Source organism: Macaca thibetana, chromosome 1, assembly GCF_024542745.1.
Source record: "Macaca thibetana thibetana isolate TM-01 chromosome 1, ASM2454274v1, whole genome shotgun sequence".
Classification (NCBI taxonomy): Eukaryota; Metazoa; Chordata; class Mammalia; order Primates; family Cercopithecidae; genus Macaca; species Macaca thibetana.
The window spans coordinates 70,568,855-71,722,287 of record NC_065578.1 but is presented as its reverse complement, the minus strand read 5'-3'; the positions used below and the strand labels follow the sequence as shown (position 1 = coordinate 71,722,287).

Below are 1,153,433 nucleotides of genomic sequence, written 5' to 3'. Positions count from 1 at the left end.
AAAGGTGCTCAATATCGTTGATCATCAGAGGAATGCAAATAAAAACTGCAATTATATATCATTCACCCCAGTTAAAATGGCTTATATTCAAAAGACAGGCAATAACAAATGCTGGTGAGGATATACAGGAAAGGGAACCCTTGTATACCATTGCTGGGAATATAAATTAGAACAACCACTATGGAGAACAGTTTGGAGGTTCCTCATAAAACTAAAAGTTGAGCTAGTACATGATACAGCAATCCATGGCTGGGTATATACCTAAAAGAAAGGAAAACAGTATATGGAAGGGATATCTACATTCCTATCTTAGTTGCAGCACTGTTTACAGTAGCTAAGATATGGAAGCAACCTAAATACCCATCACCAGATGAATGGATACAGAAAATGTGGCACATATACACAATGGAGTACTATTCAGCCATAAAAAGAATGAGATCCAGTCATTTGCAACAACAGGGATGCAACTGGAGATCATTATGTTAAGTGAAATAAGCAGGCATAGAAAGACGAACATCACATTTTCATTTATTTGTGGGATCTAAAAATTAACACAATTGAACTCATGAACATAGAGAGCGGAAGGATGTGACCAGAACTGGGAAAAATAGTGATAGGATGGAGGGGAGGTGGGGATGATTAATGGGTCAAAAAAATAGAAGAATGAATAGGACCTACTATTTGATAGCACAACAGGGTAACTATAGCCAATAGTAACTTGATTGTATATTTTAAAATAACTTAAAGAGTGTGGCTGGATTGTTGATAACTGAATGAATAAATGTTTGAAGGGATAGATAGTCCATTCTCTGTGATGTGCTTATTTCACATTACATGCCTGTATCAAAGCATCTCAGGTACCCTGTAAGTATACATACCTACTATGCACCCACAAAAATTAAAAACTAAAATTAAATAAAGCAATACGACTAGGGGAAAATATATACTGTTACCCACAGGATGGCTCATCTTGTCTACCAGATTACTGATACTTTGTACCAAAGTGGATTTTTTCCTAGTGGGAATTTACATAAGATATAAATATCTTCACACTCTGTCCATTCTAAAAGCTATAGCTCTATTCCTATTTCCAAGAAATCCTTGGAGAATATTCTTCTCTTTTTTTCCCAATATGACCGGAAACTTAGATAGCAGCCAATTCATTAGCTGCCCCTAATCAATCACTGTAGATGCATTAATCAGGCCATCTCTCCTTCCCTAGGAAGTGAACTATCAAAAGGTTTTTTCTTTACCATGGTGTTCAAGGGTTTTTATGGAGCACAGATGTATGCAGTAGCAGTCTCCTTCCAGCCAGTACCAGTATATCTTGGAAATCTAACAGTAAACCAGCCTCAAATTTTTTGTTACTCCATCAACTGATCATGGGAAACTCCCCGTGAGGTCATATGAGTAGCTGAGGGAGAGGCAGTGAAGCAGCAGGAGCAAGTACCACGGGACTCTGAGCCATCTGTTCATACAGTTTATTTGTGCCTTTCAAAACCTATGTGGCCAAGCATAATATATACCATTTTCATTTCACAATGGAATGCTGCTATGCACATCCAATTTTATGGTTCAGTGGATCAGATCACCCACAATAATTCATGATGTACAATACAAGTTGTATAGTTGTGGTGTCCCATGAACAGGTGTTCATTCTACAAACTCCCAATAACAAGGCAGGGCTGCATTTCAAATAGAGAATAGTTATTGGGAGAAGATATGGCTTTATTTCAGAACCTTAAAAATCTGTGCTGTTATCCTTTTGTGATGGCTCTCCAGAAGTTCTATGCAACTTCTCTGTTTATCACAATACTTCCAATACCATTGGATCTACTAGACCATAAAGCACAAGTGACTGGCAATATGAACATTAGCTCAGAATTAAAGCTGAGTCTTTTTTTTTGGTTTCAGTGCTGAGCCTTGTTGGTAAACCAGCAAATGAATCAAAGCAGATTTTCAAATGTGGTTTTTATTCCAAATGTGAGGCACACAAAGCTTGTGTCTCTTTGTTTGTGTCAGAGATGCAAGGTACAGCAATGTATCTCATGCTTTAAAGTAAATGGTCCTACATACCCTCATTGAATCACTGAAATAATACTGTCCACAGCTAAACTTTAACCTGTATAGGAATGTGTTGAAAGATGCTTAAACAATTCATAACATATATGATATCTTATTAAACATTTGAATTCAATTTGAAACCTCATCTATGGGGCACAATCCTAGTGCACCTAGAGTTCTTACTATTTCCCGTTTACTAGGTCATATCAGTATACTGTCATCCATGTAATGAGTGAGCACAATGCTCTGTAAGATATCCAGATGATCAGCATCTCTCTAGACTATGTTATGACAGAGAATGGTACCTTTGACATAGCGTTAAGGCAAGCTGCTTTTCCCTGTCATTCAGGCAAATTTCTTTTAATTATTCTCATAGGGATGGGAACAAAAAGCATTTTTTTCCGGGTCAATAACTGGATAATGGACACCAAGGCCCTTGTTTATCTGCTAGTATAAAGACATCACATCTAGAACTGGAGCTGTGATTGGCATTACCATCAGACTGCATTTGAGATAACAGTCTTTATTCATAACATACCTGGCTTATTCATGGGTCAAATACAGAGAAAAAATAGGAGAGGGATCATCACATCTGCATTTTTTCATTATCTAATTTTGGTACTTAAATCTGTTATTTTCTTCAAGGAATGAATCATTGACATCTTAGAAAGTAGAAAGGGAGACAGAGACCGTTTCAGAGACTTCTACTTGACCCTTCGTAACATAAAATCTCCACACTGGTTGGGGAAACCCACATGGCTTTCTGCCAGTTATTACCACCCTAACGGCTACAAGTGGAAACATACCCATAGGATTGGTCTGTGGCACACTGAACCACAATAAGACTGACTTGAATCACAGTTCCATTGATCACTTAAGTGCTCAAAGTGAAGTGGTTTTCCAGATCTCTAGAGATTAATATGAATTTAAGATTCAATATCTTATAAGTCCTGGAAGTTCTGATTACTACCCTTTGCCCATTGTATAGTCACTCTGGGACATGACCACAGGTCCCTCTGGGGAAGGCCGGAGAGAAGAGTCATGGGATTTACCTGAGGCCAATATAGGTGGGAATGTGGTTTTTTTTTTTTCTTTATCTGAATTTCATAGATATTGACAGATAAAGATATAGAGATATAGACATATATGTGTGTGTATCTTGATGCTGAAAAACTATGAACAGATAACAGTGGATATCAGTTTACCCCACATCTGTTTGTCACTCTCTTCCCATATTGATTGTTTTGCAAAGTGTAAATCTCATCATTACAGAGTGAGATCTATCAAGCTGCCTTGTCTGGTTCACCTGCTGTAGGATGCGTTTTAGTGATTTGGGTTTTGGAAATCATATGTCCCTGTTTATGACATTGATTTTGGCTGAATTACACAGGGAAAGACATACACAATGGGCCATCCGCTTTTCTCATGCTGATTGTGGCAGTAAGAGCGTATCCTGAAACTGGCAGCTGGTGTGGCAGTTCCTAATTCAGCACTGTCTGAACTATGGCAGAAATTATGTACTTCTGTCACTAGGAGCTGTGGCAGTTCTGTGGCAGCCTACTGACTTAGTGCTTCCTGATTGTGGTAATTGCTGTCACCCCTTTGGAGGACTTGTGCTACAGTATGGATGGCTAACAATCATCCCAAGAGGCTCAGTCAAGAGTTTGTTTGTTTCTTCAGTCCTCCCAAGCGTACAGTGACTTATCTATATATCCCTAAATAATCTCCTTTCAGCTTAAATTAGAGCTGATTCTGCTGACTAGAAGTAGCAACACTAAACCATAAATTAGTTGTTTTTCCATCTCTCTGTACTCATTTGTCTAGGGGCTGAATGTGATAAAACAGTGATTTTGCTTGCCACATGATCTAAAGCCATGTTAGACTGCCTTAATATTTGCACATTGTATTTGAATTGATTATCATACCTTTGTGACACACTTTTAAGACAGCATTAATACAACGAAGGATATCCATGCAACAACTACCACATTGAACTCAAGACATGGTGTTTGAAGAAAATCTGGGAAAGTGAAGAGATTTAGCCTAAGTAGAATTAGGATGGATTTGAGCATTGTTGTGGAATACATGCACCTCATATTTCGTGCTCTGATGAACAAAGAAAAATATTTGGAATTCAGTAAGCTATGAATTCAGTAGGCTATGAGGCAGTAAAGGACAGGTACATTTTAAAATTCATTTTCTATCTAATCATAGTGTTTTATGTAAGACTTCAATATCATAGGCCTTCAAAAATATGCTAATTGAATTAATAAGGGGGTAGATTTTGAATTTAATATAAAAAGGAATCTTTCAATAATTTTAATGGCTGATTGAGACAGTTCTTGCCAGAGAATTGTTCCTGTCACAATATAGTTTCAAGCAGAGGCATAATAATTATTTATTAGGATATTGGAGAGTAGATGCCAACACTTGATAAGAGGTATATTAGATGAGGAATACGTACCTAGAAACCAGAAAGCCAACTCCTTGACTCCCCACTCCAGCACTACAGGGGACAACTGAAATGGAATGAAGAAAAGTCTTGTAATGAACAAACCCTACGTCTCATCACTTTGGTATCCTATTCACAATCCAGACTATGAGTATTTATGATTAGCGTTCCTCATCTGTTTCAGTCTTTCTACTGATGGATATGTCCTACAATCTCATACAGCTTCACAATGATTCTCTAAATCTGTCACAGAATCCTTTCCATTTATTTGACTAAAATGAAATAATTTTCTATAAAAACAAAACTTTTGAATGCTTAGCACCATCTGCTCAGTTTCCCAAATGAGAATTCTAGGAATCCTTGACTCCTCACATCCTTTACACACACATTAATCACAAAGTCCCTCCTAAATATATCCATATACCACTCACATCCCTCTAAATATCTAAAAACAGCACTAGTTCAATTAACCATCATTTCTCATTTAAATTGTAAGGAAAAAAACATTAAAGGGATTTCTTTATAACTAGTATTGGCTTAAATCCAGGAAAATCTCTTTAAATTGTAAATCATTATGCCACTGCACTCCTTCAGTAATCATTCAGTATCTATTTAAACCTGCAAATTTTACATTGTTAATATTTTGATTCCATTGTTTTCCTGGTAAGGAAGTTTTAAAACAAATACTTTTAAAATATCTTCATTGAGGTATAGTTGATATATAATAAACTGCACATATTTAATGTGTATAATTTGGTATGTTTGACATGTATATGTCTGTGAAACCATCTCAAAAATCAATATTGTATTCAATATATATATCATACCCAATAATTTCTTCATGCCTCTTTAGGATCCGAAACTCACAATGTATCTCTGCTCTCACCATTCACCCCACACCATGGCATGACAATGATAGATTTATTTTATGCCATTCTAGATTAATTTTAATTCTCTCAAATTTTACATGAATGGGATTATATACTGTGCTACTTTGATAAAACATAAATATTTTGGGATGCATATATCCTATTGTATATAACAATATTTTATTCCTTTTCATTTCTGGGTGATAGTCCATTGTATGAATTTACTATAACTTTTCCATTCCTCTGTTTTTGACCATTTGAGTTGTTACAAATTTGGCTATTACAAATAAAATTGCTACCAATATTCATATACAAGTCTTGATATGGTCATATGCTTTCAATTATCTTGGGTAAATACTTCAAAATGAAATAGCTCGATTTTATGGTGACAGTATATTTAACTTTATGAGAAACTGCTCCATTTTTTAAAGTGGTAGTATTATTTTCATTCTCAATGGCAGCATATGAGAGTTCCAGTTCCTCCACATCCTCACCATCATTTCATGTGGTGATTAATTTAAAATAATTATTGAAATTGTGTGTGCTTAATCCTGCTCTAAAGAGCTTATTATAGGCCGGGCGCGGTGGCTCAAGCCTGTAATCCCAGCACTTTGGGAGGCCGAGACGGGCGGATCACTAGGTCAGGAGATCGAGACCATCCTGGCTAACACGGTGAAACCCCGTCTCTACTAAAAAAAATACAAAAAACTAGCCGGGTGAGGTGGTGGGCACCTGTAGTCCCAGCTACTTGGGAGGCTGAGGCAGGAGAATGGCGTGAACCCGGGAGGCGGAGCTTGCAGTGAGCCGAGATGGTGCCACTGAACTCCAGCCTGGGCGACAGAGCCAGACTCCGTCTCAAAAAAAAAAAAAAAAAAAAAAAAAAAGAGCTTATTATAAAGCTGTTTTGTCTATCCAAAAATTGCTGAATATCTGTACACATTTTAGCATTTATTTGTCAATTTCCAGGTATAAAAACCTGCTGGAATTTTGATTAGGATTGGTATTTTTTATTTCAAATTCTGACTATTTACTGTTAGTATATAGACACAATTTATTTTTTCCAACAGTCTTTCTAAACTCACTTATTAGTCTTATTAGTTGTGGCAGACTTTTGTACATTTTGTTGGATGCCTTACACATATCGTCATGTCGTTTGCAATGAAGCCACTTTTACTTCTTTTCCATTAGATGACTTTTATATATTTTTCTTGCCTTACTACATTGGCTAGAATATATGGTTCCATGTTCAATAGAAACTTCAAGAACAGACAGTCTTTTCTTATTCCTGACATTATAATAAAACACATATAATTTCACTATAAAGTATAAATTTAGCTGTAGATTTGTAGATTGAAAAAGTTCACTGCTTGCATTAGTCCATTCTAATGCTGCTAATAAAGACATACCCAAGACTGGGTAATTTACAAAGGAAAGAGGTTTAATTGACTCAGAGTTCAGCATGGCTGGGGGTTTCAGGAAACTTACAATCATGGTGGAAGAGGAAGCAAACATGTCCTCTTCACGTGGCGGCATCAAGGAGAAGTGCCAAGCAAAAGGGTTTTAAGTAAAAGCCCCTTATAAATCCATCAGATCACATGAGAACTCACTATCACAAGAACAGTATGGGAGGAACCACCCTCATGATCTCCACCTGGTCCCACCCTTGACATGTGGAGATTATTACAATTCAAGGTGAGATGTGGGTGGGAACACAGAGCCAAACCATATCATCACTATAACTCATTTATTGAAATATTTTACCAGAAATGGATGTTGGACTCTCTCAAATGCTTTTTCTGCATCTATTGAGATGATAATATGCTTTATTTATCATTTGCTAAATATGACAAATTATATTTTAAATAATGGCTTTTTAGAATATAATGCACATAACATCACCAACTTAAATAATGCAATTCAGTGACATTTAGAAATGTTGTATATTCTGTTGATTTTGGGTGGAGAGTTCTGTAGATGTCTATTAGGTCCACTTGCTCAAGAGCTGAGTTCAAGTCCTGAATACCCTTGTTAATTTTCTGTCTGGTTGACCTGTCTAATATTGACAGTGGGGTGTTAAAGCCTCCCACTGTTATTATGTGGGAGTCTAAGTCTCTTTGTAGGTCTCTAAGAACTTGCTTTATGAATCTGGGTGCTCCTGTATTAGGTGCATATATATTTAAGATAGTTAGCTCTTCTTGTTGCATTTATCCCTTTACCATTATGTAATAACCTTTGTCTTTTTTCATCTTTGTTGGTTTAAAGTCTGTTTTATCAGAGACTAGGATTGGAACCCCTGCTTTTTTTTTTTTTCTTTCCATTTGCTTGGTAAATATTCCTCTATTCCTTTATTTTAAGCCTATGTGTGTCTTTGCACATTACATGGGTCTCCTGAATACAGCACACCCATGGGTCTTGACACTTTACCCAATTTGCCAGTCTGTTATTTTAATTGAGGGATTTAGCCCATTTACATTTAAGGTTAATATTGTTATATGTGAATTTGATCCTGTCATTATGATGCTAGCTGGTTATTTTCCCCTTTCATTCAGATGGTTTCCTCAGAGTGTCAATGTCCTTTACAATTTGGTATGTTTTTGCAGTGGCTGTTACTGGTTTTTCCTTTCCGTGTTTAGTGCTTCCTTCAGGAGCTCTTATAAGGCAAGCCCAGTAGTGATAAAATCTCTCAACATGTGCTTGTCTGTAAAGGATTTTCATTCTCCTTTACTTATGAAGCTTCGTTTGGCTGGATATAAAATTCTGGGTTGAAAATTCTTTTCTCTAAGAATGTTGAGGTCAGGTGCAGTGGCTCATGCCTGTAATCCCAGCACTTTGGAAGGCCAAGGTCGGTGGATCAGCTGAGGTCAGGCGTTCGAGATCAGCCTGACCAACATTGAGAAATCCTGTCTCTACTAAAATTACAAAAAATTAGCTGGACATGGTGGTACATACCTGTAATCCCAGCTACTTGGGAGGCTGAGGCAGGAGAATTGTTTGAACCTGGGAGGTGGAGGTTGTGGTGAGCTGAGATCACACCATTGTACTCCAGCCTCAGCAACAAGAGCAGAATTCTGTCTCAAAAAAAAAAAAAAAAAAAAAAAGGCGTTGAATATTGGCCCCCCACTCTCTTCTGACTTGTAGGGTTTCTGCAGAGACATTCTTCTCAGTACCACATCGTACTTATTCTAAAATTGACCACATAATTGGAATTAAAACACTCCTCAGTAAATGCAAAAGAACAGAAATCATAACAAACAGTCTCTCAGACCACAGTGCAATCAAATTAGAACTCAGGATTAAGAAACTCACTCAAAACTGCACAACTACAAGGAAACTGAACAACCTGCTCCTGAATGACTACTGGGTAATAAAGAAATTAAGGCAGAAATAAATAAGTTTTTGAAACCAATGAGAACAAAGACACAATGTACCTCTGGGACCTCTGGGACATGACTAAAGCTCTGTGTAGAGGAAAATTTATAGCACTAAATGCCCACAGTAGAAAGCAGGGAAAATCTAAAATTGACACCCTAACATCACAAGTAAAAGAACTAGAGAAGCAAGAGCAAACAAATTCAAAAGCTAGCAGAAGGCAAGAAATAACTAAGATCAGAGCAAAACCGCAGGAGATAGAGACACACACACAAAAAAACCCTTCAAAAATCCAATGAATCCAGGAGGTTTTTTGAAAAGGTCAACAAAATAGATAGACTGCTAGCCAGACTCATGAAGAAAAGAGAGAAGAATCAAATAAACACAGTAAAAAATGATAAAGGGGATATTACCACTGATCCCACAGAAATACAAACTACCATCAGGGAATACTATAAACACCTCTATGCAAATAAACTAGAAAATCTAGAAGAAATTCATAAATTCCTAGACACATACACCCTCCCAAGAATAAACCAAAAAGAAGTTGAATTCCTGAATAGACCAATAAGTTCTGAATTTGAGGCAGTAATTAATAGTCTACCAACCAAAAAAAGCCCAGGACCAGACGGATTCATAGCCGAATTCTACCAGAGATACAAAGAGCAGCTGGTACCATTCCTTCTGAAACTATTCCAAACTATTCCAAACAATAGAAAAAGAGGGACCCCCCCCAACTCATTTGATGAGGCCAGCACTATCCTGATACCAAAACCTGGCAGAGACACAACAAAAAAAGAAAATTTTAGGCCAGATCTCTGATGAATATCGATGCAAAAATCCTCAATAAAATACTGGCAAACTGAATCCAATAGCACATCAAAAACCTTACCCACCATTATCAAGTTGGCTTTATCCCTGGGATGCAAGGCTGGTTGAATATAGGTAAATCAATAAATGTAATCCATCACATAAACAGAACCAATGACAAAAACCACATGATTATCTCAATAAATGCAGAAAAAGCCTTTGATAAAATTCAACATCCCTTCATGCTAAAAACCGTTAATAAACAAGGTATTGATAGAACGTATCTCAAAATAATAAGAGCTATTTATAACAAACACACAGCCAATATCATACTGAATGGACAAAACCTGGAAGCATTCCCTTTGAAAACTGGCACAAGCCAAGGATGCCCTCTCTCACCACTCCTATTCAACATAGTACTCGAAGTTCTGTCCAGGGCAATCAGACAAGAGAAAGAAAGAAAGGGTATTCAAATAGGAAGAGAGGAAGTCAAATTGTCTCTGTATGCAGATGACATGATTGTATATTTAGAAAACCCGATTGTCTCAGCCCAAAATCTCCATAAGCTGATAAGCAACTTCAGCAAAGTCTCAGGATAAAAAATAAATGTGCAAAAATTACAAGCATTCCTATACAGCAATAATAGACAAACAGCCAAATCATTAGTGAACTCCCATTCACAATTGCTACAAAGATAATTGAATATCTAGGAATATAACTTACAAGGGATGTGAAGGATCTCTTCAAGGAGAACTACAAACCACTGCTCTAGGAAATAAGAGAGGACACAAACAAAGGGAAAATGATTCCATGTTCATGGATAGGAAGAATTGATATTGTGAAAATGGCCATACTGCCCAAAATAATTCATAGATTCATTCTGTATCACTTGTTGAAAACAGTATTCTTTCCTAGTGCATTGTCTTGGTTTCCTAGTGGAAAACCAATTTACTATAGATATATAAAGTTTATTTTATTTCTGGCCTCTCAATTATCTTCCATTAATCTGTATGTCTGTTCTTTCACCAGTATTGAATCATTTTGATTACTGTGACTTTGTAGTGTGTTTTGAAATTGGAAATAATGAGTGCTCTAAAATCACTTCGTTTCCAAAATTATTTGGGCTAGTCTGGATCCCTTGAATTTGATGTAAATTTTAAGATCATGTTATGAATTTCTTCAAAAGAACAAGATGAGATTTTATAGAATTTTATTGAATCTATACATCAACCTGGGGAATATTAACCTTGTTAATAGTAAGTCTTCTGATCTATGGACATGGAATGCCAATTTATTTAGGTCTTCTTTAATTTACTTGAACAATGTTTTATAGTTTTATAAAACATAAAACTATATAATTATTGTTTTATGTAAGCTTTGCACTTCCATATTTAAAATTATACCTAGGTATTTTATTATTTTTAGGTCATTATAAATACAATTTTTTTCATGGTTTGAAATTTTTTTATTTTCTGAAATGAAACCATTGTACATTGTACAAACTGTATCTACTAATGGAATAAATAAGTGAAAAAATATACTGCTGTACAACATACCAAAAAAAAAATCTTGAGAGGGGGAAAAAGTTAGGTAACGGTGAAAAAAGGTCTTTATGCCCTGAGACTCTAACCAAGTCCTCAGCGACAATGAACATTCCAAACCATGACACCTTTTGCTGATGGGAGGTCACCACCCTAGAGGAATTGGTCCACAGCCTTCCAGGTTGTGGGTGTTAAGTGCCAGCACTTTGTGGAATGAGTAGCCGCAGCTTCTCTGACTTCAAGTTTTGGGGGGAACTAGGTTTGCCCTTGGAGTCCTTGAGACCAAGGAAGCCCTTGATGTCCGAGGAAGGCTTTTGCTCGGGATCCCCAGCCTCTGGCTGGAAGCTGAAAGGTCTTACATTCTGTGGTAGCGGGAGGGCAAGGGGTCCCTGATTTGCCCTTAATTAATATTTGGACTCCTCAGAACTTAAATCTTTTCCTAAGCTTTCTTTACTGCACTGGAGTTCTGACTCCCTTTGAGTTATGTATTAGTAGGGGGATGGGGGTTGCGGGTTTTGTTGTTTTGGGGAGCTAATTGGTGCGTATTCAGGTACCACGTTTGACGTGTGGGTCTTTCTCCTGACCCTCACGGGAAATGTCTGCTGGATTCCATTTTCTAAGAGTTTCTGAGGGTGACGCTCTTAAAATTTTTTTAAGGGAGCCTATTATTCCGCACTCCAAAACATTGTTCAAATCAAAACATTGTTTTTAAATTTTTCATATAGTTGCAAATTTCCAAAATTGTTTCTGTTTTTGATTTGTAAGTTTATTGCATTATGATTACAGAAAATACTTTTGGAGATTCAATCGTTTTAGATATGATTTGGCTTGTTGTTTTGCCTACAATATAGACTATACTGAATAATGTTCTGTGTTCACTTTCAAATAATGTGTCCTGCTGCCCTGTATTAGATTGTTTTATAAATAATATTTTTATTTTTATATATTTTAAATAAAGAGAAGAAAAAAGAACCAGTTATAATTAGAGGGTATATTATATTAACATTTATCATTTCTAGTTCTTTCATTTGTTCCTGTGGATTTGAGTTATCACCAGGTGTCATTGCCCTATGGTAACTGAGGTTTACTCTCAATCCATCTCTTTTGCGGTATTTTGTCAAATACCTTACATTTCTATATTATAAGTACAACAACACAATTACATACACATTGTTTCATTTGGCTGCTTATTAAATCATATCAGGGAAGAAAGAAAAATAAGTTGGCATTTATTCTGATTATTATAATTACAAAATTACCTGTATTAGTGCTCTCTCTTTTTTTATGTGGATTCAAATTATAGTTGGAAGTCACTTGCTTACAGTCTGAAGATTCCCTTTTAATATTTTCTATAAAGTGAACAGGCTATCGATAATTCTTTCAGTTTTTGTTTATCTGTGAAGTTATTTATTTCACCTTAAGTTTTGAAATACAGTCTTGCTGAATATAAGATTCTTGTTTGATGGACTTAAGAGGGAGAATAGAAAAAAAGTTTTTAAAACAGATTCTTGACTGACATTCTTTTTTCTTTCAAAACTTTGAATGTAAGTCAATGAGTGCTAATATGTACTCACTTTTTAAAAACTTATTCATTAGGAAACATTTATAAGTGTGTGAGACAGAAAGAGCTATCAAGAGAATCCAAAAACATGAAGGGAGAATGAGGAATGAGGGAAGGAAGGGGAAAGAGAGAAATATAATCAGAGAGATAGCAAAAGAAAATATCTATTTGCTACTGAGTATTGACTGCTAAACTAATTACTGACAGAACTCTTACCTTTGGTCTCAGAGTACCTGAGGAAGCACATGTAGTTTTGGTTTAAAATTATACAATGTTCTCCACTAGTTTAAAGATGAGATTCAAGCCTTGTATATGCCTTAAAAGGATGTGTATTATATAGTCCCTTTTTTTTTTTCTTCAGACTGTGCTCTGCTTCTCTTCTCCTCAGTAAAGGGTACACTTGAGTCTCCCTAATGAAATACATTTTTCACATAACAATTCTTTACTTCGAACATTCTTAGAATATTCTGTTGGTGTTTTGATGTTTTCTATTTACCCCACTGCTCACAGCTTTAAAAAATTTTCTTTGGAAAACTGTCCCTTACCACTCTCTACTCACAAGACTGATGTATATGTCCCCAGTATATGTCATCACAATTGTTGCATCCTGTGAGTTGTTGGATTTTCCTTATGATATTAAGAACTGTATTAGTCCATTTATACTACTATAAATAAATACCTGAGACTGGGTAATTTATAAAGAAAAGAGGTTTAATAGGCTCACAGTCCCACAGGAAATGTAGTAGTCCATTTTCATGCTGCTGATAAAGATAGACCCAAGACTGGGCAATTTACAAAAGAAAGAGGTTTAATTGGACTTAACAGTTCCTCATGGCTAGGGAAGCCTTCACTATCATGATGGAAGGCAAGGAGGAGCAAGTCAAGTCTTGCACTTATGGAGGCAGGCAAAGAGAGAGTGAGAGCCAAGCAAAAGGAGTTTCTAACTGTACAACTGTCAGATCATATGAGACTTACTCATTACCATGAGAAGAGTATGGGGGAAACCACTGCCATGATTCAAAGATCTCCCACCAGGTCCTTCCCACAACAATGGGAATTATGGGAGTCAGTTCAAGATGAGATTTGGGTGAGGACACAGAGTCAAACCATATCAAGAAGCATGGCAGCATCTGCTTCTGGGGAGGCTCCAGGGAGGTTTTATTGATGACAGAAGGCAAAGCGCAAGCAGGCTTATCTTAATATGGCAAGAGGTGGACCAAGGTGGGGGGAAGTGCCACACACTTTAAAACAACCAGATCTTGTGAGAGCTTTATCACAAGAACAGCACTAGGAGGATAGCGTTAAACCATTAGAAACTGCCCCCACGATCCAATCACCACCCATCAGTCCCCACCTGTAACACTGGGGATTATAATTGAACATGAGATCTGGGGAGGTACACAGATCCAAACCATATTATTTAGCCCATGGCGCCTCCTAAATCTCATGTTCTTCTCATATTTTGAAATACAGTTATGCCTTCTCAATAACCCCCAAAGTCTTAATTCATTCCAACATTAACTCAAAAGTCCAAAGTTCAAATTCTCATCTGAGACAAGGCAAGTTCCTTCTACCTATGAGTCTGTAAAATAAAAGAGAAGTAAGCTATTCCCAAGGTACAATGGGAGTACAGGCATTGGGTAAATACTTCATCCCAAATAGGAGAATCCAACAAAAGAAAGAAGCTACAGGCCTCATGCAAGTCCAAAATCCAGCAGGACAGTCATTAAATCCTAAAGATCTCAAACAATCACCTTTGACTCCATGTCCCACATCCAGGACACACTGGTGTGAGGAGTGGTCTGCCAAGGGCAACTCTGCCCCATGACTTTCCTGGCTTCAGCCCATGCAGTTACTCTCAAAGAGTGGCTTTAAGTGCTTGCATTTTTCCAAAGGCAAGGTGCAAACTGCTGGTGGATCTACCATTCTAGCGTCTGGAAGAGGGTGGCCCTCTTCCCACAGCTCCACTAGGCAGTGCCCCAGTGGGGAATCTGTGTGGGGGCTCCAACTTCACATTTCCCCTCTGCACTGTCCTAGTAGAGGTTTTCCAGGAGGACTCTGTCCCTGAAGCAGGTTTTGCTTGGACATTCAGGCTTTTCCATACATCCTCTGAGTTCTAGGTGGAGGTTCTCAAACATTAACAATTGCATTCTCTGTGCCCACCAGCTTAACACCATGTGAAAGTTGCCAAGACTTATGGCTTACACTGTCTGAAGCAGTGGCCTGAGCTATGTCTGGAACCCATTGAGTCATGGCTGGAGCTGGAGCAACTGGGATGCGGGGAGCAATGTCCCAAGGCTGTGCAGAGCAGCTGACTCCTGGTTCCAGTCCATGAAACCATGCCTCTGGGTCTGTGATGGGAAAGACTGTCAGGACATTTCTAGAATGCCTTTGCTGCTTCCTCATTATCTTGGCTATTAACATTTGGCTCCTCTTTAGTTACGCAAAATTCTGCAGCTTGCTTGAACTGCTTGAAATCTTCCACTGAATTTTTTTTTTCCTTTTTTCACATGGCCACAAGACCAGGCTGCAAATTTTTCAAAATTTTACACTTTCCTTCCTTCTTAAATATAAGTTTGAGTTTTAGCTCATTTCTTTGCTCATGCATATGAGCAGGTTGTTAGAAGTAGCCAGGTCACATATTGAATTCTTTGCTACTTAGATATTTTTTTCTACCAGAAACCCTAAATCATCACTTTCAAGTTCAAATTTCTACAGATCCCTAGAGCAGGGACATACCACAGCCAGGCTCCCAAGCCAGGCTCTTTGTTAAGCATAGCAAAAGTTAACTTTATTCCAGTTTCAAATAAGTTCCTCATCTCCATCTATGATCTCCTCAGATTGAACTTCACTGTCCATATGACTATCATAATTTTGGTCACAACCATTCAAAAAGTCTCTAGGAAGTTCCAAGTTTTCCCTCATCTTCCTGTCTTCCTATGACCCCTCCACACTCTTCCAACCTCTGCACATTAGCCAGTTCCAAAGTGCTTCCACATTTTCAGATATTTTTATAGCAATGTCTCACTCCTCAGTACCAATTTTCTGTATTAGTCCATTCTCACACTACTATAAAGAAATCACTGTGACTGGATAATTTATAAAGAAAAGAGGTAATTGGCTCATGGTTCCACAGGCTTTATAGGAAGCTGGGCAGCATCTGCTTCTGGGGAGACCTCAGGGAACTTTTACTTGTGGCAGAAGGCAAAGCACAAGTAGGTATCTTACGTGGCAGGAGCAAGACCAAGAGGCAGGGAGGTGCTACACACTTTTAAACAACCATATCTCATGATAACTATCACAAGAGCAACACCGGGGGATGCTGTTAAACCATAAGAAACTGCCCATTGATCCAGTCACCTCCCACCAGTCCCCGGCTCCAACACTGGGGATTACAATTAAACATCAGATTGGGGCAGGGACACAGATTCAGACTATATTAAGCACCATATAATATTGTGTGCTACCTGGTTATTAATTGGTTTCATTTCCTATATTGTGGAATCTAAAAGGGAGCGCTTTCCTTATCTTCATCATTGAATAATAATTGGCCCAGAACAGTCCTTAAAAATACATATTTATTCATTTAAATTTGCTTCTTCTTATATTCATATCATATTATATGATATTCTAAGACTCAACAAATATCTCAATATTTGCATTGTTATGATCATATTGCATCATCACTCAATTCATATCCTAATTAAATTAGGTAAAATAAAGTGAAGGTTTACCAACAGAAAATCTATCTTTCAAAAAAGACACCTAACTGGTTAAAAGAAAGAAATAGCTCTTGTTATTTTAATTAGTTTGTCTTCTCCAGACAGCAAGGTGATCTATTAGAATACAAAGTGAGGATTTTAATGAAACAGGCATTTCCCAAGGATTCTCCTCTTTGGCACATATTTATAGGGTTAATCAGTGTTCCATAAAACTACATGTTTCTAAGGCTTCACCATTGCTTTCCCCCAAGAGGTTTGTAACACTAATGAGTATTGATGACATCAATATATGATTCACAAAGAAGTTGGTAATTTAAGCTCTAAATCTAGAGAGAAGAAGCCAATGTAATTAGAATAAAGGAAAATTAACTTCCCAATGCCTTTGTAGTTTTAGTGTGGTGTTGTTTGCTTCTGAGTAAGCCTCATTTTTATACATCCATAATTCTCAGTTGCCATTATTCAGAAAGTAATGAAAGTATAAAGCCAATATTATGAATGGAGGGTTAGAAAATCAGAAAGTACTGTGTGTCTTCAGGTGTATCTAATATATTCATCTGGACTTAATTGCAGTATTGCAAACATATATTTAACCCAAATTCCCAAACCTCAAAGACCTCATGCTATCTCCAATATTCTCTATTAAAAATGTCCCTTAAGAGATCATCTATAATTTATATTTTTTAAGGCTAACAGGCTGATGGCAGGGTTTGTTTTAAATTTGTGGGCATGGGGTATTTTCTACCATTTAAAAATTATAAACATAGCCTTAATAAACTAAAAGTAAAGTTTTAATAAAGAAAAATCCAGGCATCAGCCAACACATAAATATTATTTTGGGGGAGAGGATATATAGACAGGGTGAATGAAGTATTGATTGAGCTTTCTTGGTACCCCTGAAGCCACTTCTCAGAGTAGTTATGTGTCTCTAACACATATAAAACTGGCTTTTCTGAAATGAGCACATGCATGGTAACTTCTCAATACTGAACTTCAGGTATATTTGTTTTGGTCAAAATGACTGAGTTCTGACATCTGGAAAATAACAGCAGTATTGCTGGATCCTGGATACTTACAAACTATTTTTATTATGATATTTCTGGTAACACACACTGCATGCATATTCATGGCTTTGAAATGCTTCCTATTTCTATAGATTCATTCCTCATTTGCAGGTGTGATTATGGATTCATGAATGCAGCTAATCACTTCTAATATGTACAGTAATCCTACCATTGAATTGAAATTTTCCTTGATTTTTTGATGAAGCTATGGCCCTGAAGGAAGCTCACTGAATTATATAATCCAGAACAGCCTTCAGGAATAGTGAGCGCTGTACATAAAAGCCAGTTTATTTTGCGTATACTCCTGGTTACACTTAATAAGGACTTTAGGAGACTCTTACTTATACTCCCACTGCCCCACTCTAGTCCAACCCCCATGTGTCATATGTGAGTGCCCACACCAACACTCTAACATCTCCTATATGTTAGGAAAAGAAGATAGGACCATAAGCCCACAGCTCCTGTTCATTTGAGAAAGAATAGAATGTTTTATCTTCCCAGTATAAATAAAATTGTTAACTGTTTCCACAAACTGAAATCAAAGCCACTGCAGCATATGTGTAAAATCATGATCTCAACTGATGTTCCAGCAATTTCTAAATTTTAACAAGAAAAAAATTAGAAATTTACCTTTCTTCTCATTTGTGACCAATGTGAATATAGGGGTGACATACCGAGAATGTTTTCCCCTTTATCCATGTTGCACAATAGAATCCTTGAAATATTAGAAACGTTCAGAAAGAAAAGTACCCCAACAACATAGACATTGGTCTTCTAATGTAAAAAGAAAATGAGATAATTTTCTGTGATTTTGTGACTTTCAGTGGATGCATGATTTTAGAGACCTTGCTTCTCATGTTAGGTGCTGGGCAGAACCTGAACCACACTGCTGTCAAAGGAATCTCAGCCACTTCAGACTTCCAGCTCATTAAAAGTGACTTGAGGGAAGAGACATCAACCTGCATAATTAAATGGCCCTACTCATGGCTTCCCCCAGGTGCAGTTTCCAGTCATCTCACCTGCTTTTTCTGGGCAACTCAACTTAGTCTCTCATGCTGGCTCCTTTTTTGACAAGTCACTTGACCAAACCACACTTGCCCATGCTTTTTCCCTACAACTATGTCTCTTAGATTCCTGCATCCACTCAGTTCTTTGTACTTCTTTCTAATTTCAGTCTTACTAGATCCCATGTCATGCCAGACATGATACGTCCAACATAAAATCCTGGATAGAGATGATAGGAAGGTGAAATGCATAAATTTACTCCTTTTTCCCCTCCATATTCTCATGGGTTATGACACAATTGTTGATTTTGTCAGTTCGAGTATTAATTCTCTTATTTTTTCTCAAGTTTGTATACATAGAAAAGTCCAAACATTTTTGTTACTTTTGTTTTTGTTGGTTTGTTTTTGTTACTTTATTTAGAGGCAGGTAAACTGGAATCACAAAGGTTAGTAACTGCCTCACAGCCACGCAGCTAGTAAATGATGGAGCCAAGATTTGACTCCAGAGATTGGATATTAAATCACTTTACACTCAATACATTTTTGTTTAACTAAGTTCAACTGTGCTAGTCAAAGGGTGTCAGTCACTAAGAAATAGACTGGATGCTACTCACAAAGCGTGAGTAAGCAGGGAGACAGCAGAGCCAAATTCTTTCAGCAAGTAGTCAGGTCCCAGTCACCAGGTAGGAATCACAAATTAGAATCGCTGCTCTTGGGATTGGATGCTGGAATACTGAAGATGACTCCTATTCAGTAGGAATGATGAATCAAGAATATTAGTAAAATGACTCAAATACAAATAAGGTGAATTTTAAGTTTCCAAAATACCAATGAAGTAAAGGCTACACTAGCAGCAAGGACTGCTTTGTGATGCCTCCTGCAGGTTTGGAACAGATCTCTCTGTGGCCTTTGTCTCAGATTAGGATTTGTCATAGAAATTTGTCAGAATGAGTTTGTTTTTTGTGCGCTCAGAAGGGTTGAAAATTTTATTAACACTATTTCATAGACTGTATGGAGATTTACTATAAGTCATACCAGACCTGCTAGGGCTCCTTTGAGGCAACAACAATGGCAATGGCAGTCTCTAATTCACCTTTATATCATTCAGAACTTTGTTCATGAGTACTTTGGAATGATTGTAAGCTTGACTAAATCCTTGAAAGTCTGTAGTTGTAAACTACTTGGCACATTTACATTTTACATCACAGGCTGTCCTTTTTCCCCCCTTATTTTTTGTTTTTGAGAACTGAGAATCCTATAGTGTTTATTATTATAATAACCAACTTACAGAATACAGATGAAGAAACTTAGCTCCATCTCATACCTTTAATAAAGGTAGATTTCCCTTTCAGCTAAGAATGTGGACTTCCAAGACCGTTGACTTAAGTGCACATCACTCCTCCACATTAGTGGCCATTAATATAATTTTGGGAAAGCTGTTTAAGCTTTGTGTCTCCACGTTTCCACAATTGTAGACTAGGGGGTATTAAAAGTATCTATTTCATGGGGTTGTTTTGAGGATTAAATGGGTAGATATGAGGTACTAAGTGCCTAGCACAGAGGAGGAGCTCAGTATGTATTATCTATTATAACAATAGTCGCAAAAATAAATTATCACTTGCTTATTTCTTCCCATCTTTATATGCAAAGATACAACATGTATAAAAGTTATATAAATGAAGGATAAAATACAAAGAATTGTATATTTTCCAAAGAGAAAGTAACTTGTATCTCTCATAATCATTCATAACTCTCATAGTTTATTAGGACTGAATATGATAAAAACACATTGAAATGCAAACATTGTATCCATTGAGGAAGCAGATGAGGACTTAGTTACCTTTCTCATCTATATAAAGGATGAAACAGTCACTGGGTTAAATATCTTTCTTCAGTTTGTTACTATAAACCTTTAGAAGAACCTCCACTAAAGTGGCACTGTGGACAATATACAACTTTCACAGGATTTTATGGCTTTCAGTGTAGGGAAAAATTACCGTTTAATAAATAGCCGTATCTTCCCAAAGAAAGGAAAAATAAGGTCACCACCTAAGTGCTGAAACTCAGAGTAATTTCTTAAGAAAAAATGTATAAAAAAATACATGTGCTTCCCATTTCTCATCCACATTTTCCAAAGACTAATTGTGCAAATCATGTAAAATATGATTAATGTCCAAAATGTTTGTGGATAATTTATTCTATTCTTCTAATGTTAAAAAGTTTTGACTAACTTTGTTGTTTCTTTCCTCAAACAAATAAATAAATTCCGGGTTCTAGAAAAGATGTACAAAAACAAAAAACAACAAATAAGTGCATAGCAATATAAAGAAATGGGAAAACGAGCCAGGAAAAAAAAAAAAGTTCAAATGTACATTGTAAAATCAATTTATAAAATAGGAAATCTATATCTATGCATAAAACTGAAAATCTTTTATTCAACTCTTTTAAAAAAATACCTGAAACCCTTCCTACATGGCTCTTTTGGTTAAGCAGATGATGGCTCCCAAACCCTGTGGAACCTGTGAATAATTTACCTTACACGGCAACAGGGAGTTTGTAGATGTAGCTAATTTAAGGCTCCTGAGATTACTCTGGACAATCTGGGTGAGCTCAGAATAATTGCAGGAGTCCTTATAGGAAGCAGGAGAATAAGAGTCAGAGAAGGGGATGTGGGACAGTGGAGGCAGAGGTCAGAATGATGTAACTACTGAAATGAGGCCAGGAGCAAAGGAATGCAAGCATCCCCAAGAAGCTGGGAAAATAGATTATCTCTTATCATTTCCAGAATAAAACACAGTTCTGCTGACATCTTGATCTTAGCCCAGTGTGACTTCAGGCCTCTGTAATTATAATAAAATAAATGTGTGTTTTCTAAGCTACCAAGTCAGTGGTAATATCTTCCAGCTTTAAGAGAAAACTAGTATGTTCTTTGATGGCATGATTCATGTTTATTGGGACCAGATGATTTGAAGGGACAAGATATACACATGTAGGATGATGAGGTAAACTGAATATCATGAGGTAAACTGAGTATTTAGTTTAGCTTTTTTTTTTTTCCCTCCAAATTGCAGGGTGCAAACAAAACATATCTGCAGTGGTCAGAAAAAAGGCAAATTATTTCTGGATGCAATCAGTAAAATTTGGAGGTAGATAAAAATGCAATGTAGATATAAAAACTGAATCCCTGCTGTATTGGTGAGTTCTGTAGAATTAATGTTAACATTATAAAATTAGTTCCAAAATTTAATAAAAGCCTGAACTTAATGATGTTAAACATTAGTCACTGATCATAATGTTGATATTTTAACAAAAATTCTAATAATTGAATCCTTCTCTTTTGTATCAATAAGTATGTAATCTGTTGTCATTGCCTATTTGTGTTACTTTAGCCACATATTGTAATTAAATATGCCAGAAATAATCTTCACCATAATATTAATACTATTTCTCCTAATCCTCAATCCAAATGACAACTTAAAACTTTGCCTTTATTTCAAATAAGATCGTAAGCAAATTTCCAAAACTTCTATTTACTTACCAGTATCTCAGGAAGAATCTCTTCGAGTCAAGTGGGATGGTTTATTGAACATAAAATCTCTTTGAAAAAATGAATCTTTAACTTGCAGTGAAACTGAAACGCACACATACATATTTGGCAGCAAATTGATTCACAGTCAGATGAGATCAATGAGGATGCTTGACAAATTAAACTGGATCATCAATTTGAGTCATTGCATGATTTTTTAATGGATAGATTTGCTCAGTTTATGGCTTGTTGACTTGCAGATAGTATGCCATGAGAGTCCACTGATAAAAATGATGGTTTGAGCAATGAAGGCATATTTGATGAATGAGAAAAAAAGGGAAAAGTAAGTGTGCCTATGTACAAGAGGAAAATATACAGAAATTAGAGGTGTGTATTTATGAATGCTCAGATACTGGCTATAAGTTGAGGCTTCAAGTGTTATCTAAAAAGCCTTTTGGACTGATACCTAACACATTTTCTATGACAGTTAGTTACCATTAGATCAGAGTGACAGAAAATCTGTCTACTTGCCACCCTCTCCTTTCCAGAGAACTGAACTAGGAATTTTGCATACTTTGATGAGTTATTTTGCTTTCTTATGTCTCTGTCATGGAAGTGTAATTTGAGATATATTTTCAGTTTTCAGGCCACTGTGTAAGTGTCAGAAACTGAGAGAAAGTTGAAAATAACCTACTCATTTCCTCTATCTTTGGATGAAGATAACAATAATTTGTTTCACACTCCTTAAAGATGCATGTGATAGTATCTAACAATGATACAGATGTGGGTCAAACAGGGATACTTCCACGCCCACAGATTCTGAAGTAAGCTTAGTCTTTACTCACTCTCTGACAGGAAATCTCATTAAACTCATCATTTAGACAACAATTTTGAATTTTCAGCCATTTATCCATAGCAATAGGTGCTGTCTGTAGGAAATTACTTGATGTTATTGAAACCCTCATCCGTTCACACACTACTATAGAAATAAAATACTGTATAAAGCTGAATGACCCTAGTGGACATTTAAAAACATCTAAAATCATGCACCTAAGACACACACACACACAAAATAACAAATGAGTTTTATAATCCTAAACCTTCTTTTCATCCAGTTTTTTAGGTTTCACTGATAAACTATGTTCATATTGCCCATTACGTTTGTCCCTGAGCACTTCAAAAAAAGTATTAAATTAGTAAATACTGTTATTTAGTAGTATAGGCAGCATCACTGTGGATCAGAAATTCAAGCTGTTAAAATGTAGAATATCTGGAGTTTCGGTACAAATTGACCTGTGCATTGCAGATCTCCATGCTCCAAATCTTCGTACAGTTTATGTAACTAATCATTAGGATAACTTGGTTTTTTAATGACTCTTCATGTACAGTTGTAGATTTTTAATTTCAAAATTTTAGAAATATTTAACATATGTGAAGAAAGTCCTTTACACTAAACTACTTTGGTCTTGAAATTTTATATTTTAATATCCTGAAGTGTTATGACCAGTATAATAGACATAAAGTTAATAATTTATTTTCATAATATTCATCATGTTTTTATTTACTCTAATATACTCATGAAAAAAATGGTAGGAAAATGTATCCTTTTCCTGTAGATATATAACGGATATAATTTTACACATAAGCACAAGAGCCCAAAATAAGGATTCAAGTTCAAGATTCTCTGAATTCATTACATTGTTGAGGTAAACACGTTGATGTAGCTCATTAAAAAGAAAGTAGAGTGGATCATTAAAATCTTTCCAAAATTTACCCATTTATAGACAAATCCATCTGTACTGACAGTCATTCAGCTACGTGTTTTTCCATAAACATGTGTAAATGTAGCAAGATTTAAATTGTTTCTCTACAATGAAAACACAATTTGGTTCTAGTTTCCTGATTGTATATTATACTCTTTCTGAAAATTTGTGTTTGATCCTTTGGGTGGTAATTGGCATTCATCTCTCTCATGCTATTTTATCATGTGCTTTTCTCCTTGTACATTGAATTTGGCTATGAAAATATAATATTCTTAAAATCAAATATTTATATTTTGGGGATGATAAATTTGAAGGCATATTAATTTGTATTTAATATGTATCTCTTGTAGCTAGACCTAATCGTTATTTTTGCCACCTCAAGAGTTAGCACAAGATGCTTCCCAAAATTTGACAAAAGTGAAGATATTATGGTTATTACAGGTATTTAAAGAAGAGTATAATGACATAAAGGAGGTGCTCTCTAAGTTAAAGAAAAGAAATAAAATGGAATAGAATCTTTAATGGGTATTCTGATTTTCCCAGAAGACTATTTTCTCCTTGCTCAGGTGGCAAACCTCAGCAATGTGAATCTTCCAGATTTTGCATGTAGATTAAGATCAGTGAGTTGAAAAACAAAACATACATATATGTTTTTGTGTGTGTGTGTGTGTGTATGTATCTGACTGCTTTGAAGACAGAAACCTATAAAATCCAGTAGTAACATATTGTAAATAAAAAGTTGAATTATAAAAAATACAAATTATAAATAACATATTTTGAAATGAAATAAAATTTTTAAAAGGCTGTACTGCTCTAATGTATGTAAAAATGAGAAGAGAGTGGACAATATTAACTGGTTAAATAATGAAGACACAATGGTAGCAAAAATACAAATTATGATGGGGAACTGCTTAATTTACAGTAATAGATTACCAGCAATCCAGAAAACAATTATAAAGCAAAACATGAGTGAAACTTAAACCGCACATATAAAAAAGTTTGCAGGTGATTAAAATTAAAAGTGTCCCTCTCTTCAATAAACAACTTCATATTATATTTTAGAGTTGAATTATGCTATACAGGAGTTCCTGTAATCAGCTATAAGCTTCTAAAAGCAAATTCTGAGTATAACATCATTTTATATTATTTCAAGCACCCAGACTATTGCCTTTCAGAGCAAGAGACATAAGATAAAATTATTGGTTGAATGGATGAATGAAAGAATGAAGTCACATAGAAATGTTTTCAGTCACTCTTGATTCTCTAAATCAAGAAATTCACATAAAACACTACTCTCTAGTTCACAACTATCTTGTAAACAGATTTTAAAATTACACATAATGGACCTGGAATGGCTAAAAAGCATGAATTCTAACCAGTTAGATAACATAATGACTAAGAGTATGGGCTCTCGAGACAGGCAAACTTAATTTGAATTCACTACCTGAATGTTGTAGAAATTAATTAATATATATGTCCTCTCTGATTTTCAGTTTTTCTGTTGGTAAAATAAAAATAAATATGATAAAAATAATTTCAAGACCACTATAAGAATGAAATGTGGAGAGAGTTGCATCCAAGATGGCCGAATAGGAACAGCTCCAGTCTCCAACTCCCAGCGCGAGCGACACAGAAGACCGGTGATTTCTGCATTTTCAACTGAGGTACTGGGTTCATCTCACTGGGGAGTGCCGGACGATCGGTGCTGGTCAGCTGCTGCAGCCCGACCAGTGAGAGCTGAAGCAGGGCGAGGCATTGCCTCACCTGGGAAGCGCAAGGGGGAAGGGAATCCCTTTTCCTAGCCAGGGGAACTGAGACACACAACACCTGGAAAATCGGGTAACTCCCACCCCAATACTGCGCTTTAAGCAAACAGGCACACCAGGAGATCATATCCCACACCTGGCCGGGAGGGTCCCACGCCCACGGAGCCTCCCTCATTGCTAGCACAGCAGTCTGTGATCTACCGGCAAGGCAGCAGCGAGGCTGGGAGGGGGGCGACCGCCATTGCTGAGGCTTAAGTAGGTAAACAAAGCTGCTGGGAAGCACGAACTGGGTGGAGCTCACAGCAGCTCAAGGAAACCTGCCTGTCTCTGTAGACTCCACCTCTGGGGACAGAGCAATAACAAACGCAGCCGAAACCTCTGCAGACGCAAACGAATCTGTCTGATAGCTTTGAAGAGAGCAGTGGATCTCCCAACATGGAGGCTGAGATCTGAGAAGGGACAGACTCCCTGCTCAAGTGGGTCCCTGACCCCTGAGTAGCCTAACTGGGAGACATCCCCCACTAGGGGCAGTCTGACACCCCACACCTCACAGGGTGGAGTACACCCCTGAGAGGAGGCTTCCAAAGCAAGAATCAGACAGGTACACTCGCTGTTCAGAAATATTCTATCTTCTGCAGCCTCTGCTGCTGATACCAGGCAAACAGGGTCTGGAGTGGACCTCAAGCAATCTCCAACAGACCTACAGCTGAGGGTCCTGACTGTTAGAAGGAAAACTATCAAACAGGAAGGACACCTATACCAAAACCCCATCAGTACATCACCATCATCAAAGACCAGAGGCAGATAAACCACAAAGATGGGGAAAAAGCAGGGCAGAAAAGCTGGAAATTCAAAAAATAAGAGCACATCTCCCCCGGCAAAGGAGCGCAGCTCATCGCCAGCAACGGATCAAAGCTGGACGGAGAATGACTTTGATGAGATGAGAGAAGAAGGCTTCAGTCCATCAAATTTCTCAGAGCTAAAGGAGGAATTACGTACCCAGTGCAAAGAAACTAAAAATCTTGAAAAAAAAGTGGAAGAATTGATGGCTAGAGTAATTAATGCAGAGAAGGTCCTAAACGAAATGAAAGAGATGAAAACCATGACACAAGAAATACGTGACAAATGCACAAGCTTCAGTAACCGACTCAATCAACTGGAAGAAAGAGTATCAGCGATTGAGGATCAAATGAATGAAATGAAGCGAGAAGAGAAACCAAAAGAAAAAAGAAGAAAAAGAAATGAACAAAGCCTGCAAGAAGTATGGGATTATGTAAAAAGACCAAATCTACGTCTGATTGGGGTGCCTGAAAGTGAGGGGGAAAATGGAACCAAGTTGGAAAACACTCTTCAGGATATCATCCAGGAGAACTTCCCCAACCTAGTAGGGCAGGCCAACATTCAAATCCAGGAAATACAGAGAACGCCACAAAGATACTCCTCGAGAAGAGCAACTCCAAGACACATAATTGCCAGATTCACCAAAGTTGAAATGAAGGAAAAAATCTTAAGGGCAGCCAGAGAGAAAGGTCGGGTTACCCACAAAGGGAAGCCCATCAGACTAACAGCAGATCTCTCGGCAGAAACTCTCCAAGCCAGAAGAGAGTGGGGGCCAATATTCAACATTCTTAAAGAAAAGAATTTTAAACCCAGAATTTCATATCCAGACAAACTAAGTTTCATAAGTGAAGGAGAAATAAAATCCTTTACAGATAAGCAAATGCTTAGAGATTTTGTCACCACTAGGCCTGCCTTACAAGAGACCCTGAAGGAAGCACTAAACATGGAAAGGAACAACCGGTACCAGCCATTGCAAAAACATGCCAAAATGTAAAGACCATCGAGGCTAGGAAGAAACTGCATCAACTAACCAGCAAAATAACCAGTTAATATCATAATGCAGGATCAAGTTCACACATAACAATCTTAACCTTAAATGTAAATGGACTAAATGCTCCAATTAAAAGACACAGACTGGCAAACTGGATAAAGAGTCAAGACCCATCAGTCTGCTGTATTCAGGAGACCCATCTCACACGCAGAGACATACATAGGCTCAAAATAAAGGGATGGAGGAAGATTTACCAAGCAAATGGAGAACAAAAAAAGCGGGGATTGCAATACTAGTCTCTGATAAAACAGACTTTCAACCATCAAAGATCAAAAGAGACAAAGAAGGCCATTACATAATGGTAAAGGGATCAATTCAACAGGAAGAGCTAACTATCCTAAATATATATGCACCCAATACAGGAGCACCAAGATTCATAAAGCAAGTCCTTAGAGACTTACAAAGAGACTTAGACTCCCATACAATAATAATGGGAGACTTCAACACTCCACTGTCAACATTAGACAGATCAACGAGACAGAAAGTTAACAAGGATATCCAGGAATTGAACTCATCTCTGCAGCAAGCAGACCTAATAGACATCTATAGAACTCTCCACCCCAAATCAACAGAATATACATTCTTCTCAGCACCACATCGTACTTACTCCAAAATCGACCACGTAATTGGAAGTAAAGCACTCCTCAGCAAATGTACAAGAACAGAAATTATAACAAACTGTCTCTCAGACCACAGTGCAATCAAACTAGAACTCAGGACTAAGACACTCAATCAAAACCGCTCAACTACATGGAAACTGAACAACCTGCTCCTGAATGACTACTGGGTACAAAACGAACTGAAGGCAGAAATAAAGATGTTCTTTGAAACCAATGAGAACAAAGATACAACATACCAGAATCTCTGGGACACATTTAAAGCAGTGTGTAGAGGGAAATTTATAGCACTAAATGCCCACAAGAGAAAGCAGGAAAGATCTAAAATTGACATTCTAACATTGCAATTAAAAGAACTAGAGAAGCAAGAGCAAACACATTCGAAAGCTAGCAGAAGGCAAGAAATAACTAAGATCAGAGCAGAACTGAAGGAGATAGAGACACAGAAAAACCTCCAAAAAATCAATGAATCCAGGAGTTGGTTGTTTGAAAAGATCAACAAAATTGACAGACCGCTAGCAAGACTAATAAAGAAGAAAAGAGAGAAGAATCAAATCGACGCAATTAAAAATGATAAAGGGGATATCACCACCGACCCCACAGAAATACAAACTACCATCAGAGAATACTATAAACACCTCTACGCAAATAAACTGGAAAATCTAGAAGAAATGGATAATTTCCTGGACACTTACACTCTTCCAAGACTAAACCAGGAAGAAGTTGAATCCCTGAATAGACCAATAGCAGGCTCTGAAATTGAGGCAATAATTAATAGCCTACCAACCAAAAAAAGTCCAGGACCAGATGGATTCACAGCTGAATTCTACCAGAGGTACAAGGAGGAGTTGGTACCATTCCTTCTGAAACTATTCCAATCAATAGAAAAAGAGGGAATCCTCCCTAACTCATTTTATGAGGCCAACATCATCCTGATACCAAAGCCTGGCAGAGACACAACAAAAAAAGAGAATTTTAGACCAATATCCCTGATGAATATCGATGCAAAAATCCTCAATAAAATACTGGCAAACCGGATTCAGCAACACATCAAAAAGCTTATCCACCATGATCAAGTGGGCTTCATCCCTGGGATGCAAGGCTGGTTCAACATTCGCAAATCAATAAACATAATCCAGCATATTAACAGAACCAAAGATAAGAACCACATGATTATCTCAATAGATGCAGAGAAGGCTTTTGACAAAATTCAACAGCCCTTCATGCTAAAAACGCTCAATAAATTCGGTATTGATGGAACGTACCTCCAAATAATAAGAGCTATTTATGACAAACCCACAGCCAATATCATACTGAATGGGCAAAAACTGGAAAAATTCCCTTTGAAAACTGGCACAAGACAGGGATGCCCTCTCTCACCAGTCCTATTCAACATAGTGTTGGAAGTTCTGGCTAGGGCAATCAGGCAAGAGAAAGAAATCAAGGGTATTCAGTTAGGAAAAGAAGAAGTCAAATTGTCCCTGTTTGCAGATGACATGATTGTATATTTAGGAAACCCCATTGTCTCAGCCCCAAATCTCCTTCAGCTGATAAGCAACTTCAGCAAAGTCTCAGGATACAAAATTATGTGCAAAAATCACAAGCATTCTTATACACCGGTAACAGACAAACAGAGAGCCAAATCAGGAATGAACTTCCATTCACAATTGCTTCAAAGAGAATAAAATACCTAGGAATCCAACTTACAAGGGATGTAAAGGACCTCTTCAAGGAGAACTACAAACCACTGCTCAGTGAAATAAAAGAGACACAAACAAATGGAAGAACATACCATGCTCATGGATAGGAAGAATCAATATCGTGAAAATGGCCATACTGCCCAAGGTAATTTATAGATTCAATGCCATCCCCATCAAGCTACCAACGAGTTTCTTCACAGAATTGGAAAAAACTGCTTTAAAGTTCATATGGAACCAAAAAAGAGCCCGCATCTCCAAGACAATCCTAAGTCAAAAGAACAAAGCTGGAGGCATCACGCTACTTGACTTCAAACTATACTACAAGGCTACAGTAACCAAAACAGCATGGTACTGGTACCAAAACAGAGATATAGACCAATGGAACAGAACAGAGTCCTCAGAAATAATGCCACACATATACAGCCATCTGATCTTTGACAAACCTGAGAGAAACAAGAAATGGGGAAAGGATTCCCTATTTAATAAATGGTGCTGGGAAAATTGGCTAGCCATAAGTAGAAAGCTGAAACTGGATCCTTTCCTTACTCCTTATACGAAAATTAATTCAAGATGGATTAGAGACTTAAATGTTAGACCTAATACCATAAAAATCCTAGAGGAAAACCTAGGTAGTACCATTCAGGACATAGGCATGGGCAAAGACTTCATGTCTAAAACACCAAAAGCAAAGGCAGCAAAAGCCAAAATTGACAAATGGGATCTCATTAAACTAAAGAGCTTCTGCACAGCAAAAGAAACTACCATCAGAGTGAACAGGCAACCTACAGAATGGGAGAAAATTTTTGCAATCTACTCATCTGACAAAGGGCTAATATCCAGAACCTACAAAGAACTCAAACAAATTTACAAGAAAAAAACAAACAACCCCATCAAAAAGTGGGCAAAGGATATGAACAGACATTTCTCAAAAGAAGACATTCATACAGCCAACAGACACATGAAAAAATGCTCATCATCACTGGCCATCAGAGAAATGCAAATCAAAACCACAATGAGATGCCATCTCACACCTGTTAGAATGGCAATCATTAAAAAGTCAGGAAACAACAGGTGCTGGAGAGGTTGTGGAGAAATAGGAACACTTTTACACTGTTGGTGGGATTGTAAACTAGTTCAACCATTATGGAAAACAGTATGGCGATTCCTCAAGGATCTAGAACTAGAAGTACCATATGACCCAGCCATCCCATTACTGGGTATATACCCAAAGGATTATAAATTATGCTGCTATAAAGACACATGCACACGTATGTTTATTGCAGCACTATTCACAATAGCAAAGTCTTGGAATCAACCCAAATGTCCATCAGTGACAGATTGGATTAAGAAAATGTGGCACATATACACCATGGAATACTATGCAGCCATAAAAAAGGATGAGTTTGTGTCCTTTGTAGGGACATGGATGCAGCTGGAAACCATCATTCTTAGCAAACTATCACAAGAACAGAAAACCAAACACCGCATGTTCTCACTCATAGGTGGGAACTGAACAATGAGATCACTTGGACTCAGGAAGGGGAACATCACACACCGGGGCCTATCATGGGGAGGGGGGAGGGGGGAGGGATTGCATTGGGAGTTATACCTGATGTAAATGTCGAGTTGATGGGTTCAGCACACCAACATGGCACAAGTATACATACGTAACAAACCTGCACGTTATGCACATGTACCCTACAACTTAAAGTATAATAATAATAAATAAATTAAAAAAAAAAAAAGAATTTCAATAGAGAGTTTGACGATTATATGGCCATAGGTAGAGCCATGGAGAGACAAAGAAAGAGCAAAATTGTTCAGCCTCATGACTGGGAAAATGAAGCTTCATGGCCCGAAATAGGGAAGAGGAGCTGGCCTATCGGGAGAGATGCTTGTTTGAGTTTTAGATCTCTAGATTGTAAGATGATGGCAGAAAATTCAGATACAGGGTCTAGCAGGAGACTGGAGCTCTGGAACTGGAGCTGAGGTCATAGAAAAGATAAGACCAGGATCATTTGCCTGAAGTCATAGTTGAATCATAGAAATTGTAAGATTCAAAGAAAAGAATGATGTCCTGTGAGATCTGAGCAGCTATATTTTTTCACTCAGTGGCTTTAAATAAAATTGATTTACACCTCCTATCAAGGTTGTTATTCTCCCAACTAACGTAAATTTTCCTATTTGTAAGAAGAGAAAGTAACAGAGCAATGATTATGATGATGATGATAACAATAAGGATAATAAAATAATGATGATATCATTGTAAAGCTATAGTAATAATAAAAACAAGTCCTTATGTAAAAAAAAAAAAAAAAAAAGAATGAAATGTGAATTATTCAGTCAAATATTTAGCACAGTGCCTAGCATAAATTAGACATAATAAATAGTATTAATTATTGTTTTCATGCCTATTTTAAAATTAAATTCCAACACTAATCCAGAAAAATAATGTATGACCTCTAAAGCATATAAATATAATTTAGAAAGCAATAACACAAGATAACAATAGACTAGTAAAGTTAGCCAATCTAAATATACATTGAAAGCCTACCATGTAACAAGGACAATGTGGCATGTCAATATGAACACAACTAAAACTTCAAAATGATTGGTACAAAAATTTATAGTTTTATATTTCTCTTTCCTGAAGTTCTTCCAAATGCAAACAAAGGAGCCCAAATAAATAAAACTTTATCTTTTTGTAATTAGACAAAGATCCCACAGAATCTAAAGAGACTCTTCTACATATAATGCAACTTGGATGAGGTAATACAAGAAAAAATCATATAGTGCCTAGCAAGAACACTCAATGAGCTCTCACCTATTCTTACTTTTTAAATGTTTTTCTTTTTTCTTTTTTATTATACTTTAAGTTCTAGGGTACATGTGCACAACGTGCAGGTTGGTTACATATGTATACATGTGCCATATTGGTGTGCTGCACCCATTAACTCATCATTTACATTAGGTGTATCTCCCAATACTATCCCTCCCCCGTCTCTCCACCCCACGACAGGCCACGGTGTGTGATGTTCCCCTTCCTGTGTCCAAGTGTTCTCATTGTTCAATTCCCACCTATGAGTGACAACATGCGGTGTTTGGTTTTCTGTTCTTGGCGATAGTTTGCTGAGAATGATGGTTTCCAGCTGCATCCATGTCCCTACAAAGGACATGAACTCATACTTTCATATGGCTGCATAGTATTCCATGGTGTATATATGCCACCTTTTCTTAATCCAGTCTGTCATTGATGGACATTTGGGTTGATTCCAAGTCTTTGTATTGTGAATAGTGCCGCAATAAACAAACGTGTGCATGTGTCTTTATAGCAGCATGATTTATAATCCTTTGGCTATATACCCAGTAATGGGATCGCTGGGTCAAATGGTATTTCTAGTTCTAGATCCTTGAGGAATCGCCACAGTGTCTTCCAGAATGGTTGCACTACTTTACAGTCCCACCAACAGTGTAAAACTGTTCCTATTTTTCCACATCCTCTCCAACACCTGTTGTTTCCTGACTTTTTAATGATCGCCATTCTAACTGGTATGAGATGGCATCTCATGGTGGTTTTGATTTGCATTTCTCTGATGGCTAGTGATGATGAGCATTTTTTCTTGTGTCTGTTGGCTGCATAAATGTCTTCTTTTGAGAAGTGTCTGTTCATATCCTTTGCACAGTTTTTGATGGGGTTGTTTTTTTCTTGTAACTTTGTTTGAGTTCTTTGTAGGTTCTGAATATTAGCTCTTTGTCAGATGAGTAGATTGCAAAAATGTTCTCCCCTTCTCTAGGTTGCCTGTTCACTCTGATGGTAGTTTCTTTTGCTGTGCAGAAACTCTTTAGTTTAATTAGATCCCATTTGTCAATTTTGGCTTTTGATGCCATTGCTTTTGGTGTTTTAGACATGAGGTCCTTGCCCATGCCTATGTCCTGAATGGTATTGCCTAGGTTTTCTTCTAGGATTTTTATGGTTTTAGGTCTAAGATTTAAGTCTCCAATCCATCTTGAATCAATTTTTGTATAAGGTGTAAGGAAGGGATCCAGTTTCAGCTTTCTACTTATGGCTAGCCAGTTTTCCCAGCACCATTTATTAAGTAGGGAATCCTTTCCCCATTTCTTGTTTTTGTCAGGTTTGTCAAAGATAGATGGTTGTAGATGTGTGGTATGATTTCTGAGAGCTCTGTTCTGTTCCATTGGTCTATATCTCTGTTCTGGTACCAGTGCCACGTTGTTTTGATAGCCTTGTAGTATACTTTGAAGTCAGGTAGTGTGATGCCTCCAGCTTTGTTCTTTTGGCTTAGGACTGTCGTGGCAATGCGGGCTCTTTTTTCGTTCCATATGAATTTTAAAGTAGTTTTTTTCCAATTCTGTGAAGAAAGTCATTGGTAGCTTAATGGGGATGGCATTGAATCTATAAATTACTTGGGCAGTATGGCCATTTTCACAATATTGATTCTTCCTATCCATGAGCATGGAATGCTCTTCCATTTGTTTGTGTCCTCTTTTACTTCATTGAGCAGTGGTTTGTAGTTCTTGAAGAGGTCCTTCACATTCCTTGTAAGTTGGATTCCTAGGTATTTTATTCTCTTTGAAGCGATTGTGAATGGGAGTTCACTCATGATTTGGCTCTCTGTTTGTCTGTTATTGGTGTATAAGAATGCTAGTGACTTTTGTGCATTGATTTTGTATCCGGAGACTTTGCTGAAGTTGCTTATCAGCTTAAGGAGATTTTGGGCTGAGATGATGGGGTTTTCTAAATATACAATCATGTCATCTGCAAACAGGGACAATTTGACATCCTCTTTTCCTAATTGAATACCCTTAATTTCTTTCTCATGCCTGATTGCCCTGGCCAGAACTTCTAACATTATCTTGAATAGGAGTGGTGAGAAAGGACATCCCTGTCTTGTGCCAGTTTTCAAGGGGAATGCTTCCAGTTTTTGCCCATTCAGTATGATATTGGCTGTGGGTTTGACATAAATAGCTCTTATTATTTTGAGATATGTTCCATCAATTCCGAATTTATTGAGAGTTTTTGTCATGAAGGGCTTTTGAATTTTGTCAAAGGTCTTTTCTGCATCTATTGAGATAATCATGTGGTTTTGTCTTTGGTTCTGTTTATTTGCTGGATTATGTTTATTGATTTGAATATGTTGAACCAGCCTTGCATCCCATGGATGAAGGCCACTTGATCATGGTGGATAAGCTTTTTGATGTGCTGCTGGATTAGATTTGCCAGTATTTTATTGAAGATTTTTGCATCGATGTTCATCAGGGATATTGATCTAAAATTCTCTTTTTTTTTTTTTGCTGTATCTCTGCCAGGCTTTGGTATCAGGATGATGTTGGCCTCATAAAATGAGTTAGGGAGGATTCCCTCTTTTTCTGTTGATTGGAATAATTTAAGAAGGAATGGTACCAGCTCCTCCTTGTACTTCTGGTAGAATTCAGCTGTGAATCCTTCTGGTCCTGGACTTTTTTTGGTGGGTAGGCTATTAATTATTGCCTCAATTTCAGAGCCTATTATTGATCTATTCAGGGATTCAACTTCTTCCTGGTTTAGTCTTAGGAGAGTGTATGTGTCCAGGAATTTATCCATTTTTTTTCTAGGTTTTCTAGTTTATTTGCATAGATGAGTTTATAGCATTCCTTGATGGTAGTTTGTATTTCTGTGGGGTCAGCGGTGATATCCCCTTTATTATTTTTTATTGCATCTATTTGATTCTTCTCTCTTTTCTTCTTTATTAGTCTTGCTAGCAGTCTATCAATTTTGTTGATCTTTCCAAAAAACCAGCTCCTGGATTCATTGATTTTTTTGAAGGGTTTTTTGTGTCTCTATCTCCTTCCGTTCTGCTCTGAACTTAGTTATTTCTTGCCTTCTGCTAGCTTTTGAATGTGTTTGCTCTTGCTTCTCTAGTTCTTTTAATTGTGATGTTAGAGTGTCAATTTTAGATCTTTCCTGCTTTCTCTTGTGGGCATTTAGTGCTATAAATTTCCCTCTACACACTGCTTTAAATGTGTCCCAGAGATTCTGGTATGTTGTCTCTTTGATCTCATTGGTTTCAAAGAACATCTTTATTTCTGCCTTCAGTTCGTTATGTACCCAGTAGTCATTCAGGAGCAGGTTGTTCAGTTTCCACGTAGTTGAGCGGTTTTTATTGAGTTTCTTTATCCTGAGTTCTAGTATGATTGCACTGTGGTCTGAGAGACAGTTTGTTATAATTTCTGTTCTTGTACATTTGCTGAGGAGTGCTTTACTTCCAACTATGTGGTCTATTTTGGAATAAGTGCAATGTGGTGCTGAGAAGAAGGTATATTCTGTTGATTTGTGGTGGAGAGTTCTGTAGATGTCTATGAGGACTCTTTGGTGCAGAGTTAAGTTCAATTCCTGGGTATCCTTGTTAAATTTCTGTCTCATTGATCCATCTAATGTTGACAGTGTGGTGTTAAAGTCTCCCATTATTATTGTGTGGGAGTCAAAGTCTCTTCGTTAGTCGCTACGGACTTGCTTTATGAATCGAGGTGCTACTGTATTGGGTGCATATATATTTAGGTTAGCTCTTCTTGTTGAATTGATGCCTTTACCATTACATAATGGCCTTCTTTGTCTCTTTTGATCTTTGTTGGTTTAAAGTCTGCTTTATCATAGACTAGGATTTCAACCCCTGCCTTTTTTTGTTTCCCATTTGTTTGGTAGTTCTTCCTCCATCCCTTTATTTTGAGCTTATGTGTGTCTCTGCACTTGAGATGGGTCTCCTGGATAAAATAAATTGATGGGTCTTGAATCTTTATCCAATTTGCCAGTCTGTGTCTTTTAATTGGAGCATTTAGCCCATTTACATTTAAGGTTAATATTGTTATGTGTGAACTTGATACTGTCATTATGATGTTTGCTGTTTACTTTGCTCGTTAGTTGATGTAGTTTTTCCTAGCATTGATGGTCTTTACATTTTGGCATGTTTTTGCAGTGTCTGGTACCAGTTGTTCCTTTCCACGTTTAGTGCTTCCTTTGGGAGCTCTTGCAGGGCAGGCCTGGTGGTGACAAAATCTCTCAGCATTTGCTTGTCTGTAAAGGATTTAATTTCTCCTTAACTGATGAAACTTAGTTTGGCTGGATATGAAATTCTGGGTTGAAATTTCTTTTCTTTAAGAATGTTCAATATTGGCCCCCACTCTCTTCTGGCTGGTAGAGTTTCTGCCAAGAGATTCGCTGTTAGTCTGACAGGCTGCCCTTTGTTGGTAACCCGACCTTTCTCTCTGGCTGCCCTTAACATTTTTTCCTTCATTTAAACTTTGGTGAATCTGACAATTATGTGTCTTGGAGTTGCTCTTCTCGAGGAGTATCTTTGTGGTGTTCTCTGTATTTCCTGAATTTGAATGTTGGCCTGTCTTGCTAGGTTGGGGAAGTTCTTCTGGATAATATCCTGCAGAGTGTTTTCCAACTTGGTTTCATTCTCCCTGTAACTTTTAGATATACCAGTCAGACGTAGATTTTGTCTTTTCACATATTCCCATATTTCTTGGAGACTTTGTTCATTTATTTTTACTCTTTTATCTCTAACCTTCTCTTCTCACGTCATTTCATTCATTTGATCTTCAATCACTGATACCTTTTCTTCCAGTTGATTGAGTCGGTTACTGAAGCTTGTACATTAGTCATGTAGTTCTCGGGTCATGGTTTTCATCTCTATCAGTTCGTTTACGGACTTCTCTGCATTGATTATTCTAGTTAGCCATTCATCAAATCTTCTTTCAAGGTTTTTTAGTTTCTTTGTACTGGGTTCATAATTCCTCCTTTAGCTCAGAGAAGTTTGATTATCTGACGTCTTCTCTCAACTCGTCAAAATCATTCTCTGTCCAGCTTTGTTCCGTTGCTGGTGAGGAACTGCATTCCTTTGGAGGGGGAGAGGTGCTCTGATTTTTAGAATTTCCAGCTTTTCTATACTGCTTTTTCCCCATCTTTGTGGTTTTATCTACCTTTGGTCTTTGATGATGGTGACATACAGATGGGGTTTTGGTGTGGATGTCCTTTCTGTTTGTTATTTTTCCTTCTAACAGGACTCTCAGCTGCAGGTCTGTCGGAGTTTGCTCGAGTTCCACTTCAGACCCTGTTTGCCTGGTATCAGCAGCAGAGGCTGCAGAAGAGTGAATATTGCAGAACAGCAAATATTGCTGTCTGATCATTCCTCTGGAAGTTTCATCTCAGAGGTGTACCCGGCCATGGGAGGTGTGAGGTGTCAGTCTGCCCCTAGTGGGGGATGTCTCCCAGTTAGGCTACTCGGGGGTCTGGGACCCAGTTGAGCAGACAATCTGTCCATTCTCAGATCTCAAACTCTGTGCTGGAAAAACTGCTACTCTCTTCAAAGCTGTCAGACAGGGACATTTACATCTGCAGAGGTTTCTGCTGCCTTTTATTTGGCTATGCCCTGTCCCCAGAGGTGGAGTCTACAGAAGCAGGCAGGCCTCCTTGAGCTTCCGTGGGCTCCACCCAGTTCGAGCTTCCCAGCTGCTTTGTTTACCTACTCAAGCCTCAGCAATGGCGGGCACCCCTCCCCCAGCCTCGCTGCCGCCTTGCAGTTAGATCTCAGACTGCTGTGATAGCAATGAGGGAGGCTCTGTGGGCGTGGGAGCCTCCAAGCCAGGTGCAGGATATAGTATCCTGGTGTGCCTTTGCTAAGACCCTTGGTAAAGCAGACTATTAGGGTGGGAGTGACCTGATTTTCCAGGTGTTGTGTGTCACAGTTTCCCTTGGCTAGGAAAGGGAATTACCTTCCCCCTTGCGCTTCCTGGGTGAGGTGATGCCTCACCCTGCTTCAGCTCTCGCTCACTGGGCTGCACTCACTGTCCTGCCCCCACTGTCTGACACGCCCCAGTGAGGGATGAAACTGGTACCTCAGTTGGAAATGCAGAAATCACCCATCTTCTATGTTGCTCATGCTGGGAGCTGGAGGCTGGAGCTGTTCCTATTCGGCCATCTTGGTGTAGATCCTCTTATTTTTAAAATGTTAAAAGTCACTATGAATATATGAATTCATAGAATAAAAAATATTGTACTGAAATATATAATAAAAATTACTAAATATGCATCATGCTTGCAAATTAAAGTCAATGCAATGTGCCTTTCTAAGAATTGGACAGAATCATTAGATAAAATGAATGACATTGTAGATTTGGACCACAATTTATTATCTATTGAACACTGTGCAGGATTGATCAAGTGCTGGGAAATCTGAATAATTTACAAAATTACTCATTGTTTAGGCCTTTTTTTTTTTTTTTTTTTTTTTTTTTACTATAATGAGTGATATAGAGAAAATAAATGCAAACAAATAGAAATAATCTGATTATAAGAAATTATTTTAAAAATTCTTTTTTTTTTATTATTATACTTTAAGTTCTGGGATACACATGCAGAACGTGCAGGTTTGTTACATAGGTATACACATGCCATGGTGGTTTGCTGCACCCATCAACCTGTCATCTACACTAGGTATTTCTCCTAATGCTATCCCTCCCCTAGCCCCCCATCCCCTGATACACCCTGGTGTGATATTCCCCTCCCTGTGTCCCTGTGTTCTCATTGTTCAACTCCCATTTATGAATGAGAATATGCAGTTTTGGTTTTCTGTTCCTGTGTTAGTTTGCTGAGAATGATGGCTTCCAGCTTTATCCATGTCTCTGCAAAGGACATGAACTCTTCCTTTTTTATGGATGCATAGTATTCCCTGGTGTATATATGCCACATTTTCTTTAACCAGTCTATCACTGATGGACATTTGGGTGGGTTCCAAGCTGTTGCTATTGTGAATAGTGCTGCAATAAACATACATGTGCACATGTCTTTACAGCAGTATGATTTATACTCCTTTAGGTATATACCCAGTAATGGGATTCTTGGCTCAAATGGTATTTCTGGTTCTAGATTCTTGAGGAATCACCACACTGTCTTCCACAATGGTTGAACTAATTTACACTCCTACCAACAGTGTAAAATCGTTCCTATTTCTCCACACCCTCTCCAGCATCTGTTGTTTCCCGCCTTTTTTTTTTCCTTTGAGATGGAGTTTTGTTCTTGTTGTCCAGGCTCGAGTGCAATGGTGTGATATAGGCTCGCCGCAACTGCCATCTCCCAGGCTCAACTGATTCTCCTGCCTTAGCCTCCTGAGTAGCTGGGATTACAGGCATGTGCCACCACACCCAGCTAATTTTGTATTTTTAGTAGAGACGGGGTTTCTTCATGTAGGTCAGGCTGGTCTCCAACTCCTGACTGTAGGTGATCCACCTGCCTCGGCCTCCCAAAGTGTTGGGATTACAGGTGTGAGCCACTGTGCCTGGCCTGTTTCCTGAGTTTTTAATGATTGCCATTGTAACTGGCGTGAGGTGGTATCTCATTGTGGTTTTGATTTGCATTTCTCTGATGGCCAGTGATAATGAGCTTTTCTTCATGTTTGTTGGCCGCATAAATGTCTTTTTTTGAAAGTGTTTGTTCACATCCTTCGCCCACTTTTTGATGGGGTTGTTTGTTTATTTTCTTGTAAATTTGTTTAAGTTCCTTGTAGATTCTGGATATTAGCCTTTTTTTTCAGATGGATAGACTGAAAAAATTTTCTCCATAGGTAACCTACAAAAAATTCTTTTTATAATGCTTTAGACAAATATATTTTTTAAATTATGTATTATGTTTAAAAGTGTGACAATAACAATATTAAACATTAAACTTTTAAAAGGCAAGTAAAATTATATAAACATCAAAACATTATATTTGTATTTATAAATACTGTTTTAAAATAAAAATATAAACAAAAAAATGGTCCAGAAAAAGGAAATTATAACTAGATAAAATTGAATTAGGCACCAATTAATATAAATCTATACAATAATGAAATAAAAAAGTTTATATAAATGGGACTTAGAGCAGGGTTTTTGTCAAGAATGATAATATGCACAAATTTCAATGAAGGTTATTGTTAGAAACATAAAATATGCAATATCTGAAATATCTACCGTTAGGAATGGGAAATGATATATGGCCACAGATATATAATAAATAGAAATATAATAATACTAAAGAAAATAGAATTCCAGTTCCAGCCATAAGAGAGTAGACAGTACTAATCTTGTCAACTAAAACCATAACCCTTGATAAAAAATATGTATGAAAACAAAACTTTCTGAAGGTCGTACAGATCGTCCAGGGCAGACAGGCTTGAGGAGTTAAAACCTGAGAGAAAGGGAGAGAAGGGAAACTTACATGGTGAGATTTAGTCACCGCTCCTTCTTCCTTAAAGCTGTTTTTCAACTTGCAGTACAGTGGATTAACTAGCATTCTTACACAACTGGAGAACTGAAAATCGCAGTCTGGGATAACTAAACTTGTGGAGTCCTAAGGATCTTGGAAAGGGAATAAAAATACACACACACACACACACACACACACACACACACACACAAGAAGTCTGATATTTTGAGTACAGTTTCCCACTATATCATTGTCCACTTCTAAACTGCATATTCACAGGAATGAGCTCTATGAAATTCAACAAATCTTTGCGGAAGGGAGACTAAAAAGTTGAGTGGGGATGAGAGTAGCCCCCTGACACAAGGGGAGAGAGGCTGAATTCAAATCACTCCAAGATGAAGGAAAACACCTTACACTTTTAGTCAAGAAACCAAAAGGAGCATACATTCAACAAGTAAGGGCTATACCCTAAGAACAATAAGTATGTCACCAGGGTAACAGAACTCAAGAATAGCTCTAACAAACCCTACAACCAGGACTTACAAAGTAACCCATCAGTGTTCTGTCTGCCTGCTAACAGAAAAGTTAATCCTATTTGTAGGAACATAATAGCACAATTTACTAAACAAAATTTAAGGCATGCTAAAAATAGTATCTATTAAATAAGGTCTCCAACTCCACCAAGAAAAAGATAAAACAAAGACACTACCAATGATTCATTCACTTATTGAAGATATCAGATATGAACTTAATAATTATGATTACTATGTTTTAGAACTTTAAAAAAATGACAAACTAGATGAAGAGATGGAAAATGTCAAGAGAAACTGGAATTTATAAAAATTGTGTTTATATTCCAGATCTACATGATATCTGAAATTAGGAATTTATTAGACAGATCTAAGGGCAGACTTAACAGTGGAAATACCAGCAAATCCAAATTCAGGGTGAAGGAAAACACAACCTAAAGCAACAAGAGGAAAACCTATGGGAGAAAAAGTAACAACATAATGAGAAACATGGTCAAAGAAATAAGTACATGTAATTGAAAATGGTGGAAGGAAATGAAAAGGAGATTGCAGGAAAATAATCAGAATATACAAAGCTGAAAATGTTCTACAGGTAATTAAGACAGCTTACACAATGAAGAACCTTAATGAACTCCATACCAAGAAAAAGAAATCACACCAAGACACATCACGGTCAAAATGCAAAGATCTCATAGAGAAAGAGAAAAAAGTCTTAATAGCAGTCAGAGGATGTATGACATTGTTCCTTCAAAAACAAATTAGATTGTGGATAACTTTTCAATACAGACTGTGAGAGCTGGAAAATAATGGAGCAACATCTTTAAGGTGTGGAATAAACAAAACTTCCAAACTGATATTGGTAAATAACAAAAATACCCTTAAAAAGATGAAATACATATTAAAAAAGGAAATAGACAAATTCATAACCATCAGAAAAAAAGCTGAAAGGTACTATATATGCAATCAAAAATGTATTTCATAGGCTTAACAGCAAATTGAGTATAAAAGAGGAATGGGTTAACAAACTTTAAATCAGGTCAAAAGAAATTTGAAAAGTTCAATATAAGTAAAATAATAAAGAATTTAAATTAGTAATTAAAAATCAGTAAGTGAAAATTTTTCTAGTGGCAAAATACAGGGTCTGTAGGTTAATTTTAACAGAAACTGAAAGCAGAAATATTATTAGTCTTTCTCTCTCTCTCTTTTTTTTTTTTCAGAAATCTGAGGAGGAATGAACATTTCCCAATGTGTTATTTGAGGTCAGTATTACCTTGATACCTAAACCATACAAACACATCCCTAAGGTAAACTATGTATCAGTATTCCTCATGAATACAAATGCAGAATGGCTATTATTAAAAGTCAAAACATTAACAGTTGCTGGCAAGGTTGCAGAGAAAAGGGAACACTTATATAATGCTGGTGGAAGTGTAATGAGTTCAACCATTGTGGAAAGCAGTGTGGCATTTCCTCAAGGAGTTAAAAGCAGAACTACCATTTGACACAGCAATCCCATTATTGGGTACGTACTCACAGGAATAGAAATTATTCTACTATAAAGACACAGGCAGGCAAATGTTCACTGCAGGATTATTCACAGTAGCAAAGACATGGAATCAACTTAAATGCCCATCAATGAAAGATTGAGTAAAAAATAAATGTGACACATATATACCATAGAATACTATGCCTCCATACAAAAGAACAAGATTGTGTCTTTTGCAGGAACATGCATGGATGGACCTGGAGGCTATCATCCTTAGCAAACTAAAGGAGGAACAGAAAACCAAATACCACATGGTCTTACAAGTGGTTGCTAAATTATGAAAAATAATGAACACAAAGGAAACAACATACACCAGCATCTTTTTTATGGCTGAGGCTGGGCGGAGGGAGAGGAGCAACATAGATAACTATTGGGTACTGGACTTAATCCTGAGTGATGAAATAATCTGTACAATAAACCCCCTTGACATGAGTTGACCTGTGTAACAAACTTTCTTATGTACCACTGAACCTAAAATAATTATTTTAGAAAACAAAAATTCTCAACAAAATCTAGCAAAACCAAAAAGAATGATAAACCATGACCAAGCAGGAGTATCATAGAAATGCAACATAGAATTAATAGCTTCAAGTTAGTTAATGTGAAACATCATATTAATAAATTAAAGGACAAGAGCCACAAGATCTTTTTGATAGATGCAGAAAATCACTTCATGATATCTACCATCCAGTTATATTTGCTTTAAAAAAAAAAGAAGCTTAAAAACTCAAAATAAAATAGAACTACCTCAACCTAATAAAGGGTATCTATGAAAAACCCCAAAATTAACTTTCTACTTACTGTTGAGAGACTGCATGTTTTCCCCTTAATTGGGAAGTATATAAGCATATGTCTCATAACATTTATTCAGCACTGCATTGAGGATTCTAGTTAGTACAATCAAAGAAGACATAAAAATAAAAGCATCAAACTGAAAATAAAGAATAAAAAGAATAAAATTGTCATATTCACACATGACATAATCCTGTATAAATGAAATCAAAGAAATACACAAATAAACTACTAGAACTAGTAAACAAATTCAGCGAAGTCATAGGGTATAAGATCATTAAACAATATTAGTTGCAGTTCTACATATACCAATAAAATAGGTAGGAACACATTTAAGAAAAAAGTCAAAATTTATGCTTTGAAAATGAATATTCTCCAAAGACATTCTAAATGATCTAAGTAAATGGAAGGATGTTCCATGATTATGGATAGAGACCAATATTTTTAAGGTGATACTTCCCAGCTTGATCTACAGATTCAACACCAACTCTATCAAAATCCCAACTGGCTCTTTTGAACAATCTTTTGAAAAAATTGACAAGCTATTCTAAAATTTATATGGAAATGAAAATCATCTAAAAATGCCAAAACATTATTGAATAGAAGAATAAAGCTGGAGGATATACCCTTCATAATTTCAAAACTCAACTACAGAGGTAATAGTGAAGAAAGGGAGGTGCTGTGGTTCATGCCTCTAATCCCAGCACTTTGGGAGGCAAATGCGGGAGAACTGCTTGAGGCCAGGAGTTTGAAACCAGCCTGGGGAACACAGCAAGACTCCATCTCTACAAGAAAATAAACAAATTAAATAAAAATAAATAAATAATAGCTGGGTGTCGTGATGTGCACTTGTAGTCCTTACTCCTCAGGATGCTGAGGTGAAGGATCACTTGGTCAATGCTGGCAAATTGAGACCAGTAATTCCAAGTTACAGTTAAGTAGGATTATACCACTGCACTCCAGCTTGGACATCAGAGCAAGACCCTGTCTCTAAAAAATAAGAAAAATTTAATCAAAAAAAAAAAAAAAAAAAGAGAGAGAGAGTGTGACTCACAAAGGGTAGTTTTAGAGTACAAGGGAATATAATCAGAACATCAGAAATCCATATGTCAGAATATGAATTTACACTTTTACCTCACACCACATAGAAAAATTAACCTAAAATGGAACATAGATTTAAATATAAAAGCAAAATAAAAAACAGTTAGAAGAAAACATGAAAGTACATATTTGTGACTTTGTGTTAGGCAGTGGTTTCTTAGATATGACTTTTAAAGCCAAAGAGGTAAGCAAAAATATAATAAATTGTTTATCAAAATTCAAAATGCTCATGCTTCAAAAAAGGCCACTAAGAAGATGAAACGACAAACCCCAGGCTGAGATAAAATATTTGTAAATCATATTTCCAGAATATATGACTCTTACAACTTAATAAATAAATATTCAAGGTAATGAATAAACATTTTTTCAAACAAGTACACATATATCTAATAAGCATAACAAAATGTAAATAGAATGGTGGTTACCAGAGTCTGGGAAGGGTAGTTGGGTGGGAGATAGAGAGAGATTGATTAATAAGTACAAAAACAGAGTTAGATAGAGGAAAGAAGTTCTAACGTTTGGTAGCACAATAGGGTGACTATAGTTAACAAATAATTTATTGTATATTTCAAAATAGCTAGGAAAGTAGATTAAAAATATCCCCAACACAAAGAAATTATAAATGTTTGCAGTGATGGATATCCTATTACCCAATTTGATCATTACACATTGTTTGCTTTTATGAAACTATGACATGCACCCCATAAATATGTACAATTATTATGTATACATAAAAATAAAAAATAAAAAATACAACTAATGTCAGTTTGTCAATATGAAAATGCATATAAAATCCACAGTGCAATACCACTGAAAACACACTAGAAGGATTATAATAGAAAAGACAGGATATAAAAAGTATTATTAAGAATGTGAAGTAACAAGAGCCCTAACTCTTTGTTGATGGATATAGAAAATGGTGCAGCCACTTGGAGAAACAGGTTGACAATTTCTTATAAAGTCACACATAAATTTATTGCATAATCTAATGTATTTGTCTCCCGTTACTACTGTAACAAATCACCACAAATTTAGTGTCTTAAAACAATACAAATTTATTATCTTATAGTTCTAGAGGTAAGAATTCCTAAATGTCTTATGTATCTAATGGGGAGTGACTGCAAACGGGAGATAAAAATATTATAAAATTGGATTGTGGTATTCCTTGCACAACTCTGTGAATTTACTAAAAATATTTCATTGCTTATGAAATCAAGTAGATTCTATGTGAATTATACCTCAATAAAGCTAATTAATATTTTTATACCAAGTCCATAAGAATATTAGTGAATTAATGAAACAAGAGGATAGTACATAGAGTTCATTATGGTCTGTATACTGTTTTTGTAAACCTAGAAAAATTCAAGTGTCTTTCAAATACTTAAAAATATTTTGAAAGCAATACTAAAGTAAATATTTCTATTGTTTTGGAATGTGTGATTATTTTTTGAAAATAGGACAAAATGTTTTCTACTAGGAAAACAATAGTGATTTAAATATTTAAAATTCCTCTGTGTCTGGGACACTAAAAATAAATTTAAACAAATGAATAAAATTACAACCTGCTTCTCATGTTTTTGTCTACCCAGTGCCTTTGTATTTACCTAGCTTCTCCCTTGCAATGGGTAGAATTTCGGTTTCATTTTGCAATTGAACTGAAGGAAGAACTCAAGCTCCCAGTTTAACACAGAGTGGTATCAGGGACAGTATGGTTCTGGACTGAGCTGTGGAGTGGCTACTTGCCAATCCAGCAAGTGAGTTTCAGATTACACAATAGTAGCATGTAAGGCAGTCCAGAGTTTGGTAGCATGCTTCTTGAAGTCATTCACAGATCAGATTGCATTATGTTTCTCAGCCCTGGCACATGTTATATAAACCACATAGGAACCCAGAACTAACTTTTCTTCCTTTATCTAGTATTGATTCTCTCTTCTGCTATTGAATTCCAAGTTATCTACTGGGAAAACATAATGTATAATTCACATGACAGAAAGTTACTATTTTTAATGTATAAAGAAATTGTATAAGTCAATGAGCAAATACAAATGCTCCACTTGAAAAGAGCAATTTACTTAAAAACATATATTTATAATAGTTTAGCATATGAGATGCTCAATCACACTTAAAAAATCAAATTAAAGCAATAATTTATTATCATTTTTTACCTTTTAAACTGGCGACATTAAAAAGAGGGATACTATTCATTATGGGAAAAGGTATGAAGAAACAAGCAATATGTTATACTGTTGGTATATCAGTCCATTTTCACACTGCTGAGAAAGACATACCTGAGAACGGATAATTTACAAAAGAAAAAGGTTTATTGGACTTACAGTTTCACATTGCTGGGGAGACCTCACAATCACGGCAGAAGGCATGGAGGAGCAAGTCACATCTTACGTGGATGGCAGCAGGCAAAAAGAGAGCTTGTTATGGGGGAACTCCTGTTTTTCAAACAATCAGATCTCCTGAGACCTATTCACTATCAGGAGAACAGCACAGGAAAGACCTGCCCCTATAATTCAATCATCTCCCATGGGGTCCCTCCCACAACTCATGGGAATTATGGGAGCTACACAATGATATTTGGGTGGGGACACAGTGCCAAACCATATCAGTTGCTAACTTAGATACTAATTTGTGAATAATTTGACAATATTTTAGAAACTTTCAAGTAATATGCAGTTTGACCCAGAAATTTCCTTTTTAGAAATTTGTATAAATACTTTACTTTCTGATCCATGGATCCTTGGGTACTCCACAAACCCTGGTACACATTCAATAAATAGTTGTTGACCCTTTTTGCTAAAAGATGTATTTATACAAGGCTCAGTACAACATTATTGAAAAAAATAAACTGTTGGGAATAATCAAAATATAAACCAATAAGATATTAAATTTTTTATAATATACTGAAATATTATATATAATTAAAAAGAATTAGGTATGTCTATTGTATATATGAACATTTGTTGGTATAATATAATCTCATTTTTTTGTGAGATTCAGAAGATATAGAATAAACTAATAGCACACTTTACCATTTCAACATTTAAAAGTAACATAAAGCAGTAAACACAAACACACTCGTATAACATCAAACTCTCTCCACAAAGACAGATTAAATAAACACACAGAAATAAGACGTAACTAATTGTGATGAATGTATTTTCAGAATTTCTTAGAGATAATTTCTTTGCCTAAAATCGTGTTTTTGAAAACAGTAAAAGGTGCAGATTCTAGCAAGAGGACAACACAGACAGATGTTTCTGAATTCTTCCTTACTGCTTTTTCTCCCTTTTCTGGAGTGAGACCATTCATTACCTGCAAAACTTTCAAAAGGACCATTATTGATCCATTTGATATTTTCCTGCCAATTAGAAAAATTCTGGCTGCACTCCCTTCTTCTTGGGCACATGACTTAACAGGAGCATGAGCTGGTTTTCAGCTCCTACTTACCCACTCAGTCATCATTCTTATGCGAGGACAACTACAAAACCATAGATGATGTTCCTGATCATGCATTCATTAAAAGAGTTCAGGAGACAACTGAGTTCTGTCAGTTATCTTGGGGAGGTTTCCCTGGCATGCTCATATATGATTCTAAAAAGGCCTATCTCTGGTGACTTGCAAACACCTGAAGGCAAGTCACTGGTTCAATTGCTCACAGTATCTCTAGCTTACCATCATTCCAATCATTCCACAAGTATAGAAACAATTCTGCTTGCCATTAATCACTAAAGGCCTACCTTGCGAGCCAAGGCTACACAATATTTTAATAATTTAAAATTAACACACACAAAAAAGAAGATCCACATTGATAATTAGTGGATTAGACTGTCAAGTGCAATGCCAAAATGTGACAAAAGAAACAAAAAAAAATAAACTAATAAAGGGAAAAATGAGAGATTTGGAGAATAGCTTCAGAAAATTTGGACGTTCTCGAATGAGCCAAAGCAATAGAAGAAGAACAACAACTAAACAAATAACAGAAGATTACTTTTCTTTATAATCAGAAGAAAGGCTGCAGTGTTTAACATGAAAAGCCTCATTGAAATTCAAGTGAGAATATTTGTTTACAAATAGACCAAAGCCAGGTGTAGTACCTGTAATCCCAGCTACTGCAAAGGCTGAGGCAGGAGGATTGCCTGAGCCCAGGGGTTGGAGACAAGCCTGGGCAACATAATGAGACCTTGTCAAAAAAAAAAAAAAAAATATATATATATATATATGTGTGTGTGTGTGTGTGTGTGTGCGCGCGCATGCCTGTGTGTGCATATATGTGTATATATATATGTATATCTGTACAGAAATAAGATGATCTAATAACATCTACTAGTTTATTACAATTGTTCTACTAGTAATCACAGTCAACTAAGAGAAAAGTATTTGGTGTTCAAGAGTCCTATAGCCAGACAAAATATCATTTCCCCATCAAAAAGAAATATATCACTAAGCAATTTTTAGATTGCTATAGCATATTGGATTTTTAAATGAAATAAAAATGGAATAAGAGCATTGTTTCAAAAAATGCAGAATACTCAACCATCTATACCTATGTGCATATGTACATGAGACTGTGTGTGTGTAAATAAATAGGACAAGTATTTGGAAACAATTTTTGACTCTCTGTACTATCTGATCACTTTGGGATGGGGTCAGTCACCTTGGTAGCAGTAAGGAACAAAGAAAGAATTCCAAGAAGCAAACAGCCACATGTTAAAACAGCAAGCTAAATTAAAAAAAAAAAAAAAAATCTACTACTCTTAGTCCCAGAGTGTCCTTACATATGGCTAAGTTCACTAGAAGTTGTTCATTTACACTAACATGAACCACACTATATGAAAAAATAGTTCAGGAACAACCAAGAAGTTCCCAAGATCACAGACTTCAAAAATCCCTCTTACAACCCCAAAGCATTGCCTGAAACTTTATCTTTGCCTGAAGCTTTATGCTTTGCCTGAAGTTCTCTCACACTTCTCATTGGAATTATTCTAAAGCAGCTAGACCACCGATTGAGCACACCTACAGCCTGTTTTAACTTTTTGCATGGAACTTTTCTTAACAAACCATCATTGACTTACTTGAGGAAGAGCCTGCAACCAAAGTCGCAGGGAGTGGGATCTGCACTTGCAGTTCCTGTTTCATTTGATTGAACTCTGTTGTTCACCCATCACTTTTACAGGTGAAAGTTATATACACCAACTGTTGTATCTCCCCCAGTAATTGTCTGTTTCTCCTAAGTCTCATTATTTCTAATAAAGAATCCTGGGTTTTTTTTTTTTTTTTTTTGTCTCCATAAGAAGAATAGCTTTCCTTCTGATTGTGATTTCCTTATCAAAAATGTTTTCCAAATATTTAGAAACCATAGAGATATATGGAGAACAATACTAGCTAAAATTAAGTTTTAAACTATTTCAAGAAACCCAGAATTTAGAAGCATGGGAAGGTAAGCAGAGACAATACTACATTTTCATATCATTTTGTTTTTGCAAATACAGTATTTCACAGATGTCACTGCATTAGGTGAGGCCATGTGACTGTTCAGGACAATGCAATGTGAGTGAAAGTACAGCATATGAACACATTCTTTGAAGATTCGGCTGCCTTCTTCTTCCATAACAACTGAAGGTTCCATATATTAAGATGATAGAATCAAAAGATCCAAACACCAGAGATCACTGAATTCTGACAGAGGAAGCTTCTTTTCCGAGCTGATAAACGTCCTGCAGATTTTCTGCATGTGTGTGTCTGTGTGTGTGTGTGTGCGTGTGAGAGAGAGAGAGACAGGGATTGTGTGTAAATAAATAGGACAAGTATTTACAAACAATTTCTGATTCTCTCTACTAACTATCTACTAACCATACCCACTTTGGGATGGGCTCAGTCACTTTGGTGGCTGTAAGGGACAGAGAAAGAATTATCTGCATAAGACTTTGCATAAGTGAAAAATAAACTCACATATTCTAAATAACTGTTGTGGATTTTTCCCTTCTAGCATGTCCTAGTTTATCCTGAATAGTATAAGACAAAAGATAGGGGAAATTGACAGTTAATGCTTTCTAAACTTTTATCTTGGATTGTGATCAAAGCTATGTCATTTGCTTTTATTAATATAATAAAGAAAACGATATATTAAATTTTGATTTTTCAGAATGAAAGATAAGTACTACCATACTGAAAAGCATAGTAGAACATAATTATCAAGCAAAAAAGAATGATACAAGTATACTAAAGCCAGAAAAATAATAGAAAGGAAAAAGAAAACAATAGCAAAGTAAAATAAATAGCCAACATAAAATAAAATGCAAGTAATAAAAACAATTAAATCATTTATTATATGCAATGTGAGCAGGCTGGATTTCCCAATTAGAAATAGATAATTGTTAGGATGGGTAAAAACAAAATATGCACATATATTGTATACAAAAAATATAAAATGATAAAAGTAAGTTGGAAATAAGAGATGCCGAATAGATTCCTAGACAACTATGAATAACAGAAAACAGTCTTAGAAATATGATAGTGCAAGGAAATCTATGAAAAATGCAAATAATACAGTGCAGGGAAATCTATGAAAAAAATTTAATAAGGGGAAAAGACAAAATACATAATGATCCCAAAAGTATAAATTTTTGAGAAAATGTAATAGACCTAAACCTTTATACATTGAACAAGATAGCAAATAACTATATAAAGAAAACCTCCCAAGGGTATTTTTTCTAAGCTTAGTTATCTTTAATTTCAACTTATATTTTAGATACAGGGGGTACATGTACAGGTTTGTTACATGGGAATGTTACATGATGCTGAGATTAGAGGTACAGATCCCATCACCCAGGTAGTGAGCGTAGTATCCAACAGGTAGTTTTTCAACCCACCCCATCTCCCTCCACTCTCTAGTAGTCGGTAGTACCTTCTTCCCATATTTAGGTTCATGTGTTAGCTCCCACTTGTAAATGAGAACATGTGGTATTTGATTTTCTGCTCCTGCATTAATTTGCTTAGGATTATGGCCTCCAGCTACGTCCATGTTGCTGCAAAGGACATGATTCATTCTTTCTTATGGCTGCATAGTATTCCATAGTGTATATGTACCACATTTTCTTTATCCAGTCTACCATTGATGGGCACCTGCGTTGATTCCATGTCTTTGCTGTTGTGAATAGCAGTGGGATACACATCTAAGCGGATGTATCTTCTTGGCAGAATGATTTAATTTCCTTTAAGTGTATGCCCAGTAATGGGATTGCTGGGTCATATGGTAGTTCTGTTTTAAATTCTTTGAGAAATCTTCAAACTGCTTTCCAAAGTGGCTGAACCAATTTACATTCCCAACAACAGTATATACGCATTCTCTTTTCCCCCTTTTTCCTGCAGCCTAACCAGCGTCTGTTTTTTTGTTTGTTTTTGTTTTTTTTGTCTTTTTAATAACAGCCATTCTGTGACCAGCTGGATACAAAGACAAGACCCATCAGTGCACTGTATTCAAAAGACACATCATATGTGCAAAAGATGCACATAAACTCAAAATAAAGAGATGGAGGAAAGATTACCAAGCAAATGGAAAGCAGGAAAAAAGCAGTGGTTGCAATCCTAGTTTCTGACAAAATAGACTTTAAACCAACAAAGGTCCAAAAAGACAAAGAAGGGCAAGACAAATAATGTGAAAGGGTTCAATTCGACAAGAAGAGCTAACTATCCTAAAATGTATATGCACACAATACAGGAGCACTCAGATTAATAAAACAAATTCTTAGAGATCTACAAAGAGACTTAGACCTCCACACAATAATAGCGAGAGACTTTAATACCCCACTGTCAGTATCAGACACATCATCAAGACAGAAAATTAACAAAGATATTCAGGACTTGAATATCTAAATCATGTGGACGTGAGAGATATTTACAGAAATCTCCACGCAAAACCAACAGAATATACACTTTTTTCTTCGGTGCCACATGACACTTAACACTAAAATCAATCACATAATTAGAAGTAAAGTACTCCTCAGCAAATGCAAAAGAACTGAAATAATAACAGTCTCTCAGACCATAGTGCAATCAAATTAAAACTCACGAATAAGAAGCCCACTGAAAACTACACAACTACATGGAAATTGAACAACCTGCTCCTAAATGACTCTTTGGTACATATGGAAATAAAGGCACAAATCAAGAAGTTATTTGAAACCAGTAAGAACAAAGAGACAATGTATCAGAATCTCTGCGATGCAGCTAAAGCAGTGTTAAGACTGAAATTTGTAGCACTAAATGTCCTCATCAAAAAGGAAGATCTCAAAACAACACCCCAACATCACAACTAAAAGAACTAGAGAACTAAGGGCAAACAAACCCCAGAGCTAGGAGAAGACAAGAAATAACCAAGCTCAGAGTGGAACTGAAGGAGATAGAGACATAAAAACCCTTCAAAAAATCAACAAATCCAGAAGCTGCTTTTTTTTTGAAAAAAAATCAGTAAAATAGATAGATCACTAGCAAGATGAATAAGCAAGAAAAGAGAGAAGATTCAAATAAATACAATCAGAAAAGATAAGGGGGATACCACCACTGATCCCACAGAAGTACAAAACATATCAGAGAATACTATAAACACATCTATGCAAATAAGCTGGAAAATCTACAAGAAATGGATACATTCCTGGCCACATACACCCTCTGAAGACTGAACCAGAAAGAAGTTGAATCTCTGAATACACCAAAAACAAGCTCTGAAATTGAGGAAGTAATAAATAGCCTGCCAACCAAAAAAAAAAAAAAGCCCAGATCTAGATGGAGTTACAGCTGAATTCTACCAGAAGTACAAAGAGGAGCTGGTACCATTTCTTCTGAAACTATTTCAAGCAATTGAAAAGGAGGGACTGCCCCCTAACTCATTTTATGAGGCCAGCACTCATCCTGATACCAAAACCTGGGAGAGATACAACCAAAAAAGTAAACTTTAGGCTAATATATCTGACGAACATCGATGCAAAAATCCTCAATAAAATACTGGCAAACCAAATCCAGCAGCACATAAAAAAACTTACCCACCACAATCAAGTCGGCTTCATCCCTAGGATGCAACGTTGGTTCAACAATTACAAATCAATAAATGTAATTCATCACAAAAACAGAACTAAAGACATAAAACACATGATTATCTCAACAGATGCATAAAAGGCCTTCAACAACATTCAGCATCCCTTCATGTTAAAAACTCTCAATAAACTAGATACTTAAGGAATGTACCTCAAAACAGTAAGAGTCATTTATGATAAACACACAATCAACATCATACTGAATGGGCAAAAGCTGGAAGCATTCCCCTTGAAAACTGGTACAAGACAAGGATGCCATCTTTCCCCACTGTTATTCAACATAGCATTGGAGGTTCTGGCCAGACCAATTAGGTAAGAGAGAGAAGTAAAGCATATTTAAATAGGAAGAGGGGAAGTCCAAGTGTCTTTATTTGCAGATGACATAATCCTATATCTAGAAAAACATATCATTTCAGCCCAAAAGCTTCTTAAGCTGATAGACAACTTTAGCAAAGTCTCAGGATACAAAATCAATGTGTAGAAATCACAAGCATTCCTATACAACAACAGACAAACAAAAACCCAAATCATGAATAAACTCCCATTCACAATTGCTACAAAGAGAATAAAATACCTAGGAATACAACCAGCAAGGGAAGTGAAGGACCTTTTCAGGGAGAACTACAAACTAGTACTCAAATAAATCAGAAAAACATTCCATGCTCATGGATAGGAAGAATTAGTATCATGAATATGGCTGTACTGCCCAAAACAATTTATATATTCAACGCTATTCTCAATAAACTACTACTGACATTCTTCACAGAATTAGAAAAAAATAATTTAAAATTCATATGAACCAAAAAATAGCTCTCATAGCCAGTCAATCCTAAGCAAAAAGAAAAGCTGTTGGCTTCACATTACCCAACTTCAAACTATACTACAAGGCCACAGTAACCAAAACAGCATGGTACTGGTACAAAAACAGGCACATAGACCAATAGAACAAAATAGAGAACTCAGAAATAAAACTGCACATCTACAACCATCTGATATTTGACAAAGCCAACAAAAAGAAGCAATGGAGAAAGGATCCCCGATTTAAAAATAAATTTAATAAATGGTGCTGGGAGAACTGGCTAACCATATGCAGAAAATTGAAAATGGATCCCTTCCTTACACCTTATGCAAAGCTTAATTCAAATGGATTAAAGAATTAAATGTAAAACCCAAAACTATAAAAACCCTATAAGAAAATATAGGCAATACCATTCAGGACATAGGCATGGGCAAAGAATTTATGATGAAATCGTCAAAAGCAATTGCAACAAAATCAAAAATTGACAAAAGGGATCTAATTAAACTAAAGAGCTTCTGCACAGCAAATGAAACTGTAATCAGAGCAAACAGACAACCTAGAGAATAAGAGAGAATTTTTGCAATCTATCTATCTGATAAAAAGCTAATATCCAGAATCTATAAGAAACTTAAGCAAATTTACAAGAAACATCCCCATTAAAATGTGGGCAATGGATATGAACAGACGCTTCTCCAAAAAAAAAAAAAAAAAAAAAAAAAAAAAAAGACATACATGGAGCCAACAAACATACAACAAATAGCTCAACATCAACGGTCATTTGAAAAATGCAAATCAAAAGCATAATAAGATTCCATCTCATGCCAGTCAGAATGGTGATTATTAAAAAATCAAGAAAACAACAAATGTTGGCAAGGTTCCAGAGAAATTGGAACGCTTTTATGCTGTTGGTGGGAATGTAAGTTAGTTCAACCATTGTGGAAGACAGTGTGGCAATTCCTCAAAGATTTAGAACCAGAAATACCATTTGACCCAGCAATGCTATTATTGGGTATATACCCAAATGAATATAAATATAAATTATTCTATTATAACAATACATGCATGTGTATGTTCACTGCAGCACTATTCACAATAGCAAAGACATGGAATCAACCCAAATGCCTATCAATGACAGACTGGATAAAGAAAATGTGGCATATATACACCATGGAATACTATGCATCCATAAAAAGGAATGAGACCATGTCCTTTGCAGGGACATGGATGAAGCTGGAAGCCATTATTCTCAGAAAACTAACATAGGGACAGAAATCCAAAAACTGCATGTTCTCACTTATAAGTGGGAGCTGAACAATGAGAACACATGGACACAGGAAGGGGAACACCACTTACCAGGGCATGTCGTGGGGTGGGGTAGGAAGAGCATTAGGGAAAAGAGCTAATGCATGCTGGGCTTAATACCTAGGTAATGGGTTGATAGATGCAGCAAACCACCATGGCACATGTTCAGCTATGTAACAAACCTGCACATCCTGCACATGTACCCTGGAACTTAAAAAAGATAAAATAAAATAATTACAAGAAAATAATAGCCATTCTGACTAGTGTGAGATGGTATTGCATTGTGATTTTGATTTGCATTTCTCTGGTGATTTGTGATGATTAGCACTTTTTCATATGTTTGTTGGCTGCTTGTATGTTTTCTTTTAAGAAATATCTGTTCATGTCCTATGCCCATTTTTAATGGAGTTGCTTTTTGCTTGCTGATTTGTTTAAGTCCCCATTCATTCTGGATATTAGGCCTTTGTTGGATGTATGGTTTCTGAATATATTCTTCCCTTCCATTTGCTTTGTTAGTATTTTCTTTTGCTATATAGAAGCTTTAGAGTTTAATTAGGTCCCACTTACTTATTTTTGCTTTTGTTGCAACTGCTTTTAGGGACTTAGCCAAAAATTCTTTGCCAAGCTGATGTCAAAAGGTGTATTTCCTAATTTCCTAAGTTGTGTTTCAGAATTTTCATAGTTTGCAGTCTTATATTTAAAATGTTTCATATATTTAGAGTTAATTTTGATATTTGGTGAAAGGTAGGATTCCAGCTTCAATTTTCTGCATATGACTAGCCAGTTATTCCAGCACTATTTATTGAATAGGTAGTCCATTTCCTATTGCTTGTTTTCAATGGCTTTGTCAAAGATGAGATGGTTGTAGGTGTGCAGTTTTATTTCTGAGTTCTCTATTTTGTTCCATTAGTCTATGTGTCTGTTTGTTTTGCTGTTTTGCTTTGTTTATTTTTTAAGGTGGAGTCTCACCCTGTCACCAGGCTGGAGTGCAGTGGTGTGATCTCAGCTCACAGAACCCTCCACCTCCCAGGTTCAAGTGATTCTCCTGCCTTAGCCTCCCGAGTAGCTGGGACTACAGGTGTGCACCACCATGTCCAGTTAGTAGAGACAGGATTTCACCATGTTGGCCTGGATGGTCTCGATCTCTTGACCTCATGATCTGCCCACCTTGGCCTCCCACAGTGCTGGGATTACACGCATGAGCCACAGCACCTGGCCCCTATGCGTCTGTTTTTGTGCCCGTACTATCCTGTCTGGGTTACTGTGGCTTTGTAGCATAGTTTGAAGTTCATGGTATGATGCTTCTGGCTTTATTCTTCTTGCTTAGGATTGCTTTGCCTAAAGTAAATTTATTTCTCAAAAGTAATTATAACTGGAAGAATTCACCATGTCTCTTTCTAAATTTTATAAATCTTGTTTACCAAAATATAACAGCTATAGGGGATTTGAATGTTCTAATCACTATGAAGAAATGTAAATATTTTCATAAATGGAATAATGTTTGTATCCACAGAATAACTTATGTCCATGGAATAATAAATGTTTATATCCATAAGCAATAAAACATTTGTCAGGTGTGACAGCCCATGCCTATAGTCCCAGCTACTTGGGAGGGTGGGGTGGGAGGATCACTCGAGCCCAGGAGTTTGAGTTCTGCCTCAGCAACAAAGCGAGATCCCATCCCTAAACAAATAGACAAATAATCCACTTGACTTAATAAGCAATATTTTAAAAATACAGAACTCATAGTCTATACTCTTTGATAATACATAAAGTTGCAACAAATTATTAAAATGCGACCCAAAAAGTTCAACTTCAAAAAATCATTCTCCTATTAAACCTTGTTTAATGAGAACAAAATAAAATTATAACAATTAGAAAGTTACTAAAAATATACAGTTTGAAGAAAAAGCTGTAAGATTTAGAGTAGTACTCAAAATAGAACACAAACTTTAAATGTTTTCTTTATTCAGATAAAATACAAAGATAATAGCTGTATTAGTCTGTTTATCATGTTGCTGATAAAGACTTACTCAAGACTGGGAAGAAAAAGTTTAATTGAACTTAAAGGTCCACATGGCTTGGGAGGCCTCAGAATCATGGCAGGGGGTGAAAGGCATTTCTTACAGGATGGCAGCAACAGAAAATGAGGAAGAAGCAAAAGTGGAAACCCCTGATAAACCCATCAGATCTTGTTAGACTTACTCACTATCACAAGAATAGCACAGGAAAAGCGGCCCCCATGATTCAATTACTTCCCCCTGGGTCCCTCCCACAACATATGGGAATTCTGGGAGATACAATTCAAATTGAGATTTGGGTGGGGACACAGTCAAACTATATCAATAGCTAACATGTACCACATATTTACTGTGTTAGATATTGATCTAAGAACTTATAAATATTATTAACTCTTATCACAAATCTGAGGTAAATAGTATTATTATTCCCATTGTACAGATAAAGAAATTGAAGCAAATAGAAGTTTAAAAACATATCCACTATTACAGAGTTACCAAATGGCAAAACCAGCATTCAAATTCGGGTTGTCCTGCTCTGGAGTCCACATTCATAAATATTATACTACAGTAAATATTAATCTTGAGAACTATGTGATATGGTTTGGCTGTGTCCCACCCAAATCTCATCTTGAATTGTAGCTACCATAATCCCCACATATCAGGGGAGTAACCTGGTGGGAGGAAACTGAATCATGGGGCAGTTACTTCTATGCTGTCCTGATAATAGTGAGTTCTCACTATATCTGATGGTTTAATAAGGGGCTTTCCCAGTTCCCTTTGCTCTGCACTTCTTTTTCCTGCCATTATGAGAGGAAGGACATGTTTGCTTCCCCTTCTGCCATGATTGTAAGTTTCCTGAGGCCTCCCGAGCCATGCTGAACTGTGAATCAATTAAACCATTTTTCCTTATATATTATCCAATCTCTGGTATGTCTTTGTTAGCAGCATGAGAATGGACTAATATGGTAAAATGCTACTGCAGAGAGTGGGGCATTGCTGTAAAGATCCAGGAAATGTGGAAGCAACTTTGGAACTGGATAACAAGCAGAGGCTGGAACAGTTTGGAGGATTGAGAAGAAGACAGAAAAATGTGGGAAAGTTTGGAACTTCCTAGAGACTTGTTGAATGGGTTTGACCAAAATGGTGATAGCAATATAGACAATGAAGTCCAGGCTGAGGTGTTCTCAGATGGAGATGAGGAACTTATTGGGAACTGGAATAAATGTCAGTCTTGCTACGTTTTTAGCAAAGAGAGTGGCAGCATTTTGTCCCTGCCCTAGAGATCTGTGGAACTTTCAACTTTAGAGAGATTAATTTAGGGTATCTGGCAGAAGACATTTCTAAGTAGCACAGCACTCAAGAGGAACCAGAGCAAAAAAGTTAAAGCCTGACGAAGTGATAGAAAAGTAAACCCCATTTTCTGGGGAGAAATTCAAGCTGACTTCAGAAATTTGCACAAGTAATGACGAGTCAAATGTTAATCATCAAGAAAATGGGGAAAATATCTCCAGAGCATGTCAGAGACCTTCATGGCAGACCCTGCCATCAAAGGCCTGGAGGCCTAGGAGGGAACAATGGTTTCCTGGGCCAGGCCCAGAGTCTTCCTGCTCTATGCACCATCAGGACATAGTGCCCTGCCTCCCAGCTGCTTAAGCGCTAGCCATGGCTAAAAAGGGCCAATGTACAGCTCAGGCTGTTGCTTCAGAGGGTGCAAGCCCCAAGCCTTACATGTGGTGTTGGACCTGTAGTTGCATAAAAGTCAAAAGTTGAGATTTGAGAATGTCCAGCTAGATTTCAGAGGATGTATGGATATCCACTCAGAAGTTTGCTGCAGGGGTGGGGCCCTCCTGGGGAACCTCTGCGAGGGCAGTGCAGAAGGGAAATGTGGGGTTGGAGCCCCAATACAGTCTCCAGTGGGGTACTGCCTAGTGGAGCTGTGAGAAGATGGCCACTGTCCTCTAGACCTGAGAATGACAGACCCACCCACACGTTGCACTGTGCATCTGGAAAAGCTACAGATACTCAACACCAGCCCATGAAAGCAGCCTTGGGGTGGGGCTGGGGCTATACCCTGCAAAGCCAAAGGGTGGAGCTGCCCAATGCTGTGGGAGCCCATCCATTACCGTGCCCTGGATGTGAGACATGGAGTCAAAGGAGGTCATTTGGAACTTTAAGGTTTAATGACTGCCTTATTTGATTTTGAACTTGCATGCAGCCTGTAGTCCCTTTGTTTTGGTCACTTTCTCCCATTTCGAATGGGAGTATTTACCCAATGCCTGTACCCCCATTGTATCCAGGAAATAACTAACTTGCTTTTTATTTTACAGGCTCATAGGTAGAAGGAACTTGACCGTCTCAGATGAGACTTTGGACTTGGACTTTTGATTAATGCTGGGATGAGTTAAGATTTTGGGGGAGCTGCTGGAAGGGTATGATTGTGTTTTTGAGGACATGAGATTTGGGAGGGGCAGGGGTAGAATGACATGGTATGGCTGTGTCCCCACCCAAATTGCACCTTGAATTATAGTTACTATAATCCCCATGTGTCATGGGAGGGGCCTGGTGGGAGGCAATTAAATCATGGGGGTGGTCACCTTCATGCAGTTCTCATGATAGTGAATGACTTCTCATGAGATCTGATGGTTTTATAAGGAGTTTCACCACCTACCTATTTGTTCTTCTCCTTCCTACCATCATGCGAAGAAGGAAGTGTTTGCTTTCCCTTCTGCCATGATTGTAAGTTTCCTGAGGCCTCCCTAGCCATGTGGAACTGTGTGTCAATTAAACCTCTTATCCAGTCTCAGGTATGTCTTTATTAGCAGCATGAGAATGGACTAATATGCCAGGGGAAGGAAGGTGGAGGTGAATTAGAAACAGAACAAAAGAATCTAGGGTAAGGTAAATAATAAATTTCAAAACTGAAATTCATAAATGAGAAAAAAATAATAGAAAAGCTCAGCAAAACAAAGGTAGTTTTTTTGGCAAGTGTAATGAAATAAACTGTTATAAGCCTGATACACAACCAGATTTTACAAGATCCTACCTGCTAGTCAATTAATTATATTTCTAGGCATTAATGCTAACTGGCAACTGGACAATCCTGGCAGATGTGTGGTTTGTCAGGAGTCTCCATAATTAAAAATTTTGGAAACAATCTAAATACATGTCTAGTGGTTGGGGATGATTAAAATAGTGATGTCATAGCCATACAATGAAACATGTGACATATATCTACAATTATTATAAGGGGAAAATATCCACACATTTTTTGGTAAGTTGACAGGGTACCAAATGTCTTGCAAAATATGATTCAGGACAGGGTGATATGTCTCATGCCTGTAATCCCAGCACTTTGGGAGGCCAAGGGAGGCGGATCACCTGAGGTCAAGAGTTTGAGACTGGCCTTGCCAACATGGTGAAACCCCCATCTCTACTAAAACTACAAAAATTAGCAGGGTGTGGTGGGCACCTGTAACCCCAGCTACTTGGGAGGCTGAGGTAGGAGACTTGCTTGAACTGGGGAGGCGGAGGTTACAGTGAGCCAAGATCACGCCACTGCACTCCAGCCTGGGTGACAAGGGCAAGATTCTGTCTCAAAATAATAATAATAATAATAATAATAATAATAATATGGCCAGGCACGGTGGCTCACTGCCTGTAATCCTAGCACTTTGGGAGGTTGAGATGGGCGGATCACTAGGACAGGAGATTGAGGCCATCCTGTCTAACACTGTAAAACCCCGTCTCTACTAAAAATACAAAAAATTAGCCGGGCGTGGTGGCATGCACTCGTAGTCCCAGCTACTCGGGAGGCTGAGGCAGAATTGCTTGAACCTGGGAAGTCGAGGTTGCAGTGAGCCGAGATCACGCCACTGCACTCCAGCCTGGGGGACAAAGCGAGACTCCATCTCAAAAAATGATAACAATAAATAATAATAATAATAATAATATGTTTATTTCATAAATGCTATATACATACAGGAAAATATTTAAAGTATTTAGATAATATAATTTAGTAATCATTTTTGCTATCTTCTTTTTATTTCATTTTAGGATTTGAAATATCTTTGAGTGTTAATATTACTTATACAATACAAAAAGTACTTTTTATTTGTAAAAGAGAAAATAAGATGAAATCTTGTGCTCACAAATGAGCACAGGGGTCCCAATGTTGAAAGTTATATACTCATCACTCAGTCTCAGGAAACATAATCAAAGAAAAAGCAAAATTTGGATTAAAAAATCATTGGATGAGAGATTAGGCATAACTTTTTGTAATTTTAGTTTATTATCTGCTTATAACAAATGCAAAAGGAAGAGAGATGCATGGTTCTTCGCAGAATAACAATTAGGAGCTTTCCAATAATTCAGCTTGGCCTACCAAGCAGAGCTCAGGAAGTAATTTAACTTTTGATGCACTCAGGACTTTCTCCATGAGATAAGTGTCACCATTTTAAAATATTTTGTATTAATGTATAGGCATATTTTGTAAAATTAAAATGTTTGATTATATTTTAAACCAATTTATGCTTTCAAGAAGACACATTGTCAAGATATTCTGATGAGTTTGCATTCATAGAAACAGCTGACTGATGGACAAAGCTAATTAGCATTTACTTATCTCCTATATACGTTAACTGCATTTCTGCAGTCATTGTGAAGGTAAGAGCCATGGTTTTTGCTTTCCTAATGCCAAGATATCCTTGATTCAAAATGGCCCCTACTTGGCAAGATGGCCGAATAGGAGCAGCTCCAGTCTCCAACTCCCAGCGCCAGCGACACAGAAGACCGGTGATTTATGCATTTTCAACTGAGGTACTGGGTTCATCTCACTGGGGAGTGCCGGACGATCGGAGCTGGTCAGCTGCTGCAGCCCGACCAGCGAGAGCTGAAGCAGGGCGAGGCATTGCCTCACCTGGGAAGCGCAAGGGGGAAGGGAGTCCCTTTTCCTAGCCAGGGGAACTGAGACACACAACACCTGGAAAATCGGGTAACTCCCACCCCAATACTGCGCTTTAGGAAACAGGCACACCAGGAGATCATATCCCACACCTGGCCGGGAGGGTCCCACACCCACGGAGCCTCCCTCGTTGCTAGCTCAGCAGTCTGTGATCTACCGGCAAGGCAGCAGCGAGGCTGGGGGAGGGGCGCCCGCCATTGCTGAGGCTTAAGTAGGTAAACAAAGCTGCTGGGAAGCTCGAACTGGGTGGAGCTCACAGCAGCTCAAGGAAACCTGCCTGTCTCTGTAGACTCCACCTCTGGGGACAGGGCACAGTAAACTAAGACACACAGACACCTCTGCACAGACGCAAACGACTCTGTCTGACAGCTTTGAAGAGAGCAGTGGATCTCCCAACACGGAGGTTGAGATCTGAGAAGGGACAGACTCCCTGCTCAAGCGGGTCCCTGACCCCTGAGTAGCCTAACTGGGAGACATCCCCCACTAGGGGCAGTCTGACACCCCACACCTCACAGGGAGGAGTACACCCCTGAGAGGAAGCTTCCAAAGCAAGAATCAGACAGGTACACTCGCTGTTCAGAAATATTCTATCTTCTGCAGCCTCTGCTGCTGATACCCAGGCAAACAGGGTCTGGAGTGGACCTCAAGCAATCTCCAACAGACCTACAGCTGAGGGTCCTGACTGTTAGAAGGAAAACTATCAAACAGGAAGGACACCTACACCAAAACCCCCATCAGTACATCACCATCATCAAAGACCAGAGGCAGATAAAACCACAAAGATGGGGAAAAAGCAGGGCAGAAAAGCTGGAAATTCAAAAAATAAGAGCGCATCTCCCCCGGCAAAGGAGCGCAGCTCATCGCCAGCAACGGATCAAAGCTGGACGGAGAATGACTTTGACGAGATGAGAGAAGAAGGCTTCAGTCCATCAAATTTCTCAGAGCTAAAGGAGGAATTACGTACCCAGCGCAAAGAAACTAAAAATCTTGAAAAAAAAGTGGAAGAATTGATGGCTAGAGTAATTAATGCAGAGAAGGTCCTAAACGAAATGAAAGAGATGAAAACCATGACACGAGAAATACGTGACAAATGCACAAGCTTCAGTAACCGACTCGATCAACTGGAAGAAAGAGTATCAGTGATTGAGGATCAAATGAATGAAATGAAGCGAGAAGAGAAACCAAAAGAAAAAAGAAGAAAAAGAAACGAACAAAGCCTGCAAGAAGTATGGGATTATGTAAAAAGACCAAATCTACGTCTGATTGGGGTGCCTGAAAGTGAGGGGGAAAATGGAACCAAGTTGGAAAACACTCTTCAGGATATCATCCAGGAGAACTTCCCCAACCTAGTAGGGCAGGCCAACATTCAAATCCAGGAAATACAGAGAACGCCACAAAGATACTCCTCGAGAAGAGCAACTCCAAGACACATAATTGCCAGATTCACCAAAGTTGAAATGAAGGAAAAAATCTTAAGGGCAGCCAGAGAGAAAGGTCGGGTTACCCACAAAGGGAAGCCCATCAGACTAACAGCAGATCTCTCAGCAGAAACTCTACAAGCCAGAAGAGAGTGGGGGCCAATATTCAACATTCTTAAAGAAAAGAATTTTAAACCCAGAATTTCATATCCAGCCAAACTAAGTTTCATAAGTGAAGGAGAAATAAAATCCTTTACAGATAAGCAAATGCTTAGAGATTTTGTCACCACTAGGCCTGCCTTACAAGAGATCCTGAAGGAAGCACTAAACATGGAAAGGAACAACCGGTACCAGCCATTGCAAAAACATGCCAAAATGTAAAGAACATTGAGGCTAGGAAGAAACTGCATCAACTAATGAGCAAAATAACCAGTTAATATCATAATGGCAGGATCAAGTTCACACATAACAATATTAACCTTAAATGTAAATGGACTAAATGCTCCAATTAAAAGACACAGACTGGCAAACTGGATAAAGAGTCAAGACCCATCAGTCTGCTGTATTCAGGAGACCCATCTCACACGCAGAGACATACATAGGCTCAAAATAAAGGGATGGAGGAAGATTTACCAAGCAAATGGAGAACAAAAAAAAGCAGGGGTTGCAATACTAGTCTCTGATAAAACACACTTTAAACCATCAAAGATCAAAAGAGACAAAGAAGGCCATTACATAATGGTAAAGGGATCAATTCAACAGGAAGAGCTAACTATCCTAAATATATATGCACCCAATACAGGAGCACCAAGATTCATAAAGCAAGTCCTTAGAGACTTACAAAGAGACTTAGACTCCCATACAATAATAATGGGAGACTTCAACACTCCACTGTCAACATTAGACAGATCAACGAGACAGAAAGTTAACAAGGATATCCAGGAATTGAACTCATCTCTGCAGCAAGCAGACCTAATAGACATCTATAGAACTCTCCACCCCAAATCAACAGAATATACATTCTTCTCAGCACCACATCATACTTACTCCAAAATTGACCACGTAATTGGAAGTAAAGCACTCCTCAGCAAATGTACAAGAACAGAAATTATAACAAACTGTCTCTCAGACCACAGTGCAATCAAACTAGAACTCAGGACTAAGAAACTCAATCAAAACCGCTCAACTACATGGAAACTGAACAACCTGCTCCTGAATGACTACTGGGTACATAACGAAATGAAGGCAGAAATAAAGATGTTCTTTGAAACCAATGAGAACAAAGATACAACATACCAGAATCTCTGGGACACATTTAAAGCAGTGTGTAGAGGGAAATTTATAGCACTAAATGCCCACAAGAGAAAGCAGGAAAGATGTAAAATTGACACTCTAACATCGCAATTAAAAGAACTAGAGAAGCAAGAGCAAACACATTCGAAAGCTAGCAGAAGGCAAGAAATAACTAAGATCAGAGCAGAACTGAAGGAGATAGAAACACAAAAAACCCTCCAAAAAATCAATGAATCCAGGAGTTGGTTTTTTGAAAAGATCAACAAAATTGACAGACCACTAGCCAGACTAATAAAGAAGAAAAGAGAGAAGAATCAAATCGACGCAATTAAAAATGATCAAGGGGATATCACCACCGACCCCACAGAAATACAAACTACCATCAGAGAATACTATAAACACCTCTACGCAAATAAACTGGAAAATCTAGAAGAAATGGATAATTTCCTGGACACTTACACTCTTCCAAGACTAAACCAGGAAGAATTTGAATCCCTGAATAGACCAATAGCAGGCTCTGAAATTGAGGCAACAATTAATAGCCTACCAACCAAAAAAAGTCCAGGACCAGATGGATTCACAGCTGAATTCTACCAGAGGTACAAAGAGGAATTGGTACCATTCCTTCTGAAACTATTCCAATCAATAGAAAAAGAGGGAATCCTCCCTAACTCATTTTATGAGGCCAACATCATCCTGATACCAAAGCCTGGCAGAGACACACAAAAAAAAGAGAATTTTAGACCAATATCCCTGATGAACATCGATGCAAAAATCCTCAATAAAATACTGGCAAACCGGATTCAGCAACACATCAAAAAGCTTATCCACCATGATCAAGTGGGCTTCATCCCTGGGATGCAAGGCTGGTTCAACATTCGCAAATCAAGAAACATAATCCAGCATATAAACAGAACCAAAGACAAGAACCACATGATTATCTCAATTGATGCAGAAAAGGCTTTTGACAAAATTCAACAGCCCTTCATGCTAAAAACGCTCAATAAATTCGGTATTGATGGAACGTACCTCAAAATAATAAGAGCTATTTATGACAAACCCACAGCCAATATCATACTGAATGGGCAAAAACTGGAAAAATTCCCTTTGAAAACTGGCACAAGACAGGGATGCCCTCTCTCACACACTCCTATTCAACATAGTGTTGGAAGTTCTGGCTAGGGCAATCAGGCAAGAGAAAGAAATCAAGGGTATTCAGTTAGGAAAAGAAGAAGTCAAATTGTCCCTGTTTGCAGATGACATGATTGTATATTTAGAAAACCCCATTGTCTCAGCCCAAAATCTCCTTCAGCTGATAAGCAACTTCAGCAAAGTCTCAGGATACAAAATTAATGTGCAAAAATCACAAGCATTCTTATACACCAGTAACAGACAAACAGAGAGCCAAATCAGGAATGAACTTCCATTCACAATTGCTTCAAAGAGAATCAAATACCTAGGAATCCAACTGACAAGGGATGTAAAGGACCTCTTCAAGGAGAACTACAAACCACTGCTCAGTGAAATCAAAGAGGACACAAACAAATGGAAGAACATACCATGCTCATGGATAGGAAGAATCAATATTGTGAAAATGGCCATACTGCCCAAGGTAATTTATAGATTCAATGCCATCCCCATCAAGCTACCAATGAGTTTCTTCACAGAATTGGAAAAAACTGCTTTAAAGTTCATATGGAACCAAAAAAGAGCCCGCATCTCCAAGACAATCCTAAGTCAAAAGAACAAAGCTGGAGGCATCACGCTACCTGACTTCAAACTATACTACAAGGCTACAGTAACCAAAACAGCATGGTACTGGTACCAAAACAGAGATATAGACCAATGGAACAGAACAGAGTCCTCAGAAATAACACCACACATCTATAGCCATTTGATCTTTGACAAACCTGAGAGAAACAAGAAATGGGGAAAGGATTCCCTATTTAATAAATGGTGCTGGGAAAATTGGCTAGCCATAAGTAGAAAGCTGAAACTGGATCCTTTCCTTACTCCTTATACGAAAATTAATTCAAGATGGATTAGAGACTTAAATGTTAGACCTAATACCATAAAAATCCTAGAGGAAAACCTAGGTAGTACCATTCAGGACATAGGCATGGGCAAAGATTTCATGTCTAAAACACCAAAAGCAATGGCAGCAAAAGCCAAAATTGACAAATGGGATCTCATTAAACTAAAGAGCTTCTGCACAGCAAAAGAAACTACCATCAGAGTGAACAGGCAACCTACAGAATGGGAGAAAATTTTTGCAATCTACTCATCTGACAAAGGGCTAATATCCAGAACCTACAAAGAACTCAAACAAATTTACAAGAAAAAAACAAACAACCCCATCAAAAAGTGGGCAAAGGACATGAACAGACATTTCTCAAAAGAAGACATTCATACAGCCAACAGACACATGAAAAAATGCTCATCATCACTGGCCATCAGAGAAATGCAAATCAAAACCACAATGAGATACCATCTCACACCAGTTAGAATGGCAATCATTAAAAAGTCAGGAAACAACAGGTGCTGGAGAGGATGTGGAGAAATAGGAACACTTTTACACTGTTGGTGGGATTGTAAACTAGTTCAACCATTATGGAAAACAGTATGGCGATTCCTCAAGGATCTAGAACTAGATGTACCATATGACCCAGCCATCCCATTACTGGGTATATACCCAAAGGATTATAAATTATGCTGCTATAAAGACACATGCACACGTATGTTTTATTGCAGCACTATTCACAATAGCAAAGACTTGGAATCAACCCAAATGTCCATCAGTGACAGACTGGATTAAGAAAATGTGGCACATATACACCATGGAATACTATGCAGCCATAAAAAAGGATGAGTTTGAGTCCTTTGTAGGGACTTGGATGCAGCTGGAATCCATCATTCTTAGCAAACTATCACAAGAACAGAAAACCAAACACCGCATGTTCTCACTCATAGGTGGGAACTGAACAATGAGATCACTCGGACTCAGGAGGGGGAACATCACACACCGGGGCCTATCATGGGGAGGGGGGAGGGGGGAGGGATTGCATTGGGAGTTATACCTGATGTAAATGACGAGTTGATGGGTGCAGCACAGCAACATGGCACAGGTATACATATGTAACAAACCTGCACGTTATGCACATGTACCCTACAACTTAAAGTATAATAATAATAAATAAATTAAAAAAAACAAACAAAAAAAAAAAAAAAAAAAAAAAAATGGCCCCTACTTATTTAAAAGTGTATTCTTAAAACATTTCACTGGCCCCTACCTATTCGAAAGTGTACTCTTAAAACATTTCACATCTATCAAATAATATTTAAACTATTTTGACCTATTCTTACTAAATGTGACAACAAAAAAACTCTCTAAAAGAGTGCAGCAATAATCATGAGATAAAAATCTGATTATCATTTTAATGTTAATCCAATTTAAATGTATTGAGGGCCTACAAAATACCTACTTATGTTTGTTCTAAGTGTTGAGAATACAAAAGGGAATAAAATACAGTATCTTTCCCTCAAACATCCTAATGGACACCTGAGGAGAACAATAATGTGATAGTTATTATAACAAGAAGTTATAATAATTTTTGTAGAAATTTATTTCTAATATAAAACTTAAATAAAGAGAAGTTATTTATTAAGTAAATATATTTAAGCACCTACTATGATTTAGGTCATATTATTTAAGGATCTACTATGACTGAAGTACTGCCAAACAAATAACATAATGCATCTGCTGTCAAAGAAAACCACTTAACTTGGCGTAGAGTACAAGTTCAGATTCAGTAGTTGACTTCTATCAGGCTTGTTGTCTAATAATTTTCAGTGGTGATTTACCTCTTCTAGTCATGTGCTCACATTAATGGTTATATCTCACAAATAATTTTATTTTATAAACCCAGAAAATGGCATCTGTCTTTAATATATTTTAAGTAATTCATAAATACATTTTTTTAAAAAAACAAAGAAAAACAGCCGGGCGCGGTGGCTCACGCCTGTAATGCCAGCACTTTGGGAGGCCCAGGCGGGTGGATCACGAGGTCAGCAGATCGAGATCATCCTGGCTAACATGATGAAATCCCGTCTCTACTAAAAAAATACAAAAAAATTAGCCAGGCGTGGTGGCGGGTGCCTGTAGTCCCAGCTACTCGGGAGGCTGAGGCAGGAGAATGGCCTGAACCTGGGAGGCGGAGCTTGCAGTGAGCCGAGACCGCGCCACTGTACTCCAGCCTGGGTGACAGAGTGAGACTCCATCTCAAAAAAAAAAAAAAAAAAAAAAAAAAAAAAAAAAAAAGAAAAGAAAAAAAGAAAAACATTCCATCTTCTTGGTTTTATAAAATTACTTTCTACTCTATATCATATAAGGATTGGTGGAAGTATATAGAAAATAAGAATAATGTATTCATTAAGGTGGGCAGAATGCCCTTTCCCAAGATATCCATTATCTGTGAAAACCTTGTTATATGATAAAGGGAAATCAAGATGACCAATAGAGAAATTACCCTTGATCATTCAAATGGGCTAATGTTATCATAGAAGTCCTTAAAAGTAGAAGAAAGAGGCAGAATGTATGTAGGAAAAGGAAATGTGAGGACTTAATAAAGAAGGGAAGGAAGGAAGGAGGTGAGAGAGAAAAGGAGAGGGTGAGTTAGCATAGATCATAAAAGCTTTTGTTTTAGAATATCCCCATCTTCCACTAAAGATTTATTAAGAAATGATTTTCAGTTCCAGCAGAGTACCTGAAATATGGCCAGTAAAATTATATATTTGGGAAGCTACCCCTCCACCAATCCATTTGGATGAATAATGGCTACAGCAACAGAAAGGCAAAGGATACATAGAGTTATATAAAGGGGATTCTAAATGTAGAAGAAAACGGAAAGAAAATGTAAATTTTAAAGTCATTTTTACAAAATAAGAGTACTCCTTCTTTATTTGATTAGGCCAGTTGCTAGGGTTTAGATATGTACTTTTAATCAAATTTTTGTCCCAGTTTTATTTATAGCAATACATTCTAAGCTAACTAAGGTAAAATATTTAGATGGAAGACTGCTTTCTATTTCTCATATTTTTTCTAAACTTAGTTTATATTCTGCATTCCAAATTTTATTCTTTTCTCCTTTTTAAGTCCTTTTTGAGCTATGCTCACTCTTGCTCTGATTTTATATCATTTTTAGCCCATGCTTAGGGATTGATATCAGCAGTTAACAATCCATCTCATGAATGTCAGAAACATGAAAGTTAGGGAAAAAAAAAAATCAGCCTGTTGAAGTTGTTGGCATATATTTGCCAAAATTTGAACGTTCACAGATACAGTTTTCTGAACTTTAAGCCTATTGATATTTAGTTATGTCTAATAATTCCCAATTGCTTTGTGATTTATTTGTAAACATTTTTAAGGTCATTAAAAAAAACTATGTCAGTCATAAAAGTACTTTTTGGACTTACATTAAAAAGTTTTTAAGGAAGGAAAACTTTGCAAAATAACACTACCAAGAAATACCAAACTATATTTTATACATTGCAATACATTCAAATATTGTACTTGATTTTTTTCTTATATATGTAAATAACTTTAAATTAAAACAAATGGAATATGGAACATTATGGAATGACCATTTTGAAATGTTGGTCATGTATACATTTCTAAGGAAATCTTTATTTTACTTTTACTACCTTATTTGATTGTTGCGTATATTGTCCAAAAATAACTGAATTCACATTGATTTATTCTATAAAATTGTTTGGAATCTGATTATAATAATTAAGTGGCATTTAATTAAAACACTCCTTCTAAGTGGGTTTTTGCTGCTTCACATTAACTGGCTCATTTAGATTATCACATATTGTTTCCGTTCATAAGATCATGCATAATGGGAGTAGTCTTGGCTTCTGAATTTTAATAAGTTCTGTAAAGCTGTTCACTGAACACCAAGTAGCTGATGAACAAACATTAGCTAAAGTGGTTTATGAATCAAATACTGAACTGCATTTTTGAATTACCCTTTTCTAAATTTTTACCAACTCTAAGTACTAAAGTTAACTGCTTATATTCAACAGTAGTTTAGTTGAAACATATTTAAATTAAAATCTCTTTGAAGACTTAATAATTAATTTTTCATGACCATTTTTTCATTAAATTTCTTTCCATATAACCTGAAACTCTCCAAATACTCAATGCATTTTTATTCCAATAAGATAAATGTTTCACAATCTTACCATTTCTATAATATCATCTATCTCTAAAGTTAGAAAACAGTATAGATACACTTTTGACAAATCTGCTACTGATGTCTCTGTTATTGTGTATATTCAATATACAAATAGGTTAATAGCAATAAAATATCTGCTCTATTATTTAGATGACAGAAAACATACCCTCTTCTCTTCTCTTCTCTTCTCTTCTCTTCTCTTCTCTTCTCTTCTCTTCTCTCTTTTTGAGATGGAGTCTTGCTCCGTCGCCTAGGCTGGAGTGCAATGGCGCAATCCAGGCTCACTGCAACCTCCGCCTGCCAGGTTCAAGTGATTCTCCTGCCTTAGCCTCCCAAGTAGTTGGGATTACAGGCACCCACTACCACGTCCAGCTAATTTTTGTAGTTTTGGTAGAGACGGGGTTTCACCAGCTTGGCCAGGCTGGTTTCGAACTCCCGGTCACATCTTACTCTTAATCAAACATCACTTTCTGCATGACATTTGTAACTGTTGACCAAATATCACTTATCTTTGTTTGGATTTTGTCCCCAAATGTAGAATTCTTGCAAGCTAGTCTGGACTCTGTGTGTTCCATAACACCAAATTAATGAGCCTATACCTCAATTTTACACCTTAACACAGATGGAAGAGAGGACCAATTAAGTAAAGACCCACCAATGATATCAGAAAGAGAAGCAGCAAGCAAATAGCCTATCATTTTCTCAATGCCTATAGCAGAAGATAATTCATCTGCCCATCAAAGCCTTCTTTGGCATAGAGTTAAGAGAAAATGGAATGGGAAATAGAGAATAGTAGCCAGGGCTTCACCAATGGCAAAGTAAAGAAAGAAAAAGAGAGAGAAGGACAATATGAGATTATTTTATAGGGTCAAAATCACGTTTGTAAGCACTCTGGCAGCCTCATGGGATCATCTGAAAATGAGGCCAGATCTACTAACCAGGAATAGTGGTCTCACCCATGATGTGCTACTATTGTAGAATATGATTAATATAAAGCAACATTGACTTCTCTCTCCATTGGCAGTAGATGTGGAAAATTTGGTTGCAGTTTTTCCTTATCTTACAGCCCATTATTTTATGTATTTTATTTTCCCTTTTTACATTAAATACAGCTTTACTCACTTTTAAAACCCGCGTTGAACCAAAGACACCTTGATGTCATCTTATAACTTGGCTTCTTGAGAAAATACTAATAAACAAGAGCAAATGTTCATTTTTATTAATAAAAATCTCCAGTACTTAAACAATAAATTATAATTTTAACACTTTTGCTTTTCCTGTAGTGGAAATGTGTATATATTTAGAGTTCAATATAAATCTATGTCAGTACATTCTCATTCACCAAATTTGGCCTAGAAGTGAAAGGAATAGTATATTTCTTTTCACTTAAGTTAGCAACTTCAGAAAAATTCTAAACAACAAAGTTTGAAAAATGTTTTCATCAATGGACACTTTTATACAAACATATGTTCAAACATACATACACTAAATAACTCAGATATAAGTTAGCAAACCAGAGTTTTTACAAAGTCATAATTTAAAAATATTTTTATTCTATTACCTTATCTATAAACAAATCAATTAGAATGTGTGTACGTGATGGATAAATAAAAGTACAGGCCAAAAATGGCCTTGAGACTAGAGATTTGGCATGACAATTGGAAAAAACAGAGTTTTTGTTTATTAAAATTTATAATTATGCAAAAGAAACAAATCTGAGCAAATTTGGTTGTCATGGTGGTTGGCAGATATGAAGAATCAGGAATTCAGTTCATATAAGATATTTCCTTTGCATATTCAAATGGAGATATAGAAGATGTTTTAATATGGATCTGAAATTCAGAGAAAAGGTCCAAATTGGTAGTAAACATTTTAGATTCCACCTATGCCAGAGTGCAGTGGCGTGATCTCAGCTCACCACAACCTCCATCTGCTGGGTTCAAGCGATTATCCTGCCTCAGCCTCCCCAGTAGCTGGGGCTACAGGCACACCACTGAACCTGGCTAATTTTTTCCATTTTTTAGTAGAGACGGGGTTTCACCATGTTGGCCAGGCGGGTCTCAGACTCCTGACCTCAGGTGATCCACCCATTTCGGCCTCCCAAAGTGCTGGGATTACAGACATGAGCCACCGTGCCCAGCTGCATTCTGACCTTTTAAAACTAAAGGAGTGGAAAAAGATAGATTTAAAGAGATTGCCATGGATTGCTCTTTTGTTGGAAGGAAAACATAACCCTGTGACAGGATTATATCTCAAAATATTAAGATTCTATCTATAAATGTATAATTGTAAGGTTTAATTTTCATCTTTGTAAAACTAGGTAAGAGAGTATCTGGGAAGTAAAAGAAAGAGAGCCTTTTCTCACAGAATGCTCAAAAACAAAGTGAAAGAGATAGTCAGAATAGTTGTTGAGGACTCCAAAAGGCCTGTCCCTTCCACTTCAATATCACTGAATGCGGGGGTTGGGTCAAGACAACAGACTAGAAGAAAGCCCATGTGTGCTGCTCTCAGGGGGAGGAAACAAAAAGGCCAGTGAACACTGACCCTGAACGCCAATCATCTGAGAAAGAAGGTCAGGATCCATCAAAGCAGGAGGGGGACACAGAGAGCACACAGGAGTGAAGCTGGGCACCAGCCTGACTGTGATCAGTGCAGCTCCAGGAGAATATCTCCAACATGGGAAAGGGTAAGTGACTAAGAGTCCCCTGGGTGATTCATACTCTAAACAGGCACCTGTGCAAGACTAGAAATGGGAGAGTACCCTGGCCCTCTCATATATCCAACCCCACTTCTAGAATGAGGCAAACATTTGGCAGAGGCAAACACCCTCAAGTCCAAGGTGACTTCTACAAGCCTTGGCCCCTGGAACAGACCAACACCAGCACCATTCCCCCAACAGAGTCTGCAGTTGCCGTGCCTGGGGGCAGTAAGATTGTCCCCTCCCTGGACAAGGCTCAGTGCTGGCTTGTGGTCCAGCAGGACAACTTCTCTGTGAACTCAGCCAGTGGCCACAGCTTCCTGTTGTCTGGGAAAGGAAAGCACCCAAACAGCAGTGTGGGTGACCCCACCCACCCCTACCACTAGTAACCATTGAGCTTCTTGTCATTCTGGGAAGCATCCAGATAGCAGAGCAGACAACTCAACCTACCCCTACCACTGGTAGCTTCCAGCCAAGTGAGCCAATTTTGCCTGAATTTGCAAAGGGTGCTGTGTTAGTCAGGGTTCTCTAAAGGGACAGAACTACCAGGAGAGATGAATATATGAAGGGGAGTTTATTAGGAGAATTGATTCACACAATCACAAGGTGAAGTCCCACAACAGGTCATCTGCAAGCTGAGGAGCCAGGAAGCCAGTCCAAGTCCCGAAACCTCGAAAGTAGAAAAGCAGATAGTCCAAAAGCTGAAGTACTTGGAGTCTGATGTTTAAGGGCAGAAAGCATCCAGCATGGGAGAAATGTGGAGGCTGAAAGACTCAGATAGTCTAGTCTTTCCACATTCCTCTGCCTGCTTTTATCCTAGCAACGCTGGCAGCTGAGTAGATGGTGCCTATCCAGAATGAGGGTGGGTCTGCTTTTCCCTGTCTACTGACTCAAATGTTCATTTCCTTTGGCAAAACTTTCATAGACATACCCAGGAACAATATCCAATCAAGTTGACAGTCAATATTAACCATCGCAGGTATAGCCTCCTGTTGCCCTGGAAACACATAGATGGCAGGGTGGGCAACTCTACCTATCCTTGCCACCTGTAACCAGATGGTCCACACCTGCCAGAGTTTCAAACCCAGTAGTCTCACTTCTGCTGGAACTCTGTGAGCAGGCACAACTCTGTTTTCTCCTGGGGAGCACTGGGAGAGCAGATTCGGGTTGACCCAGTAAGAATACAGCCTGGCTGCCAACTGTGGCCGCTGCATGAAGGAGCCCCATGCACCAGAACACCCGACCAAAGAGGGACTCCTTCAAGACCCAGAAGCAGAATAGAATTGAAGCCAGTCACCTGAGCCTACCTTAAACCACAAGCAAACCCACAAGGGCATCTGAGAAGATAAAAGCAGAAACAAACAAACAAACAAAAAACACCTATTCAAAAATGGCAATTTGAAAGGCTGAAGGAACATCAGCCCATACAGAAGAGAAAGAACCCGCACAAGAACTCTGGCAACTCAAAAAGCCAGAGTGTCTTCTGACCTCTGGAAGATCATATTAGTTCTCCAGCAATGGTTCTAAACCAGGCTAAAATGGCTGAAATGTCAGAAATAGAATTCAGACTATGAATAAGAATGAAGATCAACCATCAGGAGAAATTCAAAATCCAATCCAAGGGATCTAAGGGATACAATAAAATGATATAGGGGATAAGAAACAAAAGGGCCACTTTCAGAAATTACCAAACTGATCCGATAGAGGTGAGAAACTCCCTTCAAGAATTTCATAATACAATCAGAAGTATTACCAGTAGAATCAACCAAGCTGAGGAAAGAATTTCAAAGTTAGAAGATCAGTTCTCCAAAATAACTCAGACAACAATAAAGAAAAAACAGTCAGACAACAATAAAGAAAAAACAGTAAAGAAGAATGAAAAAAAAAAAAACTCTGAGAAATATAAGATTACATAAAGAGATCAAATCTGTGATTTACTGACATCCCTGAAAGAGGAGAGAAAGCAAGCAAGTTGGAAAACATATTTGAGGTTATCATCCATGAAAATTTTCCCAACCTCACTATAGAGGCAAACATTCAAATTTAGGAAATGCAGGGAACCCCTGCAAGATACTATCCAAGATAACCATCCTTAAGACACACAGTTATCAGATTCTTCTAGGTTGAAGTGAAAGTAAAAGTTTAAGTGACAGAAAAAGGCAGCTAGAGAGAAAAGGCAGGTCACATACAAAGGGAACCTCAACAGGCTAACAGTGGATCTTTCAGGAGAAACTTTATAAACAGAAGAAATTGAGGACCTATATTCAACATTCTTAAAGCAAAGAAATTCCAACCAAGAATATCATATCCAGCCAAACCAAGCTTCATAAGTGAAGGAGAAATAATATCCTTTTCGAATAAGCAAATGTTAAGGGAATTTGCTAACACCACACAAGAGGTCCTTAAGGGAGTGCTAAATATGGAAAGAAAAGACCATTACTGGCCACCACAAAAACAGACTTAAGTACATAAGCCATTGACAGTATAAAGAAACCACAAAATCAAATCTGCATAATGACCAGCTAACAAATTGTTGACAGGATCAAATCCACACAAATCAATATTAACTTTGAATGTAAACAGGCTAAATGCTCCAATTTAAAGGCACAGTATGGCAAGTTAGATAAAGAGGGAAGACCCAACTGTATGCTGCATAAAAAGACCCATCTTACATGTAATGACAACTTTAAGCTCAAAGTAAAGAGATGGAGAAAAATCTACCAAGCAAATGAATAACAGAAAAACACAGGGGTTGCTATCCTAATTTCAGACAAAACAGACTCAAAACAGACTTTAAACGAACAAAGATTAAAAAAGACAAAGAAGAGCATTATATAATGGTAAAGGTTCCAATTCAATAAGAAAACCTAGCTATTCAAAATACATATGCACTCAATACGGGAGCACCCATATTCATAAAGCAAGTTCTAAGAGACCTACAAAGAGGCGTAGATAATGACACAATAATGGCGGGACACTTCAACACCATACTGACAGTACTGGACAGATCATCATGGTGGAAAATGAACTAAAATATTTGAGACCTAAACTCAACGTTTGACCAAATGGGCCTAAAAGACATCTACAGAACTTTCTACCCTAAAATTACAGAACATACATTCTTCTCATCAGCACATGACACATAATCTAAAACTGACCACACAATGAACCACAAAACAATCCTCAGCAAATTCACAGAAGCCAAAATCATACTAAACACACTCTCAGACCACAGCACCTTAAAGGTAGAAATCAATAATAAGAACATTGTTCAAAACCATACATTACATGGAAATTAAGCAACCTGCTCCTGAATGACTTTTGGATAAATAATGAAATTAAGGCAGAAATCAAGAAAATCTTTGAAACTAACGAGAACAAAGATACAACTTAACAGAATATGTGGGACACAGCTATAGCTGTGTCAAAAGGGAAGTTTATAGCACTCAACACCTGAATCTTAAAGTTACAAATATTGCAAATTAACAGTTTAATACCACACCAAGGGGAACTAGAGAAACAACAGCAAACCAACCCCAAAGGTAGTAGAAGATAAGAAATCACCAAAATCAGAGTTGAACTGGAGAAAACTGAGATGTAAAAAACCATACAAAAGATCAATGGATTGTGTGGTTGGCTCTTTGAAAAAAAAAATAAATAAGATTCATAGAATGCTAGCTAGCTAGAATAATAAATTAAAAAATAGAGAAGATCTGAATAAACACAATCAGAAATGACAAAATGGACATTACCTTGAGCCACACAGAAATACCAAAACAACAACAACAAAAACCCTCAGAAACTACTACAAACACCTCTCTGCACACAAATTACAAAACCTGGAAGAAATGGATCAATTCCCGGAAAAATACGATCTACCAAGATTGAACCAGGAAAAAATTGATTACATGAAAAGACCAATAATGAGCTCCAAAGTGAATCACTAATAAAAAGCCTACCAACAAGAAAAATCCCAGGACCAGACAGATTCTTAGCCAAATTTTATCAGATGTAAAGAAATAAAAGAACTACTTTTACTGAAACTATTCTGAAAAATTAAGGAGGAGGGACTTCCTAACCCATTCTATGAGATCAGTTCATTTGTGGACCAATTCTTTCATTCACTGGGTATTGTGTATTTATTTTATGTTATTATTATCAACAAACCTTTATCCTTCAAAATATTTTTTTAAAAAGTAGAAAATGAATTTGCCACCTTGATTCCATACAGTTCGACTAAACTTTGGATAGAAAAGATTACATACCCCTTTATATTTGAAGAACTGGAAAGGTGTTAAGACGTATGCAATAATTTAATAGAAAAAAAGAGTTTCTTCCTAAACAATATTGATACATAAGAAATAAATAACCACAATCTACACCACTGACAAACGAGAATAAAGTAAAACTTCCAATTTTCTAACAATTTGTGTTTGTGCGCTCCATGCCAAGCACTGCTTAGTCACTAAATTAAGTGGCTATATAAAGTTCCTTTAGAATAATTTTAAAACCAGTACTTATCACTAATGAGAGACATTAGAATTATCATTATCAAAATTAATATAATAATCCAACCAAACACCATATTATCCAATTAAATAATTTTATGCATTTCATCAATTCAACTCTGCAATCAAAAGCATAAGAATAGAGTATAATTATTATTTTTTAATTTATTATTATTATACTTTAAGTTGTAGGGTACATGTGCATAACGTGCAGGTTTGTTACATATGTATACTTGTGCCATGTTGCTGTGCTGCACCCATCAACTCGTCATTTACATCAGGTATAACTCCCAATGCAATCCCTCCCCCCTCCCCCCTCCCCATGATAGGCCCCGGTGTGTGATGTTCCCCTTCCTGAGTCCGAGTGATCTCATTGTTCAGTTCCCACCTATGAGTGAGAACATGCGGTGTTTGGTTTTCTGTTCTTGTGATAGTTTGCTAAGAATGATGGATTCCAGCTGCATCCAAGTCCCTACAAAGGACTCAAACTCATCCTTTTTTATGGCTGCATAGTATTCCATGGTGTATATGTGCCACATTTTCTTAATCCAGTCTGTCACTGATGGACATTTGGGTTGATTCCAAGTCTTTGCTATTGTGAATAGCGCTGCAATAAACATACGTGTGTATGTGTCTTTATAGCAGCATAATTTATAATCCTTTGGGTATATACCCAGTAATGGGATGGCTGGGTCATATGGTACTTCTAGTTCTAGATCCTTGAGGAATCGCCATACTGTTTTCCATAATGGTTGAACTAGTTTACAATCCCACCAACAGTGTAAAAGTGTTCCTATTTCTCCACATCCTCTCCAGCACCTGTTGTTTCCTGACTTTTTAATGATCGCCACTCTAACTGGTGTGAGATGGTATCTCATTGTGGTTTTGATTTGCATTTCTCTGATGGCCAGTGATGATGAGCATTTTTTCATGTGTCTGTTGGCTGTATGAATGTCTTCTTTTGAGAAATGTCTGTTCATATCCTTGGCCCACTTTTTGATGGGGTTGTTTGTTTTTTTCTTGTAAATTTGTTTGAGTTCTTTGTAGGTTCTGGATATTAGCCCTTTGTCAGATGAGTAGATTGCAAAAATTTTCTCCCATTCTGTAGGTTGCCTGTTCACTCTGATGGTAGTTTCTTTTGCTGTGCAGAAGCTCTTTAGTTTAATGAGATCCCATTTGTCAATTTTGGCTTTTGCTGCCGTTGCTTTTGGTGTTTTAGACATGAAGTCTTTGCCCATGCCTATGTCCTGTATGGTACTACCTAGGTTTTCCTCTAGGATTTTTATGGTATTAGGTCTAACATTTAAGTCTCTAATCCATCTTGAATTAATTTTCGTATAAGGAGTAAGGAAAGGATCCAGTTTCAGCTTTCTACTTATGGCTAGCCAATTTTCCCAGCACCATTTATTAAATAGGGAATCCTTTCCCCATTTCTTGTTTCTCTCAGGTTTGTCAAAGATCAGATGGCTGTAGATGTGTGGTATTATTTCTGAGGACTCTGTTCTGTTCCATTGGTCTATATCTCTGTTTTGGTACCAGTACCATGCTGTTTTGGTTACTGTAGCCTTGTAGTATAGTTTGAAGTCAGGTAGCGTGATGCCTCCAGCTTTGTTCTTTTGACTTAGGATTGTCTTGGAGATGCGCGCTCTTTTTTGGTTCCATATGAACTTTAAAGCAGTTTTTTCCAATTCTGTGAAGAAACTCATTGGTAGCTTGATGGGGATGGCATTGAATCTATAAATTACCTTGGGCAGTATGGCCATTTTCATGATATTGATTCTTCCTATCCATGAGCATGGTATGTTCTTCCATTTGTTTATGTCCTCTTTGATTTCACTGAGCAGTGGTTTGTAGTTCTCCTTGAAGAGGTCCTTTACATCCCTTGTAAGTTGGATTCCTAGGTATTCGATTCTCTTTGAAGCAATTGTGAATGGAAGTTCATTCCTGATTTGGCTCTCTGTTTGTCTGTTACTGGTGTATAAGAATGCTTGTGATTTTTGCACATTAATTTTGTATCCTGAGACTTTGCTGAAGTTGCTTATCAGCTGAAGGAGATTTTGGGCTGAGACAATGGGGTTTTCTAAATATACAATCATGTCATCTGCAAACAGGGACAATTTGACTTCTTCTTTTCCTAACTGAATACCCTTGATTTCTTTCTCTTGCCTGATTGCCCTAGCCAGAACTTCCAACACTATGTTGAATAGGAGTGGTGAGAGAGGGCATCCCTGTCTTGTGCCAGTTTTCAAAGGGAATTTTTCCAGTTTTTGCCCATTCAGTATGATATTGGCTGTGGGTTTGTCATAAATAGCTCTTATTATTTGGAGGTACGTTCCATCAATACCGAATTTCTTGAGCGTTTTTAGCATGAAGGGCTGTTGAATTTTGTCAAAAGCCTTTTCTGCATCAATTGAGATAATCATGTGGTTCTTGTCTTTGGTTCTGTTTATATGCTGGATTATGTTTCTTGATTTGCGAATGTTGAACCAGCCTTGCATCCCAGGGATGAAGCCCACTTGATCATGGTGGATAAGCTTTTTGATGTGTTGCTGAATCCGGTTTGCCAGTATTTTATTGAGGATTTTTGCATCGATGTTCATCAGGGATATTGGTCTAAAATTCTCGTTTTTTGTTGTGTCTCTGCCAGGCTTTGGTATCAGGATGATGTTGGCCTCATAAAATGAGTTAGGGAGGATTCCCTCTTTTTCTATTGATTGGAATAGTTTCAGAAGGAATGGTACCAACTCCTCCTTGTACCTCTGGTAGAATTCAGCTGTGAATCCATCTGGTCCTGGACTTTTTTTGGTTGGTAGGCTATTAATTGTTGCCTCAATTTCAGAGCCTGCTATTGGTCTATTCAGGGATTCAACTTCTTCCTGGTTTAGTCTTGGAAGAGTGTAAGTGTCCAGGAAATTATCCATTTCTTCTAGATTTTCCAGTTTATTTGCGTAGAGGTGTTTATAGTATTCTCTGATGGTAGTTTGTATTTCTGTGGGGTCGGTGGTGATATCCCCTTGATCATTTTTAATTGCGTCGATTTGATTCTTCTCTCTTTTCTTCTTTATTAGTCTGGCTAGTGGTCTGTCAATTTTGTTGATCTTTTCAAAAAACCAACTCCTGGATTCATTGATTTTTTGGAGGGTTTTTTGTGTCTCTATCTCCTTCAGTTCTCCTCTGATCTTAGTTATTTCTTGCCTTCTGCTAGCTTTCGAATGTGTTTGCTCTTGCTTCTCTAGTTCTTTTAATTGCAATGTTAGAGTGTCAATTTTAGATCTTTCCTGCTTTCTCTTGTGGGCATTTAGTGCTATAAATTTCCCTCTACACACTGCTTTAAATGTGTCCCAGAGATTCTGGTATGTTGTATCTTTGTTCTCATTGGTTTCAAAGAACATCTTTATTTCTGCCTTCATTTCGTTATGTACCCAGTAGTCATTCAGGAGCAGGTTGTTCAGTTTCCATGTAGTTGAGCGGTTTTGATTGAGTTTCTTAGTCCTGAGTTCTAGTTTGATTGCACTGTGGTCTGAGAGACAGTTTGTTATAATTTCTGTTCTTGTACATTTGCTGAGGAGTGCTTTACTTCCAATTACGTGGTCGATTTTGGAGTAAGTACGATGTGGTGCTGAGAAGAATGTATATTCTGCTGATTTGGGGTGGAGAGTTCTATAGATGTCTATTAGGTCTGCTTGCTGCAGAGATGAGTTCAATTCCTGGATATCCTTGTTAACTTTCTGTCTCGTTGATCTGTCTAATGTTGACAGTGGAGTGTTGAAGTCTTCCATTATTATTGTATGGGAGTCTAAGTCTCTTTGTAAGTCTCTAAGGACTTGCTTTATGAATCTGGGTGCTCCTGTATTGGGTGCGTATATATTTAGGATAGTTAGCTCTTCCCGTTGAATTGATCCCTTTGCCATTATGTAATGGCCTTCTTTGTCTCTTTTGATCTTTGATGGTTTAAAGTCTGTTTTATCAGAGACTAGTATTGCAACCCCTGCTTTTTTTTGTTCTCCATTTGCTTGGTAAATCTTCCTCCATCCCTTTATTTTGAGCCTATGTATGTCTCTGCGTGTGAGATGGGTCTCCTGAATACAGCAGACTGATGGGTCTTGACTCTTTATCCAGTTTGCCGGTCTGTGTCTTTTAATTGGAACATTTAGTCCATTTACATTTAAGGTTAATATTGTTATGTGTGAACTTGATCCTGCCATTATGATATTAACTGGTTATTTTGCTCGTTAGTTGATGCAGTTTCTTCCTAGCCTCGATGTTCTTTACATTTTGGCATGTTTTTGCAATGGCTGGTACCGGTTGTTCCTTTCCATGTTGAGTGCTTCCTTCAGGGTCTCTTGTAAGGCAGGCCTAGTGGTGACAAAATCTCTAAGCATTTGCTTATCTGTAAAGGATTTTATTTCTCCTTCACTTATGAAACTTAGTTTGGCTGGATATGAAATTCTGGGTTTAAAATTCTTTTCTTTAAGAATGTTGAATATTGGCCCCCACTCTCTTCTGGCTTGTAGAGTTTCTGCTGAGAGATCTGCTGTTAGTCTGATGGGCTTCCCTTTGTGGGTAACCCGACCTTTCTCTCTGGCTGCCCTTAAGATTTTTTCCTTCATTTCAACTTTGGTGAATCTGGCAATTATGTGTCTTGGAGTTGCTCTTCTCGAGGAGTATCTTTGTGGCGTTCTCTGTATTTCCTGGATTTGAATGTTGGCCTGGCCTACTAGGTTGGGGAAGTTCTCCTGGATGATATCCTGAAGAGTGTTTTCCAACTTGGTTCCATTTTCCCCCTCACTTTCAGGCACCCCCAATCAGATGTAGATTTGGTCTTTTTACATAATCCCATACTTCTTGCAGGCTTTGTTCATTTCTTTTTCTTCTTTTTTCTTTTGGTTTCTCTTCTCGCTTCATTTCATTCATTTGATCCTCAATCGCTGATACTCTTTCTTCCAGTTGATCGAGTCGGTTACTGAAGCTTGTGCATTTGTCACGTATTTCTCGTGTCATGGTTTTCATCTCTTTCATTTCGTTTAGGACCTTCTCTGCATTAATTACTCTAGCCATCAATTCTTCCACTTTTTTTTCAAGATTTTTAGTTTCTTTGCGCTGGGTACGTAATTCCTCCTTTAGCTCTGAGAAATTTGATGGACTGAAGCCTTCTTCTCTCATCTCGTCAAAGTCATTCTCCGTCCAGCTTTGATCCGTTGCTGGCGATGAGCTGCGCTCCTTTGCCGGGGGACATGCGCTCTTATTTTTTGAATTTCCAGCTTTTCTGCCCTGCTTTTTCCCCATGTTTGTGGTTTTATCTGCCTCTGGTCTTTGATGATGGTGATGTACTGATGGGGTTTTGGTGTAGGTGTCCTTCCTGTTTGATAGTTTTCCTTCTAACAGTCAGGACCCTCAGCTGTAGGTCTGTTGGAGATTGCTTGAGGTCCACTCCAGACCCTGTTTGCCTGGGTATCAGCAGCAGAGGCTGCAGAAGATAGAATATTTCTGAACAGCGAGTGTACCTGTCTGATTCTTGCTTTGGAAGCTTCCTCTCAGGGGTGTACTCCTCTCTGTGAGGTGTGGGGTGTCAGACTGCCCCTAGTGAGGGATGTCTCCCAGTTAGGCTACTCAGGGGTCAGGGACCCACTTGTGCAGGGAGTCTGTCCCTTCTCAGATCTCAACCTCTGTGTTGGGAGATCCACTGCTCTCTTCAAAGCTGTCAGACAGAGTCGTTTGCGTCTGCAGAGGCTTCTGCTGTGTTTGTTTAGTTTACTGTGCCCTCTCCCCAGAGGTGGAGTCTACAGAGACAGGCAGGTTTCCTTGAGCTGCTGTGAGCTCCACCCAGTTGGAGCTTCCCAGCAGCTTTGTTTACCTACTTAAGCCTCAGCAATGGCGGGCACCCCTCCCCCAGCCTCGCTGCTGCCTTGCTGGTAGATCACAGACTGCTGTGCTAGCAATGAGGGAGGCTCCGTGGGTGTGGGACCCTCCCCAGCCAGGTGTGGGATATGATCTCCTGGTGTGCCTGTTTGCTTAAGGCGCAGTATTGGGGTGGGAGTTACCCGATTTTCCAGGTGTTGTGTGTCTCAGTTCCCCTGGCTAGGAAAAGGGACTCCCTTCCCCCTTGCGCTTCCCAGGTGAGGCAATGCCTCGCCCTGCTTCAGCTCTCGCTTGTCGGGCTGCAGCAGCTGACCAGCACCGATCGTCCGGCACTCCCCAGTGAGATGAACCCAGTACCTCAGTTGAAAATGCAGAAATCACCGGTCTTCTGTGTTGCTCGCGCTGGGAGTTGGAGACTGAAGCTGCTCCTATTCGGCCATCTTGCTCCACCCCCCCCCCAGAGTATAATTATTATATCCTAGGAAAAAGTAGTTGTGGCTGTGACTACAGTCTTTAGAAACAAAAATAAGTGGATCTTCTATTTACCCTTTGATTGTATGTGTTTTTTTAATGGTTTTATGAAATATTCTCAATTTTTTATAAGGTATATGTTGAAAGCTGCTTTCATGCCACCCCATAAATCACATATGAATTAATTTATCAAAATATTACAGTTCATGCATGTAAGCAATTTGTTATATATTGTCTGAGATGAAAATTCAATCATAAAATTATATATGTTGTTATATCTTATACTTTTGGAGGGAGGAACAGGAGTGGTTAAGAGACCAAATCAGGCAAACCTATTGCCTATGGCCTGTTAAAGGACAAATAGTGCACACAGCCTATTTGAAGACTCCCCACAAAATTGAATGAATTAAGTTGAACTATGCTAGTTATACAGACTTGCGGCCAGCTAGGAAACACACTTCATTTTACTCTTTCTCCCTCTTTCCTTGTCTTATTCATCTTTTTCCTTATTCTTCATTTCTGGAGGTGCATATGCAGGTAAGATATTTATACACAGGCTGTCACCAAACTGCGTTTTCTAGGGATTCCCGGCTAGCACAGGTTTCCAGTTAAGTAGATTTTTTTTTTTTTTAATGAACCCAGGAGAGGGATCTAGAAATTCAACAGGTACTTTAAGTTACTGTTAGACAAAAGTGAGAGCAGGGTTAAAGAAACAAACAAACAAAAGAAGTAATGCAGTCTTTGGAACAACACAGATCACACAATGTTTGAAATCACATCAAATGACTGTGCAAAACACACTTTTGCTCGCCTCAGTACCACTACTCTGTTTTAGCTTTGTTCCTACTTACTCCATTAGATGGCTTTTATAGCTACAATAGATTTCTAGCTAAATTTATAACAGTTTAAAGTTTGGTACTGAAAGTGCAGTCTGTGAGCAGCATCACTGATATTACCTGCGATCTTGCTAGAAATGCAGAATTTCTGGTCCCTCTTCAGATCTGCTGAATTTGCTCTGCATTTTATCAAGATCGCCAGATGATTTCCATATATAATGAAGTTAAAAACAACAACACTATTTTAGATAAAGGTGGTTAACTTTGAGATGTGCACAAAGATAAAATTAAATTTGTTGAATAGTCCCTTGGCAAATAAGATCTGATTATTATCTCTAAGGAGCAAACTGCATGGTTGAGAAAGGAAAGGAAAGGGTTGGGAGGGGAAAGAAACTAACAAACACTGAAGATTTACACTAGGTCATGCAATTTACATGAGGGGTTTACTATTGTTATATTTAATGTTGTCACAAAAAGACCTCTTGGAGCAGTATGTCAACTCTCACTTCACTGATGAGTAAACTGAAGTTAAAAAACATCTCAGTGATCATAAACCTAAGAAATTTTGGCCAAGTATTTCTTTCCCCTAGAATTATGCACTTTCTACTAATAAGTTTAGTGCATATGAGTTACAAATAGTTCATGAGAAATCTGACTGTAAGAATTAAATATATGTGGCACAGATTTTAAATTACAAGAATGATAAGAAGATAGTACCATCATTCTGTATTGGCCTAATAAAAAGAAAAAGACTCATGGAGGGTTGAACTAGCAAGTTGTGGAAGATTTGAATGATGAAAAAAGAAAAGTAAAAACTTATTTATGAATATTAGCTCTATGTGTAGTACTGTGCTAAAATTTTTACCTTCTTTATCTGAATATTATGCTAACCCCATTTAATTGCAAAGTATTTTCCAATTTAGAGATGAAAAATCAGAGATTAAAAATTCTAAAAAATAAGACCCAATTCTTAGTATGAAGCTATGATATTCTCACCATACCACTGAAGGTTAAAACAGACGTTTGTTATAAGGTCAGAAGAGGGACTCAATTTTTAGCTTTATTTTAGACTGTCATAGTTTCTACAGATAATCTGAACCAATATTTATTAGTTTTATTGATATTACATCAAGGCATTTGCTTAATAAAAAGTCAATTTTCTGATAAATTTCAGTGTCCTACTTACTCATGCCTTCACTGAATTATAACTGATAAGTCTAAATATTTTATTTCCCTTTCAATAATCTTTTTGTCCTTTCAGCGATAGAAAAAAGAAATAAAAACACTGAAAGACCAAAAATTCAACCTTGCAAAATAATATGTAACTTATCCCCTAAATATAAAACTATAAAACCACAAGCTTAATAACACAGGAAAAATATAAATATCTAAATCCTCCTCAGGAGTACATCAACATTACTATAATGTTGAATTTTTTTCCATTTTGTCAAAGGGTATCACACTGGTCTTCAGTAGAGAATCATTTTCTAGCTGTTTAAAAATACCAAGCAACTAGTAATCCAATAAAAAACAAATCAGCAGGACTATTTGATGTCACATATTGCTCCAAGAGAGACCATTTCAATGAGTCTACAACCTACATCTCTAAGTAATAAGAATGTTTCATTGTATTATTCAATACTTTGCAGAGGCTCATTAAATGTTTACTGAAAAGAATTTAATTGGGAATAACGCCAGAAGTCTGTTGATAAATGTGAATTTGTAGATGCTATATGAAGTTCTACATAATTAATCTCTGTACCCTGCACTCTCCTTCATTTTTATAGCACCAAAAATGAAACTATTGATACATGCTACCTTTGAGAAGTAGTATAAAAGATACCTAAAAAAGAAGTTAAAAGGGTGGTGATGGTAATATATATAATCTTTTCATTAAATTTTAATACATAGCTGTTATAAACAGAATATAATGCTCTTATATTCATAGACAGATTACATTTTTATAGTATCTAGTTCAGGTTCTCAGGTATATATTTATTCATATGTTTATTTGCTAATTAATTTATATATTCACTTATTCATGCATTTACTTAAAATCTCTAATATTTATTTTCTTGGATGAAAATAGGGAATATAATACTTGTCTCATAGTGTTTTTATGAATATTCAATGAGATAATCAGTAATAAGTATCTACATACTATCTTACAAATGTTATATACTATTATTACTAAATTAAATATTTTTATTAAAATATAGTCTGAGCAAGACTCTGCGATGAAGAAAACAATGAATAAAACATGTAACCAACTCTTCCATTATTTACATCCAAGTAAGAAAATTAAGAAATATATCCACACAATATAAACAAAGAATGTGATGATAAATTCCAAAGAAAAGTTCTATGAACGGGCAGATATTTCTGAAGACAGAAGTCCTTCGTTCCACAGAATACATGACAGGTGCTTTAAAATTTTCTTTTGCCAGCTTTGTCACTGACTCATAAGGCAGCCCATTCTGTTTTTGAAGTTTAAATATTAAAAATTATGTTATTCCATGTGAAAACTGACTTCAGTACTTTTCAAAATATTTTCTATTATATTCCTAATCCTTATCAGGTGAATTTCGAGCAAATACGAATCAAATGGGGGAAAATGTAAAAGAATTTTCTTCAGTACTTTTTTTTTTAACACAGAAGTAAATAGTAAGTGAACTATTCTATATAGAATGTTGTTGTTTCATTTCTGCTGACTTCAAAATAAAATAGCATAGCCAAAAGGATAAATAACAGGCTGACCTGGCCACATCTTCCCAATACATTATTAAACTGAACTATATTTCCTTTGGGAATAAATTACCCTGCTACTTCCTTTACATTTTTTATATCAATAGATGTCTGAATTTCACTTGAGCCACAGGAAAGAGCTGAAATAAAATTTGACAAAGCTGGATTCAACTAATGAGAGGTAAGGGAGCTTAAGAGTTTTACCATGAACTCTGGCTTTCATTATAGCATTTTGGGAAGCAGAATGTCTCAAGGAGAGGGATTAAATGGCATGGGAGAGGGTGAACATGATTGGATTTCACGTTTGAAGAGATATATTAAAAATACGCTGTCAAAATCTGACATCTGCCTTCAGTTTTTCAGTTATAGGCAATATTGTTTCCCAAATAAGGCTATTTTTAAAGGTATTTATTCACTTTATGTTTTTCAATTTGAGCAAAATAATTGAGCTTGCTGTTGACATTATTTGTTAATAGAAACAAGAGACATGAATGTGATATTTGCCTTAGAATACACATTTTCATATTCTGCTGTTGTGATGTCACATTTTACCTCTCTACATTTGGTGTTGCTTATTACTGCAGGCAGCAAGAGACGTGCACATGTCAAACTGCCTCTAGCTAGCAAATACGTTTCTGGGAGACATAATGTTTTAAACAAGAAACACAGGCACATGTCTATAAGCCTGTCAACAGCTAATAAAGTATTCATATTTTACCTCTGGCATGAGATGTTGAAAGGGAAGTCCTTACTATTAGCATTCCTCTGCATATATTAAACATAATAATTATTAATAAAGCAGTTATTACTATTATGAAAACAACATTAACAAACACCTGAGTTAAATGCAAGTTGTCAATAGAATTAAATGTAAATTTTCATCTCCTTTTTTGGTCAATGTGTGTTTTAGTACATATTATATGTAGTTAATATATATTTTTTATTATAGGAGTATATTGTTATGAGAAAATGATTCACAATCTCAGAAAATTTTACTTGTTGTATTTCCTTAATCACAAGTTATGCTTCTGAAAGTCAAACCTAAAAAAGAAAATCAGAATTAAGAAAAAAACTATCAAAGAATATTTTTTCACAGTAAGATTTAAACCTAACAATATCAATATTTTAATTATATGCAAAATACAAATTCATTTAAAACTTTCAATAAACAATAAGTTTATTGTGAAGTGCGAATAATAGTTGCCTTACCTTACAGTTATTTTATCTAATTTAGGTTGACTTTTGTGTATGAAATCTAGATAATTATCCAATTTCATTATCTTGCATGTGGATATACAGTTTTCCCAATAACATTTGTTGAAAAGGTTATCTTTTCCCTATTGTGGTTCTTTAGCATCTTTTTTGAAGATCAGTTGACTGTCTATATGTGGATTGATTTATCATCTCTCTACTCTGTTCCATTAGTCTATATGTTTGTTTTCATGTCAGTCCATACTATTTTGATTACTATGACTTTATAACATATTTCAAGTCCAGAAAATATGATGCCTTTACCTTTTTTCTTCTTTCTCTAAATTACTTTGACTATTTTGGTCTTTTGTGATTCCATATAAGTTGTAGAATTTTTTTCTACTTCTGCAATTTCGATAGGGTTTGCATTGAATCTGTAGATCATTTGGGTAGTACCTACATTTGAACAATATTAAGTCTTCCAATCTATGAACATGAAATGTCTTTCCACGTGTTTGTGTCCTAGTTTTTCTCCTTAAATATTTTCAGTTTTCAGTATACAAGTATACCTCCTTAGTTGTTTACTTTTAAGTATTTTATTCTTTTTGGTGCTATTGCAAATGCTATAGTTTTTCTAATTCTCTTCTCAAATACTTCTTTGTTGGTGTATAGAAATAAAATTGATTTTGCATCTTGCAACATTACTGAATTTTATTAGTCCTAACAGTTTTTTATGTAGTCTGTAATCTATTCTACATATTAGATCAGGTCATTTGAAAATATGAACAATAATTATTCTTTTATTCTAATTTGGAAGCATTTTTTTACCCTTCCCTGAGTATTCTGGCTACAACTTCAAGTATAATGTTAAGGGGCAGGGGTGGACATCATTGCTTTGTTCACAACTGTAAAAAAAAAAAAAAAAAAAAAATTCAGCATTTTACTATTCAGTATGATGTTAGCTGTGGGACTGTTATATATACCTTAATGTTAAGGTACATTCCATCTATTGCTAGTTTGTTGAATTTTGTCAAATCCTTTATCTTCATCACTAAGATAATCATGTGATTTTAAATCTTTATTCTGTTAATGTGGCTTATCACATTGATTTTCCTATGTTTAATCACCCATGCATCCCATTAGTCATCGGGTATAACTGATACTGTCAATGTGCTGTTATATTTCGTTGCAGTATTTTCTTGAAGATTTTTTTGGATCCATATTCATCACGGATATTGTCCTGTGGTTTTCTTTTCTTGTAGTGTCTTTCTGCTTTGTTATCGAGGTAATTCAAGCCTTACAAAATGAGTCTGGAAAGGTTCTATTCTCTTAAATTTTTTGGAGGATAGTGATAAGGGATGTCATTAATTCCTCCTTAAGTCCTTGGTAGTATTTACCAGTGAATATATTTAGTTCTGGCTTTTGTGTTGGGAGGTTTTTGATTACTGATTCAATTAACATATTAGCTATAGGTAATTAAGACTTTATTTCTTCATGATTTACTCTTGGTAGGTTGTATATATCTAGGAAGTCATCCATTTCATCTAGGTTACTTAGATTGTTGGCAAATACTTGTTTATAGCAGTGGCTTATGATCCTTTTTAATTCTATGGTATCGGTTGTAATGCCTCCTCTTTCTTTTCTGATTTTCTTTATATGAATCTTCTCTGTTGTTCTTAAGTTGATCTAGCAAAGGCTTTGTTGGTTTTATCACTGAGAAAAACCAACTCTAAGTTTCGTTGATTTTTTTCTGTTGTATTTTATTTTCTATTTCATTTATTTCTGTTATAATTTTGTTATTTCTTTCCTCCTACTGATTTGGGCTCAGTTCATTTTTGTTTTGCAGTTTCTTGAGGTATAAAGGTATAAAGTGTGGTAGCTTGAGGTCTTCTGTTGTTGTTGTTGTTTTGAGAAAGAGTCTTGCTCTGTCATCCAGACTAGAATGCAGTGGCGCAATCTTGGGCTCACTGCAACCTCCGCCTCCCAGGTTCAAGTGATTCTCCTGCCTCAGTCTCCTGAGTAGCTGGAATTACAGGTGCCCACCACCACACTTAGCTTTTTTTTTTTTTTTTTTTTTTTTTTTTTTTTTCGTATTTTTAGTAGAGATGAGGTTTCACCATGTTGGTCAGGCTGGTCTCGAACTCCTGCCCTCAGGTGATCCAACCTCCTCAGCCTCCCAAACTACTGGGATTACAGGCATGAGCCACCGTGACTGGTCGAGTTTTTTTTTTTTTTTTTTTTTTTAATGTAGTGTTTATTTCTATGAACCTCTCTTAGTCTTGCTTTTGCTGCATCTAATACATATTATAATAATATTGTGTTTGTCTATTTGTCTCAAGATATTTTATAATTTCTCTTTAAACTTCATCTTTGACATTATAGTTGTTTAAGAGTGTGTTGCTAATATCCATATATTTGTGATTTTTCCAGTTGTCTGTTAACTATTGATTTGTAGTTTTATTCCATTATGACCAGAAAAGATCATCTTATTCTTTTAAGACTTGTTTTGTGACCTAACTTATGATCTATCCGGGAGGAAGATCCATGTGTGCTTGAGAAAAATGTGAATTCTGCCACTGTTTAAGAGAATATTTTGTATATGACTGTTAGGTTCAGTTGGTCTAGAGTGCTATTTAAATTCTCTCTTTCCTTATTAATCTCCTATCTTTATGTTCTGTACATTATTGAAAATAGGAGAACAAAATCGCCTACTATTATTGCATTACTGTCTGTTTTTTCCTTCAAATCTTTCAATATTTGTTTTATATATTTAAGGACTCTCATGTTGAATGCACATATATCTATAATCATTATCTCTTTTTGGTTGACTGAATAGTTTATTATTATAAAATGTCTGTCCTTTTACTTTGTGGCAGTTTTTGACTAAAAGTCTGTTTGTCTAATATTTAAGTATAGCTACTGCTCTTTTCTGGTTATCATTTGCATGGAATATCTTTTAACTTCACTTTCAGCCTATGTGTGTACTTAAATCTAAAGTGAATATCTAGCAAACAGCATATTTTTCAGTTTTGAAAGCTTATTCAGTTACCCTGTGTTTTTTTATTAGGAAGATTTAATCCATTTACATTTACATGATATTACTATTCGCAAAAGATTTAGTATTGCCATTTTTAGTGGCATCAGATTAGTCTTGCAGTTCTTTTGTCTGTCTTTTCCTCTCTTAATGTCTTTCTTTATATTGTTTTGATTATTTTTGTATTAATATGCTTTCATGTATTCCTCTTTTTCTTTCATGAAATGTTATAGGTATTTTATTGCGGTTTTCTTGGGACTTACATAAAATATCTTACAGTTATAATAGTTTATTTAAGCTGATAATAACTTAAGTTCAATCACATGCAAAATAATTTCTCTTCCCAACACACAGATATTTTGTTATTATTGTCAAAATTTGCATCTATTCATATTGTGAAAAATACTTTTGTCTTTTAACTTTTATATCATAAAGTGACTTAGCCACCATCATTACAGCAATAGTGTGGCTCTTTAGGGTCTTTTGTTTCAACTTGAAGAACTCTCTTTAGTATTTCTTACACATAGGTGTAGTAGAGATATAGGCTTTCATTTGAGAAAATATCTCACTTTCATTTTTGAAGAAGAGTTTTGCTAGTTGTAGTATTCTTGGTTGGCTTTTATTTTCTTTCAGCACTTTGAATCTATCATCCCACTCCCTTCTGGTCTGCAAGGCTATAGTGAAAACAAACCACTGATGGTCTTATGAAAGTTGCCTTGCATGTTACAAATCACTTTTTGCCTGTTGTTTTCAAAATTATTTGTCTTTGAGTTTTGATGATTTGATTATAATATGCCTGGGTGTGTACTTGGGTAGGTATAGCCTATGTGGAGTCCTTTGTGATTCTTGAATCTGTATGTCCATTTTCTTACCCAGATTTGGGAAGCTTTTAGCTATTATTTCTTTGAATAAGCTTTCTATTCCCTTCTTTTTCTTTACATTTTCTGGGACCCTTATATGCATATATCAGTATGATTGATGGTGTCCCATAATTCTCATAAAGTTTCTTTACTCTGTTTTATAAGTTTCTTTGTCTTTTTGCTCCTCTCACTGAATTATTTCTAGTCACCAGACTTTGTGGTCTGTGATGCTTTCATATTCTTTAGTCTGCTATTCAATACTCTAGTTAATTTTTAAATTCAGTTATTATGTCCTTCAGCCTCACAATTTCTAATTGGTAATTCTTAATGTTTTCTATTTCTTTGTTAAAATGCTCTGATTATTCATACATTATTCTCTTTACCTGGGTGAGCATCTTTATAAGAGTTATTTTAATTCTGTGTCAGATGAATCATACAACTCCATTTATTAAGGCCAGTTCTGAATTTTGTTTCATTTATTGAATTATGTTTGCTAGATTCTTCATTTTCCTTGACTCTTTGTGTTTGAGTCTGTGCATTGGAAAAATCAGGTACCTCTTCCAGTCTTCACATCTTGGCCTTGTATAGGAAAAAAATCTTACAGATCAGTCCAGTCAGAGATTCTGGGGTCTCTTCCAACTCTTTCTTAATCTAGAGAAAGTCAGGTATCTGTGTTTTTTGTCTAATCACTCTGTGCTGAGACAGGAAATGGGGAATGGAGGAACTATGCAGTCCAACAACCCCAGTTGCCACTTTCTCTCACAGCTTGCAAAATAATGCCAGACTCATCAGAGCACCAGGATTGGTGAGACAGGTGCTAGATTTTTAAACATCTCTAGAGAATCTTGGGTACTGGAAGCATGGATCAACTCTTTCTCTCTCCAGGGGCAAGCTGAAAGCTGAAATTTTTCATTGGCTCATTTTATACAAAACAGTGAATAAAATTTCTGGCATCCATCAGTCCAAGATGCTGTCTTTATTTTCTCATGGGTGGATAGACTATGCCAGACCCATCAAAGGTTAAAGAATGACCAGTCTGTAGTCATTTTTCTGGAGGAGGGCCCTCAAAAACTTTGGGTGTTGGACATGTGAACCAACCCTACCTCTCCCCTGGGTAAATGTGGGATCTAGTGGGGTGCTTCTTGATTATACACTGCTAGGCCAAGTACAGGATCTCTGACAAGAAGATGCCTTAAAATATCCTGTCTGCTTCCATGATTCCAAGTTTTCATTCTCCTAGGATGCAAGGGCCTTTTTAATTAGGTTCTGATTTCTTAAAAATAAAATGTGTCCATGAAATATCATTGAATCAATCTGTATGTTTTGCATATCTGTACTGGGAAGGGGAATCTAGGACTTCCTTTTCCTCCATCTTACTTATGTCACTCTCTCAGCTAACATCTTATTTAATGGTGAAAGACTAATTCCACCAGAAATTAGTAAAAATACAAGAAATGTCTGTACAACATTGTATTTGAACTCATATCCAGTGCAATAAGAGAAAGAATAAATGAAGTATTAAGATTAAAATGGAAGAGATAAAACTCTGTGTATGCAAAACGAAACCATCTATGTAGAAAATCTAAAGGGCTCTTTTTAAAAAAAGTATTCTACTACAACTGACAGCTTAATAAGGTACCAAAACAAGAGATCAACAAAAAATTAATTACATGTTTACATACTAACCCATTTCAGTCAAATAATACAATTTTAAAACATTACTATTTAATGTAGTGACAGAAATATGAAATACAAAGAGATAAAAAATAACAAAAACTGAAAGACTCGTAAAGTAAAAACTACACAATATTGTTCAGAAAATTTAAAGCTGCTATGTTTTAAAAGTATGTCCCCTCCAAAAATCATGCCCAAACTTAATCCCCATTCTGGTAATATAAAAAGGTGGGCATTTGGGGAAGTAAATAAGTCACGAGGACTTCACTCTAATCAATGGATTTGTGTCTTGTAAAAAGATTGGAGAGAAGCACTTAATTTTTTTTTCCCTCCAGCCTTCAGCTATGTGAGGACACACTGTTCATACCCTCTGGAGGACGCAGGAAAAAGACACCATCTTGAAAACAGAAAGTGGGGCCCTCAACAAACACTGAACCTGGAGGCATCTTGATCATGGACTTCTCAATCCCCAGAACTATATTTTTGTCCTTGGAGAAATATATTTATGTTCTTTATAAATTAGACTGTGGTATTTTGTTATGTCAGTAGAAACAGACTAAGACAACCTTATAGAGAGATACAGTTGGCTTAAAGGTCAGAAGATTGAATATTTTTAAGATGTCAGTTTCCTTCAAATTGATCTACAGATTTAATGCAATTCCAATCTAAAATGCAGCAGGCATCACTTTGTAGAAAGTCAAAACTATTCCTAAAATGCATATCAAAATACAAAGTACAATTTTGGAAAGGCAAAATGAATACTTCCTATTTCAGGTCTGCCTAAGAAGCTACTGTAAGCAAGAATGTATGGTGTGTCATTTGGTATGATAATTAAATCAAAAGAAGAATATGAAGAATTAAGAAATGGACCTAAACACATATAGACAGTTGGTATTTGACAAAGGTGCCAGCAATTCAGCAGAGAACTGATAGTCATTTCGCAATTGGATACTTACACAAAAAGTAACATTCATACCACATCATACAAAAATATATGAAATAGAACATCAACTTTAATATAAAATTGAAAACTTGGAGAATTATTGAATAAGTATAGGAGAACATTTATGATTTCAAGTTATAGAGGATTTTAAAAATATGACAACAAATCATAATCTGTAAAATGCAAAAAATTAACTTTGACATCATCAAATTAAAAACTTCTGCTCTTTAAAAAGTAATGTTAGAAGAATGAAAAGAGAAGTCACAGACTAGAAAAAACATTTATAACTAAAATAATAATAAATTACTTTTATCTAGAATATATAGTACTGCAAAATCCAATAATAAAACAAATCCATTTTTAAAAAGTGAGTAAAAGATGTAAACAGGTACCTCAACAACAGTAAAAATAGAAAAATACAAAGGTAAATAATAACTGAGCTCAGGAAGGGTCATGCAACTTGATTAGTTTGTTGTTGTTTGCTTGTTTGTTTGTTTTTTAGAGGCAGGGTTTCACTCTTGCCCAGGCTGGAGTACAATAGTGTGATTACAGCTCACTGCAATCTTGAACTCCTAGGCTCAAGTAATTCTTCCACCTTCAGACTCCTGAATAGCTGGGACTACAGGTGCACAGCACCATACTCAGCTAATCTTTTATTTTTTTACTTTTTGTACAGATGGTGTCTTGCTATGTTCCCCAGACTGGTCTAGAACTCCTTGCCCCAAGCAATCCTCCCAACTTGGCCTCCCAAAATGTTGGGATTACAGGAGTGAGCCACCATGCCTGGCCTGGATATCTGTTAAATAAAATAAACACAATGAAACATTACTACATACATATTAGAATAGCTAAAATTTTTTTTTTTTAAAATAGGCTGAACATACTACATGTTCATGAGGAAATAGAAGAACTAGAAACTCAAAGTGACTGGGAATCAGCTTGGCGTTTTTGTAAGTAAATAAATGAGAAAAACAGATAACTACTATATGACCCATTCATTCTTCTCCTAGCTATTGCTCAAGATTAATAAGACATATGTTCTTACAACTGACATATATGACTGTTAATAGCTGCTTACTAAAAAAAGTGGTAACAACCCAAATGCCAAAAAGTGAATGGATAAACAAGTCATATAATGCAATACTACTCAGTAATAAAAGTAATAAAAAAGTAATAAATCTAATGAACTATTGATACAACATGGATAAACCTTAATATAATTATTTCAAGTAAAAGAAAACAGACAAAATGTACAAATTTTATGTAGACAAAATTCCAAGTAATCTGTAGTGTCAAGAAAGCAGATTAGTGTATGCTTGGGGATGGGAGGAGAAGGAGAGAGAGATGGCACAGCAGCAGAAAGAAATTTGGAAGTGATAGGTATGTTCATGTTTTAGATGTAGTTCTGGACTCATAGTTACATACCTGTATAAAAACTATCGAATTTTATACTTGAAGTACATGCAGCTTATCGTATGCCACTTATTCATCAATAAACTTGTAAAATATATTCACAAGTTATATTAGCTATATTCATCACCATGTACTTCAGAATTGTTTTAAGATCATCATTATAAACAAGTATAACATATTCTAGATTTATGTATTCTCTCTCTCTATATATATATTTATGTAAGACAAGTATATATATTTATGTAAGACATATATATATATTTATGTAAGACAAATATATATAGAGAGAGAATACATTGGCATTTTGAAGTTTACAAATCCTCAATAAAAATCTCAAAGACTTTGAAACTATATATTTTAAGGTACCTGACACATAGTGAGAGTGGGCCTAGAAAAGTCCATTATCCTGCCGGGATATTTCTTCTACAGATTATAATTTAAATTAGAAATTACATGTTCTAGTTCCTCAAGGATCTAGAACCAGAGATACCATTTGACTCAGCAATCACATTACTGGGTATTTATCCAAAGGATTATAAATCATTCTACCATAAAGCACACGTATGTTTATTGCAGCACTATTCACAATAGCACAGACTTGGAACCAACCCAAATGTCCATCAACAATAGACTGGATAAAGAAAATGTGGCACATATACACCATGAAGTACTATGCAGCAATAAACAAGAATGAGTTCATGTCCTTTGCAGGGACATGGATGAAGCTGGAAACCATCATTCTCAGCAAACTAACATAGAAACAGAAAAGCAAACACCACATGTTCTCGCTCATAAGTGGGAGTTGAATAATGAGAACACATGGACACAGGGAGGGGAACATCACACATCGAGGCCTGTCGAGGGGTGGGGGGCAAGGGGAGGGAGAGCATTAGGACAAATACCTAATGCATGTAGGGCTTAAAACCTAGATAATGGGTTGACAGGTGCAGCAAAGCACCATGCACATGTACACCTATGTAACAAACCAGGATGTTCTGCACATGTATCCGAACTTAAAGTATAATTAAAAAAGAAAGAAAGAAAAAAGACTAAGTTAAAACAAACAAGCACAATTCTTAATCCAAAGTACCAGGACTTTGAAACTACAAATTAGAGGGTACCTGTGATATAAATGAAATGAGTAGAGGCAACCAGAGTTATCTAGAGAGACTCAGCAGCTGAGCTCTGCATGAAATCACCTGTATTTGCAGGGATAATGCTACAAAATCTTGTGCAATGGTGAAAGGAGCACGTGGAGAAATTTCATTAGTTTAGATTTTACAGATTATAGTAGAATAGAGATGTAGGGGTTACCTCATATGAGGAAGTTTTACTTGTAAAGCTACATGAAAGAGGGAATTCAAGAAAGTGTTACAGCAGAAAAATGTGATAAATAGACTTTGCCATTCAGGATGCAGTAGTGGCTCTGCAGCAGCAATACCAGCCTGTTGAACTTCTCAGCTTGTCTTTCCCTCAACAGAGAGCATCTAATACATCCTGTCTAGGCACTCTATAACACAATAAGTCACTCTTCTCCTTTCTACTTTTTGGTCTCAATGCCTACTGTATTCCCATCTACTATCTTCTACTATGATTTCCTCTTTCTCTCTCTGCTTCATATTCAATCTCCCTAAGAGATATCATCTAAATGGATCAGTAGCAGGTAATTCTCCAGTTTGAGACAACACTATTAGGCAATGATCTTGTTTCAAGCCAGCATAGAAATATCTGTCTTGGCAAGGGTGCATATCCCAGTACAATACATCATGCCATGGTAGCCCAATCAGATGACAGAAAGCCTGGCCACTTGTGGAAAGGACCCTGATCTGGTAACTTGTTTCATAAGAGGAATTGAATATGCCAAGCCCTTAGTGTTTCCTAATACCTACTTTAGTGTCCACAGGAAAGTGAGGGCAAATAGACTTCTAATAAGCCTTTATGATATTTGTAAATATGGTTTCGGGAAAGGGGTAATGGATTTATGTGTGAAACTCTTAAATAATGCAAATGTTTATTACATTAGACTGCTAAGGGAAAAGGACTCTGAGTAGATATAACACCTGATAGGGTAGTTTTGATATGTGGAAATAAGATAAAAATAGAACATATAAGCCAAAGAAAACGGCCCAAGAAAAGGAACTATTTTTGAGTATACCTTAGAGCCAAAGCATATGCTTTCATAGTGACAACCAGTGCCTTTTGGCCTTTCTAATGTGTTCATAATTTTGCTTAAGCACCAAGTGCTAATAGCCAGCAGTATAAATTTCATTTTATTTACTCAATATTCAGGAAACAATTTTCATTCTTTAAAAAATAAAATAATGAGGCAATGTTAACAAAAAAGTACTCTCATGCAAACTGATACTGATTTTTAAGTAAGCACTTTCTACAGTAAAGATTTAGTTGATTTATACATAAAAGATGAAGTTTTGTTGTCATTATCAGTACTATAAATGAATTAATGTAATTGAAAAATGACCACGTGTCAACTCATCACAATAAATACATATTAAACACTTACATTGGCATAGTACTTATGATACAGTTTCATAACAAAGTTTCAAGTAGAAGCCATAGCAAAACTTTTTGTTTCTTGTAAGATGTGGCTTCAGCTGCAAGGTGACTCTAATTTAAAGGAATCTTTAATTATTCATATTTCTGAGAAATGTATATACTCTCTTCCCTTTTGCCCTCAGTAACAACAGCTCCTACAGGCAGTATGTTTTCTAGTACTCTTATTACTTTATCTGTTAGCAGTTTGTTTAAAAACTGACAATGCCAAAGCCAGTAATGAAGTCAGCTGGTAAATCGCAATGCTGTACATCTCATTGACATTGAGCATAGATGTCTTAATAATTGGCTTCAGATGAGTGCAAAGGAGTGAAGTGATTTCACAGAAGATAATGCTTTCATATCATGTCTGAAAGCTGAAGGGAAATACAAATATTTCAAATAAAAAATCTGTTGGGCACATCCTCTCTTCCCAGCCTTGCTCCAGGGCTTTATTTATCCAACAAGGAATAAAGCAAAGTTCCTGATTTCTAAGAAGTTGTAATATATGAAAACATAAGTAACTTCCAATAACTATTAAATATAATAAACATTTCACAAATTGTCCTATTATTAATATAAACTATGCAGACAATAATTGCATTAAATGCTCTATACATGATGATTTCACATTAAGGAATGTCAAATTGTGAATTGCATTGAGTAAGTTTAAGGTCAGATTAGATTAGCTAATGTGCAGAATGTAAGGTTTGGGTTTCAAATAGACATTGAATTAGAGATAATTTTATACCTCTCAGAGTGCAAATACAAATATTTACATTCCTAAGTATTGCTATGCTCTAATTATGGTGAAGAAAATCAAATAGCAAGAATAGCTTCCAAATCCTAGGGTAGAGTTAGCTGTGACCACCAGACCTAGCTGGGATGAACACAAGCAATGTGATACAAGGAAACATGCTAACAGGACTATGATAGGACTGAAGCCTTGACAAGAAGCAGTAATACAGCTGTACAGCTTGTTTATTTGTATAAGACTCTAAGACAGTACACCTTCTCTATGACATTCACTTGTAGAAACAAACTGCTGGAAAAGAAGATTAGCCATCAAGTCATGTCCCAAAAATAGCCATTAATGAGTTGTTCCTTTCTAGTCACATCCATCATGAGGGAGAACGTCTGGATGATGAGTGATTTTCCTAAAAGGAGGTTGTATCACATGCTTCTCTTCATTGTTTTCCCTGTTATACCATACCTAATGAAACTCTCTTTTTTAAAGAGCCTCTTATTGGGTGATCAAATTGGTCTGTTGTGCATCAAGAGAAGGAGAGGAGAGGGTAAATAAGTGGTAGGAATGCCTACTTATTGTTTTCCCCTGATTTTTTCCATTGTTCTCAATCAGGGTGATTTGGAAATGTAGGGGGAGTTTTGGTTATCACTGGCTTGCAATGACCAGGGGACATAGACACTAAATGTCCTGAAATATATATGAGAGCTATGCAGAGTAAAGAATTTTCACAGAGAAAGGGCTAATAGAGACCCTATTTAGAAGCACAACATATTTAGAAAGGGATTGGAGGAGAAAACCAGAACTCAGGTTTAGTAAATATTTGGGGAAATGGATTTGTTTAATATCAATAAGCCAGCTGTACTTTGTGCCTTTTGGAGTTCAAGTAAACAAAATGTTAATTAGAAAAAACAAAAATTGTCATAAACTCTATTAAAGATTACTATGTCTTCCTATTGCTATCCCAACACCAGCAAATTACCCTAGGAAAAATTATTCAATAAAGATATATGCAAAGATTTTTTTATTATCTCTAATCAAGAGATACAATTCCAGGGAAATGGCTATAAGTATTATTTGCAATTATTAAATCATGTTCAAAGATGCTCATTTATATTACTTACTTATTTTTATTACTGCTCCTTATGGAGCAGAGCTAACTCATAGGCAGTACACTCAGAGTCAGCCTATATAATTCAAAGTATGCAACTGTATGTGTTTACATGTTTCTTGCAAAGGAGAGAGGTTGATAGACATATAATCATGGTAATTTATCTAATGTGATATAAAAATCACTCTTTATAGTTTGAAAAGAGAGAACAAATTTTTGTGACATCAGTGAAATAATTTAATACCTTCTTCCTTCTTTGTTGTTGAGGGGGAGAAAGGTGTGTGTGTGTGTGTGTGTGTGTGTGTGTGTGTGTGTGTGTGTGTGTGTGTGTTTTCCTCCCTATACAGTTCCAGTATCTTTAACATAAGGTTAAGAATATGGTTTAGGAGCCCAACTACTCGTGTTTAAATTCCAGCTATACTACTTACTCACGGAATGAATTTGAGTGAGTTATTTAGCCCCCTTTTATCTTTATTTCCTTATCTTTAAATTGAAATATAAATGCTGGATACTTCAGTATTTAGCACTAGGCCAAAAATTTATTTTTACTAGAGATTATTTTTAAATTAAAAAAAAAAAACTATGGCCATTTTGTTTGAGTCAATTTTCTCACCCATGTTATTTACTTTTCATGCAGCTAAAAACAAGGGGGAAAAAGCCCTATAGAGAAAAACTCATTAAATACACAGTATTAATAAAATAGTGTGCATCAAAAGGAGTATGTAATAGCAGTTTTCTGTGGCTCACCTTAGAGAATCATTTTTTTTAATTGCCCCATAACCACCATGAAAATTACAAAATCTTTATTATGCTCTGCCTCGGGATTTACTCCCAATGACGTTGCCCTGGCAATGATGAAGTATTGTGTTCTTTAGATGTTAGATTAGTGTCTCTTCTTTGTTGACCAGGAAGCCAGAAAACACATAGCAATTAAAAAGATGTACAGTCTAATATATTCCAATTAAAGATGATTACTCACAACTACCAATGGGCATTCACAAATTACCTACTAACCCTTTCAAAAATACGCCTGATTTTGTATTATTACCATTGATTTTGAAAGCTGTGCAAAAGAAAATGATTGTTAGACACAGAAGAGGATTTTTTCTTTTGCATTTTTTAATTTTTATTTTCTTCTTCTGAATAAGCTATTGGTTATTTTTCTTTTAAAATTCTAACACTCAATTGAGGATCTGAACCAGTTTATCACATTTTAGTGATAATTTTATTTCACAATAGGTAGAAAAATCAATTGAGGAAAGATTTAATATTAGCTAAATTTTGACTATCAGGATAGAATTGGCATACATGAAGCAGACATTTTCAGGGAAAGGGCCCTTGTAATTTCTGTCCTCATAATTTTTTTAAAAACCATAGAAATTATCTACTCTAGATTGCTACTGACTAGACTGACTTTAATTTTTCAACTAAGGAGTTAGAATGGAGTAGAAACAGAAAAGGGGCAATAGGAATAAGGAGCAAGCATGACTCCCGATTATAACTATTAAAATATACTCGGCTGGGTGCGGTGGCTCATGCCTGTAATCTCGAACTTTGGTAGGCCTAGGCGGGCGGATCATGAGGTCAGGAGATCAAGACAATCCTGGTCAACATGGTGAAACACCACCTCTACTAAAAAAAAAAAAAAAAAAAAATTAGCTGGATGTAGTGGCGTGTGCCTATAATCCCAGCTACTTGGCAAGCTGAGGCAGGAGAATCGCTTGAATCAGGGAGTCAAAGGTTGCCGTGAGCCGAGATTGTGCCACTGCACTCCAGTCTGGGCAACAAAAGTGAAACTCCATCTCAAAAAACATATATATTCTCCTGAAAATTATGTGGTCAAATTGGAACCTTCGTTTTTTTTTTTTTCCATCAAACATATTCCTCTCCCAAACTTCATAAACCACCACGATGTTACTCAAGCTAGAAACCTAACTTATCACACTGGATTTCTTCCTTTTCCTCATTTCTGACATCAAGTCATCCTAAAATTCTGTCATTTGTACCTCAAAAATATATCTTGTATCAATTCCCTTATCCCCATTTCCACACACATCACCCTAGATAAGCAAGCATCATATCTCACCTAGACAAGTCCTTCACAATTTCTAATAAGTACACAAATTACCTGGGGATCTTGTTAAAGTGTATATTCTACTTTAGTAGGTCTGAAGAAAGGCCAGAGACTCATCTTTCTTACAGGCTCCCAAGTGACATTGATCTTGCTATTCCATGGATCACCCATTAAACAGCAAGGTCTCGATTACCTCAAGGGTACTTGTATTGCAGGGTCCAATTTCATCCTCCTGCAGTCTACTCTCCACCAAATAATTAGAGTAATTTTTAGAATATACAAAGCAGGTATTTTAAATATATGAAAATAAAGCTATATTTTAACTTGACAGAACCAAACTATTATCAGTAGGCAAGAAAGGAACTTTCATAGATCACAGGGTGGTGGTTTTTACTTTCATAAAGTAGAATTTGTAACAGTATTTTAAATGGGAATTTTACCTTGACTCACAGAGGAATCTTCAAAACTAAGAACAGATTGCAAATATCCCCAAACAATCATAGAAATCATCTAGAAACGTCCCTACAAGATTTTAAGAGGTACCCAAACCAATCTTTCCAGTAGTCTTATTCATCCCCTAATGAACCTATGTAAGAGAAAGCTCGTGGTTAATGGGAATTCATAGGAATACAGAGCATGTCCTGGCTTTTCTCCTCCTTTCTGCATGGAGCAAGATGTGGAATATTTCATTCCTTGGTGACATGAGGGTGACCCAAGAGAATCACTCATAGAAATTGGGAGTGCCTCTGAGAAGGAAAGACAGTCTTCACCCTCTATTTTCCTTAGGGCAATCAGAGTGTAGAGTAGTGAGAAAATTTCTGGGAAGGCTAGCTTGCATCTTCTAGAGTTTGCAGTATTAATAATCACAGAAAACGATGTCTGCTTCTCAGCTGGAGAAGTCAGAAGCAAAATATTTCATCCCGCAAGCCTGAATATCACCGTTTGGCAGAAAAAGATTGGCTTATTTTCCCATGAACTTGGAGGACAGCTAAACTTAGGTCATTTCAAAAACACCCCAACTTTCTTCTCAACCTTCCTACCTTCCCCTATCCACAGCCTACTACCTAGAAGAACCAGAATTTATTTATCAATGGGTGGAGGAGGACAGAAAGACAAAGGTGAAGCAAGAGTAGAAAAAACAGAGCGTGCTGCCTGTTTTCTATTGCTTCATAGCAAACGGCCACAAACTTAACAGCCTACAGTCACACCTATTTATTAGCCTACAGTACTGTTGGTCAAAACTTTAACTAGGGTGACGCAGGGCTATAATCTGGATGTCTGACGACTGAGTCTTCATCTGGAGGCTATAGGAAAAAAATCATTATCATGCTCAGCGAAATCTTCTTGTTGGCAGAATCTACATTCTTGTGTTTAGAGGACCAAGACCTCTGTTTCTGGCTGGCTGTTGACTGGTGGTTGCTCCTAACTCCTGGAGGCCATTCTGAAGCACTTTTCATATGTCCCCCTCCATCTACAAGTCATCAATGGCACACTGAATCCCCTTCAAGCTTTGAAACTCTGATTTTCTTTTCTGCAATTAGCCAAAGAAAACTCTTTTTAAAAAGTGGTTCAAGAGAGTAAGTCAGATCCACTGAGATAATCTCTCAGTCTTAAAGTCTACCAAGTTGGGACTCAATTTAAATCAGCAAAATCTCTTCACAACAGCACCTAGATTAATGTTTTAATGAACATCAGGGTCTAGAAGCCTTGACAGGCCATCTTAGTATTCTGCCTACCATACTCCACTTTTTACTGCACGACCTCAAATAGCCTCCAACAGCATACACCATCCTAGCAATGAGGTGGAAAGAGGGATCAACCAGGAGTTGAAATGATTTTTTATAGTATTTTATGTTTTAAATATTTGAAAATAAAGCTATATTTTAAGTCAAGAGAACCAAACTATTATCAGTTGGCAAGAAAGGAACTTTCATAGAGTAAGGGGTGGTGGTTTTTACATTCAGTGGCTTCTTATTGCACCTTAAATGATATGGTCCCAATACAGCCTTCCATTCAGTTCTCAAAGCAGACACGCTCTTTTACTCCTCATAGATTTCCCCAGGTGGTTGCTTCTGACTAGAACATCAACAGCCTCAACCTCAAACTCAACCTTATAAGCAGCCACATGGCGGACATCTTTTCCTATATTTTATCTCAGCCTAAGAGATTTTTCTGACCACACTTCCTAATTAGATACTGCCTTATTATATTCTATCATTGCATCATCTTGATTCCCTTCATAACATGTGTCATCATTTGTAATGATTATTTTTTAGTTTATTCATTTATTATTTGTCACTGCTAGGTTTCAAACTCCAAAAGTACAGGGACCACATCTACTTGACCTCTCCTGTGTTTGATGTCTTCCATAGAAGCTAATACAGAGTATGTGCCAATAACTATTTTTTCAATAACAATATATTAGATTTAGAAAATATAGATATCAATCAAATGGTGAGGGAATGAGATGTCTAAATAGAGTCACAAAATGTTGAACACTGGGTCAAATGTGGTCAATAGACTTGTTGTGTTTGAACAAAAAATATCTTTTATAAATCTAAAACTGATCTTTTTGAGCTTGAATTTGAATTTGATCTCTCTAGTTTTTCATCACTCCATTTTATTTTTATACAGTCTCTACACATTTATATGCCCTACTTCACAATCAAAATTTTGAAAACACAATACCACATGTACAGTGTGAAGAAAAGGAGGGTAGGTTAAACATTTACACAAATGTCTATATTTTTTAGTTGTTTTAACGACTCATGTTCAGTCTTTCTCCCTGACTTTCTTCATCCCAACACACTCTGCTCTATTAAAAACCACAAACCTAAACTCACAGTACTTTGACATCTTATGACACTTAAGAGGTAATACGTTATTCTATACTTGAGTAGGTGTCTTTGTCTTCATTACTACTAAAATTTTTGATAGCAGGAATTTAGATGTTTTAAAATCTTTCACTTTTTCTAATATACAGTTAATGTTCAAATAAGTATGTCCTGAATAAAATAAAATAAAATAAATATATAAATAAGCATTTCTACTCATGAGCACAAAACTATAAAAAAATTCAAGGCTCAGACAGCTTCTTTCTAAAGATGATCAAACTCAGATTTAGAAATATGAGTACAAGACCTTATTTCTATGCTTATTCTGAAAGTACATTGCTTCTTTCATTACTGTTCAAACATACTTTTACTTTGCATAGATTTATGAAGACACTTACATCTTTATGCCATGCACAGATTTCTCCCATCATTATTTTTATATGCCTACCAGATGAATTTTTGTCATAAAAATGTTGGCCTAGAAAGTGTCATACAGTAATGATGGGATACTTTCTTCTCTAAAACAACTATCAGTCAATGCTACATGTTTTGAAGGAGAAAGACCAAAGGTTTGCTTTATGTTTCCCTCTCCCCACAACTCTATCCATGGTTAGACAGTTGAAATGAAACCTGTAAAGACTGGAAAATTCTTTTTCCTGGTGGTCAAGATTTACCAATTTATGGAAAAAAATGGTATCTCGCAAAATGAAACTAGTTAGAAAGTACTGGACTCATAGCCCTTCTTTCATATTCCCCTGAAGGATTAGTATATTTATACACCACATAAATTTATCAGAATTTATTATATCTTCTTAGTACCACTGATACTGAAGGAAATTAGACACAACATAAAAACACTTAGTCTCAGTTTCTACAATATTGAAAGGTCACGGACAGACTTCATTTCCACCTAATCTCTATCAGATCACCATTATTTCAGAATGTTCAGGGCATTTCCTTCTCTTTGAAGGGGAAAGACACTTGTGAGAAGGAATAAAATGTCATAATTTTCAATGTCTTTCACAAAGTTTTCTTCATTGTGTCCTTTTACTCCTACTTAAACTTTTCCTTCTTCATCAAGATCATTCAGAGTTCTGGCTAATTTGCTCTTAACAAATGGCTGTGCCTCAGCCTTCCATAAATTGCTTCCACCTGCCTTGAATCCTTGTATTTTTCCAACAAGCAAAATGGAATACAGAGATAAAAATTTTATAATTATTATTGCTGTGCCCATTAATACATGTTCATTTTTATAGAGAAATCTGTATATTTTAGTGATGTTTGCGTATCTCTCATCTTGCCTCTTTCTAGACTATAGGTTAAAACATATTGGGCAATATTATATTATTTTCTTCATGTAGAGAAATGAACATTTGCTTTGGCTCTCTTCCTTTATCAGTAAATAATTCCAAAAATAAATTAATGATTACATAAAAAGTAATCACTGAGGGAAAAAAAAAAACATTTTTAATGTTCCTAAACTTTATGTCATGTATTCATGAGATCTTTAGTAAAGCTTCTTGACTGTTCCTGTCATTTTAGGTGTGGGTGACATAAATAGTCTTGTGTAAGCTAATTACTAACCTTATATGGAGGAAATGCTTTATCTCAGAGGTGTAAATGGAAAATAGCCCAATAAAAGTTATCCCATAAATCTGAGGACTCTAATAAGTCCCATGTCAAACTTTATACATGTACAAATGCCTTTCATTTGCTTAGTTCATGCTTATGTACTAGAAGACAGCTCAAGGACATGACTAAGATTAACCATAAATTTTCCTTCAGGTATCAAATTTATATTTATACTGGGGGGAATTCATAAACCTTTTCAGGTAAATGCACAATTCTAATCCAGATTCAGTGTAAAATGTTTTGCTTGAAACATGTTGATTCTTGTAGCAAGTAAAATATCCATTTATTATGCATAGAAAATAAAGACAATAGTAACCCTAATATCAGAGTGACAATAGAAATAGAAGGTAGTTGAATTATGTTTTACTTTCTAAAACTTCATTTTGATATTTTGATTTACATTTAGAACGGAATAGTTTTTCCTAAATTAGGAACTGACAGCTTAATTATATGTGATTGATACGCTTTCTTTGGAGGAATCACTACTAGAATATAAACACCTACCCTTATTATTTGTTTTTATCATATTCAATATACACAAATATAGAATAGAGAGAGTTTTGTTGGATTCAGTAATGCTCATTGGAAAAATCCTAGCATAGACAAAATCATATTTAGCAAGTATTAAATTATCCTGTTCTGCATTGTGAGGTTAGTCCCCACATGGTATATAATTCACCCCAAATTGCTATGCAGATGTAGATATGACAAATTCTGTTTTAATGAGACATCCTTTACACCATATTCATAGCCATATCTTCATTTAATACTCAATATAAGCAGCATGGAAAAACTGCCCTTTTCTCCATCTTGGCTAAATCTCACAACATTGTATGTGAAGACATTCAGTGTTTTAAAGAACTGTACTTTTAATATCTGTGCAATTTTAAATGCTCTTAATAAAATACCACTATTTCCAGATTACTGTAACTTTCTCATCAGTAGCAGAGCCTAATGGGAGTAACATTGCCTTTGGAATCAGACTGACCTGGTTTGAATCTTTTTTTTTGTGATTTAATAAACAAGAAAACTTGCCAATATTTTGTAATCTGTATGAGTTTCACATTGTCTCTCTGTAAAATGTCAGCAACTATTTCATTAATACAAGCCTTGCAGATTTTATCATGATTAGATGAAGTAATGGTGGGTGTAAAGTGTCTAACTGCATTCCCTGTGAATTGTACACACTCAGTCAATGAGGTTGTTAATGTTGTTATAACTATGTAAAGATTTACACTGAACACTTCTTGATTATTTTCCGAAGTAATGACTTTATCTTTTCTTTTAAAGGAATATTAATCATTTCCAAAAAAGGTAAAGCAAAAAGAATCAAGGGGAAAGAGTTAATGTTAGAGTCATACATGAGTACAGAGCAAACAAGATGAAAAAGACGGGGAAGAAGATAACATTATAGAGACATCTTCAAAATTCAAATTCAGGAGTATATACCTGGTAAACAGTTATATCACTTAGTTTTCTTTTTTTTTTTTTACTTTATTATTATTATACTTTAAGTTGTAGGGTACATGTGCATAACGTGCAGGTTTGTTACATATGTATACTTGTGCCATGTTGGTGTGCTGCACCCATCAACTCGTCATTTACATCAGGTATAACTCCCAATGCAATCCCTCCCCCCTCCCCCTCAACATGATAGGCCCCGGTGTGTGATGTTCCCCTTCCTGAGTCCAAGTGATCTCATTGTTCAGTTCCCACCTATGAGTGAGAACATGCGGTGTTTGGTTTTCTGTTCTTGTGATAGTTTGCTAAGAATGATGGTTTCCAGCTGCATCCATGTCCCTACAAAGGACACAAACTCATCCTTTTTTATGGCTGCATAGGATTCCATGGTGTATATGTGCCACATTTTCTTAATCCAATCTGTCACTGATGGACATTTGGGTTGATTCCAAGACTTAGCTATTGTGAATAGTGCCGCAATAAACATACGTGTGCATGTGTCTTTATAGCAGCATAATTTATAATCCTTTGGGTATATACCCAGTAATGGGATGGCTGGGTCATATGGTACATCTAGTTCTAGATCCTTGAGGAATCGCCATACTGTTTTCCATAATGGTTGAACTAGTTTACAATCCCACCAACAGTGTAAAAGTGTTCCTATTTCTCCACATCCTCTCCAGCACCTGTTGTTTCCTGACTTTTTAATGATCGCCATTCTAACTGGTGTGAGATGGTATCTCATTGTGGTTTTGATTTGCATTTCTCTGATGGCCAGTGATGATGAGCATTTTTTCATGTGTCTGTTGGCTGTATGAATGTCTTCTTTTGAGAAATGTCTGTTCATGTCCTTTGCCCACTTTTTGATGGGGTTGTTTGTTTTTTTCTTGTAAATTTGTTTGAGTTCTTTGTAGGTTCTGGATATTAGCCCTTTGTCAGATGAGTAGATTGCAAAAATTTTCTCCCATTCTGTAGGTTGCCTGTTCACTCTGATGGTAGTTTCTTTTGCTGTGCAGAAGCTCTTTAGTTTAATGAGATCCCATTTGTCAATTTTGGCTTTTGCTGCCATTGCTTTTGGTGTTTTAGACATGAAATCTTTGCCCATGCCTATGTCCTGAATGGTACTACCTAGGTTTTCCTCTAGGATTTTTATGGTATTAGGTCTAACATTTAAGTCTCTAATCCATCTTGAATTAATTTTCGTATAAGGAGTAAGGAAAGGATCCAGTTTCAGCTTTCTACTTATGGCTAGCCAATTTTCCCAGCACCATTTATTAAATAGGGAATCCTTTCCCCATTTCTTGTTTCTCTCAGGTTTGTCAAAGATCAGATGGCTGTAGATGTGTGGTATTATTTCTGAGGACTCTGTTCTGTTCCATTGGTCTATATCTCTGTTTTGGTACCAGTACCATGCTGTTTTGGTTACTGTAGCCTTGTAGTATAGTTTGAAGTCAGGTAGCGTGATGCCTCCAGCTTTGTTCTTTTGACTTAGGATTGTCTTGGAGATGCGCGCTCTTTTTTGGTTCCATATGAACTTTAAAGCAGTTTTTTTTTTCCAATTCTGTGAAGAAACTCATTGGTAGCTTGATGGGGATGGCATTGAATCTATAAATTACCTTGGGCAGTATGGCCATTTTCATGATATTGATTCTTCCTATCCATGAGCATGGTATGTTCTTCCATTTGTTTATGTCCTCTTTGATTTCACTGAGCAGTGGTTTGTAGTTCTCCTTGAAGAGGTCCTTTACATCCCTTGTAAGTTGGATTCCTAGGTATTTTATTCTCTTTGAAGCAATTGTGAATGGAAGTTCATTCATGATTTGGCTCTCTGTTTGTCTGTTACTGGTGTATAAGAATGCTTGTGATTTTTGCACATTAATTTTGTATCCTGAGACTTTGCTGAAGTTGCTTATCAGCTGAAGGAGATTTTGGGCTGAGACAATGGGGTTTTCTAAATATACAATCATGTCATCTGCAAACAGGGACAATTTGACTTCTTCTTTTCCTAACTGAATACCCTTGATTTCTTTCTCTTGCCTGATTGCCCTAGCTAGAACTTCCAACACTATGTTGAATAGGAGTGGTGAGAGAGGGCATCCCTGTCTTGTGCCAGTTTTCAAAGGGAATTTTTCCAGTTTTTGCCCATTCAGTATGATATTGGCTGTGGGTTTGTCATAAATAGCTCTTATTATTTGGAGGTACGTTCCATCAATACCAAATTTCTTGAGCGTTTTTAGCATGAAGGGCTGTTGAATTTTGTCAAAAGCCTTTTCTGCATCTATTGAGATAATCATGTGGTTCTTGTCTTTGGTTCTGTTTATATGCTGGATTATGTTTCTTGATTTGCGAATGTTGAACCAGCCTTGCATCCCAGGGATGAAGCCCACTTGATCATGGTGGATAAGCTTTTTGATGTGTTGCTGAATCCGGTTTGCCAGTATTTTATTGAGGATTTTTGCATTGATGTTCATCAGGGATATTGGTCTAAAATTCTCTTTTTTAGTTGTGTCTCTGCCAGGCTTTGGTATCAGGATGATGTTGGCCTCATAAAATGAGTTAGGGAGGATTCCCTCTTTTTCTATTGATTGGAATAGTTTCAGAAGGAATGGTACCAACTCCTCCTTGTACCTCTGGTAGAATTCAGCTGTGAATCCATCTGGTCCTGGACTTTTTTTGGTTGGTAGGCTATTAATTGTTGCCTCAATTTCAGAGCCTGCTATTGGTCTATTCAGGGATTCAACTTCTTCCTGGTTTAGTCTTGGAAGAGTGTAAGTGTCCAGGAAATTATCCATTTCTTCTAGATTTTCCAGTTTATTTGCGTAGAGGTGTTTATAGTATTCTCTGATGGTAGTTTGTATTTCTGTGGGGTCGGTGGTGATATCCCCTTTATCATTTTTTATTGCGTTGATTTGATTCTTCTCTCTTTTCTTCTTTATTAGTCTGGCTAGTGGTCTGTCAATTTTGTTGATCTTTTCAAAAAACCAACTCCTGGATTCATTGATTTTTTGGAGGGTTTTTTGTGTCTCTATCTCCTTCAGTTCTGCTCTGATCTTAGTTATTTCTTGCCTTCTGCTAGCTTTCGAATGTGTTTGCTCTTGCTTCTCTAGTTCTTTTAATTGCAATGTTAGAGTGTCAATTTTAGATCTTTCCTGCTTTCTCTTGTGGGCATTTAGTGCTATAAATTTCCCTCTACACACTGCCTTAAATGTGTCCCAGAGATTCTGGTATGTTGTATCTTTGTTCTCATTGGTTTCAAAGAACATCTTTATTTCTGCCTTCATTTCGTTATGTACCCAGTAGTCATTCAGGAGCAGGTTGTTCAGTTTCCATGTAGTTGAGCGGTTTTGATTGAGTTTCTTAGTCCTGAGTTCTAGTTTGATTGCACTGTGGTCTGAGAGACAGTTTGTTATAATTTCTGTTCTTGTACATTTGCTGAGGAGTGCTTTACTTCCAATTACGTGGTCGATTTTGGAGTAAGTACGATGTGGTGCTGAGAAGAATGTATATTCTGTTGATTTGGGGTGGAGAGTTCTATAGATGTCTATTAGGTCTGCTTGCTGCAGAGATGAGTTCAATTCCTGGATATCCTTGTTAACTTTCTGTCTCGTTGATCTGTCTAATGTTGACAGTGGAGTGTTGAAGTCTTCCATTATTATTGTATGGGAGTCTAAGTCTCTTTGTAAGTCTCTAAGGACTTGCTTTATGAATCTGGGTGCTCCTGTATTGGGTGCATATATATTTAGGATAGTTAGCTCTTCCTGTTGAATTGATCCCTTTACCATTATGTAATGGCCTTCTTTGTCTCTTTTGATCTTTGATGGTTTAAAGTCTGTTTTATCAGAGACTAGTATTGCAACCCCCGCTTTTTTTTGTTCTCCATTTGCATGCTAAATCTTCCTCCATCCCTTTATTTTGAGCCTATGTATGTCTCTGCGTGTGAGATGGGTCTCCTGAATATAGCAGACTGATGGGTCTTGACTCTTTATCCAGTTTCCCAGTCTGTGTCTTTTAATTGGAGCATTTAGTCCATTTACATTTAAGGTTAAGATTGTTATGTGTGAACTTGATCCTGCCATTATGATATTAACTGGTTATTTTGCTCGTTAGTTGATGCAGTTTCTTCCTAGCCTCGATGGTCTTTACATTTTGGCATGTTTTTGCAATGGCTGGTACCGGTTGTTCCTTTCCATGTTGAGTGCTTCCTTCAGGGTCTCTTGTAAGGCAGGCCTAGTGGTGACAAAATCTCTAAGCATTTGCTTATCTGTAAAGGATTTTATTTCTCCTTCACTTATGAAACTTAGTTTGGCTGGATATGAAATTCTGGGTTTAAAATTCTTTTCTTTAAGAATGTTGAATATTGGCCCCCACTCTCTTCTGGCTGGCTTGGAGAGTTTCTGCCGAGAGATCTGCTGTTAGTCTGATGGGCTTCCCTTTGGGGGTAACCCGACCTTTCTCTCTGGCTGCCCTTAAGATTTTTTCCTTCATTTCAACTTTGGTGAATCTGGCAATTATGTGTCTTGGAGTTGCTCTTCTCGAGGAGTATCTTTGTGGCGTTCTCTGTATTTCCTGGATTTGAATGTTGGCCTGCCCTACTAGGTTGGGGAAGTTCTCCTGGATGATATCCTGAAGAGTGTTTTCCAACTTGGTTCCATTTTCCCCCTCACTTTCAGGCACCCCAATCAGACGTAGATTTGGTCTTTTTACATAATCCCATACTTCTTGCAGGCTTTGTTCATTTCTTTTTCTTCTTTTTTCTTTTGGTTTCTCTTCTCGCTTCATTTCATTCATTTGATCCTCAATCGCTGATACTCTTTCTTCCAGTTGATCGAGTCAGTTACTGAAGCTTGTGCATTTGTCACGTATTTCTCGTGTCATGGTTTTCATCTCTTTCATTTCGTTTAGGACCTTCTCTGCATTAATTACTCTAGCCATCAATTCTTCCACTTTTTTTTCAAGATTTTTAGTTTCTTTGCGCTGGGTACGTAATTCCTCCTTTAGCTCTGAGAAATGTGATGGACTGAAGCCTTCTTCTCTCATCTCGTCAAAGTCATTCTCCGTCCAGCTTTGATCCGTTGCTGGCGATGAGCTGCGCTCCTTTGCCGGGGGACATGCGCTCTTATTTTTTGAATTTCCAGCTTTTCTGCCCTGCTTTTTCCCCATGTTTGTGGTTTTATCTGCCTCTGGTCTTTGATGATGGTGATGTACTGATGGGGTTTTGGTGTAGGTGTCCTTCCTGTTTGATAGTTTTCCTTGTAACAGTCAGGACCCTCAGCTGTAGGTCTGTTGGAGATTGCTTGAGGTCCACTCCAGACCCTGTTTGCCTGGGTATCAGCAGCAGAGGCTGCAGAAGATAGAATATTTCTGAACAGCGAGTGTACCTGTCTGAGATTCTTGCTTTGGAAGCTTCCTCTCAGGGGTGTACTCCACCCTGTGAGGTGTGGGGTGTCAGACTGCCCCTAGTGGGGGATGTCTCCCAGTTAGGCTACTCAGGGGTCAGGGACCCACTTGAGCAGGGAGTCTGTGCCTTCTCAGATCTCAACCTCCGTGTTGGGAGATCCACTGCTCTCTTCAAAGCTGTCAGACAGAGTCGTTTGCGTCTGCAGAGGCTTCTGCTGTGTTTGTTATTATTTACTGTGCCCTGTCCCCAGAGGTGGAGTCTACAGAGACAGGCAGGTTTCCTTGAGCTGCTGTGAGCTCCACCCAGTTCGTGCTTCCCAGCAGCTTTGTTTACCTACTTAAGCCTCAGCAATGGTGGGCGCCGCTCCCCCAGCCTCCTTGCTGCCTTGCCGGTAGATCACAGACTGCTGTGCTAGCAATGAGGGAGGCTCCGTGGGTGTGGGACCCTCCCCGGCCAGGTGTGGGAAATGATCTCCTGGTGTGCCTGTTTGCTTAAAGTGCAGTATTGGGGTGGGAGTTACCCGATTTTCCAGGTATTGTGTGTCTCAGTTCCCCTGGCTAGGAAAAGGGATTCCCTTCCCCCTTGCGCTTCCCAGGTGAGGCAATGCCTCGCCCTGCTTCAGCTCTCGCTGGTCAGGCTGCAGCAGCTGACCAGCACCGATCGTCCGGCACTCCCCAGTGAGATGAACCCAGTACCTCAGTTGAAAATGCAGAAATCACCGGTCTTCTGTGTCGCTCGCGCTGGGAGTTGGAGACTGGAGCTGTTCCTATTCGGCCATCTTGCTCCGCCCCCCTATCACTTAGTTTTCTTAGTTTCATGTAACAAATGCTCTATTCAATCCACCTTAAGACAAAAAAAGTAAAAGAATGTATTGACTCCTTAACTCACATGTCAAAAGTGTAGAGCTGGCTAAAGAAGTATTGAAACAATGTCCTCAGGATTATGTGTGTGTATCACTCTGTTTTGTGTTTTCTATGTTACGTACCTTATCAGAGAGATCTTTCATTGTGAACAAACAACACATTTGAAAAGTCCAGTTTTACACAGTTTTTACTATCTTAGAAGAGTACCTCTCCTTTTCAGGACCTAAACTTCCTGTTGACAAAAAGATGTTAATGAGCACAGCTTGGATTATATGCACAAAATGAACTTTTGTTCACTGTACTCAAGGAAATAGCAATTTGCTTGTCCATAAAGTCCATGATGTATCACAAGACTATGTCTATGAGAGGCAGTTTCCTTTATTGAAGTGCCAACAAATTTTGGTGAAACAGGAATAGAGCATTTCCTAAAGATAGTGGATGTAGGGCAAAAAGTAGACCCAATTACTACCTTCATATTGCCTACAGTCCAAAGTAGAAAGAGCTATTAATTAAATATTTTAAATCATTATACTCCATGTTATAAGTAAGAGATGTGCTTATGAAATTCTTTTATAGGGAGAGATGAACTAGTCAGAATGGTCAGGGAAGGCCACTTAAAAGTAGGAAAGCAAGCTGATATAAGAAGTTTCCAAAAGCAATACGAACAGAGGGTAAGGAATATGATTCCAAGAACATTAGCACTTGTGTAACATTTTGTGATGGGTGAGAGCAGGGCATGGATGAGGCTGTATTACATTTATGTGAAAGAAACTAAAGAAAGCCTAAATAAATGGAAAGTCATCTCTTGTTCATTGACTGGAAGATTTAATATCACTAAGTTGGCAAAAATACTCCCCAAATTTATCTACATATTCAACACCATTCTTATTAAAATTCCAACTACCATTTTTATTGCAGAAAAGGAAAATCTGATCTTAAAATTCCTTGGAAATACACGGTGCCAAAAATGGACAAAAATTATGAAAAAGAGCAAAGTTTGTGGACACATAGTTTCTAATTTCAAAGCTTAATGCACAGCTACAGTAATCGAGATAGTGAGGTAATGGCTTAAGGACAGATATTTAGATCAAAGTTATAAAAATGAAAATCTAGACATAAACATATATGTCTAAGGTCAGTTTATTTTCAACAAGGTTATAGGGAAAGAATAATTTTTCAATAAATAGTGCAGGAAATCAGAATATTGACATGTATAAGAGTGAAATTAGACTCTCTCTTCATAGTATATACAAAAACTTAACTCAAAATGGATTGAAGACCTAAATGTAAGAGCTAAAACTATAAAACTCTTGCAAAGAAACATAGGTGTAAAACTTCATGACCTGAACTAGGCAATATTTTCTCAGATATGACAGACAAAGCACAAGCAACAAAAGAAAAAATAAATTAGATTTTATAAATATTAAAAACCACTGTTCATCAAAGGGCATTATTAGAGTAAAAAGGCAATATGGGGAATGGGAGAAAATATCTGAAAATCACAAATGTAATGATCCACTATTTAGAATATAAAAAGGACTCTTACAACCGCACAAAAAATTAACAAATAACTCAATATTTTTTAAAATAAGCAAAATATTTGAATAGACAGTTTCCCAGAAAAGATACACAAATGGATAACAAGCACATGAAAATATTATTAAAATAATTAGTTGAATGCAAAACAAAGTCACAATAAGATACCAGTTCACATCAACTACAGCAGCAATAATAATAGTAACAAAACAGAAATTAACAAAAATGCTGGGGAAATGTGGAGGAATTTGAACCCTTGTACATTGCTGGTAAGAATGTGAAATTATTTGGGTGCTGTGAAAAACCATTTGCAAGTTCCTTAAAAACTTGAATATAGGCTAGGCACATTGGGTCACACCTGTAATCCCAGCACTTTGGGAAGCCAAGGCAGGTGGATCACCTGAGGTCAAGGGTTTGAGGCGAGCCTGGCCAACATAGTGAAACCCCGTCTCTACTAAAAATACAAAAATTAGCTGGGCGTGGTGACACACCCTTGTAATCCCAGATACTTGGGAGGGCGAGGCACAAGAATCACTTGAACCCAGAAGGTGGAGGTTGCAGTGAGTCGAGATCATGCCATTGAACTCCAGCCTGGGCGACAGAAAGAGTCTGTGTCTCAAACAAAAAACAACAAGAAAAACACAAAAAACTTAAACACAGAGTTACTATATGACACAGAAATTATACTTGTAGGTATATAACAAGAAAATTTAAAACATGTTTACACAGAAACTTGTGCATGAATAGTCCCAACACTATTATTCATTATAGCTCAAAACTAGAAATAACCTAAATGTCTAGCTCCAAATGAATGCACATACAAAACATGGTATATCTTTACAATGGAACACTTTTTAGCCACAAAAAAATGGAGTACTAGTATTTGCTACAAAACGAACTTTTAGGACATTATGTCAATCCAGGAATGTTTTACCCTGTTGGTGGGAGTGTAAATTAGTTCAGCCATTGTGGAAGAACAGTGTGGTAATTCCTCAAAGACCGGAAAGACCATAGAAATACAATTCGACCCGGCAATCCCATTACTGGATATATATCCAAAGGAATATAAATCATTCTATTGCAAAGACACATGCATACATACGTTCATTGCAGCACTATTCACAATAGCAAAGACATGGAATCAACCTAAATGTCCATCAATGACAGACTGGTGTATATGTATTACATATACACCAGCCCCTGGAAACCACTAACCTATTTCATTATCTATGCCTTTCACTATCCTGAAGGTTTCGTATAGATTGAAATATGCAATTTGTGACTTTTTTCTTCTAGCTTCTTTTTTCTTTTTTTAAAAATGCTGGCTAAATAATTTTTTTAACTTTTGTTTTAAGTTAAGGGGTACATATGCAAGTTTGTTAAATAGGTAAACTTGTGTCATGGATGTTTGCTGCACAGATTATTTCATTGCGCCTAGTGCCCATTAGTTATTTCTCCGATATTCTCCCCCTTCCCACCCTCCACCCTCCACCCTCCGATAGGTCCCAGTGTGTGTTATTCTCTTCTCTATGTCCATGTGTTCTCATCATCTAGCTCCCACTTACACGTGAGAACATGTAGTACTTGGTTTTCTGTTCCTGCAATAGTGTTTAGGATAATGACCTCCAGCTCGATTCATGTCACTGCAAAGGACATGATCTCATTTTTTATGGCTGCCTCAGCCTTCTAAGTAGCTGGGATTGAAGGCATGCTCCTCCACACCTGGTTAATTTTGTATTTCTAGTAGAAATGGAGTTTCTCCATGTTGGTCACACTGGTCTCGAACTCCTGACCTCAGGTGATCCACTCGCCTCTGCCTCCCAAAGTGCTGGGATTACAGGCATGAGCCACCACGCCCGGCCTTTTATAGGGCACATTTTAATAAAGGCATACAATGCACAATAGTGAGAGACTAGTGGTGACTAAAAATGCATTGTCTTCTTTTTATAAAACTTGTTTTCACTGGTTATAAAATTGTAAATTAACATTTTTTCTTTGTTTTGAACACGTTTTATTTTTCCTTTCACTTTTTTTCAGGAGATAAGTTTGTTTTTATCCTTCTTGTTGTTTTTATAGAGTTACTGTGTTTTCCTCAGGCTGCTTCAATGATTTTCTCAATGTCTTTATTTATCAGCAGTTTGACTATTAACAAGCTCATCACCATGAGGCTGTTGAAAACTGTTCAGTGTCTCAGCTGCTCTTTGAGAGCAGACATCTTTAGGGAAAATGTGGGCTTAATTCTTTTTAAGTTTTGAAGATAATTTTGCAAGTTACAGAATTCTAGGTTAGTGAGTTTTTGTTTTTGTGTTGTTGTTGTTGTTTTCAACACTAAATATTTTACTCTCTTCTTGCATGCCTTGTTTCTGAGAAGTCAGATGCAAATTTTCCTTTTGTTTATCTATATGTAAGGTGTTTTATTCCCTCTGCTTCTTTCATAATTTTATCTTTGATTTTCTGTAGCTTTGAAATGATATGTCTACTTGTATGTTTTTTGTCTTTTGAGTTTTTGTTGTTGTTGTTGTGTGTTTGTTGGCATTTATCCTGTTTGTTATTCTCTTATCTTTCTGGATCTGCGGTTTGGTGTCTGACATTAATTTGGGGAGATTCTTTATTATTCTTTCAAATATTTTTATGTTCCTTTCTCTCTTTCTTGTCTTTCTGGTATTCCCATTACATATATATTATACCTTTTGTACTTATTCTACATTTTTTTTTAAATTTGAGATGGAGTCTCACTCCATTACCCAGGCTAGAGTATAGGCGTGATCTCGGCTCACTGCAACCTCTGCCTCCTGGGTTCAAGCGATTTTTCTGCCTCAGCCTCCTGAGTAGCTGGGATTACAAGCACCTGCCACCATGCCCGGCTAATTTTTATATTTTTTCTTAGTAGAGATGGGGTTTCACTATGTTGGCAAGCTTGGTCTTGAACTCCTGGCCTCAGTGATCTGCACACCTCGGCCTCCCAAAGTGCTGGGATTACAGGTGTGAGCCACAGCTCCCTGCCCCACAATTCTTGAATACTCTGTTATTTGGTTGTTATTGTTCTTTGTTATCTTTGCTTTTAAGTTCTGGAGTTTTTTATTGAGATATCTTAAGCTTGAAGATTCTTTTCTTAGCTGAATCCAGTCTACTAAAAACACATCAAAGGCATTCTTCTATCTTGTTACAGGGATTTTTACCTCTAGCATTTCTTTTTGGTTTGTTGTTAAGATTTTCACTTATCTGCTTACATTTCTTTTTTTTTTTTTTTGGTGCATTGTCTCCTTCACCCATTAGAGTCCTTAGCAAATTATTCATAGCTGTTTTAAGTTCCCGGTATGACAATTCCAACATTCCGGCCATGTCTGGTTCTGATGTTTGCTCTGTCTCTTGAAACTGTCTTTTTTGTCATTTGGTATGCTTTCAAATTTTTCTTGATAACTGGATATGATGAACTCAGCACTGACTCCTACAGGAGTTTAAGGTCATGAATTTCTGCCCTGATAAGTTGTGATTCTCTGTAGGCACTTCTCTGTCCTTCCAAATTTGGAGACAGTGGTTGACCCCGTAACCTCACTTCTCCTATGAATCTAAGAGCTGTTATAGATTTTTCAGTTTGTAAAGCTTTATACATCTTGTTAGTAGTGGCAACTTCCAAACTTCTTACAAGTGGAATTGGAAGTAATGATCTTTTTATTCAATTCATACATGTTTTACTTACACTTCTTCCCTAACGCCTGCCCTCTATTCCTATCCTCCATATTTGATTGGTATAATTTGCTTGTTTCCTTCTTTTTCGCTTTTTCCATTGTTTCCCCTTTACTGGTTTGGGAATTACACATTTATTCTATCCTTATGGAAGTTATGCTTGAAATTTAGCTGTGCATATTATCTTAATATAACCTGAAGGAAAATAATATCTTACTCTTTCTGAATAATTCAAAAACCCTAGAATAATTCACCTCTTATTACACACTTCCAGATGTATATGCTACTATTTTTCCATAGAGTAACCCCATAAATTAGACACAGATTTTTATATACAATGGCTGTTTAGATTTACATATATGCTTCCATTTATTGGGTACATTAATATTGAAAACTGCCAGTCTAATTTTCTTATATGAGGCCATATCCTATATTTGTTATCTGTCAAATCTCTCTGATTTTAATGTTTCAACTCTATTCTCTCTTTCTAGGAAACTATGTAAACAAAGTTATTCTTCCCCTCCATTACTTTGTTTTTACATATCTGGTTCTGTGTTTCTCTATGATGCATTTCAGATAATTTCTTCAGGTTTTTCTTCAAGTCTTCTATTTTATCTTTAACTGTGTCTAATTTGTTTTTCTACTGATATTTGAAAGTTTACTTTTAATAAATTATGTATCTTTTTCCTAGGAGTTTATTTTGGTGTTTCAGATTTGCCAGTCATTCCGACATCTTTAAAAAGTTTTTTGTCTTTCTATATGAGTCCATTTTTTCCATCATTTATTTTTTTAACCACAGTGTTGAGCTATAACTGACATACAAAATATGTGCATATTTAATGTATAATACTTGATGTGTTTGGAAATAAGCATATATCATGAAAACATCACCGTCACCTCCAAAAGCTTTCTCGTGACCTCTTTATGTATGTATTTATTTATTTTGTGATAAGGACACTTAACATGGGATCTAACCTCTTAAAAAACTTTTACATATATGATACAGTATTGTCTAATATAGGCAGTATCTGGTACAGTAGATCTATATTTTTCATTTTAGCTATTGCTTCGCCAATTATAAACACTAAAGACTTCGGTATCTCAAAGATATTATTCATTGTTTCTGATGACTTCTACACATGTTGGCTTATTCCTTTTTGTACTTACTGATACTTGATTGGAAAATTGTGAAATTCCTCTTGTATTATCCTAATTGTGACTATCCTCCAGGCCTAAATTTGGGAAGATTTCCTGCAGGAATATTTGCCCCTTCTTCTGCTAGACTCTAATTCTCTCAAAGTGTCTACTTTAAACATATTCTCTGTTTTAAATACTTCTGCTTACTGATGGTCCAAGACTTAGTATTTCTATACGGATAAAAATGCTACTATTTTTAAATACCATTTATGGTGATCCCAAATCTTCTATTTCATTACAGATTTTTGCCTGCAGGTCTGTATTTAGCATTCATAGTGTTTCTTGTTTATTTGTGTATGCAGGGTGGTTTTTAAACATTTTCTTATTTTTTGAAAGCTCCAGATTGTATCAAAATTATTTTATTCAGCATATATTATTCAGCACAGTAGTAAATACTACACTACACTGCTATAGTAAATCTGAAAGGTTTCCCAGAGTATTTAGTCCAAAAAATGCTGGAAAGAAAATCAAGAATTTCTGAATTTTATTTTATAATTTTTTTTCAAATACATATGCTTCAGTCAGGGTTCTCCAGAGAAACAGAACCAACAGGAAGAATGGAGATGGAGAGAAGGAAGGGGAGAGAAAGACAGGAGACAGAGATGGGGGCGATTTACTATAGAAACTGGCTCACATGATTATGTAGGCATAGCAGTCCCCTAATATGTCATGTGAAAGCTGGTAGACCAGTAAAGCCAGATATGTAATTCAGTCAGAGTCTGAAGGTCTGAGAACCCAGAGAGCCGATGGTGTAACTTCCATTCTAAGGCTAAAGACTTGAGAACCTGAGGCAAGAGAGGGCACTGGGTGGGAGGATGGTACGAGTCCTAAAGTCAGGAATGTCTAAGATCAAGAGTTTCAACATCTAGGGTGGGAGAACCTCGCCATCCCAGATCAAGAAAAGAAATAACAGATTCACCCTTCCTCTGACTTTTTGTTCTATCTGGGTCCTCAATGGATTTGTGGATGCCCACCAACATTGGTCAGTGTATATTTTTCTTACTCAGTTTACTGATGCAAATACTAATATCTTCTGGAAACAATTTCATAGACACAGAGAAATAATGTTTTACTATCCTGGCATCCCTTAGCCCAGTCAAGTTGACGCAACAAAGCAAATATCACAACATATTTATTAATCTGGTCACTAGAATTGTGGACCTTAAATTTTTGTACCAATTTACATTGCTAAAATATACCATGTCAATGCTATAGTTATTCCTAACTGATGTTGTTACTCCTTTCCATTTCAGGAATATATCACCAGGTGAAGTGGTGGATGCTTGTAGACCCAGCAACTTGGGAGGTTGAGATGGGAGGACTACTTGAGCTCAGGGGTTCATCGTGATCGGCCTGTAAATATCCATTGCAGTCCAGCATGGGCAACATAGTGAGACTCCATCCTTAAAATTTATTTAAGTTTATTTTTATCTTTTCTCTAAAATATGGCCTTCTCTTTTGACTTTTTTTTCAATTATTTATAAAAAACAGATCTTATTTAAGGTAACTGTTACATACCTTCTGGATGTGAGAAATCAGTTTTAAATGGTATTTTTAATGTGTAAATCAAAATATTCAGTCTGTTTTTTTTTTCTTTCAGAAATCTCTAGGTTTATATAAGACCAAATTAATTTTTTGGTATTCTCACCTCTTGTAAGCTATTTTTTATAATTTCCAGATAAATAAATTGTTTTCTAAAGGTGAATTTTTGTTTATTCAAACTATATACATTGCTATTAACAAAAGACAGAAGTTCTTATTTCAGATTCTAGGCATATCATTGCATTAGTAAAAAAATCAGTTTAATTCTGGAATAGCAGGTGGGCAATAAGGTATATTTATAAATGAATATATTTACTGAAATAGCATTACTTTCTACAATTCATCATCTCTTTACTTTTTTGTTTAGTTTATTACCAGTATTATTAATGTATCACTAATTATTGGTCAATATTTTTCTTAAGTTTCTATTATCACTATAATCATTGTTAATATTAATGATCACATACAAAATGTATAGGGTCATTATTTTTTGTTGGCACTGTGCTAAAGTTCTCATAAAACTCTATTTGCTATTTTATGACTGAAAAAAATTATGCAAAAATATTTAAGTGACTTACAAGAGGAAGTACAGAGTTAAAGAGTGAAACCCTGATAGTCTTACCCCAAGGCCTAAGTCCTATTTTATTATTTTATGTTCCTACTATACATTATGTAAATGTTCATTGCAAGTTTTACTAAATGGATTTCTTTAGAAGTAAAGACATAAGAAATCTAATTTTTGTGTATGAAAGCTGTAAACTAAATTATATATACACACATATATACATATATGTTTATGTGTGTATATATATAACCTATGGATTAGGAAAATTTATTGCTTCAACAAACTAAGGGCATTATTTTCCATAAAATTAGTCTTGCTGTAATTATAAACATAATAAAAAGCAAGACTTGTTGGCATTTAATGTGAAAAATTTTATTTTTTGGTAATAGTATTTAGATGTAAGGTTGACAGAATCATTTTATAAGAAAATAAAAATTTATTGATCCCCTCAAATCTAGCATTTGTTAGGAGTTTATTTTGCAAAAATAAATACATTTTAAAGTATTTCCGTTCTAACAATAATATTTGCATACATCTACAAGCATTCTAATAGAAATGTATGAATCAGAAATCAACAGGTTGAATCAAACCAGGGTCAGCAAACCTTGCAAGTCATTATCATAAATGCCTGTCCTCAAGCATACACAAATAGTATGTCATTGCTTGGTTTTTAATAGAGAGACACCTACACCACAGTTTCCCTTTCAATAGAGCTGGCACCTCTGACTTCCCATTGCAAAGGCAAACACGTGCTGACCACAGCAAAGGCAAAGGCAGGATGAAACCAGAGTGAAACTGCACAAGGTGCAAATATTATTAAAGTATTATCGTTTACTGAGCCCCCATCTGCCAGTACATCTCCAGTGATTACACAAAATATATCCTCCCGGACATACTCTTTGCCTCCCCATTCTCTTGTCTAGCCCATAATCTCTTTACTCCAGTAAATTGACTCTATGTTTACACACAAAAAATGATCCAGCTGTTGTTTAAAGTAATATATCCAACTTTTGCAAAATGATGGAAAATCATTCTGTACCAATGGTACATGTGCATGTGTACTGACACGTGCATATACATGCATGTGTGTGCACAGACACACACACACACACACACACACACTGCACAAGCACTGAAAATATTGGCTAGGGCTGGGAGCAGATTTTTTAAATCTAGAACAGGTTTTTTTGCTTTTTAAGGATTTTAAAGTGTAAGACTATGAATGGGTAGTGAGTTGGTTGAAATTATATGTATAATATTTGATACATACATATATTGTAGACAAGTTAGACAACTTCTTTCCATATAAGTCTCTTGCCTTCCAGGAGAACATTCCTCTACACACAGGAATGAGCTCCACATGCTACATTTGTACATTATCCCTGCCCCATGATTACTGTTAATTTTTAGTATGACTGAATTCTTCACCTAAACTATACTAATCAGATTCCCGTTTCTAGTAATTTGCAATTGGGATTCGGAGACATTGAGTGAGTGGCTAGAGTTTTATTTGTTTCAAAATGTAACATCCACATTTATACGCTTTTATGTAGCCATATTTCACTAGGTAAACAGAGAAACAGAGAAAGTTATTTACAAAATCAATAATAAAAGAGAGTAAATTCCTGACCACTTTCCATATTTTAATTGAGTGTCTCTGGTTGAGGCCTAGTTTCATTCTTACACTTTAGTTTTGTGAGATGCTCCAATATATAATAAACAAAGTCATCATATCCTTAAGCTACCTCCTATTGTTTTAGTTATACACAAAGGGTCATAAAATCTGCATTATTTTAAGATGGCACATATGAGAGGCCATTGTTTTGAGTCTATAAGCCACTTTTAAAACCCTGCAAGGATATTTCTCTGGCTTTGGGGTATTACATTACTTCCACTCCACTAGGCAATGCCTGGAAGACAGATTCCTTAGCCTCAAAGAACAGAATAAATCTCTGGTGTTCCCTATAAAGGAAAAATAATAAGGCCTCCCTATTAAAATAAATACATACACTCAATATATTAAAAATACACAAATTTACTGAGGTAAAAATGACTCTTTGGGAATTGGACCACATCTGAATTTCACCATATATATTTTGCTGCTTTCTGGACATAAGACAATCAGTTCCACTTGATTTCTCATCTATAAAGGAGATGTCTCAGAAGTAGAGAAAAATCCAATGAATCCAATGCATAAAAGAAGTCAGCATCTCAGAATGAAAAGACAATACACTTTTGAGATAGATAGTTTCAGCTTCAAATCCCAAATCCTGTGTGATTTTGGGCAAGTTACTTTATCACTCTGAGTTACATTTTCTTCCTCTGAAAAACAGGGCAAATGGATCAGTATGAGAAATAAATAAAATAGCACTTGTCCTGCACCCACATTTGATAACCTACAGGTTGAACTCAGGATTTCTTGCTAATACATTCAACTTAATAAGGCTGGGCAGTGATGACAGAGGACCCCCAAAATTAGTGTTACCTCATCTACTTTTCTCATGGGCCCCAATAGTCTTTAGGTGCTACTGACATCCATGATGAAAAACTATTTTATTCATCCTAGAATCAATTGTCCTTATGTATCTGTATGGAACATTCCCTCTAATAGTAGTAAATGCCAGTTATTGATGACTATCTAGGTAGTAACTGCTAAGCATTATATGATTTATCACATTTAATATTCACAGTAACATTGTAAGTTAGCTATTACTATCCTTATTTTAACACCATGAAATCTGAGGCTTAGATAATTTAAGTTTACTGTCCAAAGCCATCAGCAAGAAAGTGTCAGAGTCAGAATTCAAAATCAACTTTGTCTGGCTCCAAAGTCAATATTATAACCCAAATCCTTTATATCTAGACCGTTAAAGTAACGGTGCCCTGACTTTTCTGTATTTGATAGGAATCCAGGAGAGTAATGGGTGAAAGAAAAGTAGGTGATTCTACCACCAGTATTTGAAAATAAAAATTCAGTTCATATACTCACTTTTTCTCAACTATTACTGTATAATGCCATTTTGTGACATGTTTTCCAATTTTGAATTTGTACCAACAGTCATTTGAATTTGATTTTGCTTATCATTCTTAGTTTTCTTTTTTAAGCTTGTGCTTCTATTACTGAATTATTCTTGTTTTGTTTTGTTATGCCTCCTTGCTTCCTTTCTCTAAAACAAAAATTTATTTTAGGGTTGGGGGTACATGGGAAAGTTTGCTACAAAGATAAAAGCGTGTCACGGGGGTTTGTTGTACATAATATTACATCACCCAGGTATTCGGCCCAGTACTCAATATTTATCTTTTCTGCCTCCTGCCCACCCCTGTGAAGTAGACCCCAGTGTCTTTTTTTTCCTTCTTTGCGTTCATAAGTTTATATCATTTAGGTCCCACATACAAGTAAGAACATGCTGTATTAGCTTTTCTGTTCCTGCATTCATTTGCTAAGGATGATGGCCTCTAGCTCCATTCATGTTGTCGGAAAAGACATGAGTTTATGGCTGCATAATATTCCATTGTGTATATGTACCACATTTTATTTATCTAGTCTGTCATTGATGGGCATTTAGGTTGATTCCACAGGCCCTTGCTACTATGAACAGTGCTGCAATGAACATTCACATGCATGTGTCTTTGTGAAAGAATGCTTTATAGTCCTTCTGGTATATACCCAGTAATGGGATTGCTGGGTCAAATGGTAGTTCTGCATTTAGATCTTTGAGGAATTGCCATACTACTTTCCACAACAGTTGAACTAATTTAAACTCCCACCAACAGTGTATAAGCGTTCCCTTTTCTGTACAACCTCAACAGAATTTTTTTTTTTCACTTTTTTTAATAGACATTCGAACTGGTGCGAGATGGTATTTCACTGTGGTTTTGATTTGCATTTCTCTAATGATCAGTGATACGGAGCTTTTGTCTTATTGCTTGTTAGCCTTATGTATGTCTTCTTTTGAGAAGTGTCTGTTCATGTCCTTTGCCCACTTTTTAATGGGGTTCTTTTTTTTTCTTGTAAATTTGTTTAAGTTCTTTATTGATGCTGAATATTAGAACTCTTCAGGTGCATAGTTTGCAAAAATTTTCTCCCATTCTGTAGGTTGCTTGTTTACTTGGTCTATAGTTTCTTTTGCTGTGCACAAGCTCTTAAGTTTAATTATATCTCATTCTTTTCTTCCTTTTGATAGCAATTTTTTTTTTTTTTTTTTTTTTTTTTTTTTTTTTGAGACGGAGTCTCGCTCTGTCACCCGGGCTGGAGTGCAGTGGCCGGATCTCAGCTCACTGCAAGCTCCGCCTCCCGGGTTCACGCCATTCTCCTGCCTCAGCCTCTGGAGTAGCTGGGAATACAGGCGCCCGCCACCAGGCCCGGCTAATTTTTTGTATTTTTAGTAGAGACGGGGTTTCACCATGTTAGCCAGGATGGTCTCGATCTCCTGACCTCGTGATCTGCCCGCCTCGGCCTCCCAAAGTGCTGGGATTACAGGTGTGAGCCACCGCGCCTGGCCTTTATAGCTATTTTTAAACCTCTTTGAGCAAAGAAAATAGAATAGGTTTGCAATTTTATTTTATTTAATCATAAAAAAGGTAGATAATACAAGATGGATTAAAGATGTAAATGTAAGACCTCAAACTAAGAATTCTAGAAAAAAACAAAGGAAATATCATTCTGGGCATTCCTTGGGAAAGAATTTACGCTAAGTCTTCAAAAGCAACTGCAACAAAATGAAAAATAGACAAGAGGGGCCTACTTAAACTAAAGAGTTTCTACACAGCAAAAGAAATTTTCAACAGAGCAAACAGTCAACTACAGAATGGGAAAAATATATTCACAAACTATGCATCTGATAAAAGTCTAATACCTAGAAATCTATAAGAAACTTAGACAATTAGGCTGGGCATGGTAGCTCATACCTGTAATCCCAGCACTTTGGGAGGCCTAGGTGGGCGGATCACCTGAGGTCAGGAGTTCAACACCATCCTGGCCAACATGGTGAAACCCTGTCTCTACTAAAAATACAAAAAATTAGCGAGGCATGGTGGTGGCTGCTTATAATCCCAGCTACTCCAGAGGCTGAGGCAGAAGAATCGCTTGAACCCAGGAGGCGGAGGTTGCAGTGAGCTGAGGTTGTGTCACTGCACACCAGCGTGGACAACAAGAGTGGAATTCCGTCTCAAAAAAAAAAAAAAAAAAAAAGGAAGAAGGAAACTTAGACCTTAGACAATTCAACAATCACAAAAGTAACTCTATTAAAAAGTGGGCAAAAGATATGAACACAGACACTTTTTAACAGAAAACATACAAGTAGCTAATACTCCATGAAAAAATGCTCAACATCATTAATCACCAGAGAAATGCAAATCAAAACCACAATCAGATACTATCTCCTACCAGTCAGAATGGCTATTACTAAAAAGTCAAAAAATAATGGATGCCGGCAAGGCTGAAGAGAAAAGGGAATTCTTATCCATTGTCAGTGGGGATGCAAACTAGCTCAGGCACTGTGGAAAGTAGTTTGGAGATATCTCAAAGAACTTAAAACAGAACTGTCATTCGACTCAGCATTCCCATGACTATATATATACTCAAAAGAAAACAAATCATTCTACCAAAAAGACACATATACTCATATGTTCATTACAGCACTATTCCTAAGAACGAAGACATGGAATCAATCTAGGTGCCCATCAATAGTAGATTGAATAATTAACATGTGGTGCATATACACCATGGACTGCTACACAGTAGTATAAGAAATAATGAAATCATGTCCTCTGCAGCAACATGAATGAAGCTGCAGACCATTATCCTAAGCAAATTAATGCAGGGACAGAAAACCAAATACCACATGTTCTTACTTATAAGTATAAGCTAAGCATTGGATACATCTGGACATAAAGATGGAACAACAGACACTGGGGACTACCAGAGTAGGGAGAGAGGGAGAGAGGCAAGAGATAAAAAACTACCTAGTAAGTACTATGCTCACTACCTGGGTAATAACATCATTCATACCTCAAATTTTAGCATCACATAATATACCCATGTAACAAATCAGCACATGTACCTCTGAAACTAAAATAAAAGTTGAAATTATAAAGAAAGTGAAGAATAAATTAGAATATTGTTTAAAATTGATTTACTTATTAAATATTAAAAATTTACAAAATTAAATAATGTATTTAGCAGATATTTAATGTCTACTTTTGCCAGGTTTTGCTGAATATTAGAAATGCAATAATACAAAAAAGTTCCTGCCCTAAGGTCAAAATGAACAATAAGCAAATAAATCTATAATTCTATGAGGGAATGAGCAACATTATTAAAAAAAAAAAAAATCATGCTACGACCCTATAGTGGGTTGGGTCCAAAGGATGATTAGGCCAGCTTCATACCAGTTTGGTTTCTTTATATCTAGGCCTTCTTGGGCAGTCTGGCCTACTCTGTCATAAACATTGTGGTGTTCACTAAGGACCCATTACTGTCTTTCTCTGCCATCTCAACTTCTGTGGGAACCCAACTGAGAGTGAATTCAAGTTCTCTTCTACAAGGCTACGGGGCCATATGCATATCAAGGGATATATGTCTGGGTACAATTCTTATTATTCTGCATCATCTAATGAGAGATAAGAAGTTTTCTGAAGGTTGTATGGCATTTAGGAAGCAGTATTTCCAAGAGCATATAGACTACGTTACAGATAAGGAGATATTCAATTCTGACACTGCACAAAAGGAAGGGCTGTAAGGACGTGACCTTATGTACAATGACAAGGCAACTCTGAGTATGCATGAGTAGGATCTGTGGCTTAGAACAAAACAAAACCAAGCAATCCCAAACTAACCAATCACGTAATCCATGCTATCTGGAAAAAAGAAAAAAAAGGTTTATTTCTACTTAAAACAAGAATCCCCAATCTTTACTACTAATTTTTACACTGATTGCTCTGTTTACTTGGCATCGTTTCTAAAAGAGATGACCCACCAAAGCACAATTTTGTAGCAATGGTTATACAGTGCATCTAATATAGGTACTTCCCCCTTACATTTCTGGAATCAACTTAATACTTAATTATGTTAGAAAGACATTTTATTCAAATTGTTGCCAAAAAGCATTTTCTTGTGAGGACTTTTCATGAACACATTATTTAAAGTATCAATTATTTACTGTACTTTCCATTACCTTGCTGTATTTTTCTTCATAGTACTTTATTTACTAGAAATTATATTTCTTTTCTGGTCATCTGTTTATTGTCATTCTTCCCCTCTAAAATTCAAGTTGCAACTGCTTTCTCTTATTCACCACTGTATACTCCAGCAGCTAGAATACTGGCTAGCACTATAAGTGACTAAATGAATCTTCATTATTAAAATATAGCAAAAAATCTGGTTACAAATACTGAAGTCATTTTGTTTAAAAAAGATATGAAACTGATTAATCATCAGTTTAAGTATAAATGAAAAATCACAACAAATACACTGTCATACTATATTGCCCTTCTGTTAATAACTCTTATTATTCTCTTAGTGGGAACTGACAAAGAGTGGGAATTGTGCTGCTCTCTATTTTCTTCTTTGCTCCTTGGTTTTATGTTACTCATTAAAATGTGTCTTTTACCAGGTGTCAATCCAAATTCCCATCATCTTGCTGTTATTTTCAATCTTGCATTTTATTATTGGCCAATATATTTAAGGCACATAGATTTCCTGATTTATAAGAAGCTTGTTGATTTTTTCCTTGTTTCACACATTTGTCAGTCCAAAAATATGGAAAAAGTGACTCTCATGATGTATATTTTCCTGATACTTTGAGAAACATATATATGGTTGCATAACATATGATATATATGAATATAAATAAATATATATACACACACACACACACACTTACCCAAAGCTTCTTCCAACAACATTCCTACCACATCAATATTAAGAGTATGTGTTTGGGTGAAACCCCATCTCTACTAAAAATACAAAAAATGAGCAGGGCATGGGGGCAGATGCCTGTAGTCCCAGCTACTCAGGAGGTTGAGGCAGGAGAATGGCGTGAACCCGGGAGGCTGAGCTTGCAGTGAGCCAAGATTGAACCACTGCACTCCAGCCTGGGCGACAGAGTGAGACTCCGTCTCAAAAAAAAAAAAAAAATTATGTGTTTGGAGCCAGATTGGCACTTAACAATTGATAAACACTTATTCTCTGCGCACGTCATTTTCCTCTGCACTAAAAGGATGATGAAGGCTCCCACCTCACAGAGTTGAGATCCTCAGTTGTCTTAAGAGTAAAGTCAGTTAATGAAAATAAAATTTTTATAATGGTGATAGACATGCAGTAAAAGGTTAATGTTGGGAGACAACTCAACAAAGATCTCTTGTTTCTACACATCTGTGAGCAGAAACACAGTTTTCTTCCAGACTACTGTTTTTCAAGAATATTTGTAGAGTAAACAGTCCTGGAAGATATCTTCTCCATCCTGAAAAAGGGGCAGATTTCTTTACTGTCTATAAAATAAAGACAATGTCTCCATGTAGAGCAAAGCTTTAGCAGGCTTGCTGAAGCTCATTATGAAGACTGGGTTCCCTTAGACTGGGGTTCTTCAGTTGCAATGCAAATACACTGTGAATACTGATATAATCTGGCCCTTTCTGTTTTTTCACGGGAATTGGGGCTTGGAGAATAGGTGCAAGGAAATATTGGTATTCTGGCTGCTACGAATGCTGTGAGTAGTAAACTCTTCGCTGTATCTGACCCACAAGTCCCATGCCTTCTAGCACTCATGAAACTATGGCAATATACCTTTCAAGCTGGCAAGTAAGTCTCGTCAGAGTTCTTTATACTCAGCAATATTATTAATATTATGTTTTCTCCTAGGTAGCATATAATTTCTAACTTTGAGCAAGAAAAATGATTTTGAGATAACAACCTGGATAATTTATCCATGCATCATAAAACATCTCCCTTTCACTTCTTAAATCCCCGCACCCCTCCTAACATTCACTAAAAAATACAGCCCTTGTTGGAGGACCTACTCCTAAAAACAGTTACATGCTGGCTTCTGTTGTTTCCCAATTTCCTTCAAGCTACATATCAAACACCTTACTTACAGTCTATTTTCTATTTCTATAAATTGAATCACTTTCAATTTATCAGGAATTTGTAGTCTTCCAGGAGACTTTTTTCTTTCTTTCTTTTTTTTTTCACTTTATAATCTCTGCTGCTTTAAATTTCTGCTTTACATTCCTTCATTCTCAAACCACGTGATTCTTTACTCAAAATACCTTACCTTCAGGTGTTTGAAATATTCAGCAAAGCAAAATATAGCTAAGGGTTGCATGTTTCTGTCCACTACCCGAGTGATGGTGCATGAATAAAGTCAGCAATGTTGATATTCCAGGATGTCTTATAATGTAACTTTTGTTTCTCCATTTGATTTTACTCAGTTCCTGATTTATAGTGAAAAAGTCTCAAAACATTTTGTAAAAATGGTTCAAATTTAAGCAATTCAGTAATTTTCTTATAAGTTATGTTATCCTTCACAACAGCATTTATAAGACTATCTCCTATAGTGTTTCCAGTATAATAAACTATAATAAGGATTACCATAACCTATGGCTTCAGCAGCAGTTTATTGAGCTGTTTAGTAAACGTAACTCAGCATGTTTAAGGTTTTTGACATGTTACCAAAATCAGTGTTTTAAAATCACTAGTTAATTTTGAGTTATGTATTAAGATTATGCTAATGATATAAATTATTGTAAAATTAAAACAGCCCATTTTGTTACTCTTATTATTACTAATGTATTTATTTTTGTTGGGTTTGAATTTAAAAACAAATTTAGGATCAGAATCATAGCATTTGTAAAGATAGCATTGCCCCAGTATTACTTAGTGTTGATCTGAAGAACAAAAGTGAAAGACTTCACAAATTTGTGTATCTCCCCACTAACACCACTTACATTTTACACAAACAGAAATCCCATATCTTATAAAAACATAAGCAAAACATACATGTACACATACACACATACACACCACAAACACCATGACAACTCTCTTGGAAGTAACAAAAAAGAAGAAATATGTCTGAAGATTTACCAGGTATATAATGTTCAATTCTGTTTCATGGACAAAATATGTAGTACCCGGCATATTATTACAGAAACCAGGGCAATCTGGCAAGTTTTCTAGGGTAGCTATTGAGCCAAGTGAGTCCTTTGGGGAATTCAGAGGTGATTTTTGCTGCCAAACCTTCTTCACTTAAGAATTAATTGCTCAAGGTGTTTAGTTCTCACTTGGTTTTATTGTAATATACAACGTACTATACAGGAGCCTATATTCTACATCCCAGGTTTCTAAACCTACAACCGGGGTGAGGATGCTGTTCTCCCTCATTAGAATTGGAGAACTCTTCATCATTCCTCTTCATTCTCTGGGTCCCCTGCCTTTACAAACTTTTTTTGGTTAACAATATAGATATTTTTTAATGTATTTTCAGACAAACTTAACATTTTGAGCTAACATTCTTCTCTAAAATGCTGTCGTGGATTTTACATAAGTAATTAGAAAAAATATACATACACACAAATGCAAAATCTACATATATGTGTTAGTAGATATAGTTACTAACACAAATAACTGTTTCACTTTATAATTCTCACATAAAACAATTTAGCATCAAAAACAATAATTTTTCAGAGTTTTACAATGAGAGATGAATTTATTAGACAGTATTATGGGTAGAAAATGCATGGAGATTCAGAGGACCTCCAAAACATAAGGATTTTTCCCTTCATTTCCCTTTACCCTGTAACTTCTCTCTACCAAACTGAAAAAAATATATCACTAATTATTTATAAAACCAGAATTTTTCATTTAAATGATCTACGTTAATATTCGTAACACCCTTATGAAGTATGTAATTCTTACACATGAGGAAGTTAAGTCTCAATGAGCTGTCATAATTTAAACAATGATTTTGAGGCAGAAGCAGGATTCCATTAGTCTATTGTGTCTGACTTTAGAAGGCATAATCTATCAATGGCCAAATATTGGGAAATATTATTATTACAATATATTACATGCAGTGTTTCCTAGAAAGAATTTTTATTTTTTTCTCTCTAAACTAATAACAAAAGGTGAAGTCATGCTACAGAGGGTGAGAATGGAAAAAAGTAGAAATAGGGTTTCAAAGATTTGGGATCTGTCAATTTAAATGATTTTTAAAAATATGTCAGTATTTCCTGTCATTTTAAAATTTTATTTCATATTTGGATAGGCATTGGCTCTGGATTTAAATAGTCTGAGCATCTGCCATAACTCCTCACATACTACCTGTGTGACCTGAGACTAGTTACTTAAAATCCTTTAATCTGAGTGGCTTCATATTTCTAACATGGAACTAAGAGTTGTTCTGTCTTCATTGAATTGTGCAGAGATTTAATGAGATGATGTGTGTGAATTGTTGGCACAGTGTTCCTCACAAAGTAAACACTCAATACATGTTTCCTATTGATATTTTCCTATATGTTAAAACTATTATTTTATTCATCCATCATTATTAGTATGAATGCAAGTGAAAGATTATTTCAATCAGCATTCTGTGGCAGGTATATATTTTGCTTTAACTAGACTTCAGCCAGTCTCGCCCTTTCTGGGGGTTTAGAATTCAGACTTCTAGACTGAATTGTCTCTTGTGGTTCTTGAATGCTTTTATCTTCTAGTGTGAGTAATCATGTGTGACTCCTAGTATCTAAATCTATAAATCAGTAACATCAGTAAACTTTTATGAGGGGTAACAGTTTCATAGTACATATGGTTAAAAATATGTTTTATTTATCTTCTTAAGGATACCTTTTCATTCCACTTAAAGTATATGCTAATAATAGAAAAATTGCAAAATTATCTGTAGAAGTATAAGATAAAAGAAACAACCTGTATTCAAACTACTCAGAGATAAAGATTATTAGCATTTGGTTTTAATTTCTTCGAGGCTTCTTGCTTTACATTGTATATAATTCTGTATTCTAAGAAGTATAAAGTATGGGCCTACTGCTTTCTTTTTAAAATTTACCTAGCATTTACTTAAAAGCAAAGTCCTAAGTGCTTAAATATACATTACCCACACTGAGTCCTAACCTATTACTTTACCAATTTTTATTATGGGGGATAATGAAAGTGCATAAAACATATGCACAGCTTAAACAAAAATTATAAATATAACATTCATTTAATAACTACCATCCAAGTAAAAAAGTAGAATATGGTTCACATCCCAGAAACTTCCCTAAATACCTCTCCCTCATCAAATTCTTCTCACTTCTCTTCTCCCAGAGAAACCATTATCGTGACTTTTGTGCTAGCAACTTCCTGGCTTTTCCCTCATATTTTTATTTCCTTATGGATATGCAATAAGTCCAGTGCCAAGAACAGTGAATAATTGGAGATTTTACCTTATTTGCAATCTAAGTTAGAATGCCATAATTTCATGGATGCTAGCACAAACCCCAAGACTTCTGAGTCAGAGACAAAGGATAATTTATTAATCACAGCAATAACAATAGCCAGAGAATTAACATTTGCACAAGTTTCCTAAGTTCCTTTATCCACAGGGGCACTCAAAGAGGGCCAGATGACATTCACACCTGTAGTGACTGCATTACAGGCAAGTATGCCTGATTTTTGTCCCAGAAGACATTATCATGAATATATGGGAAAGCAAACAAACCTTTCTTTTGTTAGGCCGTGGTGGCAGAATGGAGACAGTATCTCTAGCTTTCATGTCTGTTTGAAAAGGTATTCTAAAACAAAGGATTGTAAAACAAAGTCAGTGCCTCTGTTTAAAAGTCATGGAGAAAAACGTGAGAAACCTGTAGTCAGTAGTCATCTAACAGACAGCACCCTTTGTTGAAAAGTCAGGTCTTTTCTTAATTATCTGGAAGTATATGTCCCTGGAATACATCAAGCATCCTTACATGTCTGCATAACTTTCTGGATAGCATTTTTTCTATTGGCTTATCTAACTCAAAGCATTATGTTATCTTAACTGTTACATCATTTTAATAAAAATTATCTACCTCAAAGCATTACCACATATGTTAATTACTATATTTTAAGTCTTCATATATGTTCTGGAAAATCCACACTTCCTGTTACTCTACTAGAATTTCTTGGCTACTATTAACTTTAAACTTCTACAAATTTCCTCCTGAAAGTCTTGCGCATTAATTGCCTGAATTATTAATAAGTGTATCTTATTGTGCACTAAATAGTGTCACGCGCGTCCATGTGAAGAGACCACCAAATAGACTTTGTGTGAGCAATAAAGCTTTTTAATCACCTGGATGCAGGTGGGCTGACTCCGAAAAGAGAGTCAGTGAAGGGAGATAGGGGTGGGGCCGTTTTATAGGATTTGGGTAGGTAGTGGAAAATTACAGTCAAAGGGGGTTGTTCTCTGGTGGGCAGGGGCAGGGGTCACAAGGTGGTCAGTGGGGGAGCTTCTGAGCCAGAAGGAATTTCACAAGGTAATGTCATCAGTTAAGGCAGGAACCAGCCATTTTCACTTTTTTTTTTTTTTTTTTTGAGGCAGAGTTTTGCTCTTGTTGCCCAGGCTGGAGTGCAATGGTGCAATCTTGGCTCACTGCAACCTCCGCCACCCAGGTTCAAGCAATTCTCCTGCCTCAGCCTCCCTAGTAGCTGGGATTACAGGCATGTGCCACCACGCCTGGCTAATTTTATATTTTTAGTAGAAACGGGGTTTCTTCATGTTGGTCAGGCTGGTCTCGAACTCCTCACCTCAGGTGATCCTCCTGCCTCGGCCTCCCAGAGTGCTGGGATTACAGGCATGAGCCACCACGCCCAGGCCATTTTCACTTCTTTTGTGATTCTTCAGTTACTTCAGATCATCTGGATGTATACGTGCAAGTCACAGGGGATATGATCGCTTAGCTTGGGCTCAGTGGCCTGACATTCCTGTCTTCTTATTTATTAATAAGAAAAATAACATAAAATAGTGTTGAAGTGTTTGGGCAGCGAAAATTTTCGTGGGGTGGTACGGAGAGAGAATGGGCAATATTTATTAGGGCTGCTTGGAGCAGGATTGGGGTGGGGTGGGAACCTAGAGTGGGAGAGATTAAGCTGAAGGAAGAATTTTTGGTAAGGGGCGATATTGTGGGGTTGTTAAAAAGAGCATTTGGCATACAGAATGATTTCAGTTCTTTTGCATTTGCTGAGGATTGTTTTATGTTTGATTCTGTGGACAAACCCTCATGACACAAGTTTACCCATGTAACAAACCTGCACATGTACCTCTGAACCTAAAATAAAAGATTTTTTTAAGAGTTGCCTATGCAAAAAATAAAAAAGACAATATAACATGTTCCTGAATCACTTCTGGGTAAGTAGTAAAATTAATCCAGAAATCAAGAAGTTCTTTGAAACTAATAAGAACAAAGATACAACATACTAGAACCACTGGGATACAACGAAGGCAGCATTAAGAGGAAAAATTATGGCAATAAAACCCCACATCAGAAAGTTAGAAAGATCTCAAATTAACAAGCTAACATCACAACTGAAAGAGTTAGAGAAGCAAGAAGAAATCAACCCCAAAGTTAGCAGAAAAGAAATAAACAAAATCAGAGCTGAACTGAAGGAAATTAAGACACAAAAACCATTCAAAATATCAACAAATCCAGGAATTTGTTTCTTCGAAAAAATTAACAAGATAGGCCACTAGCTAGACTAATAAAGATGAAAAAAGAGAAGATTCAAATAAACACAATTAGAAATGACAAAAGGGATATAACCACTGACTCCACAAAAATAAAAACAACCATCAGAAACTACCACAAACACTTCTATGCACAAACAAACAAAAACAAACAAACAAACTAGAAGACATGGATAAATTTCTGGAATAATATACCCTCCCAAGACTGAACTATGAAGAAATTGATTCTGGACCAGACTGGCAATGAGCTCCACCAGTAATAAATAGTAATAAAAGCCCAGGGCCAGATAAAAAGACAGTGGAATTCTACCAATGTACACAGAAGAGCTGGCACCATTCCTACTGAAACTATTCTGAAAAGTAAGGAGGAGGGACTCATTCCCAACTTACTCTATGAGGCCAGCATCATCCTGATACCAATGTGGCAGAGATACATCGGAAAATAAACAAACAAACAAAAACAGCAACCTTCAGACCAATATCCTTGATAAGCCTTGATGCAAAAATCCTCAACAAAATACTGGCAAACCAAATCCAGCAGCATATCAAAAAGCTAATCCATCATGATAAGTAGGCTTCATCCCCAGGGTGCAAGTTTGATTCAACATGAACAAAACAATAAACGTGATTTATCACATAAACAGAACCAAATACAAAACCACATGATTCTGTCAATAGATACAGAAAAGGCTTTCAATAAAATCCAAAATCCCTTCACATTAAAAATGCTCAACAAAGTATGTACTGAAGGAACATAACTCAAAATAATAAGAACCATCTATGACAAACCAACAGCAAACATCATACTGAATGGGCAAAAGCTAGAAGCAATCTCCTTAAAAACTGGCACAAGACAAGAATGTCCTCTCTTACCACTCCTATTCAACATAGTATTGGAAGTCCTGGCCAGAGCAATCAGGCAAGAGAAAAACATAATGGAAATCAAAATAGGAAGAGAGAAAGCCAAATTATCCCTCTATGTAGATGACATAATTCTATGTCTAGAAAATTCCATAGTTTTGGCTCAAAAGCTTCTTCAGCTGATAAACAACTTCCAGCAAAGTTTTAGGACACAATATCAGTGTACAAAAATCACTAGCACTCCTATACACCAACAGCCAAGCTGAAAGCCAAATCAGAAATGTAATCCCATTCATAATTGCTGCAAAAAGAATAAAATATCTAAGAATACAGCTAACAAGGGAGGTGAAAGAGCTCTACAGTGACAATTGCAAAACATTGCTCAAAGAAATCACAGATTACACAAACAAGTGGAAAAACATTCCATGCTCATGGATAAGAATAAATATTAAAACGGCCATATTGCCCAAAGTAATTCACAGATCCAATGCTATTCCTATCAAACTACCAATGGTATTCTTCACAGATCTAGAGAAAAACATTTTAAAATTCATATGGAACCAAAAAAGAACCCCAATAGCCCAGGCACTCCTAAGAAAATAGAACAAAGCTTAAGTTATCATGTTACTCAACTTAAAACTGTATTATATTTTTAATGTGCTGTTAAATTTAGTTTGCAAATATTTTGAGGATTTTTGCATATATGTTAACCAGATTTATTAGGCTGTAGATTTCTTTTTTGATGTGTCCTTCACTGATTTTGGTATCAGAATGATACTGGCCTCATAGAATTAGTTAGGGAGAATGTCCTCTTCTTTGGTTGTTTAGAACTGTTTCAGGAGGATTGGTATTCATTCTTCTTTGTACACTGAAATAATTTGGCTGTGAATACATACGTTCTTGGTCTTTTCTTTGTTGGGAGATTCTTTTTTAATTGCAGGTTCAATCTTTTGAGTCGTTATTGGTCTGCTCAGGTTTTCTATTTCTTTCTGGTTCAACCTTGGTTTGTGGTATGTTTCCAGGGATTTATCTGTCTTTTGTAGGTTTTCAAGTTTGTGGGTGTACAGTTGTGCATAATAGTTTGTGTTTTTTTTATTTCTGTGGCATCAGTTGTAATGTCTACTTTTTTATTTTTGGTTTTGTTTAGGTGGGTCTTCCTTCTTGTCTTGGTTTTACAAGCTAAGAGTTTATTAATTTTATCTTTCTGAGGAGCCAATTTTTCATTTCATTAACGCTTTGCATTATCTATTTCATATAGTTCTCCTCTCTGATTTCTGTTATTTCTTTCCTTCTGCAAATTTTGTTAGACTTGTTCTTGCTTTTCTAGTTCCTTGTAAAGAAGTGCATCATTACATTGTTAATTTGTAATCGTTCTACTTTTTTGATATAGGCATTTAACACTATAAACTTCTCACTTAGCATTGGTTTTGCTATATCCTACAGTTTTGATGTATTGTGTTTCCATTTTCATTTATTTTCAAAATTTTATTTCCATCTTAATTTCTTTGTTGACTCAATGATCATTCAGGAGCATGTTATTTTATTTCCATGTCCTTGTATAGTTTCCAGTTTCTTTTGGTATTAATTTCCAGTTTTATTTCACTGTGGTCTGAGAAGATATTTGACATGATTTTGTTTTTTTAATCTATTGAGACTTGTTTTGTGTCCTAACATATGGTCCATCTTGTAGAATGTTCCACATGCTGATGACAAAGTGTATAATGTTCTACAAATACATCTTAGGTCCATTTGGTCTAAAGTCCAATTTAAGTTCAATGTTTTTTTCTGTCTATATAATCTGTCTAATGCTGTGAGTAGGGCGTTAAATTCTCCTACTACTACTATTATTATTTTTTTGTCTATCTCATTCTTTGGTAATATTTGTAAATCCGGGTCCTGCAATCTCGGATGCATATATATTTAGAATCATTAATATCCTCTTATTGAATTTATCCTTTTATCATTATATAATGACCTTTTTATCTTTTTTCACTTTTTTTGAGTTAAAGTTTGTATTATCTGATATAAGTATAGCTACTCCTACTCACTTTTGGTTTCTGTGTGCAAAGAATATCTTTTTCCACCCCTTTTCCTTAAATTTCTCTTTCTATATTTTACAAGTAAGGTGAGTTTCTTAAATGCAGCATAGAGTTTGATTATGTGTTTTAATCCATCCAGGCAGTCTATATCTTTAAAGTAGGACATTTAATCAGTTGACATTCAGGGTGTGAGATTTTTATATGTGAGATTTTGTTTCTGTCTTATTGTTAACTGTTTTCCAGTTGTTTTATAAAATCTTTGTTTTTTTTCTGTATTTGTCATTGTGGTTTGGTAAAATTCGGTACTGGTGCCATTTGATTCCTATCACTTCCTCCTTTGTGTGATAGCTTTACCAAATAGTTTTATACTTTCATATTTTCTCATTATAGTAAAATTTTCCTTTGGTGTACCAGTTTAAGACTCCATTGAGGCCAGGCTCATGTCTGTAATCCCACCACTTTGGGAGGCCAAGGCAGGTGGGCCACCTGCAGTCAGGAGTTTCAGACCAGCCTGGCCAACATGGTGAAACCCCATCTTTACTAAAAATACAAAAATTAGCTGGGTGTGATGGCGGGCACCTGTAATCCCAGATACTTGGGAGGCTGAGGGAGGAGAATTGCTTGAACCCGGGAGATGGAGGTTGCAGTGAACCGAGATCGTGCCACTGTACTCCAGCCTGGGTGACAAGAGTGAAATTCTATCTCAAAAAATAATAAATAAATAAAAAGACTCCATAGAGAACTTCTTTTATGGTGACAAATTCTTTCAGTAATTTCTTGTCTAGGAAAGACATTTTTTCTTCTTCATTTGTGAAGCTTAATCTTAGCTTCACAATAAAAGTAATGGCTGACTTTTTTTTTTTTTTTTTTTCCTTTTCAGCACTTTGAATATATCATCACAGTCCCTTCTTGTCTTCAAGTTCTGCTGTGAGGTCCACTGTTAGTCTGATAGGACTTCCCTTTCAAGTGACTGGACACGTTTTTGTTTTTTGTTTTGTTTTTTTGTTTTGTTTTGTTTTCAAATTCACTCTTTGGAAAGTCTAATTACAATGGGTCTTAGCAAAGTCCTATTTGTATTTTATTTTCACGGAATCACTTAGCCTCCTCTATCTGGATGTCTAAATATTTTGCTAGACTTAAAAAGGTTTTCATCTATAAGTTTGTTAAATAGATTTGCTAAAGGTTTTGATTTCTTTGCCCTTGGAGATACTGATAATTCAAACATTTAGTTGTATTATGTTGTCCCAAATGTCTCAAATGTTTTGTACATTTTCATTCTTTGTTCTTTATTTTTGTCTAACTTTATTATTTCAGAGGTCTGTATTCAAATTCTGTAAATCTTTATTCTCTGGGTGCGTTGTTCAACCTTTCAAATCTGTTCTGTATTTCCCACAATGAATTATTAAGTTCCATAATTTGCTGTATATTTTTAAATCTATCTCTTTAGTAAATTTCTCATTCATACATTGAATCATTTTTCTAATTTCTTTGAACTGGTTTTAGATTCCACACATTTCTCATTGAGCTTATTTAAAATCAATATTTTGAATTACTTATCTGGAATGTTGAGAGTGTCCTTTTGGTTAAGATCTGTTGCCGGAGAATTACTGTGCTCTTTGAGGGTGCCATATCATCTTATTTTTTCACATTTCCTGTATCTTTATTTCTCTATATGTCTGGCATTTAGTCAAAACCACATTCAAAACTTCTTCCTAGTTTTAAATTTAGTTTTGTTTGGGGGGGGGGCCTTTTGCACTGTTTCTTGAAGATGTGACGATCATGTTATGACTATGAAGCCCTGTTGGCTTTGCTTCTGTGAATGCAGTAATGGAGTCTCTGTATGATTTTTTAAAAAGCTATATACAGCATGAAATCTATGGTTTTCTCAGTGTGTTAGGGTGTGGTTACTGGTGGAGGCTCTGGTGAAGCTGTGCTGAGTACTGAAATGCCAGATGGATCTATCTTCAGGTTTTAGCAGTGGCAGTTGTAGATAAGCATGTATATTATTGTGCCCTGGGTCAGTGTACACTGGCATGTATGTATGTTGCTGGTTCCAGGCAAGTCAATTATTGGTCTTTGGGTAGCTTTCTTGGATGTTGTTTGTAGTAGTGTGTACCAGGTTGATGAGAAAGTTCCCAAGCTTTTGGGCAGCAAATGTGGCATGATGATGGCAGTAGAAGGATGAGAGGCTTTTCTGGTTCCTAAGTACTATGCACTTGTATTGGCAGTGGTTGCAATGAGCTGCGTAGGACAACTTACAGACCAGCAGGCAGCATTTGCAGGTAGTAGCCACCTGAGGAGGTAATGGTAGGGTATTCATTCCCAAGCTCAGGCCTTTGGGAGGAGTGCTTGTGTGAACCAGGTAATAGATTGGGTTGTATATTCCTCAGGACCCTGGAACTTGCATTGTGTCTTGGGGTATGAGGTGAATCGCTTACAGCCTACTGGGCAATCCTGCACCCAGGTCCCCCAGTGGCAAGTGCATGCACCAGCCATGAGGGGTGGGGATGGGGAAATGCTCAGGCCCCTGGCAGAATTACTGGGTGACTAGCAACAACCACTGTGCTAGGATCTTGCAATTGGGAGGGTAGGAGCAGTCCAAAGGGTCACAAGATTGGCCAGTGTGTAGGGGCCTTGCATCCTTCTCATGTCCTTGTCCTGGAGGGGCTCACTCTCCAGTCTGACTGCCACAGGCAATCCAGCTCTTCCATGAGACCCAACAGCTTATGCTTAGCCCACAACTCAGCCCCAGACCATAGGACCTCTTGCCAAGCTCAACACCAAGCCTCCATGGCAACTCTCATCCTATTCAAGTCACAGGGGTGCTACCTCCTTTCAGGGCCACCAGCCACAGTCCACACCATGTTCACTTCTCAGTCCTAGTTGAAGGATCATACCCCACACACATGGCTCAGTTCTGCAAGCAGCAGCCTGAGTTTTCCCAATGCTTAGGGCTGGTGCTGTTGGTTTCCAGGACCACAAATAGTCTATTAAAAGCTAGGATGAAGAATGGCATCTTGCTGTAGCAACTTAGGTTTCAGAAAAGGCATGGGATCCATGGCCTCTTCCTTCCCTGGAGCAGTTCTTACTCATAGTCTCTTGGTCACTTTCTAAATTAGATTCAGGATTTGGGAGGGTCAAGGTTCTCTCTGGTAGCCTGGATTGCAAGATTCCCCATTGCAAAAATGGACTGCAGAAAAACTCTGACTCACCTTCTCCCACAATGGGGAGCCACTCTTAGTTCCCAGCCAGTACTGGCCAGGCAAGTCTCCAGTTTTCTTTCTCCTTCCTACCTTTTCATCTTTCTTGTCTATTTTCTGCTGAACTCCTAAGTTCCCTCTTGGATAATGCATTCAAATTATGATTGTGCACATGCTATATTGGTTCTTCTAAGTAGATGGGGTGTGTTTGAAATGCTTCTAGTCAGCTATACTGGAAAAAAAAAACTTGAATAGTATTTTTTATTATATATTACTTAGTGTGAATGGGCTTTGTTTTCCTTTCAAATTATCTTTTTGAATTTTGTAGCAAAATTACAGTAGGCTAACAACATTAATTGGAGTATTGTTTCTTTCCAACTATCAGAAAAAGTTTCCATGAACATTAAAATATGCATTCCCTTAATTATTGGTAGAATGAATCAAAGTTGAAGTCTAATTCTGGTAGTTTATTTATGTACTTTTAAAACATTACCTCAATGTATTTTTTATTAGGATTATTCAAGTTTCTGTTTCTTTTTGTTTCAGTCTGATAACTTTTTATTTGTTTAGTTGTTTGTGGGTTAACTTGGTGTCTAAGAAGAGAGTCTAAATGTAAATTCCCTTGTTTAAATCTGAGTTCTGCCATTTATTAGCTGTATGATATTGGTCAACATATTTAACTGTTCTATGATCAGTAAATCTAAAATATGTTCTGTCTTACATTGCTGGTAGGAATGTATACTGTACAAAACACTTTATCAAACCTCTTTATAGCTTGCTAAAACTCAACTAAAATTACAGACATGTATACATGTATATATATGTTATTTTACATATATATAGACACACATGCTTTACTTAATGATAGGGATTGATTCTGAGGAATGTGTCATTAGGCAATTTCATCATTGTGTAAACATCATAGAATGTACTTACACAAACCTAGATAGTGCAGCCTACTACATGTCCAGGCTATATGGTATAATCAATTGCTCCTATGCTACAACCTCATCCAGTATGATACTGTACTAAATACTGTAGGTAATTGTAACACAATGGTAAATAATTTTGTATGTAAATATACAAAAGGTAATGCTACATCACTAGGCAATGGAATTTCTTAGCTCCATTGCAAGCTTATGTGGCCACCTGTGCATATGTGGTCTATTGTTCATGAAAATGTTCTTATGTGGTGCACAGTCAGAACGTGTGTGTGTGTATATATACATATTCAGAAGAATGTTCAAAAGAGCTTCATTTATGATAGAATAATAGTTAAATCATTCTAAGTATAATCACTACTGAAGTAAGTTAAAAAATGCAGAATATTTATAAAATAGAACAGTAAACAGCAAAAGAAAACAACACAGTAATAAATATAGAATGGATGCATCTCGATCATAGTGAGAAGCTAGATACAAAGAGTAAAAATCATTACTTTATTTACCTTATTTCCAAACAACCCAAATTAACTTCTGATGATAGTTGTATAGTTGTCAGACTAGTAATTACCCTTTGAAGGAGATACTGACTGGAATGGGACACAAGAAAACATTCTGGAATGTTGAAAGCATTCTAAATTTTTTTTTTTTTTTTTTTGAGACGGATTCTCACTTTGTCGCCCAGGCTGGAGTGCAGTGGCTCTCCAGCTCACTTGCATCTCAGCTCACTGCAAGCTCCGCCTCCCGGGTTCACACCATTCTCCTGCCTCAGCAGCATTCTAAATTGTAATCTGCATGGTGGTTACATAAGTACTGACATAAGTAAAAAAAAATAGCTGTACACATTAAATTCATGAACTTGCCATTTGTAAAATGTACCTCAAAAACAGATAATTGACAGGAGGTAGCTGATTAGATAAAGTCTATAGAAATTGTATTGTGAAAACAAAATATTTTAATCAGTAAAATTACAACATCCCTAATCTGTCCTCTCTCCTGCCCTGTCCAATACATAGCCACTAGCCATGTGTGGCTATTTAACTTTAAATTAGCTAAAATTATAGAAAAATAAAAATTTAGATCCTCGGTTGCTACAGCCACATTTTAAATGTTCAGTAACCACATGTATGGGAACAGCATTTTTGGCAACACAGTTTACAGTATGTTTTCTTTTATTAGAGAGAGCTCTATATAAACAGCATTTGCCCTCAGCTTTTGTAATCATTTATATTCTGAAGAAAGCAAAATACATGAATATTTAGTAAAAGATATATTAAAATAAAATAATGAATACTAACTTCCTTTTTTAAAAAAATTGAGGCAGGTTCTGACTCTGTTGCCCAGGCTGGAGTGCAGTGGTCTGATCATAGCTCACTGCAGCTTTGAACTTCTAGGCTCAAGCAATCCTCCTGTCTCAGCCTCCTAAGTAGCTGGAACAACAGATGAAGGACAACACTCCTAGCTAATTTTTGTACATTTTGTAGAGGCAGGGTCTCACAATGATGCCCAGACTGGTCTCAAATTCTTGGGCTCAAGTGTTCCACCTGCCTCGGTCTCCCAAAGTGCTGGGAATACAGGCCTGAGCCACTATGCCCAGACAAATACTAATTTCTTATTACTAGCATGTTTTCACAAAATAACCTTGGGTATTGTTTTTATAAAACTATATCATTTTATTCTGTTTTCTTCAGGAGCATTTCTAATTTGCTCATGTCACTTGTGATGGTTAATGGATGCAAAGTATTGATCTTGGGTGTGTCTGTGAGGGTGTTGCCAAAGGAGATTAACATTTGAGTCAGTGGACTAGGGAAGGCAAACCCACCCTTAATTAGTTTGGCACCACCTAATCAGCTGCCAGCGAATACAAAGCAGGCAGAAAAACATGAAAAGGCGAGACTGGCCTAGCCTCCCAGCCTACATCTTTCTTCCGTACTGGATGCCTTCTGACCTGGAGCATCGGACTACAAGTTCTGCAGTTTTCAGACTTGGACTGGTTCCCCTTGCTCCTCAAGACAGCCTATTGTGGGACCTTGTGAACATGTAAGTTAATACTTAATTAAACTCACATTTTTATATATATATCCTATTAGGTCTGTCTCTCTAGAGAACCCTGACTAATACAGATTTTGGCACCAGGAGTGGTTCTAGAGGAACAGAATACTAAGGATGGAGTTCTTTCACTGATTTTGGGGTTGCTGGAGTTGGCTGCTTAATATGATTAGACCCCAAAATGCTAAGGACTTTACTTGTAATAGTATGGAGAACATTGGGAGACCTTGGCCTAAGCTATGCAAAATAAATGCATTTGACATTCCTGATTCACCACTTGTGAAAGGCAAGTTTAGTGACCCTATATATAATACCTTTGGTCATACGTGGAGAACCAAGGAGCACAATGAAGCTGGTTGGTTGCTCCTAGATTCAGTGGACAAAGTGATGATGAACTCAGGGATTCTGTCTCCTGGCTTCAAAATCAAATACTGAGTCTCAAATCTGCTACTATTACCCTGTGTGACAGTCTTATCTCCTGTAGAGAAAGAGCTGAAATTGTGGAAAGACAGAGACAGAAGCTGTTATCATGCGAGGGGCTGACCTGCAAATGAAAGGTGCATACACAGCCTCAAAACCCATTGACTGGAAAAGAATGGAACCCTGCAACTTGGAATGGGAACGTGTGGAAGGACCCTGATGAAGCTGGGAACGCTGTTTGTAAACTTTGATGAACTTTTTGGCCAGAAGGAACAGCTTTGCCATCCCCAGTAGTGGCAACACTTCCTCCCTGACCCAGGCTGCCATCAGCCTTTCCACTTTTGTCTGAGGCAATAAACCCTGTGCTGCCTGAGGCAACAGAGATGGACTGCCCCGAGGTGGTTGTCAGGCAAGAAAATGTTGATTCTCCTCAGTAGCCACCCCCAACACCCCTGTTTGCTTTTACACCTATGACTAAAGTCCCGGCGGGCCCCTGGGGGTGAGTTTGAGAGTGCGACCCATGAGGAGGTGTGCTACCCCCAAAAAGAACTGTTTGAGTTCTCTGTATAAACAGCAATCTGGAGAACAGGCACGGGAATGGATATTAAGGGTATGGGATAATGGTGGAAGGAATGCAGAGTTGGATCAGGCTGAATTTATTGATTTGGACCCACTAAGTAGGAACTCTGCATTTAAAGTTGAAGCTCAAGAGTTAAAAAAGGTTCTTAGTTTATTTGCTTAGTTAGCTGAAATATGTATTAAAAGATGGCCCACCACGAGTGAGCTGGAAATGCCTGCTCTCCCTTGGTTTAATGTAGAGGAAGGAATCCAAAGGCTTAGGGAGACTGGGATGTTGGAGTGGACTAATCCCTTTAGAGCTACTCATTCTGGCTGGGAGGGGTTGAGGAGATATACCCTTCACTAATGCCTTGTGGAATAGATGTGTGAGGGCAGCACCTGCATCTTTAAAGAGCCCTGTAACTGCTCTTATCTGTATGTCAGATCTAATAGTGGGAACCACAGTCACTAGACCACAAAATTTAAATGCAATAACTGAATCCCAAGGTGGCAGGGGCCACGTGGTGGTACTCAACTGTCAAAGGCAAGGTGGGTGCAGCTATCATAGTTGACAGCAGAGACAAGGCAACAATCGGAATAGTCTGACTAGTGTAGAGCTCTGGCATTGGCTAATTAATCACGGTGGTACCAGAAGTGAAACTGATAGGAAGCCTACGGCATTCCTACCTAATTTATATAAAGAGAAAACTTCTAGGTCGAATGGACAAAAGACTAATTTGAATTATAAAAACAGAGAATCATGGCCTCTCAATCAATTTCCAGACTTGAGCCAGTTTACAGACCCAGAACCCCTTGAATGAAGGGGAGGCAGGGTCCCCTTGAGGAAGGATCCCACTATATTATGGACAATTTATATAGTGAATCTTTCTCCCATCCTTCCCTAAGGAGACCTCCGGCCTTTTATCAGGGTAACTGTGCACTGGGAAAAGCAAATGATCAGACATTTCAGGGACTACTAGACATTGGTTCTGAGCTGACATTGGTTCCAGGGACCCAAAACATCAAAACGTCATTGTGGTGCTCCAGTTAAAGTAGTACCTTATGAAGGTCAGGTAATTAATGGAGTTTTAGCTCAGGTCCAACTTACAGTGGGTCCAGTGGATCCTCAGACTCATCCTGTGGTCATTTCCCCGGTTCCAGAATGCATAGTTGGCGTAGACATACTTAGCAGCTAGCAAAACCTCCACATTAGCTCTCTGACTGGTAGGGTGAAGGCCATTATGGTGGGAAAAGCCAAATGGAAGCCATTAGAGCTGTCTCTACCTAGAAAAATAGTACATAAAAAACAATATCACATCCCTGGAGGGATTGGGGAGATTAGTGCCACTATCAACGACTTGAAAGATGCAGGGGTGGTGATTCCCATCATGTCCCCTTTCAAATCTCCTATGCAGCCTGTGCAGAAGACAGACAGATCCTGGAGAATGAGAGTGGATTATCATAAGTTTAACTAAGTGATGACTCCAATTCCAGCTGCTGTGCCAAATTTGGTTTCATTGCTTGAGGAAATTAACACATCTCCTGGTACCTGGTATGCAGTCATTGACTTGGCAAAAGCCTTTTTCTCCATTCCTGTCCTGAAGCTATCTGCCTATCTGCCTTCGACTGGCAAGGCCAGCAGTATAACTTTACTGGCCTACCTCAGGGGTATGTCAACTCTCTGGCTTTGTGTCATAATCTTATTTGGAGAGAACCTGATTGCTTTTCGCTTCTGCAAGGTATCACACTGGTCCACTACACTGAAGACATTATGCTGATTGAATCCAGTGAGCAAGAAGTAGCAAACACCTTGGACTTATTGGTGAGACAATTAGGTACCAGAGGATAGGAAATAAATCCGACTAAAATTCAGGGACCCTATACCTCAGTAAAATTTCTAGGGGTCCAGTGGTGCGAGGCTTGTCAAGATATTCCTTCTAAGGTGAAGGATAAGTTGCTGCATTTGGCCCCTCCTACAACCAAGGAAGGGACACAACAGCCAGTGGGCCTATTTGGATTTTGGAGGCAACACATTCCTCATTTGGGTGTGTTACTCTGGCCCATTTATCAAGTGACTGAAAAAGGTGACAGTTTTGAGTGGGGTCCAGAACAGGAGAAGGCTCTGCAACAGGTCCAGGCTGCTGGGCAAGCTGCTCTACCACTTGGGCCATATGACCCAGCAGATCCAATGGTGCTTGAGGTGTCAGGGGCACGTAGGGATGCTGTTTGGAGCCTTTGGCAGGCCACCATAGGTGAATCACAGCGGAGGCCTCTAGAATTTAAGAGCAAGGCCCTGCCATCTTCTGCAGATAACTATTCTTTTGAGATGGCTCTTGGCATGTTACTGGGCTTTGGTGGAAACTGAATGCTTGACTATGGGTCATAAAGTCGCCATGCAACCTGAATTATGCATCATGAACTGGGTGCTTTCTGAACCATCTAGCCATCAAGTGGGTCATGCACAGCAGCATTCCATCATCAAATGGAAGTGGCATATATGTGATCAGGCTCGAGCAAGTCCCAAAGGCACAAGTAAGTTACATGAGGAAGTGGCTCAAATGCCCATGGTCTCCATTCCTGCCACCCTGCCTTCTCTTTTCTAGCCTGCACTGATGGCCACATGGGGAGCCCTACAATCAGCAGACAGAGAAAGAGAAGACTAGGGCCTGGTTCACAGATGGTTCTGCACGACATACAGGCACCACCCGAAAGTGGACATTTGCAGCACTGTAGCACCTTTCCAGGATATCCCTGAAGGACAGCAGTGAAGGAAAATCTTCCCAGTGGGCAGAATTTTGAGCAGTGCCCGTTGTTGTGCAGTGCCCGTTGTTGTGCAGTTTGCTGGAAGGAGAAATGGCCAGGTGTATGATTATATACTGATTTATGGGCTATAGCCAATGGTTTGACTGGATGGTCAGGAAATTAGAAGAAGCATGATTGGAAAATTGGTGACAAAGAAATTTGGGGAAGAGGTATGTGGATGGGCCTCTCTGAGTGATCAAAAACCGTGAAGATATTTGTATCCTGTGTGAGTGCTCACCAATAGGTGACCTCAGCAGAGGAGGATTTTAATAATCAAGAGGATAGGATGACCCATTCTGTGGATACCACTCAGCCTCTTTCCCCAGCCACCCATATCATTGCCCAATGGGCCCATGGACAAAGTGGCCATGGTGGCAGGGATGGAGGTTATGCATGGGCTCAGCAACATGGACTTCCACTTACCAAGGCTGACCTGGCTACGGCGACTGCTGAGTGCCCAATTTGCCAGCAGCAGCAACCACAACTGAGTCCTAGACATGGCACCATTCCTAAGGATGATCAGCCAGCTACCTGGTGGCAGGTTGATTATATAGGACCTCTTCCATCATGGAAAGGGCAGAGGTTTGTCCTAACTGGAATAGACACTTACTCTGGATATGGGTTTGCCTATCCTGCACACAATGCTTCTACCAAGACTACCATCTGTGGACTCACAGAATGCCTTATCCGTCATCATAGTATTCCACACAGCATTGCCTCTGACCAAAGCACTTGCTTGACAGCTAAAGAAGTGTGGCAGTGGGCTCATGCTCATGGAATTCACTGGTCTTACCATCTTACCCATTATCTTGATGCTGCTGAGTTGATAGAACGGTGGAATGGCCATTTGAAGTCACAATTACAATGCCACTAGGTGATAATACTTTGCAGGGCTGGGGCAAAGATCTCCAGAAGGCCACGCATGCTCTGAATCAGCATGCAATATATGGTACAGTTTCTCCCATAGCCAGGATTCACAGGTCCAGTAATCAAGGGGTGGAAGTGGAAGTGGCACTCCTCACCATCACCCCAGTGATCCACTAGCAAATTTTTTGCTTCCTGTTCCCACGATATTATGTTCTGCTTGCCTAGAGGTCTTACTTCCAGAAGGAGGAATGCTGCCACCAGGAGACACAACAATGATTCCATTAAACTGGAAGTTAAGATTGCCACCTGGACACTTAGGGCTCCTCCTACTTTAAAATCAACAGGCTAAGAAGGGAGTTACAGAGTTTGCTGGAGTGACTGACCTAGTCTATCAAGATGAAATCAGTCTACTACTCCATTATGGAGGTAAGGAAGAGTATGCATGGGATACAGGCGATCCATTAGGGTATCTCTTAGTATTACCATGCCTTGTGATTATTAAGGTCAATGGGAAATAACAGCCCAATCCTGGCAGGAATACAAATGGTACAGACCCCTCAGGAATGACAGTTTGGGTCACTCCACTAGGATAAAAAACATGACCTGCTGAAGTGCTTGCTGAAGGCAAAGATGATAAAGAATGGTAGTAAAAGGTAGTTATCAATACCAGCTACAAGCACATGACCAGATGCAGAAATGAGTACTGTAACTGTCATGAGTATTTTCTCCTTCTTTTGTGAAAAACATGTTGGTGCATGTATGTACTTGTACTAAGAAAAGATCTTCATTTTATTTCCTTTTTGTTTATCAAGTGACATAAGATTTAGCGACTTCATATTGGCATTTAAGTATTGTTAACCCTGTGTAATAGTATTTGGGCTGAGGATTGGTGAGTTTCCAGTTGTACAAAGGATAGTCGTATTATGTTAGGCATAATTATGACCTTATTATTATCTTTATTTGAAGATTATGATCTAAGGAGATGTGTATGGGTTCAAATTGACAAGGGGTGGACTTGTGATGGTTAATACTGTCAACTTGACTGGATTGAAGGATGCAACATATTGATCCTGGGTGTATCTGTGAGGGTGTTGCCAAAGGAAATTAACATTTGAGTCCGTGGACTGGGGAAGGCAGACTCATGCTTAATCAGGTAGGCACCATCTAATCAGCTTCAGTGAATATAAGGCAGGCAGAAAAACGTGAAAAGGTGAGACTGGCCTAGCCTCCCAGCCTACATCTTTCTCCCATGTTGGATGCTTCCTGCCCTTGAATACTGGACCCCAAGTTCATCAGTTTTAAGACTCAGATTGGCTCTCCTTGCTCCTCAAGCTTGCAGACAGCCTATTGTAGGACATTGTGATCATGTAAGTTAATACTTAATAAACTTATATATATATATATGAGAATATATATATATGAGGATATATACATATGATGATGATACATATATATATCCTCTTAGTTGTGTCCTTCTAGAGAACCTTAACTAACACAACACTGATACAGTCTCAGTTTTCACATATATCATCTTAAATGTAAATTCATATTTTACAACTTCTTAAAAACTTTCCTTAATATCATTCAGGATAATTCTCTTATTTCTTTTTCCATATAATCTTGCTTTGTTTTGTTAACACACATCCTAGCATATTCCTTCTTTAGGAAACTCTGACTCTGTTTCTTATAAGTATTGATTACTACCACTTTTTCTTTCTTAGGAATGCCTAGAGTATCCAAAAATCTTCTTCTCAAGAAGAAGATGTTATAGTTGTTTTTGTTTGTCTGCATGTATGTTGTTATTTTAAGTTTATATGATAGCTTTAGGACTACTAGTCAATCTCCTCAGAATTACAGAACACGAGTTGATTTGCAAGGACAACTACCAATTCAATTCAACTTTATTTCCTGAAATTCCTATGATACCACTTTGATTTATGAAGCATTTCAGTGCTTAATTTACTAAACCCATAAAATTGACAGAAACTATATTTCCCAGAAAGAAGTTCTATAATAATATTCTTTCTGTTAATATTACTTCAAACATCAAAGCTCTAATTTTGGAGACAATAAATGGAATATATTGTAACCAATTTATAATATTCTATTTATTTTTCTTTCATCCTTCCCCACTCCCAGAAATCACTTTCTTACACTGGATATGGAAATTATGATTGAGGTCAAAGAGAGGCAGAAAATCTGGAGATAAGTAGAGTATTTTTATAACTGTCATAAAATAAAACCTGTGTATTTTAACATTTTAGTCAGCCTTTATAAAATTAGGCAAGAATACTTTGGATGGGAAAGGGTAACAATGTATCAGTCCTGTTAAACACCAAAAAGTATAACAAAACCATAATTAATAGAACCATATGACACTTGCACAGTGTTAGAAATGGAAAAGTAGATCTTTCTTGTATAAAAATTAGTGCTTGATAAATAAGAATTTACAGATCAGAGAATAAAGAAAAAGCAACTTACTCTTGCATCAACTCATAAACCAAAATAATTTCTTCATAGATTTATATACTGACAGATCCAAACTCAAATTGCATAAAGTATAACATAAATTTTAATTCATAATTATTTCATGTACTGAAGGCAGACAATCTAATGTTTTATTTTTATATTAAGTGTTCATTTACTGGAAGGGGTTAACTGTTAAAATTATGAATCTCTCAAAATTAAGGCATAGGCTCAATAAAATCCCAATGAAACTCCCAATAAGCTACCTGGTAGATGTTGACAAACAGGTTTTCAAGTTTATGTGGAAAAAAAAGATATGGAAGAATCAACACAATACTGAGGAAAAGGAACAACAATGGAAGACTCACACTGTGATTTCATGACTTACTACAAAGTTAGAGTGTGGTATTGGTGAAAAAAAGGAAACAGACATTGTTGTTACAAAATAGAGTCCCAGAAAGTGGCCATCACAAATATAGGCAAACTGATCTTTGACAAAGCGACAAAGGAAAATCAATAGATTAAAAAAAGTCTTTTCAACAAATGGTGATGAAGTTGTCAGAAATCTATTAACAAGAAAGAGAAGAAGAAGGAGAAAGAAAGGAGAAGGAGAGAAAGAGGAAGAGGAAGGAAGAAGAAGAGGAGGAAGAGGAGGAAGAGGAGGAGGAGGAGGAAGACAAGGAAGAGGAGGAGAAGGAGAGGAGGAGGAAAAGTAAGAGAAGAAACAAGACACAAACTTTACACCTTCTTCAAAAATTAACTCAAAATGGATCATAGACCTATTTATAAATATATAAAATGAAGAACTATAAAATTTTATAAGTTAACATGGGAGAAAATCTAGATGACTTTGGGTTTGGTATGAGTGTTTTAGTTACAACACCAAAAGTATGATCCATGCAAGAAAAGAATAATTAGGTTACACTTCATTAAACACTTCTGTTTGCAAAATACCCTATAAAGATAATTAAAATATAAGTCATATACTGGGTGAAAACATTTGCAAACTCAAATATAATAATATATTTATTATATCATTATATAAGAAAAAATTGTATTCAAATGATACAAAAATCACTTGACACTAAGCAATAAGAAAACAACCCAATTAAAAAATTGGCAAAATGGTCTAAACATACACTCCACCAAAGAAAATACACAAATGCAAATAAGCATATGAAAAGATGCTCAATACTATTTGTAATCTGTGAACTGGAAATCAAAAGAACAATGAAATACCTGTTTAGATTTATTAGAATGGCTAAAATGTAAAACTTAACAATACCAAATGCTGGTGAGGATGCCAAACTACAGAAACTCTAGTTCATTTATGGTGGGAATGCATAACGGTACACCTACTTTGGAAGAAAGTTTGACAGTTATTTACAATTTACACATGGTCTTAAAATATAAACCAGCAGTCTAGCTCCTAGGTAGTTACTAAAATTAATTGAAACTTTATGTCCACAGAAAAACCTGCAAACAAAACTTTATAATAGCTTTATTCAAAATAACTTAAGAGCAACCAAGATGTCCTTCAATAATGAAAGAACAAACTGTGTTGCATCAATATAAAATATTATTCAACAACAAAAATATTTAAGCTGTCAAGCCACAATAAGGAAATGTATGAACCTTGAATTCATACATATAGCACTGTACGAACGTAGCACAATTATAGCACACTTTAGCACATTGCTACATGAAAGAAGTCATATGAAAAAGCAACATATTGTATGGTTCCAATTAAATAACATATTGGAAAGAGCAAAACTATAGAGACACTAAACAGATCAGTGGTTGCCAGGAGTTTAGAAGGGGGCTCAATAGTTGAAAAATGGGAAATACAGAGAAGTAAAATTATTTTCTATTACACTGTAATGGATATATGGCATTGCACATTGATCAAAACATTGATTTTCAGCAGAAAGAGTGAGTCTCAGTGTATGCAATTTTTTTATAAAAAAGTAAGTTAGGAGGTCTAAGGACTGTAGAAATGAAAGCAAATGGTGACAAGAAGATGTACTATTTCAAATGTATGAAAAAACTTCACTGAAGTGACTTGGAGAAACAAGTATTGACCTAAGTAACTTTGGAAACAAATGAAGTTGTAAGCCTAAGGACAAGAAAATGGCACAAAAGCCCTGTATTCTCGTTGATGAAGTAGTTTTCCATGGAGGTATAGGCTAATAATTCTGATACTGCTATGCATGTAAACTAGAACTTATATAACTGAATGGCAGAGAGTGGGATCTAACTATCTCACTAATTGGAATGGAAATTTAAAGATAAGAAAGACAACAACAGTAACAACAAAAAGTTTCTATGAAGAAATGCCTGCTGTAGGACTGAAACAGGAAATGTAAAAGATGAGCCTGTAGTCCTGAAGCATCTTACCGTGCAAAAAATAAGAGAGGTTTCAAAACTCAAAAACAGAAACCCTTCAGTGATGGGGTTATGTCAAAAGGATCTCCTGAAAGAGTTCCCAATGGTCAAAGCTCAAAGAATTTTAGCAATAAGACAAAATGATACTGGATTATAACCCAAAGTATAAAATAAATATCAATGTACTCAAAATAACATAATGATTCAATAAGAAAATAAATATGAGAGATGAAACAAATTTTCCATGCAGAAGGACTTCAAATGTTTTATGTGAATATTTCACCCACAAAGAAAAGGAGCACAATTCCCTATTCTTTATGTATGGGTTGCACAAGGTTTAAAAGATTACATATATCTGTATCTATATATAAAACATTATACTGGAGAGTCCTGACAAGTAGCACTTTTGTCAGGTGATCAAGGTCAACATCAACAGTGATAAATCATTTTGATAGTAGGCACCCTTGACACAATGTGATAAAAATGGTAGTTTATCTCTGAGGTTATTTTCCAAAAACCCATAACCCCAGTCTAACTATAAAACAGACATCAGACAAAATTCAATTGAGGGACATTCTACAAAACACCAGCTCAGTACTTCTTAAAACCGGCAAGGTCATCAAAAACAAGGAAAATCTGAGAAATTATCACAGCCAAGATGAGTCTAAGGAAATGATAACTAAAGGTGATATGGTATCCTAGATGGAGTCCTGAAACAGAAAAAGTACACTGGATAAAAACTAAGAAAATCAGAATCAAGTGTAAACTTTATTTGCAGATAGCATATTAATAGTGGTTCTTTAATTGTAACAAATGTACTATACTAATACAAGGTGTTAACATTAAGAAAACTATTATCTTCTCAATAGTTCTATAATTCTAAGTTGTTAATGTAAAGTCTAGTAAAAAACATTTACAGTGTTAACATGTAATGTGCTCTAAGAATTGTTAAAGAAAAATGTGAGACAGAAAAGAAAATCAATATATATTTATAAGTGTGTATATGTATTATGCAATTTCTAAAAGATGAATCATCAATAATCTTGTGAATAAATTTTAGCAGAATTAGTAATAAAAAAATAATGCAACTACTATGAACAATGAAAGACCACAAACTGGATAACCTAGAAGAAATGGATAATTTTCCAGAAACATACAACCTACCAAGACTGAATCATGAAAAAAATAAAAAAGCTGAACCAACCTGATAATCAGTTAGGAGATTTAAGCAGTATTTAAAATCCTCCTGATAAAAACCACGTTAAAAACAAACGCAGAACCAGATGGCTTCACGGATGAATTCTACCAGGCATTTAGAAGTGAATTAATGCCAATAGTTCTCAAACTCTTCCAAAAATTTGAAGAGGTGGGAACACTTCCAAACTTATTTTACCCAGCCAGCATTACCCTCATACTAGAGCCAGATAAGGACACTCCAAAGAAAGGAAAATTACAGGCCAATATCTCAGAAGAATATACATGAAAACATCTTAAAAAAATACTAGCAAACAGAATTCAACAGCACATTAAAAGAATGATACATCATGACCAAGTGAGATTTATATGTGGGATGCAAGGATGGTTCAATATCTACAAATTAGCAAATGTGACTTGCTGCATTAACAGAATGAAGAATAAAAAACACAGGATAATCTCAGCAGAACAGAAAAATATTTGACAACATTTAGTGTCCTTTTGTAATTAAACAACAACAAAAAAACTCTCAACAAATTAGTTAAGGAAGGAATGTATCTCATCATAATAAAGGCAGCATATAACAAGCACACAGCTAACAGAACACTCAATGGTAAAAAATCAAAAGCGTTTCCTCTAAGATCAGATACAAAACAGGGATGCTACCCTCCCTACTTCTATTCCACACAGTACTGGTAGCCCTAGTCAGGGAAATTGAGCAAGAAAAACAAAACGCATCCAAATTGGAAAAAAAAAAAAAAAAAAAAAATTGTCCTTCTTTGCAGATTACATAGTCTTATACATTGAAGTCCCTAAGCACACCACCAAAAAACTGTTAGAATAAATGCATTTAGTAAATTTGCAAAATACTAAGTAAACATAGAAAAATCACCTGTATTTCTATACCCTAACAATAACTATCTAAAAAGAATTAAGAAAGCAATCCCATTCATAATAGCATCCAAAAGAATAAAATAACAATAAATTTAATTAAGAAAGTGAAAGATCTCTATACTGTAAACTGTAAAGCACTGACAAAAAAAATGAAAGAAGACCCAAATAAATGAGAAGATATCTCATATTCAAGGTTTGGAAGTGTTAATATTGCTAAAATGTCCATTCTACCCAAAGCTATCTACAGATTCAATCCCTATCAAAATCTCAATGGCATTATTTGAGAAAGAGAAAGAAATCTTAAAATTCATATTTGAACTACACAAGACTGAGACTATCCAAATCAATCTTTAGAAAGGAAAACAAAGCTAGAAGTATCATACTTCCTGTTGCCAAACTATAACAAAAATACAGTAATCAAAACAGTATGGTACTGGCATAAAAACAGATACACAGACCAATGGAAGAGAAAAGAGTAAGAAAGAAGGTCACAGATATATGGTCAAATAACCTTTTTCAAGGTTGGTAAGAATACACAATGGAGAAAGGAGTGTTTCATAATAGTGTTGAAAGAACTGGATATTCACATGTAAATGAATAAAGCAGTACCATTAAACGATGGACAAACATTCTCATATAACTCAATAGATAGATGATAGATAGTAAATACATATATACATACATACATAGGTACATAGATAGACAACATAATTTGAAAATTGGGCATGTGAACTGAATAGATACTTTTTCAAAGATAAGACACTGAAATGACCAAAAGGTATATGAACAGTTGCTCAGCTTCACTAAAAGGTGATCAACATTACTAATTATCAGGGAAATGCAAATTAAAACCACAATGAAATATCACTTCATATCTGTTAGGATGGCTATTATCAGAAGGACAAGAGACATCATGGGTTGGCAATGGCATGGAGAAAAAAGAATCCTTGTACATCACTGGTAGAAATGTAAATTAATATAGCCATTTTGAAAAACAATACAGTGGTTTCTCAAATAATAGAACAATCACATGATCCAGCAATCCTACTTCTGGGTATACATCCATAAGAAATAAAATCAGTATCTCAAAGAGATAATTGCACCCCCCATCTTCATTGTAGAATTATTCACAATTGCCAAAACATAGAAAGCACCTTAGTGATCAACAGATACATAGAAAAAGAAATTGTGGTATGTACACATAATAAAATACTATTCAGCATTAAAAAAGGGAAATCTTGCTATTTGTGACAACACAGATGGCCCTAGAGGACATTATGCATTATAATGCTAAATGAAATAATCCAGACAGAAAAAGACAAATAGATGATCTCATGTATATGTAGAATCTAAAAATGTTGAATTCATAGAAGTAGGGAGTAAAATGGTTTTCAGGAATTGGGAGTGGGGTAATTGGAGAGATGTTGGTCAAAGAGTAAAAACTTTCAGTTATAAGATGAATATGTTCTGAGGATCTAATGTAGCTCACAGTAACTATAGTTAATAATATGGTATTGAATACTTTAAAATTAATAAGATAGATCATCAGTATTCTCATTATAAAAAATATTTAAAATGGTAACTATGCGAGATGATGAATGTTTAATTAGCTTAACTGTAATAATCATTTCACTGTATATGTGAAATAATCATGTTTTCATCTTAAGTCTATACAATTTCTATTGTCAATTACACCTCAATAGAGCCAAAACATAAGAATTAACAAAGAAATATTAATTAAAACAAAAATAAGAAACTACGCTTTGTCAAATCGGAAAAAAATAATAACTCAAATAAAGGGAAAGTAAATTGAAATAACTTTTTATGAGAACAGCAGGCAATATAAGGTTTATCAATCCGACTTGTATCATTGGATCCAGTTCAAACATCTATATTAATTATTTTCTGTCTAAAAATTTAGCATTAAATGTTCTCATCAGTTGTTTTAAATCGATAACAAACAAAAGACTCTAATTGTTCCAATAACAGAATATAGGTTAAATAATGGCTACACAATTGCACATAGCTACATAATGAAACATTATTTTGAAATTAAACACAATGTTTCAAAGTTTATTAATGACTTGAAACGTCGACTAAATTTAAAAAATTAAAATATTTAAAACTGGCCAGGCATGGAGTTTCACGCCTGCCATCCCAGCACTTTGGGAGGCCGAGGCAGGCGGATCACCTGAGGTCAGGAGTTTGAGACCAGCCTGGCCAACATGGTCAAAATCCTTCTCTACTAAAAAAAAAAAAAATATACACATACACACACACACAAAAAATTAGCTAGGCATGGTGGTGGGCATTGTTATCCCAGGTTCTTTGGAGGCTGAAGCAGGAGAATTGCTTGAATTCGGGAATAGGAGGTTGCAGTGAACCTAGATCGCGCCATTGCACTCCAACCTGCTGGGCGACAAAGCGAAACCCTATCTCAAAATAAACAAATAAATAAAATAAAAAATAAAAACTATACTTGTAAATCCCAAATTTATTCATTATAATAAATACCTGTAGGAGCCAACCCCCAATATGGCACTCAGAATAAACTTGACTCCTGTTATTCACATATTTGTATACTGCCCTTCCATGTTGTCTCATAGATACAACCATTTGTATATGGTAGATTTATGGAACATGACTTCCAGGGCTAGATCATAAAAATACCCACCTCTAGTTCTCATAGATCGCTTGCTGAAGAAATAGTCATAAAGGTAGATGAATACTAAGCTAACCAAGTGAAGAAGCCCTTACGGAAAGGAACTGAGGCTTCCCACCAACAGCCAGTACCAACCTGAAAGCCATGTGATTGACTACCTAGGCAATGATTTTTCCCATCTCAGGAAGGCCTTTAAATGACTAAAACCCCAGCCAACATCTGATGGTAAACTCATTAGAGAGATTAGTAAAAAATATCCAGCCAAACCACTTTCAAATCCCTGACCCATAGAAACCAAACAATTATAAATGACTATTTTTACTTTACACACTTGATAACTAATAAACACATACATGCCTAGAGAAAATACTGAAAGGATATAGACTAAAATGTCATCAGATGATAGGTGAATTACTGGAGTTTTTCCTGGCTTTTATTTTACTATGATGACATTTTTTATGGTTAAAATGATTCTTTAAAGATGCTTTAAAACGAGAACTCATGAACTAGCAAGATTGCTATCTATCTTTCTGGTTAATATAGATGTAAGTTTCTAAGATCTATGGTTTTCAAAGCGAAATAGAAGTGTCATCACTTTTTTTTTTTTTTTTTTTTTAACAAATGTCTTATTTGAGGAGACAGAATCCAGGAATTTTTTTGTTTATTTTTAATTTAGACTTACATATCTTATAATTTTAGAGGTACCTTTCAGAGGTTCATATCAGATTGTCAGCTTTAAGTTTCAGTGTTGCAAACATTTAACTTTTACTGAATCATCATTAGCATTTTTGTTTGACCACGGCATGTTGATGCCATGGTGAATCATCACTTTTATTTAATTTAATTTTTTTTTTTTTTTTTTTGGAGACAGAGTCTTACTCTGTCACCCAGGCTGGAGTGCAGTGGCATGATCTCTGTTCACTGCAAGCTCTGCCTCCCAGATTCACACCATTCTTCTGCCTCAGCCTCCCTAGTAGCTGGGACTACAGGTGCCTGCCACCATGCCCATCTAATTTTTTGTATTTTTAGTAGAGACGGGGTTTCACCATGTTAGCTAGGATGGTCTTGATCTCCTGAACTCGTGATCTGCCTGCCTCGGCCTCCCAAAGTGCTCGGATTACAGGCGTGGGCCACCGTGCTTGGCCTTATTTAAATTTTTTAAATGTCTCACATTGCCATAAAGAAATACCTGAGACTGGGTAATTTATACAGAAAAGAGGTTTAATTGGCTCATGGTTATGCAGACTATACAGGAAGCATGATGCTGGCATCTGGTGGGCTTTTGGGGAGGCCTCAGGAAACTTACAATCATGGCAGAAGGTGAAGGTGAAGCTGGTACATCACACGCCCAGAGAAGGAGCAAGAAACAGAGGGGGGAGGTGCTATGGTGCTATACACTTTTAAATGTCCACATCACATCTAATGAAAAGTCACTCACAATCATGAGGAGAGTAACAAGTGAGATGGTGCTAAACCATTCATGAGAAGACCACCCCAATTGTCCAATCAATTCCATCGGGCCCCAACCCCAACACTGGAGATTACATTTCAATATGAGATTTGGACAAAACACACATTCAAACAGTATCAAAAAATATGTGAAACATCTAAAAATTACGGAAATTCTCATTTCTTATAGAAGGGTTGGAAAATACAGAATACCAAAAGTTAAAAAATTTTTTTAAAAAATCTAAATGCATCACTGAAAGGTAAGATTTGCTATTATTTTGGAATATAAAAGATATGCTATGTATATAAGATATAGATATATAAATGGTCGTGGTGACAATAATGAAGAGAAAGGAGGAGGAGGAGAAGAGGGAAAGGAGAAAAAAATGGGAAGATAGATGGACAGATAGAAAGAAATAGTTATAATTTCCCTTTGCTGCTAAGAAAACTAGATTTGTATATCTAAAGTTTCCTTTGATTTCTGGATTAGGGAATGCTGTGCATATGTGTGTTCTAAGATAGAACTTTGTAGGAACAGATCTAATAATATCATATGTAACAGCATGGAACTGAAAATGTTGGAGGAGGGAGTTGAAAAGAATGACCTAATGTCCACATAATACCCTACCTTTTTCTTTTTTCTTTTCTTTTTCTTTTGCAATTTTATAAGTTTCTTTGATGTATTTGACAATCAGCGATTAGTTCTTATCCACACTGACTGTCTGTAGATTTTGGAAAGCGGGAACAGGTACATAGGTAACCAAAGTATAGAGTTTATTTGGTGAATCTTCATTCTCATTACGTTTTTTCGACAACCACACACAGATTCGGTGTGAGACATTCCTTATTCCTTGGGCCCAGACAGCTTTGCGAGCCTGGTATCAAAGCTCACATCTGGAGTTCCCATCTCCTTCATGGAAAATTTCTGAATCTCTTTGGGTGCCTGAGGGGCACGCTTCTTGAAGCCCACTCCATGGATGTGCTTGTGAATGTTGATGGTGTATTCTCAGGTCACCACCTCGTTGCTGGCAGAATGGCCCTTTTTTCTTCCTGCCACCCTTCTTTGTGGGAGTCATTCTGCCGGGTCCAAGTTGGAAAGGAAGCAATATCCTACCTATTTGTTTTAAATCTTTCACTAGTTGCTTTCTGTAACTTGAACCAAATCTTAGCTCACACAGAAATTACAGAGGCAGAATTGTGGAGAGGATGAAAATGAAGAATTGAAAGATAACCTTATTTCAGATTCCAGTTATACACCTGGCATTCCTGCGACCTGAAGTTACTGACCCACTCTGTGCCCCAGTTTCTTCCTCCTGTGCCATGGGGCTAACTATGCTACCTACCTAAAAGGGTTGTGTGTGAGGATTAAATTATGTAATATTAGAAGTGAGAGGCTATCATTAAGTTTATTACAATGTTTTATATAATTATTCATGGTTTTTCATGTTTTAAAAATGTATATAGTACATTATGAATTACAAAGATGAACATGGCCTTAAATTTTTCATTTTTTTTTCTTTTGATATTTTATATTATGTATACTTTAATGTAATTCCCCATCATGAGATCAGTAATCCCCCATCCTGAGATCAGTAAAATATTACCCTCTCCCATTTTCCTGGCCTACTTTAGTTTCCTCTAGAGCATGATATGATATCAGATGAGGGTCTAATTTTTTTTTTTTTTTTTTTTTTTTTTTTTTGAGACGAGTCTCGCTTTGTCGCCCAGGCTGGAGTGCAGTGGCCGGATCTCAGCTCACTGCAAGCTCCGCCTCCCGGGTTTACGCCATTCTCCTGCCTCAGCCTCCCGAGTAGCTGGGACTACAGGCGCCCACCACCTCGCCCGGCTAGTTTTTTGTATTTTTAGTAGAGACGGGGTTTCACCATATTAGCCAGGATGGTCTCGATCTCCTGACCTCGTGATCCGCCCGTCTCGGCCTCCCAAAGTGCTGGGATTACAGGCTTGAGCCACCGCGCCCGGCCGAGGGTCTAATTTTAATTTTTTCCAAGTAGTTAACTAATTTTCTTATTACTACTTTTTAACTAACCTTTCCTTCTCTTATTTACTTGTTGTGTCAAATTTATCAAACACATTTAATACTTATCATGCATCACATTTTTTTTTCCCTCAGGCATCTGGAGATTCCTTCGTGTTTTTTCTCCATATCACTGATTCAATTTGCTGAAATGTGAATACTACTTGTATGTTTTATGTTTTAATATTTAGAAGATGAATTTTAATTCTACTACTGCATTTTCTTTAACTTTTATTTTTGTCTTATATCCTTTTCATTTTTGAATGATTCATTTTTTTGCTTCTGTACTATTTTATTAATGTATGCTCCATGTGAGCTTTTTTTTTTTTTTATATTGTCTCCCTCATGTATTTATCCAAAGAGAAGTATCTTTCTAGACTAGTATTTGTTGACTGTCTCTTTGGCTAGCACTACCAAATAGTTTTAATGAAAATATTGACCAGTAAACGTTATCATATCACATAATGGCAGCTTATAAGTACAGAAGTCAGTTTATGGTTTCAATTAGAATATTCCAGGCTCTATGCTATCACCTGTGTACAAAACTAGCATATAGGTCTTTTCAGTTAAAAATACGGATTAACTGCATCAATCCCCTCATTTCCTATTCCACAATTCCTTTCATTCTAGTCTATCTTTCACACTGTGGCCATATTATCTTTCTAAAATACAAAGGTGATCATGATATTCCCAGACTTACAGTATGTAGGTTATAATTTATTCAGAAAACATTCATGAATTTTCCCAATCTTTCCCAAACTAATTTTTTTGTGCATCAACGTGTATCACTTCTTATTTCAACACTCATTGCATAGTCAAGCCTAACAAAGCTGCCTTTCCAGGCTCACATTCCTAGGTTCATTTTTTCTCATGCTGTTTCTTCTTTTTAGAAGACTTCCTTATGCTCTTCTTACTGATACATTCTTTCACACAGATCTCAATTTCTTCTCCAATGTGAAGACTGTTAATTGCAAATTCCTCTGTGTGCCATAGCACTTTATTTCTGCCACCATTGCAGTAAACTAAACTAAACAAAGAGAGAAGAATGAATGAGGCAGTTACACTTTCTAAGTTGGCTTGGGTCAAAACTGGAACAGCTGCCCAAGGCATAGTGCACAGGAACAGGAGTGGGAGCGTAGTTGTTACAGAATTACTCTCAATGGGCAGTCACTGTTTATGTTCAGCTCTTTGTATGTGTGGGGCACCTCCTCTAAATATAAACATATCACCATCTGAAAGGTAAAACAAATTGGAACCAAAGAACTAAAGAGTGTAACTTTATATACTATTTTATTTGGGGGTTTGAGTGTATCTGTATGTGTATGCCTATTTTAGCTCTGTGAAAATAGGTTCCTTATGTAATTCATCTCTTTATTTCTAAAGTCTTGTAGGGTGCTTAAGCATGCATATTACATGACGAATATTTAGGTTTACTAATTGTTATTATTATTATTGAGATGGAGTCTTGCTCTGTCATGTAGTAGCACAATCTCTGTTCACTGCAACCTCCGCCTCCGGGGTTCAAGGGATTCTTCTGCCTGAGCCTCCCAAGCAGCTGGGATTACAGGCGCCCACTACCACGCCCAGCTAATTTTTGTGTTTTTAGTAGTGACGAGGTTTCACTATGTTGGCCAACCTGGTTTCGAACTCCTGACCTCCAATGATCTGCCCGCCTCAGCCTCCCAAAGTGCTGGGATTACAGGCACGAGCCACCACGCGCGGCCAGTTCTCTAATTCTTTAATTCTTTCAACAAATATTTCTTGAGTCTCTGCTATATGTAGGTATGATGACAGACCTTGGGAATAAAACAGCAAGCCAAAACAGAGATTTCATGGAGGATGGACTAGTATGAGCTATATTTTGTCTACCCCAAATTTCTATGTCGAACCCCTCACCACCAAAGTGACTGTATTTGCAGATAGGAACAATAAAGAGGTAAGGTTAAACTGAATCATAAAAGTAGGTATTCACTTCAATATAACAGGTGTCCTTATAAGAGCAAAGAAGAAACCAGGGATATCTTCACAGAGGAAAGACCATGTGCAGACACAGTGAGAAAGTGGCCATCCAAAAGCCAAAGGAAGAGGCCTCAGGAGAAACAAAACCTGTAAGCACATTGATCTTGGACTTCCAGCTGACAAAACTATGAAAAAATAAATTTCTGTTGTTTAAGTCCCTAGTCTGTCATATTTTGTTATGGTAGTCTTAGCAAACTAACACAGGAACCATTATGAAGAGGTTGCTAAGTAGGAGAGAAACCAGGTCCTTTAGTCAACAAAATATGTTAAGGATTTCAGGTATTCTTCACAGTGTTATATGAAGCCATAGAAAAGTTTTAGAGGGGAAACGATCATTTTTGTGGTCTGAAAATATTACACTGAAAGACTAAGTGGTAGGTAAGCAAGAAAAACTGTTGAAGATCAGTGCAGCTATATAGTTGAAATAAATAAAAAATGTTCAATTAATTTTAGCCTACAAATGGCAAACAACAAACAGGGCTTATTAAGTACTATTTTTCTGAAGAAAAAACAGACTCAGGGCTTAATATAGGCTCAATAAAAATAATTTTAAACAATACTTAGAATAATAATTTTGAAATATAGTAAGAGTCTTACTGATGAAAAATCAAATGATTAGTTATTATACTTAGCTAGAAAAAGGGAAAAATAATAGGGTTTTGATATGGTTTGGCTCTGTGTCCCCACCCAAATTTCATCTTGTAGCTCCCATAATTCCCACGTGTTGTGAGAGGGACCCAGTGGGAAATGATTGAGTTATGGGGGCAGGTCTTTCCTGTGCTCTTTTTGTGATAGTTAATGTGTCTCACAAGATCTGATGGTTTTAAAAAATGGGAGACGTGCTGCACAAGCTCTTTTTGCCCATTACCATCCAAGTAAAATGTGACTTGCTCCTCCTTGCTTCCACCACTATTGTGAGGCTTTCCCAGCAACATGGAACTGTAAGTCCAATTAAACCTCTTTCTTTTGCAAATTGCCCAGGGGTATGTCTTTATCAGCAGAGTCAGAATAAATCAGTACAGGCTTGGAATACTGTTAAAACAAAAAAGTTGATTAAACTGCTTTATAATATAATCCTTTACATTAGAGTTACGTAATTACAGATAAATATATTTAAATGTAAGTTATCTCTATTTTCCAAAATAAAATATATGTAATATACAAATAAACACTATTATACAAAATGAGTTAATAAAATCAATTTTTGGCACAAGTTCTCAGTGAATGTTTGTGTGGCGGATCTGATTTTTTTACACATTTTATCTGTTTTGCCTTAAATCTTGACTTGGCATGTGTATTTAGTTCTCTTAATCTCTTCTAAAACTTGACAGTGTGTCCCAGGTCACAAAATAATTTAGAAAAATCCTGACTTCTCTAGAACAAACTATTTTTGAAGTAAATTCATGTCTGAGGTGGAATCATAATAAATATAAATAACAATCATTTGAGAAATTATTATATTAAATATTAATCCATCATTACTTTCATGCTGCTGCTTTCATTCTACAGTGAAAATTGTATGGAACATCAGAAAATCGGTCATAATGAAATAAGCTGAGTTCATTTTTGAAAAGCTATTTGATCCCACACTGAAAAATAACACAACCATTATACATGAATAATCAAGATAAGTGAGTCATTTGGGAATGACAAAGTTGGTTTCTGAACATTGATATGGCCAACAGAAAAAAAATTTGGAAAAAATAAGCTAATAAAAATATTTAAAACTTGCTATTGTCTCGCCACAATCCTTCTCTCCTTTCTCAGAGGAGACAGGAATGAAAGCATTAAGAGTTCCTGATAGCATCTGGATTTGCTCTTTGAGTAATGGAAAATTAGATCATCCATAAATGATCACAGATAAACCTTACCTTATAAATCCAATTAAAACTGACAGATCCATGTAAGTGTAACTCCTAGACTATAATGACTGCAAAAGAGCATAATTTTTTTTGTTCTAAGATCTAACCATTTACATGCCTCATGTAGAAACTGTAGGGGCTGGGCAAATATTCTTTAGACTGCAGACTTGTCCCAATTATAGAATATTGGAACATGTTCCATTCAAGTATTTTTTATACCTAATGCCAGTGTCTTAAATATCTTTTAATACATGTAAAAATGTGTGTGGATTTGTGTGCCTGTGTGTGTGCACTCACACCTGCAGAAGCATTTGCATGCTAATGCCAAGAAAGAATATGTACCAGTATACAATAAAAATATTTACTTTTCTACCAAAATTACATGTAGAAATTCTAATTAATCTTGTATATTTAGCTTTGATACTTTGTTGTTATTTATGATTTATCCATGAGGGCATATCCCTATCTTGTGGTCCAAATACATTTCAGCCTTAATATCTAAGAAAAACAAACAAACAAACAAATCGAATTTAGTTGTCATGTTTAATTACATCTTATTTTATCAATAATAATAATAACAATAAAACTGAAACCAATTGTCAGGCTAGCTCATCCAATCATATCCAGAGGAACTGAGAAATGGAGAGTAAGCATTGAGTACACAAAAGTAAATATCCTCTGATAAGGACTGAGATGTCCCATGACCAAGCAGCAGTATTTCACACAACTGAACCACTAAATATACATATTCCATCCAATTATTCAGAAAGGAACCTTAGAGATTACTTGTTATTTCAATCCCTTTATCTTGCAAGAGCTAAAATAGAATCCAAAGAAACAGATTTGTCTTTGGTTCTTCACCATTTACTAGCTAAAACCTCACAAGGATTCAGGTCTCCTGTTATTTATTTCAGCTTTCTCTCCAGTTTTAGCTATTATTTAACCTAAAATTGCTAGTTTAAACTTCAACTACATTCACAAAATATTTTACTTTTCATTCATTTCTAACCATGATGTCTTTCCACTAAATGTGGTCATCTTCACAATTTATGTATATTGCCACAAAGTTTCTCTGATTGACAGGGACAATCATCAATGGTGACAGAAACATAAAAATATATAGATATTTTTATGTAGAAATATAGCCATTTTTATATGATATGATAGAAATATAGTCATTTTGGTGGCCTAAAAACACAGCCCGGGTGTTTTAAAATACCTCGGCCAGAATTCTGTGATTAAGTTCATCACACACAAAGTTTTCATCCTTTAATTGTAATGTTTCCTTTGTAGACATCACTTACATTGTATTCTATAATGATAATGAACAAGCTCAGCTGAAGTAACACTCTCAGATAGATGAAAGCCTGGGTTGAGCATACTAGAAAAAGATTAATTTATAATTTAAAGACTGTTAAAGAGGGGTTTGAATTTGGAAGGATGGATTAGATGTATGCTTCCTTACTCTTTCCATTGAGTACACTATAAACACTGACATAACATATAAAACACATATAGAATGACTTTGAAAGGTAGAGAACAGAAGGCAGTCTGGTTAGGAACCTGAGGACCTGAGAAAATATAACGGCGAGTTCCTGGGGTTTCCTTTTTGCCTCATGTATTCCAGACTAGGTGCTAAAGAAGCTGGTAACTCAGAAACTGCAACAGTATAGATTTAAAAGTCCAAAACAAAAGCACACCCTCTCTAACAAATACTAATAAAGGGGCAACCTAAAGAGATAAAAAGCTTTTAGATAATAATTGATCTACTTCAGTCAAATACCACAAAGAATATTGGCAGCCCCACCCCATCCCTGCCAGCAAAGGAGCATGAGGAGACTGGATTTCCACTCTCATCAGGCTGCAACAAGGCTCTGTAAACCTCCCTCCCAGCCAGGAAAGTGTTAGAGAAGGCTCATTTGAAGAGTCAGGACTTCCTTTCACACCAGGCAATAATGGTACGTGTCTCCCCTTCCTTACTGGAGTGGTGTCAGAGGGCACCTAGTGGACAGCCAGAAATGTAACTACCACTCATAAGTAAAGAGGCTACTTCCCTTCCCCTACTCCACTATAGTATTAATAGAGGTCACGTAGGAAGCAGTAATGAGCAGTAATTCCCCTTCCAGCCAGAGTAGTTTCAGTGGAGTAGGCCTAGAAAGGAACCTGAATTTCCATAGCAGCTCATCAGTAACATGGAGTTCTTTCTCCCCAGGTGTCAAGGAAAGTTGAGTTGGAGACCTAGACTTTCACTCCAGTCTGGCATTCATAAGTGGTGACCTCTTTCCCCTTGGAAATGTATCAAAGGAAAACTGCTAAAACAGATGATTTAAATAATTTCTGGAGTCTTATAATACCCAAATATCCAGTTTTTAATAAAAATTATTTACTATACTAAGAACCAAAAACATTTCTACTTGCAAAAAGATCAATAGATGGATGCCAACATCAAAATTATCACAGATATTAGAATTATCAAACAAGGGTATTACAAAAAGGCTTTAATAAACAATAAATAAATACGCTCAAAAGAAATGAAAAAATAGTGTGGACAAACAGACTTAGCAAAGTAAAACAGTCTCGGCCAAAAAATAAAAGATGAAAAAAAAAATTTTAGAACAGAAAAATAAAATAACCATAATTTAAAATGCAATGAATGGGCTCAACAGTAGATAGAATAAAGAATCAGTAAATCTGAAGATAGAAGAACAGGAATTACTTAGGGTGAACCACAAAGAGAAAGTAGACTAAAATAAAATAAATCCTCAGGGACATGTGAGACTATAACAAAAGATCTAACATTTGTGTCATCAGAGTTTCAAAAACAAAATGAGGGTGCAATTGAAAGAGTATTTGAAAAAAATGACGAATAATATTCAAAAATTTACTATAAGACATAAATCTACAGATTCAAGAAGTTTAGGCCAGGTATAGTGGCTCACACTTGTAATCCCAGTACTTGGGGAGGCAGAGGCAGGCGAATCACCAGAGGTCAGGAGTTTGAGATCAGCTTGAACAACATGGAGAAACCCCATGTCTACTGAAAATACAAAATTAGCTGGGTGTGGTGGCACATGCCTGTATTCCCAGCTACTCAGGAGGCTGAGGAAGGAGAATCGCTTGAACCTAGGAGGCAAGAGGTTGTGGTGAGCCGAGATAGCACCATTGCACTCCAGCCTGGACAACAAGAGCAAAACTCCGTCTCAAAAAAAAAAAAAAATTCAGCAAACCTAGAACAGGCTGAACCCAAAGAAATTAATAATAGAGAAAACATAGTAAAACTTCTGAACACTCAATAGAGAAAAAAATAATAGAAAGTAGCACATGAGAAATGAAACTTAACCTACAGGGGAAAATTTTTTGAATGACAAGAGTTATCAGAAACTATAAATTTCAAAAAAATGTTGCATGTTTTTCAAGAGCTAAAAGCAAAGAACTGTCAACTCAAAATTCTGTATTGGGCAAAAATACAGTTCAAGGAGAAAAATTTCAAGGAATTCTCAGAGAAACTTAGAAACTTTATTTCAATGAGGAAAGAACAAAGAAGACAAAAAGAGCAAAAGTATAGCTAAACAGAATAAACTATCCTAGACTTGAGTGTGCTAAATTATGTTTGACGGTTGAAGCAAAATGTATAATGCTCTGATGTGATTCTCAATGTATGCAGAAGAAATACTGAAGCCAATTTTAAATTGGAAAGCAAAAGAGATTCAAAGGGTAGTGATATTTCTACACTTAGCTCATAAAGTAAGGTGTTGACACTAGTGGACTGTGACAAGTTGGTGCATATAACACCTAGAATAACCACTAAAAATCCTATACAAAGAGATACACTAAAAAATGCTAAAATAAATAAAAATACAATTGTTAAAATTGTTCAAATAACCCACTGGGAGGCAGGAAAACAGAAAACAGAGAAGAAAAATAAAACAAGGAGAACAAAGAGAACACAAAAAATTAAAACGGTAGAGTTAATCTCCAACACCTCAGTAAGTAAATGAAATCTGCCAATTAAACAATGTACATTTGGTAGAGTAGATTGAAAATATGACCCAGGTATATGATGATTACAAAAAACTCACTTCAAATTTAATAATATATGTAGGTTGAGAAATTATTAAAAAACGGAGAAATATATACCATTGCAAACATGAATCAAATAAAAGCAGATGAGCCTCAATTCACATTAGATATCTTATACTTCATAGAATATTGCTGGAGGCTGAGATTACCATTACTTAAAGAGAAAGGAGTCAATCTGTTAGGAAAGTATAGCAATCCCAAATGTACACTACCAAACCAGAGAGCTGCAACATGTGTGAACCAAACCTGATAGAATTAAAAGAGAAAATAGATGGATCTAAAATCATAGTTGGAAACTACAACACTCCTCTGATAATAATTGATAGAACAACTAAAAAATGGCTGAGTCAGTATTCCATAATCAGTCAATGTTATCCTTCATAGTAACAGACTACAAAATTAAAAAACAAAAACCAAAAAACAAAAAATAAACAAACAAAAAAACACATGGTATCAACTGATGCAGGAAAAGCATTTAAGAAAATTCAACACCATTTGTGATTTTCAAAAAAAGTTTTCAGAAAACTAAGAATATAGAAGTTTCTCAATTTTATAAAGAACATTTACCAAAAACAAAACTAAACAAAACAAAAAACCACCACCAACAAAAAACCTCCACAGCTAATACCGTAATTAATGACGAAAGACAGAATGCTTTTCCTTGAAGATCAGGAAAAAAAAGCAAGGGTGGCTACACTCACTACAGCTATCCAACACAGTATTGGAAGTTCTAGCCATAACAATAAAGCCATATAAATTTTTAAAAAAAGAAATGAGGAAACAAAAGATGTATCAACTGAACAGGAAAAAATAAAACTGAATACTAATCTTACGCATATATGGAACAATGATATATGTCAAAAATCCCAAGAAATATAAAAGTAAACTTAGAATACATGAATTTAGTTTGACAATACAAGATTAACATATAATAACCTACTCTATTTCCATATATTAGGAATGGTTAAAAAAGTGATATAGGTATAAATCCTACAAAACTTAAACTAGTATGTTGAAAATTATACAATGTTGTTTCAAGAAATTAAAGAAGTTCAAAGTAAATAGGAAACGTGCCATGCTCATGGATTGAAAGTCTCAATAAATATTATCCCAATTATCCCAAAATTGATATATATTTTAAACACAATTCCTATCAAAATCCTAGCAATATTTTAGACATACACAAACTTATTCTAACTGTATGTATATAGCTACAAAGGAACTTGAAGAACTAAAATAATTTTGATAAAAGTAAAGTGGGAGGAACTATACTACCTCATTTGAAGACTTATATATAGTTAAAATAACCAGGAATGGTGGTGGGATAGACACATAGATTAATTGAACAGAATAGAGAACTCAGAAATAGTCCCACATAACTAATTTTTGACAAAGATGCAAAAGAATTCAATGGAGGAAATACAGCCATTTCAAAAAAATGGTGCTAAAATGGTGTTGGAGCAATTGAGTATCTACAATCAAAACAAATAAACAAAAAACAACTTTATCTGAACTTCATACCTTGTAAAAAAAATTGACTCAAAATGAATCACAGATTTAAACAGAAAACTATAAAAACCTTTACAAAAAATCATAGAAAATCTTCAGAAAATAGTGCCTAGTGAAACTTTTTAGATATGACACCAAAAGCATAATTCATAAAAGGAAAAAAAAAAAGTAAACTAGACTTCATTGAAATTTAAAACTTCTGCTTTATGAAATATATTGTTAAGAAGATGAAAAGAAAAGTTACAGACTGGATGAATATATTTACAACCACATATCTGAAAGAGGACTCAGAGCTAAAATATATATTTAAAAAAAAAGCCTTTCAAAACTGAACAGTGAGAAAAAATAACAATCCAATTAGAAAATGGGCAAAACAAAGAGACACTTCTCTGACAAAGATACATGGATTGTAAAAAAATCACAAAAAAAAGATGTTCAACATTAGCAGTCATTTGGGAAATGCAAATTAAAATCAAAATTAAGAACCAATACAAACTTATTAGAAGAGATAAAATAAAAACTAGTTACAATAGGAAAAGCTGTGAGGATGTAGAGAAGCTGGATTTCTCATGCATTGCTCTTGGGGTGTAACATGGTACAGTCATGGCAAAATAGCTTGGCAGTTTCTTTTTTAAAAAGTCAACATGCATTTATGATACAACATCACAATCATACCTTGTTGTATTTATTCCAGACAAATAAAAACAGGTCCACACAAAAACCTGTACATGATTGTTCATAGCAGCTTTATTTGTACGTGCTCCAAACTGGAAATATCAAAATGTCCTAAAATAGGTGCATGGTTAAACAAACTATCATACATCCATTCCACAGACTACTCAACAATAAAAAAGAGAAAAAAATCTAAAATATATTGATGTAAGAAATAACCTCCATGGATCTCAAGGGCAATATGCTGAGTGAATAAAAGCCAACTTCAAAGTGTCATACACCATATGATTTCACTTATATAACATTATCAAAATGACAAAATAATAGTGATAAAGAACAAATTAGTGGTTGTTCAAATCCTAGAGGTGACTGAAAGGCTGTTTTTTTTTTTTTCTTTCGAGAGAGAGACTGGTATTGATAAGATTATAAGGCCAATTCAAAACTAAACCTGAACTCAGAAAACTTGCTGGACAAGAGTCCTAGATTTGAACCAATAATATTTCTCAGCAATATTTCTTGTGAGCATTACACTCAGTTCATAGGATTCAACTGACTCTAGCAGAAGTTGATTCTAAGTAGGAATGCTTCAACATTGTAATCTGTCCTAATTCCACACCGGTTTTTCCCCACATTATAGCTTACATATAGTTTCAAATAGCAACATTTTTCAACGTCTATGATGAAAACAAAAACAAACAATATTATCAACAGTAACAAAAACCAAGCCTTTTCTACAGTTTTTGCTGTCATGATTTAAGAAAAAAAAATCCTTATTAATGTTCTGCATTTGGTTCTATCTAAATAAAAGACAATTTATAGTATAACCATGATCTGAAATTTTATCAGTTTCAAAGAGTTGAGGTGACAAAAAATACAGTACAGGGGCACCCAAGTCTTGGTATCTTAAAAAACCTCCTTTAAGCTGAGATGAGGAAGACATACCCATCACACATACTGGTGAGCTGGAAGTAAACCAATGTGAAGGTTGATTTTATCTGTCAACTTGACTAGGCTATGCTACTCAGATTTTTGGTCAAATACCAGTATAGATGTTGCTATGCAGAATACTTACTAGAAGAGAGTAACATTTAAATCTGTAGACACTGAGTAAAGTAGATTACTCTCCATAACGTGGGTGGGGCTCATTTAATCAGTAGAAGATCTTAATAGAAAAAAAGATTGTGGTTCTCTGAGGAAGAGAGAATTCTAACCCTGGATTGCCTTCAGACACCAGCTGTAACATCAACTTTGCCCTGGGTCTCTAGTCTCCCAGCCCGCTCTGCTGATTTTGGACTTTTGGGCTTGTCAGCTTCTACAGTTACGAGACAATTCTTTAAAATAATCTCTCTCTTTGTCTCTGTCTGTCTGTCTGTCTCTCTCTTTCTGTATATACATATATATAATGCACATAATATATAAAATGTGTGCATATATGTATATGCACACAGACATACTTCCTATTGGTTCTGTTTGTGTGACAAACCCTGACTGACACAGTCAGTGTTCTCAAAAACCTGCAGCTCAGCTTTGTGCAATCTAGAACTTTTCTGTACTGATATCCAAGAATGTTTATAGCATCACTATCTGTAATAGACAAATAATATAAAACATATCTGCCAAAAATAAAATGAATAAATATATAATTCTATAGACATACTATGAAATGCTATGTGGATTCAAGAAATGAAGGAACAACAGCTGCACAACAGCACAGAGGAATTCTAACATATGATGCTAAGCAAAAGAAGCCAGCAACAAAAAAGCGTATGCTATAATTACATGTTGTATGATGTATTATGGCTTTGTATAAGTACATATAAAAGCCAGTCATTCTTTCAGAGGGATATAAAGCTAAATGGTAAAAATGTAAAGAAAATGAGGAAATGATGATGGTGAAATAATTACAGGGGTTACTTTTAAGGAAGAAAATTGGGGTTATAATTTTAAAAAGGCTTGCAGAAGGCAGTTGAGGTGTTGGTAATTTTCTGTTTCTTAATCAGTGTGGAATAAAATGGATGTTAACTTTAAAATAATGCTTCCCTAATCTATAACTTCACATTCTATGCACTTTTCTAAAAGTATATTGTTAAAAATGTGTATTTCAGAACAAAAAAAATAAATGTCATAAACATGGGAGGCTGTTATAAATATGGAAAGGTATTTGATATAGTCCTTAAAATTATTCCACTTCAAACCCGATTGACTCTTTCTCATCTTAAGAAAAACCAATGATTTACTTATCCATGAATATCACAACTTACAACACGAGCAATAAAGGTCTCAATAGTTGCTAGAAGTGAACATGGAGCGAAGTGGCAATAGTTATTTTCTTTCTGTTTAGGGCTATGTTTTAAAGCTATGTTTTCACAATCTTGTGTTAAGAAAACTATATTAATAGTAAAAAATATCCCAAATTAAAAATTACCAGTTAAAGTCAAGATGTCTTCATAAGTTTACACAGTGAGGTACTTCCCGTCTATACAGGCACACATATACACAGACACACATGTATCAATTATAGAAAAAAAATATAAAATGCTAAAGGGACAAAATTAACAAGTCATAGTAGAGTTTGAAAATATACAAGATAAACACCTCTGCAATAAAAATCAGAATCTTTTAGGAAATTAAAGAAATTATATAATAAAATAAAACAATAACTGCTTGGGAGAATAAGATTTTACATTCATCACAGTCCACTATAAAGTATCAAATTTGATGTTTATTTTTGAATAGAGATGCTTGAGTTGTTTAGAAATATGTGAGAAAAAATCTTAAATAAATAGTAATTATTGGTTTTCCTGGAATCCACTGTAAATTATATAATGAAATGTAGTAAAAGATGTACTTGTTATCTTACAAGTAGAAAGAGTAGAAATTTCAGTTATTTAAAAATGATTTCTACCCACACCCATTGTAACACTGTTCTTTCTTGTTTAACTACTTAGGTGCAATTTTCAGAGCCATTCTATGGAAATGGTTTGAAGAGCGTTGAAAGTAGAGTATCTCCACACTCATCCAAACATACAAACACACATATACACTTCTAACTTCTTTGCTTACCCTCAATGCTGATGGTGAATAGATAAGATGATAAATTATAACTGAATAAATATATGATATTTAAATAGAGTGACCCAATAGGCAAATAACTTTTTGCTGTTTTCCACTTCTTTATGCAATAGCCATTTCCAGAGTGAATAATCTGTAGCTGTCACAACATAAAGAATGCAAAGATTTACATGGGTTATTGCCCAAAATAAGTTCACCATTTACTTATACTTTTATTTGAGGGGAAAAAAAACACACAAAATGATGATTTCCTTTCAAAGAATTATTAGTTCAACACTTGCTTCAATAAAAGACCCCCTCCCGCCTACTTTACGATAACATGTATAACCAAACTATACATTACAAGAATACAGAAGACATTTGTTAGTGTATAATTGTAATGTTATTTGAGCAAGTCTCCTACAATCTAGGAAGAAATCATAGAAAGATATTTTGTGGTGGTCAGCCATTAAATTCATTGCATCTGTGGTAAGCTGGGCTACTAAATCACATGGCAGGTAAATGTAGAGATTGAACTGATGAGAAGGAGCTCTTTTTGTAGCTATAGAATTCAAATGAGACACTTTTGACCAAAAATCTGCTTTATTATTTTATTTGAAAACACAAGATGGTATACATTTTAGAAATATAACTTACAATGAAGTGGTTCTCAACTTGGAGTAATCCCCTTCCCAATCCACAGGATATTTAACAATGCCTGGAGATATTCTGGGTATCACAACTATTGACATCTACTGGATAGAGGCCAGGGATGCTGATAAACATTTTCCAATGCACACAGAAGTCCCCACGCACCACGCAAAAAAATAATTACCTGCACCAAAATGTCAAAAGGGCCTAGATTGAGAAACACTTCTGTAGTGGAAGATTCCCCCTCTACCAACAAATTTCTGGAAGTTTGTATTTCTCACCCTGACCTGAAATTCATCAGTATACGTCAGTTTTAGTTGGCAAAGTACTCCAAACTTAAAGCAGCTTAATTCAAACAGAGAATCAATTATGGACCAAGTTAGAGAGCTGTTATTCATAGGTACAATTTATAAGGGCTTCCTGACTGTCTCCTTCAGGAAATACAACGTTATCTCATTAGCTCTTTCCATTAGATCCTGGGAACCGTCTTGGCTAAAACTTCTCATGCCCACACAGTAATATCATGGCCTGTTGTTGGGTGGGGGGAAGGGGGAGGGATAGCATTAGGAGATATACCTAATGTAAATGATGAGTTAATGGGTGCAGCACACCAACATGGCACGTGTATACATATGTATCAAACCTGCACGTCGTGCACATGTACCCTAGAACTTAATGAATTAAAAAATAACACATGAAAGATGAAGCTGGCTTTGCTCATTTCCTAACAATAAACAAATGTAAACTTACATTCTTTTTCCATCCTAACAATCACAATTACACTGTTGAATAAAAATTGAGTTTATTAAAGTAAACAAGCTTAAGAAGGTTCCTTATAACATTACTCTTTCCAACATCCTTAGGGATTCAAAATGCAGGTCATAGGGCATGAAAGGCAGGAGTGGAATCAATCTAGATAATGAAATAATCTGCTATCACAATCAGGCTCCACCTTCTTCCTTTTATATTAACTCCCTACTGATTATTACATTTATTGAAATACTAGAAGTTGAGCTTTTAAAACGAAAAAAGGTACATCATTGTAAAGAAATAATAATTAATTCCAAAGTCATTTCCTTAAAATTCTAACCAAAGGAGTAACTCATTATAACCCACTCCAATATTTGCTTCTAAAACGTTCTAAACAATGCTATTACCAATTGTTCTACTTCAAAAAAATTCTACTAAGGAACTATTTGCTATTTAAGTTTTTTTTTTCTTTTTTCCTCATTTTGTTGTTGTTTGGTTTTGTTCTGATTTTTCCTCAAAAAGAGTCAAGACAGCCCGAATTTAAGTCTCTGTTTGGAAGAATTCCAGGACCTCAAAAGCAAATATTAGAAACCATGTAAAAGCCTGTCAGATTATTTGCCCTTAGAAAGGTTTAGGGAATAGGAAGTCATAAGAGCTTTTAAATCCATTTTCTTTGGTCAGAAGACTAGAAGTACAAGGGTCAAGAGAGGTTGCCCTACCTGACATTCTTGCACTTGCTGTAAATAATAGTGACCTACCTGTAAATGATTTCCCCCATAATCCAGACATCTACACACTAAGTTCAGTCATTGCTTTCTTTAGATGGGTTCCCTAAGAGTTAAGTGTGATCTGTGAATGGTAGTTGAGATAAAAACTAGAAATAAGGAAAAGAAACTGTCTTTAAAAGAAGTGTCTCGAGTTTCCGTTTACAAGCCTGAAGGGTTGTTGTACATATTAAAACTGCTGCATAGCTCCATCCCTGGTCAAAGAAATCCCTCCTCCTAACACCCCCACCCCACCGCCGTGGACACTGAAGATGTCAGATCTCTGGGAAACAGCAGTTAGAAAAAGGATGCTTTTCATAGCTTGTACTAGAAAACGCTGGCACCCCCATCCCTGCTTAAAATAGCACTAAACTGAGTCACAATGCAGGAAGCTATACCTTCTGTGTCTCTTCAATAGAATCTAGCTCGTTTCTAGTGAAATGCTAAATAATACTGCATAGCTTTGCCCATGTATGTGACATGTCAATTCTAATCCCCCGTTTGCCCTAGATAATTTTACGCTTTATCCATCAGCATGCCACACAAGATAGAAAAACGCAGTTAACAAGATGACAGTGTTAGCTAGGTATTTGGCATCGATATTAGTGAAAGTCTGTCATTTGACAATTATTTCCCTAGCATACCAGACGGTAAAGAAAATGTTTTCATTCATCCGCAAATGACTAACATTTTATTGATGTTTCAAAATGCGGTTGAAACTATTGCACTCTCAATTTCCGAGTCGGTTTTGAGAGTCAGGGCAGAATACTAATATCAGTAACTCCTGCCTCAAATGTCTCCGTTAACTGCCCAGACTTGGAGTGTCAGTTCAGCAGGGAGGTGTTGCTAGTTAAGGATTCTTCGATAAGCCAGTCTGGGTGGTCACAGGTGATGGGAAGCCTTCCCTTTCCCCATATATCCCCGTGCATGGCGATAAAAATCACTCTGAACACTGCTACCACCAAGCAAAACGACTCCCTGCCTGCCTCCTAAAGAGCTTAGTCTGGGGAGGCAGCCGGATGCTGACCCCTGCAGAGAGTATTGCTTCGGTGCGCTTTGCCAAAGGACCCTGCTAGCATTATGGAAAATGAGTTAGGTACTTGTGAGGTTTTGCTTTATTTCCTCCAAAGGAAGAAGAACTGGGATCTGGCAAAGAAAATCCTCTTCAAAGACTGCTAAAGGGGGATGGGGTGAAGGAAGGGAGAAAGTTGGGGGTGAGGGGGAGGGAGCTTATTTTTTAATTACTTATTTCCCACTTTCACTTCCCCGCTCTGCTTCCCCAACTCCTCGCTGAACAAGATTGATTGGTGTAGCTGCTAACGACTCAGCCTCGGTTCTCGCATTGATTTGCAAATGGCCCGGAAAAGCTTAGGGATCTTGAATCTGGAAATGAGTTCAAGAAGGAAAGAAGAAAAAAAAAGAGTAGGGGATGGCCCTATGCCTAGTATCTCCTTCTGCCTAGGGCCAGGGCAGGGCTGAAAACAGCCCGGCGAGCTGCGGCGGGGCTGCTGCATGGGGAAGCGGAGGTTACCGCTCCGCACCGCGGAGGAGCAAGCCTGTTCAACCCGGTTTGGAGATTGTTAAGAAATACAACCCTGCGACTCGTTAAACCCCTTAACTCTACCCTGCCTTGACTCAGATGCGCCGATCTGATAGGCTCAAATGGGTTAAACTGCCTCTTACATAACGGGACTGCCTGGCTCTACACAATTAAAACACTTGATTGCAGTCTTTTCCCGACTCTGCATCCCAGCACGACCCGCCCCGTGCCTCCCAGCGCGCCTGCGTGCCGCGCGTGCACAGGCCCCCGCGCGCACGCTGGCCCTCGCGCGTAATACACACTCTCCATCACACACACACTCCATGTTGACCATAAACAATCCCCTACTCACACACACAACTTAGTGTCAACACGCACAGATAAAAGAGGGGCGTCCTGCAATCCATACTGGCCGACCCCCACAGTCACGCAAGCTGCTCTACCGTAAGGCCTTGCACCTCCTCGTGTCCCCGCAAAAAAGCAGCGCCCCGCCACCATTCCCTACCTATTCCCGAGAAAAGGCAAAGAGAGAACTAGTTGGCTGCTCGTTAACTGCAGCGTAGCTACCCAGGCGAGATTAAAAACAAAAAAACAACTCACAGTCGCCGGCGTCATGATGGCGCCGACCACAACTTGGAGGACTTCAAACTTACGGTGCCTCGAGAGGTAAAACGCACCGGTGAGGGAAGGGAAAGCGCCCCTCAGCTCTCTTCACCCCAGCCCCGACACGCAGACTTTTCTAGCAAAGCATCCCTCTAGCGCTTACGACAGTAAGGAAAGCCTTCATTCTACGGTGGCTCTCATTCCCCCTCGGTTTGCATAATTGTGATACAGTTCCTCCTAATTATTTTTTTCGTTGTCTTTCTTTTCTTTTTTTCTTGCTTTCGTTTTTCTTTTTTTCTTTCTTTTTTTTTTTTTTTTTAATCCACCCCCCCCTTCTCCATCCCCAGTCCCCGGGCGGGGTTGCTAAGGAAACGGCCGCTTGGCAACGCGCGCGAGCCCGGGGGCCGGCGGCCGGCGCAGCGCTCCGCGCTGCTTCTGCTGCTGCTGCTGCTGCTGCTGCTGCGATTGCAGCCGCCGCCGCCGCTCGCCCTGCCTCCTCCGCTGCCGCCGCGCCTCCTCCCTCACTCTCCGGCGCGCTCGCCTCCTCGCTAGATGGTGTGCGAGCCGCCCGAGAATTAGACACACTCCGGACGCGGCCAAAAGCAACCGAGAGGAGGTGTAGTGTGGTGCCAGGGGGAGGGAGGGGAGGGAGGGAGGGAAAGCGAAGAGGAGGAGGGGGAGGCAAAAACACCGAAAAACAAAAAGAGAGAAACAACACCCAACAACCAGGAGTGGGGGGGAAGAAAGAAAGAAAAGAAACCCACCCACCCATCAAAAAAAAAAAAAAAAAAAAAAAAAAAAAAAAATCCTGTGGCGCGCCGCCTGGTTCCCGGGAAGACTCGCCAGCACCAGGGGGTGGGGGAGTGCGAGCTGAAAGCTGCTGGAGAGTGAGCAGCCCTAGCAGGGATGGACATGATGATGTTGGTGCAGGGTGCTTGTTGCTCGAACCAGTGGCTGGCGGCGGTGCTCCTCAGCCTGTGCTGCCTGCTACCCTCCTGCCTCCCGGCTGGACAGAGTGTGGACTTCCCCTGGGCTGCCGTGGACAACATGATGGTCAGAAAAGGGGACACGGCGGTGCTTAGGTAGGAAGAACGGCGTGCTTTTCGTACTTGTCTCGGTCTATCTTTCTGTCTCTCTTTGAACCCTCTCTGCCTTCTTTATAACACAAGCAATAATGCTGGTGGTGCTCATCATGGAAAGACCACATCTCAAGAATTCCAGGTGCAGATTCTTCCCGGAGCCCCGGCCCGTTTATGCTGGGGCAGGTAGCAAGCTGGACTTGTGATGCTAAAGCACTTTGCCGGAACGCCAAGTAGCCTGGGGATGAGTGAACTGTCAGGTTTAGAAGGAGGGGCAGGTGCCACTTTGAAACTGAATGCACAAGGTCTCTGTTTTACTGTCATGGGGTACTCTTGGAGAGTCTGACAAGTTTATAAGGTTTGTTTCTATTTTACTCCAGCATAAGCGACTCTTTCAAACTGCTGGTTCTCTGCTCCCATTTATTTTCCCTCTCACTTGGACACTCAGGCTCGATTTCTTGCTCTTTATCTTTCTTTCCTTTTACCGCTCTCTCTTTTCTTTCTTTTCTCCTTCTTCCTTCTCTTATACCATTTTCCCCACCTCCTTGTAACTCTTTTTCCCTCCAATATCTCTTTTCACACCTTTTCTATTTTCGTTTTTTTCCCTCCTTTTTAAAATTTGTTCGCGTATTTTCTCATTTTTATCTCCACGACTTTAATTTCTGTTCTTCACACTTAATCCCCTTTCCTCCTCTCTTTTAACCCTTTTCCTTTTAGTTAATTTTTTTTTATTCCTCCTTAATGTCCCTATCCTGTGCTTTTGACTCCCATTTCTCGTCCCTCTCCCAATACCGTTTCCCACCCCTGTGGCACACACAGGCATGGTCACTCTTCCCCTCCAGTACCATTTACTCACCCTCATAACTCTTATTTCTATAAACATACTACTTCACATACTCTCACATCCTCACATGCACTGGCACTTGCATGCTCTAAGAAACACTTCCACATTCAGATCCTCTCTCACTGTTTAAAAGGCATACTCTCCTTCTCTGTTCCACATTGTCACTCACACATGTGTACACACTGCCTCTCTCACTCGCTCTCACTCTGGCTCTCCTCTCTTTTTCTCTTTCTATGTCTTTCTGTCGTCTCTTTCTTCCCACCTTCCTCCCTCCTTCAGTCTTCAGTTTTACTTCTTTTTCTCATTTTTCCTTTTTCCCTTCTTTCCCCTAAGCTTGATCTCTGAGGTGGTTTGTCATTAATGAACATCCATACCCTGGTTTTAACCCTAAGCAACAGTGCAGAGAGGGAGTCTGGAAATATTTCCTATGAAAATATAAATGATCACCAAAGCTTAGATCTAAACAAAGCTAAACGCCCTATTCCTTCATTTCTTTCCCATCACCCTCCCTTCTCCCCTTGCCACCCCACCTCACATTTCCCTGAAAGATCTTCTTTCTCTCCACTGGGTGGTAGTTGACTTGTAAGTGTGGCTTGCACAACATCAGTGTACTTGACATGTCTAAGGTGAAAGAGAGTGGGAAATGTTTCTGTTTGAATCATGCAACATATTTAAATTTAATGATGTGGGTGTGGTATATGACTTACACCTTTTGGAACATGCCTATGAGTTCAAATTTGGAATACTATCATATTTTTTAATATACATGAATGCATATGTTTTTAATAATTTCTGTTTTGAATTAAAAAGTCACTGTATACAAAAGTAACTAATATCTTTGTTATTACATAGTAAAAAGAAAAACTTTTCTTTGTTGGTAACAGTGATAAACTCTTTGTCACAGAGAGGATATAAATTAAGCCTGTATGTACTCTTTATGTTAAGTTTGTTTTAGAAGTTTGAACAACAGTGATAAGGGCAAAACACTATCTTCAGATATTGCAAACATATATCATGGGAGCTGCAATATGTATTTTTGTAGTAAGCAACATATTGCTTATTTGTAGTGAGCATTACCATTTCCACCCTAAAGGATTTAGAAGACTGCTTTTCTTTCAATAATATATTCTGGCATTTGGTTTACCAAACAAACAACAATTAAATAAATACTATGGTTAATGAAAATAGCTGGACCCACATTCTGCTTCCAGGAGACTCATGTTTAGTTCACTCATTGCTTCCAATAGTGAAGCTTCCCTAATATGTGGGGACCATATATTTCCAGTGTTGTTGGTTTGGTGCAGTCCTTGTTTACTTTGTGTGCTCTGTACCTCATCCATTTAGATGCTATATCCTGCATTTTGTGATATTGAGGGAACTTTTGACTTTCAAACTTCTTGAAGAGAACAGAGTCTCTCTGTCTTCTCGATAATGTTTCTAACAAATTAGATTTTAGTTTTTAAGTATTTTTTTATCATATGAAATAGAAATTTGAACTACATTACTTTTTACTCAAAGCAATTTGCTTATAGTAATTCTGAGATTCTCAAAGAAGTATCTAGTTGTTGAACTTCTTACATTGTCTGTAGGTTTTAAACTAATTTAACATATCCATTTATAAGAAATTCTGTCTCCATTAGAAAACGTTAAATATTGCCAGTTATTTTTTTCTTGACTTCTCTACAGCTGATAATTTCCTCTGCTCATAGACCAATATAGATAGAGCTTAAGGACTAATTGAGTATAGGCAACTCAGGTGATGCATTTTTTTTTTTAAATCAAGAGTAATGTCACAGTTATATTTTGTTTTTTCTTTGTATACTTAAAACCATATCTGTTGTTATTCTCTAACTCATTATAAAACAAAACAAAATTCTACCCTTCAAACATACGCCCTTGTCCCATCAAAATACATGAATGAAGTGCTCAGGAGAACACTTAACCGAATTACATGATATCATTCATCAAACTTTGCACAGTATATTCTATTTTTAATGTAACATATTCCTCACAGTGTCTTTAATAAAAAACAAATAGTGGCATAACAGTTATCAAATAATTTTAAGTGCTAAAGGCCTTAAAGTGCAAACATGCCAGTCAGTGACTCTGTTGCTTGTGGTTACGCTAATGAAACAGAAGTTTAAAGGTCAAATGATACATTTCTGTTTCCTAAGTGCCAGAATGTCTGTTTTTGAGAAGAGGATCATGAAAAACAAAACTTTCCTTAAGTGTAGTTATAATACACAAGGGAAATTCATTCTGTTATCTAACTGTATCTGTCATTTTATAAATCATCTTTTCTGTTTAGCTTAAATACAGGATTTATGATGACATTCCACTTAATAATTTTAATATTTTTATCATTTTACCTTCGTCTCTTAGGGTTAGTGAAGCCATACATATGAAGTGTAAAGATGTTTCTTACTTTTAATAATATTATTCAGTGCTAAATTTCTGAATGATTCACTTGAATTATTTGGACCTTCTTGATAAAGTATTTAATGATACAGATATTCAATATAGTAATGTTTGATATTTCCCTTTCTTAAGCTTTGTATTTAAAAAATATATGGTGTCTAAAATACATTGTAATTTGCTATAAACACAAGCTGTTTCCATTAACTTATTAAATATAGACTTTAATTGCTACTACATTTAATATATACAGTATTTTATTCTTAACAGAACTTGTTAATCTTGTATGGAGACATTAACTTTTTTTACATTTTTTGAGTTGTATTTTGTAGTACATGGAAGATCTGAGTTAATACGTCATGGGCTGACCTAGTAGAGAACAGGAATGCTAGAACCATATTGGTTATGCTTCAGGACCCAATGTTTCTGGAACTGGAGAATTCAGGGGATATAACTCTGCTCTAGAACAATACATAAATTTCAGGAGACTTAAAAAAATCATTTTGCAGTCACTTTAATATGAACCAGTTGCTTTACTCTTACCTTAGTAATAAATACTGTTATGTAAACATGTCAAAAATGTTTAATACTCCTTGGAAACAATACTATGAACATCCTTATTTACATCCTCCCAGTGCCTGCACATTTTTAAAACACGTGTTATTTTTAAGCTAATTTTTTTCAATCTGTTTCTTATTCAGCCCTTCTGTATGAAGTTTGTACTTTTTTAGTCACCTTTCTGATATGATTTCAAAATATCCTATTATCTGGTTGTCATGCTTTAATCGAAAAAAGTAAGATTCTTTCCTTAATTGTGATATCTTCTTTTACCTAAGCAAAGTTGAACACAACTCTTGTCATTTTAATGCAATATATTTGAATGAAAGTTATGTGATATCCTACTATGATATTGTAATATGGAAGAAGGTTTTTGCTTAGGGCATATTTCTACACTATTGGAAACCACAAAACTTTTGCAAGTAAATTTATGAATGAATATGACAAGTATTTATGATTGCTTATCCTATTTGTTCACTACATTTGCCTTTTTATTAGACTACATTAACTGGTTATGATTTGAAATGCATGCTGTTACAATAAAATAAATGATTTCTGTGTGAGAATACAGAATTACCAATAGCAGTAAAAATCAATTATGGTGTACTTTTGGAATAGTATTTGAGAGTCTCATATTTTCTGTTGAGTTATTCCTACACATTGATGCATTATACTTTCCAAATGCTCAGTTCAACTTTACAAATATTTTCAATTTAGGACATTAAGGCACTATTTTAAAACCTGTGTGTCTATTAAATAGTATTATGAAGAAATATTTTTAAAATCCTGAGGGTTCTTTTTTTTTTTTCTTTTTAAAAAGAGGAGGGATAATGGATTATCAGAATGGTCAATCTGGAAAAATATGTTCTAGAATATGTAATAAATGTTAAATGTTACCTATATTGATTTGCAGAACTGTTCTATTGGCAAGATATATTACTTGATACTTTAGTACACAACTATTAATAAAAGTATAAGATAATATTTTTAATTTTCTAGATAAATGTATTTTGCCCAATCTTTTTAGTTCAGAAGAATTCAAAAACCCATGTAGTTGTATAGATCTTTGAACACAAGCATGTTAATGAACTACTTATTTTAAATAGATAGGCTTTACAATTAAATCACTACCTAGAATAAGTTAATACTGCAATACCTGACTTCTACAGAATTTACAGAAATGTTCCCATCATGGTCTGTGTGAGTTCTGGGCCTGATTGACCAGACCCATCCTTTGTCCATCTGCTATTCTGTGCTATGGGGTGGTGGTGGGGTCTTCAGGTGGAGGCTGGAGCTAATCCCTAAAGCTACATTTCCCAGTCTTCCATGCCAACTATCTTCAGGCTGTCATTAGCCAATGGAAAGTAGTTTTTGGTGAAGGGACAACATCATGAAGTGAGGGGCTAGGGCATTTCTCCCCTCTTTCATTGTTTTGGGCAGTGTACAGCGCTGTATTCATCTCCCATGGGAACCTTTTTTGTTTCAACTTCCAACTGATAACTAGCCCCTGTGTTTCTCTTTACTGCTTTATCCCTTCTTGCCTTCAACCTAGTAGTAGTAGTGGCTTCCTGATGTTACTAACCACTGAGTTATCTTACCACCTTCTATTTAGCTTCCCAGGTATTCTATCCCCTTTAAAATACATTTCCTACATTAAATTCTCCCATTTTTAATATACAGAATGGTGGTGTTTGTAGAACCTTGATAGATACATAGTGAAAAGTGATAGTTTTTGTGATTTTAATTATATTTGATTGAGTGACTGTGGCACTATAAATGTTGCTTACTAGCACTGAATGTAATAGTTTTTAAAGGAAACGTGCATAGAAGTTAAGCCATAAGAATATTGAGGCATATTACAAAGAAAAAAGAAGAGGCTTTTTAATCCATACACAGATTATATTAATAATGAACCAAATGAATAAATGTTGAATTAATATAACATTTAATAATTTCAGTAGGAAAATATATAATGTTGCTATGTGTGGAAAATAAATTGATGAACATATATTGATGAGATTCAATAACAGTGTTATATTTTTTTACTAAGCCAAAAATAACTATGATTAAACCCTGCTTGTAGATATGTGATCAAAATGCTAAGACAATTCATAGAGTGTTGCCTATTGAATTCAATAAAAATTAAATGTCTTTCTTTATATAGAATAACATCTGAGGTGACAATAAAAGTTTCTAGTTTTTACCAAGTATATGACCGTAACAATATTGCTAATTGAACTATTTGACTATTGTAGGAATTAGTCTCAAACAAGTAGAATCTTTTGATTAAAACTCAAGTCATTTTTCTACCATATCTTGTTTCAGAATTGCAGAAATTAAGACGTTATAGACATCACATGACTTAAACATTTTTTTTTTTTTGAGATGGAGTCTCGCTTTGTCCCCCAGGCTGGAGTGAAGTGGCACAATCATAGCTCAGTGTAGCCTCTAAATCCTTGGGCTCAAGTGATCCTCCTGCCTTAGCCTTCTGAGTAGCTGGGACTACAGGTGTGTGCTAACATACCTGGCTAATTTATTTTTATTTTTATTTTTAAAGATGGGGTCTTACTGTGTTGCCCAGACTGGTCTCAAACTCCTGGCCTCAAGCCATCCTGATGCCTGAAGCTGTCAAGTAGCTAGAGTTATAGATGAAAGCCCCCTCTTAACTGTGTATCAGATGATGTGGTGACCTTCTCATTTGCTCCTGCAAAACACTTTCTAAAAGACACTTATATAGGTGTCTGGTTCATATATAAATAAACGATTGTCATTGAGTCCTACTATTGGTACATTTTTCTGTAATTATTCAGGAGAAATGATAATTTAAGACTGTCGTTAAATGACTCTCTCTCAGGGATGCTCTAGAGAGGATTTCTGAATTTGGAAGGAAGTTGAATTTCTTTTCTTTTTCTTTTTTTTTTTTTTTTTGATACGGAGTCTCGCTCTGTCGCCCGGGCTGGAGTGCAGTGGCCGGATCTCAGCTCACTGCAAGCTCCGCCTCCCGGGTTCACGTCATTCTCCTGCCTCAGCTTCCCGAGTAGCTGGGACTACAGGCGCCCGCCGCCTCGCCCGGCTAGTTTTTTGTATTTTTTAGTAGAGACGGGGTTTCACCGTGTTAGCCAGGATGGTCTTGATCTCCTGACCTCGTGATCCGCCCGTCTCGGCCTCCCAAAGTGCTGGAATTACAGGCTTGAGCCACCGCGCCCGGCCGGAAGTTGAATTTCTTGATATCGTTCATTGCATTTCTCTGGAAGCTCACTGATAGATTAAAGATTGTCGTTGTCACTTTCTATGCATATGAAAAAATAAAATTTATTGTGTTTTTTTTCTAGGAGTATCCTATTACCTGTCATTTTGCTTTTCTAAAGGAAATGTTAAATTGGTTCACATTTTATTTTGTCAGATATTTTATGTGTTGTTTCAAATTAACCAGCAGAAACAAAAACTTCCCGTATGACTGGAGACTAAAATCTCAGATTTTTCTACACAGTCATAATCGTTATCAAATTGAGTTTTAATTACTCTGCTGTATATATTACAGAAAAAAGTGGTATAACTTATAAGATCTTTATGAATAAATAATAGAAATTGATATTTTGCAAATATGTATTTTCTGTTTTTCTTTGCTATTTTAATTTTGATTAGAAAAACACACGGGTTTGTAGTGGTAAAACGCTCGTGCAGCTATCTGTAGGGCCTTAGCACAGAAGCTTTCATGTATCAGGCCAATATCCACTAATTTTTGAATTAATGAGTAAATGGAAGGGTAAGTGAAGAAATGAATGTATTTAAGTGTTTTTTTGTTAAATCCATATATCAACAGTCCCTGCCTTAAGTAATTCCTGCAGAAGTCTTAGTGGTTTAAGAGATATACATTGGAAATATTCAGTGTCTTTAAATTACAGGACATAGTCTACTTTGAAGAAAATATACTTCTTGCTAAAGGTATTATTAAATAAAACGTTCCAAAATATAAGGCATTTTACCTAAGAAAGGTAAAGTGTTCTTTGATTAACTTCTATTTTGTGTGTATTTGCGTGTGTGTGTGTATGTGCTATGTTAAGATTTCAAAGGTATTCTTACTGTAGGTTTAAGCAGAAAAGTGTGAAATGTAATGATTTAGTTGTAAGATTTTGAAATGTAGTTATAATTTTAAGAAGATCCCAGATTTTACATTGTATAGGAAGGCTTTTGCCCTTGACAATTATAATCAACAGATAGCAGGAACAGTTCAAAATAGCAAAATATCTATTGTGGCCTCCTAACATTTGTTTCTGTTTCTACCTCAACTTGTGGAGCCTTCTCTTCCTTTCTCCTAAAGCTTTAATTAAACGAAATCAATAAGGATACAAAGGTAGAAAGAATTTGCTATTGCTACAATTTTACTGAATTGTAAAAAGTAGCTACAAGCCCCAAACCAGAGCAGAACTTTTGTATCATTTTAACCATCTCCTAGAGGTAGGTCAGCAGTACTTTATAAACCACAGTGTATTGATACTAGCTGATAGAATTTTAATGTGGTCATATGGCTTTGATTTATAATGTTGAGGATGTTATCTATTGGTGTAGTGATTTCTAAGCCATATCAAGTTCTGAATCCTGACAGAGGACCTTTGATGCTCTTATAAGCATTCAGCTGGCATGGGAATTGGTCTCTTAATCACCTTCTCTAAGAAAAGAAGAATAGAGGAAAGGAGGAATTTGGCAGTGTTGCCAGCATTAAATGTTGCTCTTTTGAATAAAAGCCAATTCATTGTACTTTCCAGATAGCTGGTAATTTACTCAATTTAAGGAAGATGTTTATAACCCTTTTTAGTCCAGAACAAAGTTGTTCTTTACTGAATTTTTCTGAGTCGTTTGGACATAGGTCCAGTGCCCATGCTCATGCTATTGATAGAGTTTGTGTGCGTATTAGTGTGTGTTTAAAGCTGTGGCTACTGCCATAAAGTATGTAAAGGTTTTAGATAAGTTAAAGAGCCATGGAAAATATGTGTTCCATTGTCTTCAGAAACCCCTTTCTTTTCATGCAACTAAGTTACATTTAGAAGTATTAATGAATTTAAGAGATACTGTGAATATAAGAGCTGTAATCAGAAGATATTTTATATATTTTCTTTAATAACATTTATCCTGTAATATAAGGGTGTCTAATAAAGAGATCGTAAAGTTTTTCTAATTTTATAAATAGAATATTTCTTACAGTAGACTATATTTAGATACCTAATATTTGATTTGTAAGTATTTTCAAATTAGTGTATTTGGCTGATGATCAGTTGAATAGAAAATGGCTTGTGGACTACTTAGTGTAGTGCTTGGTAGATTATTAGTATTAAAAACCTGAATGTTGAGTGAAAGAATGGGAGAAGAGATGGGGAGGAAGGGAAGAGGAAGAAAGGGAGGGAGGAAAGCATTTTAAGCTGTATTAGTGACTTCTCATCACATTACCTTAAACTTTAGATCCCTTGGGATGACATAGAATTAAGCCCAGACATTTCATTATATAGAAGTATAAGAGAAAATATATTTAATTTCGGCCGGGCGCGGTGGCTCAAGCCTGTAATCCCAGCACTTTGGGAGGCCGAGACGGGCGGATCACGAGGTCAGGAGATCGAGACCATCCTGGCTAACACAGCGAAACCCCGTCTCTACTAAAAAATACAAAAAATTAGCCGAGGGAAGTGGTGGGCTTCTGTAGTCCCAGCTACTCGGGAGGCTGAGGCAGGAGAATGGCGTAAACCCGGGAGGCGGAGCTTGCAGTGAGCCGAGATCTGGCCACTGCACTCCAGCCTGGGCGACAGAGCGAGACTCCGTCTCAAAAAAAAAAAAAAAAAAAAAGAAAAAAAAAAAAAAAGAAAATATATTTAATTTCATATAATTATTAAATAACTGAAATAATTCTAAGCCCTTAATTTTCTGTATTAGTCTGTTTTCATACTGTTGATAAAGACACACACGAGACCGGGAAGAAAAAGAGGTTTAATTGGACTTACAATTCCACGTGACTGGTGAGGCCTCAGAATCATGGCGGGAGGCAAAAAGCACTTCTTACAAGGTGGCAGCAAGAGAAAATGAGGAAGAAGCAAAAACAGAAGCCCCTGATCAACTCATCAGATCTTGTGAGACTTACTCATTATCATGAGAATAGCATGGGAAAGACAGCCCCTCATGATTCAATTACTTCCCCCTAGGTCCCTCCCACAACATGTGGGAATTCTGGGATATACAACTCAAGTTGAGATTTGGGTGGGTGCACAGCTGAATCATATCACTTTTCCATGATGAAGTAATATACACTGTACATATTGAAGTTTGAAAATTGTGTTTTTCATGCAGGTGTATGTCTTCCTTCTCAGTTACTAGTCTATATTTATTTTAGAACATAGATAGCTGCTTTATACCTTGGCCTGCAATTGGGTCAGGGGCCATTTTTTGGAATATGTTCACAAAAGGAGATTAGATATACCGTAAGCGCTCATTTAGTGTTGTTGATAAGTTTTTAGAAACTCTGACTTAAGCAAAATGATGTATAATGAAAATAAGTTTTCTTCCTTCCTCAACATTATAAGAAAACAACATGGAACAAAATGATGTTACTCAATCACCTGCTGTATGTTGTTTTACTTAAAGTTGCAGCTTCCAAGAATCTATTCACATCATTGAGGGATTATAATACATCTTTGAAAAGTCTTCTGCATCTCTTTCTTATGCTTATGTTACTTATTTTTGTTCACAAATTATTCTAGATGTGAAGTTACTTTTGCTTATTTGTACAGTTTATCATCTATCATAATTGCTTAGTTTTATTGAAATTGTTCATGCTTTGAGGCAACCAGAATGGAAGCAATCAGAACTTGAGTTCCTGCTTCTGTACTTACTGGCTATGTGACCTGGAACAAAAGCCTTGTCTCCACAACAGAAGTAGATGGGTTAAATGAGATATTACATGTAAAATGCTGGCAGTACGTAACACATAGTAAGTACTAAAAGTACGTTAGCTAATAATTTTATGCTGCTTTTTTCCTGCTAATCTCACTTTGAAATTTATTGGCACTTGGCTTCACATCTGGAAGTAGAAACACACTAAAAAATGTTTTAGCTCTTAGGGTGCACACCCAGAGCACTCAAAAGAAATGGAATCACAAATTTTATGCTCAACAGACTGATGGTGATTTGATTCACTTACCAGAAGTGACAGAGCACTATAATTGGGTGGTCACATGAAGCAATGAGGACTTAAGTGAGAAATGGAAAGAAACAGAAGAGAAGAAGTAAAAGTAATTAGAAATAAGTAATGACAGTGAAAGAGTCGGAGGATGAAGATGAACATTTGTGACAGTTTAGAATGGAAGATATGACAGCTCGTGATAACACTGGAATAGTTGATAAGAGGACTAGCATTAAAAAATTAGCAAACTCTGGATTCTGGATAGTGTAGCAAATAATTATTGAGGATTAGATATATTCTTATGGTTCCTCGGGGCATCTGTAGGTTATGCTGAAGGCAATGCAGTTCAGAAGCAGTAGGTATGGGCAAGAACTTTCCCTATACATTGCCATTGTTGCCAGAGGCAATATACTGAATTAAAGCTTGGAATTATGTATGAATGCTTGCCCTAATTCTGCATATTTGCAAAATGCACAGCATAGTGTTTTATCGTGATGATGGTGGAGCCATCATCAACATCATGATTCAGATTGAAATCACAGTCCCAGAACATCTACCATATATAACATACGTTCACAACTATGTACAATAAACTATTTCTTTCCCACTCTTATAGCCAAGTAGATTGGCAAGGGAAGGTAACTTGAACCAGGTGGAACAGTTAGCAAGTGGCGGAGCCACAATTACAATCCAAGTCCTTTATCCCAAGCCCAGTGCCTTTCTCATTATCTTGTACCTCTTACTAAAAGAAATCAAAACAATTGACAAAAAATTTATTCGTTATTCATTTATTATGCATTTACTGATCACCAACTGCCTTTTAGCTTCTAAGTCTACAGTGATTAAAAACATCAAGACAGTATGTTCTATAGTTGAGGAAACGTGAAATTGTTTAAATGAGATTACATATTTGGCATATTAAATGTATATGCATATATATTTAATATATAGCATATATAATATATAGCATATATATTAAATGGTTACATGCATTTAGTAGATAGGAAAATTGTGAATTTTTAAAACTACTATAGATATTCTGGAGGAAAATCTCTCATCCATAAATGATTCCACCTTTAATGATTACAAGCTATTGATAACATAACAGAAAAAACAGCTATTGAACATCACACATAGTTAGGTATTATGTATTGATCACTGCAATGAATCTTTACAACAAACTATACTTCTACTTTACAAATGGGGAAACAACGTCATAGAAGCTGAGTAATTTTCCGAACTTTATTACAGCAATTAATGCATAACCATGATTTGATCCTAGGCCTGTGTGTCTCCAAGGCTCGTGCTCATTTCCTTTCAAAAGCCACAATATGTCCTGAAGCTTTTTTGTATACTCTAGTCCTTAAAAGAAATGAAAATCAGTAGTTCCTTGTTATAGTATTCCAAGTCCCTAGTTTAATCATCTGAATGTCCATCCTGATATAACTCTGAACAGCTGAATCACCTTGATTCACTCCTTTGATAGGGGTTAGGCAGCCAATAATTTTAAGCACCATTATTTCCCAAGATAGGAAGATCCAAAGATTCAGAGACCTATAAAAGTTCCTTGTACTCCGATTTCAATAACACGTCAGTAGTAAGTTATAGTGTCTTATGTTTAATTGCCATCAATGAAAAATATCAAGCGTATTAGATATGTTGCCTTTCTCTGCTAGCTGGTAGCAGTAGTTTATATAGTTTATAGCCTAATTGAAAACTTGTTTGTATCCAATAGTACATAATTTAAGAATCTTTTAAAATGTGCTTATATATCCTTCTTCTAGAGACTTTGCATGTGTACCCAAGAGAAGTGTAAATTTTACGATGGCTGCGGCTGCTTTATATATCCAAAGCTTTTCCAGTAAAGTACTATTTTTGTCTCATATTGTTAAAAAATGCTTTCAAACCTTTATAACCCAGTTCTAGCTCCTTCTTCGCATGCTTACACCCTTCCATTTTATATTGTTTATTCTATCAATTTTATATTAGTCTGTTATCTCACTTGGCTGTACATAAGAATATAACAGACATAGTCAACAGCATTAATTTATTTAAAATTATTAATCCTGTATATTTCTATTTGTATAGAATGTTTTCTAAATTCTAGAATCCTTGAATTGATTTTTAATTTTTCTTTCTTTCTTTGGAAATGTGTATTTTTCCATTCATTGTATAGTTTTTCCCATAGGCAATGTGTTATTTCAGGAGTTCATTCACTCAATTTCTGCATTTATGCATTGAGTCCCTGTAGTATGCTATCCACTTTCTGTGAGTTTAAGATCCAATGATGATAAGAGATAAGTTCCTATCTATTGAATTTACATTGTAATTCAGTCTATATTCTCAAACACTGTTGTGTGTTATAAAAAACTTACGTGTTCTGCTTCACTGACTCTTAGCTCAGTGGCCACAGCAAGTTATTCGGTTTTTCTGAGACTCAGTTTTCTTGTCTATAAAATGGAAATACTGAAAGCTACTCCCATACTTATTGTGATCACTATAGTAACGTTCGTGAATATGCCGAAAGCAGTGTCAGACACAGTTCGTGTTCTTTCGTTATCAGTTGTCTTTCTTATGCTGCCTTCCTCCTCTTCCTGTAATACAGCTATATTTTATGGCCAGAAAAATCTAGTTAAAGAAATTGTTACGTGTTATATTGTACTTGATGTATTCTGTTGGCTAATAACTTCTGAGGTTCACCTATTTTAAATTCAAGGCAGCTTTCTGATGCTGTGAAGAGTAGAGTGTATCTGAAGACGTGATGACCATCTCACACATATTGTTTCTACTTCTTGGACTTATTTTTTTCTTCATCTGAGATGCTTGTCCTTTATACTGTTTTCTCTGTAATACTTTTATACATGGATTTTCCTCTAAATTTATCATCAGTTTTTGACATATTCTGAAAGTCTATGAAGGTTTATTTTCTTCATTATTTCTTCTGTTAGCATCATAATCTTTTTACCATCGTTGTGTGTTTCTTCTACTATACTACACTTTTTTCAATAGACTTGTATTTTCCTTTTTCTTGGTTGAAATGATATGTGTAAGGGATACCTGATGCTTTATTTTACCAACAAAGCAAACAATATTTTTAATTCTTTTGCAAATAATTCTTCATTGAAATAGCACATTCGTGCTTTTTTGATTTTATTTTATCAGTTATTTTAACACAAATGGGTGCAATGGATGACCCTTCTCTCTAGCAATTTCAGTAATTGGTGAGTTGATTTTCTGAATTTTCTTGTGGCATTCAAAAATTCTCTTCATATTTGATACATATAACTAGTTTCTTACAGACAATATCTGGACTTTTCCATATTGTCCAGCTTTAAGTAGGACACAGTGTATATAATATTACTACGGGGACATCACTAAAATGAAAATTCTTGATAATATTCTTTTTTCACATTAAAATTCCTATTCACCTTTCTTCTCCTATATAAGAATATATTATTCTTACTATTTCAAAATTCTCATAAAACCCTTTAATAGCCTCATCATTTTTCTACTTACAGTTACGTATGCATGTGTATGTGAGATGGGGTCCTTGCAAATAGTGGCATATTTCTATGAACTATTTTGAAAATTGGGTGAGGAAACTGATTCCGATCAGTTACCTCACTGTAAAATGGGTTAATGATAATGCTTAACCAATAGGTTCTAAGAATTCAATGAGATAAACGTTGTAAGCTCCTCAACATCATGCCTGGTACGAAATAAACAAATGTTGCTAGTATGATTTTTCTAAATATTAACAATAAACCTTCATCGATATTATAGGGAATTAGCTGATAGCAATCAACATCAAAGTTTTCTGATAACATGATTACCTCTTTACTCTCCAGTATCCTTTAGGGACTTACTAATTATTCTTTATTTCAGATAGGACCTTTTGCTATTGCCCTCTCTTGTGTGGGACATTCTCCTTCTCATCAATTGATTTTCTAAAAAAAGAATTTTAATAATTTTCAGGTTCTATTTATTCTCTAAATTTAGCTCAATGGTATTTTTTTCTCATTCCCAAATTTGTGTTTGTGTGCGTGTGTGTATCTGTCTCTATTTATATACACTTGGTACATTTTTTAGATTTTTATGTATGTATATACATACCTACACACATTTGTGAATGTATTTACATAGTGAATGTATTTACCCTGCATTTAACACAAGATGTGATAAAAATGTGTTTGGTGAAGATAAAGAAATTCCTTTCTTGTATTTTAGTTAATTATATACATATTTTATAAAAGACTTTTACCCAGCTATAGACCTGGTGAAGAAAGAACTGTTACTTTAATTGCCTTAGTATCACTTAAGGCCTTTAACAGGCTTGGTGTGTAGAAATAAGTAAGTGAATCTATAAAAAACGTATTTCTCTCAGTAGAATCTTTTACCATGTTTAGTTTCTGACAGTGTATGTACTTATGGTACATATGCATTTTTAATTTATTAAGTTATTAAAGTTTGTTACTATTTAACATAGTTTACATTAGATCCATTTGGAATATATGTTGAGGTAAATATGTATTGGCATCTCCATTTTTTAGAGTTCATTACAATGTTATGTCAGTTACTCACCAGAAGTTTTGTGAGGCCAAGGGCACACTTTTCTGTAAATATAGCTGCCATACTCCCAGAAAATGTTAATATCAATAACATTATGATGATGTAATAACATGGATGGGAAATCTCACAAAAGATTATCTTAGGAGTTTAGTAAGGTGCTATATTTAAAAAATGTAATGCTCTCTGAAAGTAAGATTATTTTTGGAATTTTACTTTATAAAATCACTTGAATTCTAGAGTGCATACTGTAATATTTCTTTGAATAGGAGATTATAAAATAGGACATCATAAGTGAGGAAGAAGAATTAAGTCCCAGCTGATAGGACTAATCAAATAAACTTCAGAGTTGGAAAATTATTTTGAATATTCTGTTATGATAATGATGATAGTCCTATGATGTGTATAATCTATTAAGAAAATTGTTTTTCAAATTTATAAAACTAGGAAGCTCATTGAAGATTTTTCAAATATCTTTTAAGTTCTTAGCAGGTATGCTTAATACTGCATGCCTTAGAGATTTAAGAAACAAATAATTCTTAGTTTGGTTTTAAAGATAAAAACTTTTAGTTTCTGGTGCCTACAGGGTATATTACCATTTAGTGGGGCATTCAATAGTTTATTGATTGAATATATTTTCATTTTCTTGAAAGCTTAAAATACACTTAACAACTGACTTGTTATTCTGTAGTATACAAGTTTCATACTTTAGGCTCAAATTAATTCCTAGTAGTTTAATTAAATTGGATGTTTACATTTCAGTTATTTTTCTTAGAGAAAAAATGTAAAAGAGGAATTTTGATGTACTCAAAGATTAATGGAAATATTGAAGCTGATTGACCTTAGTATCACAAAATTAATTAAAATTAAAGGCTAACAAAACTATCTTCTTAATGAAAGGATCAATTTATTATCTTATTTATATGAGATATATATCTTATTTATATGTAAGATATATAAGATATTTATTAATATATTATTCAAAATATCCAAATTATTTTGAATGATTTTCTGTTGGCATCATCAGATAGGTTGGTGGTTAAACAGGCAAACAGCTATCAGCAGTCATGCATAATTAAAACAAAAAGATTGTCCAAGAGTTTAGAGTAATTGTAGCCTAGAGAAAAGAAATCTGCTATGTAAGATATACAGAAATTAGTAGTGTGGTGTAGTTATTCAACTTTGATTAATTAGAAAATGTTAAATTATTTGCAACTATTGAACTATTTTATGAAGAAATGACAGTTAATCTAAAAGTTATTCAGTACAGTAATTTATAATAATTATAGATTTATTACATTAACACAATCTTCAAAGTGACAAAGATAAAGAAAATAATTTCTTATTAATGTGTTTTCCATCTGTAGAAAACTTAAACTTTGGTATATTTTTTAGATTTCTCTTTTTTTTCAAAACGGTAGTTTTCTACAAAGAAATAAAACATTATCATTTTAAATGATTATTTATTTATTTTTATTGTACTTTAAGTTCTAGAGTACATGTGCACAATGTGCAGGCTTGTTACTTTATTACTGAGAAAGTATTCATTATTAAATGTTTTATACGTGTTAGTAGGGGCTGTATTTTCTGTCATTAAAAGTAATTGATTCATTTAAATATCATAAAATATTTGAAAAGTTTTTAAGAACTAAAATACTACTATAAAATTATTTAGTTTCCACATATATGTTATTTTAATTTGGATAACAAATAACAAAAGACATTTCAGCATAAGAGATGTCAAAAAAGAAATATGACTTTATTGTTCAAAATATAATCATTTATAACGACTAATTTCTATATTTAAAACGTTAATATAGAATATCTAGCTATTTAATGCAAGTAAATAATCCCACTAAAATAGGATCAAGATATAATTGTAAATATTTCTTACAACTTTTAAATTAAAATTTAAACATTTCTTTCATATCTTTGAAATAATATTTGTATCTTAAAATGTTGTATTGCTTATATATTATCTTAAATATCACAACAGCTTATGAGGGAGGCAGAACAAGTGTGAAAATTCCAGTTTTACAAATGAATAAACAGAGGCTTAGATGTTTAAAGACCTCTTTTTTGTTATGAATAATAAATATGTCTTGTAAATATCAAAGCTTGGTTTGGAACTCAGTCTGATTTCTTGTTCTGTATACTTGTCTTCATATTAATGATTACACAGACATAAACTACTCAGAGTTACAGATTGTATTTTATTTTCAGTGGACTCCAGAACAGCTTTTGATTTTATTTTACCCTTTGTATTGAATATGCCTGTCATAGTTAGGGATACCTCTAATTTCCAGAAAACACCGTTTCCCCTTCTGTGCTCCATTCCCCATCATATTTTACTCTTTCCAGTGAACATATGTATTACATAAATAATGGAAACATCTAAGAGGAAATGGATCTACATAGGGATAAGAAAATCAGGCAAAGGATGTTATATTGAAAATTACTTATTATTTTCCCACCACATAACATCACCATTATCTTTTTTCATTGTCGTTTTTAATTTTTTGTTTGTTTGTTTATCACTTCACTTAATTTGGGCATAGGAGGTGAGAGAGAGAGTTGTTTTGTGGGTGTGTGTGTGCCTGTGTGCGCCAAAAGATATGCTTACATAGCAGCAATTCAAGAAAGTTAGAACGGAAACTATTCAAGTATAGACAACTTTACATTCTAAACATTCTTTTTGTTTTGTTTTGACTGACTACATTCATCACAAGTTTTAAGAAACAATTTTAAGGTTGCTTTTATTAAGCATATATTTAACTTCAACAGCAGATTTTATTCACTTCAGAGAACTAAAACATCCAACTTGCCTAGGTAATTTCAAAGAATGAAGAAGTAGAGCTCTTTGATAACTCTCGATGAACATTTCTCCAAATGGTGTTTTTTGGGGACTGCTAATGGGAATGCTAATCCATCTACATGATGTTAATCAACATGTTTTAAAAAACTCCTTCAGCTGACTTATATATGATCAGCACTCTTTATCTTCTAAAAAAATCTGATGCCTACAGCATGTAAGTAAACTTCTCTTTAATATGACTATAAAATTTTCTTGTCAGTTGCTTTTTGAGATTAGCAGAGTCGGTTAAATATGAATGTGTTGAGAAAGACTTTTGTTTCTACAAAGTTGAATTATTTGAAAATACTAGATAAAAGTAATTGTTTAAAATAACTATTTTTAATAATATTTAAGTATATGTAGATGGGGTAACTAAAAAAAATTGGAGGAAAATAATTAAAACCTAGATGACTTCTCAGAATGCTTCACAAATGTCTTTAAATTGTCATTCCTCTTTGAAAAATAAGGAACTGCAAATATGGTAATCTTAGTGGAAGTGGTATGTGAAAGAAGAAATATAGTGTGGAATTTTAGTCCCTTAGTTACTAAGAAAAGATGCTGACCTGATGTTTTAAGACTGGTACATAAATATACACTTACGTATTTTAAGTAAAAATATTTATGGTATGCACATAATAAAGTACTTTTTGTTTAACTGACCAACATGATCTTCAGATTTTTTTATAAGATTGCTTTAAAAAACATTGTATGCTGTTGCAAATAATTTTAGAAGACACATATCTTCAAATAATATATGACTAATTAAGCATATATGTACCTTTATTGCACATTCATGGAGAGAAATTTAAATTATAATTTGATATTTATAAACATCTTTGCTTTTTGAGTGAAGGAGATAATAATGATTTATTCATTGATACAACTAATAGTGTTTAAGCATTTAGTATATGAGAGTATTCTATTAGATGACTGGAATCCACTAGAAAAAACAAAAACAAAAATCTCTTGTCCTCAAAAAGCTTATTATATACGTCAAGTAAACAAGTGGAAACAGGAAAAACAGGCAGCAACAGAAGAAAATAGTTTTTTAATAAGGACAAAAGTAATGAACCCTGTGTATTCTTCTCCCATTGTGTTCCAATTAGATTTCTTTTGTTACTATGAAGGAAACCAGTGCTATTTGAGCTTTCACTTCAGGAGAAAGCTTCCAGAACTCAGGCAGGGCACCGCTTCCTCTCCCAATCCACTCCCTTTATAGAAATCATAATTTCTCCATATAGTATTACACTTCACTTTCCCAACCTTATGTAAGTAAGGGAAATACCATTCTGGCTTTGTTGTCACTCATGTTTCCATGTAAAAGGTTCTTTCTCAGCAAGCATGCCCTGCCACCCAATTATCCAATCTAGGATAGCTTCCCATTCAAATGGTAAGATACCCATTTTCCACGACATGATATGCTCTTTCATGATACTGTATTTATTGTCTTTCTCCCCTTCTTTTTAAAGCAAATAGATTTAGGGGGTGCAAGTGCAATTTTGTTACATAGAGATATTGTGTAATGGCAAAGTCTGGACATTTAGTGTATACATCACCTAAATAAAGTACATTGTACCCAATAGGTAATTTTGTATTTCTCACCTGCTCCTATCCTTACACCTTTTAGGATCTCCAACGTCTATCATTCCACTCTGTATATTCATGTTACACATTGTTTAGCTGTCACTTCGAAGTGAGAACATGTGGTATTTAACTTTCTGTTTCTGAATTATTTCACTTAGGATAATGGCCTCCAGTTTCAACCATGTTGTAAAGACATGATTTCATTATTTTTATGGCTGAGTAGTATCCCACTAATTCTGCGTAAGAACAGGGACCTTGCATACTTCATGCCAAGCATTGCCAAAGTGGTGCCGGACCCCACAATTGGTACTCAATGAAATTTTGTTCATAGAAAAAATGTTTTAGACATAATTTTTTAACTACAAAGCCTTTCAATATTTAATATGACAATGTTAAATATCTATTTTGGCAAATCTATAGTTTTAATAAAACTATTTTGGGTTTTTTTTTTCTGAGAAGTATCTCTTTAAACCAGTGTTCTTCATAATACAGTTTGAGAAACATGCTTATACATTTATTAGAAGATTTGCCTATTAAATTTCTATTTTAAAATGTGAGGGAATTGAAAATATTTATAATACCTTATGCTAGGTGTTAAAACCACACTATTGGTCTCCAAATTGGTTATGAACTTAAGTGACAATAAATTTAAACATCTGAAAGGGTAGTGAAAAAGCTCTCTCTCATCATTTATAGTACCAACTTAATGTCAGCTTATTCTATGGCCGTCTGTTTACACTCATATTCTGACTGTTGTTTACTTTGCTATTACTGCAAAGCATGATTTTTTCCTCCTAGAACAAAAATGTTAAAATGATTTTTTTATAACATGCTCATTTGTGATCCTTCTAAAATTCAACTCACTGTATAATATAAACAAAAGCCATAATCTTATAACTATATCTAGAAATTTCAGAAATATCTGTATTAATATGGTCAAACATTTTATGTTTGCATTTCTGCTTATTTTTAATCTTCAATAATTGTTTTAATTATATTTCGCTTCTAGACTAATTTTTGTAATTTGTTCACTTTTCAGAAAGAAATGTAATTATGCAATCTGCATGTAAATGTCAGTTTTTAAGAATGTGGTTCCCTTACTGTAGCATGAAATACTGAATCAAGTGTGAATTTGTATTGAATTTCAACTGGAATTCATTTAAAATATTATATTCTAATTTGAGCAACTATTTAGAAAATTTGTGTTTCATTCATAGTTCATTTTGCCAGGGCAAATTAGTCAGTTTGAAAAGTATCTGACAGAGTAATAGTAGAACATACTGATGTGTAGTGTCATCTCTAGAGTTAACTGCTTCATTTTAAATCATAATGTTGCTACCACCTTTTGGACGAAGTGCTTAACCCCATGTGCCAATAGTGCATATTTTATAGAATGGTTGTGAGGACTTATTTTTATAAAACGTGTGTATTCTAAAAACAGTGCCTGACTCATAGTAAGCGCTTAGTAAACACGAGTAAATTATTTTACGTTGTTTACGAATATAGATTGTTTTAATGAATGAGAAGAAAGTTTCTGTTCAGAAATATCCTTTGTAAAAATTGGGCTTATCAGTAGAGAATAAAATCTTGATTTTGGCTGAAACCAAGAATGGAGGATGTCTTTATACTATATAAAAACCCTTTGTGGGAAGCTAAAATTTTTAAGTTCACAGATTTCAAAGTGAGAGTAATCTAGATTCTTTCACTTCCTATTGTGACTTTAGGCAAGTTTACCTCTCAAAACCATGATTCAAAACGATAAAATGAGAATGATTCCATACTTCTTAGGGTTACTCTAAGGAGCAGAAAAGGAAATTTGTATAAAGCACTTAGTGCAGTGTACAATACATAGTAAATGATTAAGTTTTTATTATTGTTTTAAAGTTATATTTAAACTGATTATTTTAGAAACCGCTTTGAGAAAAATAAACAAATGTACAAACAAAAATCATCTGACAAAAATTGGAGTAATTACTACTGAAATAGAGGAATAAGAATAGTAAAAAAAAAAAAAAAAAAAAAAAAAAAAAAAAAAAGCTGAGCATTAACAAAAGATAAACTTTACCTGCATAGCAATTTTGCCTGAGATAGAACCATATACAAGAATAGTTTTATGTGTACCTCATTATTGTCAAAGAGCACTTGTTAGGCTTCCCCATGTTCATATTCTTGTAAGGGTCTATTAACTAGACATGATACCCTTTAGAAGGAGGTAATGAGATGTATTTTCTCCATGTATAAGCTCCCTTTCCGTAATAGCTTTGATTTATTGAGAACATGCACTGTGTTGCTGTGGAATATAATATACTAGTAAAACTTTTTTCTCTAATTACAGGTGGAAAAACTTTCCCTCTAATTTTGAGATGTAGCTTTTAAATACTAAAAATCACTATCATAATTTAGATGATGGCTTGTTAATAAAAAAAAATGTCTTCAGTTATCACAAAGAGTCATTATTGTGTACAGGAAAAAGGGAGTTTGAAGAACATATAGTAAATTTCAATGTATAGAAGAAGAGAAGTAAAAGAGTGTATAAAGGAGATTATCCACCTTAGGTGGCACCTAGACTCATGCCCGATTTATCCTTATCCGTTAAACATCTCTTCAGGAAGCCTGTTGTGTCCTTGGCACCTGGCACAGTGCCTGAATTCATGTCAACTGAATTGAATTGAGTTACAATCTATAGCTCCTTGTTTTTAATGTAATTTTTAAATATTGATATTATATACTTGGTAACTACTGACATATCTTGCACTGCAAATTTTGGCTTCATAGGACCTAGTCATAAAACATTTTGTTTGGTCTTGTCATAGTTCAGATCACATGATGCAAACGTGATAATTTTAAAATGTGTAAAAGATTTGGAAGTCAGCAGAAAACCATATTTTATATTGAGATGCCTTTTGGAAGACCTTCCATATTTTTTTCTTCCTGTTCTTAATGAATTGCTTAATGAAGGTATGGAGAATTATAAATTAAAAGATAAAATAACCAACGTCATGTTGCTATTTAGTAAGCAAACTGAAATACGATTTTATTGGCTCCTATATATTGTTCCTTTCATGAAAATAAAAAAATTAGTGAATTTTAATGTGTAAAAATACACTGGTATATTTATAGGTAGATTTATAGAGAATTTATAAATAGATTAATTTTGAATTATAAGCTATTTCTCAGTACTCATTATCATTTTGAATTTTTAAGATAGTGTTTCAAAAAAATTGAGGACTTACATTCTGTATATATGCATTACAAACTTACATATAATAATTTAGTTATTTAATTGCCCTGTGGAATCCAATGTCTAGCTAATTTTATTTTCTAATTGTCAATAGCTTATTTATGTATAGTGTATTTCTTCTTTGTCTCTGCTCTATTTTCTACAGCATTTTTCACTGTAAGTCAGCATTAGTTAAACATTTGGGGGACATATTTTTTTCTCAATAACCTTAATGAAACAATGCCCTGTTAGAGGTTGCTGAATGTTCACTCACACACACACGACCGTCATGTACCTCTAAAAGCCCGTTCCATAGTTTCTGAATTTCAGGGCTATTGATATTTCTAACCATATAATTCTTAGTTGTGGGATCTGTCCTGTGTGTTGATGATGTTTAGCAGTATCCTTCGCCTCTACCCCTTGGTACCAGTAGCACCTACTACCTCCTTGAGTTTTGAAAGCCAAAAAAGGAATCTAGTTATTGTCAGATGTCCCCAAGTAGACAAAATCACCCTGAGTTGAGAACTACCAAGTCATAGCCCAGTGGCCCTTGATTCATGGAACACAAATTAAAAATACCTGCATGAATGGAGATTAGGGAAGGATAATATTAGGGAATATCTGTTTGTGATCCTTTTGACAGTAGATCTATTGTCATCCTCAACTTAGGACAGTTCAAGCTTCTTATCTCATATCTGCCGTAAAACAATGACTAAAATAAACCTTTTCCAAGTTAGAAAAGCTTACATGATTTTTTTTTTTTTTCATAAAATGTTCAGAGATTTATCTGGGGGAAGTGACTCTTAAGTATGTAATATTTGGATTTTCATTCTTTATGAATTTAAGATATCTGGTCTTCACAGGGTTTGATTCCAAGGGAAGAATGATCAAGTAAGTAATTGGTGTAGCCTCAGATTAGAATTAACATTTCTCAGGGCTGGGAAGATAAAATAGGCACAAAAGAGACGTGTACCCCCAAAGCAGTGAATAAAAAGTAAATACTTCGGTAAAGGTGGCCATTAAGTTGCCTTCTCCTTTTGCCCCTTCACTTTATTTGTGTTGTTAAAAATTACTAATTGTAAAAAGGAAATAAATATAAGTAGATCTTTAAATATATGGAGGAGGGGCATTTGAGACAGAGGACATACATATCAACAAACATGTTACATATGTTTATTTTTATAAAAATCAATGATAATAATAACAGTTACCCCTTTTTAAAGTGCTTCCTATTTGCTAAGAACAGTGTAAATCAACTCACACATTTTTTTCCCCTCAGTTCTCATCCAGCCTTGTTAGATAAGAAATGTTATGTGCTATTCTTAATGGTTTGGCCAAAGAAAATGCAGATTAAGAAGTTAAACCACAGATCTTAATTTGGGTAAAATTAGTGTTTCTGTTACTCTAGAAACTATTCTGTTAACCACGCTGTTACATGGATTTTATATGCACATTCCAAGTTAAACCACAGATCTTAATTTGGGTTTAAATTAGAGTTTGTGTTACTTTAGAAATTACTCTGTTTACCACGTCATTACATGGATTTTATATGCACATTCCATTTTTATTTCTCATTTAATATAGGTTCAAATTTATATAGTTAAGCTGTATTATTTCTCTAATAAGATAAACAAAAATTTGGTAAATAACAGCAAATAGCACTAACATTTTTGTTTATGCACAGAATATATATTCTAGTTTTTACCTATATTTTAGCTCGTTAATTTTCTTCTCCTTCTCTGAACTGCAATAATGAATTACATGTTAGGAAACAATTTATGTTTGATATATATAAAGTAATGAACTTACATGGTTAGGGTAATTATAATTCATAATTCAATTTTAATTTCAAATGTGTATTTTCTACCACCTCATCAATTTAAACTAGATAAACTCAATATACAAACAAACAAAAAACACAATCTTGTTTTCTTCTGTTGAGAGTAGGGTAGAGGAAAAGGATCTGGCCAGCTGGTGCATAGATACAATTTTCAATAAATGGCAGTGAAAACAGACTTGTTTGGAATCTCCAGCTGGATGAGCATTGTGTCAACACTTTTGTGGTATTTCTTGATGATATCATGTTAGTCTGAAGAGCACTTAGCAGATATTAATTATCATCTGGTGAACACTCTTCAGTTGAAAAGGTGAAAATCTATTCAGTATGTGCAATGCATGCTCAGTTGTTAAACTAAACTGCAAGCTACTAAGACTTAGTGTTTTGGTGTTCATGTAAGGTGTAAAGGAAACAGATGCTGTGTATTGTTCTATAAAGTATATGTTACCAAGCAATTGTTTCCAGTTTCTAATATTTTTATTAGTGAGTGCATTAAATAATTTAGATCTATTTGTTGCTGATCGTTTTATTGTGCAATTACCATGTAAAAAATGTCATACAAACTTCTAGATTGGGACTTAATATCATTTTAAGCTATCATTTAATTTGGAGCAAATATAATGTTTTCTAAATTTCCATGTAGAAACAGTCTTTCAGAACTTTAATTTGACTTCAAAGGCAGGAAAGCTCCTCCTTCAATTATTGCATCTAGGCTGCAAGCGTTTTTGGAGCATCTCCTAAATACATGCAGTTCTACTAGGACAAATTTTATCAGCCATAAATACACCTATGAAGGAGATATTAGTGTACTGCATAATAAACACATTACATGTAAGCTTTAGTGGTTTAAAATTAAGATGTATTGGCCGGGCACAGTGGCTCATGCCTGTAATCTCAGCACTTTGGGAGGCTGAGGCCTGTGGATCATGAGGTCAGGAGATCGAGACCATCCTGGCCAACCCCGTCTATACTAAAATACAAAAAAATAGTTGGGTGTGGTGGCGCGTGCCTGTAGTCCCAGGTACCGAGGGAGGCTGAGGCAGGGGAATTGCTTGAACCTGGGAGGCGGAGGTTGCAATGAGCTAAGATCATGCCACTGCACTCCAGTCTGGGCAACAGAGCAAGATTCCATCTCAAAAAATTTATATATATATATATTTTTTGATAAACCAGAGTAGGCATTCTTAAATAAGTAAATCTTAAGTACCACACAAGGGTCAGAGTATATTAACACCCAAAGTGAATGAAGATACTTTTGTGCTTTCTTTCTTGCATTCTGAATATGCATTCATTCATTCATTCATTCAGTAAATACCTATTCAACAACTATCATTTAAATGATAGCTGTGTCAACTATCATTTAATGTTGCTGAACATAAAATAATAGGTGTTCATGAATTCTGAATTAAGATTTGATCTATTTATTATTTTTATTTCAACTATTTGAAAGTAAAATAAAATATTCTGCAGTAAATGAAATTCTATTAGCAATGGTGTGCATAATAGATTAACACACAAAGAGAACATTTAACTTATCTGTACTTCCTAGTTAAAAATGTCCCTGTTCACAGGTTCATTTTTCATAATACATCAACTTCATTTCAAGGCATAGTAATTGTGATGAACCATAAATAGAATTGACAGGCTGACATAATGAAATATTGTCTGAGCATTTGAGAAAATAGAAAATCTAATGTGGATAATGGGTGGAAAACACATCAAAAACAAATATATTAAAATGTAGATAGACATTTATAAATTTTTAATACATCTATTGAGCTGGGTGCGTAAATATTCTAAAGGGGTATATGAAGAAATAAGAATAGCTGTAAGGTTTCTGGAGAAAAAAAATCAGCTATAAGTAATATGAAAGAGAAGTTTTTAAACAAAGACTGGATATAACTTATCTTGGAAGTATATGGAAAGAAAAAGACAAAGCATTTCATGTAAAATGTCAACATTGTCCTGGCTATTGAAATACATATATATATATATGCATATATATGTATATGTAGTGTGTGTGCATATATATATATATATATATTTTTTTTTTTTTTTTTTGAGATGGAGTCTCACTCTGTCACCCACGCGGGAGTGCAGTTGCATGATCTCACCTCATTGCAAGCTCTGTCTCCTGGACTCATGCCATTCTCCCGCCTCAGCCTCCCGAGTTACTGGGACTACAGGCGCTTGCCACCAAGTCCAGCTAATTTTTTGTGTTTTTAGTAGAGACGAGGTTTCACTGTGTTAACCAGGATGGTCTCGATCTCCTGACCTCGTGATCCACCCGCCTCAGCCTCCCAAAGTGCTGGGATCACAGGTGTGAGCCACCGCACCCGGCCCAATGCTTTTTCTTAATGTGTACATGAAGTGGGAGCCATGGTGTCATTTTTGAAAGCACAACAGTCTTTCAGAACTTTAACTTGACATCAAAGGCAGGAAAGCGCCTCCTTCAATTATTGCATCTAGGCTGCAAGCATTTTTGGACCATCTCCTAAATACGTACAGTTCTGCTGGGACAAATTGTATCAGCCATAAATACACCTATGAAAGAGATATTATTGTACTACATAATAAACACATTACAAAGACAATACATAATACTTCAATCCTGAGAAGTAGTACATGTGATATAGAAACATAGAAGTGTGATGAAATTTGAATTGGACCTTGGGTTATATATAGAATTTGGGTTAGGAGATAATGTAGGCCATTCTAGTTACTGTTAGAGGATGTCATCCAACTTGGCTTTGGACAGTGTATTCATTGGCCTGGGGAAAACCATTTGTAATCACTGAACGTTTTATTTTATTACCTGTAAATTGGTGGGATTTAAAAAATTCTATGACTTATTAAATTAATCTTTGCATTTCAGCTTCAGTTAGTGTCTATTTACTGATCATCTTTTTTTCCAGCAACACATCCAAGATCCAATTTCAGTTCCTTGAAATATCCACTTTAATATCATCGATGCAGTATTGCTAATCTCTTCTAAAATCTTGTAATTCAAGTAATATTTATATTGATTTCAATTAAATGCATCCATCATTGGATTAGTTTTTCCTGTACTTTGTTTCTTATACCTATTTGATTAGCATTGCCTTTGAAATGTCTTACAGATTCCTCATTTTCATTTCTACTGGTAACAGTGTTCCAGTACTTATCACTTTCTGCATGAACACTTACGTATTCCTAGCTTATTTTCCTATTTCTTTCTTCATACGCTCTTTTTCTGTAGTTGAATGGAAAAGACCCATATTGGCTATGCTCCAGGATATGGCAGAAATAATAATATACTGAAGTAATGATGAGTGTTGATTTATTATTTAATCCTTCTTCAGGCTTATTGTCACTCCATAAAAGTATTGTGATTCTGTGATTTGATCTGAAATTCACTGTCTGACTTCCCTGCCTGAGCTTCTGGGCATCTAGCCTAATGAGATGGAAAGATTTCCTAGAGAGTCCCAAAAGCATCTTAATGTGAACTTTTCAATTCTTCAAGTATTTCCAAAAGAGAGAGAATGAAAATAGAACTATTAGAGATTCTTTGTTGACAATAGGAAGAGATGACAAATGAGGCAATGGAACATTATGTTGTCCAATATCTTAAAAAACCCTCTGTCCATCAAATCAGTGTAGATTCTGAAGCCACATTTTCAAATAATTTGAACAATTTCCACATCTTCAGCTCTATAAGAGCGAATGCACCCAACTAAAGGAAGTCTTCTCAGTGTCTATACTTACCAAACTATTTCTTGAGGCTAAAGATCCTTTAAATGAAAACAACAACAGCAGCAGCAACAAAACAACCTGCAAATTTATATATCTTAGTAAGCAACACCAATTCATTGTTCTTCGCAATGTAATTGCTTTCTAAACTTTAAAAATTTCACCTTGCCCTGTTCAGAGGTGTGAACAGAATGATATGGAGATTTATACTATCAGATCCATAAATTTATATGTTAAATAGTATAAATAATATACTACTTTCAGAGAGTCTATATCCCCAAATGGACACGCATCCTGATGAATTTGGAATGCCCAAGAAATACTACATTGAAAGTATCTCCTCTCTCTCTTACTCTCTCTCTCTCTCTCCCTCACCTTCTCTCTCATGTATACGTGCACAAATATTCCTTACCTTCTTTACAAATGTTTCTAAAGTTAATATATGTACTATAGAGTCCACTCAAGTAATATAACTTAGTTACAGAGGAAGAGAAATCAACAACTGTGTTATAGATCTGTAGTAGGATGTTGAGATGTGAGTTTATCAAACCAAATTTGTGGTTTTAAGACTTGATATGCTATAGTTTGAAATATTTTTTGAGCTCTGGGAGGGATTTAACATTAAGTCCACAGAGACATAAAATACTATTTCTTGAATAAACTCCCTAACTTCCCTAGATGAACCTTTAAGAAGTAAGGCTAAAGGCTGGGTGCAGTGGCTCACTCCTGTAATCCCCGCATTTTGGGAGGCTGAGGCGGGTGTATCACCTGAAGTCAGGAGTTTGAAACCAGCCTGACCCACATGGAGAAACCCTGTCTCTACTAAAAATACAAAATTAGCCAGGCATGGTGGCACATGCCTGTAATCCCAGCTACTTGGGAGGCCTGTAATCCCAGCTACTTGAGAGACTGAGACAGGAGAATTGCTTGAACCCGGGAGGTGGAGGGTGCGGTGAGCTGAGATCGCACCATTGCACTCAAGCCTGGAAAACAAGAGCAAAACTCTGTTTCAAAAAACAACAAAAAAAGTTAGTTTGCATACATTTTCATGTAAAAATTCACAAATGGATGCTCTAGGAAGATTCAAATAAAATATGGTTAATGAAGAAATGTACTGATATAGTCAATTACTTGTAACCAAGATTCTGTGATAGCCACACATTACAAAGTAATATGCTGAAAGTTTTCTAAAGAAAACTGTTTTCTCTTATCAGTGGTTTTTCTGAAGGAGTAAACAAGTAAGTTTGGCCAAATGCACCCTTTAGAACAAATGAAAATTGCTTTGAAGAAATCTAAGAAAAATATTTTATTGTAAAGGTATAATGAAATCAAACAAAATAATGTGTACAATCAGTCCTTTGTGGGTTCATCATCTGCAAATTCAACCATGGATCCAAAATATCTGGCAAAAAAATCAAGGATTATGTACGTACTTAGTATGCACAGACTTTTTTCCTTGCCTTTATTCCCTAAACAATACAGTATGACAGTGATTGACATAGCATTTACATTGGATTAGGTATTATAAGTAATCTAGAGATGAAGTACATGAAAGGATGAGGGTAGGTTATATGCGAATATTATGCCATTTTATATAGAGACTTGAGCATCAGATTTTCCTATCTCCAGGAATTTCTGAAACTAACCCCGTATGGATACCGAGGGATGACATAATTTGTGTTTGTCCTTTACTTTATGTGATTTTGAGTAAGTCTGTTTCTGAAATACTTTGTAACTATTATCTATTAATGTTTATACTAATTTAATTTTTATAATGGATATGATTCGTTGAAAAAATATCTACATAATACATTAAGCGTATTTTTGTTTAAAATAATTACTTCAAAAATCAGTGTAAAACTACTAAAGGAAAACACATAGTGGATTAACCATATTATATGATATCTTTAAGGTGTACTACAGCCTAGAAAGCTGTAATATGATCATAGTCTACTTTTTCTCATACAGAGTCACAAGAGAATTTCTAGTAAATGGGAGTCAATTTTAATGTCCCATTACTCTCCCCATACATTTTCTGTTTTGCCAAAGGATCTTCACATAGGCATAAGAAATCCTCTGGTGAATTCGACTGGGGGTTCCCTGCAAGAAAAGAATTCATGAGTTCATAAATTTTTCAGTCCCTTCAATTTATCTGGAGAGTTATGGATAGCATGCTGGGTAGCAGTACATAGAGCAGATCATCTTGAAAAATAATGCCATCTCCATAATGGGGAGGTTGCTATTTCCCAGTGGGGGTGAGCTGTTTAGGCTGTATAGATACAGCCCTATTGCGGATTGCTGCTGGCAGGGAAAATCACCTTCTTCTTGGTTTCCATATTGCTTTGAATATGTATCAGTGGCTGAGATTTTAATTATGTCAAAAAGAGCACATGTGATCACCCTTAAGTTATTGATAAAAATGAACAAAGAATTTCACAGTTAACTGTATCATTTTCTTATTAAAGCCCCTTTAATGTACGAAGATATTACAGGATTCTGGGATTTTTAAACAATATTCTATGCCATGTATGCTCTATTCTTAGCCATAGTGGCAAATGAAAGTAGATTGACTTAATAGTTTTTCATATTTTAAATTTCATTATTTACTATTTTAAGGAAATATTTCATTGTTTTTTCCTAAACAAATGAGCAGCTCCTTTTACAAACAGTCATTTTTTCCTAACATATTATATCATAATATGCTTGTATATGTTAAGCTTAAAATAGTTTTATCTGACTAGGTAGGGAAAACAGTAATGTTAGAAAGGTAAGGGTAGTATATTAGTCAGAGTTCCTCAGAGGAAGAGAATCAGTTGAAGATGTGGGTGAGGCTTGGAGGGGCGTGGTGGGAAGGGAGAGAAGAAGTGAGAGCAAGCAAGAGAGAAATTTAAGGAATTGTCTTACTATATTGTGGGACTGGAGACGCAGGCCGGGTTTGTATGTTGCAGTATTGAGAAGGATTTCTTCTTCTTTGGGAAAACTCAATAATTGCTCTGATAGTCTTCAATTGGTGGAACTGTGTAAGAGGCCAATGTGACCTACCCACATTATGCTTTACGCAAAATTTATTGATTTAAATGTTAATCACATCCTAAAAGTTTCTTTGCAGCAAAATCCAGACTGCCTAGCCAAGTTAAAACATAAAACTAACCATCCCATATAGTAAAAGGGAGGTTTTTGTCATTACTGATATCAATACAGATCTGTCAAATGTTGCTTGAAGATCTGAGGCATTTGTAACAAAAAGGAGTCATGTACAAAATAATAGTTGCTTTGTATTCGTTGAGAAAGATATCAGAATAACTTCTTTCCAGGCAATATGCGTGTTATTCCCCTTTCTTTCCCTGTTCTTCTTTGCCAGGAACTGCATCTCTCCTCCCTCTTTCTCCTTTCAAAAACTCAATCCAGTTTAAATTTCATAACAAATGTTAAGTTTTATTTAATATTCGATTCTCACATTCATCTCCCTTTTTGTGAAATCCTTTAGTACCTATAATCTTGGCCACATGGCTGAGTGTGACCAACAAATTGTCATTTGCGTTGTTTTTTATCTTGTCTTTCATGTGTTAGCATCTGAATTTCTTTGGGTCAAGAGCTTTACTTCCTATTTCCTCTCTGGCCCATATATATAGTTCCTTGCTCATGTTAAGCTCATAATTAGCTACCGGGAAATATTTGTGGAATTACTTAGTTCATGTCATAATTTTACATATCTACTGAGGCTGATGAGACAAATCATAAGAAGAATAAACATCTTTTAGCCCATCTGTGCTGCTATAACAAAAATACCATGAACTGGGTAGATTTTAAATAGCAGAAATTTATTTCTAACAGTTTTGGAAGCTGAGAAGTTCACGATCAAGATTCCAGCAGATCGGAGTGTCTATTGATGATACATTTTCTGGTTGATAAATAATACCTTCTAGCTGTGTTCTCACATGGTGGAAGGGGCAAAGGGTTTCTCTTGAGCCTTTTTTTTTTTATATATAAAGGCACTGATGCCGTTCATGAAGGCTCTGCTCTCATAACATGATTACCTTCCAATGGTTCAACTTCCTAATATCCTCACATAAGTGATGGGTTTCAACATAAGAATTTTGGGGGACACAATCATTAAGACCCTAGTAATATGTCATATTTAATTTGAAGTTGTAAAAATGAATAATGGAGTAGCAATCAAGTCTAACTTTCCAGATACTATGGTTAAAAAGTATAGAATAAAATAATGCATTTAAACTCTTGTAGGGTTATGTAATAAAAAGACGTGGTTCATACCTGTAATACCAGCACTTTGTGGGGCCAAGGTGGGTGGATCGCCTGAGGTCAGGAGTTCAAGACAAGCCTGGCCAACATGGTGAAACCGTGTTTCTACTAAAAATATAAAAATTAGCCAGGTGTGGTGGCACTCACCTGTTGTCCCAGCTACTAGGGAGGCTGAGATAGGAGGATCACATGAACCCAGGAGGCAGAGGTTGCAGTGAGCCGAGATCGCACTGCTACACTCCAGCCTGGTAACAGAGCGAGACTCTGTCTAAAAAAAAAAAAAAAAAAAAAATTAATAATACATAAATAAATAAATAAAAATAGAAGTTTCAGGCTAGGCATGGTGGCTACACCTGTAATCCCAGCACTGTGCGAAGCTGAGATGGGTGGATCACCTGAGGTCAGGAGTTTGGGACCAGCCTGGCCAACATGGCGAAACCCCATCTCTCTTAAAAATACAAATACTAGCTAGGTGTGGTGGCAAGCACCAATAATCCTAACTACTCGGGAGGCTAAGAGGAGAATTGCTTGAACCAGGAAGGCGAAGGTTGCAGCGAGCCAAGATTGTGGGGACAGAGTGAGACTCCATGTCAAAAAATGAATAAAATACAAGACTTAGATAAGAAAGTCAAATATTGAATATTTATTGGTTAATTCGTTCTCTTAATGAGATATAGTTTGTATATTTGTTCCTGCCCATGCCTCATATTGAATTATAATCCTCAATGCTAGAGGTGGGCCTGGTGAGAGGTGTTGGGGTCATGCAGGTGGATCTCTCATGGCTTGGTGCTGTCTTCACAGTAGTGAGTGACTTCTCACAAAATCTAGTCATTTAAGTCTGCGGTACCTCTCCCTGCCAACACACACTCTCTCTTGCTCCTGCTTTCACCATGTGATGCATCTGCTACCTTTTGCCTTCCACAATGATTGTAAGCTTTCTGAGGCCTCCCCAGAATCCAAGCAGATGTTGGCACCATGCTTCTTATAAAGCCTGCAGGACTGTAGGCCAATGAGCCCCTCTTCTTTATAAATTACTCAGTCTCAGGTATTTCTTTCTAGCAACACAAGAATGGCCTAATACAGGAAATTGGTACTGTAGGTAGGACTTGATGTAAAGACACCTGAAAATGTGGAATGGGCAGAGGTTAGAAGAGTTTGGAGGGCTCAGAAGAAGACAGGAAGACAAGGGAAAATTTGGAACTTCTTAGAGACTTGTTACGTGGTTGTGACCAAAATGCTGATAGAAATATGGACTTGAAGACCAAGATGGTGAGGTCTCAGAAATGAGGAAGTTATTGGGAACTGTAGTAAAGGTCATGTGTGTTAGCCTTAGCAAAGAACTTGGCAGCACTGTGCCCCTGCCCTAGAGATCTGTGGATGTTTGAAGGTCAGAGTGATGATTTAAGGTATCTGGTCAAAGAAATTTTGAGCAGCAAAGGGTTCGAGATGTGGCTTGGCTGCTTCCAACAACCTGTGCTCAAATGCAGGAGCAAAGAAGTGACTTAAATTTGGATTTTATATTTAAACAGAAAGCAAAGCATAAACGTTTGGAAAGTTAGCAGCATGGCCATGTGTCAAGGAAAGAAAAAGCTATTTTTGGGAGAGAAATTTAAACAGGCTTTGGAGCAACTGCTTGTCAGAGATATTCACATAACTAAAGGGGAGCAAGGTGTGAATACCCAAGAGAATGGGGAAAGGCCTCAAAGGCATTTTAGAGACCTTAATGACAGCCCGTCTCATCACAGGCCCAGAGGCCTAGGAAGACAGAATGGTTTTGTAGGCCAGCCTCAGGGTCTGCTGCCCTATGTAGCCTTGAGACACTGCTCCCTACATCCCAGCTATTCCCATTCTATCCATGGCTCAAAGAAGCCCAGGTACAGCTCAGGCTGCTACTTTGGAATGCAAGACATAAGCCTTGACAGCTTCCAAGTGATGTTAAGCCTATATGTGTGCAGAATGTAAGAATGAAGAACACTTGGCAGCCTTTGCCTAGATTTCAGAGGATATTTGAGAAAGCCTGGGTGTCCAGACAGAAGCCTGCTGCAGGGGCAGAGCCCTCATAGATGGCTGTGTACTAGGGCAGTGCCAAGGGGAAATGGGAGGTTGAAGCTCCCACACAGAGTCCTCAGTGGGTCACTACCTAGTGGAGCTGTGGGCATGGGACTGCTGCCCTCCAGGTTGCAGAATGGTAGAGCCATCAGCAGCTTGCAAGACTTATTACAATAAGATACTCTTAAGTCATTTGGAAACGTATTCCTATATAATAAAGGCAATGGCAAATAGATGTTAAAAGTTCTGAAGTGAAAAATGATCAACATATTTCTTAAGGTGGTCAAAGTTTATAGAGAAGAAAATACTTAAGCTGATTTTTAAATAGACAATCTTTAGGCAGGCTAAAGGACAAGGAATTCTAAAGTGGATGCATGGCATGGAGGCATAAAAAATAGCATGATTTGGAGTGAATTAAATTTACTAAATTACTGTTAGAGCACAATGCATAGAGGAGGCAAATCAGAAGGTAAGGCTTGAAAACTAGACAAAGATGTTATCATAAAAGGATGTTTAAGATTCATTTATACAATACAATGGGAATACAATATAAATGGCAATAATTTGTATTTTATTTTGTTGGCCATAGATTGTTTCCACCATCTAGTCAGGATTATATGTTAGAAAAGTAATTGATGGAAAGAGAGAGAAAAAAGACTAGAAGTAAAATTATTAGTTTAGGTTATTGCAAGTAGGCAATGAACAGATAAAATACCTTTTGTTTTTTGAATGGGATGAAACACTTTCTGCAATAAGATAACTGTAATTCAAGTCATTCTAACAATGGAACTCAAAAATTTCAAGAGAAGACAAATACTGGTAAGAACATAATAGAGTATAAAATAATTAATATTTAGATATTTTTTAAAATGTGTTTAATTTGCATGGCATATTGAATTATCTGCACTTAGGAGTTAGTTAATTATCGCATATAGTTTTATATCATTAAGTTTTTGGAACTTTTGTTAAGAGTACTAGATTGCAAAACTTAATTTTTGAAGCGTGTATTAAAAGTGTGAAATATGTAGTTGGTTTCAGATTAATGGAATATTTAGTTAGTAATTTTGTTGAAATAAATCATTATTATATTTCATTACTCTTTATGGAAAGAATTTTATGCCAAGTTTGAATGTTTCTCTCATTTAAATACATTTCTCTTATGTTTAAATTTAGTTTTTGAATCTTCTAAATGAATAGCAAAACATTTTTATTTTCTTACAGCCAAGAATATTATTCTTCTATATTAGTTTGAAATGTGATTTAAAAGTTGATGCCTAGTTGAGAATTTGCAAAATATATCTGAATTATTAAAACATGAATTGATGCCATAATATCTTAAAGTGTGCTGCATGCTTTCAGGAATCACTAATTGTGCCATGACCATGCCACTGATTCAAAAGTTGAATAGAATATGCAAGTGGAAGAAACTTTTCCTGAGGGTACTTAGACTACTTCAGTAGAAATAGTATTGTAATTCTTTTGGACTTATACATTTCTTTAATTGATATTAGTTGACATACTGAATAAATTATTTAAAAATTAGTCTAATAATGTCTCAACCAATTACATTTTGTTGGGCTAAATGATCATTCCAGCATGGAAATGCTCACAACATACAGCCAATCCTCATTATTTGTAGGTTTTGTATTTGCAAAGTCACTATAATTTTTTATGATCACCCAAATCTGTACTTGTGACAATTTCATGGAAATATAAAGAGCAGCAAAATTTTACGTTGACCAATACTGTTGTTCCGGTCTTAGGTCAAAAAAGTCAGTGCTCCCTCTTCTTGTTTCAATTCTCATACTATAAATACATACTCTTTATGGTCTAACTAGTGCCAGGTTTTTGTATTTTTGTGCTTTTCTTTGGTGATTTCACTGTTTACAGTGGCCCCAAACATTATACAGAAGCACTATGTGGTGTTCCTCAGCACAAAAAGGCTTTGATGTATCTTACAGAGAAAATGCATGTGTTAGGTAAGCTTCAGGCATGAGTTGTAGTGCTGTTGACCATTACTTTCAATGTTAATGAACAATTATATATGTATATATATTAAATAAGACATCTTTAAATAGAAGGACATATAGAATAATGTTATATATTTATTGATTGACAGATATGTGACCACAGACTCATAGGAACCTAACAGGAGATACAGAACTCTAACCCTATATGTCCCGCAGGGAACAATGGTGTAGTTTTCACTGATGTAGTGTTGCAGTGACTTCATAGAACATAACTACCATGAATAATAAGAATTGACTGTATTTACAATTATCAAATGTGAGTCTTGGTAATACGAAATAAAAGATGCATAAACAATATGTATATATGTGTGTTTACATACATATATACATATTTTTCAACATTTACATACACATACATATATGTGTATATTTATGTATGTAAATATTGAAAAACATGTATGAGTTCATATTGTTGGGTAGAAATATCCTGATTTATGTACCATCCTGTATAGATAGGAAAGATTTACAAAATCTAACAGATCTAACATTTCTTAATTTCTTGGATAGTTAACCTAAAATAGGTTATTTAAGAGACAGAAAATTCCAAAAGGTGTAAATCTTACAATTAATAACTAAAAAGCCAAGGCATTAGTAGCAGCCTAGATCCAGTAATACTTTTTTATGATGGAATATATATGTTTAATATGTATAAATAAGGAAATCACATGTATACTAAAAGATGTTCTCTGCCATATATCATCAATACAGAACAAAAGAAGAATGCTGAATAAAATAAATAAATAAATAATGAGGCAGAATTAACTGTGGATCAGGAACTAAATATGCTGCACTAGAAAATCAGATTAAGATGCTATAGTTAGATAAACCTGAAAGGATAAATCTAGCTTTCTCTATAAATCACCTATTAACCTAAAACAAAAAGAATTTAATTTTCAGGTTTAAATTTAAAACCTTGATCAAGCATACTCTAATAGCAAATTGCTGTGTATCAAAACTTCATGCCATAAAGAAATTAATATACTTATTTTTAGAAATAATATGAAGTGTCATAAAACAGGCACTATAAGTAATGCATATGAGGCTCTTAATGCATGTAATTAGGTAATGAGAGTTAATAATTATAGTTGATATAATCCAGCAAATGTATTCACATCACAAACTTTGGTTTTATAATTTGTCATAATTGTAATCAATTTGTGGTTTTTGTTTTTTCACTCACTATAGGGAAATAACTTTATTAGTGAACTTAAATATACTCAATATCAAGACTGCTTGGACAGGAGCACAGAAATGTGACTGTGACAGACTCTGCTGCAAAGTCCAGTAGTAAAAACAGACATATAAATCATTCTTTTTATTTCCAACTTTTATTTTAGATTCAAGGGGTACATGTGCAGATTTGTTACATGGGTAAATTGCGTGTCACAGGGGATAAACCATTCCTAAAATTCCTGATTATGTACTATTTAATCCTCAAAACAAACCTATGAAATAGATAACTATTTTTGCTTCCCATTTATACAGAAGAGGAAATTGAAGATTATTTATCCTCCTACCTAAGAGGCTTATCCTTCTAAGGAACTAAAATAGCTCTTTTAAGTTTAGTATTCCTATGAACACATTTAGTGATTTTAATTGAGATGAGAAGTGTACCTTCATGGTGTACAAATAATTATTTGAAAGAGTTGTAAAATTTATCCTGATTAATATAATTGAATTATTAAATATTTATTCTAAATATTATCTAGACCATAATTAAAACAATTTAAAACATGTTAATAAAATATTTTGTTACATAAATAATACAGAAATGATAGCAGATTTTATTTACTTTTTATTTTTGTTCTATATTCAATGAATGTATCTGTAATACAGTCATAATTGATATGAGTACAATTAATATTACTTTCATTGAATATATTACATGATTTCCAAATATGAAATTAATAAAAAGCAAGTTTTCCCCTATTCTCTTTAGCTATAACACTATGCTATAATGCAGGGCCGACTCAACAATGAGACTGAACTCAAATCTCAGCTTTCTCATTTATTAATTAGTGACTTTGCATAATATGGTTAAGCCATCTGTGCTTTGATTTACTCATCAGACAAATGAAAATAATAAAGTATTACATAGCGTTGTGCTGGGATTAAATTAAAGAACACATGTAAAGCACTGTCTCTGGCACATAAGTGCCTGATAAATGTTAGCAATTATTATTAATATAAGTATACTTTATATATAATATCATGAGTAAATTATTGGTTTATAGTAACAGAATTTGTTAAACCCCTCAGATGTTCACTAAAGGGCTGTTAAATGAATAAATGAATGAAAGCTCTTACCTAGCATATGGACCTAAAATCAGTCAAGAGATATTTATTGAGTGGCTATGCATAACTGAGGCCTGCAAATAGCTCAGTGAATAGGGCAGATATGGTCTCTGCCATTTAAATATGAGTACTAAAGTTCTAATAATGAAGTATGCACAGACACACACATATACATGCAAATATTACATTTGTTTTATGTGACTATTAATACATTTTTTATAGTTTAACTTTTTCCTATTACAGGTCAAAGTTTTAGCATCTCAACTCATTACACTGCCAAAATAAAAGTGTAGAAATTGTTTTCAGAGCAATGATATTCAAGAGGATAATTATTTAATTTGTAATTCACTTTGAAAAATGTGAATGCAACATAACCAAGGATCATAATTTAGCATCAAGGATATTCTATGATAATGACATCATAATTTCACCATTATTGTATTTGTCATCACTTCCTTATTAATAGTTTATGTTAGAAAAACACATAATTAGTGTTTCCATCCTTCTTTATCTTTTGGAAAAGGAAAGCAGATACATGTTTCAAACCGTAGGGTATGGTAACAACCATTCACTCATTTCACAGATTGTTTAAATAATTTTCACTAAACTTATCTTGTAGATTTAGGAGTTATTATACTGACTATTCAGTGGCTAATTCAACAGCTATGTACAAGTATTAATTAATATGAAATCTAAAATTATGTTAGATCTGTGCTGTCACTTCTTTTTCCAGTTTATGATGAAAGTGATTTGTAATTTGGTTGATTTTTAGGTAACTGCTCAGAAAAAAATAAAGAAGTTGAAGGTTGTAAAATACCTGGAATACATAATATCACTGTATTTCTTCTTGTGATCATGCAGCTATTGATTGCTGATTGTCTGACCGAAGAATGGTTTCAGGATCTTTCTCAACACAACACCTAGACAGACTCTAGCCATTAGTCACAGTTATCGTGTAAGAAGAAAATGATTTGTGGGCTCCGTGCCGTACTTTTTACAAAACATGAGTAGTTAATGGTATTCATATCACCATTTTCTTTTGACCATTAGCGGTCAAAAGGAAAAACAAAGCTCTTCCTAAAGTTCTCACAGAGTATTAACTAATTAAAATCATGTTAGCAACTTTATAGCTATGGTGGACAGGGAATATCAGGTATCCAAAAATCTGGACCCTTCTGAATATTTACTATTTAAATTTAATTAATTCACTTAATCTCTGGGACTGCTTTTTTTATTTCTCAAAACAAACAAATTCTTATTTCTGAAGCTATATTCATAATGATTCCTTAAATATAACAATAAGTTATTATCTAACTTCCAAATAAAACTACAAGGAGACTTTGGAAATACCATTGAAAAATGAAATTAGCAGATAAAAATTAAAATACAAACTTGTCAACATAAGCTCCATTAAGTTAAACCACTTTGTAAACAATGATACCAGCCATTTAGTCCATCTCTAAAGAACTGAGCATCCTGAGACTTTAATCCTGTCAATGCAGTGTTTTTTTTTTATTTTATTTTTTACATTATTAACCGAAGAAAAGCAGATGTCTTTTAAAGATTGTTTAAAATTAGGAAACAATAAGATATCAGGAGGCTAATCAGTACAATAAGATTAATACCTACAGATTTATCATCAAAACTCACGTGGTTGCCCTTGTTTAGTGAGAATAATGATCAAGAGCATTGTCATGTTGGAAAAGAAATCTCTGGTGAAGCCATCCCAGGAGTTTTTCTACAAACGCTTTGGCTAACTTTCTCAAAACCAAACAGATGTTACCATTTTTTGACCCTTTGAAATGTCAACAAGCAAAACACTTGGGCATCCCAAAACACTGTTGTCATGATCTTTGCTCTTGACTGGTCCAGTTTGCTTTGATTGGGCCACTTCCTCCTCTTGGTAGCCATTGCTTTGATTGTGCTTTGTCTTTAGGATCATACTGGTAAAGCCAAGTTTTATCTCCTGTTACAATTCTTTGAAGAAATGCTTGGGATCTTGTTTAGAATTTTCATTGAGAGCTCTGCTCTTGTCTGTAGCTGATCTGGATGCAGTAGTTTTGGCATCCATTAAATGAGAAGTTTGCTTAACTTTAACTTTTCAGTCAAAACTCTGTAAGCTGAACCATTTGAGATATCTAAGGTGTTAGCTATTGTTTATGCTGTTAATTGTTAGTCCTCTTTAAGTAGGACACAAACTAGACACTTTTTTTTCCTTGCAAATTGATGTGGATGGTCTGCTGTTATGGACTTCATCTTCAACATTGTCTCATCCCTTCTTAACACAAGTTATTTATCTGTAAACTGCTGATTTCTTTGGATAATTTTTCCTATAAACATTTTTTAAGTATTTGTGATGTCACCATTATTCCACTCAATTTTAATGTTTGTTCTTGCTTCAAGTTTAGCAGAATCCATGTTGCCATGAGAGGAACTCTTTTCAAGGTGAAGTCTTTACCTTCTAACTGCCTCACACTAGACCTTGTTCAGAGTATGATTTCCTTGGTGCAAAAATTTTGAGGATTTTGTGTAGTTTTTTTATAATACACATTTCCCATGACCTTTTTGAGGACCTTTTGTTCCATGTTATAGACTGTTTCGCATATTAAAAATCAATTTTTTAAATAAAATTATTGGAGTTCAATTTTTATTTCAATTCTTTTAATACAGTATTTATGTGGGGAAGGAGTCAGACTTTTTCAATTTTTTTTGGAAGTTTTACTGAACGAAAAGTAAATTCTAATTACTTTCTGGTCTTCCTTCTAGCACAAAATGATGGAAGGCTGTTAGGCAATTTTTAGGTAAATACTATCCTTCATTTAAATGGTTTATCCCATGGTATATTTTTATCATTATATTGAGAAACTTTGCAATTTTCATAAAATGAAAATTTTGTTTTTTCACTTCAAATTGCATTTTTAGATTTCAATTTCAGAATATTATATAGCTACTGCAAACAATAAATACTCTATCAGAAACAAAATTAAGTAGCATAAACAAATGATTAATAAATCATTTGGTTGAAATACTTAAAACACTGTTTATATTATGTTTATGTATTCAAACAAAACAAGTAAAATACAGACAAAATCAGCACAGTGGATAATTATTTCAAGGAAGAATTTTAGGAAAAAATTCAACTAAACAGAATTTGATGATTAATTGAAGATTATGTCTTGTTTTCCTGACTGCAGAGAGTTGATTGCCTTTATTTGCAGTTTGATATACTTAGGGACAAAGCGTCTTTGATCATGAAAAAATACCAAAAAGTTCAGAAGTCTATTCTCCTTATATCAAAACTGTAGTTTCTGTTTCAAAAAGTGGTTGGTTGGCATTGGCATCTTTGAATTTATTGTTATTTTTTTATTTGAAAAATGGGGCAATTATTCTTGAATGGACCTCTTCTTTGACCCAAAAGTCATGTGAAGTAAGATATCTCTCAACAGTTTGGAAGACGTTGAGTGTAGAATGTGACACCCGTGAAAAATAGGAAGGAAAAATGCAATGAAGACTCTCAGAAAAAGTATCTTATTGTGATGTGTCTTTTTTTCTATAAGTATGATCCCCAGGTTCCCTGGTATGAGGCACATTCAAAGTTGTTCTGCGCCACAGGTTTCATATTGTCCAATTTTGGTACTTTAAATTTCTCTTCTATGCATTATTTGCATTTTCTGTAGTTTTGGGAAATCAAGTATCTTTCTGAACTGTACTAGCATGAAGCTTTATAGGAAGATGGAAGGAGAACCCAGAGAAGCCCATGAGTGATTATTCCAGTTGAAATCCAATAGGGTTATATAATAGGATTGCACAAAGGAAAGAGGACAGTAGGATCCAAGGATCTCTATCACAAGTCACTTTGCTAGATTTCCAGTGCCAGGTTGAAGGTGCCTCAGGAGGATGGTACTCACATTTCTGAGTCACGTGCTGCATTTAGCCAAGAGGTTTGAATTAATGATGTGGGCTGTCATTAAAGTCCCTGAAACCTAATGGCCTTGTAGGATCTGCGTCTTTTAAAAAATGTCATAAGCCTAACACATAGAAGGTAATAAGTAAATATTTCCCGAATCAATTCGATATGTGTATTTTACATAGTTTACAGAATACACTGTAAAATTAAGGAAGATTTTAAACTTTACATGTATTTTAATTATTACCTTTATTCAATCATATTTTATTTATTTATATGCCTATCTCTCCTTCTAGAAACTGAGATTCTTAAGGGTAGGGCTTGGTATTGTTAACACTCATCACAGTGCCAAAGGGATCACTGTTATTTGATAAAGGAGGAGAGAAGAAGAAATGAAAAAATCCTCACAGTGTTCTTACTGGATGGGTTGCATAGTAAAGGTAGGGATTTGATATTTGTCATAGAAATTGATGAAAGTTAATCAGTTATAGATTATCAGACATTTATATCATATAAAACCTAATTTTATATAGTAAGACAAGAAATGAAATATGGTTTTCAAGGTGGGAGGGAAAGAAGAAAGTAGGGAGAACCATATTTAATGAAAACCCACTATGCCTCTATGGCTGTATTGCAACTTTACTAAGTTATCTCATTTAATGTTCACAAAACCCCTGCATGACAGGATGGAGTTAATAACTCCATTGTAGATATGTGTTATTTGTGATGTAACTTGTCTAAGACTTTGTGACTACTGTATGTCAAAACTAAAAAGAGAACACACTTCTGTAGGCCTCCCAAATTTTTCTATACCACCCAGCTTCCCTAATAAAGTAATCTGCAAAGAAAGGGTCTAATAAAAGAAAATCACAGACATTTGTTATCCAACTTTTAGTTGTTGGAAACAGAGTTACAGGTGCCTCTCATTTTATAATGCTGTGGAATATGTGCACATCAAATTTCTTTCATCCAATTGACATTTAATTGTTGATATTTAATTGGCTATGGTCTGAATATTTGTATGCTGTCCAAAATTCTTATGTTGAAATCTTAAACCTGAAGATGACAGTATTAGAAGGTGGAGCATTTTGGGAGAAGTAATGGTCTGTGAACTGGGAAACAAACCCCCAACCAGACAACAAATCTGTTGGTGCCTTTATGTTGGACTTCGCAGGCTCCAAAACTGTGAGAAATAAGTGTTTTTCTAAGCTACCCAGTTTATGGTATTTGGGGTTTTGTATTATTGACTAAGACAATTAGTTTTGATTTAAAATGTATGATTCTCTGTTTAAGAATCATATCAGGTTCCTGCTAATCTATAAATGAACTTCAAATGTAGTAGGGTACTTCACTATTTTAAGAAAGCAGGAATCCCTTAGTAAATTATTAAATTAAACTTGCTTTGTATGATTTTTAATTCTGGAATATACCTGGAATAGGTCTATAATAAATCTACATGGTGATAGGAACTTTTCTCTACTTTAACCTTCAGAATATGTGAACATATTTTTTAAAAGTCTTGAAAGATAATATGTTAAATAATAAATAAATTTCTGATAATAAAACCATACATTTTTCACTTTCTAATTAAAGTCAAGAATGTATTTGTTATTTGAAAAATCAGCATAGTATTGAAAATGTTTTCTGACTATGCTCAATAATACAAAATGAAATTAACACAAAATATTTTAACCCTGGGTTAGAATCCTAGCACACACAGTCACTTGACTCTTAACAGCTCTATCTGCATAACAGAAATCTCTCTAGATTATTTTATATATCTAAAGTAAAATTTTACTGTGAACTACAAGAAAAATGAATCTTATATCATCAAAAACAGCCAAGGCAACTAAAGTGATTTGTTCAGACGTTCAAGTATTTCAATAAAGGAGACCCCAAATATAAGGGTATTAATGCCCTTTATTCCCGTTATTCCTCCTTTACAGAATAGAAAGTACCTTTATGATAAGAAATAGCCCACAACTAGTAAGTAATACTGAAATGATAAGAATAACAATTTACACATGATTGAGTCACAAAGGAGGACCAACTATTGTTTATTTCTAGTGATGAACTAGACATCAGTATGGGCACTTCAAAATTGTTTTGATTCAAAGTTTTCACATTTGGCTTTTTGAGTTCTTCCTTCCTTCCTTCCTTTCTTTCTTTCTTTCTTTCTTTCTTTCTTTCTTTCTTTCTTTCTTTCTTTCTTTCTTTCTTTCTTTCTTTCTTTCTTTCTTTCTTTCTTCTTTAAAATTATACTTTAAGTTCTGGGATACTTGTGCAGAACGTGCAGGTTTGTTACATAGGTATACAAGTGTCATGGTGGTTTGCTGCACCCATCAGCTTGTTATCTGCATTAGTATTTCCCCTAAAGGTATCTCTTCTCTGTCTCCCCACCCCTTGACAGGCCCGGTGTGTGATGTTCCCCTCCCTTTGTCCATGTGTACTCATTGTTCAGCTTCCACTTATGAGTGATAATATGTGGTGTTTGGATTTCTGTTCCTGTGTTAGTTTGCTGAGAATGATGATTTCCAGCTTCATCCTTGTCCCTGCAAACGACATGAACTCATCCTTTTTATGGCTGCATAGTATTCCATGGTGTATATGTCCCACATTTTCTTTATCCAGTCTATCACTGATGGACATTTGGGTTGGGTCCAAGTCGTTGCTATTGTGAACAGTGCTGCAATAAACATATGTGTGCATGTGCCTTTATAGTAGAATGATTATAATCCTTTGGGCTTTTTGAGTTTTACTACCTCACTTTAAAAAATTCACTTTCATAAATGCATTTTGCTTAAGATTATGTTGGTTTACATTCTCTTAAAATCGTATGCCTTGCTAACAACCCTAATTTACTGGTAATTCTCCAAATTCTTAACTGTTTCAAATGTTACATCTCAACACACAATTTAAATCATGTTATTTCCTGCACAAGACCCTAGAATGGCTTCCTATTAACAATAAAATTAGTAGTGGACACTTTAGAACTCACTTCTTTTTTCACTTTTCCCGTTGTTCCTTAAGTCAATTCTACTTTCAATAAGTGTTTTTCTTTACTATTTTAAATAACATGTTTCCTGCTTCCAGATTTTACTCATTTTTGTTTCTTCTTACTGAAAATTTTAGAATTGTTTTACACATTGTTTATATTTCCTATTTTACAAAATGCTTTTACAGGTATGATTTAATTTCATATCCCCTTGCTACCCTCAGGTTCATCCTATATTCCGTTTACCTGTATTTGAAAATGCAAATCTTTCTGCCGTTTTCCCCATTCGAAAACCATCAGTGAATTTCCATTGCCTGATTCCTTACTGTGAAGTTTCAAAGTTCTACCACAATTCCCCTCAAAATGCCCCTCCAGGTTAATCTTCACCCACCACCCTTCACAAGCACTCTGTGTTGTAACCACATTATATGTTATTCTACCCCAAGGATGTTTATTTTCCTGATGCTTGCTCCTTAACTCACAGTCTTCTGTCTTCTGAAATGTGCAATGATACCTTTCTCCCACCATTTATTTTTCATGTTCTTTCATATTCAACATGTTGTTTTAGGCCAAGAGGAAAATCACCCTCCTTTATGAAAGGTTTCCTGCGTAGTATCTCCCAGAGTGTATATGTAACATATTTTCTTTATCCAGTCTGTCATTATTGGGCAGGTTCATTCCATGTCTTTGCTATTGTAAATAGTGTTGCAGTGAACATACACATACATGTGTCTTCATAATAGACTGAATTATATTCCTTTGGGTGTATACCCGGTAATGGGATTTCTGATTTTAGGTATTTGAGGAATTGCCACTCTGTCTTCCACAATGGTTGAACTAATTTAAACTCCTACTAACAGTGTATAAGTGTTCCTTTTTCTCTGCAACCTGACTGGCATCTATTTTTTTGACTTTTTAATAATAACCATTCTGATGGGTGTGAGATGGTATCTCATTGTGGTTTTGGTTTACATTTCTCTAATGATCTGTAATATTGATCTTTTATTAATATGATAGTTGGCCAGATGTGTGTCTTCTTTTGAAAAGTATCTGTTCATGTCCTTTGCCTTTGCCCAGTTTTTAATGTTTTTTTTTTTTTCTTGTCAATTTGTTTAAGTTCCTTATACATACTGGATATTAGACCTTTGTCAGATGCTTAGCTTGCAAAAATTTTCTCTCATCTGTAGGTTGTTGGTTCACTTTGTTGATAGTTTTCTTTGCTGTACAGAAGCTCTTTAATTAGGTCCCATTTCTCAATTTTTGCTATTGTTGCAATTGCTTTTGGCATCTGCCTCATGAAATTTTTGTGAGTTCATGTGTCCAGAGTGGAATACTATGTAGCCATAAAAAAGAACAAGATGATATCCTTTGCAGGAACATGGATGGAGCTGGAGACCATTATCTTTAGCAAACTAACACAGGAACAGAAAACCAAATACCCCATGTTCTCACTTATTAGTGGGAGCTAAATGATGAGAATACATGAACATACGGGGGGGAACAACACACACTGGTGACTATCAGAGTGTGGAGGGTGAAAGGTGAGAGAGGATCAGGAAAAATAACTAATGCGTACTAGGCTTAATACCTGGGTAAGCAAATACTTTGTACAACAAACCACATGACACAAGTTGACCTATGCAACAAACCTGTACGTGTACCCCTGAACTTAAAATCAAAGTTAAACATTTGTTTAAGGTAAAAAATAACAGATTTTGGGGAGGCTGTGGCTGCAGAGAAAAGGGAAAACATACACAGTTGATGGGAATGTAAATTAGATCAGCCACTTTGGAAGGAAGTTTGGAGATTTCTCAAACCACTAAAACCAGAAGTACCATTTAGCCCAGCAACACTATTACTGGGTGTATACCATTCTATCAAAAAGACACTCACAGTTATATGGTCATTGAAATACTATTCACAATAGCAAAGACACAAAATCAACCTAGGTGCTCATCAGTAATGGATTGGATATAGAAAATGTGGTACGTATACATCCTAGAATACTATGTAGCCATAAAAAGAATGAAATCATGTCCTTCACAGCACCATACTTGCAGCTGGAGACCATTATCCTGAATGAATTAAAGCAGAAGCAGAAAACTCAATACCATATTTTTTCACTTATTAGTGTGAGGTAAGCATTGGGTACACATAGACATAATGACGGGACTAGACCCTGGGGACTCCAGAAGGATGGAGGGAGAGAAGGACAGGGCTGAAAAACTTCCTATTGTGTACTATGCTCACTACCTGATTGACAATATCATTCACACCCAAAACTTCAGTGTTACACAATATAACCTTGCAACAAACCTGCATATGCACCCCATTAATCTAAAATAAAAGTTGAAATTATAAAACTTAAAAAATTCGTAAAGTTTCCCTGGGAAGGGCAGCCATAGTGGATTGCTACTCCCTCCTCAAGACTGTCTTAGCTTTTATGTATTGTTCTTAACAGGAACCACACCTTGATATATAGGTGTGTATGTGTGTTTTCTTATTGTATATGTTCATTTCCTTAGGGACAGAAGCTATATTACCTTTCTCTGTATTTCAGTGTATCTACATTTTTGTGTATGTAGTCAGCTTATAAGTGCTTGCTAAAATTGAGTGAAAAAATATGACCAGAGGTATCTTTACCCAATAACTGTCTGGATTGTGATATGAAAACACAGCTCTCTAGCCAGCTGGCTATTTTTCAAGACTTTACTGTGTACATCTTTCCATTCACTTTCATCTTCCTGCCATTTTAGATGTCTCATGTCCTTTGTTGTTTTCCCTAGAGGTCAGAAAAAGAGGCTCTGAGGAAGTTAGATAATTAACTTCAAACTTGTGTGGTAACAATGAAATTCCTGGAAATACAAGGATGGATAATGACCTATATTGTTTTAATCACGTATTTTCTCTATAATTATCCTCTGCCCAAGTCAACAGAATGGAGTGCATTTTACCCGTCCTTCCAGATAAACAAAAAACACTTGATAAAAATGAAAATAATGGGCCCTATGATACAATTAAAACGATTTCTAATACACTGAAAGAAAAAAAAATTACTTAACCTGTCACAACAAAGATTTTTCGGTGTCCTTTATCAAGGCCAGACTATAGCAAGTTATGTCCATGGTAATAGTTGTTAACTTGCCTCGTTCTGCTACCTGAGGATATTTTATGTCTAACCTCTTTAAGGAAGGAGAATATACTAAATTAAATGGATTAAAATGTAGCATATACTTGATTTGTATGCCTGACTGTAAATTAACTTACCAGTCAAAGCTGCTGCTTTTTCTTCTTCTTCTTTCTTCTTCTTCTTCTTCCTCTTCTTCTTCTTCTTCTTCTTCTTCTTCTTCTTCTTCTTCTTCTTCTTCTTCTTCTTCTTCTTCTTCTTCTTCTTCTTCTTCTTCTTCTTCTTCTTCTTCTTCTTCTTCTTCTTCTTCCTCTTCTCCTTCTCCTTCTCCTTCTCCTTTTTTCTTCTTTCTTCTTTCTTCTTTTTTGTTTTGTTTTGTTTTTTTGACAGAATCTCACTCTGTCACCCAGGCCAGAGTCAGTGGTGTGATCTTGGCTCACTGCAACCTCCGCCTCCCGGGTTCAAGTGATTCTCCTGCCTTATCCTCCCAAGTAGCTGGGATTACAGGCACGTACCACCACGCCCATATATATATATATATATATATATATATATATATATATAGTATTTTTGGTGGAGATGGTGTTTCACCATATTGGCCAGGCTAGTCTCGAACTCGTGACCTTGTGATCCACCCACCTCGGCCTCCCAAAGTGCTGGGAATACATTTGTGAGCTACTGCACCCGGCCCCAAAGCTTTTTAAAATAAAGATTCCAAGGCTACTCTAAGAAATCCTAATTCAGTAGCTGTGAGTTGATTTTTTTAAAATGTCCCCATATGAGCTAAATGCAGGCAATTCATAAACCAGTATGTTGTATATTTCCTCTGCATCTGTATGAGTGAGATTGTATATTGGCGAATTTTCTGACGACCTTACCAAATTTATGCTAAAAGCAAAACCAAAATCTTACTTTCTTTATGAAGCTCTACCCTATTTATTTCTTCATTTCTTCTATTTTTCATTTTTCCCAAAAGTAAAATTAACTAATTAATTATGTAAGCACCATCTATATGCAGAAAATCATGTGATAATGTAACATGGCTCCTGTTTTCAAGTTATTTGCAGTATAAATAGAGAACCACACAAATTAACAAACAAAATTATTATAAAAGTGTATATTGTTGGAATAGATCATTACAGAGTCATTGGGGAAAAACAGAGATAATCACTTCTGTTAACGTGGGCAAGATAAATCATGACATCAATAATTATAAGAAAATTAATATCAAACACATAATACTATAGTTGTAAGTACATTTCTTATATTAACTTATCTAATATTCAGAGCAATTCTGAGATAGATACTATCATTGTCCCCATAATAAATATGAGAATCTGATACAAAACAATGTCACGTACTTGTCTCAGATCATGGTTCTTGAATGGTGGAGTAAGGTTCATATCCAGGCATTCTTTATTCAGAGCTTGTGCTCCTAAAATAATTAATAGAGGAAGCAACTTTTAAAAGGTTGTAAAGAGGAGGAAAAATCATTTCACAGAATGAAAAAAAAAGATGAATGGAAAGGCAAATGTTGTGGCAAAGAAGCTATGGAAGCTGTTGACAGCAATCTTCAAGAGTCAGTCTGAAGGAGTTGATGTGAAACGAGTTAAAGTACAATGACAATCTATCACTTTCTTCCATCTGCCTACTTGTTTATGTTGCTTCTCTAGCCAACAACTTTCATGCATTCATTTATCATGCACTTGCCATGTTAATCTGGGCAAGACATGAATCATTGATGTGGACACTCCTGGATACCTTTGGAGTCCTTCCATGACCTTTAGAAATCACATAAAAATTTTTAGAAATACTGATGATTGTTAGAAAAGTGCACATCTTTTTCGAAGAGCTTAGTAATGTATATTTGTGAATGACTCAATGTTGACTTAAAAGGCCGTTTGAATCATGAATGGCAGGATGTAGTTCCAGAATCAGTATTATTTCATATAATTTATTATTTGGGAGGCTAAAACAAGAGTGTGCTTATTAAGTTTTGGATGACAGGATGTTGGACATGGTTGATAGAATTTTGGATATAATAGGATTAGAATTCAAATGAACTTTGACAAATCAGAGAAATATTCAGATTTATATTAGCTGCATAAGACCAATTCAGAGTGTACTTTGGTTATAAGAGAAATTAAAATATGGAAAGTTGCTGGCTAAGAGTAGTATTTGAGAAAGACATTTGAGACACAAGGACTAGCTAAAGGGCATAGTGCTTTCTTTCTATTCATTCAGCAAAGTCTAGTTTTCTGTTTATAATGAAGAGCAGCATAATTTGATTTGCATTTTGGAGGACTTGTGAAATGAATTTGATACCTGTCCAGGTTTATCTTATATCAGTAAATCAGTTTCTAGCAACAAAGCTATAAAAATAACTTTATAGATTCCATTTGTAGTAATCAGCATAACTTTGTAAAAAGTTAGATATTAGTTAAAAATAATTTTTATAATCAATTATTACATTAGACCAAAGATAATTTTTCTATCTAACCCCCTCTTTAAGGAAGGAGAATGTACTAACTTAAGTGGATTAAAATGTAGCATATACTCGGTGAATTTAGAATTTGCGAGGGAGATAGGTAACTCCATTCTGAAGGAGCAGAATTTAACTTTTGGCATGAACTTTGGACTGCTTGCTTTGCTAGAATTACATTGGCAGATGATTCATGTGATATTTCCAGCAGTAAAATCTGCAAAGTATCCTACCCAATGTGGTTGCTTAAACAGTTAAATCCTGTGCAATCATAGAACTCCCACTGAACCAGTGATTATCTGTATGATATATTCTAATGTACTGAGCAACTGTATAACGATCATGTGGATTGATTGTTCATTTTACTAACTTCTTAAAGGGATGGAGTGGAAAAATTATACAGTGCACTGTTCATTGTACTAAATCTGCTTTTTGATAAAAGCAGAATGTGGAATTTAGAAACGTAATTTTCATTACTTGTTGGAACAGATTTTCTTATTTAGAGAGAACATCTTTTTTTATTATTATTATTATACTTTAAGTTCTAGGGTACATATGCACAATGTGCAGGTTTGTTACATATGTATACATGTGCCATGTTGGTGTGCTGCCCCCATTAACTCATCATTTACATTAGGTATATCTCCTAATGCTATCCCTTCTCCCTCCCCCTTCCCCACAATAGGCCCTGGTGTGTGATGTTCCCCTTCCTGTGTCCAAGTGATCTCATTGTTCAATTCCCACCTATGAGTGAGAACATGTGGTGTTTGGTTTTCTGTTCTTGCGATAGTTTGCTGAGAATGATGGTTTCCAGCTGCATCCATGTCCCTACAAAGGACACGAACTTGTCCTTTTTTATGGCTGCATAGTATTCCATGGTGTATATGTGCTACATTTTCTTAATCTTGTCTGTCACTGATGGACATTTGGGTTGATTCCAAGTCTTTGCTATTGTGAATAGCGCTGCAATAAACATACGTGTGCATGTATCTTTATAGCAGCATGATTCATAATCCTTTGGGTATATACCCAGTAATGGGATGGCTGGGTCAAATGGTATTTCTAATTCTAGGTCCTTGAGGAATCGCCACACTGTTTTCCACAATGGTTGAAGTAGTTTACAGTCCCACCAACAGTGTAAAAGTGTTCCTATTTCTCCACATCCTCTCCAGCACCTGTTGTTTTCTGTTTTTTTAATGATTGCCATTCTAACTGGTGTGAGATGGTATCTCATTGTGGTTTTGATTTGCATTTCTCTGATGGTGAGTGATGATGAGCATTTTTTCATGTGTCTGTTGGCTGTATGAATGTCTTCTTTTGAGAAGTGTCTGTTCATATCCTTTGCCCACTTTTTGATGGGGTTGTTTCATTGGAACTCTTTATAATAAAATCAACTTACCAAAAAAAAGAAAACAGAATAGAAAGATGTATTGATTACCATAAGCATGACACTCAACGACTTAACAATTATTTTAGGTATATTTTCCAGATTATAATCTTACTTTGTCCAGACTTGAATGCTGTTTTTGCAGTAAAAATTTAAAACATAATGTATAAATATTTAAATTAGATTAACTTTAGAAAATTTTGAAATGTATCATATAATTATTTATTATTTAAAATTTAAATGATAGAAATTACTATCGATACCTAAAATATCATTTATAATCAAAATATTATTATTATATTTTATTATATTATATCTTAAATATTATATTTTAATATAATTTGTACTTGTCTGTGTGTAATTATAGTACTGTAAACCAAAAATATCAATTAGAGGTAATATATGGATTCTAGGATCAACCTAATCATTATAGTAGAATGTGATGTTACTATTTGTATCAAGACCCCATAGACTTATCTACAAATGGAGTTGGGAAAATAATTTTAGTAATAGTTTCCAATAATATAAAATTGACGATTTAGTAACCTACATATAATGAAATGCCAGCCCCAACATTTTTTCATTCAATTTGGAATTTAATTTTACTGAATGCCTGCATTGTGACTTGTGAGAGAGAGAGGCATGGAACAGGATGGATTAAAGCTGAATAATACTCAGACCCTTCTTTGATATTTTTAAAAATTCTGGTAGTAGAGAGTTATTAGTAACATAGTGATGGCAGTATTCTCAGGAAAATGAAGTTTTGTCATGATTCCCTTGCTCTATTTTCCATTGCTCTAATCTCCCCCTTTAAGAAGCTAAATTGGAAGAAGCAAAACTTTGTATTAAAATGCCACAGAATTAGACTATTTAACTTTCATTTTCCTCAAAGAAGTACAGCTGAATGAAAACATGAGCACATTACCATTCAAAAGTTCCTGGTCATCTTTTGGTCAGTAGATGTATTCAAACTTCCTTTTGATGTATCAGAGAGCACTAGGCCAATTAGTTTATCTTGCTTACGTCATAATAACAGCTACCATTCCTTGTGATAAAATCTGTACAAATTAGGGTTCTCCATAGAAACAGAACCAATAGGAGATACATGTGAAGAGATTTATCATGAGGAAATTGGCTCATTCAGTTATCGGGCCTGAGAAGTCCCACAATCTGCCTTCTGTTAGCTGGAAACACAGGAAAGCCAGTGGTGTGATTGCAGTTTGAGCCTGAAGGTGTGAAAACCAGGGTAGACAATGGTGTAAATCTCAGTCCAAGGTAGGAATAGACTGATGATCCAGCTCAAGCAGGTAAGCGGGAAGCAAAAGGGACACATTTCTCCTTCCTCCCACTTTTGTTCTCTTAAGGCCCTCAAACAGATGGGATGATGCCCTCCCATGTTGGGAATGTCAGTCTGTTTTTCTGAGTCCACAATTCAAATGTGTATCTTGTCCAGAAACACACTCACAAACACACCCAGAAATAATACTTTATCTGGGCACACTGTGGCAAAGTCAAGTTGACACAGAAAATTCACCATTACATGAAGGCTCAACGGGAGCTTTCCTAACAGTAGCCTGTATTTAAAGATCTGTGTATGTGCAAGGCATCTTTCTAGGGGCATTGAATGTATTAACTCGTTAATACCAATAACGTTATTAGGTGCTATTATTGCTTTTATTATGATGAGGAAACTGAGCAGAGAAGGTAAATAACTTGCCCAGGGAAACACAATGACAGAAGAAGGCAGTGTTCTAATTCAGGCACTCTGGCTCCAGTGTTTGGAATATTACTCACTTGAGCTCTGGGTAACACTAGCTGAAATTCCAGAACTGCATTCTGTGAAATTCAAAGCTTTCTCTAATACTTTGTGAATTGCCGATAATGCTCTTTTTTATGGTCATCTTGACTCCTTTGCAAACATGCAACCACTTATCTGTACCACATGAAACCAGTGTCTTTTACTTGGTTTTCACAAGGGAAAAAAACTGCTTACAAAAAAGTTTCTGTATATGGTAAAGGAAGAGTCTAAGCTTAGCAAAAGCCAAACACTCCAAATGAAATATAAACATTCCCATTCTCAGATTTTTTTAACTCCCTTACTCCTGATAATACTCAGTCCTGTTCTTCCTCACAGTCTGCTGTTTTATATCATCCTGATTTTCTCAGTTCTTCCCTCTTTGAGGCAAAATGGTTCTTCTCCCCGCCTCTTGCAAAGCAGTTTCTTTGCAACCGTTTTCTTCATGGACCGTTCTTGCTTTGAGATCACATGTTTTGTCTCGGTACACCTACCCTTAAAGTATTTTCCCAGGCAAGCACTTCCCACCCTAGAGGACTCTAGGAATAGCAGCCAGGATGATACAATTTTAAACTCCTTTCCCTACTGCCTATTTGATGCTCATTATGTATGAGGCCATTATGTGTCATAACATTACTTTTAATTCTCATGACTTTCCCACGAGGTAGATTTTTATCATTACCATTTTAGAGATGAGGAAACTAAGTTCCAAGAAAATTAACTCATTTTTGTGTGGATTCAAAGACATTAAATGCAAGAGAGCACATCCCAGCTCTGATTCCAAAGTCCATATTTTTCCAACGGTACTTTCTCATTTATATTATGGATATTTTTAAATTCATTATTTAAACATAGTATTTAATGATTAAATGTTTTGCATGTATTACAGGTTCCATTTTCTTCTGAAAGAGATCAGCTTGGTAGCTATGGTGTGAAAATGGAATGGATGGTCATTTTTCCTACTCAAATATGACAATAATTGAACTATCACATTTCTTTCTACCATTTTTAAAGTTGCAGAGTACAAGCATAATGGAAAGAAGAATGTTTTGCTTTGTTTCCTATTAAACTCAGAAAAATAAAAGTAAATATACATATAAAATAATTTGTTTTCTGCATCACTTTTCTGAGTTTCAAAAGAGCATTATGGATGGGAATACCATTTTTATCAATAAATAATATTTGAGGAACATACCGGGAATATACTGATAAATATTTACTTCTGATAGCTGTAAGTGATGGTTATCACCAAAGGCAGAATGAAACTTTTAATGTAACTTGCAAGTTTTGAATGTGTATATTTATACATGAAGTCAAATGTAAGTTCTCCTTGGACAGTTAGGAATTGAAGGCTATATATAATATTTGCCATTAAGAAGATAATTATTTTCTAGATATTTAATAAAGTCTATGCCCCGTGACACTGATGATTCAGAAAGCAGGTATTTGCCCTCTATAATGTACTGACTTTGAAAACAAAGATGGCACACATATGTCATTCGTAAAACATAACTTTTGAATAAGATTTCCAATTGATCTCACACTCATATAGTCATTGATTCTTGATATTCTTATATTTTAAAAGACCTGTGTTATTAAAGTAACATTGTATAATATGATCATGACTTCCCTTTTCTATAAATAAATTTCCTCTTGAGTAATAAGAATTCCAGACTGTATAATTGTGTTTTAGCAATATAAGTAATACATGTTTCCAAAAAGTTTAGATCTTGATTTTAGCCAGTAGATTTTTTGAAGATATGTTATTATTTCACTTCCACTCAAACAATATATATGGCTATTTTGATTACAATTCATTTAAACCGTAAATTTATTTATTTCTGAACTTCATCTTTGGAGGTTTTTTTGGTCTATGACATAATTTTTCCTGCTAAGTTACCTCCTCATAACATATATTTACATATTAATATACCCTATTAGTCTTTAAAAACATATTATCTTTTAAAAAATCAATTCATTTTCATCAAAAGTGATATATTTGTACCAAATGTAATTGTGATTCTTATGAATAATAGTAGTCTTGCCCAAAGTAGTTTAATTTGATTTCTCTTTCTGTCTTACATGAGGCTAATTTAGAAATGATCACTACTAAAAATAAATAAAATTTACCTATCAGAATAGAGTATCTATTAAAATTTAGTTCAAGTATCAGTTTAAAAAATGTACTAAATGCCCATTAATGATGTTGGATATATGCCTAATATATCTATTCATGAATGGAAACTATTTAGAATAGTCTTAGTTACTTAAATATATATTTTTTGTTAGTTTTAGCCCTATATCAACTGCACAATTATGAATGCTAGAAGAATTTTGGTAAGTATTTATAAAGTCAATACTTCATAAAATCATTATTCATTTTAAATACATTGAAAAATAATTTTTGTATAAAAATATGAATATTAAGATACTTTATATTACTAATGCAAAAAAGCTCATATTTAAAGAAAATAAAATAGTTTGTTTTATATTTTAGTTTTTGACAATAACTAATTTTATTATAAAAGATATACCATGATCTTACCTCATTTAATTCAAATCTGATGAGAGGCCGGGCGCGGTGGCTCAAGCCTGTAATCCCAGCACTTTGGGAGGCCGAGACGGGCGGATCACGAGGTCAGGAGATCGAGACCAACCTGGCTAACACGGTGAAACCCCGTCTCTACTAAAAAATACAAAAAACTAGCCGGGCGAGGTGGCGGGCGCCTGTAGTCCCAACTACTCGGGAGGCTGAGGCAGGAGAATGGCGTGAACCCGGGAGGCGGAGCTTGCAGTGAGCTGAGATCCGGCCACTGCACTCCAGCCTGGGCGACAGAGCGAGACTCCGTCTCAAAAAAAAAAAAAAAAAAAAAACAAATCTGATGAGAAATGAGGGATATTGTTATGTGGGTAATAATTTACAGATAATCAAAAGGACCTGGATTCAAATAAAATTGTCATTTTTTTACTCACTAGGATAAGTTACTTCTCTGATTCTCTGGACTATATGATATAGATTCTGGTCTGAAGGCCTCAGCTACATGTGTTGAAAGAAAAAACATGGGCATTCACTGATTCCATTCATGTCTGTTGGATTCCTGAGGTCTAATGGAGATAGGAGCAAAAAGACTCAGCTTTGCAATCTGTTCTCCCTTGATGTTCAGATGTCTTCATTCACTTCCTTATTCAACTCTATTAGGAAAGTCCAAAATAATTTGAAATGCATAGTTTGTAAAGCCTTGAAATAACTATAACCTATAACATAATTCATGATGTTAATTAAATTAATAATTGTAAGAATTATGTGTATCTTTGCATAGTGCAGTTTGCTTAACTAATCTTGTATACACTAGCTTAAACCTAGAAACAAACTATCTATAGATCAGACAAAAAATTTCAAGTATATTTTGAATAAACTAGTGAGTTTCTTGGTTTTGATCCAAAATTAGAGGTACTATTGTTTTGTGGCTAATAACATGAAGTCAGTTAAAAAACAAACAAACAAACAAACAAACAAACAAAAAAACTAAAAGAAAAGCTACTTTTTAAAAATCCAGACTCTGCAATACTCTACCTGAGTAACCTTGGATAAGTTGCAAGTTATTTATTTAAGCTTGGCATGCATTTGGACATGTAAGCTTACAATGAATAAGAATAATAATAGGACCCACCTCATATAGAAGTTATGAGAATTACATAAAATATTGCATGTAAAGAGCAAATAATTCAGTGTATTTGCATTTGTGTATCTTGTGCATGGAACTCTTTTCCCACAAATGTGCAAGGCCCTTCCTCAGAAAGAATTTTCCTAACCCCATTTTAAATAGCATCCTTCACTTTCTCACCTCCCCTCATCACATCTGAAATAACATGGTCATGCATTAGAAAAAAAAAAAAGTCAAAGAACCTGTCAGCTTTCCTAAACTGTTTCTTACAGGGTCATTCCTACTGACATAGTTCTCAAGATAAATTTTAATAAAGAGGAATCTTCTTTTTAGAACTTAGAAAACGTTGAATGTCATACATCACTGAAAGCCTGAGTTCTTGGGGGACAGGCACTTCTGTAGTCATTTTGGTATACTTCAGCATACAATACTTTTCTAATCTTCAAAAATATTTTTAATTAAAGCAATTGTCATGCAACTGTGATGTTGTCACTTATCAGCATAATGAATTTAAACTGAAGGCCACTCTTACTGTGAGGATGAGTTGATTAGCTGGAGGGACTGCATTGGTAATAATTAGTCAGAAAAGTGCAGTGGTGCAAATCAATATCTTGGTGCTGAGACTTTCTTGGGGAAATCTAAACCATAACAAAGCTGTCAAGCTGCTGGGAGATAGGGATGTTGCTTATTTGTGTTGCTAATTTATTCTCTGTTATTTTACGTTTAAATACTGAATACATAAAAATCCAAAAAAAAATATTTGACTTAATAGTATTTAAGCCTTATTTGATCACCTGATCATGACCTTTTTTGAGAGGACAGGAGGAAGGATTATCAGAATTATTGTAATTTATTTTGGTCAGTGTTTAGCAAATAGCATCACTTGCTATTTAGCGTTATAACTTTTATATGAGTAATTTTATTTCAACTTTTTGCATTTATAAGGAGAGACAATATAAAATAGGCAGGACATTCTCTTGACTAGTGGAATTATAGTCATGGCCACTTAAACATCATGCTTCAAGAATGCTTCATGTAGAAGAGAACTGTCTCACTCATCATAGATTTTCAGGTTGTCAAGTATAATAACATCATCTGAAGAGTCCATTTATGGTAGGATTTTCAAAAGTCTTTGTCCTGTATTATACTCTTAAGTTTTTCTGCAAATCTGACACAGAATTTTGTGCAAAGCACAATTTTGGGGGCTCAGTTTGCTTATATTAAGAGATTGGAATTTGGTTTCAGTTATATTGCTGCCTACCAAATTACTCCAAACTTTGTGGAGTTATGCAAAAATGCTCATGGAATCTGTAGGTCATGAATTTGGAACTGGTAAAACAGGACGACTTGTCTTTTGCTCCATGATTTCTAGGAAGTCATCAGAGGGTAATGCAAACGATGGTTAGGGGCTAGAATTATTTGCCCACTACTCAATAGAGTAGTCACTATTTATTTTTAAATATCATTAATTAAAATGAAATACAATTAATAATTGAATTATTTGGTCACATTAGCCATATTTTAAATGTCCCATAGGCACAACATAGTGGCTCCCAATTAGAGAGTTTGGATATAGAGGACATTTCCAACATCATAGGAAGCTCTTTAAACTCTACTCATCTAGAGACATCTTCACTAACATGTCTAACACCTGAGTTGCGAATGACTCAGGTCTAGAACAACTGGGATTATTGATGTAAGTGTGTAGATGCAGTATTTCCATTAGGGTTTCTTAGATCATGGAAGCTGAATTCTAAGAGGAAGATTTTCAAGAGCATGCATTCCAAGAGAACCAGGCAGAAACTGTTTGGTCTTTTTGCCTCAGCTTCTGAAGTCACATAGGATTATCTCAGCACACCTTATTGGACAATAGTGAGCCTACCCACCATTAGCATACTTGCCCAGATTTCAGGTGTGAGGATAGAGAACCTCTCTACCTCTAGAAGCTTGCTGAGTTTTCTTAAAACAATGATTTTACATTGTTGGTCAGGAAGTTTATACATCCCCATTTCTTTACGATTGGTTACTGGTTACTGATGTTTTATTTTATTTCTTTGGTGATTTCATGTTTCTCTGATTGTTCTTAATCTTTGTGGCCAGTTGTTGGTGTCCATGAATCTGAAGAAGTAGAGATTTATTCTACTCTTTGCAGACTGGCTTGTTTGGGAAAGCCCTTCACAGAGACTTTGAGCAGGTTGGCTAATATGGTCCATGAGCGGGCTTGCAGCTAGAGTTCTCATGCAAGCTGGCCTTTTGCCGGTGCCCACTGGGGTAGACCTGTTTTTTAGGTTTGCAGGGGTGGGCCTTAGGCCTGGGTTTGCAAGTATGAGCCTGCAGCCTGTATCCACAGGGGCTGGCCTGAAGCCTATTTCCATAGGGGCTGACATGGTGCTAAGGAAGGCTTTTGATCTGCAAGGGTCATCCAGGTGCTGGGATAGACCTGTTCTCTGTGACTACAGGGGCCAGCCTGTAGGTTGGGTTCACAGGTGCTGGCCTGATGACTACCAGCGCAGTGCCAGGGTCAGTCTGGAGACTGGGGCCAGTAGGTCCACCCTTGCTCCTTGGTGGGCCTGGGGACTGAGTCTTGGGGGTGGGCCTAGAACCTACATTTGTGGGTCTTGGCTTTATGTTGGAGCAGCCTGAAGCTTGAGGCTGGTTGTGCTGTGTTAGATCCTACCTCTAAGTGGGAGAAATATCAAAGATCCTGTGACTATGATTTAAAAACTTGTAAATCCACAAGACTAAATCTTGTAATAATTGGTGCTTTAGAAAACTATTTATAAACATGATGGAAAAGGACCAAGTGATCAAACAAAGAAGACTTGGTGTAAAAAAAATTAATAGGATTTCAGGATTTTTAATGGAATTTAGTCAACTAATGTTCAAGGCTACTTTCTGAGGTGGTATTGTATGCCATGTTTGCCAACTGTATTTTATCATGGCACATTTTATTAAATTATCAGTTCTTCATATCTGGTAGTATTAAAGTTCCACAGAAAAGATTTAGGAAATGCTGGACTGAGTTTCTGTTAATTTCTAAAATCCTGTGATTCCGTTATTGCTCATGCTTCCTAAAGAAGTCTATTTAATACATAAAATTTTACATTATTTGAATTAAAATTAATTGATAGTTATCTGAGATTTAGATAAATACAATAATTTATTCTACTTGATTGAACAGTGTTTCCCCAATATTCATGTCCACCTGAACTGGTGAATGGGACCTCATTTGGAAATAGGAGTTTTCCAGTAATCAAGTTATGATAAGGCTGTCCTGGATTAAAGTGTACAGTAATATTAAAAGATAAATTTGGACATAGGAATATAAAGGATACATAGAGGAAAGAAGGCCATATGATGATAGAAAGAGTTATAGCTGCAAGCCAAGGAATGCCAATCATAGGAAGATATAAGAAAGGCATAGAACAGATTATTTCTTGAAGCCTTAAGAAAGAATCAACCATGCTGACATCTTTATTTCACATTTCTAACTTCCAGAAGTCTGAGAGTATAAATTTGTCATGTTTTAAGCCACATAGATTGTGGTAATTTTATATGTCAGCTCTAGTAAACAAATGCATTGTTCCTTGTTATTAAAAAAAATAACTTTAGGTAGATAGAAATAACTTTTTATGAAAAATCTAAAAGATAATTATAAGAAAAATTATTTTTACATTGAAGTGTTATAACAAATTAAGTTTATTCTTTAGTTTTAATGTGTTCTTTCAGTGCTCAGAGTATTTTACTTTTACAGTTTGAATAGTAGTTTGTTTCCAAACTAGCTGCTACAAAGTCCTAAATAACTGGCCCATTTAATTTATTATTCAATAACCTTTATATTCTGAATATCTTAATTCTGTTACAGGAGTGTTGAAAAATTTATAAATTATATAGAAATTCAGTTAGTAAGTACCATATCACAAATTTGGTTACAATTCGGGCCAATTCATATTACCGATATGCATAGAATTTTCCCATTCTTTCTTTGATATAGTACTACAAATATGAGAAAAGCAATGTTATAAGTAATCTACTGATTTTGGTCAATTAATGGAGAAAAATCATTTACTTCGTATCAGAAAGGAAGAGGGAAGAGAAGAGGAGAGGTCTGGGAGGGCAGGGAAGGGGACAATTCATATCGTCCCCAATAACTACAGACTCTGATTCTTCAATAAAACTTAGTTTTACATTCCTCCCTTTGGATTCTGAGAGATATCCCTGTGTTTTTCACAATAAAAGGGGGGAGGGGGAGAGAGAGAATTTTACTTAATTAAACTGGGTAGAGTAGTGAATTTTTTATCTTAAAAATTATTTTTCACAAAAGCATAATATTGTATTCATTTTTTTTTGAGATTTAATTGGTAATTATAACTATGGAGAGTTGTTACATGTTTTAAAATAATGTGAGTTTATTAGTAAAATCAAGCAGTAGGCAGTTAAAATGACTATTAATATTAACATGGGAAATAGTTTCCAAGATTAATCTGTATGCACAACGGGGATTCAGTAAGTATATATTCAGTGATATTTTGGACAATAGGTAGATCTTACCTGAAGAAATAATAAAATAGTGTATCTGTAGAGCAAGGAACTGTAGGTAACAACCATTAATATTATTTTCTATTTGTACAACCAAAATAAATAACTTGTTACAAACTGTATACATAATAGATGCAATCTTCACTATGTGAAAAGTGATTGTTAGCTGGTTTGTAACTTTAAAATTGAAAATACTTACGTCCATGCACTATTTTCAGCGTTAACCTAATCATAACAGTCAAATTTGGGGTTGATAATATTGTGGCTATATGTAAGATCCTTTTAATTTAATTATAAACGTATCTGTAGCTTATACATGTATGGTGTTTGGAGGTAATAGTGCTGTGTAATAAATCAAATCATGTATTAGTTATAGATAGACAACTTTCTAAAAATTTAGTATGTTTAAATATATATCATCAGCTAGTATTTTTCCCATGGCAGACATGGATATAACTCAGAGTGGAATTGCTTAAAAATTTCAAATTAAAAATAAAATAGTTTTAAAATGCCAAGCTTGCCTTGGCACTATAAAGTAAATACTCATTATGTATAACATTATTGTTACATATGAGTAGTTACATAAAAATTTCAAAACATTGCATAATGTGACCATTATTATAAATATCAATTTTAATTAATACTCTAAGAACATCCAAAAATAACAAGCCCTTTACCATCGCTGTTTATTATTAATGGCCATAAGTCAAAGTTAGACATATTTTATTTGCTTTGAGATGATTTTTTGGTTATGATTTTATGGCCAGCAATGCTTGTTATGCATCCATCAACAAAAAGTTGTTGACCGCCTACTGCCAAAGAAAAATCTAAATGTCACCATCAAGACCATCATGGTGTGAGAAAACAAACCTATACTCAGGCAACTTCAGTATGATGGATGATTTATTAGAAAACATATCTGGGCACTTTGTATGAGTATCTGGGTACTTTGTATGAGGAAGGACATGTCGTTAAATGGAAAAGATGAAGCTGCACTGAGGAGAGAGTGTCCTGTCCAGTCCTGACATTTGTTCTTCTGTGCATTTGTGAATTCAGTGGTCATTGCAACTGGATTTCCTCTCTGTGCAAACAGCAACATTTTCTTTTTGTGGTAGATTTGTGGAAGTTTTTTTGGGGCTTTTCACGTGCATTTCAAGACTGAAACAAAGAAGGCTCTCTTATATTTTAAATTCTTTTAACTGTCACATCCTCCCCTTATCTTACCCAGTACTAAGCTGCTTCTTTCACACCTGTCTTTTTAATATTTTTCCTTTCATTCTCTTAACCCTTGAAGAGTCAGAGGAGAATCAGTACTCTACTGTGTGCTGTGATGAATCTGGCATCTCGATCTCCGTTATATCGTCTCATAGGAGAAAAAAAACTCCTTATAACTCCGGAAATATATATTGATTGATTGTATTTGAATGTATATGTAAATTCAATTTTTATTTACTACATACATTTTGTACATTTAAGAAATATGCACTATTTTTATTTAGCATAAAATAGTGCAGTGCAGAAAACATTTGATGGTCAACATATACGATAAACACAATAGTGAGTTGTTCATAAAATAATTTTATTGAGCTTATTTTATTTTGAGAATCTTAACTTTTTTTCTTACTTGACTTCAATAAAAAGTAGTTAGGTCATAACCTACAAGTAAAGATTTTATAAAATCCTCGTTGGAACTTAATTTTAGACCCAATATATTATACATATGTATAGATCTGGCTAATGACAATTTGTATCTTCTAAATAAGAACAAATTCATAACACTAGCCTCAAATTTGTCACAATAGGTCATCCTAGTGAACTTACGGAATTTAAGTAGTTTTAGTAAAAACAGCATTCTCAGATTTCCCTTTTTATTTTAAAGGTAAAGAAAATTTTTAAAGGAAACATTGACAGTGATATATTACTGCATATTAGTCTGTTGGTTCAGGAAAAAATCCAAAGTTTTATTGTATAAAGAATTTCTTCAATTAAAATATTATTAATTAAAACTATAAATTACTCACCTAAATGATAACATGCCCAACTACATATTATCTTGTCTATTATAATACCATCTTTCTTAGTTGGAGATATAGAAGACTAAAATGGCCTAACAGAAAACTTTTCTTATTATATAAACTTTGGTAGCTAACAACACTTTATAAAATCAAGTTTGTGCTTATTTTTACAAATTCATCAAATCATTAAAGTTTTAAAACTACTTTATCTTGGGCACAAGTCATTTACCTTCAGTGTTAGGGCTGTTTCACTGTTTTGCACAGAGACAAATCATTATTTAAATGTAACCAAATTGATATTTTTCTACCTCAGTCTCAATGTGTTACACAAGATACATGATTATTTCTGATGTAACCTTATTTATATGGAATATATGATTATTTCACATTTTGTGGTAACTGTTTATTGGCACTTAAAAATATCTAATACAATTATTACCAAGTAATGCTATTTTTTTCCCATTGCTACCAAGTGTTAATATTTTTGCCCAAAGAAATCATATTGGCATTAACCTTATCTCAGAAAGTCCTTACTTATTATTAAATTAACTTTATTGCTTAAAAAAGCCACTCAAGATTAAAAGGTTGATTTGTTTAACATTGATATATTATAATAGAGGCTCTGGAAAGACTACAACTATTTTTGTTGAAAAAGTTCAATTTTAAATATGGAATTTTTTTATTATGCCTTGGGTTTAAAATGTTTATTTTCATAAATGAAATATCATAATCTGATATTTCATCTAACAATTTATTCTGTTATTATAAACCAAGGGCTATATTAATTTTTGCCATACACTTACTATAACTCAATTCCATAGTGCCTAAAAAGATTATTCTTAACAATGACTTTCAGAAAAATACAAACTAAGCCAATTCAAGATTTTAAATTGGGGATACTATTATTTAATCTGGATACTAATATAATTTATAGAAGATATAGTTGAAACCTTACAAATAGAGAGGCTTAATAAAAGTGTTTAAACAAAGCAACATTAGAAAAGTCAATTGTAAATATCAATATTAAATATATAAATACTGAATAAATTAAGTATATAAAGAATAACAAGAACTATCTAATAAAAATCTGGTTAATATTTTTATAGCACTTTAAATCACTTTAAGTTATATATATGGTAGATTCTATAATCATCATCATAATAATAACTAACTTTCATTATGTTCTAGACATTCTTATAAATACCCTAAATGTATACATTTCGTTTAACCCTCTCAAGGATCACATTAATTTATTATTCAGAAGTGCTTTAGAAATTCTGTGACTCACTGGCATAGTGATTAAAGAGTATTCTAAAATTTCAGAAATGTAAAAATTGTTTTGAACTTTATTTTAATTTTATGTTTTCAAAGTTAATAATTTATATGTGGTAAATCCTAATTGGCCACAATATTTGATAATCAGGTAAAACTATTCAAGTTACTTTGTCATTATTATCTATTTGTAAATAATAATTGCATCTTTAAAAATGAGTATTCATAGATGAAAATATATTTTATATTTTCACTAGCTGTGTGTGTGTGTGTGTGTGTGTGTGTGACTTTTAAGTTCTAGAACGTGCAGGCTTGTTACATAGGTATACATGTGTTACATAGGTATACATGTGTTACATAGGTATACATGGTGGTTTGCTGAGCCTATCAACCCATCATCTAGGTTTTAAGCCCCACATGCATTAGGTATTTGTCCTAATGTATGGAGAAAAGAAAAAGAGATCAGACTGCTACTGTGTCTTTATAGAAAGAAGTAGACATAAGAGACTCCATTTTGTTCTGTATTTGAGATGCTGTTAATCTGTGACCCTACCCCTAACCTTGTGCTTGCAAGAGACATGTGCTGTGGTGACTCAAGGTTTAACAGATTTTGGGCTGTGCAGGGTGTGCTTTGTTAAACAAAAACCTGAAGGCAGTATGCTTGTGAAAAGTCATCACCATTATCTTAATCTCAGGTACCCAGGGACATATACACTGCCAAAAGTCACAGAGACCTCTGCCTAGGAAAGCTAGGTATTGTCCAAGGTTTCTCCCCATGTAGTAGTCTGAAATATGACCTTGTGGGAAGGAAAAGACCTGATCGTCCCCCAGCCTGACACCCGTGAAGGATCTGTGCTGAGGAGGACTAGTATAAGAGGAAAGAAGGCCTCTTGGCAGTTGAGATAGAGAAAAGCATCTGTCTCCTGCCTGTCCCTGGGCAATGGAACATCTCAGTGTAAAACTGATTGTGTGTTCTGTTTACTGAGAAAGGAGAAAACTGCCTTAGGGCTGAAGGTGGGATATGCTAGCAGCAATGCTGCTCTTTATGCACTAAAAAGGTTTATGGAGATGTTTGCATATGCATATAAAGGCACAGCACTTTTCCTTAAACTTATTCACATAACAGAGATCTTTATTCATATGTCTTACTGCTGACCTTCTCCCCACGATGATCCTATTATCCTGCCACTTCCCTTTTTCTAAGATGGTAAAGATAATGATCAATAAATACTGCAGGAACTCAGAGACCGGTGCCGGCATGGATCCTCTGTATGCTGAGCACCCGTCCCCTGGGCCCACTTCTGTTTTCTCTATACTTTGTCTCTGTGTCTCATTTCTTTTCTCAAGTCTCTCGTTCCACCTAATGAGAAATGCCCACAGGTGTGGAGGGGCAGGCCACACCTTCACTAATGCTCTCCCTCCCCTGGCCCTCCACCCCCACCATACCCTGGTGGGTGATGTTACCTTTCCTGTGTCCATGTGTTCTCACTGTTCAGCTCCCACTTATGAGTGAGAACATGTGGTGTTTGGTTTTCTGTTCATGTGTTAGTTTGCTGAGAATGATGGCTTCTAGATTCATCCATGTCCCTGCAAATGACATTAACTCATCCTTTTTTATAGCTGCATCGTATTCCACGGTATATATTGTGCCACGTTTCCTAATCCAGTCTATCATTGATGGGCATTTGGGTTGGTTCCAGGTCTTTGCTATTGAGAACAGTGCTGCAATAAACACATATGTGCATGGGTCTTTATAGTACAGCGATTTATAATCTTTTGGGTATATACCCAGTAATGGGATTGCTGGGTCAAATGGTATTTCTGGTTCTAGATCCTTGAGGAATCACCACACTGTGTTCTACAATGGTTGAACTAATTTACAGTTCTTCCAACAGTGTAAAAGTGTTCCTATTTCTCTACAGCCTTGCCAGCATCTGTTGTTTCCTCACTTTTTTTTTTTTTTTTTTTTTTTTTTTTTTGAGACGGAGTCTCACGCTGTTGCCCAGGCTGGAGTGCAGTGGCGCGATCTCGGCTCACTGCAAGCTCCGCCTCCCGGGTTCCCGCCATTCTCCTGCCTCAGCCTCCTGAGTAGCTGGGACTACAGGCGCCTGCCACCGTGCCCGGCTAATTTTTTGTATTTTTAGTAGAGACGGGGTTTCACTGTGGTCTCGATCTCCTGACCTTGTGATCCGCCCGCCTCGGCCTCCCAAAGTGCTGGGATTACAGGCTTGAGCCACCGCACCCGGCGTTTCCTTACTTTTTAATAATGGCCATTCTGACTGGCGTGAGATGGTATCTCATTGTAGTTTTAATTTGTGTTTCTCTAATGACCAGTGATGTTTGTTGGCCACATAAATATCTTCTGAGAAGTGTGTGTTCATATCCTTTGCCCACTTTTTGATGGAGTTGTTTGTTTTATTCTTGTAAATTTAAGTTCCGTGTAGATTCTGGATGTTAGACTTCTGTCTGATGTGTAGATTGCAAAAATTTTCTCCCAATCTGTAGGTTGCCTGTCCACTCTGATGATAGTTTCTGTTACTGTGCAGAAGCTCTTTAGTTTAATTAGATACCATTTTTCAATTTTGGCTTTTGTTGCCATTACTTTAGTTATGAAGTATTTGCCCATGCCTATGTCCTGATTGGTATTGCCTGGGTTTTCTTCTAGGACTTTTATGGTTTGGGGTTTTACATTTAAGTCTTTAATCCATCTTGAGTTATTTTTTGTATGAGGTCTAAGGAAGGGGTTCTGTTTCTATTTTCTGCATCCAACTGGCTAGCCAGCTTTTCCAGCACCATTTATTAAATAGGGAATCCTTTCCCCGTTACTTGTTTTTGTCAGGTTTGTTGAAGATCAATTGGTGGTAGATGTGTGGTGTTCTTTCTGAGGTCTCTGTTCAGTTCCATTGGTCTCTATATCTGTTTTGGTATGAGTACCATGCTGTTTTGCATACTGTAACTTTGTAGTATAGTTTGAATTCAGGTAGCGTGATGCCTCCAGCTTTGTTCTTTTTGCTTAGGATTGTATTGGCTATACAGACTCTTTTTTGGTTCCATGTGAAATTTACAGTAGTTTTTTCTAATTCTGAGAGGAAATTCAGTGGTAGCTTGATGGGAATAGCATTGAATCTATAAATTACTTTGGTTAGTATGGCCATTTACATGATATTGATTCTTCCATTGAGCGTGGAATTTTTTTCTGTTTGTGTCCTCTCATTTCCTTCATCAGTGGCTTCTAGTTCTTCTTGAAGATATCCTTCATGTCCCTTGTAAGTTGTATTCCTAGGTATTTTATTCTCTTTGTAGCAATTGTGAATGGGAGTTCCTTCATGATTTGGCTCTCTGTTTGTCTGTTGTTGGTGTATAGGAATGCTTGTGATTTTTCCACATCAATTTTGTATCCTGAGACTTTGCTGAAGTTGCTTATCAGCTTAAGGAGTTTTTGTGCTGAGACAATGGGGTTCTTCTAAATATACAATCATGTTATCTGCAAATAGAGACAATTTGACTTCCTCTCTTACTGTTTGAATACCTTTATTTCATTCTCTTGCCTGATTGCCCTGGCCAGAACTTCCAATAATATGTTGAATAGAGTGGTGAGAGAGGGCATCCTTGTCTTGTGCTGGTTTTCAAAGGGAATGCTTCCAACTTTTCCCCATTCAGTATGATATTGGCTGTGTGTATGTCATAAATAGCTCTTACTATTTTGAGATACATTCCATCAATACATAGTTTATTGAGAGTTTTTATCATGAAGGGGTGTTGAATTTTATTGAAGGCCATTTCTGAATCTACTGAGATAATTGTTTTGTTTCTGTCATTGCTTCTATTGATGTGATGAATTACGTTTATTGATTTGCGTATGTTGAACCGCCTTACCTCCGATGGATGAAGCTGACTTGATTGTGGTGGATAAGCTTTTTGATGTGCCGCTAGATTCATTTTCCCAGTGTTTTATTGGGGATTTTATCATTGATGTTCTTCAGGGATATTGGCCTGAAATTTTCTTTTTTTGTTGTGTCTCTGCCAGGATTTGGTATCAGGATGATGCTGGCCTCATAAAATGAATTAGGGAGGAGTTCCTCTTTTTCTGTTGTTTAAGATAGTTTCAGAAGGAATGGTACCAGTTGCCCTTTGTACCTCTGGTATAATTCAGCTGTGAATCCGTCTGGTCTTGGGCTTTTTTTGGTTGGTAGTCTATTAATTACAGCCTCAATTTCAGAACTTGTATTCAGGGATTTGACTTTACCTGGTTTAGTCTTGGGAGAGTAACTAGCAATATTTTGGGACTTCTGGGTTGACCACATTTATTGGTGTTTGAAACATTTTACTTTTTATATTCCGTTTCTCCCCATAATATAATATAGCTGACACTTTCTGGTAGAAAAGTTATTTAACAGGTCATAATCACTAAATATATGATTGAAAGTAGAAGTGTTTCTTTTATAAATTACCTGGATGAGTTTTTTCATAATATCTAATATGAAACTTTTTATTAAATTTTTTTTCAACTGCATAATTTATCACTATGTCAAATCCACGTGGAATTTGTTGAGAAGAACAAAGAGTAAAACAAAAAAATCTTCTAATCATATGGAAAGTCTGAGTCAGTTTTCCAAAAGTTTTACAAAAATCAGCAGGACAAAGATATATCTGGTTGTAAAACACTGAATTATTCTCCATTCATATCTGCGGATTGCACCTTGCATTCGTAATATTCCCACCTTGTCTTCGGCTCCTATATTAATATGAAGATTAATAACTTTATAATTTTATATGTCCTTGACTTCTTCAGCAGAGTAATCTGAAAGATGCAATATTTATTCTTTTTCATCAGAAAAAGAATGCTGATTTTATGCTTATTTTCATGCCTTTAACTATGCCTTTCACCTCAAATACCCTCCCTCCACTCCTTCTCACCCCTACTCCATAACCTTCTTAAGTACCTACCTCAGATGGCTTGTCTTGCTTACATATTCTCTGACTGCTGTCTCATAGTACTTCATCTTTATCATACACTTGACACGTAGGACGGTCTCCTCTTTAAAGACTTTTTTTTTTTGGCATTTTTACATCAACTTTGTCAGCCTCATTTTTGTTGAAATGTTGCTGGCTTTTGAAGTGCAGTACTTTATATTTCTTTTTATCTAGCTCATGGCAATTTCTGTTTCCCAATCCTATTGAATAAGTGGAAAAATTTTAGAATAATTGTTTGATCTTTTCTAAATTCCTATTTGTTTTCTTCCACGTAGTTTCCATGTGGTTACCATTTGGATTATTACTTCTTTATTGTTTTTTTACCACATGGTTAGACAGAATAGTTTATGAACAATTAAATTATCAAAATGTAAATGACATCTAAGGGCGAATATAAGCAGTGCCCTGGATTATAAGAATCTCCTCAGAAATTGTACATTTGTGTCTTTACAGATAATCTTGGCTTTGATTGTTGTTGGGCTTTTGATAAATTTGGTGTCCTGCTGCCCACCACCAACCTTGGCTTCCTGAGACAAGTTCCAGCCAATGTTTTAATTTGGTCCTGTCCATTTCAGGATAACATTTAACCAATGAGCCATCTGCCACCCTGGATATAAGAAAGACTGAGAAAAAATGATTACAAAGCATAACATGACAAAGGAGAATATGACCTTTTCAGTATTACATAGGCAAAAAGATCATTTAATAAAGTTTATTGATTGTAATTTTACAACATAAATTGATAAAGTTTAACACAATTTATCTTGTTTTTCTCCAAAATTATAAACCTGATTCTTTTAGTTTACTTAAATCCTAACGCTGAGTGAATCAAAACGGTATAAACATCTTTGCCAATATCATCACAAGGTGATTGGCAGGAATCAGAACACATCTATCATGAGCATATTCCTTTAGGAGTAGGCATTTCCTCTGATAACTCTGTTTTTGTATTCTGTAGTTACATATTTTATATTAAAAAACATTTTCCAAAATCTGGTTCATTTACCACTTTGCATTGCAGATGAGTCTTAGAAAAAAGTCTTTGTAAAGGAGGCAGTGAGGAACTAAGAGATATTTTTATAAGGCAGCGTCTATGGTTTATCTCTTCTAGAGTGACTATTTTATAGAGTGAGGTAGAGCGGCAGTTCTCAGGTATTTTTGGTGTCCTCACCTTTACATTCTTAAAAAAATATTTAGAACATCAAACAGATTCTATTTATGTAGTTATGTCTATCAATATTAATCTTATTGGCAATTAAAATTGAGAACCTTAAAACATTTATTATTCATTTATAAATAAACAACAAATCCATTACATATTAATGTATGATAAAAATAATATATATATTTAAAATAAAATGAATGGCATTGTCTTACATTTTTTGCATGTCTACTTAATGAATGAATTAATAGAAGACAGCTGGATTGTATTCTGACTCTGCATTCAACCGGTGACTATATATTTGGTTGAATAGAGAAAGAAAATATTGGCTCATCATATATAAGATGAAAGAGGATGAGCATGTCAATAGCTCTTTTGGAAAATTGTGAATATTCTGTTTAAAACAGCTTTGTGGAGGTATAATTGATATGCAAAAACTGTACATGTTTATTATGTATAATTTCATGAATTTGGGGATATGCATATACGCTTGATACCATTACCATCATCAGGGTAATAAACACATCCACCATTATTCTTTTGTACTACACCAAAACTTGACAACTGGTAATATCTAAATGGTTAATTACAGTATGGAATCTCAAACTGTATCAGTGAACTTTGTTTCTTGCTCTGTTACATTAAAACACATTGGTGTATATTGCACTTTGAATACATCTTTCACCATGTATGATTTGAATTAGAAAATATTGGTTCACTGGTTATGCAGATATTCCACAACTCCATTAACAATATCATAAAAAATTCACATTTATTAATATCACCACACATATTCTTTAAAAATACTATGAGAGCTAGAAAGCTTTCAAGTTCATAGCAGCAGAATGAAGATGTCAGAAATTCAAATCTTCAACTTTGCAACAAAAATTGTCATGAAGTCTGAGTGATTTATTTTCAAGCAGATATCTGCCAAATGCCTGCCTCTGTTTAACTTCGATTTTTTCCGTCAGTTATTCCTTAAAGTAATACTGGTGTTCCATGAAAAATGTAGCACATTCTGCTTGCATTTCAATCACCCAAGTGTTTTATTTGAGACAGCAACTGTACTTAGAAATGCAACAGAAGTGTTTTATGTGTTTGTTTTATTTCAACACCTAGAATATTAAAAATGTGTGTACTCCAGGCTTTCAGTAGTCTTTTCAACTCAGTGATGTCGCACTATGCCACCGAGTTGATTTTTGCTAAAATGCCTGATGTTTTATCCACCATTGCTTCTGCAATGTCAGTACAAATGTCATAATAGTAAAAAGGACAAGATCACAAACTATTTATGAAAATAGTTTTTATTTATGGAGTAAATGAAATTCAGAGACCCCTAGGTGTCACGCCATGGAGCACAGTTGGAGAACTGCTAAGCTAAATACAATAAAATAAACTGCTATTGTAAGTTCAAGAATATCTTCCAAAGCCTAGTTTATTCCTTTATCATCTGCATTTTATTTTATACAAGTGAATAATGAGTCTAAAAACTCAAATGCAATTCAATAAATATTAAATGTCCATAGTTTAGTTAGTATAGAAAAATACCCTGGAATAATAGTTGCTATTATTATATTTATAGCTATAATTACTGAATATTTAGTGTGTATATCTGGCACATAGATCCAGATGCTATAAAATTCATTGATTCCTTATGACTGCCTATCAAATTAGTACCACAGTTGTCCCTCTGTTACGGATAAACTGAGGTGATTAAGATAAATGCCTGTATCTCCAGAGTCTATGAATTCAATATTTACTTTGAAAGAGAATGTTAAAAGAAGTAAATATTTAGCCATATATTTAAGATTTTTAAATATATACATATAATTATCATAGAAATGTCATATGGGTAGTACAAAAATAAAAATTGTCAAAATTTAGAAATTTTTTTTTAAATTATGGCTGAAATGGTCAAGGGAATCTTCACTGAATGAGTGGAATAGGTGTTCAGAGTGCTAGAATTTTGTTTGTTTGTTTGTTTGTTTAAGGTATTCCCATGATATGGGACATAATTTTAGTAGATTTATCCAACAAATGTATTGGAAGGAAGAGAGAAAGCAAGAGACCAATTAGAATCCTATTGCTGGAGTCTGAAAAATGGCAGTGATATTAGAAATATAATTTGGTGAATCAAGGAGATACGACAAAGATCTGAAAGATATGATAAATATTTGGGAGATAAAGAGTCAAATATATTTTCAGGTTTTGAGTATAGGTTCAAAGAAACGGTGTGTATCTGTTATAAATGAGATCATGTACTATTTTTCTAATTCACAATTTTTGTACGTTGTCTCAATGGAATGTTAAATAATGATTAGTAAAATTAAAGGACTTTAATAAGAAGAAAAAAATTCTAATACTCTTGGTGTTGAAAAGGAGTATCTCCACATACTTGCCTGAAAAAAAGTGTGCAGTTACTTCAGCATAATTGCATCTGTTGTTTGTTTGGCTTTGTATCATCACAAGATAAATGCAAAGGTAAAATTTGCAAAAACTCTAGAAAAGAAGAGACAAACAAGAAACTTACAATACTTTTTGTTTTTTTTTTCTATTTTTTTTTAACTGATTAATCACCCATTCTTTTTAAAATTCTGGCAATACATTTCCTTAAAGACGTAACTTGACTGTTTGATTTCTGTCTGTAATCAAAAGTATCAAATTATTTCCTAGAGTCATTGAATGTAAAATATCTAGCACTTTGTTAAGATGTTTAAACAAAGTAGCCTAAATAAAGAAACCCTTTAAATCATTGCAGCATTATCAAAAAGAAATAATAATATTTGTATTTGAAATAAGATTGCCTTTAGGAAACTAGTGTAGACTGTAGGGAAAAATGTTTTCTCAGTGCTAACGTGAGCCATGTTTTTATAGGTGTGCTTTAATTATAATCTACTTTGTTGTAATATACCAATCATGTCTAAATCACTAATTTGTAATTTAAAGAAGCCTTATTAGAGATGCCAGTATAGATACTTAAGTTCTTCTACATAAAAAAAAAATTATATTGGAAGAAAAACTATCTGAAGATTTCTTTGGAGAGCCAAAAATGTGTAAGTCTAGTTTATTATTTGAGTGAATAAATCTATGTGCAGTAAAACTGAGTCCCATTTCTATTCACAGAGTGAATAACAAAGTATTTTCATAATTTGACAGAAATGCATTGGCATAAAACTAACAGTATACTTGCTCTGGTTTATCTGTACTTTGATATTTAAATTACATAAACTAATTTTTGAAATTTATATCACTGTTTCATAGTTTGCCACATTATTTAATCACATGCAGACACACACGCATGCAGGCACACGTGCACACACATGTATATGCATATTCATTCTATTCTATTACTGCTAGCTATACTTTCTTTAATGTGTACTAAATGCCCAGATGACAGTTAGGATCCCTCTTTTACAGATGAAGAAAAACAGATCAACTTTTTTTTTTCTAGAACATGCAGAATTATTTTTACAATCATGTGGAATGAAATTGTGTCAGTTTACTTATAATTCACCTTATTTTGATTGTCTTGTTAAATTGTCACCTTTATCAGTATAATCAATAAAATTATTGAAAAATTTTTATAAAGCAGACTGTTCAATTTGCTCTATCTTTAGTGCTATAAATTAATAGAACATTTGTCTAAAATATGTGAGTACGTGTAAATTATTGGGTAAAAGCTAACTAGTTGTACTTGGTAAAAAATGCGTTTTTTAATCTCATGAATTTTAATTGGCATTTATTCAAACAAATGTTTATCTCAAAATGACCATAGCCAGATACTGAGCACGATGATACATTAAATCCAGTGTGTCTCAACATTTTTCCAACAAACAACTTTCCCAAACTAAATATAAGATTAATATTTTGTTAGACTCCATGTATCTGTAATGTTTGTTAAATAAGTGTAAAAATATTGTACATAGTATATGAACAGTAATGAATTCTTACTAACTATAGTTTAACAATGATTTGCTTTCAGGAAAACTTATTTTCTATTTCTCATTGTTTCATCCACAAAGGCTCCTCTAAATTTTAATTCTCCAAGTTCCCAAATTTTTCTCCAATCTTTCTATATATAAAAAGAAGACTTTGATTTTTATTTTAATTAGAAGTTCAAAGTGAGAGCACATACATTGCCCTAAACTTCTTTACTGTATGTTCGATCTTTGCCCTAGCCCCTTTCTTCTGTTTATCTGATATTAAATTATTTGAGAATGCACTTAATCCTATGAAGTAGGATAAGATTTTCCTTATCTGATATTTGCTTCTTGAAATAATTGTTTCCATATCTACTTTACTATAAACATGTTTGAGGTACATATATATTGACTTTTGTTTTAACTTTTCTTTTTTTGCAAACTTATATCTTTCTTTGTAGCCTGTTGTATCAGAATAGCATTTTTCATTCCATGCTTTTTTTTTTTTTTAATACTAAACATCTTCTTCAAACACTTATTTCCAATTCCTCATGGGCCTGCCGCTTGCTAGGAATAACTTATGTCTCTAATATTTATACTTTCAAAAGTACCCCTTCTTATGTAAATTTGTCTTCTTTGTTAGTCTTTCTGATTCATTCTACTGGTTCTCTTACTTTTCATACCACTGCAATCTCTTTGATATTTGTCCTGTTTGTTTTTTCTGCTCCCTCCCTATAGTAAAATTAGATTTATCCTCAAATTCCTATCTTTAGCCTTCTTTTGGACTTTCTGAAATTTTAGCTATTTTAGAGTTCACCTTTATGTTGATGTTTAGCATATCTACATCTCTAGCCATAGTCTTTCATGGGTGAAAATGAAATCCGACTTGAGGTCATAAAATGAAACATGACTTGTTTCCCTCTGCATTTGTTTAATGGTCTTGACTATGAGAACCTAGCCTCTTTGGTCTCTAATTTATTAGTCATTCGTATGTTCTGAAAAAAATCACTTTATAGAGTGAGAGCAAAGTACAGTGTCAAGGTTAGTTCATTGGAAGAAGTGGCCATTAAACAAGATCAAGATTGTAAATGTAGAAAAATAGATAGTTGTATAAATACCTGCATCAAATTATGAAACACTTTAACATCCTATGCAAAATTAATATCACTGAATACTTACAATGAACTTTAGGGCATGGTATTTCTTGGATATTCCTGTTTGCTGTTAGTCCAGGTATTTTCATAAATGTTAAAGTTATTTGTGTTTTTTTCTCACAGTAAGTCCCATTTTCAGAAATATATTTGTGCCAAGGCCCAAATATAATCATCTGGTAATAATGTGTATTTGATGTTTTTAAAAATAGCATTTCCCTTACACATTCACACAATTTCCTGACCTTCCTCTTCCAAATAATTAATCATGCCATCTGTACTCACATCATATTTAACCAAATTTCTAATATAATATTTAGCACATTACATTATATTAGAGTTAGCTGTATATCTCTTTGCTTTCTCCACCAAACCATGTACCCCAGATAATAGATATCTTATTCATTTCTGTATCCTCAGCCACTTGTTACATGTTTGACACATACTAGATATTCTCTAAGCAAGTATCTTGCTCTTTCACCCAAGTTGAAGTGTGGTGGTGTAATCTTCGCTCATTGCATCCTCGACCTTCCTGACCCAAGCAATTTTCCTAACTTAGCCTCCTGAGTAGTCAGGCCTACAGGCTTGTGCCACCTAATGTCTAACTAATTTTTGTATTTTTTTTGTAGAGAAAGGTTTTGCCATTTGCCCAGGCTGGTCTTGAACTCTTGGGCTCAATCCACCCACCCACACTCCTCGGCCTCCCAATGTGCTAGGATTATAGGCATGAGCCATCATGTCCAGTGGAAGTATATATATATTTTTTTTTTAGTTAACAAAAAATCTCTATTACCTTTTAAACGTGAGTATAAAGTTTAAGTTGATTAAAAAAAAAAATAGTAGCAAGGCATTGGGAGTGGAAAAAATCTTAGAAGACTATAACAAGTTTCATGTTCTAATTCCAGTCTAATATAAATATAGGTAGGCTTGAATATGCAGTTTTATTCTGCTTGGTCCAGTGTTACTATCAAGGCAATCTCTAGATAAAGACCAGAGAATCAGTGTCTTACTCCTCTGACTCTTAGAGCCTTGCTATGTCAACCCAATTTGGTTTTTCCATACTTTCAGCTGCAAGTAGTGGCCATAGAGTTAAGAGACTCTCTGATATTTGTATGTGGATTGGGTGAGAATGGAGGAGTAACAGGAAGTCAGAAGAACCTAGTCACTACAAATTGACCCTGGATAATATAAAACCACTTTTAAATTCCATATGAGCAATTTAATCAAGGTGTTTTTTCCCTCAATAAGATTTTTTTTTTGTTTGTTTATTTCCAGTTGTAATCCTGTGACAGGAAATCCTACATTAACACAGTTTTTCATACCTCTAAGCACTTAGCTTTGATTCCATCGGTAGAGTTTCGTGTTTGCTTTTGTTTTATATTGTATTCCACAGGGCATGTGATTTTATTTTTTAATCATTGTTGTATGCCCTTCCGTGTCTAACAAAGTGATTTAGGTTTTCCATGACAAGTTGTGGAAGGAAACTGGAAACAGTTTCAGTGTTGCTCACAATTCAGAATTGGAGACTTTAACCTATTAACATCTTTAATTACAAAACATTTTATTCTCATTTGAAAATTAAACATAAGGTCTTAATTGTTCTGTATAATGGATTTGAAGTAGATGTGAGTATCCATGTATATTATTTATGTTTAAGGCTCATTAATGCTGCCTTGATTATTTTAATAGAGTTTTTTTGTTTCCTTATAACCAAAACTATAAGAAAACTTGAAGGAAGTCAGCATGTAATTAGTCTGGATATATGAACAACAGATTGCATTGTTTCACATGCTGTGAACTATGAGTGATCCACAATGCTGTGAAGAAGAGCAAAGCACCAACAGTATTTCTCCCTTAAAGCTCAACATTCTTGACTTTTCAAACATCACTGCTTGGGGAACTGAGAAACACAGAAGTTCTACTGATATGATGATTATTGACTGAAATGGCTGTACTTGTTATCATTTATTGGCTGATGGCTTACCTCTCTAAAAATTCTTTTATTCCTAAAATCAATTTTAATCTTATTTGGAGTGCACATGATGGAGAGGGAAAAATGGTGAGGAAAGAGGAGATGGATTTTTTTTTCTCATTAATTAGGGAGTTCAGTAGATCTAAAGATGATTACAAGGAACCAATTGAATAATCTTTGTGATTACAGTCAAGAAATATATTACCTAGTCACACATTTAATTCAAGCTATCACAAAGTTGTCACGGTGTAACTTTGTTTGATGCAATTTCAAGCTCCTAGCATTTTGGTTCTTGTTGAAACATTTCACTCTAGAAGCCTACCTTGGAAATATTGTGGGTATGGTTCTAGATCTCCACAATAAAGCAAATATCACAATACTGCTAGTGACATTTTGGTTTCCCAGTGCCCACAAAACTTATGTTTATACTACACTAAAGTCTATTAAGTGTACAATAGTATTATGTCTAGAAAAAACTCACACCTTAATTTAAAAATACTTGAATATTTATTAATTGCTTTATTGCTAAAAAGATGCTGACGATCATCTGAGCCTTCAATAAGTCATCATCGTTTTTCTGTTGTAGGGTCTGGCCTTGATGTTAATGGCTGCTCATTGAAAAAGGGTAGTGTTTACTTAATATAGAAATGGCTGGGGAAATTTCTTCAAATAAGAGGATAATGAGGTTTGGCATGTTAATTGACTCTCACCAAATATTTTTCCACAGCATGTGATGGTGTTTGATAGCATTTTACCCACATTAGCACTTCTTCCACATTGGAGTCATTTTTCTCAAATTGTGCCACTGCTGTATCAACTAAGTTTTATGTAAATATTCTAAAACCTTTGTTATAATTTCAATCATGTTCACACATCATCACCAGGAGTAGATTCCATCTCAAGAAACCACTATATTTGCTCATCTATAAGAAGCAACATATCATTCATTCAAGTTTTATTCTAAGATTGCAGCAATTCAGTCATACCTTCAGCCTCCACTCCTATTTCTAGTTATCTTGTGATTTCCACCACTTCTGCCTTTACTTCCTCCAGTGGAGATTTGAACTGCTCAAAGTCATCCATAAGAGTTGGAGATAACTTCTTCTAAACTCCTGTTCACACTGATAATTTGACTTCCCCCCAATGAATTACAAATGTCCTTAATTACAGCGGAAATAGTGAATATTTTCCAGAAAGTTTTCAGTTTCGTTTACTCAGATCCATCAGTGGAATCACTGTCTATGACATCTATAGCCTTGCAAAATGTATTTCTTAAATTGTAAGATTTGAAAGTCAAAATCATTCTTTCATCTATGGAATGCAGAGTTGATGCTGTGTTAATAGGCAAGTAAACAACATTAATCTCTTTGTACCTATCCATCAGAACTCTGGGGTGACTAAGTATATTGTCATTGAGCAGTAATATTTAAAACAATTTTTTTTTTTTTTTTTCTGAGCAGTAGTCTCAACTGTGGGCTTAAATATCAGTAAATCATACTGTAAACAGATGTGCTGTCATCTAGGCTTTGTTCTATTTATAGGGCACAAGCAGAGTAGATTGAGCATAATTCTTAAAGGCTTTAAAATTTTCAGAATGATACATGAGCATTGGCTTCAACTTAATGTCACCAGCTGCATTAGCCACTAAGCTAACAGAGTCAGCCTGTCCTTTGAAGCTTTGTTGCCTGGCATTGACTTCTCTTCTCTAGCTATGAAAGTTCTAGATAGGAGTCTTCACCTCTCCTGCCCTTCACTGAATTGAAGAGATAAGCCCTTGCTTTGGATAAAGCTTTGGTTTAAGGGAATGCTGTGGTTGGCTTAACCTTCTAACCTGACCACTAAAACACTCTTTATATCCATAATGAGGCTATTGCGCTTTCTTATCATTTGTGTACACTGGGCTAGCACGTTTAATTTTCTTCAGGAGCTTATCCTTTCTATTACAACTTGGCTATTTTGCTCAAGAGATCTAGTCTTTACAGTCTCAGTTTTGGACATGTCTTCCTCATTAAGCTTAATCATTTCTAGCTTTAGATTTGAAGTAAGAGATATGTGATTTTTTTTACTTTAACACTTAGCGGCTGTTGTTGGGTTATTAACTGGCCTAATTTCAATATTGTTGTGTCTCAGGGAGTAGGGAAGACTGAGGGGAAAGATGGGTATGGAGGAATGGCTGATGGGGGAGCAGGCAGAGCATACACATCGTTTATCAATTAAATTTTCTGTCTTATATGAGCATGATTCGTGGTTCTCTAAAAGTTACAATAGTAACATAAAATATCACTAACCACAGATTACTGTAACAGATATAATGATAATTAAAACGTTTGAAATACTGCAGTAATTACCAAAATGGGTAATTTTGGTAATACGGGTAACTCATGACCCAGAGACATGAAGTAAGTACATGATGTTGGAAAAATGGTACCAAAAGACTTGTTCAAAGCAAGGATGCCACAAAACTTCAATTTGTGAAAAATGCAGCATCTGCAAAGGATAACAAAGAAAAGTACAATAAAATTCTGTGTGCTTGTATAAATATTTAGTAGGATCAAGGCAGTCATATTAAGATTGGTGGATCTAGTCATTAGGACCATTCTAATTTTATATTCTCATACCTTTTTACTAAAATTAAATGTTTCGTTAAGATAGATTGAATCAACTTTTAGACATGAAATAGGAGAACTGTTTGGTAAAAACACATACCCTGAATTTCACTGATTCTAAGACACTTCCACGGCTCCCCACATTTTAACATCTTTGAAATTATAATACACCCTGAAATTCGTGTGATCTTAACCTTTGTGGTTTCTAAGCAGCAGAAACACCACAGTTGTCCTTGCATGTGTCTGTATAAACTTCATCCAAGCTGTCCATATTTTTCTCACTTTACTTGAGTTACATGCATTGTTAAGAGTACAAGCGTGTAATTTACTTGCCATTAAAGTATCTTCAACTATTATTACACTAATATGTGATGTAAAAGTGAAATTATGAATATTATGCTCTCAGAAACTCTGAGAAAAATAAAATATTGATATTTTGTATCAGTATAGTTTTATGTGAATATGATGTAAAATAAAATAAATATAAAATAAAATATAAAAATGATACTAGTGAAGCAAATATTTAATATTGGATGAATTAATATACTTTCTTTAAAAGCTGTAACCAAGTACTTTATAAGACCTAACGAAGGAAGATACTTTTAAATGAAATGTGTTGTTTTGTTGCTAAAATATATCTGTCATTTTCACACAATGTAAAATCAAGACATTAGAAATTTTCCAATCTTTTGGACTAAATGAGAGAGATTTTCAAGTAAGTAGAGCCTATATTACCCAATTCATATATCAATACAACTTTTATTAAGTCATTTTATAATAGTATATAAGGAGAATTTTTATTACTAATAGTACATAATTTTTGTCACTTATCATATATAAAAGTGCATCTTACAGTTAAAGACAGCATATTATTAGTAAAGTATATAATCTAGCAAATACATGTAAGTGCTAAAATAAAATACACTCTGAACACATTCTTCATTGAAAAGTTAGGTTGAAAAAGTGTCATAACTCAAAGTAGCACTCAATCTTACATTGGAGTGGAAATCCTTAGCTGCTTTTAATTTCTAAATATTTGGAGTGGGACTATTGCTTATTAAAATTCCAATTGTATTTTTAAGGAAAATCTACATGTCATATTTAGACACTTTTTTTTCTTTTCTCCTTTTTAGGTTTGGGGGTACATGTACAGGTTTTTTACATGGGTAAATTTCCTATCCCTGAGGCTTGGTGTATTAATGATCCCTTCACAAAGATAGTGAGCATAGTGCTCAGTATGTATGTAGCCTTCCCTGCTCAATGAGTCTGCAGTATCTTTTGTTGCCATCTTTGTGTCCATGTGTATTCAATGTTTAGCTCCCACTTATAAGTGAGACCATGCAATCTTTAGTTTTCTGCTCCTGCCCTAGTTTGCTTGGATAATGGCTCCCAGCAACATCCATGGAGCTGCAGAGGACATGATTTCATTCTTTTTTATGGCTGCATAGTATTTCGTGGTGTACATATACTAAATTTTCTTTATCCAGCCCACTGTTGATGGGCGCCTAGGTTGATTCTGTGACTTTGCTATTGTGAATAGCACTGCGATACACGTAGTGCATGTGACTTTTTGGTAGAACAATTTATTTTCCTTTGCATGAATACCCAGTAGTAGGATTGCTAGGTCAAATGATAGTTCTCTTTTAAGTTATTTGAGAAACTTCCACATTGTATTCTACAATGACTGAACTAATTTACATTCCTACCAGCACTGTATAAGCATTCTATTTTCTTGGCAAATTCAGCTGCCTCTGTCACTTTTTGTTGTTTTAATTATAGCCATTCTGACTGGTGTGAGATGGTGTCTCATTGTGGTTTTGATTTGCACTTCCCTAATGATTAGTAATGATGAGCATTTTTTCACATATTTGTTGGCTGCATGTATGTGTTTTGAGAAGTGCCTGTTCGTGTCCTTTGCCCATTTTTTAATGGGGTTGTTTTCTGTGTGCTGATTTATTTAAGTTCCTCATAGATTTTAGATATTAGACATTTGTTAGATGTGGAGTTTCTGTTTTAATGAACATTTTATGTTTAAAAAGTAGAATGAAAATAGTAAAAAATGCAGTAGGTCTCTGAGCTAGAAATTAAATTTAAAGATGCATATTTCAATTCCATAGATTTGTTTTTAAGGTAGGAACATTTATAGATTATGTAATCCACTTCTATGATTTCAGGATACACAAAAAGAGGTCCAGGAGATTGACTTACTTAATGTCGATCACCCAGTTTGTTGGGATGAGAAATGTGTTCTCATAGCTGGTTAAATGGGATAGGAAACCTGCAAATTTGAAGTGTCTCTAACTGCACAGTCCCTGTAGCTACAATCTAAATTTCTCCACTTACTAGCTTTGTGCTCTTTTAAGGTTACTTAAGCTCTTTGTCCTCAATTTCCATATTTTTAAAATAGGGATACTTATACTGTCTACCTTCTAGAGATGTTGTGATAATTAAACAAGTTGATAGATAAGCATATGAATAGTACCTGGCACAGCAATGTACATGACAACCCCCAGAGTGGCACAGTATACAAGTTATGCAGCCCCCCAATATACAAGTTATGCAGCCCCTCCAAAATACAAGTTATGCAGTCTCTCTCTCTCTCTCTCTCTCTCTCTCTTTATCTAGATAGATCTCCAATGTAATAAGTACTATATGATATTCTGGATTGGATCCTTGAAGGGCAAGAGGACATTAGTTGGAAAACAAGTGACATCCAGATAAATTCTGGGGCTTAGTTAATAGTAATGGACCAATGTTATTTTCATAATTTTAAAAAATTTACTGTGGTGATATATGATGTTAACGTTAGGGGAGACTGGGTGAGGGATATAAGAGGAACTTAAACATAGAACAAAACCTCACATTCAAATTTTAAATATATTCAATAAATATATTCAATTGATATTTGTCAATTAAAGAAATAAAGTAAAAACAAGGAAAACTTATTTTAAAAATAAATATTTGAGGTGATCTTTAATTCATATTACGTTCTTGTTTAAGTGTAAGATGTCATTCTCTGTTACTCTTGCTTACCAGCAATTTCTCCAAATTTATCAGATTATTTTCTGTATTGGAATGATGTGTAATGTTTTCTAGTTGTTATTATAATCATAGAGAGCATACAATTTAAAAAGATTAAAGAAGAATATGATAAATCAGAAAAAAACAGTATCAGGACAATCAAATTCAGCATTCTCCTTATATCAGGAGTAGATATGGCTGTAAGTTAAAAAAGAAAACAACTAAATAACAGTTGTTAAAATAACATAGAAATGCTCTTTTTTTCTTTCACACCTTATCTTCCAGAGGTTAATAATCCATAGCTAATATGGTTTTCCTATCACAATGTCAGGCTCCTTCCAACTTGTTGCTAGGACAAGGTGCATCTTCCCTATCCTCAAAGTTGTCTCATGGCTTAAGTCTTTTCAGTGCCCATATTACATCTCATTTCAACTACTAGGAACAGGAAAGACAACAGGAAAAGACAAAGTCCTACAGTCCACACCTTATCTTCCAGAGGTTAATAATCCATAGCTAATATTGTTTTCCTATCACAAAGTCAGGCTCCTTCCAAGTTGTTGCTAGGACAAGGTGCATCTTCCCTATCCTCAAAGTTGTCTCATGGCTTAAGTCTTTTCAGTGCCCATATTACATCTCATTTCAGCTACTAGGAACAGGAAAGACAACAGGAAAAGACAAAGTCCTACAGTCTTCTTGTGAAATGTTTGCCAGACAAACGATCTTTTTCCTTTCTTCTACCTCCAGTCTTTTGGCCAGAATTTAGTTATATGTATGCTCCTAAGTATCAAGGAGGCTAGAAATACGATCTTTATTTTGGGCAACCATCTAAAAAGTGAAGGTACCTTTTCAGTTCCACAGGAAGAAAACTACTTGGGGAAATACCAGCAGCCTCCGCCTATTCTCCCACCAATATAGATCTTTCAGCAAGCAGGAGAGAGCAATGGAACATTATATTGTCTAAAGATGGAAGCTTTTTTCTCTCTGAGAAACTGACGAAGTTGTGCAATACCGTGGCCTTGACACGTACAACAAAAAATGCAAAGGAAAATACTGAACTAAATTTTAACTGGGTTCATCAGAATCTATTTTTAATACAAAAAATCTAAATTGACTGTTTCTTAACCCAGGGCTAATGAATGTCTTATTTTGTTTTTAAATCATAGAGTCTTACCAAATGTAGAAGTGGCTTGCTCCATTTTTTTGGCAATATATTTTAATTTGTTCCTTTGCTGGGGTCTTCTATTTTTAGGTCTGTAGGTTGGGAATCTAAATGCTTTCCCTGGTTGAAATATTATATGAAAGACAATTTATCTTACAGATGAAAATGGAGAAGTTTTCAGCATTTGGAAGTATATATTGTCAAGCATTGAACTGTTGGCTGTGCCTGTGCTAGTGAATGAAGTGGCATGTTTATAATTCTGTGTTGTTAATCAATGTATGAATGATTGCCTTTTAAAAACTCATTTTTAAATATTTTATCTCCCGTATACAATAGTCTAGTTCATTTATTATAGAGATAGCTCACTGGCTATCAAGTTACGTGATAGACTAAAACAGTTATTTTTGCAAAGTTCAATATATAAAATATACTATATTGAAATCTAAAGGCAAAATGACAAAAGTAGTGCTTCTGTTAATTAAAGCTATATTTACAACCATTCTGCTTTGCAAAATTAAGAATGAATAAATGATAGACATCTAAGCAATGTTCTGATATTCATTTTTAAATACTAAAGAATAAGATTTTCTAACGGTCACTGTAATGATTAAAATTAATTTTTAGGACTTATTTCTTTATATTTTGCCATCATATCACTTTGTGGGTAGGAATTATAAAACATTGATTTCTAGTGGAACATAAAAAATCCATGATACATAACTGTGTATTCTTCAATTTCCTATGGCTCAAGTAACATCACTAAAATTTTCAGATAATTTTAACCCCATATGCTAAATAATATTTTGGAATATTCTACTGAAATAGAAATCAGAGGCTAGCTGTATTACCTGATTAGTTGTCCCAAATTATATCATAAGTTGTCCTAAATCTACCTGCCACCACGTGGCACACAGGAAAATTAGAAAATGATTATTAAAATTTTAATTTCATTCTCAATTATTAAGATGACTTTTTGTGGCATTATGCCTTATTATCTCAATTGGCCAGAAATCCTTTTATTGTAGTTACATGTATGTCATTTTTGCTCTTGCAGTGATTTTTTTTTTTTAATGGAGTCTCTCATTGCACTCCAAGGGTGGAGTGCAGTGGCATGATCTTGGCTCACTGCAATCTCTGCCTCTCAGGTTCAAGCGATCATCCTGCCTCAGCCTCCCAAGTAGCTGGGATTATAGGCATGTACCACCATGCCTGGCTAATTTTGTTATTTTTAGTAGAGGTGAGGTTTCACCCTATTGGCTAGGCTGGTCTTGAACTCCTGACCTCAAGTGATCTTCCCACCTCGGACTCCCAAAGTGTTGGGATTATAGGCAAGGGTCACTGTGCCCAGCGTGATCATTTTTGTAAGTACACAATTGCATTTTTTCCTGTAATTTTCTAATAGGTACATATTTTAGTAAGCATTTTAGCGTGAGTTAAGACAAAAGCAAATAAAAAATGAAGTTCAAACTTAAAACAAATTCATGTTGAATCTCTTATCTGAAACGCTTGGCACCGATATGTTTTTGATTTAAAGTTTTTTCAGATTTTGAAATACTTGCAATATACAGGTTGAACGTCCCTAATTTAAAAATCCCAAGTCCAAAATGCTCCAATGAGCGTTTTCTTTGAGCATCATGTTGGTGTTCAAAAAGTTTTGAAAGTTGGAACATTTCAGATTTTGGCTTTTCAGATTTTAGATGTTCAACTTATTTAGCGTTATTAGGAATATCCTGTGGTGCTTTTTACTTCTCCACAATATACTTCTTTCATTGTCGTAAAACAAATTTTTTAAATATTGTGTATAGCTTCTAGTAATACCTAACTCATTCAAAGAAATAAAAAAGAAGGGAGTGAGTGAACCCGAGGGAGGGAGAAGGCACTAATTTACGTAGTCAATGCAGGAAATACCTTTGGGTTGAGTCTACACAAACGCTCTCAGTTTTCCGCAAACTTACATCAGCACCATCACAACAACAACAAGAAAAATTGCAGCTTGGTGTTAATTTTTAGAACACTATGACACCTTATAATGTAATGGCCACACAAGGCATGCAGTATCTTTACAGGGTGTATATAAAAGGTATCAATCATTCCTAAATCTGTTTGTACTTTCAGGAATTTCACGTTGGATATGGTCCCTGGATATGATATAGAATAATAGAGCTGTGTGGCTGTTAAGCCAAAAAAAAAAAAAAAAAAAAACAACAACAACAAAAAACTAACTTCCTGACCATATCTAGTAGGGCTCTGCAGAAACACACAAATAAATATTTTGTGGTTTTTTCATATGTCTATGAAAATACATCATGTTCATGTCTAAGAAAAAAATATTGGTGTATCATTGTCAAATTGCTATTTTTTTAAATGAAGACAGTATATTACATAATAAAAAATTCTGAATTATTACATTTTAGAAGAATAATTTCAATTAAAATTAATATGGATTTTTAAAAGAATTTTATGTTTGGCAACAAAAATGTAGAAGCAGTTTAGGCCTAACACTTAATAGGAAAATACTTTACTCGAACTATGTACTGCCTATTAAGAATGCATTGGTAGAGTCATGAGTGGGAAAACCTGAAATTATTAGGAAAGTATTAAACAAACAACACCAAGAGCAGTAACTCTTCACCCTCAAGTAATACACTAGCTGTTCTAATGTACTTTTGTTGTGATTTTTTAAAAATATTACAATAATGAACGTCCATCAATTAGGTTATTGACTTGTTTCAATGGCTAAGCACGGATATTGAATGTAGAGCTATGTGAGTATCTTTCATTAATCCTTGTGCCTCATTGTCATGATGCATAATGGTAAGATTGACAGAAAGATGCCAACAAACACATGCATGAAGGAGAAGCCTCTTTCACGTTCAAGATACATCATGCTGTGCACATACTGTGCTTGAGTTGTATGCATATGTAAGTCACCATGCATGGCAGATGACACAGTAGGCATCATCCCCATTTGAAACCCATCTTGCATGGCCTTTCAAGACGTGGGGAAGAGCTGAGGCCAGTGAAAACATCTGATACAACACGAATGTCCAATTAGAAACTCTGAAAAGCTACTTTTGCCTTTCATGTGACATGTGGTCATGAATTAAGGATCTTTAAATAAATAGACAGAAGGAGGAGAAATATAAAATCCCCTTTGTGAAAAACAAAGTCACTTTCCCAAAATCCTTCCCAGATCTTCACATTTATCAGATGCTTTCATGGTATCGTCATCTCCAGTGGGCTGTGGAAAACAGTGTTTACTGTGAGGTTAGGGAGCTTCCTCGTCATTTTCAGTTTTTACTCTCCCCCAGAAGGTAAAATGTTTAAGCCTATTTCTGAGTGAAATAATTGATTTTCATGTTTTTGAGAGAAACAGCTAGGGAATCTTGGCAACTTTCCTGAGCATGTTTGCTGTGGACTTTGACTCTAACAGCGATTACTTCCTGATAAAAATGGTCTTACTTTTGAGAGTCAATGTTTGATGGCAAATAAAATATTTATATGGTGCACCATGATACTACTAAAAATAAAAACTTCTCATTTGTTTCAGCCTTCTGAGTAGTACCTTATACAAAGTATACTTGCAAAAATATTAGCTCCCTTTTCCCTTTATCATTCTGAGATCTATCTATCTATGTATCTATCTATGTATCTATGTATCTGTCTATCTATCTATCTATCTATCTATCTATCTATCTATCTATCTATCTATCTATCTATGTGTCTGTCTATCTATCTATCTATCTATCTGTCTGTCTGTCTGTCTGTCTGTCTGTCTGTCTGTCTGTCTATCTATCTATCTCAGGGTCACTGTTTTCGCATATACAGAGAAGTTGTAAGACAAACATTTGGTCAAATATTAATGCCATTTATTGTGTTTAAATCCTTCTTTCTGTAAATTCATATGTTTAATTTTCATGTGAATTTTGTAGATTTGCCAATTATATACTCTTTAAATTTTAATAATTCTAAAAAGTTTACCTTCAGGATTTTTAAAATTTTGTATAAAGGTGTTTCTCATTGAATGACAGTAATGATATGATACCTTAGATCAATATCATTAATAATTTGCATGTCATCCCTATATTTTATCTCTAACTGTGTGTATATATTATGAATATGAAACCTTGAGGTTAATTTATAGGGCTAAGTCCTAGGAAATTAAAATGGTGTATGGGAGGCAGGCTTTCAGGGTTATAATTTGACCTGGGATACACTTTAATATGTTTAAAAATGAACACTTTAAAAATATTATTTTTATATTTTTAAAAATATACATGTAATGCCTACAGATTATATGTATGTGTATAAAAGTATATAGAAAATAATAGCATATAATTAAAAATAAAAATATATAATATGAAAAAATTATATTTCTTATACTGAGTTAGAAAATTAAATGATATCTCTGGCCTTAAAATGTATTTTGAGCTTTTAAGGATCCTTTGTTTCTAATTCTTTGTTCCAAGTCATCCCAGCAAGATGGGTGCTTAAGAGAGTGATGGTGTTGACATCAGGAGCTAACGCTCACTTTAGTCTTGTTATATAATTAGCTTTATAAGGCATAACCACACTTTTGGCAGATTCATATATTCCCTAAATTTTCCATTTTGAATGACTATCATACCAATTATATTAAAGAGATATTCCTGATTGTGTGCTTGTTTTACTGATACTTTATGCACATTATATTAGTACTGATTAATAGATTTTTTTTCTGTACTGGAACTTTCTTGATTATTCTGTATGAAATTATTGCAAAGGTAGAAAAGGAAAAACTTGTTTTGCTTTTCAATTATAAAGCATCAGTGTTACCTTGGTGACATGGACAAAACAATAGCTGTACACATTCAATCATCTGCAAAATCTGAACAAATATTAATTATATTGATTTTTCTACTGTCTTATGGAGGTAATTGCTCCTTTTATCCAAGGAGCAGAAAAGTTAATTATATACTTAAAATCCAAATTAGTGAGTGGTTCCATCATTTACTAGTATTTCTCTCCTTTGTCCTGGTATTCAAAAATCAGAGCTCAGAATTAAATGCTGCTTTCTTTTAAAAGTGTGTTAAATATTATTGGTGTACTGAATAAGAAAAAGAAACAAACACGACATGATCAGGCCATCAATAACCTAATTGCTTATAAGTACTACACATAGAAAAATAAACCATAAAAAGCAGAATCTCAAAAAGGGGGAACCATCCTATCATTTAATGGTATTTATAAATATCTGGATATGATAAACTCTTTAATCCATAAACTATAACCTGGTAGGTAAAATAACATCTAGAAGAACCCCACCATTCTAATCTGGCAATATTCAATTTGATATAATAGTGGTAATACATGGAATATTGGAAACTTAATTAGTATTTTAGTTACCTAAGTGAAATATTATTCTTACTGAATCATTGCTAAAAATACATCTCATAAAGTCATATGCATATTCCATCCTAGCCTGTAATTTACATTTTTTAATATTTATACTTTGCAATTAGCACTATCATTACCTTTTATTTGGGAAGGTATATGGAATCAGTACTCTAAAAATTTTAGGAAAAAATCCATATTTTCTGATGTTGTTCCTGGAGTATATTATACAGTGATGTATTTTACTATCTGCCAAAACTGCTCTCTTTTACAGCAGAAGATAAATTGTTCTTTATCTCTGAGCAGTGCCTTTTTGCCATAGCCAGTGGGATTCAATACCACTGATTCTTTTTACAATCTTGGTTTAGAAAATTAAAGAAACTCAAGTAGCACTGCTGCAATTCATTCATGGCTAATACATCTTGTCACGCATGACTGAGGACAAGTGCCCTCCAGATTAAATTTTGCTGCTCAGCACCCTGCATTTTCATAAAATATAGTCCTTACATAGCTCTATGAATATCCCAAACATGTGGTTTAATTTAAACCAACATGCTTGAGTCACCCATTTAAATAAAATATTTATAATGTTCCAAAACTATTTTATAAATGTACTTTCTTAAAATAAAACAAGTAAAGCCTATAATTTTATATGAGATAAAACAGTATTGATACTCAGTGATAAGTAGAGAACTTCGGGGAGGATTACCTGAGTTACCTTAGGGAACAGACATTTGCTTCTGAGTATTGATTTGTGAGAGGAAGATGGCACTGTCAACTGGTACTAAAAGTCCCTGTAAGTGTTGGATCAACCCACCCTGTTTCCCTCTACCCCATGGCCTAGGCAAGATAGATACAGTTGATATGAATGGCCTTACAAAAGATTACCTTTTCCTGTGATGCTCTGTTTAGGTTGCTTGCTGCCTCATTTGTAATCATAGTTTAAAGGTGGACTTTGATTTGCATTTTGAAAAATTTATTCGTAAAATAAATGTATCAATTTGGATAGGGTTAATGAGAGAAAAAGGAATTCTAGAATGAATAAAAAGAGTCTCTAACAGGGAGTTATTTATAATGATGTATACATATACCCTATGGATGTTTATTATCATAAGAAACATACCCTGAAGTCTAAGAAAACAGATTCTTATGGGATTATTAACAAAAACTGATTGAAATGAGCATCTGATGCTACAAATTTCTCTTCTTTATCTATCTCTTTCTCCCTTTGTGTGTATGTGTGCGTATTATGGTCTCAGCATAAGCTATCAGATGTTGCCTCATAATGATAAAGATTTGCGTTAGGAACTATTCATGGAACTTTTAACCACGTAGAAACGATGTTGAGATCAAAAGCAACCTAAAACTTTATGGAGAAAGAATCAATCCACACTCTCATGATGTGTACATATTGACTAATACTCTATGAAACAGTTGGAAGAGCAGTGTGATCTTTAGTTATTTGGGAATGTTACTAGAACATTGTGCATTCAGTATCCTGTATGTATGATGGGAGTCTTAGGGATCTCATCAAATGATCTGTAGGCTTAGGGATTCAGCAATACTGAATCACTATGTAAACCTTTACTATAAGTAAACCTTTTACTAACATAAAAAAGCTATAAAAATAATTAAACCACTGTTTACACATGGTTGGGAGTGTCAAAAACCAGCAAAATGACAAAAAATAAGTAGCAGAATCCATGTGAAATAAAAACTAAAGAGTAAACACAGACTAGTTAATGGGTTGAAGTTCTTTCAACATTACATAGCATGTATGTTGTTTTATGTCAGTATTGTAAATTAATTTTTGCATACATATCAAAAATTATTAAATAGTTATATTCCCTAATGGGAGTCATTTATTTCCAAAGAGCAGTAGTGGTCCTAGTTTTCTCATACATAATCATTAGCTATTCAGGCACATTATCAAATGTATACTCTCTTGTCTCTACAAAAAGTTTAATCAAAATGTTAATGTCATAGACATAGCAATTTGATTCACATATTAATAAAACAGAAACAAAATTAAATTGAAATGGATGTTTAGGAATACCATTTCTTTGTTGACAAAAAGTAAAATTGTGTGATTATCTGTGTGCATTATGTATTGATAAACAACTGTTTCAATAAAAGTGGAACACTAAAATTAAATATCTTCCTTCCATATAGATATCTAAAGCCATGTTTGCTCAGTTCTATGTAATTCAAAGCTAATTATCAGTAAGCATTTTTCATGCATTTTACAATTATCAAGGGATTTCAAGTAAATCAGATTCTAGATGCTCACAAATACCTGTATACAATTATTATACTAAACATTTTCTATAGAAGTAAACATATATACATACAAGTACATGTGTGTATACACACATACAAATACAAATAACTGAGAAATGAAGGGGTTAAATTAACTTTCTTCAGAAAATATGTGCGGCATTTGGTATAGTTGTGACATGTATGCATGGATATATTCTGACTACTTGTCAAGTTGTGATTAATATAGCTATATATGACCAATGGAATTAAAATTTTTCATTCATGTGTACGTGGCCAGTATGCCAATATTTTTCCTTGTTAATAAAATATTTTAACATATTAAATTTAGAGATTCTACGTCAATGACTTCTTAGTGCTATTAATTAAATAAGTAAATGAGGATTGGGAAAAGAGAATAGGAAAAGTAGGAAAGAAATGAAAGATGTGCATGGTACATTTTACCACTTGACACTAATGATCAAGGTCGTCATTAGGTCACACAGACCTACATTTGAATTTCTTCTATTTCTTTTAAAAATCTGTGTTCTTCAGCAAATGACTTGAAAATAACAATCTTGTATCATGAACAATATAATACCAGTTGTCTTATTGTATGCCTCTTTATTACTATATCTACTTGCTTTGTAGGAAGAAATGTATAAAACAGAAATATCTCTCAAGCAATCTAACCTCTACCTTCTTATGCAGGGGATAATTTATGGTTTCATTAGCCAATCATTCAACAAACAACATTTCTAAGGGCCTACTTTGGACCTCATAGTACTAGTCACTCAGGATATAGAAACGAATAAAATGCATCCAAGCATTTAGGAGTTCCTTATCAAGAATGAAAGACATATATACAGTGAGAAGAGACAACATGATTTGGGGAGCTTAGAACAAAGGTATGTACCACAGCATGGAAAGTCAAGAAGACGTTTTCAGATATCTGACATCTACTCAGCTGAGCTGGGTTTGAAAGATACATTGAAATTTTCCAGCTTCTTGTGGGAAAGAGTATAAGATTAATATGAGTAAACTGAAAGAAGTGAGAAGTAGTCTGAAACTTCAAGTACATCAGTTGTACTTTATAGTAAATTAAGTTTCACAGAGAGGTAAGAAAATAACTGCTATATTGCTTGACTTTTGGGAGAGAACATTCCAAGAATGAGTACATAGCTCAAAAACATAATTACATATTTAAAAGGAAAATGAAATAAGAGATTTTTATTATGTGCCAAAAGTACAATTTATCATTTGAATAGGGAGACTGTCTTCCTACAGTGAAAAAATGAGACAGTGGGCATCAAGCTGGCTGTTGACAAACTATTGAAAGTGAATGTGTAAATGTATTACTTTTACAAAGTGCAATGTACTTTCACATTAGATTTTAAGGAAAAGATTCTTCCTAATGGACATATATTTATGGATATAAGAATAGATATTGAAGAAACAGTAAATGTTAAGAATTAATTCCTTTCTTGTTTTGTTTTTATCTGCTATCCAGAGCTGGCTATATGTCATTCAAAATTGAAGTGACCTTCCTAACTTGATGGCCTTACTATTGTTTAAATAAGATCACAATAATTATGTAATTCTTATTAGAACAGTAGTAATGTAGAACTAACGGAATTGTTTGTAAATCTAAATTTAATATCACTGTGAAGCAGATAAGGAGATGATTCAGTTTAATGTGTTAACTAACAGTTGTCTCTTGAGATGTTTGTGCACCAATTGCAAACAGTATACAATTTACAAACATCTAGGATGAGTAGTAACAATTGTAAAGGACTCTTCTTGTTTAAGCAGAAGGTTATAAGCACTATCTGAGATATACAACAGAAATCAGTTCTTCTGACTTTAAATCAAATATTGTGAAGCAAACACATTTTTAAAAGTATAGGTTCTAAAAGAATATGTATATTTTTTTCCAATTAATGAGCTGTTGCCAACAATTAAACAGTGCCATTTCTACAAGTGTGAATTAACCTGCAGGCACCTAAAGTAATAAATACACAGAATGTGAAGATTGAAAAGAAGTGTCATTGGTAGGCACATTAAAAGAAAAATTTACATTCATAAATTCTGGGTAAAACCCCAACCTTCTTGATCTCTACAGGTTTATAATGTACTGATAAAACTGAACCTTTTGAAAGGTTCATCTTTCAAAAATATTCTAGCTTTGAAATTTAATTATGGTGTTTTCAACCATAGCTACAACTAGAGAATGGCATAGAGTTGCTAGGTTGAGTCCCTTCATATCTGTCTCATGAGAATAAAGAGATCAGCATTTAACATCAGTTTAATATTCCTTTTGCTTAAGGAGCCAAAACTATTCTAATCCTTACAATGATTTGAATATGGGTGAGAATATTAAACTCTTCCTTATGCATTGATTAAATTCCCTGGAGTGGAATGGTTAGAAGGATCATTACATGAATCATATATGTAAGTTAAGAAAGTGCATCATAGTAATTAAGATTGTGTGCTAGAATCAGACACTCCTGAATTTGAATAGTGGCTCTACTACCACTGAATTCTTTAAGTCTCATTTACGTATCCTTCAAAAAAGGATAAAAATAGTGCCTAACCTAACAGGGTTGTGGTGAAGATCAATAAAGATCATGCATCGATATAGCACTTTTCTTGGCCTGTGGTCCAGTACATGATAGCTGCTATTATTATTATTTTATCAATGTTATACCTAAAAAAATACCAGGTTTGGATTGTCTGTTTCAACATGGCATGTTTAGAAAGAAATATTTTTAAGATTTAGAGTAGTTTGTTTGTTTGTTTTCATCCTGGGCATTCAATACAAAAGAAAAAGAAAGTAGAAGCCGCTCAAAATCTTATAGGCTGAGCCCAGGAAAACAGCAAAACAGATTAGTTTGAAGTTTCAGTGATCCATTATTATGAGTAGCATTCAAAGAGGTGCTGAGGCGAAATACTCGGTTTAATTAATCAAATAAATTAAGACTAAATACATATTTAATACTAAACATATTTTGAATACTGTGTTAGGATATTTCCTATGTTGTTTCAATAAATATTTTCTAGGAAAAATGTCTAATACAAATTAAACATAAATGTGGTGAAAAGAATTATGAAGTTTACTGATAAACTTTTGAAGTTTAAGAAATTTGGATATTAAAGGCTGAGCTTTATAGAGGGAAGAAATATCAACTGGTAACTTGCTAAGAATGAAGATAAACCCTAAATAAAGAAAAGTCTCTTCTAGCTAAAGAGAAAAGCACAAGAAAGCATAGCATCCCTTCTCTGATAAAAGGAGAAAGTATATTATCAGTGCATTTTGAGATTGGCCACTTAAAATTTTGACATCCTAAAATTGTCTTTGAAGCAAAGGAAAAAAAAGAAAATTGACCAAGGTGTTTTCCCCCTTTGGAAGAGAAAAATTAGCAAGCATTTGACTTTCAAGGGAGAGAAAAATAACAATATGGGTATCACTTCCCTCTAGTGGCGAATTCAGATCCCACAAAGCACACCATGGAGTATCCTGTCAGAAGACTGATGACAATCATTTGCAGAAAATTTATAGTTTTCAGAGTTCTTCTGAATGTTTTATTTCATTGAATTCTCAAAGTACTCTATGAGAATTTATCATTCTTGTTTTAAGAATGATAGTAGTAGATTCTTAACACAGAACACAATGCAATTCTGACATTAATACATTGAGAATTGGGAAGCCTCAGATTGAGACCAGATTTTAAGAGTAATTAGCTTTCTGAGTTTTTTGAGCTTATGTAAATGAGGTAGAATAGTCCGGGTAGTATCTTAAGGCCTGTTAGAATTATGAAGTTATGTCAGCTTTTCTGTTTTATATCTAGTAAGTAGTTAAACTGAGACTTTAGCATTGGTACCATATCATCTGGCCCAGTCCTCTTTTCTCCCGGGGCTGCCCCTCTTGAATGGATTATGATATGCATTACTTTAGTCATGACTTAGTGCAATGTCCAAGATGCATCATAATTAAGGATATAAACTCTCTAATGAGATCCACTTAGGTTGAGTAGGGAAGAAAACAGAATGAGTGGGAAGTAGATGTTTTGCAAATCATGTTGGAAGTTGCCAAATGGCATGTTAAATTTCAGCTGACCTGGGACAAATCAACAGGTGTCAGATGATGTAAACTTTGTTACATGGTATTTTCCAGGATACATATGGACAAGAGTGGCTACTACTAGAGAGAGGTCTATTTCTTTTATAAATTTGAGGATTGATAAATTATAGAATGAGTAATACCTAACTACTTTGATGATCTTGAAAGCTGAAACTAGTGTTTACTAGATTTTTAAATCTGGAAACTCATTTTATAATATTTTCTGTATTTCACAGTAAATTAGATCTAAAGAATAAAGACATGCAATGCCAAAATAGAGCATTTGGTTTTTTTCCCCCCCTATATGGGTGAATATAGTATTTGTGTAGCCTTTAAGTTGACCAGCAATACAAAGGTTTTATTTACCATCTTATTTGCATTGGATGCAGGACAACTTAACATAAATGTGGATGTTTGGTGCCTCTACGTTTGTTATACACCTGAGCATCATATTAAAAATCCGAACAGTAACTTGAGAACAATTTCCACAAGACACTGCTTTTCAACTCAGGTTCTGATGTAATAAAATATTAGATGTATTTTAACTTTTTTCATCTAGTCTCTCCCCCATGTTGGTGACCTCAAGTAGTAAATATAATTTTAATGGTAGAAACCCCTATTTGATGCCTGGAAACATCTCAATGAATTCCATTTTCATTTGTGTAGCTTTTTTCTCAGCATTATCGCTCAGCCATTCTACAGCTCTCCTGGGAAAAGGCAGCCCTTATTGTTTCTCAATTTTCAGACTCTGCACAAGGAATTGCTAAGTTTATGAAGTCAGTCACAAGAGGTATATTCATATTTAATGGATTGTTTGGAGAGTTCAGCTCTTGGATTATGTCATATTTTGTTGAACTATTATGCACAGTCTTCACTTTACTCATAGTTCTTAAGAGCAAAGGGAAATAAAACTAACAGAAAGACTGCATAATTTAATTGCTCTTATTCTGAACACTATTCAAATTATGGTCTCTTCTTTAATAATTGCATATATAAGATTAATCTAGTTACAAAATAATAATGATAATAATAATAATAGCAATAATTGAGGGAGAAAAGGGAAGAGTGAGGGATTAGAAGAAAGAAGAAAAGCATGTATGGAAATCCTGCTGTGTTCCAGGTGCCAGGCCAATTGCTTTATACTCATTATCTCTCATCTTTTTTTTTTTTTTTTTTTGAGACGGAGTCTCGCTCTGTAGCCCAGGCTGGAGTGCAGTGGCCGGATCTCAGCTCACTGCAAGCTCCGCCTCCCGGGTTCACGCCATTCTCCGGCCTCAGCCTCCCGAGTAGCTGGGACTACAGGCGCCCGCCACCTCGCCCGGCTAGTTTTTTGTATTTCTTAGTAGAGACGGGGTTTCACCGTGTTATCCAGGATGGTCTCGATCTCCTGACCTCGTGATCCACCCATCTCGGCCTCCCAAAGTGCTGGGATTACAGGCTTGAGCCACCGCGCCCAGCCTGTCTCTCATCTTTACAGCATTAAAATAGTGTTGCTTATCCTCACTTTAAAAATAAGATGTCTGAGGTTTACAGAGGTTAAGTAACTCACCAGTGATATCTAAACTATTAATAGTAGCTAACATTTGTTGAGAATGTCCTATATGCTATAACTGAGCTAAAACACTTTTTCATGTTCTCTCATTTAATCCTTAGAATAACCCTATAAGGTAGGCATTGTTCATGTCCTTTGTAGGGACATGAATGCAGCTGGAAACCATCATTCTCAGCAAACTATCACAAGAACAGAAAACCAAACACCACGTGTTCTTACTCACAGGTGGGAATTCAACAATGAGAACACTTGGACACAGGAAGGGGAACATCACACACAGGGGCCTGTAGTGGGGTGGGGAGAAGGGGGAAGGATAGCATTAGGAGATCTACCTCATGTAAATGACAAGTTAATGGGTGCAGCACACCAACATGGCACATACATACATATGTAACAAACCTGCACGTTGTGCTCATGTACCCTAGAACTTAAAGTATATTAAAAAATAATTAAGTTTTAAAAAAAAGGTAGGCATTGTTTTTATCCATCTGTAGAGGTTAAGAAACTACCACATAGAAAATCTAAATAATTGCCAGGATTGACAAACTAATAAGTAATTCAGCAGGAAGTCAGAACTGGAACTTGGATTCAGTAGCTAGTACTGTGACCGGATGGTTCATAAGGATCAACCAAACATTTCAGGATACGTATTGAAGTTAGCCAGATAAAACTATAATATTATGGACCTAAAAATTTGAGTGAATTGTACACAACTAACATGTGTTTTTCATGTAATCATCTTATTCTGTCATTCTTAGTGCATTGCATGAAGCTTACTAACCCTCTGCTCATTTACTCTGGCCCCAACCACTTACTGTTCTCTATCATGTGTGATTTCCTTTTCAGAGCTGTAATTCATTATACTCTTTCTTAGTTCATGGAGCTTATTTTTATTTTTATTTATTTTTTCCTGTGAAAAGCTCTTGCACATTTTTCCTTTGATTCTTTCTCTCTAGCTACCTTATTTGGTACCTCCTTTGCAAAATGTCTTTCTGCTGCCTGCTTGCAAATATCTTCTGTGTTCTGCAGTCTGCACACCCTCTTTGTGGCCAGTAATGTTGCTGTTGTGGCTACTGACTTCACTGAGCACAGAGAATAATCACTATGCTAAACTTACTCTCTCTGTTTCTTTTATTCGTGCTTATGGCATATAAAACTCTGACTTCCCTCAAAGCTCCTTCTAACATCAGTCCCCAAACTTCCCTTTCCCATAAAGTCTGGGATTCTGCAGAGAAGGTACATTTATCTGTCAAGACAACTAAGAAAAACTGTGATGCGCCCTTGGAAACATCTTATATATGGCTGTTCAATTACAGCTGTACAATAAGTTGAACTTGTTGGATTTGCCTTTAACATGTCATTTATATTCAAGCAGATTTGTCTATATTCATACTGATCTTTCTGTTTGGAATGCTCTCTTCCAACCTGCTTTCCCATCAGTATTTTCCATTAAAAAATATTATTCATACTTGAAGGCCAATCTCAAATATCAGCTCATTTGTGAAATCTTTTATAGCTCCTCCAGCAGAAGATATAACATCCTCTCAAGTTCTCATACATTTTGTAGACCTCTGGATTATAGGATTTAGCAAATTGTACTGAAGGTAATACAAACAATAATTACCAATAGTAAATATTGAGCTCTTCAAGTTAGGGAAGTTTTTCTTATGCCTAATAATATTCTCCACACCTGGCATTAGATAGTCACAGTTGATGATCAGCAGACTTTTGAATCATTTATTTATAGTGTTTCAGTTTAGATTTTCCAAGAAGCAGTCATCAATATAGAATTGGATTACAGTATTTATAGGGGAAACAAAAAAGATGAAAGGGATGGAGCAGAATACACAGGAAGCGACTTTAGGCACTTATACTCATCTGACGTCTGTGGAAGGAGAGACAGAGGAAGGAGGATTGAAGAAGACATTCAAAATGCAGTATAGTTCTTAGACAGTCTTTGCCTCACTGATGTGAAGTTCCTGAGCAAGGATCAGAAGAAACCCCAACAATAAGAAATGTCTCAGTTCTGGTACCCCTATGCTCAATCACTGAAAGAAGCCTGGGAAAGTCTGGCCTTGACATAGACACTGTGTTGGATATGAAAGTGCACAGCTGGAGGTTGACAGTCAGCTATGCTCCCTGAAGAAGGATCTCTTAAAGAGAGGATTCAATGGTCCACCTTCCCCAGCACCATGCAGTGCTTTAGTAAGCATATTTCTCTTTTCAATCTCATTAAGTCAATGTACTGGAGGAAAGGGGCTTACCATTAAAATCATTCAGCTAGTAATACTGAATAAGGAGACAAGAGATCTAGATTTTAGTCTTAGTTTTAGTACTTAGATGAATGACTTCTTCATGTCACCCTTGTATGTGTGAATTTCATTCTGTATAATATTATGTGAAATTTTTTTGTTTCCATTTTAAGGAAAATATGAAGTGTCATAAATAGAACTTGCTAAAAAGCAAACCTATGGGATGGGTCCTTTCCTTTTATTAACTATATATATATATACACACACACATATATATACATACAAACATATATATACACACACACATACTCACATATATTTCAGTCAATATAATTATAAAATTTTAATTTCATAATATATAACACAATTATAATTATATAATTGTTATTTCAAAATGTCTTTCTTTTTTTTTTTTTTTTTTGAGACGGAGTCTCGCTGTGTCTCCCAGGCTGGAGTGCAGTGGCGTGAACTCGGCTCACTGCAAGCTCTGCCTCCCGGGTTCACGCCATTCTCCCGCCTCAGCCTCCCAAGTAGCTGAGACTACAGGCGCCCGCCACCACGCCCAGCTAGTTTTTTTGTATTTTTAGTAGAGATGGGGTTTCACCATGTTAGCCAGGATAGTCTCGATCTCCTGACCTCGTGATCCACCCGCCTCGGCCTCCCAAAGTGCTGGGATTACAGGCTTGAGCCACCGCACCCGGCCCAAAATGTCTTTCAATTTAGACCTTACAGAGCCAGGTTTAAGAACTGTGTACTAAACTTTTTATTTGGTTATATACTTCCTTGGGAAGTTGCTTCATTAGGAATGCATTTTTTTTTTTTTTTTTTTTTTTTTACTGGAAGACCCAAAATGGAAATATAAATTATAACCTGAACTTTTATTTGCATTTATTTATTTTATTTTGAGACAGAGTCTTGCTCTGCCACTCAACCTGGAATGCAGTGGCATAATCTCGGCTCACTGCAGCCTCCACCTCCCGGGTTCAAGTGATTCCCCTGGCTCATCCTCCCAAGTAGCTCCGACTAACAGGCATGTGCCTCCATGGCCAGCTAATTTTTGTACTTTCAGTAGATACAGGGTTTCATCATGTTGGTCAGGCTGGTTTTGAACTCCTGGCCTCAAGTGACTCACCTGCCTGGGTCTCCCAAAGTGCTGGGATTACAGGCACGAGCCATTGTGCCCAGCTGACACGAACATTTTTAAAAGACAAATTTTGTATATTTAAGGTGTACAACAGGATGTTGTGGGATACATATATATAGTAAAAAGCTTACTATACTAAGGCAAGTTAATATATCCATTATGTTACATAATTACCCATTTTTTTTGTGTGTGTTTGCTTTTGTAGCAATGACAGCAAAACCTCTACTAAATTAGTATGAATTCCATATACAGTACGATTTTATTACCTCTAGTCCTTATATTGTACATTACATCTCTAGACTTATTCATTCTACATATCTACTACTTGGTATCCTCTGAGATACACCTCTCCATTTTATTTCTCCCCTCTCTCCTCTCCCAACCCCTGGTAACTGCTGTTTCATTTTTTGTCTTTGTATATTTGAATTTTTTGAAGACTCCACATATAAGTAATATCATGCTCTATTTTTCCCTCAGTGTTTGGCTTATTTCCCTTAGCATAATGTCCTCTGGGTGCATCCACCTTGTGACAAATGGCAAGATCTCTTTCACATTCCTTACGCATTCATTTATCCACAGACACCTAGGTTGCTTCCCTCATTAGGCTGTTGTGAATTATGCTGGAATGAACATGCTAATGCAGTTATCTTTATGAGATGGTGATTTCATTCTGGGGAGTAGGGTGGGTATATGCCTCAAAGTGAGATTTCTGTGATGGTTCTGTTTGTTTGTTTATTTATTTTTAGAACGTTCCATAGTGTTTTTTTATAATAGCTATACCAATCTTCCACCCCAAGAGTATACGTTATACGTATTCCCTCTTCTCCACACACTCACTAGGTGTTATGTGAGCAGCTACAGCGTGGACAAAGTGCAAGAGTGACACCAAGAGATGACTTCCAGATGATGTAGAGGGATATTGAGGAGGAGAATAAAGACCATCCAAGTTGTCCTCTCTAGCAGCATGCTGCCCAACCTTATCTTGTGCTTCAGGGCTGTTATCTTAAATACAGTTGTCATGAAGATAAAGAGCAAAACAGCTGCCCCATGTTGTTGCAACTGTTACTCAAACTGAAACCCTGCTCAGAAGCCCAAGGACATTCAATGTCAAATAAACTCATCTAAAACATCAGTCATTCTAAAATCTTAAAGGCCATGTCTATGTTCTAGTGTATTCTTTACCACTGTCCTTCCTCCTCTTCATTTATTGCTTCGTCTCAAGAACACTAAACTGAACACCATCATTTGGTCAGTTGATACCACTAAAGTTGTTCCCATCAGACATGGTGCACCATCAGCACCACACTCACCATTTTGCTCAAAGAAACAACTGTTTGAGGAGAAAGCTATAGAAAAAAAAATCCCAAACTAACTGCTGCAAGGATTCAGAGGAGGAAGTCAGAATCTGGAACAGAAAACAAAGCAGAGCCTCCCTGAGACAGTGTTAAATCCTAGGGCTCTTTTAACATTTTGTTAGTGGCCATTCTAATGTGTGTGAGGTGGTATCTCATAGTGGTTTTGAGTAATATTTCCCTCATGATTAATGATAAGCACTTTTTCATATATCTTTTGGCCATATTTATGTCTTATTCAGAGAAATATCTGTTCAGGAAATTTGCTCACTTTTTAGTTGGGTGATTATTTTTCACTATTGAATTGTATGAATTCTTCATAAATTTTGAATATTAACCCCTTATCAGATATATTGTTTATAAACAGTTTTTCCCCATCCATACTTCCATTTCATTTTGTTGATTGTTTCCTTTACTATGCAGAAGATTTTTAGTTTTTGTCGTTCCATTTATTTATTTTTGCTTTTGTGGCCTGAGATTTTGGTATATATTTTTTTTAAAATCACTTCCAAGGCCAACGCCTGGAAGTTTTTCCCATGCATTCTCTTTTAGGTGTATTATAGTTTTTGGTTTTATATTTAGGTATTTTATCCATTTTAAATGATATTTGTGCATGGTGTAAGATAAGTGTGTGATTTCATTCACTTTACATCCTTTTTGTGCCTTTCTCAATAATTAGTTAACCATGTAGGTTTAGATTTGTTTCTTGGCTCTTCATTCGTTTCTACTGGTTTCTATTTTGTGCCAGTAAAATACTGTTTTGAATACTATCCCTTTGTAATGTAATTTTAAATCAGTAAGTGTGATGCCTCCAACTTTCTTTTTTCTTTCTTCTTGGAATTGTTTTGGCTCTTTGGAGTCTTTTATGGTTCTATGCAAATTTTAGGGTTTTTTCTAGTTCTGTTATAAATGCCATTGGGATTTTGATAGGGATTCCATTGAATCTGCAGATTACTTTGCATAGCATTGACATTTTATCAACACTAATTTTTTAATACATGAGCAAGGGATATCTTCCCATTTATGTATTTCTTCTTCTATGTCTTTGTAGTTTTAAGTGTGCAGGCATTTCACTTCCTTGATTAAATTTATTCCTAGGGTTTTTTTAAAAGCTATTTTTAATAGGTTAATATTTAATATTGTTTTATTATGTTAATTATTAATATTGTTTAATATGTTAATTTTTTATTGTTTAATAATAGGTTAATTATTAATATTGTTTTCTTGATTTATTTTACAGTTAGGTCATTATTTATGTATAAAAATGCTACTTTTTTGGTCTATTAGTTTTGTAAACTGCAATCTCATCTTATGATTGAAAAAAACAGAATAAAATGCCTAATACTTTATACCAAGTTAATATGCTTATAGATATTTATTAAACTTTCCTTTGTAAAACACAGTTCTCAGAATTCTGAAAGTGCAAATGCAAATAACTAAATAATTACTTAATACTTACTGAGAACATACAATGTGCTAGGCACTGTTCTGAGCATTTCACCTGAACTAATGAATTTCTCCTTAGCACCCTGCATCAGTTAGTGATTGCCACAAAAATACTATGTAACAAATAACTGCATAATCTCAAAAACATTCGAAACACCATGGTATTAGAAAAATACCAGATGCATAAACCAATGGAACAGGTGAGAGAACCCAGAAATAAAGCTGCACGCCTACAACCATCTGATTTTCAACAAAGCTGACAAAAACAAGCAATGGGGAAAGGACACCCTATTCAATAAATACTGCTGGGATGACTGACTAGCCATATGCAGAAGATTGAAAGTGAACTCCTACCTTTCACTGTATACAAAAATCAACTCAAGATGGATTAAAGACTTAAATGTAAAGCCTAACACTATAAATACCTTAGAAGAAAATCTAGGAAATACCATTCTGGACATCAGCTCAGGCAGAGACTTCATGATGAAGATTCCAAAGGCAATTATGAAAAAAACTCAAAAATTGGGAACTATCACCAGAGAAAACAGACAACCTATAAAATGGGAGAAGACATTTGCGAACTATGTGTCTGACAAATGACTAATATTCAGAATCCATAAGACACTCAAACAAATGAACATGCAGAAACAACTCCATTAAAAAATGAGCAAAGGGCATGAACAGACAATTCTCAAAAGAAGACACACACACAGCCAACAAGCATATGAAGAAAAGCTCAATATCACTAAATATTAGGGAAATGCAAATGAAAACCAAAATAAGATACCATCTCATACCAGTCAGAAAGGCTACTATTACGTTAAAAACAAACAAACAAACAAACAAAAACCAGATGCTGACAAAATTACAGAAAGCTTATACACTGCTGGTGGGAATGCAAGTTTGTTAGTCACATTTAATTGAAATTAATTATTAGAGCTAGGGATTCTCCTAACCAAAGGGGAGAAAAAGAAGTGTCATAGAATTGCTAGATACAGTCTAAGCAAGAGCTGTAAAAGGCCTCTCAAGTCTCTGTGAGTCATTGGTGTCCTGATTTAGCCTAGTTTTTTATGCAAGCTGTCAAGCAGAATAGGTAGAGGGCAAGGGAATTGCTGTGACAGTGTGCCACTAAGAACAGAATTAATTGGAATTCTGCAAGCCAATGAATGTGTGACATTCAGAGAAGAAGTGGACCAGTAAATGTAGTATACTCTGTTTAGGGACTGACTGTAAAACTCACAGAATGCAACTGGCTATGGGTCACAAGTTCAACATGTGTGATTCTTTATAATTAGCTATCAATAAATAATAGGGAATGCAATGGTCATTATTTCAATTAAACATGACAGATTGTCCCTTTGAGTATAAACCCATCCTGCTAAAAAAAAAAAAAAAAAAAAAGAACAAAAACAAAATAAGGAAAAATATGCAATTTAATATCCTTGACTGCCAGATTTACTGTATAAAATGAATTCTTTGTAGTCTGTTAAATAAACACTCCTTTTAAAGACATCTGAGAACTCGGTTAATATTGTCCTCTATTTGTAAGACCTTGAGATTCTAGACACATATGACTTTTTCAAAACCCATATTTAGGATCTAAAAAGCAGCCAGCTGTGCTTCATCTCTGAGTCATTCTGTGCTTCTCAATGGAGACCTTATTGGCCCTTCCTTGTGCTGTCTGTGTTGGAGGTGTTCCCTAGTCATTGTAAAAATAACCTGTGAGTGTATTGAAATTTTTAGAAGGCTTGAACAACAGCAAAAAAAACCCAAAATATGTGTTCTGTAATTACGTTTAAATGGCATTTTGGAATTTTTAGAAGGCTTGAACAATAGTAACAAAAAGATGTGATCTACAATTACATTTAAATGGTGTTGTTGTTTTTCTAAAAGGTCAGAATATTAATGCTTTCTGTAAGAAAATTAAAAAATCGCCAGTATGAGTAAGTTTTTTGGAGGAACTTTGATATATGTTGTTGAAGACTAAAATTACATGTATTAATTTCCATAAAAAGAAGATAATTCAAAACATGGAATTGTGTATGTACAATGATGTTCAATGTACTATTAGTTATAATAAATTATTAGAAAAATGAAATAAATATTCAGTAATAGGAAAATGGTTAAACTGTGATACATATTAAACCACTCATATGTGATTCTCGGAGCCACTGCATTCTGATAAATTTAGCTAGAAACTAGGCATTTTGCATGATTCCTCCCACGTCCTTACTCATCACATCATATCACCTATGCCTGGCTTTGAATCCTTACTCTGTCACTTGCTAAAAATGTACCGTGAGTAAAGTTACATACCTTCTCCTTGCCTCAGTTTCTTCATTTGTGAAATAGTAGTAACAGTGGTATCTATCTTATTTGGTTTACTAAGATCATATAACTACTAAAACACTTAGATCGATTTCTGACAAATAAGAGATCCACAATGAACATTAGATTTTCACTATTGTGAAGATTATGATGTAATTATTTCTTTAGTCATTCCATTTTATATGAAAATGTTCATTGAATTCATCCTGAGCCTATGGCCATACCACCTTGAATGCACCCGATCTCATCTGAATTTAACTTGAAACTGACTCCTTACTGTTCCCAGATTTTGATTCCTTTCCACTGAAATCCAGCTCCTCTTTTGCAACCACTAATATAAGCTATCTACCTCTGGCCATTTCATTTCCCTAATTAAAACCGGGCATTGATCTCCCCTGGCATATATACGTTATTAAGGCATAGAGGATTCCCATGATTGTTTCTGCTTACAAATGCAAACTCATTTCTCACCACTCTGCCTTCCATTTTTTGTGCCCTAGCCATCCCACAGTGGGTTGTTGTTGTTTTTTCTTTTTCTTCCCCTCATACAATTCCAGGCTGTTTTCCTTAAGCCATTTTCATTATCCAAGTCTCCTGTACCTGAAAATACTCACCCAGTACTAACACTGATTAACTTTTACTCATCCATGAGCAATTAGATCAGTGAGTGTGACATCCTCTGGAGGTAGATTTAGTTATATTTAGTCCTTCTCTGGACCCTATCTTTATATTTCATCAACTACCTTGCATTTTAATTTTTCATTTTGGTATTCTTCTCCATTAGAGTTTGAATATATTGATGGCAAAGTCTTAAGATTATGTATCTCTGGCTCCTGGTACAACATTTGCACAATGATTGGTCTATGAATGCTTTGAACAAATAACTGTTAAATTAATATAATTGTAAACATTTTAAAAATAGTTATGAAAAGTTATATAATCACAGGGAAAAGTTTGTGACATCCTATGAGGTAATAAAAATCAAGATACAAAATTTTGTATAAAATTCTACATATCATTGCTAGAACTGTGCAAAAGTATCATAGGAAAAATGATTGACTTATGGAAATGTTTTGTATTAACTTTCCAATTAATTTTCAAAAAATATTTGTAGTTCCGTACTAGTGCAATTTATATTGCTTTCTGACAAAATCTTCATAAAAGAATCATTCAGTTCTGAATTTTAGCTGCTAAGGCTTGCAAAGTATCTTACAGTGTTTATAAGTCTTCACTTCCCTGACATTATGCAGATTTAAAAGCTACATAGATACATTCAAACCACTGACATAAAATAGTTTTATTTATAATGTCCATGCCTCAATGCAAGGCTAGTTTAAGCTGTGGAGTTTGTGGAATACGCCAGTTTTAAAAACTTAAAAACCTGTTTGTAGAAAAGCAGCTATGATTCCAAATTTCAATGTCTGGTTCTATAATACTTCTAAAATTATTATTAATAATTTTCTTATAGATGAAGAGTATTCGTACTTGTGTTCACATGTGTTTTTAAAAATTTACCCCTAGTTTAAACATATACTTGAAGCATACACCTAATTTTATTTTCCAGCATAAATCATCACTTTTACCTTAGCCCTTTGACTAATGGGACTGTTTCCTAGACACCCCAATGCAATCATGATGCCATTGTAGTCATGGCACTAGTAGTAATTTTAGATGTTTTTAAAGGGGAAGGGTGAACATTTTGCATTTACATGACTTTTGAAAACCACATCTGAAAGCCCAATTAGACTATTTAATTTATCACTATCATAAGTAGAGGAAAAATCAGGATTGATGGAACATTCATTGGAATCTGGAGACCAGTGATAAATTCTAGATATGACTTCCTTTCTCTGTAGGTTAATTTTGGATAATGATAGCTTCTGGTAAATTTGTAAGTATGACCTGAATCAACTCACAAACTATATTCATCTGTTGTCGATGGGTAGATGAGCATCCACAGCTAATAATCTAATAATCTGTTATATTTAAAAGAACTTTATAATTTGCAAGGTAATTTAAAATGTACCATATCTGTATCTAGTCTACACAGTTCAGGGTGATTGAAAATATCATACACATTGTAGATGAAATGAGTAAGTCTCAGAGAGTTTAAACAACTTGTCAAAGCTGAGTGAGCACTTGACTTCTGATTTTGCGCTTTTTTTTTTGTTTGTTTAAACTATCCCTCATTGCCTCCCTTAGATTGTGATAATGCAATATTATAGAGGCATAAAGCCAAAAATTTTTTTTTTTAATTTTACAAGAAAGAACTTCCTGCTCTTTTGACCCATTAACATTAGGATGCAAGCTTATAACATTATTTGGAAAGAGTAATGTGGGATCTTTGTTCTAATTCAAATCCAGACATGTGGCTGGCTAAGTGACTTGATGAATATCAGTGAATCACTCGGGTCTCAGTTAACTTACATGTAAAACAGAATTTTAAAATGCCTAATGTAGCAAAACTCGAGACAGTAAAAGGATCAATGGTTACTAGGAGTTAGAGGAGAGAAAGAGACAAATAGACAGCACACAGAGGAATTTTAAAGCAGTTTCCCTGCTCTATAATACTATAATGATGGATACATGTCATTATACATTGATCCAAACATATAGAATCTCCAACACCAAGAGCAAGCCCTAATATAAATTATGAACTTTGGGTGATAACGGTAGGTCAATGTAGGTCCATTCATTGTAGCAAATGCACCACTCTGGTGGGGAGTATTGATAGTGGAAGAGACTGTGCATGTATAGGGGAAAGTGGCATTTGGGACTTCTGTACTTTCCACTCAGTTTGTGAACCTAAAACTTCTCTAAAAAACAGTCTACGTTAAAAAAGTTGCAGGATAATGAAATTTACATCTTTATATCCGTAAATTTAAAGACATAAATAAAATTGACATTTTTTTGTACAAAAACAAATGATTAGGATGCCCATGTTAGAAGATTGTTGTGAAACAAAATGAGAAAGTACTTTAATTATCATAAGCATTCCAGGAAGTTACAACTTTATTAGCATTGCCGCTATTATTATCATTATTATTATTATTATTATTATTGAGATAGAGTCTCACTCTGTCGCCCAGGCTGGAGTGTAGTGGCATGATCTTGGCTCACTGCAGCCTCCACCTACCGAGTTGAAGCAATTCTCCTGCCTCAACCTCCTAAGTAGCTGGGATTACAGGCACCTGCCACCACGCCCAGCTAATTTTTTGTATTTTTTAGTAGAGACAGGGTTTCACCATGTTGGCCAGGCTTGTCTCAAACTCCTGACCTCAGGTGATCAGCCTGCCCCGGCCTCCCAAAGTTCTGGGATTACAGGTGTGAGCCACCATGTCGGGCTTCATATTATTTTCATCTATACTTTTTTAGTAGAGCAGGAATAACAATGAAAAGATGTAAGGAGATGTGTAAGCAAGATCTGGAGATTAAGTCATTAGAAATTAGATAGCTTAAAAAATGAGGAGGGGAAGTCTAGTTCATTGCTGTAAACTTTTTCTTTAAAAAATTAACTTTTCAAATGCTTATTCTAAAGAACATGTTTATGAGAGTTTCATTTCAGATAATAATCCAACATTAAATTCCACTGCATCAAAATGAATTTAATCCCTGGAACATGTGAATATATTAATTTTCCTAGCAAAAGCAGCAGATGAAAATAGCATTGCTAAAAATTTGACCTTGAGGCTGGTGTGGTGGCTCATGCCTGTAATCCTAGCACTCCAGAAGGCCCAAGCTAGCAGATCGCTTGAACTCAGGAGTTTGAGACCAGCCTGGGAAACATAGCGAAACCCTGTCTCTACAAAAAATTCAAAAATTTAGCCGGGTGTGCTGGCACACACCTGTAGACCCAGTTACTTATGAGGCTGAGGTGAGAGGATTGCTTGAGTGCAGGAGGTCCAGGCTGCAGTGAGCCGAGACCATGCCACTGCACTCCAGCCTGGGTAACAAAATGAGACCCTATCTCAATAAAAAAATAAAATAAATAAATAAAATAAAAATGAAAATACTTGACCTTGAGATGGTCCGTGAATTATCCTGGATTATTCAGGTGGGCACAAGGTAATCACAGAGGAAGAGGGACATTGAAGAGAAAGAACCAGAGAGAACCAGAGAGATGGCAATATGGAAAGACTTGGTTCAACATTTCTGACTTTAAAAGGGGAAGAACGGTCATGAGCCAAATAAGGTGGGCAGCCTCTAAAAGCTGAAAAACACAAACAGATTCCATCTCAGAGCCTCCAGAAGGAATGCAAATCAGCGAACACCTTGATTTTAGCCCAGTGAGACCCATTTCAGACTTGTGACTTCATAACTGCAATGTTTGTGTTGTTTTAAGACACTAAATTTGTGGTAAATTGTTAACAACAACAACAGGAAACTAATACAATATGTTTCACTTGACAAGGAAAGAATGTACCTTTTTTTTTTGAAATACATTTTTTATGATGACAAATGATGGGCCCTTTATGGAGAAGACAATCATATCCTCATTATTAATATTACATTTATGAATTCTATTTGGAGATGAAGTTTTTAAAAGTGTCTTTTAAAGTTGCATGTTGGTATGCTAGTGCTATCCCCTGTTTTCTGAAGAAGAATAAATTATAGCAGATGGAAGTAGCTGCAACAATGGTGTTTGGTTATAATGGCAAAATTATTGAAATACTTAATGTAGAAAAGAAACTAGTAGAAATATTTTATTATATCTGCCTACGGTGGAAGAAATTCTATTTAGGGCTATTTTATTGAAAAAGCTATCATATTGGTTTAATAAAAAAAGAAAATACTGCATCATTAATATTCTATAATTTTATATCTTGGACCTCTCCATTCTTCCACCTACTGCTGATGATTCATAATATCAAAATGTTTAGTTTCAACCCACTGCTTTTTTCCTTCAATTTCCTGTTAAGACAACTTTCCTTTAAAATTAATGGCCTGACAAGGAAGGTCTCCAGTTGACTTTCTAGAAGAGTCATTTGACATTACAAATTTCTATAATTACAAAACTGTAATTATAGAAAATACTGTGTTCCCAAGCATACCAACTTTTTAATGACCTGATAAAAAACGTTTAGCTGTTGAAGGAATAGTTTAAGATTTTTATATGCATTTAAAAATATTATTTGGCATTTTCTCATAAAACTTCACAAAACAATAACGTTTCAATAACTGTTCCTAGAAATATATTGATTTTTCTCTTGGTTAAAGAGGGGTACTGAAGTTGATTATGAATAATTTTCTCAAAATTCAAGCATTAAAGTTTTTGTAAATAACTTACTTTTAATTTTCATATAGGTCAGGTATTACTAATATTTCTTGAGTAAATTATGACAATGTAGTGTTTATGACAAAAAAGACAAAGCATTGGAAAGAAATCATTTAAAATAACAGCAAAGAATTCAGAGCAAAAAATAAAATGACTACACTTCAAAAGCCCCTAGAATCTCAGTCGAAGGTTCTTGTGTGCAAACATGTAACTATCAGTGATATTTCTACTTGACAGCAGCTTCTAAACTTATCTTTTCTCCATGTTTCTTTGATAGAATCCCAATAGGTGCCAGAAAGGGCAAAGGGATACTTTTGTGTGTTCTTACACCATGAGCGTCTGTAGATTTTTGATGTTCCATGTACGCACATAAATTTAGAGAGATATAGCATTCTAATATCTTTATACTGAGATTCATGTAACTCTTAGTAATATTTATAGCTACTATTAGATTGTTTATATTGGATGGCTGTTTGTTCTTTAAATTTTTGATTCTTCCACATCAAATGAGCTCAGAGAAAAATTCCCTTCTGCTCTGGAAAGGGGAGGGAAAAACAGCCATTCTGAATATACACACAGAGCATTGTGTTCTTCTCAACAAGGCCTACCCTCACAGCCTATTTTGCCAGAGCCTACCTTGTGGAGTTTTATCCAAGACCAAAGGGAAAAGGAAATACCAATAGTCTGCTGTAACCTTTCTGTCTCATCTAACGGTGAGGAAAAGAGGGCACTGAGAAGCATTTATGAAGGTCAAAGCCCAGGAACACAGACTAACTAAAAGACTGAGAACAAATCCTAAGGCTATCCCACACCTTACACTCAAATTAATAGGCGGTCTCGTACCATAACAGGTTAATGGAATTTAAAGGACTACACCTCTAAGACTTTATTTAGGAAGAAGTCCTTAGGGAAACCCAAAAACAGCAGTGAATACAAAAACAAGGACCACAGAAGAAATGTTAGCCTCTGATATCTACAGTTACATCAGACGGTAAACATGTCACATAAGCAAACTTGGTTACTTCAGGTACAATTGTAAACAAATGAATTTGCTCTGTTGCTTATTGAAAATAAACATAGGACTTGCAAGGACCAGCATTTGAATGATTACCTCTTTTTCTGGCTTAGCATCACTACAAAAGCTTCCGAATTTCAAGAATGATAAAGCTTATATTTAGCTGCTCATTCCAGATTGCATTTTGAATACCTATCATGTGCCAGACACTAGTATTACTGCAGACAGTACAACACAAATCCCTGCCCATATGGAACTTTTACATTCCAGCTGAGGGAGGCAAGCAATGGACAAATAAGAAAAGCTTATAGTGTGTTAAATAATAATTGCTATAAAATAAATCAGGGAAAATAATAATGAGTTGGCAAAACTTCGAATATTATCATTGAAAAGGTGGTATTTAAGGAAAGTCCTGAAATATAGATTCATGTCAATTAAAAAGTAACAGATACAAAAGAAGCATTTATTCCTCCATTCAAGAAATATTTGAGTGCAGGTATAAGCCCTGAGCACTATCTAAAACAGGAGAAAGGTTTCTGAACACTTAGGAAATATACTTAGAATTTTATAAAAGACGTTTTAAAGAGGTACACATTTTCTATATGCATCTAATTGAAATAATATATAGTACTGAGTATAAGGAATTCTAGATTGAAATTTCCTGATTAACTGTAAACTCCCAAAACTGGTATTAATGGTCACACACTTTTATTGTTTCTTTCAATATGGTGGTTTCAAGCGATATCTTATTCCTTTTCCACTGAACATGAGTATGCTTAGTCTTTCATTTGTCTTTCTACTCACCTCCAATTTGTCAGTGAACCTTTAACTGACATTTATTAAAGTTCACTAAATTTGGAAAAGATTCTCAAGGATTAGGAAGTGTCAGACATAATTTTGTGTTTAAAAACAGTGGGTCAGAGGAAAGGCTCATCAGTATAGATCCATTTAATGGAGAGTTTGGCATAAATTCTGGATCACATAAAAACCTTTGCAGAAAAAGCACTATTTGCATAAAGAGAACCATTGGAGAATTTATACTTCATTAACCTGTTGAATCTTGTAAAATGTCAGAAGCAGAAATAATATTCAAAACCATAAAGAAGAATTCAGTAGAGACAATATACTTAATTCCTAAATTATGAGATTACACACTAAGTTCAGCCTGAGGCAAAATATCTTATAATAGACAATTAACTTAAAATCAGAATTGAAATGCTATAGAGCAATATAGCCACTATTAAATTAATATATAATGTAGTAAATTGTTTATTAAGCTTTTAAAGACCAGTAGGTTGATATCTAATAGAATATGCTGAAAGTTACACCTTGCTGATTTTTCACTAAAAGATAGCTAAAAGTGACATAAAAATATTAATATGATTTTGAAAGACCTGATTTACATCTAATGCTTTCCTAATACAGACATTGTAAGAATTTTGTTCAACAACATTTAATATCCTTTGTTGATAATGAGCTATTGAATGTGTATGAATATCTGACTCCTTGAAGTTTCCAACTAATTTTCCTGATTTTTTGTATGGAGAAAATAATTAATACATTTTTCTTATGATATTAAATTTAAAAATTGTTATATCCTCTTTCTCATGTTTGTCTCCCGTCATTCTCTGGTTCACTCTAACTATTTTAGCTACTATGCATTTGATAAAGTTTCCAGAACTTTCACCAAATTTGCAGTTACTTTTTCTACTGCACATTCTAGTTTCTAAGTTTTTGTTTGTTTTCTCTTTTTTGACGACAGGGTCTCTCTCTGTCTCCTAGGCTGGAGTGCAGTGGGATGATCTCGGTTCACTGCAGCCTCTGCCTCCTGAACTCAAGTGATCCTCCCACCTCAGCCTCCTGAGTAGCTAGGACAACAGGCGCAAGCCACCACACCTGGCTAATTACTTTTAAATTTTTTAATTTTTTAATTTTTTGTACAGACAGGTTTTTGCCTTGTTGCCCAGGCTTGTCTCGAACACCTGGGCTCGAGCGATCTGCCTGCCTTGACTTCCCAAAGGGCTGGGATTACAGACATGAGCCACTGCTCCCAGCCTGTCAGTGCTCTATAGACCAAAGTTACTTTCATGGTTATTACATAGTAGAGTGGGATTTTGTTTTCCTTTGGCCTGAAAAAGACATTCCCACTAATTCCACTTAAAAATGTTAACTTGAAGAAAACACACCAGAAAATCCTCATTTTCTTCACATTCAGAATTGTTCCTGTGTACATACTTGTGTGTGTGGGTTTAGACAGAAGAGGAAAAGGAAGAAAGAGAACGTCGAAGGGGGAGTAAAAAAAAAAAAAAAAAAAAAAAAAAAAGGCTCTGCTCTAACAAGTTTCTCTTAAAATTTTAATGTAAACACCTGGCCAGGTTTTGTGGCTCACGCCTATAATCCCAGCAAAGACTGAGGAGGGTGAATCACCTGAGGTCAGACCAGCCTAGTCAACATGGAGAAACCCCATCTCACTAAAAATACAAAAATTAGCTGGGTGTGGTAGCACATGCCTGTAGTTGGGAGTGGCAGCACATGCCTGTAGTCCCAGCAACTTGGTAGGCTGAGACAGGAGAATCACTTGAACCCTTGAACCTGGGAGGCGGAAGTTGCAGTTAGCAGAGATCACGCCACTGCACTCCAGTCTGGGTGAAAGAGTGAGACTCTTGTCTCAGCAAAAAAAAAAAAAAAATAATAATAATAATAATATAACTACCTTATTAATCATGACATTATTTGTCTATTTCTGGCACAGAGTTATTGTAAAATTTTTACAAAGTGTCATTTGTAATTTGGAATAATTAATGCTTTAGAGATGAGTTTTATAAACTAATAAATATAGAATGAATGACACATTAGTTGAAGAAAGTGATCCAAAACTCAGAGTAACATGTAATCCTTAACATTTTACAGTAGGATATTAAGTGAACGTTCTCAGGGCCTGTCTAAATTTAGTTTCACAAAGAAAGCTCAACTGAAAACAACTATAACTTCGGGGAAAAAAAGGACAGTTTTGTTGAACTGTTTTTGTTGTTGTTGAAAATCTATAAGAAATCCCAAATCAGAGGGCAGTTCTACAGTGACAATGAGAAATAATAGAAATAAAAATATCATTTTGCTTTACCCCATTTATTCAGATAGATTAATGTAGTCATTTTATTTGTACAAGTTCTCATTAGTTATATAACACTACATATGATTTCTTTGTTTTACAAATAAAAACAATTGTATTTTATTAAGTTTATAAAAGATATATTTACTTAGAAAATATGGTAATATGAGAATTAATAAATTCTCAATTACTTATAATTCAGTTATTTAAATTTGTGTTTTCTGAGTTTTAAAATCTCTATCTTATACATAAATAGGAGTATGTTAAATAATTTGTTTACATTCTATGAGCTTTTTCTTATTCTTTATACTCTAAAGAGGTAAACTTAAGGAAATCATGGACAAAGGAAATGACCAGAAGGTGGCTTTGATAATAATACAGGTTGTCTAGTGAAACATTATTGTTTACCCTAACAAAATGTTTTTTTCTTATTTTTGGAACAGCATCTTGTTTTAAGAATTTGCATCCCATCTCAAGCTAAGGATACTGTCTGAGTGGTAGTGGCCATTCTTTTATAAAATTTTGTCTCTGTACCTTCAGGGATTGGCCTAGGTGTTAGCTTCAGGCTCAGGCTAGGCAAATCATTTCACTTGGTCACTATTGGCCATAAAGATTAACTCAGGCCGGGCGCGGTGGCTCACGCCTGTAATCCCAGCACTTTGGGAGGCCGAGGCGGGCGGATCACAAGGTCAGGAGATGGAGACCACGGTGAAACCCCGTTTCTACTAAAAATACAAACAATTAGCCGGGCGCGGTGGCGGGCGCCTGTAGTCCCAGCTACTCAGGAGGCTGAGGCAGGAGAATGGCGTGAACCCGGGAGGCGGAGCTTGCAGTGAGCCGAGATTGCGCCACTGCACTCCAGCCTGGGCGACAGAGCGAGACTCTGTCTCAAAAAAAAAAAAAAAAAAAAAAAAAAAAAAAAAAAAAAAAGATTAACTCAGGAGTCTGTCACTTCAATCAAGCCATTTAAGTCTTCTCTGGAATATTATTTTATAATTTATTTTGGTTTTTAAGTGGTAAATTATAATTGTGTATATATACACACAAATATGTATGTATAAGATACACTATGATATTATGATTATGTATAAATTTAAAAGAATGCTGTCAAGCTAATTAACACACCCATTCTTCTTCCCCAGTTCCTGGCCTCTGGTAATCACAGTAATACTCTCTGTTTTATGAGAGCAACTCTTTTAAGTTCAGCTTAAGTGAGATCATGCAGTATTTGTCCTCCCTTGCCTGCCTTAATTCACTTAACATAATGTCCTGCAGGAAATGAAAGAATTTCTTTCTTCTTTAAGGCTGAATGGTATTCCATTGTGCATATTGCCACATTTTCTTTATCCATTCATCTGCTGGTGGACACTAAGGTTGAGTCCATATCTTGGCTATTGTGAAGAGCGCTGCAGTGAACTTTAGAGTGAAGACATCTTCTCTTTGAAATACTGATTTCATTTTCTTTGGATATATACTCAGCAGTAGGATTGCTGGATCAGATGGTAGTTCTATTTTTAGTTTCTAAGGAACCTCCATACAGTTTTTCATATTGGCTAATTTACATGTCTACCAACAATGTACAAGGGTTCTCTTTTCTTCACATCCTCGTCAACCCTTATCTTTCGTCTTTTTGATAATAGCCCTTTTGGCAGGTATGAGGTGATACTTTTTTAACTTGAAACTTGGCAGTAAAAGTCTCTTTTATTTTTGGTAGTAAAATTAAAGATGTGCGCTCAAAGGTTCCCTAGCTCTATGTTTTGGAAAAGTGTATGTATTTTGAGATTTCTTGCTTGAAAGATAAAAGCACATAGATTAAAGGAGATAAATAGACAAAGAGGTGCCTGGTCTCTAATTCCAGTTCTTTCTACCTATACATTGCCCTTTCCTATTATATAAACTCTTATTGCCTAATGTAGTTCAAGTTGAATTTCTGACACTGCAATCAAAAGAGTTCTAAGACACTCAAATTAAAATATAACATATTCTTTCATACCTAATAAAAAACCAATGTGATAGAGGAGGAGATAGACAGTTAGAAATTATTCATAGTCCTCCTTTCCTTTTTGCTACCTATCTCCTAAACTAGTAGCACTTATAGTTTAAGAATAGTGGAAAGCATACTTTCCAGATCAGAGAAGATATTTTACTCAACAACCATAGTTTGATGGACAGTTTTATAAGTATTTAGATGCTGAGAGTGGACACCATGCCTTGCTACAAAATCGATTTCAAGCTTCAGTAAGCTAGTTGGTAAGAAGGGGCACTTGATGGATTGAATGAGAGGGGAGAAGGAAAGAGTATGGCAATAGAAGAAACAAAGAAGTGGAAATGCTTCTTTTCCTGCTGCAAGCACAAATAACACCTTAAGGAAACACTATTTGTAATGCTTCATCCCCTCCAGAATTCCCTGGATGTGCTGTTGGATTAATGATCTAGGAAACCAGGTGTCATAGCTTCAGTAGAATCATCAGTTCTGAAACTGCTGATAGCAAGTTGTGCCTATCCTCTTTCTGCCTTATCTTTATGAAATAATTGTATTAGTTAATGTTAACATATTTGTTTAAAATGTTTGACCAACTATTTTGCTTCTAGCTAAACAATATATCTTCTGTATATCAAAATATGTTTCACCACTAAGCTATGTTCTGAACATTTGTGACCTTTCTAATTAAAATTTCTAATGCTATATTTCATATAACAGAGAAAGCTGTTGTTGATGTTATGTTCTTCTCCTCTCCAATATTCTTTCACTAATTGTAATTTTCTACACAGATATTGTTCTGATAAATCATAATTGTTTAATATAATACTAATGATAATAGATCCAACATAATGAACTATGTCAAGGCTCATACCTTCTGCTGCAGCAGCCCCAAGGAGAAAAAAAGGAAATGCTCATGAAAAAAAATTATCAAGGGTCATATTTTAAAGGGTACTCTAAAGGGTATTTGTAAGACTTGAAAGCAAACATTTGATTTGGAAGTTAGCTATGGTGATACTTAGCATACAAAAATGACGTTTTAAAAATCTTCCTCTGCCCCATCTGATTGTTCAGAGTTATACTCGTTAATCTAACCACTGCATTATTTTAAAATCCCAGATATACACACTTTATTTGGTTCCTCCACCTTAATTTTCTTTCTATAATGATAAAAGAAGCAAGAAAAAAAAGTGAGGAGAACAAAACAAAAACAGAGAGCTGTGAATGTAAATATTCAAGACACTGATGGTCTAGAAAATTATGTGTTAGGTCCTCTACAGAAGAAGTGTAAAAATTCTGAAAGCAAGGAAAATATTTAAAGAGTACAAATGGTTAGATTTTTAGTTTAATTTAAAAACACTTGTATTACTAAAATGACAAACATTTGGAAGCTGAAAATAAAGGTCGGATATTATTTGAAGTGCAGATACAAAGCATAGAGTGAAAATTTGGGGAATGTTAAAGCTGATTCAGATGCTTGTGTGACAGTGCTTGAGACTGGTTGACTTTAAGGTTGAAGAGCAGGTAGAAACTTGATAAACAGATAGCAATGCCTGGCCTTAGACTGTATTCCTGCTTCTATCACAAAAAATAAGTAAATAAAAATTTAAAAAAACCGTTTTCAAGTCAGTGGGTTACATACTAAGCATAAGCTACCTTCTTTAAGAAAGACTAAGGCCTTTTCAATGGTCGTTAAAGGTTCAGAGCAGTTGTTCACAACAAGGCAAACTGCAGCTTGAAGGAAATAATAATTTCCTCCCGAAGCTGAAGGAACTTTTGTTTCCATAGCCTGCATACTTTTCTCAGTGGCCCGAACAGTTACTGATGGAAGCCTACTTTCCCATCCAACCTTCCTGTTTCTGCTTTTACCTTTACTTAAAAAAAAAAAAAAAAAAAAAAAAAAAAATACTTGTCTGAAGATGTATGCAAACTAAAATTAGTTGATACTTCCTGTATTTTGGGAACATTCACTTTCATGGTGTCTCTTAATTTCAAGTGTAATTTTACTTACAAGAAAATATTCACTTTGTTTGATACCATTCTTATTTTGTATTTTATAATTATTTTCAGTTACTAATGGAAAATATGACCTATGGGCCATAATTTAATATTATATTTCTACTTTTTTAAAAAAAATTATTTATTATTATTATACTTTAAGTTGTAGGGTACATGTGCATAACGTGCAGGTTTGTTACATATGTATACTTGTGCCATGTTGCTGTGCTGCACCCATCAACTCGTCATTTACATCAGGTATAACTCCCAATGCAATCCCTCCCCCCTCCCCCCTCCCCATGATAGGCCCCGGTGTGTGATGTTCCCCTTCCTGAGTCCAAGTGATCTCATTGTTCAGTTCCCACCTATGAGTGAGAACATGTGGTGTTTGGTTTTCTGTTCTTGTGATAGTTTGCTAAGAATGATGGATTCCAGCTGCATCCAAGTCCCTACAAAGGACTCAAACTCCTCCTTTTTTATGGCTGCATAGTATTCCATGGTGTATATGTGCCACATTTTCTTAATCCAATCTGTCACTGATGGACATTTGGGTTGATTCCAAGTCTTTGCTATCGTGAATAGTGCTGCAATAAACATACGTGTGCATGTGTCTTTATAGCAGCATAATTTATCATCCTTTGGGTATATACCCAGTAATGGGATGGCTGGGTCATATGGTACTTCTAGTTCTAGATCCTTGAGGAATCACCATACTGTTTTCCATAATGGTTGAACTAGTTTACAATCCCACCAACAGTGTAAAAGTGTTCCTATTTCTCCACATCCTCTCCAGGACCTGTTGTTTCCTGACTTTTTAATGATCGCCATTCTAACTGGTGTGAGATGGTATCTCATTGTGGTTTTGATTTGCATTTCTCTGATGGCCAGTGATGATGAGCATTTTTTCATGTGTCTGTTGGCTGTATGAATGTCTTCTTTTGAGAAATGTCTGTTCATATCCTTTGGCCACTTTTTGATGGGGTTGTTTGTTTTTTTCTTGTAAATTTGTTTGAGTTCTTTGTAGGTTCTGGATATTAGCCCTTTGTCAGATGAGTAGATTGCAAAAATTTTCTCCCATTCTGTAGGTTGCCTGTTCACTCTGATGGTAGTGTCTTTTGCTGTGCAGAAGCTCTTTAGTTTAATGAGATCCCATTTGTCAATTTTGGCTTTTGCTGCCGTTGCTTTTGGTGTTTTAGACATGATGTCTTTGCCCATGCCTATGTCCTGAATGCTACTACCTAGGTTTTCCTCTAGGATTTTTATGGTATTAGGTCTAACATTTAAGTCTCTAATCCATCTTGAATTATTTTTCGTATAAGGAGTAAGGAAAGGATCCAGTTTCAGCTTTCTACGTATGGCTAGCCAATTTTCCCAGTACCATTTATTAAATAGGGAATCCTTTCCCCATTTCTTGTTTCTCTCAGGTTTGTCAAAGATCAGATGGCTGTAGATGTGTGGTATTATTTCTGAGGACTCTGTTCTGTTCCATTGGTCTATATCTCTGTTTTGGTACCAGTACCATGCTGTTTTGGTTACTGTAGCCTTGTAGTATAGTTTGAAGTCAGGTAGCGTGATGCCTCCAGCTTTGTTCTTTTGACTTAGGATTGTCTTGGAGATGCGGGCTCTTTTTTGGTTCCATATGAACTTTAAAGCAGTTTTTTCCAATTCTGTGAAGAAACTCATTGGTAGCTTGATGGGGATGGCATTGAATCTATAAATAACCTTGGGCAGTATGGCCATTTTCACGATATTGATTCTTCCTATCCATGAGCATGGTATGTTCTTCCATTTGTTTGTGTCCTCTTTGATTTCACTGAGCAGTGGTTTGTAGTTCTCCTTGAAGAGGTCCTTTACATCCCTTGTAAGTTGGATTCCTAGGTATTTTATTCTCTTTGAAGCAATTGTGAATGGAAGTTCATTCCTGATTTGGCTCTCTGTTTGTCTGTTACTGGTGTATAAGAATGCTTGTGATTTTTGCACATTAATTTTGTATCCTGAGACTTTGCTGAAGTTGCTTATCAGCTTAAGGAGATTTTGGGCTGAGACAATGGGGTTTCCTAAATATACAATCATGTCATCTGCAAACAGGGACAATTTGACTTCTTCTTTTCCTAACTGAATACCCTTGATTTCTTTCTCTTGCCTGATTGCCCTAGCCAGAACTTCCAACACTATGTTGAATAGGAGTGGTGAGAGAGGGCATCCCTGTCTTGTGCCAGTTTTCAAAGGGAATTTTTCCAGTTTTTGCCCATTCAGTATGATATTGGCTGTGGGTTTGTCATAAATAGCTCTTATTATTTTGAGGTACGTTCCATCAATACCGAATTTATTGAGCGTTTTTAGCATGAAGGGCTGTTGAATTTTGTCAAAAGCCTTTTCTGCATCTATTGAGATAATCATGTGGTTCTTGTCTTTGGTTCTGTTTATATGCTGGATTATGTTTATTGATTTGCGAATGTTGAACCAGCCTTGCATCCCAGGGATGAAGCCCACTTGATCATGGTGGATAACCTTTTTGATGTGTTGCTGAATCCGGTTTGCCAGTATTTTATTGAGGATTTTTGCATCGATGTTCATCAGGGATATTGGTCTAAAATTCTCTTTTTTTTGTTGTGTCTCTGCCAGGCTTTGGTATCAGGATGATGTTGGCCTCATAAAATGAGTTAGGGAGGATTCCCTCTTTTTCTATTGATTGGAATAGTTTCAGAAGGAATGGTACCAACTCCTCCTTGTACCTCTGGTAGAATTCAGCTGTGAATCCATCTGGTCCTGGACTTTTTTTGGTTCGTAGGCTATTAATTGTTGCCTCAATTTCAGAGCCTGCTATTGGTCTATTCAGGGATTCAACTTCTTCCTGGTTTAGTCTTGGAAGAGTGTAAGTGTCCAGGAAATTATCCATTTCTTCTAGATTTTCCAGTTTATTTGCGTAGAGGTGTTTATAGTATTCTCTGATGGTAGTTTGTATTTCTGTGGGGTCGGTGGTGATATCCCCTTTATCATTTTTTATTGCGTCAATTTGATTCTTCTCTCTTTTCTTCTTTATTAGTCTTGCTAGCGGTCTTTCAATTTTGTTGATCTTTTCAAAAAACCAACTCCTGGATTCATTGATTTTTTGGAGGGTTTTTTGTGTCTCTATCTCCTTCAGTTCTGCTCTGATCTTAGTTATTTCTTGCCTTCTGCTAGCTTTCGAATGTGTTTGCTCTTGCTTCTCTAGTTCTTTTAATTGCGATGTTAGAGTGTCAATTTTAGATCTTTCCTGCTTTCTCTTGTGGGCATTTAGTGCTATAAATTTCCCTCTATACACTGCTTTAAATGTGTCCCAGAGATTCTGGTATGTTGTATCTTTGTTCTCATTGGGTTCAAAGAACATCTTTATTTCTGCCTTCATTTCGTTATGTACCCAGTAGTCATTCAGGAGCAGGTTGTTCAGTTTCCATGTAGTTGAGCAGTTTTGATTGAGTTTCTTAGTCCTGAGTTCTAGTTTGATTGCACTGTGGTCTGAGAGACAGTTTGTTATAATTTCTGTTCTTGTACATTTGCTGAGGAGTGCTTTACTTCCAATTACGTGGTCGATTTTTTGGAGTAAGTACGATGTGGTGCTGAGAAGAATGTATATTCTGTTGATTTGGGGTGGAGAGTTCTATAGATGTCTATTAGGTCTGCTTGCTGCAGAGATGAGTTCAATTCCTGGATATCCTTGTTAACTTTCTGTCTCGTTGATCTGTCTAATGTTAACAGTGGAGTGTTGAAGTCTCCCATTATTATTGTATGGGAGTCTAAGTCTCTTTGTAAGTCTCTAAGGACTTGCTTTATGAATCTGGGTGCTCCTGTATTGGGTGCATATATATTTAGGATAGTTAGCTCTTCCTGTTGAATTGATCCCTTTACCATTATGTAATGGCCTTCTTTGTCTCTTTTGATCTTTGATGGTTTAAAGTCTGTTTTATCAGAGACTAGTATTGCAACCCCTGCCTTTTTTGGTTCTCCATTTGCTTGGTAAATCTTCCTCCATCCCTTTATTTTGAGCCTATGTATGTCTCTGCGTGTGAGATGGGTCTCCTGAATACAGCAGACTGATGGGTCTTGACTCTTTATCCAGTTTGCCAGTCTGTGTCTTTTAATTGGAGCATTTAGTCCATTTACATTTAAGGTTAATATTGTTATGTGTGAACTTGATCCTGCCATTATGATATTAACTGGTTATTTTGCTCGTTAGTTGATGCAGTTTCTTCCTAGCCTCGATGGTCTTTACATTTTGGCATGTTTTTGCAATGGCTGGTACCGGTTGTTCCTTTCCATGTTTAGTGCTTCCTTCAGGGTCTCTTGTAAGGCAGGCCTAGTGGTGACAAAATCTCTAAGCATTTGCTTATCTGTAAAGGATTTTATTTCTCCTTCACTTATGAAACTTAGTTTGGCTGGATATGAAATTCTGGGTTGAAAATTCTTTTCTTTAAGAATGTTGAATATTGGCCCCCACTCTCTTCTGGCTTGTAGAGTTTCTGCTGAGAGATCTGCTGTTAGTCTGATGGGCTTCCCTTTGTGTGTAACCCGACCTTTCTCTCTGGCTGCCCTTAAGATTTTTTCCTTCATTTCAACTTTGGTGAATCTGGCAATTATGTGTCTTGGAGTTGCTCTTCTCGAGGAGTATCTTTGTGGCGTTCTCTGTATTTCCTGGATTTGAATGTTGGCCTGCCCTACTAGGTTGGAGAAGTTCTCCTGGATGATATCCTGAAGAGTGTTTTCCAACTTGGTTCCATTTTCCCTCTCACTTTCAGGCACCCCAATCAGACGTAGATTTGGTCTTTTTACATAATCCCATACTTCTTGCAGGCTTTGTTCATTTCTTTTTCTTCTTTTTTCTTTTGGTTTCTCTTCTTGCTTCATTTCATTCATTTGATCCTCAATCGCTGATACTCTTTCTTCCAGTTGATCGAGTCGGTTACTGAAGCTTGTGCATTTGTCACGTATTTCTCGTGTCATGGTTTTCATCTCTTTCATTTCGTTTAGGACCTTCTCTGCATTAATTACTCTAGCCATCAATTCTTCCACTTTTTTTTCAAGATTTTTAGTTTCTTTGCGCTGGGTACGTAATTCCTCCTTTAGCTCTGAGAAATTTGATGGACTGAAGCCTTCTTCTCTCATCTCATCAAAGTCATTCTCCGTCCAGCTTTGATCCGTTGCTGGCGATGAGCTGCGCTCCTTTGCCGGGGGAAATGCGCTCTTATTTTTTGAATTTCCAGCTTTTCTGCCCTGCTTTTTCCCCATCTTTGTGGTTTTATCTGCCTCTGGTCTTTGATGATGGTGATGTACTGATGGGGTTTTGGTGTAGGTGTCCTTCCTGTTTGATAGTTTTCCTTCTAACAGTCAGGACCCTCAGCTGTAGGTCTGTTGGAGATTGCTTGAGGTCCACTCCAGACCCTGTTTGCCTGTGTATCAGCAGCAGAGGCTGCAGAAGATAGAATATTTCTGAACAGCGAGTGTACCTGTCTGATTCTTGCTTTGGAAGCTTCCTCTCAGGGGTGTACTCCTCCCTGTGAAGTGTGGGGTGTCAGACTGCCCCTAGTGGTGGATGTCTCCCAGTTAGGCTACTCAGGGGTCAGGGACCCACTTGAGCAGGGAGTCTGTCCCTTCTCAGATCTCAACCTCCGTGTTGGGAGATCCACTGCTCTCTTCAAAGCTGTCAGACAGAGTCGTTTGCGTCTGCAGAGGTGTCTGCTGCGTTTGTTTAATTTACTGTGCCCTGTCCCCAGAGGTGGAGTCTACAGAGACAGGCAGGTTTCCTTGAGCTGCTGTGAGCTCCACCCAATTCGAGCTTCCCAGCAGCTTTGTTTACCTACTTAAGCCTCAGCAATGGCGGGCGCCCCTCCCCCAGCCTCGCTGCTGCCTTGCCAGTAGATCACAGACTGCTGTGCTAGCAATGAGGGAGGCTCCGTGGGTGTGGGACCCTCCCGGCCAGGTGTGGGATATGATCTCCTGGTGTGCCTGTTTGCTTAAAGCGCAGTATTGGGGTGGGAGTTACCCGATTTTCCAGGTGTTGTGTGTCTCAGTTCCCCTGGCTAGGAAAAGGGACTCCCTTCCCCCTTGCGCTTCCCAGGTGAGGCAATGCCTCGCCCTGCTTCAGCTCTCGCTGGTCGGGCTGCAGCAGCTGACCAGCACCGATCGTCCGGCACTCCCCAGTGAGATGAACCCAGTACCTCAGTTGAAAATGCAGAAATCACCGGTCTTCTGTGTCGCTCGCGCTGGGAGTTGGAGACTGGAGCTGCTCCTATTCGGCCATCTTGCTCCGCCCCCCCTATATTTCTACTTTCTAATGTTAAGAACTTAAATATATCTAAACCTAAATCTATCTATCTATCTATCTATCTATCTATCTATCTATCTATCTATCTATGTATCTATCTATCTAATCTAATCTATCTAACTAGGCACATATTATTTGCCTTGACATTGTTTCAGAAAAGGACAACATTAATGTTTAGAAGTTTTGACCTGGCTTCTATATGGAGGTACTGTCAGATAATTTAATTAAAGTAGATAACATATACTAAATCTATACTGAGGCTAGTTTAGCTAAATTGTTCTAAAATTACATTGTCATGTCTCCATTTGGTTTACTTGTTCTTCAGATTTATAGCTTGACTACATTTAGTAGTTAATCCTTTGTAATTATATTTTTGTGTTTATCATGTAGCGCATGGTAGAAAGAAAGCAAGTAAAAGAAGCAAAAAGTAACATCAGTAATACTTTTAATGCATACAGTAGTTAACAAAAAGATTTTATTGTTAACTTCACATCATAGGTGAGCAGAATAGACTCTGGAGGTATAGGTTTGGATTTGTACTTTATCACCTACTAAATTGATCACCTTATTTAGGTTATGTATTACTTATTGTAAAAGAAATGTAATCTGGAAAACTAAATAGCATGATTAAATTCAGGATGGTAGCAGGATAGGATATTGTTAAATAACTGCACTGCAACAATTTGGTGAATCTCACACTATCTTTATAATCCCTTTTCCAAGAAAAACTGGCATTTAATAAATGTTATGACATGGTTTTATTTAATAAATACAAAATGAATGAAAGATAACCTAAATCTATTTTTTCTAAACAGCAGCAATTTGTAACATCCCTAGAAAATTGTCTAGAACACAGCATTCCTATCTTATAATGAAACTATCTCTTCCAAGCAACAATAAATTTCTGTTTATAATTTTCTAATTAAATGTCAGAAATAATATACACATATGCATATGTTATTATGCATATATGCATTATTACTTGTGTATATTATTGCAATTGTTTTTAATGTTACCTTCAAGAGAGCAGGAACTTTTTCACTTTAAACTACCATGTTCCTAGGGCTCAGAACATTGCTTATTATATTATAGATATATGTAAAAAAGTATTTGTTGTTTAATGAACAGTCACTTAAATGCTGCTATCCTCTGCAGTCTGCATGAAATCACATAAGACCATGATTGTTCTTATGTCCAAGTCAAGACTCCATTGGTCTAACTGCATCAGCTTGTCTGCAGGGGATTTCTGGAGGTTTGGGGGCTCGTTTCATGTATTTTCAATAACAAATTTGTCATTTGTTGTTCTACTCTGGAACCCTGTTTTCTTGGCTATGTTGTGTCTGCTATATGTGTCACACAAAGATGTCACTGCTTTACTAAGTATGCTAGTTTTAATGATGACTGTCACTCTGGACTTAGGGCAATGGTGTAATGTCTTCTTGTTTTATTTTGTTTTGTTTTTTGTTTTTTTGTCTTGCTCTGTTGCCCAGGCTGGAGTGCAGTGGCATGATCTCAGCTGGCTTACTGCAACCTCTGCCTCCTGGGTTCAAACAATTCTCCTGCCTCAGCCTCCCAAGTAGCTGGGATTATAGGCATCCGTCACCACACCCAGCTAATTTTTATTTATTTATTTATTTTTAGTAGAGACAGGGTTTCACCATGTTGGCTAGGCTGGTCTCGAACTCCCGACCTCAGGTGATCCACCCGGTTCAGCCTCTCAAAGTGCTGAGATTAAAGGTGTGAGCCACTGCACCTGGAATTTCTGTTGTTTTTATGTCATTTTCTTGTGCACTCAATTAATATATAGTTAGTTAAACTGAATTAAATTATCTAAAATTGGTTAAGGTAATTACCTTTTCCATAATTTCTAACAGCACAACCACACCTAATCTGTAACTTTTAACATTGGTTGAATGAAAAATTTAGAATAATGCATGGCCAGGCGTGGTGGCTCATGCTTGTAATCCCAGCGCTTTGGGAGGCAGAGGTGGGCGGATCACTTGAGGTCAATTGTTAGAGATCAGCCTGGCCAACACAGTGAAAACTCATCTCCATTAAAAAACAAAACAAAACAAAACAAAAATTAGCCAGGCGTGCTGGCATACCTGTAATCCCAGCTATTTGGGAGGCTGAGGCAGGAGGATCGCTTGAACCTGGGAAGCAGAGGTTGCAGTGAGCCAAGATCTGCCACTGCACACCAGCCTGGGCAACAGAGCAAGACTACATCTCAAAAAAAAAAAAAAAAAAAAAAAAAAAAATAATAATAATAATAACAGAACGACGCACAAAACACAGATAGGTAAAATACCTGGCTTACATCGAGGGCAGGGTTTCACATCTGTCCTATTAACATTTTGGAAGATAGTCTTTTAATAATTCTACTTGTACATTGTAGGATGTTGTAGGATGTATAACAGCATCTCTGGCCTCTACTCACTACATGACTCTAACACTCTTCTAATCATGACAATCAACAGTGCCTCCATGCATTGCCAAATGCCCCCTGGGTGGGGGGCAGGTGGGGGGCAAAATCTCCATGGTTGAAATGCACCATGGAGATTTTGAACTCACCTAGGGTAAAATGGACCAGCTAACACCAGAAATACTCCAAGCCACCACAAACCTAAATCTAGATGCACACTTCTACAAAGAATATTAGAGAGGTTCATCTCACAACTGTCCACCACCTGGTATCTTCTTCAGTGCCCCAGAAATGGCCTTTTTCCATATAGCTGGGAGTATGCTTGTGCTCTCTAAAAGCAGTTTCTTTAAAAATCTGTCCTAGATTATGATGAAGGAACTCTCAGAGCTGCTGTTCTCTTTGGCAATAATTATTTCCTTTCAAGTTCTGGAGTTCCTGAAACAACTGCTGAAAGTGATAACATACAACTCAGTAAATATGTAATTAAAGAATCCACCTAATTGCCCCTATTAAACACAGAAGTTCTTGGTTATTTCACAGAATTCAATCTGCCAGGAAACATGGATAGGTCCTTGCTACGTAATAACTTAAATAATAGGTTTTATTAATGTTTCCCTAAGAACCAAAGGATTGACAACAAAAATTAAAATCCAAATCTTAGCCCTTGAAAGCAGAACCTGCTTGTACATTTTTATAAGGCATTTTTCTGCCTTCAGGTAATCTTAAATTGTAGCCTCAAAAGGAGTGCCCTGTTACATAAAGTGGTAATTTTTAGCATTCTGATGAAGCTCCATTTATATAAAAGCCTTAATTAACTGATGATCTTTCCAGAAAAACAATGCAAATATAATCCCCTTTGTTGGTATTTTCAGGAGCAAGAATCATGATAGAACCTGTGTATATAGTATTGGAAATGGGAATTATTATAAAGTTCCAAATTTGGATTTCAATACTTGAACTATTTGACGTATTTCTGCTGCTCCTTTGGTCTTTCTGTAATTGAAACCGAACTCTTTAAAAATATTTTTATGTTGAGTCACATAAACCATAAAATTCCTGAAATACAGTATCCTTTTAAAGTTGTGATTCTAATACTTGCATATTGGATTTGTAAGGGGAAGAAGAACTAATGAAGCTATTGAGATATTTTTAGTTTTCTCAATGTTTAATTTGCCTTCCCTCCTGGGCACTTTAGGGAATTTAAAAGTATTTTGATATAATATTGCAGTGAGAAAAGTTATCACCAAATGGTCTGTTCTTTTTAGTGCTGATATTGTTCACGCATCAACACCTGCTTCTTCCGAGATGGTAGCAGCTGTTTGAGTTGGAAAAAGGAATGAAACCTTGATAGTTTCACACTCAGTTCTACTGTATAATGAGCTAAGCCAGCTTCTGAATATCCTACTTATATTTTAGAGGAAAGTGAGATATTGCTTGCAGAAACTTTGGTTATTTGCTAAAAACCCAATAGTTATCAAAAGTATGCAGACACATTTTCAAAAATATATATGGAATGAACCAGTTTATAAAATCTATTTAATTTAACTTTGGCTACAAATTATTTTTGTATCAAAGAGTCAAGAAACAGTTATAATACAACTTAATTTTAGATCAGTTTATAATACGCGTAATTTGTGTTTGTTTTTATTTAAAAGCTAAATTAACTAAAAGATACAAAATGTGAACCCTAAAGTGTTCTTCTATACATAAGATTTGTGCATTTATTCAACCATATCATTTCACATCTTATTTAAATATGAGTAATCCTATCCCCCAAAAGTTCTTAGAAAATAATCACAACAGCAAATAAATTGTATTCAAATACAATTATGTGGTATCAGACACAAAGAAAGTTGGAGTACTTAATGCCTAAGCAAAGCTTTGCATTCTTCTATGTTCTTTAAGTTCATGGAAACCAAATATTTTAATTTTTGTAGAATAGGTATGTGACACTGCTTGCTATATGTAATATTTAAAGTTAGCTAGTGATTTTCCTCTTTACTGAAGTTTCATAATACTTTATACTTGGGGTTGTCCTTGAAGACCACAGGGAGGTTTTACATTGTGCAGAATCTAGTGACCCATTTACTCACCAATGTGAATCCAATACCGTACCTATGTTCTGCAGTGCCTGTTTTACCTCTGAGTGATATTCAGGGTGTTGTGTTTAATCAACCAAGACTTATGTGGTTTGGCCTATTGTTTTCTCATAGGTGACAGTTTCTACTAACTTATGAGGATAGAGGTCACGGAACAGCAAGGAGACTATTGCAAAGACTCTTCTTACTCTTAAATACTCTGCTTCTCTGGCAGAAATAAAAGTTTACAGCTGAAAATATAACCTGCATAGATTTTAAAACCAAAGTATCAAAATCAGGATAGCAGTGGACGTATACAAGCACAGAAGAAAATGCTCATGTCTAAACTTCAGTAGATATCTAGGATGTAGTACACTAATTTCACATTATCGAGGCAAAGTGCTCACCACCAGCAGTCTCAGCAGATGTTTTATTCAGCCTCACCAGGATCGAAGAACTGTGTTTGATTTCATTTCAGGTTCAGTTTAACATGTTGAATTAGATTTTCTTAGGTCTGATCTTTATCAACTGAATTCTTACAAATTCAACTGAATTCTTCCAAAGTGTTAATAATTTAAAAGATCAGCAATATCTTCATTTCAATTATAGTCATCATATTTTTAAAGTACACCAAAGTAATGGCCTTGGTCACTAGATCAACTAAGATATGCTTTAGATCATAAGTTTTATTATTCATTTTCACATGATAGCTCAGTTTATTGTATAAATTGTCTTTCAATCTGATATATGGTGACCTAGAAAAAGGGCTTTATTTTCATATCTATATAGATAGCTCTGTTCCAGTTCTGTCTGACTTAAAATTGCATCCAAAATTTAAGAAGCAAATGCATCTGGCTCAGACAGAGGAGAAGGAAAGTAAGTACAGAAGATGGCAGAGAACATCGAGTGGTCTGTATATAAACTGGTGGAGCTCGTTGGGCCACTGTGTCACGTGAAAAGTGTAAGGCTATTTGAGGCAGTAGTGCCTTCCACTGCATCTGTAGCAAAGTGGATCCTGCTGCCTGTGAGCCTGCCATAGGGCAGCTGGGCAAGAGCTACACCAGCACTTGAGAGCTACACTAAAAGGTACCATTCCATAGAATATCCTCTTTTCTGTGTTAGGTCATTGAAGAGACATTACAGCTTGCCAATATTACAGAATATTATATTCATAGAATATTCCACAGGATGTCTTTTGAACCAAAGCCTACATTTCAGACATGTTACCTGCCAGTCTTTCACAAGTGACAGCGTGCCACTATCTCAGGTGGCAGAGAATGCCTACCTCTCATGTAGAGCTTCTCACATATCCTGCTGGAGGAAATTTCAAAATTACTCATCCCTTCCATGGCTAATCTCAGCATGCTTTTTCCTGTATAGACCTGTATTATAGCTTTAGGGAGTCCCTGGCTCTATCTTCCAGTACTTCCATGAATCAGATGGTGAAAATGGGAGAGATTTGCTGAAGCAAATAATCCCTGATGTTTGTGCTGACAATGGCTACCACCTGTCCTCATAGACAGGGTCATGGTGTGTAGTTTTATTCTTAAGTAGGCTTGCAGCAGTAATTTTGTCTATCAGGTTGACTTCTGTTCTTGGTCTGTACAAGAAATGGAAACGTCTTGAGAGAGAATTAAATAGCCTGTATGTCAGTGTAATGAATCGCAGTCCTCACATGATTAAGTGGTATTGCCTTTGATTCATAGTGAGCAGTGGCTATGATTATGACCCCAGCAGGTTTTCTTTGTCTTTATTCGGAAATGATACTCTCATACCAGATAGGATGTTTAATCTAGCCTGGCTCAGATTTAAGAAATAACCTCTTCATATTAAGAACAGTGCTTTTATAATCATGCACCAGCTGTAAGTGTGAAGACAGCCTTACAAGGGGCACCATGGTTAAACTCCCAGTCTTACATACTTATCTGTCTATAGGAAATATATGTGAGAGTTACAAAATGCAGAATCTGGAACCCACTGTCATAAAAACAAGTCATCAAAATGGTGAAATTAGGGATGAATTAACATTTATACTAAATGTGTCCTTTATCATAATGTCTATCACTGACGTATGAATAAAAATACTTTTATATTTTGGAAGTGAATTGAAGCATTTGTATTAATCTCCAATACAATGTAAAACACACAAACAAGAAGGCCGGACATGGTGGCTTACGCTTGTAATCCCAACACTTTGGGAGGCCAAAGCAGGAGGATCACTTGAGGCCAGGAGTTTGAGGCCAGCCTGAGCAACATAGTGAGACCCCATCTCTACAAAAACAAAACAAAACAAAAACATAGCCAGGCAAGGTGGCATGTGCCTGTAGTCCCAGCTACTCAGGAAGTTGAGATGGGAGGATTGCTTGAGCTGAGGAGGTGGAGGCTCTTGTGAGCTAGGATTGTACCTCTGCCCTCCAGCCTCGATAACAGAGGGACACTGTCTCAAAAACAAACAAACTACAACAACAACAACAACAAAAAAGATACAAGCAAGCCCTGTTTTGTTAATATATGAAATAGAATGAGTAATCTGGAAGGTAGGAAATTTCACATTGAGGTATAGATAATTTCTTTGTTATCTTTAAAAAAACAGACAGTAATACAAAAAAAAAATTTGTGTTCAAATTAAACAAGAAAAAAAATTTATCAATCTATTTATGTATTTGTGTGAAACTTTATCCCCTTCCATGTATTTTAGTCTATTAATTCTGCTAACTGGTTTGCATTGGGCAGAAATTATGAAGTGAAAACAGGACCATCACAGAAACACTGTAGTTCCTTGGTTTGAGGAATTGAAAAGACTATGGTAGCAACAGCAATGACAAAAAAATAGCAATACAAATGTAACTTTGCATTTATTGAAGAAATAATTTGTATGTGTAGCATCTGTCATAGACAGTACAATTCTGTCAACAAAAGTCAATCTCTCACTGTAGAAAAAGAATATTTTGCTTAATAGTAAAGTTCATTTGAAGTGTAAAACTATTTACTAGAAATTAGATGATTCTTTCTACTGCTTTCAAAAGTGTGGTTTGTGTTCTTGTTCAAGACATATTTTGAGACATTTTTTTGAAACCTTGTGAAATGGAGCTGGTAGCCTTATTGACTCCCAAACCCCAAAATAGTGCTGAGAGCTGAAGAGTGATTTTATATTTCAGTAATTGAAGATTTACAACAGGAATCTGAAGGATTATTCATAATATTACTTAAAAAGCATAAAAAATGATTATTGAAACAGATAGAGTCAGAATACATTACATCTGTGAAAGTTCCCAAAATCTTTTATTCCTATACTATTGCATACATCTATAATATAGCACCATCCTTCCAGAAGAATCATGTTAACTTCTTGTAAGAGGTTGTAGGTCTTTTTCAAATGTTATGGCTTAGATCATTTTCTTGTATGTGAAACTGCTGAAGTATCAAAAGCACACTTCAACTACTTCCTATTGTTGCAGACCACCCTGTTTCTTGGATAAATCAAATGTGACATTTCATTGAGACCTGCTTCCTTACTTTTTCTCCATTTTTCCTGTCAATTTAATGTTTGTTGTATCATGTTAATAGCTACTCACTATTGAACAGCTGTGTGTTAGACACCAGTGTCACATTGCCTTTATGATCACATTCAGTGTCTGTGAAGTACTTGTCATTATCCCCATTTTGCAGATAAGGAAACCTAGGCTTATTTTAGATAAGGGATTTGTCTGAGGTCTGTTCTCTTAAAGTAAATACATCATTTGGCCTATAAAGATCTTGAAAGCCTAACGTTGGCTTTATAAATATTGAAATCGATTCTGCATGGTTCAGTAAATGTTAAAAATATTTTATATCGTAGGACAGTGAAGATACATATTTTATTTTCAATTAATAACCTGAGAAGTGAAAATACCCAAATATCTTATAAATCCAATGTAATTAATGTATCTTTTTTTGAGAATTTGGGTAATGATTAAATAACTAGCTGTAAAGAGATACCGTCCTTGCCAAAATGTTAATTATTTCAAAATTGAGATCTGATTGTTCTTAGGATAATTGACTAAGCCACTAGGTGATGTGATTTGGCTACTCATGACATTGCTTTCCTTAACTTGCGATTTGGACATATTATGAAGGATGGGATTCTTCCTCTAAAGTTAATAGTTAATTTTTCATTGTCCTTTAACTGCTAACATTTGAAGTGAACAGTTTTATTACTAAAGAGAGATGCTTTTGAAACCACTAGTGAGATAAAAGTCATAGTGGTTTTATCAATGATGAAAAGGTTAGAACAATTAGAAAGTACTCAAGGCATAATTGAGATGTATGAACTTCTGGTACATCATGAAACTGTTTTAAATGGTTGCAAAAAAGGTAGACTCAGAATTATATTAAAAAAATTAAATACAGAGTTCATTTAAGGATTGCTATTTTCTACCATGTATGTTTTCCTAGGGGACAGGAATTTGCAGAGTTATTCTATAATATGTATCATTGAGTATATTATAATTTATATTTACTATTGTATTCAAACAATAAGGTTACTCATAGACATTCCTCTACTGATAGTCTCATCTTTTATCTATCCTGTTCAAATGTAACTTCTGACATTCATCCTGAAGGATAATGTATTAATGTATTAATGTATTAATGTACTCAGTGACCTGTAGACATTTAGTAACTTCCAAAGCAGCAAGGCTCAGATTTGTCCTGTGAGTCATGTGTAAAGAATATTAACCTAAAGGTATGTATGATCTTGGGATGTAATAAGAATGTCATTATAAAATGCTATATAAACTTTGAATTCACATGTTCATATTCTGAGTGAAGTGATTTTTTTTCATGAAGTGTACAGTCTCTACACTTTGTTAATGTTTGAACCAGCTAAAATATTTCATATTTGGTGAGTTTGTACTTGCATTGGGCATTCCTAGAATCTTTCTCATTAGAAGGATTTTTTTTAATGCTTTTGCTCTAGAAATTTATGTAGCCCATTGTGACATGAAGGAAAGTGAGAGCTTTCCGAGTTACACTGATAACAGAAATTTATTTTGGAAGAGGTTCTGAGAACACTGGCTCCACAACAATTAGCCAGTCATGGAGCAGAGACCAGAATAATATAAAACAAAAAGTGAAAATTTGGGGAGGGGTCTTGATTTGAATGGCTAGTGAATTCAGTTGAAATACATTCCTGACATCTCAGGAACTTCACCTCATCCTTTAAAATGTTGACTTCTATGTCTTAATTGTCTCCCTCTTCATTGTATCAAACCTATTGGCATGTATGCATGCTTAGCCCTGTCAAAAGTAACCACAACCAAATTCACAAAACAATTTTCTCTCAGCCCCAAATCTATCCAGGTTACTACATCTCCCCACACATCTGGAATGAGATACTCACATTTGCTATCTCCACTCATTCAACACTCATTTATTTGTCAATTTTTTACAAGATGACATACACTTCCATCACTACCCAGAAACTTATTTCACTGAGATTACCATCTGTTTTCTACTATACTACTCAATGAGCAACTTTCAGCCCTTGATTTATTTGAATTATAAGAATTTCATACTGCAAGACCTCCTTTCTTCTTAGAATTCCTTTATTCTTGTTTCCATGCTACCGTGCGTTAGTAGTTTTTATTCCATTCTTCTGCCTTTTTCCTCTTAGTCTACTTCAGTATCTTTACTCACTTATCTTTTAAAAGCTATTATTCACCCAGGTTCTGTTTTTAGGTCTGATTTTCTTCTCACTCTAAATGAGTCTATGAATAATTTCTTTCATGTGAGTGGTCAATCACTATTTATACACTAATGTAGAGAGACAGACAGATAATAGATATATATTATTTAACTCCATCATGTATCATCAGCACCACTTATCTAAATTCTGACCTTCAATTCTATATACTTAACTGCTTTTTTTGAAATCTTCATCCAGATTCACAATATCAATTTGTATATATTCAAACTTATAATAATAATAATCTTTCTCCAAACATTAGTTTTTAACTTGGGTCTTTTTATTAAAAAAATACTGCTATCATGATACAGTTTGGAAATGATATATCTGTGTTATTTTAGACTTTGCATTCTAAATTGTGTGTGCTTTGGTATGTGGGTGTGCATTTTCTACTTTTTCTACTGATAAATCTCACTATAGTTTTATTCCACTGAATTAGTCTTTTCAAGAAGCCATCTGTGGGCATAATTGATCATCTCTATCATGTCTTTGTTTCCTGTTTCATTAATTATTTCTTTGTAGCTTTACTTTGCTTTCTTCTTAAGTTGGATACTAATTGGATACTTCAGTTGGACTAGTTTTCTTAGGTAGATACTACTATGTTTTCTTTTTAAGTTGGATGCTTTTTTGTTCTTTAATTTTTTAATTGAACTTTTATTTTAGATACAGGGGGTACGTTTGCAGGTTTGGTACATGGGAACAATGCATGATGCTGAGGTTTAGGGTATGGATCCTATTACCAAGGCAGTGAATATAGTACCAAATATGTAGTTTTTCAAACGATACTTCCCTTTCTCTCAGTAATTCCCAGTGTCTGTTGTTTCCGTATTGATGTCCATGTGTGCCTAATGAATGTTTAGCTCACACTTAAAAGTGAGAACACGTGGTATTTGGTTTTCTCTTCCTGTGTTAATTTACTTAGGATTTAACCTCTGACTCCATCCATGTTTCTGCAAAGGACATAATTTCATTCTTTTTTTATGAAAAGATTTTTTATGGTTGTGTTTCATGGTGTAAATGTATCCCATTTTCTTTATCCTTTCTACCATTGATGGGCACCTGGGTTGATTCCACATCTTTGCTGTTTGAATAGAACAGCTATGAACATATGAATACATGTTTATTTTTGGTAGAATGCTTTTCCTTTGGATATATAACTCCCAGTAGGATTGCTGGGTCAAATGTTAGCTCTGTTTTAAGTTCTTTGAGAAATCTTCAGATTGCTTTCCACAGTGGTGGACTAATTTACATTTCCAACAAAGTCTATAAGCATTCCTTTTTCTCTGAAGCTTTATCAACAACACCTCTTGTTTTTTGACTTCTTAATAATAGCCATTCTGACTGGTGTGAGAAGATATCTCACTATGGTTTTGATTTGTATTTATTCCAGTATATTTACTTAAAGCAATAAATGTCTCTTCAAATATCACTTTCACTAAATTCATTAGCATTCTATGTGTAGTATTTTTGTTATTTAATTACAAGTGTTTGAAAAACCCCATTATGATTTCTTCTTTAGAGAAATATTGTTCCTTACTATTTTAATTTTCAAATATATAACTATTTTAATATTCCTTTTATTTGTTTACTTTTTTATTTAATTAGATTATGGTCACAGAATATGATTTTTGCTCTTTCTTTAGATTCATTTTATGCTTAAGTTCTAATATGTAATCATTTATTATTGCTTCATTTAAGCTTGCATAGGATGTGTAATCCTTGTCTGTTGTATGCAGCATTCCATATATGTTCATCAAATCTATTCTATTGTGTTCTACAAAAATTCTGTATCTATATTGTTTTAATAGGGCATCCATAGCAAGAGAAACAAATCCAAACATTCTACTTTAATATTACTATGTAAAATTCACCTTGTTCTGTTAATTTTGTGTATAAAATTTTGGCTAGTCTATTAGTTGTATACATCTTTGGGATTACTATATATTCTGAATGAATTGATCCTTTTATTGTTATATAAAGACACTCATGATGTAGAAACATTTATAAAATTTTTATGATTTGTTTGATTTTTATCTTTTAAAGAAATCAGTTCTTTTCCTTAGATCATAGAAGTATTTTTTATATTGTCAGAGAAAATGGCAAATTTGTTTGTCTTTTATCATTATTATATCTCCCATTGACTTTTCTTATTGCACTGACTGGAACTTCCAGTAAATTTTGCATAGTAAAATGAGAGTAAAGTGTCCTTACTCTTTTAAAGTGTTTAATATTTTATTATTGATTGTCATGTATATGTGTGTATGTATGTGGGGGTGTATCTATACATAGTTTTGCAGCCCATTGTATTATCATTTCTTGTTTATCTGTCCAAAAACCTATTGAGTGTGAATTCCTTAAAGGGAAATCTGCTTTAAAAAATCAAAAACAAAAAACATTATATCTCCATTGCTTAGTTTAATGCCTAAAATTAATGTAATGCCTAAAATATATTATGTGTATTAAGTATATTTAATAATTTGTTAAAGTATTTATTAAAGCAAGTTATATTTATTAAATTAGAAATGAGTAAATCAGTAAATATGTACTGCCAGAAGCAAACATTTTGGCATTGAAGAATAAATAAGGAGAAAACCATTGTGCAAATCTTTTGTTCTTCATTTTGTTTTTTGTTTGTCTGTCTATATTGTAACAAATTCCTTCTCTAAATTTGTTAAAATTCTTGTTCTATGAGGAAGATGTTTGGTTGGTCGGTTAGATGGTTTTGGCTGTTATTTTTCTTTTTTTCGTTTTTCCTTTCTATTGTTTGTTTATTTTTAATAATAATTGCTAAGGGAGTCCAAGGAGTTGTTGTTGGGCCATTACCTAAAACAAGCAACCAAAAGACAGATGAGTCAGGAAGATTGTGATTATGTAAGCTTTGTGTTGTTATTATCATATTTTTGTTTTTCAAGTTGTAGAATGACATTGCAAAAAATATGTGAATAAGTAAAATTACCATTTTGGGCTTTGTATAATGTTGGAATCTCATATTATAGACTGTAATGTAAATGTGTATATTTTAAAAACCTAAAAATCACCAGCAAATCTTCACAGTTGACAGCTTTCTGGTTAGTGTGGCTACAGAAGTCCAGGCTTTTCCATAAATTAAAATCAGTTATATTGTAGATCCATTCATTTTACAAAGTGGCTGCTAATCAAATACCATAAAAAAAGTCACTGTTCAAAATTTAAGATTTGAAACAGACACTGTATTTTCATGTGTCATCTTTGACATTTGCTAAGATCCCAGGTAAACTCATTTAGTTTGTTTTGAAAACCATCAAAGAGTCATCAGAAATATCTTCCTCAAATTCATTTCAGTTTATTTTTTCAATGGTTGTGTTTATTTATTGTAGAAGCAACAATTCCTACAGTAGCCCCTTAACCTTTACATCTTCAAGAGGAAATTTCAACCACATTTTCTCTTTTATTAAATATTCCTTTTTAAAAGAAGTGATAAATGACTCTACTTTCTAAGTCAATGTGTGTCAGTTACAAATTCATAGTATCTTTGTAGTTTGAAAGACTGTGCTTCATGACAGATGACAGGATTGGTGGTGATTCAAATTAATACTAAAGAATAATAAATGAATGGCAGAGAAAGTCTGCAAAATCTCTGTCTTAAGACACTCAGCTTTTGAAATTTAATGCCCATAAAATGAATTGCTACTAGGCAAATTACGAAGGGATTCAGAATAGTGATATGTGAAGAGGACAACATGAAGGTATGTGTGACAGGCTTTTTCTTTTCTTTTTTTTTTTATTGTATAAGTTCTAGGGTACATGTGCACAACGTGCAGGTTTGTTACATATGTATACGTGTTCCATGTTGGTGTGCTGCACCCATCAACTCGTCAGCACCCATCAACTCATCATTTACATCAAGTATAACTCCCAATGCCATCCCTCCCTCATCCCCCCTCCCCATAATAGGCCCCAGTGTGTGATGTTCCCCTTCCAGAGTCCAAGTGATCTCATTGATCAATTCCCACCTATGAGTGAGAACATGTGGTGTTTGGTTTTCTGTTCTTGCGATAGTTTGCTAAGAATGATGGTTTCCAGCTGCATCCATGTCCCTACAAAGGACACGAACTCATCCTTTTTTATGGCTGCATAGTATTCCATGGTGTGTATGTGCCACATTTTCTTAATCCAGTCTGTCACTGATGGACATTTGGGTTGATTCCAAGTCTTTGCTATTGTGAATAGTGCAGCAATAAACATGTGTGCATGTGTCTTTATAGCAGCATGATTTATAATCCTTTATAAGTCTGATATTCAAGTTATAAACTGGTCTCATCTTAAACTTACTATATAAGGATATTTGTACTTGGTGTTATATATATATTTTTTTTTGGACAGAGTTTTGCTCTTATTGCCCAGGCTGGAGTGCAATGGCAACATCTCAGCTCACCAAACCTCTGCCTCCGGGGTTCAAGCGATTCTTCTGCCTCAGCCTGCTGAGTACCTGGCATTACAGGCATGAGCCAGCATGCCCGGCTAATTGTGTATTTTTAGTAGTGGCGGGGATTCTTCATGTTGATCAGGCTGGGCTCGAATTCCCGACTTCAGGTGATCCACCCTCCTCAGCCTCCCGAAGTTCTAGTATTACAGGCGTGAGCCACCGCGCCTGGCCTACTTGGTGAATTTAATATACTAACTTTGTAGATTGAATTAATTCATTGTGCTTCACGGTTCCTTGAGAAATGTATATGTTAAAATAGACTATATCTCAATGTCTATTTTAAATTTAGTATGTAATAGCATATGACATAGAACGGAAGATTTTAAGAACCTTCTTCGTCTGCCTTAAAATTTCAAAAATCTCAATGCAGATTCCTTTTATGAACTGACAGGATTTGGCTGTGTCCCCACCCAAATCTCAACTTGAATTATATCTCCCAGAATTCCCACATGTTGTGGGAGGGACCCAGCGGGAGGTAATTGAATCATGGGGACCATTCTTTCCCATACTATTCTCGTGATAGTGAATAAGTCTCACGAGATCTGATGACTTTATCAGGCGTTTCCACTTTTGCTTCTTCCTCATTTTTTTCTTGCTGCCCCCATGTAAGAAGAGCATTTCGTGACCCGCCATGATTCTGAGGCCTCCCCAGCCATGTGGAAATGTAAGTCCAGTTAAACATCTTTTTGTTCCCAGTTTTAAGTATGTCTTTATCAGCAGCATGCAAATGAACTAATACAGTAAATTGGTACCAGTAAAGTGGGGGGGGTTGCTGTAAAGATAACTGAAACTGTGGAAGTGACTTTGGAACTGGATAACAGGCAGAGGCTGGAACAGTTTGGAGGGTTCAGAAGAAGACAGGAAAATTTGGGAAACTTTGGAATCTCCTAGAGACTTGTTGAATGGCTTTGACAAAAATGCTGAAAGTGATAAAAACAATAAGGTCCAGCCTGAGGTGGTCTCAGATGGAGCTGAGGAACTTGTTGGGAAACGGAGTAAAGGTGATTCTTGTTATGTTTTATCAAAGAGACTGGCGGCATTTTGTCCCTGCCCTAGAGATTTGTGAAACCTTGAACTTGAGAGAGATGATTTAGGGTATCTGGTGGAAGAAATTCTAAGGATCAAAGCATTCGAAAGGTGACTTGGGTGCTGTTAAAAGCATTCCATTTTAAAAGGGGTACAGAGCATAAAATTTCAGAAAATTTGCAGACTGATGATGCAGTAGAAAAGAAAAACCCATTTTTTTTGAGGGGAAATTCAAGCCAGCTGCAGAAACTTGCATAACTGGCAAGGAGTCTATTGTTAATCCCCAACACCATGGGGAAAATGTCTCTAGGCTATATTAGAGACCTTCATGACTTAGGGACTTGGTCCCTTGTGTCCCAGCCACTCCAGCCGTCACTGAAAGGGGCCAACGTAGAGCTTAGGCTGTGGTTTCAGAGGGTAGAAGCCCCAAGCCTTGGCACCTTCCATGTGGTGTTGAGCCTGCGGGTGCACAGAAATCAAGAACTGGAGGTTTGGGAACCTCCATCTAGATTTCAAGAGATGTATGGAAACACCTGGATGCCCAGGCAAAAATTTGCTGCGGGGGTGGGGTCCTCATGGAAAAACTCTGCTAGGACAGTGCAGAAGGGAAATGTGGAGTCTGAGCCCCCACACAGAGTCTCTACTGTGGTACTGCCTAGTGGAGCTGTGAGAAGAGAGCCACCATCCTCCAAACCCCAGAATGGTAGATCCACCAACAACTTACACCATGCACCTGGAAAAGCCGCAGACACGTAATGCCAGCCCATGAAAGCAACCAGGTGGGAGGCTGTACCCTGCTGAGCCACAGAGGTGGAGCCACCCAAGACCATGGGAACCCACCTCTTGCATCAGTGTGACCTGGATGTGAGACCTGGACTCAAAGGAAATCATTTTGGGATCTAAAATTTGACTGCCCCACTGGATTTCAGACTTGCATGGGCCCTGTAACCTCTTTATTTTGGCCAATTTCTCCCATTTGGAACTGCTGTATTTACCCAATGCCTGTACCTCCATTGCATCTAGGAAGTAAGTAGCTTGCTTTTGATTTTACAGGCTCATAGGCGGAAGGGACTTGCCTTGTCTCAGATGAGACTTTGGACTCCGGACGTTTAGGTTAATGCTGAGATGAATTAAGACTTTAGGGGACTGTTAGGAAGGCATGATTGGTTTTGAAATATGAGCACATGAGATTTGGAGGGGCCAGGAGTGAAATGATATGGTTTGTCTATGTTCCCACCTACATATCAACTTGTATTGTATGTCCCAGAATTCCCGTGTGTTGTGGGAGGGACCCAGGGTTAGGTAATTGAATCATGGGGGCTGGCCTTTTCCTTGCTACTGTTGTGATAGTAAATAAGTCTCACAAAGTCTGATGGGTTTATCGGGGGTTCTACTTTTGCTTTTTCCTCATTTTTCTCTTGTCGCTGCCATGTAAGAAGTGCCTTTCACTGCCTACCATGATTCTGAGGTCTCTCCAGCCATGTGGAATTGTAAGTCCAATTAAATCTCATTTTGTTCCCAGTTTCGGGTATGTCTTTATCAGCAGCGTGAAAACAAACTAATAAATTAGCACATATACATCTAAATTTTTACTTTTAAAATAAAGTTTTTATTGCCTGGTATGACTTATGCATGATACATTCAAACTCAAACATGCACATATGTGCATACACAACAAATACACATTGTGCTGTTTCCTTATAGTAAAAGAGATGGGCTAAGTCAGCCACAACCAAAATTCATTTATTATAAGTATATGTAGGTCAATGAAGAGAATATACTCCCTATGATTTTGAAAGCAATTGTACATCAAGACATAGTAGGAAATGCAACCTTCCCAAAAATTTCACTATAGATTCTACTTATTATTGTAGCCAATTAATTATGTGATTGCCTGTAAATGGCATTTGCTATGTGCACTTAGGCAACCTACTGTAGTGTTAAAACAGCAAATTAAATCAGCTTTACAGATATAATAGAGGTTGAGTAACCCTTATCCAAAATACTTAAGACCTGAAATGTATCTGATTTTGACTTTTTTCAGATTTTTGTATATTTGCATATATATAATGAGATATCTTGGGGATGGAACCCAAGCCTAAACACAGAATTTATTTATGTTTCATATGTATCTTATAAATATGGCCTGAATATAATTTTACACAATATTAAAAAATAACTTGTGCGTGAGACAAAGTTTGTGTGTATTGGACCATCACAAAGTGAAGGTGTCATCATCCAGCCCCCCATGTGGGCATTCTGTGATTGGTTGGCATCACCATCATTTCTACCTCTAAATTTACAGTCTGTGGAGAAGCAATCATTTTCTTTCACTTACTCATATATAGTACTTAAAGTAAAAAAAAGTACAACATGGCATTAATAGAGTGAAAAATAATGTATTCAGGGTAATGGAGCAGCACAGCAGCATCACCAGAATACCTGTATCAGGTCTTAAACAACAACAGGTGATGGCAGGCTTTCTATCTCCATTTAAGATGTTGTGTTTTAATTATAAGGTTATTGTACACTTGTGGCATTATTTCAGTGCATTTGGGGCATTTCAGATTTTAACTTTTGCATTGAAGAAGCTCAACCTGTATTGCTATTGACATGGTGAAAGGACATGCTTTTGCCCAAAAATATAGTATAGTGAAAATACAGTATTGTGAAGACATCTCACTCCTCCCTGCCCCCATCACCAAAACAGCCAAAGAAAAGAGGAGGGAAATCACACAGCATGTGAAAACAGAGGAAACTTTGAGAATTCTGCTCAGTAATGTTTTTAACTTTTAAAGAAAAACTATATGTAATTCAGGTCCAGAACAATAAGTCACAGCAGATGGAGTTCTTCCATATGGATGGAGTTAGTAAAAAGAAGCCCTAATTGGAGTGTCAATCTTCAAGAAAAAAATATTTTAAGAAAATAAATAGAACAACATGTTAGTAATATTGCTTTATGATAATTCTGAGTAAAAAATATAAAGAAAAATAATGAAGATAGAGATAAAGATTGGAGTGGAATCATGCAGAGAAACCGTGTCAAAACAGAATTATCCTAGGATATCAACTGTCTTGTGAGATGTGTCTTATACCACTACATGCCCGCTTACCTATGGAGGGGCAAAAATGCAATCTCTACCCGCTAGCCCAACCAAACTTAACACCCAAACAACCCACTTCATCGAGCGGGCAAAAACAATATAGAAAAGCAGGCTGCATGCACATTCACTTGTCAACTTTAAGTTTGCACATGATTGCTTCAGTGACCTAAACAAAATTCTGTTTCACACCATCTTGCAAACTCTATTTTCTTCTATTACATTTCGTGTTCACAAGTAACAAAAATGCTGTTCAACAACTTGATTCACTTGAAGTAAGCTCTAAATGATTAATGTACTTGGAATAAAAATAAAACTACATGGGCATACTTTAATGAAGTCAGAAGAACACTCACAATATAAATTATAGTTGACTCTGAGGATGCATTTTTTTAAGCATGTCTTTCTACTTACTATTCAGATAATTGATATGTATTAGTGTTATCCCAGATATTTAAGGAAGTCTTATAGTAGGTAATTTCACTGAATTTTTCTTTTCCCTTTGAGGGCCATGTAGACATTTTTTTAAAACCTCTCTCTTTATAAAACTCCAGATTCATTATTATTAAAGAAATACTTCAGATATCTTCCAAACAGTTCCTTGTTAAATCTGATAACTGCATGACTGACATGCTTTTAACAAGAGTTCCTTTTGTAAGTACATAGGTAAGGTATCCAGAATATGGATGGACGATGCAAGCCCTGGAGACTGAGTTGCATATCTATATTTGGATGAAAGACCAAGATCAAATCTTCTCTTATAATTTTCTAAAGGGAGAGATATTACAAGGAAATCAGAGAAGAATCTTTATGTTGGTTGTAAGATACACAGGGATACAGTCAGGGAAGCAAGAAGATATTTCAAAAGAAAACAGATTTCTCCCTTTAAAGTATGGGGTTCTACTAGAACTCCTGTTATACACTACATTTCCTTCTTTCTTGTCCCTGAAATTTGGACACTCATTAGAGAAGTGATACTCTGTGTTTGGGAAAGTGTTCAAAATCTAAACAGCTTAGCTATAAATGATGGACATTTAAGGAACATCAATGGTGAAACTCTAAAAACAATGTTGTTTTGCTTCTTCACATGAAATATATATGTCTCTCTAATAATGAATGTATGCTCCATGCACATATTAATTATATGTCCTGAATTTAAATTCATGTCCCATAGCATTTAAAATTTATGAGCATATATGTAGTTTGTTGTTTATCTGTTTTAACAGTGTTTCTTATAGTTTTATGATTGCATCCTCTTTACGTTAGTAGAATATACCTCAAAGGCAAATAGCATTGGAAAATTATGATAATATTAGATGATTATGTTTTTTCACTCACTATTGTATCCCCTATGTATACCCATAGTCTAGTACAAACCTGGCCAATCAATAAATATCTGTTTAGAAAGTGAATAAATGAATGAATGATTGAGATATAATTGGGAGTGCCTGCAAGACCTATATGTTTTAAGTAATTTAGAATAAACATAAAGATCTTGTATGTTTTTGGAACATTCTTCTCACAATTGGTGATGCACTTGTCTTCTAGAATCCTACTCAATTAAGCAGTAATTTTCCTTTAATAAAAAAAATCTTACCTTATATCAGTTGAGGGATATAATACTTCTTCATCAATAATATAATTGATGAAAAAGGAAAAGGTATTGAGACAGTCTCAGGTCTTTCTTACAAATCTCTCCTCAGTTGAAAATACTGAACTGATGAATATAAATATGAATATATCATATATATGAATATATGATATATATGTCTCATATATACATATATATGATATATTTAGAACCATCTTCTTTGTTATCAGTACATTTTCCTGAATTGAAGAAACAGCTCAATTTAAAATATGAGATACTAAAAAATCCATATTCAATAAAATGTGTACGTAGATCAAAATTTTCCCATTTAATAATTATTTAAATTATACTCACTATTGGGTGGAAAGTATCTGCTTTAGATGACATCCTTAAGTGAATCGGAAAAAGTGGATATTTAATCATGAGATGCACCACCTGCAAAAAAGTTAATCAGAAAAATAATGAATTAATATAATTTTTGCCAATTACACACATTTAAAAATCCAAAATTATTTATATTTTATTAGGAATTTCCATTGAGTCCATAGAGTCTTTTAATGTTTAGCTACCTTGATTCCTTATTTCCAACTCTGCATATTTCCTTCAGGATTAAAGGACATCAGTTTATGTATCTTTATCCTCTCTTAACTCTCTCACTCACTCTTTGCCTTAGGTGCATCATGACCATCTTGATTTTTGAACATGGAAGGAATATTTGGGCATGATTGGCTCAGGCCAATCCTGGGGAAATCTAGTTTTAAAACTTTATCATATTCTGGGGTTTGGACTTATTAAACATAATTGCTGGCATATATAAACAAAGTTCTTCATAATCAACCTTAAAGATTTCTCTTTGACTTATTTTTTAAAATAATTTAGAACTGAAGCAGGAAAGAGAGAGAGAAATAATAATTTTCAAGCGTCTCGGCTTCTAACATTTTTACTGCCAAAACAGAGAAATAATTTATTTTAAAAGAGAAAAGGAAGATTTCATTTTGAGTTTTTTAATCAGAACAATATTGCTCACAAATTTTAGTAAATTGACTTCAATCAGCTTTCTACAGATTTTCATTAAACTTTTATAGAATTTTCTCCTTTGGTTTCATGGAAAAATATACACACACGAACATGGTTTGTGTGGTGCCCGTGTGTGAGTTTATGTGTGTGTATACATACATACAAGTGTATGTGCCATCTAGCTGTCAGAATGCTCATCATTCAATTGGCCAATGAGAAATGGAAAAGGTATTCTGAAATAATATGGCTCAATAAAGTTTACCTTTCTATGACTTCCTGGCTTTACCCCACACCAGACCATATTCTTCATCACAAAGAGTACATACATGACAACATATTTTCTCATCATGTTAATATCTAGCAGGGCTGAGAAAAAGTCTTGCAAAGCATATTTAAAATGCTGACAACAACATGTCTTCTATGTTACAGGCCCATCATAAGTCTTTAGTAATGTACTTATTGAATTAATGAATGAATAAACTGTAAACTAAACACATTTTTTAAACTATGAGAATTTTATGGGCAAGTAGATGTGAGACGAAAATAAATTTATCTAATTAACATTTGGACAAACCAAAAAGTAAAGACAAGAGAGGTTGCTATAGCCATTTCTTTTGCATTTTCACTTTTGTTCCTTGATTTTCAGATATTATGTTTTCTTTACTTAGTGTTTTTGTATTTCTGCATTTAAGTGTGTAGGCAATTTGGTTAAGCTAAAATTGACATGTTACTAATAACTTTCAAGAAAACTGAAGAACTTATTAAGGTTCATAGCATTGTAGATCTACAAATAAAATTCTATACTTTTTTACCCTTTGCAGATATTACTTTATTTTTATTTAGTGTGAATAAATGTTTATTTCTTTGGCCAAATATAAATCCTGCATAATGTTAATTTAATCCTCACTATAATCCTATAAAATGACACTATTATCATCCTCATTGTACACAAGAGAAAAGCAGACACATAGAGTTTAGTAAGTTGATACATGTTACATAAATGACACTAATGTTGGAGCTAGAATATGAATCCATGCAGTATGGCTTTGTAGTCTATTATTGTAACAAATGGGAATACTGCCTTTCTGAAAAGACTTTTATAAACATGTGATTGTGATCACAGGAGAGTAATGATTTTCATCATTTTACTTTCTCATCTGTTTGTATGGGTTTTTTGTCATTCTCTAATAGGTAGTGAGGAAGTACTTGTTTTAAAATAATGAGACATATTTGCATGTTTCAGCATTCATGTTCTTCAGATTGTATTTTTAATGTATTTTTTGCTATCTTATTTACTGAGTGCCTCCCGTGTGTTAGTGTTTATTCTATGCATTGGGCACAAGAGGAAGGCTGCTTGGGTTTGAGTACCTTCAGAGCTAAGATATAGACAGAGAATTAGGTTTTCATTTATTATTAAAAGCTAAATAAAATTAAAACAAAATGGCATATGTGTAGTCTGATTTCATATGATGCAGAGATAGTGAAATTAGTAAAGTGTATCTCATTTAGTAGCTTTCATTGTGACTTCTCTATCATTCATTAAACAAATATTTATGGGGTACCTATTATCCATTACTGTGCCAGGTGTGAAAATAAAAAACAACCATTAAAAGATAGATATAGCCCTTGTCTCTACTGAGTCTAACCCCACCAGCCATCTGCGTTACCTGTCACCCATTCATTCTCTGTTCACCAGTGCTTTTTCTAACATTCCTTATCTACTCATCTTACTTTCTCTCAACAGAAACACAGGTGCCACACACATACACGCACACAACAGATGTTATGAATGACCTTACACATTCCTTCATGCTGTGGCAAAATGTACCTTCCAAAGCAAATATATAATCAGAATAATGTAATTAATTTGAATGTGTTAGATACATTTTAATAGGTGACCTTGAGTCCTGTCTTTGTTTCTAGGGATCATCACCATTTTAAGAAAAGGAATAGGGTTTCAATGTAAGGTAACCTGGAAGATAACAGATATTATCAAATTGGTTATTTTGCTTAAATGAGACAAAATATATGAGTGTATGTTTATACTACACAGTAGTATTTTTTCTCTATGTATGTATGTATGTATGTATCTATCTATCTATCTATCTATCTATCTATCTATCTATCTATCATCTATCATCTGTCTAGGTATCGGATTATTATGGCTAGTAATTGGCTTGTCTTGTTGCCTAACTTAAGTGGCCTTGGTCATGAGAAAATCTGTCCTTTATGAAGAAATATGGGACAAATGTTTTGGTAGCGTGAAGTTCATTATATCTTAAAATTATATTCAACTGTTGAAAATTGGTTTACTTATGTGAAAGATCAATCTCACATTTTTCATGTTCATGTATCTTTATTTGCATGTGCCTCAGATAATCATTCAGAATTGCCTTTTTCTTAGTAAGAAATAAAATAAAGTCACACTCTGACAAAGTAGAACCTCCTTAACGAAGCATTAAATTATAAAATCTAAGTACCAATTACCTCCTTGGTTGGGAGGGCATGGAGTTGGAGTCTAGTGAGGTAGAATGAATGATGAAGTACAGGCCTCCTCCAGCTTCTGCAGTCTGATTCTCTGATACAGAGAAGCTTTGTTAAAGGGATAGTTAGTCTATTGGTTTATTTATGATGATTGCCTGGGTACAGTGTTCATGCAGCTACTTCATTCTTTTTCTTTATTAGCTGCTGACTTTTTTATTATCATGCTTTTCCTTTTTGCTATAAATTGTTAATTATTACCTTGATGACACGGGTAAAACTTCTATTAACTGTCATTGTTTGACTAGCAGTTATGGAGATTTACTTTTGCTAAACCCCTACCATACTAGACAGTCATAAACCACAAGGCACAGTGCATTAGAGAAAAGACTTTCTGCTTTTGTCCTTCAGACCAATGTAATTTGTATGTTTCCAGCTTTATAAAGAACCTGTTGAGGTCCTGTATATTTTATCATAGAGGTGTATTTACCATCATTTAAACAAAGAATTCCATCAATCAAATCTTAAAGAAATACATTGCTTTAATCAGACTGTCACTCTTTGACCAGCATTATTGTCACCGATTTGCTAAAATAAAAAAATTGAGTGGTGCTCCCATTTGATTGCATAGTATTTTAAGAAGATAACAACTCATTCAAATTCCAGTAACCAACTTCCAAATATAGTTCAGGATAATACACACTATAAGGTTGGATGCTTGATTCTATTTATTGAATGTATGATTTTGGTATTTTTTTATTCTAGTTCCTTGGTATAAATTCATACCATGTCATGACTAGAAAATCTGGACAAAATATAGCATTTGTATTTTTATAATTTCTTAGAAATGACATATGCATACATTTTGCCTCTTTCACAAAGTGTTCTTACATCTCCACAGGATGGGTCCATGTGTTTCCCCTTGCATCTTTGGTGTTTATGGCCTATATTATAATAATGCTAAACCACTCATGGCTCCCTAAGTCCACCATGTAACACACTGAGTCTCTTCTTAAAATGCCTCTTTCCTTTTCCTTTTCTCATATACCATTAATCTAATATGCTCCCCAACACTTTGTGCATTTTTCTGTTTTAGGATTTACTACATTATATCACATCATGTTGGTGTACACAATGGCCGGGTTTACATCTCTAATCTTTACATCCATATCACTCAGCAAATTATCTGACACATATTAGGTATGCTATATAAATTTTCTAGAAAAAATGAGTAACTTTAACTCCCTTTTCATATCTAAATATAAATTCCCTTTGGAAAGTAATCCTGAATGAGTGAATGAGTGAATAGGTGAAAAAGTTCTTCCTTAATTAAATATAATAATTTTGAATAATATATCAATTCCAATTAATGATGTCTAAAAATTACATACATATAATTTTGGCTATATTATTTCTTCACTAACATTTAGCAAAATTTATTTTAGTTTACATGAAAGAAAATTTTCTATTTGGATTGAAAAACAACTGACTAGAGAAAAAGTTTTTATATTGCTCATACTGCTTTGCATGATTTGAATGTTTGTCCCCTCCAAAACTCATGTTGACATTTATTTGTCACTGTGACGGTGTTAAGAAGTGGGACCCTTAAGAGGTGATTAGGCCATCTGGGCTTCATCTTCATGGGTGGGATCACTGCCATTACGAAAAGGAGAGTTTGGACCCTTCTTGCTCTTTCTTGCCCTCTTGCTGTCTGCCATGTGATGACTCAGCAAGAAGGCTCTCACCAGATGCCCACATCTTGATATTGGACTTCCTGGCCTCCAGAACTGTGAGCCAGTAAATTTATTTTCATTATAAATTACCCATTCTTAGATATTCTGTTATGGCATGAAAAATAAACTAACACATACTCCTTTAAAAACAACAACAAAAACAAAACAGTCATCTTAAGTCCTGAAGAATAGGCCAGAAAAGCAATTAAGGCTAGGAAATTGATAGAGTGGCATAAGGATTCAGAAATTAATTCCAGCCTCTTCAACCAGATTCTCTATGTGTGTCATGTTGATAATATCGTGAGAACTAGAGGTGTTCTCTCAAAATGACCTCACCATTTAATCTTTTATATTTGGATATGGAATTGTAATGTGATTCTTCTAGACACGAGCAAGCAGGGATGGAGTGGGAAAGTCATCTAATGACTGGATCCCAAGTACCAAAGAAAGTGGAGTAGCTGCTGCTTCTCCCAGTTCACACCTGGCTGTTGTCAAAAAAGGCAGAAAAAACAGAGAAGAAATACCACAATTGAGATGACTTGCAATATATTATGTATAATACAACCATGAATCCGTCACACAATCAAGATAGTAAACATATCCATCATCCTCAAATGCTTCCTTAGGCTCCCTGTTAATTTCACCCTTTCATCCCTCCCTTCTACACTTGCATGTTTCTAGTTAAACACTGATGGACTTTTTGTTGATAGATTGGTTTTCATTTTCTAGAATTTTACATAAGTGATTTTTTACAGTATGTGCTTTGTTAGATATAGGGATAATCAGGTTGTCTGCCTATGAGTGTGCTTTCATATTTTGTTTCTTTTAAAGAGTTTATTCATTTCATCAAACTTGTTAAATTTGTTGGCATAAATTTGTTCTTAATTTTGCCTAGTTATACATCTAAAATCTATAGAATCTGAGTAATATTACTACATTCATTCTTGATAATCAAATATTTTTGTTTTTTCTGATCAATATGATTAGAAATTTAACAGTTGTGTTAATTTTCTTGCATCACTAAATTTTGTTTGTTGTTTTTTCTATTATCTATTTCATTGATTTCTATGCTGATCTGTATTATTTCCTATCTTCTGTTTAATTCGAGTTTCTTTTTTTTCTTTTTTTTTTTTTCTATTTTTCCAGTTTCTTAAGGGAGAGGTTGAAGTCATTTGGTTCAGACACTTTCTAAAAAATTACTAATCTTGGCCATTAATGCTATAAAATTTCCCTACTGCTCGAGCAACATCAGAAAAATTTGTAATTCACCTTTGATTTTTTTTTTTTGACTCATGAGGTATTTAGATATGTGCTATCCTGTTTCTAATATTTAGGAATTTTTCAGATACCTTTCTTTAATTGAATGGTTATTTAATTTTATTGTGGAATGAGAACATACTTTCTATGACTTGAATTTATTCTAATTTGTTGAGACATTTTTATGACCCAAAACAAGGTGTATCTTTATACATAATTCATGTGTACTTGAAAGAATGTATACTATGCTGCTGTTTGGTAGAGTATTCTATAAATATGAAATTATGTAAAGTTGGTTGAGTTTGAGTTTTTCATATCCTTGCTGATATTTTATCTAATTGAGAGATGGACATTTAAATCTCCAACTATAATTGTGGATTTTCCTCTTTATGCTTGCAGTTTTAGCAGTTTTTGCTTCATGTGTTTTGAACATTTGTTCCTAAGTGAAACAGTTTAAGATTGAACTGTTATGTAATCTTCATTGGCCACTTTATAATTATGAAATCACCTTTTTTATCTCGTTTTTTCTTTGCTCTGAAATAGTCTTTTTTTCTGTGATTAATACAGTCATTCCAACTTTCTTTTGATTAGTATTCATAGCATATGTTTTCTCATTCTTTTACTTTTAACTTATTTATGTCTTTCTATTTAAAGTATACTTCTTGGCAGCACATATTTGGCCTTGCTTTTTAAATCAAATTTGACAGTCTTTGCCTCTGAATCAAGGTATTTAGAACACTTATATTTAGTGTGATTACTGATATAATTACATTTAGGTTTATCACCCTGCTTTGTAGTTTTATTTGTCCTATTTGTTCTTTATTTCCCTTTTACTCTTTTTCTGCCTTCTTTCTGACTATTGGAGTGTTTTTTTTATTGTTGCATTTTAATTGTTTTTTAAAAAATAATTAGTTGTTTGAACTAAAATAAAATGTGCGTTGTAAAAGTCATAACATATGTATGAGAAAAATCTTACATATACCCCACCATGTTACTCTTTCTACTCCTCCTTATTCCTTTATGTATATCTGTATTTCCATTTGTTATAATATTCCTTATGCCTGAAGTACTTTTTTTCAGCATATCTTGAGTCTGCCAGTGGTGAATTCTTTCAGCCTTTCTGTGTCTGAAGAACTCTTAATTTTGTCTTTGTTTTTAAGGTATGTTTTAAATGGTTATAGAACTCTAGGTTGATTTTTCTTTCAGTATTTTAAAGATCTTGCTCCACTATCTTCTGCCTTACATAGTTTTGACAAGAAATCTGCTGTCATTTATAACACAAGTGGTCTTCTGTAGGCAATGTGCTGTTTTTCTCTGGTTTTTAAAAAGTATTTCTTTATCACTAGTTTTGATAAATATGTTTATAATGTACCTTAGTGCAGTATTCTATTTTTATTTTTTTATTATACTTTAAGTTCTGGTGTACATTTGCACAACGTGCAGGTTTGTTACATAGGTCTACATGTGCCATGTTGTTTTGCCACACCCATCATCTTGTCATTTACATTAGATATTTCTCCTAATGTTATCCCTCCCCCAGGCCCCCAACCTCTCTGTGTACACGTTCTCATTTCAACTCCCACTTATGAGTGACAGACAACATGCAGTGTTTGGTTTTCTCTTCTTGGGTTACTTTGCTGAGAATAATGGTTTCCAGTTTCACTCATATCCCTGCAAAGGACATAAACTCATCATTTTTTATTGCTGCATAGTATTCCATGTATGTGTGCCACACTTTATCCAGTCTATCATTGATGGGCATTTGGGTTGGTTCCAAGACTTCACTATTGTGAACAATGCTGCAATAAACATACTGTGCATGTGTCTTTACAGTAGAATGATTTATGATCCTTTGGGCATATACCCAGTAGTGGGATTGCTGGGTCAAATGGTATTTCTAGTTCTAGATCCTTGGGGAGTCATCACACTGTCTTCCACAATGGTTGAACTAATTTACACTCCCGTCAACAGTGTAAAAGTGTTCCTGTTTCTTCACATACTCTCCAGCATCTGTTGTTTCCTGACATTTAATGATTGCCATTCTAATTGACTTGAGATGGTATCTCATTGTGGTTTTGATTTGCATTTCTCTGATGACCGGTGATGATGAGCATTTTTTCATAAGTTTGTTGGCTGCATAAATGTCTTCTTTTGAGAAGTGTCTGTTCATATCCTTTGTCCACTTTATGATGGAGTTGTTTGTTTTTTTCTTGTATTGTTTAAGTTCTTTGTAGATTCTGGATATTAGCCCTTTGTCAGATGGATAGATTGCAAAAATTTTCTCCCTTTCTGTAGGTTGTCTATTCACTCTGCTGATAGTTTCTTTTGCTGTGCAGAAGCTCTTTAGTTTAATTAGATCCCATTTGTCTATTTTGGCTTTTGTTACCATTGCTTTTGGTGTTTTAGTCATGAAGTCTTTGCCCATCTTGTGCTTGGATTTTTTTTTTTTTTTTTTTTGCCTCTGTTTGGACAAATTGAGTAGTTTTTTTTTGTTGGTTGGTTTGCTTGTTTGTTTTTTTGTTTGATTTTAATTGTTTCAGTTAATTCGTTTTGCTGGCTAAGACCTGTGGAGTTCAAGTTTTATAAAGTTTGGCCATTTTCACTCATTATTTCTGGAAGTAATTTTTTTTTTTTTTTGTTCTCCCACTCCTATTTTGGAGATCCTACTTACAATTATATTAGGACTGTTGAAGTTCCCAAGCTCATTTACACTTTTTCATTATTTTAAATTATTTCTTCTCTATATTTCATTTTGGATGGTTTCTATTACTGTGTCTTCAAGACATTGATCCTTTTTACTTAAAAGTGCAGTCAACTGCTAATCTTATTTTGTGCATTTTTCAGCTTTTGTATTCTAATATAATAATTGTATATCCTCTATATCTCTTTACTTACTGAACATCTGAAATACAACAATGATAACTGTGTTTAATATATGTGCTTCCTAATCCTAAAATTTTATTTCAGAGTCAATTTTGATTGATATATTTTCCTTCATTACAGTTTTTATTTTATTGCTTTTTTTCTGTGTAATGTGTTTACTGAATGGATGTTAGACAGTGTGAATTTTATGTTGTTGTTTGCCTGACATTTTTAATCCTATAATATTTTTGTCCTTTCTTATTAGAAATACTTTAGTTACTTGGAAATTGTTTCATCATTTATGATCTTTTAAAGTCTGTTAGAAACATTAGAGCAATGTTCAATCTTGGGCAAATTATTCTCCAACACTAAGGCAAATCTACTGTGAACATTATACCTAGGTGCCTTGTGAATTATGAGATTTCAAGTCTAGCTAGTAAAAGTAGTCACTCTGTTACATGTAGATGCGACATCAGATATTAAGGTTTTTAATTTTTTTAAGATAGTTATTTTCTCTTCCTTGGTTAGTTGCCTGAAATTTCTGGACTGATCAGTACTTTGCTGAATACTTTAGGAGACCCTGTTGCAAATATTGGGGTTTTTTCTCTGTGAAATTCCGTTGTCTCTGATACTGTCTTGCAAACTGCATCAGAATCCCAGTCTCACAATTCTTTCTTCTCAATAAAGGAAGTTTGCTGAGCTCTGTCTGGGTTTACTTTTCCTGTGCTGCAGCCTGGAAACTCTCCAAGGCAATAACTGATGCATTCATAGATCTGACTCGTTTGTTTTCCATCTCTCAGGGATCACTGTCCTTCAGTCCCTAAATTTCATGTCTTGAAGAAAGTTATTTCTTATATACTGTCTGATTGTTTGGTTGCTTTATAAATTCAATCTCAGACCCCTCGTGGTGACTCACGCCTATAATCCCAGCACGTTGGGATCCCGAGGTAGGCAGATTACCTGAGGTCGGGAGTTGGAGATCAGCCTGACCAACATGGAGAAACCCCATCTCTACTAAAAATACAAAATTAGCCGGGCATGGAGGAGCATGCCTGTGATCTCAGCTACTTGGGAGGCTGAGGCAGGAGAATCACTTGAACCCAGGAGGCGGAGGTTGCAGTCAGCCGAGATTGTGCTGTTGCACTCCATCCTGGGCAACAAAAGCAAAACTCCAACTCAATAAATAAATAAATAAATTAATTAATTAATTAAATGTCTTTTACTTCATCTTGGCTTGAAGGAAATCCTCATTTATTGTTTTGAGTAGTTAAAAAAAACCAAAAAACAACTCTAATCTTATATAAAATAGATCTTATATAAAATAAAAACTAGAATAAATGTTAGCTTAGGCATTAGATTGCCATTGTATATATACAATGTCAATGTTATATATTGAGTCTGATTAAATTTTTCGTATTTCCCCAAATAGTAGGCCAGGCGCAGCGGCTCACGTCTGTAATCCCAGCACTTTGGGAGGCCAAGGCGGGTGGATCACGAGGTCAGGAGATCAAGACCATCCTGACTAACTCTGTGAAACCCCATCTCTTCTAAAAATACAAAAAAATTAGCCAGGCATGGTGGCGGGCGCCTGTAGTCCCAGCTACTCGGGAGGCTGAGGCAGGAGAATGGCGTGAACCTGGGAGGCAGAGCTTGCAGTGAGCTGAGATCGTGCCACTGCACTCCAGCCTGAGCGACAGAGCAAGACTCCATCTCAAAAAAAAAAAAAAAAAAAAAAAAAGTCCCCCAAAACTAATAATCATCATTGGCATTGATGTGGTTGCCATGGTTTTCAGTAATACTTAAATACATATTTCAATAAAAAGAAAGAGGAATAGGTGATGAATTAACAACTATTTAAATGCAGTTGATAAATTTTGATGGCAAAAATTATTTAGTACTTAAAGTGGTGAATACCATCTTAATTTTTTTTTCCTAGAAGATATTTCAATAGATTTTATATAACAAAGTTATGGTTTTATGAACCATAATTTTTCATCAAATTTAAAAATTAAAACATTCTTTGTGCAGATTTTCAAAATATGCAGACATTGAATAGTACTTTAAAACTCAACTATTAACATATGCATGTGAAATTTACTTTTATAATTTATTTTATTTAAATGGATACTATATGACTGAAATATAATATATAATTAGTTCTTTTTTCTGTATTAACTACAAAAGTTTAAGCTGATGACATTCTTTTTTTTTTTGTTACTTATGTGCTAATGAATCTCTGCTAAAATATTTTCAGTTTTTACCTAAAAATATTTGGTTCATATTCCTTTGCCTTTTAAAAAGTTGACTTATTTAAACATTGATTTTAGTTCAAATATGAGGGAATTTCAACCACAATGTCACTTTTTAAATTAACAAGTTACTATTGAGTATCAAAGCTTATATAGTACATTTGTGCAAGTTTGATAACATAGATCTGTGCGAAAGGAAGTGTTTCATTGCTTAATACAAACCAAAATTATATTTTACTACATAAAACAAAATAGTTTTTCCTATTTTTCCCTTTCCTTACCTTCATTCATAAAAGAGAATTTCTTACAGAAAACATATATTTCCCGTTGCATTAAATATTTTGTCATTAAATGGGCAGTAGTATGTTAAAAATATATTCTGCATGTACAAAAGAAATTTAGCAATTAATCAAAGCATATCAAAATTTTGTTTTCAAGATTTTGTTTCTAGGCAACAAATTAGGTTGTAGGAACTCTACATTTAAATGTAATTTAATTTATGGTATTTTTTTTCTACATATATTACATCAGTGCCAAAGCAGATAATTTACAGATATGGATTGATTTATGGGTATGGATTGATTAGTAACACTGGTTATAAGTCTTTATTCTTAAATGAGTAATGTTATGACAAAATGATTGTCACATTTTGAAAGAGTGGTAGCTAACCATTGTAAAAGCCAGAATTGTTTTAATGTCCTATTATTTTTCCAGAAAAAAAGAAGCTATAAGAGAAATTAGCTAGCCTGTCTCTTTGCTTCAAAGATAAATAGCATCTCAAGAACAACTTGAAGAAAACAACGCAACTGTTTAATATGGAAAAAAAAAATCATTCAGCTCTACTCCACTCTATATTAGTCATAACTTTACTAATTGATCTTTAAAATTCTCTAGTCCTTGCATTATGCCCTTTAGATTCCATTTTCAGTTTTAAAATAATCCTATTTTAATTTTACATTCACCATAAATTACTTATCTGGAAGATCACAATTGGCTTAACATACCATGTATCTTATTTTTATGCTTGATTATTATAAAATCAGAGAAAAGTAGGTATCACTCTTCTCACTTATTGTAGTTACAAGTCACCCTATGGTAATAGTAAAGTGCACAAATAGCAGTATCATATTAATTAAAGAAATGTCATTTCAAAAAATTACCATCACATCTTTACTGTCACATCCTTCATTCAAACCCGTTGTTTTTGTTTGTTTTGTTTGCTTGTTTTCATGAATGGCTTGAAGGCTTAGTTGCAAAAACTCCATAAGGATTCAACTTTCAACATGCTTATTTTCAGGGATTTTTCCAAGGTTCAGGCTCCTCCTGAACTTGTTAGAAGATATCCATGCCTACTCCCTTTTTTCTGACCTCAAGTTTTCTCTCTTCTAAACTGGGCTACTTCATGACACTATGGGCAGAATGACCTATGCAATCAAATTTAATTCTCTACGGACAAAGTAAATAAATTTGAATTTCTAACTTCCTAATAACGTTATCAAGATATTGTGGAGATCATGTTAGTTTACTGTTCCAGTTGTGTCCTATTTATGTGCATATATACTGGGAATAAAATAAGATTTTTATCTTTTTTTAAATTTTATTGTTTTGAGACAGAGTCTTGGCTGAAATGGAGTACACTGGTGGGATCTAGGCTCACTGCAACCTCCACCTCCCAAGTTAAAGTGATTCTCCTGCCTCGGGCCTCCAAGTAGCTGGCTCTACAGGCATGTGCCCAGCTAATTTTTTTTTGCATTTTTAGTAGAGACAGCATTTCACCATGTTGGCCAGCCTGTTCTCAAACTCGTGGCCTCAAGTGATCCTCCCAACTCAACCTCCTAAAGTGCTGGGATTACAGGTGTGAGCCACCATGCCCAGCCAATACTGGGAGTAAACTACTCTTAAGGATAACTAATATTGTATATATTGGTTCACTAATGTAGTCATAACCTGTAAATGCATATATAATACATTCCTAGGTTTATCACCTAATTTACATTTAACATTTTAAGGCTATCTTGAAAAATATATTTATTAGATGTATTTTTATGCTTGATTTAAACAGTCTTCTCTGAGAAAAATAGACTACTGAAAATTATCTTGTTACCTATTTCGGACTCCTAAAAATGTTGTGCTAGTTCCACAGTTACGTAATTTTCAAGTTGCCCCCAAATCTACAAATGTTTTATTTGAGAATAAGATATTTGTGAGAATATTATGCCCTTGTTTCTCTTTGTTTAGAAACCCCTAATCTCACCTTTGCTGGAATTTATTTTTTTCTTTATCTTAATTTGTACATTATTGTATTCTACCTTGATGTATGTGTGCATATCTTGTTCTCCTATTATAATATTATAAGATCCTTTAGAAAAGCATTTTTTTCTTGACTTATTTCTAAAATATCAAAATACCTGACACAACTTAATAAATATGTGATGTATAGTTGTTGGATGTGTATTATCAGAGATATTAAAAGTTAGGTACATGCAGTGGGTGGTTTCTAGATGTTAAATTATGCAAAGTTAATCTTACCTATAAGCTTGATCAAGAAAAAGGGAAATATTTTAACAAGTTGATCAGGAGACTTAGAAGACAGAACTTAAAATGTAAAAGTATTTGCCAATAAAGTGGATATAAATATGACCTTACAACATGAGCAATAGAAATTTTGTGTTATAACAACTGGATCCCTGTAGACACGTTTCCCTATTAAGCAATTTCCCTATCTTTTCTCTCTTTTTTCTAATTCTATTCCTCATCCATTAATCCTTCCCTCCATTTATGTTTCCTTATTTTCTTCCTCCTTTCATCCAACAAATATTTTTAAAGTGTGTACTCATTAGCAGGAATGATTATAGATGCTATAGAGATAGCATAAACATTCATGCCCTCATGGAGCTTATATTCTATTGGAGATATGAGACAGGGAATTAGGAATATTTTGTGATGACTGAGGAGGTCAGAATGACTAGAATAAGCAGGAAATTAATAGGAGATGAGGTCTCAGAGGTAATGGGGACTGAGGAGAATGAGTTGAATGTTCTGATTGTCCAAACGCTTGACTGGAGTCACCCTAAAAACAGTAGCAAGGGACTTTCTGCAAGGGACTGCACCAAATTGTCTGGAGATGGGCCAGTTTCAATTCCAAAAAAGCACTAAATGCCAGGTTGATCAGCGTAAAGCATTTATTAGGGAAACTTAACATACAGAGGGCTTCAGCTTCCTCATGACAGATGGAAGAAAAGTGATGTTGTTCTCCAGTATATCTGGAAGGAGAGGGTTGTTATATAAAAGAATGGAAGTTATATAAGGGTTTAATGATTTTGTCTCAGGGCAGGGGCTTGTTTATACTTGTTTAGCAACCTGGTTGATAATTCAGTGTTTGGGGAAAAAGGCCTAAACAACTTTATCTGTACCTGAGAATGTTCAAGGCTCTGGGTTGGGTTCAAGCCTATAATTAAAACATGCAGCTGGCTGGATCACTGAGTGGTTAGGCAATTCTGTGTGTGCTCAGGCAGGACAAAGATAAAAGTGGAAGCAATTGGAGGAAGTAACTGGGCTATCTGTCCACCATAATAAGGAGGGGAATTTGACTCAAAGTGAAAATATGAAACATTAAGAGACTTAGCAGAGGAGTGACAGTATCTGGGTTATTTATTAGCAGTAATATTTTGGAACCTGGGTTCAGAAGTGGATCGAGGGGGTGAAACTCTCAAAGCAAGATTTCTGAATAGCAGGCTATTACTTTAATCTGGGCAAAGGCAATGGTGAATTAGTACAGGTTATTAACAGTCCAGATAGTGAAAAGTGGTTGTATTTTGAATATATTTTGAAGGCAGATGTGACAATATTTTCTTAAATTGAATAGAGTATGCGAACAAAAGCGGTGAAGGATGACCCAAAGCTATTTCTTCTGAGCAACATTGAATGGAATAGAAATGTCATTAACTACCTATTTCCATTCCTTCTCATTCATTCATTTAGACCTTGTCATTTGGAATTAATCCCAAATGCATACATTAGACCTCTAAACATCTTCCTACTTGCCTTCCTTGCAACATTTTATTACTTTGATCTGTTCATCTTCTTGGAAACTCTTTTCTCCCTAAACTTCAAGATTACTGTTTTTATCTTGTTTGCCCAAAAACTCTTTTCTTCATATTTTATTCTTACTCTCCACTTGTGGTCCCACTGCTACTAACTCTGGTATATAAGAAGCAATTAACAAAGCTGTATACCTATTAAGAAATAAGGATATTGTAACTTTTGTATTATCTAGATGTAGTTTATTTTATTTTTCTCTAGGGTGTATATTGTTATTAGCATGATTAAATATAGAAAAGTAAATACATTTTGGTCAAGCAACTAAATTTTAGATTAGTCAATAACATACATGTGACTTTGGAAACAGATTTATTAATGAAGTTTAACAATAGCATTTAAAAGGACTGAATATGCTTGTATTACTCAGGGTTCTGTAGAGTAACAGAACCAGTAACATCTATGTGCATATATATAAATACCTTTATTATAAGGAATTGTCTCACACTGTTAAGGGGGCTAAAAAGTTCCACAGTCTGATGTCTATGAGCTGGAAACATAGGAAAGCCAGTGGTGTAGTTCAAGTCCTAGTCCAAAAGCCTGAAAACAGGGTGAACCATTCTATCTCAAATCCAAAAGCCAAAGAACCTGGAGCACTTGGTGGTTTAAGTCTGAATCTGAAGACAGGAGGTCTATGTCTCAGCTCAGGCAGTCAGGCAGATTGAACCAGTTCTCCCTTCCTTCACTTTTTTGTTCCATTTATGCTATTAACATATTGAATGATACCCACTAATATTGAGGAGGGATATCTGTGTACCAATTTAAATGTTAATCTAATTGAGAAACACCATCACAGGCATACCCAGAAATAATGTTTACCCAAAATATTTGGACAATGGTACCGAAATATTGGGCACTCAAATATTTGGGCACCCCTTAGTTCGGTGAAGTTTACGCATTACATTAACCATTATAATAGTGAATTTAGAGTAATAATAATAAAATTAGTATAATACATTTATAATTCTTTGTAAAATAATGTTATTTAAACATATATAGAATTTCCAAACCTATTCTAGATTTAGCTTAGTCATTTTTATATAACTACCATATTTATTCATAACACTGGAAATCTTATTTCATACAACTTGTGAATATTGACTATTATAGTGTTTCAATTTCAAACTATTACTGTTAGATAGCACTTCTGTTTATTATACTTCACACTCTGGAGACAGCAATTCATTTTTCAGATGTACAAGTTTCAAAATTTATTGCTGCACTTTAATACTTTCTGTCTTGCTTTCCCAAATGTTCCACACCTGCTCTTTGCCAATATATGCTATCTTTAAAGGGATTTAACATCATCGCAAATATTTAATGGAATGCATTATCATGATCCAAAGTGATTATATTGTATAATACAATCTTAGTTTTTTTTTTTTTTATATTTTTACACTCCTGAGTTTTTAAAAACCTGTGTCTTGTAGCAAATGGGAACTATTTCATGCTTTACTTACTGTGACATCAAAGGAAATATGATTCTTATCCAGATAATTGTAAGGTCAGATTAAATAATTCTTTAATAGTTTGCTAAGAGTGTGTAAGATCATTATTTTCATTTTAGAGACTTAGTTATATTAGTTGCATTCATTTTACTGATAGACTGTGTATTATCATGTCATCTTCCTTCTTCCTACAATATGATCCTAACATACGAACATTTATTTTCTATTTTTGTTTGTTTGTTTTGTTTTTCTACAACCAATTAGAAAGAATGTTTACTTCTGTCTTCTCTTTCAGACTTTGAAAAAGATGACAAAAGATTATGAACAAATAGTTGTATATGAAGGTACTGGCTTTCCCTTTTAGAAGTAGAAACATTGTGAGTCAATTTATATCTGACTTATATAAATTATGATGACTTATGATGAACTGTGTCTTCCAGAGTCTTTTTATCAAAGATGTAGATGCGCTGAAGACAGTCAACCACTACTTGTTGATCTATTTGTTTTATAAATGAAACACATATGTTTAAGGTGTCAGGCTTTACTGAGAAATTACTTAATAAATTAGGCTTTTACATCAACTTTAGATGCTTTTAATTTTTAGCATGTCATTATATGAAAGCTTTTTTTAAAGTTTATAGAGGTGATAACTAATATTATATAACAAATTACGATTCTCCCTTTATTTATTTTTTTTTGTGAGACGGAGTCTTGCTCTGTCCTCCAGGCTGGAGTGCAGTGGCGCGATCTTGGCTCACTGTAAGCTCCGCCTCCCGGGTTCACGCCAATCTCTGCCTCAGCCTCCCGAGTAGCTGGGACTACAGGCGCCTGCCATCACGCCCTGCTAATTTTTTGTATTTTTAGTAGAGACAGGGTTTCACAGTGTTAACCAGAATGGTCTCGATCTCCTGACCTCGTGATCTGCCCGCCTCGTCTCCCAAAGTGCTGGGATTACAGGCGTGAGCCACCGCGCCGGGGCCTCAATTCTCACTTTAAGTGCAATTGTTTGTACATTATTGCTATCAGTATTCGCCGAGATGGGGCTACTACCCTGTTGTGGGGCAGTTTTCATTGTCATTTCTACATATCTTGCAACAGCTTTTGTCCCTGTATTTTCAAGAATGTTCTAAAGCAAACGGCCTTGGAGGAGAGACAGACAGTGTCTCCCTCCAGGGAAAAAGTCAGATTTGTGTGCAGACCAGTATAATCAAAATAAAGTCTCCCTTTGGGGCAAATGTTGAGCAGAAATACCTCTTATAAGGTGGGGTTTTCTAAGTTCTGGAATCCTGTTATGAGACAAGCCTACAGCAGCATCCCTCTGGGCGTTTTGGGATCATGTTACTCGTTCATGGGTTAGAAGGAGAACTTATGAGGACATGAAGCTCATGCAATGAATAATGAAGTTCTTTGTGTCTGACTAAAGAGTCTTGTGTCTACTGTCAGTCTTTCTGAAAATGTGACAGGCTGACATGATAGCTTTAAAGTAGGATAAACATCTCTGGCCCTTCAGAATTCTTGACATTACTCACAATTTATGGAGGAAATGGTTCAGGGATGGTGAAAAACTGTCTCACTGCCTTAGTGACCAAGGAGGTAGAACTTGAAATCTGGTTTTACATTTGTGTCATAGTATGATGCTGCTTCTACTGAGTGTACTTTCTGCCAGAAAATAGTAAATTTACCTCCTGGAAATAATAGAAGCCAAATGTAGTTAGAACTTTTTGTTTTAGTAGTAAATACTTAATCAGGAATAAATAATATGTATCCATCTAGATTCCATTACATCTTCAGTATAACAAGTTAAAAACTTTTTAAGAAAGTTAATACAACAGTTCATATTTTTGCAAATTTTGTTTTGTAATTGTAGTTTAATGCAAAAAAAAAAAAGATGTTCTTGGAGTTTGCAAAGGTCAGGCACTAATATAGAAATAGTAATAGAAAAATTGCCATTTCCAACACTGTCTCTTCATAAAATGCGTTCTCTCTCCCTCTCTCTGTTCCTCTCTCTCTCCCTCTCTCTCTCTCTCTCACGCACACACACACACACACACACAAACATACCTTTCTCTAATGACTCATAAGGGAATCACATCACATGGTAGACTATCCCTAGCAGTCTTGGTAGATTTTTCAAAGAATTAATGTTACTGCTATTCGCAAACCAGACTTATTTATTTGGTTGGGAAAGCAGTCTTTGAGGGACATCGGAATGTAATAGAAATTCTGGATTGAGAGTCTGGACACCTGGCTTCTGTTCTCTCCTGTGTCACTAGCCATATGACCACTGTTAAATCTCCTAAGCTTGTTGTTTCTTACCCTGTTCTGGTGGGAAAAATAATTAATTACTTTCAATAATTTAAGAGGGTCTGTCCAATTCAAAAATCTAATTTTTTTATGTGAGAAATACAAAAACGTTCAAAATTAACATAGTCCTTATTATCTTACTTCATTACTTCATACTTTGAATATAATAAGCGTGAGCTGCTCTATTTGGTCCACTTAATACCCTGTCTGTGCTCTGTGTATATCCCTTTATAGTAATAATATTTCCTTATTATCTTTATAAATATGATGAAAGTTCCATTGTATTTTAAGACTGAAATTTCATAATAATGTGATTTACAAATTACTTACAAATAATAAGCATATGGAATTCAATATATAGCTTATGGACTAAATTTGTTTTAATTTGGCCACATTTTCTATAATATTTTATAATTGTACGTATCGTGGCATACTATAAGTAATGATAGAGTGTTATGTAAATTGCATTATTCTGTTACTGCTATTTTAGAGTATGTGAATCATTTTAAAATCAAAATATTTTTAATTTCGAAAGGCAGAAATAACTGAAATACATGTGCCCATGTAGACTTTTATTTGATATGTTCAATTTTTGTCAGTAAGGATGAAGCTTTTTCTATTTCTTGCACAGTAATATTTGTTTATTTTTCTTAGATAGATATGAAATTTGAATGAGGTGTGATCATAAGAGTTCTTCTAGCAATACCATTTTCATAAAGTTTTCATAACTTTGATGTTTTCCTAGATGTCACTCTTTACAACCTAACTGATTCCTTACTGAAGTTGTTTTTGAGTGACATATAGTGATGATAAAAGACTTAAGAACTAAGTAAGTTAGAGAAACTTTTGACTTTTATATAAGCCATAAAATTTTTATCATCATTAGTAAATATTTTTAAGGAAAAAGATACGACTCACTTTAAAACTCAATGTGTATGTTATCAAATGAGAAGTTATAGTCTTTTAAAATCATAGAGATGACTTTATAATTTCAAATGAAATTGTTTTACCAATATTTTTATGATGAAAATGCTGTCCTGAAATTAATTTGACAGTCATCCTCATTCTTTTATTAGCAATTCTTCTATAAAATCCAAACTCTGCAAATGAAAAATATCCAATGCCGAAGAGCCAACACCTGCAATTCCCACCACTAGCATACATAACATAGTTATTAACCTAACATAGTGTGGATGATAGAATTAGGTGCCTGCTAATTTTTTATCTTTATACAGGCATCCCAGATTAATTTTAGTTAAAATAATCTCAAATTTGTGAGCCATTTGGTCTTCACTTTCCAGTAATATGTACTTGCAATTATTGGGTCCCAGGAATCTTTCCTTATTTGCCGTATCGCTCAAGTGTTTGTTGCTCTTGTTGTTTGACTGTTTTGTTGGCTTGTATATTTTTTCTACCTCAGTCTTAATGTCTTAGGTTTTTCTCTGGGCTGATCTTTTTTTCAGTTCTCTTTAACTCTAGGGATTTTTCCAAAATCTTTGTGAGTAGGCAGGGCCATAATAGTAGGAGAAATCTACCTAGGGAATTTAGCTTGACTCTGAAGTTAGCATAGAAGGCACACACTGTATTTACTTAAATATATGTTTACTTAGGACTGGAGAGGGTCATGGAGATGATAGGGGAGAAGAAAACCTCTTTGGTGATGGCTTGGAAATACTCTTATTTTCTTACTTTCTTAGTGCTAATCATCAAGAAACCTCAAGGCAAGAGATGAACAAGCCAGCAACTTCTGAGGTTGAGGGAAGAAATATGTTTTCAATCCCTTTCAATTCTTCAAACATTACCTCTCAGATTATATAAACAAAATAAATGATAGATTTCTAGTTTCAAAAAGGTGCTTTATACATAACTATAAAAGAACATTATTTCTTAAAGTGTCTGAAGCAGCACCAGTGCTAACTGAAACAGAATCATCCCCCAGGCCAAAGGTTGTACTTCACTTCTCTAATTTTTCATTTGCAGTTAATACCAAATAAATCAATTTTCCCTTTTGCTTTTATAGGTGTTAAATGCTCAGAAACTTGAATACAGACATTATAATAAAGAAGCTATTGAATTCCATCTTTTTTTTTTTTTTTGAGACGGAGTCTCGCTTTGTCGTGCAGGCTGGAGTGCAGTGGCACGATCTCGGCTCACTGCAAGCTCGCGCCATTCTCCTGCCTCAGCCTCCCGAGTAGCTGGGACTAGAGGCGCTCACCACTACGTCCAGCTAATTTTTTTCTATTTTTTTTTTTTTTTAGTAGAGACGGGGTTTCACCATGTTAGCTAGGATGGTCTTGATCTCCTGACCTTGTGATCCTCCCGCCTCGGCCTGGCAAAGTGCTGGGATTGCAGGCGTGACCCACCGCGTCCGACCAGAATTCCATCTTTTAAATCAATTATATAAAAGAATATGTTACCTCATCCTTTTTGATGATTTGTTCATACTTAAGACTAATTATTTTAAGCTGAGAATACAAATGGGCTAAGGCTTCTTTACCTATGCCATGTCCTCCCACAGAGCTTTTCTATTGTCTAAAACCTGTGAGAAGCTATTATGTTTTTAAAATGTTATGTTTCCTTGTAACTTTTTGAAAACTTATTATCTAGTATTGAATTCTTCATCCATGCCCAAAACATTTGCCTTTATCTCCATATGAATGACCACCTGTAGTTGCAATTTCTCATCTTTATGATCCCGGAACATTTTTAAAGCAATTTTAATTATGCGGTTTAAAACAAAAGATATTTCTCAGTATGCTCATGTGCTCCTAGAGGGATTTTTTTTTTCTTTCTACATGTTATATACACCTACGTGAATTATACTAATACAATCTCAAGGTTATGTACTATTCATTTAAACTGATATGGAAATGATTTTATTCATAAGTAACTTTTCATTTATAATGGTCAAATTTGGTTTTTAAACCATTGTTTCATTATAGCCAAATATGCATGAAAATGAACAGAGACAGAAACAATTAAAATAGAAGATCTGAGGGTCTATGATTCTAAATAAAGAAATTCTTATCGACTTAAAAAACTTCACATGGAGACTGACTAGTGCTACCTAAATAAAATTTCTGGCATGAAATAAATAAAATTTCTGGCATGAAACAAATTTAATGACATGGACAATGATGAACAAATATTTTAAAAGAGTATTCCAGGAATGTTACTTGTTCTCAATATATTCCATTATTTAGACATATTCAAAATATGTCTAGAACCTGCATGGTGCCATTATGGAATATAGAGTTGTTTTATTTTGTATTTTGAAAATACTGTGTTCCAGCTTAATCGTGATCTAACACTGCTGCTAGACCTTATTGTTTTATGTTAGGGTGGTGGTGGAATTACAGAGAACTGCATTCCAAACTGATAAATATTGTTTTTTGTTATTTAAATAGTATTGCAAATGTTAGTATTCTTTAAAAATTGCTACCATGGCAGTGAACCACTCCACCCTCCTTAGTTTCACTCCATTTTATGACATGCTGATATTCTCTATAAACAGCTCATTGTGCAATCCCTAAGAACTGCTGTTGAATCCCTTATTTATGTAATAAATATACAAATAATACATGATTAATATTCACACATATATAATATAATCAAATAGATGCATATAAACACATATATCACATACATTTTTTATATAATCCTCATAAATGTACCCAGGATCACGAGTTTGTGTATGTGAAAAAGCATAAAGTTACTTAATGGATTGGGAATAAAATTCACAAGTTTTTTTGTGTGTGTGCCAAATATGAAATTGCACATTTGTACATGTTCTTGCAAAGGCCATTTCTTTACAAATAGGGTCCTAGGGGATTGTTAACACTTGATGAAGTTTCCTGTTTATTCACTCACTCTGGGATTTCCCATTTGCCAACACAACAAATGCATTGTATTATAAATGAGAACAGCTTGTTGAGAGTGTGGTTTAATGTTTTCTGGAAATAGATGAAGACAACATGTTCTGATTTATCTGTAGCAAAATCCAGTTAGAAACTTACTGAGTATGGGAGTTTTGGTGTTTTTTATTTGAGCCAGCATAGAAAGTATATTCTTGCAGTACTATCATTGATAATTACAAATTCTTCCTAAAGTTGTAATTATGCATATTTTAGGGTAAATCTCTTTTTAGGGAAACAGTCACTATTTAGTTTGGTATCTGGGTAAACAGTATTTACACAAAATATTATAAAGTTATTTGCATATGAACCTTAAAATTATCTGCAGTGCCCCACGAAAAGAGTTAAAGTTGTAATTTTTTAATTGATATGTTGTCATATAAAATTTTGTTTTAAAAAATGATCAATAATGGAGGTGCTAACGCTTAATGTGACGCAATTCACCGTGGAATGTTACAACAAATGTTTGCACTTTTATGTATATTGACTCTATTTAAACATTTGATTTTGGTGTGTTAGGGGTGATTTTTCTTTCACAGTATAGTCATTTTCTTACAGTTCTTACAGATCAATTGATAGACGCGTCATATTTTATACATCTATCCTGATGAATTTTAAACAGATTTCTAGTAAATAACCATTTTTCTGTAACAAGGAGGGAGGATAAAATAGAGTCTATTCTACTTTGACTGCTGACATATTTTTCTTTCTGTACCTTTACACTCTTGCCTATATCACAACTCCGAGATATTTACCTCTTAAGAGATGTTGACTAACGACATTAGGGAAAGTTTAGTTACAGTTTTATTTCTATCTTCTCATAGATAGAAAAATAAATCCTATGCTTAGATGTGATACATTTGCTATAGGTGTATTATATATCTAAAGTAGAAGTTCGAATATCCCATGGCAAACTTATATACTTATAGTATTGTCTTCTTGAAAATATGGACTCAGAATTATATGCAATTAATTTTTAAAATGTTCAATGATATTAAAAAGTAACAGTGGAGGTTTAGATATTTGATAGGTGACAAAAAGATTGGCTTTGGGTTGTGTATGCAGCAGGTAAGGGTTGTTTGCAAATATTGTAAAAGATGTAACACAATAAAAGTAAAATTTGGGGTAAGGTATTTTATACAAAAAGTATGAAAAATAACTGTAAGAAAATGACTACAGTATGAAAGAAAAATCACCTCTGTACACCCCAAAATTCAATGTTTAAATAGAGTCAATATACATAAAAGTGCAAGCATTTGTTGTAACTTTCTACAGTGAATTCTCTCTCAGTGTTGGCACCTCCATTACTGATAATTTTTTAAACAAAATTTTATATGACAACATTGTATGTGAAAGCAAGTTATTTTAAATAATACAGCTTCAGAATGATATATCGTTCACTAAAAATTGCAAAGCATAAGCAAAAAAAAGAATGAATTTATAATAGACCTCAATTTCATCTTTTAAAAATAGTGTTTGTTAAATGAGCATCTTAAGAAGTGTTAAATTATGCATATATATAAAACATTAATAGGATGGATATTTGTATTGAGTGGCTAATTTCATCCTTAATTGCTGAGTTTATTTACAGAATACATGGTACCATTGCAGTTTTCCATCTTTTTCAGCTACACTCTTCAATAATTCATAAATTTTAAAGTATTTGCTACTTTCAGTAGCAAATAATTCTATTATAAAATATATTTTGTAGATTGACCCTTTCCTTTTTGCAATGCAGTCAAATAATTTTTGGATGTAAAGAAAACATGTTTAACTCCTAATGTAATATGCTTTTTACCATCACATATTTATGAAAAATTTTTCAAATTCTCACATTTCCCAAAGGTTCACTGACATAGACTCTGTGTGTTTGTTATCAATACTATTCTGAAAGTAGGTTAGCTATGAGATAACCTAAAGGCTTATTTGATTAAAATTATGTAAAACCCAAAAGGTTCTGCCCTTGCCAGTTTATGCCTCAAGATTTCATATTCATTTGAGTCATTCTTCTTAATTAATCATTTATACATGATTTATTTTAAACTCACTATAAGACCCAGTTAAAGGAAGCTTGTCTCCTCCAGCATAACCAGACATTTCAGAAGATGTGAGTGTAACCGTGTCTATTATCTACAAAATCACTATGCAAAGCCTTCTTTGAAGATATTCTAGGACTTTTCAACCTCAACACTATTGACATTTTAGGCTGACTAATTATTTGTTTTGGGAGGCTGTCCTGGTCATTGTGGGACATTTAACAGTATCCAGTACATGCCAAGAACAACCCCCTGCCAGCTGTGGCAACTAAAAATATCTCTAGATGCCTCATGTGAGGAGAGTGGGGGTTAAATCATCCCCATTTGAGAAATACTGAGATCGTCTGATATACACAACAATATAAATACTACCTTTTGACGTATTTCTGCCGATATGATAACCTATGCAGTATCATGTATCATACAAGTAACGTGGCTTTCTTCTACCTCACGATGCTTTTTTATTCTTATACCTCCCCCTCTTTTAATTATACTAAGGCATTATAGCCTCATAAAGTAAATGTGTGCTAAATAAAATATCATGTTAATTTCCAGTTTTGTCTCATACAGACCATATACTACTCAATCAGAAATAAAAGAAAAAGCAGTGTGTTCTAGTGGAAACATCACTAATTCCTCAATTTGCTATTCAGCTCACTCACTGTGTGACATTAGGAAAGCCCTTAACTTCTCTTATCATCATCAACTATTACCATATGAATTTATATGTTAATGCTCACTTTCTTCCTGAGGATTAAACATTGTCAGACTGCAAACACCTAGCTTAGTGTCTAACATAGTAGTAACGTAAGAAATGTTACTGTAAGTAATATCTAAAGTATGAAACATGATGAATAGGATAATTAGATAAGTAAAGTAACAGTTAATATTTTTATCTTGGAAAAGGTTGGCTATCTAAATAGATTGATATAATAAAATCAATTATATCTAGTATATAATATCTGCATTAAAATTTTTCACCAATGTCCGGAAAAATTCAAGATTCTTTTTATAGTGCGGGGAATGCAAATTTAAGATACTTGCTTAAGAAATAATATATTTCTTGTTAACAACTACATTTATTTAAAATTTGGTTGAAAATACTGCCCAAAATAGAGCATAGAAAATATAGAATATAAACAATAGAAAATTGTTTGTTTATAGAAGTTATTTAAATAAACATAAATACATTCCAGTCACGGTTCAGCTAAAGTCATAGAAACTACTATAACCATTTTAAGCAGAAATTGATTTAATTTAGGAAACTGGGTACTTAAAAGTACTGGAAGGGCCAGAGAATCAGACTCTAGGAAGATCCTCCAGAAATGACTCCTAGAGCAATATTGCAGAACGACCAGTCTACAACAATCAGAAAGCCAGGAAAACAGGACACAGCTTTACTGACTAGCTTCCAGGATCATACCACTTTAGCTGTTGTCAGAATTATTGCCACTTGAGCCACAAAACACCTGTTGGAGCCTCACAACCCAAATGGATAAAGTATGGCCCACCATCTGTCTTCCCGTTTAACTCAGTTTCTAAGTCACTGCTGGAGTCTTTGCTGTAAGAAATAATGGGATTTAAAAAACCCTCCACATCTGCACAGTACAAAATAGTACAAAAAGGAAATTGGAAGAAAGACGGAGGAAACCAGTCTTCCAGATGTGCTACAGCTTGTAGGTGCCAGAGTTGGGGTTTGGCCACAAGTAACGTTACTTCAGGATCAGTGTTTTATAGCACAACTAGTAAGGGGTATTTCAATGACTATGCTGTATCTCCTTAATCAAGTCCACATATTATTATGCACTAGCCACGTAGTTCAGTGTTATAGTGGGACACAAATCTTGGGGCACACATAAGAATAATCTCATGTCCTCAAAAATTGTATCTAGCTTTGAGAAGTAGAAGGAACACAGTAGTTTCTTGCCCAAAGAGAATTCCAGCAGTGCTCAATGACTTCCTTCCATTTCATCCCCAGCAAAGTGATGCAGATGACTTTCTGTAGTGAGTAGCTGCAGTGTTTAGATAGTCCTCTCTAATCACAGAATTTCTTTGCCATACTTTTCACCACTTCTCTGAAATAACATTTGGCTGCAGTTTCTAGAGCAGGTGGCACTTGAGAATCAAAAATACCTTGAGGCAAGTGAACATCCCTCTGCTTACAGTCTGGCCTATATAAAGAATGTTAAACTAGCAGGTGTCCACCCCCAGACGCATTCTGCCTACAAACCAAAAAGAGATATTTATTTTCCATTGCGGAATATATGTCTGGCTCTGGGGGATTGGTAAACAGAGGAAGGTTCCTGAAATATTAGCAATGCTAGGGTCATAGTGTGTGTAAGTGGACAGGTTGTCCCAAATTCCGTGGTATTACTGTGGCATGATATTTGTCCAGGCACCATTGGATTTGTTTTCCCCTCCTCAGAGAACACAGATATCTCATTCTGGATGTTTTATATGTGCCTAGAATGCTGGCAGATTAAAGCACAGAAATTGGTGTCCGTGTTGCTAAATTCTGATTTACCTTATAGCTGTATTCTCAAACAGACAATACACTGCTGTGTTCAGAACACTGCTGGTATGAATGATAGAGGAACAAATGCAGCCAGTGAGGCTTGTGCTTAAGGATCATTGAGGACAAAAAAAAAAAAAAAAAAAAAAAGAAGGTCATGCATAAATATCTCTCGTTTAGATAAAAGTAACAAATTTAATTAAACAAATATCTAAAACCATAAATAATATATTGCAGGAGTGTGCATTAAAACATATGAGAAGAATGGACCTTTGTTTCTCCACTGTATTTTAACATGTATTAGTAAAACTCATCAATTAGATATGATGGAGATGAAACCAAGAAGATAGAGGGAAGAACTAGATTAAACTTAAAATGGCTTGCAATGCCATCACTTTTTTCTGAGCCAAAGCTCACAGAAAACTACTTAAACTTTCATTTGAGCTTTCAGATCAGCAATAATGAGCTCAGATAAAATATATTCTCGGAGGTATATGGCAGTAAGCTATTAATGAACTATTTTAATGTCACATAATAAAACATTTCAATTCATATTCTTGTTATCAAACTCAGTGAAAAACTTACATAAAAATTCATATAGATGTGAATATTGGAGGGCATTTTAGTGTTAGCAAACTGTTTCTAAAAAATAGGTGAAAATAAATAATGTAAACACTTTTACAGACTATTTCATTTGAAATAAAACTTTAAGTGTTAAATGCTACTTATTTATATAATTGAAATGTGTTTTTAAGTTTTAAGTTACCTGCAAGTCAGAATAAATATTCCACATAAAGCAAATTAAAACTACTTTTTAAGAGGGAGAGGGTGGAAATCATGGTGGGATATTTTATTTTCATGAAGTAGGGATTAAATGAACTGTAATGAACTTCAAACCATGACTATTTTCGTTCAACTAATTGATTATCTTCTATAGGTAGAACAATGCACTAATGATTAGTTAAATCATTAAGTCTGCATATGACTAAGGAAATGCAAAGTGCTAAATGTAAGTTTGCAGATTGGGTGTTACTGTTCACAATTCAAAGGGATCTCTGCTTCACAAAGCAATTATTTTAAAATGCCATCTCTAGTGCATTTGCTACTTTACAGATCATAGTTACTTTTCAAGGAGATTGGATGGATTCATTTTAACTTAAAGTTTATGTCTTAACTTTCTTTCTAAGTATCTTTTAATGTGCACAAAGTTAAAAAAAAATTAGAAGTACAGTATGCTAGTATATAAAAAGTAAAAGTCATATATCATGACTCAACTCATTGCACTCCCCAGAATGGAACTTTTACTGTATCTCTTTTAAGAATGAAAATCTCCATTGTCCTTCTACTGAATCTCCATACTGATAATAATACAGTAATGCTGTCTAGGGTAATCTCCTTGCTGACATAATATTCACCTTTTGTTTTAAAGAGGCTAATTAATGTTTGCATAATTTTAAATTTAGCCTCCACATAAAAGTACACCTAATGTTGAAATGTGACCCAGATACTCTTAAATCAACTCCTATTGCTGGTTGAACCCAAATTACTTTCTTCATTTCATGGGCCTGCATTAATGTTATCAGAACTGCTTTAGCACCCACCCCACCATAAGGATGGCACCACAGAAGAGGCAAGATAAAAGACTTACACCCTCAACACTCATACTCCAAATCTGAAATTCCCTTCCCTTTAATGGGTGTCCCATGCTTGATTTTAGGGCAGTCAGTGTGTTGTCACCAGGATACTTCCCGTATACCCACTAAATGCCTGAAGAGCTCTCTAGCCAAGTCAATTAAAAACATGACCTTTCCATACACATTTTAAAAGAGTAGCTCCCATTTCAGACTTTTTTGTCAGTCTTATAGTACTCATGTCTGTTCTGTCTAGAAGCTACTGCTAATATCAGATTTTCTGGCGCAAGTAATGTCTTTTGAATCACTGGAACTAGTGTTCCAATGGCCTTAACAAGATTACAGAGCCCCACTGCTGAGGCCAGGCTGAAACACTGAATAAGACTTTCTAGACAATTCTAGGGACTAAAAAGAGAAATATAACACTAACAAACTTAAAACTTGCTATTAAATACCAGTATGAAAACTAAACACCACATTTTCTTAGGTCTGTTCAGAATGCATCCATGCCTAACTTTTGTTCTGGTTTGCAGATCTAGAGAAATAGGTATCTCAACCCAGTGCGTTATGACGTTATTTTATATGCTAAATGAAAAAAAAAAAACCACACATTAAAATATAAAAGACCACAATTAACACATTTTTCACAGCTTCTCAGGCACTTGCATTCCTGAAAATATTCTTTGCCTCACACTGACGTAAATAAAAGGCTTACTCAGGAAGTTTAACATAGCAAAATTCTGAACCAAAGTTTCAGTCTCTATCTTTCCCAAAACAAAATCAGCTTCCAGGTTTAGAAAGCCAGATTTTTCAAGGTTCGATGGATCCCATTTTGGTATAAAAAGCAATAGTGACAAATGCAAGACGGTGTCTTGTTACAATAATCAACTTTATTCCAAAAGAGAAACTTTTTGTGATTACACTAACTTCTTTTTACTTTCAATTAATTGCAAGTTCAGTAAACTAAAAGCGTAACTCCTATGTGAGCAGTTTGCTCCAAAGGAATGTGTGCTTTGTTCTTGAGGATGGAAGGAAATAGAATCAATTAGAAATAAAGGGTGCTCTCAAACCTGTCTTGCTTTCTCTTTAAAACCAAAAAAATTAGGGTTCCCAGAATGTGTTGTTCCGACACCATGTGAAATAGTACAAGGAAGTGAAAAGCTTCTTCCAAACGAAGCATCTATTTTTGCTTATGTGGTTATTTCAAGTCCTAATTTTAATGCTCAGTGTGTGAGTGTATGAGTCAGGTTTCTTCAGAGAAACAGAAACAAACATCTTTATCTCTCAGATAGATAGGTAGATGAGAAAATGTATAAGAGAGGGAGATCTATCCAGATCTGTCTATCTATCTATCTATCTATCTATCTATCTATCTATCTATCTATCATCTATCAATCAATCATTATCATCTATCCTATCAAGTAAGAGAGAGAAAGATTTATTTTAAGAAAATGTCTCATGTGATTGTGGAGGCTTGGTCAGTCCAATATTTACAGGATAGGCAATTTGAGTCCGAAGGTGGTCTACTGGCAGAATTTCTTCTTGCTTGGGCTGGGCAGAGGTGTGGGGTGATGGGGAGGGAGATCAGTCTTTGTTTTATTAAGGCCTTTAACCCATTGAATGAGATTTACCATATTATGGAGGGTAATATGCTTTACTTAAAGTCTGCTGATTTAAATATCAATCTCATCTAAAAAAAATACCTTCACAGAAACATCCAATATCATGTTTGACCAAATATCCAGGTACCATAGCCCGGGCTAAGTTAACGCATACAATTAACCATCACACTCAATACGTTCATCAATTTTGAAAATACTCAAGTACCTGCATTTTAAAATTACAAGCTATTTTGCTTTATGATTAGGAGATGATAGCATAACATTACACAAGTGCTTATACATAGAAAAGTAGAGGATGTGGTTTCAATAGGCTCTATGGTAAAAGTATAAGCAACAGCAACAGTGCCCTGATTGATAAAGCAGTCTGTGTGATGCTGTCACACACAAGAGTTAAATTAAGTCCTAAGTGTTATGTTAGGTGGCAATGACTGAGAAACTGACAGCCTGACAGTATTTGTGGAAAATGAAAGCCACCTGTGAGAACAAATTCTACAGAAAATCCAGGATTAAGGAGAGAAAGATCACAGTTTGAATCTGCTTAGAAAGAGTAATTTGAAATACTGTGATAAAGTAGGTACAATTCCTCAGCCTTACCCATCCTTCACCACCCTTTCCTTGTGCTCTTTTCTGCTTTTCTGTTTACTTTCTATTTTCCTCTTCCTGACAGCGCTTCTGATATTCTTCCTTTTCTAAACGCATACACGCATACACACAAACACATATTTCTAAACATATATATTTCTAAGCATGTTTATATTTCTACACTTTTTTTTTCTAAACACATATATATTTTTTGTATAAAAACTTACTCACGTCCAACCCCCATTCTCCAAGGATAACAGCTATAATACAAACTCAGGTGTGCAATGAATATACTTTCTTGACTTTCTCCACTGTATTTGATTTTCTGATTTTGAGTCTCCATTCACCTTGGTTGTCAATAAAGCCAGTTTTGCTTCTGGCTTTCCCAAACTCCAAAGTTGATTCACAGTTTTAGAGTCTCATGTAGCACCAAGACTTAGGCCTTTGGTCCACATAGTTTGCTAGTCCATCCATAAATTCATAATACTGGCCATCATGAAAAACCCTTGGATCTAGTTCTCACTGTGCTTCTATGTGTCAGGTTGGACTCTTAACTCTGTACCTACCTTGAGTATGCAATACTGATTTCCCAGGTTGCTGGAGAATAAATGAATTTAAATCCAAAACACCAAGTTAAGGAAATCAGAGACTTCTTGCCAAAAAGAACTAGTAAACAAATAGCTGACAGGTGAACGTGGAGGTGGTGTTAAAAAGAGGAATTTGAGGGGAAGGAAAAATAAAAAGCAACGCTTAAAAAAAGTCAGGGAAAAGATTTTGCAAAACATCAGATTCCTCCCCCAAAACCCATGTCAGGGGAGAGCCCAGAGAAGAACAATCTATGGTATGGCTAATGGCAGTAATGAGGGAGGTGGAGTGGAGAAGGGATGATGATTTTTGATAGGAACATTGTTGAAGCCTACTGGTAACCTTCAGATCACTCTTTCTTCATTTTTTATTTCCCCCTTCCTCCAGTCTAGGGGAATTATCTTTTTAGTTTGCAAAAAGTGTTTTCCTTAGGGCTTGTGACCAAGACCCATGGTTCTTTAAATCAGTCAACATAGATTTGACTATCTGCTTCAATACAAGGTAGAAGAAACCTAACAATTATAAATGTATCATAATAATAGTCAAGTCATACAAATAATATATTGTTTCAGAATAATTTGAGATCAGAAAACATGATGGGAAGAAGAAAAAGTAGGATATTATCAAATAAAACGTGAAAACGATATATTATGGAAAAAAATGAATTTTGGAAAAAATGAAATGTTATAATGAAGAAGAGTATAAATGAAGAACTGTGATTATTACTACTTTACATTTTCAGATAATTATGTAAGAGAAAAATAAGCCAAAGGGGTAGATTTAAATAAAAAAAAGTAAGCGTACAACTCTGAGCCATCAATATTCTGGATTTTTAAAAAGTGAGGAAAATTAGGTCTATTTTGCTAATGCTCATGTTGGAGAATGAAAATGGAGAAATTAAATAAGTTTCTTTATGTTATGAATAGACCATGGAACATGGAATAAAACATAAATGAATTTAAAATTTCACTCAGCTACTTAGGCACTCTGTGGTCTTCTTCATATTAACAACTCTGAATCCCATTTTTTTGTCTGTGAAATAATCTCTCTTTACACAATTACTGTAAGAAATTAATGATCATTACCTAAGTGGAAACAACTTAGCACGTGGTAAGGTACTCAGGAAGCATCTGTTACCTTCTTGTTAATTATCTCTTATGTAGGAGGACAAGGATGTATGCACATGCAAATTCCTGCCACAAATATTTAAGGAAGTTGGACAATCATCTTTTCCATTTTCCCCATTTCCTCTTTTCGTGACACCCAGAAGCTTAGTTGCAAAGTCAATAAATCTCTTACTCATATCAAGAAAGGGGTTTTATGGAACAAAACGTTTCCATGACTGCAAACTATGAGAATTTCAAAATTTTATACTGCAAAAGGAAAACAATTAATATTCATTATTAATCATCTGTCATGTGTTTTTTATCTTAGTCACCATTAAACTCTTATATCTTTGTGAACCCATGTTGTATCTTATCATCTTTAAATGTCATACTGTCTCACACTGTGCCTAATACTTACTAAAATTTAAAATGAATTGATTTAATAAGCAGCACTTTATGCATGTTAGTTGTATTAATGAATCTTTTTTTCATGATATTCAGATACTTTTCTGTTGTGCTTTGAGAAGAGAAAAACGAAATGAAGCCAAATGGTTAATTTTTCTAAACCTAGAATCAGATGCTAAAATAAATATTAAAATTGTAATATCTAATACTCTTTATCTCTGGCTGCTTTTTATTGGTTATCTGACTTAATCCTCACAACATTTCTGTGGCATGGGCACTAGTGTTACCTCCATTGTAAAGAGGAGAAGACTAAAGCTTAGAAAGGTTGAATAGCCAACCCCAAATCATGGAACACATGTTTAGTATTCACAAGAACCTGAGAAATCTGCGTGTGTGTGTGTGTGTGTGTGTATAAACAATTTAGTGTAATTACCTTTTTCTCCTACTCCATAAGACAAAACTAAAGCCAGAAAACCAAGTAATGTATGTAGTAGGATGTAATAACTATTTTATACGTTCTTTTTTTTCAATTTGTATTCATGTTCCCGAAGATAACACCTGTATTTTTTGACTGACTGTACCTTGATTATGAATGTAAGTTTCTATTTGTAAATAATAAATTGTCAGAATTTATGTATGGAAAATCACAAATCTTATCTTTACAATGTAAGAATGACCAGGAAAAGTGAAAATTTGGTAAAAAGTTGTGAAAACGAGGAGTATGGGTTCTTTACATTTTTCAAGTGTGTCTTATTTCTAAGTATGTTCATTCAGAGGTTAAACAACACCCTTCTAAATTTCAACATCAGTGGAATTAGTTACGTTGAAGTAATTAAGGGTTAATTATATAGCTCTTTTAGAGAAGAAAATTGTTTCAGGTTTATAATATTTTTAATTTATGAATAAATTGAAGTTTTTAAAAATAATAATTCAGCATTGAAAAGTTGCTAATGCTGGAAAATCATTTTCTTCCATAGACAGCAGCTAATTACCATGGCTCCCATAAAATAAACAGGCAAACCTAAGAAAGATTCTTTCTTACTTTTCCATCAGTTTAATACTTTGTTTTTACTTAAACCTATCAAGTTGTCAAGTGCATTCACTTTAGTGACTATACATCTAAAATTAAAAGAATTATTACCAAGAGTCACAGTCAGTCATGTGGCTACAATCTTGCCCATCACAGGAAACAAGGTACTTGTGTGTTGTATATAATTTCTGTACACATGATTCTTTACTTTGCTGGTGGAAATTATGTGTGTATAATACTTCCTTTTTGTCTCCACACTGGACTGAAAACTAATCTAATGTTTTACAGTTGCATTATCCCTCATGTTTCGCCATCCAGTACAAGTTCTAAAAGTTTTCATTTTTAAATTTTTGCTTTCCTATCAGGATAAATACTGAAAATTCTACACTGTGGATTCCTAAGTAAGAACATCCGGCTTTCTTTCTGTTATCTGTATGCTTGATGGGGGGAACAAATTGAGTAAGGTTTAATAATTTTATTTGAAGAATCTCCAATGATATATGCAGCCTTTTACGTATATAAACCAGCCCCAATTTTTACCATTGTTCTATTTTTTGTTCATTTTTAAAACATAACAATAAATGCATTGTTCTTTGTCAATGCAAATGTTCGGTGGATTATGTAAAGCCAGTTAGAAGCTGATCACTGAAGTTTGTGAGTTTTAATTTTCTCCTAGTGGTCTTGATCTTGAGAAGGAATTAAAGAAAATCTCAAGTGTCTGCCTTCATACTAAGAACAAATGAAATTTCTGAAGCAAATAGAAAGATGAAGAAATAATAATATATGTTTATACTTTTGGAATATGAAAAGGATCTGCAGGAGAAACAGTTATTATAACATTTGTCTCAAAAAGATACCATAGAATCAGTTGAAAGTTAATAAGTCTCTGTAGACATTTTTTAGGAAAAATTTTTAACAATACTTATCTCTGTAGGTGTTGAAAGAAAAAGCTTAAGGTATCAGTCTGTTGTACTGATCACACCTTTAGAATTAGATGAAGTAGTTTTTATTTATGACTCTTCTTTCTCTTCCTCTGAACCATTAGCCTCAATCTTCTTTGGAATAAAAAGAACTCTCAGATAAAATGGAGAGAAGCAATAGCAAATAATATATATATATTTTTTCTTTATCTTCTTGGAGCTGTATTTTAATATTTAACACAGTTTTAAAGTTTAATATCACCTCTACTTTTCTATAAGCTTGTTATTCTAGGCTTGCTGCTGTCATATTGAGAAATTTATCTACATAACTAGGTCTTGAAATAATTTTATACTTTGTTTAGTTGAAAATGTGTTTATGTGGAAATGAGATTAAGGTAATAGAATTACACCTGTTTTCTACACTTGATAACCTTGTGTGATAATGTCACTTGCTTCCCTGGGAAGTTATTTACTCACTGCAGCCAGGAGAAGACTTTAATATTAGAATCTATTAAATAACGTTGTGTTTTAAGGAGGAGGAAGTAAAATTCTAAAGTTTAAAAAAAAATTAGGAATTGTTTACCTGTGACAAACTTGGATTAAAATTAATACCTAGCTTAGACGGCTTCAAGGTGTTATAGAAAGAGCAATATGTGCAGAAGTAGGAGACTCGGTTCATTGTTCTGCTTGCATCCAGTTCTGGGGCTTTGAATACCTCTCCAAATTCCTAACGGGGTCAAGATATCTGATTCCTAAGGTCTATTGTAATCTCCCATAAATTATGCTTTCCTTTACTAATAATTCTTTATATATTCATGAATTCTGTAAAGCAACTTCTCTAAATTATCATCTATTTCTTCTGCTAAACATGTCATATATCATTGCAAGGATATATTTATTTTATTAATATAAACAGAAATGAATTATGTCGAGTCATTTTGATATATTCTCAGAGTCTAGGATTAGTTATGAATTATAAATGGTTTGTTTTTTATCTACCTCCAAACCAATTAATCATATTGCATATATGTCATATTTGCCAGTATAATGGTATTATGCTGAAAGTACTCTAATGACCCTGAGACAAAATGTGAAAAATTACAACTAGAGGAAATGTCTCATGGAAGATGACTGTAATGAACTTAGGAGAGAATATTAAGAGTTAATGACATTGAAATAATCACCTAAATAATGAACACCATATTTGGTGGTAAAAATCAGAAAATCTGAATCTTTTTGTCATAAAATATCCCATCTTATGGATTTATGAGTACCTAAGGGCACAGGTACTCATAAAGTCACGCAGGGTGACTTTCAAAAATATTATTTGTAATGACCCATTCAGTTACTTTACTTACCCATTAAGATGTTCTAGAAAATGTTCAGCTGCAAATTTCACATTTTTTGTCCTGCAAGCTTTTATTTTTACTGAAGATTATACTGTCTAGAAAACCTGGCTGCACTTAAAAAAATTATTAGACATAGAGTTTGGCAAACATAACTACAGATTTCGGGAAATAGATAGAATAGAATGAAGGCTTAGCCAAATGTATTTTTTAGCTATGAAGAAAAGCGACCATGTAGAATGGCACACACTTATTAAGTGGTTATATGTATATATCCATGTATATGTGTTTATTTGTACATATATACATTTACATATATGTGCATATATACATATAGTGGATGTATATATGCAGATATAGATATATATACACATACATATGTGGATGTACATATGGTGTACATATATACATATATCCACTTAAGTCTGTGTCATTCTACATAGTCATTTTTCTAATATATAAAATATTTATAAGATTCTGTTGATAAAATAATTTAAGTAAACAAATTAGTTTTTGAGAAGAAAGATTCATTTTAGAGCTTTTATGGATAACAAAACAGTTTTTAATCCAAAGCACAATAGATATGACATCTTTTTGCCTTAAAAAATTCTAAAATTAGGTTTTCTTTGAAATGAGACTAGAAATCCAGCCAAAAGAAACATATCAAACTTGGGTTTAAGTAGGTAAAAGTGTTTAGCATATTTTAAAATTTAATGTAAAAAGTTTCAGAAAAAAATTTTATGCATCTATCATACTTTTTCCAGGCTAATTTTTTTTCCATGTTGTTCAATACAATGTTTTTTCCAAAGTAAGACCTTATACTCCAGTAGTTAGATAGGCTGCATGGTATAAGTAGGACTTACCATGAAGTTTGTATAATAAAACATTCTATTTTTAAGTATGGTTTCAGAAAGCTTCAGTGTGGTAATTTTACATGATGAAATTTATAATATTCTCAATATAAGTTCATTTCTCTCCTTTGTTATCATTTCAATGTAGTCTTTCAATCAGTTGATTCATTGTAACCTACTTTTAAGATTATGTGTGATTATTTCTCACCCTAAAGATATTTCATTTAAATCATTGTATACAGACCTAATAAGAAGGGAAATTTTCTTATCTGAAAAATTGGTTTCTCAAAGAAGTTATATAAATCAAGCCTGAACCTTTTACAATTCTAAATTTTCTTGGATTTGTATTAAGTAGCTAAATGTCTTTTACTTGAATTCATGACATGAAACAGGAAACTGTCATATATCTAAATCTGTATCTATATCTATATTTAAATGACACATTTTGTCTTTGATATAGAGGGAACACTGAAAATTTTAATGGTATTTCATTCACAATTTTGTCTAAAAGATTTATCCAAACTTTGGAGTTAGTAAATTAATCTCTAATCTACCATTGCTCTGGGTCAGCCAATTATTCTTTGTTGAAACGTTTGATGGACTTCTTCTAAATGTATTGTCGTCTTCCTTAGTCAAATTTCTGTATTAGTTTTTCATTCAAGGCAATGGGAAGAAATTTATAATCTGTCATTTTTGAGGCATAATCCAATCATCCTTGAAATTAAACCTTTATAATTTAAGTTCATCTTTTTTCTCCCAGCCTTTTTATTTCATAGTTTGGATTGAAAATTGATATCTGAAATTTAGTATGCATAAATTAAGCTAAGAGAGTTAGCAATATCTTCTGAAGTTTTTCCTATGTAATGAGGCATGCCTATGAACAAAGAACTTTGGGGAAGTAGACAGTGAAATTTTCATTTTGCATGTTCTTGGGTCACTGGTTTTTCCAGTTGAATTTGAGGGTTCCAACATATCTCAGCTTTTCACTGTGCTCTAGTGTAAGAGGAAAAGTAGGAAAAATTAGCTGTGAGACTTCAAATATACCACTGAGACCAAGCTCCCAATCCTTTTGTCTTGTAACGTTTTTGATATAGCTTACAAGTAATGAGTCTTTTTGACTCTGAGTTAGTGTTACTGTTCTTAAATGTTCTTTAACTTTGCCATTATTGTTTTCTTGTACTTAGTTTCACATTTCTTTATGCTTTCTTCAACTGAATGCAATAACTTTAGAAAAGTTATCTAATTGTTTCTCCTCCTCCAAAAATTAAGTTTAGATCTTACTTATTCTAGGGCAAAGTCATATTTATCTTAGTTATAACTAGGTTTTCACTGCCATCTGGCATCTCTTATGAATGTTGTATTTTGTTTTCCATTAAATGTTTCAAAAAATCTTCTGCTCTCAGTAAACTTAACACTGCCCTCTCTTCTGTTATGAAAGGCAACTTTCTTTACTAAGTTAGTTAAAGACCTTTCATATAAACTTGCTTAGTATTTCCCTTTCTTGACTATAAAACATTGGACTCCATCTTTCCTCCTTCCTTTCCCTATGCATGCCTTTGATGATCATCTGTCATTATTACTTGTGTGATTGCATCTCTCTCTCTCCATGCTTAGAACTATCTTCAGGTTTTCCACATCCTAAGGAAGACTTCAGTAAACATTGTTGATGCCTAACATTGTTTATATTTTTCTGTCAATTTTTTTTATTTCAAAATCTATTTATTTATTTATTTGTTTGTTTGTTTATTTATTGTGGAAAGATGAGGTATTGCTTTGTTTCCCAGACTTTTCTCAAACTCCTGGGCCCAAGCAATCCTCCTGCCTCGGCCTCCCACCAAAGTGCAGGAATTGCAGGCTTGAGCCATCACACTGAAACACTGAGCCCTCAAGACATTTTTAATAAAATAATCTATGCATTTTGACAAGATTTTCTCATTACTCACTTCCTAGAATCAGACTATTGCCTTTTACTTCTACTGAAGTGTGAAGGAAGAAACACCTCTTAAAATTTCATGTATGTCTGCATCACACAATCCAGTTTTTATTCTCAAAGTGGATTAGTTGAAGGGTTTAAGGATGGGAATGATGTAAAATCTGATATATGTTTTAGAAAGATGATTCTGGCTGTAGTATAGAGAATAGTTTGGAGGCAGGAAAGATTGAATTTGTTGTTTTTAACTATTGTGATGAAAACTAAAGACAGATCAGACAGACAGAGATATACAGTTTTGTCTCATTATTTTGAATTTACAGTAAAGAGTCTTACATCAAACCTTCCTTTATGCCATTTCTGCTGTGAATGGGGATCTGGCTCCATTTCTTTTAAAAAACATACTAAGTTATGTCGTAGAACAAAAAAAGTACCTGGTGAACAGACTATATACTCTGATAAGCCCAGCCATTTTTCTTTCTACTTTTAAAGTTACATTCTCACAGAGAGTAGTTGTGTTTGTTTACAAATGACAATTTGTTTTTATAATTAGAAAATTTAATATTGTGCTAAGCAATGAGATACAAAGGCAAAAGAGAAAACGTATTGTTGTTTTACAAAACTAAATTGGGCAATTTAAAAAAACAAATTCAAAGCTCCTACAAGAGTCTATCAAATTAGTTGTAGATGTGATAATTGTTGAAAAGATTAGACAGAAAGATATATTGATTCCTGCTGTTGTGTAGCATATTACTACCTATTTCCTACTTCCTTATCACTCCTGTAGTAATATGTAATACATATTACTACAATTACTTTTTCTTTTAAAATAAAAAATAAGTTATTATCTTAAAGTTACGGAGATCAGAGGTTCAAAATCAGGCTTAAAGGGCTAAAATTAAGGTGTCAAAGGACCGTATTCTTTCAGGAAGCTCAAGGATAGAATTTTCTACTTGCCTTTGCCAACTGCTGAAGGCTTTCCATATTTTTTGGCTCGCATCTCTCTTCCATCATAAAATCCAGCAATCACATCATTTCGGCCTCTGCCTTCCATGGTCACATCTCCTTCTATGAATGACTCTGACCTTACTGCTTTTATCTTATAAAGACTTTTATTATTACATTGGGCCCAACCACATAATTCAAGATTATCTCCCAGTATCACAACCCTTAACTTAATCACATCTACAGAGTTACTTTTGCCATGTAAGGTAACAATTGGAAAGTTCTGGGGATTAGGACATAGACATCTTTGGGAGGGGCTTTCAGCATACCAAGGGGATAAAAAACAAAATCTATAAGCATCCTGCACTCAAAACTTTATGTTCTCCATGGAAGAAACCAAATCCAAAAGCACATAATGAATGTGGTTTATAGGAAGGAAGGAAGGAACCAAATTTCAATTCTTGGAGCACTGTCAGAAGCCTCAAAGTCATTGGTTCTATACCAAAACATATGTATTTTATAAATTAAAATCAAATGTGTTACTTTATAATCTTTCTGATCTTCTAAAAATTTTATCTGTATAACATCATTCCTTGTTGATTTATAATAATCTACTCGATCCAGAGACAGTGAATGATCTTTAAAATACTTCCCTAAGAGTTTTCCTACTACTTTATCACTCCTGTCAACACCCCACTTCCCTACCAGAGATGGATCAGACTCTGCTTGTCGAAGAGTGGCAGGAAAAGTGGGAGAAAGAGCAAATATAAACCCGAGAAATAGAGAGAAAGTAACCACTCTTTCCTCTCATGTCTTACTGTAAACATTCCAGCTTGAAACAGGTTTGAATCCAGGAAAAACATGGCTTAGCACAAAATTAAATACAGATCCTTAGTTAATATTTTAGATATGATCAGTCTTTCTTAGTGAATTGAGAGGGTGACACAATGATTCCCTATTTTCTGTGAATGAGCAGAGAAGTCAAGAAGCATACTGTATATTTTATCCAGTAGCAGGGGAAGATTTTCCTCATTAAATAAAGTTAGAAGGAATTGGTGGGAGACAGAATGTAAAGTTGAATCTTCATCACATCCTGAATTGCCTTTTATTAAATCATTAATTATGTTCTGTCAACATACCATATTCTAAAAAGAGGGTTGGCCCCAACAAACAAAAGAAGGATTTTTATTTCATTTTAAAATGTTCTTCATTAACAGTCTTTACTCAAATAGCCTCAGTGGAGCATAGTACCAAATAAGGAACAAGCCTATGGAGCCTTAAGACTGTAATGGCCAAATGTCCATGATCAGTAGAGCTGATTAAACAACTTTATTTCACCTTGTAGCAAATACAAAGCACATGGTATGATGTTGTATACTTATAAAAAAGTACTTTTAAAGGGAAGACAAAAGATAAATAAAAATATAAATAGAGTGACAAATGATAAGAATTGCACAATAGAACAAAAATATGGTAATTTGCATAAGGGTGGTTGCTTATGATATATATCTTTATCCCCCTTATATATATTGACTTTGCTTTGATCAAAAGCAATTGCCATTCAGCTAACATAGCCAAACTTTCTTTTAAAAATCATTTCATATACTACTTTGCTGCTGAAGTTGCTTGCCTGTTAAATATTTCTAGCATTTATTGAGAGAGATTTGGATTCATTTGATTTTCTGTATTATTCCTTCAGCAATAAAATGAGCAATAATTAAGTAAAAATAACTTTAGAAGTAAATATAAATGTATCATGATACTAAATATGAATGTAAAAATATATATGTGTATATGCACATAATATTTTATCTGTTTCTACCTTAATAAGATGTGACACTTTAGTTTGCTTTCATAAGTATGCAGATAGCAAAAACCTTACTTTAAAAGCTTTTCAGTTACACCATCATTAGCAAAAAGTTACAAAGCCAGCATGATTACCGACCTAGGCTGTTTTTAGTATCTTCCCAGTATGAGTAGTTCATTGAATTTAAATGCTATTTTCTCCCATTTTATAGGCACATGGTCAGAGTTATAGCATATGTTATTGCCTGTTGGTAAGTTGCTTGTAAAATAGCAAAACTACAGTATTTATGCTAAATTGGCACTTTTTTTAATGTAGCATTTTAATGTTGAAGGTCACACTCGTAAAGACCATGGAGCTTTCTGATCATTGGACTTCTGAATTTTTTAGAGTATAATTGAATTATGGGGGGAGTGGATAAAATACCAGCTATATCATTTAATTTATCATGTAAATTAACCAAATTTTTTCATCATACAAATAAAACATTTTATAAGTATGCTTCTTTCCTAAATCTCCTATAGGGTTCTTCTCAAGGCAGGTTTGATTGAGAGTTGTTGAGAAACTTAAATGTGTCTTTAGTTTTCTTTAGAGTAGCACATCTCTTCTAGTGATCAAATACTGCTTATCAGAGTTGCAGAATCAGCATAGCAATTCAGGTGGGAGCCTTAGGATTAGATAAGAGATCATGAGAGAATAGATGGGCAGATGGATAGACAGATATTAAAATGTATGTAAAGATCTAACATGTATTTAAAGCAGCAATATAATGTTGTTATACTTCATTAAGCCAACTAATATAAAAAGAGAATGAAAACCCGCTATAAAACTGGTAGCAATTTCTAATTTGACTTCTAGCATTCATTTGAATGGACCTCTGTATTAGGAGGTCCTTGAACCTGGTCGTTTACATATGGCCCTAGAGGAAGCGGTGCCAATTCTTTGCTGTTTGAAGCCAGCATTTGCTCTTTCTGATACAATCTGAGACAAAAGTGTTAGTTATGTGATTGTTCATTCTGAATTAACCCTATCTCTTACGCTTTCAGCCATTAAGAAAAAATCTACAGTCTTCTTAGTTTCTGGGAAAAAAAAAAAAAAAAAAAGATGTCTCCTAAAAACTGTCCTGAAATCTTGGTGAATTCAAACTGTATGAGATTATTTTATTTGGTGCAAAATTGTACCCTGAAATAAGAATACATACCTAGTAATTTGGTTTTATTTTAATTTGCCAAACTTCATTTGATACAGTTTTTACATTCCACATTTACCATTAAACAATATTTTAAAACCTTTCCTTTGCATTCTTCATGTTAAGTATATTATGGTCTGTGTTGAGAGAATTTTTGCAGTTCAATAATTCTTTTCCTGCTGAGTAATTATTCAGTATATATGTTTATTACTTAACTAGTTTCACTGTGATGAATCTTAGGTTTTTATTTTGTTATTGATTTTGTTAGAAAACTATACAGATGACTTCTACTGAATTCTTGCTCATAAAGATGTTTTATAAGAAACAAAGAAAAAGACAAAGTCAAATTTATATGCTGTGTTTTAAATGGTTGTGGACTACAATATGTCCTCCGTGAAAATTCCTATGTCCAAGCCCTAACTCCCAGTGTAATGGTAAATGGAGATGGGACTTTTGAAAGATAAGTAGGGTTAGATGAGGTCATGTGCGTGAGGCTCTGGTCTGATGGGATTATTGTCCTTACAAAAGAGGAAGAGACACTGGAGCTCACTTGCACACGAAGAAAAGGCCATGTGAGGACACAGAGAGAAGGCAGCCATCTGCAAGCCAGGAATAGAGCCCTCACCAGAGACCTAATTTGCCAGCATCTTGATCATGTACTTCCAGCCTCCAGAACTGTGAGAAAATACATTTCTGTTGTTAAGCCACCCAATCTGTGGATTTTGTTATGGAAGCCCGAGCAAACCAATACAGGTATACAGTATGTACACAATTGATAAGATTTAACTCGTCGCTTTTTTGGCCCTCAGAAGACGAGGTTCCCTATCATATGAGACACTCACCAAATAATTGCTAAATAATAAACAAATAATTTAGAACTGTTTTATGTGCATGTGATGAAAACTATGCCACATTACTTCCATAAAACTGGAAAGACTGAATGAATTGCAGTTACATTCATGTGGTCACTGTTAGTCCAGATGAACTATGTACTAAAACATCTGTGTTCTAGATTAGCATCAAAACTTTGAACTTTGTAATACACCAAGTAAATACATTGTTAACAAAGTTTTGTGCTCATTCATTTTTATTAGTTGAGATACATGAGTTGATAGTCTTGGGTGTTTGCAATAGTGAAAAAAGGAGGAAGCACTGAAATCAGATAAAATCAATTTTAAGCAAAAACACGGACATGCATGTATGTGGTTTTCTCAGCAGGGGCTAGTTTATGTTATATTTCTAAAACTTTCCTTGTGGATGTTTTAAAAATTAAGTATTGATTTGTTTTTTAGTTACAGTCTTGGATCCTTGGGTGATAGCTACAATTCCATGTCTGTCTTTTTATTCTTCAGAAACAGAAAAACAATCAGACAGAATTTATAAGTGCACTTTAAAAAGTTACTTTAGTCCTTAAAAGAATCAAACTATTTTTGACATTATGTTATTTAAATTTCAGTCTTCTCTGTTGGCAATACCAAAATCACTATTTCTGTTTTATTTATATTTCAGTTGTCATGCAATGGTTAAATATAAGAATGTTTGCCACTTAAGATTGGATTCTATATATGTATATGTATATGTGTGTGTGTGTGTGTATGTATATATAGAGAGACAGAGTATATATAATATATAATTCAAATTTTTATTTTTTAAGGTTATATCAACTAAAAGTACTTTATGTACCATTTGCAGATGAAAATAATAAATTTACATAGAACATATTTAAAATAAAATCTGTTTTATTATTTAACTACATCAGAAAGAATTACACTGGTGATAAAAATCAAAGTTATGATATATATGAAATGGAAAATTACTGTGCAAAATAAATATTAGACCTGTGAAGAGAAAAGTTTTCACCAAGTTTACTTACCAGGACCAGAGCGAGTGATAAGTCATTTACTCTGTACTACTAAAGAATAAAATTTATGAGTATAAAACTGTTTTATTCATTTAAAAATGTTTTTATATTATCAAGTTAGAAAATAAGCAGGCCAAAGGCTAGAATACCATGTGCATTTTTGCATTTTCCGTATAAGAAGAAAAATCAGAAGGTCAAAACTATTATAATTACTAAGTAATGAAGAATACATATTGTTTTAAGCATCTCACTTATATTTAAGAAATAAAATACACTGAAATATACAATGAATGTAAGCTAAGATAGGAAAAGCAATTGTATTCTTTGAAATAAAATCATCTTCACTCTTAGACATAACCAAGGAATTTTAAAATCTGAGTAATAATTAACAAGGAATTTCTAAAATGCTATGAAAATTTATTATTCAAAATAACCCTATATTCTTGGAAATTTTCTTATGAAACTTTAAAACATAAATTTTTAAATAAAATTAGAGATACTTTCTAATAATTATGAATTATCTTATTCAGAATAAATGTTAATAATGAAATTTGATTATAGCATTAATAACAATTTAAATGAATTATTAAAAGTCAAGAGTTGAATATAATTATAATATTTAAATTTCCAAATTTTACATTGCTGCTAATTTTAGCATAAAATCTGTTAATAAGCTTAATCATACTCAAACGTTTATTTTAGTTTTATTTTTTATTTAGTTTTGTATGTTTTTGAGGGAAATGCCACTTCATCCAGAAAAGCTGAAGTTTAACACAGATGTAAATTTTTGAGAAAGTTTTATAGTCCAAAAACCAGTTATCTTTACTCACAGTTTACCTTTTATTAGATGTTATTAACTATAGACTTCCCAAGGCTACTAGAAAAATTTGCTGATCAAGTAAAGCTAAGATTTAGTTTAGTAAGGAAGAAAATTAAGTTCACAGATTCTTTGTAGATACTCAAAATAGGAAAATGAGAAAGAGTATTTAGAGATTTTACTGTCTGCAGTGGGTGATTTTAAGATAGGTCTTGCAAAGTAGGTAATTGGTTGGGACAGGGCAGAGTCATGACATAATAGTTTTGTATGTGTGAACAGAGAGTGACAGGATCTTGAAATGATTCTTAATAAGCAATGTGTTTTATCTCCAAGAAACAAGCATTTCCTAGAGCCGGCATCTATAATTTAAAAAAAACGGTCTTCGTATTTAGCAGAAGGACAGAAAAATAGGCCTGCACCCTGTATTATTTAATGTAATGCTGGGAGAATATGACAGTTTTCAGTATTGCTTCCTACAGGCAAAGGGAATTACGTTGTTTTCTTTCTCAATCCCTTTTTTTTTTTTTTTTTTCCTGGTCATTTCTCAGCCTAAAGTGGAAAATAAACCATTATGATCTGGAGACATGATCAGTCCAGGTCTATATACAGTTGTTTGATTTGACATGGTCACAGATAGATTTTCTAAGGATGTTCGCTCTCCCCTCACTGCTTCTTGTTCTTTTTCCTGTTAAAAGGTCAATTATTCCATCATTTCACAGGACAGTGGCTATGCAGCTGTGTTTAAACCTCTGGAGGTCACTGTTGACCCTACAACACAGACAAATATTAAGAGAAGAATTATGATCAGAGTTTTTAAGCCAGGAGCCAGATTTGCTTCAGTGTAAACAAAGAGAACAGATTTCATTTCCAACGCAAAGGGCACACAGAAAGAGATAAGGGGGTATCAGCCAAATTACTCAAACTTTCTTGATTTTTTTGATCATTTTCAAACATTTTAATGATCCCAGAGATCTCTGTAATGTGTAAGTACAACATTCTTCCCCTAAGAATGAGTCAACACGTGAGGCCAATATTATATATAAAGCAGCTTGTCTAATTTCAAGAAACTTTCAAACAAGGCATTGCCAGTTCTTAGAGAAATTGTATGATTTTCCTGCTTTTCTCTGAACCACAGCATTTAATATTCTTCCCACTATATGAATCTTTTGTAAAGCATGAAATGGGAAAGCATGGGGGCAGAAGAAAACAGTCTAAAATTTTTTGTTTATTTATTTATTATTATTATAATACTTTAAGTTCTAGGGTACATGTGCATAACGTGCAGGTTTGTTACACATGTATACTTGTGCCATGTTGGTGTGCTGCACCCATCAACTCGTCAAATAATGCTGCTATAAAGACACATGCACACGTATGTTTATTGCGGCACTATTCACAATAGCAAAGACTTGGAATCAACCCAAATGTCCATCAGTGACAGACTGGATTAAGAAAATGTGGCACATGTACACCATGGAATACTATGCAGCCATAAAAAAGGATGAGTTTGTGTCCTTTGTAGGGGCATGGATGCAGCTGGAAACCATCATTCTTAGCAAACTATCACAAGAACAGAAAACCAAACACCGCATGTTCTCACTCATAGGTGGGAACTGAACAATGAGATCACTTGGACTCGGGAAGGGGAACATCACACGCCGGGGCCTATTATGGGGAGAGGGGAGGAGGGAGGGATTGCATTGGGAACAGTCTAAAATTTTGCTTAGTGGTTAACGTTTTTGAACTTAAGGCCCAGATTATATTATTTTCTATTGGTCCATTTTAGATCTCTTTTTCAAGAAAGGAAATTTTCAGGGGTAAAGTTGACCCTGGGTAATATTATGAAGTTCAAATCAGAGTCCTGTGCCATAGTGGAAAATAGTGAGGCAGGACTGGGAAAGTCTGGCAGGCTTTCCTAGGCATTTACATTATCAAATAATCTGGATAGTTTGACAATAATAGTTAATACTTTACATGTGTTTCAGATATTTCGTAGCTATTTTTCATATATTACTCAACTAATTTTCACAACAACCTTAGAAGATAGGTATTGTTACAGTCCATGCCTTACCGAGACACAGTGAGATTAGACAACTTAAAATACTAATTAGCTAGTAGATGGTGGTGGCAGTGGGTTTCAAACCCAGCCTCTGGAGTCTTTACTTTTAATCATTATAAAATACCACTTCTTAAAGTCAGTAAGACTTTAAGAGAAAAAAAAAAAAAAAAAAAAAAAAAACTAAACAAACTGTGTAAGACTTTGTAAAATTTTATTTTGCCTGAAAATTTAAAATTGAAAATGCAAAAGTATTTACCTAGTTATAGGGAATTTTAAAAGATACAACTACCGCCAGGTGGAGTGGCTCACCCCTGTAATCCCAGCACTTTTGGAGGCCGGGGCAGCGGATCACAACATCAGGAGATCAAGACCATCCTGGCTAACATGGTGAAACCCCATCTCTACTGAAAACATAAAAAATAATAAAATAAAAAAAAAAAATAGCCAGGCGTGGTGGCAGGCGCCTGTAGTCCCAGCTACTCGGGAGGCTGAGGCCAGAGAATGGTGTGAACCCGGGAGGCAGAGCTTGCAGTGAGCCGAGATAGTGCCACTGTGCTCCAGCCTGGGCGACAGAGCGAGACTCTGTCTCAGAAATAAATAAATAAAATAAAATAAAATAAAATAAAATATACAACTACAAGAAAATCTGGATTTTTCTTTTACATGCATGAGTTATTTTTTGAAATGTCAAGCTGTAAAAATGTATGAAGGTGTAATTAATAGTTATTTAGTGACTATGATTTTCTGATGTATATACAAAAGTATATTTTAATAAGAAATTTTATATTAGATTACATTTGTTTTACCTTCATTTAATATTAAAACGAAACAAAGATAACACTTGACAGTTAACTTTAGAAGAGTCACACCAAATTTCACTGAATTATTCTATTAATTTAACTTCTTATTTATTGAAATTCTTACGTTATAAAATAATAAATAATCACTTACTTTACTATCTTCTCTGCTCAGATTTTGGTTTATGCGAATTCTAAGGGCTCCATAAACCAAAGAATTGAATAAATGAAGCATTTGCCTTTTAAAAAACATTTAAAATGAAATGAAGTTCAAGTTCACCTTGAAACATCAAACACCATTTCTAGTTATTTGGTGTATTTTCAACTTTAATTGGAATATTGATCACATAAAGATTTGTATTTGAAGTGTAAAAAAATGTGTTCCACAGAGAGAAGAAAAGTACTACAAACTGGGTTTGAGGCCTTGTAAATTCTTAACAAGATACTTCATCATACTTTAAGAATAATACCCTTTGGGCCGGGCGCGGTGGCTCAAGCCTGTAATCCCAGCGGATTCCTTGTAATTCCGACGGGCGGATCACGAGATCAGGAGATGGAGACCATCCTGGCTAACACGGTGAAACCCCGTCTCTACTTTAAAAAAAAAAAAAAAAAAAAAAAAAAAAAAAAAAAACTAGCCGGGCGAGGTGGCCGGCGCGCCTGTAATGCCAGCTACTCCAGAGGCTGAGAGAGGAGAATGGTGTAAACCCGGGAGGCGGAGCTTGCAGTGAGTTGAGATACAGCCACTGCACTCCAGCCCAGGCGACAGAGCGAGACTCCGTCTCAAAAAAAAAAAAAAAAAAAAAAAAAAAAAAAAAAAAAAGAAAAGAATAATACCCTTTGGATCAAAGCTTTAAAAAACGGAAATATCTAACCCATTATTTGGAAAATTGAATGTGGGAGTGAGGGAGGCACAGATTAAAAGTGAAAAGGAAAAGAGAAAGGAAAATACTTTCTTGGCTGGCTTGAAGAGAAAGAAGAGCCATTCCAATTTCATTATAATTCACCCTCGTAGGTATTCCTAACCTGAGATTGGCTTGGGTTAAGGCTTGCAATCAAAATGACAGTAGTTTTGAAGTTAGTGAATAAACAAAATTTTAGTTTATCAATTACTTGCATAGGAAAGATTTGAAATAATAGTTAATTACATAAAATATCTAATAGTTTCTTTTTAAGTTCATATATATTTTATATATATATATATGAATGACATGAGGAAGGAGAGGTTTCAACTTTCAAAAATGTAATCAGTATGGGAAATTTGGCATGTAAAATATATCACACTCATCAATTAGTATGTAGAAGTGTTTCTACATAGTCTGCTTGATTCTTACAGTTAAAGAGTTACACTCTTGAAGGTAATATAAATTTGTCCAAAATAATTATCAAATAATAAATAATTGATAAAATAAGGAAAATATGACTGTACTCTCATAATAGGCAGCAGGTAATAGATATTCTTTTAGATTTTCAAAGTAATATTCATATTTGAGTGCAAAATAAACATATGAGCTATTACTAAACTATTTGAAATGCAGTATTTTAATAAAAAATTCACCACTAATGTATGTGTGTATCCTAAAATGTGAATTTTAATGGAGATTTATATAGATAATATAAGAAGCCAAGATTAAAAAATTAGGCATATCATCATATTTCATCTTCATGTTTAGGCAATAAGATTTCATTATTTATAAGTTGTAAGTTTTAGCTTTCACGCATCTTCCCTTGTAGAATAGTTTCTTTTGTGTACTGTAGTGGTTGGGAGAATAGTGGAATTTGCTATATTAAAAAGGAAAATCACCAGTTGAAGTCATATTACATTCTTATGTAACCTTTTGGGAGTTTTGATACACTTGCTATTTATGAACTGGAATGTCTAAGGTGTATACATCCAACATTTTGCTTGTTGGATCAATTTGTGGATATTACTTTTGATCCACTCACTGTAATTAATGCTAACAAAAGATCAATGAGATCTACAGAGGCAAAAGGAGACTGCAGATTGGGTAGACAGCGGGTTGCTGTGAAAAACAAAAGTGTGCTCCAAGCAGAGGTTGGAGAGTTAATGAAGATAAAGGCAAAACACAGGGCAGTGGTAAGGAGTAAAGAGAAGGGACTTGACTGGAATGATCATTATACCCCAAATCACCAGTCTCTCTGAATTGGAAGGTTCCAGGTGGACAATCTGTTAGTGGTCAGTTGTGGAGTTTCCATCTGCAGTTGTTTTTGACGTTGAAAGACCAGGCATTGTTCTTGGACTTGGTTACAGAAAAACGTGTTTTGTAACAGTTTTCAAGAACACAGAGAACAGGGACTTCATTACTGACCTAGTTCAGGGCCTTTGAACAAGTTATTTCCTCTGCAAGCCATACACTTTCCCACTCTTTCTCCGGCTCCTACTTTTTGTTCTTTGAGATCTTAGATTTCTTCATACTCCCCCACCAAACATAAATGTGTTATCTTTCATTTTCTTTTATGACACAGTTCTCTGATAATTTTCTTTACAACCCTTTCTAACTGTGCAATTCATTTGTGAGCTTATTTTTATTTTTTAAGTCGGTTTCCCCTATATGTGAGCATCAGGAAAGCATTAGAGCGCCCAACACATACTATTATAAATTCTGTAAGGCCATGTCTCATCTTTTACTTCAGTAAGAAGTGACACCACTAATTATGAAATTGTAAAGAAAAGGGATGAAATAAGTCAAAATACTTACTTCTGGATGCCTTCTTATTATTGACCATTAAGCAACATATTCTACAAAATGTATTATGCTGTTCAATTCTTTTTAAAAATTAATTAATCACATCTGTGATTTCCTATCTGTTTTGAAGCTAGACGTTCATCTTCCCAGAAGTGCTAAAATGTTTGCTGGCTGAACAACAGCATACTAATTAACTAACCTTTTCTATTGCAAAAAGTTTATTAAGAAGTCAGAACATTAAGTTGAGAATATTTACTGATATTTATAAATCCCATCTAAACAACCTGAAGTGTTAGTAAAATGCTGGCTTGTAAGTAGTGGCCTAAATGAGACTCACTATTTTATGAACATCTTTCTAGGAAAAAACAAAAACAAAAACAAAAACACACATATAGGTTGCATTTAGAATAATAAATACCTGACATTACAGGAACATAATGACCACAGAATACTCTTGCTTTTCCACATTTGAAACTATTGGTGAGTGTTAATGACTTGCAAATAATTTCTTCCCCATATCTATGAGAACTCAGAAGTGTATTACATAAGTTTTTTAAGAGAATATTTGTATGTGAAATTGTTAGTCTCACAACTAGAACTTTTTTTGCTGTTTGTCCTAACATTTGAGCATGTCTCTTTGTTTGTTTGTTTGTTTGTCTGAGACAGAGTCTAGCTCTGGCGCTAGACTGGAGTATAGTGGTGCAATCTTTGCTCACTGCAACCTCCGCCTCCTGGGTTCAAGCAATTTTTCTGCCTCAGCCTCCCAACTCGCTGAGACTACAGGCATGTGCCACCATGCTCAGCTAATTTTTGTATTTTTAGAAGAGACGGGGTTTCACCCTGTTGACCAGGATGATGTCGGTCTCCTGACCTGGTGATCTGCCCACCTTGGTCTCCCAAAGTGCTGGGATTATAGGTGTAAGCCACCGTGCCCAGCCTTGAGTTTCTCATTTTTAAGGAACTTTTGTAGTAGGTACAAGGCTTGTAAAATATTCACAGTAAAATTAGATTCATCAGTAATCAGTAAGGACTCCTCCTTAAGAAGTCAAGGAAGCCAGGTACAGTGGCTCACGCTTCTAATCCTAACACTTTGGGAGGCCAAGACAGGCAGATTGTTTGAGCCCAGAAGTTTGAGACCAGCCTGGACACCATGGTTAAACCCATTCTCTACAAAAAATACAAAAACTTAGCTGGGACTGGCGGTGCACATCTGTAGTCCCAGACACTTGGGAGGCTGAGGTGGTAGGATCACCCAAGCCTGGGGAGGTTGAGGCTGTAGTGAGCCAAGATCATACTGCTGCACTCCAGCCTGGGCAAAAGTGTGAGACCCTGCCTCCAAAAAAATAAAAAGAAAAAGAAATAGAAGTTAAGGAAATGGTACACTGTAGTACAACAATGAAGAGCAGCTCATCTCTAATATATTCATTATGGATTGAAAATGAGAAAAAGCATGATTACCTTTGACTAGTGGATTATGTCATTTGTATTAAGTAAAACTTTGCTAGATAAGTGAAAATCACAGGGCAACATGCTTTTTAAAGGCATGTTTCCTTCCAGAAAAAAAGTCTATAAATAGATATATTTCTGGTTCAGCTAGAAATTTTCCCCAAATACATCTCCACCTCCTAGTGTGTTCTTTACAGGAGGTGGAACACATTAACTCAGAAGCATTTTTTTCCTATTTGGTAGAGAGAGAACATTGACTAGACTGAAAGTTGCTGTTAGTCTTTGCCAAGGATTCTAGCAGATGCAGGATGCCCTCAAGCCTCCTAAGAAGGATGGTTCAGGCTACTCTATACCTTTCCTGTCTTTTATCTGACACTTCCAGACATACCACCTGCACCTTAGTTGTATGGAACATAATTTTATTATGCAAAAAACAGAACCCACCTACCCCACCACTACTCACACTGATTCGATGTCTACCTTTTAATCAGTTTTATGGACTGAATGTTTGTGTCTTCCCAAAATTCATATGTTGATTCCCTAACCCTCGGTGTGAGTGTATTTGGAGATAACATTATAAAGAAGTAATGTTAAATGAGGTCAAAGAAGTAGGGCCTTGATCCAATGGGATTAATGTCCTTATAATAAGAAACACACACACACACACACACACACACATATTATGCGAGGACACAGTGAGATGGCAGCTTCTTATAAGCCAAGAGAAGAGACTTCAGAAATAAACCTACCTTACTGGCATCTTGATATTGGACTTCTCTGCTTCCAGAGCTATGAGAAATTAAGTTTCTATTGTTTAAGTCCCCTAGGGTATTTTGTGGCAACCCAAACAGACCTTAGGTCTCGTTATTCTTTAAGAATAAGATAATTAAACTCCCCCTGTAAAGCTTCTGGAGTCCTCTCCACCTTCCATCCAAGCAAAATCCGTTCTCCCTGCTCTGCACTCCCATAGCACTTGAATGCAACTATAGTATGAGCATGCCTTGTCTATTATGACTAAGTATGTATTCATTCCTGGCTCTCCCAAGGGGCCATGATGTAGTTGAAGACATCAAGCTCATAGTCTCATAAAGGGAGAAGGAAGGGAGGGAGTTAGGGATGGAGTTAGGGAGGGAGGGAAGGAGGGAAGAAGGGAAGAAAGGGAGAAAGGGAGAAAGCGAGGGAAACCAAGGGAGGGAGGGAAACTGAGGGAGAGAAAAAGAGGGGTGGAGGAAGAAAAAAGAAAGACAGAATCTGATAAATAAGAAGTCTATAGTATCATCATTCACTATCATCATAGATATATAATGTGCATGACCAAGTATGTCATAACATATCTGAGTGCATATCATTTCAAACACTGAAGAGTGTCATGTTTCCTTATTGGACAGGCAGTAGCTTCATGCTCATCCCTAGTCCCTAGTAAAATGAGTCTAAATGTCTAGAGGGTTGGAAAACTCTGACTGAACCCATCTTTTGCAATTTGGGGGGAGTGGAATTGTCTAATATATTTGAAATGTATTAATTTATCAGATGCAGGTGATGATATATGTTTTCACAGAAAGCTTCATAGCTGAGGATTGCAACTGCATGTATGCTGCAAGCTATTAAATACCCCCAAAAAGAATCGCTGAAATGTTTTCAGAGATATTATGGTATTTTATGGAATATTTGCTTAACAGCACTTTGGAGATTGGCCTAGTCCCTTATTTTTCAGATGTGAAAACTAGGTCTAGAGGGCACATGACTTACCCAAAACCCCACAGCTCTCTAGTTTACCCAGAGAGAAAACAAGCAGGCAGGTGTCCCAACTTCATGTGAGTAGGTCTAACGCCTGCTGAGACTGTGCTTATTTTAATTTTCATGAATCTAGAGATGTCATTAGGGAAGCTTAGCAAATGTGTTCAGTGAGCAAACTTGCTTCCTGTTAAAAAAAAATTATCCAAATTATCAGGTAGATGATCCTGGAGTTATTTTAATTAAAGGCAATGGAGAAAAAAAATTAGGGACTTAGATAGGTTTCTTGGACTCATAAAATTAAAGAGCCTTTTCTGTCAATATGTAGGTTAGAGGTAATTCCTGTAAATGTGAATGTAAATTAACTGTGTAAATTCCCATGCATATTAATTACAAAAGAAATCTTCACTACTTTAGTCTTTATTTCTACAGTGGGAGCTCTTTTTTTTTTTTTTTTTTAAGAAAAAAAGAATTGTTTTATCAACTGAAGTTGGAAAATTTTAGATGTTTTTCTGTTTTGATCCTCTCTGGCCCCCATCACCTAGATACAGAATTACTCTTTGGTGAACTTTTTACCTGAAGTCATTCCATTAATATAATAATTATAATATACCTAAAAAACTCTTAAGTGTCAATATCCCAGGAGAAATGATTAAATCTGTAGGAACTTCTGCTCATAAGTATATTTAAGAAATAAATACACAACTAGTGTCTTACTAAGACAATGTGAATTAGTTATTTGGAAAAATCAGAAATAAGTTCACATTTTTATCTAATCTTTTTGACAAAGACTAAAATCTAACAGCAAGCTGTTAGTCATCTGGCAAATCCCTAACTTCCAATCTTTATTTCCATTTTGACCACTTACATGATTAAAAGGCTCATAAATTATAATCATTTTTCTATTTAAGAAATTATACGAATCTCCATACCACAAATCCCTGAAGTGAGGTGTGACTCAATATTTCTTATCTCAACAAAATTTAAAATTAATCACTGATTAATTAGTTACATATATTTAATAGTCCATAATTTAATCTTTTGTCTGCAAGGCAAGAAATTATTTAAAGTGCCCCAAGTAGGCATAGGCGGTAATTAATGAGATGGAATTAAAGCAAAGAAAGAAGACTCTCAGGAAAAATAAAAGGTTTATATAGAAGTTATTGGTGTTATCATTGATGAGGACAAATATAAGTACAAAGATACATTATTTGACCCAGAAATCAAATAATATTTCATAAAAGAATAAATATTATTATTTTACTAATTTAAAAATTAAATCTTTTTTCTACAGGATGTGTTGCTTCAAATACAATATTGGTGTTATTTTATATGAATTAATCAATCACAATTATGATCATGCTTGGAAATGACTGATAAGCTTTGTATTAATAGGTAATGTTTTAAAAATATTATTAGCTAAAAATTATTATATGCTTATCATGTGTCAGCCAATGTTCTAAGCATATTGAACATATTAACTCATTTAGTCTGCCGCGCCTTGTAAGATGGCACTATTCTTTTCCTCATTTTACAGATGGAGCTCAGAGAGAGGTGCTAACTCAAACTCGGGTTGTTATAAGTGGTAGCTAGTGGTTCTGTTGTGTCTCCAGAGGTGGCCATCTCAAGCTTTTTATACAAGTATGGGCCTTGGCAAAACATTGGATGGTCCATTGGATGATTAGCATCCTCTTAGAGCTTGTTAGAGAAGCAGAATCTGTGCCCCACCTCTGCCTAATGATTAAACAATTGCAGTTTTGAAGATTTACTGGGGGATTGGTCAAAGTTTGAGAAGCACGGCTCTGTTAATACTACTTCTTGGTAAAGCATTCCTTTTAAAACTGCATTGCATAGGCTGGGCACTGTGGCTCATGCCTGTAATCCCAGCAGTTTGGGAGGCTGAGAAGGGAGAATCACTTGAACCCGGGATGTGGAGGTTGCAGTGAGCTGAGATCGCACCACTGAACTCCAGTTTGGGTGACAGAGTGAGACTCCAATCCGTCTCAAAAAAAAAAAAAAAAAAAAAAGGAAGAGAGAGAGAGAACTACATTATACATTGTTTTACAGTCTTAACTGATAATTGTATGTTTCCATTTTTTTAAAGCCAGCAAATCTCCTTAGGGTCAGCATCTTTAAAACTGCATGTAAATTTGAAGGTACGATTTAGTGTTGAACATACACATTATTCTAATATCTTTGATTTTGCTATTTTAGCACGAAGAATGGTGAATATAAATTTGAACTCCTATTTAAGTCAGATCTGAGTTCCCCTGGCTCTACTTCTTACTTGCTGATTGAACAAAGTTACTTACATTTTCTTTTCTATTGTACAAAATCTGAGGTGAATAAGGCTCTTTATTTCTGAAATGCACCATATGAGCACCTACCCTCTTAATCACTCGTAATGATAGTCTACTGTGATAGCCCTAATAGTAAATTTTTTAGTTTAGTTCTTATGAAAATCACCTGTAGATCTTCTTGAACCATAGATTATTGCTTCGCTCCCCCAAAGTTTCTGATTTCAGTAGGTCTGGGGTAAGATCTGACACTTTGCCTTTCTAACAAGTTGTAGGTGATGCTCTTACTGCTGAACTAGGGAACACACTAACAGGTCACCTTCCTGCTCTCTGATTTCATCCATGATGATTAATAGCAGTATCTCCAAATTAATTTAATTGGCCATCAAAGAAGGCCCCAGGTTACACTAATATCTTACATAAAACAGCTCTGATTATGGAAAGTTAGTGAAAAGACTGTCCAAAACTGGTTAGATTTATACTTCACCTGGTGAAAACTTTCTACGAGTTTGAGAATCCCCTAATATTTTGGAAAGAGATATTTACTGTTTCTTTTCAGTGTGCCATTTTGCTTATTCTGCCATAAAGGGCATTTCTTCCATATTATGCAGTTATGCTCTGGCAGGGTGCAGTGGCTCACACCTAATCTCAGCACTTTGGGAGGCCAAGGCAGGAGGATCACTTGAGCGCAGGAGTTCAAAACCAGCCTGGGCAACATAGTGAGAGCCTGTCTCTACATTAAAAAAAAAAAAAAAAAAAAAAAAAAGCACGGTGGCACACACCTGTAGTCCCAGCTACTTAGGAGGCTGGGGTGGGAGTATCACTGAGTTATGGTGTCACTGCACTCTAGCCTGGGCAACACAGGCGGATTTTGTCTCAATCAATCAATCAGTAAAAAAACACAAGTATGTTCTTGTAGAGTTATACTGTTGTTTCTATCACTGTGGTTCTGATGGGTAAATGTCATTCTTTTATTTCATGTTTTGAACATAACTCCTGCATCCTGCCTATGGTTTTACTATACTGAGGTTAAGTAATAGTTTTTTGTTTGTTTGTTTGTTTGTTTTGAGACAGCATCTCGCTCTGTCGCCCAAGCTGGAATGCAGTGGCACAATCTCAGCTCACTGCAACCTCTGCCTCCCGGGTTCAAGCGATTCTCCTGCCTCAGCCTCCTGAGTAGCTAGGATTATGGGTCCGTGCCACCTTGCCTGGCTAATTTTTTTGTTGTTGTTGTATTTTTAGTAGAGATGGGGTTTGACCATGTTGGTCAGGCTGGCCTCAAACTCCTGAACTCATGATTCCCCACCTCAGCCCCCCAAAGTGCTGGGATTACAGGTGTAAGCCACTGCACCCAGCCAAGTCATAATATTCTAAGTAATTGTAGAGTTATAGAATTTGGAGAACCTTAGAATTTATCTATCCTGTTTATGTTTAAGATGAGTAAGATATAAAGAGAATCTTACTAAGAACCACACAGCTCATCCAGCACATTGTTGAAGTAAAATGCAATAACTCTAACTCAAATTTTCTAGTCTCTAACCATGTGTTTTTTAAGTCACTCTGTAATTCAGTGTACTGAATGATTTGTTTATGATGCCATGAAGCTTTTGCAACTATCTTTACATTAAAAGTTATGACATATGCATTTAAATAAAAGTTTAAGTATTTTAGATTGGATGATTAATAAATATTTTAAAAAGTAAAAATACAGTTTTTAAAATGTATCATAATAAATATAACACCACCTTACATCCCAAAATGACTCATGTAATTTTAAATAAATCAATAAACAAATTCAAGATGCATGAAATATCAAATCAACCTGAACAACACTTATTATAAAGGAAACCAAACACCAAATCAAATAACCAAAGTTATAGCAAAACAAAAATTGCAGCACAAGTGCTGACAACAGTAAGTGTAACAGGTTATCTGAGTTCCTGTGGTAAACAAAATATTCATTCATGTTGTGAATAAATTTGGGCTCTCAATATTCTACACAAGGGAGTGATCTAGAAAAGAATCAGGTTCACCTTTACCTTTTTCTTTTGTTGTCTCTCATTTTTAATTTTATAAAGCACCTTAAGGATACTTAACAGAAATCTCTAAGAAACAAACAACGTGCAAAACAGTAGATAGTGTAAAAATTCAGAGCAATGCTATGTATGCCCTTACAAATTCAGGAGAGGCTGGTGTCATACAGTCTGTCTTGTGCTCATCCACAGAAATCATATCACCCTCTTGACAAAGCACATTAATTGATAGTTTTGGCGATAATGAGTCATGATTAATGTCACTAACGTGTAACTGGTAGTTCAGGTATGTTCATTATAGTATCGAAATTACTATAAATATCATATGGTTGGTAATCATACACTGTTTTTGTACGTGATTTATGATAAATTAATGCTGTTGAAGTTACCAGTGAGGACATTTTGCTCTAGTAAGCTTTCAGTGTTGCAGGTGTAGGCTCTTGATTGGGGGTCCTGTTTCTAGGAATTACATTTCTTTCTTATTTTTTTATTTTTATTTTTTTTAGACAGAGTCTTTCTCTGTCGCCAGGCTGGAGTAGTGACGCAATCTTGGCTCACTGCAACCTCTGCCTCCCGGGTTCAAGCAATTCTCCTCCCTCAGCCTGCCAAGTAGCTGGGTCTACAGAAGCACACCACCATGCTCAGCTATTTTTTTTTTTTTTAAATTTTTAGTGGAGACGTGGTTTCTCCATGTTGGCCAGGCTGCTCTCAAACTCCCGACCTCAGATGATCCACCCGCCTCAGCCTCCCAAAGTGCTGGGATTACAGGTGTGAACCACAGCGCCCAGATGGAATCACATTTCTTAAGAAACATAAAATTTAAGGGAGAAATACTAATATTTATAATTTATTTTAGTTCCTGATTATTTGTAGTGTTCAGTAGCAGTATATAATAGGGAATATGGAAAGAAAGCAGATGCTGTACCTCAGAGAACTGATTAAAAGAACAAAGAAATATGCAGAGCACACCTAGTTTGACAATTGCAACTGAGGGCAATAAGAAAAACTTGTTTAAGCCATTTTCAAAACAAAAACTACAAACTAAGGAGACTCAATAATTGGCTATGATAACAAATACTCCTGCACATACCAGGGACAACAATATTAACTCTGGCATATTATTTTAAACATTTTCAAGGCTAGTACTACAAATATTGCAGACTTTTTCCTGCAGAACTAAACCTTATCAGACACTGTTATAACAAATACTTATCTTTGTGTATTTATCTATATACCTACATATGTGTGTGTGTGTGTATATATGTGTGTGTATATATATATATGCATATACCCATAATTATGCATTGCATGCATTTATGTCTTATAAAAAACATATCACCTTTATTGAAGCAGTCTTGCTAATACAAAATAATCTGATGTAATCACTTGGATTTTTTTAACCTTTTTGGGCAATCAGCTGGAAGATGCCTAAAATGAGCTTTATGAAAACTTGAGCTCTGAAAATGTGCTCAGTCCACAAGTGTCTTACGTTTTCATTTTGTCTGTAAATCTGTCAGACCATTCCCAAAACGGTCCTAACCTGGATCATTATGTTGCTTTCTTTTAATTTGATACTCACTTTTATAATTGCTTCCCATCATTCCAAGTGCTGCATTATCACTTTGTAATCTTAGTAGCATGGGGCTTTTAACAGATATTTTAGTTCAGATACCATCAGTTTTTCTTTTCATTTTTCCATTCAAATAATCCAATATGAGTTTCTCTCAAGATAGGTGTTATTTCCTGGTCACTAATTTAGAAAAGGTTCTTAAATTATATTAGTCCCTGCAAATACTATTAGAACCACAGTAAACATTTTTGTAAATATGTAATTCCTTTAATCAACACATCAGTTTTAAGCAAATATCATGTTCCAGGCAGTAAAAGAGGCTCTGGGGTGCAGCCATGAACAAACTAGACAAAAATCCCAGCCCTCATGGAACTTGCTATCTAATATAGGGATACATAGCAAAAAATAAAAAATAAGTAAAACATAAAGTATTTTGATTGGTGAACAACTACAATTGAAAAATGATTAAGGAAAGAGCATTAAGGGTTATAGAGAAACGTTTGCAATTTTAGAATTTGAAGTGCAATGTTCAGAGAATGCTGCAACAAGAAGGTAAGATTTAAATAAAACCCTGGAAAGGGAGCCACGCTGATGAGCGGAGAAGGTGATAACTTGTGCATCTGTGCCCAGGGTATGTGACAGACTCATTTGCTTAAACCATCAGGGGCCTATTTTGTAGAGCTGAAGGTATAAGTCAGTTCTTTCTGCACCTTATGGCTGAAAATGGGGATGGGTAAACCTTTCAAAGGAGAGTTAAAAATATTGCGTTAAAGGCTATATACCTCTATGATTTCAAATATGTTACTTCCTGTTAAAAACAAAAACAAAAACAAAAACAAAAAAAAACCGTGAAGACAATGAAAATATCAATAGGTGCCAGGAGTTAGTAGAGAAGCTGGAGGAACAGGCAGAAGACAGGAGGATTTCGAGGACACGTTACTTACACTCATGATGCTCATAGACTAGTAGGCAGAGATGGAGATTAATAAATTACACACAAACATGTAACTTTAAAATGTGGCAAGTGCAAAGAAGGAAAATTACAGGGAACTGTAACTGAAAATTGTGTAATTTGGGGTTATATAACTTACGAAGTTTCTTTCAGATGTAAAATTTTGTGGAATAATAATTGTAGAATCTTTGATTCAGAGAGAGAGAGAGATTTATACAGTAAGTGGGAGTGGGGAAACTTTATCAAGCTCCTCTTATTCCATTCTCAGACAATCTTATATTTTGCCATTAGATAGGGCAAGACTTGAGGAAGGCATGTTCTGTAGTTTCATTTGATTTCTCTAGGATGTACTGAATTTAGAACGTATGATTACACTGCCTTCTCTTTAGTTATTTCCTAGTCTCTCCTAAATTGAGCTCAAGTCCTGCCTGTGTTTTTCTGACCATTGCTACTGAAAGTATGTAAATGACTAGAACCTATCCACAGTGCATTTTTCCTTCTATATTACAACCTCACAAAACTTCTGATTGTTTCTCTAATTTTTTATGTTTCTGTCCTTTTTGGTTTAACCAGTCCCTTAGGCTGAAATACCCTCTCTCAACCAGAGGCATGTACATTCATTCATTCATTCATTCATTCATTCATTCCAGTCATAGTGCAAGAGCTAGAGCCCAAGTCATATGCTGAGACTTTTAGGAAGCCTTTCTTCATTCACCCAGGAAAATTTGATTATAAATACCATTTATTTACCTTTTTTCTGTAAAGGTCTCTGTGATAAGCACTTGCATGCCTTCATCTCATTGAAAGCTTCCAACAGCCCTATGAGGTGATTTCTCTTACTATTTTTATTTCACAAATGAGAAAATTGCAGCCCATAGCTAGCATATGGTCAGATGGTCAGAACAGAATACAACTCCAGGTGTATAATACCATAATTTTAACTTAACCAGCATACTTCCTTTCTTTATTTGCATAATATTTGATTCATTATCTCAGTGTAGTGCCTGAAGTATATAGTGACTATACTTTTAGTAGTGTCACTATACTTTTAGAAAATTTAAATATAGCTTTCATATTTAAATATGAAATTCTTATCAACAGTCTCCATATTACATATGTTCTTTTTAATATTCACGGTACCTAGAAAAATATGTTTTTGAATGTATACATTAATACATCTTGTATGTTATCCAAGACCTTAAAAATCATTAAATAATACAATAAATTTGGAAGATATATTTCTGGAGTGAAACTTTTGTCTCAATAGGAAACTATCTGGATGCTTGTAAATAAATGGTTAATATATTCAAAAAACTAAACATAAAGATGCAAGATTATTTTCAATATGTCATGATATGAAATATTTTATTTAAACTTCAAAGTCACCCTGATAATAAACTCTAGATTATTAAAGGGATATATTATATTCATAACATCAAATATCAGTTGCAAAGACCAACAACAATAGCACCAAAATATGAATATTATAGAGATTGCACATTGTCAAAAAAGGAAGCCCTTTTAATGTTAGGCTTCTAAATAAAGTATTTCGAGGGTTATTGACTCAAATGAGCTAACTAATGGTTCTTTGTCTGGTGAAAGAAGCCATAGCAATTACTGAGAGTTATTTATTCAGATAGGCAAATACAATCTTGGATTCTGTTAAGCCATTTAATATGTGAAAACCTTTTTCTGGTTCAGTGATCTCCAAATTTTTTAACATAACAAATACATATTAAATAGAATTAAAATGAGTAAAACATTTTTCACTTGAAACTATTAAAGAAAATTTTTAAATACATGGAAACATATTTTAGTATTCAAAAGTGAAATGTGATTCTCTTACATACAGTAGAACGTTGTGGAGATGTATTTCATCTTCATTCCTTAATTCCTCTGAATTCAAAAGAAAATTGGCCCAAGTTTTGATCATTTAAAAGTAATTCACAAATGGCACATCTTACCTGTTTTGTATTCATACATATTTATTATAATGACTGGTATTGTTTTACTTGTCATCTTCTTAAGAAAAAGTGTAGAATTCTTTTCAGTTCACTTTTTCTTTTGTACTAAGACTGATTTATTCTTATATCTAATACTGCTTTTTATTTTTTAAAAAATCAGGAAAAAAGTGATTACCAGCTAACATAATATTTTCCTATGGACTTTTGGTAACTGAAGCAATGACTTCATTGTTATATTTCTGTTCTCACTGGCATACTAATTAGGTGAGATTTACTGTAATAAAGTATTAATGTGATGGATAGTTGTTTATGATATGACTTAAATCTGATTATCAAGCAACTATATGTCACTCAGAACTCTTTCAGCTATATTTTTAAATAAACTAATGAGTATTAAGAATGCTGACATTACTTTCACTTTTTAACTTAAATTATTATTTTAGTCATAGAAATTTGGCAGTCATTTAATTTGGAGAGATTATGTATGTAATATTACATATATAATATTCTGTTAAATGTAACCATTGACATGCATCTATTAAATGTGCTCATTTGTTTAAAATCTAAATAACCTCATTTATCATTTGATTAAATGGTATATTCAGTAATAGGAGTTATATTTTGAAATGGAGATAGTTAAAATATCAATAAATAGGCTGGGTGTGGTGGCTCATGCCTATAATCCCAGCATTTTGGGAGGCCGAGGTGGGCAGATCACCTGAGGTCAGGAGTTCAAGACCAGCCTGGGCAACATAGTGAGACTCCTCTCTACTAAAACACAAAAAAATTGGCTGGGCATGGTGGTGGGCACCTGTAATCCCAGCTATTTGGGAGCCTGAGGCAAGAGAATGGCTTGAACCCAGGAGGCGGAGGTTGCAGTGAGCCGAGATAGTGCCATTGCACTCCAGCCTGGGCAACAAGAATGAAACTCCATCTCAAAAAAAAATTAAAAAATCAATAAATATATTAGTGTATGTGATAATAATTAATATACATATATTTATATAGTTTTTAATTTGTAATGACAGTTGGTAAATTTTTACATGTAATCTATATATATTCTTCCTACTGATATCAGAATCTGTAAACACATATCTAACAGCAAAACTAGATTCAGAGAAGTTTAGACTTCAAGGTTAGAGTGTTTGTATGTGTGTGTGAACATTTAGTTTGTATGCATGTGCTTTTCAAAAGTCATATAAGAATTTTAATGAAATTTTTTGCCTCAAAGATAAAAGGTTGAAAGATAGTGTGTTCAGAATGTTTTTAGTCATTTTTGTGGCCTTATGGTAAAGTGAACTCACTGACATACTATGATGCTGTAGCTGCTTTTTCTGGTTTTGGTGTTTACATGCAAAGAAACTACACTTGACATCTCTCCTGTGTCTGATTTTTTACTATTTGACTTTTTGGGTTAATTTAGGGAGTAATAAATTAGTACCGCTAGTTGATCGTGGACGAAAATACAGGCTGACTAATGGACAACAATATCAGAATTATATATTCTTGAACCAAGACAATGTTAGTTCCAACCTAATACAGAAACAATATGCATCTTTTCAGCAGGGTAGTCATTCATTGTTCCATATTTCTACTGTGTTCTGATTATTTGTAATTATTTACTATACTACAACTATACAGAAATACAAATCAATTGATGCTTTATCCTAATTTCTAGGGGTTGTTCAGTGTTCTTTTCTGGTAATTTCACTTTTAATTCTTTGTGCTTGATTTGGGAAATTTTTTTTCCCTTTTTCTTTTTTTGTTGGAGACAGGTCCTTTCTCTGTCACTCAGGCTGGAGTGCAGTAACATGCTCAGGGCTTACTGCAGCCTCAACCTTCAAGGATCAAATGTTCCTCCCACTTCAGCCTCCCTAGGACATGGGACTACAGGCATGCACCACTGCACCGACCTTTTTTATTTTTATTTTTATTTATTTTTTATTTTTTATAGAGACAGAGTTTCACTGTGTTGCCCAGGCTGGTCTCAAACTCTTGGGCACAAGCCATACCCCAACTTCAGCACCTTGAAGTGCTGGGATTACAGGCACAAGCTACTGCACCCAGCAAAAATACAATTTTAAAGTAATTATTCAATAAGTCAGATTTACTCTGAGATGGCAAATGTTTGATTTTTTTTTTTTTTTTCCCTTATAACTTCTTTTGGTAGAAATTTTATGACGAGAAAAAGGGAGCTTAAGTGATGTGGTTCAGAACGTTAGCATTGGGTCTAGTTGAAAGTGATAGAAAGTCCCCTCCACCTCTAAAAAACTGACTCATTCCATCTTGTTCCACTATCTTCAACACATTGATGACATCCCATTGTTCACCATGAGTGCTCCAGTTGCATACATCACATTCGTGTTCCTTTAACATAAAAAGAGATAAATGAGGGCTGGGCATGGTGGCTCATGCATGTAATTCCAGCACTTTGGGAAGCCGAGGCGGATGGATCACGAGGTCAAGAGATGGAGACCATCCTGGCCAACATGGTAGAAATCCTGTCTCTACTAAAAATACAGTAATTAGCCGGGAGTGGTGGCGCGCGCCTTAGACTCAGCTATTCAGGAGGCTGAGGCAGGAGAATCACTTGAACCCGGAGGCGGAGGTTGCAGTGAGCTGAGTTTGTGCCACTGCACTCCCACCTGGCAACAGACAGAGCGAGACTCCGTTTTCAAAACAAAACAAAACAAAAAAAGATAAATGAGAAAAACACACATTTTCTTGTGTTCATTGTTGTAGACATTAAATACCCGTTTTGCTTACCTCCCATTGACAAACTTTGTTATATAACGTATTAGTCAAGATTCTTCAGAGAAACAGAGCCGATAGCATATGGATACATTATGTGTTTGTGGGCATGCGCACGTCGTGTGTGTGTGTGTGTATATATATATACACACATATACATACACACACATGCACACACAGACACACATATATATGGAGACTGATTATTTATCGTAGAAATTGGCTCACTTGTTATGGAAGGTCGAGATATACTGTCAGCCAGCTGGAGAATAGGATAACCAGTGGTGTAATTCAGATCTGAGAATTAGGTTGGTGGTGGAGGGAGGAGAAGTTTCTGTTGTACTCTTTTCAAGCTGTTATGACAAAATACCATAAACGGGGTAGCTTACAAGCAACAGAAATTTATTTCTCATACTTCTGGAGGCTGAGAAGCCCAAGATCAAGGTGTAGGCAAATTTGATGTCTTGCGAGGGTCTGTTTCCTTGTTCGTAAATGGCTGTATTCTCATTGTACCTTCACATCGCGAAAGAAGCTAGCTCTCTAGGGTCTCTTTTATAAGGGCACTAATTCCTATCATGAGGACTCTACCTTTATGACACAATCACCTCCCCAAAGCCCTTAATACTGTCACATTAAGATTCCAACATATGAATTTGGGAGGGACACAAATATTCAGTCCATTTCATATGGCTACATCGAGTTGTAAGAAATGCTTCTCTATTTTCTTCATCAGGCTTATAAGAGTATATTAAGGTTATCGATATTTATAAACAGCTTCTGCTTCTGTTTTACTTATATTATTTGGTTTGATTTGTATAACAATCTTGTTAACTATTGTTATCCCCATGAAATGTGAAGACATTGGAGTTCAGAGAGTTTGAGATTTGCAAAAATCAACAACCACCACCCAGAGAAGTGTTAAGTTCTCAACCAATCCAAGAACTCTTACTCCGATCTTAGTTCTGTAATTTTTTCACCGATTATCAGGAACTGATGCTCTTGTTCACAGGGCTAAAGGAAACATAAGTTAATATGTAGAGGAGAAATTCTATATTCAACATACCCAGGCACATTTCCACTTTCCAGCATGTTGACAAATGGACTTCCTAAGGCTAAACCAAAATGTATTTTTTCATAGCAGCAGGCATAACTTTAGCTTCTGTTGAAAGGACCTGGGTAGTCATCTGCAGCATTCATTCATCCAGATGGTCAGCACCATAAAAATTTGGATGAAAATTAGGATATGCAGATGAGCTGTAGATGCTTCACAGCTTGACACTGCTGAAATATTTTTTTTTAATTGTGCCTGAGAGCTCAGATTTTTTCTTGTTTTGAAACATAGAAACCAGTTTACATATTAATAGTTTTAATTCCAGTACGTAGTCTTAATATCTACATTGTGTAATGTTTGAAGGACAATTTTAAACTGTTTCTAGTAAATGAGAATTTAGAGTAAAAGTACTCTACCTCACTAGACTGACTTGCCTGTTTTCTGTAACACGATGGGTAAGCATGCCTTTAAACAAAACAGAGAAAAAGCAACCTTCCTTCAAGAAATTGTAAAAACTGTACCATTTATTTGCTCCCTGTATATTTTTAAAACTTTCATTACAAAATAACTTGTAAAAATAAATATTTACTAAGCTTCTCTATATCTGTGTGGTGGTTTGAAATATTGTAATGTTTCAAAAAACATCTAAAATTGTTTAAAATTAATTTATTAGGAAAATTGCTAACTTATTTTATTCCATGGTTCCATTGTCAGATCAGTTGGGAATAAAATTAATAAAAGCTACAATATTTTAAGCTAAAGGTTGTCTTTATTTATGTCCTTAAAATTGCGTTTAGAAATGTCAGGTAAAATATGTACTATGTGTACCAGATGCTGAAAAGGATCCCCACCTATTTATATTAGAAACATTAAGAGAGGAAAAAGACTTGTTTGAAATCATACCTATAAATTTAAAATAAAACATCGTAAGAGCAAAAAATGGAGAAAACATCATTTTCTTTGGTTCTACAGTATAAGTGATAATCTGTTTTGCAAATTCCATACTGTATAGGGGCATATTTGAAAATATATAATGAAGTAAAAATAAAAGCACATTGGGAAAGTTCATGAGGCATTAATAATCTTAACAAAATTATGCTTAATCACAGTTTTGAATAGGTGTTATAGGAGTTTATTGTACCATTCTCAAATAATACTTGTTAAATTCATAACTTTCACTTACATCAAAAAGCCAATGCTCTTTTAATGGCGTAGAAGTAGGGGTATAGCAAAATCCTTTTTCAGTGCCATGACCCAGAGGGAAAAATGGTATAGTGCCTCTAAAACCTGGAACAGCAGTGGGCAGAAATACATATTTTTTCCTTTCTCAACTGATATATATGATATATTTGCACATAAAAATGATGATAAAGAACAATCTTAATATAAGTATAGCTAAACTGTATTAATATTTGAGGCATGTGGAAATGTAACAATTACTTTGTAACAATTATTATATGGAAAACTGTATCCTGAATTATAATCAACTGACCAACAGACAAACATTAGGAGTATAAACATAGTCATTCATACATTTATCAGACCCATTCAGTCTGTTTTTTCCTCTATCACTTTTGGAGCTAATAACATATTTCATCAAATCCAAGATGCCATCTATTATAAGACATACTGTTTTATGTATTACCATGAAAGGAAAACAAAAGGTCCAATTAAATGACCCTTAATTCTAAATTCAATCCTAATTTCAGAGGTGATAAAATATAAAATGGCGTATCATAGAATTGATGAAATATTTTATTTTCTTAATATGGTACCTGATATATTTAAGCTTCCATTTTTCAGTCTCAAAACTTTTATATTTCTATATCCCTGCATCCAGTATCATTTGTCATTCTGTGATATTATTTTGTCTTTCTTTTGGCTCAGTATCATATAAAATCCTACAGCCATGTCATGATTTTCCATTTTTCTTTCTTATGTCTCTTCTTGTTTTTTTTTTTTTTGAAAAAAAATTATTTACTACTGTAGCCATTTAATGAATCTTAAGAATATCTCTTTCTAAGCTGTAACTTAAGTAATCTTGAGTCCATCTATTTTTTTAAAAAACTTTGACCATGAGCTGGTTTATTTGAACACTATATTATTATTGACGTAGTTTAAGAAAGTATATCTGTAGTATTGAACATGAAATAAAAGTGTTGTTTGTTAAAAATGTAAATATTATTTTAAATTTACATATCATATTGTGCATTTCCTGTAATTATAATTACAAAGTCCTTACGGTGTTGCTAAGTTTTCTTAGCTATAGATGTCTCCTTATCTCCCCTTAATACTTTAAAATAGATCATTGCATAGATACAGAGATAATAGAGGAAATAATCACAGAGCACAAGCAAATCAAAATTTAGTGACTACAATTGATGCACTACCTAGATCAGTTTTAGGAATGAAACATACTCCTCTAACTCCTGTTGAAAGATGGCCCTCAGTGTCAGCCCACAAAGCTGCCTTGCTCGGGGTCAGACACCCTTCTGTGAAAGTCTTCATCTATTTATTGAACCTCAGAAGTCATATAAAGGCCTAGTGCCCTTGACCCAAATGAGAATAACTAGGAAGGCCTATCCTGACTCCATGGCTCCCCATGAAGTTAGCTTAAGGTCTTCTTTGGACTGTATCATTGCTCACATTCTCCCTTGACTCAATCCTTTTCCTTCCTTGCATAGGTGTTTAATGCTGGGAACATTCCCCAATAAATGTCCTATATACAAATCTCTATCTTGAAGTCTGTGTCTAAGGGAACAGGTTGGACAGCAGCTAAACTAAAATTTATAAATAAAGTACATAAATGTATTTCTTCATAAAGTAGTACAAGATACAAGATGGTGATTAATTTGTGGCTATTATCTGTATGTGGATGGAGGCTGTAGGCATATTTCCCCACCAATTATTTAAGAATAATTGAATGAGACCGCAGTGGCAGATCATGCTATTAACAACGCAAAGGGAATTCTCTTTCTATAAACCAAAGGACAGGGAGTGCTGAGAATCAAGCTCAGATTGATGCCTTTGCTAGCCAGATGGATAAAGGACTCTGAGGTGAAAAACACCAAGTGAAGACTCAGCCTTTGTGTAACACAGAGAGTTCAGATCCAGTGCCTTCAGAAGCTAGATCAAACCCATTATTTTTTTCTCAGCTTTTATTCCGAGGGAAAGATTATATTGAAAGATAATGGCTTTTATTTCTCTAGGATTTTGTTTGTGAAACTGTTCACCCAAATAATTGATGGCTATAGGAAAAATATATTAGATCCACTTTTCATGCAGGTTTGTCTGCAAATAAACTTTATTTGTAAATTGCATATTGTGTTGATTTCGAACACTATTTTATTAGCATAAGTATTTTAAAAACTGTACCCCAGCATGAGAAAAATATTCCCTATTTAATCACCTATGTTTCTGTCACTATACTAGGTATTAGAAATTCAGTGATGAGTAAGACATCTCCAGTACTCACAATATTCAAACCTCTGGTGATGGAGATGAATAATGTAGTCTACTTACAGCACAGTATTTTACAGGTATACTTGAGGAATGTACAAAAAGCAAAATATAATAAGATTACAAAAGATATAATAAACTCAGACTGTTATATTGGGGATCCTTATAACTAAGGGGATCATATTAGAGCTGGACTGTAAAACAGAAATAGGAATGTGCCATGTATGGAAGTAGGAAAGTCTATTTTAATACTAAGTAAGAGAGGCTAGAAAACATGTAACACATTCATATTAAGAGTTTGCTTTTTGCATAAGGGACTGACAAGAAATAAGACTAACTGAGGAGTTTGGACTTTTTCTAAAATCTTTAGGAGCTATTGAAAACTTCGTAAGCAAGAGAGCACAATGTTTACATTTGTTTCAGAAAGCAAAGCTTGTGACACAGAGGAATACTGGGGGAGAGAAAGACTAGAGAGTGAAGAAGACACTAATATTAAGGACAATGTTTGAAATGCTTACATAGAAAGAAGGTTAGGGTTTCCAATTTAGGAAGTAGTTGTGGAAACAGGAAAAGACCCTTTTGAAAGACATTTCAGTGTAGACTCAAAAGAAATAGGAGACTTATCAAACAGTGCAAAAGTGGGATGAGAGAGGGGACATTCCACACTGGCACTAAGATTTTTTTTTTTTTTTGATGATAAAGAAGAATATTTTATAAGGGCTCATCACTGGCAGCAGGCGTATATTGGCAAACTCTAATGGGGCTGGTGATAGGTAGGCCAAAACAACAACTAAGAGTTTGCCTGGATGAACATTGATTTACATTCCTAGATTATTGACATCTGAAATATGATTATTGAAAGAAAAGTATATATGCACTGACCTAACTTGGGATACTTGTTATTTTACTAATATTGCCATTAAATTGAATATGTTATTAGGCTGGAATATATATTCAAATTAATGACAATATTAGTAGAATTAGTAGAATATATATTAACTTATTTTTAATATTTTCTATTTTTTCTTGCTGTTCACTGGAAGATTTCTTTTGATTTAGCTTTCATTTCATGTATTGTTTCTTCATCTTAGTCTAATAGAATATTCAACATGTCTGAATTTTTTTCACATTTCAATAAACACTTTTCTAGCAGTTCCATTTGGATTTTTTTCATATGTGCCTGTAGTTCTATTTTTCATTTCTTATGTTGCTGATGAGAACTTTGAGAATTGAATCTTATGTTTAATTTTTAGGTGCTGTTGTCTAGTTAATAAAAACAATGTTCCAGTTACTCTTATGGGACTACATAAAAGAAATGCAGAGATTGGGCTTTAGGTCATGGGTTTTTAGAAGTTTCAAGGATGGACATGTTTACATAAAATGAAAACAGCATTCTAAAGGTGTAGATAGCATAAATTTTATATCAAATACCTTTATTATAAACCAATATAACTTAATTTTTGAGACATCTTAATTTTTTTTTTTTTTTTTTTTTTTTTTTTTTTTTTTTTGAGACGGAGTCTTGCTGTGCCCCAGGCTGGAGTGCAGTGGCGCGATCTCGGCTCACTGCAAGCTCCGCCCCGCCGGGTTCACGCCATTCTCCTGCCTCAGTCTCCCAAGTAGCTGGGACTACAGGCGCCCGCCACCTCACCCGGCTAATTTTCTTGTATTTTTAGTAGAGACGGGGTTTCACCGGGTTAGCCAGGATGGTCTCGATCTCCTGACCTCGTGATCCGCCCATCTCGGCCTCCCAAAGTGCTGGGATTACAGGCTTGAGCCACCGCGCCCGGCCAACATCTTAATTTTCTAATATGCTATCCCCCATGCCATAAAATCAGCTAGACTTTTGTTTAATATACTTAGTAGAAAACAGGTAGCAAAGAAACACAACCACAATGTAGTCGAATGAGTTTATATGACATGTTATGTGTTTTCTTTGACTTTATGGTGGAGTCAGGGATTACCAATACTAATGTTCACATACATGGCATTAGTTTGGGTGTTAATGTCATGCTGTCATAGAACTTAATTTTTAAAACCTTATATTTTAGTGTTTTTATCAAAAAGATGACTTTAGGATCTATACATTTTTTATTACTTCATAAATATAACTCACCATTTTGTATCATTTCCAAAACTTCTACTTCATGAAACAATAAAATTAAAACATGAGAAATTATAATGTTAAACATGAAAACTTTTTTGACCAAATCACTATTGATATCTAATATTGACACAACGTTAAATTAGAATCCTTCTACTCCTACAACTCTTTACGGGAAAAGAGAGAACAAGTACAAGAAAGCAATTAGGAGAGAAATTTCAATTTTGCAAGTGTAGGAAAGAAACATTAAGCTATAGTTTTTTAAAAAGTTATTGAATACCTCCAGAAACCTTGAAGCAAATTTAATTAATGCAGCCAATCTACTTTCCTTTGTAGATTATATTTAAAAAATCAGTAATCTGAGGATCAGCTTTCAGTTTATATAATTCACTGATATAATATTTTAAATATTAAATATATTTTTATTTTCCGTGTTATTAAATTATTTTTAAAAATCTTAAATTTATGTCTGTAACATGAAGTCCACTATTAATTATCCTGGGTTATAGATTGTGGTATAAATAAATCATCACATCACTAAGAACCATGCATGGTCATGTGAGAAGTTAATACAATTTATTTTGATGGAACCAAAAAACAGATAGAAATACTTAAAATTATCCTCTGAACTTGGATGTCCATGAAGAAAGAGAATTACAGTGTCAAAACTGCCAAGAAACAAGAATTGTATATAATGTCATTCTCAGACGACTAGATCATTAATCTGCGACAGGTATTCTTTTACGTACGATTAGCGGAATATTCAAAATTTATTTCTAAAGCCGCTTCAGTGTTAACACAATAGGACTCAATTTTAGATACAAAATGAATTCATCTTAATTGGGTACCAATTTCCTTGGCTTATAGAGTGTTATTTCAGTGGGAACTTCTGCAAAGGAATACTGAATAGAGAGATAAAAAGACTGTGTGTGTGTTTTGTGTGTGTGTGTAAAAGAGAGATAGTAGATATTCATTTCACAGGTGTCAAAAGTAGGTTTATGACCTCTATATACAATATGATATAAACCATCTACCATCTTAATCAAAATTCATACTTATAATTAAATAGTTTACATACTTACTTTTTTTTTTTTTTTTTTTTTGAAATAGAGTCTTGCTCTGTTAACCCAGGCTGGAGTGCAGAGGCGCAATCCTGGTACACTAAACCTCTGCCTCCTGGGCTCAAGCAATACTCCCACCTCAGCCTCCACAGTAGTTGGGACCACAGGAGTGTGCCTCCATGCCTGGCTATGGGTTGTTTGTTTGTTTGTTTGTTTGTTTTTGTATTTTTAGTAGAGACAGGGTTTCTCCACATTGCCCAGGCTGGTCTTGAACTCTTGAGCTCAAACAATCGGCCCACCTTGGCCTCCCAAAGTGCTGGAATTACACACATGAGCCGCCACACCCAGCCGTAGTTTACATACTTAAACTAACACAAAAGATACATGATATAAAGGAATCCTTTTAGGTTGATATTCAATTATTGATTAAAGTCTGAACGTTTATTAGACAAGAGTGTAACCAGAAAACACAATGATTTATAATTACTTTTCCAAGTGTTAATTGACCAACATTTTACTTGTTTAATATATATCATTAATTTTTCTTCTTATTAAATAATATAATATTCAAGATAAACATGTGTTTTGTTAAATTTAAATGATTAGATATTTAACTGCCACTATATCCTTACGTCTAGAAAATTCCTCAAGAATAATTCCTAACTGGCATTCAGAGACAATTTTATATACTTGCTAACACAAAACCACCAATAGTTATTAATTCAAGTGAAGTATTTAAGTAGCTGGTACTCCATTCTATTAAAATAGGTTCTGATTATATAACATTCTATTTACTTCAAGAAGTTTTGTTGCCTTATGTGACCTTTTTAAAACACTGAGGTAGAAGCACACATGCTAAAATTCATGAAGTATCAATTCCATCTTTCTCCTATCTGCCCATCCACCCATCCACATAATGTTTCCTAAACAAACTGCATCTGTTTGTACATGAAAGCCAAACACCAAAGCACTGGATTTTTGCGGGAGAAAGGTTTATTGAGTCCACTGGCAAGTAGTCAGAGGAAATGGTCATCCAGAGCTAGGGGCTACGTCAGGTTTTATAAGCATATGGCAATGAGGTGTGATCTGATTGGATCTTGCAATGAAGGGATGCCAGCAGGCATGATCTGATTGTATCGTCTCATGGGACAATGCCAGGGCTCAACCGGATTGGATCCTGGATCCTGCCATGGGATGTCCACTTCTTAGTTCCGTTTCTTGATTCAAGCACTTAGGTTCCACTTGTGATTGCACACTTGGTTCATCTGGGCATGCTTAGATTATGTGACCTTCAACCTGGGGGTCCATAATAACTGAATAACAACTCAACATTGTTACAGATCTGTCTGGAACAGTTCCAGTAATATAGTATTTTAAACTATAATCAATGAACCTCTAATTTTATTTTGTGAAGCTACAAATAAAAAAAGAGATGCTCCTCCCTTTTAGAGCTTATTTTCCTTTGCAGTATGCTGTTAAAGGAGAACTTGACAATATACACTTCACAGCTGAATACCAAAGCCTATAAATAAGATACAAAAGAACAATATTTTCGTACATTCCAGTTAGAAAGTGTCCACCAAATATTTTATAATGAATATAACCTTCAGTAATGATAGGAAGTATACATGGTTGAGCCAAATTTAGAAATGGTCACCAGCTATTTATTCCTTTTTTTTTAAATTTATTTTTTATTATTGTTATACTTTAAGTTCTAGGGTACATGTGCATAACATGCAGGTTTGTTACATATGTATACTTGTGCCATGTTGCTGTGCTGCACCCATCAACTCATCAGCACCCATCAACTCGTCATTTACATCAGGTATAACTCCCAATGCAATCCCTCCCCCCTCACCCCTCCCCATGATAGGCCCCGGTGTGTGATGTTCCCCTTCCCAAGTCCGAGTGATCTCATTGTTCAGTTCCCACCTATGAGTGAGAACATGCGGTGTTTGGTTTTCTGTTCTTGTGATAGTTTGCTAAGAATGATGGTTTCCAGCTGCATCCATGTCCCTACAAAGGACACAAACTCATCCTTTTTTATGACTGCATAGTATTCCATGGTGTATATGTGCCACATTTTCTTAATCCAGTCTGTCACTGATGGACATTTGGGTTAATTCCAAGTCTTTGCTATTGTGAATAGTGCCACAATAAACATATGTGTGCATGTGTCTTTATAGCAGCATGATTTATAATCCTTTGGGTATATACCCAGTAATGGGATGGCTGGGTCATATGGTACATCTAGTTCTAGATCCTTGAGGAATCGCCATACTGTTTTCCATAATGGTTGACCTAGTTTACAATCCCACCAACAGTGTAAAAGTGTTCCTATTTCTCCACATCCTCTCCAGCACCTGTTGTCTCCTGACTTTTTAATGATCGCCATTCTAAGTGGTGTGAGATGGTATCTCATTGTCGTTTTGATTTGCATTTCTCTGATGGCCAGTGATGATGAGCATTTTTTCATGTGTCTGTTGGCTGTACGAATGTCTTCTTTTGAGAAATGTCTGTTCATATCCTTTGCCCACTTTTTGATGGGGTTGTTTGTTTTTTTCTTGTAAATTTGTTTGAGTTCGTTGTAGGCTCTGGATATTAGCCCTTTGTCAGATGAGTAGATTGCAAAAATTTTCTCCCATTCTGTAGGTTGCCTGTTCACTCTGATGGTAGTTTCTTTTGCTGTGCAGAAGCTCTTTAGTTTAATGAGATCCCATTCCTATGCCTTAAGAAAAATAAATCAGTTAAACCAGCTTATTTAAATGATATACTTTAAGAACAGTTTGGGGTTTTTTTCCCCAGTATGTTAAACCTATTCAAATCCACAAACTTGATATTATTATGCATCACTGACTATGTTTCTTGTTAGAGTGGACAACAAAATTGACAAGCTAGAGCACAGATTAGGAAAATCACTCAGTGTAAAACTACAGTTCAAGCAAGATTTATATCAAGTAAATTGTCTATAAATTATTGTACCTTATCTTCAAAGTTTTATAAATTGAATAAATTGTACTTCCTAAAACTGGAGTAGATATCTAGTCATTTTTTTTCTGTAGTAAAAAATGGGTATACTGTTTAAAATATGCATTTTATCTTCTGTTTGCTGCTCCAGGTATAACGAGATGAATCTCATCTTTACATAAAATCAAAATTCAGTTCACATTGTGAACTTTTTACAAACCAGTTTGAGCAGAACACTCATTAAGGGTAATGGAAATTGAACATATACAGACACTGTTACACCACAACAAAATTTAAATCTCTAATGTACAGGGTATTACTGAACATGAAAGATTCATGAGCTGTGTTGGGATCTTAAAATTAAAAGGTATATAATTTGGTTTACAAATCAAACGATCTTTTCCATGTTTATAGTACTTGCTATTTTGTCACCAAATGTTGCTACAACTAGAAAGGTAGATCTTTACTGCTTTAACCACGTGCAATACACGTAACATGGAATGAATGTAAGGTAAATTTATGCAAAAGGATCATACTAAAAACTTATGGCAAAAATTTTATGGCAAAAAAATTGAATGGGCACTGGGAGAACCCAAAACGTACACTTTTCTGTTCTGAAACTATTTCATTAGCATTCTAACTGGCTTTTAAATTTGTCAGACCTTCTCTTTCAATCTTTAGTTACCAAATTTTTGACTTGGTCAATGTCTTTGTCTGATAGGACTGCCATAACAAAATGCCACAGACTGGGTGTCTTAAACAGATTAAGTTTATTTTCTCGTAGTTCTGGAGGCTGGTAGTCTAAGATCAAGGTGCCGGCAGTGGTGGTTTCTCTGGAGGCCTCTTCCTAGCTGGTAGATGGTGGCATTCACATTATGTCCTCACAAGGCCTTTTCTCTGTGCATGTGCATTCCTGGTGTCTCTCTGTCTTCGTGTAAGGACACCAGACATACTGGATTACGGCCCAAGCATATGAACTCATTTAACCTTAATTACCTCCTTAGAGAATCTATCTCCAAATAAAGTCACATTGAGGTTTAGGGCTTCCACATGAATTTCAGAGGACACAAATCAGTTCATAACAGTCAATCATTATTTATTATTTCCCTTGTTACTATAAAAGTTAACATGTGGTCTTAATTTCAGGCCTCTAGAAGTAGGAGACTAATTCTGTATATTTAGACTTTATTTTACACAATTATGATGTTCTCAGAAAATGTGTAAGTTGAAGTGAATGTTAATGAGTAGTGTAGCTTTGTTAAATCCATGGATCTAGGCCACGCTGCCTGGATTTGTATCCAAGCTCCACCACTTATTGGCTAAGAGATCATGGGAAACTAACTCAACCTTCCTATGCCTCAGTCTTCTTATGTGTATAATTGGTATAAATATCTTTAAATGCAATTCATGATGTATTAGAAAAACCTCTGACAACTAGGAAATGCCTTATAAGTTATTAACTACTTTTATTATTGAGTGTATATCTCTATATATTCTGAGTATTTATAGTTGTACTTGGATTGCTTTTTAAAGTGAAGGGGAATTTTTAAAATTAGTGTTTTTAATTGCAAGTTGGTTAAATGTATGGACTCTTCTCAGACTGTCTTGGTTTGTGTATTTGGCTATATCTCTTCCTGGCTTGATGCCCAATAACACGTCATTTAATAACCTGTGGTAGCCTAATTTTGCTTATAGGCAAAATTAGAATTAAAAGTAGGGCCTCATAGTGGTGCCGTGAGCATTAAATGCAGTAATGTAAATGAAGCTCTTAGAGCATTGCTTGATGCAAAATAAGAATTCTTACGCTTGCTATTTTTAGGTATATAAATGTTAATATGATGATGACCAACCTTCAATTTAACTTTTTGCTAAAAGTACTCTTCATATTTAATTTTATTTTGTTTGAAGTCAGTCACACCTTAACAGAACAGTAAGGCAAACTTGTCCCAATTACTATTGCTGCAGTTCAAGTCCTTTCTCCTACTTTTCCACACAGCTCTGAGTAGACATGTAGAGAAGGTGCTGTGTTCCCAGAGAAGCCTTGGCAGATTGATTTTATTTGTTTGTTTGTTTGTCTAGTTCAAGTTTAGGCAGATAATTAGCAATGCCAGTGTTTCACATCTAAATCTGTGGAGAAATGGGTCAGTAGCTACCATAAATTGTGACAAAACAAATCAAAATTACCCCATTTAGGACCTGACAGTAAATTATGGGGCCAGTAGAGGAAGGATTTCTAAGAATACATAAATTTTAAGAAGAAATCGGGAGATTCAGAAGCAGGTAGATAGACTTGAAGTCAAACATCTTATAATTTATCCTTAGAAAATAATAATACAGTGTGCTAACTGTACATATGAATAAAGATGTCCAGTAAAAATATGAAAAGTTGTTTATAGCCTTGTATGATTACACTTATTTGTATTTTTACTTTTACTATGTATGTGTATGAAAAGATACACCTTTGTAAACATCCACACCTTTACATATCAAAGTAACAGTGGTTTTCTTGTAATACTTGGAATTTGTTTTACTCAGGAATATTTGATATTTGAATTACAGTTAGATGTGAAAATAATAATAATAAAACAGAACTGGAGTGAACAGTAATTTATAATTGAGACACTGCAACTAAATGTCATGACCCTAGGCCATGTCACATACACTGTATTTCTTAAGTTTCTTCATTTAATAAAATAAAAAACAATAAAAGTACTTCCTCTATCTCAAGGTTTGCTGTAGGAATCATATGAGGTGAACAACATAAAAACACTTTGCCATGCTGAAAGAACAATTTAAATGTCAGGTATCAGTGTTGGTAGCAATAAGTAAAATAATAATATTGATTCTCATTCTAGATGATTAATGGTTGCAGTGTACAGTTTGCTTTTCTATAGAGCATATCCTTTTGAAACATAAAAAGTCCACTCTGGGAAGAAATTTAAACTAAATGCTTCATAAACTGACAATAAGGACTGTATGTGGACACCACTGGTGAAAGAATAGGGCCAGCATAGTGAAAGCCACTGGTGCTTAGGGCTACTGTGTTCTGGTTTGATCCCAGCTGGCTGAACCACAGGAGCTTTTGCACGGACACTATCAACATATTGCTTGTTCAGTAAGAATTTATCATGTTTCAGTTATTGGTGCACTAACAAAGCGGCAGAGGTAAAGGATCCTCAGCTCCTCTACATGCCTGGGGAGAGGATTAGAGGCTTTCTTTTCTTTAGGGAACTGTGTCTGGTTTCAGCATTTGGAGGGCTTATTTTTAATAACTGAAGAGAAAAAGGTGAAGTAAAAATGTTCTTTCTGAGAGACTGGAAAGGCAATATGATTTGTGATAAAGGCTCCTTTTTTCTACAAAATAAATGACACAGACTTAATTACCCATCACTTCTCTGCATTCAACTTAAAGCCCCATTCTTCCGGCTACTTTGATCCTGAGTAAAACAAATGCAAGAAGAAAAATTTTTTCCCCCTTTTTAAATAACTTTTACAAATTTCTTTTTGTTCTAATATAGAATAATTTATAAAATGCACCACTTCAATTGTTCTTTAAACTGAAATTGAGATTGTAAGCCATTCCATCACTGAGCATTATTTTATGGGATGGCAGCTGTCAAAAACTACATTAAAGCTAACACTTGGCCAACTACATCTAACAGGGAGGTTCTGTGAGTATTAAGTCTTAGAGGAAGCACATAGCCACCATGATCAAGCACTCCAATCTTGACTTTGTAGCTTGTTACAGCATTGAGACTTAATAGTCATGATTAAAAATGTGTATAGTGTGTGACTCTCTGGATTCTACTTTTAGGATGGCATGCGAGATAGTTTTGTGACCTGCTAAAAATTTTAATCTACATATTTAAGTCCACCTGGTCACAAATCATAGAAAACTCACCCTACATGCACAGTGTACTGGAAATAAAAGTGACTTTAGAATAAGTGAGATTCAGGTTCACATTCTGGCAGAGTCAAAATAAGGACTTATTCTAAAGTCACTTTTATTTCCAGTACTCTGTGCATAACTATAGGTAGGTGCAAAAGTAATTGCTGTTTTTGCCATTACTTTCAGTGGCAAAACCAAAATTACTTTTGCACTGACCTAGTAGGTGTGACTTCACTATTATTTCCAGTACACTGTACATAATTATAAGTTGGTGCAAAAGTAATTGTGGTTTTTGCCATTACTTCCAATAGCAAAGCCCACCATTTTGCACCATCCTAAGAGGTGTGACCTAGGGCAAGTCAATTATATTGTCTGAACCCGAGTCCTCATCTTACCTTGCAAGGAAATTTAGAGAATTAGAAAATGCATGTGTAAAACAGTGTTTACTATCTCAGTGCAATGATAGACTATCCAGGAAAAATATTTAATTTCAAAATATATAAATTGATCTTATAAAATGATTTTTACTGCTACAGTTTCAGAAATAAACTGGACCTGAACAGATTTTTTTCAAAATAAATATTATATCATAATCTATTAGAAACTTCTAAAACCAACGCTTCTTTAAAAATACAACATATAGTAAGAACTTCCTTCTTTTCCTTTCCTCCCATTAGTTTTAGTGTCATTGATTAATAAAGATTCACTCAATTTATATACTAACATGTTACCTTCTGAACAGAGAAAGAAGACTGAAGCTGAAAAACTCTCTCTTTGAAAGTGGCTATCCATTTCTTAATTGGTTAATAATACCATGTGGGCAGGCCCTGGTTTCCTTTGCAAGACAAGCTATCTTGGGAAACACCCACTTCATGTTTGGCAGGCACAGATCACCACAGTCAGCTCAGTCAAGAAGTTAGCTCCTGCCCCAGATGCTGGAGTAGCAGCTAGTCTGTACTTTCCTTAGATTAGAAAGCTATATGCAACCAAGAGGCTACTGAACCATGTACAGAGCCCTCAGACTACAGGAAGATACACATATATTTTGGGAATTCATCATTCTGGTCACCAAGCAGTATATGTGTGTCCTCAAAATTCTTTTTAACCACTTTATTTCATGGTCTATTTATGTTTATTGAACTCATCTTGCTTCTTCACACTATTCTAGAGGCTGGGCATTTAAAGATGAACAAGAAGTGTTTTTCCTTTTCGAAGAGAAATATATATAAATGCATGTAGTACAAGATATAGCACCTAAGGAATATTGCTAATATTGCGTGTGGTAGGTGACTTCATAAAAGTACATAGTAAATATTATGGCATCTCAGAATGAGGAGTGATTAATTCTGCCTGGAGGATTCTGGAAGGCTTCAAAGAATGGGTGATATTGGAAGGAAGCTTACCAATTGAAGAAAGGTGCTTAGAAACTGGGAAAAATTTTCCAAGGGGAGGAGACAAAATAAATAGTGGTGGGGAGGAAGGAAATTTCATACTTCTTCGGTATAGCCATACACGCAAACAGTGGATCTTGTTTAGATTCAGGAGCACAAAGCCCACACCAATTTGGAAAGGATCTTGAAGGACATTCTAAGTAACTTGGACTTTATTCCCGATACAATAAAGTGCTGGCAATTTGGAAACTGTCATTAGGGAAAGACAAAGATAAATCCACATGGTGGGAAATTATCTCTGGTATCAATGTGGGAAGAAGCCTGGGGTTGGATTATTGGTGAGGTGGAGACTGCAGGCAGGGAGCCCATGATAAAAATCATAAAATAATCTGAGACAGGAACACAACAGGATGGGCATTGTTCACAATCCAATGGCATAATGGAGTGACTTTTGCGTCATAGAATACAATTTTATTGACTGTAGGTTATTAAGAATCATCAAGAGGCAAGAAAATTTACATCAACAATAGAAATGTTTTTAGATACGTGACTTGGAGGGGGCTGAAATTTCTGTGAGAACATTTTTTGAAAATTATGTTTTTAAAAGTTATTCTCCCTTCCTTCTTGTTCCAGCTGCATGTTGTTTGGTGGATAAAATTCTACTTATTCAATCATTTACATGCTCTTCATTCAATAAATCTATATGGGTTATCTGCATGTGTAGATATTATGCTAAGTGCTGGGTGTTGAATTAGACACAACCTTTGTCTATGGGCATCTCACTGTTAAGTGGATGAAAATAATACTATGTATCAGAAAATGTAATGATTCTGTGTTTGGAAATTGGGGTTTCAGGAAAAAAAAATCCCATTAAATATCTAAAATAAATCTATTTTTAAATGTAATTTTAGAATGCATTCCCTCTATATTGGGTGGGATAATCGCACACTGCTGATAATGAAGCAGATGATATTGTACTAGGCCATCAATACAGTCAGATATTAATCAGGTCACTGTGCTCTTTTGTTTTTGCTAATTTGGACCAGAGAAGATAGTTTTTACGTGTAGTTCAGTTTGAAAACGGAGGTTATTATATTTTCCTTTTTGACGTAAATCTTTTCTAAGATGTAAAACTAGAATGCTGTCTCTAGGTATTAAACATTTAACTGAGAGTGAGGAAGTAGTTATGTCATAGATTCTAGCCTTGAGTGAGGAAATCCACAAGTGTCCCTTTATTTCCCATTTTGAGACAGGATATATTCACACAGCTAAAACTTGTGTTCAGCAGAAAATACAGTTTGGGAGTAGTTAGAATATTTCAGAATATGTTATGGAAAATGTTATGGTAAGTTGCACCTGCTCTGTTGCTGAGGGGGGAAAAAAATCTACCTCTAAAAAACTACCTATCCAGAAAGTAAATCAATTTTTTTAAATCCAGTCTTGTCAAAATAGTCCTGCTTAATGACCTGAAGTCTGGAGTTTACAGAATGGAACATAATGGATGACACTAATGTATCCATCTTAGTTAATTACATGGAAACTTTTGGAACTTGAGTAATGTTTATTGTTGGTGTCTCTCTCCTGCTGAGTACCACTCAAATTGAATGTCACAGAATTTTATTCATCCCCAATTTTAAAAGAGCATTCTGTAATCCAGAGCTTATCCTATTAACTCCTCCTCTAAACAAGGGCAGAGATGCAAATAAAGAGGTTATTAAAATTGGCTGTAAAAGACATAGATCTTTCATTAAAAGTTTCTCGACAAGCAGAAACACACAAGCTTAACTCAAGGAGATTAACATGGTTAGGTTAGAGGCTAATTGTGTTTTGCATCTGAAATGTAATAAAAGTTTGTACCCTTCGGGGGGAAATACAGCTAAGGTTCATCAATTTTTACCATCTTTAATTCTGCAAACCTTGGAAAAGTAATTCAGAGCAATAGTACGGCTAGTTAAGATGATAAATCTCTAATTAAACAAGGAGCTATCTTCTTAAATGAATAATCTGTATCTAGATCTCAATGTGTCTCAGCATATTTAACTGTCTGTGTGTGAGGGAAAAAAATCAAGGTAGGTTCATAATCTTGGAGGTAGAAAGCTTGAGTTATTTTGGAAATGCTATTGACACGGGTGTAAATTATTAATATCATAATTTCCTAAAAGCAATTTTGCCACTTCATGAATATGAACTTTATGAAAATTTTATTATAATTTTTCCAGCCAATTACTTTGTCAGAGGACTGCAAGATGGATTCTTTAAAACCTGAGTTTCCATCTAAATCATGTTAAACTGAAAGGCTTCAGGCACTGTCATGGAGGGGCATTTGGTCTATGTGTGAAACAAGGATTACAAATCAAGCAGGGATGTTTCCTTTGTTTTCCAAATGTTACTTTTGCTGCCTGTTTTATGTTTGTAATGGTTATTAGTGAAAATATGAGTTAAGATTTAACATGCATAGTGTATATATCTGTTAAAAGTAATTGATTTTATAATTATTAAAACATATTTATTGGATGGAGATTCACGGATAATATTAATATGCAGTAGACTAAAGCTGAGAATTCTGCCTAATATAAGGGCAACACCAACTAAAACAGAGGAAATTTTTTTCCTCTGTTTTATTTTGTTACTTGTAAATATGATCATTAAACTATTAAAATCTCTTTACTATTTTAAAAATTGTTGTCAGGGTTGTCCATATATTTATAATTGTATATTGGAGAGCTAGTTAAAGTCAACAGTGCAAAAAACAAACAATTTTTAACTTCAAACAATTATTAATCATAAGGCAGAATGAGTAAATAGGATTTCACTTGAAAGGGTGTCTAGATTTGGCAAGTCGCAACTTGACATGTCAAGGCAAATAAATTTTGCACTCCCCACACCCCCCAAAAAGAATAAATGGTCTATGTATCTACAGAAGAGATTTTTTTAAAAGATGGAGGGTCTGCAGCATGAGGAGGGGTGATCACACCATTGAGTGTGGACTTGCATTACACACAGAAATTTGTGGCGTTGGATGCACATAATCCTTAATCTTGGGGCTTAAAACTATGAAAATCAAGGACACTAATATATAAGGCTCAAGTTGTAACTAGATGCTGTCCTATGGAGCTGCTTTATTGACACCTTGTCACATTAAATTCAGTAGAAGTTAAAAGTAAGAGAGAAGCAACCAGAAAAATGGAAACAAAAAGAAATCAATGTGTTGTAGTGGATCTGGGGAACAATCTGAAAGACAAGGTTCTAGTTGTATTTCCAATGTGCCTTTTCCATTTTGTGATGTTGTAAAAGTAAAGTCTTCATTAGATACCTCTGGTGTTTACAATCCCCACAATAGACATAAAGAGGAAATGAGATGTTCCATTTTTAATATTACACTTACAATCATTTTACAGTGTGGAGGTTAATTCCCCTCACAAAAGTGCATGAAAGGAATTTAAAGAAACAATTTGAACATTTTAATTCTTTTCATGCATTTCAAGGGGAGGAATTAGGCACCAAAACACAAAACAATTATATGTGTAATTTAAAATACATATTGATTTTTTTTCACAGCAATAAATAGGCAATGGCAGTAAAGTGTAAAGCTTACCTTGCATAAATGAAACAATTTGCCTACCTAATAACACAAAACTTTAAAGACAACTGTAGCAGATGCCTACCTCACCAAGATAATATTGGTGTAATGACATGACCCTAGTAATTGTTATTTGAAAGGTATACATGAAACAAATGAGACACAGCCAAAACTGTGGCTTAAATTTTCCTTCTACCTCTTCACTATATTTCAAAATGTACTGCTATGTTTATTTAGAGAACACTTAAATTCTTAGAAACCTCTAACAGAATATTGACAACCTCATAGAACCCTTTGACTTGCTGCTAACCAGCTAACATGCCAGATACCATAATAACTAATGGGAACATGCTTTGAGTTCTAATATTAAAGATTATTAAGTGAGTCTTTCTTTTGATACTCTGTCAATTTTCTCTACCTTTGAAACCTTCAATTACCAAAAAAAAAAAAAAAAAAAAAAAAAAAAAAAAAAACTTGTTAGATCCATTTAGAATATTTATTTCATTTATTTCCAAATTACTTGACTGAGTTATATCATATGCAAAGTTCCATCTCATATTGGTCATAGTGAAGTTTCATGTGAAGGGAGAGCCCAGACCCTGAGCCTCAAAGACACTGTAATATGCAGAACTTGAATGTGGGTCCTGTTAGGTCAGTGTTCTTTAGATGTGTCCCAACTAAGTCAGTAAATAATCAAAAAAAAAAAAAAAAAAAAAAAGTAGGAAAAAATCAGAGGGTGTGCCAGGGACCTAATTGTGATCCTTTAAATCTCATATCTTGAAGCTACAAACCCCAATGTGACTGTGTTTGCGGATAGGGTCTTTAGGAAGTAGTTAAGGTTAAATGAGGTCATAAAGATGAGGTCCTAATCCCATAGGCTGGTGCCCTTACAAGAAGAGAAAACAGACACCAGCGCTTTCTATCTCTGCCATGTGAGAACACAGGAAGAAGGTATCCATCTGCAATCCAAGGAGAGGCCTCACCAGACACCAACCATGCCAGCACATTAATCTTGAACTTCTAGTCTCCAGAACTGTAAGAAAACAAATTTGTATGTGTAAGCCATTCAATTCATGGTATTTTATTATGACAGTCCAAAAAGACTAATACAGTGTGTGTTGAGGGGCTGGAGGGGGCCCTCGTCTAGAGTTGTGTAGAACTGAGAAAGATGCCTGATGCTCCTTATGTCTTGCAAGCTATCAGTCATACCTGGTGGGTAGGAAGCTGGGAATAGAAAGTCTCTTTTCTTTTATTTTCTGGCAAGCCATAAAGTAATTGAATCATAGGGCTATTCCATACTTATCACCGTGACCTAAGAAAACTGCAATTATGATTGATATGAGTATTTAAATGTATGAGAATCCAGCTACATGGACTTGTACAGACTATTATACATGCCAATCTAAGGTATGGAAAACTAAATAAATGCAAAAAAAAATTAAGGTTGGATTTAAATGTTCCACAATAATGCACAATCCAAATTTTGTAACCAAAAAATTTAACAAGGAATTTCCTTCCTCCTTAAGTTTGGACTGTTGTAATTAATTTGTGTATTTCATTATTTTATCCATCTGTTTATTCTTCCATTCAGTCAATAATAACATTATGAACCATCTATAATGCCAGGCACTTGGAGAACTAATAAGGCACTGCCACCACTTTCAAGAACTCTCAGCAGTTGTGGGAAAGAAAGAGCTCATAAAACAGAGAAAACAGCTGAAATTTATCAAGTACTTTGATGACACAAAGGACAGAGAAATGGCCTTGCATCAGTGCAGGAAAGTTTGGCAAAGACTGTACCTCATGACCAACAAGTAATGAGGATGGAAGGATCCATGTGTAATTTAACTGTGTGGAATTAGACAAGCAGTTCAGAGGTAGACTTAGTAGACATCGGTGATTAATTGGATGCTTCAGTGGGAAAGCAGAGAAACTATGATATGAATAGACTTCAAAACAAAAGTTAACTTTCATGTTCTATTAGTTATTACTTAGAACACTGTTGTGTGTATTGAAAAGGAACTAATTCAATAAAAATGAATTACTGGTTACTGTACTACATTTTAAATGTAATTAGAGGACATAGATTAGTGAAAATAATATTATAAATGGGCGTAAGGAGACATTTGTTTCTTAAAATAGTAACTTAGTGAGAATCTATTGATACTCATATCCCTTTGATGAGCCTCTAAAGTAAATCACTATAATTTCAGCAAGAACTTCACTTACTAGATAGATTATTGTAATTTCAATTTTCATTACAGAATCTGGAAATATACTAACAGTGCTAACTCTGAAAGGTTTAGAAGAAAAAGCTATTCTTTTATAATCCTAACTAAATCCAGCCAGGAATCTCTCTTTGATCCTCTGTGTGATCATTAGCAAAGTAACCTTCCTTGTATTGCCAGAAAAAAATGCAATAAATAATGAATAAATAAATTTTTCATTCCTCATTTTTGATGTACAAAATTAAGGTCTCTCTCTTCACAAAGTCTCTCTCCTGAACTGGGTGAGAGACACACAAAGAGAAAAAGAAAGCTTTGGTTAACTTCTTAAGGGTAGTAAGTTATTAGCTAAAACAAGAACATCAAGTATTACTGAATTTCTTATATGTAATTACACTTTCTGGAGCTGTGGGTGATTCAGATTCCACATCATATGTAGTACTTAGATCTCTCAGAGAGCTAACTGATTTACCAATTTGACAAGAATAATAAATAGGAAATAAATTGAGAAGAGAAATGTACACATTCAAAATATTAAATTATAGAATGAATACCAGAATTTTAGGAATGATCAAGTGGAAACCAGAGAGATTGAGTAGTTTATTTAAGGTGACACAGGTAATTGTAATTATTTTAAGAACTAGTATCTAGAAGCCAGATTTCCAGGTGCCTAATTTTTGTTTGTTTCCTTGTGCATTTTATCTTGAAAGAGTTAAATAAATGAGTTGTACAGATTTTATATATATATGTATATATAATATATTATAGATTATATATAGTATAGTATGACTGTTATTTTGCAAAAGGGTTTTGACCAAACTATATTTTATATTTTTCCAAATACATCTGAATTGCCGTTTATTTTTCGAAATTGTTATATTTTTGACATAAGCATGTATTTGTGAATAGGATATATATTTGTGAATAGGATATTTGTGAATATAATATATGTAATATATTTAATATATTTTATATATTTGTGAATAGGATATATTAAATATATCCTCTATTATGTATTTGTGAATAGGATAGCGCTCTTTTTCCAAATAAAATTTTGTCAATAAATACTTTCAGATGTTTCTAAATGTTAAAATCAGGGAATAATCTGTGTACCTGCGTGTTCAGGCATATGTCATTTCCCATTAACTTGTTAATTAAGTTAAAAAAATTACACTTTATCTCCAAAAAGTCAAAGGAAAGAACACATTTAAATGACAGTAAATTTTACATCAAGTTAAGCCGCATTGTAAATCACAGTGCAGATAGATACCAAATTAAAAGAAGATAATTCTTTGTTCAGTATAAGGGAGTAACTTTATTGAAATTAGTTTCAGGTTATTAAAACTAACATAAATGCCTTGTTCAAAAGGACAGGCCTATGGAATTAAGGACAGAGATGATGTAAACTTAGTCTTCAGTGTAAACCTTCAAACTTTGTTAAATATTCTTATACATTAGGGGAGCCTCAAAAAACATTCACAATAGTAGTAGTGATAAAAACATATAGTATTTGGCATCAGTAATGAAAAAAATTTTAAAACTTTATTATAAATGAATTATTTTTAAGGAAAAACACGTGGTCCACATGTCACCTATTGAATGTGTTAAGTTGCTAATTACTTAATATTTGGAAAAAGCTTTGAAGATGAGAAGTGCTATATGTGTTAATATTATTATTCGAGTACTATAGTCTCCATAAATTAAATGTGCTTGCACATGAAATATCATCCCTTTGATCCCCCAGGATAATTAGCAGTTTCTGCCTTCTTCTAAAATTATAAATCATAACTTCTCAAAGTTTATATTAAAATCACAGACTACTAATGCAGAGAAAGAAATAGATATATTTATTTCTTCCCAGTATCCATATATGCAAATATGCAAATATATGGATATTGGGAAGAAAAATTTATGTATAAAAAAGGCAATGTGTTAAATAAATGTATTTTAATTGTATAGATAAGATAAATGGAAAGTCAAATATTGGATTAAGTCAACAGCAAATTTGTAATGAGATGCCATGTGCTTTTGGTGAATACTACCCTGAGATTGCAAAGATTAGAAGAGCAATTCTACAAAATAAGTCTGTTGTCAAAACAATTAAATACATATCTACTGCTAACCAGAGTACTCTAGTATTTGTAGATATAAATTGAATGTGTTTGGTGCAATATTTTAAAATAAAATTTATTTTCAAACGTTAGTTTTTTGAAACTATGCACTGTAGCTTATAGACTTGAGATAGGGAAGTAGAATAATAATCTGTTCCAAAGAATCTACAGTTTAACCCTGAAGGTTCAGAGAGTAGTTGTAAAAAGTCAAAGGAAAGACAGATAGAAGACAAAGACAGATGGAAAATGCTAAGATACAGGTATAGATTAAAAATGCACAGAGTCAAATGCAGCAGTCATTTGCTTAGCAACAGAGAACTTCCTAAGGGGTGTCCCTGCATGCTGAAGGGTTTCTGGTTTAAGGTGAAAAAGCTCTGATTATTTACTTTTTACTAGGGTGGAAAAGACATTTCCTTTAGAATTTTATTTTTACCACATTCTCTATTTTTATGCAGGAGATATTTTGCTGTAATTTTCTCTAGCTAATGTACCTATTATTTTAAAATTATTCCCCAGAGCTAATTAACTCTAACAGGTTTAGATCCTATCATCTCACCTTATGGCTTTATTCTCTTCTAATTGCTTGAGCAATGCTTTCTGTCACAAGAGATGGCTTCATTCTGAATATTTGGAGTATTAAATTAAGTTCAACAAACATCTAGTTGAGGTTCTGATATGTGTGAGTTTTTTTAATCGCAAAATTAAAATACAAAAAAGTTCGTTTTTGAGATACTTAATCTTCTGCAATTAATATTCTGTTGCCAATTCAAAACATGAAACTAGTGTACTATTAGGTAAGTCTCTAAAGGGCAAAAAGGGGTGGAAAACAAGTTCAGTATCTAAATAATTAAGCATTTCTCATTTTTCTTTAATTTATCTGTATAAGTTAGCTAATTATAGATATAATTTGGCTGAGGATATGTGGCCTTTGAGTTTAATGTTAATTACCTTACTATGGTTCCTTGCAATTAATTTTAAAGAAATGGATCAAGTGAATTGTATCTAGAGCTAAGCATGACTTACGTGATGTGAAAAAAATAAAAGGTTGTTTTTAAAAACATCTTTATGCTATATACATTCTTAATTTAACTGGCAAGAGTATAATTATGATTTATCCTATAAATAGGCTATGATTCTAGTGGAAATATTGTATAAAGTATATTTTTGTAATTTAAAGGTGACAGTTTACTTGGTGTTAGGTGAAAAAAATAAAACCTAAATTATTACTTGTAATTTTGTTGATATATCTTTTACCATACCCAGTTACCAGGTTTCTTTTACTAAAAAATGAAGAAGATGACAGTATCCACATTTCTGGGAGCCCTAAAAACACAGGCTCCTAAAACAAAACAAAACAAAAAAATCAAAACAAAGAAAAGGGTGTGTTTATTTTCATTTATTAATTCCTGAAACTTTTGTGAGCACCTACTGTTTGCATGACACTGTACTAATTAATAGGTGCCCTGACTACAAATTTGAATATATGCTCCTATCCTGAATAATATAATAATCTAGTGACATGAAGAAACTATAATAAAACTTGATAAGCATTATTACAGTAATAGAAACAGAGAGTAGTAGGAATGCAAAGCAAAGCAGTGTTGACTCAGGCTTGGAAAATCAAAGCAAGCTTTCCTAAGAGGTGAGATGCCTGGCTCTGAATTAGTACAGTCACCAAATCCATTGAGAATCTAATGGAATCAAGGGAGGTCCTGCACTGGACAAATGCAAATATAAACAGAAATGAAAATTGTTCATAAAGTCTATGTAATGAATTAGCATGCATTTTATTCATATGCCAAGTTAAACTTTTATAAAATGTTTCACTATTTTTATGCAAAAGTTAATAGCCCAATTCAAAAAACAAATAAAAGAGGAAGAATCAAACTTGTGCAAATTAAAATAAGTGAAATTTTAACTTTGCTCAAAATTAGTTTATTTGATAAGACACCTGCCTGAATATGAATTTAAATGTGTGCATTTTTATGAAATGTGGTTATGTATACATCACCTTTGACATCAATTGAAATTGTCCTGTTTTTGATTGGAAATATGCAAATCTTGACAATAGTACCAAGTGGAATCAGGGCTCCTTTTGTCAGCTCTGTCCATGAGAAGTTAACTATTTTCTAGAACACCAGAATTCTCCAAGATTCTTCATTTAAATTCATGTGAGCAAATTTTGCAGTCAGATTTGGCCAGGACTGCTTCACTAGTGTTTTCTATATCAAAATTATGCAGCCTGTGTTCAATTTTGAAGCCAAATCAGCAAAAGCAATAATCAAGAGTTCTGTTGGATTCCAGGGTCCAAAGGCATTTTCCTGGAATAATTTGGCAAGGCTTTGTCACTATCAACTTAATCCTGATGAAGCACTTTCTATAGTATTTGAAAGTTCACATAGTTGTCCACCTGCTAATTTCTCTCCCCAATTATTAATAGCAGCTTGGATAAAATACTTCTTAGTTTATCATCATTCTCAAGAACAGTGTCACAGGGTTCTATCTGAAATAGAGAAATACCCACCAAGTTAGTCAAGATACCAAGAAACTCTGTCAGCTTGTTTTGAGGATGAGTTTTCTATCTCTTGAACTTTTTTACTGAAAGTTCAATCATAGTCTTTGGAACTAGTGCTCTGGAAAGTTGACAAACTTCTACATAGGACAAACAAACTTCATATTCTCTTTCTATTCTCTTGACATATTTCTTAAAAAGGCAGTGATTCAAGACCCTGGCTCTGATAAACTTGACAACTTTTGGGCAGTAGACAAAAATTCTCTCAGGATTACTGGCCGTGTCTTTACTGCCATTATGTGACAGCTTAGAAAGCAGTGAGTCACAGTCTTGTGGGGAGCTTCTTTCTTCACCAAAGCAGCAAAACTATGCTGCCAATCCTCACAGGTGCTCCGTCTGTGCACAAATGTACCAACCCTTCCCTTCCAAGCTACGTTTTTCTTGGCAAATAAACTTTTCACTCTTTCAAGGATGTCGGTGGCCCTTGTAGTTTTCAAAACGGGCCCAGGAAATAAGAAATTGTTGTTGATGCAATAAAATAATATCGCATAATAGAAATGCCAACAATTTTGTAGATATAGTCACTCACAATATTTTATTTTGCTCCAAACCATAAGTGAGCTGGATTCATTCCAGAGTTCATGCCATCACAATGATTACTCCAAAAGAAGTGTTTCTTCCTTTTGCTTGGTAATGTAATGCTTAAAAATATATATACATATATATTATATTGGAGAAATCCAGATTCAGGTACAAGATTACCATCATCAAGTCATCATCTCATGATGGTAATCTTGATTGTAATATGTATTTTAGTGATGAACAAATGTAAGGTACCTTATCAAAAATTGTGACCTTTCAGCATAATCTTGATGTACATTACACACTAATTATATGTCTCTGAAATTTATATATGAATGGATAAATGTCAGCCATTTAGAGAAGGGCTGGGCTTAAATGCATTGGGAACATAACAAGCAAAGCTAAAATGTGGAAAGTGCATGTAAGATTTTAAAGATGGTGGAAAGTTTAGTGGGGTCGAAGTTTAGCTTACTGGGGCAACAGGGAAAGAAGAATTACTTAGGTTCAAATCTGAAGGCTTGATTGGCCTGGAGAATCTGATTCCAAGATGGCTAACCTATTTGGCAGGCAAATTGGCACTATTAAGGAAACTTCCTTTCTACTCTAAGTGAGCTGCTTTATACAATCGCTAGTGTATCCTCATGACATTAGCTTCTCCCAGAGTAAGCAGTCCAGTAGAGCAAGATAGGAGCCTCAATGTCGTTATGGCCTAACCTCAGAAGTCACATGTAGTCATTTCCCTAATATCCTATTGTAAACACAGTCAGGTTTATTCAGTGAGATAGGGAACTACACAAGGTTGTGAATGCCGGAAATCAAAGACTCTTGAGAGCTATTTTGAAGGCTGGCTACCACATCCAATAATAAACAACTGCTGTCGTCACACAGGTAGAATATATAGACAGGAATAAAATAATGATTATTTTTTGCATATTAGTTAGAATTGAAGTAGACAAGCACTTAGAGAATAAAGCATTTCTTTAAGGTATTTTAATAAGTTGGCTAATAGGCCCAGCAATGTACTTTCAGTGAAATTTGCATAGTCACACTGAAAATAATTAATCAATTCTTCATTTAAAATTGTGTGGGCTACACAATTTTATAATTGTTGTTCCCAATTTGTGATTTAAAAATAAATGTAAATGGAATTTATTATTTATTTACATTGTATACATGCCTTTTAATAACAGTGAGCATATAACTAATTTGTTTACAAATATTTATTTAAGATTTTAATTCACTTTCCCAAGATATTTTGAACACGAATCATTAAATTTAACTTTATATACTATATATAATTAATTTTTTAAATTATGATTTTCTTAAACTTTTGGACCTTTTTTACAATATAAAGATTTCTTTATGTAGAAAAGCAGTGGGCTTTAACAGAATCAAACATTGTAACATCATTGACTTTTTAAAGTCCCATATAAGAGCCATTTTTCTACATCACAATGTGAAATACTTCAACTACAAATCAACAAAAGATGTCATAGCAAAAACTGCACCAGATGTAGCAGCACAAAAATACAGGTACTTTTCTGCACATTTGCCAGAGCCTGATATGCATTACCTTAGCCATTCAAAATGGCTGCTTTGAAAGTTTCCACCATTTTGGTGTTTAGCCTAATTTACAGAGTGAAATAATAATGCACCAACAATTTAGTTTTTATTTATGCCCTATAGTATGCCAAGAATTGGGATACAAATATGAGTAAAAGATGGTGCTTATTCACAAAACACTGACATTTTAGTAGGAGAGATTGACATGTTTTTGTTCAGCTTGCTTCCTGGCTTAAGGTTATATGCATTGACAATGTGTACAATGACAATGGGAAATACAGAGGAATGAGCTTGAGGCTAAATTCTCTGTGCTGTAGAGCTGTGTATCCAAATAAAAATTTGTGCAAACAACTTTTGGTACTACAATTTTATATGCTTAATTTGTTTCATTTTAAGCCATGGGAAAATTCAGTTTCTGATCAATAAGCCATGCTACCACTTGTGGTCATTGAAATACCTCTTTGTACTTACTATTTTATCTGCCTTGGATAAACATCCTCAGATTCTTTCTAAGGCTGCTTCATTTTTATCATCAGTTTTATGCTTATTATTAAGTATTTTTAGAGACAGGGACTCACGCTTTTGCCCAGACTAGAGTGCAGTAGTGAATACCTCACTGAAAGCTTGGACTCCTAGGCTCAAGGAATACTCCTGCCTCAGTCTCCTGAAGAGCTGAGACCACAGGTGTATGCCACTACACCTGGCTAATTTTTTGTATTATTATTATTTATTTTTATTTCTTTAGAGATGTCTTGCTATGTTGCCTAAGCTGGTGTCTTGAACTCCTGGCCTCAAGCTATCCTCCTGCCTCAGCCCTTCTAGTTTCTGTTTATATGTCACTTCCTCAGAGAAATTTTGGTAACCACTATAAAGTGGGAACACAAATTTTGTGTTTCATTATACTATGTATTTCCTTAATACAACTATGCATAACTTTTTGTATATTTCTGATTACTTCTCTACCTCCTTCATTAGAATGGAAAATCAGTCCATATGACTTTGGGCAAGTGATATAAGGATTGTAATAGGAGACTATCTCTAGGATATCCTTTTTTGTTTCAGAACAAAAAACATGTCCAGTTAATTGATTTTAATTATTCAGAATGTGTCAAAAATATGGTAAAGGCAGAAAAGAACTAAGCTCCTTAATGTGTGTTTCTTCTCTTTGAAGATGATATAGGATTAATCACCACAAGTTGAGGAAGGCTAGAAGAACATTTTAAAAGTAATATTATTCCTTATTAGATCCCGAGAGAAATTTTTAATTTCTATTTGCTAGTAGATGTAAGGCTTGTTCCTGTCCCCACCCACTCACCTCACCCCCGTTATTCCACCCCATTTATCAATTATTTAGTGGTTCCCTTTTGGGGAAAAAATGCTGGGTAAATATGTATTAAGAATTTATGAAAGTTGAAGGAGCTTACACATTTAAAGAGTTTATAAACCACTTGCAAACCTGTTTAAAGAACAAGATAGAAAGGGGGCAAGCAAGTAGAAGGGATACAATTTGTTTCTAATGATGTACTGTTAAGCAATTTATTTAGTAGAGACTTCAGCTTTCTGAGGTACAAAAATTAGGAGTTGTGACTGAAACAAGCTCTAAAGTTGCTTCCAATTCTAACATTCTGTAAGGTAATATTAGTTTAATGAAGAAAGAGTTCCATGGGAATTAAGTGCTGTCCTCTACTTCTAGTAGAGGATAATAAGGAAAAGCTGCGAAACAGAAAATTTGAGTTTGGGTAGAGTCTTCAGGGATGCATAGGATGGCTAGATTTTGAACAATTAGAGGTAGAAGTGGAGGGCAAGAAACAGAAAGGGTATTGGAGACAGATGAAAGTGCCCAGAGAGGAAAAGCAGAAATGAGTCAAAAGAGGAGTTGGTCCATTTTGGCTGGCTCCTACTTTACATAAAGCTAGACTCTGGAAGGCCTTGTGTGCCTGAATGAGTAGTTTTTACTTTCCTTCTGTGCAAGTGAAGAATATTTGTATACTTGGTGCTATTTGCTTCTATATGGAATATTTCATCTGCTTGAGGAAAAAAAGGAAGACTTAATGTCTGCCAGTGTATAGTAATCATTAGAAGTATTGAGTGTTAATTAATAAACCAAATGCTTGTTAGGATGTTACTAGTACTAATAATCCTTGATAATAATTTCTTAATCCTTGAATATAATTTCTTAAGTTTAAAAATTTAATTTCTGTATTTTTCATGGCTTCAGTGCATAAGAGTAGAGTGATTGCTTATAATAGGAATATTTCTTGTGAATTGAAAATACATACTGATCAAACTCAAACTTTCAAAAAAAATTCTGAAATCTATTTTTGAATTATAAAAGATTTTAAATCTTTAAAAAATTTTAGTGAATTACTTATAATTTATGAAATTCATGTTTACTAGTATCTGAATGATGCATATTAAACTAACAATTTTTATATTAAAATTTGCATATTTTTAAAATTATCAGCTTATATTATTTAAATATCATCTATTAAGTACAATTTTGGGAAACAGGATCATCTAGCATAGTTACTCACTAAAACTGAATGACCTTTCTTTGGATTTTAACTCTATTTCTGCTCTGCTTTTTCTTTTACTTACATAGTGCACGACAGGAGACTCTCAGAAATAAATATTGAAATGGTTTTCTAGGGATTTAACTTTGGATCACTTATTAATATTACATCTCATCTTTCCCTTGTATGCTTGAATTGCTTGCTGAAATGGATGAGCAGATATTTAAAAGGCTAAGAACAAGGCTAAGAACAGATTGCTGGTATGAAAAAAAAAACCACACAAAAAACAGCAAAACTAATCTTTTAAATGAACTTGGGAAGAAGCCAGGAAGACAAGAATGCTCAATGTAAGAATCTGAAGGTTTTTCGACAGTAAGTGTGGAGAGGGTGGTTAATCTTTTCTTTTAATCTGTGTACCATTCTGCATATTTGAAAATTAAAGATGTTGGAAGAGGATGGATGTTTATAGGTCACACAGATTACTTCCCCAACAGCCTGTGAAATAGCATTCTAATGTGTTTGCATGCAATATTTTTATTTGTTTCTTGTTGTAGACCTTTTGATCATCTTATCTGTGTTAATATTTTATACATTAAGTTTCTTCTGACAAATTTACATACTTTGAATTAGTATTTTCTTTGTCTTATATCTTGCATATTTGAGCTATTTTTATTCTGTTGTAATAAAACAAAATCTAGAACTCAGTGAAAATTCTGTAAAAGTACCTTTCATTACCATTGGAAATAGGTTTACTTTTCAGTGTCCTTAGATTTGTTTGTCTTTAGTGGTCAAAATAACTAAAGATTATTTCATTTGCTGCTCAGTTGAATCTTGTACCTGCTTTTATCTATTCTAACATAGATATCTGTTGCTTCAGGTCATTTATCTGGCTATAATCATGAAGCTATAATTTGTTTATCATTTTGAAGGGTTGCAGTGCCCTAAACTAAATGTCTTTGAATTGAATAGAGGTCTCATCTCTCTGGAGCCAATTTATTTTTCTTTGTATACTTTTCTTCAAAAAATATTTTAAAATTATAAACACCAATTATTCTCAATGTGTTCTTTGTTTACTTGGCTTTGTTTTTCTTCATGCTCATTCAAAATATTTAATTCGTATCATTTCATCCTGTAAGTGTCAAATCCACTTTTCTAAAGTTCTAATATTTACTCTTTCTCAAACTTTACCTTTTCTTCCATTTTTGCTCTATTATAGGACATTCATATTTTTTTAGGACTAAGACTATGTACAATTGAACTTTGTGGTTGAATGACTTGTTTTACAATCAGAAATACAGGGTTTTTCTCATTAATCTTCCTTTTTGGGGATATTTTAAATCTTTCTGTCTCCATTGCCCTGTTAGATTATTATATTTTCTGTTAATTACTTTCTTTCTATGCAAGGGTCTTATTTCAGATTTGAACAGATTTCATTCATTTAGCAGAGGAATTCACAACATCTGACAAAACTGTATTTCCTAACAGTTTTACAAAATCCACCTGGACTCATGTCATTTAAAGATATTCTTTCAAAATTTCTGTAGATAACTCCATATAAAACTACATAAATTTTTTTCTAATTTTTTCCTATGGTAGTCTCTTCAGGATCTTTCATTTTGCTTATTGAATTTGATATATTGTTACCAATAAAGAAACATGAAATGTGGATGTATTAGTTCTCTTTTCACACTGCTGAAAAGACATACCCAAGATTGGGCAATTTCTAAAGAAAGAGGTTTATTGAATTTATAGTTCCACATGACTGAGGAGGTCTCACAATCATAGCGGAAGGCAAGGAGAAGCAAGTCACATCTTATGTGAATGGCACCAGGAAAAAAAGAGAACTTGTGCAGGGAAACTCTCATTTTTAAAAGTGTCAGATCTCATGAGATGCAGTCACTATCTGGAGAACAGCAGAAGAAACACTCGCCCCCATAATTCAATCATTTCCTACTGGGTCTTTCCCACAACACATGAGAATGATGGGAGCTACAAGATGAAATCTGGGTGTGGATACAGAGCCAAAAAATATCAGTGAATATTTGGATATCCTAAAAAGTGCATGAGGATCAGATGCAGACCTATCTAACTTGTTTGTTTCTAGTTTTCAACTGATGATTTGATGTAATGCTAAAGATTGTCTCATAATACTTTATGCTACTAGTATGCACTTTTCAATTCTCATTAGAATATTTTACTTTCAAACACTAAAGAAATTTTGATTAGCTTTCTTGCTCCAATTATGAAAAGAATCAGAGATTTGAATCTTGCAAAATTCTAATGCAGCTATGTTATGTGGATGGGGTCAGAATTATATAGAGAAGATAGGGCTAGTAATTCCTTGTGAGTATGAAGGATTATGGAGACATAAAAATTAAGTTAGTTCTTGAACACCATCTTTCATGTCAGAGGGAAAAAGCCCTCTAATTCTACAAAATCTGTTTCTGATCCCTGTTCTTAAGTACCACAAGCATGACCTTGGATATGTATTATTATGAAGTAATGCTGAATTTCCTCTATTCTTTCTGGTGGAAAATAAGAAAACCCAGAGGTAAGTACTAACTCTATTCTAAGCCATTTATCAAAATAGTAAAAGAAACAACATACATCTGATAATTTTCCTTTGCCAACAAACAATGCTATTATTTATTTATGATTAATCCTTAGCACCAAAGTAAGGTGAACACTTCCCAAGGGAATGTTAGGCATTTGCTTATAGAATAATTTATCATATAAGAGTTCATGATTTTTCATTGAATGAGAGTATGAGTTTATGATACTCTATTTTAGGTTTGTCAGTGCAATGCTTTTAATGATTCAGTCCAATCTAATTGTGCTTATAAACTTCTTGAATAAAATCTGGATATATATGAAACTCTGCATTTAGGATATAGTTGCCAAGATAGTGTGTGCGAATTTGCTATTCACATAGCATTCAAATTTTCTATTTATTCAAATAATAATAATACAATTGTGCAAAGGCCAATATCCCAGAAAAAAATAGTTTCTTCTTTATTATCTGAGGATACTAGTCTTTCATTTTCTCTTCTTTTCTTTTTTAACTTAGACCTTTGTGCTAACTTTGTTTTATTGCATTTATCATTGAACTTACAGAATATTGAGGCTTTTTCTTTGGTAGGAATTTCTAAACTTTCTCAAATTACTTACCAGTAATTAAGTCTTAATGATTAAATTAAACATCATATTTTGAGAAGTTATTATATGTCAAGCACTGTGTTCACTACTTTATAAACATTAACTGAAACTCCAAGAATTAAATATTTTTGAGGCTTCAATGATAGAAACAGCATCTGCATACAGATTGGTATGGGGGGCCTTTAAAATATACGATGATAAAAGCTTGTTTAAACAAGCCCTGTTTAAACAATGTTTAAAACATTGTTTTAAGATAATGTTTTAAATATTGCCTTTTTAATTTTTTATTTCCATTTTATATTTTCTTTATCATTGTGAAATAAAAAGCATTTATTCTGACATGTTTTTCTGTTGGATATTGTTATCCAACAGAAGTTCTGGAAGTCCAACCAAAATATCCAGGAGTATTGTATTGTCCTTGCATGTACTAATACCAAATGGGTTGCAGAATAGAGTAAATTTCACTGTACTGTTTCAGGTGCTTTTGCCCACGAATTCAACATGTGACACACTTCGTCAAAGTCATTCAGAGCATTTTCGATCATGGTGGAAAACTCAAAAACTTCAAATAGCATGTGATTGCAGACATGTGACAATATGATTCTGAGCAATGTCAACACAATTCTGCTAGCTTTTCATTATGGAACATACAGTTCATTTTAGAGAATCCAGTGTTCTTTTACTTTTAATCCAATGTGACTTTTACTATTGTCAGTGGAGTTAAATTTTTGATATTCATTCTAAAGTCATTTTAAAATTATTTGTGAATAATGTACAGGTACAAGAAAAATTTATACATAAGCATTTACTTCAACTGTATCCTCAAACATTTATATTTACATTAATATATTCTTATATGGTATGTACTACAGAGTGAGTGAGTGTATCAGTCAGGACCCAGCTGGGAAAACAAAGGCAATGCTGGTTATTTCAAACAGAAAAGATTTGATAAAGGAAATGATTTACAAAAGTATTAGAAATCTAGAAGAGGAAAAAGGCAAGTAAGAGAAAATGTAGAGATTACTAATTCTGTGAGAAGAAAAAATCTTAAAGACAGTTCAGGTATGAACTTAGGAGAACTGAGCCTACTTGGGGACTTCGGAGGAGGAGGCGTCACGGACTAGGCCAGGTTAGGTAATTCATGGACTATACAGGTGATTTGTGGACTGTACAGCTGATACTTGCTTTTAAGGGTATGTGGCCTGGTATGCCCTGCCACTCTCACCCCTCAGCAATAAAGATAAATGCAGTGAGTACAGATGAATGTGTATATCACTAAGCATACTTTGAAAACATGGAACTCTATAGAGTCACAAAACACTTTTAGCCCCATCTGTATCCCCCATATCTGTTTAAAACTGCTGCAGGAAGCAGAAATACTGAGTTATACCTAGTTTAGATACTTTAAATTTTCTAAACAGTCTAAGGTGATAAAAGCATCCTAGTAATATTTAGTCAGAAATCATGTATATGTTCACAGCTAATGTGTCCTACTACATCTAGGCATGTGTAATATACAAAATTCCAAATTGCATTCCCCTAGCTTTGGGCTCTTTCAAACTTGTAGTCTCTGTGAGGCAGTGTAAGGATTGGTAAGTTACTTGGGTTTCGCTATTTCCTTGTCTAGTGCTTATGTGGTTTCTGAACTTTCCAGAGTTGATGGGGAAGAAGGTGGGTTGAAAGGACATAAAAAGCAAAGAGTATTATTTGATTTGTGCTATTATGATCTGACATTGGTGCTCCCTGTGCTTGGCAGATGTTCAAAACTAATACTTTCTTGATTGTTTTCCTCGTACAATTCTGCCTGGGGAGTAACCAACTGTGTTTTCTTGTATGCAGGATATGCACTCTCTGGCTAAATTATTCTGACTTTCCCTCATCCTATAGTTTCTGTGGGTTCTCCATCACCCAACCGGTAGTTTTCTATGGTTCAATGCCTCTAAGTCATCCCGGGCTGGCTTTCTATCCATTATGGACCATCAGTGGTCCAAGTGAAACACTTATGATCCCTTGCTCTGACAACCAAAGGAAGTGCAGGACAATTCTAACATGACCACCTTGCCTCCACCTGCTGTTTGAAGAATAGAATAGATACCATCTCTCTTCTTTCTTTCTGTGCCTGAAAGACCCCACATGTTGTTAGTGTTGAAGGCTCTTTTATTTGGCATGAGGTGGCGATTCATCCATAGGCTTGCAAGTAATTCTCAAATATATATATACACACACACACACACATATTTTTATTTATTTATTAATTTATATTATATATTAAATATATATTTAAAACTCATATATATTAAAAATCAAATATATATATTTAAAACTCAAATATATATATATATATTTGAAACATCATGGTTTAGTGGAAGAAATATGAACTTATGGGAATATATCCAGCCCCAATCTCAGCTTAAACATATTAATCTATAACTTGTTTTAATAAGTGTAATCATATTTAGGCATATGTTTGCCACTGTTTTTTTAAAATATTAGCTATATATTTTTGTATTTGTAAATATAAAAATTATATTTTATATAATATATAAAATTATATTTTATATAATATATAAAATCATATTTTATATAATATATAAAAATTATATTTTATAAAATATATAAAGATTTATATTAAATTATATATTATATATTTATATATTTTAAGGATAATATATATTTATATATTATTTTGTATTATACATTTTATATATTATTTTATATTATATATTTATTTATTTATATATAATATATTTATACATTATTTTATATTATAATATATATTTTGTATATTTATATATAATACATTTATATATTTTAAGGATAATATATATTTATGTATTATATATAAAATGTATATTTTAAATATTACATATATATTTGAGAAATACTTGCAAGCCTATGGGGTGCATCTCCACCTCATGCCATGGATGTGTGTGTATATATATATATACATGTGTAGTCTTTTCAACATAAATCATTTTAACATAGCATAAATCATTTCAACAAAAATCATGTTATACCCACAAGTGGGATTTGAGGTAAGGGGGGCGGGTCACCAAACCATATTTGACTATTCTCTTGAAAGTACTACCACATAGGTGACTTACTCTGTCACTTTGTGAGGGTGCAGTTGTTCACCCACTGTTTAGTTCTAAGCCCTTGAGTACACAAACAGTTCAATACAGAAAACTTCCACTTTAATGGAATGTGCAACTTCAGGAGACAAAAAAAAAAAAAAAAAAAAAAAAAAAAACCTACAGAAGAAAAGAGAAGGAATGGATTAGGAATAATATTTTTAAAATTGTAAAATCCTGAATATTTATAATAAAGACACCAAAATATCACAGCTATATATTAACAGAGCATTAAACCCAAGTAAAGGAAATTTGTAAATCCCTGTAAAATCTATTGGAAGAGGACCTAAAGAAATAGAAGAGGGAAACAGGACAAATGATTGGGACAATAGGACTGGGAATCAATTTATTACAAATAACAAGTATACAAAGAAATGATGGCCAACCCTAAATTGGCATACATGTAGTATCTTTTTAAATGTTTTATGCTTAATTTAACTTTTAGATTAAATTAGTGGTAATTTGTCTATAGGGAAATTTATATTCTCAAATTTGTCTTTTGTTACAATTCCAATTAAGAACTATTGACATTGATTACTTACACTGACATATGGATGAACCTAAACAGAAAACAGATTATTAGGTTGATGTCTAGAGAGGGATAGAGTGCTTCTGATTGGAGCTACCTTAACTCATAGTTTTTGGTGGACGGAGGAATGTTGAAGATTATAAAATTGATGCCCTGGAAATGGTGGCAAGACAATATTTGAATTGGATTTAATTTTTAACCAAATTTAAAGTGCTATTTTTTACAACTTCAATTGGAGATTTCTTTTATATTTATCATAATCTGCACATCCTTAGTCACATATTTCATTTCAAGAGCCTTGAAATAGTCATTAGGTCTTCCTTCTTTCCTGCATACACATACACACACAAACCCAATTCCTTTTCTTTCAGTAAGGTTCACAGTTGATGGACTTATTCTCTCTCTCTTTTTTTTTTTTTTTTTTTGTCAGTGCTCTTACTGCACTTGCCAATTTAACTGCTGAGGGTTAGGCTGACAAGTTCATCATAATCAGCATCTATTCCATTTCCATTTCATACTCAAGGTCTATTGTTGCCAATTCATTCAAGAAGGTGTTTTTATTTAAGTGGTGCTTAAGTGCTGGCTTCTGTGCTCTGTGAATGCAGTCCTCATAGGGAATAATACTGTAGAATGGTTCATTCTCTGTGATTCCAAGCTACTGTGATGCTCTTGTCTATTTCTACTGCAGATTCAACACAGAATTTTCTTTCTTCTAATGTAACAAGTGTTTATCTGGCTTTTATTGTTCTCTAGCACTTTTAAGTTACGATGTGGGATTCAGGAGAAGACTATGACAAAACTTTGTCATCAAGAAACTCCAAATATATTTGGGGCTTGAGAATTGTAATACATAATAGAGAATCATGTACATAACACACGGCTAAATGTAATGATATGTGGTTTAAGTATTTAATTTTTCAGGAAGGATAATTATTAAAGGTTTTGTATATGTCAGTACATTGTTTATTCTCAGGCTCACATTAGACCCGTATTTTTTTATCACAGTCATGTACATTTTATAGTACACTTTTCCTTCAGAATATATAGAAAATCCATTTTTGAGTTAAGTGCCTACAACCAGCATTCTATCTCACCAGAAACACTTCTCAAATAGATTGACAAAAATATCAATGATTATCAGTGTAAGTTAAACCAAATAAATCTTTAGACCCCTCTGATCATGAAAAATTCCAGATTTCTGCAGCCCTTCTCGCTACATTCTTGGCATGCTATTGGTATTTGCACTTAATGCAAGAAACTAGTCCTTGAGTATTTATTATTTGATATCATATTCATTCCTCTTATCAAATTCCTGAAGGTTTCTCTTTTATCCTTTATATTCATCAGGGATTCTGCGTAGTAAAAACCACAACATCTTCTTAATCACAATATTGAGTTGGTATCGGGGAATACAGATAATTTTGTTGTCTTTTTCTCTCCAACACTTGGAGGGTTCTTACTGTTAAATGCAAAATGGTTAATGCTGGAATATTAGAAATCTGAAGAAATGTAATTATTCATTTTATTAATTTACCAAGAGACTACTGAAATACATGTTCTCCTGCTTACTTGTCTATTGTTACTAGCAGGGTCTCTTGCCTGGACTTCTTTAGTGGCATCTCCACACCTACTAATCTATTCCTTATTGTGCTTACATGGTAATTTTGAAACACTTATATGCCCACATAATCTCCTGATCAGAAATTTCAATGGCTTCCCAGTGCTTACAGGAAGAAAGTAATGTCCTTAGCACAATATTCACATTCCTTCAGCATCAAATAGACATTATTTTATTATATTGTCCTCTTAATACACAATTTAACTATAATTATGTTGCATAATCTGCTGTTTTCCTGAGCTTTTCACAATCTCGTCTACCTCCATACCTTGATTCATTCTGCTCTGTTGGTTTAAAATGACCATTTCCTACCTTGCTACCTAAAGAGACCTTAGTCATTCTTCAAAATCCAAGTCAGCTTCTACTGCCCTCATTCTTTCCTTCTGTGAAATTTTCTTTTTCATGTACTCAAATTTTATTTTGTTTATATTCATATTACAGAATTTATCACAGTCTGACTGATATCATTGTTAGATGTGAGTGTTCTCCTTTGCTCAGTAGTGAGCTCTTTGATTACCTGAATGATGGATCCCTTAGGAATCTATCAGTGTCTTGTACTCAGTACCTTGTACTCAGTGTTGCACTGGAATTCATTTATTTTATTAAAATATGGTGACTTATGGAGCATCCATATTAACATCTTTTCTATTTCTTTCTAATGTTGTTTCTTGGAACACAGAGCTCTTTGTATGCTTAGCTTCAATTACCATCACTGTGAAGTCATGAAGTGATTATTTTAAAAGATTATAAGCTTTTTGAAGACAGAAATGATCTCTTTTATCTTTGTACACTGTTTTTAGAACAGAAATAATTTGCAAATGGAGTTATTATGCAGATGAGATTTTAAAAATAATATGCTCGAGTTTGCGTACTCACTGACAGAACACAGTAAGTATCTCAGCTAAGTCACCTTTCTTACTGAGTAACTTCCTTGACCTTGAAAACTATTTTTTATTGAAACATCATGGTTTAGTGGAAGAAATATGAACTTCCTATAGAAATATATCCAACCCCAATAAACATATTAATGTTTAACTTGTTTTAATAAGTGTAGTCATATTTAGGCATGTGTCTTGCCACTGGTTTTTTAAATATTACATTGTAGATATTTATCCTTACCAGTGCATGTAAAATGACTTCATCCTATTTACCACTGCAGAACATTCAAAAGCATGGATATAAAAGACTTATTTAAAGATGTTTCTAAGGAGGAAGCCACTGTAACATAGTGGCTAACATCTTTGGTTAGATTTGGGCTTTAAACATTTTAAGCCTTGCTACACCTCTTCCAAATTATGTGACACTTCTACTAAGTCCTGATATATGAGGCAATATGGTTAAGAATCATTAATGCTAGAAAATACGCTTAGCAACAGAAACTTTAGCTCTTTTATGAGTGTCGGTAATACCACCAGCAGGTGGCAGCAACTTTGGGTGATGGTCGTAAACACCAAGAATGGTGCTCTGTTAATTACAGAAGGTAATAAAAATAAGTGACCTGGCTAATAGTATATCCTGGAAGTACTTCTACTATTAGAGTTGCATTACATTTTTACATGTTGCATAATATTAAATAAAAATGAAATATTTGTCACACCTAATGGAAATAGATTCAGATGTTTGCAATGATCCAGATTAAGTCAAAACTTGTAAAGAGATATTCATGGAATAGTTTATGGCCTAATTCTGAATATAAAATTATTTAATTCCATTATTTTCTCTCTACATGTTAATGATGCAGGAAAGCATGACAAAGAATGACAACCAAGGCAGTTATAGTTTAACTTGGAAAGGCAGAGTGCTTCCCAAAGAATTTCTACAGCACAGTTGGTTGGTTAATGATGGATAAAAAGAACTCTGTCTCTAATTTCAAATTGCCCACGTTTATTTCCTGGTTGTATTAGTTATTAGTTATGTGGTTTAAGTGCCACATTTCCTCATCTGTGAAGTAGGAATAACAGTAATATTGACTTCATAATGTTGTAAAGATTAAATGAGATGACTATAAATTGTTAGCAGTACCAGGAATATAGTAAACACTCCATGCAATGTAGCAATTATCTTCTGTAACATGATCTTAAGCTTTATTTTTAATTTTTCTACTAAATATCTATTCCTACATCTCTTTGAAATCTATAGTACAGAGTCAGTCTCACTGTTTGTTTCCTAAATTTTATACTTAAAAATCAAAGGAGGAAGAAAATATTTAAGGTGAAAATCCAGATACAAATTTATTTACAACAGTGATAAATGTAGAAGTCGCAGGATGTTCTCATAGGTGACAGCAAAATCCCAAGTACAATTAACTTTGTTCCATCAAATAGATCTGACAAGTGTTTAAGATACTAATGATTTTCTAGGCTACTAAAAAATACAAGGTTTACATCATCCATTTTTAAAAGCTCTTATTTTACTGTGTTTTTCTCTACCTTGTGCCACATATTTTACATTGATATATATATTTATTCATATCTCACCTTGTTGCAAAAACAAAAAGAAATTAACCATATTGATTATTTGCAGTTATTGTGGCATGTTTATGGTGTCCTTTTTTCCCATATATAGTTCATATATGCATAAAGTTAAAGACTAATAAAAACATCTTAATATATAACATAATAGAAGATGTTCTTCAAATGAATACAGATCTTTAATTTTCCATTTGTGTAATTTAATATTGCTTTTTTTTTTTTTTTTTTTTTGAGATGGAGCCTCACTCTGTCTCCCAGGCTGGAGTGCAGTAGTGTAATGTCGGCTCACTGCAACCTCCGCCTCTCGGGTTCAAGTGATTCTCCTGCCTCAGTCTCCCTAGTAGCTGGGATTACAGGTGTGTACCACCATGCCTGGCTAATTTTTGTATTTTTAGTAAAGACGAGATTTCACCATGTTGGCCTGGCTGGTCTCAAACTCCTGACCTTAGGTGATCCGCCCACCTCGGCTCCCAAAGTGCTAGGATTATGGGCGTGAGCCACTGTGCCCCGCCAATATTGCTTTTAATTGTGCCTCTGACGTGTGCACATTTTTTCCTACTATAGCCTAGGAAGACTTTACACAAATGTAAAGCCCCATGGGATTTTACATTTCAAAACTAAATTCACATCTATATAAATAAGTTATATGAAATATCTAGGCAATCGGTCTGGGAAAATAGATTGCTGTAAACAATTCTCTTCTAAAGGCATTGCCTCATATTTACTAAAATGTACTTATGCTAAATCACAGTGCAGTTCTAAAAATTGTGAATTTTAGGCATGGTATTTGAAAGAATCAAATAGTTCTGGTATCTGAGAAGATAAATTTTGAATCACGGGCCTTTACACATTCAACTATAATGTAATTATTTATGTTCAAAGTTATTTCTAAATGTCTCTATCTGTGATTTGTGAAACTATTACAATACAACAAGTGGGATGTGGGAAGAACTCTCCTAACTGAAAGGGGAAATAGGAAATAATCTTAATTCTACCTTCTCAAGAGCCACGTGAACTTTTCCAAAGCATTTTAACTTCTGAGCTTCTGTTTACTCATACGTAAAATAGGGGTTGTAAAAAAAAAACCTAAACTCATTGAGTTTTTGTGCAGATTTAATGAAATAATAAGCTGCCAAGCACAAGATCTGCTGCATAGACATCATCAATTCATGATGGGGTTTTCATTTTTATGGAAGGCTTTACACCATTTAAACATTTTCTTTCTGAGTATCCTTCACCCAAAGATACCACAGAGATCCCTGCCTCTCCACTTAACCATGTATGATTATACATTCATACTCACTTCTATGTCATATCCTGTAGAAATAACTCTAAACACAAAGTCTAAAACTTAAGCTTTTGAGTCTGAATGCCATGTTTAGTAGCTGTTTGAATTTAAGCAAACATTCAAGCTTTCTGAGCCCTCTGTCTTTATGCTTAAACAAAGGGAAGTGATACTTAATTTAGTGAAATCATGGGGGATGTAATTCCAATCCGGTTGAAACGGCTCCATTGTCTGAGGCATATACCCTGGTTCTTTGTCATAGTTGAGAAGGAATTCAGGACATGGACACACAGGAGGAGTGGGTTTAGGAGCAGAAAGTGTAATAGACAAAAAGAAGGGAGAGAAAAGTCTTCTTCATGCAGAGAAAGCTGGTCGCCCGAGAGAGGGTCTCCGGTTTGCGGCAGAACGCAATTGATTTTGTACAAATGCTTGAGGAGGCAGTGATTGATTTACATAAGTCCCAGGGGATTGGTTTGACCAGGTATGCCATTTACAAAGCCAAGAAAAGACTGGCCCTCCCATCCTAGTCTTTTATTATGCAAATATGGCCTCTACCAGGCGTGGCCATAATTCCTGTATCAGTGGTTTTCCCTGGAGACTGCCATGACGCCATAAACATGGTGACAAGGAAGAGAGTGAGAACCGCCATATTGAGTATACCTGGCTTCCAAGTCAGCTGCCGCTATTTACGTATAAAAGCTCCTAGTTTGCATATCTATCAGGCTGCTTCCTGTTAGAGAAGAAATGGTTTGGGGCTGCCTTTTATTAAAGGAAAATTCCACCGGTAACTTTTACCCTTTCAAGATGACTAAAAATAATTTCTTAATAACTCCTGTATTACAATCATGTTGTGAAAATCATTCGTAAACTATCATCACCTACTCTGATTTCTTACTGTTCACTCTGCAATAAGGTTCAGAGAATGCAAAGGCCTTTTGTGACCTATTAATGGGCCTTTTGAGTCAGGGAAGTGGCAGCAATTGTCCACCAATATTTCAAGTTCTTATGGACAAAAGATATTTTTTACCTGCTTTATCTATTTGGCATTCAGTTTAATATATTATCACAAAATAAGGTCCTGTGGATGAAAAAGAAATGGAATACCTTTATCAGACGAGAGAAACTGAGACATGTAAAACTTGTGATTTTCCCCAAGTTAGACCACCGAATTAAGTAGTAGCAAGCAAAAAAGTAAATACTCAAAAACATTCTTCCCTTCCCTTTCCTGCTCATCTAAAAGGATATACAATTTATGCTCAACAGTGGGTGATCACACCTGCATGCACAATAGATCCCCTTCTGGTGTTTTCCAAGGGCTAAAGAAATAAAACAGTACTATGAGGAAGTAACACACCTGTGTAGTTTTGGCTAGGACCACTATGTATTGTAACTGGCCAAATGTTTACAAATAAGAATATTCTGAAGGTAATTTTATAAAAAGCAAACAGAAACAAAGTCATTCTACACATTTAACGTGAGTTGATTGTGCTATTGTGCTACATGGCTACTGTACTAACAAATAAGAAAGAATACAAGAAAACAGTCAGTTCCGGTTTCACCTTCCGGAAATACCTGCAGTAATTGAGATATGAATTATTTAAAAAGAGGATAGAATTTTGTTGGTTTTCTTATATAAAGTAGAAATATTAATATTAAGCAATAACTCATGGCAGGCCAGTGTTTCTGGGTAAAGACAGCACACCATAGGGGGTGTTTTACAGCTTGAGTCCGAGTGACTTTATCCACTTCAGGGACATGAAATAATCCCCCTGAAATGCATTGCCTGGAGTGTTGTATTAATATTATAAAATGGAATTCATAAATACAAAGGAAATCATGTAGATCCGTGCCTTTACCAGGCATTATACACCATGGAAAAAAATAACAGAGTCTAAACATGCAGGTCCTTAAAAGCTGTTTTGTTCATAAACCCAGTTAGATGTCTCATACTGTTGATGTCACTAAAGTGTGGTGTACTTCTTTAAATTAATTAAGTGCTTGAAATTAAACAGTCTATCATAAGATGGTTGCATATGTTAATATGTTTAAAATGTACGTGAATTTACTTGAAAGTGAAATAGTGTGAAAGCCAATGATTAATGTTTCATACTTTAAGAAACAGCATTGTTTATGTAAATACATAGTATTGGAATAAAATTCTAACCTGTATAAAAGCCTCCTTTTTGACAGTGCTTTAAAAAATCTTTCCATTATTGCAGGGTAATCGCTTGACTGTAATGTCTGCTGTTAAAGGAGCAAGTGCCTGTACAAATATTAATCTTACATTATTACTGCTAAATATTCAGCTGATTTGAATATTAAAATAGCCCAAAGGCTCTTCAATAAAACATATGATTACTGAAATAGTGCAGTTCCTTTTATCATGCCAGACATATCCCATACATATATTAAAAGATTTTATAGTTGCTTAAGTTAAGTAAATATATTAATTTATAATAGTGGCAAAGCCTAAAGTTTAATTTTGTGCTTTTAGAAGTGTTCTTGCTATTATATTTGAACTTTTCTAGTGGAAAATTTTGATTCTGTAAGTAACAATTTAATTACTGAAACTTTGTAAATTTTTTTTAAATTTCTAGAAACTGATATAATTTTTAAGAATAGCTTCATAAATAGTAATAATATCTAACACTTATATGGCAATTATTCTATGCTAGGCTCTGTTCCAAGTGCTTTCAGAGAGTGAATCCTTTAATCTTTGTAATAAGCCTATAAGATAGGCTCTGTCATTATTCCCATTTTTTAAATGGGGAAACGGGGTCTCAAATTGTTTAACTAAACTGCTGGAGTCTACTCACTTAGGAAGTGTCCTAACCAAGATTCTAATCAATATGGTCAGGTTTCTCTGTCTGTGCTGCTATGTGATAAAATGTATTTGATGAAGATGTATGTTAGACAAGCAAGATTATTTTTTTAAAAGGAAAATATACACATGTATGAATGTAAGAACTGTGTGAATAACATTCTGTAAAAACATTTTGTGTGTGAAATGGCTTTTTTATTTTGAGTGTGAATAAACTGAAGGAAACTGATGAAACTCAACTATTAACTTGGGTCCTGGTATCCCATTTTAGAACACTATAGTCTAAAAATGACTAATTAATACTGAGAAGAGTACAGAAAAGCTGAAGAATTTACCTGAAGTCCGTTAACTCTAGCTTTCTGTATGCCACTGCAAGATTAGATTATAAGCAGGGACAGCTCCAGTGTAATTTTTAAATCCTCAGGTGTTCCTATTACCTTCCTACTTTGCCCATTGTTCTGTGCTCTAGGTTCTCCTTGGTTCCTGCCCCTCTGTTCCGAAACTTCCTGTCTTCTCCATTTGCATGTCAGTTATTTAGGATGCTTATGATGGGCGATCCTAAATTATCCCTCACAGAATCTAGGTGTTAGAGGTTTTAGGGTGATCACACCCAGCTACCTTACAATGCTTGAATCACTTATAAACACATATATGAGAAGTCATCTTCCACATGTGGAATGCTTGTTGTTAACGCAGGCAAACAAGTGTTTTTGAGTCAGACGAACCTGAGTTTATTTTCTAGCTCTTCTAATTTTTAGCTCTGTGAGTTTGGGCAAGCTACTTCCTCAATTCTAGTCTGTTTCTTATCATTAAATCTGGAGAAAATAATCCCTACCTCACTAGGCTGTGGAGATTATTTTTTTTCAAAATGCATGTAAAGTACTTGGCATATCTTGGATATTCCACAAGTAAAGCACCCCCTTCCTCTTCTTGAATATTCCCAGTGGTACAGAATGTATCACATCATGAGGCAGTTCATTCAACAGAATGCCTCTATTTTAGGCTCAAACCTTCCTCCTTTCAGACCCTTTCTTCAATTTCCTGGTCGCCCTCTGAGTACATCTGGGCCTCTAACTCGTGTAACCCCATGCAAGTACCAGAACCTCTCTGGACCTCCGTGTTCAGTGTTCTCACTGGTAAATAAAAGGATTTCACGTGAGATACTTTTCAAACTTTTTTCATCTATAAAATTCAATAATGCTTTATGATACTCTCAGATTTAAGTATCTCCTATTTTGCTACTCGCTAACTGTGAAGCTAATAACAGCTGGCATGTATTTTTTCCCTCCCAGGCTTGTCATTTGAAAGGGGTCAATTTTAAGAAGATAATTATGATGATGATGTTTAAGATAGGAAATGCACTTAATTTTCAAACAAAATGTCCAGCAAAATTTTAATATCCAAAATAAGTAAAAGTGGAATGGCACCTGAGTAAAGTGGGGCTGGATATAGAGAAGTCCTGCCTGATTGGCCTCCTCAGATCCATCTCACATCCACCTCCTCCCTATCTCCAGTGCTCTTGAAGAAGTTCCACAGAAACTGAATTTCATGAAACAATTCTAAAACCACTGATTTAATCCAAGTCATGTCTCTTATGGTGAGCCTTTCCATCTCCAGCAAGCTGATGTAAGCTACTTTTTCTGCGGCTGCATAAGGTCCAGGAAAGGTCCAATTTCAAACCAGCTGCAGGCTGCTATGTTTCTCTCTTTTTCTTCTCAATGAACTAGGTGTCCCGTTAGTTAATATGAAAGCCTTCAAGGATAGTCTAACTCCAGTTGCCCCATGGAAGCAACAAAGGAAACACAACATGTCAGAGAAACTCTTACGACTTAATTTTAAGAAACTATGCACAAAACATGATTGTTTTAAGAATGCTACATGAGGAGCCTCTTTCCTTCAGTTGGTTTTCTTTCTGTATGTAAGTTGAATTTCTTCTTTCCTAGAAAAGTGTGTAGAATTCTCAGCCAATATTTTTGTATGATCCTTGTAAACAAACAAATATTTCTGTCATCTTTTCCAAGGATATTGCACATTAATCCTAATGACTTGAAAATTTCAATGACTGTAACATTTGCTTCATATAATGTTCTCATGCAATTTCAATTATATATAGTGTACTTTTTAAAAATCTTTCTGCTTTGAAATGAAATTCTTTTTAGTGTCGATCAATGTGATGACTATATTTCAGAGAAGCCCTGCTTGCTTTATCTTACTTATACAGTTGATAGGATTACTTTATGAATGAAAATAATCACACATATATTATTATAATTTCAAGTATAAAATTGTGTTTCTTCTAATGAGGCTCTTACATACCAGGTACCAATGTATGGTATTTGATTTTAAATATGCCTACCCATAGACTACTGTCAATAATATTTCTTAAGCTTCAACCAGATAATAGTACTTCAGTAGTATCTGTACTTATTAGCCGGGCATGGTGGCGGGCACCCGTAATCCCAGCTACTCCAGAGGCTGAGGCACGAGAATCATTTAAACCCGGGGGAATCCCGGGAGGCAGAGGTTGCAGCGAGCCAAGATTGCACCACTGCACTGAAGCTTGGGCGATAGAGCAAGACTCCATCTCAAAAAGAGAAAAAAAAAAAAAAAAAAGAGAGAAAGAGTATCCCTAGTTGTGACCTTACATGTGATAATTTTACATTCTACATTGTCACTTTTGTCAAGTGAGCACCAGAGAACATTGGTTTGACATATTTTGCAACTACATGAGAGCTGGCTTTACATTTTTTACTACCTGTTTGCAAAGCTGTAAGATTTCTTTTTTTTTTTTTTCATATTTCACTCCTTTTAAATATTTCTTAACACTTCAATTCTTGAGAGAAAGAAAGAAATCGGTAACAATTTTTATAGCAGGTTTACGTTTTTCAGTATTTATATTTTATTCACATAATTTTAATTCATAAACCTACTTCAATTCCCAAATTAGACAGGGCCTAAAAACTGAATAGTATTATTATATGTTGGCTTTCTAACTTATTTCTTTTTTAGAGATTTTTATTCCTTTAATCACATTATATATAAACATGATTTTCTGCAGGTTATTGAAGAACTCTTGAAATATAGTTTATCCTTAGAATTACTCGATGACATTCAAATACTTTTTTTTTGTTTTTCATTTTGTTGCATATAACTTTTGGAGCACAATGTAAAAGTTCAAATAATTTTTTCAATTCAGCATATTGTTTTCTGTTTAAAAGTCCATGATTTTCAATGAAATATGCTTACATTCTGTAGGAGACAGTATTATTTGTCAATAAACACATTAAAATGACTCCGTTATAGGCACACAATACTGGATAGATTGTTAATGAGCCATTCTGTGAGTGTCACACTTAATGATCCAGAGTGGACGATTCACATAGCTATTTTAGCTGCTGACTAGACAAGCCCCTTGCTTGCTTTTTCTTACATCTTGATATTATACAAAGCAATACTGAGGTTGTCTCTGCCTCTTCCCTTTTCTTTCTTCAATTTCCATCTTTATTATTTTTTTTTTAGAGATGCGGGTCTCACTATGTTGCCCAGGCTGGTCTTGAACTCCTGGGATCAAGTGATCCTCCTACCTTAGCTTCACAAAGTACAGGATTACAAGTGCAAGCCACTGTGCCCAGCCTTCTTCTACTTCTAAATAAATGCCTATGTTATTTTATTCCCTTATTCTTTGCACTAGTTTAGTTTCCATATTTTCAAATTGTATTTTTGTACTCCAAGAATCATTCTTTATATATTAATCTAAATAACTGATTGATCTGGTGTCTTGTTTAACCAGTCATTTGACCCATTACACTTTTTCCTTTAGCGTTTTAGATATATTCACACTATCATTCTTAAATTTTCATTTTTACAAGCACTCAATTCTTTTGCATATTTTATGTCATTCATTTACTAAACCTTATATTGAGAATCAAGCCCTGAGTTAGGGATATAAGACATAGTTCTTACCTTCAAAGAGCTCTTGGTCTAATAAGGGAAATAAACATTGAAATTCTTGCAGTTTTCAAATTGCTATAATAAAAACATATGTAGGATATGGTGGGAATATAAAACAGAAAGTGGTGAAGTTTATTTGAAGAAGGTCAGAGTAGTTGGGAAAGGCAGAAGTATTTCAGTAGAATCTTGAAGGTTAAGTAGACATATTCCAGATTTAAAAGGATGTGAGAAGTTATACTAGGTAAAGGTACTAGTGTGTACAAGGACAGTGACATGAAATCACTTAGTGCTTTGAACTCAGTGTGATGTGCTGAGGCAACTTCAATTTGTAGGTGAAGTGGTCAGAGAGGTAGGTAGGGGTGAGAAGATAGAGGGTTGTTTTATCTTTATTATGTAGGCAGAGAGAAATAATAATTGCATACATTAATTACATTCATATATCAGATGTCCTGGTATATTAGTAACATACTTTTATGTATGTTCTATGTATGCCTATCTAAAAATAGATATTTTGTGTGAAAGCCTTTCATCAGTGGAGTATAAGTACAATTCATGCTTTTGAAAAATAATGTTAAGTATAGAGTAAAAGATTAAAGCAAGGATGACACAGAGTCCAGTTGTTGCAATGGCCACTATAAAAGATGATGAGGCATGGATTACTGCTATGCTGGAGTAAGAAGAGGAAGAAACAGGCTGAGGACTGTTTAAGCCATTGATTCAGTAAGATTCAGTGACTGGAAGTGTAAAATGAGAAAGACTTCAAGATAATTGGTAAGGATAACTGGGTGGATTTGGGAAGTCACTTATTGGGATAGAAATTTCACGAGATAGAATAGGTTGGAGACAGGACCAGTGCTAAAATGTAGAATCTGCGGGAGGTAAGGTATTGTGAGTTTAGTTATGGTGTTGATGGAAAACCCAGGTGGAAAAATCTAGTACAATGTTTCTCGAAGTTTAATGTGCATACATATCACCTGGGGATCCTATTCACGTGCACATTTTTGTACACTAAATATGAGGTTGACCTGAGGTTCTGCAATTATGACAAGCACCCTTGGGATATGGCCATGCTATCTGTCCAGGGATCACCCTTTGAGTAGCAAGGATTTAGAGATAGTCAGATGTAATACTCAGCAAAAAGATAAGAGCTGGAGATACACATTCATAAGTTCTCAGCATATTGGTGGCAGCTGAAGCCAGACTAATGATTATTTATATAGCTTTAACATTAAAAACAAATTTCTTTCCTATAAAGTCAAAATCTGAAAGACTAAAAAAAAGTTGCAAATTATGTCATTCTGACAGATTTAATATTTTGTATATAGTATTTTTTTCATTATTTCTACCTGGTTCTCATTTATCCTATCAACCAGAAACACTCTTATTTGCAGGGTATTTGTTTGTTTGTTTGTTTTGTTTTGTTTTTTGAGAGAAACCTGTATGTATTTTACATGGAATCTAGTAAGCTAATAGATCTGTCATATGAAACCAGTGAAGCCTAAATCCTTTGTAAGTAAGAAATATATCATTCCTTTACCAAGTAGATGAAACCTTTCTCAAAATACGATAAAAACAGATTGGCAAGTGAGGGAGCCCAAACATTCATACCGGTAGTACTTTAACCCATGAAAAGAACATGAAATGAGAACATAAAACATGAGTCTTGGGCCTGGCGCGGTGGCTCACGCCTGTAATCCCAGCACTCTGGGAGGCCTAGACGGGTGGGTCACGAGGTCAGGAGATCAAGACCATCCTGGCTAACACCGTGAAACCCCGTCTCTACTAAAAAGTGCAAAAAATTAGCCGGCCATGGTGACCGGTGCCTGTAGTCCCAGCTACTTGAGAGGCTGAGGTAGGAGAATGGCGTGAACGTGGGAGGCGGGGCTTCTATTAAGCCGAGTTGACGCCACTGCATGACAGCCTGGGCGACAGAGCGAGACTCCTTCCCCCCCACCAAAAACAAAAAACAAACAAACAAAAAACATGAGTCTTAGGACTGTTATCTTTCGAGTGAAGACATTTGAAATAGAGGCTAGGAGAAAAAGCCAAGCTAGCTATGCAAGTTAAGGATTGCTGGAGAGGGTAGAAATAGTGTATGGAATTCACCAAGTTAATGCAAAAAAAGGAAAAAAAAAAGGGTTTCAGGGAAGAGTTTGTACATAAACCAAGTCAATGAAAGTAAGATGGGTCCAAAATCATTGCACTTAGAAGTTTTGTAGTTATGCAGTTGGTGGCCATTTCCAGGGCGATTTCAGTAGAGAGAGACGGTCAGAAGAAGCCAAATCGCTGTGGCTTGAAGACTATATTGGAGATAAGGAATTAGAAGGAATGAGGGTTTTTTTTGTTTGTTTGTTTGTTTAAGGAATGTCATTTTGAACCGTGCAACAGCAAAAGGGTCAATTCGTGAAGTCTAATTTTAAGAATTATATTTTAATTTCAGTATATTCAACTTTGAGGTCAATTAGTTTTACTCTCTTTCGTGAGATGTGGGAGACTCCAACTCCTTAGGAGGGAGAAAAAAAGGTAGCTTGGAAGTAGAGACAAGGGTTTTAGTTTTTGATTTGCCGTTAATAATCCATTTAATCGAACTAGAAAATGACTACTAAAGTCACCAAGTCTAAATTTTGTATTTCCATTTATTCCCCATCTTTCCTTTTTTAACAGTAAATCAGTTGAGATAAGAACCACTTCACAGGTAGAGCAGGGATAATACTTTATTTGATCCAATGAGCCATCTGCTTTAATTATGTCATTTCTTAAAAGTAAGGCTGCTTTCTCCAGAACTGCAACTTAGTTTTTGGCAGAAAGTATAAAGACAGACAAAAATTACTCTGTCTCTCATCAGCAATATATTTAAATGCTGCTAAATGAAAATCTGAATTCAACAGATGCTTTCAGGTAGACTGTAGAATTTAAAACTCTGCTTTATTTTCCCTATTTGATCATGCGCTTGTTTAACTTCTTTAGTAACTTTTTCTATGTTGGTGCTACTGCCTAGGCTGCTATTGATTTTAAGCACAGTTTAAACGATATTTTGGTAACCCTTGCTTTCCAGGCACTACGTGCCTGAAAACATGGATGATGTTCCCTACATAGTTATTGAATCAATCAATGAATTATTTTATTAATAAATGCTTTTAGACTATAAGAGATTAGTACTAAACTAGTTAAAATTGTCCATTTTTATGAACAAGTTTTGCATGGCCAACAGGTATTTTGGAAACACCTATGCTCTAATATGGTAGGAATGTTATATAAGGTCATTTGGGTTCATAATAAAACTCACTCAGTGTCTATGTAGGCCTTTTCTTCGAAGTATAATTTTTTAAATGTCGTGAATACATTGAATTTGAGCAGCTTCTGGCTTTTTTTGGTGGAGTCAATGTAAACGTTATACTATATAAGACATAAAATCTTAGCTATAGCTATATGTTTTGGAGTCTAGACTGAAAAGTATTCCTTAAAAGTTTAATAGACTTTTTAAGTTTTTGGACTATAATTCATTTGTAGAAAATTGAAATTGAATTGTTTCACTATAACTCCGAAGTGGAAAATCATTTCAGGAGTTCTATGAATAGGTACATTTGCACAATCTGATTGGCTACCCTAAAGGCAGAACCAATTATATTATGCTAATGTGCATATTATGCTCAGAAATCTGAATTTCCCATTCTAGTACGTCAATGTATATTGTCTTTTTAAAGAGGTAAGCTTATAGCTGTCAAGTTCTGCATAAAGAGAGGTTTTAAAGATTTGTAATTGTCAGGTTTAGGGAGCTTGAAGCATTCTTACATTTCATAATAATGACTGAATCTTTCCTTTGACAGTAAATACAAAGCTGACTGCAGTGATAACCTTGATTAAGTATTACATGGCTGTGGAAACATTCTGGAAAAGGGTTTCTGTATCTTTATATGAAGTTCATAACAACTGGAGGAAAATTATTTGGAAATTTTCTCATTAAGAGCTTAGCAGAAAAGCATTTTGTTTGTATTGCCTAAAAAAATGAAAATAAACTAGTGGATACATAATTTTTCTAGGGCATGTAGTTTATGATCTAAAAGGTTGTGGTGCTTTTTTGATGCCATTTATCAAGGATTTTTATTTGATTTGTTTTATTTTATAGCTCACCAGATAGTTTAATATGAATAATTTTCTTTAAAATTGAGTAAAAACAATAAATGCTGTTAATGATCTTATCTTATATAGGCACCTTATAAACCCTAGGATGCTCTAAACATCTCTTGCTTAAACGAAAAAAAAAAAAAATGAAAACATATGTATGATAGACTTTTCAATTTTAATTTTAGATGGAGAAACAAATAAATTATTTGTTGGAAATACTTTAATACATGAATTTTTTCCCAAATAATTTCCGGTATGTTAATCAGTGATAAATCAGGTAGCCAGATGGCTATATGTGATAAATCACTGTGTAAATCAAACATTCTAATCTAAGTTTGAGCAAGGGTGTAGCCTTGAGTTAAAGAAAATTAATACATTTTATATTAGAGCTAAGTTATAAATGGTGATTTTCTTTGGAAATATGATAGCTTATATAATGCTTCTAAAGATTATTCTTAATATAATGATGATAAGAGATATACACTCCAGTTGTAAGCTACCAAATGGGTCACCGTGCCTCTGTCTATAACTGTGATTATTCTTTTGTTTAAACAGTACAGTGTGTCAAGGCAGGAGAGCATAGCATAATTTGATAGGAGAATATAATAAAATATAATGACATTTACTAGTCCCTCATACTCCTACTATGTTATTTTGTTAGTTCGTTAAACGGTTTTCTCTTTCACTTTAATGTTCATTGATCCCCAGTGTATATGAAAGCCTTTCCATAGCTCAACTCTTTAATTTGTTATTTCAGTAATTATTGTTCTTGTGTTATTTGTTAAGTTTTTTTTTTCATTAAAATGTTTTAAACATGGATTGTAATCTATTATGGAAGAATTATATTAACTTAAAAAATCCCTTGCTTTAATTTACAAGATATTTTCTAATCTCATTAAGGGGGATTTAGCAGCATAACTCTCATTTACACAAAAACAGGCTGGTTGGGCTCTCTATGTGGGAAAATTTGCATCTGCATTTTAAAGCACTAAGCCTTTTTAATATTCCCCTGATAAATCAGCTTTTAGGATTCATCCAGCAAATAGGTGTAGGGAGAAACTGTAAACACTTAGCTAAGTGGTTACAGATACATGAGCAATTAAAAATGAGGTAATTTTGTTTGTGTAAAGGGTTTGGGCTTAATTTGAATCAGAGAACTGTGGAAGGCTGTGCTCAGGGTACAGTACCACCACCGTCACCACCACCACAACAATGAAAACACAATCACTTCTTCAAGGGCAAAAACGGGAAAGTAGTTAGGAGTTATGTCTGCTTTCTTTAACAACTTCTGCTACAAAAATGACAATGAGGAGAACTCTGGAGTACAGTGAATTGAGGAAACAAAATACTGCTTAATGAGATGAGTTGAATACATGCAGATTTTATTCATACTTCATCAGGTGTTTGTATTCTTTCATGGCATTTCAGTGAACTGAAATGCAGTGATTTGTAGAAATGAAATAATATTTAATGAATGGAGAAGGATATGTGATATTTTATTCTTACTACTTTGGTTGTTTCTTTTGCTATGTATTATGGGTCCTTGTCACCTTTTAAAAATTACAAAAAAATTATAGGATTTTATATACAGCAACCTTGCTAAACAATTATTGAATTTAATTATGAATTTATAGATTCTTTTGTTGCTACATGTAGATAATCATATTGTCTGTGAATAATGGCAACTTGGATACCTACGAGTCTATAGAGTTCTAATTTCTTTTTCTTGTCAGATTGTACTAGCTAAAATTCTTGTAAACTTTTAATATAAGTGATGGTAGCAAATACTGGGTCATGTTCCAAAGAAAATGCATTTAGTTTTTACTATTGACAGTATCTATTGTAGTCTCTTAGTTTATGTCCTTAATGTATAATTTATACATACATGTATTATATATGTGTGTATATGTGTATTATATATATGTTTATTGATTTACTATGCTTTTTATAAATAGATATAAATTTTATTGGATGTATTTTCTGCATTCATTGAGATGATTATATACTTCTTACTTAATCTATTACTAAAGTACCATATCACTTAATAGGCACAATGTGTTTAAATGGTATTATTATCTTTATAAACTTCTGGATTGCTTGCTTTAGGATATTTATATATGTATATTCATATATATTATATTTATAATGTATATTCATATGTATAATATTCATAATATATATTCATGTATATATTCATACATATATGTATGAGAAAATTGTTTATAATTTTCTATTGCCATAGCTTCCTGGTCTGGTTTTGATATCCAACTTAGAATTCTCCCCAAAAAATCAGTACAAAATCTTTCTCTTATTTCTATTCTTTGAAAAACTTTTAACTTTAGATTATCAGCTCCTCAAATGACTTAGAGAATTTGCCTGTCAAAACCAGACATGTTTTTTAAAGCATGACATTTTACTAATTATTTCATTTATTTAGTAGTTACATAAAAATTTTCAATGTTCTCCTTCCACTTTTTGGTAAGTTTTTGAGTGAACTTTTCTGACATTGAGCATTTTGCCTAGGTCCTAAAAGATATTGTTATAAAGTTTTTCAAAATATCATTTCACTTTTCTTTTAATTTCTATCACATCTCCTATTATGTTTCTTTTTTCATTCACAATATGGTTTTTATGACGTATCTCCCATTTATTAACTTTGCCAGCTATTTGTTAATATTAATTTTCTTGAGGTTTGGAATGTTATGATCCTCTGTTATACCAGAATTTCAAATACATTAATTTCCGCTTTTCAAATTTACTCATTTTACGTCCTTTGCATTTATTCTTTTGTCATTTTAACTTATAAACTTGGATGCTTAGTGCATGAATATTCAGTCTGTTATGATATAATATGATTATAATTTTTTCCTAAGTTGCATATATACAGTCTTCAAACTTTGATAGGGGAGTATATCTAATTGTCAATAGTTTTCAGTTCTTTTTTCTCTTAACCATTGTGATTTCTTTTTTGTCCCACATGTTATTTAGATGTTATTAAATTTCCAAGCAATTGAGATTTTCAAAATGTAATATTTTATTTTTGATTTCAAATGCATTTGTAGTCAGAAAGTGATCATTATTAAATTTGTCAGGACTTTTAGTATGTGTTAGGTTTTTGTAAATGTTTCAGTGGTTCTTGGAAAAATGTGCTATTTCCAACTATCCATAACACAGCTCATTTAAGACCATTGAGTTAATCTCCTTAATAAGCTACCTTGTTTATGTACTGCTTTCCTGACATTTTTTCTTTAAATCTGCTTAATCTAACAATTACCACAAGTGTTGTGTTGATATCTTCCACTATAATTATGTATTTGTATGTTAGTATAATAGTTATGTCATTTAAATATATTGAAGCTGTATAAAAGTCCCTCCAAAATTAAGCATTTTATATCTTTTCTGCAGAATTGAATCTTAAATGAATATCTAGTGCTTGTCTCTACTTTTTTCTACTGTTTTGGTGGTGGTGGTTGTCGTCGTCGTCTGTTTTGGTATTTTACCTGGTAATTTACGTTGTTATTTCTATATCAGATGAATCCTTTTTAGAATTTGCCTGACACCTCTTTTTCTGCTCTTTGACTTTTCACTTCCAGTGTTCGTTCGTATGTTTCAGTTTTTTTTCTTGTAAATAGCATAAGGCTCATCTGTGTTTTGCTTTATCTAGTCTTGACAATTTTTGTTTGGTCTCTTTATAAGACCCAACCTAGTAAGCATCCCCACTACTCCTTTTTCAGGGAAAATAATTTTTCCTGATTTCCTTACCAAAAGTGCTACTTTTTAGAATCCTGACGTTATGGAAGATAAGTTTTTCAATCTTTCCCCTTTCCTGGGTCCCAGATTGTGTCTGTTGCCTTCAAGATTGGCTTGAGGATTCAAACTAGTGTGCTCCAGATAAGCAAGTGTTCAGGATTTATGTCTCGCACTTCAGGCATTCTTGTAATTTTGGCTCCTGAGGATTTTGTTACCCTTAATTTCCTGCTGGCTAACCCATATATCGAATATTTTTAGGTGATCTATACTGGAACTATCTTTCTCAAAATCAATGATGCTTTATTACCAGAAGCCAAAGGGAATAATAATAAAGCATGCAGTGTTTAAATCTTAGACTCAGAAGTAATTTTAGAAATAATCCACCCACCTTTTAATTTACATAGGCCCTCAGTTTCCTCATCTGAAAAACAGGAATTCTAAAATCTGCTTTGCAGCGTTAGTTTTTTCATTATAACTAGAATATGTGAAGCCCTTGGCTCATACTTAGCCACACAGGCACTCCATAAATGTAAATTAATAGTCATAAAGTTTTATTTTTATTGAGTATTTAAGTGAAGAATGCCTTTAAAAAGGAAGTACAGATAATGAAACAAACTGTTAACGACACTGGGAATGATTTTAGGTTAAAATGTATAGTTTCAAATTTACAGTGATGCATTGAACAAAATGAAGAAATGTGATATTGTATGGCAAATTAGGCACAGTAATGAAGCTCAACCACTATTCAGCTTTTATAAAAAGAGAAGTGGCAACTTTAAAATTAAGACAAAGCCAATTTTGAAATGCTTTTACTGTCTCAAAGTTTCTACTTGGTTGAAATTAATTCATCGATCTGATCAAGGGTTCATTCCTGTCTTCAGTGGTACTTTCATTCTTTAGTTCTTCATAGCTTTTATTACTCTTAAAGAATCTTCAAGTTCATACTGATGAAACTAAGCGTATGGTACAGCTGCATTATAATACAGTATTGTCTTCTATTTTTTTCTGTCACTATTTTTCTAGTGTAAACTAAGAAAAGACACTTTAGACTTCAGAGCATTTTATAGTTGTGCATGTGATTATGCAAATATGCTTGTGTGCTGTGTCCATATGATTAACACTATATATACATGTGAACGAGAAAGAGAACTCTGAATAGACTACTTTACCATACTATTTTAAGTCAGTAAGATCTATCTTCTGTCTCTTCAGTTAGATAAAAATACATAAGCGTGTAACTCCTATTTATGAGCAAGGACCGCCATTCACTCCATTGCTTAAGCTTAATAACCCTAGAATCATCCTTGACTTCTCTGCTTGTTCCTTACATCACGTCCAGCCCGTGAAGACATATTCTCCTCTCTAACACCAAAATACATATTGAATCGTACGTCTTGATTTCCAGTGTGGCCATCCCCCCAAAGCCCTCATATTCCCTCACATTTCTTGGTAGGTCTTGCTGCTTTCACTCTTGCTCTTCCATAGCATATTCTCTGAAGAGCAGCCCAAGGGATGTATTTGAAATCTATGCTAGATATGTTGCCTTATGCCAACACTTCCCCAATATCCTCCTATCACACTTCAATAAAAGCACAGAATCCTTGCAGTGGCCCCTGACTATTCAACTGAAAAAAATCCTCCTTCTCCTCCCCTCCTGCCCTGAGCTCACTGCAGCCATACTGGCTCTGTGGCTGCTGCTGGAATGCTTGCCCCTAGAATATGCACTTCTTTCTTTCAGCTCCTGCCAGTTTCTTTTCCCTAGGCTTGCTTCATTTTACTTTGTGGCACTTATTACATGACATTATATTTCATAATTTTATGTCTGTTTGTTCAGTTTGGATGTTCTTTACCCTAGTGTCCCAGCAGAATTACCTGAGAAGTTATTAAAAATTATACACATTAGAATCACCTAAGACATTATAAAACATATATAATACGTATGTTCCAAGGTGCTGTTTTTGTATATATTTTTCAAAAAATTCAGTAACAATCTCTAGATTAGTAGGGATAGGGGAATCCTAGTCACTGGTAGTTCTTAAAAGATCTTTAGTCAGAGTTAAAAATCCCTGAAAAGCAATATTTGTTTTGTTTCTTTCTCCACTCAATAGGCTATAAGTTTATTAAAAGCCAGGGCATTATCTATTTTGTTCACTGCAGTATTTCTAGTCCTTAGGAAAATATCAGACTCATAGTAGGCTTTCAATAAATATACATTCATAACTTTTAAAATTCCTTAGTGTTTCTCTTATAGGATATGTAAACAAATATGAACCAGTGATATTGACTGTATATAATTCTGTAAACCCTATACCTCTAATTCATTCATCAACCTGTTCACTCATTTAAAAAATATTTATTCAGTGCCTTCAATGAACCAGATAAAATTCTAGACTCTTGGAAATCAAGATTGAAATAAATACATAAATATCTGCCCTCATGGAGCTTATATTCTAATAATCCTGGTGGTAAATTTCTGTAGATGATTGTAATTTTGGAAATTAGAAAATATAAGTTCTTTAAATAATTTTGTATTGTATGGTATATTATCTTCAAGAATAGCCCCTTATTGAGACCAGTCTTAAAATTATTTTAAAGAATACTTCTCCTTTAATTCAATTTAACTGAAGCTGTTATTTTTGTGCTGATGTATAAAACAACTTTTCAAAGTAATTTCAGAAGGTTTTTTTTTTCTTAAACTATGACTAATTAAAAGAAAACCAATTTTCTGCAAAAAAAAAATAATAATAATTGGATTGTAACAGATTTACAAGAAAGACCAACTACATCTGTCTTAAGAAAAGCTCTGATTCTGCAGTATAATGCCAGCTGTAGTGATAGCTTTGGGATATCCCGGGCAGTCATGTTTGATCATTTAAAGGTTCATTTGAATTTTGTACAAACACTCATTCATTTTTTTTTATCCTTTCATTCAACAAATATCTGTGGGTGTAATAAATTACCAGATATTTTGCCAAGTCCTAAGGTTAGAATACTTGTTCTCTGCTATTAAGTTTACTTTATGATAGACGCCTAATTTTGTAAAGAAATACTGTCAAATATGTCAAAAGTAATATAAGACAGCTACTGCAAAGAAGCATATAATATTGAAGCTAGCTCCTACTCTTAAACTGCCAAAATTTCTCCTTCTTTTGACATTCTGTAGCATTCATCTTGTTTTTTTTTTTTTTTTTTTTTTTTTTTTTGTCAACTGACACCGTTTACCTTTATTCTGGTTACTTATTCACTCATGTTATATAGTCCTTTAAGCTCCCTTTGGTTTTCATACACACACATATATAAATACATATGTGTATATATATGTGCGTGTGTATTCTTTGTATATTCTTATTTGTATATGTATGCACATTACATTGCCTACCACATTCACTCCAATACATATATTTTATCAAATTATACAGTAAGAATTAAAATGAGTGTAAAGGTTATAGTCATTCTTACAAATATCTAAAACCAAATACAATAAATCCAAATGTATAACATCACACTCAAAGGTTGCCAAAGAAGCTAAATAAATTCAAATGAGTAACTCTGGTTATAATTCAAGTATAATATAAAATGATCCAGAAATTGTAATTAACTGGATTCAACACTGAAATCTCTAGAAAGGTCAAAGTGTCTATAGCAAGTAGTGACTGCTCATTACATTTGGTAAACCCTATAACTTCCCTCTGAGATAAGAGCAGCACAGAGGTTTTAGAGTGAACGCAAACACCTCAGCTTTTGGAATGTAGGCTTTCACAAGTTGCTGTGCATCTTTTAGTCTTACAAGTTAGTGTTTTTCCAATACATGAAAGCAATATCTCAGCATTTAAGGGTCAAACACCTTCAGTTCGGCCTGGTTACCTTCATCATGCAAGTATTTAGGGGAAATTCCAGGAACTTTAAAAACTTTCCCATCTATTTCCCATCTTTACAACTCTTGGGTGGTTGTCTGGTCCTTTTAATATGGGGAGGCAGATGAGTGTAGGAGCTAGAGTGTGGATTCCAAAGGCACACAGGACTCAATTTGAAACCTGGTTCTCCCACTCACAATTGTACCACCTTGAAAGAGTTAACGTCACTAATCCTTAGTTTCTCTGTCTGTGAAATAGGGATGCACTCTGTATCTTACATGGCTTTTTTAGTGATTACATTAGAAATTCCTTGTAAAGGATGATAGATTTAAAAATGTCAGTTTCCTCTTACACTTTTTTTTTTTAAAAAAAACACATTTCATCAATTATTTTGTATTTAATCTCCTGTTCTCTTTTGGTCAGTTTAGGTTATTGCTTCTCTAAACTGTGATTCAAACCTATCAGTGATTGAACAACAACAACAAAAAAAACTTATTTAAGTTTAAAAGGGCATTTAAATGCAAAAATGTGAGACTGACATGATCTCAGAATGAAGGGCAATTTCTTATATTGAGAAAATTAACAAAATAGAAGTCACTACACTATTTTTGCTCTTCTCATTTCTCTTTGGATCAGACAAAATGTTAGCCTAGATTTGCATTCATGTTTAGGACTGACTAGGTATCTTTAGTGGCTTGTTTTTATTCTGATATTCTTTGAGATTATTTGGGTAATGGACTTAAGAGCTACTAGTGTTGGGGTGGCCAGACCCAAAACCAGGCCATGAGGGGTTTTAGACCCTGGACCCAAGACATGTTCCAAGACTCTTGTACATTATGTCAGACATGCAAGCCCTGCCTCAGCTTTTTCCAACAACTAGCAAAATACCTGCATTTATTTATTTATTTATTTATTTATTTTGAGACAGGATCTCACTTTGTTGCTCATGCTGGAGTTTAGTGGTGAAAACACAGCTCAGTACAGCCTCAACCTCCTGGGCTCAAGCAATCCTCCTGACTTGGCCTCCCAAAGTGCTGAGATTATAGGCCTTAGCCATGGTGCCTGGCCTTGAAAAATAATAATGGTCGTTTTATTTATGGTAAAAACCTAAAGAGGAAAGTTGTACATAACTTGTAGATTCACTGTTAGTCTCCACAATAATTTTAGTTGAATAGCATGGTTATGGATACTCAGGCCTAAAGAACAATAAAAGATGCATTTTTGTGGCCACAAAATTGTATACATATGATTTGTTTTAGAAGAAGAAGTGCCACGCTAATACTTTAAACTTTTTAAAAAAGACAAAGCTGAATAACCAATTTCATTTATGCTTATAAAAATATCACACCAGCAATAAGGCCTTTCATTCAATATGTTCCTTCTAAGAAATATGCTTATATGACAAATTCAGGGATACTTTTTCTTAACATATTAAATTACATATTTTTAAAAATTGTATTTTCTAGTTAACTCATATTAGTATGACTCTCAAAAGAATTTTTTCTGAATATCAGCAATAATTGGAAGAAATAATGTGTTAGCCATAGTATTATATTGAACACAGCCTTATTTACTTGAGTTACCCAAAATAATTGATCCTTAGAAAAAACTCTGTAATACAATTTTAATGACAACCAAATGCCTGAACTTTGGTGCATTACTTTATGAAAGAATACTTTCTTGTGGCATATTTCAGAGACCTCTTAATTGTCACATTTATCCTCAACTAAGATTTGATAATAATTGTTACACTGAAGACCATCTTTGTTGTTTATGGATAAATAAATAGCAGGGATTTCTGGTTTAATGAGGAGATCTTAGTTAAATGAAGAACCGCCTTTAAAAACCCAGTGTCCACATTGGTTTAATGAGAATATATGTTAATATTGCCATTATAGGCTTGAAATAATTATTTGAATGTGTTATATATCACAATCTTGGTATATGAATATAATATTATTTTATGGAAATTCATTTTTAAAAGTTTAGTGCCTATTTAAACAATTTTTACATATTATACTATGTACATGAATATTGGTTGACTAATATAACTTAGAAAACCATTCAAAAACCTGAATTATAAAGTGAAATTAGTAGTAAAAATAATGATAAAATAACCAGGGAATTTTACATTAAGTATCTAAGAAAGCATTTTTCAAGTGAGTTAAAAACAAATTATTTGTACATGTTATCACTTAATGTCTAAAAGTACAGCTGTTGAATTCAACAGTCCTAGATTCAATATCACTTATCACTTATGTGACTTCAGGCATTTCCTTATATAAGCTGAGAATTTCTCAAATGAGAAAAGGTACAATCATTTCTAAATAACAAGATTATTAATCAAGATAATGTTTGTAGTGCAATATCCTAGGCAAAGAATAAGCACTCAATAAACAATACTAGGTAATAATGTTAATAAGTATAACTTTAAAACAGGAGAACTTATATGATAAAGAATTTTTGGAAATCTGCATACAAAAAAAGTTGAACAGCTTTTTTTTTTCTTTAACCTTCCCCAGAGCTTTTTTTTTTTTTTTTTTTTTTTTTTGAGACGGAGTCTCGCTCTGTCACCCAGGCTGGAGTGCAGTGGCCGGATCTCAGCTCACTGCAAGCTCCGCCTCCCGGGTTCACGCCATTCTCCTGGCTCAGCCTCCCGAGTAGCTGGGACTATAGGCGCCCGCCACCTCGCCCGGCTAGTTTTTTGTATTTCTTAGTAGAGACGGGGTTTCACCGTGTTCGCCAGGATGGTCTCGATCTCCTGACCTCGTGATCCGCCCGTCTCAGCCTCCCAAAGTGCTGGGATTACAGGCGTGAGCCACCGCGCCCGGCCCCCCAGAGCTTTTTAAACGCTAATGTGCATTGTGACTCTTTTGAAATTCTACAATTTCTAGATTAATTAGGTAGCTCTTCCCTAATCTCCTTCCCCCCACCCCCCCCAACCCCCCACAGAGCATCTCTTGGGACTTGTATTCTTCCTACACACTTTCTTAAATGATTTCTTAGGTAAACACTTACCTATTAATCATAACATATGCGAAATGTATATTGCTTAGGTTTTCAACTTTTTTTAAATTAAGTACTAAACGTCAAATGTCAGAGTAGCGAATGTTTAAACAACTTTGTTCATAGACATGACAGTCAGCTAGCTAACCAGAATAAAGTTTTCTAACTACATCAAAATTGACATTTCCATTCTAGAAGTGCTCATAAGCATCAGAGCATAATATTCAATTAATACTTTCCAATATTAGTAATTATTTGTTAATAATGGAGGTTTATTTATTTACAGTTGATTTATATTACAAATTATAGTGCTTATGCTCATAAATCTATTTAGATTTTAATTGTGTATAAGTTTGTAATAAAAGAATTATACAAACTGAGAAGTGGCAAGATGGCTATGAAGAAAACCACAATATTTTACCCCCTAATATGTTTGAAGTTAGAAGCAGCCTCAAGGTCTCTCTGATCTCCTCTCCCAGAACCCTTGGTCGCTCCCAGAGCACTGGATGAGACTGTTCTCCAAGGTTCCCTTATCTACCTAGAAACCAGAAACCCAAGGAAGAACACAAATGTCATTACTTTCCCTCCCTGAAATGTCATTATCTATCACAGAACAGAAGAGTGAGGAATGCAACCACATCTGGATGGATTTTTTACCACAAAATAATGCTGCCTCTGGGGCTCATTCAAATTCCAAAGAGAATTATTTACAAGTTAATTTTTGTCTCTGGGGTCCATTCATTCTCCCTTATTATCATTTATTGCCCCTGAAAGAATTGTCTATATTCCCCATCTCCTCCCTCCCCCGAAGGGTTTATAAGCTTCTATACATTAGATAATGATTCTCCTGTTATTCCATCATGCTATGCATATTAAAATAAATGTTATATGACTTATCTCCTATTAATCTACTTTTTTTTCCAGTTGGTTTTTCAGCAAACCTTCAGAGGCTAAAGGGAAAGTTTTTTCTTAGCCCCTACAACTATTATCTTGCTCTACAAAAAAAAAAAAAAAAATAGTATGTATATATACATTACTAATGTTAACAAAATATCAGTGAGATCTGTGGAGGCAAAAGGAGAACTTTATTTTCTGGAAAAAGATATCTGCAGATTGGGGACGCACAGTCTTCAGTACAAGTGAAAGTGTGCTCTCTGAAGAACTAAAAGAGGGTCTCGCTTAATCAGGGGAAGTTCTTGCCCAGGTTCTTAATCAGGTTCATTTATGCTTATAAAAATTCAAACTCTTTCTGTTCTCATTGCTCAAAACAGTCAGGCCTTGATTGGATGATGTCCAAACTCCAAACCAAAGTCTCTGTCAGATGTTTCTTTCAAATGGCTGGTAGTGGGTATAGGGAAGATCCAGCCACAATTCACTTTGGCGCCAACAATAGAAACTGATTTGGCTTGACTCTGGAAAGGGAGGTCCTGTAACACTTTTACAATATCTTTCTGAGAACACAGAGTGTGTTACCCCTGCCTCACCCAGCTATGGTTGCCTGGGTTTTCTTTAACCTTGAGCCCTTTAGTTAGCCATGGGGGAGTCCATTTTGTCTGTTGGTCTGGGGCATGCTTCAACACTAACATATTCATTATAAAAGCAGACTGTTGACAAAGATCATTAGATATTGTGTATAAGCTTGGAATTTAAGCCTTGGAACTCAAATACTGTCTTCACCTTGTGTTATATTTATTCTAACATGCTAATTTAATATATCAATCATTTCATATACTTATTCTAATTGTTCTGCCTGTCCACAGTTTTGGAAAATACACCTTCCACATTGCACAAGAGGAATTCATACAAAGCTAACTTCCCTTTGTCTTCGGTGTAACTCCTGGCTCTTTAACAAAATGTAAGACTCTTCACAGCCTTGCAAATGGCCACTCTCCATCTACACCTTCAAAGCTTCCATGTACTTCATCACCTAATGCTCTGTCACCACTTAGGTTTTTATAGATCCCTGCACACTTTAGGTTATTTTATTTGTTTGCCTTTGTGCTTTTGTGTAGTGTTCTTATAGGCAGCTACTCCAACTCGTTGTTTAAGATTCTGCTTAGACATCACTTGTTCTAGAAGCGTTCTTTAACCACTGAATCACAAGCTGGACTTAGTGTCATTCACCTATGTTCCCTTTTAACACTATTACTTCTGTTACTTGAAGTGAACATGCTGTATTCTAATAATCTGTTTGAGTGCCTTTTTGTTCCCAAAAATGTCAGCTTTTTGAGGGCAAATATTGTTGCTCATTAATTCCTGGCATCCCTTTGGTATCTTTCTTGATCTATGGTGATTACTTGTGATTGACCTCACTAAGTGTTGGAAATATTTCCATTAGGTGGTTTAACCTTAAAAATCTTTGAACCCTCCAAGTTTCCCTTGTAATATCTAAGAGTGTTTGATCTGCTAAGTCAGTATTTCTATGTGAATGCTATTATATAACATTGAGAGATTGTCCTTTCAAATCCTAACCTTCCCTTTCCCAAAGATATTAGCTCACCCACTGATTTTCTGAATTATTCTAATACCAACTGCAACTTATTCAGTCTCTTGCTGGTAATGAACTTCTCAGACATGCTGAGCCCACTAATATCTTTTGAATTCTTATGTTCTCTCTAAGCCCCCTTTCTGGGTAGAGTCTCAGAATGTTCATCAGCCCCCACAGTGATCAAATTGATCTTCATTGACATGACCAAAATCATGCAGAGGGTACTATATTAGATAATTAAGAAAAAAACAGGAAGTTGAAAGGAATATTTAGTTTTTAATATGCACTAAATTTTTATCCTGTTACTTTATGCCTTAATCTGAGTCAGTTATTCTTATGGCATCATCTTTCCATTTCCCATTGTTAATTGTGCTAAAATTCTATTTCTAAAGCCTCTTTATAACAAGAGATCTCAGGTTGAAGATACCAGTGAAGGCTAGGGCACATGTTGTCATGAATTGTCCTGTGTATTTTAATTATCTTTAAATATCTAACTATGGAAATGATGACGTCTTGTGCTTAAAGAAGTCACTTCCATCCACCCAGTCATATTCCAGGCTTCTACCAGCAAACAAATGCTCATATCTTCCTACGCTTGTGCAGTGTGCCCCATCAGATTTGTAGCCAAAGTCAAGTTTCCCTTGAGTTGCACACAATTCTGCATTCAGGAATAATTTTTTTTTTTCTTTCTGCAGTCCTGGAGGGGGTGGGAGAGTGGAGAAAGGGGCTGGGGGGAGGGGGAGGAATATAAATACCCAGGAGAGAATATTGCAATGCTTTAGTTGAGCCTGGCAGGTATGAAGAGTTGTATACTGCACATAAGGCAGAAATTTCATTTTTATCCATTTTTGTCACATTTTCTTTACTGAACAGAAGGAGGAAAAAGAGAGAGTATGACTTCGTACTAATTAGAAAAATAAAGATAAAAATAGACATTTTGAAATTGGACATTTCATGGGCACCATTTGTTCTCTCTTTCCTTTCTGTTTTTATCCAGCACTGCTTTTCTTCTGGTTTCTTCCCCTCCCTCACCTCATTTTATCAGCTGTCTTGAGCTGCCTCTGACCTATCTCACAGTCATGAGATGTGGCAACCACAGGTGTCAGCAGCTCTTCACAGCTGGTAAAGCCATGCTTTCACTTGATTTCCCCCCCATTAAAAAGAAAAAACAAACAAACAAACAAACAAACACCTGTTTTGACTCTTGTCCCTTCCTTTTCTCCAATGGCAAATTAAATTGACAAGCTGGCTGGACAGTGGCAGAGGGGACTTAGTTTTCAGTCAAATTAGTTTTAAATCTCCTTTTTGCCAGTGGTTTCTCTTCCTGTCATTTCCTCTATGTATGTTTTTGACAGCTGGGATTATTTTTATTCCACATTCCAGTCTCTGCTTTGTAATAGCTACTTTTTTTTTTCCACCTCCCAGTTTTAACTAGCAGTAGGATGACTATGTCTGACCCCTGTATTTAGCTATTTCCCCACAGTTACAAATATCTACATTGGATTTCATTCATTCTCTAGGAACATAAATTTCCACAACATGCCAATGCTGCCAGATGTTGGGGCCAAAGATATGAATAACACATGGCTCCTGTTATTGAACAGATCAGTGTATAATACCCAGCTAGACACAAAACAGTTGACTATGGAGAAATGCTAGGAGACGAAACTGTAAATCGTGAATGGATAATCCTTTAGGTTACATGTAAACTGTCACATAATATGTCCTGCCCTAAGACTTAGGATGTTCCTTGTGCATTTCCAGATGATAGTAGGTAGTATCTTTGAAGACTGCTTTGTACAAAGAGTTTTTTTTTTTTTTAATCTTAAGATTGTGCTTTTTATAAATATATTTAAAAAAAACTCTGCATTTAAAAGGAGAAAGATTTAAAAAAGAAGGAAGAAAAACACAAGTTGGGGGAAACTATGCTAATTTTGGATTTAAATGAAATCAAAATTAGAATATTGCGTAAGAATCCATATGTTAACCTTCACAAAGATGGGGAGAACTTAGAAGAGGAACTGTCCCTGAAGCGTGGAGGGAAAAGGAATGGCTTGGTGAATCCCACTTTCTGTAGTTGACAATAAAGGAACCATACGTTTGAGCTCCAATTATTTCTGTTATGGAAGATAAAGAAAAGAATTTAGCAACAAAATAAATTTGTTGATCGTCTGCTACATGATGATATCATATAAAATGTTTTGACAAACATATTATTTCATCCATATTAGCATTCTGTAATGGTAATATAAGCACCATTACATATTAGTAGCCATTACATATTAGATCATAATATGTGATATGAGATATGAACACTCCCCCTTCTTTCTTTCTTTTTTTTTTTTTCTTGACTGATGAGAGGTGGGGTTAGGTAAGTTTAATAGTTAATACTGGTATGGACTAGAACCAGATTTTAATGGAAGCTTTTTGACTTCACTCTTCCCACTAAAGTAATTTCTGAAGGAGATTTCAAAAATATCAGTGGTACAATCTAGGAGTATGCAATTAACACACTATGGGTCATTCTAATGAAAGTGGTGTAAAAGTGAAATACTGCCCTTATATTTTGATTTATCTTTTGAATTATCATCAGTCACCTGTTATTCAGGACAAGTTGCATTAAGCACTGCATTAATCATGGGACTATTCAAGGTGTTGTACCAAGATAATTTCATAGGCTAAGGCTGAACTTTCAGTGAGTTTACAATCACAGGTGGTTATAGAAGTTCAGAATAATAATATTTAAAATTTATGAGCAATTAAGTGTGTTAGGCCCTGTAGCAAGCTCTTTACATAGACTATCTCATTTAATTCTTAAAATAGCCCACCAGATAGGTACTGTTTCTATTGCTGTTTGCAGATGAGAAATTTGAGCTTCATGTAAACAACTTGTCCTGTATTCTTGAATTATGTATAGTCACTTAGAATGTAGGGTCAGAAAAATGTAATGATTTGTACTAGTCAGGTCACAAAGAGAAAAAAAAGTACATTTTATTAGATTGATAAACGTTTCTTTTTAATGATGGAGAGAGCAGCACCATGGGAGTTAGATGTCTGGAGTAGAGCTGCTAGAAGGAAAATTCTAACCCTCTTTGATTCATCTATTTATTAACTATGTGACCTTGGGCACATGATGACTGCTATACTCAATTTCCTATTCTCTAAAATGTGCAAAGTAATAATTGACACCCATTAAAAACACCAACGAACACGTGTATCCACATCATCCAAAAGTGATATTTGTTCTTGTTAAGTAAAATTGCAGGGAGAAAAAAATATTCAAACAAAAAAGGTTAATATTTAGACACACAGGATTAACTTTTTAAAATTCAGATTTTATTATATCTCTTCTAATACTTCTTCATAGTTCAGACTCAGCCCCTCCTTTTTCATATGCCTCATTATTACCCAGCCATAAAATGGCTAACTTGACATATTTTCTTTGAGGAGCAAGGAAAATAAAAAGATTTGGGCCCTAGGCAAAGTATTATATTAATGTACTTAATGAAGAAAGAACTAAAATTATTTGCAAATGACAGAAAATGGCCTATATCTTTAGAGTATATTGTGAAGAATTAAATTAGGTTTACTCTAGGCTTCAAACTTCATACTTCTGTAGCATTTGAGCAGAATGAATTATAGTAAATGATTTTTTTAACTAGTTCACTTTTAAATTTAGGATTTATTTTTAATTCTGGCTTTCTCTTTTCTCCGTACTCTTTCCAATACTTGATTGCTTATATGCATTTTTTAACTGGTGGCCATAAGACAGTGAGTAACATAGCATAGCAGTGGCGGAGAAAAGTCAGAAATGACCTCTTCAGGGGCACCCTGGCTTCCCCTGCTGCCAATCAACTGAGCTCACACTGAGTTTGACCCAGAAAATTGGTCGGGTTAAAAAAGAAAGCAGAAAATGTCTTCTTTTTTTTCCCCCCCTTCTTTCAAATGTGTATTTTTCAGACCTTGGGCTTAGAAGGATAAGAAAGTTTTAAAAGAATTTAAGCCTAAATTTCCTCTTGGATGTTAATTTCAAAAAAGAACTTAAACTGGGAGAAAGAAAAAATTAAAAATGAAATGGTCAAGCTTATTAATACGCCCAAGGACATTTACTAGTGCAAGTGAGTGCTTAGCATGTTTGCTTCTGGGATGCTCCTGGGATGAACCCAGGAATTGAAACGACACCTCCTTTTTTTGAAAACACGAATTGCTCCAGTGTTAATATGTACTCCACTTTTTTATGAAAGGAAGTGATTATTTATTTTAGATGAAAAAGTTTGACTTTTGGAAGGAATGATATTAGACCTTACTAACAGGAAGGAGATGTGTAAAGAAATATAACCTTATTAAAACATACAAAAACAAAAAAATGCACTATTAATTTTGACCGTGATCTCTCACTTTACACCCTCATCAAAATGTGGTTAACAGTGTACTTATTCCCACTGTGCTCTGTGAGAAAGGAAAGGATGCCGCAGAGAATATTCAACTCTGGGTCAAAGGGACTTGTTAAGGGTAGTCTAACCTTGTCTTTGCAAGATGTTTTTTTTTTTTTTTTCTCTAGTTTTTCCTGCAGTAAGTCATGAGAATATATTAGCAGTAGAGATTTACCTCCACATTATTTAGTTTGCTGGTATTCTTATTTTTAGTGGAACTTTTTGGAAACACTTTTCTTTTAATGTAATTGTGATGTTTTCCCTCATCACGTAATTCAGTTAGGTATTTGGTTAATCACTGGGTGCTTAATGTCAAAATTCATAATGGATCTGTAGTGTGGCACCTCTCTTCCTTTCTTCCTTTCTGAATACCCTAAGCAGCATTATGCTGTGTACTGACCATGAGAAAATGTGAATAGGACAGTTGGTTTGGTGGCACTGGCACTTATAGAGGAAAATAATTCTTCTGATAGAACATATATTACATTTTGTGGTGGAGAATTATGATTATAGGCATTTAAAATGCATGGAATGTTTCTGCTATACCTAAGTGGTCCAGAAGGCCTTTTCTATCCTAGGCTTATTTACTACTAGAACTCCAAATTTACCATGTCATTTTAACACATTCTTGGGGGCTGACAGAGCTGGAAATACTTTCATAGGCTAATGTAAGTGGACACACAGAAGTGCCAAAGTGCATTAGGAAAATAGAAATCTATTCTGCTTCACGGTTGAATTTACCCTTCTCCAGAGACTGAATTTATTTGCATATTTTATTTCAAATATATGTGGGTTACACTGAAAGAGGTTTTAAATTAAATAAATGCCACGATTAAATGATAGATATAACAATGGCAAATCTGGTAGCCCATCATGAATTCTCCTTTTCATAGGAATTCGAGCATTTGTTACTTTTTGGTGAAAAAGATACATATTTTATAAAAATGAGTAAAATTGTATTAGAAAAGTTTGGTCAGCTGAAAAGCACATTTAACATTATTGTTTACATTATTAACACATGAGGATAATTAAAAGATTAATAGAATTAAAATATAGGTGTTTTATACCAAAATTGATTTTTCTTTTTCTAAATATTCTTTCCTGAATCTGTACATGATTGTCTTCTGCTAGATATCTTGAAATATTGCAGACACTAGGAAAAGTATACAGGTGATCTTACTATTTAAATAAAAGAAATATGGAAACTTGATTTATGAATAAACAAACGAACATGCATTTATTATTGCCAAGACTTGGAGAGCTAACTCAGCTAAAATGCACAAAAGCTATTTGGACCGAAATTTTTAAAATACTCTTTTACAAATGTCAAATAAATACAAATCTAGATATGTATAGTTATAGAACATGAATGCTTAATTTCAAAATAATTATGAACAGCTTTGTTATTTTACCATATTCTTTAAAAATGATAATTTGTAAGGAGAAAGAGAATATATAGATGGAAGTCACTTCTAATAATGAGTATGTCATCTTTAGGGTTTGTAATTGTGGCTTAGATTCATACATACGTCTTAGTGATTGACTTCTTGAGTTTGTTTATATATAGCCTGGCATTAAACTATTTTTTATTTGGGCTTGATGGTAGATTGGGTATTTTGCATTCACAATGCCGTTATTTTGCCTCCCCCACCTGCTATCCCCACTTAGTTCTCAGTGTATAATAGTAGAAATATCATAGCCAAAAATAAACATCATAAACAGAGCTTAGGTGCCAAATATGTTATTTTCAACTTTCCATCTTCACTCATGTATGTTTGTATGCCCTTAATTTCAAAATGCCAGGCTAGTGCTTAACCAGGCTCTAACAAAAATGCAAACTGTCAAAGCAAGTACAATAGGAAGTCAGTTAAATGGCATGAAGGTATACCTAATCACCCATAAAGTAGAAGGAGATTAATATAGTGATGTGTAACATGACTACCATAAAATCTATTTGGAGGTGCTCAATAGATAACTATTAAATTGAATTGTACGATTTCAATTCTTTTGCCTTTGTTTTGCTTCTTACTTTTCAAACATTGTGAATTTTCAGACTAATGAAGCCTGACTCTCCAGGATATTGAAATGTATTAGGCAGTGGTTCTCTAAATATCAGATTCTAAGTCAAAGCATTGTTTTGTGATTTTTCTAAATGTTAAAAACTGAGATAATAGTTATTTTATTTTATTTTTATTTTGCCATACCAAGGATGTTATGGTATATATGTGTGCGAGTGTGACCACTGTCTACATAAAAATGTAATGCATAATTTTTTTATCTAGACTTTGTTGTTAAACGTTTGATATTCTAGGCCAGGCACAGTTGTTCATGCCTACAATCCCAGAACTTTGGGAGGCCGAGGTGGGCAGATCACTTGAGGCCAGGTGTCCGAGACCAGCCTGACAAACATGGTGTACTAAAATTACAAAAATTAGCTGCGAGTGGTGGCGCATGCCTGTAATCCCAGATACTCAGGAGGCTGAAGTTTGAACCCAGGAGGCAGGGGTTGCAGTGAGCGGAGATCGTGCCATTGCACTCCACCTGGACATCACAGGGAAACTCTCTCAAAACAAACCAGAACAAACAAAAATGTTTTATTTATTGTTTTCCAGAGAAGAAACATGTTATTCTTTCTCTCTACATATAAATACCTATGCGTGTATATTGAACACATATATATATATGTATGCGTGTGTGTGTGTGTATATATATGCCTTTTAATTGTATATGAAAATAAATATATAATTGGACAAAGGGAAGAGAAAAAGAAAGAATAGTGGCTTAAAGCAGTTGTTGATTATGGGAAGTTCAATTGCCCCCATTCCATTCTCTCCACACTTTTTTTTTTTTTTGAGACAGAATCTTGCTCTGTTGCCTAGGCTGGAGTGCAGTGGCGTGATCTCGGCTCCCTGCAAGCTCCGCCTCCCGGGTTCACACCATTCTCCTGCCTCAGCCTCCCGAATAGCTGGGACTACAGGTGCTGGTTACCACGGCCGGTTAATTTTTTGTATTTTTAGTAGAGACGGGGTTTCACCATGTTAGCCAGGATGGTCTTGATCTCCTGACCTTGTGATCCTCCCGCCTCGGCCTCCGAAAGTGCTGCTATTACAGGCGTGAGCCACACTTCTTTTCTCCTCGACTAATGAGGCATATTGATCACACAAAATAAAATAAATGGGAGAAAAAATATATCTTTATTTTTCTACTCATTAATCTCTCATTTATTTGTGTATCCATTAATCTTTCCCTTACTTCATAGAAAGTCACTCATGTAAATGAACTATCAATCTATGGTACCAGGTTAACAGTACAATGCTATAACAAAAATAATAAATTAAATGATTTATAATGATTCTGAATTAGAGTAAAACATTTTAGTTCTGTTCATTTCAATATCAGGTTTTCTGTACATTGAATTGGCTCTGGGGCAAAGACTGCAGTGTAAATCCTATCAAATTGCTTTTTCTATATAAGATTTTATATCGTTTTTATACCATGCTTATTTACATAAGCTCACTATGATGAAGAAAGTCTATTAGGATAAACAAGTTCAGTTAATATGGTCTAAAAACAAAATTTAATCCTATCTTCTGATAACTTCATGGATTCCTCCATTTAGGCCTTTTTCTTTTCTAAGTTCCCCATTTTCTCTCTACTTAAAAGTATCCAAATCTGAGCTTTTTATTTTGTTAAGGTCTTTAATGTTACTTGCTATGCCATCCTGCACCTATGTCTTGTGTTTTCCTTTTCCACCAATATTTTCTCCTTGCTTATTTAACTTTTTAATTAAATCCTGCCAAAATCCCTTTAGAGTGGCATTGCATGTTTGTTGGCAGGCTGCAGTTTGCTGTGCTGCTTCAGCTTGAGCTCAGGTACAAAAATGTTGATATTTACAAAGCATCCTGTAAAAGTCAATATTGTACCACTAGAGCCTCTAGGTTGTCAAGGCTAACCTCCGACCCAACACTCAGATAGGGCTTAAAAGTATCAAGGCTTAAAGGAAACCTCAAGCACTGGGACACATACTTCAGGTTATTCCTGAATCAGAGAAAGTTACTAAGGAAGTGAATATCTGAACACAGAATTGAATTTCCTTCCATCTTTTCTTTAAATCACTGTTTTTTGGTTTTAATTTGCTAACCTTGAAAGTGCCCATCTGAATATCTCCCAGTTTTAAGCGCTATGTTGAAGTCACTTTACATGTTAATAACAGTCTAACCTCCCCAAATGTTTTTATTCATATGCTATCTAAATTGTAATCCATTAGCGGCACTTATTTTTAGTAAGAGTAGAAACATGCAACATTTTACATTCGATGTGTCCTTTGCATTGATTTAAGGAATCCATGAGAGATATGTGGTAAATTCCTTGGTGCAATTTGTAAAGAATAATTAATGAATTGCTGAATTGCATTTTTGAGAGTTAGTATTGATTTACATTTAAGAGTAAACAATCGATGTAACATTATTGATTAGTAATATGAATACTAAATTTTTAATGTAATTTCCCCATGTTATATGGTTTTGTTATTTTAATACTCTACCACCTAATTCTTTAAACTCCTGTTGAACATTTACCCTATACGCTTTGTAATAAAATTCTACCAAACAATTATAATTCTCTTTTACTCTTCTCTAACGGTTATATCTATCACTTCACTGGACATTAGGCTATAGATTCTACCATAATTGTGGACCAGGTACGGAACAGTTCCTGCTTAGTTGATTTTAGAGTCATCATACTACTTTCTCAGAAAACACTGTTGAATTGTACTTTACCCATTCTCTATAGTCTAAGGACTATTGGAAATTCATTGGGAGAACTAAAAAGTAATTGGAAAAGGCACAATAGTCATCACATTGCTATACTTTAAAATTATTTATTGTGGATTTTTTTTATTTTATAACAAATTTCCCACACCTATAAAACATTTATTAAGATAATAATAATCAATAAAAGCAATTTTATTACCAGATTCTCAACTTATTTTCTCCCCCTATTGCATTATAACACAATGTAAATGCAGGAAGGAAATGAGTTTAAGTCCAGGCCCAAATTAATGTTCTTCTAAAGCAGTTTAAGAATGTTCACATATAATCAAAAACAGACAAAAACACTGATATTAAATTCTGAGAAGCAGTATCAAAAAGAACAGCAGATGACTAGAATTTTATTAAAACCCAAAATTTCAAAAACAAAAAATTGATTTAAGAAAACTGCAAATTAATGTCAACCACTGGGAAAACTTTATAATGAGTTTTCAGGTTTTTTTTTTTTTTCAGGGAGACAGGAAAAAAATGCATGTCTGTGGTCTATGTAGTACAACAGAATGATTTTCTTGATATGACACTCTTAAGTGAATCAAGAGTATACATGTACTTATTTTAGGGTAGCCTCTATGAAGATGCATTTTTAATACATTGTATTGGCAATCACTTTTCCATTCTCTTCAAACCCCTTGAAGTTCTAACTTACCACTGGGTTAGGTTATTCTAGTTATTATACTATCTATAAGATTGCATGTGATGTTCATAATGCCCTCCTTAATTTCAAAGAACTTAACTGGTATCTAGTTGCCCACCTATCACTTATTTTGTTTTCTTCTGCCTTTCTTAGTGTCCATTGTTAATGTTTCTACTTTGATATTTAACATTTTTTTTTCTTTGTAGCAAGGACAAAATATTCACAAAATATTCCCATGACCTTGTGATTAGAAGTCATATTTGACCCTAAAGAGTGCTTCTTAATGTTAATGTACATGTGAAACTTGGGGAGTTTATTAAAATGCAGTTTTGATTCAATGGGTCTAAAATAAAGCCTGAGATTCTACATTTCAAATAAGATTCAAAGTGATTAATATTTTTGAAATGGCCTGGTTATCTACAGTGCCACCTGAAGTTCTTTGTCTCATCATTGAGGAAATCAAGGACATGATCACACCAAGTGTGAGGTTAGAGCAGAAGTTTAATAAGGGAAAGAAAGAGAGAAAGCTCTCTGCTGCAGAGAGGGGTCCTGAAAAAAAGGGTTGCTATTTCACAGTTGAATACAGAAGCTTTTGTAAGAAGCTGATGAGGACTGGGCATCTCATTTGCATAGAGCACAAATTTCTGGTAACTCCACCCTGTCTTCCTAATGCACATGCGGGCCCTTACCTTGAGTTACTCCACATTGCTTTGTTCCCCTTACTGCACATGTGTTAGGGGATGGAATTTTCCATTGTGGGCATTCTGACAAAGTCTCTTGGGTAGCCTTTCTTATCTATGGGGCTGTGGGCCTGTCTTAGGCAAGCTCTCCTTTGCAAGTTCCCTTATCTGTCCCTTCAGGCTGTCCTTTCGTTTGAAAGAACTCATCCAAGGACCCACCCTATCTACCTGCCTGACAGGTTTTTTCTTTCCTCTTTTATTGTGACTATCTAGATCCTGAGAATATAAAATAAACGGCAGTGATACAGTAAAATAAACAACACGTCCTGCAAAACACTCTCACTTTGAGATGGTTTGATAAATTGCCAATTGGTTCACTGTTAGATACAATTTAAATAGAAGAACTTTGTAACCTAAGAGTGTAGAAAAAGAATTAATAAACTGCATTTACAAACATGATGTGATGAAAGTGAATGTATTCATTTCCTCTGATATAAGATAATAAACATTGACTAAAAATACAAAAATGTATTTTAAATTCACAAAGCTAAATATATTATTAAAGATTTAAATAGTTCAGTTTTCAAATTATATTTTTCATAAAGAGTATAGCATTTATATTTTTGAAGTTATTAATGCTTAAACTGCACTACTTTTTAAAATATTTTATCTCAACTCTATTTCCTCATCTGTAAAATGAGTATTTTACAGATATTAAATGTGTATTAACACATTTTGTGTGTAATGTGGAAATTTAATACTCTGTGGAAACAGTATTAAATGTGATCATATGTGTAATGTGCTTCAGTCAATAAATGCTAGATTAATAATATTCATTTTAATTATACCCATAACTATTACCTTTGTCCAAAGTTCAAATTTAAGAAAAATTAAAGGAAGCTTACTTAAAAAAAATCATACATGATGACTTTTCTGAAATATTCATCACCATGATATACCAGTTTTCAGAATAAGTTGGAGATTTAAAAGTATAGGATTTGAACTCTAATTTGAGTCTTGGTTTTAGCATACCTCTCATAGTGTTATTCTGAGAACTGAACAACATAATGCACATTTAGTTCACAGTACAATGATATACACAAAATAGAGGCTCAAATATGGATATTACTATTGTAATACGGATATGCATGGCTCATATATGGCTATACTATTATATTCCAAGTCTTCAGACAAAACAGACCAATTAGAACAAAGGAAAATAGAAGCAAAATGTTCTGTGACAAAGTAAATAAAGTACTAAACCTAAGACTGGATTTTAAATGCAATGCCTTAAAATCTCAGTAGCATTATTGATAGTACATAAACAAAATAAAATGTATGTATGTTTGGTGACTATAAGAGACTCCATGTAAAGTCAAGGCTCAGAGATCAGACAAAAATGTGTGTGTGTGTGTGTGTGTGTGTGTGTATGTGTGTATTTGCTTTGATCAAGATGCAAATACACAAGAATCTTGGGAATAGGAAGGAATGTACAGTATCTTAAAAATTTTCAGAAGACAGAATTAACAAACCTGAGTGAAAATAGGTGCTTGTAAATAGATGAATAACTTCAGTTCTGATGCATAGATACCTCTGTCATAGTCCTTACTTATTCTGATATATTTAACTTTCTTAAAACTTCTGGTATTTGTCATCTTCCCAGACAGGAAAAAAATGGGTGGGGAAAGGTAATGGTTCAATTACCTTGAAAAATAATCTCAAGACTGTCTGTGGGAACTAATAGTGGACATTATTAAACATGAAAGGGTTGAGTGAACAAGGCAGGTTATGAAATCCTATTCAAAGTTGAACTCTTTTAAAATAGAAGATATTTTTCAAGTAATGATGGCCTCATTGAAGCTTGGAGTGGGCTTTCTTATATTCCTTTTCAGCCCTATAATTTTGTGATGTCAAAATAATTGAGACTCAGAAAGTACATTTCAGAAATTGATATCTGTCAGTGAGGCAAACCTAAAACCAAAGTAAAGCCTGGCATTTGTGTATTTCATAGATGATTGAATAGAAGCCAATTCATTCAATCACATATTCACACATTTAAGAAAACTATATTGATCATTTAATATGTGCCAGATGATGTGCTAAGATAGATGTCTCACAGATCTTAGAAGAGAATGTTATGTACCTAAATTTATAATCCCAAGTGTGTGTGTGTGTTATATACAGTACACAGTATATATAGAGTATATGTAACTATATATAATATCCCAAGTATGTGTATATGTGGATAAATAATATTCATTTTATATATCTATATTATATGTAAATATTATATAATATATCAATACATAGTTGAGATTACACTATTTACTATATACTTATATATAAAAGAATTAAGATATATATAAATATATGTATATCTCTATATAAAATGTAAATGCAAGTGTATATGAATGTAGTAAATGAAAATGTGGAGGTTATGACTTTGACCTTCCTTTAAGCAGTGCTTTGCGATATGAGTAAGAATCTGTGTGCAAGAGGAGGTGGGTAGGAGGCAGGAACACATTATAAGAAGGAAAAACATGAGGCTTAAAGGTGCATGAAGTATCTTTTATTTGGCCTTAGTGTACTGTGTGTGAGATAAACAATAGCATTAAAAGCTGGAATGAAAAACTAGACTTCTGTTATGAAAGGTCTTGAAAACTATGCCAGTGATTGTGGAATTTATTTTGTGAGTAGTATATACAGGACACAGGTATATGAGAGAATTATTTTTATTGAAAAAGCCTCCTGCCAAAAATATAGGGAGGAACACAATTAATTAATAAAATACACATTAATTATTGAGCTATATGCCAGGGATCACAAAAATCACTTTATATGCGTTGTTTGGTTTAATCTTCACAAAACCTTTGAGATAAGTATTATGATTAGCCTCAGTTAGCAGTTGGGTTCACAGAAATTTAGGGAATTTATGAAAATTGCAAAATCAGGTTGTCAAATTAAAAGTCCTAGTGTTTATCCTTTATGTAGAACCTCTTAAACTTACCAACCACAATTACAATTCCTGGGAATTTTCTTCTTAGTCAGGGAAAATTAAGAAGTTGTTTCAAAATTGTTAATTTTTACAAAAGATAAAACTATTAGTGTTAATGACTGTTAATGCAAAGTCTAAAAATGTTAATTTTACCTAGTATGACTATAGGTAGAAGGTAGTATGGTGTCAAACCTCATGTACATTTTGGAAATTTATGACTGGCAAAAATGTTGGAGGTTATTTAGACTAAACACCTAATTTTACAGCTGGAAAGCTGGCTTAGCTCATTGAATATTACCAATTAAATGAAGAAATAAGTAACTTATGCAAATGGAAAGAAGATGTAACAGAGACATAAACAGGCTATTAAAATACGAATTAGGGTGTCAGGTTATTTTTTCAGAAAGAAAACATCCAATAAATATTTATTGGAGCCTTAGTTATACAAGTTACTATAATAGATTCTCAGGGAGACACAAAAATAGTGTTGTTTCTGTCACCAGGAAGTTCACAGGAGAGTTGAATATTGGACTGAACCATCAAAGAGCTAGACTATAGGGTAGAAAATTGTAAGCATTATTTGAAAAATGAGAACAATATTTTAGATGTATTAGATGATGCTTCATGGGGATTGGATATTTGCATTTAAGTGAAAAATAAGATTTGTACTTGGACATTTTGGGGGAACAGCATTGCAGTACAATTGGTACTATGACATGTTTACACTTTGGACTACAACAAGTAGTCTATTGTATCTACAATTTAGGAAGAAAAATGAGGAGATAGTAGTGCAATTTAAACTTGGAAAAGTAAATTGGAAGTGAAATCATGGAAAGCCTGGAATAGTAGCCTAAGAATTCACTTACAGAGACCTAACTTGAACTGGAGAAATTTATAAGTAAAATGAGAACTTCAATTTTAGTTATGTTGAATTTTGAATAATGGAAGGTAATTTAACAGGTAGTTTGATACATAAAACTGAAGCTGAGAATAGAAACAAAGCCTTGATATTTAGTTGGGAACACATCAAGTAGAGGTGACATTAATACTATGCAATTATATAATCTAGAAACAGATTGAAAAAAGGAGAAGTAGAGCATAGCTCTCCTAGTGAATTATAGTAAGGAGGTGGAGGGAGCAAACTGGAGGAAGTTTGGGGCCATGTAGTGTAATAGAAACAAAAGGAGGAGTATGTTTCAAAGAGAATCAGGGAAAACAAAGACTGGGAAAAGATCAATTGAGAGATCATTGGTAACTTTAGACAGCGCATTACCCAGAATGTAAAGGTCAAAGATCAAAAGTGAAAGGTGTGTATGACAAAGAACGTTCTCAAAAGCAAAGATCATATTATTTATTGTTATGTCTTCTGATCCTTTTATAGTGCCAGGAACTTTGTAGGCATGAAAGATTACAGATTTTCCCAGGTGATCATTGATGGGAGCAGGCAAGAAGGAATGGGATCAAGATCATATGTTGAGGAAGTAGCCTTGATAGCAAGGAAAGCTCCCTGACGGGATAGTTGAGTAAAAAATCAGAAATAGTTTTGAGATGGTGAGAAAGAAAGACTGTGAGGTATCCAACTTAATGACTTCGATCTTTTCAATGGCATAGAAAGGGAAGTCATATATTAAAAAACGATGCAACTGATTAGGTCCTCAGGGGTTTTAGAAAAGGTTTGAAACATCATTGCGAGGAAATAATAGGCACAAATGAATAGGCAGAAGACATAGCAAGTGTTTATTTCTAGTAAGATAGCATGATCCTAACTTGTCTCAATAAAAATAATTGTGTGACTTCTTATAGCTATACTTGGCTGCAAGTAGGTGAATGTGTATATTTATTTATTACATAAAGAGATAGAAAGTATGTTTTATCTAAAAAGTATGAGCAAATTGGCTTGATTTTTACATACATCCATATTTTTATAATGTTGTAAATGTTATTTCATATGTATTATATATCCAATGGTGCAAAAAAATCTACAAGGGGCTACACAGAAAATACTTTTTTCTCCAGGAAGTTTCCAGTGTAGTGTGTACTATTATTCTTTTTTCACTGAGTTAATGCTTATTCCTCTTTTTGTAATTTCAGAGTTAACAAATTTACATAAATAGATATCCCTAATTCTGAAGAATGTTCATTCTCTAAAATAATTCCAAATGATTAAAAAATTAACAAAGCTAGCTACTAGGAAGAGTAAAAGTGATTTTTTAGAATTTCATGAATATCATTAAAAACAAAACTTCAATTAATTTCATTTAGAAAATTGTTCTAGAATATCATGTTTGTATTGTAATTGGTGACTGATGGAGTGATCAGAAAAGAAAATGTTGATTGCCTTTGGCATTAAAAAATTAGTTTAGCTTTCTTGCTATAATTATTCATACATGGAAATCATAAGTTTTATCTTTTCAGCATTTTCTTGAAAATGTTTGAGGCCTGAGTGATGTTGTAACATAATGAAAGTGAATTGAGATGTATTTAATTATTGTAGTGATACTTCTGTATAGACTAATTTCAATTAATCCTTAAGTATAATGAAGATGAATATGGACAAATGTTGAAACTATAAGAATCTCTACCTTTCTTCAGATCCATGTTTATTTAGCCTGTTGATATTTCTCTAATATATGTGCCTGTATCTGATTTTTTTTTCCCAAAAGCCCTTTCTCTGATAGTGACTCCCTATATATGTGTAGAATAGCAGTGTTATGGTATAATCAAAATACATAGAACTGTTTTTTCACACATCCTTCATAGTCTATTTCTTGAAGACATGGCACAAAGGGGTTTAAGTTGTCAATTCTCCCACTAATAGAGTTGAGCTGAAGACGAGGGAAGATAACCAACTGAAGCCTTTAACATCTATGATCACTCTTTCCAACCATGGATAAATGCCAGCTCTGAAATCTTCTGATCAGAGTGTGATTTAACTATTACCATGGAACATTTTCTGTGTGGATAAAGGCATTCATGGTACTTGCTTATACATTGAGCTCACAAAGAGGTTTGATCTTAGATAGTGTTCTTTCATAAAATAACTCTTTTAGGAGATTCCGTCAGTAGAAGAGCTGTTTTTTCCTGTAAGTTTGGAGTTTTAGCTCTCCCTAATGCTTATATTGCATTGCCATACATCTTGGCATACTGATGCCTGTCAGGGAGTTTGATGTTAAGTGCCAGGTGCAGATGCTGCTACAGAAGTCAAGGTAAGAGTGAAAAAAATTATTCATGAGGCCTTATGTCTCTGGGGAACTCCTAGACTGCCATACAGGAAGTTCACAAAGCAATATTATGGTTCTAGGTCTTGAACACTGAAATACATACTCAGTCTAAGTTTGCATGATGTGGGCACTTTATTGAATAACTCGCTTTTCTTCCCTCCAAGAGGTATAGACAAAACCACGTGGAAAATAAACAGTGACACACCAAACTTGTATATAATAATATTTGACTGTTCTACTTTTTTTATGTATGTTTTTAATATATAAGATTTTTGGGGTTTAAATTTTTGTGATAAGTTTATTATTATTATTATTATTATTACTATTATCGTTATTATTATTTTTGACAGAGTCTTCCTCTGTCGCCCAGGCTGGAGTGCCGTGGCCTGATCTCAGCTCACTGCAAGCTCCGCCTCCCGGGTTCACGCCATTCACCTGCCTCAGCTTCCTGAGTAGCTGGGACTATAGGTGCCCGCTACCACGCCCGGCTAATTTTTTGTAGTTTTAGTAGAGACAGGGTTTCACCGTGTTAGCCAGGATGGTTTTGATTGCCTAACCTCGTGATCTGCCCGCGTTGGCCTCCCAAAGTGCTGGGATCACAGGCGTGAGCCACCGCGCCCGGCCGTTGTGATGAGTTTTATACTTCATATTTAATATCTTATCACCTTTAGTCTCATAATTCTAAAAGACATGGTTGCTTTTCCGCAATAGCAAATCAGAAGGCTGCCGTTTAGGAAGTAATTGACATTTGGGAAGTAATCTAAAAGGCAGGCCTCGTTAATTCATTTTTTCATACATTCCTTAAACAACGGAGTTGTGCTGGATGTTCTTTAGCTCTTGGGGATAAGAAGGCAGGCTCTCTACTACTTACAGACTTATTAACTTTGTAGGTGGTGAGAAGAATGGAGAAATTATAAGTTATTCCTGGGGCCCTGGTTGGACATGCCTAAATAAAAAAGAACTAAGAAATGGTAGAATTTGGAGAGTATCTCCATGGGTAACTCAAATAGCAACTGTGGTTAAGATTGCTTAACCACATTGGTTAACCATCCAGTGGTTAACATTGGAGTTAGTTAAAATTTCAGATCTACCACTTGATAACTGCCTGACTTGAAGGGAATTTTTTATTCTTCCTTAGTTTAATTTAGTCATCTCTACAGTAGATACATTAATTCCTGCTTTATAGTATGACTATATAGAAAACTAAGATAATACGTTTAACACATTTTGTGGCACACCTTGAGCATGTAATGGGTAGCTATTATCATTGTCACTGTTAGCCAAACTACAGAAGCAGGAAAAGTGATCTGTTTAAAATGTAAATGTGTTTTCTATAGCGTAAACAAAAGATGTATTTGCTATTGGTGGGAGGGAGTAGTGGTTGAAAGGGGAGAGAGTAAATCATAAGAGCTGAGATTGAGTCAGATGTTACTAAAATATGTGATTTTAAAAATATGTCATCTATTACATAGTATTAAGAAGATTATAAAGGAGGAATATGCAACTTGAGAGTCAACTCTAACAGAGGATTAGAGGGGAGATCTCAGAGAGAAAAGAGTAGGTGTGAATAAATTAATTAGGAAGTAATTGCAATAGTCCTGGTAAGCATTTATGACCACCTGAGCAAAGAAGTTTGTATTTTTGAGAAGTTGAGCAGGGAATAAAGAAAATGATGGCTTCTAGAATACCACTCAGTTTTCTGTTCTGAAATACAGGATATTTATTAAAAGATAAGGAATATAAGGAAACAAGCAGGATTGATACAAGGAAAGACTGTTCAATTGGACACAGTGAATTTGTGGTATCTGTGAATGTCTTCTAGTCTTTAAATATGTGTGTGTGTGTGCATATATATATATATATATATATATGCCTAAAGATATAGATTGGGAGAGTCATTATTAAGAAATCATTTTATTAATGTGTTTATGGATTGAGCTTTCTCAGAAAGAAAATGCAGAGTGAAAAGAACAGAGCGCCAAGGACTAAGTAGAGTTTTGATGAAAATTAGAAAGTATTGGAGATGTATCCAGAGAGATTTTGTGTCATGTATTTTTCAGAATTACTAATGTAATCTGTGGCTTTGGTAGACTAGGACTATTCTAAGAAACAGATGTTTTATAATTTCCCTCAATTATCATCATTTTACCAGGAATAAATGATGGAAACCACACTATTATTCAAACTTATGTAAATGAAATATAAAAATATATTACTTGGCATGCATTTCATAGCTATGACCAGCAATTTTTTCAGAATATCATAAATTATATCAACATCAAATATTAAGATACCTCTTAAAGCTGACTGGGAAGAGAGGATGGGATCTTGGATCTTGGAAAGGTTACCAAAATATATCACTTTCAGTAATAACTTACTAAAGCCTTTGAATACAAATAATGTATATAGTATAATAGAAAAGAGCAGTATTCTTGTTTACCAATATTAAATAATAATGTTATTGAAGAACTCATAATTGTCGAGGCGCTTCAGCAAACTTGAAGCCTTCTGGGGAATCAGGTAGCTGTGACAGATGAAATTCAACTTCTCTATGTAAGATCAACAACTTTTGGAAAGCTGACATGCTCTTTGTAGATCACACTATTGCACATTTTGGATTCTATGAGAAAAGCAGCATGATACACAGAGAAGACAAATTTCAGCTGCATTTTCGTAGTTGATAATAAAAGTATTTTATGCAGAAGGAGAAGTAAAACCTTTAATAGTAAAATAGCATAGTGACTTCATATCAGATAATGCATCCTTGTTGTACATGGTCCAATTTCAATGATATCATTTTAAGATGTATATCAGAGATCAAAAAGATTTAGAGAAAACAGCCAGGAGAGTTACAAGTACATTGGGATTTACATATGATGAGTGATTAAAAAAACATTAATTGCAATGGTATATAACTGAGAAAATCTAGACAAGGAGTTTTGACTGAGACAGTCACAAATGGGAAAGCTATGATAGAAAACGACTCTGATGTCTTATTTATTCTGTTTCATATTTTATTAAAAAAAGGTTTTTTTAGAGGTTAGAAATATACTGACCAATTTAATAGAAATAATTAGTTGTGGTTTCTGTAATGTACTCACTGGTGCAATTTATGGTCACACGTATGCTTTATTTTCCCAAAAGTTACAGAATAAGCTGCTGGCAGGATTTTTTTTTTAATGGACTTGGGTCATTTTTAAAGATGGATTAAAATTATTAATAACATTTTCAGTTATGTAAGCTCTAGCCATAAAATGCCATTACTCATTTGTTCTACTTAGGCAACACAAAATGCAGTTGCTGGATTGATCAGATCTGCAGCTGGATCACTTACTGGCTCATTAATTTTTATCATATATTGAGTATTCTGACCTGGTACATCAGCTTTTGAAATAGCCACTTGTCTTCTTTCCCTGGGCAAATAGCTACTGGATGCATTTTTAAAATGTTGATCTAATTTATTTTGTTCTCATTGAACATCTGTGGGAGTGGAAGGCTGGTAAACAAGTGTTTAGGTTTACATGTACTTTGGGACTCATATCACCTCTGTGTACACTCCTGCAGGATCAGCTTAGGCAAATTTGTTTAGATGGCAAAACAGGTCTTCAGCATTTCACCTCTTTTCATTCCACTTTCCCTTCTCTTTTAGCACCAACCCCGAGGCATTTAGTTTTTGCTCTTGCTTTCACTTGGTAGTCTCAGTGGAAAAAAATATAAATAATTTTGGATGCTTGAGGTGAAAAACTTTGTAATAATATTCTTTTGATTTCTTAGTTTTGTGTATCTCCCTAAGTCTACTTCAGAACATAGAAAGCTTTTTTTTTTTTACATCCAGTATGATAGAGTTCATTGCCTTGACATCATGGCATGGATATGTGGCTTTTCCTTGCATTCCAGATAGTGGATGTTTAGCTGTGTGGCCATAGCTATTTTATTTTTTAATAAACCTTATGTCGCCATGGCAGGTGTTTGTTCTCTGTGATTTCTCTAGTCATGTGGTTCTTTATAATAGACATGTTTTATGTGTGTCCCACTGTAAAACCTATACATGTATTTAACTGAGTACCTTGTGCCCCTTTAGATTTAGCATCTTCAGTTTTTTTCTCTCCTTCCTGTTTTATGTTTTCCTCACCTGAAAAATGTATGTTTCTATTTTCTGTCTTATTTCTCTCCTTTACTCTTCATAGCATCTCCATGACACCTTCTTTTTTCTTCCTTCCTTTTACATGGTCGTCTCTGGCCTCTGTTCTTGGCATGATTGGAGGGGAGGACTCATCTTCCTTAGGGTAGTTTAGTGACCAAAAGACAAAAGATGCATGGCCTGACTGGCATGCGGTGTCAGCAGAATTGTGAACTCTTCTTGCTGTTAATAGGCGCAGTGGCCACAAGAGCCAGGGGACCCTTCTGTACGTGCTCTTCATCTATGGCCTGTGAGTGGTCTTAGGGAACAAGAAACAGACTCTTCGTCATTAGAGACTTAGAACTGGAAAATAATTTCTTAAGATTTTTTTGTTGAACAGTCTCCAAAGCATCCTTTTTGAATGAAGGGCTCCTCTTTCAAATTCCTTGTGTCAAAGCTGATTGGTTTACACAAATCCTTTTAGAGTTAATTGTTCAGAAAAAGGACTAAGAAGAGACTCAGAAAATAAATGGCTTTGATAAAGGAGATTTTATAAAAAATCCTTTGATTTCTTCAATTCATCATACTATTCCAAACATTTTCCCCTGGCCAGAAATGAATGTAATTTTCCCCTTTGTGGCACAAATGGGGGTGTTTGTTTCCTACTGCTGAATGGTAGCTGAAATGCTGTGGGGAATGTGCTTCTGTGATATCTTCTCCAATATGCTCTAACCCCGTGTAATCAAATAAATTGGATCATTGAAGACCACTAGGCGCCTTCACGTTCCAGCAGTAGTGAGTGAGAAGGTCAATGTCTTGCATTCTGTTTCTGCCCCTTTCTTTGTTTGCTCAGCAGTGTACTATTTGGTCAGCATTATTTAGTCTTACATCCACACTGTCTCCCCCTTCGCCTGCCCCTTCCATAGATCAGTACCATGTGAGTGGTTTGTATTTCTCCCTGGTAGCTATTGCTTCTCACTCTCTCTCCCGCCTGTCTCTTTATCTCTTTTTTGTGTGTCAGATGTGAAGCTGACACCAGGCCTTGATTGAAACCCTCGAGTACTTCTTTCATTACTTGCTATTCCTACATCTTGTTACTTTTATCTGGATTCAGTAAGTTAAGGTTATAGAACATACAGGATTAAGCAGCTCTGAGAGGGAATTGGACATTAACTCTTTAGGAATTCTAGTGTGGCTAATAAAGGTATACTGTTGAAAAAGCAGACTGGTTAGGTATTTCCTAAGCAGTGTGATTCCAGAGACAGAAAAAAAAAAAAAAAAAAAAAAAAGCTTTTCCTTGGAAATTTCTTGCTCAGAAAACACTCAAAATTCTGCTTTTAGAGTAACAAATTTTTGAGTTAACTGTTTCTGCCTCAAAATACCAATATCAAGGCATATATTGCAATTTTCACTTTTGTAGATTATCATACTGACCTGTAGGTTCTACGGTTCCCTGCTGCAAAATTGTCATTTCCTTTTTGCACTTAAGACTTCTGTACTGGGGAAAAGGGACAGAAGAACTCTGAGAAATCTCTGACAGGAGGATTACTAGAAAGCAGCAAATACGCTGATGAGAATGGACTCTGAGAATCTGCAAATCTGACACAGTCTGATGAAGGCACCTGTAGCTGGTCAGGATTTCAGAGAAAGGTCTGTCTTATTATAGGTAGCCCAGAGAGACCAGATGCTTGAAAATTATTTTGAAACACCAACCTTATTTCTAGACTACTTTGATTCTGTTGATCAACATCATGGGGCCCCTCTGCATGTTCTGAGATTTGGAATCCCTTCATAGTATGTATTCTTGGAGGAAGGCAGAAAAAGGGAGAGAGCAGAAGGGAAAAGATGGGAGCAGGACTGAGTGGGATAGCAGCATAGTTGCAGAAGGGGTTGGGAAGAAGCCGAGGATGAAGGTCAGTCTGTAGGGCCAGACCAGACATGCCAGAAGGACATCTCAGTGTTACTGAGCTGCAGAGTCCAAAGAAGTAGAAAAGAAAACTTAAACATTCACTCAGCCAAGACAAATGTTTCTTTTAAAGTCTCATAATGCACTATTGTGTGGAACGTATCTGGTAGATTAATGATCAGCTGTGGTAAAGGCCTGGTGCCCAATTTTAAGCTAGTGATAAATATCCTGGATTTAGAGGATTAAATGTTTTTGTAGCTGAGCTATATTTTATAAAGTGATGAAAACAATTACTCTACCACATATAGAATTTTCACACACTGAAACCAAATTTAATTAGCTATGTCTTTCCAGATGACATTGGGAAACAAATAAATATATATGAGTATTTTCCACTTCATGTGTACTCAAGATTTTGCTTCCTTTTCCTTTTACAGTATTTTCTTACATATTTTCTCAGCTAAACATACTTCAAGTGCTCTCTTTTCCAGTTTCCTTCTCATGAGCAAAGTTTTCCTCTTTTCAAACATGAGAAACCCTGGCGGTTGAAGAAAATTATTTCATCAACTAAAATGTGCTTCCAAGTATGGTGAAGCAAAATTTGTCTACCAATTAGAGAATGACTAAACAAAGCTATTAAATATCCTAATTTTCTAGATAGTTGGGAAAGGAAGCCACTGATGTAAAATAAATGGTATTCTTAATGGATTCAGGGAGATAAAGTACTTTTACATCTTTTCTGTGCATTACTCTGTGGTTACCATTTCTAGAAATCATAAAATTGTGTACATATGTAATTTAATAGATTTTTCCATACATTTTCAAAGTCATTACATAGAAAACCTAGGACATAAATATATCCTTCCTCTTTCCCCTAGAAACTGTATAAAATATAACATACAATTATGTAGACCCCAGTGTGAGGCTTCCCACATTCAAATTCCAATTGAGGGATTTATCTGTGGTATAATCTTGGGCAAGTTACTTAACCTTTATACACCCCAGTTTTCTCATACCACAACCCTATGAAGATTAAATGAGCTATTGCACATAAAGTGCTTACCACAGTTATTTGAACATATTTTATTATGAAGAGTTACAGGGAAATGTTTTCCTGACTTAAAAGATACAGAGAAGGGAGCGAATTCAAGAAATAGCCAGCATATCTTCATATTTTTATAGTATTTCAAACACTTTAACATATGAGATACTTCACACATTACTATACTTTTGGCTGCTTTTTATTTATGATTATGATTTTGCTGGTGAAGAAGAGATTATTAATTCTTGTAATATAGAATGGGAATTCAAAGCTCACAGAGATTAATGCAGTGTGATGTAGAGGATAAGAGCCCAGATCCTGGAGACAAATTGCCTGGGTTCAAATTCTGGCTTTACTATTTACAAGCTGGGTAATTGTGGATGATTAACTTCTTTTTGCCTCAGCTCCTAATCTGAAAAATAGGGATAATAATACCATTTATTTCCTATGGTTGTTAGGAGAATTAATTTATTTATAATATATGCAAAAGGCTTATAATTATGCTTGGTTCATTTAAGCATTAGTTATTATTTTATATCATTATTCTTAATAATAAAAGCATGCTTAAGTTTATATAGTTAAAAAGAAGTAAAGACAGACCTGGAATTCTGGCCTTGTGACTGGAAATATTTGTATTCGTATTAATGTATCAATAATTTCTCTGAAAAATAATATTAAGATATTTACTGTACTCTTACTGTATCCCAAGTATTCTTATATTCATGTTACATAACTTTTAAAAATTATTTCTCACTACAACTATATAAGATAGGACTTATTATTAGTCTTACTTTACACATGATTCAATGAGAATGAGATTAAATTATTTGCCTAAGGCTCCAAAATTTGAAAACATGTAGCCTAATCCCAGAGTCAGCACAACATACACATTTTAATTTTATTGTTTTTCTCTGTAATTTTTAAGTTTTTCATACTAGACGTGTTAGTTTTACAAGTGGAAAAATGGACATTAAAAGTTATTTCAAGGCTAGGCACAGTGGTTCATACCTGTAATCTCAGCACTTTGGGGGACTGAGGTGAGAAGAACACTTGAGACCAGGAGTTTGAGACCAGTCTAGGCAACATGGTGAGATCCTGTATCTACACGTCATTTTTTTTTAAATTTTTTTAAAAAAGTTATTACAACAGAATAAATATTTTGTTGTGCAGTAGGACCCTGAAGTAATTGTACACAATAGGTGATGACTAAATGGTTTAGCCAGAAGTTAGGATTATAAGGCTATGGGTGGGCAGGAGGCAGTAAAGAGGAAATGGGAATGAGGGAGAAAAAAAATGAATCAAAGGATAGCATAGAGATAACTGAAATGGTAAACTTGAACTCCTTTTACTGGGGGCTAGCTTTACATGGTAAAATGGAATGGTACAACATCTTTCAGAGACACATTTTATTAATTTCATAGTTTGATTAATTAAAGTTTTGAGACTCTTTTGGCCTTAGATTATATGACTGGTAGAACAATTTCATGAATGTTTTAAATCACAATTATTTGAAGAATAGATGATTATTTTTAGTAAAAAATATGTTGAGTACTTTTTCAAGTTATGAATAGAAAAAATAAGTTAATCAATTACAAATAAAGTGGAGTATGATCCTGTGTATTTACTTGCTATTTTGATCAATTGCCATATATTGTTGAATACAGATGCACAGTAGTACATGTATGCATCCATTTTTCCAATCTATTTGTGAGACTCACAGACATTTGTTCTTTATACAACTTTCATTTCTGAGACTTTAGCTGTCCACAAAGCAGTCTGAACTTACAAAGACTTAGCAGTTGGAAAGGACTGAAGTGCATTTAATTTGATTGTATTTGCTCAAAGTAAAACCTACTGAAGTTGAAGCCCCTGTGGAGTAGGCAAAAATTTTTGGAAGATAGTGAATTATGCTTTGCTCTACAAATGCAGCAAGTATCTCCTTCCATGATGTGGTCCATAGGAGTAAATTCTGTCAGAAAAAATATATATTTTATTTGTGTTTGCCCCTAGATAAAAAGCTATTTAATCTGATTTTTTCCTCAGGAAAAGAAATAAGCCCTTTCCGTTATTTCATTTTCCAAATAATGCTGTGTAGAAGTACTTATAGCTTCATCAATGTATTGAAGTGAAAATGCTGTTTGACTTATTTATTAAGTTTCATAATAGTTAATAGTTTCAATAATTTGAAGGTTAGCTTTGAATCAGCATTTTTCTTAATTTTTACAAATATCGCCCACAACAAACAGGTAAAATAATTTCAACTGCAAAATGTTCTAAATGACTGACAAATGTTTATGACCCATTTAATAGTATGATTAAACTATTAAACATAGTTTAAAAAGAACATTTATTATTTTAAATGTATTAAATCCAGGTAGCATGTGCAGGGGTTTTGTTTTATGTACAAGATTCATAAGAACTACAATGATTACATCAACACCCGAGGAAGATATTCTCAGATAATTCCACATATATGAAGTAGAATGCACTTATCTTTCCATCTGTATTGATAAAAGGAACCTCACCATTTTCTTGTTTTTGCATGGTTAGCCCTTCAGGTATTTCTCCTCTTTGAAATAGAGTTTTATAAATTATATTTCATTTATACTTGTTGATATCTTCCTAAGTTAATGTTTGTGGCAGGCACTTTCTAATTAAACTAAGTTCAATGAAGTAATTTTGCTTTGTTTTTGCTAGCCCTCTATTTGAATGTCTAAATCCAACTGGGGTTTTACATGTATGCAGACACTGTGCTGTCTGCTCCAACTTAATCAGTTAGCATTTATTGAACCCCTGCTGGATGCACTGTAATAAAATAAGCATTGTAGAATTGTTTGAAGGAAATAATATATGTAGCTGCTAACTCTATGCAATTGGGAAAGCAAATGAAAAAACGAATTCAGACATTTTGAAATCAATAGCTACATCATTTCTTTTATAAAAAGAGTATTGACAAAAATTAAACAAGCTGGAATTCTAGGCTGGCTGTACTGTATCATCAAGATACTGTGTCCACTGTGCTATGCCAAATAATAGTTAGACCAAAGAAAGCTAACTCTTTTGGGACAGGAGACGGTGAGGATTGAGAAATTCTTTTCTGTTATGCTGAAAGTTACTTAGAAGAAAACAAGTTGTATAAAAGTACATGGGTTTAATACCGAACTTAAAAGTTTAAGGACCAAGATAAGCCCATATTTACATTGGGCTTTAGTTTGGATTTGTAAAGCCTGAAAAAAGAGAGATTTCCTTTTTTGAAAATTAGGTTTTCATTTACCATTGTATTTCCTTAACTGGCATATCTTGACATTCTTATTCCTTTTTGTAAATTGAAAGAACCAGATAGTAACAATGTCACAAATTACTTGTTTATAGGACATTGCTCATTGGATGCAAAAAAAAAAAAAAAAAAAAAAAATCAAACAAGACATTAAACATTATTGCAACCTCCACAATGCATACAGTGCTAAACAATATGATTCATGTTTCCAAATAAGAAACAAATGGTTCTAATCTAGATGTGCATTTGAAATATTTTAATAGTTCACATCATGAATATAAACTGTAGGAAAAGTTTCATCTTTTTCACTGTTATCCATGAAGCCTCTAACCCTTCTAACCCTTCCAAATCTCACCTTCTAGTTACTGGTAAGGCTGGGGCCATTAGACATAACATTCTTGTTACGGTTCTGTATTCTTACACTGAGATTCAAAACCCTGAATCCATAATGACATCTCCTTGTCACTGCCCTTATGCCTTCCACTAAACCTTGTAAAGCCTATCACCTGATAGGTGTCCCATAATCTTTCTCCTCTGTCGTTCTCTGCAGCTTCTTTCATGGTACTTTCATAAATATCTTTTCAATAATCTTGTCAAGCTTCATTTCCATCACTCCCACCATTCCCATCCACTATACACATCTCAAAATACTTCTTCTAATACCCAGTCCTGTTCATGATGTTCAAGTTCCTTCAAATGTTGGAATGCAGCTTTCCACTCAGCACATTAGTAAAATGAAGCTAGTCTTCCTTAGAAGGAGACTTCTGCTTTCTGATGGCCTTGTGTAAGATCTTCTAGCATCCTCTTACTGGGCATTGTATCCTCTGCTTTAATCATGAGATGAACCTAATCAAAGTTTTCCTCAGGCAAATAAACTCTCTGTAATATCTACTTTCTACAAGCTCTCAAAGAATGGGAGACTCTCATTTATCATAGTACTTCTCAATGTCTACCTAGAATTATAGCTTTCCATGTAATTTTGCTCTCTCTACAATTAGATTCATTTTAGGGAACATTGTCATTCTTACACCTAGTAGCTCTTGGGGTACAATGATGAATTTTACAATGTCTTACAGATAAAATATTAAGCCTTTGGTTTGTAACTAGTGAAGTAGATGAAGACATTCTTACTACAGATGCACAGAAGAAAGAAATATAACTCGATTTCAGAGTTTGGGAAACTTTTTTTAAGAGATCACACAAAGATAGACTTGATGAAGAATGAAAAGAGGAAGCCAAATAAAGAAGGATGGTGAGAACATTTTAAGGAGAGGGAATAACATGGGAACGCAGGATAACTGAGGCCTGATACTCCAGTAGAGATAGTTTGGTATCAGCAAAACTAAGACATATGGGGTAGGAAGTGGCACACCACAACCTAGAGAGTTTGAGCCTTGCACTGATAATATGTGATCATAACACTGCATATTTGTGATACTGAGGTTGAGCCTTGTGATATTAGGTTATGTGCTAAGGGGCTTAGACTTCATTGTGTAGATGAGAAGAAGCCATGGAAAGGTGGGAACTGATTATATTAAAGGGACTTTTAAAGCAGATGCATATTTATGTTCCCAACTTTCCCACATGCTGTGTTCCAGTAGGGATAGGGAGATGTTTCTTATCTGTAAAATGTATAGAGTCATATTTAACTGAATGTAGAAGAATTAAATGAAAATAAATGGTGGCATAACATTCTTTGAATATTAGATACTGTCTTTTTCCCTATTGCCTAGAATAAATCCTGGCACATGGAAAATGTACAATAATATTTGTTGAATATACCACAATGCTATGCATAAGAGAATGGATCCAATGTTGCATTGTGTTGCCAAAAAATAATGACTTACATTTGAATTTTTTATTTGTTTTATTTTTAGATTGAATTTTTATTTTTATGAAAGTAATATACATGCATAGTTTAAAACTCAAAGATTAATACAGGCCTTCCCATTACTATTTCTGGCTCCTCAGAAGTAACCTCTTGTAACTCTTGTGGCTATTTCTGTCTGCACGTATCTCCATTTTTCTAAATAGCATGCATGTTCTGTTATTTGGGCACTTAAATATTGTCATTATGCATGAACTCTTTTTTCTCATTTGCATTTTCTTCATAGTTGCAGTATTCACTTTTACCGCTCTGAAATGATTAACAATATTCTTTGTTTTGTTTTGTTTCATTATCACCATAATGTTTTATCCAGTATTGGGCAGGCACCCTTGACATTAGTGTCTTTGAAATTTCTCTGGTTGCATAAAGTGGAGAATGATCCAAGTTATACACGACTTTAACCATTTGTCTTTTTTTTCAGCCACACCCCTCATTCCCACTTTCTAAGTTAGCTGGTGTCTGATTTTTTAGCCCTTGTAAGTTTCTGTGGCTTAGATTGACCTGCTTCTTTTGCTCACCACCTCAGAAGAAACTGCATTTTCATCCTTCTTTTTTGTGAGTAACTAGTCATCCATCAGTTTCCTATCATCAAAAACTTTTCATTTACTCTCATGTCCAGATTTATTTCCATTGTCCTTGTGGGTTGTTCTTTGTTCTTCTTTATTGACATTTTAGTGTAATTGGAGGATGAATTGAAGACGTAAATACAATCAGTCTGGAACTTTAACCCACATTAGAAAGTTTCAAAATGCTTTTCTATTGACCATCTGATTTGCTTCTCACCACAATCTGGAATTTTTCACAGATGGAAGTGGTATTATTTCTATTTTATAAGTTGTAGAAACAGTTTCTTTTTTACTTTCTATTACTATTTTTATTTCTAACTTTCACTTTAGGTTCAGGAATACATGTGCAGGTTTGTTACACAGGTAAACTCCTGTCATGGGGGTTCATTGTACAGATTATTTCATCACCCAGGTACTAAGCCTAGTACCCAATAGCTATTTTTTTCTGTTCCTCTCCTTCCTCCCACCCTTTACCTTCAAGTAAGCCCCAGTGTCTGTTGTTCCCTTCTTTGTGTCCATGTGTTCTCTTTATTTAGCTCCAACTTATAAGTGAGAACATGCAGTATTTGGTTTTCTATTTCTGTGTTAGTTTGCTAAGGATGATGGCCTCCAGCTCCATTCATGTTCCTGCAAAGGACATGATTTCATTCTTTTTTTAATCACTGTTTAGTATTCTATAGTGTATAAGTACCATATTTTCTTTATCGAGTCTAGCATTGATGGACATTTAGGTTGATTCCATGTCTTTACTATTGGGACTAGTGCAATGAACATACATGTGCATATGTCCTTATGGTACAATGACCTACATTCCTTTGGGTTATCCCAGATTATGTAATGGGATTGGTGGGTTGAATGGCAGTTCTGTTCTTAGCTCTTTGAGGAATAACTGAACTTCATTCCACAAAGGTTGAACTAATATATACTCCCACCAAGAGTGTATGAGTGTTCCCATTTCTCTGCAACCTTGCCAGCATGTCATTTTTTGAATTTTTAATAATAACCTTTCTGACTGGTATGAGATGGTATCTCATTGTGGTTCTGATTTGCATTTATCTAGCGATCAGTGATATTGAACTTTGTTTTCATATGCTTGATGCCACATGTATGTCTTCCTTTGAAAAGTGTCTGTTTATGTCCTTTGCCCACTTTTTAATGGGTTTGCTTTTTAAGTTGAGTTTGGTAGTTGTTAGGAATTTCAGGGCCATAATTTGTATTTATTTTCAGTGATCTTTCTAGTGTGTCACAAAATCTAGGGTAGAAAACATGAAAACATTGGAACCTCAGAATTAAATAAATATAAGAAATAAAGAAATACACTTTAGCATCACGACATAAAGAAAAGACTTCTTAAATGTCAAAAGATCTGTTCACTTCATTAAATTTTTACCCTTAACTCTTGTTCACTCAGAGAGGACTTTTCATATTTAAACAAGGTGATAGTTTTTGCTCAATCTCATATAATTTTCAGACAGCACTTAAGTGATGGGTTTAGCATGGTCTGCATCTCTCCCACCACTATAAAGGCTGAAATAAAAGGCTCTTTTATCTTCAATGCTAGAGCTCACAAAAAAAGACTCTAAAGAGGCCTCATTCTCTCTTAAACATACCTTTGATAATGCAGCTCTTGCAATTTGAGAAATACTCATCACCAATACAATCAGTTTAGATAGCTCACCTGGACTATTGGTAACTTACTCTTCAAACATGTCCCATCTTACTTGGAATAGCATTAGCAGCAACTGAGGAGACACAGGTTGGAAAGAAATTTATTCTGGCAGAGAGAGGAATTAGGTATTGAATTGTACTTTCCAAGGGTGCTGTTATTTTCTTTCTTTTACTTTTTGTTTGTTTTGCATTTTAGTCTCTTTGTTGGGATTTCTTTTTTTTTTTTTTTTTTGGCTTCTACCTTTCTACTATTTTCCCTAGAACGTTGCCCATTACAATTTTTAAAAGGAAAATATTCTTGTAAAAAATTTCATAATGACAAGACAGTAAAACTATGCAATCTGGTATGTTCTCTGCATTGATTATGTATTTTTTGGAAAATAACAACTTTAATATGTTTTCCGTTACAAAAAATAAAAGTAGGTACAAAAAATGAAAATATTCTAGATTCAGTTTTTACAAAACCTTTAAAGTGGTCAGCTAAAAAATCATTGTTGAGATACACTCGTTGACCGTTTTTAAGATACCTAGATTTTCTTCAAGCAGAGAATTTATCTGAACAATAACCAATAGCATCTTTAATTATTTATAATCTTTTGAAATCCAAGGACAAGCAGGCACTTTCTAGTTTTTTGTTTGTTTTGTTTTGTTTTTTGTTTTGTTTTTGTTTTGTTTTTTTGAGATGGAGTCTTGCTCTGTCATCCAGGCTGGAGTGCAGTGGCACGATCTCGGCGCACTGCGACCTCCACCTCCCTGGTTCAAGCAATTCCCCTGCCTCAGCCTCCCGAGTAGTTTGGATTACAGGCGCACACCACCATGCCCAGCTAATTTTTTTTTGTATTTTTAGTGGAGACAGGGTTTTACCATGTTGGCCAGACTGGTCTCGAACTCCTGACCTCAGGCAGTTCACCCGCTTCGGCCTCCCAAAGTCCTGAGATTACAGCCGTGAGTGACCATTCCCGGCCACTTTCTGGTTTTATCCTTTATATATTATATTACCTAGCATTCTATAACTATTATCTATTATCTACAATTTCCAGATGGTATTTGCCTTAAAAATCTCCAAGAGATGAAAGAAATACAAACTAAAGCCAAAACTATCACATTAAATGTCTCACTATTTTTAAATTATTTATTTTTGTGAGCTCTGTAATTTAAATCCATTGAAGAATATACTAAAAATATACTGTTTTTTCTTGTTGACATTTCACTCAAAACCTATTACTTTTAGAGTCAGTGAGATTAAAGTGGTTGGAAATAAATATTTCTCTTCAAAACCCTTAGTGCAAAGACAAAAGTAGGTTGTAAGAGGAAATGCACAATAAAATTTATTTTTATTTCATTTGTAAACTCAGAAAGCATTTTTTAAAGGAATTTTTTTAAAAAGCTATCCAAATCCCAAATACAAAAAGATAATTATTATCTGCAGTAGAGATCATGCAAAAAAATTCTGCCAGCTTCTATAGCCGGGAGCCAGTCTCCCTCAATCAGATTCACTTATCAGGTGTTAAAAATAAATGGAATGGAAACCCTGCTTCTGAATCCAATGTATTCCAAGTTTGCACATCCACAGGAAATCTTCCAGTAAATCATAAAATAAAACAATAGCACTGAAATTTCAGAGTAATATCTAAGACACCCACCTCATTACTCTTTTATCTCTTGGTTCACGTACATATTGCATAAGCTGACGGGATCTGCATTGCTTCAATGATCTATATTTGGATGGAAATTCTTAACTGTATTTCAAGGTTATATGACGATGTGAGTTCTTGAAGTGAAGCAAAAACAAAAGAAGAGAAACAAAAAAATGTAAACTTTCCTTTTGGGAGTTTTAGATTAATTCATTCTAGATTTTGTGATTATGCATGAGTCTTATGTGTATATTGTTTCATTTTGATAATAAATGTTATTATAGAGACCAACACTAGAACATTAATAGGGTCTCAATTTGTTAAAAAAAAAAGCATATTTGCTGAGGATTTATGAAATGTGAAGCATTGGGCTTGATGATAACCACACAAAGCAGTCTAAAGCCCTGCACTTAGGAGAAATCAGAAATAAGTAGTTTTATCTTTCCAAATAACTGGTGCTTGAATTTAATGATAATCTCTTCCCACAATGGTAGGTGAATTTGACTACATGGTAAAAATGAATCTAACAATTAAAAGTTTTGAACTGGGAGGGATCTCGGAGATTATCTATTTTATCTAAAGTTTTTGTTATCTAGAGAATAAACTCAGCCACAAAGAACCTGCCTTCAGTCGTATGGCTAATAGCTAGCACATCTGCAGCTAGGACTCAGCTCAGTATAGTGAACAGGGTATGGGATGCAGAGTCAGGCATATTTTCTACTCTACAGATTATGTTTTAAGGAAGATTATGAACACTAATCTAAAATTGGTTAATGCCTGTGTTGATGTCATTACACAGATCTTGCAGTGTCTGTAAAAGTAGTATCAGGCTTCACTTTTAAAATGCTACAGATTTCTAAATTTTGCATGAGAAATGGGTCAGAAGAGCATTCCATTGAAGTGGCAGAGCTCCAGTTTTAGTCCATAATTCTCCTCTTATCATGTCCTTCCTAATCTAATTATCTGTACCTCTTTAGGTTGCAGTATTTTTTAATATCCTTAGACATAGCCTTAGTATATTAGACACACTTTCAGAAGACTGTAAAAGATGGGGAAATAAATACAGGAAGTCAAAGGAAATCAGAAGAAATACACCAGAAAGAAAATAGCCACTATCAATGCCCCACCTGCCTCCCCTACCTACTTCCCATTAAGCATATATTGCTTTTCTAAAATTAGGTGGACTATATTCCACCTTACCATAGGAATGCATTTGAAATCCTTTATGTACTTCTTTGGAAAAGTCTGAATTCCTTTTTCACAATAAGTGATTCAACATGCAAAAACAGTTCTTTCTGGAATAAAAAACATTGAAGAAAAAAGTTGGTATGTCTTCTCCTAATGTTACGTTTTTCTCACCAGAATTTGATTACCATGATGTCTTTTCTGTGAGTCCCAAACTGACTCTCTGTACATTAGTGTAGGAAACATTAACATAAAGGAATATATATTTATTTTCAGTATTGTGCTATTCTTGAGTTAGTTAAAGCTTCTATTAATATCTGTAGGAAACTGAATAAAGATAATGTAACATCATGATTAACGTATACACCTTTTCACAGATCACCTGCATTAGTCTGTCATATTTATGGCAAAGAAAAGAGGTGCTAATCTCTGATACTGAGTAAATGAATTCAGATGTAGGCATTTGCAAAAATAATTAATATGCCACTGAATATAAAACAGACTAATTTTAAAATGAAAAGAACTGTTATTTGTATAGGATTCAGAAATATCTCTCCCTTAAATTTTTAAATATTTCTAGCAGATTAGGATATACCACTATTACTTGTATTAATTTTAATGACTATTTCATTAGTGCTCTATTCAAAACTAAGTGCCGTTTAATTACAATTTTATATACCAATTTGTAGAATAGTTTTATTTTTAATAATGCTATTATCAAAATAGTTTAATAGTCTATCAGAAGCTCAAAGAAAAAACAAATTTAATAATGTAATTTAGAAACTAAATAGAAATTTATTTAATATCCTTAAGTGTAAAAACATAATTACTATTTTATTCGTTTTGTTTATTTTCATAAGAATACATATTATTAATGTGAACCTGATCTGATTTGGCTGAAATATTACCAAGATAGGAGAATCTCAAGCTTACTTTGAATCCCTACAGAAATAGTGAGTAATTTAATAGGGAAAATCAGCATGTCCAATGAACAGTTGTGGATGTCCTGAAGTAATGTGGCTAATGTGCATGGCCCATGTCCTTTAGACTGGATTCCTGAGGCAATGGTGTGAGTATCTGCAGTGAGAAGATAAAAAGCACAAGGTGAATGGTGATGATGGCTTTGCTAAGTAATCTACTTCCTTGACTGAATTCTGTAAAAAGCTGAATTCCTCTAGTAAAATTTCTTTTGCACAATGAATGAATCAAACAGAAATACAGCATGAAATCAGAAGGACTCCTAAGGTGCCAAAGAAGAAGAAATAAGAAAAATAAAGAAAAGAACAAGAGAAATAAATGAAAAAAGAGGAATCATCCTTGTAATAGTGCAGGCACAAGACGCCACAAACCAAGGCACTAACACTGAAGCCAGGCAGCCTTTTTAGGACATCATCTTTAGTTCCAATTCTCTGTTGTTATATTCTGTGCATATGCTTCCAAATAAAGGTGGAAGTTATTTTATTCACATTTTAGCACAAATTTAGTATCTGTTTTTATCATCTCCTGTGAGATTTATTTTGCTAAGAGAAAAAAAAGAGTGAATGATATAATTTTATTAAATTATATAATCAAATAATTTTCAAAACTTGCTTAAAGATAAATATTTTAATGAAATATTTTTGTCCCTTCTATTCTGCATGGAGATTAAAAATCCCAATGGTTTCTGTATGAAAATTAAAATCTCTATTAGATTTCTAGAGCTTTTATAACAAATGGACAAAAGCGTGATGGCTTAAAAGAACAGATATTTACTCTTTGTTCTCTCACAGCCTGGAGGACAAAAGTCCAAAATCAAGGTGCTGCCAGGACTGTGTTCCCTCCGTAGGCTCTTCAGAAGATTCTCTTTCTTGCCTCTTCTACCTCCTGGTGGCCCCGGGTGTTTTGGCTTGTGACAACATCACTCCAACCTCTGCCTCCATGATCACATTGCTTCCTTTTCTTCTGTCAGATCTTCCCTGTGGGTTTCTTATAAGGACAGCTCTCACTGGATTTGAAGCCCACCTGCATAATCAAGGATGATCTCTTTATCTCAAAGTCTTTAACTTAATTATATCTGCATTTTTTTTTTCATATAATGTACCATTCCTATGTTCCAGGAATTAGTATGTGAGCACATCTTTTTGGTGGCCAGATTTTGTTTTTGTTATTTAAAAATCTTTCCTTATCTAGCTAGCCCAGTGAGATGTAATTAATATAACCATGAGAGGCAATATAGCAGAAGGACAGAAAACATCAATTTCAGACTCAAATGGACCTGGGTTTGAATTACAAAATCCATCATTCACTAGCTGTGTGGAATCATGTAAATAATTTCAAGAGTAAAAAAAAGATAACAAAATATAGCACTCCAGGAATCAAGAAAAGTCTGAAGACTTTTACACGTATATGTTAGTGCAAATACCCTTAGTGCATATGATGGTTTTCCAAGTCTGTGGAGGCACAGGTTGCTTTAAGCAATTTCTTGATCTTAAGTTTTCATATGTATGTTATCTAAATGTGACCTGCCTGAGAATAGGCCTGTTGTTGGCTTAGTTCTTTATCTTAAGTCATGGAAATTTAAAAATTAAATGAAATAATGCAAAGCTGTTTGTACCATGTCTAGGCACAAAAGTACTCAGTAAAACATATATGTAGCAATATTCCAGTGCTAAAAATCAGGTAGTATTACTATTTTAATTTCAACTGAACCATTTAAAATAATACATAATTGAGTATTTGCTGCTGACATATTGATATTCTCTCACATTTACCTTGATAAAGAGAAAATTATCAGTGTTTGTTTATCAGATACTTAAAAACAACCAAATCAGCTAGGAAATGCAAATATAGTACAGATTTCTACCTCTTGAAATGTTAAATTTTGCCAAAGCTCTGTTCCTTAGGTGTTAAATATGTATTAAATGATTCCTTTTACAAATAATTAGGAAACACCTACTATTGAAGATACTGTGTTTAAAATATGAGAGATACAAAAGAAGATGAGACATAGTCCCTGCCCTCACATAGCTTATGACAAATAAGATGCATGAATGTAGTCAGAGTAAAAGGTGATTTGTGCCATAGATATACTGTATACATAATTTCTCAAATAAGCCTTTTTAAATAGTTTCTAGAAATGAAAATATTTAAAAATCAATTAACGTACTGTAGAATTTTTATGTATTTTGTGAGCAAAGAAATATTGAATTCACCAAAAAGAATATGCCTAAATTTTGTTTTAATTAGCGATGAAAATTGCAAGTGCTTTCAGATAAGTCTTTAAAATGTGATGACTTTTGTGCCAACAGTTGATTTCCTGAAAATAAATTTTAAAGTTAATTTGCAGAAGTAAAAATCTTTCCCAGGAAAAGCCATTTTTACTTTGGTAGTTATCTATTTATTTTTGTCCAAATAGTAACCAAACCTACTCACAGAAATCTAATGGAAAGACAGCTTACAAGATGCAAAGCAGGAATGGTAAGGCAAAGATAGGCAAATTAGAATGATTAAAATATTAACTGAGTGCCTTATGAATTTTACTATAATTTTAGAGAAAATGACATAATTTATATTTTAAAACTTCTATATTTCTAAATTTTTCAATATGCATTTATATGTTCACTTACCTCTGCAAGGGAATCTTGTAGTAACACTTAAGATGGGACTTCGGGGGTAAACAACATTATTTAAGTCTTACTATTTAAAACTGTGTTTATTGCATCTCAGATTTCCAACCAAAGGGCTACAGTAAAACTAACGTATACAATATATCTTAAAGAGAAGAATCAACTGGGGAAGAAATGTTATTACTGCAATCATCTATACTCAGTTCTACCTCATAAATTACCTTTGAGTTCAGCTGTATCAAAATAAATAGAAATTTCATAGCATCCCAAGCATAAATAGCGACTAGTGGAATATATAGTATCTGTGGGGCAAGAAATAAAATCGTAGCTATTTGGTAAGATTTTGAAGTCACCTCTAGAAAGACAAATACTACCAGTCAGTGAAGAGTGACCTTTTTCACACATCAGAGAAGCAACATAAATAAAATTTAAGATGTAAAAGGGAACAAAAAACATAGCTGAGTTTAAGTATATCTAAGCTCTTCCTAAAGTAATATAAAATGAATTTAACCTGAAAGAAGTATTTTTGAAGAAAGGACATATATGTAGAAAGATTTATATTATTTTTGTTTTTAGTTTCTACTTTTCATTAATTTATATTCCCTTCTATGTCCCCCCCATCCCACAACATTAAACTGATATGAGAGATGGGGATAGTGAAATATCTTTAGGTCTTTTACTTTTGGATATAGGTGTCCCAGTATGGTGTCTATTTATAGACCTGCCATTTTTAATTTGAAAAGCTTTGTAATACACCAGTAATAAATGGATTCATAACCACATCTTCCCTAATCACTACAGTGCCTGCACTGCTATTTGGCACTCATTAGCTGAAACTGCCATTCACCTATAATTTATGACTAGCATACAATTATGTGTTATCACTACTCCGAGTGATTACTACACTGCATGTTTTTGAGATAATGGTATGCAACACTCCATGATAAATTTTACTGCAATGGATAGTTCATTTCTGTCATTTACTCTATTATTTTCCTAAAAACAGTCTCAAGAGAATTATATTGAAATGTGAGTACCTTTTGAAATTAAGAATATAGAGTCAACGCTGTTCCTACAAGAGAGGAAAACTGCATTCAGAGAAAGAAGCAGATAACATTAGCAAATACATTTGAAAATACAATGATAAAAGTGGAATAGGGAAATTTAAGAACAGACTATGAATTTTTCTTTAAAAATACATGACTATATTTTGATTAAAGACTGAAAATAATAGTGTAGTTATTTGGTCATAAAAGCAAATATTTTAACATCAAATATTCTGGAACGTGTCATGGATATTTGTAAAACTTACAAAGTAATGATCAATTTGGATGTGATGCATTAAAAACCAAAATATTTTTAATTGTTGAAATATGTTCATTTTATTACCTACCTAGTACTTTAACTTATAACAGTACTTACACAAACTAACGTTCGTTATTTACTTTGTGGTGAGCAAAGCACTGCTCTACATATTTCATGCGTATAATCTCATGTAATTCATGTGACAACCAAATCAATACATGAAGTGTTAGTACACCAATTTTACAAAGAAGCAAAGTGGCACAGAAAGTTGGGTAGCTTACTCAGAAGCTTACCAGTACTTACCAGCTTACTCAGTAGCTTACCAAGACTACATGGATGAATTCATTTCCTTGGGCTGTCATAACAAAGCATGGACCATAAACTGGCAACTTAAAAAAAAAAAAGAAAAAACAAAAACAAAACAAAACAAAACAAAAAAACATTAAATGTTCTCTTGAAGTTCTGGAGGCTAGAAATCGGAAATCAGGGTGCCGACAGCACCACACTAACTCTGACACCTCTGGAAAAAAATCATTCTTGGTTCCCCCAGGTTCCGGTGGCTTCACACACTTTTTGGTTTGTCGCATCGAATCTCTGCCTTCGTCTTCTTGTGTCCTTCTCTGTGTATCTCTCTGCCCTTTCCTTTTCTTATAATGGCACCAGTCATTAAATTTAGGGGCACTCTTAGTTCAGGATGATTTCATGTCAAGATTCTTAACTGATTACATCTCTAAAGACCCTATTTCCTAATAAGGTAAAATTCTGTGGTTTTGAGTCAAATTAAATTTTGGGAAACACTTTTCCTACCAGTGCAATGGTGGAGCTGAATGCTCTATTCAAACACAAACATACTCTAGAGTCTGTCCCCTTACATGTGTATGATTGTCCCAGACACAATGTTTGGTACATATTTCATTCAATAACAATTCCAACCCTCTGAGTACCTGTTCTCTTTTTTACATATAAGAATGTCTAAGGTCATATGACACAGAGCAGCATTATTTAAGTGTTTGGGGTTTTTTTTTGTTTTTGTTTTTGTTGTTGTTTGTTTTCTTTAAGATGGAGTCTCACTCCGTTGCCCAGGGTGGAGTGCAGTGGCACTATCTCGGCTCACTGAAACCTCTGCCTCCCAGGTTCAAGCGATTCTCCTCCCTCATCCTCCCAAGTAGCTGGGTCTACAGGCACACATCACCACGCCTGGCTAATTTTTCTATCTTTTAGTAGAGATGGGTTTTCACCAAGTTGGCCAAGTTGGTCTTGAACTCCTGGCCTCTAGTGATCCATCTGCCTCAACCTCCCAAAGTGCTGGGATTACAGGCATGTGCCCCCAGACCTGGGCTAAATTGAGTGATATTTTTTTCTAAAACACAAAATGTGCATTCTCCTGCTTAAAATGTTCTTGATGCATTATAATTACCTTTAAAATAAAACCCAAATTCCTTGAAGTAACGTCTAGGGTCCACCAGGATCTGGCCTTTCCCTGCGTCTCCAGCTCACGTCTCTCTCCCCACCCAATAGGTGTACATTCCCTACCCGTCCTGGCCTCCCAGCTTTCTCCTATGTTGTTCTCTCTGCTGACAACACCCTTTCTGACAGGCTATTTCTTCTACCTGCTCTTCTGCTCTCACCTTGCCACTTCTGCTGGGCCGTTTCTTCTGATACCCCTGAGTAGGTTTGGTGAACCTGCTATCGGCTCCCATAATAATCTAAGTAGCATCTAATCTTACAGTCATCTGTGGGACAAGCATCACAATTTTGAATTCTCAGCTGCAATTTCAATACAGCTATGCAATATATTTCAGGATACACAAGACTATAATGACTGACACTCAAATATCTATTGAAAGAAAAACTCGAAAAATGAAGCCAGAATATCTGTAGGCATGATAAAGCAAAGGCAGAAAACTGCCAGTAGTTCATGACTTGGTGTCATCATCTTATTTCCAAAAGGCTTATTCTGACTTTTCAGTGCACTGCTTCTCAAGGAGAAAAACACATTTGGGTTTCCTGCAAGCAGCTGGGAATCAAATAATATGTCCATAGTTTCACTTACTTCTGTTATTTTCTTCATGAATCTAGAACTTCCTAATCATGCTGTAATAATTATGATAGAATACTGACATTTTCTTACCATACCTGCCCCCAATGGTAAATGTGGAAGCACACTGAGAAAAGTATGGAGGCAAATAATAGATCTGCATGGTAGGGCTGTCATGGCAGAAAACGTGATTGACTGGGTTGCTTGGTCACAGCCTTTGACTGCATGCATCCTGGGGTTGCACAGAACCTAAATTTACCCATATGCTTTACTAAACTCACATAATGACAGAAGCAAGGCAATACTGTATAACAGAATTCCAATAGAAGAATCTTAGTTCTTAGAACATGATGGTATATGCACACTACCTACAGTATTAGATGTAGGGGTTAGGCCGGGCATGGTGGCTCACGCCTGTAATCCCAGCACTTTGGGAGGCTGAGGCAGGCAGATCACCTGAGGTCAGGTGTTTGAGACCAGCCTAGCCAACATGGTGAAACCTCATCTCTACTAAAAATACTAAAGTTAGCTGGGCGTGGTGGCGGATCCCTGTAATCCCAGCTACTTGGGAGGCTGAGGCATGAGAATCACTTGAACCTGGGAGGCGGAGGTTGCAGTGAACCAAGATCGCACCACTGCACTCCAGCCTGGGCAACAAGAACAAAACTCCGTCTCAAAAAAAAAGCATATTAGATGTAGGGATTGAGCTGCAGCCTCACAGCATGGTAGCTGTTATTTAAATTCATGCAAAAGATTTTACCAGGAAGCCATGTTCCCCTATAGCAGAGTGGAACATTTTGAAACATCATGTTTTCTGTACAGCAAGCTGGTTTTCCATGAGAAAAGCATTACTGCCTAAAAACAAGGCCTCTGATCACTGTGTCTGTTGTTTAAAAAACCATTTGCCATCATGTAGAGTGCCTATAGATTTAATGTGCAATTTTACACATAATGAAACCTAGATGTTTCCAATTAGAAAATAATAGATGAGAGTTATAGAGGAGCAAACTACATTTCAGAAAAGTACCTATAGAACATTTGATTATCATTAACACTTTAATTTGTAAAACCTTCTCTATATAAAATTTGGTAAATCTCTCTTCCTCATAGCATTGTTAGGCACAGTAGCACAGTAAATATTATTTTCCCTTTAAAGTAAACTAGGATTTTGTGAATTGAATTGTTAGTTTTATAGGACTTTTATGTGTTTTGTTCACTGATGCATTCCCAGTTTCTAGAACCAGTATGCAATAGAAATTCAATAAATAGTTTGAATAAATAAACAAATAGAACATAAATGTACTGTAACTTAAACTCACTAACTGACCACAAGAAATCTGATATCCCAAAGTCGTTTTGTAGTGCTTTGTTTTTCATATCAACTTCAGAATGTTTTGTTTTCTATTAAATCATCTTTATGCACATTGGCAGGGGACTGTGTCTTGCTGGTTGTGTTTCTCATTGGTTGAGTGGATCCTTTCAGTGTCTCCTCTTTCCAGTGCAATTTGCACATTTTCTTATAATTGTACAGATTTACATTTCTGAAGGGAGTATTGATACAGCCCCAGAGACATTAGCGAGAAAAATAATAGAGTCAGTGATTTTCTTGATAGCATATTTTTAAAGACACAACATTATGAGACATTCATATGGTTTCTTGAAGCTGTTCTTCCATAGTTGTAGCAAGGTGTGGTCTGGGTATTTATCAAATACTTTATGTGTCTAATCATCACACATTACTATAAAATGTTTTCCCACCTCAGCGCCAGAATCTTTGAGCAAAAGAGAAAGTTGATGTAATACAGAGAATACTGCATATTCGCACTGGGCATAAGTCTGTGCAACCACTTCTCCTCCAGTCAGGTGACTTTAAGAAAATAATATAATGTAGCATCAAACATTTGCTATATTTACTCTGCGATGAAAGGTAGTGCTTCCAGATTATTTACATTTGAAATAAAACATGTAAATGAAAGATAAATAATTGGCAGTATTATCCCCTGGATGCATTCACTTATTTTTATTTGTGTGGACGTGTTTCTTGGGAATTTACCAAGCCACAGTTGTTGATTATATGGAGATATTTTTAAATTTATTATATATATAATTTTAAGAGCTTTGAGATAAAACTCTTTAAAAATTATAATCATGTATGTCCTCTAGTTACTCAATGTGTTCATATTTTAAGTAGATTCCAAACGACATATGACCGTATTCTTTAAAATTCAAGCTTATAATTTGTCTTTCCCCCAAAAGCCTATGGTGATATAAACTTTATATGCACTATTGTCACAGAGTGCCATGGAAGAAAAATGATTGGTGCCTTTGGATGGTGGTTGGACTGAATTGCTCTATTTTCTTTCCCTGACTGCTTACTATGAGGAGGAACACCCAGCATGGACTTTTCCCACCATCATAATCCATTTATTATAGAGCTGTGGCATTTATTTGAATTTTGCAAGTATAATATCAGTTCTTCATTCATTATTTTTTCATAAGTGCATCTTAGTATAATAATCCTCTGTTCTCTGCTCTCATGTTTTTGTCAGAATCTATTACATCAGTGAAGAAATCTTTCTTTCTTAGCCTCAAACACACTCAGAGCTCATTTAGGTTTTCTAAAACGGAAACAAATGTAGCTAATTATTCCTTGACCTGTATTAACAACCCAGCTGGTTGTGTGTAGATTTAGCCTACTGAATATAAAATTAGAGTAAAATTGACTTACACCCTTCTTCTAAGTTGTGAGCATGTTAAATAATATGAAAAATTATGAAAGTTGCTTATTTTCTTGTCCTTTGGGCATGATCAGCCACTTTTCTAGAGTCTCAAACCTTATGTTACTTTTAACTCCTTTGTTTTCTGTTTGTCACGGAGCAGAAAATCAGAGGGGAGAAGTTACCATCTGCATTGGCTGTCATCACCTGCAGGAATTTTTGACTTGCCTGCTGATGTGATTGAGGCATGTTGATTTTCAGCATGCTGCAAAAGATGCCTTTGTGTCACCGAAAATTCAGTCTGAGATCTTCTATGCACTTCACTCTTTAAAAGACCATTTGATTCTATGATATAAGTTAGAAACAATTAGAAATTTATCACTTGCAGAAAACACTTAGAAAACCAAGCGTAAGACTCACATTTTGAAACTTTTGAGGAGCTTTGCAGAGGGCAATCATCAGTAGGTGTAGAAAAAAGAGCATGTAACTCAAATATGTCCAAGCTGAGAGTAGCTCTCTATCCGGTGCGGTTGAAGGAGCGTTGACGCCTATTCTACCCTTTTGGCATGGTATCTGAAATTTCTAACACTTAAAATACTTTTCAATCCATGCACATAATAAAATAAAATTGATGCTTTGGACATAGCACATGTGTTAAGTTAGTATTTAAAGCTGTAACTTGAATAAGTTTGTCAGATTAACTAGCTGTCATTTGAAGAAGTAGCTGTGTTGTAATTAAACAAGAGGTATCTACATTTGATGAAGTGTTATGAATCTGAGCTGCAGTTATTTTTAAACTAAAAAACCCAGAGGTTCTACTAAAAATTTTGAACTTGTAACATTATCCCTAGAATCTACTAGTAACAAATGTTATTTGAATGAATGCAGTGAATTATTGAACTTTGGATAACATAGTTATTAGCATTGTACATCAATATTTTGCACATGGTTACTGAATTAGTGAATGAATCAACAGATGCAATAATATAATTTTTCCTATTTAGGCCACTTTTATCATATGACACACTCCACAAGTTTGGCAAAATATTGATGCAGTTATAATCTTTTACTCTCTAAACTTACTAAATGATTTTTTTTTTCTTTTTCTACTTTATTATTAGGATCAAATGAAGCTGATATCTAAGGAGGACATAATGATTAATCTCTTAAAATATTTTTCGGGTGATTTAGATCTGAGTTCCTATTCATTTCCCAATTGTAACTTTCTAAATGTTAATTTATATTGGATTCTGTTAGGAAAGTTAATATTTTCATAATCAAAAGTGAACCATTACATTCTAACATAGAAAATGATATTTAATATTCTAAGTTACAAGAGAAAATTGGTAGAGGTGCAACCCAGTTTTTCTTTAGCCCTTTTCCATGAATAAATAAAGCACATCAGTTTGATCCTCACCAAACTTCCATTCAAAGCAAAACGCCTAGGTCTAGGAAGATTTAGAATGCATATTGACAGGGCCAGTGCATTCCACAAATCCAGTAGTATCATTCATGACATAGACTATGAAGCATTTCTTAAGTGGCCATATGTGGATGCTAATTTTGTCTAAACATAGTGTAGTGTTTTTAATATATTCAGCTGCAAGTAACAGAAAACTTCACTAAAGTTATTAAGTAATATAGACGTGCATTGTCTTGTTTATGATGAGAAATGAGTGTTTTCAGGTTTTATTCCCTGGTTGACTGACGTTATGCCTGTCTTTTGTGCCTTGGTCCTATCTTTATATTCACAAGTTAGTTACTTCCGCTTCCAGGATCAAGTCTTCATATGAGAAATTGTAAAAGCACAAAAGTGATGATGGCTAGAACGTTGCAAAATAACCATTTGTGTGACCCTCAATTATTTTATCAAAGAAGGAAAAATATTTCCCAGAATGCTTCCATTGGGTCTGGATCAGCTTTTATTGGCCAGAACTTGGATACAAGCCTGCTACTAATCCAATAACTAAAAAAGGAATAGGATTACCATGCTAAACTTGAACAATTATTGATTATCATCTGGAAATTTTTAGGTAGAGAAGAGTGCCAACTGTACCCAGTGTTTCCTCCAGTTGAACATGAAATCCTCTTTCCCAAACCCATAACCCTTAAACACACTTTAGGGAGTATTCTGTTTTGTTTTTATGCGATTATATGTAAATAAAATCAGCAGACATTTTTTCTTTGTTTTAAAAAATCTAAAATAGTGTTCCAGTGGTGTAGCTATGTACTCATTGATATTACTGCATAACAAACCACCACAAATGTAATGTTATAAAAAAGCAACCATTTCATATTTGCTCATGGATACTCTGGGTCATAAACTCATGCAGAGAACACAATGAGGTTGGCTTATGTCTGCTTAGAAATGTCTGGGGCCTAAGCTGAGAAGAATCAAAGGGCAAGGGGCATGACTCGAATGGCTGAGGGTTAAAATTATCTGGAGGCCTCTTCACTCATGTGTGTGGCACCTCTACTGGTAGGAATCAAAGCCTCAGCTTAGGACTGTGGATTAGGTCATCTACACATGGCCTCTCCTTGGCAACTGACTGGATTCGAAAAACAGAACCATCCTGAGAGGAATAATGGGGAGAGTGAACATTACCAAAGTGGAATTCCCAGGGCCTTCTTGAGCCTACCCTAAGAATTCCTGCCTCATCATTTCAACCACATTCTAATGGTTACGAGATAATCACTAAGGCCAGCCCAGATTGGAGGAGAGTTCTTAAACTCTGCCTTTTGATGGGGGTGTCAAGGTCATCACACAAAAGCAACTGTGGCATGGGAGATGTGGTCATTTTGTAAAATACAGTCTGCCACAAGTAGGAAAATGAGGTCAAAGAGAACTGGGATAGAATTGGTAATGACAGTATGATTGAGGTTATTTTAAATTTTTCAGCTGTCACGGTTGTAGAACTTGAACTTTCAATTCAAGGTGTATTTTGAGGAGAAAAGGGAGCACCACTCCTCATCATTTTGATTTTCTGTGAAACTGTATGTAGGATAGAGTCTGAGGTAATGTAGAAAAATGATTCCTGAGTATAGCTGTGTAAATCACCCCAAAGATTTACAATGTATAGTTTTACAGATTTGGACTCGTATTTCTTGCATCACAAATTCTAGTGATAGGTTTCCAAAATTAGTATTTGTATAACAAATCTATATGGTCAAAAAAAAATGAGAAAATGATTACTAAATATACTTAATCAAAGAGATTATCTTTGGGAGATTTTAAGAAAAATATGTCTGAGCCTCCAGACCCAATCATAGACATTTTAATAAAGTTTGTTTGCAGTATAGTATCTCTTTCACACTCTCTCTATATATTTAAATAATCATACATACTATTAAAATATATACAAATATTTCCATGAGCAAAGGAATGGTGAGAGTGTTAATTAACATGAATTTTAGAAAACAATTTGGGAAAATTAAAGAGGCATATAGGCTTTGAAGCAGCAATTCTACCTCTATGAGTTTATACTTTAGCTGTACCTACATTGTTACATTTAACAGCTATTCATGGCAGTATCGTATTAGAGGAGAAACACTGGGAGAAAACCAACCAACCTCCACCTAAAAGACATGAATAGTAACAGTTCTCTGTATTATCTCTATAACATAGAATAACTGCTGATGACCACTTACAGGTAGTAGGTAGGCTCTTTCCTTTTTAGTACAACCTGACTCTGATTAATAGATCAACTAGGTCTTCTCTTGTAAATAACTTGTGAATGAATCTTCAGGTACTTAAAAATAAAGAGGATGTACCTACATGTAGGCATTACAGAAAAATGTCCAGATATATTGTATTGTAAAGGCAAACAAGCTATTTTTTAGTATATTATGTGTAGGATTACCATATTTCTGTTAACTTTTTTAAAAAAATAGATATACATACAGAAAAATACTCTAGCTTATATAATTTCTGAAAAGACATACAAAACATAGAAAACAATTTTGTCAGGGAATGGCACTAGGAGATTTAGAACAAAGAGTGAGTATTTCTGTATTTTTTTTTAATCATGAGCATGCATTGTTTTTAAGACAAAAGGTAGGATATTTTTGTTTTTGTTGTTGTTGTGTAAAATGCTGCAAAGGTGAATCTGATGTCCATTCAGGGTTGAGAAAAACTGTCTCTTATGTGACTCATCTTTTTTTCAAGTGAGAGGAAGAACAAAAGATACACTTACAGAAAAAAAAAAAAAATACTTGGAAAATTTAGACAGAGTGAAGTCTAAGTCCAAATTTTTGAACAGTGTATTTTTTGAGAGAAATCAATGGAAGAAATTTTTTATTCTTCTAAATTAGCATTTGTAAATGCTATAATGAGATATGCTTTAACATATCATTATCCAAGAGATAGGTGTGTCTTAATTTCTAAAGGATTCTTAAGCATATTGAATAGAGCCAACTAGGGCAGATTTTCATTATAATGTGATATCATTATACCCATGATTGCAGGCTAATTCCCCACTTATACAATCTGACCACTGACCATGCTAGATCAAGAGAGTTTAATTTCTTTTGTAAATGTTCATTCCTGCTCATTTTACTTGAGAGCAAGTAAAATGGTAGTTTAATAAGAGAATAAATTATTTTTAAAGGAAGAATATGCAAAAGCAAATGCTGTGGATTTTTGTCACAATAATTATGTACTTCCCTTTACCATCATCCCCTGACATATCAGTGTAAAACCGAAAGGAAATCATGTTTTTTGATTTGTTTCCAATAACCTTTTAAATGATGCCTGCGATTGTTTTGACCTTTTGTGTTGACAAGTGCACATTGGACTCTTGTCTTCGGGAAATAGGGTGTAATAATAGATCCTTTTCCTTCTGTCTCATCTGACATTTTGGCATTCATCACTTTTTAAGACTGTGTTGGATTTTTTTTTTTTTTTCATGAAAGCATTACTTTATACTTGCCAACAGTCAACTTTGTTGGTCATTTTCACCATTCACAAGGATTTCTTAAGAATAATACAAATAGCACATTTAATGTAGCTCTCAAACTTGATTATTTCATTAAGCCTTACAAAAACTAATGTCAGATTTATCACAGTTTTATACAGGAAAAAAAAAATAGAGCTTAGAGAAGTTGTGTGACTTTCTCAACTCATATAACTAGTAAGTGGAAAAATGGAATTCCAACCTAAGTCTGTTTGACCCTAAACCTGTGTTCTTAATGAGATGATGTATCTTATTTAGAAATAAAATAGCTCTAGAAGCTAGTTGTTAATATTGATATTTTACAGAGGTATAAGATGAAAGATTGAGAAATAAAGTGAGTTGCCCAGGATGACAGAATTAAAAAGTGATAGCCCTGGAATTTGAAGACAGACCTCTTGGTTCCCATGACTCTTTTTATTGTGCTTCACCTGTGTTAATTGTTTTACACCCTTTCTCACTACCACCTGTGTAGTCAAGGACTTCCTAAATCTTGATTTTACAGTAGAGAAAACTTGATGTTTTGGGAAGTTACAAACCAGAAATAGTAAGTGGCAGCACTAGAGGCTGGATCTCACATCTACGGACTCCAAAATTATTTCTCACCTGACTCCCTCTTAGTTAAGACTTATCCTCTTGGCATTTTACTCAGCAAAATTAGTGTCATCTATAAATGTAGAATTTTACTTTGTAGCCCTGCTTGCAAGCCAGGGATAAATAATGTTCAATAGAACATGTATCCGAGTTGATTCCAGCATCGTACCTTAAGAGACCGGAAAAGGAAATGCTTACTTAGAATCAGACACAAACTCTGGAAATGAAAGTAGTTACTGATGAGCACTTAACTTAGCCTTTGGCCCACTAACAGCCAGAGTTTAGTTCAGGTTGGTAACTTAATAGTGAATGATGCTTCTTAGTGAGCCTAAAATATGATCAGAAAATTGGACAGGCAATAAAAGAACGCTATTTGTTAAAAGTCTAATATGTAGGTGCTATAATAATTTGTTTGTAGAAAAGTTAGAAATTATCAAATTATACAAACCATAGAGTTAATATTATACTAAATGTTTACTGAGGAAAATAAGCATAATTTTATTTTGTATTTTGTCATCTAAGGAATTTTGTCTCAGTGGAGACATTTTTGCATTTCTACAAAACTTATAGTTCATTTTAATAAGAGATAATTTTATAAGAGCTGACTGAGTTGAATTTACTACTATGACCTAAGCAATGAAATTAACCGAAATTAGATTTCTGCTTATTTCTAACTCCCAGGAAAGCAGGTCTTAATGATGGAACAAATGTTTTGCCCTGCGGATTAACTGTGAGCCTCCTAATGAGCCACTAATGTTCATGGGAATGCTGGACAGAGTTTAGGATGTATACAAGAAATGAAAAACCTAATAACAGTAAAATAATTAATTTGAAACTCTGCTCTGGCCATTAAAGATTCAACTTTAACAGAAAATAAAGGAAACTTACATCTTCATTTTATGCTATGATAATTTTCTAGATATTATAGAACCTTTGTAAAATTATATGCAGTTGCTTTTATCAGATTCAAATAAGTGTGGCAGTAAACCTTCATTTAAAGGCCTGACTTTATTATCAAATACCTTGTTATATCTTGGCCATAGAATATAAAACAAAGCACAAAAAACTAGGAATTAGGAGAACATTTTTATTCAAGAAGTGAATTCCAAAGAAACTTTCTAGGGCAAACACATTTTTTTTTTTCCCCATAGAAAGTGGTCAACAAATGTCAGTGAGATTATTTGATTGAAAAATGTTAGTGAGATATCATCAATATTTATGTAAACATAAAGGTACCCAATAAGTAGCCTATGTTTGTAAGTATTTTGCAGTCCATTTTTTTTAAGCTTTAAGAGTACCATGTGTGAATGCCAATGACATTTTCTTGCCCCTTTGAAAGGGAATATATGCTTGCCCTACTGCCTACCTATGAAAGGTTTTAATTTGAGAGTTAAGGGATAGAAAAAATAAATAAATAAATAAATAAATAAATAAATAAATAAAAATTTAAAAAAAGGGATAGAAGAAAGCCTTTGTAAATTTGTTATCATTTATACGATATACAATTTTTGGCACAGTTGGTATAAAAATGTGTGACAGAAATATAAGGTATATTGAATATTTATCTCTTGATAATACCCTATTTCTGTCTTATTTATGTAACAAAATTGTTTGTGGTACATATTGGGAAAAAATGATTTCATACATTTAAGAGTTTTCAATTCACAAAGTGTCAGTGAAAAAATAATAATATAATAATTATTAGGAAATTTAACCGGCTTCTTTTCATAAAAATATTTAAAGTGAAATTGGATATAAAAAAATACATAGAAGTTTAGAAGCACCTGGCAATCTGACAAATAAATTATTGGCAATGAACCTACCAGGGAACATAATTGTTAAAGAGGATGATGAAATTAAATATTAATAAGCTTAATAAACTTAAGTTTATTTTGACCCCAAATAGGTAAGACCCCAGAGACTCAGAAAATTATACCTAGTATGTCCAGACCTGAATATTCTCTTTAGTACAATTTGTCCTTCATGTTTTTAAAAGAACTAACCTAACCCATTTTTCCAGCAAATGAGGAGCATCATCAAAGAAGGAGATATATAGAGAAAGTGGGTTATTTTAGAATTTTAGTTTTATTGATGTTTGTAATTTATTTGGGTATATACCAGAAAAAAACAAGGAAGTATTGTTTAACTGGGTAGATATTGGTATACCAGCTGACAAAATAGTGACAAAATGGAAAGACATACAGGATGACTGGCCCAGTGTTAAACAAATTTGGTTTTAGATGTGGGTGTTTATCTCCAAGGATCTGGAATTCAGAAAGGGGTTTTTATATATAGATTTTAGGTATATGAATTTGAGAATCATCATGTTATAAGTGACAATGGAAGAGTGAAAGTGAATTAGATTGTCCAAAGGGAAAAATCGGTTCTCTTTTGTCATTCGTGTTGCTGTAATTAATGAGATTATAATGGTATAAACAAAAAGTACTGTGAGATAATATCAGCAAAAGATGACTCTGTTTGGGAGAGATTATGGAAGATACCACGTAGACAACAACATTAAGATTGAGGATTTTTTTTTTTTTTTTTAAGTGGAGTCCCGCACTGTCCCCCGGGCTGGAGTGTAGTGGCACCATCTCGGTGCACTGAAAACTCCCCGTCCCGGGTTCAAGTGATCAAACGATTCTCCTGCCTCAGCCTCCCAGGTAGTTGGGATTACAGGCACCTGCCACCACACCCAGCTAATTTTTTTGTATTTTTAGTAGAGACGTGATTTCACTATGTTGGCCAGGCTAGCCTCAAACTCCTGACCTCGTGATCCACCCTCCTCGGCCTCCCAATGTGCTGGGATTAACAGGCTTGAGCCACCACATCCGGCCTGAGAAGTTTGGTCTTTAAACAAGAAACAACTCTTGTCATCTGTAGAGTAACACTGAAAGAGGAGAAGATATTCCAGGTGTTGGTGCCCATGAATTTTTTGGGGGCAGAGTAAGTACCTTACTCATCAAAATATTAAAAATAATACATCAATATTATATTCAGAGTCAGTCTTGGGAGTAGTAGGATTCCCTGGAGTATGGGAAAGTCTCCTCTTCGTCCTTTCCTTTTATATTTCATAGTTTTTATCTGGATTCTTTTATGTAGAGACAAAAGTTTTATTTCCAGTTATAAATTAGGCTTAAATAGCAAATGTCTGGTTAAGTTAACATACTGATGCAGATGAATATATATTTTGAAATCCGTTCACTCCTACTTTGGAGAAAGGGGTTGGAAATTGAAAGATGTGCATGCTAAGGAAATAAATGTCCCTAAGGGGGGAAATGTAGAAGAAAGGGAAGGCTACAAGGCATTAAATTTCATCTCTCGTTTTGTCATGAAAATGCTATAACTATACTCAGTGGATGTGGGAAAATAGAAAATGTTTTAAAAGGTCCTTTATGACCTACACAAATTGCACATACTTCAGTGGAAAGTCTATTCATGTGGGGTGATAAGAAAGGGGAACTTCAAAGAGGTAATTTATAATGGACATTAAAGGATGGTGGAGGTTTTAAACAAAAATGCAATGAGGACATTTCAGGCAACTCTATCATTAAGGGCTCAGTATAATAAAAAATTGAAGAGAAAGGGAAAATAGAGCAAGTTACCTACTATGCAAAGGTCATATTGGAAAATTCTAGGAGAAATGGTTGGAAAGCTGAAAGAGGTCAGATTATAAAATATCATTAATTCTAGGATAATGCCTTTGTGCTTAATTCTTTGGGTCACGAGGAATTATGTGATGGTACTGAGCAGAAATTATATAATCACTAAAATTTCAGGACAATTAATCAGAAAAAAGTCGGTAGAATGGTAGTAAATATGTTAAATTGGTTCCAAACCCAATTGATATTTTAATGTGATTACTAAAGACTATTATTGAGAAATATTTTACTTGCAAAAAAGTTAATATTTTACAAAGACCTTAATTGGTATATGCTGTATGCCTCTCAGCTGCAGAAAGATCCATTTTCCTCCTATAAATTTTCAAAAAATTTATATTTACTGATCATGAGTCTCTATATTGGTTTTTATTTATCCAAAAAAAAAAATACCAAGTATGTATCAATTGGTTCAGTTCATTTTTATAAAGAGTGACTAGTTCTCTGCCTCAGATTGGCTTAAATAACTTTAGTGCTCATAAAACTGGATTTTAGAGTTTCACTTTACCTGGATAGAAGCAAATAGCTGATAATACCATGCTTACTCTTTAATTTAATTCTGGTGCTGTAGCTACTGTCATTTAGTCTTCTGCTCTATAGACTAAATTTCTAAATGAGCCAGAATGGACAAAGTGAAACTCTCCGAAGACTTCCACTGGGATATAGTCATGACTTTCAGTTTGGCATCTTTTTTGCTCTATGGAATACTAATTCTGGAAGATGAATCTTGGATATCATATTCAGAGATACATACATTTGGGAGTACTTGTGTATTATTTCTGTCTCTTTGAGAGTCCTCATGGACATTAACATACTAAATGGTCTGAGTATTCCTGCGATGAGGACATGTACTCATTTTAATTCATTTATATGCACATGGACGTAGAATTTGAAGAGATGCTTGTTAACATCCCAGGGAAGTAGTTTCATGGAAGCCCCTTTGGGAAATGCTGATTCTGTTTTACAGATAAGGGAACTTAAGTCTACAGACACTATGTCTGGAATAGCAGTTAGTTGGTGGCAGAATAAGAATTAGAGTACAAGTCTTCAGATTCTATTTTTGTACTCTTTATCCTGGCTGTGTTACCAAAAATCCCACATGCTCTGTAGTTAGACTTTAGACCAAGTGTACTTACATGGCCATTAAAATTCACAGAACGTAAAATAAAAATATTTCCTGCTGATATAACTGGTATGTATTGACATATAATTTCAGAAATGTGGAATAACTATTAAAATATCAGTTCTAAAACCATTGATTTTTGTTTCTCACCTTGACTTTGATGACAGAATTTTACCAATAATGTCTCAGGTTACTTATTTCTTATTATTTTTATTATGTATGGAAAGTGTTCTCTCTCCACGAAATTACCTGCAACTTTTGCAATAAATGTACTTAAAAAAGCAGATCGAAAAGTTGGAATTTAGTTTTGTAAGAGATTGCTACTTCATTATTGTTCTCTTGGTGTGATGATTTTTTAAATTTCCTGTAATAAAGTTGAATATATTTCTAATGTGTGTCATTAATAATCATGGTAGAAGATAATTTATTCAACTATTAATACATTCAACCAGTAATCATTGAGCACTTGGTAAATGTCAGACACTGTGCTAGGCTCTGTGAATATATTGGCATCAAGAAAATCCTCATACTCAAGGTGTCTGTAATCAAGTTGACAGACTGAAGCTATGTTTAGTACTGTAATAAATCAGAAAAAAATATATCAGCTTGTTGGAATAGCATATGGTTGCCCAAACTAATCAATGTTAGCCTTGCCTTTTAAAAATATTTATTTTATGTATTTGAAATATACCTGGTTTACTGTTAAACACAAATGAAAAGAAATTGAATTTATCCATATTAATGCTGTCTTCAAAACATCTTCATTTTTAAAACAGAGTAAAGGTTTTATATAGACAATGTGTGAACATAAACCTCCACACAGAACTATGTTTTGTTTATAAGCCCTTTCTTTTCTTCTGCAACAGTATAGTTAACTGAAACAGGATGGTCTGTGAAAACTTAATTTCATGCTTCAGCCAGAAAAGCACAAGAGGAACTGACAACAAAGATGTGTCTCCTGGTCAGTGTCACTGCTGAATTATAACTGAAGTCTGGATATTTTTAAAGATATCACTTTAATAATTCCCAATGTTAAACTCTTTTGGGAAAAGGAAATGCAAAACTACAAAGTACAAAACTACTAAAATTTGCTACTTTAATGCAGAGACAGAAACTGATCTATATGGCAACTCACAAATGGCTGATGCAAACAAGAATTTGAAGGTTATATGAGTGTATAAGTGAAAAGATGCACTGCACTAGTTCTTTGTTCCTCAGAGAGGCCTGCTTCACTTTTGGTGGTCAAGGTTGCCTTCGGGGAGTTTGCAGTCTGTCATATCAGAGGATTCAGAATCCTGAGTTCATTGCCATTTATATGTGTAAAGTAGGAAAGCGACAATATTAAAATTCAAGAATTGATCCACTACCACATAATAGAATTCCTCTCTGCATTAAATTATTTGACTTCCTGTTCTATTCATTAATAGAACAGATCATCAATATTTTTATTATTAAAATATTAATTTTAATATTTTAATATTAAAATTATTAATGTGTAATTAATTTTTTTTAGTAGGCCACATTAGATTGTAGGCCCACACAGAATCTATGGCCTACCAAAGTATATTATTTTTTTTTCCTGGACTCATTTAGACAATTCAATATAACATACCAGCACAAAAATATTTCCCAGTGGCATATAGATAATTTGAAGGATATCTTAGAATTGTACTTCTGTAGTAATCTGTAAAGTGTGGTAGAAAGGGCCAAGAATTTGGATTCAGTTGGAACTGAGGTTAAATCCCAAATCTACCTGTATGTAATTTGTTACTTTAAACTGTTAATTTTCTAGAGATGCATGTAAAATTTATTCCTTATGTAAAATTTATCAACATTAACTCTATAAAGTACTTTTGCATATTTTATTAATATCTAGTATATCACCATATATGTTTTTATAATATAAATGATGGCAGTGATGATGGTAATTGTTATTTGATCATAGCTCTGTGTGCTGACAACCACAAGACCGCCGTACTTTTTATTAGGATTGATTGTATGATCGTACTTGTATTTTTGGCAATGTGCTTATATGGATTTGTGTTTTTAATTTCTTGATTTCTCCAGTTTCCTTTTTGGAAGTCAGAAAAGCATTGATCATTAGAAATAATGATAATTATTCCAACACTTTCCTCATCTTCAGGTTAAAGTTCATTATCTGAGTTTATAATGTATTTGAATTATCCTGAACTCTTTTTTTCTGATTCTCCTATCTTGGAAAACATATTGATAACTCTGGAGCCTCCTTTTTTCAGGTATATGAATGGGATAATAATATATACTTCAGAGGGTTACTATGATAATTTAAATTCCACAGTATTGTAGCAGGACCAGTGGCAGACAAAACTCCTCAGACACTGAGTTAAAGAAGGAAGGGGTTTATTCGGCCGAGGGCATTGGCAAGACTTCTGTCTCAAGAGCCGAGCTCCCCGAGTGAACAATTCCTGTCCCTTTTAAGGGCTCGCAACTGTAAGGGGGTGCACGTGAGAGGGTCGTGATTGATTGAGCAAGCAGAGGGTACGTGACTAGGGGCTGCATGCACCGGTAATTAGATCGGAACAAAACAAGATAGGGATTTTCACAATGCATTCCTATACCATGTCTATAATCTATAGATAACAGAACCAATTAGGTCAGGGGTCAATATTTAACTACCGGGCCCAGGGTGTGGCGCCAGGCTGTCTGCCTGTGGATTTCATTTCTGCCTTTTAGTTTTTACTTCTTCTTTCTTTGGAGGCAGAAATTGGGCATACGATGATATGAAGGGTAGTCTCCTTCCTTAGTATATATAGAATCATAGCCTACTATCCAGTTCTTAGGATATGATCAAAAAAGCCTTTCTCCTAAACTTGTTTTTTTTTAATAATATGCCTTATCTACTCTGAAACATCTTTTTGCCAACTGAAATTATTCTGAAATTCACAGGTTGACATCTAAAATCATCTATCATTTACCTCCAAGTGAATTAGAGAACTTTTCATTCCCACTTCTTTCATACACTCTATTCAATCAAATGAGATTGTGTGCTAGTCCACAACCTTACTCCTTATTTTGTATCTCTTTATCTGTGTTTCTCTTGGTGTCCCCTGCTGAGAACTATTATGTCGATAGCTCTTATTCATCCTCTTTTCTAATGCTAAATGATTCCTGTCGGTAAAGAGCCGTCTCACTTTCCTATTTCCCCAGCTAATTTTACAAATTCTAATGCAGTGAAATATGATCTCTTCTTTCTTGAAGTCCTATAAACCATTATGTCTCTTATGGTATAGGCTTACCTGGGAGATATTGTGGATTGGATCCATACCACTGCAATAAAGTGGATATCTCAATTGAGTCACATTATTTTTTCAATTTCCCAATAAACAAAAGCCTTCAACAAGTCCTTTGTTCTGTTTGTGAAGGGCCTACTGACTGATCAGAGTGGTGGTTGCAGAAGGATAGGGTGGCTTGGACAATTTCTTAAAATATGACAACACATCGATCAACTCTTTCTGACATGAAAGATTTCCTTATTCCATCCAATACTGTTTGACAGCGTTGTACCCACAATAGAACTTTCAAAATTGGAGTCAACCCTCCCAAACCCTGCTGTTGTTTTAGCAAATAAGTTTTTGTAATAGTCTAAATCCTTTGTTGTCATTTCAACAATATTCACAGCAATTACCCCAGGGGTAGATACCATCTCAAGAAACCACTTTCTCTTTTTTTTTTTTTTTTTTTTTTTTTGAGACAGAGTCTCGCTCTGTCGCCCTGACTGGAGTGCAGTGGCATGATCTTGGCTCAGTGCAAGCTTTGCCTCCTGGGTTCACACCATTCTCCTGCCTCAGCCTCCGGAGTAGCTGGGACTACAATGGGATTTCACCATGTTAGCCAGGATGGCCTCGATCTCCTGACCTTGTGATCCGCCCACCTCAGCCTCCCAAAGTGCTAGAATTACAGGCGTGAGCCACTGCGCCCGACCTCAAGAAACCACTTTCTTTGCACATCCGTAAGAGCAATTCCTCATTGTTCAAGCTTTATCATGAGATTGCATCAATTCAGGCTCATCTTTAGGCTCCACTTCTAATTATAGTTCTCTTACTATTTCCATCACATCTCCATTCACTTGATATTTTGAGCTCTTCTCATGAATTACAAATATTCTCAATGATATCTGGAATGGTGAATCCTTTCCAGATGGTTTAACTTATTTTGCCCATATTCATCAGAGAAATCACTATCTGTGGAAACAATAGCTTTATAAAATGTATTTCTTAAGTAATAAGGCTTGAAAGTTGAAATTACTCCTTGATCATGAGCTGCAGAATGGATGTTATGGATGTTGCATTACTAGGCATGAAAACATCATTAATCTTCTTGTACATTCTCCATAAGAGCTCTTGAGTAACTAGGTGCATTGTCAGTAAGCAGTAGTATTTTGCAAAGAATCTTTTTTTTTTTTTTTTTTTTTTTTTTTTTTTTTTAGCAGTAGGTCTTAACTATGGACTTAAACTATTCAGTGCATCAAGCTGTAAAAAAATGTGCTGCCATCCAGGATTTGTTGTCCAATTTATAAATCACTGGCAGAGTAGATTTAACATAATTCTTAAGGTCCCTAGCATTTTTGGTATGGTAAATGAGCACTGGCTTCAACTTAAAGTCATCAGTTACACTAGTCCCCAACAAGAGAGTCAGTCTGTCCTTTGAATCTTTGAAGCCAGGTATTAACTTCACTTCTCTAGCCCTGAAAGTTCAGGATGGCACCTTCTTCCAATAAAAGGCAGTTTTATCTACATTGAAAAATCTGATGTTAATGTAGACATCTTCATCAATTATTTTAGCTAAATCTTCTGGATAACTTGCTACAGCTTCTGTATCAGCATTTGCTGCCTAATCTTTCACTTTTGTGTTATAGAGACAGCTTCTTTTCTTAAAGCTAATGAACCAAGCTGTTCTAGCTTCAAACTTTTCTTCTGTAGCTTCCTCACCTTTCTCAGCCTTTATAGAACTGAAGATAGAGCCATACTCTGGATTAAGCTTTGGTTTAAGAGCCTGTTGTAGCTAGTTTGGTCTTCTATCCAGAACACTAAAAATTTCTTCATATCAGCAAAAATGCTGTTTAACTTTCTTATCATTCACATGTTCACTGAATTAGCAATGTTAATTTCCTTTAAAACCTTTCCTTTTACATTCACTATTTGGCTGTTTGGGACAAAAAACCTCACTTTTAACCTATCTTGTCTTTTGACACGCCTTCCTCACTAACCTTAATCATTTCTAGCTTCTGATTTAAATTGAGAGATGTGCTACTCTTCCTTTCACTTGAACATTTAGAGATCACTGTAGGGTTTTTAATTGGTCTCATTGCAAAATTGTTGTATCTTGGGGAATAGAAAGGCCCAAGGAGAGAGAAAGAGATGGGGAATGACTGGTGGTTGGAGAAGTCAGAACACAGACAACATTTATTAACTTAGCAGTCTTGTGTGGGCATAGTTTGTAATGCCTCCCTAAAAGTTATAACGGTAACATCAAAGATAACTGATTATGGACCACCATAAAACATATAATAACAACAAAAAATTTGCAATATTGCAAGATTTACCAATATGACACAAAGACATGAAGTGTCTTTGTGTTGGAAAAATGACACCAATAGACTTGCTTGACACAGAATCGCCACAAAGCTTAACCTTGTAAAATGCAGAATATCTATGAAGTGCAATAAAATGAAGTATGCCTGTACTTATATCATGTCTATCATGGTGATTATAGTGTAAACACTTTGCTTATTCTGTCTTCTAGATTGTAAGCTTATTAAAAGAAGCTTTTATTTATATTTTTAAATTTTCTATTCTACTTGCGTAGTCAAAAATCAAAAAGAAATGGTTGGAGGAATTGAAAGGGGAGTTGACTGAGACTCTATCTCAGAATAGCAATCTTGAATTCATTTTGAAGTATTGTTATTTCTTCACAAAATTAGATAGGTATATCTCAGTTTCACTTTGTTCTGTCTGTGTAAATGCAAACCTCGAGTTTAATTAGTGGTAATTATTATGATTTGCCTGTTGTAGTTGCCTGCCCATTAATAGCTGATTGGGATGACCAATTCATTTCACAAGGGCCACTGAGCATCTGTTAGATAATGGTGGCTTTCAGCCATTGCTAGAGATGAAAGGCGACTGTTTCTCATTATGTGTGAGGCAATTTGGTGTTTGGCTAAGTCAAAAGTATACTTTGCCCAAAATGGTTTTCTCTAATTATTGAAGCAGTGTGCATTTCAAAAAAAAAAATGCATTCATTTACCTAAATGCCAGTTTAAAATCTATTGGTTGTCCATAAAATCTTATATTTATTGTATAACCTATTTTTTGTACTAAGTCCATGAAACATAAAGGAGAACATCAAATAATTGTACACTGTTGATTTGAAATCCTGAAGACACACATATGATAAATTAATGATTTAGATAAACCAAAAAAAAAAAAAAAGTGATGGCTTCTTTCAAAGGTTCGTAATTAGAGAGTCCAATTAGAGAGACAGAAAAGGTGAAAGTGTGTATATAGTATGGCATCCATGTAATCCTTTTGAATCAGAAGCGCGTCAGGAATTAAGGAGCTAAGGAGACAAGCCAAGCCAGAAACAATAGACCTCTGTGTTTAGTATTGACTGCAAAGACAATTGTGAAATATTGGTAACAGAATAAAAGCTGAGGAAAGTGTGTCTGTATTCCTAACATGGCTTTTACAAGGCAGTTTGTGCTTAACTAACTTGCTTGGCTGCTTGAAAATAATGCACTATGAAAGATAAGAAAAGTGGATATAGTAGGTTTCGATTTTCATAAAAGAATTTGACAGCTTCACGTGAGAGATTAATGGCTAAAGTAGAGAATTGTAGAGAAAGCAGTTAGGAGTTCTTTACATAGGAAATCAGTTCAAGAATGAAATCGTATTTGAGGATGAAAATATTTCAAGTAAAATAGAATTTTAGGGAGCAGTACACTTTAGACTTTTAATTTCAAGAAGCACTCAATTTTCATTCTTTTTTCTTTCCTTCTTCTCTAATTTATAATTATCATGCAGTTATTATATTTAATAATGTTACTTATGTGTTATGCTCACTACAAATTATACTAAAAGTGATTACCAGTGTGTTTATCCAGCAAATGCAGGTAAATGTAAGAACAATGAATGACAAATATATATCTTCCTAAGAAATGAAGGAGTTACTGCCTCACAGTAGGAACTCTGAACTACATAAATAGGAATGATATTTCACCAAGATCATTTTTGGATCATGAAAGAAAAATGTAAAAAACCCATCTTTGAATTCGTAAGAACAATAATTACAATATATTATGTTGTCTGAGTCAAATTAAAACCAAATGAGTAAGGTTTCTTCAGTTTAATAAAATATTTGTTATCTTATGTAGTTTTCTTTATACGGTCTCCTTACCCATTCTTTATCTATTTTACCTAGCCTCTGAGGTTTTCTTATGCGTTCCAGAAACATAGGAAAGAAAATGACACCATATGAGCAGCTTCCATTTGTTTTTCTAAGACAGAAAGCAGTTTGTTCTCCTTTCAGTGTGTCAAGGCTAGAATTTAGTATCACTAAGTTATTTTTAAAGTAAAATGAACAAGAAGATAAAAGGAGACTCTGTAGACAGTGGGCAGTTCCATTTGTTCCAAATTATATATTCAATTTTTGAACCATAGAGGAAATCCAGAGATTGCTGTGTGTGCTTCAATTTAGGATAATTTGGAACAAAAGTTCTAAAATACAATAGAGTAAGGCTGGTGTCAATGCTACCTCTCCTACTAAACCTGCTCTGACCTATTCTTACCCTGTTTTTTTTTTTTTTTTTCCAGTAGAATATTTCATCTTTCTTTATGCACTAGACACCTAGTATTTTATTTGGAGTTCTCATAGTATTCAAAAAACTATTTTTTAAGTACCAGCTACGTGACAAGCACTGAACTTCTTACTACTACACTTCAAAATGAAGAATAAGCTAGAGTCTTCTACAGTTTAGCAGGACAATAATTGATTAAATGAGAGACTGAACAGTGCAGGGCAATAAAGAATGATGCCTAATGTGCTAGGGCAGTGCAAACCTTAGGGAGGGTCCATTACACCTGTCTGAGGCCATTGAGTGGAAATGTCAGGGAGAGCTTCCCGAAGACATGACATCTAAGGTTAGGTGCTTAGATCTTATCACATGAGTCATTTCAGTCCTTCTCACAAAATAGCCCTTTCGAGTACATATTCATATTCCCATTTTAAAGAAGCAAATGTGAAGGTTGAGAAAAATTTAGTTCCCAAATTCCTCAGGCTAGACGTCACAGGAAGAGTTATGATTCTATCCTGTGTTACCCTGAACCCAAGTTACAATATCTTTGAAGAAGCCATATCAGTATTTCCCCCAGATTCCAGTTCACCTGTGTTTAGAGTGATAGTGTTTTTGTTTGTTTGTTTGTTTTCCTCTTCAAGTAAACTTTTTAGAGTGACTCAAGGAAGCAATGACTAATATCACAAAATTCTGACCTTGAGAGATGATAGTCATGGGGCTCGGAAATATGCAGCAATCGCAGCAATCTAGTAAAGAAAGGGCCAGCCAGAAAGTCATGGTTGACATTTATGCTTTTCCTAAATCGCAGTGGAATTTTACATCCCTTGGAGGTACTTGCATTTCTGAGCCAGGAAGGCAGTGAGATATGACAGGTCCAGATGCCCACTGCATGCTGCTGTTGGATGGATCCTCTAGCAAGAGAGGCATTGATATGTGGGGAGATTCTGGTACTTTCTGTAAGAAAGAATTCAGGTGAAATTAACTTAAATTATATATTGCTTTCATATTCAAAGTGTGTCACCTTTTTTTAACTATACATGTAATAATCAATACTCATTTTTCATGTCTTGTCCATTTTTGTACCAAATATCTCCTATCTCTCTCTCTCTCTCTCTCACACACACACACACACACACACACACCCCTTTTGAAGCACACATATCCCTTGAAGCAGCAAATATTTAACAATAACAGAGTTGATCGTAAAGACATATATTTAAATTTCTCAAAATGAAAAGAAACCCTAGACTACTAACACATATATTTAAAAATAAATATTTATAATATATGGATATCAGCTTCAGTTTTTCTGAATATATGAGTATTGACTAAATACCAACGATATTCAAGCCCATAGAATTTAGCAGAATAGGGCACAATTTTTATTTTCAAGAGAGAACATAAATATTTTAATTTACTGATTCATGGAAATTATAATATAGTGTGCTACATTCCAATTGTTGTTGCTGTTTTAACAGAATTTAAACAACTTTAAATCTAGACAAGATAGAACAAAGTGAAAAGACTTTTTAAGCAACTGTTTTTTAAAAGTCTATGTTCTTCAGAAAGATTGTCTTTGGTACACTATCTTCAATGTGTAAACTTATATTATAATAATTCTCACATATATTCAGTTGTCTCCTTTCCCAACCTCTAGGAAGATAGAAAGGGAAGATTAGAAGTAGAGAAATAAAACTCAAATATGTTGGTAGGTTAGCATTAGAAAAAAATACCAAATACAGCATTTCGGACATAAATACACTTAGGTTCATGGTGACTTTCCAAGGACTACACAGGAACAGATAGTTCTAAGAAATTTCTTGATCATTAATTTCCATATCTTTTTTTTTTTTTAAGTGACCAACCTGCTGGAGAATGTTTGTATTTGGACTGGTTCTGGTTCCTACCTCCTGCTTTTACTGTCACCTTTCACAAAACCTATTGAACATGCAGAATCATACCATGGGCCACGGCCCAAAGTTTAAAACTTGCAGATAGTAAACAAAGAGGCTATTTAAAATGTTGATGTTAAAACAATGAATATCTAGATGTTGCTAAATTGTTTTGCAATAGAGTTAGATTACAATTTGCTTTCTATACATCTACAGGGTGTATAATATTATCATCAACTGATAAAGCATTAGGAATGATTTTAGGTGACAGATTACTGTAATTTTTTGTTGTATCCCTCTCATCAAATTGAATAATTAGTAGTACTGCTTAAATAGGACATCTTCCATTCCCATAGACTTATCTATGAAAACAGGTTTTCTCACGGTTTCTGCCCATAAAATCCACTCCAACAAAATCTAAGAAGAATTCATTCTGGACTTTATTTCCTGTAAGTAAAAAGTTTTGCCATTTGAGTAAGAAAGTTTGTCCATGTATCTAGATAAAAGCAATTCATTAACACCTCTATTATTAACTATATGAAGTTATATATGAGTTAGAGATATATAATATATATTATTAACTATATAAAGTTATATATATACACACATGCACACACACACACACACACACACACACACACGAGACAGGGTCTGGGTCTGTTGCCCAGGCTGGAGTCCAGTGGTATGATCTCGGCTCACTGCAACTTCCACCTCCCAGACTCAAGACTCAAGCCATCCTTCATCTCAGCCTCCTAAGTAGCTAAGACTATAGGAGCACACCACCATGTCTAGCTGTTATACAATTTTTTTGTAGAGATGGGGTTTTGTTATGTTGCCCAGGCTGGTCTTGAACTCTTGAGCTCAAGCTCAGCCTTCCAAAGTGCTGAACAAATGTTTATTAAAATGTGGGATATATATATAATTTTTTTCAATTGTATACTATTAATAATTATAAAAATAACTATTTTTGAATATTTTTTCACTTAGATTTGTATGTTCACAAGACATATATTAATGCTAATTTACATACAGCATTTTACAGTAGAAAAGATAGGGTATCAATAAAAGGCTTTAAAGAATAACAAATTAGGATCAAATTATGAGGCATAAGTACAGTAATACAGTTTAAGGAGAAAAAGAAGGTAGCATTTATTTTTTTTTTATTTTATTTATTTATTTTTTTTTTTGAGACGGAGTCTCACTCTGTCACCCAGGCTGGAGTGCAGTGGCGCAATCTCGGCTCACTGCAAGCTCCGCCTCCCGGGTTCACGCCATTCTCCGGCCTCAGCCTCCCGAGTAGCTGGGACTACAGGCGCCCGCCACTGCGCCCGGCTAATTTTTTTCTATTTTTAGTAGAGACGCGGTTTCACCATGGTCTCGATCTCCTGACCTTGTGATCCGCCCGCCTCGACCTTCCAAAGTGCTGGGATTACAGGCGTGAGCCACCGCGCCCGGCCAGGTAGCATTTATTTTAAAGTACAGTTTGTTCATCTTGTTTTAAATGGCTGTTAATGAACATCATGTCACTCTTATTTTGATTTCTTTGGGCTCATTTAAAATTGAGAACTTATAGTTTTATTTTAAAATAACAATATTGATAGTAGTAAGAAATTATAGGTTGGCAAAGACCTTGGATTATGATGAAAATTTTAGGTGGCAATTTTTGAAAGTTCAAAGATGTACATAGTTTACAAAATTGTTTTATGAACCATACAAGCAAGAAGAAAAAGAAACTGAGGTTGAGATAATAGGGCAACATAATAGACCCTGTCTCTGCAAAATATAAAAATAAAAAAAATAATAATTTAACCCGACATGGTGGCATGCACCTGTAGCCCCAGATACTTGGGAGTATAGGACATGTGGAGAGAGGCTAAGGCAAGTTGATCGCTTGAACCCAGGAGGTCAACTCTGCATTGAGCTATGATTGCACCACTGCACTCCAGCCTCAGTGACAGCGTGAGACCCTGTCACTCCCACAAAAAAAAGACAAGAAAAGAATTGGTAACCCTTTGGTTTACATTAGTGGGCTTGGGAAGGTCACTGTGCTTATGCAGTCTCTATATAGAAATTCATAATCATAACCTAGAGTTATGAAGAGCATTAACCTATAAAACATTGCAATAATTATACAATATTTACATTTATAATTCACTTTATAACTTTATAAACCTATCTCCCATGCACAGCCTCTTTGATGTTATACCAAAATAGAAGCTACTTAACACAGGTGATATTATCTCAATTTTGCAACTATTAAATTCTTTATAGAAGTTGAATTACTTGCCCAAAGCAGTTGCTAGTAAACTAGGAATACAGTTTCTGAACGTAAGTTTTCAGTCCCAGTATAACTTTTATAACTTTTTAAAATATAACACCAAGGCTGTCTTATTCTACATGTTCTGCTTATAAGATGGGGAAGTATATTAAAAAACAAAACAAAACAAAACAAAAACCTTTTGTGGCAGTTCAAGGGGGGGTAAATGAATGAAGTACTTTAACATATGACATTTAGCTACCTGTAAAATTAATTCTGTGAACCAGCTCTGTGCTCTGACAATATAGAAAAATAAAGTTTTGCTACATCAAGCCAGACACTATGAATTCTTTATTTTTTTCCTTCTTCTAATTATATTTTATAACATAGGGTTTTTTGTTATTGTTATTGGCAGCAGTATTGTTTTCAAACACAAAGTTAACCACAGGGATGTAGGGTAATACTAGTTAACCTGAATTACATACTTATCATTGCACCTTGTTCTGTATTAAATGCGTTAAACAAACTAATTAATTTAATCCTCATAACAATTTTGTCAAGTAAGTACTTTTACTAACCCCATATTACAGGTGAGAAAACTAAGGTAAATTAACTTGGCCCAGGTTCTAGGCCTAGCACACAAGAAAGATGACATTCGAACCCAATATTAACTATAATTATAGTACACAGTTTAAGGAAAAGTTATAATAATAAAAAATAAGATCTAGCAAAGACTCAAATTTGAGAAAATTTTTAACTTAACATCTTTCAAAAAATAAAAAGTTTAATTTTTTTACAGGAAGCTGTTTAAAAAACACATTAATTTTTTTCTTCTTGGGTATACTCCTTAATTTATATTTTAAGGCCTGGTTCATACTGAATTGTGGTTTAGTCCATTTTCTGAAGAGAAGACAGATAAATATGGGTTAATGGCTACTTTAGTAACTGATTGCAAGGCTAGCTTTAATTAGTTGACTGTGTGACAGTTCTTTATTCATAAAACACAATTTGTGTTCAGAATATTTTTTATTAGGAAAAAAAATGCAATAAGAAAAGTCCAGCAGTGACCGGTAAGATGCTTAAAGATCAACATAAGCAGACGGGTTGGGAAGGTGGGGAACAGAATTCATTTTGCTTTATAAGTGTCTGTATTTGCTGATACCGTAAAGTAGCATATAGTTTATTATTTTTACAAAACAGACGAATTTAGAACCTTTCTGTATATCCATGTTATGTTTCTTATTTTATCATCTTTATTTATTAATATATGCAAATATAATACTTTTAATGACTTCAACACAAAGATGGCTGATGGAAGGGAGATGAGGTGCAATTGCTGATACTGTTCTTACTAGAGAAGTCCATCTCCTTTATTCCCTTGATTTAGGGATGAGGTGTATGTACCTGGCTCCATCCCAAAGAGGATGGAATAGAAAGGCTTGCCTGGAGCCTAGAGCTCTATCTCAGTCATTTCTCTGGACCCGATTGCAATCTCTGTCTTTGATACTGCTATTTTAAACACCTCCTGCATGCATTTTGAAAGTAGTTTCCATTCCCTTTATATCTCCTGAGGTGAAAGTCCAACTTCTCCAGGAAGCAGCTGCCAAGGAGACAGTACTGCAGACAGAACTTTCCCCACAGCGGTTCAGAGCACCTGCCAGTTATCAAAAATCTTGAAGCCCTTCCAGATCCAAATATCTCACATTCAATCAAGTCCATGTGGGAGAAAGCAAGCTGATTTTGTTGAAACTCAAAAATTAAAAAGTAGAGATGACAAAGAAATTTTCAGCTTGATTCATGTTTAAAGCCATTGGAACAAAGCTAGCCTTAAACCACTCAAATTTGTGACACCTCTTTCTTTTGTTTGTTTTTTTGAGGACTTTTACATTCTTTGCTTCCTTTATCAATTTTGCATGCATGCATTCAGTAATCTTAGGGCAGAGATAATAAGACCTATCTACTTCTCAGACTGTTTTTGTGAGTGTTAAATGAGATCATACATTTAAATATGTTTCTATGCCTGTTAATCCATAGTAATCATTCTGCAAATGAAATTTATTATTATTGGGATAAGATGATAATAATTAGTAACAGGCCAAAAATGAAGAATTTTGCTATTCAGACTTTGCTAGTTTCTTTAATCATAATGTACAAGATCTCTCTTACTCTAGTCATGCTTATTTTACTTCATAAATGCTAATTTATATGTTAAATTATTTACAAATAATGTATTGAAGCACCCTTTAGATGTAAAAATCATTTGGCATTGCCCCTCCTAACACAGACGTATATTCTTACTTGGAAGCTTGACTTAAATGAGTTAATGGAAATAATAAGATAAAGCAATTTGTGGTATTGCAGAAAAACATAGTTTAATTATGAGTTACAATGAGTGATTTTAATGTTTGAAAATGCGACTTAATCATAACCAAATTTGAATGATTTCCCAGGCATTGAAAATGTTGTATATACGTATATATATAAATGGCTCTAAATTTGTATTTTATACACACACGTGTATATATGTGTATGATACGTGTGTATGTATGTGTGTATGTTTGTGTATATATATAAAAAACAAACTTAACTACATATATGTATATTTATAAACAAACTATACATATAAATGTGTGTGTGTGTGTGTGTGTGTGTATATATATATATTTAAAACAAACTTAGAGCCAGGCATAGTGACTCATATTTGGGAGGCTGAGGCAGGAGGATTGCTTGAGTCCAGGAGTTTGAGGCTTCAGTGAGCTATGATCATTCCACTGTACTCAAGCCTGGGTGACAGAGCAAGAATCTGTCTCTTAAAAAATACAGATTTAAAGAATTTTAAGTTGTTCATTAAAGTAAAACTAAACTGTATGAATTAATACTATCACTTGATTACATTAAACTTCACAGATTTCAGGGAGACATTAAGTATAGTTCTGCATGAAAAAAGCAAGAAAAATTCACAAAGCTTAATTTTCAGTTTTTTTTCCCATCTAATTTACAATGTAAAAATGTTTAAGATGTTTGAGGATTTGGTCTTATAATCGATAGTGGCTGATAGCTTTCAATCTTTTATCCAAAATATTTTAAAAATAAGCTTATTATCCCAAATTGCTAGAGTGAAATACATAGAAAATAGAATTCTTTTTCCAACAAAATAAGAAATCAATGCTACTAGTGTTTTTTTTTTCTTTTTTGCTATTACACAAGAGGTAAAATATACCCAACATGGCATAACTCCCATTTTGAAAATAAATGTACATGTTTTGTACATTGTACATCATTGTAATATTGATATTACTTTGGTTCTAAGGCCTGAAGATTTACTGCAATTATTTCATAATAATGTTTTTCTCATATAATACAAATGTCAATAAGCAAGTCATCTGCTAGTTACTTAATTAACAGATGTATCCCAGTGTCTTCATTGTAAAATGGGTATAATGATGCTAATAATAATAGTACTGGATAGTACCTACCTCAAAGGCTTGTTTTGAGGATTGAATGAAAAATATACATAACATGCTTAAAATGTATCTGGTGCATAGTGATGTTAACATATTACTGTTGTATACTGAGCAGTATTGAACTGTTAACCTGCTGAAGTGCAGTTCTCACTTAGATATCACCAGCAACATATTTTAAAATATAATTCTTATCATCTCTAAAGATGAGGACTTCATTAAATAATTGAAGCTCACTGGACAAATTGTTACCATGGATTTCCCACCACCCTTCACTGTCTCCCACCTCTACCACACCTGCAAAAATAGAAAGATAATGACAACCATTTCTGTGTCTGAGTAGTTGTAAAAGAGAATTTTAAATATTGTCAATCATAAAGTGATATTATTATCTAGGAAATATTTATATAACCATATAATTTATGTATACATACATACATATTATCTGGGAATCAACTCTCATGAAAGATATCAAGAGGAGAGTGCCATAAAAACAAAGATAGGGGAGAAAGATGGTGGAATTTCTTTTCTGTTCCATATAATCTCTGCTTTACTTGCCTTACCTCATTTGGTCTTGAAATCAGGATATCAGAACTCTCTTTGTGTGCAGAATCATCATGGAGATTTTATGGGATTCTGAACTCTGTTAATATGCTTTGAAAAGTTCTCCTTCTGTCAAATTTAGGACTTCATGGTGCAATGAAGAGACAGCAGTAAAGGTAGCTGGTAAGTCTCTTCATAGGAATATTATTTTCACTCAGTTTAGCTTTGAGTCCAAGAGAAAAATGTACTTTTTTTTTTTTATTAACTGGTGCCTTTAATAGGAGCTTTCATTAATCAACATGTCTTGAGAAAAGCTGTTCTTTATCCATACAGCTGAATAAATTCTGCTGTGCGAAATACTGGTAATGGTGAGAATGCTTATGTTTTTGGACTGTGCAACAAAGAAATTGAGATGTAAGTGGACAAAATCATTCCTTAGCAGCCAGAGGCTTTTTAACTTAACAGCTTTAAAAAATAACAAATACGCTAAATATGCTATTTTTCACTACACTCTCTGATGTCCACCTTTCAGATTTAATCACCACAGGAATTAGTATCACAGGTATATTCTGTTAGAATTATTCTAACAATTTGATCAAATAGCATCTCACCAAATGGGACTTCATAGCCCCAAAACAGAGACCTGCCCAACATGTAGTAACATCCTTTAAGGGGCTTCTTAAAAGAATTTAGGCAGCAGTGCCATCCTTATTCAAAAAGAATTAAATATTGTGAGCCGGGGTTTATATAATTAACAACCATGAAGCAAAAAGAAATGTTCAAGGTTTTTTGCATATATTTTCCAATAGCCAGATGTTTGGAACTATGTGTACAAAATATCCAGATGATTGACTGAAAATTTAAGTATTTATCATGATATTTGGTATAGTGTCAACAGAGCATATGCTGAAGACTATATTTTTGGAACTGTTTTATTCATCTCCTTGCAAAAAAGGTAGTCTAGCAGATTTTTTAAGTGAAAGATAAAAACCACTATCAAGGAAATCTATGCCATACTCGATTAGAGGATATATTTATTTTTGTACATTTTTATTCAGATTATTTCATTGTCTGTATTTCAAAGGGATCCTAAGATCACTTGCTGCTAAAATGTTCCATTTTGAAGTCCAAAGAAAAAAGATCTGAATTTGTGACCAGAGAAGTGTTACTTCATGCTGTCCCATTACTGATCTGACCACCCTCACTTCACTGAACTCTCCCTTACGCCTTAATTCCTCCATTCTAAACAGGGAGACCCCCTGACTTGCTGCTGCCTGACTCTAAAAATACTAGCATAGTCTGTCACTGTGGTTTTGAATGCAAGCCACCTTGCTTTGTCCAATCACAACCTGCCAGTACCTTTACTACTTCATCTAAAAAAATGAAGATAATAGTAGTATCTGGCTCACAGTGTTATTCTAGGTTTAAATGGTATAATAAATGTAAAATGCCTAGCAAAACTCCTAGCACATACTAAGCAGAATGTCTAATGGTTTAAAAGGGCTTCTGAAGTGTAGAGTCAAATGCTGTAGTTCTTTCTTATTTCAAGTATCTGTGTGTATGGATGATTTGCTTGATCTGCCACCTGCACCCTGCCCACCTCTGCCCCTGACTTGCCTTTTTTCTGATCACTGAATTCTTAGCTCAGTTCTTCACTTACTGATTTAGATTGCTTAGCACATCCTCTGTATCATTCACCAGTTATCGTCTGTACTATATATATTTGCATTTAATTACATGTTATAGTTTACATGGGTGTGATTTTGCTTTTCCGACTATGCCGCACTTTGGGAATTTTGATACACTTTATCATATTATTCCTTTCTCCAAAATTTTCCTAATTTTTACCTTCATTTATCCACTCAACACACACTAATATTTATCGTTCATTATGTTTAGACCCTTGGAATATATAGAAGCAACCAAATAGACAAAATTCCTGGATCTTGCTTCTAGTGGAAAGAGAGAGACAACAATCAATCAAGTAAATGGATAATATGTCTACAGGGAGTGTTGGAACAGTCGTGGTGTTTTTGCTATTTAATACATTAGGACATTTAATGAAGACCTAAGGAAGATAGGGAACAAGTTATGTAGAACTTTAGAGGAAAAATTTTTCAAGGAAGAAATAGCAAATATAAACTAACTGAGGAAAGAGAATGCCTGGCTTGTTGGAAGCACAGCTAAAGGATCACAACCTAGAGCAAAGTGGAAAAGGGGGGTGGGAGGTAAAGTCAGAAAACATCAGGGGACCAGATTCTATAAGACTGTGTTGACTACTATCAGAATTATAAATTTTCTTATGAATTAAATAGAAGGCTTGGAGTTGTTGATGATCTGATTTAAACTCTAAAATGTTCATTCTGCTTATTGTGGGAAGAACGGATCTGGCTACAAGGGTCAAGGGCAGAAGCCAGAGACTCTCAGAGAATCTCAATAATCCAATTATAATGGCAATTTAATTACTACATTTTTCACTTCCTGTTCTGCATGACGGCTGTTCATACACATGCTTTATCATCCTTGATAAAATTTAAATTCCGTATGGGCCAGGATTCCAACAAATTTATATTTGTAGACCCTAGACTTTTTAAACCAAGTAAAAAAATGTTGGTACCCAAAGAGTACAAACATAAATTGGTATCATGCTTCTCTACTTGGCCCTCACCCTCCACCCCATTGTACCCTACATAGCTTCCCTCCTTACAAAATTTCTTAATACAACATACACATGTCAAGCAATATCTCTTTGTATTGTAAAGAAAAAAAATAGGATGTAAAGTGGAGAACAAAAAGGAGGTACAGAGGAAGAAGATAAGTTCTTGTTCTCAAGGAATCTTTATAATGACCAAAAAAAAAACAACACCCACACATGCATACAGCCATGTGTGTGTGTATGTTTGGCCTATTCACATGCTCTTTATAGTCATCTCATACTGGATCTTTAAACTACATGTATTCTCTATATGATTTCATAACATAACCATGCCTACATAGACTTGCCATTCAAAATTTGTAAAATTCCATGTAAGGTAATTTGGGTTATTTATGTTCTAACATAATAGTGTAGTTTGAGAATAATTCTACAAAATTCCACAAAATTTCCAAAAGGAAAATATATATATTTTTTTCTGATTGTCATTCAAGAGTATTACTAACATGCATCTTGAAAAACTTTGAGTTGGGAACAATGACTATTACAAAATATAGTTATTGAAGCCAAGGAGACAAAAATGATGTTTTTTTTTTTTTCATCTTTTTCATCATGAAGAAGTTGAATTCTATTCTTCTGTGGCAGCCAATGTCATGCCAGAATTGAGGAACAGTGCTTATGCTAAGATTACTGGTTAATCTCTGCAGTCTTCCCTAAAACCCCCAAAATAAAGGTAAAGCTGCTACTGCCTCTAGGGAAATGGAAATGCCCAACAGAGCATTCTAAATCAGACTTTCATGGTAAAACATCCACTAATAATTAATTTTCTGCTTCCTTTAGACTAGGACAGGTTAAGCAGTTGGTCACATTCAGTAAATAAGAAATTACTTGCAGTAATTTCTGCAACATTCTAATCATTTTCCCATTTCGGAAACCTATTTTAAAAGTCTTTGATCTGCATTACAGTGGAAAGGACATTGAATGTGGAAAGAGAAGACTTGATTATGAATTCAACATTGGCACCCACTAATTTCGTGGCTTAGGCCAGTCATTTAACCTAAATATCTCCATTTATTTTAGTGATCGAGAGCATTGCAGTCTATACCCTGAAAGAGTTGTTATGAACACGCAATAGAAAAACATGCGAAGGACATAGATGCAGAGGTTATGCAGAAACACTTGATGAATGCAGATACTAAATGACACACTAGAATTATCACAGTCCTAGCAGTGGTATTTCAGAGTTCTGTCCTGTACCAGCACAAATGTGATCTTGTGAAATGGGAAATATGTCCCCTGTATCTTCTTTCTGCATATTATTAAGAATAACAATATGCTGGAATTATTTAATTACGTCATTAAAGGGGGTTTTATTTTCTTTAATAAATACATAAGGACAAGCTTTTCAATTAACAGTGACCTTTACGACTTCCGTTTTGGATTCTGTAGATGGTAAAGCTGACTGCAAATTAGATTCTGCAATGTACCTTGTTCCTTACTTTTTCACCCACTGATTAGTTTCATACAGTTGACAGCAGCCCACCCTGTTGCTTTCAGCTTGCAATTTTGTAGCAATCTCAAAACACTGTGTTCAATCCCCCAAGGTGCTCTGTGGAAATGCTGTCAAACTATTTCTATGTATGTGTGTTTTCGTTCTGTAGCTGTGCTTTGTACTCATTTAAGAAAACCAGTCTTTAATTTGTAACAGAACATTTTCAAGATGAAACAGAATTTCAGGCCTCAGCAAAATCACTGGTATATGACCACAGCCTTCTTCTGTTCTAAAGCTTGATGTGCCTGACTACTATTAAACATAATGCTGTATTTTTGAAACCTGTTACAGAATATGACTAAATATATGGCTGCAAATTTGGCCTTAAAATCTAGTAATTGTTATTACGCTTGTCATCATCATGTGGATCTGGTTTTATTTTTCCAATTCCATCTCTCATGCCTTTTACCATATATCTCATGGTTATTTATCATTCCTTGAAATGCCTAGAGATGCTGCCTACATATAGCATAGCATCTCTGTCTAGAATGCCATATCTTACAGTACTGACCTCTTTATCTCAGACATTGCCTATTTCAGAAGGCCTTTCTCTATGCCTTCAATGCCCTGATTCAAGTAACTCTCTTTGATCTCTCATGCATCCTGTGTGTGATTTCATAAAAATATTTTCCTTTCTGTATAGTAATAATTGGTTTGCTCTTGTGTCTTCCTCGCTAGACTAAAACTTTTAGACAGCAAGAGACAATACCTATTTAAATCCATAGATACCTTATAGATGTTTGCTGGCTAAATGAATGCTTTATTAAAAAAAAATATTGATCGGCCGGGCACGGTGGTTCATGCCTGTAATCCCAGCACTTTGGGAGGCCAAGGTGGGCGGATCACAAGGTCAGGAGATTGACACCATCCTGGCTAACACGGTGAAACCCCGTCTCTACTAAAAATACAAAAAAAAAATTAGCTGGGCATGGTGGCGGGCGCCTGTAGTCCCAGCTACTCGGGATGCTGAGGCAGGAGAATGGCGTGAACCCGGAAGGTGGAGTTTGCAGTGAGCCGAGATTGCACCACTACACTCCAGCCTGGGCAATAGAGCAAGACTCCCTCTCAAAAAAAAAAAAAAAAAAAAAAAAAAAAAGGCTTTGATCAATAAATTGCAAAAATGAGCAACATTATTAATAAAAGTGTTACACTAGCTTTGTTATATCTAATGACTACAGCATTCAGTAAACACAGTTTATAGTTTTATCAGTGAAACATAGTTTATAGTTTCAGTGTACAAGCTTCCCACTGTGCAAATGCAAGCTATTTTAAAAGTAAATCCTTATAGGCCGGGCATGGTGGCTCAAGCCTATAAAACCAGCACTTTGGCCGGGCGCGGTGGCTCAAGCCTGTAATCCTAGCACTTTGGGAGGCCGAGACGGGTGGATCACAAGGTCAGGAGATCGAGACCATCCTGGCTAACCGGTGAAACCCCGTCTCTACTAAAAAATACAAAAAACTAGCCGGGCGAGGTGGCGGGCGCCTGTAGTCCCAGCTACTCGGGAGGCTGAGGCAGGAGAATGGCGTGAACCCGGGAGGCGGAGCTTGCAGTGAGCTGAGATCCGGCCACTGCACTCCAGCCTGGGTGACAGAGCGAGACTCCGTCTCAAAAAAAAAAAAAAAAAAAAAAAAAAAAAAAAAAAAAACCAGCACTTTGGGAGGCTGAGGCAGGTGGATCGCCTGAGGTCAGGAGTTCAAGACCCGTCTGGCCAACATAGTGAAACCCCGTCTCCACTATAAATACAAAAATTAGCCAGTCACGGTGTCAGGCGCTTGTAATCCCAGCTACTAGGGAGGCTGAGGCTGGAGAATTGCTTGAACTCAGCAGATGGAAGTTGCAGTGAGCCAAGATTGTGCCACTCCACCCTGGGCGACAGAGTAATATCCTGCGTCAAATAAAGAAATAAACAAATAAATAAATAAATAAATCCACCCTTATATGGTTCTATGATTTCTGCATCTGGTACATTATATTCAGTGTCAGATTGGGTCAGGTCAGTCTAAATCATAGACCTTTACTGTTTCTCATAATTTCAAACGAAGAAATAGGCTTTAACATAGAAAATTGTTTAAACTAATTTAACTTTATTTAAATTTGTCATCCAGACAGAATGAAAAAGACTTTTGACTAACTTTCAGTTGAAACACACACACACAAACACACACACACACACACTACACACTTAAAAAATTGTATGCAAGTATTGTTTTACATTTGTATTGGGAATGGAAGATACATCAGTATGTTCGTGTTTCCTGAGTTAATGTCTGATGTTTTCAATTGATGCTGTGCTATTATTCAGCAAAAGAAAATAACACTCAGAACAAAATAATGTTGTCTCTCATTTTTATTTTGATTAATAGTGTTCTATCTCTTGTAATTTTTAGGTGCTTTTTGGAAGATGGAGCTTCAAAGGGTGCCTGGCTGAATCGGTCAAGTATTATTTTTGCGGGAGGTGATAAGTGGTCAGTGGATCCTCGAGTTTCAATTTCAACATTGAATAAAAGGGACTACAGCCTCCAGATACAGAATGTAGATGTGACAGATGATGGCCCATACACGTGTTCTGTTCAGACTCAACATACACCCAGAACAATGCAGGTGCATCTAACTGTGCAAGGTATGTATTTTCAGAACTGCTATATTGTGAAAGACTATGCTTAGAAATGCTTAATATTTAGGTATCAAAATGACTAGGAAACAATTAACAATGCTGAAATATTCATTGTCATTGAAATATTTGTTGAAGTATATTGTCATTGCTTTTAGGAGTTTACGTTCCTAGATATCAGAAAGTCGTTAAGAGTCATACAGACAAAATGAAAAAGTCGTCTGACTTTGAATTGAAAGACACACACACAAACACACACTTTAAAAATGTATGCAAGTATTGTAGTCATTAAGAAGTGTAATGACCATTACGGGCATACAAATCCCTACTTACAAAGATAAAGAAATATCCATTAACACCACATTATGACGTTTGTAAATGATTCACCTCATATCTTCCTTTGATTCATCCCTTCAATCAATCTTTGAGAGCCCATGATTGATACATTAAATATTTGAAACCTACAATAGATACATGGAAATATTAGAACTTTTTGAAATATGCATAATAACTCTTTAAATGCAGTCCGCCAACCATTCAAATACTCTGTCTCAATCCAACGTCTGTTTACTTTGATTCAAGTCACAATGAAAAGTATCAGCCTTCTAAGATTTCTTTATTTAAATATGAAGTAATTGAGAATACATGTACACAATGGTTTATATTTGATTTACTTTCAGTAGATCATAAAGCATGCTAGCTAACTTTCAATCTCCAGATACAAACAGAAGCATCAAATTATTTTATTTCTCTTGCATACTAAAATGTAAGAGCATATGTACCCTAAAATACAAATGGTTTTCAAGAAAAATGCAATTATTATGCTAGGAGAATGGAAAACGTTTATTTTTTGCCCTTTTACATTATTTCCTTCTGCTTTATAAATTAATCATGTGTTCATTGTTTAGAAATATTATGCTCTGTGGAACTGAAACTGATGTTGCCATATTTCTAAGTAAAATTAATAACGAATCATGTGATAATGTGGTACCAGAGCATGCATGTTTTATTCCTAGTAGGAAAGTTGAGTGAGCAAGTCAGTTGTACTCTCTTTGAGTTTACCCTTCAATAAGTCAAGGTTGAAAATTAATTTAGGTGCATAGCTTAAGTCTGAAAGAGATTACTAATCTATAGCCTTATTAACTGAGCTTTATTTCCTTACGTACAGGTAAACTTGAATTCAAACACAGCTTCAATTGTTAGTACAGCAAATATTTTAACTTTGTGATAAGGTTAAACTTATTAAACAATTAACTTTAAGGAGGAAAGTAAAAATTGAAAAATAAGTCAATGAATTTCCTCAGCGATTTTTCTTTTTTTTTTTTTGCAGATTATTGCAGACTGTGATGATGTTCATTATTTAAAAGTGGTATATCCCAACATAATAACATTTTCACAAAAGTCTATCTTTTTAATCAGAGATTATTCAGGGACTCCAGAGGGTGGGAGTTAATCCAGCTTCAGAAACTGACATGAGATTGTAAGACAAAACACATTTCTTATGTTATTCAAGCCTAATCCTGTTCTCTTGTTCAGCTCTCTGCCCTTTGACTTGAGTTTCTAGCTCAAAGACTATAAAAGATTTTCATTATGTGAAAAAAGAAAGTGCACTTGAACAATAATATGTTCAAGTTAGTTAAGACACAGACATTTTGCTTGTACATTTTAAACTTGTAAATTTAAATGATATATTTCTGAAGAATAAATATATCCCATTTTCCTTTTTCCATTCTCTCTTGTTCCATATTAGGCCTATATTTTAAATAACCAGACTATCGGTATTTAAGACCAGCCTAGGTACATGTTTAATTCTCATAGGATTTTTAAACTAACTTTATATTACTTATGTTGTTTGATATTGTTCACATTTTTAAAATTACTACACGTCTTACTGTAGTACTCTTTTTTGCTGGTCATTAGATGATGGTGAACTTTTGAGCAGTTAGGAATGTACTTATTGAATGTTCCTTCAGTATAATATTTTATTCCTCCAGAAAAAGAAAAATCCATGTTACTGTTTTGAAAGTATAGGATTGGATAAAATTAAAAGCTAATAATTTTACAGTATTTATGAACGTAATTACTTGTTAGAAGTTGATTGACACGTAGGCATTTTTCATATTACATTAATAAAGTTCAGGGAATACATTAATAGGCTTGTCAGTCAATTCAAGTACTACATAAATGTCATAAAAAGTCAACCCCACTACATTTCTTCTCAATGAACAAAAATAAACTGATGTGTACACCTCTTCAGTCCCTAAATTTGTTAGATTGTCTGATGCCCAGGGGTATCAGCATAGTTTTGAAGCTTATGCTCTTTGCCTAACAATCTGTCAGTCGTTTATGCACCAAGATAAAGAAGCGTAGCAACTGAGGGAAAACTGTATTAATCACTGATGTCAAACATACATTGGCTGGTAAAAACAAAGCTCACCTTCAATTGTTGCATGTACTCCAGGGAACTATTCTTTTCTAATCATTTTGAAAAGGGATAAAAGGTGGATATATTGTCAACACAGACACTATGTTTGAGAAATTTATTAGTGCTTGACTTCTTAGAGCTATTAATATAAATATATGGAGCAATGGAGGAGGAAACACACTAAAGTAGGAATAGGAAAACCTGGATTCTAATCTGGAAATAGGCAATTATTAAGTCTCTGAACTCTGGCTTTCTCATTTCAAAAGGGACATAGGACAAGAAGATCTTTAAGGTCCATACCAGTCAAAAAAAGACAAATGATAAAAACATACAAAAACAAAACAAATAAAAAACAGTAATAAAAATCCCACTTAAATTATTTGCTTTGATTTAATAGGAAAAAATGTATTTAAGTCAAAAAAGAAAAATATTTTATAACTTTTATCGAACACCATGCAAACTAATGTTTACATATAGCCCTGTTACTACTTACTCCACAAGTACGTTTCATTTCTCTTTACATTTTTTCTTTATCCAATGGAGCTGAGTAATCTATGTATTTATGAAATTTGAAGAATGTGATAATTTGGAGCCTGGCTTTAAAAGGGTGGAAACTGGCTAATAGACTTAGTAATAAAATAAAATTTTTCATTACCTATATATAACATGGTTTTGATAAATCAAATGACCTATTATTCACTGTTTCGAACTATGTGATATATTTACAAAGAACTCATTTCTTTGTTTATAAGTGTATAAGTGTGTGAGGCTAGAGGACTTGTTATGAAGCCAGGGCTCCCTAGTACAATACTGTAATGATAAGAAACATGAAATATAAACACCTCCCACCTGAATATATGTCAGGAATTGTGCTATGGTTAGAATCTGTCCCCCAAAGTTTATGTGTTGGAAAATTAATCTTGAAAGGAACAGTGTCTGAGGTGCAGTCAAATAAAAGCTGATTATTCATTCATGAGAGCTCTCATTAATGGTTCAATATTGCTGTCATGGGATTGGATTAGTTGTTGTGAGAGTGGGTTTCTTATAAAAGTGAGTTAGGCCCCCTCTTGCTTTCTTGTTCTTGGCCATCTGTTTTCTGCCATGGGATGATGCAGCACAAAGACCCTTGGAAGACACTGGCACTATGCTCTTGGACTTCTCAGCCCCCAGAAATATGAGCCAAATAAATTTCTGTTCATTATAAATTACCCAATCGGGGATATTCTGTTATAACAGCATAAAATGGACTAAGACATGGTTCCTACTTTTAGTTCTCCATGACATTTAAAGTCTAGGTTGTATAGAACACAGATTAGACACTCATAGATATTGTGTATTAAATAAGCACATATGAAGTGTTTATTGCTCAACTCATTCCCTTTCAAGGAAATATACTCTATGTTTTCTCTGGTCAGAGTAGAAGGAGATTTGACTAGCACATAACTCTATAATCAAAATAACTTCTCAAAAATATTTAACTTCTCCAGGGTATTGTAATTTCCTTAGGGTACATAACTCACCTAGAGTATTTGTAATAGGTGGGGTGCTTCACTTCCCTTATCAAGGGTGGGCTTCTTTCTCTAGATACTGGGAGTGTAGTTAGAAGACAATATTCAGGGCCCTTTTGAGGATAGTCTCAGCTGCAGAGAGCCTCCTTGCCGAAGTCAAGGCCTGCCTAGAGTAGCTAACACCCAATGACTGCTTGAGGTAAGGAGTATAAAGACCTTTTCCTTTTAGCCCAATGTAGGAGAGCTTTGATGGGCCATTTTAGGTTCAGAGCTCCACGTGGGCAGCTGAGGCTATTGTCCAGACTCCATTGAAGCTCTACTCCTTACTATATTCAAACCCCCTTCTTCTTCCATCCCCAGGGGCTGATCATAAGGATATTGCCTAATAAACATCCTGCACTCTAAACTCTATCTTGTTTGAATTCATTTCACAAAGATCCTAAACTATGACAATATCAGATCCTTATCTCTTGCTTAGTCATTATTTTGAGAAAGCCTTTATAAAGTGAAAAGACATTCAAACATCATTTATTATTAATATTCTATTTTATGTTTAAAGGGATTTGAAGTGGCTTATGGAGAAGTATTCAGAACACCAAGATAGATAGGAGGAACAAAATAAACAATAGAGGAGTAGGATGCAGTCAGAGGTGAGGTTAGATCACAAAATTTGTAATATGATTTCCATATACTTTCAGAGCATAGCAAAAATTCAGTAAGATTTCTGAGAGCCAATATATACAGAGAAACAGAATCAGTTATTCATTTCATAGTTCATAGGTTAAAACTTATTTTTCTCAGTACTCTGATCCTGTTTTTCAGAATAAATTAGCATTTCTGCTGTGAGCTATCTCAGAGCAACACAGTGAGGTATAAGGAACATCTCTTTGGTACCCGTAGCATTCATTCATAAGGCTTTTACTTATAACAGCTTTCATTATATAAGTTTATAAACTTATATAAGTATATAAGTATAAGTTATAAGTAAACTTATAAGTTTACTTATAAGTATAAGTTTACTTATAAGTTTACTTATAACCTGAAGTGCAGGGAAGTAAAAAAATAAACTTAAAAATAAATTCAATAAGATGCCATTCCAATAACAGGGAGATAGCTTTTTGATTACCACCTTAATCTACAAATAAATTTTAGAACCTATCCTTCTTAGGCAAAACTCCACAAATGTTATTTTTCCCAATTAGTCATTGAATAGTAATTCGAGTGCAGATACTTCAGAGTTATACTTACCAATGATTATCTGGAGAGCAATTACTCTATGTAGCCACAAATATAAAGCCATAGTCTCCAAAGATTAGTACATCTTTGTCTAATGTTAACATCCTTTTAATGAATAGCAAGGCCTTGACAAGACACACGGAAAGAGAAGGACATCACACTCTGTTCCAGTTTGAGCTGATGGAAATAAACAGCATCACAAGACATGGGCCTGCTTTTTACCAAAAGATCAAAAGGAGAAAAAAAAAAAAAAAAAAAAAAACAAGACCAAAAAAAAAAAAAAAAAAAAAAAAAACCAGTGGCATGAAAGAATACATACATTGGACAATTTAAGCCATTGTCCTGCAACAGTGAAAATTTCAAAATTTTCAACAAGTCAAAAAATGAAACCAAAGAAAAATTATCTCCACTAACAAAAATTTTACAGAGCTACAGATGTTGAAACAGTCATTGTCTGGATGCAATAATGGCTCACGACAAGACTCTTGCATTGGATCCCAGTCTGTTTTATTCAGGATCTATTTTTACATGTGGAGGAGATCAAAATTATACATGGGAACCCAATCTTCGACATGCTCTAAAACACAAACAAATGGACAAAGAGTCAAACTACATGCTGTTAATATTTTTAGCATGGAAACAAATAATAACCCATTGAAATAAAAATGGCTTAATTACCTGTTACATAATGTTACCCTACCCAAAATATCTTTATCTTTAAGGAATGCACCTTCATACTTACAAAACATAATCTTAGGTAGATGAAAAAAAAGATAACTTGTTAGTGGAGCTACTACTTTTTAAAACTAGGAGTAAGTCTCCCAAAATTGTCCATGTTTTTTGTATGTGATCTATAGCTTCTTTATATCATTAACTACATAACAGAGCTACATTTCTAAGAACATATATGATAAATACATGTTATTTATCTGCTGGTAAGAAAATGCTTATTATTTGCTCTCTAAAATTTGGCTAAAAGTGGTCTCAAATATTTAAAATAAAAGTTACATTTATAAGGGTGTACATACTCATTCTCATTCCCTTTGCAGGGGATTCCGACCTGTTCTACCATAAATCATTCTTTACTTACCCAATTTACATTATAATGCAGGTCCAAAGGAAGTCAAATTACACTGAGCTCAGGCAGACTAATCGATACCTGACTACTGATCACAGGGTGAAAGACCAAGTAAGTTCAGTTACTGATGAAAATAAGATTGTATTGGTCCCTACAGATTTTCCCCACAATGAAGTAGTAATGATGGAACCAGGCCTAAGAACATTCTATTGTTTTTTCTATTTCTATTTATCTGAAATGTCCAGTTTTGCAACTTACGAAGACAGGATCTTATTAGCATTTTGGAAGATATGCCTCATTAGTTAATAGGACGATGATTTTATATGTGTATATATATATATATATATATATATATATGTTCTGTTTTGTTTTTTCTGATACAGCATCTCACTCTGTGTCCAGGCTGGAGCATAGTGGCTCAGTCTTGGCCTACTGCAGCCTCAACCTCCCTGGCCTCAGGTGATCCTCCCACCTCAGCTTCTCATGTAGCTGGGACTATAGGTGCACCCCACTCTGCCTGGAATTTTTTTCTTTTTTTTTTTTTGTAGAGATTGGATCTTGCCATGTTGCCCGTGCGGATCTCAAACGCCTGGGCTCAGGTGATCCCTGGGCTCAGGTGATCTACCCACCTTGGCCAACTTCCCAAAGTGCTGGGATTACCGACATGAGCCCCTACGCTTGACCAGGACTATCATTATATTCCCTGGGTACTTTATCTAGTGGGAAAGATTTAATCTGTTGAAATATATGAAGCAGTATTATTGAGGTCTAGAGAGACAATGGTCTGATATCTAAACAATTTAGAATAGTTATGCCTAATTTGAGAAACTGGGGAAAAATAAGTTTTTCAGGTGTCATTTGTGATCGTAGACTTCAGCAAGATTATTTCCACAAATATACCTTCACAGACAAATTCAGAATGAAGGTTATTTTCCCAAATGTACCTTCACAGACAAATTCAGATCTAAGATTATTTCCCCAAATATACCTTCACAGAAAAACTCAGGTTCACCATCTGTGCTTATGTGGGGTAAGCTTTTTTAGGCAAGGAAATATTGCATAACAATTAAAAAAATTAATGCATTTTGCAGGTGGACATTTTCAGCTTTCTTTTCACATAATCCCTTCTGGCTAGAATTGCTATGGTTACATGGCAGGATATATCAGACCAGATTCTAGGAATTTATTACCTCACTTTTCTGTGAATATACTGACATTCATTAGGTTATGGATTTAGCTACTATGATTTATAAGATATAAGGTGAATTGAGCTACTTTTAGTAAAATTCTTGTTTTAATATAAGCTTGTCTTCCAGAATACACATTTTTTTTTCTAAATATTCTAATATTCAGAATTATCAAACATTACTTTTCTACAGTTGGGAATAAAGAAGTAGCAGAAAGAGAAAGTACATTTCAGTAAATAGTATTTTGCTTCCAAAAGATTTTCTATGTAAATATATGGATCATATTTTCCTAAGCAAAATTATCACATGAAGTTTTACATATTGCCTAATGTAAGGTCTGATATTAGAACAATACAGTAAATCAAAACTGTGCCAAAATTCATAATGCACTTCTTACTCTACACAAGGGGAATTACTAAGTAAATAATATTTTCTTATACATTTTCAATTTGTTGTTATTTGTCAAGGAAAGACAGGTAGAGAAAAGCAAAAAAAAAAAAAAAAAAAAAAAAAAAAAAGGTCATATTGATAGCCACTGCACATTGTCAGCTTCCATCTGAGTCATCTCTTTTTCTTTTCTATAGAAGGAACTTTGTGAGTTTATAGCAGAAGGAAGGAGCACTATTGGGATTTAAGTAAGCATCTTTGCTAACTAGGAAATTATACCAGCAAGGAAGATTCTACTTCACTGCCTTGAATCTACTCATGAGATGAGTAATATGTTGAGAGGGTGGTAGAAGAGGGGCAAAAATCAAATAATTATACAGCTTGTGGTCAGGGTTGATGAGGAGAAATGTTGCCCTACTTTAGTCTTCTTTTTTTTTTCAAGTTTTAAGCTTGAATCACAGTGGCAAGTATTCCATAAAAACGTATGTGGGTATAGGATATATAAGAAAGAAGAAGAATATTATGTATTATTCATTTGGAGACTAAGGCAGTATTTCTGTTTTTGATAACACACAGTCCAAAATACCATTTGAAAATAATTTAAAGTAATTATCCCTTTAAGCAAGATTTGCTGCCTTTAAAAGTTCCTTTAATGATTAATGGATATTTCTTACAATTCCTGAAGCACAGAGTTTGAAAAGTATGTCAGAGCTCAGCAGACTGATCACATTTTCATATTCTTGGTAGTAATTCTTAGTTTTGCATGTGCAATCTGTATTGGAAAGTGGTTATATTTGTTGCCTGTCTTGGAGTATATTCATTTTGTTTTAAAAAACAAAGAAAATAACTGTGTAAGTAATACATGTCAAATCCCAGTGCAATGTACACTATCACTATGAAAATCTCTCTATAAATAAAAGATTACCAACCTCTAGCTGGCCTATTTATTTTAAGAAACACTGCAAATAAAACCTATGTCTGGTGAAGTAACTTATGTTCTTGGAGTCATTGTAATGGGATTTGATATATGAAATATTTTTTCTGTTTTTCTTTTTTCCCAAATCACGTACATAATTAAGATATCACTATAAAGACAATTAGGAATTTACTGTTTTCATTAGTTAAATGCCAACTGACAATACTTCTTGTAACCTTTATGTAAAGCAAAGATACAATTTCACAGGAGAAAATTTGAATCTGCTAATACTGTTTACTGTATTATCTGTAGTAGAAAAATAAGAATTAATCATATATAGCACCAACAGGAAAATGGACACAATTAAAACTGGCGGCAAAGCTTAGTTTGCAGAATTAGAGGGAGGTTATGTTCCAATATCCCTCTTCCCCATACTTCACCACCCATCCCTTCAGCATATTCTGGTTAGTAATCTAGCAAGAGTAATAGAAAGACTTGGGAAAGAAGGACCAGCACCAAGTTGTCAGTTTTCTAACCCACATTGGTAGGTTTGCGTTTAGACAAGTGGCCCTTAAACAGTTTGTGGTCATGAACCCATTTGAAAATCTGATGAAGTTTGTAAACCCCTTCTCTGGAAAAATACACATACCTTTAGCATACTTCTTTACATGAACACAGGCTTATGAACTCCCTAAATCTATCTGTGGACTCCAAGTAAGGTCTCAAGTCAACTTCTTGAGCGTGATGACTAGGTCTTATTTTATTTTATTTTATTTTTTGACTCTCAACAGGATGGTGTGTGACAAATGTTAGAAACTCAGTAGAGTTTTTTTGTTTTTATAAATGCACGTATTTCTTTCTGCCTAGCTTCATGCCAGTCACTTTTCTTAAGCTGTGACTTAGTATGTTGATGTTATCTTTAGGACATAAGACCATGAATGCTGACATAATAAGAAAAATAAATAAATTAAAAGGATTAGTTAAACGTTCATGTCTTAGATTGCTTATTTTTATTTGAGGTCAAAACCTTCTTATCTTCTGCTAATTTCCATATTTTCACAAGTGTAAAATAGTGAATGCATGTTGTGGTAAAAAGTAACAAATAAGACACCAGCCTTCTACAAAATATATTCTACCCTAGCAATGTTTTTGTTTGTTTGTTTTGGTTTGGTTTTTTCTTTTTTTTTTCTTTTTTCTTTTTTTTTGAGACGGAGTCTCGCTCTGTCGCCCAGGCTGGAGTGCAGTGGTGCAATCTCGGCTCACTGCTAGCTCCACCCCCCGGGTTCACGGCATTCTCCCGCCTCAGCCTCCCATGCAGCTGGGACCACAGGCACCTGCCACCATGCCCGGCTAATTTTTTTTTTTTTTTTTTTTTTGTATTTTTTAGTAGAGACGGGGTTTCACCGTGTTAGCCAGGATAGTCTCGATCTCCTGACCTCGTGATCCGCCCGTCTTGGCCTCCCAAAGTGCTGGGATTACAGGCGTTATTTTGAGAAAAAATATACTTTACATGGGACAGAGTTAGCTACAAAGACTGTAGCCAAACGTTTCTAATGCCAAATCCAAACAAGAGTTTAACATTTAAAAAGAACCAACAGTTACACAATTATAGGTGGACGGACACTTTGTAAAATGAAATATTGAAGACTTGAGGAGGGACAGATTTTGCAGCTATTTATTAGTGCAGAATAAAGTGAGATGTGTTGTTATTCACTCTGCTTAGAACTTGTTCATTTTAAGTGAGCTCATTTTAAAAGAGCAGGCAGGATGACTTCAGTTTAGATCAATAAAGACTTATGAAGTCTCACTTTAATTCAATACCAACTGTGTGCAAATAACTTTGCACATGCATTCATTCATCACCCCTTGTGGGAGGCCAAATGATACAGTCTCCAAATATGACTACATCTTCATCTCCAGAGCCAATGAATTTGCCAAGTGGCAAGGAAAAATGTAATCTGATCTTAAGACAGGGCTATCCTATAATCCCAGCACTTTGGGAGAACGAAGCAGGGAGATCACTTGAGACAATCCTGGACAACACAGGGAGAGCCTATTTCTACAAAAAAAAAAAAAAAAAAAAAAAAAAAATTAATAGCTGCTGTGGTCCCAGCTACTTTGGAGGCTGAGGTGGGAGGATTGCTTGGGCACAGAAAGTGGAGGCTATAGTGAGTGGTGATCGTGCCACTGCACTCCAGCCTGAGTGACAGAGCGAGACCCTCCCTCAGAAAAAAACAAAACAAAACATCAACAACAAACAAACAAAAAAAAAAGTGCCTATTAACTTAGATTATCTACTCAGGCCCAGTGAAATCACATGGGCCCTTAAAAGTGGAAGAGGAAGGCAAAAGAATGGTCAGAGGGAACTGACTGCTGATGAAGACCAGATTGATGTGCTGAAGAAGGACTCAACCTACAATGGCTGGATTTAATGATAGACGAAGGGGACCCTGAGCCAAGGAATATGGACAGACTTTAGAAGCCAGACAAGTCAAGGAAATGGATTCTCCTTTGGAAACTTCAGAAGGGAATTCAGCCCTGCCAACACCTCGAGTATAGCTGACTGAGACATGTCTAGCCTAACAGACATGTAAGATACATTTGTGTTGTGTTAAGCCACTAGATTTGTGATACTTTGTTATGGCAGCCAATAGGAAAACTAATACACTCCACATGCACATTCACACATATACACACTTTAAAATAAAGGTACCTTTATATCCATCTAGAATAAATTTCTTAACCTCAGTACTACTGACATTTTGGGCCATATGAGTGTGTGTGTGTGTGTGTGTGTGTGTGTGTATGTGTGTGTGAGAGAGAGAGAGAGTATTGCTGTACAAGCGTAGGATGCCCTGGCCTCAACATATGGACACTAGCAACATTCCCTGGTTGTAACACTTAAATGTCTGCTGGGGCAATAATCACCCCTGGTTGAGAACCACTGATGGAATGAAAGACACATGCTTTAATTTTCGAATGCATGGCAGGTTGTGACAAGCTCCATGAAAATATAGATCATATCTATCTTACTGACCTAACCTGAGTGAGTATAACAGGGGCTGGCATATAAAAGGGGCTGAAATAAATATTTAACCGATGATAGAATGAAGAAGTGAAGTCTCTTAGAGTATAAACAGCCAATGACCAGAGAAAATTCTTCTGAATTTTTTTCTCTTTGATCTATTTCCCCTGTTGACACTAGTAAAGATCAGTATTCTTTATCCTAAGTAGTTTGGCATGGCATAAGTATTAGATTGACCTCAAGTCACGTTCACTTTTAATATTTATAAAGTGTATGAACTTGGTCAAGTGTCTTCATCTGTTTAACACTCACCTCCATCCTCTGAGAAGTAAAAAGTAATCCCCAGCTCTCTTGTTTGCTGTAAAAATCTAAAAAACAATTAGATATATATTTCTTGAAGTGTCAGACTCAGAATAGGTATTCAATCTGAGTTATAATCTTTCTTTTTCCAAAGAGCTAATAATGTGCATATAGGTCCTTTCTTCTTTCTCCCTTTGAACTAGGATGCAATTGATATTGCTCTCCCTGATTCCAAGTGATCTTTACTAAGAATTTAGACAACAAAGTTAGACTGTAAAATATTAATAAAATTAATTACTCTTTCTTCTCCCGGATAAATTCTATGTGAAAAAGATATAATAAATTTATATCAATCTTAAGGTTTTGAACTAACATAATTGAAAATAATCTTACATTTTTTGGAAAACTTCTACCTAAAATTAATGGAAAGATATTATGCACTGATTTTTGCCTGTTTGATCCCAAAGCTATTCTCTGCACCTCTCTTGCTATGCTCTATGTCACCCTCACGCCAGAAGGTGCATTCCCATCCTACTATGTTTTTTGGTTTCTGGCAGTGTTCACTCATTGGGAGATACTGGCAAGTGAGTGATTGTAGACTGGAGGAAGAGAGAAATCAAGCTATCTTCCTCTCTCTTATTGCCACAGGCAGTGGTGTCTCCTGCAAAGCCTTTTATTTCCTTGGCTCCAGGTTCAGTGGGAGAGTCCATCCTCCTACTGGCACAGCTCACACTGGGAAACCCCATGTCATGGGCCTAGCTGCTATTGAACAGTCCTGACCTTTGGGCTGTGGCAATGAGACCTGTTTGCAAAAGTATTAGTGACTTCTTCTTGTTACAAATCCCTGATGTCCTATCCTTCATGTGCTCTGGCTTCTTAGACTTTCAACGCTTATGTAAAAACTTTTCTGTTTTAGACCATCCTTTTTCTGAAATACAGTTGACAATTGAACAATATGAGGGTTAGGGGCACTGACCTCCTACGGAGTCAAAAATCTGCACATAACCTTTGACTCCCCCAAAATTTATTAATAGCCTACTATTGACTGAAAGCCTTACCAATAACATACATAGTCAATTAACACATATTTTATGTTATAAAATGTTTTATGTTATAAAATATAAAAAAATATAAAAAAAAATTTATGTTATAAATATGTATATGTATGAACCATGCAATGGTATTCTATATCTATTATACTGTATGTATAAGAATATATAGGTATACTGTACTGTATTCCTACAATACAGTAAGCTAAAGGGAAGAAAATGTTATTAAGAAAATTATAGAGAAGAGAAATTATGTATTTAGTATTCATTAAATAAAAGTGGAACATCATAAAGTTCTTTATGCTCATCTTCACATTGAGTAGGCTGAAGCAGAGGAGAAAGAAGAGGGGTTGGTCCTGCTGTGTCTGGTGGCAGAGGTGGAAGAAAATCCAAGTGTACATGGACTCTTGAAGTTTAAACCTGCATTGTTCAGGGTCAAATGTACCTAGATTGGTTTCTATTTTCCTGACTGTATCCAGACTGATACAGCTTTTTCTTAAAACTTCAAGTGGTTTTGAGTTGTAAATATTCCCAAAAGGCAAGTGTTTAAGCTCTATCCTTTATATAGTTAACCATTTTATGTAACGATAATTACTGCCTTACATTCCAGGAAAAATATGTCTCATTCCTGAATATCAAAAGCAAATTTAAAAACAAATTTTAAAATTAATTACACATATATTGGGATCTCAGATTTATTAAACTAATTATTAGAAAGTAAGATAAATTGGGGAAAAACTAAAAGTATGCATAATTATTAAATGCTGGCATTTATGTGAGCCTTGGGCTTCTCTTTATTAGCTTTTTGGGTGCAATTATCATTAACATTTCAGTTGCATCTTTAATGAATATTGGAGCTGCAAATACACAATGGCATGAGTGAAAATAGGAGTCTTTCATTACCACACAGACTGAAACTTTAAGAAAAATAACTTACAGAGAGTCTGTAGAGCTGTGATTGTATATTTACCCTGGGAGCTATGAGCTGTCTAGAAGTATTCTGAGCTTTGATTTTTACAGCTACACCTGTGCCAGGTGGAGAACCTAATGAAGAGCAATTTGGGCCTCTTCAGTAAACCAGTTAACTGAGTTTGGACACTAACTCTAAAGCAACTTAGCCACATTCTTTGAGCATTTGCTTTGTGCTAAGAATTGTTGTAAGTGTTGGAAAAGAAAGATCTGCAAATAAAAATTAGTCTTTTTTTTCAAGGAAATTGCCTATCAGCTGGGGGTTACTGACTTGGAGGCAAACGAGTGCGCTAAAATTAGGTAGGGGCTAGGACACATGTATATATAGGGCACATAAGAAAGGTCTTCTTTTTCTGGAGGATGATTAGGGCACATAAGAAAGGTCTTCTTTTTCTGGAGGATGATACCCAACTTTTGGGGTGAAGTAGTGGATAGGTTTGAGGTTTAATTACAAGGCATGAAGCGATAGCCATAGTATACTGCTTGGAAGTTACTTTTAGAGTGTATAGTAAGTCGTTCAGAGCTCAATGAAGTGCTGAATAAGCAATTAGATGTATACATTCACATTGTCTTGTTTCATAAAATGGAATAAGAACTGTGGAGAAGGAGTAGGAACAGGACAAGATGAGAGGAATGGCTCAATCAGAGAGTATTGTCATAAGATAGCCTTTAGAAGTGATACTGACAAAGAGATGCTCAAAGGTACAGCTCGTCGGAGTTGGAGATGGCTTGGAGGTGGTTTGAGCATGTAGAAGCGACGGGGAGCAATGGAGGACCCTGGGGAGCAGTTGTAGGAGGCTATAATTGCTGAGCTCAACTACTGACTGGAACCATTCAATACTGAGAGGAGCAGCTGCAGAGAGCTTAAGCAGGGAACCCTGGAGAGCCACAGTTGGAGCATCCCCAGATTAAGAAGATGCCAGGGGAAGAAGCAGTTTTGAGTGTCATTGTATGGAAAGTTCGAAGTTATCCATCCAGTTCCACCATCTCTGCAGCTGGAAATGGTTGAAACACAGTCTTATATATATGAAGAAATGGTGAAATATTGATAAGATTGACAAAATATGTTTGAGATTTTTAAATACAACTTTCCTCAAACTCAGACATAGGCTTCCTTGGCTAATGTGGTATTACTTTTGGTTGTTTGTTTATTGAGGAACAATTTTGCCCCAAAAATAGCTGTTACATTGGCCAAAACAAGGAGACTTGATTTTAAAGTGAAGGATTCACTAACCAAAAAATCAACAAGAGTATATGCAAAATTTGGTATTTTTTGATATTTCTCCCCTGGAAAGAGTTTTTATCCTGTTCTCACAGTTCCTGATGCTAATAAAAAAAGATTAAGACTGTTTGTATTAGGAAGACAGGAAAAGTTAGCTAATAGAGAATTTGGTAACATCTATTATCAACTTATCCACAAAAGATGCTGTTGTATAACAATGCAATGAATTCAGGTTATAATCACATTGAACACTGTCTGGCATTACTATGAGGCTGTTCTCTTCAAATATTGTTCAGGATAACAAACCGTGGTATATTAGTGATCCCTTCTGCATCTTTTTGGATCAGCTTGTGTTTGATTATGGAGGAAGATGGAAGCAGCATGGTAGATACTTTATTTGAGTAAAACACAATTGTGATGTAAAAACTTGAGAAAGATAATCCAGCTGGAAATTATTGTGTTAGTCCACCTTTGAGTGAGAGCTGAGAACTAGTGTGGATCCTGTAGAAATGGGAGGAAGAATGTGGAGGTGGAGGTATTCATTCAACTTTTGAATGTGAACACTGTAATTTTAAAATAATAATGCATCTGGTTATATTTTTGTTTCATTGGAATCTCATAGTACTGCAAATTTTTATCAAAATCACTCCATCTGGAAAAATTATATGTGAATTAAGCCACATGGGAATCAGTTACCCTGGCTTAACAGATATTTCATTGCTGTGGATTTTAATCGATAAACTTGACCTTCTAACTTTGCCGGTTATACAATCTGTTCTGAGCAAACAATGAAATGATGTGAAGTGAGTCAGACTTTGAGTATATTAGTGAATTGGGGCTTGAGTGACCAAGAATGAAATGTCAGGATAACAACACAAAGAAGAAAACTCATTTTTTTAGGTTCAACTTATTCAATTTTTTTTTTTTTTTTTGGCACAGCATACCATACTCTCATTTAAAAAGAGCATTTTACCCAAAAAGCTATGTGTGTTTTTCAAGGTATCATAAATTTACCCTTCAAGCCTCTGACTTAGTAAAGACTCATGGAAGAGTTACTTTAAGTCTGCTCTGAACAAATAAAAAATTGCTCTCAAAGGTATTTATTTAGCTAATGAAGATGCCTTGCAGACCATTTGAACAATTATTTGAAAGCAGAAACCATTGCACGGCTCATCCATCTCTCATGGAGAGCTGCTGGCTTTGCACACCTTGGAGTGTTTTTTTGTTCCCCAACTCCAAAGGAGAAACTGTCCCACTTTCTGAGACTTAACATGTGGTTGGAATTACTGCAGGGCTTTTGAGCTCGCAGTTCATACACTTGTTTTTGACAGTATGATGTGTTCCTCTTTTAACTTTGCAGTAGAACACACAGCAGTGAGGTTGTTCTTAAAGGCAACCTAACTCAATTTTTGCTTGTTGAAGAGTAGTTTGCTGTTCAATTTGGCTGCTTCCAAAATATGTATAACCTACTTTTTACATTTGCATGTAGTTAAAAAAATTGGTATGGCCTTATCAAGATGAAGCAGAAGGAATGTTTTAATCTCTGGACTCTTCAAATTCACAGGGACTTCATGGAACATACTGAAGCCTTAAAATACAGAGTTAATCAAATAGAAAGCTATATATTTCAGACACAAATTTATCTTCTGGTTTGTTTCTTCAAGATAAGTAAAGAGGTCAGACTTCTAGTACATCACCTTCTGAAAGAATAGGGGTTGTTATACATATTATTAAAATTTTATATTACTATTCAAAGATAAGTAAATAAAACAGTTTAATTGGATATGTTTCATAGTTTTCCAGCTCTCTCCTTGTCCCAGTGCAGTATTTAACATTCCATAGCATCACTATAACGTGACATTTATGAGTAGCCATGGCGCCCAGTGCACAGGCTGCTGTGCCGAGCGTGGCCTCAGCCCTCTCTATTACATAAAACAATGAGAATTGACCCATATAGAGCTATAGAAGGCATATACACACACAGGAAACATTGAGAAGAAAATGTGACACTGACCTCTGCCTTTCTCTTTTTCCCAGACTTCCGTTGTCAATCAAATAATCAGAAATTGCCCATTACACATAGCCCCATGGACCTCTTTTGCTGAGCTCAGAATAAAAACACTATGTGTGGTTGTCTAAAAAATGAGGACTTTCATTGGGAATAGTCTAATGATAAGTTAGAGTACTGTACACTTGGAATTGAAAGATCTCTGGGTTTTTGTTTTGTTTTGTTTTGTTTTGTTTTACAGAGTTTCACTCTTGCTGTCCAGGCTGGAGTGCAATTATGCAATCTCAGCTCACTGCAACCTCCACCTCCCAGGTTCAAGCAATTCTCCTGCCTCAGCCTCCTGAGTAGCTGGGATTACAGGTGTACACTCCTATGCCTGGCTATTTTTTTTATTTTTTTTTAGTAGAGATAGGGTTTCACCATGTTGATCAGGCTGGTCTCATACTTCTGACCTCAGGTGATCCACCCGCTTTGTCTTCCGAAAGTGTTGGGATTACAGGCGTGAGCCACGGCACCCAGCCTGGTATTTTGATCTAATAATTCTAAATATATTCTTTACATTTTCAGTGTTTCATGATGAATGACTATTTTTTAAGGGTCTTTATATTATGCAGAACTTTGCTTAAACTTTGCTGTCTATTGCTTACTATCCTGATGATTAGTAAGGAAGAACATAAGACATTTTGTTTCCGATAAGACTCATCATACTTTTCACTTTATGCTTTATACTTTATTTAACTTTTAAAATTACAATATTAATAGACATGGCAGCATCAGATACTATAAAATAAACATTTAAATAAATGATATGAGTTTAAGGATATCTCTGTAGGAAAAAGTGTAGCCAGAATGGCAGGGAAACCCCCACTCCCTGCTTCCCCCCGGGCAACAATCCTTCTGCCGCTCTCTTCTCTCTTTTTCACACCCTTGACCTCTAGGAATACTGAACATTTTGCTCTTGCCTTAGAGAACCTGATGTGTCACACCTCTGTGTTTCTGTTCTTTCCTAAACACTCTTCCTTCCCTCTAAATAGGATTAATCATTTCTTCTCTGAGTATCTCTAAGCATCCTTTTGGCTCTCCTATCATAGTCTGCTCTACACATGAGGGCAAATAATATGCTTATTTATACTTCTCAACATATGATCTCTTAATGAATTAATTTGTATTATTACAGCCAATATGAATCAACTAATGGAACCATGTTCTGTGGCGGAAATGGCTTCTCCTAAATTCTGATATTACACAGTCACACACATTGGAAAGGATGAAAGTGCTAGAGTAAGACTCATCTGAACGTGGACCTTGGCTCTGCCACTTAGGAGCGATATTAACTCAGGATTGAGACCCTCAGTCTATGGGTAGCTTTGTGGAGAATGAAACCCACATTATAGAATTACCTTTAAAATTAAGAAATGAAATGTGATAACAACTGGACACAAAGTCAGCACTCAATAAATGACACTATTATTATTATATGTAATAAATACCTTTCAAGAGGTTTGTATGTGTGTTCATAACCCGATGAAAAGGTCAGTTATTTGTTTTTGCTCCTCAATTTCTCCTTTATTACTCTAACTTTTTATTTAATAGACGTGTCAAACAGCATTGTTATAAATATTAGCTGCCTATTTCTCTAAGTTTATGTTTTTTCTATTCTTAGTGATGACAGCACAACATAGATAAATGCATATGCCAAGCCATTTTTCAACTTTATAATGACAAAAAGGCTTCTTATCATATCTAAATATGTTCAAATGCCACTTAGTTACTTTTTAAAATCGGAATTAATGAGATTCTTGCTAACCTTTTTATTTTTTTAGTCCAATCATCTCCTAGTCTGACAAAGCATTAAAAAAAAAAGAGACTTCATTATATAACTTCTAACAGTAGTAATGACAGAGTAATTGTAGCCCAAATTGGAAAAACTTTTGGTTTTAACTAAAGGAAGAGGAAAGGCTTAATAGCATCCCAAAAGACTTTATAAACAAAATGATGGTCATTAGCAATAGCAAAAATGAGGACACAGGAGCAAAGAAATCCACCTAGTTAAAATAGGTAACAGTAGGCAGTGATTATGGAAAAATGATGGCATCATGAGTATCTATATGGAAACACTGAAAAGGGAAACAACATCATTTCCTAACTTCTTTGATGTTATGACACAATCAAGAAACCGAGACAGAGGCAGTGAGAGAGACTGACTACATGAACTGTGGTAGCTCTCAATCCTCCCGTCAGGAGGCTATGCAAAAATTATTCTCAAGAAAGAAACCATATCTTTCCATAGGACTGAATGCTGTAGTACATGGATACTTTGTGTAAACTATGAGAAGACAAAACCAACACCCCTACATTTTTCTAGGAAAGAGAGAAGGGGCTTACACCACTTTCTGGTAAATGGGAGTGACAACAGCAAATGATAGCACCAAACTCGAAATCATATGAAAAGTGGGATGATCAAATGAATGGAAAGAATTTAGAGTATCTGGTTTTCATAACCTGGACTCAGACTTATTTCCAGTTAACTTATCCATTCAGAGCACAGCTTTGTACCTCATTTACTTCTTCTGTGAAATGTGGGAAAAAAATCCACAAAGGATAAGTTTGATCTGGCATTAATGTAACAATCACCTACGTTTTGATTGTTGAACTAAAGGATGGACAAATTCTGTCTATAGTGAAGCTGGCCCCAAGATGAAACAGACACTGAAGTAAGGAAAATAACTTATTCCTGTCCTCATGGGTGCACTGCCAGTGTCTTCTTAGAATATAGATAGTGGTATGTATTGGCTAAGAAAGAGTTAATTCCTGTTCAGGTTCGGCATCTCAAAATCATATCCTAAATTGACCATAAGCTCTGATCTCAAGGACCAGAAATATCTCACAATCTTCTTATATTGTTCAAATTAGAATGTCTTTGTTTCAAATTTAGCAATTGTTATGTTAATGGAGAGAATGTTGGTATTGTGATCAGCTCGTCACAGAGAAGCTTATACCACTGAGGGATTAGAGACATGCTGGGAAAAATATTGTCTTGCATACACTAAGGAGTATACTTAGTTATCACTGTTTTTTTTTGTTTTGTTTTATTTTGTTTTGTTTTCCTTTTCTTCAGAGGAAACACTTTCTGTTACTAGAGTTTGCAACCATGTGTAAATAACTGTAAAATAATAGAATTCAGAAATGGAAGCTCTGTTTCTTTTTCTTTTGTGTCTATGTGCCATCCATGCTTTTGTTATAAAAGATTAAAAATGCTGAACAACTAGAAAGAAATAATTAGAAATTAAATCAGGATAAAATGAATAGAAAGAAAATTCTGATCAGTTGATGAAGGCATATCATTTGTCATTGAATCTTCTTTCAGTATTAACATATTTCCTCATCCTTCAAAATCGAATTGCTAAGACTGAGGCATCCAAAAACAAGAACATGGGAACGTCACATGCAAAATATGGGTTTAGAAGTGACATTATGTAGCCTTCTTTTCTTGTCTTGTTTGTATTAAGTAAGGGTAGAAATGTAATGTATAAAAGGATTGCTTCCGGCTGCGCGCAGTGGCTCACGCCTGTAATCCCAGCACTTTGGGAGGTTGAGGTGGGCGAATTATCTGAGGTCAGGAGTTCGAGACCAACCTGACCAATGTGGTGAAACTCCATCTCTACTAAAAATACAAAAATTAGCTGGGCGTGGTGGCAGGCGCCTATAATCCCAGCTACTCGGGAGGCTGAACCTAGGAGGCGGAGGTTGCAGGGAGCTGAGATGGCGCCACTGCACTCAAGTCTGGATGACAGAGTGAGACTCCATCTCAAAATTAATTAATTAATTAAATTAAAAATAATTGCTTCCATATTTTAATAAATATGTGAAGCTAGAAATAACATGAATTTAGGATTTATTTTGCACCTTTGAACCTACTCAAACTGTTAAGAATTTTCTTCAGAGAATTACACTGAATCACACGTCCAACAATTTAAAATGAGTGCTTAAACGTCAGATAAAAGAGAAAATTATTTTGCAAAATTAAATTGAAATTATTACAAAATGCATGAAATATTCAAATAAGAAATTTATATACATGTATACATACATAAATGCATATATACATGTACTTATACATATATAGATATACATACATCTATCCATCTCTCCATTCATCCTTTCACACAGTTCATTTATTAACAAATATATTTGAGAGAGTATGGTAGAATACATTATTCTCGTATTGCTTCAAGTGTATTCTTTGAAGTAATAATTCCAAAAAATGATCTGCAATAAAAGGGATTCAAATTAAGTTTTGAAACTCTGAATACTACACTCCTATAAGACATACAAATCATAAATGCAGACAGGATCCTGTAAGAATGACTTTTATCAGCGTAGCTATAGTAGACAGAATAACTGTCTTCAAAGATGTCATGTCCTAATTCCTATAACCTGTGAATATGCTCCCTTTCGTGGGGAAGGGATTTAAGGTTATGGATGAAATGAACGTTTCTCATCAGTCAATTGAAAATAGAGACATTATCCTTTATTAACTAGTTATGCCCAATGTAATAATGAGGGGTTATTATAAGTAGAAGAAAAATATAGAAAAACAGATCGGAGTTATGAGATGTGAGAAGGACTTACTCCCTATTGCTAACTTTGAAGATGGAGGAAGAGACCAGGAGATGGTGGGCAGTCTTTAAAAGTTGGAAAAGACAAGAAAATACATTCTCCCCTACAGCCCCCACAGAAGAAAGCAGCCCTGCCCACACCTTGATCTTAGCCCTGTAGGACTAGTATTGGACTTCTAATGTACGTAATTGCAAGATAATGCATTTTTTGTTCTTTTATGTGGCAAAGTATCTGATAATTGGTTACAACAGCCACAGACATCTAAATATATGCTATGGCTGTTGTAGTGATTACTAGGGTACATTCTTGATACCCATTAACATATTAGTCAACCCAAAAAGCAACAAATTTTAAACATTATTCTCCTCTGTATTTTATGAACGAGGATATGGGGCGTGGTGGTAAACTCTTGTAGGTTAATAAATTATGCATAATGATACCAATAGAAAGTACCAAAACCAAGGCTCAAGTTAAAGACTAATTACACGTAGTTTATGCTTTAAATTTCTTGCTGTTCAGTCAATCTTCTATCAAACTTTCTTGACACAACAGCCCTTTCTTTCTTTCTCAATATACCTGTTTATTTTGGGAAACACTAGTGTAGTGGAAAGTAACTACACTTCAGAGACTAAGATCCTAATTCCAACTTTGTTCCTAACTACTCACATAACCTTAGTAAAACAATCTTGTATTTCTTGGCTACTATTCTTTCTGGTATTGGTGCTCTCAAAACAGCTCCTGCTCTCATGGGGCTTAGAATCCATGCCTTAGCATTATTCATACCTACAGTTAAATGTGTTGTGCATTATTTACAACTCCCTCAGGACCAATGAATAGATATATTAATCCCATTTTAGAGAAAATAAAATTAAAATGCAGAGTAGTTGAGTTTTTCTCTGCAGATCAAAAACGCAGTGATAGTACAGCCAAGTTTTAAATGGATGTCATCTCATTTCTGACCAGAGCTCTTTCCACAGTACTACACTTAATCATATTTTAATAAAAATCACATTACAAAATTCTTACATATAGCTTTATTTTTATACAAACCTAATTAAGCCTTGATACAATTAATATATTACCATTCAAATACAGTTTAATCAAATATACTGAAGAAATGTCATTGGCTAATAAATAATATATTGTCTTAATTTTCTTCTGTATAATGCTTGATAGACTTGCATCTAGAAAGTGATTTCAATGAAAAATAGAATGATATTTCTCTCACTAGGGTGACGCACAAGCTCTTTTATTTTTTTTAAGTACTACCGGAAATTATGGTTAAAATCTAAGACTCTAGGCTGGGAGTGGTGGCTCATGTCTGTAATCCTAGAACTTTGAGAAGCTGAAGTAGATGAATAGCTTGAGCTCAGGAGTTTGAAACCAGCCTGGGTAACATGCTGAAACCTACCCTCTACAAAAAATACGATAATTATCTGGGCTTGGTATCGTGTGCCTGTAGTCTAAGCTACTTGGGAGGCTGAGGTGGGAGAACCACCCGGGTCTGGGAAGCCGAGGCTGCAGTGAGCCAAGATTGTCCCACTGCACTCCAGCCTGGGCAACAGAATGAGACCCTGTCTCAAAAACAAAAACAAAAACCTAAGGCTCTAGAAGAGCCTCATACGTGGTCACTCAACCTACTTTAAAAGCTTAAGATTTTGCCAGATAAATGAATGTAACTTTGAATGTAATTTTACTTATTAATTAACAATTATGGTAGGCAGAGTTGTAAAACAAAAATAGAATGGATTTTCAAGTGAAATTATCTGGACTTAAATTTGCACTCTAGCAGGATCAGCATTGTTACCTTTAGCGAACAATATCAAGTTGTGTAATCAATCAGGGTTGGTTTGCGTCTCTGTAAAATGAGAATAATCACGCCAGTGTTTGAGGGTTGTTGGTACTTATAGGGTATCCAGGTATTTCATTACCTGCAAATTTTTGAAACCAGTTTGTACTAAGGTCCTTTCCAAAGTATTCCCGTTTTTAAGTGTCCATATTTTTACAACAGTTGCTTGCTCACAAGCTTATACATTGGATTCTAAGTCTCTTATTGGTTGAGATGATGTCTTATTCAAAGTTTATCACCAACATCAAGCATGTGTTCTGGCCTCTAATAGGTGCTCATTAAATATTTATTGACTGAATGAAAGTCTTCACTGAATATTACTTGGCTGACTTTTAATGTCCAAGTTTGTGGCATTACTTTTAAAAATCAGTGATGAGGGAATAAAACATACAAAAAGATGTACTGTCTTACTCCATCTGTCAATTTCAGTTTTAATTTCTTGCTTTTCTTCCTGTAAGCTATAATCATATGATAGACTGGATTGAATCTGTAGCATATTTAAGTAAATCTCTATACTATTTATAGAGTCTATGCATAACTACAATTGATGACTTTGATTATACATGTTTAATATTTCTGATGTAATATTTGCTATCTTTTGTGGTTAATAAATCTTTCAAACATCTCCTCAATATTAATGTATTGATTCGGTCTTCATAATGTTTGTAAAGTCTAATTTATTTTCCAAATCTGTCCAAGAGAGACTTACATTTGGAAGTAACAAGATAAATCTTAGACAGATTTGTGTAAAGTGGAACAAAATAAATATTCAAAAGACTTCTAAAATCACATAAAAACCCCTTTCCAGTTAAAACTGACAATTCATTACTCTTTTAAATTGTGGGTACTTGACTGAGATGTCAGTTTTGGTTATAAAATTTACTCACTAATGCCAGCCACTGTTATCATCCTGTCTTAGCTCAGGACAAAAAGAGCAGGATTGAAGAAATTTCTCTTGAATTTAGAAGTGGTTTGCTGAGATTAACTAAACAATAACAAAGCAATCACATTCAACGAACACCAGAAACATTAAAAAGCTATGGTTTAGTCCAGGGTTTATCTTTGAAGAAATATAAAATAGAATTTTTAGAATCATGCCCAGTTTTTCTATACTTTTGCTTTTCCAGTCCTATGTTGTCTGACATGTGGAATACTTGATGAGAGAAAAAACACCAGCCATTTCAAATGAACTCCTGCTGATACGCTCTGCTACGTGGCAGCAGGAAGCAATGCCTTCTCTTAAAAGTACTCTCTGTAAATAGACCATTGCATCTTTCATCTTTAGGATTGCGCCCACAGAGAACTGAAGCAAATACTTAATTGTTTTGTAAGCCTCACAAGCAATCCAAAGGGAGTTCTCCAAGTATCTCAGCAGCTAGAGTCCTTACACTTCAATTAATACTGTTGGGAGTTGCATGTTTAAAACCCTGAGTGGTTTCAAATGATTTGTCTTTTGTCAACAGTGTTAAACTTGACACCATGTAAAAATATATGTGTATTTAAGAAATAAGGGAAAATAAGTCAGCTCATTTCCCTAAATTTAAGAAAAGAAAGAAAATATAAATAGTTTAAAATTTATTTAATATCTATTTTGGTAACAAAAAATAACACAGGAATTTGTTTAGAATTGAGAGTAATAATGACTGAGATGGTCCTCTGAATTATTAAAAAAACCGTAACACTATAACAATTGACTGCATATATTTAAAATAATGTAGTTTAGATGTGGAAGAGGATTTAGCAATCAGTGTTCTCAGTTTACAGGTAAGGACAACAAGATCCACCTGAAGTTAATGACTTTGGTAACTCATAGAGCAAGTAGCAGAAAGAGTCAAGTGAATCTAAGTTTAAAATACGTTTTTGTCCCAGTTGGAGGACCTCTCAGAGCCTCCTTTCTTCAACCTTTTGATATGAGTGATCTGCCTTCTGACGTTGGATAAGTGCTAAGATCCTGGCTGTGTTCCTGGAATACATGAATTGTTTAACTCATGTTGGGTCCCTTCCTTTCCTACTCTTCTCTCTGTCTGGAGTTCTTTAAATGACAGAACATTTGTTAGATTTTGTTCAGTGTTTGGATTCAAACATTGCCATAATCCAGATTTGTAATTGTGATTAAACTTTTGGAAATGTCTGCATTAAATTAGAATTAAAACTGTGCTGGAGAAGATTCAAAAATATTGTATAGAACATTCCTATTTGCTGAGATTAACCAAACAATATCCCCCCCCCTTTTTTTTTGTAGTGGCTTTTCATTGTGGTTCTATTTTATATCATTTTTATAAATAATTTCAACTTCTATTTTAGATTCATGAGGTACATGTGCAGGCTTGTAATATGGATTTATTGTGTGATGCTGAGGTTTGGGATATGAGTGATCTTGTCAGCCAGGTAGTGAGCATAGTACCCAATAGTTAATTTTTCTAAACTTGCCCCACTCCTTTCTTCCCACCTCTACTAGACCCCAGTGTCTATTGTTGCCATCTTCATGTCCATGAGTACCAAATATTTAGCTCCCACTTGTAAGTGAGAACATGTAGTATTTGGTTTTCTGTTCCTGTGTTAATGTGCTTAGGACAATGGCCTCCAGCTGCATCCATATTGCTGCCAAGGACATGATTTTGTTCTTTTCATAACTGCATAGTATTCCATGGGGGTATATGTATCATATTTTCCTTATGCAGTCCACCATTGATGGGCATCTAGGTTGATTTCGTGTCTTTTCTATGATGAGTAGTGCTGCAATGAACATACAAGTCATGCATCTTTCTGGTACAGCAATTTATTTTCTTTGGGATATAAACTTGGTAATAGGATTGCTGGGTGGAATGTAGTTCTATTTTTTGAGAAATTTCCAAAGTGCTTTCCACAGTTGCTGAACTAATACATTTTCACCAACAATATATTAGTGTTTCCTTTCTTCCACAGCCTCACCAGCCTCTGTTGTTTTTTTCACTTTTTAATAGTAGCCATCCTGATTGATGTGAGATGGTATTTCATTATCGTTTTGATTTGCATTTCCCAGTGACTATTCCATATGGACTTAACTGGTGTCTTTTTCAAATTCTCTCTCTGATAATCTTACATCTGTTCCAAATAAGTTATTTGATGTTTCCAACAATAGTTACATTTAGTGTTTTGGGCAATTATATTACCTCATTAAGTTGGTGTCAATCAGTGCCATGTAGTTTCTAGACAACCACTATGGAGATACAGTAATAGAAACAGAGGCTAGACCTAGCAATTATTTTTATGTCTTTAAACAAGTTCTCTCTTGGAAGCATGAGTTTAACCCATGCTAAATTTGAAATGATATTTTCTCTTGTAAATATTGATAATCACTTTTTGCTTATGTTTTTTACAAATGAAACCAAGTAGAGAGAGAGGGGAAGAGAACTGACTGTGGGAGAGCTAAGACAAAATAGTTAATTCATAACATTTTCCCTAGGGTTAATTGGAGTCAACCAGTTGACTGGTGACAGTAGCAATTAAAGCAAGAAAATCCTGCAGGTAAAAATAAGAGAGAGTCTCCTGAAATTCAGTTGATTTCCTCAAGATTGTCTTTTCAAATTGCCCCTCAGGCTAGGTTAAGTGCTAGGTGTAGCTAAGTGCCAGCGGCTAGTTTTAGCTCCAGAGCCACCTTCTGAAATCTAAATTAGCAGATGTGAATTATACACTTCACCTTATACTATATTTTATTGTTTTTTGTGTGTTGTTTTTATTTTGATGAAGTGAATGAGTTAATAGGACATATGCTTCTAGTGAATGCTCTTAAAAGAAAAACTTTAGACAAATTAAATTAGATAGTGTTTATTTGAACAAAGAATGGCTCATGAATTGGGCAGCACCCAGAATTGGAAGAGTTTAGAGTGCTCCGTTTTAGCAGCATGAGCAGAGGGCTTTATCAGCTGAATCCAGAAGCAAAGCAAAGAAATTACTCAATTTGTTACAGCTAGCCATTTCCCTCATTTTGGTATGATATGGTGGAAAGTCCCTAATTAGAGATTAGTTGGCAGTTTCCGATTTGGTTAAGTTTAAATTGTATTTTACTGTTTACATTACACTTCAGTTTGCTTACATAGGCAACTAAAGCACTAGAACTTTCTCAGCCTATTTTTTTTTTTTTTTTTTGGTAACAACCTCCCAATTAATTTACCAACCTCTAAAATTTCATTTTACTAAATTGTGAGTGAATTTTAATGTTCTTGTCCTATTGACCTATAAAAATAATGTGTTAAACCTCTTAACACATGTAGCTTCATTTCTTTGGAAAGCAGTTTTATCAGTGGACTCTGTTTTAAATGTATCTTATTTCTACTAGCTTTATATCTCTTCATAGGTAGGAAAGATTATTCAAAATATTGTTAAATCAAAAAGCTAAATTTCACTTTATTTGCAACAGAAGGATTCTGAAGGACTAAATAGTGACCAATGGATCAGATATTGCCTAACTTCACTGAATAATCTTCATGATGTTTCATTTTTATTGATTATATTTACATTGTTCTAAGGATTAGACTCTATATAAGAGGGAAAATCCAACTACATAATGAATTTTCTTGATGTGAATAGAATATAAATGTAAATACAAGCATTTATCTAAAGATGTGAGATTAGATGAAAAATGTAAGATTAGAAAAATATACAATTTGTTTCAAATAAAACACATTTTAATTCAAATAAATTACTTTTTAATTTATTTGAAACTTTTATCAAAAATATTGTGATTTAAAAACATAGAATATTTCTATGCATAGCTGTTGAAAAAAAATAGCTTATTTTGTGTGTGTTAAAAACTGAATTGAAACGCTTGATCAAATAATATTATTATAATTGACACTTCAAGTATTTTTCTAGATATCTCAACCAAAATAGTGGGTTGAATATCCATGCTTAAGACAGAGCAACATAGTGAGGGGGAAAAAAATGTCCTGATTAAAGAAGAAAAATCTTTCACTTTTTTTGGGGGAACACTCTAAATATAGAGAGAATTAAGGTGGCTGCTGTAGCATTCATTCATAGGGAGTATTATGTTTGAATTGGATTAACGTGTCTGTATTGGAAGCTTTGTATGTAGCAAGGGACTCCCATGCAAGCTGCCATCTTGGATATTAAATGTATTAAAATCCACACTGCCGACTGTCAAATCATACAACTTTGATCTTCTGTGAAATGTATGCATCAGTAGTAAAATTGCCAGATGCCATCATTGTTTTGGATTTTGAGTTCTTTCTGGACAACAGATTGAGTGGGTGGATACTAAATAAGCAGAAATTCTAATAAATGTGACCATTATTTAGTGAGCTTGTTTGCAGAAACAGGAAGTTGTGTAAGCAATTGACTTATTATGCAAATTCTAGTTTGAATTTGTTCTCAGCCACTTTATGACGACAAATTTTCTCTTTACTACCCAATAAGAGACTCCTACTTTTGCCAAACCTATATTGGATGACAAATAGAGATAAAACTTGAATGATAGTGTTTAAAAGTTTAAGGATTGTTGCTACTGCATTAAGTGTATATTACTTTATCAGACATTCTGTCTCTATTATGGAAATTATATTATCTTTCATTTAAGAATGATAGTGATGTATAGTATCATAATGCAAACTGATTATTTTTTGGTGATCCTACTATAAATATCAAATAATTATGTCCACTTGTGTGGAATTGGCACATAATCGTTATTAATAATGACATTTTATAATTTACAATGTAACTTCTTGATTAATAATATAAATTACTTTTATTAAGTAATATGTATTTGAAATCCAGTTATTACCAAATATACACAAGTGCCTCTTTTTCCCTTTATGTTTGCTGATACATACAGTTGCTCTCCTTAGCAATGCCATCACAACTGCTTTTGTTTCCTGAGGCACTGCTTCACACTGAATTTCATTTTGGTTAGCTAAAAGATGCACTATAGTATTTTAATGTAATATGTAACAGAGTGATTACATGGAGTCATCACTCTAAGTTCTCATATCATCTAAATAGGGGAAAGAAAGTAATAAATCAATTGTTATTGAATGAAGAAATAAGACTCACACAAATTAGAAGGCCAAAAATCTGTTTATGTACACTAACATTAAAGTCAGTAAGTAATAGCGTGTATAACATCCATTCATTTGCCTGATTAATGGAAAGATACATAATTCTATATATATATGAAGAGAGAGAGAGAATGGGGGTGATACATAAGGAAGATGATATAGATATAGCTGTAGTAATAAAAGGGCTATGTATTAGGGATGTATGTGTGTGTATGCATATATACATATATATGGAGAGAGAGAGAGACAACAGATATATGTATATGTATGAAATAAATGTATTTATTTAGTACAAATGAAGGAAGTATGTAATGGAAATTTATTTGGAAACACCAAAATCTGTAATCACCCTTGTCACATGATTAAATGTATCACCTTATTCACGGGACTTACAGGATATTTATGAATAAAAGATTGAGGTCACACTGGTGGTCTTGATTTAAAACTAACAACATCTGACATATAAATATCTTAGTTAAAATGCTATCATTACATACAACTCTTTTGTCAAGTTTGGTTAATATTTATAGAATGAAGGGCATAGAAATAGAATTGAAAGTAAAATTTCTGCATTAATTTTGCTGACAGCAGAAGAACTTTGGATAAAATTTACTTATTGCATAAACAAAATTTATTTACTTAGTAAAAATTTATTTATTGATTATATATAATATGAGCAGACATAAAATAAATATTTAGATACCATCACAATGACATCAAAAGTCAACAAAGCCAGAACAGGGTACAAAGGTGGGTGAGAGCTTGAGTCATAATAATGGAAATGTGAGGTAATTTTTCTGATTTTAATTAGGACCTCTGGGGGTTTATGTTTACATATTTTGGATCAAGTTTCTTCCTTTTTATCTGATCTAAAAATCTCTATGCTAAACAAAACTGAATTTTATAGACAGATTAAAAACTTTAAAATGGGAAAATAATAAAAGAGTGTTAATAGCATTTCAACAAATCATTGGCATATTCTAGTCTCAAATAGTTTTTTCTATTATAATTATACAACTAATGAATATATGAAAATATAATTAATAAATGAAGCTCATCCAAAGTAAAAACTTTTTATAATTTGATTTATAATGTAAGTATACTTTAGAATTAGCAGTGACATCTTGTGCCCATATTGTATTTATTTTCCAAATAAATTTGCTGAAATATTTTACGAATTGTATATTCCTTACGATTGTAAAAAATAAAAATTTCAAAAATTATTCAACTTGTGGTGACCTTACAAATATTTAATTAGAGCATAAAAAGGAGAAATTAAGTATGTCCTGAAGTAAGTAATTTATCATTGAGGCAAAATAATGGGTTAAAAGGTGTTTAATTCAAATGTGAAATGATAAATTGGATGAATACTAAATGGCACTGAAGTTCTGAGTTACAGAAATTGACAATATCTGACCCAGCAGGTCATCACACTGAAGACAGTTACCACAAATACAGTGGACATAACAGGTTTTAACTCCTCATAAAAATGTATGTGTCTAAATATATTGTAAGTGAAAATGAATTAAAATATAATATTTAAGAAATAACCTTTATGCAAAATTCCTCAACTTCTGTTAATCTCTAGCAGGTTTTTTGGATAATAAAATGCATAAACTGACAAATGCCCTTGTATTAAACAAGCTTTAATGAATACATGTCTTTAGACTAAAAGCACACTAATCACATGCTGCACTCTTATTTTATCATCCAGTGAATAAACAGAGACAGTGGACACTGGGTGATGATCTTTTCATTACTGCTGCATCCTTAAACTTCTGTGTGCCACTTCACCTATCTCTTTCAATTTCTAAGTCTGTGAAATAGGAATAAGAAGACCTTTTCTTCCTCAATTTCCCCAGACTGCCTGCAATTAATTAGTGAATATTTATGATTTTGTAGAAAAATAATTGGTATTATCATTATGCTTTATTTTTCACTTTTGTGGTGTTATGGTTTAAATCAAATATAAGACTTTTATATCTTGGCCAGGTGCGGTGGCTCACACCTGTAATCACAGCACTTTGGGAGGCCGAAGTGGGTAGATCACAAGGTCAGGAGTTCAAGACCAGCCTGACCAACATGGTGAAATCCCGTCTCTACTAAAAATACAAAAATTAGCCAGGTGTGGTGGCGCATGCCTATAATCCCAGCTACTCAGGAGACTGAGGCAGGAGAATCGCTTGAGCCCGGGAGGCGGAAGTTGCAGTGAGCTGAGATCGCACCATTGCACTCCAGCCTGGGTGACAAAACATGATTCTGTCTCGGAAAAATAAATAAATAAAAAACAAAAATAAATTTAAAAGTTTCTATCTCATTTTTTAGAAAAATGGTCTTTAGAAAAAAGGCTCATCGGTATCACAATGTCACATTGTGTGGTTAGGAGGGAACTCTAACCCCAGGGGCCCATTTTAATGGTTGTTTTATCTTCTCTAAGCCAATTACGTACACCCTAGATCAATGAAATTGATTGTTCGTTCAATAATGGTGTTTTCAGCACTTTTAACCATATGTAATGTAAAAACTAGAGATTCGGCAATAGACAAAATAGCCCCAAGAGGCTGCTCTCATGGGGCCCACATTCTAGTGAAGAAAGACGCATGATAAATAAAAAATGTACCAGATAGTAATAATTGTACAAATATGCCAGAAATAGTTAATAACTGGTATTTGCTATTATTAGCAGTAGTAGAAATAGTAGTTGTTATGGTAGGTTCTTAGGTTAATAAATATGAAAGCTAGTTCTTATTTTTGGATCATTTTGTTTCTACTAACTATATAGAATGCAAACTTCATTTTCATACTTTAATCATGCATTGATAAAATGGTTTTGACACTTCTATATGGCTGCTTCATTGACACTTCAACAAATCACAGAAATAAGATTAATGTCATCATCAGATGATTCTAAAGTAGAGAAAAATGAGCTTTAAGGTTAGATGGATCTGTGTTCAAATCATTTACTTATACATTGCATGAAGATTAAACAGGAATTATTTTGAAACAGTTTTAACAATGCTTAGCTATGATGATGATGGTGATGGTGATTATGTATTTTCTATTACTGTTTTATCTTGTACGTAGACACATCTGTAGCCTACTAACAGATCTTGTTTCTCTGCTTCAATCTCTTCCCTTCAATGTATCTTTCCAAGTACAATCAAATTAATATTAATTAAACAAATCTACATTTTCCATGGAATAATTTTGTACATATTTAGAAATGAGTTAAGCAAACAAATGTGTTTTCCATTTCTAGCATCTATAATTGTGGTTACAGTTCAAATCTTATGTTTCCTCTTAAAAGTTATTAAAACATGCAAACATTATTTTCCTACATTAATTGGAGCCCTGCCCTCATTTTCCAGTACATAGTTGGCTACCCTGCAAGTTAAATAACTCTAATTATTAAGATTCAAAACATTACATGTATCAGTGAAGGCAATTAAGATGATTTGAATATTATTAAATGAAAATGAACTATTTCTTTTTTCGAAAAACTAAATAAATATGCTTAGGGATTTTTACATTGTTAAATTGCCTCAAAAATAATTGGGCAACACAATATAATAAAGTGAATGCAATAAATAATTTTAATTCATAATAACAATAAGTAATATGCTTATTTGCATGACTAGGATAAAGAATGGATTGTGTAAATACTAAACAGAGACTAACAGGGAGAAGTTTAGGTTATTATACTTTTAAACCTGTAGTTCATAAGTTATTACACTTTATTATGGTTGAATTGGCCTAATTCCACTATAGCATCTCTTATAAGAGTTCTTAATCTCTTCCCGTTTATCATGTGAGGAAATCCCCATAAAACAGACCAAATAAACTGCATAGGACCTTCCTTAAGCAGGATTTCCAACTCAGTGGTATACTGTAATTTTTTGGCTGGAGGTAGAGAAATGGAAACTACTTAAGCAGCTGTGCTTTGGATTAGAGTTTTATTGATTGTATATACTTCAAATGTTTTTCTTCACTAGCCGTGTTTTCTTTATAACCCTTGGGGAAGGTTCCCAAATACTCCGATGCAAATGTTATCAAAAGGTCTTAAGGGTGGCTGCAGGGCCAGAGCATTTAGAGAGGACCCTTGACCAATGGTACTGACCCTTTGGACACTGGGTGAAGAAAACAATAGTCATGTTTGATGAGATCTGGATGAGACTAAAGGCAAATATGGAATATCTTAAATAAGCCTGCCATGAGAAGAAATCAAATGGTTTCTGATAAAAACAGAGTCATTCCCAACTATGAATAGGAAGACTTTGGGTTAAAGAAATTGCAAATCTAATCAAAAATGTTTGTATAAAATAAATGATACCATATTTAATTAGAATAATAAATATAGGGTTTAATTTCAGTAAATGGGCTTATACACAGATACTGGAAAACTGAAATGCAATTATGTAACTTTTTAACCATTTCAAGGATTGGAATTTCTTAGTGTATTTGTGCTCGTCACAGTTTCTTCCTCTGTGCTTCTTCCTTTCCATTGTGATAATACCCCAACTCAAAAAATCTGTCTGGTTCAAATCCCTAACTTTTTCCCCCAGCCTTCTTAACCTGGTATAGTGCCTTCCCATCTGCCTTCCCTTCTGCATCTTCCTACTCACTGTCTTTTGGATCATCCTCCATACCCTTCCTCTATAGCCTGAAATTCAGTTTAGTGCCACTCTCTAACCATGAACCCACTTCTTTCCCAGCTTCTAAATCTAAGATCTGCATTCTGGATCCTTATATATCTGTGTAGGGAGTTCAGAAACCAATGAAAAATACATTCAGCATTTCAGCAGGCATCAGTGGAGTGGACAAAGGCTGAATTTCTCACTTTTCTGAAAGACGTTGCAAAAGTGGATTCTTCCCCAAAAGAATTTTACCATTCCAGGAATCTTTTCCATGGAAGCCCTAGGCATACACACACACACACACACACACACACGCACACACACATATTCGTTGCTGTCTCTCTCTCTCTCTCTCTCTATATATATATGTGTGTGTGTGTATATATGTGTGTGTGTGTATATATTTGCTCTTTTTTCTTTTAATTGGATCTCAATTATTGCAAGATATGTTTTGAACGTCCAAACGTTTATTTAAACATTAAATGAAAACAAAACAAAACAAACAAAAAAATGGCAAAGCATTGTGTGTGTGTGTGTGTGTGTGTGTGAGAGACGGAGTCTTGCTCTGTAGCCCAGGCTGGAGTGCAGTGGCGCAATCACGGCTCACTGCAAGCCCCGGATCCCAGGTTCACGCCATTTTCCTGCCTCGGCCTCTTGAGTAGCTGGGACTACAGGCGCCTGCCACCACGCCTGGCTAATTTTTCGTATTTTTAGTAGAGACGGGGTTTCACTGTGTTAGCCAGGATAGTCTCGATCTTCTGACCTTGTGATATGCCCGCCTCAGCCTCCCAAAGTGCTGGGAGTGCAGGCGTGAGCCACTGCACCCGGCCTGCGAAGCAGTTTTTAATGTCTGTAAGCATTTTATGGAATGAGCGTTTCTTAGATATGGATGATAAAAATATATTAATATGAAAAAATAAAAAGACACAGCCTTCTTCTCTTTCTGAGAAAGAATGTATGAGCCTCCTCAATGACGGAAATTTTAAATACCTACCAGACTGACTTCAGTAATGTCATTGAGTACTTTTAGGCAATTTCAGAAGAAAGATAAACTGTTTACAGACTCCCAGTAATTCCTAGGTAACGAGTCTTCTTTCATTATTAGCCACAGCACAACACTGTGATACTGGAGAACTTAAAAATGTGTTCCTTCAAAAAATACTATCCCTAAACTAAAATTATCTGTTGGCTTTCTAAAGGAACCAAAACTATTAGCTTAACATTTCTAAGTTGGAAATAATTTTCTTCTGAATTTGTGGAAATGTTATGTCTAAGTCTTTACAATTCAGTATTGATTAAAATTATTGGATAAATGTTGATATACCTACACTTCTAGGTAAGCACTCCTCAATTTTTTTTCAGAGATCTGGTACCATAAGTGTTGACCAAACTTTGGGTAAAAACAAACAACACAAACACAGAAAAAAAAACCTTAAATTTTTATGTACGTTTTATGCCTTTATTGTGGAATCACCTTGATTTTTATACCATTAGCAAATTTTCACACTAGGCAGTGAATTCATTCTATATTGTAAAGTATGAGTTAATCTCTTTAAAATTGTGGGTCTACTACGTTTTTCTCTTTCTTTTGTACAAATATGAAATACAAACGTACAATTTCATTTGTCACAAGCCCTGAAGAATACCTCTCAAACTTGGGTTATAAATATAGAAGTGACTTTAGATATATCAGACTAGAATTTCACACTTCTCCTTTTTTTAAAGACGTGACAACAGAAAAGTTGAGGGGTTTTTCAAGGGATAGGTAACTAACTAGCTACACAGCAGAAATCAGAGAAGTATCCTTAGATTCTAAATGCAATGTAGAACATTGCTTCTTGTCCTGGTTTATCTGAGATTTGTGTTATAATGAACCTAGACTTTACTAGATACTCATGTCCGGAAATGGAGAGAATCTGATGTTCTGTCAAACAGACATGTTTTGAAATGGAAAACAGGGACAGTAATACTTTGAGTTATAGTATATATATATTCTATAACAGATATATGTATATATACTTTAAATGTGAACAGAGAATATCCAGCAACTACTTTATTAACTGTGAGATTAAAAAAAGAATTAGTGCAGTGTATATCAGTGAAGATTATACCTGTAACATGGCATTACAGCACAGTGCTTACGAATACAGCAGATGGGGTAACCAACTTTGAATCCCAGCTTATTAGATTGTCATCTTTAGCAAGTTACTTGGCCTCTCCAAGCTTCATTTTTTTCATTTGTAAAACAGATATAATAATCTAAATGGAAAATCCAAAAACAGACCCTCGTATTTGTGGTCAGTTGATTTTTGACAAGAGTGGAAAGACTTTCAATGGGGGAAAGATAGCCTTTTCAACAAATGGTGCTGGGAACCACTGGATTTCAAAATGGAAAAATAAAAAAAAATCAGACCCCTACATCATATCATTTACAAAAATATTAACTCGAAATGATCAAAAATCTGTATGTATGAACTACAACTCTAAAACTGTTACAAGAAAACATAAGAGTATATCTTCAGGACCTTATCTTAGGCAATGGTTTCTTAGATTTGACAACAAAAGCACAAGCGTCAAAGAAAAAAAATAGATAAACTTAACCAAAATTTAAAACAATTATATTTCAAAGGATCCCCTTAAGAAAGTGAAATAACACACAGAACGGGAGAAAATATTTGTATTAATATCTTAAATAAGGCACTGGTATCTAAAAAATATAAAGAAATCTTGCAACTCAACAGTAAAATGATGAATAATTCAATTAGAAAAGGGTCAAATAATTTGAATAGAAAATTCCCCAAATAAACTATGTAAATAGTCAAGCATCACATAAAGATATGTTAAACACATTTGGGAGGCCCAGGTGGGTGGATGACTTGAAGTCAGGAGTTCCAGACCAGCTTGGCCAACATAGCAAAACCCCATCTCTACTGAAAACACAAAAAATTAGCCAGGCATGGTGGCATGCACCTGTAATCCCAGCTATTCCAGAGGCTAAGGCAGGAGAATAACTTGAGCTTGGGAGGAGGAAGTTGCAGTGAGTCAAGATTGTGCCACTGCACTTCAGTCTGGGCCACAGAGTCAGACTGTCTCCAAAAAAAAAAAAAAAAGACGTTATCATTAATAGAGAAATAAAAGTTGAAACCACAATGAGATACCACTTAACATACACTAATATATCTATAATAGTAAGTGTTGAACAATAAGAAGTATTAGCAAAAAGGCGGAGAAACTGGTACCCTAATATATAAAATAGTGTAGCTCTTGTGAAAGAAAATGTGGCCAAATTCTCAAAAAAACACAGCTACTGTATAATTCAGCAGTTTCACTTCTAGGTAAATTGAAAATATATGTTCACACAAGAACTTGTACATGAACACTCTTAGTAGTGTTACTGATAACAGACAGAAAGTGAAAACAATCCAAGTGTTCATCAGTTGATAAAGGGTTAAACAAATGTGATAGAGCCATCAAATGGAATATTATTTGGCCTCAAGAAAAAAAAAGTACTGATATGCTACAATATAGCTGAATCTTGAAAATATAGCACTAAGTGAAAGAAGCCAGACACCAAGACCACACATTGTATGATTCCATTTATATGAAATGTCTACAATAAGATAATCTATAAAGATAGAAAAGAAATTAGTGGTTACCACAGGCAAGAGGAAGGGAAGAATGAGGAGTAGGTACTGATGGGAATGGCATTTCTTTTGGGGGTGGTGAAAATATGATGCTTACAAAACTGTGGATATGCTAAAACCTTTTGAATTGTGCACCCAAAATGGTAAATTTTGTGGTGCTTGGATAATATGTCAATAAAAATGAAAAACAACCTACTTAAAAGGATGGTTATGAGAATAAAATTAGATAATATTTGAAAAGCTCTGTACCTAGGAAATAGTAAGCACTCATTAAGGTTAGATGATAATGATAATGACAAAAATGACAGAAATTTGGAACCATTGAGGCACATGAGTAGAGAATAAAATAGCTCCTAAATTAAAACTTAAAGGTAGCTATTACTCTAGTCACTCCTATCCAAGGCTTCTAAAATGTCCTATTGAGGACACATGGTAGTTAACAATAGAATCATGCCATGGGTATACCTACAGAGTACTCATAGATATTTTCTATAAATATTAGTAAATTGTGTATAGATTATTTCATAGTGTGGATTTTTTCTTTTCCTTCCTTCCTTTTTTTTTTTTTTTTAATTTTTTGAAGATGCAGTCTCACTATGTGGCCCAGGCTGAAGTGCAGTGGCTATGCACAGGCATGATTATAGTACACTATATCCTCAAAGTTTTGGGCCCAAACAATCCTCCCGCCTCAGCCTTCCAAGTGGCTTAGACTACAGGCGTGAGCCACCTCATGCCCAGCTCTCTCTCACTTTTTTAAAAAATAAAACTTATTGAAAGACTTCAAGTTTTGTTAAAGAAGGATTAACAAGTTAGCATGTTATGAAGTTAACAAATTAGCAAGTTAAACCTGTATTTAATAAGTTAGCTAACTTTGGTAATTGGTAGCCTGGAGTCTTGATTGAATTTGTCTAACAATATTTTAACAGTTACTTAACTTCTTTGGTCTTATTTTCCTTATCTGTCAAATGGGGAAAATAACACATGTATCTCAGTGGTGTTTTAAAAGGAAGTGATATTATCCATGTAAAGTGTTTGTTATGGTGCTTTTTGCCTAGTAACTGCTTAATAAATGGAAATATTGTCATTATGAATTGTTACTAATTTTAGAAGAGTGCTTCAAAGAACCCCTATTCCTGTTTCAATGTGGTTCCCCTTATTCTTGAACTATTACAGATGTTTTCTTTTGAAATGAATTGTATTATTCAAGAACATACCAAAAAGTCTTGTGTTCTTGACTTCTCCATTCTAAATTAGTTTCTTTTTCTATTCAGAGATAGGTTAGAAGAAAAATTAATAATAGAGTCATCTAACCTTTACTATAGGAGAGTGGCAAGTTGAAGAATAAATTATGGAGCCATTCAGACACAAGCCATTCAGACATGAGCTAGTTATTCTAAAGAGGGGTGTGTGTGTGTGTGTGTGTGTGTGTGTGTGTGTGTGTGTGTGTGTGTGTATCATTTAAAAAGTTTGAGCTCCACTGGCTTTCTTTGATACTATCCATTGCTGCAGGATTGTAGGAATAAAAGACATGCAAGCAAGACTCCAGGTGGGAATAGGGGAGATTAGCCTGCAGGAATTCCAAATGGAGAAGGTTGTTTCCACCTGATCTTTCAGGAGAATATATATTGCTTATCCTTTAATAACAAAGAGAAAGCATGGAGCACAAATTGGGGGCAAGAAACACTGCAGTAAAAACAACAACAAAATAGAATAAGTTCCAGTGTCCTATACCACTGTAAAATGACTTCAGTTAACAATAATAATACAGTTTTAAAAAGCTAGATGGAGAATATTGAACACTCCCAACAAAAGGAAATGATGAATGTTTGAGATGATGGATATGCTAATTACCCTAATCTGATCACTGCACATTATACGTATTGCAGCATCACTCTGTATCCCATGAATATGTGCAATTACCATTTATTAAATAAAGAAAAAATAAAAAATAAAAATTAAGGTTAAAAAATCCTAGTAGGAGGAAAGAGACTAGATATTTGTCCCTGACTTCATGACTGGGACAGAGAATAAGAAAGAAAATAACAATATTCACATTTTGAAAAGTTGTTAAGCTTTTAGATAAATATGTCAACACAGTTGACCCTTGAACAACGTAAGTTTGAACTGCATCCACTTATACTTGGATTTTCTTCCACCTGTGCCTCCACTGAGACAGCAAGACCAACCCCTCCCCTTCCTCCTCCTCCTCAGCCTACTCAATGTCAAGATGACAAGGATGAAGATTTTTATGATGATCCACTTCCATTCAACGAAAAGTAAATGTATTTTCCCTTACTTATAATTTTCTCAATACAATTTTCTTTTTTCTAGCTTACTTCATTGTAAGAATACAGTGTATAATACATATAACATACAAAATACATTTAAATCAACTGTTTGTTACTGGTAAGGCTTCTAGTCAACAGTAGGCTATTAATAGCTAAGTTTTGGGGGAATCAGAAGTTATAAATGAGTTTTCAACAGTGCAGTGTTCAGTGCTGACTCCCACATTGCTCAAGGGTCAATTACATTTTGCACCCCAAATGGAATCTTGTTCTTAGCACTAGTCAATACAAAGTAACTAAGTGGTAAGTGTAGCAGACAGGATGGCTCCTTTCCTGTGCTCTTCTCCTCCATGATAGCATCTCTCTCTTCCCTATTGAAGAAAACCAGAAAACGGAATACACGTAAAAAAAAGGGATGAACACTTCTCAAATAGTTTTATATCTTATTTATCTTTACTAAAGATATATCTCTCTGTTTAAGGCAACCTGGGGAAAAGGTGAGTGACATAAGAGGTGCCCTGTGCCTCATACCACCTATATTACCATTTCAGAAGCTGACTGATGGTAAAAAGTAGGAGTGAGTGTTCTGCCCCGAATAAATAATTTAACTGGTTAGATATTAAAAACTGAAGTCTAATTTATCTGCCTCATCCTCAATTCCTGCTTCCATCTCTCCCTTCCTTCCTTTTTTTTTTTTTTTTTTTTTTTTTTTTTTTTTTCCATAAACTAAGAACACACTGGTATTTAATATATAATCCGAAGTCACGAAGGGTAACATACTATTACCATTCTCATGGAATACCTAAGTTAAAACTATGGAAGAAGTATACAATAGAAATTTTAGGTTTTACTGTTCTTAGATTAGTATTTCTAAAGTAAACACTAATATTTTCCTTTGCCATTTTTATTAGGGAACAACTAATAATCATAATTCTCAAGGGAGAACATATTTAGCAGGTTTTCAATTCTGGAAACTTCACTGGACCAACCTAAGGCCTTTTGTTATAGTTTTCAACACCTTTTGTTCCTTTGTGTATAATTAGCAACTCCTTTCAAAGCTTACAAATATTAGCGTTCAGGCTTGTCATAAGAACTATTAATGGTTGATAGTCTTTTCCCAGAAGTGCATAAGTGAAAAAGCTGTCGTCTTTTGATATAGAAACTTCATTGCAAGATTTAATTAGCTTTCTAAGGATAACACTTTTAAACCAAGCCTTCTGCCTGCTTATTAAAAGCATTTCTATATATTACTCAATTTACAGTATAAAGACATTTTTGGGAAAACACATTTCATAAATTTCCATACTGATTATAAATACCCCATTTGTTTTGTTGTGAAAAATATCCAGGTAAACCTAGAACAGATAACTGTCTAAAGAAAAACTTATAATACTTTACCAAATATTTGGATAAATCATAATAATGCTGATGTGTATAATCAAGGAAAATTTATTCTCTAAAATATTGAGTACTTCTCTGTTTTCTAACGTTTCTGTGCATATTAAATATTGTGCTCAATGTGATTAATCAATGACTTGTGAACCATTTTCCAGGGTAATTTTATTGCCTCCTTTCAGCTTTTATGTATACACTTTGTATGGTTTTTTAATTCACCCAGATCCTCTTACTTACAGTTGCATGGGTAATTTTGTGTTTTGTTACAGAAGTTTAAAAAACAGCTAACGTACAAATTTTCCTTATAATAAAAACTCAAAAAAAAAAAAAAAAAAAAAAAAACAAGTAGATGCCCTGCAAGAAACATTGCTGTTTGAGTCAAGACTTCTGGGAGAATTGCAAGCTGGCATCCTGCCCACTTATGCAGGGTTTCTTAATTTGTTCTATTATAAAATAATGTGAGTATTCTCTCTAGCCATAAGTACTTCAATGGTTTGAAATGCAGAAAGTGGAATTAGTTTTGAAGCTGAAAAGGAAGGTACCTTGGAGAGTCCTGGCTCTTATTAGCTTTCGAGCTAATAAGATGCCACAGACCATTTGAGGGCTGTTTGTTGGATGATGCTAATTGTTTACTGTGCTTATTATTCTGTGACATCCTTAGAATCACCCAGGTGGGGAGATGTCATACTAAAGTTACCATTATCTGTGCTAAGAAAAACTCACAGTTCTATCGTTTAAGTCCATTTTGGTCAAAGCAGAAGGATTCAAAGTCATTCTGAGGTTTATGAACAAGATTAAGAAAGCACCTGGCACTGATTTTAGCTTGTAAATGTGGAACCCTTAGACATTATTTCAGATTATTTCATACACCTAGAAAAAATATATAGAGAAAAATGTTTACAAGAAGAAATAAGATCAAAAACAAGTACAGCCTTTGTCCGTGTGAATTTAAAGCAACTAGCAGGCAACAGCTTTGATTTGTTTGATGCAATTGCCTGTTGATAGGTTTTCTTGTCTCATTCTGAGGAATCATTAAACTACCTTTTTTAGTGTAACTTTTCTTCATGTACTTGATTCATGAAAGTGGCAAGTGTGTCATCTAGTTCTCAATTCCCCGCATGCCAAATACAGGTTTTGGTATACCACAGATGTTTAATGAGAAATTTGTCTCTTATTGGGGATAAAGGAGCATATGATATTTGAGTTTAAGTTAGATGACTTTTAAGACATCCCTTCAGTTTTCTAATTCTATAATTTTAGTAATTTGTGCATTTGCTTTTGTTGGTCTATCAAATAACAAAATTATCAGTTAAGAAGCTTTATAAAACAATTCAATGAAGTAATATTTGAATGATCTACATGTACAGTGATAAGGTATGAATTTAGACTGTGGATAAGTCTGTGTGTATGAACGGGGGTATGGTCTAGTTACAGTGAACGATATATGGTTTGCAGAACAATGGAAATGCCTTGAACAATGTTCATATCCCACCCAAGAAATGAGGCAAAATATTACTCTTGAAATAAAGGAAAAAAAAAACAAACACAAGGAACTGCTTACAACCCAAGTGGAGGAAACAATAACCAGTTAAACACAGTGTCAGGAAAGAGATGGAGTAAGGAGGGAATGAGCTGAACTGCTTTTCAGTAGACTTTAAAGGGCGCCGTGGAGAAAAAGCATAAAGGCAGGATAGTGTTATGGTTAAGGATGCAAAAGAGTCATAATATCTAGGAAAGTAAAAAATAATCAGGTTAATAAGGCTGTAGTTAACTTCTCCATTTATTCACATCAGGAATTTTATCTTGTTTAAATATTTTTGTTTCTAACAACAATGACAATCCATGTTTTGTATGGTTTTCAAGCTAAGTCATACTAACTTTAAGAAAATAGCTCCTTTAGACAGAAAAGCAAACACCGCATGTTCTCACTCATAGGTGGGAATTGAACAGTGAGAGCACTTGGACACAGGGCGGGGAACATTACACACCAGGGTCTGCCATGTGGTGGGGGGAGGGGGCAGCGATAGCATTAGGAGATATACCTAGTGGAAATGACCAGTTAATGGGTGCAGCATACCAACATGGCACATGTATACATATGTAACAAACCTGCACGTTGTGCACATGTACCCTAGAACTTAAAGTATAATAATAAAAACAAAAGAAAATAGCTCCTTTAATTTGTCTCATGAAAAAGTATATTTTAGTGTAATAATCTGTAATTTTCACTATATTAGACTGTATCTCTTTTGGGGGAGTTTCTCAAATGGTCAAATTTTTGTGTTCAGTTATTTAGCTGTAACATAACTTCTTGTTGAGCAAGGAAATCAGGCCTTTTATTTTTCTATTTATTTAACAAAGCTTCTAAAGTTAGCCAACATGACAACATATCAAACAACAGTGGAAGTTTGTTGTATATAATATTATATAGTAAATCAGGTATTTCAATCTAGAGGAAATTATTGAAGTCATTTTATCATTGTATATAATGTATAGAATTATAGAATTAAGGTGGCAGTTTTATGGTCTGAATGGAATGTAATAGAGGAAATATATTTTATAATGAATAAATCTTAGAATAGTGGTATTGATGAGCAAGCTAATGTGTATAATTTACAGTCGTTGAAGCAATGCTTTGTTAGAAGAAGCTGAGGCCGCAAATGATTCATATGTTATGGCCAAACAGCCACAAAGTGGAAATTATACTTTTAAAATTTACATATGTTGAATTGAGTTAAGCAAAAGTAAATATTGTGGCAATAAACAAATGGTTTCAAAGGATCATTTTAAAGGCCTACTCCATGCCAGATATTTTACATATATTTTCTCCAGTCTGTACAACCTTCAAAGTAGGTAACATGACTCTCAAATGAAATAGCGAAGCTTCAGAAGGCAAAGGAAATTACTCATAATCACATAGCCACTAAATGGTAGGAAACTCCTCCAGATATAGACTGAAAACTGCTTAAATTGAATCCTTGGGAAGACCTCAACATGCTTTTTTTTTTTTTTTTAATCTGAAGAAGATGAAGATTTTTTTAGTAGGTAGTGCTGATACTCTGTTATCACGAGTACTGGGTGGTGAGAAAACAGGGATACTAAAGATGGGTTCCTTTTAAGCCTTATTAAATTTCAAAGTGTCCGTTTAATTTTTAAGGAACTAAAAATTTTACACATTGTGTTTGCAAGACAGTCAGCCATGAAAGATTCAGTGTTCTTATGGGAAATATTCTCTTCCTTAAATGAAAAAATAAATTTTCTGTTAACTCTCTTAAAAGGTCTTCTAATTGAGGAAGTCCATTCTTCCCTCAAACCACGTGGGCAGTTCCCATTAATAATAAAACCCTTAGGGGAAAGATAACTCCCTAAGATGCTATAAAATGCCCAAACAGGATGAAATCTTCTGCCAACGTTTATACTGACTTTGAGTTTTGATATAAGTAACTCACGGTGCCTTCCACAGGGCTAAGGAAAATTTTATCAGCAGTTATACAACTAACTGAATTAAATGGAATGGAGCAAATATAAAAGTCAACAAATTTAAATTCCACCTTCTAACTGCAAAGCAAGTTTTGTGTCTGTTTATTTAGATGACAGTCCATTTTAGTGCCATGCTGTAGGATTCAAGAGCCTAGAAATGTGAGATAACAGCACTCTTGAATTTCACAGGAAGGCAACATGTTTGGAAGAGAATATTCCCAAACTGTATTAATATGAAAACATCTGTCAGTTACAGATTAATTTTCTTCACAGATTTTCTACCTTTGGAAACATCTGCAGCTGAAATGTATTTCTCTAAAATGTAGATTACAGAGGTCAACCAGTTTATCAACCATTCTAAGAACTGGCTGCTTTCTGTAGTACACAGATGTAGCTGAAATAGCAAGACTAAGTGCATACCCTTAAAACCACAAGCAAAAAGCAGTTGGTTGAAGAGGAAAGACATTCAGAAAGAATATATTATGTCTAAAATAATTCAGTTGGAAACTCACTTGTGGTCTGCCACATGATTACAATAGGGGAAAGTCATGTGATACTCATAATCAGGAAACATTTATAGCAATCTTCTTTCCTACTTACATTTTTATTGTTAAGACTTTTTTCTTCAAATTTAACAGTCAATAATCAAATGAAAACAAATTGAGCAAATGTACCTTGCAGAATCTTTATTTAAAATGGTTTATGTATAAATTTTGGCTTAAATAATCTATATTTTAAAATAGGCACAATAACAGATACGTTAGGAAAATGTAGATGCAGAAATCTGTGCAAAAGCCTAATTGAGTTGAACCTTGCCAAACAATTAACAATTGCAATTTATTTTAAACTGAGATTTCCGACTCTTTAGGGAGCTTGCACACAAGTGTCAAAAGGCTTGGTGATGTTACCAGTACATAAGGAAAAAAACTATCAATATTTTTCTTATTAAAAGTTGAATTTGCTATGAAGCAGAGAGTATCTTCTTCTAATTACCATTCTCCTTTTTTTTCTGATTTATTTCTGCATCAGACACTGTCTCAGAAAAAAGTCAGTCATAAAACATTTGTATATTTGGGGATCCTATGATCTGTGTAATTTCTAGAAGAATTTCCTTTAAGCTCGAAACATACTACACTGTAGGAAGGATTTTGATTGACCACAACTTTCTTGAGAATCCTGTGTAGGTGAAAAGTAGGAGAGAGATACCAAGGTAAGATGAGTCAATAAAATAAATTGCTTTTATATAAAAGCATATATGCCACCCATCTTTTGCCATTTTGAGTATTTGCCATTATTATTACATGTATTGAATATGTTGCCTATCATTTTCGTGAAACTTCAAAAAGCCAAATTTCACGTCAGAAATTGAGTCTAAATATTAATCGATATTAATGATTAAATATTAACCTTCTATGTTCTGTATTGTGGCAAGTAAACGTGAGCTCTAAGAAAATGCACATAGCTATAATCATAGAACTTTGGTCGAAAGCTCTTACTCTTTTGACAAAAGGCATTTAAAGGTAGAAAGAGAAATATGCATAGAGTCAGAATTGAAGGCAGTAGGTTATCTTGGTAGGAAGCGGCAAAATCATATTTTGCCAGAGGGTAAACGAGTACTTTGAAAAGCTTCATTGAAACTGCAAGGTTTTCTGTCTGTGTCGAAGTTTTTGGAGTTCATTTCAAAGGAGTTACAAAAAATAAATGTTTTCAGAAAGACAATTCATCTAGAACCAAAGGTTGTCTTAAATTTGAACAGAGAGCAACAAATTAAAAAATCAACAAAGAATCTTTGTTCCTGCTAACACTGGCTTGCATATATTCTTAGAGGAATTGTTTGGGTAAGTAATTGGGGGCATCATAATTTTGTCTCTAGAAATATAATTTTTAGTGTATAAAAATATTATTTTAATCCTAAGAGGATAGTAAAATTGTGCTTTATGATGCCATCATGCTTCTTTGAAATACGAGTAATAAATCTAATATATAGGAAGCATATAAATAAAATATTTAAATTATATGCCACTCTGCAATAAAATTATTATTTTTTATTGTGAAAACCTATCCTCAAAACTTTCCACTATGATACCTGGGGCATTTTGAAATAAAAGGCCTTAAATGTCTCTCCATTATGAAATCTTAAAGTTTACAGTTAACATACTTCTGAAAATAGTACCAGAAAAGAAATCCATTTTCGATTATTAACTATCTTGGTAATTTAAAAATATTTCATGACAAGAAATACTAAGGTTAACGTATTTGACTGCTATGAAAAGATATGTCTCACTATAGAACGCGTATGAAAGCTTCAATTTCTGAAGCAAGGGTTGGAAATAACTTCTTCATACTGAGCTTTACATTAGCTGGTTTAATGTTTCTAAATTGGGCCATCAGAAGAGTTTTAGTCCTTTTACACTTTGTAAATAGATCTTTAATTTCAAAAAAACTAAGTATTATTTAGTGTTCCATCTGAACATACAGGAAAAAAAAAATTATTCAGTCCTAAGACATGTGAATGCCATGTTAAAAACCTGGCATTTCTAAGATTTTTGTGAAACGCTTTAGTAAAGAGCAAGAAAGTTATGTTGTTTTTCGTAGAGAAAAATTATCTGTAATGTATGGGTGAACTACAACTTTTTTGCATGTTTAGAGGTCTTAACAAACTCTTGATCGAGGGAGTTCATTGTGTAATTATCATCGCATATTCATTCTGCTTTCCACCTAAATTATCAGTATTGGGGTCAACAACAAAGTCCACATTTCCAAAAATATGTGGTTGATTTGCCTTCTTAAAAGTAACTGGGCTTGAGCCACTATGCTGGCATGTCTTGTTTTCTTGAAGGTAACCTTAGTTTTTAAAAAGTATTGTCTTGTCTTAAATACCGAATTATCTGCAGGCTACTAATCCATTTCCTTGTAGTCCTCCTCTTATAATGATAAGTAGGGGTGGGGAGTAGCATCTTTTATCCTCAATTTGGTACTTAGCCTCAATTCTAAGGCAAAAGCAAAAAGAAATACCTCTCCCTATGCATGATCCTTTACACATTTGCATAATTTTTTTGATGGCAAATAGATAGGATTTGCATGCATTATCCTTGTTGTTTTTTTTTTTTTTTTTTTTCCGAGGAAGAGTTTTGCTCTTGTTATCCAGGCTGGATTGCAATGGCGCGATCTCAGCTCACCACAACCTCCGCCGCCAGGGTTCAAGTGATTCTCCTGCATCAGCCTCCTGAGTAGCTGGGATTACAGGCATGTGTCACCATGCCTGGCTAATTTTGTATTTTGGGTAGAAACAGGGTTTCTCTATGTTGGTCAGGCTGGTCCTTGTTGCTATTTTTAAGCTTTCAGCTTTGTGATCTAAATCCCATACACTGCAGCCTGGGAACAGATATTTATTTCATCGACCCAGATATATCACTTATTAAAGAAATTCACTGACAGATATTATACAGCTCTATGTTTCTTTTTATTGTTCCCACACTAGTGTGGCTAAGACCAAGGTGACACATAGGTGCATAACAAATATTTTAAATACTCATTGACTTCGTAGAGTTGTTAATTCCTTGATTTGGCTTTTGTCATAGTAACTGCAACTAATTTCATATCTTCGGAGATACCATGCATATCAGGATGATTTCCAGCTATTTATTATTTTTCATAATGGTGACAAATACGTTTAATTAAAACTATCTATTTTTATGATGAAAAATACTTTTTCAAAGTAAAATGGAATAATCTGATTTTGTTGTTACAAACATTATTGCAGAGCAGAAGTTTTCAGTGTCGCTGAACCAGCAATAACAACATTCCTGAGAACTTGTTAACAATGCAAAAATATTGAAGTCCACACCAGACTATGAATAAGAAACTCTAGGGGTGGGGCCCAGCAATCTGTTTTAACAAGCCCTTCAGGTGATTCTAATTAATGCCAAAGTGTAAGAATCACTGCTGGGAAAGATAATGAAAGCACTTAATTCAGAGATGGATAATCTTTTCTAAAAAATTTCATGAGGGAAGCAAATTTATACAGGTATATTGTAATAAAACTTGCAAAAAAGGTTAAGGAATAAATTGAGCACTGAAACTGGCCAGATTTGATTTGATATTATTTATTGATTTCAAATTACTCTAAGATTTTCCCCTCCACTCACCATACAAATATGAAATATTAAGAGTCAGCATTTTCCATGTTTGAAATTATTACCAGGAGAGGATGGTTTTGAAGTCATTTCTAACCTTAGGAAGACCAAAGACAATAAAGCATTAGCCTGATATCACTAACGGGCCATGACACGCCATGGTATATTTTACTGTAGTCCTTCAATTATAATATAAAATTTACAAGAAAACCTCCATCAAGGACTAAGCATTCAGACCTTAGAGCTGGAGTAACTCAACAAAATGTTCACATTTTTGAGATATGGATGTCTGCAGTAGCAAATGAACTCAAAGTAATTTTTTTATTGTTTTCATCTTATAAAAGTAATGTGTATTTATTATAAAATGTGTAAATAATAAGACTAAAACCACAGCTAATTTTACTCTTTGTCTATTCTCTTTTTTTATCATTGATGGTATATTTTTGTCCCCTAAAAATTCATGCATTAGAGTCCTAACCTTCAGTACCTCAGAATGTAACTGTATTTTCGAGACAGCATCTTTAAAAAGATAATTAAGGTTACATCATAAGAGTGGGTCATAGTCCAGTATGACTGGTGTTCTTATTGGCGGAGGAGATCAGGTCAGACACAAACACAGAGGGAAGAATATGTGAAGACAGAGGGAGAAGGTGGCCATCTATAAGCCAAGGAGGGAGCCCTCAGAAGAAACCAAACCTGTCCATGCCTTGATCTCAGACTTCCACCCTTCAGTACTGTGAAAAAAATAAATAAATTTCTATTGTTTAAGTACATGCAACTTTGTTATGGCAACTCTAGCCAACTCTAGCCTCCGTGTAGTTTAGTATAGCTGCTCCTTCTAAGACCATACATGGCTAGTTCTGGTTCCCTGGTGGATTTTTCTCCAGATGGAGCTGCCTGCGTGCTACCTACCTTTTCTTTGAATGCTCTTTGATCCTTTGCTCCCACTCGCAACCCTCACATTTTACCTCCTAATCTGTACAGTCTTTGTTGCTCAGGTTTTACATTTTATTTCCATCCACACCATTACTGCTATTATTTTTAACTTTATTTCCATCCATACCATTACTGCTATTTTAAAAAAACTATTGTAATCATCATCCTATAGGTTATACTTCCTCTAAGTATCTTCTAATTCTGATCCGGCCTCCAAAATTCAGGTAGCATGGGAATTCTAAAACAGAGGTCTGATTTATCTCATCCCATCACTCATCCTTCCTATTTCAGAGTTTAGTTTAGAAGCAATGTTTATCCATCAAAAAACATATTATGATTCCAAATGCCCTAATATGGGATCATAATATAAAAAACTTCAGTTTCTTCCACTCCCCGACATGCTACATACATGCTCAGGCAACTCCAATCTATGAGTTTTCCTCTCCAACTGAAAGAATTCACTTAACACTGCTAATACTTAATAGTGGACTGGTTTATTTCCTTCCTTCCTTCCTTCCTTCCTTCCTTCCTTCCTTCCTTCCTTCCTTCCTTCCTGCCTTCTCCTCTCTCTCTGTCTCCTCTCTCTCTCTTCCTTTCTTTTTCAGATAGGGTCTCACTCTGTCACCTAGAATAGAGTGTGGTGACTTCATCATGGCTTACTGGAGCCTCAACCTAAGCGATCCTCCTGCCTGAGCCCCTAGATTATCTGGGACAACCAGAGTGTGCAACCATGGCCAGATAATTTTTATGTATATTTGTAGTGGAGACAGTGTTTTGCCATGTTGCCCAGGCTTGTCTTGAACTCCTGAGCTCAAGTGATCCACCTTCTTGGGCCTCCCAAAGTGCCCATGTTTCTTATATTGTTAGCTTAGAATCATGAAATTAGCACATTATAGAACTATACTGGACTTTTCCAAAGAAAAAAATTCTATAATATATACAAGAACTATGTGTTTCTTAGAGTCAATATTTTAAAAAATTTAAGACTACCCTCCCAAAGGAAGTCCAAGCTCCTTGTTGTCTTCATTAGCTTAAAAAATTGAGAACCATAGATAGTACCCATTTCAGTGGAGAAACAGAGTATAGAAGCTGAGTAGAGGAGAGATTAAATAAGAAAAATCACTTGTTTGAAAGTATAACTATACCTTTATTTGATGGGAAACAGCTCAGGTTTAAAAACAACCCCATGAAGGTTGTATAAAATGGTCTACCTTCATTGAGCCTTTCCATTTTGTTTCCTTCTGACTTGGAATAGAAAAAGATAGAGACAATACTCAAGCAAAAAGTCATTTTCCAGAGAAAGATCCTAGTTAGCTTGGATATTTGAGTACATCCTTTATTAAAATCTTGAGGCTTAGTGTTTCAAGTAAACAGGACCTCTGAAATACAGATATTTGCAGTCTCTAGGATCGAAAACCAGGACTGAAACATTCCATTGTTCAGGTTGTTTGCTTCACAGGGATGCCTGGCTGAAAGAGTAGGGTAACATCTTAAATCCAGCCCCTATGTTCACATCAAACTGTAATCTCTATCATTGAGCTGCACCTTTTCTGATTCACATGAAGACTTTTTAGCAGTTTCAGTATACCTGTTAAAGGCAAGGCTTCAACTGCCCTGATCATCAAATGCCACTGCTACTGACAACATTAATTGGATAAATTCCAAAAACTCAGAATGACCAGACATCTGCTTTTATAGAGAGAAGCAGGACCATTCTGTACCCAAGTTGTAAGTTTAGTTTAAGACATTTGTATTAATCGGAGACTTACTTTCCAGCACAATTAAAGCAAATAAACACTGCAGAGAGAAAATGGACAAATTGGGTCCAGGACTTATTTTTCTTGAAACTCATAAAATTGTATGTACAATATTGGTATTTTTAAAGGTGTATCATTTTATTTATATTTGCATTTGTGATGTAATAAAAGTGTACTTTTATAGAAATGAAAAACTTGACCAGGCACAATGACTCACACGTGTAACCCCAGTACTTTGGAAGGCCGAGATGGGCTGATTGCTTGAGCCTAGGATTTTGAGACCAGCTTGGGCAATATGGCAAAATCCCATCTCTAGAAAAAATTTAAAAAATATTAGCCAGGTGTAGTGGTGAACATCTGTTGTCTCAGCTACTCAAGAGGCTGAGGGGGGAGGATTGATTGAGCCTGGGATGTTTGTAGCTACAGTGAATCATGATTACACCACTGCATTCAAGCCAGGGTGACAGAGCAAGACCCTGTCTCAAAAAGAAAAGAAAAAGAAAAAGAGCTTGCTGTGGAAACCAAAAAGTTTCCTCAGCAATCAATGTCTACAGAACATTTACTTGTGATATCATGATACTAAATGAAAACTCAAGTCTTAGTGTCTTGAGTGACTGTCTTCTATTTGAAGACACTTGAACATCTAAGGATGCTAACACATCTAAGAATCAGACCTGGCTTCAACCCATTTCAGTGAAAGTAAATTCACGTCCTATCTGCTTTTCAGAGCAGACTAATAATAATATAAGGCTGGGATATTTAAAAATCAGAAATTAATAATGGAGAAGAAGATACACCATAAAGTAGAAAACCCAGGTGATGTTGCTTTGTATATATGAGAATGACCATGGCAGTTTGTAGCTGAAGAAGATAGAGACCCACAAACCTTGCTAGACAGGGAGAGAAAATAAGAAGTTGTATTGTTGAGTATGAAGATAATATGTACCATTACTATTTTACAACTAAAAATAAGAATGCACTTTTATTTTATGTCCTACCTTGCAAATTACTCCTAAATACAGTGTTCAATTCTTCTATTTTTCTTCATTAATGATAATGCACTTTCATAGAGTGCTTTGAGATCCTTAGATAAAAGGTACTGTCTAAGTGCAAATTAATGTCATCTAAAAGCTGTCTTAATAACTTCTCAAGCAAGAGTGGAATGGCTTCCAATTTAGTTCTAAATAGGTGTAAATCATTTCGCATGAAGAACCAAGTGAATTAATTGCAGAAGAATAGTTCAGCATGCACCAAACCTATTAGGATACTTGAACACAGCTGCAACTCAGAGGATAAACTAGATTAGAATACTGTTTGTAGAAAATAGCAAATCGAAGCACTCTTTGAGGCAATTAACAAAATCAGAGCATCCTTTGAAGCAAATAAGCATGAAAAATGCCTTTCTTACTCTGATTTTTCCAAATGCCTAATTTTGCTACTGTCTTGAGTATCTTGGATTATGTTCAAAGTCCAACACAACAGAGTTTCTGTCATACAGATGAGATTTTGTTTTGATGTGAACTATTCAACCACATCCAAATGCACATTTTCAACCATAGCAATGATGAATGTGAACTATTACAGTAACACCCACTGCAGCTTGACTCACTGGTGGCATTACCCATCATAGTCTACTAATGTTTTTCCATTTATTTGGAAAGAAGGAGGGATGTGAGTAAATCGAGAGAAAAACTAGAAAAAGTTACTAACAACAATAAAGTATGAATATTCTGGCATATTTGCACATAGATTATTTAGAATGCACATTGTTTTTATGTGCATTATTTTAATTTTATATAATTACATTATGAATTAGGGAAGATGTCATTTTCCTATGTTTAAAGAGAGGAAAGAATACTTTCTATACATTAACTGGTCCAGGGTCATATAGTGAGCCAGTTGCAGATCAAGAACTTAACCTAATATTTTTATTCCAAAACACTTTTACTATCCCATGCCACAATAAAATTTCTCCTTTTAAACATTTTGTTTTGTTAACCAATATTTTAGCTACTTCCTACTGCAAAACAAACCTTAGAGATAATGTTCTTCCACGTACTTTATATATTTCATATATGTATTTATATATTTAAATATGTTTTCCAATCCCAAAACTCAAATTACTTTGCAAACATAAATGTTATTCACATAGATAAATGAACTTTTCTATTAGAATCAAACAAAAACCTCAAAATACCCTATTTGTCTTTTTTTTTTTTTTTTTTTTTTTTTTTTTTTTGCTACACCTTTAGGGATTCAATTTCAACACACCTCCCAATTTCTGCCATTTTCCAGTTTAGGAATTGAGTGGTAGAGCAAGAAAGAGTATGTCTGAGTCATAAAATATAGGTCATTTTGTTTTTGAGTGTGAAACATCAGTGAAGTCTAAGGGTAGTATGTGTTCCACTAACTTTCCTATGCCATTTTCCATAGGAAAAATAAACAAGAAATGAAGTAAAAAAAGAGAGAAAACAACAATGTCCACATGGCAACACACAAGAATGAGTGTTTGTGGTAATGTTGGCTACTGTACCATCAAAATCTTAACTGCCATAAATTGTTGCCTGCTTCTTTTGGGTTCCACACAAACTGCTCTTCTCAGCAGTATGGCCAGGAGCAAACTCTTGGAATTTGAAATGAATCCAACCTATATCTGTACAAATGTGCTAAACTATATGGTGGTCTTAAGACACTTCTAATTTTCAGTGACTTCAAATAAGCAAGTTTTATTTCTTGCTCATGTTGCATGTCCAACATGGTGAATAGAGGAGCTTTGCTCATCATGGTCACTGAGAGATGAAGGATGACAGAGCAGCCACGTTATGCTTTGCTGGAGGGAAAAGTGAGAACACTTTAGAGGCTCTCCACCTAAACAGGGAGTGGTATGCATCACTTCTGCTCACAACACTTCCTTGCCCATAATACCTCCACGGTCCCTTGTAACTGGCTTGTCACAGAAATACACAGTGAACAGAGTTAATGTCTACAACACAATACTGCTCCTTTAATTCTTAGAATAGTCTGTAGAACCATGGCTTAGAAAACTAAAGACTGAAAGTTAGTTCAGCAGAATGTATCAAAACCACCTCAGAAAATCATAGCCTACCACTTCGGTGTACTTAGAGAGAAACATCGTTGTCTTCCTGCATGTAACACCTCTTCAAAGCAAGTTTTAGACAGTATTTAACCATAATATTATCATAAGATTAATTTAGAAACTTTTAAGCAATTGAATGGACTATAGTTGTTCACCAATTTTATGACATTTCCTATGTTGTCATCATTTATTTTTATTTCCATTGTATTATTTAGTTGGCCAGAGTACTATATTTTATAGATTGAACAGCCTAAAAGTCCAAGGTTGGTCTGCTGAAAGTATTTGATTCTATGCAAGCAATATTAAGAGGGGCACTGTGAATAATACTTCCCATAATTCTTCTCAGAAAGGAGAAATTGATATTTCAGTTAATCTCAAATAGAAATTGATTATTTGTGTTCAAGTTACTGGAAGCCTCAATTCATGAATGAGCTCTAATAGCACAAAGAACCCTAGGTAAATAGTACAGAGAGTTAAGTTTCTTCTGAAACAAATAAAAGAACAATATATCTGCGCCTCAATAAAAACTATTTTGTTAACAGTAAAGAAGGTGAAAACAATTTGATGTAAACTTTCATTACCTGTTTCAGAATCAATTTGTCTAGTGCAAATCAGTTTAACTTGTCATGTATTGATATGCCAAGATAAAGCATGCTGTTTAATGACTAACAACAAATGTACAATGTGTATAGGATGTATGCAACTGACACGGCTGCTTAATATACATTTTGAGCTTGGAATGAACATTATGTCACTACCACAACTGGGATGCCACAAGAAAAAGTGGCTCAAAATCACTTTTTTTGTTTACTTTTCTCATGATATTTAAAATGGTGTGATAAGAGGTGATCTGACAAGAAAATATTATCCTGAAACATTGTAGTCCACACAAAAAGTCTACTAGAAATGCTGTTCTATCAATTCTGAATCTGAAGAACTATTGGAATTTCAGAGATGAGACTTTCCAGAATGACTAGGTCACTCGCTTCTGAGATCACCCCTACGGCTATGTCTTTTTATATCTCAGCATATAATATGTCACCTGCATTAGTAAGCCTACATAAGTGTCTCTTTGCAAGATGTATTCTGCACTCCCAAGTTGCTGAAACATTGATGATAAATAGGGCATTTGATATTCTTCATACACGATGGAGACAAATCTCAAAGACAGAGGAGAACTTCTGCTCGCCTCCTCTTCTTAATGTAATCCTGCAATAGAATTTAACTTCCATCAGACTTGCTTCTCACAGCTCTCTTATCCCCAGGTATTCGTATGAAAGCTGAGATTCTTACAAACAAAGTATTCTAGCCTTCAGGGTGAATTTTCAAAACTGCTAAGGCAAGACACATATAAAATCTTTCAGTTTATTGCATTTTGGGTGTATGTTGGCTCTGCAGTGTTTTGAACATTCACCCCTTCAGGTTAGCACATTCATTAAAAATACATCTCATGAGTGTGATATGAACTCAAATTTGAGCACACAGATTTGAATGAATAAAAAGACACTTACAGAGCCAGATAATGGTCACATACATAGGTCTGTGATTTTTCAACCTAGCCCTAGGCCAACATAATTTCACACAGTGTAACAGAATGAATAATGAAACTATTACCTAATCTTTAATACATTACAATACCAAATTCTGGAATTAGGAGTATGAGTCAGCCATACTTAACTGCACTCCCCACCTTCAAGCTGTAATTATAGTGCAAGTAAAGTATAAATTTGATATAGGCCAGTTTTTTTAATGTCATCAACCAATTTATAAATTTTAAGATGTTTTTCTTTGAGCAGAGGTCATTCTTTTCAAACTAGTATCTGTTACTTCGTCAGTATTCAGGGAAGAGCCCACCGATCATTTCTATAACTATAAATTGCATACCCTAACATAATTATGCATTAATTATTTTAATTCCTTAGATAAAAATTAATAGATATTTTAAAAATTATAGCTTTTTGTAGCACGTCTTCGTCAATATTACATTCTAATATCTGAAAATGTTTAAAGCAAGTGATTTGGTTTGACTGTCCTAATAGTTTCAGGATACTCAATTTATAAACACTTCATAAAAGCTATTGGGCATGGTGGCTCATGCCTATAGTCCTAGCACTTTGGGAGGTTGAGGTGGGCGGATCACCTGAGGTCAGGAGTTCAAGACCAGCCTGGCCAACACAGCGAAACCCTGTATCTACTAAAAATACAAAAATTAGCCAGCTGTGGTAGCCTGTACCTGTAATCCCAGCTACTTGGAAGGCCAAGGCAGGAGAATCACTTGAACTGTTGAGGCGGAGGTTGCAGTGAGCCAAAGTCATGCCACTGCACTCCAGCCTGGGTGACAGAGGGAGGCTCTGTCAAAAAAGAAAAAAAAGGGAAAGAAAGCTATTCAAACATGTTTAAGCAACTCATTACTATATATTAAGAACACTGTTAAATATCACAGATTATCAGAAAAATGTTAGTATTTTCCGTATTAAGTGAAAGTGAAAAATAAGAAGTCAAAATAATAATTATTCTTTAGAGCAATCATTTTCTTATGACTTGAATATATAGTCCATATGGTTGTTACTATGTTTTAATATTTATCTATACAAATATTGTTTGGGCAAATTTCCAACTTCTACTCTGTTTAGCTACTTTTTCCGTAATACTCTATTACCTCAAAATAACAAGCCTTGTGTAGCACTGTCAACGTTATCTAGCAATCAGTATCCATCACATTAAATAAATGTGAGACTAATTGCATTTCCCTTATGGACTATCCGTCTGTTTTCCAGAATTTTGGTAAGGTAATCACTTTTCCCTGCTGCATTTTTTATTGAGATTTATTTTAAACCTTATAGCTATATTTTAGTATTTTGGGCTGTTTCACAATTATTCATTTATTGTCTAGTATAGCTTTAATTTATAGGCTCACCATATTTGTCTATATTTATCAGTTTAGCTCTCTATATAATCAAAGTTTTGAGGGCTTGTATTAGTGGACTTAAATAACTCGTTTACTTAATTTCATCTAGAATTCCTCCCTCTAATCTATTCATCCATTTACCAAATATTTACCTAACAACAGATTTAATCCAGATACTTGATACTGAATATTAATCTATGAATAAGTCATGAAAGGATTCTGCCTTCATAGAAAATAAATAGGTAAAAGATGCAGATAAACAAATTATAATTTTTGTTGTAGCGTAGTGAACACAGAGCATGTTTGAGAGCACTCGGGAGGAGGTGTTCCTAACTAGGATTTGGAATTGATTATCTATTCCTAAGAGAAATTGAGGTCATTGTAAATCATGGAGGTTGAAGAGGAAGGAGCCTTACAAAGGGCCTGTCTTGCAGTATGTACATACATATTGAGGGTAAGGGGTATTCACAGGGAAAGTGGCGAGAGGGAGAAGGTGGGAAGTGGGATGGGGAGAGAGAATATTAGGTCAGTGAGAAAGGAAAGAAGAAATATAAAGTGCAGATGTAAGCGAGAGGAAGGAGTAGAAGAGTGTTTCAGAAATAGGATATAGCTCTCAATATACTAGAAGCAGTTTGGTATGACTAAGATGTTAGAACATACCTAGAAAGGTAGTTGGTAACAGAAAGTGCATTTTCCATGAAGTAATTAAAGTTAAGCTTCAGAGGCCCCTTTTTGTATGAACAGCTTGCAAGTTCCTGGAAGTGACTTTAGCAAAGCACTTATATGAATATGAATCCATGTATGTATATATGTATGTATTCTATATCTATCTATCTATCTATCTATCTATCTATCTATCTATCTATCTGTCATCTATCTATCTAATTTAAGGTAAGGTATGTTACCTCCAGTGTTTAAGATGGCTCTTTCTTTCTACCCTTTCCCTTGTGTTAGAAGATATTGGAGTGGCCACTTAAAAGGAAACTGATTTGGGGATTCATTTGATTGAGGTTTAGTGGGATTTTTAAATGTAATTCAGTTGTTTCCATGTATAGTAGTTACTTTCAGTTATTGCCAAGGGAATATTTTCCAGGAATATTATGCTAAGTAATGAAGAGTAGCAGATTTAAAAAACACACCAGAGAGATTTATATTTCTTTCTGATTAGACATGGTATACTGACTTTGACAAATATTATATAAAACGTGTATGTGCCACTAAAAGGAAGACATTGACCACAAATTGTTTAATGGTGTCCTCAATTCAAAGAGTAAAGACTTGATATCCAACAGGTCATATCTGATAGTAAATTAATAGAGCTTTTTCAAAAATTGATAATAATCCTATAATAGTTTCTGGACAAAATCAATAATAAGTTGGTGTGCAGTAATATATTTTCCAAAACTAATAATAATAAAATTAAATTTGAACAGTGTTGCTAAGAGAAAATGGAACAAAGTCTTTATTTTCTTTCTATAGAAAATGACATTATGAAGTAAAGGACTAGGCAAAGAATACCTAGTTACTTCATAGAAAATAAATATTGTAGAGGTGTTTGAGCCAGTTAATTAATAATATACATACAATATTTTGGATTTTTGACATTTCTGATATTGGTCAGATTTTTAAATTTTGTATTTGATTTTGGTCAGGAATCTATTTCATAGTTATAATCATGACAGTCTTAGTTGACGTATCATTCTCTCAAACACCAAAAAAGAAGCTTACCCCTTATTCAATTTGACCAAATTTTCAAATATTATAGAACAGCTATTAATTACCTTTTTAGTATTTATTTCTGTAACATAAACAACCCTAATTCCTCCATTATTTGCTACACAGCATAATAATGAAACAATTTAGGTTAATGCTATCCATTCCAGTATCTCTCCCTCATAAAGGGGATAATGTATCTATTTTTTCCTTTTTTTTTTTTTTTGTTTTGTTTTTTTGAGACAGAGTCTCACTCTTTTGCCCAGGGTGGTGGTTCAGTGGCATAATCTTGGCTCACTGCAACCTCTGCCTCCTGGGTTCAAGCAATTCTTCTGCCTCAGCCTCCTGAGTAGCTGGGATTATAGGCATGGGCCACCACACCCGGCTAATTTTTGTATTTTTAGTAGAGATGGAGTTTCACCATGTTGACCAGGCTGGTTTCAAACTCCTGACCTCAAGTCTCAAACTCTTGACCTCAAGTGATCCGCCCGCCTCGGCCTCCCAAAGTGCTGGGATTACAGGCATGAGCCACAGTACCCGACCAGGATAATGTATCTTTCTTTTCAGTAATTTCCCTTTCCAAGGCGCAATAATATTCATACTTATATGATAATCTTTATGCCTCACAAATTACATTATTCTACACTGTTGCATTTAATCACAATAACAAAAAGGAAGTAAGGATATTCCCACTTTTCAGAGATAAAAACTGCAGTTTGGAGAGGTTAAATAACTTAATAAATTCATAGATCTTGGTATAGAACCTTTCTTATCTTCTCACACTGAATTCAGAGAGCATCACATTATACTATCACTTCTTACCACATTTATTTATAAAACATACACAGCTGTTAAGATATGCTAGGTTTTCCCTTATAAATATTATTTATTGACCATAAAACCAACTACAAGCTAAACATAAAAGTTACCCTGTCCTCTCAGAAAGAATCTATAACTACCAGTAATTTTGATGGAATTACTACACAGTAGCATGTTTAAAGGATCAAAATATTGGGAAAAATTTTTGCTGAAACAATTTAATATCACAGTCATTTTAATTAAAATGTGAAAAACTTTGTAGGGTCAGATATTTATGTCATTATTTAAAGTACAGCTTACATTATTCACAATAGCTATTGCCTTTTATCATTTTTTGAATATTGAAACTAAAAGAATTAAATGGTTGGGAAAGTGTCTGGTCTTCATTATGTTTTGAATAGCCTATTCTTACTGACATTATAATGGATTAATATGATATGTTATGGAACATCATGTCAAAAACAATTCCAATACTTCCTCTGAAACGAGAATTTCTTTTTCTAAATTGCTAATGGTCTACTTAGGAGATATTTTACTGTTCTTCTTTTGTTTCTTAGTTGTAATTATTCAATTAGAGATTTTTAAATTATTCAGGTAGATTTTTTTTGTAACCCATGAAAGAGTACTATGGACATTTTACTTGCCTCTTTTCTTTCCTCATTGTCCTTTCCTTCAAGTAAAGGGAAAGGTGTCTTTTGTTACAGACTTTTTTTGTGTGTTTGTTCATATGGTTGAAAGGGAAGGTGTTTCAAACCAGAATTGGGAAAATTATAGTATACTTTAAATGTTGGCATTTTGAAAATAACACAATCAACACAGAAGAACAATGGACTATAATAATGCTATTCATAAGACCTGCCTAAGATGTATATGTCTTTTTTTAATACAGGAAACAGAACCCACTCAAGATATTTTAAATACAAATAGATTTTTTTTTATTAGCAAGGATAGTTCTTTATTGCCATGTGTTAGTCACAAATTGGAAACAAGAAAAGCATACATAAAATATTAATATGATATTCATAGAATTCAATGGTATTCTACTCTTTTTTTTATATACTTAAGTTCTGGGATACATGTGCAGAAGGTACAGGTTTGTTACATAAGTATACACGTGCCATGGTGGTTTGCTGCACCCATCAACCTGTCATCTACATTAGATATTTCTCTTAATGCTATCCCTCCCTTAGCCCCCCACCCCCTGACAGGCCCCAGTGTGTGATGTTCCCCTCCCTGTGTCCATGTGTTCTCATTGTTCAGCTCCCACTTATGAGTGAGAACATGCGGTGTTTGGTTTTTTGTTCCTGTGTTAGTTTGTTGAGAATGATGGCTTCCAGCTTCATCCATGTCCCTGCAAAGGACATGAACTCATCCTTTTTTATGACTGCATAGTATTCCACGGTGTATAAGTGCCACATTTTCTTTATCCAGTCTATCATTGATGGGCACTGGGGGCTGGTTCTAAGTCTTTGCTGTTGTGAATAGTGCTTCAATATACATATGTGTGCATGTACCTAACCAAATATAATTTTTTACAGAGAATTAGGTGCTTACACAATTGTTAGAAAAGCTCTACTGAAGGCCTTCAGGTATGGCTAAGAAAACATTTCAGATGTGATCTACTTTATAGTTAAATAAGTAAGATGGCAATCAGGAGGCCACTGGAAAGTTCTAATCATTTTATCCTTACCACTGATTTCTGTATTTTAATCAGCATGTGATCTAACCTTGAACTTCTTTTCATTGAAAAACTTGTTAGAAACTGTCTTCTCTAAAAAAATGCCTCACTGAACTGTTCTTAGTGTGTACCTCTCTTCTTTCAAAATCGCCTATACATTCTCTTTCTTCTCCATTTATGCCTAAATCAGAAACCTGAAAGGACACTGTTTTTTGTTTCTCATATGATATTCAACCTGCTATATAAAGCCATGTGCATCTAGAGCATTGTATAAATAATGAATAATAATATTTATGTCCTTCTGGGGAAGACTGAAAACTTTTCTGCTTTAATTGAGTTCTTCTGTTTGTGTTTTTGATGTTTTATTTATTGTGCACTTATTGGAAGGATTTTTCTGTCTATTGTTGTGGTTCCTGTTCTATTTTGGCCCTGGAAATAGCTCCTGCCTTGTGTTGCCCTTTTCTTTGGAATTTTGTTTAATTTCTGTCAGATGAAGGTGCTTTGAAGGCTGCAGGGCCCTTAATGTCAATAAATTAAGGATATAAAAAATGCCATCTGCCACCTTTTCACCTACTATACAACATTTATCAATGTATCCGAAAAAATTACTTTAGTCACAATTCTCTTACAGAGAAATTTATTTTCTTGTTTTTCTCTGACGACCTTCTAATTTTTAGGTGTAATCAGATTGCAGTGAAAGCCAGTAAATTACACATGCTATTATTAAGTTTAAACTCTAGCCACTGCTAGACCATTCAGACCGTGGGACATTGTTGAGATTCAGTGGGGATCAGGACAAACCTTCCTTGCAGGGTTCATCAGTGACCAAGAACTGCATGCCTGTGTGCTCCACAGTGGAATAAGCTGGACAGTCTTAGCAACTGCAGATCACTTAGCATGAGTGACACCAAGAGGTGATACCATGAAACCTGTGGACCCAGGCGACCTCTCCCTAAGATAGTCCCCTGACAACCATGTGGGGGATTCACCAATGAGTAGTGCCTATCATCTCTAAGGGAGAAAATATAATTTACTGCCACCTAAACAAATTTTCTAGTCACAGAGATATGACATAGTACATGAATTCTGATGTGTGACTTTGGGCAATTTGCTTACTTTGGTAAACTTCAGTTTTTTTAAATCTATAAAGCATGAAAAAATACCAACTTAAAATGTTGTGGAAAGATTCAATAAGATAATATGAATAAACTAATTAACACCTACTAAATGTTAAGAAATGATATTTTAATATCCTATTAATAAGGGACAGTCCACTTGTTCATTATGTATAATCAACACTTTGGGTGGTTGCCAGACCACTCAAAGTTATATTCCCTAAGGGGCTCAGGAACACTGGTACTTTCTATTCCCAAATGAGGAGGAGCCATCTGCTTTTGAAACTTAATAACTGTGTGTAGGAAAGCTAATTGAAACAAAGAGAAGTGTGTCCAGTATTAACTCTTTTAATTACTTATGTATTCACATACTTTTTTTCTTCAACTTTTATTTAAAGTTCCAGGGTACATATTCAGGATGTGCGGTTTTGTTACATAGGTAAACACGTGCCATGGTGGTTTGGTGCACAGATCAACCCATCACCTAGGTATTAAGCCCAGCATCCATTAGCTATTCTTCCTGATGTTCTTCCTTCCCATGACTCCCCCAGTAGGTGCCAGTGTGTGTTGTTCCCCTCCCTGTGTCCACGGTTTCTCATCAGTCATCTCCCACTTATATGAGGACATGTAGTGTTTGGTCTTCTGTTCCTGTGTTACTTTGCTGACAATAATGGCTTCCAGCTCCATCCATGTCCCTGCAGAGGACATGATCTTGTTCCTTTTTGTGGTTGCATAGTATTCCATGGTGTATATGTACCAAGTTTTCTTTATCCAGTCTATCATTGATGGGCATTTGGAGTGATTCTATGTCTTTGCTGCTGTGAATAATGCTGCAATGAACATATGCATGTATGTATCTTTATAACAGAATGATTCCTATTCCTCTGGGTATATATGCAGTAGTAAGGTGGCTGGAATGAATGGTATTTCTGCTCCTAGACCTTTCAAGAATCGCCACACTCTCTTCCACAATGGTCGAACTAATTCACATTCCCACCAACAGCGTAAAAGCATTCCTTTTTCTTTGCAACCTCACCAGCACCTGTTGTTTCTTGACTTTTTAATAATCAGCATTCTGACTGGTGTGAGATAATATCTCATTGTGGTTTTGATTTGCATTTTTCTAATGATCAGTAATATTAACCTTCTTTTCATATGTGTGTTGGCTGCATGAATGTCTTCTTTTGAGAAGTGTCTGTTCATGCATTTGTCCACTTCTTAATGGAGTTGTTTGTTTTTTGTTATAAATTTGTTTAAGTCCCCTGTAGATTCTGGATATTAGCCCTCAAATATATTTTTGATGGCATGTGATGTGCCCAGCATTGCACTCGAAAAGATATACTCCTCCTTTAGAGCCAGAGAATTATATCAGTAAATTAATTTTGATGCAATAAAATCGAGAGTAAGAGACAATACACAGAATGGAGAGGAAAGCCACCAACTCCTTAATACAAATGCAGAGTAAAGGAACTTACAAGCAATGCCAAGATTTACCTCAGGAAGCAATTATGATGTTTTTGTAATATCTAATAGTCCAGAACAGATTTGGGTAAGAGATATCTCGGGAAACAGGGAGTGAGTGAGGTAGTTATCTCATGATGTTTGGAAAATGGGAGAATGATGACATTATTAGAAATGGCAATGGGATGATAACTTGAGAACAGCTTTGTAATACAAAGTGTTAGGAGTGTCAGCTATGGGGTCAGAAAACCTAAGTTCCCTTCCCTTTGTTGCCCCTTTTTCATTATGTCCTTAATTTCTTTTTGTTCAAATTTCCTCTTCTAATAAATTTGCCAGCATGTTGTGCAGATTAAAGAGTTTGTTTTTAATGATACGAAGATCTCCCCATAATAAGCATTCAGAAACATGATTATTATTCACATTGGAAAAAAAGCAAAACAATATGGATTACACATAATTTAAGAAAAATACACAAAAAATGTAAAAAAAATTATCTAACATATTAAGAAATATTGTGTCTTCTGTCACAAACAATGAAATTATTTCTTCAGATTTTCACTCCTGTGTGTGCAAAAAGTACATAATGTCCTCAAAGAGATGGTGGGTTTTTTTTTTTTTAATAAATGTCTCCTGGCAGGGGTCACCTCATTTAAATACATGGTTTTTCTTTTCATAGAGTGAAATCTGTTTCACTCTGTTCTACTGTGTTGAGTAAGACCTCTTAAATGGTTAAAAAGAAAAATGGAAACAGTCATAATTACTCACTAACTTGAATTAATGTGACTGCATTATGCTCCTAATAACTGTAGTTTACTCATGTCTCCCCTGTAATAATCCAAAATTAATTTCATTTTATGCTTGCAAATAATCAGTTTATTTATAAAGGTTAGCCATCTTTCTTAGCACAAGTTATTCCTTTTTCATTACTTACTGAATTGTGCTAATGAAACCAAGGCTGGAGATGCATGCAGATTTATTTCTCCTGCATTCTTTGGTGTTGAAGAGGCTGCAAGAGAAAGAAATAAGTCTGAAGACAACTGCATTTTGGGTCTAGGAATCTTATTCTAGTCTTAGATGTTTACAGAGTCTAGGAATCTTATTCTAGTCTTAGTTGTTTGCAGTGCATATAGGCACTTCAATATCCCCTAGCCTTTCCCATGGAAGAGACCAAAACTATCCCTAGGGAAAAAGTACAGAAGTACTCTGAACTCTTCCAAAGAGATGTGCAGTCCACCTATCTTAGACTGTAATAATAGTGTATGTTGTTTACTGTATGCCAGTCACTCTTCTAAGTGTTTTACATTTACTTCTCATGGCAACTCCAGGAGGTAGGTGCCATCATTATTCACATTTTGTATGAGTCACAAAGAGATGAAGGAACTTGCCCAAGATCATACAGTTATTAGATGTGATGCAAAGCCAGGCTGCTAGCTCCAGAGACTGTGATCTGAAACACTATTCTCAATATACAAATCCAATAAAATATTCTATCGTTTACAGGTAATCACTGTTTCCCTATGGTGAGATGAAAATAAGCAGTAGTTAAAAGAGAGTAACTTCTTAGCTTTTAATTGTTAGCAAACTAGTAATTGTCATCTCAATGGCCTCTTCTCACTGCTGGTTTCATTGGATGCCCAATTATACTATTTTAACTTGATTATGTAGATATGCTATTCTATAAAAATAATCTCCAATTTTTTCATGGCCATATGTTCACTATTCCCGACCATAGAAATGCTTTATGACTTGGGAAATTGCTTATCCTTTCTGGTTAAGGATTTATTTTTTCATCTGTACATAAGAGATGAGATGTAATTTAAATCTCTAAAGACTTTTTAACTCTAAAACTTATCCTTCTGTAATTCCTTAAGAATGGGATTTAAGCTTCATATTGTTTTGCTTTTAGTATTTATCAGCCCCAGCAAACTAAGCTCATTGTTTTACACACAGTAAATTTAAAGTAAGTCTTCCTATCTATCATTGTATTTTGTGATAATCTGACTTCTAATATAATGATTTTTCAAACATAATTTTATTTGACTTTGGAGTTACAGAATCACTGTAATGAAACACACAATAAATTTGGATTATAGTTTCCTAAAACATAAAGTGGTCTAAAAATGACCTCCCACTATATTTGGACAATATCGACTGATTCACAGGATCTACTGGGCAACGATTGTGAATAGATTGCTGAAAAACACACTGTAAAAAGATAGTAATAAAAAGTATGGCTGTGCTGTGAAATGATCTCTCCTACCTTGTAAGGTTATTTGCACAGTCATGTTTTCAGAAATGCTATAAAACAAGCAAGCAAGCGTATATTGTCTCTTACAAACTCCCCTTTTGTGAACAGTGTTTTTTTTCTTTTAATGATGAGAATTTTGACTGCCCTGCACCAGTCACACAAGAATACATATACCATAAAACTATGAGTTTCTTGGTGCGTTTGTAAGGATAACAGGGTCACGTATCACCTGGATTGGCAGAATTTGGAATGGAATGCTCAGTCATATTGCAAGAATTTGCAGAGCAGTAGGGATCTGGAAATAGACTTTTGGCAGCTCTTCTTCTTTTATTAATCATTATGAGTCTGGCAGATGGTCTTTGGGTTATTCTCCAAGAGAAGTTCTCACTCTCTCTGAGGTGCAATGAGAGGTTCTCTAATGCTACTGTCCTCATTCAGGAACTGTTACTTTGATATTTAGATGGATGAATAAAAAATTTTTACTGAACAATTAAATAAAATTTTGTTGAGCGTCTTCTGTGTTCCAGGTATGGTTATGGACAGTGGTGATAAAGCAGTGAACTAAAAACCCTTGTCATAGTGGAGCTGACATCCCCAAATGTGGCAAGAAGCTGATAGGAGGTAAAATAAGTAAAATGCATAATATGTTGGATCTAGGGGCGGCAAATTCAGTCTGTAGGCCGAATTTACCCTACTGTTTGCTTTTTTAAACAAAGTATGATCGGAACACCGTCATGTTCTTTCATTTATCTATTGTCTATGGCTGCTTTAGTGCTACAATGGCAGCCCTACCTAAAGCCCTACAATGGCTTTACCTAAATTAGATAAATTAGCTTTACCTAAAGCCCTACAGTGGCAGAGCAGTTGCAACCAAAATTCTATAGTGTGTGTCTGTCCAGAAAAAGTCTGCAGACTTCTGGGTTAGATGCTAGAAATTAGTATGAATAAAAGTAAATGCAGGAAGTAGAAAAGGACTAGGATGTGTTTTAGAAAGAATGGCCAGAGGACAATTGATTGAGAAAGTAACTTTTGTGTAAAGCACAGAGGTGGTGAGAGAGCAAGCCATGCAGCGTTTAAGGAAAGAACATACTAGACCAGCAGAACAACAAGTTTCCAGGCTTTGAGATAGGCACAGGCTCAGAATGTTCTGGAAACTACCGAGAGACCAAAGTCCTGGAGAAGAGTGAGGAAGAGAGAAGTAGGAGATCAAAGAATGAGGGCAAGAGGTATCAAGAAGTCATACAGGGCCTTGCAGGCCGTCAGAAGTTTTTGATTTGTATTCTAAGTGAGTTGGGAATCCATTGGAGGGTGATGATTAAGTGACATAGGCCATATGATTTAATAGGATTTTCTTCCACTGTTGATTTCATAACACACCAATGGGGAACAAAGCCAAAATCCGGGAGGAACGGCCTTCTAGTAAGAGTTATAGGGAACCAGACATGAGATAATGGGGACTTGGAAAATAGGAGCAGCATTGGTGGGGAATGCTGTATTTAGGTACAGTTTTTGGTTTTAAAAACCCACAAAAATTGTAATAGAGGGCTGATCTTCAATTAAATACTGCTTGTATTTAGTTTAGGGCAATTAGATGATATTTTGAAATGTAACAAAATATTTTTTTTTTATTTTCTTGAAAGTATATTTGTGTTATATAACTGTTACCTAATAACCGTTTGCCGGGAGAGCCATTAGGTATTTAGTAATTAAGATTTAAATATGTTTTTGTTTGTTCATTTGTTTTCCATAAGGAGCCTGCATTTGACATCCCATTGAGAATAAGTAGGAAGTCTGAAAAAGGGGGAAAATGTCAGCTAAGTTCTTTTAGATTCTCTTTACATTTCTTCAATTATCACTGAGAAATTTGGCAATTTAAAATAGGACTCTCCATCACTATCATGAATTAGCAAGGTTCCACTGTAATAATTTCCCATTAAAACCCATGAAGTTCAGGTTTTACATGATGAGTTCAGAGATGGCTACACAAATGCATTGTTTTGTAGGCAGTCTGTTTAATCTAATGCAAAAGCCACAGTGGCTTTTAAAACTTACCTGCAAGAATAGCTAGAAACAGCATTCTGAATGATAGAGATCTGAGTTTTAGAAAGGAATATTTAAAAAGAAGAACAAAAATGAGAACAGCATATTTCACTGTGAGCTTTGGATAAGTGTAGGAGAAGGCTGTCTCAATAGTAGCTCTCTAGGCTATAAACCCAAAGGATGAAGTAGTCAAAAATGTGTTTGTGTTGTTGCAGAGAGTGACCAGTGATGATCACCGCTTCAATAGAACACCAGGGAAAATATGTTTAGGAAAATGGAAATTAGGGTAGAAGAAAGTGAAAGCCAAATTACAACACTTGGTGTTAGAGAGTTGAAAAGAAAAGTGAAGCCTGCCAAATTGAATGCCCTGGAGAATATCCCCAGGGAAAGGAAATCGTGCAAGATTCTTTAGCTTTGCAAAAAGGAAAGAAGAAAGGCTTTCTATAGCAAGTCTTTCAAAAAAAATCCCCATCAGATTCTCTAGAAATTGTAGGGTTGTATAGAATTTATATAATATTTGAGATAGAAAGAAAATGTATATTTTGTTGAAGCCAAGCTAAATAGAATTAATGTATCATAGTCAAAAGATAATAACAGCACCATATATTTCTATAGAGCTTTATTATTGATGACGCATTTTTCACATACATTCTCTTATGAATCCAAGGAGGATTGTGGTTCAATTTTTTTTTTTTTTTAAACAGGATCTCACTTTGTCACCTAGGCTGGAATGCAGTGGTGTGATCTTGGCTCACTGCAACCTGACTTCCTGGGCTCAAATGATCTTCCCACTTCAGACCCTCAAGTAGCTGGGACTACGGTGTGTGCCACCAAGCCCAGCTACATTTTTTTGTATTTTTTTGTAGAGATGGGATTTCACCATATTGCTCAGGTTGGTCTCAAACTCCTGAGCTCAAGCACTCCTCCTGCCTTGGCTTCCCAAAGTGCTAGGAATACAGGCATGAGCCATAGTGCTCGGCCTGTTCACGGGTCAGATTTTTCAGGTGAGAAACGGGTGGCTCAGAAAAATTACAACAAACAGTGATAAACACTTTTGGAACCAACATTACAGTGTAGTTGTTTTGAGTGCTAACATAGGAATCTTCCCAATTCTCATGTTATCTTTCACATCAATGAAATCTATATTGTATTCAAATTCAACATTAGACTTTTAGAGTCACTCAGAAGTTGGATGGAAAGAATCACTAACCACTGTCATTTTCAGTATGATTTCCTGTTTGCAAGTCATCCCAGTGCGATATCATTTGCTCTTTACATTTTACATACAAGGGAACTAAGTCTGGGACACCTGCCCAAGCTGAAAGGGCCTGCAAATACAGGAATGAGAAAGGAAATACATCTCTTTGAACACCAAAGTCCTTTGCTTCTTCTATTATAACATAAACACGATACATGAAAGCATATATATCTTGAGTTAACTCATGATAATGTGAACCGCATGCCAGCAGATCCTAGTGAGGTTGACACTGTTAAAAAAGAAAATAATTCATATGGCAGTAAGGGTTTCCTTAGATCCTGAATGTTTCATAGAGCAGCTGAAATTTGAGCTAGAACTTGGGGGTTTGTAGAGTATTTTTATGCAACAATTAGCATAATGACAGACAATAAATGTTAACATGGACAAAAGAATAAATGGATGGGTAGACAGATGACATTTGTAATAACGCTGGAATTCTGTTTATCTCACTATTGCTTCACTTCCTGTTCAAAACATTCTCCTACCTATGCCAAGAGCTGTTAGATGAAAATCCTCTGTGTTTCCATATTGTGAGGTATATTAGACTGCAATTCCTTTAAACAAGGAATTATATCTTTCTAGTCACTGTGTCTGACACACAACAGAGAACACATGTTTGTTAAATAAATGAATAAATAAAATGGATGAAATTAATGGATAAATAAGTAAATGGTATAACACTTCCATCTGCCATCATGTGCTTACTCATAGGATAACTGACTCTTTCATGAAGATTTCCTTTATGGCACCTCCTTAAGCAGAGTCTGCCTCTCATAATTTATCAATTCTGTACAGATGGCTCCTTATAAACTTATATTTCCTTACGTATCTATCGACTGGTAGGGCCCTTATTTGGGTAGATGACTGTCCTCTCAGTAGACCATCTACTCCTTGAAAACAGACACTATTTTTCACTAATTATTTTGGCCTCCATATTTTGAACGTAGACCCTTAATAAATATCTACATTTTTTCCTGCCCCAATCTTGATCTCAGTCAGAAGGGCTCATGGGAGTGGGATTAAGAAGTGAAGGCTACATAGCAAATAAAGTATGCTGAGACACAGAACTGTAAGAAAGCATTTTTGAGGGCAGGCAAGAGGAGTGGTGTGGTACGGCTGTAGATTATAATGCAATTATTTGTATGCTTACTACAATCACGGTCCGTAATTATATATTTAAGTCTGAAATTTCTAACAAATTCCAACATAAGGTGCTCAGAATATATTTTTTTCTAAATTCAACCTTTGCTAATAGAAATAATTTTACCTTATTGCCACCCAAATCATCTATTAAAACAATGATTTTTTTTTCATGGTGACATAAATATCCTCTAAAATGCTTTGAGCACCTTAAAAGAAAAGTATAATGCAAATTCAACAGAACATTATTAATTTTAAGACTGTTAAGAATGCATAATTCAAAGCTATGGTTACTGTACCATAAAAATAATTAAGCATAATCAAAATAATAAGCTTATTGTTCTCAATACTTTCCAGGTCTCGATATGAAACCTCTTTTTCAATTAATTTTTCAACATCTTCAAAATGCCAATGTACATGTCCTATAAAGGACTTTCTATTTTTCTTCTAGAGGTTAAATGGCTATGGCAGCCTCCTCCAGAGTTGAGTTGCCTATTTCCGCTTCATAAATCAACTGCTTTTCTCCTAGGACGAAGGGAGACTTCGGATTCATTTATTCCGTTTTGTAAGAAAAAAATTGTTAAGGGTTTTCCAAATAACCTCACTGGTGAAAAAAAAAAGAAGTTTCCTCATGGTTCATCAGGGAAAACCGTAGATTATACATAGTTATTTGTCAGCAAATGCATATCGATTGAATAAAAGTTGTTTTGCTTTCTAATTGCCACATTTCCTTACAAGGAACTTGGCAGGTCAGGGATTTGAGTTTATTGAAAGAAAATAAAATGGGTTGCAGTTTGACCTGACAGACTGCTTATGGGGAAATATACAACAGAGTTAGATTTTTCTAGAGGGACTTTGGGCAATGAAAGTGATTTATAGAACTTCTACATGTCTAAACTTTATACTCACTGGGGAGTATTTAAGGATAAGAAGTGTAGAGGATCTTAAATTCAAGCATCAAAACTCACAGGTCAACAAAAAGGTGAACTCAGAGACTTATATAGTTGACCTTGTGCTGTTACAGAATGTCCCACAATTGCTTGAGTCTTGGTATGGATGGACATTGTTTCGATACCTAAGATTATTGATACTGTTTGGCTGTGTCCTCACCCAAATCTCATCTTGAATTCTAGTTCCCATAATCCCCATGTGTCCTGGGAAGGACCTGGTGGAAGGTAATTGAATCATGGGGGCGGTTACCTCCATGGTGTTCTCGTGATAGTGAGTGAGATCTCGCAGGATCTAATGGTTTTATAAGGGACTCTTCCCCCTTTGCTCAGCAGTGATTCTCTCTCTGTCCTACTGCCTTGTGAAGAAGGTGCCTGCTTCTCCTTTGCCTTCTGTGATTGCAAGTTTCCTGAGGCCGCGCCCCCAGCAGTGTGGAACTGTGGGTCAATTCAACCTCTTTATAAATCACCCAGTCGCAAATATTTCTTCATAGCAGCATCAGAGTGCACTAATACAGTTATAATTATCATCGCCTTTTGGCTGTCCAATTGATTTACAGTATTGAGTTCATCTGTTTATTTTTTTAAAATCTCTTCTAAATATCAGGTGCTATATTAGATGTGGGGTGCAAAAATACATTTTTATTTATTCACTAATTTACTTAAAATTTATTTATTGAGGACCTACTGTATTTTAGGCACTGTACTAGATTCTGGGAATATATAGAGATTAATGTAATTGGGGCCCGAAGTATAAGAGCACACAGGTAGGGGAAGTAATTTGAGAGCTCACAGGGGAAGTAATTTACAGTCAGTGTTCTAAATGTAGAAATAGAAGTATGTGAAAAGTACCCAAAATATTCTGATGGAAGAGGATTTAAGGAAAGTTTCAAAGAGAAGGTAGGGCCTGAGACAGGTTCTAATGGATGAGTAGGAGTTTGCCTAGTTGGCAAGGTATAGGGCAAAGCAAAACAAACAAAATGTGTAAAAGTAAAGATACATGACAGTAGATTAAATTTTTAAATGAAACATGCTTAATAAAAATCAAATCCTCAACAAACAAGAATATAGAATCAACAACATCTCACCTGGAAATTATTCTGCTCTTTGTGCTGAGGGCTGAAAACAATCAGTTTCGACTCAAGCCTAATAATTTGTTTTGCACATTTCATAATTGATCCATTTTGCTCTGAACTAAACACATTCGTATTAAAACAGACGTCGAGCAATGCTAATAACCAAAGTGAGAACCGCTTTATAAATGTAATCCTGCCCAAATAACAGCACAAACAACTTTTGAAAATTTTGTAAATAAATATCAGAAACTTTATGATAACAAAAACTTTATGGCTGCTTTCTTCCACTGTCTCTTGACCCTTTCTGGATCTGTCTATTGTGGACAGAAAGCCTGCAAATTCATAGTCACGGAAGGATGAATGAAAGAGAATCAATATACATCCAGTTAGTCTCAATTTTCTCTAGTGAGAGTCTCTAATTTCTGCCTTTTTAAACTACTCTGAATGAAGCAAATCCTCAGTGTGCTACATAGCTCATGGCATTTTTCAAGACAAAGCCGTGATTTGGAAGAATTCTGCTCCATTATACTGGACACAATTGTCTTTGTAAAAATGTCAACACTAACATACATATTTTAATGAACTTCTAAACATAGCTTATAAATCACCTAATTATTAAGCAATGTCACATTAAATCCTATATGTCATCTCTTTACATGGAATAAATAACAAGAACACAGTTGTATCTGAAAATTTATTATGCTGTACATTTGAAAATGGCAAATTATTACCTTTTAGTTATAACAAATTATGAGTAGCATCTATAAAAATATACCAACGTTCTCAAGATTGATAAAAACTTATGCATATTCCCTGTAATTTAATTCAATAAACACTTACTGAGGATATACTCTTTACCAAGCTCTGAAATTATACAAATAGCTATATTAATATAATATTCCAATCCTTTCCCTGAAAATTCACAGTTTATTGTCACTGATTAGAATCTGCAAATATTTCTGAGGGTCAACATGGATTTTCCACATGATTCATGACTATGAATTTCTTTAACTTGAAATATCCAAATTCGGTATACTACACATTTAAATCTCTGTGATCTCGAGACATATTTTGGTCTGTCCTGTTTCTATTATGTGCATTTTCCATCCTTTAGATATACCAATCTTTCTTTTTTTTTTTTTTTTTGTCCTCTTTGTCCATTTTTTTTTTTTTTTCCTGGTCAGTTAGCAGATTCCTTCTGATTATTCCTTTGGAATAACTTTCACATCAGCTTTTTTTTCCTGGCCATTTCTGCATTAACTTCAAACCTACTTACCCCTCATCTATATTACTGAGAACCTTCACTTGCCTCCAATCTTGTCTTTTTTTAATTGAAATCTGCAAACTGCAAAGGTGTAATACTCCTGAAAATATCTGTACAAACCATTCTCTGTTAAAACAAAACAAAGCAAAACAGTTGTGGTCTATTGTCTGGAAATGTTGCATACTCAAGTTCCTAAAAAGGCCAGGCCAGTAACAAAATAAGTAAAGTGAATAGAATAAGATAATCAGGAGTGCTAGAGATTGTGGCATGCATAGGCTCTAGATAAGGTTTACAAGGTACTTAGGTATAGCTGATTGTTTTCGTATTTTTCATATTGAAATATGGGTTTTTTAAATGTTTGATGAAAAAAATATACTAAATTTTCTAATTTTTAAGACACTGTGTGGGCCAAATAAAATATATTTGTATCTACTGTTCTCACACAGTTCTGACAGAATAAGAAAAGCAAGCTGCCAGCTTGTGAACTCTGGTCTATAGAGTTAGACCATTTTACGTTGCCTGGATTTCGAGGTCCTGTGACATGTAGGCCCATTGTCTGTCTCCAGTGTAATCTCTTATTATCTAGCATTGACTTTGTGCCTGTTCTTTAAGGGACTATACCTAGTATTTACTCCTTGCAACAATTTATGGAAGTAAGAATTATTATATTCACTTAAAAGATGAAAAAGTTTAAATGTTTGTCAGTAGCTACATGGTAAAGGACAGCTTTATAATTCAAATATAGCATTTTCTGATTCCAAAGTCTATGTCCTTTATACTTTGCTATCCTATTTCCTGAATGCATGTGTAAACAGGATATATATCTTCCCAAGAACCTTGTGTAAAAGGAAATATTTTTACCTTAATTTTACAAGTAAGGGAAGTGAATTACATGAGTTGTCTAAACTCAGAAAACTGTTAATTAGTAAACTTAGAGTATAAATCCACGGTTTAAATACAGAGTCTATCTTATAAAACTGTGTACTATACTATGTAATTTTTTAATGAGCAAACAAAGAAGTAAATAGAATTTACTTTAAAATCCAACTCAAATGCTACAGTTTCTATAACAATTCTCTTGCCCCTCTTCATGATACATAATCTCTTCTTTCAATCAGCTACTATGGTGTATTACCCATATTTCTCTTGTCTAACCTTGCGTTAAAATCCCTTTTACTAAACAAGATCAATGTGTTGCTGATTGTGAAGATCCCTGTGCATAGTTGGAGCTTATAAAATTGTGTTGAATGAAATTAGAAATACATGAATTAAAATGTGTTATTTATTTCCTAATACAACGAGTGTGCTTTGCATAACTATAGTAAAAATAATTTAAAAAATAAAATAAGTTTTAAAAGAAAATTTGCATTTTTAGCACACCTCCTGCTGGCAGTGCTCAAAAATCCTGGTTCAGTATAAGGCATCAAAACTGTTTATTAAATTATTTAGAAAGTAGGCCTAGGATGTATTTGTAAAATATTAGGAAGAAAAAAAATCATCTGGTTAGGAAATAAACCAGGGATCATTTGTGTGGGTGGTAATATCAACATGCAAAGCAATTCCCCTGGTAACACATTGCATAAAAACATTTTGTTCAAACCAGGGTATTCTGCTGTGTTGTGTGGTTTACTGCCAAAATGTTCCTTTGCTGTCATGTAGATAGCCAAAGCTATCTGTTAGGAAAACTCCTTCTCTACTCAAAGAGCCCAACTCAGCACTTTCAAAGGCCCATAGGAAACAGATGCTCATCTTGAAACCATCAGAGGTGAATGATTTTGATAAATACAGGTAGTTTGATGGCACGTGGTCCACGAGACTACCCTTTTCTAAATCCTGAATCAGAAGTGACTGTAAACTATATTCCTAGTGCCCAAAAAAAGTCTCTGCCCTGAGTGCTTCAGGATTGGGATTATTTTTAAGCATATTTTACTGAGGAAATTTCTAAAAACTAGTGTTGGAGTCTTTATAGATAATGGCACCTCAAAATAATAAATAAGATTGTATTCTCTAGACACTTTATTGCTTAAATATTGGAGCATCTGAACGATGTAATGCCAAATCTTTTCCACTGAACTGTTCCTCCCAAGTTAACAAGAAAAACAAGAGCATTACAAAATAAAAAGCAAAAGTATGTAGAAATAATTTCTCATCATTCTGCCCAAAATAAATGAGATACATGAATAACATATCATGTATACACTGATACATGCTCATTAACTTAGCAGAAATTCTAATTTGTATAGCATAAAATGTTCCAAAAGGGTTGTGTAGGAGTTTATTTTGCCCTACAATTAAGAAATATTCTTGATAAGACAGTAGATTTGGCTGGGCATGGTGGCTTATGCTATAATCCAAGCACTTTGGGAGGCTGAGGAAGGAGAATTGCTTGAGCCCAGGAGCTCAAGACCAGCCTGGGAAACATAGTAAAACACCATCTCTGACAAAAACATAAAAATTTGCCAGGCATGGGGGCTCATGCCTATAGTCCCATATACTCAGGAGGCTGAGGTGGGAGGATTGCTTGAGCCCAAAAGGTCGAGGTTGCAGTGGGTTAAAATCAAACCACTGCACTCCAGTCTGGGTGACAGAGCAAAAACCCATCTCAAAAAAAAAAAAAAAAAAAAAAAAAAAGAGAGAGAGAGAGAGTAGATTTTAAATGTTCTTATGACACACACACACACACACACACACAAATTGTATGTAAGTAATAGATACGTCAATTAGTTTATTTAGACATTCCACAAAGTATACATACAGGCTTATTTGGGAGATATTGCCAGTTTGGTTCCAGACCACTGCAATAAGTAAATATTGCAATAAATTGGTGGCACATTTTTATGGGTTTACCAGTGCATATAAAAGTTATATTTATACTATATTGTAGCATATAAGTGTGTAGTACCATTGTATCTTAAAAAAGGTACACACCTTAATTTAAAAATACTATATTGCTAAAAATGTTAAGAATCATCTGAGCCTTCATCAGATTGTAACCGTTTTGCTGGTGGAGGATCTTGCCTCCATGTTGATGGGGGGTGGTTGCTGAAGGTTGAGGTGGCTGTGGTAATTTCTTAAAATAAAACAAGGAAGTTTGCCACATAGATTGACTCTTCCTCCTTTCACAGCATATTTCTCTATGGTATTCAATACTATTTGATAGCATTTTGCCAATATAAATTGTTTTAGAATTAGAGTTAATCCCAAATTCTGGTACCATTTTAGCAAATAAGTGTATGTAATACTCTAAATTATTTACTGTGATTTCAACAGTGTTCTCAAGATCTACACCAGGGGTAGATTCCATCTCAAGAAATCATTTTCTTTATTCATCCATAAGAGTAAACTCATCTTTCAGGTTTGTCATGAGATTACAGCAATTCAATCACATCTTCGAATTCCAGTACTTTTACAATTAGCACCACATCTGCAGTTACTTTCTCCACTGAAGTCTTGAACTCCTCAAAGTCATCCATGAGGGGGGGAATCAACTACTTCCAAACTCTGGTTAATGTTAATGTTTTGACCTTCTTTCATGAATCACGAATGCCCTTAATGATATCTAAATTGGTGAATATTTTCCAGAAGGTATTCAATTTCCTTTACCCAGATCCAACAGAGGAATCACTGTCTATGGCAGCTATAGCATTATGAATTTTTTTTTTTAGACAGAGTCTCACTCTGTCACCCAGGCTGGTGTGCTGTGGCATGATCTCAGCTCACTGCAACCTTCACCTCCCGGATTCAAGCAATTCTCCTGCCTCAGCCACCTGAGTAGCTGGGATTACAGGTGTGCACCACCACACCCAGGTCATTTTTGTATTTTTAGTAGAGATGGGGTTTCACCATGTTGGTCAGGCTAGTCTGAAACTCTAACCACATGATCCACCCGCCTCGGCCTCCCAAAGTGCTGGGGTTACAGGTGTGAGTCACCGCACCCAGCCATGAAATGTATTTCTTAAATAATAAGTCTTGAAAGTTGAAATTACACCTTGATCCATGGGCTACAGAAAGGATGTTTTGTTAGTAGGCCTGAAAGCAACATTAATCCCCTTGTGTATGTCCATCAAAGCACTTAAGTGACCAGGTACACTGTTAAAGAGCAGTAATATTTTTAAAATAATTTTATTTCTGAACAGTAGGCTTCAACAGTGGGCTTAAATACTTAGTAAACCATACTGTAAACAGATGTGCTGTCATCCAGGCTTTGTTGTTTCCTTTATGGAGCATAGGTGGTGTAGATTTAACATAATTCTTAAAGGCCCTCAGATTTTCAGAATGGTAAATGGGCATTGGCTTTAACATAAAGTCACCAGCTGCATTAGACCCTGACAAGAGAGTCAGCTTCTCCTTTGAAGCACAGAAGCCAGGTTTTGACCTCTCTGGCTATGAATATCCTAGGTGACATCTTCTAATATAAGGCTATTTCATCTACATTTAATATCTGATTTTTGGTGTAGCCATCTCCATCAACGATGTTATTTAGTTCATCTGGATAATTTGCTGCAGCTTCTACATTAGCACTTGCTGCTGCACCTTGCAATTTTATGTTATGGAAACAGCTTCTTGAACCAACCTCTTGAACTAACCTCTATTAGCTTCCAACATTTTTCTCTGTAGCTTCCTCACCTTTCTCAGCATTCATAGAGTTAATGAGGGTTAGGGCCTTTCTGTGGATTAGGCTTTGGCTTAAGGGACTGTTGTGGCTATTTGATCTATCCAGACCACTAAAATTTCTCCATATCAGCAATAAGCCTGTTTTGCTTTCTTATCATTTGTGTATTCATTTCAGTAGCACTTTTAATTTTTTTCAAGAATGTTTCCTTGGCATTTACAACTTGATTAATTCTTTGGTGCAAGAGGCCTAGCTTTCAGCCTATCTTGGCTTTACTCATGTCTTCCTCACTAACCTCAATCATTTCTAGTTTCTGATTTAAGGTTATTTAATCTGATTCAATCAATCTAGTTTCTGATTAAAGCATGTGACTCTTCCTTTTACTTGAATACTTAGAGGTCAGTGTAGGGTATTAAGTGGACTAATTTCAGTATTTCTGTGTCTCGAGAAATAGGAAGTCCTGAGGAGGAGAGAGATTCGGGAATGGTCAGTCAGTGAAGCGTCAGAACATAGACAACATTCATTGATTAAGCTTGCCATCCTACATGGGCACTGCTTTTGGTGCCCCAAAACAATTAAAACAATTACAAGAGTAACTTCAAAGATCACTGATTACAAATCACCATAACACGTATAATAATTATGAAAATGTTTAAAACATTATGAGAACTACCAAAATGGGACACAGAGACATGAAATGAGCTCATGCTGTTGGAAAAATGGTGCTGATAGACTCACTGGACACCATATTGCCATAAACCTTCAATTTGTAGCAAATGTATTATCTGTAAAGTGCAATGAAAGGAAGGCAATAAAATGAGGTGTGCCTGCATTTCAAAACACTATATTGTATACTGTAAATATATGCAATTTCTATTTGTCATTAAATAAATATCAATAAACAGTCCTAACAGTTCATCTCAACACACCAGAGGGGATGAAATGAGATCTTATTCCCTATTGTAGTAAAATATTCCTGACTTGATATCCAAAGCCGACTTGAGTCAAATGGTCTCTACTGGGAGATGGGGGGATTTGATTGGAGTAGTGTAGAGAGTAGTAATGTGGAAGGAAAGAGAAGAATTCATTTTGGAGAGTAAGTACTGTGGGAGAAGAAAACATTACAATGCTTAAATGTTTAAATATGTGCTATGATCTGAAAGTTTGTGTCCCTAGCAAATTCATGAGTTGAAACCTAATACTAAATGTAATGGCATCAAGAGATGGGTCTTTTAGGAGGTTGTTAGGTCATGAGGGTAGAGCCCTCATGGTTTAGATTAGCCCCTTTATCAGTGAGGCACAAGGGAGCTCGTTTGCCTCTTCCACACTGTGAAGATGCAGCAAGAAGGCGCTGTCTATGAGGAACAGGCCCTCACTGGGCACAGAATCTGCTGTCACTTTGATCTTGCACGCCCCAGGCTCCAGAATTGTGATAAATTTCTAAGTTACCCATTCTAAGGCATTTTTTTATAGCAGCCTGAATGGACTAGGACAATATATAGGGTGGTACAGAAAAGAGAGAACAGCTAGAAGGTAACATATGTGGAATTTCTGGGTTCTTCAGGGGTTTGGGATGCAGTGAAACCTGAGAATGAGAGAGTCAGCTTTACTATTTACTCACATTTTTTTTCTCCAGGAAAACAATTCCTAGAAAATGTCAGCAATCTTTTAACTTCCATAACCTGCATGTGTGTGTGTGTTTGTGTCTGTGTGTGTGTGTGTGTGTGTGTATTTGTAATGCTGAAGAACAAAGGAGATAATCATGCAAGTAGTTAAGACCCCTTGTTGAGTTAGATAGGTGTGGCTGATAGGACTCCTAGGTACTTGGTATTATAAAAGGAATAAGATTTAAACACTTCTCTATGACCAGAATTTTGATTAGGTTGGGGTGGAAACTTGCTTTCCATTCAGCTCAACTTCAGAGGGCAGCCCTAGCGAAAGGAAGAGAAAAATAACATTTCTGGCTTTCAGGTTGGCAGGAGAGAGAATAACAGAGGCCCTGGGGTTAGACCACATGATTTAAATCTGGGTCTTGGCTGGGGGTGGTGGCCCATGCCTGTAATACTAGGGCTTTGGAAGCCCGTAGTGGGAAAATAGCTTAAGCCTAGGAGTTTGAGACCAGCATGGACATCACAGTGAGACCCCCATCTGTAAAAAAGGAAAAAAAAAAGCCAGGTGGCATGGCGTGCACTTGTAGTCCCAGCTACATGAAAGACTGACATGGGAGGATCCCCTGAGCCCAGGAGTTTGAGGCTGCAGTGAGCTGTGATCGTGCCATTGCACTTCAGCATGAGTGACACAGCAAGAACCCATCTCAAAATAAATAAATAGGTAGATATGTAGGTAGGTAGGTAGGTAGATAGATAGATAGCTAGATGACAGATAGATAGATCTGATTCAATTGTCTTTTTTGCTGTGTGAATTGAATCAACTTACTCTTTCTACCTTAGTTCTCTCATTTTCTTAAACGCGGAGATAAGAAGAGTGCCTCTTTGTAGAGTTGTTGTGAAAATTGAGCTGAATGTTAAATGCTTAGAATAAGGCATGATAGTCAGTGCTCAATAAATACTATTTCTAAGTACTTAGTTTCATTAGTATTACTTAATTTTGGTGATACTTGGTGAAGAAATTGGGGCAGCCTGATTTCCCCTGAGAAAACAAGTCTTCCTGGAGTCCATTATGTGGGGCTTTGTTTCTTTTTTCTTACCTTCTCCTACCCATCTCAAGATATGATGTTTTAGATATAATAATAATTTTAATTACTTACTACATTTATTGTGATTTATGCCTTCTTATTTATGCACATATTGATGACTATTTATGCCTTCATATGTATGCACTTATTTATGAAATATATTCTATGTAGATATATAGAATTCTATAGTTAATTATCAAAAATAAAGACAAAAATTAAGCTATACTTTCTGAGCATTATGTAGAAATTAACACAGGAAATGTTTCCTTGTGACTGCATACTGTGCAATTAAAATGATGTAAGTCATTATTTATGAAGAACAATTTCTGATTAGTTTGAAAAAGAACCATTGTCTATTATTCCTAACATTAAACCTAACATTAAACCACTATTTGGCTTGACCTCAGATTAACTCATACTTAGAAAACATTTTAATATATATGTTCAAAACCTGAAATAATTTCTGTCTGCAAATCTGAACTCCTGTAGAAGGCACTTGCTTGACTATATCCTGGATAGTCCCCCTGGGCAGTCCTGTCTGTTTAAGGATGTCCACCAGGATGTCTAGGAAGACAAGACAATCTCTGTCCAGGGGTTGGGCCAAGGCCAGTCACCATGTATTAGTGATCTGACTTCTCTCTTCTACTGAAGTCACCCTGAGCTGTTTGAAAGGGCTGGTGAGAAACTTATTTCTTATTAAGCCTGAAGCATAGTATCCTGATTTTAGCCATACCTGCTAGTCTAGATTGAACAATAAGGCAGGAGAACTCAGAGTGGTTTCAATATGTGGAAACGGGTCAAGGACAGCTTCCATGTTAACACTGTTGGCAGGATCGTAGTTTCCTACAAATACTTCCTGTCTCTTTAGCAGCTTCTTCAAAACCTGAAGGATCATCAGTAAGATTTAGGTCATTAAGAATGGCTTTGAAATGCCTTACTGTGGCAAATCAAATGTTATTTTTTCCCCTAAACTATAAGTAAAACTGATTTTGATTCAGTGTTATGACCCTCACTGTTAGGGAACATTAAACTGTTGTAAGGATCAGGAGGTCCTGATTTGGCCACTGTGGTGTGATTCAAACACAAATGTTTATGACGGAAGGCCCACTTCATAAAATTCTTCCATTCTACTCTTTTCCCCATTGAGGCATTATGTCTTTGTTAAGGGATGGTTACATCCATAGTTCTCATTAGTTTGATTAATGGTATACCTCTAATAGAGGCTGCTACCTGACATTTGGGGAAAAATGCATGGCAGGTAATTTTTAAAAATACACAACCTGTCCCCTTAACCTAATTTTATTCCCTCTGGTAAGGGTGGCAATTGGATGTGACACTTATCATTGGGATTGGTCTGACATCCTCTCTTTCCCTCCCTCTCCAGTTCAATTAAAAGAAGGCTAGTCTGGCTTTCTAGAGAAACTGAACCAAATGTAGGGAGAGAGCTATTTTATATCCCTAGCCCGCTGTCACCTCCACAAATTTTGAACTTTACATTTCCTGCCAATTAGACATGTTAAGATTTCACTAGAATATTGAATTAATGGAGTGATTCTGTTCATAATAGATAATGAATTTCATGCCTTTTTAATTAGAAAAACAATGAGATATAAAAATAGGCCAATTTCAAATTTTTTAAATGCTAAACTAAAATTTATATTCATAAGTCCTTGCTTTGGAGTTGATTTTGGATCTCACTGATGAGACTATTTTCTTCTCATTTCTTCTTTAAAACTATTGCAAATGTTTTACTACCCCTGATTGTTATCAACTGTCTCTTGTGATAACAAAATGTAACTTAAGTTTCAGAATCTATTTTGTTCTGAGATAAAGCCCTTCTAACACTAGGAATGGATAGAGGATACAGACCCGGCCTTTGACAACCCCTTGCTTAGTGGACTTGTCTCAGTCAGCATGTAACTAGGAAAATCACCTTGTTTGATACCATTTCAGTGCACAAGAGTCAATACCCTCAACTTCTGTTCTCTTATTGCCTAATGGGAAATGGACTTATTTTAAATTCACCCAGATATACTTCAGGTTATTTTGTTTTTATTGGCTTGCCTTTCCATTTAATGTTCTGTTTGCATCGCTAAGTCTATTTATCTCCAAAGATCTAGAGAGCCTGTGTTTTTGTGCAATAGGACAAGCCTTTCTCCATCCCCTGCCACAGAGAGAATGTTGCTGCAGCCTGGAAACCGATGACAGCAGCTGTCCTTGGGCATGGATGTCCTCTTTAATCAAAGTGAGTTCCCTAATGGGCACTATAACGACATTCATTTGCCATTTGGATGTACCTGATGTGACACTTGAGGCAATGCCGTGATTACTTTCCCTTAAAAATGTAAAATAATTTTACAAAATCAAAAAGGCAGAAATATTGCCCAAAGAAGTTAAGTTTAAAAAAATAGTGCTGTTACTCTGAATATGAGAAAGCGTTATAATCCTCTATCTCCCCAATGATAATAGGGTCATCTCACTTTTAACTTGGTGACAACATTCTGTATTGGAGAAAAACATATTCTTTGGTTACAAAAGATGTTTATACACTCCATAACAGAGTTTGCTAAGTTAAGATACAAGATAATGATAATTCAATAACAACATTGTTAGGCACATCTTAGAAATCAAATGTTTTACTTCCTTGAATTTGAAAGGTGTTTGATAATAGAGGAAATCACTGCCCACTGGAATTACTATTTAGAACTAGAATAATGTTTTCAAGATTTCCTTTCACACAAAATCTGTAGCAATGCTGTAACTAAAATGCCTGCAAGAAAGTGTTCTATGAAAAGTTGAAAGACAGGTTTAACAGTATAGATGGAGAAATATCGTTACTAACTATAATGAAAAACATTTTAAAGATTTAGAGAAATTTCTTAGTAGCTCCTTATTTGGCTAAGAGATGAATCTAAAAATTAAGCTGAATGGATGGGTAGTGGATTTCCCCTTCAAAAGAATCACCCGGGAAGACACTTTCATAACCTTCCCTTTCATTCTGTTCCACTGTCTAACAAGCCAGAATAGCCAGGCTTCTAGCTCCCAAAGAGTGACAAAGCCAGGTCGTCAAGCAGCATGAAAAGGAAATAAAAGAACAGAATATCGTGATCAAAGGGACCTTCCCATGTGATTTCTGAGCTAACAAATGTCTATTACCAATAATCTAATAGGCAATGACAATGAGTTGCAAGGCAGAATGAGCACAGTTTTTATTTAGAACTGAATTAAATGCTGCTTCTACTACTAAGTAGTGGTATGTGATCAGAGCCTCAGCTTCCTCACCCAAAAATGAAGATACTTACATTGAAGGAATTTTGAGCAAATTTTAAAAATTCAATCTAGCATATCACCAACACACAATAATTGGGAACTACTGCCAAAAGTTACCAACTAATTGACAATATAAAAAGCACTAAACCAGGTAATCTATGGGAAGAAAATGTATTCTTGCCTTTTAAGACACTATCCTTGCCTTTTAAAGAGACTAAAAGCAAGAATTGTATTTCTACGATATGTTGTGCTAAGAACATTGCATACATTATCCTTATAATGACCCTGTGAAGTGGAGATTTTCCGTTTCATTCTGAAGATGAGGAAGTGGAAGGTTTGAGAGGCTACCTAACCTTTCCGCAGTGTGGCTGCAGAATGGGTACTCATAACCACCACATTAGACTGACATGACAGTGTATTTTTCCCCAGTGGCAAAGATATGTACAAACATAACTGAAAAGGCAGGAAGTGACTGGATAATTGTTGCTATAGACAGGATAAATGCTTCCATGCCTCAGTCTTTCAAATTTAGGGTTTGACAACATGATGTGCAATGAACTAGTAAATCAAATTTAATTTTTGGTTATATACTTTAAAAAGCTGTTTATTGAATACTGGAATTATAACAAGTAACTATATTTTCCTATGCCTAGGAGACCTAACTTCATCTGAAAATAAAATATATTTACATGTAAATTTATATTTGAAAATTACGTTATTATGCAGAAATTGAAGAGACATTCATATTTTATATAATCCTCTTCTCATAGGATTCTTCATGTGATCTCTTGATCCTTCTATTGGGTGACTGCCTGATGGTCCTGCAGTTTTTATTAGTCAAGGTTCTCCAGAGGAATAGAACTAATAGGATGTGTATGTTTATATAAAGAGATTTACCTTAAGAAATTGGTTCATGTGATTGTGGAGGTTGGTAAGTCCAAAATCTTCAGGTAGCCTGCTAGGCTGGAGACTCAGGAAAGAGCAATGTTGTAGTTCAAGATGAAAGGCTGGTGCCAATGAGTTCTGTCTTGCATGGAGAGGTTAATCTTTTGTTCTATTCTGGCCTTCAGCTGATTGGATGGGGCCCACCCATACTATAAAAGGCAATCTACTTCACTTAAAATTTTTCCAATTAAATGTTAATTTCATTTCAAAACACTCTCACAGAAACAGCTAGAATAATGTTTGACCAAATATTTGGGTGCCATGGTCCAGCCAACCTGACTCGTAAAATTAGTCATGACACAGGTTTTGTCGTGGCACAAAACTATTTATAACATTCCAAGTTTCCCAAATGGTCATTTACCCAATGGAATTTTTTAGGTTGCGATTACTCTGAGTATCTTAACTTTTACATAGTAGAGCGAAGTCTACATTTTTAAAGTAAAAATTAAGCTAAGAATATGAAATCTTTTATTTGTAGTATAACAATGGAGAAAGAGAATAAAGCTTTTGTTTCCACATCTGATATATCACAGAAACTTATTAATGATGTAGAAAAAGGACAAGTCCCTTGAAGGAACCACAATAATTGGGTGAATCTACTTATCAGATATATCTTTTTTTTTCAATTCTAGAGATGAAATAAAAGATAACTTTGGAACATATACAAATACTGACTTTTAACATATCTCTAATGATGTGGTAATTCTGAACACTTTAGAGTGTTTATGGCAGCACAATTCTAAGCATATTTGCAGCTGTTGAACTATATTTTGCTCACTGTTCACGATCCTACAGATGTTTTTGATGTACGATGTTTCCTGATTCACTTAAATCAGGTATGATAGGGAAACTCAAACTGAGCCCACTTCCATAGTCCTGTAAAGCAAGCACTTCCAGGAATTATATTTACAGAAAAAAAGAAATCCGCTCTGGAGATAATGCATATAATCACATTTGATAAAAATGGAAACGCCTTATTACATTCTTGTTTGGTATCTATTTTACATCGTCACCTGCAGCTATGTTCTGTTTCCATTATTCTAATACTAGTAAGAAGAAATCGCCATTAAGAATCTCAAAATAGAGGACTTATTTTGTAAAGCTGTAATTATGTAACTCGAGTTTCAGCATGTCCTTCAAAGAATAACAATGTGAAAGCTCTAAGACTATTGCAAAAGAAGCACTTTGAAGTGAATAGATTTTCTCCAAAAACATAGTAAAATCTTTTCAGAAATAAGGGTGAAGATTGCTTTGTGGAGAGTAGTTTAAAAGTCCTGGTTAAAATAAAATCCTCTGGAATATTTGCAAATAATATGCCCAACTCTGCAAATGAAGAAGCAGTCTGTTTTATCATAATCAAAATCATATTCCTCTATCTAAGCCACTTCTTTTTGCTCTCTTGATTTTATTTTCCATAATTTTAATTTTTATTATTTCTTTAGAAAGCCCTGGTACCTTTGAAGGACGTGTTGAAATTCATCGTAAGTCTGGTCTCGGCCAGGAGTGGTGGCTCACGCCTGTAATCCCAGCACTTTGGGAGGCTGAGATGGGTGGATCACCTGAGGCCAGGAGTTCAAGACCCAGCCTGGCCAACATGGCAAAACCTCATCTCTACTTAAAAAAAAAAAAAAAATGTTGGCTCATGCCTGTAATCCCAGCTGCTCGGGAGGCTGAGGCAGGAGAATTGCTTGAACCCAGGAGGTGGAGGTTGCAATGCAGTGAGCTTAGATCATGCCACTGTACTCCATCCTGGGTGACAGAGCGAGACTCTGTCAAAAAAAAAAAAAAAAAAAAAAAAAAAAATCTAGTCTCTTTTCATGCAGCTATACTTCTTTTTTTTTTTTTTTTCAATTATCTTCAGATTCCTCATGGGACCCCTTTTTCCTTCTATTGGATGAGTGTCTGATGATCATAGAAGTTTTGTTAAGGCACAAGTATGCACATAGCTTTTCAACTTTCCCAATGTGGTCAGCTAGGCACTGAAATTTTTTAGGTGATGATTACTATAAGAACTTCAAGTTCATTTCTGTTTTAAAAACAGCTTACATTTTCTCAAACTCCATTACAGAATATCAAATCAACTTTATATTAACTATTTGAAATATCTCTTTATTGAAACTGATTTTTAATTTTACTTCAACTTTTATTGAATCTGTTTTTTAATCAAATACTGGCCTTTGCAGTTCAAGATTAAATCTCATTTGATTAATTTCAGGCCATTTTTTCTAGGCTTTTTGTACTATTATGTGATGTCTCATTGCTTGATATACTTTCTCATCTGAGAATTTAATTAATGTTATTAACAACAAACTGCATGTCATTTTGAAGATGTTTAACAGAGTAGAGTTCAAGACTACTCTTAATGAAACAAAACACTTCACACCCACTGCCAAAGACTTGCAATATGCCTTTGTATTTCCTACTTAGCTAATCAGTAAACTAGATGTAACCTTCTATTTTAAAACTTAAGAACTTTCTAATGGGATTATCAACATCTTAATGTATCAATGACTTTTACCTTAGTCAAAACTAGGAGTTCTTTGCTTGGCACAAGTAGTGATTTTCTCTAATCATTTTTAAAAAGTATGTTTAAATGCATCTTTTTGTAGAAAGAGATCATTTATAGTTTGATAATTCATTCCCAAAAGAGTATATATAGCTCCCAAATTATATAAGGATGTGCTTTCTTACATGGTTATATTTAAAACATATTTTATGCTGCATTGGAGCCATGTGGCAGAGCAGTGCCATTTTGCCTTTGGTGTCTAACCTCTTGGTTTTTTGTATTATCCAATTTTATTTTCTTGAAAAGTGAATTTTTTCTCAAAAGCATATACTTATGATTTTCTAAATAACTTTTAGTCAAAATACATTATTTAATTATATACTATATTTGGGTGAAAAAAAAAATAGACCCTAGAAACTGGGATAATAAGATCTTATTTTTTTCAATGTACTTCAAACAATGTGGACAAATGGGGTGTTATCAGGGATTATAAAACTTTTAGAAAAATACATTTTTTCACTCTTAATTAATAGTCTTAGATCTGGCATTAATATAGTTAGAATATCAGGAAGAATAAAAATTCATCTTACTTTTAAAATGTACTTTTCATTGATTTTTCCAGCAAAGAAATAAGGGAACTAGATTATATATTTTAGTATTTGTTCTAATTAGGTGAGTACCTAATTGTGAGCGATTAACAATAGCTCAATATCTATTTCATGGACCTTGCTTTACTGCTTTAAATAGACGTTAATTAAGGTTGTGCTAATGGGGGTTTGGGAGGTGGGATTGCTATTGTAAATGGAGGAATATTGAAAGAACATTTCATGTTGGAAACATAAGGTTATCTACTCTTTATTTATTATAGGGTAGATAGAGTGCTGTGTTCAGTCAGGGTTCAGTTATTAAAAGAGTGATGCAGAGAATGTGGAGAGAATTAACAAGAGGACAACAAATGTGACTGAATGTTCTGGATAGGACAAAGAATGAATGTATTTAACATCAACAAAGTATATTTTAACAGCAACAAAAAAAGTCTAAAGAGAAATACAATGTCAGTGTTCAAGTTATTTTCACACTGAAAGCACAAGGTCTGGAATGAGAGGGATCTACATTTGAATCCTAGATCTTCCTCTTAACAGTTGCCAACTTGAACCTCTCCTATATGCAAAGTAGGAATAATATCTACTTTGTCAGACAGTTGTTAGGAACGAGGATGATATAAGTAACATGCCTAGAATAGTGTCATGCATATAGAGAAGTCCTTTCGGAAATGATAGTTATTATTTCTACTATTTTTATCAGCTACTCTTCAAAAGCAATCGGAAAACAGGGTCACAGGGCTCTCTTGGAATTGCTAATCATGGAGTTACTTGTGAATAGGCTAATATTTGTCTGAGATGCAAAGTGAGAGGAAGAGGTGACTTGACCGTAAACAGCGTTAGATCAGTTAGTTGTTAACATACTAATAATACAAGGATGAGTTTGGCAGAATTCAAATTTTGCTGAATACATTGAGGTACGATTTCTGTTCCTGATTTTTTGTTTTCTTCCTCCCTTTCTCCTGTCCTTCCTCTCTTGCTCCCTGCTTCTCTTCCTTCCTTCTGTCTTTCTTAGAAATGTCTTTAAATGTAGTTATGTGCTTCTGAAGAGTATTTAGTCATGAGGTCTGACTTTGCCATATGCTTTTTCTCAGAAGTGTAGTAGCAGGTAAAAATATATGGCAGGTGAGGAATCACGGTTAGGTTTTGTTTACTGTTCTTTCTTTAACAATAGCAAGGAGTACTGCATACATAAAATGTTGGCGAAAATATAAGTGTAATTTTGTTTAGAGTGAGTTTTTTTAATAGAAATTATCTTTTCTTTCTGTTTTGAAACTGAAATCTCCATAGTCCCAATTCTTTCTTAGGTAGTCTTGATATATACAAGAAGAAATGATGTTCCACCAGCTTTCATTATTTCCCCAAGCTGTGCTTGTGCTAAGACTAAGAGTACTAACTTCAAATATATATATATATATATATATATATATTTTTTTTTTTTTTTTTTTTTTTTTGAGACAGAGCCTTGTTCTGTTGCCCAGGCTGGAGTGCAGTGATATGATCTCGGCTTACTTCAACCTCTGCTTCACAGGTTCAAGCAGTTCTTCTGTCTACAGGCGCCCAGCACCATGCCCAGAAAATTTTTGTATATTTGGTAGAGACGAGATTTCAGCATGTTGGCCAGGCTGCTCTCGAATTCCTGACCTCAGGTGATCTACCCTCCTTAGCCTCCCAAATGCCTCTCATATGTCTAAAATTTTCTTTAAAATAACGTGTAGATTTAACCTGCCTGGATTTTCTCTATTTGAGTTTAACTCCAAAGTCAATAACATGCAGTACATAGTCAGAGATTAGGGGGTAGAGGCAGCATGAGATAATAAGGGAGCCTCATCAGCCACCCTGCAATAGCTTTGCCTTATTATCTGCTAATCACCAGAGAGGCCAGAATTCTTATGATTTTATGTCTCACTGAAACAAATTAATTACTTAAATATAAAAGACACATATGTGCACACACACATACTATAGACTAGGCATATATATGTATATGTAGTGTACAACCTCATTTAATCTTTTTAGTACCTCACTAACTCCATTTCACAGACAAGAAAACCAAGGTACCGAAGTGATAAACTTCCTAGCACAAAGTCACATAGTTCCAAATTGATAGAGTTATAATTCAAAACAAAATAGTCTAGAGACTGTCTCTTTAACCATGATGCTACTATACCTTCCTTGGTTGCAGTAGGATACTGAAAGATTCAGAAACTGCAAGATTCAAGAAATTTGCAAGAGCAATCCCTTGCGATTACTTCTTGATATACATAGGTTGGGGGACTGACAGGAAATAACTAGTCATTTGGTTAATCAATACTGAGCACCCTCTTTTGTTAGAACCATGAAATTGCAAACATAAAATGAAGGAGAGAGTGAAAGAAAAAGTGTAATAAGGAAGGAGAGAGGTTGCAGACAATAATAACAAAAAATCTGATTTATTGCACGTATGCATATAGTAACAATTTTTATGTTATGGTAGATTGCAAAAATGAGTGCAATTTTTCTACTGCTCCCTTCATCCTCATGCCTTTGCAATGTGACTTTGCAGTTCTTCCAGATAAGAGTTAGAGTCTGTTTTCCCATTCTGCAAATCTTGGCTGCCCTTGTGACTTGCTTTCACCAATAGAACACGGCAGAAACAACATGATGTCAGTTCAGAATTTTGAAGAGAACTGGGGACATTTATTTGTTCTCTGTCTTGAACTCTGCCATACTACGAGATAAGTAGAAAGACAGATAGAAACACATAACCCTATTAACCCCATCACTGTAGCTGGCAGCCAGCCAACTGTCAGGCACGTGAGTAAGCCAACAACCAGACAAAGACCATGGAAAAAAGCCTAGCTGCCATCAGTCAAGCCTGGTTCAGATCGGCAGCTGTTCCATAAACTTGCGAGCAAAAATGAGTAAGTCACTAAGTGTTGGGTGTTTTCATATACAGCAACAGATAACTTCTGTGTGTGGGGGGGGAGTGTGTGTGTGTGTGTGATCTCCTAAAATCTTGAAACAACAGTGTTTGGTAGGCATTATTACAATTTCAGAGATAACAAAACTCTATTATTGTAACACAGCAATGCTAGAAGCCAGTATTTACTCCCAAGTTGTATAACTTTAAGCCTAGGTCTTCTCGTGTTCAGAAGGGAACAAAATAAACAGTTGTTAGCTGTATTGGTCACGATTCTCCTGAGAAGCGCAACCAATAGGAACTGGCCCACACAATTATGGAGGCTGAGAATTTCCACAATATATTTTCTGAAAGTGGGGGCCCAGGAAAGCCAGTTGTATAAGTCAGTCTGATTCTGAAAGTGTGATATCCAGTGGAGCCAATGGTATAAAACCCAGTCTGAGGGCAGGAGTAAATGAGATTAAATGTCTCAGCTTAACCACTGAGGGAGGAAAAAAAAATGGGGGGGGTGGTGAATTCCTCTTTCCTCCACCTTTATATCTATTCAGATCCTCCATGGATTGGATGGTGCCCACCCACACTGGGGAGGTCAATTTATTTTGCTCAGTTCATTGATCCAAATGCTAATCTCATCTGGAAACATCTTTCCAAGACACATCCAGAGATAATATTTAATTTGGGGACCCCATGGCCCAGTGAAGTTGACAAGTAAAAATAACCGTCACATCAGTAACTGAAGATCTAGATACCAATTTCTTCTTACTCCCAATTCAAATCTGTAAACCATGAATCAAAGCAGGTTTTATGAAGCAAATACCAATATTAATGTAGGTGGCTTCACATTCCAATACAATGCAGTTTATTTGGTTAACATTGTGAAAAGGTAGGCCAAAATCCATGACTGAAGTGAAACTCATTTATTTATTCAACAAACATTTATTAATTGTTGCCATATGCTAGGCCCTGTGCTTGGCACTATTATGCAATTAATTTAAAAATAATCCATGATTTCAGAAACAACTCTAAGCTGAATAATTTAGGCAGAGCAAGACAAGTTATTCATAAAGATGCAGACTAATTGGAAGCCTAGTTTAAATGCTATGCTTATGCTGCAGTGAGAGTGCTATGGTTCTAAAGGGAAATGAACATAAAGTTCTGAAAATAATGTCAAAATAATTAAGCATATGAAGAATGGCACTTGGAACCAAATCGCTTCAGCTCACTCTATAGAAAACACAGTATAAATTTGGTGCAGCTGGTTTGTAACATCAGGTCTAGTGCAGTCAGAAGCCCGAGTCAAGTGCTGAAAGACTGACCCAGCTTTATGTATTGCTGGAGACAGAATAGGAAATCACACTAAGTACCAGCCTGCTAGAACCACCAACTCAAAATGCATTTGTCATTTGTTTTGTTTGCTGCTCTGCTTCCTTCTCCATTGCCTCCAGCTCATAAAAATACTTTTTTTTCCCCTAGAAAGATTCTCTCTGTAGAGAATTCTAGGCTTGACCAACCATGGAGAAATAAATTTTCTCTTCTTTCACAGTGTATGATTTTTCGTTCTAACTCCTGAGAAGAGACCATTGATAGTCTAACTCAGATTTTTACAAAATCCTTTTTTTCATTTTACTATTGCAAAGCAAAGTCCTAACATCTTGTTATGCCAGGTGCAAAAAGTACTTTTCTCACTTAAAAAATGATGTTCATAATGCATTTGACTTATATTTATATTACTGTGAGTAAACGCATAACAAAAAGTAGCAATTTTATTTTCTGATGATCTCAAAAAATAGTAGCCCATATTGAATAAAATGTAATTTTTCCTTATTGGTTGAATGAAGTAATAAAAATGCATTCTCTCTGTATCACAACTTTAGATTTGTGGATCTGTTTTTCATGATGTTTTTCTTTCTATGTATCAGTGCTACCTCAGGACATCACAGATAACTGATTCTTTCCATTTTGAGTTTCCAAATATATACATACATCGATGTTTAATAATACTATCTGTTCTTAACATGTGGTTTGTAGTCAACACTATACAGTCAAAGCTAACCATTTAAGTAGAGAAACAAATTCTGTATAGAGCAGGCTTCCCTGTTTGAAATTCTCCATGATTCTTTATGTAATCATTACAGTGCACTTTACACCTGAGTTTCAGAAGAGGCCATTCTGTTTTGCCTAATTGGGCCTTGACTTTGTGATTTGCTAAAGTTGTTATTTCTCCACTCTGTCCAATGTTAAAGAGGTAAATCAGCTCTTCACTGACTTGTTGTTAATTCCCTTATCCTCAGACCAATTCAACAAATCTTTACTGAGGACCTACGAACTATTGTTATTTGATGTTTTGTTATGGTTTATAGGTGACCTGGATGAGACTTCACAAGGAAAATCTGATGTCTATTTGCTGTTCTAAATTGTACAGACATCAGAGCTGACCCTCACTCTATGGGCCTTTAATTTGGTCTGACACATGAGGTCACATCAGCTAGTGCCTTAGAGGGCTTCTTTTTGTAAGAGTTCATCATTTACCCGTTTACTCCCAAGCAAGAAAAATCTAGAGACAACCTTCCTTTCAGCTTTGTATCTCTGATGAAGAGCTTTCAGACATATGGCACAAGTGGTGTGTCACTTTGATCGTCTGGTTGTCAGTTCATACTGCTATGTTGATTCTGTCACCTGTATCACTATTCTTCCAGGCTATCTTTTATTCTTCCCTCTCATTCAAACCTAGTATTCAGTCTGTCGTTGAGTCCTGTCATTTCCTCCTTTGAACTGTCTTTCAGCTTCTGCCCTTCTCTCCTTTCCCATTACTCTCTCACTAATCTAAGCTTATGATTATCGCAGGGGTGCTCAGTTGATTTTTCTCACTCGAGCTTCTACCATCTCTAATCCATCTTGCGTACTTACATCAGTCCAGTGCTCCTAAAGTCCTACTTTCATTCTGTTACTCCCCGTTTAAAACCCAGAGTTGTTTCCTCTTACCATCTAAAAAAAAAAAAAAATGCATTCTAGTCAGTACTTCCTACTTCCTTCAAACCAGGGCTCCCACTTAGCCCACAACACTCCATGGACACCACACTTAAAAGCAGCATGTTGGCCGGTAATCCCAGGCCTGTAATCCCAGCACTTTGGGAGGCCGAGACGGGCGGATCACGAGGTCAGGAGATCAAGACCATCCTGGCTAACACGGTGAAACCCCGTCTCTACTAAAAAGTACAAAAAACTAGCCGGGCGAGGTGGCGGGCGCCTGTAGTCCCAGCTACTCAGGAGGCTGAGGCAGGAGAATGGCGGGAACCCGGGAGGCGGAGCTTGTAGTGAGCTGAGATCTGGCCACTGCACCCCAGTCTGGGCGACAGAGCGAGACTCCGTCTCAAAAAAAAAAAAAAAAAAAAAAAAAGCAGTATGCTCATTCTTGCCTCATTGCTTTTGTTATTATTATTATTATTATTTTTTGTCACAGCCCAAAATATTCTTGGTCTTTCCTCTCTATAGAAATCCTCCTACATCCCCAGGGACCAACATGAGTTCGATCTTCCCACTGTCTCGTAGCCGACATTCACGCCCTTTGTGCTTTAGTAGCATCCAGTAATAGTATGTCACAGCACCTGTTGCATCGTGCTGTAATTGTCTGCTTACAGGATTGTGTCTCACTTACAATAATGAGCCCTCTGATGACAGAAAACAATTTTTCTTGCTCGACCTTATAACCCCATGTGCCCAGAAGTATTTGACTCACAGTAGGTTCTCCATGAAAATATGTCAGGTATAACTTTCTCCCTTTTTAAAATGCTTAACTCTAATCCAGAATAGAAGTTTAACAATACATTGTGTATGTAAAAATGAGGAACGTAATGAGTAACATGAATGACCCCAGACTAGAATAGCTTTTATCCACTCAAAGAATCTAACAACTTCATTTGCAATTTTTTTCTCTAAAAACTCCCTAGGCGCAGAAACCACATCACATTCCCACCTTGATCCTTTGATAGTGCCAAGCACAGTGATACTGAGTACTTGGTGATTTGAAGGAGCATACAATTTCCAGTGTCTGTCCCAGCAACAATTGGCCATCCTAAAAGACACTGTCCTAAAAGACAGCATACTGTTTTTCTGTTTACATCTTTATACATAGACTCATCCAGTCAAAGAAGGCTACTATCGTTTCTATTTTCATTAGTTCATGCAATGGACTCATGTCAAAGGCTACATTGAGAAATGTGGGAGTCAGTCTTTAGAAACGTTTTCTAATCTAACAGGTTAACATATTTCCAGAATTCCTATCTCCAAATGGTACACATGGTGTTACATATTGTGTGAAATAAATACTAATATTTATGGCATGTAATAAACACTGAGTGAATATCTGCTGAACAAATGATTGAATTATAACAACCAACAGCTAAACTTTAGGAAGTTTACAAAGTGGCTGAGAGATGGAAATTTCAATGTGGAGCAAAGTCGAGTAGTATCCTAATGAAATGGGTGTTTTCAGACCTACCTGTTTATTCCCTATCCTTCTTTGTGGCTCTGTTTTTTTTTTTTTTTTGACTCTTATTAACATTGAACTAACTGCTTTACTTACATATCTGGTATGTAAGTTACAATACAGCAGAGGTTTGTGTTTCTTTTTGTTGTTGTTGGTTTATCACCAGTATCAAGAATGCGAAGCACCATTCGTAGGCCAAGTCTCATGCACGGTCTATTTTGTTTTTACTTAAAGTTTTATTCAACACAGCCACTCCTGTGTGTTAATTTACATATTGTCTATGACTGTTTTTTTGTAACAATAGCAGAATTGAATAGTTGTGACAGATATTATGGTTCACAAAGCTGAAAATATTTACTATTAGCCCCTTTTATAGAAAACTTTTCAACTTAGTCTAGAGCAATGCTGGACACCAAATAGATATTAAGGAACTACCTGCTATATGAATGAATGAAATAATAAATAAATGAGTCAGATATAAAAGTAACACTGCAGTAACACTTTACCATCCCTGCCTCAGAGGTCTTTTGAGGTTTTGAAATGTTTGGAGACCCTGATAAAGGTGAAAAGTCCTATTTCTTGATCTATAGGGGCCCCAGAGTCCTGTGGAAGAAAATTTGAATTTAACCCACAATTGGGGTCTGATTTATGTAACTCTTTTGTCGTGGGCTAGTGTCCCTAAAGAAGATTAGACCAGAGGAAAAGATTAATGAGGTTACTGAAAAAAAAAAATTCCCAGTGAGTAAGGAAATCTGTTAAAGGTAGGCAGACTATACATGCAAATACTTGGGGGAGGTAGTTATTTTAAGTAATAAAAAGCTGTGCCTAACATTTCCCTGGCCAAACCACATTGAGAAAGATTGTGCTGTAATATTCAGGATGGAACTATACATTTCACTATGGACCCTAAGAGTACGCTGTGAAAATCCTGAAAGAGCTTGTTAAAGGGTACAGCGTTTTTTGATTTTGTTGTTGTGTTGTATTTTTTTTCTTTTTTTTTTTTCTTAGCTAACTAAAGAGAGGAAAGCTTTGGCCATTTCAATTTTGGTAAAAGTAAGCACTAAATTATGGGCTAGACTACAGCGGTCAAGAAACCAAACGAGTGTTCGGGACCTTAGAGTCTAGTCCTGAGGTATCGCCGAGCTGTAGGCAGCAGCTCCGATTATATATCAGAACCCCCTGTTGGAAACAGTTGGAGTGTGGTGTCTCTGAAAAAGACTGGTTGTCTGCCTCATCAATTTGATAGGAGCTTATTGCATTGAGATTTGGAGTATTGCTGGAAATGGAACAGACTTTTACTTACTGGTTGGTGATGCCAGAGATATGCTGCATCCAATATCTGTTAAATCTCAAAAGAAATGAAGATTTCAGTTTAATTTTTCAAAGAAAAAACTCAAAGGAACGTATGATACAACAAAAAAAACCATTGAGGATTTAATACTAATTAATTTCAGTTTGATTTCATATAATAGCCAACTCCAGAAAAACTCCTGTATCCTGCAAACTCAAGAACTATTAAAAAATCACAAAGCATATTGAAGGTTCCCTGCCAACTTAATTTGGATTCAGAGTTTAGACAGTAGCAAGAGACTGTGAGATGAAAAAGGAGGGTTAAACTATACGGATGTTACACAATTTCCAAACGTGATAGTGTTTTCCTCTTTTTTCCCTGGGAAATGAACCTGCCCTGAAACACATACATAGGCCCTTGACTCTCTGCCCTCAGCCTTGTCTCATGGCTCAGCCGTCAGTAGTGTTCATTGTGCATTGATTGGGAGGAAAACATAAGCCAAACCTTTTTTCCTTGAAGGAGCACAGCTCACACTGCAGGCAGTAAATAATGACACAGAATCAGAACAAACAGCAGCTCCTGTGGAGTGCAGGACAGCAGGTGTACCTTGCTAGAAAGTTAGAAACTCAAGAATTTGGTCTCTGATGGCAATAGGCATAGGTTACTGGGAAAGACGAAGCAATGTGGACTTGTATCCCACAGACATGACCAACATACTTATTAGAAGTAGAGTGAAAAGACAGTGAAATTGTGAGGAGCTGTGTGCATTGTAGAGTGAACATGAAAGAAAGAAAAAGAGAGGGAGACAAAGAAAAAATGAGAAAGGAAAGAGAACCTATATTTTGTCATGGGAGAAAAACAAAAGGTCAAAAACCTATGTAGCAACAACAGGGTGTGTTTCTGACTTACTCCTGGGAACCTAAAATACATGTGCTATTTTTTCTTTATTATATCCTTTTCCTTAATTTTTCCTATTTCTATCCCTGCTTGCCATATGAAGGGATGAAGAGTAGAATTAATTCAGGGCTAAAAACAATTTTTAAACATTTATTAAATACTAACATTGAGCAGAGAACTGAACTAAACACTTTGGACATAAAGAAAAACATTCCTTCTCTGAAATTCACAGCTTCGTTTCAGAATAAAAGAGGTAAAGAATTACAATACAGAGCAAGAGCAACTAATTAGTTATTCTATTCCCATTACCCCAAAATATTCAGTTCTTATCTTTACTGTACCACTTATTACACATTATTATGTGGGATAATGCTGTAATTTAAATATTCTTCTGGCTTTAAAAGCAAATGCTACTCTTTAGTTGATTCTGAGATTTTAGATGTGTTATAAAGAAATTATTGAATTCTTTCAGAATCTATGAGAAATAAAATATTTATTTACTTAACTGTTCACCTGACCTTTCATTTGGTTCCATTTTCTTTTTTTCCTTCTCTTTTTTACATCTTTATCATTGACATAGGATTTGTATTTTTTATCTGGGTCAGTTGGGATAAAGAAAAAAACCTTGAAGATGTCATGCTTTTTTTTCATGCCTGTCTCTCTCTCTCTTGGTAGAGTTACATAAAATTCTGATCCAAGGAGGGAGCATAATTTTAGAAAAAAACAAAAAAGCAAAAATTCTGTGTTACCTATTCTTGTCTTTATCTAGTTAATTTTGGAAACAAATGTTTTAGAAAGCAACTGTGTTGTTGTTTTGTTTGTTTGTAATTTCTGTATTTTCTGAGTTGAGAACAGTAATAAAAAATATGAGACACTGAGGAAAGGGATTCAGCAAATACCAGTCCTATTCTTCTCTTTTTTGGTATTTTCCATGAAAACACTGAGTCACAAACTGTAAGGAAAAATCTAAGGCGTTAGAGATTAAAGAATGATTATCTACCGAGAGTCTTTCAGCTTTTTCATTGATTGAATAGAGTTGCATGACAAAATTCCTGTCGGTAAGAGTTGTAGACCCTTTAATTCATTTGGCAAATGGAAAGCTAGTCATTCTTTTGAGAATTATCAGCAATCTATCAAATTTTACCCATCAATGGTGAATGAGATTGTTTCTATCTCTCGGTAGTAAAAAGCTTTATTTTTTTTTAAAGGAAAGACTTTTTATTTTTCTCTCTGCTCTTTTTTTCATAAAACAGAACACAATAGAGTAGGAAAAAAAAAAAGCTTCTTTTTTTTTTTTTTTTTTCTGCCAAGTCATTAGCTATGTACTGGGAAGCCATACCAAACTAGATTTCATCACAAGTCTCATGTTTTGGGAAACCACTGTGAAAGGAGAAAAGCCAATAGTGGCAACTGCTCTGAGCAAAAGTATAAGCTTAAAAGCAATAGCTTGGTAAAGGCCCTATTATTTAACACTAGTTGTTTTCACCTTTCTTCACTAAAGAAATGTTGACTCTCATCATTAATAAAATGTTATTTGCACACCACTCCCCAGTTAGTTTAATGGATGTTCTTCTTACCTTTGTCATTATCCCTAGGCCTCACAAATGCATTAAAAAGTATTCCATAAAAGGAGTCATTGCATTTTAACATTTTAGAAATGTAATAATGTAGGTAACTAGCCATCCCTGTCCTTGTCAGTAAGCAAAAATTTAACAATTCAAAAACAATTTTTTTCTTGGAATGTATATTTTAGTACAAATGAATGACAAAAACTTTGTTGTGAAGTTCAAACCAAGTCAGTGCAAACACACTTCTTTTCACAATAAAAAGGGGAAGAATCTTTCTTCCTTACTTCCATAGGCTTACATTAATATTAAGGAAATGGAAATCTACTTACATCTCTTTTCAGAAAGTGTACATCATGTTATTTGCAAATTGTTCAGGTAAAGGAAAAAAGACCTATTTAAGTGGCAAGCAGCAGCTGATTGTAAAACAAAACAAACGAAATGCAAAGCCAGAATGAGTCTTGAATGACAGATGTTTTCATTAAAAGAGAGAGAGAAGATTTAGTGAAAGGAGGGATCAGCAGGTAGAATCATGGTTATTGTGATAAGAAAAGTAAACTTTATTTTGATAATCAAAACTATATCATCATGAGAGTGCTACTGGAGTAGAGCTATATGGATTCATAGTTGAAAAAATAGGGAAAGACAGAGCAGAGTGACAGAGAATACACTTGATTGCATATGTTCATTCAATGTATATAGGGAAGCGAAAAGAAAACTGAGAATCCAGAAACTAGGACCAAACAATTTTAGATCAGAACAGCAGATGGAAGGAGGGAACTGTGGGAAGAAACTAGAGAGTATCCAGGAGACCTGGCACTGGTAAATCAAACAGCCAATAAAGGCACGTCTTCTATCATGTGTCTTCTTTGTGGCGTATGAAAGCTGAGAATGCCAATACCTGGGGCAATGAAAATTCTCTATGTGAGAGAAAGGTAAAACAATGTAAGAAAGGTGTTTGGGGAGATAATCTGAAGTGAATGATAGGCTAAATAATAGTAGTAAAAGGAATACATGTCAAAATACTAAAATTAGGCATTCTAACTTGTTTAGCTAGGTTTTACTATATTATCTATCTATCTATCTATCTATCTATCTATCTATCTATCTATCTATACATATTTTCTTCTTTCTAATATGCATTGAGTGTTTATTATGAGCTAGGCAAAATGGTAACCATTTTACATGCATAATCACATTTGATCCTTTTCATAGATCTGTAAGTATTATAATTCCTCTCAATTTATAGATTAAGAAGCTGAGATTTAGAGAGATTCCACACCTTGCACAAAATTCCGTAGAGAGGAAGTGTAGACAAGGATTCAGTATCTAGTCTTGCTTATCGTAAAGTTGATGTTCTTAATTATTTTTATATTGCCCTTTTATGCTATAATAAATATATTAGTAGTATTAAAAACCTGTCAGATACCTGGAGCATAACCCAGTGGTTCCTTTGTGAATCAGAATCATATTTTAAAGAGGTTTATGCTAGATCTTCTGAATGAAAATGTGTAGAAGTGGGACCAAAGCATGCAGAGATTTTAAAAGCTACACAGATGAGTTATAAATGCCTATTGAAAACAGAGGAGGAGAATAGAACTCAGACTGTTTTCTGAAGGAGATTTAAACCACATCTAAATTCTTTGTGATTTACATATGAAAAGAAGTTCTACCTCATTAGCCATCTAGAAAATTCAAATTGAAACCACAATGAAATACTATTTTACATCTCCCAGAATGACTAAAATCAAAAAGACTGATAATACCAAGTGTTGGCAGAGATGTGGAACAATTAGAGCTGCTGGTGAGTGTTTAAAATGGTACCATACGTTCGGATAATTTTTTGGTAGTTTCTTACAAAGTTAAAAACAGCTGCACTATGACCTAGAAATTCCACACCCAGATATTTACCCCAGATAAATGAAAACATATCCACAAAAACTTGTACATGAATAACAAAAGCAGTCTAATTTGTAAAAATCAAAAGCTAAAAACAACTCAAATATCCATAAATAAGAGAATAGATGGGTAAATTGTTGATTATTCAGGTATATAATCAGTAATAACTAAGAATAAATCAATGACACATGCAATGTGGACAAATCTTACAGACATTCTGGTGGGCAAAAGAAGTTAGATGATTCCATTTGTATGAAGTACAAAATAGCCCAAACTATTTAATATTACAGAAAACAGAAGTTGTTGCTGCTTCTATGTGTGCAGAGGAACAAAGACTGACTGTAAAGGGGCACTGGAGTGAATGGAAATGTTCTATAACTTCTTTTGGATGATGATTACACAATAGTTTACAGTTGTCAAGATTCTTTTTTTTGAACACTTGAGGCTGAATTGGTACATGTAAATTATACTTAAATTTTAAAAAGTATGTAGTTCCTATCATCACCTCCTTTCTCCATTTGCAAAAGAGAAAAGTGAGGCTCAATAAAATGGGTAAGATTATATGGCTCTCACGTTATAGAATTTTCATGAGAATCCAGGTCTTCTGATTTTGAGTCCCATGCCTTTTTCACTCTCCAGTTGTTTTTTATGATCTTTTCTCTTCTTCACAATATATTTATATGTTTAGCAAAAGAAACAAATGAACTGCCCCGTGTTTTCAATAAAAAAGTGAGAAAATGGTAGTGGCTAATGTATCAAAATTAACTAGTTTTTGTCCTATTCTGAACAAATATCCACCATCAACTCTGAAACTCTCTTGGTATCACTAGCCTCAGTGTGCAAGAGTAGCCAATTATTTTCTTTTTTCCTGGGTACCACAGTGTATCCTCTGGAAACAAACAGGGTAGATGACTTGGCACCTTTCTCAGGATTATATTTCATGTTTAAGGAGTTCCTCCCACACTGGTAAATGTAATGAATAGACTGCATTTCATTTCATCGAATTGCTTCTGTAGACATTCACAAAAGATCAGCTTCTGTGCACTTCAGTCAGATGCACAGTTATGAAAGTGCCATAAAACCTGTGTGATCACCACCTGCATGTAAAAAATGCCAGCAATAACTTACCAAAATATTTCCACTGAAAATATGACTTTGACCCAGATGGCAAAATAGGCTGTATTGGCCATAAATCTGCAGGCAGTAAATGGGCAGGTGGTAAATCTGCTATCATTGCTACTGTTTTCTCAACACTTTATCTGTACAGCCTTTTCTTAAGGATATAAAAATTCAGGAAATATGGAAGAAGAAACAAAATACGGACTGGAAACTCTGGTGTGAAGCTGTAAGTTTCTTGAAATTTAGGTAACCTGTCTGTAGATTATAGGCTCAGGTCTGAGATGCTGTGGAGTAAGAAAAAAGTGTGCTAAGAATAGAGGATAAAATATATCAAAATTGCCAAGTTAATTTTTATCAGTTTTGGCAGCAAGGATCACCCTGGAAATGCAAAACATGTTTTCTTTTTTACATAGAAAAGCAAATATTCTCTAAACATTGAAAGTTTATTTACCTCTTCAATTTCTTTTCACAGTTGCTTCTACCCAGAATGAGAGAAAGGGTATAACAAGGTTATCATGGATATGGTGGAATAAAGCATAGTCAATTTAGAAATAATTTGGGATTATATTTAGATCACACCTTATTGAGTGGAGATTTGGTTTTCTCCAGAAGGGAATGGATGTCTCCCTATTCATAATCCTGTGAAGAAATGTTTAATTCTGGGCAAAAAAGAAAAAAAAAAAAGATGCAGAAATTTGGACTCTGGAGGAAGCATCTCCATTACTGTATACATTAGGATATGTGAGACTGATTCCGAAGTACGCATCCTAGAGATCAAGTACACATCCTAGCTGCCATGTTTACACAGAGGTAGATTAGGGATGCCACCCATTGATTCCTAGACCTTTGAATTCTTCCTAACAGGGACGCAGCACCACATAAAGGTCTTTGATTCAATGCATATTCTAGATTTTGGAGGATGGCACTCTCTCCTCTCAGACTATTGCCTGCAATCTGGCATTTCAGCTATGCTTTCAGCAAGTGGTTCTAACACATTATATGGTCAGCAGTCTGGATTAGGTATGCAATACAACCAGTGGATCCTGTGGTCATAAGTCCGTTCATGCATCTCTTTGGTTGTAAAAGGGTAGCCTGTGTGAATGGGATTCCATGCTAGTGGCACAAACATGCTATGAGCCTTTAATAGTGGAACTGGCCAAGGCAGGTCCAAATGGCAGGAAGTGCAAAGCTCTACATGGAATGAATCTATTCCTGTGAGAACAAACCACTAACCTTTCCAGAATGCAAGGGAAACAATGCAGTCAACCTGCCCTCATGTGTCCAGTCTCCTCAAGCAGTGGTGCCATAATGGGGGCTCAGGATTAGCACGTTGTGGGCAATTGGACACTTAGCAGCAACAGGAGCTAGATCAGCCTTGACAAGTGGGAGCTGATGCTGTTGGACCCATGTGTAGTATTCATATTTGACATCATGGATACTTTGTTTATGTGCTGATTGTACCAGCACTCATGAAACCAATGATAGCGGCTAGCTGGCAGTAGCTGGCTAGATCATTTTGTCCACTTGGTTGTTAAATGCCTCTTTCATTGCAGGTGTTCTATAGTGGATATCAACATATAATACATAGATCTTCTCACTTTGTGCAAGTCCTGTAGGTCTATCAATGTGTTTCTACGTCATTCATCCTAGTCTGTGACAGTGTAGCTTTTTGCTTCCAGGCCATTTGCATAGGCCACCTCTTGGCTACATTTTGTGCCTCTTCTCTTTCCACATGAAGTAGAAGACCAGTTGCACTGCCTAAAGCCCTCACTCACTGAAAGAATTTCCCCTCACTACTGTCTTTCAAGCATACGGTTTAAGGCTATAGTGTAGCTACTGTCCATTTTTGGCTCACATTCACATACAAAGAAAAACCTTCTGGAAACCAAATTAAAATCACTTCCCCCTTTATTAGTTGGTCATACCAGACCTCCTATGAGGCCTGGATATGGGCTGAGGGAGGACTTGCTGGTGCAATAATACTGCCATGGGGTTCTGAATTATCTGCTCATGTTGCTTGCTTATGTCTGCCTGTCCCGCTCATGCTTCATCTCAAATGTATCTCTTTCTTGTGTAATTTCTGATAATCATCGTTTGGTGTTGCATGGTCAGGTGCTCCGTCTCTACCAGGACATAGTTTTCAAAGGACATACAGTTTTGCTGCAAATGTCATGATGTCTTCGGGTCCCTGGAGGCCTGTGTTGTGATTTTTTTTTACTAGGACTTGCCACAGATATCATATGGTATTTTTTTTTCCCATCACTGATAGCTCCAACACCGTAGGCTTCACCAAATTATGTGGCCCGAGTGGTGGGGCTGTTGAACCTTAGCCTGAACCTCTTCAGAGCCCTTTCTGCTTTGGTTTCACTCAAATATTGTTCAATCTTTTGTGTCAACCAGTACATTTCTAAGTATTAAATGAATAGGTTACCTTTTAGAATGCAAATACCCACTAGGACATTGTATTCCCTTCTTTGTGTTAGGAAGTACAAAATGCAGTATTTATTCTTTACTTAGGACTCTTCAAATAGTTTTGGACAGCCTGACCCCTTAAACTTCACAGGTTCTATTTCACACCCTCTGGAATGCATGTGTTATTCCAAGGCCTTCAGAATGTTAGCTACCTCTTGCTCATCTGGCATCATCAATATAATATCATTGATATAATGGATTAATGTGAAGTACTGTGGGTTATCCAGATGGTGCAGATCTCTTTAGACTATATTATAGCAGAGGGCAGAAGAGTTAACATAGCCCTGAGGCAAAACTATAAATTAATATTGTTGTTCAATCCATGTAAATGTGAACTGTTTCTGATTGTCTTTTCTGATTGAGATAGAAAAGAACACATTTTCCAGAATAATGGCTTTATACCAAGTTCCTTAGGCCATATTAATCTGCTCTAGCAATATACTACATCTGGCATGGCAGATGCAAAAGGGGACTATTTCTGGGTTAAGCTTGTAGTTATCTTTCAGAATCCATCTTGTTTTTCCAGGGTTCAGACTAGTAAATTAAATAATAATATTATGAGAACAAATACCTCTACATTCGTGAAATCCATAAGGGTGGCACTAATTTTTAACCCCATCTCCCACTCCCAGGATTAAATAGTGATTTTGATTTATTCTCCCTGCTGAAGGAGGGAAGGAGCAAGTTCAGGGATATTCACTTGGCCTCATGCTGTGTGATAGCTCTGACCCAAGTGACCAAAGATCCGACTCCCAAGTGTCATTCTTGATTGTACATGACAAGAGAGATGACTGTTAGTAGATACTCTATAAGGTGGACCCTAACCTCAACTTCATTTAATTGTGTGTCATATGACCCGTATATTGTCCTACTCCAACAAGGAGACCATGATGATGGGCTCTGGGTATCAACTTCAACTTAAATCTTGTGTCCAACAGTCATCAAATTACCTAGGCATTTAATTTCCCCAATCAAATGACCATAATCCCTGTAGGGAAAGACTGGAGGAATCATTATCATGTACATTTACCATATAATTGTGGGCTCCTTACTCCTAGTCAGCGCCACATCTGCATTGAATGGGTTCTTTGTCTGAAAACTGGCTCAGGTCTGGAAACTGGGAAAGGGATCATGAATTTTTATTGCTGTGACTGCCCTCAATCTCCTGGTCATCTAATTTTGAGTTCTTTTGCTGCTAAAATCTGAGTAGTGCTCATGTTGGCAGTCTATTTATTTTGTCTCTACGGGTGTCGTGTTTTATTAACATCTCCATAACCATCTGTGGGTCACAATTTCTTGTTTATCACTCTGATATAGCTTTCATTACCAAAAAATAAAAGTACAACCCCATTAGATTCTGACAATGAAACATTGCCCCTTTGTTCCTAATATTTTGAAATCTTATTATCCACACTGGCATCAGTGGGACACAATCTGTAATAGCCTGTTCCCCTTCTGGTTCTTGCCCAGAGAGTTATCAGGGAATTTTTATTGATGCTGTGTCATCCTTTTACAACCTACATAATAGCCTTGGTGTCTTCTGGCCTTCATGTGGAGTGTACTCATCTACAGGGTCTTTCAACTGTACATTGAATATTCATCCTAGCATTTTCCTGACCCTGTTATCCCCTTCCTCCAGAGCCTACCAGGGCAATTCTGGCATTTCAATTTCACTTTTTTCCCCCCTTTGACATAGATTTGCATTAATTTATTTCTAGAATGAGTTGTGCATACAATGGCATCTATTTCTGGAGCATTTTATGGAATTAGTAAAATATACTTCCCCAGATGATTCTCTTTTCTTTTCTATCTCTTTGTTCTTTATTTTCATGTTATAGAAAATGTCCTCAACTTTACCTTTCAACTCTTCATTTCAATTTTTAGTTTTAGTAAATACTTGCTTAATTTCCAAGAGCTCTTTCTTATTCTATGATCATTCCTTTTTCATAATATACTGTTCTTATTTTACAGATACAAACCCTTCTTGAACCTCTCCAAGGATACTAAATAGAGGATTCTTGTTGTATTTGGTCTATCATGGCATTTATTTTTATGTTACTAGTTTTCTTTCTCTCCAATCATAGCTGATGCATAACTGGATTCATTTTTCAGTGCCACTGATGATACAGTCTTTACTGTTGGACATCTCTTTTCCCATCATCTAATTACTAGGTCTTTTCCAAGAATAGAAAAGCTGAATAGTTCTATGCATATGGTGGGGCTTGTTGCTTGGCAGAATTCTATTACCATGAGAAGATAATAAGCTGTTACTGGCACCAACATCACTTTTTCTGTATTTCTAGGAGTCATCCTAGTTTCAGAATTGTGCCTCAGCTTTCTTTAGCCCCTCACTAGAACAGATGCTGACTTCTTTATATAAAATATAAAAGGCCCACTGGCTTCTACATCTAGCTTTCCTATACCTAATCTAAATGCTTTGTTCTATAATGCTCGATTGTACAATAGAAATATAATATGAGCCACCTAGGTACTTTCAAATACTTCTAGTAGTAACATATTAAAATGTAAAGCAAAACAAAACATTTTTTGTTTTGCTCCTATGGATGCCGTGTTTTATTAACATCTCTGTAACCATCTGTGGGTCAGGATTCTTTGACTGTCACTCTGCTAGAGCTTTTATTATTTAAAAAATTAACCTGCTTCGATTTTGTACATACAGTTTATTTTTATTTATTTATTCTTTTTTTAGCTTTTGTTTTATTTTAGATTCAGAGTCACATGTGCAGGTTCATTATATAGGTAAAATGCGCTTTACAGAAGTTTGGTGTACAGATTATTTTGTCACCCAAGTAATAAGCATAGTACCTACAGGTAGTTTTTCAGAACATCTCCCTCCTCCCAACCTCCATTCTCAAGTAGGCCCTAACGTCTGTTGTTCCCTTCTTTGTGTCTATGTGTTCTTATCATTTTAGCTCCCATCTATAAGTGAGAACATGTGGTATTTGGTTTTCCGTTCCCTCATTAGTTTGCTTAGTTAGATAATGGCCTCCTTGTTGCTGCTGCAAAGACATGAGCTCATTATTTTTTTTTAATGGCAGCATAGTATTCCAAGGTGTATATGTACCACATTTTCTTGATCCAGTCTACTGTTGGTGGACATTCAGGTTGATTCCATGTCTTTGCAATTGTGCATAGTTCTGTGGTGAACATACTCATGTATATGTCTTTATGGTAGAAAGATTTATATTCCTGTGGGTATATACTCAATAATGAGATTTGCTGGGTCGAATGGTAATTCTAGGTTCTTTGAGGAATTGCCACATTGCTTTTCACAATTGCTGATCTAATTTGCACCCCAATTACCAGTGCATAAGTGTTCCCCTTTATTTTACAACCTTGCTAGTGTCTGTAATTTTTTGAGTTTTTAATAATAGCTATTCTGACTGGTGTGAGATGGCATCTCACTGTGGTTTTGATTTGCATTTCTCTAATGATTAGTGATGCTGAGCATTTTTTCATATGACTGTTGGCCCCAATACATATAGGTTAAACTAGCTGCATTTCAAATACACAATAGTAACGCATGCTAATGGCTACTGTATTTGGCAACATGACTATAGAACACCAGCAGTGCTTAGCCATAGCCATCCAATCCTGGTAAAGTTTTATGTACATTTTTCATGCATTTCAATAACAGCAGCAACACCTGCTGTTTCTATCAATATATCCTCACACTCTACCAGGTTACCAGGTGAAAGTTTCCTTTGGATGCCACTTTTTGCCAGGCACAGTCTGTGTTCCTCCTTACTAGTGATGAGTCATCATTGCCTGCAGGTGGCGAATAATCTAGTTCCAAAAACTAAACCCCATCTTCCAGCCTGCTTTCTTGATCTAGTCCTGGTATTGACTGTCCAGGTTGGATTTTCTGGAAGCAAAGGCTGGGTGTGCATGTAAGATGTTTATTAGGGAATAGTGCCTGTGAAAGGAAAGGAGGAAGGAAGTAAGACTGATCAGAGGAAAATGTTAAGTTGTGATGAACGTCTAACTAAGCTTTTCCAACCTGGTGGGGAAGTTCTCAGGCCAAAATGCCCACCAGAATTAGCCCATGTCAGCAAAATGGCCGTCACTGTGTACTACCATCTTGCTTAGCCATTGAACGTGGGCTGTTTGAGCCAGGTGGTTGAGACCAAACTTGGAGAAGCTGATAGCTGGATGCGGTCTGCTCACCATATCCCCTGGAAACTGCATGAGCAAGTCTTTTCTTTAAAAGGAGTAGGCGCAGCACATCTCCATGTCTACACAGAGGCCATTGGTAAACTTCAGCTGTAGAAACTCTGCCAGAATGTTAGAGGCGGAAACCTGATTGGAGTGGGCTGAGGAGAGAATGCAACTATTAAAAACTTGGCAAGTTGACTTACTGTGGAGGCAAATAAAGGAATGGGTGCTAAGTGAAGAGGGACTGGAGTCAGGATAGTTCTTGTCATTTTTTTCTAGTAAGAGATAGCAGAGAGAAAAAAGAAGTGACACTATTGATTAAAAATAGATAATATTAGGGGGAAAGTTTTTGAGAGGCCATAAGGGATGTAATACAAGCACAGTTTGAAGAGCTGGCCTTTGATAGAACCACGAATATTTTATTCATGGCAATATTCAAGAAGGCAGAGAGTGTGGGCACAGATGCAGATTAATTGGTAGATTGTGGAATGGGAAGAGGAGCAATTTCCTACTTGACTGTATGGAACAAAGTGATATGGTTTATCTGTGCCCCCACCCAAATCTCATCTTGAATTGTAGCTCCCATAATACCCACCTGTCATGGGAGGGACCAGGAGGCAGGTAATTGAATCATGGGGGTGGGTATTTCTCATGCTGTTCTCATGATAGTAAATAAGTCTTATGAGATCTGATGGTTTTATAAAGGGCAGTTCCCCTGCACACGCTCTCTTGCCTGCTGCCACCTAAGATATGCCTTTGCTCCTCCTTTACCTTCTGTCATGATTGTGAGGCCTCCCTAGCCATGTGGCACTGTGAGTCCATTAAGCCCCTTTTTAAAATAAATTGCCCAATCTCAGTTATTTCTTCATAGCAGTATGAAAATGGACTAATACACCAGGTTTTCTGCTAAGATGGTAAAAGTGCATGTGTGTTGGTGTAAAAGGAAGGGAATCATATAGAGCGTTTGAGGGAAAAGAAGGCACGAAATTGTTGAGCATACAAAAGCCAGCATAATAAGAAAGCAAATTAGGATTTCACATATTGAGTTCTCTTTGAATTTTCTGGTCATGAATTTGAATTCAGACCAAACAGCAGGTACATAAGCAAATACTTAAATTTCACTGTGTTTTCTTCATTTCCTAAATAAGTAAGACAAAGGATATTTGGGATAAAAAACTTAGGGTGTTTGAAAGGAATTGATTTTATTGATGCACCTTGAAATTCAATTTGTGTAAAAAGCGAGTTAAGGACATAACGGGTGGTTATTTACTGATAGTGGAAAAGTAGCTAAGTTCTATGAAAGAGTAATACGTTAAACCTTTTATCACTTCATCCATGATCCAATTTATCAGTGATCACTGACTCACTTAAATGGATAGGGAAAATTATAAGTAAAAAAAGTGGAGGAAGAGGATGGAAGAGGATGTTCATGATGGATTTTACCAATAGCACATTTGGCTACAGAATTGTTTCCTCTGTACCTGAAAGGAAGGGAGATACTACTAATCAGAATCTTAAAACTTAGAATATTTGGCAGTCAGTGTTATATAGTAAAAAGAACTTTGGGAAGGGCAATACATAATGGTAAAGAGATCAATTCAACAAGAAGAACTAAGTAACCTAAATATATATACACTCAATACAGCAGCACCCAGATTCATAAAACAAGTTTTTAGAGCCCTAAAAAGAGACTTAGATTCCCACACAACAATAGTGGGAGATTTTAATACGCTATTGCCAATATTAGACAGATAATTGAGACAGAAAATTAACAAGGATATTTAGGACTTGACCTCAGCCCTGGATCAAGTCGACCTGATACAGATCTACAGAACTCTCCAACCCAAAACAACAGAATATAAGTCCTTCTCATCAACACATGGCACTCTAAAATCAATCACGTAAGCGGAAGTAAAACACTCCTCAGCAAATGCAAAAGAACTGAAATCACAACAAACAGTTTCTCAGACCATAGCACAATCAAATTAGAGCTCACAATTAAGAAACTTACTCAAAACCACACAACTACATGGAAATTGAACAACCTACTCCTGAATGACTCCTGGGTAAATAATGAAATTAAGGCAGAAATCAGTAAGTTCTTTGAAACCAATGAGAGCAAAGAGACAACATATTGGAATCTCTGGTGTGCAGCTAAAGCAGTGTTAAGACGGAAATTAATAGCACCAACTGCCCACATCAAAAAGCTAAAAAGATCTCAAATTGACACCCTGATGTTACAACTAAAATAACTGGAGAACCAAGAGCAAACAAACTTCAAAGCTAGCGGAAGACAAGAAATAACCAAGATCAGAGTGGAACTGAAGGAGACAGTGACACAAAAATCTTTCAAAAGAATCAATGAAGCCAGGAGCTAGTTGTTTGAAAAAATTAATAAAATAGACTGCTAGCTAGACTAATAAAGAAGAAAAAAGAGAAGCATCAAATAGACACAATAAAAAGTGATAAAGGGGATATCACCACTGATCCCCCAAAAATGCAAACAACCATCCGATAATACTATAAACACTTCTATGCAAATAAACTGGAAAATCTAGTAGAAATAGATAATTTGCTGGATACATACACCCTCCCAAGGCTGAACCAGAAAGAAGTTGAATCCCTGAATAAACCAATAATAAGTTCTGAAATTCAGACAGTAATAAATAGACTGCCAACCAAAAATTGTCCTGGACCAGACAGATTTATGGCTGAATTCTACCAGAGGTACAAAGAGGAGCTGGTATCACTTTTTCTGAAACTATTCCAAAAAATTGAAAAGAAGGGACTTCTCTCTAACTCATTTTATGAGGCAAGCATCACCCTGATACCAAAACCTGACAGAGACACAACAAAAAAAGAAAACTTCAGACCAATATCCCTGATGAACATCAATGCAAAAATCTTCAGTAAAATACTTGCAAACTGAATCCAGCGACACATAAAAAAGCTTATTCACCATGATCAAGTCAGCTTCATCCCCAGGACACAAGGCTGTTTCGGCACACACAAATCAATAAACAGAACTAAAGACAAAAACCACATGATTATCTTAATAGACGCAGAAAAGACCTTTGATAAAATTCAACATCCCTTCAATTTAAAAACTCTCAATAATCTAGGTATTGATGGAATAGTCCTCAAAATATTAAGAGACATTCATGACAAATCCACAGCCAATATCATACTGAATGGGCAAAAGCTAGAAACATTCCCCTTGAAGACTGGCACAAGACAAGGATGTCCTCTCTCACCACTACACCACATAGTATTGGAAGTTCTGGTAAGGGCAATCAGGCAAGAGAAAGAAATAAAGTGTATTCAAATAGGAAGGGAGGGAGTCAAATGGTCTCTGTTTGCAGATCACATGATGCTGTATCTAAAAACCGCATAGTCTCAGCCTGGAAGCTTCTTAAGCTGTTAAACAAATTCAGCAAATTTCAGGATACAAAATCAATGTGCAAAAATCACAAGCATCCCTATACACCAACAATAGACAAGGAGAAAGTCAGATATTGAATGAACTCCCATTCACAATTGCTGTAAAGAGAATGAAATACCTAGGAATACAGCTAACAAGAGAAGTGAAGGACCTCTTCAAGGACTACAAACTACTTCTCAAGGAAATCAGAGAGGACACAAACAAATGGAAGAACATTCCATGCTCATATATAGGAAGAATCAATATCATGAAAATGGCCATAGTTTCCAAAAGAATTTATAGATTCAATGCCATTCCCATTAAACTACCATTGACATTCTTCACAGAATTAGAAAAAAAAAAAAAAAAAAAAAAAAAAACTACTTTAAAATTCTTATGGAACACAATAAAGAGCTGATATAGGGAAGACAACCCTAAACAAAAAGAAAAAAAGCTAGAAGCATCATGCTATTTGACTTCAAACTATCCTATAAGGCTACAGTAACCAAAACAGCATGGTACTGGTACAAAAACAGACACATAGACCAATGCAACAGAATAGAGAACTCAGAAAGAAGACTGCACATCTACGATCATCTGATCTTCAACAAACCTAACAAAAAGAAGCAATGGGGAAAGGATTCTCTAATTAGTAGTGCTGGGAAAACTGGCTAGCCATATACAGAAAATTGAAACTGGACTCCTTCCATACACCTTATACAAAAATTAACTCAAGATGGATTAAAGACTTAAATGTGAAGTCCAAATTTATTAAAATCCTAGAAGTAAATCTAGGCAATACAATTCAGGACATAGGTATGGCAAAGATTTCATTATGAAAACACCTAAGGCAACTGCAACAAAAGCAAAATTTGACACATGTGATATAATTACACTAAAGAGCTCAGCAAATGGGATCTAATTAAACTAAAGGGCCCAACAAAATAAACTATCATCAGAGTGAACAGACAATCTACAGAATGGGAGAAAATTTTTGCAATCTCTCCATCTGACAAAGATCTAATATCTGGGATCTACAAGGACTTTAAACAAATTTACTAGAAAAAGCATAACAAAAACACAACTCCATTAAAAAATGAGCGAAGGACACGAATAGACACTTCTCAAAAGAAGACGTTCATGCAGCCCACAAACATTGAAAAGAAGTGCAACATCACTGATCATTAGAAAAATGCAAATCAAAACCAAAATAAGATACCATCTCACACCAGTCAGAATGGTGATTATTAAAAAGTCAAGAAACAACAGCTGCTCCCAAGGCTGTGGAGAAATAGGAACGCTTTTACACTGTTGGTGGGAATGTAAATTAGTTCAGCCATTGTGGAAGACAGTGTAACAATTCCTCAAAGACCTAGAACCAGAAATACCATTTGATCCAGCAATCCCATTACTGGGTATATACCCAAAGGAATATAAATGACTCTATTATAAAGATACATGCACATGTATGCTCATTGCAGCACTATTCACAATAGTAAAGGCATGGAATCAACCCAGATGCCCATCAATGGTAGACTGGATAAAGAAAATGTGGTACATATACACCATGGAATATTGTACAGCCATAAAAAAGAATGAATTCATGTCTTTTGCAGGGGCATGGATGGAGCTGAAAGCCATTATTGTCAGCAAACTAACACAGAAACAGAAAACCAAACACTGCATATTCTCAGTTACAAGTGGGAGCTAAACAATGAGAACACATGGACACAGGGAGGGGAACAACCTCCCACCAAGTTTCTCCTCCAACAGTGGGGATTATAATTCGACATGAGGTTTGGGAGGAGATACAAATCCAAACCATATCAACAAATTTGACAAATTTTAAACAATATTGCCTTTCAGTAAACTCATTAAAAAGCTTTTAATGTGTTTCAATATTGTACATTTGATATGGCATACAGTATTAATACTCTTTCAGTTCTATTCATGGTGATGATTAGATTATCTGACTGGAAAATTGCAAGATTTACTGTAAGGCTAGTGGCTCGAATGAATACTGTAGATCGTGTAGGGGAAGCGCACCATCCTGTCAATTCCATTCTCTGTGTAAAAGAAAAACCATGATTTTAAAAATGTTATTACTGTATAATTAGACACTTTTTAAATAATTTGAAATGAGTAGGAAAGTAGCCATTAAGTCCTGGAACACAAAGGAAAGCTTAACCAAAGCATAAGTTAAGTCCAGCTTAACCTCTTCCTTACCCCAAAGCTGCTCTGCTGTCTGCCATTGCTAGTTAATCCAGAGTGCAGATTGTGCACCCAGAGATTGCTAGCTTGAATAAATGATAATATATTATTTCCTCCAACATAATCAGCTCATTGTTCACAATCAACTTCATCTGGATCAACCATTGCAGTTCACCGATAATAAAAATCTTTTGAAAATCTTTTAAGAGACAATTACCATTTGTCTGAGATGGTTTTAGTTTCCCTTCATGCAAAACTTTTGTGTTTTTTCCTTGACTCGCTTAAAGCAATTTGTCTGTTAGGATCACAGGTTGGTAAGACTTTCAGAAATCATATATTAATTTCATGTACTTGTAACCAAGTGACACTGGAGTCACTTTAGAATGTTGAGCTTGTGAATTACTACGTGTGCACATGCACACACACACACACACGCGCGTGTGCACGCACCCACCCATCCACTCTCACACACACACACACACACACACACACACACACACACACACACACACAGGACATGTTAGCTTCATTTTGTCAGGAAGTTGTATGCCCTATATAATAATACTATGAACTCAGAGAATAGTTAGTAGAGACATTCTTATTTGTTTACTTTTATCCATTATTTCTATGGATACCTTTGATAAAGTAAAGGATTTTTAGATTGTGGTTGTTTAATTAGTCCTTTTTGATCATCTGTATTCATTACTTTGCAAAAACTTGAAGGGCATACTTGATTTACTTTTATAACCCCAGTGCCTAATACAAAGCCTAAGAAATAGATGACACACAAGAAATATTTTGTGAATAAATGATTGTGGCAACTTAGCTTACTGTTGCTTCACCATGTGGGTGGCACTTAAATCACTCTTTGAAAAGCAAGATAAAGGAGATAGCTAGCTGAATTTCCACGGCAGTAAATTTCTAAAGACGAGACCAAGGCCTATTATGTCTGTTTACTTAACTGCCTTGTGTAATGATGATGGGAGAAGTGTTATGATGCAGGTTAATCAAAACCTCAGAGAAGCACCACTTTCCACAAGGGCACACACTCTTTTGCAACACAAATTAATTGGAAACAATGAATGGAGGGATAGTCATTTTCTTTCCTGTGTATCCATCACTTATCAGTGCCCCCCCACCCATGCTGCTTTTGCACACATGGAGATACATGTTTAATAAGCAATAAGTAAAGCACTTTAAAAGGATGCTTCTCAATCACAATGCAACTAAGGATCTAATCATGTAAATGGAAAAATAAAACCAAATACACACACTCTTATTAGGTTTTGCTAGCCAGTGATGAATTGCCATATATAGAAAATAAGCTACAGATAGACAAGTCTTGTTAGTGTCATTTATGTTTACTTTGAGCTATGTTGGTATGCATTGATTTAGAAGCTTTAGATAGTTTAAGAGGAGGAAAATCACATATTCTTTTTTGGGTGTCTACCACTGTGAAAAAAAAATCTCTCATTTTCTTTCTTTTTTTTTTTTTTTCTGAAATAACAATATGTAACAAGGAGCTGGGGGAAGATTTTATGCAACAAATCCTATTCCTTTTCACGTTACTGCTTTTAGAAGTTCAGAACTAGTATTACCTTGGATTGCAGAGCAGGTGAAGTACGTTCTTTTGTTTATTCAAAAATCATGCAGCTATGGTAAGAAGTATAATAAAGACTCTTTTGAGCTACATGTGTGGAATATACTTGTAGGCCTGAACCAGCTGTGGGACTGACAGGCTCCCAAACCTCTCTTCTCAGGCTTACTTCATCTGTAAAACAGGGAAAATATTTACCTGGCATAATGACTGTGAGAAATGAATAATATATTTAAATCACAGTTAGCACTCAAAAATATTTGTTTTCATCTCCACCGTGCATACCTATAGGAGGGCGAGAGACTATTTTGAGTTATTCAAAACAGAACCTGAAAAATCCATAGTAGCTACTGAAGAATTTAAAGTGATAGTGAAATTCATAAAATTTGAAAACTCATGGAACATGTATTTCTTCTCTTTTGATTGGATTCAGTTCCTCATGTTTAAAATGATTTCAGAGTGATTTTTCCCTCCTAAGAGTTACAACTCTTTGGTGTTTGGTGGTGGTGATCCTGGGGGAGGGATTGGTATGTTTTACTTTTTCTTGCAAAAAGTTGTATGATATCATGTGCCATTTTATACATTAGGGACCAATAGCTGTTCTTATTGTCCTCTCATTTCAGTTATTTACTGTTGGACATAAATAAATGATATTTTAAAAATCTGTTAAAGGATAAAATATGTGTGTAGGTATAAGAATGAGATAGTAGATATTTTCTTGGAGAGTGGAAAATATATGACCAATCTCTTTTTTATGCGTTTTTATATTTATGAAAACAGAAGTAAATACAAAAGAATCTGCTTAGAAAGCTTTTTTGGAGGTACTCACTGTTTCCCTCTCAGTTACAGATGAGCTGTTGTAGTGTGAAAGTTACTCAGGTAGGAAGTAAGAATAAACTTCAGTAAGAAACTCCTCACTGGATTTGTCCCCTCCAAATTTTGGAATTGTATTTTCAGTCCTCAGTTTTATCTCCTGGGTTGAAATGTTGATTTAAAAAAAAAAAAATTGAAATGGTTTGTTACCTTAGACTTCGTAAATGCAGAAAAAGCGTAAAGTGAGGCTAAATCCAAATAAAATAAAAAATCAGAGCATTGTATGCAGCTAAATTAAGCATGAACAATTTCCATTAACCTCAGTTCCTCTTCAAGAGGAATTCATTAAATCATTAGATTTGGAATGTAGTATCACTTTCTTCTATTTCTACTTTTGGCCATTGTAATTTCTGTCTGTATATACTTTTGATCAGTCTTTTTTCAGGGTGTTTCACTGTTATTTTTTGTTGTTGTTTATTTGATTGACTTCTCTTTTATCTATTACATAAAATGTTCAGTTTCTCTGTCCATAAATGATGGAAGTTTGCATTTTAAATTGTAAGTCTTTTTAGTCATATTTCAGTGCTTTATTGCACAAAAACAATATGAAATTCTTTCTAATTACTCTTAAAATGTCCCATACAGCATTTATTTTAAAAACAGATGGATATGTCTGTGCAGTACTTAAGTTTATGTGGTATGCTAGGATGTAGGATGGGGATTAAAAGTTATTAGTGCCAAAAGACAATTTCATTTCAGGTAAGTCTGAGGCCTTATCTGACATGTACTGGTCTCAACACTTGGGGAGATTACCCACTTTTTAACATTTTATTAGAGATAAGATTATTGCCTTATAGGGCCATTGTAAGTATTAGATGGAATAATGTATACAAATAGCTTACCACAATTTTGGGAAAATAATAATTTCTTCATTAGTATGAAGTTTTGCCTATATTATAACAATTTCCTGAACCAGTTTATGACTCTGACATCAAGAACCTGTAGGTAAAGTAAGAAAAATACATGCTAGATTTTTTTTTTTTTTTTTAACAATGGTGGGTAGGAGGAATTTTCAAAAGGATTTTGAGTTGAAATTATTTCTTACTTTTTATAGACCTACACACTCATTTGATACTTTTTTATACTACAGTATTAAAAACCTTTGTTATCACAGGGCTTTACAAGGATTCCAACTACAGTATGAAAGACAGAACTTTAAGATAATTTTAAAAATTCAAATGGTGCTTAACTTCAGGAGCTAGATTTTTAAATAATTTATAGTATATTTTCTTAAAAATTTTAATATAGCTTTAATATATCTTCATGGTCAGACCAAATCAACAGTTGATTAAAAAGATATTGGCCAGGGAACTAACCTGTCCAATGGAAAAAGCAGAGGTTTTGTTTATTGTGACATGGTTTTCATAATACACTTTGCATTTATTGCCCACTGCAATATTCAGATTCTTGAGTTAGATATTGCTTAATTTTAGAAATAATAATGGGAATTTCTTGGTAAACGTGTGGCAGATGTTAAGAAAGGTAATAGATTGAAATCCTTACTTCATTTTGAGATTATTTTCAATTATTTTTATTTGGATAATGAGAACTTAAGCAGTTTGCAAAAGCAAATTTTCCATAGTCATTATTTTTTCATTAACCACTTAATTTCTGTTTGCTTTTCCTACACCTATTACTGAGAACATGAATAAAAATTTGCTATTAAAATAAACCAGGTGCACATGCATTTCAATTCTTTGCCTGTTATACATTACAGCAGGCAAGTAGTTAAGCATTTAACAAAAGAAATATGAGAAATTGTAAATATTGTTTGCAAACTGTAATGAGCTTGCAATGAAATACCTAGCTGAATACAACATTCCAATTATCTCAAAAATTATGTTGGTGTATTATTATCCTTGAAAGTGATATTCAAAAACAGTGCAAAGACATCTCTGTGATTCCACATGTGAACCTAAACTGGATGGTATCTATGTATGCAGTCTGTACTTAGAGGCCAGCTACTGGACCATGGCCAGCAGATCTCTTAGAACTGTATTGCATGCATGACATCTGTTCTCACTAATTAATTCACCTTGCAACATTCACGTTAGTTGGCAAGCTTGGCAACAGGACCTGTTATTGCTGTTTATTATCAAGTTTATAACACGTGAAAAAACAAACACAGCCTAAGATAAGTGTCATATTCCTAGCAATTATGTCCAAATGTTACACAGAATAACAACTTTATATAAATGTCAGAAATGAAATAAATGGTAGGGTTGTATACTAGACCCCTGATTTCTCTCCCTGTTGTCAACCTTGATTTATTATTTTGTTATTATTCTATTCATATTTAATAAAAATATTTAATGAAAGTATTAAATATTTTATATTTACCATAGAGGCCTTAGAAGTACAAATATGAAGGTCATTACTCTTTGACTAGCAGAGAAGAAAATATAAATACATTTCCATTAATTTAACAAATGCTTATTAAACATTTATTATCTGACAGAATCTATTCTAGGCACTGAAGTGAACAGTGACCAAGATTGACAAAAATTTCTATTCAAGGAACTTTGGTTTTAGTAAGAAGGGACAAGAAACAAAATGTATAAGTAATTTATATAATATGTCAGAAGGTGGTAGGTTCCATGAAGACTTTTTTTTATCAAGAAAGGTAGGAAGGTAAAATTTGTAAGCAGAATGTTCAAGGAAATCATTTTTGACAAGGTTATATTTGGACAAAGAATTAAAAGAAGTACAGGGAAAAAGCTATGCATATATCTGGAGGGAGAGTCCAGATAAATGGAACTGCAAGTTATAGGCCCTGAGCCATGGGAATGCCAGAGAGTAAGGAACCAATGGAGCTGATAGAAAAATAGTAATACATTATATTGGAAAAACAACAGGATATAGAGAGGAAGGCCACTGTCAGCCACTGGACAGACTATACCGCTGGTTCTGAGTGTGATGGTATATTATTCTGCTTGAGCTGCCATAACAGAATACCAAAGACTGAGCAACTTAACAAAATATATTTATTTTTATGAAACTTCATGATCAAGGTGCTATCAGGGATGGTTTCTGGTGGTATCTGTCTTCCTGACTCATATATAGCCACATTCTGGTTGTGTCCTCCCATGGCCATTTTTCTGTGTGTATGTAGAAAGAAAGAGAGGTCTGATGTCTCTGCCTCTTATTATAAGGACATCAGTCATATTAGATTACGGGCCAACCATGATGACCTCATTTAACGTGAGTTACCTCCCTAAAGGCCCTGTCTACAAACCCTCAAAGTCACATTGGAGGTTAGGATTTCAACATATAAATTTGGGGGAACACAATTTGGCCCATAAAATTCTTACCTCTGTCCCACTTCCCCAAATTCATGTCCTCACTTGCAATATATTCACCCCTTGCTAACAGCACCAAAAGTCTTAACCCATTTCGGCATAAATTTCAAGTCCAAAGTTTCATCTAAATATCATCTAAATAGAATATAGGTGAGTCAAGAGGTATGCCTCATCCTGAGGCAAAGTTCCTTGCCAGCTATGAACCTGTGAAACAAGACTAGTTATGTGTGTTAAAATTACAACAGTGGATTGAGAATAAGATAAACATTCCCATTCCAAGAGAGAGAAATCAGAAAGAAGAAAGACCTGATGAGTCCTAAGCCATTCTAAAACCTATCGAGGCATTTTATTAGATCTTAAGGCTTAAGAATACTCCTCTTTGGCCAGATGCTCTGCTCTCCAGGCCGAACAAGGCAGCAGCATCACCTCCATAGCCTTAAGCATTATCCTGCCCCCATGACTCTTTAAGGGACAGTTTGGCTACTGAAATCTAGGAGGTGGCCCCACCCTCTCTGAGAAGTAAACAATCTTGCTTCCTGGGCATGTATGCTGTGGGCCTGTGGTGCAAGTGGGAGCTCTGATGATGGCTGAATTACCTTCAAGGTCATGCTTTCTTTTTTTGAAGGATAAAGCATGTTCGCATATGAATAGTTCTATTTTCCTGTGCTGGCTACTGGAGAGATAGCTGATTAAATCCAGGGGCAATCTCTTTATGGAGTACTTGTTTAGCCATACCTTTGCTGTCCCTTCCAGAACACACTTTCTCATTTTTTTGCAGTACGTGTAAACTGATAATTCTCTAAATCTTTAAGTTCTGGGGGATTTTTTTCTGTTAATAATTTCTTCTTCTGTTTATTTCTCTCCTTTCTCATTTTATCATAAGCAGTAAGGAAAATCCAAGCTGCACCTTCAACATTTTGCTTAGCAATCTTTTCAGCTAAATATCTAAGTTTATTGTTTTTCAGCTCTACCTTCCACAAAACACTAGAACATAATTCAGCCAAGTTTTTGCCACTTCATAGCATGGACCATTTTTCTTTCAGTCTCTGATAACATGTTCCTCATTTTCATCTGAGACCCTACCAGAGCATCTTTAGTGTTCATATTTCCACTAACATGATGTTAACGATATACATGTTTTCTAAAATAATGATAGCTTGCACTACTGTCTTCCCTTTTTCTTTCAGAACCCTCATCACAATCACCTTTCATGTCCTTATTTCTGCTAACAACAGAATGCAGTACATAACAGATAAGAAACTATTAGAGTGTTTGGGCAGAAAAGCAATGCAATCTGATTTATTTTATTAGAATTACTGTGACTTCTGTGTTGAGAACTGATTGCCTGGGACATGGACAACAGCAGGAGAAGTTAGGAGGCTCTAAAGTTAGAGACAAATAGATTTTCGGATAATAGATGTGGAGTGTGAGAATAAGAAGGAAACCGAGGGTGATTTCAAGGATTTTGGTTTGAGCAAATTGGAAAAACTAGTTATGATTAACTGAGATAAGAAAGGCTGACATGATAGATAGTTTGAGTGGAAATAACAAGAGTTTTCATTAGACATGTTGAGATATGTACCAGACAACCATGTGAAGATACTGAGCAGAGAATTGTACATCTAATCTTGAACCCAAAGAAAAGAAATGAGGGAGATCTGTGTCTACAATTCAGGGAAGAGTTGTTGACTTTTTAGTTGGTATTTCAGACCATAAAATGTGATGGACTCACTAAAGCAGTAATGTAGATAAAAGGAGGTCCAACAATCTATGCTTGAGATGCTCTAACATCAGGAGACTAGTGAGACAAGGGAAAAAAACCTTCAGAGCTGACTGGCAAAGAGAGGCCAGTAAAGTTTAGTAGAAAACCAGGAGAGTGTGATGTGCAGAAAAGCGGAGAAAATGTTTCAAGGGGAACAAAATGATCAATTATTCTAAACGTTGAGTAATACACTAAGTAAGATGAGAGCTGAGAACCGGTCACTGGGTTAAGTAATGTGCTTCTTTGTGGGATGGTAGGAAAGAAGGTAGTTACAGGAAGTAGTAGTGGTGAAAGTGTAATTAGAAAGAAATCAAGAGAAAATTATATGATGACTACAAACACTGTTTTGAGGCATTTTATTGTAAAATGAGGCAGTAAACAGAAAAGATTGCTCAAGAGCTCTTTTGTTGTTTTTCTGTTTCTGTTTATTTTTTATTAAAGATTGAGGAACTATAATACATGCTATGGGAATGATCTAATAAAGGTGAAACACTGGATGATGTGGGAGAGAATGGGAGGAGTAGTGAAATGGAGCCCTTGAGTAGTTAAAGGCTTAGTGCTCAAGAGAAGGGATGAGGCTGGATGGGAACAGAGGCCTCTCTTAATAAAGACGAAGGCAAAGCATAAGTGCACAGAGGCTACCATGTGGAAAGAAAACAAATAATTTTGATTGAAAGTAGAATATGAGGACATGAACAGTATGTTACAGGGATAAGGAAGAAGGATGAGGAGAGGGACAAACTAGGATTTTTGAGCACTTACAGTATGTCAGGCGTTCTGCAAATAATAAACTTAAGAACTAAAACCATACAAACCCTAGAAGAAAACCTAGGCAATACCATTCAGGACATAGGCATGGGCAAAGACTTCATGATCAAAACACCAAAAGCAATGACAACAAAAGCCAAAATTGACAAATGGGATCTAATTAAACTAAACAGCTTCTGTGGCTGGGCGCGGTGGCCCACGCCTGTAAACCCAGCACTTTGGGAGGCTGAGGCGGGCGGATCACGAGGTCAGGAGATGGAGATCACCCTGGCTAACACGGTGAAACCCCGTCTTTACTAAAAACATGCAAAAAATTAGCCAGGAGTGGTGGCGGGGGCGTATAGTCCCAGCTACTCGGGAGGCTGAGGCAGGAGAATGGCGTGAACCCGGGAGGCGGAGCTTGCAGTGAGCCGAGATGGCGCCACCGCACTCCAGCCTGGGTGACAGAGCGAGAGTCTCTCTCAAATAAATAAATAAATAAATAAATAAATAAATAAATAGTCAGGAAACAACAGATGCTGGAGAGGATGTGGAGAAATAGGAACACTTTTATACTGTTGGTGGGAGTGTAAGTTATTTCAACCCTTGTGGAAGACAGTGTGGCGATTTCTCAAGGATCTAGAACCAGAAATACCATTTGATCCAGGAATCCCATTACTGGGTATATACCCAAAGGATTATAAATCATTCTACCAAAAAGACACATGCTCACTTATGTTTATTGTGGCACTATTCACACTAGCAAAGACTTGGAACCAACCCAAATGCCCATCAATGATAGACTGGATAAAGAAAATGTGGCACATATACACCATGGAATACTATTTAGCCATTAGAAAGGATGAGTTCATGTCCTTTGCAGGAACATGGATGAAGCTGGAAACCATCATTCTCAGCAAACTAATACAAGAACAGAAAACTAAACACCATATAGTCTCACTCATAAGTGGGAGTTGAACAGTGAGAACACATGGACACAGGGAGGGGAGTATCACACACCGCGGCCTGTCGGGGGGTGCAGTGGTAGGGAAGGAATAGCATTAGGAGAAATACCTAAGGTAGATGATGGTTTGATGAGTGCAGCAAACCACCATGGCACATGTATACGTATGTAATAAATCTGCACGTTCTGCACATGTATCCCAGAACTTAAAGTATAACAAAAAAAAAAAAAAAGAAGAAGAAGAAGAACACACCATTCAATACAAGATCTTTTCCCCTACCCTCAAAAGGCTCACAGTCTAATAAGGCAGATACGTGAGGATATAATTTTACTAATACAGAGTGGTAAATGTCTTAATATAGTAGCTTCGGCTACTTATATAAACTGTTTTCACCCCAGTCTTTGAATGCATTCATAGGTGCACTCACAAAATAGGGGATTAAAGGGATTATTAGGGTAAGGTATCAACACTCTTCCTCAGCTCTGTGAGAAGCTAAGGTTTCTCCACACAATATGTTCCTCTTCAATCCAATATTTGTCTTATAAAGCTCAACTGTTTTTGTTTTCTGCCTGTAGAGCCTCGGAGGAAAAAAATATTAGGTTTCAGACTCAGATCAGCTCAGTTTGAATCCTAGATCTCTAGTTAACAATTAAGTGATCTGAGCAAGTTAATGAGTTTGCCTTGGTCTCCCTATCAGCAAAACAGGAGTGAAAATGTTTCACATAAGTGTTGTGAAGATGTAATTCTTTAATATGTATAAGTACTTAGAATAGTTGTTGGTACATAGTGAAGTTATAATTAATGCTAGTTATTATTTATCCTGTTCTTTTATTACATGCAATTGTACTTTTTACTTTCACCTAATGTCTTAGCTTTGTCACCTTTCTTTTTTGTATACTTTCTTTGTTTACTCTTTAGTCATTTTTTTATATTTAGCCTCTGTATCTTTTATTTATCATTTAAGAGGATATTCACCGTGAACTTTCTCTTGAATATTTTTTCTGTATTTTTTCAGTTGCTGTTTGTCTTTAGGCTAAATGTAGGGACTCTCTGCTTCATCAAGTCTGATATTACTCTCTAAATGGTCTGGATCAGTGATACTCTCAAAAAGCCAGTCATAGCTTCAGGAGGGCTGGCTCTCTACAGCATGTTCCCTCACCTGGCTGTGCTCTGTTCGTCTTGTATGAGGAGAGAGTATCTGGTCTGGAAGGGTGAGAATATTTGGCTCTTTGTGTCCTTTAATATCAGCCATCTATTGGCCAATGTTAAAGACTCATAAACGTTTTTAATGGCAAGGAATGATACCTCTGATAAAAACATACAGATTTTATGCGTGAGTACCTTCTGCAACTAGATACTACAGTGATGCAGGTTAAACAATATAAGCTCTGTTTGTTTTTTCTAAAGATATTCAATAAAAATGATCTGCAGAAATAGAAAATTGATGACTAAGTTAATGGTGCAGTCTACCTAACCATAGAAAAGGAGTCAGTGCTCAGAGAATTTTATTTAGAAGGAAACAAAGACAACTAAATAAATTAAGAGAAATGTATACATTATTCAGAACCATTCTGAAACTTAAAAAAAGAAAACAGGAAAGACTACTTAAGTTCTTCAATCCAACAGCATTTAATGTTACTTCTATAAAGCACACATTTATCAAGTCCATAATTTATGTCAGTTAATGTGCTATTTCTGTATACTTATTACCTTATACACTCTCCTCCAAATCACTATGATGTATTTTCTCTAACTATCCAAATTTTACAGAAGGAAATAGAGGATCATAAAATTTAAGTCGTTTGTTCAATGTCAAACAAATAGTAAGCACCAGAGTTTCAGGGCAGCCTAAATCCAAATTCCGTGGCCTTAGATTTCATATTGGATATTTTCATTTTGAATCTTCTTACCATGACTCAATAACTTAGATCCTTGTGAGCAGGCAGCATGTTTAATATACCAACTATAAGATTTAGGGAAAAACAGTATTGGGTTGAGACCCAGTCTTGCCGCTTATGGTCGGTTTGGTCTCGGATTTTTCTTCTCTTAGAATTAGGTTAATAATTCCTCATTCATAGCATGACTGCGAGGCACACTGCTAAATGAGGTAATGGATATGAAGTATGTAGCAGTGTTTCACACATATTAAGTATTCAAGAAATATTTCCTGCTCTCCTTTGGCATTCCCATCTGTCTTTCTGCAAGCCATACTGGCTTGTCTGAAGTTCTTCTCCTCTTTAATGATACAAATCCTGTCTCTCGCCATCTGCAAATATTTAATGAGCTTCAATTATGTAAGTATGTGCTGTAAAAATGACCAACCCATAGTTCCGACCGTTAAGTCCCTAGTAATCTTTATCAGGCCCCTATATGAAACTTACAACTTTTAAAAAGTCTTTCTGAGCACTGTAGGCCAAATTGCTTCTCTCAACTCCTCCAAAAGTGAATTTTTATTCCCTTATTTGGTACTAAGCAGTTTACTTCCCTCTTTTTTGATGTCTTTTTGTACATCTATACCCCTGGCTCTCTAAAGAGATTATAAAGAAGTATGACTCCTGCCTTAAGGGAACATAATACCTGTAGATGATAGGCGTTTGTAAACTTTCCGTTGGATAAAATTAGGAAGGAGTTTTTGCTGCAGAATTCACTTTGAAAAATTATTTCACTTAATTGTAAGTCATTCTTCACTGTGAAGAAAACAAAAACAAGATAACAACAACAAAAAAATTGGTCCCCACAGGCTAGGCCGCATCCAGCTCGCTTGAGCCTTTCTTGTAGCTTTTGATCTCACTCAATTTTCTAGATTATTTGAATTTGATGAAAATGCACAAAATCAAAATCTGTTTCTGAGTTCTTTTTCCTAAAGAGAGAAATGATTTGTCTATCACTACCTCCAAAATTACACACACAAAAAACCTGGTTGATGATAGTGCTGCACGTTAACAGAGTATCTTTTTCTAAAAAGCACCTTGTACTCTTCCAGGCCAGGTATGTAAATAGGATGACTCATTTTGCAATGGCTGAAACATGACCCAGGCTCTGTAGTGCCTCCTGAGATGGGAGTGGAAAGTACACAGAGGGGGCTTCTGTATGCTTGGAAGGAAAATCGTATGAACGTGTATGGTGGTAGAGAGGGCAGGAGATTGGATGGGAATTCAGGTCAGCTGAATGTTAAAAATTAGAATATAGAACTATGTTAATATCCAGTTAGGAGAACAACATTAGCATCAGCATTGCTGCAAAAGCTAGATTTTAATGACCATAAGATTGGCTTATCTGTGACCTACATGTACACCCAGAAATGCACCATTTCTCTGGGACCAAATGAGGTCTTTGAAATGATCCCCAAAGTTCAACCTGGTCTAAATTGTAGAAGCTCTGCATTTCACAGTATATTTTAAACAAAACACTGCTCCTTTCCTAAAGGATTGAACTTTTAGTTTTTAAATGATAGTACAGAATTGACATATATTTTCATAAATGGTATCGTAATTTCATACTGCACAATTCTTTCCCAACTGTCTTTTTGCACTCAGCATTTTATTTTTCAGAATAGTTGATATTGATACACAGGGACCCAGTAAACTCATTTTGTCTGCAGTTGAAGATTATATTATACAACCTAACATTTTATAAACACATGGTCAATTAGGATTTGTTCAGATTTTTGCTTTTGGAAACTACATAATCTTTCATGTATTTCCTTGTGCATATGTGAGATTTTCTCTAGTACAGGGATTCCATGGTTGAACAATGAAATGGATCATTTGAGAAGTTCTTCAGTATAGATGGAAATTCAATTTTTTCAGGAGTGGGGCCCATGAATTGTTGTATTTTGAGAATGTCTGCAGTTGAAGATTATATTATACAACCTAACATTTTATAAACACATAGTCAATTGGGATTTGTTCAGATTTTTGCTTTTGGAAGCTACATAATCTTTCATGTATTTCCTTGTGCATATGTGAGATTTTCTCTAGTACAGAGATTCCATGGATGAACAACAAAATGGATCATTTGGGAAGTCCTTCAGTATAGATGGAAATTCAATTTTTTCAGCAGTGGGGCCCATGAATTGATGTATTTTGAGAACATCTCAGGTGGTCCTAATGTGCATTCAATATTGAGAACCACTGCTTTAGCCCAGGGCAATGCTTCTCAAATTTAATGTAGATATAAATTATTAACAGATCTTGTTAAGTTGCATCTTTTTATTTAGTTAATCTGGGTGCATCTGTATTTGTAAAAAGCTCCCCGGTGATTCAGGACCACACTTTCAAATCTCTACAATTTCATTTCCAAATATTTCCTCTAGGGCATTCAAATACTTAGAAATGAAATTGTAGAGATATATGTGTGTCTTCAGTGTTATTTGCTGTTTTCAAATTATTTGCAGATTTATATTGTTTTCACTAATGATTTTTCATTTTCTCATCAATTTGGTATTACCTAATTTTTTAAGTGTTGCCAATATTATGAATTTCAAGTTGTGACATTTTAATTTAAATTTTTCTGACTAAAAGTAAAGGTACACTTCTTGTCAAATAATTCAAATAATTGGCCATTAAAGTTTCCCCTTTTTAAAATTTTGCATTCATATTCTTTATCCATTTTTCTACTGGTAGACCTTTTTCAACATTTTGACTTGTTGAAATTATTTATATACTCAGAATACTAATCTTTTGTTTGTTTGTTTAAATTCTGTGGGAATATCTCCTGCAGTGTGGCTTTATTTAAATCAGTTTATGGTATCTCACATATACCAAAGTTTACCTGTTTACATTTAAGATAGTCACATTTACCAATCTTTTTCATCTGGCTTGTGTTTTATGTCTTACTCTTTTTCCTACTTCAATACTATAAGGTAATTCTATATAATTAAAATATTTAAAAATTTTGATTTTAATATTTGGACTTTTAATCTATGCATAACTTATTTATGTATATGATATGAGGTCCAAATTCATTTGTATTTTTTTTTCCCAAAGGGTAGCCAATTGCCTAGCACCATTGACTGAATCTTTCTACACTGATTTGTAATACTCCGCTATCATATTCAAAACCTGTGTGTGTCTGTTCTGTGAGTGCTGTGACTTTTCTTGTGTGTGCCAGTTTTATTCTAGGCTGTATTTTTTCCCAGGGTTTTATAATTAGCATTGAGAATTTGAAAGGATAAGTTATTCTCTTTTATTTTTCTTCGTTAGGATTGTTCTTGGCTACTCTTGATCTTTACTCTTCAATATGAATAAAAGGTTGAATTTATTAATTATCTAAATAAAATGGAATTTAATGTAATTGTATCACATTTATAGATTTATGGAGGGAAGAGTTAACGTATTTTCTGTAATCCAGTTGAATTGTCCTATCAACTCTAATAGTACCTATCTTCTCTTGAATATTCTACAAAGACAAGTTATCTATTACCAATAACTTGTTTGCACCTTTGCTTTTAATACTTATCCTTTTAACTTATTTCTAAATCTTACTGAACTGATTAGGAACTCTACTATAATGTGAAACAGAAAAAGTGGACTTCCTTACCTTGTTTCAGTTTTAATGAAATATGCCTAACATTTCACAATTACAGATAATGAGCATTGTGAATTTTGTCATATTTTGAAAGAAACTATCGCTAGCTTGCAACTTTTTGTTATAAATTATAGTATTTTTGTATAATGGTTTTACTATGTCTATTGACATGATTATATATATATAATATATATAATTATATATATACACACATATATAATATATATATAATTATATATATATACACACACACACACCTTAAATCTGAATTGAAGTATTAAATTTACAAGCTGTTAAATAATTTCCTCATTTCTAGGGTAAGAACACTTGCTTAGGCAAAATTTTTATAGACATTACTGGATTCACTTGATGAATCCAATGTTGCAATTAAAAATTTTCTGTGTTTATAAGTGAAATTGCTTTTCCTGTACAGTTCTTGCCTATATTTAATGTCACATTATGTCATTTTCATGAAATGAATTGGCAATATTTTCCTCCTTTTATTTTTGTTAAGAAATTTTGTATCTTGAGTCTTCTCTTGAGTAAGCTATATAGCATCGAAATTAGTTCTTTTAACTATTGGTAGATATCTTTTATAAAACTGTGTCGGCCTATTATTTATTGTTGCTAATAAAACATCCCAGGCTGGGGGCGGTGGCTCATGCTTGTAATCCCAGCACTTTTGGAGGCCGAGGCAGGCGGATCACAAGGTCAGGAGTTCAACACCAGCCTGGCCAATATCGTGAAATCCCGTCTCTACTAAAAATACAAAAAAAAAAGAAATTAGCCGGGTGTGGAGTCAGGCGCCTGTTGTCCTAGTTACTCAGGAGCGTGAGATAGGAGAATCGCTTGAACCCGGGAGGCAGAGGTTCCAGTGAGCCGAGATCGCACCACTGCACTCCAGCCTGGGCGACAGATCGAGACTCCGTCGGGAAAAAAAAAAGAACATCCCAATCAATTGTTCCTACAGGCAGCCCATATTCTCTAGAGAGACTAGTTCTGTTCTACTTCGCATTTATGCCATCTTCAATATGTGATTTCCAATTTCTAAGGAAATAGCAAGGAGAATAACTCCTGGGAGGTTTATGTGAGCCAATCCTGGAAAGAGCACACACTTCTCATATTCCACTGCCTAAAACTCAATCATAAGTAACTTTATCTGGGAATCATAATTTAGTTGTCTGCCAAGAAGAGGAAAGTGAGCTTGGTAATCAATTAGCCACTTTGCAACACCTAGAAATAAATAAGATATTTCTCTACTACTTAAGAAAAATTCTTTTTTCTTCTATAAATTTTGTTTAACGCCCCGTTTCCAAAAGTACCTTACAGTAGCAAGCATACAACTTAGTTCCTGAAGGTACCATTTGAGTGTTACAGCTTCCAGCCTGATGGAAACAGTTTGATATTAAAATCCTAGAACAGTATTGCCAACTCCCTATCAAAAGCACAATGTTACATACATAAAAACCTTCTTATCAGCTGGTGACTCTCCTGCCATTTGGTACATTTTCATTTTTCAATAAAATAAGTAGAAAAAAACAACCATAGTCACTGTTGTTTTTGCAATATGTTGGAAAGGCAGGTGGTCATCCTATCTCTGGAGATTAAAAACAATACAGAGATAAATGTGGGAAAAAAAGAGGAAGTGCGGAAGAAAGTGTGTGGGTTTAGCTGTTTGGTGAAACAGGATGAGAAGGCCTCTTATGTTACTCATCAACTGAGAAACATATTTCCATCTATTTATACTAACAAATCAATCTGGATGCATACACTGTGACTTCTATAATGCAGACAAACTCATAAAAATTTGCTTAGGTATAAACACTTGATAGGATATTCATATCATAGGGGGAGAAACCAACATAAAACCAGCCATGGAGTTTTCAAATTGCAAAAAGTAGTCTCTTTTTTCCCTCCCACAAATATATTAATCAAATGTTCTTTCCATTCCAAGAATTAAACAAGAACTGATTTGGGCCTTTGAAACTTCAGGCTCTCAGAGGGAATACACTAACTAGCCATTTACTACATGTTTGTTTTTGTGTCCATTATTTTAGCAATGTTTTAACTCAAAGTCCTCTATAATTTATTCTCATCCTAACATTTTAATCTTTTTCTACCAAGTTTAGCTGTAAAGCTAAACTGCCTGATCGGCAAATATGTCCTATATGTTTACATAACTGTTTATTTCCAAATGCTGATCTCACAATTCTCTATTCATCCTCCCAAGTCCAAATGTGTTCCATTATTCAAAGCCAAGTTCAAATTTCTTCTCATCATATCTTTTCTGATTCTCCTCTCCACCTGCCCCTCTTCTACCTACTTCCAGTTAAAGTTAGTCATTCTCTCACCTAAAGTACCATGATCTTTTTCTCTGAACCTTTCTTATGACTCTTAGGATGTTCCACTTCATAGTTACTGATGTTCTCATTTTCTCTCTTAACTACATTCTAGACTTTTTGAGGGCAAGACCTGCCTTTGATTCCTCTTCATGGTCTCAATATCTGATGGGAATACTATGAAATATTCTATTATTATGAAATATTACAGTATTTATGAAAGGAATAACCTTAAATGTATCTTATGTATAGGTAAAGGTTGGTAGGCTGCTGATAAATATCTCAAAAGAAAAGCCATAATTTATAGCATTTGCCAATTTCCATGCTGTAAATACTGCCACTGTGGCCACTTTCAGATTGATATCACTAAATACAAAGTTGAGGAGAGATATGCAGTAGCAGACCATTTCTACCATATAGATTCAATACATGCAAATAACCCAAGATAACACATGACAGTAAAATGTAATAAAATATTGAGAAAGTGATATTTTGAGTTTTTAAAATTTTTGCTTTTAATATAATTTAACTTTAATATGATTTAATCTTAATAATGAATATGTTTAAAATGCAACTCACAAAATTCCTGAAAATCCAACATTTACCTTCCACAAGTGCACCCTATGTTGACATTGTTGGTACATACTTTGTATTTATACAGTTTTGTTTAAAAATACTGCAAGAAAGGGAAAAACTATATGTGAAATGTAAGAAGAAATTCCATTTCTCTCCTCTTATGGACTTGTTCATTTTATCTACATTTTTGTGGCCTCCCCTCTTATTTATCTCCTCCTTTTCCCCAATTGTCTACCATTCCTATTGCCAGTCCTGAACAACAAATGGTTTTTGTTCATCATTTACCTCCCTCAGATCTCATTTTTCAGTTGCTAATAACCAGACCCTCTAATGGCATTTTCCTTGAGTTTACTTCATCATACACAAAGGTATGTATTGCAGCAAATACTCAAAGAATGCACAGTTGAAAAATCCCAACAGTATTATTTGGCTCAAGCATCCATTCAGTGTAGTAATCCCATTTCTAATACTACTGTTCTTCCATAGTCTCTGGAAACCTTGTGATGACAAGGAGCTTACATTCTCATAAAATAGTCTCTTTTATTGTTAGGAGACTTCTTGTTTAAGTTATTTTATTATAATCACCTGAAGTCTACCATATTTATTTTTTTTCTACTAGATCAACTGAGAACAAATTCACAAGCAAATGCAAACATTCTTCTCCTTCCTTACATTTTTTTATATTTATGTAAACACTCCTGGTTCCATCATCATTGTCCTAACATAGTACTGCATTTATGCACTTTACTATTCTGTCTGGCCTCTAATGGCAAAATGACATCTGTGTGTCACTAGCACATTGTAATGACTGAAACTGAACACCCGACCTCTGGTATAGTTTTATCAGTAAATGTGTCTCCCAGAGATCCATCCAAGTTGTTTAAAATTGAGAAAACAAAACAGCCAAATGCAGATTCTTATTGAGCACTGCTGACATTCTCCTTCCATATAGATGTGAATCCACCACCAATACAAGTTGTAGTGGCGTAACCAGTTAGGTCTCTGTCAGGCTATGTGAACAACTTGTCCACACTACTCTATTTTATTGCTTAAACTGTCAACAATTGTCAAACACTCAATATGTTCATATAATTTTCTTTCTTGTTAAGTAATTAACCTACTGAAAAGGTAAATTGGGTTATTTTGACATAGCTAATCCTTCATGTTCATTCCTCTCAACCCTTAAAAACCAAATATTGAGATATAATTTATACTTTTCCATCCTTCCGCTATAGTAATATCTGTGAATAAAAGATTTTAATGACAGTTAGGTGTATGCAAAAATACAGAATAAAAGAGCTAACCTTTTACCAGGTAGTATATTTGGGTTTTCTACCTTTCAGAAACAAGAAGGGGTTGGTTTGGCTTATTTTTGGTGGATTTATCAAGTGACGAGACTGGAGTGTTCAAAACAAGGAAGTTCAGCAGGTTGGAGAGGTAGCTATAGAGCACGAGTGCCCAAGGAAATACACTTTTCAGTCTTAACCACATTTTTTTAAGTTTTTAAAAACAGAATCAGACAGCATCAAGAAAACAAAAATAAAAATACATGATATTTTTTATCTGGGGTATGAACATACGTTACACACTTAGTACTTGAGAGAAGCTAAAGCATGTTAGTGTTCCTTACATAATACCCAACAGACTAGTTCACTTTCAATATATGAACATTTTTAGTCAAAAGGGAGATGTGGCAAAGTATTTCCGTTCCTCGGAAAGCAGTAATTAATATGAGGGAGAATTACTTTTTAAATGAATGTGTTAAAGACTAAATCTCCAAACAAGGAACATTTAGAGCTGACAAAAATAGTCCCATTAAACACATTCTGAGCACTTACTGTGTACTAATTATGGTCTTGTAAACTACTCAGAGATCAATATAAAATAGTTCCCGCATTCATCTGGCTTCTCCAGAAATATCTACAAAAAGATACATTTGTTCATATCTTGAAAGTGAATAAAGGAAATAATTTTAGGTGTGACTAGCTAAGTAGTTCAATTACAGCCACAAGGATGAATACAGGGTCTGCGAATGGGCCCTCATCTTGTCCAGTCTTCATACGTGTGTAACTCAACCTGGAATGTTTTTGTCCATTTGGATAGTTACAACCTATTCCAAAAAATATCTTTGTAGTGCCATTGCCATCTTTCTATCTTTATTTGAGTTGGGTGAATTTTCCTTAGATATACATATTTTATGTATATGTTTCTCATATAACTTGATATAATTGTATTTTTAATCTATTTTAATGTTTATTTTCTTCCATAATATATAAGCTACTAGAAAACAACTCTTTTATTACATTTTAAATCAATAGCACCTATCTCAGTCCCTGGTGCATAGCAAATGATAAACATTTTCTAACCAAATGAATAATATATAAATCTGTAAGAGAGAGATCTTCTGAGATTAACCTTCCTATAATTAGACTTTCCCCATTATTATCATGTCTCAGTATAAACAAAGGCACATAATGATGTTACTAGACGCACACACACACATACACACATGCGCACATGTATTCAATACAATACATATCTAACTGTAGATCTAAGACAATATATAACATTTAATCCTCTTGCTGGAAATCAAGGCATTAAAGAGAATTAAGAATATCTGAAATTTTGAGTTTTTGTGATTTATATTTAAATATAAGTCCCCAGAAGCTAGCCCCAGTATAAAACAATTTCTGTCAAGAGACTGCCTTTTTTTCTAATGAATAATTTAGAACACAACCTTTTTTTCCATGTGAACTGTCTTATATCTTGGCAGTAGGCATAGCATTTCAATAATTTATATAATTTTGAATATAATATAGTTAATGCCATAAAAGCAATTTCTTTGATATTGAATTATAAGAGAATGCACTTAGATCACTGTGACTAATGATCTAGGGACCAACACATGGCAAATTATCTTTTAATCCAATTTCAGAGAGAACCGTCACATGTAACCATAGGACTCTACTATCTCTTGGCACATAACTGCATGATAACCTTTGTTTGTAATATTTTTTTAAAAACTAAGGAAAGGGTTCTTTTTGCGAAAAGTTGATAAGGTAACATGAGAGTTAAAAGTATAGATGATAATTATTATTTTGGAAGCAGAATATTAACATGAATCATGGTTTTATCATTAAGTTTCTGGTTAAAACCTATTCTCAGAATGTTTTCTAAGGCAAGACTCTAGACCTTTCTAAGGCAGTTACTCTGTAAATCTAATCATGGTTAGTTTGTGACAGGTGAGAAACCACACACTACTGTGATCATGTACAACTTTTATAATAAAACGAACAACATAATGTGAAAATGAATTCCTTAGTCTTTCAAAGCCAAAATAGTCTGAAGGCCTTGCCAAGATGTGCGGCAAAGATGGCAAGACTGTGGCTCTCTAGCCGAATCCAGACCATGCAGGGCTTTCAGCATATGATGAAATTTTGTACACACACAAATAGCAGGCACTCTTTACTTTCATAAACTATGTAGACTTTTATATCAAGAAAATTGTCCAACATGTAATGATAAAGTGTCTTCATGTTTTTCTGATTCCTATAAAGGTGTCATTTGGGTTAGTGCCAGGCTAATTCACAGATATTTTGATGAGATTGTAAGGTACAAAAAAATTTAAAATTTCAGGTCTTAAGATCTAGCAAGCCTAGGCTTTTCTATTTTTAGGATGGAAATTATCAGTGGTAGCTGCTCTCTTTTAGACAGGTGCTCTCTACTGGCCCCATCTATCACAATATGTATGTATACTTTGTCTTGACTCACATTACTCATGTATGTTACTTATCCATAACATTAGGTATTTTTATTTTTAACATAAGTAATCAGGGACTTGACCATCATGGGAAGTTGTATCATCTATTTCTGGAGTCTCTATTTTGTTCCATTGTCTATTTGATACCAACACCACACTGGCTTTGTAGTAGCTTTATGATAAGTTGTGAAGGCACATAAGGTAAGTTCTCTAGTTTTCTTTATTCTTTTAAAAACTGTGCCCAAACGTGGTTGCTTTTAACAACTACAATTATTTGTTTTACTCAGAAGACTGCAATTTGTGCAATTTAGACAGGATATTTGAGGCCTCACTGGGATGACTTAGGCAGTCAGGGTTTAGATGAGCTGAAGTGCTTCCCAGGCCTGCTCTCTCTCTGTTTCTGTTATCACAGTCTCTCCATGTGGCGACCACATGTGGTGTCTCCACATGTTCTCTCCAGCGTGGTAGCCCCAAGGTGGTGACACCATAGTGGGCCAGAGCTCCAAGAGTCAGTGTTCTCAGAGAACAGTACAGGAAACAAATGGTTTTTTTGTTTGTTTGTTTTGTTTTGTTTTGTTTTCCCAGTTTGGAAATCAAATAGCATTATTTCTTCCACTACTCTATTGTTTGAAGCAGCCAAGAGCCTACTCCAATTGAATATGAGGTGGGGAAGGGAGAGATCCTATATTTAGTGGAAAGAGTGTTAAAAATGTGTGGCCGTGTTGATAGAACCACCACACGAACCAACTATCACAAAAGTAGATGGGTGGGTGGAAGGAAGAATTGGCCGCGACATGTAGAACTTTGCCCTAAGACAAAACCACACCCGCCCCCTCCAAATAAGTCATTAGTCTCTCAGTATATTACTCACAGTAAATGTTCAACAAATACTAACCCTTGCTGTGGGTAACCTTTTTTAGACATGTTTCCAGTAAGAAAGGCAGAAAGCCACAGTGTCCTATTTTGAATACCTATCCAACTGCCTTCTCACTCCCTTTCTAGTGCACAGTGTTGAGAAGGGGTCACTATAAATAGTGTTGAGAAGGGCACACTATTTATTTCCAGCCAAGGCTTCAGCACCAATTCCCTGGTGAGCTTATTGGATCTTACGGAAATCTCTAGGATCTATATAAACATACGAATACATAGACAAAAGTAAAATATATCAATATTCTTGTTAAATGGTGACATTATATTAAATTGAATTATAACCTGCACGTTATGCACATGTACCCTAGAACTTAAAGTATAATAATAATAATAAATAAATAAAAATTAAAAAAAAAGAAATTGCCAATATCCACTTGTTTTTAACTAAAGAGCAGTTTTAGATATTACAACCTAATACGCTACTTTTTTTTCTTCCTTACTGTTTATGTATTTGTCTACATTCTTTTCAGTGAATGTATATTATCTTCATGATTAGAAAAATAAATATTATTTACAAAGAACAAAGAAACCAGAGTATTTCAAAGAAGGCGTTATTTTTCTAATGGTGCTAAAATGACACATCTCCTCCGCAAATGCACAAAACACCAGAGCAGCTTTTAGATATAAAAATCTGCTAAAACACATTTTGAGAAACCTGAGTCTAACAAGGAATGTGTATACTGAACCTGAGCAGGCTTACCTTATAAAACCAGGAGCCAGGTGTTACATTATAACTCTGTGACTCCAAGGGTAGACATTGGATTCTCTCGTGTTTTCAAAAACCCTAAAGCAAGCTTTTAGCTATGGGAAATGTTTGCAAAGAAGGCAGCTGGGTTCTAGTTTGACACAGCTGGGCTGTTTCCTCTGGTTTATATGGAAAATAGTTCACTGCCAAGGATGAGGCAAGAAAAAAGTTCACTTGGGCCATTCCAGAGGGTATTGGTTGGCACATTTCCAAATGGAGCTGGCACCCAGGTTTATGGGAATAGTAACTACACTGAAAGAAGGTACTTGCTTTCCTTAATATAAATTCCTGGAAGGGGAATCATTGGCTCAATGGAATAGAAATTTTTTTAAGTTCTTAAAATATACTGCCAAAGTGTTTCCAGGAAAAAAAAAGAAACCTCATTATTAATTCTTAATAAAATGCTACCATCACTGAAAGTTTTGAAGTTATATAGTTGGTGCCTTAAGAATTATACTTCACTGGGATACCCACGTTAGTGTGCTGTAAGGTATTTCAATTGCAGTGTTCTTCCTACCTATTTTGTGACCATTTTCTACTAAGGAGGAGACTGAATTATGCTGGCATTGTAGATTCCCTGTGATATACAGCGCGACTATAAGTGTACTCCAGCCTTCTTGCTGCTGCTGTTGTTGCCTGAGGGGGTAGCTGCTATTATGGTCCTGATTTTAAGCAGTGTTTTATATCTTTGAATCATCCAAGTAAGTGAAGCTGAAGCTAGCCTGAGGTACAGCAGGATTTGAACTCTGGTGTATAAACACTCATGTGCAGAGGCTAGCTATTGATCGTCTCACCAAAACGAATAAAAAATAAATAAAAATCTTTACAGTCCAAAATATTGAAACTCTTGTGTAACCATGTTGTGTTTTTGTTTTCAAAATAAAATGTTTGTACAGCATGTGAGAAATTTGCCTGCAACCAAAAATGTTAAAATCATTACATAAATGTTAAGCTCTCTAAAACCAGTAGCTTTCTAAAAGTTTGTTTTATTACATTTAATTTTCATGTATACTAAACCTACTTCACGTGTGTTTCATGTGTAAGTGTATGTTTTTATTTGCTACTGGCAAATTGTTATGCCTTTGCATAATCCATGTATTAGAGAGTCCAGAGAAGATGGAGAGAAATAGAAAATAGAAGAAAGTAATTTCCCCTTTAGTTTCTCTATAATTCCATATCCTGTAAGGTTTATTCCTCTCAGAGTCTTACTTTCTTCTCTCTATTGTTGATTGTCTTGATCACTGCCATTTAGAACCATTCCTGAGCTTTTCAAGGGAAAAGAACACAATGGTAAAATGTTGCCTATTGCATCTTTCTACTTCCAGTATGGTGCCCCTCTGCACCCACTATGCTGTTCTCAGTGAGTTTGAAAATGGATGCCAGTTAATAAGTCATCAACTCTTGTAGGGATAGTTACATTTTAACATTAGTTCCTTGAAGGCAAATAAATGTTCTGAGGATCTTAAAAAAAAAAAAAAAAAAAGCCTTTCTAATTAGAGTGCAGATTTTAAATATAGGAGAGATAATTTTAAGGAGAGTTCTTTCTGGTGTTCTGTAAATCAGCGATTCCAAAATCTATAGATTTTGGAACTTGCTACATACTATTGGTCTAGAATATCCTGAATCAATCTTTCTCCCATCCCAGAATGATGAAAAACTTATCCGGTTATCCCTGATGACTAGTTGTGTGTGCAAACTACTGTTTTAAACCACCATATTCTGTTCAAATTCCACCTGTTTCCAAAAGCCTTATCCAATATCAGCATCCCCTCAATTCTGTCTCCATAAGGAAGACTTAGAGTTACAAATCTGTGTTCCTAATACACCTTGGGAGTAAGTCTTTGTAGGACTAATGACTCTGCATTGTGATTAGAAATGTTGTATCCTTCTAACTCTTTAGACATGGACTCCTTAAGATTAGTCACCCTGAGTTGGTGCTTAATAAATGTCTATTGGATGGATGGATAGATGGATGGATGGATGGATGGATGGATGGATGGATGGATGGATGGATGGATGAATTAATACAGTTCACTGCCTATTTTGCCAGTTTTTTTTATAGCATGAAGGACACAATAGATTGAGAAAAACTCGTGTATAGGTTATCTAAATGAGAGAAAACACTAAGGTAAGCAACATAATTCAAAGTTTGAACTGAAGTTTGACAGATACATTTTTCTTATACATATTCTTTACCCCTAAGTTGTTGTGGCATATTTTATCACTAGGTATTTCATGAAATTGGCAAGTTTGAATTTAAAACTCATGCTTGGTATCTTTTTCCTGTTATCACTATCTCTGAGTGAGGGAATGAGGGGAGAAGCCATAGAAATCTCTGAAATGTCATAAACTATGACAAATCAGTCATAGTCTATCAGTTGGAGAAAATAATGTTGCTGGTGAGATGCAGACCATGAAACCATCAAGAACCCACAAGCAAACCAATTTAGAGAAAAAAGCATGAAACAATTTCTTATCTCAGTTTGAGAGCAACACCTTTTCCAGGAGGTTTGTTATGTAACGTAGATCTACTTTCACTTTTTGGGGGCTGGCCAAGACTGAAAAGGGAAGTGCCAGCCCAGTGAAAGGAAGAATGTTCTTTTGATATTGCCAGCCATTACCAGATATGGGAGTGCAAAAAAAGCCAGTTCTCCCAAGATTTATAGTTATGTCTAGCTTGTTGACTCAAGCAGTTTGGAAAAGCTTCAGAAATATAGTTCATCCAAACTAACCCAGACTCCAAATCTGTGAAGGGAAAAAAAAAGGTAGAAATTATATGCACATACATACTATTAGAGAAAATTCTTTTGATTCTAAATTTACAAAGATTCAAAAGTAAAAAAAAAAAATACTGTGACCAACACACATAGGACTACCTAAGATGTGACAGACCATTCTGTTAAAAATAAATGTGCATGATTATTGTCCAATTACTTCTCTGGGTTTGCATGGCAAAAACTATAGCAGGCAGAGGACTAAGAAAATATTATGCTTCTAAATGAGTTAGAAGGAATATTTCATCCCTAAACTCAGAGAATCCATGAAAAAGTCACACAGGACCCTTGAAATTATAATTATATGTTCACCGTATTCTCAGAATTTATATTATGTCTTTCTTGCAATGGTATATAATTTTATAGGATCTCTTCACTGAGACATCAAAGTATTAGCTTAGCACCTGAAAGGACAATGAAATATTTGTTGAATAAACTGTATGTGTCAGGCCCTCTCTCAGGTTCTGGCAATATGCTGTTGAATAAAGCAAACAATTTCCCTACCCTAGGTCTCTACTTAGGTTCTATGAAGAGATACGGATAATAAACAAGTAAAGAAATAAATACCAATGATAATGATGGATTGCAAAGAAAACTATCACAAGAAATGAGTAGAGGAGTGGAAAGGGGCAGAGAGTTAGGGATGCAAATAATTATTTCGACAAGACACATACTGTCCTAGGGCATTCAGGCAGCTATAACAAAATGCCATAAACTAGATGGCTTATAATCAACAGAAATTTATTTCTCACAGTTCTGGAGACTGGGAAGTCCAAAATCCAGGCACGGCCTGTTTTCTCATGGACGACACTTTCTCACTGAGTCCTTACATGTTGGAAGGGGTGACCTAGCTCGTGGGGTCCATTTTATAAGGGCACTAATCCCTTCATGCTCTAATCACCTTTCCAAGGCCGCACCTCCTAAGAGTATCACCTTGGGGGTTAAGATTTTTAATGAATGAATTTCGGAGGGACACAAACATTGGCCACAGCGCAGACCCAGAAACATCCATTTTGCTTTAAGATCATCAAAGTCATCAGTGACACAATTTTTTAAGATCAAATTTTGATCTTTGAAAATTCACTCACTAGTATACATTTCACTGTTTCTTCTTTGTGGTAAATTTTTGAGGTATGAGAAGTCACCGTGGGGAGAGGTGGGTCGAAGAGGACATCAAAGAGTTGGCATCACTTTTATTTTACTTCTTATTTGTCCTAGTGAACATATTTGCAGAATAGATCTCATAATTGTGTGCACAATTAAATAGATACATAACAACTTTTAAAGGTTTTTGGTAATGAGCCTACAACTTCAGAGTATGAATGAGAGGACATTCAGTGCACTCTCCTATAAAAAACACTGCTTTGATTTTATATCCTGACTGAGGAAACAGGTGTTTTTTGTGCCAGAATATCATGGTAACAATAAATGCTGAAGTGATGTTTTTCAGTAATCTGTGAGTGTTTGTGAGCCAGATTAAATAAATATTCCATCTACCTTTTAGCCCTGGCAGCCTAAAGAAGGCCTCCAAATGGATTTGTATGCACTGTGGTCTTTCACGGACTCTTACAGCTTAAGAGCTCGATGGGGCATTTAATTGATTCCAGTGAGTCAGTGCAACTGTCCAGATCCAAATAGTTTATGCCTTGTATTTGCAGTTAAAATAACTGTCAAATGCATCCTGTAAGGGTTTTTAATATCATCATGACCTCACGGGTCATGCAAGTTAATATTGGTTCAGGTGCTATTTTATTTATTCTTTCTAAAATCATCTGCACAGATTTTTTTAGATAAAAACTTTTAATACAATAAAATATCCTGTGCTTATATGATTCCTATGATATCCTGTGCTTATATGATTCCTATGATATCCAGATTAGTAACCCTGATGCTGGCTTCTCAGTTTGTTAATGGTCATGTTGCAGGCAGCATAATGAATTCTTGAAAGAAATTAAAGTTTTATCTTTGAAGACCGCTCATTAAACAAACAAAATAATTTATTTCTATACATCAGAAAATATGTACACATTAAAAGAAAATAATGCCATGCACTCACAAACTCAGTTGCTCATTATCATACAAACAGTGGGGAATAATCCAAAATGGTAGCCTGTGTGAAGGTCATTAGAATCTGGTTTAGATATGCATTCTAAGATTTTTCTTACTGAAGGTGACTCATACCTGGCCTGAAGACACCCACAGATGGGCTCAGAAGAGGGAAGGTGTGTGGAGCAAGTCAAATTGCCTAAATTTTTTGGTGAAAGTGAAACTAACAAGAGACATAAGTTATCTTTAGAGAATCTAAATATGTAGATACATCTAAATATGCATTATCTCCTCACTGTGGAAGCAACTAAATAAAAGTTGAAGACCAGGTGCTAAGTAGTAGATGAATTTTAGGCCAGTGAACAATTAAAGGCAAAGCATGTTATGAATGTAAGGGACCAAGAGTAGTTCATTTAAATGGATATGGAGGTTTTAAAATATGTTTCACCCAACACAACCTTTAAATCTACTTTCAACCTCTGTTGTTTAGAAAGCTTCCAGTGTTCTTAGATCTCTCTAACTAGTAATACACAACAATTAATAATGAACACAGTTGTAAAGTCTTGTATACCCCTAATTAGAGTTTCACTAGGAGATACTCTGTGATTTAGTATGAAATCTAGGACTTCTGCCTTTTCATTGTTTTTTTATGGTGTCATATAATGAAGATAGTGAGGATGATATTATAATAATTATTTCCAGCATAGTAAATGAGTTTATACTCATAAATATATTTCTTTATAACTCTGCTCTAGGTCATAAATACTTAAAGTACATGACAATTCAAAATACTTCTTATAATCTGTAGTTATTTAATAGCTTAAAAAATGGTTGAATTGATAAAATACATCTGCTCCTTTTTGCATAAATTATTTTAAGTATTTAGAAAAGTATGTGAGGGAGTCTGAAATAAGATATATAGAAAAGTGGCACACATCTAGAGTAGTACATTATTTTTAACTCTCCTTTTTTTGGGGGGTGGGGGTGTGTTTTCTATGCAAGTGCTTAGCGTTATGTGCTGATGTGCTCTGGGACCATCCAAAACCCTTCTCAATACCACACCTTATTCTGGCAACTGAGCTGACAATTGTTATGGTCATCCAGTCGACCAATTCTCTATACCACCATTTCTGTGGTCCTACCTTAAGGTTATTAATAGTTTTCCTGGCCTAGTGTGTTGGGGGCTTACACCTGGAAACCCAGCACTTTGGGAAGCAGAGGCAGGTGGATCACCTGAAGTCAGGAGTTCGAGAGCAGCCTGGCCAACATGGCAGAACCCCATCTCTTTTAAAAAATACAAAAATTAGCTGGGCGCGGTGGCAGGCGCCTGTTATCCCAGCTACTCCGGAGGCTGAGGCAGGAGAATTGCTTGAACCCAAGAGGTGGAAGTTGCAGCGAGCAGAGATTGAGCCATTGCACTGCAGCCTGGGAGACAGAGCGAGAGACTGTGTCGGAAAAAAAAAAAAAAAGAAAGTTTTTCTCTATTATAAATAGTCTGCACTCAATAACCTTGTGCTTAAACTATTCTAGGTAATTGACTTTAAAATAAACCAACACAAAATTAATATCTACTGATTTGAACCCAGAAGGTATACCTATTGAACTTGTTTTACTCCTGTAAAATGGGAAAGGAAAATGTGGAAAATATTTGCCCTCTCTTAGTCACTTACCTATCCATTTCCCTCTTTTAATTTAAATTTATTGATGGCAAGTAATATGCCTTTAAACTTTTGAATTTACTTTGGGTCGAGAATTACTCCCTTCATGATAGTCAGTAAAAGTTGGAAGTTTTAAACTGAATATGCAATAGTTTTGAATATTCAGCACAGCAACACCTGTTTTTGTCTCCACAAACCACCGTGCATGTGAAGAATTTCACTGGTCCTCTTACACACAGCATCTGCCAACAGGTGATGCATTTCTGGGGAGAGCAGCCTTGCTAGAGGGATTTTCTCTTACTAACATCCTCTTTCCAGATGTGTATTCCCTGTATGTCCTGAATTATGAGGTCCTGGAAGGCAATTGCAATCACTGAGAATGACATATCACACCTGGAATTTACCACTCTCCCCCCAACTATACAATCTCTTATAGTTAAATGTCAAATTTAAGTTTATTTCTAAAGGACTTAATTGTTTCTCTATATGGCCAAATACTAGTGCTGAATATTAGTTTAGCATAATGTTTAGCAGTTTAAATATATGTAGATGTGTAAAGATCCAACTAAACTATTTTATGATCAGACAATATTGACAAAATAATGGTATTTTGAGGATAGAATTAATGTTCCTATGGCATTTCATTATTTCTCTTCATATACATATCTCTGTCTAACCTTAAATCAATTATATTTTTAATAAATAAGTAAAGTCACTAGGCGAGACTAAGAGCCCTACATAGTATATTGTATATAAAAGAAAAAAGTACTACATTTTTTTAATAGTGGGCACTGCTATGCACTGTATATGTTTATGAATACCCATGCTCCTCATGTTATGATAAGGTTACATCCAAATAAACCCATTGTAAATTGAAAATGCAATTAGTACACTTAAACTATTGAACATTTTAACGTAACCTGATCTTCATTAAACGTGCTCAGACACTTAACCACAGTTGGTCAGAATAATGTGACAAAAAGCCTGTTTTATAATAAAATGTTGAATATTTCATGTAGATTATCAAATACTATACTGAAAGTGAAAACAAAATGGTTGTGTGGGTACTCAAAATATGGTTTCTACTGAATGGATATTATTTTCACACCATTATAAAGTAAAAACATTATAATTGAAGCATCGTAAGTCAGTGACCATCTATATATGTATATCTGTCCATATACATATATATATGTGTGTCCGCATGTGCTTTACAGTTTATTAAATCAAACCTATGTCTACAACTAAATATCTAAAGTATACTTTTAGTTTAATGTTGTAAATTTATTATTATTAACTCTCCTATTTACCAGTTTAATGCAAAGTTTTTTGTACTTTCCTTCTACGGTATTTTAATGTTTTTAATTTTTGTTCTGTTTTAGTTAAGCTGAAAAGACCCCTCTGTTTGGGATGGTTTCAAAATTTTCATTGTTTGCCTGAGAAAAGCTCACTGAAGAGTTTGATGATAATGTGTTTTAAATGCCAATTAAACTATGTCATTTAGAAACAGTTACGATGGTATATTACTTAGGAACAAGCCTTCTCCTCAATCATATCAACAGTTACACATAATCAAATACTTAATATCTGTAATTATATCATCCTTGATTTTCTTGTGGCTGAGTTTTGGTTCCATAAAGAGTCAAAAAAATTCAAAGTATGGGTAATTTAATGTATCGTCACAATAGATTTTAGTTACTAGCTTTAAAAGTAACTATGAAAACGTATCTCTTGCATAAAGAAACCAAAGAAGGGAAAAATTTAAAAGATTTCAGTAAAAATCTTATTTTACTAATGATTACCAAGGTGTGTAATTGCCATTTATTTATATTTGAGCTGGAATAGTCACATAGTATAAATTGTATAAAGTAACCCAAACTTATTTATGGTGTAGGTCACTAATACATACTACAAAAGTGAAGAATTTCTGAGAACAATTTTAAGGCATAGGAAAAGAGCACTACTAAAATGAAATTCAAACACCACATGTGTGTTTGATGGCATCTAATAATAATAACTAACACTAATGTCAGGCACTTTTCTAAGTCCTTTAACATGTATTGACTTACTTAGTCTCCATAGCAGCCGGATAGGACGTGTACTATTATTGTCTCCAGCTCTCAGATAAAGACACTGAGGCTAAGATAAATTAAATAACCTACTCTAAGTAATGCAGTTAGCCAATAGAGATTTATACCCATGCTGTTTGAGGATTCAATGAGACATCTGATTTCTCAGAGAATATAGAAATTTAATCCTGGAAGTTAGTTTAGAGACTTTTCTCTCCAGCTTTTCCCAAATGTATTATGTGATTAAATTCTGGGATAAAAACTTGTATAGTCTAATACATCAGAGAAAATGCAATATAATATTTCCCCCTTGACTCATGGATTTACAGTGCAAAGGGGCATAAGAAAGGATGAGAAGTCCTGAAGTGATCTGTTTCAATCAGTATTTGCCAGTCATTACTGATAAGAAATCTTTATTGTATCTCCCTTTCACAGTCCTTAGAATTTGTGTTCCTTAGAACACAAATTTTGAGAAAGTCTACTTTCTACTGCCTGACAGATAGAAAATTAAACCCAAAAATACCTTTGTGACCATGAAATCTTACCTCCCAATCATGTACATGTCCTAACTCACCCAGCTTTTAAATCAGTATGTAGGAATAACCGTTCTGCTATTTCAAGTTTCTTCTATATTTACTCTTATTTAACCATTTCAACAAGGAAAACATCATACAGTGAGGATCCATGGATAAAATAGATTGGTTATATTCTAGTTTATTTAATACAAATTACTCATAATACATATTTAATTTAATCAATGTTTAAACATTTTTGTTATTAACCATTCCATTTATCCTGAGGTATTTAACTTCTAAAAAGTTAGAGAGAAAAAAAAAAGTAAATAAAAAACACTTAGAAAGTCTTGAGGTTCTAGAGAATCCATCTTTCAGCTGAGGACCATAGGCCATAAATACATTTCACTGTCATACCTTTCTTGCATGATGTTATGGAATTAATCATACGTACTTCAACAAAATGTTATATATTTTTTTCTAACCACTGCATATTTTGTCATTTCAGTTCCTCCTAAGATATATGACATCTCAAGTGATATGACCATCAATGAAGGAACCAATGTCACTCTTACTTGTTTGGCCACTGGGAAACCAGAGCCTTCCATTTCTTGGCGACACATCTCCCCATCAGGTAAAGTAGGAATGCATCGGTGGTGTTTGGGTTGTTCATTTTTCTCCTGTAACCTCACTTGTTCAGAACTTAACAGTCAATTTAATTTTTTGTATTTTATTCTTGTGGTAGGGAGAATACATTTATTTATTTATTTATTTATTTATTTATTTATTTATGAGACAGAGTCTTACTCTGTCACCCAGGCTGCAGCTCAGTGGCGCAATCCATTCTCACTGCAACCTCCGCCTCCCAGGTTCAAGCAATTCTCCTGCCTCAGCCTCCTAAGTAGCTGGGATTATAGGATTGCACCACCACATCTGGCTACTTTTTTTTTTTTTTTTTTTTTTTTTTTTTTTGTATTTTTAGTATAGATGAGGTTTACCATGTTGGCCAGGTTGGTCTCGAAATCTTGGCCTCAAGTGATCTGCCCAACTTGGCCTCCCAGAGTGCTGGGATTACAGGCATGAGCCACCGCACCTGGCCAAAATGCGTATTTTTATACTTACTCTTCATACCTAAAGGCACTGCAGTTCATAAAAGTTAAATGGGCTGGGCACAGTGGCTCACTCCTGTAATCCCAGCACTTTAGGAGGCCGAGGCAGGCAGCTTATCTGAGGTCAGGAGCTCAAGACCTGCCTGGCCAACGTGGCGAAACCCCGTCTCCACTAAAAATACAAAAATTAGCCGTGTGTGGTGGTGCACGCCTGTAATCCCAACTACTCAGGAGGCTGAGGCAGGAGAATCATTTGAACCTAGGAGAAGGAGGTTGTAGTGAGCCGAGATCGCACCACTGCACTCCAGCCTGGGCACAGAGCAAGACCCTGTCTCAAAAACAAAAAATCAAAAACCAATAGCAACAACAAAGCTAAATGAATACTTTTCAGTCAGAGTCCAGAATAGAACCTATGTCTCTTGATTCTTAGTCAAGGTTATTTTCACTTTCGTATGCTGGATAATCACCAATCAATAGACAAAAGGATCAAATGGAAATATCACAAGAGAATGTCATCATTTAAATGTGTAAGGGATTTATTCGATCAGCATTCACATGTTGATAGGTCAGCATGAACTGCTAAAGTAATCAGGGGAGAATAAAGTTAATCAAATTATGAGTTTGCTGGGTCTGACTTCAAACTGCAGCTTACAATCAAAGATTTTGGAGTTAGAATTAAATTTTAGTGATGAGGGATCTAAAAATCCAAGAGTTTATGTAGCTTGTGGAGAACCGCATAGCCAATTGAAATGAAATATATAACATGTTTATAGGTTTCCAGTACTTCTGCTATAGTGCACATCCTCCCACAGAGATTATAAGTCAATTTTAGGAAGTCGATCAGAGTCATCATCAAAACAGGTCTGTTTTCAAAGTCACAATGTTAACAGAATTATCAAGTTGTGTGAAATTTAACTTTGAACTACATAGCTTTGGGTGCACCTGGAAGACAGCGTGATACTTTTAACAAATAGGACCCCACCTCATTTCAGATGAATGAAATTAGATTTTATTAGTTTCATATATTTTTGTGAAAATAGCTTGAGCAAGGCTGGTGCAATGAGGCTGCTTTTAATGAAATCAGAAAGGCATATTTTATATAGGTGTAGAACGAGCACAATTGAAACATGTAATTTATCTGCTAATGTTTTCTTTAATATTACTTACCCTTAAGCGATTTTCAGTTTACTCATTTATGCAGTGTGTCTAATGAATCTTACCCACACCACATGCTTAGTATTGGTATTATGTGAGAAAAAAATCAATATATCTGCAATATATGTTTATACAATATGCATTATATCCCCTACAATATATCTGAAGTATGAGTGCGCTCTTGACTGCCAACACTTAACTCTCTAGAACCGCTAAAAAATCATGAAACTGATATGTGAGTGCTAAATTCATGGCAGGGCTCTCCATGGGGTATAAGTGCATCAAATTCAGAACAAGGAGTTATATACGTGTGTTCTTAAGACAAGTTCCTTATTCATCAAATCTGCCAATCCTTGTGCACATCTCTTAGCTGTGGTTACCACCAGCTAGTTTCTTACTTTCAAAAATTGCATGAAAATAATCCTCGACTATTGTGAGACTCAAAAAATACAATAGGCATAAATGTGTTTTAAAAAGTAAAACTTAATATGTAAATGTAAAGCTGATTCTTAATCATCTTTCCAGGAGTTTAAATCTGATATGGTAATATAATTTTTGTAAGAGGGAAACACATAATCTCTATCTTCATATAATTTAAGATTAATATTATGGATTTAACTGTCCTGCTTTGCAGTGATTGTTATTATGCACATTCTTCTTTTATAAAGTGGTTGGATACATTTTAGTTTAATTAAATAGGAATGTTGGTTAGTGAAGTTATTAGAATAATGATAATGGATAACATAATGAAACTGAAAGAAGACAGATTAGGTTTATAAGTTAAACTGTGCATAGATTTGTTTTTCTGATCCGGCCATACTGAGCAAATGAGTAAAAATAGCATAAATATTAACGATTATCCAATGAATAACTAGACTTGGAAGATATTTTTATAAACACTTACAATCATTTCAAATTATAATTTATTAATGATCTACCTTCAAATGCACAGCACCTAAAGGAAAAAGAAAACAACCCATGACACTGGAGTTCCTGCTTTAAGGAACATGTCCGATGATTCTATTAGCTTTTCTGACTTATTAATTTATATTTAAAAGCAAAATTCAAAATTATGAACTTCATTGTTCTCTTTGTATTTTGCATAAGAAACATTAATATTTTGCATGTTCTCAGCTCTTCTTTTGCTGTATCATGAAAGAAAATGTGTCCCAAAACAGCAGTTAACATGTGAACATGTTTAGTGTTAAAAGCAGATATAAAAATAAATAAATAAATAAATGAAAACATATAGATATGCCTCATGTCAATATGAGAAGTAATGACTAGTTTTTGTATGTGTCTGATTGATTTAGGGTTTTTACCAATGTCTATTCTAATTCTTGCTGACTCACTCATGGTCAATTCCAGTTTTAAAAATCAGTAATAAATGGTTGGTCACAGGATGATAGCTCCATAGAGCTTCACGCCAATTTACAGAAAAATGAGGCTGTGTGTTCAACCACATCACAAACATCACTGGAGCCAGCTAGAGTTGTCATTCTACTTTTTAACTCTTGCAACTCAACTATACTTTCACCAAAAAAAAAAAAAAAACCACCTTTCCTGAGATGTTTCTGGATATGTGAGCTTCCTTACAGTTCACCTTATCAATGATTATTTCTTTTTTTCTATTCTATATTTGAGAATTAAATTCAAATTTATATTTTAAAAGGTTACAGAAATCAAACAGAGAATATTCTGTATCCTTTGCCCAGTTAGATTCATCGGGATTTTGTCAATTTGCTTCATCACTTTCTCTGTGGCTAGACTAAGTATATACATGTATATATTTCACTGAATCAGTTGAAAGCAAGTTGCATACATCTTGGCCTTTCTTATCTCTAGATTTTTTTTTTATCTCTAGATATTTCAGCGTTCATTTCTGAAGGACAGACATTTTCTTTACATAGCCACAGTAATTTTTAATTTCAGTAAATTTAACATTGGTATCATACTTTTATTCAATCAATCATCCATATTCCAATTTGGTCAACTGATGCAATAGTCTTCTTTATAGAATACTTTTTTATCTAGTACAGAATCCAACCCAGAACTCTATATTACAGGTAGTTGACATATCAGTTTAGGCTCCTCTAATTTAATTTTTCAGTCTTTGTCATTACTGAACATTGACCTTTTTTTTTTTTCAGCAATGTATATACTCCCCACCCTTCCTTGTTTTTTGGAGATGAAGTCTCACTCTGTCGCCCAGGCTGGAGTGCAGTGGTGTCATCTTGGCTCCTTGCGACCCCCACCTCCTGGGTTTAAGTGATACTCCTGCCTCAGTCTCCCAACTAGCTGGGATTGCAAGCGTACACCACCATGCCCAGCTAATTTTTGTATTCTGAGTGGAGATGGAGTTTCACCACATTGACCCCTTTTTAAATAGAATATTTCTCTTTTGTGGGTTGTCTCATATTTTCTCATGAGATTTCTAGTTATGTCCATACAGAAGTAAGTGAAGTTGTATCCTTCTCAGGGAATCAGATCCAGAGTCACATAAAATTCATGTGTCCCTCATTTGTGATGTTAATTTCAATTAATCAGTGTGTTGTCTGCTTTCCACACCATATAGTTTATTCCTTTCTCTTCCCTATGCTACCAATAAACAGTCTGGGAGAGATTTTAAGACCGTGACATCCAAATATCTGCTCTATGTCAACTCTGCCCTTAGATTTGACATTGTTGATGATTCTTTTGCACTCAGCCTTCACTCTGATGATCAAACTGATGATTTTTTCTAGATGCGGCAGTCCTTCTGCTTTTACTAGTTAGCACTTGACATTCTACTGTAGAATTCCCCTTTCTCCTATTTATTATTTGTTTATTTATTTTTATGGCATGAACTTGTGGATTCACAATTTATTTATTTATTTATTTATTTATTTATTATTTTTTATTTTTTTTGAGATGAAGTCTCACTTTTGCCACCCAGGCTGGAGTGCAATGGCGCAATCTCGGCTCACCACAACCTCCGTCTCCCAGGTTCAAATGATTCTCCTGCCTCAACCTCCCAGGTAGCTGGGATTACAGGCATGTGCCACCATGCCTGGCTAATTTTGTACTTTTAGTAGAGAGAGGGTTTCTCCCTGTTGGCCAGGCTGGTCTCCATCTCCTGACCTCAGGTGATCCACCCACTTTGGCCTCCCATTTTTGTTTTATTATACTTTAAGTTCTGGGGTACATGTGCAGAATGTGCAATTTTGTTACATAGGTATATACACGCCATGGTGGTTTGCTGCACTCATCAACCCGTATTTCCCCTAATGCTATCCCTCCCCTAGTCCCCAGGCCCCTGACAGGCTCCAGTGTGTGATGTTCACCTCCCTGTGTCCATGTGTTCTCATTGTTCAACTCCCAATTATGAGTGAGAACATGCAGTGTTTGATTTTCTGTTCTTGTGTTAGTTTGCTGAGAATGATGGTTTCCAGCTTCATCTATGTCCCTGCAAAGGACATGAATTCATCTTTTTCATGGCTTCATAGTATTCCGTGGTGTATATGTGCCACATTTTCTTTATCCAGTCTATCACTGATGGAAATGTGGGTTGATTTCAAGTCTTTGCTATTGTGAATAGTGCCACAATAAACATACGTGTGCATGTGTCTTTATAGTAGAATGAATTATAATCCTTTGGGTGTATGTCCAGTAATGGGATTGCTGGGTCAAATGGTATTTCTGGTTCTAGATCCTTGAGGAATTGCCACACTGTCTTCCACAATGGTTGAACTAATTTACAGTCTCACCAACAGTGTAAAAGTGTTCCTATTTCTCCACATCCTCTCCAGCATCTGTTATTTCCTGACTTTTTAATGATTGCCATTCTAACTGGCATGAGATGGTATCTCATTGTGATTTTGATTTGCATTTTTGAAAATCTTTAATGTTTTTGTTGGTCAAATTGTCCCTAGTTTGACCAGTAGAAGTCACACTAAAGCTGTCTCCTGTGTCCTTATGACATTAATCCATCATTTTCTTTACTTCTATGCTTTCTGGCATAAGAAAATACAATAGGCTTATCTTTTCTGCCTTACTTCTGGAATCAACCATTTCATTTAACTTTAATTGATTTTATACCATACACTTGGAGTTAGAATCATTATTTTTTGCTTTAAAAATGTAACTTTACTTAACTACTTTATAGTAAAATTATCAAAGACTCAGAAGTCTAGGCTACATCCTATGATACTGTGCTAAACCACAATAAGACCTTAAATAACTTCAGGGTGAGGGATAGAAAAGATATTTTGTTTGGCTTTATCTAACAGGAAGCCTGGCACAGAGCTTGTAATCTGTGTGTACACAAAGAGTGCTAGAACTAATAAGAAAAATATTTATCTCAAGGAAAATATAGGAGGGTAGTTGTCCTATGACTAGAGATACAAGTAGGCTCATAGATCTTTACATGTGATCCTACTGCTTCTGCTCATCTATGACTGGTTCTTTATCTGTTTCAAAAATTTCAAGGTTTTCTTAAAATTCCTAGTATGAGGTGTATGATTTCATTTCTACCAGGAATTTACTTATGAGATGGTGCCAGTAGGGCCTAGTGATTAAGATAATGCATTTTGATTTCAGTTGAGTTTGAGATCCAGATCTTCCTCTTACCAAAAGTAACATCTTAGAAAAAAATGTTAACTTCCTTAGACTTCAAATACAAAATGGCAATAACAATTGTACCCAATTCACAGAATTGTTATATGAACAATAAATGGAATAGTATGCAACATTGGACAGAGTTTATGACTTACAAACATTTCATATTCTTAGCTGTTAACATACTTTTGAAATGTGTTTAAATTTTTGACCAGTGAATTAGTTTATTCTCATGCTGCTAATAAAGCCATACCCAAGACTGGGTAATTTCTTAAGGAAAGAGGTTTAATTGACTCATGGTTCCACAGGACTGGGGAGGCCTCAGGAAATTTACAATCATGGTGGAAGGGGAAGCAAAACTGTCCTTCACATGGTGGCATCAAAGAGAAGTGCCAAGCAAAATGGGGGGAAACTCCCTAGTAAAACCATCAGATTTCTTGACAACTCACTTACTATCATGAGTGCATCATGGAGGTAACCACCCTCACCATTCAATTACCTCCCACCAGGTCCTTTCCTACAACACATGGGGATTCTGGGAACTACAGTTTGTGATGAGATTTGGGCGAGGACACAGCCAAATCATATCAACCAGATAGAATTTGTAACTCTGTTCCTGAAATTAAGAGGCCTCTTTATGACTCTTGAAAATGTAATTCACAAAGCTGCTCACAAATGAAGTTACCATGAAGGTAAAAATCACTGTAAACTTCTGGAGAATATTGAAAAGTATACATGAGGCTTCAGATTTGAAAAATAAAGAAAAAATTAAAATTGTATTACATAGTATTGTATTAATAAGCCTAGAAACAGTAAGAAAAAATAAAAAAATTAAAGGAAAAAAATTTAAATTATAGATGTGTGTATTAGTCCATTCTCCCATTGCTGTAAAATACCAGAGACTGGGTAATTTGTGGAAAAAAAAAATTATATTGTTAAAAATGTTCATCACAGTTCTGTGAGCTGTACAGGAGGCATAACAGCTTCTGCTTCTGGGGAGGCCTCCGGAAACTAATAGTCATTGTGGAAAGTGAAGGGGAAGCAGGCATGTCTTACAATGCTGGAGCAGGAGAAAGGGGGTCACAGGAGGTTCTACACTCTTTTAAACAAGCAGATCTCCTGAGAATTCTATCATGAGAGCAGGACTAGGGCAACAGTGCTAAACTATTTATGAAAAATCACCCACTTGATCCTATCAGTTCCCACTAGGCTCCACCTCCAACATTAGGGATTACAATTCACATGAGACTTGAGCAAAGACACAGGTCCAAACCATATCATTCCTACACTGACACCTCCTAAAAATCTCATGTCCTACTCACTTTTTAAAATGCAATAATATCTTCTCAACAGTCCCCCAGAGTCTTAACCTTATTGCATCATTAACTTAAAAGTCCAAAGTTCAAAATTTCATCTAAGACAAGGCAAGTCCCTTCTGCCTATGCACTTGTAAAATCAAAAAGAAGTTAGTTACTTCCAAGATACAATGGAGTATAGGCATTGGGCAAATACTCCCATTCCAAAAGGGAGAAATCAGCCAAAAAAAAAAAAAAAAAAAAAAAAAGGAGGATACAGGCCCCATGCATTTCTGAAACCCAGCACTGCAGTCATTAAACCTTAGAACTTCAAAATAATCTCCTTTGACTCTATGTCTCACAGTCAGGGCACACTGATGCAAGGGCTGAGTTCCCAAGACCTTGGGCAGCTCTGCCCCTATGGCTTTGTAGGGGTCAGTCCTCATGGCTGCTCTCGTGGGCTAATATTGAGTGCTTGCTGCTTTTCCAGGTGTAAGGTACAACCTGTCAGTGGATCTACCATTCTGGGGCCCTCTTCTCACAACTCCACTAGGTAATGCCCCAGTGGGGACTCTGTGTGGTGGCTCTGACCCCACATTTGCCCTCCATACTGCCCCAATAGAGTTATTCATGAAGGTTCCACCCCTGTAGTGGGCTTCTGCCTAGATGCCTGGATATCCAGGCTTTTCCATTCATCTTTTGAAATCTAAGCAGAGACTTCCAAGCCTCAACTCTTGTACTCTGTGCACCCACAGGCTTAACACCACATCACAGCTGCCAAGGGTTATGGCTTGCAGCCTCTGAAGCAGTGGCCTGAGCTTTATATGGGCCCCTTTGAGCCATGTCTGGAGCTGGAGTGTCTGGGATGCTGGGAGCTATGTCCTGAGACTGTGTAAGGCAGCTGGGCCCTGGTGGCCCACAAAACCATTCTTCCTTGGTAGGCCTCCAGGTCTGTGATGGGAGGGGCTGTCATGAACTTCTCTGAAATGCCTTTGAGGTCTTTTCCTCATTTTTCTATCAACCTTTGCCTTCTTTTTAATTATGCAAATTTCTGCAGCCATCTTGAATTGCTCCTCTGAAATGGGCTTTAGGTTTTTACCACATAGCCAAGCTGAAAATTTTCCAAACTTTTATGCTCTGCTTCCGTTTAAAATGTAAAAGTTCCAGTTTCAGGTCATTTTTTTGCCCACACATAGGAGCATATATTGTTAGAAGCAGCCAGGCTCCTTCTTGAACACTTGGCTACTGTAAACTTTCTTTTGCCAAATACCCTAAATCATCATTTTCAAGTTAAAAGTTCCACAGATTCCTAGAGCCTGGCTCTTTGCTAAAGTGTAGCAAAAGTGACCTTTACCCCAGTTCCCAATATGTTCCTCATTTCTATCTGAGACCCCATCAGCCTGGATTTCATTGTCCAGAGCACTATCAGCAAAACCATTCAACAAGTCTCTATGAAGTTCCAAATTTTCCCTCATCTTCCTGTCTTCTTTTGAGCCCTCCAAACTCTTCCAACCTCTTCCCATTACCCAGTTCCAAAGTCAATTCTACATTTTCAGATATCATTATAGCAATGCCCTCCTCCTCAGTACCAATTTTCTATGTTAGTCCATTCTTGCACTGCTATAAGGAAATACCCAAGACTGCATAATTTATAAAGAAAGAAGTTTAATTGGCTCCTTATTCTGTAGGCTATACAGTAAGCATAGCAATTTCTGCTTCTGGAGAGGCCTTAGGAAACTTACAGTCATGACAGAAGGCAAAGGGAAGGCCTGCACATGTTACAAGGACAAAGCAAGAGCAAGAGAAAGAAGGGGGAGGTTCTCCACTCTTTTAAACAACAAGATGTCATGAAAACTCTGTCATGAGAACAGCACTAAAGGGATGGTGATAAGTTGTTTATGAAAAACTCCCCCCATGATCCGGTTACCTCCGACTAGGTCCACCTCCAACATTGAGGATTATAATTCCACATGAGATTGGGTGGGGATGCAGATCAAAACCATATCAAGGAGATAAAATATCTAGAAGCATATTGAAAGCCATTTAAAAATATTCACTTATTTGTGGCTACTTATTTTGATGTCTATTTCCAAGTTCATTTATTTCTATTCTTTGGTACCTGGAATATCCAGACATGTTCATCCTTTAGCCTTGTGGCTTTTATTAATTGACAAAGGTGTTACTGGCTCTGAAGCTAAACATGTGAGCAAGCACAACACTAGACTATATGTCTCAAACTCTTTTTTGTCTAATTTCCATATACTTAATGTTTTGATAAGGCATTACTACACTATCATAGGCATTAAGGCTATTGCCTAACTCAAGATAAAGAACGCTCAATTTATGTTCTTTTTCTCCTGCCATGTTTGAGATTCCTTTTCTTCCTATTTGGCAGGTCCTTATTTTATTAAATATTCTCTCTTTCTTATGTTTTTAACTTTTTCCTTTCTACTGACCCTATCCTGCTCACATTTAGAAAGACTCAGGTCTCTTATTTCTTAAATAAATCACTCGACACTGCTCACTTTTGTTTAATAAACAGTCATTGATCACTTATAAAGGAGAATTCAAACTAGTGACTAAGGCATAGGGACAGAATCAGAATGCCATGGTTTTAAGGACCCAAAAGATGAAAACCTTTTTAGGAATAGTGAGTAGTGAATAATGTCAATCAGGTCAAATAAGATACAAACAATATAGATACCTCTGGGGTAAGTATTTTCATGGTCAATGAGGCAATTCAGTGTCATAATGGGAGAGAAACAGAATATGGAAGATTGGAGTAAATGAAGAACTTAGATGTGGAGGCATATTAGATTGGTGCAAAAGTAATTGTAGTTTTAGATCATGAATTTTAAATCATTATAACTAGGCTCAAACACACTTTTATTAATCAAAATTTGAAACACTAAAATCAACACATTTTTGCCAATTAAAAATAAGCTTGTTTATTCTGCAGCATTAAAAAAAAAAAAAATCCTTGCTTTGGGAGTCAACAAATTATTGGAAAGCATTTTCTGCATCCTGCTTGTTGTGGAAGTGTTTTCCCTGCAAAAAGTTGTTGAGATGTTTGAAGTAGTGGTAGTCAGTTGGCAAGAGGTCAGGTAAATATGGCAAATGAGGCAAAATTGTGTAGCCCGATTCATTCAAGTTTTGAAGCATTGGTTGGGCAATGTGCAGTCAGGCGTTGTCCAGAGGATTGGGCCCGTTCTGTTGACCAATGCTGTCTCCAGGTGTCGCAGTTTTTAGTGCATCTCATTGATTTGCTGAGCATAGTTCTCAGTTGTAATGCTTTCACTGGGATTCAGAAAACTGTAGTGAATCAGGCGGCAGCCGACCACCAGTGATCATGCCCTTTTTTTGGTGCAAGTTTGGCTTTGGAAAGTGCTTTGGAGCTTCTTCTCGGTCCAACCACTGAGCTTGTCATCACCGGTTTTTGTATGCCATCCACTTTCCATCACACATCACAATCCAATTGAGAAATGGTTTGTTGTTGTTGCATAGAATAAGAGAATATGACACTTCAAAACAACTATTTCTGATTTTTGGTCAGCTCATGAGGCACCCATTATCAAGCTTTTTTACCTTTCCAATTTGCTTCGAATGCAAAATGACCATAGAATAGTCAATGTGGAATTATTTGGCAACTTCTCATGTGGTTGTAAGAGGATCAGCTTTTATGATTGCTCTCATTTGGTCCTTGTCAACTTCCAATGGCCGGCCACTACACTCCTCATCTTCAAGGCTCTCATCTCCTTTGCAAAACTTCTTGAACCACCACTGCACTGTACATTTGTTAGCAGTTCCTGGGCCAAATGCCTTGTTGATGTTGCGAGTTGTCTCTGCTGCTTTATGACCCATTTTGAACTCGAATAAGAAAATCGCTTGGATTTGCTTTTTGTCTAACATCATTTCCATGGTCTAAAATAAACTGCAAGTAATAAGTCATTAGCAAAAAAAAAAAAAAAAAGACAGAATTTTTATTAAAATGATTTATAACATAACCACATTTATTTAAGCATGTATTCCAATATCAAACAGCAACTTCCAACAATGCAAAAACCACAATTACTTTTGCGCTCACCTAAAATAACTATGCATCCTACTAGTCAAGGTAGAAATTTGATTTTTCTACCTTTACATATGTTGTTTCTTCTACTAAGAGTATCTTTGTCCTTTTATTCAACTGACAAATTGCTATTTATTCTTCAGTTTTTCAAAAAATCATTCCTAAACATTCCAGGAAAAAATTGTGTGTTACTTTTTCCATAGTTATATAGTACTTCATGTCACCACTTGTGTGGAATTAACTTTCTGAATTGTAATAATTATTTGTCTTTGGTCTCATGGGCCAGGGGACTCCTTTTGTTCAGAAATAATCTGTTCTTTATACTACACGGCTTAGCTCAAGGCTTGGCACAAAATAGGGACTCTGTAAACATTGCTGAACCAATGAATGCAATTCATTGTCTTTGTCTTTGATTCCTACATGGCTTCTAGGAACTACAGATTAAAATTGGGATGGAGATAATGAGGTATTCACACAAGCAAGTATTTTTTTTTCCTGATATTTTCTCACTTCCATAGCTTTAATATGGCTACACCCCCATTAACATAAAGCTCACACCAATCAATTTTAGCCAATATGGTTCAACTAACTTTTTCATTACCTTCCATACCATATGCAATGAGGGAGGTATTTTCATGTACTTATCTCATTTAACCCTCAAAACCAAACTCATTGTACAGATGAACATGATATGCAGAGTGTTTACATAAATTAACCCAAATAAATATAAATTATGTTTTACCTTCTACTTTGAAATAATTACAGACTCACAGGAAGTTCCAAAATTAGTACAAAGAGTTTCCATGTACCCTTCACCCAGTTTTTCCCAATAGGGCATGAAGATGAACAGATCATCTCTAGCACAAGGAGTCCCCTGTCCCTTGAGACCAAAGACAAATAAAGCCAGTTACTACTATTCAGGGGGTTAACTCCACACAAGTTGTGGCATAAAGTACTATGTAACTGTGGAAGGAGGACCCCCCAATTTTTGTATAACGTGTGTGACATCAAACTAGGAAATGGTCATTAGTGCAATGTTTGTGTATAGTTCTATACCATTTTATCACGAGTTAATTCATGTAGCCAGAACCAAAATCTAGATACAGGGCTATCCTGTCAGCACAAAAATCTTTCTTGTGTTCTCTCTTTATAGTTGCATGCATCCCTCCCCCATGCACCATGTCTAATCCCCTCTTTATTTTTACCATTTTTCTTTTTTCCTTCCTGGTGTTCTAAGGTTCGTTCTTTTATTGATTTATTTCTATGTACAGAACTTTTTTTGGCAATTCTTTTATGGCAGGTCAACTGAAGACAAACTTGGTTTTCTTCATTAAAGAATGTTTTGATTTCTCCTTTATCACCAAATGATGTTTTGGCTTAGGATAGAATACTGACTTCAATCAAAGATGTCACTCATTATTTAACATTCTATTTTATAATTCTGTAATTTTGTCATTTATAGAATGCCATGTAAGTGTACACTTACATGTAAGTGTACAAAGGTTATGTACTGCCATACAGTACATAATCTATGAAATTAGCTTTTTATATTCAGCATAATGTCCTTGAGATCCTTCCCAGTTATAGTGTATATCAAGTTTATTCTTTTTTATTGCAGAATAGTATCTCATGATATGCGTGCATCACAATTTTCTACCCATTCAAATATTATAGAATATTTTGATTGCTTTCAGTTTTTGTTTATAACAAATAAAGCTGCTATGAACAAACATGTTTCTTTTCCATCTTCTTATTTTTCAGCCTAAAGATATTGTCATATTTTAAGTGAGTCTCTTGAAGACAGCCTATAGTTGATACAACATATGCATTCCTTAATCTGCTTTGCCAACCTATTTTGATTGATGTATTTAAACCATTTACATGTAATTTAATTATTGATTCATTAGGACTTAAGTCTGATTTTTTCTTTTTTTTTTTTTCTTTTTGTTGCCTCTCATTTTTCTTTCTCTATTTTCTTTTTCTTGCATTCCTGTGGGTTACCTGAGCAGTTTTTAGAACTCTATCTTATCGCTAGAGTTTTTGAATATATCTCTGTACAGCTTTTTTGGTAATTGCTCTATGCGTTGCCTTACAAACACATTACTTACCGTAGTCTAAGGATGTCCACCTTTACTAGTTCCAGCAAAGTATAGAATACTTAGTGCCTTTTACATTCCTTTACCCCATGTAAAATATATGCATCCTAAATATTTTCTCTGCATACATGATAAAGTATTTTTATGATGATAATGTACTATAGTTTTTAACTGTTAAGCAAATTTGGAAAACTCAAGAGAAGGAAAGTATTTTGTATTTACCTATCTTTTTTGTTTTTACCATTTTTCTCACTCCGACCTGATGCCCTAAGTTTCCTTCTTTTATTGTTTTATTCTATTTAGAAAAATTTTTATAGCCATTCTTTTATGGCAGTTCAACTGAAGACTGATTCTCTTAGTCTTCATCATCATAGAATGTTTTGATTTTTTTCTTTATTTCTGAAGGATATTTTGGTTAAGTTAGAATACCGAGTTTAATAAAAGATGTCAGTCATTATTTAACATTGAGGGAGCCTTAAAAGGGCCACATGGCAATATTTGGAAATCATGTGGGTTAAAGTATAGAAACTTAGAAAGATAAAGAAGCAGTATTTTCTATGTTTTTCACAAGTATTGCCATGGATATACCTCAGCTATAAGTTTAATATTGTAAACTGTCAATCAAGAATACAAAATAGTTTCTGAAGTAGGAGATTTTAAAGATGTTGAAACTGTTCAATGAGATTTACTTCAGGATAAACAGAGTAAACAAAATAAAATAGTCTGTAGACTATGGATCAGCAACTTAAAGCCTTTGGGCCAAAGTATCCTGCTATCTTTTTTGTAAGTAAAGATTTTTTTGGAAAATCACTATGCTCATTCCTTTATATATTGCCTATGACTGCTTTAACTCTACAGCAGTAGAAGTGAATACTTGCAACAGAGACTACATGGACAGCAAAGCCTAAGTTACTTACTATCAGGTACTTTAAAAAATATTTGCTGACTCCTGCATCAGATATTTTAAAAGACGTTTAGGTCTTAAGTTTTGTTTCCCAGCTGAGATATATAGATTTAGCATATTAAAACTTCTGTAGCTATCTTAAATACAGCCTTAAGACAGCAAATGTTAATTCCTAATTATCTGAAAAACTAGGAGATAGTAAAACATGAAAATTATGGGCTAAAATCTATGAACACTGCTGGGATCTATTGTTTAAATTAATTATGAAAATAGTTTAAGTCATTGCAGTTATATACCAGAAAGCATTATTTCTTATTAGTGCTCTCAATTCTATTGCCTTTCCTCTTTATTCAAAGGAAGTCTTCTTAGAAATACTGAGAGCTGGACCAACACCAAGTGTGTTATGAAGAGACTGTGTACATATACTTCTTCCATGCTGGCAGCCTGTCACACAAACACTGTAATTCTTTACGAACCTTGCTTCAGGTTTGCAATCCTGACACTACACTCTGCTCTTTGATGTTAGTAGAAAAAAAAATTCAGTAAAACCAGCAATTTATGCTGATGACATTTCAACAATACCAGATCTTCAGATTAAAAATATGGTTCTAGTTCCATTGCAGAGTTGCATTCCATGTGGAGCTTTTGTGAATTTCCATAATGACCTTACATAATGGATAATTATATAATGAATGAATCTACATAATGATGGCAAGTTAAACTTTCATTATAAGATTACACACCAATAATTTATATACACAGTTAAAATTGTCTCTTTTTTCTGAGAGTGTTCCTTATAAATCTAACTTTTATTTGTCTGTTTCCAAAGTCCCCTCTACTTCTAACCAGTAAGGGGTGAGCTATGTTAATTTTTAAATTCAGAGCTGTTAATACCTGTGATTTGAATAAAGAAAGAAAATTTCTAGTATTTTAAGACACATATAATGCCAAACAATGGACCTCATAATATGATGAATCATTATTTAAAAAAAAAAAAAATCCACAATACTTCGAGGAAGGTGCTTACCCATAAAAAAACAAAAAGCAGGAACCCACCAAACATTTCATAAAAGATCTTTCTTTTTCTTATGGAATTTTATTTTCTGAGAGAGCAGGGGCATTTAAAAAATGACATGCCACGTTATGTTTCCCCTTGGTGGACTGAATCTGGGGAGCAGATAATGCTTAACATTAGACTGTCTGCATTTTGTGAATTTGATTTTTTCAAGAGTCCCTTAGTGATTTTCATATCATGTTACATGCATAGGGAAAGTAGTACATAAGTGGTTATATCTAAACAAGTTAGGAGCATGTTTAGAAGTTATTATCTTGGGCCAGGCACGGTGGCTCACGCCTGTAATCCCAGCACTTTGGGAGGCCGAGGTGGGCAGATCACTTGAGGCCAGGAGTTCAAGACCAGCCAGGGCAACATGCCAAAACCCCGTCTCTACTAAAAATACAAAAAGTAGCCGGGCATGGTGGCACATGCTTGTAATCCCAGTTACTTGGGAGGCCGAGGCAGGAGGATCACATGAACCCAGAAGGAGGAGGTTGCAATGAGCTGAGATCATCCCAATGCACTCAGGCCTGGGTGACAGAGTGAGACTCCATCAAAAAAAAAAAAAAAAAAAAAAGCCCAGGCAAAGGGGCTCACACCTGTAATCTCAACACTTTGGGAGGCTGAGGCAGGTAGATCACGAGGTCAGGAGATCAAGACCATCCTGACTAACAGAGTGAAACCCCATCTCTACTAAAAATACAAAAAATTAGCCAGGCGTGGTGGCACGTGCCTGTAATCCCAGCTACTTGGGAGGCTGAGCCAGGAGAATCGCTTGAACCCGGGAGGAGGAGGTTGCAGTGAGCCCAGATCGGGCCACTGCACTCCAGCCTAGGTGACAGAGTGAGACTCCACCTCAAAAAAAAAAAAAAAAAAAAAAAAAAAAAAAAGCTATTATCTTGTAAAATGCAACCTTTACTTTGGTTATAAATTTCATGCTAATTCATGCTGAGGTGGGACTCTACAGATGGAGATTCCATTCATAATATTAAATGGGTACTATAAGTATTCGGAAGGAACATGAGGTACTACCAGTGTATACAATGAGCCCATCTAATACTTATATTAAGTATTATTTGTTCAGCACTTAGTATAGCCCAGGCACTGCTCTAACATAGGTTAACACATATTAACTAATATTATTGTGAAATATTATAACTGTGCAATACATTCAGGAGAAAAACAGCATGATGTTAATTTGAATGCAAGTTGTACTGATCATTTGAACCCCATAGCCAATGAAGGTATAATTTGATTGCTTTCACCCATAAATGTAAAGTTGTATTCATCAAGGCTAATTTTATACACAAATAAAACCTACTGGAATTTTGCACTGTACTTGGATCCTTATTGAAATATATATAAGAAAGAGAAAATAGCTTAATAATGACTTTTTAAAAATCAAGACCCAATGTGTCCTTGACAATTATAGAAAAGAGCACATGGTCGGCTTGCAGTAAATTATTATTAAAACAGTTTTGACCTCTGGTGTAATAGAGCACTATATCAATTTTTTCTTCACTCAAAATGAGTATTTTGCTATGGAATATTAATTGTGCAACAGCTCATTTTAAAATTATGTTTTTCTTGGTTAACTTGACCATAATTAGGAATAATCATCACTAGTAGAAAATTATAATGATTACAATAATCTTGGACTATATATCAATAAAATTATGTTAAATTTTTAATTATAATCATTCTCACTTTTAGTATGCTAAATCATTAAGATTCGGGCAAGTGAAACTACATGTTTTAAGCAATTACAGTTACACTGTAGGCATTTAATAAATATTTGTTACAAGAAAAGATATTTTAGAATATTGTAAAATCTTAATGTGATTCATAAACATATCTGATTAATCTTTTAAACATTAATAAGTAATAATTATTTATACTCATAACCTACATGACTAGATCATTTACTAAAGAAGTTACAGAATAAATAAATATCATTTTTATAATTATTAAACTCCTATTGAAAAGGCAACATTACATAGTGCTTAAAAGGACTATGGTTAGTACTTGGGTTACCTGGTTTCAGATTCCTCCTTTGCCATTCATTGCATGTGTTAGCCTGAATATATTTCTTAAGCTCCCTATGCTTCAGTTTCTTCATTTGCAAAATGAAGATGATAATAATAGCAGCAACGTAACAGGGTTGTTACACAAAAGAGATATTACAGGCAAAGAGTTAAAAATAAAAAACTCATCCAAAATTAAGAGCTTTAACGTTTTAGCTATTATTATTAAAATTTGTCTTATACTTCATTTTTTTTGCATAGAAGTTGTTTGAGGACAGATAATAAAAGATAGTGATGAATACTGTGTTCTTATGTGATAAAATCAGGTAAATTCAAGGTAATGATTGCCCTTCTAAACTGGTGAAATTTTGTTTTGTGTTTTGTTTTTGCTATATAAAAAGTAGAGAGGAGAATGTTTACTGGGCAATCACCAGAATGATTCTAGAAACAAAATTTTTACTTATTCAGATTTCATAAACTCTGGGTGATGACAGGGGAGGACAAGAAACACAATATATTAGAGAAGGGTTACATTTTTTAAGAGTGTTTTTATCTGGTTTCACTCTGTGCTATAGAAAAAAGTCTATCAAAATTAAGAACAAAAGAAAAGAGTCTTTCACACACTTATAGATTCCTAAGCAGTTGGCATCAGAATAAAGGAACCAAGTCTCTCTGAGACTTCCATATAACTATTAACCTAAACAAAGCCAAAGTAAAAAGATGTAAAGGATACTAGGACCAGAGGGCTATTAACAATGATGCCATGTTTTTCTTCTTATTATTATTAATTTTGGCAAATTATCTAATCTTAGGTTGTTACGCCATCCAATTTTGGCCTGTTAAAGTTTCAAAAATTTTATGAAGAGCATTCTCTATCAGAAGACAGCACTTTGACTCTCTATAAAATGTCTCAAAGGAAATTTTGTCCAGAGGGAAGAGAGTCATCACCCATGAAGTGTCTCCCAGCATAATACAAATATCTCACGCAATGGTGAAAGACTAATTTTGACAGATCGACAAAAGAGGTAAAATGCAACATTTATTGCACATAAATGTTGTATGTAAATTTTTCCCAAGAGATCATGACTTAAAAAACTAGATTCATTGTATATTTTTTTTGTCTAAGGCTCTGTTTCACTGTAATCTTCAGAAATTTATAGAGAATATTATTGCATAAATTTATAAATTAATAACAAGCCTTTCTAAAGTCTTGAGAACTTGCCCTCAAAATATATAGGATTATGGAATTTATTAAACCAGTTTGTTTTTGAGGAATTCTTTCACCTTTCCTGTTAGCCAGTTTTTTTTTTTAATGTTCATTTTGCATTAGGTTTGAATGTAATTCAGTACCAGCCATATTGTTTCTGGACTGTGCTGAAGCTCTGAAGATGTATTACACCCATGCATCATCATAGCATTGTCATTCTGACGATGTATTAGTGTAATACATCTTCAGAGCCCTCAAATGAGAAGCTGTCTGCGAGGAATGGAGAGAGGAGCAAATTCAATTCAATTACAGTACAAAAGAACCAGTTGAAGAGAAGGGAAGAACTCTCAGAGCAAGATTCTCTGTGGAGTTGATTACAACTGGGTATTTCATGGAAGTAGATTCCATTTTTTCTTTTGTGACATGACAAGAAATAATTATGGATTTTGAACACATATCTATAGAGATAAAATGGCTTCTCAACCCTCGCTGTTTAACTCAGGAGAGGCCTGATGTGGATTTTCTTGAGGCATTTGATTTAAGGGGAAGTTGTAAAAGCAATGCTATTTATTCAGTATATTAATCCACAGTATATAGAGGCCCTACAGATTAGTTTACTAAAATGTGACATAAGGCAATAAGGAGTGCTACCCTTTCAAAACAGTCTTAGATGATAGTTTTCAAATTTTCAGACACAAGTGAAGAGGAACAATGGCTGACTAAAAAGTGATCATCAGGCAACACACGAAAGAACCAACACATTTCAGCCAGAACCTGACTATTTCCACTAGATTCTGCAGCCTGGAGTGATCAATAAGTCTCCTTGCTAGTGTAACTTTTTCTTGGATATCTCTCATGTATTTAAAAACACAGAGACTCAATTTCATCATATGACAAATAAATTTGAGGCTTAAAGAGTTCAATCTAGACTTAACATGTTTTGCAAAAATAGATTACTTAAATAAAATATCCTTAACTCATTACATAAAGGTTATATTATAAATATTTATTTTACATCTATTTTCTTCAAAACTCATCTATTCAACACTTACTATGTCAGACTTTGTGCCAGAATTTAAGTATATAGCAATAAGAGGAAAAAATATAGCTACCACCATCAAGGAGTTTAAAATCTTGCTGGAAGAGACACAATATGAAGAGTGAAAAAAATTACACATTAACAATACAACAATGACGTATTTTTGCAGAGTTGTCTTTTAAACTGAGCCTTGAAGTTTAAGGACAGGAAGTTGCTAATTGATGGGAACAACATTTAAAATGCTTGAAGGCAAGACAAAAGTTGTTCTGTTCTAAGACTGAAGTCAGTGGTCATGGAACAAACTGAGAGGAGGGGAAGAGAGCAACTTAAGTTGGGCTTGGAGAAGGTTACTTGGGGCTGGACAGATCAAATAAGGATAATAGACCATGGTGAGAGGTTAGGATTTTTCTTGCCTAAATGCAAAAGGAAGTTATAGAAAGTTTTGGAGCACGTAAATGATGTGATTTAATTTTAATTTTTAGAAGATGTTTTTAGTGCTATGTAGAGAATGAGTTGCAGAGAAAGCATGATGCAGAAGAGGGATATCATTTAGGAATCTACAGTGGTAGCTGAGATGTTGACTTGAGGGTAATGACAGTAGAGGTGAAGAGGACTAGGGGAATCCCATAATATTGTACAGGTAAAACCAAAAGACTGATAGATTGGAGATGGGGAATGCCTCTTAGTTTTCTGGCTTCATCAATGTGGAGAATAGGCATGCCATTAAATGAGATGGGGTAGCATAGAGGAGAGGAGAAGGATATTTGAAAGAAAAATCAGAATTTCTGTTTTGCTATATTAATTGTAAGGCATGTTAGATACTCAAGTGAAAATGTCAGTGAATAATTGGATATATGAAGCTTTTTCTCAAGGAAGAGGTTGGGACACTAAATGAAACTTGGAATCATGAATGTAAATCTGTCCCAAGCAGGCAGAGTAGACAGACAGCAGAGAGCCCAAGGCCAGTATCTGAAGACTTGGAAGACAAGAGCAAGAGACTGAGAAAGAGTTTCCAGTGTGACAGATGAAGACCTAGAAGAGTGAAGCTCAGAAAGAAGAGGGGTTTAGTAATCAGAAAGTGATCTAATTGGTTAAAATATAACAAAAGATATAATAAGATATATGGAAAAGTGTCTACTATATTTAGCAGCATGGAGATCCTTTCTGACCTTCATAAAAGCAGTTTCAGTGAATCTGTAGGAACTGGAGCCAGACTGGATGAGCTGAATAGGGAATGCAGGTGGGAATGGGGAGTTTTGTGGTGAGGTAGAGAAGAAAAATAGGATATTTGCTGGACTGCTGTTTAGGGTTCCAGATAGGGATGCTGTTCTAAGAGAGAGAATAGTATGACAACCCAATGTGTCTATCATTTGGCTTCAGCAGTAATTGATACATAGCTAATTTTGTTCATCTAAACTGCCTCCCCAACTTAAGAGGGGATTTTTCCTTATTTCACCAAAAATATTTACGTTAAAAGGACCATAATAATAATGGACCATAAGCAATTGCAGAACACCGAAACTCTAATGTATCATACAAAAAAACGGACATAGTAGAAATTTAGAAGTGATTCCCTCTCCTTGTTTATATTTTCTTTGTAAGCCTACAATGTAGAGGTCTTCAGTGAGGCACTCTGTTTGACCAACACAGAGAGCATGAGGAGCCCAGCAACTCTGAGGTGGGTACTGTGTGCTGGTCATTAGGTTCCACTTCCTCGGCTCTGCTACTGGAGCCTTTCCTGTCACTTCTGAGGAACACAAAGTTCCTCAATGGCAGCTCTTTCAGGAAAGCTTCAAGTCTCCTCTTTCTGATAATATGCGCTCTCTCTCTCTCTCTCTCTCTCTCTTAGTTCTGTGCCATTGCTTTATCCTGAAATCGTGTGTGCTTTATGCTCAATTCATCACCCCAGGTGTCTGCTGCTGCTGACTGGGACTGTCACCTGGCAGTTTATTGTTCAAAGAAATCACCATCATTTTCCTTTCCTTGTGGTCTGTAACAGGAGGTGCAGTCTTCGAAAAAGTCAGCATTTCTCTTCCCAGGTGTTCCTCTGCTCTCCAGCCGTCACATATTGCCAACTGCGCCTATCACCATTCTGAAATGTTACAGAGCATATGTTGGATTCAGAGAGTTAATCAGGAAGAAGGAAGAAAGCTATTGAGTGTAGTTGCCAGATAGTTAGAAAAAAAAAAATGTGCTTCTGTCTGCATACCTGTTGAATACAATTTGTACTGTAACAAGTATACTTCCTCATTCTGAATAAGAAAAATATTCAAATATAATTTTAGCTTATAACTCAAAAAAAAATGTTTGTATGATATACTTGATGAATTTCTTAGATCCTTAAATTTGTATTGAACCTCTCAAATGTTGTTTCTGTGATACTTTGTGTCCACAACTAGTCTAATAAAGTAATCTTAAAGTGATAAGGTAAAATTAAAAGTCTGATATAGGTAGTTTGGCAATGGAACTGGATTCCAACTTTTATTTGGCTCTGCAAATTTATACTCTTTAGGATTTCTTCCTACAGATGGAGGACTAATCAGATGTGAGGGGGTTGAACAGAATATGATTTCTCCAAACCCCACTAAATTGAAGAAGGACACATGTTAAGCTTTTCAACGCCCTGACATAATCATCTTTAATCACGATGTCTAGACTAAATAGCAAACATGCCTAGATTAAGATGTGCAATTCAAATTGTCTTTCACAAATTGTAGTTATACACTGCTCTTCGATTTTATTATTTTAAAATTATTCTTTTATTTGTATCTTTAAGACATTTACAAATTAGAAATCTACCCATGAAAAATGATATGGACCTATTAAAGATGCAGTGGCAACTCATTCTCAGAATATAAAGAAGGGAATATATAACCACTAGAAAAATCAGAGGAGAAATCTTGTTAACAATCCCCAGGCAGAAGACAGTCTTGGTATCACTGATTCCCTATAGCAAATGATGGAAAGAGTAGTATCTAGGTCTATAATTGCTAATTATAAGGACGATTATTACCATTCTGAATTAAGTATTGAGACATGGGCAAAAGACTCCTGAGATATATTACACCACTCACTGCTGCCACTTTTAAGGATTCATATGGGTGTAGTCAACACCATTTTTTATCTCTGCTAGAGTGCAAGATCTGCAAGAGCTGAATGTATTTCTACCTTGATCCTCATTATACTTACATATAGTACATGCTACATATATATATATATATATATATATATATATATTTGAATGAATGATAACACGCAGAATAATTAGGTAATTTTAGGTAATGATTTGAACTCTTCTTTCACTATCCTTGGTAGCAATACGATATCAACACTATCTTTGTGTGACTATTATTGTCTGCCAGGCAATATATTAATTTTCTTAATTAAACCTCAAAAAATACCTATTATTACAGGTGGTATTGTTTGTATTTTTGAGTGAAAGAACCTGGGACTCTTAGTATTTTGTCATTTTCCCAAGGACTACAACTAGTATCTGAGTCGTAATTCACACTCAATTCTGATAGACCCCAAAGCCCAAGCTATTAACCATTACTAAAGGAAGGTAGAGAATGTAAATTACTAGCTACATGGACTTGCAAAACAGTAGAATTAGAATCTAGAGTTCATGGGCTTACTATTGTAGAATAATTTTCACATCAAAGTGACTATGATTTTCTGGAAGAATTTCCAATATAGAGAGTTAAAACATAGAACTGAAACCATGTTAAGTAGGGAATCCCCTTTTCCTGGAAATAGTAATAAAGACTGAATAATCTCTTATCAGGAATGTTGCCTAAGTGAACTCTGCCATTTATGAAAGTGAGAGGGTACATCACTGATTGATTCCATAGTATTTGATTTATAGACCAGGGAGATATTTCCTTTTAATGTGGAGAAGGTCTTTATTTAACCAAGAAATATATTAAAGAAAATTTTGCTATCTGCTCTCACCATTATTTCATAAACCAAAGGTAGGTTCACGCAAAAGAGGAAAACATGGCATACACTTAGAATAAAAACAGCCCTATGCAAAAATGATAGTTGATAATCTTACATCATATATTAATCTTTATCTGTTTGTTTGCCTAGTTAGCTGGCCAGTAAAACCAAAATTGTGTATTTCCTCTAGATCTGGAGTCAACAAACTACATGTGGGAAAAAATCCTTTCCCTACCTATTTTTGTGTATAAAGTTGTATTAGAACATAGTCACACTCATTTGTTTTTGTATTGTCTGTGATTTCTTTCATGTGGCAAGAGCAGAGTTGAGTAGTTGCAACGGAGAACCTATGGCCTGCAAGTAAGAAAATGTTTACTACCAGGAATTTTACAAAAACAGCTTAGTGACCCCTTATAGAAATTATAAAAGGACCCCATCTCTTATTTAAAGAACTTGTTTCCTTCTTAGTATTACACTGAATATGGACTCCTATTGCATCTTAGAAGGCCAATACTTTTATTTTGTGGTTAGTACTTCCAGCATATTGTATAATTCCTATAGAGAAACGTTTCTACATTTCTTCTTCAACTAATTATTTAAATATATCAATATGTTCTTAATTTTGCCAATCCAGTTAGCCAAAGACCCAGATGACCACTGCATTTCCAACAAATTCTGTGACTTTAAAATTTCATATTCCCATGTGACAATAAATTTTCCATTCACATAATGTCCTCGATATCTATGTCAGTAATAATTTTAAACAGAATTCTGAAAGGGTATATCCTTGATTGCATTTTTCTATTGGTAGAGAAAATGTGTCATCTGACCTTCCCTTCAGGAATCATGCTGCTCTGAGCCAATAATCACTTATGAGACAGGCAATTTTTGTTTGTTTGTTTGTTTGTTTGTTTTTGGAAAAGGAGCTTGGGATTGGTACATTTGCCTGGGAGGCCTGTGGGCCTCCATTGATTGACAGCCAGAGAAGCAGCTCTGGGCTGAATAGCTCCTGGGTAGTAAGGTAAAAGTCACTGTTTGACCAACATTCAATGGGTAGAGAAAGCACAAGAAACAAACAGTGGGAGAAAAAAAGTTGTCAAAATCAATAAGGTCTCTGTTTGGGATTTGGGAAGTCAAACAATGGGGAAATGTGTGATTTAATAGTATTGATTTTCAGAGACATCCTCAACAGAGCCTCTTAAATGCCCTTAACAGGGATTCATTGTGTTAAATGTTGATCATTCACTGTTCTATGACTCAAATACTTTTCTTGAAGTGCTCAAATTATACTGAAATCTAAACTATCATAAGCACTATTTCTATGCTTTAGAGGTGAAATAAGTAAACTGTATAAATAAATTTAAAATTTCAGATTAAAATAACGTATCTTCGGATGCTCGTTACTGACCTTAGCTAAGAGTTCATCTCTTATTGAAGAGGAGGTAAAAACTGAAACTACTGAATTACTCAGTCATATTGGATATTACTCTGTGTAATAGCAGGCTAAAAAAGGGATGCAGGCTAAAGAAAGAACAAAAACAACAAAACAAAGAATGATAGATTCATACCAAATATTTTACTATTTTCTCACCCCTAAAATGAAATTACACCTGTATAAGATCATCACTAAGGTATTTTGCACTCCAAAGTCCTTCAATTCTGTGAATCTAGTCATAAACTAAGTTCTATAGATGGAATATATAGCATTTGTTCTCATTATATTGTTCTAAAATATATATAAATCAATTTATATACATGTGCACACACAGAACCATGGAGACTTGATGAAGACATTTAAAAAAATCTTTGGGTTAAAATAAAACTAAAGCTTCTTTAAAAATATGAACAATTAAGTAATATACAATAAGATGGTTTGGCTGTGTCCCCACCCAAATCTCATCTTGAATTGTACCTCCCACAATTCCCACATGTTATGGGAGGGACCCAGTGGGAATTAATTGAATCAAGGGGATGGGTTTTTCCCACGCTGTCTCTTGATGGTGAATATGTCTCACAAGAGCTGATGGTTTTATAAAGAGGAGTTCCCCTGCACAAGTTCTCTCTTCCCTGCCACCATGTAAGGTGTGACTTGCTCCTCCTTCCCATCTGCCATGATTGTGAAGCCTCCCCAGCCATGTGGAACTGTGAGTCAATTAAACCTCTTTTCTATATATGTCTTGGGTGTGTCTTTATCAGCAGCATGAAAACGCACTAATACATACATACTTTCTGGGGAAATCAGTAGCAGTTCAATAAAAATCTAAAATCTGACCTTGCTGGTATATAGGGCAAAGAGAATATAACACAATGGTTTATTATCCAAAAGAAGGGAGCAAACCATTTCATCAGGAGAGACTGATTTTTGTAGCATTGTGAGGCATTTTTATATGTGTCTGTAAATAGGGACATTAAACAGTCAACAGGGCTGTAGTGACTGCTTCTGTGTTAATCATTACATGTTAAAAATAAGCATTTTTTGGGTACTTTACAGTGGTCTGACAACAAAATAATATAGCTTTAAAATGCTAGAGGAGAAAATATCCAACACAACTATTTGCTTCTTCTAAATATTGAACAGGAATTGTTCTTCAAAAAATGAAAAAGTGACATTGGAACTATCTGATCAAGTTCCATGAAATGGAGCAAGAGCTGGATGTTCTTACCTAAGATGAGAGTAGCTTCTGCGAGACAGGCAGACAGGCCAAGTACAGTGAAGGAAAACACAAATGCAAATGAAAGGGCCCAAGCAGCTGTCAAAAACAGGATGTCAGAGACATGAGCTCAAAATTAATGAAATTAATAACCATCATTTCCTAAGTATGATTATCAGAGCAAATATGATGTAAGTGCTGCAGATATGCTCTACCGCATATTCTTGTAATAACACACAAAGATATACTGATATTATCATGTTCATTGTACTCACCACCAACAGCTGAGGTTTCAGTAAATTAAGTGAAAATATTAAGATGCACCATTGTTGAATAGTTTACCTAAATAAATTTTGAGTATTTTTACACGGAGATAATATTCTATTCTGTGTTTTATTCAAGATTACATTAACTAAATGGTGATTCAGTGAATAATTGTGATACATCAATAATTTTGATAACAGGAAAAACTGTTTCTTAGTTAAATATCCTCTTCCATATTGCATCAGAACATTCCATTCAAGATGCTGTGATTATAAACACTATTTTTTGTTCGTTTTGGTCATGTAAGTCTGTTTTGATAGAACATATTGAAAGCATCATTCTTATTTTAAGTTAACAAGTTCTCAAAGATTTCCAGAAAAACAAAAAATACTATGATCTTATTTGATTTATGAAGAGCCCTATTTCATAGTTTGACTTCATTCTCCTTGTGGAAATGTTTTGACTGTTTTCTTCAGATAATTTTCTTTGATCAGTCTCTAATTATTTTTTGTTCCTCTTGTGTGAATCATAAAAAACATATTACGGTCCTTTATAGACCACAGTCCTTCTATGCATTAGAGCTTCAGAAACACTGTCCATGTTTTCATGCCAAAGTGAAATTTATTTAATTTCACTTATTTTAAATTATGCCATCATGTGAGCACCAAATAGTCCTTAGGTATATTTTTTCCAATAATTATAATACAATTTTTTAAGAAGCAGAAATAAATGTCATTGGCATTAGCTAACTAAAAGCTAATAAGCCCACTGAAATATAAGTAAGTATGCAAACCAAAGGGTATAACCTCTGAACTTTTTATATGTTTTCTTCAGGATACAGGTATCATAGGTCATTAATAAGGTCTGAATATATCATCACAATTCTCCCTTTATTTGAAAGCTGACATTTGTATAAAACCTAAGAAAATATAGCAGTCTGCCTTTAAGTTAAAAGAACAAAAGTGAAGATATATATCTGTATATCTATATATTGAGTATATATGTATTCTCTCTCTCTCTCTCTATATATATATATAGACACACTCACACACACACACACTCAATGAATTAATGCAGACCTATTTGTATGTTTCATCAGAAATGAACTTCAAATTTAGTCATCAGGAACTACATTGTGTACTAACATTATTAGTTATCAAGAAACTTTGTAACACTGAGTTTGTAGAGGACTTTACTTAAGAAGATAATCATATACTGTCAGCCAGTATGTATGGTAAAGTAGGGAAAATGGAAAGAACACTAGACTGGGAGTCAAAATAATTATTTTCTCTCAGATTTCTTCTATTGTACCTTGTACTGCTGAGCAAAGTATTTAACATCTTTGGGATTTGGTCTTCCTATATCTAAATGAGGAAAGTTACACTTCTTCAACTGAATTGTTTTAATGACAAAATAGAATAATCAACATCAAAGTATTTACAAAATCAGAAGTCTTCCACAAACTTAAAAAATATATTGGTAGCCTTATTCTGTCCAATACAGTTGTATTTGAAAGAACCTGGATGATAGAAATTAGTTTTAATTTCTCTAACTCTATTTTCTTTCCCTAAAACTTCGGAAGCCAGACCCCTCTAACTCTAATCAAACACAAATGTTAAAAAAGAAAGGTGAAGGATGGGATATGGGTGGGGAAGAATTCAAGATTATTATAAAAATGAGAAATCCACCCATTCTACCTCTTCTCTTCGATTGTTTCTATTATTATATAAAAACGGGCTGGACGTGGTGGCTCATGCCTGTAGTCCTAGTAGTCTGGGAGGCTGAGGCAGGTGGATCATTTGAGGTCAGGAGTTTGAGACCAGACTGGTCAAGATGGTGAAACCCTATCTCTACAAAAAATTACAGAAATTAGCCAGGCGTGGTGGCCCATGCCTGTAGTCCCAGCTACTTGAGAGGGTGGGGCAGGAGAATCGCTCAAACCCAGGAGGTGGAAGCTGCAGTGAACTGAGATCACGCCACTGCTCTCCAGCCTGGGTGACAGAGCAAGACTCCGTCTTAAAAAAAAAAAAAGTAAGAAATTTTCACCACATGGCTATTTTCACTCAGAAGAAACACTAAGTGATGTCTCCATTTATTTTTATGTTTTAATATTGATCCTGTGCTGTACTGAGATGGATTTAATGGAAGAAGATTGACTGTTCTGCATATCTATGATATCTGATCCTGCCTAGTAAATATCTATAAAGGAAATACTTCATCCTTTATTCCGTTTTTTATTAATGAGATTTATATGACTGACTTCAGAATAGCTCTTTTCCAGTGTGTCTATTTGTCACTAAGTCAATTGCCCCTTTATATGATAAAAAGCTGATGTATTTTACTATTCACTAGAGGAAATAGTCTTAAGTAAGATAGCCTCCCTCCTCCACTCAATTTAATTGTTCTTTGAAAGCCAGTAATGCAACTGAATCATTTACACTAGCTATATCCTTTATTTTCGGAAGAGGACTGAAAACTTCAGTGACCCTTAGAATCAGATAAGCTTTTTACATAATTGAGACAGCCAATATTCCATTTTTGATGGCTAATATCCAGGCTGCCTGAAAGGCATTTGAGAGAGGGAATTTGCCATGCAATTAAAAGAGAACGGGAACTATAGAGAACATTCATACATTTCTTTTTGGAAACTTTAGAAATCTGTGTGTGTGTATGTGTGCGTGTGTGTGTGTGTGTGTGTGTATGTGTGTGTATATGTATACATATTTATAAATATTCTTTTCAAGTAAGGTGACATTGTGTGATTATTTTGACAGAAGTGGCAGAAAAAAAGAAGATACATTGAGGAAAACGGATTTAGCTGTGATGCTGGAAGCTAATTTCCAGGGAGAGTTAACAAGAAAAAAAAAAAAGCTTTCTCAAATGATAGTCACTTAAGGACTTACATAATGAGCAGTTGAAGATAATTGGCACTGTATTTTACTCAAAAATGTGATTTTTAAGGATTTTTCATAACTATCAGTTATAACCAGATAATCTTAGACTAAAGAGTATTTCAGATTTGCTGAAACACCTATCTAAGTTTGCTATCCTGTGTTAGAAATCTCACAATTTCCTCTAGGTAATCTTGAACTCTTGCCTCTTGCAGCCTTAAACAACAGATTTAATTATTTTATTTATTCATTAATTAAACATTTGTATAAAGCCTGACACATGAATCTACAGGAGCAGAAAAGAGTGTTTTCTTTCCTCCTCATCATAAGGGTCATAGCCAACACCTGTGTGACAAAGACAGGTTAGCAAGAAAAGCATAACATATTTGTATGAACATACTTTTATATGACACAGGAGCCTTCAGAATGAAGATCCAAAGATATGGGAAAACTATCCATTTTTATGCTTAGGTTCAATGAAATATGGACAGACATGTAGAAAGGGAAAGATCTAATGCAACCAGACCGATTGGGGAAACTCAGCAAGGTCTTCTTGGCCTCTCTTTAGAGCATTTCTTCCTCCTAGATCTGGCGTAGGACCCCTTTGGAATGAACATCTTAATTACTTTATGGCTGGCTGTTACACAGAAAGGCAGGATGCAAGGTTAGAGTAATATTTTTAGGCTTTATGGCTGGCTTTGGGAAAAAACAGGTTATGTTCTCTTTTTTTTTTTGTTATTGTTGTTGTTTTCATGGAGTCTTGCTAGCACCCAGGCTAGAGTGCAGTGGCACAATCTTGGCTCACTGCAACAGGTTATGATTTCTATGATGAGAGAGACTTCACTTCTGAGGGGCTGCTTTTTTTTTTTGAGACGGAGTCTCGCTCTGCCGCCCGTGCTGGAGTGCAGTGGCCGGATCTCAGCTCACTGCAAGCTCCGCCTCCCGGGTTCCCGCCATTCTCCTGCCTCAGCCTCCCGAGTAGCTGGGACTACAGGCGCCGCCACCTCGCCCGGCTAGTTTTTTTGTATTTTTTTTAATAGAGACGGGGTTTCACCGTGTTAGCCAGGATGGTCTCGATCTCCTGACCTCGTGATCTGCCCCTCTCGGCCTCCCAAAGTGCTGGGATTACAGGCTTGAGCCACCGCGCCTGGCCTAATAGGGGCTGCTTTTTAAGCCTTCACATTGAGTTATTGTTTTCTGAGGCCCATCATTCCCTGGTTTGAAATTTTCCCAAAAAGTTTTACAATCCAGAAACAGGTGGTAGATTGTCTCATAAGCCCCTGAATCAGTCTCTCAGTCTCAAGAATATGTTAGTCCAGTTAAATCGGTTACAGATGAGTCTCACTCAGGCAGTGATGTTGTAGATCATCCACCAAAGTCAGGTCTCTATATAGTGTGAGCAATCAAATATTTAATAAGAGGAATTTCTCCTGAAAGAAGAACACAAAGCTTAATGATTAGAACAACCTATAAAACTCAGAGGTTTTTGTTTGTTTGTTTGTTTTTGTTTGTTTGTTTTAGTCCAGAGAGCAGCCAGCCAAGATTTCTAGATGTTGCACTGGAAGCACGTATAGATGGAACAAGAGTAGACAGTGGAAATCTCACAGGTTTTGCTGGTTTATAGTTTGCATCAGATAAATGTTGTGAGTAGTCAATACAGCAGTAGGCACAATGGTTAATTATACATAAGCCATTGTGGTAATTTATTTGAAGTTTATATCAAATTGTTTAACCTTAGTTTGTAGGACCTCAAAAAAGAGAGAAGTTTTAATTTTAATGATTTCAAGGAAGAAGGATGAGATAAAACTTATAAACCTTGGTCCAGAGAGTCACAGTCATATAATGGAAAAAACAAAAAGTTCAGAATTCAGTTCAAATAATAATAACACTCAAAAACAGTGCCTAGAATCTAATAAGTGCAGTATAGTTTTCTTCTGCAGCATAATTTTTCTCTGTTTCATTTCCCCATTTCCACCAAAGGTATTTATGGTAAAACTATTTCTTTGTAAAGTAAATTTAGTTCATCAACTTGGGCTGATTATTTGCATAAAGTGCAGTAAGAATAATGATATTTAATATAGGTTGTTTTTAAGTTGGCATTGATGAAATTTTTTCTTAAAAACATAAGATTGAACTTGTGAAAACCTCTCAAACTAGGAAGCTAAGCCAAGAATTTGACTTGTTCTCAGGGTGTGTCTAAACACGTGTATGCATTTGGTGAATTTCATCCTTCTCAAGGTCCTCAAAATATCTGAGGTTACTGGGCCTATCAGAAAGTGACTTTCTTTACTAACTAGAAGACCAAGGATCTCAAAAGGGAACTATGTAGACAAGGTACCAGGCCAGTTATTCTAATGGGCGTTTCATTGGTTCCATAAAAATCAACCTTGATCCCTCAAAGTAGTCTGCTCATATCTGAAAATTTGACATTCCAGTCAAAGCCTTGGTAAACTAACCAGAGTCTCCAATTGTGTGTGTCTTACAAAAATTAACAGATTCTTACTGAACTTATGCAAATAACTGTATTTTCCATAAAATAAGAGTATTTACAAATGGATTTCGAATTCTGGAGGGATCAGGTAGAAAGAAAGCCAAATGTTTCAATTTTGTTTCCAAAAGTATACATTACCAAATTGCTACAAGTTATAGATAAGTTAAAATACAATAACTTATTTTAACTCTGAAAAACAAAACATAAAAAAAAATCAGCAATGTTTCAAACAAAAACTTATTAAAAATCATAATACATCATCAGTTCAGTCTCATGTTAGGCTAGCAGTTTTATGAGACCAGTTTTATCACTGGAGTTTTTGAAATTCTTAGCAGTCCAATTAAATACTCTCAAAATCATTGGCAGAGGTCTGTATTTTAAAGTATTTGTTAGAGTCTTTATCTTTTTTGAAGACACTACTCTTTAATATTATAGTTGTTTGTAATTATCTTTTAGAAGAAACACCAGAATAAGCCAATTAACCCTGGAAAATGAGTCTTAAAATGACCAGCATTAAAAATGCAACTGATGAGGAAATTTGGTTATTTTCTGTGGGCTAAAACAATTTAACAAAATAGCTATAGATAAGAGTGATAACATATGCCAAGATGAATCAGATTTTTAGGAATCTCATACAATTTTGAAACGCACATTAATAGCATATCTATACAAACATAACTCAAAGAAAGTTACACATTATTTCTTATTTGACATTACTTCTGTATGATTTTGACCTAGCAAATAAGCCTAATATATCTCTTTTGTACTTTGAGAGACCCTCCCAGAAGGCCCAAAATTTAGTTCAATGACAAAAAGACTAAATTTAGAATTTGAAATTTAATTTTGAGAAGTTTGTCAAAAATAAACGTTCAAAACAATCAAGTAACATCACAGATTATTATGAAATAGTCATTCATTTAACAAAAGAGCTAATAAAGACAACATGAGGCACAGCAAATTTGTTTCTCTCTCTCCTCTTGTTTTGCAGTTAACTAAAATGATTTAAAACAGAAAACCAAATTATAGCCTTGTATGTCAGTGTACTTTTTATATAAGGCTTAATTTTAAAACACTTATAATAGTTTTATTTTGTCTTAGTTTAACTATACAAGATCCTCTTTTATTACCTTTTCTTTTTCTAATTTTCTATATGCATTTATCTTTATCAAGACCATTTTCCCTCAATTTATTTATTTATTTCAAGTCAATCTTTAAATATCTTCTAAACTGGGTAAATTACTTTTTTCATTGAAACACATATTTTTTATTTTTCATAAATTTTTTCATCGGAAACATATTTTGCTTTTCTCATGTATCTTCTCTACAAAATTCTCTGATTTTTAGTAGTTTTATTTAGCTATATTAAATTTGAATTTCAATCAAGTAATTTTGGACCATTGTTCTCTCATTTTGCAGTTTCTGAAAATACGTGTACAAAGTACAATTTTCACGTTTATTAACAGACCCAAATATATTTAGCTTTTTTATGCTGTATAAACACCAGATGCTGAAATATATAAACAAACTTATGCTTAATAATTGTTTCAGTATTTTATTTTACTTAGAAATGACTCAGACATTTTATGATTATTAATTTAAAGCAACATGATTTAAAATTATTAAAAATATTTTTGAAACTATGACAGGTTCATTTGTAAATGTTTATCCATTCACGCTTGCCTGATTTACTTGTTCTTAACAGTTATGTTTTAGTTGCTCATGGAAATCAAAGCTAGCCATTCAAATTATTTTTGAGAAGGCACAATCACCTAACCCTGCATCAGCCAATTTTGTTCCAACCAAGGCCTCTGACACACTGGACATAGTACAGATCCATATTAGCCTTGGCTCTGTCCCATAGCTACTGTCTCTGGATCTGTGCATACACATATGTCTCCAATCTTACAGATCCCAGAATCCAGAGGCTTAAAGCTAAAGATATTGGCTCACAGCAAGATGCATGGAAAGCTCTGGGGAGGCCAGTGGCTTGCTCTTTCCTATGGCTCACCAATAAATTAGGCAAATATTAGAAATTGCACAGAAACCAAAAATAACTTTTTTAATGTTTACTTTTATGACTGTTGCATTTATAGTTTATGATCTTAAAGCATCTAGAAGAGACAGCATAATTCAGTCTGACTAGCAAACCCAGGCAAAAACATGCTTACAATTCTAAGGACATTTCTGTTTATTCTACCATTTATTCTAAAACTAGCTTTATTTACCAAAGATTATCTCAGATCACATAAACTAAAAGACAATTAGGCTAGTTTCTATTTTAGTTTATGTCAAAGGAAAGTCTTAGCGCATAGTGCCTTTTATCACATCAATTTTATGGAGGTTGTGAACTAAATTTTAGGTTTCAGTGTTTCTAAAGCTCAACTGGGCAGACAATATATTCATATCTGCTCAAACTAGATTTGTTACATTTTTAAAATAATTTTGTCCTGAGACTTTTCTCAAGTGACCTTAAACTCTATCCCTGGCTTCATAGGCTTATCAAGGTAGCTACTCTCTAGGGGAGCCTTGATAGAGGAGTGGAGGGGTGGGAAAAATTAAGTTCAGGTGTGTCAGATGAGACACAGAGAAATATTCAAAAATTGATGCTCAGACAACATAAAATAATGGGAATTCACTACTGGATTTTACAAAAAGACATACAGATGAACTTAGGAGAAAATTCGGAAACCTGTTTAAAATAAACAGCTGAATGCCAGAAAGTACTATCTTAGATACCAGTATAGTTAGATATGTGGCTTTTTAATTTTGCTCCTTAACTGGATTATTGAATTCAGGGCAGAGCCCATTAACAAATAGGACCTATATATAATTTGATTTACTTCTGAGGCCTATACATATAAAAGGTAGCATAACTATAAAGCAGAGCACCTAGGTCTCCAGAAATCAAGCATCTTATTTTTATGTTGAGTCCCAGGTCCCCCAGAGCCAAGGCAAAAGCCCAAGATGGAAACATCATGGGGCTGAGCTGCACTACCTTCCCATAGCGTGCCTCAATGTAAAGATAACCCCTTAAGGCTGGTGGATAATTCAATGCCCACTGTATGTCTAATTCATCACCCACAAGATCCCCATTCCTTAGTGCTGAGTGCTCCAACAGCCTCCAAGTGCCAAAACCATGTCAATTTTCATGTTGTGTCTTTGTCTTCGAGCCTCTCTTTACCAGCTTAGCCAATATTTTCTTTCTGGTACTAAATTGCCATTTACTGCCAATTTTTGTTTGGCTCAGTCAGAAATGGAAGGCTTTTCCTTTCTAAACATGCGAAGAATGAGGACGATACAAAGAGTTTGCCTCCTGTGGTAACAATGGTCCATTGCAACTGCTATTAGTTACCTTTAAAATTGTGGCTCTCCTCAGTGACTTGCTATATACTACATATCCAAAGGTCAGGAGTTCTCTTACAGTGTAAAGTAATCCTTTGTACCCTGCAGAGCCAAAGAGCTCAGGGCTTTCAATGTAAAAGTGGATGAGTTGTAGACCTGAGAGGAACTTGTCCATGTCTCCTGGGGCTTCTTAAGGAAAACAGAAGACCCCCCAAAATTGATCTGTGAAACTTTTTTCTGTGTTTCTTAAGGGGTCTCAGGGTTGCTAGAAGTCTCCCCAAATTGCTTTTATTGATAGCCAAATCTCTAATATTTTGTTTCATTACTTTTATATCCATTGACCCACAGATGGAAGTGGATAACAAAGGTGGCAAAAGAAAGAAGGGGCAGAAACAAATAGGAGAATGAGTCATAGAGGAATGAATTTGGGGAGTTTCCTAAAAAAGTTATAGTCAGTATGAGTTCTAGAAAAAGAGGTTCAGTTGCATGAAAAGTTCCGATGAGGAGAAGCAAAATCTAACAGAGAGAAATAAAGAGGCCTTAAAATATATATTTTATATGTACATTTATATAATTAGTTTTTAGTTAAGCGAACTTCTGACCATACAGCCCTTTACAAAATTCCCTTCAGATTTATTATCATATTTTAGCTGGAACAAACAGCAAATACTCCTGGATTCTTTTAATTTTATTTATTATTTTCCATTAAACCAAAGGTATCTGAGTCACTTTGCTTTTCAGTGACTCATAACCCAAACCAATAAGCCTTTTGTAACTTAACAAAGGATATACCAGGCAGCTCCAAAAAGGTGCAAAGAAGCAGTCCTCAGAAGATCCAGAGCTATCCCCAAAGACAACTAAAAGAAAAAAGAGACTTAGTTATCTTTTTGATAGCTGGTAACAGTAGATATGCCAGCTGCAAATGAGGACCAACCCACATTTCTACCCAGGCATAATCTTTTTATAGGGGCCCCCTAAACTTTTGGTTGGCTATCTGCACACAGAAACTGAATAGTCTATATGTCCCCAACAGGTAAAAAGCCAACCCATGTTCTTAGGACACAAAACAAGACTAATAGGTAAACAATAGCTGTCCATGGGAGGGGAGAGGATCAATAGCAAGTGAGTACCCAAAAACAAATTTTCACGAGTCACAGTCCCAACAAATAATTTTCTCCTGCTAACCTGCATTTGGAAAGGAACAGAGAAAGAGAAATTCTTACCTTCCATTCTCCACTGGGCACAACAGACAGAGATCCATGAGACTTGACCTTGATAAAAGTTCCTACCTTTTTTGCTGGCTTTTTGCCTGTTGTCCCAGGACCTCATCTGTAAGTTCTACAGTGAGTCAGATGTCTCAGCCATTCCATCCTTGTCACCATAACTGTGGGGGAAGACAGGGGGTAGTCCCTTTTCTCCCCATAAAAAGGGTCATGGCCAACATCCCTATACCAGAGACAAGTTAACAAGAAAGGAAGCATAATGTGCTTGATCAGAGTTTTACATGATACAGGAGCCTTCAGAGTAAAGATCCAAAGACACAGGAAAATAATCCATATCTATGCTTAGTTTCAATGAACTATGGATAGCCATGTAGGAATGTGATTGAACAAAAAGAATGTGATCTAATACAATCAGACTGAGTGGGAAAACTCAGCAATGCCTGTCGGTTCATATACTTTTTGGCATTTCTGTGCAGGATTCCTTCCTTTCAGATCTGGCGTAGGCTGCCTTTGGAATGAGGATTTTAATTTCTCTATGGCCAGTTGTTACAAAAAAAGACAAGGGCAAGATAAGAGTAAAGTATTTTTAGACTTTATGGCTGGCTTTGGGCAAAAGGGGTCCTAGTTTCTATGACCTGCCTTGGGAAAGAAAGATTCTAGTTTCTATGGCTTAGATGAGGGAGAGTGAGGTATGAGGAAAGAGGCAGGAGGTCAGAGAGAAGCTTTGCTTCTGAGGCTACTTCTTGAGTCTTCACTTTGCGGTTTCATTTTCTGAGCCCCAACAGTACTATGCTGTTATAGGCAAAATCATGAATTCCATTAAATTATGTTCAATTTTTTTTTTCTGTGTTAAATTTTAACCGTGTAAACCAAGGTAATGTTATTTTAGGACACTAAAAAAATGTTATTTTTTTTTCTTCACTCACAGCCATTTTCTCTTATTTACCACGAATCCTGAATCATAAGAAGCTTGCTTGCTTATACACTTTCTAGTCCCTTTCAGTCAACTCAAATTTTCTCATGTCTTCCCATTCCCAGTTTCTTTATTGTCTGCCTCCAATCCTACCTTGTCTCTAAAGTTAGTCATTGCTTGAAATCAGATACCATATCTTTCCTATAATCTTTGATTGACTGTATCACAATATCTCTTGCTAGTAATATTTGCATATCAGTAATATTTACTTTCAAATTCCTGGGATTAAGCTCACAAATGACTATGTCAGAAAATCAAAATATATTGAAAGTCTCTTCTTTTCCCTAAAACTATTCTTAAAGTTTTCAATGGAATGCATTGGTTCTACAAAAAGTCTTTCCAGGATTTTTTTAATTTAATTTAATGAGTTTAATTTAAATTTAATTTAAATTAAATCAGTTTCTTACTAGTTCTTTAAAAAAAGTAGTTTAGACATCTTTCCCACCATTGTTGGCACAAGCTTTCTTTTCTAAAACTTAATTTCACATACATTTTATAATTAAGTATTCTTGGAAAATTTAAAATGTGATTAAAACCTACTACAATTCTCTAATTATTATAGTTCCTATTATTATTTTTTAAACCCCAGTACACAATATTTAGGTAATATTGTTTGTTCCTCAGTTCATAGCACACTGTCTTTGGTTTAGTCCAAGCACAGGCTCTCTTTTACTTTCCCTTGCATCCCTTATTCTCAATCCTCTTGACTTCACCTGCCTCACACCACCCACTCCAATGTGTTTAATATAAATCTATGAGAGTGAATGAATTTATATAATGCATGTAGAATTATTTGGGAATTTTAAATTTATATAAGAGTCAGTGACTTATGAGTTTCATATAGTATATCATTTTACAAATTGAAATGTATCTAGTTACCAGTCAATTTGAACATCTGTTAATATACAGTACTAATTATTTATATTTATCCTTTTGAAGATTTTCTTTTAATACTTTTGTCGATTTCCCTGTTTTTAATTTTAGTATTTTAATTGAGGTCTTGATGATACTATTTGTACATGATAGATCTTAATTTTTTAGTTATCTTAGACATTTTAAATAATTCCTCTGAGTCTACTATCTGTATGATAATTTTGCTTAAATTTTCTTTTGTTGAACAAAAGTCCTTAATTCTGATGTACACAGGCCATTACTTTCCTACCTTATAGTTTGTGTTTTTTGTCCTTAGATCACAAGTAGTCTTTGCTGCATCTTTCTTTTATTAGCTTTATGTATTAATATATTACATTTATGTATTTAATCCATCAAGATCTCTGTATATAAAATAAAGTGAAGAATTAACACATTTTTCTTCACAAGGTAAAGTAGCTTTGTGAACACCATATAATATTTTATTCTTGTCTATTGATCTATATGGTGATATCTTATTTTGAGTAAATAATGCACCATTTTTTTTTTTTTTTTTTTTTTTTTTTTTTTTTTGAGATGGAGTCTCGCTCTGTCACCCAGGCTGGAGTGCAGTGGCCGGATCTCAGCTCACTGCAATCTCTGCCTTTCGGGTTCACGCCATTCTCCTGCCTCAGCCTCCCGAGTAGCTGGGACTATAGGCGCCCGCCACCACGCCTGGCTAGTTTTTTTGTATTTTTTAGTAGAGACAGGGTTTCACCAGGTTAGCCAGGATGGTCTCGATCTCCTGACCTTGTGATCCGCCCATCTCGGCCTCCCAAAGTGCTGGATTACAGGCTTAAGCCACCGTGCCTGGCCAATAATGCACTTTCATTATGACAGTTTTCTACCCTCGTACTTTTACCATACTTTTAAAACAAAATGGCCTTGTAGCATACCTTGGCTGTAGTAATGCACTTACTTACTTTTTAAAAGTTTATTTAGCACTTTTTGTACTTTTGTTCTTTTATTTAAATATATATAAAATTTTGGAAAGTTTTTAACCAAACAACAACAAAAAACCCACAATAGTTCATGGATTAAACAGGGAGAATTGACAGTTTTTGATATCAATTAATGCAACCATGAACATGGTATACCTCCTCTTTCATGACTATCATAATTTATCATCTTTAATGAAATGTTAAAATTTTCATTATAATAATATAGAAGTAGAAATGCTGATAAACATATAAATGTGGTTCTCAGAGCTTGTGATGTTTCTTGACCGATTCATTATATTTTCTCAATGAATTATAAAATAAAGTCATCAGTTAGGAGTAAGGATGAAAAATAGGTATTGGATGTTGAAAGAAAAATCAAAGGAACTGGGAAAAATTTTATCTTTTTAAATGGAGGAAGGATCTTTTATTTTGATCTGTTTCGTTGGGTAGATGAAAGCTGTTATCAAACATCAAAAAGTGTGTTATCACATCTACAGCCATCTGATCTTTGACAAACCTGAGAGAAACAAGAAATGGGGAAAGGATTCCCTATTTAATAAATGGTGCTGGGAAAATTGACTAGCCATAAGTAGAAAGCTGAAACTGGATCCTTTCCTTACTCCTTATACGAAAATTAATTCAAGATGGATTAGAGACTTAAATATTAGACCTAATACCATAAAAATCCTAGAGGAAAATCTAGGTAGTACCATTCAGGACATAGGCATGGGCAAAGACTTCATGTCTAAAACACCAAAAGCAACGGCAGCAAAAGCCAAAATTGACAAATGGGATCTCATTAAACTAAAGAGCTTCTGCACAGCAAAAGAAACTACCATCAGAGTGAACAGGCAACCTACAGAATGGGAGAAAATTTTTGCAATCTACTCATCTGACAAAGGGCTAATATCCAGAACCTACAAAGAACTCAAACAAATTTACAAGAAAAAAACAAACAACCCCATCAAAAAGTGGGCAAAGGATATGAACAGACATTTCTCAAAAGAAGACATTCATACAGCCAACAGACACATGAAAAAATGCTCATCATCACTGGCCATCAGAGAAATGCAAATCAAAACCACAATGAGATACCATCTCACACCAGTTAGAATGGCGATCATTAAAAAGTCAGGAAACAACAGGTGCTGGAGAGGATGTGGAGAAATAGGAACACTTTTACACTGTTGGTGGGATTGTAAACTAGTTCAACCATTATGGAAAACAGTATGGCGATTCCTCAAGGATCTAGAACTAGATGGACCATATGACCCAGCCATCCCGTTACTGGGTATATACCCAAAGGATGATAAATTATGCTGCTATAAAGACACATGCACACGTATGTTTATTGCAGCACTATTCACAATAGCAAAGACTTGGAATCAACCCAAATGTCCATCAGTGACAGATTGGATTAAGAAAATGTGGCACATATACACCATGGAATACTATGCAGCCATCAAAAAGGATGAGTTTGTGTCCTTTGTAGCGACATGGATGCAGCTGGAAACCATCATTCTTAGCAAACTATCACAAGAACAGAAAACCAAACACCGCATGTTCTCACTCATAGGTGGGAACTGAACAATGAGATCACTTGGACTCAGGAAGGGGAACATCACACAGCGGGGCCTATCATGGGGAGGGTGGAGGGGGGAGGGATTGCACTGGGAGTTATACCTGATGTAAATGACGAGTTGATGGGTGCAGCACAGCAACATGGCACAAGTATACATATGTAACAAACCTGCACGTTATGCACATGTACCCTACAACTTAAAAGTATAATAATAATAAATTAATTTAAAAAAAAAAAAGTGTGTTATGTGAATAAGAATTTCAATTCTTCATGTGTGATCCTGGATGGTAGACCACAAGCTATCGATATTCTGTAACTTACAGGAAGGTAGATTATTTACTTTTATGTAAAAAAGAACATTCTCTGTTAGGGCGGTAAAAATCACACAGGCTTTCTTTGAAATAGTGATAATAGAAGTGTTCAAAAAGTGCCTCTTGCTTGTTGGAATATATGAGGTATGCCAGAGTGGCAATTTATGCATAGATTAAGGGAATAAAAGGCTATAAATATCCTAATCAATGTACAAGTGCAATTCTATAATCTAATAATGATGTATATTCTTTCAGAAATTAATATTAGAATTCTGAACTACCTTAGTTGACTACATGTTTTCTGCTGTTTGTCCAGAAGTAGTGATATTAGTGAATAGAGCCAGATTTTTATGCGATCAAGTAAATCACTTAAAACACCTCATCTGTGAGCATTAATTTCTCAAGTAAATGTTTTAACACAAATGAAAGGATGGAAAGTCAGTATAAAGGATATCTGTTTAAATTAATCTATGTTTTGGGAAAAAAACATTATAATGCTCTAATTTCCCTTAATTTCTCCAGTAAAACTTCATAATGGACAAGCATTGGTTACTTTACTAGTTGGGTCTAGGAACATTATATGGAAATACATGGATTGGAGATTTCTGTGGAAATCTTCTAGTGATTTAGAACAAGGTCAACAAAGTATAGATTGCTGGCAAATCCAGCCTGTCAAGTCTTTTTGTAAATAAAATTTTATTGGAACTCATTGTCTACATATTGTTAATGGCTGTTTTGACAAAAACAGAAAAACAAAACAAAAAAACAAAAAAACGGAATTGAGTAGGTACAACAAAGAGCATATGTCCTATACTCCTATAGAGCCTTAAATATTTACTATATGGCTTCTTACAAAAAAATTTTGCCAACCTATGTTTTAAAACAGAAAGATGACAAATTAGCACATACGGCACCAATGAAAACTATGTATAGTTGATATAAATATATAGTATTGACTCAAATATGGATATATGTTGAGACAGATATATGGATATGGATATATAGGTATATGTGGATATAGATAGATACATAGATGTGAATATGGATATATTATGACATGGATACGTTGCTTTTAAACCTGCATGGCTTATTATTATTATTATTATTATTATTATTATTATTATTTACAGGGTACTTGCTATGTGCTACATTTACCAAGCACTTTACATCTATATCTTATTTGTCATGAACATAGTATTATCACCCTTCCTTTACAGAGGATAAATTATGGCTAAAGAGCAGAGTAAGGATTTGGACCCCAGAGCTTTACAGATATCAAATTTATTCTCCTAAACTTCATGTAGTCTGAGGCTAAAAAATACATAATACTAAATAAGGTCAAATGTCATCTGCTAAAGCTTAATTGGCAACTTTGTCTTCCCAGATATAAAAATACAGTATCAGCACTTTTTAAATAATTAATCCTCAGGTCATCTAAGCCATGAGTGGGAGAGAATTGCAAAATTAACCAGAAGGGAGGGCTAGTAACTATAAGACAGATCATATTTCCAATTCTTGACAGAAAACATTGAGTTATTCCATAAGCAATTCCCTCTATAGAGGTGATGCTTGAATGAAGAGGAGCAAAGAGTGCAGTCTACTGCTTCAATTACCTGACTAAGGGAGGACAATTCAATACATAAGACCTAAGTACCAATTAGGTAAATGAGAAACATAAGCATGTTACACAATTTCAGGGCAGAAACTCACTCAGAAAGGCAACAGAGCTCTGCAATTGCAGACTGATCTTCAGCCACACTGACACAGAGACCCTGGGAAAGATTTGACCCTTTGGAGATGATGTTGAAGGTTATTAGGGCCCTATTAGAAAGCCTGAGAGAACAACAATAGCATTTAAAGGGACTCTATAAATAAGGTTCCATTTTCAGTATAGATGAGATTATTTTTAAAAATACCATACTGAAAGACATTTTTATATTCAACATATTCAGCATTAGTTAAAATTAAAATTCTTTATTAACAAAGAGGCTGATATAGTTATACAAATTTTAGTGGAAATTTTTTCTCCGGCTGCCTTTGGGAAAAAAAAAAAAAATCAATGACAGCTGAATCATTAACTATCCAAATAAAAATCTTCCTGAAAAAAACAAGTAACTGCAGTTTCCTAGATTGATGTACTATCTGCACCTCTGTTATTTTATGTTTATATTAAACTACATTCTACTTTCCTAGAGAAAAATAATTCTGTATTACATTTTTTTGATCCTCCATATATCCTAGCTTAAGAAGCAACATGTCCTAGTCAGTTTGGACTGCTTTTACAAATGCCGTAGACTGGGTGGTTTGAATAAAAAACATTTATTTCTCACAGTTTCAGAGGCTGGAAAGTCCAAGATCAAGGTGCCAGCCATTTTGGTACCTGGTGAGGGCCCTCTTTTTGGGTTGCAGATGGATATCTTCTTGATGTATCCTCACATAGTGGAGAGAGAGATAACCTGTCTTGTGTCTTCTTTTAAGAGCACAAATTCCATCATGAGAGTGCCACCCACATGACTTTATCGTCTCTATCACACTGGGGTCAGGGCTTCAGCATGTGAATTTTGGGGGAACATAAATATTGTGTCCATAACATCTAGCCTCTGACCTCCCACAATTCATGTCCTTTTCTCTTGCAAAATGCATTCATTTAATCCTAATAACCGAGTCTTGATGTGTTCCAACATCAACACTAAAGTCTAAAGTCCAAAATCTCATTTAAATATCATCTAACATCCTGGCTAACACGGTGAAACCCCGTCTCTACTAAAAAATACAAAAAACTAGCCGGGCGAGGTGGCGGGCGCCTGTAGACCCAGCTACTCAGGAGGCTGAGACAGGAGAATGGCATAAACCCGGGAGGCGGAGCTTGCAGTGAGCTGAGATCCGGCCACTGCACTCCAGCCTGGGCTACAGAGCGAGAATCCGTCTCAAAAAAAAAAAAAAAAAAAAAAAAATCATCTAAGTCAGATACGGGTGTGACTGAAGGTTTAATTCATCCTGAGACAAAGTTTCCCTCCAACTATGAACCCATGAAAACAGACAAATTATGGGCTTCCAAAATACAATGGCAGAACAGACATAGGATAGACATTTTCATTTCAAAAGGGAGAAATGGGAAAGAAATGGGTGACAATTCCCAAGCAAGCCAAGATCTAGCATGTAAACTTCATGAGATATAAGGCTTGAGAATAGTCCCCTTTAGCTCAATGATTTGTTTTCCAGACTCACTTGAAGTGGTGGCCCTGCCATCCAGACCCACTAGAGTGGAAATCCTGTCTCCCAAACCTAATGGGGCAGAACTCCCACTTTCTGCACCCACTGGGGCAGTTACCCTGTCTCTATAGCTTTTCTGGGTGAGGGTCGCATTCCCAGGGCTCTACTGGACAGGGATCTTTCTCCTATATCTCCAAGAGCCCCCACCGTGAAGGCTTTGGGAAGAGGCAATCTGGCCTGTTGATCCTTAGGCTGATTTGGTTCCTGGTAGGGGCCTTCTTCCCAATTTGTAGATGCATGCCTTCTTGCTGAATCCTCATCTGGTGGAGAGAGAGATCATCTCTCTTTTGTCTCTTTCCGTAAGGACACTAATCCTATTATGAGAGTCCCATCCCCATGACCTAATTACTTCTTGATATAGTTTAGATCTTGTCCTCACCCAAATCTCATGTTGAATTATAATCCCCAGTATTAGAGGTGGGGCCTGGTGAGAGGTGACTGGATTATGGGGGTGGGTTTCTCGTGAACGGTTTAGCACCATGCCCTTAGAACTGTCCTCACAGTAGTGAGTGACTTCTCATGAGATCTGGCTGTTTAAAAGTGTGTGTCTTCTTACTGTCTCTTGCTCCTGCTCTAGCCATGTAAAGTGTCTGATTTTCCTTCACCTTCTGCCATGATTTAAGTTTCCTGAGGCCTTCCCGGAAGCTGAGCAGATGCCAGCATCATGCTTCCTTTACGGCCTGCAGAACAATGAGCCAATTAAACCTCCTTTCTTTATAAATTATCCACTCTGAGGTACTTCTTTATAGCAATGAAAGAATGGCCTAATATACTTCTCAAAGGCCTTACCCCAAATACCATAAATTCAGGATCAGGGTTTTATGTATGAATTTTGGGGGAACATAAACATTTAATCCATAGCAAAATGTATATGGTACATGCTTGGCAAATACTAGCAGGAAGGATGAATGGATATTTGGAGAGATTAAGCAGTTTTTCCAGAAAGATCCACCTGAACAAACTGAAGCATAAATGAAACAAAGGAATGTGAGAATTGGGTTGATAGGAGGAAACATATATCACATGAATTAAGACTGACCAGTATTGGCAAAAGATGGCAGATACAATTGTGATATTCACTGTCATTGCTATTATTTTTGCAATATTCATGGCTACACAGAGTACCACATTGCTTAAAATGATTTAAGATATTCTCTAAGCTCTTAATGCAACTTTGTACCATGTTCTGCAGCTACAATTGCCGAACTTCCAGCTCAAGAGGGACCAAATGGATAATAAACAGATCAACCCCAGACTCTGGGTGTCTTCTTCTTAGAGCAGTAATAAATATTCTAAGATTTGGTATAAAATGAAATCAAATGCTTGAATGCCTGAGACACCATAAATGGAAGAAATCACTAAATCAAAATTTTTTTGGTGACTAAACTCATTCCCATTTTCTGAGCGTAAATCAGACACTTGAGCCAACCTCTGCAGGGTGTCGCTTTCACTCCACAGAGTCACACTGAAGTAAAGCAGGAGCCTGACAAAATAATACCTGAAAATCAATATTTTCTTGTCAACTCTGAAATTTCCAAAGCCTAACTTGATTATAAGAATTGTTGTTTAAAATATCCCCATTCCTTACTTATGAAGGCAATGCAAGTACTAGTAAAAGTAGACTAATCAGTATTGGCAAAAGATGGCAGATACAATTGCAATATTCATTATTTGATTTATTTAATTTCATGAAATTGCATTCCTCCTGGTTTTCAGAAAAACCAATGATATAGTCCCTTGAGTTTTGCCAGAAATAATGTTAAATAATATATCTTGAAAATTACATTTTAGCTGAATACATATCAGCTACCCAAACCCCACTGTAGTTTCCTGTGTTCAGCAGACAGGCCCCAGGAAACATCTTTGTGGGATAAAGAAGTTCATTTTGTTTCCCGTAGGTTGCAACTTCATTCCTAGGATGTGAGTGGTGATTTGTTAGGAAAATTTAGCTTCATATTGTTCAGGTGAACTTGGTATTTAATTTCACTACTGCCATATATTCCTCTCTTTGATCATATTTATATTCATCTCAGTATCTAACAACCATATAAGATAGAGTAGCACAGCAAACCTAAAGAATAATGCAAATATTGCATTGCAATAATGGAGTAATTCATTCACCATTTACTGGGAACTATCTATATTCTCCATTAGAGGCCAAAATGGAGAAGAATGATTGTGACACAGAACAAAACATTTTGACTGCCTTCAAAAGTTTATAACATATTAGGAACATAAGGATATAAATAGCTATGTTGTAAAACTGAATGATATAAATTCTGTAAGTTGAGTAATAAATACAATTCTAGGGAAGTCGCAGATGAAATAGACCAGATCTAAATAGAACACATTTACGTTGGTATCATGAAGAATTTGAATTTGGTAATTCATGAAGAATTTGAACTTGGTAATTATCTTTCTGTATTAGAGACTGTGGAAGAGAAGAATGTCAGCAGTGCAGTGTCATGAAGTGGTAACGTACAAGGAGTGTTTTGGAAACATGAGGATGCTTAAGTTACATGGTAGGGATTCTAGACTTCATTAAGTAAAACTTAAAAGCTAGTAAATGTTTTTGGCAAACTAATAGTATAAGTAGAGACATGCTTTATAAAGATAAAACCTATAAGGAATAGAAAGCAGGAAGACAAAAAATTCTGTAGACTTTGTGAAGGCAGTGATTCTTAGCTGTTTGTTTTACCAGTGTAGGTGCCCAATAAACTTTTTATTGCTCTAATGAATCAATTTCCTGATTTTGTGAGAGCCATGAAATGAAAGTAAATTTTTATTTGTGATACTCCTAGAATTTTTTTAAACTGTGCAATTGCACAGAGATAGAATAGGAGGGAAATACTCATTTTTTGGAAAGGAGTAAAAATGATTTAAGAGGGTTTTTTTTTTTTTTTTTTTTTTTTTGGTGGGAGTGTATTAGTCAGGGTTTTCTAGAGGGACAGAACTAATAAGACTGTTGTATGTATAGAAGACAGTTTATTAAGGTGTACTAACTCACACAATCACAATATCCCACAATAGGCCATTTGCAAGCTGAGGAGCGAGGAAGCCAGTCTGAGTACCAAAGCTGAAGAACCTGGAGTCTGATATTCGAGGGCAGGAAGCATCCAGCGCAGGAGAAAGATGTAGGTTGGAAGGTTAAGCCAGACTAGTCTTTTCACGTGTTTTTCTGCCTGTCATTTTTCTGGCCACACGGGCAGCTGATTAGATGGTGTCCACCCAGATTAAGGTTGGATCTGCCTTTCCCAGTCCACTGACTCAAATGTTAATCTCCTTTGGCAACGCCCCCTCCACCCGACACACACCCAGGAACATTGCATCCTTCAATTCGATCAAGTTGACACTCAGTATTAACCATCATGGAGGCTGGGGGATGTTCGTTTTGTGTTAAGTCACTTTGGGGCTCTTTTTGGTCCTTAATCATAAACATTTGGTAATAATTTAAATTGAGTAAAGAAACAATGAACTCATACTATGTAGTTTTTTTCTCTTTCTTTATTGTTATATATAATGTATAAACATTTAAAACAGAAAACAGTAGGGATCCTCTTGGATCCCTAGGAAGACAGCAAGGAAGAAAGAGGTCCGAGAAACATTTTTTAAAGTATAAGACCTATCAGTGCTCGAACCAAAGATGTGGAAGGTTTAGAGCCAGCAGAGAGCTGTGCTCCCTGGGGTTGTCCTGGCTCTGGGGGGGAGCCAGGACAACCCCAGGGAGCCCTCCACTAGTAGCTAGCCCACACAGGAAGGACGCGACCAAGAGAAAACTCTACACCAGAGAGCATTCCCTTCTTGATGGAAAGCAGGGCAACATAAAAGGGTTACTAAGAGCTCCTTCCTCCCTTGAGGGCGACAACTGAGGAAAAGGAAAGTAGTGTCCCATGTCACTCTGACCCCTATCCCCAGTTGCTCTGGCCCCAGATGACCTCATATTGGCATTTACCAGAGAGCCTGACCCAGCTCAGACCCTACCTAGGCCCACCAGTTGCCCAGAGTTCTCTGGGAAGGGGAGAGGAAGAGGCTGAGTGTCAAATCAAGCAGATTTTTTTTTTTTTTTTTTTTTTTTTTTTTTTTGAGACGGAGTCTCGCTCTGTCGCCCAGGCTGGAGTGCAGTGGCCGGATCTCAGCTCACTACAAGCTCCGCCTCCCGGGTTTACGCCATTCTCCTGCCTTAGCCTCCCGAGTAGCAGGCGCCTGCCACCTCGCCTGGCTAGTTTTTCGTATTTTTTAGTAGAGTCGGGATTTCACCGTGTTAGCCAGGATGGTCTTGATCTCCTGACCTCGTGATCCGCCCATCTCGGCCTCCCAAAGTGCTGGGATTATAGGCTTGAGCCACCGCGTCTGGCCAATCAAGCAGATCTTTATTTGCAGTTGTCATTGGGGACGTTTCTTCTTGTTTATTTGTCTGCTAACCTGCTCTTTCAGCTGCAGGGCTGGGCACAAGACCTTGATGACATCTGTCAGGGCTGAGAAATGATGGACTTGCTGGGCCAGAGCAGATTCCACTTTGTTCACAAATGTCTCCAGGTCATAGTCCGGCTGCTTGGTCTTTTTAGTAACTGAACGTAGAGACTGAGGTCCATAAAATGCTTTGCAGAGAGAAAAAATGAAGTGAACAGGTTTTTTAGAAGTTCATTTCAGGGACAAAGAGGTGGGATAATAGCAACCTAGGAAGGAGTGGGAGGAAGGATGACACTTCATTACTTCAGCATGGGCTGTTTCCTCCTTAGTTATGCAGATGGATAGGAAAGTTGAACTCATGTACTCAGCAGGTGCTGGCTCTGGGAAGAAACACAGTTGCCTAAACCGACTGTAATTCCTGCCACCCGTGAGGACTAAAAACCTGAGCCAGAGAGATCCCAAAATTGGGTCAGGAAGAAAGAGGGGGCATTACCCGTGGAGAAACAGTTGTTGGATCCACCTTTCACCTTTTTCAGGAAAACAGCAATGTAAGGAAATTAGCTATCTTTTTTGTCTCTTCTTTGCCTGAAAGAACAAAGACTGAAAAATATAAAATATGTTTTAGTCTCTATTTTGTTTGGCATGTTTATACCTCCAAATTCTTTAAACTAATGGCAAGATAAATGACCAACTTGCATAGTGAGAGAGTTCTCCTATCTGCCTCATTACTCTCTTCCTTTGTTGCTACAAAAGCATGTCTACATCTTAATCTCCATTTCGAGGGATGAAACTAAGGCCTAGACTTTCAGTCAACATTAGCATTCCCTCCTGAGGGAGAAAAAAAAAAAGAAAAAAAAGACTGTTTTCTCACCTCTGTCCAATGGGTGTTTGGATGTAAAATATGTACGGAAATCAAGACCAGAATTTATAATTCTAGAACTATTGAAAAACTAATTGAGCAAAGGTAAGAGTTTAACAGACATTTTGGGATATAATATGGTTGAGCCTATTTCATTTCCCTTTTCAAAAGTTGAAAAATCAAAAGGATTTCTTTTAAAATTCAGGTTACATCTCTACTTTTGCTTGAGGTTTATTATCGCTGAAAGACTGGTTTTACACATAAAAGTTTTTTGCTTAAAACATGCATGAATGGTTTCTGATTTCTTCTCATCCAGATATTCGAGAACAATTTTAGGAAGCACCCAACTTTACTGCATTGCATTTTCAAGTGTTCTTTCCTGACTCCTCTTACAGAGCCCATCCAAAATGTGCCTTCATGATGTTAAATACCAGTTGGCATTTTTAGTTTGGTTGGAATAGAATTGCAGAATTTTGCTTTTCTTAATTGTGAAAGAGGCAGATAGTTAACCACGTTTTTTCTCCTTCTGCATATCTAAAAATGCATTCAATTCTTCAGCAAATATTTAGTTCTTTTATTATACTAGACATTGGAGAGCATTAATCTGAAGAACTAGTTACAGTTGAGTTTCCTCATCACAAGGTAGTATCCTGGGAAAACTCTGATCCAGGAGCACTTTTCTGACTCCATTCAAACTATTTCCTGAAGGCAACTAGCAGATTACTTCATGACTTGAGGAACCCTGAAAGGTGGCAGCTTTTGCTGGCTCAGATAGGAAATAAGCCTTTTCAAGAAACTGCACTCAGTGCCAATTATAAAGCCTTTAATCAATTAATAATTACTGCAGCACATTATAATTTTCTCCATTATTGCTGCTCGAACTTAGGGGGAAAAAGTACATTTTAAATGGTAATTTAATGATTAACTGTAAAGTAGGTATTTAAAATCAAAGGTGCTGCTTACATTTTCAAAATCTCTAAATATATACAAACAAAGAAAAATGTTCTTGTGAAAGTATACAAAATCTTTAAATGTCAAACCCCAGACCCATTTTAGACATAAAATTCATCAAAACATTTTCAACAAATACATCAAAGTGGGAAGAAACAAATAATATTACTGAACTCATAGATAATAATCAATAAGAAACTTTTAAATATAATTTTAAAAGTTAGAAGATAGTATTTGCTTTTCAAAAATAAGAAAATTATTTTAGCTAATTGGCTAGTCTGACTTTGGCCAATGTACTTGATAATTTTGAGCTTTTTACACTGAGAGTAATGAAAATACTAAAACAATAATCTAGGGAGGTTGTGAAGCATATTGTCGGGAACTCTGTAAATCTTCTCTTTCTCTAAATATTAATTGATCATTTCAATAAAAGGTAAGGACTTTTTATAGTCTACAGCATGATTACAAAGTGAATGACTTTCTCAGTACTTCCTAACCCTTTAATTCATATGTAACAATTTAAATTTGTTTTCAAATGCCCTTAAGCATCTGATATTGTTCTAGGATGCATCACCTTCAGTTGTGGCCCTCTAGTACCTATCATCATAAAAGTAGCACAGAGAATGGATATCTCAAATACCATTCAAAAGTATATTTTATCTATTGTATATAACGCTTTATGTAATTATGTACTTTTGCATTTTATATACTTAATTATATGTATACCCACGATATGTGTATATATGTGTGTGTGTTTATGTGTATTCATTTTTGCATTTCTTATCATAGCTACTAGAATCTTGTTTATTTTTTCACTGCAGTGTCTGTAATTGTACTATGCTCCTATATGTTTTTGTATAATCATGTAATCACTCCATGTCATATGCCATTTTAAGAGGCAATGTCTCCCTTTACCAGCCATCCAATTAAGCAACCATTCATTAAATATCAGATTTCAGGTTCACCCTGCCACTTCTGAAGTACTTTGAAAATTACAGTGATATATTTTGTGTTCTCAACAGCTTACAGTTAGTGGTGGGTTAAAAATCGCTATAGAGGTAAAAATAACAATGAATAAGAAAGAAACTCAAGCAGAGTTTGGGATAGTCATAAAATTTATCTTGGAGCTCTTAGGGTTTTGTAAAGGAAGTTCCATTTTAAGTGTGTCTTGAAAGATGAATACTAAACCTGGCAGAATTTTAATGGATGAAACAGAGGATCAAGAAATGGAAAAGTCACACTGAGATAGAAGTTCTAGTGTGGCATCCATAGGAACATGTCAATGTAACTGGTAACTGAAAATTAAGAAACAGGCCACATCTAGTGAAGAAAATTGAAGGCTGGCAAGTTAAAACCAAAGGAGTAACAGAGATTTCCAGGTAAAAAGTGTGTTGATTGAACTTAAAGATGCTGAGAGTAGAGCCTTGGGGAAATGACTGTAATTAAATGGAAATGGAGGGGAAACAAAAAGCTAAGGTGAGTGACGAAGAGCAGGCAGAGACAAGAGAACTGAAGAGGACAATGCAAGAAGAAAGCATTTAAGATGATCAAAGACTGCAATGGCAAGACAATGACTGGGCCCACTGCATTAAAAATTATTAGGGCACTGATGAATTTAATGAAAGCCGTTTCAGTGGTACACTAGTGGTAAGAGTCAGATTACAGGAGTAGAAAGGCAGAATGCATTGGGAGGAATGAGGGAGACTGGTCTTTAATGAAGTGTGGCAATAAGGAGAAAAAGAAAGATGGGGTGATAGATTGTGTTAGAAGCATAGTTCAATCAACATTTATTTTTACTTTAGTAAAATTAAACAGAAAGGGATAAGCCATTGTAGAAGAGTTCTTAACATAGGAGAAATAAAGGGGAAAAGTTGCTTGGAATAATCAAAATAATGATAACAATTATTTATTAAGCTCTTACTACATGCTAGGCAGTATTTTAATCACTTTATATAAAATAAGTCAATAGCCTTCCAACAATTCTGTCAATGTAAGTATTCTTGTATCCATTTTACAGATAAGGAGACTGAAGCTTGCTTAAGAGTAGTTAAATATCTTGCCCAAAGTCCCTGCTAGGGAGGAATAGAGATAGAATTTGAACTGAGACCATGTGGCTTTCAGCCAGCCAGCTCTATAAACAAACCATTCTGCGGGTCTTACTTCTGCAGCCAATAATTGCCAGTCCTATTCTTTCGGTGAAAATGTTGAACATGAGAGAAAAATCAAATGCTTTTTCTTATTTATTCTGTGCTCTGCCCCATCCTTAGGGTCCTAGGTAATGTTTGGAATGCATCACTCCCAACCTTCCTGTACTACAATAAGTGAATCAATTGCTTGCAATAATTTGAGGAAGCCTGGGGTGTTTTATAGCATTTCAAATGATTAATAAAGTATGAAAAATAATCAGATTGTCTGGATCTGAATAGTGTTGAAAGATTTAATAGTTTCCAATATCGAGAAGTTTCCACATACTGGTTGAAATCAATGAACAAGTTTTCCATTTGGTGGTGGGGGGAAGATGTGGCACATCAAGTGTCTTGCATTATTTTAGGAATCAGTACTATACATGCAGTTAGATGACATATATAATTCTGCACCATTTTATTTTGGTCTACAATTATATCACTACTATATTATATTTTGCTGTTTTAACAAATGAGCTCTGATGAATTTGCCTGTATTTACTCTAACTTTTCCTGTGTCTCTCATTTTCATTCTACTTATCCTAGCTTCTCCACTCCCCCACTAACTTCTATACTTTTTGCTTTATTGGAAAGTTCTCAGAGCCTTGGGCTCTTCAGTCGAAAGTATGGTATGAAGCTGGAAGATAAATAATACATCAGATCACTTCCACTCAATCTAGGCAAGTGACATTTACAATTTTAACAAACTGGAGGCATGATGACAAATAAGAGAATATTTGGAACAGAGTAAACTTCAGTTACAATACAGACTAAAATTCTAAGAGTGTTCTTTCTCATTTGGCTAATATATGTAATTCAAGTTTACTGGAGGAATGTTCTCACTCAGATGCTAAAATGCACATCTGCAAACTATTCCCACAAAAACAATCTGAGCAACGCCCACCCTCAAAACCCTCACTGATTCTTATCATTTCTCTAAAGACAATATTTCTTTCTCCAAAGAGCAGCAGATATATCAGATGTTTGAGTATTAAAATGTAGATACACTTGCCTTTTAAATCTCACTCTAATCTCTGACGCTAAAATCAGCACACTGTGCAGCATTCTGAAGAGTGCTTTCTTTGGAATAATAATCCCAGTAGATGATCTGTAGGAAAAATAAAAGAGCTATCCTGTGACCATATTCGACTTGAGAAAAGCTGAGCAAACCTGTCTCGGAGACTCACAATGCACATTAGCATATTAAAGGCTCTGGAAGTCCAGTAATAAGGAATTATGTGGGGTTTGTTTTTTGTTTAATTCGTACTTCCCAGGTTTATTTGAAAATCAAAAAAACATTTTGTCCTTAATTCTATTAAGAGAACTTTCTATAAAATGGAATTTTATTGGTGGTAGGTATTTTGTAGTATCCTTCCCATTCTCAAAAACGCATTTTGTGAAATTCCACATTCTCTGATTTGCTCTGTATTTCTTAGTACAATAGCATAAAGAGAAAATTGAACATTCTTGAGTACTTATGTGTCAGTCATATCAATTTATATTTTTAGTAATATAAAATGGACAAATCTTTGCAAAGTGTCAGGAAAAAAAACTTGATGTTTTCTTCTAAAAGCACTGCATCCTCATAGAGGTTTTAAACTAACTAGCAGGAGACACCTGCATCTTATCAACGTCCATGCGAATGCCTCTAAAAAGAACACAAGCTGGTGTGCACACGCGCGTGCGTGCGCGCACACACACACACATACACACAGCATTCAGTAATGCACTGAATGTGGCTAATTTAAGGCAGTAATTGATTAGTATAAAATTGAGCACATTGGCTGAGACTGGGTCCATGATAGAAAATCAAGATATCTTCAATTTCTTATATGTGAAATGTATTTTTTCTTCTTCATCTTCTTCTTTTTTTTTTTTTTTTTTTTTTTTTGATGAGGTCTCACTTTGTCACCCAAGCTGGAATGCAGTGCTGCAATCTCGGCTCACTGCAGTCCCTACTTCTCGGACTCAAGCGATTCTCCCACCTCAGGCCCCAAAGTAGCTGCAACTATAGACGTGTGCCACCATGTCCAGCTAATTTTTGTATTTTTAGTAGAGATGGTGTTTCACCATGTTGTCCAGGCTGGTCTCGACTCAAGAGATACACCCGCCTTGGCTTCCCAAAATGCTGGGATTATAAATGTAAGCCGTCACTCCCGGCCTGAAATGTGAATTCTTTATCATTGATAATAAACACCAATGTTTCAAGAAAACTGAAGGCTTCAATTTGAATCAATTAATATCTTCACAATAAGGGTGCAAATAGAAGTCTAATAAGTGACCATGCTAAATTGACTCTCCCCTTTAATCACTGGTGAATGAAGGAAGATATCAAGTTTTTGAAGTACTAATCCCAAACTTAAACGACCTTAAAACTAAATCTTGACAGTTTTATAACAGTGCTGTGTAATTGTTATGCACTAGCAAATATGTGGAGTCAGAAGATGCTATATATGAAAACGATATGTCAGTGTTGTATCTTCTCCTGCAGAGGAATGTAATAGCAATGATCACTTTCGTCAAGTCCAGTTTTGCCTGCTCTACTGGTGAACAGCCAAGAAAAAAGATGTGTGCTTTTTAAAGGAAATTTGTATTTAAAAAAGAAGAAAAATCTTGTCTTTATGTTGAAGAAATTGTCCTTTTCTGCTTACTGCTCTTAACCAAAATAATTATCTCTATTAGCAATAGTTCTGTTAAGTTTGTTTTGAACATATCCCTTACATTGTCTGTGCCTTTTTGAAAAGACCCAGAATGGTTTTTGAAAAGTATAATTTCAGACACCAGGGTGAATACTCCTCACCCTAAGTGCTAATCACAAAAGCTGAGTTCCACCATCATGTAATCATGCAGTAATGGTCATTTGGCAGTAGAGCCACTCTGAGTAGAGGGAGCTTCCGGAAGAGCAGTGCTCAGAGATGATTTCTACGTATTATTCTACAAAATATGTCATTTTTTAAAAAAAAAATGAGAGGAGAAGCTGTAAAATACATACCACATAAAATTCACTATGTATACAAATTTACCTTCTGGACCTAGAATATATTGTTAATAAGAATGATAACCTTGATCTTATCTTCATTAAATTGTTGAAAGCACTAATCCATTTAAGAAAAAATCCCACAAGTTTCTATTCTTGCTTTCTGAGCCTCAATGCTTATTAGCAACAAAAAAAGTAAAAAGCCAAGTAGTGACAAAATTAAACAATTTCTTACTTGCTATTGATCTTTAGCTCTCTTTTCCATGGTAATTTCTTTGTATAATCAAGTTACATATACACACACACACACACAAACACACACTCACACACACGAATGCTTCACTACACAGTAGCATATGTGCCTGTGAAAACTGTAGGGGTGTCTCAAGAATACTGTTAGATTTAAAATACCAAACAATTTTCCTACTAAAGCTAATTAAAACAGATGTTTGTGAATATTGAGAAGAACTTTTTATTTACATTTTGTGACTTTTCATATTAATTGTAGAAGTTAATAGTCTGTTTGATACTGTTTTGGAAAATGTGGAAGTGAATTTAAAATGGCTTTCAAAAATGTGTTTGCAGAGTGTGGAAAGCCATACAGACTTTTCAAATTTTATATGTGGGGTTTCTCCGTGTTTCCCAGGCTAGTTGAATAGTTTTAATGAGGAGCATTCAAGGCAGCAGCAGCAGGCCGTGCAAATTTTATATATATATATATATATATATATATATATATATATATATATATATATATATATATATGTGTGTGTGTGTGTGTGTGTGTGTGTGTATAATTTGAAAAGTCAAATTATGTATATATAAATATATATATTCAAGAAAATTATGATAGTAATTTGCATCTTATATGACTTGAAAACTATCATTCAGAAATCTTAGCTCAAGCCAGAAGTCCTATAAGTTTTACTCAGACAATTCATGTTTTGAAAGTCATGGTTACCATTGCTAACATTTTGGCATGAATTGCAGGTTAGACATGTAGACCTATTTCTATGGTCTCTAACTATTGTCTCTTTTTCCAAATCATTTCGTGTTGTTTTCACTATCCATGTAATCAACTCTCAAAGCAGCTCCCTCTGCTGCTCTTATTTTTACCATCTACTTGTCTAAACAAATAATATTTTCTCCAAAAAACTTGTACATGTTCTAGTTATCTTTCCAATTAATGACTCAAGGTTGTTTGTATCTTCTTGTAAAAACCAGTTTTTAAAGCAGATCTCCTTTGCCTCTTGGTATTAGAATTTGTATCTGTCACCATATTAATCTTTCTGATCCCCTGTTTCAATGACCAGGTTTAACAGTCATTTTCCCACTTTGAAATTACTTTGGTTAATTTTTATCAAATTTTATTTCAAAGTTAGTTTTGGACTCTCATAAGTTATTGTCTCTCAATAAAAAAGATTATTTTCTCATTAAAACTATTCAACTAGCCTGGGAAACATGGAAAAACCCCATCTTTACCAAAAACAAACAAAAAAACAAAAATTACCCAGGCATGATGGTGGCACTCACCTATGATCCCAGCTACTAGGGAGACTGAGGTGGGAGAATCGCTTGAGCCCCACAGTCAGAGTTTTCAGTGAGCCAAGATTGCACCGCTGCACTGCAGCCTGGGCAACAGCAACACTGTCTAAAAACAACAACGACGACAACAAAAACTAATCAGCTACATCTTTTAATGAGTTCTGTTAATCTCTCAGATTTTTACTGTAAATCACAACCTTCATTAATCAACAGGTATTTATTAAAAGCCTACCATGTGCCAAAGCATGGGATACAAATAGTGAGCAAAATAGAAAAAAGCTTCTTCTAGAGCTTTCGCTCCAGTAAAGAAGACAGAAGATAAATAATAAGCATAATAATACATTATATAATATAAGGTGGCTAAATTAGATTCAATTTGATTATGATTAGTTTAGGTGAAAAAGAGTAAAACCTGGTAAAGTAGATTGGGGATGGTGCAGCAGGGAAGAAAATGTTTCAATTTAAATACTTTTGTGGGAGGAGCCTCACTGAGAAGGTGTTATTGGAACAAAGCTGTAAAGGCAGAGAGAAATGTTGCATTCAACTGGTGGTGGGAGGAGCATGCAAGGCAGCAGCAGCAACCCGTGCAAAGTCCCTGGGGTAGGAGAGTCTTACATTTGGCTAGAGGAGAGGAGGCCAGTGTGCTTGGAGCAGAGGAGAAAAAGGAGAGGGTGTGAGCAAGCAGAATCAGAGGTCACAGAAATGGCCAGACCACAAAAAGATTTTAAGCCATGGTAAAAAAAAAAAAAAAAAGTTTACATTTCTTCTCTATCATGTTCTTCTGTCAGAATTGGATGGTAGGTATCCACTATCACATCAATACTGCAAGAAATTCCTGCTCCCAGCTCCCTGATCCTTCTCCTCCTCTCTCAGGTGGACCATCAAATTTCCCTCCTAGGAGGACCATCACCACAGAAAGAATAACTTTTGAAGAAAGGGAATAGTGAAGAGCTGAAGACAACTTACCCTAATGAGCACATACCTTGTATAACTCTATGCTGCTTACTGTGATATATTTTTACATTATTTAGTGCTAAAAACTCTGAGAGGCAATCAATGTTCCTTTATTTACAGAGGTGTAATATGAAGTTCAGAGAGCTTATGAAAATTGTCTAAAAATCACACCACCAGTAAAGTTCCTACTTGAAAATCCAAAGAGAAAAACAACGTTAGATTTTGTTGAAAGATTTTTTGAAAGAGTGTCAGTAAAAATATGTTGAGAACATTTAAGAAAAGATAGAAAGTCAGAATATAGAACTGTTTTAATGGGGTAAGTCTGTGGTCTCCATCTTACCCACATGCAGCTCCAGTTTGTCATTACACAGCAGTCACTAGGAAACAACCTTAGCAGTAGTTTTCTCAGTAGCAAGGACCGTCCTGCTTCTAGTTTCCTCATCTCCCTAATTTACCCTTCCGGTTACTCTGCCTGGACCCCAGTGTGTTGTTTTCTTCCTCTGTGTCTCCAAAATTTTTGCACATGTCTCTTATTTCTGGATGTTGGTTGTGTATTGATTGAGTTGAATTGAAATAAATCAACATTCCACCCACCCTGGTCTCTTGGATCCTTGCCTCACTTCAGTCAGTGCCTTCCTTTTTGACTGAATAATTCTGGTCTACCTGCTCACATCAGAAACTCTTCTAAGCTCTTTTTTGTTGCAAAGCATGAGCCTATATGTGGACTTGCCTGAATGGATTTCATATACCTTTCCCCTATTGAGTGGCCCAGGCTTATGACTTCTTGCTTAGACAAACTTTGTTGTGCCAAACTTTGTTGCCTCTTTCTAATGTGTCTCTTTCTAATCCCGGTCTCTCCAGTTGCTTCCTAACTTTTCATACCTACAAGGCTTTGCACCCCACCTGCAGTTCTCAGGGAATTTCTCACTGTTATTTAACATAAACTCAGTATTCCACTTAAGAAGATTAAGGACAGTCCTTAATCACATGTGGAATAAGATCATTTTTGCCTTTGTGTTATACCTTCATCCTTTGCCCTTAGCCTGAAATGCCCTCCATAAATACAGTTCTTTTCTTTCAGACTACACAAGTCTTGCTTTTCCTACCAGTGCCCTCCATTCTGAGGACTTCTGTCCATTTTATGAATTTATTTTCTATGTTATGCTTGCACCACAGCACAGAAGAAAATTGACTCTGTTCTTTCTTGTATATGCGCTTGTTTTGGTGATTGTGCCTCTTCCAAGTCAGTCTGCATCTCCTTGAAAATGAAATGAGTGATAGGTACTCTTCTTGATTTTTTTCTCTATAGATTATTGACATATTAGTAAACTAGTAATTCCTAACAAATGTTTGAAGTGTGAGTACTAATGCAGTCTTTTATCAAAGCTTTAGCAATTCAGCTTATCAGTTTATGAATATTTTGGCATATTCTGAATTTATTTTATTGATGTTTAATTCAAAATGGTTATTACTTATTTGCTTTATTTCTATGGTATATTAAAATTATCTACACTTAGAAATCACCTTAACATTTTTAACATCAAAAAATATAAATGTAAGAAATAGAAGAGCGTACAGATAGGAATCTGAAAGGAAGTAGGTAAGAATGTAGGGGACAAAATGACAAAGTTTCATAGAGTGATGCAGAAAATAAAATCTAGCCTCATCTCACAAATGGTACCTGATTGGAGCTATTGATTATTGATGGGGACAGAAATAAACAACTTATCAAGAATTCTGGCTTCTTGCTGATGTTGTATTTCTCCGTCACATACTAACCATAGTAAAGGTCCCATATTTGCTGAACCTAAGAGGGTTCAGACTATGCACTATATTAGGCCACATAGAGTAACACATGTCAGGGAAGCGTACCTGAAGGATTAGTGGTATGTATTTGTTACATGTGTAGCATTAATTTTTTCTTCTCTGAAAGTCAGTATCTATTGGGGAACTGCTCTTGGTAGTTAGGATAGGCTGAGTCTACTCGGTCTTGTCCAAGATGAACATGGGATGGGGACTTCATCCTATTACCTCATTCCTTTGGCTACACTGATTGCCCTAGAGATGGATATGTGACTGCAGGACCTATCAAAGCTTTGGGGGGAAAGTTGATATTGAGGCTGGAAAGAAAGAGCCTCAATCTTTCTAAGATTAAAGACATTTAGAATAATATGAGCCTGGTGATGTGGGATCTACCTTTACAATCACATAGAGAGAACCTTCTTGAGAGTAAAAACAACATAAAAGAAAGCATTATCAAGAAATGTAGAGCTTGTGAATTCTGATGACAATGTCTGAGTTCTTACCACCAGCTCCTAACTTCGGACTCGTCAGTACTTAAAACAGCAAATTTCCCTTTTCGTTTAACTAGTTTAAACTGAGTTCCTAGCATTTTGAAAGCAAAGAATCATGGCTAATGCAGTTACCATGTGGCACCCTGCAGAGCAAAGAAGTAGTTGTATTTGTGTGATACACAGAGCAAAATCAGAAGGATCTCTCAGAATTTCTCTTTTTCTTACTCACTCTAAAACTGGGTGGGGATAAAAAAAAATCCATACTTTATGATTACTTGCAGAAAGTATAAAAGAACTACTTAGAGTCTGGGTTTCACAGAAAAAAAAAAAAAAAATTCCAGCTAACACTTGACAGTAACAGCTGTACTTGAATAAGGATCACGTAAGTACTGTCTAAGTTTTCTAAATACTAACTCCAATAACTCACAACAGCAGCAATTTGTCATCCAGCATTCTTTCCAAGCATCAGTATTAAGAAGCTATCTTTGATATATTCTTCAGCACATGTCCACTTGCTGAAGATAGCATTTTCGTTAATTTTTTTCAACCAGATTGATGACAGACACAAAAACAAATGTCACTTATGTATAAGTAGAGAGATGCTGAGCAGATAAAGTCAATTCTTCTAGCACTGAGGAGGAGCAGTGATACTGACTTCATTTGGCATAGAATATTATTGTATTCAAGATTTCAAAATAAAAACTAGAAACTATGCTATAATCCAAGTGTGTATCAAAGAGAAAGAGGAGGAAAAGGATAGCAAGTTTAGATCCATCAGAGTGTTTTCAAAGAGAATAATAACAATAATGACAAAAGCCCAGTCTACAGAGATTTATTGAGGGTGGATTCTGGAAAGAAATTATCAAAATACTGAGAAGACCAACATTTTGCTTTGAAAAGTATTTTTTAATTTGAAAATAGCAGTTGCTTAAAATAGAAAATTATTAATCTTAAAGTTCAGCATATGCTTCGTACTTGTGATGCAACTATGTGCTTATACTAAAAATTAAGTGGAAAACTAAAAGAGCTCCAGAATTGATGAATGCTGATGTTATAGTTAACTCATTTCCTTGACTCTTATTGGCATGGAAAAATTTTCAATCCAAGAGTATCTGCAATGACGGATCAAGGTACGGGTTCTATAACAATAAAATTTTCCGAAAGAGAGGAATGGAAGGAATGAGTGATGAGAGGGCATCAGAGATAACACAATGTACATAAAAGACCTAGTATTAGTTCTACTGTTTCTAGAAGACCAAGATAAAGGTCTGATACATAGTAAATTTTAGGTATCCTTAATTATTGAAATTCTTCTATCGATCAGATCTTCAAAATACATCTTGACTTCTGTTTCTAGCCAAAGAGTAATATGATAGATACCAGATTTTCTCTCGCAATGAAATAACCAAATAATTGACAAGAATATATGAAACAGTTTGGAAGACACTGGACATTAGGCAGTGAAGGATGATGATTCCTCAGAGGCAGGAAACAAGGGAGAACCACGCTGCTGCTTCAGCTTACCGCTTTGAGAGAGAAACTAGGCTGTGGGTTAGGGAGGTGAAACCCAAATAGAGCCTCGCAGCCTCACTGAAGAAAGGAGGTGAAGCTGACTCCAGAGGGAGCAAGGTGGTTAGAGATCACAAGACAAAGTACCAGAAAGAAGAAGATGAGTGAGAGAGAGAAAAAGAGAGAGATGCTGAGGGTATTCCCTGACATATGAAGCAAATACCTGAGGCTGGAGAATCACACAAAAGATGTAAACATAACTGTGCCTGGTATAAAGGGGGATAATTAGCTCTGGACTGAGCATTGTGCTGGTTCCAATGAAAAAGTCTTAGAAACAAGATTCAAAAAGATCAAACTGTTTTCAAGTGACATAAATATAAACAAGAACAACGCTCAAGAATATTCATAAGAATACAAGAGTATCTATCAACCAATCAAATAAAACTAACAACATATGCCGTCCAATGAAAAATCATTAGGCATACAAAGAAGCAAGAAAATACGATGCATAAAGAGGAAATAAATCAATTAATCAAAACTGATCCAGAACTGACATGTGTTAAAAGCACCATTAAAATCTTCTTCTATACCTATATTCTGTTTATACAAAAAATAAGACATGAAATATATTTCTTTCTTTCTATCTATCTATCCATCCATCTATCTATCTATCTATCTATCTATCTATCTATCTATCTATCTTATTTTTAAAAGAACCTAAATGAACTTCTTAAGATAAAAACTACAATGTGTGGTGTGATGCACTGGATACAATTAAAGGTAGATTAAATTGAATAAGAAAAATTTAATATATTTGGAAATGTAGCCATAGTGAAACATAATGTCCATAATGTCCATAATGAAACAGAGAAAAAATAATTTTTAAAAACCAATCCAGCATCAGTAAGCTGTGGGACAATTTCAAACACTGTAATCTTTATGTAAGTGGAGACCCATAGGGAGAGGAAAGAGAGATAAGTTTTTTTAAAATAAGAAATGTAGATAGAAAATTTTCCAAATTTGATGAAAACCATAAGCCTGGTGCGAGGACTTTTTTTTTCTCTTGACACTGAATACAGGTATCTTTTCCAGTGATACTTCTCTAACTATCTGACACCATCTGGGTGTCTAAGATTTAATTCAATTCTAATACTCTACCTGCAATTAGTGTCAGATACCACAAGTTAGAGTTGAGTTACACCAGACTGCCCCCACTTTACACACCAATTACAAATCTGAGGACACATGTACTTTTGCCCAATTGGCTGCAAATAGGGGATTACCACTTCCCCCTCTTCCGGTTCTGTGATTTCCTGGAGAGGCTCACAGAACTCAAGAAGGCACTTTGTTATAAGGCACTTCAATTTGTTATAAACAATACAAGTGAATAGCGAGACAGTGGCACATAGGGTGAGGTCTGAAAGCCTTCCAAGCACAGGAACTTCCATCGCTGTGGAGCTGAGGTACACCACACTCCTGGCATGTGGATGTCTTCAGAAGCTCCATGAGCCCTGTTGGATAGGGGGGTTTTATGAATGTTTCATTACATAGGCATGATTGGTTAAATCATTAGCCATTCATGGTTAGCTCATTCTCTAGCCCCTTGCCCTTTTCCAAAGACTGGCAGGTGGAGCTGAAAGTTCCAAGTTTCTAATTGAGCCGAGCAGCCCCCAACCTGAATCTATCAGGGGCCAGCCAAAAGTTGTCTCATTATGACAAGTGACACTATTATTATCACTCAGGTAATTCCAAGGGTTTTAGGAGCTCTGTGCCAGAAACTGGGGACAAAGACCAAATAGATTTTTATGTTACAACACCAGGAGACCAAAGATGTTCAATGAATTCTAAGCTCAATAAAGATTAGAACAACAGCAACCAAAACCAGGCACATTACAGTCAAATTACTAAAAACCAGTAAAGAGAGAGTAAAATCTTAATGGCAGCTAGATGAAAAAGACATAATACAGAAGAACAAAGGTAAAAATTACAGCAGATTTTTTTTTTCAGAAATTATGTAGGAAAAGTACATTTTCTATGACTCCATTTATATAAAATACTAGGAAAAACAAACTAATGTGGGATGACAACAGAAGCTGTAGTTGCCTGGAGGTAGGACTTACAGTGGGGAACAAAAGGGAAATATTTCAAGGGTACACAAGGAAACCTTTAGGGGTGATGAATATATTCCTGATCTTGAATGTGGCGATAATTCGATGGGTGTATTCCTATGTTAAAACTTATAAAATTGCATTTAAGAGTGTGCAGCTTATTGTATTATGGTTATTTCCAAATAAAGCTTTTAAAAAAATAAAAAAACAAAGTATACCAATTTTTTTCTGACCCACACAATACAATAGTTCCTATATTTTGTAGCTAAGTAAAGAAATAAAGCAATGTTAAAAAGTCTTGCCCAAGACCAATTAACAAAAAACCCACATCTATCTAAATTCAACGGCTATTTATTCCCATTGGTTTTTGCTGTTACACAGACAAGATTAGCAAATTCTAAACTTTATTTTTGACTGTAGGAAATGAAAATTATATACATGACATATTATCATATGAAACATCCTCATTGAAAAGTATAAGATACCCATAACGACAGAGATCATATACCATTTCAATCCTTTAATGCTATTTAATTTTACTTAAAAATAAAATAATAAATTAATAAATTAATACAAGTAAATTAAAATTATTTACCATATTTCTGAAGATAAGAAAATGTTTTTTCTAAGGATAGAAAAGGGAGGAAGTGGCCTATGTACAAGGGAAGGGAATGGGAAGAAAACATTCTATTTGCAAATAATTGAGGCAATCATCATCTCAGTTTGTGATTTGCTACCTCCTAACTTATCTTCCATTTTCTGCTCATGCCTCCTCAATCTGTTCTCCAGAGAGAAGCCAGAGTGATCTTTTAAAAGCACAACCAGATAATAGCACTTAATTGTTGAAAAGTCCCCCAATGTCATTTCCTTATGCTTAGAATAAAATAAAAACTTCTTACCCTAGTTAAAATCTACATGTGAACTGACTTCTACCTTCCACTCATCTCATGCTTCTCTTCCTCTACTTGCCTTCTTTCTGTCTTTTTATTCTTATTCTGCCTTGGACTGACTTGCACTAACTATTCCTTTTGCCAAGATTCCTCTTTCCCTATATTAACATGGAAGCATCTTTGATGAAACTAAGGTCTCCACTTAAATGGCTTTTAGTGACCATCAAATTGCATTCATCCAGTGAGCAGGCAGTCATTCTTTATCACATCATTTTACTTCAGCGTTTCTCCATCAGAGGCAATGTGGCCTCCTACAGGTTATTTTTAAATGCTTAGAAAATTGTTGAGTGAGTGTTGACTGCTGCTGGTATTTAATGGTAGATGCCACAGATACTCTAAACATCCTACATTGTGCAGGACCACACTCATATACACAAAATAGCAGTAGTGCCAAATTTTAGAAAATTTGCTCTATTTTACTTCCCTGCAAGGCGTGTATAATTATCTGATATTCTACTCTGTTTACTTTTTATTTTATTTTTTGTACCAGTGGGAACAGGGACGTTGGATGACTTGTTCACCCATATATTCCCAGCCTTTAAAGTAATGACTACACAGAATGTTTTGTCATTCTGTTTTTATTTACTGACTGACTGAATGCCAGCCACATCTTCCATTAAAAAATATTCTATATAACATGTTCAGTCTTTCTGCAACTGACCTCCATCATTAGCTGAAGGCATGTTTTTCCCAGAGTATGATTTGAGAATCAAGGGCAAGGGATCAACTTTTTGTTAAGTTTTCAAAGAAAAAAATGGTGCAAATGCCAGACATTTTCAGGGTAGGTGGGTTGCCAAGCATGTGTTAAGAGTAAAATTATTTTCATAGCTTATAAAATAAATCTACTTTCTTAAATCTTTGGCAGGGTCAATGACTTGTGTTGAAATGTGCAAACTTATTGCATCTCTGATTTTCTGTCTGTCATGATATAAATAAATTAACACTTTTCTCTAACCTGACTTGCTTGTACCTGTTATGTTTGAAAGGATATTGCAGTGCTGGCTGATGTTTTCTCTGGAGAAATGATTATCTGCCTCATTGTTCCAAGTAAAGGTAATAGTTTTTAACTGTTGATTTTCTGTAGTGAAAGAATCTACAGGAAGCAAGGATTGTAAATAATGCTCCCCATTTAGGCAAATTATGATGAAATTTGAAGTTAGGAAGTCTATTCAGTAACCCTCATTAAAAACCTGATTTTGCTTTATTTTGCCCAATATCTGCTTCTCTCCCTGTGAGTTCCTTAGGTCTGACAAATTTATCAAAGAAAAAAACTCATGCCTGTTGAAATGAGGCCAAGTAATTTGCTTAGGCTCACAGAATGGTGGAACTAGGACTTGTCTTTAGGCCTTAAGGGAAAAAAGTACCAACAGGTTTATATGTGTTACTTCTCTGTTTGAGCATATTCATTTTAAGGAAGAGTTTCTAGGGAAAACATGCCTTCAACTAAAAGAATAATTAATAATGAGATGAATTTTAGACACAGAAAAACCCTCAGTGGATGTATTTGATAGCTGATGAAGCTTTTGATGCCCATCACCCATGCATATGTATAGCTCATTGGTACACTACTAACTTAGCTATATAGACACAGGCACCTATGGCTTCAAAGGAGTTTCCTTTTACTTTTTTGTGTGTAAAATGGCATTGATAGAGTCAATCGATTTGTTTCATTCTTGTTGAGCCAATGAATTCCTATCAGCAAGCAATATATTCCTCTACACCTATCACAACATTGTACAATGGAAAGTGTTGATAACACTTACTTTATTTGTTTAAAAAAAAGAATTGCTATTGGCTATCATCTCTGTATTCATCTTTCTTCAATATAGTTGTCATTTCCTTCTTATAATTGTTTGGTAGTATCTAACAGTCTAACAAAAAAAATAAGATTGTATTCCATTTGTATACCTCTATCACAACTACCTTTTCAACTAATGTTTCTTTTTCATAATGAGTGGGTGGGCATTATATGAGATATATCCATTATGTTGAGCACATGCACTCTTACAGGATCAGGACATAACAGGGACGTTATGTCCTGATTTTGTAAAACTGGAAATTTTTGAATCTTAAGTACTCTAATGTTTCTGCTTATCTCACATTGGTCTTTACATCTAAAAAGAACACATGGACACAGGGAGGGGAACATCACACACCGGGGCCTGCCAGGGAGTGGGGGTCTGGGGGAGGGATAGCATTAGGAGAAATACCTAATGTAAATGATGAGTTGATGGGTGTAGCAAGCCAACATGGCACATGTATACTTACGTAACAAACTTGCATGTTGTGCACATGTGTGCCAGAACTTAAAGTATAATAATAATAAAAAAAAATACTGGAATCTGTCTAGTCTGTCCAGAAATATTTCAAAGATCTGGAAGCTCACTGACCATGGAAAGTCTGTCTATCACTGTTAGTGTGACATCACCAGAATATAATGATAACAATTGCTTTGCATACATTCTTAGCCATCAATTCGAGATCTACCAAGAATAGGGAATAATATATGGGGGAGTGGCAAGAAGCAGATGCAGTAATGATTACATTCTGGACAGGCCAGGCAATTAATTTTTTTGTATATTTATTCCTTGCTTATTTGTTCTGTTGTTCTTTCATTTAATTATCTTTTATTCTTTCATGTGACAAATGAAATGAACATTTGTTATGTATGAATAAGACAAAACTTTTTATTTCTCTGTTATCAGCTGTAGCAAGTGTAGAGAGTTAAGAACAGACCTTTTTATTAAGCCTCATACATCATCATGTTGGTTCAAATTCGAGAAGGGCCAACCTAAATGATCCTTCCACAGAAACCAAAGGCTTAATGTGTTAGGGAAAAAAATATAAAATGCTTCAGAACTCTTTCCCCAGAGAGTGACACAATTTTATTCCCTAACATTCTTCCATAACACCTTATAACTCAAACCCTTAGCTTATCCATTTCCTCAGCTCCAGCTTCAAATATGAAGAAAACAGTACTTTTTTTGCTTGCAACAGAAAACCTTACAGATATTATTTTTCTTTAGACTTGGCTGAAGTTTTGTAAGAGGGATCAAGGGATTGGTACAAATAGGCAGACTCTTAAGCATACAGAAGGGATAACTAGTTTACTGGAAAGAGAATGAAATATAAGAATAAGGATGAAGAGAAATATGAGAGAAGAAGAGATGGAATTACTGATATGATTATTTTTTACATATTGTAAATTTTTTCTACAGAAAAACTGATTGTATTTAAAAAATGTCAGGCTTTTTTATATATCCTGTGATACTTTCAGTGCTATTTGAGGATAAATAATAAAAACACATATTTAAACTTTGTAAAACAAAATAAAATAAAAAGTCAACAACTGTGATGTTAAAAAAATGAAATCAATAAAATAAGGCAATATGTCTTAGTTCAAGTATTTTAAATATCAATAGTTGTGTTAGGGCATTCTTGCATTGCTATAAAGAAATACCTGAGACTAGGTAATTTACAAAGAAAAGAGGTTTCATTGGCTCACAGTTCTGCAGGCTTTAAAGGAAGCATGCTGCTGGCATCTGCTCAGCTTCTGGTGAAGGCTCAAGGAGCTTTCAATCATGGCAGAAGGCAAAGGGAGAACAGGCACATCACAGTTGAAAGCAGGAGCAAGCAAGAGTGGTGGGAGCAGGGAGAGGTGCAGACATTTTTAATTGAGAAGCTCTCAGGAGAACTCACTATAATGAAGACAACACCCACTCATGAGGGATCTTCCCCATGATGCAAATACTTCCCACCAGGTCCCACCGCCAGCAGTGAGGATTCCAATTCAACATGAGATTGGGACAGGGACAAATACCCAAACTATGTCAGTAATACCTTCTAACAGCCACGATCACCTTTACTTTTTTCATATGACATCTGTATAGATTTGGTAGGCCTACCAAAATAGAGTACTACAGATGGGATGGCTTCAACAACAGAAATGTATTGTCTCACAATTCCGGAGGCTATAAGTCCGAGATCAAGATTTGGTCATGTTGATTTCTTCTGAGAGCTATGAGGGAAGAATGTGCTCCAGGTCTCTCTCCCTGGCTTGTAGATGGCTGTTTCCTTCCAGTGTGTTAGCACTGTCTTTCTCCATGCCTATGGCCTGTGTTCAGTTTTCCTTTTATTTATAAATACACCAGTGATACTGGATTAAGCCCACCTTAATAACCTCATTTTAATTTAATTACCTTTTTAAGACCCTACCTGCAAATATAGTTACATTCTGAAATACTGGGGTTTAGGACTTTAATATATGAATTTCAGGGCTACCCAATTGAGTCTATAACAGCATCTAAAGCATTGTTACTCAAATAGCATTTATTAAAGAATTATATTTCTTTTTAGAAGCAGAAAGCTATTAGATATTAAGTGCAGCTTAACAATACTTGTAGATTAAGTCCCTGATCTTGGTGAAATTGTGTATAATGTGCAGACACTCAGTAAGATATGGCACATAAATAGGATTAGCTGTACAGATCTATATAGTCACTGGGCTCTTTCACAAGGCAGAAAAGGAATGTCTGTGACTGAGGTTTACTCAACAAAAGTAATACTAAGAACAAAAGGATTCTTATTGTGCAAATGCGACAATAAAAACAGATATGCTGTGAGACATACAATGTGTAACAGTGAGTTACAGGTGTAAAGGAAATGTAAACAGTATTTTCTGATACCCATTTGAAACTTTTGTAGCTGGAACTATTGTCACTTGAGGAAGATAGTTTTACTAGGCTACAGCATATGTAGACAAATATATTCAGATAAGTTATAATGCTTACAAATGGAACATAATAGGGTTTTCACATGGTGCAGACCAATAACATATGGTTCTGTTCAGAGAGACAGTAAATAATACATTGCTAGTAATGAATTCAGCCTGGTCAGAACAGAACCTAGCTGTTAACAACCACATAAACAGTAACAGCCGGTACTTTTGCAGGCACTTTCCTTTCATAATTTACTCTCTTGAACAAGGTGTGTGTGTTGGATGGTGGGGGAGAGGCAGTTCTTCCCCAGTATACTAAATAATATGTTATTTCGCTTTTTTTTTGCAATTTAAATTTTTAAAGGAAAAACAATGGCTAAACTTGTCATTGCAAATTGAATTATGTATTATCCAGGTAAAACACTTCTTAGACCACTAAACAGGGTAGAATGTAGAAAGTCCAGAAAAAATAGTCACAAAATCCAAAATGTATGATAGCAGTGAGAAAGGAGTAAATATGATCTTTACCTGGGCTCTTTCACAAGGCAGAAAAGGAATGTCTGTGACATAGGATGAGACATATGTGTTGTTTCTCCAACTTTCAACTATTAAACTGCTTTCCTGGCTCTGTAGGTTTTGGTTTACAAAATAAAATTATGTTTTGTTGTTACAACACAATCCTTAACTGTTAAATAAAAATACCATAGGCACTGAACAATGTTTCATAATTTTAATCTTATTTTTTTCAATAAATTTTTAACAATGAAAATTTCTCACTGCTCTCATACGGTTTGGATTTTGTGATTATTATTCTGGCCTTTCTACATTCTACCCCCTTTGGTGGGGTAAAATTGAAATTTCAATTTTATTAGTATTTTCCACAGTGCTTTATACATATTTTTACATTTGATGTGCATAATAACCCTAGAAGATAGGTGATATGGTTTGGCTCTGTGTCCCCATCCAAATCTTACCTTGAATTTTAATGATCCCCATGTGTCAAGGGTGAGACCAAGTGGAGATAATTTAATCATGGGGGTATTTTCCCCCATGCTATTCTCGTGATAGTGAGTGAGTTCTCATGAGATTGGATGGTTTTATAAGCATCTGGCATTTCCTCTGCTGGCATTCATTCTCTTTCCTGCTGCCCTGTGAAGAGGTGCCTTCCACCATGATTGTAAATTTCCTGAGGCCTCCTCAGCAATGCATAACTGTGAGTTAATTAAACCTCTTTCCTCTATACATTTCCAAGTCTTTGGTATTTCTTTACAACAGCATGAGAACAGTCTAATACAGTAAATTCATACCACAGAGAGTAGGGTGGTGCTATAAAGGTACCCAAAAATGTGAAAGCGACTTTGGAACTGGGTAACAGGCAGAGGCTGGAACAGTTTGGAGGGTTCAGAAGAAGACAGGAAGATGTGGGAAAGTATGGTACTTCCTAGAGATTTGTTGAATGGCTTTGACCAAAATGCTAATAGTGATATAAACAATGAAGTCCAGGTTGAGATGGTCTCAGTAGAGATGGGGAACCTGTTGGAAACTGTAATAAAGGCAACTCTTGCTATGCTTTAGCAAAGAGGCTGGTGACATTTTTCCCCTGCCCTCGAAATCTGTGGAACTTTGAACTTGAGAGAGATGATTTAAGGTATCTAGCAGAAGAAGTTTCTAGCAGCAAAGTGTTCAAAGAGTGACTTGGGTGCTCTTAAAATCATTCAGTTTTATGCATTCACAAAGAGATGGTTTGAAATTGGAACTTATGTTTAAAAGGGAAGCAGAGCATAAAAGTTTGGGAAATTTGCAGAAAAGAAGAACTCATTTCTGAGGATAAATTCAAGCCCACTGCAGAAGTTTGCGTAAATAATGAGGAGCCAAATGTTAATTGCCAAGACAATGAGGAAAATGTCTCCAGGGCATGTCAGATGTCTTCATGGCAGGTCTTTCCATCACAGGCCCAGAGGCCTAAGAGACAAAAAGGATTTCCTGGGCTGTGTGCAGGGACTTACTGTCATGTGCAGTCTCAGGACTTGGTGCCCTGAATCCCAGCCATGGCTGAAAGGGATCAACCTATAGCTCTGGCTGGGGCTTCAGAGGGTGCAAGCCCCAATCCTTGGTGGCTTACATGTTGTGTTGGACCTGCAGATGCACAGAATTCAATAACTGAGGTTTGGGAACCTCTGCCTAGATTTCAGAGGATATATGGAAACCCCTGAATGTCCAGGCAGAGTTTACTGCAGGGCCAGAGCTCTGCTAGGGCAGTGCAGAAGGGAAATGTGGGGTTGGTGCTTTCGCACAGAGTCCTCAGTGGGACCCTGCTTAATGTAGCTGTTAGAAGAGGGCCACCGTCTTCCAGACCCCAGAATGGTATATCCACCAGCAGCTTGCACCGTGTACCTAGAAAAGCCACAGATACTAAATGCCAGGTTGTGAAAGCAGCTGGGAGAGTGGCTGTACCCTGCAAATCCACAGGGCTGGAGCTGGCCAAGGCCATGGGAGCTTCCCACTTGCATTAGCATGGCCTGGATGTGAGACATGGAGTCAAAGGAGATCATTTTGGAACCTTAAGGTTTAATGACTGCCCTGTTGGATTTCAGACTTGCATGTGATATGTAGCCCCTTTGTTTTGGCCAATTTCTCCCATTTGTAGAGGTGTATTTACTCAATGCCTGTACCTCCATTGTATCTAGGAAGTAACAAACTTGCTTTTCATTCTACAGGCTCATAGGCAGAAGGGACTTGCCTTGTCTTAGATGAGACTTTGGATTTAGACTTTTGTGTTAATACTGGAATTAGATATGACTTTTGTAGACTGTTGGAAAGCCATGATTTTGTTTTGAAATGTGACTACATGAGATTTGAGAGGGGCCAAGGGCAGAATGATAAAATTTGGCTTTGTGTCCTCACCCCAAACTCACCTTGAATTGTAATTATCCCCAGGTGTAAAGGGCAGTGCCAGGTAGAGGTAATTGAATCATGGGGATGGTTTTCCCCATGCTGTTCTCATGATAGTGAGTTCTCATGAGATCTGATGGTTTTATAAGCATCTGGCATTTCCCCTCCTGGTACTCATTCTCTTTCCTTCTGCCCTATGAAGAGGTGCCTTCTGCAATGATTGTAAGTCTCCTGAGGTCTCCCCAGCCATGTGGAACTGTGAGTCAATTAAACCTATTTCCTTTATAAATTACCCAGTCTCTGGTAGTTTTTCATAGCAGTGTGAGAATAAACTAATACAATGGGTACTGTTGCCTTTACTCAAAGATAAAACTGACCCTACCAGAGGTTAAAAATTTTGCCCCAGATGATATGAAACCCTGAAGCCCACATTCTTAATCACTCGTTTATCTATATTGTTATAAAATATCTTTTTTTTACAAAGACATCTATAAGAATACATTTTGTGTTACCTCTTGGTATACTTCCTTCAGGTGCTAAATGGTTTTTAGAAGCCTCACTATGAAGAGTTACTTAAGTGCTATCTTGCATTGTCAAGGTGGTGTGACAATTATTACAGCTTTTCTATTAGATACCATGTTTATTTGCTTTTTGCCTGTTTAGCAAATATTTCTTCTTGTAAATAAGGTAAGGTCCAAAAGTTTTACAGTAATATCTAATAGGAAATAATTTAATTGATTTAATTTTAGCACAGTTCTGCTACATTATATGTAACAAAGCTATTTTCCAAATATCTGTGTCTTTATATTCTTATTTATGATGTCCTGATCTATCCACATATAACTTAATGATCCTCAAAACACTCCTTTGATGGAGACATCAAAGGTATATTTTCCTTCATGTTGACTTTAAATTTCCTAGTGGCCTAGAACAAAAAGGGAAACAACTATTTTATAGGATTTTGTAAACAACTAATTTATAGGGTTATAATATAAAAGGAAATCAAGATGTCAAAAGTAGACCTTTTCCTAGTGCTAAAATGCGCAAATAATTTTACCATAGGTCCTCAGCAAGTAGACATATTGATATGGCAGAAAAGGACCTCAGTAACTTTTCTGATAAAAATATAATAGGAAGTTTCATAAGGACTTTCTTCTAATGTTTCTCAGTGAAAACTGGTATACCACCAAAGCAACAGTTGTTAAAGAAAATTTTATGAAGTGCCAAGACAAGGCAGTCAAAAGGAATCATTTTATAATATACTGGCTGTATTAGTCTGTTCTCACACTGCTATAAAGAGCTACCTGTGATTGGGTAATTAATGAAGAAAACACTTTTAACTGATTCACAGTTCCACAAGCTGTACAGGAAGCATGGCTGAGAAGTCTCAGGAAACTTACAATCATGGTGGAATGTTGAAGCAGAAGCAAGCACATCTTCACATGGAGGTAGGAGAGAGAGAGAGACAGTTAAGATGGAAGGGCCACACATTTTGAAACAACCATATCTTATGAGAACTCACTCATTATCATGAGAACAGCAAAGGGTAAATCTGTCCTCATGATCCAATCACCTCCCTCCAGGCCCATCCTCCAATTTGAATGAAATTTGGGCAGGGATGCCAGGGACACAATTCCAAACCATATCATTGATATATTCAGAAAAGAAAATTTAAAATAGCTAAAGAAATAAATGAATTTTCCTCACTTAATTTTTTATGAATATTATTTCTGTACATGAACTTATGATAAGAATTAAATGCCAGAAAAGTCAAAGTTATATTCTCTGGACAGACCTGGGAGTACAGAATATATTGCTCAAGAGGACCCCAAGTCACAAAGCTAATATAATAGGATGTTAAAATGAACCTTCAGCTGAATCCTAAAGAAACAGATAGCAAAATGAGTTGTAATTCACATCACCTTTATAGAACTTCTAATAAATGATTAACTGAGAACCAATTAGAATACTCCTAAAACTCTCTCCCTCCCTGTAGGACTACAAGGATTGGAAGAGAAGCATTTTGATGTGATTTCTTAGGAAAAGCTGTTCTATGTGATCCACATCCTCATTGCCATTTGATATTGTAAATCTTTTGAAATTTAGTCATTTTAGTAGATGCATAGTAGTATATCAATATGCTTTTGCCTTTATATTTACAGAAAGTAAAAATGGCTATTTCTAGCATACAATTTTATGGCTTTTGAAAATGCATAGTCATGTATCCATGAACATAACCAAGATACAGAACAATTTTATAATTCTAAGAAATTCCCTCAGCTATCTCTCAATACTAAACCAGCCTCCCCTTCTCTACCCTCTTGGAACAACTGATCTATTCTTCACCTTGATAATTTTGCCATTTCTATAATGTTAAATAAATTAAATCATACAATATGTGGCCTTTTGAATCTATTTTATTTTGTGCACGTGTTTACATAAAATAAATTTAAATATTTATTTTTGGATTTTGAAAACAATAAAACACGTTTTAGATTCATCCATGTTTTTTATGTATGAATAATTTTATTAGCAAATTGGATTGTATGTATTGGCAAATGAATGTAGCATAATCCTTCATGCATTAAAGGATATTTGGGCAGTTTCCAGTTTTTAGCAATTGTCAGTAATGCTAACATAATCATTCACACAGTTGTTGAAACTTTAAGTTTTTATTTATGCAGGAGTGAGATTGCTAGATGACAAGGTCAATGAATGTTCAGTTTTATGAAAAACTGAAAAACTGTTTTCCAAAGTGACCACACCATTTCACATTCACACCAGCAGTGTAGAAGAATTTAAGTTGTTCTGCTTCCTGACAGCACTAATATTTTTTTTTCTTTTTGTAAATGTTAGCCATTCTAATACATATACAGTGGAATGTCGTTCTGAATTTGCATTGAATTTTCCTAATGACTACTTATGTGCATCATCTTTTGATACACCTATTTATCATCTGGGTGTCTTCTTTAATAAAGTATCTGTTCAAATATTTTGGCCATTTAAAATTTTTTTAACTTTTTTTGTGGGTAAATAGTAGGTATATATATGTATGGGGTACATGAGATATTTTGATACAGGCATGCAATGCAAAATAAGCACATCATGGAGAATGGGGTATCCATCCCTTCAAGCACTTATTCTTTGAGTTACAAGCAATCCAGTTACATTCTTTAAGCTATTTGAAATATAAAATTAAGTTTTTATTGACTATAGTCACCCTATTGTGCTGTCAAATAGTAGATCTTACTCATTCTTTCTAAATTTTTAGTACCCATTAACTAACCCCACCTCTCTCCCAATTCCCCAGTGCCCTTCCCAACCTCTGTTAATCATCTTTCTACTCTTTATGACCACAAGTTTTGGTGTTTTGTTTTTATTATTTTTAGATAACACAAATAAGTGAGAACATGTGATTGTTTGTCTTTCTGTGCCTGGCATATTTCACTTAACATAACGACCTCCAGTTCCATCCACATTGTTGCAAATGAAAGGATCTCATTTTTTATGGCTTAACAGTACTCCATTGTGTACGTGTATGTCATTTTATTTATCCATTCATCTGTTGATGGACACTTAGGTTGCTTCCAAGTCTTAGCAATTGTAAACAGTGCTGCCACAAACATAGGAGTACAGATACTTCCTTGATATACTGGTTTTCTTTCTTTTGTGTGTATACCCAGCAGCGGGATTGCTGTATCATATGGTAGCTCAATTTTTAGTTTTAGGGGAATCTCTTAACTGTTCTTTATAGTGGTTGCACTAATTTACATTTCCACCAACAGTGTACAAGTTTTCCCTTTTCTCCGTATCTTTGCCAGCATTTTTCTTTTGGATATTAGCCATTTTAACTGGGGTGAGATTGTAATAACCATAGTTTTGATTTGCATTTCTCTGATGATCAGTGATGTTGATTGCCTTTTCAAATGCCTGTTTGCTATTTGTGTGTCTTCTTTTGAGAAATGTCTATTCAAGTCTTTTGCTTATTTTTTTCATCAGATTATTAGATATTTTCCTATATAGTTGTTTGAACTCCTTATATATTCTGGTTATTAATCCTTTGTCAGAGGGGTACTTTGCAAACATTTTCTCCCATTCTATGGGTTGTCTCTTCAACTAATAGACTGTATCCTTTGCTGTGTTGACTGTATCCTTTGTTGTGGAGAAGCTTTTTAAATTGATGTGATCTCATTTGGTTGCCTGTGCTTGCAGGGTACTGCTAAATAAATCTTCGCCCAGACCAATGCCTTGGAGATATTCCCCAATGTATTCTTGTAGTAATTACATAGTTTGAGGTCTTAAATTTAAGTCTTTAATCCATTTTTATTTGATTTTTTTATATGGTGAGAGATAGGAGTCTAATTTCATTCTTTTACATATAAATATCCAGTTTTCCCAGCACCCTTTATTGAAGAGACTGCCTTTTCCCCACTCTTCTTGGCACCTTTGTCAAAAATGAGTTCAGCGTAGGTGTGTTTATTTGTTTCTGGATTCTCTATTCTGTTCCATTGGTCTATGTGTCTGTTTTCATTCTTTTGCCATACTGTTTTGGTTACTATAGCTCAGTAGTATAATGAACAGACATTTCTCAAAAGAAGACATACATGTGGCCAACAAACATGAAAAAAGCTCAACATTACTAATCATTAGAGAAATGCAAATCAGAAACACAATGAGTTGATACCATCTCACACCAGTCAGAATGGCTATTATTAAAAAGTCAAAAAGCAACAGATGCTGGTGAGGTTGTGGAGAAAAAGGAATGCTTTTCTCCACAAAATTCTCCTCAGAGAATTCTCTGAATTGCCAGAGGCTCCTGTTTTCTTTCTGGAAGTGTAAAGTAGTTCAACCATTGTGGAAGAGAGTGTGGCAATTCCTCAAAGACCTAGAACCAGAAATACATTTGACCTAGCAATCCCATTACTGAGTATATGCCCAAAGGAATATAAATCATTGTATTATAAAGACACATGCACCTGTATGTTCATTGCAGCACTGTTTATAATATACTAGCAAAGTCATGGAATCAACCTAAATGTCCATCAGTGATAGACTGAATAAAGAAAATATGGTACATATACATCATGGAATACTATGCAGCCATAGAAAGAAATAAGATCTTGTCCTTTACAGGGACATGGGAGGAGCTGGAAGTCATTAACCTCAGCAAAGTAATGTAGAAACAGAAAACCAAACACTGCATGTTCTCACTTATAAAGTGGGAGCTGAATTGTGGGAACACACGGATACATAGTGGGGAACAACACATGCTGGGCACCTGTGGGGAGGGGGAGCATCAGGAAGAATAGCTAATGGATTCTGGGCTTAATACCTGGGTGATGGGATGATCTGTGCACCAAACTACCATGACACACGTTTACCTATGTAACAAACCTGCACATTCTGCATATGTACCCCTGAACTTAAAATTAACATAAAATAAAATCAAATAAAACCTCTGCAGTATAATTTGAAGTCAGGTAATTTGTTTGCTTTGGTTAGGCTAGCTTTGGCTATTCTGGATCTTGTGTGGTTCCATATACATTTCAGATTTGTTTTTATATTTCTGTGAAGAATGTTATTTGTATTTTGATAGGGACTGCACTGAATCTGTAGATTGCTCACTAATTGGTTCTTCTGCTTGATCCATTCTGTTATTAGAGCACTCCAACATATTTTTCAGTATACCAAATACATTCTTCAGCTTCATAATTATTGCTTGATTCTTTTTAATTATTTCAATCTCATAATTAAATTTATCTGATGGAATTCTGACTTCCTTCTCTGTGTTATCTTGAATTTATTTAAGTTTTCTCAACACAGCTATGTTGAATCCTCTGTTTGAAAGGGCACATATCTCTATTTTTCCTGGGTTGGTACTTGTTGCCTTTTTAGTTCATTTGCTGAGGGCATATTTTCCTTGATGATGTTGATTCTAGTAGATGTTCTTCAGTGTCTGGACATTAAAAAGTTAGGTATTATACTTATTGTAGCCTTCATTGTCTGGGCTTATTTATAGCCATCCTTTTTTGAAAGGCTTTCCAGTTATTTGAAAGGACTTCAGTGTTGTGATCTAAGCTATTCCTGCTTTATGGGCATTCCAAGCCCAGTAATGCTCTGGTTCTTGCAGACTCTTAGAAGAATTGCCTTGATGGTCTTGGATAAGATGCGAGAAAATTCTCTGAATTGCAAGAGAGAAGCTCTTGTTCTCTTCCTTTACTTTCTCCCAAACATACAATCACCATCTCTGTCCTGAGCCACCTGAACCTGGGGGTATAGTGACACAAGCACCCCTGTGGCCACTACCACTGTGATTGCATAAGGTCAGACCTGAAGTCAGCACAGCTCTGGGTTTCTCCCAAGGCCTGCCGTAATGACTCCCTGGCTACTGCCTGTGTTCACTCACAGCCTTGGGGCTTTATAGTCAGCAAGCGGAAAAGCCAGCCAGGCCCATGTCCTTTCTTTCAGGGTGGCGAGTTCCCCCAGGCCCTGGCTGGGTCCAGAACTGCCATCTGAGAGTCAGGGATTAGAGTCAGAAACCTTAGAAGTATACCTGATCTTCTATTGTATTCTGGCTGAGCTGGCACTCAAACTGCAAGACACAGTCTTCCCACTCTTCCCTCCCCTTTCCAAAGGCAGAGGAGCCTCACCCTGTAGCCACCACCAACCCTGGCCATAAGGAGGACTCTCAGCCTACCACTGATGTCCCCTTAAGACCTAGAGTATCTTAGGTCAGCTTGTGTGAATGCTGCCTGACCTGGAACTCACCATTGAGGTCAGTGGGCTCCCCTCTGGCCCAGGGCAGGTCCAGAAATGCCACTCAGGAGTCAGCTCCTAGAATCAGAGAGCCCAAGAGCCCACTTGGCGCTCCAACCCCTGTGGCAGTGTAGGGACCTAAGGTGCAAAACAAAGACCCCTTAACTTTTTTCCTTTGCTTTTCTCAAGCAGAAGCAGTATTGCCCCCATAATCATCAGCTGGTAATGTACTGAGTCTCACTTGAAGCCAGCAAATCTCAGAAGCTCACCAAGACCCTCAATGTAGTACCTGGGTATCCTTGCTGGTTATTCAGGGCCCAGTGTTCCTTAGTTAGCAGGTGATGAATGCTGGCAGGATTGGGTCCTTTCCTGTAAGGCAGTGTCCTTCTGACACAGGGTGTGCCTAGAAATGTCATCTGGGACCTAGGGCCTGGAATGGGGGCCTTTTGAGTCTGATCCATGCCCTATTCTACTGTTGCTGAGCTGGTATCCAAGGAGCAAGACAAAGTCCTCTCCACTCTTTACTCTCCTCTCCTCAAGCAGAAAGAAGGGGTATTTTTTTTGGAGCAGCAAACTGTGGCAGCCTGGGGTTAGGGGAATGGGGATGCCAGCACTCTCTTGGCTACCCCAACTGGTATCTCAATATATTATGTGCCTCCCAGTCCAGTGTGTCTGGGCCTAGTTCATCCCTAGGACTCACCTAAGAGTTGCAGTCCTTATGGCCTAGACTGCCTTTCAAGTTTACTTAGAGACTGAAAGCATTTTGGCCGTCAGTTGTGAGGTCTGCGGGCACTCAAATTCAGACCACTGGGATTGGCAATTCCCCTCTGGCTACGGCTGGTTTAACTCCTCCTTCAGTGGATGGGCATCAGCTGAGTTTGATCTGGTTTTCCTTTCCACTCTAACAGGACAGCACTGAGTTTAATGCCTCACAGTTGCTGTGGTCTCCCTCCCCCAGTGTCCAAAGATGCTCTGTGCACCACACAGCTTCATCCAGAGGGTTGGGGAGGGGTGGCATTGGTGATTTAGGACTATTATTTTAAAAATCTCTTCAGTATCTATTTTAAAAATCTCTTCAGTACCTCTTTCAGCGATATGAAGTTAAAACCAGGTACTGAGAGTACTCACCTGATTTTTGGTTCTTATGAAAGTGTTTTCTTTTTCTGTGTAGATAGTTATTAACTTGTTGTCCTTGATGGGGGAATGATACCTGGAGCTTTCTATTCTACCATCTTGGTCTCCCTCCCTCCCTCCCTCCGTCCCTCCCTCCCTTCCTTCCTTCCTTCCTTCCTTCCTTCCTTCCTTCCTTCCTTCCTTCCTCCCTCCCTCCCTCCCTCCCTCCTTCCTTCCTCCCTTCCTCCCTCCCTCCCTCCCTTCCTTCCTCCATCCCTTCTCTCTCTTTCTCTTTTTTTCTCCCTTTCTCCCTTTCTCCCTTTCTCTCTTTCCTTCTTCCTTCTTTCTTTCCTTTCCTTTCCTTTCCGTTCCTTTTTGACAGTCTTGCTCTGTCTCCCAGGCTGGAGTGCAGTGGTGAGTTCTCGGCTCACTGCAAGCCCCGCCTCCCGGGTTCACGCCATTCTCCCACCTCAGCCTCCTGAGTAGCTGGGACTTCAGGCACCCACCACACCCGGCCTGGCCCATTTCTTAATTGGGTTGTATGTTTTTAGTGACTTGCAAAATTTGTTATACATTCTGGATACATGTTCTTTGTCTAACATGTGGTTTAAAAATGTTTCATTCCTTTTATGTAATTAATGGGTGCCTTTTCCAAAGCAAAAGTTTTTGTTTTTATAAAATGTTGATGAAATCCACTTATGAATATCTCCTTGTATAGTTTTGCCCTCTGTGTAATATCTAAAAACCTTTAGCTCAACCCAGAGTCACAAAGATTTTCTTCTTTGTTTCGTTCTAATTGTATTAATAGTAATATGATTCACATTTAAGTCAATGATGCATATTGAATTAATTTATATATACAGTGTGAGATATAGGTTAGAGTGGATAACCTTGCCTTCATCCTCATATTAGTAAGAAAACATCATTTCATCATTAAGTATGAGGTCAGATGTAAGTTTTCATAGAAGTCTTTGGCAGGTTGAGATAATTCTCCTCAATCCCAATTTTTATGAAAAAATTAAAATATTGAATAAATATTGAATTTTTCAATGAATTATCTGCATGTTAATATACCCACATATTGTTATTGTTATTAATGTAGTGATTTATATAGTTTAATTTTTTTTGGTTACACAATCATGGAATATATTTCAACCTTGGAATATACTGTACTTGACCATCGTGTATTATCATATTAACATATCCCTAGATTGGTATACCAAAAATTTGTTGAGAGATTTTTGTGTCAATGTTCTTAGGAGGGATTATTTTTTCTTTTCATATTTTTAGTTCTGATATTAGGGTAATAATGTAATAATAGTGACATAAAATGAATTGGAGCATTAACCCACTCCATTTTCAGAAAGAATTTGTGTAGGTTTGGTATTATTCATTTCTTAAAGGTTTAAGAGATGTGATCTTGAAGTTTTCTCTGTGAGTGATCTTTTAATTGCAAAGTCAATTTCTTGCAATTGCATATACTAAATATTCAGATTTTTTATTTTTTCTAAATTGATATAGAAATTTCTGTTTTTCAAGAAATTTGTACACTTAATCTAAACTGCTAAATTAATTGACAAGTAGTTTGTCTTAATATTAGCTTAATAGCTATTTAATTTTTCTAGGAAGGGTAATATTTTTCTCCTTCACTTCTGATAATTGGTAGTTTGTGTCATCTCTTTTAGTTCTTTATTAGGCTGGTTAAGATTTATCCATTTTAGTGATCTGTTAAAGAACTAGCTTTTGGTTTCATTGAGTTTTCCTGTTGACTATTCATCTTCAATGTTAAGAATTTTTAATCTTTACTATTTCCATAACTCTATTTACTTCAGCTTTTATTTGTTCTTTCTTTTCCAACTCGTTAAGGTCAAAGCTTACAATATTGCTTTGAAATCTTGTGTGTGTGTGAGAGAGAGAGAAAGAGAGAGAGAGAGAGAGATTATATTTTCTCTTGGCCTGCATAGTTTTAAACAAGAAGTCTGCAGTAATTCTTATTTTAGTTTCTTAGTGTAGAATGTATATTTTATCCCTGGCTGCTTTTTAGATTTTCTCTTTTCCTCTGGTTTTTAGCAATTTAATTATTATGTTCTTTTGTATGATTTTTATTTCTTTGTCTCTCTTCCTTGAGATGATTAACCTCTTATATTTGCTATTTTGTTGTATGCATCAAATTCAGAAACTATTCAACCTTTAATTCTTAATATATTTTTTCTGTCCCCTTTATGGGAACCCCAATATTTATATATAATATTTTTTATTATTCCATATATCACCTAGGCTCTGTATTTTTATTTGTTTGTTTGGTTTTTAGTATTTTTCTCTCTCTGCTTCAATTTGGAAATTTTATGTACTCTTGCTGTGCCTTCAAGTTAACAATATTTTTTTCTTTGGTGTTTAATATACTGTTAATTTCTTCCAATTAATACTTAATTTCATATATTTTGGATTGCTTTGTAAATAATGTTCATTGTGTCATCTTTTTTCTATCTTCCATTTCTTTCTTCATTATATTTATTTAGTAAAGACTTGAACATAATTATAGCCACCTGTATTTAATTTTTTTCTCTTATTTGCATTTTATTTCATTTCTAGGTCTCTTTCTATTGACTGTTTTTCCACTAGTTGTAGTTCAAAGATTTCTGTTTCTTTAAATGTTTAGTCATTTTTAAAATTGGATATTGGACATTGTGTTGTTAAGGGTTTAGATTTTGTTTTGTTCCTTTAAAGAGTGTTGGATTTTTTTTTTTTAAACAGGCTCCTGTATCACCTGCGAATTATTTTGGTTCATTAAACCTTGTTATTAAGCTTTAAAGGTAGGCCAAAAGGAGTCTTTATTCTGGCTTTTATTCAGCCATACAACTAAGGCATTAGCCCTTTGGAATCTCCATCAGTCTCTGATGATTATATTCTTGTTGATCAAGGATCAATGTCTCTTTACCTTGTTTGAGCTTTAGAAATTGTTTATCTTACAAATGACCAGTTATTGTTTTTTTTTTTTTTTTTTTTTTCAGATTTATGGGATTTTTTGCCTATGCAAGTACAGCATAGTACTCAGCAACGATAAGAAAACACATGTAGATTTCTGTAGCTTTTTGTCTATATGAGTTCCTTCTCTTTAAAACCTGCACCACTACTTCCATCCCCTTGGTCTACTGAATTCCAATCTCTTTCCTTGACAATGCAAGACCACTGGGCTCTAGTTTCCACCTATGTGAGCTTGGTGTCTGAAAATTGCATGAGATAGAAATCCATGAATATTAATTGTGGGGGTCACTGTGTTTACTTCTTTTGCATTAGAGATCAAAATTCTGTGCTTCTCACTGTCCAATGTCTGAGAGGGTTTTTTTTTTTTTTTTTTTTTTTTAAACAAGTTTTGCTCATTCTTTAGTGGTTTGTGGCAAGAAGGTAAGTCTGGCCATTGTTCCTAAATATAATACTGATCTGAATGCCAGAGTTATCTTTTAAAATGTAATATTTAAAAATACATAATATTTAGAAAGGTGATGCTTTAAAATATTATAATACTTTTTAATGTACATTATTCTAATAATTCCTCAATTTATAATCCAAATTCTTTACATGGAATACAAGGCCTTCTAGGCAATAACTTCTCTTTAGAGCTCCAGAGTCACTTCTGCCTACTCCTATGAAATTAATATTCTGCCATAAATGTTCAGAAATCTTCAAGTAATGACAGTGCAATTATGACAGCATAACACCCTATATTTACCCCAAATGTAGTAGTTATCATACTTTATTGAAATTTCCCACTTATACTTTTGTTTCCCAATAAACTTTGAAAGGGAAACAATCTGCCTCACTGGTCAGAGATCTTGTCACAATATCCATTGAATGAATGTATAAATGGAAGAAAAGAAGGCAGGTAGGAAGGCAGGAAGAAAAGAAACAATTGATTTTGAGCTGATTTAAAAATATTCCTTCAGTGTTCTCTGCTGGATTATGACAAATATGTAACAAAAAAAAAAATCAAAAGCTTGAGGTTTTTCTTACTAGTTATTGTTATTTTCTTTTGAAACCTGTTAGAATCATTTCAGTAGATGACTTCCATAATTTCATCCACCCATATACCCCCTCTTATTGCTCCATAAACTCCATTATTTCTGTGCTCTAACAACACTTCCCAGACTTACATTACTTGATAGACTTGTGGTATAGTGTCATGGAATTTTTTTTTTTTTTTTTTTTTTGCTTCAAAATGAATGTCTTCATTAAATGTATTTTTCTGAACTTCACTTGTATTATTCAGAGAGATTCATAACCTCAGCAATTTATAAATTACACCACATGTCTTTCTTTACCTATTGACTTTGAAAAATATTATAATTAAATTAAAATTTGTATATGCAAGTAGAACCGCAAAGTCTAAGGAAAACTGATAGAAAACTGTGCAGAATAATGGCTTCCAAAGATGTCTATGCCATAGTCTTCGGAATATATGACCACGTTACCATACATGGTAAAAGAGACTTTACAGATGTTATTAAGATTAGGAGCTAGAGATGAGGAAATTGCTTTAGATTAGGCAGATGGGCTCGGTTTAATCACATGAATCCTTAAAAGTGAAAGAAGAAGACAGTAGAGTGGTCAGAGAGTTGAGACTGGAGTACAGGCAGTAGAGATTCAAAGTGGGAGAAAGACTTGACCCAACATTTGCTGGTTTGGAAAATGGAGAAAGGGGAAAATGAGTCAGAGAATGCTTGTAGCCTCTAAAAGCTGGAAATGGCCATCAGCTAACAGCCACCAAGAAAATGAAGACTTCACTGCTGCAACAGCAAGAAACTTATTTCTCCCTACAACCTGAAAAACAAAGAAACAGATCTCCAGAAAAGAATCCTGCACCTCTGACACATTGATTTTAGTCCAATGAGACGCTGTATTCATTTTACACTGTTGCTATAACCAATTACCACAAACTTAGTGGTTAAAAAGAGTAAAAATTTATTATCTTTCAATTCTGTAGGTCAGAAGTTCAGCACTGGTCTCATCAGACTCAAAGCAAGGTGTTGATAGGCTGTGTCCCTTTTTGGAGGTTATAAAGGAGAATTAAATTTTGTTGTCAGCTGAGGGACATTTTAGTTTCCAGAGGCCACAGCTTTTCTTGGCTCATGCTTCACATCCTCCGTATTCAAAATCAACAATGATTGGTAGAGCCTTTATCATGTTTCATCTCTTTGACTCACTCTTCTATCTACCTCTTCTACTTTTAAGAATTCATGGAATTAGTATTGTCCCTCCCCAAACTCTCCTTACCTCAAGGTCCTTAACATTATTCACATCTGCAATATTCCTATTGCCATAAAAGCTAATCATTTTAGTGAGTAGGATGTGTAAAACTCTGGAGGTCCCATTTTTCTGGTTACCATAGGTTTTGCTGGATTTCTGACCTAAAAAACTGTAAGGAAATAAATTTACATGATTTTAAGTCGGTAAAGTTGTGGTAATTTGTTATGGCAGCAATAAAATACTAATACAAGTACCAATAGAATTTTTCAGATATTAAATTGACATGTGGTTAATTTACTGGATTGAAGCAGTAAGTTTGTGGTAATTTGTTATGGCAGCCATAGACAACTGATATAGGTAGAAATAACATCTTGCAGAGATTAAATTAACATTTACATAGTGCTGTATGTAAGTTCTAAGAGCAAGAATGACACATACATGTTCTAACTTAGTTTAGCAAGCTAAGTAGCCATTCACAAATGAGAGAATTAATGTAGCCTTTCAGTCATATACAAATCAGGCATGTAGGTTTTTAAGTTAGTTCTGGGTTTCATATATGTCACTGGGTTCTTTAGCAAGATATTTAATCTCTTTAACGTCTTCCATTACATAGAACAGTCTTATTCTATGTAATGGAATTTACCTCATAAGTTTAAGGTTAACTGTAGAATTTAAGAGAGCATGTGGTTCCTTACACATAATAATAAATATTTTAAAAAAGTAAATATAATTTTTATTTATGATATGATCAATCATTGGCTAAATAAAAAGATTAATCTATCTTCTCTAATGAAATGTCAAATTTTCTGAATTTTCTAGTATGTTGTTTATTAGTTCGTTTTCACTCTGCTGATAAAGACATATCTGAGACTGAGAAAAAAAAGAGGTTTAATCCTAGGTACAGTTCCACATGGCTGAGAATGCCTCAGAAAAATGGTGGGAGGGGAAATGGTGGTGGGAAGAGAAAAAAGAGGAGGAAGCAAAAGCGGAAACCCCTGATAAACCCATCAGATCTCATGAGACTTATTCACTATTATGAGAATAGCATGAGAAAGACCAGCCCCCATGATTTAATTACCCCCTAGGTCCCACCCACAGCAAGTGAGAATGCTGGGAGATACAATTCAAGTTGAGATTCGGGTAGGGGCACAGCCACACCATATTATTCTGGCCCTGTCCCCTCCAAATCTCGTGTCTTCACATTTTAAAACCAATCATACCTTCCCAACAGTCCCCTAAGGTCTTAACTCATTTCAGCATTAACCCAAAAGTCCACAGCCCAAAGTCTCATTTGAGACAAGGGAAGTCCCTTCCACCTATGAGCCTCTAAAATCAAAAACAAGCTAATTACTTCCTAGATACAATGGGGGTACAGGTATTAAGTAAATATAGCCATTCCAAGTGGCCAAAACAAAGGGGTCACAGGGCCCATGCAAGTCTGAAATCCAATGGGGCAGTCAAATTTTAAAGCTTCAAGATGATCTCCTTTGACTCCAGGTCTCACATCCAGGTAATGCTGATGCAAAATGTGGTTTCCCATGGTGCTGTGCAGCTCCGCTCCTGTGGCTTTGCAGGGTACAGCCTCCCTCCTGGCTGCTTTCATTGGCTGGCATTGAGTGTCTATGGCTTTTCCAGGTGCACAGTCCAAGCTGTCAGTGGATCTACCATTCTGGGGTTTGGAGGACAGTGGCCCTCTTCTCACAGCTCCACTAGGCAGTGCCCCAGTAGCAACTCTGTGTGGTGGCTCTGACCCCACATTTCCCTTCCACACTGCCCTAGCAGAGGTTCTCCATGAGGACCCCACCCCTGCAGCAAACTTTTTGCCTGGGCATCCAGGCATTTACATACATCTTCTGAAATCTAGGCGGAGGTTCTCAAACCCCAATTCTTGACTTCTGTGCACATGCAGGCTGAAAATCATGTGGAAGCTGCCAAGGCTTGTGGCTTCCACCCTCTGAAGCGACAGACTGAGCTCTATATTGGCTTCTTTGAGCCACAGCTGGAGTGGCTGGGACACAGGGCACCAAGTCCCTAGGCTGCACGCAGCACGGGGACCCTGGGCCCAGCCCAGGAAACCACATTTTCCTCCTGGGCTTCCAGTCCTGTGGTGGAAGGGACTGCAGTGAAGGTCTCTGACATTACCTGGAGACATTTTCCCCATTGTCTTGGGGATTAACATTCGGCTCCTTGCTATTTATGCAAATTTCTGCAGCTGGCTTGAATTTCTCCTTAAAAAATATTTTGTTCTGTTTTTTTTTTTTCTTTTCTACTTCACTGTCAGGCTGCAAATTTTCTCATCTTTTATATTCTGTTTCCCTTTTAAAAGGGAATGCTTTATACAGCACCCAAGTCACCTTTTGAATGTTTTGCTGCTTAGAAATTTCTTCCGCCAAATACCCTAAATCATCACGCTCAAGTTCAAAGTTCCACAAATCTCTAGGGCAGGGGCAAAATGCCACTAGTCTCTTTGCTAAAACAAGAGTCATCTTTCCTCCAGTTCCCAACAAGTTCCTCATCTCCATCTGAGACCAGCCTGGGCCTTATCATTCATATCACTTTCAGCATTTTTGTCAAAAACATTTAACAAGTTTCTAGGAAGTTCCAAACTTTCCCACATTTTCCTGTCTTCTTCTGAGCCCTCCAAACTATTCCAACCTCTGCCTGTTACCCAGTTCCAAAGTTGCTTCCACATTTTTGAGTACCTTTTCAGCAATACTCCACTCTATTGGTACCAATTTACTATATTAGTTCATTTTCACGCTGCTGATAAAGATATACATGAGACTGGGAAGAAAAAGAGGTTTAATTGGACTTACAGTTCTACGTGGCTGGGAAGGCCTCAGAATTATGGGCAGGAGGCTAAAGGCACTTCTTACATGCTGGCTGGAAGAGAAAAATGAGGAGAAAGCAAAAGCAGAAACCCCTGATAAACCCATCAGATTTTGTGAGAGTTATTCACTATTATGAGAATAGCATAGGAAAGACCAGCCCCCATGATTCAGTTACTTCCCCCTGGGTCCCTGCCACATGTGGGAATTCTGGGAGTTACAATTCAAGTTGAGATTTGGGTGGGAAAACAGCCAAACCATATCAGTTGTTTTTAATCATACAGTCAAAAAATGTAGAGCCATACTAGACATGGAAAAAGATATAGCCTTTTATATCACAGAGCTTATAACAAGACAGATAATTTTTTTTTTTTTTTTTTTTTTTTTTTTTTTTTTTTTTTGAGACGGAGTCTCGCTCTGTCGCCCAGGCTGGAGTGCAGTGGCCAGATCTTGGCTCACTGCAAGCTCCGCCTCCCGGGTTCACGCCATTCTCCTGCCTCAGCCTCCCAAGTAGCTGAGACTACAGGCACCCGCCACCTCGCCCAGCTAGTTTTTTTGGGGGTTTCACCGGGTTAGCCTGGATGGTCTCAATCTCCTGACCTTGTGATCCGCCCTCTCCGCCTCCCAAAGTGCTGGGATTACAGGCTTGAGCCACCGCGCCCAGCCGAAAGATAAATGTTTTAAAAGTTGCTAACAATTAAATAAGTAATAGCAAGTATGTACATACCATGCAAAATTAGTGCAGGCTTTTGTGTTTTGCTTTGCTAAATTTATTGGAATTATATGTAATGTGGGGCTCCTTGACTGGGTAGTGAGTAAATCAGAAAACGTTTCTCTTAGGAGATAATGTTTAAGCAGAGACATAAAGGATGAGAAGAAGAAAGCTGAGTGAATTGAAGGATAGAGTGTTCAAGGCAGCAACTGGAAGTCAAGATCAACTGTGTAAGGAGAAAGCAGGTTATAAGGACTTTATCTCAGGCTATAGTTCTCATCTGAAACCCAAAGGTGAATCAGGGAAGTTAAATTGTCTTTAGGAATTCAGGCATAAAGAAAGTGATTCCCAAACATAAGAGCAACCATGTACATCTACAGATGTGTAAGAAAGATGTGTTTTCTGAGCTCCTACAGTGATATGAGAACTGAACTGGTCATTACTATTAATCCTTCTTGAGTGACTTCCTTATTCTCACTTCTGGTTTCTATTAAATACCAAGTTAAGACAGAAGCATCAATACTTGAATATAGTAACCTGTCAGCATGGAAACAATAATTATCTGAATCAGTCTCTAACATGCCTAACCTGTACATTGTAATAATAGTTAATATAATTTTTAAATTTCTATGATGTATGATACAGTGTTCTAAGTATTTTACTTGTATTAACTCACTCTTCACAACAATCATATGAGGCAGGTTCTATTATCCTTACACATTACAGATGAGTACACCAAAGGTTAAATACCTGGTATAAAGCCACATAGCTAATAAATGGCAGAGCTGAGACTTGAGCTCACATAATCCAGTTCTAAAGCCCACATCCCTTATCACACAGTATGATAAATATGGTACAATGCATAAAAGAGATACTTATTTAATACCAAATATGCTGGTGTACAAGTTAACAAGTTAATGGAAAATAATTACAATTTTAAATGTAAATGAACCATCCCAAATGTATTTTATATCTTTAGTTACAGAGTATCATCTAGTAATACATGGCAATGAGACCCTAACAGTGTATCTTCCTGCAGGGCAGCTTTGTAAAGTAGAGTGACTTTCTGAGCAAGTTCTTAGAAAATGATTGAAATGGATCTACAAAGCAGTAGGCAATTATTGGCATATATGATTATGTGCATCCAGGGCTGAAACACAGAGCTCCTAGAATAAGTTTGAGAATTAGGAGGCAAAATTGACAGGATACAGTACCGACAGATGACTAAGGTCAAAAGTACTACCAAAGTTAATGCCAAGATTTCTGGCTTGAGCAAATTAGATCATGATCAAAACAATCATTGATACTTGGAACATAAGAGCAGCTGCAGATATGCAGGAAAGGTAAATCTGGTTCTGGTTATGATGACTTGAGATGACTATGGGACATCTCAGTGCAGATGTTCAGTCAAACATATGTGTCCCAAATTCATAGGTATGAGCTAAATAGATCAATCAGGGACTTGTCAATATTAAGAGAGTAATGAAATATAAATGAATGAACAAGAACAAGTTCCTCTGAAAGAGTGCACTGAATAAAAGAAAGAGGTCATAGAACAGAAACAATATTTGGGGAATGTGAAGATGTGAAGGGTTTTGCAAAAGTAAATGGAAATTGCCAGCGATGTGAGAGTAAAACTAGTAAAGGATCATGTCCTAGAAATTAAGGAAAGATAGATTTATTTTGTAATTTTTTTTCTGAAACACACAGATACTCTAGAGGAATACTGCTGCTTTCACAAACACTTTTTAAATGCTACATAAAGTATGTTAAATGCCTTAGCAAACCGTAAAACCAAATCTAGATATCATTTAGTGGCCAACATAGAACTCTTTGTGGCTGGGGTTCTTATCAGAAATAAGTATCAGAAAGATATTTTAAAGTATAGCTATTTACTATTTCTCAGCTTCCTCTTTGAAGATGGTGATAATAGTGGCACCACTGAAGGCTTGTAGACTTTCTTCAGTTCTCTATTTTGTGAGAAAACTCTATCTATACTTGGAAGAGATTATACACAAAGGAAAACTGTGGTTCAGATTATAGGCAGTACTTATCTTTCTTCTTCAAAATTGTGTTTACTGTTTCTGTTAGGTTTTATAATATTGAAAGGGATCTAAGGTAATGTCCAGAGCCTGTTCTAACCCCTGCCACCATCTATCACTTCAAGATGTCAACAAGAATGGCAACTCTTTTTAAAGTTTTTTTCATTCTTCATGACTTTGAAAAACAAGTGATAACTTCCTCAGATGTAGGTGTTTAGTTTAGATTCCCCATGCTCCATCCTTACAGGACTTTATTAAATTAATCAATGTCTTTATTTATTTTTGTAATAAGTATTTATAAAGTATATGATGTTTTACATGTTACGCTAGAGCTAAGGAAACAGAGATGAGCAAAACAGAGACTGTTGCTGCACTGGTGGAGAATGGCAAAACCTATGACTACTGGAAGGCAGTCATATCACAATGTGATTATATCTCATCTACATTTATAATCAATATGCTGGGGGATTAAAAACATATCACAAGATATAGGTTTATAATAGATACCTAAGATAGTACATATCCCTCATAAACATTGCAAAGTCATAGTTTTCGTGATGATTCTTACGTCTTTAGTTTTCTATACCCCTTTAGCCTTGTCTTTCTCCTCCATTGAGGGGGAAAATTGAGTTATATTGCATGTATAAATGGAAATGCTCTGCTGTGCATTTTAAAGTACCATGCCAAAATCCTTTCCCCTTGAGAGGGGAGTGATGGGTAAGGGGATCTGATGACAGGATTGGCTCAGAGCTACGCTAAATTACTTCTAAGGAGAATAAAGTACAGCAAAAACAAACAAACAAAGAAAAACAGTGAGGCAGCCAAGCAAATTACAGACAACTAGTAAACTACAGGGTTTATGGGCAAGCAACTCTGAGTTCCAAATCTGGAATTCAAGTCTGGTAAGATCAGATGAGAACAGAGCAAGAATGAGTTCAGGTAAAAGAGTTATTTGGGCCAGGCGTGGTGGCTCACCCTTGTAATCCCAGTACTTTGGGAAGCAGAGGCGGTGGGATCACTTGAGGTCAGGAGTTTGAGACAAGCCTGGCCAACATGGTGAAACCCCATCTCCACTAAAAATACAAAAATTAGCCAGGCTTGGTGGCACCCAACTGCAATCCCAGCTATTCAGGAGGCGGAGACAGGAGAATCGCTTGAACTCAGGAGGCAGAGGTTGCAGTGAGCCACGAACATACCACTGCACTTCCACTTGAGCAACAGAGTGAGATCTTGTCTTAAAAAAAAAAAAAAAAGTTATTTGTATAAAAACAATAGAATGCTTAAAACACATCTTTTGGGAGTGCTGATTCATGGTGACTGTAAGTAATAAATGACTTAAAGTACCTGATGTACTATATCAGTGTTCCTCATAGTTTAATTTATATTTCATACCATCCTTACTTTATAATTTAAATTTTATTTTAAAAATTCTTGGATGTGAAGTTTTTATACATATGTATTTCAATAGGTTTTACAGACACATTTAAGCTTAGAGTATCTTCATTACAATAGTGAAAATAAGACAAAAAGAGCCAACTACCACTTCAGAAGTTTTAATTCCCCTTCTGTACAGCTAGGATTAGATAGATAAATGGAAAAACGACGTAATCATATATATTCTAAACACTAAAGGTTTCAATTAGCAAACTCATAGTTACCTGGAGGGCAGACCATGCCACAGTTAATAAAGACCCAGACACAGAGGTGCATGGGGGAACGTTGGGGGGAAATAATTGGAATGGACTTTAAATTTGGAGGGCCATAACTAAAATTTATTTTGTTTGTTTCATTAAAATGAACTTTCTTACTAGTTCTCCAACTTCTATATCATTACAATGGTTTTGGCAAGACAGAAAGGGAAAGATAAAAATAATATTGACTTTGAAAACAAACAATTTAATAGTAGCATTGCTTCATTCCACAATTCCCTTTGATATGCACTGAAATGTGATTTTTTTCAAGGCTTGTGCAAGGAGATGGAAGGGTCTCCTCTCTTGAAATTCACAAAGGCTTATTCTACCTTTGCCATACTTCTGATAATTAGGATCCTGCTCAATGACCCAATGCTTTCAAATAAACAAAAATTCCATTATTAAACAAAGGAGACTTTATTTTCTCAAATCTCATTCATTTGGGGGTAGTCTTTCATCTGTTATTACATCTTTATATTTCTATTTTGCTGCTATTTTTGGTCACATAGAATGTTTTCCCATGAATATTTAAAAATAAAGATAACTTAGTTTGCTTTTATGAACACTTAACCCTTAGAGAGTCATAGTGATTCTTTCCAAGATTCATTGGGTGAGTTATATATAGTGTGTACACTGTACCTTTCTTGGCAGCATTAATAATTTTGGAAACAGAAATATAGCAATGGTTAAATGTATCTCTATACTTTTTTCAAGACATCTGACTTGAATCCTTGAATAAGGGGAGGAGATTTCCCCCAAAAGAAAAGTAACATTTAGTTAGGTTAAGTGTCAAGTTGCTAGCTCACACAGTAGAAAAGTCAATATGTACCAAGTCATATTAGTGAATTTCATCTACACTGCTCAGAGGTTGTTGAACTCAATTACAGAAATGTGCAGAGTCTATTTGATGTGTGAAGAGGTTAGAAGACCACAATCAATTAAAAAGAACACATGTATATCCTGTTCTGGGGAAATAGTTGTTACAATATACCTTGTTCTGCTGCTGCTTTTTTCTCTGAGTTTCCCTCTGAACATAGAAGAACAAAAGGTTTAATAATTCCCCAGTTTCATTTGGAATTGTTTTGTCAGCAATATCTTGTAGGAAGTCATGAAATTGTTGTTTTACTTGAATGAAGCCTCAGGCAGCTACAATTAAACATGCTGTATTCTTTTTTATAGCAAAACCATTTGAAAATGGACAATATTTGGACATTTATGGAATTACAAGGGACCAGGCTGGGGAATATGAATGCAGTGCGGAAAATGATGTGTCATTCCCAGATGTGAGGAAAGTAAAAGTTGTTGTCAACTGTAAGTGTCATCACCTTTTATCAAGATAAGTTCTGAGAAAAGATAAAACACCTTGAAAAATTCTGACTGAAATTTGTGTTGCTGTTTTTAAGAGGTGGACTGCTGGTAAAAATCACTTACTAACACTGAAGACGGATAGATGTTGAAATGTTGGTTAAATTGTTTAATGTAACAATTGTCCCAGGTAAACTCACAATAATTAAGTTTGATGTACAGAGTGAAATGTGTTTAATATTCTCCTAGTCTCTGGCACTCTAAACCGTGGTGTCCTTACCTCAAAAGCACTGTAGCCATATGCTGGTGTTTTCCTCATGAGCTTTACCTGAAGTGCACTAACACTAAATTTAAATGTGTAACTCCCAATCAAACCTGATGAAAATGAAGCGTACTGGTCTGTCCTCAAAGAAAAGAGGTGAAGTGTGATACTTCTGTTACTTGGGTGACTTATTTCTATTTCATTTGGGGAAAAAAAAAATTGGAGAAAGAATTTTTCCGTAAGCATTGTTGTTAGGAAGTTAGAATATAAATTGGATACCTGCAGAACCATCAGTGCTAGTATGTTACACACTTTTCCTCAGTGCTCCCATCACACTGATATAAGATGATTTTCCAGTAACATCCTATTGTGTATCTTATGATCTCAACAGCAATGACTGTTTTTACTTTTTTACTTTTCAAAAATCTCCCCTAAATCTTTATCTAAAAAATGTTCATACTGTTTAACTTCTTCAAATAAAATACCTTTGGGATAATTGTATTTTACCCAAAGTATTTACAAACTACAGTTTTCATTTTTAAAATTCTACTTATTTGTCTTTCTGTATATGGTCCTTGCTAATAATGTGCATGTGGTATTATGCCACAGATCAGAAGAAATTGTTCCAAATATATCCAGAAATGTTAAAGCTAATCAGCAGTTGTTTCATATTAATATGAGTCTTTCAGTCTCATGGACCAAAAAATAACTTTCAAAACACTCCTAACAGTTGAGCTGCACACCAGAGCAAATCACTGTCATCAACTAACATTTGTCAGTGACTAATCTATATACTTGGGGTTGAACTGTCTCTATTATACTGCACAAATGTGCATGATACCAAGTCAGGAGGCAGTTTTTGGAGTAGGATTTCTCATGGAGTGTTCTGCAAACAAATTGTAGCAAAATTGCCCAAGAAACTCATTAAAAATGGAGAACTCCTGCGACCCACATCAGCCATACTGAATCAGAATCCTTGGGGTGGGGAGGGTATGGCCTGGAAATCTGAATTTTAACAGGTTCCCACTGATTCTCAGGACTCTTATTGCAGAGGGCTACTGCTCATCCCTCTGGAACTCTCTGAAATAAGAGGTAGCAAACAAGTAAATTTCCTGATCATTTATCACTAACCATGCTTTTCTGAATATATGTATACTGATTTTATTGTTTGAGGGTTGAGGGCTTGGAAGTGGAGGGGAGGGAAAAGAGACATATATCTACTAAGGAAAGAATATTTTTAGCAGCGAACACTAAGAAATGAAAAAGCAGAGTAAAATCTGTCAAATAAACAAGGCACCCAGCCCAGCAATCCTGTTGAACTCCAAGACCCAATAGGTTTTTAAAATGATGTCTCTGATAGGGATGAAATTGAAAACCTAGCTGCAGTACAGATTTGCATGGGACCTATACTCCATATGTAAGCCACAATTGTTTCTGAATTAACACTTTTTATTCCTCTGACTTTAGTTTGTTGCCACTTATTTAATCAGAGTCTCTTTTCCCTAGGCAAGTAGGAAATTTAGACCAAGAAAGTCAACTTAAGGAGGCAGAAACTTGAGTAAGGAACTAAATCGATAGACGAGAGTCTATCCATAAAGCAAAAGAACAGAAACTGGGGATACCAGATACCAGGAATGCTGAAGAGTCTACAGCAGTTTCATGGATGCAGAGGACAAAGACAAAAGGCAGTGTATTACTCATAGCAATAGCAGTAGTCAGAGTATTGTCATTTTTTTGCATCAGTTCTTTAAAACCCAGTTACTACAAGGTGATAAGATGAGGGCTAGGTGACCACCGTACACAGTGGGTTTATGTCATAGCTGAAGCACCCTGAGCTTTAGAAAACTCTTTTTTTAAAATATATAATGGCAGAAAACAAACCTGCCCTTTGTCATAGAGGGAGAAATTATCCTTATTAAACTGGATTGTAAACAAATCTGCCCTTTACTCCATAGGGAGAACTACTTCTGTCTTCCAAGACTGAAAAGATAGGAACAAAAGCTGTCAGTGTCTCTGCTTACAAAGTGTGCAGAAATGTGAAAGATCCATAGAAAATTCTCTTCTAATACAAAGTGGGAGCTGGAACATTTGAGGTAGAGCCTGAAGACATTCCATCCAGCTAACAAAGGTGCTTTAGTGGCTTTATGAGGGTGTCAGACACTCTAGAATAGGTAGAGAAGACGACTTTGTTAATCACTTTAACTTAAGAGGGAAAACAGCAGGAAAAAGGGGGAAAAGTTTAAAACAGTAGGGAAGTGCTTTTTAAATCATGACACAGGGTATCTTTTTTAAGAATGAATTTCAGGTAGATAAGTACAGTTATAAGTCAACATATTGCCGCAGACATAATATTAACTTGTCTCACATTAAGAAAGTAGACCCAACAGGATTTTTAAATGATTTTAAACAATCAGTTTTGTCATTTGCTTCTCCCTGAATCATACCTTTGATAATTCACCCTTTTCCAAATGTTCCATGAAAAACTGTGCTTAATACTGGTTTCGTTTATTACTAATTGTATTTAATTCTGATGCCACACATATCTAAGTGATATCTCAGGTGTGAAGGAAATGTGATTGTGAGTATGTCTGAAAATGTTTCTGGTTATGATAAGGTTTGCAAAGTGTTAATTTTGTGAATTTGGCCCTTTAAAAGTCAAAAATTGAGAGCTACTTCTAGATTTTGCTGAGCTGATTTCCCAGAGGAAATTAGCCAAAGCCTACTGAACAAACTTTAGTTTGTCAAAGCCCAAAATTGAGCACAGTGGTCTATATTACCAGCATGGAACTGCACATCCCCTAATAACCTGAAGATTCCCTAAAGGTAGTATCATGCCAGGTTCAGACGGCCCTTCCTTTCATCTTTATTAATCAATATTGATTGTACACATGGAATTACAGTAGGTTCCTGAGTTATAATTTGAAGAAAAACTTTGTCCCTTTTCCCAAATGGGGTTCAAGATGAAATATAATACATTTTCATAAATTCTGATAGATTCAGTTATGTGGTAAGTCAATTTGAGAAGATTTAGGTTCCCTGAAAGTTAGAAATGTTTAATGTTTTATTATTTGTCTAATATATCTGCCACATTCACTATATATAGAAAATATACATATACAATAAATAACATCATGCCTGTCACTGTGGATTTTTATTCAATTTAATTACATAGCAGTTTGGTGAGGTAATTGATATAATTGACTATATAATTGATTATATAGATTGAACTGTTTGGATGGTTGAGTAAATCAGTTCATTTTGAGTTATTCACAGAAAGCCTTACTACAGATAGAAAGAAATTTGTAAACATTAATGCAGTGGGTTATTTCTAAGTAGCGGGATCTTAGGTGTTTATTTTCCATGTCTTTATCCGTAACTTTTTCCTGATGTGTTTGTGTATGCGTGTATTTCTTGTCCACTGTTTTAAAAACTAAAATAATGAGAAGGGATCATGAAAATTATCATAACTAAACCTTGTGACACATGTAAACACACACACACACACACACACACACACACGAGAAAAAAAATGGAAACATTTGATTAGCTAAGCCAAAGGGAACTAGTGGATTTAGACTTGGACAGATTCTTATTTTATTTACATTCATGTTCTGTTCTTAGCAGAAGCCTAGTGGACACTAGGTTCATAGTTGTCATTGTAAATTACAAAATGAAAGAATGAATGAGTCTCAGAAAGCCCATGGATTATATTGAATTGAAAAACAAACAACAACAACAACAACTAAACAAGACACAGGAAAAATCTGGTTAGAAAAGGGAAGATCAGAGTGAAAATCAAAAAGCTGATTTTTAGAAGTCAAGTATAGAATTTGAAAAAATTAGAAAGTGTGACGAATCAAGTAATACAGATCTGTGTAGGAAAGTAGAATCCGAGGGATAAGAAATCAGCAAGGAATGGAAGACCTGCCCCTTTAATATGAAGATTACTAATAATAGTAAAATGAAGGGGGTTCCCTAGTCTTGTGACAGAGGCCATCTGTTCTCCACTCTATTTGTATGTATTCTTCCAGTTAAGAGTGCCAGTTTTGGAAATGTGGGCCTTATGGTCAGATATAACTTACTATAATCATTAACAGATAACTTTCTCTTCCATAATTTACTCGGCCTTTGAGACCCTGGGTGAGGTACTTTAGTTCTCTGACTCTCAGTTATCACTTCTGTAAATTCAGGGTAATAATACATTATTTATATATATTTGTACATTTATAAATGTTACAAATATATACACATATGTGAATGTAAGTGAACTGACTCCAGAATGTCAGCTCTATGTGGAAAAGGATTTTGCTGTCCTTTGTACACTGATGTACTGATGCGTTCCTGTTACTTCGAATAGTACCTGGTCCATAGAAAGGCATCCAAAAATAGTTGTTGAATAAATAAAGGGTTAAACAGATTAGAGTCCTCCAGGTGAGTCATTCTACTAGGCAAAATCGAGAAAAGATATTAGGTTTGCCTCACAATTAAATTTTTTTCTCCCAGGAAAATTAGTAGATGGTGTCTTGACTAATATACTTCTAATACTATTTTTTTCTACCCCAAATTTCCAGGTGGATTCAATAAAGATAACCTGAAATCTGCATACTGTTTTTACTCAGAGAGAAGTAGCACTAATTCCATTCTTTATAGATAAGAAAATTGAGATACAGAGATATTAAAACATTTAATAATTGCCCTGATTTTCAGGAACAAAACAGATGTAAGTAAAGAGAACTGCTAATTGGAAAAAAACAAAGAGCCAACCAGACTAAGGTGAAAAGAGCTCTAGACATTATTTCAATTTTTACTCATGAAAGTCAGATCTAAATATTGACCATTTTATTTGGAGTCAGAAATTATTTTGTACACATGTTTTCAGTAAAATAGAGTTGATTAAGTCTTCCTATGATCAAATAAATAGTAAAGTCATTTTTGGGTGTACTGTGAACTAAATCTTTTATCCAATAAGTTACAGGCACATATTTGTGCATTATTTTGCATCTGCTACATATTCATTTATGCAAATATTCACGTTATCTTCCAACATAACTAGCTCCAAACATGTGGAATTGAATATTCCAATTAGTATAACTTAGTACAATTATATGGAAGCTTGAAATGAGAAGCCACTAGGGAATAAGAGGAGGAGGCTTCTAGGGCAATTACCAGTTTTTTAAGGCTATTCCTAAAGTTTTCTTGGGCAATTTAGGCAATATGTCACACTTAAGACTAGAAGAAATTGCAGATGACAAATGGCCATCACCTTGAATAAAAGGAAAATCTCAGTATTCAAAGTTTGAGTAGGTCATAGATACTATCATGGGACTAGAAGAAAGCAGCGTTACTTGAATTCATAGGCATCACCTTAGTGTTTTATTTCTGGATCCATTTTATGCCCCTAACTTTACCTTTCATTTACTTCATCTTTCATATCTGCTTGTAATTTAGGATACTCTGCTGTATTTTATGTTTCTTTTTAAGCTAATTAACCCTTATTTGGAACAACTCAGGGCATAAAAAGGCATATAGTTGTCTTTTAAATAAAGTATTAGTTCCTATACCATCTCTAATCATGACACACTTTGGTACATCTTCATTTATATATTCACTTAGTTATTTACTTACTGCTTACTATAAGAGAATCAAGGTGCTACAACCAGAGCTACTGTTTTTCAAAATTTATTGTCCAGGAAAGGAGAAAAACAAAAGAAACCCATAGTTTTAATACAGTGTGACAAGTGCTTTGATAAACCAATCATAAGGTGTTATGCAAGGATATGAGATATACACCAAATGTAGCCTTGGGGTTTCATTGAAAGCTTCTAAGAGGCCTTAGTGATGGAGTTTAAAGGATTAAATTGAATTGGACAGATTTCTCTTAAAATAAGGAAAGAACGGTCTTCCAGACAGAAGAAACATCATTTGCTTAGCTTCATAAGAGTTATGGGACAGAAGTTGTTTGTTTAGTCAGGTACAATGGGCTGGGTTAGACCAAGAAACAAAACAGAAAAGAAGGTTAAGCATTGTGGAGGGAAGCAGGACCGGATGAGGTGAGAGTTAGTGAAACTCCATAGGCATACTTAGATCCAGTGTTTCATAATGAAAAAAGAATAAATTTGAGATGATAGAACTGCTCAGAGGTTATCTGAATATTAAACACATGAATTTAAATATTTGTATTGTTTACATTCACAAAGGATACTTGGAAGATTTCTGTTTTGTCATGGCAAGAGTAAGAGAAGAGATTAAAACGATAATACTGAGAACAATGCCAGCCAAAAGAGATATGAGGAGCTAAGTGGCCGGGCGCGGTGGCTCAAGCCTGTAATCCCAGCACTTTGGGAGGCCGAGACGGGCGGATCACGAGGTCAGGAGATCGAGACCATCCTGGCTAACACGGTGAAACCCCGTCTCTACTAAAAAAATACAAAAAACTAGCCGGGCGAGGCGGCGGGCGCCTGTAGTCCCAGCTACTCGGGAGGCTGAGGCAGGAGAATGGCGCAAACCCGGGAGGCGGAGCTTGCAGTGAGCTGAGATCCGGCCACTGCACTCCAGCCTGGGCGACAGAGCGAGACTCCATCTCAAAAAAAAAAAAAAAAAAAAAAAAAAAAAAAAAAAAAAGAGATATGAGGAGCTAAGAAATATGAAGAAAAATTTCGAAAAGTACTGAACATTAAATATTAGAAATGTGAATAATCACCCGAAAAATATTAAGTAAAATACTTCTTAACACAACAAAATTGAAAAAAAACTAAGAATTAAACATTTTTTATTCACCTTTGGACTTTCATGGTGTAAAAAGTTAACATTTAATTCTATGATTTCTATAATCCCTCAGTTGAAGTAAAACTGTTATTAAACATGCAGTTAAAGAATAGATGATTTTTTCTATTGAAGGAGACATAATTGGACCTTTGTTTTAAATGTTAGACATACAGTTCAATTAATGACTAGTGTGCCAAGACTATTTTTACTTAATGAGTCTGATATCCAGTTTAACTTAAGTGTATTCTCCCCTACATTTATCTTTGTTAAGAGGATTTTTAGTGTTAAGGGTCTATCAGTGATTCTTTGCCTTTGTTCATGGAACATCAACATGCTTCTGTAGTAATGAAATATGCATATTTTTGTTATTTCTCCTTTTTCTAAAAGTGAAAAATAAAAAAATGTCTTTCCTTTAATACAGGAGCAAAACATTTTGCTATTGGGAGCCTGTGTTTATTTTATTTTGTTTGTAGTTCTTTTTAGATTGGCAATCATCGCTTCAAAAAATATACATGAAGTGATACGTATAATAGAGTTTGACTATGAGCTCACAGTAAGAAAGCAATTTCTAACAGGGTAAAATACTCTGGGTTGAAAATGACTCCATGCCAAACTGAAAAAAAGGGATAAAGTCAAAGTCAGGAGAGAACAAGCAACAACAAATCTCAATCTCTCTCTCCATACACACACACACACACACACACACACACGTGTGTGTGTTATATATAACTCGTATGTGTGCATTTGTGATGGTGTATTCCTCTAGATTCATGTTGTAATAAGCAGTCAAAGGACCAAACCCTGAAAATCATCGCAGGGTGCTTTTTGCCAAATATACTCTTCAAAATGATCTAGAAGTTTCAAACATTACTTTAGTCAGTACAAACATATAGTTTATAACCTGTATGTATCTAAATCCAGCTTTTTCAGCATGTTTCCTCTGTACTTCCAGAAAAAAAGTGTTGCTTCAGTACATTAAGCAAGATAATTTATGGATTGAATTCTTTTAAACCAATATGTGAGAGCCATTTATAGAATGAACGACACTGAATTAATCCCCTTGGGTCTTTGCCATATCATCATTATTAAACTTCAGAGGAATTGCCAAATATGCTTATGTCTGACAATGCACATGTTTGCGTGTTTTGTGTATGTGTATATGTGTGTGAAGGGAGAGAAGTGGAATGATTAGGGGAAGAGTATGGTATAAATAGTATAAACAATAGCAGTATGTACAAGAATTATGGCAGATAAATTTGGAACAAAAGCATCCAAATTGTGGGGAAACATCCTTCGTACATTCAAGCTTGCTAGCTTGTCTTCACTCATTTCTTTCTTATTTATCTATACTCTCTATCTGTCTTTCTCACCCTCATTAACATTTACTTAATGTTAATGATATTTAATATTATTTTATTTACATTTATTTAATGTTAATTTATTTACATTACAAGTATTTAATTACTTATTATATTACATTTATTTAATGTTAATTTATTTGTGACTGCTATATTATTTGTTTCCTCTCCTCTCTTTCCTCTTATTTCTACTCACATGTATAGTGATACTAAACCAACTTTTGAAAGACATCTATATAATGAAGATTTGTAATGAATTTTATTCAGTCACCTTGGAAACATTTTAAATATATGGATTGCCAAATAATCACTCACCAAATATACTGAATTATTCAGTTTATATTTACCTATAAGTCAATGGGCACAACTGCTTTTTCAAAATTTACTAGATGATAAAATTTTGAGTATAGGTATTACAGGATAATAAAAATAAAACAGAGGAGAAAGGCAGAAGATCGGAATTCTGTTTTTAATTCAGTTACTTAACTAATTATACAACTTTGGGCAAAAAACTTAAATCTAGGTCTCAATCTCCCCATTTAGAAAATGAGGAATCATTCTCTGGTACCACCTACTCCTGACATTCTGATGTTTTCCCGATAATTATTTAAGCTTTTTAGAGACTGCATGAATTCACCTCCTAACAGGCAGGGAGCAGACTTAAAGCCACTGTTTGGCTTCAGTGTCAAATGATTATGGATAATCTCAGACTTTTGCTTTGTGAATTCTTCGAGAAATTAATAAGGATTCTAATTTAGTTCTCTTATGCATTGTTGGCAAATCTGGACAAACTTTTCATCCTTTAAAATGTAATTCATGTGAAGAATAAGTACAGTAATGAAGACATAAATTTCAGAGAACCTTAAAGTAGAAATTCTGTTTATGCAATGGAGTGTGAAAGAGGATAACAAAAATGGGATTTGGAATCAGGTAGACATGAGTTTTAATCTTAGCTCAGTCACTTATAAACTATGGAATATTGGGAAAATTAGCTAATGTCTCAGAGGCTCAGTTTTCCTATATAAAAAAAAAAAACTGGAGACAATTATAAGCACCTTAAAGATTGGTTGTGAACTTCATCATAATACATTTAAAACAACAAGAATGACTGGTGCAAGGCCAATTACTTTGTATATCAATAGTATTAGAAAATAGCATTTTGTTTACATGTCAGCCTTCCTCTGTAGCCTGTGAACTCTTTAAAAAGGAAAACTCTTGGGAGGCTAAGGCATGTGGACCACCTGAGGTTAGTTCGAGACCAGCCTGGCCAACATGGCGAAACTCTGTCTCTACTAAAAATACAAAAATTAGTTGAGTGTGATGGCAGGCACCAGTAATCCCAGCTACTTGGGAGGCTGGGGCAGGAGACTCGCTTGAACTTGGGAGACAGAGGTTGCAGTGAGCCAAGATTGCTCCATGGCACTCCAGCTCGGGGTGACAGAGCAAGACTGTCTCAAAAAAAAAAAAAAAAAAAATATATATATATATATATATATATATATATATGAAAAGAGAAACTCCTCCAGACTATGTAACACAGTGGCTACGAAGTCAGGCCCTGTAGCTGGGCACCCTGGCTTTAAATCCAAGCTGGGTCGCTTACGACCATGCAGACTTGGTCAAGTCATTAAACTTTGTGTATGCCAGTTTCTTCAACTATAAAATGAGAGCCTGAAGATTAACTGAGTTAATACATGAGAATACTTAGTGCATATTATTATTCCCAGTACCTAGCACAGTGACTGGTAATAAATGTATGTTGATTGAATAAATAAATAAATATAAAATATGCACACCTAGAATTCTACAGTTGAAGATTGTTCATAAAATTGCCAAATTTCTTCGTCTGATAGATGTATACATTTGAATTAGGTAGCTTTGGAAATTAATTCATGTAAGGGATCAGAATGAAACCTTAAAATCCTAGTTCTAGGTCTGAGACTGCTTTCACTATACTAGCTTGCTTTCATATAAATTGAAAAAGGAACCTAATTATTCTCAACAAACTGTGTAAACTAGAGAGACTTTTGGAAAGATAGTAAACTCTGCAGGATGAGAAGAGAGGATCACTGTGTATTAAAAGAAACTATTTCAATAACCAGAATGTGCACAGGTGCTAGCTGTCAGAATGGCTGACACTGAAAGTGCAGAACCAAGAAAGATAGGATTCCCAGTGAATAGAGAAAACAATCACAATAAATAATCCTTTAGAACGATGCTGCACTCAAAATAGGTTTGTTCACATGCTGTCTGAAATAAGAGCTTTTGTTTAATAGTGAACATAATGAAATCCCAGCATCATGCAGTCGGCCTGCTTGCTGCTACACAGAAAGTTAACAGCAGTGCAAAAAACGAACAAATAAAAACAAAACAAAATGCCCAATGTGCCAGGGGCATTAAACAGTTATGTATTTCATAGATAAAATGAAAGACGATAACAAAATTTTATTTAGGGCACTGTGGGTGTGTTCCATATTTATAAGATTCGCTACACTACTCTTAATGCTTGAGAACCATATATATTCAGTCTACCAAGAACTTAAAAGCAGTTTGGTGGCAATTATAAAGAAAAAATATCTTAAGCATCCTCCCCAGTTGTTTAAAGGTTTAGGTTAGCAATTTAGATAAAAAGTATAAATTTTTAAGTAATATGAGACATAGTAGCCTAATGCATATTAATTTTTTTCTGCAATAAATCATAATTTGACCTAGTCTAAACAAATAAGTGTTCTGTATCCTAGAACAGATGTTGAGAGTGTTTTCCACATTTAGTATAACCAGTTAGTGTACATTTACATAATAGGATGGAGGGAAGTATAGCAGTAATTAGCTGAAGTTCAGAAATGCTACATTTGTTAATGCTGTTTCATCTTTGTGAGCATATTGGGTTTGCAAACCCTTCTGTTTTTCTCTGTGGATGTCAAAAGGACTTTGAAGCTCCATGTAATTCACTTGAGGATGCAGTCTCTCATGAGTTGTTCTGTACTGAGAACAGCTGATGATTTGTGAATTCTTGAGGAGTCAAGCTGTGTAATTCTAAGAATTCAGTGTCCTGATAGAATTTTCTAGATTATTCAATGGGGTAAAGGTAATTTATCTAATAATGTTTTCATCTTCTTCCCGCACCTACTGTTTGCACTACATTGTCTAGCCTGGTTTGGGGTTAGCTTTGGCCCTGTGACTGAGTTCTAGTGCAAGAAATATAAGCAGAAGTGACATGGGCCACTTCTAGGCATGGCCTATAAAACTTCCCACGCATGCTCTGCTATGCTTATTTTACTTTCTAGCTAATGGGAATAGTAACCAATTAGCTTTCAGGGTGACCTTGAAAGCGACATGTTGAAGATAACAAAGCTGCCATTATGTGAGCCCCTGAATGATTCTGTGCAGCAGAATATCCTTACCCCTACCCCATTTCACTCCCCACCTTTCACTAAACTAAATTATTACGGACTTTTAGGCTAGTGGGAACCAAACATTTTTTTTGTTGCCTCATTGTATGTTTGAGTCTATTTGTTCCCAGAGTTCAGCCTCCTCTGACTACTACAGTCAAGAATATAGGCCCAAATATAATGAATACAATAACAAATTTTGCATCTTGTCTTACTTCAAAATTTTTGGCTGAAAGCAATGATAAAAAAGCTTCCTGAGAAGAGTAGAGAGATAATGGATTTTTTTTCTCCTATATGAAGCATAGCACACCAAATTTATGTTTGCAAACTTTGTGAGTCATAGTGAAAAAAAAAATTCTATGAGTCTCATGCCTTTGAGACCACTTATGATTTTGCTCAGAAACACAATTGGATTTAAAATAGCATCTGGCCACTAACCTCTGACATAAACTTTTCTGACAATAGTTTTTGAAACCAGTTAAGCTCAGTTGTGATGCAAAAAAATTGGCATAAACAAGATTTCATAAGTTTCTTCAAAAAAGTATTTAATTCACATTTATATATTATAAATTTAGAAACTGAATACCAATGATCTGGATATGAAATCTAAGATTATACTTTTTTAAACAGCAGTAACTGACAGATTTAGGTGAATAGAAGAATGGAGAGAAAAATAAATTTGGTGTGGGGAGGAAATGGGAAGTAGAGCACACACATGGAGAGTCAATGAGAGCGTGCTCTGTATTATCGTTCATTCACTGAAGAAAAGAAACCTCGGCCCACGGTGGCTCATGCCTGTAATCCCAGCACTTTGGGAGGCCAATGCGGGCAGAGCACGAGGTCAGGAGTTTGAGAGCAGCCTGGCCAATATGGTGAAACCCCATCTCTACTAAAAATACAAAATTAGCCGGGTGTGGTGGTGCGTGTCTGTAATCCCAGCTACCGGGGAGGCAGGAGAATCACTTGAACCCGGGAGGCGGAGTCTGCAGTGAGCCAAGATCACGCCATCGCCCTCCAGCCTGGGCAACAAGAGCAAAATTCCATCTCAAAAAAAAAAAAAAAGTAACCTCAATCAATTATTGAATTTGGTAATCCAAGAAACATAAATAATATCACTAAGTGCTACAAGTAAACCCTATTATAAATGAATGCAGGAAACATAAGTAGAAGTTTCTTTTTACTTGTAGTCAAAAAGGGAGAGAAATCCGTGAAATATAAAAGTTGAAACACGCACAAAAACAGAAAAGTAAATGAAAACATCAGGCCGGGCGCGGTGGCTCAAGCCTGTAATCCCAGCACTTTGGGAGGCCGAGACGGGCGGATCACGAGGTCAGGAGTTGGAGACCATCCTGGTGGACACGGTGAAACCCCGTCTCTACTAAAAAAAAATACAAAAAACCAGCCGGGCGAGGTGGCCGGTGCCTGTAGTCCCAGCTACTCGGGAGACTGAGGCAGGAGAATGGTGTAAACCCAGGAGGCGGAGCTTGCAGTGAGCTGAGATCCGGCCACTGCACTCCAGCCTGGGCAATAGAGCGAGACTCCGTCTCAAAAAAAAAAAAAAAAAAAAAAAGAAAGAAAACATTAGTAATATAACAGACTAACATGATTAATTGAACACTAAAGGGGAAAATTACTGGGTTTGTGCTTTAATACATTGGCATTTATTGTATACTAATATAATAAACAATGATATATTGCTTGTGTCAGACAAACCTAAAGCAAAATGAAGAAAAAATACCTTAAAGAATTAATAAAGATGTATTGAAGTAATTCAAAATAAATGAAAACAGATTAAACTTTTTTTTTTAACTGTGAACTTTGAGAGAACACAGTACAAAGCCTAGTAATCTTCCCTCATGAGTTTATAACCAACTGAAAGATAGAAGCAGGAATGTGACAAATTGAAAGCCACCCATATTATCGGGAGAATGGAGGGGAATCCATGTAGGTACCTCCTGAGAAGGATGGCTCTAAACAAGGAAAGCACCAGGCAGCATTCCTAATTTCTTCTTCCAATTTAACACTCTGATACTTCATCTTCCTTTCATTGGAATGGCAACACAGGGCAAGGAGATTATTCTCGAAAGAGACTCTACATATAGAATTATGAGGTCAGGGAAATGGAAGTTTCTTCCCTAACAATCCATACTAGTAAACATTTATAGATGAAATAATATAGAATGTGCACACACACATAGATACATACATACACACAAACATACGTTAGTATGTGTTGTGTGTGTTTACATAAAGTCTTCTTAGAAAGACGTTAAAAATATATACAAATGTACAAACGCTTAAAGAAAGTCTTACTTAAAAACTCTCATCCTTTGCAAGATTAAGTAGGAAAAGAATGAGAAAATAAAGAATTTTAATAATATTAGTAATATTTAATTAATACATATTTTAAATCTTTTATTTATTTATTTATTTATTTATTTTTTGAGACAGAGTCTCTCTCAGTCGCCCAGGTGGCAGTGCAGTGGCAAGATCTTGGCTCACTGCAAGCTCCGCCTCCCGGGTACGCCATTCTCCTGCCTTAGCCTCCGAAGTATCTGGGACTACAGGCACCCACCAATACTCCCGGCTATTTTTTTGTATTTTTAGTAGAGACGGGGTTTCACCGTGTTAGGCAGGATGGTCTCGATCTCCTGACCTCGTGTTCCGCCCACCTGGGCCCCGCATTTTAAATCTTGTATCCTCAGAGAGCAAACATTGTTCGTCTACAGAATTTTTATATTGCTATCTACCAAACCTCAAAGAACTCAATGCATCTTCCAAAGCGGAAATTGTATGAGTCATAATTTCTTATTCAAATTTAATAATATAAGTTTAAATTCTCAAAACACAAAAATAAGATCACAAATCCCTGAAAATTAAAAAAAAAAAAAAAAATCCTAAGTAACTTTTGGTGGGAGTAGTTTAGAAATAGGAAAAGCAAATTCACTGAATATCAAAACAAGCTTTAAGGAAAGCTGTACTCATAGGCAAATTTGTAATTTTAATAGTCTTTTATTATGAAGAAAATGGAAGAATGCTATCAAGTTAAGTATTTATCTTGAGAAATTAAAAAAAAAAAAATGAAACTAAACCTGAGGGAGATTTTTCCTTTTGAAGTACAATGTGTTAGATACCCAGAAAACCACTTTGGACTTAAACAACTAAAATGCTGCATAAAATTTCCAAAGTATGTTTTAAAGGCATCATTGTAATTTGCTGAGAAAAAATGTAAGTTCTGAGCTGTAAAATTAATTGAAATGAGAACCACTAAGAGGTAAGAAAGTATAAAAAAGATTTTTCTCTCAGAGTATCTAGTATACTCTTAAGTCTTTGAACACCCATTTTGATGACTGTGAAAGATGCAAGGAGAAGAAGATAAAGTCCAGGGATCTTTAAAACTAGAGGAGATCCCTTCATGTTAAACAAAGACCCCCACGAAGGGCCATGCCTTAGGATAAGAATGAACAAGAAATACATCTCATGTCTCAGAAGTAGATGCAAAGAGTATTTCCTGCCTCAAGTTTAGCTCTGATTTTATGGAAAAATTCTCCTTAGAAAACCTATAACCTCAATTTATCCAAAATAAGTCTGCAGCCTCTCTCAGTCCATTTTGAGTTTCCATAAAGGAATCCCTGAGATTGCATAATTTATAAAGAAAAAAAAAAAATGTTTATTTGGCTCATGATTCTGCAGGCTGTACAAGAATCCTAGCCCTGATATCTGTCTCTGGTAAGGGCCTCAGATTGCTTTCACTCATGGCAGAAGTCAAAGGGGAGCAATCACCACATGGAAAGAGGAAGAAAGCAAGAGAGAGGAAGGAGGTGTCAGACTCTTTTGAGTAATCAGTTTTCCTGATAACTAATGCAACAATAACTCACTCATTGCCAAGAGGAAGGTATCAAGCCTTTCATGAGAGATCTGCCCCCATGACCAAAATACCTCCACTAGGGCCTTGCCTCCAAGATTGGGAATTAAATATCAATGTGAGATTTGGAGAGGACAAACATTGAAACTATATCATAGCCATATATCCACATGTCATTTTTATTTTAATAATATGAAAGTGTTATTTAAATTTACTCTTGTCCCAAATAGGTGAAATCTGCAGGAAACTCACAAAACAGAAACAAAACAAAAACCTGATAAATCTCTGAAAAAATACAACTTCAATCTAGGCCTCAAAAATAACTCTGTAGGTAAAGTTCCATGCAAAATGAATATCTTTGAGGTAAAAATTACAAGACTTAAAAACCCTGTCTCATATAACAAAACACTTAGACATGAATAAGAATCAGTGAAAACAACAGACAAGAAAAATAAACTTTACAAAAACTTTTTGTAGAATTATCAGGCATAAGTTTAAAGAAATCAGAGTGAACCTTGAATATGAGCAAACAATAAGCAATTTTGAATGAAAATTCCACTCCATAGAACTTCCAAGTGTGAAAATTAGAATAATTAAAATTAAAAAGCTTACAATGAAAAAATAAAGAAAATATGTGTTAGATACAGCTAAAGAGGGGATTAGCAAATTGGAAGATGGATATTACAAAATTATATGGAATGTGGCTGGATGTGGTGGCTCATGCCTGTAATCCCAGCACTTTGCACTTTGGGAGGTTGAGACGGGTGGATCACTTGAGGCCAGGAGTTTGAGACCAGCCTGGCCAACATGGCAAAATCCCATCTCTATTAAAAATACAAAAGTTAGCCAGGCATGGTGGTTCATGCCTGTAATCTAAGCTTCTTGAGAAGCTGTGGCATAAGAATCACTTGAACCCTGGAGGTGAAGGCTGCAGTGAGCTGAAATCACACCACTGCATGCCAGCTTGTGTGGCAGAGCGAGACTCTGTCTTAAAAAAAAAAAAAAAAATTAAATGGAATGTTAGCCAGAGAAACCAAGAGACAGAATTTAAGGAAGAAAGTGAAGAAATTTAAAGAATAGAGTGTAAATGTCTGAAATGTATAAAGTATAATTCCATAAGGACATATTAGGACATATTAGAGAGTACAGGGATGTGGGAAATAGGCAATATTCAAAGAAAGAAATTACTCAGTTTTCCAGATTTATTTAAAAATTCTCATTCTAAAACTGAGGAATTCTTATAAATCCAACCAGGATTAAAAATAAAAAGATATGCACAAATATACATCATACTGAATTTGAAACAAGCCAAAGAAAAAGCAATGTCAAAACACCTTAAAAAAAAAAAAAGACCTATAAAATAACAGCAAATATACTGACTGTTGATTTTCAGCAGCAACAATGAATGCCAGAAGACAGAATCATAGTAATACTCTTAGTGTTTTAGGATAAAACAACTGTCATTTTATTTTTATGTAGAAATATATGAAAAGATCTTTAGACAAAAAGCAAATAAGAGTTTGTCACAAAATGACTTTTACCATTTGACATAAATGTTTTCATTGAACACAAAAATCTTATTTTCTTATTGTTATAGAAAGAATAGAACCTTGTATATTTTTACTCCCTTGAAGTTGATTATGTTACTGGGTAAAGAAATGTTAATGACACACATCACTTTTAAATAAAAACACCTAAATGCTGATATCTAAACATCCACCTAGTTCACAGACTTCATAATCATAGATGTGTATGTTAATATGCAAGTGCTTTTAAATTAGTCTGAAGTGCTGTGCCAACACATAGAAAACTTATGCACGGGAGAGTCACCTGGACCCACAGCCTGTTTTACAGGAATGTAAACTTTTGTTATATTGACACCTAGAAATTGTGGGAATGTTTCTTACTGCAGCCTTGACTGCCCTATACCGACATATATTATAACACTCCTAAAACATAAACTTCTGGCAAAAGGAAGCCATATGGAAATCTGTTATATAGGAAAAGAAACTAGGCAAATATAATATATTAGCAAATAAATGAGTAAACCTAAATAAATATTAATTATATATTTTAAAATATCTAATCGGTGGGATGAAGCAGGCTAGAGCTGAAGTGTTTAGACAATATTGAAGACAGAAGGAGAGCAATGGTGTTAAAATATAGTAAAACAGCCTTGTATCATTAGGAAAAATGGTAAACCCATTGACTAGCTTATGTCAAAAATTAAGACAGAAATGAACATACAATAGAAAAGGAGAAATCTAAGAGCTACTTTTAGTATTAAAAATAGAAAAATGAGATTAGACAAACTTCAGAGGATATTAGTCTGTTTATTTGTGGCATCTTGTGAAAGTAGAAAATTAAAAATGAAATAGAGACAGAATTCTAGGTGCTACACACATTAAGCAGATATGAAGAGGTGGTCATTAATAAAAATCAAATTGGGAAATTGCAATGGAATGGAAAAAATGCTAAAAATTATTTAACAGTCTCAAAAAGAAATAAAAAATCAGAATGATCCTATGTAACTAAAGACATGGAATCATTGATTAAAATATCTTTCCAAAAATATGATTTAAAGCTCAGATGTTCTTATATGACAGTTCTGTCTAATGTTACTGGAATGTGTTGTTAAAATTTACACAAACTCTTCAAGAAAATTTTTAAAAAAGAAATAAAAAGAACACTTTCAAATAATTTTATGAGGCTCTAATGATTTGATAACTAAAATTATTTGAGATTAGAAGGAAATAATATTATAGACCAAATTCATTAAAAACTTGATTCAAAAAATCTAAACAAGATATTAGCATACTGATTCCAGCAATGTATAAAAATATCATGTTGATTTTAACTTAGGAGTACAATGTTTAGTTACAATGCAGATTAAAAGAGAAAAACCATAGGTCATTTCATACATCCAAGAAAAAAATTAATAAAACAACATATTTATCATAAAATCTCTTAGTAAACTATGAAGAGAAAAGAACTTAACTTGATGAGCATCATAGAAAAATATCTACATTAAACATCTTAATATTGAAAAATCATAGGCTTTCTTTTTCAGATCAGGGAAAAGACTTGAACATCGGCATCTCATACTGAACCTTTCAATAGAGGCTCTTACCATTGTAGTAAAAAGGAGAATAAATAAAAAGTATAAGAACTGAAAAAGGAAAATGAAAAGCTGCCACATTGCCTCTATATGTGAATGATTTATGTTCTGCATTGTGGATGATATCATGTTGTGTATTGTAAAACCAAAAAAATTAATTCAATTAATAAGAGTTTAACAGTGATGCTGAGTAAACCAGCAACAATCAGAAATTATAATTTTTACATTTAATTTACAATGCAAATATATGTAAAATTTTATCTTAGAGAAAATGTGCAAATCTTTTATGAAAAAAACTAAGATTATTAAAATGAATTTAGCCGGGCGCGGTGGCTCACGCCTGTAATCCCAGCACTTTAGGAGGCCGAGGCGGGCGGATCACGAGGTCAGGAGATAGAGACCATCCTGGCTAACACGGTGAAACCCCGTCTCTATTAAAAATACAAAAAATTAGCAGGGCGTGGTGGCGGGCGCCTATGGTCCCAGCTACTCGGGAGGCTGAGGCAGGAGAATGGCGTGAACCCGGGAGGTGGAGCTTGCAGTGAGCCGAGATGGGGTCACTGCACTCCAGCCTGGGTGACAGCGAGACTACGTCTCAAAAAAAAAAAAAAGAATTTAAGAGATTTTAAATGAAAAGTATACTACATTTTTGATATGCAAACTCATTATAAATGTAGTAAAAGTATTGATTATCCTCAAATTAATTTGTAAATTAAATACAATTTCATTCAAAATTTGAACAGGTATTTTGCTGAACTTTAAAAACTGATTCTAAAATTAACATGAAAAAGCAAGAATTCAAAAAGACTCCATCCATTCCTAAAGAAGAATGGATAATTATACAATGTGATGTTAGCAGAAGGAAAGATAAATAGAGCAATAGAGAGACAAGAAACAAAATTATGGAGAAAATTACAGCTGAAACTCCAAACCAGATCTGTTTCATTTCCAGTTCCTCCACATCACTTCCAGAGCAATCCTTACAAAACACAAACCTCATACCGTCATTGTCCTGATTAAACATCTTCAGTGGTTTTCCACATTCTTTGGGATAGAGTGTTAGTCCCTTGAACTGGCACATTTAGCCTCTTCTTGATGCCGCCTCTGTTTGCTCGGCTGCCTTTGAAACTCCCATTTCCTTACTTTTCTCAATATAGTATCCCATCCAGACAGAGGTACTCCCAGTTCCGCAAATTTGCCATTTTAAAAGCTCTGCTTGAATACATCATGTTGAAGACTTTTTTCTACTTTCTAGTAATGGACTAATTCCAACTCTGCTCTCAATACTGTGCCTAGTAACCAACAAGTAACTGTTGAACAAAATGTTGAACAAATAAGACAAAAGTGGCACATTCCTGATAGCCTGTTCACAGTGGAAGGAAATGTGCACTCATGGGTGTTGTATGCATGTGCAACTGAATATTTTGTTGTAGCCATTTAAACTAGACTTGTTCTGGGTGGACATGCCAAGCAGTTAGTAAGGGAATATTATTAAATGTGTTGATGGCCAGTCACTCAGGGAGTGTCCACCTGTGAGCATTTAAGATAAATTCTGAACAAACAGTTCATTACTTACTGCATTATACTTGTTTTATTATAGAATAAATCACATTTTTACTATGACATATAATTGAGTGACGAAACTAATGAAGCTAAGCTTCATTGTAATGTAGTAAAGAGAAGAGCTATTAATATATTCATTGTACATATGTTCATATTGCTCAATGTTCCAAATACATATATGAAAATTATCTGATTCAAAATTGCCTTTATCCCCTTTTGATTACCTTGAACTAAATATAAACAATGAGTTTCCTATCTTTCCTTGTAGTATAAGTATAATTATGCATATTTTGTAATTTGTTTACATACATTGTTTTGGAGGTGTGTACATGCTTCTTTTTTTACCATGCCCTACAGATCTGTCATCATGTATCTGCATGTGCTCCATAAAAATAAAAAAATAAAAAATAAAGTAATGGAATCTGAGGCTCAGTCCATCTCAGGACACAAATTTTGAGGCAGTTGTTCAAACCGACTTAAAGCAGATAAGCTAAATCCAATTTCCTGTTTATAGTAAATCCTATTAGCATTTTCCATCACATTTTATAAGGCAAATGTTGATTTATGCTTGATAATCTTGATTCTTTCTTCACAACTCCAGTCTCAGATTAACAAGATTTTAATGTCATATGAAGCTAGACTGCAAGTTATACATGCATTCCTCCAGCCTCACTAACTTTCTCATTTGTAAATTATGTTTAAGGACATTACTAAACCCCAGAATCAGCGTGGTCATGCTGAGACAGTGAAGAATGAAACACATGCTCCGTGAAACAGGCTTTTATTTTAATTTATGTTAAATTGTCAAAGCCTAAATTAATGAATAGCAAATGTGAACCTCCAAATGGGCTCATGTGGAAATATTTCTATTTGTGGTTATCTTTTTAAATTATATTAAGGGTTTGCTCTTTTGTAGCTGTAAAATAAATATGATAACTTTACACAAGAACCCAGTGTTCACTCAGTGAGTATAGCAGAAATCAAATAAAAGCAGCCATGCAACTCAAATTAAAGTTCAATATCATTAATTTAATTATAGTACATAATCATTTGACAGTGCTATGAATTGGATTTAAAGGATGATATTGTAATTGATTGTTAATCATTAAGAAGCATGAAGTAAAGATAATGCTGTCTGAGTGGTAGTAAATTACGATTTTATCCTATCCGGAGACCAGATTATGGGAACAAATGGCTCCTGTCACCATCAATGAATCATGGCGGATGGAAATGGAAACAGAGGGCTGCCCTGTGAACATGTGGGACAGAATAATGACCATCATTATAGATGGCCAACAATGCACCAGCTTGGAGCTAAACAGTCTACATATATTATCTCATTTAACCTTTATGATAAACCAAGAGAGTAGGTATTGTTATCTCCATTTTACAGATGAAAGAAATGAAGTTCAAGTAACTCACACATAGTTGATCATACACTTCATAATGAGAAAGGTGATATGTCTGATTGGAAAGCCCAGGCTTTAAACTGCAACTTACACTCCTTCCAGTGAAAATCTACCAAATGAGCTACCCTCAATCTTAATATGCTTGGTGATTGCCAGTCATGACACTTATCATTTGCATTCTAATAGCTGTTTGCTTAAAATGTCCTCCTTCACTCAGAATTTTTTCAAATCTCTCTTCTCTCTCTTTTTGTCCATGTTCTATAAAGAGGGCTTAGAGAGTAAATTATTTTACATTTTGATCTGTTTTATCAGACAGCTGTATCTGACAAGAAAAGAGTAGTAAGCAAGGACTTATGACACACCCTTTGGGTTACATTGAGAAGAGATAATGATTAGCAGTATGGTGGAGATATCTGCCTGGAAAATTTTTACCAAGCAGGACAACCAACAATGGTTGAAAAAATTTCTGACACCCAACAATGGTTGAAGGAAACCTGCTGCATGGGAAGTCACTCATAGTTCATTGTTATTGTTGCTGTTTCCTTGTCTTACAGCAATCATTTCATTTCACTGCTACCAAATTTGTATGGATTTCTATTGTTTGTAGCATACTGGTGTTTGAGGTGTAGCAAAGATATGAAATAAGGTCACAAGATCATTTTCTTTTACCAGATGATAATCGTTTTTAGTTGAGAATTAAAATTTAAAAGGCATTGACTCCCCATATTTTCATAATTAAACCACAAAACCTCTGAGACATAATAGAAGAGCATTTTTCTTAATAATAATTTCCAGAATAATGATGGTCCCTAATTCACAGTATGTTCACACATACAAAAAATATCCTTAGTGGCTTGGAACACTTTTCTTAAATAAGATTAATTAAAATGTAGACCTTACAAAACACATACAAAATAAGATTATTTTAACTCTCATGGTCATCCTACATTGTAAATGTTATTTTATATTGCAAACATAATAACTGAATTCTATAAAATTTGGTAGGTAACATGCTGGAAGTCAAATACGTGTTTAGTATCTGTATAGAAACTAAAGTCGGTCCAGCCAGGTGACTTCCACCTGTAATCCCAGCACTTTGAGAAGCCAAGGCAGGAGGATACTTTAGACCAGGAGTTTGGAGGCAGCAGTGAGCTATGATCACGCTACTGCATTCCAGCCTGGGTGACAGAGCAAGGCCATGTCTCTTAAGGAAAAACAACAACAGCAACAACAACAACAAAAAAAAACTAGAGAGACTGAAATTATGTCCCTGTGAACAAGAATTTGGTTTCTTTTTCTATATACCCTATTCATGTTTGGTTTCCTCTTAGCAGTACATATCAGTTTCTCACTATCCCTTTGAAAACTACAATCCAAGTTCAAACTCATCAACCCAGATGCCAAGAACAGATTTTTCCTCATGCATGCTCTCTTTCTCTCTCTGTCTCTCTCTATGTATGTATATATAGAGAGTGAAAGAGATATATATAGAGAGATAGATATAGATATACACATATATCTATATCTATTTATGTGTATATCTATATCTATATACCTACATCTGTATATACCTTTCTCTCTCTTCGTGCTGATCTAGTGGTGAATGGGAAATTATTCTTGTACTGCTCCCATAGAAAGACTCAGAATGCCATGGATGTTTCTATGCAAGGACTCCTGGGTATTCATGCAAAGTGGGTGGTAGGTCTAGTGTCAGACCAGACCTGAGTTCAAAGGCACTTAACTCTATACCTGAAGGTTTACTTAACTGAACACTATTTCCCTTTTTATTAACTGGGCATGCTAACACCTGCTTCAAATATTGCTTCTAAGAATTCATATATATATGTGATATGTATATATGAATAAACATACATTTTATATATTGCATATATATATCACATATATATCTATCACATACATATGTATGCAATATATACAACATCTTGTGTATATTCAGTTTTTCTTTATTCAGTGTTGGAATGTTACAAGCACTGTTAGGTAGGGTGGTTAAGAATACAAAACAGGCAGGTTTCAAGGTGCCTACATTCTGTTGGATGAAAACATACGTTAAACAAATATATACTATGCCAGGTAGTGATTTGTGCTATCAAAGAAAAGAAGTAAAAATTAGATAAAAAGTGATACGGAAACTCTATTTTACATAACATGTTCAGAGAAGCCCTTTCTGATAAGGTTACATTTGAGTGACATCAAAGAATGTGATAGAAAGAACATTCTTCATTGAAGCCAGTCTCGTCTACACATTTATACTCTTAACTCATTGAAAAGGCTAACTGGAACATCACACATTTTAGAATACAGTGCTAAGTACTGTATACATTTGTGTGTGTGTGTGTGTGTGTGTGTATGTGTGTGTGTGTGCCCTCCCAACAAAAGCCTACAGAATATTTAAATTGAGCCAAAAGGCTTATGAAAATATTCACTACATAGAATTGTTACATAGCTAATGTAATACAAAGTCTAAACAGCATAGGCAACAAAATATATGTCATCTTTTATGAGTAAGGAAGAGTTCAGTAGGCTGTAAAGATAATGTCTAGTGAATGCAACAATACGTGCATGGGAAGTATCAGTGTGTGCTGGATTGAGATTGTCTCGCATATTTGATTCATTGATCTAATGCTCATTTTGCAGTTCTCAAGGTATTTCTGCAGGTGGCAAATTACATAACTCATTCTTTGACTTATTTAAAATGGTGATGGATGTTGATTTTATATAGATGTTTGCATTTGAGTGGAAAGAAGTGAAACTGCCAGATAGTTTTAGAAACATATTTTATTAACAACCGGGGAAGAATATGTCTAGGTCACTCATTTGTCTGATAATAGAAGAAATAAGTGATGCTACCCAGCATATGATTTTTGATAAATAAATACAATTTTCAAAGCTGCATTTTTAGTGTTAAGAAAGAAAATATTGAGAGATTATTTTTCACGTTAAATACTAACAATGGTATTCTTATGCTAATATAAAATTAATACTAATATTTAATTGTAAAAATTCAAAAAAGTAATGTACAAAAGTGTTTTCTAACACTTAATAACCTCTAAATTTCTCTGTAATTTGTTCTCATGTCTGTGTTCTCCATAAAGACCGAGCTCCATAGAACTGTGTTTAGATCATAGTAGAAGCTTGACAAATATTTATTCGTTAGTAAAAAAAAACCGTATCGTTAACAGAAATAAATGCATATGGCTTCTGCTCTGTATAATTACTATAAGCATTGATTTGATTGCTCCACATATTGTCACAAGTTAAATGTAACACGCCCATTAGTGTCCTAAAATAGATTATTTGGGACTAAAATTGATTGAGGATTTCTGCATTTTTGGTATACTTTTCTTTCAATATTTAAGGGAAAAAATATTCTCCCTTAAGATAAATAATGTTTCCAATTTTGAGGGAACTGATATTCATGAACAAACCATCCTAGATCCTATAATGCTTTATTAGAGTTATTTGTTTTCATAGCTGTCTTTTATATTAAATCATAAGCTCCAAAAAAGCAGGAACCAAGTTGTATTGATATTTTTCTCTGTATCTTCAGCATCAGACATAAAAAAGGAATTAAACATATTTCTGCTGAATGTTGAATTGATAAAGTGTGAACAAAGGATAATATATTTGGACTCTCTTGTCTACACTTCAATGCCTGGTTAACTTTTTTACAAAGATACCCATTAGTATGATAATAGGATGATGTCCTGGACATAGTATATGGATACAGTTTTTTTTTTTTTTTGGAGACACACTGGAGTGCAGTGGCTGAATCTTGGTTCACTGCAAACTCCGTCCATGCTATTCTCCCACCTCAGCCTCCAGAGTAGCTGGGACTACAGGCGCCCATCACCATGCCAGGCTAATTTTGTTTTTGTATTTTTAGTAGAGATGGGGTTTCACCGTGTTAGTCAAGGTGGCCTCGATTTCGTGACCTCATGATCCGCCTGCTTTGGCCTCCCAAAGTGCTGGGATTACAGGCATGAGCCACCATGCCCAGCCACGGATACAGTTTCTAAGTGGCATTTGTTGGGTTCAAATCCTGCAATGTCCTCAATATCCTGCCAAGCTGTTAGGTGTTGTATGCTGGACTCCAGTAATTTCCAATTTAACATACTCTCATCCTAGCTCATTCATGATCTGTTAGTTTTAGCATTTTATAATTTATTGACACCAACTATATGTTTCTGATGTCAGTTTAGCTTTGTTTCAAGGAATAGCCCTGGGTTTATTGGGTTTTTTTAAGTCTGTCAAAGTGCTTACCACAAGGTGCCATTTTGAAACTCAAGTTTGGCAAACATTGAGCACTCCATCCCTTTATTGGGTAATCACAGAGCATATCCCCATTTTAAGGATGTTGAAATATTTGGGAGTCTAGCACACTGATTAATTGACCCTGCCAACACCACCATTTTCCTTGCATTTATTGATTGATTTAACAGCATTTATTGAAGATTTATAATACACCACTCTGCCAAGATCTGGTGAACAAGATTGACTTGGTCTCTGCCTTAATAGAGTAGATAATCTTTGGAACACAATAGATAATTTTTGGGATGCATGTTTTTAATGCTACTCATGAGTGTCTTATCTTTCTAAATGTTACAAAGATTTCACATGTTTTAATTTTTAATGAATACAATACTTTTATCTAATTTAATTTTGTCTTCACCCAAAGCATTCTTACTTAAAAAAAAAAAAGTGATAACATTGTGACTATGGTTTATATCCCCAAATTTTCTCAACAGCAAGGTATTAAATCCAGAAACCAGTAATGAACTGGTAAGCCTTCAATATTTGAATATATTTAACTATGATAGCAGATATTTGGCATGCTCCATATCACTAATGTTACTTTCAATAATAGAGTTTTTAGTATGGTTGAAATAGAGAACAGAAGTAGGGCTGGGTGTGAAGGCTCACACCCATAATCCTAGCACTTTGGGAGGCTGAGGCAGAAGGATCGTTTGAGGACAGGAGTTTGAGAGCAGCCTGGGCAATAGAATGAGAGCCGTCTCTGAGAGAGAGAGAGAGAGAGAGAGAGAGAGAGAGACAGAGAGAGAGACAGAGAGAGAGAACAGAAATAAAATATGCCTTCAAAATTTAAACAAAAATAATAAAAACCCAGTGAGAGTAGTTAAATAAGGTGATGTCTGGAAAGTATGATTAATTGAGTGCTACCGGGGACCCATGATTGCCAAAGTAAAGTTGCAGTCAAAGAAGGTTAAATAGAATAGAGACTAGTGAGAAGAACCCTGGCCGTGGTATTTATCAGACAATCAGATACAGACACTGTAATGGCAATCTGATGAAAGATAAAGGATGGCTGACCAAGATGGAGTTGAGACTGTGATGAACTTGGCAAGATGGCTGGCTTATGAACAATAACCTGGAAATCATTACTTGAGTATAATACCCTAAAATGGTTTTTTCCCTTTATAATTTTACTCCTATTATTTCTTCTTTGTTTACATATTTTGTCTTTCAAACTCTATCATTTATGTTTTCTTTCTATCAATTTTCCCTTATTTCAGTGCATTATTAAAAGTATAACCCAGGTTTTGCCAGTTTCCTTCATTTTGCCCTTTTTACCTCTTAAAGATGATGTTTACTAAGGGCATTCTGAAGGTTGGTCTTCACTTTCTCTTCCTCTTTGGTCTTCTCCAGTGTCTCCAAGTGAGTTAGCCCTTAGCCCTCTACTGCCAGGAGCAAGGTTGTGGTACATTACAGGACCACAGTCTCTTATATTCTGGAACCACAACAAATCAAGTGGAATTAGTCTCACCTTTCCCTATCATATTGTCCCATCAACCTCAAGTAGACTAACAAACCTAATAGTGATGATAATATAAAGTTCTTTTACTGAATAGTTGAAATATCAAAATATAGCAACAAATAGGTATATCTCACATATTAAAATTTCACCTTCTTTGAGTTCAGTGTCCAACAGTGACAAAGTACTTTGAGGTAGACTCATGCTCAAAATGAAATTCACCAAAAAATTATTTAAAGGCATCAAAAAGCCAGTGAGGCAAATACTGTGTGTGTGTGTGTGTGTGTGTGTGTGTGTGTGTGTGTGTGTTGTGAGTCAGCATTCTGTAGCCTTTTTTATTCTAGGCATCTGCTGATTTGAGGTTGAGGGCAGGAGCCTGAGCATACCAATTTGAACACAGGGACATATCTATGGACCAGAAAAAACAGAATTGTTTAAATTTTTTCAGAACTGAGGAGACAAAATGGATGTGTAAAAAAAATCACGATCCGAGAAAGAAAATACTGGTGAAGAATTAAGCCTGACACACAACCATTTTCCCTCTAAACATATGGCAGTTCTTAAGATGAACAAGACAGGAAATTAAGAAACTAAATGGAAAGCCTGAAATCAAATAGAGCTTTCACCAATATTTTTATGCCGAATAGACAAGATTTATATTCCTGAACTACCAAGGGTAAGTAGTCAGGCTTTCATTTGGAACCCAGAGACTATGCCCTTGAGTGGGAGGCAACCAAAGACAATGTTGAAAATCTCAACCGAAACCTAATCAAGATTAGTTACAGTTGACTAAAGTTATCAGTCGCTCACCCTATTTTTCTAGCAAGAGAAAGGTGAACTGTTTTTGGAGGAAGATAACGTAATCTAAAGCATGTATGAGTTGTCATACACAATGTAGAGCAGTCAATTAGAAAATATCATGCTGAATGACAGAAACAGATGGAAAAAACCAAGAGATTAAAAGACTGTAGCTATACAACCACACATAACACAGAAACTGGACTAATAGTGTGTATAAAGTAATTATGATGAATAGTTTCAAGTAAATAAATGAAATGATGGAGAATTGTATCAGCTTATTGAAATCTATAAAATAATCAAGTGGAAATTTTAAAACTGAAAAATATAAAACAGAAATTAAGAAATTAGTGAGTGGCTTTAACAACATAGCAGACATAGCGGAAGAAAGGATTAGTGACTTGGAGGACAGGTCAATAGCAAATATTCAAAGTAAAGCCAAAGAGAAAAACAATACAAAAAATATAGGAAAAAAATATGTCATAGTGCACACAGTAGCAATTGTGTGTGGATAATTGGAGTTCTAAGAGGAGAGATATGTTGGTCCAGAAGAAATACTTGAAGAAATAATAGCGAAGATTTTTTCAAAATTGTTAGAAGACATGAACTCAAAGTTTCAACAACAACAACAAAATTGTATGAACCAGAAGAAGGATAATACACAGACATCTATGCTAAGTACATCATAGGCAAACTTCTGAAAAACAAAGACAGTGAGAAAATGTTAAAAACAACCACACACACACACAAACACACACACAAATGATACAATATCTTCAAAAGAACATTAATAAGACAACAAATTTTTCAACAAATCAATGAAACCTGTAAGAATATGGAAAGATAACATTAAATTGCTTAAAAAACACAAACTAGAACTGTATACTCCATATAAGATTATTCAAAAATAAAAACAAATAGGAATACTCTCTGATAAAGCAAAGCCGAAATAATACATCACTGGTAGATGAGCCCTGAAAGAAAAACTAAAAATGTTCTTCAGGCAGAAGAAAAATAATCACAAATGGTAACAGAGAAATGAAGGAAAGAATGAAGAATAATGGAAAGGGTAAATATGTAGTATATATAAGCAAATAATGACCATATCAAATACTAGTAATAATGTTTTAGAATATTAAAATGTTAACTAGGATTGACAGGGTGTGGTGGCTAATGCCTGTAATCCCAGCACTTTGGGAAGCCGAGGTGGGCAGATCATGAGGTCAGGAAATTGAGACCATCCTGGCCAACCTGGTGAAACTCCTGTCTCTACTAAAAATACAAAAAATTAGCTGGGCATGGTGGCTCGTGCCTGTAATCCCAACTACTCAGGAGGCTGAGGCAGGAGAACTGCTTGAAACAGGGAGTTGGAGGTTGCAGTGAGCCGCGATCGCGTCACTGCACTCCAGCCTGGGGAAAGAGCAAGACTCCGTCTCAAAAAAAAGTTACCTAGGATTAAAATACATGGTGACAATGACAAAAAAGTAAGAATAGTAAAACTAAAGTGTCCTAAGGTTCTAGCATTGTAGGTGAAATTGTAAAAGTAATAATTGAAATTTAACTTTAGTAATTCAAGGCTGCAAGCTTGACTATCCAGAAAAAAAATCAAAAGACAGTAAAATATTGTAAACTAAAAAAGCTGTTGAGGAAGAATAACTTAATAAAAATATTTAGTTACTCTAATGAAGGTAAAAAGAGAAAATCGAACACAAAATAAGTAGATTTTAAAAAACAAGTCGAATTATGATAGCTGTATATGCAAACATTTTATTATATACATTAAAAGTAAATAGAATATACATTCTAATTAAAAGACTGTTTGTCCAGACACACTTTAAATAGCAGGATCCTGCACTGAATTTAAAAGCATAGAAAGAGATAGATCAAGAAACATGAACCAATAAATGTTGGTGTAATTTTACTGGTATCAAATTAGACTTTACGGTAAGAAGCTTTATGAAAAGAGAGGGACACATTATAAGGTCCCTCTCTTTCATAAATGTGTAGAGGGATCTACATAATGTGTAGAGGGGTCTACAACTAGGAATATATAACAATTCTAAATCAACATGTACTCAAAAACACAATATTGCAATATATAAAGCATAAATTGATATAAGTAAAAGGAGATATAGGCAAATCCATAGTCATTTGGAAGACTTTCACAAACCTGTCTCAGCAGATAAATGATGTAACAAGCAAACCATAAAAATCAGGAATCATGTAAAACAACACAGTCAACATATGTTGACACATGTCAAGATGTTAGCTCACGCCAAGCAGGCTGCTCTTGGGAACATTCCCTCCATTCCCAGCCTAGCTCTCCCTCCTTATATTCTCACCAAAAATCACAGGTATGTCTGTCTACAAGATTTTCTCCCCTGCCTTGGGATAAATGACAACCCTTCTACAGAAGGCATTCTCATTTTTTGTTCCTTTCCTGGCTTTCCAGGAAATATCAGTTGTCATCTAGATATCTGATGTTTTCAGGCTCTAGGTAAACAATCCACCTTAGGCCCCAAGATAAAGTGACTATAAGTCCTCTCAGTCAAGTTGTATCTTCCCACTACTGAGACCTGTGGAATTGCTATTTCCAGTACCAATGAACCTTTAACGACATTTCTTTCTCAAAGGCAAATATTCTATCAATTAAAAACAAAGAATTATTATCCAATGAGCCATAACCTTAACTTTTAATTCTCCTGTTTGCTCATCATTGTACTAAAAAGTAGTGGGCTCTATCCTCCTCTATCAGCCTGGCAGTAACAAAAAAATGACATTATAGCTTGCAATGGCTGCTTCCACTGCTACCTGGGGAATGGCACAGGCTTTAATTACCTGGCTCTTCCTCGAATAAAAGAAGTTTCAGTTTCCTCTGGCCAAATATGGATGCATTCTTCTCCCACGAGAAAGAAGAACAAGGGTAATGGACAATTTACCAGCTGAATCCTCTGTGATAATCTGAGAGTTGTTCAGACATGTCCAGATGACACACACAAAAGATATTCCTATCAGGAAAATATTTAATTAAACCAAATGAAGATAATGATTTCAACTCTTAGTTCCTAGCATGTATTTAAAAACAAAAAATAGATAACAGAAAAAATTGAGTATCTTGGCAAAAAAAGGGAAAAAATCATAAACTGATATAATACATTTGTATGTATTATGACTGCATTATATGCTACTTTCATATGTATATGTATTAATAATATCTATAATAGTTAAAATGTGTACAGTGCCTAAAGTATGCCAAACATTTTTATAAGCACTGAGCAAATATTAATTCTTTGCAACCTAATATGACCCTTATTTTACAAGTGAGAAACTGACACCAGTGGTTAAATAGCTTGCCCACACTCACAAAACTAGTGAGGTTAAGGAGAGATTTGAACCCAATAGTCAAGCTTTGGAGATTGTGCCCTTAGTAATTTTACTATACTAAATTCGATGGTAAATTAAAAATTTTAGTAAGATTTGATCAAACAACACACTGTTGAGACATATTATTCTGGCTTCCTCTTTGCCTTGAACAAAATTACGAAGTAAAAGACTTTTTTTTTAAAGACTTTCTTAGAAACTCTGTACTACATTTTTCCCCATTTACACAGCTGTCTCTCACCAGACACCAGGGTGTAGAATTGGAGCTAGAACCCAGATCTCCCGATCCCATCCAGGGCTCTGTCCCTCATCTCACCAGATTGCAACACTGATTTTTCCATCTGGTGTCATATTTCTAGAGTTATCACTCACAGCCTCGCTTCTGTGTATTTCACAGACCATGGTTTTATTGCATAATTGCACAGAAGAGCTTAATTCATTACTGTTCTGAGAAACCAGATTTTACTGTCATTGTGGCAGTTTGTATTGAATTACTAAAAACATTCAGAATTTACTTTTCAACTGATTCACAAGAGTCACATCAAAGACTAAACTCTTGTGTTTCTAACCTGACACCTACCAAGGAATAAATTATGTGATTTTTTGCATTTGCTAAGATTCTATTTACTCACCTGTTCTGTTAGGGAAGGTGTAACATGGGGGAAATGCACTGCCTTCTCTGTACAGCTCTGCTCACATTTCTTTTGCCTTATGGACTTCATTTTATGACCAGATATAATTTTTTTCTTGTAGAAAAGTATACTATAATGGTAGAAATGTTAATACCAGACCAAATATTTATTAATATATACAGACAGATGCTTGCAGAAAACTGGAAATTGGCTAAGTATGAGGTCATGAGATATTTTTCTGACTGTTTTTGTAGTTGGAAAATAATAGAATGGCTTTAGTAGAAAAATAAATCTTGGGTTGGAATGTGGTTTGCAATGAAACTTAAAAAAATCATTCAAAATCATACTTTAAAGTATGATGAAATCCAGGAGTTATTCAGCCCTGTCTGCAGAACTTTTTCTGGTATGTTAAACCTTTGAAGAAACAACAAGATCTATACTTTGTAATAAATTTACAGAACAAAAGGAGAGTGAGCTTTCACTACTGAGTAGTTATACTGCTAGATAGATTTGTAGTAAATCCCAATATAATTGCAGTTCGGACTTGAAATATTTAGCGATGGACATGGTACGTATGTTTGTGAAAGGCTTGAATGGTGTTTCCAAAGATAAACACTGCCTTTTCTATACCTCAATTGAAATAAAAGATCTGCAGTAACAGATCCAGGGTGGGTGTTTGTATGTTTTGTTTTCAATGCTGATTGAGTGCCTATGCTTTAGCTTCTAAAACAATTGACTATTCTATTTCCATGATGAGTCTTTTTTACACATTTGCAACCAAGTGCTTTCTTAGCATGCGACTTCAAGAAAAGAATTATTTTCATTTGAGACCCATGTTTTTAACGCAAATGACTATTGTTAGAAGTGGTCTTAAAAATCCTAGAAAAGCGTTTTAACTATTTTCAAAATAGAAAAATTGTAAAAAAATAGAACTGTCACTTGCAAGTGAGTCTATATAATGCTCTTGAGTGATGGTAAGTTTTAGAAAATCAGATTCTCTGAAGTATTCACGTTCATTTGCGCATTCACATAGAGGAACAGTGATAGTGTTTAATATGAGTGGAGGGTAACATGAAATGAGACAGTCGACTAAACTGTTAACTTCTTGAAGGTAGAGTCTGTCTCTAGTTTTTTATTGAATCCAAGACATAAAGCACGGGCTCTGTCGAATAAACAAACACATTTACTCATTTAAGAAATAAATGAGCCCTGTATAAGAATTTTGACTTTATCTGTAGGCACCAAAGAACCAATTGAGGTTCAAAACAAAATGCATACTCTTAGAGAAGGATAACTAGAATGATAGGAGGTCTAGATTACATGTTCTATCTATAAGATACAATTAAATTAATTGTGAATAGTTATTCCAGAAAAACAAGGCTTTAGGAAGCTATAATCAGTCTCCAAATAAATGACGCTCTACTGTATGAAAAGAGGAATAAACACCAGTGTAGTTTCAAAGAAAAAATTGTAATGAATTGTTAAGAGTTTAGTGAAGAATGATGGAGCTCAATGTAAGGGAAACAAATCTTTCTAATTTAGAATTGTTCAACATTGGGACAGGCTGCTTATCGGGTGTGGGTGCTACGTCACTGCAAGTATTCAAGCAAAGCTGAAGGTGAGTTTCTCAAGTGGGGAAATCAAGTTGTAGTCCTTGCATCTATCCTCCTGTTTGTCATGTGGCAGGATCTAACACATGTTTATAGAATGAATATGGCACAGGCTTAATAGAAATCTCTCAGGGATATTGTAACCCTGCCCATTTCCCCATGTTTAACACGTACCTCTATTTTCTTTGCAGGAACTCCACAAGTTCTCTATAATTTAAAGTCAATAGGAAGTACATTGAACTTAAGAATTTAACTGAAGTAAAGTGTATTTTTATCCCCAGACAGCTAAGATGAATGAAAATGGTGTGTAAAGAAAACTATAGTTTTAGAAAAATTAGTTTTATTATTGCAGAATATTATACTTTTAAGTGTCCTTCATTTTTCACATGAAAGTCAACCTATTTAAAAGTGTTTAATATATTTTCATGAATGATTTAACTTTGCAAATAGCTTTGGTAAATATTTGATATGCTGTTATTAAATTTTCTTTTGCTGACCTAACCTTTTGACAGTTATTTTACTTTGGCCTGATATTGTTGGACTTAAGTCATTTCCACATTTGGATAGTCATTCCAAAGAAAGGTTTAATAGAACATGTATGTTTATACCTTCTTATTAAAGGTTATCTATCCCAGAAACTTACATTTATCTAGATAAAGTAAGTCCAAATGACAGCCTACTATTCTGCTGCAATAATAGGATCAGCTTAAACAGATCAAGAGAAAAAGAGTGTCAGAAACACAAAAAGATATTTTGTAAAATATACTCTAACCCTGCCAAAGATCGATCGATAGATCTATCTATCTATCTATCTATCTATCTATCTATCTATCTATCTATCTATTTTTTTTCCTCAAAGAGGCCAAATAGCACTAGAAGGGTTTTGAATGATAGTAAGGCATAGGAAACTGATGAATTTTCACGAGGTTTCATTATAATTTCTGTTCAAAAACAAATTTAATTAATTTAATATTATTTATTTTAATACAAAATAGTAAATCCGACACACTCGTCTCCCTCCCTTCTCTTCTAAATCCCCATGGAAGTCACACAAAAATAGATATGTAAAAAACTTAAGAAAATCATAATGGTCTTGGTCAGGAAAGGGAGGCCATGGAAAACTAGAAATTGTAAAATATCTTACAAGAAAAAATATTAGAAAAAATTAGATTGAATTGGAAAATAACAGAAATTACAGGGATAGGAACTACCATATCCAAATTCGGAAACATCATGTTCTAACCTCAGAATCTTCTGGCAAACATTGCGGTAATTAACGAAAGAACTATTTGTAGGTCAGCTGCCATGGTGGTGCTCCATTTGTTCATCCCACATACTTTCACTCAGTGTGAAGGCATTGTATTCTAAGAAGAGAATTTTCTACATACAGTGAGCTTATGGTACAGATGTGGGGATCTGAGAAAGGAGTAGTTTTTGAAACTGCCATATGTGAATAGAAGAAATGATAATACAAATTAAATCACACACAAAAAGGAGGTCAGCTATACTTGAGAGGGAAGCACGCTAGATGTTTCCATCATTGAACTAAAACCGACTCTTATTTTGACATTTAAGGGCCCCAGCACGTATGGCAGTTTTACACTCGTGCATTCTAAAATGGAAGTGACCAGTCAGTATATTGCTTGTATAGAATCCATAATTAACTCCCAAGAGAGACAACTACCTTTCCAAGAGAGAAGTCTGAGAAGCAGGTTTATCCACCTGCAGAGGAAATCTATAACTGTTGTCCAAATTCACGAACCTAGTCCTTTAATAATATGCATGAACAAGTATAAAACAATATTTTTGGTCCTAGAATTTCATAAAACCAAACTATCAATCACATATGAAGGCAGGCGGAGATATTTAAAAATAGGCCAAGACAGAATTGAGCTCAATTTTCTAAAGAGGTACTCCAGTAAAATTGTAAAAGGCTATCAGAAAGAAGATGGCATGGGATAAATTAAAAGTGACAACTGAATGAACTGACAAAAGCAAAGGAAATGCAAAAATAATTCAATGGGATTCCAGTAGAGTTTGGCATTTTGGAATATCTCTTCAGAAGTAAGGGTTTTATGACATAGCAAAACACATTTTTTCTTTCGTAATTAAGAATATTTATTCATAAAATTGCAAATATTGAGTTTGTTGAATTAAATTACTAGATTCAGCATATAGACAAAGAAGTAAATATAGTTTTAAAAATAAGCATTGTACAGATATTAAAAATATAAAATAATAACATAAGAATTAAGATGTAGAAACTGCAATAATATGCTATTTCAAGTTGCACACGTAACCACTATTAAAAAAAAAAAAAAAAAAAAAAAAAAACGCTGGGCACGATGGCTCACGCCTGTAATCCCAACACTTTGGGGAGGCCGAGGCGGGCGGATTACCAGGTCAGGAGACAGAGACCATCCTGGCTAACACACTGAAACCCCGTTTCTACTAAAAATACAAAAAAACAGCTGGGCGTGGTGGTGGGCGCCTGTAGTCCCAGCTATTCGGGAGGCTGAGGCAGGAGAATGGTGTGAAGCCGGGAGGCGGAGCTTGCAGTGAGCCGAGATCGCACCACTGCACTCCAGCCTGGGCAACAGAGCGAGACTCCGTCTGAAAAAAGAAAGAGAGAGAGAGAGAGAGAAAGAGAGAGAGAGACAGAGAGAGACTAAAAATCAAAACTGGTAGAAGTAATTAATTCCAGAGAGTGGGTAGATATTAGTGGATAGCAATACTTCAATATATTTTAGGTGTTTCTGTATAAATGAAAATTTTGTCATGTGTATGTATAAATTTTAATAATACTGAACTAGTTTTAGTTACATTTTTAAAAGTAATCTATGAGATACTGAGGGGTTTTGCATCAATATGATTTTATAGAAATGTTTTCAATGTGTATTTCCATTTCTATTTTATAATATTATATATATATTCTTGATTATATGTATTTTGACATGTTATAATGATAATCACATTTGTGTTATAATTTTCTGTATGCTAAGTACTTTAAAAGTCATTTCTGATGGACAGGGTAATTATGCAATACATCCATTATTAATATTCTTTTTCGGGTGAAAAAATTGAGGCTCAAAAAACTTAAATATCTTATTAATAAATGGTGGAACCAAGGTTCATGTATAAATGTAAGGTGTGATAATGCCTGAATATGCCTCAGTATTTGCAAGTTTACAATAGAGGGAGGAGCTATCCTCAATAGCTGCTTTTCAGTTCTGTTCTCCGTGCTTAACCACTTCCAAATTCCTTTAGATGCCGCTAAATCTGAGAATGATAATAACAAAAGCATCTATGCTTGTGGATAGTTCAAAACCCTACTGGTAGTGTTATTATGTTTGTTTTTTTAATTCTTTCCCAATTATTGTGAGATAGTCCGTGATGTTCTTTCCATTTACTCATGAGGAAAACCGAGGCTTAGAGTGATCAAATAATTTGATCAGGGTCTTGCACCTAGTTAATGGCAGAAGTTGGATTTAAACCACAGATTTCTTCAAACTCTAAAACCCTGCACACCGGTGTACTAGATGATACTGCTTCCCATAAAAAGCTCATTGACCATTTATTATGTGCCAGGCATGGTGCTAACAACTTTAAAAATATTATTTCATTTAATCTTTACAACAGTCTAAGTTTACAAAGGGAGGTTAAATCATTTTCCAGTCACACAGTTGATGAGTGGCAGAGTTGGGTTTGTAAAACCATCTTTGTGGTTCCTGAGGCTAAAATCCTAATCTCCATGATACAGTTTCCTCTAAGCACCTAGCCTGAAGCTGTAGAACTACTAAGAAACAGAATAATGAGATAAATATTTTCAGCTCTATTAATATATTTAGGCAAGGTGGTGGTATGGAAAGAAGGGACACAGAACTTAGCATCAGATCAGTTTGTGTTCTAATTTTCATTTTTCACATTCTGATTATCTGACTTTGAACATGTACTTATTTTATTTGTAATGGGGGTCATAATATTTACATGACAAAACTGTCAAAGGGATTAGAGAAAATATACATAATATTTGTGGCATAGGATAAAAAGCCAACAAATTGTAATAATTTCTATTACATTTTCACTTGTCCGTCCTTTAGATAAACATCTCTACTAGAGTTTATTTGCAGAATGGAAAAACAGAGTTTGCACTAGATGTAAAATACTCATCCTTTACATTATACAGCTAAATTAAAGCATAATTAACTTGTCCCTGGTGTGGTGATCCAGCTGCTGTAATGTGCCTTATAAAAGACTCCCACTAACAGTGTAAAAGCATTCCTATTTCTCCACATCCTCTCCAGCATCTGTTGTTTCTTTGTGATTCCTCAAGGATTTAGAACTAGAAATACCATTTGACCCAGCGATCCCATTAATGGGTATATACCCAAAGGATTATAAATCATTCTACTATAAAGATACATACACATGTATGTTTATTGCAGCACTGCGCACAATAGCAAAGACTTGGAACCAACCGAAATGCCCACCAATGTTAGGCTGGATAAAGAAAATGTGGCAAATACACACCATGGAATACTAGACAGTCATAAAAAAGGGATGAGTTCATATCCTTTGCAGGGACATGGATGAAACTGGAAACCATCATTCTCAGCAAACTAACAGGAACAGAAAACCAAACACCGCATGTTCTCATTCATAAGTGGAAGCTGAACAATGACATCATATGGGCACTGAGAGGGGAACATCACACACCAGGGCCTTTTGGGTAGTAGGGGGCTAGGAGAGGGATAGCATTAGGAGAAGTACCTAATGTAGATGACAGGTTGATGGGTGCAGCAAATCACCATGGCACGTGTATACCTATGTAACAAACCTGCAGGTTTTGCACATGTATCCCAGAACTTAAAGTATAAAAATAATAATAATAATAAAAGCCAAGATGTTCAAAATTAGTAATCTGTTAGATATGTGTAGAATTCCACAGCTCTGGTTTATGGTTTTGTTTTTGTTTTTGTTGTCAGAATCAGGGCCTCATCTAGTTTATGTGAACACATTGATTGAATTACATAAACATAATTTCTATGAGCAGGTGCAGACCTAAGGATATAAAACTCTGTAAAGAGACGTTTTTTCTTTTTTAAACTTTTATTTTATATTTAGGGGTACATATGAAGGTTTGTTATATAGGTAAACACATGTCACAGGGGCTTGTTATACATATGATTTCATCACCCAGGTATTTAGCTCACTATCCAATAGCTATCTTTTCTGCTTTTCTCCCTCCTCTCACCCCCACCCCCCATCAAGTAGACCCCAATGTGTGTGGTTTCCTTCTTTGTGTTCGTAAGTTCTTATGTAGCTCTCACTTACAAGTGAGAACATGTGGTATTTGGTTTTCTGTTCCTGCATTAGTTTGCTAAGGATAATAGCCTCCAGCTTCATCCATGTTCCCACAAAAGACATGATCTCGTTCTTCTTTTATGACTGCATAGTGTTCCATGATACTATGTGCCACATTTTCTTTATCCAATCTGTCATTGATCAACACTTACGTTGATTCCATATCTTTGCTATTGTGAATAGTACACTATGAACATTAGTGTGCACGTGTCTTTATGGTAAAATGATTTATATTCCTCTGGGTATATAGCCAGTAATGGGATTACTGGTTTGAATGTTAGTTCTGTTTTTAGCTCTTTGAGGAATCACCATACTGCTTTCCACAATGGTTGAACTAATTTACACTCCCACAAACAGAGTATAAGTGTTCCCTTTTCTCCACAACATCATCAGCATCTGTTGACTGGTTTGAGATGGCATCTCATTGTGGTTTTAATTTGCCTTTCTCTAATGATCGGTGAGATTGAGCTTTTTTCCATATGCATGTTTGCCACATGCATGCCTTCTTTCGAGAAGTATCTGTTCATACCCTTTGCCCACCTTTTATTGGGGTCTTTTGTTCTTCTCTTGTAAATTTGTTTAAGTTTCTTATAGATGCTGGATTTTAGACCTTTGTCAGATCATAGTTTACAAATACTTTCTTTCATTCTCTAGGTTGGTCGTTTACTCTATTGATAGTTTCTTTTGCTCTGTAGAAGCTCTTAGGTCTAATTAAATTCCACTTGTCAATTTTTGCTTTTGTTTGTGATTGCTTTTGGTATCTTTGTCGTGAAATCTTTGCCCACTGCTATGTCCAGTATGGTATTGCCTAGGTTGTCTTCCAGAGTTTTTATGGTTTTGTGTTTTACACTTAAGAGTAATCCATCTTGGGGCATTCAACATCAGTACTCATAATTTGGCTATTGAAGAGCGGACTGAGTTTCAATCCTGTTTGTTTGTTTGCTTGTTTGCCTCTGTACAAGACACAGTTGGCTTAACTCTTTATGGTTGCCTTGCTCAAATAACCCTGAAGATTAAAAAATCAAAAACCTCTGAAGATTCAAAGCAATTTGTAATCCAGTCTTAGAGAAGTTAAGTACTTGACTAGGGTTAAAGAACTAGTAAGAAAGCTGGACTTCAGTAAAAGTCTTTCTACCTCAAGCCCAGTGGTCTTTCCATGAGGTCTGCTGCCTTCAATGATGGTTTATCAGATTGGATCAAGCATATTACAAAAAATCCAAGATTTAATAATCTGAACAGTTATGACACAAAAATAGTAATCAAGACCTTTAAGTATTTCCTTTTCAACTGAGACTCCTTACTTCACATTTTAGTTTTACTCAGCAATTAGTTTGAATAATAGTTTTGTGACCTGCAATAATGTTTTTACATAATTGTCAAATATAAAAATTCTAAGAAATTCTAAAAATTCTAAGAAGGCCTGCAGTCTGCAGTTCCTCAATGAGATCTCCAAAGTCATTTTAAAATATCTAAGATAAGGTATATACTTTCTAGAAACCATCTAATTTTATTTGTACCCTTTTCTGTCGCCCAGGCTGGAGTGCAGTGGCCAGATCTCAGCTCACTGCAAGCTCCGCCTCCCGGGTTCACGCCATTCTCCTGCCTCAGCCTCCCAAGTAGCTGGGACTACAGGTGCCCGCCACCTCGCCCGGCTAGTTTTTTGTACTTTTTAGTAGAGATGGGGTTTCACCGTATTAACCAGGATGGTCTCGATCTCCTGACCCGGTGATCCGCCCTTCTCGGCCTCCCAAAGTGCTGGGATTACAGGCTTGAGCCACCGCGCCCGGCCATTTGTACCCTTTTCTAATTGTCTATTAGTACTACTTTATTTAACTTTTAAATAGACTTACTTTTAATCAGGGTCTTCATGTTAAAAATGTCACACCCAGAAGTAAAAGAAATTATATGCATGAGATGAAAGTGCAATAGACACCATTTGCCATAATAAACAACTCAGCAGTTTTTTAACACATGGCCCATATTAAGCAATTGAGAAATCTGGCACCTTTGCAAATAATTCTGGCACGGACTTGAAAATGCGGATTTCTGGATTCTTTGGCCCAGTTAAAAAAAAATGTAGTTTATTTCTACCCAAAGATGACAATAATTATTGCCAAATTAATGAATAAACAATAAAACATCTAGATAACAGAAAGAAGCTCATTTTATTTAGAATATAATCATACATCAATTTTTCCCTAAACAAATAAACAAACAAAACCTTAACTTATGGCAATTGCTATATGTCACACACTATGCTGAGTATTGTGGATTTAGTGATAAATGAACAATTCCTGCCCCAAGGAGCTCACGCTCCAATGTAGAGTAAAAGATTGTAAAAACAACATTCAATATAATACAGGTATGCTTATGATATTTTGAATGCATAGAGCAAGAGGCAATTAATTATGTTTGGCTGGAGCTGTACAGGGATCATGGAAGGAGATGACATTTGAATTGTTATTAAAAAGATAAGTCATTTGGCAGAGAGAAAAAAAGAATGTTTAGCAGTGGGATTTTGGACAAGCCACTAAAACTGTTTAGGTTAATGTTACTACACAAGAGTACCAGAATATACAGTTTTGCTGCTGTGCTGCTATAGTTATTAATTTACTTCCAAATCTAGCTACAGATTTTGAAAACATTTCTTTTCTCTATTATGAAAGCACTAGTTAAGTATTGCAAATAGTTTGTTGTAACAAACTTTTTCCTCATTATCTATTATCAAAGGAGGGCAGTCACCAGGGAGGATCAAACCATCAAAACTGGCATATGTAAAGTTCATGGCCAGCGTCCCCAGCTTGCTGTTTGTAAGTTTGTTTTCCTACTTGTTGGCATCTGCTGCCTTCTCCTGCCAGACCCCAATGTTTCCTTGCCTTTTATGTTTGCCATTATTAAAATATGCTTTCCTGAATGATTTTTTGTTTCCAAATTAGTTTCTTCATGTTGGATATTTCCAATGAGAAAAAAACAAAATGTTGCTTTCTAAATATAGCAACCAAACTTTGGAGCATCTTTGTGACTTCCGATTTGGTTTCATAGGGACATAACGCAATGACAAAGTGAGCATTCATGTTATTTATTAGTGTGATGCTTAGAGACAAAAATGAGAATTTAATTCCCCAAAGAACTGATGTTTCACAGAGAATTTTATTTTATTCTTGATCTTGAGCCTTTTTTCCAACACTTATTACACTTTTTGTAAAGGTCGAGATAGAATCCCTTTGAACCATTGTTAGAGCCCATTCCCAGAGATGGTTCCTGTGAAGAAACATGAGGTTTTGTTTGCCTTTTAAAGAATTCACTAGTTCTTTATACTATTGTGATTCACTGTCTGAGTGTAAAGCTATTTCAAGACATTCTTTGTGGACTGCTGTTTCAGATCTCCTTTATCAAACTACAGTGGCCCATGGGGTTCCTTGCTCAATACTCTTGCATCTTTCTTTATTCCATGTGACAAATCCTGGCTATTATTTTTGAAGCCAAACAGTATTATTAGATATCCATGCTGCAATATTATGACCTTTGGGCCAATTTTGGGACACCCAACCCATGTGTTAAATGAATTAGAGATATGTTGCAATTATTTAGAAAATCAAAATCAAAAGATCCAAGAGCCTAACAAGATGCATCCAGATAATTGAGACTCTGAAGTTTTTACTTAAATTATCCATAGATATAGAACATCAAATTCTTCTTTTGGTGTTTTGAGGAGCGTTCCCCTTGTGGCAGGTCTGTGAAGCTTAACAATAAAAGTTTTCATAATTTTAACAATGTAGAAAGCCTGAGTCTAGTCAACTCTCTCATTTTATACAGATAAACCAAGGCTCAGAGAGGTTAAGGGATTCTTTCCTGTTAGAAGGAGAATAGGGGCTACCAGAACTGTCTTTCCTTCTAATGGTAAATTCTGCTTTCTTTACTACGTCATAGGAGTTTTATGATAATGAATCCATTTTTATATCACTGCAGCTGATACTTAAAATTAATAGTGCAGATTGGGAAGTGGGCTGTGGGGATAAACTTTGGGGTCAATTATGCCCAAGTAAGAACTCATTTCTGGCTCTTAAATACTCTGAAGTTGGGCAAGATTCATTTTCTTCAGTTATAAATGGAGGGAAATTCTATGAGGTTGTTTGCAGGGTTAATAAAATACAGAGAGCTGTTAGCATAGAATTCAACATAGATTAGCCACTTTAAAAAGGTAATAATGTGGCGCGGTGGCGGGCGCCTGTAGTCCCAGCTACTCAGGAGGCTGAGGCAGGAGAATGGCGTAAACCCAGGAGGCGGAGCTTGCAGTGAGCCGAGATCGCGCCACTGCACTCCACCCTGGGCGACAGAAATAATGTGAATCTGCCTAATAATAATGACACTTATTGTTACTAAGCGGAAGCTTACTAGGGTGACTGTTTAGAAGATCTTGGCATGAAATTAAGTCACGATGTCCTGTGATAGACTGTTGTGGCAACTGTTACTTTCCCTCTGTGATGCCTTTCACAACTCGAATGAGACAATCATTTGCATAATAAATTTCTCAGTGTCTTCTAGACTGTGGATTCCGAGTACCTATAGATCTCCAGGAGAACAAGGACAGGTCTGTCCTGTTTACCATTCTATCTATCCCCCTCCAACCCACCCCTATCAAGTAATGTATGTCACAAAACAAGAACTGGTGCTTCACCAGATACTTCCGTCCTTTAGGGTGTTGGTTTTGTGATTAGGTAATCATTTCTTCCTTCTGCAAAATTTGTATTCTGCATGTGTATATATTAATGCTGGGGAATTCCCAATACTAAAGGGGCATTCACTGTAGGAAGAAAGGCAGTTCACAAATGTCCTAAAATTGGATGCAAATATTTGTGTGTAAATGTGTCCATGTAATTTTTATATAGGCAGTCTATTTTTTACTCTATCTGAAGGCTTTAGGTATAATTTTTTTCATTTTCATAGGTATCCCTGACTATTTCATACATGTGGTCTGATCACTTCTCTAAAATACACTTTTCTAGAATATTCTATTATTTTTCTTGCTTGAGATAGCTGTTTAACTTTTTTGTAAGCTTCTTAATGGTTCAGAGCACAAATATATTTTCTTTTAGACCTTCCTCCACAGCAATTAGTTCTAGACTCTGCCAAAATAAAGATACTCAATAAAATCTCTTTGAATAAATGAATACAAGCATACTTAATAAATTCTTCTTTAAATAGAATTAAAACTGTGTAGTTTTCATTCGATAGGAGGAGTTTCAACTGGACGTGGCCAAAAACAGAACTGAAATTTCAACTGACAAACACAAAATTCAAATGTATATACACTGGCTCTGCTGGGTGATTTTACTTCAGTTTCACCACTGACTCTCTCAATACAAAATGTGTTGCCTTTTCAATCACTATTCATCTAGGGAAATTTTTTTCTCAGTGGGAAAACATTTAGTATTCCATTGCTAAAGCCGTATATTAGACAGACCTCCCAAATTTATGTATTCATTGAAAACTAGCAACCCATAATGTCAAAACTTTATTTATGTGTAGAATGTATCCACTTGTTTTAAAAAGTATCACTTGTCATTTCTGTCAGAATGAGTTCAGAAATTATCTATCACTTGACCTATTTGATATTAACCTACAATAAATCTTGTGTTCTATCTTATCACTGGCACTGCCTTTCCACACCCCACTGAATATGTTCAGGGTACAGAATATTCACTTTCCAAAAACCCATAACAGATGAATGATATCAGTGTGAGTTAAGTCACAACCATATTTATGATTTATTTATTTTGAACATATTTTATTTTCTGAGCAGTTGCAGCTTTAGCAAAAAAAAATTGTGCAAGAAGTATAGAGAGTCTTCATATCCTCCCTCTACTTCCAACCCCTAGCTTCTGGTATTATTAACATTTTGTCTTCATGTAATATATTTGCAACAATTGATAAAACAATATAGGCACATTAATATTAACCAAGTATTAGGGTTCAGTCTTGGTATTGTACATAATACAGGTTTGGACAAATGCATAATGTCATATATCATTACAGTATGATACAGAATAGTTTTGTTGCCTTAAAATACTCTACATTCCAGCTGTTCTTTCCCTACACCCAGCCCCGAGCCCCTGACAACTACTGACCTTTTTGCTGACTCCATAGTTTATCCTTTTCCGGAATATCTTATACTTTGAATCACACCAGTATGTACCCTTTACACACTGGCTTCTTTCACTTATCAATATGCCTTGAAAGTTCCTCCCCATCTTTTTATTCCTTCATCACTCATCTCTTTTAAGTTTGAATAATATACAGCCGTATTTATATAATGATTGTTTTCTCATAACAAAGAGAGTTATCTGAGGTGTCATGAAGTGGAAAGAATAGGACTTTGGAGCCTGAAACCATGGATTTTGAAAGTGACTTTGCTGTTTTAGCTGTGTGAGTTTGGCAATTTATTAAAGATCTTAGACTTCCGGGTTTGCTGACTTTCAAATGAAGAATATTAATACATATCTTGAAATGTTCATGATAAAAAAAAATCACATGTAAAATCATAGCACAGTACCTGGGCATGCCAGCATCAGCAGAAGCAGCAGCTGTGATGGTCGTAGAAGTAATAGTAACATTCATGGCATACAAAGATTTTTTTTTTCAGTGATAAATATCTACATTAAATGAGTATTACTTATTTTATAAATTCAGATAGACCAGAATAATGACTAATAATCAGATAAGGGTATACAGTCAATTGATAAAAAACACAATAAATGAAAATCAAAGACCTCAATCTAATACAAAGAAATAAGCAAGCAAGGTAAAGAGAGATGAGATGGAAAAAGAGCTCCCATTTAATACACATAGATGGCTAAGAATTTCTGAAATAGAAAGCTTTTTAAGTTGTTGATGTAACTTTTCAGTTTTAGGAAAGAAAAGTTTGTGCACATGAATATTAGGCTATTTTGAAATATTTTAAATTGCTTCATGTTTTCTAAGTATGTGTATATGTCTTCATAAATAGTCCAACAAGTATTTTAGTTAAAGACTGTAGATTAAAAGGAAAGTAAAGCAATATAGATTCATAGACTGTTTACAGTCACCATTTTCTCTTTCTTCCTTCATCCCTTTATTAAAATTTTAATGAATTATGTGCCTGAAAAACATTTGAGTTTTAAATACAGAAAAAACTGAAGAAAACAAAACATTTTTAAGCATTAACTAAGTCAGAGCTTTGAGTTCCCAGACCTGGCATCAGTGAATCTACTTTGAGATGGAGGCAGGGAGGTCAATGAGTCAGCGAATTCCTGTGTCTGACAAGATGATTTCAAGTATTAAGTGCAAAGAGAAGAAAATAATTTACCAACGATAAGACCACAAAAAAGAACCCAAGATGATTTAGAACAGAGGGTAGCAAACTTTTTTTTGCTTTGTTTTGAAATGAGGTCTCACTCTGTCACCCAGCCTGGAATGCGATAGTATGATCTCCGCTCATTGCAGCCTCCACCTACTGGGTTCGAGCGATCCTCCCACCTCAGCCTTTCATGTGGCTTGGACTACAAGCGCACATCGCCACACCTGGCTAATTTTAGTATTTTTGGTGCAGACCCAGTTTCACCATATTGCCCAGGCTAGTCTCCAATGCCTGGGCTCAAGCGATCCACCGACCTCAGCCTCCCAAAGTGCTATAGGCGTGAGCCACCACACGAGGCCAGCTTTTTCTATAATGGGCAAAATAGTAAATATTTTAGGCTTTGTTGGCCCTATGGTGTCTGTTATTACTACTCAATGCTAATATTGTAGTATATAAGTAGCCACACATGTCTATAAAAAATGGCTATGCTGTGTTTCCATATAGCTTTCTTTATAAACGTAGATGGCTAGATTTGACCATGTTGCTGACTTCTGGTTTAAAAAATGAGAAAAAAGACTAGAATTAACTGGAAAACATTTTATTCAGTTTACAAACTAAAATGACTAAACAAATTACTTTTTACCAAAGACTGAGAAGTTGATAGTGTAAAAAAACGATAAAGATTAATATTATGACATCATGCAAATAATTGTGTGAGAAGTAATACAGCTTTTTAAAGAAGTATTTGTCAAGCAATTGGCAGAAATAGACATTGCTGTTTTTGGATAATGGAAGAACACAGATTTTAGAATTGGAATTGGGCATATCTTGGTTTTTAATCTGGTCATTTATGGGTTTTATGGGAATGTTACTTATCCTTGCTGAGCCTTAGTTTCTCTAGTTGTAAAATATAAATAAATCCCACCTTATAAAATTGTTATATACTTGAAGCAAAAGAGCTGGCATAAAGCATTTAGTATAATTCCTGGAATGTAGTAAACACACTCAAGAAATTTACAGGGAATTATTCACTTGTTGGGTAACATAAATATCAATATGGAAAGTTGAATCAAAAGTAATACTGGCACCTTACAAAATTGTAAGGATTAAATAATGTGTGAAAAATACTCAGTGCGGTACTCGGCACCTAGTAAATGTTTAGTTGATATTAGCTGCTGCTTATGCTGCTGTTGTTTTTATTATTGTTATTAAATACACTAATATACAGGATCTATACATTCATAAGTGAGTTCAACATGTACAGGATAGAATATGACAAATGCCTTGACAAAGATACTGAAGTCACATATGATTAGGGGATCAGAATAGGATTCAGAGAGAAATGACAGTTGAGCTACCTGGCTAGAATGAAAACCATTTTAATTAAAGCAGCTGAAAGATGTTGAAGAAAAAACAAAGGACGAGAGCAAAAGAAGAGAAGCAAGGTTTTAATGGGTACATGCAATCAGCAGTAACTCAATATAATACTGTTTATAGATTCTACATTTCTTACTCAGACCTCAAAACAATCCTGTGTGCTGGATATTATCATACATCTTTGAGGAAAAGCAGTCTGGATTCAAAAAAACTTAATGATTTGGCCGGGCACAGTAGCTCACGTCTGTAATCCCAGCACTTTGGGAGGCCGAGGCGGGCAGATCATGAGGTCAGGAGATCGAGACCATCCTGGCTAACACGGTGAAACCCCATCTCTACTAAAAATACAAAAAATTAGCCAGGCATGGTGGCGGGCACCTGTAGTCCCAGCTACTCAGGAGGCTGAGGCAGGAGAATGGCATGAACCTGGGAGGCAGAGCTTGCAGTGAGCTGAGATCGCGCCACTGCACTCCAGCCTGGGCGACAGAGCGAGACTCCGTCTCAAAACAAAACAAAACAAAACAAAAAAACAAACAAAAAAAAGCTTAATGACTTTTCTTAAGATCATACAAGTAACATGCTGATCCTGGAATTGAACTTCAATCATTTCTCCCATCAATGCAAGTGTAATATCCACTCTACCATACACACTCTCTACAATCAAGTGGAGCTTAGTAAAGGCATAATCCCCCATATATAGGTCATTGTTACTCTTTGATCATGTAAATATATTTTACATCTCACATTTCATTGACTAATCACAAATATTTATGTCTTTAATTTCATTTATCTTAGTTAAAAAAATTTTTGAGTTCCTAATATGTGTCAGGTACTATACTAAAGAATGGTATACATCAGAAAAGAAAAGAGATAAAGCTATATTTAACATAGTTATGGGTTTCTGTTTGTTTTACTTTTACAAAAGTATTTTTGAGACTGAGTTAGGTATATGGTATGTATACAATGTTAGTATTTCCCTCAGAAAAAAGCACAAACTAATATGTTATCTAATTATCGTTCTACTGCTCTAAATAACAGTATGAAACCACTGATGCCCCAAAGTCATTACAAAGCAAAATTAGATCTCCATATAGCAGATTTTGGCTGATACTTACTTTTAAAATTTTGTTTTATCTTTTACACTACGAAATCACAATTCCATTTTAGAGCACATGGTGATGACATTGTATTTATTTTAATCAAAATTTACAAAAATACAACTTAAAGAACAAACCTTTATCGATAGAAAGTTTTCTTGAAATAGTCAAGGTCAAACAAAAAAAAAAAAGAAAAGAAAGAAACAAAACAAGTATACTTATGAGCAAACAACAGGGAGAAAACTTGTACGGCCTTTTCTTGAGAGCAGCGATAAAAACACAGAGTTTGTTTATAATAAGACAAATGCAGTCTACATTTCAAAATTGGTCATTTCTGCATTTATATCTTCGCAGGTTCAATGTACTTTTTAAAATGTGAAACTTGTTCTTACTAGTTTTCAGTCCTAAAGATTCATCTTCCATGGAACAGCTGGATCTAATTAGAATCCAAAGTTCTGATTCCACTTGATCTGATTTCCCCATCTGTATGGAGTCATTAAACCATAAATAGTGTAAGCTATAACTTCCAGTTCAAACCAGAAAGGAGCTGGCAATCACAGCTCCTGTTATTCAGGGGTCACTGAAATTTCTGTTGAACATCCCGGCATTTCCATATGGGCTGACTCAATCGTTTTGAATTTTTCCACCTCTAAGAGTATAAATGAAGAACCACGGCTTTTCTGCAGTTCATCTTTTCATTTCTTTTTATTTGAAGATACATACAAATCTGCGGTATCAGATTTAGGGATAAAATATTCTCTATTATCACCAACGCCTTGTTGCACACTTTTGTTACTTATTTTGTTTTATATTCCATATGGAAGGGTGTAATTCCTTGTATTTTCTCCTTTGTCCATAAATTGGGTATTTAATGGAATTATGTAATTAAAAATTAAGAATATAAAAGAGTTCATCCTTTGCCAATCCCATCATTTTACAGATGTAGAGACGGAGTGTCAAAAGTTATTTGACTTGTCTTAAGCTCACACATAAGAGACACAGGAATGAAGCTGCAGACTTCTGAGTTCTTAACTGGCATTTATCTCAGCCTTCAGACTGACGAGACTAGGAAACTCTGCCAAAGAGAACATAATGTTTCTCCACATTTATCGTCTGACTTCTTCTTTTTATATAATATAAGTTCATTGTCAGTTTTACAAATCAGAGAATAAAGAGAAAAATAATATTCATCCAAAAGGAATCACTGTTAAAAAATTTAGATTTTATGTTTCCACACATTTTCTGCATACTGTTTTTCACCCTTCCTGCTTTAATATATTTTATCTTGTTCCTAGGTAATTAACCAAGCCTCATGAGCATGGTTTTCAATAGCTAAATGGTATCTTGTAGAAGTGCACCACTATTTAAAACAGCATTTTATTGCTAGATAGCTTGTTTCCAATTTAGTTATATAATAATGCTATGATGATAATCCATGTACTTTGCTCTTTTGCACATCTTTGTTTGTGTCCTTAGGATAGATTCTTTGAATTGGAATTCTTGGGTCATCAGATATACATTTTAAGCCTTCTGATATCTGTTGCCAAATTGTCCTTCTGAAAAGGCTATGCTAGTTTAAAGTTATACTCTCAGAATATGAAAGTTTTGCTCTTTCTGCACATACAACTAGTATTGCACATTACCATTTCCTAATAATTTCATGTTTGAGAGGTAAAATAATAGCATCTTATTTTAATTGGCATTACTTTTGTTAAAACTGGACAGTTTTTACACATGCTTCTTGGATATTTCTACATATATCAATAACTACAGAGAATGGTCAAATTCAGAAATTGTAGATGAGAAAAAGAATAATCAATTTTCACTGAGAAGATCAGGGAAAGCATTTAACTAGTCTTTAGGAGTCATTGGGAAATCACTTGGAAGTATGGAACTGAATGGAATGAATGAAGAAGTAAAAGAATATTTAGGTTTCATTATGGAAAGATAATAGTGAAAACTGAACACAGCAGAGATATACAACAAATGAGCCAGAGAGACACAAGTAAGTTTCCAAATCCAGTCCTGTGAGCAATCAGCAAGAAGAGTTGTGATCAGGGCATCATTTAAAGGCCCACGGAAAAGCAAACTAAAGGAACAAGAAACAACCCAGCAATTTCTGTGATTGAACCATAGATCTTTAGAGTGGGAAGGGACCTTGGAGATGCTCTAACCCTTACATGCAGTTTCCACATGAAGAAACTGAGCAGTTAAGTGCTTTGCCTAGGGTCTCATATTGTTAGAAAAGCCAGAAATAGAATCCAGGCCTCCTAATTCCCTTTGGAATGCTCTCTGTACAATTTTACAAGACGGAAACATCTTGAGGCAGAATTTTAACATTATGCTTGTCCCTTGAATGAATAATTTAACTTCTGTGTAACTCAGTTTTCTCATCTTTAAAATGAGAGAACAGGACCAAATAAACATGAACATTCTCTGACGTTATAAGAATTACTGGATTTCATGTGTGGATAGCTCACACTCAAGTTGTTTGTTTCCTGGGCCATGCTAATCTTTAAAAAAAAAATTGTGTTTCCCTGCATATATGCTTTTAAATAGCTGAACTGCTTTCTTCTTCCCTGTGGTCAGGTAATTCAGAAACTGTTCTGGTTTTTGTTTTGAATTGAATTTTCTGAGCAAAATTGTTTCTAGGCCAAGATGATTTATAAGATATTTTAGACCCCAAAGCATTCTTTTAAGAAAGTTATAAACAACTGTGAATGGGGACAGGGCCAGTTGACTGCATATTTTTCTGGCTCAAGAAAAACTAGTAGGATATATTAAATATTATGTTTCATTGGAATTGAAAGGGTCCTCCATTGCTTTTCACTATATATAGAGATAGACTTTTACCTTCTTTCCTTACTGTTTATGCTTTTGTGGATAATATTTGAATGGGCTATGACATAACAGTTTGATTTCAGGGAAATATGTCAGCGGTGTCGCCACATGTATACTATAATAAGTTTACACAGTGTCACAAGCCAGGCTGTTTAATGTTTGTGGGTATGAAGTGACTACTGTAGTTCAGTGTGTAGTGTTAATAAGATTGAGATCATGTGTTCAATTCCTAGTTTCTTTCACTGTTAGCTACAAAGAGTGACATTAGTCATAAAGGTGAATAAAGGATAAACTATAGAAGACTCAGTATAAATCTATCTGTACCATGTGGAAACTGACAAATGAACAACAGCTCTCACATGAATCATTGAATGGTCACTGTGGCTTATCAGGAGGGAGGAGGAAGCAAAAAGGAAAATGGCTTGCAGATAGTTCATCTGCTAACACCGTTCATCTACTAACACCATCGACTTATGTGTGGCCTCAGATGTTTATTGTGGTCAAATGACTATTTCTTCACCAATAATAATATGAATAAAAATGTGGGAAAGATATAGTGCTTTCCTTCCTTGCTAGAGATAAGAGCAATGCAAATTCTATAGAATTGAGCAAAATTTTGGCAGATCAAACTTCTCACAGTTATTTGTAAGGCTATGTTAAGGACCCCTGAGTTGAAAAAAGAACGATTACTTTGTGTGAGCATTTAGAAACCCTACCAAATGTATTTGGGGACCCAGTTGGTTATCAAGAATGAAAATGGTGAGAAATGAAACTTTCCTGTGGGTTAGGCTCAGGGCTGAATAAAGGTTATGAAAAATGAGTGGGATTGAGTCCAAAGAGCCACGAATACTTTAGGGCCACTATAAAGGATTCTCTTGGTTTTGCTTTTACCAATAAAGTAGCTATTCCATTGGCATGTCTTCTTCTATAATGTGAATTTGACATGGCTTGAGTCAACACCTTCTAAACATGAAGATTATTTTTACCTAAGATGAGATACTATATCCATAGTTCACTATTTTCTTAGTGTTTTCACTCACAGTCTGTTTCTTAAATAATAATTATTAGTAGAAATATTAGTCTATGCAGGGACAATAATTTATATTAGAATTGTTAATTCAATTGTATATAAGTTGTCCTTTATTGATGTCATTGATAACCTTTCAGTATTTCTCTTGTAAAGTCCCTGAAGAGCCCTCTCAGTAATGCAGCAAGAAAAAAAGATCAGTTTTCTCTCTGAGACTTATCTATTGTTATTACCTCTGGTCAAGGATAAACAGACTCAGTTATGGCTTGCTGAGAAATAATACATGTATTTTCAAACATAAAGAGAGAAGCCATTTTTCAAATGTGTGATGCTCATTAATTATTTTTTTCATTCCTCAAACAGATTGTCTTGCTCTCTGGTACACATTCTAAATTAGGGGAGTCAGGATGAACTAATGTGTTAAAACTTCTAACCTAAGACCAATCTTTCTTTTAATGGTCATGTTCTATCGTTTTCAGGAAAAAATAGTCAGTTAATTTCTGGATATTTCTGGCCGGCTTCCTAAGTAACAAAGGTTCAGGTCAGTTATATTCAGAGCCAGTTATAAATTTCTAGACTATGCTTCTTTTCCCAGAGACGATATTATGCCAGTTCAGATGGCCTTCTAATTTATATGCACTATCCCCTGGGAGATCAAAGAAAAGAAAATGAACTACTATTTTAAAAAATTTATATTATTCATAGACATGTATATGAATGTGTGTGTATATGTTCATGCATATGTGTGTATATGTGTAAAACAATATGTATATTCATGTACATATGTTTTCAACTATATATATGTGTGTATATGTATACATAAACAAGCAAATACATATATTGTTGGAAATGGCAAAATTCCCTCCCAGTTTGGAAAGACAAAAATATTATCATGGTAAACTTTCACATTTGGGGGCAAAACGTCACTAGTATTTCCACTTCTGTAAGGTAAGGGGGCAATAGAGGAAAAGGATAAAATTCTGAGAAGTAATTATTCTTCCCTAAGAATGTTGTAATCCAAAAATACCTGTCTAGAATCCATGACCTATGCAGTGCGAGGCAGCCAAGCAGTGATTAAATATGGAACTTCCCAATCATTACTCAACTTTTCTACAGCCCAATATATGTCAGCTGATTAACCCTGATTGAAATTTAATACCCATTTTTCCTACTGTACCTAATCTGTCAAAGAACTACAGACAACGTGGAGATAAATGTTAGCCTCTTACTTCCGGTATATTCTTCAAACGTCCAGAAACTTTAGACTTAGTCATTTCCTCTAAAGATGTTAAATCTTACCAAGAACTTCAAAAATGGTTCTACTTAATATTTTAAAAACAGAAAAAGTCCTAAGGTAATGATTTATTTCACTTATTCATTACTGCGTTATAAAAAATAATTATTGAGAGAAGATATTTTTTTCTGCTGTGGGAATGAGAAAAATCCCCTTATTCAGGAGTATGTTGTATTTCTAAGACTATATTATATGAACAAATGTTGGTATCTGATAAATAGCACTAATATTAAGTGTTTACATTTCTTTCTGCGTTCAAAGATTAAACTGTTTGAGAGGATTACTGCTGTCCTGAATATTTAGTATATTGAGCTGTCACTCTTAAACTGTATCATAAAGTTTTGTTTACGTAACAGTCAACAAATGTCAGTGCATACTATGCATACTATGTGCAAAGCACTCTGAAAGTACTTACATTATTCAAAATCAGAAAATGTGTGGTTCCTCTAAAAATAAGTCCACAGTAGAGCATAATCAAAGACTTCTCCTAGAACTGAAAAAAGCAAAACTGAAGAGCATGATGCAAACCTGACTTTTTACGTAGGTTGGTTTCCGATTTGAGTTTGAGGGTGCAAAAAAGAACACCTTGATATAGATTGTCAAGGTAGCAAAATTATATAAAGTTTAGAGTTGTATAAATGTGTAAATTGTGTGAGGACAGTAAGTAGGAAAGCCAGTAGAAAAATATCTAAAGAGAGAAATTGTTTGAGGGGAAAAAATACTCCTTTCCAGCAGACTTCAGAATACTTCATTTATAATAAATATGTGAACTGATAGTAGCCTGGGGAAGTTATTGAAATAAGCCCCTGGATAAGCATCTCTCTAGTACTGGAAATAACACAGGAGCTTCTGGTCCCAGTGAAGATCCTTTCAATGTTAATAATAAGGATAATTACTTCTTATAAATGTTTTTCCAGGCTTGCTGTTATGCAATTTAATATTTTTCCTATTTAATCCTTACCATAGTTGACATCATTTTCATTTGAAATAGGTAGAAATTGAAGCATGTATTTTAAGTAGCATTCTCAAGATCCCGCACACCTATTATAGTTATTCAACAACTATGTATTGAGTGCTTATCATATGCCAGACATTGTCTCACAGTCTTGAGTTACATGAATAAATAAAGCAGACCTTGGCTTCATGGAGCTTCCACTTTAGCAAAAGGCAGGCAATAAACAACTGGCATTAAAAGCAATGGAAAACAAGACAAGGTAAATGATATATTAGAAAACAATAAGCATTGTGGAAAAAAGAGTAACGTAGAGAATGTAAAGAGAGATTGGGTTTTAGAAATTATGTTCTTAATGGTGTTTTCAGTGTAGGACTCAGTGAGAATGTGATATGTGAGCAGGGACTAGAAGGAAGCAGGAAGCTGGTTAGGTGGCAATCTAGGGATTAGTATTCTAACCCTGCGGAAAAACTAGTGTCAAAACCCACAGGTCATACTGGTGTGACTAGAGAGGAAATAAAATCAAATAAAGAATAGAAGTCAGTCAGGGAGTCACAAAGGCCAAAGAAGCAGCCCATAGGGACCAGTGTAGTGGTTTTAGCTTTTACTTCCAAAGAAAAGTTGAATGCTTTTGGGCAGCAAGGACCTCTCCATTACCAGATCAATGGAATGAGATCTTAGCTGTACAAGAAAAGAATGCTGCTCCATTACTTTGGGTACCTTTCTCTGTGGCAGTGTAAAATTTTTGCCTCAGGAAGTTAATATCATATTTTCAAGAAGTAATAAAACCTGCCATCAATTGTTTATTGTTCACTTAAATTTGATTCAGTTTTTGCAAAATCCATAGGAAAGCTAATGAATGACTTCTATTAACGGTTTATAATTCCAGATCATATCAAATATTAGTCCTGAAGGCATTCTATTTACCACCAGACAAGTCTGGATTGTTTCTGAAGTCTTATTGGATTTAGGAAATTACAATATTTCAGAGCCTGAAATTGAAGAAGCTTAGAGTTTACAAATTGCAGCAACCACCTACATGAGTATACATTTGTGTTTCATCATGATTGGAATGGTGAAAATTTTATGAATAGCAATATCTTTTTCTCTCTTTAAGGCTAATTCCTCTAGCCATCCTGCTTCTTAGGAGTGGGTCTTGGAAACACAGAGTCAACATAAAGGCTGATATATTTATTTCAGATAAATTTAGCCTAGTATAATTGAAAAGTCAGTGAACTATGTATCCAATACAAGTTTTGTTGCCTATCTTTGCAATGTCTTCCAAAATTTAACTACTAATTTTCCAGCAAATCATTTTTTCTGGACTAAAGTACTCCCACTATATCACCAATATCATCACCATCACTGAGAAGATGTTGGCTGACACTTAAGGTCTCTCCTGCCCAAACAGGTTGCATTAATGTACTCTGGTAACTGCGATCTATAGATTTGTTGACAAGCCTAACATCATGGCAAGAATATGCATGGAAAAACTTCAGATCAGGGGAGGATAAGGGTAAATATTTGGGGATTTATGTGGTTTTATGCCATTTTGTATCACACTGAGGACAAGGCTGCCTACTTCATCAGGCTGACCTGTGTGCCCAAAGCAAGAATAGCTGCTCTGCCTATTTGAAGTGATTGGTAGCACCAAGTTCATGGTTTTACTCCTTTGTCCGGTCTTTTTATTCACCTTCTTTATTATGAACTTCCTTTATTCACTTCTGAATATACTCAGCCCTGCCTAAAAGTCTCAGTGATACTTACAGGCCCAATCCTAGACAAAAGGGTAACTGCCTGCCTGAGACTCTTACTGCTACAGCTCTCAGAAAAATAAAGACCACAAAAAATAAGGGAGATACACATTTAACTTTTATAGGACATATATTTATAAATTGCCAAAATAGAATAAACATTTTTAGATTTCCCACTACACACTAAATACCAAAGAAACAACATGTTACTTGATTAGTTCTAGTGAGTCTAATGAGTAAACGAATGAATAAGTGAATTAAACAAAGCACCAAAAACCGTGCTTCCTTTACTGATTTGTGATCTCAAACCACCTTTAAAATATTTTATTCTTACAAAGTTGATCTCTTTCACTCTATTCTTTCTCTCTCCCCTGCAATTTTTTCTCCCTCCCACTCTTCCTTTTGCTCTTCTCTCTCTGTCGTTCTCTTTCTCTTTTCTTTCTTTCTGCACATTCAATGAATTACACTTCATTCATTCTTCCTTTCTTTCTAACATTATCAGCTTTATAAGTTATCTGTTTTCCATGGTTAAACATTTTACCAGTAGCTTAAGCACTTTTATTCTCCTGGCCATGTTACACTCATTATTAGTAGCACTTACATAATAAACAGCTGAGAGTTTGGCAATGATGAGAGGCACAGCCCTGCCAACCTACCCCAGTGAATGTAGCTGTGTCGCTCCCCTGACCCACAGGCATGTTGGTTATTCTGATCCTGTCTCTCCTTTGTATAGAGGCCAGAAACTCTGCCAAAATATGAGATGATGACAAATGGGAACTTGGACAGAGCTATCAGGTAAATGTACTAACTCACCGTACTTCCCAAGGCCCCAAGCATATGGATCATCCTAAGGAAGAGCTTAGGGAACATAAATTAGTGAACCTTTCAGAGAAGACCAAATGAGTAAAACTGGTGCTTCTTGTTCCAACAAGATGTCATTCTTGTCACTCTTCAAGTAACCCTAGAATATCTGAACTATTCTTATCTCCACATATCTACTCAGACAGGGGCCATGTGCTGCTGAAACAGGAGCTTTTCAGTATTGAAGTGAATTGTCAAATCTGTGCTAGGTAGTGTGTACCACACCTGCTTGCATTATGCATGACTAGTTCTGCTTACTGATGTCATTCCCACTCTGCTTATGGTATTTTTACCCCAAATTCAAAACTGAGAAGGTGATATCCTCCCCCAACCCGTATTCATCCTTTGACAGTCTGGAAATTTAAGAAATGGAATGAATGTGCCTCTCCCAAGGGTTCTGTGTTCACCTCGGTCTCATTTGGTTGCAAATAAAACTCCATGACAGGAGGATCGGCTTAAAGAATACAGAGAAAACCCACCACTGGGTCACCATCATACTTTTTCATGCATTTGTGTGTGTTTTTCTGTACACAAAATATTTTTATACACTGAGGGACCTGCTTTATGGAAACTTCATTCTTTTTTAATGTAGTTCATAGAGCTGTACCTTCTCAACCTTTCGTGAATCTTCAGCAACTGTGTCATTTTTCATGAGATACATATGTATATCAGCTATAACACACTGTCAGTGAACAGTGGTTTTCAATCAAATAGGCTGTCAGTAAAGCTGATGCACTAACAAGAAAGCTGTCAAGCTGTGACAGCTGCTGTCTTTGCTACCCAAACAATCAGTTCTGTGCTAATGGTGACTTGTGCACTCCCATTTATTATACAGTCGTAAAGAGCAGTGTCCTCAGAAACATGGTCTGAGTTAGTGGATTTACAGACTTTGTTGTGTGGTTTCTGCAAAATCAACATGAGCAGAATTTGCAGCTGGTTTTCTCTAAAAATTTTGTAGGAATTTCTTTGTTTCACAAGTTTTGGTTAATTGTCCAATGGTGAGGAGTCATTCACCATCCATCCCATAAGCCTCTATTGAGTTCTTACTCAACAGTGTCCAGAATTCCTAAGTATTGGGAATACAAAAAGAAATAAGAATAATGTCTGTTTTTAGCCATTCATTTCAATCTATTAATAGAGAAGATATTTGGTCCCTCCAAGTTAGAGTGGTTAGACATTGTGTTCTAGTCAGAAGCTCTCAATTTTTAATAAATAATAAATGATTTCTTAATTTTCCATTCTGAGGTTGAATATTTAAGTTCTTCTATATTCAGCTATTGAGATAATTTCCTCTAGTCTGATACTGAGTTATTAATAAAGAACTTTATTTTTCAAGTGACTGTCTTCTTGGGAGAGATTTAGATTTGTGAGAACATTTAAAAAGACTTAACACCACCTGCTTATCATGTTCCATTCCTTTTGTTAAGACAGGAAATTCTTATCATTCACAGATACCAGGATATTGCATTCTTGTTATTTCCCTGGCTTGAATCAGTAGGGAAGGCCACAGAAGGGTATGAAGGGGAATAATTCCCTTTGACACTCTGAGATATCAAGGAATCCTTTGTTTCAGTTTTGAGGGATCTCCATGTTGCAGGCAGATGAGAGATCAGTGCCCCATGAGTCTCTACAGAGCCAAAAGTTGCATACTACACAGCCATCTTCATGGCCAAGATTTTCTGTCTTATTGTTTACAGCAGTGTGGCCACACATTAACCAACAGAATCCCAAGTTGAATGCATTTAACACGTAATTTGTTCCTGCACAGGAAAACCCATACCAGAAACTGTTGGCTGGAGAGCAGTTCATTCACATTGCAAATATTACTTGTTCTTAGAGAATAATAGAGAACATTTAGTAGGATCATAATTGTGGCAAGGAAAATATGACTTGCAAGAGCAGGCAACACATAAAGCTAAAATTAGCCATTCAAGAAAAGAAGCAGAGCAGTTGTGCTTCGATTCATGGATATTTGTTTGCAAAAAAGTGTAACAACCATCCTTGGGAGTAAAAGGAGGAAGTGTGTGTCAAGAAGAGTGGCCTGATTTTTCTCCTTGTAAGTCCTGATTGGTTTCACGTTTCCCCATCCCCTTCCTCCACCCCACTACTAATGCATCATGAAGACACTCTGGACGAAATGTACATCTCCATTCATGCTGCCTCTGGTACTCAGGTGCACTAATGACATGTGCCCATGTTGGGCCTATACCACATTACTTGGCAGGTCGCAAATGCCTGGGGCCCAAACACAAGTGAGTAATGACTGGTGACTCTAATTTCTCCCCTCACCAGCAGCACAGTGTATATTCTGAGAAAATGTTTTAATCTACTAGTGTCCAAGGACTATGCCTCACCTTCATACTTCCTACAAACATGTGCAGAGGTGCGCACACACATATTCTTCCACTATGATTCAAGACCATCATGTAGACTCACCCACAAGCCGCCTGAAACACAGAGATTGAGAAAATATTGACAAAACATCTTCAGCAAGAGCAGCAACAGAGGAAATAGGAGCAGCAAACCTTTGTGATGAGAAACGGTTTTGTTGAGCCAGCTCTTTGTAGCTGCACATTGAAGAATTGTAAAACTGCTCAGTAATTGCAATTCTGTTTTTCAGTTGACGAAAATCAGAAAGCACAAACTTACCTAGTTGACAAAGCCTGTGATTGGGCATGGGCATCGGGAACTTGTTTTGTGTCCTGTTTTTTTTTTCCCCCTGAACATCTGTTCATCTTCAAATATGCAGAAGTATTCTATGCAAGGATGGTCTATTTTTCTGTTTACTTACACTGTACTCTGAGCACCAGCACATGTGGCAGAAAAAATCAATGTGTGTTTCCTTTGACACAATGGTTGCAGCTCTCATGTGAGTATATGAATTTGGGGTATAGGCCTACTCTCATTTTTATTTTATTCTTACTTTATTTTATTTTATTCTTCCTCCTTGTGATAGGTGAAATGAATATGAGTACAGCTGTTAAAAACTACAAATAACTTTTTTCTCTCGGCACTAAGGCACTGTGTTATTATCTAGTGACATGTTTTGAATATGGGGAAAAGGGCATTTTAAAGGGGACTTAGAAAATAGTAACAACTAGCACTGTGGACACGTGGGTAACGTTATGGGAGATGCCACAGTATATTAATACTGTTCTTCTCTGAGACTGTAAAAGGTTATTAAATACAAAGGTTTACTATCCATAAGATAGTAATGATTTAGAATATGACCTTAGACACCTTACTTCTCTTTGCCTTAGTTATAAAATGGAAATCATAATAGTACTTACAGAACTGTCGTGAGGTTAAATGTGTTGGCACATGAAAAGTGCTTAGAATAGTTCCTGGCATACACTACGTGCTCAATTGATGTCCCTATCACTGTGCAGCTCACATCCTACTTGAAGAATCAAGTTTCAAACAGAAATTCTTATTTTTGAGTTCCTTTCTTAAGCCAGACATTCACAAAACGTTTTATTTTTATATTCTCTAATCTTTACAACTCTACAAGGAAGAATTCATTCCCATTTTACTAATAATAAACAGGCTTATGGAGGCTAGAGAACTTGCTCAAAGACTGAGAATTTAAATCCATTCCAAAGCTATGACATGATGCCCATGAATAGGTCCCAAGTGGTTCATATGATGTGAGCACACTGAGGGGCATGATAATGTCTCCGTGGAAGGATGTCATTCAAAGAAGAGGTAGTGGCATAATTGAGATGAAAATAATATTTTCTCTAAAATTAATTGAGCAGAGATAGCCATGTTTAAAGTGCTTGTGGAAGAATCCATATTTTGTCAGTATGATGAGAATTTCTGAGTGAGGCAATTATGTATTTGAATCCAACTTATCAGCTAAGTGAGCTTGGGAAGATTCCTTAACCTCTGTAGCTTCAGCTTTCTCATCTAAATGATAAAAATAATATAGCACCAGACATATGGGGTTTTTAAATAAAACAATGCATTTAGAGAATTTAGTGCTGTTTTGGCATGTGGTATATGCTTAGTATAGATTAATTATTATCACTGGTGTTCAGCTAGGGACTCTGTGAGTGAGGAGAGATTGCATTAATAATGCCCAGAGATGCCCAGTGACGTGAGTTAGGTGACCTCTGCATGCCTTCTCCATGCCTACCGCCAATGATGCTTCTTTGTCACCCTCTGTGTCTTCATCCTCTTTTTCTTTCTTTTCTTTTTGTACTTTTATTCTCCTCCTCATGGTTTTGGAGAAATCTATACATAGTATATATTGATTAACCATGATGACATCAATGTGACTGCTTCCCTATTCTAGCTTCTAGTTATAATTACATATCATATATAAATTTTATATAGATTTTTTTATAATCCTCTAAGCAGTGGAACATTTAGACTTTATTCTGTTATTGCTGCTTTGCTATCTATAGAAATAGAGTTGCATGATACCAAATTATATACATAAAATAATCATCACTTTAAAGCCCATCTCAGCTAAACTAACCCCCCCTCCTTTAATTTTATATTAGGATATTATGCTTTTTATGGTCGTATATAATTGAACATACACTGAAACAATAATATGGTAAAAGCCTCTCTTTGAAAGGAGATGAATCTGTTTTATTCATCCATAAATACCCTAAAGTTCTAGGACATATAAGTTACTTAATGAATATTTGTTTTGAATAAATATGGAACTTGAAAATATGTAATAATATGCTGGCATACTTGGTATGATAGACACATGCACATGAAGGTAGGGAAGACCAAACTATAATAGTTCAAATCAATGATATGTGCTAAGGTTCATACACTATCGTACTAGAACCCCGTGATTCTGGGAAATGTTAAATCCTATTTTTCACTCTCTACCTTAAAAAGGGAGAGCTAATATAAACCTCTGTTGGTCTTCTTCATACCATAAATTTTACACAATAAATTGTCCCTTCATACCATTCCTATTCCATGCATAAATACTTGTAAGGATTTTTACACACATTTACCCCAGTCTTTTCCATGATTTCAAAGTATTACGCTACTATTAATATTATCAAAACAATACCTTGGGTATGTGGCAAAAGATTCCTCTAAGGACCTCCAAGAACATTTCAAACCACCATCTAGCTTATTGCTAAGTGGAACACAATTCATGGTTATTATTAAGGTCTCCACTGAATAGCATTCAGTTATGAAAACAGGCATTTTGCAAATGAAAAAATGGCAAACAATATGACAGCCATTCCACAATAGTACAGGCATTTCTTAATATGGAATACAAATACACCCTGAATGTCTGCAGCATATTGTTTGATAATGCCCGTTAGAAAACAATCAGGAGGACCTGATAGAATCTTATGGAACTTTTCCAGTGGAGAAGCTTGCTTTGGATGCTAATGATTCAGCGCTATTTCCTGTCAATCCATCAATTCATGATTAACCTGACCCTAATAATAATTCCATACTTTCAGTGTTTTTCTCATCACATAGAATTTAATTTACTTTTCATTATCTTTGGCCTTCAAAAACTGTTTCTGCCATTTTGTGAATAAAAATTAAAACTAAAAGATATAACATAAAAATGAAGTGGTTTAATAAAGACAAGGAAGGTATGAAATACTCATTAAAGAACCTTCAGATTATTAATTTCCCTGAAACTAGTTAAAATAAAAATGAGTTTCTTCACATCTCTTAGATATTTTAATTCCTTCTATTATTTACTTTCCATTTTGGCAAGGCCAACAGTATTTCTTCATCAAGACTTACTGTAATACATTTTTAACAAAATGTTTAGTTATTTGTGGGTCTACCCTAACAATACCACTCTTACAACTGCTGTTCAAAAATATTTTAAAAGGATGCAACATTTATCTATTGCTATATAGTATAGCTTATTATATGTATATGAGAAAGATTAAAGTACTTTTAAAATACCAGTTACTTCTATTATTGATTTGTCTTTGAGTGTTTACTTGATATTTTTTAACTTTATAAACATCATTTTATAAAATGATAGTTATCCCAGATCTAGAACCTAAAATATGATAAAATATAGAAAATAGGAAGCATTCTTAAGGTGTATATTAAAAGTAAGGACACGTAATCTCGAAATCTCATCCCACCCATGAGCTCAATTAAGCACTTTTGCATGGGTGACTCAAGTATTCATAACCCCAAGCTAGCTTTCTCCTCTAAGCCCTAGACCATCTTTCACATCTCTTCATTTGATATTGACTCTTCTCAAGAGCATATCAAACTCCATATGTTTTCAAACTGAAGTCAGGTTTACCAGACACCTGCTATTGTTAACCACGTACAGTGTGGACTGGCACGATCACCCAGCCAGTTGTGCTAGCCACAAATTCAAGAGTAATTTTTTAACATCTACATCTTTTATTTCCCTCAGATCCAATCTATCCCCAACTCTCTCCATTTTGCCTCAAATACTTCTCTCAAACCCTTCTCATGTTGCGTCTCTACTACTGTAACTGTTTCTACGCCTCAACCTCAATGGCTGCAATATGTCTTGACCGTTCTCTCCCATCCTTTCTGGCTCTCTTCCAATGTTATATTCAGGCTGCAGCCAAAGTGTTAGATTGTTTTAGTTTTGTTTTTCTGTGTTTGTGTGTGTTGGTTGTGGGGTGGACGTGCGGGCAGTGGTTAAAGTCGGGAGAGGCTTCTTTGGTTTGCTTTGAACCAGCAATAATTAATGTGTATCTCCTTTTTCTTATATCCTGATTAGAGCAGGGGAGACCACATATTATTTTCTTCCTATATATACTTGTCTTTCGGGTTCCATTATCCTGTGTTCCCCTTAATATCTATCTGTACTGGCCACTAAGATTTCATCCATTTTTCTGCAGATCTCTCTTCTACCATTTAATCAGCCCAGATTCCTTCTATTTCACTAATCATTGTTCCTCAATTATAAGACTGAAACAAGCATTTTCTTTCTTGACTTTTTGAGCAAACCTGATTTGTTATTCCTGCCCACGCCTTTAAAACTGCCGCTTAAACCTCTGAGTGTGCAGTAGTATTATTGAATTGATTCTCAACCTTCATCCATAGAGATGGAATATTCTAATAATAAGGGCTCTAATTTTACTTATTAATAATATCTAAGAACCTTCTATGAAAAAACCCACAATTTGGATTTCAGCAATGCAGAGCCATCTCCTAATACTATGTATTTAGTAAGTCTAGACACAACTTGAGACCACAATAATGTGGAGTGACTCTAAATAGCCTGTGGACAGGCCTCGTGTTTCCAAGGTTACCCCTTCATACTTATTTTAGTCCTTAATCAATTCAAGGCATAAAAGAGAAACAGAATTTGTGGCAGCTGAACTAGCAGTTTCTACCTATTTAGGAACTAAGGATCACTTTGATTAAAAGGATCTGGAGTTCCATCCTATAGCCTTGGCTGAAAAACATAACAACAATATGGGAGAGTGCTACCTCATCTATGTTACCAGGCCATGTGCATCAGCAGCCTATACATTAAGCTACACATGTGTAGCAAAGCATCAGCAGCCTACACATTAAAGTCAGCTTGGCTGGTCCCTGCCAAGGTCCCCTGGTGCTGCCTGAATTTGGCCATGGTTGGCCTGGCTTATTCTGCCAATAACATTTTGCTGAGCCACCCACTGGGTGCACCTGCTCTTTGTTTAAGATCAGAGATGGCCCACCTGCTTGCTCAGGCTGCACCTGTACAAAACGACTCTGTTTCTATATTATTTATCTGCTCACCTGTAGAATAATGGTCACTCTCCCAGAACAAAGATCCATAAGCTAGTGTGAAAATCCCACGTGGCCTACACCTAAGACCTAAAGCTGCATTCTTGGTCAGAGCAGTTCAAAGATAGCCACATAACTATAAAATAATCCACATGTTGTACCTGTAACTCCAAGTCCATAAAACACAGGTCCATCCCAAAACCTGTATCTATTAATGCTATTTTTTTCTCCTTAAATTCCACTCCTTGTTTATAAGTCTCAAGGTTTTTGGCCCAGTACAGCAGATTGTAATACTCAGTAGAAGTGAACCCATCTTCCAGTCATAGACACAACTGGAAACCTCAGCCTTGGCTGAAAAACATAATAACCCCACATGGGCTCCCTGCTTTTGTACAACTTCCTCCAGGGAGACACTGAGAAGATAGTTATATCCTGCTGACAGCTGCGAACCAAGAGAAAAGAAAGTGAAGAGGCCAATCTATAAATGCCCATTTCCTCTCATGTTCTTGCAAATACCAGTTGTTGTTTTTTTCTTTGGATGGCAGTAAGCAAGAAGGTAGAGAGAAGCCAAAGACATTAAATGAAAATCGCTCCTCTCTCTTTAACTTTCCATGGGAATAAACATTTCTCCCCAGTTTCCATGTTTAGTTATTCTCTTCCCTCAGGATTTTCCAGTCTTTTTGAAACTGTCATAGTTCAGCCCTTGACTTCTGAACTGAATTGAGCCAATCTTCCCACTCTTAGACTCAAACTCCTCCATTCCATTCTTCCCAGAACATAATCACAAAAGATGGAACTTTAGGCCACAGAAAAATTACCAACAATACAATTAGTGAGCTTTTGGAATTGCTCAGTTTAAATTAAGAACCATAAACATTAAATCTGTGACTGCCAACGGACTGTAATATATAATTACTGAGGAGATGACAAAAAAATTTCTGTGCCGTCTACTGATGGCAAGGAGGTATAGAAAACATACAAACTAGTTATGAATGTGTGTAGCTCATGAGTGAAATTGGGCGAGTTAGGTGAATTTCATGGATGACAAAAAATGGAGTAAAACTTGGGAGTGTTATGTATTAAATTAACACAAGCAATATGTAATTTGGCATGAGCTCAATTTGAAAGTAAAAAGTATACAGAATTAAATCTTACTAGAGATATTTTAAAGACATATGCAGTTATATCTACTTAATAACAAAATACCTTATTAATGAATTCATAACAGTAATTATTCAGAAAATCTTGCCATAAAATCACTTAATGAATTGATAGAAGTTTTACCTATCACTTTGTTATTTTTATCTAGCCTGTAAACACAGCCTATGAAAGAAAAATAATTTTGGAAATGCTTTCCCATAAGTTAACAGATTGCACAGTAGGAAAACTATAACTCATTCATCTGTTCAGTCAGATGACAAATATTTATTATGTCCAAGGCATAGTTCTAGCTGCTAAGGTATAACTGGTGTGTAGTAAATCCTCAATAAATGTTTTGTAATTTAGAGGATAAAATGATAACTAAGAAATAAACTTTACTTTAGAGACTATAATGTACTTATGGAGATAATAGCATAATTATTAATAGCAGTGCTGTAATAATATGCTATATCAATCAATATTCAGTGTATATTTTTATGTAAATGTATAATATAATGTATATAAAATAATACAACAGTTTATACAATGGTTTTATTATTAAATAGTACTAATAGCATAGAAGTACAATAAAATCAGTTTGTATCATATTAAAATATCATAAACATCTATAGATGTTGTCATAAGAGTAATGTTAAAGGTGAATTAGAAATTTGGGTACATAGTAAACAATGCAATTATTTTGGAGATTATGATATCCAAAATTATCGGCTGATGACAAGTTAATTGTTTTTAATAAAATTTTATTAAAATATAAACATATATTTACATATACACATATCTAAATGTATATGTGCATGCATACATAATTACATATGTATACACACACATCAAGAAAGAGATTATACTGATACGGAAGGATTTTAGGAAGATGTAGGTTCCATATTTACAGTTCTCTACCAATAACTTGAATCAGAGTCATATTAGTATTTATGCAATAGCACCTCATTTTCAAGGGTTTGTTATATGCTGTACCTTCCTTGTACTCATTTTTTATATAAATTACCTCATTTAATTGCCACAAAAAGTCTTTGAAGTAGATTTTATTATTCCTGTATTACAGAGGCAGGAATTACAGTATTAAAACATTAACATACTTGCCCAGCATCCAGCTAGTGACTAGTCATAAGTTAAAATTCTAATTGAATTACTCATTAATGCAAACCCCTTAATTGCTATAGTGTATGAACGTCCATATTCACGATTCACGAAAAACAAAAAGATTTTTTCGAAAAAATCTTTCTTGTTAATTCTTGTATGATCTTTGTCTTTCATATCCTCTTTTGTCCACCAAACGCTAATATTACCTGGGTCAAGAATAAGATCATCTGGGGTCCAAAACTGTAGACCTCAACTAATAAAGTTATGGTTTCATTCACATTTAAATTCCAGTTAGTCTTGTTTTTCACTAAATGAACATGAATTTTTAAGAGTATTATATTTCCATCCTAATTATCAATAAATATGTATTGATTACCCACTGGTAAAGCATTATAGTAAATTTCAAGGATGGAAAATGAATATGGAGCTATTTGTGTTTTTAATATAAACAACTCGCCAAAGAAATAACATCTAACACTTTTGGAAATGCATTATGCCAGATGGGAAGAGAATTCTTGTTGATAGATGACAACTATTCTTAATGTTTACAAAATGTGAGAATTATTTTAAAAAGCTGCATATTTTTGTGTTTAGAATGTAAATTAGCTGACATCTCAGAAAGCTACTTAGCTTTACTTACCCTAGCAGAAAGCTTCTAATCAGCTGATATCAGGCTCTCTATTGAATGTGCTAACACACCTATAATATTTTAAGTAATTAAGAAAGAAATAATAATATTTACTTAAATATTTTTGAAATGAACTTGGATAGTAATGAAGTTAGCTGTGGAAACGAATTAAATTTGATAAAAATTGGCAAAAAGCAAAAAAGTGGACACTGAATTTTGACATTTATAATTAATTCCCACACAAATATTTGTTTAATCAGACAATGTGGTTAATCACCAAGGTGAAATTGAAAGTTACCAACAGTGAATGCTGGTGTAAAAGTTAATAAATTCAGTTCATAATCATTATGCACATGCTAGTTATAATAATTTACTGTCCATACCAAATCTTTATAAGCATTGTAATTAAATATAAAATGCACATTAGAATGATAATGAGTAATTAGGGCAACATAACTAATATGCATGAAAGTCCCAAAGCTCATTAAAATGTTAAAAGACAAAACCTGTTCTACCTAGTGTTTTTGTATATTTTCCATAGCTAAATGAATGCCAGTAGAATCTTTGCATTGTTTTGTAATTTTTGGTTTTTATAAATTATGCATTTAAAACACCCTGGAAACATTTGTTTCAGTTACCAAATGCAGGCTGATTTCCATTTTGGAAGAATCAGAGCTAACAAGACACACACACACACACACGCACTCAAAACACACATAAAAACAAACAATACTATTGCTAGGCTACCTCGTCGGATTACTTTAGGACGAAGAACATAAAACCATAGTGTTTGTCGGATTACTTTAGGAAGAAGAACATAAAACCATAGTGGACCACTATTTTATGAGGCACACAGCAGAACACATTGGAGAGCGCTTTCAGATGATAGACCCAATGGGGAGCATCATCTTGACCAATCTTTACACTTTTTACAATATAGTTATACCTCCTTCTACAAATTTTTGTTTTTTAAAATGGTAAATTCAAATTAAGACACTGAACCCCCTTTAACACTTTACCAAAATGATAGGAGAAGCAGGACATGTTGCTTCTAACATTTTTCAGGAATCATTCATCCTGTGTCTTTTATAAACAAACACATAAACTGCTTCTAATAGGCCCAGTACGCATAGAGTAACTTTCTAGCTGAATCATATCCTGCAGTTTACATTCGAACTGAGTGAATGATTTTAACTCCTAAATACATTTTGGATTCAGCTAATAACAGATTTTTAGTCCAATAAATGCTTATTTTCTTAACAAGGATATCCATTTATTTGAGCAAAATATAGCTCTGTATGTCTAGAAGGTATAAATGTTTTCAGGGAAATTTTTAGCTTTACATTAAGTTAGAGGTGACATGTACACAGAAATTGTGCTATTTCCATAGCCTTTTCATTAAAATTTATTCATTGAAAAAAATGCTCTGAGAAATGGAAATTATGAGAAAAATGGCATTGATGTCAATATTTGGTCATATAATAGAAATGTATTTATCACTTGTCAGTTATGTATTACATGAGCATTGTAAGACTATCCACGTTAAATTTTAACTTATTGGAATTTAACTCTATTCAATTTTTTAAAAAGTCTAGAGGTGATTTTTGCACATTAATTTTGTATCCTGAGACTTTGTCAAAGTTACTTATCAGCTTAAGGAGATTTTGGGCTGAGATGATGGGGTTTTCTAAATATACAAGCATGTCATTTGCAAACAGAGACAGTTTGACTTCCTATCTTCCTATTTCAATACCCTTTATTTCTTTCTCTTGCCTGATTGTTCTGGCCAGAACTTCCAATACTATGTTGAATAGGAGTGGTGAGAAAATTCACAAGCATTTGTATACACCAGTAATAGACAAACAGAGAGTTGAATCATGAGTGAACTCTCATTCACAATTGCTACAAAGAGAATAAAATACCTAGGAATACAACTTACAAGGGATGTGAAGAACTTCTTCAAGGAGAACTACAAACCACTGCTCAAGGAAATAAGAGAGGACACAAACAAATGGAAAAACATTCCATGTTCATGGATAGAAAGAATCAATATCATAAAAATGGCCATACTGCCCAAAGTAATTTATAGATTCAATGCTATCCCCATCAAGCTACCGTTGACTTTCTATTTTAACAACCCCATCAAAAAGTTGGCAAAGGTTATGAACAAACACTTCTCAAAAGAAGACATTTATGCAGCCAACAAACATATAAAATAAAGCTCAGTATCACTGGTCATTAGAGAAATGCAAATCAAAACCACAATTAGATACTATCTCATGCCAGTTAGAATGGGAATCACTAAAAAGTCAAGAAGCAACAGAAGCTGGCGAGGATGTGGAGAAATAGGAACACTTTCACACTGTTGGTGGGAGTGTAAATTAGTTCAACCATTGTGGAAAACAGTGTGCTGATTCCTCAAGCATCTAGAACTAGAAATACCATTTGACCCAGCAATCCCATGACTGGGTATATACCCAAAGGATTATAAATTATTCTACTATAAAGGCACATGCACACATATGTTTATTGCAGCACTGCTCACAATAGTAAAGACTTGGAACCAACCCAGATACCCATCAATGATAGACTGGATAAAGAAAATGTGGCACATATATACCATGGAATACTATGCAGCCATAAAAAAGGATGAGTTCATGTGCTTTGCAGGGACAGGGATGAAGCTGGAAACTATCGTTCTCAGCAAACTAACACAAAAACAGAAAACCAAACACCACATGTTCTCACTCATAAGTGGGAGTTGAACAATGACAACACATAGACACAGGGAGGGGAATATCACACACTGGGGCCTGTGGGGGGGCGGGGGGCTCAGGGAGGGATAGCATTAGGAGAAATACCTAACATAGTTTTGATGGGATAGCATTAGGAGAAATGCCTAATGTAGGGTTGATGAGTGCAGCAAACCACCATAGCACGTGGATACCTATGTAACAAACCTGCGTGTTCTGCACATGTATCTCAGAACTTAAAGTATAATTTTAAAAAGTCTAGAGGATAAATTATAACAAGATCATAAAACTGTAATATTTTATAGATATAATGCATTCATTTATTGTGTTCATTTATTCAATAAACATTTTTAAAGCATCACCTATGTTTCTGATACTTGACCAAGTCTTAGGAAAACCCATAAGATTATGACATAGTATCAACTAGTTCATAATTCCACTAAAACCTTGAATTTCTCTAAGGCAGGAACCATTTTAATCTATCCTTGACCTCGAGCACTGAGTAAATAAATTATTAAAAGAAGAGACAATAATTCAGAACAAAAGTAGAGTGAATAGATGACATATAAAAATAGAAGGTAATTTTCAATTTCCAAATACATTCCCTGTGTGGTCACTGAAGAAATGGGAAGTCCTCCCATGGTAAGTTTCCGTCACCCTTTCTTGTGAGCTCTCATAACACCTTCCTGAGATGCTAGTTTTGCAGACTCTTGGTTTGTATAGCACTTGCTGTCATTTTGGTTTTCACAAGCAGCTCTATTCTCTATGGTTATCTTCATTCATATATTATTCACATTGAATTACTGTGGAATCCACAATTCATTTTAGACACTTTATTTTCTCAACAGAAGATAAAACAAACTTTCTCTTCAAGGCAGACCCATAGAGCCCTCTTTGGCTTTGGTACATAGAAGATTTTGAGAATGAATAACTTTGGAAAACTCTACCTCTAAGTAATAGTCTGGACAATTCTTTGGAAAATACTGACTCCCCTTCCCTTCCAAATGTAGATGAAGAATATTTCTTAACCCCATTGATGACAGGCTTGACCATGTGGCTGCTTTGGCTAATGGGCTTTAAAGATATGTCAGAGACACAGGAGTGGAAATAGATAATAATTGTTATATGTCACTAAAATGTAGTGATTGTTTGTCACACAATATCACTGTGTCTACAGCTGACTAAAAAATGGCATTAGTGTAAAAGCAATCCGTGATTACTTTCTGAGTCAAAATGTACTGGTGGGAGCCATAGACAAATACTACTTGAATTTTTTCTAGAGCTCTGATGCCCAGATATATAGTATTTTAGTGCCTAGTTATATAGTGTTACATGTGATATTTCATAATATATAAAATAAAAATTTTAAATTAACCATTTAGTTTCAGATAATCTGTTCCTTACCACAGCAGTCCCCAATCTTTTTGGCACCAGGGTGGTTTATGGTTTTGTGGAAGACAATTTTTCTATGGACTGAGGGGTTGGTGGGGATGGTGGAACTGTTACACCTCAGATCATCAGACATTAGATTCTCATAAGGAACATACATTCCTCACATGTGCAGTTCACAATAGGGTTCACACTTCTATGAGAATATGATGCCACTTCTCATATGACAGGAGGAGGAGCTCAGATGGTAATGCTTGCTACCCTGCAGCTCACCTCCTTCTATGCAGCTGTGTGTATAGTCATTTAAGTATAAAAAAAATTATAAGGTATTATTACGCAGTGAAACAACAGAAATGTGAAAGCAACATGTATGCAGACATTGCATTATTCATATTAGAAGCACACGATATGTCCAGCAGCAGTCTGTTGCCTGGGGCTTGGGGACGCCTTCCTTATCATATCTAAGTATTGTAACAAATACGTTAAGTTTAAGTACATATAAAATATAGAAAAATAAGACATAAAATAAATATTCAACTAAACACATATAGCCATTCATCCCTCAGTATCCATGGAGGGTTGGTTCTAGAACTCCTCAAGGATATGAAAATCTGTATATGCTCTAGTTCCTTATATATAAAATGGCATATTTGCATAGAACCTATGCACATCATCCCATATGATTTAACTCATCTCTAAATTACTTATAACACCTAATACTAAATAAATGCTATATAAATAGCTGTTACACTGTATTGCTTTTAGTTGTGGCTTTATTATTATATTGTTATTTTTTTAGTTCAAATATTTTTTTAAGCCTTCCTTGGTTAAATCCCCAAATGTGGAACCCATGAATACAAAAGGTCAATTGTGTGTGTGTCTGTGTATGTGTGTGTGTGTGTCTGTGTTTATTCATGTAAGTATAAAGAAAAATACAAGGTATTATACACAGAAAAACATATCAAAAATGTGAAAGCAACATATATGCAGACATTGCATTATTTGTTTTAGAGGCGCATGATAATGGGAATTTTAAACATGCAAATGGTAATGCTACAGAAATGCTCTACTCAGCAAAGGGGAATGAAATTATGATATCTTTTTTGGCATACAGGAAAATGTGCAACATTTCTCTAACATAAATAATTTCATGATTACTTTATTCTTTAAACAACAATAGCATTTTATTTTTTACTGAGTGCCCACTATGCTTCAGGCACTGGTCTTAGGACTTGGAATACATCGCTAACAACACAAAGACTATTCCCTTGTGAAGTGTACATTCCAATGAGAGAGGAGAGACAATTAGCAATAAAGAAGTAAATATACACTATGTCAGATCGAGATTATTGGTATGGAGAACAATAAGGACAGTTAAGAAGGAAAGGATTGAAGAGTAAGGGAGTAGGATTGTTATTTTATATAGGAGGTCAGGGAGCACCTCCTTAATAAGGTGGACATTGAGCAGAGACTGGAAGGAAATGAGGATGCAAGCATGACATGTCAATATCTGAAGGATGACTGTTCCAGACTGAGGAAGTATCAAATAAAAAGACTCTGAAGTAGGGGCGCTCTTGGTTTGTGTTCCACCAATTTGAAACAGTCCAATATTGCTAGCGCAGATTGGACAAGGGAGACCATGGTCAGAGGTGTGGTCACAGAAGTGGCAAGAGGGTTGATCATTTAGAGACTTACAAACCTTTGTAATGAATTTGGCTTTTATTCTGAAAATGCAAGGGAAGTGAAGCATAGTTGTGTGTAGCAAGGATGTAGGATTTGTCTTGTTTTAACAGAAACACTATGGCTACTGTGCTGAGAATGATTTGTAACAGGAGCAAAAGCCAAAACCAGAAGGACCAATTAGGAGACTACTGAAGTATTCCAAGCAAGAAGTAATGTTAGCTAGCACCAGCATGATAACTATAAGAGTGATGAGAAGTATAAAATTTCAGATGTATTTTAAAGGCAGAACCAACAAGATTATAGCATCTCTCAAGACTTACAAATGTTTCTTCATGACATTGATGAACTAGTAATAGTAACTGTTCATCAAATGCACAGATAAGCTTTGCAGGATCAGAGCAGTAATAGACAGGATCTGGTGACTTTGACTAAAAGGGCATTAAATAAGATTGAGATTATAAGGAGAGTATCAGCTGCATTTCAGAGCAAAATATATATGTATTCCTGAGCAAAATGGAAAGAACTCAAACATATTCTTTAATAATTTATTCATGTGCTGCTCTTGCTGACATGGAATTTCTGTTTTGTCAGTGAGACTTTTCCTTTCTTGATGTTCTCTTCACTTGTCAAATTACTTTTGCTATTAGGCAGAGTTTTCTCATACCATGTTATTTAATCATTTTAGGAAGGATGACTTTTTTTTCTCTTGTAAAACATCCTTGGCCCCAAATAAACCCATACTACTCTTTCTGAAAATTACAGTTTTCCTACCACCCCTCCTCCCACATCTTCTGATTTCTTTAAGATACACTATTTATAGGTAAAATGTCTCTCCTACTTTGTCTCTCATTCTTTTGCTCTTAGTTACTACTTACTGTGCATGTTCTGATTTAGCTTTCTTTCTTCATAAATAGAAGGGTCCAAAGCTATGTTTTTCAAATGAGAAAAAAAATTACCTCTCAATTCTACAACTGCTATCACTTCCCACTAGGATTTTTTTTTTTTTTTTGTCCTCCTTGTTTGTAAGTTCATGGCAAGTTTATGGATAAAGCACACTGGTTGCACAGTTACTACCTCTGTGGCTTTAGTCTTTGAACCATACAGAAATATTATCACGTTACATCCTCCAAGATGCAGGTTTGAGTAGGCAATTGCCGTGTCAAAATAAATGGGGGGGGGGGATGAAAGTGGTTTAATGTTCGTTTTCTTACTAGGGAATCTATATCTGTAGTTTTGGAAAATGTCATTCGCTTAACATATTTTTTTTTTTTTTTTTTTTTTTTTTTTGAGACGGAGTCTCGCTCTGTAGCCCGGGCTGGAGTGCAGTGGCCGGATCTCAGCTCACTGCAAGCTCCGCCTCCCGGGATTACGCCATTCTCCTGCCTCAGCCTCCGGAGTAGCTGGGACTACAGGCGCCCGCCACCTCGCCCGGCTAGTTTTTTGTATTTTTATTAGAGACGGGGTTTCACGGTGTTAGCCAGAATGGTCTCGATCTCCTGACCTCGTGATCCGCCCGTCTCGGCCTCCCAAAGTGCTGGGATTACAGGCTTGAGCCACCGCGCCCGGCCTCGCTTAACATATTTTCTGTAGTCTTGCTAAACTTCTGCACTCACGTAATTGAAGGCTGGGTAGAGGCAGGGAGATACAGGTAGTTTACAACTATATTTCTACGACATGAATCTTATTTTTTTCTTTTCCTTTCAAGATACTGAAAGTTTTCTTTTTCTTTTTATAACACAGTGTGTTTGGAAAGTAATTCTTTAGAATATATTAACAAAATGAATTATTCATTTTATAGAATTAAACAATTCTAATAAATGAATTTTAATCAACTTTTAAAATGTTCTTTTTTAAGATTTTCGAAGGCTATAGTAACAAGAAGAAATAATAAACCATTCAGTAACCTAAGAAATCAGATCCAGTTATTATTCTGAGAGGGCAGAAGTCATACCACCCCAAGGCTCCCTGCTGCCTTTGGATTTACTGTTAGATCTTTGGAGGAAACTGGCTCTGAAAACAGAGGGAAACATGATCCAGTGAGGACTGGCCTAAGGGAAGATCCGATCAATGCTATCCTCATCTGTTACTCCACGTATATTTGCTGCCATTACTTTTTCAATTGATTGACTTCACCTATCTCGAATGTATATACAAGCTTGGCTCATTCACATTTTGAGAGATCAATGTTAGTCTTTAAAAGTGTATGATGACTTAAAACATAACAATAAACATCATGGAAGCTCTAACACCATACTTTGAATGATTAATATAAGTAGAAACATATTTTCATTAATAAATTCCAAAAAATGTTCTAATGTTTTACAGAGATCTAAAGAGTCTGCACTTTTCTAATCTTTATTTTTTGAAGATTCACTAAAAATACTTTTTTATATAAGGAAGTTTATAACAGCTTCAGTATTAGAAAAAAATGCATTCAAATGTTTTAGGATTTGTAAGGTTTGTACTGAAGGGCAATTTTATTTACAAGACTGTGCTTGCTGAGAATAGAGATACATTCAGAGAATCTCAACTTTTACAATACTTGCAAACTTGTCCAATATATCCAAATCAATCACATACAGCTATAATTTCAGCGTGACTGACAACAGAGAAGAGATCAGATCATGAGTAACTTGAAAGAAAGAAAGTTTGGCAAACAGCTAGGAAAACAGTGAACCATTTAATTCCTGTTGATACAGCTGATGGCCCAATAAATTTCACACATATTTTACAGTGGATGCATCACTGGAGTGAGCATTGCTGACTGCCAGGGGACAGCTACTTCAAGCTGTAATTTAACCAGTGCTAACCGTTGTCAAAAGAACAATATGAATTAATTCTGCTTTAGCACCAACAAACTACTCATAATATAACCCTTTCTCTTCTTACTGCACTTTTATTCACTTCATGAGTCACAGGTAACTCATCCATCCGTCCATCATCTAATGGCCTCTAACATGCACATACTCATAATCAACACAATATCAGATCATTTTTACCACAGTGTAAATGACTAATGCTAGCTTAATAAATTCAACCCCTTGAAAAAGTTGAATATAATAACATTAAACTTGATATTAGGAAAACAATATCTTAGGATAATAGTTTCAAACAATGGACAGATTGTTATTGAGGGTTTACGGAGTTAGTGTTGGAGACATCATTCATCCTCCTAAAATCAGAATTCGTATGTAGTCATATATCTCTGCTCTCTGAAAATTTTTTTACCAAATAATTTTGTTTTATTCTGCACCTTTTCAATTACAAGGGAATCAAAGATCACAGCTTAGTACTCTGTCATATTGGATATTAAATATTTTTAAAAAACATTAAGGTCTAGTTAACATGTAAAATTTCACTTATTGTCTTTCTTGTGAAAAAGAAAATGACCTCATCATATGTTTAATGTAATTGACATGATCTTTTATATGCCCAAGTAGGGTACCACCACAATTGCATATTTTCCCGGAAAGGATGCCTTTGTGTTACATACACTTTTCACATTTTTTCACATTGAACCCAAGCCTCTTATTTCATGTTCAAAGAGGAATACAAGGTTTACCACATCTGCCTTTCAGAAAAGATTTTCTTGATTACACTATAAAGGTAGGCTATGGATGGAATTCTGGGAGAGTAAAATGTGATATACTCATTCAGGTTTTAATTAAATTAATCACATTCTTGCAGTACCAAGGCAATGAATTTTTAAAAACTCATTTTTCTTTTTTGCCCATGTCTTATCATGATTCCATGCCCTTAAAGGAAGCAGGACTATAATGCTCTATTCTCCAGTAATAATCCTAATTTTAAAATAGCTAATGTTTTTATTGACAACTAACTCAGTGCAAAGCAGTAGGAAGCATTTTCCTTGAATTATTGTATTTTCTCCATACAGCAATCCTGTGAAGTAAGTGCTGTCTATTTTACAGGTGAGAAAACTGGGATTTAAAGGGTTAAGTACCTCACACAGTAAATGTTAGAGCCACGTTTGTTGGACTGAAAAACAGTGCTTTTTTACTGCATTATTTCACCACTGTGTAAATGTTTAAGGTGTGGGGGAAGCTGGAGGTACATTATAAACTTGATTATTTTCATCCCGGTTGAATGCTGACTGGAGACTTAATTCAATGTGAAAGTCCTTAAGTTATAAAGATTGTGATTCAACTATATTTTGGAAGTTTGATTTTTTTAAATATTAACTTCTTTTAAGGTGAAACTAATTCATTAGGCAAAGACATATTTGCTCCATGAAAAGAGTTCATTGACCTTGTGATATGTTTCTGTGAGATCTATAACAACCTTTGAAAGACTGTCATTGTTTCCCACCCTGAGTTTCAACCTAACTTCAAGTAAGAAATTTTTAACTACCTATAATTGGCCTCCTATGAAACAATAATATATTGAACACATCCTATATTATGTATTCTCTGTGAGATACTGAAAATCTTAAAATTTTTCCAAAGACTGTCCATTTGACCAAGGCTGCCTTAATGTAGTATGTAAATCCTAAATATAGACTAAGGTCAACATGCTTATTTTCCACAGCATTTTCAGAGCATGTGGATTTTGTAGGACTGATTTCTTCTCTGGACTCTAAATTCACTGTTTCTCTATGGGCAACGTTATTTATACTGTTTCAGTATTTAACATGAAACATGTTACTACTCTTCTTCTCTGGGCACCCTTTTTTATTGTTGCAGTTATTTAACGTGGCGTCTTCATAATCATCCATCATTTTAAGGGGATAGGGTGATGTTCAAATTCTTTTGCCATTGAAACTCTAAAGTTTCCTTTCAACTACCTCAACCTAGTGCGTATATTAAAATAATTGTTGGATTTTACTCGTTTTTAATAATAACAATACTGTGTACATAACTAAAGCTCCCACTGAGGATGGCACAAGAGGAAGAAGATATTTGTAGCCATTGTGATGTAACTAAGAAAATGAATCTTGATTAGGCTTGTTGGGTGCCAAGTGCAGAGGTTCTGTTTCTTGCATCCACAGAGCCTGGAGTTTTGGATGAAGAACTTTTCATTATCTTCATCCTGAAATGACTAGCTAAGCAATGCAAAGAAGTAATCCCACTGAGCAAATTAGAAAGGAAGGCTCCTCCTTGGTGAGCCTCTAATCACACAGGTATTAAATATGTTGTGTTGACCCTTTCACTGCTGGCTTTCCCCAACATCTGTTCCTTGCTCTTCCTCACATATGTCTAATAACATTCCTCTGAAATTGATTTTATTTCCACTCTGCAATTACTTCAGCTCACAGTCCACTCCAAAGGATGCTATTCTACTGGTGAATCTGAGAGACTCTAGCACTCACCTTCCTTGCCACTTTAATGTTATTGAAAGATTACATCTAAGAAGAAAAAAAGGCTATATCTACAGAAAGAAAAACAGTTCTGGAAACATAAACACATGAAGATGCATAAATTTATATCCCTACTCCCAGTAAAAACAGCTTACACTGCCGGTGCCAGGCCAAAATTCACAGAGCAATGGAGGGAGTGTAGTGGCAGGAGAAATAGACTTGGAAGCAATCACTCAGATTTTTCATTTGATCAACTTTCTAAGAAAGAGCCCACATGATTATTTAAAACATGGAACATTGTAGTGGAAAATGAGTGTTTTGTACAACTTGGCCAAACTGATATTTGTAATTTTTTACTGTACAGCTCCAGTTGGAGATTTAATTAGTTATAATTTTTGTCAGGTACATCTGTTCCAGGGAAATAAATGACCATATCCTTATGGCACAAATAATTGAAGCCTTCTCCTTACATGAAATCTGTGAGTATATTATAGCTCATGAGCCCTTAGAAACCTCTTGAGCCAGAATTACAGTTCACCTTAAAAGTCATGGACCGCATAACCTATGATGTAGAATACAGCTTAGAGATCCACTATTCCAGTAATTCGACATATCCAGAATATATCCCAAGAAATATCAGACCCACAAAATGCTCAAATAAAACCTTATAGAATGCTGTGGTCACATAAGTTTGGAAAAGGGTCCATCTAAAAGACAGCAGTCCCTAACCTTTTTGGCACCAGGGACCGGTTTTGTGGAAGACAATTTTTCTACGGACAGTGGGGTGGGGTGGAAGGTTGTTTCAGGATGATTCAAGTGCATTAAATTTATTGTGCACTTCATTTCCATTATTATTGTTATATTGTAATATATAATGAAATAATTATACAACTCGCCATAATGTAGAATCAGTGAGAGCCTGAGTGTGTTTTCTTGCAACTAGACAGTTTCATCTGGGGGTGATGGGAGACAGTGACACCCGAAGTGTGTTGCTTTTCCAGTCTACTCCATGATCTCATTTTGGTGGCTGTGACTGCAGAAGACCCTGCTTCACAAAGATAGGATGTTGGAAATGAAAGCAGGTTTTTCACTCCTTTGTGGCAACCCAGGATATTCTGCCTTGACTTTAATCCAGAACCTATGGAGATTTGAGGTTGTCCCAAACGTACTTTTAAGGCCACAGTCATTTGCAATCTCAAGTAATTGAGTCTCTTCTGGCAGGGACAAAGTTGATTCACCTGGCTTATTCACAAATGGGTCACGGATCCATTCCTTCCCAGTTCGGGTGTCTTTTGTGATTGGGAAGTAAAGATCAAACTCTTTTGAAAGCTGAGCTAGGTGATCATGCACCAGCTGGGAGAAAGAAGGTCCTGGCTCAGCCTCTTTCAAAATCTCTGCTGATGTTTGAAACATGTCAAAAATCTCAGTGTTCATTTGTCGCCCTCATAATTCCAGTTTGGCTTTGAATGCAGCCACTTTATCTGCCAGTTTGAACACGGTTATCATTCTCTCCTGAAATGAAACGTTGAGTCCATTGAGCAGGTTGAGTACGTCACACAAGTAAGCAAGTTTTGTGAACCATTGTGTGTCACTGAAATGTGCTGCCATTGGTGACTGTGTTTCTAAAAGAAATCTCTGCAGTGGCTCTCAGAATTCAAAAACTCTGGCCAGTGATCCACCTTTAGAAAGACATCTCACTTCTCTGTATAAGAGAAAGCATGTGTGCTCTGTGTCCATCTCCTCACAGAGCTGTGGGAACAGATGTGAGTTGAGGGCATGTATTTTAACGTGATTGGCAATTTTAATCACATTCTGCAAAATGATTTTAGTTCAGGTAACATTTTCCAGCTAGCTAGCATTTCTCTACGGATGACACAACGTGTAGACTTACATTCAGAATTGACCTCTTTGACCCAAATAGTGAAACCAGAAAGCTATCAAGTCATGGCGGCAACTCTGTCCACGCATATACCAACACAAAATAACCAATTCAGTTTTCCTGATTTGTAATCATTCAGAGGCTTGAATAGTCCTGCAGCTGTGGTGTTGGCTGGCAACAAAAGTGCACATAACACATCCTTCTGAACGTCCTCCTGAAAAATATATCCCACATAAACAAGTATTGTTGCCTTGTCAGCATCAGTAGACTCATCAACCTGGATTGCATACCACAGCGATTCATTAATCCTCTCTAACAATGACGCCTTAATATCTTCTGCTATTTCATCTAGTTATGGTGCTAGCCAAAAGAGGAATACGTGCCACCTTTTGAACAGCAGCCTCTCCTAGAAGTTCACGACAAATGTCCTCAGCAGCAGGCAGGGTCAACTCTTCACCAATAGGAAAGGGCTTCTTAGCTTTAGCAATGTGGTTAGTCATGAAGAATCACGCTCTTTAGTACAGACACATTTGATGAAGTGGTGGCCTTCAATAATTGCTTCTGTTCTTTATGTTTACATTTTTTTTTCCTTTGGAAAAACTCCAAAGGCTTGTCTTTTAATGCAGGGTGCTTGGTCTCCATGTGGTAAAGCAGTTTTGAAGGTTTCGTGGCTTTGTTGGATAGCCAGTCACCACATATGATACAAAGTGGGTTTGGAGAATGTGAATCACCTGTTACAATGAACCTGTAATTTCAGTAAGACTCTTGGTGTTTTCTTTTAAATTCAGCTTTCTTTTGTTGGCAGTCTTAGGGTTGTTGTGTCTTTTCCCCTTTTCAAAGAAGCTCTCCAGTGATGTTTGGTTTTTACTCATTTTGGCTAGGGTTAGCTTGCGGGCTTACCAAAACTGTGGCTGAGACAAGTATGCAGTGTAAGAAAGAGGCACAGACCGAAGTGGTAAATAAAATAATGGGTGGGCCACATGCAGACTAAAGTCTCAGATTCTGACTTAAAGCCTGCCACCAGATATAGCTGTGCAATTGAAATACCTCAACTTATTTGCCATTATAAAGTCTACCACCAGATGCAGCTTAATTGTTGCTTGCCACTCACTGATAGGGTTTTGATATGAATCTGCAAGCAATTGATTTGTTATGGTCTCTGTGTATAATTCCCCTCTAACATTAGTCTGTATTGCAGCCACTCCCCAGTGCTACCAACAGTGCATCAGCTCCACGTCAGATCATCAGTCATTAGATTCTCATAAGGAGTGTGCACCTTACATCCCTTGCATGTGCAGTTCACAAAAGGGTTCACACTCCTATGAAAATCTAATGCTGCCGTTGATCTGACGGGAGGTGGAGCTTAGGCAGTAATGTGAGTTATGGGGAGCATTTGTAAACACAGATGAAGCTCCATTTGTTCACCTGCCACTCACCTCCAGCTGTGTAGCCCGGTTCCTAACAGGGCCAGGGACTGGGGACCCCTGAAATAAAAGATTCATAAGACTTACGTGTACATCACAATTTCTAAGAAGTACTGTGGAAAGGAATTCTCTGGGCATTATCAGACATGTCTGTACACATAGAATCCTTTTATTTATACAGAGTAATAGGGTTCAGAATCTTCTAAACTTGGAATCCACTGAAAATGCTCAGTCAATGCCAGTTAACTAAAATGAGTTGGTTCAGGTCCAATGTGAGCAATGATCTATTTAATTGCATTCTCTCCTCAGTTTCTGCCTTTTCTATGCATTGGCCAATGACTTTCTCATTATCCTAAGGATTACTACAACCCCGTAGCTATTCTGCCCATTTCCTCTCCTGCCTCTTTGCAGACCATGTTCCACACAACAGACAAATAATCTTTATAAGATTTTAACTAAATCATGTCACTCTGCTCAAAATCTGCAAAATCTTAGCAGCTTAGAATAAAATTCAAAGCTTTTATCACGGGCTACTAGACCCTATAGAATCTGGGCTCCAGGCCCCTGCCCCACCTCCTCTTCTAGATTATTCTCACCTATTCTACTCAAGCAATGATTACCATTTTGCTATTTCTAAAACAGTGTGTTAAACTTAATCCTGTTAAACCTGTTTCCACCTCAAGCATGCTCTCCACTCGGGACCTTTGCCTTTCCTGTTTCTTATTATAATAATTTTCTACAAATCGCTAAATGATTCCTTTTCTCACATCACTTAATTCTTTGTTCAAATATTACCTTATCATCAAGGATCTCTTAGAAATGCAACATAGTAAATAACATATCTTGCTCTTCCTTTTTGTTTCACCCTGCTCTGTTTTCATCTTAGTTTGTATCACTTCGTATCAGCTCTGTGAGGCCAGGAATATTATTATTTTTTTCATTAATGTGATCCCTGATACAAATATTTGTTGAATCAACAAAGGAATAAAGAATAAATAAATGGATGAATCCTTTTCTTTTTGAACAAGTTATTTCCAAAAGATGCACAGTAATATGAATATGTAATAAGAATTTTTATGTCTCCAAGTAAAATCAATAGAGGCTTTCGGTTCAAGTTTATAATTTTAACCACAAAGGGATATCTGCATGAGAATCTTCTCCCCACATTGATTACTCCACAACACTTGGACGTTTAACTCTGTACCTTGCAAAATGCTCTTAGGACTTTTTCTTGTGCATATTATTAATGCTATTAATTTTTTATTCATTCTTTATCCATATTTTTCATAAGACATTTTAGGTATCTTTCCATTTTCGGTGTCCATCATAGCAGCCCACGAAGCCCTAGATAACAGGATCATGTCCCTTTAACTTGTGTGGTAAAGCACCCAGTGCTGAGCCGTATGTATACTGTACTGCACAAAAGCCTTTTAATGATGAATTAGATTTTGATTTCGGTTCGTTACGCCTGGGTTTTCACACAATGTTCCAGATTTCATGCTTTTGTTTATAATGAGTCATGGCCCCCTTGACAAACAAGAGAGTAATTAAACTAACCAGGTTATCAATAGAAGCTTGTGATGGATCTCCTGTTGCATATGGTTATTTCATCTTCAATAATAATTAGATATCATAAAAGATTACAGCCTGTTTGTGTGACAGGAAAGAGAGATTAAAGCAGGTGAGAACAATAGTGAAAATACAAGCTTACCTGTACCTGTTATGAGCAGTGTCTTAATAATTGACAAGTACATGGAGTTTTATTTATAGTTTTTTAATATATTTCATTGACTTTTGTAGGTGACATGAAACTTTGCTTAACAAAATAATTTTAAAATTATGAAATGATTTCTTATATTGTGTTTGTGAATATACATATATGTATATACACCCATATATATAAGGGTGTATATACATATATGTACATTATAAATGTTATACATATGTGATATTATATATATATAAAACCAGGTGTGTGTTGGTGTATATATATGTATCTATATTATCTTGTAACAGTTCTTATGCAAACATTTTTTGGAAATATTATTTCATTAATTTTCACCAATTTATTAGCAAGTACTTTAACAAAAATATTTTCCTTGCAATGTTTTCTAGAACTATAAACAATAAGAATAAAAACACCACAGAGAAATAGAAGTGCAATAATTTTTCATATGTTGAAAACTATATATTCAGTGTTCACTGAATATTGATAAAACATTAAACACTGTACTTTTTCATTGCTTTCCAAATAAATCAAAATATATCCACAGTGCACACTTAGGCCATATTTCTGAATGAACTAGTTTTTGTATCTTCAAGATTCTAGTTGTTGAATAATTTGCTATAGTGTTATTTGAAATATGAATTATAGTATGTTAAAAACTTGGTAGAAAAGGAAATGTTTATGAAAAGATGCATACATACAATCCTAGTGTTTCTCTCCAAAATTCTTTTCTTTTTCTTTTTTTTTTTTTTTTTTGAGATGGAGTTTTGCTTTTGTTGCCCAGGCTGAAGTGCAATGGCAGTCTTAACTCACTGCAACTTCTGCCTGCCGGGTTAAAGCGATTCTTCCGCTTCAGCCTCCCAAGTAGCTGGGATTACAGGGGCCCACCACTATGCCTGAGTAATTTTTGTAATTTTAGTAGAGACAGGGTTTCACCATGTTGGCCAGGCGGGTCTCGAACCCCTGACCTCAGGTGTTCCACCCGCCTCAGCCCGTCAAACTGTTGGGATTACAAGTGTGATCTACTGTGCCCAACCGCCTCCAAAATTCTTCTATTTACAGTCCTTTTCATCTGAGTCAATAACCTTTCAGCTACTCAAGCCAAATTACATCACCCTTGACTCCTCTTTTTTTTCTCTATGTCACTTCAGTCTGTCTAGAAATCTTATCAGCTCCACCTTCACAGTAGACCACAAGCCCAATAACTTTCCACCACTTCCACTGCTACCACCCTGACGTGAGCCACCCACCTTCATTGGCCTTGCTTACTGCATTCCCTACTTTATCCCTAGACTTTTATCCTAGCCTCACGATGGTCTTTTTTCAACACAGCAGTCAGAGTCATCTTTTCAAAAAACCGATCAGATTTTATCTCTACTCTGCAGGGATTCACCATTTGTCCTAGAATAAAAGTCAATTCCTTGAAATGACCCAAGAGGTCCTGCCCAATCTTCCATCCTTTGTTTCTCTTTGGTATAAACTTGGAATCCACTGAAAATTGTTCCTATCTGCTCCTGCTCTCCTTTCTCTTGTATCGGCCACACCAATCTTGCTATTTCTTAAACAAACTAGGCTAGCTTCAGCCTCAGTGTCTTACTGCAAGCTCTTCCCTCTTCCTACAAGGCTTTGTCTCTAAATATCCACATAGCTAACTCACTCATTCACATCTAGTTTTTGTGTAAATCTTAGCATCTCAATGAGGCCTACTCAGATTACCCTATCGAAAACTTCAATCCATTCCTTTCTCTGATTCCTCTTACCTTGCAACTATAACGGTTTTGTTTTTATTTTACTGTATTGTTTATCACCTTCTAACATTTTATTTAAACTACTAATTTGCGACATCTGCTGCTTATAGTCTGTCTCCTCATTTGTTACCCCATCTAGAATATAAGCTTCATCACCCCAGGGCAATTAACTGCTTTGTTCCTTGAGAAATGCCTGGCACATGTTGACAGCTGAATAACTATGTGAAGGATAAAAAAAAAAAAAGTTATGCTGCAAAAAAAAGGTTTTTAAGCATCACACTGTGCTAGGCACTGTGCAATAATCTTGGAATATACAAAGATGAATCAGATATTTATCCCTGCCTCCAAAGAACTGAAAAGGAAGTCTGGCATACCCATAAATACAGTACATGATACAATGCAATACATTTCTATCAATATATGATAGAACGTTCATGGTATGAGAGATCCAGATACGCAGAGGAGGGGAAACTTTTTCTTGCTAGAGCAATAGGGAAGAGCATGGAGACACTGATGCCTAAAATGGATCTTGAATCTGTGGAAATGGGAAAAACAGCATTCAGACAGAAGAAACTACATTAAAGAAAAAAATCACTAAATTACTAAAGCATAGGGAGGAGGCAGGAAAAAACACAGAATATGTCAAGAGCCCAGGCTTTGAGTTAACACGCCTGACTTCAAAGCCAACTTCTGCAACTAAGTAGCTGTGTGACCTTGACAATTCAGTTAACATCTCTGAACTTTAGTTTTCACATTTGTAAAATTGAGATAATACCATCAAGCTTAGAGTATTTTTGTGAGAAAATGGAGAATGTAAAGCACCTAGCCCAGTGACTGGCTCCCTGTGATCACTCAATAGATGAGAACTATTATTACAGTAGAGTTGGACTGGAGTACAGATGAAGTGTTACCCTCACCAATGCCATTTTTCCAATAGGAAGGAAGGCCAAAATGTATTGCATTTACTCTGCACTCCCTGAAAACATTCATCTGTTGCTCAACTTGAAAAATGAAGCTGAAAATGACTAGTCTTGTATTTGAAGCATAAAACACTGAAAATATGATGCATTGGTCTATCAGGCACAAGTTTGCTTTGAATATAGAAGGAATAAAAATATATGCGTGTCATATTTCTGTTGAGGATTATTTGTACTTATCCACTAGTATTTGTTTGTTTGTTTCTTTTGCAGTTGCTCCTACTATTCAGGAAATTAAATCTGGCACCGTGACCCCAGGACGCAGTGGCCTGATAAGATGCGAAGGTGCAGGTGTGCCGCCTCCAGCCTTTGAATGGTACAAAGGAGAGAAGAAGTAAGGACTTTGTGATTATTACTGTGTTCTAAGCACTTTGAGATAATGTGTTTGTTTTTCAGATACTTACTTTAGGCAATTTCTTTAACTGGCTTGAATGATTCTCAGCAGCCTCCTCTCCAGCAAGCAAACTGAAGGGGCCCATGTGGGAGGGATGAGTAGCTAATAGCATCCAGAAGAAATGTCCACTTTGGTTTGTGTGATCTCAGAAATGCCTGCAAATCCCCCATCACTGATGCATTTCATTTCTTCCCCTCCCTCCTGAAACACCACACCATTGCTCTTGCTGGCAACTCAGTTTATTTGGGAAGTAAACCAGCTCTTAAAGGACTTGAGTACAGCTTCCACAAGAGCACTTCAAAAGCAATAGGAATTGCTGTCTTTGCCTGGCTTCCTTGATACGCCTTAATCCTTTCACCTGCCTTATTCTCCCACAAGATAGTTTAACATTTTGTTGTATAGGACACTGTGTTTTAGAGATTCTGTCACTAAAGAGACTGTAGAGGAGATAAAATGCATGCCTACAGGACTAACCAGTGGGATTTTAGGGTTGCTGTAATTTCAACTCTGTGTGATTACTCCCTTGAGAAGACCCAAAAATCTTGGCAAGAGCTACTGAATAAGATAAGACAGGACTTGACAACTTTCTCTTTACTTTCAGCCAGTAGGCTCATTCAGACCTCTTCAAATGCTGTTATCAAGCCAGCAAAAAAGTCACAGGATCCCTGTGGGTAAACTGGAGTCTATAATGCAGAGAAGAGGGAATTATCTATACTGTATAGATTCTGCATCAAAACTAGGGAGGAATATATTCAAGCAAATGCTAGGTTAAACTATATGGAATTCCCACTTTCAAAGTCAAAAAAGCCAAGTGTTGGCAATTCCATACTGTACAACATGTGTGTGTGTGCATATATATGGCATATATACCATATATATCCTATATATACACACACATATATGTGTGTGTGTGTATATATACCATATATATGGTTTACACACACACACACATAGAGAGAGAGAGTTTACATACTGTATTAGTCCGTTCTCATGCTGCTATAAAGAACTGCCCAAGACTGGGTAACTTATGAAGGAGAGAGGTTTAATTGACTCACAGTTCCACAGGACTAGGGAGGCCACAGGAAACTTACAGTCACAGTCAAGGGGAAGCAAACACGTCCTTCTTCACTAGGCGGCAGGAGAGAGAAGTGCCGAACAAAAGGGGGAAAACTCCCTTATAAAACCTTCAGATCTTGTGCGAACTCACTCACTATCATGAGAACAGAATGGGGGAACTGCCCGCATGATCTAATCACAGCCCATGGCTCTCTCCCCCACCACATGGGGATTACCATTCAGATTAAATCCAGGATGAGATTTTGGGTGAGACACCTCCAAATGATATCATTTACTTATGTCATGGCTCATAATAAATTTCAGCTAAATATCTGAACAGAAAACTGGTGAAATTATATAAGGACTTAGATATTACCACAAAGGATAAGAATGTATGTGATACCAGCAGGTATTTTTTTTCTGGAACTGGAATGAAAAGATTTGTGGAAGACAATATCCCTTTTTACAATCAATCTTAATAATAAGGGAGAATATCCCCAGAACTGTCTCATTTCTTCTGACTGGTTTTGCCTAAAAAATTTTTTAGCTATTTTATATGCAACTTATTCTATAATTTGGGTTGTTCAATTTTTAAATTCTTTCTACTAATTTATATGCTTTTGCCAATTCTAAATTTGCCTTTTTGTAGCTTAGTAGAAGACTCCATATTTTTATATACTGAGAATTAGGTAAACTGGTCTGTGGTCACTCTCATTTCACCCTACAATATTGTACATCTGCCAATATAGCCTTTCTCAGATTTTGATAACCCAGGTTGAGAAGTTTCAGTTTGTAATTATCTATATGGACAAATATCCAGAAAAGTGGTTCTCAATCCTTTGTAAGTTATGGAACTCTTTGTTCATGTACAATCTTATTTGGAAGCCCAAGAAGTAATATTTATGAACACAGCACTTCTCTAGAAGATGCTGGGTAAATGGAGTCTCAATTCTACCTGTTCACAACCCTCCTATAAATTAGGACATCGTTGCAGGAGTCCCCCAAATCCCTGGTTCTCTACAAAACACTGTATAAATATCACTGACAGACTATTTTATATACCTTTCAAAGTCACTTTTTAATTTGTGTCATTAATTTCTTAAAAGCTAACAATCAGAGCTTCTTTGTTAAAGGCCATTTTGTTTCCAATACTTTCTGAAGCAATGTCCTGGATTTTTTTTCTGCTTTCCCTTTTTCTCTTTTCTAAATTCAGCAACCATTGTCAAAAAAAGAAAAAAAAAACCTACAATAATCCTCGGTCCACTTTCTTGGCCTATAGTAAATATAGAAAAGGGCCAATTGGTGCCCACAATCATAGCTTCAGTGATTTTTTTTTTTGTGTGCTGTGGAGATGGACTACAGCTTTTATTAGATTTTCAAAGGAGTTCAGAACCATTTGCTAAAAAGGAAAAAGTAGATTGATTTTCCCCAATCAATGTCCTCCCCAACACACTCACACACCTAGAAAAATGCAGCTGTGAAAATCAAATGCACTTGTGAAAGGCAAGCATATTTTCAGTTCAGAGTGAAGCATACATTTATCATCTTTAGGGATATATTTGAGGCAATATTCAAATTCTCAAATATCATGGTAATGATTAATTTCCTTTCAAAACTAAAGTAAAGCAAAGTTGAGCATACGCAGGGAGTAGGAAAGAGAAGGATTCTGGTTGCTGAATGGTTGCACTCACTATGTAGATTCACCATAAACGCCCAAGCCATTCAATTATTTACTTCATCAAAATCAAAAGCTATTCAGGGACGGTGCCTTACGCCTGTAATCCCAGCACTTTGGGAGGCAAAGACGGGTGGATCACGAGGTCATGAGATTCAGACCACCCTGGTCAACATGGTGAAACCCCATCTCTACTAAAAATAAAACAAATTAGCTGGGCATGGTGACAGGCACCTGTAGTCCCAGCTACTCAGGAGGCTGAGGCAGGAGAATCGCTTGAACCCGGGAGGCGGAAACTGCAGTGAGCCGAGATCATGCCACTACACTCCCGCCTGGAGACAGAGCAAGACTCTGTCTCAAAAAAATAAAAAAATGAAAAAATAAAAATAAATAAAGAGCTATCTATTTAGCAAGCACCTGCTGTTGGACAGGTAGTGTTCTAAGTTACTAATATTTACCCATTTTACTCTTTTTTTTTTTTCTTTTTCTTTTTTTGAGACGGAGTCTCGCTCTGTCGCCCAGCCTGGAGTGCAGTGGAGCGATCTCAGCTCACTGCAAGCTCCGCCTCCTGGGTTCAGGCCATTCTCCCGCCTTAGCGTCCCGAGCAGCTGGGATTACAGGCGCCCACCACACGCCTGGCTAATTTTTTGTATTTTTAGTAGAGACGGGGTTTCACCGTGTTAGCCAGGATGGTCTCCATCTCCTGGCCTCATGATCAGCCCGCCTCCGCCTCCCAAAGTGCTGGGATTACAGGCGTGAGCCACCGCGCCTGGCTACCCATTTTACTCTTAAAACAAACCTGTAAGGTAAATATGATTCTTAACTTTTGCCTGAGGAAACCAAAGCATAGAATGCTTTTAAGTAATTTGCACAAGTTCATGCAGTTAGTGGCAGAACTGGGATTTAAACCCAGGAAGTCTTATAAATCTTCATGCAGAGTCTATGGGTTTAACCCCTATACTATGGCACCCAGTGTAGGTCAAGGCCCTTAACAGTCTATCAAAACTTATTTGAAATGTCAATGTGAAATACCAAGAGTAAAAGCATTCCAAGTTGTTTACGGATTTGCAAAATAAGAAACTGCACGTACAAACACTCACTTATAATTTGCCAATTTATTTAGTCAAGGACACAGAAAAATTGAGTCAAGAGGAACACAGCAGAAACAGATACAGCATGTTTCAGAGTTGATTTCTTGACCTCTGAGGTCTTTAACTGGGAACACGAAGCTGTCAGAGACCCTGTCAGAGAGGAACAGAGTTTATCTCTGCATGATCTAGAGTTTTGTTTCCTAGAGACTGTTTTTTTTTTATTTCAGGCTTACATAAATACTCAGAAATAACTTATATGATCACTTTACTTCTATGTGAGAGAATGTTTATAAATATTCATTTATCTTAAATCAAGATCTTCAAAACCAGCTCTTCATCCAGATAAACATAAACAAATAAACACAAATGAAAAACAGAGGCAGTGCCTGAACATCCATAGCCCTATCTCTGCCTGCAGTTCTTCAACATCCTGTAAAGTCCATTTCTGTGTGCTAACAACAATCAGCTTAAAACCCCTTAAAAGAAAGACTGTAAAATTAAGCACAATTTAAAGAAAAGAAAGAAATAGATAGTTACTGAGGAAAAAAAACACTTTCCAGTTTCTTTGAATTCTTTTATCTCATTTATTGTTCAGACCTCTGTGAGATAAGATTTACTGTCATCAATTTACTGTTGAAAAAACTGAGGCACAAGAGACTTAACCTGAAGAGCATTCAGCTTTGCATGACCATCAAGACATTTTAGATGTGATAACCTCTCGACCCATGTTCTTTCCCTTGTTTCTGATGTCACTATTAGTTATCTATTGCTAGGTAACAAATTAACCCAAAACTTAGCAGCTAAAACCAATAAGCACTAACTATCTCAAGCAGCCTGTGTGGGTCAGGAATCCAGGAGCAGTTTGGCTGGATGGTTATCACTCAGTGTCTCTCATAAGATTGCAGTCAAGATGTCACCTGGTGCTACTCATCTGAAGGCTTGACTGGGGCTGGAGAGTCTGCTTCCAAGATGACTGACCCACACACCAAGCAAGTAGTGCTAGTTATTGGCAGATGGACTCAGTTAATTGCCACGTGGATGTCCCCACAGGTAACGGGCTTCATCCAGTATTAGTGATCCAGGAGAGAGCTAGATAGAAGCTGCCATGTCCTTTATAACCTAGTTTCAAAAGTCATGCTCTCTCATATCCGTAATATATTATTAACTACATGGGGAAACCTTATTCAATGTGATTTCACGTCATCAAAAGCATTTGCTAAATGGGACTTTGGATGCCCTGAAATTGTCAATGTGAGAGGGGACAGCACAGGGACATAAATATCAAGAGGTGAAAGTCATCTGATGCCATCTTCAAAAATGGCTCCCACACTATCTCTCTCATGCATGATCTAAGTATTTTTTATATTAGAAATATTAGTCATTTGGTTTTTAGTTTATTCCACCATGAGAGTGACTAATGTTATATACCAGTTATTAAAATATTACCTCTTAGGATAACATAGTCATTTTTTATCATCACAGTTTATTTCAGCACACCTGGAATGAGGAGTATCAATGGACTTAATTTTACTCTGTATTTATTTAAGCCTTGGGAAAATTAGAGTTGTAAACAGAGCCAAATATTTAAACATTTTTCCTTAATAATATAGAAGGTTGTTAAGTAGAAATATACTCTTTATATGCATATGCAGTGAAAAGACAATTTCAGAACATCCAAAGTATCATTAAGCAAATGTTTTTGGTGATATGAAATTCAATTAATCTATTGTTTGAGAATAGTACGTTCATTTAGGATTAAGGCTAAAAGCATGAATTGTAATATACTAGTATTTCAGTAGGTATTGCTAAAACGTGGATCTGTATTACTTTGTGAAGATGATATTGCCATCTTGTCTTAGATGAGAATTTTGTTATTTTGTCTGCAGCTTTGAATTCCCTCCTCTTTTTCTAGATTACCTTAAATTCAAGCCTGAGGTCTAGAAATACATGCTTTCTGATTTCTCATGACCATTTTAACTGCTCTAGGCAAAAGCGCAGGCTTTTAGGCAACTGATATGTTAGCTTGATTTAGTCATTCCACAATGTATACATATATGAAAACACCACATTATACCCTATACATATATAAAGTTATTAGTCAATTAAAAATAAAATATTAAATAAGTGAATAGATTTTTAAAATCATATTTTACTTACTTTTCTTGTTTTTAGGTAAAGGGCTAATTGTAAAAATGCTTTTTTGGAATTTTTTAGCTGCAACAGTATTTCTTTCCTATTCCTCTATTGTAATTTAATATAGGTATGAAAACGTTGCGAATGAGGTACATATAAATTACTCCCAGGAATGAAAAAGAAGTATATAATAAAACATTAATATTTTAAATGTATTAGTTTAAAAGCTGTGTACCTAAAAAATGGAAAGTTTTGCATTTGGCAGTGTGGGGCCTATAATATCTTGACTTTTAAGCACATATTTCAAACTTTAGCCTATTCACTTTTAAGTCATTCCTTATAACGCTGCTATAGAAAAAAAAAAATGTGATGATCTTTATCATTTTGCCCTGGCAAGAAGGGTTAGTTATCTATGTGCATAAAAGATGCATGCATAGACACGTACAAAATGTATGCAGGTACCAATCAAGAGATAGGAAAATACCTAAAGTCAACCATGTAGAAATATGCCATGTTCACTTTACACAGAGGCATGGTGACCTTTTCAGTAAGGTTAATATTAAGTTTCACTTTAGATAATGATTATTTTTCATTCTGGATTTTACAGTGGTAACATGAACTTGAGAAATCATAATAGGGTAATGACCATTCCTCTCCTCTTTTCTATTCTAAATATTTACTACCTGATTGTCTAAGCAGGCTATAAATTTTATGTGAGTATTCACATTGCTGCAGGACTTCTCCCCTTCTTATATTTTTGAGGAAACCAACAAAATGAGTTAAAAGTTTTTTGTATGTAGGAAAATTTTGATTCCCCTTTCTTTACTGTTTTCATGCAATTTATTTATGTCAAAATTATGAATACATTACATTTGCATAGCAAATTATGATTTTCAAGGCTTTATTACGTGTGGTGACTTTGCAAAATGTTCACATTAATTCACTTACATAGAGTCAATTCTTAAGCATGGGGTGCTACATGAGAAAGAGAGGAAGAGAGAAAAAGCTAGATAGCACATGTAATTAAATGGCATGACTTGTTACTCTACTGCTTCAAAAATACATACCATGGGAGATATGAACCTGGCTGCTCCTTCAATTGGTTTTCTTCATTCCCATATATCTCTGATAAGGTGAGCATCTCTCTATCTTTTTTATTATACTTTATGTTCTAGGGTACATGTGCACAACGTGTGGCTTTGTTACATATGTATGCAAGTGCCATGTTGCTGTGCTGCACCCATTAACTCATCATTTACATTAGGTATATCTCCTAATGCTATCCCTCCCCCCTCCCCCTACCACACAGCAGGCCCCTGTGTGTAATGTTCCCCTTCCTGTGTCCAAGTGTTCTCATTGTTCAATTCCCATCTATGAGTGAGAACATGCAGTGTTTGGTTTTCTGTTCTTGCAATAGTTTGCGGAGGATGATGGTTTCCAGCTGCATCCATGTCCCTACAAAGGATATGAACTCATCCTTTTTTATGACTGCATAGTATTCCACGGTGTATATGTGCCACATTTTCTTAATCCAGTCTGTCACTGATGTACATTTGGGTTGATTCCAAGTCTTTGCTATTGTGAATAGTGCAGCAATAAACCTACGTGTTCATGTGTCTTTGTAGCAGCATGATTTATAATCCTTTGGGTATATACCCAGTAATGGGATGGCTGGGTCAAATGGTATTTCTAGTTCTAGATCCTTGAGAAATTGCCACACTGTCTTCCACAATGGTTAAACCAGTTTACAGTCCCAGCAACAGTGTAAAAGTGTTCCTGTTTCTCCACATCCTCTCTAGCATCTGTTGCTTCCTGACTTTTTAATGATCGCCATCCTAACTGGTGTGAGCGTCTCTCTATTTTTAATAAGGTTTCAAAGTTGAAAATGTTTGTTTAATGGAACACAGCTCTGAAACAAAGCCAACTACTATATCTAGTGCCCACTCATCAACAGTGATGTAAAGCAGGGGTCAGCAACATTTTTTAAAACATATATTCCTGAAGGGGCGGAGCAAGATGGCCAAATAGGAACAGCTCCAGTCTCCAACTCCCAGCGCGAGCAACACAGAAGACCGGTGATTTCTGCATTTTCAACTGAGGTACTGGGTTCATCTCACTGGGGAGTGCCGGACGATCGGTGCTGGTCAGCTGCTGCAGCCCGACCAGCGAGAGCTGAAGCAGGGCGAGGCATTGCCTCACCTGGGAAGCGCAAGGGGGAAGGGAATCCCTTTTCCTAGCCAGGGGAACTGAGACACCTGGAAAATCGGGTAACTCCCACCCCAATACTGCACTTTAAGCAAACAGGCACACCAGGAGATCATATCCCACACCTGGCCGGGAGGGTCCCACACCCACGGAGCCTCCCTCATTGCTAGCACAGCAGTCTGTGATCTACCAGCAAGGCAGCAGTGAGGCTGGGGGAGGGGCGCCCGCCATTGCTGAGGCTTAAGTAGGTAAACAAAGCTGCTGGGAAGCTCGAACTGGGTGGAGCTCACAGCAGCTCAAGGAAACCTGCCTGTCTCTGTAGACTCCACCTCTGGGGACAGGGCAATAACAAACACAGCCGAAACCTCTGCAGATGCAAACGACTCTGTCTGACAGCTTTGAAGAGAGCAGTGGATCTCCCAACACGGAGGTTGAGATCTGAGAAGGGACAGACTCCCTGCTCAAGTGGGTCCCTGACCCCTGAGTAGCCTAACTGGGAGACATCCCCCACTAGGGGCAGTCTGACACCCCACACCTCACAGGGTGGAGTACACCCCTGAGAGGAAGCTTCCAAAGCAAGAATCAGACAGGTACACTCGCTGTTCAGAAATATTCTATCTTCTGCAGCCTCTGCTGCTGACACCCAGGCAAACAGGGTCTGGAGTGGTCCTCAAGCAATCTCCAACAGACCTACAGCTGAGGGTCCTGACTGTTAGAAGGAAAACTATCAAACAGGAAGGACACCTACACCAAAACCCCATCAGTACATCACCATCATCAAAGACCAGAGGCAGATAAAACCACAAAGATGGGGAAAAAGCAGGGCAGAAAAACTGGAAATTCAAAAAATAAGAGCGCATCTCCCCCGGCAAAGGAGCGCAGCTCATCGCCAGCAACGGATCAAAGCTGGACGGAGAATGACTTTGACGAGATGAGAGAAGAAGGCTTCAGTCCATCAAATTTCTCAGAGCTAAAGGAGGAATTACGTACCCAGCGCAAAGAAACTAAAAATCTTGAAAAAAAAGTGGAAGAATTGATGGCTAGAGTAATTAATGCAGAGAAGGTCCTAAACGAAATGAAAGAGATGAAAACCATGACACGAGAAATACGTGACAAATGCACAAGCTTCAGTAACTGACTCGATCAACTGGAAGAAGGAGTATCTGCGATTGAGGATCAAATGAATGAAATGAAGCGAGAAGAGAAACCAAAAGAAAAAAGAAGAAAAAGAAATGAACAAAGCCTGCAAGAAGTATGGGATTATGTAAAAAGACCAAATCTACGTCTGATTGGGGTGCCTGAAAGTGAGGGGGAAAATGGAACCAAGTTGGAAAACACTCTTCAGGATATCATCCAGGAGAACTTCCCCAACCTAGTAGGGCAGGCCAACATTCAAATCCAGGAAATACACAGAACGCCACAAAGATACTCCTCGAGAAGAGCAACTCCAAGACACATAATTGCCAGATTCACCAAAGTTGAAATGAAGGAAAAAATCTTAAGGGCAGCCAGAGAGAAAGGTCGGGTTACCCACAAAGGGAAGCCCATCAGACTAACAGCAGATCTCTCGGCAGAATCTCTCCAAGCCAGAAGGGAGTGGGGGCCAATATTCAACATTCTTAAAGAAAAGAATTTTCAACCCAGAATTTCATATCCAGCCAAACTAAGTTTCATAAGTGAAGGAGAAATAAAATCCTTTACAGATAAGCAAATGCTTAGAGATTTTGTCACCACTAGGCCTGCCTTACAAGAGACCCTGAAGGAAGCACTCAACATGGAAAGGAACAACCGGTACCAGCCATTGCAAAAACATGCCAAAATGTAAAGACCATCGAGGCTAGGAAGAAACTGCATCAACTAACGAGCAAAATAACCAGTTAATATCATAATGGCAGGATCAAGTTCACACATAACAATCTTAACCTTAAATGTAAATGGACTAAATGCTCCAATTAAAAGACACAGACTGGCAAACTGGATAAAGAGTCAAGACCCATCAGTCTGCTGTATTCAGGAGACCCATCTCACACCCAGAGACATACATAGGCTCAAAATAAAGGGATGGAGGAAGATTTACCAAGCAAATGGAGAACCAAAAAAAGCGGGGGTTGCAATACTAGTCTCTGATAAAACAGACTTTAAACCATCAAAGATCAAAAGAGACAAAGAAGGCCATTACATAATGGTAAAGGGATCAATTCAACAGGAAGAGCTAACTATCCTAAATATATATGCACCCAATACAGGAGCACCCAGATTCATAAAGCAAGTCCTTAGAGACTTACAAAGAGACTTAGACTCCCATACAATAATAATGGGAGACTTCAACACTCCACTGTCAACATTAGACAGATCAACGAGACAGAAAGTTAACAAGGATATCCAGGAATTGAACTCATCTCTGCAGCAAGCAGACCTAATAGACATCTATAGAACTCTCCACCCCAAATCAACAGAATATACATTCTTCTCAGCACCACATCATACTTACTCCAAAATCGACCATGTAATTGGAAGTAAAGCACTCCTCAGCAAATGTACAAGAACAGAAATTATAACAAACTGTCTCTCAGACCACAGTGCAATCAAACTAGAACTCAGGACTAAGAAACTCAATCAAAACTGCTCAACTACATGGAAACTGAACAACCTGCTCCTGAATGACTACTGGGTACATAACGAAATGAAGGCAGAAATAAAGATGTTCTTTGAAACCAATGAGAACAAAGATACAACATACCAGAATCTCTGGGACACATTTAAAGCAGTGTGTAGAGGGAAATTTATAGCACTAAATGCCCACAAGAGAAAGCAGGAAAGATCTAAAATTGACACTCTAACATCGCAATTAAAAGAACTAGAGAAGCAAGAGCAAACACATTCGAAAGCTAGCAGAAGGCAAGAAATAACTAAGATCAGAGCAGAACTGAAGGAGATAGAGACACAAAAAACTCTCCAAAAAATCAATGAATCCAGGAGTTGGTTTTTTGAAAAGATCAACAAAATTGACAGACCACTAGCAAGACTAATAAAGAAGAAAAGAGAGAAGAATCAAATCGACGCAATTAAAAATGATAAAGGGGATATCACCACCGACCCCACAGAAATACAGACTACCATCAGAGAATACTATAAACACCTCTACGCAAATAAACTGGAAAATCTAGAAGAAATGGATAATTTCCTGGACACTTACACTCTTCCAAGACTAAACCAGGAAGAAGTTGAATTCCTGAATAGACCAATAGCAGGCTCTGAAATTGAGGCAATAATTAATAGCCTACCAACCAAAAAAAGTCCAGGACCAGATGGATTCACAGCTGAATTCTACCAGAGGTACAAGGAGGAGTTGGTACCATTCCTTCTGAAACTATTCCAATCAATAGAAAAAGAGGGAATCCTCCCTAACTCATTTTATGAGGCCAACATCATCCTGATACCAAAGCCTGGCAGAGACACAACAAAAAAAGAGAATTTTAGACCAATATCCCTGATGAACATCGATGCAAAAATCCTCAATAAAATACTGGCAAACCAGATTCAGCAACACATCAAAAAGCTTATCCACCATGATCAAGTGGGCTTCATCCCTGGGATGCAAGTCTGGTTCAACATTCGCAAATCAATAAACATAATCCAGCATATAAACAGAACCAAAGTCAAGAACCACATGATTATCTCAATAGATGCAGAAAAGGCTTTTGACAAAAAATTCAACAGCCCTTCCTGCTAAAAACGCTCAATAAATTCGGTATTGATGGAACGTACCTCAAAATAATAAGAGCTATTTATGACAAACCCACAGCCAATATCATACTGAATGGGCAAAAATTGGAAAAATTCCCTTTGAAAACTGGCACAAGACAGGGATGCCCTCTCTCACCACTCCTATTCAACATAGTGTTGGAAGTTCTGGCTAGGGCAATCAGGCAAGAGAAAGAAATCAAGGGTATTCAGTTAGGAAAAGAAGAAGTCAAATTGTCCCTGTTTGCAGATGACATGATTGTATATTTAGAAAACCCCATTGTCTCAGCCAAAATCTCCTTAAGCTGATAAGCAACTTCAGCAAAGTCTCAGGATACAAAATTAATGTGCAAAAATCACAAGCATTCTTATACACCAGTAACAGACAAACAGAGAGCCAAATCAGGAATGAACTTCCATTCACAATTGCTTCAAAGAGAATAAAATACCTAGGAATCCAACTTACAAGGGATGTAAAGGACCTCTTCAAGGAGAACTACAAACCACTGCTCAGTGAAATCAAAGAGGACACAAACAAATGGAAGAACATACCATGCTCATGGATAGGAAGAATCAATATCGTGAAAATGGCTGTACTGCCCAAGGTAATTTATAGATTCAATGCCATCCCCATCAAGCTACCAATGAGTTTCTTCACAGAATTGGAAAAAACTGCTTTAAAGTTCATATGGAACCAAAAAAGAGCCCGCATCTCCAAGACAATCCTAAGTCAAAAGAACAAAGCTGGAGGCATCACGCTACCTGACTTCAAACTATACTACAAGGCTACAGTAACCAAAACAGCATGGTACTGGTACCAAAACAGAGATATAGACCAATGGAACAGAACAGAGTCCTCAGAAATAATACCACACATCTACAGCCATCTGATCTTTGATAAACCTGAGAGAAACAAGAAATGGGGAAAGGATTCCCTATTTAATAAATGGTGCTGGGAAAATTGGCTAGCCATAAGTAGAAAGCTGAAACTGGATCCATTCCTTACTCCTTATATGAAAATTAATTCAAGATGGATTAGAGACTTAAATGTTAGACCTAATACCATAAAAATCCTAGAGGAAAACCTAGGTAGTACCATTCAGGACACAGGCATGGGCAAAGACTTCATGTCTAAAACACCAAAAGCAACGGCAGCAAAAGCCAAAATTGACAAATGGGATCTCATTAAACTAAAGAGCTTCTGCACAGCAAAAGAAACTACCATCAGAGTGAACAGGCAACCTACAGAATGGGAGAAAATTTTTGCAATCTACTCATCTGACAAAGGGCTAATATCCAGAACCTACAAAGAACTCAAACAAATTTACAAGAAAAAAACAAACAACCCCATCAAAAAGTGGGCAAAGGATATGAACAGACATTTCTCAAAAGAAGACATTCATACAGCCAACAGACACATGAAAAAATGCTCATCATCACTGGCCATCAGAGAAATGCAAATCAAAACCACAATGAGATACCATCTCACACCAGTTAGAATGGCGATCATTAAAAAGTCAGGAAACAACAGGTGCTGGAGAGGATGTGGAGAAATAGGAACACTTTTACACTGTTGGTGGGATTGTAAACTAGTTCAACCATTATGGAAAACAGTATGGCGATTCCTCAAGGATCTAGAACTAGAAGTACCATATGACCCAGCCATCCCATTACTGGGTATATACCCAAAGGATGATAAATTATGCTGCTATAAAGACACATGCACACGTCTGTTTATTGCAGCACTATTCACAATAGCAAAGACTTGGAATCAACCCAAATGTCCATCAGTGACAGACTGGATTAAGAAAATGTGGCACATATACACCATGGAATACTATGCAGCCATCAAAAATGATGAGTTTGTGTCCTTTGTAGGGACATGGATGCAGCTGGAAACCATCATTCTTAGCAATCTATCACAAGAACAGAAAACCAAACACCGCATGTTCTCACTCATAGGTGGGAACTGAACAATGAGATCACTTGGACTCAGGAAGGGGAACATCTCACACAGGGGCCTGTCATGGGGAGGGGGAAGGGGGGAGGGATTGCATTGGGATTTATACCTGATGTAAATGACAAGTTGATGGGTGCAGCACACCAACATGGCACAAGTATACATATGTAACAAACCTGCACGTTATGCACATGTACCCTACAACTTAAAGTATAATAATAATAAATAAATTTAAAAAAAACATATATTCCTATGAGTAAAATATAAAATTTAGCAAAAACTAACAATATTTCCATACCAATTTTTACTTATGGTTATGCATTTCTGAACTAGTGTATTCATGCATTAAATGACCTGTGACAGAGAAAATTTTTTAAATGAGTTAAGAATACAATACAAATGGACCTTCTGTTATTTTTTTCTCACACTCCAACTAGTCATTTTATTTCTATTTTAAGATACTTGCTTTCCATTTTGAAAACTATCGTAAGGTATAGTAGTTTGAAACAAGGAAGTTTAAGGAATTTTCAAGATTCATTTTCACGACATGCAAGTTTACCTTATATGCTGACTTCGCTATCTTATAACACATATTTTACAACTCACTACGTACTATCTTACTCATTCCTTGTATAACTCTAACCAGATTAATATGATAATAAAAACTGTATCTTTTGAAGGTGAAATGACTTGAAGGAAAGCACAGACCTAATTTCCAGACTCCTATGTCAGGATATCTCTCTTCTAGATTTTATATTACAACTTTGATTATTCAGAAGGGACTAGAAGTATATTCTGTTTCTCTTTTACTTTTATGTTATCATTCACAAGGTGGTTCTTACCACAGTAGGCAGTTATGTGTTTTGATTTAGAAGAATACTAGAAATAACCTTATTACGATTTCAGATTAAAAGTGGTCTTCTCTTCTAACTTCAGATTTCATTTCTTCATTCACCTGTGAGATAATTTGAAAAGTTTCAATTTTTCATTTATCTGTGAGATAAATTGAAAAGGAAAGAAAAGTTCCTGAATTGAATAAACTTGCATTTCTAGTGTTATCTCATTATTATATTTCACTATGTAGTATTATGTTGTTTTTTTATTTATTTCATTTGATGATATTTCTTTTAATAACCAATGTGGTCTCAGTACAACTCTCACTATGTTTGTGATGACTTTAACATTCAAGACCAGAGATTTAAATAAGTATATGAAATAACTGAAAGCATTTCAACTACTGGGATCTGAAGAGCACATGCCCATGTGAGACACATATTATTATATTGAAAACACTGGGTCAGTCAAACAAGGATGAAAGTGGGCCACCTCCAGTTTGCATCCTGTGACTTAGAGTGTAGGACTTGTCATAAAAATCAGCAAAATGAAATAAGTACTAAGTAAGAAAATTTTCAGGGAACCCTAAGCCAAGTCCTGAGAAAGTGCACAGTAAGAGCCCATTCAATTCAAATAAAAGGATTACAGCATACTTCAGGGTAAATGTAGATTTTTTTGCTGGATGCCAAAGGATGAGCAGCATGTCCAAACATTCCACGGAGTTAAGAATAATCATGGGCAAGAGAAGAACATGATCAATGTCATGTAAGCATTATGCAGAAGGCTTTTAAATGTCCTGGTGTGCAGGATACGAAATCAAGTATAACAGGAGTTAGGGCTGGAAAGGCACCTAAGGGAAAGACTTGGAGGGTCTTAAATGTTACAAGGCATTTGGACTGGATTCCAGAGGTGTTGGGAAGCTATTGAGGGGATTTTCAAGAGTTCTAAAACAATCTAGTCTCTTTTTTGTGTGTGGCAGTAGTTTAATTTAATTAATTAATTTATTCATTTTAGATTCAGCAGGTACATGTGTAAGGCTGTTATATGTGTATGTTGCATTATGGTGAGATTTGGGTTTCTAGGGTACCCAACACCCAACTAGTGAACATTGTACCCAATAAGTAATTTTTCATCCCTCACTCCTCTCCCACCCTCCCCACTTTTAGAATCCTCAGTGTCTATTGTTTCCATTTTTATGTCCATGTGTACCCATTTTTTAACTCCCACTTATAAGTGAGAATGCAGTATTTGATTTTCTGTTTCTGAGTTATTTCACTTAGGATAATGGCGTATAACTGCATCCATGCTGCTGCAAAGGGCATGATTTTATTCTTTATATGGCTGCATAGTATTTCACTGAATATATGTGCCACATTTTCTTTATCCAATCAACCATTGACAGATGCTTCAATTGATTCCATGACTTTGCTATTGTGAATACTGCTATGATAAACATACAAGTGCAAGTGACTTTTTAAAATAATTATTTGTTTTCCTCTGGTAGTGGAATTGCTGGGCCAAATAGTAACTCTGTTTTTATTTATTTGAGGTATCTCCATAGTGTTTTCCATGGAAGTTGAACTAATTTACATTTCTACCAGCCATGTACAAGCATACACTTTTCTCCACATCCACACAACATCTGTTGTTTTTTTGACTTTTTAATAATAGCCATTCTGACTGGTGTGAGATGGTATCTCACTGTGGTTTTAATTTGCATTTCTCTGATGATTAGTGAAGCTGAGCATTTTGTGTATGCTTGCTGGCAGCTTGTATGTCTTCACAAAATATTTCTTAGAGTAGTTGGGAGAAATGAATGGGAAAGTTTAAATATGGCCTAGAGTACTGGATATGCAATTAAAAAGCAAGAGAGAAGAAAGGTAGTATTTGCCTATTTCAGTGACTAATTGGATATAAAGAAAGGAAAATTTGAACACAATTCTATTTTCCATCTAGACAACAAGACAAAAGTGAAGCCACTGGCTGAGGCTGGACCACAAGAAAAAGGTTTGGGAGGGCCCACACTTAGTTCGGTTTGGGACATACTAGAATCAAGAAGTTAGTACTGCACACGCAGAGTCTGCCCATAAACAGCTGGAATTACTTCGTGTTTTAAAAATGCATGATGATCTTTCTAAAATAAATAATTGATCTTAGACTTTATGCATGAAGCCTGTCAGTGTTTCTTCACTGTCCCTGGAATAAAATCCTAATAACAGGGAGTGGTATATAGGTTTCATCACGTTCTGGCCCCTGTATTCTTCTCTGCCTATGAATCTTGCCATTCTACCCTCACACAACAGGAGCTGTAGCTATCCTGAAATATTTCCATTCCCAGACTGTGACATGAGCTCTCTCTTTCAGGCCTCTTCAAATGTTGGCTCCTTCGTTTGTAAGCTCCTTCCACACACCTACCCATTCCTGGCTGCCTTTGCCTGGCAGCCTTCCACTACCTAGTCCTTTAGTCTCCGTGGGGATGTCACCTTCTCCAGGAAAGCTACCACAACAAGCTTTTTTCTACCTGGGGAGGGAGCTCTTCAAACGTACCTTCATGGACTCATATCTAACAAGCACTTATTACACTAAACACAACTTATTATTTTACTTTTTCATCTCCCCTGCTAAGCTCTAATCTACCTGGAAATGAGGATTCTGCCTTGTTCACTATCATGTCCCCAACACATATCATGGTATTTGGCATGAATGATACACTCTGTTGGAAGACTGCGTTATAACCTTTTACTAAATATAAAATAGAGCCATTCTTATTTTAACACACTTTCAAATTGGTGAGAGACTATTAGTACAAATGAATCCTGTCACCTTAGATTGCAGGACATTGTAAACCCCATACACGATTAGAGAAAGGAAGCTGATTTCTGTTGCTCAATTCTGGCTTCTCAGGATTTTTTCTTTGTGAATATAGTTTCTGAGAAATGGTTGTGTTGTTATATTATGGGGTAATATTTTACATTAAAGTCAAGGGAATATTGATATTAGAAAAATAGTTTAAGTGGTGGGGAGAAATCCAGTCATAGGTCAGGTTGTCAGGGATACAGGAACTCACAGCAGTCAGGGAGGCTTGACATCTGTACTGTAGCCATTGTTTATTTAATGTAGGGTTAAAAGGGAATATCCTCCCATGCGAATCAAACTGTCACAAGGAAAGCAGCCCAAAGGTCTCTAATCTAAAAGTATTAATTTCATTAAAATTGATAAAGTAAACAAGACATACATTTTAAATAGCTTAATAAAGTCTAGATTCATTAAAGTGTCTAATATATTATAATAACATTAATTTATTCAAATGCACAACTAAAGATAGATACCCCTTGGGGCTAAGACAGTGATGCATGATATTCTTCAGCCTGTTCCTAGGAATAAATGATATCATATTGTTTTCAAGCCTAAAGTATCAAGCAGCACATAAACCAGTAGGTTGCCATAGCAGCATATTCACATAAATTTTCATTTCTCTCTGGTATCTAGCAGTTCTTGCTCCTCCTCCTCCCTTTCACTTTTCTTTTTTGTTAAATCTGTGAAAAGCTTAGATGAGATTGATGATGCACATGTAATTGATACTGAGTTTGGCACATCTTGAAATCATGATGCCATGATCTTTTCAGTCACTCTCCTAGATCTTTTCTTTAAAAATAATTTCCTGAATGCTCAATATTTAATATTTTTCTGCCAGCTGAGAGGAAATGTATCTGTTCTAAGAAACAGACTCTATCATTGAACAATAACACCTATCATAATCTAGTGCCTACTGCATTTGGCGTATATGTGCATAAATATTACACATTAAATATTTTTCAAAACATTTTAACATTAACACTTTGTGATTGGCTTCATTTTTCCCATTTCACAGATGAAAAAACTAAGAATTACAAAAATATAAAAACAAAATTCATTCAGACAAGCACGCAACAATTACTCTATGCCTATTAACTATCTACCACTATAGTGCATGCTTAGAATACAATGAATAACAAAATCAACCTGGAACCTCCTCTAACAGAGTTTTACTCTAATAAGGAAGATGGACATTAATCAAAAATCACACAAATGTATGAAAACTTAAAACTGGAATGATGTTAGAAAAAGAAGTATTTGATGTTATGATGATGATTTGGCCAAGCCAAGCAGAATACAGTAACCTCATACCATCACTAGAACTTGAACTTTAGAGAGAATTTTAGAATTACTCTAAAATGCTGCTTTCTTGTCATTTGGATAGGTTGCATTTTTCTTCCATTCTTGACTATATTCTGCATATACACTGTGAGGAGGGACTTTCTTCCATCCAAATATTTAGTGAACCTCGAGGAAGAAAAACAAACAGTAATTGATACTGAGAGTGTGTGTATGTTGGAGAGAGTTTGAGCAGGGAAGGAGGGGAGAACCTATTGTACGTTTCTCATTTCAGGCTGCAAGAAGCCTGGGAGGCTGACTATGGGAAGCCGGACACAGCTGCTCTAACAGGCTGCACTGAAAGACATGACTAAGCCCCAAATACATAGTCAAGAGGCTTCTGGTCCAGAGATATATCCAGATAACATTTTTTTGTTGTTGCTAATTTTTTACCCATTAGACTCACCTCTTGGATCAAACCTGGCTTTCCAGTCCTGGGAGCCACATACCACTTGGCTATTTAGCTCTCTTGGTTTCATTCCCTGGCTTGACTCAATTTTCTTGAAGTACCCATGATTTCTGATTTATCTCTCCAAACTTAGATACAATATCCTGGTTTCTACTTAGCGATTTGAATGTCAGTTGCTACTTTGGGAGGGCACCAGTAGTCAGAGGACCTATACTTAAATCTTGATTCTGCCACTTATCAGATGGTGCAAGATAAATTAACCTAATCATCTTAAATGTCTGTTTTCTCATCTATAAAATGGGACTAATAATAACTACCTCCTAGGATTGCTGTGAAGATTTGTTGATATGTACATTTCAACATGCTTAAAGTTTTCTGTGTGTCAATTTTTCACACTCATAACAACAAGCATTATTGTGTACAATGCTGAATTTTTTTTTTTTAAATTTTGAGATGGAGTCTCACTCTGTCGCCCAGGCTGGAGTGAAGTGGCACGATCTCGGCTCATTGCAACCTCTGCCTCCTGGGTTCAAGCAATTCTCCTGCCTCAGCCTCCTAGGTAGCTGGGATTACAGGCTCCCACTGGGATTACCACGCCCGGCTAATTTTTGTATTTTTATTAGAAGCATGGTTTCACCATGTTGGCCAGGCTGGTCTTAAACTCCTGACCTCAAGTGATCCACCTGCCTTGGCCTCCCAAAGTGCTGGGATTACAGGCGTGAGCCACCATGCCTGGCCACAATGCTGAAAATTTTTAGTGTGAGATTACTTCAACCAAAAATGTATTGAGAACAGATAAAATGTCCCACTTACATAAAGCATTGCTGGTCACACTGAAAAGACTAGAAATACAGTCTGATTCAGAGCCTAGACACACACACACACACACACACACACACACACACAGAAAGAGAGACATGTGTGTGTGTGTGTGTGTGTGTGTGTGTGTGTATCTGTATATATATATATTACTCCATCCTTGAGAAAGGCATTATGAGATGTGTTGTGGAAGGGACCTGTATGCTATCTTAATGTCATCTTCAGATTTTCAGATAGAACTAAGGTCCTTGAGATAATAACTATGTCATATTTTTCCTCTATGGTTCCTAAGTCTCTTTCAGCATAGAAGGCATTTAATCATAATTTGATAACCAAATAAAACCTCATTTCTGTTAAGTCCATATAAGAATTCTACCATCACTCATGACTTTTTCTAAATCTTTCTCTCTTGTTTTAATTTGAGCTGTATCTTTAGTTCACACAACATCTTGGAATTCTGCAAGCCTACAGTCCATTGCTGACATTAACATTCCTTGTCTTCATAAATAAAACTTTTATGATTCAAGGGTTAACTTCCCCCACCATCTAATAGCAAAGATTGATTAATAAGACCATATTAACCTGCCCACTCATATAAAGTGAATTCCAGTCTCTACAAGATTTATCATTATTTGAGAATGCCTCCCTCACTCTTATTCCAAGTTGTTCTAATATTTAAAATGTTGTCTGATACTTCTTAATATATATTTCCTACATTAGAAATGAAGTCTTTCTGTGGCTGTTTTCATCTGCAAGTTGGTTTCTCTAGAGATATCTGTTGTTATTCCTGACCTGGAAAGACAGAGAGTGAACAATAGTCTTAAAATGTGGATTGAGGATGGATTTATATATAAAATGAATGAGGTCCAGTGTGGCTGCTCCATTGATTAATATTTTTGCAATCTTAGCAATCGGTGTTGATGGCTATGTGGTCAGTTTTTTGGGGTGATGTTGCTGCAGGCTCTCTTCTGGTGGTCCCAGATAGCTGCCGCCTGGAGGGAGGTTATGATTGTAAAGTTTGTGTCCATTTTACGAGTAAGAAATATGAGTATCCCTAGTTATCAGCAGGCTTTCCATGTGCTACTTCTGACTGACACTAGAAAATATAAGGGACTATTCTAATTCAGAAGTAGTTAGTGGATTGGGCTGTGTCACTTATGAGCTGACAGCATCTGCTAGCAAAGCAAAGAGCCTGCAGTTCACAGATTTACGAGGCATTGGCAAAAGCCAGAAAGGAGAAGAGGAGTGAGAGTTATGGTTCTCAATGTGAAGCAAACTTCCATTGGTGTCAGAGAGTAGAGGACAGCAGGGTCCACAGAAATAGAAGGATCTTATAACTATCTTCCTTATGATAAAAACTCAATGAAGAAAACTGACCAGGTATTTCCAAGTAGGCACCATATAGTACTGATCTATGCTGAAGAAATGGATGCCATATTTAACTCCGAGCTCCACGGAATTTGTTTGTCCTTTTTTTTTTTTTTTTTTTTTTTGGCAAGGAGGGGCAGATTTCAACAGGGGCTATAAGAGAGCATATTTCTTGTATAATCTAACTCAATATAAGAATGATTCTTTTTACAGAAACAAAGTTGTAGACAATCATATTAGAACAAATCAATTATGTAAACAAAAACGTCATCAATTAGAGAGCTCTTTTATCATTATTTGGTTTTAGTCAAGGAGTGAATCACATTAGGGTCATACAGGCTGGAGTTTCAAGGTGTGGCTCAAATTTATACAACCAGTAATTAAGGGTAGGCACGTTCATATTAACAAGGTCCCCACTGTGACTGAAATACCCTTCTGTTGTAAACACCCTTTTATGTGCTGGATTCTTCTCCTTGGCTCTGACCTTCTCAAGCAGAGATCATGGGTTGCCCAGTCTTGTCCCTAGTCACTCAGCCAGCATAGAGCTCATCTTTGTAGCAAATTAATGAATATTTTCAGAATTGATTTGAATAATTGAGAAAGCCCATCTTCATACCCCAGAACTCTGCAGGAAAATCACAAAAGTACACTCTCTATAGACATATACACCATATCAGAAGTCACTCTCTCACAAAGTCAGCTTTGCAAAAAGTCCTTCATCCAACCATCTACCAGATGAAGAGAGGTTTTCATGTGGTGTTTGAGGAGTCAGCACTTCTAAAACACACAACTACAGAAGAAAGTAAGCTTTAGATTTCTCTAGTAATTTCAGAAAAGTAGCTTTCCCTAGAGGGAAGAAAATTCCCTCAGGGAATGTAGTTTTCTTTTTATTGGCCATAATAACCTGCCTGACTGATCTGAGTAGCAGGTGTTGGAGCACTAATGCTCCACTCTGGTAAGGATGCACACGGTACTGCTGGCCAGAAGCCCAAAATGGGCCCACACATACAGAGTATGGATGTGCTGCATGATTCAGCAACATCTGTGGCTGTGCCTTCAGATACATTTAAGGGCAGGGAACTGGAAGCTAATTCACCCAGAAAGACAGCCATAAGGAACATAAGCATATAGTGTCATAGAGTATCTGAATTTACTTCCTCAAGTCTTTCCCCTGGGTCTAGCCAGTTGAAAGCCCTGGTTAATTTCTCTCTCAACTCTTCAGCAGGAAAATTGTCCTGGTTTTGGTCAATGAAGCACAACAGGGATTTAGTAGTCTGGGGAGTTTCTGAGTCCTCTGGAGAATGTGTCTATAATAAAGATGTGGGTGAATTGATTTAAGTCATAATGCCGAAACTTGCAAGTCAATGAAAGTGTTTTTTCACAGAGCATATATACTGATTAGTTAAAAATAAAGTTGTTAATGTGATGCAGAAAAATATATAATAATGACTATGGGAATTTAGCATAAATGTTGGTAGGCTTGAAATATGAGACAGAAGAATAAAAACTGCCATATCCATGATATTTTATGCCCTATTATCTTATGTCAGAGTTGGAGATCATTAAATTTATTGCTCAAGCTAAAGCTTGTTCAATGTTTATTTAACTCAAAGTTTTATTAATCTGATTAAAGTTTGCATTGGGGTAAGCCAAATTCAGCTATTACATGAAATATAAGTAATTCCCAGAGTAATCAAGTATGACTGCTCATTTTAATCTGCATTTAACTACAGTATATTTCATCTAAATTCAGGCGCAAGCCACATAGTATAATGCAAAGGAGTTCAAATTGAACTCTCAGAGGATGCCATTTATTAGCATTTTCATAATTAAAAAAAATACAAAAACTTGAACACATTAAAGAGAAAAAACTACCATGCCATTTGGACTATCAGTTTACATAGCCTATGTTGTGATCAGTGTAGCTCCTTTGCAATAAACTTTGGGTAAATTGTGGAGAAGTTAGTATCAAGTTGACATACTCATTGTAAGAAAATTTATATTTAGAGAGAGAATTTCTTGAAGAGGCCACTGAAGCAGGCTTACCAATGCCTATGTTGGGGGAACATCACCTGGACACCATTGACCTTTGTACTATTTATTATGTACCTAGGATATCACTATTTATTAAGTGCTTTGTAGGATTCAAATATCAGAGAAAGCATGTTCATTTAACCTCTCCTTTTGAGAAATTTAAAAGTGTTCAATTTATTTGCTTTGAAAAGGCTTGTGTGCATGGAAACTGCTAGAGAGAATAGTGCAAATGAACCATACAGAGAGAGAGGTAAGAGTCCTTTAAGATAAATTAGAAAAAGAGAGATAAATCTTCGGTTAGACCTAAATGAGGAAGGAAGAATTTGAATAGCAGAAATAGAAGGTACAAAAAATAGGCTACAGATTCAGAAAAAGGGTGAAGCAGAAGTAGGTACAACATGCATTGAGAATGGTGAAGCCATGCCAGCCTATTTCAGAGTGAGGGCCTCTGGTGGTAAATCCAGAGACTGTTGGACAATTCGTGTGAATTTAGGTATAGCTGAATCCCATACTGAAGCCTAGAGAGTTTTAAAGACTTTCCCCGGCACATTACTAAAATGTGGCAGTGATGGGATTCAACTTTAAATGCTATCTCCAATACTATATGGCTGTCTCTTTCTAGGTTTAATGGAAGTTATCTATCTGGGTTGTACAAGAGTAAAGTGGTGTTGACTCTGAACTCAGAACCATCCTATCACACTTGTAGGGTTAACTCTCAAGGGAATTATCTAATAATATCTGAAATGACCCAGACATACCAGCTTACCTAGAAACCATCAGTTTGTACTTTCGGTGGAATCTTTATATTTATTTCCCTTAAACTCCTTCCTGACTTTAGTAGATGAGGTATTATTGGTGTAGTGTGTTTTATTTTCTAAAATATGTAACAGTGCATAAATAGGACATGTAGCTATCCAAGCTCAGTTTGTTATATAGCACAAATAATCCCACAGGAACAGTCTACAGCTGACATGCAACCTCACTTCCCCCAAATCTACTAATGTAAGTGAAATGTAAATTGCACCATTATCACGTTATATGCTAACGTCAGCGTGGTCGAATTGTCTATGGGTTGCCATGACAACCCCAGCTAAGATAAAAATGAAACTGGTATTCACAATACATATTTACCTAGAGCTTATTTTGTCTTCTAGGCTCTTCAATGGCCAACAAGGAATTATTATTCAAAATTTTAGCACAAGGTCCATTCTCACTGTTACCAATGTGACACAGGAGCACTTCGGCAATTATACTTGTGTGGCTGCCAACAAGCTAGGCACAACCAATGCGAGCCTGCCTCTCAACCGTAAGTAATGCAATGGTACCAAAATGCTCCCAGGGGCCTCTGGGCCCCTATCCATCAGTAGAGATAAAACCTAAGAATAGAGTATGTTCATTTTAAAACTCAACCTGATGTGACACATTCCTCATACGTCACACATTCCTTACACATGGAAACTTTGCCCCCAAATCATATCATTGTCCAAAGATTTTATAATCCCTGTAGAAGTCTACGTGTATATAAAAAAATGTGTTAGAGCTGAGAAAGGAAAAAAAATACATGAATAATAGGGCTAACTGAAAAAAATGTCTTTGGCTGAAGTCAGTAGATTTGGTGAGATTTTGTTGTTTTTTAAATGGATTACATAATCTTGAAGTATAGATTAACATGGCTTAAATTTGCTCTTGGTTGGTTTTCATCAAACATTCATCTTGGGATAGCCAGAATTTCACAAGCCATACATAAAATGAAACAGCAAGTAAATGATCATGGACAAAATATTTTATCCATATAGATAATATTTTTACTCAAAATTGTATTTTAAAATATAACTTAAGATTTTATTCAAATAAATACTACATTTCTAATGTATCTTACTTCCTAAGGACTAAAAACTAGTAAAGAAGCACAAACACAAGGATCGGGTAAAAGGATAGAAACCTCCATGAATGTTTCCTCCTATAATTAATTTTACTGCTGTTTAGAAGCTGAGGAACCAACAAATTGTTGCAGCCACAAAATATTCTTAATTTTGAAATCAAATGTTTCTCAAAATGTTCAAAGAAGACTAGAGAGAGTATACTGTCTTTTCAGTGCCACAAAGTTATCTGAATTATCCTTATCTCTTATAGTTAATATTTTGTAGTAACTTGACAAATGTATATTTGTCTTATGATCCTGTTACAGTAAGCTATCTCTGAAAAATGCAAATGTTACGTAGTTCATCATAGCTATCATTTCCATTTTGCAGAAATGGGGATGGGATATATGATGTTCCTACAACTTAAAAATATACTGTAATAAGTTTCCATGATTTATGAGCTTTACATTACCATAATTTAAGAATTCTGATGTGAAATAAAATATATCAGTTTATATCACATCTTTTATTATCCCATCCTAATATTCTTTAGTACTCAATTTGAAAGAAAAGCATTGCTTGCCATGCAATAGTTATAGTATAATATGCTTGCTTAAGTTCCTTCCATGAGGATGATTTATTTAGTGAAATTATGAATAATATAAACCACTGAAAATATTATAAAGCAGTGTGAATTCCAATTTAATGTAAATATTGATACTTCTTTGGTATATTATTAATATTTTAAATGGTTTAAATATTCAAGCACTTGAAAGAATAAATGAATTAACACGGCAAAGTAAAGAAAAATTTAAGGCTTAATAACATATTAAGTTTTGCTATTTAAATTTTTAAATTACGTTCTGATTTTCAAAACTGAAACATTAATGAATATGAAAAATTAGGAACAAATTCCACTTGTGTAAACATTTGTTTTACTCTGGCAATCTTAACACAAATGTCTGGAAATAATATAGTGTTGAAAAGGCTTCTAAACGTAGTGCCTTCAGAAGAGACTCTCATCATCTCTCTCTGCCACTGACTTGCTGTATGCTGAGGTGCTATTAAGTACGTACAATTTGATTAATTTGTTAACAAAGGCAAAATATGAAAATCTCATCTGTAATTATGAACATAGCCCTGGAAGTTTGGAAAAATGCCCATATACTCAGAACCACTTGTACGACCTCATCTGAAGCTCTTACTGCCTTAAGCATTTTCATTTTGTCTTACAGTTATTTTTATATATATTCCATCTCTCCATCAAATTATAAGTTCTTTAAGAAGACAGGATCAATGTCTGATTAGTTATTTTATTTCCCATATCACCAAGCACAGTGCCTGCTATTTAATAAGCAATTAGTAAATCTTTAGTGAATACATGAATTAAACATTGAGTAAATGAATGGATGGATTAATGAATAAATAAATGAGTGAATGAGTTTTAGCTGTAGAATCTGTACTTGTAACCTCTACAGATACAAGGCAATATGACTGTAATTACAAATAGCACATCGTTAGCTTACTCTGAAACAGACTCTATTCTTATTTTTTATATGAACTTGTTCATTTAATTCTCACAAAATCCAAAGAGCTAGATTCTGTAATTCTCCTCTTCTAGAAAGGAAACTTAGAGAATATAAATGTGGCTGAGGCCAAATGGTTAGTGACAAAGCAAAACCTTAAACCCTGACAATCTGGCTTCAGATTCTAAGCTTTTATCTACAATGCCTACAGCCAGCAAAGCACAGCACTAGACGTTGGAAAGGGTTAGTTGGACTGGAACCCCATCCTGAAGGAGTTCTCAGATGAGTGAGAGGTGAGAAACAAGCAACCAGGCAACTATAATGCAATATGGTCAGTGGTACCATAATGGGGCAGAGAAGATGCTCTTACTGTAGTCTTAAGGGTCATGAAACAACTTTCATGTAGAATAGCCAATACTACCATTTGAATTATAGCTAAGGTACAACTGAAAACATCATCTTAGCAATGACTATCTCGTTTTCTGGGGCAGAACTTTTCAGGAGCTCATTCAACAACAATCATGTGCACAAAGTATAGTGGCACAAATAAGAGAATGATCAACTCAGTCAGTCTCAATGACTCAGAGAAAAATATAGAGGAGATGCCCCTTGAGGTAAAGGTGATTAGGGTGAGCCTGGGTGTGGGAATGGTGATGGAAGAAAGAGAGAGGCAAGCACGCTAGTGTGGAACCGCTCATGTAAAGACATGGCAGTATGAAACAATTCAATACATTTGAAGACACTATAGTACTTTAATATGGCTTGAATAAAAGGTAGAAGGAGAGTGTTGAGAGATGAGGGTAGACAAGTTGGCAGGGATGAGGATGAGAGAGTTGAAATGAGTTTTGGCTGTATCCTGGTTTTGGAGAGTTACAGAAGGATTTTAACAAGGGAATGATACAAACAGATTTGGTTTCCAAAAGACACTCTTATGCACTGTGAACTGCTAAACCCAGATATTAAACTTTTAATACTAAAGGTAAAATAACAATAATAATAGTAACACCAAAAAGAATAGCAGAGGCAAGAGAATTGAGAGCTAATTAGGAGATAGCCATCAAATCTGGCAAAAAAAAAAAAAGGAAGGGAGTTGCAAGGATCTAGATAACTCCTAATGTTTAGTTTGCATGAAATTAGCCAGAATAAGTGCATAAGAGAAGAATTGAGGCTTTCAGATTTTAGGAGGAGGTAGAAATTAAAGGAAAAAATTAGGTCATTTCTAGACATTTTTAGTTCAAGGCAATGTCTAATAGGTAGCTGGGTATAAAGTCCAGAATGGAGACATAGATAAAGTTATCAGAGTGGAGGTAGTAGTTTCAGCCATGAGAGTAAATGAGACTTCTCATGGAAGCCATGTAAAGTGAAAAGATTACCAAGGACAGAAATCCAAGTAAAATTAGCATCAAGGAGTGAGCCTAGGAAGAGAAGCATCCTGCAGAAGCAAGCAAATTGAATGTGAATGGAGATGCCTGAGGAGGGTCGGCACTGTGGAGTGCTGTGAAAGCTGTGAGAGCAGCCCATTTCAAGAAGAATGAAGAGTCGGCACTGTCCTGTGCTACATCCACTCAGGGAACATCTGAAAATCAACCACTGTCTCTGACAGTTGGGCAGTTAGTTACTGGTGACCTTTGCCAGAGCAGTTTCTGTGTAAAACTGAGAGTAGAAGCCAGATTTCTGTGATTAAGGTTAAATAAATAGATGAGGAAATAGAGACATGGATAATAAACTGCTCTTTTCAGAGGTTAGGCTATGAAAAGGAGAAGACAAGGCTGATGTTATGCCTTGATGTCTAGCTGCTGGTCTGATTAGTATTCCTTTCTGATTAATATGGCCCAGCGGCTGTGTGTGTATCAGCAGCTCCCTGACCTGCAAAGATACAACATCCTAGCATTTGATGAACTATACTATAGTGAACTTGCAATGTTTTCTGGTTTTCTGCAAGTCTCCATCATTTTCAGCTTGTTCACTTCTTTCTCACGTCTTTCTTGGGTCCCAGGGAAATAAGCAAATTTTTGATTTAACGTGAAGACACCTTAAACCCCTTTATCTTCCATGGCCTGTAGGCTTTAGGCAGTAATTGTAAGAGAACCTGTAATTTTAAGTAGAGGTTTTAGTAATTTCATCAATAGAATTACTTTAAATTACTTAAGGTAAAAATGTATGTTTTCTAAAAGAAAAAGAAAGCAAACTTTATGGTGGAAAAACTACCGGAAAGCTAGTATACAATGAAGATCCCTCATCCTCTAGATTCTCTGTCCAAAAATTCTTGAAAGATTTCTACGTTGTAAAAAGTACAAAATTGGAAGGGAAGAGAGGGAAAGACAGAGAGGATATTCTGCAGATCAATGTATATTAGCCCTCAGGAAAGAAGTGTTTTAACAAAATTTATAATGGGTAACAGTATGCCAACCATTCATAGCAAAATTCTTATTAAATAAAAAATTGGAGATTCAAAGATATTTATTTTATTGTTATTTTTCAGTGCATTTTTTGCTTCCTGAACATGAGCAACTAAAAAAAATGTTTCTTCCAAGTCTGTTCATTAAAGACTATGAACTGAGTGGTCCCATCCTGCCATCTATGGGTTCAATTCATCAAATGTACACTATCACTTAAGTGGGAATTCAGTAATCAGTACAACATAGTCATTTCTATAAGTAAAACATGTTGTACACGCTTTGTTTCTCACTTCCACAAAAGTACAAATATTTATTATAGGACACGTATTCAAGACTTGCCATCTAAAGGGAAATAGGAGAAGTAATTAAGATGGAAGAAAGCTGCATAAGCAAAGTGCTTAGAATTCACACAGACTTAGTTTAATACAACCCTCTCCTGAGACCTAATACATGGAAATATTTGGTACAAATTGAGTCTCACTTTCGATAAAGACTCGTTGCTTAAAGTCCCAAAATAGATAATGATAATATTGCTGTGATGTGTGGATGCTAAACTCCCCTCTCAGGTGTTCCTAAAAATATAATGTCAAATCCTTTACTGTAATATGGGTTCTACAGGTTCTAATGATGCTATAGGGATCTCTCTCTCTCTCTCTCTCTCTCTCTCTCTCTCTCTGTGTGTGTGTGTGTGTGTGTTTTACTCATGTATGCATTTATTCAAAGTAACAAAGCTTTTGTCTCCGAAATATTACACGTAAAACATTCAAAGGACCGATCAAAACTGTCTTTTCCCTGCCTTAGCAGCCCTGTGGAGACAATAATGAAGTCCCAATTTTAAATGCTTTATGCTGTCAGGGCTTTTTAACTTTCTGGAATGTCTCCTTTCATATAAGAGAAAATTTCTTCCCAGCTTGTTTAATGTGATGGGCATCTCTTCTTTTCAGATAAAAAGGAAGTCAGTAGCTAGTATCCAAAAGGAAATGGAAGAGTCTACTGAAGAAAGTAAGAATGAGAGTAATGTAGCAGTTTTTCCCTGGTTAGATTCAACCGATGCAAGCAAACAGTACCTTTCAACTGATTTGTTGAATATGAAACTAGCTGTGTCCTTGCAAGTAATATTTCAGCTCTCTGCTTGCTTCAGATGTTCCCACATGCCAGTAAGCAACGGTACAGGCTCTGTTACTTTTGCCTATTACAATGAACCCTGAAAGGTGATACCACAGATGTGAATGACTCATATTTTAGAAAGAAATTTATCTCTCCTCTTGTAACTTAAAGGAGATAGGGTTTTCATTTTGGTTGAAAGAGGCAAAAATAAATTTAGACTTGGTGATTATTGAAGACAGAGTGCTGTGTGAGCTAACCTGCTTTATCCTTGCAGCTTTGAGATGTTAATGAGAAGGCTTTCCTGGATGTTCTAGTAATAAATATTTAACAAAAAGTAGGTTTGCAGTTGTAGGTAGAATGTGATCCAGGTATATAGGCCTATCTAATCGTTCTCTACCAAACAAAAATAACACACACAGACATAACCATCACACAAATCATGAATATACACACATTTGCTGAAGTGGAGTATGAGTAAAGCAAGAGAATATTTTTCCTTCCCTATCTCATACCTGGAACATGTATGTATTTTCAAGAAGATAGACACAAAATGGCCTTTTAGTGGCATATGGAAGAGACAATAACCAGCAGGCTGAAGCAGTCAGAATGACTGTTGAAGTTTATGGTGCTCCAAGTCACCAAATTGCCTCTAGTGAAAACCACATATTAGTTAGCGGAGCTTTAGTTACGTTACGTTCGTCAGTGCACAGAAATTGGAGCTAGAAGATGTCTCAGATTTTACATAGTCAGTTTTCTTCCAACTTTCTTAAGCAATGGAACCCTTTATTCAAACCAAATAAAATCTATGCGAACTCTTAATGTATGGCAAAGATAAAACTGGAGTTAGTTTGGTTAAGTTGGAGACAAATCTTATTTTCCTATCCATCATATTACATAGTGACCTTGAAGCCTCCCAAGATGTCATACAGTTCCAAATAATTTGTTTTGAAAACTTCTTGTCTAAACCAGTTTTTTCACTTTATAGGTGAGGAAACTGAAGCCCAAATAGGATGAGTCAGAGTCCAGAGTCAAGCAACATAACTAGGGTTAGAATTTCATTTTTACTACTCTTTTTCCAGTGCTTGTCCCACTACACAGGTGAAACACCAAAAGCTTTGAATCGAGCAGATCTGAGTTAAAACTATAATCCTTCATGAAGGATTGTAGATGCTTTAGTCACTTGACCTATAAAATAGAGGAAAATAAATTCTTTTTATAGGATTATTGTGAAGATTAAGTGAGGACGTGCAAAATCGCCAATACACTACTAGTCTAAAACAAGTGCCTATTAAATGCTAGTTTCTTTTTCTGTCCTTCTCATGTATAATTCAAATGTTGAAGGGTAAACACAGGCAAGCACAGCTCTATATAACCTGAATAACTGTGTAACTTTATTTCACTGGATAGACAAATCAGTAGCACCGGTTCTTTGATTCATTTATTAATGCACTATGTATATCATTATGATATTGTCCTTTTTATTAGAATTATTAATTAAATCAGCCATGCACGTAAGCATTCACTTGTCATGAGTAAAAAAAAAAGTGGAAAGGTTGTACAAGATTAATTACTCTACTGATGTGTTTCTCCCAAGTTAACAGACAATTTGACAGCGGCATCTTCAAGCTACTGGTACAGGACATACATTTCCCACAGCTGACAAAGGGTCAGTAAATTTGGAAGGGAAAGGAAGCTTTGGTATTTGGCGTTGTCATTGATCAGCCTTGAAATATGGCTTGCTTATGAGGATTAGGTACCAAAAAGATATAGAAAAATAAATTAGAGTTTCTAAATTAATCACAAAATTTTACTAGAAGCCCTACCCTTGGAGTCAAACTGGCCTTAAATTGGAGAGCTCCATAGCAATTAACTGCCTGACCTCAGCATACCAATCTATAAAATGAGGAGACTAGACTAACTAGTCTCCAAGTTACCTTTCAGCTGTAATGTTTTCAGATCCTAAGAAATCTGTTCGTGTTTAAAACATAGTATGTATGTATTGATTGTTATTTTTTAAAGTTAAACTTACTCTTTAACAAAGTAGAAGTGCTGCCAATATTTTTACCTTCTGTATATTTTTGTTATTGAACTCAAAATTATTTTTATTTGACAGAAAAATGCATTTTAATGTGCTTGTCTCTGTAGTGAGTTTCCATAAAACTTAGCTCAAGAGCACTGCCGGTCTAATCATTTTGTCATCTCTGTACAGAATTTTACTCTCCAGAGAAATTTCCTTTATGTTCACAGTTGCAACAATCTTGGCCAGTAACCTATGAAAAAGGCACTAGAATAGACATTCTTGCTTGCTATTTTATTTCACACAGCTCTAATCCTGTAACTAATTAGGCCAAAATGTGACTTGAGTATATGGGGTTGTGACTACTAGGGCTTTGTAAAAATGAAAACATGCCAACATTTCCAGTCAAAAGAAAACATATCAACAGAGTCTTTCTTCAGTATGCCTTTCCTGATCATTTCTCTCACAAAGCCTTTTGGAGGTCCTGTGAGATATTTCTTTCCCAGCACTTCTGAGAAGTTTCTTGGAGCATACTTACCCAGCATGCACTGTGTTCCCTGTAACTGTGACTCCATCTAAAGTGAGATCCAATGGTTTGAGCACATAATAAGGTGGCAAAGTCTAGGCCACTGTATCACCTTCACTTCTGTGCTGTGATTTCTTTCTCTGAAAATGGAAATGTGACCCCTAATAAAAGATCCAGGAATATGTGTGAACAAAATGATTATTATGAAGTTCTGAGTACCGTTATGATTAAACTTCCTATTTCTCCTTAGAGTGAAACATAGTTAATAGGGTGCTCCACTAAATGAAAAAGTAAATTGAAATTGGCTCTTTTTTTGCCATTCTGATGTTCCAGATAAAGGTAAAAAGAGGAGGAATTAACTGTGAAAGCAATAATATTTCAATGGGCCACTCTTTCTCCAAAGCACTGTAAATTCAGTTTTAGTATCCATAAAACTGCTAGGGAAAAGACTGAAATGGCATGTCTTCATTGAATGTGTCTATTCAGTGTGGACTGGATTTCCTTTCTTTATAAATGTAATTCAATTGGGATTTCTCTGTAGAGATACAAATTATCTATCCACACAGTATATGGCTAAATAAGATTTGAATAAACCAAGCAAGGCTTGCTTGCATGGAAATGTTATTTCACCTATACCCTGGCCAGGCATTTATAGTAGGTTGGATTTTCCAAATTTTAGCTTTTTTTTTTTTTTTTTTTTTTTTTTTTTGAGACGGAGTCTCGCTCTGTCCCCCAGGCTGGAGTGCAGTGGCCGGATCTCAGCTCACTGCAAGCTCTGCCTCCCGGGTTTACGCCATTCTCCTGCCTCAGCCTCCCAAGTAGCTGGGACTACAGGCGCCCGCCACCTCGCCCGGCTAGTTTTTTTGTATCTCTTATTTTTAAGCAAGACTTCTCTTTCAACAATTTTAAAGAAATGAAGCAACTTCAGTTTCCTAGCTCTAAAATGTGTTTTTTAGATAGTTGCACAATCTTCAGTTCCTTTCTTTGAGTCAATCCAATTAGTGCATATGTGGAGCTGCTTAATTAGTGAGGCAGATCATAATTCTTGCTGAAGAACCACTAAAGTCACAATCAGTCCACTTAGAAGGAATTCCAAGTTTTCTAAAATACTTTCTAAGACAAGAGTAACAACACACTTTCCTATAACTGGCAGAATAATAGTATATGCTCTAAGAATTAGTGACCACAACTATAGGGAAATTTGTTTTTTCCCAAAAAAATTATAACTCCTTGGGAGCACTGTAGTTTATGATCTGCATATAAACTGTAGATAATAACTGTAATCAAACTGACTAACCTTAACTAAGTAAACACATTTTTAGGAAGACTTGCATAAGCGATAGATGCACACTGCAGGCTTGACTCTGCAGGCTTGACTCTGCTGGAAAAAGATACATTGAAAGGGTTTATTTCTCTCAAGCTAACATGTGCCTGTTGGAGGCCATATTTGACATCCTTTCTTACACCCATTTTGCTTCATTCTGCAGAACCACCTGTATTTCTCTAACATTCTTCCTGCCAGCAACACCTGAAAGAATGAGCCTCACATGCTAAAATAATCTAAGACTGCCACATATCACTGTCATGAGAAACTTTCCATTTATTATTTTCGTTTCCTGGTTACTATGCTCCTTAATTCTTTTCTCTCTCTTATTATGGTGATTGCCATATATTTTTTAAAGTTTTTTATTTTAAGTTACTGACTCACATTAGTGATAGGCTCTTACCTGCTATTTATTTATTTATTTTTACTTTCTGTATCCTTTCCTCTTATTTCTCCTTATTTCCTCTTATTTCTCCTCAATTCCAGGACTTAATCATCACCAAAAGAGACAGATAGATGCTTCCGTAACCAGGAGTATAGATTCAGAACGGAACCAAACAGCCTCTGAATAGGCAAGCCTGAAATTGCTTTTGAAAGCTTCATCACCAATAATGTAATCAAACTTAGCTTACCCAAAATTGATTTAAGTTGCAGCCTAAGGGCCAACCTTTGACCAGGGCAGCGTTCACACTTGCATTGATTCTGCCTGCAATTGAATTACTCAGGCAATTCTGTGCGCTTTTAGCTTTAGCCCTGGAGTGCAAATGGCCAATTTGGGAGGCAACTTGCTTGTGCTTGAAATTTGCAGAAAGATTTTCTCATACATTTCTGGGGAAAAGCAGGATTACTTTTTAAAAATATTATCTTAGTCACAGAACTCGCTGCCCAAAGCACATTTTGTTTCCTTGTTTTCATATTTGTTTTGATTTGAGAAAACTTTGTTTCCCCCAAAGAATCTCTTCTGACTTTGGAAAGATGAGGTCTGCTCCTTCCATATGTGTACGAAAATTTAGAGGAAATGAAAATTAATGAGAAAAAATAAGGCAAAATAATATGCTGCTATTAGATAGAGGGAAAGGCCAGAAACACACTATATTTTATAGTTCTAGGGGCAAAAGTTAAAAAAAAGTATGGTTATGAAGCAAAATAATACTCTGTAGGTCTGTATAGGATTGTATTCTATGACAAATCCCTACCTTTCTTTCTAAAATATTTTATAAGACTGGCATGAAGAAACATTACAAGATGCTTTTCTGCATCATAACAGTCTTTTGTTAAACACTTATATTTTCTATAGTTTTTCCCTTTGTACTGTATGATCAATCGTACATTATCTACCCTCCTCACAAAACTTCTTTCATTTTCACATAACCATACATCTCCATGTGTTTATTTTACATAATTATAAAAAAGATTCAATTGTATACCTTGCAAAAACTTCTCCATATTTCTATTCAGTCTTCCTAAGTAATATTTTATGGCTTCACTATGATACATTTAGTGGTGAATTTTTTTTTTTTTTTTTTTTTTTTTTTTTTGAGACGGAGTCTCGCTCTGTCACCCAGGCTGGAGTGCTACCATCTCCATGTGTTTATTTTACATAATTATAAAAAAGATTCAATTGTATACCTTGCAAAAACTTCTCCATATTTCTATTCAGTCTTCCTAAGTAATATTTTATGGCTTCACTATGATACATTTAGTGGTGAATTGTTTTTTTTTTTTGTTTTGTTTTTTGAGACGGAGTCTCGCTCTGTCACCCAGGCTGGAGTGCGGTGGCCGGATCTCTGCTCACTGCAAGCTCCGCCTCCCGGGTTTACGCCATTCTCCTGGCTCAGCCTCCCGAGTAGCTGGGACTACAGGCGCTCGCCACCTCGCCCGGCTAGTTTTTTGTACTTTTTAGTAGAGACGGGGTTTCACCGTGTTAGCCAGGATGGTCTCGATCTCCTGACCTCGTGATCCGCCCGTCTCGGCCTCCCAAAGTGCTGGGATTACAGGCTTGAGCCACCGCGCCTGGCCGGTGAATTGTTAAATATTTAACCGAAGTAAAGGATGTGTATAGGTTGGGCATAGTGCCTTGCTCCTGTAATCCCAGCATTTTGTGAGGCTGTTGCAGGTGGATTGCTTGAGCCCAGGAGTGTAAGACCAGCTTGGGCAACATGACAATACCCCATTTCTACAAAAAATAGACAAAATTAACTGGGTGTGGTTGCCTACACCTGTCATCCCAGCTACTTGGAATGCTGAGGCGGGAGGATCACTTGAGCCCAGGAGGTCAAGGCTGCAGTGAGCCGAGATCATGCCACTGCACTCCAGCCTGGACCACAGAGTGAGACCTGGTCTCAAATTTAGGGGAAAAAAAAAAAAAAAAAAAAGGAAGTGTATAATGAGACTTACAAATAATAAAATATGCAATTATCTTTATTGTAAATTCCATATAGTCAGTTGCTTCTCACAGATTCTTTCACTGATTTTTGGCAGAATCTTGTATCTGTAACCAGCCTATGATTATAATCCATATATGTGACATGCATGATGTTGCACATGGAGCTGTATTCTACCTAAAAGGATTATTCTAACTTGAGTAAGAGATGATATTTTTATGATAATGAGTTAGATGAAAATAACCTGTGCAAATTTTTTGCTGAATCAGAGAATAGTTTTGGAATACTCCAAGAAAATTTCTCCAATTTTTTGTGTCGACGTTAATGTAATGGCCACAGACATGACACGTTACGTTTAATCCCTATTAACATTCACTTCATCATTTTCTTAAGTCTCGACAATCAACTAAATAATAAATCAACCTGTAACTTGGACCTTTTGCCAGTTTCCATGGTATAAACATTCCCAACATGGCTGATTTCAAACTACCAAGTGATGTTACTGAATGCAGAGTTGGGAAGAGATGTGCCATATCACACACCATTGTATAATATTTCTACAATACAGAAACAGGGATGTGAGTAACCTGAAGATTATAAATAATAGTATACTGTAGTAAAGTAATTTGGAGGTGATGAGGTTTAGTATCATTCATTAATTCTAAACTTATAGAATTTAATTTTAATAATGGCTGTATTTAATAAATAAATAGCAGAATTTCTACAACTTTCTCAATTGGCCTTATAAGCTAGTATAAGCCAGCTTTAGCATGCCACTATTTGAATGACTATAAAGGAGAACACAGTTTCTCCCCATGTAACCTACATGACTCTAGACAAATTACATAACCTCACTTATCTTTAATTAGTCTATCTGTAAAATGGAGTTAAAGGAGTAATACCTAGCTCACATGGAGGTGGAATAATTAAATAAGATAGACATAAAGTGCCTGGCTCCTGGTAAGGATTTATACATTATGGCCTTTCTTTACCCTCTTATATAACTTCAATGCCCCCCCCCCCCATTATTTATATAGTCTTCTTCACTTTATTTTGAGGTAAGGATGATTCTATTCTGCATCTCCAAATCCATATAATGACCTCTGACAAAATTAGGATTTTATTTTGTCTCTATGATAAACTCATGCCTACCTAAATATTGTCACATGCATGCCACATTTCTTGTTTAAATTTGCTGCAACACAAACCATTTCTTTCTTACAATTGACTCTTACTATGCTTCATTCCCACTCCACAGTAGATTTTAAGCAATGTTATTCATTTATTCCTAAGGTATGAGACCTCAGAGGATGCTTATTTTGCAGTGTCTTTATTCTATGAAGCCAAGAGAGAAAAACATGCAACCTGGTCATAAAAAGCATTCACATATTAGGGCGTATAAGCCTGAACATTAACATCACAATAGGTTCCAAATCTATTGTTATCTTTCCTCTAACTTGGCCAGAGTCAGGGGAGGAGGAATTTATATGTCAAACTGCTTTGAAATAGGTGGAATCAGTTCCCTTTTATATCATCCTCTCCGCTACCAAAAAAAAAAAAAATATATATATATATATATATCTTTTAAGTAGTTGTATTGTTTTATTTTCTGATTCTTCCTAACTTCTTAGTTATTTAAAGGAAAAAAACACATTTGTGGGCTGCATGCTTGGGACATAAGATTGACCAATAACGTCATAACTTTAAAACTTAAGTATTTTTTCACATATTCAGTTTATTATCTATATGCCAAGTCGCATGCTGTGTTGGGAATACAAAGTTCGGCTAAAATAACTTGATTCATAACCTTTTGGAGATTGTCAATTTTGAAAGGGAGGTTGGCAACACAAGCAATTATCACAAAGTGTAATTAATTCTTAGGGGTGATAGAAAGAATGACTAATATAAGTGAATAATAAAAATCCCATGTGGCTGGAAAACAGAGGACGATTACAGGTAAAGTGGACAGAGCTGGGTGAAAAGAAGGGCAGATGATAGCTTCTAAAGTGGACTTGCAAGGAAATGTAGTAGAAATGATATGAGCCAAAAACATATTTTCATATACTATTGCTAGCTTTTAAAATGTGAGTGACAAATGAACAGTGATTACTAGAATACTGTAATGCTTTGGTTCGTAAGATGTGTCATAATGCATGTGAAATAATCCCAGTTACTAAGATGAAGCCTACTTTTAGTCTCTGCCTTAAATTCTCTATGACTTTTGATACTCCACAGACAGTGCACTTATTTATCTTCTCATATATTTCTGGAAAATCAGATATACTTGTGCCAATTTTTTCTTAAAGGAAGAGTAAATTACTTCACTGTTGATCTATTATGCTGATCAAATAGTAAGATAATAAGTACTGCGCTATTTAATGAAATGTTTAAACTTTTTCTAATATAACCTTCCCTAACTTTTTTCTAGTGCACTGTTAGTCTATTGATTAATTCATACCATATTTGTTTGGTCTAATCTCCTTTTCCTTCAAATTATACAAGATGTTTCAAGAAACTCCCCAAAGACATTTATGAGCAAAATCTTTCGTCTCTGAGTAAAGTAATACAGTTAAATAGTCTTGCCCCTGAGTGAATCCATAAAGAAATTCTCTGTATAGATGTATAACAACTTGTCGTCTGATTAGAGAATTGTCTGATTGATAATGGCATGATAACAGCTGATTAATAAATATTAAAACTGATTTCAGTGATCTGGAAACCACCCCATAAAGATAAATTACCAATTCAGCTACAGTTTGCTCTAGCCAATGAATTACTAGCCATAGTATATACTGTCACCAGCCCCAGATCAATGAAGAAATAAGTTCTCTAAAGAAGAACTTGCCTTTGTATGTTAGTTGTTTTTTGTTTCATTTTGTTTTGCTTTCATTTCTAATAACTTATATCTCTAGTCACAGCCTACCATCTTAAAATTGGTTATAATAGGAGCCTGATGAGAGAGCTGAGATGGCTTAGCACAAATCCAGCATCACTGTTAATCAGCAGGTAAAATAAAAATGTTTATGTGTATTATACCCTACTAACTGATGGGTGTGAGAAAAGAGAAGTATTAGGCAAGAAGTGTAGCAGCCTTTATTTAGTATGGCTCCAGTAAGATCAGACTTAGTATCTAGGCTCAATTAGAGAATAAGAAAAGGCAGAACTTAACGCACTGCTATATCTTGATACAGATAATCATGACTTCAGGAGTTCAGAGAGAGTGTGTATCAGTACTGGGGAAAAAATAGCTCCAAGGGAGTATTCTGCTGATGGTAATTCAGAATCATTATCTTCAAATATAAAGGACAACATTATTATCTTTTGTGATTTAACAATAGTTGAATTCAACGTGAGATAGGCCTAGCTTTTAACAGTTTTGGAAAATATTATGTTATGTTGTTGTTGTTGTTATTGTCGTTGTTTACAAAGGAGAGTTCAGCAAAGAGACAAGCTTAGACAGAGGACGCTTTCAGACTAGAAATTGGTCTGATTACCACATAGATGGATAACGGAAAAAATCTGGAACCTATTATAATATTTTGAAATGACTATTTAAAGTGCATGTGCATAGGCCGGGCGCGGTGGCTCAAGCCTGTAATCCCAGCACTTTGGGAGGCCGAGACGGGCGGATCACTAGGTCAGGAGATCGAGACCATCCTGGCGAACACGGTGAAACCCCGTCTCTACTAAAAAATACAAAAAACTAGCCGGGCGAGGCGGCGGGCGCCTGTAGTCTCAGCTACTCGGGAGGCTGAGGCAGGAGAATGGCGTAAAAACCCGGGGGGCGGAGCTTGCAGTGAGCTGAGATCCGGCCACTGTGCTCCAGCCCGGGCGACAGAGCCAGACTCCGTCTCAAAAAAAAAAAAAAAATTAAAAAAAAAAATAAAAATAAAGTGCATGTGCATGTATATAGCTAGATTGAAAATCACCCAGTGTTGATTTCAGTTCTTTATGGCCACTACTATGTGTATTGATTGTAACCAGTCCCTTCTAAAAGACCAGGAGATACATAGTCATCTGGGTTTCTGTTTATATTTCTCACTTCAGAGTGGGTTGGCTGCTCCTCCAACATTGTTGACAGCTTTTTGAAGTTTGCAGCCGTGTTAGAGGCTTCTTCCTAGGTGATCCCTTAAAGCTATAAAATTCTAGCCTGACTTCTTTAAGATAACTTCTGCAATCTTAATGTCTAAAACAAAGGTCTAGAAACAAAAGCAAATTATTTCATCTACATTTTACTTCACCATTAAAATTCTATCAAACCCAAGTGCTTAGAGACCCTCCACCAAAAGGCAGGAATATTCCAAGAACCAATTTATCATTTTTTATTCATTAACATTAAAATCCTTTGAGACTTGAAAAGAACTGACAAAAAAATTACAATTCTGCGAATAACTTTCTAGACAACTTCTCTAAAGCATCTGTGTTAGTTAGAATTAGAAACCGTAGCAAGTGACAAAACCCAAAATAACAATGACTTAAACAACTTTATTTTTCTCTCACATGGAAGCCCGCAATAGCCAGTTCAGGACTTGGAATAGCATCACTGTATCAAGGACGTAGCCCCCTTCTATGATTTTGTTCCAGTTTGTAACATTCATTCCTAGGGTTATTTTTTGGTCCAAGGTGGCCACTTCAGTTCAAAGCATCATACCTATACTTTAGACTTTAGGAAGAAGAAAAGAGGGAAGGAAAAGGTCTCATCCCCTCCCTTTATAAATAATTCCCCAAATCTGTAGACATCACTTACACTTATGTCCCACTGACCTTTACCTACATGGCCACACTTAGCTGCATGGGAAGTTAGAAATTTTGTTCTTCGCTAGCATTCTTTGCCAAAAATTGTGGTTATCTTGTTATAGGAAAAGGATATAATAGATATGAAAAGAAAACCAGTAGTCTTTACTACAGTCTACCCTTTTGTGATGCAAATATCTAGGCATGCCCTTCCTTGTCCATCTAGAACACACTCATTCCTGTCAAAGATAGAAAACCATAGTTTCTTCATCAAGATGCTAGATAACTGAGGACTAGAATCTCTGAGTGATTCACATTCTTCTTCATCAGCCTGAATGTGACACGCTGTCTGATGATCTTTTGGTTAAAACAAGTTTTGTGTGTGTGTGTGTGTGTGTGTGTGTGTGTATGTGTGTTTTCTGTCATACACAAGCCCAACATACTATGGTGGAATACGAACCAGAAAACTGCAATAGGACTCTCATTCTGAGAAGAGAAGGAGGAAAACAAACAAACAAAAAAGAACAGCAGTCACTTACACACCAATGATCAGATCCTGCCAGTGGGAAGAGTCAAGATTCACTTTTCCAGCAGTACAGTCTGTTGCTTAGATAACTTCATGGGCAGCCACTCATTCTGTGCTCTGGGAAGAACTCTCAAATTCTTTGTCCTCTGTGGCTCTTGCCTGTGTCCTCTGGAAGTTGTTTCTTGGACACTATGCTCCAGGATCACTTATCAAGAAAGCACTGGGGCTGGGCAGCTTGCATGGCCCATTTTGTACTGTTGCAGACTGGGGACATCTTTAAAGGTTGAACATCTACAATAGTAGACAAGGCTTGTGGTTTCTTTGACAAAACAATTTGCTCAAAAACCTAGTAGCCTTCCAATACAGTTAATTTGATTCGTTAATAACATTAGGGAAAGCTTTGTTTGTTTGTTTGGGATGGAGTCTCTCTCTGTTACCCAGGCTGGAGTGCAGTGGTGCGGTCTCGGCTCACTGCAAGCTCCGCCTCCCGGGTTCCCGCCATTCTCCTGCCTCAGCCTCCCGAGTAGCTGGGACCACAGGCGCCCGCCGCCACGCCCGGCTAATTTTTTGTATTTTTAGTAGAGACAGGGTTTCACCATGTTAGCCAGGATGGTTTCGATCTCCACCTCGTGATTCGCCTGCTGTGGCCTCCCAAAGTGCTGGGATTACAGGCGTGAGCCACCGCGCCCGACCGGGACAGATTCTTAAGTAGAAAGGGCTTTGAATGCTGATAGCACCAATGCCTCACTTACTATCCTCTTTGTTTTCTCTCAGCCAAACAGCAGTTACATTGAGGAGATCTGAACTGGTGTGCTTGGTTGGAAAGGCAATATCCTTAGTCTTGTCTGTGCCCTCAAAGTTCACAGACTTCCCACAGCAAGTGCGTTAGTCTTCTTTGATGTCGAGGTTGATGCTTTGTAGCTATTTCTCTCTTGCTTTGGTTGGAGACAGAAGCAACTGGCTTTTTCAATGTTGCAATCATAAATTACCAGGCTCTTAATCAATTTAGATTGTAGGGAGCATGAGCTCCTCCCTTAGCAGAGGTGTGTATATTCCTTCCTCTCTCTGTAGATCAGCTAGCACTATACTGAGTATATGAGTGAAAGTGGCATAATGCAGGCAACACATATGAGTGCTCCACATTCTCCTATTCTCCTTCTTCCCTGAAAATTATCACATTACAGATTTAGTCTCAGAATTATTTTGTCTCAAACAGCAAACAAATAGTTGTTCTCCTAAAGATGTTCACATTCCATAATACCCCAAATGAATAGGGACCTAAGAATTATCAAAACTAAATGGACCCAGGAATAATCAAAATGGTTTGTGTATTTTGAGTTCAATGAGAAGTTAATTGTCTTCCCTGAATAAGGCATCATGTATACACAGAACATATGCACATCACTTGATGTAGAATAAGTATGGGCTAAGGGAAATAAATTATTAAGGCTTCTAAGAGGTTCCCAAGTCCCTTGGGCTAAAATAGAACATAAATTTATTGGTATGTGCTGTATCTTGTAATGATGGGACAATAACAAAGAATTCCTAAGACATGAATGCTGTTTCTAAGTCACTAATAATCTATAAACTCCCATCACCTACTTCATTCCTCTCTCCTCTCCTCATTTTATACATGAAGAAATTATCCCAGAAAGAAAAGTTAGTAACTATTCTTTGGCATTATTTGTTAATGGCAGAGCCTTGGTAAGAACTCAGTTTCCCTAATACTTTATTTTTGCAACTGTGCTAAAAAAGACTAGAAATCTGAGTCAATAACTGCAAAGCATCTGAGATTATACCCTACTTACAAGCTAATGTTGTTAGCTTGCCACAATCTCATGGATGCTGGTAGAAAACACAAGACTCCTGGGTCAGAGATATAAAACTTTATTTCTCACAGCAAAAACAATAGGCAGAAAGTCAACATGTTTGCGTCAGTTTCCTAAGCCTCAGCTCCCATAGGGATAGCATGGCTAGCCATTATGGATGCGTGTACATGCAGTAGTTTCTGTTACAAGAGAACGATATTGAGTTTAGGGAATCTAGTATTTTGCAGAAGCCAGTTAAGTAAGCCTGCTGTTTTTCTCAGAGGAAGACATGACTTCATCCTGTAAGAAAAATGGCCTGAATAAAAGCATTTACTTTTTATCCTCTACTTGGGTCTTTCATTTTTGGCATTCCCAACAAAACAGGTAACAGCAAAGCATGCAGCAGTGCAAGAGACCCATAAAGAAGTGTCTCCCCACAATCTGCAGATACATAGAGATAAAAATGGTAGGTGTACCCTTTCAAGGGCCACACTCCATTAAATAGCTAGGCTTTACGGTAATTCTGGTTGAGTCCCAAAAGGGCCTTTTTAAGTCACCAAAATCTAGATTCTGGGCCTCTATTTCAAAAGTCTAGGGAGTCTTTCTTGTCATCTGCCTAGGACTTAGCAGACTACGATGACAGACTGACACTGTCTAAAAAATATATGAGACTACAACATATATTCTGAGTAGACCCTGGAATATCAATTTATTAATTTATAATAAGAAATTCACTTGGTTTATAATATTCATATTGGCATGATCAGCTCATCCTGTTCCTAAAATGAACTACAAGAGAAGCCACATCAAAGTCAGAAGTCATTTTATTAATTCATTATGATAAATCACTGTCTGAGGACAGAAAATTGTTGAAGTCTATAGGATCAGCCATTCTTTCTCTGTAGTTAGACTTGTAAAGAACACCAGATCACAATCAGAAGGTTGCTTGGTGACCATGGAATCAGAAGAAGGGGAGATAAATAAATCCAACATTTAATGGCATTAGCCTAAAATCAACATTGATTAATTCATCTCAAAAAAATGGCAATTTTGCCAATAGGATTAAATATGCATAATATTCAATAATTCTGACTCCCGTTTCTCTGAGTGATACATACATCATATCAATCTTCAAATTCATTCCTGTTCCTTCCCCAATTTTCCTCTGTGACTTCCCTTTATCTGTTCGTGTAGCTAAGCAGATCCTAGATCTCCGCTTCCTTTCCCTTAGTGTAACATCAAACCTAAAATAGCCATACCCACATCAAGCATACCCACAGTGTTTCCAAACCAGAGGCAATGTCATCATGTAATTTCGTATGTGGGAGGGGAAGCTCCCCAGCACAAGGGGATTTTCTGCAAAACCCTTATCCTAATAAGAGTTCTTCCTCTGGAGGCTTCTTAAACTAGGCTTATCCAGGAGCACTTTCCTCACCAGTCTTCACAATAACTGAAAATTGCCTTCAAGATGATGTTAGGAAGTCAATCTAAATGGTCACCCTTTATCGACTATTCATTGATTAGTCTTCTAGGGTACCTTTAAGGATGTAACAAACCAGAAGCAGAGGTACTATGTTTATTCAGTTATTAGTGTCTAGCACAATGATATGTGGAATCAGGCATTTATTAACTAGTGTTGTTTCCATAGGAATAACTCCAACATGGAGTAGGTTAGTACACTTACGCATTTGCAAAATAAACTTGAACACATAGAGATGAATTTAAATGAATATATATCCACAAGTCTGCTATTTAAAGCCTCCAGACCTCATGCATACATGGCTGACCCCTATGCTGGAAATCAATGCTTAAGCAGGACTTTGCAGTGATATAAAATGCCTAGCAACTGGCAACACCAGATGCTTTGCTTTTCTCAATAGTGAGAAAAGAGTTAATGTGCAGGGTACTGTTGTTGAGCATATTATTTTCTGTTCGGAATACTGAAAATAAGTATGTGTTAAGAGTTTGTGCTCACTTTAGAAATAGAAACCCTGTGAAACAGATGATAATGACGTGGTCTTGATCTGAACAGAGCCTTACATTTCAGCTGTTTACTTGTCCTCTTCCCTAGGAGGAATTAGAATTTCCCAGAATCTCAACAGCCTGCTTTCTGCCTTTGTTTAGACTTGCTGTGTGTTGCTTTCCGTAGTTGTGATTAAGAAAAAGGAACAGAGATCAGAGGGGTCAGCAATGCTTAGATGGCTTGTTAGAGTTTTAAACTCTAATGAATAAGTTGTGGTAGGGCTAAATAAAGCCTATTTAAACCCAGAAATCATCAGTATTCTAATATAAAAGACAAAGGCTAATACTCAGAGCTAATTTGAAAAATTAAAACTCCAAAATATGGCCTAAATATGGTATAAATTTACAGAACAAAGAATTGTCTGTCAGCCCTGCCTAGTTTCAGTCTTCTACTTGATATTGTGTGAAAATTAGCTTAAAAAAGAGGCAAGGGCTCCCTCTGTCACCCAGGCTGGAGTGGCACCATGACAGTTCTCTGCAGCCTTGACCTCCTGGGGTCAAGCCATCTTCCCACCTCAGCCCCATGGGTAGCCGGGACTACAGGCGCATGTCACCCTGTCTGGCTAATTATTTTTTGTATTTTTTGTAGAGACGTGGTTTCTCCATGTTGCCCAGGCTGGTCTTGAACTCCTGGGCTAAAGCGATTCACCCACCTGAGTGTCCCAAAGTGCTGGGATTACAAGCATGAGCCAGGGCTCCCAGCAACATTTTAAAAACTTTTTGGTGATGATGTTGTTGTTGCTGGTTTTGCATGTTTTAGCCAATTACTTTGTTTGACTTGCATCTTGGCAAAATCAATTTGGTCAATCATATAGAAAACTGCTATTTATTTTAAAAAATGGTAAATCAGACTATGATTCATAATAGATGTACTTGTGCTTCAGAGAATTGTGAGAATAGTCCTGTACTGATTAAATAATGTGATGGTGCCTTTCCTGAATATGCTTTGCGAAGCAAATAAACACATATGGCTCCTCCATTTTTACTCTCAGAAAACTTTAGATATGTCTGTCCCAAAATATATTCATGAATAAGAAGGAAGTGATGATAAAATGCTATTCATGGCTAAAATGTGTCCTACTTTCTAATACGAATTTTCACAACATATCTGAGTTCTCTACTCATTAATCTATGTTTCATGCAGAGTTCAAAATGAAAACTTGCTTTTACTTTCTTATATACCATATAAGAAATTTAATTTTAATTTTGCAATTGGCTCACATACCTGGAATCAAAGATAGACATCAGTCAATGGTGCCTTTTTCTATCAATTGAAAAAGATAAAACCATACAAATAATAACAACAACAACAGTGACAAAAGCTTTTGACTAAGCCATAAGCTACAAGAGAAATACTTTGTTAATTCTCCATTTTTTCAATTTGGTTAAAACTTATGTTAATTTTCACTTATAAACTCTAATGATTTGTTTGAAAAATTTAATTGTTATGCCTTCATGTGCTTAATGGAAAGAAATGGCTAGAGATATCCAGTAACGTTTCAGAACATTTTTCTTAGAAAGTAATAATAATAATAATAATAATAATAAGGACCCAGTATAAACAAACTTTATAAGTTTATAAGTACTATTAAGGAAAAATTTAACTCTAGCATAAAATAATTTGACCACTGGAAGTATGCATTAACAAATAAGAGAAGTATTTATAATACAGTGATTTTTGTATTGCATCTTATACCTAAAAGATAGACTTGACTATTGGGCAGTAGCCATATGTCACCTTCCAACTTATAAATGTGGGTAATTTTACTTCTTTTAAAATCATACAGAAACAGTCTGTCACTCCAGTTAATGTACCATGGGCAGTTTTTCTAAGGTATATAAAAACTCCCAATGAGCTATAGTTTTAAGCAAGGAGCACAAATTTATAGTTCTACAGTAGTACCTGTGGCATTTGGGTATAAGCATGCATCACTTGTCAAAGAAAATGCTATGTACAAAAAAATCCAAGCCTATACAACAAATTAGAAACAACTTCTTGTTTAAAAACACATAAAAATTTATTAAAGGATTATCTCCTAGAATTCTTTTAAATCATGGACTTTCCTTGGAAAAGTCCTCTGTGTGTCAACAGATTATAAGAAAATGACTTGCAAATTATCTTGCATTGAAACTTTTTTGTTGTTGTTTTTAAGGAAATAGGCATCAAGAAATTAAGTAATAGATCACAGTCATAAAACTAGTTAGTGGCAGAAATGAAGCCAGAACCTTGTTTTATATAATTCAGTGATTGTTACTCTATAACCACTACCACTGGAAAAGAAGCCCAGCGCTTTAGTCACAAAGGGGAAATGAAGTGACCCCACTGGTGAGCCACACTTGTGTCTGATATCTCCTAAAGGTCATTTGAAACATGGTTCAAGTCACCCCTTTACAACTCAGCAAGGAAGAGAATCCCTCAATGACTTCACGTATAATGACACTTTCTGTCTTCTCTTGCCAGCAAGTCACACTGCAGCGCTCTCCTGAAGTAAACCAAATAAAGTCTAAGCACCAGATATTTATTATCTCAATTCTGCATTTAGTGAGGGCAAGAACCATGTGTAACCCCAACTAAACTGAATTGTCTTGTTTTACAAAATAAATAAATAAACTTTAAAACTTTCAATGCCCAAACAGTAGTCTAGATCATTACTGAACTTTTTAAAGGATATTTTTACAGAAGAGATGCCAGATTATTTCAACAACAATAATGGATTTATTTATCCCTAAAATGCACTAAGCCTCATGTTAACTGCTCAAATAGAGTTTTTTCTCCCATCTAAGCTCAAGCTGTGCTGGCTCTATTTCCTACTCCTTCTTTCCCGTTCTTTCAGCCCCTCCTTCTACCACCAGATGATAAGTTTTTTCTTTCTTTTTTGGTTCCTTTCTTATGTGAAGTGATTCACTTATTTATCTAAGATTCTAAAATTTATGTATTATCCCTAACAACAGACAAGGTTTCTGTAGGTTTAAAAAGGATCCTTGCTGACCGGGTACAGCAGCTCACGCATGTAATCCCAGCACTTTGGGAGGCCAAGGCGGGAGGATCACGAGGTCAGGAGATCAAGACCATCTTGGCTAACATGGTGAAACTCTGTCTCTACTAAAAATACAAACAATTAACCGGGCGTGGTGGTGGGCACCTGTAGTCCCAGCTACTCGGGAGGCTGAGGCAGGAGAATCATATGAACTTGGGAAGTGGAGGCTGCGGTGAGCTGAGATTGTCACACTGCACTCCAGCCTGGCAATGAAGTGAGGCTCTGTCTCCAAAGGAAAAAAAAAAATTACAAAAGGATCATTGCCCCTGTGGCAAGGATATTTTAATATATACCTATACACACATACACACACATACACACATAGGTATACATATATACACATACACACACATACATAATTCTTATAATTTTGTTTTATATGTGCATAAACACATATATACTCACATATATATAATTTACACACATATATACACCCACCATATGTATATATACATAATATATATGTATATAGATGTATATATGTGTATTTTTTCTGTATATTTTTATTTTCAGGTGTTTATTCATGTTTACATTTGTACATATTTTGGTGTTATTTACCACTGGAAATTCAATACTCAGCCAGAACTTGTTACATGGTAACTTCAATAAACACTTGATTGATTAGTAATGAACAAATTTCTTATTTTCTGAGTCTGCTCATCTGGAAACATGGATAACCTCCAAGGTCCTCAGGGACTCCTGGAAGCCTAGCCTTCTTCCTGCTTTTCCCAAGTTCTCTCCCTGGTTGTCAAGAGAATCTCTCATAGGTAAAAGAACAGAAACAGTGGCACATGGTCTGTACATTTACCAGAAATGATTCTTCACTATATTTCAGCATACTTTGTGGTTTAAGATAGGGCTCTCTGATATAGAATGCATATCCCCCATCAAGCAGATTTTAAAAGGCCTCTAATACACCGATTTCACAGAGGGGTTAATAAAATGACCTTACTAAAACAGCTAAGGAAATCAATAATTCAACTGACAATAAACAAAAGTCTTTTCTCTTGATACACAGAGTAATTGAATGGATGGGATATAAATGCTATCATTTTGTGAATCTTTGAACTTATACATTGCATCGGTTGATTGTCTTAGTTTGGGCTGCTGTAAAAAGTACCATATACTGGGTAGTTTATTAACAACAGAAATTTACTTCTTATAGTTTTAGAGGCTGAAAGTCTGAGATTAATATGTCAGGTTAGGGTGAGGGCCCTCTTCCGGGTTGCTAACTTCTGGTTGTATCCTCACATGGCAGAAAAAGGCTGAGAAAATTCCTTGGGGTCCATCTTATTAAAAAAATCTCATTAGTGAAGCTCCACCCTCATGGCCTAATTGGCTCCCCAAAATCCCAGTTCCATAACCATCACATTAGGCTTTAGAATTTCAACATATGAATTTGGGGTGGGGCGGGACACAAACATTTAGTATATATTGCACTGATATACTTTACTGTGAGCTGAACAATGCAGAAATCAATTATAAGATGAAATCTCGAATGAATAACAGAGAAAAATGAATTCTACATATTTCTATTATATAGAAATCAGGCAATAGTAGAGCAAATGCACAGTTTACCTGAATTTTATTCTAAGTATCATGAAATCAGAAAGCAACTACATATAAATAACCACTACTGTATATAAATAACCACTACTAGTAAAAGCAATTAACTGTTCAAAATAAGCATAGGCTATTAGATTGAAGTATAGGTAACAGAAAATGCTTACCAATTCCTATACCATTTCTGTCTTTTGCTAGAAATATTATTTTTGGAAGAGTTTTCCCTCAAGACATTTTTCTAATACTCAGCTACCGCATTCATAGCAGAATCTATATAAAAATACACTTTAAAATTGCCTTAAACACTGCAATACTTAATCCATTTTTATCTCAAGCAGATAGTTTTTGGAATATGATGGAAATAGAGGTAAAAATAAAAAAAAACACACACACACAAAAAAAGAAAAGAAAAGAATGTGGATCTGCATTGGTCTAAAACTCGAGATCTATTTTCTTCTGTCAGTTTCACTCTTCTCCTCCAATTTTCTGCGGGAAACCAGAAATCTTATTCTAGATTTCTGCTATGGTCTAAATGTTTATGTTCCCTCAAAATTCATATGTTGAAATCCTAAGCCCCAAGGTGACGGCATTAGGAGTAGGCCCTTTGGGAGGTGAATAGATCATAAATAGGATTAGTACTCTTACAAAAGAGGCCCAAGGGAGCTTGTTTACTCCTTTCACTATGTGAGGACACAGCCAGAAGGTGCCACCCATGAGGAATGGGCCCTCACCAGTCACTGAATTCACCTTTATGTTGGACTTCCCAGCCTTCAGAACTATGAGAAATACATTTCTATCATTTATAAGCCACCCAGTCTATGGTGTTCTCTTACAGCAGCCCATATACACTGCTATTTTTTGCTCGGGTATTATCTACAATGACATGATCACAAATGGGAAGTTGCTGAGGAGATCATTGGGCCTGCATAGCCAAAAATATTTACTATTTGGCCCTTTACAGGAAAATTTTGCTGACCCATGTTTAAAAGCATGGACTTAGAATAGACAGATCTGGTTCAGGCCCAACTCTGTTGCTTACTAGCCTGTTACTTAATCTAGAGACTGAAATACTTATCTCATGAAGAGTAGTCTTTCTATGAATAAATGAGAAGATGCACACAGACCACCATAGCAATTACCTGATGGAGAATAACATTAAATAAACACTTTTTTTAAAGTTAGCTAAGAATTTTATTTCTAGTTGCTGTCTTCTCTATGCCTCGGTTTACTTATACATGAAATACAGAAAACACTATAAAATTTTTACCTTAGCTTGTGATACATTTTTCTCATGACATTAAAAATTAGGATACTTTTAAAATTATGCATATTGTTAGAAATCCATTCACCTAATTATCTATATTAGTTTGCTAGGGCTGTCATAAAAAATTACTACAAATTAGGTGGTTCAAAACAACAGAGATGCATTGTCTTATAGTTCTGGAGCCAGAAGAAATCCAAAACCAAGGTTTTGGCAGGGTTGTTTCCTTCAGGAAGCTTGGAGGGGGAATCCATCCTATGCCCATTTCCCAGCCTGTAGTAGTTGCCAGCAATTCTTGGTGTCCCTTGGCTCATGGCAACATAGCTCCAATCTCTGTCTCTGTCTTCACATGGCCTTCTCTGTGTGTCAGACATTCTTTTAAATCAGGGCATGTATTTTTAATATTTGACTTACATGTGCACATAGACCAGCAAGAAGAGACTAGCCAATTATTCAGAATAAAAAAAGAAATTTAGAAAAACTTACAGAATTTTATAAATCTATTATAGGCTCCTATTGAAAGTGTTCCTAAGAACATTATCCTCTCCAACCTAGTCTGGCTCTACTGGTGCCCTTGATATTATTCTCTGCTTTTCAATATCTTACCTCCATTGCATCTATCATATTTATTTCATATCCCTTTCTTCCTTCAGCTGTGTGCTGTTTCTTTTTTGTCTCTGCACTGTACCTGGTGAAGAAACTGAAGAGTCAGCTGGCACTCTCTGCAGGTTCCTGTCTGCATGCCAATACTTGTTGCTCTGTCCTATTTAGAGGGCCTGAGTTCCTGATGAGGAAATGTGCTCTGCAGAAAGACCAGCACCAGTTTGGCAATCACAGAGAGAAACACTTATTTTCCCTGCTAAACAAATAACTTATTACTGAAAAACCACTAAGAACTGAGATGAAGTCTGTTTACAAGAAATGACATGAATCATAAAAGTCTTAGCCAGGCTTAAACTATTGTGTATACATACATAGAAGCATACACAAGCACACAAACTCCAGCTGCTTATTTTTTCCTTTTCTTTTCCTTTGAATATGTCTTAATTCCCTAGTAACCCCAAGTCAAGGATTAAGTCAAGTAGGATCTCAGTAAGAATCTGATCCAACCCTGTTTTGGACAGAATTCACAGAAAGGCTTGAAGCTGGGGAAACATGGCTTCCTACCAAGAACCATCAGGGAGTGTTTGGTTTACAACCATTTTATTTTATCTGGTTACCTCTCAAGAAATGGGCCTTTGACTGGTTTGGGAAGAGGATCTCAGTACTGGTTGTTCGCCTTAAAATATCATGCAAAATTTGTGTACTCACCTAATGATTTCTAATTGATAGTTACTCTTAACTTCCTCTTTGAAGCAGTATGATACATACTAGAAAAGGATGAACCCTACAACTGGCAATCTGAATACTTGGGTTTTAACCATGTCTCTGCAATAAGTGACCTTGGAAAGTAACCTAATGTCATAGGGCACAGGATGAGATTATCTCTAAATCTTTTTATAGCTCTGAGTCAGTGATTAAATGATCTGTGAGTTCCAGTTTTATCCTTGTGAAACATAATTATAAATAGTCAATCATATCCATATACTAGTTGCTTTGACAATTTTATAAAAATGACTGGCATCCAGAATTGATAAAACATAGTCATTTATAAAAATTTTTCTTATTCCTTTGAATGATCAACAAGAATTGTGATTAAATTTTTGGTGTTTTCTTAGTGTATAGAGCACATCTTTGTACATATCAACACTAAGAGAGAAGATTGAGACAGGGAGGAGAGAAGATTGAGATAGGGCAGAAATATGAGTAAAGGAAGCTCTGGGTTTTGACTTTTTAAAAAATTGAGGTCCAAAGGAAGCAGAGCTTTTATTTTTTCTTCTTTCATGGGTACAAAAATAAATACAAGAAAATAGCAGAATGGGGAAGATAAAGATTTTGGAGTCACAGAACTGGGTCCAAATCCTTAATTCACTACTTAACATATGTATGATTTTGCCCAGTTTATGAGATTAAGTTCTCTAATTCTTAAATGTTGGAAACAAATACCATGAGTGTATGTGGTAATGATAATGTAAAATAACATACACACATTCCCTAGCAAGGGGCTAGTCATCCTAGATCAGTACTTCCCAAACTTATCTAAAGTGCAAACAGATCACCTGAGATCTTGTGTAAGTCAGATTTGAATTCACTACTTCTGAGCTGGGGCCTGAGAGTCTGCATTTCTAACAGTCTCGCAGATAATGCCAAAGCTCTGTGTAGCATGGGTAAAGGCATTTGATTAAAATGTAGAATGCCTTTTGCCTTTATCCTTCCATTTCCAAGCATAAGTACATATTTATTTTGAAATGATATTGGGGAAGGTTGGGTTTTTTTTGTTTTTGTTTTTTCTCTCCCTGATCAGTACCCCTCTTCTGTTCCAGTCATCTGTCACCTATAGTCAGGGCAAAGGACACCAACAGTGTATCATTTTCAAGTCATATTGTGTCAACTTGCTAGGACAAGTTCTCCAAACTTTCACAGAGCTCTGTGATCCTTCCTTTATTTTTTTTCAGCCATCACCTCCAGTTCACAAATGTTAGATTTATTTATTAAAGTCTTCACCCTCTTTTCCACTAGAAAGGCAAGATTTCCAGTGAAACTCTTTTCTTTCACTTGTTCCAAACTTCTGTTAAAAACAAATATAACAACGACAAAAAAAAATCTTTCTCTTACATATCTGCAGGCTCATGGCTTTACCATTTTTGTGCTCTTCTATTTCTCTAAATGATAGCAAAGGGCCTAGCAACCATTTACTTGTCTTTCTAGTTCTTTCAGTCAATAATAGATGATAATTTACTCTCCCTCTGTATGATTGGAGCATATTTTAAATTATCCATTTAAGCTTGATCTGTAATTAAAATTATGTGGGCATTTGTGACATTATTCTGCAAAAATGCTCTGTGGGCTTTCTCTGATCTAGCTCATGGAGTCCAGGTGCAAAGCAGCATAAAAACACTGAGGGAAAAATCAACCCTATCTTGGGTTCACACACCTTCCATTTATCTGCCAGCTCACAAGCAAAATTCATAGATGTGTCTTCCAGGAGATTAAGTATCTCCCAGAGTCAGCAGGAAATCTGAACTGTTATCTTATTGCACTTAAGTAAAAGGCAGTCAGTCCTCTCTCTCTCTCTATTCCAATGTATTTCATGGGGCACAAGCACTGTTTTATAAGCAAACAAATATATGCCATGTAAGAAGTCTATTATTATTCATGAATACTCACTTACATCCCCATAAGAGGATTACACATTTATACCCATTTTTAAATGATGTGCAAGACCTTCTTCCTATTGACATTGGTGGTCATTTGACTTGCTTTGGCCAATAAAATCGCAGAAGTGATGTGCACCACATCTTAGCACAGGCTCCAAGAACTACTAATAGTTATGTCTTAGGCTTTCCTTCTGCCATGAGAAGAGCGTGAGCCAGGTAAATGACATGAACCTGACCCTAGAATGAGGAAGACACATGGAACAGGAGCAAAACTGCAGTTGAACTGTCAACATGAGCAAGAAATAAATTTTATTGTTGGAGTCACTTAGACCTTGACAGTTATAACAGAATAACCTAGCAAAAGCTGATCAAATCAGTGCTTTTACCTACACAAATGATTTAAAGGAGAGGAGAACAAAGCCCTAAATAATAGAAAAGAAAACAAGCTAAATATCCAACTAATTTCCTACATTTTTAAAAGGCGAGAACTAAACAATTACATTCTTCCTTTTGCCTTAGCAAATCTGTGCTAGGAAAGGCTTACTGATTTCATCAAGATTCTAATGCCACTTAATTGAAAGTACCTGCTTTTCAAGTTGGAATGAAAATGATGATGAGGTATTAGATGAGGAAAAAATCCAGATCATTAAGATTTGTCAGGTGTGTGACAGGGTTAATGGTAATCAATGTAATATATTTGCTCTTCATGTTTTAGAACCAGGAAAAATACCAGGAAATATCTGAAGATTTATGTTCAGTGTTTTAAAGAAGGAAATAAGATCTTTCTAGATTCTAGGGCAAATTCATGCTTTCAAATGGTTATCAAATAGTGATACAATAGGTAATAGAGCAGAGTAAGTTCTACTAAGAAAGTTTATTTTTCCTTTTCTCTGTCTATTATTATTATTATTTTGCCCGATAATCTTTGCTGTTTATTAATGACAATCTGAATTAAACCCTCGGCACCTACATTGTCATTAGAAAGGTTTGGGCTACAGGGCAAGATAAAGAACTTTAATAAGTCATTATTAGCTGATCTTCATGCTTCCATTTGATTCCAGCCTACATACCAGCAGTGGAAGAGATTCAAAAATGACCTCTAAAAAAGGAATTGCAATTGAGCCAAAAGTATGGTGACTCATAAGTTTTCTTTACAAAAAAAAAAGAAAAAAACTCTAGCAAAAAGGCAATTTAACAGTCTCCTACATCTCAGTGATTCATGAATGCTATATTTATGCATATTCATGAAAGAAAGATCTTAAAAGAATACTTTGTCACTTTTTTCTCCTTTTGATGCAGGCAGAGCAGATACTAAAAGGACACCTAAGCCATCTGTTCAACTCCAAAAACTCTAGAACTCAACTTATCTGGCCATACAGGACTCTTGAATGTTCATGCTTTCAGGATTTATGGTTGTCTTTAGCTGTTTGAATACCAAAATGCATGGAGAAACAATGGTATAAAATACTTAGCACCCTAAACATTTCCATTTCAAATGACTATTTGTTTTAATAGCTGTTTTATTTTCATGATACAAAATTTTAGAATTATCTCTTCAAATTTGGCTTGAGATTGGCATTTCATAAATTCAAGTGAGTACATAATTTTATACAGTTCAGCAAGTATCATCTACTTATCCTTAAAGAGTAAAATGCAATAGAACTAGTGAATGCCAAAAAAAAATCCCTTTTAAGCAGCGTGATCTCATAGTTTATCATACAAACTGTGGAAATTTTTAGAGTAAAAGTAGGCCCTATTAAAATTATATGAGAATTGTCTCAGGCAAACCTAGATGTATAATAACATGGGCTATAGAAAAAAATTGAAATTTGAATGTTAAATCAAAATTAATGAGACATTGATCTTTGTTAGAGGTTTGCTTTAATCATGTTTATGATAAGCTTCTTAAACTTCCTTGGTCTCCTTATTGGCTAGCAGAAGGCTGGGACTGTCTAATTGGTTTAGTGAGTTTGATAGTTACCTCTTCTAATATCTGATTTCATGATCATGGTTAGGATGTGCTATGGACTTTATGTACATCATATTATTTGGTCTTTACTGCAACATTATGAAATAGTTTCCCAATTTTTCAGAACATAAAATTGAGTCTCAGAAACAGTAAATAACTTGTCCAAATTCATGAGCAAGTGTGAAGTGGAGCCTGATTGAAACCCAGTTCTACCTAGATATAAAAAGATACATTATTTCTTAAAGCTCTTGAGAATTTTTCCCTTTAGTCTTGCCTTTAGAGGGATAGAAGGCAAACGCCAGGAAAATCTTTCCTACTTCAGGGAAGACAATGGATATGAAGCTTATCCTTTATATAGTATCACACTATGTAAAGGATATCATACATATCATACATCCTTTCTCATTTAATGGCTTTTAGAATCTTGACTGGCCTTTTAAGAAATGCAAAATGATCACTTTTGTGAGATATAAAATGTTTATTTGAGAGCTAAGTGTAATTCTAATCACCTTAACCAAAACCCAGTATGACTCTATTGGAAAGAAAAGGAATCTGTACTCACACAATTTGGAGTTGAAATATGCTGGGTGACTTTGGGAAAGTTGTTCTGCATCTCAGAATTCTAATATCCCCATCTGGGATATTAGATTAGATATTAGATAGTATTTTTCTTAGAAAATTGACTTAATGACAGTAAATTGGAAAAATATATATATAATGGAGAATTACACAGGGCCTGGGTTATATTAAGGCCATGCATAATGTTTTTTTCTCCTGATAGCACCAAAGGATTTCAATGTAGACATTGGGAAGAGTAAGAAATTTGAAGAAGAAAATCTGAGTTTAAGTCCTAGCTACTTATTAGCTTTTTAACTTTGAGATAATCTTTGAAGTTGAAATTCCTCATCTTTAAGTGGAAACTATAAGAATAGGTGTCTTTAATATCTCTCAGGATCATTGTCAGTTGCAAATAAAAGGAACAAAAAAGTTCTTCATGAATGATGCCTTTCAAATATAGTTATTATTCTGGTCATGATGATGATGATGATGATCTGGACTAGTGACTAGGAAAATATCTGTGTAGTTGACAATCATATACACTAGACTTGAAGTGAAGATGATGTAGCTGGTCTTTCAATAACACTTAGAGAACCACTGAGATAGAACATACTTGGCAAAGGGAGAATAGCAGAATATAAGGTTGAAAAAGCAGGTCCAAACTAAGATCTTGGAAGCTTTTAAAGAATAAGAAATAGGCAGAGCATTTGGAATTCCTGAAGATTTTTTTTTACCAGAATGGTAATATAAACTATATCGTGATTTAAGAGATATTAGTGTGGACAAGTGTGTGCAGATGATGATGTTCTGCTGAGTATTAGATTGCCTGTAAATAGTATATTCCATCTAGAGCAAATCCAAAGTCCAACCTGGCAGGCACTTCACATACATGTTTTAGGAGTGGAGTTTGATTAAAAGTTTAAAGTGTTATTTAAAACTTTTTTTCTTTTAAAGGACCTTTCTGGGAACTTTTGTGGTGATAGAACTATTTCGCATGGTACTGTGGTAGTGGATATACAACTGTGTGCATTTGTCAAAACCCATGGAAATGTGCATCACAAAAAGTGAACTTTATTCTATAAAACTTTAAAAAATTAAACAGGATATTAAAGAAACACAAGATGGAATGCAGACTCTGAGAAATGAATCTGTGTAACAAATAAATCACATAACCATACTGAAACAAATGAGGAAGAAAGGAGCTGATCTAAGTAACTTTGTGAAATTATCTTTTGATTTGATAATGTAAGACTAAAGATTAAAAATAACTGTATCATAGTTGGGAAATCCATTTCTCATTGGATTATGTTTTACAGTTCTGAAACTAATATTACATGTATACTAGCATTGAAAAATAAGAAAAATATAGATAATAAAAATTAGCTTTCCAACTGCCTAAGAAAGAAATTAAAAGTAAGCAAAGCCAAAATGCTAGAATGAACCATATGGTGTTTGACTGGAGTTGGAGATATCAATATGAAGTCATGTTGATATATACACATATATGCATACATATGAATATATATGTACACATATTTACACACATAAACATATGTGTGTGTACATATATACACACACACACACAAAAGATACATAAATAAACATAAATATATGTGTATACGTGCACGGGTATACATACATGCCTTCCCTAACACTATCTACTGAGAAGTTTAGAAGTACTGACTCCTCAGTAGTGACTAGTGCAACTAGTACCAAGAACTTGGTCTCTATTACCATTCTTCAATAATAGAAACCAGGAATCTTTGGAGAAATGGCTAATTCTGGAGCTGAGCAGGGAAAATTCAAGATGAGCCTAGAGCGTCTGGTGGTGCTAGGATGTAAAGAAGTGCTCAAGAAAAAAAAAAAGAAAGGATGAGGTGCGTATCAAAAGGACACAGACATAATCTAAAGAGCTCCAAATGGCCAAAACTGGAACAATTTAAGCTACAAAACCGGAACAATTTAAGCTACAAAATAAATATTGATAGTGTTGTATTATAACTGAAAGAATAAAATATATATCCATGAGTCCATACTGATATAAACTATTGAATACATATGTGAATGACATAGAAGGAATAGTCCTCCAGAGGAATTCCAATTAATAAATATAGGAATGAGGGAATATAGAAACACCATCAGAACACCATTGTAATAATTGCAGCAAGTGATATTTACTGACATATAATGATATCCCAAATAAATTAGGCCAAACTTTAAAGAGAAATAGGATATCAGTATATCCCCAATGTATCTCCCTGATAAATATGTATTAATTACTATGGCAATTTTAATATGTTCACAGGTTCTTTGATAATATTTTTATAAAGGTGGAGCTTAATTCCTATCCCTTTGAGTGTGGAGCTGGTCTGAGTAGATACTGATACTGAGTAGAGTATGGAAAAAGAAAAATAGTCACTTTACAGTGGAGAAATATGACAAAAAAAAAAAGCTTAACCAAATTATTAAGGTTAGCATCACCAGAAGTAAGATACATTAATGTAATATATCCCTAATATGATAGAAAGAGAAGGGCACATCAGCTCTGTGGTATTCCTCTCTCAAATACATACATTCAGTCGAATCATGAGAAAACATCAGAGAAATCCAAATAGAGGGGCTGTCTGCAAAAATCCAACCAGTACTCTTCAAAGTGTCAAGATAATGAAAGACAGTGAAGAAACATCACAGACTAGAGGAGATCAAGAGACATGAGAACTAAATGCAATACGGTATCCTGGATTGGATCTTGGAATAGAAAAAAGACATTATGGGAAACATTTGGGAAATCTGATTAAATCCACAGTTTAGTTAGTGACATTGCACCAATGTTAATTTCTTAGTATTGAAAATTGCATTGATAATTCATAATTGATATTTGATAATTGTCCCATGTTTATTTAAGATTTTTACCTTAAAGGAAGCTGAGTGGAGGGTATACAGGGACTTATCTTCATCATTGCAGTTTCTCCCTAAGTCTAAATTTACTGCAAAGTAAAAAGTTAAAAAACTCTTGAGATAAGGAATTTGTCTTATTAAAGTAGTGAGCAGATTAATTTAGTTCAATGAGATTAAACAACTAGAGATATTAGAAATGTTTTCTCAATACTTGCTTTCTCCCTCACATTTATTTTCTCCAAGTGCATGATGTTCATTGTCACTTTCAAAGCATTCTAAAGTTGACATCCTTCTTCTCCCACACTTCCTTTATTACAAAGCTAACATTTGTCTGGAAGAAAGCCTAATTTACCAGACTTCACCGTACTCCTTAAGTATTACCAGTTCCAAGCCCTCACATGGGAGTTTACTCAGGATTCAAGGCTCTGTTGCCTTCCTATCTCCCTACAATCCCCTTCAGTTATTTTGTGGTTGTTTCTCACATGTGCTCTACCAACCAAAGGCATTTGTGTTCCAAAACGAAATGTGCAAGATGAATTATCTCTACAGTAAAGGGCTAAATCTTTACAGACTATCAGACTTCACAGTATTTTGGTGGCTGTAGTGGGAAAGGCGTTTCATGAATACTTCAAATAAATCCATAGAATGTTTCTAAAACTATTCCAACTCTTAGCCTTTCTAATTTAAGGGCATTTTCGTACTTCACAAAATGCAATCTGCACATTCCTATTCACTTCACGCAAAATAAAAATTTTACATCTGTTGAGGTGTTTCATTTTGCTGTTTTACACATCTGTTGTTCTGTGACCCTTCTTGTTAGACCCACTTGTCACCATATGTGGTCATAATAAAAGACATGAGAAATAGGTTAATTGAACATTTATAGCTGCCTTCAAAAAGAATATATCCACTCCCCTCCCAGTCACGGTTTATTTTGGGAGTATAAAATCTCCCTCTCTCTTTCTTTGTGTTTTATTTTCTCTGAGTGTGGCAGTGTGAGTGAGTTTTTGTGTCTCCATGGACTTCTGTGTGTGTGTGTCATTACAAAATTAGTAAAAACCCATTTGAAAACATTGTTGCCAACATGAATAATAAATTGTTGCACTTTGATGGATTTTCTTAGAATGTTGTGTATATCCAAGATAATGTGTGCACCAGGATAAATACATTATCATAGCAAATGCTTCTAAAATTGCTTAGTAAAGCATAACATTCAGTTTGACTTAATGGCCACATTGTTTTAATTCTTCAGACGTTCAAGAAATTGTTTCTCTTTAACTGAGCTGTGTGTACCTCTCTTTTCAGCAAACTTTTTCTACTTTCTCTCTGGCCAGTCCCTTAACTAGCTAATGAACCAATTGTTTTAGACACGTAAGGCAGAAAAGTTTGCAGAAATATTTCATAAAAATGTGAGTTATATGCTTCAAATGCTAAAAGCCAGCAGGGAAACCCCAGATTTCCTTGCAAAACAGAGAGATTACCATTGTGCATTAAAGTTTGATGAATCTGAGTGCTCAGAATACATCTTCAAACTATTTTCTTTTCATTTGAAGAGAATAGGTCTAGTAAATGACATATCATGATATATTAAATAATATTCTCTAAGTATGCCAAGTTCAGAAGTTCATACCATCCTTTATGATCTAGTAGTGGCAAGTATATTCGTATTTTTTTAGATTACATAACATCATAGAAAATACCTTTTACTAAGTTTACTAGCTGATATGTAATAACATTACCAAACAGAAACCTGAGAAAAATCTGGAGGATATCCTCAGGTATGTCTTCTTCAAACCTATATGTTACTAACAGGTTGGGGACCAGTTAATGGAAAATGACTTCAGTGAGGGTGAAGGACATTTGAAGATATTCTCAACTCCTTGGATTACAGGAAACAACAAAGGGGTATCAAAAGTGATTTCCAACCACTCAAAGATGGAATACATACAATCATACTAGAGCGTGTTTATTATCTTTCAGTGGATCTTTGCTGACCTTATATTCTCAAGTGACTTATGAAAGAAAGATAATTTGACACAATGTCAAACTTTGAAGATAGAGACTGCCCAATCCTATGCTCTGTGCATACTCAGCAGTGCTCTTATCAAATTATCAACTTTTTAGAGTAGTAAGTTAATTTTCTTCCTCCTTATGGGCAGAGAACACATGCATGTCATCTTTATATATCCTGTGCAAGTAGTAAATGTTCTAAAAATGTCTATTTTTAGGTAACAAGTAAGATCATGAACCAAGATTCAGAAAGGAAATTACCCTCTAGGGCAGGAAGGGTAACATGACACGCGGGCAGCCCCTTCCCAGTCCTCTCTTCCAACACACATTGCTACTTGGAATTCTTTGCTACTTAGCCCAATTACTGCCTCCAAACATCTACTATCAATTCATCAGAGTTGGTATGTAAGGAATACTTATCTGCCTACAGAGCTTTAAGAATGGCTAGCTGTTTAAACCAGGGTTTGATGTAAAATACAGGCAATCTCTAATTTGGGAGTGAGGGGGATTCACGGCAGCAATGGCCAACTAGGGTTTCTCAATCCATTACTCAAAAGACTAGTAACTCATTGTCTCAAATTGAATTCCAAGTGGCTGCTCCTCAGGAAGGCAGGTATGCCAACTACCCATTTACTGGAGGAAAATAGATTCCTTTTAATGAGCACTCTCAGAAAGGATGGAAAAAAGCAAGACCGTTGAGTATTTTGGGGATCACTTCTTGGAGTTTTTCACTGGGTTACTGATCTTGAGTTGAAGGTTCTTGGATTTGTGGTACTTTGGTGCTCTAAAGCATCCCCTTTAAGTGTTCTCATTCTAATCTTCCAGCAGGCTCTACCTGCAAGGCACCCTGTATTCCAGCAACTTAATTGGTGAAATCTAGAGAATAAATTGAAGATCTTCATGCTCAAAATGTATTCTTTGATTAAGAGAAATAATAAATTAGACCTCCAGTTTTTATTCTAGAGTGTCCAATTTTTTTCTATCAGGAAAAAAGAGGAGAGTAGGTTCTGTGAAGAAATCATATTCAGGAATAGAAACTTAATATTCTATCTTGTGTTTCCTGGAGCTTGAGGGCAACAACAGGGTGCAGGAGAGTGAGAAATTCCAATATAATAGAAGACTTTCTGGTTGCAAACTCTTCACCCCTTGAACAATTAAGTGTCTCATTCTTCCTTAATGCAGAAATTCTCTATCCTGGCAACTGAAAAATACACCCAGGCTGAACAGGTAGCCTACTGATAGATAACTAATTAGCCCCTGCTAACCAAAGTGCTAAGAGAATAATACCATTGTTTGATTTTTATATTGATATTCCATTCTAAAAAAAGGTGTCTCCAATTTGCAATATAATATTGTCCAATTAGCAAATAATATTATCTATGATTAGCACTTGATTGACACCTGTCTGATTTATACTTCTTTGGCGCCCAGTTTTCCAATAATAGTAAAACAATCAATGTTCTATAATAGAAATCTTGGGGGCTAAAATGTTAAGTAAATTTATTTATAAAGTAATAAACCCAGTTTTATTTAATTACTCTAGTATCTAATATGTCTGAAAGGCATAAAGATGAAAGCAAAACAACAAACTTATTTCTTTTAATTCTCAAAAGTATTAATTAAAGCAATGGATCTTCATTTAGGATGCTGACTTAGTTATTGCACTAAAAAACTCTTTTCTGTAAGCATAATTTACTATTAACTCTCATTTTTTAAATGTTCTATGATGAAGATATTTTCTATCATCAAAAGGAAATATGTTAAATAAGAAAAAGATTTTGTACTTGAGTGTAATTATTAGAAGTGTGCTAATAACATAAAAATATTGGTGCTATATCTACACATGCAGACAAATTTGAGTTTAGGCAAATAGCAAATTACTTTAAAAGCCATCACCTATCAAATTTTTTTCCAGGTTGGCTCATGTGAACAACCACAGTCTCAGGTAAAATTTTTTTTAAATTATGCACAAACAGATGTGAAATTATCTGTGTTTAATTCCTCGAAAAGGATGGATACTGTTAGAGCAATATATTTCAGATGAATCATTTCTCAGCTATGAATTGAAAATATCTCCATTGTATCAGCCTTTTTAAACCTTTTTATCTAAAAATTTCATCTTTGAGTCAGATTTCTCCACTCATGACACATTCTGATAGTGTCTGGCCTACTTCTACAGCTTAAAGAGTGTTCATTAAAATGAAATACATTAACATGTAAGCCACAGATGGGGAAGATAAAATTGCTTTAAATAACTACCAAGGAAGTAGGTGTAAATGAAAACAGTTATAAGTTGAAAATTAATTCAGGCATTAATACTTTGATACCAGACAGATTTCAGGCTCGGCAGTTAATTATTCATTCTAAAATGCTTGAAATAGCCTTATTATTTAAAGACAGAAAAACTTAGAGATAAGACTGGTCATTCAAAAAGAGGCTAGATATGAATCAAAAGTTAAGATATTTTGGCACTTGCTGTTAATAAACATTTGTTATAGTAAGAAATGCAGTTCAAATATAATCTTATTTCTAGAAAGTATATACGCAGTGGAATTTTTAATAATAGAAGGATAAAAGAAAGAAGCAGGAAATTGCCTTTTTTTTTTTTTTTACATGTTTACAAGCTGCCTCAATTTTTCTGTGGAAGGAAATAGAATGTAAATAAATAAAATCTGTGCTAAAAATTTTAAGAATAGAAAGGTCTCTATATGTCCCTATTTATTTAGGTCAAATGCAAAGAAATGTCTTTTCCTGGCAATGCCATTTCTCTGCATTGTCAAGGGATTGGGCAGTTTCAATTGCTGAATTCTCCTGAGAATATGCTGTAAGGCAAATTACACTTTTGCCTACTTACAGAGTCAAAGAAAAACCAGAGTTGGGCAGTAGTTAAAGCAGTAAACACAGATTTTATTCAGGAACTAGTGCAAGAAGGAAAAGAGACCTCATTATGGAAGTGAGCTCAATTCTGAATATAGTGTGGAATATATAATGTCATATATACAATACTATATATACAATTCTATGTAGAGAGAGACTATACAGAATATATTCTATATGTATATACATATAGAATATTGTATATACATATAGAATATATATTCTATATGTATATACATATAGAATATTGTATATACATATAGAATATATTCTTCTAATATATTACAGTCTAGGCTGTGGTCTCGGGAGCTAGTGCAGGGGCTGACCGTGGCCACAAGGTAGTATATGGAAGGAAGTATGAATTTGTGGGCCTACACAGGTTTACAACCTGAATGAGAGTTTGGTTGTTCTATAGTTTTATATCTGTGATCCTAGTGTCCATATATATATATAAAAAAATAGAAGGGCCACAGGATAAGAATCAGTGGAAGAAAAATTACTAAGGGAAAACATTAGAGTTAAGGAAGGTGTCTGGTTAAACAGACCTAATAATATTCTTGCTAAAGGCAGACCAGGTGATTACATATCACCTGGGGAAGATAAGCAATTAAGAATTTGATCAGATATCAAGTGATGATATGAAGAGTGAGAGATTCTCTCCAATCTAACTGAGCAAGATTCCTGCTACAACTAGGTGCTTCAGGTGCAAAAAGGAAAAAATGCCAAAGTCGAGGCCTATAGGGCTTAGGAGAAGCCTGACTTTAGTTAGATCAAGGAAAGAGTCTTTGTCAATATATAGTGTATTCTAAAAAGAAGAAGGAGAAAGACTGTTTTTAATTAAAGATATAGAAATTTTCACACTTTGGGCCCATGCTTTGCTACTATGCACATGAATATGAATGGATTATTTTTAGGCTCCAAACCCTTTTGAGGAGGTGTATTTTTTAAATGAAGTTACAGAAGAAATGTTTAAGATCATCTTCCCAAGATGGCCAATGGACTTTATTCAGGTATAAAATCACATCAATTGGAGTCTCTGCGCAGCCCTAATACTGAAAAGGGTTTTGAAACTAACATCCTGGCCAGCAGGAAAGAGCACCGTGATTGATTAGTGATGTCTAGCATGGGTGGGAAAGGGAACACTAATAAATATGTTATTTTCCCTGATTTAAATTTTTCTTTGTATAGCTGGCTAAACAAAGTTAAATAAGTTACCTAAGATCTTAAAAATAAATAAATGCAAGAAAAGAAAAGACTCCAGGTATCCTGATTTGCAGTCTTTGTTTTATATATCACACTGAATTTACCTGATTTTATTTTTTGTGTACATATTCATATACTAGAAACATTTGTGTGTATACGTACATGTATGGCTGTCTGAATATGCCTTCGAAATATTTAACCATGTGAATAGTCCATTAGGCCATTATTTCTCAATTTCCGGTCTCATTATTTATTTAAAAGTAAGAGAAAGTATGATTGAAAGTCCCCCAAAACTACAGTATGTTTGATTTTTCTTTCATAATTGTCTTTAATGGAATCTGATATTTTCCAGAAACTTTTAATGTTCACATTTTTGATGAAATGAAGATGATTGTAAAATAATCATGCTTGCATTTTTGTGTTAAGGTAGGAGAAATTCCACTGGCAATCCCGATGGAATATGCAATGTTACTTAAGTATTTATAAACAATATCTATAGAAATTATTCTTAAGAGCATAAAATGTAGAGTACCATACTATATTACACTAAATTCTTTTTATAATGCTGGTCTCGGAGACAACATAATGCCCATGATGTAGGTGTTCTAAGTTATTCTCAAGAGATGCATTATACACTTAAAACAGAGAATACATAGGGCTGAACTCATAGCTTGCCCAACTCTATCTTGCTCATAATTTGGCATGTTTCAGTGTTGTAGAAAGAAACTAAATTCCTTAAATCCTTTCCTACAATTTGACTGTTGCCTTTATCCTATAGGTAGATTTTCCTACACCAAGGAAAATTGTGGTCCAATTTATCCTACTAAGTGATCTAGATAAGGAGCGGAATGTGGATGTTAGGAGGAAACTCCTAGACACTAGTCTAGGCTGTGGTCTCAGCAGCTAATGCAGGGGCTAACCATGGCCACAAGGTCATATATGGAAGGAAGTATGAATTTGTGGGCCTACACAAGTTTACAGCCTGAATGAGAGTGTGGATGTTCTATACCTGTGATCCTAGTGTCCCTGCCTGAAGGGCTGGATTCAAGTCTGGAGCAGTAGACAGGAAAAAAAAAAAATGGGTAAGTAACAAAGAAGTCAACTCTGAACCTTGCAAGTGTGAGTTAGGAAAGATCCTTTAAAGAAGTGCTGCTTCCAGGAAGTGGCAGCACTGGGAACTAATAAGGGAAGGCACTCTTAAGGACACAACATAGTGTCAACTGTAAAAGATTATGCCATTTATAGATCAACACAACTGAAAACATCTATGAGTGGCTGGAAAGGTATATCAATAAGAATGAGAATGAAACCCCGTCTCTACTAAAAAATACAAAAAAACTAGCCGGGCGAGGTGGCGGCTACTCGGGAGGCTGAGGCAGGAGAATGGCGTAAACCCGGGAGGCGGAGCTTGCAGTGAGCTGAGATCCGGCCACTGCACTCCAGCTTGGGCGACAGAGCGAGACTCCGTCTCAAAAAAAAAAAAAAAAAAAAAAAAAAAAGAATGAGAATGAAATTATCATAGATGGAGAAGCTAATCTGTGCTGAACTTGGAGGATCCTCACAACACATGAGCGGCAAAGGATGGTGAGGCTAAAAAAACTCAAAGACTGTCTTCTCCACCATTTGGACTTGGACGGTAGAAATGATTGCCCACAATGCTGTTAAATTCATGAAGAATGGGTGATTTATAATATAGCTTACTTTTGCCATCTTACCATATAAATGAGGAAGGAAGTATAGATCATTGGAAACATTCCTTATTATTCAATTATGCACTCCAGATCCTGGTATGTAAGTCCTGGCACAGATTAGACATGCATTCAATAGATTTCGACTGAAGTTTATTGAACACTTGCTATATGCCTGGCTCTATACTAGAAGCTTGAGCTTTCAATGGCAGTCAATTGTTGACAGGGTCTCTCCTCCCACTCACCTAGGGGATATGAAATAAATATTTAAAACAATCCATGAAAGAATGTTATTCAGACAAGGTAGATATTATATGACATAATATAATATCATAATATCATAATATCATAATATCTCCGCCTCTCTTCAATCACTACTGGAATTCTCTATGCAGTGCTTAAGAGCATAGGGCTTTGGGGTTTAACAGACCCAGGTTTAGATTCATCCAGTTTCACTAATTTTCAAGTAAATGACCTTGGAAGATCCCTTTACTGTGCTGTGCCATAGTTTCCTCATCTATGAAATAAATATGTTTTTAAAAAATATTTAGAGAGTCTAGTGCTTGGCCAGTTTTGGCTCTCCTTTCCTTCCAGAAGCTCTTGGGAAGATTTTAGACAAGATCATGTGACTTTTTCTGACCAATGAAATTTTGAGCAATTTTGAGTGTGGGACTTCTGTGCCAAAGCATGGAGGAATCAGTGCATAACACTCTGTCTCTTTCCCCACCAAGCTGAACAAAGAGAACTTTTGTTCTTTCCGGATAATACACTAATAAGACGGTTAATCTGGTCTCTGAGGGATATACAAATAGCATGTAGCATGGCAATAAATAAACATTTGTTATGTTAATTCCCTGAGATCTTAAGGTTGTTTAAGATCTGAAGTAATGTCTAATGTATTCTGACTAATATATAGGCCTAGATTAGACAAAATACTTGAATTGCTTAGCATAATGTTTAGGATATAGTAAGCACTCAATAAATGCTAGCCTTTGGCTTAGACATAGATGGTTTCTCTGAAAACGTTTAATTTTATAGCTCTGGTGTCCAGAAGGATAAAGTTGTAGACACTTCTCTAAGTATAAGAACTCTCCTGTTCTCAATACAGGGAAACTATCAACCTCTATCCACACAGACTCATATGAAATGACTAGCTCTTTCTTTTATTTAAATCACTGTACGTTGACAATATTTGCTGTACCAAAGGGGCTCATGTTATTCAGCTCTACAAAGTCGCAAATAATATATATTTGAAAACAAGTGGTAGCTGATGTAAGCACCAGATGGCTCAAACATAAAATCAAGGGAGCTGCTTTTAGCTCTACCCCAGGGCTCTTAAAGCCGCCTTCTCAGTGCTCCTTTATATGTTGTAGTTTATTTCTGAAGTGACAATAAAATTGGGAACGGCAGAATGGAAAGGAGCACCACAGCCTCGGCATGTTTTAACAATCTGCTATGCATATGAGATGAAACGTTGCCATCACTAGAATCAACAACATCTTGACACATGATTCAAACGTCAAGAATATCCAAGAATGTAAGATGTCTTTGAAACAGCGACAAGAAGCTGAAGTCAAATCCAGATTGGAGCCCAATGCCTAAAAGGATCTCATTTCCTTTTTTCTGAAGGTTGACAAATTTGTAGAGCACAGATTTAGCCTTGGGGACTGAACCTCTGAGAGATCCATTATTATAATTATTTGCATTTGGTGGCAGCATGGAGGGTGCCTCACTTAGTGTGAAGGTATCACAGAGAAGTGTTGTGCCCAAAGCAGCAGAAATGTTGCTGTTCAGAGAAGTTACCAGCTACAGAAAGGCTTACTGTGCCTACAGAATCAGCCCCATCTCCAGAAAATAAGTGATGGAGCTATATTAGTTACGTTTTGATGCATAATAAGTATCCCCAAATTGTGCAGCTTAAAACATCAAACATGGTATCTCAGTTTCTGTGGGTCAGGATTCCAGGTGTGGCTTACCAAGGTGGTTCTAGTTCGAGGTCTCTCATGAGACTGTAATCAACATGATGGCTAAGGCTGTGGTTTCATGAGTCCAGATAATTTGTTTCCAAGATCACTCAGGATGGTTGTTGGTAGGAAACCTCAGTCTCCCACTATGTGGACTTTTTGATAGAGTTGCTCACAACAGTAGCCTTCTTACAGGCTACTGATCAGACGTGGTGGGCAGTGGGTGAAGCACACAAGACACAAATTGCAGTGACTCTTTTAATTCAGAGCAAAGCTATATAGCAGCACCTCTGCCACATGCTGCTGGTCAGACACACCAATCCCAGTACAATGATGTGAATACCAAGAAACCAGGATCACTGGGAGTCATCTCAAAAGCTGGCAACCACAGATGTCATGGCCGCATAAAACTGGTAAAGCAGTGCTCTCCCCTGCCTTCTTATTTTTCTCTGCTGGGTCAGTTTTCAAGATCTGCATGAAATCTTCACTTCTATCTGGGGCCACACTGATATGAAAGAATATCCTATTTATTAATCTCTCATTTTATAAATCTTTTGACATCTCAAAATATCTTTCTCTTTCTATTCTGTTTCTTTGGTGGGCTATTCTCATTTCTAATTTTCTTCAAATGACATTAAAGCTGCAATGTTGTGAGTCCAGGGTTTAGAAGACCTCCTGTCCAACAGGAAAGACACAAGAATAGACTGTGAGTTGCAGAAACAGTCTACCCCTGTTCCACTCCGGTGACTTTGCTAAATTGCAAAATACACATGCTCTCGTTTCCAATTAATTATCTCCTAACAAATACTTCCCAGTCTATTGTCTCTGTCTCTTGACAAATGAACAGGTTAGATGGGGAGTACCAGACAACAAGAGAAGGGACTATTGCTTGGAATTGGCAGTAAAATCAACGAAAGAAACTTAGAAGAGGTTAATAGGGAGCTATTCATAAAGGGTTTTCCTCTTCCTACTTTAACTATATGGAAACAAAAACATCAAAACTTTCTGGAAGAAAAGGAATTTGGTGGGCACAATTGTCCCCCAATTCAATAAGATCATAAGTGTCAGAAAATTTTTTTAAAAAATAAAAGCAAAAGCAACTTGAACAGTGATTAGAGTCTCAAACCAACTTGCCAGCCTCTCTCTACTTTTACGTCATTATGGTCCATCTCAATTTGTGGCCTGATTGGGAGCTAGAAAAGATATATAGAGGTGGCAACCAATAGGGTACCTCTTTATATAGGAGACTGACAGTAGATAATGCAGGTCTTAACCTACATTGTTCTTGTTCCTCAAGTCCTCAAGTCCTTCAGGCTTTCTTTTCTACTCAGTTACACTGAGGGCCACCCCTTACCCAATACCTTATAAGAATCACTGCTTAAGTGTTGAGTACCCAGGCTGCAGAGTCCAGACCCTCTTTATTTGAACTCTGACTATGGCACTTACTATCTATGTCGCTTTGTACAGGTAGTCAATTTCCATATGCCTAGTTTACGTTTCTTTAGTAATGATGATAATAATAGTACTGCCAACTTCTCTGGGTTGTTGTGAAGATTAAAAGGGTTAATGTGTTTAAATCACCTAAAATTTTATCTGGCGTGTACTCAATGCACACATACTACTATCATCACCACTTTTAAATACCTATATGCCTTCTTTATTTTTTGGTAAAATTTTAAGGTTTTTTGTTATCATATTTTTATCTTTATTTCAAATAGTTTGTTGTGTGCCCAATAGAAAGCATATGCTATCTTATTTATCTTTGTACCCTAGCACACTGTATAATACTTGGCATATCATGTGTATTCAATCAGCTTTTGAATAGATAAATGCATTAATTAATAGGTACATCAAGTTGCTTTATTCTTCACTGTCAAATTTTCATTTTACCCTCTGTTGAATAAATGAGTGTTTCTGGAAATTGTTTTTGCCATGGATATTCCTTATGTATGTAGATTTAAGAAAAGGTTTGATCAAATCACCTTTACACTAACTATAACCAAAGGCTGGTTATATAACTTTGTGATTAGAAACACTTGTGACCAAAGAGCTATTGTGTCAATTAAAACAAACAAAAAAAACCCTAAATATTACTTTTCCTTCTGGTAGTTTACCTCTTGTCTGCTTATCAGATACAGATTTCTTTCCACAGATATAACCATTTGAACCATAGAAATGGTTGAGCCATAATATTTCCAAGTTGGATTACATCATGGATATCATATATTTAGATTGCTAATTTTACAGAGAGGAAAGTAGCAAATGATGCCAAAATTACACAGCTAATTAGGATCCAAAATATAGAAATATGTGCATAGGAGGAGTTAAAGAGAAATTCCATTCTCACCAATGCTAGAGTTCTGCTTCAATGGGCTACTTCTCTACACACAGCCTGAGTTTTCCCCTCGGGCATGAGTTCTTTCTATAGAGGCAGCTGCCAGTATTGCCCTGCTCCTTGTCGCTTATCAAATCCATAGAAAATAGAAATATTGAGAGATTTGGCACACAATGAATCATATTCTGAAAAACATCACAGTCCTCACACAGCTAAAAAAAGGAAGAGTTAAGAATATGGCTTAAGAAGGTGACAGAGAGAGACAGAGTCAGACAGCACAATAGACAGAGATAGAAAGACAGAAGATATAGAAGACGGTGGGCAGCCTACAAGACTGGATTTTTAAAAGGATATTGACACACTGAAATCAGCAAAAGGCATTGGCTTCCAAAGGAGTTTAATCACCATGAAGCTAGGGAAGTTCAGGAGAGCATTTCTTGCCCACAAAACCTATTTGGAAGTTGCTATGAAAGCCAGAAAAACCCCTAAAAAAGGAGGGGTATGTAGGTTGCCTTTAAGAAGCGTAAAGCACCCCTTGTTCCTTCTGTGGGGCTGGTCAAAGGCAGACAAACAGATCCTGAATTTCAAATTTGGGACTTACTTGTTCTCTAAGTCCAGCATGGGACCTTGTATCCCACACCACTCCCCAACTACTAGATGAAGGGCTTCATTGGGGCAGTTCTTTGGGGTTTTTGTTTTTGTTTCTGTTTTCTGGTTGTTTTTTGTTTTTTTTTTTTTTTTGGTTGGGAGCAGGCTGTTATCTCTCAGTCATCTAACACAGCACTCAGCATATAATAATTAATAGTCTTTCTGGCATGAAATAATGAATGAGATGCTTCATTGAGCCAGCAGCCAATCAGCTGCTAAAGCAAGAGACCTGCCCAGGCAGCCAGGAAACCTGAATTCACATCTCAGTTTTAGTGGAGGAAAGAGCCCGGAAAGAGTTTAGATTAAGTTGCTCAAGGCTGCATAATTAACAATCCACAGAGCCAGAACTGGGGTAGATTTCCAAGTTTCCATTCTTTCCACTGGACCTGCTGTATTCTTACAAAGTAAATTGAACCTCAGTGGAATTATAAACGATTCTCATTGATACCATTTCATCCATAGCTACTGAGACTGCCTCTCCCCCATCCCCCCAACAATCTCCTACACTGGGCTGTCAGACAGGAGATAATAATTATACTGTCTAATACATAATGTGTATATAATCTGTTGAAGTTACATTAATAATAACTACTAACATTATAATGTCTTTTATGTGCCAGCCACTAAGATCTTTACTAAAATTACTAAAATCTTTACAAAAATTACTTCATTTTCACAATCACCTCATGAGTCAAGTTATTGTTTTCCCTCTTTTATAGGTTAGTAAACTGTAGCCCAGAGAAAGTATTTGATGTACTCAGTGTCACCACTGTGAGATAAAATAAGCAGATATTACTTAGATTTTCTCACAATCTAAGTTTTTAGTGAAAAAGTGAAACTCAAAGCATTTGTGACTAGACCAAAATTACCAAACTAGTAAATGACAGTACCTGTTCCCAAACCCAAGGTTTCCAGCTTCATCAAAAATATGTTTTCTCTCCTATCACCCTTGCCCCTAGACACTTTTGATGCAAAACTAATATTAATTTAACAAAAAAATACTACTTAAATGATTTAGATAAATAAACAATGAACAGATATTACTTAAAACATATACTATTTCAGCAAATAGTTGAAATATTTAGTGAGCTGGATGGAACGGAAAGCCTACAGGTTAGAGAAAATCTCAAAAGTAACTGCATTTTGCAAGGCAATATCTAGATAAGGTTGGTTTCTGGCAGTTGCCTCAATGAATGCATCTTCCTCATACACAACTGCCGGGGACCAGGGAAGTCAAGCAAACAAATAATGTTTAAAAAAAAAAAAAAACTGTTTTTACTTCATATAAGGCCTAAAACCTCGTATGATTTTAAAGGCTAAACATTCTATCCAACTTAACCACTTAGTGCTTTTTCCTGGATTCATTTCCCAAGAGTTTAATGTTGTGTGCATAAGAATCACTGTCTTCACTGAAAGATGTAATTTGGTACAAGTGGTCATAACTGAGATTTTTCTCAAAAGGATAAATTTAAGGGGACTATTAAAGGTCTTTATATTAATATCTACTGGAAGATCTAGACCAAGCAAAACCTAGATGTGTTGAGTGTGATACCAGTTTGTTCTCTAAAATCAAACTTTACTGAAATCACATATTTCTTTTATGTATGTACAGTGAATTGTGCAATTAGGACACACTTATGTCAAACTCATTATGCCCTCCCACATTATCTTTCTTTCTGTTGATAAGGAATCATTTTGTAACTAAATAGCGGGAGAATAAAACATTTAAAATTATGGTCAGGGAAGCACATATCTTGGTCAGACTCTACTATTTCAATTTGCATAATAGAAATTGCTTTAACTTTTTAAGAAAGATTTTATATGTAGATCAAGCTGAGACTTTCATTGGCACTTCGTAATAGAACTCTTACCATCTTGAGATCTGATTTCAACTATAAAAATGTTTCACTGGGACGTGTGAGTCACTACTCTCCATGAATCCTCCTGTTCCAGCAGATTTTGGGGGATTGTCACAAGCACATATGTAAGTATGTACAAATGTCCACACCAAAACATACATATTTGCAATTGTACATGTGTTTTTTCATTTATCTAGTAAATATTTACTGAGTACCTACCATTTGCCAAGACTGTTTCAGTTATTGAGAATAAAATAGTAAAACAGTTCCTGATTTTTTGAAGCTTACAGTCTACTGAGAAAGACAGGAACTACATAAGCAAAAGTGGCTTTTCATGTCTTATGTACATACTTATATATCACATACACACACATATGTATGTGTATGTATGTATTCACCTTATGTTCTGCTATATATACGTACACACAATTGTACTTGTTCAGGTCAGTCTGAGAGAGAGTGGCAAATTTTCCAAAGTTAAATGTGCTCCAGAATTGGTTGGCTCAGGAAAAATTGCTTGTGGAGCTCTTGATCTTTATTCACTTGCTCTCATTGCATCATGGAGTTATGAGGAGCAAATGTTATCATAGGAGTGACATTATATACCACCTGCCCTGGCATATTGCTAAAACCACGTGGCTCTTTCTGATTTGTCATAGTTAGAGTAATGTTATTGTGGTGAAACATTGCAAAGATTTTCTTCTTCATTGTCACTCGACTGGGAGTGAAAAGGTCAGACTTCTAATTCCATCCCTGCAGAATACTGGCTGTATGATTTGGGCATATCACTGTATCTGCTGGGGCTTCGTTTTCCTTCTCTATAAGAGGAAGTGATGGAATCAGAATACCTTCTAAAATGTCACCAGGCTGTAACATCCTCTGCCTCTAGCTTGAATCATTTACCTTAGTACCTCGCTGTTTATGCCCTGTCAACATCTCATATTCTTAACAGCGTGGCCTAGTACAGACTGTGCCATTGCTAAACTTGTCAACAAGCTCGTACCAGCAAAGAATCCATCGACTTCCCCTTCTGGTGTTGTCTGTCACCAGCCTGGACAGAGCATATGATTCGAATATGGAAACTAAGGTTTACTACGGCGGTTCTCAGAGAGGCTTTTTCCAACACCTTGACCATGAGAGGTTGCCCTGCTTCATGCTTCTGAAGCACATTGCACTTATTTTTCATAGTTCCTACCATACTGTTATCATAGAAGTACCTTGGACTTATTTTTCACAGTTCCTACCACCAGGACTTATTTTTCATAGTTCCTACCATATTTCCCACCAATAGTGTCAATTATGTAATTGTTTTGTTGTTTTTATTTAAGGTCTCCCTTACAGTTCATTTTACAGAGAATTTCTTATTCACTCTTGTATCAACAGCACTTAGAATAGTGTCAGGAAAATGGAATACACTGAAAAGGTGTATATAAAAAGGAATAAATAAGTCCAGAATAATCTGATTTGTCAATGTGGCAATGATCAAGCAGCTCTTCTGTAGGAAAGCCTCCGTGGTCACCCTTCATGGCTTTGCTCCTGGCCTTTGGTATTTTTTCTTAGCTGAGACAATAGTACATCTGACCTTTGGCAGGCCTGCTTTTCTGCTGGCGTTGGTTTCCCAGAAAGCTGTATTGTTGCTACATTGCTTCAAGTACAACGCTGAGACAACTGTAGTAGCACATATTCTGACAGTCCGTTCTGTTCCTGCTGTTCCATGTGGAATCTATCCTTACTCACCTGACTTACAGAAACTGCATGAGGTGAAACTTCCTTTAGTGCCTATAACGCATGTCCTATAGCATCCTTCGCTGTCAGAAAGTTTGCCATTGTAGACCATTTCATGCTGCTCAGCAGCTCAACTTACTATTTATATATCCCCAAAATGTAAAGCCAATACTCCAGCGATATCTGTCTTCCACCCTCAAGCTGCCTTTTTATTACTCATTTTCAACTTCTTTATTTGTCAGTCGTCTAAAATGTACTGCTCAAATGAGGCCTAAGGATGGCTAGAAATTAAGGGCTTTCTTCTATTATGTCGGAAATTGTGGACCCAGATCAGAAATGAGAGATACAAAAATTGGTATCTCCCTGTATATGCCAGTCACTGTGCTAGATCTCTCATCTTGGTTATTTTATATATGTATACACACACACACACACACACACACACACATATATATATATGTCCCTGCTTAAATCTCATGTTGAATTGTAATTCCCAATGCTGGAGTTCAGGCTGGGTGGGAGGTGTTTGGGTCATGGGGGCGGATCCCTCATGGCTTGGTGCTGTCTTTGCAATAGTGAGTGAGTTCTCATGAGATCTTGTCTTCTAAAACTGTGTGGCTCCCCGACCTTCACTCTCTCTCCTTTGCTCCCGTTCTCACCATGTGATGTGTCTACTCCCGTTTTGGCTTCCACCCTAAATAAAAGATCCTTGAGGCCTCCCTAGAATCCAAGCAGATGCCAGTGCCATGCTTCCTGTATAGCCTGCAGAACCATAAGCCAATTAAACCTCTTTTCTTTAAAAATTACCCAGTCTCAGGTATCTCTTTATAACAATACAGTAACAACCTGATACAGATTCCAAGCATTAACGACATACCTCACATGACTAAGTCTTCATAAGAGTGTCTATATGAATTTGCCAAATCCCCTTTTAGATTCAGCATGTCAAATTGATGAGTAATGTGTTGAATCTGTGGAATGGGTATTTCAAAGCATCGGGTCTTTTGCCAATCCCTTGGAAATCTGTCAAAACTCCAGCCAAAAAAAAAAAAAAAAAAATCAGAAGCAATAACTAAAAGCCATTCCTCTCTATAATCATACATGAGGAAGAATTGTAAAGAGCTAACAGGTTGCAATTCAGTTCCTGTGAGTAATGAGGGTTTTCTAGATATAAGGAAATAAACAGTCCAACTCTTAATTACCAGGTGTCTAGGCCCTGTCTTTCTTTGCATGGCATCAATACAATGGACTTTTATAAACCTATCAGTTTCTTTTGGAATCTTGTATCCTCGACCACATTCCCTTTATTTTTATTTACATTCTAATTTGTATTAGAGAGAAAACCAAGTGAGTTTGCTGAAAACTAAGACATTTATTCTTCTGTGATAATGGAAGAAAATAATACCACACTCTCATCAGATCTTTTCCAGAGATTAGTATCTATACAATGATGAAAGTCAGTCTTTAGCCTCAGAGCGCTGTATGAAATATTCACTAAAACCCAAAGTTCTTCAATGCGCTTTTGACTTAATGCTCTATTTACTGAAGTAAATAGAAACATTCCTATAAGTCTGGGATAAACATTTCGGTTGGCTGTAATTCATAGTTTGGACCAAAATACTTCCAAATTGTTCTTTCAAATCTCATCTGGTAGGAAAATATATTGGAGTAACTTTGAATATAAGTATAAAGTTATTTTATTAATTTTATTAAGCATAGAAATGCACCAGTTGTTATTAGTACTTCTTTTTTACTACAGGTGATGTTTTTCTAACTCAAAACAGAATTGGCTTTTGATTAACTGAGAGGATGATTTTACATTCAAAGTAGTTTTGACCTATTAAGTATGGCAATATTTATACTGTCTTGGGATACTTACCAGGATGATAATAAACACGCATCTTTTCTTAGTTTTGACATTGGACTTTTTCTTCGAAAGAATACTGGTGGTATATGCATATAGAGATACTTATAGGAACACTGTAATCCTTAGCCCTCTGTGAATCTTCCTTTACTCCATCATGTGCACACACCTACTCAAACACCTCCAAACAATAGCTTCATGTAGGGACAAAAACTTCTTCTGCAAAATAAATGCAGTCTATCTTGCGCATTTGTTAAGTCATAGTGAAATTTTGATTGCCGAGTACAGCTAATGTTTTCCTTTGTAGGTTTCCTTTGCAAACATTCAGAAATATTATTTTGCAATCCATTTAATAGATTAATAGAAATGGTTTTCTGGAGGAAAAAAATTACTTTTAAAGCTGAATTATATGATAGTCACTTATAAGATGAAATATTCATAATGCTGTGATGATTTTAAAGTAATTTCAAACGGAACATAAGCTAACATTTATAGAGTGATGCTTATTTGCTAGGCAGTCACTGTACTAAGTGATTTGTACGCATTGTCTCATTCAACCTCACTACAATGTTGAGTGGTAGATATCATCATTATCTCCATTGAATAAATGCACAAACTTAGAGAAAATGAGTGGCTTCTAAGTATTGGAGCCAGGATGTGATGCTAAGTAAGTTTCCTCCAGAAACTCTATTATTAACCACTGTGCTAAACCATCCTTTAACAATAACCATGTGATGGAAACAAAAGTAACCTAGTGAAGCATTTGAACCAACTATTATAAGCTATTAGTAATATATAAGAAAAGTGAAAGCCAGAGCTTCGCTTAGAGTCACACACCTAAGATCAACAGATGGGATAGAATCTGAGTCTTCTGACTGCCAGGACAGTGCTGTCTGTATTAGACAGTCATAACTTGTGGCCTCTGATGTTAGCTATAAATACATGAATGCTCACAGATCATGCATTTCTTCTGCTTAGCGCAAAAGGGTGATTTCTAAATTGTACTCCATGCACAAAGTCTCTGCTATTCCAGTGCTCTAAGAGACTTGACGTTTACTTTATGGGCCTTCTCATAAAGGTGAAAAGTAAGGGTCATCTTCTTTGCCTTCTGTGTCTAACTTAGCTCACAGTTTGTCTTCTGAGGCTTCATCAGCACTAACCTTGGTCATTCCAGGGCAACCCACTCTCATTCTACTGTGAAAATGACATTGCTTCCATTCCACAATGATTGGGAGTCAGAGCTTTCAGATGAAACCATGGCAACCAAAAGGATTAATTTCTGCTGTGTCTCAATAACATAATCATGTTATCTCTCAACAGTCTAAAAGATAACTCACACACACCTCTACTGTATAATAACACAAAGATAAAATAACAACCTAGAAACCAAATGTAACCTTCCAAAATACATAGAAATGAAATGGTTTGATACTGAACAATTTTAATAATATATTGTGTGTGCAGAGTTATAAAACAATAATTAATGTGGTCTATAGAGAGGGCCATTACAAATGTTTCCTTCTTGTAACACATTGTTTCCTCAATATCTTGTTTTAATAGAATTTCCTTCTATCTGGCCAAAATTACATTTACTAAAGAAGTAAAATCTTATTTTACATGATACCTTATTTTCCCACATAACTATTGAAAATGTCTGTCTTGGTGAACTTCTCTTCACCTCTGTTTTATGTACAATTAAAACTATCCCTTTGCTAAGGCCATTCCCCACAGTAATGCAGTAGCCCACAGTGATATATTCCACCATTAGCCTTGGCATGCCCACTCTGACTCTCCACATAATGAGACCCATAAGAAAATCTCACTGAGGACCTTTGCTGTTGCTCATCAGAAAAGCCTACTTGGCACCTCATGAAGAATATTTCACTGCTTACAAGTTAGTGACTCCAACGACAAAACAGGAACTCAAAAACCAATCAATATAAAAACAACAAAGTTCTTGAAAGATAAGTAATTTATGGTTAAACTACAGTTTTAACAGAATAGAGGTTTACAAGTTCATGATGCTTATTTAATCGTGTAATTCTGTTACGCTAACATCCTCTGAACTATCAGACGAGTTGTCCCTCTATGGCATCAGGGCTTATACAGAAGCAGATAGCTATATTCGGTGTTGGTTTAAAATGTGAGAACAAGATTGGAAAATTGTGTGTAAACTCTTTTCTCCTGCAAAGTCCATTATGATAGAAATCTCCAGGAATTAACATTGAATTTGCCTCTCCTCCAGTTTTGGTGACAAAAACTATTCACTTATTAGCTACCTTTAATAAAAAGACCCTATTATTGAGGAAGCTACTAGTATTGAAGTCTTATATGATCCCTTGCATAGGAATGTCTCCATTTAAGTAATTATAGATATAATGAATATCAATAAGATATCTCTTCTGGAAGGTAGAGAATGGGATGCTGAGACATCCTAGCATAGTATTTCTCTCATCTCTACTCCTCATTACATGTGTGACTATGGACAAGATATTTAACCTCTCTGTGCTCCATTATCTTATTTGTAAAAGGGGAATTAATGCTAGTATCTACCTCATAGAGTTGCTGAGGGGAGTAAATGAGTTATGTAAAACATTTAGTTATGTAAAACATATGTAAAACATTTAGGACTGTGTTTGCTACATGGTAGGAGTTTGATAATTCCCAGAATTGTAATTAATGTAGTTATAATAATGACTTGTTACAACAGCTGTTCATGTTCAATAAGTAGTTTCTGAAATACTGAATCAATGAACTCTGAATAGTGTAAGGAAATCTATAGCAGATTTATTGGCTCAAGTTAGTTTCAACTATTACCTGCACTGTATTTTCTAAGTAATAAAATATCATTATTTTCTTTTACAAAAGAGTTTGACTATATTAAGCCAGTGGGATCATTCTGATCTGTTTAGGGATATAAAGGGAGAAAGTTTAATTTTAAATATTTCTTGTATGTGTTAAAAATACTTGCCTGTAATTTGGCACAAAATTCCCATTTTAGGAGTGCATTTGTCCTTCACAAAAATTTTAAGATTTTGATCTATAAATTTATACTCTAAACTTTTACATGAATCAGAACTGTTAAAAATACTCTGGATTCTATAGTTATCTTCTAGCAACAAATATGACTCCCAAATTGTCCTAGTCCACTTATGTTGCTGTAAAGGACTACCTGTGGCTAGATAATTTACAAAGAAAAGAGGTTTATTTGGCTCATGGTTCTGCAGGCTGTGCAAGAAGAATGGTACCAGCATCTGCATTTATGAGGGTCTCAAGTTGCTTCCACTCATGGCAGAAGGCGAAAGGGACCCAGTGTGTGAAGGGATCACGTGGCAAAAGGGAGCAGGCATAAGCTTCCAGGCTCTTTTCAACAACCACTTCTTGTAGGAATAGCGAAAACTCACTCACTCCTGAGATAATTACGTCAAGCCATTCATGAGGGATCCACTTCCATAACCCAAACACTTCCCACCATGCTCCACCTCCATCACTGTACATCAAATTTCAACATGGAACTTGGTGAAGCAAAACATACCATATGCAAACCATGGCGCAAATAATTACCCTAAAACACAATATATTCACCATGTTATAGTTGGAAAAAATCAATGTCTACATCGTAGGTAGAATTTTGTTATTTATATAGTTTCCTTACTCATGCCATTCTTCTTTGCTTCTACTTGGTAAGGTTAAATTTTCCCTTGAGTCTAATACTCTACTTAATTTCTTCTTCATTGTTTCATATGCAAATTTTTCCATTCACTTCTATAAGCAGTAATAACAAACGACTACTGCTACTCACTGTCACTTGGTTGTTTATATAAAGTACAGTATCTTTAATCCTTCCAAACCCTACAAAATAGGAACTGTTATCCAGATTAGATAAATGATAACACTGGGGGTTGGAAAGATTCATTAACTTCCTTTCTACCATGCAGTGAAACAATTGGTTAGGTTTAAGATCTCATCCCTGTTTTATCTGAGTCCTTTCTAACTCACTGAACTATCTCACATCAAGCAACCTAGCTGACTCATCATCTAATGCCTGTAGCACCAGCTTTTCCCAATCTCTTTGTTTTGATCTCACTTTGGTTTCTCTTCTGCTTCATCCTCATCTAGCCCTGTGTGCAACCCTGAATCTCCAATTCAACCAACATCTCTATTCTCAGTTCTTGTGTTACATAAAATTACCTCACCAGGAATTCTACTTTATCTTGGCCTATGTGGGGAAAAAATCTTGGTTTGACTGTGAAGCTGGAATTATAGAGTGGATCCTGCATGCAACATAATTTTTTATGAAGTAAATTCCTGTATTCTTTTAAAAGCCTTTCTATGAGACAATGTGGCTTTACATAAGCAATTTAGCTCTACATAAGCAAGCACAAAGAAGAGCTTCGTTCATTGGGATAGCTATTTGTTTCTACCATCCTTTTATTGAGATGAAGTTGTAGTTGTATGCCACCCGTCTTTTTCAATGCACTCTCAAATCAGCATTAGAAATTGAAAACAATGGGAGCCAAACAGTCGAGGAAATTGAAGATCACACGTCCAAGTTACTGAACATAGAAAAGCCTGTTCACTGTCCCATTAAATTTAGTTTTCCCATGAATAAATATTCTGATTAAGCTTCAACCTTTCAAGCCATTTTATGCTTTCATTTTTTTGAATTACAAAATGTTTTCATTTGAGTACACACTCTTAAGTATAAATTAAGATGTATTATATAGCATTAAACTAATTTAACATAAATTTTAATTATTTTGAAGTTCATTTTTAAAAATAAAAGTGTAATAGTCACAAAAAAATTTTAAGAGACTATTGCTAGCCCACCAAAAGAACAGTGTTCATTAGAACATCATTTCTCTGATATAATTTTTTTGTTTAAAATTTTGTTAAATTTTTATAAATAATGAAATGTGGGGATAAGAATGTTCTAATGTTTTGAAACCTGACATTTTATAGTCAGTAAGCTCCATGAGGCCTGGCATTTCTAACTGTTTTATTAGCACCTATGATTTCAGCTCGTAGAATATTGCTTAACACATACAAGGAATTTAAATATTATTTGTGAATGTAATAATTGCTATCCTTGCAAATGGAAAATGGAACAATTCTCATATCGTTAAGTAATCTAATACAGACTTGCCTTAGTAAGGTTCTACTTCTCAATAACAACAAATCACAATGTCTGATAGATGACTGGACTTTTGAATTTTTAATTGCAGCTTGTTATCCAATTAATTATTTTCCATTTGAGAATACCTTTCTTCAAAAGTATATTATTTCATGCCAGATCTGTTGTGACTTAGGCTATGATCCTGTCAGCTGTCAGCTAGGCTATCTTGCATGATCCATGGCCCAGAACAGTCAGAAAAGGGTCCAAAGAATCAGCCCTGCAGAATGGGACACATGTAAACTTAGTCTCCCACATACCCACAAAAGATGTCTTTTGGACAGCTCATTTTATAACTACTGCTAAACTAGGGTTTTATTACTCAAACCAATAGTTCGACTAAAAAAGGAAGGGATGTGAGTTCACTATTAACTGGAATTGGTCATTGCCACTGCCTTTTCAGAGAAAAACCAAGAGTTCCAAAGGGACTGGAAATTCTTTTTTTAAAGAAGGAAGGGTTGTAGTTTTGTTTGTTTGTATGTTTTTTGCTTTGCAACATCTCTTGTATGTCATGGGAACATAGTTGAACAGAGGAGAGTGCCAGAGGCAAGATTTTACATAAAAATCTTTGCTTTTACCTCCCACTGCCACACTTGCTGTGTGAAGTTTTAAGAATCTAATCTGGTTTTCTTACTATTACAGAATTACATTATCAACTAAGTTAAAAAGTAGATTATCTATGTGAAATGAGAGCTGAATTAAGGATTTCAGGCTACTACATTAGAGTTTCTCAAAAATGCAATGTTTTTCTGGTATTTACTTTATTCCTTAAGAGAAATTGTTAATATCCTTCAGGATTGCCAGTGATGGTGTTTAGTCTTTGTATCACTGCTACTTTCAATATCACCATCATTTAACATTTCAAAAGAAACAGTTCTTTTAAAAAGATAAGTTTAAAAATAGAAATCTTAAATACAACTATATACATTGTTTAAAACACCATAGAATTTATTTGTTAGATACTTGCTGGAAAATTATATTGATATTCCACTGACACAGATATCCTTTGATTTGCCTGAGACATAGCCAACAGTGCCTTGTAGGCACACAAATATATTCCAGGTAATTTAAAACATGTACATGTTTGTGTGTATATGTGTGAGATGTATAGTGGTATATGCATGTGTGTGTATATTTACCTTCTACATAAAAACATAAAAGCAGACATAATTGGTCCCCTAAGTGGCCAAGTTTGGTAGGTACATTAGTAAATTTTGAGATTTTGTCTTTGAAAAGTTATTTTGGGGCAATTTGAGCTTTATCCATGATTTTTATTTGTAGAACATATTAAGAAACAACATGATTGAAAGACTTTTTAAGGAACTGACATCCTTTCTCTAAGAGGAAGACATTCTACATGTAGGTTTTAATAGTTTACTACAAGGAAACCTTGTAAACTGTTGATTGGGAACTCTAAGGGCATGTCTTTAACCTTAGCACAGCAGAGCTTGAAGCTGTAGTCTAGGATGTGGAAATGACTCCTACATGTTGCCTCAGAATGAAAGATGGCCTAATATCAAAGTCAGTGATGGGGTGTTGTGTAAACTTCACAAAATTGGATTTTGGTCAATTGTGTCCACGGTCAGGGAAGTCTTCATATCAAAGACCATCTGTGTATATGTTGCATGACTGTTGATTGTCTCATGAGTGTTTGTCTTTTATGTATGATTAATACACAAAATGTTTTTCTTTTCTTTCCTTTTCCCTTTTTGTAGAAATTATTGAACCTACTACCTCTAGTCCTGTCACAAGTCCAGGTCAGTATCCACATACATTCTCAAAGTATGTCTGGGTACTTTTTCCATTAAACAAGACCTTCTCATCATTATAGAAATAAACCAAGTTGATTATGGGCCGCCTGCTTGCGGTACTGCTCTAATGTCTGTTACTTGTCCTCGTCTATCTGTGATATGTCCTTCTGTTGGATTTTGTGATCTGACCCTGATTTGAAGTTTACATCTTCGACTTCATTCTGTAGGGCATATGCAGTAAATATGTGTCACATTGTAGAATAGTTGCAAGGTGATTAGCTTCTGCAATGCCTTTGCAAACAGAGCTGTAGAGAGTTTACAAGGTTTTTGGAGTAGCTATTAAAAAACTGTTTACTATGGTTTGGTATTATATTGTTATAAAATCATTACAAAGCAAGAAGGCATTTAGTGCTTCTAAAGGGAACAATAGCTAGGGGAAAACCTATACTTCTACTCTTGCAATATTATAGTAGGAGATTTTGGTCTCTTGAAACTATCAAGTCAAAGGACTTATTTCAGTTGTTGGGCTTTATTTTCAGATTGTTCCTAATTCAGCCACAAATACTCTGAAAAGATAGGCCATTGCTATAAGTGTGTTTTTAAAAGCTGTTTTCAACTGTGAACATTTCTGAGTGACATGAAATCGAGATAAAAGCAATTGATATTAGAAAACAACCTTTATCTCGTTATATAGGAATTTAGCAGTTCATTCTGAATGTTGGCTGCTGGCTATTTGAAGAAGAAAGTGGAAATGCTAAAGTTATTCAACTTTGAAAAGTTCATAGGGATTTCTTGTAACTGCTGAGTTAAAGGATTTGTTGGTGCTGCCTACCCATAAAGAGGTATAAGTTAGTTAAATAGTTGTTTCTCCTCTCATTCCAGAAATGGCACTAAATTTTAGTCTAAAACAGGATTTGCTGATCTGAGAAACTAAGTGTTTTAGAAATGAAAAAAATCCTATCTCAAATTGTAATCAATCAAAAATGCTTTAAATTGCTTTAGATGATTATGAATTCCCCCCACCCCAAAATGAAACATGTTTGAGCAAGTCTATGATTATATATTTAAAGAATCTCATAATATAACGCTTTCTGGTCAAATTATAGAATACTTTTTCATAACCTCTCAAACTGAAGCATATTGAGTGATCTATTTAAAATTATTTTATAGTTGATGCATACAAAGTTTAAGTTATGTGATTAATAACAGTTTCCCATTTTATAGGAGTTAACAGTCTCTCAAAGTTGAGTGTCATATTAATATAATTAGAACCAGTCATCATATGAATCTAATTTTTCTTTTAACTTATAAAGACTTATTAGGTGTGATTCCTACTAATGCCTTTGTCCCCTATAGATTAATATAATCTCAGGTTCATATGAGATCATAACCTTGCTAGTAAACTTTTTGATCTTCTTTTCTCTATCACGTTTAATGAGGATATTAAGTAATTTCCATATATCTATGTCACCTGGTGGGTTGAAGTAAAGATTGGATAAGTTCTTACTTTCCTTTTTTGGCCATTGCCCTAATTATTGGTTGAAATTCTCATAAATTAAAAGGACACAGTACCTTTCTTATCTACTCAAATAAAGAATAGTAGAATGCAAAATATTTTAGGAAGTGGTACCTGGTGGCATTCAATAATAGCATATTTGCTGACTGCATTTTTTGGAAAAAGTTTTATTGATAATAGGTATAGTGAGATTATTTTTCAGTATGTTATTTATATCAAAAGAGCTTTCCATGGTTGGGCTTCTTAGAAAAAAATTCAAGTCAAGTTACTTAACCACTCTATACTCAGAGTTTTTATTTGTCAAATGGGGCGGGTGTACAGTAAGGATAGCACCTAGTACATGGAGTTATTATGAAAATTGAGTAAATCAATATTGACAAAGTAACTGTAAATGTTCCTAGTACACAGTATGATAGAAGTGTAGGTTAAATTTGGGGGAAAAATACACACACACCGCACACCTCCTCATGATGTCCAGATATGGAAAAAGTTTACTAATGTGCTTAAAGGTAAAAATGTGGACTGTTTAGCCTTTCAAACACTCTGAGACCTATTAATTGTTGACTTCTAAAATCCCCAGCAGCAGCCATTATATCCCAAAATTAGTCAATTTGTTGCTAGGGTTAAATGTTTGGAAACTATGAATGCGTGAAAAATAGTCTAAAATTGAATTTCTTAGCACTGCAATCGTTAAGAAAAGATAATATAAACTTTTAAAAATGATTATTGTAGGAAAATTTAATAAATATGTGTTGAATTGAATTGAAAGATTAAAAACAAATGCAGCTATAAATGAAACTCACCCCTCATTAATTGTGAATTTGTTAAAGGCCTCCAGGGAACAGTTTGGTTAGGCAAGGATTTAAAGAGTATGTGGTTATAGCAGGATTGAAAGAGTGGTATAAATGATAAACAAAAGCTTTTAAAAGAATGTGCAGTCTGCTGAGCAAGATACAAAGGAGAAGGATTTGGCAATATATAACTCTAAGCAAAAGAACATTAAAGGCAGGTGGGAAAATAATTTACTCTATGAATAAAATCAAACTACTAAAAGTTCCAGTTGTTTCAAACAAAGCTTTAAAAAATGTTATCTAACTGACAATAGTAAATGAAAATACTCACAAAAGTATTCAGGAAATAATAAATATTAGATTTGCAAACTACCCCATTTACTGCTTCTACATAAGTGGAAAAAGAGAATGTAAAATAACTCAGCACAGATCTCATATTTCCTAATATTACTGCCAGAGAGTTAAAGCAGAGATAAAGTGGATATAGTTATGAAAATATTGGACACACTGAAAATAGATTGAAGTAAGTGGATTTATATCATTTATGTTCATAAGTTCTGAAGAAATGAAGGTTCTGAAGTCATAACTTATGCTTTATATATTCTTGACAAGTCAGAATCTGTTTTAAATGAAGGGAATGAAAATTGAATTATTAACATCATTATTCAAGAAAAGGCTATGAAATGTAGTATGTAATAAGAACAAAAGAAAACTATTATTTGATCAGTCTCAGTCTCAGTTTGAAAGGTAAGGGGCGTTTTTCATGATGAATGAGATATACAGTGAATTTGAAAATTCATACGACCTTTATGGTAATTGCTGTGCTGGACTATAAGTTATTCTGGACAATGGTCATTGAGCTAAAAATGCCTACCATCTCTTACTAAACCAGTATGACTTTATTAAATTACCTAAACAATTTCCATTTACTTTTTGAAAAAAACAAACATACATTCTTGTGATCATCTTTGAAGTGTATTTTAATATTTATGTTGGACTTTTATTTTAAAGAGTAAAAACGAGCTTAAGGGTATCTACTCTGAATAAAACAAACTATTAATCCTAAAAGTATCTATTGAGTTGCCTTGTGTAGCCTGTCTGTCTGAATACATTACACGAGTACTCTATGACCTTGATCCCAGCAATTCAAGACTGAACTTCCCAATCTAGATTAAATTCACAATAATGCCCTAATGCTGGTTTTATACTCCTAGGTCATAATTATCTCTAAAGCATCAAACTAATAAACTAAAAAGTTAAAATTGTAGTCCTACCTGTATTCACTTAGCTTCATATAGATTCAAAACATGTAATAAACATTAATTTGTCTAAGCATTTTTAGTCTATAGGCAGAAGATTAGAATTAAAGATTTGTTTAATGCACCACAGATACCCCACCTAGCACTTGCCCTTACTTTGTCCCTAGAAATAATCTTTAGCAGTCCTCAACTAAAAATTTTTATTCTGAAAATGATTTAATCTTTAACTGAATGCTGTTGTTATTCATAGTAAAATACATGCTTTATTTATATGTCTTTAGACAAATGGAGAAGTAGTTTTAAAATACAATTCATCTATATCTAAAAATAAACCAAAAAAAGTCAGTGTAGACTCTTCAGTTGGACTTGTACAGTGTCAGTATTTTTAAATGGCTATTATTAAGCAAATTGTACCTATGCGTGTTTTAAGATCATTTTTAAGTCTATGAAACAATCTAGTTCCCGTTGACAGTCAAAGGAAAAACCGAAACAATTTTTTTTTACCAGCGGTCACTGAGCAAGTATACATCCAAACCAATATTGAAATGCCTATAGTAATATCATCAAATGTTTGCCTCATTTTCAAGAACAGAACTGTTTTTGAAAAAAACATAATTTAGTGTTTGTAAACTGAATTATTTAAATTCACCACAAGATACCACATTATGTAAACACATTCCACTTTAAATTGAATAAATGCTATCTGATTCATGTACTTAGCAAATAATTTTTCACTTTGCTAGTTTACTGGATTTTATTAAAAAAGGAAAATGTCTTTGTTTAACTTACCCTAGGAAGCTCCGTTTCCTATTTCCTGTGAAGGATATAGTTTGTCATTTAGCAAAGTTTTATTGAGTAACAGCTGTATCAGGCACTGGGTACTAGAAGCATAGGTTATTATCTTAAAGGTGTTTATAATCTATAAAAGAGACAGACATATGTGTAACTAACCATTACTTAATATAATATATTCTATAGTTTCAGACTAAAGAAAAATCAGACAATTTTGCCTGGGGGAAATATTTACATTTATGAACAGAATCTTCATGGATCAGGCATAGTTAGCAAGAAATGGGAGTACCACAGCAAGCAAAGGAAATACTTAAAAAGTCAAAATGGTAGAGAATGTAGAAGACTAGGAGTAAAAACTGATTTAATTTCTGTATCTTTATTATCTAATACAGTGTTTAGTATTTAGCTGGTCTTCCACGTATGTCAGATGATTTCAGTAAAAATGCTGAACCACTTAGCAAAGCGTTTGAACCAAAAAGTAAATACAGAAGTTAGTTTCCTGACAAAAGCTACATAGCACTGTTTGCTTTACATTAGGTTGTGTCTGACTTTCATCATTTAAAAAAACTCATCTAAAAAGAAGACAATACAATAAAAAACAAAATTAATTTTCTACCAAAATTAATTTACTACCAATATTCACTCTCTTGCAGTTTATAGATAATAGAGGTTTCTAAAAATGTTTTTTATGCTAGCATTTCCTATGCTAATTGAACTAGGATAATAAACAACCTTTTAAAATTGTATCATCAAGTTCTATGCTTAAAAAAAAAGTCCACTTGTCAATAGGTTATCTTTCCTCAATAAATGAATAAATAAATGAGTGAATGAATGATTTTGAAAACCCTTAAGTAGTCCACAGAATTATAGCATAAAAGGAATCTCATAGATTGTGGTAGTGTACTCTAATAAAACTCATTCGGGAATAGAGAGGGGTGAAAATATTCAACTATCAAATAATCACACAATAGCAAGAAGGTTGGGTGATTTATCTGTATGTTTACTAAACGAAATTCAAAAATCTTAATGACTAGACCAAATGCATATACCTGATTACCCATGGATGGATGGATGGATGGATGGATGGATGGATGGATGGATGACGGATGAATGGATGACACACTTATTTGTGGTTCATAGAGGTAGAGCTTTAGAAAAGTGAGGAAACTGGTGGAAGTTGGGAGTAAGTCACCTTCTGTAGTTTCTGTCAGTTCTCAGAAATGTATTGAGCATCTGAATGTGTCAGACACTGAACCATGCATCAGAGATGCAAAAGTGATTAGACCACTATTTGTTTTCGTGAATCTCACATTTCAATGAATGAGAGGGACATGGAAACAAAACAGATTTATATAATACAATAAGTGCTATAAAAGAAATATGTGCAATGCACTCTTCAAACTCAGATATAGCTTTAAAAATATCATAAAAGTCTCTCTAGAGGACGTGATTCATCAATTTGGTAGCTTAGGCAAAAGCCATTCTAGACAAACAGTTCAATGTGGACAAAGGGACAGAGACATAAAAGAATATGGTGTGTTTGAGGGAAACTTCAAATGATTTCTGGAGTGTAAACTGAGCAGAAAGTGCAGTGAGGCTGGGATAGTAGACAGGCTGGACTACTGAAGGGCCTTGTGTTCCTTGCTGTAAGCTTGGTCTACTTACCCGTAGGCATAGGCTGATTATGAGGCTTCCTATGTAACTCTGAGATTCAGGATCAAGGACTAATTAACATGAATAAGACTGGCATCAGATAAGGTTATTATATAATGCCTGGAAAGAAATGATGAAAACTTCATATGTGATAGTGATAGTAGGAAAGAGAGAATGGGACTGATTCAAGAATTATTGAAAAGGCAAACATATCAGGGCTTGCTTGCTGATTTGATTCTGAGGACAGGGAGACAGTGAAACAGGGATGACTCCCACCTCTCTCTGTGGATGGTGGGGTACCAACCGAGATAGGGGAAGTACCATAAATGTCATGCCAAATGTCTTGGACTTTATCCTCTTGTTTGGAACAAAAGATTCAGTGTTTTGTTTTACTTTGAACAGGAGAGTACTATTACTGTGTGTATTGTGCAGATATAATTCTGTAAAAGTAAGAAAGTTAAGAATGAGAGTGAGGAGGCATCAAGCAAAGTCTATGAAAGCACAGTCTCGAGCTACCAGCTTGGTGTCATCACTTAGGAAATGTTTACCTGAGAAAAAACATCTCCCTACAAGCTGGGAAATCAGCTCCTACAAAATAGGTGCTAAACTTGTGGTATTATTACAAAACTTATTTTAAGTTTTGTAGGGATTTTTCCTGATTTAAAATAATCAAGCTTCCATTATTCTCTGATTGTTAGAGTGTAAAAAATGTGAGACAGCTCAGAATATATTTCAAATTCCAATTAATATGCCTGAATATAATGAATTCAGATATTAATTATAATTATCCATAATTAGTTGATTAATTTCCAGGTAAAAGTATAGCAGAAAACCTATGATGCAATTTAGAATATGATGCTCATTATTTAAAAAGATTTAAAAAAGTAGGGTGCTTTCTAATCTCTGTTTCTCACTATTCAATTCTTTCTTCCTTAACATATCTTCAGCTCTGTCTCAAAATATTATTTTAGGCTATTTGGCTTATGATTTACTCTGGGCTTAAAGTAATGTGCCACTACAGATATAGATCAATGCTTCAAAGTCAAGCACTACATGTACTAATCACAAGTCTTTAATATGTTAAATCAAATGATTATTATATAGCATAAGTATTAAAATGACTGATGATTACTATTACTCTGCTTTATATACATAAAATAATACAGACTTTATAAATGTGAGTCCTAATTAAGTATATACCAGATATCTTGTACTATCCGATTATGCAGTGGTATCACAATTGCCAAAATACTTAATACCTTACATTATATTTGGAGGTATGTGTCTGCCACAACTCTAGATTGCAAGATTCTTTAGGGCAGGAAAGAAGTTTTTTGTTCCTTGTAAAAAAAAATCATTCTCTGTACAGTGTCTGAAAGAGTGAGTGCAGCATGGTAAGAACTGAACTCACCACATAAATGCATAAATGAATGAGTGAGTTAATGTGAGGAGGATTTCAGCTGGATGGGAAATCAGAAGAACTGAAATACATGTCTTTATAATGTATATCTTAAATTAAATAAACATTGATTACTGCAAGTCCAGCATAGAGGCCAGATTTATAATGGGAGAGCATTTCCAAAATATATCTGCATAAAAGGAAGGGAACCAAAGGCTGGTGGAAAATAGAATTTCCCCCCAAAATCCCAATGAGAAAGGGAAAAATTTCTTCCTCACCTAATTATTTCTGGTTTATCAGTGGAAAGAAAGAAAATAGAAGTTAACAAAAGACAGCCCTACTGGCTGAACACTGATAAGATGAATGTGATTGTGTCTTGCACTTAGGAAACACATAAGATTTGTTGAATAAAAGAATAGATGGGTGAATGAACGATTTCCTAGGTCTATTAATTTCCTTTTGTTGCTGTAATAAATTATCATAAATATGGTGGCTTAAAACAACACTAATGTATTATTTTATAGTTTTGGAGGTCAGAAGTGCAAAATCGGTCTCCCTGACTAAAATCAGCAGGGCTGTGTGTTTTTCTGGAGCTGTAGGAAAAAATATATTTTCCGCATTTTCCAACTTCTAGAAGCTGTCCATGTTCTTTTGCTCATGTTCCTCTTCCATCTTCAAAGCCAGAAACAGCCACTCAAATTTTTCTCATGTCACATCATGGTGACACGGACTCTTCAGTCTCCCTCTTTTGCATTTAAGAATACATGTGTTTACACTGGATTTACTTGGATAATCCAGGATAATCTACCTATTTTAAGGTCAGCTAATCATAATCCAATCTGCTGCCTTAATTCCCTTTAGCTACATAATGTAATAAATTCCCAGGTTTCAGGAATTAGAATGTAGACATCTTTGGATGGTCATCATTCTGTAAACCATACCAGGTGAACAAATACTTCCTTTTTTCTGCATCTAATATTTTCCCTCAGAACCTGCCAAGCTTCCTGGAATTGTTCCAATATTCAGGTAATGAGTCTAGAGTACAAGCTATTAGAATATTGAATTTTATAGTAAATGTTTATAAGCAACTATTTTACTATTAAAAAGGTAATGATATTCATTGAAAAGATTATATTTATCAAGCCATATTACCAACAATTTTACAATATTTTATCAAACAAATTGGTTGATATCACACACACACACACACACACATACACCCATATTTAAAAAGAAGACTCCAAGATCTTAATGTAAAATATAAATCCCAACTGGCCCACTGATAGTTAGCGAAGACATCTATAACAGGAAAGAATCATAAATGCAAGTAAATCTTGAAACAATTAGAGTTAATGAGTTTCGCTCTAATAAATGATTAGTCTTTCAATAATACATGTAGGAAATAGTTTCTTTCCTGGACACAGGATCCTGTAAAAGCCAACAAGCAAATGCCTGCTTGTGGTTATTCTAAGTAGGAATGCATACATTTTAAGTTGGTCTTAATTTTGAAATAACAAAAGCAAACAGAAAATGAAAAAAAAATGGTTTTAATGAATATTTTGCATTTAGAAGAATAAGGTAAAATTACTTAGAATGTAAGCCCTCTGATTTTTGCTTTTCTCTGTCAGTCCTCCTAGCCCAGAGCTTCTCACTATACTGAGGATCCCAAATAATGCCTATAGTTCAAAATTAGCAAATTTCATCCAGTTATTATTAGTGGATCAGTGCTAAACTGATGCATGCTTGCAAATAATGCACTTTCGTAGAGATATTTGTATTTTAAAAGAAGCTTCCTATTTAACCCTAATTTATTTCTAATGATGGAAATTAGAAACAGGTTCATTGTGGGAATATTAGTAGACAGGAGATCCTTCCTGTTGCCATATAAATTGTTAAATCCAAAAATACAAATGCTTGGACTCTGCCTGGTCATCTGGCCAGCATCAGTAGCCGACTTTGTGTCCTTATCCCGTTGTTTACCTTAAATAAACTAAGTACATATTTTGCAAGTGCAAACAGACAACGCTGTTTTGTGCTTTTGTTTGAAGGTGGTAATACTCATACTCATATTTCAAAGTGAGTTATAGTTTAAAAAGTATTTTCAACAAACATCTGCTTCTCAAAAATAATCTTACAATATATGAACAGGTAAGGAATTTGAAGTTCAGAGAGTCTGAGCAACTTACCCAACCACCCAGAAATTCAGCAAATATTTTCTGTTAGGGATCTTCCTGCATTATGTTAGGATCTTCCTGCATATGTAAATTTCGTTTACGTTCTTCTCCCATCCTCACAACAACCCAACAACCCAAACTTATCTGCTGATTGGCTCCAGGAAAATTATCAGGGAGGCCCTGTTTGGGCACTTTTATTCAGTAAAATGCTAACCAGTTTTCTTCCTGAGGCGAACCAACCATCTTTTGTTCATTTAAACAAACAACAAAACATGCCATCTTTCATATCACACTTTGAGTCTTAAAGATTTTTGTGGTTTTCAAAAGACCATTGGCTGGCTCATGGGCATAAGAGCATAAGGACTTTATGCCTCTGATCATGCAGCCAGGCAATCAAAATGTTTCCAATTCATGAAATACTAATCAGGTTTACTTACTGCTTTTTATTGTATCTGGCTCAACAGGGCATTACAGTTATTAGGCAAGCACACATATGAGAATGTGAGTCTGTACCTTTACTGTTTGGCTTGGTTTTTAAAAGTATTGTGCCTCTGTGTGTGAGTGTGTGTGTGTGTGTGTGTGTAAGAGAGAAGGAGGGTAGAGGGGAGGAAGATAGCAGCATTTTATCTATCCGTTTTACAATTGATGATGGCAACTTGACTAGGCCCACACCATGAATAAGTAATTTCTGATTACTTATTTACTTAAAATTCACTTAATTAGAAGTAATTTCTGCCACCAACCAGAAATGATGGTACATTTCACCAATCTTTGTATTTCATTTATAGCAGTTTTTTTGGCCCTTTTCTGGCCTTTTTTGCTACCACTCTCCTCCACTTAAACCACCAAACTTCCTTGATTTCATGATTACTCTGATTTTAAAATGAGATTATACTCAGACACAAAGGTAATCATCATACGTGGTTGAGTAGAGAGTGAGGACAAATTGGAACTGTCCACTGTCTAATCCAGTGTCTTCTCTCTTGAAATTCCTTAAATTCAAGGATTTATATAACATTTTTGCATTAATGCATTCACTAATTCAACATCCCTTGCCTAGTGTATATTATGTGCTACATACTGGGCTTTAAATAAAAATAAATATTAGAATATAAGCCTAAAATACAATGGTGGAGTCAGGAATGTATTACATCCTTTTTAATCCCATCATGCACTAGAAATTCTATTTATCATATTTATTTAGAACCAAGGACATGTGTGTGCACCTGAAAGAGCAAAGCACTTTGATAAATATCTTATGTTTTTATTTTTGACTTTGTGGCTTTCAAAGGCTTTCAGTTCATCACTCATTTTATTTTCTGAATTTGACAGAGCAGAGAAAATTATGAATAGATATTTATGTTATGTATTTAAAGATGACTTGAAATATTAATATGTACAAATCTCATCCCCCATGTTGACAACTATGCATTTCACAGCCAGCAGAATGCAGTCACTAGGTGGCACCTCTGGGCTATATTCTCTGCTGAAGACTCACAAGTGTTCTTTCCATAGACTGATTTGTGTGTGAATTTTGTAATATCTTCTCCCCTCTTATAGCAACATTTCTTCAGACTATTATTTGTACTAATCCCTTAAACAAGAGTTGCTCCTATAGACTTAATAGTAACGTATTGAAACTGTTCATACCTACTGACAATTGAAAAATGAAAAATGTAGTCCTGTTTCCTGGTTGTTGAAACATACTATGCCACACAATCTGTTTGTATTTAAATTTCCATTTGCTTGGGACTGAGTGAGATAGGATGATGTATTCAAGAAATACAGTACAGTGGGATTAGGACACTCTTACTTATTCAAAAGGTCTGAAATCAAGTCAGTTATGTTTAGGGCTTCAGGCATGTCTCAACTCATTCAGAAACATTGATGAAAAAGATGTGGCCCCTGTACTCAACAAATCTCATTCCACTGGTAACATAGACTCTCTATAGTGGAGTGATTGGGCTAGATAATCTTAAACTTTGCTTTCATCTCTTAAATTCTATGAGTTTCCTATAAGCAGAGTACGAAAAGTCTGTGGGTCTAAATCAGCTGTGAAATTGCTCTGGTATCCTTATAAGCTTAGTTAAATTGACCGTTTTCCATTCAGCTGGGTATATAATGCTTTTGTACTTGAAATATCTACATTGAATCTAGGACTTTCAAATGAGGAAGACATAAATCTCTGACCCCTAGTAAGAGTCCCTGGGAAATAAGCTCAAGTAAGAGAAAAGAACTCTACAAATTCCCAAATTAACAGGCTGCTAATTAAGATTCCCTAGAGTGACAAGGCACAGCTAACTTGTCCCTTACTCCGGCAACTTGCAAAAATCATGGATCTCATGCAAACACAGAAATTTTCAGTGGGTTTATCTAATCACAGATTAATGAACCTTCAGTTGCTACTGGATTGGGGTGGAGTGACAGAAGGCACCTGGTGGCAAGTAAAAGCAGGGTAACTTGTACCTTCTTAAGTCATATTTGAAATCACCTTCCCATTTCCTCCATCTGCTATCCTGTATTGTCTTTCCCTGACTCAGCCATGCCTATGACACTAAATAGAAGCTATAAATTAGTTGATTTTACTTGTTTTTACACAAGATGGGCTTCACAGTAGGTAGTGCACAGGAGCCGAAATGAAGTACTACTTATTTGGGACATCAGTCTTCCCTTTAAGTGTAACGAGCAAAGACTTAAACACAATTCTGAATAACCAAAAGAGGGTTCTAGGCTTTTGACCTGAATTACTATCTAATTAATTAATTAATTATTGTAATTAAAGAATGTATATATTAGTCCATAACCTGCCAGTAGGAATTACTGAGACAAAACTATTTATGCTCTCCCTCCCTTAAGCCCTGTCCAAGACAGATTTCTCTGGCAGGCAAAATGCAACTGAGTTTGCTTCGAAAAGAGCAATGGATTCTTGAGACTACATCTGATTCCATGCTTATGGAGCAGTGTTATGACAGTGGCGGGAGGTCAGCATGTCTCCACAGCATGTCAGCATTGCAGTGGAATCCAAACAAAAGGCATTACTATTTATTACGCAATTAGTCTGTGACAGACACTGTGTTAAATAATTTTAAATCCATTTTCTCAGTTAACCATCACGACAACCCTAACACTGGTCATTTTCATCCCAACTCACAGAAGAAACTGAAGCTGAGAGAACTAATAAGTATGGTCAGAGTTCATCTGACTCCAACTCCTACAAACTTAAAAATTAAGCCAGTTTTTCACCCCACATTCTCACCCATATTTTTAGGGATCCAAAAATTCTATGAAAAAAATTGAAATGTCATCTTTTTTATTAGATAATCCTTAAATAATCATTGTACTAGATATTTTTTAAAAGACCTTTCCTTAGCTATAAATAATGAGCAAGTTTTCAAAATCCCAGGTACACATACCTAGTCTCAGGTCTATAATTTTTTCATATTTTCCCTTTAAAAGGTATTCCTACACATCTCAGTTTGGAAGCCACGTATCAAAATGGGCTGCCTAAGACCTCAGTGTGCATTTGACTTTGTGATTCACTTGCTGTGTGATCTTCAGGAGGCTACCTAACTTCGCTGAATCTCAGTTTCTCCTATTAAATCAGGATGAAAACATATACCTAATAGGACTTTGAGATATTTTAAGGAAAGGTCTACAAATTCTATGTATTTCATAAACATAGACATCAGATTTATTATTGGCTTGCCTTCAGGAGAAAGATGTTGATCCACCGGAGTTTTTATTATATGTTTCGGAAATAGCATGTATTCTTTAGCCTGTTCAGAATTTATGCAGTAAGAGTACCTTATCCAATTTTATCAACTCAAGAACATAGAAAAAATAGGTTTCTGGTCCCACAAAACTGAGATCCAGATCATAAACAATGGCACATTCTCCAAGATGAAAACACCCTGTGTGCTTTTCCTCATAACTCACTTCTTTGAGAGGTGGAGGTAGGGGTAGATTTCTGTATTCCTCGAACAGAAAATAGGTCGAAAAATATATTCAGCAAACTGGTGAACTAAATATGCCTAGTTAACACCAAAAAATCTCATATTTTAAGTTTTTGAATTATTATATGTAGCATAACTACAAGGAATTAAAATTGACTTCTGTCAGATTCATCTAAATTCACCCTTTCTAAATTGTACGTATAATTGTATCCATAAACTGTTCTGTCAGGAGAAATTCTTTAATCTGCCATCTTGATTAGTGTACGATAATTATGTGGTATTTCTTGTTGATGTTATATATGTAGTAAAACTTTAGTTTCTTTATAATCAAGGTAAATATATTACTTTCTATAGTATCTTACCCCTATAGCTTATTTTATGTACACATTTTAAAACTTCGGTTAGTATGGCTGGGTGCGGTGGCTCACGCCTGTAATCCCAGCACTTTGGGAGGCCAAGGCAGGTGGATCACGAGGTCAGGAGTTCAAGATCAGCCTGACCAAGAAGGTGAAACCCTGTCTCTACTAAAAATGCAAAAATTAGGCGTGGTAGTGGGCATCTGCAATCCCAGCTACTCGGGAGGTTGAGGCAGAGAATTGCTTGAACCTGAGAGGCAAAGGTTGTAGTGAGCTGAGATCGCACCGCTCCACTCCAGCCTGGGCGACAGAGCAAGACTCCATCTCAAAAAATAAATAAATAAATAAATAAATAAATAAATAAATAAATAAATTTTGGTTAGTATTTATGCTTTTGTTTCTAAGTGCTACTTAATTCAGGAATATTATGCATAGTTTTCCTGTCAACAGATGTTGTGCAAATTTTGCCTTTAGTTCAGCCTGTGGTGCACAGTTGAATGTAATACATACGCTGTACTCAAACTAGATAGCATAACATTTAAAATGTTGGAAATATAGAACAAGAAAAAGTACAGATTCTTTTTCCTTGAGTACAGTCCTGTTATCACAAGATAATCTGCGTCCATTTTCACTTTTGTTTAGTAAAGCATTATGTTAATTTTTTTAAAAATTATATACTTTTTAAGTAAACTGTAGGGGCCAACTGTTTTTACATTTAATATTCCCAAAAGAGAATGTTTCATATCAGAAAAGATCCATTTGAATGTAATTGACAGTTATTTTAAAAACATAACACTGGATTCTACAGAAAGAAAGAAAGATTTGTATGGTGAGAGGGTAATATTGGTTTTATTTGAGAATAAAGACTATTCATAGTACTTTAAGTGAACAAGATATTCTGGAGTTTCTCATGCATCGTATCATTTACTTGCATCTAAAATTTCAGTATATCTAACTTTTTACACATTTCTAACAAATCTGCCTAAGTTTTCAGAATATAATTATACTATAGGTTCTATAATATGAACCTGAACTGGACGTATTCTTTGACTTTAATTCTAAAATTCTGACATATAATTTGGCCAATTTAAATTTGAACATAAAGAAATATGGGCCTCGTTATGTTTTCTCAATACACAGTTATTCAGATCAGTTATATTTAATATTGACTTTGTGTGTCTTTAACTAATCTTTTCAGTGCAAACACAGCTGCTGATACTTTGTGACCATCAGAATACTAACAAAAGAACACATTGCTCTTTGATTCAGCTTATCTCAACACAACCATAAAAGCAGTTCCTATCAGATGATTCATTTCACAGCATCCTGACATTGATCTACATAGAATCAATAAGTAAAAATAATGCTTCAATTCTGTGGAACTTCTAAGGAAGTCTCTGGGCTCTTAGAAGCCTACACTCTTTCCACTATGTTTAGTTGAGTCTCTGATGCACAATTGAATATAATGTACATGATGTGTAATAGTGAAATAAAGGCTTTAGAAGACAGAGGGGAATATATGTATTTCATAGCAAATGCTGGTCTTGTAACATATTTTGAAAGAAAATGGTTCTGTTGGTCAACTAGATTTGGAGTCCCTGAATACGCTATCACTGTCTTAAAAATTCAATTTATATATGAAAAACTAATATTAGAGATTCTGAGAACTTCTGCAATTAAGAGCATGATAATCTGTTTAATTCAGGATTCTCAAAACTTACTTGAGCAAGGAATACTGCCTTTCCTTTCTTACTAGTGAACATCCAGTTTGCAGAGCATATTATGCTAAATGCTGGTGTCAACTGCAGTTAAAATAGCGAAAAGCAGTCAAAATGCTCTGTCTTACCATCTCTTCTCCAAGGCACCCTCTAAAAGTTCCTTGTAGCCTGGATCTGCAAAATTATCAAGCTAACCCTGCAAGTCTGCCCCGGACTTACAACATTTTAATATAGTTTCAGGCCACAAGAGTTTTACTAACTAAATCTTGCCTTGAGAGACAGTTCACAACCTGAGAAAACTATGAGTACATCAAGGTACCAATCTTCCAGTCTGAGTGCGCCTTCCTTTTTCAAAATATTTGTTCTTTGACTATGAGAAACACACATTCACCCGCCCAAACCCAAAGAATGGACCTGGAGACACAAAGAATAGCGGAAGTGAGACTTTTAATAGCAGTCTTGCAAAATCAGGTGTCTAGTAGGCAGGCACACCTGGGGCGGTTACAGTAGGTAATTTATGTCCCAGCATGCAAGTCTCTCCCCCAGTTCCTCATTGGTCGAGTACTATGGGGTTACAATCTTCCTGGATGTCGCCTAAGTTTCATTATCCCCCTTATAAGGTTATACCCCATCCACTTCTCTGCTTAAGTTTCAGTTTCCCAATAATGAAACTTTTCCCTTTTATGGGCTGACCCCTCCTCTACATTTTATTCGCTTATCGTGACCTTCTAGCTGCATGAGCCATGTGGTTTGTTACATTTGCAGGCCAGCTGGCATTACTTAGATTTATCATGCTTTGGAAATGAACCATTTAAAATAGTTTCTTTCAAATTCCCTCCTCTTCTCTACTTACTTTCTTTGGCCTCATTTTCATCTAAACCCTTTTGGTTCTTGAATCACTCTAGAAGTTGTTTGCTTTTTTCCTTATAGGAGAGTGAGTTTAATTTGGCTTTTAATAGTAGCAGGTTATTTTTGCTGGTAAGTTATGGGCATTTGTTTATTAATAGCTGTTTTAATTAATCTCTGTGCTAGTCCCCTTACACAAGGGCTAATACAACATCCCACTGCTGTTAAGATTCATGCCACAATTATGAGAGATATAAGGATTGAAGCTACCATGTCTTTTTATTTTCCAAACCAACCTTTTAGCCAACCCGTTAATGGGTCATTAATTCCAGCATTTTCTGCCAGTTCATTGGCTAGAGTTGTCAGACCTTGTAAAGCTTTTGTGATGATCCCATCTGGGGCAGTATTGTTGGGAATGAAAGTGCAACATTTCCCACCCAACATAACACATATGCCCCCTTTTTCTGCTAGTATTATGTCTAGCACAAGCCTGTTTTCCCAAGCTATTTGGCTGGTGGCATCTAACTGGATAGCCACTCCTTTGAGGGCATCCCGAGTATAACTGATGAATCTCTATTGATTATAATCGATGTATTTAATTCAATCCACATTTTCATTAACAGTTGACCACCAGAAGAGTGCTGACTTAAACCCACCAGCTATTTGGTTTCAGGCCTTAAATTTATTAGGCACCCTCCTACAGACTCCTACTGAGTTCACATGTATATTGGGATCAAAAGAATTTGTTAGATCTCTCCAGTTTCAGTGGCCATGTGTATTTTTGGGTATTTTATGGAACCCCAGGGTGAGGGGAATGGCCAATTGGACTGAAGCATAAGTCCTGGTCCAGTTGGACGGTAACAAGTTATGAAGGTTCCTTTTCCCACAATACCACCAGACATTAGCCCAGGGTATATGGAGAGCTGAGTAATTGCCATTGCCTGACTCACTAGTGGTGTGTCGGATGTGGGTACAAGTCGAGAGTTATCCCACAGGCTTATTGAACTCTGCCCCCTGCCTAGAGAGTCAAGAGGAGTGGTTCGTATTTCCTATAGAGAACTAAGGGATTACTCTGGGATCTGACCTCTGCAATGTGGGAAAGAGCAATGACAGACTCTTACAAGTCTGATTTCCCCATGCATCCTTGTCCTGGCATAGATCCAATATGCATTGCATTCCTTTAGGATTGGTATCTCATCCTAGGGGAAACAGAACCACCTGTGGCTGAGGTCATCTCACAGCACATGCATACCAGTTACTCTTCTTGAGGGCTTGTACTGAAAATTTGATCCATTTGACCCAGGCATTCACATCCCTATACCCTGTTTCAATTTCTAAGGTTCACCTTTACCTTATTCTTATCCTTTTACAGTTATTATTTGGTGGATTAAAGTATTTATTAGGGTTTGGGGTTGGAATAGTTCCAGGCAAATGGGAGGTTGAGTTCTTAATTAGTTTAAGAACAAATAGCCCTAGGGAGTCTTCCCCTGTGATGTCTGCCCCTCACCCATATACTCGAGATGCTACTTTTGGTTCTTGATTTAGAATGGCTGGATTGTTAAAGGTGATGAGTGTAGGAATGCATTCTAAATTCTGGCAGTTATCTGGCAGGGAGCCCCTGGACAGGTGCAGTTTATTCTTTAAGGGTGTTCCGCTTGGAGTTACCCGCCCCATGTTTACTATCCAACCCTGAAACTGGGTAGTCCACCATACATTATCCCAGCTGGGGCAGGGTGATGCCCTGCTGTAACAGGGCATAGATATTTATCCACCTGCGAGAGCTATCTCTGATTTTCCAAATTCCCACAAGGTAAGACCTAGAAGGCATTAAATTTTATAGTTTGGGATGCTATCATTTTGGATACATTAGTTACCAACCTGATTGGGTAGGGAGGAGTCCCCTGCCAGTTTCCATTTTGACCTGCTGCTTTTTGTATAGTAGCCCATCCTAGCCATATTAACTTTCAGAAATGGGGCCAGCTCATGTTTTCTTTTTAGATTTTTCTCAATGTTAACTTTAAGAGTTCCTCTTAAAGTGGAACTCTTGGCAAGGTGACCCATGCCCTTTCCACTGGTTTTTTTCCCTCCCTCCTGGGGTCTCTTTTCTAGACCCTTGACTCAAGTATGGTGAGTCCACCCACGTTCAGTTTGCATGGCTTTCTTAGTGGCCAGTAGCACTTAATAGGGACCTTCCCTGCTTGGGAGGAGCTCATCTTCTTTCCAAGTTTTAATTAGCATCAAGTCAGCAGACTGGAAGTGGTGAACCACAGACTTAAGAGGCTGGATTTGAGTCAGCAGTCCTTTTAACCTAAAGGATGACAGGGTGGAAGTTATGGCCAGAATATAATTTATTAAGAACTGATTACTGGTTTCCATAGTAGGGAGATTTGTAGCTCTGCCCAACTATGGCAGCCCATATAATAACTTGTAGGGAGACAATTCCAAGTCTTTTTTAGTGGGGAGGGGGCTGTCCTAATCCTAAGGAGTGCTGTTGGGAGACATTTGGTCCAAGGCATTTTAGCTTCTAAGATTAGTTTGGTGAAATGCTTTTTGAGAGTTTGATTAATTCTTTTTACCTTTCCAGAAGAAGGGGGATGCCAAGGGGTGTGATAATTCCATCTAATTTGTAAACTTTTTATAATTCCCCTTAATGCCCTTGAGGTAAAGTGACTCCCATTGTCCAAATTAGTATTTTTCACCAGGCCAAATCTAGGTACAATCTGTTCTAACATTATTTTGACCACATTCCCAGCAGTGACTGTTGGAAGGGGAAAGTAAATACTTTAATTTTCATACTTTGGGCATTTCTGTGAAATTTACTTGAATGCTTTGAAATGGTCTTAGTTTTGGAGGTCTTCCTCCCATAGCCTGTTTTTTAATTACCTTTTTGTTTATCCTTTGACAAGTTACATAACTTTTGCATACTTGTTTAGTGAGAGTATAAATCCCGATACACCCATAATTCTTAAGTATTGCATTACACAGAGCCTAGGGTCCCTAATGACTCCCTTTGTGTAATACAGACATTAGTTTTTAAATTAGGGGTTTCTTTATTATTTCTTTTCCTTTAGGAAGTACCCATTTCCCATCTTTAGTTTGAGTGACCCCTATCCTGTCTAACTCTTCCTTCTCCTCTCCGGTAAACTGGGGCCGTAATACTTCTTTAGGGATGTCTGGTATCAGGCTAAATAGTCTAATTTTTGCCTTCAGGGAGGCTTGCTTAGCAGCTTTATTTGCAAGCCTGTTTCCTACAGCTTTTATAGTGTTCCCTTTTTGATGACCATTTACATGAACTATGGCTACCTCTGCTGGAAGCAGGAGGCTTTTTAAGACCTGTTTGACCAGTTCCCCATGTACGAATTCTTTCCCCTGCTATTTATTAGACCCTGCTTTGTCCAGATTTTTTTTAAGTGTGTACCACTCCATAGGCATATTTAGAATCAGTATATATAGTATCTTCTTGACCTTCAAGGAGCTTTAAGGCCTGGTTAAGAACATATAATTTACAAGTTTGGGCTGACTAGCCATTAGGTAATTTACTTTTCTCATGTAAGCAGTGTTTATTTTCATAAATGACAGCATAACCATTATGTTTTTTTGTTTTTTAATCTATCACTTGGGATGACCCACTCACAAACAGCCTTATCCCTAGGGCCTGGTCTAACTTTGGTTTTGTATTTTATCATATCTAAGCAGTTATGGTCTTATGTTTTTCATTCCCCTCTCCTTTCCATAGGAAACTGGCTGGATTCAGGCAAGTATTTGTAGGTATGACCAAATCATTTTTTTCCATTATTATGGCTTCAAATTTTAGAATCTGAGAATCTGTTAACCACTTCTTGGCTTTTTGGTTTAATATATTCCTGACCTGGTGTGGGGTGCTTAGTATTAGGACACCACCAAAGGTTAGCTTTCAACTCTCCTCTACCGGCAGCACTGTGGCAGCTACTGCTTGCCTACATTTGGGCCACCCCCAAGAGACAGGATGGAGAAGCTTGGAGACAAAAGTAACAGGTTGCCTCTTCCCTCCCCGAGTTTGAGTGAGCCCGGCAAGGGCCATGCCCTGGCCTACTGTTACAAACAGATGGAATGGTTTTTCTAAAGATGGGAGGGCCAGGACCAGGGCTGTAATGAGGGCCTGCTTTAGCTCTTTCATTGCCTGAAATTTCTCTAGGGACCATTGCAAGGGATTTGGTTCCTTTTTCAGTAACTTGAGATACAGAATTTTTGTCTTTTAAGCATATGAATCAATCCATAACCCTCAGTAGCCAGTCAAACCTAAAAATTTTTGGAGTTCTCTCCTTGTCTTAGGCAAAGGCAGACCCACTATTCCTGATATTTTCTCTGGGTTTATTCTCTGCTTCCCTTCACTGAGCAGGTGTCCTAAACATTTAACTTTTTTTTTCCCTATAAATTGCAATTTGTTCTTAGAGACTTGCAATCCCCTTTCTCCTAGGAAATTAAGTAAGCTTACAGTGGTTTCTGATACCTTGGCCCTCCTCTCCCCAGAAATTAAAAGATCATTTACATATTGTAACAACTGGGTTCCCCTGGAAGGTTGGAATTCCTCCCGGACTTTTTCTAAGGTCTGACCAAATGAGTTTGGGGCTTCCATGAAACCTTGTGGCAACACAGTCCGGCAATACTGTTGTTTTTCTCCCAGTTATAGGATTTTCACATTTAAAAGCAAAGAGGTCACTACTCCTAAAGTAGAAAGGACTGCCCAGAATGAGTCTTTTAGATCCACCACACTGAACCACTTCCGTTTTAGGACTATCTTACTAAAGAGGGTGTAGGGTCTAGGTACCACAGGGTGGCGGGTCTGGACAATTTGATTTGTCTAAGCCCTTAGATTTTGCACCAATTTATAACACATTAGGCTTTTTGACTGTGAGAATTGGAGTTATTGTATCGTGACATGCAGGGTTCTAATAGTCCTTCTTCAATGAATCCACTTATTACCGGTTGGAGACCATTTTTCCCTTTAATGGAAATGGGACATTGTTTTTTGCAAACTACTTGTCCTGGTTGTTTTAGTTTAATCTGTAAGGGTGTGATTTTTAAGCCTCCTCTCTTGCCTTTCCTAACCCACACAAGAGGATTAATTTTTTTTCCTCCTCCTCTGTTAGGAGGCCCAGCACTACTTTTATTTGTCCTTCCTCTATTCCAGATCCTAATCCCAATCTCACAATCAGGTTTTGACCCAGGAGGTTAGTTCCTGCTTCAGGAACATATAAGAGTGACCCTTCAGTTTGTTCTGGTCTCAATCTAATTAACATTTTCTTGAATATCGGAACCTAAAATCACTCCCCTTTGACCTTGGATACTGTCAGTTTTTCCTTAAAGACTTTTGTACCCCTTGGTTGGTGAATTAGGGAGGAGCATCCAGTATTAATCAAAAATGTTACTTCTTCTTCCTCAGGTCCCATCTTCACATTTATTAAGAGTTCCTGGTGGGACCACTCAGAAGGAACCCCTGAAGCCCCTAGTCTTCATTAATGGTTATGAGGGGGGATGCCTTTTCTTCTTATTTCCATTCAGGACATTTTCTTTTAAAACTCCTGGCTTTCTACACTTTTAACATTTACTCACTGTCTTAGGAGTTTTCCCCTGCATTTCTCTTCTTTCTCTGTGTTGAAATCTGTCATTCCTTTCTCTCCTTTGAGGGGGATCTAGATCTAGCCTTTTTTTGGACTACCTTTTCCGCAGTAGAAACTATGACTTTTGCTTTTTGTTTCTGCTTTTCTTCCTCTCTCTCATTACAAAGACTGACCGAGCTTCCTTCAGTAATTCCTCAATCAGTTTCTCATTTCATCCATCAATCTGTTTTTGTAATTTTTTTGTAATGTTAAGCCAGCTCTTAGTTACAAAGTTAACCTTTCAGAGGCCTTGCCCTATTGGGTTCTCTGGATCTAATTTGGAGTATTTTTTTTATTATTTTTTTATTTTTTATCTAATCTCTGAGCCTCTGCAGGAATGCAGAGGGTGTTTCCTCTTTTTCTTGTTGAATCTCGAATGCCTTTGAGGCATTTTGTGTCCTGTGAGTGAGCTCTTTGATTCCTTAAATTATTAGTTCCCTGAGGTCCCACATTTGGGCCCAGTCCATGGGATGACTATTATCCCTTCAGGGTCAATATCTGGAAATTTTTGTTCAGCTGGCAAGACTTCTTGCCTGGAACGTGTTGCCTTTCCCAGACGGTTATGGCTGCTTTCCTAATCATTTCCCTTTCTTCGCCTGTGAACAGGATATTTATGACAGACATCATTTCAGCCCACATGTAAATGCTGGGTCCTAGGAATTGGTCCAGCTGGTCTGCTAAACTGAGGGGGATCGTCTAGGAGTGGTTTTATTTCCTTTATGAAATTCCTAATTCCAATACTTGTAAGATGAGCACTTACAAAGCCAATCTCTCCCTGTCTGTGGGAACTTCCCTAAGGGCGAACATGCTAGATGCCTGCTGTGTGGAAGGGATAAGGAAGTTCTCAACATCCCTCTTACACTGTTCTAATTCTTTTCTTAAATTTGGATGAGGATTTAAAGAAGTAGTTGGTTCGGCTCCCCCATGGTCTCCAGGTATTTCTTCCTCTAACCCTCCTGCTGCCCCTTGATCTTCCTGTTCCTTGTTTTGTGAGATGTATGGAGGGGGTAAGCATGATAAGGGGTCCCAGGGCTTTTCACTGTGTGAGGGCTTTTTACCAGGCTCTTTTACTCCTTCTTTAACAGGGAACATGGGGGTGCTAATTCCTTGATCCAGCAGAGAGTGTAACCTATCTCTTCTTTTGAGGATGGGATTTTATTATTCACATGGGGAATTAAAGCTTGGCATACCCAAACCTCATTTGAGCCAAACTTAGGCCAAAAGACCGAAGGATTACAAGTGGGTCTTTGGACCAGATAAAACAGCAATACTTTATTAACTTTTACTTTTCCTTGTCCCTGGTTTGAGGGTTGTCCCTGCAAACCTGCAGTGTTCTCCCCAGTGGACTACATACGGGAATGTCAGAGAGAGTCTCTTTGACTTCCTCTTTCTATTGTTCCCTAAGCCTAGAATTTCTGTTTCCTTTTTTCGATCAGTCTCTGTGTCTGAGCTTTTCCTCATGTACTCAACCCTCCCTACTGGAGGTTTCTTGCACACCCCAAGAATCACCCCCTCTGTCTCTGGTCATTTCTCTTGTGGGAGAACAAAACCGTGGATTGGGACTCTGCACTTGCTTCTTATCTAGGATACATCTCAGTCATGCACACACTTGACCTATGAACATGCCTAACCCCCAAGCAGGACTTGTAGTCCAATTTTCTTACTTTGGCTCATGCACAAGGTTGCCTGGTTGCCATGTTGCCTGCTTTTCTCCTTGTGTTGCCTCTGCTGCCTCCTGAATAACAGTCTTGGGTTTGTCTATGGCATCCGCAGGGAGCCAGGAAGCCCAAACAGAGTGGGCCACCTAAATCAGGTGGGATGCATCTCCCGTCTCTGCCATAGTCCCACTCCATGAAGGCACAGAGATCCTGGACAAGCCCCCAGATTTGTGAGAAACACATTTTCACCCATCCAAATCCAAAGAATGGACTCAGAGACATGAAAAACAGCAGAAATGGGACTTTTAATGGCGGTCTTGCAAGATCGGGTGTCTAGTAGGCAGGCACACCTGAGGCAGTTACAGCAGGTAATTTATCTCCTCGCATGCAAGTCCCTCCCCTAGTTCCTCACTGGTCCAGTACTATCGGGTTACAATCTTCCTGGACGTCACCTAAGTTTCATTATCTCCCTCATAAGGTTATACCCAGGTCCCCTTCCTTGCATGTTTCAATTTCCCAATAATGAAACTTTCTTCCCTTTTATGGGCTGACCCCTCCTCTACATTCTGTTCGCTTATTGTGATCTTCTGGGTTCATGAGCCATGCAGTTTGTTACATTTGCCGGCTGGCTGCTGGTACTTAGATTTATTATGCTTTGAAAATGGACCATTTAAAATGTTTTTCTTACATGACCAAATAACCATTGGGCACATCTAGTTATATATTCATGTTTCCAATTATCTGAAGTTTAAGTAGAATCAATTTTATTTCCTCCTTGTTTATTTCAATGTATTTTGCCTTCAGAAAGTTGGACAAAAAAGTCAATAGAGTTCCATACACACAGCAAGATATTTATCAATGTTTAACTTTTGAATATATAAGTAATATGCTTTATTTCAACAAATAATTTTGTGCAATTTATAATACTGTAATAAACTCTATTGAGGGCAAACATATAAAAGAGCTTTACATATATTTTATTCTTCTTATCTGTAGTTATGCTGCATGAAATTTCTTATTGCTTATAATTTTAAGAACATTGTTTTTTCACTCTCACATTATTGCAGATTTTGGCATTCTTTGACATGTCACCAGTGAGTGAACATACTTGTATCAACATAGAATCATTGATATCTTTAATTTGTAGAGGGCCCATAGAAATCTGCTATTCTTTATTTTACAGATAGGTAAACTAAAATTTGCTGCCTCTCAATGACTTTTCTAGGGTCATGCAGCTCTTGGTAGCAGTCAGGTTACAGAACTAGGTTTCACATTTTCCATTTCAGGGTAAATCCATTTTATAACAAAGAAAATGATATTTGGGCCTATCATCAATATTTCAAACTGTGGAATCTTTCACACCCCAAATTGCATTTTAAAATTATGTTAAAAATATTACTTCATAATAAGATTTAAAGTTCATTTCATTCGTTGAATCACAATTAATGCATAACAAATAATGCATTAGTTTTAAAGAAAAGATCCCATCATTTAGAAATATAAATCAATTGTGTATATATGCCAAGTTATTAAAAAGTTATGTCTTTATCAGATATCAACTTATTGTTAAATGTCTAACGGAAATGTTTATGTGTACACACATGCCTGCACATTTGTGTATACAATAAATAGATACATTGACAATTTGATATTCATTCTTTGGTATTATTTGCATATTAACGTCAATCTTATTGTGAAATAAGAAAAAACCTGTGACAATTTTAAAGACCACATAAGAAAGTTACAATACAATGTTTCAAATTAGCATGTTTAAACATACAGTTGGCTCTCTGTCTCTGTGGGTTCTGCATCCGTGGATTCAATCAACCCCAGATAAAAAATTTTCAAAAAATAAAAAATAATAATACACAAATTATAATAATACAAATAAAACATGTAGTGTAACAACTATTTAAAGAACATTTACATTTTATTAGATATTATAAACAATCTAGATATGATTAAAAGTATATGGTAGGCTATGCATTGGTTATATTCATATACTACACCATTTTACATAAGGGACTTGAGCATTCATAGATTTTTGTTATTACCAAGGGTCCTCAATCCAATCCTCCACAGATGCCGAGGGACAACTGTACTATTATCATTACAAACATTAAGTGCTTTTGAGGATAAAGTGGCACTTCATCTGATGTTTATAAGTTCAAAAAGGTTTACACAGGCAAAGAAGATCATTTATGTAATGTGAGGAAATTGATTAATTCCAAAAATCAAGATATTACACTTATCCAAAACTGAATTTTCACTTTTTAAATCTTGTTAAATAATAAAAACTAGAGTCCTGGTGGAAAGTTCAGACTAAGATAAAATAAAGAAAGTGATTATTGTCCTTTTTTCATTTAGATGATTCTATAGGTCATTAATTTGGCCATACATAGCTTTATTCATTCTGATCCTGACCTGACCCTCATAACCAGAAAAAAGCTTATTTAAATGAAGCAGTCATTGACAATAATATATCCAACATAATTGTAACCTAATTAGCTTATGACGTGGTGAGTTAAACAAAACTTAACTATAGATAATTTTCTTGAGGTATATTTGTATATACAGGAGAGAGATCATAAAGAAACTGTACAAACTAATTATTTTAGTATTACATTTGATTTTTTGAATTCATAAAACACCCTCCATTCAATAAGCCTTTTAATTTGTGTTTCTAAAATTGAATTTTAATTCAATAAAGAGAAGAACATCACACATTATTTTGATGGCTATGATTGGCAGTTCGATAAGACTCAGTGTTGAGGTAAGAGCAGGTTAAACAGTTATTGGCCTATACATTGATTACATTTATTATGGTGAAATATTTAAATTCAGGTGTTTCAATAAAATGTGGTACACATTTTATTTTGTGGGTGAATTATTTTTCTATCACCAGTAGGTTGCACTAGATCACGAATGACAAACGGGTCTCATTCTCCCTGCCTAGTCTTATTGATTGGTAGTGAACATCTGGTGCACAGGTTAAGAAGGATCATGTGGCTGTGTCAGGGCTCAGGAAGAAATGATACTGGAATAAGGTTATAATGTTTCTATCCTCAGGATTATAAGCAATCATGAGGTCAGGAACTTTGTGTTCTTTGTCACATTTTGAGTGCCTATAATAATTCCCAGCATATGTTAAACACAAAGATATATATAATAATATATATATGACATGTACAATTATATATACATGTTATATATAACATGTATATTTATATATAATTATGTGCAATATATACATATGTGCAAGGAAAAGAGGAAGAAGAATGGCAAAACACGTGGTACATCTTGGCCTTCTCTGCACTAGGTAATTGTAAACTACCAAGATCTGTAAGTCACAATCCTCAAGCATGTGTTGAAATGTAACCTGGTCCATTTTAAAAAAGAAATTTCAGAATGTAAAACATAAAAACTTGCTTATACACATGGAAAGATATAATGAGTCCAACAAATCCCAACAAGAGGCCTGATTTTTAGAAGACCCTTCTGTTAGACACCTAATGAGAGTTCATTTAGTCACAGGGAAAATTATAAACTCTTGCTGAAAACTAACGTTACTTAAATTTTTTTAAAAAGAGAGAAAACAAAGAAAGTTGAATTCTGAATTTTTGTCAAGGTCTTTTTATGTATCTTGCTGCCTCAGAAGTCAGTAGTCAGCAGAGGATTTCTCACTGGTAGGAAATGGATTTGCCTTTGAAGCGACTTTGGATAAAACTGGTTGCCTCCAAGAGATGAAAATGATGGAAGCCAAGAGACCTGGCAGGCAGCTGGGTACTGGGCACCCCTACAACTATCTCTACTGAATATATTCCCTATAGTGAAGTAGTGACCTTCAGGTCTCCTATGATTAAGGCAAATGATCTTATGAGTGGTCATGAGTATGCACATTGATTGGGCTTGGCAGATTGCATAATCAACTGCAAATTGGCTCTTGGAAACGACTGGCTATATCCAGTGAGCAGAAGAAATGGAAGCAAGGGGATCTGGCAGACAGCAAGTAGCCATAGCAGCTGTATGAGTTACATTCCCATAACTTAATGATGAGGAGAGCCAAGCCTGGACCTTTCATAGCTGTGCTTTTCATTTCTGATATTTGGAGGAATTGCAGGATGGAGCTGCACACCCGAGCAATTTACCCTCAGGGTAGCAGTAAAGCAGAGTGAAAAAGTCTTACTTGTATTGCTACACATCTTGAAGCATGATATGCGCATCCCTTTTCTTTATATCCAGAAGAAAAGCACAATATCTGCTCTACTGATAATTGCAAACCAGGCTTCTCTGATAAAAGGATATTAATTTCCACTTCATAGATCAATAGGCCTTGGGAAGTCAACTAGTCCATCACACTATCTTACTACAGAATCCTTCCCAAACCAGAAGGCAGTGTGTAAAAGAGATATAGGCATGTTTTACAATATTATAATTTAATGCTATAAAATTAATCTGAATACATGCAGCGATGAATTGCTAAACCATTCCAAGAAAAGAGTCTACTAGATGACCACTACCTTTCAACTATTAGATGAGCTCATATTTTCTTGTTTGTATATTTTATTAGACAGAAGAGGCTCAGAGTTACAAAAAAAGTTCCAATTCAGCAAGTATTAATGAACTCATGTTGAGTTTTTAGTGATACGCAACAGCCTGTGGAAGCTATTAGCTCCTAAGTTTTATTTCAGCATATATTTGTTTCTGCAATGGAAAAAGCTAAATGATGTCTTTTAAGAATATAATTTAGCATTCTACCCTGACTAAAACATAGAAGATACATAGTTTTGCAACCTGTTTTGAATAAAACAGATATCAATAAATGGAAAGGGAAGTTCTAATCAGAAAACACAAGTGTTAGGTTTTATTTTACCTGAAATATTTGTTTGATCTATGTCTCATCATCTTTTCATATGCTGCATATGTTTACAACTGCAGCATATTAAATAAACCTTTTAAGTTGTGTTTCTAAAATTGAATTTTGCAACTGTGCATTTTTTCATCATTCTTTCCATTTAGCTTCTCAAAAACTGTAGATTATATGCTGAAAACACACACGATGAGTTCGTAAACCATCACAATTTAGAAAAACAACGTACCAATTCTATCCTGGGAATCAATTTTCTTGGAAATAATTTATTCATCTGATCTTATAAAAGAGATCAATAACCCTGTTTCAAAAAGTTCCTTAAATCGTCTTAGAAAAAAGCATATTTGAAAAAAAAACCTATGGAATTATAGTAAAGGCTTCTGTTTAAAAGAGAAATACATGTTTTAAGCAATTTAGAATGAATGCTGATATTTTTATCTATATTTATGATATACGCACATATGTGGTATAATTTAAAAAGACTATTTGAACACAGGAAATTGTAAAGATTGTGTGCATTGCTTACAGTATGACTGCATCTCTTTTAATCAGAAAAGGTAGTTTCTCTTTTCTTAAAAAATCAAGAATAGAAACAATGTCTACCAATTGATCAGCACTTACCCGTATGTAAAATACTAGCTGGCATCACTTCAAATAGAGATGCATTTTGTACTGGAAATTTCAATATTAATAAACTCGTGGCCCAATTATTTCTAGTATACTGAAGAGGGATAAAGTTATGGAAAATGGACACACCATACTTTGCATATCTGATTCATAAATGCTAATGTTTCAAACAGAAATCAGATTAAGCACATCAAAACCTAAAGCATTAATTTGATTTATCAATTTTCCACTAGTGAAAATGGATGTTAAGAAAGTTGCAGGTGGCTTAACTAGCTACAAAGGGGTTTCATGGAATATGAAGACTGCTTAAAAAGTAGAGATTTACACATTTATCCCATTGATAGGTTATCATAGAACTCTAGCAGGAGGATCATGAATTCTTGCCTCGTCACTGATCTATTGCACATCCCCCTGGCTCAGCCAGGCTCTGTAGTGTGATTTTAGCAGAACAAGAGATAATCAAACATCCTGTTTTTATAGAATTGTCCCAATTTAGGGTCCTTCAGGGCCCTCCAGGATGCCTATTTGAGATGTTTTTCTTTCTGAAAAGCATTATCTAGGGATAAAAAAAAAAGAACGTAATCTGTCATAATCTTAGCCCAAGGAAATATGAATCCTGGTCTCCTTACAGTTCTCAGAGAAGTAAAAATAAAACCAAAAGGCAAGATGTTTTCCACAAGGAAAGAATATCAAACTTCTGGCCAATGACTACCTTCCTTCTTTCTATCCCCTTTTCTACCACCTGCTGCTGTACTCAAGCCAAGAATCAACGCATCACCATTTCTGATTTCAGAACTTTTCTGAGTTCCTATGAATATCTTTCTCCAATTCCTTCTAGTTCTGGAAGCCAATGTGAGCCCATTTCTGCCATTTTAATTCCTCTATTCCTTCTGATTTCTTATTTCCTGCTTCCATATTGTTGTACTTATGTGCTGTTCATGACCACTCTTTCTGTTTTCTCTCTGTCTATTTAGAGTATCTCACATCACTCAGAATTATCCATTTATGTTAAACTTGACAGGGTCACCACACTGACTGTTGGCATCTTTCATGCAAAAAAGAAATAGGAAAAATATATAATTAAAAAGAAAACTACCAGTCACAGGCAGAGCATATAGACGGTTTTTCTCACATAAAATTATAAGAAGTGGGAAAGGCAGATACCTATTCCCAAGGTATGAAGCCTCTGAAATAAACTTCTATCAAAAAAAAAAAAAATTGCAACAATGATCAAATACCATCATCAACTATTCATCCCTGGAGGGTTGATGACACATTTTCAGTGCCTAGCAAGTGCTTTAAAAAATGTTGACAGAACTGTTGAACTATTTTGTTAATGCAGTGGTTCTTTAGGAAAATGATTGATGCTTTCTTGCCAGTATCACTACCATCCTCTCTTCTTATACTTTTTCACAGCATTATATAGTCTTCTCTCTCCTTCTTTTATTGTCTTCTGATCTCAGAAGTTACGAGATTACTAAATATCCATGGTACCCAAATCCAAAACTTTGTTGGTACTTATTGTAAAGTCAGCTTAATACATTACCTCCAGTGATCTATGTCTGTGACAAATTTTGTAATATTCAGTATACAGTTGACCCTTGAACGATGCAAGGGGTAGGAACAGCAATTCCTTGTGTAGTCAAAAATCTGTGTATAACTTCTTTTCTTTTCTTTTTTTTTTTTTTTTTGAAATGGAGTCTCACTCTATTGCCCAGGCCAGAGTGCAGTGGTGCGAGCTCAGCTCACCGCAACCTCTGCCTCCTGAGTCCAAGCGATTCCCCGGCCTCAGCCTCCCAAGTAGCTGGGATCACAGGCCTGTGCCACCATGGCCAGCTAATTCTGTATTTCAGTAGAGACAGGGTTTCACCATGTTGCCCAGGCTTGACCTCAAGTGATCTACCCACCTTGGCCTCCCAAAGTGGTAGGATTACAGGCATGAGCCACCACTCCCTGTGTATAACTTTTGACTCCTCCAAAACCTAATTACTAAGAGCTTACTGTTGACCAGAAGCCTTACCAAGAATATAAACAGCCAATTAAAACACATTTTGTAGTTTATGTGTGTTATATACTATATTTCGATTACAAAGTAAGTTAGAGAAAAGAAAACGTTACTACAAATCATAAGAAAAAGAAAATATATTTTCTAGTTATTAAGTGGAAGTGAACCATCCTAAAGGTCTGTATCTTTGTCATCTTTGTGTTGAGTAGGCTGAAAGGAGGAGAAAGAGAAAGATTTGCTCTTGCTGTCTCAGGGGTGACAAAGGCAGATGTAAGTGGACCTGTGCAGCTTAAACCCATGCTGTTCAAGGGTGAACTGTCAATATATAGATATTTAGAGGGAAGGAATATCAGTGAGGGAAATAGTACTTAGAGGATGCTTCAAGAAGAAAGTGGGTCTGTGTGTTGAGTTTGAGCAACAATGCAATTTCAGAGAATTCTCCCCACAAGACTGTCCTCACTTCAGACAGAAGTCATAAAGTTCCTGGGTCCCCAGGACCACTCGCAGTTCAGACCAGCTGGCTACAATTTAATGGATTCCAATGACTAACTTGGATTTGATAATTCACTATAAGGACTCACAGAACTAATTGAAAACTATTGTAGTCATGATTTATCACAGGGGAATACAAAAACTCAGCCTAAGGAATAGATACATAGGGCAGAGTCTCAAAGAGGTCCAAATACACAGCTTCTGGCTGTCTTCATCCTGTGGAGTCATGGATGGTGTTACCTCCTCCTTGCCACAATGTGTGGCAATACACACAGAGTTTGCCAATCAGGGAAGCTGGCTCAAGCCTTCAGTGTCCAGAGTTTTTACTGGGGCTTAATCACACAGTGCCAGCATTGGCTGCCCTCTAGTCTCCTGCCCCTCACAAAAGTCAGGCAACCTTTACTCATCAGTTCTTCATGAGATTAGAAGTGATATAGCATGGCCTCAAAGTCCCCATCATAAATCACATTTTAAAATGGTCTAGTAGCCAAACACACTAGCAAATGAAAGCATTCCTATCAGGCAGGACATTGCAGGAACCTAGAGATCACCTCCTAGTAGCTGAAGGCAAAAGCCAGGCCTCTCTTTGGATGAGGTGAAATTCCTTATAATACTGTCTAAAACTGAGTGTTCAAGGAAAAAGAAGATAATTAGGTAAACATAAGTTACTTCAGGCAAAAGGATAAACATAAGAAAAGAGTTGGAAATGTGAGTGAGTGAATGAAAGAGGAGTCTAAGGAAAGGATCCCCTCCCAGCAAATATGGGATATGCTTTAGGTAGCTGAGATAAATAAGTTGGACTAGAGCAAAACACATAAATTCTGGATGGCTTTTAAAGTCAGGTAGAATTCAGGGAAAGAAGTATTGCTTTGACACAATAAAAGCCTGAAATATTTAAGATGCTTGAATTTGGTTGACGAGCAGAATAATGAAAAATCTATGTAAAGAAATTGTGAAGTATTGTCTTTGTATTTGAACAATATGTTTTACATAATGCTAAAAAGTGTAAAATACCAATAGGAAGGCAATCAAAATATAGAGGTCTAAAATTTATATCAGATTCAATCATGGAACCAGTGTATGTTCACCCAGTTTTTAAAACATAGGACTTAAAAAGACAAAATAGTTTTCTTCAAAGGCTTGATGAGATTTTATATTTCAGGGAATCCAAACAAGGATTCAAGGGAGAAAAATAGAGCAAGAAAGATATAGACTTACCAATACAAGGGGAATTTTTCTATCAATTAAAGTAATCTACAAAATAATTTTTTTTGAAAAATTGGGCTTCCCATCAATAAGTATTTGGGTAGTAGATGGGTATTCATCTACATTTTGGGGTTGATTTGTAGAGATTGTTGCATTAGAGGTCAACGTCTCCCTATTTCAGAATTCGGTGGGACTTTGAAGTACACAGGATGATTTAGATGAGGGAGAGCCTGGATTCATAGACATCTGCTAGGAAATTGCAAGAATATAAGTATAAAGTGATCCAATTTTGGAGTAGGGTGATGGTAATGATTGCAGAACAGAAGGATAAAAGAGATATTTCAAAAGAAAAATTAACAGAACGTAGTAAATGGCTAGATGGGGAGTATGAATCTAAGAAAAATGCAAAGAATACCCACCTTTCAAGCTTGAGTGGCTAAGCTAACTGTGCAACAGCTAGGAGAAATAGAATCATCACAATGGAGAACAATTTTTGGAGGAAAGATGGTGATTTCTATCTTGAACATAGCAAATTTGAAATAAAAGGAGAAGCCCAATAAAGGATGCCTTATAGACTATGGTGAGAGGCAAGTTCCTTTGTTTTCATTTTTTACATATTTTTGTTATGGCACTTATAACAGTATGTCTGTCTTTAGAACTGTTTAAATATCTGACTCCCAGTGGATTCTGGGATTCTTGAAAACAAAGTCAAAGATTTATGCATCCTTTTATTTAACCAAACCATCTTTGTGTCTTGCACATATTCAGTAAATATTTTATGCTAAGTTATTTAGAGATAAAAATCTGAGTCAAATCCATGTTTATAAAACTCAAGATAAAACTGAGAAAAAAATAACAAGAAGCTACTTACTGTTTAGAGAAGGGAGGTAAAAAGGCTGAACCAGGAGCCGTAGATGGTGAAGAAATGAGAGAAATTGAGATTGTGAATTATTATAAACTCTTGAAGATACGGGCTTCAAGATCAAGTACCTAGCTAACTGTGAGATCTTTATAATGAGAATGGAGAAAAGGTCTTTTTTTTTTTCATAAATGTTTAATTGATGGCTTCCAAGAGGTACTGACACTATTGTAGATGGTTCAGAAGTTTCCATTATAAAGAAAATTTATCCTGTGCCCAAGGGATACTTAACAGAGGCAGGCAGGCTCCCTCCTTGTGAGTCTCTACTTCTTTCTTATACCTGAAACTCTTACTTGCATTTTAGATTGTATTTCACCCTTGCCCTATCTCTTAGTCCATCCCTACTGCTCTCATATGATATAAACTAGGTAATTTATAAATAATAAAAATGCATTTCTCATAGTTATGGAAGAGCAAGGTGCCAGTAGGTTCAATGTCTGGTAGGGGCTTCACTGCTGCTTCCAAGATGGCACTGTGTCCTTGTACCTTAGAAGGGCAAAAAGCGAGAGACAGCTCTGTGATGCCTCTTTTATAAGTGAATGAATCTCATTCATGAAGTGTGAACCCTCATGACCTAATCACCTCCTAGAGGTTCTACCTTCTAATACCATCACCTTGGTGATTAGATTTCAGCATATGAATTTTGGAGGGACACATACATTCAAAAACCATAGCACTCTATGAAATGATAGAAGAAAAAGCCAATAGGCACATTCTTCTGTCTTATTTTCTGTTTTATACATTTATTTTCTGTTTATCCATTTTGAAGACATAGTCCTTTGGGAATGAGAGAACATTTGCTACTGTGGTACACACAGGCTGGAAATGTGGAGAGGCCGGGCTGGTCATGGCAAGGTTGGATGACATTCACACTAGCATGAAGAGTGAGAATAAACGCTCTGCTGTGAGGTCATATTTTCATTTCAAAAAAAAAAACAAAAAAAATCAAGCCCTGAGGTGGTCATTGGAGGTTCCAAAATGTGTATTTTCTTGCCTCCTCCATCATACTACTTTCATTTTATCCATTACTTGCTTGTAGTCACTTCCATTATTTTCATCTCTAGCCCAAATGAATACATACTCCTTCACATGTCCTGAAGTCTGTGATGATGTCAGATAATGTTAATTAACCTCTTTGCATTCAGTACAATTGTCCCTTGGTATCCTCAGGGGAATGGTTCTCAGACCTCCCTTGGATATCAAAACCCGAAGATGCTCAAGTCCCTGATGTAAAGTGGTATAGTATTTGCATATAACCTGTGCACATCCTCTTGTACACTTTAAATTATCTCTTGACTACTTACAATGCCTAATACTATATAAATGCTATGTAAATAGTTGTTTTATTGTTTAGGAAATAATGACAAAATGTCTACATGCTTAGTACAGGTCCAATTTTTTAAATATTTTTGATCTCTGGGTGGTTAAATCTATAGATTCAAAACCCAAAAATATGAAGGGCCAATTGTATTCATTTAATAAACATTAGATGAGCACTTTGCCATGGTAATTGTGCTAAGAACTCCTGTGAAATACTTAACTATGTGTATCATTAAGATGCTTCGGACTGCACGTCATGGAAAACCCCTACTCAAAGTTGCTTAAGCAAAAAGGAAACATTATTATTTCACATAACAAGAAATTAGTTCTAGAGTGGGTTAATTCAGCAACTCAAGGAACCAGTTCTGTCCAGTGTTTCAGCTGTGTTCTGTGAACAGCCCTTAAAATCCCAGTTGACTTTTGCAGTCAAAGGCTTTCCATGCAGACACATCAATGACCAAAGGAAGAGAAGCCATTTTTTCTTCTGTGTTTCTTTTCATCAGTGAAGACACATTCCCCAGAATCCTCAGCAGTCTTCCCTTTCATGTCATTGCCAAGGTGTGACTCAATCATTGCCAAGACGGAGTCACATGCTCCTTTGTAAACCAATCACAGGCAAGAGGTATGGCATTACCTAGAATGGTTTAGACTGTTGGGAATTTACGTTTGAATCAATGGGTCTGCCAGCAAGGAAGAATATATCTATAAATGTTGTGTTAGAATATAAAACAAATCAATGAACAATCTGAGGAATAATATTTATTTATGTCAGCCTTTTAATCCTTTATGTTGTTTTTTTGAAGAATGTGTTTGGCCACGTACACTGTAGCATGTTGCCATAAGCACTCTTTACATCAAAGCCATGAGATTTCATATTCAGTTAAGTGGGTACCAAATGCATATTAGTCCTAAATTCGTATTTCAAAATTTAAACAAATATGTAATTGTTATTGCTACCTTTGGGTGGATTTCATATGATATTAATATAAGCTAAAAGAACACAATCCTGAAGAAGAATGTAAAAATAATACTTCTGTATTTCAGAACAAGAAATTAATGTCTTCTACAGACATCGTATTGATAATGTCAAGATGATGTTATAATGTAAAGAACAATGCATAGCATGCATCTCTTCAAACTATGAGTCATACAATTAAATTTTAAGTGGGTTATATAGATTAGCACTAAGTGATAATGCAATTCAATTTAATTCATGGATTAACATAAGGTTAATGCTTTATTTGGGGTGAGCGGGGGAAGGACTTTTTTTCTCTCCAGCAAGTGCAGTCACTCAGTTTCATCCTCTTCTGTGATGAATTGGGAACAATGTAGCAAATCCTCCTCCTTTACAAAGGTTTGAGCTTTTGTTTTCTGCCTTTCCTAATTTAAAGTAACTTAAATTGGCTTGAATGGAAACTTCCAGGGTATACTCCGGGGAAATAAGGCCAGTTAGACAAATTTGGGCTTAGTGAGACAACTCTGTTTAAGAAGGAAAAAAAAGGAAAGAAAAACGCTCTGTTTAAGCAGAAAAACAGATTTTGTAGTCTGAAAGACCTGACATTAAATCATGACTCTACTAGTTACTAGCTATGTGGATTAATAACACAGCCATGTATTAGTAACACAACCTTTCCATGGTTTCATTTGCTCTTTTTTAGAATAGGAAGAAATACTCTATCAATCAGTGTTTTTGTGTGGGAAACAACAGAAACCATCACGAGAAACTTATACAAAATGGGATTTATTAGAAAACTATCCTAGAAGTTGCAACATCAATAAGAGCCTGGTGAAGCAGCCCTAAGAATGGGCAGGGAACAAGGGAACACCGGAGGGCCAAGAATTAGAAAACTGGAATCTCAGCACGAAACTGTTTGGGCCACTGCTACTACCTTGGTTGTTTTAATAACCTCCAATCTACCTGGGAGATTTAAAACCTCATGAAAGAGCTCCCAATTCGCTGAACATATGCCATTATTCCTGCTCCCTATGTTGCCTGAGATGGAGAAAGGGAATATTTGCCTCATTTGGCTTACATGGTAGAACCTATTTATCTTTAATCCATCCACCAAGGCTACATACAATGGGGAAGAAGTAATTCTTCAACAGGAAAAACAGGCTATGTTTATGAGCATATGTCATTTGATCTTCACAAGAACCCTATAAGGTACTTGAATCTCAGAGAACAGACTTAAAAGGTCAAATAATTTTCCAGTCACACAGATAGTAAGTAAAATAGTGGAGCCAGTTTTCAAGTCTAGGTCGATTTGTTTCCAAATTATATAGTATTTTCAATTATACCACACCATCATCTTTGTGAGAAGAAAAACCTCTAATTTTATTACATCTTGAATTGTATAATACTTCTGCTTGCATTAGTAGTTGCAGGAAACAGACAGTCCAAGATAAGGATCTCAGATGGGCTATCTGAACGGTGTTTGAAGTCAGTGAGGTCAGGGTGCGTCTGTTCATACTATAATAGAAGAAGGGGTATAGGTAGCTCATGCTACATGGTGACAAGGATATTTGGTTAATATAGCTAAAAATTGGATAACGAATCTGATTCTGTGAGTTACTGAATGGCAATGTAAGTAGAAAGTTATTCCACTGTTTGGAAAAGAACTCTGGAAAATGGAATGATAACTTTGAAGATGATTCAAAAACATTCAGTACCTCAAACCTGATTTCAGGATCTCAAACTTGAAACAGTTTAGTTGTGAGTCAAATTGCAGAAACTGCTCTGATCTCATAAGCAGAAAGTGACTTTTTACAAGGCATTAGAGTTGACAAAATTGTTTTGGAAAGGGCTGTGATAACAGGCTCTAGGCTAACCAGAATTAGCTCCCGGAACATTGTCTACTTTCTCACCAAGGAAACTACTACGTTGGCCAATATAAAGAAGCTGGATAACTTAGGAAGTCCATCACAAAACTGTTGCCTCTGGAAAAAAAAAAAAAAAACTGTTTTAGACTCTTGAGATCAGCAAGCAGTAACCAGCACTGTGAACTCGAGACCCACACCCATACCTGTAAGATTCACATGAGCAAAAGGGACCCACCCACCACTGCATCCTTCCCTGCTAAACAAGTCTTGAGCATATACATCAGATTTATACAATATAAATCACCTCTGGACATTTAATTCCAATGGAGTCTGGGAATGTCATTTTTTAACTTTCCAGCCTCTACAGCACAAGAAAAAACATTAGAAGGTTGTTGGAAGGTTGTTGGAAAAGCTACCAAGTAAGCTAGTTTATTCTATCTACCACATGTTTTTAGAAAATGTGTATTTCAAAGAGGAAGAATATAGGATTAATTGTTGCAAATGTATTATATTGTAAAGAAAATTAATAAGCCAATAAACTTCATAAATTTAAAGGAAAAGTGAATTTTTCATACAAAAGAAAATATTTACTCATTTTTTACTGAAAACAAATCTAATGAATGCTAGGGTGTGTGTGCTTCATAACAAACTACTCGTAAGCAAAATTTCTGAGCAAATCATCATTCATAGCTCGGTAATATTTACTCTTCAGCTAGCACATTATTTTCACTTTGAACCATGCTGAGCAGACTTCATATTAGTCAATTTGGCTAATGTTACAAAAATAGAGACAAATAGTGTGGAACAGAGTGTGCAAACTCAAAGAGGCTTGAAAGATCTGGATTATGAGCAAGTAAATGACTCGTGGAATTTAGAATAACAATGTGTAAAAGGCATGAAGCTCTGGGACCAAAATAATCAGAGGGGCTACAACTTTAAAGGGTTCAGAGAACAAAGTACACATCAGGAAAGAGCTCTCGAGTGATTACAGATATTATACTAAAATCATCCGCCTGGGAGACAGCTGTGAGGGAAAGAGGAAAGAAAGTGGCCCCTCAGTAGATGGAGAAAAAGGTGCATCTTCACATGTTATTGTGACATTAGACAAAGTGTTAGTGTGTAGGATTATTTCAGCAAGAACTCCTGATTCTGCTCTGCTGAGCTGTCCTGTTGATTACTAGGGATTACATCCTAAAAATGTGATGTGGTCTTAAAAAAAAAACACTGGATATATCTTTTTTCATTTTTAAGCAACTTAAGTGGTGCAAAAAAATCTATGTATTGTGTCTCTTCCTCTCGGTTTCTTATTTCTCTATATGGAATAGAATTGCTCAAGATGCTTGCAACTGCTATATCGGCCTGCTGTTTCAGACAATCAAGTAGACACAGTTATCTGTTTGATCAGTGTCTCCAGTTTGTAGTACAGTTTAGAGACTGTATGAATTTTAAAAATAATAAGAAAAATAGCCTTGTTAGGTACTATTTACAGTATTAGTATTATTATTAATATCATTTATTGACTTGTTATTGTTGCCAGGAACCATGCTAAATACTTTACATAAATTAACATATTTGTTTTCATCTCTAGCTCTTTCCTGGTTTGCATTTAGGAACATAAAAAGGCTGAAATATCTGTTTAGTACTCCTATGATAGACCCTTAGACAAATATTACATTAAGAATCAACTTTCTAAAAGTAGAAGCTAACCTAGCAATAGAAGGATAAAAAGGGTAAGATCTACTTTGTGTTTCAAAGACAATATTTGAATCTGATTGTCACCTTGTTTGAGAATGTGCTTACAGTAAGTGAACCATCAGCTAGGTTATGAGGAAAGCTGTCCCTCCTGGTCCTTTCATATTCTTCCCAAGTCTAAAGAGATGGGTTGAGTTTTGCCCTCTTCTTTCACCATGAAAGTTATATGGGGGGAAAAAAAGAAAATATTTGCAAAAGACATCAGATAAAGGAATGTTACCCAAAACACGTAAATAACTCATAAAAGCCAACAATAAAAACATAATCTGATTTTTTTAAATGGGCCAAAGAATTTAACAAACATCTCACCAGAAAAAATATACAGATGGCAAATAATCATGTGAAAGATGTTCCACATCATATGTCATCAGGGAAATTCAATTTAAAGTAAAAGTGAGATACCACTACACAGTTACTAGAATGGTCGAAATCCAGAACACTGACAACACCAAATGCTGAAGAGAATGCGAAGCAACAGGAACTCTTATTCATTCCTGGTAGACGTGCAAAATTGTACAGTCACTTTGGAAGACAGTTTGGCAATTTCTTGTAAAAACTAAACATATGATCCAGAAATTTGCACTCCTTGGTATTTACCTTAAGGAGTTGAAAAATTATGTCTGCACAAAATTTTTCACACATATGTTTACAGTAGCTTTATTCATAATTGCAAAAACTTAGAAGCAACCAAGATGTCTTTCAGTAGGTGAATGAATAAATAAACTAAGGCATATAAAGACAGTGGAATATTATTCAGCACTAAAAGGAAATATGCTATCAAGCCCTGAAAAGACATACAGGATGGTTAATTGCACATTATTAAGTGAAAGAAGACACTCTGAAAAGGCTACCTACTATCTAATTCCTATATGTCATTCTAGAAAAGTCATAACTATGGAGACAGTAAAAAGGTCAGTGTTTACCAAGGGTTGGGGAAAGGGAGAGATGAATAGTCAGAGCACAGAGAATTTGGAGACAATGAAAATACTCTGGATGACGCTATAATGGTAGAAACTTATTATTAAGCACTTGTCCAAACCCAGAGAGTGTACAATACCAAGAGCGAACCCTAATGTAAACTGTAGACTCTGGGAGACAATGATGTGTCAGTGCAGATTCATAGGTTGTAACAAATGTACCACTCTGGTGGGGACGTTGATAATGGGGGATGCTATGCATAGGGGATAAAGGGGTAAATGGGAAATTCTGTGTCCGTCATTCAATTTTGTTGGGAATCTAAAGCTTTTCTAAACAGTAAAGTCTATTTTTGAAAAGTTAAAAAAACCCATGAAGTTTTATGATATAAACAATATGGCCAAAGATGAGCATAAGAAATAGGGTGAATTTGCGTTTCTTCCTTTCTTCATCTCCTCACACACACAATTATCTAAACTAAGCAAAGGCTAAAATTATCAAGGTCAATTATCTCATGGGAATACCCTCAAGCTTGGGAACAATTATTTATTTAGTAACTTTTGTGTCTGCAGTTAGAAAACACTCTGTAGATATTTTTATTAGCCAAAACAATACCCAAATTATCATCTCCAAATATTAGGGGTTTATTATGTTCTATTCAAATTTGGAAAAATTTGAACCAAATCAGTGTAGTATCACAAAGAGCTCTCAGTGAGTTGGAAGTACTTTCTTGTATTTGCATTTTACTCACTGTGATTTTGCAGGTATCACCTTCATTCTGTGGTCCTCAGTTTCTTCATCCCTGTAAAGAAGGAGTTAAACTGGAAGTCTTAGATTTATATGATCTTATACCAATTTGCTCAGCCACAAAAGCATGGAAGACTATTAATACTATTGGATGGAGGCTGATAATATATTTTGAAAAGGAAAAACTACATTGTGAATTCAGCAATAAATTATTGTCTTAGAACTTTTCAGTTGCACACTCTTTCTGGTAATATTCATTAAATTAAAGGCTATTTGTAAGTTTCCCATATCTTGATTTATTCTAGTCTGAGATTGTTTTCTAAGGGGATAATCTCATTTATGATATTGCCTTTTTAAAGATGTAGAAGCATTATACAGAAAGATAAATTTGTACTGCCAACTAAATGCAAATGTTCACTATTTTGAAGGAACACTTTCAAAGCTTTATTTTATACAGATGTGTACGGAGATTCTTATATATGTAAGGGTTACAGGCAATAACAATAAATAAAATTAGTTGACCCTGGAGATGAAAAAAATTTTAAAAGTCTTGCATGAAGGGGAATAGTATTCCAATCATACCAGAGGTTAACATCCAGCTGGTATTTTATTCATGTGCCTGAATGTAGTCACTTTTAGATTGTTCAAAATCACCGTGAAAATTGGTGTAGATAAAGCCTATTTGAAAAGCTGTAATAGAATGAAAAGCTGATATTGCAAACTAGTTCTCAATCAAGGCCTAAAATCCATAGTAGATTAAGTAAAATAAGTAGAATATGGTAATAGTTGAGTTTACCTAAAAAACCCATATGGTTTTCAAATTTATACTCCTCAAGGGCATACCAGTTATTTTCCAGAGAATACAGAAAATAATCTATACGTTTTTCACTCTTTGCTTCTAGGGAATAGGAATCTAGGTGAAAAAAAATCCTTAGTGAAAATGACATTTTAAAAACCTTTTTAGATACTGCTATTATAGAAATTACTGTTAAATGCTAGGCATTTTCATTTATTTTATGTGTTTTGAAACCAAAAGTCAGAAAGTCTTAGCTACTTAAAATCAACTACTGACAGTTGCCTTTGAACAGAGATGGAACACACCTGACATCACTGCTGCAACGCTGCCTTTCATAATTATGGAACTCTTTCTTTCCCTCTGAGCCTGAACATGATATTAGACTCTCATGGCACACCTGGCAGCCACTACCAATGCATAAGAGTCGGCATTGAAGATAAAACCTATGAGCCACATATGACTTCCAAGTTTGATACCTTTGTATGAATAGATCTACATACACATACATGCACACGTGCCTACACACACAAATGCCTCATTGGAGTGCAGTTCAGTCATTGTAGCTTAAGCTGTAATACTCACACCATCATCTCTATTCTGAATTATTCCATTATTTCCTAAGTGAGCCCCATGTTACTATGCTTGCCCTCATACACTCTATTCCTAACTTTTATAATATAACTTATATTATGTCATTCCTTTCCTCAGAGTTCTCCAGATGTTCCCCCTTTCACTTAGAGTAAAACAGTCTACAAAATCCTACATGGTCTCGCACCATCACATTTCTGCCTTCATTTTCTAGTTCGCTTTCTGTTTGCCGCTCTTCTTCAGTCAAACTGGGCTTTGTGCTATTCCTAGAAAATGCAATGCCAGGTGGACTCTATCTTGTTGCCTTTAATATACTGGCTGTTCCCCTGCCTGCAACATAACTTCCTCCAAATATCCACATGGCGTCTCACTGACTTCTTCAAGTCTTTGCAAAGATGTCCCCAGTGGGTGTGCCCTATCCTGACTATCCACTTCCCAGCTGCATCCCACCTACCACTCTTAATTTCCTGTCCCTGATTAATGATTAATTCATTTCTTTATCTCACTTATACAGAATAATTATTGCATTTTAATTGTCTTTGCCCTCCTCAACTAAAATGTAAATTTCATCAAAGTAGTGCTTCATCCATGACTTTGTCCCCAGCACCTAACACAGGCAGTATATAGTTAGGTGTCAATTATTTGCCGAATTAATGCACATTTGATACTAATGAATTAATAACACTTAGGCTCACAGGAACTAAGGGAAGTACATATGTGAATCAGGCATTGAGATTAACCTGATAAAAATAACTTCTATTTGCCTTGTGCAGTTTGAAGACTTGCTATTTTGAGGCTTTTAAAAGTAATAAATATCACAACATTGTTATTTCATAGTAAACAATATCAAAACCCTTTAATGACATGAATTCTTATGGAAAATTAAAGAAATGAGAATTAAAAATGGAAAAGCAGAACATAAAAAATATCTTAGTCCTATCATTTGATCCTGGGGTTTGTTTAAAATGGTGATTGCTTTCTTGGCAAGTGTATGTGTATTTTTTAATCAGAAAAGATTTTGTGAGCCAGGTAAACATATTCCTTCAAGCTTTCCCACCACCTAAGAGTTTGTTCTACTATGTTTACAAAGATTATCTGTGGTAGATTTTCTTTTTCCTGCCATGTTAAAAAAAAATTCTATACATGCTAGTTGTTTCTCATCAATTCAGCCCAAAATACGTTTTTGTTACTATTTCCAAAACTAGTTCTTTAAAATTAATACAGTTCTGCTTTGGCAACAATGAAGATGAACAGCTATTTGTGGTGTGGGTTTTGTTTCTGTCTTTGACTATTTAGTGTATAGAGGTATCAGTATGAAGAGTTAACAGTGCTTTAAAAAATAAGCAGTGGTTTAATCTTCATTGCTCTTGTTTCAGTGTTTCATCAATATCAAAAGATCTAGTGCTGGTAATGAGATGGTACATTACTCCCAAAGCTCAGTGGTTTGTGATTTGCTATAGAAATTGGGCTCCTGGTCTTCAGAATTAGGCTAGTTTTCAAAAACTGAAGTACAGAGAAAGTGAGAAAAATAAAGCTCAGAGAATAAAAAAGAAAAAAACAAAAGGAAAATTAATAAATTTTAAACCAAAGGCATGAATGTAACTTTAGCCTAAAAAGTGACTAAAAAGCATTTCTGCACCAGGCAAACAATAGAAATAGAGGAAGTAAATAATTAAACTAAAAGTTCATATTTTGAAAACAGCATCTCAAAAAATACTTAAAGTAATAAAATGAGAGACTAAGAAAATCAGTGCCAACGATTCTGTATCATCTGTTACCAAAAATGTTTACCAAGTGGTTGTATTTTGAAAGAATATATAATCAATATACAATACTTACTGAAGTCTTAATTGGTGGAAATATCTAGACTATTCATATAAAATCATGCTCCAAAGAACACCAATCGACCCAAGAAGTTTGTTTTATTTTAATATTCAATAGATATGGTTCAATGTTACCATTGTTGCCATTTTAAAGGGGAAAATATGAGGAAGGAAAGAGATTCACATGTATATATACTCAATACATGTGGACAAAGCCAACAGAAGGGCTGCAGTACTCTAAACAATTTAGGTGCTGAAAAATCATCGTGTAAAGAGAATGGCTATAGTAGAGAGAAAAGATTACAGTTTTTAAAAGTATTTGTCCATAGGAGCTAAACCTACCAGAATATTTTTTTCAGTTCCTTCAAATAGGTGAGCACCAATTGAGCACCCACTATGCCAGGTTTTGGGGAGCTTCTGGAGGAAGGCAGGAAAGGATAGCATGGAAAGGCCTGGGCCTAAGCTTTCCAGAATGCTTTTCCCATTGACCAGCTATGTGACCTCAAGCAAGAGATACATCCATTTCCTTGCCTGGTAAAGGCCTAATAATGGAGTTATGAAATGAAATCGTTATATAAAATAAGCATGCAAAACACTTATAAAGATGTTTATCTTTTAATAAGCATTAGCTATTGTATAAAATAAAGGAACTAACGTTTAATAGAATCAGACTACAATTTGGATGTGAAAAGTGCAGATCAGATTCAGTATCCAATCTTTAATAGTTATATGATTTTTAGGTGAGTTATTTCACCTCCCTGAGCCCCTGTTTTATTAATTATAAACTAGGAACAAGTATTCCTATTTTTCAGGGTTCTTTGAGAGAATTAAAGATTAGGTATGTAAGGTATTAAGCATAATTCTTAGTGTGGCCAAGATTTGTAAAATAAGTTATTATCGTAAATATCTCTTGCTTCTTGGGGGGCACAATTCCACTTTTCTGTCAGTGGATTCTGAGTCAGCATAGTGGTATAGATAGAAGTAAGGTCTCTGACAACAGACATCATGTGTTTTAATATTAATACTACAACTTCATTCATTCATTCAGTAAATATGAATTGCTTATCTATTGTGTGCCATCACTGTTCTAAACTTGTAGTACAAAGATTCATGCCCTCATGGAGCTCCCTTTCTAGCAGAAGGGGACAAACCATAAACACAATTAAGAAGCAAATCATAGAGAATCTTGGAAGATTATAAATGCTATCTAAAGAAGAGAGAGAGAAAAGGAGAAAGAGGAAAGGAGGAAGGGTAGTAGACAGAACAAAGTAAGAAGTTGGAACTTGCAATTTTCCTTATTAGTTACTTATTACCATCAAGCCTTAAGCAAGCTACTTAACCTCCATGGCCTTAGTTTCTTTATCTCCAAAATTGGGAAAATAATGTCGCCAAATCCAAAGGATTGTTTTGAGGCTTAAATGAATTTTTCCAAGTAAAGAACATACAGCAATGCCTGGCACATAGTAAACATTCAATAGGTATTGGCTATTACTATTACTATTGTTATTAGGAGTTAGAGAAACATGGCCACTGTAATTATGTGCGTTGGCTAAAATGTAATTTATCAACTTCATTGTTTTCGGGCTATACTAATTATCCAATTTCCACTGTTTCAAAAGCCTTCAAATGTTTACAAGTGAGCCCTCCATGAAAATTTCATAACCAAGTAAAATTTATATGAACCACATAAAAGAAGTACAAGTACTTAAAGCACACTAAACAATTGTGTAGTTGTGATTTATTTCAGGCAAGCAATCACGGAACTACTAAGAAACTTTAATAGGCAACAACACCACAGTAGGTAACAAAATCGATAACAATATTAATTGCATATTGGCAGGGAAAAAAAGATTCCCCACAAACCAGAAGCTCTGATTTTCTCATGAATGAGAGACTACAAATAGTTTAAAGTATATCTAATACCTATAAATAAAGATTTTATGCAAGAGATGTTTAAGCCATAACTCAATTGGACTGGAATTGGTGTGAAAACAGTTTCCCAGAAGCAAAGTTTTCTCCCTTAAGCGTATATTTACCTTAATTGCCCATCACAATGTAGGATTGGGTGTCAGAAGGACCTAATAGAAACGAATAAATAACACCTAGATGCCTATTAAATATTTAGCCTGTCTGGAAGAGAAAACAAGCAAGTGGGACATACTTTTATAATGACTTTTTTCTACTGATTGATTCTACTGGATAGTGAATTTATTTGGATTATATCCAACCAGCTAAAATGGGATGCTGGTTTTCTGATTTGTTTTTTCAGTTCCCTGTCAGGGTCTTGCTGTAGTGCATAAGTGAGTAAGAGAGATGCAGCAGGTGAAGCAAGGAGTGGACAAGAATAAGTCAGTAGGAAACGAATCCAGGCCACCAAAAAAAGCACAGTGAAAAACATTTGTGCTGCGTTGACTGTTGAGCACAGCTCATCAGCCCTTGCGATAAGTTAAGATTTGTAAATTCATAAAGCCCAGTGAGGTTCGTTAATCTACGCTATTTCTATAATGGTAAAGTGAAATGTTCATTTCTGCCTAATTCATATGAAAAAAATTTATTAATAAAGTAACTTTTATACTTATATTGCACATTGCATAAATTTTAAGCAGTGGTTTGTGAGACTGTAATGACTATACATTTAAGTGTCAGATGAAACCTTAAAATGCCTAAGAAAAGGAATATATTGTCTGTGTAACTGCATAGACCCAGAGGCACTGAATTCAGGTGAAGTTTGGTGCAACTGCTCATACAGTGTCGCTCTATGTGCCATTGAAACATATTTTTTTCCCTATCTGTCGTCATACTATCAGCTTCATCTCAGGCACCACTACTAACACACAAAAACTCTAATTCCTTCTCCATAGTAGCAAAGTAATAACCCAGTTACAGTCCTCCCATTCTAACACAGTACCATTGGGGGAAAGCAAGAGGGGAAGAGTATTGCTTCTAGATTCTCCTACAGATATTGTGGGACTTGCTTTCATTCTGTGACCTAAATAAGTTCATTAACTGTTTACTATGTCCAGAGGAATAGGATATGCTGATGTGTTAAGTCAGGCAGGGGACCAGTCCTACCCAAACTAACAGAAGAGTGCAGTGTCCAAATAAAAATATCAAGATGTTGTGGGCAAAGGAGAAAGAGACAGCCACTAAGAAGGCAAAAAGAGAAAAAATCCTTTTCAAGGTTTTAACCTATCAACTACAAAAAATGTTGTTTTGTATGACAGTGGAGCATGTCAGTGTACTCACAAATAATTATTGTGACTGTGAACTGTTTCTTATGAGGCTGGAAAAGTGGGTCTAAGTGCCAGACCATAAAATGCATTAAATGTCATGCCAAGGATCTGAGATTTTGCACTTGCTATTGGGGATTTTGAAGGACTTTAATCAAGAGAATACTATGTTTAGCTTTTACTATTTTAGAACAGTCCTAGTACCTTTATTCTGTACACACGAGTGTGCACAGACACACCAGTAACTGTGTCTTTTAATAGCAAAATCAACGGTATGAGGGAGTGTCATTTCCTACAGAACAAAGTAGAATGGAACAAAAGAGAAAGACATCTTGAGAGAAAGACATACATTCATCTATGAAAAAGTAATTAAACAGAGACAATCTTTGGCTTATTGGGAAAGAAAACACTGATAAAGTAATACAAGAAAAGTACAAGATCATAGCGTTTTTTTAATTCCTCATTCCCTCTGGATTCCTACAGGATTTAAGCTTTATGTATCTTTTTTAAAAAAATCCAAGAGTTAAGTATTGTTGTCTGACTATTAAGATATCTGCTCAGTCTGTTTGTAAGTAATTTGAGATCAAAGGCCAAAATGTACACAGAAAACAACTATAATGAAGCAGCAATAATCTGCTAAGTGAACATAAGGCGTCAAACAAAAGGGCCACAGAGTTTCAAGCAAGAGATTTACCTTCTACAAATCCGCTCTTTCTTTAAAGCACCCCACTCCCCATCTAACATCAACCACAGCTAAGTAAACTAAAACAACTGGACGCTTTTTCTCATCAATTCAGTAGACATGACTAAGTAAAAGGTGAAAGAGGAAGTCTCAGCAAAGCAGAGAAGGTAGCAGGCAGCCATGCTGCAGGCATAAACAGTACTAATGTAAGGCAGGAATCATGGACTCAGGAGGAGGTGAGAGTCAGGAAATGTTAACTTGCCTTCAGCACCCTAGCAGTCTCATGGGAGACAATTAACGCAATGTCACCAAAAGCAAACGTCAGCCTTTGACCAGTCCCTGTGAAAGGTGAAAAAATAGCTTTTCATGCATAGTTGTCAAAAAAACCCTGCTGAACAAAAGCATCTGCCAAATTTTCTGCTGTAGAGGTGGATTTCCAGTGAAAGTCAACAAAATTACTGCTAAAACACATATAAAAGTAGTCTTTGAAATATCTACCAGTTACCTTGTGTTATCAATATTAAGCAAGGTTGCCTTTTTAAAAACACTTTAAACTGCACTGGTTAAGCAATTTTTTAATATGTGGAATATTCATCAAAATACGTAATTAGAATTAAAATTGATTTGTAGACAATATTATTCTCCATGTACATATTAAATGTACAATCAACAATACTTTTCCTTTGTAGACAAGCTATGGTAAGAAATATAAACTTATAATTGCATGCATGAGCATGCCTTAAATATTTTTATTTTACCTGGTATAACTTTGAATGGTTCCCAAAACCATCTTCAGTTTTGGCAATTTGCTAGAAGGACTCAAAGAAATTGAAATCTATTGTACTCCTGGTTATGCTTTATTGCAGCTAAACAGTACACATTAAAATCAGCCAAAAGAAGATGGGCAGAGTCCAGGAAAGTTCCAAACATGGAGCTTCCATTGTCTACACAGAGGTCCCAGTATTAATATGTGACATGTAGTCCCAGTATTAGTATGTAACAACATTCTTGAAGTATTGCCAGATGAGGGAAGCTCTCCTGAACCTCAGTGTCCACAGCCTTTGTTGAGGCTCCATCATGTAGACACAGTTGGCCACCTAAATGGCTAATCTGTTTTCAGACCCTCAGGAGGTCCAGCTGATACCCTGTGACTCAAAGCCCACAGCCTAAATCACATGGTTATTATGACTTAAAGCTCCCACCCCACACATTACTTCAAGATTACCTCCCAGAAGCCAAGGTCAAAGGTCAGACCTCTGTTTGGAAAAGGTTAAATTATTTATACACCTGATAAAATATGAATAGTCATATATTGTTTATTTTATTGATGTTAATTTTTGTTGTCAAAAATGACAATTGAAGGTAGAAAGGAAAGATGCAAGTCAAGATATAATTCTACAATCTTTTAAAGCTTCAGTAGGGTCTTCAACTTCTTTCTTTCCTGCTGTTTAGTTATAATATGATCAGATAACTCATATTTTCTTTAGATAAACCGGTCCGATATCAGGAAAGATTGATAAGATTAGTTTTATTTAAAAAAAAAATGACACATATTAGGAGTATTTAAGTGATCTTTAAAGAAAAATGTAAAAGGAAGAAAAAACCCACATCAGAAAACCATCTTACCACAATCTCTGGGCAGAACTCTCAAAAGATAAATCGAGTTTATAAACACCAAACACATATTACTATGATAGGAGTCTAAGTTAGTTTTGTATATCAAAGCCTAAATGCTTTACACAAGTGAACATCAATGAAATAAATAATTACTGAAGATACAGTCTTTAGAAAAAAATGAGAATAAAATGTAGCACTAAATTATTAGAATATAAATTAAATAAGTTTGATAATAAATTTTTGCCAGAGAGAAAGAAGGAATATAAGCTGTTAATTGACCTAAATTTTAAGCTGAGATTAGTCCCTTAATCCAATAAAGAATAATGTTTTTTCTTAAAGACATTCTCAGGAATGTTTTATTCTGGCTTAAGCAAATATGTGTGAAATCTCTCATGCTACTTCTAAAATTATTAAATGAACATTGTACTTAGATATGCTAAAATTGTGGCTATAACTTTTGGTGTTGTTTTAACTTCTGTAATTTTGACCAAAAGTTTACATGGGAAAATATTATTAATAACACATGTTGCACCCACATGAAAAAAATTACAGTTACACATTGTTAGCATACAAATATATCAAGTATGTTTTATTATCACAAAAATCTCAGATTAACATAACTAATTCTTTATATTTCCTTTTTATTTGGAAGAGATATCTTTTGTCACATAAACTTTGAAAATTTTGCAAATATGTGTTAACTTCTTCGAAGAAGTGCCTATTATTCAATGGGGTTCAAATCACATTTTTCAAATACTCAATAGCCATGTATGGAAAATAATATATTTTTTAAAAAGCGTGTTATTCAATTATTCAGAGGAGTCCGTGAATAATATAGTAAAATGCATGTCTGCACCAATCAGGCTTAATGAATGTTAATGTTTGCTATTATTTGCTTCCAATCTCTTTTTCTGGTAACGTTGAAGTCCCCGTTATCCTAGTCTCCTACACCACCCCATCCTGAATTTAGGTTGTATTTTTTCTAACCATATTTATATGTACCCATAGTGAATACGTATTTTAAGATAGATGCTGTGTTTTTAAATTTTACATGTTCTTTTCTGTTTCTTACCTGACCTTTGTTGAATTTCTAACTTTTTATTTCGAATATTTTCTCTGTTAATATGGAAGCTATAGATTTCATATTTCTGTTCTTTTAGTGGTTTCTCTAACATTTGAGCATGCAATGTTAACTACAAATTTTTCTAACAAAGCTTAAATAAGTGTAAGTAAATATTCAGTAACCTCTTCCCAAGCAAGACGGATAACCTAGTATGGTTTATTTATTCTGTTTTTTGTTTTTGTTTTTGTTTGTTTTGTTTGCTCGTTTGTTTGTTTGAGATAGGGTCTCACTCTGCCACCCAGGCTTGAGTGCAATGGCACACTTTGGCTCACTGCAACCTCTGCCTGTCATGTTCAAGCAATTTTCCTGTCTCAGACTTCCAGGTAGCTGGGATTATAGGCACCTGCCACCACACCTGGCTAACGTGTGTGTGTGTGTGTCTGTGTGTGAGTGTGTGTGTATTTTTAGTAGAGATGGGGTTTTGCCATGTTGGCCAGCCTGGTCTTGAACTCCTGACCTCAACTGATCCATCCACCTCGACCTCCCAACAGTGCTGGGATTACAGCCATAAGCTACTCCACCTGGCCCTAAGCAACTTCCTCTCTCATTGTCACATATAGACACAGTCTCCCTCATGCTGTTTTAAATTTTTATTTTACCATTTTAATCACACACACACACACACGCGCACACACACACATTTTCCTGTTTTCTTTATTTACTCCACAGTTAATTAACTTTACAAAAATAAACCACTTTCTGTGTTCCCTATTGTTTCTTTCACCTTCCCTCTGGGTTAACTTTTCTTTCTGTTAATAAGTATTTTTAGTTTCTTTCGGTGCAAGTCTGTGGGTGGCAAACTTTCTTACCCTAGGTATGCCTGGAAATTTGTCCAGGATTTTTGAATGATAGTTGTGTTAACCCAACGGGTTGAACTGTCAAAGAGCACTTCTGCATGTTATAGATCTTACCCAGTGCCAAACTTTATTAATGATTCAAAAGGTATAGGCAAGCAGCAGGCTCAGGCAAGACATTTATTTCCCACAGGAACTAAAGACCAAATGCAGCTTCCAAAAATTTTTTTTCTTACTTTGGGATGTGTTTTCATTTCTGATGCACAGAATAGTATTAAGCAATATTTGCACACTAGTCACAAAGGAAGCCATTAGGAATTTGGAGCTCTTTTGTTTTATACTCTGATAATTACAGGGATAGGAGAATATTTTGATGACTACCACCCACTGCTCCCCATTCTCCAGAAAGCCATGCCCCGTACATCCAGGCTCATTGACAATAAGAAATCTAGTTACAACAAATATATCCTACAAAATATATGTTCTCAATAAAGACTCCCTGTCTGTAGTAAATACTATTTTTATACTGCATAGAGGTCTGTTGGGTCATTGGCGTGGTTATAAGGAAGTACACTGAGGGTCATTCATTTTCCCTGGATAGCCTCCATAAAAAAGACCAAGTTGCAGGTATAGTATGAACTCTTTTATTCCCAGTTGCTTTATGACATGTAGAATTCTGGGTTGACAGGTTCATTGGTTGATTTTTCCCTCAGTACTTTGAAGCTATAATTTCATTATCTTCTGACATCCAGTAGTTGCTAATGAGAAATTTGCTGTCGCTCTAAATTGTTGTTCCCTTTTAGGTAATACATGTCCTATTTCTGTTAGCTTTTAAGATCTTCTTCTTATACTTCTTTGCAAGTTCATTACAATGTTATAAAATATCTAAGTATTTAATTTCATTTTTTCTGACTGGTATTGAATGTGCACTTTCAATCTTAGTACTTATATGTTTAATCCCGGGAAAGTCTCAACTGTTATCTTACCAGGTATTACTTACTTGTTATTCCATTTCTTCTGGTGAAATTTCTTTTAGACAATTGCTGAAGCCTTTCAAACTACCCTCTGTTTTTCTTAACTACACATATATTGAGGTACATACATTTTTTAAATTATTTTATCACTCTCACTCTGAATTTCTCTCATGGTTCACTTTTTTCTGTCCCATTGTTTCATAGTTAACTTTATCCCATCTTTAGTCTTTTAATTTTTAGTGTTAGAACATCCAATTATTTTATATTTTATATATATACTTTTATGTAATATTTTATATTTATACTTTTAATTTTATTTCTGCCTGTTTATGTTTTATAATTTCTTTTTACTTTATTGAATGGATGCCTAAGTCATACCTGGGTCTGAATTCTCACTGAGAGAATATAAACATACTCTCTTCGCATGTATCAGAATGAAGCAAAAATAGATTTTGTTTCCCACCACCATCTATCATACAGTGTAAGGAAAGGTTTCTGATGCATCACCTTTTCTAAACAAATAGAGACCAAGGGAACTTCCATAGATCAGTCAGCTTGGTTCTAGTGCCTGGAAATATAATGGAGCTGTAGATAAATCAAGTTGCTTCCAATTTTCAAGTCCCTAAAATATCTTGGAGTACTAAGAAAAAATCAATATGTCTTTATGAGACACAAGTCCCGGTAGCCCAGTTGAATTTAATCTTTCACACCAAAATCATGATCGTGGAGGGTGGAGAATCAAAAAGTTCATACATCGAGATTTTAGTAAGGCTGTATTTAGGCAGGCCTATCAATAAACAGTGGAAGAAAGGTACAAGTGAAAACTCAAGTTTGTAAATATCTCCAAATTAGGAACAAATGATAGCCAGTCAGACAATTTTGTAGTAGACGTATTTCTGTTTCAATCAATACCGTTCCATTATGTCAGCCAATATCCCTTCCATCTCTTACTACTTCTATCACTGCCTGTACAGACTCAATGATAGATCTTAAAGTAAAAAGACTCAAAGAGATCATAGACATCACCCAAGCTCAAATGTTTAGTTGTATATTTTCTATAAATGTTGGTTCTAGTGAAAACTAAACTGAAGGGGGATTTCAGTATGAGAGGACAACATGTGATCAGAAGACTTTTGATGACCACAGAGATTAGAAGTTTGCCCAGAAAGTCTGGAACACAGAGGAGGTCAAAGGGAAGAATAGAGAATAAGATAAGAAAGACAGCTGGGGGTCAGCCTCTGGAAGGTCAGGAACACCAGACTGAGAAGTAATGCCAGGGCATTGTTCTGTTGGGCAGAAGGGACTGTGGAATACTGGCTCCTCAAATGTCACTGACACACTCTGTTGATAAAGACAGTGCTGAGTTTGTGGCTTTTCTAGGTAGCATAGGAGACTGCCTTAACTGATTTGGTATTGTTAGAGGCAGGGAAGTTAAGGTCAGATTTTATTGAGACCTAATATTTGGTTAAAAGTACATCTTTATTTTTTTTTTTGAGACGGAGTCTCACTCTGTTGCCCAGACTGGAGTGCTGTGGCGCGATCTCGGCTCGCTGCATCTACCGCTTCCTGGGTTCAAACAATTCTCTGGCCTCAGGCTCCTGAGTAACTGGGACTACAGGCATGTGCTACCATACCTGGCTAATTTTTGTATTTTTAGTAGAGATGGGGTTTCACCATGTGGGTCAGGCTCTTTCGAACTCCTGACCTCAAGTGATCTGCCCACCTAGGCCTCCAAAAATGCTGGGATTACAGGTGTGAGCCAAGGTGCATCTTTAAATGTGGGACTTGGTTAGGATTAGGTAAGAATCACAATATAATAATTTAAGATTGGTGAACAAAGCAAGAGAATATTTTGAGGATTTTGAGATGAGGAGTTCAAAAAATCTTAGGACATAAACCATTGATGTTTTATTGAAGAATTGATGTGTCTCTCAGAAAGCCCCTGTAATGAACAAAACATTTAATTTATTTATTGGGCAAGAGTCTTCTTATATTAATAAAGACAATGGAATAGTAATGTCACCTTAATATAGCTAGTAAGCTGTGTAGGAATTGATTCTTGAACAGGAATATAACTTGATGAGAGTTGTGTTTTAAAAAGATTTTTCCGGCATTTATGAATGGAATAAAAAGATATGTGATGGAAAAGAGCATTAGCTGGGAAATTGTTAGCAATAGCAATTAGTAAATGTGCCTGAATATAAAAAACAAAATGAGGAGAGAAACAAAAGGGAAATCAAAGTAAAATAAACAGCTAGGTGGGCTGGTAGTGGTAGGGTGAGGGAAGGTTAAAGTGTATTAGTTAGAAAGAAACTCAGGATGTTGAATTTTAAATCTGAATGACTATAGCTGACTCTTCTAACAGAAGCAGATCCTTCTCGCATCTTGTATGACATTTGCACCTTTCATTACACATTATTTGAACACTACCTATGTTAGTTCAATGCTTCTTAACCCTGGCTGCAAAATAGAATGCAAAAATACCAAGACCTGGCCCTACTACAGAACAATTGAACCTGGGCATAAAATTGACAAAGATCAGGCAGTAAAAGCCCTCCTCTCTCCAAAACTCTGGCTGTAGCAGTAGTCATATGAAGTCTGAATATACATTCAAGAGATAGATCCTTAAGTTTGATTATCTCTAAAAATAAGCATATAATTCATAAATATCATTAAAGAAGGAGGATGCTGAATTTTCATTGTTTTTATTAGTGTTTTATGAAAACTCTTTTAGGAATGTCCTAGCCTAATAGCATCTCATGTCATTCACATAAAAGGTCAGCATTGAGAGACATATTGTCAGTGACCATTCCTTAAGCTACAAAGTACTTAACAGATAAAAGGGTTGCATTTTGTGAAATCAGTATCTGTAATAAACATGCAAAAAATAAATAACTTCTATGGTAGAAAAAAAAAAAAAGATCAGGTCTGGGCCTCAGAATTCTTCGAAAGCTGCCCAGATGATGTTGATGCATTCCGAGTATATAGAGCCTAAAGAGGAACACTAACATCTAATGTTTGGCCCTTGACTTCAAGAAACTTGGACCTTGGTTGGAAAAAAGATATGACGAGTAAGGACCACAGTCCATTTATTTCACACAAACATTTGATATGGCCAAGCCTTTCAGGACTATCTGAGATTAGGAGGACTAAAAAGACTTTACTTTTCAGTTCAAAAATAAATTTACATGTGTCCACATTTTGTAATTTTAGTTAACATATCTACTCTTTGTTGGGTTATATTAACAAAGTATAGTCACCACTATTTCAGTGTGGAAAAAGATCAACCATACTTTTATATACAGTGATTACTGAATTAACTTAGCATGCTTGACTTGAGCCTCTCAGAGGCATATTACCTTTTTAATAATTTGTGGACACAAAAATTAATATATTTTAATATCTACATTTTCACCAGATATACCCTTCTTCAGAGAAAGATCTATGATCTCTGCTATTTCCTCAGTAATTCATAAGTTGTCCCTTTCACTCTTTCCCAGGCTATCTCTGATTGTATTAACCAGGCTGCAGACAAGGTCTCAGCTGGGTCTGCAGTGATGTAAGTGCTTCTGATGAAAGGACTTTTTCCCCAAGATAATTCTAATTCAGCTTATTGCTTTTCATTTGCAATCCCCTATTTTCCTGTAGATACTAAATTCAACTGGAAGATTTTCTCTTCTCACAAAGTTAAACATCTGTTAATGAAAAATGACCAGAAGTAAAGTACTTCTTAGAATTTAATTACAGAGAAAATTATGTTTTTTTAATAGTTTACAATGTGATCCTGCTTTCTAAAAGTGGTGCACTCTATTTTACAAATTTCAACTTTATCCCTATGCAACAACCAAATTATCTTAATGGGTGTCCAAGTGACAAATTAGATGAATGCCTTCCCCCTGAGTAATTTTCTGATAAAGACACATCGTTTAGTTGCAAGATGACAAACTATGTGTTCAAAGTGACAAATCATTTAATTAAAATTTACAAGCGGTTAAATACTGTTTGACCCAAATGAAGGCTGTTATCATGAATCAATTTCAAAGGAGGAACAGGCTTTTCAGAAAAATCAATCCCAAATAACTATAGCACTTTGAACATATTGTACAACCTCTTTACGATGTTTTTGAACACCTCTTCAGGTTAGCGGCAGTTTTTACCTGGTTCAAACAGAATTTCAATCTAGTTGAAAAGAATTTGAGAGTTTTACTTAGTACTTAAACGCTATTCAGTTTCATGAATATTTAATATCACGTTCAATGTTCAAGCAAAATGCTCTTCTATCTTAAGAGAAAATAGCTAAAATTTTGATGAGTTATGGCTTTTTATTGCATATACAGGCCAATGGAAATTGCAATCATCTTTCATGAAAAGGCTGGGTAGTTTTTATTGTTTGAGAATAAGAGTGGCCATTGCATTTACTTACTAATACAGTAAATGTAAAATTGCTTAAGTAACATGCTTTATTATTTATGCTGCCAACCACATAATGTGAGGGTAGTTTCATAAAAAATATAAATTAGAGAAATTTCACATGCCAGCAGGCTGTAGATCTGTTTTATGGCTCTGACTTAGCAGGTGCCCTTCTATTTTAGTTGTGCCCTGTAATGAAGTACATATTTAAGCAGTATTGAAATTCAGATAAAAATATGATGTGTATGAGGAAAGTCAGTTGCTTTCCCCAGTGATGCTGTACTTTACAAGCTCCATCATTAGTAGTTAATGACTTGGGATTCTTTTCATCAATTCAACTCAGCTTTTTGCTCATCTAATTCCATGCCAAGGTTGATAAGGTCTCAAAAAATGTATTTGCATGATTTCAGTAGTAGTACTTTTAATGCTGGTGGATTCATCAGGTATGCAAGACACACCTATGAATAAAAAAATTCGTTAATAATTAGAGTTAGACACAGCTCACAGCACTACTGACTAAACTAACAAAATAAATCAAAAGGACCAATGAAACATCAAAATAATCATATAAATATATATACCATTTCTGTCCCCAAAGACATTAAATTTGGTTTAAAGAAAAGGCAAGTGATACTGCTGGATCATTTTAAGTTGTTAATATTATATTTGTATAACATTATTTTGAATAATTTGAATCTATTTTTATCTGCCTCTATTTTATTGTCTTGTCTTTGGAAAATAAAGTAAGTTTTCCACCTTTAGCTATCTTAAAAATGTAATAATTAGGCATGTTGAAAAGCACAGGATTTTTCAATAGAATGTAATAACAATTTATTATTTACAATGTGCTCTATGACTCCATTTAAAATATACAAAGCCAGTGAAGTTTGATTTATGAGGACAATTTTCAGTGGTTACCACCAAATACTTAGGATTTAAATGTGCTATATATAAGTCAAGAGCTCATTTGCAATGCCAGATATCAATTGGGCAGATAGCTATGATTTTGACAAGCAATTTGCTTCAAATAGAAGAATATTTTATAAAAGGTCAAAAGTATAAAATATTTCATCCTCAGTTGAAATTAGTGGTTCAGCTAATGTCTATGCTGCTGTTTACAGTATTCTGAAAGACATACAACCTCTAATTATCTATAGTCATAAATAATTGTCAAAAATGCAAATGAGAAAAATTCTATCAAATTAAAATAATTAGTTCACTAGTTAAAATTTCCTCTCATATTAAAAACCTCTTTTTAAAAAAGTGTGACACTGAAAAATGAAGGAATCCTTTAGGATATTGTTACTAAAGCGTTTTTGAAATTTGACTTTGAAATACAAGCACAAATGATAGATAACGTGTAATGCAGATTATATGACTTTCTATGCATTCATTTTTTCCTTATTTTTCATTTCTATACAATGACATCTACTTTAGCAAACAAATAGACTTCAGGCACCTTTCCCTCACATCTTAAACACTTCTAACACAGCCTTGGGATTCATTCACATAACTCTAGTTCTAAATTTAACCTACTGACTAATCTCACAAAATAATCCAACCTTCAGCTTTGAGCCAAAATGCATGACTTCTGAGAAAACATAGGCCAATTTTGTTTTATTTTTCATTCATTTAACTTTATAATGTATGTGAATATGTTTTTAACATTGCTACATAAATGTTGGCAATGGACAGAGACTAAATCTTCTGGCCATGACATATAAAACAAAAATCCATAAAAATTATGAGAAAGCTTTCCAGATTTGTGTAAGAGCCGGCTCAAGGTTAACCCACAATTTATACTACAGAGCTGACAATCTTGTGTGAAATGCTGTCTGAATCTTTAGACTACTCTGCAGAGCTGGATTTAAGCTCTGCTCTCATCAAGTTTTATTAAACAAGATCAACAGTTCAAACTATGGTCCATGGACCCCTGTGGGTTTCCACCCATGCTGCATCGTCAGGACTTATCTCCAACCCTTTTTTCAAAACCCTTGCTTACTCTCCTCTATGTATACCAGCCTTCTTGCTGTCTTGGTTATAAGCCAAACACGCTCCACCTCAGTGCTTCACACACTCTCTGCTTGCAGCATTCTTTCTCCAAATACCACATGACTCTTCTCCTCCTTTTTGTCAATCATGACTTCTCAATGAGGCCTACTCTGACCAGGAATGTATATGGGCTGCACTTCCCAGTATTCTCCATCACCATTCCCCAGCTCTATTGTTTCCATAGTGCATATCATATTCTAACATGCCACATGTTTTAATTATTTATTATGCCCGTGGTTTATAAACTATTTGCTCACACTAGCACGTACATTTCAAGAGGTCAGGGATTTGGGGGTGTTTTGTTAAGTAAATGCATGTCCAGGGCCTCCAGCAAGGATGACTTACAGAAAATAAATATTTACTGAATGAATGAATGAAAGATAGTAAACACATGCTTCAAGTCCTGGATATTGATTATACCTAGGAATATATCATTTTAGAATATTGCTACAATACTATTACTTCTTTTACTAAGGGCTATCATTTGGTGCCTACATAATGTGTGCCAGGCACCGTAAACTCTCTCACACAAATCAACATATTTCTGTTCACTGTCCCTGTCACTTGCATATTATTGTCACCATTTTACAGGTGAGGGGGCTGCAATTCAAATAATTTAAGTAGTCACACATCTAGAAAATGGAGAAATCAGAAATAGAGCATGGGTCTGTCAATCTCCAAAGATTTTACTATTAACCATTAGAGAATACATAAAATGCTCATCTCTAACATGACTTTGATAAAAACTGCTCAAAATCATTTTTTTCTTAATATCCTTTATATATACACTCTAATTCAAGGACCTATTATTTGTCACATGAACTAAGATAATAATTTTCTAACTGGTATTTCTCCTTTTCTCTACCCTAATCCATTCATCTTCCTAAAGTACAGCTACAATCATGCCATTAATATGATCAGAGTCCTCCAATGCGTCCCCATTATGTGCATATTCTCTTTATTATATAATTTCAGTTTACTCACCAAGTGATGCAGCTTTTTCTCTCCAAACACCACCCCAGTAAGAAAGCTAGACTTCAAGGTACTAGTAATGACAGGAGTGAAAAAGGTCTATTATACTAAGTTGAGTCCTGCATCCAACTTAATGGGTTCATGGATACCCAAGTTTTTAAAACGTTATAGCCCCAGAATCATCATTTTTTCAAAAGATTGTTGTTCTTTTTCTCCAAATCAACATGTGTGCACGTTGTTAAAATGAATTACAGAAGACTGGGGTAGATACAGTATCTGATTATAACTATTTCCACAGTGACAAGGACAAAGAACCAAGTTGTCTGCAGGTTGCAACACTACTCAGATACTGAAATAATTACGGAGATAACTTAGAATCAAGTTAGCAGCCACACAGAAAAAACTGCAAGCTCCATCAGGGCAGAGACTGTCATATTCACTGCTATATCTTCAGCATCTACTGTAGTGGCTGGCACAGAGTAAAACTCAATAAATATTTGACTCTGCTGTTTTTATCTCTATTGTTCTCACTGAAACTCTAATTTTTAATTGTTGTTTTCCATTCTGTACACTATAATTTTATTAACACTGCAGAAAGTGCAGGAAATTGAAATATCTATTGAAATAAATGGTATAAATTCTGAAAAGTCTGAAATGGCATCCAAGCATCCTCAGACCTAGACTTCCAGATGAAATCCAGTAAAGGATTTCAATGCTATTCTCCACCTGGAATCTTTAATACATTTCTGAAGATAACTGATGCAGATTTTCTTAAGAAGGAATGAACAGCCAAACTCTACTCTTGCATAACTGTGTACCACTGCCTTTGTTACTTCAACTAATTGAGATAAGGTTTCAGTTTGTTATTATATTCGACTCCACTGTGTAGACTTCTTTCAACACCAAGAGGCTGCAGTTCACAGTGTGAATTGTTCTGTCTAGTCAAGAATGTACACAGGGGTGAGGCAGCATGTTATATTTAATTATGAAAAGCATATTTTCCCAGACGAGTTGGTTCACAGGTCTTCCTCATTTTCTGTGCTTTATGGTGGGGAAATCTCTTTCACTGATACACATCTAGGATTTGTATGGCCAGATTTTGCGACAGAACTACATTCTTGGGAGGATAGGATACTCTGTAATAAAAACTCAATCTTTCATTTTTCATTTTTAACGGGTATTTTAAAATTATTACTTTAGTTATGTTGGCAAAATTAAAACAAAATGGAATGGTATTCATGTGGATAAAGCTGTAATTCAATTAGATATTGTTTGTTGCTTCTCTTGTGTTTCTCATAACTCTGTCCTTTGATGGACGCTCTCTAGCTATCTTTATTTTCAGTTCACTTTACTTTCTCTTTTAAACTTACCATGGTACTAATGACAACTAAAAACCATTGCAGTCTTTCCTAATCCAACAGATTTGCCATATTCTCTTATTCATTGTGAGGCATATTTAAAATCAGGGTTTACTCATGCCTAGCAACATGTGGCACTTTTGCATCCCTGACTTGATTATACAACACTGAGTCAACTTTGACTTCAGATATTTTTTTTCCCCTTTTCCGTCATGAAGAGGTTAGATAGCAAGCTGTTGACAGAGGACTAAAACTTGACTTTAATCTTGTTAACTACATGGAGTCTTTGCAGATGTCACAAAATCCAACTGGGATTTTAAAATAACAGCAGCAGCCCAGGAAAGAGATGAGTCTAACGCCAACCTTTTCCATGAAGAAATGCCCCAGCCCTGAGAAATCGATTTGTCTCTGGATTCCTGATGATACAATTAATCTAGCATAAGCTCCATTTGTTTATTATTTTTTAGTATCATTTGGGGTCCTTTCTCTCTAATTAGATAGTAAATTCCTAGAAGGTTAATAAGAGTCTAACACAGAGCCTTGTACAAAATATGTGGCTACATCATTTTGTCCCCATGTAGACTTGCTTTGTTTTTGAACTATGAATTTACTTTCAATGTCTCACAATAAGAAATGCATAAGACAGTGCCCTAGGAAACTTGTTCACTACAGCCTAAGAAACAAATTGGCAGCCCAGTTGTAGCAACTATTTAAAATTGACTATGACCATCTATACTTATCAGGATGGGCAGTAATAGTGCAGTAACAGAATTTTCAGGTTTGCATTTCTTGCTCACATTACATCAGTGTTGCACAGGCCACTGCTTCTTGTTTCCTTACCCCTGGACTCAGGAACCTCTACGCATTTATATTGTCAGTAGTTGCCACAGTAGGAGAAAGAGAACTTGGAGAATCATAAACTTCTCAAAGGTATCTATTCAAACGTGACACACAAAAAAATGTTTGTTCCCATTCCATTAGACAAAGTGAGTCATTTGACCTTGTAAAACTTCAACAGAGCAATTCTGTCATGTGCCTGGAAGACGAACAAGAATGTAGTTATCTCCCTAATGAACAGAACAGTACCCTATTTAAAAATGTTCCACCCCTTCCCTGCATTTCCCAGTCTCCTTTTTACTGACTAATTTTGCCTGTAGCTTTTGTCACCCGTTTACATAAAATGCATATGCTTTATTTAAGTATTATGTTTACTGCTCTTTCCCATCCAGCCTGTGCTGTAATTTACATGAAAACAGACATTTATCTCTTCTTTGTTCAACCAACCCAAACTCCCCCAGTGCCTAGAGGAGTGCCAGGTACATAAGTAGCATTCTATAAATAGTTGCTGAGTAATTGCATGATCCAATAAAAGAACAAAAGAAATACCCAGGTTCTTACAACATACCCACAGCTAGCTTCATCTGATTTTCTTACCATTCCTTTCCCCTCTGATTTTCTTGTACAGTTATGTATTATCAAATGTAACTATAAACACAAAACTAGGCACACATACGTCCATAATATATCTTTCTAAGTCTTCTTAATTTTGCCAACACGAATTAATTATTCCTTTTGAGAAACACAATAATAAATGAAATTTGGTACCAAAACATGTTTATCACTTGATTGGCTGATTGTTTTTAAGAAGCTGCATCTAAATGATTTTTTTCAGTGGCCTTTATATTCTCGTATAAAGAAATTGTTGGGGTTATTGTTTTCAGCACATCTTAATGGCTCCTCTAACTGCACTTCCAGTGTAATCTCCGGTAAATCTTTTAGTACAAAAGCTTCTCTCCCTCCACTCCCAAGGTAAAATCATTTGAAGTATCTTCTTCTATGATTGGCCTGATGCTCACAGTCACCAGGCTGGTAGGGGGTCATCCTGCTGGGCAAGGTCCTGCTTTCTAAGGCCTGCTTTGCACTACAAAAAGAAACTACCTTGGGAGCACCTATTAGTGCTTGATTTTCCTCTTTGCATCTCCATTGCCCTCTACCTGGCATGCTATCATGAAAGGGCTCTTCTTCTAAAAGGGTCTGTTGAATTTCCCAAATACCAGCTTTAAAATCTTTACTTGATCTTAAAAGAGTTGTTCTATCCTGAGAGAGAAGAATAAAAGGCATCTCTAACAAATTTAGGCCATTCCCACTTAAGGAACAATTACAAGTTTCAGACTATTTCCACCCTTAGTGCATTAGATTACATCATTGATTTTACTTATAAGTGGATTTTATTTAAAGTTGTAGATGCAATTATCTAGTTCTCTAATAGTTTTATAACACTTAGTTTAAAAAGGATAAAGGTTAATAAATTAATTTATCTAAATACATGTATGATTTAGTAATTAAAATAAAAATCTCAGGGATGATAAAGAGCAGGGTTCGAATCCCATTCTGCCAGTTGTTCTGCCACTGTGGCAACTTGGACTGTTGACTGACCTCTTTAAGATCCCATTTCCTCATGGACTAAGGGGCCTGTGAAGATTACATAGGAAGAGTTATGTAAAAGCCTTTATAACAATGCCTACCTCACAGCATTTAAAGAGAAAATGACCTTGGCTGTATTCTCTCAACCTCTTCGTAGCTCTCTCCGTTCATTTATACTTCCTCTCCCCAGTAATAAGTTTGTTTCAAGCTAAAAGTCCATCTTTTCATCAGCCATAAATGTACATTGCCTCTTTCCAGGGCCATCATATGGATATTTGATATTGGGCACATGTCTGAGATTCATTTGTGACATTTATACAAGTCAGATGGGAAGATTAGACATAAGCAAACAGTGTGTTCCTCTATCAACATTTGTTCAGCCTTCTGTGGGAAATACCAAGAGAACTTATTAGAGTAATTTGCAAAATTTTGTCGGCCAGTTTGCTTATTCAAATTAGAAACTGATTATGCATTCAGGCTTCATAAAGAGAATAAATGAGTTCAAACTTCTTCAACAAAAATGAACGTAAGACCTTCAAATTTGGCAATCATGACCAAATTCAAGGTATTAATTTAGTTATGCAAATCTTAAAGACAATCATTTAGAAGTGATCTGTATTATTTTAAAAAGTATGCATTAGGATAATGTATGATGTTTTAAAAAGAAAACTTCCGTGACATGATAGATTGGCAAAAAATTTTCATGATATTTTTGTTAATTTGGCCAAAGACTTGGAACAGCTTCCCTTTATGGAGAATAACAATAGACAATTAGGTTTATTATCCATTAAAGAGTTTTACAGTTGATATTGCAAATAGGTAACACTAGATGAACACCCATTGATTGAAAATAAAACAACAGTTTTTCAATAATAAAGAAGACAAGTAAGCCCTGAGTGGAAAGTTCACCATACATGACAAACACAAGACAGATGCATTTTATGTTCAGAGACCAGCCAGCTTCAAAATAAATTATTTGGCAATGATGTGGGATAAGTTTTTTGTTAAAAGTATACAACTGGAACTAAACGAAAAACAAAAACCCTTGTACTTTATTTTTATCATTAATATATTTTGTTCAGGCCCAGGCAAATTGCAAAGTAGGCAAAAGCATTCATTTGTTTCTGGCATTTTCTCCTCTTTGTCTTGTACCTGATGTCCATATATATTTCTTCCAACTATGGAGTGCCTTCCGACATCTTTCTCCAGATAACTTCAAAATTTTCCCTGCTTTGGCCAGGCGCGGTGGCTCAAGCCTGTAATCCCAGCACTTTGGGAGGCCGAGATGGGCGGATCACGAGGTCAGGAGATCGATACCATCCTGGCTAACACAGTGAAACCCCATCTCTACTAAAAAATACAATAAAATTAGCCGGGCGAGGTGGCGGGCGCCTGTGGTCCCAGCTGCTCCGGAGGCTGAGGCAGGAGAATGGCGTGAACCTGGGAGGCGGAGCTTGCAGTGAGCCCAGATAGTGCCACTGCACTCCAGCCTGGGCGACAGACCGAGACTCCATCTCAAAAAAAAAAAAAAAAAAAAAAAAAAAAAAAAAAAAAATCCCTGCTTTATCATACCATCTAGACCTACCTGAGAGTTCATTACCTCAGGACCCTATCATAGGCTTAATGACAGTGAGTGAAATATCTAATATTTATTGAGAAGCCCTTTACTCAAGATACACTAAGGATCATATTATCTCACATAATATTCAAAACAATCTTATAAGATAGATGCAGTTTTTAAAATCCTTGTTTTATAATTGAGAAGGCCAAGGCATACAGAGATTAATATAATTTCCTATCAGGGCTTGAAGACCACAGTGAGAAAACGTAGCTGCCTAGGGTACAAAATGTAAGATGGGAGTCACTTTCAGAGCTGTAAGAACCTACTTAAATTTTGTACCCTAGCCCTAGGTGACTTGTTTGCCTTACCTTAACCCAGGACCTGTCATCCATATCACACAAACAATGTCTGAAACAACTGAAGCAGTCCAGTCTGACTGCAGAGTTTGTGCTTGGACTGATGTCAGCAACACTATCCCACCACAGAAATGCTACTGGTATTGATTAATTCACAGTACACAATATGTAATTTTTTTGAGAAAACATCATTTCCAGCCTGAAATATGTATTACTCATTCATTTATTCAACTAATGTTAGTTATCTACTATAATAACAATTCTGCGCCTACTAAGTAATATGTACATCGAAGGGAAAGAAAAGATATGGTGCTGACTTTTATAGCACTAAAAGATATGGAAGTAGAAGCAGACATTAATGAAGTAATCATACAACTGAATATAAATTGCAGCTGTGACAAGTACCATGAACAAATACACGGTACTATGATTGTCAATAGTACTGATATTTGACCTGTTTGGGTATTCTTAGAAGGATTCTGAGGAAGTTATGATTGAGCTAATTTTCAAAGGATGAGGAAATCACTATGGGAAGGAACTAAAAGAATTCTAAGCAAGGAGGCAGGTAGGCATAGCCTCATGCATATGTATACAATGCAGAAAGTAGTAAATTGTGCAAATAAATAATTTGGGTGTTCAGGTTGAGGGTTCTGGCAGGACACAGTTACGGCCTTAGCATGGATGTTAGTGGATTGGTAGGATCTGAACTTGTTGACATGGGACAAGGAGGCCATTCTAGACAGAGGGGTTAGTAAGAGCAAAGAGATGAAGGTAAAAAAAAAAAAAAAAAAAAAAAAAAAAAAAAAAAAAAAAAAAAAAAGCTTACATGGGTACAAAGGAAAGTTTGCATGGATAACGGCATGGTAGGTAAGACATAAAGAGTAAGTTAGGACTAGATCATCAGAGGATTTAAATGCTAGCCCAAGTTGATGAGCAGGAGAAAGTCTTTGGTGTCTATTAAGTGTGGAAGTGACATACTTAGAACTATAAACTTTAATCAGGAAGCCTCATATTAGAGGAGAAAATAAAAATTAAAGTATGAGATTACTTTCATCTCAGATTAGTGAACCATTTGGGACATTATCTTGGAATCTATAGGGAGGCTTTGTTTTTGTCTTTTTCCCTTAGAAAAGTGTTAGAGAAGACTTTATGGATGAGAAAATCTTAAAGCTGTTCTTTTAAAGTTAAGTTAGCTGTTATTGGAAGAAAAGCCATCTGCAAGTTGGAATAGTATTTTCCAAAATATCGACTAAAAGATGGTAGGGGAGAACTTAATTTTTACTTAAAGAAAGATGTTTAAAGCAATGGAAAGCAATAAATGAGGCAAGAATTTTATTTTATTTATTTTTTTATTATTTTATTTTTTTAATGGCCAGAACTGATAAAAAAAAAAAAAACTTGAAACTCAAACTCTGGAACTTGGTTTGATTTGTGTGTCGGGGGAAGGTTTTGGGGAATGGGGTGACATGATCAAAGAGGCAGAGAAGAGATAACTTTGTCAGAGACATATGGAACTGATGGAAGCTGGGAGATACTGAGGCATGTAAGCTGATAAAGAAAAAGTTAAAGTCATTTAGCTAACAGATGACCAAGTTTTGGGTTCAATATAATTATATGTCAAAGATGTATTTGATTAACATTTGGAGAAGGACCTAGAAAAATGTGTCCCGTGTTACCATGAAGAAGTCAGATTCCTTAATTTAGTCATTCACTCACTTAATGGATATGTATTATGTGCCATAGATGCCAGAAACTGTGATAGGAACCGGACTCACAAAGTTAATAAGACGGAATTCCAGCCTCCAAGATGTGTATGGATTACTGGTGTGGTCAAAGCCATATCAAAGTTGACCAGCAAAGAGACAATCTGAATGAAATTATACAGAAATAGCAATGCAATTTGACATTCAAAAATAAATATTTAATTAGGACCTGCTATGTGAAAAGTATAACTATAGCAGGCACTATATAGGTTACTGTTAAATATGCAGCTTACTGCTAGTTATCAAAGAGCCTACAAGCTATTTGAGTTTGCAAGGCACAAATACACAGTAGGTTAAAACAGGACAATGTTTAATGACAAAGGAATGGTATGTATAATAAGAGTTTATGGAAATTTAGAGCATTTACAGAATATAATGGCAGTAAGCAATAACTTAATGACCAGTCAGGTCTTAGGCTATACCTTGATGGAACAATGGAATTTGCATTCAGCCTAGCCAAGAGATTCGCATTATCCTGGAATGAATAAATGAGCTCCTCAGAGTAGCAATGTGGTACAAGGAAAAGGACTCAAACTTTGCAGTCAAATAGATCTAGGATAAAAGACTTGTACATCTGTGTGATTTTTTTTGGAGACATAACTTCTTTGAGCCTTACCTTTCTTATAAAATAGGAAAACTGGCCAGGCGCGGTGGCTCAATCCTGTAATCCCAGCACTGTGGGAGGCTGAGGCGGGCAGATCATGAGGTCAGGAGATCGAGACCATCCTGGCTAACATGGTGAAATACCGTCTCTACTAAAAATACAAAAAAATTAGCCAGACGTGGTGGCGGGCGCCTGTAGTCCCAGCTACTCGGGAGGCTGAGGCAGGAGAATGGCGTGAACTTGGGAGGCGGAGCTTGCAGTGAGCCGAGATAGTGCCACTGCACTCCAGCCTGGGCCACAGAGTGAGACTCCGTCTCAAAAAAATAATAATAGGAAAACTAAAAATATGTCTTATTTCACATAGTTGCTGTAAGAACAAAAAGAAATAATTTATAAAAAGTCAGGTACAAGCATTTACGTATAAAAATGTTAATGTCCTCGCTGAATTTGCAATACAAAAACTTGCTAAACACTACTCTGTGTAAGGAGAGAGATGCTGTGTCTCTTGCTTCCTCTTTTTCCTAGGACCTTACATAATCTCTGAATCATACAAGGATAACAAACAAGCGATGAATGACGGAAAGAATTAAAAGTGGATTTGGGTGTCATGAGCAGATCTATCTTTATGGCAGAATTCACATAGGACAGAGCTGAGAGAAAATATTGAAAACTGAAGTAGAAGCTTGATACTATTCTTTGGATCTTAGCTTTACCTTTTAGGCAGTAAAGCATCATTGAAAGCCCTTAAGCAGGGGATTGACAAGATGAAGTGGTACATTATGAATATTATTCCGGCAGCCAGGTAGTGGGGAGAACGGAGGAGGATTTAGACCACATGAGAGTGGAACCACTGGTGGGGTGGGGTGGAGAATGTGGTAGAGAAAGGGTAGAAGCAAGAAGCCTTGTGAGTGAAGAATCCCAGGACCCAATGGCTGATTGATGAAGAGAGAAAAAGGAAGGAAGACATGTGAGGACTCTCAGAAGTCAGAGGAAGGTAACAGTATTTCCAACAGATACCAATCAGGGAAGCAACATAGAGTGAGCAACAACCATCTTCCCAGAACAGGACACGTTCAAGACTAAAGCTAGTAAAGTCCCAGTCAAACTGAGACAAGTTAGTTTTTCATTCCATTTCACCCAACTGGACTCAAATTACCAGCATGCCAAAATAAAAACATTTTTAAAACTGTGGAAAAGCAGGCATAGAAATGCGCAGAAAATATCAAAAAGAAAAAAAGAAATTGACTTAGCCCTGTAGCGATATATGGCAAAATTATAACAACATATCCATTGGTGTTAATTGTACAGATTTATGTGTGTCTTATGAGAAATTAGTGGAATTTTTTGAATTTTCTTTGCTTCTGAACTTTCCATAGAAGTTTGTGTAATTCCAACATAAGAACTCTCCTACAAGTATGTCACGATGACTCGCCATGAGCCACCCATTGTGGGGAAGAAAAAAATGATTAAGGTACATTTACCTGCCTTTCAAAATAGTCAGGACCCTTGTAGTCTGAGCAGACCTGGGAATGCCTTGTTATCTGAATAATGTGCTTTCTACTGGTGCTGTGAATAAAGAGGGACACAGCGGTAAGATAAATCCTTCATTCCAGGGAAAGTACCCTTACTGAGGCCAGGTGTGATGGCTCATTGTTGTAATCCTAGCAGTTTGAGAGGCTGAGGCAAAAGAATTGGTTGAGACCAGGAGTTTGAGACCAGCATGGTCAATACAGTGAGACCCCATCACTACAAAATAAATAAATAAATAAATAAATAAATAAATAATTTTTTTAAAGTGCCCTTAGTGTAACTTAGCAATGATTCCCTTCTGTGGACCAGGTTTTTCGGAGTACTTTTAGAGTCTCAACATACATATCTCTTTGTTGTACCTAAGCAAGTACTTAACTATATTTTTAAACCTTAAAGAAATCTTGGCCGGGCGCGGTGGCTCAAGCCTGTAATCCCAGCACTTTGGGAGGCCGAGACGGGCGGATCACGAGGTCAGGAGATCGAGACCATCCTGGCTAACCCCGTGAAACCCCGTCTCTACTAAAAAATACAAAAACTAGCCGGGCGAGGTGGCGGGCGCCTGCAGTCCCAGCTACTCGGGAGGCTGAGGCAGGAGAATGGCGTAAACCCGGGAGGCGGAGCTTGCAGTGAGCTGAGATCCGGCCACTGCACTCCAGCCTGGGCGACAGAGCGAGACTCTGTCTCAAAAAAAAAAAAAAAAAAAAAAAAAAAAAATCTTAGAAGTCATCTAATTTAACTATAGTTTGAAATTTTGGTTATATAGCTCTATATCATTTTTTATTCCCATTTATTCAGAAATAATTACAGTTACATGACTTTGTTGAAAAAGTGCATGTTACGATTATCTGTATATTGTGGAAATTCTGAACCAACTGGCATATCTAAGGAGCAACACATGATATAGCAGTGAAACATACACTGTAAACTGAAGTCTTATGTCTTTTGGCTTCTGAGTCACAGAAGATGTAAAGGAGAAAAGAAAACAAGTATATAATTAGACAGTGATAAATCATAAATTAAGAATTTTAACTTGGAGACATAAAAATGTAATTAAGTTCCGATAAAAGTAGCAGCCTGATTGTCAAAAGACTTTTGTTTTGTTTTGTTTTGTTTTTGAGACAGATTCTTGCTCTGTGGCCAGGATGGAGTGCAATGGTATGATCTCAGCTCACTGCAACCTCCGCCTCCTGGGTTCAAGCAATTTCTCTGCCTCAGCCTCCTGAGTAGCTGGGACTAAAGGCGCCTGCCACCACACCTGGCTTTTTTCTTTTTTTTTTTTTTTTTTTTTTTTTTTTGGTAGAGACGGGGTTTTACCATGTTGGCCAGGATGGTCTCGATCTCCTGACCTTGTGATCCTCCTGCCTCATCCTCCCAAAGTGCCAGGATTACAGGCATGAGCCACTGCACCTGGCCAGTCAAAAGATCTTAATTCAGGTCCTACCTTTGCTTAAAGCTTACAGGGTGAACTTGAACAAGCTGCTTGATGATATTAGACTTTCATCTGATCTCCTACATTTGTTCATTCAGTCATTCAGTCATTCAATACTTATTCAGAGAGTTAAGAGTAAGGGAGTATAGGTATTATGTAGCAAATAATGTATTAGGCTCAAGGGCAGGGTTTTTAAATCTCAGCACTATTGGTATTTTTAGTTAAATAGGGAATTTCTCCTAAAATTGTAGGAAATATTGACATATTTGTACAAGAACTGGTTCTTGGAGACTAAGTAGAGGAAATAATTGATAGCATCTTCAGATTGCCATAATTGGACCCAATGAATCATTTCCAACTAGTATTCAAAATGTAAGTCCTTAGTAGACACTCTTATCGCTCACTTACATCTGTGCCCATCCCTAAAGTGATTGCCGTGGCATCTGCCTGGCCAAGCCTGGGGAGTATGCCAACTGCCAAGCTGGGGCTGGAGAAGGATAGGGGCAACCCACAAGTTATGAGTGGGAAATAATGGTGTCCTGAGGAAAGATGCTAGGCAAGATAAAACCTCCAGTGTCCACTATAGTATTTTATAAATCCTTTTTGCATTTGTTATTACATTTTATCCCCCAATCTGTGGTATAGATAGGAACATCTTATGAGTCATTTTCTAAGCAAGTCAAGAGAAAGAAGTGATTTGTCCAAGCTTACATAATTAGTAAGTGATGGAGCCAAAACCTGAAGCTGGACCTTCTGGTCCCAAATGTTATACTCTTTCCATTTCTCATAGTTTCCACTTGAGTGTTTTCTACCCAACTCAGGACGTAGGGATCCGCATTGTAAGAGTGGAAGGTAAATTTTTAAAAATCCACAAGGAAACCTGGATATTTGGATAAATCGTAAATTATCCATGTCTCAGAAGCAAATTAAGAAGCATTTCAAAGAAGTGACATGATCGGATGTCAGAAGATGATAAAAAAATGTCACAGTAGAGGTAATTGCTTTGACAAGTATCTATGTAGAAGATATTATTGACATCCAAGAATCTTTCCATCAAGTAATGGGACAAAGAATTGAATTAAATAGAAAAAAAGTTGGATCCAGAACTAATGACAATAGACAATGTCACCATAAGCTCTAAAAAGGAGAAAAGCAGAAAATCCACTCTAGTAAAAATTTCTTGAAAACAAAAATTCACAGGAAATGCTTCAAGTTAGCAACAACTAAGAGTAATTTAAATTGTCATTTGATGCCAATGAACAGAGAGTTGCTGCTAAGGTGGGTGGAGAATAAATTAATACTAGGAATATTCTTGAGAAATGAAGACATTAAGTCTATGAAAAAAGATTTAAGTTCAAAAATAAGAAAGTGAGCTCATGAATTAGGGCTGAAGAGAAGAAAAAATGTAAAACGACTGGGGCAGTTAGATGCCAGTGTTTGTGGGTAAATGTGAAACTAACATTTGCAGCGTAATTGCGGCTCAGTTTAGAGTGAAGGAAAAGGCAGAGGTTATTTCTTTTGTATACAATTCTGATTTCTCATCTTTTGACAACTGAGTGTAGGGCTTTCTCCATTTAGTACTGTTCCCCGTCAGTGAACAATCTGCTCAGAACCATTCCAGAGTTCATGCTGATCCTTATTAGCTTTTCATTTCCCTGGGAGTTTCTCTCTGACACAAACAATACTTTCCAGTTACAAACAATTCTGCAGTATAAAATATCGTTGAGGGCAATAGCACTTGCTTGTATTTCTTTTCCCTACATCTTATTGAAAAAGCTGCTGGTGTTATTTCAGGTCTTTCTCCAGACTGGTAAAAGTTGTAATTCCACCAATGATAAGTTGATTGGTCTCTGGTTTTTCTATTTCTTGCCCATCTTGGCATAAAAAATTGGACTAGTCACTGTTGTTTTCCTATGAAACTAAATGCAAGATTATTTATATCTTGGGCATTGAATGACATTTTACACTAAACATGCTATATTGAGTATTATGGCTTACTTATCACAGGGCAAGGTATTTGAGAATTTCAAACTCTATATCCAAGGCTTACCTAATATTGCAACCCTGTCCCTGCAAGCCGGGGACACTTTATCATATAATTAAAAGAGCTATTTCACTGAGACCCCACTGCATGTCCTTGGTTGCAACTCAGGTAGAACATAAAGATGACACAGAACATATAGAAGATTAGTTGGAGAATATTCTGCTCCCTGAATCCATAAAACACGTCTCTGAATTCAAGCCTATATCATCTGCCCTTAAAAGTATAATCGCTTCTTCAGTTTTCAACTGTCACTGCACTGCTGTACTTTCAAAAAGCTATTGAGACACTTGGAGTATGAAAGATGCTATATAAATCCAAATTTAATTCCATAGTCTTCCAGTAATTTGCCTCATAAATACTTCTTGGAGTAGTGAAATACTTTTGGTTATAGAAATAAAACTTATGTATTCATGACCTATGTATTATTTCATCTTCTTGGAAGTCAAAGGACTATTTCTGTGTTTATGCTACTGAAATAAATTTGTTATAGGTATTTTTATAAAGGTTGTCAGGACATGTTACATTGTTGTTGGAGGTGGCACTATTATCTGTTGCGGTTTTTTCTGCAATTACTGTACTTTTTAATGCACATTTTTTAGTCATTTTAAGTGAATTGACTGAATTTTTTTTCATTAATAACTACTTTTATTTCTATGAAATCTCACAATTTCACAGGTGTTTGGAAATGTTAGCATAACCTTATGGTGAGGACAAATGAATGAGGGGAATGTCAACCCAAAAAGGCTTCAAAATCACTGCCGAGGAGACAGTAGGAACCTTATTTGGCTTTGAGAAAAGGACATGGATTTAATGATTACTCAAGTCCATATTTTTTCCAGTGAATTCTATCTTCCCATAATCTTTTCTCACTCTAAGCATGTCTAGAAACAATCCTTTTATCTTGACACAAGGAAGCCCCTGCTGTATCTGGAACATTAAATAAGAAACTTCAACACTTTTGTTGTAAAACTCAGAAATCATTTTCAAATCTTGTAGCAATATAGATTGCTACTTTAACAAGAAAACTTGTTAAAACTGTAAGCAAAAGAAAACCGCTAAGATATTCTGTCAAATGCAATGTGTAGTGATATCACTGAGGATTACCTTTGCATCTCTGCACTAGGAAAATCTAAGGATATGAGATTAAACCATCCAATTAGATGCTCAAAAAATAAAAAAATAAAAGGACATTCATGGCAATCATGAATGGATGTGTGTGAGTGTGGATATGTGTGTTGGGGAGTTTACAAATGGAACAATTTATCAAGTATCAGGAACTACTGTTTGTCTCATAGTAAAATTACAGCTATTTGCAGTGTAACATGAAAGACTGTCTTATGATGTTATAGTGGAATTGTATTCATCTAATTTAGCTATTCAATTTGAATCCCTACTGGTGCTGGAGGAAAAGGTGTGGGTGCAAAAGTATGTGAGATATGGACCCTGTCCTAAAAGAATGTAAGCTCTAGTGAAGATTACATGTGCAAAAATAAAATCCCACTTAGGATTCATTGTTTTCAGGAATACGTACCTGAATATAGAATAAGATTTTCTAATATTTTTAACGAGCCTAATCAGGTTTAAAATATCCTATTTCAGAGGAAATTTAAATAGTTGCTTTTATAAAACTGGTGGCATAATTTTCACACAGTCTCCTCAAGGAAAAGAACAGAGCTCTGTCCATTGCTGTATGCACAGTATTGGCCTCAATTTCAACAGCTAGTCCCTGTGGAATAAGCAGTGATACCACCTTACATGCCTGTAATCACGGCACTTTGGGAGGCCGAGGTAGGGGTATCTCCTGAGGTTAGGAGTTTGAGACCAGCCTGGCCAACATGATCAAACCCTGTCTCTACTAAAAATACAAAAAATTAGCTGGACGTGGTGGCGGGCACCTGTAATCCCAGCTACTCGGGAGGCTGAGGCAGGAGAATCACTTGAACTTTTTCTTTTGTTTCTATACTTCCCAGATAATCATTAATGATTAAATATTACTTATAGTGTGAAAAAATACACATTTTTTTTTTAAAGTAACATTGACCATGGGTAACAATAGTGTAGCCTCCTCATTGTCTTCTATGTTTTTAAAATATTTGACAGGTGTAATCTCTAGAGTACTGGAATTCAGAAAAATGTCGTATTCTAACCTCCTCTCCTCCACACTAGTAATCACTTTTCATTTGTCAATCAATTACACCAATGAGACACTTGGAAGATGCCCCGCCCAGTCCCAGAGTACTTGAATGCTCCCTTAGGTAGGACAGACAGGCTTGTTCAAAATAGAAGTGCGGTGGCTCAAGCCTGTAATCCCAGCACTTTGGGAGGCTGAGACAGGTGGATCACGAGGTCAGGAGATCGAGACCATCCTGGCTAACATAGTGAAACCCCGTCTCTACTAAAAAATGCAAAAAAACTAGCCGGGTGAGATGGCGGGCGCCTGTAGTCCCAGCTACTCAGGAGGCTGAGGCAGGAGAATGGTGTGAACACGGGAGGCGGAGCTTGCAGTGAGCTGAGATCCGGCCACTGCACTCCAGCCTGGGCGACAGAGCAAGACTCCATTTCAAAATAATAATAATAATAATAATAATAATAATATCATAATGTCAGAAGTTCTTAAACTGCTCTAGCATATTCTAACAAAATTCTGTTTGTTTTTTTTTTTTTTATTTTAGCTAATTCTACAGTGAAAAAATGATCCCAGGAAAGAACCAGTGCAACTAAGAGGCACCCAGTAGTGCTACAGATTTTTTTTTTTTTTTTTTTTGAGTCAGAGTTTTGCTCTTGTTGCCCAGGCTGGAGTGCAGTGCCACGATCTTGGCTCACTGCAACCTCTGCCTCCTGGGTTCAAGTGATTCTCCTGCCTCAGCTTCCTAAGTACCTGGGATTACAGGCATGTGCCACCACGCCCGGCTAATTTTTTTTGTATTTTTAATAGGGACAGGATTTCACCCTGTTGGCCAGGCTAGTCTCAAACTCCTGACCTCAAGTGGTCTGCCCGCCTCAGCCTCCCAAAGTCCTGGGATTACAGGCATGAGCCACCATGCCCAGCCAAAGTTACCCTTGTTTTCAACACCCAAAGATAACCACTATTGACATTAAATCTCTAGTAGTCCCTCTAAAAGATGTGTCTTATGTTTTAGTTATAGATAGTATTTACAATTTAAATGATACATTAGAGAGTTACAATTACCTTGTAATACTGTACATTGCTGTGCCACAGATTTTGCTGTGCATTGGATTAATAACAGATAGTTTGCTTGTAAATAATAACATTCTAGGCAGGGCTCTGTGGCTCACACCTATAATCCCAGCACTTTGGGGTGCCGAGACGGGTGGACCATGAGGTCAGGAGTTCGAGACCAGCCTAACCAACATGGTGAAACCCCGTCTCTACTAAAAATACAAAAATTATCCAGGCCTGGTGGCATGCGCCTGTAATCCCAGCTATTCAGGAGGCTGAGGCGGGAGAATCGCCTGAAACCAGGAGGCAGAAGCTGCAGTGAGCTGAGATCGCACACCTGCACTCCAGTCTGGGCAACAGAGTGAGACTCTGTCTCAAAAAAAAAAAAAAAAACCTATATAAAATTCCAAAAATGTCTTAAAATTAGTGAAAAAAAAAGACAAATATAAAAAATAAATTTATTCATTAAAAAATTCATGGCTTATATCACTCAATGAGAATACCAAGAAAAATTATAAAAATCCAGCCTCACAAGAACATACTAAACAATGTGGTCTAGGATTTGGAGTTCTAAGACATGAGATTGATCCCTGAGTCCATGTAATGATCATATAACCTCGAGCATATCAATGAATCTTCCCAAAGCTTAGTTCTACCATGTAGAAAATGAAGATAGTAAAGATTTCTTTGAAAACTTGTTGAGAATTAAATGATATAATGTACATGGAATTCTGTTTTAAACTTTTAAAGTGCGACTCAAATGACACTAGCACATAATTTAATAATTTGAACTTAAAATTTATTTCTTAAATTCAGTTATTAAAATGAAATTATAGTTCTCTTTATCTGCCATTATGTAATTGTTCACAGAATGTAACTTAAAGTGAGTACTACCAACAAGAACTGTTTTCCAAATTAAAAAATTTAGAGATAGCATCTATGCTCAGATTTGAACATCAATAAGCTGACCCCTCTATCCAAATAGTAGCTCTGAATGCAGTTTTGTTTTATCTTTTCCATAAAAGTGGATTGTGAAAAATTTGCAAAACTTTAAATATAGGCACCACTGAATATAGTTTTAGTCAGTGTAAATAGTGTCAAATCAAGTGAGGTTAGCACTTTTAATTGGGCTAGCTTCTATTGTGAAACAATAAAATCTTCATATGAATGAACTTTTGCACTAACTCTTATACCCCTCTCAACCTAGATATTACAATAGTGAAAATGAATTCTGATATGATCAGGATAGGGTTCAAAGAGTTGAGGGAGCCACTGACTGTAGGAAGTATCTCTTACTTCCTGTGAGTAGCACAGATTATGTCATCATGCCTCAAACTAAGTTGGACACTAAGTATGAAAGCATTGCGCTTTCATACCATCTCAATGACAGCCTCAGGTTCCTCTTTGATACCTCAAGTAAATTTAACAAAGATGTGGCATCAAACCATATTACAAGCCTCTTGAAAGAGGCGGAAATGAGAAATAATGAGATTTTATCCTATGCCCCTTTATTGTGCAGTTGTCACTCAAATCAAAGATTCCGGAAAGCTCTTTCTGATATGACCTACAATGTTTATTATGGTACAGTTTGACCTAATTGTATAAATTACATCTAAGTTGAGGAGCACCTTGACCTCCTTTGTGTTTTTGTCAGACTATGTTTGTGGTAAGCCTGCCCTGAGTCTACTGGGAGACTTTGCCCTACTGCTTGTTCTCAGAGCTTTCTGTCTCTAGAATATTGCATCATCTTCTCTAGTCTCTCTCAGCCACTTTTTTTTTTTTTTTTTTGAGATGGAGTCTACCTCTGTCTCCCAGACTGGAATGCAGTGGTGCAATCTCTGCTCACTGCAACCTCCACTTCCTGGGCTCAAGAGATTCTCCTGTCCCAGCCTCCCAAGTAGCTGGAACCACAGGCGTATGCCACCACGCACGGCTAATTTTTGTATTTTTAGTAGAGATGTGGTTTTGCCGTGTTGGCCAGGCTGGTCTCCAACTCCTGACCTCAACTCATCCGCCCGCCTCGGCCTCCCAAAGTGCTGGGATTACAGGCATGAGCCACCACACCCAGCCTCAGCTACTTCTTACCAAGAACTTCTCTTATCTGTCAGGACACAAGCAACAATGCTCGCTCGCTCTCTCTTTTTTTTTTTCTTTCAGAGCAGGTACTTCAAGTAGCCTCTTCTTCTAAGCTCTGTTAAGCCTCATTTCCATCCTTTTCTTTTAACACTGAACAAAGGTGCCAAACACTAAAATTTCTAAATAACTTTTCAATGACCGGAAAACAGTGTTTCCCTTGGTCAAGTGGTAGAAGAAAAGTTTATATAGTCGTTCTCGTAAGTCAGTTTGTTCTTTCCCATTTCATTCAACCCTGTGAAAGAATAAAAAATGCAAGTATACTGAAGAGTTTCCTCTTCCAGTCCCCAGAACAAATGTATGCCTTTATTCTTTTTGTTTCAGTTTTTTCTTATTATACGAGAAATAATTTCCATGATAAAATTTTGGTTGTTTAAACTACTTTGAAAAGAAAGAGGATTTACAGAAAATAATATTTCATTCATTCGTTCACTCAATAAAGTTATACTGGGCAATTGGTTAAGCTCGTTCTAGTCATTGTGAACACAAAGATGAAGAAAGCATAGCGAATGCCTCATAGTCCCTTAGGGAGAAAATGTATAAACAGGGAGATAAATTCAAGTTACCTTCAAACACTGGGCTGTACAGACGATGAAACTAACTGTACTTAGGAAGGTCGGGAAAGGCTTTTCAAAGATGGTAAAGTATGAATAGAGATTTAAAGGAAGAGAATAATCCAGCAGGTAGAAAAGATCAGGGTAAAGTCATTCTAGGTACAGAAGGGTTGTACTCCCTTGCTGTTCGCAGAACGGCAAATAAAGTCAAGTAATTGCATGGAAAGCAGCAACCATATTCTTCACAGCATCATATGGGACTAAAAGCCTTGAATTATATCCTAAGACACTGGAATATTTTGACCTGGGAAATGATTTATATCAATGGGCATTCGTAAAGATCTCTCTGGTAGCAGTTCTTTGCCCTCTTTGGGTGGATTACACGAGGGGTCCCCAATTTTTTTGCCACCAGGAATCGGTTTCGGGGAAGACAAGTTTTACAATTTTTCCATGGACTTGGCGAAGGTTGTTCAGAGGCATTAGAGGCTCATGAGGAGTGCTCAACCTAGATCCCTAAGTTCCACGCTCCTATGAGAATCTAATGCAGCCGCTGATCTGACAGGAGGCGGAGTTCAGACGGTAATGCTCGCTGCCTCTCCTACCGCTCACCTTCTGCTGTGTGGCCCGGGTCCTAACAGGACCTGTCAGCAGTAGAACAGATGAAGTTGTGGTATATTTATACAGTGGAATCTTATACTGTGATAAGAATGAATGAACTCCAGTTACAGACAACGTCATGAATGAATTTCACAAACATAATATTGTATGAAAGTTGACCAGACACAAAATAGTATTACAGTATTGGTTGAGTCTATTTATTTAAAGTTAAAACATCAGCACCAATAGAAGTCAACATAATGGTTACTCTCATGAATGAGGCTAGTTACTAGAAGTGGGATATAGTGGCTTCAGGGGTTTGAGTCAGGTTTCCTTTGCGAACATTTATCAAGCTGTACGATTCCAATTTATGCACTTTTCTAACGTATTTCAATTTAAAACGTACATCGGAAAGAAAAATGAAGTAAAAGAATATGAGTAACCAGATTCTATTATGAACATACACAGTCTAATATTGTCAACTTTAATTAAAATCTAGACATGCTAACTAAATTTCCACTTAAATTGGTCATAGGGATATAATCCATTTAAAACATTGTGAGTTTTGAATTATTTCCCTTTCTCAATAGTATTGTGTACAATTCTTGAAAGCCAATCTTGTCAAAAATAATTCATCTTACCTACTCAAAATAATTGTAAAGGCATGTTTCATAATTCTATGAAACAATTCACTATTTCATGACATTTAAGAAAGTGTAGCTTTTTTCTCTCTTCTAAAACAACATGAAACCTCCTAGCTTTGTTTTCTGAGACGGTTATCTCAGAACAAAGTAAACAGAAATCTGTTTGGTACACAACTGATTTGAAATGCCTCCTATTTCCTCTTCTTCATGGTTTTCTATTAAATGACTTCCAATGAGTTCATCTCAAATGAGGCAACATGGCTACTAGAAAGGCTACATGAAGTCCTCCATGCTCATAACTCTCTACAGCAATGTGATTTAAATTTTACTTTCTGAGATGTCTTCACTATTTTAAAAACAATAATAGTTTTCATTTGTGCCCTTCTGACAATTTCTTAAAAATGGATAATTTAATATGTAAAAAATATGACGAAGAATTTGAACATAAAGACATGTTATAGTCTCTTCATCTTTCTTTTTGTAATTCCTATAATAGAAAGCTAGGTAATTCTGTGACAGAGGTTTAGCACCGGAATATCACACTCAATAGAGCATTTACTAAATGTCCTTGGGAATGTCCAGTAGGTCACGTAGCTGAGATTGCAGAATTGTACTTGACCACAGGCCTTCTCCCATGCAGGTTCCCATCAGGCAGCCAATTGCTTGCTGGAAAGTAAGAAGACGCATATTGGGGCTTTCTATTTTTACTTAAAGTCATATGCATTTTCTAGGTCTTATTTTCCCAGCTTCATAAACTGATTTCCTCTCAGGAGTCTGCAGTTTAGATTAAAGTTTTTTTGTTGTTGTTTTGAGAACTTTATTAGAGTTAGGAGACTCAGGTGTCAGTTGTGTCAGACTCTAAGCAGGTCACTTACTGTATCTTCAGGCATCATTTCTAAGTCAGCCTTTTATAGTTCATCAATCTGTTCCTCTAAAGCTTTAAATCCTCAACTAACTTCAAGTGTAACAATATTTAGAGAATTTTTTTTTTTAATCTTTAGGGCTCCATAGAAAATTCTAAATTTTTCTAACTATATTGTCCCACTATCTATAATCTTTGCTTTAAGACAATTTTGACAGTGTAAGCTAATTTTAAGGAAAAAAAAAAAGGATTGAGCTTGTGTTCTGACCTTAAATTTGTATTTTCTCCTTGATGTATTGCAGTTTCTGAGAAGACAAGATTTAAGATTTTCCTCATGATAGTCTTAACCCCAACTAGAGGTTCAATGAGCACGCTGATAGAACCCTTCTTGGGTAACCCTAAAAGTGTATTAGTGTTACTGCTTTGTCATTTCCAGTTTAGCTCAGAAGCCAAGAATATTTGTAGAAGTTATTTTGTCTGTAAATTGCATTTATTTATTGTGTGTGTGCATGTTTATGTGTTATTATTGGGCTCCCATTCAAGAATGTAAACTCCATGAGTACAGAGATTATGTCCATTTATATGCCTGAGCTGTGGTATCCCCAATGTCTAGAATAGTGCTTGGCACAGAGTAGTTGCTCAAAATATATATTCATGATTTCAAGAATATTAATGTGTTAGAATGTTAGTTTGTTGCCTTTTGGACAAAAACTGTGTTATACTGCACTTTACATATCATGTCATGTGACTACTTATAGCTTGTTGATGGAAATATATTGTTATCTAAACCAGGGATTGACAAAGTTTTTCTTGAAGAGCCAAATAGTAAATAGTTTTGGCTTTGCACGCATTAAAGTCTCTCTGACAAATACTTAACTTTGCTACAAAGACTTAATTTTGCAGCAGTAGCAGAAAAGTAGCCACAGAAAATATGTAAATAAACAGGTATCCAGCCCACCCACCTCTTGTTTTTGTTTGACCCTTGAGCTAAAAACAATTTTTAGATTTTTAAATGGATTTCTTATATCAAAAGAAGAATGATATGCCATGTGTCATGGGATATTGACATGAAATAGAAATGGAAATCTGAATATTACTCCCATCACCCTTGGGATATTATTCTTCTGGAAATTATAATTTCCATGTTAATAAATAAAATTTTATTGCAATATAGCCATGCCCATTCATTTAAGTATTATCTAAAAGTGCATTTGCATTCTAATGTGGAGTTGTGTATTTGCAAATACTAAGCAAACTACAGAGCAGAACCTTTTAAAAATAGGCTGAAATGATAAGGCTTTTTTTTTTTTTCTTTTTACATTTTTCTGGTCATAACAATCTCCATATCTTCAAAACTTACAAAAGTTCAAAGCTTAACTTTTGGGGGGCTTATGGCTCCTACAATTATAACATGGCAATGGTAACAAAGATAGAAAAATATGTTACTCTATGCATATTAGTGAGATCTGTACATGTAGAACACAATGTTTAGTTACCTATAATAATTGATTCAAGAATCAGATGCATAAGTGATACACACATGTGATGCTAAAGAATCATATAAATCAATCAGGCTAGGTTTCTCAACTCTCTATCAACTTTACAACAATTCTTTACAATGTAATGGAAATTAGCTTCTCACTTTTATCCTCTGATGCAGTTGAAATTGCTAATGAAAAATCTAGAAAATCTGGACTTCAGTTAATCACGACTTGGCTGTAGATTATTGTGTTCTATAAACTGTAAAAATCAAATGAGCGTTACTTATGTTTATTTGAAAAAACTAAAGTATGTTTCTCACAAATTATAAAAAAGCTGTTAACATTAGGCAAAGCATATTCAATTGATTAAAATACAACAATATGAGCTTTCTCTAATTAGAATATGAGCTTTAGGAAGACAGGTATGTTTGTATCCTCAGTACCTAATAACTTAATGAAAGAATTAATGAATAGTGCTTACAAAGCCATTCATTCATTCATTCATTCATGGTGCATCTGATCAAGAAATAATCATTTGATGGCTATTCTGCACTTGTACTGTGAAAACACAAAGATACGTAAAAAAGTGCCTCTGTCCTTCAGCATCCTTTTCACTGAGAAGATAACATATAACTAAAAAAAGCAGACATAACAGAAAGTTTAAATATTAATTTAAAGTAAAAGGCATTAGATAGCAATGTACTGTTAGGTGCCAAATAAGTAATACAGGAAATAAAGGCCACAACAGTTATGAGGTGGGAGGATCACTGGGCTCTAGAGAGGTCAACAAAAGCTTCCTGATAGAAGAAAGAACTATAAAGACACTTAAAGAGTGAATAAACACCCATTGTATCCCCAAAATATGCCCATATATTATGTAGCAATAAAAAATTTATAAAATCATCCTGTAAGTATTTGATAAATACATCAATAAGTCTAATGTTTAGACAGCTAAAGTGAATGAAGAACACAAATAGGTAAAACTGCCAGCGTTCTGGACGCTACTCCTAGATTGACCAGAAGGTTCAAGGTGAACAAGTATCTACTCAAAGGCAGAATAATCAATTCTGCCCTCTTTCCACTTATCCTCCACCACTGGCTGAGCCTGAGTGTACAGATCCACAAAGTAACCTAAGCACAGTAGAGTCTAGAACAGAGGGGCAAAGTGAGCACAGGATTATCCCTGAAAATTTGGATCCTTAAATATTTGGGAAGATGATTGTCCTCAATAACCTTCGATTTGTTTCTGACAAACAATCAAAGTCAGCAGCAACCTTTTCTCAAAACAAGGTCTAGTAGAGGGATTACTACTGTTGTCTTGGATTTACACTCACCTGTTTGTCTTAAGCTTTTTCAACATGACCAATTCTTGTTTCCCTGCATTTTTAAAAAGTTGTTAGGATTTTGCCATGTGAAGTGAAAATGTTCAATTTTATTTATTTATTCACTTTTTATTTTATTTACTTATTTATTTATTTTTGATACAGAGTCTCACTCTGTCTCCCATGCTGGAGTGCAGTGGCACAATCTTGGCTCACTGCAATTTCTGCCATCCGGGTCCAAGTGATTCTCCTGCCTCAGTCTCCTGAGAAGCTGAGATTATAGGCGAATACCACTATGCCCAGCTAATTTTTGTATTTTTAGTAGAGTTGGGGTTTCACCCTGTTTCCAGGCTGGTCTCAAACTCGTGACCTCAAGTGATCCACCCACCTCAGTCTCCCAAAGTGCTGGTATTACAGGCGTGAGCCACCATACCCGGCTGAAAATGTCCAATTATTTAACGATGGAAAAATTTTCCTGTGTTGTTCATTAATGATAAAGAAGAAACATTTCAAATCCAGTTAAAAAAAAAAAGTAATGTTTCTTTACCATTGTGTTTTTAAATGTTTCATATTTAAATTTTCATGTAACATGTGGAGTTAGTATTTGCAAATGCATTTACAGAGAGGTTTTTTTTTCAGGGTGAGTAATAGAGATGTGTTTCCTAACATGTATTCCCTTTATGATTCAGGTTCTTATGGGATGCAATCACCAGCAATATTTTTTAAATATCATTTTACAAAGTACATTCACCTATTTCAGCTACCAATTTATATATTTACAAAAGTCAACATTGTGCTAAGCATGGATACTATTAAATGTGGATAATGTAGATTTATATCTTCAAGGAATAAAAAAGTACAAACTATGGTGAGAATAAAATAATCTTCTATAATTTTGCAGGGTTTTCCCCTCCTGATTGAACTATCTTTTTTGGTAAATGCTTGGCTATGTAGTGTTCTTGGTAACAAAACAATACATGAAATCACCACAGTTAACCCTTGAAGTATCTACCAAACAACCAAGTTGGGCTTAGCAGGAAACATTCCATGATAGATAACATAAATTCCCGTTTTCTAATAGCTGAAAATCTAGTATACGTGATAACATTTACTCAGATAGTAATACAGAAGAGAAGGGGATTTTAAAAACCCTTGATGATGCCTTCTCATGTCACTAAAAATAAAATTTTACTTCATTACTGTTGTCTATAAGACTCTGAATGATCCAATCACTCATCATCCAGCCTCACTAGATACATTCTTGATCGTCATAGTTCACCAAGTTCTTTTGTGGTCTAGGTTCAGAAATGACAGATTGCCATTTCTATGTCATGGCATTTGGCAAAGCAAATCTCATGGCTAATTCAAAGTCATGAGGCAGGGAAATACATATTGCCCACAGTGGGAGGACCCTGAAAAAGTATATGGCGAAGGGTGTGGAAGAAGGAACGGCTAAAGGATTGGGGCCAATAACCACCTACCACACCAGATTATGTGCAAATTAATTTCTGTTCCAGCCACACTAATTTCACATTAGTTGATAACTTTACTTTGGAGTGATTGTTGACCACCCACACATTGTTTATGTGATTCACCACATGGCCACGCATTATGCCTGGGAGAAGTGCATTTTGGCCTCATTTGTACTGATAATTGTTTTGGACGTATGTCTCCCTATTCAGTTGGACGTGTCTTGAAATACATCTGTCATTTATAACTACCAAAAGCCTCACCTACATATCTACACAGTGTGAGCACCCTATAAATGCTATCTTTTAATGGATTGCTTTATACTGTTTTGATATGTGAGTGACCAATACATTTTCATGGGTCTGATCATTTGGAAGCATTAATATTCAAAATCTTTCTAAGCTACTCACCTGCATCAGTTAAGATGATTGAGACTGTAGGACTGATCTAAAACCAGACACACAAGACTTTGTTCTTTCATTTCTATAAATATGACAATTTTAATTTCGATGACAGAAATAAACACCTAAGGCAGTGTCTCTCAAACTTTAATGTGCATTTGGTTCACTTGGGGCATCTTGGTAAAATGCAAATTTTGCCTCAGGAGCCTGGAGTGAGACCTAAGGGTAGGCCTTTCTAACAAGGTCCCAGCTGAGGTTGATGCTGTTGATGCCTGTACCAGATTGAATGGCAAATGTCTAAAGGAGTCAGCAGTATCCTTTCCTGAATAGAATCCTTATCCATAAGTGATATAATAACTGCATTTAAGAAAAGTAACAAGAAGTGACCTTAAAATGTTGATTATTATAACATTTTGTTGATATATCATGGGCCAGTTTTATGTGCTGAAAATTAGTAGAATTTATATTTTGGAAATAGATCTCTAATCCAAATAAAACCATATTCATCAAATAGCAATTACTTTATTGCTCTATTGCAGGTTCTGGTTGTTGACAATGAATGCAGATTATACCTGGATGAGTAAATTGAATCAATGCTCATGAGAATTGATAGAATTTACTGATAATTCAGTATTTCTCACATCACAGTAAATCATCAGTTTTGGTGTTCAATACTAACATAATGTACTGATTTACTTAGAGAATAAAATACAATATATTTTGAGTGAAGATACTTATTCTTTTATTCATTTGGAAATATTTAATACATACTAGGATATCAAATGGTGGTAGTTGAGGATAAAACAATGATGATGATATGTGACACCTATTCTCAATGGGTTCATAAGCCAGAGAACAAAAATGGGTAATGAAATAACAATACAATAAAACAATAAAATAATGCGGGAAGTACTGTCTTCCTTAAGAAATGAACAGAAGTGCTAAGGAAGTCTGTGAAAGGAAAAATTACATGAGACTGAAGAAAAACAAGAACAGACCAAAATTTATGTATATGTATATATGAGAGAAACAAAAGCCTGTATGTGTATATATATCTAGATAGATATCTAGATATAAATATAGGCATATGTGGAAAAAGAGAGAAGAGAGACCAGTAGAGTGATTAAAATAAGAAAATAAGAATCCCTCAGCCAGAGTCCCATCTAGAACCTTTAATAAAGCATGGTAAAGTAAGCATATGGAATCAGTTTTAACGAGAAGTATTTTCTATCTTCTATGTATTTTAAAATTTGTGCCAGACACAGTGCCTCATGCCTGTAATCTCAGCACTTTGGGAGGCCATGGCAGGTAGACTGCTGGAGGCCAGGAGGTCAAGACCAGCCTAGGCAACATGGTGAAACTCTGTCTCTACAAAAAATACAAAAATTAGCGGAGTTTAGTGGCATGTGCCTGTAGTGCTAGCTACTCCGGAGGCTAGGGTAGGAGGACTGCCTGATCCCAAGAGGCAGAGGTTGCAGTCAGCCAAAATCACACCACTGCACTGCAACCTGAGTGAGAGAGTCAGATCCTGTCTCAAAAACAAAAACAAACAAACAAAAAGGTTATTGAAGGAAAGGAAATACGGTGAAATTTCATTTGAGTTCTAGTATCACCTTCCACTTTTGCTCCTACTTGAATATTTACTTTTCCCGCCACCTGTCTCAGTTTTGGGATTTGTAGATGAGTTGGTCTTTAATATACAGAGCTCTATTCAGAATCTATTACACCCCTCCCTATACACTGTGTGGAAAACACAATTATTTGGAGTAGTCTCGAGAAGAATAAAAATAGTGATAGAAAGTGGAATCAGGAGCGAAGATTAGAGAAAAAAGGATTGGGGAATTTACTCACCAAGAAAAGATCACGGGGGAGCTTTGGTTTTATTTTGAATTTTGGACTGGAAATAGTGAACAGTTATTTGCTGATCAGAATAGGGCAAAAAGAATATGCTTCAGTGAGACACTTAAGTAAGCACCTGTCCACATTTGCCTCTGGCCAGTATAGCTTGCTCCTCCTGTGAGCACTTGCAGTGCTCCTCCTGCAAGTTTCCACCACTCAGTCACTGGCCAGTGAGACTTGCCAGCCTACTAGACCAGCATATTCAGGTTCTGGCCATAATAGGATCAAATGGGGCCAGGTGCTCTCTCTCAAGAATGTCTGGCCCCATCTCACTTTTGATAGTCTGTGTAAAATTTCTAGGTTTCTTTGATAACCAAAATTGTGAGCTTGGATAAAGACCAGTTCATCACAGCACAACTAAGGTTACTAAGGCCATTTTCCCTGTTTGGTGCTCTAAACAAATACAAAATGCTATTACGCCTAAGTGCTTTTTCGACCTAAAAAATGCCCCTCAAACAAACAAACAAAATCCTAAAACACCTAAAACCTCTCTTTATTGCCTTGAAAGTGGTTCTTCATTCTTCTTTTCAGTGGGATGAAAAGGCAATTATGTTTGTATAGAGAGCTTATTATTATGCAAAGTAACTTTCAGCACCACACACAAAAAAGAAGATTCTGGGATTCATCACATTTGAAGTGTCATTATAATTTGATAGAATTGCATTACAATAAGGAAAGATTCTAGGAGGAGGTATGTAAGTACCAATGTACTTTTTCACAAGAAACATAAGGTCCATTAATTCTTGGTGCCAAACTTAAGCATAGTCAGCCCCAGATATCAGAACACCTGTTATTTTTTCATTTGTACACCACCAACCTCAGCAATCTTTGACTAAGGGCTTATAAAGAATATATATATATATATATATATATATATATATATATATATATATATATATATACACACACATCCTCAAAGCCATCCAAACAGTTTACATGAATTGATCTGTTACTATTAAAACTCTCAACAAGCATTGTAATTTGGCAGGTAACTGGTTTAAACCATAGAGCAGCAGCTGTAGCTAACAGAAACATGCAAGAACAATGTCTAGCAAACCATGCAGCCCCTGTGAGAAAATATCTCTAGAAGATACTGCTAATAATAAGAATTCTTGAGAGGCCACTAAAAGGCAATGTTGCTTCATGAAGTGCATATTTAATACAGCTCTCCTTCCTTTGGCTTGAAAAGAATCATACTTCTCTTTCTCATTGTCTGACCTGGGAAGGATCTCCTTGCCTGAAATATAGCATGAGCACTGCTGACACTTCAAACAAATTTTCTAAATGTGTCTTAGACAAATACAAATTAAGGCATTTAATGTTCATGGTGAAGTCAATTAATGATACCCTTTCTTCCTTCCAAAGATCTCATGCTTAACCTGACCTCTTCCGCACTCACATTTTTCCAAGTAAAGAATATAAATACATAGATGAACAAAACATTTCTAAATGCAAAGTAGAACATTTGTAAATATTTTCATAAGAAATTTAGCATAGAAGCACCTGAATTTCTTGACTTGCTGATATGTTAGCTTTTTCTTAGCACCATTAATTTACAATGTGACCATTACTTACTATAGGTAAGACTTCATCCATTAGTTTTATATCATTATTTGAATAATAGCTGTATTGAGTTATAATTTACATGTGATACAATTTACCCATTGAAAATAGGCAAGTCAATGGTTTCTAGTAAATTTATAGAGTTGTGCAACCATCACCACATCAATTTTAGAACATATTACCTATAAAAGAAACATTTTAACTTTTAGCTATCACTCCCTAAAAACCTGTTGTCCCATGTATTCCTAAGCAACTACTAATCTTTCTGTCTCTATATTGTTGCCTATTCTGGATATTTCTTTTTTTTTTTTTTTTTTTTTTTTTTTAGACGGAGTCTCACTCTGTCACCCAGGCTGGAGTGCGGTAGTACAATCTCGGCTCACTGAAAGCTCTGCCTCCTGGATTCACACCATCCTCCTGCCTCAGCCTCCCGAGTAGCTGGGACTACAGGTGCCTGCCACCCCAGCCAGCTATTTGTTTTTTTTTTTTTTGTATTTTTAGTAGAGATGGGGTTTCACCGTGTTAGCCAGGGTGACGTCGATCTCCTGGCCTCGTGATCCACTCGCCTCGGCCTCCCAAAGTGCTGGGATTACAGGCGTGAGCCACCGTGCCTGGCCATTATTCTGGATATTTCATATAAATGAAATCATTAGGTTTTATAATTATTTTTACTAATTAACTAAATTCAAGTAAATATATTTCATACTCTTAAAAATTATTCTTTTTTCTGAGCCAGGTGTTATGTGCCTGTAGTGTTTATAGGGTTATGATTATAGCTTACATTTAAAGCTCTATGAATGCATAGGTAAGAATACACATTGGTCCTTGAACAACATGAAGAGGCCCCAAGCCCCTAGGCAGGTGAAAATCTCCCCAAAAACTTAACTAATAGCTTACTATTGGCTAGAAGCCTTACTGATGACATAAACAGTTGATTAACACATATTTTATGTATGTATTATATACTGTATTCATCCAATAAACTAGAGAAAATAAAATGCTATTTTAAAATCATAAGAATGATAAAGTATAGTTACTATTAGTGGAAGTGGATCATCATAAAGGTCTTCATTCTCATCATCTTCACATTGAATAGGCTTAGGAGGGAAAATAAGTTGGTCTTTATGCCTCAGGGGTGGCAGAGGCAGAAGAGGTGGAGGAGGAGACAGATGAGAAGGCAGAGAGGTAGACACTTGATGTAACTTACAGAAATACAACATAATTTCTGTCTGAGTTTTTTGCTTTCATTTCTCTAAAAATATTTCCATATGGTACAAATGCTTTCTTCTCCATTTGCTTTAGTTTCAGTGATTGTGTCATAGAAGGGTTAATATTATAAAAACAAACAAACAAGCAAAAATCGAAACAGTCTTAAATAATCAAAATCCTTCTGGCAGATTGTCTAGCGTCAGGTTGTTTTCTGGCACTGATTCATCTGCATCTTCTTCCTCATTGTCTGGCACTGGTTCAGAAGCACCCATCTCCATCAAGTCATCTTCTGCTAATTCTGCTAATTCTTCTGGTGTGGTATCTATTTGTTCTTAAATTTCTCCAAGATCTTTGTCTTGAAACCCTTCATACCCCTACCTTTTTTTTTTTTTTTTTTTTGCCATATTCACAATCTGTTTCATTATTTCCTTGATTGTCGCTGTTTTAAGTCCTGTGAATTCATGTACAACATCTAGACACTGTTTCCTCCAGCAGGAATTTATTGTTTCTCACTTGATGACTTTCACAGCTTTTTCTACAACAATGATAGCATCTTCAGTGGTGAAATCCTTCTAGATTTTGTTGACATTCTTTGTGTTGGAGTTCTTTTCCATAGCATTGGCAATCCTTTGCATAGAGTACTCTGTGTAATGAGTTTTAAAGGTCCTCATGACCCACCACACATGCAGAGACTGAGTTAGAAACATGTTGAGGAGGAAGCAGACCACTTTGATGCCTTCCATGTTTAACTCATGGAGTTCTGGGTATTGCCCAACATCAAAAGAATTTTAAAAAGTAGTCCCTTATGGGCAAGGTACTTCCTGACTTCAGGGACAAAACATTGATGCACCTCTTCCAGGAAAAGTGTTCTCATTGTCCAGGCCTTCTTTTTGTGCAATCAAAAAATGGGCAGTAGCTGGTATTTTTTTTCCCTTCAAGGCTCAGGGGTTGGCAGCTTTATACATAAGAGCAGTCCTGATCACGAGCCCAACTACATTCGTTCAAAATAGGGAGTTAGCCTATCCTTTCCTGCTTTAAATCCTGCTGCTCAATTCTCTTTCTTACTAATAAATGTCTCTGTGACTTTTGTTTTCAGAATATGGCACTTTTGTGCTCATTAAACACCTGTACAGACAGATATCCTTTCTCCTTAATGATTTCCTTAATGGCATCTGAGAATTTTTCTGCTACCTCTTGCTTTGCAGAACCTGTTTCTCTCTTTACCTTGGCATTTTTTTATGCCAACTCTCTTTCTAAAGTTATCAAACCATCCTTTGCTGGTATTAAGTTCTCTAGGTTTAGATCCTTCACCTTCCTTTTGCCAATTGTTGTGTAATAACTTCAATTCTTCTCTAATCATATTAGAGACTAAAGATGTGACTCTCTTATAGAAGTCCTGCACCCATATAAAAACTGCATTTTCAATATGACATAAAAAGGTATTTTGCAAAAAGTACAATGTTTTTGCCCCTGCTGATGTAGATATAATAATGGTTTTAATAATTCCCTCTTGTCTTTTTAACTATAGTAACAAAAAATCCTTACACTGAATTGTTTGTCTCGAAGTGGCAGTCAACCACAGTTGCCGTACAAGCTACAGTACATATCAAGCAATTCGACTTTGTCTTATAATGTCATGACTTCTGTTTACTTCTTGGAAGCACTTCTAGCATCACTATGGCACTTCTTGTGACTCCAATGGTGTTATTCAAAGCTTATGATATTGCACTAAACATGGTTAAAAATAAACACAAGAACCTCGAGAAATCACTTTTTACTGCAATGCACAATTTATTGCAGAGATGAATTTCTCCCACAAAGATGATTGCTACCACACAGTGTATTAAGCAGATGCTTATCACTTAAGCTCACCACAATAGCAACAAGAAGTGGCTACAAAATTGTTACAGTACAACAATATGTACCACAGTTAATTTTATGTAGTTATCATTTAATACTGCATCTTTACATTTATTTATTTTCCCTGGACTGTGAGTAGCACTATGTACAGTCTGCATAATTTTAAGTTTTTATAATAGATTTGTCTATATTTTATAGTAGTAAATGACAAAATAGACTAGTATCTTCATATATTATGTGCATTCATGGCATACTTTTTTCTTAATTTGTTTGATATTTCTAAGCTACACAGTTTGTCTGCCAGTTTTTTTTAAACTGTTGCAAATCTCCAAAAAGTTTCTCAATATATTTATTGAAAAAAATATCTATTTGTAGGTGGACCCACATAATTCTAATGAGTATTGTTCAAGGGTTAACTGCATATAAACACAATTTGACCAGTCATTGAAACAAAACTTGTTTCTAACTTATTAGCTTATTACTGATTTCACAACCTCAATACGACTTCAATTATTAATATGTAGAAGTATATTTTGGTAAAACATATTCCCAATTGTTTCTGTTTGTTTATGAAATTATTTTGAAACATAGAGAAATACCAGTTTACTACCAGTAACAATAAATTTTGAAGCTTATAGAGAAAGATAATCTCTCTCTCTCACACACACACTGTATGATATGGTTTGGCTCTGTGTCCCCACCCAAATCTCATCTTGAATTGTACTCCCATAATTCCCACATGTTGTGGGACCTGGTGGGAGATAATTTGAATCATAAGGACTGTTTTTCTCATACTGTTCTCGTGGTAGTAATTAAGTCTCAGAAGATCTGTTGGTCTTATCAGGGTTTCTGCTTTTGCATCTTCCTCATTTTCTCTTGCTGCTGCCATGTAAGAAGTGCCTTTCACCTCCTTTCATGATTCCAAGGCCTCCCCAGTCATGTGGAACTGTAAGTCCAGTTAAACCTCTTTTTCTTCCCAGTCTCAGGTATGTCTTTATCAGCAGCATAAAAATGAACTAATACACTGTGCTTCAGGAATCATATTTCTTTATTGCCCAGGGATATTTTGGGGCAGCGTGAAGCACAGGAACTGGTGTCCACTTTGAAGATTCCTTAAAAACAGTGCCCTAATGGGTAACTATGTGAGATGATAGATATGTTAATTTGTTTGACTACAGTAACCATTTCACTATTATGTTAGTTCATTCATATAGCTCTAATAAAATACTTGAGACTGAACAATTTATAAATGAGAGAAATCTATTTCTTCCAGTTCTCGAGGCTGGGAAGTCCAAGATGAAGGCATTATCATTTTGTTTCTAGTGAGTACCTCCTTGCTGTATCCACACACGGCAGAAGGCAGAAGGGCAAAAGGGAAGACCTGCCACTCAAGAACTTTTGCAAGTCATTAATCTCTTTACTAGAATTCCATCTCACAATTACAGATTCTAAAATGTTCCACCTCTTAATATTGTTGCATTGGAGACAAAGTTTTATGGGAGGCAAGGCCCTTGACCCCCCAAAGTTTCAATGATAAATCAACTCATAATAAGACAGATTATTAAGAGAAAAGACATACAAATCTATTAAGCCATGTTCATGGGGAGAATCACAGAGGATTCTTCCAACGACATCCAGGAGCTTATATATCTGCTTAAGAATGGGGGCTTGGATCCTGGTAAAACAGGTTATAAGGTGGGGGAGAAGAATAATTATATTGAGTGGCAATAACTGATTGCCTGCATGAATTATTGGATCAAGGAACAGAAATTGACTTGTAAATAGTTATCTTTGGAATTAAAATGATCCTTCGAGTCAGTCTTTATCTTAAAAAAGGGTATATTTTTTAGCCTTTGTTCCTTTAACATATAATGAAATAACAGGGAGGGGAAGAGGAACAATTGTTCTCTTTGGTGCCTCAGTCTCATCTTTACATAGATAAGCGAAAAGTCCCTTCTAGAGCTTACTGACCTCTCAGAGTTTTTAAATCAAAATACTCACGATTACAGTGAGCCAGATTTTGGTGTAAAACTTCCTGCACTCCTTCAGTTGTAACATGAGTTTTGGAGGGAACACAAACACTGAAACCATAGCAAAAACAATGTATAAGTATACCAAAGCATTACATTTTGTGCCTTAAATTTGTACAATACAATAATTTCTTTTTAAAAAGAGCAACTGCTAATACACATGCACTATTATCTCTTTGTTAGAACCATTGCTATGGGTTCTTGTCTCTTTTGCTTCCCATATTCCTTTAACTTATTCTATTCTCTGCCACAAACAGTCTGAATGTATATTTAGAACATGGCACTCCTCTGCTCAAAACCACTCAATAGAATCCCATCTCATTAAAAATAAAATCCATAGTTCTCTCTGGGGCCTATATGATGTTGTCCCTTGATCTACGACATCATCTCTTACAATCACTTTCTCAGTGGACTCTCCTACTCTTCTCCAGCCACTCTGGTTTTGTTGTTGCTTTTGAACACCCCAAGCATGCTCCTACCTCAGGGCCTTAGAACTAACCAGCTCTCTGCCTACCACAATTTCACAGTTTCCTCTAATTATTTTCATAGCTCATCTCATTACTTTATTTAAATCTCTATGCAAAGAATTACTTTATTTAAATCTCTAGGCAAAAGTCTCTAAATTTATTTTCATACATAAAAGAATACCCTACCCTCCCATTCACTTTCTATTCCCTTATTCTGTCTTTTTAGAATGTATAACTACTTGATGTTTTATTTGTTCATTTGTTTGCCCCAAACTTAAATTCCATGATAGTAAGAAATTTGTTTGTTCATTGCTATATCCCTAGTGCCTAGGAAGTACCTGGGTTATTACTCAGTATACATTATATTTAATAAACATCTATTGAACGAATGAATGAATGAATGAATGAATGAATGAATAAACAGATGGATGGATGGATGGATGATTGGATAAATAAATAAATAAATAAATATTGATCCTCTTTCCTTCAGATAAATAAATCCAAATTAGAAGTGTGGAATTTCTATAGACTTACTTTTTCTGAGTTCAATTCAAAATACTCACTCTGCTTTTAGGGCTTACAGATGAGCTTTAGCCTGAGTAGACATCTTTCATCTCTTTTCTTCTTCCATTATTGTACACTTTGTTAGAAAAACTGGGAGCTATAGCCGTTTTTTACTTTATTCAAACTGTCCTTTTCTGTATATTATAGTGTTAAATAAACTGAATTTATGATTTATATCTTCATGGTATTTCCAGATACATTTTTACTTGCTTTTCAATCAGTATTTGTGGGATTTGAATATATCTAAGCAATGCCAGGGAATACATATTTATTGCCTGATCATAAAGAAAAAGTTCTTTCTTTAATTCTTATATGGAGAGTCACAACTATTAAAAAAAAAGCTATAAGACATACCACTTCAGAAAATTTAGCAAAATGTGAATTATACACTTTCTGTACTGCCAAGCTAAAATGTGGATGTCTTATAGACAACTCTATGCTGTAAGAATGTTGGAAAGTCTGGATAATCTAAGGGTTTTGAGTGAAAATACAGTATGACTGCTTTAACTAATTCAGTACCATTAAAAAATCAAAACCGTGAATTTTAATTTTACATAAAAACAAGAGAGAAAAAGGCACATTACATATTGCAGTCACCTAGTTGAGCCCCAAGCAAAAGAACAGAGAATTGCAGAGGAAGGATATGTTAGAGCAATACCCAGCAGAGGCCAGGTCACACTGAGGTTTACAGAGGCAATACAGAGAAAGGAGCTGAGCTCTCAATGAGACCATAGAGCCAAGAGCAGAAAGGAAAAGTGTCTTTGAGCCTGGATCCAGGAGCTATAATGGCTATAGTTTGCCAGACGGTGCCAAACAGAAACAAAAATTCAAAGATGAGTTGCCCAATTGTTCTAAGAAGATACTCTCGTCTTCCATACTGCACTACCAGGGACTCTGCAGTGGGAGGGAAGGCTGGTACTTTTCAATTATATAACATTTATTTTTGCCTCTGCTTATCTGCCCTAGGAGGCAATTACCTTTCTGAGAAGAGAGGCAGGGGCTGGCAAAAGGCCTTGAACATAGTAGGCAGTCAACACATGTGTTGAATAATAAGTGTCAATTATCCTCCTTCCTCTCACCCTGCAGTGAATCCTTCATAAATAAGTATGGGTAATCCACAACGTGTATTTTTACTTTAAAACAAATACATCTCTTAAATATTTCTCTTACAGAGGCACTTTGAACTGAAAGCAAACACAAAGTTTCCATATGAATACTATTTTGAGAAAATGTTAAGTATCACAAAACAGCGATTTCTAAAAGTTGAAGGGCCTTGTTAACCGTTACCACAGTATGTCATCCCTACCCAGTGTTTTAATTGCCACTATTTGACTGCAGAACAATGAGGTATGGATGGATCTAGGACTGGCTGGAGAGGTCCCAGGGTGAGAACAAAATGGAATGCACTGTGCACTGGACCTAACAGATGGAGAAAGCCTCTGATGGATGACTCTCTGGAAGCATCAGAGACCACTGGCTCTGGGTGACTTGGCTCAGGCTATTAGCAAAAAAGAAGTTTGATTCAAGCCAGTCTTTCATCGATAAGGATTTTACTGTGCAATCCCCACCAAGCATTTGAATTCGAAATGAAATGTAATTTAGACTTCGCTTAATTTTTCGGACTTTTTTTTGTTTTAATTTTACCTTTTGTAAAAATAACAAAAACTGCTGATGGTACACAGAGATTTGTATTCCTGACATGTAAAATAATCCATTTAAATACTATGTGCTAGTTCCTTCTTTAGAAATAAGTTTTTCAGGAATTTAAGTTCATTGAGGGTAAATATAGGTATGTTTGCCAGTACCACCAGCAGTTCTAGTCAATGTGGTTTATGAAAAAAAAAAATTTAATAAGAACTCTAAAATTATCCCGATGTAACCTTTCAATCAAAGAACTAAAAAAATTATGTATTGATCATACCAGGGTTTCTTCTAACTTCATACTGGATTGTTTGTGAAAGAAAAGTCTTTAAAAAAGCTACCTGTAGGTGATGAAGATTTTTGAAGTATTCTTTTCTTCCTTTTTATTAGAGAAAATCCAAAGGGAGTTTTAAAATTTGTTTCTTTGTGTATTTTTTTAATGGTGGATCTTATTCTAACAATTTTTAAACCTTTACATGTGTTGCTTATCTCTGAGGGGCAGCATTGCAAAGTACCTAAGAACAAAGATTTTAAAATCGCATTGGCTGGGTTAAATCTAGGCTCCAACATTTATGTGTCTCAGTTTTCTCCATTTATACAGTGAAGAAAATAATATAGGCTGTTGTGAGTAAATAAATTTATGTAATAAATTTATATATGCAAAGTTTTTAAAACAGACTTAAACACGGCAGGTCTAAGAATATACGAATCAGCTATTCTGATTATTTTGTTCTAGATTCCAGAGGTCCTGAAATATGAAATTATTCATTATCTTTCAGCCACGCATTTTGCTGACACCACATTGATATCATGTCCCTAGCATTTGAATTTATTGGAGTTTATACTCAGTGCCTTAACACAGCAGTTTTATAGATAAATGAATATGAGTTTTTGTTTGTGTGAAACATTGATTTGAACACTATTATTACACAGGTACTATTTAGAATGAGACTTAACACAGACTGCGTTTATAGCAGGTGTGAAATCTTCAGCCCACAGGCCACATATGCACCTCAGCTTAATGTCATCTAGCCAGAAGGCAAGCACCCAGACCTGGCATTGCCATTTGTACCTTCTGCTGTGAAAATACAAAAGGGCATTTGCAGTCTTTATTATCCTACAAACATGTAAACTGGGGCTGTTTCCCATCCACCTCACTTTCTGCCATAATTAGAATTCTCAGTCTTCCTCTGCCCTTTCAGTAAGTGTCTTTGTGTGCCTCTAAATGTTGCTATGCATAAGGAGAGTGTGTGTGTGTTTGTGTGCGTGTGTGTGTGTGTTATCAGCCTCTCAGTGTGTCTTATATCTGGGTGCATAGCTCCCTTTGAGCACATCTCTCATTATTCTTCGTCCTACTGTATTTGTTGGTCATTCTCTTTGTATGGCTCATAGCATATGTAAGTTCAACATTCACTGCCTTTCTTTACTCTCATGTGATTGTCTCAGTCTATCACTTAAAATTCTAGAATACTAGAATTAAAATGGAATATTGTGCTATTTTACACTTGGCATAATTCCTTAATAAAGAACCAAAATTTATATTTTATTGATTACTGAATGTATTGAATAGCATTCTTACTTAACAAATATTTAACTACTTACTATAGGACAGGAACTAGAACAAAAGAGTTTGTTTTTCTTACTCTCATTTTTTAAAGGTGCAGAAAATACTATACATTTCTCTTAACTAAAACACAGCTAGTAATTTAAATATCTTTTAACTTGTTGATTTATTATTGGTTAACTCTTCCTAGGAAAACTAAAGGATTTCCTGCCTTGCTGTAATATATAAAGTAAGAAATTAGTTGTGAAAAGATGTATAATAAGATTAGATATTTATTTCCAAATAGATTGGAGTGTATTAATGCAGGTAAACGCAAATCCACAATAACAATGAATTTAACTTTGACATCAAAGGACTACTTCTTCAGAACACAGGAAGGATGAGGACAGTCTGTGCGTGCTATTGGCATGGCTATTGACTTAACATGCTGTGCAATCTGGATCACAGGTTTGTCTTCTAGCACACAGGCAGAGCATATTACAGTCTGGGTCATGTAGGAGATTTCTGTGTTTGAAAAGAAGAAAGTTTCTAAATTTTGGCTCAGAGAAATATTCAGCTACATATATGTGCCTTTATGCTTATGACATCGCCAAGGTGAGCATGCATACAGGTACTGACATTTTTAGGTGAGCTAACAAAGCAAACACCAGTTATTCAGGCAATGAGCCTAAAGAGACCTCAAGCACAGAAGGTAAGAACCAGTGAAAGCTAAAATATAGATGAAGAGGAACTTCAACATGGCTGCTGTGTGAGCTTCCTGCTCCCTTACTGGCATTTCTTTGATATGGGATTTTCAAAGCAGGTGCTATTCTTATTGCAATCACATTGTCACACTCCATTATGAGGAAGCAATTAAGCCCATAATAAGTGAAGAGGTGATGTTTTGTGTTTTTTTTAAATCTCACATAACCGTTGATTTGTTAGCTTTTGAAAGCAGATAGGAATTTTTCAATTACACCCTGCAAAATACCTTTTCTCATTCTGAGTGTTTAAAGGCAAATGTATCTTGGATCCAGTGCTTTTGTGTTTACAAATCTGGATATGATTTAGTAAGCTTTAAAGAGATAGCAAGCACACAGTAAGGAAATCAGATTTACATAATTTTCTGCTTGCTTACAGAACACAGCGGTTGAGATTATCTTTTACATTTGGGAAGACTGTTTTAATATGATAAGATGAAATACCACCTACAGTACACTTGATCTTGCTAGTTTGACTTCTTAAAATAAATTACAGGCTGATTTGTCATCGTGACTTTTAACATAAATTGCTATATAATCTAAAGGAGCAATTCTAAAGGAGACTGTCTTTTTACCTCATCTACATAAAAAGATTTAGGTTATTTCTACATTTATTCTTTTCTCTGTGCAATTTATTTGCTGTAACTTTACATGGCAGGAACTACAAAAATCCACGTTTTGTTCACTTCATCCATTCTTCTATTCATGCATGATAAGTAGCAACTAGCAGCTTAAATGGAGAAATGGCACAAGTAAAATAAATACGTCCACTTTACTTTTTGTATGTAAAAAAGTGTTCTTTAAGGGGAGGTGTGTGCCTTTTTCTCCCATTGGAAACATAATTAAATTGCAACCTTGGAGAAATAAGATGAGCTAAGGCAGTAGTACTCATTATCTTTTACACTATGTATGTATGCATATATGTATGTAGGTAGTCTTGCAGTTTCAATAACTGCTATAAATAATGAGTGTCATAGTCCAAACGTCTTTTAGCTGTAGGAGTGTGATTGCTGGGAAAAGAGGAGGTAGTGCTAAACCAAAGGACCCAAGGGACCCTCTTATGTAATCATGAGCCTCAGGGGAATGTTTGGTGTTTTTTGTCCTGATTTTTGCTTTATGGATTGTGAGCATTAAGCTTGACTAAGCTTTCTGTCACTGTCTCTAAATTACATTTGTCCAAATTTGCCATGGTTCCTATTTTCTGTATCATCTGTATTTATTATTTGACCACAAAAGAGTTAGAAAATGAGCATGGTTATATGCTTTCCAGGATTAGTTATTCATGGAGAAGTGCTCCGACTCAGGTATTTTACATCAAAAAAGTGTGTGGAGGGGTGCACACAGGTCTTCTGGTCAAGCTTTCTTACTGTATTCTGTATAGAGATTACATATATGTATGTATTATCTTATTCAGGGCTCAGCATGAAATTGGAGTAATTCCGGATTTATAAGTGGATGATGATTATTTCCTTCCAACTCAGTGGAATAATAGTACTGACCCCCTGCCTGGAGTCTCTGATTGGAGCCTTTGTTTTTATTGTTTTTAATAGCTGGGGAAAGGTTTGTAGAAAACATGAGTAACACATATAGCATAGGATTATATAATGTCATCCATATAATGTCATCTCTGATGCTGCTTTCAGTTTAAACAAAAACTCAAAGATAGACAAGTTTAATGGGAGATTTATTTGGAATCATAAGAAAGATTCGGCCTTGCCTACCTCTTCCATGCTTTAAGCCTTCCTGCTCCAGGAAGAACTTCTCAGAATAGTCCAGCCCACTGTGAAATACTCTTCTTGAAGCTAAGAGCACGTATTATGTGTGCTGCTCAGTCATTTCATCTTGACATGTCTTTTCTTTTTTTAATTTCTAACTTTTGTCTCTTTAACCCTTCCTGCCTTTCCACAGTTTATGTGACAAGCCCCAATATGAAACAGATTGTTAACTTGCATTTGCTTTCTATTGCTATGAAACAATTACCAGAAATCAAGTGGCTTAAAGCAACACAAATTTGCTTTCAGGTCTGTAAGTCTTGTGTAATATGGCTTAACTAGGTTTTCTGCATATGGTCTCACAAAGCTGAAACCAAGGTGTCAGCTCAGCTGGGTTCTTATCTGTAGGCTCTAGGGAAGAATTACTTTTGAGCTCATTTGTGTTTTCAGGATCCAGTTCCTTGTGGTGGAGGGACTGAGGTCCTCATTTTCTTGTTGGCTGTCAGCAGAAGACTGCTTTCTGCTTCTGAAAGTCACCTGCATTTCTTAACACATGGGGCCCTCTCAGTTTTGAAGCCAGCAACAAAAGGCCGATCCCCATCTGGGTTTTTAATCTCTGACTTTTGCCACCAGTGAAGAAAACTGCCTGCTTTTACAAGACCTCATGTAACTGGGGTAGGCCCACCCAGATCATCTCCAGATTTTAAGATCAACTAACGCGGAATTTTAATTACATCCACAAAATCTTTCACTACAGCACTTAGATTAGTGCTTGACTGAGTAACCAGGGGATGGGAATGTCTGGGGAGGAAAGACATCTTTAGAATTCTTCCTACCACACTGACCATGGTGCATTATCTCCTGTGACACTGAGGTAATTCTGTGCACAGGTAGATACTAAATTTATTTATTAAATGAATCCACAAACGTATGAACAAATGAGTAATAATTTTGTCAGTCAGATATATCATCATACAAATTACAAATAGATAAAACTGAGCCTGTAGGTGAAGATGATTTTATTTTACCCAAATGCATCCATTTTGGGTCATTATACTTTCCTTATGTCTATGATTGAATTAATTAATCATGGAGCGATTTACCATTCAATGGTGAGAATTTGTTTATCAAATGACAATAAATTTTAAAAGGGTTTTTTTTTCTTTAGAGTCCTAACTATTAGCATCTGAGAGTTATGCCTTAGTCTCAAAGTGCTTTTACAAACCGATGTGTACATTACAAAGCACAGGCACAAACATTGTCTCCTCTAACATTCACAGTAGTCTATAGTGTGACTATAGCCCCTATAGAAATTTGAGGCTCACAATGCTGCAGTATTTTGTCGAAGGTCTTAATTCTTTATACTCAAAATGTTCTAAATGCAAGTGATTTTGCAAAAAAAAAAAGGGGGGGGGTGAGGTGGGTGAGGAGGAGTTGGTGATAATGATATAGTCAAAGAATTAAATGAAGAGATTAACATAAAAAAATTCTGGCCAATTCTTTATATGCCATGCCCAAATGCTTCATAATTATAATGTGATTGCTATCCCACCTTGTATCTAACAGTGGAATTATGTATCTTCAGGAATTGCAATGGTAAGTTATCTATGGCAAGTAGAAGAGACTAGTTTTTCCCACATTTTGTGAAATGCTGAAAAAGGACTTCTAATCTCTACCAGTGAAGTAATGAAAAGGTAATATCTTCAAATGAACAACATGCAACGACATTTGTCTCTAATTAGTATCTGTGAAATAATGACACTCATTTTTCTCTTCCACAAATTTGTAAGGTTTTTTAATGTTTTAAAAATAGCTTTTTAAAAAATTTCGTTTTATTTTCTTGGGACAAAAAATTATTTCAAGAAATGCTCTGTTGCCCAGGCTAGAGTGCAGTGGTGCAATTAAAGCTCACAGCAGGGCCGGGCGCGGTGGCTCAAGCCTGTAATCCCAGCACTTTGGGAGGCCGAGACGGGCGGATCACGAGGTCAGGAGATTGAGACCATCCTGGCTAACACCGTGAAACCCCGTCTCTACTAAAAATACAAAAAACTAGCCGGGCGAGGTGGCGGGCGCCTGTAGTCCCAGCTACTCCGGAGGCTGAGGCAGGAGAATGGCCTAAACCCGGGAGGCGGAGCTTGCAGTGAGCTGAGATCCGGCCACTGCACTCCAGCCCGGGCTACAGAGCAAGACTCCGTCTCAAAAAAAAAAAAAAAAAAAAAAAAAAAACCTCACAGCAGTCTTGACCTCCTGGGCTCAAGCAATCCTCTCACCTCAGCCTCCTAAGTAGCTACGGTGATAGGTATATGCCAACACATACCATTTTTTATTTTTTTTTATTTTTTGTAGAGATGGGATCTTGCTTTGTTGCCCAGGCTGATCTCGAACTCCTGGCCTCTAGGGGTCTTCCTGCACTGACCTCCCAAAGTGCTAGGATTACAGGTGTGAGTCACCGGGCCCAGCCAAAAATAGGTTTTTGAATCTGTACTTTTCGTAATTCAGTGATCAGGGAATCAAACTGTATTTACAGACTCAGGATACCTGTTTCATAACTTAAAAAACAAACTCAAATGCAATTCCGTTGCACAATAAGTATTTTAAGAAGGATGTTTATAGGATAATTGGAATTATCAGACTTGTATAATTTAGTAAACATACCTAGGAATAGAAAAAGGCTCAAAATGTCCAATATAAAGAGATGCATTTGCAGGGCTCCAAGATCAATATGTTTGTGTCTCCTGTGCTACTTTCAATCATAGGATTCCCTTGACCTCTTCTTCCAGCATTCTTCAAGTTTCAATATCCTTTCCAACAGTCACTTTGCCTCTTCTCAACCACTCCCTTCCACTTACAAAATCCTTTCTGTAATATTCCACATCTTATTTCATTTTACTTTCAGAAAACAATAAAAGAAGGCCTTTCTTCAGTTCTTTTCCTGTAGCCGCTAAGCCTAGATTAAATCCGAGGTAATTTTCACAGTCCTATGAGTGACTTTGAGCTTGACCTAGGCCCCTCTTTAGCTTTTGACTATGAGATTTCAGAGGAATTGTTGCTTGTTCCTTAAAGAATATAAATGACATTATGACTGTCTTAAATAAGGAAAACATTCACACAAAAACCATTATGACAAATTGAGGAATATTAAAGTAGTCAATTTGTGCATTTCATTGAACATTCTGAACCATACAAATTTGAATGCAGTTTTCAATATACAAACAAGCCAGTTCTGTAACAATAGACAGTGTCATTGTGTATCAGACATTATGCATAGTGCAGCTAGCTGCATCAAAGAGATGGGGGAACTGGGATTTGTTTTTAATGTTAAATTGAAATCCAGAAAAATTATTATTGTCACGCTGTAATAAACAGGAATGTGGCTTAATGAAAACCTTTATTTGTATTGGTGAGTTTTTTGTTCCTAATTCAGAAGTGGATAACGCTGTTCTTTATAAGCGGGTAGCTGCCACAATGCTTAAACTTTGCAAAATATCATCTTGTTCACATGTGAAGAATATCAGAAGAATAGTTTAAATAGTATAGATAAGATATAGTTTAATATAGGAGGAGATTCCAGGAAGCTTAGCAGGAACATTCACAGTGCTTATTATATCCTTCTTATATCCCTTTGTCTTAAAAAAAAATGTGTAACAAGGAGATATTAACATTTAACATCTCTTCTCCCTTTGGTGAAGGGAGAAAATAATCATCTTGTCTTTTCTAATTTAAGGATTAAAAAATTACACCCAAGTGCAATTATGCATTATGTAGCCCAAACCTTTTTATAATGATATGTTTCTAAGAATATATCAAAATGTATGGTTGCTTTTTAATGCTTGCTTTCTTTAAGTGTTACACATAAACGTGCAGAGAATTTTAGAATTTTTCTTGGCAATTAGAATGATGTTGAATGTTACTATTAATTGTGAATATAAGTAAAGAAGTTAGTGTGAAATGGAAAAATGTATGTTAGAATACATGTATTTAAATGTGGCTTTTTTATTTTATTAGCAGTTACTCCTAGATACTAGTGTGCTAGGAAGTACAGAAGTTACTATGATAAAACCAAATTGACACATTTACTATTTTTAAACTATACCTTTGCTCTCTAGGAATATATGGTTCTCTTAATTTTTTTTTCCATTTTTCAAGTTTTTGAGCCCTGGCCTGAAGCTTGAATAATAAGCCAGAGCTGCTCCTTCACTGGAAAAAAATTAAAAGCAAAACCAACAACTAAATTTTATGCAGAGATATCTGAATGCTAATTTTCTGATTTCATGTGTACCTTTTAGCAACTGATGAATCAAGACACAGTCTAGTCATATAGCTGAATGTTGTAGATGCCTACTCTTTTGATTCTAGGCCAAGTTCTTCTTACAAAAATAAATTAGCCATTCATAACAGATTTCTAATATAATGTTATTAAAATATCACTAATATTGAATCAATACATATTTATTATGAGCTCCATATGCTTGAGGCGCTAAAAAAGTTCAAATTGAGCACATTATGAAAGATGTGAAGACACTATGTATTGACTATAGATCTTGGAAATTATTTCCAACATTTAATATTTCAAGAAATAATTATATCACTTCCAGCATGTATATAGAACACACTCATTTTGTATTTTATTGGTTGAAATGTCTAATTAAAGAGGGGTCTAGAGTTTGGATAATTTACTAGACTATGGAATTATTTTGATCATATTATATTTAGAAACATTTTAAGATTCCTATTTGCTACTTTAATATTAATAAGCAATGAGCATTATAAAAGCATGAAGCAAAATACTAAATAAATTCATGTGAGCAGTGCAATATTCTGGAAAGGACATTAAACTTAAAATCTGGACACTTGCATTAATTCTCTGTGTAGCTCTTTCCTCTCCAGACTTGAGTGTCTTCTGGCTATAAAACGACATAAGCCTAGAATGTCTTTCTCTAAATAGATTCTGATTTAGTTATGCTTTGACAAAGGAGAATAGATTCTCTCAAAATTTCTTTTAACGCTGGAATTAAAATAACATGATTTTGTAAAAATCATTTCCTTTTTTCTGGTGTAGAAGTGTAGAATTTTTTTTTTTTTTTTTTTTTTTTTTTTTTTTTTTTTTTTTTTTTTTTTTTGAGACGGAGTCTCGCTCTGTCGCCCAGGCTGGAGTGCGGTGGTGCGATCTCGACTCACTACAAGCTCCGCCTCCCGGGTTCACACCATTCTCCTGCCTCAGCCTCCGGAGTAACTGGGACTACCGGCGCCCGCCACCACGCCTGGCTAAGTTTTTGTAATTTTAGTAGAGGCGGGGTTTCACAGTGTTAGCCAGGATGGTCTCGATCTGCTGATCTCGTGATCCACCCGCCTTGGTCTCCCAAAGTGCTGGGGTTACAGGTGTGAGCCACTGCGTCCGGCCAAATGTTTTTTTTTTTTCTACTTGACTTCATAGTCCTAAAAGCTAAGAATTAGGTGTTGTTCATCTTTATGTATGTATGAGTGCAATGCCTAACACATAGTAGGCACTCCATAGCACTTGTTGAATAAATAATGTGATTACTGGTGTAAAAATCAGTTACTCCTAAATTATAATTTCCTGACTTAGGTAAATCTCAAAGATCAATTTTCCAATCATATGTTTAAATGTATATATTAAGGTTAAGTATAATTGAAAGTACTGCTAAAGTAGAGGCATCTCTCAATAAAATAAAGGTGTTATGAAATAACAAAACTTGTCCTAATGTTTTGTGCCTGAAGGAACTATGAATATAAACTTAATGCTAATAAACTGAAACATTTATTAATGCAGGGAATACTATTTTTATTACAGTCAAAAATGATTTTAAACAGTAATGTAAGTGGCCAAATTTGCAATATCTATAAAAATAAGACAGAGGTAAGGTGTTTTGATGTAATGATTTTAAAAGTGCACGCCTCTCTCTCTTTTTTACTATCTTGACTAGTGTCTGAGTTCAGTACTGGCATCACTGTGCACATTTTTTTTTTCTTTTCATCCTTTTCTGGACTCTTCTTTGGACTAGAATTCCCTAATATCTGATATCTGTGTGCCTGCCGCCAAAGTCCTTCCACAGCAGTTGTATTTCTCATTTTCCCATTTTACAAGTTGGATAATCTTAGGCAGCAATAGAGCCTTGAGGAAAGAACATTTCAAGGTTGTAGAGGAGAGGAGTATTTTATAGTTGAAATCATAATAAAAAATAAGAACTATGAGTGCCTTTAAATATTTAAGAAATACAAGAGGAGACAAAACTTTCATTAAGCAGTATTGCTGGTATAGCAGAAACCAAAATGATGATAGTGTAAAACAGTGGGTGATATTCCTGGGATAAAATCTATGAGAAAAAAAAAAAAAAACCATTTAATTAAGATTTTAAGACCTAGGTTTTGTTGTTGTTGTTGTTGTTATTAAGAGTATGTGCCTGCTAACAGTATAATTAATGCAAACCTCATAAAAGTGACACTAACTGAGAGAATTATGAAGAGCCAAGAAGAATAGTGGCAAAGAGAATAGATAACGGTTTACTTTCAACAGATTTATTTATCCAAATTAATTTTCTGTGCACCTACTATGTGCAAAGCACCATGAAGCGTAGGGAGATATGAAGTTGCAGTAGACACAGTATTTACAATGTATTGTTTTCCTTTTCTTTATACAAGCTTATTGTCTTTCTCTGGATACCCCTAAAATGAGCAGTTTTCTTGTAGGTGATTATTTTGGGAAGGAATTTCAAAGAACACTGGTGGGTGATTGGAACAAATAAAATAGGGAGGAAGGGAAGAAGGGAAAGCCAGTCCAAGAATACACTATTGAACTGATACTAGCTGTGCATAACTGGACTCCATCCTACTAGGGACCCTCTGAGGAGTCCTGTAGAATATACTTTAGAATTGTTTGCCCTGCACACAACCAGTTGTCATAGCAACAGCTAAAGTAGAAACATAATGAGAAGATGTAAGGCAAAATACAAAAATTGTGTGAAACAAGTGTAATTTGCAAATTTATCTCATATGGAAATAAAAAGAGCAGTTATTTATTAAGCCCTTATTATATGCAGTCACTGTGATAGACTCTGGGGAAGAAGAAATAAGAGGAAAAGAAAGATGAAAAAATATGGTTCCAGCTCTTTAGAAACTCGAACTCTAGGTGAGGAAGCAAGTACCTAAGCAAGGCCTTGAGAGAACGTGAGTTACAATGAGGCCTCCAGGGAGGGAGGAAGTAAGGAAGAGATCTTGGTTATTACAGATGTAACACCGAACTTGCTTCTTAAGGAGAAATATGTCAGATAGAGGTGGGAGAATTGGGAGGAAGTAGAAGAAGGCAATTCCAAGTAAAAGAAGCACGGACTGTAAACCCAAGGAGCTAAAAGGCTATGGTTTGTTCAGAGCATTGTGATCTTAAAGGAGCTGCATATTAAAACTACAAAAAATTAGCAGGGCGTGGTGGCGGGCGCCTGTAGTCCCAACTACTGGGGAGGCTGAGGCAGGAGAATGGTGTGAACCCTGGAGGCAGAGGTTGCAGTGAGCGCAGAGGGCGCCACTGCACTCCAGCCTGAGCGACAGAGTGCGACTCGTCTCAAAAAAAAAAAAAAAATTAGGCACAGGTGGTTTACCGTTTTTCTTTCTTTCTGTTTTTGAAAGTTGCATTCTCTACCACATTTTTTCCCCCGTGAACTACAACTAATCAAGCTGTGAAACACTACTTGCTTCTTTTCTCCAGTTTGCTAGGAGAAAGGTCTATCTCAACACAAGAGTTAACATGACTATCCAGTAAAACATCACAGTGGCATTCCTCAAAAAAAAAACAAACCACTGTACCCTGGAACACAGAACAGTACATGAGGAATAGCAGGAATAGCAAGTGATCACTGGGTGTGTATACTTAAGCATTATTTGTTTAGTGGAGGAGTTTTCTGATCTGCATTTTTAAAGCTATGCTTTAGAAGGGACATATATTGTTGGTGTCATTGTTACTGTTTCAAATTTCTAGAATTCTGAGATACACATGCTCTCCTGCCAACAACTGAACATTTCTTCCTGGGCCAACGTAGGGGCTTACATTGGTACTTCTTGCGTAAACACTAATACGTTTTCTAAAGCTACCATTTTAAGAAAATTTAATCAACACTTCAATAAACACTTCACTTAGTTGTCTCATTTGCTTATCATAACACGAGGAGGGATAATTTTATCCCCTTTGTTCAACTGAAAAAACTGAGGTGCCAAGATGCTAAGCTAATACCTCCTATGCTTGACTGTTAAGAAATATGGCCTCCAGCGGTAAAAAACACATTCAAATAGAACTCACAGACAACAGCAATTATTTAACAGGTCTCTTGGGTGTGTGTTTATATGTTTGTAAAGGTATAACTCTATATTTATGATATGATGTCTTGAGAGACGTCCAAGAGGACAAGATTCGTCTTTTCAGAACCAATGTTACTCTACAGTGGTAGTCAATATTTCCAAGTCCTGAATTCTCGATTGCTGATACTATCTTTCCTATCTCTTTTTTCTTGAGCTCAATAGTAAAACCTCATCCTAATGCATAAATTTAAACAATGTATCTATACTTCAGTTCTCTGTAATAAATAGTTTGATGGTGCCGAACCCTTGATCAAATGCTATGAGTCATACAAAAGTAGTCGAGAAACTTAGACTCTGTAGAAGAAGATGCACATGAGAGTGATAAAGTATAGGTAAAATATAGGTGAAGTACAGGTAAAAGCTATAGGAGAAAAGGGGACTTGGCAGATTAATTTAATCAGAGTTAGGTAATAATTCAGGGAAGTTACATAGAAGTGGAAGTACAGAGAATCAGAATACCACTCCTTGTCTTATTTTTGCATCTAATTTAAGCCCATTATTCATTCCCTATTAGCCTCACCTCCTCATCTGTAAAACTAAAGGATGGCACCAACTGATCCCCAGTATTCAGACTTTTTTCAGGTTCTAACTTTGTGAGCAGGTGTCATCTGAGATGGGCACTGAGATGTGAGTACTATTTCAAGACATACAGACATAGAAGCCCATCTCAGATGAAGGCAAACTGCAAATACACAAGTGCAGCAACGTGTCCTGAGAATGGAGAATTTTCTGCCTGGGGTGACACATGCGCAAAGTGTGGAAGAGTATCAGGTATAAGGCTGAAAAAGTAGCTTGTAGAAAGTTTACAGAAGGTCTTACATTCCATGCAAAGTCATTTGGATTTTATCAAGGATTTTAAAATAGCCAAAATATAATGGCAATGATTAGAGAATCATTGAGAGGAACTCAAAATCAATCTAGAGTGTAACAAGTGGAACAATTTAAGTAAATCAGAACTACAAGGCCAGATAATCACTGGCTTTCATTTCACTGGAAAATCGAAGAACAAACAAGCAGACAAAATTTAAAGGTAAATGGAATATTCAAAAAATGGAAATGATCAAACCTTATGAAATTCGTGATCCTTAATTAATGCCAAAAGAACAATGTTGCAGACTCCAGAAAATAAGCTAGTTTAGGTAACCTTCCTAACACAAAAGATACAAAGAATAAAATGTAGTAAACAAGAAAACCTGATCATGAAACTCCAAGTTTAGACACCCTATATAAAAACTTAAATAATTTCACACCCACATCCCCACATGTATAAGATCTTAAAAACGCATTCAACTTGCAAAAATGTTTTCTGGTTTCCAATTTCTCCCATGTTTTTACCACACTAGCAGTGTCACAGTGAAGACACAGCTGATGGCAGTGACTATTAGTGACCTTAAGAACACAGCTGGATTTCTATTTTTATTTCTGTAAAACCTTCTTTTCTTCAACTAAATGATGCCCTAGAGGCCCAAGCTAAAGTCTGTATAGTAAGGGCAATGTGTATTGTATTTTGTGCAAATATATTTCACACAACAAAGACAGAGTTTAAAACACACATCCACACACCCACACATCCACATACACACCCAAAAATATGTCAAGACTTTTATGTAGAAACCCATTTGCAAACCAGCCTGGTAGGAGTTGCCATATCAAGTTCAAAGAACCATTCAGGGTCATACAAAATTACCTGTATTTGACAACACACTTCAAAGCTACTATATATTCATGTAAATTACTTCTGAGTTTCTAAAATAGAGTAAACAAAAAAATTCAAAACATTTAGAAGACATTGATGAACAATTCAAGCTTTGAGACTTTATTTCAGCAACTAGGAAGGATAATAAAAGACAGCAGAATTTGTTTCTGTTTGGATGATTGCTTCCTATTCTCCTTACCTCAAATTAGAGGTAATAGTTTTGGAGAGTTTCATCTGGCTATATGAAGATAAAAGCATTTATCTACAAATAGGCAGATTTCTGAATGTGGGTAATAACCAAGGCAAACATATGTTTAAAATTCCCAATGTAATTGATGCTGAGTAGATAGCAGGGTATATCGTGAACTTTGGCAAAATGGTTATTGAGCAAACAGAATGGAACTCGAGGACGCTGGTCGCCCAGAGAAATAGCTCTGTAGTCGCTAAGAATAAGTTGGAAGGAAAATGCCACTAGTCAGAAAGAGAGAGAAAGGAATTGTGTGACTTCTCTACCCATTCACCTCATTGTTTATAACACAAAAATAATGAGATTTTCTGTAAAAATGATTATTTTTATGTTTATCAAGTTATAGTCTGTCAAAAATGATGGAACTACCTGAATATAGACATTCAGTTTTTTTATCAAATGAAAAAAAAATGTTAGAATAATTATCTAAATACAAATTTTTCTATGACCTTTGGCCTCTAATTCAAGAAAAGAACACCAGTGTGCACTTGTTGGCCTGATTTCTTCTGAAGAAGACAGACAGGAAAGCTGACTGACAAGAATCTGAAGCCGTTTATCCAATTTTAACATTCTTTCCCTAAATGCAAGAGGAGGTGACTGTGGTAGGGAATCCTAAATTGTTACTCGACCACACTGAGAGCTAATTGAAAAGAGGACCATGGTATGTTTACCTCTCTGCACTCCAGGAGACATGGCACAATGAAGGTGTGTTTAGTAAACAAACAAACAGAAAATCTCTACATTGGTCCCTACAACATGACAACTGTGCTACTCGGGCATTCTTCAACCCTAAAGTTGAGGGGGAGAAAAAGACCCCAGAGGGTCTACAGTACAGGAGCATGCAATATTCACACAAACAAAGCTCTCTTCCTAGAAATCGCGGTGCCACAGATGGGAGGTGGTACATGAGAAGATATAGCATGTCGGTGCTGTATCTATAACTCAGCACATCTCATCTTAGGATCTGGACTATTTGATTTCACCAGAAATAATGGAAAGGAGTGTAATTATGTCACCTGTGTGAGACCTGCTTGATTCTTCCAGATACCATAATGCAAAGTTATATGCCAGTAGAAAAGCATATTCCATCTGCTTCTTTTTCTCTCCTAATCTCTACCCAGTGTTTAAGTAAAATTAAGTGATACAAAAAAGGGAAGTGTAATCTGAGCCTCCGGATATCCCCTGCAGCTGCTGATGGTGGAAAGGGGTGGATATTGCTTCAGAGAGGATTTAATTATCTTTTGAGCAAACTCCTCCCACAGTATGTAATGAAACAGGATCACACTGTCAATTGGATCTAATCAATGGTGTTTAATTTCTCAGTAAACGTATGTGTTCTCTATTTTGAGTACACATTAATCACTCTCTTCTGCATGAAATGTTATTTGGGTGTAAATCATTTGCTTCCCATTAAGGTATATGCTTCCTCAGGAAAATGTAAGTCGAGGCCAGTTTTATCTTACAGAAGCAGAATTAATATAGCTTTAGTAACTCTAAGATTGCAACAGAAATCTTAAAAACATGACTTAAAGCTAGTTTAGTTAAAGCTTGGGTAATTTAAGGAAATTTCTAGGCAAACAATTCGTATTGTACCAAAACTAAATATTTCATAGTTACATTTGCTGTTGCCTCAAAATACAAACTAGAGCAATACAAGGGAAAACTGCCAAAACAGAAAAGAATATGCAGCAGCTGTGGTAATTGGTAGTGAAAATCATAATTAGCAAAGATATAAGATATGTGTTAAAATCCAGAATAGATCTTCCAGTCGTCAATGCGAAGAAGTCTCAAAGGCTTACACTCCACTCAGCCTGGGCACTTTTGCTTCATACCTGAGACAGATTCTCTAAAAACAAACTCGTCATTAGGTCAACCATGAAACCATTCTCTAAATTTCACTCACCATACTGTTCTCTTTGGCAAAAGAGAAGAAAAGGAAGAGGTCATATCCTCTGACTTTGAAGAAATTGCAAATCAGAGGAGACTGGACAATTATCTAGCTATAAATTGCATTAAATAAAAATCCTCCCAAAGTCAAGAAAAAATAAAGAATTAATATTTTTGTAAGCAAAAATGAAAGACATCTTTGCAAGACCAGAGAAACAGTGATTTAACCAAGTGTAGATTAAAAGTTAAATAAAATATACTTGTTCCATGCAAAGATCTCAAGTTAAACAGAAAGCTCTGTGGGAACAGGAACCATTTCTGCTTTGCTCATTGCCTCTGAGTGCCTGGCACATAGCACACACTGAATTTGTTAAAGGAATGAGTGAATGAGGAGTGTTTAGATCATCCTTGAAGGAGTATTAATGCCTTGTTAAGTGCTGTACTGGGTGGTTTATACATAACAACACATTTAATCTTTGCAATAACTTTTGAGATACTACCAATCCTCATTTGCAGATGAAGATACTGAACTCAGCAAAGTTAAGAAACTTGCCTAGGTTAGTACAGTTAGAAAGACGTGGAATTGGAACTTGAACCAATGTCATCCAGCTCTACAGTTCATATATTATATATAATGTCATATTTAAAGACTAGAATGTCTTAGCTTTACTAAGAACTAGAAAGAATGACAGCCTGTTCTGTTGTTTGTTTTAAATTCTGATCTGCAAACAGAATCAGTCTCCCTTACATACTGCATTTTATTTTCTTTCTCTTTTTTTTCAATAAAATGGTAAATATAATACAATCTAATACATTGTTCAAGGGCTGGGTATTCTCTCTGTATTTGTTTTAAAACTTCAACCTTTTGTTTCCTTTATCCTCTTCCTTTCTTTCTCATTCTCAATTTAAACTTTTGTTCTCTTTTTTTCATTCTTCTCCTCAAAAACAATTAAGCAGGTCATAAGAAAGAAATAGGACAATTTCATTAAACACTTTGTCTTGAGGGTGAGAAATCATAGGAACAACTATTAAAATAGGATAGTCTATCAAAATGGTCTTGAATTAGACACATGCATATTTAGGAATATTATTTCACATCCAATCCAATAAACATCAATTGAAGACATTTGATATAAGATACAGATGCACATATAGGGAGGAATGTTCCATAACCTCAAGATGTTTATATTTATATATCACATATATATAACTAATTATAAGTTAAGAAGAAAGAAAACATTTCTGAAGTTAGGTATAAGCAGAAGACTAATAATTTTTCTTAGATTGGGGATGGTCTCATGGAAAAACTGGTATTTTTGATGTTTAAGGATGAGCAGGACTTTAATATGCAAAGAGGAATAGGAAGAAGGCTATCTAGGTTTAAGGAGGTAGCATGTGCAAAGGACATGGGGTAATGAAACACTCTATGTTCTCAGAAAATGGCTTGTATGACTAGAGTGAAGAAGTGGTGTGAGTCTGGATAAATTGACTAGAACCTGATGGCAGAGGTTCCTGAAGTTTTGGCTTCACTCAATAGACAATGGGGAATACTTGAATGTGAGCTAGCATAGGCTTTACTTTTTTTTTTTTTTTTTTTTTTTTTTTTTTTTTTTGAGACAGAGTCTTGCTCTGTCGCCCAGGCTGGAGTGCAGTGGCACGATCTTGGCTCACTGCAACATCCACCTCCCGGGTTCAAGTGATTCTCATGCCTCAGCCTCCTGAGTAGCTGGGACTACAAGTGCATGCCACCAGGCCCAGCTAGTTTTTTGTACTTTTAGTAGAGGCAGGGTTTCGCCATGTTAGCCAAGCTATTCTCGAACTCCTGGCCTCAGGTGATCCACCGGCTTCGGCTTCCCGACGTGCTGGGAGTACAGGCATGAGCCACTGCACCCGATCAGCATAGGCTTTACTCTTGCCTTTCCTAGTACAATCTATTGTCTACTGAGTAGCCAAGTGATCCTTTAAAAATAATCAAACTCTCCTATGGCTTCTCATGTCACTTAGAATGAAACTAAAGCCCTTGCCATAGCCCAGATACACCTCTGATCACACGACCTATCCTGCCTAATTTTACTTAAGGTAAATAGCAGCATGATATTGAAAAGCAGCTAAAAACTTGGCAGAGATCCTTCAACTGGTCTGGCCATCCCAGAGGCTCAACTAGGTGTCTTCTAAGGAATTCAGGCTTCTAGCTTGGACCTATGGGTTCACCTATGCTGACAGTCTTTTGTGGCAAGAGTATGATGTTATAAAGTTCAGTACATGCTCTGTTCCCATATTGTCTACTTAATGATCCGTCTTCTTGCTCAAAATACTTAAGGGAGGTAGTCTGACCTGTACAGGTCAAAGTATAATGAGCCTGAAACTAAAAGAAGAAGAAGAAAGATTCAGCAAAAATACAAAAGGAAAAGATGATACTCCCTGACAAAAGAAGTCAAGGTATTTTGTCTCCGTATAGGTTTGTGGTAACTGGGGGAAATGGATGTGAAGCACAAACATTTACTGAACACCTTTTAAGTACCAAACTCTGTGTTCAGTATCAAAGATAAAAGATATATATAATGTATCTTTGCTTCAAGACATTCTTGACCTAAACAGGTTAAGAGTGTAAGTGTATTACCAGTTACTAAGTAATATGGGGGAAAGGCGGTAATGCTTAATTTGTCGTATGGGATTTTCTGAAGGTTTTTTTCTAAGTGATATTTCAGTCCAGTCTTGAGGCTAATTTCTAATAGCTAATGGTCATTTTCTTAAGATCAAGTAGTAGATTTGCATTTAACCTAAGAAAATCTATTGACCCAAATAATACTGAGGCCCTTACCTTTAGTGTCATTAGCACTGTTCTTCAAATAATTCAGCCAAACAGTCATAACACACACAAACCACACATAATAAATACCAGCTAATGGGAATAAGGTTGCATAACAATGGCATGCCCCAACAATGGAATGTTATAGAGCCATTTTAAAAATGAGATATGTGTGTACTAACGTATGTATATCATTGCATTTTGTAAAAAATAATTGTATTTGTAACTGTTGCCTAGATTACTTATCTGCCGTGACCCCCTAGGGAGTCCTCCCAAGTTTGTATATTATCCTTCAAGTTCCATATACCCTAATGTTCTATATTTACCTATTTATTTATATCCCCAACTAGAATAAGCTCTTCCTGAAAGACAGGATTGGGTTTTATTCATCTTTGCCTATGGGAGGCTTAATTCAACCCCATGAACATAATAGATATTCAGTAGATAGTTAAAGAGTATGATTGATGACATAGAACTTGATATTAGGTATCTGATCTCACATTATGGTGACTAACTTAGATCTTTGTGTTTTGGTCTACTGATTATTCACGTTTGCTCCACAGTCTATTGCCTGTAACAACTGCAAGCTAATAATTCATCCCCCAGTTTCTAGTTTATTTCAGGACTGATATAAGTATTATATTCACAAACAAAAAAAAGTATATACATTTGTGGCATCAGTGAAAAAAATGTATGCTATTTTAATTGTAAAGTAATAAATTTAAAATATGCTATTGGTAATATCTTTGTTATGTTTAAGACAATAGGAGGCTGAGTGAAAGAAGATACAACTACATTGGGGAAGGCAGAATTAAGTAATAAAAGGATCATACCTATCTTATTAGGTGCTGCATTGCCAGCACTTAGGAGAGTGCTTGGTACCTAGTTCAATTAAAACTTGCTGAATGAATGAATGAATGAATGAACGAATAAATGTTACTATAGTACATTTTCTAGCCTATAATCATGTGGCTTGCTACAGAAGAGATTCCATTTTGTAGGATAGAAATACTCATTTTGATTATGACCCATTCATTTGATTGAGTCATTTACTTAGACATTTCTTGAGCATCCACTATATACCACACTTTGCCAGATTTTATGTCTGGAAACACAAAGATGAATAAGACATGACCTAGAAGAGTTTAAATCTGTTGGAAGAAATGAATATGTAAACAAATATTTGCAATGCAGTGTGATGTTACATAACATATATATTTCATGGTCTCATGACACAAAAGGGGTAGTCAGCTCAGTTTGTTGGAGAAGGAGAGGGGATCCAGGAACGATTGCCCAAAAATGCATTTTAAAGGATGGATAAGGAGTTTTGAGGGGCCTTGATAATCTACCCATTTAATGTTACTACTTAATTTGTCATAACAAAAATAATTCACCTTTGCTTTTTATGCTTAGCTTTTAAAGTTTATTTCTTATTTATGAAACCATTTATATGCTTTACATATTATTGGTCTTTTACCATTATGCAAGTTTTATTACACTCAACTTTCTTGAAAAACAATTCTAGCATAACTATTATTGAGAAGGTCATATACTAAATAAAGATTTATTTATATTTTTAAAATATTTTTCTAGGTCTTGAAAAAGGGAAAATAAGGAGTTCCGTAGCTTTAAATTAGACTTTGTATGTATCAGAAATTGAAAAGCTGTCTGTTCAACAATAGGCTTACTTTCTTCATCTTTTTATTTAAAAAAAAACTCATTTGTAATTATATACATGCATTAAATCGTTAATTTTGCTCTCTGTTTATTAAAAAATAGTAGTCTCAGTGCTCAAATCCCACTCACCTGGAATCAATAATTGCATTGTCAAGGAAACTTCCCACTGCAGGGACCAATGTATCTTTCATCCCCTTTAATTTCTTGGAAGTGTAAACAACACAATTTATTCTTGTTACAGAGTAATATAGTCATTTGTGAAAGTTTCATTAAAACTATCTCTGGTAATTCAAACTCAGTGTGACTAAACCTGCTCCTGGATTTGAGTTATAAATTTAGAAATGAAGTAGTCAATTTCTTTGCTACATTATTCAATTTCTACTAGGAAATAGTGCTTGAAATCCAGGTTTCATTAAGAAAAGGTGGTTAAAATATGCTGGTGGGTTTCTTGTTATTGCTATTATTATTATGATGGTAAATGAGAATAGTCTCAAACAAGTCCAAACACAGTTGTAACATTTAATTTCTGGAACACAATATAATTTACATACAAGTAGGCAACTATCCTTTCATAAACAAAGTGGTACCCCTTCAGAACACTCCAACAATATCCCAAACGTGATGAATCTTCAGGTATTCAGTGAAAATTCAACATAACTGTTAGCCAAGTACCGTGTGAACATCCCCATATACAAGACTGTAATCTTTCTGATGTGTAAATGTAGTCACACATTCAACTCTCCAAATTCTTCAAAATATCTTTCAGTATAAAAACCTAGTCCCTTTTTCATTACAGTAGAGGTCATTCTACCTGTCTAGAGGTCTAGTTTCAATTCCCTCCACTTCAGGCCTCAAACTTCATGGTCCAGCAAGACTAAATCTACCTTTACATTCTACATGATACACCTTGCTCTGTCCTTTTCTTATGCCTTTGAATATGTTGTTTCGTCTACCCACATGATAGTCTCCTTTGGTAAAACTGTATTTGAAATCTCCCTTGCCCAGCATATTTAAAAGCACAATTTGTCTGTGCTACTGCGATATGCACATGCAACTCTAATATTCCCAGAATTGTATTATAATTGTTTGAAGATCTTTTCTCACCAAAAAAAAAAGACCTTGGAAGGGACAATATTCTTGTTTTTCTAGCATTTAGTACAGTATTTAGCTAATAAAACACAGCTACATATACACGCATGAATGAATATTGTCCACTAATACAAATATTTACAGTATGTATAAGAGGAATAATAATGTTAGTAGCTTTTGAGTACTTAGCATGTGTTTAGTTGATGTAATATGCTGTATGTGCTTCATCGCCAATTCTCACCACAGCCCTGTGAGGTGGATTCTATTATTTCTATTATTTTCATTTTGCCCTGAGAAAACTGAAGCTCTGAGAAGTTAGCCACATAGCCCACACATTGTCATATAGCAGAATCAGATATGAACTTAAGTCTGTCTGACTCCAATGTCAGTGCTTTCCCCAATGCACCCGGCTACCTTTCGATTATTGTCAAGATCTTGGAAGACACAAATTACATTTTGATTTAATCTTTTCCATTTCTTTCCAGCTCCAAGTACAGCCCAGTATGGAATTACCGGGAACGCTGATGTTCTTTTCTCCTGCTGGTACCTTGTGTTGACACTGTCCTCTTTCACCAGCATATTCTACCTGAAGAATGCCATTCTACAATAAATTTAAAGACCCATAAAAGGCTTTTAAGGATTCTCTGAAAGTGCTGATGGCTGGATCCAATCTGGTACAGTTTGTTAAAAGCAGCGTGGGATATAATCAGCAGTGCTTACATGGGGATGATCGCCTTCTGTAGAATTGCTCATTATGTAAATACTTTAATTCTACTCTTTTTTGATTAGCTACATTACCTTGTGAAGCAGTACACATTGTCCTTTTTTTAAGATGTGAAAGCTCTGAAATTACTTTTAGAGGATATTAATTGTGATTTCATGTTTGTAATCTACAACTTTTCAAAAGCATTCAGTCATGGTCTGCTAGGTTGCAGGCTGTAGTTTACAAAAACGAATATTGCAGTGAATATGTGATTCTTTAAGGCTGCAATACAAGCATTCAGTTCCCTGTTTCAATAAGAGTCAATCCACATTTACAAAGATGCATTTTTTCGTTTTTGATAAAAAAGCAAATAATATTGCCTTCAGATTATTTCTTCAAAATATAACACATATCTAGATTTTTCTGCTCGCATGATATTCAGGTTTCAGGAATGAGCCTTGTAATATAACTGGCTGTGCAGCTCTGCTTCTCTTTCCTGTAAGTTCAGCATGGGTGTGCCTTCATAAAATAATATTTTTCTCTTTGTCTCCAACTAATATAAAATGTTTTGCTAAATCTTACAATTTGAAAGCAAAAATAAACCAGAATGATAGTTAAACCATACACTATCTCTAAGTAATGAAGGAAGGAGCTATTGGACTGTAAAAATCTCTTCCTGCACTGACAGTGGGGTTTGTGAATTTTGCCCCACACTAACTCAGTTCTTGTGATGAGAAACAATTTAATAACAGTATAATAAATATACCATATGATTTCTTTAGTTGTAGCTAAATGTGAGATCCACCGTGGGAAACCATTTCCTTTAAAAAGACAGCACAGTCCACTCAAAGGATTGCCTAGCAATACAGCATCTTTTCCTTCCACTATTCCAAGCCAAAAATTTTAAGATGATTTGTCAGAAAGGGCACAAAGTCCTATCACCTAATACTACATGAGTTGGTAAGCACTCATCATTAATTTTGTTTTGTGGCAGCTAAGTTAGTATGACAGAGGCAGTGCTCCTGTGGACAGGAGCATTTTGCATATTTTCCATCTGAAAATATCACTCGGTTGATAGTCTGGAATGCATGTTATATATTTTAAAAGTTCCAAAATATATTATAACAGACATTCTATATTGGTATGTAGCAGACCAATCTCTAAAATAGGTAATTCTTCAATAAAATCTTTCTATATAGCCATTTCAGCTCAAACAAGTAAAACCAAAAAAGACCATCCCTTATTTTTTCTTACATGATATATGTAAGATGTGATCAAATAAAGACAAAACACCAATGATGAGAATATCTTAAGATATACTAATTATCAAAATATTGTGAATGTTAAATTATTTCTACTATAAATAATGAAAACTACATTTTGAAGGAAAATGCTGTTACTCGAAACATTAAATTGCAGGAATAGTTTGATGGTTTCACTCTTTACTAAAGAAAGACCATCACCTTGAAAGCCATTTTACGGGTTTGATGAAGTTACCAATTTCAGTACACCTAGATTCCTACAAATAGTCCCCTTTTCTAAGTCATAACAACAAAGATCCTACAATAAAATTAGAGACAAGAAATTTTGCAGTGGTTATACATATTTGAGATATCTAGTATGTTGCCCTAGCAGGGATGGCTTAAAAACTGTGATTTTTTTTTTCTTCAAGTTAAACTTAGTCCCAAAGTACACCATAAATCAATTTTAATTAGAAAAGTGAATCTTAAATGAGGGGACATAGTATACTCTTTCCACAAAATCGCAATGATAAGGCATAAAACTAGTAAATCTACTAACTATAATAAATGTATGACATTATTTTGATTGATACATTAAAAAAGAGTTTTTAGAACAAATATGGCATTTAACTTTATTATTTATTTGCTTTTAAAAAATATTCTTTGTGGAATTGGTGAATAAACTACAAAATATTATTTTGTATTGCAGCTTTAAAGTGGCACACTCCATAATAATCTACTTACTAGAAATAGTGGTGCTACCACAGAAAATGTTAACCATCACTACCATTGTTTGGGAGAAAGAAACAGATCAAGAATGCGTATTATTCAGTGACCGCTTTCCTAGAGTTAAAATACCTCCTCTTTGTAAGGTTTGTAGGTAAATTGAGGTATAAACTATGGATGAACCAAATAATTAGTTCAAAGTGTTGTCATGATTCCGAATTTGTGGAGTCTGGTGTTTTTACCATAGAATGTGACAGAAGTACAGTCATAGCTCAGTAGCTATATGTATTTGCCTTTATGTTAGAAGAGACTTTCTTGAGTGACATTTTTAAATAGAGGAGGTATTCACTATGTTTTTCTGTATCACAGCAGCATTCCTAGTCCTTAGGCCCTCGGACAGAGTGAAATCATGAGTATTTATGAGTTCAATATTGTCAAATAAGGCTACAGTATTTGCTTTATTGTGTGAATGTATTGCATATAATGTTCAAGTAGATGATTTTACATTTATGGACATATAAAATGTCTGATTACTCCATTTTATCAGTCCTGACTGTACAAGATTGTTGCAATTTCAGAATAGCAGTTTTATAAATTGATTTATCTTTTAATCTATAACAAGTTTTGTTAGCTGTTCATTTCAGGATTATATTTTCTACAGGTTCCATTTGTGGGACTCCTTTTGTTGCCCCTATTTTTTTAAAGAAGGAAGAAAGAAAAATAAGTAGCAGTTTAAAAATGAGAATGGAGAGAAAAGAAAAAGAATGAAAAGGAAAGGCAGTAAAGAGGAAAAAAGGAAGGGTGGAAGGCATGAAGGAAGGAAGGGAAGAAGGCAGGGAGAAAGAAAGGATGAGAGGGAAGGAAGAATCAGAGTGTTAGGGTAGTTAACTTACACATTTGCATTCTTAGTTTAACTGCAAGTGGTGTAATTATGTTTTACAATGAGCACATTTGAAACGTAAGTCCTATTATACCATTGAGTTCCTATTATGCAGCAATTATATAATAAAAAGTTTGCCCAAGTTATAGTAATGTGAGCGTTTTTGAGACACTAAGAGATTTGAGAGAGAGAATTTCAAATGTAAAGCCGCTTTTGGGGGGTTTATGACTTAACTGAAAAATTAATGCTTCATCATAATGTTTAAGCTATATCTAGAAAGTAGACTGGAGAACTGAGAAAATTACCCAGATAATTCAGGGCAAAAAAAACCCAAACATATATATATACACACACACACACACATATATATATATATATAAATACCCCTATGTTTGAAGTCAAAATACTCTGAAAAACTAAATTATCAAAGTCATTCATCTACAATGATCAAATTTACTGAATAATTGTTAATTTATCCATTGTGCTTAGCTTTGTGACGCAGCCAAAAGTTACCTATTTAATCTTTTCAATAAAAATTGTTTTTTGAAATCCAGAAATGATTTAAAAAGAGGTCAGGTTTTTAACTATTTATTGAAGTATGTGGATGTACAGTATTTCAATAGATATGAATATGAATAAATGGTATGCCTTAAGATTCTTTGAATATGTATTTACTTTAAAGACTGGAAAAAGCTCTTCCTGTCTTTTAGTAAAACATCCATATTTCATAACCTGATGTAAAATATGTTGTACTGTTTCCAATAGGTGAATATAAACTCAGTTTATCAATTAAAATATGTATTTGACTCATTTTAAAACTCTATTAGTTTAAGAGAAAGAAGGAAGAAATAATAATTTGAAGATATTTCTGCTATTCTCTTTACTTCCTGTATTACATTCATCTTTCTGCTTACTCTAAAGCAGTACAGGGTAAAATTTTTAGATGCTACCGTTTCAAAGGACTCCACGCTATTTTCTTTCTTGCTGTTGCTGATTCCTAAAAGGTTTGATGAGCTGAACTACATCTAAACTAAAAATAAGTTTTCTGGAAACATTTTATTATTAATTATTTAGAATCTTTACCAGGTGAAATACAGCAGAGTTAGCAACAGAGACTGATGATAAAATTCTGATGATCTTACAGGCTAAACAAATGAAAACTCAAATGCTTGTAAGAGCAAGGCAGAGTGTAATTTCTTAAGACAGCTGGGTATGAAACAATGGGCACCTGAAGGCATTCAGATGCAATTTCCTTAAAAATACCTTGGTTTCCAAGTAAAACATGTTATTTGACTGAACACCTTTAGTTTGTAAATACCAAACCGTAATACACAAATGAGATCTCATGCCAAATGAATTCTTTAAGCCCTCTTTCCCATATCTGTTCCTCTATGATAGTCAACTGAATAAATGAGAACAATGTGGTAGATAAAACAACAAACCATAAAAAAGATTCATGCTTGGTTTTATAAGATATTTTGAAATATAGGTATCATTGCTATTCTGAGAAACCCAGATACACCAAAGCCCTCCCTCCACAAAAAAATGGGAAACGTTTTAATAAATGTCTGATTTTCCCCACAGCTTCATTACTTCTTCCCTTTTCAACATCTATCATATCTATCTTGAATAAATTACATCACAGCAACAGAAACATCAAGTATCAGACACAGAAAACCAGCACATGAAACAGAGCTAGTTTCCCTCTCAACAGAATAGAGCAAAATACAGATGCTTCCAAATCACATCTAGGTATACAGAAAATAATTATTCACTTTAACCTGACAGTCAGAAATGTAAGTAAGAATTTGTAGAGATAATTTTCCAAGGTAACTCATTCAAGTTAGAGGAATTTGATCCAAACATCAGTCAATGTACTCCCTCTGAACTTTCCAAGACGCATACACCTTCACTTTTACATTCACTGTTTTTCTAGTAATTCCAAACTTACTAAAAAGTATTTAAGAGTTGATATCACTGGTGGAAAGAGAGCAATTTAGCAAACAAATAAATACTTTCCAGTATTCCTAGAGAGAAGGAAAAGAGGAATACATTTCATTCTTCTCCTCAGAAGCTCTACCCACAGTCATCCAAAGGCTAGACCAATCTCTCCCAGGGATTTCCTTCAGTCTAAGAAAAGTACTTCATCTCAGAGACAACTGTGGCAACTATAGTTTTGCCCAAAGGCTCACAACTACCTCTACCTTGCATTTTACAATGGAGCATTTTTCCAAGTGTTACTATTATGGTTTTCTCAACACTTTCAAATATTTAAAGGAGAAAATATTATTGTCACATATTGATGATGAAAATAAGATTCAGAAATTTTGAGTCACTTGCTGAAGATTATACTTCAACTAAGTGGCAGATCTCAGCCAAATATGCAATGCAAAATATTCCAAATTTGTTTCTAGTCCCACACTACCTAGGAAAAAGAAAAGCATATAATCGCATTGTTAGCTTTATAAACAACTATTTGTATATTTTTATTTATATATTTATATAAATGTAAGCACATTTTAAATATAAATATACATATTTATGACATCCTTGTATTTTCCAATACCTGCAGAGGATATGAGATTTAAAGTCTAATCAGATTGTACATATCACCTAAAACTTTGGAAATGTGAAACTCACAATGCAGTTACCTTTGGACACACAGCCTTGGGTTGTATTAGATCAGTCACACCAAGTGGAGAATCTTGTCATAATCACATATATCTTCTTTTTGTATAGCATTTTGCAAAAGATGTGTCAAGTTTGGGATAATCCACTAAGACTATTCTTCAGACATCTGCAATCAACAGAATTTTGGGGGAAATGGAGATCAAAATACATACACACTTTTTTAAAAAAATCACAACAGAATACTGATTCTAATCTGAGAGATGTTGTTTGAGCCCATTTATATTGAAACACTAACATGAACATCTGTTTGTGCTGGGACAGTAGAGCAAGAGAAAGATTCTAATTCTAGAAATTAAATTATATGCAACCTAAGAAATACATTTGTATTTTGTTTTCAAATTATGAACATAATACAAATCCTATGGATATCACCACTTAGTTTAAAAAACATAAAAAGTGTGATTTTCATACACTTATGAAATGAATATGTTAATTCATTAATGAAGGACCTGATAGGATATTACAACCAGATAAAAGGATAATTTAAGGAACATACACATTTATAGATCAAAAACCTTGAAATTAATGTACTCATGGAGGCAAAACTGGCTTCCAGAGTGAGGAGGAGAATTCAATGGAATCTTTATCCCTCAGAATTTATTCCCATATCTGTAGACCAGAAATATTTTGCTTTAGTATTATTTATTTACAGCTTGAAAAAGAGTTCAAATATAATGAAAAATACAGAGGCTCCAAAAGAATCAGAATCTAGTAACCTGAAAAGGTGTGTCCCAAATAATTAGTGGTTTTTCATTTCAGCAAAAATTATTCTCTGCAATGAAGGGACATAATTTTTTTTTTCTTTTTTAGACAGAGTTTTGCTCGGTTGCCCAGGCTGGAGTACAGTGGCTTGATCTCGGCTCACTGCAACTTCCACCTCCTGGGTTCAAGCAATTCTCCTGCATCAGCCTCCCCAGTAGCTGGGATTACAGGCACGTGCCACCACACCCTGCCAAGTTTCGTATTTTTAGTAGAGGCAGGGTTTCACCATTTTGGCCAGACTGGTCTAGAACTCCTAACCTCAAGTGATCCACCTGCCTTGGCCTCCCAAAGTGCTGGAATTACAGGCGTGAGCCACCGCACCCAGACGAGATGTAAAAAATTTTAAAGCCATTGAATTAAATTCATTGCTAACATTTTGAGCTTTGATAATGTAATTCCTACTTTAATGACTCAAAAAAAAAAAAAACCCAAATTACCTATATATCTAATAATCTATGTTTTCATTACTCCTTTTCTTCCTTATCTCACAAACCATAATCCAATAGTCTGGGACATATGAAAGAGAAAGTAAACAGTCACAAGAACTACCTTACTTTGAGAATCCACGTTGTTGAAAAAATAATATATTTTGGGCACTTGTTAAAAAGAATTAACAGAAAAAGTCTTTTTTTTTTTTTTTCTCTCAGGAACATTTAATTCATGGTATAACAGGAATTTTACATCAAAAACAGTAAGAAAAATGAAGTAACGGTTGAGATAGCAGTATTTTGCCAACCAAATACTATAATGATGAAAACATTACAAGAAGCTATAGCCAGACCTGAGTGTTCTGCTTCTACTTAATGCTAATGAGCCCAGTCCTAGCACACATCTTGGTTTGGTAGAAACTACAGGAGGTAGCATGGTTCATTAGACTTTCAAAACTTGAAAATGTTAAAGAGAGTGGTTTCCCTCCTTCATTTCAAATGGATTGCTAAAGGCACTGGGCTATTCCTTGGTGGAACTTTGAATTTGCCAGTTTCTTCATTAATTTTGACCTTTTTACATTCAAAAAAAAGTTAACTTTACATTAAGCCACTGCAGACTTAGACCTCCTGCAGTTCTGAATTGTGCTTAAACAAGTATTCAAGCACATGAATTTCTCGAGAAAATTTGGGGACCGTATCTGAGAAAAAAAATTTGTAAAATATTCGTTGAGGACTATAATATGCTAAAACTAAGGAACAAAATTCTCTTGATTGTTCTAAAAATACTTAGCAAGATCCACAGAACTCTCACATCGTTTTCTAAGTAGTTTCATAAATGTGGATTATGGTTGCCCTGAAACTTGACATCTCCCTAGCAAGTACTTGGCAAGTGACCTGGCAAAAATGTGTTCAATAGCTCATTTTTGACATACTCCTTAAGAAATCATTGCCAGAGATTTGAAACTGCTTCAAGCTGATGTCTTTTTCAAAACAAAACACATACTCACACACAAATACAAAATTGCATTGCTATCAGTGATCTGGAAAATAAGCTTGCAAGCTGGCCATGTGGTGTTCTGAATAATTTTTTTAAAGTAGAAGAAGAAATGACAACAGTGCAACTAACAGTTTCTGTTTAAGTTTTATTTGCTAAGACGTTAGCATAAGGAACATCTTGTGATTTAATTAATCAGAAGATGGCACCTGCTTTAAATACTGACATGGAGAAAAGCAGATTTTTTAAAAATTTGGAATAAAATTAATGTCTTGTAATACATTTTTCTTGTTGATAAACAACTAAATTATGCTTTGGAATGTCTTACTGTCTAATAACTTTAAATGTTGACAAGGAGAAAGACTGGGTTTTGTTTTTTTCTAATTTCGAATAAGCATTTTTTTCCTGGAAACATATATTTCTAATTTATAGATAAACTAGTATGTGTGTTCAGAATTCCTATTCTCTCATTATTCAGGTTTCAAAATGTATTAACAAAGTTTTTATGGTTTTATGATAGACAATTAGCTCTCTTTCATCAGGTAACGTAAGAACTTGTATAATGGTATATTAGTTTTCACACTGCTGATAAAGACATACCCAAGACTGGGCAATTTACAAAAGAAAGAGGTTTTTTTGGACCTATAGTTCCATGTGGCTGGGGAAGCCTCACAATCACAGTGGAGGGTGAAAGACACGTCTCACATGGCAGCAGGTAAGAGAAGAGAGCTTGTGCAGATAATCTCCCCCTTATAAAACCATCAGATCTCATGAGACCCATTCACTATCACAAGAACTACCTGGGAAAGACCTGCCACCATGATTCAGTTACCTCCCACCAAGTCCCTCCTACAATCTGTGGGAATTCCAAATGAGATCTGGGTAGGAACACAGCCAAACCATATCATTCCACCCCTGGTCCTTCCCAAATCTCATGTCCTCACATTTCAAAAGCAATCATGCCTTCCCAACAGTCCCTCAAAGTCTTAACACATTTCAGCACTAACTCAAAAGTCCACAGTCTAAAGTCTCATCTGAGTCAAGGCAAGTCTCTTCCGCCTATGAGCAGCCTGTAAAATCAAAAGCAAGTTAGTTACTTCCTAGATGCAATGGAAGTACAGGCATTGGGTAAATATAGCCACTCCAAATGGAAGAAATTGACCAAAACAAAGGGGCTACAGGGGCAGTCAAGTTTTAAAGCTCCAAAATGATCTCCTTTGACTCCATGTCTCACATCCAGGTCATGCTGATGCAAGAGGTGGACTCCCATGGCCTTAGGCAGCTCCACCTCTGCAGCTTTCCAGGGTATAGCCCTCCTCCTGGATGCTTTCACCAGCTGGCATTGAGTGTCTGTGCCTTTTCCAGGTGCATGGTGCAAGCTGTTTATGGATCTATGATTCTGGGATCTGGAGGACAGTGGCCCTCTTCTCACAGCTCCACTAGGTGGTGCCCTAGTAGGGATTCTGTGTGGGGGCTCCACTCCACATATTCCTTCTGCACTGCCCTAGAAGAGGTTCTCCATGAGGGCCCCACCCCTGCAGCAAACCTCATCCTGGGCATCTAGGCATTTCCATACATTCTCTGAAATTTAGGTGGTGGTTTCCAAGCCTCAATTTTTGACTTCCGTGCACCCACAGGCTCAACACCATGTGGAAACTGCCAAGGCTTGGGGCTTCCACTGTCTGAAGCAACAGCCCAAGCTGTACCTTGGCTTTTTTTTTAATCATACCAGGAGCAACTGGGAGGCAGAGCACCAAGTTCCTAGACTGTACACAGCAGATTGACCCTGGGCCAGGTCCACAAAACCATTTTTTCCTCCTAAACCTAGGGGCCTGTGGTGGCAGGTGCTGCTGCAAAGGTCTCTGATGTGCCCCGGAGACATATTCCCCACTGTCTTGGTGACATTCAGCTCCTCATTACTTATGCAAATTTCTGCAGCCAGCTTGAATTTCTCCTCAGAAAATGGGATTTTCTTTTCTATCACATTTTCAGTCTGTAAATTTTCCAAACTTTTATACTATGTTTCCCTTTTAAAACTGAATTCCAGCCTGGTGCAGTGGCTCATGCCTGTAATCTCAGCACTTTGGGAGTCTGAGACAGGCCGATCACCTGAGGTCAGGAATTTGAGACCAGCCTGGCCAACATGATAAAACCCCATCTCTACTAAAAGTATAAAAATTAGCAAAGCATGGTGGCACATGACTGTAATCTCCACTACTTGGGAAACTGAGACAGGAAAATTGCTTGAACCCGGGAGGCAGAGGTTGCAGTGAGCTGAGATCCTGCCACTGCACTCCTGCCTGAGTGACAAAGTGAGATTCTGTCTCAAAAACAAAACAAAACAAAACAAAACACTGAATGCCTTTAACAGCACCCAAGTCACCCACCTGTTGAATGCTTTGCTGCTTAGAAATTTCTTCCACCAAATACCCTAAATCACCTCTCTCAACTTCAAAGTTCCACACAGCTCTAGGGCAAGGGCAAAATGCCACCCATCTCTTTGCTAAAACATAACATGAGTCACCTTTGCTCCAGTTCCCAACAAGTTATTCGTTTCCATCTGAGACCACCTCAGTCTGGATTTTATTGTCCATATCATTATCAGCATTTTGGGCAAAATCATTCAACAAGTCTCTAGGAAGCTCCAAACTTTCCCACATTTTCCTGTCTTCTTCTGAACCCTCCAAACTGTTCCAACCCCTGACTGTTACCCAATTCCAAAGTCACTTCCACATTTTCAGCTATCTTTTCAGCAGCAGTCCACTCCTGATACAAATTTGCTATATTAGTCAGTTTTCACAGTGCTGATAAAGACATAGCTGAGCCTGGGCAATTTACAAAAGAAAGAGATTTATCAGACTTACAGTTCCACGTGGCTGGGGAGGCCTCACAATCATGGTGGAAGGTGAAAGGCACATCTCATATAGCAGCAGAGAAAAGAAGAGAGCTTGTGAAGGAAAATTCCCCCTATAAAACGATCAGATCTAATGAGACTTATTCACTATCATGAGAACAGCATGGGAAAGATCTGCCCCCATGGTTCAATTACCCCCCACCAAGTCCCTCCCACAATACGTGGGAAATCAAAATGAGATTGTATGGGGACACGGCCAAACAATATCAAATGGTTTCGATTTTTATGTTGAGGCACATTCTCAGGCTAGTATCATTTCAAGAACCACCTGTTATTTGTTGATTTTGGAAATTTTAAAAATCAGATTTAATTTACACTGAAAAGTGGTTGATCTTAACGTTTCTCAGATAACCTGAAATGTTCATGTGGCATTCATTCATTCATTAATCCATCCACTTATTTGACAATAAAATGTGATTTAGGTGGCCTCCGAAGAGCTGTCTAAAAAGAATTATCTGGTAGAGTTAATCTGGACGTTTAGAACACCATCACCAAACTGAAGAAAAAGGCACCCATTTCTCTAATCCTTTCTCTGGGAAGCTGATTTCACTTTTAAACTGAAAGTGAGAAAGGAAAAGGAAGAAGAAAAGAAACAGAGGGGAAAAGAAGAGAAAGAGGAAGGGAAAGAAAGAGAGAGATTAATGTATATTTTCTCCTAAGAAAGGCTTCTTTTGTGTGTATGGGTGTGTGTGTGCATGTGTGTTTCCTGTTGCCTGGATCTATCATAAAAAACAATGTCTTCTCTGGAATGGGGCTTCGGTTTCCACATTTACAATTAGTAAATACATATTACAATTAGTGATATGAATAAAGGCTGTTATCCTACGTCTTCCAAGTTGTCATTCCTCCTGTTTCTTTAAAACTTTCATTATTGTTCATATAAAATTAAATTTCTACAATAGTATATTATACTCTTTTCTCAGGAAAATACAACATTCCATTGCATCACAGAATGCAATGAAAAAGTTAAAACTTCCATTTCTCTGTGACTTTGATATTAAAAATGAATTCTCCTAGTCAATTGCTGAAATTGTTTAATAAAATAATAATAAAATCTGAATTTGATTAGGTTACCATTTTCTAAACATGCACAGTAAAAATAAAGATTGAGATCTTCTGTAATTGTTAGTTACAAGCTTTGGGTGACATTTAAAAAAAAGAAAAATATCCAAAAAGTCTTGAAAATGTAACACTTTTAACTTGAGCCTCCAGAAAAATTTTAAAATGTTTTCAAAAATAGATAAAACTAAAACTTCATTTTAAGGGTTCTTGATTTTTCATAAATCTGTAATATCAGTGTATTCTCACATAACATACTCTATCAGTTCTGGATTCAAACAACAGAAAGATTGGCCAAGTTGAAAAAAAAAGAATTTATTGGAAGCTTCTTGAATGGCTCTCAAGAAAGAGAGACTTCTGAATGATGGAAAACTTCAATATTAGGATGGTACCAAGATAGGAAATGCAGCCAGTAGGCTCCCCTGTGCAGCTAAAGTCATGCCACAGAAACAGGTAAGGACACCACGTTGATGGGATTCACACTACTTCATGATATGGCACCTTGGCATAATGATTTTAAGCCGAATACATTGCGAAGTGGTAGGTGCTGGCAAGACTCTCTGTCCTCCCACTTTTCCTGGGGTCATGAGACCCTCTTATGAGAAGTGCCTTCTCTATGATCAGAGGAAAGGCACATCCTTATCTCTAAAGACAAGAAAAGCCTAAAGGAATCTGAACAAATAGGCCTCGGTAAGTTTCCCCCGGTTTACTACTGTATTAGGCTATTCTTGCATTGTTATAAAGAAATACATGAACATGGGTAATTTATAAAGAAAAGGGGTTTTATTAGCTGATGGTTCTGCAGGTGTTACAGGAAGCAAGTTCTGGCATCAGCTCAGCTTCTAGGGAGGCCTCAGGAAGCTTACAATCATGGCAGAAGGCAAGGTGGGAGCAGGCACATCACATGACAAAAGCAGATACATCACGTGGTGAAAGCAGGAGCAAGCAAGATAGAAAGAGTAGGAGGGAAATGCCACACACTTTTAAATGATTGGACCTCATGTGAACTCAGAGCAAGAGCTCACTTACCATCAGGAAATGGCTGAAGCCATTCTTAAGGGATCCCTCCCCATGGATCAAAACAACCCCCCACAAAGTTCCACCTCCAACACTAGGTGTTACATCTCAACGTGATATTTGGAGGGGATATTCAAACAACATCACTCTACCCCAGCTTCTCAAATCTCATGCCCTTCCCATATTTTAAAATACAATCATCCATTCTCAGCAGTCCCTCAAAGCCTTAACTCATTTCAGCGTTAACTCAAAAGTCCAAATTCCAAAGTCTCATCTGAAACAAGGTAAGTCCCTTCCATCTATAAGCTTGCAAAATCAAAAATAAATTAGTTGTTTTCAAGATAAAATTGGCAAATAAGCATTGGGTAAACATTTTCATTCCACAAAAGAGAAATTAGCCAAAAGAAAAGGGCTATGGACCCGTTGCAAGTTCAAAATCCAGCAGGGCAATCACTAAATCTTCAAGCTCCAAAATAATCCCCTGTGACTCCATGTCCCATAGTCAGGTCACAATGATACAAGGGGTGGTTCTGAAGGCCTTGTCAGTTCCACCCTTGTAGCTTTGCAGGGTTCAGCCCCAAAGGTTGCTCTCCCAGGTTGTTGAGAGCTTTTCCAGGTGCAGGGTACACGCTGCTGGTGGGACTACCATTCTCTTGGGTCTGGAGGGCAGTGACCTTTTTCTCCCAGCTTCACTAGGTAGTGCCACAGTGGGGAGGGTAATAGCCCCCTTCTCACAGCTCCACTGTGAGGAATCTCAGTGGGACCTCTCTTATCCTTAAGCCCTGCCCTAATGGAAGTTCTCTCTGGTGGCTCCACCCCTGCAGCAGGCTTCTACCTGGGCACCCAGGCTTCTCCACAAATCCTGTGAAATTTTGGCAGAGGGTGCCAAGTCTTATTCACTCTTGTATCTTGTGTGTGCCCACAGTCTTAACACAACAAGGGGACTGTCAAGGTTCTAAAGCTGTGGCCCAAGCTATACCTGGGATCCTCTGAGCTGAGGCTGAAGCTAAAGTAGACTGGATGTGGGGAGCAGTGTCCCAAGGCTGCACAGGGGAGCAGGACCCTGGGCCAGACCCACAAAACTATTCTTCCCTCTTAAGCCTCCAGGGCTATGATGGGAGGGGCTACCATGGGCTACCATGGTAGCCTTCAAGGTCTTTTTCTCATTGTCTTGGATAGTAGTACTTGGCTCCCTTTAGTTATGCAAATATCTATGGTAAGCAGTTGCTTTTATTTCTCTCCCAGAAAGGCTTTTCTTTCTCTGCCACACAATCAGGCTGCAAAATTTACAAACTTTTATATTCCACTCCCTTTTAAATGTAAGTTCCAACTTGAAGGTTTTTTTGCTCCAACATCTGAGCATAGGTTGTTAGAAGCAGCCAGATGACTTCTTGAACACTTTGCTGCTTAGAAATTCTACCAGATACCCTAAATAATCACTCTTAAGTTCTAACTTCCCATGAGCCCTAGGACAGGGGCAAATTGCAGCCAAGTTCTTTGCTAAGGCATAACACTTGTGACTTTGCTCCAGTTTCCAATAATTTCCACATTTATATTTGAGACCTCATTAACCTGGCCTTCACTATCATATCACTCTCAACATTTTGGTCACAACCACTTAACCAGTCTCTAAAAATTTCCAAACTTTGCCTGTCTTTGTGTCTTCTTCTTAGCCCTCTAAACGCTTCCAACCTCTGCCCAGTATGACTACCAAAGTTACTTCCACATTTTCAGGTATCTTTACAGCAATGCACCCCTCTCCTTGGTACCAATTATCTGTATCTGGTCAGTCTTGCATTGTTGTAAAGAAATATCTGAAACTGGGTAATTTGTAGAAAACAGGGTTTTTATTGGCTTGCAGTTCTGCAGGCTTTATAGGAAGCATGTGTTGGCATCAGCTCAGCTTTTAGAAAGGGCTCAGGAAGCTTGCAATCATGGCAGAAGGCAAAGTGGGGGCAGACACACTACATGAGGAAAGCAAGCATGTCACATGGTGAAAGCAGGAGAAAGTGAGAGAAAGAGTAGGAGGGAGGTACCACATACTTTTAAGCAACCATATCTCATGTAAACTCAGAACAAGAGCTCACTTTTCACCAAGGAGATGGCCCGTGCCATTCATGAGGAACCCATTGCCATGATCAAAACACCTCCCAACAGGCCCCACCTCCAACACTGGGATAACATCTCAACTTGAGAGTTGGAGAGAACATTCAAATTATATTGGCTATGCTTAGTATATACATTTTTGTCATACCACATTTTTCAAAACCATTCATTCTTCATCAAACATAATATAAAAACACTCAGATTTAACAGTTTCTTTGAGTCTTTATTTCCTTATGAAGACTCCCATGATATATAAAATGTATGTAGAATACATTTTTATTTTATTATAATTAATTCTCTCATTAATTTGTCTTTCATCAGTCCGATTTACAGGGCTTCAGCCAAGTAACCTGGAAGGATAATGAGAAAAATAAATTTTTCTTCTAATGCAACCTCCACGACATGCAACTCCACATTTCTCTTTTGCACTGCCCTAGCAGAGGTTCTCCATGAGTGACCCACCCCAGAACAAACTTCTGCCTGGGCACCCAGGCATTTCCATACATCTTCTGTAATCTAGGCGGAGGTTCCTAAGACCCAATTCTTTATTTCTGTGCACAGGTAGGCTCAACACCACATGGAAGCTGCCAAGGCTTTGGGCTTGCACCCTCTGAAGCCATGGCCTGAGTTCAATGTTGGTCCCTTTCAGCCATGGCTAAAGCAGCTGGGACACAGGGCACCAGGTCACTAGACTGCACATAGCATAGGGACTCTGGGCCTAGTCTCCCAAACCACTTTTTCCTCCTAAGCCTCTGGGCCTGTGATAGGAGGGGCTGCTGTGAAAACCTCTGACATGCCCTGGAGACATTTTCCTCCTTGTTTAGGATTAACATTCAGCTTCTCATTAATTATGCAATTTCTGCAGCCAGCTTGGATTTCTCCTCAGAAAATGGAATTTTCTTTACTCTCTCATTGTCTACCTGCAATTTTTCCAAACTTATGCTCTGCTTCCCTTATAAAACTGAATGCCTTTAACAGCACCCAAGTCACACCTTGAATGCTTTGCTGCTTAGAAATTTTTTCTGCCAGGTACCCTAAATCATCTTTCTCAAGTTTAAGGTTCTACAAATCTCTAGGGCAGGGGCAAAATGCCACCCATCTCTTTGCTAAAACATAGCAAGAGTCACCCTTACTCCAGTTCCCAACAAGTTCCTCATCTCCATCTGAGACCACCTCAACCTAGACTTTATTGCCCATACACTATCGGCATTTTGGGCAAAGCCATTCAACAAGTCTTTAGAAGGTTCCTAACTTTCCTGTCTTCTTCTGAACCCTCCGAACTGTTCCAACCTTTGCCTGTTAGCCAGTTCCAAAATCACATCCACATTTTTGGGTATCTTTTCATCAGCACCCCACCCCTGGCACCAATTTACCATATATATTAGTCCTTTTTTTTTTTTTTTTTTTTTTTTTTTTTTTGCTGCTGCTGAAGACATACTTGAGACTGGCAATTTCTGAACTTTCAGTTCCATATGGCTGGGGAGGCCTCAAGATCATGGCAGAAGACAAGTCACATCTTGGCAAATGGCAGCAGGCAAAAAGAAAAGAGAGCTTATGTAGGGAGACTCCCCTTTTTGAAACCATCAGATCTCATGAGACCCATTCACTATCATGAGAACAACAAGGGAAAGACCCACCCTCAAGATTCATTCATCTTCCACCAGGTCCCTCCCACAAGAAGTGGGAATTATGGGGGCTACAAAATGAGATTTGGGTGGGGACACAGAGCCAACCCATATCAACCTGGGAGTGGCATTGCTGGATCATAAGGAAGCTCCATTTTTAGTATTTGAGGAACTTAACAAACGTTCTCCATAGTGGTTGCACTAATTCACATTTCCACCAACAATGTACAATAGTTCCCTTTTCTCCACATCCTCACCAGCATTTTTCATTGCCTGACTTTTGGATGAAAGCCATTTTAAATGGAGTGGGACAATACCTCATTGTATTTTTTATCAGCATTTCTCTAATGATTAATGATGTTGAACACCTTTCCACACATCTGTTTGCCATTTATATGTCTTCTTTTAAGAAATATTTATTCAGATCTTTGGCCAATTTAAAAATCAGATAAATCTATTTTTCCCTAAGGAGTTTTTTGTGATCCTTATATGTTTCCTTATTAGGTGGTTAGTTTGCAAATATTTTCTCCCATTCTGTGGGTTGTCTGTTCACTTTGTTGATTTTTTTCGTTTGCTGTGTAGAAGCTTTTTAACTTGATGTGATCACATTTGTCTTTGTTTTGACTGACTATGCTTGTGGAGTATTATTCAAGAATTCTTTGCCCAGTCCAGTGTTCTGAAGAATTCCCCCAAAGTTTTTGTGTAGTAGTTTCGTAGTTTGAGGTCTTAGATTTAAGTCTTTAATCCATTTTCATTTTATTTTTGCATATGGCAAGTTATGGGGCATAGTTCTGTTCTTTTGTATATGGATATCCAGTTTTTCTAGCACCATATATTGAATACTATTCTTTCTCCAATGTATGTTCTTGACACCTTTGTCAAAAATGTGTTCACCATAGATGTATGAATTTATCTATGGGTTCTCTATTCTGTTCCATTGGCCTATGTGTATGTTTTTGTGGCAGTATTATGCTGTTCTGTTTGCTATAGCTCTGTAACATAATTTAATGTCAGGAAATGTGATTCGTCCAGTTTTGTTCCTTTTGCTTAGGATTTCTTGGTTATTCTGGGTCTTTGGTGGTTCCATATAAATTTTAGGATTTTTTTTTCTATTTATGTGGAGAATTTCACTGGTATTTTGATAGAGACTGCATTGAATATGCAGATTGTTTTGGATAGTACAGATATTTTAACAATATTAATTATCTAATCCACAAAAATGGAATATCTTTTCATTTTTTGGTGACCTCTTCAATTTCTTATATTAATGTTTTATAGGTTTTATTATAGAGATCTTTTACTTCTTTGGTTAAGTTAAGGTATTTTCATTTATTTATAGCTACTGTAAATGGATTGCTTTCTTGATTTTTTTTTTTTTTTCAGATCGTTTGCTGTTGGCATATAGAAATGCTACTGATTATCATACGTTGATTTTGTGTCCTGCAACTTTACTGAATATATTTATCAATTCTAAATTTCTCTGGTGGAGTCTTTAGGTTCTTCCAAAAGTAAGATCATATCATCAGCAAATAATAATTTGACTTCTTTTTTACAATTTGAATGCCTTTATTAGTTTCTTATGCCTGATTGCTCTAGTAAGAGCTTCTAGTACTATGCTGAATAACACAATTGAAAGTAGTCATCCTTATAATGTTCCTGAACTTAGGGGAAAGGCTTTCCATTTTTCCTCATTCAGTATGATACCAGCTATATGTTTGCTGTATGTGGATGTTATTATGTTGACATATATTCCTTACACACCCAGTTTTTTAAAGTTTTTTATTATGAAGGGATGTTAAATTTTATCACATTTTTCAGCATCAGTTGAGATTATCATATGGTTTTTGTCTTTCATTCTGTTGATATGATGTGTAACATTGATTGATTTATGTCAGTTGAGCCATCCTTGCATTCATGGAATGAATCCCACTTTGTCATGATAAATGATGTTTTTAATGTGTTGTTGAATTGGGTTTGCTAGTATTTTGTTGAGCATTTGTGCCTCAATATTCATCAGTGATATTGGCTTATGATTTTTTTTTAATGTGTCTTCATCTGGTTTTGATATCAGCATAAAATAGACCTCATAGAATGAGTTCAAAAGTAGTTCCTCCCCCTCTATTTTCTTGTAATAGTTTGAGTAGCATTGGTATTAGTTGTTCTTTAAATGTTTGTTAGAATTAAGCAGTAAGGCCATGGGGTCCTTGACTTTTCCTTCCTGGAATTCATTTTATTGCAACTTCTATCTCATTGTTTGTTGTTGATCTGTTTATATTTTGAATTTCTTCATGATTCAACATTGGTAGGTTTTCTGTGTCTAGAAATTTATCCATGTCTTCTAGATTTTCAAAATTATTCCCATGTAGTGGATCATATTAGCCACCAACGATCCTTTGAATTTCAGTGTGGTATCAGTTATCAGTTGTAATATCTCTTTTTTTAATATCTGATTCTTTTTATTTGGCTCTTCTCTTTTTTTTCTTATCAGTCCAACTAAATGTTTGTCTATATTGGTTATCTTTTCAGAATATAATTTTTGTTTCATTGATATTTTGTGGTGTTGTATTCATTTCAAATTTTTTATTTCTGCTCTGATCTTTATTATTTATTTCCTCCTACTAATTTTGGTTTCAGTTTGCTCTTGCTTTTCTAGCTCCTTAAGATGCATCATTAGATTGTTTATTTGAAATTTTCCTTTTCTCTTGATGTATTCAATTACAGCCATAAACTTCCCTTTGAATACTGCTTCTGCTGTATTCCATAGATTTTGATATGTTGTCATTCTGTTAACATATATTACAAGAAATTTTTCAATTTCTTTCTTAATTTCTTCATTGACTCACTGGTCATCAGGAGCATATTGTTTAATTTACATGTGTTTGTATGGTTTTCCAAAATTTCTCTTGTTATTGATTTCTAGTCTTATTCCATTGTGGTCAGTGAAAATGCATGATACAATTTCATCTTTTTTGAATGCTTTAAGACTTGTCTGTGGCCCAGGCACAGTGACTCGTGCCTGTAATCCCAGCACTTTGGGAGGCCGAGGCGGACAGATCACCTGAGGTCAGGAGTTCAGGAACAGCCGTGCCAATATGGAGAAACCATCTCTACTAAAATTACAAAAATAAATAAATAAATAAAATAATTAGCTAGGCTTGGTGAAGGGCACCTGTAATCCCAGCTACTTAGGAGACTGAGGCAGGAGAACCACCTAAACCCGGGAGGCAGAGGTTGCAGTGAGCTGAGGTCATGCCATTGCACTCCAGCCTGGGCAATAAGAGCAAAACTCCACCTAAAAAAAAAAGAAGGAAAAAACTGGTTTGTGACACAAAATATGGTCTGTCCTTGAAAATAATCCATGTGCTGAATTAAATAATGTGTATTCTTCAGCTGTTGGATGAAATGTTCTGTAAATATTTATTTGTCCATTTGCCCTATATGTAGATTAAATCCAGTATTTCTTCTTTGATTGTATTTTTTTGTCTGGAAGATCTCTTTGATGCTAAAAGTGAGGTGTTGAAGTCTCCAGCTATTACTGTATTGTGGTCTATCTCTCTCTTTAGTTCAAATAATATTTGCCCTATATTTGTTTGCTCCGATGTTGGGTGCATATATATTTACAATTGTTATATACTCTTCCTGTATTGACCCATTTATCATTACATGGTGATATTCTTTGTCTCTTTTTATAGTTTTCTTTCTTGAAATCTATTTGCCTGATATAAATATAACTACTCCTTGTCTCTTTTTGTTTTCCAATGGCATTCAATATCATCTTCCATCCATTTGTTTTCAGCCTATGTGTGTCCTCATAAGTGAAGTATGTTTCTTGAAGGCAACAGATTATTGGTTCCTGTTTTTTTTATCCATTAAGCCACTCTAAGTCTTTTGGAGAGTTTAGTGCATCTACATTCAATGTTATTATTGATAAGTTAGGACTTACTACTGCCACTTTCTTGTTTGTTTTCTGGTTGTTTTGTGGTCTTCTACTCCTTCTGTCCTTTCTTCCTGTCTTCCTTTTAGTGAACGTAATTTTCTCTGGTGGTGTGCTTTAATTACTTGTTTTTAAATTTTTGTGTAGTCATTGTGTGTTTTTTGATTTGAGGCTACAATGAAACTTGCAATACTGTCTTATAACCCATTATTTTAAGCTGATAACAACTTGACACTGCACACACAAAAAAGAAAGTAAATTAATAAAAAGTCTATACCTTAACTTTGTCTTCCCAGTTTTTTAATTTTTTGTTTTTTCTATTTATATATTATTATGTTTCCTTATCTTGAAAAGTAATCATAGTTACTAATTTTGATTGGTTCATCATTTAGTCTTTCCTACTTAAGAGTTGTTTACACACCTCAGTTACTGTTCTATAATACTGTGGGGTTTTCTGTGTACTTCTTATTAGCAGTTAGTTTTGTATCTTCAGATGATTTTGTATTGCTCATTAACATCCTTTTCTTTCAGTTTGAAGGACTTCCTTTAGCCTTTCTTGTAGGAGAGGTCTGGTGTTAATTAAATCCCTCAGCTTTTGTTTGTCTAAGAAAGTCTTTACATCTCCTTCATGTTTGAAGGATATTTTCAGCAGATATTCTATTCTAGGGTATTTTTTTTTTTCCTTCAGCACTTTGAATATGTCACACCACTCTCTTCTGGCCTATAAGGTTTCCACTGAAAAGTCTGTGGCCAGACAGATTGGAGCTCCATTGTATGTTATTTGTGTATGGGATTGTTGTTGTTCTTGTTTTGTTTTGTTTTGTTTTCTGTCTTACTGCTTTTATAATCCCTTCTTTATCCTTATCCTTGTTCTTTGGGAATTTGATTGTTAAATGCCTTGAGGTAGTCTTATTTGGGTTAAATATACTTGGTTATAACCTTCTTGTACTTGAATATTGATAATTTTCCCTAGTTTTGTGGAAGTTTTCTGTTATTATTCCTTTGAATAAATGCACTATCCCTATCTCTCTCTAATTCCTCTTTTGGGCTAACAACTCTTATATTTGCTCTTTTGAGGCTATTTTCTAAATCCTTTAGGGATTTTTCTTTAATTCTTTCTTTCTTTCTTTCTTTTTTTTTTTTTTTTTTTTTTTTTTTTTTTTTGCCTCATCTGATAGTCTATTTTCTTTTTTTTTTTTCTTTTCTTTTTTTTTTTTTTTACACTACAATAGTTAATTTTATTTGTTCAAGAGCTCATATTGCAAGCATTAAACCAAGCATAGGCTGTGATTCTATGAGCCCAAATTCACATATTGAAGAAGATCAAAGCAAACTGCGATCCATGTACACAGATGAAAACTAAAGGCTCAGAGTTAATAACATTGTAGTTTTAAAATTTCTATAGCCTAGAGCCCAGTAGTCACAGGTCTTTTAGGTCCTTCTGGATGTCCCACAGGGTATCCGCACTTTTCTTGAGCTGAGCAACTTCATCATCCTTTAGCTTCTGGTTGATAACGCTGGTTAATCCTCAGGCATTGAGGATACATGGAAGGCTCAGGAAGACTTCATTCTCGATGCCATACATCCCCTTTACCATTGTTGACACGGGATGAATCCTGGATAGATTTTTCAACATGGATTCAATAAGATCAGCCACACTTAATCCAATAGCCCAGTTGGTATATCCTTTTAGCTTGATGACTTCATAGGCACTTTCAACCACCGTCTTATGCACTTCCTTCCAATTTTCACTATCATTGTCCGTTCCCATTTCTGGATTCAATTCTTGGAGAGAAACACCTGCCACATTCACGCCACTCCACACAGCCACACTTGAGTCGCCATGTTCCCCCAAAATCCATCCATGGCAGCTGCTGGGATGAATGCCAAGTTTTTCAGCCATAAGGTAGCGAAATCTAGCAGAATCCAGGTTACATCCACTTCCAATCACGCGGTGTTTGGGTAATCCACTTAGTTTCCAGGTAACATATGTAAGAATGTCCACTGGGTTGGAAACCACAATTATGATGCAATCAGGACTGTACTTGACGATCTGAGGAATAATGAATTTGAAGACATTAACATTTCTCTGCACCAGATTGAGCCAACTCTCCCCTTCTTGCTGACGGACTCCTGCAGTTACCACTACAATCTTGGAATTGGCAGTCACAGAATAATCTTTATCTGCCACAATTTTAGGCGTCTGAAGAAATAAGCTCCCATGCTGCAGATCCATCATTTCTCCTTTAAGCTTATCTTCCAAAACATCCACAAGAGCAAGTTCATCAGCCAGAGACTTTCCCAGAATGCTGATAGCACACGCCATACCAACTTGTCCAACACCCACTACAGTGATCTTATTGTTTGGGACTGTTGCCTCTTCTTCCGCAACTGGTGCAATGAGTTTTTCCTTAAGAGTTGCCATTTTACACAGGAGGGAGAAGGCGCTGGAGACCTCAGTAACAGCAGTGTGGAGAACACAATGTGTCTGATAGTCTATTTTCAAATAGCCTATCTTCATTCTTCTGCTTGATCACTTTTGCTATTGAAAAGGTCTGATGCATTCTTCAGTAAGTCAATTGCATATTTCAACATTTCTGCTTGTTTCTTTTTAATTATCTCAATATCCTTTTGAAATTTATGTGATAGAATTCTGAATTCTTTCTCTGTATTCTTTTGAACTTCTTTGTTTCCTCAACACAGCTATTTTGAATTATCTGTCTGCAAGATCACCTATCTCTGTTTCTCCAGAATTTGTCCCCGGTGCCTTATTTAGTTTGGTGAGGTCATGTTTTCTTGGATGGTCTTGATGCTTATGGATATTTTTCTATGTCTGTGCATTGAAGAATTAGATATTTATTATAGTCTTTGCAGTCCAGGCTTCTTTGTCCCTGTCCTTCTTGGGAATATTTTCCAGATGTTTAAAAGGACTTGGGTACTGTGATGTAAGCTGTGTCTTCATCAAGGAGCACCCTAAGCCCAGTAACACTGTGGTTCTTACATACTCATCAAGATACCACCTTGGTGGTCATGGATAAGAACTGGAAGAATTCTCAGGACAACCAAGCAGATACTCTTGTTCCCTTCCCTCACTTTCTCAATAAATGGAGTCTGTCTCTATCTTCTGTGTTGCCAGTAGCTGAGGGTGAGGTGACACAGCACCTCTGTGGCCACAACCACTGGGACTGCACTGGGTCAGACCTGAAGGCAGCACAGCAGTGGGTCTTGCCCAAGACCCACTGTAACCACTACCTGGCTACTGCCTATGTTCATTCACGGTCCCGGAGCTCCACAATCAGAAGGTGGTAAAGACAGCCAGGCTTCTGCCCTTCCTTCAGGGTGATGAGCTCCCCGGGCTCTGAGTGGGTCACAAAGTGCCACCTGAGAGCCAGAGACTTGAGTCAGGAAACCTTACATGTCTACTGGCATGTTCTTACATGTCACCTTACATGTTCTACTATACTGCAGCTGAGCTGGCACTTAAACCACAAGACACAGTCTTTCCCACTCTTTCCTTTCCTTTTTACAGGCAGAGAAGCCTCACCCCATGGCCACCACTCCTACCTGCCCATGAGGAGTACTGCCAGGATACCACTGATGTTCCTTTAACATTAAAAGGCTCTCCAATCAGCTTGTGGTAAATGCTGCCTGGCCTGGGACTCACCCTTCATAGCAGTCTCGCCTCTGGATCAAGGCAGATCCAGAAATGCCATCCAAGATCCAAGGACTAGAATCAGGGATCGAATCTTAAATAGCCCACTTCATGCCTTACCTCTATGTGGCTGGTCTTGTACCTAAGGTGAAAGACAATGTCCTCTTTACTTGTCCCTCAACTTTTCTCAAGAAGAAGGAGACTCACCCCATAGAGATAAACAAACAGTCTCACCCCATAGACAGACAGATTTAACACACAACTGGGAATGTGCTTTATTGTCTTCTATACCCAAATTCTCTAACTGCTCATTAAAATAAATATATTAAACAATTCACCCAAATGTTATATTTTATTTGATGTAGTCTTGAAAATTATAGTGGAGTTGATATAAATTTTAAAGTTAATATTTTATAAAGATTAACATTTCAACTTGGGGAGATAGAGATGAAAGACAGATAGATTTAACTTTTCTTCTTCAAGATCAATATTTCTTAGTAGAAAAAATATACAAAGATTTTCTTTGCTTTAAGTTTCTTTTTTAAGAACAAGAATAAAAATGAGTAAATACAAATTTATCATCATAAAAATATTTTTGTAATGTTATTTAGAATAGAGATAGCATATTACCTTGAACCTATAAATTTATTCCAGTACATAGTTCTAGTCAGGGTTTTCTCGCTAGTAGTTTGGCTTCCACTACAATTATTTATTAATTGTGTAGAGCGACATGAAAGACTTTATATACACAGTTAATATTTTAATTTTAATAGATATTTTTCTTGTACTCTATTTCAGCACCAATAACATAATCATGTGTGAGAGCAAACTATAAAATGGTCATATTAAAAATTAATATAAAAACTTATTACCCTTAGGAGAGTAGCTTCACAGAACAATCCAGTATTTCAAAGCAGGCTAACTGTTTCTCTTTTAAAATAAAATTATCATAATGTTAGTTTGAGCACTGGTAAGTTCTGAGGACATAGAGGTTCTGAAAAAAATCTGGGAACCAAATTCCAGATTTCTGTCCCAGAGGAAAAAATTATCTAGATCATCTGTTATCTGTGTACATACTGGGTTGCTAATCTGAATGTTATCACAAGAAAATGAGAGTTTAAAAATTGGTAATATGAAACAAACAAAATAATATGAAAACATTATAATAGTTGGATGGCACATTTATTATCTTTTATTTTATTTATAATAAGAGGGACAGTGCATGGTTACACTCAGAGAAACATGCATCCATATTTCCCTGAAGTACCAGGCTTTTGATCTTGGGAAAAATGAATGAGGATTCTGCATTTACCTGTAATCCTTTACAATAAATTTCCTTTCTGTTTCCACTATATCATTTAGACTGACTTAAAATGTGCTATGAATTCATTCGTTCATTCACCAACCGTTTCTGAATGCATACTTTTACCAAACAGTGTACTTTTTTTTGGAAACGGAGTCTCACTCTGTCCCCCAGGTTGGAGTACAGTGGCGCAATCTCGGCTCACTGCAACCCCCGGCACCCTCCCCGAGTTCAAGAGATTCTGCCTCCTCAGCCTCCTGAGTAGTTAGTTGGGATTACAGGCGCATCACCCTACCTGGTTAATTTTTGTATTTTTAGTGGAGACAGAGTTTCACCATCTTGGCCAGGCTGGTCTTGAACTCCTGACCTTGTGATCCACCTGCCTTGGCCTCCCAAAGTGTTGGGATTACAGGTGTGAGCCACCGAGCCTGGCCCAAACACTGTACTTTTATATAAATATGAGGGAGTCACAGTGTAATGGAAGAGACAGACAAATAATTACAAGACAATGTAGTATTGCAAATGTATTTATGAAGTGTTTGAGAAGCACGACAAACAGCAATTCATTGATGGAGGCAGGAAAGATTTCACAAAAGAGACGACGGTGAAGCTTGATCTTGCAATGTGGCAGTTTCATGCTGATTTTATAAATTGCAATAAATATTTGATAACTATGAGCTTGAGTCCTCATTTGCAACAATGTGTGTCAAGATAGTAAAATTCATTTTAATTAATACTGAAAATACTATCACTTGTATCCATCAAATGAAAAGTTGATAATCACTTCCTCCAACTATTTATTCTTACGATGTCTGTTGATTCCACTTCAATCAGGTTTTTGTCCCCAACACTTTGGTAAAACTCAGTGTCATTCCTAATCTCCACATTTCTAACTTCAAACATAATTTCTCAGTCCTTGTTTTACTTGACCTGTCGGCAGCATTTGGTAAGATTGATAGATTACTCATGCCTCCCTGAAACATTTTCTGTACTTGGTTTCCATGAAACCTTGTGTGCCTCATTTGTCTTCCATCTTTCTGACCACTCCTTTTCAGATTCTTTCTGATGGTTCCGCCTTTTCTTTCATGTAACTAAATGTCAGAGGGCTGTTCTCAAACTGCTTGTCTCTACTCGCTACACTCAATCCCTAAGTGATATCAGTCAATATCTCAGCTTGAAACAGCATCTGTATGCTGCTCCACATCCTTATCACGGCCTAAAATTCTGTGGTGTACTCTAAACAGTTACCCCAACCTCCCGTTCAGCATCCCTACTTGTAATGTTTAGAGAACATCCCACAGTTAAACATGTCAAATCTGAACTCCTCATATTTCCCTCTAAACTGACTCCTCCTGTGGACTTCCTTATCTGATACGGTTTGGATATTTGTCCCCTCCAAATCTCATGTCGAAATGTGATTCCCACGTTGGAGGTCTGGCCTAGTGGGGGACGATTGAATCATTGGACAAATCCTTCATGAATGGTTTAACATCATCCCTTCATGATAAGCGAGTTCTTGCTCAGTTCACCTAGGAGATCTGGTTGTTTAAAAGTCTGGGGCCTCACCCCCACTTTCTTTCTCCTGCTCTTGCCATGTGACATGCCTGCTGTCCTTTCACTTTCTGCCATAATCAGAAGCTTCCTGGGGCCTCACAAGAAGGTAAGCATGATTCCAGAACCATGTTTCCTATATAACCTACGGAACTGTGAGCCAATTAAAACTTCTTTCTTTATAAATTATTCAGTCTCAGGTATTCTTTTGTAGGAATGCAAAAACAGCCTGACACACCATCTTAGGTAAGGGATAATTCAATTATTTCAGTCTTTCTGGACAAAAAAAAATTTGGACTGACTCCGCCTCTGATTCTTCTCTTACTCTCAGAAGCCACATCTTATCCATTACCAAACCCTGTCAACTCTAGCTTCAAATTACACCTGGAATTTGATAACTTCTAGGCACCTTCACTTTTCCTGTCTAAACCACCATTATATCTTGCCTAGATATGTGTAATAACCTCCTAACTTGTCACCTTAATTCTAGCTGAGGCTTCTTCACTTTATTTTCAACATCGGAGCTGTAGCAATCTTGTCAAGTCAGATTGTTTCCCTGCTAAGAACTTGTTAATATCTTTCCATGTCACTTTGAGTGGAACTTTTTGCTATTCATCACAAAGTCCTATGTGACCTATCGTCTTTCTGTTATCACATTTGACTCCAGTCTCTCCAGCCTTCTTACTGTTCCTTACACATGCCAGGCATGCTCCCACCTCAGGTATTTGCACCTGTTCTTCTTCTTGGAATTAACCTTGTGTATATCAGCTTGGACAGATATCTTCCTTCCAGTTATTACTCAAATTTCACATTTTCAATGAAATCAGAGAAATATGTTATTGTATTTTCTAAAATTTTTTTTTAGAAATTTTTCTAAACTTTTTCTAAAATTTTCATTTCCATCTCAGTTATTTGTATTCCCCTTCCCTGCCCTATTTTTCTCCTTAGTTATTGTAACTAACACTATAACACTGTGTAATTTATCTATTTATCTTTTTTCACTTTCTGTCTTTTCCATTAGAGTATGATCCGTGATGGCAGGGATTTTTGTATGTTTTCTTCATTACTGTTTCTTTAATATTTAGAAGCAGTGCCTGACACATAAATGATCAATAAACATAGAGATACAATACAGCATAGAGATTCAGCAGTATAAAAATTAGTACCACTAGGCCAGGTGTGGTGGCTCATGCCTTTAATCCCAGCACTTTGGGAGGCTGAGGAGGGCGGATCACGAGGTCAGGAGATTGAGACCATCCTGGCTAACATGGTGACACCCCATCTCTACTAAAAACACAAAAAATTAGCCACACGTGGTGGTGGGCACCTGTAGTCCCAGCTACTCAGGAGGCCGAGGCAGGAGAATGGCATGAACCTGTGAGGCGGAGCTTGCAGTGAGCTGAGACTGTGCCACTGCACTCCAGCTTGGGCAACAGAGCGAGACTCCATCCAAAAAAAAAAAAGTAGTACCACTACTAAATATTTACTCAGCTGGGTTCTGAGGAAGTTACTACAGAGGAAATGTGGAAATATGTATAGCTCTTGCCAAATCAGAGGCCCTTTAAACTGAAAGGAGGAGAAAAGCAATACATCAAGGTATGGAATCTGGCACAAAGTCTTGACTGCTTTCTTCTCAGGCCAAAATTTCAGTTGGGATGTTCAGGTGGTGGCAGATCTGAAGCTGAGCCTTATGAGATGCCAACATTCTTGCCATAAAGAAATGTGTTTCCCAATTACTCTTCTAATTGTTCTGAAACCTTCCCCAATTTTAATTATTGTCAAACACTCATTTTTTGCCTTTATATTTTTAATTGGCATTATTTAGTCCACTAAAGAATTTGCTAATATACAAGTGGTCAACCTTATGTGTAATATTGTAATTTCCACAATTTCATGTTCTATTTCCTTCCAGAAATTTATACAAAATGTCTCTATTGTGTCTTACTCTGTTCAGTTCTGTTGTTTATAAATGGGGTAGCTTAAAAACAACACAAGTTTATTTCTCACAGTTTTGGAGGCTGGGAAGTCCAATATCAGGGTGCCATCAAATTTGATGTGTGAGGAAGGCCCACTTCCTGGTTCATAGGTGGTGACTTCTCACTTTTCATGTGGTGGAAGGGCCGGAAGGAGATTTCTAGGGCCTCTTTCATAAGGGAGCAAATCTCATTCATGAGGGATCCACTTTCATGACTTAATTAACCCCCCAAAGCCCTACCTCCTAATATCATCACATTAATGGTTAGGATTTCAACATATGAATTTTGCGGGGAAACAAACATTCAAGACCATAGCACATCAAAATATAAGAAATTAATTCCCTTAGCTTTTAGTGTCAATAACAGAAATACCATTAAAAACAGAATAGTTGTTTAGTTGTTGAGATAGTAACACAATGCAAAATTTTATAATTTTGAACATAATTTCAACTAAAATTAGCAATAAACTATGCTGGATTTCTTTATCTTATGAAATACTATTTTCAGTTGGATTTTTAAAAACTGTGTATTTTGACAATTGTATGTTTTAGGTATTCTACCTTACAAAACACATAATGCTGAGCTCTCGGTGGCTTATCTGTATGGACGTTTCTCATTTACACAAAAGCCAAATACCACAGTTGAGGTGAGAGGTTTCCTCCTCCATGCAAGTATTCAAGGACTAGGACTGATGGGGCCTCTGCTATCTTCAAAACATGGCTTCTATGGTCAACTTAGGCATTTAAAATCTAACTAAAGGCAAAGAAGGAGAGAATAGAGAAACATACAGGGAGTTTTTAATGGACTAGGCTTAAATATGGCATATATCATATCTACATTCTTGCATTAGGTTATTCTCACACTGCTAAAAAGAACTACCTGAGACTGGGTAATTTATTTAAAAAAAAAAAAAGGTATATTTGACTCACAGCTCTGGAAGCTGTACAGGAGGTGTGACTGGGAGGACTCAAAAAGCTTACAATCATGGCGGAAGGTGAAGGGGAAGCAATCATGTCTTACCATGGCAGAGCAGGAGAAAGAGAGCAAAAGGGGAAGTGCTACACACTTTTAAACATCCAGATCTCCTGAGAACTCACGCACTATCACAAGAAGGGCAAGGGGGAAGTCCACCCGCATAATCCAATCATCTCCCAGCAGACCCTACCTCCAACACTCAGAATCACAATTCAACATGAGATTTGGGTGGGGACACAGAGTCAAACCATATCAATTCAATAGGCCAACACTCAGACTTTGGGCCAAACTTTCTATTGTCAAGAAAGGCTGGAAGATGTGTATCAGAAACACAGGAAAAACAGATTTTATTAAATGTATCCAGTCTCTTCACATTCTCTTTTTAGTCACTAAATATCCTTTTTTCTTTTGCTCACATAAAGAACACATTCTTCTACTCCCTCAAAGTTCTATTCAGTGACCACATTCAGATCAAAGTCCAGTATTTTCTAGCGATGTGAAAACTCTTCATTAAGTCCAAATGTGGCTCTTCATTAATTGGCAACTCCACTTCCACGCTTTACTTCCACATCACATATTCAATTTATGAAGGTAGTGTAATAATATAATAACTCCATTAAAAGCTTCCATTCAGAAGAGGAAAAAACGTGACTATGGCAAGAATTTATGAAATCTTGCAGGGAAACATTTTGAAGGGTCCCTACACATCTGAAAGAGAAAATTCCTTTATTAGACTAAGTCTAGTTTTTGGGAACTCTCCCTTATCCATTGCTTTCCCTGGCCCACTCCCTGCAGGCTATTGAAATATCTTCCTTGATCATTATCCTCTATAGACACACCTGAGGTTGATATGGAAGGTTAGTCCTTCCTTTGCTATTGTAGAGGCTTTGAAAGCCTGATTCCTGTTTCAGTAGAAATCTGCACCCTTAATTTTATCTTTGTTATAGAGCTGGGTCTCATGGTCATTTGTCCCTCAAAAGCTACTTCAATTTTACATTCCATTTTTGGAAATGTAGTGGCAGTTACATTTCCAACTCTTTCAGCTCCACAGTTTTTGTACTTTTTAAATTCTCTTTGATTTATTGAGCCAGAACTAGAAGTAGGATGCATCACTTTCACCCACAACATGTGGACCAGTGAGCTGGACATTAGTCACATGGCCATTGTCATATCCAACTTCAAGAATGATTCAAAACTGAAGCCTAGCTGCGAACCCAGCAGAAAAGAAAACCAGCTTGATTAGTAGCCATCCAGTTTCTACCATAACTAGTAAGTTTGAAGGATTATTACATTTTGTAGAGTGAATTTCTGTTTTTTGTTTTTTCAAGGTTTCATGCTAGAGAAGATGAAGACAAGTCTCTAACTTCTGTGAAATATATCATGTATATGAGAATTCCATTTTCTGAAAACTCTTGCTGTACTATTAATAGCATGACTTCCAAAGTCAAAATAGAAAGCAAATACTATAATTTTGAAAAAGTAAAAACACATTTTGCCCTATCTTTATAAATCATGCATTCAGAATCATGCAATTTGAGCTTCACTTTGTGTCTGCCTTCCCCACAACACTCTTAAGCAGTTTTCATTGTTATATATCCATACCAATCTTGGTAAATGTTCAAGACCCAGAGGAATAGAAGAGAATGTAAAGACATTCTCATAAATTTTTTAAAAAAGTAACTAATAAGTCATAATATCACTAAAATCAACATTGTGTCTTTAATAAAATGCTTAATCATTGGAAGAAACGTGTTGTGTGACAATATGTTTTTCATTGTGAAAGTACAACATCATTGAGTTACATTATCTTTTCCATTTATATATAAATGACTAGTATAAAGAATTTTTTATTCAGAAGTTCCAGGAGCAATCTTGGAATGAGAACAGAGACTATAGAATGTTGGTGTGTATTGCGTCACGTTCCAAGATAGGTTTTCCATGAAAACACTTCAGGTTCCAGCTCTTCATAGTATTTTAGCTGAAAGTGATATAGCAGTTAAGAAATCACTTAGGCAGATAGCAAGGGTGTGGGAGTCCTCGGTAAGGCTTTTCTTTTTAACGAAAAGCAGCCCTAAACTATTTTCCTTTCTAATGAAGAGCAGCCTGTAAAGTGGAGCAGCAGACATAAACAAGCAAGCTGGGAGCATGCACGGGTGAATGCCAGCAGGAACTCGAAACTAGACATGTTCAAGATGGCAGCTCCATCTTTTCCTCTCTTTGTCAGCCACATAACTATAAGGAGCAGACAAGGTGCCACCAATCATCTGGAAAGTCTATTTGCTTAATAAGACTAGGGTGGGGCGACCAGCCTTCCCATGCACTATGTAAATGCCTTACCTGATAGAACCAATCTGTGAGCCCTATGTAAATCAGACACCACCTCTTCAAACTGGACTATAAAATCTGGGGCATTTGCCACCAACCAGCCCTTTTCACTCAGTGATCCCTCTCTCTATGGAGAGAGCTGTTTCTACTTTCTCTTCTCTTCTGCTTATTAAACCTTTGCTCCTAAACTCCTTGTGTGTGTCCATGTCCTAAATTTTCCTGGCGCATGACGACGAATCCCAGGATACATACCCCAGACAACGTAGCTGCTTCAAAAGGACGTTTCAGGACAGAGATTTAAATGTAAATCTACTCAGAGACTTTCTGCATACAAAGAATGTATTCCTTATGACTAAAGATAGAACCAAGAGAAGAAACTAAATATTTCCATCCTAAACATCTCTAAAATTCCTTGATGGAGAATTCCCAGGACAAACCAACAAGGAGTAAAATTTGTTCATTCTCTTTAAAGGAATAATGTAGAACCTTGCAGTTTTAGCCTCTAATAGATGACCTGTGCAAAGCTAAGGCAATGACTTTTTTTTGTGAATCATTTTGAGAATTACTACCTGCAGGAGTCAGGCTTTTGTCTGTGGACTCCTTCTCAAAGTTGTCTTCTGGAATGTAAGGCAAACAACTTTGGCACAGATGTAAAAAGACAGTAGTGCTCACACTTCTGCCCTCATGGAAAGTATAGACACATTTTCTTTCTCAATTACTCAATGAGTCATATTTGCTTTTGGTTATCGCTGAGTAGCAAAAGACTCAGTATTTCTATCATATTGTTTATAATGTCTACTAGAACTATTCTTCAACCAAGTCCCATCATCATACTACAAATTGGATAAAATGTAAAGCATTTTAATTCAGTAATTTTCCTTGCCGAAACAGGAAAAAAAAAAAAAAAAGAGGAAGAGTTTTATTTCCCATTGACTAGCATGGACTTGGGACCTAAAATTAGGATTTTTTTTTTTCAATCATTGAAGCTTGGATTCTATCATTCATTAATTTTATCTTTATCATACATTTTATTTTCACTAGTTGCCACAGACTTAGTGATTCTAAATATATAGTTCCGTCAGCTCAGGACATTTGCAATAAGCATTTTTCCCCTTGATTATGGCATAGACAATCTTTAGAGAGTTGCACAAAGCCTATACTATTCATTCCATTTTTAATTCATCCCTCCAAATTAATGGTTTCCATTAATTAGACAACAAAAACTAAAAAGGAAAAAATGGAGGGCACAGTGTTTTTCATTGAAAGGTGCGTGCTTTAAGAGATGTTAAGCAGTTGGACCAGATTTTAATGCATTCTCAGATAGGTTTTAATTAGGGTTAGCATATGAACTGAATAGTTCTATAGTACCCTATACATGGAAGGTTCTTTTTAACACTAAAACCTAGAACATGTAATTAGTGTTAGAAATGAAAACATACAAATGGCATATTTTCAGGCCAAAAGAATACTAATTCAGACCTCATTTCTTGCAGGTTTCCAGATCACACTGACTGTCATTTCCGATCTGTACTGTAGTACCATATTTCACAAAATGTCAATGTTTGGATATCTAATAGGTAAACAAAAGGTATAAGGACAATATCTTTGTTCTTATTCAACTGGTAATTTAATCACCAATTAATTTACTTTTTATAACTACATGGGTTTTATATTCTGTAGCTCTTCAAAATGTACCATATGTGCCAGCTGAGAGAATCAACCTAATCTGAAAGATGGTGAAGAGTCTCAATAAACACAAAGTTTAAGTAGATTTACTAGACAACAATTTTGCAAGTGGCTCAAGAGCAACAGTGCCTATCATTAAGAAAGCTATTGACCTGTTCCTTAGACAACAAATATAACTTACTTCAAAGGACACATCCATCTGGCCTACTGAACAATTAGGTAGAAGAATTCTTATAACCCCTTTGATGTGGTACCAGAGACACAGAAATAAGTTACTTTAAAATATTGTTCTACCCCACACTTTGTAAAGCATTCAGACAAAAACTAAAACTGTTTTAAAGCACTACTAGTAATTTATTGTCAGAGAAAATAGAAACACTGGGAAACCGATTCTTGAAGAAGAATATATTTTTAATTCATATCAAAATTAACAACTTGAATATTTACATGCAAACGTACATTGTTAAATGACTAAAAGATCTTGCAAATTTTATGATGGAATAAAAAATGTGACTGGGGGAGTTTCTACTCAATATGAAACTACAGAGTAGATAAATACATCACTAGAAATATCATTATCAACATCAGCATTAGCAACATACAAGATTATTTTTAAGCATGCTGTTTCACATGCACTATTAGAAAGAAAGAGCTTGAAAGGATCTTATCTTATTGAAACTTATAGACTAACTTGGGAAATGGTTAGGATTACTTTACATCAGGGATCAGTATACCTTTTGCTGTAAAGATTCTGACAGTAAATATTTTAGACAATATGGTATGCTGCAGCTATTCAATTCTGCCATTGTAGCATGAAAGCAGTCATAGATAATATATAAGTGATTTGATATATTTGTATACCAATAAAACTTCATTTATTGATAGAAACTCAAATTTAAATTTGTATCATTTTTCACATGTCATGAGATATTTTTCTTTGGTGTTTTTCCAACCATTTAAAAATGCATAAATCATTCTTAGCCTGTGAGCTGTTGAAAAACAGAAAGTGGCCTGAATTTAGTCCATGGGACATAGTTTGCAGATGTTTGCTCTATATTATAATTTGCCTGGGATTGTCTCAGTTTGCATCTGTTGACCTGGCACAATTATTAATAGCTCCCTCTTTAAATCTCTAAGTGTTCTGATGGGAGTAATAAATTATATGATCACCTTAGCTATGGTGAAAATGTATCAAAACAAAAAGTCAACAAAGTCATGCAACGTACACAGCTTTGCAACAGAATTACATTATACAAATATTTTATTTGTAAATGCCAGTCAATTCATGCTATTGAATATAAGTGCTATTTGTGATCTGACTTACATAGTGTACATTTGAAGGCATAATTGAGTAAATGAGGGAAGGCATTCACTAGCTAAAGAAAGAATCTACCACTTGAGAAAACTGCATGAAACAAATGATAATTAAGTTAGTCTGAGATGAGCTGAAGGGGTATCCAGAAGAAGGAGACTTAAAACAAATGGAACAAGCCTTCTTTGTTACAATGTTAGAATATTATTCATGAAATGTTTTGACACAGGTTAAGCAGTCAAGTTTAATATTTGAGAACATTACTGAAGATAAGTGGAAATTGACATGGTCAGTTAAGGAAAACAGAAATATTTTGGCATGAATTTTTTTTCAGGAGTTAAATGAGTTAAAAAGTGAACTACTGGATACATAACAGAAAGCTGGCATCTTGGGAAGTCTCATGCCTCAAAAGTATTTTAATCCCAAGTCTGCATAATTAATCCAACACTGATTTTACAACGATCAACACAATGTACAAGATACTTCTTCCAGTCTCAGTATTCTGCAATCACATTTCCTGGTTAGATCCAAAGCCCTGTGAATTTTCCATAGAAAGGTTTTCTTTGTCACTGAAATGACCAATAATGACAACATAAACTTTAAGCTGACAGCCACAGTTTCGTCAGGAGGATGCACAATTCAAAGAACATATTTTCTTCATCCAGCTCAAATGTTAACATGTACCATGAAGATAAAAGCACCAGTTTGTACCCCATGAAGACAAAAAGTAATGATATGCTTCAAGGAAAAGCATGATATGTGGTTTTGCAACCCATGGTAAAAACTCATAGTCAACACCATGAGATACCACAATACCTCCATAATTCACTCATGCTCTCTGTTGTTTGGACCAGTATGACTCTGTAAAATGGCTTACTATTATAAATAATGATAAGGATTTCTGTCGTGGCTTTCCTCCTACATTATTTTATTGTATTTATTATTTTCTTCATCTAAACATCAGGCTCCCTTGCTACACATTACACGTGGCGCAGAGTCTGGGAACTCCAGGATAACTCAAAATCATCATGTACCATGAGGACTGAAATCCAGAGCTCTGTCCAAATTGTGTTCCATTGGTTCCATGACTTTATCCTTTCCTGACTGCAAATTTGCTGTACGGTTTAAGGAAACCACTCATTAATAACAATAGAAAAAATTATCATACCATGAGGAAAAGAAAAATAAAAACATAGACTGACAAAATCATAAAAGAGAAATCAATCTTCATGACAAATAAGAAAGTGTTATTTACAGCCTAATCAAAGAGACATGGAAAAAGATGTATATAGTACAGCATCATATACAGATAACTCATTGCGTAGCTGAGGATAATTTTTACTAAGACCATTTTCTCCTTTTCTGGAAAAATCTTTTGGTACATTCTGCTGAAGTGCCCAGATATTAGTGTCTAATCCCTACAACAAATGTCTCCTTTCACTGACTTCCTGGACCCAGTACATTTGGCTCCCTGATGTGATCAATTGGCAGAGGACATGCACTTGGAAGTGTTCACACTATAACTAGACTATAACTGAGACTAGAATCTCACTTTCTACTTGGATACAGTGCTAGGTGTTAAAAATATTTATGCCTGGCATCAAAAAGAATATAATAGTTGCGCTACTTAAAGTCAGTTTATATAAGCAAATATCTTTTTAGATTTGTGTTCTATAAAAATGAAAGCTAAATTTAACATAAACGCCAAAGTTTAATACATTAAAAATTTCAAATACTACAATGTACATGTTTGGTTAATAAAATTTTCGAACATCTTAAGTCTCTTTGCTGAATTCTTTGGATATTTTTATGCAAGTTACAGTTAACAAAATCATAGTTATTTTTCTATTTTTTGAAGCTTTCATGCTAAAAGTTGATGTTGGCTTAAAACAAGAAACCAACAAAATCTACTTCTTGTTTTGCAACTTCTTTAATTGGAAAAACTTTTAACTTTTTTTCTTGAACATGAATTTGCCTGTCTTATAACTCTAGATTAAGCATATATAAGTCAGTTTATATATACAAACAGTAGTTAATATTTTGGGTTGCTTTTCAAGTACAGATTTGTTACATTGTTCACACTTATTTCTTATATATTCCTCACAGTAACCCTAAAAAATAAGAGCTATTATTATGTCCACTTTGCAGGTGGAGAATCTCAGGTATAAAGAGACAAAATAATCATGAGTAACTGGTGCAACTAGGTTTAAAATAAGCAGTCTGATTCCAGAGTCAGTTCTTTTTAATCACCATTCAACGCTGCTCTCTTGTATTTTATTCCTAAAATGACATGTTTGCAAATCTTAAAAATTCTAGTATGATAGAGTGATTGATATAATTAACTAAACTATACCAGAGTATGAACCCTCTGTCAAATCTATGTATCAACTGTCACATACACGTGACCTGTTGTATGTACTACATTTGCAAACAGACAACAAATAAATTCATTTAGGTATGGAATCAGAATAAATTTCTATTATCCAGTGCTGCCAGACAAATTTAAACTTGCTGCTACTTCAACCGCACCACCTCTCTTGAGGAATGCATTCATTACTTTTGCACTCTATTGAGGTCATAGAATTTTAAGAGAATCACTTGTTCTTCTATCTGTTGAATCTATTGCTGATATCCAGAAACTATTGGCTGAAACTTTGAGAAAAATGACAAGGTTACTACTCCCGCTATGCTCTCATTATATGTGACTTTTCAGGTCAGCATCTATAGAGAATACAAGCAATACGGAATCTGCATTTACAAAACTTCTGGTGGCAGAAGAATATGGTTCACTACTATCAATAACTTGAGATAACATCACTTGTATTTTAAACTTTATTAATGGATTAAATCTAAAAAGATTTTTAATTTGAAATCACAGTACAAATGTCCAACCTTTGAATCTTAACCCTTGTTTAATCATGACCTTTGGTAAAAGGATAATTTTAAGGCAAGGTATTACATTAAAATGTCATTCTAACAGTTAATTCCATTTTGTAGTCTCATTTTAATACTATATTAAAAGTCAAGTAAAAACTTTCACCCCAGAGCCCCCAGAAAGGAAGACAGCCCAGCTAACACCTTCATTTTAGCCCATTAAGACCCATTTTGGAGTTCTGGCCTCCAGAACTGTGAGAAAATGAATTTGCTTTGTTTTAAGCCATTACATTTGTGGTAATTTGACAGAGCAGCACTAGGAAACTATTACAACATCCAATTTCATTTTATTCTACTGTCTTTTCCCTTATATACATACATCTATATATAAAGAGAAAAGGAGGGAGAAGGAGAGTAAGGGACAGAGGGAGGGAGAAGAAAAAACTATAGGCTTCCATAGTTGAGAATATGTTAATGCATGTCCTTATTAAGTATAGTTCAGTTCCCACATGCACTTCTTTTGTTCTCATCTGCTAAGTAATATGCAATCTTAATAGGGAACTTTAAAAATTAAAGTTAAATAGACTAAAAAATTGAAGTTAATAAATGCTTCTTTTGGATTAATTAACTATACAAATAGAGAACAGAGTGCAAATCAGTTTGGGCCTCCCCTGGGATGCTATTAAAGAAAGAAATGTTGCTGTCATTTTCACTAGAATGAGATATAATTTTGGTTCCATCTCCTCATTCAGTCTGTAATACATAAGAACTCAGACACCATTGTGTTTCAGTAATAACTTAATGTCTTACCTGAAAACACAAATATGAGACATTCTGATAAATTAAACCAATATCTATTGAAATTAGGGTTTAGGAAAAATGCTCCCTTGTGATAATTACAAAACAAGCTGTTGCTAGCAGTAAACTTTATCTGTTTTATTTTGAGGACGATTAACGGTCCTATTGAAATAATTTTATAGCTCTAAAATGTAGTTTCCTTTTGTTAACCCAACATAAACCTTTCTCACAAATAAAAAATTAAGCCAAGAATGCTGGTTTCATTCTTTTGCTTCTAGAAAAATTGATAATGAGCCAATTAATAATTAGCCAACAGATAATTATGTATAGCTTAAGAGGACATCTTGCTTTTTTAATGTCTTAATAAATTTCAGTTATCATCAGGTACCTTGAAACAGTGATGATTTTGATTCAACATGGGAAGTTTGATTAATAAGAATATGAGTTATAAAATGATAGTAGTGTTAACACAATTTGCATAGCTTAGTCTTCATATATGATACTTTAAAAATAGGACCTGTAAAATTTTTGTAGCAACTTTGTGTGTGCCATATTCAAAAACAATCCAGTTAGCTAGTTTGCATTTGTAAAATTTCACTGCTAAATTATCATTTTAATAAGATTGCAATCATATTGAAAAGATAACATACAATCCAATATAGACTAAACATACTACCATAAAACACAGCCTTAAACATTCTAGGGATTTACTCTCTGCAGTGTTGTTGCCCATGGTGTCTTTTTTTGGCAAACATATATGGGTAACCAATGGCCACAACCAGATAAATAGAGCCCAAACGGCCTCTTTTTCTAGGGCTAAGCATTTGAAAAGGAGTTAGGTTGATACTTTAGCATTTTCAGTTTTCTTTTTTTCTCCCAATAATTTCTAACCACTCTGTAGTTACAACAGTTTCCTTTAAAATGCAACAATTAAATCTTACTGTGGTAAAAGTCTTGATTTTCTAGACCTGGAGATCTTTTAGCAAATGTTCATCCTTTCATGTGAGTCTTAACTTGTGAGAAGATTATCGATCTTTCAAAACGCCTTAAGTATTAAAACAATGAGATACCCCTACATATTTCCTAAAATAATCAAACTGTGGAGCAACAGAAACTCTCATTAATTTCTGGTTGGAATGCAAAAGATTACAGCCACTCTGGAAGAAAGTTCGTTAGTTTCTTACAAAACTAAACATACTCTTACCATAAATCCAGGAATTGCACTCCTTGATATTTATCCAAAGGAACTGTAAAAAAAAAGTATGTTTCCAAAAAGCCAGCACATTGCTGTTTACGACTTTATTCATAACTGCCAACCAAGATGTCCTTCAGTAGGTGAACGGATAAGTAAACGATGGTACATCCAGACAGCAAAATATTATTCATCACTAAATAAAATGAACTATCAAGCCACAAAACGATAAAATGAACTATCAAGCCATGAAAAGACATAAAGAAAACTTGAATGCATATTGCTAAGTAAAAGAAGCCAGTCTGAAAAAGCTAAATACAGAATGACTCCAACTATATGACATTATGGAAAAGGAAAAACTATAGAGACAGAAAAAGTATGAGTGGTTGCCAGAAGTTAGTGGGGAGAGAGGGATCAATAGACAGAGCACTGTGGGGTTTTAGAGCAGCGAAATTATTCTGTATGATACTACAGTGACGAATATGTGTCATTATACCCTTGTCCATCCTACAGAATATACAACACCAAGAGTGAACCCTAATACAAATATGGAGTTTGGGTTACCAGTTCATGTCAATGTAGGTTTGTTGGAACAATGTACCACTGTGATGAAAGACGTTAGTTGTGGGGAAGGTTGTGAGTGTGTAGGGAGACACGAGGAATATGGAAACTCTCTGTACTTTCTGCTCAATTTTGCTGTGAACTGAAAACTTCTCTAAAAAATAAAGTTTATTAATTAAAACAATGTTTTAAGCAGGTCTGTGATGGTCCATGGAGAAAATGACAGCAGTAGGCTTGACCACCACTGATACAGCCCATGTCAAGTGTGCCCAGGGTGACCCAGAGCTCAGCTGGTGTGTAGAAGGCCCTCATGTATTTTGCCAAGTTTCCCAGGGTGGGAGTGAACACACCAAGCGCCTTCCTGAAGTCACACCACAAAGAGCATGAGATGCCTAAGTTCATTGCCTTCTCCGCATTGGGTCTGAGACCTTTCCCTACAGGGATGGTAACCGTATTCTATTCTACAACCCTCCATGTACCTGCTTCCAATCGGCTATAATGATGAATAAAGAGAAACTGGACCACTCCATGGACACCAGGGGACACATCACTCTTTTCGACCATTACTCTGCATGTGGGAAAAAAAAACCTGTCAAATGATAACTATCTCTTTGCTTTTGACAGAAAATAGCCTGAATACATAACAGATTTTTTTAAAGTACTAAAACTTTTAATTAACTAATTTATTCATTTTGAAAATGGGTACAGATCACTGACATTTTTCCTTTGTAAACATCCTTAATTTAGGAGAGATTATACACAAACTTTGAGGATCTTACAGATCATTTACTGAATTTATTAAACACTCCCCAAACACAAAATTATTAGATGCAATCTAATATAAAGGATTGTAATATTGTCTTTATTTAGCTGGTGTTATTAATAGCATCAAGCTCTCCTAAGGCTTTTTTTTCTGCTTAAACTGTAGTACCTGTAATGATGTGTCTTTATAACAAAGTTGGTTGTATTTCCTCAAGTCAACTTACATTAAAGCCAAACCTACACCATCAAAGAGTAATTTCCTAACAGTAGAATGAATGTAGAACACCAATGATTAATTTGATTTATTTTCAGTATGCCACAATGTTCTTTGAGGAAATATTTATCCAGCACATTCCCATGGCATTCAAATCCTGTATTGTTAATTGTTTTGCATCAAAGCCAAATAATTTGATAGGGTAACAAAAAATAACAGGGTTAAATTAGAAAAAAACAAATTCCTTAACTTTCAAAGTAATTATTATTAAAATACTATTAAAAAGTATGCAACGTAATTGCATCACACATGTATGCAAGTGCGCGCGCACGCGTGCACACACACACACACACACACTATAGTTTAAAGGAAAACTAGCATTTATAACAGTGCTCAAACTGAAGGGAATAAAAGAAACAGCAATTGAAAATACGGCTACCTAAGTATCCAGTGAGTCACTGAGGAAGTAAGTGAGGTACGTTGCTGAGGGCATTAACACTTTTGTGGTCATTACTCACCATAATGATAATTTCAGAAACAGTATATAGCAGCAGATAAGAAGTGATATTAAATGAGCCTAATTTATTCCTCGACTGGATCTAACAACACAATCATGTTACTAATGGCATCAGATTTAAAAACCTTTCCACATGCAAGTAGTAAATGAAAGTAAATACTGTATTTAATCTGTAAACCAAACACATACTACTAGTTCAAATCATACAGATTTAGGCACTGGGCTGTAGATAGAGACATAAGAGAATAAACTAAACACATTTTCACATATTTCGTTTCTTTTGCCATCAGCTTAGCTCTGTTACTGTTCAATCTGAAAACAACATCTTTAACAATAACATCAGATAATTGAGTTATAAATAGATGTAAAACAGTAGGAAGTGGTGCATCACCATATGTGGCTTTTATAAATCGTATGGGATGACTTCATTATTAGCACACAGCTTACCCCATGATCATTGTAAATCATTTCATTGATGAGATAATAATAATGGCTTATGATATTATCCCCTTGTCCATTGTCATAACTTTCCAGTAGGGCTCAGCAGGTAGAGAAAAAAAAATCTAACAGATTTATATCTTTCCTTTGGTGTGTGTGCATAGCAATATGCACTATAAAAAGCTTTATAGAAGCAAGAAAATGTAGCACTCCTCTTAAAAGATGTTACCGAGAGATCAGCAAACATTTGTAAAAACTGTTGGTCAGGATTATCTGAGCTAGTTTCAGTAATGTATTTAAAACCCTTGACGATTGTGTGCTGTGTTCAGAGGAGAAAGGAAAATAAAAGGCAAAGCCTTCTCCATCACTGAGCACCTACTATATGCCACTTACCTCGCTTGATTCTCAGAGCAACCCTGTGAGGCAGATACTGTGGACATTACAAAGACATGAAAGTCGAGGCTCCACAATGAGTAACCAGGACAAGATTGAACACAGATCAGTCTAGTTCCAGACTCCACTGGGTGCCTTCCATCATTGCCCTAAAATAACCTGAGGTAAACCAGGAAGAAATGGTGAATTAAAAAGTTAATAACTAGCATTTTAACCAGTGTTGGCATTAGTGAAGCCAAACATCTAGTAGTTCAGTGTAGTCACTGAAAGTGAGAGACTTTCATGATGGATTGTGAATAGACAGTAACAGACTACACAACTCCCCAAGTGGTTGGCATTTAGATCAGTGCTTCTCATTCTATTTGTGATGAAGAGTTATCGTTTACGTTTGTTTTAATTTCCAATCCATTGCACACTTTGTGGAAAGCAATAAAAATAAAATATTACAAAAGGAAGTGAAAAAGTAAAGCAAAATATAAAGAAATATAAAGAAAATGAACTCAATTATTTATAACTACATTTGACAAACAATCCCACTGATCACATGCTAGGATATAGCAGCAATGTCAAAGTGCCATAAAAGTTTCTAAATGTTCACACGTGACTTCTGTTCTTATTGTGGACTCATGACAAGCTGTTCTCAGACCAATTGAGGTCAGAAGGCTTTACTGTGATGGTCATATCCAGAGAACTTGATGGAGGCCATATCACTTGTTGCTTTCCTTTCTAGAAGCACATGTACACAGTACAAAAATGTCAGAGCTTCTCAAGTTCTGGGTCATTATGCTTAGAAACTTCTGAAATCTCAGCAATTTGCACAAATGCTGCTGATTAAAGGTAAAGTGAAGCATTCAGAACTTTTGAGTCATTTTATAACAACACAGTCAAATGTTTGGAATGGCCAACATATTCTGTTTTTCATGCTTCATGCTTCCTGCTCTCCAGGTCATTACATTGTTTTTCAGGAAAAATATTTTTGATTGACTCAAGCAGTGGACAATCGACTCCCTACATTTTTTTATTTTAAATGAAACAATTACACATTTTTTTTTGTCTTAAAATTAACCTTTAGAAAACAAGATTGTTAAATGTATCCTATAATCTTGTTACTTTGGAATTGTCAAATGTTAAAGGCATTTTTCACTTCTAATCATCGACATAGTACTTTCACATATTTGTGCAAGGGACTGACAGTAATTGCTGTTTAGGAAAGTAATATATGCTTCTTTGTCAATGCAAACACTCAGACCCCAAAGTCCATTCTGTGTGCAATTTTCTATTAGCACTTAAAAAAAAACACCTAACATAATGAAAAGGTGATATGAAAAAATACCACATCAAGTATAACATTATATACATAATTTGAGACCCATAGTTTTCTTTTATAAACCTGACTGCTAATTGACATGAAATTTAGATTTGCATTAAAATGCTTTAATAATCATAGTATTATGTTCACCAAAACATGGAACACTTATAAAGACAAAAGCAAAATAGCACTCAATGTGACTTAAAAAAAAAAAAAAACCGTTGTTAGAGCTGATGATTATGCTGCTTTCAGAGTAATATGCTTTTCTTTATATGTAGGAGAATATATCAACAGATAAAAGTAAAATTTAAATTTCAGAACCTACATGGAATTGCAATTGTCTAATTTCATTATCATACAATTCATTATTCCAGATCATCAGATTTTAATCCCCTGTAGTCCCAATATCAAACATCAATGAGTTTTAAGAGTAGACAAGGGAAAGGGAAGAGTGTGAAATAATATCACTATTTTACTTTGCAATAATATCCATGACCAAATATGTAATAAATACAATGTAAAATGAAATTAGTTTTCAACATGAAATGAGAATGTAGGGCTCATTGGTAGGTGTTACTAAAAAGTAAACACTACTGAAAAATCTATTAGAAAATGGTATTGAAGCCAATCATGTTTGGGTATGATGTTATGTTTTATTAATTTCATCTTAAAAAACAAATTTGTATTGAACACCTTAAATAGACTGATTAATTGTGATCAAAAAGAAAATAAAAGTACTCATTTTTCAGAATTTTTACTCACATCCAGGGGAGAATGATCTTAAATTAGCAACAGATTTCTTAAAATACATAAAACAAAAACTGCTTGGTATTCTAGCTAATGAGATAATAACAACTATTATAGTAGTATTTCATCATTTGTAAAAGAAGCAGCATTCGCACATTTGTTGCCATTAGCAGAATGACTTTTTAATGGATATTATAATAGTTTATATCACATAATCAGACTGAGATTCAGTCTATCCTGCCAAATACAAAATTAAACAACATGTTTCTGTCTTACCAAAATGTTCATTCCACTTCCTTATAAAGCTGAAAAAGAAAAGCATTACTTCTTCTCAATGACATGTTTGGGTAATACACACATTTGTCATTTTGCTGTGACCCACCCAACCTTTCTTCTGTAAGTTATACCCATAAAAATTAAATAGTTTAGAGTTCACTCATTAAAAACTCTTATTTCTTCAAAGGTAAATATATTTACTTAAAAATATGCAAATGCCACGCAAAAGTTTAAAAATAACAAAAACAAGTGAATTTTGTACTACTGAGGACAAATTTGCTATGTTTAAAACATAGCAAATTACGTGAACAAAAGTTGGATATTTTAGTTAACCACATTGAAATGAAGTACTCATGATAAAATTAGTTGACAGAATATAATCTGGACTAAATTATTAGTAGCGACAGTCTTAGGATATTAGCACCATAACATGACTGATGTCAACTCCATGGACTATATTTTAAGAAAATAAGAAAATACTGGACTTCCAAAGGAAGAAGCCTAGGGGTCTGGATGAGTTTGGCCTTTAGATTGATTAAAGTAGAAGTCACAACTGGCAGCTGAACAGCAGAATCTGACCATTTGAATGTGTTTTATTTGGCTTATTTGTTCAGCACTGAACAAATTTTACAATGAATGGTAATATTTAGAAATCAGGAGATTTATCATACAAATGAGATTTCTAGCTTTTGGGGTTGGGAGTGGAATTAAAAGATCTGTCAACAGAGGCCCACATTTTCCCCTTGGCAACAATTGACTGAAGCTGGGAGCTGCTGCCTACCCTGTTCAGATAAGGTATGAATTCTCCATCTTGCCCCAGTCCCATCTCTCTCTATTACATCTTACCCTAGCCAAATGCACAGATTCATGCCCCAATATAGACTGTGTAGATGTGTGAGTTTGTTACAAATTCCTGAGCAAGGCTCTGAAAATGTGTGGTCTAGAAAGACAAGGGGATCTATGAACATACTTTTCAGTGATTTACAGATTGTTACATAGGTGAGAAACTAGATGGTAAGTTTTCACAGAAAACTTAGTAAAAGTATAGAATTTAGAGGGTTATGGGTTTTAAGTCAAGATAAGAAAAAAATACGGTTTTTAGACAGAAGTATTTAACAATAGGGAAGACTTTTTCAGACAGAGTATGCATTCCTTCACTGGAGATATTCAGGCAAAAGCTGGGTGGTCAATAGAATTTGCTACCTTAGCCTTGAATTCTGAAAAAAAAAAAAAAAAGCCATTGAATTATATCTGTGTATATGAAAGTAGTATAATTTTAGTTGTTATATTGCTGTTTTACCGGAAAATTCCTTTTGCCCTGATCTTAAAGTTCTCTCCATCTTTCAGATGCCATGTAGACAGGGAAAATAGGACTTTTATAGCACAAAGATAGTTATTGCTCAGAATTTCCAAATTTTAATGTTAAACTTGTATACATAGGTACATTTTCCATTAGTTTCTTCTTTATTTTATATTTGTAACCTATAGTAAGATGCTTATAAGAAAATATTGACTAGAAAATTTGTCCCATTACTTACTTAGTGAAGAGTAAAACCTAAAAGCGATGGCATTTTCTACAAAGGCAGTGAACTCATAGGCACTGGATAGAATTATGTTGTTTCTGGTCACAAACAATTGCAAAAAATTTAATATTCTCACTCAAGAGACAGAAAGTTCTCAGCACCATTATGAATATGTGCCTTTAAAATTTTTTAATGGAATTTCATCAAGCTCTATGCCTCCATAACAGTTTGCAAGTTACCACTAACTACTGCAGTTTAAGCCACTAGGAAAATCACAAACACCACTGATGCTATTTACATTTGAGGGAATTATATGACTCCACTACTGCACACACCCAGAATCAAAGCTACCTAAATGACTAGGTGTTATCTCTTGCTCTAACCAACCAAAACCATAGATACATCTTCAGGAAAAAAAAACTTTCCCTTCAAAATCCAATCCAAAAAAATGGGAAGAAGCAGCTGTTACACTAGATGCACAAATATAAATATAAGAACACAGGGAAAAAATTTAAAACAAGAATACATGATACCTTCAGAGGAACAATAATTCTCCAGCAACAGATTCCAATGAAAAAGAAAGTTATGATAGCCAGAGAAAAAGAATTCAAAATCATGATATTAAAGAAACTGACTGAGATAAAAATAAACATAGATAAAAAATATAAAGAAATTAGAAAAATAAGTCAGAATATGAATGAGAAATTTACCAAAGAGATAGATAAGAGATAGATAATCATAAAGAGGAACCAAACAAATTATAAAATTATAAAATGGAAGAATTCATTGAATAAAATACAAAACACATATGAAACAGGCTAAATCAAGCAGATAAAAGAATTTCAGAACTTGAAGACAATTCTTTGGAAGTAACCTAGTTACACAAAAATTTTAAAAAACTAGATTAAAAAGAATGAAAAAAGTCCACTTAATATATGAGCCACCATAAAGTGATGACATGTTCAAGTTTTGGGGTGTCTCAGAAAGCAAAAAAGAAAAAAAAAAAGGAATGGGAAACCTATTTAATTAACTTATAGCTAAAAACTTCTCAGGTCTAATAAGAGTTTAAGATATCCAGATACAGGAAACTCAGAGATCCTCAGATAAGTACAATTTTAAAAGATTTCCACAACACATTATAACTGATCAGTCAAAAGTCAAAGAGATTTCTAAAAACAGCAAGAGATAACATCTAGTCATTTACAAGGGAAACGTCATCAGACTAACAATGAATTTCTCAGCAGAAACCGTACAGGTCAGGAGAGAAAAAGATGATATATTTGAAGTGCTCAAAAAACAAACAAACAACAACAAAAAACTGCTAGCCAAAATACTACCCCCAACAAAGTTAACCTTCATAATGAAGAAAATACTTTGCAGACAAGAAGAAACTGAGGGAATTCATCACCACAAGCTTGGCCTTTGGAAAAATGCTTAAGGGAGTTTTACAGCTGGAAGGAAAAGGATATTTACCATTATGAAAGCACACAAAAGTATCCAACTCGCTGGTAGATGAAACACAGTCATTCTAGTATTGGGTATATACCTACAGGAATATAAATCATTCTACCATAAAGACATATACATACATGTTCATTGCAGCACTATTCACAATAGCAAAGACATGAAATTAACCTAAATGCCCTTCAAGAGTAGATGGGATACAGAAAATATGGTACATATATGCCATGGAATACTACACAGCCATTAATCAAAAAAACAAAGATCATATCCTTTGCAGCAACATGGATGGAGCTGCAGGCCATTATCCTAAGTGTACTAATACAGGAACAGAAAAGCAAACTTCGCATATTCACACTTATAAGTGGGAGCTAACTATTGAGTACATGTGGACACAAAAAAGGGAACATCAGATACTGGGGCTTACCTGAGGGTGGAGGATGGGAGGAGGGAGAGGATCGAAAGCCTCCCTACAGGGTACTACGCTTATTACCTGGGAAATAAAATAAGGTGTACACCAAACCCCTATGGCACGCAATGTACCTATATAACAAACCTGCACGTGTACCCATGAACTAAAATATAAGTTTAAAAGCAAAGCTCAACATCACTAATCATCAGGGAAATGCAAATCAAAACCACAATGAGATATTATCCCAGTAAGAATGGCTATTGTTAAAAAGACAAAAACCAACAGATGTTGGTGAGCATACAGAGAAAAGGAAACTCTTATATACCGTAGCTGGGAATGCAAATTAGTACAGCCCTTATGGGTAACAGTATGGAAATTTCTAAAAAAGAAAAAAAAACCCTAAAAATAGAACTGCCATATGCTCCAGCAATCCCACTACTGGTATTTATCCAAAGAAAAGGAAATCAGTATATTAAGGAGATACCTGTACTCTCACATTTACTGCAGGACTATTCACAATAGTAAAGATATAAAATCAACTTAAGTGCCCATTAACAGATGAATAGATAAAGGAAATGTGGTATATATACAAAGAAATGCTATTCTACCATAGAAAAAAGAAATCCTGGCCGGGCGCAGGACTTCCAGCACTTTGGGAGGACGAGGCAGGCGGATAACGAGGTCAGGAGATCGAGACTATCCTGGCCAACATGGTGAAACCCCGTCTCTATTAAAAATACAAAAATTAGCCGGGCGTGGTGGCGAGTGTCTGTAGTCCCAGCTAATCGGGAGGCTGAGGCAGGAGAATCGCTCGAACCTGGGAGGCAGAGGTTGAAGTGAGCGGAGATCGCACTATTGAACTCCACTCCAGCCTGGGCAACGAGAGCGAAACTCCGTCTCAAAAAAAAAAAAAAAAAAAAAAAAAAAAAGCAAAAACTAGAATGAAGAAATCCTGAAAGGTGAGGGATTGGCCAACTACCCACAGCCAGGAAATACCTCTCCCACTGAGAAAAACCAAAATATTCAGTACACCATCACACTTTAAACGGATCTTTTGAAAAAACAACAATAAGAAAAACACTGAAAGTCAATAGAGAGGTGATGCCGACATCAAAGTTGAAGGGGAAGGAAGCTGGGAAGCGTGCACAGAGCTGCCAAGCACCAGGACTGGTTCCAAGTCCTGAATAGGTCCCCAGTCCTGAACAGGTCCTAAAACGGGGGTGAACGAAGGAACTCTGGGACCCCACATTCCCAGTGTAGACATCTAGAATCCTAGCTACAAGAGATCCCACACTCCCATAGACTTCTGAATTGGCAACGGGGACTGCCTGGAGAGTAGGCAGAAGTCAGAGCTCAAATCCGTGTAGAGCCCAGAAGGTTTCGCATGTGGGGCAGCTGCAGCATAAGCACGCATTCCTAAGGCTCTCTATCTTGCTCTGAGTGACTCTAGCTCCTGCTGACTGCCAGGCCGGAAGAAAGCAGGACTGCCTGAAACCACCAGAATAGGGCAGCACCTGATCCACAGACATCCTTTTCCGCGGGCCCCTCCTAAGATGCTTGTCTGGTTGCTCCCTCAAGAGGGCGCGCACAGCACACCCTCGACTCCCTGACCTGCATGTTTTGCTGGTGGCCTGGGAACAGGTCCAGTCTCCCCCAGCATAGCTGGTGCTCAACCCTAAGGCACCAATGAACAAAGCTGCAGGCCTGGTTCCAGTGCCGCAGAGTTTAAGCATACCAGCCAGGGGTATTGAACTGAGTACTGTAGCCTGAGCTCTTCTGAGAGTGAGAGTGGAGTCCTCACTAAGAGTGAAGTGCAGGTTCGTGTGCCTGCAGAGGAGCTGGATGTTCCTCTCTCCACAAGACTGATCTGGGATGAGTGTAGCCTGTTGGCCAGCCTCAGCTTCTACCTGAGGAAACCACCTCTCCCACATACCCCTATTTCCCCCAAACCCTCCAACCACCCTGCCTGGAGCACCTGGAACAGCCCAGCCATCTGACCACAGAAGAGTTGGGACAAAACTAGTTGGCCAGGCCTGTTCCTGGGGCAGACAACAGAGGGAGACCCAGTTAGGAGAGTGCAAACTCGATAGAGCCCACAACTGTCTGCTGGGGGAAAAAAAAACCCCAAAAAACCCAGACTGTGGGCACCACACCAGCTGCACATCTGTGGCCCTTGAGCCACTGCATCACCAAACACCTGCAGATATATGCCACAATCCCCTCTGACTCCACCAAGCTCAGAGTACTAGTGGGTCCCTGGGAGTTGTGGGTCTTTTGTTGATGTAAACATTCCATGTCTATGGACTGGAAAAATCAATATCATTAAAATAGCCATACTGCCCAAAGCAATTCTTATCAAACTAGCAGCATCATCTTTCACTGATTTAGAAAAAACGATTCTAAAAGTCATATGGGACCAAAGAAGAGCCCAAATACCCAAAGCAATCCTAAGCAAGAAGAACAAAGCCAGAGGCATCACATTACTGACTTCAAACTGTTACTAAGCTGCAGCAACCAAAACAGAATGGTACTGGTACAAACACAACACATATGCCGATGAAACAGAACAGAAAACCCAGAAGTAAAGCCACAAGTCCACAACCATCTGATCTTTGACAAAATCAATAAAAATTAAAAATGGGGAAAGGACTCCATATTTAATAAATGGTGCTGGGATAGCTGGCTAGCCATATGCTATATGCCATAGTCGTAAGTAGAAGAACGAAACTAGATCCCGCCCTATCACTATATACAACAATTAACTGAAGATGCATTAAGGACTTAAATGTAAGATCTCAAACTATACAAATTATAGAAGAAAACCTGAGATATACCCTTCTCTACATCTGTCTTGGCAAAGAAGTTATGGGTGGTCCTCAAAAGCAATTGCAATAAAAAAATTACTATGTCAGACCTAATTAAACTAGAGAGCTACTGCACAGCAAAGAAACTACAACAGAGTAAGTAGACAACCTGAGAATGGGAGAAAATATTTGCAAACTATGTATTGAACAAAGGTCTAATATCTCCAATCTGTCAGAACCATAAACAATTCAACAAACAAACAAACAAAATAACTCCATCAAAAAGTGGGCAAAGGACATGAACCAACACTTCCAAAAAGAAGATACAAATGGCCAGCAAACATGAGATAATAATCATTATCACTGATCATCAGAGCAATGCAAATCAAAACCACAATGAGATACCATCTCACACGGTTCAGAAGTGCTGTTATTAAAAAGTAAAAAAAGTAACAGATGTTAGTGAGGCTGTGGAGTAAAGGGAATACTTATACACCATTGGTGGGAATTTAAATTATTTTATCCACTATGGAAAGCAGTTTGAAGATTTTCAAATAACTAAAAATAGAACTATAATTTGACCCAACAATCCCATTACTGGGTATATACCCAAAGGAAAATAAATTATTCCACCAAAAAGACACATGTACTGTATGTTCATTGAGACACTATTCACAATAGCAAAGACATGCAATAAACCCAGGTGTCCATCAATGGTGAACTGGTTAAAGAAAACCTGGTACATATACACTATGAATACTGCATAGCCATAAAAAAGAATGAAACCGTGTCCTTTGCAGCAACATGTAGGCAGCTGGAGGCTATTATCCTAAGCAAATTAACACAGAAATTAAAAAACAAATATTGCATGTTCTCACTTATAAATGGGAGCAAAATATTGGGTACCATGGATCTAAAGATGGGAGCAATGGACACTGGGGATACAAAAGGATAGAGGGAGAGAGGGAGCAGAGATTGAAAGCTACCTATTGGCTACTGTGCTCACTATCTGGGTGATGGATTGTACCCCAAACCTCAACATGATGCAATATAACCATGTAACAAACTTGTAGTTGTACCCCCGAATCTAAAATAACAGTTGAAGAAATAAAAAGAAAAGAAAAAAGAAATTTTATCATTTTCAGCAACATGGATGGAACTGGAGGCCATGTTAAATGAAATAAGCCAAGAACAGAAAGACAAATATCACATGTTCTTATTCATACATGGGAGCTAAAACAATTGGTCTTACGAAAGTAAAGAGTAGAATGATAGTTACCAGAGGCTGGAAAGTGGATAAAGGCATGTAGGGGGTGGTGAGGATGAAAAGTTTGATCAGTGAGTACAAATATACAGTTATCTACAGGAAATAAGTTCTAATGTTTGATAGCAGAGTAAGGTGACTATACTTAACAATAATGTATTGTATATTTCAAAATTGATTTAAAAAAAAGAGGATTCCCAACACATGGAAATATTCCAACACATAAAAACAATAAACACTGAGGTGATGGATACTCTAAATACCCTACTTGATCACTACACATCACATGTACCTACTAAAAATGTACAAATATGTATCAATAAAGGTTTTAATGAAATAAAATATTTCAACTTTGTCTGGATCATGATTCAATCAAACAACTCAGGATATTTATGAGGTAAATGTAAAGTTCTGAATAAAGATTGCATATGAGATAAAATACATAGTTACCACTGACAGAAAATATTTTGAGAACAGGATAGTCTCATATTCTTGAAGTTTCACTCCACATAATTTATTAACTACAATGGGAAAAAAACGATGCCTTTACAATGGAAAATCTGGTGGACATGGACTTCACCAGATGAGAAAACATAATATCATCTATAGCGGAATAAACTTACATCATGTTTCTCTTAATGTGTTGGATCCATGCAAAAAAAAAAAAGGTCAACCAAAATCTAATCACTCAGCAACAATCAGACAAATGCAAATTGAGTACCATTTTGCAAAACGGTTGGCCTGGACTATTTTAAAACATGAATAACATGAAAGACAGAAGGAAGGAAGGAAAGAAGGAAGGAAGGAAGGAAGGAAAGAAGGAAGGAAGGAAGGGAGGGAGGGAGGGAGGGAGGGAAGGAAGGAAAGAGGGAAGGAGGGAAGGAAGGAAGGAAAGAGGGAAGGAAGGAAGGAAAGAGGGAAGGAGAGAAGGAAAGAAGGAGGGAAGGAGAGAGGGAGATAGGGAGGGAGGGAGGTAATTAAAGGCTTGGAAATTGTTCTAGAATAAAGGACACTAAATGCATAGTATGATCCTTGATTGGCTCCTGGATTGAGAAGAAAATAAACAGCTATCAAGGACAGTGTTGAGACTATTACGGACATAAAATACAGGCTGTGTGTTAGTCACCTGTATCATATTAATGTTAATTTTTTGAGTGTGATTATTTTATTATGATTATGTAAGATGATGCTGGTTCTTTGTAGATACAGACTTAAGTATTCAGGCTGAAGTATGATATCTGAAACTAATTCTCAATTTTTTTTTTAACTTTTGAAGTCAGGGGTACATGTGCAGGTTTATTACATAAGTAAACTTGTGTCATGGGGGTTTGTTGTACAGATTGTTTAATCACTCAGGTATTAAGCCTAGTACCAATTAGTTCAATTAGCTATTTTTTCCTGATCCTCTCCCTCCTCCCACTCTCCATCCTCAATATTGAATGCCAGTGTGTGTTGTTCCCCTCTATGTGTCCATGTGTTCTCATTATTTAGCTCTCATTTATAAGTGAGAACCTGTGGTATTTGGCTTTCTGTTCCTGTGTTAGTTTGCAAAGCATAAGGGCCTCCAGCTCCATCCATGTCCCTGCAAAGGACATAATCTCATTCTTTATATAGCTGCATAGTAGTCCATGGTGTATATGTACCACACTTTCTTTATCCAGTTTATCATTGATGGGCATTTAAATTGATTCCATGTTTTTCCTATTGTGAATAGTGCTGCAATGAACATATGTGATATGTGTGCATGTGCCTTTATAATAGAACAATTTATATTTCTTTGGGTATATACCCAGTAATGGGATTGCTGGGTTGAATAGTATTTCTCTTTTTAGGTTTTTGACGTATTGCCGTGCTGTCTTCCACGATGGTTGAATTAATTTACACTCCCACCAACTTTGTATAACTCCCATTCCTTTTTCTCCACGACCTCACCACCATATGTTATTTTTCGACTTTTTAGTAATAGCCATTCTGACTGGTGTGAGATGGTATCTTGTAGTTTTGATTCACATTCCTCTGATGATCAGTGATGTTGTGCTTTTCTTCATATGATTGTTGACTGCATTTATGTCTTCTTTTGAAAGTGTCCATTAATGTCCTTTGCCCACTTTTTAATGGGATTGTTTTTCTTGTAAATTTGTTTAAGTTCCTTATAGATGCTGGATATTAGACCTTTGTTGGATGCATAGCTTGCAAAAATGTTCTCTCATTCTGTTGGTTGCCTATTTAGTCTATTGATAGTGTATTTTGTTGTGCAGAACTCTTTAGTTTAATTAGATCCCATTTGTCAATTTCTGCTTTTGTTGCAATTGCTTTTGGCATCTTTGTCATGAAATCTTTGCCTGTGCCTATGTCCTGAATGGTATGGCCTATGTTGTCTTCCAGGGTTTTTATAGTTTTGGATTTTACATTTAAGTTTTTAATCCATCTTGAGTTAATTTTTGTATATGGTGTAAGGGAGGGCTCCGTTTTCAACCTTGTACACATGGCTAGTCAGTTCTCCCAGCACCACTTCTTAAATAGGAAATCCTTTCCCCATTGCTTGTTTTTGTCAAGGTTGTCAAAGATCTGATAATCAAATGGTTTCAAAAATAAAACGAGCACAAGAGAGAATGTGTGCAAGTACACGGACCTGAACAAGAGAGAAAAAGACAAAGGGTATATTTGGCCAAATTTTAACAAATGCCAAACCTAAGTGAAGAGAAGGTATGCAGGTATTTTTTTTGTACTCCTTTTGCAATTTTTCTGATGATTTGATATTTTTAAACATCTAAGCAGTGGTGGATGAAAATAATTACTTTTAATTATATAGAGTGAGATGGTAGCTACGTTAAAAATGAAAGTCTTTATTAATTAATGGCACCTACGGTATTAGTTTGTTTTCACACTGCTGTGAAGAACTGCCCGAGACTGAATAATTTCCAAAGGAAAGAGGTTTAATTGACTCACAGTTCAGCGTGCCTGCGGAAGCCTCAGGAAACTTACAATCATGGCGGAAGGAGAAGGGGAAGCAAGGCACCTTCTCCACAAGGCTTCAGGAAGGCAAATGAAGGCAGGAGGAACTACCAAACACTTACAAAACCATCAGATTTCCTGAGAACACACTTATTATCACAAGGACAGCATGGAAAACTGGCCCCATGATCCAATTATCTCCACCTGGTATCTTCCTTGACACGTGAGGATTATAGGGATTATAGGGATTATAATTCAAGAAAAGATTGAGGTTAGGGCAAAAGTCTAACCATATTACCTGCTGAACCATTTATGGGTAAAATACCATAATGCCTGAAATTTTCTTTTAAATATTTTAATTTAAAAAGAAGTAGAGGAGGGGATGAGTAGAGGTTGGTTAAAGGGCACAAAAATACAGTTAGATAGAAAGAATAAATTCTAGTACCAATAGCACAATAACCCTAGAGTTACCAATAATTTATTGTATATTTCAAAATAGCTAGAAGAGAACATTTGGAATATTCTTGACATAAAGAAATAGTAAATATTTGAGTGATGGATGTCTCAGTTACCCTAATTTAATCATTATACGCTGTAAGCATGTACCCCATAAATATGTCCAGTTATTGTGTATCAATTTAAAAATGGGAAAATAAATACAACAAAATTGGCAAAATTGTTGCGGCTGGGAGATGGGTATGTGGGAGCTAATTCTATTTAAAGGCCTATTTTGCAATAGCTTATTATAATATTATTTCATCATGCTTTTTTAACCATAGTTTTAAAAGCAGTTCTGGATACGATTTTTGATATGCAAATAAAAATTTGGAGTCAAGTATTGGAAAGTACATAAAGTAACATACTTTCTGGCATTAGTCAGGGATTTGTTTAAAGATAATCTATGAGAAACTTCTGGCAGACTTCCACATGCACAGAAAGAATGAAGGAGGATTTTGAAAGTCTTTAAGCGTGTGGGCATGCATTTTGAAAATGAAAAAGTCACCCTTCTATAGCTGTGAATGACACCTTTTTGCGTATAAGAAATATTCTAGTCCTAAGGTAACATTCTGTTGATGTTGGATGGTTAGAATCAAGATTATTATCAGAAGATGAACTTCATCATACTCAATAGTTTTATTTCTCTCGAAATCCAACTTTCCAAAGTCAAATTGGCCATGTCGAATTATGTTGCATTTTTATGACAAACTGTGAAAGTAATTTTTCTTTCTGTAAAAATTAATGTTCGTAATGTAACAAACCTCTTTACACTTACCCAAATACAGAATGAAAATATCTGTTTCGCGTAATTCCGTAAGAATATCATGCAAAGGAAACGATTTTTTCTGTTTCTCAGAAATAATATATTTCAGTAGTACAGGAACAGGATATAGCTTTCTTCTAGTCAGGTGCTAAGTTATAAAATGCCATATAAAGAATTTTGAATGCATTCTTTCTATATATAGGTCTTGATTCTTAGCAGTCATCTTTATAGGAAATATAGCCCTTATAAGACAAAATTTTCAGTCAAACCTTTGCACACATCCCATGCAATCCTCAGCTGATATGTTCAATGTTTCCTATTGTGGACATACAGTTAGAATAATGACTAACAGTGGAAAAGACTTTCTTGTCTTCTCTGTACACCCAGCTCAGAAACAAAGGATATTTCAAATATCTATTTTTGAAAAGGAAACAAAAATTAATAGCAAAAGGTAAGGCACCTAATGAGAAAAAAATGGCATATCACAACATGTAAATAAAGGTTTGCAGGTTATGTTTCCACACTTTCAACATTTTTGGACAAATCTTTTTAAAAATTAAATTATTTGTAATTTTTATATACCAGTGATTATTCAGATATTTCCTGAGATATTATCTAATTACTTTTTTGAAAGATCATTTTATATACCAATATTCAGAATGTAAGTACTATGTCTATCTTCAAAACAAACATGCTGTAATTTTTATAGCTTTTCTTTTATAACATCTCTGCCAAAATATTCTTTCATTACTGCATATAAATCAAAAATTTGCTGACATTGAATTATTAATGGGTTAACTCTAGAATGCCTCTTTGCATTGTCTAATACTCACAAATACTCAACGTTATAAATAAAATATTATTTTAAATAATCTTTTAAAGAACTGAAAGTATCTTGTAGAATATTCTGATCATTAAATGTTAAAATTGGTGCGGTTTGAATTTTGACATAAACATTGCTATGCTGAAAAAAAAAAAGCCCTATTTCCAAGCCATCTGCTTCACAGTTCACAAATACATTTCTATTAGTAATTCTAATTGGGGGAAACTTATGTCCAAGAAGATACATCAAAACAAGAATAATTCTGGCTTCACATTTCCTAGAATGACAAGAATAATAAGTGCATATAATATCCTAATATTGTTTTTATGTTTTAAATACTATTTTAAAATGATATAAACTTGAATTTTCTGAATAATGTTTAGCATCTGTCTGTATCCTTTTACTTTATATATTAATCATCGGATTTTAAAATGTAGCTCAAAATTAAATGTTTCAGGGGCAATGCATGTGTACAGTAAGGTTCCAAATATCTCCATTCAAATGAGGACTTTAACATTACAAGAGGGTGACCTTGGGCTTCTTGGAAGAGCTTGGGATTCTTCTCTCTAAAAATTTCCACTTACATGAACAGAGATATTTGCTTTCAGTTTTGTATTTTCCCTTTTGATTTCCCAGACCAAACACTATGGATCAAGGTTGTGGAAGGTATTTTATTCCCTGTTTTGGATTATCTTTAAGGAATGAGATAAGTGATAAGAACTTTTGCATATTTTCAGCCTCTCAAAATTGTTGAACTAATGGTAGCTCACCAAGCCTTCCTGAGATTTTAAAAAACTAGTAAAATTCATCTCTAATTCTCCCAGATTCTCCAGAAAAAACAAAATTTGACAGATCTCCAGGAATCAGAAAACAATGCATAAGGATAATCCTACTATATTTAGAACTTTCACATTTAATCTACCCAATCCACAAATACATATTGAATTTACTATGAGCCAAGATTATCCTAGATACTGAAATATAATTATGTGTGCAATACAGCCACAGTCTCTGTTCTTGCGAAGTTCAAAGTTCAGGAAGAGAGTTCACACTGAACAAATAAGTACAAGTGAGATGTATATTATAAAGTGAAAGTGAAGGTTACTAGGGGAGTGTACCCAACAAAGAATTAACGTAACCTTTAGCATGGGAGTGGGTGTTACCTGGGAAAGTGAGACTTCAAGAAAATGCCTAGAGAATGAATAGAACTTTACTAGGGAAGAGTGGAGAGCACAAATAAAATATGAAGATTATTATTAATCTTAGAAAACAATATACATCAAGAAACAGCTGAAGTTAAAATGTTGTGCCATTTATAAAACAAGCAAATCTATTTTTTAATTTTCCTTGAGCCATAAAATTGTCCACTAAATCACTTATTCAGTGAAATATAACATCTAGAAAGATGAAGTTCAATCATGTATTTCTAATCCCAAACTCTTACTAAAAGAGGGAAACAGAAGTGGATCAATGATATTAATGTATTTCTGAAACTCACAATCTATAAATTTTCAGAATAATCCCCAAACAAAGGCAACTATGACGATTTCAAGGATGCTTAATTATGGACTTTTGTTTTACTTAAATATGCTAGGCTGAATTACTTGGCTTTCATTTGATTAATTTCTGGATGTAGAAATTAAGATGAAAAAATCTATACATCCTTTGAGTGGAAGAATAAACTATTTTACAGAACTACTTTGAGAATCCTATAAAAGCTTTGGATATTTTTCTCAGATAAATACAGGTATAGATATTTACTTAGAATTTTACTTCAGAAATCCTCTTCATGGACTCTCTATTTAGGAAGACCTATGGTAGAAGATGACAAACAGCAGCCAGGCACTGTGGCTCACACGTGTAATCCCACCCCTATGGGAGGCCAAGGCAGGTGGATCACCTAAGGTCAGGAGTTCAAGACCGGCCTGGCCAACATGGAGCAACCTCATCTGTACTAAAAATAGAAAAATGAGCCAGGCGTGGTGGCACGCACCTGTAATCCCAGCTACTCAGGAGACTGAGGCAGGAGAATTGCTTAAATTAGGAGGTGGAGGTTGCAGTGAGCTGAGATCACACACCACAGTACTCTAGACTGGGTGACCAAGCAAGACTCCATCTCAAAAAAAAAAAAAAAAAAAAAGAAAAGAAGATAACAAACATCAAGTGAAGGATTGGAACTTTAAGATATTTATCTAACCTAAAATAATTTTCATGTTATAGATAAATGAATAAACAACTTTCAAATGATCTCCTAAATTGTTGAAAAGTAATCTGATAAAAGTATGATTATTTTATCATATCAGCACCTGGCCCATTAAAGTTTAAGAATGTTCTCAAGAAACAACTGGAATATGTTTTACTATGAACCATTTATATTAACATTTTGGTGGCTCATCTAATAATAATAATTTCCAAGACTGGATAAGTCTTGGATTCTCTGGAATCTCCATGTACTAGGGTGAGATGGAATAAATATAGTTAGTATATGCAAATATATTCTCTTGAACTTTAAAGAAACACATTTCAGGCTGGATGCGGTGGCTCACGCCTGTAATCCCAGCACTTCGGGAGGCTGAGACAGGTGGATCACGAGGTCAGGAGATCGAGGCCATCCTAGCTAACATGGTGAAATGCCTTCTCTACTAAAAATACAAAAAATTAGCCGGATGTGGTGGTGCATGCCTGTTGTCTCAGCTACTCAGGAGGCTGAGGCAGGAGAATCACCTGAACCCAGGAGGTGGAGGTTGCAGTGAGCCGAGATTGTACCACTGAACTCCAGCCTGGTGACAGAGCAAGACTCCATTTCAAAAAAAGAAAAAGAGAAAAAGAAGGAAAACACATTTCAAAATAAATAGTTTGAAAATATTTTGTCCATTTTAAAAACAAAAAATCAATCAGCTAAAATTTTCTAAATTTCTGGTTAGAAAACCATAGTATATTTCTACTGTGAAAGTAACCACAAAAACAAAAACAAAACCAAAAACAAAAAACAAAAAAACACACAAACAACAACAACAACAAAAAAACAAGGTAGATTAACAGAGGAAATTGTTAAGAAGAAAAAATGCAGCCACCAGTGAAACTCATCAGTCTTATTTGTGATTAGGCTGAAAATACCTAAAATGTATGCTCTATACTTTTCTTCCATGAGTATCCCAAGAAAATAGAGGCATATTTTGAATTTTTTTTTTTTTTTGTAGATTTCTTTACAATAGTGAGATACTACAAAACCTTGTTTCAAAGACCAGAAATTTCCATGGTAACTTACGTGATTTTTTCTTTCCTTGTATTGATCTCAATGTGCAATAAGTAGAACCCTAAATACACATAGCATTTACTTTTGTACAAAGTATCTGACCTCTATACCACGAGTTTACAATTTAATTATATGATGGCACTAGCAAGACTACAAAATAAAACCACTCAATAGTAAAATGTACATGCAATATAATGTTGCACACTGTGAGGTATGGCCAATATTACACAGTATGACTCCTTAAGCATTTGAGAAATGATTCAACAGAATTACAGCTTTTGAGAGCCGAGATTTTTTAAGAGCAAAATAAGGTCAAAATTTCATTAAGGGGCATGAACACAGTCTGACATTATTCATCAGTATAGAATATAAATCGTTTAGTGTCAGTTCTTAGCAGTTAAAGCAAACATTTATATAACACTTCACTTAACATAGATCAATTAATAGTAGAATTATTTGATTTCTGCCAGATGATTTCATTACAAACAAGATATCTTGGTGAAAGGGGGATGGCATGAAAAAGGCCTCAAATTTTTACTTTATTTTTTTTAAGAGGTAAGATAATCTTCTATATTTGAAGAAACTGAAAATTCATACCCACAAAAAGCCCATACAAGTTTATTGAATTCTGAATTGGAAACGTGTGTGTGTGTGTGTGTGTGTGTGTGTGTGTGTAGGTATATATATGTGTGTGTGACTGTGTGTGAGATATATATGTGTGTATGAATGTCATTTTTGGTACACTTGTATAGATTTGAATATGGGTAGCATATTAGATAATATAGAATTATGGTTCTTTTGTTTTTCAGAAGTGATGATTATCTCTGATCACATAGGAGATGCATGTTGAAATCTTTGAGATGAAGGATCATGATGTCTACAGCTTACTTTCAAGTGTTTCACAAAATGAAGCATACACACACACAAAAGGCATATGTAGTAAGTCTAGAACAAATGTATATGGGTTTTCATTGTACCATTCTTTCAAATTTTATTAAAATTATTTATTTGTTTTATTATACTTCAAGTTCTAGGGTACATGTGCACAACATGCATGTTTGATACATAGGTATACATGTGCCATGTTGGTTTGCTGCACCCATCAACTCGTCATTTACATTAGGTATTTCTAATGCTATCCCTCCCCCAGTCCCCCACTCCCTGACAGGCCCTGGTGTGTGACATTCCCTGCCCTGTATCCAAGTGTTATTGTTCAATTCCAACCTATGAGTGAGAACATAGGGTGTTTGGTTTTCTGTCTTTGTGATAGCTTTCTGGGAATGATAGTTTTCAACTTTATCCATGTCCCTGCAAAGGACATGAACTCATCCTTTTTTTATGGCTGCATAGTATTCCATGGTATATGTGTGCCACATTTTCTTAATCCAGTCTGTCATTGATAGACATTTGGATTGGTTCCAAGCCTTTGCTATTGTGAATAGTGCTGCAATAAATGTACGTTTGCAAGTGACTTTATAGTAGCATGATTTGTAATCCTTTGGGTATATACCACAGTAATGGAATTGCTGGGTCAAATGGTATTTCTAGTTCTATATCCTTGAAAATCGCCACACTGTCTTCCATAATGGTTGAACTAATTTACACTCCCACCAACAGTGTAAAAGCGTTCCTATCTCTCCACATCCTCTCCAGCATCTGTTGTTTCCTGACTTTTTAATGATTGCCATTCTAATTGGCATGAGGTGGTATCTCATTGATTTGCATTTCTCTCATGACCAGTGATGATGAGCATTTTTTCATGTCTGTTGCCTACATAAAGGTCTTCTTTTGAGAAGTATCTGTTCATATCCTTTGCCCACTTTTTGATGGGGTAGTTTGTTTTTTTTCTTGTAAATTTGTTTGAGTTTTTTGTAGATTCTGGATATTAGCCTTTTGTCAGATGGGTAGATTGCAAAAATTTTCTCCCATTCTGTAGGTTGCCTGTTTACTCTGATGGTAGTTTCTTTTGCCATGCAGAAGTTCTTTAATTTAATTAGATCCCATTTGTCTATTTTGACTTTTGTTGCCATTGCTTTTGGTGCTTTTGGCGTGGTGTTTTTCCATGCCTATGTCCTGAATGATATTGCTTAGTTTTCTTCTAGGGTTTTTATGATTTTAAGTGTAACAATTAAGTATTTTATCCATCTTGAATTAATTTTTGTATAAGGTGTAAGGAAGGAATCCAGTTTCAGCTTTCTACAATATGGCTGGCCAGTTTTCCCAGCACCATTTATTAAACAGGGAATCCTTTCCCCATCGCTTGGTTTTTGCCATGTTTGTCAAAGATCAGATGATTGTAGATGTGTGGTGTTACTTCTGAGGGCTCTGTTATGTTCCATTGGTCTATATCTCTGTTTTGGTACCAGTACCACGCTGTTTGGTTACTGTACCCTTGTAGTATAGTTTGAAGTGAGGTAGCATGATGCCTCCAGCTTTGTTCTTTTTGCTTAGGATTATCTTGGCAATGCAGGCTCTTTTTTGGTTCCATATGAACTTTAGTTTTTTCCAATTCTGTGAAGAAAGTCATTGGTAGCTTGATGGGGATGGCATTGAATCTATAAATTACCTTGGGCAGTATGGCCATTTTCATGATATTTATTCTTCCTATCCATGAGCATGGAATGTTCTTCCATTTATTTGTGTCCTCTTTTATTTTGTTGAGCAGTGGTTTGTAGTTCTTCCTGAAGAGATCCTTCACATCCCTTGTAAGTTGGATTTGTGGGTATTTTATTATCATTGTAGCAATCGTGAATGGGAGTTCATTCATGATTTGGCTCTCTGTTTGTCTGTTATTGGTGTATAGGAATGCTTGTGATTTTTGCACATGGATTTTGTATCCTGAGACTTTGCTAAAGTTGCTTATCACCTTAAGGAGATTTAGGGATGAGACAATGGGGTTTTCTAAATATGCAATCATGTCATCTGCAAACAAGGACAATTTGCCTTCCTTTTTTTCTAATCGAATACCCTTTAATTCTTTCTCTTACCTGATTGCTCTGGCCAGAACTTCCACCAACACTATGTTGAATAGGAGTGGTGAGACAGGGCATCCTTGTCTTGTGCCAGTTTCGTGAGAGGGAATGCTTCCAGGTTTTGCCCATTCAAGATGATATTGACTGTGGGTTTGTCATAAATATCTCTTACTATTTTGAGATACATTCCATTTATACCTAGTTTATTGAGAGTTTTTAGCATGAAGGGCTGTAGGATTTTGTCAAAGGCCTTTTCTGAATCTATTGAGATAATCAAGTGGTTTTTGTTGTTGGTTCTATTTATGCGATGGATTACATTTATTGATTTGCATATGTCGAACCAGCCTTGCATCCCAGTGATGAAGCCAACTTGATCATGGTGGATAAGATTTTGATGTGCTGCTGGATTCAGTTTGCCAGTATTTTCTTGAGGATTTTTGCATCAATGTTCATCAGGGATATTGGTCTAATATTCTCTTTTTGTTGTGTCTCTTTCAGGCTTTGGTATCAGGATGATGCTGGCTTCATAAAATGAGTTAGGGAGAATTCCCTCTCTTTTTTTCTTTCTTTCTCTTTCTTTCCTTTTTTTTTTTTTTTTTTTTTTTTTTTTTTTTGAGATGGAGCCTCACTCTGTCACCCAGCTCCGCCTCCTAGGTTCATGTCATTCTCCTGCCTCGGTCTCCTGATTAGCTGGGACTACAGGCGCCCTATGCCCAGCTAATTTTTTTGTATTTTCACCGTGTTAGCCAGAATGGTCTCGATCTCCTGACCTTGTGATCTGTCCGTCTTGGCCTCCCAAAGTGCTAGGATTATGGGCATGAACCACCACACCCGGCTGACTCCCTCTTTTTCTATTGATTGGAATAGTTTCAGAAGGAATGGTACCAACTCCTCTTTGTACCTCTGGTAGAATTCGGCTGTGAATCCATCTGGTCCTGGACTTCTTTTGGTTGGTAGGCTATTAATTATTGCCTCAATTTCAGAGTCTATTATTGGTTTATTCAGATATTCAACTACTTCCTGGTTTAGTCTTGGGAGGGTGTATGTGTCCGGGAATTTATTCATTTCTTCTAGATTTTTTAGTTTATTTGCATAGAGGTGTTTATAGTATTCTCTGATGGTAGTTTATATTTCTGTGGGATCAGTGGCGATATCCCCTTAATCATTTTTTATTGCATCTGTTTGATTCTTCTCTCTTTTCTTCTTTATTAGTCTTGCTAGTGGTCTATCTATTTTGTTGATCTTTTAAAAAACCCAGCTCCTGGATTCACTGATTTTTTGAAGGGTTTTTGTGTCTCTATCTCCTTCAGTTCTGCTCTGATATTAGTTGTTTCTTATCTTCTGCTAGCTTTTGAATTTGTTTGCTCTTGCTTCTCTAGTTCTTTTAATTGTGATGTTAGGGTGCTGATTTTAGATCTTTCTTGCATTCTCTTGTTGGCATTTAGTGCTATAAATTTCCCTCTACAAACTGCTTTAAATGTGTCCCAGAGATTCTGGTATGTTGTTTCTTTGTTCTCATTGGTTTCAAAGAACATTTTTACTCCTGCCTTCATTTTATTATTTACCCTGTAGTCATTCAGGAGCAGGTTGTTCAGTTTCCATGTAGTTGTGTGGTTTTGAGTGAATTTCTTAATCCTGAGTTCTAATTTGATTACACTGTGGTCTGAGGGACAGTTTGTTGTGATTTCTGTTCTTTTACATTTGCTGAGGAGTGCTTTACTTCCAAGTATGTGATCAATTTTACAATAAGTGCGATGTGCTGCTGAGAAGAATGTATATTCTATTGATCTGTGGTGGAGAGTTCTGTAGATGTCTATTAGGCCTGCTTAGTGCAGAGCTGAGTTCAAGTCCTGGATATCCTTGTTATCCTTCTGTCTTGCTGGTCTGTCTAATATTGTCAGTGGGGTGCTAAAGTCTCCCATTATTATTGTATGGGAGTCTAAGTCTCTTTGTACATCTCCAAGAACTTGCTTTATGAATCTGGGTGCTCCTGTATCAGGTACATATATATTTAGGATAGTTAGCTCTTCTTGTTGAATTGATCTCTTTACCATTATGTAATGGCCTTGTCTCTTTTGATCTTTGTTGGTTTAAAGTCTGTTTTTATTAGAGACTAGGATTGCAACCCCGGCTTTTTTTTGCTTTCCATTTGCCTGGTAGATCTTTCTCCATCCCGTAATTTTGAGCCTATGTGTGTCTCTGCACGTGAGATGGGTCTCCTGAAAACAGCACACTGATAGGTCTTGACTCTTTATCCAATTTGCCAGTCTGTGTCTTTTAATTGGGCATTTAGTCCATTTACATTTAAGGTTGATAATTGTTATGTGTGAATTTGATCCTGTCATTGTGATGTTTTGCTTGTTAATTTATGCAATTTCTTCGTAGCATCAATGGTCTTTACAATTTGGCATGTTTTTGCAGTGGCTGGTACCAGTTGTTCCTTTCCATGTTTAGTATTTCCTTCAGGAGCTCTTGTAAGGCAGGCCTGGTGGTGACATAATCTCTCAGCATTTGCTTGTCTCTAAAGGATTTTATTTCTCCTTCACTTATGAAGCTTAGTTTGGCTGGATACAAAATTCTGGGTTGAAAAATCTTTTCTTTAAGAATGTTGAATATTGACCCTCACTCTCTTCTGGCTTGTAGGTTTCTGTGAGAGATCTGTTGTTTGTCTTACCTTTTTTCAAAGTTTTTAGCTTCCTTGCAATGGGTTTGAACATGCTCCTTTAGCTCAGAGAAGTTTGTTACTACCGACCTTCTGAAGCCTACTTCTGTCAACTCGTCGAAGTCATTCTCCATCCAGCTTTGTTCCGTTGCTGGTGAGGAGCTGTGACCCTTTGGAGGAGAAGAGGTGCTCTGATTTTTAGAATTTTCATTTTTTTTCTGCTCTGGTTTCTCCCCATCTTTGTGGTTTTATCCACCTTTGGTCTTTGATGTTGGTGACCTACAGATGGGGTCTGTAGATGTTCTTTTTGTTGATGTTGGTGTTATTCCTTTCTGTTTGTTAGTTTTCCTTCTAACAGCCAGATCCCTCAGCTGCAGTTCTGTTGGAGTTTGCTGGAGGTCCACTCCAGACCCTGTTTGCCTGGGTATCACCAGCGGAGGCTGCAGAAGAGCAAATGTTGCAGAACAGCAAATATTGCTGCCTGATCCTTCCTCTGGAAGCTTTGTCCCAGAAGGGCATCTCCCTATATGAGGTGTCTGTTGGCCCCTACTGGGAGGTATCTCCTAGTTAGGCTACACAGGGATCAGGGACCCACTTGGGGAGGCAGTCTGTCCATTCTCACAGCTCAAACGCCATGCTGGAAGAAACACTGCTCTCTTCAGAGCTGTCAGACAGGGATGTTTAAGTCTGCAGAAGCTGTCTGCTGCCTTTCGTTCAGCTCTGCCCTGCCCACAGAGGTGGAGTCTATAGAGGCAGTAGGTCTTGCTGAGCTGTGGTGGGCTCTGCCACGTTCGAGCTTTCCAGGTGCTTTGTTTACCTACTCAAGCCTCAGTAATGGTGACGTCTCTCCCCCAGCCAGGCTGTCACCTCACAGTTTGATCTCAGACTGCTGTGCTAGCAGTGAGCAAGGCTCTGTGGGCATGGGTCCTGCTGAGCCAGGCGTGGGAGAGAATCTCCTTGTCTGTCAGTTTTTAGAACTTGGGAAAAGTGCAGTATTTGGGCAGGAGTGTCCCATTTTTCCAGGTACAGTCTGTCACGGCTTCCCTTGGCTAGGAAAGGGAAATCCCCCAACCCCTTGTGCTTCCTAGGTGAGGCAACACACGGCCCTGCTTTGGCTCACCCTCTGTGGGCTGCACCCACTGTCCAACCAGTCCCAATGAGATGAACAAGGTACCTCAGTTGGAAATGCAGAAATCTCCCATCTTCTGCATCAATCACACTGGGAGCACAGACTGGAGCAGTACCTATTTGGCCATCTTGGAATGGAAGCCAAATTTTATTAAGATTTAAAATGTCTAATGATACAAGTTGGAGAAAGGTAAAGAATTCTGTGTATTCTTTAAGTTTACCCTGTTAACAAAATGCACACTAATAATGAGAGAAGAGGAAGGAAGAAACCAGTCAGGCAGGAAGTTAGGATGGGTCCTCAGTTGAATTTTTCAAACAAAAGAACAGCCTGCAGGCACGGACAAGGAAACTTTCACAGGGAGCTTGCCTAAGAAGTGTCCACAGCTGCATAGATAAGAAAGGCTACACAGGAGATCTGCCCAGACATGCCCACAATCGAAAATTCTGTCCCCTGACACATGTGCAGTAAGAAGAACAAAGCAATGAGTAAGTCAAGCTAAGGGACCACATGCACACTTGGAGGAGGGGGTGGAGACACCAGAAATTCATACCTTATGCAAATAAGATGCCCCACCCTTATTGGTTACTTATAAAAGCCTCAGTATTCAACTGTGAAATGGCACCCCTTTTTCAGGACCCCTCTCTGCAGCAGAGAGCTTTCTCTCTTTCACTTATTAAACTTCTCCAACCTCGCTCTTGGTGTGTCCGCATCATTGATTTCCTCAGCTGTGAGACAATGAACTTTGGGTGGTAACCCAGGCAATAAGGCTGTTTCATTAGCACGAGTATTTAAATGCTTAGGATGACTTCTTCACAGAGCCAGTTCCACTGATTGTCACAGTAGCCTTTAGGGCAGAATGGTTCACAGCATCATGACTTAGCAGACAAGGCATTCAACATGATAGAACCTGTCAAACATGGAATATATGTTATATTAAATTTCATTGTATTTAAGATATAATGAAATGTTTAAAAATGCATCATAATTTTGTGTATTACCAATAATAAATGAGTTAATTATTACATCAGTGCCTTCTTATAATTCCAAGAATCCAAATTTAAGAGATATTAAAATATAAAATCAAGAATGAGTCCTAGAATTGTCCTAGAATTGATAAAGTACTATATTACCCAAGGAAATGGATGCTGTGAAGGTTAATACTGAGTATCAACCTGATTGGATTGAAGGATTCAAAGTATTGCTCTTGGGTGTGTGTGTGAGGGTGTTGCCAAAGGAGATTAACATTTGAGTCAGTGGACTCAGAGAGGCAGACCCATTCTCAGTCTAGGTGGTCACCATCTAATCAGCTGCAAGCACAACTAGGATAAAAGCAGGCAGGGGAATATGCAAAGACTAGACTGGCTTAGCCTTCCAGCCTACATCTTTCTCCTGTGCTGGATGATACCTGCCCTCAAACATCAAGCTCTAAGTTCTTCAGCTTTCAGACTCTTGGACCTTCAACCACAGACTGAAGGCTGCACTGTTGGCTTTCCTACTTTTGAGGTTTTGGGACACACACTGGCTTCCTTGCTCCTCAACTTGCAGACAGCCTATTGTGGTACTTCACCTTTTGATCATGTAAGTCAATAGTCCTTAATAAACTCCTCTTTATATGTACATCTATCCTATTAGTTCTGTTTCTCTAGAGAACCCTGGCTAATACAGGACCATATACATGAGAAGTATAATTTCATCCAGATCTAGTCATTTTTTTGGGTTACTGCATGTCTAAGAAAAAAAATTAACAAAATTTCAAACAAAATTTCCTGACAGTGAAATACACATGGTTGATCCTGCCAGTCACAGAAGTAGTAAAACAAAATAGTTGAGAAAAATTGTGTAGAAAAGGAAAAATTGTGTAAGAAAAGGAGGAAGTTATTACTCCAATACTTTAACCTGGTCATGCATCTGTATCCTATGCCACTGGGTCACTTGTTCTTTATTTTAGAATGTAGATAGATCTTCTTTTCTAAATCATATAAATATTACAGGTGAGAAAAATAAAATATAACAACACTGACATGATCAAATTTTTAGTTTAATATAGATTTTCAAGTTAATTGGAAACGAAGAAGGTATTATAGAAGGAAGGGAATGCTTATTTTAGCTTTTATGGTAATACTCCTTTTATATGAGAAAGCAAAATTTTCTAATATCAGGTCTGAATAGAACATCTTGCATGATGCTTTTTGTATGTTACTTATAACAAAGTATTCAAAATTTAATGGCTTAAAAATATAAGGATTTATTGTCTCATGATTCTGCAGGTTGACTGGGCTTTTCTTCTGCTCCATATGGTATCCACTGGGGGCACTCTGGGCCTGGATTCAGCTGGATGGGCTAAGCTGGACGGTTCAAGAAAGCCTCTCTTATACCAGCCTGAGAGGTTCTTCCTGCCTGCTGCTTAAAGACAGACCATGGCATTGCAGTAAATTAACAGTTTAACAGACACGAGGCCAGCCATGCCACATGGGAGATGGAGCTAGTTCTCAAATCATTCTTGTCCAATGTTTTGTAGGTTAGGGGTTTTTCAAAAGAAGTTTGGGGAAAAGGGTGGGGTGGCTGGCTTGCTAATGATTGGTTGGGGCAGAGATGAAATCATAGAAGGTCAAAAGTATCCTCATGCATGCTGAATCCTTTCTGGGTGGAGCTACAGGGGCTAGCTTGGCAGGTCCAGGTGGATTCAGGTGGAGTCACGGGTATCAGACATACAAAAAAAAACTTAAAAGATATTTCAAAAGGCCAATCTTAGGTTTTACAATAGTGATGTCATTTGCAGGAGTAATTGGAGGAGTTGCGTATCTTATAACCTCTGGAATAGTGGCTGACTATTGTTTATGCCTGTGCCTTAGCAGAACTCAGGCTCCTCTCCTCCCCCAGCCTAATGGCCTTTCATTAGCTTTACAAAAGTGATTGAGTTTTGGGCAAGGCCTATTACCATTTGAACTACAGCCTGAATATCTTCCAAAGTTAGCTCAAACCAATAGCCCATGAATAATTAAGGAAAAAGCAAGATGGGGGCTGGTTTAGCTCAGATTTCTTTCACTGTCATAATTTCCTCACTGACAATTTTTGCAAATGTCGGTTTACTCTCACCTACTGGGACTTGGCATTGACTGATGGCTGAGGGCCTCAGTTATCCTCATTGTTGCTGGCTTTAAACATGATATTGCATCCTCCAGGGGCCTTGCCATGTCGCCCCTCTCTCCAGCAGGAGAGTTAGGACTAACTTATAGCATAGCTCCTAAATTCTGAAAGAAAGCATTCTGAGAGGGTAAACCTTATTATAGAAGTATTACAGTAAGTAGCTAGTCAGGCATGAGCAGGGCAGGAGAGGGCTTTCCCTGCACACACCAGGAACGTCAAGCAGCCATCAGGCAATTGTCAGGTGGTTGTTAAATGTCTCTCTACAATAATAATTGGTTACAGTGGCATCCGGGAGAGGCAGTCTCACGAAAGAAATACTCTGAAACTGGTGATCAGCAGCTTCCTGATACAATCTTAGGCATTGAGTGAGTGAGCTCAAGCATGTGCATTAAGAGGCAAAATGGCAGAGTTTAACTGGTATATGATGACCCAGGGACATTTGACTGCTAAGGGAAGAACACCTCAAGTGGGCATGCATGCAACTCCAGTAAACACACAGTGTGTGCTCACCTCCCACATGCTAGCAGGCCAATGTGCATGGGGACAACCCATCTGAAGGGAAGAATCAGGGGAGAAGGGATGCAAGACCCTGGAAGAATGCCAATGTATAAAACCCCAAGTCAAAGGTCACACAGGGCACTTGATCTCACAAGCAGCCTGCTTGGTCCTCTTTCAAGTGTACTTCCTTTCATTTCTGCTCTAAAGCTTTTTAATAAACTTTCACTCCTGCTCTAAAACTTGCCTTGATCTTTCTTCTACCTTATGCCCCTCAATCAAATTCTTCCGAAGAGGCAGGAATTGAGGTTGGTGCAGATCTGTAAGAATTTTCCACTAGTAACATACTTTGGTGCCCCTAAGTGGTAAGACACCTCTACAGCTCACCTTTGGCAAGAGGCAATCAACCCCTGTACATGGTTTTCTTCCCTCTTTCACACTCCTGCTTACTAACAAACCCCCAGAATGATTCCTCTTGGCCACAAGTTGCTCTTCTCCCTTTG

The 1,153,433-nt window shown here is 35.4% G+C and overlaps 2 protein-coding genes and 1 long non-coding RNA gene across 3 annotated transcripts; 2 read left to right on the top strand and 1 right to left on the bottom strand.

Moving 5' to 3' along the window:
• Positions 1-184,875: 184,875 nt before the first annotated feature.
• On the top strand, positions 184,876-1,092,990 carry NEGR1 (neuronal growth regulator 1). The gene is made up of 7 exons (XM_050804825.1): positions 184,876-185,606; positions 544,753-544,985; positions 693,598-693,723; positions 788,345-788,476; positions 876,024-876,144; positions 900,881-901,032; positions 1,081,311-1,092,990. The coding sequence occupies exons 1-7, from the start codon at positions 185,431-185,433 to the stop codon at positions 1,081,433-1,081,435; spliced, it is 1,065 nt and encodes a 354-aa protein (XP_050660782.1). The 5' UTR covers positions 184,876-185,430; the 3' UTR covers positions 1,081,436-1,092,990.
• On the top strand, positions 254,586-274,369 carry LOC126963033 (uncharacterized). Its single transcript, XR_007728901.1, has 2 exons — positions 254,586-271,361; positions 271,573-274,369. It is a non-coding gene; the product is annotated as an uncharacterized LOC126963033 (long non-coding RNA).
• A 10,354-nt stretch (positions 1,092,991-1,103,344) lies between the features above and the next one.
• LOC126963002 (L-lactate dehydrogenase B chain-like) lies at positions 1,103,345-1,104,388 on the bottom strand. The gene has a single exon (XM_050804863.1). It carries the CDS (start codon positions 1,104,328-1,104,330, stop codon positions 1,103,434-1,103,436), a length of 897 nt encoding a protein of 298 aa, XP_050660820.1. The 5' UTR covers positions 1,104,331-1,104,388; the 3' UTR covers positions 1,103,345-1,103,433.
• Between the last annotated feature and the right edge of the window lie 49,045 nt (positions 1,104,389-1,153,433).

What these genes read in the sequence shown, in the direction of transcription:
- NEGR1 (XM_050804825.1), top strand. Translation starts at nt 185,431, where the DNA reads ATGGACATGATGATGTTGGTGCAGGGTGCTTGTTGCTCGAACCAGTGG. An exon ending in GGTGCATCTAACTGTGCAAG is followed by an intron (nt 544,986 to 693,597) that starts GTATGTATTTTC and finishes TTGTCATTTCAG; the next exon opens with TTCCTCCTAAGATATATGAC. An exon ending in TGCGAGCCTGCCTCTCAACC is followed by an intron (nt 901,033 to 1,081,310) that starts GTAAGTAATGCA and finishes ATTTCTTTCCAG; the next exon opens with CTCCAAGTACAGCCCAGTAT.
- LOC126963002 (XM_050804863.1), bottom strand. Translation starts at nt 1,104,330, where the DNA reads ATGGCAACTCTTAAGGAAAAACTCATTGCACCAGTTGCGGAAGAAGAG.